The following is a 1,145,848-nucleotide window of genomic DNA, read 5'->3' as shown; positions in this document are numbered from 1 at the left end:
TTTTTGCTTTCCAGGAAATGTCTTCAAGTTCTGGGAGAGTTCCCTTTTTTGCTTTCCAGGAATCCCCCCCCCTTTTTTTTTTTTTTTTTTTTTGCTTTCTAGGAATTTCTTGCCGTCTTTCTTTTTGTTTTCAGGGAATTTTCCCTTTTTGCTGTCCAGAAAATAGCTTCACTTTCTGGGAGATGTCCCTTTCTGCTTTCCAGGAATATTCCTCTTTTTCTTTGCTTTCTAGGAAATCTCCCTCCCCGCCTTTTTTTGTTTTCTAGGAATTTCCTCCTTTTTTTTTTTTGCCTCTGGGAAATTCTCTCCCATTTTTTTTTTTTTTTTTTGGCTTTTAAGGATATAGCTTCACTGTCTGGGAGATGTCCCTTTTTGCTCTCTAGGCATTTCCCCTCCTCCCCCCCTTTTTTTTTGGTTTCAAGGCATTTTCTCCCTTTTTTCTGCTTTCTGGGAATTTTCCTCACTTTTCTTTTGCTTTCTAGGAATTTTATTCCTTTTTATTTTTTTCTTTTTTTGCTTTCTAGGAATCTCCCCCCCCCCCCTTTTTTCTTTTGCTTTTGGGGAATTCCTCCCTGTTTTTCATAGAAATTCCTAGAAAGCCAAAAAAGGGGAGGCTATTCCTAGAAAGCAAAAAAAAAAAGGGGGGGGAGGGGGGAAAATTCCTAGAAAGCAAAAAAAAAAAAAGGGGGGGGGAGGAGAGAAAATTCCTAGAAAGGAAAAAAAAAAAAAAAAGAAAAAGAAAAAAGCAGGGGAGGAAGTTCCTAGAAAGCAGAAAGGGACATTTCCCAGAAAATGACGTTATTTCTTGGAAAGCAAAAAAGGAAAATTCAGGGGAGGGGGAGTAGCAGGGGGAAATTCCTAGAAAGCAAAAAAGGGAGAAAAAATTGCTAGAAAGCAAAAGCAAAAAAAAAAAAAAAAAAAAAAAAAGGGAGGGGGGGTCCTAGAAAGCAGAAAAAGGGACATCTCCAAGAAAGTGAGGCTATTTCCCAAAAGCCAAAAGGGAAAATTCCTCAAAAGCAAAAAAAAAAAAAAGTGGGGGGGAATTTCTAGAAAGCAAGAAAATAATAATTCCCCCCCCCTTTTTTTTTTTTTTTTTTTTTTTTGCTTTCTGGGAATTTTCCCTTTTCGCTTTCCCGGAGATAGCCTCACTTTCTGGGAGATGTCCCTTTCTGGTCCCTAGGATCCCCCCCCCCGCCCCCCCTTTTTGCTCCCCGGGTCCTTCCCCTGCGGCTCCCCGGGCCATGTCAGGCTGGTTCCTGAGGAAACGTCGCTTCGGCGTTCCCGGTCATTTCGCTGCCAGTCGAGGCACCTTCCCCGTCGCCTCCTGCGACTCTTCTCCCTCCGTTTTCCAGCCCGTCTCCCTCTGCATGTCCAGGCGTTTCCCCCACCGTTTCCTCGGGATCCCCTCACTGCTTCCCCGGCTCCCCCCCCCGTCGGAGGGTCCCCCCCGTTGACGTCCCGCTGTCCAGCATCGCTGGGGCCGCCCGGAAGAGCAGCCGGGGTCCCGGTCGGACGGGGGACAGGCGCCGGCGGTCCTTCCGCGACCCCTCGGACCCGAGCCCCTCGCAGGCCCCTCGCGCACGTGAAGCCGTGCCCAGCTCCTCCTCACGTCGGAGGGCACCGGACCTGCTCATCATCATCAGGGTTTCCAGAGGAGGAGGAGGAGGAGGAGGAGGAGGAGCCTTCCTCCCCGTAGGAGAAGTGACCAGTTTCTGGCCTTCCTCTTCCGCAGAGTTAGGGCTAACTGCTGGACACGGCGCAGAGCCCCCCTGCTTCCCCCCCGCTGTGGGAGGCTGGGACTCCTGCAGCTGCCGGGTCCCTGAGAACGCCCCATTTCTCGCTCGCCTTCGGGGAAGCTACGCAGCCTGCTCCCCTCCTCCCGCAACTCCTCGACCTGCTGGCACAGCTCATCGAGAGCAGCACATCTTCTGCAGGAAAGCCCCCGCCTCGCGGAGGGACCCCAGGCACCCCCGCGTCTGCCGGCAGAAGGTCGGGGTGGGTGAAGCCTCTGCCAGGGCAGAGGCAGCGACTCCAAGAGCTCCTGGAGAAAGCGCTCTGCGGCGTGCCATTAACCATCCCGGGAAGGGTACAGTACTAGGACTGGGGAGGGAGGCCCCTTCTTTGCACCCTTCTGCACCAACTGCTGCCTGCGTTGGCTGCGCTCTAGGCCTGGCTCTTCTATAGCCTCTCCCCAGCACTGACTAACAGGGTGCTTCTCCCACCCCAAACAAGGGTCAACTGGACCAAAGCCCCAGCTCCCTCTGATCGGGGCCACCACCAAAGCCTGTCAGCAGCAGCTACACCCAGCCCGAGGCTCCTCTCCCGCAGGAGCTGGACTCCCCCCACTCGCCCCAGCCTGGGCTCGCTCCCCCCCGAAAGGCCATTTCTGCTGGCGTGATGCTCGTAACCACCTGCGGGTCATGCAGCCTTTGGGCCAGCTCTCTACGTCCAGCCGCCTCGCAAGGACCCAAGGCCCAGAGGCCGCAGACGGTGCAGAGGAGGCGGAGATGGCTGCTGGCTCTGCCGGGCACTCGCTCTGCAGCTGGGTGCGTTTCGGCTGCTGAACTGCGCGGACCTCGAGCAGGAGGTCGATGAGGACGTCCTGGGCTTCCTGCACTTGCATCTGCGCAACCAGAGCTTGGCCATGCGCGAGATGGTGCTCACAGGCCTCGTCACGCTGCCCGGGAGGTGCCAGACAGCGAGCAGGGGGCAGCCGGGCAAGGTCGGGCCGGGGGCCGGGGGTGGAGGTGGAGGGTAAGGTCACGGAAGGAAAGGCAGTGGCAGGAATCGAGAGCGCGGGGAGCTGCAGGATGCTGACAGCAGCTTCCTCCCAAGGCTCCCGCCATCCTCAGCCACGTGCTCCATCTCCCGGGCAGGAAGACCTTGCCGTTAATCCTCAGATCTTCTGAGGACCCATCTGTCGCCCCCGTTCCCTTAGGGGTCCTTCATGTGCCTCCCCTCACGAAGCATTCAAGGTACGCAGAATTTCCCCGGGGAAGTGCCCGTACGCAGAAACCAATCCCCCTGGGATGCTGGGCGCCGGAGAGGAAGCGTTCCCTCGAGGGAGCGCGGGTGTTACGGAGAGGAGGAGTTTCCCAGGAGCTCTTTCTACTGTCTCGTCAGGTGCTACACAGGGAGTCATCCTGACGTGACATCTGTAGCTCATGCGGGCCTGAGAATATTCAAGGCCAACGCTGTAGCGTTCTGTTTGAAGGTTACGTGGGGAAGGAGTCGCCCAACATCTGGTGATAGCATGAGCAGCGGAAGGACGACGTCGTGTTTTCTTTTTAACAGTAACCCGAACTGATTTGTGCATCTAAAGGCAAAGTTTTGTGGTGGTCAGAGTAACGACAGGAAGTTGAATGACATACCCGCTCGTACTGTGGGTGCAACAGATGATCCCCTGCAACAGAACAGAAGTTGTCTTTCATTGAAGCAGTCCGTTTATCCTTTCCGTGCTCTGCCTGCTATGAACCGAAGTGAAAGAAAAGCGCTTGGTTTTGCCTAGTTGTGGTCTACTCATGGCTGCCCTTGGCTGTGGCCTCTGGGCACGTAAAGCAGGCATCTCGCCCCCCCGAGCTCCTTCTGCCTTGAGCCTCCTGCGGGATCCGGGCTTGGGATTTGCCTTGGCCAGCAAGAGCCTTTGAGCCAGCAGAGAGACCGGGAAGCTCTTCCCCCACCCTGAGAAGCAAAGACCACGCTTTGAGCTAAGAGCGACGGGGCGGCTCAAGCCCGAGTCGTGCGTGCGGCAGCAAGCTGTTTCTCCAGAGAGACCCATCACAAAGGCAACCTGTTTTGCCCGGAGATGAGATTTTCCTTCACCTTCTTGCGATTACCTGAGGACCTGAGGAAAGCTTCAGCTGTTTATTCACTTTCAACCCCCGTAGCTGAATGCTGTGCTTTAACTGCGCTATCCCTCGGCTTCAGGGTCTGCCTTTGGGTGGGGGCTTGGGGGAGAGGGATGTCATTTCTGAGGTTAACAATGACCCTGAAGTCTTCTGGTCTATGAAAGCAGGATTTTTCTTCTTAAAAACACCCCCCCCCCCAAGCCCTACTGAGGGGCTAGCGGCTAGGACTGTTACACGATACCTGCATCCGTCACCACAGATCAGTCGAAAGTACCTGCACGGTTGCGGCTGTTGAAAGCCTCATTTTGTGAGGTGCCATGGGGAGATGGTATCTGTATCATTAAGCCTGCGCTTTGTACATGAGATCATCTCATGGGCTGCAGACTTTGAGCTGCTGCTTGCTTCCACAGACCTTGGCAGCACACACAAGGCTGGCGATGCACAAGGCGTGATACCATTCTCTGGAGACTGGTGCCACGTAGGGAAGGAGCCCGGCGCCGTGGGTCATCTGTTGTTACAGCTGCTGGGTTTCCCTTCCTGCCGGAGAGGGGTCCAAGGGAGCTGGCTGATATTCAGGATCCTCGCCTCCACATTTGATAGCGGTCCGCCCCAAAAGCGGGAAGTCAAGCGAAGGCGGCCTGCACGGAGGAACAAGGAGCTCCGGGCAAACTGAAGCATAAATAGGAAGTCTGCAAGCGGCGGAAGCAGGGACAGGGCACCTCTTGTGAGAACTACCTGAGACCTGCACTCCAAAGGGGACATCCCGGAGCTTGGGCCCTCGAGGCTTTCTGAGGAAGGACTGGGTCTTGATGTCTCAGAGATCAGAGCTCCCCAACCAGGGCAACGAGGGTGGCTGTTTGCCTACACAGCTGAGCAGCAGAGAGTCCCCAAGAGGGACCACAAAGGCTGTTTCAGATCTCTTCCCACAGCCCCGCACCATCCTTTCTAGCTCCTCAGCTCCCATCCCTAAGACCTTAAATCAGAGGTAAGAGTGCCAGCAAGGTCAGTGAGGGAGGCTTTGCCTTTGAGCCCTTCCCTGTCCGAGAGGCCCAGCCGGTGGGGTGGCAACCACTCCCAGCCCCAGACCTCCGAGCACGCCAGGCATGGCTTGGGGAACTGCTGGGAGGTCCCGGGACAACACGAGAAGCTGGCGAGCTGCAGCTCCTTCCTCTGCAGCAAGCTGGAGTTCAGGGGCACACTGGGAGTGCTGGACAGGCATCTCGGCTCCTCAAATGATGCAGGAATACCAGAAAAAACAGGCTAACCTACGGCAAGACTGCGCTCTGTGGCCCCCGAGGAGTAGCTGCTCGTCCCCGTGGAGGGGGACGTGGCAAGGAGTGTCCTGTTGCACTGCAGAACCAGGCAAAAGGTCTGAGATGTCCATGGACCACCAGCTCCACAGCCTGCTCAGAGGCAGGGCTTCCCGACCCGCACCGTCTCTTTCTAAAGACCTCCTGAGGAATGGTTTGTTTTGAATCTCCATTTCCAGACCCACACCTGTATCCCTTCTGCACATCCCCAGGTACTTGCTGTTGTCATCGCTGGTGTTTTCTGGTTTTTGGGCTGCTTCTTGTTGTTTTTTCCCCCCAAAACTCTTCTGATTGTAAGGAGGGGAGGCGATTTTCTTTGCTCTGAAACAGATGCCGAGGTGAGGTCAGTTGGGCTGCTGGAGACTGCAGTCTCCTTGTGACGTGCTTTGAGGCTAGATCCTCCCCTCCCAGCCCTCTTCTTCATCGATTTGGCTGTGTTTTGCTCTCTCGGGACTCAGCACTTGGAGCTCAAGCTTCCCCTGATCCGAAGCATCGCCGAGTGCAGCTGTGACGTCCAGGCGGTTGGTGACTTCCAAAGCTTTGAGCTCTCCTACAGACAGGAGCGTCCTGGAGCAGCCGTGTCCTGTAGAAGGAGGTTCAGGCTGCGCAATGAGGCCGAATTCCTTTTATAAAAAGACATTTTATGACCATGAGGATTTCAGCTGTGTCACCTCCTCAGCTCACTCACCACTGCTGAAGGGCAGCGGGGGCCTTCCCTGCACTGCAGGTCTTGGATGCAGCAAGGTTTCCCCTGAAAGGTCCCCAGTGCTCCCCCCTGGAGCGGGGGGCCACGATACAACCCTGCGCCAGAGCACATAGGGCCACACAGAAAACCCCCTGTTTTTATTTGCAGGGTTTCTTTCAGGGGCCTTCTTTGTAAATCACAAAGCAGCAAGTCTGCTATTAAAAAAAACAAAAAAACAAAAAAACCACACCTTAAAAAAACCACTTTCTTTTAATCCACCTAAGGAGATCCAGGGCAAGAGCAGCATCACAGCACTACACACGTCACAGAGCTGGCCGAATCGGAGAGCGCCGCTGCACAGGTTCCTTCCCGGATACACGCCAAAGTTATTAAAAAAAACAACAAAAAAAGGAAGTGATCCACATAAGCAAAGTGACGAGTTACCAACCAGCCACAGAACAACTTTTTCTAAGAGAAAAGGGACATATCTACGAAGAAGGTCCTCGACATACAGGTCTTGAAAAGAAAAGAAAACAAAACAAAACAACCCTCACACACCCAAAATGTTGAAACGGATTTTTTTCAACATTAAAAACACTGATTTCTTTTCAAACTAATTTAAATATACATCTGAAACACAAACACCAAGCAAGTGAAGAGAAGAAGGAATGAAAGTGAATTTGACCAGTTTAATTGAAACACCGAAGTTGAGTGGATTGCACCGAATGGAATAAATAATGGAGAAGACCACGCCGGGTTTGTAGATCTCACGCTTAGGATAAGTTAAACTAGAATTAACAATACAGCCAAAGAGAGTACTTAATGAGGAATTTCTTCAACAAGTCATTTTTTTAGCTGGCCAGCATACCTTTGATAGAAGGGGTTGTAAGAGTGGATTTGCCCTCTGCCACCTCACCCAACCGTCACTACCCCAGAGCGAGCAGGACGCTGAATTTTGACAATCTGGAGGACTCGCTCCCGTGACTGCACGTTCGCGAGCGGCTCCTCGCTCGGGGCGCGGGGATCCTCTGGCCTTGTCGCTACCAACCGGCTCCAAACGCCCAGTCCACCGTCAAAGCCAAACCAGACGCAGCCCATGGGAGGTGAAAACAAAAGCGGAGCATTTCTAGCGCGTCTCCTGGCCTTTGGGCCCCGGGGATGGCTCCTCCATCTGCTCTCCCCTCCCCTTCCCTTCCTGCGTGCCGGGCAGCGAGCGCAGGGGGACGAGGGAGCCATCGAGGGCCAGGCCAGAAGACGCAGGTAACCGTACGCCCGCCACGGAGACCGCTTTCTGCCTCTGGGCCAGGAGGCTGAAGGAATGTAACTGGTTTCCTTTTGTTTGGTTCCCCCCACCCTACATCCCCTATATCAAAAAAAAAAAAAAAAAAAAAAAAAAAAAAAAAAAAAAGTTGATCCCAAGTTCCTCTCCCTCCCCTGCCCGTAGCCGAGCGCAGCGAAGCACCTCAGGACATTCACGAGGTCCCACAGACATGGTCCCTGCAGAGCAGACGCCTCGTCTCTGCACCCCACCTGGACGTGCCTGCGACACCCACTTAGGAGGGAAGTCCCTTTGCTTTAAAACAAAAGTAATCACAGAAACAACAGCAATGTTCCCCTTTCCCTTCCTCTGATCTTCAGGGGAGTTCACCTAAGTCCAGCTCCTCTTCCAGCGAGGGAGTGGGGAGGGGTGGAGGCTTCCAGGCCGAGAAACTTGGCCAGATCCAGCATCCGCCCCCGCTCCCTGGGCGACGCGGGGCCTCCCTCGTGAGCGCCCCGCGGCCTGGGGCCCAGCACCCCCGAGGAGGGCCGAGTCTTTCTTGGAGAGCTGATAACCCTGGGGAGGGAAAGAGGGCTGAGATGGAGGAGGGCTCAGGTTCTTTCCTTCCCATCCCTCTTCCCCGCCAAGGCTGGGAGGAGACCTCTGGGGCCGCAAGCCCAGTCTGTGCTTACCAGTGTCCTCAAGGATGACAGTTAAAAACAACAACAACAACAACAAAAAAACGGAAAAAAGATATGCATAACTAGGTATTGTCCTCGGGAGGGGGCCAGCTCCAGCTTGGGACGGAGAAGGGACTCTCTCCCTCCCCGCCTTGGCTCGTCTGGAGACCACGTCCCCGCGGCGTTCCCGCGCGAACCCTTTGTGCTGTTGCTCTGACACCAATCGACACGGACGACGGACACGGGGATGGACCGGGCACGGCAGCGGGCGGGCAGGCGCACGCGGGGCTAGGCCCGGCGCTTCGGGAGCAGGTCCAGGAGGAACTCCGCAATGCCGATGAAGTAGACGACTTGTGCGATGCCAAAGAGGGGAGCGATGACCAGGGCTCGGCAGTACGCCCCTTTGAAGAAGGCCGTGGGCCCTTCCTTCTGCCAGATCTTCCTGCGGAGAGACAGCACAGACGGCTCAGCGTCCAGCCCACCTCTCTGTATGTACAGATATCTCTATATTTAGACACATTTATAAACACACAACCGGTCTGCAGCGAGCAGCAGCAGAGGCCGTTTGCCGGCCTGCTTCGTGCAGAGTCTTACTTGGTGCAGTCCAGGATTCCCGAGTACGTGTCCTCGTTTACGCCTCTCTGCAAGGACTGCAGCCGCGTCTTGATCACTGCGGAGGAAGAGAGGAGAGAGGCAGCGGTGAGCGGAGGGTCTGGCCTCCCCCCACAGCCACCGGCTGCTCAGCACCCTCTTCAGCAGGCGAGAGCCACCTGGGAGTGACGCTTTGACATGCGGTCACACGGAGATCACCAGGAACGTGGACTGTTTTCACATGGTTATCAGCAAAACGGGGGAAAACGAACCCATTCCTTTACAAACGGATAAAAGAAAAACACAACCACCCCAAAACTAACCAACCCTCTCCCCTCAGTCAAGGTTTTCAAGGCTGATCTAGCTTGAAACACCTCCAAAAATTCAGGTGTCTTTCCACAAAGTGGAAGCTGCTTTTCAAATGCTAAGCCCTTTCTGGAAAAGCAGCATGAATGATCTAAAATACATGTAATTGGTGCTGCTCCTGAACTTCTTCACACCTTGAAGTAGAAGCACGTGCAGTGGTGGGGACAGAGGAGCTACTTTCTGGAGGTTTTCAGAGCAAGGACACCAAGCAGTGGTATTTAAGGCAGCTGCTGTGGAGCAGAAAACCCAGCCACAGCCCTGAGGCTCCCCCTGACTGTAGGTGACCTTACACGCGTGTGTAAACACTCTACACACGATCACTCCACACGAACGTGCCCTTTTCGGAGGCGTGTTCGCAGCCATTCCTGGTGCGTGATGTGGGTTTCACCTCTACCCGACTCACTTCGCGAAGACCACGAATATCTGCGTAGGCAGTGGGTGAGGTTAAAGCTCAGCTGAAGGCAACACTTGTGGGCTGGGGGGAGCTCAGGGCCGAGCTCCCCTCCCGCACCTCCCTCGGGGCTGCGCAGAGGCTGGCACAGTCGCCCCCCCACCGCCCAGCCCACCGAGGCCTCTCAGCTGCCGCCGCCTGGCACCAGGCCACCAGCGCAGGACTCACCGTCGCACGGGTTGACGGCCACGGCGGCCGTGCTGCCGGCCACGCATCCGGAGAGGAAGGACACGTAGAACGGGGCCTTGACGTCGGGGTCCTTCTGGCCCAGCTTGTTCAGGTTTGCAAACAGCGGGAAGTAAACGATGGAAAATGGGACATCTCTGCGGCGTGGGCGGAAGAAGGAGAGAGGACAAAGATGAGCGAAGCCAGCGCGGGACACGTGCACGCAAACAAAATAAAACCAGATCCATACCCCAAGTCAACACTTCCTTTTCACCCTCACTCCCTTGGGTGATCAGTCCCTTAGGGCCCTCGTAGGGCCAAGGGCGCTGGTGCTGTCCTACCTCAGCAGCGTGGCTCCCAGGCCCTTGTAGAGCCCCGCGATGCCTTTGCTCCGCAGCAGCTCCCTCGTTATCTGCGTCGCGGTGGTGCGTGCTTCCACCACCGGCTCCGCCGACCCCGCCGCGGCCGAGAGCTGGGCTGCCATCAGCTTCTTCTGCGCCGCTGGGGAGGAGAGAGACAGAGAAAGCACAGCTCTGCAAGGTGCTCAACGGCATCTCTGTCGCAGCCCGGCACCCAGGACAGGGACAGAGAGGCAAATCTCTGGGCTCACCAAAACAAGGGACGCGCTCATCGCCCAGGCCAAGGCCAGCCAGGCGCCCTGCCGGCTTTGATCCCTCAGCCAGAGGCGAGCTGGCTGCTCACACGCCACAGCTACGCTCTCCCACCTGACCTCAACGAGGAGCCACCACGATTAGGCATTGAAGAGAGGACTTGCTTCCAGCTACATCCCTGAGCTCGGTAGGAAAAGCTAAAGGTACCAAGGGAGGTACCTTGGGAGGTTCAACACTTCTGTTCTTTACTCCCTTCCCTCAAAAAACAACCAAGAACTCAGGTTGCTCCTCGGTTCCACCAGGGACACTAGACTTATACACACGACCTGGTTTCTCCCAGGAGCCTTTTCAAACCCTGATGCATTTCTGCTCTGTGGCCAGAAGATGGAGAGCACATCAACCGGTAGCGATCCTCCGGCTGCTGCAGGGACACAGCAGGTCCTTTGCCACACAGAGAACAGGCTGCTCACAGCAGCGACAACCTCTTCTGAACCCTCAAACTGCAGCTTAATTCCGTCAACCGTTTCAAAATAATACGCACAAAGAGGATAAGGACTGCATTAAAAACAGCAAAGAGAGGAAGGAAAAGCAAATCCATGATTATTCAGGAATGCCACATCAGAGGAGGGATTAGAGGACAAATTGGCCTGTTTGCCAGAGTTTTGGAAGGGCCACCAACATAGTATCTAATCCCTTCTGGACTGTGTGCAGTTGAGTTTTAATCATTCACAAGCTGAGCACGCAGTCATCTCTTCCTGCTCTCTCTCCCCTCCACCACGGGCATTTGCTGCTTCGCTCACCAAGCCTATTGCTTCAGGCAAACATCACCTTCTGCAACCAGAAGAGCCTCCTGGCAAGGCCAGGTGAGAAAAAGGAGGGGGAATAAGCTGGGAAGAGGAGGAGAAACATCTGCCACAGCCTGAGACACCTCTGACGTGGGGCACAGAGGAGGAAAACGAAGGGGGTTTTCTTATGCTCATTCCCTCCCCTTCTCCCCCCGCCTCTGCCCCCAACGGTGTGCGAGAGAAGAGGAGCACAAGGTACCGATTCGGCCTGCGTCCTGCAGCTGGATTTTGAGCATCTCCATGGGGGTGGTGACAATCACCTGGCAGGTGCCAGCGCCGCAGCCCGCCAGCATCTCCCGCAGCAGCGTCAGCTTCTTCCTGCCCGGGAGAAGAGAGAGGAGGAGAGAGGGAGTCAGTCGGAGGAGGTGGCCTGGAGCCCCAGCTTTGGGGCATCCCCCCCTTTTTATTTTTTGGCACCACTTTTCAGCTTTGGGCATCTTCTGCCTCCCTGCACCGCAGGGCAGGGCTTGCCAGGGGCACTCTCGCACCCTGAAACGCAGCGACAGATAGCTGCAACCAGCAGCTCCCCTCCCTCCCTCCCGGAGCCGGCCAGAGCACGGCCACAGGACTGAAAAGGGGAGCTCAGGGTGCAAATGCTCAGAAGGGCTCAGCCTGCAGGAACTGGTGAGCAAACACCCTGCAAAAAAATAAAAAAATAATAAAAAAAATCTCACTGCTGCTTTTAGATTGTCACACCTGGTATCAGAAATAGCTGACTTGATTTAAACAAAATAAATAAATAAATAAATAAAAATAACCCCCCCCCTCACAGGGGCCCAGCCCCGCTCCCCTCCTGCATCACCGGCCCCCCGCGGGCCGCCCCGGCCCCCCGAAGCCCCTCGCCCCGCGCGCCAGCTGGGCTGGGTATCGCGGCAGGGATCAGAGGCGCAAAGCCGCAGCGGGGATTACCGGGGGCTAAATATAGCGCTCTCCTCCGCGGCTGCCTGAAAGCAGGAATATCTGAAAGATCAGAAGCGTTTTAAACCGGTTTGTCTCCAGATGACAGAAAGGGTTTGAACATTAGCTCGACGCAGGCCTTAACCTCAGTAGCTGAAAAACTGGCACATCTCAGCTGGCTTTAAAAGGTACGGCACCAGCAGGGATCCGCTGCTACGAACGCAGCCGCCGTCCTTTATCACAGCGAGAGGGTATTAAATATAAAAAATACATACAATAGCTCCAAGTTCTGCACTGGTGAAAACCTGTCATTCAACTTTTTTTTTTTAAACTGACAGGCAATTGGGTTGGTGAAAGATCTACAGGGTTAAATGGGAAGGGGAAAAGATTCATACTGCACTGAAACTGAGTTTCAAACTAGAGATGGAAAATAAGAGAAAGGGAGAATCAGAGCAAAAGACCTGAAGAGTTACAGAGAGCTTGTCAAGAGCAATGCGTCAGGCCACAGTGAGGACCTCTACAAGCGCTGGTGTGTTAGTGACAAAGGGGACTGGAGCAGGATTTTTGCAAAAGTTTCTGAAAAACGCTGACCCCGTAGGCGCTGCCTGTGCTTGGGGAGGGACTAAACCCCGCCGTTCTGGAACAGGCACGACACAAGGTTTCCAAAGGCAGGAAAATGTTTGCTTAAGGAAACGCCCACACAAAGCCGTATCTTTCTATTTGCACATCTGCTCTGCAAAAGCCAACCCGGTAAGCAACCCCCCGCCCCCCCCCCCCCCGGCTGCTCACACCCTCTTCGTGCTACCCAGGAGACCGCCGTCCTCCGCTTGCTCGCTCATCCAACGCCCGCTGCCGCCGGCTGGCGGATCCAGCAGATCGTGGGAGGCTCCCAAGGCGTTGAGCCAAAGGAAGCCAGCCGGCTTATAACGATTTAGACAGCAGGCCTGCGACGCGCGCGTGGGGACCGGCACGCTGCAGAGCAGGGCAGCCCAGCGGCGGCCAGACTGGGGGGGACGCGCTCGCCAAGTGTCCCCAGGGAGGACCGGAGCCTCCTGCCCACAAGTCGCAGTGGGTCAGATGCGAGTTATCGGCATTGAGGAGGCGTCTGGACATCCCCTGCTCGTCTCTGGGCGCACGGGCTGCTCTTTCTCTTCTCTGAGAAAAGCCAGAAATGGTGGTGGTGGGGGGGGGGGTGGAATTTGCTGGTATCAGCAAAGAGACGGTGCAAAAGTGCTGCTCTTGCTAGGAAGCAGGGCTGCCGAGTCAGCAGATTGCCAGCCTGTGCTCCAGAACAGCAAACAAAATGAAGGTCAAGGTTAAAGGGGGCAGGAGAGGTAGGGGAACTGCCACAATAACACACCTCAGAGAGGAGCAGCAGGAAAGTCATTTAGGGACCTTGGAGACCTTTTAAGAGCAAGAAATCCCTTTTAAAATAAGCCATGAGACACTTTTTACTGCAACCAAGGCGGAGTGCTTAACCAAAAACTTGAAAAACAAGCAAGAAAACCTGGCAAACACACACCAAATACAACAGCTGGCACTCAACGCTTTGGAGATGAACATGAAACCTGCTGGGACACTTAAAGGAAGCAGTTTTTAGGAAGTGCATAAGGCGGGATGGGACAGCCGGCACAAGCACCCCAGGGATGAGGCCCTGCGTGGAGACTCCTCTGCGGGTCACCTCTTCTGCTTGTTGCTCTGGGAACCGCAGAGACCATCAAGCCAAAATAATCACAGGACCACGCGAGACCTAACGCCTTTCCCAACCAGTGACACGGGGTGTCCGTTAGGTTTTCGGTACCTTACGCTTTCCTCCACGGCACAGCAAGGGGGTTGGCACTGCTCATTGGACTCACCAGGGCCTCCCCCCTCCTAACCAGCCAGGACAGCAAGGGAGGACCAACACAGCGAGTCTCGCTTCCTCCAAGAACAAGCAAAACGAGTTCAAGCAGTAGGTCACCATACTGCTCTCGCTGGTGAACGCACACCCTTGCTGTACCAAAAGAGGTGGGAAAGCGCTGTACGAGGGCGACTGCCCACCCAGGTGGGTCCCAGGGCACGAGGGGACGGCAGAAACCGAGATCCCCCGACGCAGGGAGGTGAGGGTCCCACAGGGGTACCGGGTCCCACGTAAGGTCCCGTTGCCCCAGGACGACGACGCCTCCAGGCGCATCCAAGAGCTCAGCCAGGGAACGGTGAGCCCACCACAGACCTGTAGTGATAAATCCCCAAATTGCTCTTCCAGCAATTTTCAGCCCAGAGCTTCCTACGTTGCAGGTGTTGGCCTTTTGGCAGTGGGATTTATGCCACTTTTTTTCTAGCAGTTTAAAAGGAGGTTCATTTCAACAATGAGTTTCTCAAAGCTAAAAATAATAATAATAATAATAATGCACACTAGAGTTTGTTGCATAACTTGAGGCTATTTTGGGTCACGCTGAATTTGCCACACATGCTTCTTCCACTTGTATGTGCAGCATAGGCTCAGCAAATCTTAATCAGCAAACACTGATAAAACATGTGCATTTTATCAGACAAGGATCTCCAATTCATATTGGACGTCTTTCAAGACAAGCACCGGGAGCTTAGCAATGAAGGCGTTCAACGGCAAACAGATCCAGGAGACCTTTGCAGCTCTTGGAGCCAGAAAAGCACTGGAGCTGGCTGCAGTCACATCCTTTGGGATGCTGGTCCACGAGCACGGCGTGCTGCGAACGCGCAGCGGATAACCTGGCTTGTGCAGGAAGGACTCTGGACAAGTCAAAGGAAGGTCTTGGGAGCCATACGTCCGCACCGTGAGAAAGCAGCCCCCAACCTTGCCCTGAGCCTAACTCCCTCAGCAGCGCTTCACGCCATTTAACACCTTGACTGTTGCCGTTACACATCCAGAAATAAATGCACACTGAGGTGCCAGGCAGCTTGAATCTTCTCCTTTCTACCCCAAGGCTATTTTGCTGTTCATGCCTATTTTTGACTGCAGCCATGGAATAGGTACCTGGCCTCACGACATGTCAGTAGGTATGTGCCATGTTTTGCCCTGGGTAAAAGCAGAGACTTTTGGACTCGAGCACTCTGAATCCTGCCTGTCTTACATCAAAAACAGGGGAAGAAGGGATAGAAGTGTCTCAAGGGAGAAGCCTACCACTGCAAGCGGCTTGGAAAGAGGGACCAGGAGCACAGCGAGCCCTTGGGGATGGACAACCCGACTAGACGGCCCTTCACTGTCACACACTTTCTTTCCCATCACATCTTGGAGTGCTGTCTCTACCTCGAAATACCTTAAACCACCTGTCACCACAGTATCACGCGGTACATGCAGGAGCTTTACTGCCAGGCACGTAGCTTCTTAACGGCTGAAGCATCAGAGCAGCAGTTGCTCCTCCAGAAGACCAGATGCATCGCAACACTGGTCCAGTTTCTTCCACGGGCCAGTCGTTCAACAAACTGGGGGTACAAGGTCTGGCAGCTTGGCAGCCTTTCCTCCTCCTTCCCTGCACAACCTACTAAGCCCTCACGTTGTAGGTGTCGGCAAAGAGCTACTGCAGAAGGCCAGGGCCCACCGCACCGTCACTGCTGCAGGGATGGGACCCACTGCCTGGAAGAAGCAGGGAGCAGCGAGGACATCACCACCTCCTACCGTCCGCACGAATACAGAGGAGACACTATTTGAACAGACAGAAAAATCACAAACAGCTGCGAGCCGATGAGTCACACAGACGTATGTTAGCTGCTGCTTTAAAAGACTCCAGAACAAACGGAATGAGGTGCATGAAAGGCCCAGATCCTCAACCCGTGTAAATCTGCAAACTCCACTGCAGTTGTTGAGCCACTCTGATCTGCAGCAGCTAAGACTCACGTGGGATGCTACGGGGTGCTGGCAAATCAAATAATCATTGCAGAGCTTTGCATTCACGGTGAGGCTCTACCCCAGCACTGCTGGTGGCAAGAGTTAGGGTCATCTCCCAAGCCGGCTGTTTTCTAGCTGCTGGGGACCGGAGTCAGTGCCCTTGCTGGACCCCTCACTGACTGTCGCTGGAGAGGGGTCTTGGTCTGAATGGAAACACAAGCGTCCCCTGAACTGCAGGGAAAACACCTTGAAGAAAACAGCATTAGCTATTCACGGTCCAGCTTGGTGCTGCCAAACTAGCACCTTTCTCTGGCATTTAATTCACATGGAGCAACCCCCACCCCCAAACCAGACAGACGATTTTTCCTTCAGCATTTACATGCAGATCCACTGCTGGGCAACGCTGCAAGTGCCATTTGTCAACACAGATTCATTCCCCACCTCTTCTCACCTCTCCGAAATAATTTCCAAGTTACGAAAGCACAAAGGGGTGTTAAGTTTGGGATCTACAGAACTTGACTCACCGTCTGTTCAAGCTACAATCTCTGAAAAGCCAGAAAGAGCCAAAGGGCACCCAATGGGCAGCTGAGGACAAGTCCTCCCAGCAGCTGTCTGAGCAGAGAGCAGTGCCGTCGGGTTCCTCCTCAAATACTTCGCCTGCAAAGTCTGGATCTCTCAACCTTGGCGTAGATCTAGGGCTATTTTTAGAAGCTTGAAAAAGCTGTCCTACAGTGAAGTGCTTTTCACTTCCAGTTTTAGACACCATAACGTTAGCCTGAATGCAATCACCAGCTGAGCGGCTCACGAACGACTAACATCCCAGTCATCCCATCGCCCCAGTCTGCTTCTGCCCTGCCATCTCACGAGACTTCTCCCAGGAGCCAGTGGCCTCAGCCCCGGGTGCCGCAGGTCGGCACCCGCTACTCACCCGTCCTTGGAGAGGTGATGCCGGAAGAAGTCATTGGCTGCCAGTTTGATGGCCTTCTCCGGCGTCACGAGGGTCAGGTTCACCGCAGCCCCTAGGGAAGGAAGAGACGAGAAGACCACTGGAGGATGAGAATAAAGCACCCGTTACCTGGATCACCCATGAGCGCGTCGTAACTCCGGCTCAAAACCAGGGACAAAGATGAGGGAGAGCTCCCAATGTACCAAAGAGAATTAGAAACACAAAAGCATCACTGGAAATTAATAGGATTTCTACCTCTCAACGCTTTGGGTTTTTGCAAACATCCCCTGATGTGTTTCAGTTCCACTTGCAAGAGGCTTTCCGTAATTTCTTTAGCTTCGCTGCTACCCCCCCATCGTGCATACATACGGATGTATGTATGCATATTCTCCCACCCAAGGACGCACTCGTATGAATTTCAGAGAGATGCAGATCAGGCCTTCGAGAAAGGAGGGCAAGTGGGATTAATAACCAGCCCCAGCTCCTTTGGGAGTATCTCGTGATGCTGAGAAGCAGAAAACACCCCCTCTCCCCTTCTTGCTACTGCCCCTGCACCACCAAAACGGCATGTTGGTGCTCTAGAAAAGCCAGAGCCCCTGAAAGGCTTGGAGGCTGGCCCAAGTCACCTGGATGCTCTGCAGAGACTTCAGCCAGCTCTACACCAGCCCTTTGGGTTAGGCAACCGCCCTCGTATTTCCCTGCTGGGTGTCACCAGCGGAGCAGCCGCTCAGCCGGGCTGTCGAGTGGCTCTTTGTCCACCCCGAGCTGCAGCATGCGCAAATTCCCCTGCGAGCACCCGGCCGAGGGCGGCCGCTCGCCGGGGACACGGGACACAAACAAGCCCTCGCTGCCACCTCCCTTGGAGGAGTCCTTTTGGAGCAGCAAACGGCAAATCCCCACATTGTGCCTGCCACAATGAACGGCCCGCGCAGCCCGTTCCCCGCCGAGGGCCGCTGAGGCCAGCGTTAGCGAAACACGAGGGCGCACGCGCTGAATGAATGGCTGTCTTTGGGAGAACAAGGGAAAGAACAAAACAAAACCAAAAAAAGCAGACTGCTACTCTAACATCCGTGCGAAGAGTTCACTGAAAGAAAGAAAAGAAAGAAATCAAGTAAGAAGGGGAAGCGAGAAGTATGCTTCCACATGCTGACGTCCTCCAGCAGCTGAGGAGGCTTTCACATCCATTTTCTCCTCCAATTGCAAATAAAGTGGAAGGGAAAAAAACCCACCGTATACAGAGAAAAATTAACGAACCTGGGTTTTCTCCTACATCTTTGATATTTTCAGCAAAGCTGCTTAGCAGAGAATGGATAATCCCTGTCCTCAATAATCCATAACAGCTTCAACTCACTGGAGGAAGAGAAATTAGATACTTCAGCTGTTGCCCGTATGCCTTCCAGGGTGTTTTCTACCTTTTTACAAAACTTTGCAGCTCTTAAAATTCTAGCTACGCCAATAAATATATTCCCCTAATGAAAACTAACCTTGGCCTATAGCAAAGCTATAGGTACCTGAAGCGACAGCAGATGGGATCAGAAGTGAAACAGTCAGGAAAGCAAGAGAGCGGCGGGACGAGGCAGCGCCCGAGCCCTCCGGGGCGGCTCAGCGCTGCGTTTCTTGCTTTCGGCCGGGTTTAACGCTTGCAGAAGCGAGAGCGCCCGGGCAGCACACCGACGTGCCTGGAGATCGCAGCCCCGGCCGGGGAGAGAAAACGCGCACAGACGAGTGCCGCAGGGCAAGGCCGAAGCGGGGCCGATGCCGCCACGCGCGCTGCTCCCTTTGCCAGGTGGGAAAGGAGCGCCGGCAGAATCGGCACGCTGCAAACAGAACTACCCCGGCTATGAGTAGGGAACGCCGAAACCTGGAAAACTTTGCGTGACCCTGGCGGTCCCAGATAATTTTGGCAAGCAGCGTGTGAACTGGGAGATGACGTGGCGGGAATTATTAGCAGAGGCTGAGGAGGCTGCGGCTCTGCTGCGGCACCTCGTTATGAATACACATGGGGCAAGGTGCAGCGGAGCAGCAAAGCGCGTTTGCCCGGCCTGGTCCAGTCCTTTGGCTCCTGACAGCCAGGCAGAACGGCTGGACTGCTGGTGGCAGCACCCAGCCATCGCCTGAGCACAAGTGGGGTGTACAGCACCACCCCGCTTTGAGACATCGCTTCTAGCTAGAAGTTATGGGAAAACATAGGAAAACCCTCTCTCCCTTCCCCCAAACAGACCGAAGAACGCTCATAACTTTTGGGGAAGAGCTTGAGAGCGATGTTGGGATCGCCTCACACACCTAGCACAGTTCACTGTGCTGCCCTTGCAGGACAGGGACTGGAGTGCTCACGGGCACTCCGTAACACGTCGCGAGATGATCTGAAGAGAAGCAGCCCATAAGCTCAGGTCTCTCTCCTGGAGGCACCGGGGAGCTTTCGTTTGCACATGAAGAGACCTGGAGTCGCACAGTGGGAACGGCTGGCCCCAGCAGACCTCCTCTCTCCTCCGGCAGAGGCCACGTGCCCTGCAGCAGGGACGAGTGACCTCCACGAAAGAGCTGGAGATACTCACAAAACCCCTACCAAACCCAGCTCCCACTTCAAGAGGGAATCAGAGGTGACAAGCAGGTTTAAGCTGACACTAATCACAGGGCGGTGGCTTCGTTCCTCACTAAAAACACAGCAGCAGCCGGCTTCTGGGAAAAAGCAAGGGAGAAAACGTTGCTGTTAGCACCGGGACGAAGCCTGCCAGGGTTTTCCTCGGGGTTATTGGTCTTGTCTGCTCCCAGGAGAGCCGGCGCAGAGCAGCCAATCCATCCCCAGCGTCCCCCACACTCCCCCAAAACGCCCACCAGCCCACTGGGCAAGAGACGCTGCCTCGGCAGCCAGCACCAGCTCCCAGCTCCCAGCAGAGCCAGCCCCGGCGGCCGTGCTCCCGCTGCCAGCGGCGCAGCTCCCGCGGCTCCGGCCTCCCGCTGGAAAAGGAAGCGAGGGCTCATTTAATCACTGTTCTTTAATCAGACTTTCCCAAGGAATGAATGCCACAAATAATGCTATCTGCACACTTCAGAGATAACAACTGTATGTTCAGGCAGTTGTATACCAATATATAAAAAGAACCAGAGGCCAAGTGTCAGCTAAACCAGCTGGACTCTGCTGAAGGCCAAGAAGTTGTTCCACGTTTTCCATTACTGTGAGAACAACCAGAATTTGGCCTGCTATTCTTCTCTCTCCAAAACCTTTACAAACTTCCAAGGATTTTGTGTTTAAACTAGGAAAGGTGCCACGTCAACTGAGGAACTCCCTGCTGCAAGAGACAGCAAAGGACCAGGAGATTTATCGCAGGTTAGTATATAGCGATAAGGTAGAGGTACAACATGTGCTCACCCCGATTTTTTTTTGTCAGCCCCAAGAGATTTTTTTCTGTGGAAGGGTTTTTTGTTTTGCTTTGTTTTTTCGAAGTAGCTTGTCTTAATGCTTGCACAAAGCCTTGAGGCACGCTTGAGCTAGCTCATTTTGGAGACAAGCTACCAACTAGATGGGGCAGCAGGCCTGACCACGCTGGTGGACAACGTGGGCTTTGACATAAATTCAATTATCAACCACAAAGTGCGGCACGTCATAAAGTTTTCTACTGCCCCTCTGGCAAAAGTTACCATGTCCAGGATGAGAGAAACACATGCAGAGACCTGCAACAAGGTCTGGCAGCTTCATGTAAACTGGCAGTAAAAATGGACTTAGGTAAACTGCAAGGTTTACCACCAAAACAGCCATGAGGAGGGCTCAAGCCCTTGACGGCAGAGAGCTGAGCAGACACCCGGCAAGGAGTTTATTTTCAGAAACTGCTGCAGCTAAATACGCTACAGCACCTCCGTCAGCATCTCGTGGGTCTAGGATACTACTTTATCAGGCAGAGAATATGGGTTTTCTCTCCACTTACACAGCCAGGGCTTCCAAAGCAAAAGTCAAGCAATGCCGGAGGAGCACGGTGCCTGACTCAGCTTCACTTACCCCTGTACATGCCGAAGTAGCCTTCGGAGCGGATGGTTTTGATGAGGCAGTCAGACCTGCAAACCAAGCAGAGAGAGAGAGAGATCAACCATGGGAGCTCAAAGGCGGGTGGGAGCAGAGAAAACAAAACAGATCTCTTGCAGGGGTTTTCATTTACAGTCTGTCAGCAAACCCCGAGCCGAGAAGGGAACAGCGTCAGCTGCTCAGAGTGCCATTGTTCGGGCGCGAGTCCGATTTCAGCCCCTAAATCACCGGGGCTTTGAAACCCCTGGCTCACCCCGCACACACACCGTCTGCTTTCTAGAAATACAAAAGGGAAAAACGTTACTGCGAGGGCTGTTTATCCAGGGTCCCCTGGGGCAAATGCACACGGGATGCTCTAACGATCGTATTCCCACGTGCCTGTTTTTAAATCTGGGTCTGCAGGGGGGAAGGCAGGGGAGCAAAACCCCAAAGCACTTGACTTACTCCATGACATTTGATGTAGGGCGCACAAACATTAGCTGACCTGAACACTCGGTCATCCGTGACCTCCTACTAAGATTGAAAGCACTTGCTTTTAACGCGCTGACTCCCACTGCAGACGACAAGTGTGGTCGCCCTGGGGAGGGAGCGCCCGAGGGGAGACCTGTCACCTTGGTTCTTAACTACATTTATTTTAAATTGCAAAACTCTGCAGAGTGCCGGAATCGCTCAAGGCCTTTTGAACACGCACGAAGGCGGATCTGCAGCTCAGGACGGCAGCGCAGATGCCTGGGCCAAGTTCCCCTCGCCAGACCCCAGCCGCGCAAAGCCTGCCGCTGCCGAGGGGCTGCTCTGCAGTTTTTTGGAAGGGGCAAGCGCTATCCGTCGCTGGAGGGGAGGGGTGCACATGCACGCACGTGTACACAATTAAGGAACAAAAGGCTCTTCTAAGTAGCAATAAGGGAAGTGTAGCAGATTGGAACGAGAATACAATTCTGAGCGATTTGGCAGTACAAGAGGAAATCTTCGTCTCTGCTTTAACAACGCTGAGGTGGGAGGGGAGGAAATACAGCCTTTTCTCGAGGGCTTTTTGGCCAAGCAGGGTTTCTAGGGGAGCGTGCATTACTCACAACGCCGGTGTCTGTGCCGGGACACCCGCTTTCAGACTCCAGCACAGCTCCTGCAGCTAGCACATACCATCTCCTCCTTGGCTATCCTTAGTGCCTTTCCCGTCTGTCCGTCAGGGCAGGACGCAGGATGGCCCAGCATTACCTGGAGGCTGTTACCACCATCACGTCCTCTTCTCTGCTGGCCCCCAGAAGACTGCCCTCTTTCACCCACCGTGAACGTATCCCCACCAGGCCAAGCTCACTTTCCCGACAGCTGCTGCCAACATCAGAGCAGCATCTTCTGTGGGGCTTGTTGTTTCTCAGGCTGGGTAAATCCCCCCCGTTCCTCGACAGCGTCTCATCACACAGCCCGGCCGGGCTCCGTTCTGCTCCGGACAGATCTGCCCTCGCTCGCTGGAGATCTAAAGCCTCCCTCGTGCTGGGCCCCCTCCCAGAGCCGAGGCACCCCGGCACGTGGTCCCGGGCCAGGGCCAGCAAATCCCCCCTCCTGTTCAGTGCCACGGGACTGCTGCACGTGGCAGCTCCTCGTCTCCGGCCACCCATCAGCAGGCAGGTCAGGCAAGAGGCACGAACTGCAGCGGCAGCGGAGCAGGGCGCAACAGCAGCTAGGTGCGGGGTGAGGCAGGAGGCCGCGTCCGGACAGCACGCCCAGACAACACGGGCGGCAGAGGGCTGTGAGTGTCCGGGGAAGCACCGCGACGCTCTGGCAGGCCAAGGACTACAACCTAAGCGCGTGCGTAACGTGCCACCAGCTAGAACGAGGAGGCTCGGCGACTAAAACCATCCACATGCTACAGCTGAACAAGAAGGTAGAACAGGACACAGGTCAGCTTCAGTCCCGGCCCCCTCTCCCCACCTCAGTGTTATCAGTGCTTTTGGAAAACTAAGGCCTGTTTCTGGTTCCCGTGACAAAGCATCTTCCGATCCTAGAGAGCGGACGAAACGGAGAAGAGCAGCTGATACGCCCTGTGCTGCCCTTCAGAGGGACCTCGACAGGCTGGAGAGATGGGCACAGAGGAACCTCATGAAGTTCAAAGGCAAGTGCAAAGTCCTGCACGTAGGGAGGAATAACCCCCGGCACCAGGACAGGCTGGAGAGCAGCTCTGCAGGGAAGGACCTGGGGGCCCTGGTGGACACCAAGCTGACCAGCAATGTGCCCTCGTGGCAGAGGAGGCCAGCGGTACCCTGGCTGCGTTAGGCAGAGGGTTGCCCGCAGGTTCGGGGAGGTGATCCTCCCCCTCCACTCAGCCCTGGTGAGACACATCTGGTGTACTGGGACCAGTGCTGGGCTGCCCAGTACCAGAGACATGGACCTGCTGGAGCGAGTCTAGCGAAGGGCCACAGAGATAAAGGGACCGGAGCATCTCTCACAGGAGGAGAGGCTGAGAGAGCTGGAACTGTTCAGCCTGGAGAAGAGAAGGCTCAAGGACCTGCTAACAAAAGGATCTGCAGACATCCCCAGGGCTCTCTTTCGCGCAGATCTAGCCCTGGAGACAGTGTTTCTATAGGGACCCAGCGAGTCGCTCCAACTACCCCTTGCACATCTACTGATCGCGTTGCGCCTCTCACACACAGCAACGCTGCCCCTGTAGTGCCGTGAAAGTACACGCTGGGGAAAGAGCAGCGAATAAACGCTCACGGTCCTTGGGGCCAAAAAGGAGGAACCGTTCAGGGACAGGACTGAACTTCTTGCCCCTTTCCCAGAGAGATTTCGTCACCCGCACGGCCACCACCGAACGGGGCAACAGCAGCTGTAGCCGCACTGACGGGCGTCTCTGTTCCAGCTCCAAACTTAAGTGCGGCCAGAGCTCCAGCCTCCAGCCGGGATTATCCTGAAGTGATGCTACCTGAGAGCGCCGGTCTCCCTCGCACCTCGTGCTGGGCACTGTACCCGCCCCGACAGCAGAGACGCAGCCCTGCGCCTCTCTCACGAGTCACGGGAGACTCTGGGGAGCTGGGTACACTTGTGCCCTCATCTCACACAGCCTGCAGCGCGTGGTCTTTTGGACGCAGGACTGATGGGGTAACTACAGCGCGTGCCAGCCTGCGTTCCCTCAACAGGGCTGCGTGCAGCGCCCTACACCAGGAACGGGTGAGGGTTTCCTTTCTTTTAAACTGATAAGGCAAAGGAAAGGATTCTTGCCTTCAATACGAGTCGTGGAAGCAGGAGAGAGCCAGAAATCCCTCCCGCACCTGGCTGCGGCGCAGCAGAGAACCAAGCCAGGCTCCTCGCCTTTTGGCCCGGCGCCCTCCTGCCCTTTCGGCCGGTGCTGACAGCGGAGAACACGCCGCTCCCGGGCACGAGACAGAAAAACAGACGTGCCCTGAGCAGCGGTCTCACCGGCTGGGCTCGGCAGCCTGAAGAGCTGCTTTGGTTGTCCTAGCGCAGCGTGCTTCGAGGCCTGGCTTTCCCGGGGACAGCCCAGTTTCTCGAAACGCTGATCTCACCTGGGCAAGGTGAGGAGGCGGCAGGATCCCCAGCGAGAGCCCCGGGGACGCTGCCCACGTACTCACATGCTGGTGTACATCCGCTGGCCATTCTGCTGGTTCTGCAAGCGGGTTTTTGCCAGGTCGATGGGAAAGACACAGGTGACCCCGATGAGCCCGGCTATCCCTCCATTGATCAGCTTGGCAGGTAAACTGTACGGGGACAAGACACACAGAACCAGATGTCTCAGCACTGAGGTAACTTTAGGTGAGTGAAAGAGGAAACAGCACTGCCCTTTTACGACCGAAAACCCAACACGCTGCCGTGCGACAGCGCTGTCCCTCCCCAGCCCGCAGCGAGCTCTGCCTCGAGGCAAAGCTCAGCCCTTGCTGCAGGTGCAGGGCAGGAGGGGAGAGGCAGGTAGCGGCGGGACAAACCGCTGCTCAGGGGAGCGGGAGGCAACCAGCGGAGCCACACGTCGCCGGCAGCTGAGCAAAACCCTGCCTCCCCGCTGCCTCCATTTTCAGGCAAGAGAAAAAGTGTCCTTCAACCACTTCCTCCCTCCAGCCGTGAAGGGGAGCCGTGTGAACGAGGCACCAGGCTGGGGCTTGCAGAGCTGGGCCTCCTTAAACCTCAGCTGCCTCCTGGGAAAGGTGGGCGACGAGCTGTCTTGCCTCCCCGTCTCAACCCCGCGAACGTGCCGAGGCTCCCACGCTGCTAACGCCGCAAGAGACTTCTCAGACAAACGCTAAAAAACCCCGCAGCAGCTGCAAGCGCAGCATCGCCAAGACGCGGCCTTGTCCCTCGTCTCGGGGATGGCTGCGAAAGCTCAGGGCCGCCGGCGGGTGGGACAGGGAAGGAGCAGAAGCGCTGCCTCCCAAATCCACCCCTCCAGCCCTTTCCCGTCCTGGTAAAACCCGACCCAGGAGGAACAGGGCCCGTGAGGAGAGCTGGGCCCCGGGCGACAAGGTGCACAGGCCCAAGGCTGGAAAATCCATTCGTTGCAGCCCTGAATTCATGAAATCCGGCATCAGATCCAAACAGGGAGTGGGGAACGGGAAGCTCCCCAGGACCCAAGGGTTTCTGTAGTGTCTAGAGGAGAAAAACAGTGCTGGACCAGCTACCGCGTGGACCGACGTCACATCTGACGGCATCGCAGCCAGCAGCGCCGCAGGCAAATGCTCTACCGCACAGACGTGGAGACGTGAGCTCATACCTACGGGGCAAATCAAAGCCTGGCACGTGCTCCACAACACGGGGCCTTTTCCACCCGCCTTCCTATTCCCACAGGGAATCCTTGGAATCTGCAGGCGGCACCGAGCTCAAGCCAGAGCAGGGAAACGCCAGCTCCCAGCAAATTCAACCACGCCGAGCGCCCTGCGTTTACGTGCTCGATAAAGCCCCGTGCGCAGGGACAAAGGAGGCCCGCCTGAGCCAGCTCCCTCCGACAAAGCCCAGGCCACGGCTCCCCGCGCGCACGACGCGGCGCCTATCAAACCGACGGCCGTCCTCGATGGCGGCCGGGCGAGCAGGCTACCGCAACGCCACCGGGCTGCCCGCGAGGCCGAGCCCTGCCGTCGGGGACCCGGCCCGCTCCCCGCCACGGCGGCGACGTCCAGCAAAGCCCTGCTGCGGATGGGGGCACGGCCCGGGATATCCGCTGGGAAAAGCGGCGGCGAGGCCGGCCACGGTGCGGCGGGCTGAGGCTCCGCGAGCGCCGTCCCCGCGGAGGCCTTCCCGCGTGGCGCTCCAGGAAATTCCCGGCCGCCTCCGTCTGCGGGCGGTCGAGCTGCTTCCTCCCCAGCGCCCGCGCCGGCACGGCGTGCACATGCAGCCCCAGGGCTGGCACGGCTGGGCAAGGAGACGCCAAGGCTGCGCAGACGGACCCAAGCCCAGCCCCGACTCACAAGCGAGGCAGTGCTGACCGAGATTGAAATCGAGCACAGCGCATGAGAAAGCCATGCCCAAATTAGTGTATTAGCTCACGGCTGTGCCACGCTCCAAGGTCTCACCCGCTCGAGACGGCTGCCTCGGGGATCTTTGCACCACAGACGGGGAAGGGAACACATGTGCTTGCGAACTCCTACACCCATTTTATCTCAGGGTAAGGGAAAAGTTCAGCAAATAGCAGGCTTCACATCACAGCTCTCTCCTGCGCAGCCCAACCGAACGCTGAGGCTAGAGACCGGATGAAGGTCGCGTCGAAAGGGAGGCTCCACCGGGAAGCAGGGCATTTCACACGGAGCTCAGCCGCTGCACGGTGTCCACCTTGCAGACAACGCGAGACAGGATCTCATCAGCTTGCCCAAATTCAACCCTTAAGTCACAGCAGGCAGGTCACAGACTACAAATGCCACCAGGGCCCCGTTCCAGCCTTGGTGCTGCCACAGCTTCTCCCTGTCTCCCCGCAGTGCCTGGGGCAGGCAGACGCTCGCCTCTCCCTACTTGTTCCAACAGCAAATTCATCGCAGCGTTCACACCAGGTGGGAGCGAGACACACGCTCGTGGCAAACGTGTTGCCTGCTGGCACTGCAGGCGCAAAACATGCACCGATTTCAGTGCAGACCCCAGCAAAAAGGGGAATAGTCTGATGAGTCGGGGCAAGTCAAAAAACTTGGGGCAACACGGGCTGCAGAGAGCCTCTTATCCCATCTGCGGATGAGAAATCCTTGCTCAACGCTGCCGCTGCATCCGAGTCCAACAATTTAGGCCCCCCCGAGCACTGCGGAGAGGCTGGATCAGACCGACAACGCAGCAGCGTCCGGGGAACAGCTCTCCTCGCGCTCAGATGGAGTCACGCCGGCAGAACTGCAGAAGTGCAGCGCTCTTGATCTCACCTTGCAGCAAACTACTGCTGTGGATTTCAGTCTTTTGGCATCGGTCTCATTTTGCTAAGGGACAACAGACACAGGCCAGCACACAAATACAGCTCAGTTTTACACCAACAGGGACAGAGAGACATCCCAGTTCTCCTTATGCTCCTCCTCAGCCCTTTAGCCAGCAGGTTCCTGTTCGCACCGCCAAAAGCGCACTGGAAGGGCTGGGGGAGACCTTGGAGGACACGTCTCCCCTGCCTCCAAGCACCAGGCTCCTGGCTCCCCTCAGCTGCAAACGGCCACGGACGTCTGCTCCTGTCGCTCTGCTGCGGCTATCAGGGCCCCGCACCCGCGGGGCTTTGCGGAGGGGAATCTGGGCGCGCGCCTTGGCGGTACACCAGAACAGTGCCAAGCGCTCCTGAAATCGCAGACTGACGACAGCAAATCTGGGCACATGAACGCTCCGCGATGCTGTCTTGTTATCAGTGCAGCTCAGCACTGCCTTCACTCCCAGAAGGGAGAGGGGTGAGAAGACAAGAAAAAAATACGCAAACCGTGGCAAACACCGAGAAGGGGCAGCCCTCCTTCCTGTAGCAGTCAAGCGTTGCCAAATCCTGTCCCTCTGTCACCAGGTATCGTTCACCCACTGTCCTAGGCCTCCTGCTTACCTCCTGCCCTGAGGTGGTAACCTGGGAAGGCAGGTGTTAGGAGAGGGACACAGAAAACCAGGAATGCCAAGGCATGTAGGAGTCTTTTATCTGGAACAACCTCACAAGCAGCAGAAAGTTAAGCCTACATGCAGGACCGTGCAGACCTGACCCAGCTCCTAGGAAGCTAAGGGAACAGCTGGCAGCGTCTTTTCTGATAAGACATCTTAATCCACTTCCAGGGAGAACTCACACCCAGCTGTTACATGTGCCAGGACCAAGGATCTTAAATTCCTGCTGTGCACTTAAGTGTCACCAGCTATTTTAAACTTGGCAACGGCCACACGTCAGTACTTCATGTCCCTACAACCGCTCAAGCCATCAATGGCTTTAGAGGAAGGGCACAAGGATGCACCTATGCGGAGTCTGTAATTAAAAGCACCAGATCTTCAGCTGTTTGAAGGGCTGGCTTTGCTCCCCCGATGTCAGCGAGCTGAAGTCAGCAGGTCAACCTGACCTTTGAAGGGTGAAGCAAAAAGGAGCTTGGTGATGCAGGGGAGAAAGCAAAGGGAAGAAAGAAACGAGCAGTGAGAAGGAAGAGCTGAAGAAAACAAAAATGTGACAACAGGAGAAAGGCATAAAACAAGAGGAGAGAAGCAAAGACTGAAAAAAAGCAGTTAAGAAAGGAGCAGAGCCATTTGTAGCCAGAAGAAACAACCAAGGGATCTCCTCCAGCCTCCTGTATCACAAAAGGTTTGAATGACTGGAAAAGAAAGATCTAAAGTAAAACCAACAATTTGACAATTAAAAAAAAAGTTACCTGATCTGTTTATCAGCCATTTAATTCAAACTTGATCTTGTTATGAAATGGGTTTGTTCCTTCTGGTTGTTCCTTAACTTCCTCTTCAGTCACTGCTCCTCAAGGCTTCAGGGTTTCTCCCTGGGAAGGAGAGACCAAGGAGACACAGTTGAGAAGGAGCCACTTGCACCGTCCCGAAGCTCAGGTCCTTCTGGGCAGGCTGCGGAAGGAGCGACTCAGGAGAGCACCGGGTCTCCTCGGACGGAGACAGCGTCTGTTGACGGTGCTCCCGAAGGAGCTGTAGATGTATATATATTTGCACACACGTATATATATGCACATGCACAAATATAGATATACAGATATAAATATTCATCTCCTGGCTCCAACAGGGAGGACCAGCCAGAAGCCATGTTCAGGCATCGGATTCAGCGAGGAACACGGGTTAATCACACAGTCTCACTCTTTTAAGAGAGACAGACCTTCCCGAAGAGGCCTTCTCGCCTGGGAGTCCTCTTGAAGACCCATAACAACTGTTTTTTAAGGAGAGCTGGCAGGTGTCACCCAGCCGCCCTGCACGGCACCCCTGCCTAGCTGCCACCCGGGTGCCAGGAGAGGAGCAAATCTCTTTGCCCTTCGCCTCAGGAAGGGAATTTGCCCCCCGGCCGCAGCAGCTTTCCTAGGCCACGGCGGTTCAGCAAGGCGGCTTTCAGGCTTCTGCTCTCGGATTAAGCGGGACTAAACCTGCCTTTTCACTTCGGTTCCCAAAAACACATAAAGCTTCCTCTGCATCAGGCATCAATTTAATCAGAATACAACCAAACATAACAGCACACACACACGAACACACGGAGACCGGCGAGACCAGCTATTGTTTCAAGCCCATAACCCGGCACATACAAGCCCTGAACGATGAAAACTCGCTTGATAACATCTCTACCCCGAACAGGATATTTGCGTTGAGTCTCTGTATCAGGGCCAGGCGGATGAGGGCACTGCTGGCACCGGGACCCTCCGCAGCACGAGTAAAGGAGGAGTCCGGAGGAAACCCATAGCAGGGGAGGGGGCAAGAAAGCCCAGAAACACCAGAGGCTTTCCCCGAAGCGGAAGGGAAGCCCTAACAGGAGGGGGTTCCTAAATCGCACGAGCCGTAATTAAGAGAGCAAGAGCTGCCGAGGCGATGAATTACGCGGCATTAATTCCTTCCTAGAGTGCTGTTAACACAGCTAGGCATGGATTAATGCCCCATTACCCACCCGCCAGGATCTCCCTTCCACATTTATTAAAATGATGGAGCAAATTAGTTTTAGGATGACGCGCGTGGTGTGGGGAAGCGTCTCAGCGCTCGGTGGAGGATCGGCACGGCCGGCCCGGGCCAACGCCATGCGACAGCCGTGCTGCCCCGTGCGGAGCAGCTCTCCGTTTCGTCCAGCTACGACTCACCGCCTTGCGCTTCTCCCGTCCCGGCAAGTTTTCCACCAGCATTTATGGGACACCACATCGTCGCAAACTCCTTGCACAGCCAGGGTTTCGAGTCCGGGGAAGCAACCCTGCTAACACCTCGTGCCGGATGCAAGCCCTCTGCTCGGCCTTACAGACCCGAGGGACTTCCCCAGCCCGCCTGGAAGGATGCCCCAAAACAAAAACGGCCCTTTGCTTTGCCGCAGCCCTTCCAGGGCCCAGGAGCCTCCTCCAGCCAGTCTCTCCCCGCTACCTGGCTCCCAAATGACCAGGCCCAGAGAGGGAGCCACCGTATCTGGCTGCCTCAGGGGGGACCACAACCAGCTTCGGCTGCGTCTGCTCCTCGCAACCTCCGCCACTGGCGAAACGGTCCTATTTTGCTGCCCTTCCTTGCCCACCTACCACAGGCTGCCATGCACCCACCTTACCCAGCCTGTCTCTTCCCCTGGCCGTCTTCAGGATGGCCAACTTCTTCAGGATGGCCAACTTCTTCAGGATGGCCAACCGTCGCGCACCTCAGGCCAGCTGCGGTACTAACCGCCCGGGGCAGCGGGCTGGGCTGTTAACCTCTGTTTCTCCTCACCTTATCACCCGGAGGAAAAGCGCTGGTCAGAGAAATACAGCCCCTTCTTGGGGCACGGACCGGGGCCACGCAGTCCCGCCAAGCGTGCCGTTCGCACCGTGAGCAAGGTGAGGGAGCGGGGCGAAAACCGCCTGGGCGGTATCTCTGCTCGTCTGCGACGCCTTCGCTGCGCAGTGAAGGACTGACCTGGTTTGGGTAAAGCAGGAGACCAAACTGGGGTGTCCCCGTCCCCATCCGTCCCCGGGGCCCCGCTGCTCCGTCAGACGCACTCAGGGCATGCAGACAGCCAGACTAACACCCGCCGTGAGATCCACCGCTGTAGAGACACCAGTCTGGAGGTGTTTTTTAGAGCCATCTGCCCTGATCGCTGCAAGGACACTCGCTGCGCGCCAACACCCAGCAGAAACACCTCCCTCCACCTGAACGGCGATGCATCTGGCTTCATCCGCCAACCCCTGGCACTCATAACCACTCGGGAAGGAATCTCCCCCTCCTTCCCCTTAGATGGGGAGGAAGAAAGCCGCTGCCGCTTGTCGGGGCGGCTTGGCCGAGACGTTGCGGGTGTCACGGGGGGAGAGCGAGCATCCCTTCTGCTGCGCTGGGAGGCTGCACCCACAGTTCCTCACGGACTTCAGCACTCCCACGCAGACCCGCTGCGCCTGACGGGGATCCGTGCGGCCCTCCCTGGTCAGCAGTGCTTCCGCCAGCAAGGCCGGCCAGGACACCCAAAACGGTACCGTGAAACCGGGAGAGAACTAGGACCCTCTCGCATGGCACCTAGTCCCTAGAGTCAGCTCCTTCCCGAGCTCCCAGCCCAGCCCCAGCACGGGGCTGATGCACGGATGTCACGAGTCCCTCTCCCCATGTATTTAGGGGCAGCTGCAAAGACTGAAACGTGGGCTTTGGTCAGCAGCCCTGGTCGCCTGCAGCACCCATGAAGCCTGGGTGGAAACACGGGCACCCAACGTCTCCAGGAGCCGAGTCTCCTGCCCCGCACCACCCCCCTCGTTTCCCGGCTGCCTCCTCGGCAGCAGCCCCGCGCCGACGGACAGGGCCCGAGGCCGGCACGTGCTGGAGCCGTCGCCAAAAACAGATCTCGAACTACCACCGTCACTCGCAAACAAACGGCACAAGGGGAAAACGGGACTCCCTTGCACAAGTCCCCGCGTGCCTTGGGAGCGGATGCAAACCCAGGCCGGGCAGCGGCCCCGCTGGCCTCCGGCGGGTCACGGGCCAAAGTCCCAGCGGGGAGGTGCCGCACCACCCGCCTGGCCCATCGGCCACACGCGGCACAGAGGGGACAGGCCCGGCGCCCGCTCGGCTTGCGGGACGCTGAGCCCCAGGACCCCGCAGCCCCTAGAGACGCGTCAGAGCCCCCAGGATAACAGCACGTTACCGGGGCATTTGGCTTTGCAAACACACGAGGAGGCAGCACAGCTTCACCCGCACGTCTGCAGGGAGGGGGAGAAAAGGGGCCCAAAATCCCCGACCGGCAGCAAAGGCTCCTGACATCTCGCCCCAGCTCTGCCTCCGACTCGCCCTCTGCCTTCCGACAGGATTTGCAGCCACGACTTGCAGTTTGGGGAATATCCTGCTCCCCTGGCATTTCGCCTTAGGAAGAAAAAAATGAGCCATGAACAAAAACAGTCTAACATCTTAACAGGAGCACTTGCCCACCGCATGCTCTGCCCCCCCGGACCGGTGTAGCTCCCCGCAGCAGCGTCCCAGGAGGGAACGTCCCACTCAGGGGCTTCTGGTGAGCTGGTCCGACCAACCATCCCAGCGTGGGGCCAGGCGTCCCGCAGCGGAGCGGGGGCAGCTCTGTCTGCCCAGGTTCGCCTGCTGCCCACAGTCACCGGGGCCAGCAAAAAGCAAAGTGAAACGGAGCTGCTGAAGAGAGGGGACAGCCATTTCACTGCTCCTAGCAACACTCCTGCCATCTGAGCGGCCTCGGCCAAGCCGGGAAAAGCTCAGCTAGTGGCCGTCTCCAAAGGAAGGATCGAGGTGTGCAGAGCAGCAGGGAGTACCTGAAAGGAAGGGAGAAAAGCAGGGAAGGAGGTGGGGATCGCTCCTACCTCCAGGCAGCGGCAGCAGCAGGAACACACCCAATTTTCCCACGCTCTCCCCTTCAGGATCTCCATCCTGCTCGTGCAACAGCCTGGCCTTCATTCCCAGTACATTCAATTTTGCCTGCTTTGCCAAGAAACCTTAAGCAATAAGTGTAGACAGCGAGCACCTACCGTTATCCCTGCGAGAGCTAAGGCTTGGAGAAACACCTCCAAAGGCTCTGCAAGCTGCAAGAGAAGTAAACACCTTTCCGTCCGGGAGGACCTCCCTCGCTGGGACTGACACGGCAAACGCTCCTCCCGTTGCCCGAGCAAGGCCAAACAGCCAGCGACTTGTTGAGATCCGTGCGGAAGCCGCGTGCTGCGGCACCGGCTGCCCGACTGCTTCGCGGGGGGGCCCTGCCGAGGCCTCCGCCTGCACCGGTACGACCCTCCTCTCACACCCCTCGGCTCTGCCCGACGACAGCTCAGGAAACAGAGTCCAGGTCACGGGTCCTTAACGCCAAATACCTCCCCAAAGAGCCACCCGGGCACACACCGCTCCCGCCGGGCAGCACGCTTTGCAAAGGGCCACCCGTCGCCGCGTAACGCCAAGCCACCTGCACCCAGCTCACAGGGAGGGAAACCCCGGGGCAGCAGGTCTGCGCCGAATACACCCTCAAACCTTGCGCGTCTTGGGAAACCGCCCTGGACCGAGCGGCGGAAAGCCGGCGTTTGTCTTAAAGCGGGGCTTAGGTCTCCGCACTGCGGCAGCACCGGGAGGCCCCTAGGCAGATCTGGGACCTTTCAGGCTAGAGGCTGCCCGGAGCTCAGCGAAAGGCCGTCCCTGTCCTGCAGCTGTGTGGCCCAACTACGAGACGGGATGAGCGAGGAGAGGCGTCGGGGAAGCGACTCACCCGGGGCTCGCAGGGCAAGGCCGGGGGCTCTCGCTGGCCAAGACACCGGGGCTGCAGAGCCGAGAGGACTGGAGGGAAGACCGCAGAAGGACGAATGACCTTGCAGTCACCTCCCTGAGCGCGCGCAGCGGAGTCCTGCTCCGTGGAAGGACGGCACGTTGAAACGCTCCTGGGAGGAAGTGATCACAACGCCTTCCTCCACGGGGCAGAAATACAGCAGGTCTACAAGTGCCCGCGGCATCCTGGCAAGACTGAGCGGAGGCGAGGAAGCTAACGGGAGCCATTAGAGTCCTCCCCATTTCAACCTGCCGCCAACTACAAGTTCTCCGAGGTCTCAAAGAGGCAATCGGGTCTAGGGGATAAGACTCGAGAGACCTGGCTCCACTGCCCTGTACCTACACCACACCAAGCCCAAGCACACTAAAACCCCGATCCCCTTTGGTCCCTCTGCACACTACCACAACAGGAGTAACGAGCCTCCAAATTACGGAGGACTACTCATGCAAAGCCCAGTATCGGCTCTCCATGGCTGTTATAGAAACACTAGCAGGGAGACATCGGAGCCAGAGGGTTGGAAACCCTTTCCACGCGTCTCTTTCTGTGAAATCTTCAATCACATGGTGGTACAAGGTCAGGGCACAACAGCAGCAGATATTCAGGCCCAGCATTTTGCTTTAAAGTAGTGGTAGGCTCCAGCCTACGGTCTGCAAACACTCGAAGCCATGCACCACTTCACAGGGTAAAATAGTAAAACAGCTGCAGAACAACTAATTCACACGCAACAAATACCTACGTGATAATTTAAGTTTATAAGGGCCTGTGTTACTTTGGAGCTGAAGAGCCAACAGCGGTAGTGTAAGTTGACCGGCGGACGCTAGAGCAGCCCACACAGGATCACGCCAGCATTCAAGCCAGCCTGCAGCTCAGACACCTCCGGATGACATAAATGGGTGCACAATTACCCGTGATCCCCCTTCCAGGTGCCACCGGAGATATCACGTCCTCACACAGCGAGCTGGATCGGTTCAAACTAATTTTAAACCCACGCTACCCTGGATCTGTTCTCCATGCCGGTTTTAACGAAACTGCAGCCTAAGAGAAAGGCAGCGCTGGCTGGAGGAAGGGGACAGGTTAACAGCAAAGCTGGGCTTTGGCAGATGGGAGACAGGGCTGGGAAAGTGACCAAAAACTTATATAAAACGAGTGAGAAAGAGCGTTTCCTTTTCAATGCTCTGAAACGGCCTTGTACGCAAAGAAAAGGCAGAACCAAAACCCACAGCGACAGCTAGGCAGGCCAGTCCTTTGGCATGGAAGGACTTTCCACGCACAGAGGAGCTAAATGGTGCAAATCACCCAGGTACTCTGCCAAGAGACTGGCAGAATAGAGAAAAGCTTCCTTCCCCCCTTCCCCTCGAGTTTAAAATAATCACCATGTACAAAGCGGTAATTAAAGAAAAGCAACCAAGGAGCCCAAGGGAAGAAACAAGGGTTGGATTCGAGCTCGCTCAGTAGGAGCGAGGCAGACGGGGCTGAGCTGAGGTCCTGGGCTGTGAAAGGGCCCATTCAGTCCCCATCAGGGACAAAAATAAGGCTCCTGGCTCTCGGCAGACTGCTCTCCTCTAAAAGGACAGGGCTTCGGTGGCTCTGCGGGGAAGAATAAGCCCCTCTCCCGGCCCAAATCGTGGTGTTATCTCAGAGCGACACAAACACCCACAGAGCTGCTCCCGTTCAATGGCTGGAAGTGAGTCCTTCTGCGACGGTGCTGGCTCGTGGTGGCCAAACCCAAGGCCGCAAAGGGGAAAGTTTCCCCTACGTCGTGTTTCTTCGAGGCAGATGTCGAACAAAACAAGTGCCCGAAATAGCCTCAGCTTCAGCTACCCAGGGCTATAAACCAAGCTGCATCCCTTCCAGCCCGGCAGCCAGCGAGGGGCCTCCTGGGTCGACTCAGACCATGGCTCTCCTGCCGCACGGGAACGGGAGGGAAGGCAGGTGAAGTCTTCGCATCAAACGCGGCCAGGTCAAGGCCATTCCCTCCTTCCGCAGACTCTTCTGAGCCAGGGAACAGAGCGTGGGGATCTCACCGGCAAACCTCTCTTCAGCTGCGCCCTCGTTGCAGCAAATTCCCCCCTCCTGGCATGCACCGAGCGTCCAACAGCTACAAGCCAGCGCGCTGCTCCAGTCCCGCAGGGAAAGCCTCCAAACGACTGAGCCAAGCGGTGCCCCTTCCCTGGGCAGAGAAAACAGCCACCTCTGACCAGCGTCCGATTTCTCCTGCACTGCCTACATCGGTTTGGTGCTGCCGTAGCAGCAGCACAACGCGCACCACCGCAGCTCCTTACCCCGCTGCAGCTACTACCTGCCCAGGGCACGCCGGGGGGGCCACCACCACCACCACCACCACCACCACCAGCTGCGCCACGGCCGGCTCTGCTCCCCACGTCCCCACGCCGAGGGCCAGCACACCAGTTTCTGAAACGACGGTTCGACCACCGAGGCAGCTTTGCTCACGGGACCTGGGAGAAGTGTTGGGCTTTCATGAAAACAGACTAAGGGAAGAGAAACAAACTGATCCGCTCCAATCTGCCCCGCACAGACTCCTGTCCATCCCGTCACCCCACTGAGACCTCACGGACTCCTTCGCTCTTCCTACCGCGCCCTCCAGGAGGGCCAGGTCCTTGGCTCACGCAGGCCAGAGCAGCTCCAGCGTCTCTGCCGAGTCGAGGACTTGGTCCCGCGCCAGCTGCAGTCAGAGGGCACATTAGCCGAGGCACACGCGCGCTTCTGGGCACGTCATGGGGCTTCCTCGCTCTGCTGCCCGCAACGGCCTCATCTTCTCAGCGATGCTCCCGCACGAGCTCATCGCGGCAGGGAGCAGCCTCGGCCTTGGTAGCCCCAGCTTACCGATTCTTGCCGGGGGGGAAACAGCAAATGGAAGCAGGAATAGGAGGGAGGGAAAGCAAGTGGGATACCTGCAGCTCTGCCCCACCAGCCGCTCGCAGAAAGACTGACCCACACTGCAAACACACCAGCCGCCCTCCAGCACCCGTGCTCCCGCTCATCCTCCCCCCACCAGTGCTCACGGCGGAGCGGGGCCCATCATTAGTGCTGCACGGGGAAAGAAGGGAAGAAATGCAGGAAGCCTCTTTTGTGCAGGCAGCAATCTTGGCTGAACAAGTCCCCGAATGCATAACTCGCTGGTTTTAAAAGCAATGTATGATCTTACTACCCCACAGGAACGGGGAGACCCACACCACCATCCTGGACTCACAGTCCACATCATGCCAGGGCGGAGGAGCACAAACTGGCACCCACCCTTGATACCTGCATCTTCTGCAGAAAAATAAAAGAGAAAACAACAACCCAGTGACAGATGTCTCAGCAGTGTCCCACAGGACCCAGCTAAGCTCTGCACGTGGCATGACCCAGGCTAGCAACAGGGATGGAGGAGTGCGTTTCCGCAGAGAATGAAACTGCTCGCAACTATTTTTTTGTCCTTTCACAAGAACCTCACTCTTTCTCAGGCTGAATCACGAGCAGCACCAGCCTACACCAGCCACTACCAGCAGCCAGCCCCTGCCCCTGCCCCTGCCCAGGGGATTCACTGAGGGGAAATACATTAGACAAAGAAGGAAAATAACTTTCAGAGGACTTAGCTCGTAACACTGCCAAAGCCGTGTTGAAGCGTCGATTGCTAAAGCTTCTTTCCCCCTCCCCGGTCCGTGTCCCGCAGGATACGGGGCTGATTCACGCCATCGATCCTTCCTGTGCAGAGCACGGGGAGCAGCCAGGGCCGGCTGCTCAGCAAACCTGCACCGAGCGCTTCCTTCCCTCGGCTGTGCCTGCTGCCGGCTCCCTTCGCAGCCCTGCTCGTTAATAAAAATTCAACGTAATAAAGGGGAACCGCACATACCTTGCCCAAATTCCTTCAATACCGACTGATCCTGAGTCACCGCTGCCGAATAACTGTTGCCACGCAAAGAGGAGGACACGGTTATTAAATTAATAGGGGCGGCTTAACATGGCTACAAATATACACGAGTTCTTTGTGCCTTAGTGAGCTAATAAGGCATGTGCTAATTACATTAATTCAGACGAGCCCAGCGCGCCCGGAGGGCAAAGGCAGAGGAGGGCACAGCAAACCCAGGCTCCTTCCTAATTGCTGCGCGGGAGCGGAAGGTACTTGCCTCAACGCGGCTTCGCGAGGCACAGCGCAGCTAGGCTGGCCCAGCCACCTGGTTAACACCTCACCTGGTTAACCCACTGCCCGGTTAACACCTCACCTGGTTAACCCGCGGCCCGGTTAACCCGCTGCCCGGTTAACCCCCGCGGCCCGGGGGTGACCAGATCGCTCACCTCGGCCATGGCTGGAGAGGAGCTGCACTCGCGCTGCGCCTGCTAGGTGCTGCCACCGCCACGCGGAGGGAGGGGAAGAGGAAGAGGAAGAGGGGAGGAAGTCGGTCGTATTTCTTTGCCTCTCCGGGGACACGTGCTCACCGAGCACTTTCCAAAGCATGCACAGGTTCCTGCCGACACTAGGGGACTGCGTCAGAGCAAAGCAAAAGGCTTTTCCCCCCCCCATATCCCCGCTTATTCTGCCACGACGCGCACCCGGCGGCGCAGGCGGCTGTCCCGGGCAGCCTGAGAAGCAGCCACCCTTCCCCAGCGGCGAGGGACGCGCCGTGTGCGTTGCAGAGTATTTTAAAGACACGATGCCGAGCCTCCCCGAAGCCAACCTCCAGCCAGGCACCCGGGGAGATCCAGGGCTGCAGGCAGACACTGGTACACGGCAGCTCATCCCACGCCGAGCACCACCAGCACAGGCTCCGATGCAAATACTTCCACGAAGAAAACCACACGAGGGATTTTTAGCCCCCGGGGCCGCTTCCAGGCCGGCTCACGGCGTGGCTGCACCAGCGGCTGTGCTGGCACACAGCGAGCGGCAGGCGCGGGCGGCGGCACAGGCGCACGCCGGATCAAAGGCGACCGCGTCACCTCGCCTTGCAGACCGACTGACTGCAGCAGCCAGTAATAAAATATCACAAAACCCACCTGCAGACAGGCCTGGGAGGCGAGGAGCAGCCCTGAACAAAACCGCTGAGCAAAAGCGATGCAGAAGAGCTGGGGAAGGAACAGTGCACGCAGAGGACATCTTCCTACGGTTCAAAATGCCCTGCAGCAGCTCCGGTTAGGACACACCTATCCCGGGAAGGTGCCTGATGCCACCACATCCCACTGCGGAAAGCCGGCTGTGACTCATGCTCCCACCACACTAGAAGAAATGCCAATTAAAGCAACATGCTTTGCCTCTCAGCCACGGGAGAGCACAGGACACTGCTGCCGCTGCCACCAGGCCCTTTGCTGCACGGATGCGTGAACATACCAGCTCAGATCCTGCCTCGATAAACCACGTTTTTCTCCTCCTGTCTCGGCCGCTTGCTTACGCCAACAGGGATCGAAGCTGTTCAGAGCACGGCAACATGGTTCCTTGCTAAACACACGTCAGCGGCCCCGCACAGATCCCGTTCCTCCTAAAGACGTGAGTGCTTCCTCGGGGAAGCCCATACGCGCTCCACGAGGAGCCGGGAATCGCGGGGGGACTGCACCCACCGGCTGGCAGGTGCCGCGCGGGCGGCTCCATCCAGGCCCCGTCTCGCCCACAGCGCCGCGAATCAGCGGAGGCTCCGGCGGCCGCGGGCAGGCGAGGGGCTCCCAGCACGGGGACGACACGCTTAGCAGGCTACAGGCAAATAAAAAGCACACGCGGCCCTGGTCACCAGCCTGCCGGCACAAGAGTAGCAGCAAGAAAGGGAAAAGAAAGGCAAAAAAGCGAAATAAGTTAAATGCGGAAGGTCATTCTCTGGATGCTAAACGAGTCCCACCTGGCTACTCCCCACGCGCAGTCCAGTGCTGCTGCCTGCCAGATGGATGCACACAGATTTACCCGACGCAAGAAGCACCCTCAGGAAGGAGATTCATCTCGCACCGCTTAAGAATTAGGAAAGCCACGTACGGCGGCTCAGCGTTAGACTAAGAAGCCACGCAGGCGGGAGCCCTGGGGAAACGGCAACGGCATCAGGGCACCGTAACTGCCCTGCCGGGGAGCGGCGTCGCAGGCGTGCTGCGTCGCGAGGCCAGCGATGGTCAGACCAGATTGCTCTGCCCCGGCCGTCCCGACCTGCGACAGGGACGTCCAGGCTCCAACTCGCCAGCCTCGCCGGAGCCGGCTGCGGAGCTGGGATCTGCCCCGGCGGACAGTGCTTCCGCTCGGCTCAGAGGCATCTCCCCAGCAGCGCGCCGGCTCTGCCGCCTCCCTCGGCCTCGGCACCTCGCTCGGCCTTCCCAGGGGCGGGCTGGCAGCACGCCGCGCGCAGGCACGCGCCCACACACCGCTCGGCAGCGGCCTGGCGTGTTTTTCCCCTTTCCAGAGCCAAATTCAGACCATCTGCTGAAGTATTTCTGCAAATCATCCTTCCTTCAGGAAGGGCCGGGGGCTGAGTTTAGTTATTTATACAGCGTCTGGCATTTCTGTAGCACTTTTCACTTCGGTATCCAAGCTATTTCCCTCCAGCTCTCCATTAGCTTGGGAGAACCGGAGCGGAGCATCGGTGAGTCTTCGCTGTAAGTTTTCTGCAAAAAAGCGATGCCGAAAGACAACAGCTGCTCAGGTCAGGCCCACGTTTTGCTGCTAACGAAGCGAGTGGGACAGACCGGGCGAAGGCCGACACAATATGTTTTATGTCCTTTAGAAGAATTACTACCCGTACAAAATAGCCTTCATAAACAACAGCTGTTCCCGGGGAACGAGACGAACCAGCAAGCGTTCCTGCTGCCGTACGGAGGCGAGCGGCGAGCACTGCTTACCCAGGACACGCAGAAGCAAGCCATCCCCACGCTCGACAAGGCTGACGCAAAACCAAAGGGGAAAACGAAGCACCCAGAAGGAGAGGCTGTTTATTACGGCGGCGCACACCTTCCTGCCATCGCTGTTTGTAAACAAAGGGCAAAACCCTGAAAGGCGAGTGCTGCTGTCCCTATCGGATGGTGGGGACAAGGCCGGAGACGGACGTTTTATCGCTTATCCAAGGTCATGCTCCAAGCCTGTGGCAAGGGAGGGGGTAGCACCCAAATTCAGGGTTAGCCCCCCAAGTATCCTGCCCCTAAAACACACCTCCTCCTTCTTTTTCCATATACATTTCTAGCCATCGCGCTCCCAGGAACACAGCGCTGAACTGGGCACCAGACTTGCTCCCAGCCTGCGCACGACCTTGGGGAAGGTGTTTCCCTCCCATCCGCTGCCCAACAGACCCAGGGCCCTGCCCGCACCCTCCTCTCTGCCACGGCACCGCAGGCAGCGCCGGCGCGGGGGCTCAGGCACCGCAGCGACGAGGGACGGACAGAACCGACAGACGCGCCGGCCCAGACCGAGCACGCCACGTGCTGCCACCTCCATCCACGCGGTCATCCAAGCAAAGCCAGCACTCATCCTAGCTACGAGCGCCGAGGTCACGCAGCACGGCCCCTCGTTAAAATAAAAAGGACCGACTGGAAGCTGTGGCTGAACTCAGAAATGAAGAATCGCAGCAACAGGACCAGCTTCTCGCTTGATCGAAACTCAGAGATCACTCTTACGGCACCTCTCTCCTATTAAAATGACTTGCCAAAGGTCCCGTACCTTTGCACCCTAATTAAAAAGCAGGCACCTTCTCTCTCCTAGCACAGAGAGGGGAGGAGGTTCTGCAGCAGAACATCCTCCTCCCTTTTGTCACTGAATAACCTGGTTTGAAAATCCAGGCAAAAGCCGGTCATGAGACCTGTCTTTCTCCGTCTTTTCTGCCAGCTTCAGCCTCCTTCCCCCGTGCACATGCTTCCTCCCAGACCGGACAGGACACAAGGTAAAGCTGGGGGCTCACACTGCCTCGGACACTAGGGAAAAGTCTCCCTGGAAAGAGAAGAAAAAGAAGAGAGACACAGCATAAATGGCTTCACCAAAACGACCTTGCCAAGATGGCCATGACTCATTGCCGGCTGCAGACCGCTCGCGTGGGGGGCAGCAGCACGAAGCAGCTGAGAAATGAATTCAGAGAGGTGGTGCACGCACGCGCCGGCAGAGAAACTCGCCTGCGCTGACATCGGCCTCTCTCCTGCCGGTCGCTGGATAAACGCCACGGAGCCAGGAAAGATAAGAAACGCACGCAGCCCTCGCGACACGCCACGCGCCAGCACCGGTGCCAAAGGCAGGAGCGCGGCGCGGGGAGGCCCGGCGAGGCGCAGCCACCCGCCCGCCACAGCGAGCGTAGGCGCCGCGCGTGAAAGGGCTTCACGAAATAAACCCGAGATCGCATCCCTGCGAACAGCTCACCGCGGGCCGCACTCAACTAAGATCAAAACACACCCCACAGATTAAATAAATACCCCATCGCATTTGATCTGACACGGGAACAAGCATCCCTGCCCGGGTGCCGTTCCCCTTCTCAAGCAAACAATCTCCGTGTGGGCAGCCGTCGTGCGAGAGCGAGCACGCAAAGCTCTGTCATCTGCAGAGGTGTAAGGGGAAACCGGCAGACAGAAATCCAAACCGCCCAGAGTGACAAGGTCTTTTCACTGGGCTTGTTTGGGTTTTCGCCTTGTTTTCCAAAGCTTTTGCACTCCTGCTGCTTTATCGTAACAACAACCGGAGCTACCCGCAATCAATACTGCAAGGTCAAAACACCACCCGGTTTCATATTGGGCAACTCAATCCCCCTCCTCCTTCCTGCTATCTCTGTGCTGGAAGGCAAACAGAACGGGGCAGGAAAAAGTTGTTTGTCTCCCGTTAGGATTAGCTGGAGCAACTCGGCGTCAGCCCTAGCACGCTGCCATACCACCACGCAGGGGCTCTCTGCGAGACACTGCTCCCCCCTCTGATAAGGCACAGCCAGAGGACTCGGCCTTGCAGAAGGCTTCACCCAGCCGCGGCGCCCGGGAAGCAGACGTGCATCGCCACGGCAGACCGCGGGCACCGCTTCCGCGGCCGGCTGTCAGCTCCAGTCATGCCCCGCTCCAGAGACACGTTCACTGCAGACAGACGAGGCGACGGGCTCCAGCGAGGCTCCAGCCCAGGCTGCCATTCATGAGAAATGCACAATAAGCCGTATGCACCGTGCACGGCACGCTCATGAGTAACAGGAATAAAAACAGCACGCTGGCTTGCACAGGCAGCAGTTGTAGCTCGTTTGCTGTTGTAAGTAATTGCCACATTTCCACCTCCAACTTTCCGGGAGTGCAGATGTTTGGGTACAGTTAAGAGAGCCCGACTGCGCAAACACAGGGGCCAAAGCAGGCTTCTGCGTTCCCCCGAAACGCAGTGAATTAGAGAATTAGGCGAACGTATACTCGGATGCAGAAGGCATAACCACTCCTCATTTACCTGCAACAGCAGGAGACAGGACGCAGCGGCCAGGCAGGTCCTTCCCCATCCTGCATCGCTCTTACTGAAGGAAAAGCAGAGGCACATCTCATTACACACTACTACATATTTAAACAGGGGAGCAGAGCTGAGGCTACACAGGCGGCTAGGAGATAAGCATGTCCAGCCAAAAACCTAACGGGATATTAATAAACTTATAAATGACAGACTAAAGAGGCTCTGTGCTGGGCTTTCCACGCAGCCTGAGGGCTCGCACGCCGCAGCCCAGCCTCAGCTGCTGCAAACCGAAGCGCTCCACTGCCTCCGGCTCTACTACATTAATTTACTCCGGTCACCGGCCAAGGCGCACGGCTCCGGGACGCCGCGGACCTGAGGGTCAGCGGGGGCGAGGGGGACAAAAAAAAGCAAACCCGAACAAAAAACCCAGACACACTCCAATACAAGGGACAGCCAGGAAGAAGGCAGGCTTTGGAGAAATGCCTGTCTTTTCTGAAACAACCCAGAAAGGGAGAAGCCACAGAAATTCCCTGGGTCGGGCATTTGCATCCTAACGCAACGCACGTGACCCGCGGCGAGCGGGATCACGGGGAACCCGTTCGTCCCAGCCGCTCCAGGGCCGGGCTGGTTACACGTTACCTCCCAGGGTCTCCTGTGACCCAGCAAGAGAACGTTTTGCGTTTTCCCCCCACGCTCCTCTCCCTCCACGCTCGGGGCGCGGGTGGGAGCCGTGTGCCGTCGCCCCGGCAGCGCGGGGGGATCCTGGGTGGGCAGGAGCAGCGCGTCGCGCAGGGCGCAGCGCCCAGGGCCTCGCCGGCAGCGGCACGTTGGCAGCGCACGGCACTCGCGCCTCCCTGCCCCGCGTGGGCCCGGGCGGCGAGCGGCGAGGGGAGCGTCGCGCCGGGATGAGGGCGCGGCACATTTCCAGGAGACACGTAGCCGGGGGAAGGAGATGGCCGGGCGGTCTGTCAGCACCCAGAGGAGCAGGGCCACCTCGGCCAGGCCCGGCTGCTCCTGCCCTTGGAGGGGACGGGGCGGGAGGCAGCCCAGCGCCACGCCGCACCTGGCCGGGCCAGGAGGGACCCCCCAGCCCCCCTGCGAGGTGATCCCAGATACAACCCGCAGCGCCGAGCGACCGTGAGCCGTTTTGCAGGCGCTGCGCGTCGCCCCTCGCCGAAAAGGCGGCTCCCAGAGGGGGGAAGGCCGGGCCCCACCTCAGGGGCGCTGCGGGCGCCGGCTGCGGACGGGCTCGGCTCCACCCGGGCGGGGCGCGGCGCGGCCTCACCCCCGCTCTCCCCCGACCCCCCCGCACCGCCGCCGCCTCTCTCCCTCCCAGCCCCGCACAAGCCGCGGCGCCAAGGCGGTTACGCAAAATCCGCCCCGGGGCCGCTCCCACGCGCATCCCCCCCGTCGGGCCCCGGTTTGGGCAGGAAAAGCGGGAGCAAGCGGCCCCGACGCGCTGCCAACGGCTCCCCCGCCGCTGCTCTTCCACTCACCGGGCGGCTCCCGCCGGCGGCGCGGGCTGCGGGGCTCCTCTCCGGCGGGGCGGCGCGGCTCGGCGCTGCCCTCTGTGGCGGCGGCCGCGCAGGAGCCGCGCCGCGGCCCCGCCGTCCCCTCCCCTTCCCGCCCGCCCGCCGCGGCGTCGCCATGGCGACGAGGACCGGCCTCCCCCCCCCCCCCCGCCCCCTCCACGCGCGCTGCGCGGCCATTTTGTGCGCCCGCCGCCGCCGCCGCCCTCGTAACGCGCGAATTGAGCCTTTCCCCCCCAAAACGCCCGCGGCAGCGCCGACAAAACGCCCGCGGGGACGGCGCCGCGCAAGCAGCCGTTGCCATGCGGCGCGGGACGGGCCGTGGCGGACGTGGCTCCCCCGGGGCGGGTTTCGGCAGGAAAAAATGAGCGGGGACCATGCTGGGACCATGCTGGGACCATGCTGGGACCATGCTGGGACCATGCTGGTGGCGGCTGTGCGCGGCCGCCGCGGGCAGCCTGGTGCTCTGAGCGGAGGGGGAAATCAGTCTGGCTTGGGACGGATTTCTTTCCCCGGGAAGCGATGCTGGCGGGTGCCGATAGCGGCCGGGGCGAGGCGCCGAAACCTTCGCGGGGCTCCTGCTCGCGCCAGGCCGCGAGGGCTCCTCGCTTGCTTCGGGGTCAAAGCCGTCTGTCACAGCTTTAGCAGCAAAAAAGGGGGAGAAAATAACATAGCCCGATGCCCATTGCATTCTGCATTGTGGAGGGAGAAAACATTTCTCAAGCTGTTTATGTCTTTATTCGAAATATCCGCATCTCAGTCCCGCCACTTGGGAGGGCGTCCAGCTCTCTGTACCTGTCCGTCTTCTAGCAGCGCTTTTCCCCACCACTTTATCCAGGTACTTTCCGAACGCATTTGTATTTTGGCCTCGTAACCCCTCATGGCAACGCGTCGGCGTTGGAAACCCGAGCAGCGTGAAAAAAGTCCTTCCTTCTGCTTATTCCCAGGTGCTGCTGCGTTATTTCATTTGGTGCCACCTAGTTGGGAGACGGGGGATGGCAACCGCCTGTTCGCGTCCTTGGTCCCTTCGCAGGGCATGCGGTACTCCGGGGTAAACGGAGTGAACAACGCTGTGCGATACTCTTCTCTGAGCGTCTCCCTCGCCCTTCGCACGTCACCTGCTTCCGCTGTCTCCTGCCTGGAGGAGACACGAGCTGCACCGATGTCCGGCACCGTGACAGCAAGCAATGAGCAAACCGAGCGGCAGGATCCTAGTCTCGGCCTCCCAGAGCAGCCCCCGGCATGCGTTAAACCCACAGACCTGCAGTGAGGCAGGAAGGATTCGGGCAGAACTGCCTGTCCTCGCGATGCCCAGCTGCTTTCTGCATCTCCCCGTCACGGGGCTCTTCCAGGCTGGCTGGGAGCTGGAAGCTGCATCAAGCTCCTTCCCTGCAGGTTTTCACGCTGCAGAGATTTACAGAAGAACTTTGGCTTAAGCACGTACAGTTTATTTCTGCAGAGTCTGGAAAATGGACACACACTTGTTTGTACTGAAAGCTGTTTTCTTATCAACGTGCAACTAATAGGCACGGTGGGCTCACCTCAAGTTGATAGGCCATCAGATTTACTTTCCCTTTTAAAAGCAAGAGCAGCATAACCCTGTCGAGCACGGACATGATAGGGGAAGGAAGACCGCAGGGTACCAATCAGCAGGAAACCCGCTCGATGGATAGAGCCTCGTTCATGCTCCCTCCGCCTTGTATCACGCTCCATGGTGTCTTGGCCAAACCATCCAGCCCTCGGCACAACGTAGGTGTCACCTCTTCAAAGCCTTTCCCTTAATGGGGCAACCATATGGATGTGCTGAATTTTACGGTATTGTTGTCTGGCCACAGCAGAGAAGCCAAAAGCAGCCCCCTTTGGCTCGCTGCCACCTTCATGTTACCTGCAGGCCCTTTACCGGGAATTATACAGCAGTTTTATTGCTGGGACAGCGCAGACAGTTTAAAACCCCTTCAGGATATATTCAGGCTTTGAGTGTGTCGTTACATAATTAATAAACTGATTTCAGCTTTGCCTGGGCTTTCATTACTCAGTAATTTCTTTTATTAATCTCTAAACCTCGCATGGGCTGGAAATGCTTTATCTGGATGTATGGGCCCCCCGGCAGTTAGAGGACTGTCCTGGTTAGCGGGAGCTGGAGGAGGAGGGCGGCGTGCGGGAAATGCCCTGTTCACCTCCCAGGGTCCGGCGGGCAGCGGTCCTTCTGCTGGAGGTCTGCACATTTATGAGGTGGGAGAGGGGCTGAGAGTAGAAGTTACAGTCAAATATGGACTGGAAAAAAATGTTCTGACCCCGGAACAATTTCTTTCTCTTTTTCAGTTCTGAGAAGTCTTGTCTGGTTGAAATATGCTCAGGGGAATTTTTGGACACATTGTATTGTGCACAGTGAAAACCACAGTTTCTACCAGATTGGTAGAAAGGTGCTGAGTGGGCCCATGTCTTCATATAGGGCCATACATCCCAGTCCCCCGTGTGGTCTGGTAGTTTCTGGCACCAGCGTCTTTCTGCTTATTTCAGAGCAGGAACCAGCAGCAGCCTTGCCTGGGCCCAGCCCAGAATTTCCTTACGACACACACAGTTTGGTAAGCCAGTCTGCCGCTTCTGCAACCCCCAAAATGAACAAGCATTTGGCCGTCAACAAAAGGAACGAGATCCAGGAAAAGACTGATAGCTGGAAGGGGAAAGATACTACTCCAATACTTAATGAATTCATAAAAGAAGCCATAGATGAAAATAGGAACCAAAAGATAAATTCCACATCTCTTTTTTTGCTGGTTCAACCATCTACTGCAACAGTCATCAGGGTTTCCTGGCCATAGCAACACAGACCTACAGGCTTAAGAAGGAGTTACTGCGACTCAGAGAGATTATTGATAAAGATAACACACCTGGAAATAACACACTGTTCATCGACTTTCATCCAGCTCAAATATTTGCTGCCAAGTCAGCTGAAGAAAAGAGACTTGCTCTGATTTCCCTCCAGCCCCTCCGTACTCTCAGCTGAGTGCTTTATCCACTGTTATTGCAAGGAGAAAACCATCTGCCACTGAGGTCGCCCAGCCCAAGCGTCAGCGGCGAAAGACTGACGAGAACAACACTTGTCTGGGGGAAGTTACTTAACTTCCCTCGCCCCATTTAAGTTATTGCACAAATCCTGAAGAACTGTTTTATTGATGCTACTGTCTAGGATTTGGCATGTGTGTTTCCTAATGCTGGCCTGGTTGTAGCCCTACCTGTAGTAACCTAAATGCCTAAACCTCTCTCCTAGTCTATCTACGACCTGGAAGGGCTGTAGCTCCACCAAAGCCTGTACGAGTCCAGCCTATCCAAGCCTTGCTAGAACTTATTTCAGAGTTGCCTAACTCGGCTGTTGCTGACCATCGCAAATGGAAAGCTGACTGTAGCCCAGCCTCATACAGCCGTAGCTGTGGATGCTACCTTACGCTGCCTGTAGGCTCCCTGAGCTTGGCTTTCCCGGGCCAAAAGCCTCGCTAGAGCCGAGTCCAGCTTTGCCAGAGGCGAGGCCAGCCACCCCGCTGCCACCTGCACCCTGGCCATGTGGCCACCTGTGCCAGCTCTACCTGAACCTGGTCATACTCCAGCCAAACCCAAGCCCCGACTGCCGTGTTTCCTAGCCTAGCCCTACTGTAGCACAGCAAAACTGAGCTACACTCATACCATTACCATAATTGCACTCTGCTGCCGTTTGTAGCCGGGAGTGCTCAGACACAGGCTCTTTTGCCCATTTCCACGCAGAACAGCCAAGCTCACCTGTATTTCTGCTAGCAGGTTTAAAGGGACCAGGCTGTGTCTCACACACCTCAAGGCGTTCATGGATTAGCAGACCGTGCAGAGCTGTGAAACAGTTAAGTGCTTATTTTATTCCCAGTGAGAGCAATATGCCCAAATGCATCTCTCCAAAACTGAAGCAAAGAACAAATACTGTACTCATTGGTACACAGTGAAATGACAGGCAAGTACATATGACACAGGCTACCGGGGAATACACTCATTCAGAAGAGGACTGTTGACTCAAACCTGATGTGACACTTGAGGGGCAGCATGGCCTAAAATATCAGATCTGAGTCAGTCCCTAGGCCCAAGGCGACAACTCAAGTCTGCAAGTCGTTGCCAGTGCTCTAGCACCTACCAAGCTATCAAGCACTCTGCGGCCCGACAGTTTGGAGTTTCCTTTAAAAAAAAGAGGAACAATTTTATGCGTCTCTGTCGATAGCACTGTTAGCATTTCTGAGATACAGGGAAATCACTGAAGGAGACATTGCACAAAGCAAGTAAAAAGGATGAAAAGAAAGAAAAAAGGAGGTAGAAGAAAACAAAAGGTTTTCTCAAAGCTGTAGTTGCAGGTTGACTTTGGGTGTCGCAACCTGGCATTTTCATACAGTGTTCCAGTTTTCAGACTGAAATATTTAAATACTGCTTGGAGGGTAGGATGTGCTGAATCCAAAGCTGCCTTGAAGGGCTTGAATATACATGGATTACAGTAGTCTCCCAAACAGCCTGCATAAAACTTCCCACTATCACTAATGTATCAGCAAATGAGGCCCAGTATGAGATGGGTTACAGGAAGGAAAGGGCACCTCCAGGGACAGTGACAGGGTAGCTAAAGAGTAATAAACACCTACAGTCTTACATTCAGATTGCAAAACTGGAAGGTTGACTCAAGTTAGAGTCTGTCCAGAATATCAGGGTTAAGGATTTTTACTTATTTGTAAATAAAACTGGAATCAAAGACCACCAGCGTTTAAGTAAGTCTCATCTAAAAAGCATGCCAGGTGCAGGGGCCTGTGAGATTTTATTTGTTCCAAAATAGTTTTTGGAGCACAACCAAAAAAAAGAGCAATCTTTGCCAGAAATTATTCTCATCTTTTTTCCCCCACTAATACTTAGGTTTTGTTTTGGCCTTGAGGGAGCACGAAGAGATTTGGCATAAAATAGAAAAGATTTTCGTGGGGTATTTGGAGACTGGATGGGGAGACATATTCCACTTCAGTTTTTCCACACAAAAGGCTCAGAAGTGCTTGGGCATTACAGGACTGTGAGCAATACATGGAATTAACAGAAATGGCTGAACAGTCTCCACCGCACCATGGGACTTCACAACATGATTGCACCTCCACTTTCCCACCAAGCTCTGGAGCACAAACAGACCCATTGGCAATGCTCATGCCCTGTGTTTCTAGCAGAAGAGCAAATTCACGAGTAAGTTACATATAAATATATGTTACATGAGTATTAATTCATTAAAGGCTACTTCAGCCACTACTCAGCTGACAGCCACTTGAGGCTCTGAACTTCTCTGTGTTCCTGAAATCTAAAGCTCAAAGTCAGGAACTGGAAGTACAGAAAAGGCTCATAAACACACTGTAAACTTTCTGGGATTAGCAGAAGTAACACATGAGCCCAGCCCTAACAGAGCGTGCGAGTCTGCTCACAAGTAAATCAATGTCCACCACCTTGAGAGGATACTGGCCCTTGAGCAGGGAGCAGCCCCCAGGCGTTGTCACTCTGGGCGCGCAGAGGCACCCCCACGGGAAACTGGGTTGTTTCTGCGAGGTGCTACACCATGGCTATTGCAGAGTCCTCGGTGCTGCTCTCCTGCTCCAAGCCCACGCGGCGGATGGACTCCCTGTATTTCTGCCGTCCCAGCTCAATGATGGTTTCAATCTCATCAGCGATGTCCTGGCGGCCACTCTCCTTCATGGCTGTGATCAACTTGTCCACACAGTCAGGATCCTCACAGTTTTGCTGAGCCCATGAGAAAAGCATGTCCAGGATCTGTTTATCAAGGTCCTCTCTGAAGAAAGGGAGAAACACAGAAGTCACCCACACGCTCTCCTCACCAGCAACCCTCAGAGGACTCACCTGAGACCAAGCCCATGTTTGGAGCACTGAAGAAGTCATCTAGACACACACAAACCACTCAGTGGCACTGCCTTTTCCCCACCCAATGCATTCCAATCTCTCTAGAAAAGTTTTTCCTAACAGAAATTTCAAATTAAAGTATTTTGATTTTGAATGTGACTGCAAAGCCCCACAATTCTCTTCTAGCACCTTGGCTTTCTGGTCAGACTACATGTCCCATGATGTACCACGATCTCTTCTTAAATAAAGATAACGTTCCCAATCGAAGCCCTGGACCATAGCTCATCGTGGGAGATGGAGTCCAGCCAGGAATCCAGATCACAGAACAGAACAGGAATGTGACACATCTGAACTACAAAGCTCCGCAGGTTTGTTATTTCCAAATTTTGTTTTTCAAAGAGTATGCTTTATTTTTCAACAGCAAGAGAAAACAGTTTCCTGTGAAAAGGTAACATTCTGAGAAGAACTGTTAGTCTACCTGCCTTTTATCCAATGAAACAACTCCAGTGGAAAAACTTTCAGCCAGCCACGCATGGATTTAGATTATCGCGCTGCAGTTGTACGGCACGGGTCGCTGTCGATCACTGTGCCCCACCTTACCTGTTATTGTATCCGATGCGCTCAATCTGTTGGTAGGACAACCCCAGGTTCAAGCCGACGGTCTGCCAGTCGGCTCCCACCCGCCTGGCAACGCTCAGCAGGTTTGCTTGCGTCAGGTAGCCAGTCTCGGCGTTCCCCAGGTTCAGAGGAGGGAAGGAGAAGCCGTTCAGGGGACCAGGATTCTCAGCCCAGCGGGATTTCAGTCTCTGTTTCGCAGAGAAGAGAGAGATGTAACTTGCTAAATAAATTCCCTTTGAAGAGGACAGTGTTTGGCCATTCAGTCTCCACACTGAAATTTGCTTTCTCATACTGGGGAGGAAGGAAGATTTTAATTCGGGGCTGAAGAGTCAGGCTGTAAGAAGCAGTAAGCACTCAAACTTGCAACAACAAGCAATGTTCAGTGCCTCTGAAAAATATCAAATTATAGTGCTCACAGTCACAGCTCACACTAGAAAATTTCTTTCCTGTCTTTGGAGAGTAATTTTTAATGAACCATTTCCCCAAAACCTATTTGCCTCAGCAGCAAGAGAGCACCAAGAGTCTAGATTTCTAGTTGAGGCTGCATGTGTCAGAAAGGGATGGGAGATCATGGCACATGATTTGAAGGGAAATGTTCAGCCTACAAAAACATTTGCAGGTTTAAGCTTCTCAAAATCAGTTAGATTACATAAGAGAAAGTTGCTTTTCTCTCTGTAAGCCTGGCTTTTAAAGGCCAGTGGCTCACCCCAGAATACTTTCACCCAACTCCTGTACTCAAATCCAACTGAACTACCTCATCCTAGACCTTTCTATTTTCCTGCCAGAGTGATCGAGGTGACTTAGAAGTTTATGTGCAAAACAGAAACTTCTCTTAATTATAGCCAGCTTCCAATTATGTTTCAGCAATTTGTCATCATAACGCTATCCTACACTTCCTTTACAGAAAACTAGCACCCTTCCTCTACACTCACAGAGTTCTTAAAAGGAAGAGAAGATGCTTTCCCTTCCTTCTCGCAGGTGGGCAGCAATTTCTTGCAGTCATTCATTCCACCCATTATCATGAAGGAGGAGAAAATTAGCCCAGCAGGAAGGGGCAGCTCTTTCCCTCAGTCCCGAGACTCATTTTTCTGTAGGAGACAAAATAACTCACAGGCAGTTTGATTGGCAGAGTGGCAAGCCAGAGGGAGTCTGGTCCCTTCCTCCTCCTGCTGGCATCTTCAGGGATGCTCTCAGGAACTGCCCCTCGGTAGAAAGAGACCTTTGCAAACAGAGAGCGTACAGTGAGACTCAGACGCGAGCGCAGTGGCAGGTCTGCTTTTCATTCTGCAAAAAGATGGATTTGGCCTTTCTCACCTATCCTCGGTCCATAAATACACCCTTCCACTCCCCACTCGAGCATGACTGAGAGGGCCACTGAAGTTATGCCCTAAGAGCTAGACTCTCCCATTCCTGCTAGTACGCCAAGAGCTAAGGGCAGGAATATAAAGCCAGAGAGATATTGTGAGGAGTGATCATCCCACATCTCCTCTTCCTGCATATTCAGGGCTCAGTTAGTGAAATGCAAAGCCAATGGGAAGAGAGAAGGAAAAGAGTCATGCACAGCGCTCAGAGACTATGGTGAGGAGCATCATAAAAACGATGATGATGAAGGAGGAAACAAAAAGTCCTTGTGCAGAGTGTCACTGGTTGCTCACCTGGCCTTTCACAGCTTGGCCTTTCCTGTCTACAGGGGAGGTCACATAGATTTCCTTCATGTTCTTCAAGTGCGAGTAAAAAATGAACGAGAGACGTCCATCCACACAGTCAGGGCGATCTGTGTCAGAGAAGCAGCATCAATTCAACTCGTGCAGAAAAGCATGCACCTTTTAAAGCCTGGGCAACAGCTCATCATCCACAGGAAGCCTCCAGGCTACAATCTTCTCCTCCTTCTAGTCAGGCCTGAAAGAATTTTAATCCCCCCTTCCCCCTTGGGTGACACAGGAAAGCAGGTCCAGCAGATGAAGAAGGAGAATGGCCACAAGGTGGAGATCAAGTTCAAGAAGGGAAGGCAAGACAAGGCAAGGCAAGGATAGAATCAGCTGCGATAGTACTCTGTAATACACAAAAATAGGTCATCTAGCTCTTCACCATCTTCACAGCGTGTGAGGAAATAGGAATAGAGCTAAAGGGAAAAAATATATAAACAGGTATACCATTTGTATATGTAACTGTCTTGAGACTAAGTTAGAGTCCAGCCTAAATCTGGGTAAAGGGACAGACTCTGGGCTCATCAACTCCATTGCATTTATTATTCTTGATAGAGTTCCTCTTAATTTACACAACTGAAACTGAGCTGTAAATTCAGATTTTGCAGAAGGTGCCTCAGTTTGCAGCTGTAAAAGGTTCAGACACTTTGGGGCACAAACACCATCTTGGGTTTTGGTCCTACTCCCTCATTCTATCTCTTCTAAAAACTCCATTAGGGAAAAGGACTAAAAGGGAGAGATAGCAGATATACATTGAATTTGGTAATGTGAATTCTCTGCTCTGTATCATTTCAGAATCTCTTCTCCAGAGAGGTATCTTTACGTGTTTTCCAGGAAATGGACAACATGAATTAGATCCCTGGGGGCATCCCCGTGCAGTGTCTGAGATGCCCGGAAAAGGGCATAACTGGCTGCACAAGCAGATCAGTCACAAAATAAACGCACTTGCCCAGAGCCTTTTGCAGACTACAGCAGCATGAGAGGAAACAAAAGTCTGCAGACAGCACTTCCGTAGAGAAAGCTAGACACACAAGCTGAGTGACCAGAGGATGTGACAGGCTCAGTGTCCACAGGCTGGCTGTTGTGAGCAGCAGGTGAGCAGCGTGCTGGAGACGAGGGAGAACGCCACGGAGAACAGTCCCCAGCAGGGACAGGCCTGGGGCTAGGGAATCAGGAAAGGGTTAGGATCAGAAAGGGGCCCAGCGCTACCATACCCATATCGATGCTGATGCCTCGCTCAAAAGCGGCGAAGAACTGCTCTCCCTCAAACATCTCCACCATGTCAGATGGTTCAGGTCCTCGGTAGCGGTCCTGCAGCTTCTTCAGCACTGGGTCAACCTGACGAGGGTGACAACACAGGAGACCCATGTTTGGTCTGAAGCACACAATGTCCATCCCCAGGCCTGTGTCCCCAAGCCCATAATGCTCCTCTCATTCACTTTCAAAAGGGAAAGTTTATCTTCCATGGAAAGGAAAAAGAAATGAAGAAACACCCACCCACTCCTATTCCAGGTACATTCACTGCAGCGGAAGGAGTGGTGCTCTGAACCTTTTGGCTTTCCCATTTCTGTTCTCAACTAAAAAGCAGAAAAGCCTGTGTGGATTAACAAAGACAGGCCATCCCAAAACTGCCACTAAAAGGTATTATCAGCTTCACTGTCTTTTTAACAGGTCAGTGACCTTCAAAGGCAGGGAGTTACTCATTCCTTTTCCTTCCTAGCAGTCTGCAAAACCCACATGCTGCAACAGCACACAGCTGAGGACACCAGAAGGCTCATTTTGGCATAGCAGCCTGTAGTATCTTAACACTGTGAGCCCTGTGGTCCCAGAGGCAGTGCAAGAGCTAGCCTAGAGTGGTGGTGTCTATCCTTCTTCATATTTATAGCAGTAAACCCTATCTCCAACCTCACTGGCAGGAAAACAGCACCCTGATCACACTGCGAGTGCTATTGCTGTATCCTCTGGAAACAGAATTCGAGTGAAAGGTCCAAGAGACGAAGACCCCTTACTTTCATGGAGGAGAACAAATAAAGACAAGAGGGAGCAATCAGGCCAGAGAACTATGCCGAGCCCTGGCTATGCAGCCCAGCTCCAGTGGCTTGATGAATGAACCCTTGCCTCACTGAGCAGCGCTGCTTGTCAGGGTACGTGCTCTCCAAACAGAGAATCACATTTACTTTGCGAACATCTGAAGCAACACTGCTGAGGGCCGATACCCATAGGGCAGAGGGAGTAGAAGAGCTGCCTGGGTGCTTCGCAGCTCCTTCAGTGCAAAGTCAGACAGGTTAGCTCAAACTGCCTTCCCTGACAGCATAAGCTAACCTGGTGTTGCGCTGAAGCAGATTGATGAGGTTGTTTCCACCCGTGCTATGAGCCAATAGCAGACAAGTAATTTGTTAACATTAGTATCTTTTACTGAAGTTTAAGCCAGAACATTTTGCCTCATGTTTGCTACGGCTACCAGCACGCACATGGCCAGTTGCTGTGGCCCAGCTGAGCTTAGCAGCCCAGTCCCTGGGGTTCACAGGGCAAGAAATCACTGCACTGCATCTGCTGCTGCACAGAACAAGTTTTCCTTCTCCCCGGCTTTCTGGTGAGTTGGCATCACTGTTCCAACATAGCGTGGCGACAACGTATCTCAGCCACAACCCCGGGGCAGTGAGCAGGACCGTGTGGTGCCCTGCTGCCCTTACACTCTACAAAGAAAGGCCCCAGGAGCTCAGAAGCAAGGCAACGCAGCCTAGACCAGACCTTGTGCTTGGGGACACACTGAAGCAGGACTTGCTCGGGGTCCTTCTTCCTCTGCAGAGCAATGAAGTTCACCTGGTACATACGCAGCCGCTCGTAGACTTTCTTGGCAATGCCTCCAATGTAGGTCTTGGTGGTGTACCACAGCCAGTACCTAGCAGACAAAGCAGTTAAGAAGAAGGAAAGACCCTGGAAAAGCCAGGGTCACACTCATGAGATCACCCACTGTTCAGGTCTTCAGTGACCCGCTCTTCACTCCTTCGGGGAAAAGACAAAACTGGGTGTTGAGGGAGCTTGTGTTTCTCAAGCAACACTTCAGGCACCATCTTATCTTCTTATCCTGGCTGACAGCATGAGAGGCAAGTACTCAGACTGAGAGTGAGAAAACTTAAAGTGAGGGAGGTCGAGACCCAGCAGGAAGAAGAGGAGAACTTGGACCTGAGAGGAGAATGGCCTGGCACCCTGTGGCTGAAGAGCTACGGATTCAGCACGGGAAGGCGCTAGCTGGAGTGTAATCGTTCTAAGCATACCCTGCTGGCTAATCTGTCTGGGCTTCTCTGCACTGAAAGGCAAGGAGAAGGGCCAGGAGCACTCCAAGAAGAGCAGAACCACAAGCTTTTCTCCAGTGGAGTTGTACAATGGCGTAAAAAATGATGGGTAAAGAGAAAGTCTTAAGCTGGGCTTGACCCCTAAAGAAAAGTAGAATAGGCAGGATTAATGGCATGACCCCTGGCTGGGGACAGAAAAAGCAAGGTGAAGAAACATCCCATCTCTCCCGCAAGACGAACTCCCCACTTACCAGGAGAAGTGGGTGACTTCAAATATTGCATAAAGATGGGTGAATTCCAGCACCACCTGGCTGGTAATGTCATCCCAGGTCTGGCCCTGCAGGTCGCCATGGAGAAGGTGCAGCCTGGATCGATCCAAGTTTAACCCTAAAGACAAAAATCAAGAGATGCAGTGTACAGCAGAAGCCTTGAATTTGAGGTGAATATGGGCATCTTCCTTCCACCCTCGATTCATGGATTTACAAACCCAGCCATGGTTTGGGGTGATTCACTTTTTTAAAAGTGCCAAATTAAGTGTCATGCCCTTCTCTTCAGCATCCAGGACAGGCTTTTGGTCTAAGAAGAGCAGCAGTAAAAGGATCAGGCTACCCCAATGCTTCCAGGATATTCTGGCAGAATGTGCAGTCTTAAACCGGTGGTGTGCTGATCTTCACCAACACAGATGCACAGTGCGATCCCCATCACCGGTACCTAGGGGTGTTAAGGAAGTTCTGGTAGTTCATACCAGGTAGTCTTAAAAAGAAGGCCAAGCCAATACTGAAAAAGATTTTACTTCCTCATGAGAAATCCAGAAGAGGCTAAAGAAAACAGAAATCAGTAGATGCAGGGCACTCTGCACGCAGACAGAGGAATCCCTGGCAAGTCAGCTATTGAACGAGGCAGTTTATAGCACAGTACTCAGAGCAGGAGATGCTTTAGTGTATAATGCTACAGTATTAACTGCAGCAGCTGATTCACAAGCAGGAAGTGAGAGAGAAGGCAGACCCCTGGAGGCAGCATCTTCCTTGTCTGCTTCAAGCTGTCCTATTCCCAGCCACGAATCAGAGCCCTTTCATGATACGTCTCCTCAGCTTGCAGGAGTGCCTCTCCAGCCCATCCCACCAAGCCCAGCAGGCTAAGTACAAATGCGGGTCGGCAGGGAAACCCATTTGCCAGGGCCATTCGCCCAGCTGCTGCTGCTGGCTTACTGTGACTTGCTTCTCTTCTTCCCCTGCAGAACCAAAAGCTCAGCACTGGTTTGCTATGAGATCTGAACTACCTCCGCTCCCACCACCCTGCCCTAGCACCCACCAAGCGGACACGCCTCGCCGCAATGCTGTTCCTGCAGGCAAAGCAACAAGCTTTATTATTAACAGGAAAAGCAAACAAAATGTCCAGCTTGCCACTTGTGGTTTTCCACACATGGAGCTTCTCTCGGCCAGTTTTGGGAATAAACTGACCTGTGACCCCAAGTGGGAGGGGGAGCTGAATTCTCACTGGCCTGAGGAAATCCATGGGGCAGTCCTGGGAGAGGCAGAGCAGGGGACTGGCTCTGCAACCCACATCGGCCGTGATTTCCTCTACTTCTTCCGCCGAGACCGGCAGCACCTGCATGTGGAACGTAGCGCTGTGAGCTGAGCAGTCGGGCACCCACATTCCCTTGTCACTGCACAGACCCCCAGCACCCAGCAGGCAAATGCTGTGCTTGGCTCAGGGCGCAGCGGGAGAAGGAAGCCCAGTGGCTGGGCCAAACTCTGCTCTAACACTGGCGCCAGCATGGCAAGCAGGGGCAGACCGAGGTATTGCAACAGCATTTAGCACTGTCTGCCTGCTGTACAGCACAATTAGTCGCAGTGGGGCTGCTCTAGAGTTAGATTTGCATAAGCAATCGCCCCAGATCTCACTTGCTGACCTGCTCTGCCATTACGTTCTGTAACAGAACAATAGGCAAAAGCTTCCTTATGTCCCGTTATTTTTTTAAGCACACATACCTGCAGTTTGACACTGCGAGTCTCTTCGGTGACTCCAGGAGGGAAGACCACTTTGATGTTTGGATCCACGCTAGAAAAGAGCAATGTCCCCTCTGCCGGCACTTTGCATTCATTCTCTACAAGTCGAGACACAACTAGGAACCAGGAGAAGTGAAGGACGCTACAACAAGCCACATGCTTCTGTAACAGAAGACAAGAAAGAAGAGAAAACATGCAGGCATATAACATATCACAAGAACAGCAGGAAAAAAGGAGGCAGTAAAACCTCAGCAGATCAAAGTGTCCAATGCTAGAACAGGAACGGAGCACGGCATGCTTTAACTCATCAACTTTAGGAGACATACCTCCACGAGAGGGCGACCCTAGAGCCAAAATCCACTCCATTTTATACCAGCTGGACACAACACCACTGCTCACAAGATGCTTCACAAAACATTTCAGGCAGGCTTATGTTCAGGCAAAACCAGAGAGGAAAAGGAACAGTATGTGTCACTACCCGCTCACCTTTGATTTTCTCTTCTGCTCCACTTTTGTTCTCAGATCGCTCCAGCTCTGCCCGCTGAAGGTCCGAACTACCACTTCACGCTGGTGAAGGCTTTGAGGAGAGGCATACGGCATCCAGATCTCCACCTCCTGGCAATGGAGCGGGTACAAAAAGGCATTCCCGTAAGACACCAACAGAACGGACAAAACCACGCCTAGCTCTGCTCCATGGCCTGCTGTGCAGACGAGAAGGGGAGGAAAAGCGTGGCCTGTGTGCGGGGAGTCGTGGAGGAGATGGGAGCCTGCTCTCTCCTGCAGCCTCAAGGGAGGGGACAGAAGATGTCAGGCGCAGAGTGTATTGTAACTGCAGAGAAAGTTCAGCAGTCTGTGGGCAGAAAGGGCAGAAAGGGCAAAGCAACCTTTCCCCTGAGCTGCTGTCAGCGTGGCAGGGCTGGTGGTGTAAGCACACAGGAGTTTGAATTAAAACCACCCGAATGGCCTTTTAGGGAAAGGTGTGACGCATTCCCCTTGCAGGCTAGGGTCAAATGCAAGAACAGCACCTCTCTTCCCGCAGAGGAAGAGGGCTGTAAGCAAGGAATTTTATAGCTCAGCTCAAGCAGAAGCAGTGGAGAAAGGAAAAGAGAGAGGCCAACGCCATGCTAGGGAAGCTGGCTGTGTCCTTTCTGTGTCTTCGCAGTGGGGCTTTTTTGACAGCCAGTCATACAGCTACTTAAAAACAGCGGTGACAGGTGTAGCTGGCACCCACAGCCCCAAAGGACTCTGTCATGCTGCTGGGCGGTGGCAGAGGCTGATGGCTCGGCGGGTGGCCTGGACGCGCCCTCACCTGCTGGAACTCAACCCCGTGAGGCCGCAGCTCCAGGACGGTGCTCAGCAGGACGTCGTGGTGCCGCAGCTTCACCCACTTGGGGTCCGGCGCGAGGGTGCGGAAGTGGATGCGCAGAGGATCAGAGGCAGCCCCCGGCGGGAAGTGGAAACGGATGCCACAGGCCAGGCGTACTTTGCAGCCTTCAGAGGTCACGGTAAAGCTTCCAGAAGAAATGCATGAACGTATGACACCCTGCAATGACTTCAGTGCTCCAAAAATCAACAGAAGGAATCTCCCACCTTGTCTAACTGGCCTACCGAGGCCATAAATTCTCTATGTACATTTGCAGTATCTACCAGGCAATCTTGTCTGGGGCCTTGTAACTCTACTATAACATAAATTCTTAAAAACTGAGGCATACCTGTCCTCTCCTGATGCAAGGAACAGTCTTTGTAGTCTTTTGGCACTGGATTCATCTGTAGCAGTAAGAAGGGTTGGGTAGCAGGAGGAGACAGAGGTTATTTAGATCAGGGTAGGCAAGAAAAGCTGAACTTGCATTTCGGTTTTGGTTTAATCCTAATCTGATAGAAGTCACTAAAGAAACCATGCTCACGCTCCAGGGGGTTTCAGATCAAGGAGCAAGAGGAGGATGGAAAGAAGCCTAGGGGTCCCCAGATGCACTGGAAATGCTGACTGTCTCCCCTAGGAAAGCTCAGGAGCAGGGGGAGTTAGAGAAGCTCCCCATCCACCGGCCCCGCAGCTCCCAGGGCCACTCCTGGGAGTCTGTGCTCACCCTTGTGAATGTGAGCATCCGTGGGAAACCCTGCGCAGATTCCTTCTGCTTCATCACCTTCGCCTCAGAGAACGAGCTGCCCTCCTGCAGCCGGGGCGAGGGCAAAGCCGGGGTAATCGCGCTGCCAGCTCACCTCCTGTTGCCCGGAGTGCTGCTAGCGTGAGCCACCACAGCCTCAAGGTGAGGCAGTGAGCCCCAAAACTGGTGCCCACTTCTTCTGAAAAGGCTGGACCCCTTCAAGGGCCCTTTCCATTTCCTGTGAATCCCATTTTCACCTCTACTCCCCTAAGAGTGGGCCAAGCAAGTCCACTTCCAAGCACCCCTGAGCCCTCCAGAACAGGCTGAGGTCATAAAACCAGAACTCCAGAACTGGCACTCTTGCATCCTTACAACCTAATAATTAGGCCAGACAAATAAATACTGATCTAATTCCCCCTTGCTTCTCCTCTCTAACCCAAATCTATTCACACCACGCTGGGCAGAGCACGGGAGCAGCTGGGCAGGACCGACGCAAGAGAAGCTGTGCAATTACCAGCCTGCGGGGAGGGCTCAGCTTCTCCCAACGGGTTGCCGCGGAGGCGCACGAACGGCAAGGTCTGGACCTCAGGGGGGACGGCTCGGAGGCAGTTGTTCTGCAGATCGAGCCTGGACAAGTTGGGCAGGCTGGCGAGCGACGCGGGGACCGTCACCAGGAGATTGCTGTGGAGATGCAGCCGCCGCAGAGACTTCAAATTGGCTGCAGGTTAGAACAAGACGTGACTCCCCATCCGAGCTGTTAATTATATCGCACGTCAGCTCCAACCCCCCCCCCCCCCGCTCTCCTCACCACAAATACACACACGATCCCACCGTCGAGCACTGGATCTTCACTCCCATTGCACACACACCGTAAGGGAAAAGCTTGAGTGCTCTACATATGTTTATTTCACAAAATAAAGGGGGGCAGTGAATTAGCTAAGAGGCACTGCAGCCTCTTTTGTCTTGTGCTTTACAGCACCCAGCTCTGAGATGCTTCCAAGATACAGCAGCATCAGTGACAACCCCTGTGCACAAAATCATATAGGACCCAAGAGCCAGCAAAGCTGGGGGATCCTGGGCCGCCGAAGTCACGGCCTAGCTCCATGGACTGGTCCATATCTGACAACCATGATTTCAAGCCCAGATTTCCATCCATACTATTAAGCCCCAGCTCTTTTGTTTCCAGTGCTGGATGCTACCCAAAACCAGCCAGGTCAGATCCTCAGCTTCTGAAAACTGGACTGAAATCATAGGAGTCCTGCTGATCATAGAGGACATGGTCCAGAGATCCCTTGATGCTAAAGGGACTGGCTGAACCAGGCATGTTTCTTCTGGATATCCTTTCCATTTAGGCTCTAGCGTAATGGGCAGTTCCTACTAACAACTGTATCAGGACAGAGACTGAGGGTCGTCTTCTTTTCCTAGGGGTCAAATATTTACCTAAAGAGTCTGGGATGCTCGATAACCGATTCCCAGAGAGATCCAGTTCTGTGCAGTTGCGCAGATTCCCAACTTCATCAGGGAGGTATTCCAAGGCATTTTCCGAGAGATCCAGGTCCTGCAGCGCTGCCAGCTCCCCAATGCTCTGTGGCAAGTCCTTCAGCTGGTTTTTCATAGCAGAGAAGAAAGTCAGCTTGCTCAGACAGCCGAAGTCCTCCGGCAGTGCCACCAGGCTGTTGTGGCTCACCAGGAGCACACGGAGGCTGGGGAGGTGGGGGATGCAGCTGGGCAAGGTGGAGAGGCGGTTGAAGCTGAGGTCCAGGTGAGTGAGACACCTCAGGTTCCCCAAGTCTGGCGGCAAGCTTGTCAGGGAACCAGGCTGGCACGAGCCAAACTCGTCCCGGGCATGGCCACCTGGGTGGGAAGGCAGCAGAGTGAGAGGTCACCGTGCTGAAGGGACACCTCACCAGCTCACGCCAAGCTCCCTTCTGAAGCCATAGCACAGAGGCTCAGAAGACAGAGAGTTACTGATCACTACAAGCAACACTGATTACAAAGTACACGTGGATATGTGTTTTTTCCGCTCCTTGCCTCAGTTTCCCCATCTGTGAAAGGGGTATAACAGCGATGACCTGCTATGAAATCAAGAGCTGCCACAGGCGGCTGAGGGAGCTCACCTAAACGCATCGGGAGTCGAAGCTCAGAAACAGCCAGGCCACTCCACACCTTACCGCACTCAGCAGGGCGGTCCCTACCCCTCCAAGCCTCCCACCCTCCCTCCCCATCCCTTACCAGCCGCGCTGCACAAGAAACAACACTTCTGGGGGCCTGGGGGGGCACTCCTCGCCCTCCGGGCTCTGCCCAGGCTGCCGAAGGATGAACAGCCCCGAGGACTGAGACCTGCAGGACAGGGGAGGGACCCTGGGCACCACCTCCCCGCTCCATCCTCGGGGGAAGCGGGCACGAGGGAAGCAGTGAAAACGGGCCCAAAAGGCAGGCAGTTCAGCAGCGGGCAGACGACAGGGCAGAGAGGGAAGGGTGTGACCCCCAGCCCGGCCTGTCCAACTCCAACCGGAGAAGGCTTGCACCCAGGAAAAAGAAGTCAGACAAGCAAACGCAAACTTCCCCTGTGCTCCGTTTCCTCACCGCTTCCTCCTGCCCTCCCACTGCTGTCCGTTTGTAAAAGCTTACAGCAGAGGGCACCAAAAAATACTTACGCTGCATAACGGTAAAAAATGTAAATAATCACACTGCACCTTGTACATAAGAAAATCTCAGTGAACTACTTTATTCCATTTCAGGATGCTCAGGGTATATGTGCATCTCACAAAGCAAGTCTGGCAAAAGGCATTGCTGTTATTGCCACTTTACCGAAGGGAGGAAAGACAAACAAAACGATTTGCATGAGATTTTATGAGAAAATCTGTGGCAGACAGAAATGAACCTCAGTCTTTCAAGTTTTCAGCTCAAATGCTGAAGCTTGGCCACAAAATGACCCTTTTCTCTCATGCGTTTTAAATTCTACCTCCAAAGACCAAATGACTCAGTCTGTTACAAAAATCCTATCACTCATATTGAGATCCTCCTACAATAAAGAGACGAGAAAGTCAAAGAAGGATATAATATTTATATGTGACAGTTATTACAGCATGCCAAATTACATGCACACCCTGAGTCATACTTTTTGATAAAATGTTGAACAGCCTCTTCTGGTTGATCTTGAATGCTGCTAAACTTATCCTTGCTGACATTAAGCAAGGATCAAGCTAGGATTTATTCAGAGCAACCTGCAGCAAAAAGAGCTCATAACGTTTCCAAAAATAAAAGAGGGGCTGAACATCTACCAAAAAATCTATCACCTGTCTAACCCCCTCTCTATACATAGCTGTGCGAAAAAAGCTCTCCTTCCAGAGGACGGATAAAGTCACAGTGTCAGTCTAACCAGGCTCCACAAACTGGTCCCCAGGCAGCTGCAGAAACAAAGAGGGAAATAGGAGTCTCGAAGCTGCACCTTGGTGAAATCTGCAGGCAGCTTTGAGCAAGGCTAAGAGCCAAAGCTCTAGGAAGGGGCACTAGTACAAAAACAACAACAACAACAAAAAAAGGCAAAGGCAGTTTGTCCTGAGGATGTGGAGAGGAGAATAAAAAATAAATAAATAAAGCCGAGCCTAGGGAAGCGGATGGTGATGGGTCCAGGAATTTACCTTTGAGCACCAGGGATTTCAGGCTCTCCAGACGCGGGAGGATGCCCAGCGTGGCGCCAAGGAGGCGATCGTTGCTGCTGAGCCGGACGAACTCCACCTGGGCCAGGTCTCCCCGGCGCCTCTCAAACAGCTGGAGGAAGCGGCAGCAGCCGTCAGGATAAACATCCAGATTCAGCCTGTTGTCTGCCAGGCAGGGGCCGGCGAGTGCGGGAGCCCCCGAAGCGCCCTCCCCGCGCTCGTCCCCCAGCCCCGGCAGCTCTGCCATCTTCTGCGTCTCGTCCGCGGGGCCGGGACATGCTCTGACTTGCCAGGCAGGGAGGCACCGGCGGCACCGCGAGGCAGCCGGGCCCAGGAGCGAGGACGGCTCTGAAAGAGAGCACAAGCACACGGTGAAGGCCTCCCGCACAACCCTAGAAGGGCTGCAAACAGCTTATAATCACGGCAATAGGGCGTAATGGGATTACACGCGTGAAACTGAGAGCTTTACAGGCAGACTGCATGGAAATGAGGTGCGAGAGACATCACGGAGGCTTCTCCCTCTCCTCAGGAAAAACCTCTGCATTTTCCCAGACTTCAAGGAGTGAAGTAGCTATCCAACATCAGAATAAACAACAAGATTAACTTGAAAAGACATAATCAAAAATGCCACCACCTCACACAGAAGTTTTAACCAGCAGATTTCAAAGTGCCTTAGCAAGATGGTCAGGAGGTTCCTCAGCAAACAGGGAAAGCGGGGCAGAGAGCCGAGGCGGGCGCCGAGCCCAGGGTCTTTGCAGGCGGCCGTGGGCCTGGAGCGCAGCCGCTTGTGCAACTGGGCGCCCAGGGGATAAGCGTGAGTGCAGCTGGAAGCAGGCAAAGGGCAGTGGAGCAGACAGGGCAGTGATGGGGAGCAGGGCTAGCGAAGGGGCGTCCGTGGCACGGGAGTGCCACGCCGTGCAGTGAGACCCGTGCTCTTGCAGCTTTGCCTCCATGGGGATGCCAGAATCCAGCAAACAGGACGCAAAGCTGCAGCAGACCGGTGACCAGTTATTCCTTGTTTTCACCCCACACAGCACCCTTCGGGGACAGGGAGAAGGGTGAAAAGCAGGCGTCGCATGGTGTATGCTAAGGAGGAGCCAATGCTCAAGGAGCAGAGGTATGAAATTTGAACAAATTAATTACTCCACAAACTTCCCACTGTGAAGAAGCCTCCCTCCACCCAGGACTTCTGAAATCGGCCACTATTGTCATGGCGCAACGACAGCACAAAAACGAGCACAGGGACTACCTCTGCTTTTGTACCAATGGTTACACATTTCTAAGTCACCCATTTCATGTTATTTCCACTTAACTTTCTTTATCTTTCTTAACTCCTGAGCTTGGCAATTAAAGAAGCTTATGATGTGAGTTTCAGGAGGTCTGTGTTTAACACCCTGCCTTGGATGGAATAGCTGAATACAAGTTTCTTTTGAGGGAGCGATGTAGAACTGTAAACACTTTTAACAGCTTCAGCATCCAAGGCCAGCAGAAGCAAGGCCCTGAAGAGCACCACTTTTTAATGTTAAGCTGCAGGACACAGCAGTGCTGACGCTTCTCTGCCACGGTCTGAAGGGAGGTGTCACACACAACACCCTGAAAGAGCAGAAGCCTTGCTGACGCATAAGGAGGGGAAGAAAGGGTAAATGCAAACTACCGCTTTAGTAAAAAGGTAAGTATTTCTCACAAAAATGCTGTATACAGGCACCTACACATGTGCACACGCACACAGGCACGTGCACGCGTGTACACGCACACGTGTGTGCATGCACAGGCACACGCACGCATGTACAGGCACACATGTGCGCGTGCCCACAGGCGCACCCCCAGGCCGTCCTCACCTGCCCTGCCGCCAGCTCCCGCAGCCCCAGAGTCCCGTCACCCCACACCCGCAGGGTGCCCGAGCTGCGGCACAGCCCCCGGGGACCTCCCGGGCCACAAGCACCCCGCTGAGCACGGCCACGCTCATCTCACCCCCCGGCCCCCACGGCACACACCAGCTCGGTCCCGAAAGCCCAGCCGCGGCGCTCGGTCGGGCTCGGCTCAGCCGGCCACTTCCTGCAAAGTTTGCGGCGAGCTCCGCGCTGCGGGGCGGGCCGCGCTGGAGGAGGTGCCGGATGCGGCAGGCCGAGGGGCAGGCAGGCGGCTCTGGGGAGCTAGGCCAAAGCATCCAGCCCTGCCGCCGCACCCCAGCTGGTGCCCGCGCTGCTCCCCCGCAGCGGGTGCCTGGGGCCAGATGCACGCTTAGCTGGGGGAAAGAGAGGTGAGGGCAGCTCCCGGTGTGGCTCTGATTTGCTGCAAATTCAGGGAGAAAATCCAAGCAGGAGCAGGGGCTGCAAGCCCCAAAATGTGCAGGACTGGGGGCTGCTGAGCTGGGCCATGCCCCTGCCAGGGGCCTGTCGCAGGGCTGCGCCACATCTCTGGGTGCCCACCTGCCTTCGTTTTCTCGTTGCAAGAGATTTAGTTCAGCTTAACACTGCGTCCGGGCAAGACCCCGCAGCATGTATTTTGCTCTTCGTTTTGTTAAAAAGGCGCAACGTGTGATTTTCCATCACAACAGGTTTCCAGTCAGTGGCTCCACGCTGCGGCTCACCAGTCCCGCTGTGCAGTGCCACCTGAGAAGCGCGAGGTCCCTGTTTCAGCACCACCTCCAGCTCAGAGCTGCATATAAGCTGTGCAGCACCCCCAGGGAAATTTCTCTCCCTACAGGGAGAAAAAAAACTAATTGTGTCCATGGCTGCGCTTTTTAATTTACCAGTCTGCTTTCCCAAAACACACCTCCCAAGTTACAAAACTGGGAGCCTCGTTATTTATTGGAGGCACCTGAATTCCCACAGATGAGAAGCGGAAAATGCTCTTATTTCTGTGGGGGGTTTCTACACCGCCCCTGGGACGGGAACAGCCAAAGCTTCCTCACAACAGTCCACCGCAGCGATGCAGCTTTATCTGGGTCCAGTGGATTCTGGCACAGCATTAGTAGGAGTCTCCAAACTCCTTTTTCATTTTTATTCATTTTCCCTAGCACAGGGAAGAAGCAATCAAATCAAACGATGATGGCAATTTTCATTAGGGCGAATACAGGCCGGATCAACGCCTGACCTTCCCCGCACGGCTCCTGACTCCAGGAGCGACTCCGGGCTGGGTTTTTCCCTTCCCCGCGACGCCCTTTTGCTGACAGGACGCCACGGGAAGGGGCAGACTCCAGATTTCCAAGGAGGCAGCGCAAACCCAGCTCTAGCACAGAGCAACAACCGAGACCTGCATTATTAACGGAGCCTGAGGAGAAAAAAAGCTCTAACGACACACGAACTTCATGCACGTGGAGAGGAGCCGGTCCCGCAGCGCCACCACAGCCGCTTTCGCCCTAACGGAAACCAAGATGGCCCCCGCCCCCCAGCCCCGAGCGGCGGCCGCCAGCCCGCGGCCCCCCATTGGCTGCCCCGCGCGCTGTCAGCGCGGCCCAATGGCAGCGCGCGTTGTTGGGGGGTGACGGGAAGAAGACGCCGCCGAGGCGCCGCCTTTTCCCTTTCGTCGCCGTGCTGCCGTCGCGAGCGCACGTCGCAGGCCTCTCTCCCGCGCCGCCCCCCATCCCTCCGAGTAAGCGCGTGGCGGCCCCTTCTTCTCTTCCCCCCCCCCCCCCCCCCCGCGGTAGTGGTCGCTCCCGGCGCGGCCGCGCCCGGGCCAGTCCGCTGGACTCGGGCGGGACCATTGCGGGGGGAGGGGGGGCGGCGGCCATGTGCTGGGGCGGCGGCGCGGCGCTGAGGCGGCCGTTGTGTCTTGCAGGATGCGTTACGTCGCGGCCTACCTGCTCGCCGTCCTCGGCGGCAACGAGTCCCCCACGTCCAAGGACCTGAAGAAGATCCTGGACAGCGTCGGCATCGAGACGGACGACGAGCGCGTGAACAAGGTGGCGGGGCCGGGGGCTTGCCCAGGGCGGGTGGTCGTGCTGCGCTCGCGTTTGTCAGACCCCCGAGGAGCCCCTTTTCCCTCCCCGAGGAGCAGAGCTGCGCTGTAACGGAGACAAAAACGTGGGGACAGAGTAAAGGCGTTAATGGCCGTGGGGAAAAGAAGGAAAAGTTTTCTTGCTGCCTGCCACATACCTGTGTGTAGGGTGTTTCTGGAGGGGTAGAGGAAAAATGGTTATTTTCCAAGTTAGATGCTGTGTTTTTACGATAGGCCCTACCAAATATTGGTTGACTCGTCTGACAGGACCCTTGTAGTGCCAGGTCTTTCAGCTTCAGCTTGTTTACAATCGTTTAATACCTTCATAAATTATTTACTCTGATCCTCCAATATCCAGAAGATCTCACTGGAATTTGTCTTGGTCATGGTTATTCATCCTTTTATATTTGTACTGGCTGGAGTTTATGCCAATTTAAATCTAGTGAAGTCTCAACGCCTCCCAAATGAAGGAAACACGCAGGCATGGCATTTCGCAGGCTGCACGCTCTGCGTGAGCAGATGTTTCTTCAAAATGCCTTGGTTAGTCTTACCCCATTTGTTTGTTTCCTTTGGCTTTGGTGACTCTGCAGTGTTGGGCACTGACAGCTGATAGCAGGAGCTCGCTAGTAAGATCTGTGATGTACTTTTTGGGTTTTTTTGGTTGCTTGCTTTAGCAATTTTTGTTTTCCTCATCCCTGGTTATACAACAATGATAGTAAAATAGAAGTTGGGACTCTCTGTTCCCATGCAAGGATACAGTCACCAGCTTGGTTTTAACGTTTGGTAGTGCTAAGAACAGGACCCTGCGGTTTTTGGTTTGGGGCCCAGTGCTTCGGAGCCTCCCAATGGAAGTTAAGCAAGATATGTTAGCAGTCCCTCAGCGACTAACAAACCATTAGTGGGGTTTCCCAGTTGGCTCCAGGAGGCCTGTGTATCCTGCTTTCTGCAACATCCATGGATTCAGTATGAATTTCTTGCAACAGATTTCATGAGAAAAATTTCACAGAAAAGTACGAAAGACCTAGCTGGAGCTTTTATTTCCATGTTCTGTCCCTTCCACTGAGAAATAAGGAACGTCAGAGCTGTGCAGGCAGCAGGATGGAGGCATTGCACACAGTTATTAATCAATACTTGTTTAAATGCAGCTTATCCTCTTGTTTTAAGGCTATTAACATTTTACATTTACTTCACACAGGTCATTAGTGAGCTGAATGGAAAAAACATTGAGGATGTCATTGCTCAGGGTAAGTGCAATCTCCAAATGTCACGGGTAATTGCCCCTACCAGTTTGGTAACTTAGGCTCAAGAGCACAGAATTCCTGTCACTCCTTGGTTATTCATTGGTTCAGTCTTGCTGCTGAGGACTTTCATGCTGGATCTCTGCCGAAACGACTGAAATCCGGCAGGTCCATTCTAATTCCCTGCAGGTCAGTGCCAGTACCTGCTGGGTTTCGCTTGTGGACCACATTAAACCGGGAGACTTCAAAATATATGGGCTTACTGGTAGTCTGCTCATAACACAGTTTTCTGGACATGTTGATTGGAGAAAGAATTAGCCAGTCTTTGGTACTCTGGGAGATTTTTTTTGATTTACCCACTTTGCACACTAATTGAGTAAAATAGGAAGAAGAGACTGTTAAATGTGAATAGAAGTGACAGTACCTGTTAAGGGCACAGTTTCCCCCCCCCCCCCCCCCCCCCAAATTAATACAAGCCTTCAAAACACACCTTGGCTATAGCTGCCTTAGTCTGGCCGTTCCTTTCCCCTGAGATAGGGCTCTTGGAGGTACTGACTTGTACAGGAAGCTTGTGCTCTTACCTGCTGGCACCTAAGCTGGAACTCCTAAAATTACTTCACTGGGTCACAGGGCTGAAACAATATAGAGCTGAGGTAGTGCAAAGGTCTGGAATTTAATTAATCTCTATTTTGCAAATACTTAGTCACAAGGGAACTTTTAAGCATATAATTTGAACTATATTTACTTAAAGGTTGCCAAGACCCTGCCTGGTATTGCTGGTAAGAACAGTAACTGGGTGTTTCTATCAGTGTGGTCTGAAGACCACAGAGAGCCATTATGTGTGTGCTTACAACACATTTAAGCCATCTCTATGTAATACTTGATCTTAAAATAAGTAGTTTCATATGTCCATCAATGTGTTCTACGAAACATGTTTGTTTACTTTGCTAGTTTATTAGAGCTTGAAATAACAAGGAGTTATCTAGAAACTTTAGAAATTCCCAGAAATTGTGATACAGGCAAATGCACTGCGTACACAACCCCTGAATGCCAAGGGAGCCGTGGTATGTGAAAGGCAGATGCCAGAGAACTAGCTGACTTTCCAAAGACAAGCATAAATCAGAAGGGAGTTTGCTAGTCTGCAGGGACATGCAGAAATAGTTCATAGGGTGTTGGAGGAGCAGATCAGAATACTGTATTCTTTGCCACAAATACAGCATTTTTTTCTTCTCTCTCCTGTGTGACCTTAGTCATGCCCTTACAATTCTCTGTACCTTTAAAAGAAAAAAAAAAAAAAAAAAAAGCCAAGACTGCCCATACTTATTTTTGAGCTATAGTAAACTTAGCAACTTGTGTGATGATACATTGTATTCAGGATTTGCAACATGGTAGCCAATAAACAACACGGCTCAACAGAAATCACCTAGAAAGAGCTTTTTAAGTCTTGTTTTTCTGTGTGTATGAAATTTGTTAATGTTGGCCACTATTTTTATAGGGCCATTTTGGAAAAAATGTAGGGATTTTATATACAGAAGAAAATTTATTAATACAGTGTCAGTATTTTCCAGATAAGCTTTCAATGTGAATAAGCATTTGTGAATCTGAAACTCTGGGTCCTTCTAGTAGAATGGCTTATGCTTTCTTATGATGGATGCAGCCTGTTGTTCCTTTCGGTTAATAGTGACTGTTCAGTATCTGAGCCTTAGAATCTGAGTTTTCCACACTTTCATTTCTCCCCCTTTTCACCCTGCCTGTGTTCCAGATCACGCAAGTACAAAATCTGGTCTGCACGTTGCCATACCTGTAGCATTATTAAACACGCTGCAGTGAGCATTTAACTACTGTTCGTCCTCTGTCTTGTTCAGGTAACGGAAAACTTGCCAGCATGCCGGCGGGAGGAGCCGTGGCCGTCTCTGCTGCCGGGGGCTCTGCTGCTCCAGCTGCAGGCGGTGCTGCCCCTGCTGCAGGTGAGTGCAGGTGTCTGGTTAGTGTCCTGAGGCGGGGGAGACATGTCGTCACAGGACAGCTCCATTTTCTCTGTTAAAATCTCTCCTGAAATGCAAATGTCAGTCTCTGTCCAGCTTGGCAGTTGACTGTGTGACTGAAATGTGAATTGAATGGTTACTTTTTGTGGGCATTTACAAGCGTTTGTTCTTTAGCCACTGTAAGTTTGTTCTGGTTTAGAACTGAGAATCAAAATGAACTTTATTTTGTAAAGCGCCTCCCTTCAGTAGTAATGCCTGTGTCCCTTCAGTGTTTATATTGGCTATTGAAAGGGAGTGAATGGCTGTGAAGATGAACGGTGGAGTCTGAAATACCAATAACATGAAAGCGGAGAACACAAAAGCATAAATTTTGGTCTTGAAAATCTGTGGTGCCAAAAAAGTACAGTAAGTACTGACTATTGGCTTTGTTTTTTTCTTCCTTTCAGCTGAGGAGAAGAAAGAAGAGAAGAAAGAAGAATCTGAAGAATCTGACGATGACATGGGATTCGGCCTATTTGATTAATTATTTGTTATAGAAATATTATTAAATGTTTGTTCTTTTAAAAGGTTTTTGAGTTTTTTATTGTTATAACCATACAGTGCTACTGGGTTCAGACAGCTTTCTTAAAATAGCTCTGGCAAAGCTTTGATTTTTAGCTCTGTCTGATATAGGTATGTTAATTATGACCAAATGAGGCTGTGGAAAGCACTTAGATATTGCTAAGCTTGTGTTAAGCTTAATGCTTCTTTGGAGACTCCTATTTATTAAATAGTACATGGAAGTTGAATTTACTTGAATTTACCCTCTTCATGCTATTTTGACATCACAGTTATTCAGAAAAGAATCCTACCTATTCAGCTGTAAAAAGGCTGACTTTTTTTTTTTTTTTTTTTTTTTTGAATCTATCTAGTCAATTCCAAAACATAGGAATGGAAAGCAAGCCTAGATTAGTCCACAAGTGTTATTTCAGAGCAAATTGTAGTAACTATTGTTTGTAACCATTTAAAAACCCACTGATTTAATTGCTGCTTCATATTCCTAGATTAGGAACACCACCAAAAAAATGTTTGACTATGCTTGGATTTCATGTTACATCCATATGCTCAACATAGAGCCTTCAACAAGAATACTGCATGTCTGCCTGCAGGTCCTGCTCTGCAGGGGCTTTTAACCAAAGGACTCTGACATCAATGCAAAGATGCTCTTAATACTGAATTTCTGTTCTGGGGACAGCTACAGTATCAGCTTGAACTGGAACACAAAACACATTTTATGAGGAAAATATTTTTGGAAACTGACCTCTGTAGTGTGCCCAGAAGATGAGTATCCTCTCAAGCTAACGCAACTTTGCTTTTGTAAAGTGTTCTCTGCTATGAGCCGCTTCCAGTGACTTCTGCAGTGGTCTTTGGTTGTCACTGCTAACAGGTGATGTGCAAATAGACACGTGGTGATCTTCCAATGCCAAGTTTTCCACAGGTAGTGCCAAAAGAGGGGGTCCTGGAGCAGTCTGCACTATGGAGTTTTGCCAACATAGTTACGTTGTTACAGCGTGTGGCTGAGACTGCTATGCAGGCTACACGTCATGGGACGAAGCATGGTGAATATGTCTCACAGTGTAGATGGGTGAAATCCAAGTAGGAAAAAGTGTTTTATCTCCCTATGGCATACTGGAGAAAATGCCCATTGCTTAGCAGCAGCCAAGGGAGAGGGAGCAGATGAAACTCCCATCCTCAGTCCTCACAGTGGCCATGATTCAAGCAACTACCCCTTCCTGCCTTCTCTGTGTGTTGTGAGAAAGAGCTACAGGAGGCAGCGTCAAAACCTTTCATCTACTTCAGCTCAAGTCTTTGCTGGGGTGATCTTTGGAGCTGTAAGGAAGACTGCTTATGTTTACTCTAGTTCTCTGTCAGAACTGTAATAGCTGTGTTTCAGTCCCTGCTGATTTCCCCATTTCAGGTACCTGAAAATGAGATGTTCCTGGGTCTGGTTTCACTGAGAGGTAGCCCCCAACCTTCAATATTGCCTTGCTTTGGCTGCTACAAGGGCAAAGTCAGTGTTCTCACAGGGAGGAACTATGCCCTATCACCACATGCAGCTGGGCCTTTTCTGTGCACAAAGGACTTCTGTTTCAATGGCACTGAGCTATTCCATGAGTTTTGTTGTGCCCAGGCCTGTGGGATGAGACTGAAATCTGTGCTGTCAGCTGTGCCCTAGGAGAAAAGAGCAACTAGAGCACTAAAATGTCTCCCTTGGACTCCAGCTACATCCGGACTGACTTCCCTCTCTTGAGCATATTTTTCTACCTCTCCCTATGACCCATGAGGCTTTGCGTGTCCTCTCAGCAAACGCTTGTTCTGTGTATCCTCTTAGCAAATGTAAATTTCCTCCTGAAAGTGCATCATTTTGATGAAAACTGTCATTGGTCAATCTGTTTCAAGGAGAAGGTCTGTGTTTGCACAGGCAAAGACAAACAGCAGATCATTTGCCATTGCCCTGTAATGGCTATGTCCCCTTTTAGATAGTTTGTTACACCACAGCATTTTACTACTGGTGGCAAACTCTTTAGAGGAGAAATGTTTAGAAAGTAGCTCTCGTCAAGCACCACCAGCACAGTGCTCATCACGCTGCCACAGGGAGGCAATGCCTTTTGCACAGCCGCCCTGTAGGCATTCACCGTGCAGGCCAGGAGGGAGGTCTGCCCAGAGACTTCACGTACGTTTTTCAGGATTTGCTACAACCCATGCATAGTGAACGTTTCTTCCAAACGCAAAAGCAAAGCATTTAAAGCTTTCTTCTTCTGTACCTATTCATGAAGTAGTTGCCGCCCAATAGGTTTGTGCATGGGCAATGGTGTGCCTGGAAATCTGTTGCAGACTCATTTGATCCTCTGGTCTGGGTATCACCACCCTCCACTCCACTGACCTCGATGAGCACCAGCTATGAAGGAACTGGGATCCCTGCTTCTGCTCTGCAGACACTGTTCCGAGTTTTCGAGGAGTCACTACCTCCTTTTCAGACAGCAGGGATTCCCAAAGGAAGCCGTAGCAGCAGGACCGATGTTTTGTATTCCGTGATTGCCCTGGAAGTGCCTGATATACACAAGGGCATCCAAGTTAGGCTTTCCGCTGATGTCCAGACACTCGGGTTAGGCCTTCGTGGTTGGTCCCCCAGCCTTGCCGCACTACGGGCAACAGTGCTAAAGCAAGCAACCTGCTGAAGACAACAGCGTACAGATTCTGCCTCTTCCCTTTCAAATGATTAATTCCCATTGGCTGCCAGCAATCAAGGTCTTAGCTAAAAAACAGACATTTATTTCCTTATATGTTATTACCTCATATGTACTAACCACCCACAATTCTTTGGACTAGAAAACAAACGCAACAAGGAGATTGCAGAGGTTTTCTCAGTGGCATCCCAAACATACAAGGGCAAGAGCGAACTTGCAGTGTTCTGGTAAGAGTTTAATACAGGTGAAAAGCTGCCATGTAAGTCCTGCTGACTGGGTTTACTGCAGGACTATGAATGTTTTGGTAGCTGTACTTTCTTACTGAGAAGAAAAAGATTAGTCTGGGAGATTAATGATTTTGAAGAAAAGCACAGTTGCTGTTTCCAGCCTGCTAATGCCAGTACTCAGGAAGCACTCTGCAAGAGATTACTGCTTGTATGATTTATTTCAATAACCTGTTTCAACCATGCAGCAATAAATTCCTCAGACAGGTAACCTTGAGAGCCAACACAGTGATGTAAACAACTCAGAGAACGGGACTGCTGCTGGAGAACAAAATGAAACTAACCCCAGCACTGTCACAATACTGTTGCTTCTGTTTTTCAGCTATGGCATAAACCATTACGTTTTGCGAAATGCTGAAAAGAAGAAGCAGTGTTAGCTCAAGATCAAAGCTGTTCTTGTGGTTACATGTGTTATCACGCAAACAAGTTCATTCAGTTTTTCCACAGGTTTCCTCTAAAGGCATGGCCCCAAACCTAGTTTTTTTGGTGGCACAGTCCCTGCTCTGGAAAAGGCACAACACAGTGTTTTCCTTGGCTTTGGCTACATGGAAATATCTTTCCGTGTCACAGGAGCACAGGGTGAAAACCCTACAGCTGTTCTGGTGTTAAGGGGTAAGAGGGCCCTTTAAGAGGGTTAGGGCTCAGGTGTACCTAGGCTCCCCTCTTCAGGTGGAGGAGATGAGGGTTGACAAGGGTCATGTAACCACATCAAACACAAGGGAGGGAGGAAATTACAAAAGCAAGTAGAGGTACCTGAGGAAGGGAAAAAGGTTCTTTATGAAGAAGGGAGGGTATAGGGCATGAGCAGACAACTTGAGATAAGTGGGGTTAATTCTGCAGGTACTCCAGGGTGGAGCAACTACATACCATGTGTTAAGCGTACCTCTGGGCGGCCAGGCAAGGCGGTGGTCGGGTGAGCTCTGGAACCAGGCCTGGAGGAAGGATAAGGCTGGAACCCTGTCTACCTGGCGGAAGGGAAGCGCAGACAGTTAAGAAATAAGTGGATGGCTGCTGTACGGGGACTCAGGGCTGACTGTGTGCCAGCCTGCCTTGTTTCCTTGGGAAGGCTGTGCACAGTGAAACGAGTAGGAGTGGGGCTACTTGCGTACATTACCACTAACATAATCGGTGAAATCCTCCTTTAGGAAAGAAGTCCTAGTCCTTTGTTTAGTTCAAGAGCTGTTATGGAGAGGTATAATCCTGCCCCAAATGAGAAACTTATGACCTGTTACAAGAAAACTAATGCAAATAGATTTGTCAGGATGAATGGGGTCTTTCTCCTACTTTGATAGAAGATATCTTCTCCCCATGCTAATGCTACTAGGAAACTATTTACTCTTCTACCACCAGATCTCCCTCCTGCTGATATTGCTTTCTTGCCTGAGCTGAGCAGCTGTTTCTCTTGCTTTTCTGACCCTTTTGACGGTCCCTGTAAGCTTTCATGCTCATCTAATTGTTTGAACAACTGTAGCCTGTACTGTCTATGACCACGGGGGTCTTTCCATCTTCTGAACTCTATTCTGATCTCCCGATAGCACTGGCCTCTCGCCCACTGCTACCGTATGGTGAGTGGGTACACAAGGGCTTGCACGTGCCAAGTGTCTCTGCAGAAGCACCCCTGAAGCTTGCAACCGCCTTGACAAAAGGTAAGTAACCGTGTGTGTTTCAGTGGGTTCAGAGGCAGGTCCAGAAAGTCCTGCTGAGGACAGGGACTGCCTGCTCCTGTGCTGTGGATGTGCCGGCCCTTGCCTCCCTCTGAGAAAGAGGAAAGCTGGAGCTTTCTCTTGCTCTCCTCTCCCGCCTGTATCTTGCTCCAGGAAAACGGAGAACTGTGCTTGCCTGAATTCCAGGAACTGGGAGCAGGGGCCTCCAGGAAACGGCCCCCCTGGGGAAGGCAGGCTGGAGCACAGCTCTGGAGTGCGCGGTTTGGGTCACCGCAGGGCCCCGGGCCCCGAGTTCCCACCGCGTTGCTGCAAACCTGCTGTTTCTCCTCCCCGCGAAGGAACAGGCGCTGTCCCCCGAACCGCAGGGAGCGGTGCGGTACGGGCACGCACGCCACGGCTCCCCACGCCCGTTCCCTCGGGGCCGCCTGGAGCCCTCCCGCCGGCGAGGCCGCGGGGTTCACGGGGGGAAGGGTTGGCGCAAGGGGCCTCGGCCTCCCGCGGCCCAGCCGGCAGCGGCGTCGCCTCCCGGGCGGCCTCCCCCCGCGGGGGCTGGGGGGCGCGGCCCGGAGGCGGGCCCTGCGACCGGGCCGCCCCATATAAGCTCGGCGGCGGCCGGCGGCAGCCCAGTGGCGGGCGCAGACGGCGGCGGCTCGGCTCTGCTGCGCACCAAGGAGCGGTGGGATGTGAGCGGGGCCCTCGGCGGGCGCGGAGACCATGTTCCCCCCGGGCTCCACCTGGAATATCTCCTTCGCCGGCTGCGGCTTCCTCGGCGTCTACCACATCGGCGTGGCCAGCTGCCTGCAGGAGCATGCCCCCTTCCTCGTCGCCAACGCCCGCAAGGTCTACGGCGCCTCGGCCGGGGCGCTCACCGCCACGGCGCTCCTCAGCGGCGCCTGCCTCGGTGAGCGGGGCGGGGGGGAGGGCGGCCGTTGGGCGGCGGCCGTTGGGCGGTGGCGGCCGTTGGCCGTTGGGCGCGCGCCCCCCCCCCCCCAGCCGCCGCGGCGCTGCGCGGGGCGCCGCAGCTGTCATGGCCCCGCTGCCGTGACAGGCGGGCGGGGCGAGGCGAGGCGGCTGCCGGCGCCGGGCAGCCCTCGGCCTTTCCTTCCTTCCTTCCTTCCCTCCTCCCCTCGCTGCTGTTGTTCTTTAGAGGCAGCGGGGATGGAAACCAGGCGCCGCGCTCCCCGGGGACCCCTTTCGGGGGGTGCCAGCCGGGCCCCTGTGCGGAGGGAGGCGAGGCGGGTGCCGGCGCCTGCGAGGCCTCGGGTTGCCTTGCTGAAGGCGAGTCTGAGAAGGCGGCTGGCGAGGGGAGAAGTGGGCCCCTCGCCGCGTAGGTGCGAGCTCTCAAGTGCTGCGCGCTGGTAGGCGAGCAGCTGGAGATGGAGACATCACGCAGGGCATGCAGATAGGCGTTAGGGCTTGAAAGCTGGACAGCATCTCCAAGTAACTAGGAAACCGCTCCTTGTTCCCTTGTAGCATCTTCATTTCTGCAAGAGTAACCCTTCCTGGGGGTGGAGGGCACGGGGAATTTTCTTGAGCTAGAAGACTTAGCTAGATGTACTGTGCATTTTTAAGTTACAGAAGAAACCTTAATTTTTTTCTGAAGCAGACACATAAGGTAGCCCGTTCCTGCTGAGGGCACGTCTGGGGAACAGCCAAAGAGAAAGATGTTTGGCGCCTTGTGGCTTTTTGCTCACAAGGGATTAAAAAAGTGAAATTCAGCTGATCTGTATGTGTGTGTGTGTGGGGGGGAACCCAACAAACTCATCCTAGGGTTGTTGCACTTGGTAGCTTCTTATCTTATTTTATTAAAGGAATAACAAATACAGAGAAGCGCCTTAAACCTGAACTGGGAATCGTGGTGTGAGAGAACAGGGCATATCTACTTAGTCTCAGACATGTGCAGCGGAGAGGCCAATGCTGGCTTGCATGTGCTAGCCTCTCCTAGAGCCATGTGAAATCAGAGCTGTTTACTGCTTGAACTCCTCTCACCTTGATCACGGATGTCTTTTCGAGGCACTCCCTGTCCTTCGGAGAGGAAGAGTCTTCCGATGGAGTCTCCACGCAGCAAAAGTCAGCTCCTTCTGCGTGGTTAGAGCTGAACTTTCCCCCTCCGTAGCACTTTGCTTGCAGAGATGACCATTCAAGTGTAGCAGTCTCTTCTGGAGCTCGATGGGAAGCTCTCATGAGCTGTTCAGACCTTGGCCTGGGGCTTGTAAGGCTCTAGCCATGCTGTGATACCAGTTTTTCTCATGGATGAGGGAATAGGCCCCCTTCTCCCGAAGGGACCTGTTTGCTGATAGCTGCCAGGGGTTTGGTTGCTTTCCTTGCTGCTGCTGCTGCTGTCGAGAAGGTGGCTGCCCAATTAGTCTCCGAACTGGGAGGTCCCCGTGCTGCTCTGTGAGGTGTGGCACAAACAAGAGCCAGGCCGGCGGCGATGCCCGAATCCAGTGCCTGGCTCAGACACCAGTATAGCTCTGGGCAAGTCTCTTATTTTGTCTATCCTGTTGATTTTGCTGTTTATATGTCCGGAGCATGCACGGTGTGCTAGGTGTTGCCCTCCAGCTCTTCTCTGGGGATTTAACGAGATTGGTAGAGCTGTGAATTAGGATGATTATTATTATTTTTTTCCTATTTCCTGTGGGGTGCAAGGGGAGGCACAATAAAGAAGACTGAGTGGAGTTAGGGGCGACCTTCTAGGCAGCACTAACTTCCCTCCTGAAAGAGACTGAAAACATGCTGCTTAAAGCCCTCCAAGGCCTGGATCTTGGGGTGCTCGAACTCTGATTTAAGTGTGACTGCTCTGGGCTATTTTTCTGGCTGTGGTTGCAGGCAGCTCTGCATGGGGCAGGCATATGTCTCGGGCAGAGAATGTCTCAAAGACAACAGAGCTGGTTTCAGAAAGTAAAATGAAACAGGGTGCCCTGTTGGGGCATGGCATCTCTGCACTTTGTCCCTGCTGTAAACTTTCCTGACGCTGCAGGTTCCAGAGTGAGGTTCAGGGGTTAGAGTGAAATCATAGGGAAGAAGGGGAAGGGGTGAGAGAAGGTAGAGCTGCAGCCTGTCCTGGGAAAGCAATTCACCCTCAGGCTGTTGTAGGATCCTGAGTATCTGTGCTTGCCGTGCAGCTGGCTGCTGTCAGAAAATAGGTATAACAGCCTGTGGGCTTTAAAGGTTATGGTGACAGACAGCCTGTACTGCCCGTTGCCCTGTCTGTCAAATTGGAGTATTAAATAGCATCTCTTGCTGGATGGCAAGCGGAGGGGAATCTTGCAGAAGCCTGGCTTGTTTGGCTGTGTGTAGATAAGGTTAGCGCTTTCCTGCGTCCGAGCCCTGAACTCGGTGACACTCCACTGTGCAAAGAAAAATACTTGCTAGATAGGACTGGAGCGCACTCTTGCTTTGGGGTGTTCTTTGGCTTCAGTCCTTCCGGAGACCCTGACCAAAGGAAACAGAAACTTTCCTGGACTTCAGAGTGTAAGCTCACACTTAATAACTTCTTTAGCCTCTGAGCATGTGCTCTGGTCTCTGCTCCCGTCCAGCTTGCCTCTGAGCTGACTCTGCCTATTCCCTGAATTAGGAGCAGCCTGTCATTATTTGTGTACGGCAGCAAGGCTTCTCTGTGTGCTAATATTGAACCAAAAGCCGTGACGAAATCGTTTGCAACTGTAAGAGCTCAGTGTCGAGCTTGAAGGCACATTTGAGAATACCTAGTAAAAGAAGAGTGGGCATGCCATATTAGTTAGGCAGAGGGCCTTATTTCTAAATAAGAGACCAGGAGGTATTTAGGGTCTGATTCGGGCTTGCCTAGCCCTTGTTAAGCACTTCACCATTAGACTGTAGGGATCTTGGATTTACTCTCCAGGGCTACAGCATTTGAAGTACCCTCTCGAGCTTTGAGGTTCTTGCATATTGGCATGAAAAAGCATTGCCGCTCTTTGCACAAGAATCCTCTGTGCGGACATCAAGGCATATCAGGCAATCTCAAGTGTTTCTGAGTTACTTGACTTTGCACACTACAGTTTTGTAACATGAACCACTTCTTGCCATGACGTTTTCTGGGAGACGGGCAAGGTGGGCATCTCTGAAGCCTGTGTGTCTCCTCTTGGGGCTGCTGGAGCCCTTCACGTTGGGAAATGCCCCTGTACGGGCCAAGCAACGGCGAATTCCTTTTGTGCTGCCTTTGCAGAGTCCCTTTCTTACACTTCAGCAGAACAGCTAAACTCCCACAGACGGTGTGGGTTTAATAGCCAGCTTTGCCTCTGACAGCAAAACCCACCTCCTCCCCCCAAAAGACAAATGAATCCTGTAGCTTTCCACAAACTCTACGTCTGAAGCTCTGCAGGCTCTTACCTATCTGAATAAGTCCTTAAGTCAGTGGGCCTGTGTGAGTAAAACTGCCTTGTGTGACATTGTAAGACTGTCCTTTTTCAGTCGCTAGTGATGCTAAAATGCAGCCAATGCCAGGTTCCTGAATCTTTAGTGCACAGTGGCAAAAAGGTCTTTGTTAAGGGCCTTGAGTCATCTCCCTCCAGTGAGGGCCGTGGGCCTTGGTGTGCCTGCTTTGGGAGTGTAGCAGCCGGAAAGAATTACGGTATGTGAACCTGTAATCGCCGACAGGCTGTGTTTTTGATCTGATGGTGAGGCCCCACGCTGTACTCGTGACTGTTGGGACTGTTAGTTAACCGAGAGCATCTCCGCTGTCCGTAATGCATGCGAATGTTCTGTCCTTCGCCGTTTCACGTGTTGGGACTGCTGAATCACTTTCCTTTTTCGGGGGAAGAGGTGGGCTCTGCTGTCAGAGGCACCGCTGGCTGCCAAACCCACCCCGTCTGGGGGAGTTCAGCTGTTCTCCTATAGTCTAAATCAGACATGACAGTGTCAGCAAAAAGGATAAGCAAGCTGGGAGGATGCTCCTGATACGAAGAGCAGCGTTGTTTGGGGTATTCTTTGAGAAGCTCTTCCTAGGTTGTATGCAAGCCTTTATTAGTGTCTTAGGCAGGACTCTGTCCCAGTCTTGACCTGAGATGAAGTAACAGTTATTTGACATTCAGGTTTACTTGTCACCTATCCTCATGTGACCAGGAAATGCACTCATGAACTGTAGGGACTTTTTCCCTTGGGTAGCACTCTTTTCTCTCCTTCTGTTTTTGGGCTCTCCCCCTGCCTTTCCTTTTGAGATTGAGATCAATTAACAGCAGCGACTTCCTAAATGCTATGCTCCCAAAATTTGATTATGTGCATGAAAAGGCTTAAGGACTGATCACAGAGGCTATTTTGTGTGTGTGCAGTCTAACACCAAATCCCAGATTGAGCAAGGAGAATAAATCGGCTTAGTCTTTGTGGAATCCTCGAGCAATGCCAGTGTGTACTGACCAAAGTGTGAATCATGGAGCCGAACCTGGGGGGAGTCTGTGCGATGTTGTCTTGTGCGGCTGTGGGAAGAGATCTGTAGATCTCCCCAGACACATGATGCAAGGCTCCATAGTGTGTGGGACATCTCAACACTTTGAGTAAAACTGCACAGGAGTCATCTGCATCTCCTATGAAGGCCGTAGCTTCAGCATATGTCAAGTTTGACAGCCGTTGCCCAGTCAATGGGAGAAGAGCCACCCTCACGTACCTGTACCAAGACACAGATCTAATTCATGGGGAACCTCCTGGCCTTCCCCAGAGGAGAAGCTGCTGCTGCTTTTTCTTCTGGCTCAAAATAGAGGCTGGTGGTGGTGGTGGGGGTGATGGTTCTATGCTCAGTAACTCAGAAATATTCACCAGCTTGGTGGAAAAGCTGGGTCAGTGACAGCAGTGGTCACAGGACTGCAGAGCCAGGTGTCCAGAGGAGTTAAGCTGGCAGCCAAGCAGACAGAGCAGCCTGCAACAACTGTTTTTGGGAGGAGCTTGTTCCTGCCGTATGCCTGGCTTTAATAGGGAAGTTTCCCTGTGGAAAGGTGCTCTCACAGGCATCTTGTTGGATGAGTCTATGGGAAGCCAAGCACCTGCTTTTAGTGGAAAACATAGTCAAAGCAATGCACGTGTTTTTTCTCTTGTCACCCGTGATTGTGGGAACAGCAAGGGGCCCAGCCTGCTCCCTGTCAGCTGCACCAGCCGTGTGACGTCGATAGCAACAGCTCAAGTGGTCTTTGCTTGGTCACTCCTCTGACCCAGAATTTCGGCCTCTGTCTTGAACTTGTAGCGTGTCCAGGCTGTTCTACTTCTTTCTGCCTCTTATCTGCAGAAGAACAGATCCTTCAGGGCACCTGCAGCTCCTCCCTGTCAAGTAGGAAATGCTGTCATGTGTTTTTCTGGGTCATGTGTCTGGTTATGACTAGGCTTGAAAGCTAACTTTAATTCTGCCAAGTCAAAAACCTTCCTCGGATTCCTTGCTCTGTCTTCCAGGCTCCCACTGTCTTAGTGGTCAGGTTTGTTCTGCCCACTTGTCTGGCAATGCTGTGTCACTTGTCACACAGTAGCTGCTTGTGACAAGCCTGTTCCTGTCCCTGGGCCTGTGCTGATCTGCGGTGCATGTCCAGGAGAGCTGCCCTCTGTGTTCCTCAGAAAGGAACTCTCCCCAGCTGAAGGGCTCAGAGTAAATCAAATTCTGCACGATTCCAGTGGCAATCAGTCCAGGTGGGTGGCTTGCGTTACTTTCCCTGGTGCTTGGGGTGTGTCCGGTGTGACTGTCACGTAACCCCTTTTAATCAGTTTGCAGAAGCTGCACCATTGCAAAGGATCAGGTTGTTGGTGTAAAAGCTCCCCCAGACAAGTGAGGGAAAAGCTCGCTGCAAAATGTGTCAATCACTCCCTTGAGGCCTTTTTAGCCATCTGAGACTTCACGAGCTCCTCTTTCATCGCTGCTGGCCCCACTTGCCTAGGATGGCTCTTGCAGAGAAATCGAGGCAGAGACCTCTCCTCTCATGTCACATTTTTCTGCAGTGCGTCCACTTCCATCCTCAGTCCTGGTCCTTCCCTCTGCTGGGAAGCCGATAGTTGTAGCAGAATCTGGGGCTTTGTGCTGCCCTGTGACACCTGCCCAGGCCTGAAGCCGTGGCCTTCCTGGTACAGGGAAGGGCCAGATCTACACTGGTGGCTTCTGTCTGATGAATTGCCGTATGCAGCTGTTTCCCAGGCTTTGGGGTATGCAGAGCTTGGAGTAGCTCTTCTGAGGATGAACCTCCTTCTCTTCTTCCGATAATACAGTCTCTCTGGATGGATGCTGGTTCTGGAAGTCTTTTGTTCAGGGTTAGATTTTAAAGGGTTGAATACTGTTTTGGCATTGCCAGCTTGTAAGCGTCTCTGCTGCCACTCCTGCGGATTATCTAGTTTAGCGTTTTATGATGGCGGCAGCAGTTGAGGGTGTAAATGAATCAGGGAGCCCTTTAAATGTGTTAATTACAAGAGCTCCTCTTGCTGGCTTCGTTCGAGTGCTGCTGATCCAGGGCTTGTCCCTGTGCGAAAATTATTCCCGTACATAATGAGGCAGGGTGTGGATTCAGGCTGCTATAGTTATGTCATGCATAAAGTTCAGTTCAGAGCAGGCTGTCAGCACAGGGGCAGTTGCATCTGTTTATCTAGCCTGCCGTTATAATACTGGGTCTGGCTAAAAAAAAACTTCTTTATGGAGACAAACTAGCCATTTACTTACTAACCATACTTCTGCACACAGGTTCATTCTGGGTGTGTTAGCTCCAGGTGGACATTGCTACATCTCTCTTGCTATCCTCCTTGCTTCTGCACTGATCAGCCTTGTGGGAAGGGTTAAGCAGAAGCCTGTCCCTCAAAGGGGTCTGTGCAGTGCTCTGCAAACATCTTCTGTCCTGCTCACATGTTTGGTCTCAAAACTTCAGTCATCTCAATACGCAGGAGCTGTGGCTGCTGGACTGCTGCTGACGTCTGTGGAGGAAAGGCAGTGTCAGTCTCCAGATACTCTCGTGTCTCAGATCCCAAGGAACGCCTTTCAGTCTTCCTGAAACCACTTCCCAAATAAGCTCCTTCATGCAGGGTGAGATTCCTCCCAGAACAAAATGTGTCTGGGCTTCCTGTCTTTCGCTGAAGACCGCTTTGGAACGAAGCTTCTCGTTCTCGCTTCCTCCCTGGTAGCCTGCTCTGCTCATGCCATGGCAAGTGGGGAAAAGTTCAGGGGTGTAAGGTGTCTCCTCACACGTCTGCGTGAGGTGGAAGGGCAAAGCGGGCACAGCAAGCAGCGTGCCTGCAGGCGCACGGGGAGGTGCTTGGCGTGGCATGGAGCAGTTGGCCAGCAGTGCAAGCATGAGGGATCTGGGCACGATGCAGGCTCGGGGCCGGGGAGGACTTTAGAGGTATTCCTTTCGTTCTGTGCCAGGGCAGGACCGTGCTCTAGCAGCTGTACTGGTGTAGAGTAAGTGAGGACAGGGGAGAAGGGAGGCAGGCTGCCCTTTCGTGAATGATGGAGCCAGCCATGTTTTTGAGTCTTTGCTTCTAGAAGATGACTGGGGAACCAGCATTGCTCTGGCGCTCAGAGCAAGCAGCAGGGATCTGAGCTGGACCTTCTTCTTGCTCTGTGAATCCCTTTCTCCTGTCACCCAGTGCAGTCTGAATTGTGCTGTAGGATGGACATGGATGGATGGATGAAGACAGCGCATGGCTTTCATTATAGCTTGCCCGGAGTCCTGAGCAACTTCTCTTCATGTGCTCTTATGCCTTTTAATTTCCTCTAACACAATGAAAACATGCCAAATTAAGCTTTGTATTAGGGAATTACAGCGGAAAAAGATTAGGCTCATGGGGTTTGCTGTTGTGGTTGTGACAGAGAATGATCCTGGCTGTCTGCCTGAACTGAGCTGCCTCTTGTCGCTCCTATCGATTGCTTCCCGGTAGCAGCTGCTCTGTTCTCGGGTTTGTGTTGCAAGCGTGAACGCTTCGGTCCTGGCCACAGAAACAAAGTGGCCCTTGGCTTGCAGGACGTCAGTAGGGCGGTGAGACTCTGGTTTACCAACGCCCCATCAAGTCCAGAGCAGTCCTCCAGAGGCCAGCGCAAAGGTTTCGCTGAGAGACCTGATCAAGCCTGGCAGCTCTTCTGTCCGTTCTCACAAAGCCTTTTTGCTTGTGTCCTAAGGAGACCAACTTGCTTCAAGGTCAGAGGGTGCATGAACTGTGCATCCGCTCTGCGGCTTGCACGAGGGGCTTACCCTGTGGACGCCAGTGCGAGGACGGGCAGGCAGCAGTCACTGTGAGCTGCTCTGTGCAGGTGGGAAAAATGGGTGAGCTAAATGCAGATATTCTCCTTATCTGCTCCCCACATCAAGCACATGGTGATAGTTCTGGTACATCGCTTAACTGGTATCCCAAACACACAAGATGGCTATTCCTTTTGGCTCAGAGGGGGAAAAAGGACTCCTTTCATTGTGGATTTATTTAATTTAATAGATAAAGTGGCTAGTAGCTCTTTGTGTTTTTTAAAGTTTTACTCTAAGTAGAAAAGAGACATCCCTGGGACAAATGCACTAACTGAAACAGTTACAGGTGATCTGGACATACTCTTCTTTCCTGCTGCAGCCTGCATCTTGGCACTACTTGTGTCTAGACTTTGCAATGCTGAGCATCATGAATCTGGGCCAGAAGGTGTAGTGGACTGAGCCCTTCCTTCAGCATCTTCCTCTGGCTGCAAGAGCTGGTCCTACTTGAAAAGCTCTCTCTCCATCTTGGTGCTTCCACCTGCCCCACCTGCAAAGTGAGACTAGGTATCTCTTGTCATAGTCTGATGGGGATCCCTAGGAGTTAACTCTGATCCGTATGTGTCGGTGCCCCTCTCTCTGGGGCAAAGGAAGAGAAACCATTATTTATGGCTGCGGCCAGGCTTTCTAAGAGCCCTCCTTCGCAGAGTCGTTTGTTTATCAAGCTCGGTGGTTGAATCCCTGCACGAAGCCCCTGATGGAAGCAGCTATCTGCTATGGAGAACAGCCAGCTGTGCCATAGCTGTCCTCAGACCACCTAGGTGTGTGTCTGGGGGGAGCTGTATTTGCTATATATGCACCAGGGGGAAAAACAGCTTCCTTCCTGTATCCGTAATTTGGAGGCAAGTCAGCTGAGCTGCTTCTTGTTATCTGGTGACAAAATAGTAGGAGAGAAGCAATGAGTGAAAGCCTTGAAATAAATACCTAAATATACCTCAAAACAACAAAAAATAAGGAAGTCCCAGAAGAACGCTTTGTTGTGCTGCATGGTATTTCTCAATATTTCAGGAAGATGTGCACAGATGTGAAAGTAATTGGTAACTTCAGAGGTTTCACGTTAGCTGGCTTCCTGCAGGCCGACATGCTTGAAAACGGGCAGCTTTACATTGCATTAAGTAGTGGTGGGATTTATACAACTTCTGGGAAGTGAGGGACATGTTTTTCTACGTGCACACAAGTTTTGTTGACGCATCTGTCTTTAAGATTTCACACCGGAAATTAAGCCAGTGATCTCTAATCTGTCACCAGCGGTGGGGTACGCTTATCACCAGGAAATGTCTTATGAGGGCATATCACATTCTCACTTTGTTTCTGCAGGCATGAATTTATCTTTGGAGCCTCTTTTGACATTTCTCCAGCCTCACTGACAGGCAGTCAGAGAATGTCTTGGGTCAGGCTCCCATTCCGCGCAAACTGGCCTTCACTCAGCTTATCTCAGGTGAAGATCTACCTGGTTTATGCTCTCTCAGGACAACGAGTAGAAACCAGGTTGCTTCAGTGTGAGTGTGGGAAGAGGCACAGCAGTCCAGCCAAGTAGAGGGCATCTTTCACAAACTGAGGTCACTGCCCACATTAGTTGTCCTCGGATCACCGGGCCTGTTGCTACGCGTTTTTCCTTCTGGTGAGCAAATAGGCACTTCTGGCACTCTGAGCTGCCTGTGAGGGAACACCCATTAAAATTCAGTTAATTTTTTTCCAGTTGTCAGCTTGCAAATTTTGTTTCAGTGCCTCTTGTTTACAGCTTTGCGCTTTCAGGCTGGCAACAGGACTGCAGTAGTGTTCTCCTAGGAGAGACCACAGGCAAAGCATGTGTGTTTCTTAGCTCTGGTATCCAAAGAACAGGCAGGTGCAGGAGCTGAGCATGCTGACTTTGAGCAGCTCAGGGTTTTTGTGGAAGGATCCAGGAGAGCTCTCCTGAACTGCTCATCGTTACAGACTGGCTGGTAGCTGTTACAAAGATGAGGTGCTGGAACAGGGCCCCAGCTGGAGCAGTAAGGCATAAGCTGCCAAACTAAACCAGCCTGGGGCGAGATCATGCTAGCGAATGCCTTCTGGCTCTCCTGTTCCTACATTCAGGTCTGAACAGAGATCTGCTGACAGGAAATGTTGACAGCTCCAGTGATGCCATAGCAAGCATCTGAGTCAAGAGCAAAGTGCAGAGGCAAAGTTTGCAGCTGGGGGCTCTAGCAGGGAGCACCTGTGCTTGGTAGCATGCAAACCTCTTTCTAACAGGTAGCTGACTGCAGACTGTGCCCTGTTTGTGGTACACAGGAGCTGGCTTCTGTGCTGAGAAGCCTCCAGCCTAAATCTCAAACTAGCAAGGCATTAGGCTCCCCAGGTACCGGAGCAATGTCAAAAGCACCTGCACTTCCTTCTGCTACTTGGCTTCCCTTCAAAGCTTTCGGCATCTGTGTGTCCGGCCAGTTTGGAGCTGTAGCTTGGTGATGGGACTGCAGAGAGGAGCGGTACCTTGGGTATAGCTGATGTGTAGGAAGGAGTCTGCCTGGATTCTTGTTGGTGCTGAATGAGGTGCAGGTTTAGCACGGATCTTACGGAAGCTGCACAGCTCCCTGCCTGCTCCGTTAGTCCAGGCATCTGCATCTGGGGCGCTGTCACTGCATGGCCTCCTTACTGCAAGACGCTGCTGGTCTGTGAGCAGCCCGAAGGAACGTGGGAGTTGTTGCCTGTGCTACCTGAACTACAGGGACCACGGCCTCCAGAAGGGTACGTGCAGGCAACAGCAGGGCCTTAAAAATAGCCTGGAAAGAGGAGCTAGACCTGCTCCAAGAGATCCTTCAGCTAGTGCAGGGCCAGTCCTGGGGGAGGAGGGCTGGCTTGTACACCTCTGTCAGAACTAGAGCAATGTCCTGAAGCTGCCGTGGGGTGCAGTCACCCCTGGCTTCCCCATGCGTACCTTCTGCCCGCAGGAATGGGAGATGCTGCCTTGCCATCCATCACCATCCATGCTGTCCTTCATTTTCCATCCCTCTTTGAATGCCTTTCCTTCAAGCTTACACTCTTGTTTACTGCTGCGTTAGCCAGGGGACCAGAAATGTTCCTGGCGCAGGCAGTGATCTTTGTACTGACATGGAGCTTTTCCAGAGGGAGCCGCAATGTCACGGGTGAGCAGTGGCAGCTGGAGTTGCTTGGTGGAATGTCCTGAATGCCCCCTCCCTCCTCACCACTCTCTGCTCCTATTTTTGTTTATTACATCTTGGGGGTTTGTTTCCCACCCACCTCTCTCGAAATACTTTATGGGTCAACTGTCTTTCTGCTGGCTGGAAAATAGATGTTATTGGATGGTCTTACGCCAACAGGCAAGGCATCATGTGCCCTCAGTGCAAGAGCACAGCAAAAGCCCTGCTGCTGAAGACACAGGTCTGAAAAGGCCCATTTTCCCTTCCCACCACTCCTCCTGCGGCTTCCCACAGAAGGTGCATGGGGTGCTTAGCCTTCGTGATGGTCCTCGTCCACATGCATCACATAGGCTTGAAGTAACCGTTCTGTTTCATTTCAGAGCTCTCAGCCAGGACCATCCCTCACCCCAGCTAACATCAGTTAGACGGCTAATCTGGAGCAGCAGACTGCTATGGCTGGGGGTGCTCATATGCAGTTATAAATAGCATGTGCTACTGAGTGCTTCTCAGGTTGGAGAAAGGTAGTTTAGGGGAACGAGCCGTCAGAAGGGAAGGTGATGAAGTTTGCAATGGGCCTTAGTTCCTTCAGGCTTTCTTCAAAATAGCTCTGGATCCTGCTCCTTTTGTTCCTGCTGCTCTTGGAAACGCGTGACCTGTACCTTGTTCTGGTTTTGTATTATGGTGAGCAGCCATACCCGACAGTGCAAGGCACTAGGTACTTAGTCGCTGGGTCATTTTGGAGTCAAGCGTGACTGGTGGAAGTGACAGCCAATTTTTTAAACATGCTGATCTTGCCATGTCAATAAGTTTATGGCAAACTGTCTAGAAAATGAATTATGAGCTAGTAGTTGCCTTCAGGTTGTTTCCCACAGAAGAGGGTAACTGCTCCCTTGTAGCCACTGCAGAAAGGTCACAGGCCGAGCTGGCAGAGGCAGCCGCCCTGGCCTCCCTTGTCCCGCAGGGATACAGCTCGGGTGTTAGGGCTGGACTCGGTGTTAGGTCACTCCTTTGCGCTGTCTCCACCAAAGCTGCGATGAGTCAGAACTGCCCTGCTGCATTCAGGCTTGTGTTGACAAAACACACTGTGGGAAAGAATGACTCTTCTAAAGAAAATGGAATATTTCATGTGTTATTACTATTAAGAGAAATATTGGTTTAGTAAATCTGTATGGGGAGAAGTGCTGGATGAATTGGTTGGTGGGAGAAGAATGAGGTGTTTTCTCAGCAGTCAATGCTAGCTATTAAAGATTGTCTGTGTCTGTTGGCACATACCCCAGAAAAGGGAAAGGAACTTAGTTCAGGTTTTCCATGTGACCCTGTGTCCTGAATCACCAGATCCATCAAAACCCATGGGAATCTTTTCTGTGGACTGGAGGTGGCACTGGATTAGTCGCAGTAAGTGGCAGCTTGTGGCTGAGCCCTGCAGGTCTCTCCTCTCTTTACCACCTCTCATTTAGCAGCTCCCTCTGGCAGCCTCTGCAAAATCCAAAGCAGAATTTGTGCTGTTTTTTCCTGGAATGGCTCTTCTGGTAGTTTCGGGACTAAAACACTCTCACCTCCTTTTTCTCCTCCCACATTTGTTTCCAAGAGGCCTTGTCATCTGCAATGGACCCAGCTGTGTAACCTGAGTCCTCTGGCTGAACCCTAAGCCGGCCCCACTTCCAGGAAAGCTGGTGGTGCTGCAGATCGCCCTGTGCCCACCTCTCCCTGCAGAGCCTTTCTGCTCTCAGCACTGGCGTAAGTGAGCCAGCAAGTCCAGTAAGATCACAGCTGCCCTTCAAGTGGAATAACCCGGAGCTGCTTATGCATGTGTATACACCCATGTATAAAATATAAAAATGGTTCAAAGAAGGAAATTGTTAACTAGCAATAAATCTTTTTTGTCCCCTTTTTCTCCCCAATCCCCCTGCCACTCAGCTGTGTAACAGTGATAGAGCAGGCAGCTGCAATGTCCATCCTCAAATGCTGGGACAGTCTGTTTCTTGGCATAGTTGGGACTTTGCTGTTTTGTTTTCCTCAAGCAATTTCCAGCTTAGGTTTTTAGCTCTAACGTTAGTCAATAGCTCAACTTAATTGCAGCTGTTATCAAAATTATTATGAAACATTTCTTTCTGCACACTAATATGTGAAGTCTGAAAGCATCTTTCTCTAAGCACCATCTGTCGGGTCACCCCCCAGCAGGGCTTTGGACACAGAGTGCATCTCTGCGCAGTTGCATGCTCTACACTCACCCGCTTGTTGGGTTTTTTAGCTAAGCCAGCAATTACCTGCAATGCAGTTAGTGCAGCGGGCTGTCCTGGGGTCATGTGAGCAAGGTGCTGGACTGGGGTTCATTCAGTTTTTGGCTCTGTTGCAGGTTCTTTGTGTGCCTTTCAGCCCTTGTCAGATGTGAGGGTGTCTTAGGGAGCATTATGAAGTACTTCTGTGTTATAAAATGTCATTTTGGTGTGAGGGTGACTTTCTTCATGATGCAGCTAGTAGGGTTGAGCGGCTTACTGCTGACTGAGTAAGGAAGATCAGAAATAGGCTGCTATACATTGCTCCAGGACAGAGCGGAAGACTGGGATCGTGGTGCTGAAAATCCCTTCAGAAAGGGGAATTTGGATCTCCTGCTAAGTTACGACCTCACAGTGCCTAAAATCCTGACCCCAGAGTCTGTGGTTATGTTTCAGGGTCTGGTTCTGTGCTTGCTGGAGCTACTGGTGGTGTGGCTTTCCTGATGCAGAATCGCATTCCCATGCTGTGCTGGTGGAAAACATGCTGCTGTACCACGTATTGCAAAAGAATGGGCTGTGTCAAAATAGTGCAGAGGGTGTTGCTTTTATCTCTATTTATTAACCTAGGTCTGACTTGGCTTCTTCTGTTCTACTGCCTCCCTTCTGCAGTTGCAAGACTGGGTGGGGAGGAGAGCAAAGCGGGGGGATTTCAAGTTGACTTGAACTCATAGGCTCTTTCGTCTTTGTTCGGGAATTGAACTTCCGCTTCATTGCAGAGAAGTCTTCATTTGTGAGAGCACGGCTGCTTTCCCCTAATCTCCTTACTGCTCTGGGATGTATATTCCCTATGTCCCTGGGAGTAGAGTGATTGCCTGGTACCCAGGGGATTTAGGTCTTGCGTCTCACCCTGGCTAGGAGACAAGCCTGGAGGCAGCAGTCAGTGTGTGCAAAGGGCAGCGTGCTGGGTGTTGAGGCTTTGGCTTGGGTTGGTGTTTTTGTTTTCATTCTGTTCCCCCTCCTCCCCCCCATCCCTTCTTCCCTTTCCAACTGCAGAGCCCTGATGTTCTTTCAGATTGGGTTCCTAGTGACCATGAGATAATGGGCACAGATGCCTTTCCTTTTGCACAGACGGCATGTCCTCTCTCTCCAGCCCCAGCTGGGTCACTGTGTGAAAGTGTAAAGCACGAATGCCTCTTGAATCCTGCTTGCCATCAGGGCCTGTTCTAATGCTGTGGAGATGGACACAGTGGAGGGAATGATGCACCAAAGTCTCTCCAGGTGTCTCTAAGTCACTCCTTCCCTAATGGAGCATAGCAAACTGAATCCTGGTCATGATCAAGATGATGATCTTGACTCAACTGCCTCAAAATGCCTGTCTCCCTTCCCTCTGCCTAAATGGGGCTTATGGCAGTGGATTTGGATTGGGAAAGATGCTCAAGCAGTGCTGAGAGAACACAGCAACTCTGAGAAAACCATAGGAAAACTCTGCTTCCGTTTTGCTCGCCTGAAATGTGGCTGAGATTTGCAAGAGAGCTGCTGACAGCTGATTAGCTGGAAAGCACCAGTGTTTCTGCTTACTGACAGGTGTCAAGTCAGAAAAACAGATGCTTGTTAGAAAAGTTTTAGTGGAAGGTATTTTGGAATGGGTTTAGCCACAAGTGCAAAGCTGTTAAAGCAGTGCCCTTGTTTTCTGTGTTAGTTTGTCTTTTTGGCAGTCCTGCATTGATCAGTGAAGCAGGATCTACTGAAGAAGATACATATGATCTTCCTGGACTTTTTATAAAGTATAAGATGAGGGAAGCCTATCACAGTGAGCAAGTGTGAGGGCCAACAGCAAATTTCTGTGACTTCTGTAACACTGTCCCTTATAGCATTTCATCTTGAGTTATATCAGAAAGTGGAAGAAACCTCTGAGTAAAGCTGGACAAGGCTCTTCTGTTCCTGATTTTGTTTAGAAGGCTGTTTTGACTAGCATTTCACAGGACATTCCTTTCTCTTGTTGCAGGTGAGGCTGGTGCCAGTATCATTCGAGTGTCAAAAGAAGCACGGAAACGGTTCTTGGGCCCGCTCCACCCATCTTTCAACTTGGTGAAGATAATTCGGATCTGCCTGTCCAAGGCTCTACCAGAGAATGGGCATGAGGTAGCAGCAGGACGCTTGGGCATCTCCCTCACACGGGTCTCTGATGGAGAAAATGTGATATTGTCAGACTTCAAGTCCAAGGAGGAGATGATCCAGGTGAATGGAACATGCAGCAGAGGGCTGGGGTGGAGCTGCAAGCTGTTTTGTTTTGCCTTGGTCTCCAAATGTCCTTAGTAATGGAATATAATTGTCAGCATGTGCCAGTGCGCTACTCTGAGAAGCGTAACAGGTTCAGTAGGCTTTGATCTGGTTCTTACTCAAAGGGTTTTACATGCTGGATCTCTTTCTCCCTCAGGCCTGTGTCTGCAGCACTTTTATCCCTGTCTATTGTGGGCTGATACCTCCAACCTTACGTGGAGTGGTAAGTAAGACTCTCAGATATTCCTTCATTAAATCATGTGCTAATGAATGAGAAGTCAGAAGTGCTGGTGCTCAATTCTGAGAATCCTATTGCCTGCCCGCTGGCAGTAATTAGCCTGAAGAGGCACAAGAAATCTCCAGATAAACAGCTTCGACAACGCAGCATCCCTGCTGTTAACTGACAAGACTCGGCTTTTGGAAACATGAGGCTTGGCATTCTTTGTTGGATGTACCTCCTTTTCAGTGCTGCCTGCAGTTGGCTGAAAATTTCCTGAAGACCTGAGGATTTAACAGAATAGTTGTTCGTCTTTGGGAAATGCTTAGAGGAGTGAAGGCTGGGGGCAGGAGCTTCTCCTTGGCAAATGTACTTAAGGACTTACTGCAGAGCCACAGACTGATGCAGGACGGTGGTGCAGGATTATGAGTGTTGGCGATGATGGGGAAGGATAACTTCCTAACCAGCTACACAGGGAAGGGTGGACAGGTCTTGCAGTGCTCACACAATTATCTAATGAACACTGCTAAATTCCTGAGCCTATAGTGTCGCAGGGCGTGAAGCTCCCAAAGCTAATTATGTACTAGGGTTTTCTTTAAGCCTCCCCCTCCTTTTCCTCGGTCTCTGTTTTCACTCTCAGTACCTATGTTTCCACTACCTTATCACTACTGTTTGTTTTCAGCATTGTTATGCTGCTGTGTCCCACACAAACACTGTTGTTCTGGGTGGCCAGTGCTTTCTCCACACCTATAGGCTGCCTCCTTAAGCACATGTTGATCTCTCTTCCATATTTGTGCCTAATAGTTCTGCTGCTGCCCACAGAGGATGCCAGACAAATTTCTTTTCCTATTCTGCTGTGGTGCATTTGCACCATCTCTGCCATGGGCAGTTCTCTCTTGGCTTGTTTTGTCCTCTGCATCTTGTGTGCAGCAACTGGTGCACTATTTTCTTCTATACTCTCCTGTCAGGAGTGGATGCCAGTTCGGGCAAGTGATGACCGTTTTAGCAGATGGTTCTCCTAGCTCTTTGGCGAGGTTGTGGTACAACACGCTCTGGCACTGAGGCTCCAAACCTCTGTGTGTATGAAAAGAGCTCAGATCATCCCAGGATAGAAATCACTAAGTGTAGCCCATCTCCCACCTGCCTGGGACCCTGCAAAGTTTTAACGAGAGGTGCTGATACCAGACCTCTCTTCCATTAAGTTCTTATCCTTCCTACTGAGAGTAGTGCTCTGCTGTCTGACAGAGCTGTCTTTAAATGGTACCTACTGCTCTTTAACTTCCTCTCCAGGACTGGCTGGAGTGAGCTCTCCTTTCTGCGTTGGCAGGTTCCAAGTGCAAGCATCTGCAAAGTGCACAGAGCTGGAACAAGTGCTGGGGTGTCTCTGCATATTACAGTTGTGCTCGAGGGCCTCGGTTGAGCTTGGGCTCCCCTTCTGTTGCACAAGTTAATGCACACATTAAAAGGCAGTCGGTTTGCAAACAACTGGTCAAAAGGGAACTCTTACCCTACATATGCCTTGGCTTCCCCTCAAGGGACCTGGCCAAGATGCCGCAGTCTGCCAGAGCAGGGCATCGAGTCTGCTCCCACAGCTCCCTGTGTCCTAAAAGTGAGGTCAGTTTTGCTCCTGCATAATACAGAGTTTGTCTGTTTTTGTCTTGTGCAAGCATGTTAGGCAGGGAAGTGATCTCGAGCAAGCGTGCCTAGAGGAAACGTTTTCAGAGAAGTGACAAAATTGGTAATGCTTGGGTGTTTGCTCAACAGCTGCAGGCTGGGCTTCTGTCCCACAGCTGGTGGGAGTGTAGTGGTAGCTCTTGCAGGATACCTCTTGGGTGCCAGTGGAGGTCAGCATGGCTCAGGAAAAATCCCTTCTTTCCAACTGCGTACATCGTCAGGATTTCTGGAATTTGCAGCTGCCCAGGCACACCAAGGGATGACCTCTCATGTCAATACTCCCTGTGGGAAAAGAGGAAAAAAATGAATGTGATTGGGGAAAATTAATTCTTCTCTCTCCCCCAGAAAATAATGTCTCCTTCCTCCTTTGAAGGATGGGCTGGTGAGGGGAGAGGCTGAACTAGGCTGGATATGAGACTAGGAAAAGGCTTTGAAACCAGACTGTATAGCTCCTAGCACTCCTGCAATTACTGTATTTACCACAGGACAGACTGACAGGCTAACTCATAGCATGAGAAACAGTTTTCGTGGCATTTGAAAGGTCTGTGTGCAAGGTAAAATTGGTACCCAAATCCTGCCTTCCTCCTAATCTTTTTCCAGTGTTCACTCCTCTGAGTTCTGGTAGCACCATGAAGGGGAGGATGGTGTGTCTGTGTGTGCGAACCCTTCTTTCTAACGACATCTGTACGCTCATGCTGCCACCCTCAGGGAAAGTTACGCTTCTGCATCCTGGCCATAAAATGTGCTTTGTCTTAGATAAACCGCAAAAACATCTACCTCCATCTTCTATAACCAAAGTAGTTGTCTGGCACTTGTGCTGCTTGCTTTTCTCTGTCGTCTTCCCACTCCACCTGTCCTGGTCTCCTCCTTGCACTGGGAGTCAGCTAGACTTCTCCAGCTGGGGCTCTGAGCCCAAGAGCCTATGAGCTCTTCCCCGGGCTCACAGGAGCTGATCGAAGAGGTCTCTGCCCGTCTGCCTTCCAGAGCAAGAGAGAACAAAGTGCAAAGCATTGTCTGACCTAAATGGACAGCATTTTTCTAGGTATTGTGTAGCAAAAGACCAATGCAGTTATCGGTCTGCCGGTGAGAAAAAGCAAAGCATGGGGCAGAATGAAGTGCCTGCTCTTGCCATCAGCATTCCCCTGCTTTGCCTGGGTTCAGCTTCCGCCAGCTTGGCCTCGTGCCTGCTCAGCTCTTCACCCACCAGAGTGAGCTGGAAGATGGGTTCCTCTTTGACCTTGTTACAGCTGCTACTGAAGGGACTGTGCAAGCTCATTCCCTTTTTGACCATCCAAAGGGAAGGGCTTCAGGCAGAAAATGGAAGGATCGACCCTGCTGTAAAATTGGTAGGACTCTTCTGTGGCAGGGATTCACAAGAGCCGGAGTTGCTGGTCTGCAAGGGTCTTAAACCTGCTGCTCTTTCAGCCTGACCCGTGACCCTTTCCTTTTTATCTTCTGCATGTTGCTTGCTCTGCCAAATGCCTGTGATAGGGATTGTCTTGCTCAGCTCCTTGTGCAACTATGGTATTTTAAAGAATTCTTTGAATTGAGTACATGCTACCAGGGTTGTCCTTCCTGCGAGGATAACACAAATGTATTTATGGTACGTGTGTACAGAACAGTCTCTGATAAGAGGGTGCCTGCTGGGGCAAAACCCAAGTTCCCTGTACTCTGTTATCATGCCAAAGCTAGTGGATTCCAAATGCGTACGCACGTGTTGGGACTGCCGCTTGATAAGCCTGCTAGCAGCAGATCAGCTGCTCTTGGTCTACATTAACAAACTGTCCTCTGGTGAAGAGCTGTGTCTGAGCTCTTTAATTTTAAAAACAAGTCAAGAATGGTTTGTTTGAGTGGCTCAGTGTGACAGCTTAGACCAGTGCTAATTTGCACTGTCAGTGGTTGTTGGGGTGTCATTATTTAACTGGACAGTGAATTATGCCTTTCTCGCTGAGAACACTGGTGACCGAAACCACAGTCCTAGGGAGAAAAGCACATAACAAAAAGAGGTTACAAACAACGCAGCTGTGGTATCACTGCTTTTAATTCCTCCAGTGCTGGTGGATGTTCTCCCTTCTCTTCCTAAGTTGCTGGCACAAACATGAAGAGGGACACTGAGAAAACAAAAGCTGTTTAATCAGTTACAAAAATGAAGGTGCTTTATTTGTCTTTATTTCAGAGATATGTGGATGGAGGGATTTCTGATAATTTGCCACGCTATGAGCTGAAGAACACAATCACGGTGTCTCCGTTTTCAGGAGAGAGCGATATCTGTCCACGGGACAGTTCCACGAACATGCATGAGCTCAGAGTCACCAATACAAGCATCCAGTTCAACCTTCGCAACCTCTATCGCCTTTCCAAGGCCCTGTTCCCTCCAGAGCCACAGGTGAGATTCCTGGCCGTGCCAAGATTTAGGGATGGTAGATAGACACCAGCTGTACAGTGCAGTTCAACAGAAGAGCATTCTAGATGCTACACTATTTTTGTATCTCTTGTTTGTCTGTTTTTTTCACCTTGACATTAGCAACCCAGTGACTTGGCAAACCTTGACTGTCTGCACAAAATTGTATAGATGGTTTGGTTTTCTTTTACTCCTGGAAGATCTGGAATTTAGGTGCTAGCAGTTGCTTGGAAAATATTGCCACATGGCTCTGTGTAAATTAGCATCTGCCAGGAAGCCAGCCCCACTTCTAAACAAGGGTGTATGAGCTCTCACAGCCAATGTGCTCTCAAGTTTCTTAAGGTCAGGTGGGAGCTGCCAGCCTGAAGCCAGCGACAGTTTCCTAAAAAGTACCGGTAGAGCAGGTGGCACTCAGAACAGCTTTGCACGCTTCTCCTTCCAAGAAAGGCAAATTCGGCATTAGGAAGCCCTGGCGCTGGAGTGTAATAAGCAAGTGGCCATGTGCTGAATCACTTGGACAAGTTTTTCCCTGCCCCCTCCCTGGCCTTAGCCAGCTTTATCTGCAAGCACGCTGTGGCCCTTCCTGGCATCTGCCGGGAAGTTTTCTGTGCTGGCTGCTCCTCCAGGCAGCTTGTTAAAGGCTGCCCGCAGTAACCTCAGCTCCAGGTGGGCAAATGCCCAAATCTAAGCCCATCCACATGTAGGATCTGCCCATTCCAACCTGAATTACCCTGTGATTCCCTTATCAAAGGCATTCATGTTATGCCTCCCATTGCTGCTCAAAACCTGGGAAGGGCTGGCAAGGGTGAGCTCAGGAGTGAGAATTCCTCTAAAGCCAGGCTCGAAGTGGGTGTTTGCTCTGCTCAGCCAGACCCTCTCCAAATGACTTGTGCTTGCCTGCCTCTTTCCCCAGGTGCTGCGGGATATGTGCAAGCAGGGCTATCGGGATGCGCTGCACTTCCTGAAGAAGAACGGTAAGGCACTGGCTGTTTGTACAGAGCGTGCTCTGACTTGCTCAGTCCTCTCTGTGGCAGGCTTGGGGGCCTGCCTTGGGGGTAGCTGGTGGTGTGTAGGAAAAGTGGAAGGACAGAACTGATCTGGGGTGTGTGGGAGTGAGAGTTGCACCTCAGATGTGGGAATATGGAAGTTCTAAAAATAAGTAGATTTTAGCACTTCAGGAAGCAGAAGTGGAGCAGACACCTTTCCCAATACGGAGTGATACAGAAGGACTCTAAAGGCTCTGAGACCAGAGCCAGGGTGGCTTTGGCACAACGGGGCAAGGAGGCTACTTAGCCCACCACGCTCTGTGTCACGCCAACACAGCTGTCGGGCACCAGTGCCTTTTGGAGCTCGTGCAGACACCCTGCTTCTTTTTAGGTGCTCCTGGAGCACGTTGAAGGTGGTGCAGCACTGCCGAGTGCAGGCATGCCCTCAGCAGCCCACAGGGCCTGGCAGTGTGACGCTCCTGCCACCCTCCTCCTTAGGCACCAGACTTGCTTGGGTGCAGCTGCTGTAGCGTGCTGTGTGTGTCTGGGGCCGCCTAGCGTCAGCCTGCAGCAGGTGAAGCACACTTGTTTGCTCTGTGTTGCGATACCTCACTGGGATAAGAGCAGGCAGGCAGCTGTGTTTGTGGATTAAGCTGCAGGAGGGAAATCCTGCCTGAAATCTTGGTACTCAGTGGCAGGATATATAGCAATTAAATGTTACCAAACAGCACCCTGCAGTGCTTATAGGGGAGATGTTAGAATTTCTGGCAGGGAAAGACAGGTTGGCCTTCAAGCAGCCAGGTTTCAGCATGTTGTGGTAAGCGTCACCCGTGATGTCTATCTGGCTGAGGAGTGTGTTAGGGTGAAGCGAGGCCTAACACTCCAAAGGCTAGGCAGGCAGGGCACCTAGTTTGTGTCGTCCTGATGGTATGACTTCTCTCTCAGGTCTCCTTCATCGTCCGAGTCCTGCCTGTCCTCCCCTTGCCATAGAAGCTCCCCCAGGAGAGAAGGAGGGAGAAACAGAAGCTGAGGACCAGCTGGAGGACAATGCTGCCCTTGCTGCTGTTGAAGAGCACATCTTTGAACACTTGCCTCCCAAACTGAACCAAGGTATGTTCCCAAGGGAGAGAGTTCAGGCAGCCTTCTGTGCTTCCTGGCCCACAGGGAATTGCTGGGATGTGGGTACTGTTTGTGACCATGCTTGCCTGTATCCCATTCCCCTGGGACTGAGCTGGCACCAACTGGTGCTTACCTGGAGTCTGAGCCTCTTAGATAAAGGTGTGGCTTGCTCTGTGCAGGCAGAGCTGCAAGAGGGTCACTTATTTGACTCTGTCCTGCCTGGGAAGGAAAGGAGGGGATTTTGATGCTTGTTCCTTTGGGAGCCTGATAAAACTAAAAGCTGCTGCTGCTCAGCTGTGCTCAGAAAATGATTCCCTTGAGCAAGACTTCCTTAAGAACTGGAGGTGGAGAGGAGAGACCACAGGCTGGGTAACTCCAAGGATATGAGAGGGAAAGCAATAGTCCTGCTGAGAGGATTCAGCCACGTTCTCTTCTGTCTTCAGCTCTCATGGAGGCGTGTGCTGAAAGAAGAGGGTTTTTGACTGGTATCTCCAACATGCTGCCTATACGTGTGGCCACTGCAATGATGGTCCCCTACATGCTGCCTCTGGAGTCTGCCATTTCCTTCACGGTCAGGTAGGCCTTCAGCTGGTTCCCTTGGTGGCTTTCTTTCCAGTGCAACCAAGTGTTTGGTATAGCTGGTGGAACATGGATGGAGAGAGGAGTAGGATCCTTTCTAACTCTGCAGTGCAGGCTTCCTGGCAAAAGTCTTCATGCCAGTTATGAGCCACATGAAAAAAATATTCCCACCTCCCCATATCACTCAACTACAGCCAATACTTCCAGCTTGAAGAAAGATGCTTGTGTACTGGAACTTGCCCTAGAGACTGTTGATAAGCTCCAGAGCCTGGAGGAAAAACTTCTGAATTGAGAGTGCAGGGATGAAAGTAGGAACAACACAAGAGGCCTTGTTCCTCTTGGATGAGGGGTAGGGTAGTCCTAGCTATCTCCAGCTCTACATTGTACAACTGAGAAGGCAGGTCCATCAGAGACTTGTTCGTAATACAAAGTACCCTGTGAAAAGTTCCTGGAAGGAGGCAGTAGCGCCTCTTCTACATGGTAGAAAGGGTTAGAGGAAAAACATCTTCCAAATCTGAAAAGGATGGAGAATATGGAAAGTGCAGGTACAAAACATAAAGATAAGTCCTGGGCCATTTTCCTCCTTCACAGCTGCTCCCCCTCAGTTCTATGAATGGTGGTGGAAAGGCCTCTTACAGCACTTGTCACTAAAAATAATGAGTAACTATTCATAGGCAAAACTAGGTCTCTTCTTATTGAAAGAAAAAGAAGCATTAACATTTAAAACCATTGCCTAGAACATATTTCTCTTCTCTCCTCCAACAACTCTCATCTTGGCCCACTGGACAGGGAGTAAAGGTCTAGTAGTTCTGGTCTTTGTGTGCTCCAACTAATGGTTGTGTCCTGTCTCCCAGGTTGCTGGAATGGCTACCGGATATCCCTGAGGATATCAGATGGATGAGGGAGCAGATGACTGAAATCTGCAACTACCTTGTGAAGAAAGCCAAAAAGAAACTGGGCAGCCATCTTTCAGCCAGGTATGGCTGCTTTCCTCCACTGCACTGCTCTGGAGCAGTGCTTCATTTCCCCTTCTGTCCTTCACTTCAATGGAATCTACTCAATTAGAGCAGAGCAACTAAGGCACAAATCGACTGGAAGGATTTACTGCCCAACCTTAAAAAGTTAATCTGGTTCACGGTCTTTTGGCCTTCTTAACTGTTGGATAGACTCAGCACATGATCCCCTTCCTTCCTCCCAGGGAGACCCTGTAATGAAGCTGTTTAATACTGAAGCAATAGGGCAGAAGATGCAGGTTTAATTAAAACATTATGCTAGCTCCTTTGTAGAAGACGGGTGCTTGTCTGTGTGGTGTTTGCCAGCCCAGGGTCCCTTAAAAGTTCCTTCTCCAGGGTACTTGAGTCCAAATGACCTTTTCCGCTTAGGAGTGTAGGCCTGGTTCGGGCTGCGGAGGCAATGTGGTGGCCAGGAAGCATCAGATGGGTTCCACATGCGGCAGAGTGCTTTGGCTGTGCAAATGTGCCTTGGCTCTGGCCTGTGCTTCTGAGCTGAACTCCCTGCTGTAGGCGGTAGCTTGAGGCTGAGGCAAGACTGTATTGCATAGATGGGAATAGGAAACTCTGTATTAAAGTAGTAGCCAGAGGCCCTAGCTGTGATCAGGATCCTAGTACGAGGGATGATTCTTACCCAAAAGAGCTCATGGTTTGAATAATCAAGAGATGTGAGGGGGGAAGATGGGCACACAGAGAAGAGATCCTTAAGATCATGCAGCTGGTTAGTGGCAAAACAAAAGCACTCCATGGCTTCTGAAGCTCTGATCTGGTAAAGCTTTCCATGTATTGATTCCTTGCATGTGTTTGCCTTTCAGGCTTTACTATCACCTTGAGTTTCGAGGGACCCAGAGCCTGCCAATTTCTTCAGTAGCTGCGTGTGGTGAAGCACTGCCCATGTGGATGAGAAGTAACTGTTCCCTGTCCGATGTCATGCTGAAGTGGGAGGAGTACCAGCGCCAGCTCATGCTGGGCTTACTCTGCATCAACGTGGACATGCAGGCCTCCCTCTTCCCTCCGGAAGGGCTTCAGATAAAGCTTCCACCTCTAGACTGTGCAAAAGAGTGCCTGCCACTCTTCTGAGCCTGCTGCCACAAGGGAATGGGGGTGGGTGGGAAGGGGGGTGGACGTAGGGTGGGACCAGTCTCATCCCCTGGCAGCCTGCTGCCCTGTGCTCGTGAGTATGCTGCAAAGGAGGTTTCCCAGGGATGGAGACTGGTGGAAATGACTGTAGCCATTTGTTGCCCACTGGGCCAGGCAAGGCGTCTCTGTGTTCAAAGAAACACATGTGCAGGCACTTTGCTTTAGGCTTTTGCCTGGCCATTTCCCGTGGCCAAGCTGATGCTGACCCAGCTGGGCTCTCCCAAATAATGCACTTTGAATTGCTGTTAGGTTTCTATCACCAAATAATCAGGAGGTAGCTGACACTCTGGAGTTCATATAGCTTTAGCTTCCTCTGGTTTTTAGAGCTCATGAGTCTTGTTTTTTTTTTTTAAAATCATCTGACATCATTCAGCTCTTTATGCTACTGAAAGATGAAGTAGCCTCTATTGCCAAACCAATTTTCCTCTTTGCTTCCAAACTTCCTCTTGACTTTCTTCTTTGCTGAGGCCAGATCCTTTCCTCTGTCCCTAAACTGCATCCCCACTGGAAGCCAGAGCTGGTCCTGTTGCAGTCTGCACTGGAACTGCAGAAATGTAGGAAATTGAGTGACTCTCATCCTGGTGGAACTTTTCCAGTCTGAACTTGAGCTTACTTTAAAGAACTAGGTGAGACTAAGCTATTCTTTTTTGGTTTTCCAGAGAAACGCGTTGAGTTTGAGGCCCCATTCCTGTCAGTGTGAATGGAGTTAGTGTGGGGTTGCTTTGGAAAAGCTCCACTTGGTCTCTGAGGATTGGCCTAGCAGCTGACATTGGGGAAGGAATGTGAAGTGTCTGTAGGAAGGTGAGATTATGTGGGGCATGTTGGTTTTGAGAGGCTTGTGGTGGCGTGTCACAGCAAGTGCAGGGAAGGGGCTGCCTCTCACCGGGGTCAGGCTTCGCTCCTTAAGGGACCATGCAGCTGAAGGAAATTCCAAGTCGGTACCACGGCACGGGAGTCCTGCTGGCCTGAGGCTCTGTTCTATCTTGTGCTTGGAAGAATTTGGACACTGAGGTTTGGGGGTGATAGGGATGCAGGCTTCCAGCCCTGTCAGCCCTACCACATGCCTGTCTTGCACTGTGGCTTGCAAGTGGTACCGCGATGCAGCTGGCAATGGCAGGAGCGTGAGAAGTGGAAGTGAAGTCAGGAGCATCAGTGAACGTATGGCCCTCTTGGAAGTGGCTACATTTGTCTTGTCTCTTAAAAGACCAGAGCTGGTGGGTCTATAGCAGGGCAGGACTCTGCCTTATAAATCACTGCCTTCTCAGTGGTGGTCTGGTTGTGACTTGCTGTGTAGAAACATAGACTCTCTGATCTCCCCAGGGTGAGACCTGGCTTCCTGTGGGGACCGCACATACTTAAGCTTAAGTCCTTGTACTGAGACACAAAACCAACTCCTGGTATCTTTTTGCTGAAGCTCGTCTAGCTGCATGAAGCATCTTCTACCTCTCCTAGCTCAAACAGTGTGCAGCTGGCCAAAGCAAATGCACGCTCTGTTTGCTGGGGAGCAGGGTGGGGTGTCTGAAGCTGATACCTGTAGAAAAGCGATTTGTAATAGACTCCCAACTGTCCCTTTGTTTTAGAAAGGGAAAAAATCCCCGGAAATGCTATTGATGTCTGGAGAAAGAGTAGCGAATCTACTTGATCACACCTGCAACAGCAGGTCACCAAGTGTGGAATAGAAAAATTTGGAGGATTCTGAAACCAGAAGTTAGGAATATTGGATTATAAAACAAGTCAGTCCTAAAGATGTAACACTGTCTAAAGCCTGCAGAAGGAGCTCACTGCTAGCTGGATGTAACTGTAGTCTAGGCGAGCTAGCAACAAGCTGCTGTCAGTTTTGTGGCAGCAGGATAAATTTGATGAAGCCTGGCATCAAAAATGGGTGTTTATTTTGTGATTTGGTGCGGGCTTCCCCCCACTGCTCTGGGCTGCCCTCTTTGGGGAAATGGGACATGCACTTCTGCTTAGCTTGCCAAATGCTATGTCTGCTCCTCATGCATACAGAACAATTGGCAAGAAGATGTAGATATTTAGTGGCATGAAATGAAGGGATTTCATCTAGAAGCAAAACATCTGTGAGGGGCAGAGCCAGGAGATGGGAAAATCTTGTGCTTAGAAACTACTACCCTCTTGACTCTGCCTTGTTTGTTTTAACATATGGGTGGAGAGAATGAGGCAACTATTTTTTAATCCCTTCTTCCTGGACTGGTAAAACCACTGAGTGATTATGTAAACCACTAAACTATGAAATAAAACTCTCTTGGTAATAGACTGTGCCCAGAAATCACAGCTTGGCACGCTTGTCCTCCGCATCCCCTCTCTTTTCTTGCATTTCATCAGAACCAAATGGACTGGTGCCACCCTCTCCCAGAGCTCTGATCCAGGCAGCTTTCTGGTTCTGGTCCATCCATTTCAACAGACTAACTGCTGTGGCTAGTGAAAGACCTGAGTTTTGTTTTTTTTATTTAACCTCATCTATCTTTAGTTTGTTATATTAACCTCCCAAAGAAAAGCTGTTGTGCACTTCAGAGTGTAACCACAAACCAAAGCCAGGCTTTAAATGCAAAGGGCCAGTTCTTCAGAGAGGAAACCCCTGCTTTCCCTATGCTAATTTGCAGGGTGTGAACAGATGGAGGGAAAGCACCACTCTGCATTAACCCTTTCTTTGCCTATATTTATCCCCCATGTAGCACAATGGCTGTTGTGATAGCTAGTTGACTTTTTTATATATATATATTTTTAACTGTGATCAAAGAACAGTAGATCTGTCAAAAAAATTAATACCCCAGACTACCTTCCTTCTCCTTTAAGAGATGTTTTAAGCACCTGTTTGACGTTCTTGCTGCTCATTCATCACAGTTTATAAAGGATGAGGAGAGTAGGAAAGATCTAGCCCAGCAGATGCAGAAAAAGGCCTGTGGTTGCTTTTGAAGAATGGCTTTTGATTATGCAGGGCTGCTTTGTCTGGATCAGACCCCATTTCTCTGAAATCCCTGGAAACCTCTTGATAGACTCCAGATTGGACCTAGAAGGGTTTATCAAGATGATGCTATCTAGAATTCTTCTCCAAGCCTTTGTTGTGTGTTGGCCTCATGGCAAGTGTTGGCAGCAGCTACTAATTAACGCATGTTCATCAAGTTTATAGGAACAAGATAATCATCTGTAGTGGTTGGTCCCTTCTTCAGTGGAATGTGTGGCTGGGAGCCCAGTGGATACGTGTCAGGGCCTGGCTGCTCTCTGGTATATGGTGTTTGAGAGCTCAGGTTCCTGGACCAAAAGTTCATCTTGCAGTCCATGTCCAAAAGCCCCCATGATATTCACTTGAACTCCTCAAGGGTCCCAACCCTTGCAGTTTCCACTGCTTTACATAAAGGGTCTCTGCATTCAGGAATCCACTTACTTTTTTTTCCCCCTCCTTCCTGTGATACAGATATTACTTGCTGCTTTTAACAAGGCTCATGGTGAACTTTTTGTGCATCTAACCAGCTCCTGACCTGTGTAACACTGTAGAGTTGTTTCATGTTGTGCACAATGGTGTGTATCTCCGGCATGCTCCGTAAGCCACAATGAATGTATGGTATGTTGGCTTTGGTTTGCTGCCTGCCCTACTGCTAATACTATTGCAAGCTGATTTTTCAAAGGGGAGGAGGAAATACCCAACTTCTGCCCAGTCTTTATAAGACTTAGGAATTGCTTTCTCATGACTTTGAGAGGACCTGCAGCTCTAAGACCAGGGAATAAATGAGGGCTTGCACTCTCCCAGCACTGAGGTGTCCCCGGTATATATCCTATATTCCCCATTACTTTGTCCTCTTTTAATTATTTTTTTTTATGAATCTAGTAATCTGATGACGAAGCTTTTACCCCTTCCCTAGAGAGGAGAACTCTCACTTTTGCTAAAGGAGCTGTGGGAGAAATACCCAAAACTAAGGGCTTTTTCTTTTGTTTTATGTTGCACTGCCCAGTCTTAGGGGTCCATTTCTGCTAAATCAATGGTAGAAGTTGTGGCAGGGTTGCATGTTGCCAAAGTCAGAGGGCCTTGCCAACATAGTTCTTATGTGCTTTTTTTTTTTTCCTTCCTCTTTTCTCCCTGTAAATCAATGAAAATAGACCATCTCACCCGGCTCCTACATCAGCTAGTTTGTGCCAAACTCGCCCTGTGCCTTTACAGTGGGCTGTGGCCTGCCTGCCCTCTGTATCCCTGTGGTGTCTGCATGTTTAATGCAGCAGCACTGAGACCCCTCTCTTCCTCCTTCCCCTTGCTGCTACGGTTGGGACATTGCTCTGTTCCCAGTCTGCACGCAGCTCCACTAGGACAGTTTCAAATTAACAGCATCCGTCTTACTGTATGGACCCACACCAGCCTTCCTGGAAAGGGAGGGGAAACCTGTAACTCCAAGCAGAAGAGGAGAAACATGACTTTGGTACACGCACCTTTTTCTCCTGGGGTTTCCTCTTGTTCTGGGAAACAGCATCGAAAGCAGATCTTCACCAGCTAAACGTTCCCTGGGCTTCTGCTGCTGTCGGTGAGGCTGAGAAGCGCCGAGAGCACGCCGGACTGGTGGAGCGCTGTGGAAATTACTGATGTCAGAGCAGCAACTAGACCAGCAATAGTGTATGCGAGTGATGTATTTACATGGCAATGTCACTTACTAGTTCTCATAGTCACTTTGACAGTTCAGTATTAAATTGTTGATGCTTTTTTTCCCCCCCCTGTTTCTCTTTTTCTAAGATTTTGCTGAAGGAAATGTAACTATTTATTTTGGCAGAAATATATCTTCTAATAAAAACTTTCTCAATACACTTACCTGGCTGTGGTAGGTTGCTTGCCTTGCCATTTAAAAGGCTTATTAAATATATTTTTTTGAGGGCACTGTACCATGTGGGGGGTTGTTTTGCTGGGCCCTGTCCCTGTCACTGAATTTCAGATAGCTTCATGGCAAATTGGTGTCAAGAGGTGCTGAACAGGGCATTCACCTAGGAGGTGGAAAGATGGGAAACTCCCTCAGACTGAAATGCCCCAAGTGCTGTTAGTCTCTGCTTTGGAGGAGGAGAGGCCGGGCACCTGGATCTGCAGTGGTGGTGAAGCTGAAATCCTGCAGGCTGCTTGGTGTTGGCTTTTGATTATGCAGGGCTGCTTTGTCTGGATCAGACCCCATTTCTCCGAAATCCCTGGAAACCTCTTGATAGACTCCGGATTGGACCTAGAAGGGTTTATCAAGATGATGCTATCTAGAATTCTTCTCCAAGCCTTTGTTGTGTGTTGGCTGCCGGGCTTGGTCTTCCACGCCGGGAAGCGCAGCGAGCCTTCGCGGGCGCCCGGGCCCCGGGGGCAGAGGCTCGTGCCGCAATGAGCGTTACTGCCGCGCGCAGCTCGTAAAGCCGGCAGCGTCTGCTCTCTGAACGACAGCAAAAGCAAACACCGCCGCTCGGCAGCGAGGCCGCCCTTCATCTCTGGAGTTGGTGTTTGCCCCGCACATCAGCCCGGGGGGGAGAGGGCGCCGCGCCGCAAGCTCCGGCCTCCTCCTGCCTTCGCGGGGTTCATGGTTTCGGGGGCTGGTTTTGCTTTTCGCCGCTCCCCCCGCCGCGCCGGCCCGGCCCGTTTCCGGGTGGCGCCGCCTCCGCCGCCGGCCGCGGCTCCGCGCCGCCTCGGCTGCAGGTGCCCGCCGCGCCGCTCCGCTGCCCGCCGCAGGTAAGCGGGGCCCCGGCCCGGCCCGGCCGCCTCCCCTTCCCGCGGCGCTGCCCGGGGCCGCGCGGGGCGCCCCCCCCTCCCCCCTCCCCCCCCATCTTGCGCGGCCGTTGGTGACCGTTGGCCGCCGCGGTGACCGTTGGCGGCCGAGCGACCGTTGCCGCGTGGCGCCCGGCCCCGCCGCCGCTCGTGCGCGAGGTGCCGGGGGGGTTCGGCGCCTCGCGCGGCCCCTCGGGGCGCCCCTGGCTGGGGAAGCGCCGCTGCCGGGTCTCCCCTCGGCCCTCCCTCCCGTCGCTTCCCAGCGGCGTGAAAGAGGTCGGAGAGGCCGAGGAGAGGGCAGCCCTGCGCCCGGCCGCGTTGGCTGCAGCGCTCCCTTCGCGGCCCTGGACGCTCCCCGGCTTTGCAGTGCCGCGCTGCTTGGGTTGACGGGGCCTGGCTGTTTCTCCGCAGGAGCCACCCGGCTTCCCCAGGTGTCTGCCCAAAAGCCGGCGAGGCGGCGCGTGGGGAGAGGGGAGCCAAGGGCTTTCTGCGCGCCGCGGCCGTCTCTGCTGGCTCGGCGCTGACTAGCCGCCTCCTCCCCAGCTGTCGGTAGTCTTCTAACGCAAGACGGATGCGGATTCACATTCCTGCGCAAAACCTTCCTCCCTGCCAAACGCACAGCTCTAGCTGCAGCCGTGGGGACGGGGAATGTCCCAGCGCGGGAGCGGGCATGGGAGTTGCAGTCCCTCGCGCCTGCTGCTGCTCTGCTTTGGGCTGAGGAGTGTGCAGCCCAGGAGCTGTCGTCCTGCATGCAAGTGGCTGACCCGCATGGGTGTCCTTTGCTTTCTCCTCTCTTTTTTTTCCAGTGTCCTCTGTTTGGGGAATGTTCTCTCTCGCCAAGGTCCAGGTGCAGATGGCGTTGGGCACGTGGTAGCAACCTTGGTGACTCTTGCACAGTAATGATGCAATGGGTCGCTACGGTAGCTGGACTAGGGCCACTTCTTTTCTTCTGAAGGAGAAGATACTGGAGCTCTGCCTCTCCTGAGGGGAAGCCTTGCCTTTGAACCGTGGCGTCTTTCTCTTTAACGTGCTTGTGGGATGACTTCAGTGAACTTGTGTGTTTAACCTCAGATCCTTCCTGTAGCGCTTCCTGAGAGTAGCAAGGGGAAAAAGAGGCCTGTGATTGCCAGCCTCGGATACTGAAAAGCAGCTGTGCTCAGGAATAGCCTGAGGAGACATGATAATCCAAACACAGTTTCCTTGTTTAAACATGACCCCTTGGATCCTTGGCTATTCTGATGGAGATGGTGGGAAGGTGGCTGTTGTATAAAGGGGCTCTTGGAAAACCTGTAATTTCTAGCCTTAGTTCCCTGAATTTCAGGAATAATTCCAATCTTTTTTTTTTTCATATTTTAGAGCTATATTTAATTCTGGGAACCATATAAATATGTATATACATAAGAATATGCATACACATCTCCTGACACCTAAGGAGATTGCTATACTAGATGAAGCTGGTAATCAGTCTACTCTGTTCTTTTACTGGCCAATTCAGGTGGTCCAGAGGATCAATGGAGAAAGTGCAATGGCCTGGAGTGGAAAAATCCTCTCCTTGCCAGGGCATCCGCCTAAATCCTGCACTGAGACAAGTGTGAGGTATAGTTTTGGGATCCTTCATAAGATGGTATAAGATCTGTCTGAAACTGCCTTTCTGTGCAAACAGTTTTATTATGAATCTCCAGCCTATCTTTATTCTCATGGCCTCTCTGCTGCTGGTGGGAAGTTAAGTCGGGTAGTGTAAATTGTCCATCTGAAAAGTCTGCTTGGCTGTTTTGTCCCTCTCAGATGGGAAGATTTCTCCCCTCGCCCCCAATTTGATGCTTATAATAAATCTAGACTCTGTCATCTAGTGCTATAAAGATTTTTTTGTAAATGACAACTCCATGTGCAGCTGTCTTTAGCAGCAGACAGGCAGTCCTGGTGTCTGCTGTTACTCGTGACTTTGCCAGGCAGCCTCAGAGCCAACTAATGGGATAAGGTCAATTGACAGTAACATGAATCATATGGGCACAGCTGCCAGCTTGATGCTCTTCACGGTCAGAGAGCTTTGCAGATATCGATCCTCATGGATAGTAAAGTAGGTCTGGTTTCCATAATCTAGCCCACATGTTATTCACTGTCTAAATCTTTTTGCTTTGGTAAGGCTGCTCTGGGGAATGAATCCTCCCACCTCTCTTCACCTACTTGCTTGCAGAAGCTCATCTTGGAGTTAAAGGAAGTGACAGAAAACTTCAACTATAGTAATTCTGCCTTCCCCCGCTCAGCGGAGCAGCGTCTTCCCTGTTCCTGCTTGCTGTCTGTGTAAAGACTGAGGTGGAAATTTTTGTTTTGCTTTGAACATCTGAATCCTGAATGATCCATTCTGTTGTAGCATCAGAAGAGCAGCGTTACAAAAATTAGTAAGGCTTTCTGTCCTTTGATTGTCACTGTGTATCCTTTGAGGTAGGGCATAGCCTGGCAGGTTGAAATGGAGATACTGTTGCTCAGGCATGTGCTGATTACTTCTCTTAATATCTCGGAAGCAAGGTTTTCTTTTCCCCACCTTGCATCCTAAAGCTTTAATTTGCTGGCTGCTGCCAAGAGGGATTTCCCCGTGCATGCACCTAATTGCACATTTTGCTGAGTAAACCTGACCTCTGCAGCTGCGCAGGCTGCCCTGGAGTGATTTGCTGAGTATTCCCTGTGTGCTTCTGCTGTGGCAGGAAGCACCACCGTGTGCTTTCCTCAGGCCATAGGTTCAAAAAGTTTGCCAGCCCTAAGCATTTGAAAATCATCAGCTGGACTTCAAAGAAATGTGTCATGGGATGACTTAAGTGCTTTTTGAAAATGATGTTTTCCTTGATTTGTTTTCTCATGCTGCGCTTTCTTAAATATTTCCGATTTCTGCATGTCTGTATAAGCCAGCAGGAACACTACAGTCTCAGTAGTTAACTTGATTGCAGGACCTGGGGGCTTGAAGTGGAATAACAAATGTGAGCTTTGGGAGAAGGTGATGCCAAACGCCTCGTTAATAGCTGTTGTGGGTTATGCGTAGTTTATGGTACTGCGACCTTCCCAGTGAAGTTTGGAGCTATGCCGGGCTTTCCTATGCTTTGTTCAGGTTGGGAGAACGTGCTCTGCAACCCCTGTGGGCTTTTTTACCAAGTGTCTCTCTCTTATTGTGCGTCACACAGCACTAAACCAGAGGAGAGTTGTCTTGTGCTCTTAGAGACTGTGGCTTTAATCACAGGTTTGCTTTAGAGCATGAGGGGTATGGTACATGGCTCTGGCATGGTACAGTGCTCTCAGCTGATTGGCATAATGAGGTGGGCGGAAAAACTGTCAAGCAATAAAAGTTTGCAGGGGGGAGGCTTGTATCATCCCTTCTTTTTATCTAGTCAGACTGTAGTTGTGATAATGGGCCGTGAAGTGTGTGATTCCAGTTAATTCAGCAGAGATGTCATCTGAAGGAGGAGCTGTTGCCCTTGCTTCTGTAGTTTTAATCTCCGTGTCGGTACAAGACTTCACGTAACTTTCCTGTACTAGCTAACTGCCCTGTCTCCATGCAGGGGACTGTCTAGTTGAGAAGGATGTTTAAGGATTACCTAAAACGGCAAGTCCCACAGGAGCTAAGTCAGTCCAGCTCCTAGAAAAGGAGGGGTTAAACACAGCCTGCAGACACTCCTGCTGCCTGTAAACCCTGAATACCCAGAGTGGGTTTGGCTGGGGAAGGGGGGGCGAGTGTGGAGAGGTAGGGATGCAGGGAGGCGCAGCTAACATGTAATAACAGTTGGAAGAAAGCTTGCTCATGGCCCTCGGTGTCATGGTAGCTGAATACTTTTCCCATTTTATTCTGCAAAACTTCTCTGAATAAGGTGGGTTTTTTATCTGCATTGGTTCCCCCTCTGTAAAATGAGGAAAAGGAGACTAAGTTTGTCTCCAGCTGAAAATTTTAGCTGTAGGTGACCCGTAGGCTGATAGCCTGATGGATGTGGAAATCTGCACTCCGGACAAATGGTCTTGCTCCCCATAAAATAACATCAGCTAGCCTGTGCCTTATCTTTTGGCAAAGGCTAGTGTGACTGTACAGCATCTAGGGAAAGTGACTGTGACAGGAGTAGGTGAGCTGAAGGTGAGATGAGGTGCATAAATATTTCTGAGCCTTATTCCCCCTGCAGCTCTTGCTCGTGGGCAGGACACATGTATCCTGGCGTTCAGGTGGGACGGGACGGCCAGCAGAGCCTGCGGGCTTGCCCGCCTTCGCTCTGGTGGGAATCGCTGCAGGCGGAAGCTTTGGCCGTTGGCCTTTCTCCAGCTGCCCTCCTAGGCAGACGCAGCAGTTCTGAGCTTTGCCCACGAAGCAACGCAAGCGTCATGGTTAAGATAAGATAAAGCCTGACCCAGTCCTTGGCAGGCGAGGCGCCGTACTGCCTGGGCTTTGTGCAGCGGTGAGGAGTAGCCAGGCCTTGCAGCTGCTCCTGCAGGGAGGCCTGTGCATCGCTCCTTGCAAAGCCTCTTTGAAGCACAGACGCTTGAGGTTGGAGCCCAAAGGGAAGGTAGGTGGGACGGTGGGGGGTGCGCGCAGCGGGACGGCGACAGCGGGCGCCTGAGGGGTGAAGGGGCAGGCAAGGAGCAGCCACCCAGTAACGCTGCCAGCAGGAGGGCTTCGGCCGCACGTGCCTGGGTCTGCTTTCTGCCACAGGCTCTGGAGTTGCTGCAGCTCCGTGAGGTGCAGCACTAGTGAGCTTGGGGTCCTCTGAGCTGGGCTGCGCCGGTCCCGGGTGCCTAACGAGGCTGAGGGCCTCTCCAGCAGCAGCACTGGCCGAGCCTCTCTCTTAGCTACCTGCTCTTTGAAGGTTGTCTGTTGTCCTGAACTCTGCCCTTCTGTCTCAGCTCATGGGGCCTGGGGAAAGGATACAGATTTATTGGAGGAGAGGAGGACACGCACCGACACCCCACAAACACGCATACATTTCTCCCACTGCACAGTTTGCTCCGGGCCTTGAGAGCTGCCTTCCATCCTCCTCACCCTCGTTGCCTCTTACAGGAATTTGCAAGACCTCTGCTCTACCTTCCCTTCCTCCCCTTCCCTTCCTCCCAAACTGGCATTTAGACTAGTAGCATTGTCTCTAGAGCAGAAGAGAAACCCTCTGCTCCAATACAGATGCATAAAAGCTTTTGATTAAATGTGTTTCCTCTGGCACAAAAAGTCTTTTGCTTCCCATGCAAATCTGGTTGCTCAGTCTAAGCTGCTAAATGCAAATGGATCGCTTGTCGTCAGTCTCTCTGGGAAGAGTGATCTGGGCTTTATGCAAAGTAAAGGTAAGATCTCAGCCGCTACGTGAGCACAGCAGCGCATGGATTTGTGCTGGAGAGAGGTCAGCGTGGCTGTGTTTCATTCGTGATGATCTCGTAAATAGTTTTGGTGTATTGTTATTAGCTCCCTATTCGTTTCAATACAAAACAGTTCATAAAACAGCTGAAGTCTGATGTAAAGCATTGTGTTCGGGTACCTGGCGCCATCCCTTTGTGACGTACTTAGGAGTTATGGCAACCATTGTGGGACTGTGCTCCAACGTTACCCCTCTCTAATCTCTTTGTCTTGAAAGGAGGATCCACAGGGAAGGAAGTGAACAAGCCTGTCCTAAGAATATTTACTCAATCCTGCCTTCAACAAAATTTCCTGAGCTTCAGGCACTGGTTTAACTTCCAGACAATTAATGAAGTTAAGGCGTACACATCGTTCGCTTCCTACGTCACCTACAAACACAGGGAGAGAGAAATTGCATTACAAAAATTCTACTTCTGGAGTATGGAGAAAACTGTGTTGGAAGATCGTGAGATCAGCTAATAAGTATTAAGGTTCACTGACATTAATATGGAAGAAGTGTGCAGTGTCTATATTCAAATTAATATATATATATATATATATGCACACATCACATTTCTTTTAAGTATGCCTTCAGATTTTTTTTATCCCCTTTCACCTTTCTGTGGTGATGCTGCTTGTACCTCTTCTCTCAAACTTGTGAGGTGAGATATTAAATAGGGGGGATATTTCAAGCTATTGGTATCAAAGAAATTAGTGTTTATGGAAATGAATTAACATTTATTAGCTATGAGTGTGTGATGGGTTGGTTGTTTTCTCCCTTCTTTTCTTACCACCTCCCCGTGCATCCGAGTGCAGAATCACCATAGACTGTGATTTGGTGACTCAGCCTGTTCTGACGCCTGGTCCTTCTCCTCTATTCAGGCTGGGCAAATAAAGCCGAAGCGCTCAGTCTGTGACCATGCTTGAGAGCCCTTGCTCTTGCCCTGAGTGTGGGGAGGCTGTAATGATGCTTATATTGGCTTGGCCCAATTCTATCTGAAAATCCACTTCTCTGAACAATAAACTTGGGGGCGGGGGAGCAGGGAATTCAAGTGCCTTGACTAAATCGAAAACCTTTTTGGCATCAGTGGATAAAGCCTTTTTCTTTTCAACATGTACTGCTAAATGCACAGGATATGCAGTATGGTTGAATCAGCATTACTATGGGAACCATAACTTTTGTATTTCCAACCTTTATCCATGTAATGCTAAGGGTTCATTAATACGTGGCTCCAAAATGCATTTTTCCCTCTCTTTTTGTTTATTGAGCTTTTCGTTCTGGTCAGTACTAAGAGAAGCTTTATAAAGGACTCCAGGAGGAGATTATAGACAGGCTGTGAGGTGCAGAAGAGCAGTTTGTTCCCTTTTTTGTGCTGTTTTAGAAATTCCAGCTGAGATGAGAAGTTGATGAGATGCAAGCTGAGACCACAGTTCAGTGTTAAGCAGCACCTCTGCCGCAACGATAAACAACATGGTGAGTAAACTCTCCTGATCGTTTGCCAGAGGCAGGTAATGCAGATGATCAGATTTTTCACCTTGGCTGCATTGCTAGAGCCTGCCCCAAAGCATGTGTGGTCCAGGGGCTTGCACAAAGCTGAGCCGGTGTCGTGAGGAGGAGAGGAGGGGTGAAGCTTCCAGGCAGGGCTGCCCTTCTGCAGTGTCGAGCCCTCCTCGACAGCCTGGGCCAGCTCATTGTGGGAGTTTGGGTTGTGAAGCTGAGGTATTAATGTGCTTTAATGATTACTAATGTAGGGCCTTTACTCCTCTGAGTTTGCTGCCTCCTCTTTGGGACTGTGAGGAGGCATTCTGGTCCAGTCACCCTGCTGCCCTCTTGTAATTAAAATATTTGGGAGGGGGATTTTGTGGCAGCCTTTCCCCTTTCAGTTCTGTCTTCCATGCTTTCCTCCTGCATTAACAGTGGACCCCTGAAAGAGGCCCGGGTAGAGCTAGCGTCCAGCTGTATTAAAGGCAAGTGTGGCAGTTTGTGGTAGTCTTCACGTGCCTCCATTTTTGAGTCTGGGTTGTGAAATGGCCATCTTAAAAAATATGGGAGGAGGGACCTGCCTTTACCTCTGCTTTCCGTAGATCCCATTTTCGCTTGCTGCTGGGAGGATGGGGCTCTTTGTAGCTCCCCCTGTTACATAGTTTGTGGACTGGTGAAATCTCTGCTATTCTGAAACGAACTGGAGCCTTCTCAGCGGGAAATGTTCAGGAGAGTGGTTTCTTTTGTGCTCTGCAGAGGCTGGGGTTGCCCGCTCACCGCTCATACACCAAGGCTTGTTTGCTTGGCAAATATTATCCTTGAGGGCTGATGCAAAGAGGCATTTGGGGTGGGAGGGAGCAAAGGGGATGAAACTCTGCCAAATGATGAAAAGTCGGCCTGCCAGCATTCGTGTGCTCTTTTTTTCCTTCGTCATCCTCTGAGAAGTCCTCGGGCCTGACTGATGGGAGTTGACGTGGCTGAGGGCAGCTCTGTGCCAGCTGGAGGCCCTGAAGCTGCCGTTCGGTGACAACCCCGTGCCTCCATTCAGCATCTCAAACTGGCAGGGGGCAAGGAGAGGCTTGTTTCCTTTTTGGTGGTACTGTGGGAAGAAGGGGCGCTTTGGTTAGTGACAGTATAGAGTAGCCTCTATGGCTGTTTTAATAGAAGAGTCTTGGACACATGCCATTTAGCACATACCATAATAGCACATGCTATTTTACTGTGTTTTGGAGGGATACTCCTTGCACTTCAGTGTCCTGTTTTACCTTTCCTTTTTTCTAAGCTCTCTGTAGTTCTCTTCATAAAATAGGTGAACAGCCAGAACAGCCAGAAAAGTGGAATCAAACTTGAGGCAGGATTAACAGGGGCAGTTTGCAGTCCTGCCCTTGTTGAAACTAGATGGGAGGTAGGCACCAAGCTACTTGCATTCCCCAAGAAGTTCTAGCTGTGTTTGTAAGTTCAGCATGGCATAGAGGATCATCTGCTTTCTTACCATTTCTTCCCATCTTGCCTGAGGCAGCTCAGACACAAGCCCTTCTTCACACCAACTGTGCGTGAGAAAGGGTTATAAAGAATTTACCTAAGGAGCGTAATTGCAGGATTTCAAGTGCTTCTTTCTGAATCAACTGCTGCTAGCCCTGTTGGCAGGGGGATGAGATGCGTAGGGAGCATTGCAAACCACACCTCCTAGTGTGGACCTGCTCTGATACTCTGCTCACAGTGGTGGTGTTATTTCTTCACTGGATCTTGGTGTGGAATACTGCCGGTTCCAGGGAAGGGGAACGATACCATCCTGCTTCTCGAGGTACTTGGGGAGAGTTGGACCTGTAGAGAGAAGAAATGATGTTGTGAGGTAGGGGAAAGGGGAGTGCAGAAAGTGTCTCTTGTGGGCAGGGAATTATTTGAGTAGAAGGGAGACTGGACGGGTTTGCAGGCTGCTGTGTCTCAGCAGAGTTTTTGCCTAGGAACTTTCTGTTCTGACTTCCTGCTTTTGCTTTAAAGAAGCAGTGTAGAAACAGGACAGAGACTTACTGAGTGGAGTGGCACTGTATACTATTACAGAAAATGATGGTTATTCCCATTCTTTATTCGTTGATTTAGAAGAACTGGAGATGCTTAATTAACAGATGGTTAACTCTTCGGTTTGAATCGCCTAACATCTTTGCAAATGTCGAACTGAAAATGCTTGCTCCTAGTTTTGATACAGTTCTGCAGGTTGCTTAACTAACTGGTGGATCTCCAGTTTGGGAATTGCTGATTTACAGTAATCACTGCAATGGCAGTATTTTCAAAGTAAAGAAAATGCGTTCTTGCAATGTATGAGATTGTGTTGTTTTCTTATGAAATGAAGGTCTTGAGCTGGTTGGATTAAAGACTGAGGCTATTGTGCTGCATGCTTTGTGAAAACGCAGAGGTTTTCTTTGAAAATAAGTGTCAGAAAAATTTCCACTCTCTCTCCCAAGCACGCCTATTTCTCTTCCTTTCCCCATCCCCATTTTCTCTAATCCTATGTCAGTACTGCTACCGGGAGCTTCTGACTCTTGTGACAGTCTTTTGTCAGAGAGGGGATATTTCCTCCCCAGTAATTTGACTTTATCCAGAGCAGTCACAGCAGTTGAACAGAGGCAACTGAGCAAATATACTTCTTAGATAACATCTGCTCCTGGGCTGCTTCTGGATTCACTTCAAATGTTGCTCCTTGCATTGATTGCTCCTTGCACTAAGCTGCGCCTTGCGTGCAGGGAACATATGCCATTCATTTCCATGTGTTATTCTGCTCTGTGGAGGAGAGGTTCAGGGCACGTGGCTACTTAAAACACTCTTTGTTTTTCTGTCTTGAAAAAAATTTGAGGCTTTTAATATTTTGTTGTGTTGTGTCTTGAATGAGAAAGGGAAAGGATACTCCTGATCTCTTGCACAAGATCCTGGGATTCTTGGACATTGGAACCAGAGTCGCTCTTTTCTTTAGAGGGAGGAAGTGGGAGCGCTGGCTCCCTGGAGCCAGGACCTCACCTGTGACCCTCTCAGTGGTCAGACAGCTGAGAAATGTCTGTACTCAGGAAATGGACTTAATCCTTTTCCAGTGCACAGATTAATCTGGCGTTTCAGGAAAAGTGTTTTGCATAGCACAGCCAGCACCTCCTTAGTTCACAGAGAGGGGGAAAGCTTTACATTTATATCCACTGTTATCACAGTGGATCCTCAGCTGCGGGGTAACTGAATGTCATGCAACTATGTACGTGGCCAGCCTCATATCTGCGAGGCAGAGAAGGGATTAATTGTCTTCTCAGAAATTGTCTTCGCCCAGCTGCCTCAGCTGTGTTTGTTGTTTTAATAGCATTTACAGAAAGGTCAAACTGTCCGTGGGTCCCATACATTGCTAGTGGGTGAAACTGATACAGCACCAACCACAGAGGGGCTTCTCCAGGGAGCTGTGTTGTCTGGAAATCTTCTCCCTACTCATTCCCGCTTATTAATCTTTGCAAACCGTTTTTGCCCTCTATGTCCACCTCCAGCCCTCTGTATAAGGCTGGGTCAAGGGCTGCAGAGAACTTGCTGGCTTACCTGGAGAAGAAATCACTCTGAAATGTATGAAATACTCAGTGTGAGTGAGATGCCTGTGGACAGCTTTACGAAAGAGTGAGGTTTCTCCTTAGAAAGAGGATTTAATGGTCTGATGTTCTGGTCTAGTGTTTTAACACCGTGTGTGTGATGGGAGTACTGTTTGAGGAAAAACGTGAGGCTGTGAACTTTTGTTCGTGTAAGGTTAATTTCAAGATCAAGGATCTCAATCAACAAAGATGAAGGCTCTTCTCTTCCCTTCCATGAGCTTACACTCGGGGTAGCCCAGAAACAGCACTATGACCACTGCGTACCAGTGCACCTGGGATGGGATTGACAGGGCTTTTAGGCTTTGTGCAAAGAGGACACTGAAGTGACTGAGGAAGCCTTGCAGCTGGCCAGGAGGAGCTTGTCCTGAGCTCAGGGGAGTGGTGATTTTTAGGAAATTTGATGAGGAAGTGACAGGGCAGGATTGGCAGGAAGGGGGCCAGCTAGAGGCAGCAGTCAACATCTTTCTCATTTGGCATCCCAAAGTTGGGTGGCAGATGAATCATGAAAGGCATCTTTCACAAAGTGAACCCCTGTTGCTTGCATCTTTAACGGCAGAGATGAGAGCTAGTAAAAGGATGCCTGGAGAGGGTGACTGACTTGAACAGTGAGCTTGCAGCAACGTTTTGGATAAATAACAGCAGGGCAGGAGGATTCCTGCTGAAGTCAGAGAAGGTGTGTCTATGTCATAGGTGGAAGAGAAGTTCAGGGAAAGCTTCATTCTGGTGTTTTGCAGACATAGCTGGGATCAGAGAACTTGGAGGGAGGTCTGAGTTGAGTGTGGCACCTGAGTTATGGGTCTGGGGGAAGGGATAGTTGTGGGGAGCAGACTGACCTTTGTCTGTTAGTATCCTGAGTCCAGTTCGTGCGACTGTCCTTTCTGAAGATGCAGCAAATGCTGTGGAGCTTTTGGCAAAAGCCTGCACATTTTATGACCGTGGTTCCTGCCGATGAGAAAGCAGCCTCTGTTCGTACTGAAGAATGGCCAGCTTGAAGCACAGCATTGTGCCTCCAACAGTAGCTAGTGGTAGATGCTCTCTTCTTGTGTTCTTCCCAAGGTAAATGCATAATGATGCTTCTCTAGTATACTTTTCTGGCTATTCGTGGCCTACAGATTTTATGAGCCAAAAAGAGACACTTGGTGTTTAATAGGCCTTTATGGACCAACTTGGGGAAGGAAAAATCAGTCACTTTTCCACCCCATGGATGCCTGTGACACCCACGGTATCCTGTGTCAGGGAGTCCCACGCTTCAGTGACGCGTGAAGAAGTGCTTCCTTGTGTTCGATGTGCAACTGCCACCTCCCGGTTTCATATGATGTTCCCGAATTCTTTTCTTTAAAGAAGACAGTAACTTGGAAAAATTGTTCACTCTCTCTGCCATTTGGGAATTAGCTACGTGCAGAACTCGAGAGCAGCTTAAAGCTTTGTGTACCCATTAGAGAACCTTCTATCCACTTTAATATTATTTTGATTTTTTTTTTTTTTTTTTGGCCCTTGAAGTACTTCAAGGACACTAACAGACTGTGTCTAGGTCTACACCAGCACAGGAATGAGGGGTACCTCCCTCTGGTGTGAATTTTCTCTGCAGGACACTCAGTATGGCCGAGCAGTGATAATAGGTTCCTGAGGGCAGAGAAGGAGCCTGGTGCACGAGTGCTTCTGGTGCTGTTAGGATGTGAAAGGAGTCGCAACAACGACAATTCTGCTGACGTGTCCTCGCTGAGCTGCGGCGGCCAAGGTAGTGCTTGTCATGTGTCGAGTTTTCCTGGATGACATCTTAGCTCTTCAATAATTAGTGGCACAAGCCCAGGCGAACTGCACTGACTTCTGGTTGTCATCCCTGTTGTGACCTGCTCTGCACACAAGCACTCCCTTTGCTCAAAGGACAGGTAAGGCAGCAGCGCTCGGAGGAGATCGCTGGGAACGCTCGGTTAAACAAGACAAGGAAAGGCCGTGGATTTTCATTTCCAGTAACGACCGTTGCAAGAGATTTGAATGTGACAGCTCAGGTCTGAAGCTTGTCTTCCTTATGGGGCGTTCCTGGCTGCCACACCAGCTCATGGAGGAGGGGAGGAGGAGAGAGAGTGGATCTCCTTTCCTCGGTTCCCTGTGCTTGTTTTTTGATTTGAATCATAGCATTCCAGAGCTGTCTTAAGTGCCAAGTCCTCTGTCTTCTTGCCCCCTTTTTCTGTATCTGGGTGGCAAAGAAAGTTTGTTTGCCTCTTTCCTGCCTTACCAGTAGGTATCACCAAGAGAACAGAGCGCTTTACAGTAGAGTAGACATGCTTGGTCTAAGGCCGGTGTAATCCACCTACTTGCTGCTGTACTTAAAGCAGCATCTACTTCCAACTTCACAGCACTATTAACAGGGTTCAGCTAATGGGAATAAAGGTTGTATTATCTTTTTACAGTTAGAATTTCCTGTCTTTCTCAGTTAATGTTCTTGAGCTGATTGCCTCTGTTCATAAATCACCTATTTATGGTAGAACATTAACAGCAGTGGCATCAGCAGGAAATCTGATGCTGCTCATAGCCTTTTCTACTTGACTAAATGAATGGTATTTACTTACTCCTGGCTAATCATGTCCTTTGTGGATGTACAGCATGATCTCCAATCCGTGGAAATACAATGGAATTATTCCTCTTGAAGCCAAAGGACGTAATAGTGCTGGTTTTCATTTCACTGCCATTGTGATATATGAGTTAAGGTCTTGTGTTGTATGGGTGAGATGTTGCAATGTTCTCTTCTGTCTCTTTAAAAACCAACACACAATGTTCTGGGAAGCCTGTAAGCCTTTAGAAAGCATAAGAGCTTGTAAAAATAAGTCGTTTTTTAAACTAGCCGTCACTATGTCATGTCTTATTGCAGGTATGTTCTTTATTTTCTGAAAAATCAGCTGCGCACTAGTTATATTGACAGATCCTAGATCATTAGCTGTATATGGAAAAAATGTGGTTTGAGTTTTGTTTTTAATTGCTGAGAGTTAACTCTTGGTCCAGATATTGTTAGAGGAAAAATCTCATGCTTTCCCTCTCCTCTTCCCAAGAAAAACAACCTAATAAAGCCAAAACTCCGATTAGTTAAAGTGCTTCCAGAACAAACATGTGCCCTCAGTGTTTGCAATGCCAACACTGTGACGCTGTGCTAGTGAGCAAGAACAGCCGAGTGTCATTGGTTCTGTTGATAGGCAAAGCAGAGGAATGGTGTGGGGGTGTGACGGAGACAGTATCTGTGGCAATTTCCAGGGGAAAAAGTATTGTTCTGGTATGTTCTGGGTACCTGTCTGTATTAAAGACTTATTACACTAATGATTTTTGGGAGGTGTTGGTGCTTCCTGTTGTGTTGTCGGATCAGAAAGCTCAGAAAGCGTCAGTGAGCACAGTTTAACAGTGTCACTCGTTCTGATGTCTTGAAATGAAAAAAAGAATTGTTGCCAGTCTCCTCCTGCTTGCAGATGGGGGCATAAAGTCTGCATCAAACTGAAGATTTTTCGTGGCTGTTTTTTTTCTGACAGAGATCAAGAAGTTGGCATGCCAAGTCATAAAGAAGAGTTCCTCTTTGATAAACTTCAGTGAGGGAACCGGTGAATTGCAGCAGAGGGCCTTTTTTAAGATGCAATCTGTTCTGAATGACAGAGCCCTTTCCAGCTGCCCGTATTTCTGGGATATACCTCTTTATCTTAGTGGCACATCCCATAATGTAGTCACCCGTAAATATTGCAGCATGGGTTAGCTCAGAGCTATCAAGCTCAGCTAATCTCCTGCTGAGTAAACAACACAAAGTTTCCTGGATTCGTTCCTATTTCCTTAAAGGGATACAATCAAGTGCAGGCAATTAAAAGAGAGGGAGAGAAGTTTAACTCTAGATATTACACCTGATTTCAGGCTCTCTGCCCAGGGTGTGTGGAGGGTTTTTTTTGTTTTTTTAAAGAAAAACTGCTCACAAAACAATTGACATTTTTCTAATTTTTCAATGTATTTCTTTTCCTATGGTTCCCTTTGGGAAGGGAGGACCCAACAACCACCCAAACAGATTCCAAACAATGGAAACAAATTTCCTATAGATGGGAAAGAGCAAAATTAATTTTGCACAAAGTATATTGAGAAATAACTTTTCCTTTTGCTCTCCTCCCAGCCTTTCCAGACACAGCCTGGTAGAGCTTTTTAAAACCATTTCCACCTAATGGGTGCACAGTTCCTTTGAGCAGCTTTTGGAAATTCAGACCGAGTGGAAGCAAGTTTGACGTAGGGATCAGTATGGCTCTTCGGCAAGACCTCTCCTCTACATTCACTTGGTCAGAGACACTTGTATGGCTGTAGTTTTGTCAACACATTCAGAATATGTGCTTTTTGCACGCAGCAAAGATAATAATTTTACATATGTGTGTTTGAATCTCAAACTACTATAAAATCTGACCAGCCAAATCACCTGTTCATGGGACTGTGTCCTGTGAGGGGTACTGTTTTTATGGTAATTATTAGCTTCCAAAGTGTCAGGAGAGAAAGGGAGGTAGAATAAGCAGTACAAGTGGCATACGTTTGATATAAAACGGTATAAGGACCCATAAAACTTTTATAACCCTTTTCTTTAAAACCTACTTGTTATTCCGCTACTCCTGGGTAGTATACCAGTTTTGTGAGCAAGTAACACGTGCTTTGTATCCTGCCACATCTCAGAGTGCTTCTGCTCTGTATTTGTGGTTTGCAGAAGCAATCGGCTTGTACTACAGGGATACCTTACCTTGGCCCTTCATCTCCCCCTCTGTGTTACATCCTCTAATGCAGGGGATCAAACTTGGCTCATTTGGTGTTTGCTTCAGAGAAGCCTGGCATGACTAGCGTACACCTAAACTTTCAGAGAAGGATGAAGCCGAATTCTGTAATTGTTCTTGTGTAAGCCTACATTTACTGCTGGGTGGCCCCCTTCCTATATAGGCCTGATCCTGCAAGGAAGTTGTTGGTGTGCTTCGCTTGAAGAATGGGTGGACCTAGGTTGTGGCACATTATTTCCTTGGGCATCTCGCTGCGTCCAAAGAGTGGCTTTCTGGCACGAACAGTTTTGTTGCTGTGTTGCAGGCTTCCTTTAAAGTTGCAAGACTTGTTTTATGCATGAGGAAGAGAAAGGAAAGGGTATGTGTTCTTCTGATCTATATGAATGAGTGGCTTAACTATTTAGCTTTAGTGTGGGGTGTTTTTTATTTCTAATTATACTGTCTCAGACAGAGAGAGAGCAGGATCTCTTTTGGGAAACTTCTCAGCAAGTATCTAAGCAGTCAGTTTTGTGGTACACCTCAGGTGCCTGTTATGTTACCTATAAGGATTGTTCTTTAAAATTCTCTTCTACCACCATGTCACCAAAAACTCATAGTACAGGAGGACAAACACCTGCATTCCTGGGCCATAAGCACAGGACTTGCTCTGTAATCCTGGATGAGCCACTTAGCAAGTTGTGCTTAGTTTTTACTCTTTTGGTAATTGTTGATTCATTGTATTGCATCCTCGCAGGACTGCTAGGAATGCTGTGCGTGCCCTGCTGGTGACCGAGGTCATCTGAGGACGGGCTGTGGAAATCTTGGCTGTACTCCCCTCTTTCCTTTCCTCCTTGTCATCAGGCTGCAAAAAAGCACCAATGCGGTCATGTGCACACGGTGGTCAGGGTAACATAGATAAGGGCTCGATTGTAGATAGCATTTTAACCGTCAGTTTTCTTTGCCTCTTTACCACTGATTACTGCTATAACACCAAGCTTTCCAAAGCAATAAGTAGAGTACCGTAACTCAATAACACTAGCTTGAAAGAAATTACTTCCCCTTTTTGGGAACGGCACCTTGGGTTCAGTCTTCTGTTTGTCGAGATTTGCAGTGCATTCGGATTCTTCATTCAAGTTGTTTTAAAACCATGAAACTTTGAAACTGTTTTGATGCTTGAGTTTCTCATATAATTATCTGTCTCCAGGAACTGCGTCTTAAGATAAAATGCCAGCCGTCGCAAGCATCAGAATCCAATTGGAGGAGCTGACAATGCTGTAAGCCTAGGCAGGTGACACGACTTACCCAGGGCCATCTGGCAAGTTGAGTCAGAATTAGAATTCAGGTCTTGTGATTCCCCAAAGAGTGCCTTGCCCATAGGATCCGGCTGGCGTTCTGGCATAGCTTTGCACAAGACAAACTACACACTCATGTCTCACGTGCTTAAAGTATGCATGTATGTAGTGCTGGTCTGAGTTACTTCTGTGTGGAAATGCAAAGTGGTGATGTTGGCCACCTTTACTGATACTTGAGTTTCCAATTGCGTGCTTTGTCTGAGATGACCTGTGTTTGCTTTCTGCGCCCTGCATACCTGGGAAGTTGTCTTGTAGGTGCAGATGAATTTTTGCTTGTTGGGCCCCAGCATGCACCGCGACAGGAGATGCTTGATGTGATCCCACTGGTCCTGAAGACTGGCCCTCTCTCAGGTTCTGTATCAGGAGATTCAACTGTCATTCGTCTATCTCCTTGACCTTGCCAAGGTCACAGATGTTGCCAGCGTCCCTCAGGGAGATTCCTTTCGGGAAGTAGCAGGAGCTGCCTGTTCTGCAAGGGAAGGGGAGCTGGGAGCCGAGGGTGATGGCAAGGCAGGCAGGGCAGTGCCCCTGCTGATGAGCACGCAGGCCCACAGGACCTGAGCAAGAAGAGCAGAGCAGGTCCAGCGATGGTAACTCAGAGTCCCGTGATCAAGTCCACAGTGATCTGAGGTCAAACCAGAAAATCAGTTCAGCAAGTCAGGTGAGTAAGGTTCAAGGCATGGGCACAGCTACAGAATAACTAAGGGAAGTGCCTGGGCTTAAATGCAGCTCCCGAGCTGAGGGGCAGTGGATGCATGAGTGGAGGCCCCTGCACAGGCAGCCAAACCCTTAGGATGGGGGAGGAAGGAGCTGCAGAAGAACATTACCCAGAGAGGTGGTTGCAGGCTGGCCAGGATGATCAGAGCCTGTTGGTGCACTCAAGTCCCTGACATGTCCATATTCCTGGTAGGTCTGCCAGTCCTTGGAGAGAAGCTGTGTCCCTCTGCCACGTTTCCCACCTGTGAAGGTGGCATGAAACACTTGTTTGACCTGATGCTGGGATGCTGTCTCTTGTGGAGCAGATGCAGTTCAAACTGTGTAGCAGGCACACAGAAAGCTGGAATAATCTTGTGAAACTGTCAACACCCTCTGGTTCTAGCAGACAGCTGGTTTCTATCAGCAGCTCTTGGTCCCAACACAGGGTTCATGTGAACAGTAAATATTTTTACTCAGATTCAAAGAGACTGGACAAGTGTTTTGAAAGATAAATCTATTCAGGAAAGAACCACATGGCACTTCTGGCCCCCAAATTTCCCAGAGCGGAAAATGGCGGAGGCTGGCGGAGTTCTTCAGGGAAGTCTTTTCTGTGCTTGCCCTGCTGTTGCTCTTCCCTCAGCTGCCATTCACGGCCGCTGCGGAGGGCAAGATGCTGTGCTAGACAAACTTCACTGTGACCCATGATGGATGTTCTTACAATGGAACTCAATAGCCCAAGGTATAGAGATTGTCCTGACACCAGGCTGGGTGTGGAAATTAGTGTTTAACTGGTATCATCTCAATGACTATCTTGTCCTGCCAGGTGCGATCTGGAAGAATGAATCCTGGCAGGTCTTCTGTTGCAAAGAGTCTGTAGCAACCTGGGGGGGTTGTTGCTGGGAGATGGCATGCTCTGACTTGGCTTATGTCCCACCACGGGAGCAGGTTTGGCTGACCAGAAACCTTAGTGCCTGTACCTGTCTTCTCTGGCTCCTCCATCTGTGTCAGGCAGGTGTGGCTTTCATGAAGCTGATCCTTTGCCCTCAGGTGGCTCTGCTGGCCTCTCCCTTGGGACCTGTCCTCAGACCTTCTAATCTCATGAACTCATCCTCTTCTGAGGTTGTCATTTGGTTATGTTCTTTATCTCGCGGAGAAAACTGCTTCCCCAGCACTTTGCAGTGATGATTTTTACCTGGAGAAGGTCTGATAGCCCTTGCTAAATTGGGTTCTGCTTTGTCCTTCATCTGCCTTTATACCATGCCTTACAAATACCATGTCCTTGCAAATGGGGATGCAGAAGAATTTCTCTGTCAAAGGTCTCTGGGAGAGAAGTCCATCTGAAAGCTGCACTGTATCTTGCTTACTGTAGTCTCTTTTGTTTGCAGTTTTATTCCTCTGCAAGGTCATCCTGCCTTTGAGAGAGCCACATCTGGCTTCAAGCCGCTTGAAGCAGCCTGAACAAGAGACGCTGAATGTTGAATTAATGGGCTTGGTCTTTTACGTGCATGAGTCAAATCCTTTCAGACTCATGTCCATGTCAGGTCCTCAGCTCTTCTAATGAAGAGGCATTTGGCTTGGCTAATGTTTTAGATCTGCAATACAGCTGGGCTTTTGATAAAAGGAGATGCTAGAGGTAGGGGTGTAATGTGTCTCCGAGAGAACAGAACATCCTCCTCCTACAACCTTTTTTTGCTGCGGCAGAGCTGGGGAGACATCACCTGTATGTGCTGCTCTGGCTTTTGAAATAGAAATGATGAACTTGCTAACAAGAAAATAAGGTCTTTTGTACTGCTGAGGACTTCAGTATCTCTTGGACGGCGAGAAGGATGTTTCAGAAAATGGCACTTTCAGTGTTTCTTATTTGTGCTTTTTCTCATTCTGCCTCTTCTGTGCAATCCTGTCATGACTCTTCCTCTGAACTCCCATTCTGTGTCGGCCTTTGCCCTCACCTGCTTGTGCTGTGACTGTGTCTGCGTGGAAGAAACGGGTCGGGCAAAAACCTTCAGCAAGATGGCCTGTAGCAGCTGATAATTACCATTCATTGCTGTGGCTGTGTGGCCCCTCACTATAATCACCTGTAAAATCTATGCTGCTGGAGATATTTGGGTCTTCCCCCTCCCCCCCAGCCAACTTTGCAAATTTTACTTAAAATATGAAAATGAAGCTGGCGTTCTTTCTAGCTTCTTTACCATGTACAGACTTGCCACCAGAAGCAAACTGACTGTCCAACTGAAGGAACAGAATCAAGCTTTAGTCTCCAAATGTTGCTGTGTTGCCTCCATAATATGAAACAGAAAACTTCAGCAAGAGGTGGAGAGAGAGAGAGAAACACTCCCTGCCTTCACCCTTTTCTTGCTTTCTTTCCTCCTTTCACTGCCAGGTTTTCCCAAAGCTGGAGTTCTAGCTCTGTGTTCTTTGCTTGCCTGCGATGACTACCTGACTAGAAGGCATATGTGTAGTGCTAATTTCTAGGCTGTCCTCTAGTGTTTCACATAAATATTTCCTCAAGTGACACTGAACTGTGGTGCCTTGAAAAAATACTCATTTGAAAGGGGAGTGAAGCGATCTAGTTGTTCTCTGGAGCAGAACCACCCTCTAGCTCACCGAACAGCAGTAATAAACAGAGTCAAATACCACAGTACATAATTGCCTTCTCCTTTTGTATTAGTTTCATACGTTTCGTGCTTGTGACATTCTTCTCGGCCATGATGTTCTCTATCTTTCTAGTGTACTAATAGTGCAAACAGAATTAGCTTGGCTGTTATCACGGCATCTGTACGTGGCTTTTTATTTCCTGGCGATTTAAAAAAAAAAAAAAAAAAAAACCTCCTTGGCTCATACTGTTTAAATCTGCTCTCAGCTTGCTTGCACAGCTCACTTCTGCCCTGCAATGCAGACCGTAGATCTGGAGAAGGAGAAGTCTAAAGCAATCAGTGCATCAAGGCTTTAAAAAGTGGTGGTGTTGCTGAACACAGGCTGTCTGGAAGGTGTTACACTGGATCAGTAAGTCGGAAGCTGGGTTGGGGTAGGGATGCATTGTACACATCTTCACAGTCACAGGGCTGTACTTAGAGGGGTGCTCTCATTCCTAGCCTTTTTGTTTCAGGTACTTGTAAATAATGGGAGTTATTTTCTTTGGCATCTGATACGTCTCCATGATCGTGGAGTTTCCTTCCTTCAAAGGTGAACATTTCAGATTAAAATTCTGTTTGGCAGTTTATAAGCTTTCAAAGCAGAGGCTGGGAGGCAAGAGGGGCAGGAATGCCCTGCTTATTAAATTTTTCCCATATTATATCCCAGTGTAGGAATTTTCTGATCTGTCTTTGTACTGTAATAACATGAGATGGAATTACTATTTGGGAAGTGTTAACAGGAAAATATCAGAGGTGGAAGGTCAGTCGGGGGGCCTGAGTGGAAGAGTGCTAGGAGAAACGTTCCTTCTCCTCATTCCTCTATCACTTGCACAGATCTTGCTCCTCTCTGCCTTTGTCCCGCTCTGTGCTCTTGGAGTTGTCATACAGCTTTGGTGTTTGAGGGTGGCACAAATGAGCAACAGGAGGAGGAAGAGGTGGTGTTATTACCAGAGAAACCAAGAGCAGGAGCTCAGGTATCGGAGCAGCAGGATGTAGTGTGCACAACCCCAGAAGCTGCTTTCTCTCTTCTGCTGAGGAACCTGTGCATCCAAAAAGACGCTTTCCTGTTACCCTCCTGTTAGTCCTGCTGCCTGTATCTGGGTCCAGAGGGAGAGGACAGAAGTGTGCCTTCTTTGCAGCCCCCTCCCTGGTTGAAGGCTCAGGGCTGTGTGCTTTCCTGTCTCTTCTGTGCGCTGCCTGTGCTCTCCCAGCTGGCAGAGCGAGTGGAGTGAAAGCCTGGCCCCAAAAGGTTGAAGGATGAAGCTGGTGGGAAATTCTGGTGAGGGGGAGCGAGAAGTGTCCCAGCCGAGGCAGCCAGGGAGCCATATGAGAGCTGGGAGCTGGCCCTCCCCGCGGTGCTCCACCCGACGTCTCCGTGGACGTGCAGTAGTGCTGCATGCACGAGCAGTTTCCTGCATGTTGAAGATACTCTTTCCATCCTCTTGTCTCTGCTGAAACCTTCCCTCGGCGCCTGGCTTTTGCCGGCAGAGATCTCCGATTTCCCTGTAGGTCTGAGCCAGAGGAGAAGTGGTGGCAACAAGCATCCCTGCTAGATGAGTGCTCCGGAGCCCGTCAGTGTGCCGTTATACCTCTGTGGTAGGCTCAGTTATGCCTCTGTTTGGTAGGGACTGTGCCTCTGTGGCAAACTCTGCTCGCAGCCTCTCTTGCCCCCTACCCCTCGGCAACGGCTACGGATGCTGAATGTTGTTCTTTCAGACCACGTGTAACTAGGTGATACATGGGGCGGAGGTGGAGGAGCACGTTTGATTGGGGTTTCTCTGTTTCCTGCCCCGCAGCTCTTCCACTTGCCACCGCCCTGGGGGGAAAGGCTTTGAGAAGATGGAGAACCAGAGGGGAGCACTCTTGGGATACAGCCGCTGGGAAGGAGAAGAGGAGGAGGACGAGGAGGATGGAGTGGCTCCTGGTGCTTCTCCTTCCAGCCAAACGAGTGAACTGGAGGATGTGCAGGTGGAGATGCTCGAGAAGGCAAGGGAGCTCTTCCAGCTGTGTGACAAGGACGAGAAGGGCTATATCACCAAGGTGGACATGCAGGTGAGGGAAAAATCCTTCCCCGTTCAGCTTTAACAGCTCCTTCCCCTTCACGGCTCCTCCCAAGAGGAGCTGCACAGTCATGGGAGCCAGAAGTGGGGGAGAACGTGGCATGTCTTTACTTTGGCAAGCGTGGGCGTGTGCACAGGCTCTGTGTGTTCCGAATTCCCAAAGACGGACTCTGCCGCAGCCAGCTGCTAGGAATCAAAAATCCCAATTGTTTTTGTCCCCAACATTCTTAGGACAAGGGAGACTGCAATTGCCAATTTTTACGGGATGCATAACATCAAAATCTTTGCAACAGTCCCTACGAACATTAAGCATGCAGCAGAATGGATGGGAAGTCTGGAAATGTGGATGCTTTGGTTTAGTTAAAAAATACAACAACAAAAAACCACTACCAACAGAAAAACTATCCACCAACCAGCCCCTTAACAAAAAACAGCTCTGTATTTTTTTTTTTATTATTATTATTATTTCAGCCATGGCTAAAGCCTTACCTCAAAACCTCACTTTAGGCCTGAATTATAACTTTTTCCTAGAATACTGTATTTTGGTGTTTTCTGTTAAAAACAGTGTTTGTCAATAGAATCTCTAGTTATTTGGGTCTTTTGTTTTAGCAACTTACTTTATTGGGAAGGTTACATATGGACTATTTATCTTCTGTCCAGTCTCTCTCTCCATCTGTAATTATCACTTGGCAGGACCTGTTTAATAAGCAAAAGCTGGATTAATTATAGACTCACTTTGTTTTGGGTTGTGTGATGCCTAATTTTGTGTACTTATGTTAATAGATATTCATTAAGCTTTATCTACAGCTCTGTGTTTAACAGACAGTAATGGGATTTTAGCTGTACTTGTTATTTTGAAGCTCTGTAGGGGAGCCCTTCATGCTAAATACACATTTATTATAAAGGGAAATTTGTCTGTTCCTTGACTGTATATTGGGAATAATGATACAATCCCAACAGACGGGAGATGACAGAAGAAAGCCAACTCAGACATGAACCGAATGTCTCGCTTATGATCTGCAATAGATTTCCTGCCAGAGCAGGGAATTGAATCCAGGCACTCTGGATCCCAAATCATAAGCCCATGGTCCCGCTCTGGCAGCAGTGATGGAGCTGGCACCCGCCACACCGCGCCGAGAGCTCCCTCAGGCGGAGCAGTGCCCGGGGAGGCTGGTGGGCCCTTCGGTGCAGCCACCTTGGTCAGAGCGGTGGGCAGGCAGGCAGTGACCTACCGGGAGCAGGTCTGAACTGGGGGAGGAAGAGAGCTGAGCTCCCTCCAAACAAAATAAGCTGAGGTTCCCTCCGTGCAATCCTGGTTGAATCACCCAGTAATGGAAAGCATTGCCGTGTCAGTGGGCCCAAACAGGCATTTGTGTCATGACTCAGCTGTCCTGGCAGGCTGTCACATCCCGGCCGAGATGCACCACTGCAAGGACACATCGCTGGGGACAGCAGGGGCAGAGTGAGTCACGTGGAAGACTTGAGTCATGCCTTCATCTTGTCCTTTCTTCTGTCTCTGTAGCGGCTCCAGAATGAACTCCCCCTTACGCCTGAGCAGCTGGAGACTGTTTTTGACAGCTTGGAACAGAACAATAATGGATACCTGACGCCTGTGGAGTTCAGCATGGGACTAGGTAAGAACTGTACAAAAACAGAGGTAGGAAAAAGTCTGTTTCTACTTGATGTGCCTGCTGCAGGTATGAAACCTTGTTGTCTGGTGCTTCCCCAGAAACAAGAATGATCTTGACAGCATGGGCTTTTCTGCCCTGCTCTGTGTGGAAGGTGAACGGGTGCCATTTGGGCACCTTGGCATCTACTGTGCCTTCTGTACTGTGCCTTGGTTACTTCCAAATCTCATTGCATGGGATGTTTGCTGCAGCCGTAGCCATGGGCAGGCATCGTAAGAGCGCCTGCCTCAGTGTCTTTGCTGGTACAGGCAGGCAAGATTTCTCCTTGTGCCAACTGTCTTGGCTGACCCTTCTGACTAAGCCTGAAACAGAACAAGTTGTCGGGCTATGTTGGCAGCCTAACTCCATGGGATTTACTCCAGTCTAGACAAAACACTTAATTTCTGCATTTCTTTTCCTTATGGTCACCCTTTGTGTCTGGCTTCCCTGAATCCTTTTTAGGCTTTGCCTCTAACTCACAAGTTTGCCCTGGCATATTGCTGTTTAAAGCAATTTATGAGATCCTTCTGGCATGTCAGACCAATCTTCAGATCATTCTCTACCTTGATTTTCCCAGATGTAGAAGAGCAATGATAACTCTTTAAAGCAGATGTTCAAAGTGCCTAACCCAAGCCCATCTTCTTAATTAACTGCCCAGGCCTTCTGGTTTTAAGCTGGAGTAAAGCCTGTCTGTCTAAACTGTAAGTTTTTTTTTATTACAGCACATGGTTTTAAGAGCAAGAGAGAAGCTTCCAGGTCCTCCATCTCTCTGCATTACTCCCTGTATTGGGAGAAATCCATGGCAAGTCCAAGCAATCTGTGTTTTATGCTGGACTGGAGTGGCCTAGAGCCTCACAGGTTTCTAGCAGGTGCTCAGGGTACAGAGAAGCTGTAGCTGCCTGGGAGAAGAAGGAAGCACAGTGGGGCAAACTGCCTGTTTGTTGGGCACAGTCCTTGGTGTCAGAGCACAGATAGAGGGAAGATGGGGAGGGAAAAGGAGCTCACACCAAATAAAACCTCAGCACTTTCTTTTTACAGATGACTCCTCACAGCATTGTAAGTAGCTAACAGAGAGGGTGCGGTAATGAGATTTAGCTTGGAGCCAGGAGTGGTGGGGTTAAGTGACTTGAGGTACGCAGGCTTTGGACTTTTTCCTCTAAGAGCAGCTTCGTGTTCTCATCTGTGCTCTGAAAGTCCTTGGCGCCTGGCCCTGTGGCTTGGATGTCACCTCTGCCTTCTGGACCAAGCAGATATATTTTAGAAAGGAAGGGTAGTTCCTAGTGAAGGTCTAGTCTCTGTATACAGGATTAGGGCTGGGTTCTGGAGAGGATTGCTGGATTTGTTTCTTTAAGCAGAATTTTTCCCCCAGTACCAATATTTGTCACATTCCTTGAATAGCATGAAGTTCTCATGGCATTAATGTCTCAGCATGAAACAGGATCTGGATAGCTGGAAACTGTCCTTATGTGGGATGGGGCAGGAGGGGGTGTTCAGAGATTAACTGCCTTTTGTTCAGACACTGTGCACATTCCTAGCAAGAGGCAGCCCTTGTCCTGTAGCGCTTCAATCAGAAGAGATGTGGCACATGAGAAGGGGAGGGTGATTCTCTCTCCCCACCACCACCCCATCTTTTTTAGCTGGGGAACCTGAGGCACAGAGCTCTTCAGTGCCTGGCTTGCAGGTCCCCTAGGGGGGACCCTGTGGCCCTTGACCAGGATTATTGGCAAATGGACCCCAGTGCCCCTCCACCGGCGTGAAGTGAGCTAATGCCAAATGTTCATGCTGAGACTCCAAGGCCATGGGTGGTATTACATCTCAGTCCAGGTGTGAGCAGCACCGGAGGAGCCCATTGTCAGGCTGGAAGCCTGGTTCAGCCCCAGCAGATTGGAAGCTGACGTTGCTCAGGATGTCAAAACAGAGGCTCTCTACTGAGCAAGAGTTGTGTTCTACAATAACAGCATGCAGGCAGCTTCTCATGGAGTTGTGTCAGGTTGCTATTTAAATAGCACACAATTAAATGATGTCCAGCTTGACTTTCTTTTATTTCCTTCTTCCCTTCTCCTTCCACCAGGGAAGTTAATAGGGATTGAATTGTATCAAGGAGCTGGGAGCACAAATCACTCCAGGCACGAGGAGACCTTTGAGTCAGGCTGGTCAGATGACTTGGACCCGGCAGATGATGATGAAGAGAAACGATTCTGTTCCATGATGGAGCAGCTTGGAGCAGCCCAAGTGTTTGACGAGTAAGTTGGGGAACCTCATGGCTTCGCTTCTACCCTGCCTTGCAATACCCCTACTTGCAATACCAAAACTTCAGAGTACCAGCAAAGACCAGGAAGGTGGACAGAGCTGTTTGTTCTCTGAAGCAGTTTGGGCTTTTTGTCTTGTAGTCTTGTGTTCTCACATGCTCAGCTTCCCAAACTATAAATTCATATTACAGCTGTAAAATGTAGCACATGGAAACCCATCTGCACACAGCCAGTTAAAATGTGAGGGTTAGATAAGGTGAGGAGCACAAGTGTGCTCTGTCTTCCAAAATGGTGTGTGATTGTTCACATATGTTCAGAAAATCTTACTTCTAAGAGTGGGTGTGAAAGAGCTGTGCTCAAGGGGCTGCTTGGGACTAGGCTGGTCTTGAAAAGGGTGAGAGGCCAAGCTGGGTGAGGGATGCTCACCTGAGCCTTGAAATTTGAGTGGGGTGACTCAACAGCATCTGTGGCAGCCCTGTCTTTCAGGCTTCGTAGTCCAGCAGTGTTGCCAGTTTGCAGGGAGCAGCCTGTCCCATGTAGGGACTGCCACTGATGGAAGCTGAGAGCGCAGGAGCTTGCTGCTTGCAGAGCTTTGCGTTGTCGCAAAACAGAATTTTTCTCTCATCTGCATTGCGATGCAAAGCACCTGCATGTTTCTTCTAAGGCTAAGCTTTTCCTTCTGTTAAGAAAAATTCTGGGCGGCTGATATGCCCCAAGTAATGGGATGACACTGTGAAAGGCTATAGTACTGTCCTGGATAAGTAGTCACTGCTGTTTACAACTCTACTTTGAGAAGCATCAAGTCTTAAAGTGGGATTATCCTGTGTTTTATTTTGACCACTTACTTGCGGTTTTCTGCAATGAGTTCAGTAGCTATTTCATGTGAAGCTTTTGGGCCAAGCCAGCTGTTGTAAAGAATTAACACAAAACAGAACCTAATTGGGGGTGGTGTAGAGAGCTGGCCTATCTTCGTTGTTTTTGCTGAAGAAGGATGGGTTTGTTTATAAATGGGACTGGATATTTTCTGCTACATGAAGAATGAGATTTTGATCAAGTGTTAGTAACTTTCAACTTGGCGGGGGTGGGGGGGGAAGGGAGAATATCTTGTGATGGTGGTGGGGGATACCAAGGGCTTGGTGTGCTTTTTGGTTTTGCACAAAGAATATTAAGGGAGACATACTTACACAAAGAAAAATCTCTACCCAAATAATGTCTATGAGTATAGTTATTTTGTACATTTAAGGGCAATTCCTCCAAAGTGTGTCACGGATTAAAACAAAAAAAAAAAAGATTTTCCCCCAAAAGCCTTTGAAGAGAAGCATGAGGGGTTGTCTCAGTCCCTGGTGGCTTAAGAGACTCTGTGGGAAAGAATAAATTTATAAGTGCTATGCTCTAGTTGTGAAGAATTAAATGCCAGAACAGTGTAATGGTCATTGCAGGCTCTGAAAGGCAAGGCTTTGAGTTTCCAGGGCTTCCTCTATTCCAAACTTGAGGTGACAGCTTGGGAAATTTGTTTCTTTTGCTTGTGCCTCAGTTTCCACACTTGTTAATTTTTTTTTTTTTTTGTTAATAAACAAGGACATTAACATCCACCAGTACAGTCCTGGTGTGGGGACTACACCTAGGTGATGTGTACTAGAATCCTTGGATTATAATAGTTTGCTGCTTGATCACAGCTCACAACAAATTTGCGGGATGTTCACATCTTCAAATCTTGGTTTACACACCAAATGTATTATTACTGAATAATTGATAAATAGTCATTCCAGATTTGCTTTATAGGTGACTTCTCTCTTTTAGATTACTTCCTCTATTTTATCCTCTTGCTAACCAATAATGGCGGTAGATCTTGCACTACATCACTCAGTTGCTGTTTTCCCTCCCTCTTTGCTATGGTGGTGTAATGCAGAAGGTCACAGGAGAAGGGCAATCCATCTGTCCCTGAATGCATATTGGAATTGGAATAACAATCCATATGATGACACACAAACTCATTTGCTTTCCTTCTCTCTTCTGTGCTTGCTCCAGTCCAAGCGAGGTTCGGGAGCTCTGGGCCCGGCTACGAAAGGAGCGTCCAGAGCTCTTGTCCAATTTTGAGGAGTTCCTGTTGCGTGTTTCATCGTACATCAGGGAGGCGCATCATGAGAAAGAGTCTATGGAGCAGGCATTGAAGCGGTAAGGAGAACATCATGACCGCTTGTTGCCAGGAACCAGATGATGCGATTTGACGTGTTAAGTTCAGCCTCAAATGCAAGTGGAGACTGTTACAGGACAAAGGGAGATGTTTTTTGCTGTGAATAGAATGACTTTATCTTGATCTGATCCCCAGAGATTTGTTTTGCATTAATGCCAACCCATAACACTTGGTCCAGCTCAAATCTCATTCCAATGAGTTTTTGGCATTGCCACACGCCTTTGTACGTACCTTGCAATCAGCTGTTAATAGGAAGCTTTCTCCACTCTCTTCTCCTGTTTTCTTTCTGTATTCTCCTCCTCTCTCCTGACGTGTGTGCCCCCTTCCTTTTGTAGAAAAGAGACAGACCATGACCGAGAAGTCAGGTGCCTTTATGAAGAAATGGAGCAACAGATCAAAGCAGAAAGGGAGAGGCTGATCTGCCAGGTACCTCATCTCTCTTGGCTGGAGAGTCCTCAAACTTTCTCTCATCTGAAGAATGGCTGGTGGCTTACCTGACCAAGCAACAGCTCTTACCGCGCTGGGTGTTGTATGAGTAGTCATGTATGTTTACCTCTGCAGGAAGCACTGAGACATGACAGGAGTAACCTGCTTCAGAAGAAACTGCATAGCAAAGAGCAGGAGCTAGAGAAAATCCTCTACCGCCAGAAGAAGGTAACAGGGCCCAAGGCCTTCCTAAAGAAGCATGCCACCTTCTGGTGTCTTTCTGCTAAGCCCTTTTCTGACTGAGGATGGCTTTCATCTGCCAAGGGCTAGTGCTAGCTAGTCCAGTTCTCTGCCTGTCTCTGAAGCTGTTGAAGTGGATGGGTTTGTCTTCAGCTGTAATGGCTGCCTGTGAACGTTTCCCCCCACACACTCATTTTCTTATCTGTTTTGGTTTCTTTTCTTTGTACTCCTTCCATCAGCTGGACAATAACTTTATTTGGCAAAGGAGACTGGGTGAAGATTTAGAAGTTGTGAGTTTGGAGCCTTCCATAGCATGTAAGAAAGCTGTGTATGGACACGCAAGAGCCAAATCTCTGTAGTTTGTGGTTTTTGGCTGCTCCAGAATAACCCAGGGTAAAAAATATTGCATCTGGCTTAAATAAAACAGCCTCGCAGTTCTGTGACAATTAGAGCTGTATGTGCTGTACACTTGCATTTCAGCACCAGTGATGAACTGATTAATCAGTCACCAAAGAGATCAAAGCAGAAACCTTCCTGTGGCCTGCTGTCCCTGGTGTGTGTGTATTTGTGTGGGACCATGCATTCTGAGTGTCTTCCTTTTCCTCTGGAGAACCCAAGCATGACCCCTGGAGAAACAAGCTATGGGAGGTACCTGAAAGATGCTGGCAACTCGGGGTTTCCCAGTTGGGTGCCTAGCTGTGATGTGAATGAAACCGCAGTTCTCTCAAAACACCAGCACAGTGTGCTGCAGCCAGAAAAGCCGGCAGAGCTTTGGGTGCTATCAGGAAGGATGTTGAGAATAAGATAGAGGACATTTTTCTGCTATCCGCAACCTCAGTGTACCCATTTCTCCAGTGTTTGTGCAACTTTGGTCTCCTCTAACTCCATTGTGTCCTGCTTGAGATGTGAAGGTACAGAGAACTAAAATGATTAAGGACATGGAGCATCTGTCTTATGAGCAGAGACTAGAAAAGCTTAGACTCATTTTGGAGAGGAGGAGACTGAGGGAGGGTGTAACCAAGTATCGGGAAGGTGGTGGATAAGGTGCATGTGGAATTGCTATCCACTAAGTCCTGCACCAGCAGAGCCACGGGAGACTTCATAAGGCTGCTATGAAGTTGGTTTGAAAGAAAGTACTTCTTTTACAGAGGATTAGTGAACTTCTGGAATTTGTTGCCACAGGAGGTTGTGGAGGCAGACAGCATCAGCAGTTCAAAAAGCGGTTGGTCAGACTAATGGGCAATAGGCTCATAAACAGGTACAAAAAGGAGGAATAGACAGGGATATAGTCTCTAACATCCCTAATCCAAGGACTGTAGATGCTGGAATGTCTGAGGGGAGTGGACTATAATAAGTAATGGTCAGGGCATACTGGGCTGGATCAACCCTTATTCTGACCAAAATGGGCATTTCTAGTGCTCTTAACTCTGGGGCTTGTACCAAACTATATGGATAATCAGGTCCCTCTTGTGGCGAAAGTCTGGTACTGTGGGCATGCTGTTCTATGGTATCACTTCTGACTACACACAACATAAAATGGGATGAGTTTTGTGTGACAGAGACTTCTCAGAGAGGGGCAGGAGTTTTACTGAAACTCCGTCCTCTGGCTTATTGAAGATCTAAAGGCTGTGGGATGGTGTTGCTGATTCTCTGAGTCTGGACTCCAGTGCCCAGAGTATTGTCCAAAGGACTGGAAGTCCCCAGGCAGAGCTGGGCGTGACTTGTGCTTGTAGCCTCAGTGGGGAGAGACATGGGGCTGGCGTTTCTAGGATCCTGGGAAAGGTTAGCTCTGTTCACTCCCCTTCGTGACTGTTATTTGCTGAGAGCAGGGCAGCAAGGAGAAAAGCACTTCAGCTTGTGCCACGGTGTGCTGCTTTAGTTTGCCTTTGAGGGTTTAACTGAAGGTGCAAAAAAGGCAGGCTTAAAGGATGCATGGGTTTCCACAAGAGACCCTGTTCTGTGCTGAGATCACATCTCTCTGTGACCTTGCCTAACTTTTTAGGTGGCAAAAAGTTGTCACAAATGGTGTTTAGAGGGCTAAGCTCTGTACTCAGAGCTTCTGAGAACAGGAGCCTGTTCAGCCTGGGTGACTGTGGATATTGGCTTTCTGTTCTCATAAGCTCTTTGACAGTCCTAGCCAAAGTGCTGTCAGTCTTTGCAGTCCTGATGTGAGAGTGGGCTCCCGTAAGCTGGGAGAATTTTTTGAGTGAGATTTAGGAAGCATGATTTCTGGTCCCATGTTCTGCTCGTGCTGCTGTTTCCATTGCAACCCCCGGCCTTGAGCCCTAGGGAGGCTGACTCTACCGCCTCCTGCACTGACCGGAACTGACTCTGGTGCTCCTCTCTGGTTGCAAAGCAGCGATTGTATTATTTTATATTTGGGCTATAAGTTCTCAGATGGGGACCATAATTTTTGCATAGCACCAACTTCAGCAGAGGGCCCTCATTAGCTGTAATGGCTGGCTCGACCCTGAAGTGTCAGTACCATCCTTTCAGCAATGCCCTACTCATCATCTGAAATGAGTGTGTCTGACTGCTGCGTGTCTGTCCTTGACTCTTTCCCAAGCTATGCCAGACATTTTTTATGTTGTGATGGATCAAGTCACTGGTTGAATACAGGAGAGCAGGCTTTGAACTTCCCAGATCAGGCTTGTTAGTTATGCCGATGTCTTGTTGCACTGTCTAGAGTGGAGCTGTGCCCTCACTGGTATAAAAACAACACACTGGGACAAAACGAAGGTCCCTCTAGCCCAAGGTCCTGTCTCCAACAGGAGCTTAGGCTGGAGTGAAGGCCACCCACTTGCTTGACTTTCCATGTGTCAATATTTGAAGTAGGACCTGTGTAGTGTGACATGCCCATTACACTTCAATACATCCACCTTTCACCTACGACAGGCTCAGGAAGTCCCTAAACCAGAAGTTGAATCTCAACATCTGTGCTTAAAAACTCCCTACAAACAAACCTCTGCCTCCCCTTCCCTCCCCCCCCCCCAATTTTTTCTAGTCCTTCTTTCACCTGCATTTGCACTCTGATCTCCATAATGCCTGACAGCAACAAGTTCCTCATGCTGCCTGCAGTGCTTCCTTAGCTATGCTTGACTGATTGCATTGCTTGCTCCCCAGTGCTGGCACCGATGAGAAATAATTGCTTGCTGTTCACCTTCTTGACACCACTGGTAGTCTTGTAGGCCTAAGTTGTCTTTACCTCCCCATTTGCCTTCTTGTTTATATCTGCTTTCAGTCTGTTTTCTCAATCACAGCTGTAGCACAAATCCTTTCCTCTCTGTATTTAACCCTTCCTCCTCTTCCTCCTCTCCCCTTGCAGCTGGAACATCAGCTACAGTCTCTGAACTCAGAGCAGCTGGAGACCCGAGTGCAGAATGAAAGGCTCCGGCACCTGAATGAAAACCTCCTGGAAGAGCTGGAGAAAAGCAAATGGGAGCTGGAGGTGGCAAAGGGGCAATTACAGAAGCTCCAGAAAGAGGCCCAGCTTGAACAGGAGCAGAAGGACAGGTGGGGATGGGCAGAAGGGGGAGGAGGGTGGGTTGTCTGGGCGGGGACCAAGGTAGAGAGGAAGGATGTGCAAGTAATTAAAGAACAAGGATCTCTAATTAGAAGCTTTCATCCTGTCAGAGGGTTGCCTGCCTCTTCTTGAGGAAGAGAAGTAACCCCAGTGATCTTATGAGCCTAAATAGGGAGGGATACTGCTACCTCTCACCTGCCTGTAGTGGGAAATGAATTTTTCATTGATATTTGGCTATAAAAGCACTATTAAAAAAATGCAAGCGTCCCTCAGTCTAAAGGAGGCTTCTCCTCACTGTATTTTCCAGTTCACCATCACCTCTGCAGAGTTCCTACAGATCCTGTGCAAATCACCTGTGTTTCTGTTTTGGAGCTTTATCTAATCCAACTGCTTTTCATTGGGATGTTTCAGTTCCAGATGGCAGTAAGCGTTCTGCCCATGTCTAGCAGTTGCAGAAACTGGAGGGTAAAAAGGGGAAAACGGATTACCTACCCTCACACAGAAGGAGAGCAGGATAGCTGGCTCTCACGGCCGTGCCTCTTCCACTGAAACATCCTAGCAAAGGATGTTTCTTTTCAAATGTCGTGAGTGTCTCTGAGAAAGGGAGCTTTGTATTTCTTGCCCCATTGACTTCCACTTTTAAAATTTCCTTCACCCAGGGATGTGTTTAGAGTCTCCAAGAACATGCAGAAAGAGAAACAGAGCCTCCTCCGACAGCTGGAGCTCCTCAGGTAAGAACATAGGTGGTGGGAGAAACTGAGCCCTTGGTGTAAACAGACAGACTCAAGCCCTGCTTGCTTGCTCTCGGGAGTCTAGCTGACAAAGTCAGTGGCTCGTTTAGGGGGTGGGAATGGGGAATTGTCCTTTCTTTCAGATAGTCTCTTTCTCACTAAGCTTATTTGCTGGTTCAGTGGCAGTGCTGAGGTTTCAGCACTATGCTCGTTCTCCCCATAGAAAGCTATGGGAGTGTATTCGGGCAGCATTCACACGCTGCCTGTTTTCCTAGGGCCAGACAGTATTATGCAATCTGATCAGCTCCAGCAGAGCACAGGCTGTGTTATTGCACCAACTAATCCCTCCACTGGAGGGATTTAGTCTTTCTTGCTGTCTGAGGGGACCATGTGAAGCCTATTAACTGTGCTGGGACACATGGAAGTCCCAGCCTGTCTGGCAATAAAGAGCATCTTTATCTGTGTCCCAAGCTCCCTCTCCTTCCTAGCATTCAAATGCGGTCTTTACTTCATTTTCAATGAGCGCTTCTTTGTCTCTCTCCTGTGTCTTCCTTTGGAGCAGAGAGATGAACAAGAAACTTCGAGATGAGCGAGACACTTTTGAAGCCAAGAAGCTGGTTAGTCTAAGAAAGAAAATCCTAATTCCTAAGCACCCTCCTTTCATCTGCTGCTATTGCTGTCACCACTCGGGGGCCTGTCACTTCCACGGGGGACAATGACCTGAGCTCACGAGGCCTGGTGTAGTGCATGAGTACAGACTTCACAGCACCTCTGCCAGAGCTGGAGAGATGCTGTGCTGTGTGCTCCCTCCAGCTGCCCGGGTTCAAACCAAGGCACGTTAGCCTGGGACTGCAACGTTGCCCTCTGCGGGGCTGCAGGGGGGTGCTGCCTCTGCGCGTGCTGGGCCTGCGCTTTGTGACAGGCACTGGGCACGTGCGAGGAGGGTAGTGAAGCTGGATGCATCCCTGGAGCTGGGTGGTGAGGAAGAAGATGGATTCCCAGATACGCTGACGGCTGCACTGGAGATGGCAGGGGGATGGGAGGGTTTTAGAGTTCGTCTCGGACCGCTTGAGTTCATAGCAGGTGTTTTCAGATGTTCCCTTTGGGGCACCCGCTCCATTCCTGCGAACTCTGCTCTGGTGGAGATGCAGCTTTGAGCCTTGTGTCAAAGCACTAGGAGGAAGTGGGGAGCCTGCTTGGAGTATGAGCAGTTGTTGGCCCTGGGGAACATCTGGGACAGTCAACTCCATCACTAGCCTTTCCCAGCCTCCAAGATAAGTATGGGCATGTGATCTATTTTTAATTATTATTCTTTTTTCATGGAAAATCTGTTTGTGTTCCCATATGTCACTGCCGAGGCTGCTCTGTACCCTTCTTGGGACCCATCCCTATTACCGTGCTCCTTTCTCTGCTCTGCCACCATGCTCCACTTGAAGGCCTGGAAGCAGCTCTCTTGCAGTGAGGACAGACAGTAGGCCGCAAGAGATGAGACATGTCCTTTGTGGCTGTGTGTGAAGGAACATGAAAGCAGGCCCGGGGATGGGGTCCGGGTAGGATAGGAGTTGCCCTTTAGCCTTTTGAGGGGCACTTGCTGAGTGGAGTCTCTACACAGCTGCTTTCTACTCAGGAGAATAACTTCAGTAACTGTCATAAGGAGGTGAGGTGTGTATGCCTGTTTCTGAAATCTGAAGGGAGATCTTTTGTTTTTAAAGATGTGGTGTGGTGTGTGTGCATGCACGTGTGTGTGTGTGCGCGCAGGCCAGAGCTTACTGCTTCCTCTGGAGAAGTAATAAACGCAGTTACTTTGTTGCAGAGTCCAGTGCAAATAGACAAAGAAAATGGTGCTTTCTTCTCTTTCCATGTGTAAAGCTACAGCAACTTCTGGGTTCCTGTGAGTGGGGTGGGTGGCCTGTGGGCACCGCAATTCAGGTTGGTGCCTGTGTGCGTGCAAAGCTGGTGCACCTCTCCTGTCCTCTGATGTCTTCTCCACTGCTAGGACCTGCCCAGGGCTGGTCTGAAACAGGACAGCTGCAGATGGACCTAAGAGAGAGCCGGGCAGGAGACAGTCATGGCACAGAGGAGCTGCCTTTGCCCTTCTCCATCCTGGGCAGGTAGTAGGGATGGAGCAGCAGGGTGAACTCCGGCTACCAACACTGGCAAGGCTGGGTCATGCTGGGCTGATCAAACCTGTGCTGGAATAAGCTTTTTTTCCTTTGACAGCCATAGCCTGTCCACTGTCATTTCAGTCAGCAGGAAAGCAGGGCTCAAAGGGATTGCAGAGATGCTCTCATCTAGCACCTGCAGAAGATCTGCCTTCTAGCCTGTCCCACTGTGAGAGGGACAGCACATAACAATAATTCCCTGCAGCAGCAAAAAGGGTAGTCCGGCCTTCTGATGCGGATTCCTGGTGTGTGGCATGCTCCTTAGCAGAGGATATAGATTTCTTTTTAGCCTGTAAAAACGTGTATGTCTTTAATACCCTCTGTCAGTGCTGGGAAGGATTGTGTTATTTCTGTGAAATGAAGGTGTGATGAACAGTAGTTCTTTCATAGTAAAGACGTTAAAGTAGTTGGAAGGAGTGTTGAGCTATGTGTGGCTGATGGCAACCCAGCCACTGCTGCTTTGCACTTCTCAGTGCCCAGTTTAATACCTTACTCTTTGTGAGAGTTTCTGGCCTTGCCAGGGTGGGCAGGCCTGGCCCCCCCAGTGCTGTGGAGCACGTTTTCCTCTGGTGGCCACATCACAGGTGGCAATGTGGCTGTTGCTGCCTGTGCGCAAACCAGGCTGCGGGTGCCCTTTAGATCCTGGGGTTGCAGGCTCCTTCTGCGCCCATGACCCGTCTGGCTGTGTTACATTTGCATGCTGTGTGGTGACTGAGGTCTCATCCTGAGTGAGCAAACTTCATGTCCGTCCGTTGTGAGGAGTGGTTGGGGACTTGGACTACACCGGACATGTATTTGCATTTCGCTAACAAACCAGAAGATGCTTTTATTTTCTTTCCCATGCAAAATGCCTGTATGTATGCTGTCATTGTGGAATCCTTGGCATTGTGTGTTGTACAGCTGCAGTGTTGCATCTGCCCCTTTACCATCCCTATGAAAAGCCAAATGTTACATAAACCTGGCAAGCCAATAAAGCACGGCAGAACCAATGGGAAAATGCACCCGGTTGTTTCTTCTTTCTTCCCCAGGTACGTACTCCGCAGGCTGTGTTTCCTGTCTAAGTAGGGCGATGCGGTAGCAGGTTGCCTGGCAGTTGCGACCCAGCTGAGCCTCCGGTGGGCTGTAATGTGATTTCCTTGTTCCCACGTGTCTAGAGAGTGCCCTTGACTGAACCTGCTGTTCCCAGCACAAACCCTGAAAGCTCCCTCCTCCGTTCCCACTGCAGAACCACTGGTTGGCTGAACCACAGCCTAATATCAGTGCTGGCAGATGGGTCACTGCAGACTTGAGGGTCCGTTGGCTTGGAAGATGTGTGCTCCACAGTTGTGAGCCTCCTACAGCAAACCAGAGCCAGGCAGCACCAAGCACAACCAGCAGGGTCATGTGCTTGTTGGCTGTAGGACACTTGAGGTGTGTGGGTTTGTTTCTCTTTGTGGGTTTCCTTGTTTGTTTCAAACCGCTTCCTTTTCCCTTGTTCTGGAAATGAAGTTGCTGAGAGATGGCTCTCAGTGCTGGATTGCTTCAGTGTCTGGAGCTTCTCCTAAACATCAGTTGTACATGCAGTAAATGGGTTTTTTTTTTTTCTTTAAGTTCCCAGTTGGGTGAGTCCCTCTGTGGAGTCCAGAGTATCTCCTTTTTTTATATTGCACTGTGGCAAAGGTGTTCTGGGAGTTCTGGCCCATGGAGCAACTTTTTAATTTTTTGCCTGTTAAAATAAGCCTGGAGGTTATTGAAGGAATAATCTTTATAGTCCTCCCCTGGGCTGTGGGAAGCATGAAGAAAGGCCTGTCAGGAGCTGCCTGCAGGTGTTCAGTCAGCTCAAAACTGATCTGGCAGGCTGCAGACTCCTCTTCTTTCCCCACCTTCACCCCCAGAAATAACTTGTGAGGACGTGTCCAAACTCTACAGACTTGCAGAGGAAGTACATCTCCCCCAGAGCCAGGGTGGTGGGCACCTCGCCACCTTGTATCTTATGAGGCAGAGACACTAGGCTTTAGCTCAGCGTTTGGGAGAGTTGGCGGGTCGTCCCCCCTCTGCTACAGGCTTTCCTGTGTGACCGTGGGCAAACTGCTTATCTGTGACTCTTCCAGGGATGACAAAGCTGCTTTATCTGGGGGAGGAAGGTTGTGAGAAGAACTGTTCTGTCTTCTCCTTCTCTGGGAAGCTGGTAAATACTGGCTGTGGGGAGTGTGGTAGTTTAGGAGGTAAGTAGGAGGAAAGCATGGAGAGGGACATGCATGTGAGGCCAGCCACGTACACTGCCCTTTGCAGAGCAGTCTCCTTTCTCGCAGGCTGTTCCTGTGGTGCCTGCGCAGCTATGGGTGAGTACCTGAGGTGGAGGGGCAGTGGTGCCTTCTGGAGATGTCTCCCACAAATCACTGGCATAATAAAAGGGCAGGTGGGGAAAGAGAGATTCAGCTGTGGCACAACCTGGAGGTCAAGCCAGAGAAAGGACAGCTCTGGCTGTCTTGAGAAGGGCTACAGTTTTGGGCACCATCATTTTTGCTGTATTTTGTGGCAAAGGGGAAAGCAGCATCAGCAGTGCCTTCTTGCATGAGCTAAGCAAGCTGAACTGAGAAAGAGCAAGCCCTGTGCTCACCTCTGTTCAAAGCCCCAGGCTGGGCTCCACCACCACACACCGCACTGCTGCCAAAGTGGTCACAGAGGTGACGAGTGGCTGAACTGGGACTGGTCGGGTTCCTGGCTCCTAACTGCATTCTTCATCCCTTCTCTTTTCAACTTCCAGGCACCTCAGAGCAAAAAGCTCCTGTTGAAGAAAGGGTCAGTGCTAGGCAGTTACCTGCTGGACGACAAGCCGGTCAAACGGTTAGACGGGCATCTGTGTTGTGTTTGTGGTGTCAGTCTGTGCCCACTGGAGTCCCCTGTCAATCAAACTGTGTCCCGCGTCTGGTTCCCCCTCAGCGCTGGCTGATTGTTGGAGAGTGGTGGGATTTTGCTTGACTGTGGCTCCAGCCACGTCTTGGCACAAAAGGATGGTGCCTCAGTGGGGAGCTAAGGATTCCTTTAGTTAGCTTCCACGCTGTGATACCCCACTCTGGGTTGCTTCTACATGCAGCAACGGGGGAGCAAATGTAAATGCCATCAGAGGCTGAGGGAGTGTGGTTTTGGGATGGGAGTCATGCAGGCTGCCTTTATGACTGAGCCAGGCAGCTCCATTAAAATGACTGGATCATCTCCTACATGTGCCAGCTCCTCCTTGAGCAGAAATCCTGTCCACTGGTGCCTCATGCCACAGACTGAGTGTCCCCAGGGCATGGCAAAGGGCAGGAGTTGCACAAGGCTTGTGTGCTCTCCAGCAGCTGAAAGCCCCAAGGAGAAGGCCCAGCTCCAGGAGGTTCATCCTGCCCATCTCCCTCCATACCTGTGCAGACACCTCACCTGGCACATCAGGCCTCCCCTTCAGCCAGGGTAGACAGATGTGCCTGCGTGGCCCAAACCACACTTTTTTTTTTTTTTTTTTTTTTTTTTTTAAACTTGCAGATAGTACAGTAGCTTCAATAGCCATGTACACATGCTTGTCTGAACTGTGCTGGCTTTAAGCATCAGCCATTGCAGACTAGGTGCGTGCTCTGAACATGTGCGTTGGCCAAAAGCCTGCTTCATTTAACAGGCAGGAGAGGCCAGCCCAGCCCTGACCTGCCTTGGAACTGGATCTCCCCTGGACCAGCTGGCCTCAGGCAGGTTTTAAGACTGCACAGTTCCCTGTTTCCTACCAGGTCGCTGTGGAAAGTTCCCACTCCTCCGCAGCTTCTCCTGGTGCCAACTGGAGGTGTAGATCTGGGCTGAGAGTTTCTTCCAGGTGCAACTTAGCCTTAACGCTTGCTGTTCTGGTAGTGGCCTTTACGAATTGAGCTTCAGGCATCTGAGCTCGTAGACTGCTACAAAAACAAGCTAACTGTGGAGCAGGCCTGATTCTTTAGCCAGGGTCAGGGGGTTTCTTGGCTGGGTCTGATGCAGATCTCTTTCCTGGCTGGGTGACCAGCAGATGTGCCATTCCTTGGGACCAAACATGCAAGTTCTCCTTTTACCTCCTTTCCTCCACCCTTGTTGCTGTTTCTTGCAAAGATCCTGCTAGTTGCTGCTGGCATAAACCAATTGAAAGGCTTACTGGGTAGAGAAGCCTGGCAGAGAGGGTGATGGGCAAAAGAGAGAAGTACCTGGTGGTCCTGTCTCTGTCCCAGTACTGTTTCACACCACATTGCTTGAGAACCATAAAGAAAATCCATTAGAGCTGTTAAAGTTTTAACTTGGAATCACTGTTCAGTAAGTTGTGGTCCCTTTCTTTGTCCTATTTTTTCCTCTGAAGAGGCATTTTCTCACCCCCTCATTGCTGATACTCCTGCTGGCCCTGGGAGATGGGGGAAGGTTGTGCACCCTATGTCCACCAAGAGCCTGAGCCCAGGAGGATGTGTCTGTTTTCCGTGGGAGAATTTTCAGCTGGCCCAGCTCTGCCGCAGCATTTGGGCAGGATGCAGGGAGGAAGACCAGGGATTTGAGCTCCCTTCCACAGAAAAAGCGTAGGTTTGGCAGTTAGGGAATTTTGCATCACTGGTGAGGTGCACCCTTAGGAGTGAAAGAGGAGAGTTGTTGCCTTCATTCCTGCACTTGTGCCTAGTGAAAAAGTTGCAAAGAAAGGTGGGACGTCCTTCCTCTGCACAAACTGACTGTAGGAAGGCTTTGGTCTCTCTTCTTCGCTTTCAAACCCAGTTTGGTGGCCAGTGAAAGTAATGGAGATCTCTGTGGTGGATAAAGTCCTTCAGTTGCGTTCTAAGCCTCTTCACTTCTTTCTTTAATTCTTTAACGATGGAAAGCTGCAACAGGCCTAAGATACTTCCTTGCTCCTTGGCAATGATTCCAGTAGTTTAAATCAGTTATTCTAGCTGGTTGTGTCAAAAAGTGTTCTTCCGCTTACTTTGCCACAGTGGATGACGTTTGTCAGCACGCTCCTGTGCAGTCACAGGCAGTGTAACATCTAGGCCCCAAAACAGTTCGAACAGGGGGCCCGAGGGATTTTTGCCTTCGAGAGCACAGTGTGGTGGGTTGGAAGCTTGGAAGAACAAATGTCTGCCAGGTCCCAGCACTCTGACTTCGGGCCAGGCATGGATGCAGGCCAGAGCAGAGCCAGCATTGCGCAAAGTGACACGGGAACTCAGGATTACGACTGCTCCAGGACGGGGCTCTGGGGTGGTCACAGCGTTTCAGGTAGATCTGCCCACGTACCTCACTGCAGTGTTGCTGCAGGAGCACAGAAATTAGCACTGCCTGCCCACCCACCCTTTGCAGCCCCTGCGGGCCCCGGGCTGCTCGAGCTGTACAGCAGCAGCTCCCAGGCTTGCTAGCACGGCCAGCTTAGGTGCCGTGATGTGAGGGTTGCACTGCAATTTGCACACCTATGGCAAGAGAACTAGGACGTGGTATGGCCAGCGAGTTTCTGCTCTCCCGACTCAGTAAGACTCTCCTTCAGCAACGTTTGGGAGTGATGGGCTTGTTTCCCAGAGCAAGGCTGTGTGCCTTCAGCAGAGGGCAGTAACATGCACGCACGCTGCACATGGCCTCATCAGGGCGCTCGGCCAGCCCGCACCCTAAATTCTGCAGTCAAAACTGTTTTTGCTAATCTGGAAGCCTTTGTCACTTCTTTTTGTGTTGTTTTGGTAACAAAGAGGGGTTTTTTGTTGCTTTTCTTTTGTCTTTTTCCAGCTGCTGCTGTACTTGTGTACTTTATGTACTTTGTCCTGTTTTTCAGTACTGGGGGAAGCAGGAGGCAAAGAAGCCTTGAAAAATCCAGAAGGCGGGAAGTTTTTATTAAAATTAATGAAATACATGTTATCACATATGAGTACAGCATAGCTCAAGTGAGCCGTCTCTCTTCCCCCAGGGGTGCAGCTGGTGTCTTAGTCACAGTATGGGCAGTAGTGTACATGTGAACTAGAGTTCCTGCAAGCATGTATTTGTTACTAACTAGATCACACTGGTTGTTTTGGGGACTCGTGACCTCCTCCTCTTCCCCCCCCCCCCCCCAAATCGCATTCATGGTGCCTGTGGGCTTTGATACAGACAACTGGCTTCTGCGGACCTTCCCTTCACCTTCCCTGCGGATGTGGCAATGGAAGAACCCAACAGGAAGAACTGTAAATACTTCCCAGGCAGTGGGACAGAGTTGAAGGTGGGAAAAGGCACGAACTTTGGGGAGAAGAGCGGAAATGAGGAGAGATGGTCAGCGGCAGCAGATACTGAGAGGCTGAAGATGACTTTGAAGAGTGATGTGGACTGTAGAAAAACAGCAGATGGATCGGATGATGCTCCATTGCCTCCCAGAGGACAGCCCATTGGCACAGAAACCAGGGTGAGTCTTATTACTAGTGGTTCTTCCTCAAACACTTGCTACCAAGGACTTGAGAGTTCCTCACTCTCTTCCCGGTGAACTCCAGCTCCATAGCTTTATAGGGCAGGGGTCCAACATCTAAATCAAAGCGCAGCCTCTAGCTGGTCTTCTCAAGACTGCATCCCTTTCTTCCATTACAGCTCCAGGCACTGGAAACAGCCAGTCGTTCCCCAGATCGCATGTTTAAAGTGGTGTTTGTGGGCAACTCTGGCGTTGGGAAGAGTTCCTTCATACACCGCTTTTGCTATGACAGGTTCTTGGCGGACCTCAACGCAACCATTGGTAAGTAAAGGAGTTCCTGACCTGTCCAACTAAGAGGAGTGGGAGTGTCAAGTTGGATGTAGGCTTTTCCCCCCTATTTTAGTCCAGGCAATTTCTAACCCTAAAGGTAAAGGTAGTCTCCTCCCAGTTTCTAGTCAGTCTTCTAGTTTCCCTGAACTAAATGGTGCTGATCCTGCTCATTGGTCTTGCAATGGCAAGTTGTTCTCTCCCCATCCTGTCTTATGATCACTGTTACCTCCTTGACAGGTATTGATTACCAGGTGAAGAGTGTGATGGTGGATAACACCCAGGTTGCCTTACAGCTTTGGGATACGGCTGGACAAGAGAGGTAAGCAATTTCTGTGAAGATTCCCCACTGCCAGTCTCCGTGTAGGAAACAGGAGATGAGGAGGGTGGGAAGGACATCCTGGATCCTATCTCTGAGAAAATTGTCAGTTGCAGAAAGACCATAGCGTGCACAGCAGCTATTCTGGTGCTGAACCTGTGGCAAAGGTCCGTACCAGAGATTTAGAGAAGCTGTGGTTGCCAAGCAGGACCTGGTGAAGATGACTTTGAGGACTGACAGGAGAGTATGTTTCTATATGCCTGACTCTTATGCTTGTGGCTTCAGGTAGTATTCCCATGAATGACTGTATTGTGGGCTTCAGAGCTCCTCTAGTCCTTGAAATTCTCCTTTAGTGGCCTGCTTCGAGGAAGAGCTATGAGAAGGAGCTGGTGAACAAAACCTCTGTGTAATGGTTTCTCCAGCCAAGATGGAACCAAAAACCCTGGATAGATGTCCTATTCTCTGATTCACTTGTGCTGACCTCTAACTTCAAAATCACAGGCCACTATTAGAGGTTGTCACCAGCGCTGCTTGGTGGGGAGCAGAGTAGTGGAAAGATACTCTTCACCCTCAGCTGCTAACAGAGGGGAAGGCCTGCTGCTACCTTCATATAACTTGCATTTTATTTAAGACGTACTCTGAAGCTGAAGACTGAAATCCAGTTCAAGGGGGCTATTCGCCTCAGAGCCTGCCAAAAATAAGTGTTGTGTATTTTGTGCTAAATATGGTATGGGGCCAGAGTTTCCAGGAGGCAGTTGAGGTCATGGGAAGATTATAACCTTGAGCTGTGCTAACTGAGATTAATGATGTTGTCTGTCTCGGCCAGCTAGACCATGCACGTTCAGTGGGAATGTACTAAGTAGGGTTCTGTATTGAAAAGCAAACTTTTTTTTCTTCTAAGTTCAAGCTTCATGTCAAAGAAATCATGATTTCCCTTCTAGGGGACTCCTGCAGTTGTTTCAGTGCTGAAGCTGAGCAGCAAGGGGGAGTTGTTATTACATGAAATGTGACATTTTACTGAGGCCACATTGCATCTGAGGTTATATTTAAGATATTGTCTCTGCAGAAGGCCATTTAGGGTATGGCCAAGATCCCCTGCAGCTTTAGCAGGTCTTAGCTGTGTACTTGCAAGGAAGGACTTGGCTGAATAGCTTTCCTGAATAGAAAACATGAGAAGAAAAAAACCCTTTTCTTACCTCTTGAGAAATATGAATTGCTTCTGATCGGAGGTGTTCAACCAAATATCCTGTGGAAGAGAGAGGAAATCCTCAGAGTATGTGGGGGAGAAGTCCTTGGTGACTTCCCTGAGCCTGCTTCTCACTACATTTGGCATTCCTTCTGGAGTGTGTGGCGAGTCCTGTAGTTCCAGAGGTGCACCTTGACTGCCACAGATACAGTCTGCGCTTTCTCCATTGGATTCGTTGCCAGAATGCCATGCCCTTACTTGTGCCAGGAAAGGACAGGCTTCAGACAATCAACTAAAGAGTTCAGGAGGGTCGCTCCTTGCTGTAGGTTTTCTTGGCTCTTAATAGCACAGCAGAGCTTATTATCCTGTGCAGGGCTGAAATACACAGCTCTCTAGTGAGATCCCAGTACTTGCGCTGCATTTAATTCCAACAGTTTGCAAGTAGTGTAATATTGTGTCATAGCCCTGCTGTGAAATACTTAAGATTTTGAAGGTTTTTTTATTGGAGTTTATTCCCCAAATGCAAGTCCGTGGTTTTAGCAGGTGCCCACAGGACAAAGTAGAAGTCTGATGGAAATTTCTCCTGGAAATTTTGTTTAACTGCTGAATTTATGCATGAGGGCATTGCTTTATAGATTTGAAATCAGATTTGGAATTTGGAATCAGACTGTATCTATGCTGAGGTCTTAATTGCTGTTTTGGCAGCACTGGGGCAGACATTATGCAAGCCTCATTTACACTGTGGTACAGCTTAGTCTGCAGATTCTTCCAGACTTCAGGGAGAGGTTGTGTTTTCCCCACCCATTCCCCTTTTTACAGGCAATTAGTTTCTACTATCCCACCTAAATAGACCCATCTGTTTCCTTCCTCCTGAACTGGAAAGGTTTTCCTTCCTGCTCTCTCAGCATCATCCATATGGGACTCCCGCTTAGTCCTTGCTGCTTGGCCCTTCACAGAGATGGGGCCTGAGAGCATCTTTGGTTTCTTTTGGGCTTAGGTTTCGGAGCATCACCAAGCAATATTTCCGGAAGGCGGATGGGATCCTGGTGATGTACGACATTACAGCTGAGTGCTCCTTCACGGCAGTGCGGAACTGGATGAGCAGTGTCCAGGTGAGAGCAAGGCTGTGGCTCTCCAGTGCTGGCACTGCTGCCGCCTCTGCCTCAGCTCCCCTCTGGGAGCGATGTTCTTGGAGGCCCCAGGAGGTCCTGCTGGCCTCGGGAAGATGGATTATCACAGCAGATGCTATGGGTATTGCCTGTGGTAGAGAGTTTTGGACCAGGTGCTTGTAGTCCTAAGAAAGCCAGTGGTACCCCCTTAAATGAGTTGGGATGTTTCTACAGCAGGAGCCAGTGGAAGCTGCAGGAACAGCAGCGTGCGTTTGTAAGCAACCTGTGTGCATTGGCAACGTCTCCTAAATGCCATCACGTCAGACCTGTGCTGGGGAGAGGGGCTCTCCTAGCATCCAGCCTGTGCGCAGGGAAGAGCGACAGCCCTGGTGTGTTTAGACTCAGACCTGCAGCACGCGTGGACAGTGCTTTGTGCAATCACATCCTGATTGCTTTGAAATTTCTAGATAAGGCTGTATAACATTAGTAACAGCTTCTCTCTTCACTACTTCCTTTTTCCCCCTCATTTGCTGTAGCTTTAACTGTTGATTTTTCTTTTTTGGTGACTGTATATCACTTCTCTAGGATTTTGCCTTTCTTCCTATTTTTACTCCCAAACTCTCAACAAAAACCATTGATGACTATTTTTGTGACGCTTTTGTCTGTGTGGGGAGACAGAAATACTTTCATCTGTGTAATTTAGATATGTTGTGTGTAGATGACTCAAAGCTGAAGTGAAATTGTCAAGATTGGCTTTTAATTGTGCTGAGTCTCAAAAATCAAGCAAAAAGTGAAATGAATATGTAGAGCAGGGTGGGTTTTAGTGTTAACTTTCACAGGTCAGTTAGGGGAAAAAATGTTTAGCTATTTCTTTAGCCTCAAAGAGATAAAGGTTAAGATTTTCAAAACTAACCATCCTCTGAAAATCAGGTTCCTTTCAGGATGGTTAAACTGAACACACAGGAAAATCAAAGCATCCAAAATCTGTAACCTTTAAATATCTCTCCCCTTTTCCTTCCCCCACCATAGTATTTATCTTGGTTTGAAGCCTAAGCTGTTTTGGTACTGTTGATCATCCAAGGCAGTTAAGTTTGGGAATAATTTTGAGCCACATTCTGCAGTCCTTACTTTGGTGATATCCTAGTGGGCCCTGGAGAGGGAGTTTTGCATAAGGGCTCCAGAAATCACCTAGGAGTAACGGATACTAGTGAGGCCCTATGCAAGAAAGGGTCTCTGCTTGGAAGTTGCTTAGCCTGCTTGGCCAGTGGGTTTTCAGCTAAGGGTGGTTGAGTTCAGGACAGCACATCAGGTGAAATTATTAAACAAAAATTACTGAACTTAATAAGAAATCGTGTCTGAACTTAAATTTCCAGTAGCCTAGTAGGGCAAATTTGCTGCTCTTTAGGTTTCTTATTTCCCAGAGAGGAACTTGAATTAAATCCTATCTCCCCTCTCTATGTACCCTAGCTGTACACTCCAAGCACTTGGAATATATTCCCATAGTTTAAACTTCCCTCCACAAATCCCTGGGGCCACTTGTGGAATGGTCCTTTTAGCGAGCAAAACGGAATATTTTGGCAGCTCCTTCAGGGACCCCGATTCTGCTGCCACTGAAGTCAATGGCAAAGCTCCTATTTACATAAGCTGAAATAGGATCTGCTCCAGGATATTTCTGTCCCTCAGACGAGTCTCACGGGTGCTTTGCTCTGCTGCTTTTGCAGGAAGGTATCGAGGATGGAGCTGTGATCTTTCTGCTTGGAAATAAAACGGATGCTGTGCCGAGAGGGGCCCGGAGCGTGCCCAAGGTGGAGGGGGAAAGACTGGCAAAGGTGTGACTCTGTGCTCTCCTGCTCTGCAGCCTCCCTGCAGCTGTGAATGGGGCAGCCTGGCTGCAGGGGAGCCCTGAACTCGGAGCCATCTCCGAATATGGTACCTTCCCTCTCACCCCCACCTGTTCTCCAGTGCAAACGAGTGCCAAGGTCCCTCGGGTACCAGGGAGGATGAGGTGGCCAGCGTGTGGCAGACACTGGCCCTTGAGGAATGCGGATGTGCTTCTCCTTGGGCTGGATGCCTCCTGTCAGCGATGCTCAGCCTTTCTGGGGGGAGCACCCATGGCCATTTTCCTGTTCATTTTCCCATCTGATGCATGCTCTGCACAGTCCTCCCTCCCTCCTTGTGTTGGCATGCCTGGTGGTACCTCACCCCTCACCCGGTGGGCAGGAGGAGGAGGGCAGGGTCTCAGAGCTGTTCCCATGTTCTGGACTCTGCAGCACAAACGTGAGGCAATCCAAGTACCCTGGGAGAAATGGCCTCTTCCCAAATAACGCCTCCCTTCATGCCCAGCATTCCCTGTCGGATGCTCCAGCTGGGCCCAGCACTGCTGAAAACCACCTCATGTTCCCATGTGGGTGAGCAGGACGTGGGTCTGGCCCCCTGCACCGGCGGGGGGTGGGCGCAGCGGTAGCAGCCGCTCCCAGCAAAGGGAGGTGACCCCCGTGGGGGTGCAGGGCAGGGGAAGGGGCTGGCTCCTGAGGGTGCTGGCGGATGGTGCGGGGAGCTTGCAGCGGACATTGGGCCTTGCTCTGCTCTCTGCAGGAATGCAAGGCTGTCTTCTACGAGTGCAGCGCAATGACTGGCTATAACATCATGGAGCCCATGCTGCACATGGCCAGGTCAGTGGATGGGCTGCATTTGAGTTTTTAGTCAGAAAAGCTTTGTATAATATCCCAGATTTTAAGATGGGATTTTCAGTTTGAAATCTGTATGCACCTATAACGATTTTTCTTCCTTATTGCATTAAATATTGTACAGAATGTGATATTTTGGTGGCAATATTTTTGAAAGGGGTTAGATGAAGCACTTTGTAATGCTGAAGGAAGTTTGCTGTAAGATTCCTAGGTTTTAAAAAAGCAAGTATTTTTGAAAAAAAAAAAAGTATTTGAAATTTTGCAAAAAAATATCCTCTTGCTTTGTCTTATTGCTTCCCCCCGCCCCCGCTGCATCATCTTTGTTAAATTCACAGCAGGACTCGACTGTTTATTAACTGGGATGATTTACTTAGTAGCGAGGTGAATCATATCTCCCATAGCACATGCCTTCAATGTGCTTTATTGCCACGTCCCTGCAGGGGATGACCCAGACAGGTGAAAGTGAGTGGCCTGGGATCCTGCCATCAGTCTGGGAGCTTGGAAATAAGGCACAGACCACTCGAGCCCCAGTCTGGTGCTGTGACAGCCATGCCGCCCCTTCTTGCACATGTCGAGTCTTTCTCCTTGGTCCTTTCCTCCTGGAAAATCATGCTTATTTTCTGTGTGGTTTATTTACCCAACCTCCAAACAAGCGCAGCTTTTGGCCAGTCACTTTTCAACATGTTACGTGGCCCTGGCTGATGGGGAACAAAGGGCACAGACATGCCTTGGCAGGAAGAGCTCGGTATCCAGGCTGTGTTTTTGATCTGTGCGGCTTGTTCCAGGTTACTGACAGCACAGGAAGACAGGCAGAGGGAGACTGCCCTGCAGCTGGAAGATGTCAGCAGGAGGAAAGGGTGCTGCACCTAAGGCACGTCAGTAAGTCAGCAGGAGACACATGCCAACACTGGTGCACAAAGCTGGGCTCCTTTCGAGCAGGCTGAATCTGATGGTATCAGCTCTGCAGAGACTCGGGGAAGGTGCAAGTTTCCCCCAGCTGGGAGTGTCAGGGGACTAAATCAGGACAAAATGTACATATTATCTGTACAGTTCCATTTCCCACTTTTGCACAGAGCCCTGATCTCTGGAGGCCTCTGCTGCTTTGGAGGAGCTCTGCTGGTATTGGTTAATGGCACAAACTGGGCCTTCTTTCTCTAGCAGTCACTTCTCTGTAAAATGATGAAGTCTTGTTCCTTTTGTGTCTGGCAAAGATGTGGCCTATCAGCAGAGAGTGGACAACAGACATCGTGGGCATTGTTTTAAATATAAGATGTTATTGTTCAACTGTGTAAGAAATAAAGAGATTATTTTAAATTTGGGCTGACTCTAGGTAGTGATCCGTCTCTCTCCAAGAGCAGCATCTCCTCTTGGCTCTGTAAGTGCAGAGCCCAGCTGAAAGCCTGCTCAGATCGATGGGAAGGCCTCCGTCAGTTCCCATAAGATCTGGATCCAGCCCCCTCTATTTAGCAGGAAATTTGGTTTGACTTGCCAACACTGTAGTTAACCAGTTTCATTTGTGGATACAGTATGATCTGGTAAACCATTCACTCCAGTGGCTTTCTTCTTTTTTGTACCCTGTCAGACCTTGGCACTGTCCCTCTCATACTGTTTACAGAACACAGAGCAGTTGCCCTCACAGGTGACTTTATAAAACAAGTGCTATTGTTTTATTACTGCCTGTTGCGGGAGCTGTGCAGTACCTACCAGGGGTGCTGTACATAGCCTGTTTTAAGGCTGAATGCTGCCTGTTTCCTGCCACTCATACTCTTTCTGGAAAAATCTCCAGCAGTTAGGAGTTGACTTCTCTGCAGTACTGAAAGGACATGCTCAGATCCCAGCTTTCTGGCTTGACTGTAGTTCTTTCAAATGTCCTTGGTGTGGAAGCACAGGGCAGCTGCCCCAGCTGTGAAACATACCTTATCACCTTGCAGGGGCCTTTTGGAATAACCTGTTTCCTGGCAAAGGGCCTGAGCAAGAGCAGAATTTGAACCTGCGCCCATTGGGAAAGGTCTTGCTTGTCACCAGGGAGTGGGGCAAAGCACGGGGAAGTGGGGGGTGAGAGAGGAATGGGCTGTCCGGTCTCTGGGCCCACATGAGCACCTTTCAGCTGGCCTGACCCTGTGGGACACTCTGCATGGCTGCTGCTGTGCGTGTGCATGGAGCCCTGTTGTTCTTTGGGCTGTGATGCTTTCTGTGTTTTGTAGCTCAGTCACCCTGAAGGCTTATGGGACTAAGCGAGCTTTTTGTAATGCCCTGTCCCCTTTATTCTTGAGCCTGTTTCTGTGTGTGACTTTGAAATCTTGGGTGCAAGATGTGAAACTGCAGCTATGAAACTGTCTGCCCGGCCTTATAGTATAGAGAACGCCTATATTTATCCACTGTCCTTCCTCTCTTGGGATAAGGCAATTGCTCAGACTCCAATTCTGAGCGTCTATTTGTTCCCAGATTTCTCTGTGAATATCCCATGCAGGAAAAGTGCTCTGAGTCACTACAGCCTGTCAGCATTGCAAAGATTTTCCATGATTCCTCCCTATGCAGTTTCCTTCTGATAGGAAAGAGGAAATTTCTCTGCAGAAGAGTAGGATTCCTGACCAAAAAGAATGGCTAAAGATAATGAGCTCCTGGTCAATCCTTACTGCTGCCTGGCTGTGTTTCATGTTGTTGAACAGCTAATGGATTCAACTGCAAAAACACCTTTCAGAGATCAGGAAGCAGTAAGTTAGAAGAGGTCCTGCAGGGACCAGGGCTGTTCTTACTCTATACACAGCACCAGCCAAGCTGCCAGCAGAACTGCTTGTGTTTGCAAGAAAGTATGTTTGGGAAGCGAAATCCTCGCTGTTGTTCTCAGAAAACTCCTGTAATCTTTAGATTGCTCAGTGATAACCCAAACACGGGCATGGCTTTCTTGTTTTCTAGCCAATGTGGCTCTGAAGGAACCCAGATGTTATCGCTTGTCTGTCCCTGCTGGTGGTACATACAGGAGGTTTAGAAAAGCTGATCAGGAACCCTCACTCAGGGGGCAGCACAGAGCAATTCATCCTGTTTTGGTTTTTTTTCTCTTTAAAGCAGCCAGAGTTTGGCTCATGGGGAAGGCAGTGCAGAGAAGAGAACTGGGGGAGATGCTTCCCAAATGTCTGGGGCAATGTAGTGCTTTCAGAGAGGGCACGTTGTCACCTTACATCTATATTTCTAGAACTAGACATATATTTAATAATATCTCATGCACCCCTCTCACCGGAGTTAGAAATTTGGTTGTTCTTAATCCTTGTGCCATGGCTAAATTCCAGCTGAATTAGATACTTTTGTGTGTTACAGAACTAATCTCTCTGCAGCTTCAACCAGAGAAATTATTACTCATTTCGCCTTCTATAAACTGATGGTACAGTAGGTACTTCATTTTAGCTTCTTTTTTAGCAGGGACAGAGTGGATTTTGTTTCAACCGTGATAGGGTGGCACAGAGTTTGAGCAGGTTGCACTTAGACAGCAGTAAGCACCAGAGTGGATGTTACATTGGATGGAACAAGGATCTTTCCTTGTCTCTCCACAGAATATTTCAATTTCTAGCTGGAAAACCTAGACACTTTCAGTCTAGAGGGGCATGCTGTTGGTATTTGAACCTTTCTGATAACAGATCCAAACTGGTCTAGGAACCCCTTTCCACAAAATTCCTAATTTTACTAAGTCCCCCTATTTTTTTGTCAGAATCTCTCCTGCTTTCAAATGGAAGCCTTGGGAGCAGCCATCCTCTGCAAGCAACTGCAGGAAACCTCAGCATAAATGAAAGCAGATAATGGTGGTATCCTGAGATGGTATGAGACTAGGACAGGATGCAAAAATAACTCTGCCTGGGGGGATATTCTTGCCCTGTACTGGCTGCAGTTCTTGGTGGGCAGGTGACTCTTTGCACGTAGTTTGTAAGGCATTTTGAAATCATATCACAGGAGAGCACTCCTCTTACAGCCTGGGAAATCTATCCTGGCATATGTCACAGCGCAGCTGTGTATACAATCAGAGCCAGGGGCGGAGAAGAAAAAACAGCTGCTCTAATAAGCAGCCAGAGTCCCCCAAATCTTCACACAGAGGCAAAGGAACCCACTCTGTTTCACTTCTCTCATGTTAATATGTTAGGGATAAGCATAACAGGATTAGCCCTCCAGCATCTCTTTGAAAAGCTAAAACGGTGTTATTTAAAACTTTCCCACAGGACAAATGCAGGAATCCTGAAGGCTTGTGATGTTTCCTCTCTTCTGCCTGTAACTGTGATGGATAAGTTATCAGGGGGAAGAATACCTAGCTTGTTAAATAACAGAATTACTAGAAAAAGCCTCACTTAGGATGGACAAGGATCCTGATTCTCTGTTCTCCTTACTGCAGTCACCTGCACTTGAACACACTAGAGATGTGACAGCATCTTACACCCACCTTGTGTGCCTCCCTCTCAGGGTGGAGGCCCAGGCAGCAGTGTGGCAGAGCCGGGGTGCGTGGACAGTGCAGGGCTCACCGGCGAAGGCTCGCGTCATCCCTCAGCAGTTACGCGCATGCATCCGGCTCTTCGTGGGCTTTCCGGGAGTGCTCACTGCTCCTTCCAGGGCGGCTTGTTCCTGTGGCACAGCTGACACCCTGAAGGCATGCCGGGCTGCAGCTACTTGCACAGATAACGCTGGCTACTGTGGTGCCACTTGAGTTTCTTTATTCCAGCAGCCTGAACTCCACAGGACATTTTCCACTTATACACGTTTAATCAGTTCCTGCTATGGGGATCATGCAGTCTCTCCTGGATTATTTTCTGTCCTCTTACTGTTTTCTGTTCATGTCTTTTTCATGCACTTTTCAATTGGTAAATTGTTTACTCCATATGTTCTGATTATAAACAGACCTTGTGTTCAGTTCATGCTATGTATCTTTAACGCTCTGTTTGGATATCTTCTGGTCCATGTATTTCTCCAGTAGAACTATAGTACCGCAGGTTTGATCTCTATTAGCTCTTTGAGCCACTGTCATTCTGCTTATTACTTAGCTAGCTGCTTATGAGTCACGTTCGTACTCCAGTTGCACAATTGCAATAATCAGGCTCCAGATTCTTCATGCCTGCAAGGCATGCTGTATGCGTTCATCAAGCCAAGCAGTTTAATAAGGCCCGGGGCCTGCAAACACTAGAGTAGCTGTATGCCTTTTCTTAGTCCATGAGAACCGGCCATGTAGAGTTCAAAGGGCAAAGTATTGCCAAAAAGCCCTGCAGTGTCATTTCCTGCATGGTGTAACCGTGCCGCTGGGTCCATGGCTACTCCAGTACTAACCTGGGGGGAACAAGGTCCTGTGCTGTATGTCACCTCTACCTTCCCGGCATGGCCCACAGATGCCACACAGGCAGCAGTGCTGTCTAACCATGCCCATTTGCTGACCCTGATCTGCCGAGGTGGGAGGTTATGGTCTCTCTTGTTCGTACATGAAATCCCTGGACACAGGAAGAAGGCAGCTGAGTGCAGCTGCCCCAGGCTCTGCCAAGGAGGATTTGGGCAGTGGGTTGGGACATGCATCTCCTTTTTTTCTTTTTTTTTTTTTTTTTTTGCTCCTGGCCCTGCCACATGCTTTCTGTGAGAATCCGAGCAAATCTCTAAACACTGAAGTGTGATTAGCCACCTGAGTCACCTCTCTTTAATCACTTGGCTCTCCAAGGGCAGTAAGCTAAAGCCCAGTTAGGTTCCCAGAGGGCTGACGGGCCAGGAGTAGTTTTTTTCCCCCTTGTGGTCCTTTTCTTTCATAATGCTGCTTATACTTAAAATGGAACTTTTATGCTTTCTTGTTTTCACTTCATACCTGTATTTTTCTTGCCCCTTCCAGTTCTGTGTGAAGCAGACTCTTCTCTGCTGCTTTTGGTCTAACATGGCCCCTATTCTTTCAAAAATGTTCCTTCTCTCAGCCCTTCTGGGGCTGCAGTGCCCTCTCTGGTTCCCTGTAAACTGGATGATGAATAAATAATGCAAAACAAAACTGTTGTGGAGTGAGTCTCTCCTAATAGTCCATGAGTGGCTTCTTGGGCTGGTTGTCTTGGTGTCTTGCCTAAAAAAAGTGTAGTATCAGTTTATTAATCTGTTTACTCACTGTGAGAGGGGGGGATTGAGCAATTTTGAGTTGGCGAGATGGGCAGGAGCGTTTCACAGTAGAGACAAACACTCAGGAGGTCCAAATCTGGTCTTTTCCCTCCCCTCCCTGCTCAGATCTCAACTCTTCCTCCCTCTCACGCCCCCAAAACCGTGTGTTGAGACCACTCAGCCACGAAGAGCAGTGAATGAGGGTCTTTCTTCTGCGACCAGTCTCTGCGTGGAGCTGTTTCTTTGCGCAGAGGTATTTGGACAGAAGGTGAAGTGAGATAATGGAAGGATGAGGCAGTGTGCCAGTCAGGGCTTGATTTACAGGATGGTTCATGAAAAACTCTTTTACAAGCAGCTCTGAAAGAGTCTAAAACTCGCAGTCGTTGCAAGGTAGTGCCTGCGGCAGTGGAAACGCCAGCTTGTGCTCAGGGTGGCAAGAGCCGGCGGTCGCTGCTGAGAGAGGTGCAGCAGGCTTGCACAGCGCTCGGGAAGCGTGCCGCGGGTACCTGTGGTGCGTGACAGAACCCCGGATTTCAGCGCGTTTTTGTTTTGCAGAAAACAAGCGAAGCTGAAGGGCTGCGGGGCGAGGCCGTGCCGGCGGCAGCGGCCGCGGTGGACGCGAGGGGCCTGGGTGCCGGCGGCGGGAGGGAGGGAGGCGCCCGCCCGGCGAGGGACCGCCCCGCGGGGTCGGGGCGGCGGCGCCCGCTGGGCGTCCCGGGGCTGGGCGGGCCGCGCCGCCCGCCCGCCCTCCCTCCTTCTTCCTTCCTTCGCTGCTTTGCTCCCCCACAGCGCGGCGGGTCCCGGCGTGAGGCAGTGCGGAGCGCTCCGGTCGCTGCGCAGGGGTGAGACGGGGCGCCCCCGAAATGGCGGCCTCTCGGGGCGGGCGGGGGCGGCGCGCGGCCCCCCGCAGCCGTTAGCGGGGCGCGCGGGCGGCCGTTAGCAGGAGCGGCGCGCGCGAACCCCCCCCCCCCCCCCCGCAGCCGTTAGCGGGGCGCGCGGGCGGCCGTTAGCAGGAGCGGCGCGCGTGCCACCCCCCCCGCCCCCCCCTGCGGCCGTTAGCGGGGCGCGCGGGCGGCCGTTAGCAGGGGGCGCGGCTCCCCCCACCCCCTCACGGCCGGACCGCGCTGAGGGGAAGGGGCGGCCCCCCGGGCAAAGGGCGGAAATCACAGTAATGGCTTAACAGCGATTAATGGCGTTTAGTAATAATTAATAACTAATATCATCTGCCTGCAGCATGTAGGTCCCGCTTTGCTGCCTCTCGGAAGGTGGCTTGGGAGCTGGTGTGCCCACCCGGTGTGGTCCCGATGCTGGCCACGCCTGAGGGTGCGTGGCCTGGGCTGGTGTCACTGCGTGTAGCCAGCGGTGCTCCCGAGAGCGTCTGCGGTGCGTCCCACGAAGGGGCCCTGCTGGCCCCGGCAGGCCGGCGTGCGGCTCTGAGGGTGCTGTGGAGATGGCCGGCAGCTCGGGGAGCAGGGCTGCGGGGAGACGAGGCTGAAGGTGGATGCTGTATAATCGCACAGCCTGGGAGAGGGGAAGTGAAGGGCTGCCCATGAATGTGCTTCGCGCACCTGCGGAGCCCAGTTCGTGTCTGCGCTCTTACGTTCTCCTCTCCCCTGCTCCCTCCTGAATGGCGTGCTGGGGCACTGAGCAGTGAGGTGGCTCCTCCGTACCTGCCTGCAATCACCGAAGGTCAGGTCTAGCCTTTCAGTCACAAGACTGTTTTTCTTCCCCAAAGACACGTGGCACTTTTTAGAACTTCTCCCAGGTTTTGGGTTTGCATTTTTTTTGAAGGTGTTTTGCATTTATTGCTGGAAGTTCAGACGCTTTGCACAATCTGTGCATTAGAAAGATGTTCTGAATGTTGCCATAATCTTGTGAAACCGTGTTTATTTCCCTCTGCCTCATGTTCCACTATTTTTCCCTCTTTTTCAAGTGAGATACGGCCTTTATGCTTAACTCCTAGAACTGTTGGAGGCAGAGGAGGGGGAGAGAGGCCTTGTTTGCTGGAAAATCCAGGCTATGTTCCCTTTTGTTTGCTTTCTGGAAGCTGAATCAGACCTGGTGATGGGTTATTGTTGCACCACAGTATTGCTTGCCATCTTTCCCATTAGTCCTTGCTCCATGTCATCTTATGAAGAGCATAAATTGTTTTAAAAAAATCCTGACTCTTCTCAAGGGCTTGCCAATCAACCTGTTGCAATAGCCTATTGGATTTTAGCAAGTATGTATCTTTATTTCAGGCTACTCTGTAGCATCTTTTAAATTACCTTAGTTCTCTTCCTTCTTCCCTCTACATGGTTTCCTTTCTTGCTCTGAGAGTCTATTGAGTTGTGTCTGTTAGCGCAAGGATTAATTAAAATGACATCACCCATCAATGGTAATGTGCAGTAGCAGCCATTTTGTTAAACCGTTTGCAGACAGTCCCTTATGCTGAAAAGTGTCTCCTTGCCATCTGTGAGGCCATCATCTAGGTTCACAGAGAAGCTTTTGGTGTCACAAGATACCATCTGGGTACTATTAAAACAGAGGGGTCTCTGAACTTGTCATTATTCAGACATAAATGTCCATCTCAATCCGCCTGCTGGACTTCTCCTACCACCAAAAAAAGGGCTGCTTGTGGTGGAGAGAGCGTAACACCTTTGTCTTCTGAGATGTTGCAGTCTGCAGTGAAGAGAAAAGGAACTGTCCCAAACGTGTCTCCGCATCCAGCAAGTCTGGACCCTGATTCTGACTACAGACAACACTAAGTGCTAATGTAATATTGCTAGCTAAGCAGGGCTGCTAGTAGACAGGAGACAGTTGAATTCATAGTAAAGCAGGTGTTGTAGAAGCCTACTAGCCTTTGACATCAACTTGAGTCTAAAATTCTTAATATAACTGCAGGTTTTATAGGCATCTGGTAGCAGGCAACTGTCAAAGATACATTAATGCTGGCCTATGTACATGGACCTGAAGATCCATGCTCCTTTTTTTTTTTTCAGTCTGGTGGCCTTGCTGAAAGCTTGGGTGTGAGTGGGAGAAGTTGGCAGCCTTTCGAGGCTCTTCCACATGATTATCTTGTGATCATTCTTTCTTTGTAGTTTCCTGATGATAGTCTTTAAGTTCCTGACCCAAACATCTTTCTGTGTATATGTTGTATTTCTGGAAAAAGCATGTTTCATTCCAAAACTGTCATGTATATTCTTTGGCCTGTGTCTCACAGCTTTTGGTAAATAATTGCTAACCTTCTTGGTAGAGTCCTCCTGAGATGAGGGAGAGTCACTGCCCTTGGTTGCCTGGCAGAAAGTCCTGGTAGTCCCAGCCGTATGTTGACTGAAGTAAATACGACCATACTTGTTCTGTTTGCTTGAGATTATGTCCCACATATGACAGCTCTTCTCCAGGCTGATTTCCTGCTTGGTGTTCCCACTGAGACAGGACATGTCTGCCCATGTCTTTCCTCATGCTGCCTTCAGCCGTTTTACCCCTGAGCCTGGTGGGGTTAGTCCTCTCTGCTGTATGTTTTGTAGATGCCAGACGGTCAAATTTTTTTTCTCTTGTCTCAAGGCAGGCCTGTTGCAGGAAGGTTTGCTCTTGGGGACAGTGCAGAGAGCAGAGCACTGAGTAAGAGAGACTGTGACAGCCCAGCTGGGATTGTGGTTGTCCTAGATCTGATATAGAAGTAGTCTCCTGAGTTAGCAAGTGGTACCAACCTAAAAAGACCTTTTACAGACACTTAAGGTTCCCAATCCTTTTGTATGGAAGTGCCATGCCAAAATGGGAGTGGACAAGAAACTAAGGCAGCGTCATTTGCCGTAAGTGAACGTTTGAGATAAACATGACCATGTTTCCTGCCTTCCAGGGCTTTCCACAGTGATACTTACGTTGTCATTGTGTGAGATGAATGGCAGCAGCACTTTGCAGCATTACTTGTTCTTTTGCTGCCAGGTGATATTATTAATAGCAAAGCACAGCTCGTTTTGTCAGACTGAAGTATGGCACAGGAGAGACGGACTGTCTCTCCCCGGTCCCGCTGGCTGGCAAGCCCTCGTAGCCCTGTATAGTGTCGTCAGCTCTGCTGATCAATGCGAGTACTTGTGGCAATGACGTCTGCTAGTGCAGTCTGCACCCTGTCTCCCTTTGCCAGGCGCTGTGCATGTCCCTCCTCGTTTGCAGGATTTCTGTGTTTCTCTCTTTTCCCACAACCACTTGTCTTCCCCTAGACTGCAAATGATGCACCCAACGCGAGTGCTGGCAAACTCACTCCTCCGCTAGTCTACTGCTGTGCTGATGTACATTTAGTGTTGCTTTTCTTCAAGTACAGTAAGGCACTCGCAGTCTAAATCTTGGCTCTGCAAAGGGTATTTTCAGTGTGGCTTCCTAAAGTTTGTGCTGAGGGGTGTGAGAGATTCTTCAGCAAGGGGGTGGAAATAAGCTGCTTGTGTTCCTTTGTCAAGTAAAAACGCTAGATGGGGATGACTGATGTAGTGCTATCTATCCCCCATGGGGACTTCCTGAGAGGCATATTATATTATTCTCAGCTAATAATAATTTTTGCTCAAATCTGTAACTGTTTCCTGTGTACATACACAGGTCAGGCAACAATTCCCTTGCTCTTGAGACAGCCCTGAAGGGATTGACTTGATCTGGGTGCCCTTTAGTTGGGGTGTCCCACAGGCACATTCACTAGTTCTGCAAAGTTTGACTTCATCTCTAAGGACTGCGTTGGGCTACTTCTTATGCATAGAAGGAAGAGACATGCATGTCTCACGTGTGTCTGTGGGACTCAACAAAAGTTCCTTGGGAAAGAAAATAATATACTAAACATTTCTACCTCTGTGCTTACCTGGATGTAGCAAACTATCCTGTTTCTAGGTGATTTAATCACTTGTCAAGCAATTCTCTTGTCCCTGTGTGTTTTCCTTTTGCCTTCTGACTAAGACAGAAGCTCAGAAAGATAAAAGAAGAGTTAGCTGGTCCTGAAAAAACAAAAAAGGTGAACTCTTTTATTTTATGTCCCACTCTACTTCTGCCCTCAGTGACCTTCTCAGTCTTATTCTTTAAACCTCATGAAAAGGTCCTTTCATACTCACCACCTCTACTCTCTGCTGAAGTCTCTTCCTGGACTTGATCTGAGGTTATCTCCAGCTGCTCCTTGAGCATGTCCACCAACAACTGAGGTTCTGGAAGGCCTGAGGGAAGGCGACTCTCCTGAAAATTTCAGCCCTTCTCAGCTTCCCTGTCTGGGAGGAACAGAAACCTGGTCACTCTGTTTGTTTAAAAGCCCTCAAGATCCTGAAGATGAGAATGAGGTCTCCTCTCTCACTTGCTCGTCCTTCCTTTCAAACCCTGAATGTGATTTTCCTCTTCCCTGTGCAGTTGTGTGCACTGGCAGCCACAGCAAAGCCAAAATGGAGTGAGGAGAGTCACTGTTCATAAAATGGCTCCATTTTCCCATTCTTTTTTTGCATGTGTGCTTTTGTGGAGCTTCCCCCCAGGACACTGGCCCCGGTTTCAATCTGGGAGAAATGCCCCTTTCCCTGCCACCGCCACCCCCATGCTGGAAACCTCAGTGTGGGGGGTGAGGTGAGGAACAACCGGACTGCAGCATGCTGATGAGGTGTTGTGACAGGTCTGCTGAGAGCACCGCACACTATCCTTCCTGATGGTGTCAAAGGCCGTCACTGCTGGACCTGGTTGGCAAGTATCAGCGTTACAACTGGAGCATTGCTGGCACGTGTAGCTCTTGCCTGGGCCCTGCTGCATCCTGCCTGTCAAACTCCTCTGCCGGGGGTCTCCACAGGCTGGCAGTGGAGGAATGAATCCAGTCAGTGCTAGTAGTCCCCTGTCCCGGCTGCTGCACAGTAATAACAATTTAGGAAGAAAAAGAGAGACCAGGAGGAGAATTTCTATTTTGCACCTCTTTATTTTGTACCAGAATAAGAGGTGTGTTTTGGGGTCTCAGCCACATTGTAGTATGACTGGCTGTGTCCATGTTTTTAACCTAAATTCCTCTTGCTGGTTGGGTGGTTATGATTCTTTGCTGTAGAAGTGCTGTGCAGCTCTGTAGCTGCATTTCGGGTATAGTGAAATAAGCTTGAGATGTGACTGAAAGTGTAGCTGGCTCCTTAGAGGGATATAAGCAAAAGTAGCTGCCGTGACACATGCCAGCTGGGGCCTTCATGGAAGTTATTTATATATATATATCTATGTGTGTGTGTTTTGTGTGTGCTTTCGATGCCAGCAATCCTGGACACAGTGCAGGCAGGATACTGGTCTAGCGGGATAAAGGAGGACAGTCGGGAATTGCTTTCTGTGGAGGTTAACAGAGAGGTCCTTGGCAGCGTAGTGCCTGTATCCATGTAGGATGCAATACCTACATGGCATTTTTCCATTTTTTCCATCTGCAGTGGGTGCTGCTGAGTGTATGTGTGTAAGAGGTGAGGGCGCGCCTGAGTGAGGGAGTGCGCGCAGAGGGAAGCAGGGACAGAACATCCTTAAGAAAGGCAGGAAATGAGAAATGAAGGAGGTGCGTGAAGCCGGCGGGGGGGGGGGGGGGGGGGGGGGGGTGCTGTTCAGATCAAAGGCTTGATCCTGGCAGCAGTAATGAGGCTTTGTAAGGAATAACTGAGCCAGAAGTAGGTGACATAAAAGGTTTGGCATTGACTGTTGTTCCTTATCTGTTGCCAGTACTAGATCTAAATTCAGAAGGAGCAAAGTTCGCTCTTCCAGCCCCAGTCCTCTTTCCTCCTATAGGTGCTTAAAGTAGTCAGTGCATTTTGGTGTGTGCTTTCCAAGGGACAGCTCTCTTGATTATGCTAGAGAGAAACAGGGTGGTGGGGCAGTGGAAAGAGCTGCGAGGCTCTGTCTAGGTGCCTGTGCTTAGATGGAGTTTGTCCCTGTAGGTGCAAAGTGAAAGGTCCACACTCTTAAAAAGCTGGAGTTGGGCTAAATCTGCAGCATGTTTCCCAGATGTCTTTGTCCCCATAGGAGCGGGGCAGGGGGAGAGGAAACAAACACGTTCTGGACATGCTGTAGGAGAAAGATCTGGCTGTACTTTATAAATGGGTGAGGTGAAAATACATCTAATACCTCGCCCTGGAAAATATCTGCCCTTATGTGGGAGAATGGGAGCATTTCTTGTAGGCAGGAGGAAGTCGGTGTCACTTACAGGTTTACTGGTGACACCTGCAAATAGTTTTTTTGAAAGAAGGATAGAAAGATTTTTTTTTTGATAGAAGGAAAGAAGGTTTTTGGGGCCAAAACATGAAATGTATTGTGATGCAGTCAGCACTCTACTGAGTTGTGGTGGTAGGTGCCTACATGTTTCTATCTGAGTGTTGGCGATGTCAGGGCAGGATGCGTTTCTACTTCTCTGCTGAATTTTAGCTCTTAGTGCCTGTCTCACTGATAGATTACGCATATGATTGCTCTTGTCACTGATGCTTCACAAAGTATAGTCTCTGATCCGTCAGCAGTACCATCAGTGGGATTACAGGCCCTCAGTTCAAATCCATAACGTAATAGTCACTGGTATCTTTATCCTGCCCCTTTCTATGAAAGGTCGCATTTAAGGAGGGGATTTAGCCTCCTTTCTAAACCTTGAGATGTGTCTCTGCATAGAAGGGCAGACCACAAAATTTGATGTTACATATTGTGGGGGCTCTAGGTCTTGGTTCAACTTTTGGCTCTGCCACTTCTCTATGGCAAATGAGGCTGGCAACGCCTGCCCTGGCTCTGTCTCTGTCTTGTGTATCTAAATTTTGAGCTTTTGGGGCTGAGATTTGCAGCTCTGTACTGCACCTGGCAAGTTGGTGATTTGGTCTCTCAGAGACGTAGCTGGTGCACAAATAACAGATTCTTTGGATCTTTCACTGACAAAATCTATTTAAAACTGTGATTGAGAGTGGCCGGAGGCAGGAATTTCTGGGGGAGGGATTTCTGTTGTATGCGAAGTGGATCACAGTTTGGGCCTTGCTGCCCTGTGACCTGCTAATGTGCCAGAGCAGCAGTGTTGCCTGCATGGTTTGTTCTTGGAGAGTGCTCTGACCCTCTGTGATCACGCTGCTAGGTTAGAGAAAATACGGGAAAAGGACGTTTTCAGTCAAATTTCCAGGCTGTCTGAGGCAGCCTGCAGATGCCAGCCATGCCTGCATTTCTGGCATGCCAGCTAGTGAGCAGGGCTTCTGGAGTGCTGGATGCGGCAGGAGTGAGTCATGGCTTGTGAATGTCAGTGTCTCTTATTAGCTTTGGTGGAATCCAGAAGGGAGGAGTTCATATCCCGTATCTCCCATACGTTGCCCTGGAAACAAAGGGGATTTGTTATTTTGCTTCTCGGAGCACCCCCGGACCTCGCGGGGAGCTGCGTGTGCAGTCGGAGCAGTGTGGCAGCCGGGCATGTGGACAGGCGTGTGGCAGATACTGCCTCAGAGCAGCCCGCTCTAGAGCGAGACCTGATCTCGGGTGTGAGCCTAATGCTGTGTGTAAGGCTGCCTTTAGGAAGAGCCTTTAAAATTCTCCACTTTCTTCCTAGGTGAATTCTTCCTTCTCAACAGCTGGGCCATTTGTTCCTTAAATGTAAGCTCTGCATGTGTATGGGGAAGTGTTGGGCTTTGTGCTTGTGGATTCAGCTGAAGAAACAATTAATCATGTTGTGGAGTAGAAGGGCCGAGTCCAAATGTATATGGAAGTATGACTTACTGAGGAGTGGAGCAACTGCCAATGAGCTGAAAGCTGTGTTTAGGTGTTGGTCTCCCCTTGCTATATGGAGGGTAGAACAGCCCTCTCCCAACTGAGCGGGAGACTTGGCTTAGATGAGAGGTCTGCCAGAGATGAGATTAGACAAGAGATTTGCCAGAGCCTAATGTCGTCTTCAGTCTCCTGTGTCAGCTTGGGGGGTTTCTGGAGGGCCAAATTCCCTGGTGTCAGTAGGACCTTTTTCTGTTTGGGGAAGGGGAACCATCAAGCTGCTTTATGTGCATCTGAGTCCTCGCTTGCTGTTCCAGCCCTCCTACTGAGCAGGGAGAGAGTACAAGCCATGCGGCTCAGCTCCTGTGCTGCGATGGGGATGAGACCACACCCCCTGTGCTGAGCCTCGAACATGGGCTGCTTCTGGAGGACGTACCGAAAGGTTGCTCTGTTCGTTGTCTGCTCCCCAGGGCTCACCTCCCTGCAGAATGTAAGGTGAACTTAAACCACTGCAGTTACACCAGGAAGAATCCCCATTGTCAGCTTCCGTGGCCTGTCACTTTCCCTGTGAAGGGAAAAGCATCAGAATGCTGGAGATGAACAGCAAATTCACAGCTGAAGATCAGCAATGCTTGGGCAAGTTTGTACCTTTAAAAATCATATCCGTCCAGCCCAGGCCTCCTCTTTCTGCATCACCCTGACCAAATAATTTTTTTTTCCTGTGTCTGTGAATTAGTAGTGGTTATTTAGCCAGATGCTGCTTTTCTACATGCGTATAACTGAAGTGTGGATTTTTCTGAGTGGCAAGACTTGGGCACCAGAGCTGTCAGTGCTGAAATGGTTATTAGTCTGAGGTCAGTAAAAAAAGGATTATATTCTATTCCAGAATTGTCCTGGTTACTTCCAGCATGAATTTTAGAGTTCTACCTAAATTCTTCAAAAGCAGGAAGTGGCATTTGTTTTCTGGGTACTCCTGGATGTCCTAGAGGGACCTCATTTTCAGAGTGGGCATTTAGTACTGACTAAAACTCCAGTCTTTCTTGCACACCAAAGAGAAGGTAGTTACTTAAGTTCTTCAGAAGCTTTTGGCTGTGTTTTTCCTGGATTCTCTCTGGCTTTTGCTTTTAGTATTCAAGGGGTTACTGAGGGTCTTAAAAAACCTGCAGGCGAACTGTGCTGTGAATTGCTTTTCCCCTGCTTGGTCACTAATGGTATGAAGGGTGTTGAGAGGCAGATAATGAGTCTGCCCAACTCTGGCTGTTTGCCATGTTCCAATCTTTTGCACACAGAGGAAAAAGCTCTGCTGCTTTTTGCTGAACGCAGAGTAGTCTAAACCCTGAGCATGTGCAAGTAATGTTTAGAGGGGCTCTGCAGGGAATGAACTAGGTGGTCACTCCCATCTCTTGAAATCTTGTGTCTTCCTGGAATTTGAGTTAGTCCAGGGAGTCCCAGAGTTGTACAATGAAGGGATTACTTTTAAGATTTCTTGCTGCATATCTTTTATCATTAAGCTTTTAATAGAGAACACTGTAAAAACACGTGGTTACACAGAGCCGTTTGGGGATGACAAGGTGATCACCAGCTTGTGACCAGCCACCAGCTGATCACCTTGAGAAATGCTTTAGTTGTGTGCAAGGGACCCTATGCAGCACGGGGACTGAGTGGGTGAAATTCTTTGACCTGTGTTGCTGTAAGAGATCAGATGATATGATATGGTCCCTCTTGACTTAAAAATTGACGGGGGGGGAAGAAAATAATAATAATAATAATAAAGGATTACCTTTAACTCCTCTTTGGCTTTCCTGTAATGAGGCATATTCATATAATTCTAGGGTAACCTGGACTCACAGAGCCCCTGTAGCCAAGGTGGGTTGATGGAGAAATCCTTTGCAGGATTGCTCAGTTAAGTTCAAAGTCCAACCTGGTCTGTGCTCGCATCTATTAGAGGAACCCTTTTCCAGTTGCTTATTCCTGCTGCTCTAAATGAAGCAGATGATACCCTGAGACAGACTGGCCAAAGTCCAGAGCGCATCAGTACTGATTATAGCTCTGTTCCCTTTATGGAGAGCTGCGTAACCTGCTCTTCCCCTGTACACCCGAAGCAGTACAGCGCTGAGGGTAGCTGAGCCAGCCCAGCCCTGGTACTGCTGCAGGCAGGTCTGTATGCAGACCGAGGGGGAGAGGTAGAGTGAGGTGTTTCAGGGATGTGGTTGATGTCTTGGGGCTGGGGGATTTCTTTACAGCTTGTTGGACTATGCTCGGGGGTCGGGGACTTTTTTTTTTCCCTGCCCCCAGCCTTAGTGTTGGGCCAGCAAGTAAATGCCGTGAGGACAGCCCATGCCTTCCAGTTATTTATTCACATGCTGGCGCTTCACTGTGAAGTTTGCAGGCTGTTCTAAAAACAGCTGTGTAAATGGTTTTGGTGGAGTAATTAAAACCTCCTGCACAAGAGAGAGGCGGAAGGGGGAGGAATGTTTTATTTTTGGCTGGGGGTTGTTTAATTTTTACTGGAAGAATGATCGTTTTCAAGGCAGCCTCATGCAGCGTTGATTGGGCATTGTTTTCAGCTCCTATAGCAACAGAAGAGAGAGTTCCTATGGACTGGACTTACTGTTCCAGGAAATGAAATGTCATTTAATTTGCCCTTAGCCATGTTGGATATCTGATCTGTCTCTAGTAAAGTGTTTTTAGGTCTGGAAAGGAAGATGGCTTCTCAAAACGTTTAATAATTGCTCCGAAACAGACCCCTCAGAGACATGGATGTTGGGGAAGTATAAGGATGATGGTCCGAAGAGATTTCCTGGCCCTTGCTGAAGCTCTTCTTAGGGAAATGGTTGATTGCCGATGTGAGAGTCTTCCCACACGAGGTGGCTGTTCTGGTAGGAGGGGAGCTCTTGAGGGGACATCCCTGATAGCTCTCTAGCCTGCCAAATTAAGGTAAGACTTGTAGCACTATTCTGTGGCTGCATAACCTTCTCTTTTCTCTTCCGTCAGTGCACTGGGATGTTGCAGAATGTGTTGCCCCATTAATAGTACTGCAGATATTAAATCTATTGCTGATGTGCTCTGAGGTTGTCTCTGGTGTAGCTGGCACCAGTACTGAGTTAATTGGCAACATGTCTGAAGAGATGAGACTGTCACCTTAGTTTCTGCTGTCAAATCCCCTCTCAGCTGCTTTTAAAATATAATCTATATGGAATTGAAACTGAGACCGGCTTCATGGGAGAGATCTGTGCTGTGACTCCAGAGACTTTCACTTTGCCTGTTTCCACTGCAGAAAAAGTGAACAGGAACAACCTGATTAAAGCAGAACAAACTTTACACAAAAGCTAAAGCTGGTGCCAGCTTTCTGTGCACCTCTTCGTTTACTGCTGTGCTGTCTGCAGTCAGGTGTCTTGGGCACAGGCAAGTGCTAATAAGTAGCCTGAAAACTTTGTGCTGTACAACTTTGCTCTCTGTCGTGGTTTCCCAGAGGACAGAGTGGTTCAGTGGATGGCGCATAAATCTTGAAATGTGAGGAAACTGCATCCAAGCCTTCTCTCTGCTGCCAGTGTTCTGTCTGACTTCGGGAAAGTCACTCAATCTCTGTGTGCTCCTATATATAACATGGAAATATTGCTACCTTTTCTCTTTGCAGGTTTGCTTTGAGGAGTTAAACGGCCTTTGAGGCTGTGAGGTTATATAGGACGTTGTGTCATTGAAAGGCTAGAAATGTACCCTGTAGTGATACTAGCTGCCTTGTCTTTCAAAAACGGAATGTATTTTCGATGATGGTATTTAAAGTCCAATGATCTGTTTGTGAAAGAAGTGAGATGAAAATGATGGCCTGCAGTGGGTATGCACTCAATTTTGTGGGTAGGTGGAAAATCTGCTGGCCTTTGACTAGTCAGCTGGGACAATGTTGAGATTTGTAGGGAATGAAACTGAAAGCACTTTCGCAAAGAGACTCTGCAGCAAAATGATTTGCAATGATATACTAACTACATGGCAAGTGTCTGGAGGTTAGTCTTTGCACTGAGCTTAAACCACTATGTACAAAATGGTTATTTATAGAGAGCGATCAAATAGTTACAGTCACTGCGGTATTTGGAGACCACTTTGAATTCATGTACAGAATGGGCTTTGGCATGGCTGGGAGGATTATTACAGGTGAGCTTATTGTTATTGGCATAGTCCCAATACTGGCATGGCTACAGAGGAAGGGAGATCTTTGCAAATATTCCCTGAAAACACTGAGGATCCAGTTGCTTCTCTTCTGGGAGCTGAACTGAAAATGACAGGGTAATTAATACGAAGGGATCAGGAGGAAAGCTGATTCTGCACAAACTCTTTTGTTTAGAAATGTGGTTTAATGCTACTGGTCGATTCACCAATGCAGACAAAGCCTTGCTTTAAAAGAAAAACCCAGTGCCTATGAACAGAGATAGAAAACAGAATTAAAAGTACCAATAGCAGGCTGTAGTGAACACAGAGTTTGTCTTGTCTGTTAGCTGAGCCTGACCTACTGTTCCTAGTCGTGGCAAACCCTCGTTGCTGTGAGCTTTCTGCAAACACACTCCAGGCACTGATTTCTGGCACTTCTAGTGAGAGAGTAAAAAGACCGTTATTGTTCCTCTTTTCAGTTCAAAGGCCAGTGAAGTGGTTCCTGTGTATAAATAGTGTAAAGTGCTTTGGGATCCTTTGGGATAAAGGGGGCCTTATTAAATACAAGATGATGTTGTTCGACACAGAAGGAGTTCCCATTAATCAAGCACTGAGTGCCTGTCTCTGGCCTGCCTTCTGGTTTTAACTAGGGGCTGTGTGTTTGAAGGGGCCTGATGCTTTCCAGATTATCAAGTTCTGGGAGCAGTGGCCTATGGCTTCATGATCTGGGAATGTGGCTGTCTCTATGTGTTTTGCTAGGACCAGACAGCCTTATCAAGTGTTTTTGTTTGCTTTATAGTGGAACAGTTCTAGAACACAAACGCGCATGCTGCTGGGCATGCTTGCTCGCTCTTTCTTTTTCTCTTACTCTTTTTCTTTCTTTTCTTTTTTTTTTTCAAATGGTTGTGAAATTGGTTATAAACTAAGGTCCCTTTTATCCTCAAGGATCCTGAAAAATAATAAAAAAAATCCTTGCTGAGTTTAATTTTAATCTCATTGTTATTTATGTTCCAGTAACTCCTTCCCCTGAGGAATAAACCATCTCAGAAAAATGAGAGGAAGAGCTGAGTGCTCTCATCCTAGGAGACAGCTCTTGTGCTGAAGGAGGTGGCTCCTTAGGTGTATTAGGCACGTAATTCCTCATTGGATACCTGACTCTCATCATAAGTAGCAGGAGTTAAGGATCTATGTCTCTCTTGAGAAGTATATTCAAAGTAAATCAGCTAGAGCCACGATAGAAGAAATCGGTGATTGTGCAAGTGTGGCCCCTGTGACCCAGGGGATGACAGATTTTTTAGGCAGCAGGTCTTTGACTCATCTGTAGAGGTGATGCCCAGGCCCAGAAGATGCTGAGGTGAGATCCTCCCAGATTCCCAGGACATGATCTCACTTACCCTTTTCAAGTTCTTCAGGAAAGCGTGCTCCCTGTGGAGAGGTGGAGTCAAGTGGGGTCTCCCAGAGATGGCCCAGAGACTTTATTTCTTGTTGAATGTACCTGGCTTTCTAAGCTATCTTCACCTGTCCCGGAACCATTGTGCACAGGCTTGACAGGAACGGACGATGTGGCCAGGAATTTTTATTTTTTTTGTACTTGACTCTCAGCAGCCCCTGGTAGGCTTGAAGCAAGATTCTTTCATACTAGGTACTATACAAGCAGTCAAGGAAAATTGCTCCCCGCCCTGAGGAGTGTGTCATCAGTTTAGACAACGAGCAGGGGGAGATAAAAGCATGATGCTGTTTCCGAGCTGTGGTCTGTAGAATCTCCTTTGTCAGTACTAAATATGTTTAGTTTCCATTCAAAGGTTCAGGGAGGAGGCTTCTGGACCCAAATCTGTTCTGCCTGTCTGCCCCAAACAAACTATAAATGGGGGGGAAAAAAACCCCTGAGGATAAGCTTCTTTGCCTCACTAGATATCTGGCTCATGTTTGCTTTCTCCCCGACCCTAGAGGCATAAGTTCTTTGACTTTCCAGCATGTTCTGGCATGCTGAAATGGAAAACAAAACATTCAGCTTTGTATCCTGGGTTGACTTTCTTTTCTCTATGGGCAGGAGTGTGGGAGCAGCATGAGGCAGACCTATAAATGGTAGGGGACAAGGGCTGCTCAGGACGAGTTTGGGCTCAGCCTTGGGCCTGAGGATGCTTCAGAGTTATTGCTTGCTTTGCAGGGGGCTGTGCAGTCTGTGCCTTCCCTCCTCTCCACCTGTGCCTCTGAAGTGTTCTCTTGGCTACTGGAACAAGGCAGAGCTGCTGGAAGCCCAGGCAGCCAGGCAAAAGCTTTGGTGAGGGAATATCTCCGTGTAAATACTCAGAGAGCTGCTGAGCAAGGCTTGAAGGCAGATCAGGAGCCTCTGAGCAGCTTTCTCTCAGAGGAGAAGGAAAAACGCAATGGGTTGTGAGCCTCTCAGTCTTATCCAAGCAAGGCAGTGTCTGCACAATAAAACCTGCCACTACAGTGATGTTTTTTTTTAATATTGTCTGGTTGTTTGTCAAATGTTATTTTAAAGCAGTTCCTGAAACAGATCATAGATGTAGAAAAGTCTCCATTCATTTAAACAACCTATTGTCCAGCACAGTGCACAACAGATCTTTTAGTTTAGTTTATGATTCCAGTACTTTGGCCTATTTCTGAGTATTTCGAGAGCTTGGCTTTCCACTGTTTCTCTAAAGAAATTCTTCTGTGATTTAGAGACTACATAGTAATGTGAATTAACAAGTTTCTAGCACTTACCAGAGCATTCCTTTTCATAGGGAATGCTAGCAGGGGTAATCTATGCTGATCATAAATGAGGATGTATTGCCTATACTGTGCCTGAACAAGGCCTGCAGGAAACTCTCCTTGAAGTTAATAGAATGTTAAAAAGGTTATGAACCGTGTTAAATTTCATCCGATAATAAGAAGTTAACTTACTCTTCCCAGGTGTTCTGCAAACACTCTGTTCTCCTACCCAGGCAAGTCAGGAAGTATTACTGCTTCCATTTCCCAGTAAAGGCAATAGATAAGAGAGCTTAAGCCTTAGGCTGTGAAATAAGCAAGTGTCAGGGTATAGATCAAAATATCAATAACTCAGTATCCAAACAGACAGATTAGGTGAGAAGAACTGGTATTCCCTTCTCTGCTTCCATCCTGTTGCCAGCAATGCCAAAGGAGACAGATTTCAGGAGAGAATCGGATCCGCTTGCTGTGGTATGAGGGTGAGATGGTTGAGGATATGGTTGTACAAATGTATGCAGAAAAAATGGGAACCTCTGTCTTATAAAAGCAGGCCTGGTTTTTCAGCTGTGCCTGGCCTCTTGCTCTTCAGGTGGCACAGGGGATGCTGGAGGCTGTTTCCCGCTGTGACAGCCATGTACAGCCTAGCTGCCTCCACAGAAATGCAGTGAGGTCGCAAAGAAACTACTCCTGCTACATTTAACAGCACCTTCCTGTAGCTTGTTGCTGATCCATTCTAAAGGAGGCACTGAGATGAGAGGTCGAGGCCTTGCTCTAGGAGGATTGGCAGTGGCAGAGGAATTTAGGGGAACTATTTTCTGATGACGCCGTCTGCCAGGAGGTTACTTTGGTGAGAAGTCGAGCGGAGAATCTCATGTTTGACCCAGCTCTGTGGTTCAGGGATATTGTAGTTACCTTTCAGGGAGCTTGCCAATGGCTGGTGATGGAGCAGATCCTGCCATGGTGCTTAGGACCTGTCTTGGTTATGCTTCAGCAGGGATGGAGGCTGAAGAAAACAGCGACTTCCAAGCACCCTTTTTCTCTGCATGTTCTGGTTCGTGCTCCATTTCTCGAGGCTCCTAAGCCCTGGGAGCAGAGGATGGCTGTATGCAATGAGTTCTGACCCTACTTGCCCGCTTCTTTGCTCTTCCTAGGCTGTCCTGAAATGCCTCCCATGCCACGGCTAGGGGCAGCGGTCACTTTGAAGCACTATCACCAGCTAGGGCATCACATTGCACAGAAGGGTTTTCTTCGTGAGCGTTCTCAGAGGGTTACTTCCAGGTCCTTTTGGAGTCCTCTATTGTTGCCAGAATGGACTGTCACTGTGGTGCGTATATGGCCTTGACAGAAACAATAGCAGCATTTACAGGACCTTGCAGACATGTGAATATAAAGCTATTCTGGTGGCTTCCTTTCATTAGAAAGTCTTCACATTTCCCATTGCTGCAGTCTGGGTTTCCCCTGTTATTCCATGCAGACTTTCCAGCTTGTTCGAATGCATTCATGGGGTGTGTTCTGAAGCCATGTGCCCTTCATTAAAAGGAGGGCTTGGCGGCAAAGTGTATTATCACGTTCTGATTCCCAGAATAAAACTTGACGTGGTTAATGATTCTGTCTCTCTTTTCCTCTTTTTTTCAGCTGTCTGCTTTCTTGAACCCAACAGAGGACAAGAGCCAGCAAGAAAAGAGTGGGGATAAAAAGCCTCTGTGGGAACCGAAGATTTGCACTGGTGCCCTGAGTTGTTTTGGTGGTGAAAGGTCAGTATCTGGTCTGTTGACTCGTGTTGGCTGTCAGTTCAAGGTGGATAGTGGCACTTAGGAATTGTGTAAACCACAGCACTTCACCTGCAAGCTTTATAGTTCCTCTCTTGCGAAGGCTTTATTTAATGGCTTGTAGCTGCTTTCTGGGCTGTGTGAGATCTGCTGGCAAGTTGATAAGCAGCTTGATGCTTTTTCTGCAGATGTCCTGGCAGGGTAGGTGAAGCAGTGGTAGTAATATTTTCATTTTTCAGGGAGAGAACTTGGACAGTGAGGTCGTATCTCCAACAGCTGGAGTTTAACCTTCCTGGAAAATGAGGTCTTCAGTCAGTTTGCTGAAGGTACTACGTCAGGTTATGAGCCCATGCCTGAACTGCACATACCAAGCAGAGCATGTTTGTTCTGTTTGCTGAGACCTGCCTCAGGGCCAGAGTTACCTGCTGTGCAGCTGGCCAGGGTACCAGCATAGACAGACCCCAGGTAGCCAGCCGTACCTTGCCCTCCAGGCCGGCAGCTTGCCTGGTGGGAGTGTGAGATAGCCACATAGGCAGGAGGCAGATAACACTGAACTTACAGCCTGTGGGAGCAGCATCAGTGCAGCCAGAGGGTCTGTTCTGTGCTGGGTCTTTCTTGCGTGTGTTGACAAAGATGGGCTAGAGGGCTGCGCTTAGCCCTCGCTTTTTGCTGGTCATTTAGTTGTTATGGGGATGAGCACTGTATAACGTGTAGGATGTTTTGTTTTCCCTCAGTTCATAAAAGTTGCCTATGGAATAGACATCACTGACATGCTGGACACCAATTTTCTTGCCATTACTCATTATTTTTAAGCATTGCTTTCTGTTGCCTTTAATGGCCTGGGAACTATTTCATTTGTTTTGGCATTATTTCTTCACCATTTGTCAGATGCTGCTTCAGGGCATGTTGTGCAGAAAAAGCCTGCAGGCCTGGCTTTCTTTGCTGTTTAATTAACTCCTGTTACTGTGCAAGTTGAGGCAAATGCACTAGGCAAAGTCTGTGATGACTTAATGAATGTCTAGCCAGCAGGAGTGTGTGTGTACGTGCATGCCACGTGCTTTCTGAGCTGGGATGTAGGTGCATGCCTGCATATGCCTTTGGGCCTGTAAATGAAAATATAGTAGTCTGATGTGGGATACCAGACCAAGTGCTGCCACTGAAATCTTAGGTACTTCAGCACAACAGAACAGCTGTTTGTGCAGTGCTGTGTTCCCAAGTGCTCAGCACCCAGAATTGGAGCTTAAATGCTCAACTTCAAATGCAGTCTTGCTGTCCAGTTTGTCCTGAGGCCTTAGCCGCAGTAAAACCAGAGTACGTGAACAAAGAGAATTCCTCCTCCTCTGCCTTGCCCAGCAGTCATGCACTGTATCATCTTACCAGTTGGGAGGCTGTGATTTGCATTCAGCCAGAGGAGGAGGAATTCTCTTTTTTTTCTTCTAGACATGGTTGTATAGGTGGGTCAGCATTTCCTGCTCCTTCTCCTTCTTGTAGGTGCTTCCCTATTCTCTGTTCTCTAATACTTCATTTTTAATGTACTTAAGCATCTCACAATCTTTAACGTATTTGAGCCAGCACACCCCAGGAATGTTTACCACAGTAGCTTTACCAGACAGTCTTCTCAGTATAAGTATAGATTCTAGTAACCCCAAAAAAGGTTGTACTGCTTCTTTGGCCAAGAAAATGTATATTGGCAAAAGCACTTTTAAGGTGCTGAAAATGCATTGCTGTAGGGCTTTTACCTATACAACAAAGTCACCTGGACATGCCTCACAGCTGTCATGCCTCTATCAGCAACAGTTCTCACTGCAGTTCCTTGCAACATCATTGGTTTTAGAGAGGGATGACTGTCCTGCATTGTAGAGGAAGAACAGAGGCAAGGGATAGATTAAATGACTTGCCCAAAATCATGCAGAAAGTATGTGCTGGAGTAGAGAACTGGATTGAAGCTGTTCAGCTCCCAGTTTCTTGAATTAATCTTCAAACTATTCTCCTTCTCTTTTGTGTGCAGTTTCCTTTGCATTAATTTTGTCTTTGTCTGTCTTTTCTCCCCTCCCGTTTTTGTGTATTTTGTTCCTTTTAGATTGTTATCTCTTCTTGTCGCTTACATTGTGGCGTGTAGGCATAGTAGGAATCTGTTCTCAATTTCTGGCATGTTGTATGTAAAGATACATCTCTTCATTCTATGACAAAATTTCACTGCCTTCATCTCATGATTACTTTTCTTTGTATTTAGCCTATTGATGAAACTACTGGCTATTGGAATAAACCAAATGAGCTTCATTGTGGCTGTGCTTTTGTTCTTTAGCCACTTTTTCAATTAACAAACACTTCTCATGATGAAACTCATGTCTGGTTAGTATGTTCTTATGCACTTGTAAATATACCCATGTGGCATGGCTCACCATTTTCTGTCCAGTGAAGAGCTTCTTCATAGTTATCTATGTGATTCAGCATAAACCTTTCCCTCGGTGTTTTGAAATGGAATACAGCTGTGGGTGCTAATTAATGTTGCTTGTTCTCATCCAGTTTCAAAAATGTTTTGTATCACTTCCGTGGGTCTGATATAACAGTGACTGAAGTCAAGAAACCCTGGTCACATCGGTGGATTTCGGATGAGGCTCTGAGGCTCGTGCTCATCAAGGTGTTCAGGTGCAGACCAGGACCTCCTGCTTGTGGAGGCTGAGAGACTTGGAGCCTGAGGTCATCGTTAGCTGGCTGAGCCCGAGAGGCAGATTGTGGCTCTCTCCCTCCTGCTCCCAGCTGTAACTGGAGAGCTTGGCACTCCGTGCCTCCCGCCTCCACCTCTTCACTGCCCAGGCTCTTTGGGAAAGGCACACCACTGATGTCTCCTGCCCGCACTTACTTTCCTTGGAGAGCAGATAGCTCCCTACAGCTTTGCCTGAACCAGTCTTTGCAGGCGATGGGAGGGGGTAGGCCACCCTGTGTGAGGCAAGGAGAAGCAACGTGTTACTTTCAAAAGGAGGGCCTGGAGAGAACTGCGCTTCCATGAATAGCTTTCTGGGTGAGTCAGTGAGCATGCAGAGGCAGCCAGCACCATCAGCTCTGCTCCTGGCTAGGAAGGATAGATCAAACAGGAGACAGCCATGATTGCTCTCTGATTCATGGCCTGCTGTTACTGCATGAATCACCATGCTTTATAAACCTGCAGCTGTTCACTGCCAGCTCTCTGGAAACAAATAGATCCTCTGCTCCCAGCGGCAAAGCTGAGCTGTGTGAAAAGCCTGTATGTGGTGCTCAGCGGAGCAGTATCTGCAATGGTGAGGGGAATTTCAGACTCTCTGTCATACCAAGTAGCGTCTCAGCTGTGTGTCTGCCCTGTCCTCACCCCAGAATAAGATTCAGTTTTGTCTAGGATATCTGTGGTCCCAGATCAGAAGGAGGTGCAAGTCAGCATTACTCAGTAGCACCCAGCACCTACCATTTGATGATACTTGGAAATACTGTTAGTGGCTTTTTTTTTTTTTTTAATGACATACTCTAAGGGGAAGAAGATCCTGGAATCCTTTGAAGGCAGGAGGGAATGCTTGGATGGGTGATACAGTGAGGTGACACAGCTGCCTGCATCCAGCTGTCTGGGTCAGATCCAGCCCAAAGACAGCGACCATCATTACTGTCCCCTGGCTGATCAGTGAAATGAAGCAGATTGGTCTCAGAGGAAACTGCACCGCAGGTTTGCTGTGCGCAGCCCTGATGTTAGCGGATGTGGGCAAAATGCCAGGGATAGCAGAGCCCGTAGAGTGTGTTTCTGGAGGGCATGCATCTGGGTCTAGGCTGAGGTAGCTGTCTTGGGTCGGGCACACGTGTGTAGCTGTGGAAGCTTGCCTGGCTGCTGCTGTTCCTGTTCTGTGGCTAAATGAAGCCTCTGGGAGCTGTAAATCTGTCACCTTCCATGAACATTATATTCACCAGGCATCTTCTCATGCAGAATTACAAGCCTGTTCACAGCGTATGGTGCCACCAGCATCTGTTCCTTCCCCCTGCCCCAGGCTTTTGTGCTGCAACATGGTAATTAATCTGAGCATCACTGGTGTTTCTGGTATTTTCTGAAGATCGGGAGTTATGCTGCTTGATATATGCCACCGTCTCAGAGCTGCTCCCTTCTCCAGTGAAATGGCTTTCTGCTGCCAACTGTGCTGTCAGATGTTATTCTAGAGAAAAATGTTTTCACGTGAAATTGGGCGAGGGGGACAGGCATGGGTGCACTGCTGCTAGGATGAGCATGTTCTCACTCTTACATTCCTTGCTAGCCTTACTTATTAGTTTCTAAAACACTGGCCTGGCTGGAGTTTTGAGTGGGCTGTAGTGGAAGAAAAGGAAATACATCCCTGCAAATAAAATATAATTATGCTGCTGACTGGGCAGCTGCTCTTCCCAGACTTAATTCAGTAGGAAACTAGGCTCTAAAGCCTGATGTTAGAAATGTGGCAACAAAGATGATACTGACTAACAGACCTGACTTGGTAGCCAGTAGGTGTGAGAGCCTGGGCATGTGTACTCAGTGCTCTCAGATAGAGATCTAATCTGAAGCTCTTTTGTTACTACAGGGTGTTTTGCTGGGGACTTTCCAAGGTAGATGAGTATCTGTCCTGCAAGGCAGGGTTGCAGGTGTAGTGGCTTTCCAGAGGAAGCTTGCACTACTTGTGAGAGGGAATTTCTCAATCTAAGCAAGCATGAACTTGGTGCCTCTGGAAAGGAGGAGAGGTTCCTTGCCTGACGGCTTTCAGGGGCAAGGGAAATCTTTGCTTCTGGAAAGCCTTTTGCTCTGATATGGGCACAAGATGTTCAAAAGAGAGAAGGCAAGATGTTTGTATCATTCCCCACTGACTGGGAGGGGATGAAGTAGATGATTTTTGAATTGAAGCAGCTCCCAGAAAGGAAAAGGCTGTGAGGATTTGGTTACACTTCTGCAGACCGCCAGAAACAGCTGATGCTGACAGTGGTACTCTGGGCAGTGACTTTCGCCTGTCTGTCCTGTCAGGCAGTGGTGAAATTTTCCTGAGAAATTCAGAACCTCTTCTGGCATAACAAGGAAGCAGTGACGTTACATGGATCTACCCTAGCTGCAGACCCACTTCTGAGAAACCAGCTCAAGAGCGTAGCAGATCTCTAACGCTTTGCAGTGGGATTGATCCATAACACATTTCCAGTTGCTTATGTATTTGCAGTGATTTTTTTTACGCTGTCAGATCATTTGAAGCCAATGGTTGTTATGTGTTTCTTCCTCGTAGTAGTTGGGACAGCTGCCCTAGGAAGCAGAGCTGGCTGGTGAGAACTACCATAAAAATAGGCAGTCGATGTGAAGAAGAGAATTAATTACTCCACTGTATTGCTGGGATTCAAAAGGGATAGGACATTTGGATGGATAATAAGTACATTCCCAGTTACAGCTGTAAGGATTAAAAATACCTAGAACTTAGCGAGGGATCTATTTAAGACAATTGTAACTAATGCCAGTGAGGAAAGAAATTTTGCTAGAGCCAGATTATTCTGTAAATGCCAAGGAGAGAGTTTCTGTCATGTTCTTCAGAAGCAGTAGGTATGGGCTGCAGGCAGGAGCCAGGTACTGGGATTTTCTGGAGCCCTGATCTGATGCCTGATGGCGAGTCCTATGGCTGGAGTGGGCATGATGAGGGTGGGGTGGCCACAGTTCAGCCTGAGTAGCAGCTCTGGCTGGAGGGGCTTGTTCAGGATAAAGGAAAGAACTCTAGGAAAACGTGGGATGATGCAAACCCTTTGAGTGAAATCACACTTGGAGAAGGCTGTTCTTTTTGTTTCTGTGGGCACTGAGGTTCCCTCAACAATGAAACAGAACTATTGTTGTTGATCTGGATCTACAGTGCAACTGGGAACAGGTCTGGCACTTCATGTATTTCAGTTTATGTAGGAGGAAGCAAGCGTGGGTTACACTGAAGTTTCCTCACAGTGCTGATGATCACAATTGCTAAAGCTCCAGCCAGGGGTTGCAGTAAGTGCTGTGCTCACACAAGGATAGGTGTGATCCCGCCACCATGAGCATCAATCTAATGGAAAATGAGTCTCCAGAAATGACAGCAGGATGAGAGCAGAGGAGTAGGATGAAGGCAGAATAGTAAGACCACATGCTGGTGCCGTCTGCCTCTCTTTCACACTGTGTGAGGTCTCATGCTGTGTAGGTCACTCAAATGGATACAAGAGCTCTTAATCTAAGCACTGTCTAGCATCCCTGAAGTCACTTTAATGGCATGCTAAGTGTGTTGCTTCAGCAAAAGCTTGAAGGTGTGCACTCTTGCAAGAGGAGAGTAGTAACACTGCCCTTCTGGGAGAAGGGGTTTGATGACTGACTGGCTTCTAAAACTTTTTTTTTTTCCCCAGGAACTTGCTAAGCCAGAAGGATGCGTGAGTATACTGAAAAGAAGGAAACATGCGGGACCATCTGTCTCAAGTACCTGCTTTTCATCTTCAACTTCTTTTTCTGGGTAAGGAGTGCAGCCTTTCTCAGAGACACATAGATAGCACTGCAGTCTTGGTGGCAAGGGCAGAAATCTGGGCACTGGTGAAGTAATTGGCAAAATGCTGTGACACTGGTGGGACCCAGATTTCATCCTGTGAGCCAGCGCAAATCACAAAAGCTGTGGCTTAACACTGTGGCCTCAGGCTGTTTATAGGCTTTGGTACAAAGTGTGGAAAACAACAGGGAGCTTGAAAAAGTTGTTGTCTTTCTGCTTTGTTTTTCACGTGGCTAGTATCTTCAGGAGGCCTGAAGACCCCACTATCCCTGTTACTCCTCTCAAAACAGTCCTGGGGAGTCCTGGCAGTGGACTGGGGACAGCTAGAGCAAGGATAACAATCTGCTCCCTGTGGCTGGGTCCACACTAGAGCTTTCTGGAGTGGTGCTTTCTACCTGAAACTTACCGATGCCAAAAGATCGCTTTTCCCTTTGCTGCCAGAGATAGAACATTGGACCATCCAGGCCAGACTTTTACAGAGAACTGCCTGGAGCTCAGCAGAAGCTGGATAAAGTCCTCCAAAAATACAAGCCTTGTGAAGACACAAGGGAACTGGTAGAAATCTAGTTGGCTTCTCCATGTTCATTCACTGCAAGGGTCGGCGTTTAACCAGCCAGGCTTTCTAGTTCCTTGGCTGCTTTCTCCCCAGATGTATAGCCTAGGAAGGAGACACCGGGCATGGCTGTCATTTAGTGGTAGTCAGTATTGCTCCTTGACAAGCAGTGGAAAGCTTGCTGATGTAAAGCTGTTTTTTCACCCTCTGTTGCTAGGTAGCTCTCCAGTGAATTTGGTATCTTTTCATATTTGCCCAGATGAGACTGTGGCTATATTTCAGAAGACTCAAGTCTGAGTACAAATCGCTGTGCGCAGGCAAGTGCTCCAGCTAGCTTGCATTTCCTGCTGCCTGGGGTACAAAACTGGTGTCCTTGAAGCCCTGATGCTCCCAGTGCATTGGGGCCTGCTCTGGGTCCCAGTGAGGCCTCCTGGAGGCTTTCCTTTGGTCTGGATCAGCTTTGGTTCAGGTCGCAGAGCAGAGGCACATGTGGGTATCCCAGTCTTGCTGAACATGAGAAAGCTCCCACATCAGAAGCCCCTCATTTATTTGCTCGTCTCCTTCTTCACCCAGCTGGCTGGCGGGGCTGTGATGGCAGTGGGCATCTGGACCCTCGCTGAGAAGAGTGACTACATCAGCCTGCTCTCCTCCAGCACGTATTCGGCAACTGCCTATATTTTGGTCGTAGCAGGTGTAGTTGTCATGGTTACTGGCATCCTTGGTTGCTGTGCCACCTTCAAAGAGCGTCGGAATTTGCTCAGGGTGGTAAGTTTTGCTTGGTTGTTTTGTTTGGGTGGGGAGGGATCCCCCCCCTATTTTCTCTTGAGCGATGCTGGGATAGAAGGAAACGTCTTGGTTGTGTTTTGCACCACAGACTTGCAGAATAGTTGGGGTTGGAAGGGACCTCTGGAGATCATCTGGTCCAACTCCCCTGCTCAGGTAAGGTCAGCTAGAGCAGGTTGCCTGGGACTGTGTCCGGTTAGGTTTTGAATATCTCCAAGGATGGAGACTCTACAACCTCTGTGAGCAGCCTGTTCCAGTGTTCAGCCACCCTCACAGTTAAAAAGTATTTTCTTATGTTCAGATGAAATTTCCTGTGTTTCATTTTGTGCCCATTTCCTCTCACCCTGTCACCAACCTTCTTAATTTGTTCTAGAGCAAATACCACTAAGGCCTCCAGCTCCTAACAGCAGTGCCGTCCTTGTCCTAGGTGGCAGGTCTATTACAGAGCATTTGCTTTCATCCACCCAAAGAATGTGCTTACCGCTGCACAGTTCAAAAGTACAAAGTAATACTAGTAATACTTATAATACAAGGAGGAATGTCTTTTTGAAACTATTCAAAACAAAATCTTGTGTCTTTTTTCTCTTCCTCCTCCACTGCCTCTAATCCCTTAGTCTCTTCTGGAAAATGGGAAGAAAAAGGAAAATACGGGAGACCTGTAAGAAAAGGGTCTTTTGATGATGCTAGATTCAAACCAAATGAACACACTTTTTCACTGGCTTGTCAAAAATAAAAAAAAAAAAAAAAGAAATCCAATTAATACTTTGTTTACTTGCAAAATACGGTTTTATTTTTGCTTTCACAAAAAAGGTCACATAGTTTTGACAAGCTGCTGCTTTTTGGTGTCCCTCCCTCTGTTGCTTCCTCAGCAGCCTGCTCACTGACCTACACTGAAGTTTTTGACCAGCCCGAGGGTTTCTATTCCCCTTTCTCCTGCAGTCTGAAGTGTGGCAGCAGTCCTTCAAGTATCCGGTCTGCAGTAGTGAGTGCAGTGACTGAAATAATCAGTGGCTGTGCTTTCACAGTAACAAAAAGGACACTTCAGTACCCCTTCACCAGCTCCTTCAACTTTGCAAATCCTCGTTCGCCTGACCAACCCATTTCCTCTCTTTTGTTCAGAGAGAGGAGCAGAAATATGGGCCATGAGCAATCCCGACACTTGTACCACCACCTTGGAGGTCTAATATTTCTTGTGAAAAGCAGAGTAGGGCCAACAGTGGAGAATAGAAGTAGAAGGACTTGCTCCCAAAGAGCACACTATGAGTGCTTTGCTGGTGCTTGTTTCCTTAGACTCCTGCTGCGTAGCATTCCACTTTAGCCTTGCTTCAGTTATTCTCCATGCCAGAGAGATCTCCCTTTGTCTTTTCCCTCAGCCAGAAGCTACAGATGAAAATCCGGTGTGAAAATCTTTGTTATTCTGCCACAGCAAACCAATAATTGTCTCTTGGGAACAAAAGGTCACTCTGTGTGCTCGCACCACGCGTCCTTTCAGAGTGGCTGGTTGCGACAGGCCTATTGTCTCTCCTCACTGGTGCTCTGCTTCGGTTGCTAGTGAGTAATCTGCACGAGAAATACCGATGTGCTTGCCAGGGCTGAACAGGCCTGCCTAGGGGCCTTTGCCAGCTCTGAGCTCAGGCAGTATTCCTGACGTCTTTGCAATCAGCGCGCAGGGGTCTGTGCCAGCCTGTCCCAATTTCTCTCAGTACTGGAGGCCCATGTGAATACCGAAGTGAGTGCTGTAACTGGCATTCTCCTCTCTCCCCAGTGTCTCCCTGGTGCTTTTAAAAACCCATTGACAGTTATGGCTGTTGTTTGTAAAAGAAGTGTCTTGTTTTTAGTTTTTGTTCGTTTTTCTGTTTAAGTCGCAGGAACCTCTGATTTTTAGCTGCCTTGCTAGCTGCTGGGAGCGCTAAGGGCCCACTTTGAGGCTTTTCTCTGTATTTCATTGCTGATCGCTCATAGCTGTGCCACTTCTATGTCACTGCTTGTTTCTTCGTGTGCCTTCTTAGCCAGGTGATACACTGAGACGTGGGCAGCAGACACAGAGTTTCTCCCCATAGCTGGGGAGTTCAGAGAGATGTGCTCTGTGAGCAGGGATGGCAGTGGAAATGCAGCCTGGCTGGCTGCGATGCTGCAGTCCAGCTCTGCTGGTGGAGCTCATCAGTCAGGTCCTGGCAGAGGCGGCAGCGATCCTCAGTCTGGCTCAAGCTTAAGCTCAGATGCGGAAGCTGTGGCGCTGCTCTCCAGAGGGCTGTTTCAGCAGCCTTTCTTGGGTAAAAACAAGGAGGCATGGATTAGGCTCTTGTCCTCTTCAGTGCACTGTGATATGTCCCTGTCAACGTGCTGACTGCCAGAGCAGGTGTGATATAAAGCTGCCGCTGGGGCATTTCTTCTATGCCAGGAAGAATCTAGTTAAGACTCTTCTGAACTGGAACTGAACTACTCCTGTCTCGCTTTTTGCTGAAATGCAGAGGCAAGAAGAGTGTAACAGAACGCTGGGGAACAAAACCTGTATGGCCATCCCGACCCAGCTCTTTACAAGCATGTAAAACGCTGTATATATCATGTTCCAGTCAAGATACGCACTTTAATACACGAAAGTATGCAAGTGGGAGTCCCGGGAAAGGACCTACCAGACAGAAGAGCTTGCAAATAAAGGAAGCAGATGGCTTTCTACAGACTTTGCCCCTCACACTACTGCTTTTAATTAGTTGCCTTGGATAGGGAAAAGGGGAACATGCACTGATATGATTTCTATTCCTGCAGCATTTAGGCATGGCATCTTCCCAGCTAAGTGAGACTGCTGACTTAGGAGAACAGTTGCTTATATATTCCTTGTGCATTCCTTGATGCTTCACTCGGACGCTTGAAGTTGGATGGAAGAAATTTTTGCCCTCTATATCTTGGGACACACCATGCAGGCCTGACTTTGGCTTGGAGCCAGAGTAGGAGTAAATTTTTTCCAGAGCCCACCCACATTCCAGAGTGTCTCCTACAGGCCTTTGGGTGATCCCATGTTTCTTACTAGTTTCCCAGTCTTTTGTGAAGCAAGTGTGGCATGTCCCTGCAGCTCCCAGCAGGAGCTGGCATACTTCTTCCTTCCTGAGCAGACCTCTGTAAAAAGGCCCTGTAACTCTTGATGAAGAGCAAAGAGAACAGCCCTGTTTTGTGCTGTGTGTGTGTCCAGAGTGAAAGCTGCCGCTCCCCGTGTCATGAAGTGGTGCAATAGACACTTGAAAGGGACGCTGAGGCCCGGAGGGAGAGGTGAGGCTGAGATAAGGATAATGATAATGATGTGGCATATCAGCAGAGATAGGCTGGATGCATGGGCGGCAGATGCAGTAACCTCCCATACAAGGTGTATAGAGAGGCCTTGTGACTCAGGTTTACTCAGGCCTGCTGGGTATGTGTTTGTTTGTTTCTGCCATAAGCCAGCACAAGTAGCTGAGCTGTGGTGACACAGCTCGTCCCCACCTGAATGCCTCTGACATGACGACAGAGAGTACCCAGTTGTAGGGAAAATAAATGAAAGAAACTTTCCAGTTCGTTGGTTGTTTTCAGCATCCTGCCACCCTCCTTCCCCCTCCTTTCCAGAGGAATGATGTCAGAGCAGTCGGGTATAACTAGGTTCCAACAAAAGAAAGCCGGTCTTTGTGTAAAAAGTGCGGATCCCTTCTTGCCCTTTTGAACGTCCTGTGAGTGTTGGGACCAGCCTTTAGCTATCCAGCCCTCTGCGGGGTGACTCATTCCCGTGGTATGAATGGGCACCTTGTACAAGCATATGCAGACACTTTCAGCCCTCTCGGGGGAGAGTGCAGGGCTGGGGAGTGAATGCCTGAGATTGTGCACTCAGATTAAAGCCCAGCCTGCAGATAAAACCCAGCTGTCCATCATTTGCAGCTGCTGTATCCCAGCAGGGGTGGAAGAGGAAACCTGAGCTGTGTATGTGTCAGTGTTGTTTTACTCCTGCAAAGGGGCTTGGAAATATCTCTGTCAACCAGGCAAAGAAGGGAGCACAGCAGGGAACGTTAACCGTAGTGTAACAAAAGGCATCCGTGCTCTCTAGGCTAATTTGCTCTGTACAGGTCTTTGCTTCTTGTGTGTGTCAGGGAGAGAGAGTTTGAAGTCTAGCTGCATTTATTGGAACCTGTTTGCTTGTTCCTTTGGCAACAGCGTTTCCTAGGCTCAGGGGAAAAATAGAAAATAGGCTGGTGAATAGCTCAGAGCTGGTGTTTGTTTGTGTGAAAGGTGGGGGGAAGGACTGGAAGTCTGAGAGTCTTGCAGATCGCAGGTGTGTTGTTCTGTCCTTGTCAGGATAACTCTTACAGGGACTTTGCACAAGGTCTTTCTAGTTTTTGTTTTTGTTATAGCTGGAACTGGTGTCGCTTCAGCTTGTGAACATTGAATTCATCTACAAAGAAGTAAAATCTAGTAGCAATTGTAGAACAGCCTGAATCTGTAAAGGATCGTGGCTGACCAGGAGCAAAGCAAGGTGAGGGCTCTGTGTTACAGTGGGGGATCTCTCTGGGAAACTCTCTGTGACCCTGAGGAGGAAGCAGCCACCTCATGGTCAGAACTGACCTACCTGATGAGCGTTAGCAGAGAGGTTCAGTTGGAATGAGCACAAAGCTCAAACTCCTTTCATGCCTACAGGTGGTCTCTTGAGGTTGTTGTGAGGCTCTGTGATGGGCCAAGGTGCGGGGGTGTACCTGGATTTTGAATGATATAGGTAGGTCCATGATGAGGCTAAAATTTGGCCTTTTTCTTTCCATTTCGATGGACTTTCTTTCCATTTTGAGGGCCATGACAAGGAGAATGGCTGCTAAGGCAGAACAGATATCCTAGAACCATTTCTGAGTGAGCATGGAAGAGAGTTTGTAGGTACGTGGCACCTGGTACTGCTGCCAGCCTTCAGAAACTGATGGTTAGTAGTTTTATTGGCATTAAAGCACTTCAATGAAAATAATCCATTAAATATTTTTTACAGATGGGAAAAATGGGGCATGGAGGGGTGAAGTGACTTGCCAGTGTCATTGAAGAGGTCAGTGGCAGAGCTACATAAAATCTGTATTTTCAGAGTCACAATCCACTGCTCTGTCTCCAGACCTGCCCAGTCTTCTTAGACCCATACAGATGTTCCTCCTCATCTGTTTGGCTTCCCTCCTTGTCTATGCATAGGTAAAATCCTCCAAAGCCTTGTTAGCTTTCTGTACTGTCCATTTGGCTCTCCTTATCGTAAGCAGGGCACATCTCATTCCCTGTCATCAAGTCCCTTTTAAGAAATACCAACGTTCTCCTCTTAGTCCCCTCTTTTCACTTTGGTTCTAAGATATTGAGCTTTTCCTTCTAGATCCCAGTTCAGCAGAACAAATGCTCAGAGTCCTGAGGGTGACTCTGTTCTAAAATCCATTCCTGAGTCCTGTTGTTGAGTCCTACAGAAGTCAATGGGAACATAAATCCATGCTGTAAGCTTGTGCTTAATTGGTCTGCTATATCCTGGGTGAAATGGGCCTTTTGTTGCTTTATTAAATCATTATTATAATGTGAATTTCTCCTTAGCAGCTATGAAAAGCCCTAAGCAATATCAAAACAAGCAAAAGTTTTAAAAAGAAAAAAAAAGATTTTTTTTAAATTGATGTCAGAAATAGATGTTTTCTGTTATCTCAGTTGCCTGCACTTTTCCATTTTCTATGTCCCTCTGGTCGTGTGAGTTAAACTCATACTTGCTGCTGCTTGTCTTCAGTTATCCCGCATTATTTTTCCTGTGAGATTGTTCCTATCCCACCCTAGTGAGGTTCTAATCCCAACCACAGACTTTAAGCGCTCCTGCAGAAAAGCCTCAGCAAGGACGGATTCATGCATTCCACCAGGCAGTGTGAAGCTTGCTCCCAGCATCTCCCACATTCTGGTCTAATGTCCTGCATTTCCCATTATTCTACAGTACTTCATATTGCTGCTGTGCATCTTCCTCCTTGAGATCATTGCTGGAATCCTGGCCTATATCTATTACCAGCAGGTGAGTAGACGTTCATACTGGAGGCTCAGACCAGGGAGAGAGAAAACACCTGGCTATCCCATTTCTGCTCAGAAATGTTGGAGGCTTGGGACCCAGGGTCTGGTTGGGGCTCAGCTTTCTGTGTGTCTGTACTCACTTCCCTGCTTATTAAAAAGACCTTGGGTTATTTGCTGGTTTTGATCAGGTGTTAGTGGTTACACTTGGGAGGCAGATGATGCTCTGCTCCTTCCTGTAGTTCACCTTTGCCCCCTGTTTTTCTGCAGAGCCTTGTGGGAGAGAACTGTTGAGGCTGTGTAGATCTAGGAACTGCCTAGTGCCCTACAAGGCATAATGCAAGCAACTGAAATCTTATTAGTGCCACCTAGTATTTTCAGGACATAGAAACAGTCCCCTGCTGCATGCAGCAAGCCAGCTGCCATACTCCTGAATTGGCAAAGATGATAAATGGTCCAGCTGAGAGGCTGGGTCCTTTCAGGTCCAGAAGTTTTTGAGAGCTTTATGTAACTAGCCCAGCTGAGGGCCCAGAGAACAGCACAGGCTCTGAACAGCTGCAGTCTTAACTTGGCACCCATCGCAGCCACAGAGAGCAGGGGCTTCAGTCACTGTTTTGTTTTTAAATGGAGTCTAGCCACCAAGATGCAAACAGCCTGGGAAGTTGCCCTCATATCTGGAAATTGATTGGAAAGGGCAAACCGGAATTGTTGTCAAGTGGTTGCCTGAAAATCAGCTGGACGTCCCATCTTGTTGGCTTCCCTGTCTGATTTCTTTGCCATTCCTTCTATCTTGGGGCTTCTGTGCTTTGCCTTGTTAAGATGTGCACTAGCAGTTTGAGCCAAGAGCTGTGAGTTTGTACCAAGAGGAATCAGGGGCAGGAGTGTTGATATTTAATGGGGAAGGTTCCTGGGAGCATGGCAGGAAGCCAGGGTCCATCTGTGTAAAGACTAAGTTCATAGGTGACAGTGAAGGAAGAGGGAGTGTCGCTCAGGTTGAAGCAGGGGATGGCATGTTCAGAGCTGCAGCCTTAGAGTGCTTTACATCACCTGAGGGCATCTGATCAATAGCTGCACTTTCCCCTTGCCCTCTGCCTGACAGAAATCCCCTTTTTTCCTGGGTGCTGGCTGCTTGCTCTGTTTGCCACTGGTTTTACTTCTGCCCTTGCTTTGGTATCTAAGGCTTGCGTGTGTGTGCCTAAACTCTGTGTTTCTTTTGCTGTCTCTATTCCATGCTGCAGTTCTTCCCCGTGAGCCTGCAGGTAACTGCTTTTCTCCCAAGTAATAATTCTGCTAATGGACTCTCCTCTTTATTTGCCTTTGGTGCCTTCCAGCTGCTGAACCTTTTCCTTTCTCTTTATTACACTAAGTCCTTTGCACTTCTGTAGAGCTTCCCAGCCCAGGATCTCAAAGCATTTTGCAAATGTTAATGAATGAAGCCTCACATCATCTCTGTGAGGTAGGTGTTGTCCCCATTTGACACATGGGGTTGGAAAAAAAAAAACAAGGTTTCAAAGGGAAAATAAACAACAGGCTGTATTTCGTCCAGTTCAGCATAACAAAACAATTTATTCCTTACTGTCAAGAAATAAAGGTGTATGGAGAAGGTATCCACCTGAGTCATTCAGTGACACCATCCAAAAGGCATGATGACATTGTTTGTTGGTATAGAAAACTTAGGATTTCAGATGTGTCGGACTAGAGCACTGTTGCTGTATGAACCAGGATTACAAAAAGACATGCAGACCTTAGGTACTTTCTGGCTGCCACTAGGGTGGGTGAAAAGAATTCAGGCATATTAAAAGAGCCTCCATGGGAGAGAAAAACATTTGAAACCAGTTGCCTGAGCTTGCTAGTGGCTTATGATAGGAGTGTTTTCAGGAATGATAAGCTTGCAAAATCAGACTCCTCTCTGTGGCCTTATAAATGTGTCGCTGGTATCAGAAAGGCCTTAGAATGCGCAGTTTGCAGTATTCTTACAGTCACACCCTTATTCCCCTCCTGCTGCCGTTGATACCGGAGCTATTCGAACTATATAGCTTCAGTCCAGCATGCCCAGGATTCAGATTTCCTCTTGCTCCTGGATAGACTGCTTTGGCTGTAACGCGCTGTCATGGGCTTTAGAGACATAAGACTGCCTGTGGTCTCATAGACCTACTCATTTTAAGCAGGCACAATCTTCTATATTCTATTCTGAGCCAGGCGGGTCTCGGCAATTTCTCTTACCTATGCAGGGCTTGGGACCCTTACAGTGATGTGTAGCACTGGCTTGAAATTTGGCCCAGAGGCACCTCTTTCCACTTATTAAAATGGGAGCATGATCTTTAATCAATTGGAAATTGATTCCTGGAAACTAATCCAATCCAGCCTTGGAAGGTGAGCTTGAAGGAAGCTGTAGCTTCACTAGGCTTTGTGCTCTCCTCTTGGAGCAAAGGCAGTGAAATGTATGAAGGGTGTTGGGTCACTCTGAGGGAAGGTGGGTTTGCCTCATGATTTTATCCCACCTGTCTCTTCCATTCAGCTAAGCATGGAGCTGAAGCAAAACTTGAAGAACACAATGACCCAGAAGTACCGGAAAGAGGGAGAAGAGGGTGTTACCAATGCCGTAGACAAACTGCAGCAGAAGGTAGGTGTCTCGAGGGGTAGGGAGAATGAATGCAGTAGCAGGTCTTAAAAACAAACAAGCAAAAGGTATCATGGGCTCTTGTCATCAAAGATGCAGATGTTTCACATCTTCCCCTGATTCAAGAGAGGCTGGGTGTGGTGCAGGGCCTGGGCCGTGCTGCCAGCAGAGTTGTGTGTTGTGATCTCTGCACTGGAGTCACAGTAGGACAGGGGAAACTGATTGCTCCCAGAGTGAACTGGAGCTGCTGAGTTGCTCTGACAGCTGTTTCTGTTTCCAGTATTAAAGCTGTGGAGGAATGGCTGACATTTTTCATTAAACTCCTCAGTACCCTAGAGAGAAAGATGTAATGAAAGAGGAGCCTTCCTGCTGCTGTTGCTAGCTGTGCCTGACAGCTCAGAGGTGGTTCAGTTAGGGCTGTCACAGGTCTGATGGGCTTTTCACAGCAAAGACTCTTGCTCATAGGCATAGGTCCAGCACTTTCAAAGCCTGGGGCTGTCTGCGCACATACTGCCCTGCTGCCAGGTGCTTGTGCAATGGATGTAGTCAGGTTCCCATCAGTCTGAGGGGAAAAGCCTGGACAAATGCAGCACTTTGACAAAATTCACCCCATGGGGAGAAGGCAAGCCAACCTGTATAGCGGCCTGTGACAGTTTTAATGGAAGTAATGAAGCAGTGCAGATCATTGGCTACTCTCGACAGCTTCATAATCCCAGCAAGTTCAGAGCACCCTCTATTTTGGTATGAATTTACTTCCTTCCAACAGTATCCTGCTGTTTAGTGTGCTCGTTATTTCTATGATGTATAAACATAAGTAATGTGGAGACACTGGTATTCTAGGGAACGTTATATTGGGTGAAAGCGTCAATCCCACCTCTGCTGAGAATTAATCGTTTGGTTTCCCCCTTTCCCTGCTTCGACCTGATCCCTCTCAGGTCCCTATCCAGCTGTCAGGTAGCATGGTGAAGCATGAGTGTTTTTGTTCTCAGCTTTAGTTTTTGAGGTGCTGGATCCACAGAACTTTGACTGTTGTGAGGTTTGGTCCACAGTATACAATGACCAGTTTTCAGCCATTAAAGTGCAGTTGTTCGTGAAAGAATAATAACAACTAATGATTCATACAGTGTTGTCCCTTTGTGGGCCTCAGAACCTGGACTAAACCCGTGCATTGCTTCTTGCTGGGCAGAGATCAACCCCAGTTAGACAACGTACAGAAGAAGAAGTTAGAGAAACTCACGTAGAGGGAGATCTGAAAACTTGCTTGACCAACTTTGCGACAGGGCAGGAACTGGCTCCTGCCCTCCTGGCAGAGTAGCCGTGGGCTGACTGGGGAAGGCAGAGGGAGCAGGGTGCAGTGTTACATCATGAGACGTGAGTTCTCAGGGGTGAGGTGAGAGACAGAAACCTATGTTAAGATCCATACAGGAAAGAGGGGGGGGAAACATGTTGCCAATTCCAGCCTCTTACTTGGCCCAGAGGAATGCTGAGCAGCAGCATTACTTTCAGTGACTGGTAATTAAATTCACCGTGTTATCACCATTAGTGCTCTCCAGTCCTGTGGTTAGGAGCAGAGGTAGCTGCAGGCGATCTCTGGTTACAGTCCATCCCAGCAGTAACTAGAGGCCATGGCTGCTGAAGGGTGGATGCTGCTGATATTTAATGGCCCTATTTGGGACCCTTAACAAAAGGTCACTAATGAAGATAGCAGCCTAAAGAAATCCAGGCAAGTGAGATAGCTGGAGTCTCTGCAAAGGAGGGTGAAGCCCAGCACTTGCTGCAGGGAGGCTGGAGGGGGAAGGAGGTTGCAGTGCTTGCAAACTCAGCCTTTAATCTGTGTTCATCCAGTTCAAGTGCTGCGGGAGCAACAACTACACAGACTGGGCTGACAGCCTGTGGATCAAATCTCCAGAGGCCAATGGACGGAAGGTCCCAGACAGCTGCTGTAAGACCATAACCGACCTGTGTGGCCGAAGAGACCATCCTTCCAACATCTACAAGGAGGTAAAGAGCAAAAGAGTTTCACAGCCTCCTGGTCATAAAGCGTATAAAGGAGGTGGTGGATCAACGCTGCAAGCTGTTGGTAGGCTCCAAAGTTAGCAGGAGTCTTTAGAAAGCAGAATTTATTTCTCTAGTTTAGCATCCAGCCTTTAAGGATAAATTATAACAGCTTCAAGGAAGACAAAAAGAGGAGATATTTAACTCTTTACAGCCAGGAGTCAGGGTGTCTGGACTCTTGCATGCAGGCTGCTGTTACAGAGGTGTGTAACCCTGGCTGCCAGTGTGTGGGTGATCACAGACACCACCCAACCAACATAGTATGGAATAAATCGGCAGTGCTTTGTGGGAGGGGCCATGGACTGGGCAAGGAGGATGTTTCAAATCCATCTTGAGACTGCTCTTGGCTTTTGCAGGGAATCTGATTGTGGGAGAGGATTGCAAAGCCCATAAAAAAGAGGCTTCAGCAAGAGGGGAAGACAGTAGGAATACTTTCTACAGCTTTTTATTATTTTGATATAGTAGACATAGACAAAAATAATAGATTATATTTGTTAGTATAGAGCATGCTGGTGATAGAGGAAAGTGTGGGAGGTGGTTGCTTCTGGCAGAAGACTTGAATTTGAGCCCTACATGTGGCATGATTCCAGTCATTGAAATTACTCTGCAAGATGCAAATGAAGATCCTTCTGTTCTCCTTTCTTTAGTTCTTAGTACCTCTGACAGCAAAAGAGGGCTGTGAATGAAGAGATGACCCTCTACAGCAGATATTTATTCTCACAGAGTATGTACTGTGTGCAGGACTCAGAAGAGGATTAGATAGTTTTAGGAGTGTGAATAACATTTGCCACTAAGTCAAGCAGCTCAAACAGATAGAAAGGAATCCAGCCCTCTAGCCTTGTGACATGAACAGGGAGATGAAGACAAGTCTTTCTGATCTATCAAAGCCTCTTCTTAAGTCCAGCTGCTTTGCTGGGTTTTGCCCTTTGGAAAAAAGGCTTTCCCATGAGGTTTGTGCCTTCCAGGCTAGACCGAACAAGGAGGTGCAGAAAAGCATCCAAGGTCTGATGAGGTGTCCCTGAGAGTGTAAACCTGCAACCAGTTGAGTGGCAGGGCTGGCTCTTCCCTTCCTCTGTCTGTGCTGTATAAAGCTGGAGAGAGCTGCCTAGTTGGATTATTAAGAGAGCCTCTCTAAGCTGCCAGATGTGATGAGGTAGCTCTAGAGGAGAGAAAGCTGCAAGAGGTGGCTTGGATCTAAGCAAGGGCAGAGTACAGAAAGGATTTTAGTGACTTTGGGGGGAAAAAACCCAAATCAGCTCAGGGAAGAGTAATAACTACTTCAGATCAGGGCAAGTGGGGCTGACTAAACTCTAACCCAGGCATGGGAGAAGTGAAACCTTTGCCATCCTTCCCTGAAGGGCTGCATTCTCACTCCTTCCCTCCGCCTCTGTGTAGGTTTCTGTGTTCACTGTAAACTGTCTGGGGCAGGAAGGCCCAGAGACCCTTGAGGCACTGCTGTAGCCTACACAATAAATCCCCCTGATGTTACCATGGAAAACCTGCCTCACTAGATTAAATGTTAATTATTTAAAGGGAATTCTTCTAGAAACCAGCGAATGGTCTTATTGATTTCTTTTTGCCTTATGACTAAAAAAATTGGCAGAACTAAGCAGGGAGGGAATGGCCATGTTGCCAGCCAAGGATGCAATTGCAAGAGAGAGGCAGGCAGAGCCTGGCTTTCCAGGCCCACACTGAAACTCATTGCTCTCAAAAATAGCAGTGGGAGGAATGTGCTCTTAAAGGGCTCCTGTCAGATGAAAGGTCTCAGTACTGGATCCTCTCAGCAGCATTTCCTCAGCGTTTTGGCCTGACTGGAGTAAACACCCACTCCAGGCATGTGCTGGGTAATGAACGAGGGGACCCTTCTCCACGAATCTTGGAGAAAAACAACATGCTCCCTCGACCACTCCTTGGCTGTCGCTGCAGTTTAACATGGCTGGAGGCAGCAGTGCTGTTTCTGCCTCACCTGCTGTGTCAGCCCAGCTGGCTGCAGGACTGTTGCTGGGACCTGCTCTTCTTCCAAACTTCTCCTCCCAGCTAGCAGCCTTCTTGGGTCTGTTTGGGAGTTCCCGAGCTGTCCTGCAGGTGGCTGTTGTAAGTGGTCTGTAGTAGGTCTAGAGCCATACAAAACATTATGCAGTTTACATGATCTCTGAAGCTTTTTTTGGTGATGTTGGGGGAGACAATGCTCACAGACGCTGCTTTTTATAGCATGGCTTTCAAAGCTTGCAATGTTGTCCTAAGCAAGAGACAAGCAGTTGAAATGAAGCTGATTCCGTGCCTGTCCCTCCCATCTCTCTCCACAGAATGGCTGCATTACCAAGCTGGAAAACTTCATTCAAGAGCATCTGAAAATTATCGGGGCAGTGGGGATCAGCATTGCTTGTGTGCAGGTAAAAGGACTGACTGGAGTTTTGGGGGCACTGGGCAGAGGTTAAAGGAAACCTGGAGTTGAGGGATGGAAGAGATCAGCCTTTCCCCTGACTTAGGAGGAGAGACTGCCAGGTACTTCAGGAATCCCAAGATTCTCTAGCTCCAAAGCAAGATCCTCTTTTGCGGGTCTGTAAAAGTTTGCCTTTGGCGAAGGAATGGGGAGAACAAACCGCAGTGCAACCAGCCATGGGAGGGATGGGTTTCTGCTCCCCTGCTGCTTGCAAGGGAGTGGGGCCCATGGCTGGGTGTTTTGCAGCCTGAGAGAGACCTCTTGTGGGGATGTGCCATGATTGCCTGTGTAGCTAAGGAGATGCAGCCAGTCTGGAAGATTTTCCTACTCCAGATTATTAGTGCTGCTTAAAATATTCCAGAATTTCTCCTTTCTCTTTGTCATGTTGAGGAGTGGCACTGTGGGTCTGCAAATGATTTGTGAGAGAGGTAAGTAAAAAGGCAGGATGTGGATTCCCCTCCACTCCCTTTTAGAGGGGGAGAGGCAGGATATTCTCTTCTTCCAGTTGCAGATGTCTCTGGGAGTTTCTCATCTTCCCCTTCTTCCTGGCAAGCACCCAAATTTCATCCCAGAGAAGTTGCTGGTGATTAATTACGAGGATTAGAACAGATTATGTTCTCTCCTGCTGCTCATTGCAGGCTAGAGTGCAGTATCCCCAGGCGGCAGCTAGTTGCCACTGCAGTCTGCATCCAGCTGGTGACTTGCAAGCTGCTGCCTCCACCCCATTCTGTGCCCATGCTACCCCTTTGCCTCCTGCAAGCAGCCGTTGTGAGCTCTGAGGGGCCGCTTTCCAGAAGCAGTGAACCTGTCTGTTTCCCATCGCTGTAAGCCGAGCTGTGGTGCTCAGCACTTTTGCCAACTTGTCTGGATGGTCAAAGGGCCTGGAAGGAAAGCTTCCTTCCAGGAAGGAAGGAAAAGGGGAGGAAACTGTGGACCCGAGTTTATGAAGTACACTGATGAAGTTTCATAGCCTTTTCCCACTCCCTCTTCTGCAGTGGTCCATAAACTCTTCTCATGCATTTGTCTCTTCTCTTTATGCCCTGTAGATCTTTGGAATGATTTTCACCTGCTGCTTGTACAAGAGTTTAAAGTCGGAACCATATTAAGAGCTGCAGGAACTCTGTCAGCTCCCCCTCTGCCACCTCCCTTAGCGCCTGCCAACCTCACCGCCCTCCGCCACCAGCACAGAAGTGTCAGTAACCTGAGGACTTGGCTCTGTAATGAAATGCCTCTGGGACCATGCACTGCCTCACCTGCCCCTTTTGGGGAAAGTCACCCTCCTTGTCGTGCACAAGGCAGGCAGGGGTTCAGTGGGTTCTCTTCATTGTCGAAAAGCAACTGAGCTGTAGGTCTTCTGCTAGAAGCCTTAGCAAAACAGTCCGTTGATACAACCAAAGCAAGATTATCAAGGCCGTTTCTCTTGAGGCTCTTCCTGAGCCAAAGTGAAGATATCAAGATACTATACAAGAACCTTAGTTTGCTCTCTGATAAGTGGCTCGACAGCACCATGCATTGACTGTGAGGACAGATGATGTTTCTGCACCAAGCTGGAGCCAGGGCTGAGTCTCTCATATGAAGATTTGTCTCTCTCCCCTAAGTGCACACTGATGTCTTAACACAGCTTTTTTCCATCTGAGAGGATGTCTGCTTGGTTGCTTGGGGCAGAAACCGCTCTCCCTTCTAATTGGGCACGTAACTTGGTGCAACTGAAATCCTGTCATGACTCCATTGCCAAGATGTGGCTGCCTTAGGATTGATCAGCAATCCTTCCTCTTCTCAAAGCTTTTACCCAACAGTGCCATTAGGAGCAACAAGAGGCCTTTTGTCTCTAGTGATTCTACAGCAAAGACACTGAACTCTGTTCTAATTCTTTTTGATCTAGTTTGTTGTATTTAGTGGCTTCCAGTGTGAATGAGAAAAATTTTAATTTTTTTCCTGCCTACTCTCTGCTGAGATTTGGTGAAGAACTGGTCTGTCTGTGGAGCAGGCTTTTCTTGCTACTCTGTGGCGTATTCAGTTAGTGGGAATGTCTTCTCATGTCTCTTACACACTGAGAGATGCCCTGGGCCTGATGGTGTAATTACAGTCTCCAAACTTGTCTTCCTTGGGCGGGAAAGGAATAGGTACAAATGTTGTATCAGCCTCCAAAGAGTTTGTTAATCAGCTGAGAACTTTCTGGCTTTAAGGAGACCTGGAAGCCCACTTTCCTGACCCTCTCAGCAGTAACCAGTATAATCAGCTTCCCCCCATTGCCCCAGTGTATTTGGTAAATTGGGAGAGCTGGGATATGAATTAACTGTCTGGTTGCTGCGGAGGAATAGGTTTAATTAAATATTATCTCTTCATTGGGATCCGGGATATGTACCGGACATAGACATAACTGCTTCTTTTTCAGGGGCTATGGATCATGATGCCAATAGGATCTTAACCTGAATTCACGGGAACTTCTGTGCCACTCCCATCCTGGGGATTTGGGTTGTTTTTTTCCTAATTGTCCCGGAAAGGGTGTAGAGTTCTCTTCAGTAAGTCTGCCCAGTAAAGCTAGGGTCTTGTTTTCACCTGCCTGATATGCCTGTTACACCTATGAAGAAGAACGGGCTGTGGAGCTTTGGGGTTTCTTCTTTAAGCAGTTGAGACAAGCCCTTTCATAAACAAAGCAAGTTATTCCCTTTCTTGGGCTTTTAGTGGCACAGGCTGAGCCCTGTCCCTTGGCAGCCGAACAGTTAACGTTCACAAAATCAGCCAGTTTCCCAAAGGGTCTTGCAGCATTGTGGAGGTTTTGATTCACAGAGTAGAAACCTTGGGCTGGCTCCTGCAAGGGGGCTAATGGGTGACAAGTTAAAATTCAGAGCAGGTGAATCTGAAACTCCCATGTTGGCATCCACACCATGAAATAATCCTTAGTACTAATGCAGAGAGGTGGAGGAGCTCAGGTGTATCCTTGTTCCCAAGGCAAAGGGAAAGAGGGGAAGGAAATCTAAATTATTGCATAATGATCTAAAGGAGAGATCTCTAAATTATTTCTTATTTTATATTCAAGTTCCTGACAAGTATTGACTACTAACTAAGAGGAAAATATTAAGCATGTTGCTTGAAGCAATATTTCTAGTTTCTCAAGCATATCTTCATAGCTGCCTTTGCCCATTCCCTTCAAATATGTTGTACAGGGGTGGGAGAGGCCAGGAAGAGTGAGATATGACAGTATATTGGCTTGTGTCCATTGAGTTGTTTTATACTTTTTCTCTGTGTAATAATATTCAATGCTTTTTTTCTTTTTTTTAACCCAGTTTAAGTTGCTGGCCAATAGAAAAATAAAGCTTAAGATTCTATATCTATCCTGTGTAGTGAAATCAAAGAGATAACGTGAGCAGTGCGGGTCATATGGCTTCAGAGTCCACAGCGATGGCAGAAAGCAGGTCAAAGCTGAAGAGCAGGAATGCTGAATTTGGCGACCATGAAATTTGTAGAGAGACAACTTCCTCGTCTTGCAAAGAGGAGAGGAGCCCCAGGATTGCAAGGGCCGACTCTTTCAGCCATACTGAGCATGTGGGGTGCCCAGTGACTTCCGCTGGTATTGCTGGTGCTCCTTGCTCCCTTGGGTCAGGTCCTGCAGTTCTGAATGTGAATGGCTGAAGGGAGTCAATAGATGTTGTGAGTGCTCTATGCCTCTTCTTCTAGCTTGATCCAAAGTTTGTGAAAATCAATGCAAAAATTCTGCTTGGCTTAAAGAAGACAAGGGCTATAGTAGGACATCTGTGGGGCCTGCGAGTGACAGTGCCTACAGAATGCAGCATGTCGCCCACAGCAAGGACGAAATAAAGAGCAGGCTTGGGCCGGCCACAGCTTGGTTTGAACTGTTTCCTCAACAGTGGAAGAAGCTGGTCTGAGAGATGGGGCTGAAAAAGAAGCTGCAGAAAAATCTGCTTCATGTCGCTGCTTTTGCTAGCCTGATTGAGATCTGCTGCTGTGGGGTGCTGAGGGACTGCTCCGTGTGACACCCAGAGGGCTGGAGTCGCAGGACCTCCTGGCACCAGGTATTGCACCAGCCATGGACGTAGTCTGTGTGCATAGAAGTCTTCACAGACAACACAGTATTCCAGGATTTGTGGTACACCTAACTTTGCTTAGTGAAGTTCTTAGTAACCTCTGACACCTGATTTCCACTTACCTCAAAGACAGTGGAAATCGCTCCCCTTTCCATCGTCTCTGTGTTACAGGGACGTGGGTGGGCTGCTGCAGGGTGGCTGCAGCTTCTTAGCACTCTGCAGTGAACGGGGCGCATGGGGGGGCCCTGGGCTACAGGCGTATGTTCCTGCATGTGCTGTGTATTTGTTCCACGCAGTGCGATGTAGCTCATAGCCACCTTGCAGCACAGATGTGAAAAACGGAGCAGATACGCACTCCATTTTTATTACCAGCTTCTCAAGTGCAAGAGTGGAGAATTGCACATTGCAAATTTCGAGTACGCTGATATCCAACCCACTGGGAATGCCTGACTGCCACTAACAGGTATGGCCACTCGGTGGCTCTCCATACTCCACGCACAGCTCAGTATTAGTCTAGCTCCCTTAATTCTGGTAGGTTAAGTCCAGCTCAAGCTGCTTTGCTTTGTGGGCAGCGGTATCTCTGAGCCTGAGGGAAGTGTGGGGCAGGTCACTCTGGAAATGGCTGCGTTTGCTCACCTGGAAGGAAGGTCGCTCGTTCCAGCCCGGCAATGTGCCTGGTTTTCACACTGCAGCAAGGCACTGGTCACGCAGGCCTATGCTGAGGCTGGGCTGGGCTCAGCTGGCTCCCCAGCACTGGCTCCGGCTTCAGAACGAGTCCCTTTCTTACCTGAGTTCTTGAAGCCTCAGCTTTTTTCTGCGGGCACCCGGCTAACTGCACTGCCCATCAGACAGGGAATGAAACAAAGTAGCACTGAGCATACTCAGTTGGCTCAAAAAGGAGCGAAACACAAACCTGTTGGCTGAATGCCACAGAGGAGATGGATGCAGGTGGTTTGATGGTGGCAAGGTGAGCCAGAGTCACCACTACAATCCTGCTGTGGGGAAGGCAGATGAGGTCCTGGGATGTATGAGGCGAGACAGGGATGTGGTTGCATCCTTTTGAGGTGCTTCTGAGACCCTCTGGAGACTTGCATGTGGCTCTGGTCACTCTTTTTCAAGAGAGGTGAATTGAAGGTGGAGAACATACAAAGCAGGGTGGGTTTGTCAGGGACGGCTGTTTCCTGAGCTGGGGCTGGAGGAGTGGGGCACTACAAACCGAGGGGGCACGAATGACCCCTTGTTTATAGGGGGACTCTGCTTCCCTGTGTCCCTAGCAGCTGCCTGCGCCCCCTCGGCACTACACTGCCCGTGGATCCAACTTGCCAGTTACTGAGCCTTCCCCACCTCGGAGGACCCACCTACTAAACATCCACTATTTTAATTTCAGATGCGGAGGGCAGAGAACGTGCAGGCTGCAGTGCGTGTGAGTGCCTGGAAAAGCAGAGGGGTGAGCTGTAGTTCCTCGCACAGGCGAGCTCTTGGGACTCTCCGTTCCCCACCAGGACGCAGGAAGCCCTGTGCATTTCCTGCCTCCCCTGGCCTGTGGCGTGGGCACCTCTGTCATTCCCCACCACCTCTACCCGTGACCTGGGTGTTCCTCCTGCCTGGCTCACGGGTGACATGGGTGAGTCACCTTGTGGTGACCATCACTCTAGGGTGATGAGGACATCCAGAAGTGATCTGAACCCTTTCTCCCATTAGAAAATCATGCTCAAGGACTGGTCAGGGCTATGGAAGGGCTGCGATCTCCTTTCCTTCCAGCCAGCTGCACGCACTTACAGCTGCCCTGCTTCTCCCAGCCTGGAGATGCTTCTGGGCCCATCCACAGTGGTTGGTTTCAAACTTCCCTTCACCCAGCTCACTGCCTCAGGTGGGGCTGCCACACCAATGTTGCGTGGAGCCAGGTACAAAGCTGAACTGCCCTCTGAGAAGAAAGCTGTGGGGTGCCTGACCTTGCCTGCTCACAGAAAATGGCCACAAGCCCATCCTCCTGCCTGGTCCTGTTCCCTGTTCTCCACACCTTTAAGGTTGCCATGTGGCTCCAGTAACCCCTCTTCACCCCAAAGGGAAATCATTTCCCGCTTTGGCAAGATTGTTATGTGGTTTCTGGCTTCTAATAAACATGTAGCAGAGTGTCTTTCTCTGAAGAGCATATGCAGTGTGAAGCAATTGCTTAAAAGCAATTTCCCACATTCTTGTTTGAATTGGCTAGTTCTACAGTGTCAGCGATCAGGGTGCAGTTACCATTTTATAGCTTTCTTGCAGGCAGCTCAGTCAGATTTCTGGGTGCTAGCTGTCCCCCCTCGCAGGGCAGGAGTGCAGAGTCCTCTCCCTCCAGCCCTGGAAATTTGGACTGCAAAACTTTGCCACTCATAGAATTTAACTCACCCTGTGGTCTGCTTCCTTGGGGTACCCTGGTGGTCAGAGCCATTTGTTCAGAACAAAAACACTGCAGTGAAAGATGTAACAGTAAATAGTTTCTGCAAGTGTCCAGCTTAGGGGTAGTCTGCTTCTGCACAGATTAAAAGAAGACTGGAGTACTTCAGACTCCCCTGTAGGGTTGCTACTGAAAAACCAATCTGCAGACATTCCCTTTCTGCTCCTTCATTTAATCAGGAGGAACTTTCCCCCAGAGGTGCCTTGGTGCCCATTTCTTTTGCCATTTGGCAGTGGTCACCACTCGTAATGTCCTCGTCTTCTGTTGGGCTAGGGCTGAACGAGGCTGCAGTAGCGGGGAAAGATGAGGACCAGGCAAATGGCCCTGTCTCTCCCCCATCACAAGACAGGAAGAATACCCCGTGCTTGGGAAACAGCAAAGGGCAGCGATCGCTCTTTCCTGCTGCAAAGCCTCCCCAGAAGAGTGGAAACTAAACCACACTCCTTACTACGAGGCTGCAGCACAGCTCTCCCAGACCTGCTGCCCCTTCCTCCCTGGTGCCTTTCTCCACTTACTGCTCTCACAGCAGAAGGAAATTGGCTTAATGGACACGGTCCTGGCTCGATTGCCCTTGATGCAGGAAGGACCTTGCAGTGCAGAGTGCTCTTTTGAGGTGTCACGGGCTTGCAGCTCGGAGCCCTGGTGCCTGCTTGCTAGCGTTTCTCTGGGAGCTGCACCCTAGCCGGCCTCCGTTTGGTGACACCTGACTCCCAAAGCTGCCGGTTTGCCTGGGCAGTGTGGGAAGCCATGAGCTCACCGTTGTCACAGCTGGCATTTCTGCACAGCCTCATGCACGTGGTGTCTGGCTGTGCGTCCTGCTGCTGGAGTCGTCACAGTATGTCCCATCCTGCAGCTGCAGAGCTTCTTTGCGCTGCCACATTGGCTCAGGATGCCGGGCGTTCTTGGTGTGCCTGTTTTTGCTGCGGGGGCCCTGGGCTTGCTCCCTCGCTGCTGAAGTGCAGCTATGCAGCCTGCTGGCTGCACTGCGCTTTGTCTCCCTGGAGAGGTGTTACTGCGGGGAGAGCGTGCCTGGCTGCCACTGCTCTGCTTCAAAGTCGTCTCAGAAGAGAGGTCACAGTTATGTTGGTGGCACTGCCTGGCTGGCTGAGGAGGAGGAGGCGGAGGCAACAGGGAGGAGATTTATGTGGTGTCTTCAGAAAAGAAAAATTCCTTGCAGGGAGGGAGCACGATGCTCTCAAATGAGCTATAACCATATGAACAGCAGGGATGCTAGTGCCCACCAAATGTATTCAATGAATCATTCAGTCACACCAGCTCATTAGGCATACAAGGGTTTTTAAGTCCTCTTACTCACTGTAAAGGAGGCCTGCTCCTGTTATCACTGCTGCCTGTATTAGCAGAAAGGATACTGCACGCACCAAGGCCATTAAGATCAGTCGCTTTCTCTTTTCTGATTACTGCTCCCTGTTGCAGAAAAAGAGCTGCTGAGCACCAGGCGTTTCCAGCAGCAAACGTGCTCAGTTACTTGGGAAGAGCGATTCCTGCCGACGTAGAGAGCTGAGAGAGGCCAGTGCCACAGCAGGGACTGACCCCCTCGCAGGTACCTTCCCGCTGAATTGGCAAAGCTGCTGCTTCCCCACATCGGGACAGCAAAATGCAGTCCTGTGGGTCCTGTGTGCCAGGGGTGGGTCTAATAGCCGCGGCCTGCCCAGCACGTGTGTCAGGCATCCCAGGGGGAGTGTAGGGGTTGCACCAAGTCCTCCGTTCCCCTCTGCGTGGTTAAAGGCTAACCCAAAACAGGCGTTGGCCCCTGGATGTAATCTGTGGAGCGATGGTTCCTAATTTTGACTGGCCCATGAGTAACGGTAAGGAATCAGGTTTGCAGGTAATGTCATGTTTGTCGTCGCTCACAGCAGTAAAAAAACAACTCAAAAACCTGACTGCCCCTTTAGCTCCTCGTAGGCAGCGGGTGCCCGGTGTGCTGCGCTGGAGGATTTCCTCTGCAGACTCAGAGGGGTACGAGGGCTCCAGCGAGCCTCGTGTGCAGCAAAGTGTCCAATGGTCTCTCGCCCAAGCACCAACCTGTTTGGCCCAGAGCGAACCCACGCCACATGCAGCGAGTTCCCTGCAAACCCGGACTCCAAATCGCCTCACATAGTTGCTGGGAGAGCCGCAGGAGACCTGCAGGCTAAGTCCAACGTGAGCATCCTCGTGCTACCCACAGGGGCGCAGCTACAGCAGCAGGACAGAGGAGAGGAGACGGGGAAGCAGTTTGCAGACCTGATCTCCTCCTTTTCACATGAAGCAAATCCTCCCTCATTCTTGCAGCAGAGCCCGATACGCCCCCATTCCTGCTGAGGCAGCCTCCCTCCGGCGAAAAGGCAGGCGAGCAAGGGAGGAAACGAGGAGGCGCAGCAGCACAGGAACTTTGACAGGTTAGGTTCATATTTCTTACTTTGCTGAGAAATGCCTGAACACCTTTCCCTTAGGGAATGACCCCAGATACCTGTCACCATAGAAACATGCTCAGTCCTTCCCGAGTCACTGCCCCCCTCTCCCTTTGCAGCGGAGCGATGTTCCTGTATGCCCGTCCCCTCTTCCTATGGATTAGCCAGCAGCGAGGGCCTGTCCCGGCGTGCCAGCCATCGGAGCCTTGGCCCATTCCCCTCTGAAGGATTTCTGGGCTCCCTCGCCAGGGATTACTAGGGACCAAGGCAAATTGTTGCATCACACAGAAAATGTTAACCTAGAGGTGCCCCATTAAAGTTTAACTGTGTCTCCTGCCTGCCGCTCACTGTAAGTAACCCAGCCTACACCTTCCTAATGGGACCTCTCCAAAAGCGAGAGGTGGCTAACAGCATCAGGGCACTACTGTCACCTCCTTCTCAGGGGAAAGCGGAGCAATGCTAAAAGCTTAAGCTCCTTGCTTTGTTTTACAAGAGAAACTGAGGCAAGTATTTCATCCAAGCTCATACAGAAAAGCTGCAAAGTGGATGCCAGGGCACTGAGACCCCCATGGTGCGGGGCCTTATCTCTAGGTCCTGTCTCTACTGAGACCCCGTTGCACCACTCGGTACCACTCTGTACTCATAGCACACATTTTGGATATTGATAAAGCCTCTTTCTTTTCCTTGGAGATCTGCATGTTTAATTCTCTTTTAACCTTCCCAAACAGTCTTTACTGACTAGTTGTTTTCTCACATTATTTTAGAGGCTTTGATTTATTGCTGCCCATCCTGTGATGCAGTGTGCCAAGAATAAGAAATAATGGCTCAAAACTTGAGGCACCCGTCTGAGGCTTGGCGGTTGTGAGTTCAGCTGCTGTCACCACTCTCGTAGGACATCAGCTCAGTTACTTCATCTCTGGCTGGCTTGGCTCCCTCATGGTGAAAATAATAGTTGATCCTCTCTATTCTTTTTTTTCTGCTGTGCATCAGCCCAGGGCCAAGCACTGCTGAAGTACAAGTAACAAACCAGGACTCATCTGAGGTGGTGGAGAGGGCAACGTCAGCTCCCCAGGCCTTGAAGTCCCATCTCTGTAGCTGGGTTGCTCTCGGGGTACCTGCCTTTCCCACAGCTGCATCGAACTGCAGGCCTCTGCCAGGCGGCTTGTGCCTCCCCTCCCTGACGCCCCTCCACTCCCAATTCCTGCTGCTCCTCTCTTACACAGTATTCCTCTGTTGTACGCACACATGCTGAGCATTGTCAGGTACAATTTTATACTTATCTAAATTAAATCTTGTCCTATTTAAAGACACCCATCTTTCTAAGGTATCCCAGGCTCATCTCCACTTGTCCTTCATTGCTTTTTCAGTCCCTCCTAGCCTGGCTTGATACACAAATGCGATCAATATTATAATTTATTTCCTTTTCCTCCTTTCTCCCTCTCCTGATTCTCTCTTCCAGGACTTTAATGAAAGTTTTTAATAGCATTCGGTTCAAGACTGGTCTGCTGTTTCCTTTGTCTAATATCTCCTGCTACACTGATGATTTCATAAATTATTCAGTTGTTTGGGATTTGTTTGTCAGCTGTGACAGAATTGCTTAAAAGGAACATTTCAGAGGTTTGTCCAGATTCCCAGATTGAACAATCCTGAACCCCAGAGCAGCAAGTGAAGGACCTCATATTGGAATAAAAGTGAGCCCTAAAATATTGGCCCACAAAGAAGGGTGCATGTGTATTGAATATGTTTTTCAACAACAAAACCAAAATGTTTTTAAATGCATTTTACAGTTCATTTCCTGTAGTTAATGGCACTGGATGGGACCTTTAAAATAACAGTCCCAACAAACATGGGATCTCTGTGCTGTGTCCTGCTCAGCAGAAAACCAACATAGCCTTTGGGAAGGAACTGGATTAAAAAAAAAAAAAGGCAGAATTTCACAGGCTTAGTAGTGGTTAAATGCAGCTGCTCTTAAGGTGCTGACTGGGAATACCTGCATTTGGCATTTTTTTCCCAGCTTGCCTGGAGGTTTGAGGACATCTCTTACACGTGGGTTTTTCACAGAGCTCAACTACCCCTTTCATGAAATATCAGATATTCAAATGTTATCAACACTCACTGCTGGTTCTTAATGGGAGTTGAAGAGTATGCAGCACTTAGTGCATGGATTTTTCCTGAAGTGCGTGAATGAAAACTGAGCTGCTTTGAAAATGTGAGCCCACTTCTAGACACTGCCAGACACTGAGAACAAATCTGGTCATTAATTTCTATCGGTGTTACTTTTTTACCCTCTGTACAAGTGCAGCTAATCATATTTTCTTTTTCTTGTCCACTTAGATTGAAAACTTCTTTTTACTATGTGTATGAGCTGTGCCAAGCTCCACAGAGCCCTGATCTCAGCATCACCACCTAAGTGGTGCTATAATGTAAATAACAATAAAAATTCTGCTCCAAAGTAGTTATGACCCTATGAAATTGCTGAACTGTGGTGACATTTCTGTTCTGAAACTGTCAATGGGAAATGCAAATCTATGTCTAACTGCTGCTGATGATTTAGCCTCAGCAATTTCTTACATTCTCGCTCTGTTGCATAAGCTGTAGCTTCAAGTCAGCTCAATTCTGATATTAAAGGCAGAGGTTTCTGGAACATGAACACAGATAAATTTTATTCTCCTCACACCACTGGAAAAAGTTTTTTTCACTGCTTTAGGATTTAGAGCTGCACCTGGAGATAGGGTCCTAGGCACTCTTTATCTATCAGAGGGGAACCGCGTGGTGCCATCCTGTGGCTTTCTGTAGCTAACTGGAAATAGATTAACGAGAAGCGGCAAGTAGGCTAGAGCAGAAAGAGAGTTTAGGGATGAGGGAGAGGTGGTTTTCTGAAGAACACAACACTGAATTGATTTTCTTCTATGAGAGCATGTGTAGCTAAAAAAAAAAAGGTTGAAGGCTGAGTTTCCCAGCTTTTGTGGGACTATTGTATAAAGAGCAATAGACAGTCCTTGTGCCAAACAGTTTACAGTCTAATTGAGCTCTTCTGAACTGCTTCTCCTTTATCTAAAGATAGACAGACTTCCTCCTGGGGAGCCAGAAGAAAAGCGAGAGTTCCCTTTTCATCTGTGTGAAGACAGCCTCCGGAGAACAATGCACCAGGTGTGACACATTCAGGTCATTATCTTGTTTTCAGTACTCCATCCCAACAAGTTTCTCTTGGAAGGGTGCCTTCATTTCCAGAGAGCTTATGCTAAACTCCTGGGAAGATCTGGGCTTAGTCTGGGAGGAGGCTAAAAAGGATGAATGTAGGGGGTAGCAAAAATCAGTAGGTGCCTTACTTCTCTTTTGAAAGGAACATGGTGGAGGAATAAGATAACAGTTAATTGTAGGAAGAGATCAAAACAGGGAAAAGACAGCCAGAAGGGACATGGGATCTGTCATAAGCCACCTGTGAGAGCCCAGCTTCGGTGGGAAAGGTCTGAGGAAAATGTGTTGTCCACCTGCAGTGGGGTGACTTGGCTGTTATCCAGGTAAGTGCTCATTTGGGCTTCTCCTCTGACACCAGAGTGGGGGAAGCAAGAGATCTTCCTGGGGTTTGAGAAAAACATCACTCCTGTTGGGCAAGTGTTACAGACATGGAGGGGAAGAAAATACAGAAAGGCTCCTCCTTGCTTCAGTTATTTCACAGGACTGTGGCTGTCTCTCTGTGATGACTTTTCACACCCAGTCTCTTCTGCAGCAGTGCTGAAATGTCCACTAGAATTTTCTATTATGCATTTGTCTATTTATGTGAATAATTCTTCCCGCAGCACTTGATAAAGAGAAAATCTCTGATGTTTTTTGATAAGAAGAAACTTCATCCCAATCTGTTCCCTCACTGTGAGGGATGCTGCCTAAAACCTGTCTGCATCTAGCTATATTAAATTCACTCCCTTCTTTTGTCAGCTAAATCTTCAGTTTTGTCAGAGGGGGCGACTGGATTTGTCTGGCACAATCTGTTCTTTATGAAGCCGAGTTGCTTATTGCTCGCTGTGTTGCTGTCGTAAGGTTCTGACACATTGATCCTCCTGCTCCGAGAGCCAGGCGCGGAGCTGCGCTCGCTCGCGATGGCAGTAACAAATGGGTGGCCGCAGCTTCCAGGGCCCTTGCCTGAGGCAGGTTAGCACAGCCAGAGAGCACAGGACAAGCGTGAAAGAGGAGGAAAGGTTAAAATACCGCAATGAATACTTGATTATGACCTATAAGGATGAGTGAAGAAAGAGATTTTGTGTGGGCCACTGCCCTCGCTTATAGGCGTCAGATCCATGCGTGCTTGCTCTTCTCATCGAGCAGCTAGAAGAGAATGAAGCTGCTTTTTCAGATACTGTATGGAAAAATAGATGGGAAAGGTCTGGGGAAAGTGGATTAAGAAAGGGTAAATGGAATCACACCTCTTCCTGAAGCAAGTTTATTAAGCAAGTTGTCTGCAGACACCAACTTCCATCTGTCTGTGTCCTGGCTTTATCTGTTTCATTTACCAGGACAAGAACAGTGCTGAGAAGTCGACGTACCTTTTCCCTTCCCATATCGCCCAGCGTGCCAGCCCCTGTTGCCCTGCTGTATGATCCTGCTAACAACAGTAGATCCTGTCTTCCGAAATGCCTTCAAGAAGTGACCGAGCTAGAAGTCCCTTTAGGACAGGCCAGATTTCTGTGGGTTTTGTGCTTTTTGTAAGAGGCCCCATGGCTTTATTCCTAAGCCAGCGAGCCCTCCTGTGGGAGCATGCGCAGGAGCTGCCTGGGTTTGCTTGGTAGCTCTGCTGGCGTGGGTCTGTCCTGTGCCGTGTCACCTTGCTGAGGTACAATCTGCTGGTCAGTGTTTGTATGTTTCTTCCATGGTTTCTGCACTGGTTTGCGGTGTAGACAGCCCACAGCTTCAGAGCTTGCCTTTCAGCTGCAGCAGCAGAGATCTTTGCTCCTGAGGCATCTGCCTTTAATTCCTGCAGTAGCTGCCCTGTTAGCAGGAGCTTCTCAGAGAGCCAAAGTGCAGAGCCAGGGATGAGCTTCCCTGGCTTGGAAAAAAAGTGTAATCCCCAGGGCAGTGTGTTCTCCACCTCCTGTCTCTAGTCAAGTCATGGGGAATGATATCCCCACATCTGAGGTCCATGCTGTTGTCTGCCTGTTTTACCAGAGGCTGCGGGAGCCCACTCAGCACGCTTAATCAGGGGCTACTGTCTTCTGAGCTGACAGAGTTAAGGCTGAGGAAAGTTCTGCAAACAAATTCAAAATTAATTCATCCTTAGACCTTCTAGTGCCTGACTGTGGTGCTCACTCATAAAAGTTTAGCTCTTCGTGGTGGTCCTGAGGTGGCTGCAGGCTTCTTTGCCCATGTGAGCAGCTGTTGGACTCCCCTCTCCTGCCAGCCTGCGTGCGTGAGTTGTCCCTCACCCGGAGCCCCTCTGCTCCCTTCGTGCACCGCACTTCCTCGTCTTGTTTCTGATAAGCGCCGGAGCTGCTTGCTCCTGCCCTGGAGAGCGGCGCTCAGAAGCAGCTTGGCACCTTCTAGGCATCTGGTCCCACTCATTTGGTGGGATTAAATCCAGCCTACATTGCATCTGTCTAAAAGTTTCCTGGGGACTGAGGGCTCAGCCTCTTCCAGGAGCAGCATCTCCCCTTGCCTCTGTAACTCGGTCACTGACATGACTTTAATACAACTTTTTAAAGTATACATTTGTATCTAGTAAGCCCTTGAGTACAGCAGAGTCCCTTTTATATTGAAATTCAGGCTCCTCAATAACATTTTATTATGAGGCTTGCTATTTTTGGAATTGCTGTTACTCTGTTATGAACAAGACACCTAACATCTTTCGATATGAAATCATTAAGGACACAGCAGAGTTCATTACAGGGGCATTTCTCTGGATTACGAACAAATCAATACCACCTACTAATATCACAGCCTAGTACTTGGCTTCAGTTGTGAACAGCACATCCAGAAAAGAAGATAGTGTGCTTCTGGCCTCTTGTGCTCCTCTTCTGAAATCTTATTTACTGTTTTCCCCCAAGCTGTTTTGATGGATTTATAAGTAGACAAAATCCAGAGGCTGTTTTTCCTTGAGCTACCTGAATATTGTAGCTTTTAAAATACAGAAGAAAGAAATAACTAACTTAAGTTCTTGATACTGGAGTAACCTTGTGTGCAATATGACTTTGCCACTTCTGTCAGTGGAGCCCCTTGGAAGTGAATCCACAGAGAACTAAGGCATAAGGCACTATGGTTATATTTAGCTTACTACATTCAGAGTTTTCAATAAGTTTCAGATGTTTCGAGATGGGAAAACATGCGGGGGAGGGCTTTGGAAGGCAAGAAAGATGAAGATAGTTTATTAAATGCCTCCAGTAGAAGGAGGAGCTCTGGAAGGGGCTGCGCGGGGTCTGTGGTGGCTGCCGTGGTCCTGGGAGAGGTCCCAGCCTCACTCAGGACTAGCAGCCCTAAGCCTGGATCTGGCTTGGCCATCTGCGATGGAGACAAGGGCTGTGCTCGGCGCAGCTGTTGGCTGCAGGGCCAGCCGAGCTCCTCCTCCTCCCCGCTTCTCTGCGTAGCTGGGCTTGGTAGTCGCTTGCTGCTCTGTCTTCTTCTCCAGCCACCAAGAGCTGTGTCTTGAAACGTCTCCCGCTGCAGCTGAAATGGGTAATTTCTCCATCTTGTTGCTCACCACTTTCTTGCAGCATGTGATGCCCACTTTATTCAGTAGCAGTTCAGGTGGCTGTAACCAAAGTTGTTGAGGCCAATGGCATCCATTTCTCTTTATTTATTACAAGCAATTATTCATCAGTGGAATTCAATTATTACTTTTTGCCTTTTTAAAATGTTGCTTAATGGACAAGAACAGCCATTTGTCTAGGCTGCATTTAATGCTGAGTGGATCCAAAGGGGGTTTTCTTTAAGCCACTTCAACAACAATAATAATAATAAAGTTAGTGAAGTGTGGAGCTGTAGGCCTTCTCTGTTATGATCTGAAGCAGTCAAGCCATTATTAACTTAATGCTTTCATTTACTAGATCATTCCTGGAGGAAGATCTGCTGGTCAAATTGCTATTGTGCCTTTAAAAAAGTAAAGTTAATAATCGCTTCAGCTGCACAGCTCATTACTAGGAAAGGCCTACAGCTCAGAGCAGCACTAATTTTGTTTCTTTGTTTTTAAATTTTGAGGGTGAATTTAAGCAAAACCTTTGTTACACTTCCAGCCTAGACATTAGGTATTCCATTACTGTATATAAATTTATGAACTCAATTATAAAAGTTCCAAACTTCCACTTTCTTTGGAAACAGGAGGCTTGAGGGCTTCTCTATATTGCAAAACATCACTGTATTGATAAACAATTGGACAGAACCCCTTAGCTGATATGTGGTGGCTAATCAATATTGGTAGGAACAAATCCTATTTCATCAGTGCAGGCTTCAACTGCAAGCAGCTGGCATTGCTGCGGTTACCATTTGCCTTTTTTCTCCCATTCACCGGACATTTTCTCCCTTCCCTCTCCCAATCCTGTCCAAAGGGAACACACTTTGTACCATAGACGGGCCTTGTTAAAAACCACTTGCCAGCAGCTTTGGGTAAATAGCTGGAGATAACGGGGCCTTAAGTGCGTTTTTGTACTGTGTAAACCACCAGGGACAGTTGCTGCCCATCTCTGCTGGTTTCTGAAGGGCTACAGCAGACCCTCGGCGCAGGGGGAATTATCCCACAGGTACAGGAAGGAAACTGAGGCACTGCACATGGGACTTGCCAAGGCTCGGTGATGAATCTAATCTTTGCTCTGTTCTTGTTAGGGCCTGTCCCTAACCGTACACCCAGGGTGAAGCATTTTTGCTTCTACGAGAGATGTGAGTGATTACCTTACACAGGGATGAACGAAGGGCATCTCCCTGACTGATGTGACCAGCCTGGGGAAAGCAAAGAGAGGATGGGACCGGCTGGACCCAAAGCACACTGGCGCTGGAGGAAAGACTCACGTTGAACCCCGTGGGCTTGGATCGGGTCTCTGGAGAGGTGTTGGTAAGGACAGGGACATTTATGTTATTCCCCAAAGTAACTGGAAGCTCATAGATACCAGTGTGGAGAACCAAGAGCTCCTCATAGAAAATGTGGAAAGCGGTACATAGAGAAGGGTCCACACCATGTGGTGGGTGCTGAGCACAGCTATCCTAATGCTTGACCTGACTCCATCAAGGCACTGATTTTTTTTTAAGCAGTTCTTTTTGTTTTTTGAGTGCTTCAATTAGAACTGCTTTTAAAAGAAGGGGGTTTGACTTCCAGAGTGGGTATTTAGCATTAGTTCTTTCTATTTCCAAATCAAGCCTGTGGTGGGGCGGCAGGGGGGGTAATTCCAAATCATTAGTGCCTATGGAAAGTCTTGACTGCACTCATTGCTGCTTTCTTTGAAGTTTGCTGCTAACTGCCTGTGTCTTGTACTCCCAGAAGTATATGCGCTTTTAGCTTTTTGTCAGCTGTTCCACTCTGTTCTTTGATCACTGTTCGTTCGGCTCCTGAAAGCAGAAAATAATGAACCCATTTTATTAAAACACTTGCTTCATATTTGGGAGGGATAAATGAAGGACTTTCCTGCATGAATATTCTGGCTCAGCTGTTACAAAACATGATATTTGCCATGGCCCATGGAGAGCAGACACATCAGAAAAGAAACTCATGCGGTGCTGAGGGGCTCCGTGTCTTCACCCTGGCTACGTGGAGAGGAGGGCACCGACGCGCCAGCCAAACCTCTGGTGATGCATATACCTTTACAGCAGCCAGGAGCCAGCTCCCCCGCGGTGGCAAGCGTGTCTGCAGTGCGGGGTTGTGCTCCGATCGTTCAGGGCCTGCGCCGTTCTGTCCCAGGAAGGGCACGTGGCCATGGCTGCAACTCGATGGCTTCTGTGTTGGTGCTTGGGTCCATCGCCTGTACCAGGGACGCTTACATGGCCAAACAGCTCATGGTGCTGATCCTACTGGAAGCAAATCCCACAGCCAGGCTGGGGATCCTCGCGCACGGCTGCGCCCGGACGGGCAGGATGGGCTCTTGGCCACCTTCGAGCATGGGGACGCCCAGATCTGAGGCAGGACAAGGGCGCGTGCCGCGTTCAGCGAGAGGCAGGCGAAGGAGAGGTGGGAAGCTGGCACTTGGCAGGTGGGTGACCTACGAGTCTGGAAGACGTGTGTTTGTGGAGAAGGAGAAATAAGGTAGGAAGTGGGAAACTTAATGCTGTGAGTCGTGAGTCTACATCCCCTGTGTATTTTCACAGGGGGGAGTGTCAAGGAGAAAGAGGTGAGGGTTGATGAGACTGACTCCTATGGAAACACTGCTGTTTCCAAGCTCTGGCCTACCGTGCAGCCTGTTGCCCTGCAACTGCCCCTGGGTGGCCTGCTGGGAGACCGTCTCCCTGAAGCCAAAGATAGTGTCTTAAATCTTTTTTCTTTCTTTTTTTCTTTTTCTTTTTTCTTTTCTTTTTTTTTTTGACAATCATGTGTGCCGGAGGTGCATAAGGCTGAGGTCTGCAGGAGGATCTAAAAGCTCTTTGAGTATCTAAGGCTTGGATACCTCAAACAGCTTTTCTTAGCAGATTTTAATAAGACAAATTAATCCTGGACACTGGTCCAAGGCACCGCATGCTGCCCGGCCATTTTAAGTCACCTTGAAGTTAATGAAAAGACTCGCACAGACTTCAAGGGGGGCCACATCAAACTGTGCAGAACTTTAAAGCTGAATTCTCAGCCACGTGCCCCTTCTCCTTGCTTTTCAAGTATCTCTATTGTGCCGTTCATATTGAACAATTAAAAATGCCTACTCACTGGATAGGAGAAATGAAAAAAAAATTGGCTCAGGAAAACGAAGTCATGACAGATTATGACATAATTATATGACATATGACTAGATTATGACATAAACAGGCTGAAGTGGGAAGCAAAGGCATATTCATCATCTGGACAGTCAGAGCCAATGCTGGGCAGGGACAACATTGCTCTGGGGATGTCTCACCAGCGCAGTTCCAGGAGTAAGAAAATATCAGTCTAATTAAGCTCTGGGGGGTACACATGGTTCCCTTGGAGTAGGGACTAAGTAGGAATACTACCTTCATACGGTAGGATCAGTTCTGAGGTTAAATACTACTTGGGATTAAACTGCTTTTACAGACATATAGACTGTTTCTTGGGGGGTTGGTGGGGGAGGTTGTTTATTTGGTGTTCTTTAGTGTTTTTTTTCTCTCTCTTCTCCTCTAGAGCTATTTGCAGGGAAAGAGGTAGCATGGATTCTAGATCCTCATAGTTTGCTATCAATAAAATGTAGATTTCTAGTCACAGGCCTAGTTAGGTATCTCTATGGAAACTTACTAAAAGCTATGGGGTTATCCATGGTTGTAAATATGGTTTTCAGAGCTTTTTTTAATTATTAGTCATATAGACAAAAAGCATATAAAATAACTCCATCTTCAATATCAAATGTTGGACTGCATTTGGGGAAAAGGCATGGGGGGAGCACATTTCTCAGTATATCACCCTGTGATGAGACTGTCACAGAGGTTGCTTTTTAGAGCAAAAATTTCCTTTTATAATGTAAGGCCTGAGACTGATTATGGATAAACACTAGAAGCACTTAATTTCCTTCTTGCAGATGGACTCAGAATTATGATCAAGACTTTTTTAACTGAGATTTCAAAGTATGATAAGCTTTTTAAGTGTACAAATAACTTGGTGTTGATGCTCCAGTTAGAAGCAGGAACTTGGACTCAACAACCACACATTTTTCCTGAACTTTAATGATCTCCTCTCCTGCCAGATGCTTTTCCGTCACTGCTTCATTTTTATATGACAATAACATGTAAGAATCCTGACCAAGGCTCCCCTCTGCCTCAGGGAGATGGCAATCTAGGTGACTGCAATTCTTTTGTTGCATTTTTGACTTTTTTCTTTTCCAATTTCCAATTACTGTGATCCTTACTACATTCTTTCAAAACCAACTAGAAAAATTTCAAAAATGCTTTATAAATAAAGCAAATAATGACTACAGAGCAGCAGTGGAATCTTTGGTATTTCAGCAGTCTTCCAATTGATAGATTTCTGCATTTAATTAAGGGCTGCATATTCAATAGCATGACTTCTTGGTTTGCTGCTTCTGCCTATCTGTTGATTATGCTAAGGAGAGAAGTTCTCCTTTTTAGAAACAGCCAGAGAAGACCAAAATTAATCTTATTCTTTTTTTTTTTTTTTTTTTTCCTATGTGTGTGTGCGTGCATGTGTCCCACATTGGCTTTAAAAATTATGGTTACTGTGAGCATATTTAGTGGGTCTTCTAAAAGAGATCTAGCAGGTTAGAAAGCAGATCCAACATGCTTATGTTGTTAACAGCTGCAGAGGCAAGCACAGGGGAAATGGCAGCAGAAAGGGAATTACTTTCAGAGCTTTTACAGTTACCAAAGAGCAAGGGTGAAATCTGAGATTTATAGAAAGCCATTGAAAAACTCACTGACTTTTTTAGAACAGGATTTAAACTCTGGTTCTGCTCTTAACTCTTCCAAGGAGAAAAGTCTTGAGGCAATCTTTCATAGAGGCCTTAATTATTCATGATAAACTCTTTGTTCAACCACCTTACAAAAATGGCTTTTTCCCCCTAATTCTGCATTTGCAAACTCTTGAGGAAAAGTCACGATGCAGATAAATGCTGCAGGGAGCAATTTTCATGTTTGCTGTGACTTACTGTGGCTCCTCTTTCTTGTTTGCTGCTCTTTGTGTAACAGCTGTCTGATGGAGTGATACCAGGCTGCATGTCACTGGCTTCCACAGCGCTGAGTTTTCTGCTTGAGAAACAGTAATTGGAGCAACTTTTTGAAATTCTGAATGAGGCCTGCTTTGTTTTTGCAAATTGCATCTTCACTATAGTATTTAAAGAGCAATACTTTTTCTTATCAGACAACTGAACCTTGTGTTGGCATCTGCTTTGAAACAGAACATAATATTCTAAATCAGAAAAACAGATTAGAAAATTTGCTTTTACAGCTAGATATAAAGTACTAGTGGTTCATCTAATCCAGTCCCTTGGCACTGATGCAGGACGGCTGTCTGCACGGCACAGGGCATGGCTACCTCAGCCGGGGTAACAGCCCGGGCTATTGCACTTGCTCAGCACAGCTCACCGAACAAACGCAGGCAGACTCTTCCTGGCGTTTGAGCTTTCCCTGAACAAGTTAGCACGTATCTTCATGTAACACTCCACTGGAACATGAAGAAGTGTCCTAAAGGAGTTGAGTTTGGAAAGGTCATCCTGTATTTCATAATGTCCCTTTAACATATAGCCTGAAAGAGAAGTAAAGCTTTCCCCCCAATGCATTTAGCTAGATAATATGGAAGGCATGCAGAACATAAGCTATCCAACCAACTATGAAACAAATGCTAGAATTAATTGCTTAATTCTCTTTGCATTAGGATAAAGCATACAGGTTTAAAATGCCTTCAGTGAAGAACTGCCAAATATGGGAAAACTTACCTACTATCTCACTGTAATAAATTCAAAAACAAGTTTGACTGCAAAGATTGGTTGGGTGATAGCTATAGCTAAAGGCAAGCTTTTCTGCAGCTTATTGAGACAACCTAGTTTTAAGGTTCGTGCATAAAGTTTGACACCGTAACAATATTTATTAACTAATCAGCATCTCTGGAAAATCAGGTTTTCTTCAACCCAGCTTCTTTGGGGTTCATCAGATACAAAAAAGAATCCACAAAAACACTTTCAATCTATTAGCTGAAATGCAAGTGCCAAGAGCTTGACTGTACCAAATAATAACAAGCTCCAAGTTAAGGGATTATCATCTGTTCCAGACCATTTTTATGAGGCTGCTGTATGATTTGTCCTTCACTTGTATCAGGCTAAAATTGCATTTAAACAAATCCTGAGCAGACACAAATGTATGAATTTCCCTCCTCTACATTAGGGGAAGATGAGCGTGTCTGCGTGTGCACACAAAGTCTACAACGGGAGTGATGTGTTTTCTGGATGTCAGGTAATGGCATGAAACAGGGTGCAGCCTTTAACAGGTAGTTGACATCAGAAGGGACTTGGATCGAATCTCTGCCAGAAGGGGTACGTGGTGAGGGGGAAGAGGAGGGTCGTTGGCAGCACCAGCGCCATCTCTCAGCAGGTACCGCTGCCGTGCGCACAGACGGCCGCTCAGTGTTTAGGGCCAGCAGAAGGGGAGCAGGGAGCACGCACGGTTCAGCTACGCACTCCTGCACTATGTGTGCAGCACAACACAAAGTGAAGCTACTAAAATGACTAGCAGGTCAAAAGCTTGCACCTGCACCAGCTCAGCAGCAGCACAGAGTGCTTGGTAGGATCAAGACTCTGATCCTGATCACAGGCTGCCTAAGTTCTCACAGAAGTTTTACTGGCTTCACTGGGAACACTCACGTAAGTTTTACCTAAGTGCAGGCAGGGACACACAAGCACTGCTCCCTCTGATTTACTGTTTTCTTGTAATAGACAAGCCATAGTGTTTTAATAAAAATGAAGTTGTGGTAGCAACCATAAATTGCCTTGAACTGCAGTGGAAAGTGCACTCTACTTGCTCCAGAATTATTCAGGAGTCATGTCTAATCTTACCAACTTAACTTACCCCTTTCCCTACTGCTGCAGCTCACAACTTCAGTCCCATTTTTCTAACCCACCTTTCCTACCTGGTGTGAAACAGAGAAAGAATTTATCAGTTAATAATACTTCTGACCTCAAAGAAATAGGCAGAAGGAAATGCCAAGATCCAAGCACACACTTAACTCCATCCAGCAATTGCAGGGAGGCTACAGGGAAAGACCTCCTTTATTTTAGCATTTTTCCATATACAAATTTACTATATTTTATAAAATAAAGCTTTATTTTTGCCAGCAGAAGCATCTAAAAGTTAATTTAATCTCCAATTCTTGATTAAGTGGACTTCATCTTTCATTGGTTTCTCTGAAAGAGGTTAGTGGCTGGTGGCAGTGTTTTGTTCAGAAAATAAAAACCTCTGAATGGTTGCAGTACATTTAAAGGCTTGCATCCTTTAACCCCTGAAGTCCAGTTTCAAGCTTAGTATTAGAGATATGATCCGCATGTCTTGCAGTGTATCTTTTCCATCTCATTTCTCCAGAGGAGCATAATTCAAAAGCTTCTCAATCAGATCCACGTGGGCTAGGAGCATTCTGCGACAGCAGTATCTCTTCAAACCAAGGGCATCCAGGGCATCTCTATTAATGAACACGAGAGGAGGGAGAAGGAAAAAAAAGTCAGAAGCATTTTTAAGTATTCCTAAGCAACATACAGATTACTTTGAGCTTAGTCATAGAGGAAAGCTTGTTTGCAGTTTAAACCATGTAACTGAGAGATTTGGCATGAGTTGCTAATGTTCTTTTTCATTATTGCCATTGCCAGGGTGTTTGCTTGTTCTTCCAGCCTGCAGAAGCACTCATCTTCTGTAAATGTTGTGCAAGCGACACAACTACCAAACGTTCACAGGTAAGTCTGCACCATTCCCATCGGAACAGAACCGTAATAGAGTAGTTCTTAAGAATTGCCTCTTTTGAACTAGCCCACTCACATGTGGGCATAAGTTTGTCACGGAGTAGCAGGGTTAAGTGAGATGCAAGTATTTTGGTTTTGGAAATAAATTTCTGGTTTTCATAGTTGAAAAGAAACTTGAAAATGGTACATTTTAAACCCCAGTTACTTTATTACAGTAACTAGATCTTCCTCCTCAAACATGAATTTTTAGAAAAGAGAGGATTTGATCTGGTTAATCTGAGCAATCAAGAGGTATGAATGTAGTTAGCAGGAATACAGTTCTGAAACATGTAAAATCATTTCTTCTTCTCTTAAAATCTTGGACAGTCAATAATCATCTGTGTTAGGTACACCTCCTGCAAGTTTTATGGTAGAAAGTAGCACGAACTTCTCATTGAAGTGCTACACCTCTTACAGACTGGTGACAGCATTTATGCTCTTTAGCACCAACCTACTAACTATAAAGCCAGTCTGCCACTCATTCAAAATTTGACATTTATGAAATGGGACTGAATTCAGATCTTTAGATTTTATATATGCAGTGCAACAATCTATCATTTGATTTAAAAAGTTTTATGAGACTGTTAATCGCCTTTAGGAGGAAGCTGATAGCTACACTCTGAAGTACTAATGACTGAAAGGAAAACTGTGCACAAGCAGAACCATGGTAATAGGTTGTTTGGCTTCATGCAGTACAGCCTAAACACACACAGTAAACCTGCAACTTCTGTGATGTCAGTTAGTCTCTCAGCAGCAAGACAAGACTGCTCCTGCAGTTTGTCTGCAATGTGCTCAGTATCTTGAAGTGCTTAAAGAGCAGGGTTTTCATTTCAGAACTAGCATTTGCAAAAGTTACTTGATAAGTATATAAAAAGGCTCCTGTACATTAGAAAAAAGTTTATAAATAATATTACATGATATTTCTGAAACAGTTGAGAACAAAAAACATCTGATCCCTACTAATATGTAAGATTTAAGAGCTATTTAGAAAGTTCTGAACTTTCAAGTGCAGTTACTGGAGATACAGAATACTAATAATGACTACAACTTTAGAGGTCATATACTATATATATACTATAATGTTTCAGCTAAAACGGTATCAACACTGCAGTTGTTTTCACAGTCTCCTCTAGCTTCCATGGACTTGAAAAACCATAAATTGCTTAGACAAGTTTGATTTCTTCTATTCTATCCATCTGCTTCTCAAGTTATCATTAATAGTCATTTTAACACTGCATCATAACATTTTAACTGTTCAATAGCCATTAACTCTATTTCTGATCTTGCAATACCATAACTCTATTAGCCTGAATAGTCACCCCAGAATCACAATGACCATAGCAATTGTTTTCCAACTAAGTATTTATCAATAACAATGTACATCTTTGTCCTGTACAAATGCAAAGGAATACTAAAGACGAAATTAAAAAATTAAAATGTAGTATTTGTAAAGTAAGAAATCCTAAGTGCCACCAGAATAGCTATAATAGATTTCAGCATTAGAGAGAAATGATTTGCAGCCACCCATATGTTATGCTTTTTAATGCCATACATGAAAGAAATCTGGTGCAGAAACTTTCTAAATACCTTGAACAGCTGCAGTATTCTGCTCAGCTACATTTAACAAATTCTGAGATGTAAATGCATTTCCAAAAAGGCCCCTCACAAAAGTGGTGAGACTTAAGAGAGGTAACAAATGATTTGCACTGGATCATTTGTTTAATGAAACTCATAAAAGGTGGGGGGGAGACAGGATGGGACAGGACATCTTTTCCCCAGAAATTCCACCTGAAGCAGTGAGAAGCACAGAAATGAATCATAACTTCCCACAAGTTTAGATAAGGCTTAAAAAACAAAGCATTCCTTCCCTGCCTATTCTGTGCTCCACTGTTAGCATCTGACAAGAGAGAGTCCTAAACCACAAAAACCTGTTCAGATTTACCCTAGAGAAGGGGTAGTGAAATCTGTGTTGTTTATACACATTCTTCTGATAGTTCATAGAGATAAGTCCATTTTAAAACCTATTAGTAACCCTAACTATTTGAGTGAAAAGGAAATACTCATTATTTCATAAGTTATACTTATTGCTAACCACAGGAAAGGCAGACATGAGGCAACATTCCACTGAAGCAGTTCACCATGACTTCAGGAAGCTCCTGAACTTCTAGGATGGTGTTTTCCATTCTCTTGATTTGTAAAGGTCAGGGTTTTTTTCCCTCCATACTTAAACTTGATGACAATGTAAATGCTTCACAGAGTTACCTTTCACAGTCTCTTTTAAAGTAGTTCCACTATAGCTAGATTCTCCCTGAACTATTAAAAGACAATTCTGGTCATGCAAAGGACATGTATACATCTTAAAATAGAACTGTTATCGTTATCAGTCAGGTATTTAGAACAGTTAAACTGCCCCGCTCCCCATCTCCAAACCAGGATTTTGAAATAAAATTAACAAAACTAGATAGCAAATATGAGATGCTTTTAAGGAAATTTAAAAGGGGTATACATTGTTACCAAGATTAGTTATTTCTTCTAATTGTAACTTCTCTCCCCTTAAAAAAAAAAAAAAAGAGGAGGGGGGAAACACCAACATAACACAGATGTGAAAGTTGAGTTTTCCTGCTTCATCCCCTTCCATACAAAGTTAAATATTTGAAGCTGTCCAAGTTCCATGGATATGATCTGACAATTTCCACACTGCCAGCCAGAAAGATTCAATAGGTAAATGAGCACTTTCTTAGCCCTTTATTTAACCAGAGCTTTAAAGTTATAACAGTTATCATCAGAATATATTTATGGTTTTCAGGTTCTTTACAGATGTTTCATTATGCCCTGATCCTGCCCTTATATTCTTAATGCATTGTGCCATTTCACCTAAAATAAGAGTCAAAAAAATACAGGAGTAATACCCACCCTTCTGTATACTCTGCTTGCAGAAGGCCAAGGTAGGCTTCCCACTTGTTTCCAACTATTTTGCCACACGTGAAACATCTGACCGGGATGATCATTTTTTACACAGTAACTGTAACACATATATATAAAAATACAATATAATACTTTTACAAAATGACTATGTATCACATTCACCTGGGCAAATCTAAGGAAGGAAACTCAGGCCTACATAAATCTCAAACAGCTGCTCGACAAACCACGCAGCGGTAAACAAGAAATGCGGCCGAGTCACGGGGGCGCCGAATTACAGCGCAGCGACGCGGCAGCGCTGAGATTTCGGCCCCAGTTTTTCGGCGACCCCCCACCCCCGCCGCCCGCGGGCCGGCTTGGGCGTTGCTTAGGCCATAACGGGAGGAACGAGATGGGCAGCGCCGAGCACCCTCCGGCTGCGAAACGGGCCCGGGCTCCCCAGGGAAAGGCCGGCCGTAGCTCGCCCGCAAGCGCGACCCAGGGCGGGGGGAAGGAAGGGGGAGGCGGCAGCAGCAGCCCTACCGAGGGCCCCGGGCGCGGCCTCACCGATCCTACAAAGCAGCTCCTACCGTATCGGCTCCGCCGCCCTCCCCTAATGGCCGCCCGGGCGCTACCACTGCGAGCCGGGGGGAGGAGCCGCGCCGCCGGGCGGGCGGACTCTGCGGGCGGGCGGGGAGGGGGAGGCTCGCGCACCCTCTACGTCGCGCCGGCCGGCCGGGTGGTATCGGCCGAGTGTACGGCGTCCCGGGCGGTTCAAGAAAGTGCGTGCGCGGGGCGGGCTTGTTTTCGCGTGTGCCGTGCTGAGTGGCAGCTGGGGCGCCCGGAGCGCAGAGCGGCGGCGGCGGCGGTACCGGCGAGCACGGTGTCCGCTCCTGCTGCTCCTTCTCCTTCTCGTTCCGAGGCGGGCGGGCAGGCACTTGTTGCTTCGGAAAAGGGGCTTTTGCAGCTGTAAGACTTCTCCTCCCATCCTGGTTGAGGTACTAAGTCGTCTAGGGTGGGAAGCGCAACTGGTGGCTGCAGCCCGGCGCTAGCGAGCGCTGCCGGGTGGGGGGCGGTGGGCGCAAAGGGGCCCCGATGGGCAGGGCTGTGGGACCGGGTCGGGGACCCCACGGGCAGCGCGCCCGCCTCTCCGCTCCCTCCGTCCCAGGAGGGAAGCGCCCGCCGCGGCTCCCCGGCTGATTTAGGGGACGACTGAGGGCGGCCGTGACCGAGAGCCCGCTGCGCAGCTTGTCCCCGCAAGAGACAGGGACCCCGCTGCCGTCGGTGGGGAGCGGCCGGCTGCGGTGTGCGGGGGGCGTCTCGGGCTGCGCGGCCCTGGGCACCTCACGCTGTAAGGGACGGGGGGAGAGCCGCGGCATCCCCTTTCCTGCGGGAGTGGGGCCTTGTGGGGCGGCCGGCCGGGGGTCGCGCGACGGCTCGGCTCTGGGGGCGGCACCCAACGGTCGGCTCGCGCCGGCGGTTCGAGCCCCGGCCGTTGGAACCCCAACGGTCGGCTCGCGGCAGCAGTTCGGACCCCAACGGTCGGCTCGCGGCAGCAGTTCGAACCCCCGTGGTTCGAACCCCAACGGTCGGCTCGCGGCAGCAGTTCGAACCCCTGTGGTTCGAACCCCAACGGTCGGCTCGCGGCAGCAGTTCGAACCCCCGTGGTTCGAACCCCAACGGTCGGCTCGCGGCAGCAGTTCGAACCCCAACCGACGGTCGGCTCGCGGCAGCAGTTCGAACCCCCGCGGTTCGAACCCCAACGGTCGGCTCGCGGCGGCGGTTCGAACCCCAACGGTCGGCTCGTGGCGTCGCTCGTCGCCGTAGCCCGTCTCTGTCGAGAAAAGCGGCTGTAAAAACGCGGCGTCGCGGCCCCTTTCGGGGCTGTTGGCTTTTTGCGTTTCCCTCAGGCGGGAGAAGGCGCTGGGAAGGACAGGCTATCACTTCGGTTTGTATCCATCTTCGCCTTCCCGCTCTCGGTTCCAAGTGAGCTATTTTTCTCCTTCTGCACTGCCAGGACAGTGTTTACTTTTTTCTGTAAAAGAAATATCTCCCTCGAAACTCGGACAAGTTGGGGATGCTCTCGTGATTTCAGGTTTGTCAAGAGTTTCTAAACTGGGATGAGATTTAACGTGGTGATGTCCTATATAACTTTTGAAATTATTCAGTCTTGCTCTGAGCTGTGTGTAGCTAAAATAAAAATGATGCAGTTTAGCAGGAGCATATGCCATCCTCGAGTTATTGCCTCCTGTTCAGGTATTGTTGGTGCATCCTGCCTGAATAGGAGCATTTTTCCCCTGTATCTGAGGGGAAAGGGATGGATGCTCTCCCTCTACTTGGGATGCAATGTTTAGTCGCAGGCAAAGCTGCCAATTTTATTGGGTATCCCAAGCTGGGGAGGTTTGGTAGTGCAGGATAATGCATCTTGAAATTGTTTACTGGTATTTCATTAATCTAAGGATTGGGGAAGTACTAGGCACAGACTGTGCTTAGCAAAGGGAAGCATGCTGTGATGACCACAAACTTTAGGAACAGACCCTGCTATTTTGGAGACTGTGATGAAGTATTCATCTGAACACTGTCAATCCTTATTGTTCTCTTGTTACAGCATTAGGGTTATGCTAATTGTCCTTGGACAGAGCAGAAATTCTCCAAAACTGTTTTATTTTCCTGTTGAAGTATCTCTGAGTCGATGCAGTGCACAGCACAGAGCCATTAGTGCCTGACATATAAATAATTGTGTCTTAATGCACAGCTTATGTTAATACGTCTTTTGTGACTATTTTTTGAATGACTGGATTATTGATCCTCTGCACAGAGATGACAGACCTAACTTGAACTGTAAAAGAGCAAATACTTTCATTTTAACAAATAAGAATTTGGGGCTGAAAGAGATTTTATGATTCTGACTGCTAATGAAAAGACGATAATTTTTGCAGTCACAGGAACAGTAATTATACTCAGTTGTGAACGGAGTGAATTGACTTGGCATGGAGAGTAGATGAACCTCCTGTGATCTGTAGATTATTATCATTATTGTTATTGCAGACCAGTAGGAGTCAAACTGTGTCTTTTCTTTTTATTCTTTGATTTTTTTCCCCCTTGGTTGAGAATTTAGAGATCGCGCTTTGATGCATTTTCAGCACCTGGGCTCCAAAGTAATTTTCTTGCTGAACTGTGCAGTGAAGGCAGTTGTCTGGAGATGGAAATTTGCGATTGGGAATGAGAAAGAGGAGGTGCTCTCACAGGGGTTTCATGGTGAGCCATGTCATTAGAGGTGGGTTAGGGTCTTACAGCTGCCTTGTGGAAACGTGGTTGTTCATTTAAAAAAAAAAAAATTGAATTTTAACTTTCAGACCTAGCTCTCAGATATGACTTTGTTTGGCATCTTTTTCCAAGAAAATTCTGCTCTGCTATTCTCACAGTATTATTTTTAACATCTGTTGCATCTTTTCTGGATAACCTGCTTTGACTGAGTGATGGGCTTAAGGATCTAATGGATCTTTTATGGCTCTAACTTCTTTGATCCTAGAAAATTTAGGGATTTTTATGATCCGTGACCTGGAAAGATTGCTACAGACTGAGAACATTCTCTGCTCAACTTCTGCTTAATCTGACTGTTTGCCAAACCACAGTAGTCTGTTTAAGAGTTGGGGGGTGGGGTGGGGGGGAGGATAATGATATGCATACATGCGACTGTTAGGAATCAAAGTCAGTTTTTTATGGGCTGTATGTAGTCCATGCTGATTAGGGTGGTTGTGCTACTTTGATTTGTGGTATTCCAGCTTTCAACTGCTCTTTTTCAGGTGAGTTGGGTACTGCTGATACTCAGCTGCTGCATTTTAGGACTTACGAAAACCAGGTCTCTTTAAACATCCTTCTGTGCAAGAACTGGAGTTATTGCTAACTCTAAAACCGCGCAGTTCTTTCCCCGAATGTTTGCAAGTTCTCATGGTGTTCCTGGCCTCTTGCCACTTCCCGCAAGCAGCAGTCCCCAGACTTCTGATTCTTTGGACCTTCAGAAGTCTGACAGTCAGGGAACCCATCAGAGTGCTCCCCAACACTGAGCAGAGGAGACTTGCTTAGACCTAACAGAGTTGAAATAAATTTGAAAACGATGGACTGGTTTTTCCAACGTGCTTCTAGAGCAGCATCAGCCTTGTGTGGTTTCGTTGTGGCATTGCGGGTAATAATGTATCCCACTTCTTGATTAATGCAGAGTAGACCTTCTATCTGGGATCTGAACAGCTTTTGAAAGCCAACAATATTCCATCCTGCCATCACTGGTTGGGTTGAGGCCCAGTCTTGGCATTTGTTGTGGATTTAGACCTACAAAATGTGCCTGGGCATGATTGTTCTTAATAGTGGGTACTCAAACCTCCAGCTGTGACTAAGTAGATCCTCCTTCCTAGTCTTCCATCCACAAAATGTAAAGGAATACATTGCAGCTTGTTTAAAGCAAACAAGAACAAAACCCCGGTCTGAGTGACTGAACTACTCTTAAAGCACTTCCATAGTTTGAGTGGTAAGATAACTTCCTGCAGTTCGTGTTGGCAGATTGTCTTCTGTGACCTTGTCTCTGTAATTAGTGCTGTAGGAAGGAGTTGTGGGATCTCTGCACTTGTGCTAGTAGTGTAAGAAACTAATGGCTTGCAGCTGGGACTTTTTTCTTTTTGTACTTTTTGGGATGCACTTGGTTGTTCAGATGTGCACCCTCATACTCTCACAGGTCTGGAGACTTCACTGCTTTTCACCTTTCATTTGACTTTGCTCATTTCTGCATACATGTAGATAGCACCAGAACTGGAGACCAGGGTCTTTTAAGATCTGATCTGGCAGTTAGGTAGGAGTTGTGTTCAAGGGGAATAAATTGCTGTTTAAATTAAGGACTGTTTAGAATAATTCCTTAGACTGAAAAGGGGTATTTTTGGCACAGCTGATCTTGACTTGCAACTTTCTAAAACTCTCTGGATAGTATATAGCTCTGTCAGCTCTGCTTCTAGTTAGAAGCTTTGTTTCCTGTTTCTTCCTGTGGTCGATTATAAAAAAGATTGTTATCAGTTTTCATTCTGCCTCTGACTAACTCATCAGAACTGCATGCATGACTGCAAAAGTTGGTGGTATTGTATTCAGTGTTGTACTCCTGATCTTTCAACAAGCTGTAGAGGGAAGAACCCTAAAAGAAAAAGACTTGCGTGAATGTTCAAATGAGTGGTTAAACAGGATACTGGTGAGGAGCTGAAAAGTGACATGGAACAAACAAGTACTTAGAAGTAGAGAGACAGAGGGAGAGGAAATTAAAAAGAAAAGCGCAGACCAAAACTTTGCTGCTGCTTTCTTGGGCACATTCTCCAGTCCAAATCTACTGACTCCAGCAGACTTGCTGTTGGGCTTTCTCTTGTCCTGACTGACTGTCCAGAAGTGTGGTGTTTTCTTTCCACGAGAGGGAAAGAAAAGAGGCTCCCTCTGGAGCTAGCTAGTGTGACTTGAGAAGGGGTTCTTTCCTTTCCTGCTAAAGCTTGCTGAATCAAGGAGCAAAGATTGAGCTGGAATCTGGATTTGTTTTTGCCTTGCACTTTTGAGTGGGTACCTTTCTGGTGCATTTTGTTCCCACCTTCCCCCCCAGTTCGTGGGATACATTTTTATATGTGATAGTGGGAAGGTGAAGAAAGCCAAGAAGGAGAGGCAGGGATGGAGGAGGAAGGAGGAAAGACTTGTGTACTGTGTAGAGCTTTACATTGCTTAGTTACCCCTCATGCTGTTTAATAGCTGCTCAGGCCCCTGGATTTAGTGAGACAAATACAGAAGCTGCTAAGCAAATGGAAATGAAGAGAAACATCTCTAAGCTGGGGATGTGACTGCAGCTTCACAGTAATACCAGACAAGCCTGATGCTGCTGATTTCATTAAAGGCAACATTCGGTGCCTCAAAGCAGGGTTTAATACTTACTATATATTTCTTTTAAATATGCTGACCTTATCTGGTAAGCCTGTAATATTTGTTGCAATGAAGAGCAGCTGCTGCATAAATGCATATATAATATTGGTTGCCAATTCTGAAAGCTGTGCTGAGACCGTGACTTGTTTGAAGTGGGGTTGCTATTAAAGGCAGGTGGCAGGATGTTTATTTTACACTTTGTTAATTGCTTGTTTTTCCTGCTGTAATTGGCTTCCTAATGGGGGCAGAATGCACTTGGTTTTGCACACAAAGCTTCATTAGTGACAACCGATGGAAAGGATTCAGAGGGTAGGATTTATATGAAACATATATATTGAGTAACAGATGTCTCTGCTAAATAGAATATATGAGAAAGTCCTATAGATGCATCCAAAAATGCAAATGTTTTGCCATAAAATGGTGTAAGGTGTCCTTGTGTTAGATGTAAAGCTCATTGCCTATTACTTGAGAAGGGGATAGCGTAGCTTGTTACTTTCGTGGGTCAGAGACTCTGCTTCACTGGACAGGAGTTAGGATTTTGGGATAGTGGTCTGCGCTTGGGACTCTGACAGCCTATGTCTAATCATGACGATGTTTTTGATGATCCCTGTGGAATGTCTAGAAATTGTTCCTGCTGAGAAGCTAAGAAACTGGGAGGAGATGGGGAACAGTAGCGGTGCTTAGTAGTTTCCTAAGATTTATGAAGCCTTCTTTGCTGCTCATCTACATTAGAACTATTTCAGGTGTGCTCTCATTCACATTGGGCCCTTGGAAGCAGTGACTAGATATGGAGGTGTGTAGTTGGATCACTGTATTTTCAGGATGTTCCTTGCTGGGCCTAAAAATAAGAGCTAGGCTGCTCTTCTAGCTTTTGTATTCTGGCTGGTGATGGGTGCTCTGCAAAAGCAGTTTGTTTGAGCAATGTTTTTTATGTGTTGTATGGGCTCCTTAGTGTAAGAGACTGGCCTGAGAATTGTCTGTTGATGGTCTGCCAGTTCTGTGCTTTTGGGGTTGCTGTGCTCTTGTGATAAGGTACCTGTAGAGCAGTCATAGCAGGCAGGTGAGTTGTAGTTTTATATGTACATGTGTGTGTAGGTATATATAAATTATAGGAAAGGGTAGATTGCTCTTCATGGAAATGGCATGTGTCACCCTTAAGTCCCCTTCCCCCCTTTTTTTCTTAAAAGAATTGAGATGGGAATGGAAAAAATGCCTCTTCTTCAGCTCCCTCACTTCTCTGCTTCCTCAGATATCAGTATTTAACCAGTTTAGGGCTAGTTTTGTCTCTCATGTTTGTTCTCAGCAAAGTCATTTCAAGGCAGAAGTGCAATCTTTCCTGGCCTTGGATTGACATATTTTATAAGAAAAAGTCTTTATCACATGCATATTTCACAGCCTAATTGACTGTTTCATGTTTAGGAAAAGAAAAAATAATATCCTAAGGGAGCATTTTAATCAAAAGATCACAGGAAGTACCCCTAGACTCTGCTCTTCCATGCAGGTCTCCTTGGATGACAAAATAATCCCCTTTCTTGAGGGTAATGCTTTCCATTTCTGCAGAATCTTTCCTTCTGAAGGAAGGAAGGACTCCGATGTTTAGGTGAGGCCAGGGCTTGTGAAGTATTACTGAGGAGAAGTCCAATATCGATGTTTGTAGGGAAAAGCTCCAAGGTGGTGATCTTCTTCTATGTTGAAGGCAATATGTGTATTCCCATTGTGCTCACGGATGTACTTTTGTCTGTGATGTACTTCCTGTCTTTGTCTGGGAACACTTTTCTCCAGGTGTGTAAGCAGAATTTAAAGCACTGATGGGAGAGAACCTGTTTGTAGAGACTATAGCAAAACAGGTGTCTTGTGGTTGGGTGCCTTGGCACCTGAGAGTCCCTGAAATCCAATGAAAAGGAATGGGAGCATTTTCTAACTTATTTTTGAAGTCTAGTCTTAGAGACTCTCCTAAGTATTGTTGGATGTATTTGGAACAAAGAGTAAAAGAGCTACCCCTGCTGAAGGCTGTACTTTGGGCCTTGTGGTGACACTTGTGTTTGCATTTAAGCTTGCTGCTTGGGCTGTCCATCTGTTTTCTAGCCAGTCTTGATTTTTGCAAGCCTTGATGGTAATGGGAATCAAAGATAGTTGTTAGGAGTCAGATCAAAGGTTCCTCTTACCCCATGCCTGTCTCTGAAAGTGGCCAGTAGTGGCTACTTAAGGAAACAGATAAGCCTAAAAAGCAAGTGTGCAGTAGTAGTTCAGCAGGGATGTCTCCCCCAACCACCAGAAATGTGCAGATCAGGAACTTCTCGAGACAAAGATAGGTATATTTTGTGTCTTATGAAAGCCTTGTGTAACTGCAGTCTTGTTCCAGAGCTGAGCGGTTAGGGAAGGGAATACAGTCCCTTTGCTCAAAACCACTTACTCAGTTTGGGCATGACTGCCTGTTGTGTCCAGGTTAAGTAGCTGTATAGGCACTAGATATCCTAAATCAACTCCAGAGCTACCCTTGCTGATGTGCTGCATGCTGATGAAAGACAATTTTTTTTCCTGGAAAATATCCTTGTTGGCATGCGGAGCCTGAGATCCCCAGTATAAGGGGCTTCCAGCGTAGGCATAGAGAGGGGGATGACAAAGTCAACGCAGCGAATGTAATGTTATTACTCAGATGGGCAGGCCGTCATGTAGCTACCATTGTGCTATCCATAAGGAACATTCCGTTGCTCTGTTTATTGAGCTGCTGTTTTTAAAATTAAAAAACAGCCAAATGTTTCATAGGGTATTAAGAGGTGCTGCTTTAGTGTCTCTCATCAGATTAAGCATGTTACTTTGTGTGTCCTTAGGGTGATGACGCTCATCAGTGTGGTGGTTCTCTCACCTTAAGGATGCATTAAGGCGACATGTTTCATCTCACAAGAGATGCTGAAGCTATCATGGTGCAGAACCAGTAACCATAGGGGTCCTGCACTTAAATTGCAGATTCTAAAATGAAACTTTGCAGAAGGGATACAGTTTGCTGTGGCATGAGTGAATTCTTTGTTAGTGTGATATTTTCTGGAGAAACTAAGATAGTACAGTGGTAGACACATGCTTTGTAACTGCTCTGTAAGGGGGAAAAAAAAGGAAATTATTGCATTTTTTTATGAAAAAAATGATTATGTTTTAATGGGTGAAGGGGAGGAAGCCTCTACATTCCTCTAACATTTTTATGAATATGGATTTTCAAAGCTGTTTTGCTTGCATGTGAGTTTTTTTTTCCCTTCATTCAAGAGCTAATTCCAGCATTTTAATTACAACAGAGTAGTGGCACTGGAGTATAGACAGTTGGGAAGCAGTGGGGTGTAGCTGCCCCAGGATTAGAAAGGTGAGGGAGGATCTCCAGCTTGTTGGAGAAAGGCACTGGCGGCCTGCATGCTGGTGAAGCAGTGTGTTGGAGCTGGGACTGGGCTGTGGAGAGCTAGCTTTCACTGAGCTTCCCAGCATTTTTTGGCTCTACCCAGCAGTACTAGCATCTTCAGAGAAGCATAGGTAATAATACTTGGGTGTGCTGCAACGTACCGCGATACATAGACATGAAGTCTGAATAAACTCAAGGTGCAAGGGAAACTTGAAATCTGTATGTCCTGCCTGTTTTCAGTGTATGTTGCCTCTTTAAATCTAATAAGCGATGGCATGTGTGGCATGTAACTCCCTGCATTCCCTCTGCACACAGGTAAAACAAATGTGCGCATCAGGGAACAGTTATTCAGGAGTGCGTTCTGATGGGCAGCAGTTCTTTTGTCTGATCTGATACGGTGCTGCCACTATGCTTGGTGGTGGTGTGAGGGAATAATAAAGTAAAGCCTTCAATCATATGACCTGATCAGGGAGGGTTGTCTTTTGTGATTGATAAGTCCTCTTGGAACAATAGGCTGCTTGAGCTGTGCCCAGGGCTGAATGGTTTTGGCTGGGGTTTTGCATTCATTTTTGGCCCAAGTGAAAAACAGGAATATCAAGGTTGCAGATTTGTTTACAACCTGCCTTCAAATCCCTGCATCATCTAAAATGGTACTTACTGTACATCCCTCTGTTCTCTCCCACCCTTCCAAACGGAGGAACAGATAACCCTTAAAGCTCTTTGGAGAGTATATTTTGAGAGACGTGCTGAACATTTGGAGGACCTCCATATTATTTTAATTTCTTAAATTGTCTCTCTCTCCAAAGTAGACAAAGAACAAAGACTTCTTTCTTCCTTTCACCCTTGCACCTCCCTGGCCTGATGAGTAGCATGTTGACTGAATGTTATGGGACATTGGCTCTCTACTCCCCCGCCCCCCTTTTCTTCTCCTGCGGGACTCTTGTATGACTGCTTCACTTCTCTGCTTCATTTGTGACATTTATCATCCTCTGTAGAGGGCATAAAATACTTTTTTTGTTTCTTCCTGTTAAGAGAAACATCTGTAAAAAGTAATGTTTGTGGGGGATTTTGCTTAGCTCCGTAATAAGTAAATGATGCAGTGGTTTATCTGTAGTGTGGGTGAATTGTCTGTTAGTTATGTGCAGTGTTATACAAAGGATGCCACCTGTTTGCATCTGGACCAGAGGTGTGTTTGGATGTATTTGCATTCGGCCACAGGAGATCTATCTCAATAAAGGAGCAGAAAATACATCCCTGGTGTGCGGGGTCAGTTTTAAGTGGAGATGTTCAGTCGTCTTAAAATGCATGCTGAGCAAATACGCTTTCCCTTGTATCCTGCTCTCCTTTTGGAGTGGCAGAACAAAATAGGGTGTGGGTAAAAGAATGGCTTTTCCCCCATCATCGTGTAGCCACTTCGTGGATGGAGGAAGCGTTTGTGGAATACAGGGGAGCTGTTGCTGCTGACTGAAGGTGTTCCCCCCTAGTACACCATCCTGGTGTAGAGCGGTGCCCTCTTTCAAGCATTCCTAGCTTCAGCCACAGTGGCAGTGGGCTAGGGCTGTGGTGCAATAAGATTTTTCTGGACTGCCACTGCTGCTTAGGAAGTCTGCCTTTGTCAGAATGAATCAGGACATCAGGAGGAAAGGGACTGTGGGAGGACTGGGACTTCTGTCACACACAAGAAAAATAATTTCTTCCTTGGAGAACTGACACGAGGATGCCTTTATATTGGAGAGTAGGAACTGCCCAGGAGATCCTGCTCCCCCGATGGAAGTGAGGTAACGAGAAGCACATGGTGTCCACTTAAAAGTGGCAGAGGAGATTCCTTCATCTAGATACTGTGGCAGGTTTGTGAAACACTTGTTTTCTGAGAGTCATCTGTGATCTTTTACTGTTCTGTTAGAATTTTTTGTTTGCATGCTCTGCAAATGAATGTGGATGAAATGAATGCTCTGCTCTTAGTGAATGACTGTTCCATTTTGGCAGTGCCCTACTGTTTAAATTATGGTTAGAGTCAGTTTATTGTGGACCTGTTTGACATGAGTTTTACTGTTTGTTTGCAGTCTTGCTCTGCTGCAGGATTGCCATTGCAGTGCCTTTTGGTTATCTACTCTGCTGTCAACTGGTCTGGCTCCTAGGAGCTTGAAAAGCTGTTTGGGGATTCCTCTGGGAGCCTAAGGGAGTTGTTGGAGAGAAGTCAAATTCTCTAAGTTCCTGAGAAAGCTGTCATAAGCCTTGTGGCTGCTGGATTATATCCAAGCCCTTTATTCATGGGACCCATGATGAGCCATTGCTTGACAATAAAGGTTTCAGGTTCCTTTACACTGTATTATGAAAGGAGACCCAGATCTGGGCCAATGCTGCATTGTTTTGATCGGTGCAAGAACACAGAAGATTCTCTGTATCAAAGATTTTAGTTTTAGTAAGCCTTGTTTTTTTAGGTTCCCCCCCTTCCCCCCCCCAGCCCTTTCTCCATGCACCCAGTTCACCTGTTACACCTTCAGTCTAAGCCAAGTGTTATTGAAAGTTGCACTGCTTTTGCACAGTGTAGCTTTAGGCAACTGGAAGCCCCATCTACCATGCAATACACTGATTCTGATGGCAAATGCTGCCAGGGAAGAGCTGACTGGGCTTTACTGCCTTAGACTTTCATGTATAGGTTGCAGAATCTGCTTATTTACCCCACATCCTCATGATGTTTACTCCCATCAAGAAAGTTGCCAATTTGTTGTTTACCTATTTGCCTCTGTAGTGAAACGAACAAAGTTAGAACTAGCTTATATGCCTCATGGAGAGCCCTTCAGTTTTCTTTTTGCTGCTGGTGCAGAACTTTGTCCTGCTTCATGGTGGACAGTGTTTGGTACAACCAAATTTTGAATAACTAGTGACTAAGTTTTCATTTTCCATGGGAAAGTGTTACTCCACCTTAACAGCTTTCATTCTGTGGAAATCTGTCTTGGTGCAACTGTTCCTCTGGTTTTAGTTTAGTCCAGTTGCCCTAAACTCTAATCACTCAGTAAAAATGGATGGATTAAAAAGTTGTCCAGAATAGTACCAAGAATGTGCACTCAAAATAATTTCAAATACTTAAATTTAAAATTAAATATGTTGGTACATTAAAATTGTTTGTTACATTTTCACTCTGTTTGGGACTGAGCTGGGATGAAATCCAAAGCTATGCAAGATCCCTGGAGGGAAAAGCACAATGTAAATTGAAGGTAGAAAAGTCGGTCTGGGTTTCAATTTGGCTTTGACTTTGCTGTCTCTGAATGTGTGCCAGCTACGGATGAACAGCGCTAGGACAAATATTTAGATGCTACTGTGCAGCCTATGGAAGCTTCTATTCAGTGACATGCATTGCAGATCTTATGCCTGGTCTGAAAAATCATGTTTCTATCAGATCCCATACCACTCAGTTGGGTCATTAGCTCTGCCATCTCTGAAATGTGTCTGCATTAGCTTGCAGAGAGCTTGCTTGGATTCAAGGCTTGGTTTTGTCTGTTTCTCTTTTTTTTTTTTTTGGCTTGCCTTTTGGAGATGCAATAATAAAATCCAGGAAAGCCCTCACAGAAATGTTGCTATTGCAGCTGATATATTGATGATTTTAGCAGTTATTGAAGGGTTTAAAATTGGGAACTTCGTTGTTTCAATTTAAAATATTTGAGAATGTACATGCGTTAGAACTATAGCAGAGCTAAGCGTTAAGTCGCCTAGGTGGATATCAGCAAATGAGTTGGGTGACATGTTTCTGAGTCCCAGTTTGGAAGAGCTGGGATGTAAGAGACAGATTGAAAGCACTGTGGAAAAAGAACCCCTTTTGAAGCCTGATATGCCAATATGCCTTAGTTTTTTTGGCGTCCGAAGGGTCAGAGCGGATACACAAACTTGAGGGTTTGGGGAGGAATGAAGTCACAGTGTGTGCAAAAAGACAGTCTGGTATTTAGCATCTTTTTGTGTAAATGCATGTGTATGTGCACACAAGGAGAGCAGAGTGCGACTGTGAATAGTTTCTAGATTTACTGTGGAACAATTTGCATCACCACAGGGGCACAAGAAGTTGCTGCTCACCAGTCTGGCCTTGACTTGTAATAGCTGTTTGTAAGCTGTAATGTTGGGAAGGATCACTGGAGTCCGATGGATCTGGTACCGTTTCCCAGCTCTCAGCCTGCCACTTGTGCTGAGTGGCAGGGATTGGATGTGGTGGGTGGAACAAGGAGGAGATGATGTCAGCGGGGTGGGAAAACCCTTTTGTGCCTTTATAGGGCAGATTGCAGTGAAAATATGAGGGAACAGGGATTTGAAAGTTTATGAATGAAACAAAAACAGGGTTTTAGTTTGGCATAAGAGCACGAGGATGATGGGTGGGATTGAAGTTTGGCATTTCTTAAGCACAGATCATAGTTTATTCTTTGGAAGTAGAAGGTCTCTCCTGAAAAATTTCCTTTCAGGGCAGTGGTGTAAGGTGGTGCGTGTATAATGTGTGTACTGTGTTGTGATCATTTGATGTACACATGTAAAATTGTCTTTCACAAAGTGTCCTGCTGCTGCAGAGTGGATCAGATTGGCCCTCCCTCTCTGCTTATGCCAATGAAAATAAACTTTCCCATCGCGACTTGTGAGGAACACAGCATTCTGTAATCATGTGTGTGAGGCCCCGGGCCAGCAGTGTTGAAAACAAAGCCAGCCCTTCCCACAATGTTGGATGCTGCTTGTAGGCAGGTCAGAGAGCCAGCTGGGCAGTGAGGCACTGAAGCTGTCACTTTTGCAACTTTTTTACTCACGTTGTTGAAAGGGGCTCTTCTCCTGACTGTGGACCATGTGCCTCTCTCCCTCACGCCCCTTTCCAATTTCTGTAGTGCTGTGTGCAGTTTAGACACCCCTTGTTTCTTCTGTCAAGGAAGGTACTGTTTTCCTTTTGCAGCTCATGGAGCAGGAGAAAAGGGATTGCACATATGGTATTTTGTTCCAGAGACTTTTTACACCCCTCCCATTTCTTTTCAGATCTGTTTTCTCTTTTTAAGAGCTTTGCAGAGTAAAAGATGAGGCTCTAATGACGCAGGAGGAGGGAGGGGGAAGGAACCTTCTCTCTTCTCAGTTTTTGCTGCTTGCATGTCACTGACAAAGGAGAACATGGTGTGAGTGTCAGTGTCTCTGTGCACGCAGCAGTGCAGAGAGTACCTCAAGTTTGAGTCATACGGTGGATTGCTGAAAGGGGATGGCTTGGGCAGGGTGGAAGCAGAGAGGCAAACAGCATAGTGAAGCTGGAGCTCTGAACAGCTGGAAGAAGGGGGATGCTGTTGACCTAGCTCTGTCCTCTGCCTGTGTTTTGCAGATTTTGACAGCAGGACAGAATAGCAGATACAGCATGTGATTTAAGAGAGTTAGTAGGATCTTGAATGCCTTCTTTTGCTTGAGAGACTACCTCAAGCATTTCAAGCTTGTTGTTTATGCGCTCTCGTTTCACACTGAAGTCACGTGTTGTTGTCATTGATCAGCCCAGACTACTCTGTAGTTTATGGGATTTATGCAGCTGCTCTGGCTGTAAGTTTTCTGCAATACTCAGGTTTGATTTCCCTCACTTCCTCCCTGAACTCAGTGTGTGTATTAGGATAGAGGATGTTGGGGCATGGGACTCCTATCACTGTTTTTTTTTCTTTATCATCAGCATGCGGTGATCTGCTTATATTCTGAAAATACCTACTGGCTATCAGAAATGTTTACCTGTATGTCAAAACTCTTTTTAGAAAAGAGGGCTTATTTTACTGGATGTGAAAACTGAGGCAGAAAGCGAGTTGCCAAGCAACCCGCTGGAATAGCGAAGGCTAGAATCCAGGTTGTTCTGCCGTATTGCATCCACTCAGCTAACCTGTCTCCCTTTTGCCGCCTTCATTGTTTCCTCTGAGTGTCCGAGTTGATAGTTGGATGAATACAAGTAAGTCACTAGTGTTTCTGGGTTGCTGATGCAGCTGCGTTGCTGAGCTCTCTGGCAGGAAATGAAGCTATTCTTAAGTCTCTTACGATAGAAGGATCATGGTAAGGTCACCTATTCATGCACTTGACCTATTATTTTCCCTGATATTTGTCCCTTACTACATTGTAGTTGCTATTTCCAAAAGGTGCAGCTTCCTTAGGAAAATGACATTTCAATTCCAGAGAAAGTAGAGTTTTCTGTGCTGGAACTTTGCTGCAGGTTGCATTTGCCTCTGTGCATATGTCATGGGCTGTAAACAAAGTTTGTCCTGCTGTTTTCCAGAATGAGCCACAAAGAAGCTGGCCATTTCTGTGTCCCTCTGGAGATTACTGTCCCTTCCCTGTTTACTTTCATCTGAGTTGAGCATTGCTGCTCAGACTTTAACAGTACTGCAAGCCAAGTGAGGGAGCATAATGTTGATCCTGCTTAGCTGGCTGCGTCTAATCCAGCTGTTCCTAATGCACTTTGGATTTCACCTCACTTAATTGAAGGGTCTGAAAGAAGAGCTGGATGGATGGTTATTTCTGGACGATGATTTGTATCTTAGCGGGAAGAGGTGTCCATCTCTTTCCACTAATGAGAGCCTGTGATGAGCCTCCTAATTTGGGTGTCTCACATGAGTGCCTAAAGCTGGATGAAGTGGAATCAACCTGTGCAATACATGGAAATCCCATTGTGCGTGGCATCTCTTACACCTTTGTTGCTAGTTAGGTTAAAGGAAATTCTGCTTATACTTTTGTAGGGCTTGCATCAAATTAATTTAGTTTACCTTTCTCCTTGCTTTTCTAGTACAGAATCTGGTCTTAGGCTACTAGTAACGTGACCTGTGACGTCTTTTGTTTTGCAGATGTATCTTGACTAGTTGTTGTGGTTCGTTAAGTCACCTTCAAGCCAGGAAATGTACCTGCTGCTGGCAATGGTAGCAAACAGGGCAACTGAGCAAAGAGCGCTTAGCTGCAGTTTGTCCTATGCAGTGTGGCCCACCGTTTTTACTCCATCTCAGACTGCAGGTGATGGTTACTCAGACTCAGTCCCTGACCCCAAACAAGACAGAGCCTTGCTTGAAGAGGCTTCCTTGCGAGTGGGCAGAGCACAGGAAGGGCCAGAGCGTGTCAGTAACATTCACCAGGCATGAGATAAAGCTCCACATGCCACCTGATGGATTCCTCCATTCTCTGAACCTTCTTGCCATTTGTTGCTGATTCGGAACTGCTCTTTCTGATATACCTCCCTCTCAGTTTCCCCTGTCTGAGAGCCAAAGGTGAGCTGAGGAACAATATGTCAGTCTGAGATTGTAGTAAATACATGAACTGGGAGGGGCTTTCCACTCAACTGTTTGTAGTTTTTGTAGTTTTGGCACTATTTTGTAGTCTTGGCACTATTTTTTGGCACTACACTTTGTAGTGCCCAAATATAGTTGGTTGAGAGGACACTTTCCCTAACTTTTCATTAGTTATGTGTGCTTGTGATGTATGATTCAACCACTGGGTGTCTCTGGGCTGTGCAGTACTCCAGGCAAGATGAAGTCCTTAGTAAACTGGGGATCAAGTCCTTGGTAAACTGGGGCTCAAGTTATGCTTATTTGAGGCTGCAGTTTGTGGCTGCAGTTTTGTTCTTCCGTGGCCCTTGTTATGAAGGGGGTTTTGTTTCCTTAGACTGACCGCTCAGAATGTGTCTTCCCCACTCCTGAAAATGGAGTGGGATTGCACTGTGTGGTAACAACACTGTGGGCTGTGAATTGTACCTGTCTTGTCCTGATCAAAGGAAAGTGAATTCTCCTGCCTGACTAGGCTTCATGGCTGTTTCTAAACACCACACTTCTCTCATCATGGTGAGCTGTGCAGAAGGTCCAAGGGAGTGGAGTATTAGCAGCTTTGCTACCTTTCCCCAGCTGATTGGCTGCTTTTTCCCCCCCCTTTAGCTGTGACATGCTTACTCTTGCATGCACACTCAAGTAGATAATTAATCTATCTCTGAACAGGACTCTGCTGGTCACTTTTCTTTTTCCTCTTTCCTCAATTCCATGGAAAGGGAGCTGTTTTCTCATTATACTGCTGGAAGGGTAAAAGGCAGCCTATTCTCTACTTTAAAAATGGCATGATAGAGGGTAAAACTTTCATTAAAGATGCCTGGCTGAATTTGTGCACTTAAGGTGAGTATCACATGTAGTGAACTGTGGCTGGTATCTTTTTTTTTTTTTTTTAAGAGAAGGAAAGAATCCAGCTCTAATAGGCAGCATTTTGTGTTTGGATGTTTAATCGGCAGTATTTTCTATTATGTGTTGCATGCAGCAAAATAATTGGATTAATTCCTTCACAGATTTAGGCCAGAAGACACAAAAGATGAATGTCTACCTATTGCTGTAGGCTAGTTCTCCCCCCACCCCTATCTAATTTAGAAGGCTTGACATCTCAGTGGTTCATCGCTCCATGTTGTAGCTTTCTTTGCTGCTATTAACTTGCCTGATGGAGGACTTGGTGGTGGAATAGCTGATAAAACAACTGAGTTGTACCAGATATTTCCTGCTGGCCCAGCTTTGAGTGGGTACCTGGTTGTGTTCAATGATGCTTTGCTGTTAAATCAATAAACTCTGCAGCAGCTGAACACATTGCTTGGTCATATCACTTGCTTGTGTGGTTTTTGCTACAGATGTGAGCACACCTTTTTTACGTTGCGTGAGACAGGATTGTGCTGGACTTGAGCTGGGATTTGATCCTGCTTTGCTTGTGGTATTGATATGTACTGAGGTGGTCAGAATATTACTCCCTCAGGGCTTTGCTGGGGAGCATCTGGTGGAACAAGCCCTAGACCTGGGATTAACTGATCTTCTAGGTTTCAGGCAATGATTGTAGTGGGCAAAGAAGGGTGAGAAATGGTATGTCATGCTCAAAACTTCTTTTTTTTTCTTCCCTGAGTTGGTTTGATGGCAGCGCTCGGATGATGCAATGGACAGGAAAAACATGCTGCTAATTGGCTGTTGGGTAATAACTTGCTATACCATGCGAGGTAGCCTGCTTTACAACTCTGTAGGAGCTGAGAGCTGTCCCTTTGTACAGAGGTAAAATAATTTGGATCCGTTGCTTGGTGACTGGTATGTAGGTCTGGCTGTATGCTTAGGCTTGCAACAACACAAATTGGAGCTTGATTCATAAATTCGGCACTTAGCTGTGACATGTGGAGATGTGTCCTGTTCAGAGCTGACCCTTGCCAATGATTCATTATAAACTCTGTTACAAGTTCATGTGTAGAGACAGTCATAATGTTTGGCTTGGATAAATACCCTAATTCTGGGTATTTGGGAGGTGTTCTTTTGTGTTTATCCAGACCGTTTGGATCTAAGACAGGTTTTCAGTCTGTGGCAGAAGACTAGGCCCTGAGAATCGTGACAGTGCAGTCATTTTTATACTATAAAGAGAGTCAGAAGAGGTTGTCTGACCAAATGAAAATGGGATCCCAGGAGTTCTGGAATAGGAGGGGTTTGAAAGCGCAAATCTAGCAATTGTGTTACAGTTTCAAAAGGGAGTTTTTAAATCTGTCCCTTGTCTTACCTTGAAACTTTCAGTACTCAACTAGATGCAGGCTCTAATGTGCATTATGAGACTTGACATTGAAAGTGGAGGAAGAGTAAATGGAAACCAATCTATAGAGGTTCTTTAATTTCCATGGAGGCAGAAGCTTATGTTTTACTGGCACCAATCCAGGTGGCTGTCTGCAGCTGTAATCTGTGAGGAAGTGTTATGCTGCTAAGACTTCTCGTCACCACTAGGTCTCAACTAAAGGAATGGTTTGGCTGTTGGAAGGTGTGATATAAATTCATTGCATGTTTGTTTGTTTACATAGTTGGAAATAGCACACCACGAAAAGCAATATTTATGACCGCAACAAAACATATTCCTTGTATTGCCTGCCAGACGCACAGTAACAGAAGAGGAGCTGAAACAAACATATCTGCATGGAAGTAAGGTAGAAAAATCCATGTTAGCTGCTGCCAAGTAAGTGAAAGAAAGAGGGACTAGGAAGGCTAATTTTCAGGGTACAAAAAATAAAGATCTTATGTAGCTTATTCTGCTGTAATCTGGGTCCCTATTCAGCAAAGTACTTAAAAATCCCTATTCAGTTACGCGTTCAAAGGTGTATTTCCAAAGGATTTCAAAACTCTAAAGGCACAGAGAGTAGCATCTTGAAGGGTTTCAAAATGTGCATATATTATAAGTGCCCTGTACCTACAAAGTTCGTGGAACATTTCCTACTACATCTCTGCTAGTCTCATTCCTTGAACACCTTGGCCCTGAGCCCTGCCTTGCATCTGTCTGGTTTAGTAAGGCAGAGGAGTATGTGTCAAAGTACTTCTCTGAATCGAAGCCTTTATGATAGATCAAATCAGACTAAAAAAATAAGAACTATGGGAAGCAGTGACAGAGCGCTGTTGCTAGTTGGCGTAAATGGCTGTGTAAGCACACAGATAATGATGTCTCTTGTGCCAGGGGCCCAGTCCACTCCTGTCTGGTGGCGCAATTGCTTTTGTGTTTAGCAACTCGGGGCTTTGCACTGGGGTCTTAGAGGCACATGGGGCTGTTTAGTGGCTCAGATATTCTGCATGAAATATGCTGTAGAGACTTTTGAAGGTGTTACAGTGATTAACTAAATGGGAACTTGAGTGAGAAAATGATCCTGTTATGCTGCTTAGGGTTGGCAAAAGGATAGGTGTTGGGGTGAGGCTGCAGTGCGTTTCAGAGCTGTGGGAGTCCTCAGCAGAGTGGAGCAGGTGTGAGCACTCCAGATCATGACTAAGTGGTGTCTCGGCTGATGAAGAGTTCTGTTTTATTCCTTTCCCTCAAATGTTTTCTTCCAGATCTAATTTGCCTTAATTATGTATTTTATCTCATATTTACGGTTACCCACAGCTTGTAGTTTTGTGCGAGCCTGTTCCTGTTGCAGGGATGAAGAGGAGGGAATTAGCCTTTGCTCTAGTGTTTACCAGAGGCTTTGTTATATTAAGGCACTGCATAAGGAGACAGAGCTCCTGTCCTTGAGGAAATGTACTTTGAATGGATGAAAATGAGTGGGATATGTCTTTAGTCTAGCAGGCACTGGGAATGGAACCCAGGTCTTCTGAGTCTTAGTCCAGTGCTCTGTCCAGCAGGCAGTTCAGCCGTCCAGCTGCTGCTGTGTGCACAAGGTTGTGTGGCACTCTTTGCTGGCCTGCAGAGTTATGATCTTTTGTGTTAAATGTTTTTTAGCTGATGCTCTCTGGGGATAGCTGTTCTGTCCTGGCAATTCAACTGGAGAATTTTTGAACTTGCGTGTGCAAATAAATGAAATTAAAATAGTTAAGACTTCAAGTTCCTTTCAGTACTTGGCATTCTATTCCTGATACTTATGGATGCTCCAACAGTTGACAAACAGTCTGGAGGAGAAAGGTTTACAAATATCTGGCTTAGATTTTCAAAATTGCATCAGGCTGCAGATTTGATTGTATTTTTTTAAAATGGATTTTAGTATTGAATTTCCATACAGAAGGGCCATTAATTCAAAACTGTTCTCCTTATGCCATTTAGTTAAGGAAAACCAGAAAAAAAACAAGTTAAGGAAGATTCATAATGGATTTTTCTTGCCCTTTTGACTTGCAGCCGTGTCTTTTGAAGAGTACCAGCAGCATATTTCTTAGTCTATGTAGGTTTACTCACTACTTCTCAAGTGGAAATGCCTTACTGCTACTTGGTTTTTGAACTAGGTCAGGGCATTGGGAAATGACTACCCCAAACCTTTAAGGATAGGCATTCCTTTGTTGCACTTACAGTTGGATTTTTCTAGCGCCTCTCAAAGGTATGTATGTATCCATACATGGGAGATAGTCTTGACTTCTGGATAAACAGAACTAACTTGTTTGAGGCTTTTGAGTCATTCCTACTTTAGTTGTCTAAAAAAGACATGATGAAACCAACCACCTGCTTTTGAGGCATTTAGGTTTCCAAAGGCTTGTATTCTGATTTAAGCATATAACTGATCAGACTTTGAGTGCTGGACCTGGTTCTTGTACAAAAGTCTGTCCAGTTGACACTTAGGACTTTTGAAGACTTGGCCTTTGAGAAGGGAATTAATTACCTGATCTTCAGTTACCTGTATAACACCCAATGCTATACATACATATTTGTGCACATCCACAAAAAATATGTATATATCATAATTTTCCTACTAATTTAGGTTCTGGACACTCAGGAAAGTGTATGTATCTAATAATTTTTTTCTAGTCAGAATGCACACAGAAAAGACCAGCATTTGCCTTAACGCCCTTTTGGGCAGAATTTCCTATAAAGAACCCAAGCAACACACCTGGTTGGAGGACAGGATATTGTATATTAGTATATAAGTCTTTGTGCTCATTAGATTGCTGCTCAATGTTGCAAGTAAAACATTGGACTGGAGGCCAAAGATTTATCTTTATTCAACCTGACTTTCATTTATGCACCTGCTTATTTCTTCCCGGATTGTGTCCATTTAATGTGCTTTAAAGACAAGTGCTCGTATTATAACAATGCAAGTTATGCAGGCTTCACTGAGCTAGAACAATGAAAATATATGACTTGGTATAACTTCCTATAGTCATTTTTAAATAGGAATTTTGGAAAAGATATCAAGCCTTGTGTTTTGCTGTTTTTGAACTGATACATAACTACTAGGAATTAGGACATGATTTCTCTAGGTACAGGTTAGCCCACATTGCTTTTTGCAGAGCATCTTACCTCCTTCAGGTGTCTGGTACTGGCTCTTTACAACAAATGCAGCGTGAACTAGACCATGGGTTTCTGTGTGTGCATCTACATTGTCCAGTTAATTTGGATTAAGACTGCGTCTTTGAAATGAATCCTCCTAATCGTCTCAGTTTGCTGCACTTAAGTTTGCATCATGGAGCTGCTTTCGAGTGTGTATTTGATTCCTTTCTGGGTAAAACTAAATTCGAACCTGTGTTCCAGCAGTATGTATGATGCAGTCTCATTGCTAATAATCTATTCCAAAGTACCCAGTCCTAAAATGCTGATAGTGGGGATCCTCCATACCAGTTTGCTTGCTTTTCAGATCCATTCCCATTGAATAGCATTTAGACAGCTTGTGTCTACTTCTGGTTTACGGAAATAAGTTATTGCCAGCTTTCTGGCACGGCAAGGTGGATAGGGCTACTGGTGCTCATCTAGGCTGTGTGAGAGAAGTGAGGGGAAGGAGGCACTGTGAACATGCAGTGTGCAGAGTGGGAGCTAGAGGCACTGTGCTGGATCCCCTGCTTGCAAACCAGGAAGAACTGGTTGGAGATGTGAAGGTTGGGGACAGCCTTGGCTGCGCTAACCATGAGATGTTGGAGTTCAGCATTCTGAGAGTGGAGTGCAAGACAAAAAAGCAGGATCACAACCCTGGACTTCAGGAGAGAAGACTTTGACTTGTTCAGAGATCTGCTTGGATGAATCCCATGGAAAATGGTCCTGGAGAGAGCAGGTGTCCAGAAGAGCTGGTTGATATATATGTCTTTTTCTCTCCCAATGATCACCTTCTCCAAGCATAAGAATGGTCCATCCCGATGAGCAGGAAAACAAACAAACAAAACTTGGAAGCAGGGTCAGGTGACCCAGGAGGTGTGTAAAAATACTGTGTGAGCATGCAGAGGTGGGCTTAGAAAAGCCACAGCCCACCTGAAGTTGACTTGAGGGATGTGAAAGGTTTCTACAGGTATATCAGCAGTGAAAGAAAGACTAGGGAAAATGTGAACCTACTGCTGAGTGGGGCAAGGGACTTGGTGGCAAAGACGTGGATGAGGCCAGGGTACTCAAAGCCTTCTTTGCCTTGGTCTTCACTAAGAAGACCTGCCTTAAGGAATCCCTGGCCCCTGAGACCAGGGAAAGTCTGGAGCAAGGACATTTTACCCTGGGTGGCGGGAAATGTTGTTGCAAGGCCACTTTCAATTGTCTTTGAAAGGCCATGCCAATTGAGAGAGGAACCTCAGAACTGAAAGAAAGCAAATGTCACTCCTATCTTTAAAAGGAAGATCCAGGGAACTACAGGTTGGTCAACCTCACCTGGATCCCTAGGAAAGGTGATGGAGCAAATAATACTGGAAACTATTTCCAAACATATGAAAGACAAGGTGACTGGGAGTAGTCAGCATGGATTTATTAAGGGGAAAATCATGTTCGACCAACCTGATAACCTTCTGTGACGAGAAGACTGGGTTGGTGGATGAGGGCAGAGCAGTGGATGTTGTTGATCTTGACTTAATAAGGCTTTTGACACTGTCTCCCATAACATCTCCATTGACAAACTGGATGAAGTATGGGCTGAAAATAGGCTGAACTGCCAGGTGCAGAGGGTTGTGATCAGTAGCACAAAGTCCAGCTGAAGGCCAGTCACTAGTGGTGTACCCCAGGAGCTGATACTGGGGCCAGTACTGTTTAACATCTTCATTAATGAACAGGGCAATGGGACAGAATGTGCCCTCAGCAAGTCTGCAGGTGATACAAAATTGGGTGTAGTGGTTGTTAAACCACATGGTTGTGCTGACATTCAGAGGGACCTCAACAGGTGGGAGAAGTGGGCAAACAGGAGTCTCATGAAGTTCAACAAAAAGAAGTGCAGAGTGCTGCACTTCGGGAGGGTCAACCCTGTGCACCAGTGCAAGGTAGGGGCTGGCCTGCTGGAAGGCAGCTTTGCAGGCAAAGGCCTGGGAGTCCTGGTGGACAAGTTGCATGCAAGCCAGCAGTGTGCCCTTGTGACAAAGAAGGCTGATGGCATCCTGGGCTATGTTAGGAAGAATGCCACCAGCAGGCTGAGGGAGGCGACTGTTTCCCTCTACTCAGTGCTGGTGAGGTCACGCCTGGAGAACCGGTCTCCTTCTGGGCTCCCAAGCACAAGACAGGCAGGGGTATACTGGAGTGAGTCCAACGAATGGCTACAAAGATGATTAAGGGCCTAGACCCTCTCCCGTATGAGTGTAGCTGGTTTTGCTTCAGTTTATAGCATGTCTGTTTCTTTAAAAGAAGTTGTGTGATTAATATCATAAGTTCTGATTCCATGATAAGCCTTCACAGGTGGATTGTGTGCTGAAATGAAGCTCCAGTAAAGCTCCTTGGAGCTAAGCAGAGTTTCTCTATATATATTGATGAGAGGAAGCACCCTGAGTGCATTGCACTGAATACTGAATTAGCAAAACCTTTAATGTGAACTGGAGCATCTTCCTCTGTTCTAATACCTTCCTATTTGTGGGTAACAGTGTGCTACTTTCTGTCAGGAAAACCGGTTTGGGGTTTGGGGCAAAGGAAGTGCTTTATTGGGGTCAGATACATATGAAGGAGCCACAGACACTGGCAGTTGCTGGGTTATATTTATATGTGCACAAAGAAAAAGAAATCCTGCTGTGTATGTTGGGAATGTCATATGATAGATCAAAATATTTTCTCTTGCTGAATGATGTCAGTCATTTACTGTTATTTTGTAACAAGTAGATCATATGGTTAATTTTTTTTAATGTGACTGGCATTAGTTGAACTCACCTCTGTCACGCTGCTAATGTATGCGCATCTTTCTTGATTCACACTCTGGAAGTGAATAATGTATTTTTCTTTTGGGAACTTGCATTTCTTACAAACTACAATAGGAATAGCAGCATTTCTGAAGAAAGCCGATCTATTTTTACTAAAAGAAATGTAAATTGGATGTCTTGTTCAAAACTTTTGAAATGTGCTATATAGAACATGTGTCATTCTCTCTCAGCTTCAGTATGAATTGGCACAGGAGTCCTGTTTTTAAGCTGGTGCCTGTTACTGCTATTTGTCTCTCTATTCAGGAATTAAGATTATGGTGAGAGGCTAGCCTGCTACCTTTATCCCTAGGGAGAAAATGCTATAGTACATAGAAGGCAAATGTCTAAAACAGGTCTCGTCTCTGAATATTCTTTCATCACATGCCATTGTCCTTGAAAGTCTGTTCTGCATAATCATTAAAAGACTTGCTAGAGATTAATCTCCAGCATTCGGGATCTTGAGGAATGACTGAGCAGTCCTGTTCTCCCACTTCAAATTAGTTGCTGTTTTCTCAGTGCAGGTCTCTTGGTTGCAGGTGGGGAAAACTTGAAACTTCTTCCAAACCTAACTCTTCACTGTCCCTATGTCCATCCTGCGTAATGTCCTGGGAGAAGCCTGTGCTCTTTCTGTGCAGCCTCATGCTTTTTTTTTTTTTTTTTTTAAATTGGTTTCAGTTCTGTGATGATAGTATTGTCATGTATTGCACACTGAAGCCAAAAGTCATGTTAAGAAGTAGCTATAAACTAGTCTGTGATGAAACAGTAGGACTGGGGGAGACTGCTGGACCTTCTGGGCTTTTGCTTTATTTATAGGCTTGATGTCTTTCTATAATCCCTTGTGGTTCTGGGAGAAAAGTAATGCAGCAGGAACAAAACCGTTAAGTGACATGTATTTGACTTGCGTGGGGCAGTTAAAACGTCATTTCCCTTCCCTTCAGCTTTCTGACTAGGCAGTGTTTTCTTTCCCCCAGTAATATCATCTGGCTTTGAAATCGAGCTTCAGCCTTGTGCATGGAAGTGAATCTTTTCCGAAATACCATTCCTCTTTCATTCTTGCTTAACGCATTTAGCAGAACAGGAAAACACTGTCAGAGGACCTCTATATACTGAGGTTCTTGAGCCTGCGCCCCTAAATTGTTTTCAGTCTACTTTCAAACTTTTGCTTTTGCCTGTTGGACTCAACTGGGCCTTAAGATGACATCTAAAAAATACTTTTTAAGACCATTACATTGAGAAATACAGTACTGCTGAGTTTGGCAATGAAGGCTCTTAAGTAGAGCAGTAATGAGGGAATGTCAGATGCCTTAGGTGCTCTGTGGCAACGTAGTGATGCTGATGACTCATGTTCTTTAAGTATATATTATCTAGAAGATAATTCTTCACTGCCCTTGGATTTTTAAAGAGGAGATGAAGCAGAAAACTCTCTTAAAATAAGTTCAACAACATGACAGAAAAAAGTCACAAGTCCACTGTCTTCCTCCTCTTTTTTGAGGGTCATGGTTGCAGCTTTTTGTTTTTAAAGGCTAGCAAGAACACTTAAAAGACATGATCTTTAAACTGTAGATGTTCTTGGGAGGTAAGAGTTTTCATATTGTATTTATTTTGCGCCCATTGTCTTCTCTTAGTATGGCTAGAGGGAGAGTAAACTGGCAGCTCTGAGAACTTGGACAGAGTGAATTTCAAGTAAATTTGCCTTTGAGGATGGCTGACAGCTTTATCCCCTTGCATTGCCGAGAGATAATGGGACTGTCACAATGTTAATATCTACTGCCGTTTGTTTTCATTGTTTAATGTGCATGGTCACTGGAGCTCATAATTAGAAAATAAGTTCCTTTTAGGAATATGCTTTATAAAGCAGAGCTCAAAATTAGTATTCATTATGAATACCACTGTGTATATGTCTTAAATATGAGCACCTAACCGTTGTTTGCTTTTTTTTTTCCTCTCTCCCCCCCCCTTCTTCGCAATCATTGTAGTATTCCCCTTGCGGCCCTTTAAAATGTTGGCCTGATTTTGACTTCTGTAGATAATTGACTCATACAATATATTGGGAAGGGAAGCTAATCACTGAGTTAATTTTGCTTTCTGAAGTGTTCAGCTTCTTAGGCTGATCTATCTTTAAAGGCTTGGGTTTTCACTGTAATGACTAAACCATTGGGGATTACTGCATATAAAGAAATGAAAATGTTAACTTGTGTATTCATTCTGATTAACCTCCTGTGTAAAGATAGATTTCAGAATGCGGCTTTTTGGTGGCTCTTTCTTCCCATCCACTTCAATTTTGCGACTTAATACTGGTTTGCACTTTGGTTAACACTTGTGCAGACTGGGCTGCCATTGATAGTGTGATCCTGAATGCATGTCTGTTTGTCAGCTCACTAGTTTTGCATGTGTTGATTTTGACCCTGCTGCAAATTCTCTTGGTACGTGCTTTCAAATGTATCATCTTTCTTGCAATTACTCTGTTGGCTCTTTTCATAAGAACCAAAGGTGCCCTATGGGAAAATTATAGTCAGAGAAGGACTTCTGGATGCCTGTATTTAGGCTGCTCATAGCCTTATTCCCCCCATTTCCATTTGATAGCACAGTACCACACTTGTTCTAAGCCTTTCCTGAGCAGTTAATTTATTCTTTTCTGTTCTTGAATTGGAAACTAACTGAGTACTTGTAAAGGGCGCCAGATTAAACTCTGTTTTTTTTTTTTGTTGTTGTTTTTTTTTGTTTTTTTTGTTTTTTTTTTGTTTTTTTTTTTTTTTGCCTAGGGTGCCAGCAAAAATGCCTTTCTCTCTCCTATGTTTCCTTAGGAAACTATATTAGAAAAAGTCTTACATGATCATGCTGTGCGTGAGGCTGATGGACACATGCAGATGGTCACCCCATGCTTATAACGTTTGACTCCATTAGCCAATTTTAATCAAATTTGACAAAAAGTGGAGTTCTCAAAGATCTCGGGTTATTTAGTTTTGTGAAAATAGGTGACTTTTCAGTGGTGAGGAGCTAATTTATTGCACCAGCATTAATGCAGGAAATCTAGTAGGTGTGAGTGTCCCTGTCTGTTCTAGACAGCAGACGCTCAAAGTATGGCCTCTCCTTCAGACAGATCAAGGTCTCAAGGTGTGTGTGTGTTTTGGTGTCTGCCTTTGTGCTCCCCCCCGCCTTTCCAAAACACAGCCCTGGCTAATGGTGGTGGGACTGAAACTGCAGTTACTTGGAATTCTCAAATAATATTTTTGTCAGCACTTCAACTCTCTTAACTCTCTTAGTTTATGTTTTTTGTCCTTTTTTTTTTTTTTTTTTTTTTTTTTTTTTTTTTTTGCTGTGGTAAAGATGAATAATTCTAGACAGTGGACTAGCTTTAAAAAAACATATTTTTTATTTTAAAAGCACACCAGGGTCAGCCTGTCTGCCTTAATGAATGAAGTTTGTAGGATATTTTGGTGAGTGACAATGACTCTTTGACTGCCTTGAGTGAATAAAGATCTCCCTCTCTCCTTGAGGTAAAGAACATTCTCTGCTTTTGATGGACATCAGCTGCCATTTTCCTTTCTTCCAGGCTAATGGCTGTTAGTAGGGCCATGGTACAATGGACAAAACCTGTAGGATGACACTGAGGCCAGGTAAAAAATCAAACAGTTCAGGGAGTTGCTTGCTGATGCTTGCTTCCTAATGCAATCCTATTTGCTTCATTGCAAGCTTCATATGACATGCAAGAGTACAGGCTCTAGGATGGCACTCTGTTCCACTTCAGTCTTCAGTGTTTTTTTGGGGAGAACCCTCTTGAGAAGGGAAATACTGCTGTTCTTGGTGGGTGGAGTGGACAATGGAGAGTGTGCTCCCCCATCCCCTCCCATCGCATGCTGTCGTCTGTGCCTCCTCACAAGAGGAAAGAAACATGGTTAGACTTCAGAATCTGATGGATTTACAAAAAAAAAAGCTTTTACTCATGAACCATGCAATAGTTCTTCTATACAGTATGTGACATCTCATTTCCATGCCTTGCCCCCACCTCCAACCTGCATACTTCAATTTTTTTGCTAGGAAGTCCAGGGTGTTGGTTTTCTTTCATTTAATTTAAAACAGCTTCCTTACCTAGATGCTGTTATTACTTTATAAAATGCTTGAAAACTGTCCAAAGTTCCTGCTTACCGAAGGATCAAACCAGCAAGCTACAATAAAAAGGGCAAGCATTGTCATCTTTCTTTCAGAATAGCATTGATATATTTTTGGTACCTTGTCACCCTGTCATAAATACATGAATTCTGCTTTGGTCATCCAAAGAAACACTTTTTTTTTTTTTTACAAGTATGTTCCTACAGTTTCTGGGACCCTCCTCTTTCCCTTATGAGACAGTAACATCACCTGTGCTATTTCCTATCAGGAGAACGTAGAGGAGCCTGAAAACTGTGAGAAGAGCCAGATGTTTGTTAGCATTGGGGGTGCCTGTGTGTTGTTGCTGAATTGTGAAGTTGCAATTCAGCTTTAGAAAACAGACTCTGAGACCCTGTGAATGGCTGGCTGTTTCTTTACCAAGGCTCCTTTCCATGGAATTTTCTTCCAGGGAAGACATGCCATGTAACAAAACATAAACACGCTAATGGTTGTGGCAGCGTATGTTGGAGGGGGTGGTTCTGGGAGCAGGAGTAAGCAGCAGTAAAGGAAGGAAGGGTTGCTGCTTTGGACAGCAGGGCTAGCTTGTGCTGGTACCTGAAACTCGTCCCCAGCCATGTTGGTGAGAGACTGTTCTCTCCTGCCAAGTTGGTGAAAGGGCTCCAGGGTCCAGCAGCAGCTGTGTCGTGCCAGGAATGGTCCCTTTTTCTATCAGGAGCTCCAAGTGAGGGTGCATTTTGCATCTCTAGAGTTCTAGTGAGATTGTGTATTTTCCCTTCACACACAGGCACAGGTAATACTTATTTTTAAAGGAAGGAGAGCAAGAAGCAGAAGCTGCTGTGGAGGTATTGTGATATGACTTTGAGAGAGATAGGTGCCAGGAAAGTAAGTGCTTTCCTCTCTGCCACCGACCCCTCCCGAAGAGGTTGCTGTTTTAGAGAAGATGCTTCCTGGCTTGTCTGCTGGGTAAGTGGTGCTGATGGAGCAGGAGTAGAATAGAGCAGGTTCTCTGGAAGTACTGACAACCAGAGGTAAACTGAGCAAGTAAGCAGTGAGGCAGGAATAACCTTTATGTATCGTTACGCATTTCTCTTGAATTCGTGAATGTTGCAAAAACTAATACTACTTGTTCCTTATTCTTCTGTTCTGTCAGACAACATAACAAATGGAGCTGTAGAGAACATTTTTAATTTTCTTTAAGCACTGTTTATTTTAGTGACTAGCATGTCCTTACAAACTAATTTCTTAATGCGCTTGCGGATCTTGCTGTCTAACTGCATTGGGCAAAGTCTGTGGTTATACAGAGTCAAATGCTATTCTGTTTTAAATGAACAAATTCCAGTGAAGTGAGTAGGATTGCCATGATGTAACTGAGGAGAGTCTGGTCCTGTCTTATCTACTGATATGTCTGCTTTGGGTAGTCATGATTATATTGAGGACAAAGAACAGCAACAGATTGGCCATTTTGATACAAATTTTGTACTGCTAGTTTCCTGGTTATTTCCTGAGGCAGACAGGATGTTGCATATGCTCTCTGACCACTCGGTCTTCAGGGGCAACTTGGCTGATGTCAGTTGTTAATAGCTGTGTTCAGATCTTGGAGGAGGAATAATTTGGCAGTGGATCTTATGAAAAGTTGCCCCTAGGAAGGTAGAACTTAACTCCTAAGTTGGCTGTATGTACTGTATGTCTGACTTATCGCTAATGCAACAGGCATAATAATGAAGCTGTAAAGGTATTGCAGTTCACTGATTAGGATATGAAGCAGGAGCTGATGAACTCTTAATAATAAAGCTTTTTGATCCAGCAGAGCCTTTGGCTTCACTGGAAATATTCATGTTCTTAAGTTCTTTGCTGGATTGGGGTAATATCCTCTAAGTTACCTGGCTGATAGAACAAAGGAAGGGAACTTTAGGAAAGTATAAGCAATCAGCAGAAATTGGAATGTATTTTTTTTTAATTTGCTTCTGAGGTTAAAATAACAGGAACCAGATGTAAAATAGCAGATATGTTCAGGACTTGAATTCACTTTGTGCATTACCAAGTCATGGCTCACAGAGAAAGGGGTAAAAAGAGCTCTGTGTTCTGCCAAATGGGCAGGAATTTTGAATCCTCTTCTGTTCTTGCTTCTGAGACACTGAATTCAAAATACCTGTTGCTTGCATAAGTATCTCTGACCTATCTACTTCAAAATACTTTCCCAAAGGAAGCATAATATTAGTAGTAAATTTTATTAGATACTATGCATTGCTTTTTATCTGCAAGTAATTGAAGTTCCATAAAGTAGGACATCTTTACAAAAAAACATACAAGAAAAACTATTTTCAACATAAACCTTAAATAAAGTTGTATTAGCTTGTAGGCTACTGTTGTTTTTATGATACTATAACTCACTAGCTATTTCCTGCCTCTTTTATTGGAGTTGGAAGCTCAGCCAAAATGTATTTGGAAGGTGATCAAAAGGTTTTGGTTTGCCGAGATACATACTTTCTCTTTTGGGACAAAGAACAGATCATCGCTTTCTGGTCTTCCTGAAAAAACACTTCCTTCTCTTTGCTATAGATATTTCTCAAACTATCTTTCTGCCTCCCTGTGTTGCTGGAGTCTGAATTGTCAAATTATGACACTAACAGATCAGTATAGGAAAGGAGGGACCCTAACAGAATTAGTGGACTGCTACAAAAGTATCTCTTCTGTGGCTGGTTATCTGAATTTTTAAGGGGGTTTCCATGGCAGGGGATGGTAACTGTTCTTTACACAGAGAGACCTGGACCACAAAGAGACCATTTTCTATTAAGAATTTGTGGTATCTGTCATAAAATATACCCCACAGCAAATCAGAGGTCAGAAAGGTACTGAAAATGGAAGTGTTGGTTTTTTTTCAAATCTGTTCCCTTTCTTGGGGATCTCTGAGTTCTGATTAGGCCAAGTCCTGCATGAAATGCAGTTGCTAACACCTGGAAATGAGAAAGGCAAAAACTTCTGTTTTCATGATGGCAGAACAACAAGCACTACCTCATTGCTCCTGCTTTAGTGATTCCTGCTCCATGTTCTCAAGCCAGGGAAGTAGGAGGGAATATTTCATGTGCTTGCTCTTGAGTCTGGGAGTGCTGCAGGAGCATACTGTTCTGTCATCCTGCAGCTACCTTAACTGGCCAATTAAGAAAAATCGTTAGTTTTGGAATACAGTGGGAGAGCAAAAATTGTGAGATAAGGCCTGTCCTGGAGAAGGGGAATTTAATGACATATGAGTGATCAGTGGGAGCCTTTGCTTTCAAGAGTGTTGTAGTCATCTGTATGGCACAGGAGGGAGGGGAGGAGACTTTCCTCTGCTGCATCCCTGTGCTGACTGTGCTGCAGTTCTGCTCTAGAGCACTTTCTAGAGGACTGAAAAATATGCAGACCTCTGTTTTGTGGCTTCCTTTGGCATCCTTCAATCCAATTAGAAAATCTGTACAGCAGGTTCTTACTGAGGAACAAATAGTTCCTGGTGAAATAACTTAAGCGCATATGTAACAGGCTGTGTTGGGATCTGAGGGAAGAAGAGGCCAAAACTTAGTTCCTGAAGATAAGTGCATGCTCTAGTCCTGAGAATGACATGAGTCCTGAGGCTTGTTGAATCCTGTTCCAAAGGAAAGGAAATGGTGTCGAAGCAAGGTTGAAAGGCTTCAAGATGAAAGGAAGGGTGCTGCTGTAGACAGGCTCCCTGCCTTGAATCGAGATTGCGTCCTGTGTCTTCAACTGCAGAGCTACAGACACACGTCCCTTTCCATCGTATGTGTGTGAATGCGAGAGATCTCTCTCTCGGGACCTTAATGTTGCGGTTACCATGGGAGCCAGTTCAGAGTGGAATGTCATGCCATCAGAACTAGAAAATAGGTTCCTGTTCTGGTGTGGTGTTTTGCAAAGGTTTGGGGTTTAAAAATATTGTTACAAGAAAAGTGTTATTTACATAGTGATGTAACTGTTCTGTGTGTTGAGCGTTTCTGAAGTCAAACTGGCTCTGTGATAGGACAGTGAGCAAATACAGCCTGAAGTGGGTGCATGTAGAGGAATTTTAATTCATGACCCAAATTTCCGCAGGGAATTTTTTTGTTCTGTTTGCTATGGTGTTTTGGAGTTACCTTGATTTCATTTATATGATGCACTCGTATCAAAATCCAAGAACGTTGTCTCCATGCACACTTCTATCTATTGTTTCCATCATCCTACTTCTGTACTATTCTACTACTGTTGGCTGACTTTTTCACCAGCTGCAGTAGTCAACAACAGTCCTCAGCCAAAACTTATCTTGGGGGCACTCGTTCCAATGAAGCCTGCTGTGATGGGAACATTCGCAATGTGCAGTACACCGCAGACTTGTTTTGTCATCCATGGAAATCAGATAGTTATTCATGCTGGACTCCTACAGTTTTAAACATCTGCTTGACTGCAGGACTCGTTCAGTGACTTTGGACTTAACAGCTCAGGGGCAGAGCTCTAGACCCCCAAGATCTCTAGCTTCCTGTGCTGACAGCACTTGTGGCATTCACAGCATCTTGATCCACCAGCACAATGGAGGTAGCAGATGCATTTCTGTGGACACGTTTTGTGTATGAAGTTAAATCAAATCTCTAAATTTTAATTGCTAATTTATTTTAAAAAGAACAATCTGTTGTCTCTGACCTACATATGGAATTCAAATGTGACTTTCTGGTTCTTAAAAGGCTTTTAAAAATCATTTTAAATCTAATATAGTGTGAAGACTATAGGGATGCTGTGGTCTCTTTTCTTTAACTTTTTTTTTTTAACTGCTGGTAGTGTGGGCTCTAATTTGTCATGGAGAAGAAAGCTACATCAACAGGCAAACATGGCAGAGAGTTAGGAACTGTTTTAGAGGTGGTTGTTTGTAGACCCACTGGGGAGTTACAGAAAAGCTTTTTGCTGAGCAGAACTTGTGAGATTTTTCTCCTGCCCTCTTTGCAGAAAGCTTCTATTGTTCTTGTTGTTTTGTTGTCTTTCAAGACAAGAAAAATCTAATCTGTGAACAAAGATTTTTAGCATTAAGACCTGTGGATTTTGATGACTTGTCAAAAAGAAACCCTCCCAAACACCTCTGGAAATTATTCCTTTCCTGTGCAAAAGAAAGTTCTGCATTGAAAAATCTAATTCTCTGTTCCAGTGTTATTGGAATAGTTTCATCTGTTTTGTTCATTTCTTTAGGAGGAAGTATTTTCTGCCTGTCAAGTGCATGAGCTATTAAGAAAACTTAAATGTATTACTCTCTAGAGATACTGCTTGAATAGGTAGCGGTATTATGAGGATGCCATTTCATTCAGGTTTTAACAAATATTCTAGTCAGGCCTGCTTCAGGAACCAGGTGCTAGGTAAGGATGCGTGCAGCTGAGGAAGCCAAATTAAAATGAGAAGTACAGTATTGCCAAGGAGGTGGAAGAAGTTGTCCTAGGTCAAGGAGAACATAAACATTCGGTGCAGACAACAGGGAAGTGATGGAGTCTAGAAAACAGAGAGGAAACAAAGGCTGCTATCCTATACTGAGTAATAATCCAATAGTTCCTCTTATTCAAGGATTCCAAAATACTTTATAAACATCAAAGAATTATCTGTTTATGCCGTGATGGTGTCCCTTCAGAACTATATGCCATAAAAGCTTCCGTGAATTTTCATGGTAGGACCGTGGCTGATGATTCAGCTTTTTGGTCCCGTAGAATATTGTACCAAAAGGATAAAGCCTTTGCAAAAGAGTCCTTTAATGGAAGGGAATAGAGGGTATTGGCCCTAGTCTGTAAAATGAATGCCTACTGCAAATGATGTGCCTGATCACGTTTCATTCGGGGCACGTGCTTTCAGCTTCTAACAGAAGCTGTTTGTACCTGTTTAAAAACATGTATCCTCTCAAAACAATTCATACTGCAGTGCGTGTGATACTCCCTCAGGGAAGAGAGAGTGAGTGAACTGAACATCAGATATTAGTTGCAGCATTTAGTGCACTGCTGGGAGGCACTTGGATACGACAGTGATACAGGCAGCATTAGAAGTGAATGCAGCACAGAAGAGAAGTGTCTGTGCCAGCAGATTACATTTGATGTTCAGTACAGTATTTCTCTAGAGCACAGCTGTATTTAAGCACCTAGGCCAAAAGTATTTTTGCTTAACAGCCCCCAACTACTCCGTAAATACAGCTAGAGCAGGTTGTGGCTCCAGCAAATGCAACAAAGTAGCTTTTTTCATAGTTTAGCTTCTTCTCAGGTTAAGGCAAGCTGTCTCCGCCAGGCAAAGCTCACCTTGTTGTAGTTTTGGTAGGTTTGCAAGCTCCTGCCTGTTCTGTACTATTTGCTGACCAAAAAATGCAAGGATGTATGAACTCAAGACTGTTTCTTGCTCTACTGTTATGGACAGGATTTATCCAAAGCTTTCTTTGGGATTTAGGAACCTACTTTACATGGACTTTCCTCCGTGCATGAGTGTTGATACCCTGAGGCTATCTGGAAGGTGTCAGACCTGTATGTTTTTTTCTACTATAGTGTTGCGCTGAAGATATTGGCAATGCTGTATAAACAATTCACAAGGGTCTTCTGAACAGGAGAGAAAAAAGTGGCTCACATTAGTTATTGTTGTAACACAGCAATAGGTACCTGTGTATCAACTGTGTAACTATATAAAGAGGTAGAAAAATGCTGTCTCCCCGGTGCCTACAGAGTAGACTACATCAAAGTTAGGATTTGCAGTGGGAAGTGCTGCTAAGTTGCTGAAAAAAGTGTGTTGATATTGCAGGGGGCACTGGTGTCGGAGAGTATGTCTCACGTACCAGGTTCTTGATCACTGTTTTTATGTGCAGTTCACATTTTTAGTTTGAAATTAACTGTAGTTCACTAGCTTTCTAGGCAGCAGCAAAGATGTTATGAGACACATGACTTTTTTTGTCTCTGTTTTGCCGTAATGGAGCTACTGTTTAATCTGTCCTGTGGATTTTTTTAATTCGCTTCTGAAAGGATTTCCTAATAAAGAGCTTTATATTTTTAGCTGTGAATGAACGAGCTTTAGAAACATTGTTTCAGTTTTAAAAGCTTGATCTTTGAAAAATGCTGAGTGTCTGTGGATGTTATGTGAGCACTTTGGACAAGTTCCTGTGCTGATTTCTTTCCTCTTGTAAGCTTCTCAAGTCAGAGATGGGCTTCTTCCTAAATATTGTTCAAAGGGACTTGGTTCTCTTTGAAACCCAAAGCCAATATTGCCATAAAATATGATATTGTCTTAAAACTGGCAATTACCTGGAGATTTTTTTTTTTGTAACTCTACTGCCTGCCTTTATTTTCCTGTGATGTGTGCAGAAAGAAGGCAGCAGCATAGTTCTTATTTACTTTCTGCTTCGTTTGACCCTGGTTTTATGGAAGGCCTTCTTCAAGGGTCACAGTCATGCATTTGGATTGTGGCACCTTGTGATCTTCTCTGCTGTGCTTGAGGGGTAGCATAAAAATGACAGAAGCAGTGAGACAAAATGTAGTATGAATGAACTCTGGTAGCTTACTTTTGAAAAGCTTTATTCAAGGCATCACATAAAAATCACAGAAGATAGTTTTATGTTTAAAAACAAAAAGAGAATTATATAGGTAATCTTTGCAACCCAATAAAAATATCACAGTATACAGAAACTGAAGTGTTAGAGCATCTTGCAATCTAAATTGGCATCTAATCTTAGTCAGTAGGTGAAGAAATATTTGAGGATGTTGTTTATGATTGCTTTTCCTTTATCACTTAAAAACAAAGTGATGTTTTGAAAACCTTCATGGTCTGAATTGGACAAATAAGGCAATTAAAGTAATAAGCAAAATCTTCAAAGATCAGGGAAACTCCATGTTGTTATATCACATTTATAAGTGGTCCAGACCTTACTTTAATGTTGTGAATCTGGAAACTGCATTTTCTGAAAAGAAGTCTGGCTATTAAGAGCAAAATATTTATCTCTCTTTATAGCCAAAAACTGATTCTATGTCAATTATCCAGTGGTTTTTGGAAGCAATAGATTGTTTTTCCTGCAGTGATGATGCTCATCTGCTGCAGGGACTGTTCCAGCTCCATAGCAAAGTTTCCATCTCTGTTGGCTGTGGTACCATTTTTCCTGGTCAAGAGTAAAACTTTCAACTTCTGTTAATTCTGTGTAACTGTAGCTGTCTAACAGTTAAACACCTAGTTAGTCATTTAAGGCTTCCCTCTGTAGATGACAGGGGAAGGGAAAGAGGGACCTTTGCAAGGGAGAATCATCCCACCTGTCTGAGGCTTGCCTCAAGATGGGAAAAATTAGACTTGCTTTAGCTATAAAGGGAGGTAAGAGGTCCCCCTGAGACTCTGCATCTGATAGTTAATTGGCTCAAACTGTATACCAGGCTATGTTTGTGTGATTTGAACTCCAATCATCATCCTTACAGCAACACCTGACCTTTTTACAGAAGGTGTACCTTGAGGTCATGCAGCATTTGTAGCCAGAGACGTTTTACCTTGGATGCTGAAACTCAGTTTATGTAGAGCTCTCGTGCTGGTAGCTTACATGTATTTAGATGAGTGCAATGGTGGCTCTTTGAAGGAGAGACAAGCTTCAGAACTTGCTTCTCCTATTGGACTGGTAAAGTCTATCTGCAAAGATATGTTGTGCTTGGGAGAAGCTCAGTCTAATTGCTTGAACAACTACCTGCTTACTATAATTATGATGAAGATGATCTTTGTCACTCTGTATACAGCATGATGCAACAGAATTCTCATAGACAGAGGGAGCATACCTTAAAAAAGTGCTTTGTGAAATAGGAGCTTGTTATGTATAATTGAAAATTTGGGAGTTAGAAGTCAAACTCCGGGTTTTCAGATGTTCCTCCACCTTTCCCCTCAATAATTCCCTGCAGAATTCCAGTGCTGTCTGAGACTTGCAGACCTTCAAGGTCCAGTTGGCATTTTTTGTAGCAGTTTGTCACTCATCTGGAAGATAGTAATGGAAACGAGTGATTATCTAAAAGTTCTTCCATTTTTGTCCATATCAGCATATTCTTGATATTCTGTGTCCTGGAGCTGGTTAAAGAGTGCATGAGGGCCCCTGCTGTAAAAACCTCAGCAAGTTCAAAGGCTTTCTTAGCCTGTTGTGTGTGAGTGCTTCTCTCTGCCCCCAAATGATGTGCTTTTCCTTTTCTCTCCTCAAAATGTTTTTCTCAAATGAAATTTTAAAATGCTGAAACTGATAGTTAAATAAAAGCAAAACTCAATCTCGTAGTTTCACGCTGTGCTGCGGACTTGTTGTTTGACTTTGAATAAGCCAGTTTGTCTGTTTGTCAGGCTGTTTCCCTGTCTGTGAAATGGAGATGGCTGTCTTCTGAAGACACGTATGGTCAGCATTCTGAGTGCCCATACATACTGTGCAGTAAGCTGGTGGACAGAGAAAGGAAAGTTGCTTGGATATTCCTGCATAACTGGAATGACTAGGGAAAAGTCACATGCAACCAGTCTTGCTTTCTTTTCTCCTTTCCCCTCCCATTTCAATGTTTTAGCTGGAAAGTTCTGAAAAAATTTCACTAACCAATTACAACTTTGAATAAAGATAAGATTTCATTTGTTTTGCTTTCTATGTTAAATTTCAAAGAACTTCACAGTGTTGTAGGCTGCTAAGCTGACTAAAGAAAGATCAGCAGGAGAATGAGTGTCTCCAGGCAAATTTCCTGACCCAAGACAAAGGCAGGAAGGAATTGTCAAGGTATATTTTTGTCACAGGAGCAAACTAAGAAAACTGGACTCCTAGGAATTCACCTTCATAAATGGATTGCTCTGATGAATCATGGTTCATTCCAGCAAGAGCCTGGGGTTCTGGGCTAGACCTGGAGTAATAGTGTGAAGATGATCACTTTCAGGTCATGTCAAATACCATCCTTGCCATGCCAGGAGTTAGCCTGTCCAGGCTAGTCACTTGCTCATTCGTAATGCTACAGAGCTAATTCTGCTTCAGCGATGGGTAAGGAGTTGTGTTCAACCTGTGCTTGATTACTGCAAGGGAGCAGTTTATTAATGTGTTCTCATTTTTAAGCCTATTATAACTCCTTCACTTTGATTAATCTCATCGTGAAGCTCTTCACTCTTTTAGTCTGCATAAGATGCAAGTCTGATTGTAATAAGTGCTTCTGTTGCTTCCCTCACAGCTGAGGGAGGAGGCAAAGGGGCTATTGATTTTATATAAAAATGAGTTTGAGACTTAGAGGAAGGACTTGATCCAAGGCGTATTGGAGTCGGTGATAATCAGTCATTAGACCTCAGCGGATTTCAGGCTTTGGTATCTGATGACTTACTGCTATGGTGCTCAGCTGACTACATAGTAGGGATTTTGCAGGTTTTCGTCAAGTGTTCAAAAGCAGCAAACTATCATGTTGTGGGGAAGGGACCATATACTTAACAGCTGCTTGTTTTATTCTTGTGATCCTGTTGTCTCATCTTTCTGCATCTGCACGCTTCAATCTTGAACATGTGGTCATATAGTGCATAAGCATACAACTCCAGATAATACAGCTGAGCTTTAGGAATATCACAGAAGTCTTCAGGGATAAAAGATTAATTTCTTTAGCTCTGAGATGAGTTGTCAGTTGATAGGTGTTAATACATATTAAAAAACGAATACTATAACATGAAGACCAAAGAAAGAGTGTAACAAACATAGGCATGAACTAATACTGTAATTCAGAGGTTCAACTGTGTCAGCAAATTCTATGCCTTGTTTCTACAGCTGTCATCTTCCAGGTTTCTTCCCTGTACAGTGTTAGGTAATATATTTTCAGCTGGAGTAATTTGGCATGGCTGCCCATTAAATTTAAGAATAAATATTTTATCTTATAACACTTAAAGATACTATCCATAAAAAGAGGAGAGGAAAAGGAGTTGCCCATGCATTTGCCTTTGAAAGAATGCGACTATCTGTAAGGTAGATACAGATAAAGACAGACTTAATCTGTGCATCTGAAATCTAGTAAATCTAAAGAAAACAGCAAAATGGAGTATCTGTTCTTGGAGCTTACTCTTTTCTATTAAGCATATAGCAGGAAGACAATTTTTTGTTTTGTGAGAAGGAACATGAAGTATTGTTTGTCTGCTGTGTTCACTGTTAACAATGGCACTGTACAAATGAAAGGAACAGAGTTCATGTACTGCGTCAATGGTAAATGGAAGTAGGATCTATATAATGGTTATTGTAAAATTATTCATCTATTACCTTTGCTTAAAAAGCAGCTGGTCACTCTCAAATACAGGATTCAGTTGAGTGATAACGAACATCTGTTTAAGCTAATAGCTTAAAACTCGGGGAGGGGGGAGAATCAATGCTTTGTGCTTAATTTGGTGTTTTATCTGTTGTTATAACACCCAGTAAGTACCCCTGGGCTCTTCTTCCTATTGGCACTGCACATTCCTCTTAGTGACGTGAACGGAGAGTGTGGACAGTGGATTTCTCTGAAACTCTTTTAAAAGAGGCTGTCATTACTTCGTAACCCAGTTTGATTCAACCTGAGGTTTTATGTAGCTTCCCAGAAATGCACTGGCTGTTACACTGCATTGCTTGTTATGGAACTGCTGAATCTGTTCAAGCAATCTGAGGGGTTGCACGCTGAGACTTGTATTGAGATAAAATGATAATGCGAAGAGAACTCCTCTTCTACTGAGAGTAAACTTACTGAGGTGGGAATTTCAAAATCCCATACCAGAACTTTTCAGTTTTGTCATGGCATATTTCAAAATGATGCTAGTTATGTCTGATAACGCTGGCTTATCATTTGTTGTTCACACTTTACAGGTGGAGTAATTTAGTCTAGAGTTTGAACTGGAGGAGCGAAGCGGTGGTCTACCAAGGGCTGCTTGTGAAATAAACTACCCCCACAACTTGTAAAAATGAGGTGTAATTTGAACTACACCTTCACTGAGATGAATGAGGCAGTTCCAAGCTCTTTGCAGACTCCAGAAGGTACAGCATTTATGTTATGTTTGCCTTTTGAGCCTTTCTTTACAGTCATACATTTTTGTTTAGAGACAATGTGTCCTACCTCTTCTCCTTCCAAAGGAAGGTTAAAAGAACTTTGTAGAAGCTAAAGAGCAGAGTAAGAAGAGGGACAGGATGCTGGCTCTATCCTTTTTTCCTCTGAGGAAAAGACCCTGACTGGGAGAAGTAGAGAGCACCTGTAGGCACAGAGATTTTATATACACTCTTGGAGTTGTGTGCAATGAGTTAACATGCTAAAGCCCACGCCCAGCCTACGTACAAAACGGTTGTGTGCTGGTCCTGCACGTAGGGATAACTCTCTGCAGAACCATATGGACGCTACCACCAAGACCTCGCTTATTTTTACTGTGAGTGTAAAGGGCTGTAAACCTGGACGTGCACTTGATTTGAACTGACTGCTGAGCGATTCAGTGAGAACTCAAGCTGCAGTTATTCTGGGGTGAGAGGCTGTAGATCCAGTTGCAGTGCTGAACTGGGGAGGGAGGGAAAGACAGAGAGGTGGTGTTTGCCAGGGTGGTTACTAGCAACTGACTGCTTGGTGAGTGCTGCTGAAGATGCTTCACTTGCAACCTTACATGGCTTTTTAAGGTAAAGCTATTGATGAATATGTGCATCTTGCTTGTGGGATTCCCTGCTTTCCTCATATATGACTCCTGCAGGTCTGACATGTCCAGCTTGTTTGCACTTTGTCAGGCTGCTTTTAGAAGTGAGCACCAACATCTGCAAGACATACAGCTTCACCATTTTTCTTGCTGCAGCACAGACTGAAAAAGCATTCAGATTGTTGCTGGTATGTGGCCATCTTCCCTTTCATCTATAGTCTGTTTTGGTGGTTTATTTGGAGGTTCATCTGAGAAGAAACTGTATCCATGGGTTCTTTTCCTATGGGGTGACTGTGCCTTCCTGACTTTGCACCTGAGGAGTGGAACCTGCTCATGAAGTCAGGCCCTAGCTAGCTGAGTACATGCCCAGAAACAACTGACCTGTCTGGCTTGTTTTGTTTTGTTTTTTTGTCAAATATAAAAACTGTGGCACAGTTCACATGGTAGTGCTCAGTTCTGCTTGTGTGCACAGTGGTGCCCTTTGTCCTGTGGCAGCCTTTCACGGGAGTGACTACTGAAAGTAGAAGGAGTTGTTGGGATGAAACAGCTCGCTGCTTGGCTGGAGTGTGAGAGGAAGACAGGTAGGGTTGGCTAGCCAGCCATTGTACAACTGAGTTCCTCAGAGCTGTCCGCAGGCAGCCTGGCTATTGCACAGATCTGTGGGGCCTCCAGCCTCCTCCATGGGGTGTTTTCTGCTGGTCCTGATCCTGAATGGGAGATTAAGGGTGGCTGCTTACATCCATCTTTGTGGTGCTCTAGAAATTCTTTCTTTGAAAGTGGATGTGATACATACATACATACGTACATACATACATACGTACATACATATATATATATATTTTTTTTTTCTTTTTTTTTTTTTTTGCTGTGCCTATTCCCAATAGCATGGCCTGCAGAGCTGTGAACTTGAGACTGGAAGTATAAAATACTAAATCAGAGGCCTCTGCCACTGTTTAAAATAGGACTTAAGTTTATGTCTGTTACTACCTGGGACAGGGAGAAGAAGCAAGGACAAAGCCTATGCCAGAGGCATGAGTTAATTTGTATCGTCATCCAGATAAGTCCTGGTAGGACTGCAAGGTATTTACAGTGCGAGTGACTTGCTCCAGTCCCAGAAGCACTGTGGTGTCTAGTAGCTAGCTTTTGTTCAGGGTATGTTCTGGATGCCGGAGTGAGGGAGTCCGTCTGTACCCTGACCAAATGCTGTTTTAGAGCTCCTTACAGTGCTTCCTGTAAACACACGTCTGCGTGCACATTGCTGTGTATTGTCTCCAGAGGCGCTGTATAGGTGGTGGAAAGTATCTTTGAGGAAAAGACTCATTGAAATGACAGATATATTTATGCTTTTCCAGGACTGGCACTTTCAGTGATTGCATAATTAATACTAATCTCCTAATCTTCTTTTTTTAATGGATTTATTTACTATCTTCTATTTAGGTGTAGGTGGTAAGATGCGTTTGACCCTATGTGACTTTGGTATCTTTTTGTCTAGTCAATAGAAGTTGAGATAAGCTGATACCTGGAGACATGGGTGGAGGTGACAGAGCAGAAGAGCTGAAACCTTTTCTAATGGGCTGGTGCTGTCTGCACAGTCAGAACTGGTACACATGACAGCATTGTTTCTGTGCTTTATTTTGGTGTAGTTTTCTAAGTGCCTTTTGCCCATACAGATTTGTGAAAACTGATCTCTTCCTAGGCTCCACAAGCTGTATTTTGAGCTGCGGCATAATGTTTTGACCACTTGTTCCAGGTGACCTTCACAAGTTCAAGGGGAGCTGATGGCAGAGCCAAGAATAAGAACTGAGAATATCAGATTCCCACTTCTCTTGCAGTTTGACTGTAGATTCATGGAAGTGGCTTTGGCAGATTGCTTTTGCAAGTAATAAGTTGTTTGGTGTTTTGGATACATCCAGAAAATATCCACCTGTGGCTTGCAGTACTAGCAGGAATTAGTAAGAACTTTTTTTTTTTTTTTTTTTTTTTTTTTTTTTTTTTTTTAAATGCACATGAAAGGCACAGGCAGAGGAGTACATATGACTGAGTTGGATGGGAATTTTAGTTTGGGTTTTTTTTCCCCTCTCATGCTTAATGCTCACCATATGAATAACAGTTCTATTTAAAAACAATGCTATTCTTCCAAACAGTTATAGTCTAGAAGTAAATTAAACTATATAGTGCTAGAAAGAGCTTCCTTTCTTCCTCTTCAACCATTTAGTATGGACATCTGTTTCCTTGCCATTGAAGCCTAAGTTATTGAACACTGTGGTGTATGTCAGGGTTATTATAATCATCTGCTTTTTGAAATGAAAAGAATTGAAAAAGTGAACTACAGAACTCTATTGTATTTTTACTATAGGTTTTCCTTAATTTGAGAGTGAGATGCATATGTTTTGGTACTGCTCTCTTGTTCAGTGTTCCAATATTAACAAGATGAAAATGTTAATGAAGCCCTACAAAAGTTATTGTACTTACAATTTTAAAAGTAATTTCTTCAGTAGTGTTACTGAATATTGGATGTTATTTCAAATTAGATTTGTAGTGCAAGTGAAAAACTTGAAAAACATACTGTAGCAAACTCAGTATCAGGCTATAACCATAGCAAATCACTATCAAAATTGAAGATAGTGCATTGAGAGTGTTAGGTTAGGTCTGCCTCCAATAATCCTCATCTTCTGAAGTGCTTGAATTACTCTACTGAACTCATTAGTGCTTAGGGGCTACCTTTCTATTATTTGAAAACCTTTAAAAGAACTGGGTTTTTTTGTTGTTGTTGTTCTTTACTTCTGTATTTCTCTCACCAGACAACTAAACCATATTGCTCACATAACATTTCCCCCCTGCCCTGCCTTTATTATTTCGTAGCTTTTTTGCACTTCACCATGATACTTGTTTTTCAGTAATGGTGTAACTCTTAAAACTGAGTTTAAAAACAAACCCTCTATAAAACCTAAAATAAATTGATTTTATTTATATACAGAAAGAAGAACAATTAAATGTGTGCATCTTAAAGGGAGAATTAAATCTCTTGTATGGATTCAGAGCTTAATGATGTCTTGAGTATGTGTTAAAGGAAGAAGGTTATCTTTTATATTAGGGATGGATTTATTTGACAAAAATGAAGATCTTGGCTGAAATGTTAGCTCTGTCAAAACTGGCATTTCTGGGATTTCCCCTGTAATTAATATATTTAAAGAAATTGCTTTATGGATTGGTATTTCCTCCTTGTCACTACAGTATCTGAGCACCTGCTAGTATGTTAAGTGACATGATTTGACCTGTGGCCTCATGCAGTTTGCTCCCTTTTTGTTTCGTGTGCATTTTTGTTAATAAAAAAGAAGAAAATTATCTTATCTCAAATGCCAGTGGTTTGTAATCCCTCTAAAATCTGATCGTCATCTTGCAACTGATTGGGAAGCAGCTGCTACTGGTGAAACAGGGCTCTCTGAGAGTCGTCTTAGGATTCCCAATAAAGAGCAGAAATATGGGAGTGTATCTTATAAACCTCTTAGGCCATGTAAATAAATCATAAACATCAGAGATGATGTTTTTTCTTGCATGTCTGAAACTAATGTGGCCTTCTTCCAGGTCACACATTTGTGAGATTTCTTGACTCAGGAAGAAAATGAAGGGTCAGCTCTTCAAGCGGTATAAACGCTCACAGCTCCAGACAGAGAAGACAGACTCTTGACTTAGCCAAGCAGTTAACTACAAATTCTGTTAAGTGTTTGTATTGCCCTATAGGCTCACATCTGTGTGCTTCAGTGCTTTTTTTTACTCGTTTTTTGTTTTTTTCCTATGTGAGGATCTGGTCCTACAAATTCATTTTAAATTCTCATTGGAACATGGCTAGAGCTAGAGTGAATGAATTCTACCTCAGCATTTAAGTGGTCATCTGTGGCAAAGTCTACAACTTGGATGTCTTATCTTGCAAATGAATGTCCAGATAGCCAGCCATAAACTCGTGCCTTTCTTTCTCTCCTGCTTCTTCTGGCCCATAAATAAGGAATTATTTATGCAAAATAGCATGATTTCTGTAGGAGCAATTGTGAGACTTGCTCCAGACTGCCCAGCTGTGAGCATACTCTGCTAGATTGTGAGAGACCCTGGCTCAAACCTCTGCTCTGAATTGGTGTGGGAAGGATTTGACCTGGATGTTTCACATTGTAATCGCCCAGAATTAGGACACATGCAAATGTCCTAACTATTGTGTATGTTTGGTACTACACCTTCCTCCTTTGCTCAGTCACTTCAGCGTTCTGACTGCTGTTTCCTTCCCTTGCCTAGACGAAGCATGCATTCATGCTCTGTCCTTCTGATCCTCCCACCCCAACTGCTCAATGGCCAATTTCAACTGAATATGGCACAGACAGGCAGAAATTGCAAAGCTAAGATGTTCTTAAGAGTTTTGTGAAATAGTTCTTCTGAGATAAGGAGATGTGTTTTGTTAGTTCTTCCGTGGTGGGAAAAGCTACAGCATGAACTTGGCATTTATTTAACAGCAGAAAATCCATGCTGGAGAGAAGTGTTATGACTGCCCTAGCTGTGGGAAAAGCATCAGCTCGAACTCAGACTTTCAGGAACACCAGAGAATCCAACCATGGGGTACAATGGGGACAGAAGTAGGCTCTGTTGCCCTGGGCTTGTTCTTTAAGACAACAAAAGCTGTGAAACTTAACCTGAATATGTCAATAGTTTTGAGTTAGCCAGAGCAGCCTTTTTTTGGGTGAAGATATCATTTGCCTAAAACTTGAGAAATTATCCTATCTCTGTACTTGTCTGGAGCGAGCTTCCGAGAAGACAAGCATAAGAGGAATTAGTAAGAATAACAAGGTTTCTTATCTTTATCTTCTGCCAAGGATCCTCTGAGATCATTTTCTTTCTTCAGGAGAGAAAAGACTGAAGTTAATTTTTCCAGGCAAATAAAGAGACTAACAAATGTGCTCGGGGTGTGAAAGGTAATGCAAATTTAATCTTATGAATGTATGCATTGTATTTTATTACTGGTAAGTATTTATTAGAAAAAAATAAGGGAGGATGCTTCTTTTTTCTAGAGAAACACAACTATTCTTTTTTAATAAAAATGTACGTTTAGAAATCTACATAAAATGCAACTCCATCTAATGAACTAATCCAGCTTCTAATTAGAGAAGATTATATCTTCATCTTTTCCAAACTGTGGGAAATATTTCTGGTTTTGGGAGACAATGCCTGATAATTAAGGTATGTAGTTTGGCAAGCTGCACTGAGACCTAACTGAAGATTTCGAGCACTATTGGTCTGGAGTTAAGACAGCATATCTTGTGCGTTTTCTGTTTTGGGGAACTCAAAGATGTTGGTATCTTGTGGCTTAGAGCTGAACGTGTTTGCCTGTGTCAGTCTCTCCTGGATAATGCACAGCTTAGTCTGCACCTTGCTGGAGATGACACCACTTGAGAAATCTCTCTTTGTTCAGAGAAATGTCATTTGTGGCCTTTTGCTGTTCTCACATTTTGTTGTGCAGATAAGCTGAGCAGACAGTCTCTGTATCCTATTTCTCTGTCTACTCAACCTGACCACCTAGCATGATGAATGCTAGATGATCTATCTATGATCTGCCACTTGATGAATCTCCCCCTTCTGGCAAATCGCAAGGTATTTGTGGGCACTTGTGTGTGCATCTGGTATGTTGTGACATGTACAGATTACTTATGATTTTTCAGTTGCAGGAAGTCTTAGTTTTGTCATACACAAAAAGATTCTCTGCTGGGTTGCACCAGGTTGAAAAGAGCATTGCAGCACTTGTGGAAGGGTGGGTCCTAGGGAGCAAATCTTGCAAGTGATTGTCTCCTGTTGAGAGCAGTGGCAGATGTTGGTGTCTTGGTTACATAGTTCAATATATTACAGTGAATTCCTTCACCATGCTGAGGGATCTAATTAAATGGTTAGAACTAGTGGGAGGACAGAAGTGTTTGCAGGATTATGGGAAATGAGAGACTTTCCTTGCTGTCGTTTTGGTGTGAATTGGTAGATTCTCAATAAAATCAATAACCCCCAATAATTTATTTCTCTTTACAGAAACACTTTGCTTTAACAGTGTTAATTGGTCCAGACAATAGATGTCTGATACTACTGGTACATCTGCTGCTCATGAAATCTGTGGCAGGGAATCTTTATTTTTTTTAGATAGTCTATTTTTAACAGTGCTGCTGTAACATTAATTTAAATGCTTTGAACCCTATGTACAGAGCATAGACCCTGATGGGTTTTTGTGTGTGCCTGTTAGATGGGAACAGCTGGATATCTGAGCACACAATTTGTTACCAGGGTTTCTCTAAATGCTAAAAGACTGTGGCTGTTCTCCGTGGCTCCTTTAAAGTTTGTTATGAAACCAGACCTTGTTGTATAATATTCAGAAAAACAATCTTCTGAAAAGGGGAATGTTCACCATCCTTGAGGTTGTTTGCCCAGAATTTCTAGCCCAGTAGATGGAGAAGGAAACTGGGAGCTAGGGGAGGATGTTCTGGAACAAGCTGTCTGCACTGTTGGCTCCTAGTGCATCACTGGCTGTTTGTTCATCTTGTGTGGAAAGCTAGATGAAGAACAGTGAGGACAGGATAATCATCAGTTCCTGCTACTGGAGCCGAGTTCTGTCATGAGACTTTCTCTCTCCAAGTATTCCTCACCTCTTTGAAATGTGTCTGCTAATGGAGTTTCTCTCTGATGGCTCTTCTGACTGTTTTCTCCTTGGGTCTGATGCAGCCTAATAGAGAGGGGTTTTGGGGCCTTTCTCCAAGAGAGTGGGTATTGGTTGTTGTCACAGATGGGATCCAGGCAATGCTAACTGGTGTTCTGATGTCAAATGGAGATGCTTGTGCTCTTGACCACAGGGTGGAGAGGATACCCTCGAGCAGGTGACTGGGTCTGGCTCACTTCTCTATTTGTAAATTATTTGTCAGGTTTGTCCAGGCCAGGGAACTTTAAAATATTCTTTGCTGCAGAATGATGAGTTCTCTGCTGTGCCGACTGTCCTTGGCACAGGGCTGTCTTCTTCCATTCATTTTGTTTTTGTGAACAATATGTTTCAATCACAAGGTTGCACCAACCACGTTTATAGATTCTTTTCTTGTCCTGGTGTCAGTGCAGGGCATTGTCATCTTGTGTCATTTTGTAGATCTGGTGATAGCGAATGCCTCAACCAGTGCTATGCAACAAAGCTAGACTAATAATTATAGCTTTCTAATATTAATTAATATTTACAGGACATGGGGGGAGATCACAAGGCCCATTACCAAAGAACTTGCATGTGAGTAGCAGTGTCTTTTACCCTCTTCATCTGGGATCCATGCAACTGTTTTTTTCCTTGCTACCACTGAGAGCTGATCCTTCTGCTCTGCCTGCCTGATGGAAGCACGTGGCACCACAGAGCTTCTGCACCATCCTTTCCTCTCTTCCCCCTGTGATTTCACATGAGGATAAGGATGCCCTTATAAACATGTAGAAGCCAGTATCCCAATGCAATTGGGACTGTGTGTGCATATATTATACCCTGTTCTGATTTCAAGAGCACGTAAGTTTTCTTACATGCTTTACCCTGTTTGTATTTTGTTGTTTGTTTGCAGCATGCAGCCAGCAATGTAATGGTTGAAATTACTTTGGCCTTTGACAAGATTACGGTTGTTTTATTACTACAGGATTTCTTCTGCTGGGTTTTGTGCTAATATGCATCACCACAGGTTCTAACTGAAAAGCTCTTATTGCCATCCTAAGGCCTGTGTAGGCTAAAACATGTACAGTTGTTGCTCTACACAAGTTTTGGAATGGTAACAGCAGGAGCTCAGCATCCAAATAGTAAACTACTCCCAATATTTTTTAAGTCTTCCTCCATGGGAAGCTGAGAAATAAAACATGTGCAATGCAGTCAGATTCCTATGCCTCATTCTAAGACTTACCTGATCATCACATCCTCAAAGTTCTTTTAAAAATGGTGGCTGTTATTTAAGGATGTTATTGAAGTCCTTGCCTTGGAGAGTTTGGATAAGTGTAGAACTTAATTTAATTAACTTTCAGCAGCCTGCCTTTCTGCATGAAAAGGTGACCTTTATAAAATGCCAATTACTTACCCTAGAGCCTGCTTCTTGCATTCTTGTGTGTGTGTATATGTGCATGTATATATGTGTGTGTTTAAATATAAAAATACAAAAACATATATGGCACAAATAAGATGATAATGATGCTTTAAAACGTATGTTTAAATGCATTATTGGTATTTAAAGGCCCCTTAACCTGAAGAGCAGTGTTATATAAGGGCATACATGGGAAAACCGTACCTAGTGGTAGGTTCAGATTCTTCTAGAAGTGGCCCAGTTAATCAGATTTGTGTCAAAAAATGTGCCTAGGGCTGGGAGGGTTTGAGGGCCATGGTCTAGAAATCAAATTCTATGTGTCTGAGTTATGGCAGTGCTTAGAGTCATTGCTAAAGGTCATGTACTTGCCCCTGTATGGGTACGTGGTAAGAGAGAATTTCTGACCTAAAAAGCCTCTAAACTAACTAGGCTGAAAAATGTTGGGAAAACCGTGGCTCAAAGAGAGGGAAAGTGACTGTCCAGGTCATGCTGCATGACAGCATTTCTTTTGAATCCCTGCTGAGAGTGCTGTCCCCCAGACCAAGCTGTCTTTTCTTGTTCCTGGGTTCCTCACTCATTCACATGCACAGTTTTCTCTTTGCTAATGCTAGGTAGTCTAGAAGGGAGACATCTGAAAAACTTTCCTCAACTAAGAGACAAGTGTGAGTAAACACAATTTCTGGAGAATATGAGGGCCTACTATGCTTTTTAAGTGTCCTAGATTGAATTTGGCTTTAATATGCTCTTGGGGTTGGATTTCAAATGTATTTAAGTTTCTAAAGACATGAACAGATGCTTAGTAAGACTTTTCAAAGGCTTTTAACTTGCTTAGGTGCTTTTGAAAAATCCCTCTAGGTGTCTGTGTGTGCCTTTAATCTCCTCAATAAATTTGAAAATCCTTAGAGCCTGTTGTTCAGCATTTGGGCCTGGAACAAGGCCTGGAGTCTCTGCTTTCTATCCCTATTTCTGTAGGTGTATTTTTTGTGACTGGGAGATTTGTGCGCTGACAGTAACTGTGTAAATGCAAATGGGTTCTGATTTCGAGTGTAGCCCTCCATAGTGCAGGTGTATGATGCTCTTGTAATACTTGTTATGGACACAGAGGGTTTGTGGGTTTTGTAATCAGCATCTGTCCTCTTGGAAGGAGGAATTCTGCTGTCATTCTTTGAGGAAATCCCTTCTTCAGAATAGATTTAAATAAAAGGTATTATTTGAATGTTAATGTATGCTCACACTGACTTACGGCATCATACAGCTTGCACGCAGGTACAACCCCATTTTCTTCAGCCAGTGGAAACCTGACTGTAAACAAATCCTTATTTTACTGGGAGGGATTTACTTTAGTCTTTGTATCTTTCTGTTTCTTGCCTGTTAACTTAAGAACTTAAAATGGGGATAGATGGCAGAGCTAGTGCAAGAATTATATGTTAATTTATGCTTGAAATTCAGCATGCGTGCACAACTTAAAACCCTTCTTCCACAATTTGGAGTTGAAATCTGTCCTGTTGAGATGATAGCTCAGTGGTGGAGGGAAAGAGCTCTTAAAAGTTTCAGGGGAAAAGTGGATGGATTTCTTTCCCCCACTGCATTCAGTTTGAATACTTTAGTTTGTTTGAACCGCTCATTTTAGCACCTGATTCTGAAGTCTGTTAACTCTAGGGAGCTTTGGACCAGGCCTCCAAAATAAATATGCAAGAAACTGCATGCCAGGCAGTGCATGTAATGATGTTTGCTGTGATAGCTGAGAACTTGTCTTTTGCTTTAGGGAAGCTGTATCTCATCTCAGAAGCTCTCTCCTGCGTTACTTATTGCCAAATTATTTTCTCCTTCTCCAGTAAATAAATGCGAGTATGATGTAATTTAGCTAGGATCGTAGAGGAAATTTTAACAAACTTACCAATTTGGTAAATAGGATGAAGAATCTCCATTTGTAATCTGAAGTGTGAATTTTTTGCTTTTTAAATGAAAATGTTAAGGGACTGAGGAGTCAAGCAGAAGCTCTGTGTGGATAAATATTTAGATGATAATCTGCCAAATAAGTTTTGTGCCAAGAACCAGTGGTGGTGGTGTTTATTTTCCTAGTGATTTTTTTTTTCTTTTGCGTTTTGCAGGGATTCACATATATATTTAAGAAAATAACTATTAAACCAATGCAGTAAAACCTTGCAAATGCTAAAATGATGGCTGGGAAATAACTGTCACTGAAATTTGTACCATATGTTATTTGTTTTGCTCCTGACACTTGCTCCATCATGTCTTATGAGTGCTCCTCGTAGAAAATGAAATTGCACTGAGCCAGCTTGCAGTAGAAAGTAAAGCATTCCTTGCCTAGAGTGTGCACTGGATAATTAAAGAAGGCACCTCTGCATGGAGGCTGAATTGAGTGATGTTCAGGTCTACTTTATTTAAGTTTGTGCTCTTGCGCTCTCTTTCGCGCACCTGCGCTCTCAACACAGTATATTCATTTCTCAACTTCCATTATTATGTAGCAGTCCTTACCTGTCATGTCCATCACTGGTATTTTCTTAGAGCCAGTGACTGTTTCTTTTGACAGTTTTGAAAAACTGATGAAAGTGTCTCAATGAACTAGAATCATCTTTCCACTGACCGAACTTTGGATTAGGCCCTTGACGGGGGCTACGGTGAGCCCCTAAATTGTTCCTAAATAGTTATGCATGGTGGGATTAAATCCTGGCACTGAAAGAGCTCTGTTCCTTGTTATTTAGCCTTGTGCTCTCTAAACCAGATCTTGGGAGCTGAGTTGCACTGTAGTGTTAAGACAAGTGGCTATTCTTCAGTCTGATTGGGAGCCAAATGTCAGAAATGAGGAAGCTGTGGCTGCATGTCTAATGTGAAGGGGGCAGTAAATGTAGGTCAACAGAGTGAAAGAGGTTGTGAATAGAGTCAGATTAGTTCTGTTGGTTTTTGTGTGGACATTTCTGTCTTGAGGATGATGTGGTATTTCGCTAGAGTCTCAGCTGATTTCTTTATAATGTCAGTTTGCTTGTAGTTATTGCTGTTTCTGAGACTTTGATAAGCTGGTTGCTCTGGTGCATGTGCAAAAGAATTGCTTTCTTTGGGAGCTCACTCTTGATGGAGGAGAGCTGCTCAGATCCTTCTCTCCAGTGGTTCTCCAAGTTTCTGTAACCTTTCTTGTGAAAAATAGTACTTTTCTCACCTTGTTGGAGTCCACGTCCTTCCCTCTTAAACTACTCTCCTGAGCTGTCTTCCCTGTCTCTTCAAATCTTGGTTCCAGGAGTGTTGCAGGGTGCTGCAGGTCATACCTAGTACCTCACCTGTGCCACATCTGCACCTTGCTCAATTGGCTGGTCTTGCTCAGAGAGCTGCTGTTCTAGCTCATCTACCTGCCAGGGCAGTGTCCCTCCATCTAGTGTCTTGTCCAGTGTCTTTATTTCAGCCTATTGCAGCAATAACTTCAGATCTGCCTGCTACCTGGATGACACTTCTTGCAGTATAATTTAGTATGGATTTTTATGTCATCTTAGGCGGGGGGCTTGGCAGTAGGAACTGGAAGGAGAAGGTGTTTATAATGCTTGCAAATATATGGTAGCGTGTGTCTTTGTAACTGCAGCTGTAGCAGTGAGAACAGTGGTTTGTGGGGTGAAGAGACTTGGAGCTCTGCTGCTGACCTGCTCTGTGAACTGTAAAATTTTAAGGCATGATTTGTAAGCTCTGATTTTGTTTATGGAACAAAGCTCAGATCCCCTAAAATCTTTAGGTAAGTCTTTAGGTGTGGCTATATAACATGCATACTGTATATGTATGTAGTACTGTGTATACTGTGTATAGTATGTGCAGGAATTCTGCATGTGGCCTGCAACATCAGAGGTGTTTGTGTATCCGATCATGTCCTCGTTTCAGAGGTGTTAGGCCTCTTAATCCAACTGCAGACTGGGCTCTAGCTGTAAGGATGGGAATGTTTGTTCCCTAACAGCTGGGGTGGTAGATTTACTATTGGCAGTGTTATCTGTCAGCTTCATGGCAGAGGCTCTCCAAAGGTGGCAAAGAGCATGAGTCACTAAGAGTCCCTTGTGTGCTTAATAAGTGGCAGCACAGTCTTTCATCTCACTCAAGAGATCACAAGTCCTCTTCAGCATTGTCATTTGAGCTCCCTGCCTGTCTGTGTCTTTCCTCCTGCTGTGTATGGTTCCACTGTTTTATTGCAAGGCACAAGTAAAAGCCCAAATGCTTATATTGCCATCTATTAGCCTATCTGTGTAGCTCCTTTTCTTTTATGCTAGATTATGTCCCAGAACACTGGGGTAACATGTGGTGTTCATCAAGTATTTCTCATTAGGTCAACAACAGCCCTGACCCAGTGGAGATCTGTGTTAACAAACGGAAGTTGCCAAGTCATTAGCGTTTGACAAAGCTGAGCTGCTTGCAGAGTGGGAGCCAGTCACTTATGTTAGTCCTCTCTGTTGCCAAGACTGGTCTGTTTAGTGACTTGGAGACGACACTTATCCCCTTAATTTTGAGATGTTGCATTTGTTTTCTTCTCTCTTGGTGTTGGGGATAGGACTGCTGTCAAATGTTAGCAGCAGCAGACATTGAATCACTGGGAAGCAGAGGTTGATCTGGGCCTAGTTATGCAACTGTGGGGTGAGTACGTGATATTAAAAACATGAGAGTGACTGAGTCTTAAAGAACCCTTGGTTAGCCTTCATTTTAGCAGAAGGCAAGTGGCTGCAGTGTGGAGCAGAGGGTGATCATTCAAATCGGTGATACAAATCACTGATAGTGTGAGTATGATCTGTGCTGGCAAGCAGAAAACTTCGACAGCTCCTTTAAACCTTGCTTTGTATCCTTTTTTCAGTTAGCGCTGTCATTGGTTGGTATAACTAAATTGATTATTGGTGATTTGAGGACATCTGAATGACACCCATACGGTACTTTTGTTTCATTTAACTATCCAAAAAATCTTTAATGTCTTGAATGCAGAGCAAGGGAGAAAAAGAGGGAGGAAGGAAAGGTCAATCTATCATAACATATCCTATGTATAAAATCAACTAAACTCTTAAACAGAGCTATTACTAAGTGATTGTTTCTGGTCCCTGGGGACTTGATTTACATAAAATATTTTGACACTTAAAGATGCAGATAGGAACCAATTTAAAGACAAGAACGGTCCTATGACACTTAGGTTTCTAGAACAAGTAGATTTCTGACTTTTCCACCTTGCTTGTATTTATAGAGCAGAAAAGAGAAACTGTCTTGCTTTTTCAGCACTCAATTTATTTTTGAAGTGAAGTATTGACATTTAGGGAAAATGCAAATAAGAATATTCACTCTTTGGTACTTACTGTTGCAGTACTTGACACTGCTATATTTATAAAGCTTGAGTTAACCTCAAAAGTCAAAGATCTATTATGTGTGCAACTTTAAGAAGAACCTTCTAACACTTGCATTTGGGGAGGCCTTTTCTGTCCAGAGTGTTTGAAAGGTTATTTGAATGTCCTTAGTAGAATACAGAAGAATGGGGCTGTAACATAACACTCCTTAAAATCATCCTCTTTAAATTTAAAACCAAGCTTGTATTTTGAAAGTAAAAGCTAAGTAAAGATGTTTCAAGTTGCTTTAAGAAAATAAACCAGCCACTTTTTATCTCATCTTAAAGTGAAGACCTCACTTGTTTGTGTTTCAGTGCAGGCTGGGTGCAGGGGAAGCAAAAACAAAACCCCCTGTCATGGCTTCATTCCAGCAAGATGTATGAAATCAGCATTAAAAGTCCATGCATCAGTGTCTGTCACTAACGCAATGTTCTTCTGTTGCATGGCCATGAGAGGAAGATGAATTATCTGAGGAAATAGGTTTCTAGTATGTTTGTGTGTTTTTTTTGTTTGTTTTTCGTTTGTTGGGTTTTTTTTTTTTTCAGTCAGCAAAGTTGAGAGGTAACAGTATCCTACTCCTTCTGCTGTATTTAAAGTTTTGAGGTACCAAGAGCTTCGAATACTCTACCCTCAAATAACTGTGGGAGATGCTGATTGTGATTTCAGGCCCCATTAAAGTGCACGGGGGAAAATCGAAACTACAGCGAGTAAAAATTCCTCATCAGGGAGGAATATTTCCTTGCGAGATACTTAAAGCATTTCATATACTTTTACATACCATTTCTTGCTAAAGCAATTGTGTCTTGTACTGTTCTGGTTCTGTAGCTCTTCTAACAAATTATTTGCTTGGACCACATGATTTTGCTCTTAACAAGGAAGTAGTGTGATTTGGGTATTTGCTCCTTAAGCTGCTTTGGATATTGCTCATCTCCCATTAAAAGGATCTCATTGCTGTTTTGTGTAACTGACTTCTGCTTAGTAAAAGCTTCTCCCCTGTGTGAACCTGTTAACTGTAGAGATTCTGAACCTGACTTTTGGTTTTAGCAATGCTGTCAGTGCATGGCAATAGAAAGAAGGATTGAGAGGGGCTTTTGAAAAAGTGAGCAGGCCCTTCTTATACCAGTACGCAAAGCAGCAGAATTTTTTTTTTTTTTTTAAGGCTTATTCTTTTAAGCAGGATCTGGAAAATCTCATTCACTAGCTACGTAAAATTGTACCAAATGATATTAATTTGCTGCTTTCAGTATCAGTGTCTTTGATCCAGCATGTTATCTAAGCTCTCCCGCAACACAGGAACATTTTTGAGAAAAGGTAGGAAGTGGTGTTAGGCAGAGCTGCAGAAAGACTGATCTCCTGAATAAGTCAAACAGGACAGCAAGTGCAGCAAATATGGGGCCTATCCAAATCTGCCTGCAAGGTGCTGCATGCCCTCAGCAGCTGTTACAGTTAGCAGTTTTTCTTGGAATGGAATGAATTTAGTATGCCTAATGTGATGGTATCCAGTGTTCCCTTATTTCCTGTGTAAGACAAGACGAAAGATTCACCTGCGGTGCTGGTCAGTGACCAGACGAGTTGAAACACTGTTCATGTGCTGCATAGGCAAAACATGTGCTGTGCTGGCTCTGGGTTTATTAATGTTTCAAGTTTAACTTGTAAATTACCCTTTCAGGGAGCTCTTGTGAGCTCCACCAATGTGCTCCATTACAGCTCATAAACTGTGGTGGGTTGGATTTCTCTCATTTCCTCCCCCCCCCCCAGCGCTTTCAAGCTCTTGTTGTTTGAACTACAAGAGTGCTTAGCAAATCTGAACAGCCATATGTAGAAGGGCCAGTCCCAACTGCCAGAGAATCTACTGTTTAAGCAGAGAAAAGATGTAGAAAACAAGGTATAAATTATCCCCAGTGTATGCACAAAAATGCAAGGAAGGAGACTAAGCAATTAGTGGTGTGATTCACAAATGGGTGGGTTGTTGGGGTACTTAGCTTTGCAAAACCAGAGGGACTTAGGCAGGAAAGAGGTCACCAAGAGCAGCATATGCATGCAGAAGATGCTTTTATCCTTAAAGGAGTCCTTCAGGTTGTTGATTCCCAGGCGAGGTATGGTGTGTGGGGTGTGGTTTTTTGTTTTTTTGTTTTTTGTTTTGTTCTTCTTCTTTTTTGAGCGAGCTTCTCCTATCTCTTCCTTTTCCTCCTAGTGTGAGACCTCTTCCTTCTCACAGCTTTCTGCTATTTCCAGCAGTGCAGCGCAGAGCCAGAGCTGCTGAGCCTTGCTGGTGCTGCTGGAGTTCTGTTCTGCTGTTGCTCTTCTGCTGGTTGCAGAAAGACAGATTTCTGTCTTCCTTCTCTCAGTGTAGAGAACTAGGTGGGTCCTTTAAAAAATGCCAACTCATGATCAGAGACCTGGAAGACACACAGGTATCTCTTTGGACCTGAGTAATATTTAAATTATTAATGGAAACGAAAACTATGGCAAGTTGAATCAAGGCTGTAAAATATCCTACTTAGAGCATTCTAAGGGCTTCCTCATTTTCTGGACTGCTTGCAGAAACAAATTTTCTTTTCCTCTTCTTTTACTTCACTCTTTTTTGTCTTTTTTTGTATGGTATTTTTCTGTGAAAATAGCTCAGCTCAGGTGAAACAAATTTTGTGTGCTATTCCCTTTTCACTGCCAGAAGGTAGTCCCATTCTTCTGTAGTTCAAATATAAGACCAGGGTAGGAAAAGTCAGTAACATTTTAAAAACTATTATACTTAACTGGTACCTTTAATATTGAGTTCCAGAGGGAAATTCTATAGCTGAATTAATGACCAGTGGTACTATTAATGCTAAATGAGTCCATCAAGATCATGTTATCATAAATGCTAGAGGAATTTGTTATGATTAGACCATTTTTTACAGTAGTTACTGTGTCTAGTTACTAATGCCAATGAAAGAGATGCTGGTAGGGCTGGCAGAAAAAAAAAAAAAATTGAATGAGTCAAGAATGCTTGACCAAGTCCAGCCCTGAAGGTAGAGACTTGAGTTCACATGAGGTGAGGGATTAGGTTTTTGGTTTTTTTTTTTTTTTTTTTTTTGGGGGGGGGGGAAGGAATGTCAAGTAGTAGCAATGACTTAAAAACAAAACACAGTCTAGCACCAACTTTGAATGCTTTGATATGTAGTTCATATAATAGGCTTTTTGTCTTCGTTAAATACTTGTATAATCTTGTTTGTTTGTGTGCTTGGATTGTACCCTCTATATAGCCAGATTTGTGATTATTTTCCACATGTATGGGGTGTAGGGGTGCCAATCTGGGCATAAGAGCCTTGCTTGAATGTATGTGCTATCTGTCTAGGACTCCCTGTGTGACATTTGACAGTGCACTTGGACTGTGGTTCCAGGACTGCTTTTGTGATGCATTTACAATGCTTTTGCAATGTAAATTTAGAACAGGCACAGAAAGGAATGGTCCTGCCTTCTTGTTTTCTCACTGTTTTCTTTATGTGAGGTTTTTTTATTTACTTATTTTAAGGTTTAGGTTACCTGCTAAAGAGCAGGTAGGCAGAGGGGAGCGGAAGAAGCCAGATTGCCTTTTTCAGCTGCATCCTACACATCTAAGATTAAAGCGACTGTGGAAGTGCCTCAGTCCCCGTCTCTCCCCTGGCTGCGTCTGTATGCTTTTCTTAGCTGTACCAAAGCACAACTGAGCTTGCTGCACTGTGTGGTTCAAGGTTGTGCTGATGATTAAGTCTGTACCAGCCAACTAGGGTTGCAAACAAATGCTGGAGGCTGAACCTTGAGCAAATGTGACCGTATCGATGCATCTCCTGTACCTTAGTTTTCAGGCATCATAACAATGAAAACTCTTCCCTCACAGAAGTGCAAGTGAGAAAATGTGCAGTAAGACTAGGATGCATGAAAATCATAGCTTGTGCCTGAGACATGTGCAGACATACTCATGCATGTTTAAGATGGGCGTGTTCAGTGCCTTGCACGAAGGAGCCTGATCTTGCTTGATGCTGATCCTCTGTCTGGTACCCATAATAAAGAAGAGATGATAATAAAGTGTTTGTGTAGGTGTACACATATACACACTCAGAGCTGGTCCACATTCCCACCTTGTCATGCCCGAGGGCTAGTCTGTGTTAGAAGCTGTACTTCTTGGAGTACGCTGCACCTTACATACAGATTTTTGTACAAATACAGAGCAGAGATGTCCTGTTATCTGGAGAATATCTGGAATCATTTGACCTTCAAAATCTTGCCTATCTCTCAGTGAATGTTTTGTTCAGTCAAGATCCTCTTTGGTACTCCTAAGCAGGGCCAGCTCTGCTTGGAAGAAGGTGCTGGAGACCAGTGTAACATGCTTGGAAGATGTGTTAAGATGCACCTAAAGGGGTTTGCAGATTGCAAAGTTACACAGTTGCATGGATCCTGTCACAGAATCAGCCTGGCCTTGTTATGGGCTAGGCCAAAGTCTCCTTTGCTTTGATAGGTTTTAGAGGACGGGTGTTCCTCTTGGCATGCACTCCCATAAGCTACATGTATTAAACAGAAAAATGTTAGTTGGTGACTATGCTATGTAATATGTGCCTGATGCTGTCTGTAGGGTTTGCAGATATATTTATAATGCAAGGGGAATCAGAGGAGCCACCCACACAGCTGAAATGTTTTCAGGATATAAAGGCTATTAAACTCCTTGAAAAGACCATTTGGGTCTCCAGAGAGTGAAAAACCAGGTTTGACCTTACTGAGACTTTACTTGCTGACCTTACAAAGGAAGTGTTAGCAGAGAGATTAATCTATAATGGAATTACTTGCTGCTTTGTAGGATGTGCCCTGTAACAAGATCACCAAAAGTTGTCTGCTCCTTAAAAAGAAAACAGTAACCAGAGGGTAAAGCATGCTTTTTTTCTTTCCCTCTGACTTCTCTTTTTGTGGAATGCAGCTCTTCATATGCATGCTGTTTAGCATTTGTTTGCCTGGTAATGGGAATATCCCACAATGTGAGATGACAGTTACATTTGTGATTCAGGGGGGCTATTTTTTACTGGATAGATTATAACATTTATGATCCCTGTTAGAATAGTATATTACTATAACTTGCTTCTACAGAAGAAGGAGAACAAACTATACCAATATCAGGCATTCTTATTCTGGGATAATAACTCCTGTGGCTGCGAAACAGAAATTTTTCAGTAAAATGTCTCTCTCTAGTAATTGGCCTAGCTCCATCTGTGCAATATAACTATGTTGATTAAGCATTGCTGATTGCTTAGCTGAAAGGAAGTGCTGCAGTTTACTTGCCTTTGAGTGTCTTTTATTTGAACTCTGTGATACTTTTCTGAAAGGGCTAGTTCTCCTACCCATTGCAACCCTGTGGCACTACTTATGAAGACATGCTATTTTTTAAAAAATTATTTTTCTGTGTGGTGATCACCTCTACTGACAAGTAGATTAAATTGGTGTAACTAACAGGCATAGTAAAATTTTTCTGCAAATAACCAAATTGCTCAATAAATCAGTCAAAACCAGGCTGTCTTTTGTATTAATTTGCTGACAGATGCTGCTGACCAATGTAATACAGTTCTGCTTAACAAGTGAAAGGTGGGAGGAAGCTGATGGATTTGTTTTTAATGCTCTTTTTCTGTCTCTGTTCTGGCTTTTAAACAGGAGCTGTTGACATAGGGTAGAACTAAGAGATGTGAATCTTTTCTAGTTAGTGACTCAAAGCATGTGTGAGGGCTCTTGCCCTGGCAGAGCCTTGAAGAGTGGGAAAGACTCTGAGGGAGCATGTGACACTTCTTACCCCTTGCCATAGATGCTTATCGGGAGGCTACTGAACCTGTCCTCAGGGCTGGTAATCTGCTGTCTTCATTCCCATTTCAAAAGTGCCTGTCATCTCCTCTTTACAGGCTTATATGGAACCATGCTCAGCCAGAGCTGCTGAGAGGCTCCTTGATACCGAGGTGAAAAATGCACTACAGTGTCTGGCTAGTTTGGAGTTGGGAGGGGGCAGCTCCTGTGCACCAGGAAAAAGGCATGGCCACTAGAGCAGATTCCTTAAAAATCCTGTGTTTCTTCTAAGTGCAGCAGTGAGGGGATCAGAGCAGTAATTAGAATCACTTCTTCCTTGTAGTATGCTATCTTGCAACTGTAGCTTTATAGCATAGGATTTATGCTTTTCTTCTGGGTATCTGCTGTTAGGCACTGTGAGGATTAGGGGTTGTGTGTGTGAGAACCATTGCTCTATTCTTGTGAAGTTGTTTTCCTGTCGTGGGAGCATATGACTGGAAAAGCTGGCCCAAACTGGCAAGACCAGTCTCTTATTGGGGGCTATCAGCATTCTAACGAAGCAACGATGCTTGGCCTTATGTCTGTGGTCTGTTGTTCAGTTTTTTTTGGCTTGCTGCTTTTTCTACCCAAAAAGGTATCAACCCTGAGCTGCCTTCAGGTAGTTTCCATGAGTGTATAAATCCAGGGTTTTCTCAGCTTGTTTTGTTGTATTTCTCTTCTGGTAACAGCTCTTCCCCTCCCCCCCTTTTAATGTTTCCTTGGACTTGTAGGCTGTTGGATTATTTTATCTTGCAAGTATAAAACTGAAGGAGTTTTCAAGAGGCATTGGTCTGCAGGAATGGTTCTTTTTCTTTTTTCTTTCCTTTTTACATGTGCCTAAGGTGCCATAGATCAACATGTAATTCTAATCTATTAATTCACAAGGCAAAAAGGCAAATGAGTCTGGAACTCCACTGAGGCATTTTGAGGGGAAATTTTTTATAGTGCTCTAGGGAGCTGCTACCACCAGCATGTATTGGACACACCTTGTATGTTGCAAATAGAGCTGTAACGGTTTACATGACACTGTCATCCGCGTGAGACTTGCCTGTGCTTTAAAGTTGTGGAGTCTAGGGAGAAGAGAGAGAAAAATGGCCGGGTCTGCAGCAAAAATTCTTCCTGAGCTCTTATATGGCAAGGAATGACTGGAACATGGATGTGATTCTGGGCTTTGTGTGTGTGTGAACACACTGCTCTTGAAAGGAAGGATGTTTTTGGAATCATACTAACGAACAAGATGTACGAGTTTGGTTCGTTCTTCTGCCATAAACTTCCTCATGTGATCATGAGCAAGCTTTTTAATCTCCTTGTGCAACCTATAAATGAGGTGAGTTTTTCTTTTCTTCCAACCATGTCTATTTAGATTGTGACATCTTTGAGGTAGGGGCAGTACATTTTGTGCTGATGGTAGTGAATGTTCAGGAGGCTAAAGAGCCCAAGCTATCCTTCCCTGTCTGCTCCCCTGCACCATTGACTGGTGCGGTGAGTGTAGTAGCAAGGGAGTGGAACAGACTGGAAAGCATGGGTAGGTGGGGTGATGCTTTGGGGGTTGTAAGAAGGTATTAGTTTAGGGGGACACAGGAGAATACTTCTAAATATTTGTATTTTGAGATGTTTAAACGGGTGTAGGAAAATTGGTTCTTTGAACTTCCCTATGAACTCAGGTTGTGCCTTTATTCACATCCGCTTTTAATAGAAGTGAGACAAAGGCAATATTGTAAAGGGAGAAAGAACTGGGTGGTATATGGGGGGAGGGAGGGAGATGTTAGGTTTTACTTGGGGGATGAGATGGATAGAGAAGTGTTTTTGAGTTTACTTGGACTGAAAGCAGCACATGTAAATTGGTGCTAGCAAAACCCTTTTACCATGTGTGTGGCAGCATTGTAAGTGCTGGCAAGTAGCGCTGCTATGGGCACTTGGGGACTGCTTGACTCTGAGTACAGGATAGAGAGCTATAGAATTTTTTTTTTTTTTTTTTTTTTAAGCAAAGAACATCATCTGTGCTAGCTGTGTTTAAAACTGGGAAGGGAGGTTTGAAAAACTTCACACAGGAGCTGGTTTACTGTAAGAATTTATTGTAATATCCTGCTGTTTAGGATAATTAATGGGTGCATTGGCTCCTTGGGTATGTTGAGCCAGATCATTAGTCAATGTAAACTGGCCCTTGCTCCAGTAAACTGAGGGGAGTTTCATGCATTTCACGCTAGCTGGGAACCCGTGGCCTGATAGGGATGGCCGTGCTGTGAAGGGCTGTGGTTCCTCATTGCTTTGTTAATATGCTGGATTGATGCAGATCAATCTCCAGGGTAATCTGTGCTTCCTTTGATGGGAAGGAGAATGACTTCCAAGTTGCTTGAGTCTCATCCACCTTTGTTTTCCCACATTCCTCCTCACCTTCCCTGTTAGTTGGGTTTCCCTCAAAGTGGAGGGATGCAGGGAGAACATAGCTGCATGTTTGTTCAGGGGAGGCAGAAACACCTCTGTGTCAGGAACTGTCATGTAACTGTAGGTGTCTTTGTTATATTTGCAGGGAAGTGGAAATAGGTGGAAGTAGATAATGGTTGGATTGAGTTACCCACATTGAGATATTAAGATATAAAAAGGAGCTGTGTGGAATTGCAGGCTGGATTTAGGTTGACTGGAGATGAAATTGTGTACCTGGCCTAGTCTTGGGAATATTATGGCATTGGCATATCATGGCAAGTACAGAGCAAGGTACAAGAAACAATTTGTAATTCTAATTTTGGGTGCTGTTTCTTAAGCCTGTTTCCTGTTCTGCAGAACATGAGGGAGCAGCCTCCCTGCAGGGAGGAGTTATTTTCTTCCAGCCAGATCCAGGCTTTGCTTGACTTCCTGTGGCTGATTCTGTTCTTGTTCCCATCCAGCTGTGAGTATTGTCCTTCCACCCTATCACCCATGGACTGTCTAATTTTAAAGCAGACTAGAAGGGAGAGAATGTTATCCTTGTCGCAGGAGTTCGCTTATACTTCAAGCAGTACAAAGCTTTGATATAGTCACAGCTTATTGCTTAAGTATAGTCTCATTGCAGGCAGCAGCAGCTTTTCTCACAGTCTGAAAATTAAAAATCTACTTTGGTTGGCCACCTGTTCAAGGCAGCGACCAGCTCACTAATGGACTCCAGACAGCCCCAGTGCATCAGTGGTGCTCACAGCACTGTACGTGCAGGCGTTTCCATTAGGAGGGGGCTTGTTTGGGTTCTGGGTGAGTAAGAAGAACCAGAGTTTATCGAAGTGCTTCAGCTCTTGGCAACAAGGAAGCCTATCTTCTCCTTTTACTTCACACCCAGGAAAACGAAATGGGCTCTGTTATGTTACACATGAAATGTCTAACCTGGAGCACTCGGTTTTGTCCTGGACCTCTGCTGTGGTCTCTGTGGGATGCCGTGTGTTTGCCTCTTGTCTTTGACTCAGCAGAAACTAAGCTGTGCTGAGTGAACTAGATCCATGTATGTAGCCTCATTATAGCACCTCATCCAGTTCTTGAAAATGTTGAGAGGCATTTTGTTTTCATTAGAGCAGTGTTAATGGATGGGTATCAGCCAAGCATTCTGTTTGCAGGAGAATATAGCATTAGCTGTACAAAGTGAATATCAATGTGCATACGAAGCTCAGACTAGTGAGTGGTTTTAGAATGTGCCAGATTGGAGAGAAGACAGAAGAGGGAAAGGCAGATGGCAGAAACTGCTGGGGAGAGATAGGGAAGGATGTTATGATTGTTGTTATCTCGTGGGCCTGGGGTGGGTCTAGCCAGAAATATGCTGGTTAGCCGTAAGAGCTATTAGCATACCAGTAGCTAGTAAGCAGCTGTTATTCCTGTGCGTTAATCTCCACCCATAGTGTCTCATCTACTTGGCCAGTACTTGCTGTGTTTTGATGTGACTTGATGTGATTGTAGCAAACTCCAAGACAGAAGAGAAATAGAAATGAAACACTTTAAATTTGGATTTTTCTGGAGTTCAATGCTGCTTCTTGTTTTCAATCCATTTCCAAGGCCCCCAAATGGGCCCTCTGCAGCCATAAGTTTCAATGGAGCCTTGCTTCTGGGTTTTTCTTCTCCTGTTTTTCTCCATTTCTATTAGCTATAAACAGTAATTATTTGTATGCTGTACTGCCCTGTCTGCCCCTGCCAAAACCAGGAAGTTCCTGTGCTAGACATAGTACATAGGTATTGAGAGATGATTTCTGCTATCAAAAGGCAGATTTTGGTCTTGAGATGAAGCAAATAGTTAAGTGTTACCTCCATTGTGTGTAACAACCGATGTGCAGAGAAACGAAGATTTGCATTGAATGGATGTGGCCTTGCCTGTGTAACAGGGACCTAGAGGGGAAGAAAAGAACTGTATCTGCTTTCAAGTTACTTTAACTGAGAGTGCAATGTGGTAGTAATGTAACTGTGATTTGTTGCAAAACTTTCGAAAGCCCCTAAGTAGTTTAAAGATGTTGATTCCTAAGCCATTTTGGGTCTCTTGAGTGAGTGTAAAACATTCTGAGTGACTTGCAGTGTGTTAAGCCAGCCTTCATTTCTGCAGTGGGACTTAATTCATACATAGAAAACCATGATGGACATTCAAGAGATACATTTGACTTTCCTTAGGCCCAGTGGTGATAAATATCTCTTTAAAGCAGTTTCCTAAACTGCTCTTCCCTCCAGAGGGAAGACTGTTGAGACAGCAGTGACATTGCATTTCAGTGTATGGCTGCTTAGTGTCTCTGGTTCCAGGTATTGACTTAGGTACTTTCTAAGCTTTGCAGATGAGTGCATTGGAAACCGTTGTTCCTGCCTGGAAGGTGAGAGTTTGATTTCTGTATAGACCCTTAGCTAAATTTTCAATGTGTTATGTTCAGTCATCTGTGAGTCCCTTCCGTCTTGTCACTGGGACCATGTGCTCAGGAGCGTTAGCCAAAGCAACCAGATCTTTGTGAGACTTGAGAAGGGTATGGCAGCAGCTTGTGAAGTCCTGGGGATGTACCATGCATGACAGGAGGTAAGCGTGTGTCTAAAGGGGCTTAGGTGGGAGCAAGCTGAACTCAAACCCTCCCTCCAGAGAGGGGATGCAGGCCTGAGACTGTGCGGGGAAACCTAGCAGTTAGAGGCTGTCAGAAAGCTGCCTAGTGCAGCACTTATCAAAGTGCTCTTCTGGACACTGAATGCTGCCTGTGCCCCATGAGGAGACTGGCAAGGCAGGGAGAGGATTATTCATCTCGCACAGGGAGCAGAACAAGTGCCCGTTGATTAATCAAATTCATTACGCAGGACCACAAGTAGCCTGTGAGGAAGAGAGAAAAGGGAACTCAGCCATGCAAAATTACTGTGAAAATACATAGCTTAGGTACCGAACCTACTTGTCTCTAGCCTAAATTAATGCTAAGTCACTAAGGGCTTTGGATATGGATTCGAGTCCAAGTGGTGTTTTTCAGTATAGTCCTGTCTGGTGATGTGTCAGCTGTCCCAGGCAGATGGATCTAAACTGTGCTTTACTTTACCCACTGACTAGGTCACATCCAGTACTCAAACCCTTGCCAAATACCAGCACTTTTAAATTACTGCACAGCAGCTCTTCATTGACCCCAAAGTGCCTGCTGTAGCTTCAGTGTGTTGTGATTCTGGCCAAGCAAAAGCACGGTGTTTGTGTGTGTGTACGCGTGGTTGTTTTTTTAATAGCTGGCTGATGTGCTCACGGCCGATACTACGTTGCCCTGCCAGCATGGAGGCCTGTGGCCAGATCCAATTACTCTGTGACCAGATGGAAAATTGAAGCAGAGGGAATTGTGACAGTCTTTTTCCTACACCCCAAGATGGAAAACTTGTTTGGTTTGTGTGGTTTGGATGTCTGATTTAAGAGAGCAAGAGATATCTAGAATTTCCTCAAAACTGGGCATGTGCTGTTACAGCTCTGAAATTACTACATAGGGCAAAGCTAGGATAGATGTTTTCTCTCACTTGAAATACCTTGGTAAAACTTGCACAATGTAGTTCACTACCTTGGAGACTTTCTGGGAGCAAAATGTGTGTCTTGGTGTATCCACAGCAACAAAAACTAAGATAACAGCCATTCTCAGTCACTAGCTTAAAAGGAGAAGTTTTTTAACACATGAGTGCTTGGCAGAAATTACAATACTAGGCAACTTACAGTAGGTACTATGTTCTTAAGAGCTTCATCTGATTGGTATAGGAAAATAAACGGCACATTGTTGTTACTACCAAACATTTCCTTTGTCTGCAGTGATCGTTGGCTGCTTTTTCCCATTTCCTTTACTCTTCCATGGGTGCTTCTGAATGCCTGCTCAGGGCTGCGTGTGGGATGGTGTTTATCTGACCACTGCTCTCTGTGGAGCTGGCTGCTCTCTGGCATTGTGCCTCACTGTAAAGGAACAACTAGCTGCCTGCATGTTGTCATTTGGGGCTACAGCTGTCCTCTTTCAAAAGCACTAGTGTTGATAAGGGGGTAGCACAAAGAGAGGCCAAGTAGAAACACAAGTGGGAGGAGGTTCTCTTCTGGAAATCTGAATATGCTTTCCTTTGGGTGACAGGCAATGCCTGTATCCTGTGTGCAATGGGCAAAAGTTTCCAGTTTCAGTTCTTCTGAATATGTAAAGCTTCAGCTTTTCAAGAGTGTGGTGTTTCTTTTGTTTTTGTGTTTTCCTCCCACCTCTTTCCCTCCTTCTTGTAGCCATATATTAGCTTAGATTGATTTGGAGAACTTTGAAACTTTCAGGAAAGCTGTACTGAGAGAGGCTGTCTGTCTACCACCTGTGGAGAGGTAAATCTAAACTACATACATATGTAATGCTAATATCCATTCATCTATTATCTGCAATGCATTTTAAGGTTGGAAAGGCTCGTGTAGATATCAGCTACTCACCTTCTGCAGTTATCAGTCAGCAGTTTCTTTACTGAGATTAAAGCGATATGGTTGGGCTGTTAGAGACCAGGCTTGCCCAGTTACTGGGGACTTGCTCTGGGATTTAGGAGCACTTGGTTGATTTCCCAGCTCTGTGGCAGATTCCTGTTCTGACCTCAGGAAAGTCACTTGTGTCTTCCTGCATGATGTAGAGAGTTGTGGATTATCTCTGGGCAGCCTGAAGTGACTGTGTGACTCAATGTCATACAGCAGTATTAGCTGCACCTTCGAAACTGTTGTATAACACTGCACCCAGCTAATAAACTGTCAGTTAGTTCAGGCAGTGCGGCATTAGTCTTGCTTAGGGAGCTGCTGTATCCTGTGCTAGCTTGGAGGGCGTAGAGGATCCTGCAGTTCCCAGTGTTGCCTTCCTTATGGTATTTCAGCTTCCAAACCCATTGTAATATGGGAAGGATGATGCATTAGCTTGTAAGGGTGACCCGGGCACAAATGTATGGAAGATTATGCATGAGTGTGATACTATGAGAGACATTTCAGCACTCTGGGAACCTGAGTGTGTCCTTTAGAAAATACCTATGAAATCTAGTTAAAGACTCGGGAATAGTTGGCTATGTCCACTGGTAATTTATTTCAGAAGCTAAGTATATGTCATTTAAGGGGAAAAACAATCAAAAAAGCCCAAACCAACAAACCTTCCCCCCCCCCCCCATGTTGTTTCTAAAAGCCCTATGTTTTGGAGTAGCTTTAACAATCACTGGGTGCCTATTGGAATCAATGCATTAGAACAGTATATGTCTATATATAGGTGTGCATATATAATTGTTTATAGAAGTTAAATATGTTCTCTAAAAAATAAAGCTCTTTAATGGTGGATTTGAAATAGTGACAAGTCAGTTTAAGAACCAAACTTCTGTAACTCTTTAATACTGCCTAAATTAAAAAGTATTAACCAGTGCAGGTTTGGCCAGGGCTTTAAAGCAAAATGGAGGTACTTGAAGCATGGGAAATCAATGGCCTAGTTGTCTGGAAAAAGAGTTTACTGCTGTGCCAGGACAGCCTCTGAGAGCATGGCTTATTCTGCAGGTGTAGGGAAAACATTTGCCGTTTAAGTTTTTCAGCAATTTCAGTTCCATGACTAGTAAATTGTAAAGTTATGAGATTGGGAGTTATAAATGCCATATAGCTGACTTTTTCCTTTTTTCTTCCCAAATATTTGAAGAAAGACTAGATGTAGGGGCCTGAGGTATTCTCTACTCTGGTAGAATCAGAAACGTTTGCTCAGTTTCTTTCACTATAGACAATATTATTTAAAAAACATTAATTTTAAATGTAAAACCTATTTTGATATACTTATTTTCTTCTCTTGGTGTGTCATCAAGTTTGAGGTAGTTTTAGTAGTAAAAATCATTTAAAATGCTGTTTTCTGCAAATTTTAATTGGCTTTCAATTTTCCTCCAAGGGCAATTTGGCATTAAGCAAAAGTTTAAAAAAAAAAAAAAAAAAAAAAAAAAAAAAGAGAGAGAGTTTAGTATAAAGGCAATCCATCATTCATCTAAAAATGGCTAAAATTGAGACTTTGGATAAATGTTTATTGCATAACTGCTTAATTAGATGAGTGCTGATATATCTTCCTTAACAAATTTGCATGCCAGACTTTAGTGTATGAAGTATATTTTAAGTTAAACATCAAAAATGTTTTTATAGTTACCAAGCAGGGAGAGTCAGCACTTTTTCTGTGAAAATAACTAAAAATGGAAACCAAGCTTAAAACTGCTGACCTCAGTCAAGGTTTTGTATTTTGGGCTTTTAATCAATTCGATCTAATTAAGAACATTTAAACTGTTAAATTTAGTGTAGGTCATAATAGTGTACGAATTATGAATGGTCAGCAACAGGCTGCTTCCCTGTTATGGCAGGCACAGGAGGGTGTACTGGGAGCCGCTCCTGTGTGCACTGGTAAGGGGATGATGCATCCCACAGAGAAAGGATCTCGGCTTGTTTTTGCAGTTGCTGAGGTGGGACCACTCTGTGCTATGAGCGACCGTGCGAGTTGTTGCTGTTTCCTGGTTGCGCCCACAGTGCTGGGCGTACGTAGAGCCTCTTACCCCCACCTTTGCAAGCCTGGGGAGGAGATAACAATGGTGATGTCTGCAAACCTCTATAAACTGTCTGCAGCAACACTCTAGATGTCACATGATTATTAAATTTCCTTAATATCTGGCCCCCCAGTAACCTGTTTTACCTTTAATAGTGCTCGCACACATCATCTTGTGTTTCCTGACATTCAAGAACTTTGTATCTAGTGTAGAGTTAGATGACAATGATGGAAAACAACAGTTGATGCAAAGAGGTTTTCAGCAGTCTGTTATGTTTCAGCCTCTGTCATGGGTTTATTGCCTGCTTAGAGCACTGCCTCTGAGAGCCTGCGTTGGGACAGGCAGATCCTACCCAAAGGATGGGTCATTCATGATGATGATTCAATCTAGAGTGCCCAGTGTGTGCAAGAACCTAAAACCTTATCTTTCCACTCTGTATTTGGGAACCTTTATTCAAGGGCTTGGGCTGTGTCTGTTTCCCTGTCATCAGCCCAGCTGAATTCCCCAAGTCTGAGATGTTCTGTCCCTAAGAGTTTCTAGGCACCTTCAGATGTCTTGACCCAGAATCCAAACCACGGCCTTCCTCTTGCAAGAAAAGTGATTATTACTGTGTTCCACTAAAGTACCCAATGCATCTTTCAGAGAAGGAATATTCCTTTGCTTTTCCAAAGACTAATTCCTTCTGACCAATCCTGATGAAATGCAGCTGAACTGATAGACTTATAATGGCTAGGTCATTTCAAACCATCTTATCCTGAGAAAACTCATGGTGGAGTTGAGCGTAGGTGCATTTAATTGATGCTGCTATTACAGTCGGAATGTGATCTGTATTCTGGCCAGGAACTCACTATGATAAAAGTAAAGCTGCTGCACGGGAGCGGAAACTTTCTCATGGGTCACACTGAGACACGGGAACAGCCAAAGGACGATCACAGGTCTTGCCACTTTCAATGCTAAGTGCTGAACACACATGCGTTTGCTAGCAGAAACACAGAATGCAAATATTTAACACAGCCTTGTCAAATGAATACACTATTCCATGTAATTCTCTCTGGGATGCTGCTAGAGGATTAAACAACACGTGACAGATGGTTATGTTGCTTTATACAGGACTGGAAAGTGTCCAGTATTACAGTAATGCATATGGTATAGTAGAAGGAGGTCAGAGATCTTACAATCTGCCAGCCATGTAGCTCTGTTCTGGGTCACTTGCTTTTGAATAAACAGGAACACTTGTCCATTTACTTGTTTCTGTTACTGTAGTTTGGTAGAGCAAAGGTGAATATAAATATTGTCTGGAGCCTTGTCAGACAGAGCAGAAATTTCTTCAGTCATATGTAGAGCTCCAGAGAGTACAGGATCACAGTTTGTTGGTAACGTTTGCAGCTCTGTAGCAATCCCTGGTACAGAGGATGTAGCTATAAACAGGAGCTTTAGTTGATTTAGTGTTTACTCAAGAGCTTTGTCTGGTGTCAGGTGAAGTTGATAGAGCGGCTCCTTTTCAGTAGATAATAGGGTCACAATGTGTCTGACCCAACGGATAGAGAGTGTAACTGGTTACTCAGGGCAGGATGCTTGAGCAGTGGTCTTCTGTTCTACTAACCCTAATGTGACTTACATGTGCTCTTCCAATTAAGAGCTGAGATGTAAGTCTATTTCATAAGAATATTCTGGACTTCTTTGTAAAGAGCAACTTCAAAGAGTAAATTCAGTCCAGTGGTCTCTGGAGATAAGGGTGAGGCAGGTGTAGCAGGAATGTGGTTGGCAGGATTAATACTGGTGTGAGGGAGGATGAGAATAGCATAGAGTTCAGGAAATGCTGAAACAGGAGTGAAGGGAGTATCAGTATTGAATGTAGGGGAATCCAAGAGGGTAATTCAAGTATTGAAGACTGAGCAGGTATCAGCTGGAGATGGCTTATCTGGCCACTTTGCTGGTTTTTGAATACATGATGATGGATCAGGCAAGAGAGTTGCATACCTTAGTCTTCTGTGAGGATGAGGAGACGTTTTGCATCAAGCAGTAGGAACTGAAGGAAGAGGTCACAAATAAACAGAGTGATGCCAAGGGGAGTTTTATCTGAGGGGAAAGTATGTGGGCAACAAATACAATGCTCCTTTAATAATAATAAAAAGAGTGAGAGAGACCCCAGTGGGTGTTGGTGCAGAGACGAATTTTGCTGACTGGTATTTTCCCTTGAAAACAAAACCAAGCAGTGTTCCTATATCTGCTATAAAAGATGTTTTCACCAGCCTCTTGTGTTCAATAGGACTTCACAGCATAGCAGCTCTGGGCGCTATCTGCCATAAAGACGCCGATGGTAAGATTTGCATGTTTGCATGAGTACAGGCAGTGAGCAAGTTTCCCACTATAATTTGAAAAACAGTTGCATTAGTTGAAAGAGACTGAAAAATGCTGCTTACCACTGGTGAGGGTGGCTGTGGCTGATCTGGGTGGCACAAAGTAGTTGTGTGTGTTCCCTTCAGGACCTCAGCTGGCTAGCCTTACACAGGCATGTCCTGTGCACCGTTGTGCCAGAAACTGTGGTGATTTCCCTGCTACCTGCCATTCCTGTTGATATCTAGTCCTGAGCATCTATGTGAGTGCTGGCAAAAAGAGATCACTAGGTAATGTCTTACGTTGGTAGTGGTTCTGTGTCTCAGGATTGCTGCCCAAGTGGGTGCAGCCTGGTATTTATTACATTCTGGGCATTGCATCAAGATAGGGATGATGGGGCTATTTTCTGTTGTCTGTTTTTTTTTTAAAGTCTGGCTAGGCTCAGGTGAAGGAAAACTCATGCAGTATTAGCACATCATAGTACTTGGCTTCTCCTAATTGCCAAGTTCACGCTTTGCCTTTAAGCAGTCTGATAAGTAGCAACAAGCTGTGGATGGTACTAGGGAACTGAGGAACATCCTGCATCTAGAAACCAGATTCCTCAACTCACATGTGGGAACCAAGGAACAGTCATCCTGGGTCACAGCAGAAAGTCACTCTGACAGTGACCCAAAGTGATGCTCAGGGAAGAATGCAGGAATGGGGGAAGCAAATAAAGGCTTTTCAAAGCAAGAAAACTAGAGAGCAGGACTCTTCTCTGTCTCAGGGTGGCCCAGTTTCTAGAAAGTTGAGCTGTCTGTGACAGGTCTTTAATCAGACAGGCTGAATTACAGTACTAGGATTCAATTCAATTTCTCTTGCTAAGCTGTAATTTCCCCATTTAAGAAGCTGTGAAGCGAGCCTGAAGAAATCTTCTAAACAGGCAGGAGTTGTCAGAGATTCTCCCATAAGATGGACTCTGGTTTCTGTGGTGCATGCCAAAGAGAACCAGGAAGGATCTCATATAGGCCAGGACAGAAAAATTAAACATATGCCTCTGACCTCTGGAGCAAGATGTCTGGTGTAGCTGCATTATGAGGGGGCCTTGTAGCACTAATTGGAGCTACACTGCAGCTGACATTTCTGTTGTTATTAAAGCAATGCTTAGAGGCCCTGTTGTGCTCAGCAACGCATGGTAAATAGACATAAATATCTGGTGAAAGACAGTCCCTGGTCAAAAGAGATAAGACCAAAAAAACAAAACAAAACAAACAAAAAAAAAACCCGAGGATGGAAGTGAAGACACAGGCAGGCAAAATATCTTGCCTGGGATCATTTGCAGAGAGAGAAAGGTCTCTGTGCTGGTGCTGCCAGGAATTTCTCTGGTGAAACCATAGCTACATGTGCTCGTGCGTGGGGCAGGCCAAGGGAAATCTATGCAATGACTGTGACAATTGCAGGGGAAGGTTTTTACATGTCTTCTATACTTGAGCAGTAGATTCAAACACAATCTACTGAGATCACCTCTCATTAGTGTAATACTGCCACGTGTGAGGTGCATTGACTGCCTGCGTTTCAGGAGGCAGGGCTGCAGCCTATATAGCCGTATGTGACCTGGCTTTAACTTAATATTGTTTAACGGTGTAGCGAAGGTGTGGCAGCACTGGCTTATGTAGGACTACCCAGGCTCCTACATAAGGAGCCTGTGTTGCAAACACATAGAATTGCAATGTAGATAAAGCTTCAGGGAAGCACAGTACTCCCTCCTGCATTCCTCCAGAAAGAAAAGATGAGGCCCAAAGTGCTGCCTTGTCCGTCTGTGCTTGTGTCAATGCAGCAGACTCTCTAAGGCTGCAAAAGAAAGGTCAGACTGGATTAGGCTAGTGGTCTGTCTAGCTCAGGTTCTCTTTCATAGTGGCCGATAGCAGCTATTGAAGGAAAGGGTATAAGAAGCTGGGCATGAATGAGAGTGGTTCCGGCTTCTGGGACAAATCTGGCATCTACCAAGCAATACCAGCCCACAAAAGTGATAAGGAAAGAAGGATTCTTTTTGCATTGTTATTACTCAGACTTCTAGCTTGTTCTCGCTCAGCGACTGAATTTGTTTTTTCAAGGAGGAATCTCTGCTGTTATGAGTCACTCTGGCTTAAAAGAAGGATTTCATTTTCAGCTGCCTTTTGCCTTAAAAGGTGATGTTGCTCCTGGTATTTGTCAAGTTGAGGGGAAAAAAAAAAGATTTCTAAAAATTGTCAGGCAGCTCTCTCTTCTCAAGAAACACTTGATATCCACTTCCTTAGTTCCTGGTTTTAGAAAAAACAAAATAAAGTGGCATTTGGGGAATGTGTTACTGATTCTCCTTTGGGTCTGCTTGATTTATGTGCCAGTGAAATGTCAGACAGCAGCACTCCTGCACATAACAGGGATGTTGCCTGCTTTCTGTTGGGCTGGATTTCTAGATCATCTGGAAATTAGCAGCAGTCAACACCTGAAATCATGAGATAAAAAACTTGGAGTTACACTCTAGTACACCAGTCACAGTGGGTCTACAGACCAAATGTCTTTCAAATGGAAAGACAAACTCTACAATCTTGGTTGTCTGTGGTCAGTAGAGATGTTAGTGTTTTTGTAGGAGCTGGCATTTTAACCCTAAGTAAATTACAGTGAGACTAATTGCATTGTGCTTAAAGTCTATCTGCAGCTCCAAATTTAATGCTAAGGCAATGTCTACACTAGCAAAAAATCCTGTGACACAAAACAGTTGTGTAACTCATCTGCTATAATAACGATAAAGCTGTAATGGAGGAAAAGGGGCTTAATTTTTTTCCCAAGTGGTCTGTCTGCACTACAGATCTCACTGCTGCTTCTGTAGGTAGAGCCTAGACCATTGGATGATTATGCATTTAATTGTTGCAGTGCATTTGAGTGTAGCTATAACCTTCTTGCTACCTCCATGCAGCATGTGTTTGTGCAGTTATACCACTCGTATGCAGAAGATGCCTTTCATTTGCGTGTGTTCATTGCATAAACTGCTCCCACCTCCCAGGCGTGCCTGTGGCAGTTGTTAAAGCCTCAGAAACTCGAGTGATAGATATTGGAAAAAATTCTCATTATCGTAGTCGTTTGTTGTGACCTTCTCCCTGCGTAGGAAGCATTACAAGCTTTACGCTCGTCTCCAAGTGTTTTCTGTGCATCATTCCTTGGGAGCAGCAGAGCCTGTTCCTTGGGATGCTGGTGGAGCATAAAGTGCTGACTGCTGTTCTGTGGGCACTCTTAACCTGGACTTTCCTCGGTGTGTCTAGCATGCCTCATGTCTCCTGCTATTGCACATTCACTCTCACTTTATTAGTTTATGTGCAGAGTTGATGAAAAAGGGATCCACCCCTTTTAAGTGGCTTTTAATTGTATTGGAAATGTACAAGAAAAGATGTCTTCTCCAGTAGGTCAATCTTTATTTGGTGCCCTGAGTTTCAATTTAGTAACACTGTTGAGATTGAAGAGTGTGTAGGGAAGTACCGAGGGGGAGAGGAAGGGGTTTGGGGATAGGGAATTGTGATCCTGGATTGAAAAGCGAATTTCATGTTCCCTGTTCCTGAAGTAATTCCTGTTTTACTGTTTGTTTTACTGATGAATCTATTGTTTTGTATCTTACAGTAGCATCGCTGAAGGGTCATTATTCCTCTGGGAAATCAAACGCCGCTTCGAACTGCATCTTGTGTCATCTGTAAAACCACCAGCCACAGTGAGTTTCTCCTGCACTCTTTCTTTTCTCCCCAGTGAGGATTCGTTAGCCATAATCTGTGAAAATAATCTTATTCTATATTTATACTTTGTCAGTTCACCTGCTCCTATAAAAGGATTTGATTTACCAATCCTAGGCCAAATGGCTACATACCATTCTTTTTCCCTAAAAGCTCATACTGGAAGCTCAGTATTGCAAACTCTCCTTTTCTGGCCCCCTGCACACCTTGCGCTAGAGGGCACTTTGAGTGTGTGGTCTGATTATTCATCCACTAGCTACAATGAGAATTGGATACACTGCCTTCTTCCTGAGAACAATTCCTCAAGAAAAAGCTTATTTAAATAAAAGGAGGTGAGAAAATTACTGCTGGGGCAAGGGAGGACACAGTGCTCTACTGGCTCACAGTGCCGGAAGAGAACACATCATAGACTGACAATCACAGGCTGTGGCAAGCGAAGGGAGTGGCTATTTCAGTGCTAGTGTGCTCCTGAATCTGTTTCTAGGCATACCCTTAAAACTACAGGCTGGGATTTTCAAAGTAGTGTAAGGGAGCTAGCTGATTCAGTGCTATTTGGATACCAAATTGAAAACTCTTGAAATTCCTCCCTCCCTCAAAATCCTGTAATTCTTAGCTAAGAGAAATACTGTGAAGAAAATGCTTTCCCACTCCTACCAGATAGGTGTAAGATGTCCAAATGACTTTCCTGTGAATCTTTTGTCAATAATTCTCTTCTATCAATAATTCAATGCAACGTATTCAGATGATTTTGATGCTTAGTACTGCTTAAAGAGAGAGCATAATTGCTTGCAGAGTCATCTCTGCTTTTCAGGCAGTTATTTACCTGTCTCATGCCAGTCTGGAGACTTGAGTACGCTAGTTATACATCTCATATACTGAATCCACCCACAAGTGTAGGAGTAGAGTGGGAATAAATCTATGACTGTGCAAGTGTTTGCTTTAAGGGAAACTTGAGGACCCAATGGACAAAAAGGGTAAGTGCTTTAGGGAGCTCACGAGACTTGTGCACTTAAATGACATTGAATGCTGAGATCTAGATCATCTGGTTTGGGGTTACATTTAAGAGAAGCAATTGTGCTCTAGTAACAGCTTCTCCTAAGTGGAAAAAATGGCAGCAGAAAGAAAAAGGAAAAGACCTGAAGACCTTTCCTTTAAAAGGGAAAGACCTAAAAATTTCAGCTGAAAGGATAGAGAAAAGAGAATTGGACACAATGTGTATTTCTAGCCTTTGTTAATATTGTGGGTGTATAAATTATATATTACTTGTAAAATGAAAAAGATTGGTTCTAGTAAGCCGTTGTTTTTGCCTGGAAGGATGGAGCCAGCTTGCTGTATATATGGAGAAGAATACTTGTCAGGAACTGAATATTGAGTGAAAGTAATCATTTTAATCAAAAGTCGTTAAAACTGAGGCTGAGTCAAAGGAAAAAGCAACTGCTCAGCTGGAAGACTGCTTCCAGTGCTGCAGACGTGCCCTGAGATGCCTATTTTATGTAACAGGGATATTGATCAAGGCTGTGGTTGTATGTTGCATTAGCGTTGTTCTTCCTGATCATTGTGACTAAGATTTCTTAAATCTTTGAGTTCCATTCTTTTCTTTGTGATCAGGTACAAAGCCCTTAGTGCTGGTGCAATATGGGAGACTCGCAGCACTGTATGAGCTGATTAGCTTGGCATTTGTTTTCTTCTGACTTGGTCTTACTGAAGTAACTTTTAACCACAGCAAGTTGAAAGACTGTGGGGAGCTCAGTGTCTGTTGCAGACCAAGTGCCTTCCTCTGAGATTCTCTAGTAAACCTGCAAATCTTTGCCTCTGCAAAAGGTAGCATGATCTTGTTACAGAGGTTGCTTATGATTCTCCCCTGCTAATTGCTTAAATCCTTGATCCTGCCTGCAGGGAGTTTGTATGACAGATATGTTTTACTGTGGACCATGAATTTTGGCTGAGTAAAATGCCAAGGAAGGAGAAAGGCTTTAAATGAGATGTGTCCTTTGTCAGCTGACAGATAACACCGCTCAGAGCAGAAGCTTCTTGATGCATGGACAGACCTTTAGCTGAATCCACTGGCTGTGGCAAAGAGATGCCAGATTACATCAGTCCGTGTTCCTGACCCATCATCTGTAGCTGTGGTGGGTCAATGAAAGCCATTGTAAAGGGGTGTCACTAGGAACGCTGGCTGTACACACAGTCTGAGATGATATGAGCGGAGTGCTGTAAAAGAGCCATAGGCTTTGTGCTTCTGCAAAGAAAGATCCTAGGCTGCTTTTCAAGTTTGGCTTTCATGTCAAAAGCAGAATGGCTTCTGCACACTTAAGCCTGCCTCCTGTTTCTCTTGAGTTACTGTCCATTCCCTTTTGATTCCTTACAGTGCCCTAAGAAAGTTGAATCCCCTTGAACCTATGGAAGCCATCTCGATTTGCATCTGTTAAAACCAGCCTGGAGCAAAGGGTGAGGTTGCAAATGAGTGATGTAAAAGGTCTTGTAGGTGCTATAAAAATTTACTACTGCAGCCCAAGGAGGCAGGAGTCTGCAGTTGCAATTGCTTGAGCAAGGCTTGCTGTGGAGCAGGTCAGCTCTGGTGTGATGCTAGATGCACGGCAGGTGTTGCACTGGTAGCTCTGCTAATGCAGTTGCCTCTAACTGAAATCCACACCACACTGGCCCCTCTTCTCTGATTTGCTTGTTCTTTTGTTCTGGCAGCAAACCATCTGAGGAAGCCACGCAGGTGCACACTGGCTGGTATGCCTCTCAAAAGGAGAATGAGACATAGTTAGTTTAGAGCTCTGCAGGTCCAGCTTCAGCGCTCGGATCTGTTTGCAGTTTTCCTTTGAGACTTCAGTAGCATAACTTAATCTCTGTGCTAGTTTCCTTTTTGTTAAAGGGCGCTTTCCACCTCAGATGGGAACTGAGGTTAAACATACAGAGCTTGTGAATGCTTTGATACAGTGGTAAGGAGATGATATAAGTATCTATCGGGATGTCTTTCTCTACTATTTCTGCACAGCCCGAGTGGCATCTCTGAAGTCATTTAGCAGTCAAAATGGGATGATAAAGAGCAAGGACTGTCTGTGGATGGGAAATGAGAGGGAAGATTGCGTACCCCGCCAGTGCTATTGCGGTGTCAGCATGGCACCCCAGCATCTGCTGGCCCCTTCTGAGCATTGTGTCTTCGCTCACTGAGTGACAGTGCTTGCCTGGATCTGGGACACCAGAAGGTGCAGATAGCTCAGATTTATGTCCCTTGAATGGGGTTCTAGTAGCAGATAGACTGTCTCGCAGTGCTTTGCCTCATGTCGTCTGCTTAGTGCAGCTGGCCCTGCGCGTTGTGTGTTGGCTTTCAGCATTCGCTTCAGGGTCGCAGGAAAGACTTTTACCTTGCGTTCAAAATGTCACCAGGTGAAATTCTTTTCAGAGCTTGGCTATTTCATGGTGGCACAACTTACCTCAAAATAGCTGCTATCCCTGGTGTGTCGATGAGTAGGATCTTGATTAGATTGACAGCTATAAAACATTCCCTCTGAACTCTGAGATGAAAGTGATGCATTTCCTTTCTCCTTCCAGAGTGCTCTTCTGCTGCAAGAGGGAAGGATTCTTTTTTCTTTTCTTTTTTTTCCTTTTTTAAAGGTAACTCATATCAGGTAGTAGCAGCAGTGTCTATAGCAGTCTGTGGTGGCATGCTGTGGTGCATCATGCTATGGGAAACTGGGAATATGGGAATGAAAGGAAACTCCACCAAGAGGTTTCTGCCTACATTGACAGAGCCTGTGACTCTTATGATATTACCTGAGTCTTGCTAGTGATTGACGCAGTGGAAGGGAATAGGGTGAAATCAAGTTAGGGCTCAAATATTCACATTGCAAGGATATTCTCTGGGGTTTGATCTGCTCATTTGCTAATGGCATAATCTAGGGAACAGAATAGACTGAAGAAATTTGTTTGGCTCTGCATTACAAAGACAAGCCAACCTCGCTTTGGCTCCCAGCCCAGGGGGAAAAGGATGGCTGATCACCCTGCCATTCTAGTGTCAACAGTTATTGCTGTCAGGGAAAGATGTGTTCTGAGTCTAGGATAGGGATGACAGTATGGGCGTTTTTAGTGGAAGGGTGCATTTGAGGAGATAATGCGATTTATCCCTTTCACAGTGAAGGGAAACACACCAGAAGTGTTAGTGTGTTCTTTTGAGGTGTCTTTCTTAACTTTTCCATCTTGGCTCCTGGGATGCAAGGGTACTGCTCCAATATTCTGGTAGTTCAGAATCTTGTATTGGATCTTTGGCTCATCCAGTCTTGTAACCTGTTTCTCCTCATGACAGCACCAGGTACCTTAGAGGATGAGAGGAACCAGGCAATTCTGGGATACCAGTGGCTCTGCAGAAATAAGTCTGTGTATTTGATCCTTATGAAAATGTTTTGAAGAACTGAATGAGAAAGCAGAGTAGGAATTTGGTGGGCAGATTAATCACATCCCAGTTTCATGGCTATGTTTATTCATAGCTTTTACTTGTTTAATGGAAAAAAGAAGGCTATTTTTAGCCTCACTTCTTTTTTCTTTAATTCTTCCTCCTCTCCATTCTTCCCCCCCCCCCCCCCCCCCCCTTCATTAACCCGAACAAATTTCCTACTTGGAGGAGAAGGTGGAGCTGGGAGGGAGGAAGGAAGGGTAGAATAGAAACTGATTCATTAAATCAGTTTTAAGATTATCCACACACAATTTTGTTTTCACATAATGCTCTGAGTACACAAGAACCTCTTTACACTTTCTAAAGAGGGGGAAGCATTGTGTGCAGATGGAGAGAGTGAGGGCCTTTGAGACAATGAAGAGGTTACAGAAAACTTCTGACTTCTGCTGAGTTTGCTTCCTTCCTGCTTGGTTTTGCTGGTTACTTCTGTTTGGGTTTAGCCGGTTGTTTCGAAGGAATGGTGTGGTATGTCCCAGTGAAAGTTTGCTCTCCCAGCTTCCAACTCCTAGCATATGCCCTCATATTGCAAGGTGCAGGGAGCAGGGTGGAGGATCCTGATGTAAGCAGGAAGGTCATTTAGATGTTGCTAGGCCACCAGTGGTAGATGTTCTCCATATACCGCTAGTAAGAGATGGTACCTGACCTAAAGAGATAACGCTAAGGGTAGGAGGTGAAGTGGTAGAAGTCACTCATCTGAACAGAGGCACAACTGGGGAAGGGAACCAAGCTCTCCTGAGGGCTAGTGTATGTTTTGAGGGTTTTATGGTAAGTCGCTTCTGATATAGAGCCAATAAGAGCAACTCTTGCAGCCTCCTTACTAGGTAGGTATGACTTTGGCTTTAATTTTGGTATGACTGCTGACTTTGCTGCAGAAAGGCTTGCTGAATCCAGCGACTGTGGATCATCTAGTCTGTAGAAAGAAGCACATACTCTCACAAACAAGCAGCCAGCATTGCCTGGATGCTGTAGAACATGGTTACGTTTCTCATTTCCCTGAATCTGTTGAGTTTTAGTGTTGGTCCTTATGTATCTGTTAAGGTTTCTCCTCACTTTTTGAGGAGAGCTGTAGGATCTTTACAGTAGAACCTTTGGTGATGGAGAGTGGAGAGCTGCTCACACTGTCCTGTCTGACTGCACTAGGTGCTCAGTATTGGACCCTAAATGATTTTTTCTGTGCCTTGTATTGCCCCTGCTGTGTGTTTTGAGCTGCTGAAGAACTGATGAAGAGCAGAGGTTATGTTTGTGTCTGCTTAAAGCAGAAAGGGTTTTATTTTACTTTTCTTTTAGCCACTTCATCTTGAAATGCCTTTCTTTGTTAGTTTACAAAGGCTTTTATTATCAGAAATCTGATCTTCTTGGAAGTGTTCTTATGCTTATGGAACATGTAAAACAATTAATAAATTTTAAGGGTCCGAATTCCAGAAATGCTGAGCACTCCTACTCCAAGAAAAGGTCCCTTTTAAGGTATCTTGATTTGAGTATCTAAAAATTGCTCACTATCAGGTTCCATCTCCAGATGACACTGGGCACTGCATCAGCAAGAGTATTTTCAAAGAATGAAAATAAAGTCCATTATTTATGACCTTCTCTCTGAGCTTCCTTCACTCATGTGGGGGAAGTGAAACGACTTGGAAATACTTTGCTTCCCACTGGATTTCTGGCTTCTTTGAAGGTTTTCTTGATCTTTGTGAATAATCTTTGGTTTATATATTTGATTTCATGCCAGCAAACTAAATCTTTCTATAATGCATATTCCTTAAGGCTTTGTATATCATGAGGATTTGGGGGATTTCTCCCACTGTTTGGTGTAGTGTCGTTGCGCTTCTACCAGCACTACAGAATGGCGAGACATGGTTGTGAGCAAGGCACAGCCTGACATGCATGAGGGCAGGGTTTGTTTCCCAGCTCTGCGGCAAATTGTGTAATTGCTCTCTGGATCTGCCTTTAAATTGGAGGCAATAACACTCTGCCTGGCTCAGCTGAGCTAAACACTTCAGGTAAAGGACTCTAACTGCTTAGCTATTGTGGTTGCAGTGATTGTAGCATGGGGCTGCTTGCAGAGACCAGTTGCTGGGCCCCTAAAAGCCCCACCTGAAACAGCCAGGATGACCTGGCTGAACTTCAAGCTCTGAAATGTTGGGAGTGCGTCTGTTAGGATGCTGGTTTGTCAGGCTGGCTGAGGTTTTCTTTTTCATTCCTTGTGCTCTCCCAGTTTCTGGGTTTTATTCCATACTGTCTCTTGTCATACACTTAGATCAGTGGCTTCTAGCCTTCTTGGAACAATGAGCTGTTGCCAAGCATGATGTTTCTGGCAGGCTGAGATACTTGCTTATCGTACATCACTATTCTTGCATTCAGGATGTACTTAATTCTGCATGTTGGAGAGGCTACAAACACCTAGCACCTAGCATGGCCCTGTGAAATGCTGCTGGGGAATCACTGTGTGACTTTTAGCGTAAGGACTCTCTTCTTTTTCTTTTGCTTGTGCCTTACATTGAAGTGCTGATACAAGCTGTAGTAATACAAATAAATTTATCATCAAATTGATTAAGTAAATGCCCCTTGACTGTTTGAGAGGCGGGGGAACACTAGATATAAGCTGCTTCAGGATTTTAACTGAAATTCTACCGTGAAAAAATGAATTTCTCTTTCTTTCCTATTCTCTTGGCTTTTTAGTCCAGGGCTAAATGCTTCAGCAAAATATTCTTTCAAGCATTTAACTTCCATGATCATAATTTTATTTATAATAATTAAGTTCCTTTACAGTTACAAGTTTTTGCCTCTAGAAAATGCCTCAAAGCCCCTCTGCTAGATTGTGTTACCAGTATATGTATATAATTTGTCAGATATATGTTAACAAGGCACATATTTTTAAGTTTAAATGCATTTAGCTCCTTTGAAGATGGCAGCCATCCTTGTGCTCTAGGCATCCTTTACATCATTTAAAGTATATCATGAAGTCAGCAATTAAAATAACTTTCCATAAATACCATTGTCCTTGAATAATTTTTTTCACATGTACAATTATAGTCCCTTCCACCTTCGCTGTTCAAGTTCCTGGGGAGAGAAAATGCTCTTCTGCTTTTAAGTATATTCTTTTCCTCCTCTTTAAAACGTAGTGTTAAAGTTCATTACACAGTTCTGTTCCAGTCACTTGCTGCAGTCCTTTAAAAGGGTAATCAAATAATTTTACACAGAGGAATCTGAAGATTTCTCTACTGATCTGTTTTTTTTATCCTATATGGAAGCTAGGAAAATTTCAGGTGAGTGATCTGGAAATTTGTTAGTGTTTGAAACTGAGGTTTAGTTTGGACTGTTTCTCATGCTTACGAAAAGAGAATGTTTCTGGAGTTCTCTTGCCTTTCACTGGTAGGAGTAATCTCTCGATTTTAATAAATTACAGCTTCCAAGTCCTGAAGTCGCTCTCCCATAGCTATTTGTCCTTGCCAAAGGAGAAGATCAGAGTCTGGTTTATGCTGAACTGAGAGGTTAGCCCAACCACCTTTATTTAGTCTGCATGTGGGCAAGCAAACAGCCTCTTATTCAGAATTTAGTCTGAATAAGACTGCGTTTATTTGTCTGCACCACAGCAGCATGCTGTGCACTCATGCTGTGCAAGCACTGTACGCTGTAGGACAAAAAGGCGGTCCCTACTCGGACAGGTTTCAGTGCGACATGGAATAAGTGACCACTGCATTAGCAAATACTCCTGCCTCAGCAGAGATTTCATCTTAGCTGTGCCCGACCTTTCCAGGTGGAGGGAACATACCCTTCATCCTGCAGGCTTGTGAGAGCTGTACTTTGGGCGTATGCAGTACAGTTGGTCTATGTACAGCAGGTGTCTAATGCTTCCTAGATATAAACACGCACATGGCTTCATCTCTGACCCTGAGTAGCACGTAGAGAAGATGGCAGCCAAGAGGGGGCTGCTGATACCTGGGTGAAGGTGGCCCTGTCCTGGCTGTGCCTTTCTCAGAGAAGCCCTTGCAGGCGAAAGGGGAGAGGGGCTGTGGCTGTGCAGCCTGCTCCCTGTCACCTCTGTTATGATACAAGGGAGCACCTGTGAGGAGAGGCAAAGGGACATCCAAGGGCTTTCCTTCAATGGGGAGGCTGATAAATTAGGGCTGTACGAGCTCTTCTGTCAGGCTGTAGATATAGACACTTGGGAGCTACACTGCTAAGTTCTATTTTTGGAACGCATGAACGGATTTGCCTTGTTCACTAACAATAACTGTTGCGTTAACAGAAAATGCGGGCTTATCACCTTTCCTCTGCTCCTGGAGGCTGTGTTTGAGCTGGGGATTAGGAGCTGAAGGACAGCTCCGCCAACATGAATCTAAGGGAGACTTTTAAAGAAGCAAAACAGTCGCTCCTTAATTTCTCTCTGATGGCTCTTCTCATGCTGTTGAGTAGCCACTGCGGTGCTGTTTATGTCGGTCTGCAGGCTTGGGAATACAGTGTTGCTCCCATTTACATTTTGTTCACATTTAAAAGGCTGTCTCTGCAACTATACGGGCTACATCTTGATTTATTTTAATTGGTAACATAGATTGTACAGAAGCTCAGGACTTGTATTTACATTCTCTAGAGTAAGATTTCCAGTCATTGCAGGGAGAAGAAAGTGCTGCAAAGTTGCAAACCTTGTGTGCCTATCTAAGTTTCAAATGAGGTGCTGCAATTATTTTGGTGCTTGGTGGAATGAGTCCACCATTAACTTCAGATGTCTACAAACCAGATATCTGCCTCTGAGTTGCATGTTCTTACAGTCAGTAGAGAGAAATATCTATTTTTAGAACACAGTTCGTCTGAGGTGTTTTAGACCTCTGCTTTAGAATGAGGTGAATCCATCTGAAACACTTTCAGTTTTTAATTTAACTGATTAGGCATTATTAGGGGGTAAAGAATAGTCCCTAACCAGCAAACACATTCTGGTACCCAGGAAGTGGTGGGTAACTTTTTTCCCCTTTTCTTCTCCAACTCTATGTACAGAACAAAAATTCTTCCATTGTGTCAGGAACACTGGCTTTCAGAAAGCTCCTTTTATCTACACAAACACTCTCAGCTGTATTTTTTCCACTGGTGTTGGCCTTTTGCTTATCCATCTTAGAGCTGGATTAACTTCAGTAAGGCAAAAGTGCCTTGCATGAAACTCTGAGACACATTTATTTCTTTGACCGGTAAATCAGTATTACAGTTCCCTGGGGACTGGAGAAGAGGTATTATTACAGAGTTAAGACTTCTAGGTCTGCTTTCCTGAACACTGGCTTTCCAAGGCAAAAGTATAAATCTTTTATCTTTTGTGAAAAAGAAGCTATAGGAAACAGATTCCAGGGACCTTATTCTCTGTGCTTGCTTCCTTCTTTTCCACCTTCCTCTCCTTCTCCAGGCTCTACAGTATATTACTTAATTTCCTTTGAGGTAAGTATAAGTTTGTCACTATATGGAACACATTTGTATGCAGGAGGGCTTTTTCCTCTGTCAAAGCCAATATTCTGTTGCTTTGTAACACTAACCACCTTGGAACTCTCTAGCTAATATTTTTTTTTTCCTCTGCTTATTGACTGTGGTACATTGAATATTGTTTCCCTTCTCAGTAATTTTTTGTTTTTTATTCATGACTAATACATCCATTTTATGAAGCAATGAAACCATTTGCAAAGGAAAGTGAAGTTTGTTGCAGGGGCTCGACAGAAGTGACAATAGGAAGGTGCACGCTCTTGAGTTGTTTATTTTATAGATGAGGTCTAGAATGCAGCAGAGAGGGAGAAGCGCTGTGGCCCTCCAGTATCCTTCCTCTGGCTGTGTTCAGCTGTTCTCTGCAGTCTGTCTCTGAAAGGTCGTACTGAGGCTAGCTGGAAAAAGTTTAGTTGAGCAGTGAGGGTGATGAACTACAGCCCTCTTCTCCCTCCCTGGTGCTAGATCAGTGGAAATCCAGTTGCTTTGCCACTGCTGTGCCTCTTTTTTCCCCCACCATCCTTCATCTGCTTGGACTGCAAGCTCTTTCAAGCAGAAACTATATTCCTGCAGTGCCAGTGCAAAAGGCAATGCACAGAGACTTGCATCCTAATTAGTTTTTCTTTTATTTTCTTTAATTTTTTCCCCCTCTTGGTGTGTTTTACAGCCATTTTGAGGAGACACTGCTAGAGTTAGGGTAGCCGAATCTAGTTTTCATCTTAATTCTCTCCCCTTCCCTCCTCCATCAGCTCAGTCAAATAGTCCTGGCACAATCTTATTACATGCTTGTAGAAGACTAGGAATCCATATAGCATGTAAGGGAGGAAGGATGACCTGCCTGCATTGCAAGCATTTATTTAGTGTGTTCAACTGTGGAAGCTCTTGTTTCACTTCTGGCAGAATCTTCTGAGCAGCAGCAAACTCGTTTTCTACAGAACCAGCATTTACAGAGTATAGTAGGCTGTGCAGAAGCACATGGGTGGCTAGCTGCAGGGGGGTCTTACCTCCTCTTTACTTCTGGTCTGTGCCCTCCGAAGTTTTAGGGAGATAAATATGCTGTGAGTTGCCCAGGTATTATGGTAGTGAGGGATTAGGAAAAGCAGATAGATGAACGTGGCTGTCAGAAGAAATGTTTGGTTGTGCTTGCCTATGCATGTTATCCCAGAGACCCCTTGCTTTTGTCATGGATTAAGTGTGACTGCTGCTTCTCTGGGTTTCATCTTGTGTGCATGCAGCTTGGATAAAAACGCTGACCCACGATTCAGGGTTAAGGTCTGTGGTGTTGTGTTTTTAAGTGTCTGTTTTGGCGTCCTGTTAACAAAGTTATCTTGTTCACGGCTGGTCTCTTAAGCGGTACAGCTAACTTGTCACGTCCAGGCCACTGAGTCATTTGTTAAGGGGCTCCATTCAGTGCTCTTAGTTATTTGCAGCGAAATACAAAACACACCTTGAACATCAAGCCATGTTTCAATAATGCTCAGCCTTCTCTTCAACTTATAATCCAGTCTGTTTTGCATCTCCCCCTTGGCATTCTCACAGCCTTACAAGTATGCTGTCTAACCAACATTTGGAAACAGCTGTTCTTTGTAACTAGCAAATATTTAGAAAGTGTTGATTCTCTGTTTTGATAGTACTCTAACTATTAAAGGAGTTGCCCACCTTGTGCTGGTAACTTCTGACTGACAAATTGGGTGCCCCAAATATTATCCAGCTCTGAATGTCTGAATTTACTTGTGTCTCCTGCCGTGAGCTGAGGATCTGGCCCTGAAATCTCAGAATTGGTCTTTGGGCTCAGTGAGAGCGGAGAAGGAGGCAGCACTGGTGTTCACATTTCCCATCCAAAGCCATCTGCCAAGGACAGCAGCATCCCAGGTTTGGAAGCATGTTGGGCTTTTGATTTACTCTCCCTCAACAGGCCTTAACAAAGATCTGTGCAGCTGATCAGGATTCAGACAGCCTTCTGAGCTGTCAGGCATATCGATCCTCTGAGGGCTTGTCTTCCCTGCTAAAAAAGCAGCGTCTTTCTTCCCTAACCCCCCCCCCCCCCCCCCCACCTCTGGGTAACTAAGTGGCGTCTGCTGTCCTAAGGACACAGTAAAGGCAAGGTGCTTTTGTTTTACCTCGAGGTGAGCTTGTAACGGTCAACTCAACAAGCATATCTCATGGTGAAACAAGACTAAGATGCCTCTTTTCGTTGGGGTTTTACTTCAGGCTAGCCAGCACGTGGATGGCAAACCCAGCCACCCAGCAAATGAAGGCAAGCGCTCAGCACACCAGAATTTTTCAGCATAAAGTAAAGCTCTAACAGGAAGAGAGAAGGGGGAAAGAGGTGGTGGTGAGGAAGTTTGACAAGTTAATTTTTGGGGGGATATTTTAATTGCATAGGTTTGGAGATGGGGAAAGAAAAGATGAAACTGGAAACGAGTCATGGAGTCCTGGGAAGGGGGAGGGAAAGTATTTTGCTGATCATGTTTAGAATTAATCTGCTTCATGAGCAAATTCCATTTAAATGTAAATTACCCAAAGTGATTTTTTTTTTTTTAGTGGAATTTTTAGCAGCGTGGTGCAGAAAGACAGAAGTATTTTTTTTCCTCTTGTTTAAGTATGTGATGCAGACAGCTGTAGAGCTATAAACATCCCCCATCTCTCTACTTCCTTGCACCTACTTCTTTCCTTTAGGCTCCTTAGAGCTGTTCCCTGCAGCAATGCTTCCAGGTAGTGACAGCTAGGATGTTCACTTTAGTCACCAGAGCCCTGTCAGGGCCAATTAGCATCCTAATGACTGGCATGTACCGTCTTGGTAACATGCAGTCCGTGCTTCATACCAGGGGACCTAGGCTCTTAAGAACCCATCTCGTCTCATCTGACCCATACCAGTCATATAAACCTAGTTTAAAAAAAAAAAAAAAGAAAGAAAGAGAAAGAAAATTACCATTTTGTCTTGTCTTGGGTCCCAGGGGCTTCTGCACAGCACAAGTATCCTTTCCTTTAGCTAGAAATGAGGAGTATTGACTTGGGGGAGGGGAGTTGAATCAAACAGCTCTCGTTGTAGGCACTGAGGACTTGGGGACAAAGCCTCGGCTGAGGTTAAGCAAGGCAGTAGTCATTCTTTAGAGCTATGTTGAATTGCAGCAATCAAAGATCCTGCCATACTGTCTTTAAACATCCAGTAGCTGGCCAGTATCAGAACCAGAGTGGTACTTTTTTGAAATTACTGCTACTTGTAGCTGTTGTTGGCTGTTTGTTGCAAAATCCACTTGCTGGTAGGCCAGTGTCTGTGGTCAAAATTGTTCTTGTCATTTGATCAAACCAGGCTGAATGCTTGTGCAGAGAGCTTTTCTTCAGCATAGACAAGGGCATGTAAGTGAGGACGTTTATGGGAGGCTTCATGGGCACACTGCAAGGTCAGAGCATATTTGAATATTCAGGATGTAAATCTGTCACTTAGGCACCCTTGATCAGTGTGAAGATATCAGAGGCTTTGTACCTCACTCTGCCAGGATGGAGGGGGAAACCGAGTCTTTGGGCTGTGGCAGAGTTAAGTGATGCATTATGAAATCACCCCTCTGCAGTGCCTTGTTTTATGGTCTAGTGACAAGACACTTTACAAAGAAACCCATAGTTTTACCCATGGATTTACCCTGACTTCCAGTCCTAAAAGTCAGCGTTCCTCCTTGTTAACATGGCACTGCTATCTAACCCTGCCACGTCCCAGCTCTTCAGTGCCTTAACGAAGAGCTGCGAGGCCAGGACCAGCTGGCTGGCATGTTGTGTTACAGCTGGCCTGGTTGCACTGGATCATCTGGAGGGAGAGGTCCATGGGTTAATGAGTCCTAGGAGGAGTCAAAATCACCTGTGGTGCTGAATCAGGTCCAAGAGTGGCTGAAGGGCCGTGTGTGCAGTGGTTGGACAGTGGCTGCATTCGGGAGGATTTCAGTTCACAGGGCTGCTAAGGTGGCACCTTCACTGATCATAAAGTAACTAAAATGTTTTATTTGAAATGACACTACTAAGTTTGTTTGTTTGTTTGTTTGTTTTAGGAGAAAAAACATTGTCTTCCCCATAAGAGAAAGGAAATCCCAAGTGTGAACCTTAAAGACAGTGAGCAAAAAAATTTTGTTTTTGTTTTTAAGATTATTCTTTAAAAACACAAACCAACCCTTCCCTCCCCCGAACTTGACTGGAATACATGCCTGCAAGCCTGAAAGATAGCACTTTAGCATATCTATATGGTGCATATGTTGCTTTTAATGTTTTTAATGAGCTATGAACATGCACAGCATGGCTGACTTAGTATGTACGCTCATGCGCACACCCACACACAGTGCCCAGGACTAGAGGCACTCCTAGGATGGCCTGACTGTGTGAAGTCTGCCTCTTGTGTTCTCATGGACACAAGTCATTACACGTGACATTTGCTTTTTGGGTAGATACCTCTGAGGCTGAAGTACCTTTCCAAAATCTATGTCAGAAGAGAGTATATTCCAGACAAGGGTTCAGTGGCTTGCTCTGTTGCAGTGGCTGCCTCTGCAGATTTTGGTTAACTGTGCTTGCATGTCACCTGAGTGCCAAAGATGGGTTCAGCTGTCCCTGCTACACAGAGGGGCAAAGCCATAGCATCAGCCAGTCCTCCTGTAGAAGTGGAGTTTTCCAGTATTCAGAGCCATATGGCTTACTCAGGATTGGAGCCAGAGGCTAAGAGTTGGGAATTTGAGGCTGATCCCCCAACTGCATGGGAAAGCATAAATCCAGCTACTGTGCCTGTGGACATATCCAGCTGTGGCAATCACTTAGACCTCTAACTTCCAATGATCTTAAGAAGTTTAGGTGCCTACCTGCCTTTATATATTAAAACTCTCTATGTTCCAGTTCTCCATTTGCAAAATCAGTAAAATACTACTTCCTCTTTCCACCTTCTGGTCTTTGTGTAAAGATACTGGGGATTTATCCTGAGGATTTGTTTCTAAAAGGGTAGGGAATTACTGTCAGTTGGGACTTTCATCACGGGGTCATTATTGCCTTATGTCAGAGTACAGATCTGTCCTTCAAAGGTTTCTGTGCAAGCTCCTATTCAAAAGTCAAAAGTTGTAGCTCAAAGTAATGCGTGGTCCAGTCAATAGTCTGAACGTTCTCTGGTTTTCTGTAGCGTAGGACGAGTCCTAGAAATTAATGTAAATGCAAAAGCCTTTCTAGAGGAAGCAAACCTAAGGATTGTGTAATTGCATTAGACATTATGAATGACTGTGAAGACTTGCGACTACATGTTTTCAAAACGTATTTATTCTTTGTGCAGCTCAGATCCTAACTCAGTGATGAATTACTTTGAACTTGAAAATGAACTCCTGCCCTAGTGTCAGGATGGATTATAATCTTAAGGATGATTTGTAAAAGAAAACAAATATTTGGCTTTTGACTTTTTTCATCATCTTAAAATGTGTAAAGAAAGCCTGGAAAGAAGATACTTCTTGAAAGAGTCAGTGATGGCTGAAGGACTAGTAGAATAATGACTCTCCACAACACTTCTAAATGTCAAATCCGTGCAGTTCTTTGAGACTGTAAAACTTATTTCTGGGTCAAGTTCTTTATTTTCCCTCATGTCCACTTTAATTAAACGTTTTGCAGAAAAGCTGTTTTTCTTTCAAAGATTCAGCCTCCTTACCATTTCCAACTGAGGTGAAGGAGCTCGAAATATCTATTCCCAAGATATTGGTAAAGCCAACAGCAAATCTCTTCTGCAAATTAGGTTGCTGAAGTTACAGGAAACCAAGAGGTTTAGGGATAAGCTTAGAATTTCTACAGTGATATGAAAGGAAGAAAGCTGCCATCACCCTGCCCCACAGTAAATGTATCTCTTCAATTCCTGAGACACATTTTTAATCCCAGTGGTGGTGCATATTCTTATTTCTGTACAACTTGCTTATTACCTAGTGACTGCTGATGTCTTATGTCATTACTGTAAACTAAACATACAAACTGTGTGACCCAATTTGACATCTGATCTTTACTCGGAGGCAAAATATCTACTCCAGCATTTATGCCTCTCCACATGCAGAGTAGGTGGTTTTGCATTTTTTCTTTTTTCTGCCCTCATATGCTCTTCTCACTCATTCTGTATGTGCATTTGAAATATTTGAAAGGTTTTTATGAAATCTGTATGGAGTTTACTGGTATACCTTGTACTTTTTGGGATAAATGTTATATAATCAATAACCTTGAGTTTGAATAGGCAATTAATGACTTATGCTCAGCTCTTTCAATGGGGCCCTTGGGAAGCCTGGCTCTTACCCTCTTCATCAAATGGGAGAAACTCATGTTAATTCCAACAGTCCGCAGCGTTCCTGGTGAGGCATCATCACCTGGGTTTTAGACAAAGGCTTTTAAGGAGGACTAAAATGCAGTCCCTGTCAGACTTGGGCATGTTGTCTGCAGAGCTGTGGTAGTGAATGGTGTGTTCACTCTCGGCCTGCCCAGCTGTGAGACAGTGCTACATAGCTTAAATCCCCTAGAGCTGGAGCAGGCTGAGAGCACGCCTCTAAAAAGCTGCTGTCAGGTACTGTGGCTCACCTAGCACACTGTAGCCTGCTAATTTGCTGTAACTTGGTGGATCTGACCCCTGACATTGTGTATCTTGTGGTCAGTTAAATCCCTGTATTGTGTTGCAGGGCCTGTGACTCCCATGGAAACTACAAGTTCTGCAGTGGCTTTGTATGTAGTAGAAAAGGGAGCACTGCATTGGGTTAAATATGGAATGAGCAGCAAGTACCAGTGGGTAAAACTTCTTTTATATTAAAACAAACATGGTTTGCAGTATTTTTAGTTGGTTGCAGATGTGTACGAATCAGTACAATGTGCTAGTGGCCAGCAGGGAGAGGAACAGAGTTGGGATGGTGCTGTAAGACTTCTGAGACTTAGAGTGTTGGGCATGGTGCGTAAGCTGGAGGTTTCCGGGCCAGGGTTCTGCAACAGGATTGGTAGCAGCACTGCAACGTGAATGGTGATCTTCTGATCTCTGAATGAAGGGCTGCTGAGTTAAGGCTGCCATGTTGCCAATGGACGTCAGAAAGACTTTTTACCCTTTTCTGCTCTTCTTATGCTGCCTGAGCTGTGCCTCCTCCTAGACTAGCTAGCTCCTAAGCCTCGCTCCATGCAGCCCTGTGAGGCTTGGGAAGTAAATGTAGGACATGAGGGAGCAGTAGCCAGAATCTGAGCTTTGAGGACCATACTCTAATTTTGCAATTTAGATGAAAGTAGGTTGGTTTCTTTTCTGTGTCCTGGAGGTACAGTGAAGAACTCAAATGCTCTCGCTGGCTGCCTGGAAGGCAGCTCTGCCCTTCTGGTCTGTTGTGTCAGGCTGACTGCAAGCTCAGATATAACTTAAAATGCAGTCCTCACAGGCTTTCCAAAGTTAAGACTCCAGGGCATGGTTCTGCAACAGTGATCTGCAAAATTTCTGGCTGTGCAGTTCATTCTAGTCTGTCTGGCTCCTGAGACAGTTCAGTGTCTCTCAGAGCTGTGCGTCTTCCCCCACTCAAAAATGAGGTACAAATACTGTATTTCTGGCTTATTGCTTTGAACATCTTTTTCTCCACCTCCCTGGGCTGCCTTTTCCACCACCTGAGTGCAAAGCACTTGTTCTCATTGTCAGAGCTCTTCGTGTCCTATCCCTGCCCTGCATATCTTATCCAGTGCAGCACTGAGACATCATTCCCCTTCTGCTCTGCCAGTCTTGATTGCTCATTTGTCATGTTTTCCCACCAAGCTCCCTCATGTTTTCTTCCACGTCACCTCTGGCACCCAAGAGGAGTCCTCGTAAAAGTCAACAAAGCTGACAGCTTTACTCGTTCTCCTCTAAATCTTCCTTAGCCCTCTCTTCTGCCAGCGACAAGCTTGGAGGTGATGAAGCAGCTGCTGCTCTGTGAGTACCAGCAGCGCTAGCTCCAGCCATGTCAGGGCAAGCAGTTACTTAAGGGAGAAGCCTGCTGAGGGTGACAGAAGAGCCATCCATGTTGCCCTTTCTTTGCCCGTGCCAGTGCCATGTCTCTGGCGGCCCATGGAGAGGGTGCAGAGTGTGGGATGGTGCTACCTGCTGGGGCTGGCATGGTCCCTGCTTGACCCAGTCTGCCCTGTCCCTCCAGCAGCAGCAAGGCTGGCTCTGCTAGGCTCTTCTCAGCAGCCTGGTCCTCAGCACATGTTAAGGGCTACCTGGCTAAGAAGCTCTGAGCTGGCTGAGTGGTGCCATTGTGGCTGCCTCTCCTTCATGCACATCCCTCACAACTGTCTGTCTGCATCTGTTCCTTTCCTGGGGGCTTGGATGAAGAGCCCTTTGGGGCAGGGACCATGTCCCCGTAACGGTGTCCCCACTCCATTACGTAAGGTGCTCAGCACAATGTGCAGAACTCGGAGCTGCTGCTGTGGTTTAAAGGCTGAATGACTCCTGACCACCAGTGGTCACTATATGCTTGATTCAGTTGTGTCCTTCTCCTCTCTCTTGTCCCCAAGAAGCACAGTTAATTTCAAAGTTCCCATAATCAGGAGTGCATGTTTCTTCATTAATGAGTGAAATAGTGCCAGCTATGGTTTCAGTGCTAATAGCAACCAGTGCCTCCCTAAAAGAGACTTTTTCTCCCCTCCTCTCCCTTGGCAGATGATTTTATGGACTTATTTTTACGTTGTTATGCTTTATATGCCTTGGTTGTTTGTGTATTTTATAAAGCTTATAAAGTGGAGTTATTGAATGAACACCCTAGTGTTGGACCCATGTGTTTCTAATGGCTGGTTTCACGCTGATTTTTTTTTTTTCTTCTTTTTAATCTTTGTTTACAGAACACAGTATGTTACACCCCCTACCAATGCTTGCTCCCCTCCCCAGAAAAGCCATAATCTGCTTCTAATGTGTTTTGTTTAGCTGACCATAGTTCTGGTCTAACCAGGGAGCTATTTCCTTTTAGTGTGACAGACTGATAGACCCAGCTCTGTTATTGATAAATGTACATCAAAACTAAGAGCTTGATTTAGAATCTGCATGGGACTGTGGATCTTTCCACTGATTTTTTTTCAACAGGTTTTGACTGTAACTCTAATTGCTTGTCGTTCGCAGGGACTCTATCCTGTTGTTTACTTTGCTTGATGGGATAAGGATGGTGGTTCTGTTGCTTGGTGAAACTTATTCCCAGGGATTTCCCCCTCCCCTCACCTGTACAATAATCCCTTTATATTTTAGGGATCTGCTGTGCTACGAAGTGCTGCAGCATTAACTGTGCCTTTGAGATGAGTAATAATGCTGAGAGAAGTGAAATGTACTGTAGTGCAAAGGGTTAGACCCTTTGAGTACATGGGGTTCCCATGTTCATCAAGGCCAGGGTATAGATGGGTGTCTGTTGCTGCCTCCAATCTGCATCAAAACGCCCACGATATCACACTCACGATGGTATGACATGTCACTGTCCTTTCTCTATATTCTCCATCTTTATGCTCCTTCTTTGTTAACTCCTAGATATTCATACGGGTTTCTCTGTGCACTTCTCTCTATCCTCTGTCTCTTCTGACTGGAGAAATGAACTTGCTGTGAAGGCATAGCTGCTATACTTCGTGCTTGTGTTTGAATTCTTGCCTTGTCATCCATGTTGAAAATCCCTATAAATACTTACTGGGCAAAGTGTACTTTTCAGCTCAGGGGCTCTGCTTAGATCTGAGAATGTCTGCTACTGTTCCTCTTTCTGTGCAGCCAGTTGGCAGTGAGGGCAGCATACCTGTGAGCATACAGGGCGTATATTCAGGCTGTTGTTGTCCACTAATACTTCTGCAACTTCTTTTCATGTGTTTTTGGCCTGTCTGCTTCTCACTAGCTGAATGTCATTTCTCGTATTGCTCTTTGGCATTTAATGGCTTGTTTTCTTCTTGTGTAGCTCTGGACTGCTGATAGCCTGCCTGGGCTAAGCTGAGTGGGTGCTCTGAGTGTGCAGCTGGCTAGTCAAAGAACATCAGCTCTGTCTTTCTCCAAAGCTAGAAGGAAGTTTACACCAACAGGATTAGTAGTACCGATCAACTGACACAGTACTAACTTAAGTACTCATTCAGGTGGGCATTCACAGGAGCAAACTACAGCCTGGTGAGCACGAGGACACCCAGGAACTAGACCAACCACAAAGGATGCAGAACCAAGATCCAACGACATGTTTTGTGGCCCTGTTACAAGATCCTTGCCCCTATTCTGAACACAGGGAACTCCGTCACCGTTATAGGTTCCTGGATTGCAAGTGTTGAAAGTAACTGGGTGTGGACTGACCTGAGCGCTCTGAGTGCTTGCTGAAGCTTGGAAAATTTGCTGCCCAGCTCCCTGAAGGAATGCTTCTACACGAGGAAAGAAACCATCTGTGGTTACCCCTAGTGCACTGCTCAGAGTGGAGCAGCAGCGGCAGTGATAATTAGATCTTACAGCTCTGCCTCCATGATTCCTCTGTACTACTTGCTGAGCTGCCCATCACCTCCACGTAACTGCTGTACCTCGCAAAACTTGGGCTTCTGCTCAAGAACTCCTGCCGCTGGGTCCAGAGGGCAGATCTTAGCTACAAAAACATAGTGCTCAGAAACAAGCTGGGCTAATAGTGGTGGTAGTGGGCTAAAACAACTGCCAGCCTTCATGCCATTAAAAAATGTGGGCTGATCCCAGCTGGATCCTAGACCAACACCTAGAAGAACTGCACTTGGGGCAATGCATGAGAAGTTGGGATTTGGTCCCACAACCCGTAGTACTGCACATGATTATTGGGCTGTGTATCATGGAGGCACCAACCTGCCCGTCATTTATTAAAGTTTTAAGGAGGGAACAAAAGCTTTCTCTTATGGGAGTCTTAGTGGTAGCTGATCCTTAGTACTACACTGAGACTTTGTAGTGATGTTATTGCCTTCTGGAAGAGCTGAACACATGACTGTTTGCCTGTTTTCTGTGTTGGTGTCTAGGGACCAATGTTTTGGTGCTTGGAGTCATGTTTCAAAAATATTTCTAGGCATGTCAGGGAGCAGCTAAAATGTCTCTATTATTTTTAAGGGAGTTTAGCTTCTGCAGAATCTGAATAATGTCTGTAGTCCATGTTAATTTATTGCATTTGTATATTGAGCAGGCTGCATTCAGTATGTCAATTGAATGGAGAGATGATTTGGAAACATTGAGGGTTCTGGAGAGAGATTAAACTGCCTTGTTTAGTATTTCACATCTCTTTGTCTGCCATCAAAATTGAAACTAGAAGTATTAATAAATTAGTTAGCACATTTGCTAGTTTTGTTGTGCTGGCAGCCAATCCACAAGTGGTCAGATGATGAGTCATGCCTCCAAAAGCAAGAGGTATTTTTAAATCATGAGGCTATTTCACAGTGGTGTTCTTTGTTTTTAACTTGTCTTCTGCTTTGTGAGTACATAGGGTTAATACTTTTTTGCCGCAAGCAGAAACCATGCTGCAATTTCTTGTGCTGTTTAATTCTAGCCATTTATATGGGAGAATTATTTCCCTAATGTTTTGATGGTTCATGTCAGAGCTGTAGTCCTGCACTAGGGCCTAATACCACTAAAATGTGTTGGTGTTATAGAAATAGTCAAGGTAGACAGATCTAAAAGCAGTTTGTGAAGTGTTGCAGAGATTCTCTTACTACTGAGTGACCAGGTGATAAAATGACAATTAAAGTGCAGCATCAGGGAGTGCAAAGTAATGCATGTGAAAAGAAAATAACCTTCTCCCCCCCCCCCCCCCCCCCCCCAACAAGAACCCCAGACAGTCTGCAAGGATAATGATAGTGGGCCATAACTGAACCACTGCTGCCTGGGGAAAGTCACTCTTAATAGGTCTATGGAAGCATGAGCTTAGTGTTCAGCAATCATTAAGAAATGAAAATGAAAAATGTGTTCTGCTGTGCATGAGTTCATGAATTTCTGGGCTCTTCAGCCTGTAAAAGAGGTTATGAGAGGAAGAGGGTCATGAGAGAGGAGGGCCAGTGAGATAATGAAGGAGGTAGGATGAATTAGGCAATGATTGGTCACCATGTCAGAAATCAGATATAAGTCATTCAATGAAATAAGAACTTTCTTTAAGTTTGTGGGGTTTTGGGGTTTTTTATTTTTTTTAAAAAAGGTATTTTCATGCAACACACAAAGTTGGGGAGCTCATAGCCCCAGCATGTTGGGGCTAAAAGCACACTGGACTAAAGAAACTCATGGAGGATAGATCCATGATGTGCTATTAAACATGATAGTTCAGTCTGAGCCTCTAGCTGAGGAATCTGTAAGCCTCTGATAGCCAGGATGAACACTTTAAGGACAGGGATGTGCCAGGGAAAGATCACACAACTTTCCCCCCACCCCTTTTTTTTTTTTTTTTTTTTTTTTTTTTTTTTTTTTTTTTTTTTTTTTTTAAAACCTCTTTCTATTACCACTCCCACGTAGTCATTACTTGGGAGGGGGTGGTGGGCTGGCTGGACCCATGCTCTGCGCTCTGTGTTCCTCTTCCCTCACGCCATGGCCGATTGGGCTACCTTCTCAGCCTGTTTCTGGTTGCTTGTTTTGTGTAGCTTTGTACATCTGGGTAGCTTTTCCAGACTGGTAAGAAACAGCTCAGAGTCACGTGGACACATCCCTTTTCCCCTTCTCTTCACATCTGCATACATTTTTTTCTGGAAAGCTTTTCTACGTAATTAGATTGCCTCTGTCTTTTAGAATCGAAATAGTGCCTTAACACAGATTGCATTGGGAAGAGAAATCCACTGAGCTGCACTTTCAAAAATCTCCGCTAGTTGTCACTCAATCCCTATTTTAAAATTGCCTTCAAGACCCATTCAAATTCTTTTTAGCTTCTGTAAAATGATGTTCTGGACTGCAAATAAGAAATATCTGTGACAAGTGTTGCCACTGAGTCTTTCTGAAACCTAGTGAAAGGAATCAGTTTAAATCCAAGGGATGGCAGCCTCTGCGAGGTCTCTTCTCTTAGTTTTAGCTTTCTGCATCATGTATTATTTTAACAGCATAGTGTCCAGGAGCTCAACTAGACTGGGGCCTGGTGTCTTAGATGCTACGTGAATGCCGAGTGATAGGTCATCTCCCTAGAGAGATGATAATCTTGATTGCTGTGTGCTGCCCAGGAAGAGGAGAAGCTGCCAAAGAATGAGAAGGCTGTGGTAGCACCTCAATCATGTAGTTTTTAGTTGTTGACCAAGGTTTTTTGGGTTGAGGCTAGCAAAACTGAAAAGGAGTGCAGAGAAGGGGTGTTGGCAATGATGGGAAGGATGGGGCTCTGGGGAGGTGTTACGGAGCTTGTTCCCAGGATGGTTTTCTTCCTCTGGTTTCTTTTAGTTAAAAGTACAGGTGCATGTTCATTGCATATGTAAACTGTCTTACAGATGCATGTCTTGCCTGCTTTTATTTCTTTGGTGCTTTTATTCAAAGCCACCATGAGTCTGAAAAACATAATTAACAATTTCACAAACCTGATAATCATCTTATTTCTATTTCTGTCTTTGCCTGTTTATTACAGGTTCATGCACAGGGCATATGTATGTTTTACTGTGTGTGTTGGGTATTGTTGTTGGAGGTTGGAGGTTGTTGAATGAGTCAGTTATGTTCCATGCTAGTTGGTGCTAGATGCTGCAAAGGTAGGAAGGGAGAGAAGCTGTTTGTCCTGAAGAGTTAGCACTCCAAGTAAATCTCACACAAATGCAAACATGTCACCAGTCAAGCTTTTAATTTCTCATTATTTTAACTAAGTTATTTTGTCCTTTGCTTTGATGGCTGGCATGCTTGTTTTGCCATTTCTTTTCTATCAGACTTTCATTTGTCCTGGCCTACTCCAAGAAGAGATGCAAATGTAAATCCAGTTAATGGTAGCTGGGGAGGATGCATTTAGGGAGAGCTCTATCTTCAGTGCCAGCAATGCTAGGTCTCTCTGCTCTGTGGAAAGGGAAGATGGATAGGAGTTGCCTGTTTGGCAGGCTCATAAGGAAAAAGCATTTCTGTCTGTACACGCTCTGGATTCAGTGACCATATATTATTTGAGATAGTAGTCAGTAACAGGTCAGTGTGCAAGAGCAATTAGGATGTCCTCTACCTTCCTCCCATGTGCTCTTTTTGTCCGAAAATATCGTTATGTGCTCTGACACATGCCCTCTGGGAGCAAGGATGGAGTTCAGACTAAAGCAGCCTGTGCCACATACCTGGGAAGGTCTGGCATCAGATCGTTCCTATCAGTCCATTATTACCACTGTTTTCACTCTCATAGTGATTAAGAGGTAGGAGAAGCTCTGTAAAAATATATGGCTTCCAGTTCAAAGAAAATGATATTATTTTCATCAAAATTCCCCTTTTAATAAAATTAAAAGGATTTGTTTTTCAATGACGTGTTCATTGTAACGGTAAAAGTAACATGCTGACTGAATCATTTCTATAAAACTTGAGCAGGAAGTATCGTTCAACCCCTTCTCTCTCCTCCTCCTATAAAGAAGGAATGAAATTCAGCGCAAACTGAATGGCTCTCGAGGCATTTCTCCCTACAAGCCCAGGTCAGAGAATGTTTGCCTCCTACTTCAGCCTCCTGGTTCCTATGAAGTAGTGTATTCTGTTCAGTTTTGGAAATGCTGCCAGCCCAGGCCTTCAAGTCATGGGAAAAAAGGGGTTGTTTTAAACCTATGGGCAGAACGTAGATGCACTCGTGTCCCGGATTTTGACATGTTTCATGTGTATGCTATGTCGGATCAAGTGAGATGGGATTTTTTATTTGAATGAGAAATGTATGCCTTTTAATTTCCATTTTATCAGTTCATAATTTGCTTGCTTTGTTGAAGCCTTTATTATATATCCTTAACTGGTTGCCTAATGTTTTCTTCATTCTTTCACCCTCTAAAACCTGTAAGAAAAGTGTAGAAATAAAGCAACCCTCAGTTCTCCCTGTTTTTAAATGTGGGGGGGGAAATAATCAGAAACTTCATATTGCTCTTAGCTGCCTTTTAATTTTACACTTTAATTAAATTTCACCATTCCTCATTAAGGGTATTGTTCAGGAAGTGTATTAATAATCCTGCACAAGCAACATCTGTGAAAGCTTTTGGTAGCTGCTGGCTTGACAAGGAGGATTTTCATTAATGTAAGCAAACGACACATGATGAGGTTTGCTGTTCCACTGTCACACAGGCCAGCCTTGGGGGAGCTGTGGGGCAATAGATGGAAAACCAAATTTATACAGCACCTAGGAAACAAATTCATGAGGCTGGAGCAGCACAGCCTGGAGCTGATTATTGCACTCATAAAATGACTATTTTAGTGGTTTATGCTGCACAGCTCAGAATCTTTATTAGCCAGTTTGATGGCTTCCCTGATCCAAGCCATTTTTTAATGAAATCATAGAGGGCCCAGACAGTGACTTCTTAGATGCTTACATCATGTCTCCGTGGTGGTATAAAGCCTGAGGCAGGGATCAATGCATTATAATGCATGAGACAATTTACACCGGCCTGTCCACATGCACATGAGATAAGGGTGCTGGTGCCAAGACCAGAACTTGGAAGAGCTTAGCCAGCTCTGTGTGGCACAAGTGTAGTTTGACCTGGAGAGGTGCTCTTCAGTGCAGTTGTTGACTGTTATTTTGGCAGTCACACAAAATGCAATTTTATCACAACCAGACCTCAAGCTCAAGTGAAAAATTCCTGTATTGCTGTGATACAAAGGATAAAGTACCTGGCAAACTAAACTTCAACTGAGAGCAAGGCTTAACCAAATTAAGGGTTAAGGATCACTTAAATTCAAGGAACTGCTAAGTTTTCCTAACAAGGCCTAGACAACATCTAGATAATTTGGTAGCAAGACGAGAAAAGCCTGTGAAGGTCCAGTAGCAGTGAGGGAAGCTGTGTCAGCTTTCCCAGTGTGCTGGGCACTTGTTTATTTGCTGGAGTCTTTGCTGCTAGGGCATTACTGCAGAATTAGTCAAATGAAAATGAATCTTAGTAGGTCTTTGCATGCTGCAGTTAAACTCTCAGCAGAATGAGCCTATACCTCCTTGATTATGCACCTAAAGCCTTCTGCTTTTGCGAAGGTTAATGATAGCCTTAAGACTCAAGTCTCAAGTAGCATAGTTCAAGACGTTGTTATGAACATTAGCTAATTTGTTGGAGTGCATCATGGTGGTCAATCTTGTCTCTGTTAAACAACAAAGCAAGGAAGGTCTGCATTCTTTGTAAGTATGCCTGCAAAAACCAAGTAGAGTAGCACACTCCAGTACTGGAGCAGTATACAATACTATCTCAACCCTAGTTGACATTTTGGGTATTCAGCTGTGAATAAATGAGTCTGCCAATCAGTTCATCAGGGAATCTAGGAAATGAGGAACTGCAGTAATTAAAATCTTGCTGGTGTGAAATTCTACCGAAAATACTTAACATCTGCCATCCCGTAATTTTGAAGTACTTAACAAGCTTTCAAATTACCTGCGAGGAGATAAACATCAATAGCTCCCATTTTACAGAAACAGGAATACAGAAAAGTTAAATGATTTTCCCCACAGTCGTATGCAAAGAGCTGAAGTGGAGTTCTTTGAATGTTTTAACATTCATGTTGGAAGTCTTTCCATGCGTGCAAGCACAGTTATCGCAACTGGTAAAGTCTCACCTGTTGTAAGGGAAGTGGAATATGAGTCTTAAGAGCTGGTAGATCAAGCAGAGACCAAGGACTGGCTCTGGAAGAAAGGCAGAGTTAATTTGTCTTTGAAAACCACATTTCCTGCCAGCTACAGAGAACTGAAGAGCCTTCTGCTGTTGTGAAAGCAAAAGAGCTACAGCTCTAAATTCCCTTCTTCTTCACACAGATTTTTTTCATGAGTAAAAGAGCAGAACTGATGCTAGTTGATTCTTAAGGAAAGAATTTTTTTTCTCAATCAAGAGTATAAGGGTGCATTTTAAATATAGGCTAGAGCCTTACTTAGTATGTAAACCATGTCAGCACACTGTATGAAATGGCTTATTGCAGAAGCGAGATACTTGAAAGCAGCCAGATCAGTAGCGAAGTATAGCTTGACCAAGATCTGCTTGAAAAGAATTGAATAATTGCTACACATTGCAAAGCACTTCAAGTGGAACATAAAGCACTCCTTCACCTTCATGGAAATGTAATTGCATTTCATACAAGCCCCTGGCAGCTCATAGCCTGAACCTGCCTGTAAGCTTAGATGGGATGCCAGGGGAAGGCACTAGAAAGGGATTTGGGAGTTGTATAGCCCAGGTCTGGATACCGATGAAGACAATGTAAGACTATAGGCAAAACGTGATGAGATTGAAGACAGCAGGAAAAACTGATGAAAGAACAGAAAGGAATTTAGCCTTAATAGAAGTTCCTGCTACTTCACTGTATTCCAGCACATGGGTTTTTTTGCGACATCCTGCTTATAAAACTGGATCTGGAAAAACAAATTATGTTCAGAAAAGTAATCTGGAGTTTTGCTGTCATAAGTGTATCCCTGATTTTGACTAAAGCATTTAGCCAAAGTAAGTAATAACTATGAATATGCATTTGCTTATTCTGAATTCTAGGTTTACAAACTCCATTGTAAAATCATTACAAGATTCCTAGAATTGCTATATTTTAAACTGTAAGTTGGCTTTACTTCACAAGAATGGTCATCATGGAGTTGCTGAAGTTTGGTTTATTTCTAAGACAGTATGCTGCAATATAGGTACTCACCTGTATGTTCCTAACCCTGCAGATTCAATCTCCAATCACTCATCAAATACTGCAAGTATTAACTTACCCTGAAACAAAATAAATGTAGTTTTGGTTTATCTTTCAACTGAAATGTAGTTGTGTGTGGTGTGGAATGTGATAACCATTCCCTAAGGCAGAATAGAAGTTTGAAGGGTTGCAAAAGAAGAGGTATGGCACTTCTGCGAAACCTCAGGAAGGCTGTAAGCATTATGGTTTTGATACACACTGACTAGTTAGAAGAAATTTGTCCAAGATACCTGTATGAAGACCCACAATATACATTTGTTATTATTTATAGACTTTAAATTAAAAATTTCTAGGTAGCTGAGTTCCGAGATTCCTGCTGTCCTTGAAGTGCTCAGTCTGGAAATCAGGTGTGTGGTGATGATTCATCAGGTGCAGGGAGCACTAGCACATTTTTGACAGCTGCAATTAAGCTGTGTGTCTTAGCAGCATTTTTCTTAGCCACAGGTCAGTGTCCTCTTCATTTATTCAGAGGTTTCTCTTAAGTGAGAAATGGTGCAAGGCAGCTGTTTTAGAAAGAGGACCCATTTCAGTGTCAGAGGTGAGAAAACACTTTGTTGTGTGTATTGGAAAGCCCAACCCTGGGGTCTCTGTAGAGGTAGCTTTAGAAAGCACTGCAGTTTTTTACTACTTGGGAGAACTTTTTGTCTATGAAAGGGAGGGATAGAGAGCACTCCTGCCTCCAGTGCAACCGCTGGGCCCTGCCTATGCCTAGCACCCTGCTAGTGTCCACACAAGTGCAGGAGTCTGCCTGCTCCAAGTCACCTGTGGGAACAGGGCCACCATCACATATAGCTCCTTACCTTTGGCGCTCGGAGAGTATCTACGCTCTAGTCGGACACACAACCTGCTTTTACAGCTATCAGCTCCCTTCCCTGATGCTCTCCCGTTGCCCTTCTGTTGCTATATCTGCCTTTAGGTTGCTTGGTGAGCCCCTGTTGTTCTTCCAGAGTATCTTGGCGTTGAAGTCCTCGATATAGCCCTGGCAGCCCAATTCCAATGTGGAAATGCATTTTTTTATAGCCCTTTGGATACCAGGCTGTCCCTCAACATTTCTCAAACCCACACTTTCCTCCTTTACACCTTGAACCGGAAAAAATGATGGATTAGCCAGATTTAAGGACTGAGGTCTTCTGTTTTAATCACTGAACAGGAAACATTTCACAGCTCTTTGGGAAGCTTTTCCTGGGGAGCCAAAAGTTGAGCCTTCTTCCCTTAGTCCTTGATCTCTGGTAGTGGAGTATAAGGAGGAGTTCTTACAGGATTGGAGCTGCTTTATCAGGAGATTATTTTGTGACGGGGAGTAGGAAGGAGAAAACTCTTCTTTCTTAACCTGTACTTACCCTCTGAGCGTTGTATAGAGCAGGAGAGTTCGTATCTCATGAACGCTTTTCTTTTGTAACAGTCCTGCAGAACAGTAGAGGTATGCAGGAGGTGGCAAGGGGCAGAAGAATGCATGTCTTCCCTGAGCCCTTGTGTCTCAATAGGCATGTTTGGGGGTTAGCAATTGATTGATTGTCATGAGTAATTAGATTTGCAGCCACCTAAAGGCACAAAACATGATTTGGTGTTGATGACTGGAGTTATTTAAAGTAGCTGTGTTTAAAACACTAAACCTATGGGAACTGTGTTGATTAAGAGAGAAAAATGCCAGATGTTTCAGGTACAGTAGATGTCGAGAAGGGATTAATTAATAGTCTGTATAAATATGTATTTTCTAGGGCTAAAGCTCTTCTATGCTGAGAAAAAAGTGAATAGTTCCTCATGCTAAGGATTAGTGAGGGAAAGTGTTGTTGAAAAAGTGATTGAGTTTTCATCATTGAAGTGTAAATGTAATACACAGGAAAAAGTATGGAAGTTAGAATAAGCAAAAGTAATTTAAAAATGAAAAATTAGCAGTTGCTTCCAAAAACATTGCCAAGGAACAACTTGTATCCTATGTTTTAATTTCTTTTAAATAGTGTCAAAATATGCTTTTTTATTAAATGCTAAGATTTCAGTAGAACTACATGTCCTGATAAAATGTGAATCTGGTGAAATGCCCTGTTTTGGGTTTTTTTTTTTTTTTTTTTTTTTTTTTTTTTTTTTTTTTTTTGGAGGGGGATATCTTTTTTTGCAGGGGCGGGGGTGTGTGTGTGTGCTAACATTGTATTATTTTGGTGCATAAGAGGCAGATTAGATTTCCACAGTGGTAACTATAATCGTTAGTATGAAGAACATACCAGTAAGGTTACTATATCCAGAAAAATATAAAGAAAATCCTGGCCCTATTGATGTCATTGACAGAACTCCATTGAAGCTTGCCCAGGTCAGGATTTCATTTGAAGGATTCAAGGTTTGGTGTTCTGTGCTAAATCGGAACCTTTTGGTTTTGAAGAGCCTGGTGAAGTGATTTGTTTAGTTGTAGTCTTTGTTTTAAATGCCAGTATCTCGCTTCTGTTGCATATTTTTCTTCTGTTTCCCTTTTTATAGTGTTTTGTGAAGCTTCCTTTCCTGTTGAGTCCAAATGCAATATGTGTAGCTCAGGAGCAGGCAGGAATGAAATGTGCTTTGGAATTAAATGAAATGAAAAGACTCCCCCTCTCCTGGCACACTCATTTTGTTCACTTCCACAGCATCAGGGCAGAGGTAAAGGCTCCCATTGTGGCTGTAGGCAGGCCTTGGAGGTTTCTGATGCCTCTTTAAAGACACTCCCGTATAATGGCAGTGTTTAGCCCCACCAGCCTGTATTTAAGAAAAGAAAAAAAAAAAAACCCACTCTGCATATTATTTCTGCATAGTCGAAAGTCCGTTGGGGCTTTCCAGGAGTCCCTTTCTCAAAAGATTAACCATTTGAATACCTGTAGTGCCTAAATGCTAAAAACAAAGCTAACGTTACTTCTGGTTCATGTAGCTTCTGGACTATGGGTATTTCAGTCTCATGGTTTCAGCTAAGACTGTGGGAAAGAGGAATCTCTATCCCAGAGCCCACTTTTGCCAAGGATTCTGGCAGCAGAGGGGAACCCTGGTTTTTGTTTGAGTTCTGTTTGCCTTTCTGGGATGCTCATTTAGCTCAAGGAGAGGACAAAAGAATGAGTAATACACATTTTCATTAGGACCAAAACATGAGTTCTGTGTGCAAAACTGTCATGCTCAGCTGGCACTGGCTGTGAAGCAGCGCTGGGTTTGGAAGTAGCATCACAATATTGGTGCAGCTGTGTCTTTACTGAGCCTGGATTAAGGTGTCCAGCAAAGAGGTGGTTGTTTCCTAAGGTCTCTAGGAGCCAAATACACCACGGGGCTCCTGTTTGTGGGCGTGGGTCTACACATGGTGTATCTTTGGAGACCTGTGGAAATTCCTCTGGCTGCAGTCTTACACACTGAAGAGGGTTTCTCAGCTAGAGTAACTGTGGCTGTTTTTTTAAGAAGTATAAATATTCTGTGCTGACAACAGTGTTACACAGCATCGTAAACAGATACATACAGGGCAGTTGCTGTTGCCTGATGTATGGTTATGTAGCATAATAATTTTTTTGAGTAAACTCTCATGCTTGCTAATTTCTAACTCTGCTCTGTGAAAAGCCTGCTTATAATAAATGGCTTTATTACGTTTCTTGAGAACTGCTCAGAAAACTTCTGTTAGACGTATGTTACAAGTAGCATTCAGGGAGTTAAATGCAGTTGCTGGCTCTTATTATCAGAGGCACACTTATCTAGGAACAGTTACAAAATGCCTGATTATAATAACATCTTGCGTATTTTCCATCCTTGTTCTCTGCAAACGTCTGTTTGTTGTTGAGAAGTGCTGTAGCGTTTCATAGCTCTGCACACAGTCGGAATGGGGATGCAGGCGAGGCTGCCTCAATGCAGCTGTTATAATTAACTGTAAAGTACTCAGGCAAACACCTGGACTGTACAAATATCCTGTAAGCTGTAATTCTGCAGCTACAAAGCTGTGAAAACTGGGTGAGTCTACTGTCACTTTGCAATTGAGGCATTTATCCTGTTTGCAATGACACAGCTGAATGGCCTGATTCCTGGTCAGGTTCTCATTGTACTGTGTACCCTATCAGTATCTTGTAAGTGAGGTTGAAGAGTTTAGCATCTAGGTGGGCAAGATGGAATAGAAATACTATATTCCTTTTAGAAATAAGACTTCAAACATGGTAGGCCAAGATCAAGTCTATGGCCAAGTAGCAACTGGGCTCAGCTCTAAGTCTTAGGCCAAGGGCTTAAGCTCAAGGCAGTCCTTCCTTTGCACAGCATTCCTGATTGTTCCAAAACAGGCGTTTCCCTGAGGAGGTGTTTCAGTGGTTATTTTCTGTTTTCTATGGTTGTGTAGCTTCAGAAAATACTCAGCCAGATGGCTTGCTTGATTTGCTGGATGTTTTACTCCTTTATGTTTAATGAAATCAATATATGTCAATTTTTCATCGTAAAATAGAACTGAAACTTCCCTATTTAATATTGTGCTGTGAGGATAAATTGAGGTGTTCCCCCCCCCCCCCCCCCCCGGTATTGGGAATAGAGTTAATGTCATTTAAAAATGAAAATAAATATTTCAGGTTGAGCCTTTCCTAACTCTTCTGTTGCTCTGTCCCTCTCTTCCAGTACTTTGTATCTGAGGCTTTGGCTCGCACCTACACATGTGTGATTTTAGTAATAACATATTTAAAAAGTCTTTTGTTCCTTTTGGATTGTACAGCTTAGATAACACTAGCTTATTCCACCTTTCTTTGACCTTGTTCCATAGCTGCAAGGAGAGAAGTTCTCTGGAGACAGTTCACTCATACTACTTTTTAATTATCGGGGGAGAGAGGTCAAGCATGCTGGGTGACTCGAGACCAGGAGTCAAGCTTTAGTTCCTGGAGGAAGAAAGTGTCACCTTGTGGTTAAGATCTAAGGCTGTAGAACTGGCACTCAGTCCCTCTCTTTGTGCATCCTTCAGTATCCCAAAGTCATTAAGTCAGGGAGCTTAAATTTCCCTGTCTAGCTTAGGTGTTGTGAGGATAAATTAATTGATGTAGATGAGTCATTCACATGCCCTGGGACTATGGGTTATTTAAAATCCTAAATTTATCACTGAGGCCAGGCTTTCTAAAGGGCTCAGCTTGGCTTTTAAGCTCATGCCAGTAGTTGTCTTACCACTGTCATTTAGGATTTGTATCACAGTCGTGTCTAGAAGCCTACATGGACATCAATAATGTATTACACAAAGGCATATTATCCAGGAGTCCTTGCCCTAGAGAACTGGCAGTCAAGTCAGAGGCAATAAATAGATATGAAGAACCCAAGAAAAAATAGGGAAAACACGGCAACAGATGTGAAGAGCAGGTATAAGTGTGTACATAGGTGCCCAGCCACTCACAAGTTGCTGTTTGTGGTTACTTTTTGTCCTTTCCAACTGATGAGATCTCTGATGATGGGAGGGCAGGAAGTGGCCTTGGGGATTTCTGTATGAGGCATTCATATGTACAAGCACTGCCAGGGGAGAGGAGAAGACAAAAGTAGTTCCTGAAAAGCTTTACAAATGAATGATGGAGGCTGATTTTTGGTGTAGTGGAGCTGGGAGGTCAGTGTGCGACAGGGTAAGTGTGGTGAGAAAAAGCCATGGAGGAGCCTCAGTGTTAAAATGCTTAACTGACAATCGGTGGAGAGATGCAAAGGAGTTACTGCGATCGTAGCTTTGAGCCAGGCAGGGTTCTCTGTGGCAACATCTTAAGCAAGTGTACATGGCACAAGGTGGTATTTATCAAGTGTAGGGAGGAAAGGGTTTGCTGTAGCAAACTTCCTAGCTAGAACTTTGCCAGATTAGTGTGCAGAGATGAGGCTTTCTGTGCACCACAAAGAGTATTTCTACCCTAAATTGAATTATTTTAACTGTCAGCAAATGCTTGATAATATAGTGATCTGTGCTTAATGATATAGTGATTTGTGCTTGGGAGATTCACTCTTCACATTAGTGTGCTATTGCATTCAGTGTTGAGGCTAGCCAGAACCACTCATCTTCACCTCATGGTCCCACGTGGACTCAGTTAACTTGCTCATGAGTGGGCAGTTAAATAAGAAGAGAGACCTTGTCAGCCTCAGGCGTTAATATAAATCTTGGTGCTTGGACCTGGCTCCCCCAGGTCTCTCTGGACTTACAGTAGGCTCTTTGATTCACAGGTCCTCTGGGATATTATCTGCTCACTCTCGCTTGGTAGCTCTATAAGAATTTGGCCCAGGAGATAACCAGCAATATGTTTTTTGGACAGGTACTCAGTAAACATAGACGTTTGTCCAACTTGGTGTGTGTAGGCATTGCCTCATATAACAAAAAACACTCTGCTGGGGAAACAGACTCATGTATAGTGGGTAGCAGATTTTTAATCTGAAATTTGTCTTGTTCGTATGCAACTTAACTTTCTAGTGGCTGAGAGCTGTCATTTCCCAATAGTTGGTGCATGACCTTTATGAATGAATTTGGTGATCTTGCTTCTCTTCAGGAAGAACAAGTGTCTGCAGCATATGGTCCCCTGTCATGAGTAGATGAATGTTCAGTATGGTCAGTATGTTTCCTACCGGGATTCCAGTAAGAAGCTGTTCATAATTTCTTGACCATAATCCTCAAAAGATGAGTTAGGGATATAAGAAGTAATCATGGTCCTGAAGTAGGCATGATCCACTCGTTTTGGTTGCTCCCCTTCTGCTTAAGCCTTTGCTGATGATCCTTTGAAAGGTCCATGAGCTGAATGGAGCATAGAGTTTGAATTGCCTCTCCTTCTGTAAGAGGTTCCTCCAGGGTAAGATGTAGACGTGCTGGAACTGAATAATAAAGAGATACTAAACTGTTCCCTTCGTGGTCTGTTTTTAGGGACAATCAGCAATTTTCTGTGTTCAGATTGGTGAGCTACTGCCTTTAAACACCACCAAATTGTTTATGTAAAATCATATGGAAAGTGGGAAGAAGAATGCATGGCTGAAAACTGATAAACTGTGCAAAGTACTTGGTTAATCTCTTGATATGTCAAAATGAGGCAGAACCCTTCCTTTCATTTCTCTTTCAGCTGTCCCATATAACTACAAATAAATAAATACCAGGGCATAATTTTATGTTGTCTGCACCGGGAGGTGGGCCCAAGCCTTCATTTCTGTTCTTCCAAGTAGCTTCACGTATTACTGGCTTACCTCAGGAAGACTGGCCTATTGCTGTGGAGTCTTAAAGCAGACCTGGTCTCTGGGACTCCTTCCCCTTCTCCCTTCTTCCTTCTAGAGCAAGTACCAAGGTAGCATCTATTGGAAGAGCTGATGTGCTGCCACGTACCTGCAGTTTTAGAGTAGATGTGTTGTGAAATCCAAAATAAGGTTAAGAGATAATGTCAGCAGAATTGAATTTTGTCAGAGTTTGATGTCTCTGTAGCTATGTAAAAGGGCATTGCAGACTGTCAGTGTTTATTTTCAAAGCAAGAGATGTTGCTGTGACAGGGCTCTGTTGAGGTAACTCTATTTCAGTTATACAAAATGACTGGTGTACATTTCTTCCCTTCAGCTGATGAATGCTGGTGCAGCAACAGAAGCTGCCCACACTGTATCCTCATTGATCTGTGGTTCACAGATACGTTTTGAGAACAAACTCATGGCAGGCTGCAGCCAGTTACAGACCATGACCGTAGGAGGCTAGAAGGATGGTGGCAGCTAGGATTGGGAGGCTGATGGGTTTTTCAAGTGCGGCTTTCAGCGCTAAGTGGTCAGGCATCTTGCTTTGAGTGGCTGGTGCAGCCGTTCCTTATCACTTTAGGCTCAATTTTGTCCTTGTGCCTATGTGAACATTTCACAGTGAAGATGATGAGCTATGTGTGTGTCAGTAAAGGCAGAATTTAGTTCAAACTTGAGATAAAGTATGCCTTTGCCAAGTGGCAGCAGTTGGTGACAGAGTCAAATGGTCTCAGTGGCTTTCTATTTTATTAACTAAACCTTTCTGAGCTTGCTATGCTTCTTCCCATCTCTCCCTCTCCACCTTCCCCTTCTGTTGTTTCTAAGTGGGTGCTGAGACAAGTGCCGCACAATCTGTTAGAGCTTTGGGGGTAACTCGGAGAGAGAGAGAGACTGTAGCGTTAATTCAAGGCACAGTATCAAACATTGGAAATCGTCCCAATTGATGAAAGATTTATGTGAGTGTATGTCTGTGTTTGTGTGTATGTATGTAGCCTGACTGGATATTTGTGTGTGTGTGTGTGTGTGTTTTTTTTTTAATTCAACTTGGATGATGAACACAAACCATCTTCTGTTTCTGTTACTGCAGAGACAATATTTACAGCTGAAACTTTTATGGTGACAATCCCTCAGTTGTACACATTTCAGAGGGTTGCTGCGCTGCTGACTATGACCTTTCAAGGCTTCATGGTAGCAGTCACAGTAACATTTCCCTTCCTTTACTTAGGTCCATTATGCTTGGGGTTAAGACCCTGTCCTAAGTACTCTGCCTTTCTCATATTGTTAAACAGGAGGGAGGCTTCTGGCATGCTCAGAATCATTCGCCATTAGTTAATGGCTACAAATTAATTAAGCCTTTGCCCCTTGCTTGGATTGTATTTTGTCATTTCCTAAGAGAAGATTATTGCCTGTATGCTGAATCATCATGCCTAGAGCTTCTTTTCAAGCACTGTTTCGTTACTGAGTAACTCTGAATCTCAAAGAAGTTCTGCAGGCCTGCATGCAATGTGGACCAGAGGCCAAGACAGGAGTCCAGAGGGAAAACTCCTTCCTGCTGACCCAAGAAAGGTTCCTTGTTCCCTTTCTGGATGCGAGGTTGTAGCCAGATGGCTGTCTCCAGAGAGGGAAGTTTTGGTACGCAGGTATAAGTCCGTGAGAAATTGATCTTCAAGACTATACTATTGTATTTTTTCTATCATACAACTGTTTGTCCCCTTTTTCCCCCAGGACTCATCCCGTTTTTACTCGGCTAAGCTTCAGTATGGTTCCTACTCATGGGTATAGTTTTCTTTCATGAGTAGCCCCATTAATGGTGATGGGGGGGTCTCTGAATTAAGCAAGTGTATGAATGGGTGGATGGTAGGGCCTTATTGTGCACTAAACTCCCAGTATTAATGTGCTGCTCCTCTTTGTAGGAGATAGTTTAAAGTGAAGGTGCTGTTGTACAGATGTCTGGATTAAGTGGGATTTTTGTCTGACCCATGAGAGTTGTTTCCTAATTCAATAGAGGCGCAAATAAGAGTGACATAAATTATAGCTAAAATGTGCAAGGAATATATAATGTAATTAATGTAATGTAATTTGAAGAAAGTAGTCTACTGCCTTCAAATTCCTTTTGAAGATTTGTAGTGAAAGAGGCTTGGTTACCTGCTGCCCTCTGAGTATTAAGCTTTGAATATTCATCCAGACAACTTTCCTGATTGAGTGAAAATCCCAAGTGGCTGCATATGCAGCAATATCAGTTGCTGCAGGAGGTTTCCTAAAGGCTGATGCTGCCTGCCTTTGAGGCCTGCAGCTGAGTAGCTACTTGTCCTCCTTGCAGGAGGCAACAGTGCAATATTAGTATTCTGTATTGTCAACATCCTTCTTTAAGAAGGTAGGTGTTACTATTGTTTTCCCCACTTTACAACTTCTGAAAGACGGTGTGGAGAGATGAAGGTCTGAATTGGTGACTTTACATAAGATATTGTGTGCCCAGTGTGTGGGACTCACGCTGGTGTTGTGAGCATTCAGCATCCCTGCAGGTTTCAGATCACACTCAGCACAGTGCTTATCTGTTCAATTCTTGCCATGCTTTGCCTCATTTGTGGCATCGACACCTTTTTCTACCAGAAGTTAAGTTCGCTTATACAAGTCACAGCCTCCTTCGTTAAATGGCCCTTACTGGGCCTCAGCACAGCTCTGTTAGGTAGGCTGAGAGGCTGCCCCGTGGCGAAGATAATCTGATTCTGGCTTACTTGGTCATAATACTGGTAAAGTACCAAAACTTTAATTCTGTCATTTCTTCACTTTTATGGACTTGACCTGGTAATTGAGGCTGGTTTGGTAAATACCTGAGGTCTTTTTGGTTTTTTTTTTTGTTTTGTTTTTTTGTTTTTTTTTGTTTTTTTTTTTAAATAAAAGCTGAGAAAGCAAGGATTTTCTCTCAGTGGCCTTAAAATGATGCACATGTGGTCTGGAGCCTCTTCTGTACCCCTGTGTGTGCTCGAAGCCTATGGAACAACTGGCACTGCTAGTAGGTGGCCATCCTCTTTTGACCTGTGGTAGAAGGGGATAAGGCACTTTGAGTGGGTTTGCTGACGGCACAAATTTGTTGACAGCAGAGGAGCAGTAATGCTTAGGAAGCATTCATTCCAGTCCAGGCTTTGGAGGCAGATGTTCCCTGGAATGCAACATTGTGCATTTGCCTGTTTTCCCTTTTGTCTCTCTTTCTCTTCGGTTATTCCTGTTCCAAGCCTGTCTTTCCTCACCCTGGTCCCACAGACAGGATCAGTTCTTAAGATGGCTCCTTTCCTATCCCACTTCTCTAGTTGCAGTCCCCTTGGTCTTTTACCAGCTTTTGTATGTCTTCAACGTACAGTTTCTCTCTTGACCCCATCAAGGACAGTATTTTCATATGAGCTTACTGTCATTTCCCACCCAGTTGCAATTACCAGATTCCTTCTTTGTTCACAAAACTTAGTTTGCCTTTCCCCCAATTCCTACTGTCCTGCACAAGCTTTTAGGAATGCCTGTGTCTTTGTTCATGTATGTGTCCTTCCTATAGCTGATGCTTGTCTCCCTTCCCTGGTTCCCATGCTGCTTTCTCCGCCTGACTGCAGCAGAGTGCAGGCAGGGAGTGCTCGCAATATTCTCATTTGCTTGTCTCTCCTTTGCGTTGTCAAGACCCAGCCCTGGGGCTACTGCTATAGCAAATCCTGCCTAGTCTCCTGGGCTGGTGTAAGCTCACCGCAGCTGGACTCTTTGTAGGTGTGATATATATACTAAACCCTAATAAATCTTTGAGTATGTGAAGACTGCAGCACTGCAGTTGCAGGTGGAAAACTGCAGTGTGACAGCTGTATTATTCCAGAGTATGCAAGTTAGTTGTATTTGAGTGGCTTCTGGCTGCACACTGTTGCTTTTAAAAACAAAAAAAAATGAACAAACCCAGTCGAATTATTACACGTATGTAAGACGCAATGCCTCCTTTGATGTAATGCAACACTGTGCATTAACACTTTGTGTCGTTAACACTGAGGTTCTTTTTCTCCCCCTGCCATTTAGAGAGAGAGAGAGTGAGCCAGCCTGAGAAAGTGAAGTGGTGCCCAAGATCATCTCTTCCTTCTTTTCTTAAATAAGATGATGACATGACAGCCATTCTTTGAACATGGGGGTGGTAATGTAAGATGCAGCTGAGTAGTAAAACCAGTTGATATTAGCCCAGCAGAAGGAGCTTTGAGAACTATGTTAAAAAAGAAAAAAAGCCAGAAACCAGAGAACAGGTTACAATTTTCCTTACCTCATGGCAATAGGGGTGGTGATCCCACACCCTCTTATTAGCTTACTGAGAGATATAAAGAGAGAAGCAAGTTTGGAAACTTGAGGCTGGGATTTGCTAATGGCTAATTAATTTAGGCCTTGGGGATGATAGGTTGGATATCCAGGTTGCTGTTGGTCCTGCGGTGACTGTAAGTTAGGGATCTTGCTAGGGCACTTTGTACTGGAGTGAGATGTAAATAATTGAGGAGAAGTTTGTAATTGAAGGGCAGCTGTTGTGAAGGACCTACACTCTGAGTTAGTGGCTGCGCTCTGGGAGTCGGGAGGGTTATTGCATGGCAAGGTCTCCCCAGACAGCATCAAGTTTTGACATTCATGGTAGGGACTAGAGGGCCTTCTCAGATGAAGTCTGTTTTTTATTATTCTGATCAAAAGTACTTTTCCCACTGTTTCCTCAGCTGAGTGAATCAACAGTGACCCTTGGTGGTTAGAAAGACTCAGTGCCTGCTGGTCTGTCATGCACAGTCTTCCCTCACGTCAGCCTGTATGTCTGTCTCCTGTGATCCTGCAATTAGGGGTGCTGGTTAAAGCACTAGGCATCTTATTTCACAACTGATCAGACTGATATTTAAGATGAAAATCTCCTTTAGCCAGGCCAGCTTGCATGGAACTCGGTAAGCTTTTAGTAGGGCACTTAAATCTCGCTCTTGAACGTTCAGATTGGTGCTTTGGCATGTAAATTGCCCTAGTGTTAATCTAGGTATAGATGCATAGTATTGTCCTGTGTGAATAAAAGTACAGAAACAAATCCCCCATCCCTCCCTCCTTCCTCCCTGCTTACCCACTGATGAGGAAAAATGACACAGTAAGTTTTGGAAGGAGATATTCTTTAAGGCTCGTTTGGATTCATGAAGAGATCAGCTCTGCAAAATATAGCATCAGGCCACAACCTGTCACTGTGACTTTCTTTGTAGGCATCTCTCTGCCACAGCAGGCTTTCTTGCATCACCACGTCTGGGTGTAACTATAAAGCAAAGGCTCACAATGAGATGTTATTCTGGTTGGTATAATTGCTGCCGCTGCTATGTTTTTACAGTTCAGCGTTCATTGGTGTTTGTTCTTGAACCAGGGCCATACTTCAAAACAGGATTTAAGTAGAGTCCCTACCTGTTCATTTTTCAGACAGACAATCTGTTTTCTGGGTTTTTTTAATAAATAATAAAAAAAAAAAACAACCAAAACACCTCTTCAGCAGCAGTCAGTTTGTTTCCCTGGCTGGCATCTGGTTTGTGGCTCATTTTCCAAGTAAGTGGCATCTCTTCCTCCTGTTTATTTCTTGGCTTCTAGCTGCTCAGTGTAACATCTAGCACGTTACGTGGCATCACTGGAAGCTGTACTTAAACTATTTGCATCCAGCCGGAGTAGAGCGATGGTGGAGGTGTGGACTCCCAAGATAATGGGATGCACAGGGACAAAATGTTTCTGTGAAATTTTCTACTTGTTCCCGCTGCTCTTCAATAAAATAAGTTGCTGTTGTTTCTGTAATGTATATAATACATCAGTATATAGCTGGAGATTATAGTAAATGTATTCATAAAAGGCACAAAAACAGGGGGACTTGAGGTTACTTGAAGGTGTCCCAAGCATTCGCTATTGTTGGTATTGTTTGAAAATGCAGTTTTAATGTCTCATATGTACCTGCATTTATGTTGGTGGGGACCTGGATGGGAAACCTTGAGACCTTTTAACCCTCACCTGCAGTGAATCCTTGTGTGTGTCTGGACATGCACACATATATCAATTTACAGTTGACATACAAAAACTGTGGTGAGGTGTGTGTGTGTGTGTGTGTCTGTGTGTGTGGTGGTGGTGGTGGTGGTGGGGTGATCTGGTTTTCCCTGTTTTTCCCAGACTCTACTGCTAACTGATTTTAGTTATAATAAAACTTGGGAGGTCTTGGTGTTGTGTCCTGCACATATCCACTCTTACTAAACTGTATTTAAGAGGGCTTTGAGGCAGGTGAGGGGTTAAAAATACCTGTCTTTCAGAGAGGTAGACCTTTGAGTAATGTATTGCAGAGCTCTCCAGGGAGTCTTGAAGCACTAGGGTCTTGCCGCTTTACAATTTTAGTATTTTTGATTCTACAGTTTTTTGTTTTAATATAAACTCTCTGCTGGAGCTGGCTGCAGCAGTTTGATTGTGGAAGAAAATTAGGAGTTTGGGGACTTTGCTGCCTGAGATTTGTATTGTAAGCTGCTGCTTGTATTGTTCCATAAAATACATGTGTATTTGCTGTGGCTCTGATGCAGGGGTCTAGAGAGACCTGTGAGTATTATGTTTTGAACTGTGATTTCTAACCGAATCGTTCGGAGTTTATAATTTTCTTTTTTACCTGAATTATACTTTTATATAGTAGGGAACCACTTAACTTTCAGATCTGTTGCATCTCAGAAACAGCACTTAGACCACAACCTAATTAAGTAGAGAATGGGCATGGGGGGAGTACTTTCACTTGAAATTAAACAAGATAAAAATTAAAAACCCTACGGTGATGTCAAACTAATCATCCAGGTACACTATTTATAAAAACTTTTTTTGTGGTATGAGAAGCTTTTTATGGGACAGTGTGGATGTTAATTATAGAATGAATCATTTACACTTATGTAATGCCAGTTGTGTAAGGCTGTAAAATAACCTAGCAAAGGTGATTAAGTCTTGCTATTCCTATTTTACAGAGACATCTTGTCCCAGGTCACAAAGCATGTCAGCCATGGGTGGCTTCTACTCTGGGGACATGGGATCCATCCCCACCATAGCTTTATAATCATAGGAAAGGTCTTTCTGGGCCTTACTTTCTTGATGTGCTAAGGGCAGATCATGCACGTGCTGTGCTACACCTGGCACCACAACACACTGTGCCAGCTCACTAGCTCTCCAGGGTGATCTCTAGCAGCTAAAAGACATTAGAGTCCTTGACATTGGGCAGAACCTTGGACTGTTTTGACACCAGTGAAAACACCCCAAAATTTTGGGGGAAATAAACTTCTGAACTACAAACCTAGTCGGTATAGGGGCACAGGTAAAATGTGAGCTAGTGTGACATCTCTCAAACGGGATGTTTCATCTTCAGCCATTTATGTACTGAAAATCACCTTGTGAATCTTACAACTTTCAAAGATATGGATTAATGATCAGAGCACGCTGTAGCCTTGCAGGTCACATGACTGGAAGGAAAAATCACCAATTTGGCGTCACATTGACAATTTGAAGTGCGTGCCCTTGTAAAATTGATAGGGTGCCCTCCTGAGCCTGCCGTCCTTGAGGAAGTTCCTTCTGTGTCTCACCATCTTCAAACAGAACGTGACTGCAAGGAAGGTAGATTAAACTAAAGCCCCTCCAGGGCACCATCTTTGTTTATTACAAAGCACTAACGTATGAAATAAGTGCTATAATTGTCTGTAAATGAACCCCATACTAGGAGAAGATCCACAAGCATTTTATAATGAGGCCTGTTCTCTGAAGTTGCAGTTGGCCAGAATAAATCAACAGCCCATGGAGTGTGTTTTTATTTTGGTCCTAAACGTGCAAAAGGAACTAGCACTTTTAAATAGCTCTATTTTTTCAGAGCACAATATGAGAGACTTTAAAACTTCCTGACTCTAGGTATTTTCAATGTCTTAAGTTGTGTACTGACACAATAGTAATAAATTCCCTGAAACGTAGTGGGTCTTTCATCTTTATCTGCTGTGACTTATTCAAAGGAGGAGAATAATTATGGCTTCTTGTTTCAAGGAGCATTGTTCAGCGTACCAATGTTTAATGGCTCTTCGGTTAAATACCATTCCCAGCTCATCACTTTTGAGCCATTTGTTATTTGTGCAGGATGCTTAGAAGAAAAAAAGAGAAGAACAAGAGAAAGCAGTAGTAGTTCTAAAGTGTACATTGCTGTTTTGGCATAAAGTTGGACAATAGAGGAACTACTAGTTTTGTTGCCTTAGACATACACAAAAACGTCATCATGTCATCATAACTATAAATGTGAAGAATGCCCTGGAACCTCCCAAACCCTATCCTGTGTAGTGTTCCCTTAATAGTTAGGTGTCTCTGCAGGATGCATGTGCTTTTGCAAGCCTTCATGCTTTTCTGCCTACTGTGATCTTCCTGTATACTGCAAAGTGCTTCCCATAGCCACCGTTGCCTCTGTTAATTCAGTTCTCCCCTTCTCCTCTCATTTTAATACTGCCCTCTCTGTTTGGGTTTCTGTGTTGCAAGCCACCTTTGCCTAAGTCTAGCTGATCCTTACCTTGTGATAGAAAATGCATAATAGGCTCAGAATACCCTATCTCACACCAGATTCATTCCTTCTCCCCTGCCCTCTGATTCCTGCCTGAGCCGGTAGCCTACCGCCCTGCCGGCACCTCTGTTCACTGGGAACCTCTTTTCCCCCAGCCTTCGTTTCAGCACAGGATTTCATCATGGTCCCCTAGGGATAGCAAAGCAAGAGAGAGTTACGTTTACAGCCAGTCTATATGGTGCTTTACTAGGACTAGTGTGCCATGGCCCTACATAAGCTTGCAAACCCTCGGTAGAGACAGCTGGATTCACTGCCTGAAGCTCAGGTACTACAGAGTATCCGAAAGTCTAGGGAATTGCTGTAATCTAAACGTCTGGGATGTTCAATGGTGGTGTACATATTAGGCCCCAATCGGCTAAGGGAGACTGTTTCCCCTTCCTGTTACTGGAATCAGGCCAGATGTGATTGCCTGCGTTCACGTTGCGTCCTGCTGCAGCCGTTTTTCTGTGTCATCTGAAGCGAGCTCCTGCTTTTCCCCAGGCTCGTGCCAAAGGCCATCTCCCAACTGATGCAGCTGTGTCAGGGAACCTGGTCCATGCCACAGCCCCCAAGATTGGCCTTGTGGGCTCAAGGAGCACCCTGGAGTAGTACTGCCTAACTATACTGATCTAGTGTCTCCTAAGCTTGGAACAAGCTTTGTGTTGGACTGAGGTATGCGCTTGATGTTAATGAGGGTACAGAAGCGTACTTTGCACTTGGAACAGAAAACAGAGGCTGCAGTGGGTTTTGGTTGTGCCCATGGTATTACTGCATACAGGGGTGTTGAAAGTGTCCAGTTCTAACGAACAGTGTTTTTTGTAGAACTGTAGGGAGTTTTTTTCATCTGTCTGCTCAGGATCTGTCTTTAACCGGTGGTGCTTCTTCCTTGGTTGCTAAGCTCTTTTGGTAGTTCTAAGTTTAAAGGTGCAAGATGTTTATGACAGAGGTGGGGGCAAGTTGCTTCACATCTAAACAAGTGAATTCCCTACAGTGATGTAGATTTGTTACTGCTGGATCCTTGCTGGGAGAATGTAAGTCAGAGCAAGGTTGCTGAGACAAATAAATCAATTAGTGGCAGAGGAATTTATGGTCCACCACAGAAAACAGAATGGGAGCTGTGATTTATATATTTATTTACTTTAATAAATATGAAAAAATAAAGTGTGATATTATTTATAGGAGTTCTGGCAGTGAGTGATGATGGTTTAATTTGTACATGTCTGCCCATAGATGAGTCTTTCCTGGGAAGAAACTCTTGGGCAACAAACCGCTTTAAATATACAGGTGATTTTAAAAGTGTGTATGTGTGTTTGTGTACGTGTTTGTATGACAGTATGCCTTGGTGGTGGGTGTAAGTACATATGAGTTGGAGATGGGTCACCTGCTTCTCCCTCAGACTTTAAGTGAACCTGTATTTTTTGTTTAACTATTGGTGTAAGCCAGGCTGTTCTGTTTTTCCCAGTCCGTGCTAGTCCTAGTATTCCTAAGACAGAGTCTCATCGCTGGTACAGCACACCTGGATATTTAAATATTTGCCAGAATGTGAAGGAGGTAGAACCCCTCCCCCCCAATTACTGCAAGAAAATTAAATTGCTCCTATGCCTCGAGTATCTAGTGGGATGCATATCAGCTCACGGATGCAGCATGTGTTTGGAGGGACTCGTTTGCTAAAGAGTTTTGAGGAGGCTGGCATCCTTTTAGAGCTGTGAGTTCAGTTAGTGGTGTACGCTGATATGCTGTCAGTGGGTACATGTGGGGCAAAGCGTTCCTCTTGGTGGACAGAGCAGAATCCCTTTCCATGTCCCTAGCTTCTGTTCTCATATGGTACATGGGCAGCATGCCTGACTGTTGCACAGCAAGGGTTTTGGGGTGGGAAGGAGTAAGAAAAGGGGATCAGTAAGAAAGGGAAAGATCAGGTTATATAAGTGTTATGCAAAATCTTGATCTAATTTACTCTGTGCTTAGCTGGGATAAGCTAGCTTGGCTTCACTGATAGCCAGCTGTACTAGTAGCAGGTAATGATCAAGCCCTTTATTTGGGAGGGGGCAATAAAAAAAAAAAAGTGCCTTCCTTTAAATTAAAAAGGGATGTTTTGTTTGAAGGGAAGGATCTCAAAGGATAGGGAGCATTTCAGTGGATGTCTTCATCTATCTTTGCATAGCCTTCAATGCTTGTTTCCAGGTAATGATCACAGCAAAGTCCCTCTTAGCTTCTGTAGTGTTTTTTTGTTCTTGTTTTTTGTTGTTGTTTTTGGGGGGAGAGAGCTGCCCATCACAGATGCATCTTCTTGGTGTGTGTTTAGCAGAGACACTAAACAGTGTAGCGTGTCTTGAGTACCTCACAATCTTCCAGATGCTAACGCTCTGCTGACATGGTTCAGCAGCAGGACTGACACGTTACTGAGCCTTGTCCATCACTCAGGATGTGTAACGAGGGAAATGCCTTTCTTAACTAGCAAACAGAGGGGAGGGTTTCCAGGGCTGCTGCGCAGTTGTGTCTTCACTTACCCTGATCGAAGGCAGGGGGAGGGAGTGCTGTTTTCAGTCCTAGAATCGCAACCATTTTGAGGGCTGATGGTTCACATGACAATTTTAACATGTGGCTCATATAAAAATAGTGAGGGCGGACACCTGTTCTTTCTGTTCCCAGATCAAGGCTGAGTATATATCCTTTTTCCAGGAGCACTTTTTTCCTGGAGAATGATTGCTGGTTTTGCCACTGTTAATAAGATAACTGCTAATTAGGCATCAATTGCATCTTAACCTTTGTAACAAGTGTGTTGCATGTATTGCATGTAGAAAATGTGGGCATGAGTCTGGAGATTTGAAAGGCCCACTTTGAGGTGTCTGAAAAAGGCAAAATAATCTTAGTTGTGGTGTTTAGCAAATATCTGAAATATTTGAAAGGCCTCTCAAGTTAGACACTAAAAATCAACACAATTCTTATTTTATACATTTTGTTTTGTGAAATCTAGTCCTGCATATGCTAGAGCGCACATCTCATTCGATCTGTCCAAGATATCCCAAGCAAGGTGCGTAGGACAACTCCACTAAGGGGAGCAGTCCAGGACTCATGCTTTACATACTGTGCTTCATAGATGCACCGCTTCTTGCTGTATCAAAGCTTTAAAACACTGGAGTAAGACTCATCCAGCTTCACCTTCTGTACTAATTGAAAAGGGGCAGCTTCTGAATTGCTTTACCTTTTGCAATAACATTTGCAATGTGTTTCAATGACACATTTACAACTGCTCTCTTTAAATTTAAAACTTCCTCATTCAGATAGTCACAGCTCAGAAGTCCTGCTCAAGGCAAAAGCATACCATAAAAGCCTAACACAAGGTAAATGGGCCCTCCTAGCTGCTGAGTGATGAGGACTGGATGTATTTGAATAGTTCACAGACTGGGTTTTTCTTTGCCTTTAGGCACCTTGGAAAGATCTTCCATTCGCTTCTTTTTATGGTGTTTACTTCCTGTGGTTATCATAGTCCAAAGAATTAACCAACGTTTTTATCTAAGGTGCAGGAACTACTGCAAATAAGGATTTGTTGAGCTTCCCTGCCATCTTTTCCCTATGTTATTGTATGCCTACATACATGGTGTAGTACCTGGTTTTGCAGCTGATACCAGTTAGTCTAATCTAGCTCCTCAGAGCAGGAGATACTATGCAACATAAAGTTAAGTATTGCAAACGTACCTCTTTTTTTGGTGAGTATTATCTTGGAGATGATTAATGCCAGCAGGCTGACTACCTGATTTCAAATAGCTCCAAGTCCACTGGGATGGGAAGGTGAAGAACATTAGTATTTGGAGAGCCAGCTAATCAGTGCCTTCCAAACGTTGAGGAATTCTGCGTACGTTTAATCTTTCTCCCCTTTAAAACTCATTTTATACCAATATTATGAGGAAAAAAATCTTTGTAATTTAACATCTATGGAACCTTAATGGAGCCATTCAAATTACTCTAAAGATTCTAATTACTAATCACTAGTGAAAAACATGGCCAGTAATTTTAAATCCTAATACTTGTGCTTTCTCAGACTCTTACATTCACAAAACAATCTGTTACAAAAGATGCATGCACTTAACGGATTTTTTAATGCACTTTTGTTTTATAAATACATGGCCTATTGCATTCTTAGTGCACCCTTGGGTGCTTTTGATGAAGCAGACAGCTGTCTTTGAACTATTTAAAATAACTGAACAGATGTGTGACTTTGCCACACATCAGCTCATTGCAAGGCATCTCTCCTGCACAACATAAACTGGGAGATTTCAGGAGCAACCATACAGTGCTAGACTTCTCATCTCCTCATTCATCTTTGCCATGTTCTGGCCCTCTGGGGAGGGGGATAATATTTTGATGGGTGAATAAAGTACCATTGACTTTCCCATTCTCATCAGTCCTCGTGACAGAGGAGGACAAGTAGACTTCTTGTACCTGGTCTTGCCACTTGTTTAGTCATCAAACACTTTGCAGACTGAGTGTAAAATACTACTTTATTTAGGCTGTGGTTCTGAGATACAAAGTGTTCAACAGCAATATCTGTGTTAGGTATTTCCACTGCTCACCTGCAAGCCTAAGGCATGGTAGCATCTCTGTCTGTTGTTCTGACACAACTCTGCATGCAGCTTCACCGTTCCCTGCCTGGGGAAGTAACCTGGCTTTAGAGGAGAATAAACCAACAGAAAGCATGTTGTGGGGCTTTAGGGGGGTGGAGAGGGGGTCTGCCACACAGCTGGGAATTGAGACTGCACCTTCTCGCTCTTCCTCAAGTGTCTTCTTCAACAGCAGCCCCTTGCAATGACGTCCTATGAGTTCTTCAAATACCTTTCCTCTCCTTTTTGCTTTCAGAAAGTTACTGCAGAGTATCAGTTTGAAGCTGGGCTTTTCTAAGGGACTGCTGTACCTTGCAGAGGAATAGGTTATAACCTGCCTCTCTGCCTTGGGGTTCCCCCCCACCTTTGAACTATCACTGTGCCTCCTCCTCAGTGCAGCTGTTGTCTGTGTGAAACTCTGGCAAATGATGACTGGACGCTACTGCATTGGTGTCTACTAATCTGCTCCTAAGAGGCAGTTTTCTTTCTTGCTCCTTGGGTGAATGTGATATGATAATAGTGCTCAATCTGGTAGAAAAACAGTATTTCAAGCTTTCCCAGATTTTTTATTATATGTGCTTGTTTTTGCTCTCAGTGTGCACAAATAATTCAGGCCACATGCAGCAGAAAGACTTTTCTTAAAAAAAAACAAAAAACAAAAAACAAAAAAAAACCCTCTCTCCCTTGATAATATGTGAGGACTGCAGATCAAGATTTGGTAACTAATTTATAGCACACTCCTGCCTTTACTCAGTGAAAAAAACCCTGTGTACCTAGCCATATGATGTTTGCATTGCTCACAAAGCTCATTTTCATGCTAAAAAGAAAAGAAATCCTTCTGTGTTAAGTTTGGAAACTTTCTAGTCTGTTCTAAGATGACAGATAAGAAGGGCTCTGGTCAAGGCAGAAAAAAATAATGGTATGAAGAAGGTAAATAGGAGGAATTCAGGCACCTGATTGCCTGACACAAAGGGATAGTCAATGAGGTCAAGAAACTGGAAGATAATGTAAGGAAACTCATAGCCCTGTAAAGCAGTTGGCCTCTGAAGCTCTTCACCACAGCAAGATATGGAGGCCAAATAGTTAAAAGGACTCAGAAAGTCACTACACCCTGCTGAATGACAGGTATTTCAGATTATGATGGTGAATACTATAGCTCTCCAAGACTGTAGAAAGGGTTATAGTCTCCTAGGGCTTTCGGAGCCTGGGGTGAAATCTTGCTGCTGTGGGTTAAGAGGACCCTGCTCTTGGGAGCAAGTTACCCCTCGTCTGAAGAGTTCCTCCTCAACACCTCTATCATACCTATTGCACATCAGCCAACTTTTCCCTCCTTGGCCCATCCCCCTGCTTGCCTCTTCTGCAAATTTGACCTCCTTTTTATTATAACTGATAGAAGTTGTAGAAGGAAATGCATTTTCCTTTGGAAATTATTGTCATCTGTCAAAAGAGAGCACGCCTATTTTTAACCTAAACTGAAACAAATGTCTGAAAACAGAGATCCAAGAGCTATGTACTTCTCTGGAAAGAGCCTATATTGCAGAACCACCTAATCAGTTAAGTTGATATTAATTCTTAAATAGTGGATGTTGAAATCTGTGAAATTGTTTTGTGCTGCTGTCTGTCTGGAGAGTGTGTCAGAACAGCTGACCAGGTTTTGACATCTCAAGCACTGGGAGGCAAATAGAGTAGCCTGGTTCAAGCTAGTGGTATTAATCTGGTAGCGATAAGCCCAGGCTGGAACCTGATAGCTTTGACCCGCATTTGCAGTCTTGGCTGGCTGCAGTCAGTTCACCTTTAAGCACTTACTCCAAAGAGAGGAATGGATCAATGCTAGTTCTGAAAAATCAAGAAAGATATTTACATTCCTAAATGTGGAGGGATGCTTTGGTTTTAGGCACCTAAATTTCCACATTGAAGTTCATTGTTTCTGAATCAACCTATGGAAGACCCTAAAGGCTATTTCTACCTGACAGTAAAACACAGCCTTTGCAGCAAATCATGCAACACAAGATCCATCATGTGCTCTCAGCATATGGCATGACAGAGCATTTTGCTGTTGCAAATCAGTGTCATCAGCCCTGTAATACTGTGCCTCCTTCCTATATAGTACAGTTTAATACCCAGCAGAGAGGAGCTAGCTTCTCAGTGCAGATTTGGAAGAAAAGCACTGGTTTTGCTGGAGGTGCATGTGCAGTGATGACAACTGTAGCTTAGCCAGGATATTTCTGTAGTCCTTTCTGTAGGTACACGAGTGGAAATTTTGGCAATGGTTTTCCTGCATTGAGATTCTGAACCAGACTCAAAGCAGTTGCGAATGAATGATCCTAGTCTCTGACTGTGCCAGCAATGATGAATTGAAGCCCCTGAGATACAAGACTGAGCAGATGCAAGTGACCTTAGCTGACACAAAAATGAAGCCTTATCTGCATCAGAGGGGGTGTTCAGCTTGTCATCTTCAGCTCTTTTCAACAGCAGAAAAGGAGAAAGCCACAGAAACTAGCCTAGGTAAAGGCTACCATAAGAAGGCAGCTAGAGAAAAGCCTGGACAATTTTTTATCCAGTAACCAAACTGCTGACGAACATTTAAAATGTTATGTGACTGTGAATGTGGTTTGGGTTTGGTTTTTTGCTTGCTTTTTTGTTAGCTATTTCTCCTTCAAGTGGTCTTTCCCAAGGATAGTCTTTGTGCTGTGCCTATTTGGGTTCTGTGCCTTTTCTGTTTTCTTCCGATTGCCTTTGAACTTTTCAGCCTCTGCCTTTATGTTCTCTTTACCATGATGGAACTAGGGTCTGGCTCTGTGTACAGATGGACCAGACTGGGTCATTACCCAGGTTAACGGGTCAGTCAGTCAATGCTAAAGGCTGGTTCTAAAGCAGCTGTTCTAAAGGCAGCTAAAGGCTAAAGGCCAGTAGTGTTCTCACCTGGGTGTCTGACTGGGAATGCACTGTGTGTGGTTTGCTAGGGCAAGGTTGGAGCACCTGGGAAGAGGGATGGTAAAATCACTGGATCAGCCCTAGGCAACCCAGACTGCTCTGTCTTGAGTATTCGGGGGCTGTTGACATGGCACAGCATGGTGAAACTGCCACCGTGGGCTGGTCCCAGAGACAGCACACCACTCTTGGTGTCATGCACCTTTCCACTCACTAGGCTTCCCCAAGTTCTTTGCTGTGCATCATCATCATACCAGTTATGTGGTCTATCTCTTTTGGTGCCTTGGTTTACTTTATGATAGGTGGAGACTTACAGGACTTCCTTTCTTTGTCCTTTCCTCTGTCTATGCACCTTATAAGCTTCTGCATACAGAAATCATCTCTTACTGTATGTGCCTGTATTGTGCCTAGCAAAACAAGATGTTGAGCTTGGCTGGAGATGCTAAGTATAATTAAGGCAGAAAATGGTAAGTGTCACTTTTTATGCCAGGAACATGTCTGGGACAGGCATGTGGCCTTCTGTGTGCAGATACTGTGCGCAGAAAGCTGTTCTTCAGTTTGCAAAGGCAAGGTCTGTGCCTTGTTTTCTCTACATCTGTGTGAAAGACAAAACCTTGGAAAAACAGGAGTCATTGCAATACCAAAGCTGGAATGCAAGTCATTATGCCTGGGTGTAACTTTAAATTTCTAGGTGGTCTCACCGCTTTACAGAATCTTCCCATAGGCATAAAGGTTGTCTCAGACATAAGTATTTGCAAGAATGGTCTTTTATTTAATGTGCACAGTGGAAACTGTAGTTTAATTTGTTCGTGGAGCTACACTCCCTGTGGCTATCAGAGAGTGGTGCGTCTTTTCTTGATAGTAATGGCACAAGCAATGCTTTCCTGTGTTTCCTTGATTGATTGGCTTGCTGGTAAGGGCTGTCTGGGGTAGCAGGTCACTGAAATGAGGGCTTATTCTTTACTCTCATCAGAAAAAGCTGTACCTAGATGCTGGCTGCCAACAGAAGAGGAGGGGCAGCAGAGGATAGAACTGAAATGTGAACAAGACTGTGTTCAAAATTGAAAATGTTAAAGGACATGAGAGTCAGGAAAGCACCGTTTCCCTTGATGATTGATTGCTCTTAGCACGCGGCTGCACAAGAACAGGTCTCCTATAACACCCTCTATCCGAAGACCTCAAAGAGTGCCATAAACTCAGGCAAGTTAAATCTGGCAATTCTGTGACAGAGATGCAATCACCTCTGTTTTGCGAATGAAACTAAGGAAGAAAAGTTTAGGTGCTTACCCAGAATCATTCAGTAAGTACCTTGACAAAGGCAGGAACAGAACAGGAGCCCTGACTCCTAGTCAAGTAGATAGACACAAATTATCCACAAAAAAGCTGTTAAACTAGACTCAGCCCTTGCTTTTGTAGATGAATAAATAGGACTGTTTTTTCTCACATGTTAAGCACCCACCAGCTCCCATGGAAGCCTGCTGGAGTCGTGGGAACTCAGCCATTCCACAAATCAGACTCTTGAAATGCTGGGAATGCTGTACAACTGGTTAGGTTAGACCTGTTGATCCCTTCCTAAAAGAAATGTTGCATTATGCACAATATTACACAGAAGCAGCAGCCCTGAGAGGCTGGAGTATTGGCAAGCACTGGCAGGCCATTCGGGATGCACAGAGGAGTGTGGAATCAAAGCTGGGCAGAAGCAAGGAGAAATAATGAGATGTACAGAAAGAGAGATGAAGAAGAGGGAGGTGAAGGAGGGATACTGGGAGGCCAGTGGCACAAGTGGACAAGCTGAGTCTTAGAAGAAAGATGGTGGGAAAGTATCTTCATGATAGCCTGGAAAAAAACTGCCATTCAGGACTGCCTGGGCTAATTTGTAGCAAAAGGGGGAGTTTTGGGAAGGCAACACAGCCCCGAGGATAGGAGGACTACTCAGGAGCGCAGGACGTCTGCATTCTTGCCTTTGCTCACAGCAACATGCCAAAGTTGTGCCCTTTAAACTGGTCCTATCTTTCTGCTGAAAGAGCTAACTATGGAGGACTTGAAAAAGGAGAGGAGAGAGTAGGAGTTTTGGTTGCATTTTCTGTTTGCATTTTTATAACCAAAGTTTTACCCCAAGAACATTCCAGAAATGAGTCCTTGTCAGCTAACATGTAAGTCAAAAACACCTCTCTCCCCAATCTTCCCCTTTCTGCTCTGTACCGCTCATGTGTAACAGATGTAAAAAGAAGGCAGTATCACAGTGCATTTTGTTTTATATGGGGAAAATCGGATATTTGCTGGTGTCAGACCATGTTTTGCCATGACCTGGGAGGGGCTGCTTAGTTACCCTCCAGGAAGATTGTGGCCTAGGAGACTCTGTCTGTTTATTTTTTGTACTTGTTGAAAGAAAAGTAAGCAAGCACGTATGTGTATGAGCACCTCTGTTGTGTGAAAGAGAGAGAGTGCGAGGGGGTGGGGGTGTGATGTGGGGGAAACTGCAAGCCGTGCTCGTCTTTCCTGCTGGTGTTTCAGGGCTGGAATCCGGGCTGGGCCCAGGAACACCGGAGAAACCTCCTTTGATGGCTTCCTAGAGGGGAACACACCGTATCACCCTCTCATTGGAAATTTATCACTTGGATGGAAGTTCTGTGTTTCTGCAGTGCTAGATAGACCCTCTTTCCTGCTCACAGCAGAGCTTTACTATCAGGGAGTCCTTTTGCAGGAGCTACTTAAAAGAGAAGACAGACATAGCACTGAGGAGAGCAATTACGGTGATGGTGATGTGAGAAGATTGGTCTAACTGTTTTACTTCTCTCTCAAGCTTTCCTGTTTGTCCTCAGGTGATGCAAATAGCCTATGTCTCAGGTTCCCAGGAGCAATGTGGGGAAGCTAGTGCAAACTTTGCTTGGCGGACATAGGATGATAAAGTTATGAAAACTTGCGAGGCATTCAAAGGTGAAAGGTTTTTTCTGAGCTAATAAGTATGTCTGCCCTGAGGAGCCTCTGAGGAGGCTGCTTTTTTCTTTCTTTCTTTCTCCCATAAACCAGACCCCTGCAACCTGTGGAAAACCCCCATGCGGGGACTGGAAGTCACTGAGTGGCTCTCCAGCATTCAGATCTAGCATTGAAAAATCTCAGTGGATTTCCTGCATCAGGGTTTCTTTTCTTGGCTCTTCAGTTATTGATCTAGTTAGTCCTGGCTTTTTGCGGCCACATCGCTGAAAACAATTGGCAGAGTCTGTAATGACTTACAAGGGAGCAGCAGAATTTGCTGGTCACTGGGGCTGAAAATCAGAGGCTTTGAATGGCAGTACACGGACCCATGTTTATCCATGGATCAATACTGAGGTGGAGAATCTCTGAGCTAAGGTTGAGATGTAACTGTAGGTGCTTGTTGCAAGTCCACGGTGAAAGTCATGTGCAGGACTGCATGAATAACCCAGGAGGTGGGGAGCAGACACTTCTGCAGCTCAGGATTGGTCTAATTTGGCCAATTTGTCCTGGGACTACCCTAGCTCTTACTTGCCTTATGCCTGGGTCGGAGAAATACTGAGACACCCTCTGTTACGTTAGAGAGCCAAAAAGAAATGGAACCTGAAATTTCAAGATAATGAAAGGAATCCTTTGCCCTCCTGAAATTCATTCAGGAGAGAAATTAGCTTCCAGTTCACTACTACTCTGCACAGCTCTGTTAAATAAATGATGTTCATAAAATACAGACCAATATATTACCCCTCAATATTTGGTAGCTGGTGAAATGACTGTCAAAAGGCAACATGAGCTCTGAGGAAGAGGGTGTATTGCTCTTGTAAGCGCTGGCTGAGCCTGCTAAGGCATTTGATAGTACAGGTGAATCGAGAAATGTGCCTGAACCTCATAAAGACACATAGTGTATCCCTGCTCCTGACCACTGCCTGGGTGCTTGCTCTCTCAGCTTCTGCGGTGTTATCAGGCACTTTGGTAAGCTGTGTGGTTCAGGTCTGTGAGGGAAAAAGAGAGATGGGAGCTGGTGGAGGTGCCAAAGGAAAGCAGATTTATCTCATAGCTGTGGCATCAAGATAGGAAATCTGGATTTGTTGTGGCCATGGATAGGAATTCTGGCTCTGTTGCAGATCTGTGGTACCACCTTGGGCAGATCATTTCATCCCTCTGGACATTTTTTTTTCTCCTCTTGCTATTTTGCTGCCTTACAGCCAGGAGGGGGCTGTATCGTGCCCTCTGTTTGTACAGCGCCAGCTTGTACGAGTAGCGGGGGTCTCCCAGCACATCCATCGCATTAATAACGATAGGAAGGAGAGCACCTGTCAGGAATTTTTTCTTACCTTTAGTTATTAATACATTTTTCCTCTCTCTTTTCTTTTTCTTGCTTGAAGGGGAAAGATAAGTCAGTTATCTTTTATTTCTTCTAAAAGAAATGAGTCTTGACAGGTCTGGAAATGTGTTTCCCCGCAGTTACTCAGAGCACACAGGGGCCATGCTGGCTCATTTATACACCCACATACCACAGCCCAGACATTTCATTAGCTTGGCATATATCTTTTGTTTGCTGTGACAGACACATGAAAGTGCAAGGGGAACAGGGCTGGAGAACGGAAGAGGGGAGGGAAGGGGACACAGTGCTGCCTGAAAATCCCTGTCTCAATGTTTTTTTTCCTTGCATATACAGAACAAATAAAATTCTTTCTTATTTTTATTATTGCTTACTGGCAGTGCTTTTGGTGTACCGGAGCTGACATGGGCTCGGATGAACACACTGTGGCCTGCATGGCTGCTTGTGCCACTTGAACAAGGTTTGTTTGCGATCTTGGCTGCTGGAGGAAGGGAGAAGGACATAAAAGGGGATTTTCCTATCAGTCAGGAGTGAGGGTGTACTCTAGAGAGAGGAGCACGAGGCAAGTACTTGGTCAGCCCTCCCCTTCCCACGACTTGTGTCTGGTCACTCTGTTTCTGGATCTCTCTCTGGCAGGAGCTGATATGTGTTGGGCTCTGCACTGGGAGGGATGGCTGCAGGGTGACGGGCAGGAGGAGAAGGTGGAGGCAGTGCTGCTGTCTGACTGACGTGCCTGCAGCAGGGCCTGTCCTTGGGCAAGCACATCTAGGGTGTGTGCGTGTGAGAACTGAAATGCAGTCGAGGCTTTTGGAATAGTATAAAGCTAATTTTAAATCCCAGTAATAGATATGCTGCCACTCCTGTGCTGCATAGCTCCAGCCTTCCTGCTCCCTTTCATCTTGCCGCAGCTTCATCTTTCCCTTTCGGAGTTGTCCCCTACTGCACAGTGCAATTCCTGGGCAACTGGCTTTTGTCCCTAAGCCCATTTGTGCGCTTGCAGCTAGTGTCCTAGAAGTGTTTGCCCTTGTCAGATCTGTCCCTCTCATTCACTAGCTACAGAGCCTGGCAGATCTAGGCCTCCTGCCAGTGCTTTCACACTGCTCTGTTCTCTCAAGCAAAAGCCACTCTCTTCTGTAGGTAGCAGAGGCTGACAGATGTTTTGGCTTCTGCTTTTGTCCCCGCACTGCTGTCCTGGAGACAGAAAAGGCACATTAAATCCAGTGCAGATGGGAGTGATGCCTGATGGGATCTACCAAAGGTCAAATGAAAACCATGGAAGGAAAAATATTGCTGTCTTTGACTATACCCACCTCCATCCCTCCCCTCCTTGAGATGCTACAAGGAGGAACCACTCTTGGTATATCAGGCAGATATTCCTAGTATAATTAGATTTGTTCCTTCCTGGCTCTCCTCTCCCTTGAAGGCAGCGTGAGCATGTACATGAATCTTCATGCCTATGTTTAAACAGCAATCTTTAGGTTTCAGGGTTAGCAAGCTGCTCTGAGGGATTGTGACCCTTCACACTTCTCATTGCTCTGGGAATGACCATCCACTTGGTTGACACCTGCTGCAAGGTGCTCTACGTGACACTGCTCTGAGCAGGGCGTCTGGACTAGGCAGTCTCCAGAAGATGTCCCTTCCAGCCTCAACTAAGCTGTGATTCTGTGGCACCAGAGCTTGAAGTCCAGTGCTAAGTGAATGCCTCTGTGCTTTGAGCTAAAAAGAGTGCTTTGCAGCTAATTTTTGCTGGGAAAAGAACAACACCCCATGATCCACAAATTAAGACAGCTGTGATGTCCTTGTGTCCCTTGCGGATGTGAGGGGATGTAGAACATCCTCTGAAGAGCAGGGCCTCGGTATGGAATCGTCGCCCCAGCTCATGCCGGCTCACATTTTGAAGGCCGTTTGCAACCCAAGCCCACCACTTTGCTGAATACAGGTGAGATGTGGGCGTTCTTTTCTTGGGCTTGGTGATAGGATCTATTGTGGAAAGCCACTTTTTGCTGTTGTTTTTGTGTTTGCTGTTGTATTTGACAACAAATACTGACCGTAAAATCAGCTTTACACTTTTTTAAAGGCTTGCACCACATTAAGAAAATTAATAGAAGTGTTTTATGTGAAGTGCCACAGATTATTTAAAGTCCTGATGCCTGTTTAAAACCATTGGTTAATTGAACATCACAAAGAATTATAGGTCTGATCTGCCAAATGCAAACAGTGTAATAGTTTTTATTTATTTTACTGTTTTAAATTCCGATCTTTGGTCATGTTTATTGACTTAGTAGCTCAGAGTTTAGGGCTTTTTACATTTGACAATAAATCCCCAGCATTATGCTGAGTAAAAGAGGGACGGGTAAGGTTTTTAAAATACTTCTCTGTTGTGTCCTCATCATCCTTCTGCACTGATGGCATTGCTCATTCATTGAATTGTTGTCATTGTTGCAAGAAAAGTGTGTTTTTGGTAGAAGCCTAGGCAGTGCTGCACTGTAGCAGATCCATTGCTCTTTGGTACTGTTTCTTCTTTAAAATGCAAATAGTATTTAAAGCTTTGAATCAAGGAATAATTTTCAGAGGTGCTTAAATGATTTAAGAGTGCAGTTTCCTTTGGCTTCTAGTCAGACTTTGTGTTCCGTAATCTTTAGGTTCTTAAGAGACATTCCTTCTTTCCTTCCCCCAAGGGTTTGCTGAATCTGTCTCTTCTAAGTACTAACACGGTCATTTTAACTGTAGTGTCTAAGTGCTGTCCAGCCTTAAATATGTTATCACAACAGCCTGGAAATGGCAAGGAGATTGGCATCTCTGTCCTGCAGCTGGGGAGTCAAGACATGAGGAAGACTGGGTGCCTTGCCCCTAGTCAGACAGGACTGTTGAAGGACAGCGAGCCAAGCCCTGAGCATCAGATTGCTCTTTTTGTACTAAGGCAGGTACTAAGCATGTTCTGACGTGCATTGCTGAGTCGGGGCCTTGGGCTCCTCCTGAAATGGTCTATTTGTCTCTGCATACGAGTACTTGCCAAAAGTGCTGAGGTTCTGCTATAAACAAAAATGTTGGAAACGAAACCTCTCAGGACCGCGTTCTGATGAATACTTTTATGTGCTGAGAAAAGGAGGATGAGGAGCAAGCAGAGGGAGAATGTGTTTTGATACCATGTTCCACATATTCATGGTGTGACTTAGGATGTCAGACAGCGTAAGAGCTTACCTGGTACAAAGCTCTTTCTTGAGATAGCTCTTGCCCAATTGTGTGGCTCCGTTGAGATCACGATGCGTGAACATTGCGCCTTTACAGCTTTTTTCTCCTGTGTGAAAATAGTTAAGTATTTCTGAACAGTTTTAAACAGTGAAGGAAACATTAAGCATATTAGCTGTTTTATACTTTTTACCTTTGCTTTGAGCTTGTGGTTGCTGCTGCTTCTTTCTGTTTGTGCTTACTGATTCTTGGTTAACCATGTTGTTTTGTGTTGGCTTGACAACGTTGCATGTCTCTGCCGTGTGTTTCAGTTATCTGTTTTGGGCCAACTGAACAGCTGTTGTCCTCTGGCAGGCTGCTTTCCTGAAACCGAAAAGGTGGTTTTGATATATTTTTATTTATTTTAAATCCTGTTTGGCAGTCAACACATTACACTTGCTACATTCTGAATATGGACAATGGCAAAATAGTAATTTGTTTGAAGATTAAAAAACTAGAATAGGTTTTTTGCTTGCTTTTCTTTAAGGAAAATATTTTTGTAGTTTTGAAATCCCTTTAAATATATACATATATTTTTGTTTGTCTGCTTTATGTAGCTCTATCTGAGATGATCAAATTTACTCCCCAGAGATGCTCAACTCTATGCTTTGAGGGCGAGGGGTTTAATAAGCAGGTCTCACACTTGTAAACTAGTCTCACCTTGCAGCTGTAAGCTGCAGTCGTGGCTGAACTGGCCAGTTTAAATGAGCTCCTCTGCTGCTGCTGCCGCCACAGTAAGTGCAACAACACGAGGCTCAGTGATGGTTTCCTGGCTTCACCTGGGTGTTTATCCAGGTCCTCAGGAGGATTTTGTTGCTGTGGTGGGTTCTGTGTTGCCACGGCTGGGGGGTCCTCACAGTTGAGCTAGTTTAAATCCATTGTAACCACATAAGGGCTGGAATCCTGTAACGTGGACTGTATGCTGGGAGCAGGTGTTTGGTCCTGTAACCTCTGTGAGATGCAGGTGGTGTAAGAGGGGAATGTGAAATCGGGGTAAGGAGACTGGTAAGTCAAGGGAGATCTACATGACTGCAGTGTGAGTGTGGAAGGTCCTGTTTCTTGCTGACCTTCACAGGCCATGAGCTTCCTTGTAACTCAGCACAAGTCTGGGCCATCACAGCAGGTGTGACTGCCGACAAAGCACTAAAACAAGATAGAAAGAAGAGGTAGTTAAGGATGGGAAAAGATGTGGAAAGTGGACAGACTAAAAGTGAGGGGTTATAGCTGAAACTGTTGCTGCTGACTTTAATAGAAATAGCATCTCTTCTGTGGGACATCCTGGCTCGAACTGTGCCCATCTGGATGGGATCCCAGTGCTTTTAGTTGCAATCCCAGTAAAGCATCGCTTTGGAGCTTAAGATCTCAAATCATTACTTTGTCTACAATTTGATGGATGGTATGTGTGTTGTGGAAATGCCAACCTCTGTATTTGTGTTTAAACAACTTTTCTAAAAGTATTTGACCTGAAAAGCAGAGATAACATCAATTTGTTGTTTTTATTAGCACTGAGTTGCTTTTATTTCTAAACACAGAAAACCAAAAGCAAATTGCTTGAAGTAGACGGTATTTTTAGAGTATTTGTGTTTAATTTCTGTCATTGCAGTTGGGAGCCAGAGTCCCCTAGTGTTTCTTGGTTACTTGAAAAAAAAATACTTATTTTAATTTCTTTCCAGGTGTCAGAATGAGCAATATAAAAGGCACAAAAGAAAATAAACAATGCCTGTTGGGTATGTGTGCTTTCACATGGGGCTTTAGAAAAACGAAGGACTTCAGAGTATGGGAGTATTTCGGGTAGACTTATCGTGAGGTAAAGAGCAAGGTGGATCAGATGCAAATCAACGCATCTCGAACATTGTGCCCCTGTCCACCCTAAACAGAGCTTGCCTAGAGACTTAGCGGAGAGCGTGATCTTACTGTTGTGGGCCCTCTGTGAAGGAAGTGAGACAAAGTTGCTGCCTCAGAGTGTGTTTGTGCTGAACTCCACAGCATTGCCCGGAGTCTCAACAAGGTTGCTTGTGTACATAAGCAAAGGGTTTCACTCGGGCTAAGGTGTGTTGGGTTAACTTAAGTAGGCTTAACCAGCAGCCAAGCTGCTGCATCCATCTCTGTGCAGCAGTGCCTTGTGAGGCCGTCCATCTGTCTGGCCGTACCAAAATGGGATATTGCAGTGTAGCAGTAATTTGTTCAGCACCACACAGCAGTTCAGGAACAGAACTCATGTCGGTAACCTCGCCATTAAGACTGCGTTTGTGTCTGCCAGAATGGGCTCTGACCTTCTCTTGAAGTCCTTGGTTCAGTCAGTACCCAAAAGGGATGGGAGAGCCATGGGCATGTGGGCTTTCTTGTTGTAGAGGTGAGAGGAGATAATGGAATAGCCAGATGAAGGCACACTGCCCCTTTGCCCTTCTTCCTGTCCTCACTGAGAATGCCAAATACTTCAGACTGAATGGTGTTGTATCGGCTGCACTTTTTTATAGTGTACATGCTACCATTGCATTTCTTGCAAAGGTCTTAACGCTGGATGCACATGGGACACTGGTGGCCTTTTGCAGCTGTGAACAGGAGAGTAGAGTTTGCTGCTTCTGTTGCAATCGGGAAGGGATGCATCTTACCCAGATGCTTCAGAAAGATGTGCTCAGCACGACGAAGGAGGCAGAGCCCCCTGTCCTAGGCTACTTGGAGGTGGGAGCTGTGCTCCATGTGGCATTGTATCCTGTGTTTACAGGAGGAGAAGGTTGAAAAGCTGATTGTGAGTGTACACAGAAATGCACTCTCTGACATACGCTTCCCTAGATGCTGAGATGGTGACTCAGTTATTCTTTGTTCACCTCTAAAATAAGGGAATACCTGTCTTGCTTATGATCCTGAATTCTTCCTCTCCTGCTTTTGTGGTCTTTCTCCTGTATAGCCCTTTGATATGGGGAATAAAAAATGATACAGGAGAAAAACTGAGGACAATACAGAAGTCCTGGCACAAGAAGAGACAAAGCTTGAATGTGTTGGGTGCAAGTGTGTCTTAAGATAGAGAAAAAAATCCTTGTTGGTCCTGGATGGAGGAAAAAAAGTCCCAAATCAGATAAATAGGGGATATTTTGCTTCTGGGTCCCACACAGAACTCTGTATGAATTAGTAGGCCTAAAAATAATGGTGCTGGAGAAGTTTTTCCACATCAAGGACTCCTGCAATGTCCTGCAAGCACCAGATTCTGTGGTCTGTGATTTATTAGTGAAAGCTGGCAGTGCTGTTACGTGATTATATCAGTCATCATCTCTGTACTTCCTACTGGGCCTTCCATCTGTGACCTGCTGCCAGGAGAGAGTAACTATGTACATGATCCACATCCAAATAGTGCATTGTTTTTTGGTGAGTTGTATTAGTTTTTCAAATATACGCTCAATTAGCACTGTCTGCTAATTCTAAAAATACAATTTCTGCCCAGAACAGCACTTGGGAAACTCCTTCACTTTCCCCTAAGTGGGCATGTTTTCCTGGAATGGGGCCTCTGGCTCTTACCAGATGTCCCCTTCTGGCTCCAGCTATGCCAGCTAAGATGTGGCTACCTCTTGCTACTTCTCTGGGCCGGTGATGATCCCACACAGATCTGACAGCAGGGCAATCTGCAGGAAGCTGAATCCATCACTTTAGTGTAAATAATTTGCAGCTTTTGGTCTGATCTGTCCTGATGGATTTTACCCCAAGAGGATTCAGGAGCACTCAGGAATGCTTCCACCAGCAGAGTGGAGGCAGCAACCAAAATGGCAATAACTTCAGTGAGCATTAGTGTGCAAAGGGAATGTCTTTCTGAGGTCTGAACAGAGGGGACAGTGGGTCTCAGCCTAGTTTCCACCCAGTGGACCAGGCTGTTCTCTAGTTTACTTCTCATCTTAAGCCTCCAGTGACATAAAATGCTGCTGTCTCTCAGCTGTGGATCTGTGCTAGAGTGCCGATCTCTCTTGTTCTGCCAAGCTGGATAAGAGTAGCCATAGGGGAATGTGGTGTATTTTGGGGCAGGTATAGGGGGTACCAAGGGGGACTTCGGACAGGATAGCACTGGGGAGGGTGGCCTCTCTCTGAGAGGCAGTGAGCGCACTTAAAGTACAAGCTTAGTAGGGAAGTTAGCGGATGATTTCAGTGCCTGCACTGATCTTGCAGAGTCATTTTGTTTTCTCAGGCTTTACTGTCACAGATGTGGTGAGGCTATAAACACTTTAATCTCTCTCCTTCTTAATTCAGAATTTGGAATCTTCCCTGCCCCATTAAATCTCACATTTAACTTTATTTTTGAAGAGTTTTAGTCATAGGAGCAGTGTTGGGAACAGAAATGGTACATTTAGTTCTGCTGAATGGATTTGGTATTAGATTGACAGCCCCTGTCAGTGTGTAATTGCAGATTAATGGGATGTAGTATGTCATTATGGCAGCTCAATAGCACAAGTTGCAGAACTGCACACAAGTCCAGGCTTTCGTTTCTTGGTAGAGGGGGCTACTCTGACCTGCCTTTCACAATTTGCTCCCTGATCTCTGGTGGCAAAGAATAAGGATGTTTACAGTTCAGGTACTTAGTAATCCCAAGAATACGATGAAAGACCAACAGTGTAATTTAAAGGAGATGGGGAAGAACTGATTCAAAAGTGGAATGACAGAATCCAGTAATATTCTGTAAGGAATAAGAGATGTATGAAAAGCTTCGCGCTGTGAATTGAGTCGCTTTCTCCTGCGTGACATCTGCCACAGATGCAGCAGTATTATTTCTATCCAGAACGAATAAAATAGAGTTACTGAGCTTTACTAACCCAGTCATGAAGCTAAGGGAGGGATCATACTTAGGCACAGGAGAATGAGGGCATTCCATGAATGCATACCACTTTTTGCTTGTGACTAGGGACAGAAATAGTATTTCTTACTAATGGCAGCACGATGAATTCTGTGTGGCACACTAATGCACCCCTCTCTTGCTTCTGACACTGGGGTGATCTGTATGATTCAGAGCTGATGGAATCTCCATTTACGTTATGCCAACTTGTAAGTTGTCACTCTAGGCACCTTGTTTTTAAAACCCAATTGTAAATGGATGTATGCATGGGCTGTTGAAGTAACTTTCGCAGTTGCTGCTGAGTTGAGCTTCTATCAGCCAGTGCTTTAATACTTCATATCTTGCAACAAATGCTTCATGCAGAGCTGGCTGATTTGAAGGAGTTTTCACTGGGGGCCACCTTGAGACATTTACCCACCTAAAAAGTACTCGATGGTGCTCCTTATGTCAGCGGAAGAAAATAATACTGTTATTGAATATTGTCATTATACTGAGATTGTAGTTCAACCCTAGAGGAAGAACAGAGTAAGCAACCAGATGGGTGTCTAGAAAGTACTTCATTGCTTTGAGATGTAATGGACCTCCTTCAACTGGTGTCTCTCCTCCCAGAAGAGCCTCTCAGTGTTACTGTGCTGAATGCTGTTCCAGGTACCTCCTTGAGACCCACACGTTCTTGGACTTCACAGCTGACACACAGACATGCTTGTTCAAGCATGAATTTATTGCTGGGTAGTGTCCTTGTGCCCAAAGAAGCAAAAAGATCAGTTAGGCCTGCAGCTAAAATATCCTTATTGTTGTTAGGCATCAGTATGAAAACCAGTCAATATACCATGTGGGTTTGAGTACTCTGGTTGTGGTCATCATTCACGGCTAGAGTCAAGCTACATCTCTCAGCCTTTTATGTCTGCCTGATTTTATTACATTTATGCACTGTTTTTATTGCAGAGATTTACTGCTATCTGCTCACTTGCATACTTCTAAGATCTTGGAAAGCAGAGAGGAGAATGAAGAGTTTTAGCTCATCTTAGAGCAGCAACAATTTCAAAGCTCACTTTTACATTTGCTTGGATGTTAGATTTCGTAATGGCGTTTCTCTCTTTCCAGGGTTCTTTGGCCATGTCTCAGCTTTCAAATGCGTTTATGTTCCTGTTAGGTTGTCCTTTGTGCAGTTTTGAAGCAGTTTAAAGAGGAATGTTCTCAACTGGGATCAAGCCCCTAGATCTAATTTCTGAAATCTGTCTCAAATGATAGTTTGTCCACTCCTCCCATAAGGTGTTTTGGCCTTTTCTGCAAGCACCTTGGGGAAAATTCCTCCTTGAAATCCATGCATTAAGCAACTGTAATCCTTTCCTAGAACCTGTCTTTGCTGTGATGCCTACCTATCATTTCAAGATGGTGTTGACTTTCGACATGCTGGTACTGGGCCTCTGAATTTCAGCTGACCTTCATTTTACCTCCAAATCCCCATAACAGTTTGTCCTTTCAGTCATGCGCTGTATCCTGCCTGAGATTTCAGTTACGAATTGCTTTCAGATTAGTGAGAGTGCCGGAATACAGGGGCTGGCAACCTTTCTGGGGTGATGTGACAAATTGTGTGTTTTCTTTCTGCATTTACAGTCTAGGCATGCCAGTAGAAACATCCAGGCAGGGAGTGTTGCCTGTGGCAGGTGAGAGACCACAGATAGCTGGTACCCGTGCCTTTCTCGTTGTATGGAAAGGGCCTTCCCTGAGCCTGGGGCTCAAAGCTGGGAGCCTAATTTGGATTTGTTATAGCTCTCCGGCGTGTCCGTGCGGTGCTGCCTGCCATTCAGATGTGCCCATGCCATAGGTTGCTGACCCATTGTGTACGGTCCCTAGGGTGGAGTGAGAATGGAAAGAAATCTTCGATTGCTGTGTCTCTGTTGTCAGTTAACATTGTTTCACTGTAAGTCTAACCGTGCTTATCGAAATATTAGCGATGTTGATTTGTGGAATGCGATAAAATAAAACAGACTTTTTTCTTTAATGAAGTAGGGAAAAGATTTCTATGCGGGACTGGACACAGGAGGTGTTCATACCTCTGTCTGATTGGTGTCGCGTGGAGGATGTGCCAGCCTTCCCAGCCTGAAAGAAATGGCTTGGAATCCGCTTAGCGACAAGCGCCGAGCTGCGTCCTCCTGGGCAGACTTCGAAGCAGCAGCTGTAGCGCTTGTGAAAGGAGGAGATGAGAGAGCGAGCCCACAGTTGGGAGTTTCAGATGTACGTGACAGATCCTCTGGGAACTTTTCCTCGTGTTGTAAAAAGTGTGATTTCCATCATGTTGCTTGCGATGCACCATTTGCTTATGCCTCCTTCTTCATAATGGTACAGCCACCAGAGTGAGTATTTCAGATATCCCATTTGTTCTCTGCTGTTGTAAGAGTGGATGCTGGCACAGCTTAGCAAGTCTTTACTCGGAGGATACCAAGTCTGTTGTTGTTGCCGCTGACTCAGAGGTGCCAGGGATGCTTTCAGGCAGAAGAAACACGTCTCTTAATGTGCTGTGGTATGACCTTGACTGTGCTCCTGTGTGAGACAAGGACATGTGAAGAGCTCTCTTGCTCCTATGCAGAGAATAAATACACTAACGTCCTGCCCAAGCCTCTGTGTCACAGTGGCAGCCTAGGGAGAGCATGACTGGAGCTGCTGTTGCTTCGCATCCTCTAGCAGTAGGCAAGGATGCGGCAGGCAACAGCACCACGAGGAGCAGGGTAGCCAGGCTCTGCTTGCTTTCCCCGTTGGCCTGTGTACCCGAGGCCTGTCCGGGGAAAGGATTCTGCGCAAGCCAGCAGGGCTAGAGGCTACGGCCTCCCTCCCGGGAGCAGGGTGCGGGCTGCACCTCCTCCTGGGCCCAGGCGTGCTCCCCAGCCCCAGCTGTGCGACGACTGTCCCCAGCTACCTGCTGCCTCTCCCTGCCTCCCCAGGCTGTGGAGACAACGGTGTGCACAAGCGCTCCCTTTCTGCTCCAGGCACAATCTAGTTGCCTAGCTCAGGTCAACAATTTGAGCTGTTTTATACTAACACCGATAACTTATTTTTTGTAACTGCGAATAAATGATTTTTACAAAAATAGCTTTGCAGGCAGTGCTGTGGGTAATAACATCCAGCGTGGAGCAGTGGCGAGTAGCTGGGAGGCATGAAACTCTTCTGAAGGCACGTAGGGATCTGGGAAAGCAAGTCTATGATGGCCTCAGGTGTGTAGCTGCTCTGTGCAACTGCATTCTGCCCTTTGCTCAGGGCTTGTTGCAGATTCTTAGGTAAATTCTTATAAATAATAACTATACGTGGATAGTAATGTAAATATGTAGATACCAGTTCCACAGAACCATCAGCCCACTTCAGAGAAAGTGGCAAGATCCTAATAATGCCCTTTATTTAAAAGGGACGAGACACACATTCACCCCCAGAATTGAGCAAAGTATTTATCATTAGTACCATGCTGCCAGATTTAGTATGAAAATAATGCAAACACTGTCATCTGTAATGCAAATGTTGATGCCTGATTAATAGAGAAAATAACACAAGCAATTAATCCACAGAGGAATAGATCGTTGTAAATGTAAATTAGATCATCAAAGGATAAGCCACACAGAAATAAAACTACCCCCAAACATGATTAATTATTGAAGTTCCAGTAAAAAAGGAATCTTTAAACAATAGGGTCCTTGGAAGATGCGTAATGCGATTCATCAAAATTCTGAACAGAGTTATTTTACAATCCTCGAATTGATTAGCTTCATTATAAATATAATGGGGGCATTTATTCCACCCATGATAATATGCTGTTTTAGAGACAGAATATAGCCTTAGTGCTAAGCTCACTTGGTTTTGATTTATGCACACTCAATTTTTGTTATGTTATCCAGTTTGCTTGGGTAAGTCAGGAGATACCTGCATGCCTTTTTCAGAAAGGAGGCTAGCTTTTACAATAATCCATATTGTACCTGCATATGATCTTAATCCCCCTAAGATATAATGTTAGAGGAAAGATTGCCTTGCTGGTAAGGGCATAGAGTTGTGTCAAAGATGAGTTTCTCTTCAGGAAAATTTCCAGGTGACCTGAGGCAGGTCACTTTGCTTCTCTATGCTATGTTCTCCACCTTCATTTTGAATGCTTCAGCTTAAAGATGGGTGACATGAAATCATTAAAAGGTCTCCATTTCAAATACTGCTAGAAATCTACTCTTGTAAAATCCTGGTCACTTTTTAAAAGCTCAAGATATTATTCTTTCCTAATAAAAGAAGGCTTATTGCTCACTAGGTGCTGTTAGATGCTTAACTGAGTGTCTTCATACTTTAAAGGTACACAACTCGCTCTTGCTAGAGACCTGCTTAGGAACTTGGCAGTCTGTCCTCTTTCTGTTAAAACAAGATGCAGTGTGCTTCACTGCAGTGATTGAAGTACGTTTTGTATGGCATCGTGGTGTCATGCTGCACACTGTGTAGAACTAGCCTTGTACAAGGCCAGCTAGAGTGTGAGCACCACAGCTGGAATGAGTATTTCAAAGAGAAGAGTGTGTCAGCAAGGTAAAAAAGATAGAAAAAGCATCACGAAAGCAGGTACAAAAGACAGCAAAGAGGCCTGTGGGCAGTCAGGGACTTAGCTGTAGCATGGGTCCAGAAAAAGGTGAGAGCAAATTTTGGATAGGGGGCTGACTGAGAAGAACGTTGAAAGCAAGCTAAAATCCAAACAACTGTCTCTTGCTGTTTGCTTCTCCTTTAATTATGGAAACAAGATTTTGTAAATATTATTTTGTGCATAAATAAGATTGTTTCCAGGAAATACTGAATCTGTCCATAGTTTCTCCTCTTATGAGAAACTACTTGTATAATCCCAGATCTAGGCTAACCTCTTGATTAGAAGTTTTGTGTACTGCTCAGAGTTATATGCCGTTTGGTCTGGCCTTGTCTTTGTGTATGACACCTGGCACAGATGGTCCTGAGTCCTGGTTGTGTTAGGAAGTCAGGTGCTCATCTGTCTTAAATTTTTGTTTTCTTTAGATTTGGCACTTGACCTTTTAATTCAAATCAGCTAGAGTTTTGTCCTGTGCCACCCAGCTGTTAGCAAACACTAAGTGTTGTCTGATTCTCCAAAAAGTTTACCTTCACTAAGACTGTACATCAGTAGTTTTCCCTTGTCCCAGAATATTTCTCCAGTGCTGGGAGACTTTTGCAAAATAGCATCAGAGTTGGTCTGATGATTGCAGTGCAAAATTTGGTGGCTGAGAAGGCCGCCTGGTGGTAAATGATTCTTCATTCAGTCAAATGGCTTTGAGGCATTTCTTGCAGGAATTTAATTAGAATATTGTATTATGTACCTTTGTGCTTTTGAAGCTCCAACAGCTAGATTTAATTGCTGTAGAACATATACAGAAACCCCCGAAAATGAGAAGCAAATACCTACCAGGAAAAAACACTCTTGCATCCTGATGCAGTCATTACCTCTTAAAAACCAACCCTTCTGGCTTGGTTCCTGTGTACAGCACTACTGTATGGGAAGAAACTTGCCTTCAACTAACTTTTCATTTTGTGCACCTAAACCTTTGGTTATACAAGCAAGTCATTCTTATTACTGGAAGCACCCAGGTTTAAACAGCGGCCCTTTTATTCTGTAACGAAGAGTGCCCTGGAAGTTGTCTTCAGCCTGAAGGATAAGTGCAGTGCCTGGTCCTAAGGACCTGGGAACTTCAGCAGAAATGGTAGAATATGTATTTTCTTTAGCTCCCTTAGGGCTCTGGAGAGAACCCTGGAGGAAGAAAGGCAGCTGAGAAGAAACGAATTTTGGTAAATGGTATTAAAAACTAGCGGAGAGAGAGATACATTAATGCAGGATACATACGGCTGTTAAGCAAGGGAACGAGCTGTGAACCCAATTTATGCCTGTGGCATGAGGAAGGAAACGAGAAGGGTGGCACTCGGTAGATTCCCTCAGCTCCTCATAAATTTCAAAGTGGCTGCCTTTCATTTTTAGTAGCCTGTAAAATGCAACCCTGGGACCATTAGAAGATATGCTGGTGAAGGTGATAGGAAATGAGAGAAGAAATTTCCTCACCGTGGCCTTCCTCTCCCAGATCTTTAAAGATTTGTCAGTCAATTAACTGGAGGTCAGATATATCTGCAGGCAGGCTGTGAAAGCGTTACGTGTGTTATTCAACTTTCTTGTCCGCATCTTTAGAAAAACCCTTGGGGTGCCAATATTTTGGGTGCACTATGGCAAAGAAAGGGATTTTAATTTTTCAGCACCCTCTCACTGCTCTGTGCAGAATGACAGTTACTCTTTGTATATTTCTGTATCTTTAATAGATATGTAAAAAAAGTTGCTGTTTAAAACAAAAAGTTGGAGGCTAACTAATTCCCAGAAATCCATTGTAATTAAGAAAAGGACAGAGAAGCTGTCTTTTGGCGTTCCTGTTGTGGATTAGTTGACTCAAGTCTGGAGAGCTGGTGGCTGGTTCTCATGACGTTTCTCGTTAGGATGCTAGTCCTCTCCCGCATTGTCTAGTGCTTCTTTAGTCTGGGGGCTCTAGAAGTGTCATCGTATAATCAGGCCACAGCTCTCTGGGGGCTGAGACTTTCTGAGCTGCGTGATCAGTGCTTGTGCCATACAGAACTAAACAGGTGCTTCCAGAGAGCAAACGCTAAACAGCAATGAGAAAGTACCAACAAGGTGTGAGGAGCTGCTTTGCAAGTCAGTTGTATGGATTGTTGAAGTTTTAGCGGTCCCTTCTCTCTTCTTTCCCTGCTAACGTGCAGCCCTGTAAAATTTGAGGCCTGGATTTGTTCATCCATTGATTTCACAAGTCACCGGGAGGCTCGCTGCAACTCCTTGCTGTGGTACGTTGTCATGCGTTTGTGCAGGAGGTGATGGGAGCACTGGCATCACCTGGGGATTTGTTCTGCTTGTTAATAAGAGGAGGTTCTGTCTTGTAATCTCTGGTCATAAATTCCCTGGAGGAGTCCAGCAAACATCTTGCCCTTTCCATGAGGGCCTCTACATGGCCTTTATTCAATTTGAGGTATATGGTTTTGACAATTTCTACATGATCCCTAAGAGAGGCTATTATGTTTCTTGGCAATTTGGATACTTGGTTTTGAATTCCAGCAAGATAGGGTTTTGATAGTCCTCTCTGCTCTTTCCTGTCCATCATATGAGGTAGCTTTTTTCAAGATGGTGCTTTTAAGCGATTTCTGCCTACGTGACCCTACCAGGCACGGTTATTTACACAAGGTAGGAGAAATTGTTTTTTAAAGGCTTCACTGAAAGTAATTCCCTACCACAGGGAAGACAAAGCAGTGCCTTTGGCTGAATGTTGTTGGCAGCTGATTTGAGCTAGTGGACTTTAGTCACAGTCTTTGCTATTAAAATTAAGGGGTGGTGTGAAATGTTGTTGCTTCCACTTCACAGTATGGAGAGGCACAGTCAACTGCGCTAACAGTAATTGGGGCATTGGGTCAAAGTTACTTCTTTGAACGCCAAGTAAGCTAAATCAGATTAAACACACTTTTAAATGAGTGTGTGTATGAGGTTTAAAGGCAATTTAGTCTGAAGGCAATTCATGCCTTGCATTAATTTCAGTGAACTGTCCTCAGTGCCAGGACGGATAGGCCTCATTTCCCTCAAGATTGCTCGGTAGGTGACTCCCAGGCCACACTAACTAGCGTTCCTCTTTCAGAGTTTCAACTGGTCGGTTGTGTATAGATTACCAATGCTTCGGGCTCGTCCGTGCCCCTGGGTGTCCCTGGAGACCCCTGTTTTCCTGCTGCTCTGTTTCTGGTTGGTGCTGGGGCAGCGAGTCCTGCAAGTCTTGCTGCAGCCCTTGGTACTGTGCGGCCTCTGCACATCTCTGAAATCCTCCCAGCTGCCCTCTTCATGGGAGCACTACAGCAGGTCAGGTATCCCCAGCTCACTCTTGGTTTTCTGGAGCCTCTCCTGACCTTCAGGGCTGTGGAGTGACTCAGGTTTCCTCCCCAGGCTGGCAGCACAGCGTCCCTCCTCTCCATCTAGTTACGGACAATGGCGCCTTGAGCTGAGCCCTCGCTATTTGTTAGGGAAATCGTCCAGCTCCTCCTCAGTGGTGCTGTTGATTGACCTAGCCCCTGCCAGCCGATTCTCCTCAGCCGATCGGGACCAGCTCGGTGTGTGCACGTGCGCATAGCTGGGAGGACACGCTGTCATGGGAGCAGCTGAACTGGCTCCCCTGGAAGCACCACTCGCTGCTGACCAGGTGATTTTGTGAGAAAGCCACAGAGCCAGGAGGCAAGGACTAGGGTCTGACTGCATTACAAGCTTGGGCAAGTCACTTAGGTCCAGATCCATCCTACAGAGTTTTAGGCATGTCTGAAATATCTTAAGTTCAAAGCTTAGGTTAAGATAGGTATTTAGGCTAGCTTGCTTTCTCCTGCCTTTTGTGTAAGCTTTTTAAATTGTATACTTGTTACAGCAAGAGCTGTCTTTGCATGTATGTGTGAGGGTAGTCAGCACCCAAGAGGGTGTGGGACCTCGTTTCGTATTGTTCCCATCATAATAATAATCAAAATAGTGATGTTAGTGGGGGAGATATAGAAGTATTTTATTGATTAAAAAAAAAATTAACACACTTAATGTAAGGGCAGTTGTTTCAAAACTGTGTGAATCAACCCATGCAGCTTCACTCCCCTGGCATCACAACTTTCTGAAGATGAGTCTTGCACTGTCTAGGGAGTTTTCTGCTGAACTTTTAATAGTTTTGTAATGAGGCATTGTAAAATTCATCAGGTAATTGATCTATGTATAACCCAAAATGTTTTTACCAGAATATGTAGGTGAACAGCAGTTGGTACTAATTAAATGATGGCTTCCATTAAGTTGAGCATAATTACTGCAACTTAGATAACAGTGAAAGATATGTTGGTAACTTAACCATTGTTGTTTTGGGTAGAATTTTCAGTGACTTATTTTGTGACAAAGAAAAAAATGTTAGAAATACTGCCACAGAACAACTCGAATGAAAAAGGATCATCTTTCAGTTGGTTGCTTCAGATATTTAAATTACAGATGAGTGTATGGCTTCATATTAAACTTGCAATGAAAACTTTTTATACTTTTGTGAGCTTGTATGGTAGATTGTGGTTAGAGCTGGAAGGAATTGTGCTTCTCATCTTGAGAAGCTTTTAAGGATTTGAGAACTTTAATGTACTTTACAAGGTTGTATCAGGTCCCGAAGTGCAGCAGCAGTGTGCAAGCTCTCCCCTACCCACTCCGAGGGGTTTGGCTGCCTGTGCTCAAGGCCAGCTTCAGGGCCAGGCTCCATGGTGCTCAGCTCCAAGTTCAAGCATGGGCTGCTCTGCAAGGGAGGGGGAGCCGGGAGCTGAGCGTGACGGCAAAGCAGGCTGGGGTAGTGCCCTCACTGACAAGCTGGCAATCCACCTGAACAAGAAGAGTGGAGCAGGTGCAGTGTTGTCAGCTGGGGTTGGCCAAGAGTCCCGTCATCACCAGGCAAGTGTGTGGCGATGAGGCAGGTTTGAGATCAAGCCAGGATGTTATGGTCAGGATCAGCAAGGTATGGGGCCAGGCACAAGCCTGTTTAAATTCGGGCAAGGACCAAGGGCAAGGGCTTGAGCTTAAATGCAACTCCACAGCCAAGGGGGGAAGGCTCCCACAAGGCATCTCGCAGCTCCTGCTCACGCTTGGCTGTTTCACAGCAGTCTGGTCCCAGGTTACGGCTACACTGTTCCAGAGTTGACTTCGAGCACAGGCAGCCAGGCCCCTGGGGGAGAGGGAAGAGGTTGCAGAGCCTCCTGGTGCAATCAGGTTCAATCCAAAAGCTTTTAAGATTTTTACACACAGGAAAAGAAAGCTGCAGCCTCTTCATCTCCAGTCTACTATTCCTCTGGCATGATATTATAATGCCAGTGAAAAACCTGTTGCACTGGTTGAAATCATGTGCGTTTTAAATGCCTTATACTATTCCCAGTGCAAAGAAAGCCTAACTACATCAGGATTAGTTGGAATGCCTGGAGCAGGATGAATTCTTTATCGCCAGTCGTCTTGAGCAGAGGCCAGCCAGAAGGGTGTCCTCCAGGCACAAACGGAAAGCGTTGCAACTCCTTGGTTCCAAAGTGCCTTGTATCTGAGAAATACCCTAAAAGCTCCTGTTGCCAGCAGCAGTGCAGGGTATTGTGGGACTGATGCCCAGTGAATTCCTGATAGCTTTGTCATTGTCACTGCTGCTGTTGGAGATAAATTGCAATAGTTTAGACATCAGTAAAAGTTGCTGTGTGGAAGCTGTGCACCACTGGAAAAGTGGGCAAGTGTGGTCCTGCAGTAGTTTCCTTCTTTGTTCTCACGTATGCATCTATCCCTGCTCTTAAAGGTCTGGAGTCTGGTGCTGGAGTGGGATTTACCTGCCTTGTTTTGTTATTTTAGCTGCCTCCTAAGCATCAGCTAAGATCATAACTTGAAGTGTTTTCTAGATAAATCACTTGCTCTATGTAAGCAAAAGATTGAATTGCATTGACATTTTTGTAATCTTTCTGTTCTCACATGCTGAAGCTTAAAATATATTGCAAAAAGCTCCTGTCATTTTTCTGAAGACTGCTGGGTCGCTGCAGACAGGAGTAATATCACTTCCTCGCAGTCTCATTTCTGTATATGGTCCTGTGACCTTCAGAAGCCTGATGTAAGGTTTTTTCTTCAGCACTGTGCTGGCTTCTGGCCAGTTTAGGCACATGTATTACAAAAATATATCTGATGAGGGAGTATGAAAAAATCAAATATGGTTTTATTCTCTGGAATTCCTCAGCTAAGGGAGGTGCTGGAGGATGGAGCTGGGCGAGTTCTGGTCAGACAATACTGTCCTGTTCTCTGTGGTGCCACACTTCCGTTCTAGCTGCTGGAATTTATTATTTGTGCGATGCATTTGACAGCCTCAGCTTTAATCCTTAGTTGTGAACAATCTGTATACAGAATTGACACAAATAGTTTCCGTGCCAAGCCAATTTGCAGGGCGAGGGAAAACATACTTAGATGGCTGTGTTGGATCTTGGAGCCTGTGAAGCTCATCGTTCCAGCCTTTTCTTGTCAAATAGCAGACTGCAGCATTCTCGTGTCATGCAGCCCGTCAGGAGTAGACATATTTCTGTCAAGGGAGAAAAAGACAATTCAGTCTCTTTCTCTTTCTGCCCTGTTGCTCCAGGAGAAGCAGAGAAGAGAAATGTGATCCCTGAGGATCCTGGCAGATGGCAAGGAGAGAATATATAGACATGGCGAAAATCAACTGTAGGATGCAGGACCTTGAGGAATTCCAGATTCAATTGACTTTTGATACTTCAGGCTTTAAGCTGTCTTTCGGTACTAGGCATTGTAGATGATGCTGTCTTCAGGCAGCGAACAACACCAAGCTGTCCTTTTAAAGAACATGTGTTCTTTTTGTTGTCAACAGTCAGGTTCTTTTATCAAAATGACTTTTTTTTGATAGTGACTTTTTCCACAAAAATGTCAAAATTGACATTTCTTTACTGATAAGAGATAAAAGCAATCCAATTAATGCTTAAAGGAAATGTTTCACAAAGGATTGAAAAATGCACCCATTTTGAATTCAGGTGAACAGCCAGATGGATGGCCACTGTGTTAGATGTGTCTGAAACGCGAGTGTTGTGTACGTGCATTGGTGGTACCCGTGCATCATTGCCTAACCATGCTCCCAGCTGGATTACCTTGGAGACTGAGCCAGGAGCAGTAATGGCCATGGCCATTGCCTTGCTACCTACAAAATGAAGCTGCTTCTTGGAGCTTCTCTCAGTAATCTGCCCTAGCTGCAAGGGCAGGGAGGAGTGGGACTCGCATTGCTGGCATTTAAGTATTTAATCCAGATTTAGTGTGTTTTCTCCACTCCTCTCAGCAGGATCAGAGCTGCTTTTATTGCTGGAATTTGGCTAAGGTCAAAGCTTGAAGATGAGGGCAGGAAGGCCTTGAGCTACAAACCTCTTCCCTCTTAGGAGACAGCCCGAGTCCCCTGTCCACTGCCTTTAGGGCGGAATGGAAGTCTCATTCATTAGTCGGATTTGTTTAAACCTTGGCCATAGTGCTTCTGCCTTTTGCACTCCTTTTCCAGTTTGTATTTATGATACTTTTTTCTTCCCTTGGAAACTGACCCCACTTCATCGGTTGGAGTGGCTCCTGGAGAGCAACAGGTTCTGCCTTTGGGCTAGGCTTTTGAAGAAATGATTTTTGATCCTCAGCTGATTGGGTATATTTCCAGGTCAATGCTAGCTGTGCATTTTTAAGTATGCTATTGAGAATCTCTTTCAAAAATCACCTACGTGAAGATGCTGCCTTACAGTATTAAAGTGTTAAATGAGGGAGAATTAAATAAAACCTTTCAATTAATTTATCAAAACATCTTTGGCACCTCCTTTTAGGGCAGGCAGAATTTAAACACTAAGCAAAATAAGGGGACGGAAACATTTTCTTTGACCTTGCATTCTTATGTCTCTTTTGCATTAACTGGGGTCTAGTTAAACTGAATACATAATCTTAATTTTTGTTGAGGGGAAATTCTGTAGCAGGAGTTTAAGAAGTCATAGTAAGGTTGATGTCAAGTAAGCCTGAAGCTGCATAGGCTTTGAGCTTGCTGTCCGCAATAACGTGAGTTTCCTCAGGGAACCATCAACAGTCACAGTTATGGGCTAACAGAGAATCCAGGTTTAACAAAATGTAGGTGATGATGAAAACAGTCTTTGGGTTTTTTACCCTTTGAAAGTTGAACAAAAAAGTTTAAACACAAACTTTGAGGTTAGTATTTTGATGTGACCAGTATGCTTTTAAAAATGTTCAGCAAAATGTATTCTGACATTCCCTACTAGTCAGGTATTCTGACAGACCTGAAAAAACAAGTCCATAAAATGCAAAATAGTAAAACCATGAAAAGAGAAGAAGCCATTCTAGTACTGTTGCTAATAGATGTGTTTTATTAGGTGGGCAGTAGAGCTTTTCTTCTGCTTCACGCAGACGTTCAGAATTTATTTCTGAGCTATCTGCCTGGTCAGCTGTATCTTTACATGTAGATCTCTGTGCTAAAATGCAAAAGGATTTCTAGCAGAGGAGTTAGTTGTGATGATATTTAAGAATATAAGCCAAGTATATTCTGTATGGCGAAGGTGTATTTTTCATTAGGATCAAGTGATATACAGGACACATAAGCCCTTGGATCTGAAACAAGACAACAAACTTTAGAGTACATTGTGGGAGCAATTGTTCGAAGTTTAATTTTATTCAACTTTTTGCTGATTTTGCTTCTCTTGCCATTTGAAAATGGAACAATCATGGAATCCCGTTTGTTCTGATAAGGTGGGAAGGAAAATAGACATATTTCTCCCTGTGAGGTCCTCTCTTTGTCTGTAAAACTCTTCCAAGATGCCCTTGCTTTCATGCTGCACTTCTACAAAATCCTCTGTCAAGGAGTGCTGGAAAACTAGGATTTGGGTGTACTTTCCTGTTTGAACATGCTGCTCCTGTACTGCTGATACACCTGTAGCTGAAGATAGTGTTGAGGAGTGCAGAGCTTGCGTCTTACATGGCAACATAAGCTCTGAGCCTGATGTAGTGATGCTGTTTTAAATATATGTGTCCCAAAGTGGGCAAGGATGCACAGTGCAATCAGTGGTTCATCGTCTTTTATGTTATAGGTTTGCTTCTTACTTGAAAGATCTTCCAGTGCTGTACTTAAGTTAATTTATACAATAGATTTTTCTTCTCATGACTCACCCTGAACTGAGAATGTGCTTAAATGGGAAAGAATGGCCCCATGTCTTCTATCTGTCTGTCTAATCTAATTAATCTGTCTCATTTATTCAGTAATTGGAACATGCAGATTTTTTTTTTTACTCCCAAAATAGAGGACTGGAGTGCTGAACATCCTTGTTTGTTCTTGTAGAGTCTGTCTGAATAAAACATCCTCTGGTGCCATCCTTCTCACTTGAAACAGGTGTTTGAAGTTCACCCTTTCGGATAACTTTGAACTTGAAGGCAAGAAAAGCCTACTGGGAAAATGAGCGTCAAAGGCCTTGTAGGCCTTTTGGAGGAGTTAAATCACTCTCTGATCTCACTGGTTTAAGACAGACGATTAGGTTTTTAAGCATCTTGTCTTTGAGGATTAGTCCGAACTCTTAATAGTCCATTCCTGATGATCTCTATCACGCAATGTGCACTAATCCTGCTTTAAACAATAACTATGTCAGTCATTGCATTTGCATCAAAACTCTTTTTGCTCTGCCTATAACATTCTCCACGTAAAAGCTTTCCCTTCAAAGCGTTCCAGTCATCCCGTAATTGGGTGATGGGGACAAGGAACATGGGCAAAACTGAGCCTAGCTGTAGAACTTGATAAATCCTGTGTTCTTGAAACAAAGTTTTCAGGTCTTGTGGAAGGAAGGCAAGTTTCAGCAAGCCTTATTTGTACTAAATCTTGTTGCTAGCAACTTTGTAGAGTGTTGATTCCCAGGCTGTCTAGCATCATAACAGGTTCTAACATCAGCACGTGCCGGGTGTCCTGTGGGCTTTGAAAAGGGAGTAGTTCTTCCTCGTGTTGCACTCAGTAGGAGCAGCTATGTATTAACCTCAACCTGGGATAATTACAGAGGAAGGCAATTACAGCATGGGAGGTGGAGTCCTTTTTGACTGGTGGATTCATGACAGTCTTGAGACCTGATATCTCTCCGTTCAAAGTTTCTTAGCTTGTTACCTTTTCGTGCTATTTAGAAGTAGTATGCGCGTGTGAGGAAGTTGTGGAATATGTGCTCTTATCACAACAGAAGTGAAGAAGCTAAGTCCTAGTATGGAGCATCATGTGGGTTGTGACTTCACCTGGGATAGAGGTTTTATTTTCCTTCATCAGTGGGGTCAAAACCCTGGATAGAGCATGCATCACCTGTGTGTGTGTTTTTATACGGTATTTATGAGCTACGCCTGCATCATTCACCTCCAGCCTTTCTACAGCTAGTTTGGCATGGTGAGGCCTACTGCCTGCTGTAGTGGACTGTCATGTGCCATCATCTTTCTCTTTTGTACAGTACAGTACTGGTACTGGCATCTTTTGCTATTCTGTTGGCTTTTTATTTTGTTGTTTAATAACCCCAATTTCTGGATGCAGAGGATTTTGGGGAGATGTCAGCTTTCATAAAATTTTCTAATCTTTGTGGTTATGCACAAAAACATTGAAAGCATAACTTTCTAGAACTTCAACATATTAAGTAATAAAGAGATTCCAACACTTATTATTTTACAAAAATATTATGATTTTAGGAGGCTGATCTGTGATTTTTCATTACATCAGCTTGGCGATATTAGTTTTGTGTACTTTCTATGCTTTCTAAGCAAACTTTTTGTTCCCCCCAAAATAATGGATTTATAGTTTACATATTGCAAATGTACAGAACTCATGTATGCATCTTTTTTCAGTCTCAAATCTGTAAAGTGTTTGCCTCTGATCCAATGTCCGATGTGATTCAGATTATGCAAAGAAGCTGATAATGTTACCCTGTTTGGATTAAGTGCTTGAACATGTGCCTAAGTGGAAACGTGCTGTGCGGGATGTGCAGAAATGCCCATGGGATGAGGAGCTCAAGTCCCATTGAAAGTGAAGAGCTGATGGTGTTGGCTTGTGAACGCCACGTCTCCCTCGTGTTCTGCTCCCATGGCTGTCAGCAGGTGTTGTCAGTTTGATGGTTTCAAGGGCCAAGCGATGGGCTTTGCGCACCCTCCCCTTACAGCTGCGCTTCTGAAAGCTCTTATCCCTTACCAGGATAAGCTGTAGTTCTTCTCTATTAGGTCTTGATCCAATAACTTTTGAAATTAATGAGGGTCTTTTTGCTTGGTTTTGGCCTGGGTGCCTTTTGTCCTTTACAAAAGACATAGTTAGAGAGCTGTTTACCTTGTATTTTATAACTGACACCTGGCTTCTGACACACAGGGTCCTGTTTTGCAGATCCCTCATTTCCCGCTTGCGCAGAAGCCCCCTTGTCAGCTGCTCACTTCGGCTGCTCGGCAGTCCTGTCCCTGCATCAGGTATGTGGATGGCTGCAATCAATGTATTGATCTGGAACAAAGTTGCGAGCAGATAATTGCATTTAAACTTAGGGACTCAGCACATGGCTTTTGAAAGAGGGGAAATGCCAATCCCCAGAAGCCATTACAGTTAATATAATGGATTGGGCTGGTAACTGAGAGATACTGTTGACTGCCTCGTGAAATAGGCTGGTGCGGACTGTGTTCCCTTGTTTCCCTCAATATAAGATGGGCTGCAAAGGCACTGTGCTGAACCCTTTGGGTAAGGGGAGAAGTAGGCACTGAATTATTATCCCAAGATCCTATTCTTTCTATTAGTATTACTGGCAGATTAACCTAACTTCAAGTGGGGTGGGTAGAGAAAGTCTGTTCTTCCTAAGACAGATGCACTTTTCCCCTTTACTGTGAAGTTTGATATATCCTGCTACTTCATTGCTGCAGAGAAACTGCAGTTAATCATGTCCCCAAAAGTTATTCATGAAGTATGTCTGTCTAGGAGTCTGACGCATTCTTTCCTCCCTTGAAGCTGCTGCTTTCATGCATACTCTGTGTATTTTGAACAGGGAAGAAAAATACAATCTGGTCCATCCATTCTTGTTCTAAAAAAGGTGGTGGGAGTCAAAAAACATGCTGTAGTGAGGGAGGAACAGATAAACAAATTAAAAAGGAAATGCTGCAGCATCAGGTGCAGTTGCTGTAAGCATATGGTTGATCACCTAGCGACAAATGACTAAGGCACCTAGATATAGACAGGATAATCTCACAGAGCGCAGCCCATGAAGTGGGGAGAAAGGAGGAAGACTAAACACTGGAGTTTATGTTCTGTCCCCCTAAAGCCCTCTGGGTAAAAATATTTCTCAATCTTCTGAAAGAATAAAACTGCAAGTAAAATGCTAGAAGGACTTGCAAATGGGAAGATCTGAAGATAATGAAGCCTTTAAAGAGACAGAGGGCTAGTCTTCCTCTCTTTTATTATCTTAGATGCTTCCTATTTTGTTCTCCCGTAAGCAGTTACAGTGGGCATAGTGACCAGACCCAACCTTTAGTTTAAAGACAGATATTGCCAGTAATCTGGAGAGAAAAATATTTTCTAGTTTGCATTTCAAACAAAAACCAACATGATAGCAAATGGCAAGTACTCACTGTTGACAAGCTATTGGATGCACTTGAAAAGCAATCACAATTGAGCGGCATGCGCTTTAGTTGCGAGGTGCAGGAGATTATTTAAATCAGCATAGTTTCATTGACTTCTGTAGAGCTTTTCCAACACATACAAGCTGAGGATTTGACCAAGGTCTGTGGTGTCAAGTGAATTTGAAGTCCTGCGTCTGATTGTCTTAGCTTTTGACTTGGATACTCTCATACTATCAAAAGTTGGTGTCCATCAGGAATTTTTGGATTGCCTGACTTTCAGTGACCCTTCTCAAGCTTATCGCTTGCTGTTTCTGTGAAAGCAAAGGTATTTTCTTTGGTTTTATATATTTATGACTTCCGTGTTAGTCACAGCTGGAACTGAGGCTTGCAAGATCTGTGTGACATTGTTGACATTACCCTGGGTGAGGTGAATTGTATCAATCAGTGCTCAAAGATTTATGCTAGAAAACAATAAATCCTTTAATCATTTTTCCGCCCTTGTGTTCATCTGTGAAGACTAAAATATCTGTTGCTGTCACAGTCCCCTCAGAAGAGCTCTTCTTTACACGTAGGTTTTACAGTTAAACGGAAGAGGTTAGTTTCAGAGAGTCCACAATTTATCACCCAACAGAATCTCTAAGAATTTCTCCTGGTAGAATTGGCTTTGAACTCTGGAAGAGGAAAGCCACGATTCTCCTAGGTCTGTGGAAATAAAAAAACTTGCAGAACGAGTTTCTTTACTAAAGTTGTTAGTTCTGATGCTAGAAAATGCACAGACGTGCCGGTGTACATCTATACACACGTGTGCGCTCACGCGCACACACACACTCTACTAGGGATTTGATTTGTTTTCTGAATTACTGTATCAAAATCTGAGCAACTTTGCTTCTAAAACTGAATTATAGGTTTAGGCAAAAGAGATGCAGCAAACACACAAAGCAGGCTTTCAGCTCTTGGACCGACCCAGTTTTCTGCATTGCCGTTGATGATTTTGTTGTTTCTGTACAATTATGTTTTTAACTCAAGCAGAGCTTCCAGTAGGGAAGGGTGGGAGAAGAGTAGGAGGCTTCTTTATTTACTTTGTTACTGTAAATATTCACTCAGGATCACTGTATAATTTGGATGATACAGCTCTTAGGAACTTCAGGCTGTGTTTATTCCATCATCTTTACAGCATTGGGACATACAGCCCTGCCGTATAAAGTGCACAGGAAAAAATAAACAAAATCTGTTTCTCTGCAGAAAATCTGATTCTTTGATTGTCCTTGCAGACTAAGTACAAACTCTTTTGTCTGTGGTGTAAGGGCTTCCCATGGATCACAGTGAGCGAGTCATGGGGGTGACTGGGGTGATAGTGAATGTATTTGATTGTGGATATAGTAAGTGTTCATGGTTTAAATTATGTGAAAGAAGCGTGAGGTTTCCCAAGCAGTGTTTCACTGTTGAAATCGTGCAGTATGAACTGTCTTTTCAAATGCAGCATTCATCAGGAGGTGAAATTTAGCCAAGACAGTCACTTCTGCCATAGTGACAAGGAGTGAGAAACCAGATGGGGAGGTGGAAGAATGGCGCACCTTGTTTTTCATTCCCCTGACAGACAGGGAGGGAGATGTCTGCCTGGGTTTGTGCAATACTTACACACAGACAAGGAATCTAGACTAGAAGCTGTCAAGTTGTAGACTCTCTGATGGATTTAAAATGCTCTTTGGGCCATCAAAAATCTTTTTGCCCATGTGCCTGATGGCATAAGTAGAATCATTGGGCAGGAGAATAATGTTCTCCCCACCAGTTGTTTTTTTGTTTGTTTTGCTTTGTTTTGTTTTGTTTTTGTTTTTTTGTTTTTTTGTTTTTTTGGTTTTGTGGTTTTTTTGGTTTTGTGGTTTTTTTGGGTTTTTTTGGTGTGTTTTTTTTGTGTGTGTGTGTGTGGTTTTGGTGTGTTTTGTTAGCTCTTGCTGCCTTTTTACCTAAGTGCTGACAAGGAGGCTGCTATGCCGTGCTAAACACCTTGTTGCTGACAAGATGGAGAAAGCTACAGGCCCCTTTGATGGCTGTAATCAATAAGAAGTGAAAATTTCACTTGAGAAGCCTTTTCCAACTACAAATAGTGCAACAAAAGACATGAAAGTGAAATACTGATTTTTAGACCAAACTCTGAAACTAGGTGACCAGGAACCTGAGCCCAAGTAAAAGCTTTGCAAACCAAGAGTTTCTCTCTGCTCATTTGTGTGCACTCCTATTCTTCCTGTGGCATCTCCTTAATGCTACAATATTCATAGTACTTACTCATAGTATTCTTCTGCCCAGAAACTTTGCTACGTGTAGACAAATGACAGTGTGACTGGACAGCTTCTTTGTTTGTGCCTCAGTCAAGGAATGAACTCTGCAGAAATCCCTTCCTCAAACAGGTCATAAGCTGTAGCTTTGTCTAGTACATCCTTGTACTCTCAGTGCAGAAACAAGTCTTGCTGCAAGTTTTCTTTATCTTCTCTGGGAGATGCTGAGCTTCTCCAACTCTTGTGCGAGTCACTGGGAGATGAGGAAACTTCATTAATAACATCTAGGCAAAGGGAGAGATCAGAATTAAACTTTTAACCTAATAGGTCTACTTTATTTTTAAAAAGAAATAAATCATTTCTATGGAAGAAAAAAAAGTTATTTTCCAAATAGATTTAATTGCCAGCAAGCCTGCGTTGGAAATGGGAATAACAACTTTTAATTATGATTAAGGATAGACAGAAATTCCCACAGCACCTGGTTAATCAAAAGCAGAGGCTGTCTGTGCAGTGCAGCGTTTTCACGCTGTATTATAGTGACAATGGCAAGTCATTAGGAGAACATAATGGGAAAAGTTATGTCTAACTGATAGGCTCTTGTTTTGTGATGTTGAGTAACTATTAGTATGGGCTTTTACTGTCATCTTTGTTTTGCAGGAAGCAATGAAAGTGAATAAATAGGGCTATATCCTGTATTGCTGTTTTACCCACCCCTTGGCTGCTGATTTGGTAGACATGAAGCTCTTACTCTCTTTTTGCTATAGGTGCTGCTAGGGAATTAAGTAATAATAGAAATACAGAGCTTTTTGCAAAGGACTCTGCACTGCTAGATCTCAAAATGTTTTAGGAAGTATGATAAACCTTTCCTTCTGCAAAGTAAGGTTAATGTAACAGAGAAGCAAGTTTGCCCCCATGGTCACTTGGCAGGCTGGTGGGAGACCTGGGAAGAGGATCCCTGCCCTGCGGTCTCAGCACGGGTCCCCCCGTTCAGCCACGTGGCCTCTGCTTTGGCTTGTTAATAGAACTGTCAGCAGTATCATTCCTTCTGAGGATATGGGGAAGGTTTTGCTTTCCCAAGATGTTAATCAGGTACCTTTTTGTCAGCACAGAATTCATTTTAAAGAACAGATATAAAAATAGAGCATCCCCTTGTATTAGTTTTCATATGTCCTCTGGAAGCATCTTTGCCAAATGCATACAAGAATACAATTAATGGCTACCCAGGAGATTTATTCTATTATCTTGACTAGCTTATTTCTAAAGTAGTTTGACATTTTATTTGTCTGACTTATCTGTTGTTTCAGGAAGATTTTGTTTTATTATCCTTGAGAAGACTGAAATGTTAAACAGGAAATACAGGAGCTTCTTTCATTACTTTTTTTACTATAAAATGTAAACTCACAGATTGACGTGTCAGCTCGGCAGTAAAGGAAAAATCTGGGCTTGTGGTTGGGACAAAACAGTGCTCAGGAGATTTAGATTTGATTACAGACAGTATTCCAGACTCTCGGTGATAAGCTGCTTATACCTCAATCCTACAAAGCAGTTTTAAGCCCTGCAAGCTCTACCTAGAATCCAAAATTCAAGCTGAATGTTGTCTTTCTGCGGCATTGCCAACATTACGGAGTCTGCAGTCAGAGTGGCAGGGAGCTGCTGAGGAAGAGTGCGGGAGAGCAAAGTCCACCTCCTGCTCCCAGAGCAGACTCCGCTGCAAAGCATCAGGAGGACAGATGCACTTTACAATATGCAGTGGTGTCCGGTCCTCTCTGCAGTGCTTCACGATTCCTTGCCTCCACCTTCATGCTTGCACACACGTGCTCCATTTGGGAACACGAGTAAGAGCTTCGACTTGATTACGCTGGCTGGAGGCAGTACGAGCAGAAATGTTTTTCTTTTTTAGTGACTAGAGGAAAACTGGAGGGAGTCAGTTCAGAATCAAAGAAAACCAATTGAGAGTAGATTTGCTGTTTTGTGTGTGTGATAGAGTACTGTTTTATTTCACACTGCCATTTTGAATGAAAGAAGATGAAAAGCATCATATTAACAGAAGTTTGGATGAAGAGACATGTTGTCGTTATAGTATTTTTTGGAGTCCTGTGGAACCATACAAACCTTTTTCTTTGGGCAAAGGGGTTGAGAAAGACTGCTTTAGACCATCAAGTGTTTGCTAGCTGGAGATCTGCCCATGTAACTGTGGCAGCTCTGATGGTAGGGGATCTTTCCCCACGTTCAAAGTGGAGGGAAGAAGAGCTCCATGCTGTGTGCAAAGAAGTTTGCATAAAGCACGATCTGTGATGGAAACTAGTCATGCAGGGTGGTTATCCACGTTACTAGTTCCTCTCTTTGCCAAGAAGCCCAGTCTGCACTGCTCTTTAAAAGCAGCTGTATTTCATTGGCAGTTGCTTTGATTTGAACTTCTCAATGATGTTCAAGGTAATAGGATTTTATAAATGTGAGCTGTGATGTCTTATTTCTGGTACAATTGCAGATAATCCTTTGTTCTCAGTTTGGCCAGGACATCACCAGGCTCAGAGAGGAAGGAACTTGATAGGAAGGAGGCGAAACATTTTTTTTTTTTTTTCTTCCTTCTTCTTTGGGATTAGACTCTCAGTGATGGCTAGGAGCCTTACTGAAGTCCTGATCCACAGTCCTTTTAATTTAAAGACACACATCTTTTCCAAGAGATTTGAAATGGATGTCAAGCCTGTGTCCTTTAATCCAGTCGGAAGTATTGTTGTCTGGCCAGCCCAGAAAAAAGTATTAAAATGGTATTATCACAGGGGATGGCCCTTCAGAGATCATTTTGTGAAGAAAGTACTTACTGGCGGTGACATTCACACCTGGGTGAATGCTGATGTCTGGCTCTGAGCTAGGGTGGAGAGGGAAGAAGTTCACTTCCTCACTCATACACACCCTGGCTTCTGCTTGCCTTGGGTGAGCAGCACCAAGTCGTTAGCTCCTCGCTTAGCTGTGTTCCTTAGCTTCTCACCTAGTGTGATGAGAGCCTGGTATTTGGAGGGAGAGAAACGCTGTATTCCTTTTATAGCCCTGCCTATTCCTATTTCTCCTCAGTGCAGTGGATACTTTCCTTCCCTGGTTTCTTGTTATGGCTGGAAGAAGACAGGTTGTAGTGGAAATGGCCTAAGTAGACAGCAAAGACTTGAAATGCTCTTGAAATGAAAAGAGCAAAGCTGCAGGGAAAGTGAATTTGACTAGAAAGATTTCTCTACGTGATAAGCCAAATCCTAAGATCTCCCTACACTTGGATTCTTCCTCAGATAAGCTATTCTAGGTTAATTATATAGATATAATCCCTGATAAATGTGCTTCTGGAATAAGAGTGTTTATGAGAAGATAGAACTGAAGTAACCACTTGGAAATATTTATTCTGCAGTAGCTACTTTGATTAGGTTCCAAGCATACCAGGACCTGGAGTGATTATATTTGGCACAGCTTCTGAAGCTCATTGACAGCTGAAAGTGGCTCCGAGTATGTCCCCAGTAATGAGAGTCAGGTTCAGTATTGCGCCCCTTCATTTTATTCAAGCTAGCAGCAGCAAACAGTCTTTTTACCACATGATCTAAAAATGTGCATCACAGACTGAAACACTGCACTGCTTCTCTGTGCACTGACTCCTCACAGCTCCCACCTTTGCTTCCATCCCTTTCCTAGCAGTAGAGTTTAAATATGGAAAACATCTCTTAAGTCAGGCAAGGATATTTGGTTCAGAAAGTAAGAGGAGGTCAGTGCGTTACATGAAGCAAGATGTGAGGAGAAGAGATGTCTAATGGAAAAGATGGGAAAGTAAGAGGGAGAAAAAGACAAGGAAAGAGTAGTGTGTGGGGGGGAGCAGAAGGAAAGGCAATGAAAGCAGAGGAGAAAATGCAGAGAGAGGCTGAAGGAGCCTGATGAAATAGAAATGAATTAATATTAATAGCAATGCTCGGTGGCTTGGAACGGGGCAGGCTCGCTGCTCTTGGAAGCTGCAGCTCTGCTGGCTTTCGCTGCCACGTTCTTCTGGCTCGCTCCAGCAGAGAACTTGGCCTTCATCACTCAGATGGCTCAGTCTGTCACAGCCAGCCCCTGGCCTATATTTGTGCCTGCACAATTATTTGCGCCTGTCCAAAGGCACTAACTGCTAAGCATGTGAGCTTTGCCATCTGTGTGTGGTCAATGCTGCAGCTCAGGTAGGGGTGAAGGTCGAAACTCAGCTTAAATAAAAGCACCTCCCATAGCTCTCTCCCAGGTCACCAGAGGAAGAGGGCAGCCCTCAGTTGTGCTGCATCTACGTTGGCCCTGAGCCCCTGCAGCCAAACCTCCAGCAGGGAACATGCTGTTGAAGCCTTTACAGGTGCAAATGCTTCTTGTAAGAGCAGAGCTCAGCTGTGCTCCCTGCCCATGGGCTACCTGCTCTGGTTGTGCTCAGTAGGAGGCTAGTGTTTCAGACTGTTTTACTTTGGCTTTAGCCAAAGACATGGACAGAGTAGCAATATTTAAACCTGAAAAAATAAATGCAGTTCACCTCTGTGGTATCATTCATCTAAGGACCTTATAGTTTTATGGTTGTCTAATGAATAAGCCTCACAGAACCCCATTGAGACTGCTCAGCTATTTCCAGTTAATAGGAAAGGGAAAAGATACCAAATACAAATACCCAGTAAATAAGCAAGAGCCAGCAATAACCTCAGCTTGCGAAACACATGGCCCCTGTTTCTTCCCCTGGGCAGCGTGCAAGGTGGCTTCCACTTATTTCTTCATCAAAAATATGTCATTCATCTGCCTGGAGCTGATACATAGCCTTGTGTTCTTCACAAGCTGTGTTGGATACCCCTTGTTTATGTTCATGACCGTTTGGGGTTTTTTTGTTCGTTGCCTGTAGTTCTGATGCACCAGCATCTGCAGCTTGGCCAAGGGCTCACTTGACTTTTTTTGGACGTGTACAAATGCCCATGGCCAGACCTGAGAGGATCCAAAGAGGATCTGCTTTGACTCCAAGCAGAAAGTGGACCCTGTCACTGAGGGTTTTGACTTTAGGCCAGCCCCCAAGAATATGTTATTGCCCTTTTCTGGGGGAGTAGAAATTAGCTAATCTTCATGTGGTCTTGAGTGCTTAGAAAGGTATCCCAAGTGCAGGACAGTTTGGCTGGACAGGAGATGGCCAAGCTAATTGCTGCAAACAGCTGATTTCGCCCTCACCCTTCATTATACTAAGAGGGAAGCATGATACAACGGTTACAGCGTATAGCACTTACCAAAATAACTCCAGCATTTTGCACCTGACAAGCAGCTGATGAATGTAGTGGTCCATACAGATGATGATGTCTCCCTGCAGTTGGCATCTAGGCCCAAATGACAGAATTGCAAATAAATTCCTGAAAATGCAAAATAATTACAGGTCACAAACAGCACAGGGCCAAGTTTGAAGCTGGTGGAAGTTACTATAGCTTCATAAAAGTTTCATTTATTTATGTTTGTATTGTTTTAGGTGGCTGATTGCACAGGTCTGATTTAGACTGTGGCAATGCAAATAATTGAATTGGCTTCAGTAAGGGGGCAGTGAGCTCTGCTGTGAGGAGGCCAGAGTCATGACGGCGGGAGCGTTAGACCTCTTAAATCAGATGTGCTGTCAGTAAAATAACAATGTGGAACTACAGCCTTAGCAGGGTGATACAATTTTATATCAGCTCCTGATGTGACCCGTAAATTGTAGCTAAACCTTAATATACCCACTGCCCCCCTCTTTGTGCTGAGTATCATAATCACTACAGCTTCTCTCATCTTAAAATGGTGTTAAGAGTTATCAATATGAGGGCACTAGAGGTAGGCCAAGAGCAAGTCATATCCTCTGTACGGTGAATTCACGAGCTAGTTATATCCTCCCAACAAGATTATAAAAGGAAGCTCGTGTTCTGGAAGTTGTTTTATTAACACTGACATGGAGTGCAAGTGCATACTGCATTTGTGCTTTCATTTATTTAATAATTAATCTCAATGGGGCCTAACTTTTCTGAAAGCATGGAGAAGCTGCTTGTAATTGTTTTGGAAAATGCAAGGTGTGTTTATGGGCTCAATCTCAACGTCTCCTTCCTTTGTTACAGAGCTGAGGTTAAATTTATGAAATTCCTTATAAATCAGTGGAATTCAGATCAGCTGAATAATGCTCCTAGTGTCTCTGAGCCATAGTGTTTTTTTTGTTTTGTATTGCCAAATTTTATCCATTGTTAAGTATCTTTGAAAGAAACTTCATGAAGAACTGAAGGGAACGTCAGGTAACCACATTTTAAATATTATTATTTTTGATGGTGTAAGAATGAAGGATGCTTTATCTGAGCTGAAAAATTGTCCTGACTGAAAACTTTAGTTTAATCAGCCTGTAGTTAGGATATCTGGACATGTAATTGATAAAGGTTTAGATCTTTGCCATTTTGAATTTTTTCAAGTTTCTTTTTGGCTTCGGCAGGTACTAAATCTAATAAGAGCAGGCATGTTGCTATAAAATTGAAGCAGAGACAGGAAATAGGCATTTGTCATATGGATGAATTTCAGCCAGCTTTATTTCATATTGCTTTTTCAAAAGCAGGCTGGTATGATAAACTGCAGCAGATGAAATTCTGCTTAACAGTTGCTGACCTCTTTTTTTAATAGTATTTCTGCAAAAGACACAATGTTCAACCCTAAATACAGAAAAACTGCAAGCTCATTATGAAGCTTTCCATGTTTATGAAGTGTAAAGCACTTTGTGTAACAAGGTCCTGCTAAGTGCAAGTGTTTTTTCCGTTATACGGTTTCTGTTGCAAATCTGGAGGGTTAGCAATGGGAGATTCACATGTGGCAGATGTTAGTTGTGTTACCTGATGCACATCTGGAAACTTCTTGGACTTTGCTGTTACACTCTTAAAATTTAACTGTCCTCACAAACATTGACGTGTGTTGGTTTGTCACTGATTCTCTGCCTCCCTTCCTGCCCAAAGAAGTAACAATGTTTATGTCCTTCCCACAAAGGGTAATCGTTCTAATTTTAGAAGCATTCATTGCAAAGGCCAAAATGAAATGGCCTGTCTGCAGAGCTGAATTGCTTCTGTCCTGGAAGAGAGAAAATCCCCAAGCATGGGGAGTTTAATGTCAGCTGTCTTCACACCAAGCCTGATGCAGAAGGTCATGGAAGTGAAGACTTCCACTGCTGGGAAAGTCTCCCCAGCAATGGGAGAGCTCTCTTGATCCCTCTGGGTAAAACCCTGAGGATGCAGCATTATAGGAAGGTGCCGACTGTCTCATCTCACCTGCTGCATGTGGAAATGGAAATCTGCACTGATAATGTGTAATCCACGGAGGGCTGAACATGCAGCTGCCACTGCCAGCTGAGCAAACTCTTTTAAAATCTCCTCAGGGCACATTCACGTGCACTTTAGCAAAAATGCCTGTTTTAGTGTGAGGACCGAGACAAACCCTTGAATGTACTCACCAAGCTTAGTCATTCTGAGCAGCAAAGAAGTCTAAGTATCCTCTGCCTCCTCGTTCTGTGGGAATCTGTGCATATCCAGTTAGAGCCAATCATGACAAAAGCAATGTTTCTAACCAATTAAATATCTGGAAAAAAGTCAAGACATTTTGTAGCCTTGTTTGCAATCAAGCAGGCATTGTGCTGAAATCTGTATAAGGCAGTGTACTCTTTGTTATATATATGTATACTTGCATTTATGCGTGTGTGTGTGTGTGTGTACAAATGCATTTGAATTCCTATATATGATGTAGAAACGGTTCAGCCTTCCCAGAAAAGTGCACAATGAAAAGGTGAGGTTCATTTATTAGAAACCTCAAGTACAGCGATCCCTCATACCCACGCTGTTTCTGTGCATATTATTTCTGTTTTCCCTGTGCTTTCTTGTGGCTCCAAGGAAAAGGAGCAAAGGCCAACTTTGGCAGCAGTGACTTTCCTTTCGAGAACATGTGCTCTTCGCTGCATGTCAGGCAGTGTTATAGGAGAGTTTCTAAACCAGATTAATTGAGTTCAAAGAAACTTCTGGAGCTGTGTGGGAGCTGTCAATTCGCGGGTTCAGGCAGCCTTTTCTTCTTTTCTCTTTGCCTTTTTGACACAAGATTGTAAAAGTTTCAAACTCCAATATGACAGCATGATAGCAAGGCGTTGCCATCTTCTCTCCGGCTCGGAAGAATTGCTTTCCAACCCCAAGTGGGAAAATCTCCAGCATCTCCTGGTAAAGAGTGCAGCAAGGGCAGCGCTGCTTTGCAGGGAGCGCCTGCAAGCGGCGTAGTGAAGCCTGCATATCAGACTGGCTGAGCAAGCCGCCATCTTCCCTGTCCGAAATCCCTCTCCAGATGTGACCACAAAGAGCGGGGTAGGCTGCCATTACATGCAGCTTGTTAACAGGAGAGCAGTGCTGGCTAGTGGTTAACGCCTCGTGGCAGCAGGCTTCCTTGTGAATGCTGCTGCCTTGTCCAGCGTTAGCTTCCTCTTGAGAAAGCCCTGGATTTGGAGGAAAATGCGATTCCAAGTAGCCTGTTGTACTTGCTAAATTCCTTCCATCAGACAGAGCTGCAAACTAGCTGTATTTGCGTGGTATTAATTCCTACCTCGTGCTTGGAGTGGTGTTTGGATCCCTCCCATGGTGTATCTTCCTTTCATCTCTGTCCACCTACAGTCGTCGGCGCGATGAGGCATTTGGGCATCGTTTGGCTCGCTGACATGGGGAGTATCTCGTACTTCCTACGAGTTTAGTCAGTCTCTCATGTACCCTCCACAAGCTAACTGCTCATTTGGCTTACTGACTCCCTAGTGAGTTTTGAAATCCTTGTGGCTTCAGATCTGGGTTTCAGTAAAGGTGTATATATCATTTTTTTTTTTAACCTTAAAGTAGTGTTTAAGCTTGTACTTCCTTAGCAGAGTACAAAAGCATTTACTTAACTTTATGAATGTGCTTGTGGGCTTGAGTGCTGTGTCAAATCAAATTGCATGATGTGTTGGTTTTGGAAAGATTTGATGGCCAGTTTTTTATTTACTTTGTTTTACAAAAACAACAGAAAAAAATCATGAAAGTATGCAACTTCTTACTCCACTTACAGAAAAGTCATGCTTTGGGGGGGTGGAGGGGAAAAGCTCTCCTATATGTTGCTTTTAATTTTGCTGCCCAGGGGAAGGGTAAGTTGTGTTTTCTGCTGCAGGTTGTAGACAATGACAGAATCTTTTGGTCGTATGAAGTATCGGCAGTTGCCAGCTCTTGCATTCGCTCCATATCCCATTGTGCATGGTACTCTGGGTGGTGCAGGAGCTGCTGCATAAATCCTTTACTTGGCAAAAGAAATTCCATCCAGTTATTTCACTGACTGGTCTTTGTCACACTTCGCCTAGTTTTCTGATTTCATTTCAGATTTGCTAACATCTGCCTGCAAGTGGTAATGACAGCCATAGGTGTTTATAGATCTACGGTTAATGTATGTGCGTTGACATGCATGTACATATACATACCAAACATACTGCGTCATGAGTTAGCCTCTTCTGTGGGAGTGGGCTACCAGTGTTCCTTCCACAGCATCAATTTTCAAGGTGCTGTAAATAAGTAAATGAGCAAATGAAAATGGCCTGATTCAGAAAGTGTGTGTTCTAGAGATAGCTCAGAAGGGAACCGCTTGATTTGACAAGTTCAATTTTGAAAGCAATCTTTTTCAGGGTACTGAAAGATAACAAGTGAGGAACCCTGCGCAGGAAACAGAGAGAGACTCAATTTACTAACTGTCAGACACGTGGCATTAACTTTGCACAAAATGAATGCCAGGTTCTCTGATGCTTGAGACTTCGGTGGAGCCCAAAAGTCAGATACACATGTTGGAATGGTGGAGAGGAGGGGCCTTTGTGGGACAAAGTTATTTTTATCTCCTAAGGCAAAAATAATGTCCTCCATAAAGGTGACTTCCCTCTCCTGCAGGGAAGACTTGCAGCCTAGACATTGAAAGAAACGTCTTAAAAGGTATGGGGAGTACTGAGTTTTAACTGATCACGTTCCTCCTTTTCCTGCTCTAACCTCCTTTCAGATTTCATAGGCTGTTCCAGTTCCGATGCTGGTCCTCTTAGAGAATGCTTCTTCGTACTGATCCTTCTAATTTAGCTTGAGAAAAGAAGTGAGATGAGTGTTGAGAAAGGTATAATGCTCTCTCCTATTGATAATCAGAACAGTAAGACAAATTAAAAAGAGACAAGGTTGCAAAGGTTCATTACCTTGTTAAGCCAGAACAGGCATAGAAACAGCTGTTGAAGTAGACAAAACCAGTCTCGGAGCGTAAAAACATTTATTCTAGTGACCTTAGAGAGAGAGATGTGACTGCTTCAAAGAAGTCATGCAAAAGTGCTAATTCTGCCAGTCACATTCCTGGAAGTATTGACTTCTGCAAAGAAATAAGAGATTATGAGCAAAGGGCCAGATTTGCCGCTGCATAGCTGCACTGAAGGTAGTGATCTTGTGCAGGCGCATGATTCCTGGGAGTGTTGTCCCCAGCGATGTCGCTGAGTGTAAGTAAAGAGTCCTTTTCCAGGCAATGCAGATAGATCCATTTTGAAAGCTGATAATGCTTTGAAAATGACATTTTACAAGATTAGATTTTAATTAAAAAGTCAAAACAAAGCAGACAAATACACAGGGAGCAAAAGGGAAAAGAAGCAGTACTCAGTGAAAGTTTAGATGGTTTTGATTTTGATATATTCCTCTGTTTTCAGCAGGAAAAGCCTCCTACTCACTATGGGGGAAGGTATTTTTCAAGCCCTGTCTTGCAAGTTCGAAATTTAAACACAGCAACATTGTGGGTGCAAGTGACACTGAAAAAGTGAAACAACTTAAAAAAGGGATACAGAAAACCCTGCATGAAGTAGATTTTAGTGAAAAATAAGACTCAGATCCTGTATGCTGCCACTGCAATCTTCCTTCTGGTGGAGATTACACTCTAGCAAATGCAGGGCTGGGATCAGATTGCAGCCTATGGATTGTAATTGCTTTACTGCTTAACAGGTTGTGCATCCTCTTGAGCAGGGCAGCTCATTCGAGTTTAGATGTGGATCTAGGAAGTACACAATTGGTTTGTTGTTTGTGTGCTAGCAGTGTAGGGAGGCAGGAAAGAAGAAAAGAGCTATTAATCGTGATAGATGGGAGCGTGCTTGGGAGAGGATTGTGTGAGGTGGTTTAAAAAGCAGTTAGGTATTTTTCTTTTGATTTCTTGTGAAGGCTGGTATACATGCGTGGGGTGTGGGATAGCCAGCACAAATCAATAGTAAATTCACTGCAACAATAAAAAAAAAAAAAAAATGGGTTAAAATATTCAGTGTGTTTCTCCATTTCTCTGAGAATGGCTTTGGTCAGAAGCTTTGTGATAAATGGCGTATTGGATGCTGGTGTTATGGACTCCTATCAGGAACTCTTAAAGCACGCCACGGTTAAGAACCAGACCCGTTGCACAGGGGCTGACATAGGTGGTTCTTCTGCAGACCCCTACCTTTTCTCTCAGCTTAGACACTGAAGACAGTTTAGGTATTTGGAGCACAATTAAGGTAAGAAGCAAAGCTGGTGTGGTTTTTTGTTTTGTTTGTTTTTTCTTGCATTAAGTTTACAGAATCTAGATGAAACACATCCCAGTATTATTCTGTATGAGAATCTGTCAACTTTTTACCCTGTGATCCTGTACCTTACAGTGGCAACCATAGCTCCCAACCCTGATAAAGACAGGGGACCGTACAGACATACAGTTATGCGAGAGCCTTGCTTCAGGGATCTCATTTTCTGAGCAGATTAAGGCTAAATTTTCAAAGCAAGTAAATGCAATTGATATTTAATATTACGCTTTGTGTTCCTGGATCAAGGGGGATGGAATTCACCCGAGCTGTCTGTCTAGCCTGTGCCGAGGGAAATGAGCGCCTTGGGGATGCCGTCTCCCTCCTCTTGCAGGCAGTATCAAGAGCAGATCAGCCGAGTGGTGCCTGAGAGGGCTTATTTCTCACTGCTTGCAACAGAAGGGGGTAGGGGGGGAAAAGCACAGACTGGACATCTGAAGTTAGATGACAGGAAAACCCATCCTGTCTATTTTTTGAAACGCTGTTAAGATAGTCAGAAATGGGAAAAGAAAACAAAAGCACAGAGAAGGGAGGTACTTAATGGGTAGGGAGAATCCAGTGCTTTAACCCTTGAAACATGCTGTGTGCCTGGAGAGCCACCCAAATGCCTTCCTGCTGCTGGGCAGTCCTCTTCAAACCACAGGCACGTGTGGAGTCCGTGCCAGAGAAAACAGCCAAGGAATTGTCCAGGCACGTGTCCCGATGGAGCCTTAGGCAGTGCCATGGGAGATCGAGGTTTCCCGGAGGAAGGGGTCCTATGAGCCATTTTAATCCTATATAGTTCAGCAAATGTTTCTGAGAAAACCCTGCACTCTCCCCTCATCCCTTCCCTCAGTATTTATTTATTTTAATATCTATTTTCTACAGAGTCTTAGCTTGCTTTGCCATGTCTCATGGATAAAAACACAATGATCCAGTGCAGTGATAAAGCAAAGGGAAGAGCTCTGGAATTGGGCTGATATGTGAAAGTATCTCCGTGCCTCATAAACCCAGGCTTATTAACGTGTGGAGGGTGTCAGCTTGGGACCTGGAGACTCATTACACCTTAATCCCTCTTTGCTTTTCCTGAGGAAAAGAAACTTCCCCCAAGGGGCATCAGTTTTGTTTAATGTTTTATTTTAAAGAAAAAGAATGAAACAAAAAGAGATCCAGAAATAAGGGGGAAATGAGTTTTCAGGATGATTCTAATGTTTTTTTTTTTTGATAATTAGTAGTATCCTAGAGGTAACAAAACAAAACAAAAAACCCCAAACCTCAGCCCAGAAAAGGAGGCAAATTAGCGCAAAGTCATTACTTAGGGGAGAAGTACATGCATTTGATGTAAGCTGGCTCAGGATCAGGCTTTTTTTTCCTTTTTCTTTTTTTTCTTTTTCTTTCTTTTTGGCTTATGGACCAAAGATCCTTTTCTTTTGTATTAAGTGAATATAGATAGTGTGTGACAACTTTGACGTTGTTCTGTGAAATATAGCCCTTAGACTTCTTTGTGAAGGGGAAAAAAATCCTGCTTGATTTAGGGGGGAAAAAAGCCTTAAGCTGTAGGTGACATTAGCAATGAAAATGTCAAGCTCTGCAGTGTGTAATACATGAATGTGCTGTGATTTCACTGTATTTAATGTTATGGGACGATAAGCAGGACTTCTGCACTTCTGATTACTCATTTTGAATGTGGCTTTTTTAAAAAGAGTGACAGATATATATTCATAGGGAGCAAAGCATAGCTGTCTCATCTGCTGTGAACTTTGGCCTTCTTCTGCAGAACTCATGGGATTCTTTCATCTTCTGTGGGAGAAAGATGAGGCCTTCAGGAGATGTGTGAAGAGGGAATTTTCAGAGAGAACTTTAGTTTATTGGTGTCAGCTTAGTTACCAATATTGAGAGTTATGTCTAGCTCTTACAACTAAGCTATGTGCTGAAAATCTCTCCTCTGTCCCTGATTGCAAGGGACAGCTTTCATTTTCATCCCAAAGTTGTGTTCTGCACAAATAGTTTGTCCTTCCACTTCTACTGTAAAAATATATATAAATTTTTTAATTTTTAATTAATATATATATTAAAAAAAAAGACTGAAAGCTTTTAACACGGGCAAGAACAAGAATGCTTTAGACTGAGGAAGGAGTACCATGGCACTCTGTCTTGCATGACTGAGTCTTGTGTTGCATGTTTTGACTTTTCAGCCCCCTCTAGCTTCTCGACTGAGAGAAGTGCTGCTGAATATCTTTGTTCTCATTCACTCTTACATCAATAAATGAACAAAGCAAAAATTATGTTTATTCTAGAAAATCTCCCTGTTCTTCAATAAGGATTGGTGTGACTGGAGTGGATCAAGTCATTACAGGATTCAACATTAGTTTTATAGAAGATTGTGGAATCGTCTTAACAATTCGGGAGTTTTATTACTGAAATTGCAAAGCTGAATGTTCAACAGCAGGACAAGATCATCTCAATTTTGCCTTCTGCCTCTGCAGCTACGCAAAGGCAGCAGAGCATAGGCAGGAATAGGGGAAGCTGCAGCGGGATGTGTGAGAACTTTTTCATAGTCAAGAGATGATACAGAACTAGGAACAGGCTAGGGACAAAAGTAAGGTCTACAGTAGTACTGGAGTATCACCTAACAAGCTGTGAGAGGTTCCAGAGATGAACTGTATAGGTGACCACTCTCTGTGTTACCTATGAAATTATGTAGGGAGCCACTGGTCCTGCCCAGGATTGTGCTGGATGGTAAAGCTCTTGGGCAGGGCCTCAGCTGACCCTGCTCCTCGTGTCTTGCACTGATCTGCTCCAGTCAGTTCAGATGTAGTGTTGACTGATTTGGAAAGGAGTTGCAGTAAGCCCACTTTAGCTGAAGCAAAGACACCTTCAAGCTTTTGGGAGGAGGATGGGTCTATTCCAGAGGTCTGTTGATAGAAAACTATTCATTTAACGGATGCAGTGTCTTATCAGTCGTACCCAGATATTTTTCTTGCATGCTAGCATTATCAGTAGGACAAGCATTGCGGTTACCATCTTGGCTGACAAAGGAAGGATTGAACTGGGGTTTTCTAGGTCTAGAGATAGGGGTTAGTTATAATTCTGTATGTACCTAAAGCCGAGTACAGATTTTTCAGAAAGGACTTAGCAAACAAACTGTAAAATACTAGATTCCTGTAAGATGACAGCCTGACCATTCTAGGACTTCCCTACATTTACTGGGCCTGGTATTTCGACTGTTCTTTATGAATAAACTCTAGGTACTGGGGTTCAGTTTGGCCTAAGGGTTCATAGGAAAAGATAAGTGTCAATATCCAGAGCTACCTTTGAAAGAAAACTTTGAAGATGTATAATTTTCCCTTCTGACTGAGCTACAAGAAAGTCTTGGCTGAGAAATGAAATCATGCTGCAGTGAACAATTCTGAAGGCTGTCCTTCCTGCTTATAATTTTATTTGTATTTACTCAAGGACTGTGTTAAACTCCTTGGAGTTAATTTAAGTAATGAGCAGAACAGCAGACATCTTGACCAAGTCTTTCAGTGCTTAATGTGCGTAACACTTCTTTTCTTCCTTTTCTGGAAGTTACAAAATTGGGCTGATAATGAGCAGAATGGTTCTTGCAAGGTTATGCAAAAAGAACAATCTGCTCCCAGGCTCTTGGTGAGCTGCTTTTGCTTCCTTGTTGTCCCACACAGCCTACTGGAGAAAATCCATGATTTTGAGCCTGTTGGCGTCACTGAGGTTAAACCCATGTAATGGATGCCAAATTACACCCAACTGACTATGCTCTGCTGCGTGGCTTTGCTACTTTCATTTTTAGCTTTCCCCAGCGTCTTACATGGCTACATAACTGCAGTAGGAAGTCTAGTCTGGCTGATTTAATACCCTTGGATAAGGAAGCGCACAGAGTTATCATTAAGCCTGTTTTTATTCCTGCTTTTTATTTTGGTGTTAGAATGTTGAAACACTACTTCCATTTTTCTTGTTCATTAAACCCTATCATGATCCAGGAGCTGAGTTCTCTTAAGCAACTTCACTGATACAGTTGCGAGCACCTTTTATGGGAGGATAAATGTAAGTTGGAAATAAGTTTGTTACAAGCTGCCAAGGGGCTGTCATTATAAAGACAGCTTAAAAATAATGGAAAAACGTCCCCACTGGATGACAGTTTTGCACACGCTATGTGAACTACAAGTCTAAATGCTGAGTTTCCAAAGTCACTTAAGATGAGTTTTATGAAGGTCCTGAGGTATATGCAGCTGCAGGTAGGCGTCTCGGGGAGTTAACAAACTTCTCTGGCATCGAGAGTCAGTGAGACTCAAAGCCAAGATTTTAAAGAAACACTAGCTCTCTGGGTCCTTGGCCTGAATCTCTATAATAAGGCCTGATTTTCTGAGGGAGAGGAAGGGGCATTTTAGAAAGCTGAACCCTATAACTTGTTTGAAATTGTACACGAAAAACGGACATATGGCTACTGTAATTCTTTCTGGAAACTGTGCTTTTAAGCCCCTTCTGGAAAGGGGAAATGAGGTGCTTTTGAAAATCAAATCCAGTAAGAATAGTAGGAGCAGGTTTAAGACCACTGGGAAAATTCCCTTGGATATGAAAAGGAGTAGTGACAGAATCCATGAAACTGGGATGAGATTTCTTCATTCCTTTGCCAAAGCCAAATGTTTGGATTTTTTTTTTTCATTGAATGAGCTGAAAACATGGAGAAAACTTCTCTCTTTTTACTTTTTGCCTCAAACTGTGTAGCACAGCCTCTGAATAGGAAGTAGAATAATATAAATGAAAAAGAGCTAAAAATAAAATAAAAAAGTCATTTCCAGCTAGCTCCATATAAGCAGTAAAAAAAAGAAATAAAGGAGTTTTCATAGGTTCACTGGAGCATCCAGCAATGAAAATCAATCGGTTTGAACCAGGATCACAGTATAAAAACAAACCATCAAATCTTAGTAGGAACTAAAACAAGAGCTGCAACATTCAGAGCAAGGAGAAGAAATGGAAAGAACAAGCAGATTAATGGGAGCATTTCAAATGCATTTTTTTTGTGTGTGTGTGTGTGCGCATGTTCTTTTATTACAAGAGAAAATCCAGTCAATTACATTTAAATCTGTGTTGCCCACAGTAGTCTAATTACATACCACATAGTGGGAATGCTTCGGTGTTTAAGAGGAGAGTACGGGAAGCCGGCATCGAGTGCTGTGAGCCCTGTGCTCCGGAAGGCTGTTTCCATGTGGTATGCTTGTGGCAGGCAAGTTCAGATCTGAGTCACAAAGTATCAGAGGCATTGCCAATAGCGTATGGACTGGTATCCAAAATCCTGGGCAAAGCCAGGATCCCATAGTATACCCTCAAAAATATCATGTCCAGTGATCATTTTATACTAAAGTACAATCCTTGGTATAGGGGCCGAAAGTGGGAACAGTCATGGAAACTGGACTCTCACTGTCACCTCTGAATCTCAAATTCATTCGTGTAAAATGAAACAGAGGCAAAGGGATGGATGAAGCGTGTCCTCCTTTTCCCTGATCCCTGTTCTCCACCGTAAGCTGTGGCACATGCCAGGGTAGAGATGTGTGTTTCCCTCGCGCAGAAGAAAGCTGAGCTCCCCGGTGCTGCGAGGGACTGCGGTTTGGGGGGGGTGCAGGACTTCAGGGGCCTGCGGGATTCATCAGATGAACAAACGGAGGGACAGATGTGGACTGCAGAGCCAGGTGACAGCAAAGCAGTGCCTTCAGGTTTGTAATCTGATTCAGCATTTAAATTCCACATAAGATCCAAGCTCTGTCTTTCAGTGTTTCTATTTTAAACCTTGCTTCCATATGAAATGGGGATGACATTATTCAATGCTAATCAAAAGCCTGTGATAGTCCACAGAGTGCACTGGTGTCAAGCCCTCATCTTACCAAATGATTACAGATTTAATCTCTCTGGTATCTTCAAATGAAAGATATAAATACTGAGTGGCTTATTAGTTTGTTATTAATTTACGTGAAGGTGCCAAACTCTTCGCTTTGGCTACTGTAAAACACCTTACAGAAATGATGCCAAGTCCATGTGGTCTCCTGACAGAGTACAGCATGATGAAGCTTGCCCTGTGTATTAGAGCCCCTGCTGAAAAGTTTCAATTATAGCATTGCTATCCAGCTGCTTTCCAGCCTACTTTTGCCTGGATTTTCTCTGGAGTGGCTGGTTGCTGCTGGAGGTAGAGTGCATAGTGGTTGCCATTTACGCTAAACAGCAAAGACCATTTGTATTTCTGAAGTAAGAGCCCATTTCAGCATCTCCCCCTTACCGTGCACTGAGAGCTCAAAATGGAAACTGCCCCCTTATTTCTTGGGTTTTGTTAGAAATTAGCTTCCAGTGTTTATATTGCTAGTATAGGATGGCATATTCATCCCTCCAGCTATGGACGAAGGCCATTTAGCTGGACTTGAGGTCAGCTGAAACTCTCCTGATTGTAACATGTAACTTCTTAAAGCCCCAACACTGTTTCCTTCACTTGCACCTGCTTGATTCCACATTCACATGGATCTCATGATTTGGACTACCCTAACTTTTGGGGTGTTGTAAAGAGGTCCTGACTTTCAGAGGTTAACTGCTGCTTAATATAAAATAGAGCTGAACAGTCAGTGTTGCTGAGTGCTTCTGGCTCTAATGCATGAGGCTGTAGTTGGGGCTGAAACACAGGAGCTGAGGCTTTTGATCTGTGTTGGAAATGTGCATGAGGCAGCTCTGTGACTTACATGTCGGCATGGTATTTAAATGAGGTATTTCCTAAGTTTTTCAAAACTGCTAAAAAAAAAAAAAAAAAAAAAAACCAAAAAGCCCAAAACCCAACCCTAACCTTGACTTTGTTTTTAAATTTTGGGGGTTTTTTTTGTCTAGTAATTAGGCAGTTCAACTATATTTATGTTTAACTTGAGCTGACATCTATGCCCACCATTAGCTTATTTATTCCTGAAAATTCTTGGTTTGGGATATGATAAAAGCATGTAATAAACAGAGACTGTTCTTCACCAGTACAGAATATGTCTCAGGACCCCCAAAACCACAGAGCTCTTTAGAGCTGAGAACTGTCTTTGCACCATATTGTTATTAAAGTCTTATTCCTGCCCACAGTTTTAATGGAGATGTTTTTAAAGTTTTAAAGATCTGTTTAAAGTTACTATTTCAGTGTTTCTGCTCTTATATTTTCTTTTTCCTGAAGCAGTTGATGGTCTCTTGAATCCTGAACAGGGTATTTTTTCTGTGATATTGAAGAAGCCTGCTAGTTCTGTCTGTGTAAACACAATTGCAGTTGCCTCTGTGAATGCCCTAGCAGCATGTCGGAGTTAGGTAAATAAACTAGCAGCATTAATTGCTCCCACGTCCCTCGAGTGCTTCCACTTTGTTGGTTTTACAGTAATGTTAATGTTTTGTAATCTATTATGATCTTCAAAATTAAAATTTTCTTCCTTTGCCTGCATCTGCCACTGTTAATTCAGAAACTCTAATAAATGCATTAAAAGAGGGAAGTAATAAGCAAAAGGAGGATCCCTCTGGGACTATGTAATTTCACTTATACTCATGACTCTTCATGCTGGGTTAGAAGAAAATAAAGAGTCTAAATATGCAGAGTTAGCACACAAGCTGACGTGAGATTACAAAGCAAAGCAGTTAAAACCCTTCTGTAGCTGTTACACTTGCATTTATTATGGAAGTAGGGAAGATGAGGCTAGATGAATGCAGTGATGAGTTGAAATCAGGTCTCAGCCTCGCACTGAAGCAGTGGACCTCACGTGGAAGCTGTATGAGCAGCATCACGTGTTTGAATGAGAAACTGCCTGGTGGGACACACTGGCTCAGTCATTTTTTTGGTCAGGGCAAATGATAACCCAGCAGAAAGTTGAGACTGATTGAGGAAAGAAGGAAGACCCCAGGGGGACTGGTGTGTGGACACAGCATCTAGGTAAGAAAAGAAGTGATTGAATGGGCAGCTGAAGCCTATCAGACCCAGTAGTCTTGATCAGAACCTAATTGCCCTATCACCATTTGAGAGTTGACCAATACTAAATGTGCATTTCTCCTGCTCTCTTTAAGTGCTAGAGAGCCCTAGGAGAGGGCAGAGACATTTCTTTTGACTGTTACGTGACTTCAAAGGAGTAGGTGAGCAAGAGACAGCACTTGACATGGGGAGCAACTAGGGCAAATAAGAGGTATAAAGATCCATTGGAAGTACAAAGAAATCAGGATGGAAGCAAGACAGTGAAAGAGAAGGGAAGGAGGTGGAGAGGGAGCAGATGTTTTGGGGAGCTTTATATTTAAAAGCTTATGCAAGGCTGGGCTCAGGCAGAGAGGGAGAATCTGAATGGTCTGGAGAGGTGGAAGAAAGGACTGAAAGCAGCATGGGCACACCAGCGAAGCCAGGGAGATAACGATAAACAGGGCATGTACAGGGAAGGCATGAGAGGAGAGGTGTATGACAGAAGAAGCAAATGTGTTTTACATCCATCTGCCGGTGTACTGTATCTTCCTGGGGAGTTCAATGAGTCTTCTGTGAAATTTTAGAGGAGATGCTGGTTTAACATCCTCCCATGGATGACACCTGTGACAACTGTGATCTGTTCAATGCTTGGTCCGATCAGCAAGGCCAGCCTAGCAGCGGTTCTTCTTCCTCCTCTGCCACAGGAGGAAGCAGCTGCAGGAGCGCGTCCAGCAGAAGTGCTGGAGCACAAGCTGTGCAGGGCAGGTAAACAGCCTGTGAGACAGGGAGTGGGCCTCTCCCATGGGCAGGATGTGACAAACAGCCTGTTGTTTCGATGTGATAATCTTCTGCCATTAGCCTAATCACTGTAATTAGTCATGCTGTGCTGGCTGGTGATGTCCCCTGGGACTTGTTTCAAAAATTTCCTCCTGTTATATGCCTGGAGGGCGCTGGGTTTGGGAGTAGAGAACAACAAGGCTGTTGTCATCTGCAGCAGAAAGAGGCATCTGAGCAAAAGGAGAGGAGGCAGTTGCAGAGTGACTCTCAGCAGCCACGATAAAAAGAAATGGAGGGGAGAACACGGGTGAATTACGACAGGAGTAAGAAGCTCATTGCACAGGGTGGGATGGATGTTTTGATGCTGGGGCAAGTTAGGCCCTGTTGGGTTGTTGCCTCCGGGTGTTGCCTTTAGCACCGATTCTAGAAGTGTTTCAGTCCACGGCTGCAAGAGTACTTTCAAAGTTGGTGACAGGCATATAAAGTTCAGCAATGGGCTTTTTTTATACAGATATAAAGCAATTGCAGTGAAATAAAGGAGGTTTTTTAATTTCATGAGATTTAGAAATGTGTACGGCCCAGAGGCCAGACAAATCCCTCTTGATTTTCTAACGTGCGGCTGTATTGGGCTCTGCAGAATAGATGAGGCTAATCATTTCTAGAAGCTGGTATGATCCATTGGTTGAGGAGCTGAGAGCTGGAGCTTGTTCCCTTGAGTAAATTGTAACTCCTTGCTTCTGTCTTAAAATGCTAATAAACAGAGCTGTGGAACTTGATGGGTGTTTGTGAAGCTTTATGAATTTCTATGATGAAAGATTGTCCTCTATAAAGCACACAGTGTTATTCCTGCAGTCCTGTGGGGCAGAGTGCCCTCCTTTTGTGTGCATTGGACTTAAGGGCTGAATAGTAATTACTGAAGCCTTGAATACTTAAAATGAATTGTAGAGGAAAAATAGTAGAATAGCTAAGTTTTCTATTAAGGTAGGTAAAGAAAGAGATGCGCATTTAGTGAACATGAATGTGCACTTGCAAGCTTTTCAAGAATTAAGAAAATTGCTATTAAAGTAGAACAAAGCAACTTTAATATTAAATAGAGCTTCTCTGCAGGAATGAGATAAACAACAGAAAATAAATAGACTGTAAAGCCCCTCAAAGAAGCGGTTCTACAGAAATGCACACGCTTTGCTAGTCATGTCCTGCATTCATAAAAAACCATCAAATGCAGCTAGTTGCTATCAGCAACATCTGTTTTCTGAGCTCTCATTAGTAGATGCTGATCTACATTTAGTTATGTTATTGTCTTACTTCCAGAAACCTTAGATTTCTGCTCCTTTGAAGAGTGTGCCAGCGATGCTTTGGATCTCGGTGCTGTACTTCATTATTCTGTAGTTTCTCTGCCCCTCCCACCACCTTGTGTATACGCTGCAAAATGTTTCCTGCAAGTTCAACAATTGTGTGGGTTTACGTGCAGAGTGTCATGATTTTGGTGGGCAAAGGAAGTGCTTTTAGAGAGGAGCTCTGATTTGTAAATGTAACTCTGTAAAAATGGCATCAAGATATCCTGTGTTTATTGTCTCTCAATGATTTCTTGTTTTAGCCAGGAAAAAAAATATATATTCTCATCCTTTAGCATATTATGAAAGGTTTGTACTAATGTAATTATAATGAAATTAGTAACAATATGGTGCTGTAATATAAGCATAATGCGTATTAAAAAGCGTAAAGCGTAATAAGCCTATGAAAACAACGTTAGTGGCCCTGCTTACCAATCCAATGAGCTACATTTTTAGTGTAGTATTAAGTTTAGTATTTTTGGTCCACTACCAACAGTATTTTGTATCTAAAGCTTTAACATTAGAGTACTATAAAACACCTGTGACTTCTTTTTATTTCTTCGGTGTTGTATAGATCTAATGCTGGTGTCTAGTTGATGAATTAGACACCTCTAAATCCTCATTACACATATACCATCACTGGTGATGTATGTGCAAGAGAATAGTTCTGGCAATAAGCATTAAGTGAAATCATCACTCTTGCAGATAATCTCAGGAGAAGCCAAAGGGTGATGTCATGTCTAAGTAGTCCTCTCATCCTAGATGTATCCTTTAATGTCCTGGTATACATATGTTTCTGCAACAGTGTGAAGAATCACATTCTACACTGAAGCTATGGTTTTTGACCGGGCTGTCAGTTTTTCAACTTCAGCTGCAGAAATAAATACTTCTCTATTGGAAAAAAAAAGTATTTTTAAACTGTCTATATATCTAGATACAAACATAGATACAAACATACATAGTTATGAATATATGTATGTATGTGTGATTTAGCTTTTATCAATTGGCTGATTTTATATAGCTGTGCCCCAGTGCTAAAAAAAACTTAAACTAGGTTTAGGCCAGAAAAGTTTCTTAGTATAGGAAAATTGGTTGAGTTTTTCATTTGTTTGATTTTCGCTTGTTTATTTATTGGAACTTTGATAGAGCACTAGAAGGCATAACACAGTTGCATTTGTATTGCCAAAAATACTTTTGTTGACACATGCACATATATATTTTAATTCCACGGACAGGTATAAGTCACACCAACAAAACATAATGTCATCGCTGTAGGCTGCACCTGTGCTAGGAGAATTAGCTGTTCTAGTTGTGCCAAGATAGCAGTACTTATTTAGCTATACCAGCAAACCATTTCTGAAGCATACCTTGCCTGAGGCATGTGCTTAGCTTTACGTACTGTGAATAGTTCCATTGATTTCAGAATTTATTCATAAGACAAAACCTGGCCCCAAATCGTGCAGACTTTGCATGGAGCTAGAAGTCACCCAAGGCACGTAAAACATTTTCAGACTCTGGATCTGAGTTTACAGAATCCCTGGGGCCATGACAGAGGTAGAAATCCATCTTTTGATATTGAAGAAGAGGTGAGAGATGAGAGATACTTGGGGATAAACGGTGAAAAACTTAGCAAAGTTAAGTAGCTGATTTTTTTCATGTGAAAGAGAGAAGGGAATGATTGGAGGCTTGCATAGAAAGAAATAACAGTGTCAAAGGAATGGTCTAGGAAAACGGTCTTTAAAGCACCATTTTGGATAAATATCTGTGGAGCAGGATTGCATTTGTCAAGAGAGATTTATCTCTGCAGATGATAGGATGCTATGGATGGTCTATTACAGATGCTATGCAAAAGCATCTGCCAGGCTGAAGTATAGCTTAGATACAAGATAAAAGAATCGAGAGCGAGCTCTAAGATGAAAATGATATTCAAGTTAAGATGCTGTTCCTGTTCACAAGTCATTAGGAAAGAAAATAATGTACAGGTGAGGTTTGGGGAGAAAGCAAAGGTACCTGCTTTAGCCATGTTGAGTTTGGGGTAACTGCTAAACATTTGCATAAGATGAGAAGAAGAAGAGAGACAAGCTTGAGATTTGAGTTTGGACAGAAGATGCCCTTTATAAGGCATCAGGATAGCTGAATTTGTATTTGCAAAGGAGATGAAATGTAGAAGGGAAAGAGAAGGAAGAAAAAGGACAGAGGCCAATGAGACTACAAAAGCTGAAAGATGTGGAGCATGAGGAGGGTTCAGCAGAGGACATGCTGAGGGAATGCTTAGAGGGCTAGGAGAAGGAAATGGTATCTCAGAAGCCATGGAAAGAAACAGTTCAGGAGAAGCATGACCAAAGCTACTGAAGGGTCTAAGAAGTTATAAAGGCGTTGGAAGAAATAGTTTCCATTAACTGTGGACTATAAAAGAGATGTTTCTAGAAGGCATTTGTTTTCAAGGAATGTTGTAATAGTGGTTGTAGGCAATGGTGCACTGATCTCAGAATTGCATATGTATTTTGGCATGGATTTTTAAGACAGGAAGGACTGAAGCATGTTTGCATTATGAAGGGAAGATCTAGAAGGAGAGAAGGTTGCAAGGGACATCCAGGAATAGGAAGAGATCACCTGATGGAGTTGGTTAGAGGAAGAGACCCTTTTCATGCAATCATCAGTGAATGGTCCCCAAACAAAAAAAAACATTAAGGAAGTATGACTTGAACTGTAAATGAGACTCTCAGGTTGGGCAGATCAGTGTAACTCTATGGGTCTACAGTTTACCTCAAATGCAAACTTGGCCCTATGAGTTTCAGCACTTTTTATGATCTGTTTCAGTCAAGGTATTGAGTCAGTGCTTACTGTGAGGGTGGCTGAACACAGGAACAGGTTGCTAAGACAGGGTGCGGAGTCTTCATCCGTGGAGACATGCAAAACCCAACTGGACAGGGTCCTGGACAGCTTGCTCTAGCTCACCTTGCTTGAGCAGGAGGTTGGACCAGATGACCTCCAGGGGTAATCTTCCAACCCCAACTATACTGTGATTCTGTGTATTTAACTTCTGGTGCATTTAGAAGGCATTTATTCTGGCAGTTGGAAGGGGTGGTGGAAATGTCCATGTGACCCTGGGGGCTAGAGATGGGAAAAGCAGTGTCTTGCTGATGTCATCCATGAAATATTGCATGGGACAGGCTGAGCTGCTGCAAATGCCACATGGAGCTCTTACCCCTCCGGGAATTATTCCATCCCTTCCGAGTATCTAAGGCGTGCATTTGTGCCTTAGCAGTGAATGCTCCTTCTGCATACCAGGAGACACGTGCTCCCAATCCTTCTCAGCCAGTTTTACACTCCCTTATTCTGTATCTCTGGTGAAAGTTATATTACTGCTTCTTTTGCTGCTGTTGTCATTTTTGAATATATATTTTGTGGTTATTTAACCAGAGTTTTCATCACCTCTTAATATATTCGGCTTGCTCTGTTCAGATGGGTCAGCTGGGGCATTGAATTAGTACTGATAAAGATGGGGACTTGTTGAATGATGTTATAATGTGAGTGGTTTCAGCTAATTGACACCTGTGTTTCTGTTCCATTTCATTTTCTCCAAGCAAATGCAGTAACAGGCAGTCTCTGAAGTTGTTGGAAGAGAATTAAATAGCAAATGTTTCCCACCTATATGCACCAATGAAAATGCGGTGACTCTGGTCTCCTCTTGCTGAGCATGCTCAGCTCCTGTTAGCATTAATGAGACTTAGGCATGTGCTCAGAGTACAATGTACCCTATAGCCTCAGGGTAATAGAAACCCTTATCTTGTGTTTCCATATTGCTGGCATGGAACAAAAGGCATTGTAGAAACAAATCCACCCCTTCCCTCCATGGCTGTTTCCCTTGCTCCTCTCTAGATGAGAACTAATTTGCAATGAGACGATCCAAGGCTGACAAAAGAGAGCTTTGTTAACTTTCTACTAGCTGAAAGAGAGACAGGGAGAGACTTCTCAACATGCTGTTGTCACTGCCCGAACTCTTTTTAGGCTTTATCTTTCCAGGCTGCAGAGTTTGCGAGGTGAAAGTCACCTCTTCTGGAAACTCCACGTGGTTTCTGTAGAACGGAACAAGTGCCCCTGGATTAGACTGTGGCTCCTGATTTATGAAAATGCCACTGTATCCAGGTTGCTTCAGGCAATTGTGAAAAGCTCTGACAAAGACTGGGCTCAGAAGAGAAGCCAGCTTGACCAGTTACCTGCCCTACGCTGCTGTTTGTGTTGGGATGCCTGTCACTAGGGCTGCACCGTGGAACTAGAACGCTGAAATGGTGTAGGAAGACATCCCCTCCTCAGAAAAGGGAGTGGGAGTCCTGAGCTTTCAGTGCCCAGTTTATCACATGGCCCCACAGACAGTTATATTAGCATAATGAAGGTGCTAAGATGCACACACACACACACACACACACACACACAAGGTAATGAAGGAGTGGGGATTTAGGACTACTTCGCAGTGCACTTAGACAAACAGTGGAAAACCAGACAGGTGCATTTAGCATAGTGCTGTTCAGTTCCTCGGAGGGTTGCTGCCAGCATCATAAGCCTTGTAAACCATCTATACTGAAGCATCCATTTAAAAACTGTGTAGGGAAATGAACCCCTCAATGGTTATGCACTTAGTGGAGATGTAACCCCACCACCTTTTTCTGTATGCTGGCCATCTTCGGGGAGTGAAAGGTACTGCTTGTTCACCCTTTTATCATCAAGATCCACATTACACTGGCTGCAGATTTTTGGAATGAGGGCGGAGAGGGAGATAAAGACAATTAATTCCTCACAGGTGTCTCTATGGTAGATAGCCATTGCGAGTGTCATAAAACAATGCAAACAGGCTAAATGTGGTAGCAGGCATCCCCTTTGCTGCCGCCTTGCATCACTTCTTCTTTACTGCATCCTTGACAGAAGACTGTCCTCTCTTCTCCCAAAGCATCTGTCACAGTGTCTGTTAGTGAGCATTGGTGCACAGTAGGAGTAGATCTACAGAGCAGGATAGCTGGTGTGGATGGTCCACAATCTGTGTATGTAGTTTAGACTAGCTCCAGTCTAGTCCAGTGGATGCCCGTTAGCATTTGGAGTGCGCTGAGCACTCTCATGGGGTGCATCTTCAGGTTTCATTTCATCCAAGAGGAATCGGTCCAGTTTGTGTACTGCTCCAGGATGACAGCCAGTGTACAGTGGGGATGACGGGACAGTTGCTTCAGAACCACACTCTTATTTTGAATGGAAATAGTAACGTAGATGTAGCTGCTGTCACTTCTCTCATCAGGGCAGTCCTGGGTTTCAACTGGCCTTTCGTTCTTCCCTTGCTACTTTCCACAGCCAGTCTTGTTTGCCCATCCCCTCTGAAAACATTTAAAACTGAATCCATCATCTTTTCTTTGACCGCTTTGACCTTGCCCTCACTATATTTATATATCTATCTAGCAGTTCTTGAGGTATGTGGTACAAAAGAGGTAAGGAAAGGAGAGAGAGAGCGCAAAGGAAGGGAAAAGCACTTTTCTGTGTCCACCACAGAGGAAGGAGAGAAAAATGCAAGAAAGAGAGAAGAGCCTGTAGTTCCTTTCCCCTATCCTATCACTCCATTTTGGACTGAATAACCTGAAGGACTGTGTGCTTTCTCTGCTGCTAAGCTGCTACTGGAGAGAGTCAAAGCAAGTAGGAATAGAGTTATGGCCACAGCTAGCTCTCGTTCCCGTTGCAGGGAGTGGAATGATCTGTAGCTGTGCAGTGTCCTGCAGTTTCTCTCAGTGGGCAAGTGATGGCTACCCCTGCCAGCCATTGCAACCGGGCAGTCATGGGATTATCTTAATGCTTCTCAGATGTTTTCCTTATCATCCCCTCATCACATATGTACTTTGTGCCTCCAAATTTATGAAATGTCATAGTGTACTCTCTCTGATACATGCTACAGAACCATGTTCCTCCTTGGCTGTGTATCCTTGGAGAATGTACCTTGGAAGAAAGGTCCACAGTTTCCTCCTACATAAGTTTTCATAACAAATTTTGCACGGATATGAATATGCACACTGATAACTCTTATGCCATCCATTCATGATGGTGACCTTAGCAGGTGAGGAGAATGTACATCACTAGAAAGTAGTCCACAGAAGTGCAGGAAATTTTAAAATATCGACTACTCTTTGTGGATAGTGAAATTAGCCTCCATAGAACTACGTGCTGCCCGAAATCATTTCTGGTATCCAAGCTATCCTACTCTATTCCCGAAGTGTAAGAGAAAGAAAATATCATAAACCTGACTTTAGAGATTAGTTTAGCAGGAGAAGAGTTGCCTAAAGTTAGAGAAGTTGTGTGTGTCAGAGCCAGGATTTGAATCGTAATCTTCTGAATCTCAGATTGGTACCTTTGCCACCAAAGTAGTCTCTGGAGAAGAAAAGCTTACAATCACACTGCAATGGCATCAGTCACAGTTGTAGCTTTGGGGAAGTGACTGGTCAGAAGCATATCTGTTAGCCAAATGTTTCTCATTTTTGTGTTTGCATGAGAGAAGCTGTGTGTATTCTAATTTGGTTAAAAATTCAACTTCATCTTAATTAGAAGTTGTTGTTATCTAAAAACTTTGCAGCACTCCCACATTTCTCTTGACAGCTCGGGCTGTGTGGCACAGACAAGTTAGGATGGCTTTAAATGTCAAAATATGCTTTTCATTTTTGTGTGTATATATATATCAATGCATTATCAAGTAAAATAAAACCCTGCAGTGTGACAGAATACGTTTCTTTAATTGCCATCACTCTTTAGATGAATTTGTGGCTGTCAGGAGAAATTCGTGCTTCTAGAAATGTTGGAAACCTGAATCATCTAGGCTGGAAAGAAGGCTAGGCCTTGCTCTGTGTACCTCTTGCTTCTCTTGTGGAGTATTGGTGGAGGTGGTTGAGCTGATTTGAGTACATTTGTTTCTGAATGCTTTCTCTTGGTTTGCTAATTACCTACCAGGCCGTGCGTCATGCAGAACTCTGGCCATATTCCTTGGTTTTATCAGTGACTTTTATTGTTTGTGGAAATAAAGAAGTAGTAGAAAGCCTGCCTCCTGAGAGCACTGGCTCTTCACGTTTTCGTAGTGAGTGGCCCTGCTGCTGTAAAATTTGTGCAGCGAGAAGCCCTTGTCCCTGGTGAGTTAGAGGCTTGCTTCCCTTGCTCAGAGGTGGGGGTGAGACAGCAGTAGATTGGAGTTTGGAATCAGTTAGCTAAAGTTTGCTGGCAGCCTGGACAACCTGGACCAGCCAAACAGACGTTAAAGGTGCACTGGCTTGTCTCCTGCAGGCCATTCCCACACGCTATTTAATTCCCTCCAAATACCAGCTACAACAAGAATGAGTGCCGGACAGTGGTTAGAACGAAAGCCCGGGATAGGCAGCAGGATTGATCTACTAATTTTTAGCCTCCGATTCTGTAGTACAAGGCCATCCTTTTTCAGCTACAACATTGCTTATACCTCCTTGTTTCAGGGCCAAGACAGGGTTATCAATAGTATCTACTCATATTAGAATTGATATATAGGATGTGCAGGAATGTCTGCTGAGAGTGTGCTAATAGTCTTTGGAGAGCAAAAATACGGATCTGAGTTGATGCAGAGAGTGGAAGGGCAGCTGCTTCCTCCCAACTGTACTTTTTCCCCATGTTCTTTTTACAGGAAAATTGACATGTTTTCCATGTCCAAAATTTGCTTTTGCTCTACTTTAGAAATAAGATATATCCAATAATAATTTCAGTTTGAAAAAATCTTTTTTGCTGATTGTGATTTTTAAACAAATGCTTATGTCTTACAAGAAATTAGGAATAGAAAGGATATTCTCTGCTTAGGTGAAACTTTTACAGTGCCAAAATAGTTTCTAGAAAATGCGATTTATATGACCAAAAAAATTGTTTTTCCAAGTATAAAAGGGCATAACCAGTGGGGTAGTATGTCTTTTCTGCTTATGAATTTGAGGATATATAGACAATCTGAGAAGTGAGTGTCTCTCTAAAATATAACATGCTTAGTTTTGCCCTAGCCAAAATTGACAGGTGGATTCCAGTGCTATCTTTACTGTTGGTGTGTTCGTGCATGTGTGGGTGTTAGCTCTGCCATCGGGTTTCTCCCGTGAAAGTAAGCGAGCTCAGGTTGGGAAATAAAGGCTGCTCAGAGGTTCGTGGGGGCAGAGGGCCGAGGAATGACAACCGCAGGGCGTTTTGTCAGAGGGGAACTCGACCGTGAGTTTGAAAGCCCCTGGCCTGGGTACGGCCACGCGTGGGCAGCTTCCGACGGGAAACGTGAAATAGCGTGGGCAGCACCTGGGCAGGAGCGTGGAACATAAAGTGTCATAGCAGAGCCACCGATGAGGATGGTGTTGTGGGGATCAGGGCTGAATTTTCACACGGGTTTCGGTGGGATGCAAAATAGCAGCACGGGTTAATAAAAGGGGACCCTTGCCAGACATGATCAGTCAACGGTATTTCTAACTTGTCTGTCTGAAAGAAGCAGATATTTAGGAAAGTATCATATAATCCCCTAATTATAATGTCATGAAAAGAAAAGCAAAACCTTTTTATGTGCTCTTTGCTCTCCCTCACTGCGTGCTGGACAGCAGTACGGCAACCGTGTCTGCCGCTGACTGACCGAAAGGTCGTGACTGCCAAGGTTAAAATACCCTTTACCCAAGGCAGGGGAGCAGAGAAGGTGGGTTTGTAAGCTCAGCTGATGGCCATCAGCTGTGGTGGTCCCAATCCTCCTTACTCCTCTTGCCTTGCCAGTCCCATGTCAACCTGCTACCTGAGCTGTGCGTGTCCTCTCTCCACCGGTCTGGCCAAAAAAGGCGCTAAGGGGAAATCTGAGACTGCTCGCTGGGCTGGGCTGGGCTGTACCATACCTGCTCACGGTGCCGGGCTCACAGACGAGCTTTGAGGAGACGACGAGGAGCAGCTGCTGTGAGGGACAGGGGCTGCGGCAGTGGCGCCTCAGGGGCGGAGGCGTGAGGCGGGAAACGTGAGGCGTGTGGCAAGAAACGCGAGGCGGGAAAGGTGAGGCACGAGGCATGAGGCGCGCGTCAGGAGGTGCGAGGCGGGAAACGCGAGGTGTGAGGCGCGCGTCAGGAGGCGCGAGGCGGGAAACACGAGGCGTGAGGCGCGCGGCAGGAGGCGTGAGGCGCGAGGCGGGAAACACGAGGCATGAGGCGCGCGGCAGGAGGCGCGAGGCGGGAAAGGTGAGGCGCGCGTCAGGAGGCGTGAGGCGGGAGGCGTGCAGCGGGAAACGCTAGGCGTGAGGCGCGCGGCAGGAGGCGCATGGCGCGCGGCAGGAAACGTGAGGCGTGCGGCAGGAGACGCGAGGCGTGAGGCGCACGGCAGGAGGCGTGAGGCGGGAAGCGTGAGGCGCCTGGCAGGAAATGTAAGGCGTGAGGCGCGAGGCATGAGGCGCACGTCAGGAGGCGCAAGGTGGGAAACGCGAGGCGTGAGGCGCCCGTCAGGAGGCGTGAGGCGTGCGACGGGAAATGCGAGGCGCGTGGTGGGAAACGCGAGGCGTGAGGCGCGTGGTGGGAAACGCGAGGCGTGAGGCGCGCGGCGGGAAACGCGAGGCGTGTGGCAGGAAACGCGAGGCGTGAGGCGCGCGGCAGGAGGCGGGAAACGTGAGGCGCGAGGCGCGTGGCAGGAGGTGCGAGGTGGGAAACGCGAGGCGTGAGGCGGGCGGTAGGAGACGCGAGGCATGAGGCGCGTGGTAGGAGGCATGAGGTGCGAGGTGGGAAGCGCGAGGCGCGCGGCAGGAGACGTGAGGTGGGAAACATGAGGCGCGTGGCAGGAAATGCGAGGCGTGAGGCGCGCAGCACGAGGCGGGAAACGCAAGGTGTGAGGTGCGTCAGGAGGCGCGAGGCGGGAAACGTGAGGCGGGAAATATGAGGTGAAGCGCGCGGTGGGAAACGCGAGGCGCGAGGCGGGAAACGCGAGGCGTGAGGCGCACGGCAGGAGGCATGAGGTGCGAGGCAGGAAACGTGAGGCGAGGCGCGCAGCAGGAGGCATGAGGCGCGAGGCTGGAAACGCGAGGCGTGAGGCGCGCGGCTCACGCTGCCTCCCTCTGCCACATAAGGATGGCTGGCGGGCGCGAAGCAGCCTGCCTCAGGAGCGGCCCTAGGCTGGGCCCACGGCAGGGATCTGGTGAGTTTGGGCTCCCTGGCCGCCTCAGGGCAGGTAGGCTGTTCGATGCCACGGAGTGGATGGGGGTAGAGCTTTTCCTGGGAAGGGGCCAGGCTGGGAGAGCACAGCAGAGCCTGGGTCTCGCTCGGCATGGCTGAGGGCTGGGGGCAGGCCTGTCCCCAGCATGGGCGCCCGCAGGTGAGCCAGGCTCCCCTCATGCGGCACCACCTTATGGGCCACGCCGGTGCCTGGGGGCTCTGTGCCCCGCGGCGCTCGCCTGCCCCACCACATTGACCTGACTGGTTTCCTTAAGTTTATCTTGCAGGAACTGTGCTCTTTTAAAAGGTAGGGATCTTTGCGAACTGTACGCCTGAGCTGCAGGTACCCCCTTCACTCCGTGCAGAGAAGGGGTCTTCGAACCTGCGGTGGGGAGAAGCGATGCTCCAGAGCGGTTCCCTTCCGCAGCAGCGTCCCTGAGGGCAGTTGGGGTTTGGTCTCCCTTTTTATTAAGGGAGTGGTGAAATTATTTTTAGTGGTGAAAATGTGGTGTTTTTAACACAACCTATGTCGTCTTTTTCCACTTTTCTTCTTAATTTGGTATTTCCATGGTAGATTTCCGTCCAGATAGAGGGATTTTTGCCAGAAGAGCCTTTCAAGTGAGGCATTCAGCCTCTTAAGTAAGTCTCAAAAATAAAGGAACTTTGTAAAACGTCATGGTTTTTGTGTGTCTCTCTCCATCTGCATTAGGCACATAGGTGTCGACTCCCCCACCCCATCTAAGGTATCCACTGTAACTGTAATCACTTACAGGATGCAGCAAAGGCTGTAACTATGGTCATTCTCAAAAGAGTTGGAAATACAGTATAATTTATGTAAATTCAAACTGGGGACTTGCTTATACCTACCGTATACCTACTTTTTCAAGTACTGTTCACCTCAGTGTGCGTATTCAGGTGAAAAAAACGTAAACATATATTCAGACCTGTCAGGATTTTCTTATCTGGCATATTTTTTATTTCCAGATTCTTAATTTTTTAAATCTTTTTTCTGTTTTTTTTATGCAGGTTTCTGCAGAACATATTGCAAGGCATAAGCAAGTGGCAGAAACAGAGGTGAGTATCTTGCCTTCCCATAGATGTTGTATGCTTTTCTCATCCTGCCTTGATCTGGACATTTTGTTTTCCTCCTTGTTACTTGTTTGGGATAATGCAGAGTTATCAGAACTGTCACTCTTGTGGGATGCCAGCATGACGGAGGGGCCTGCCTTGGAAAACATTTACAAAGGCAGCCTGGCTTCTGAAAGTATGCGTTTCCCACATAGTAGGAGCTGCAGGTTACATGGAGTTGTCTGTCTTACTAAAGCATGCCTATGTTAATCATGCTTTTGTAAATATTTCAGATGAATCTAGGGGAAAATCTTGGTCATTCATGAATTGTATTTAAAAAAAAAAAAAACATGGATCAGCTGTTTGTCAATTTTGGGAACACAGTGGGATAACCACAGTCATCTGGTTGCTAATGTCTGTGACAGCAGAGTGAAGAGCATACTTTCAGGCTTAATACCATGTTGTGAAGGACGTTCGCAAATCAGTAATCCTAAAACTGGTTGTATTATTACTGCTTTGTAGTATTACAGCATATGTGTTAGGCCAGCTAAAAAAAATACATACACACCAGTTCTGGGCATATTGTATTTTGAAGTTACTCCCAAGAACCATATGAAGAATATGAGGAGGGGATCTAGGGAACAAATAGAGGCAAACTTAGACAACAATAAGATTGCTTGTCTGATGCTTTAAACATAAATGTCACCAATAATTTCTAGCTAAGGTGCAGAAATCAACAATTGTTGTTCCAAATAACTTTCCTCCTTTCTTTTAGAACACTTAATTTTGGCGTATGTTTATTACTGAGCCTCCTTTTGTGCACTGCGTAGATCTGAAGTCGTATGTTGTCATTTGAGGGTCTCTAGCAGGGGTACTGGAGGCGCTGACCTTGATGCTAACTTTTTTCTCTGGCTTGGTTAACGGTGCTCAGACTTTGGATCCCTTTAGCACTGCATGGCCTGCTCATGAGCTGGATCTCTGGGTTGAGAGATGCTGTTCAAATGGCAATTTCAGGTAGGAAATTACAGATAAACAGCAACAAGGCTCCAGCATCACCTTGAGCCCCATTTAAAAAGGGACTCGGGCAAGTCTGATCTTTGTTGCAGCAGATGTACCACATGAGTCAGAGATGGCTGTATTTTCTGTCTTTGGTTTCTTCAACTTCACTTACCTGGTTTGGTATTTTGTTACTTTGAGAGAAAATCTGTGAATTAAATTCCAGACATAGAATCGTCTTAGTCTTGTGCTGCTGTCAAGAAAGCATATACTCTCACAGGAGCAGCCAGACAAGTTGGTAGGACACAACCTTTTCTTCTTCTCCCTAAGACGAACAAGGAGAGACTAGCTCTGATTAAAATGCAGCCAGAACCTCTAATACTGTAGTATTATATTAATAGTGGTGCTGGTCTCTACAAAAATAGCTGTTAAATGGAGAGTAAAGAGCTTTCCATATTTGCTAAAGCTGTAATGAAAATGGTGGAGCTGTCATAAATATGATGTTCTTAGCTAAAATGATTATGGCTTAACAATTTTCCAATGCATTGCATTGGGTTATTTCCAGCACATTGAGATATTAGTGTTGTAAAGGTTTAATAGAAAATCTTGACAGTGAGTCTGTATATATTACAGAGAGAAAGGCAGACGGTGATTTTGAAATCCACTCACATTCTTATCTGCCTTCTTTACATTGCTTCCATGTTCATTTGTTGTCATTTTTCCATGCATCTCTCTCTCTCAAGAAACACTTGATCCAATTCTTGGCTGTGGATTGCAAAGTTCAGTGGCTGATGTGATGTAAACTACGTGAGCCTAATGGTCCTTATAGCCTTTAAATACACTGGCTCAATCCTCAGCAGGGATAAATCCATAGCTTTTCACAGAAGGGGCTGCAGTGCCAATCTACAGTGCTTGAAGACTCCCCACAGTGATGCGTCTTTGATGCAAATGACTAGCTGTAAGAAAAGCTGGTGTTTACAAGGAGTCAGGCATGCATAGGTTAACATTGAACTGTGAAGCAGGGACAGAAGTTACATTTGATAGATCTTTGTTAAATGCCAGGGAACTTGGGGAAAATTTAAATAGATGGATACCAGCCTCTGTGATGATAATGGAACAACGCTAGCGGAGCAAATACACAGAATTATTTTATTCCAAATGGCAAATTGACTAGTGCTGTTCACTTATGGTCCACGCAGTGGGGAAGTGCATTCATCTCAGTGTAGTTCTGATCTCAGTTTGAGTCTTGGCTCAGTAGCAGAAACTTCAGCGTTGGATGGCTCCAGCTTTCATTATTGTCGATTCTGTTCCTTCCTTATTTCTCCAGAATAAGGGCTGAACATTTGTTGGCATGTTTTCATTGATCCCTAATGGGCTTTGTAAGTGGAGGGAAAAACATGTATGTTTGGAAATTATTTTGCTGATCTGCAGGAATATTACTTTCTTTTTTGTGTTTGTGTGTTCTGGAGTAAAAGGAGAATAACTCGTTCCTCTTGAGGCCAAGAACTTCGCTGAGGACAGGGCGGCATTATGATCTTTGTGACTTCTGTGGAGATCTCACTTAGCATGTTGCCAAGAGCGCGGGGTGCCTCAGAAATAACGCGTTGCAAATACTGCTAGAGAATACTTGTTTATCTCATACTAAAGAAAGCACTTCACCCTCTGGTGTGGAGCAGCATTGCCGTTTGCAGTTAGGCAGTGTAACAGGAAACAATCTTTTCTTAATCTTTGGGTATCTTTTGCATCTCAGTCAAGGAAAAATGCAACACAGCATTGGCTAGCCTCATCAGGCAGCTATGCAGAGTCCCCTGATTCTCACCTTTGTTTTTCAGGGTTGTGACTTGTGTTTGTAAGATGGGGCTATTTAGTTGCTTAGTTAAGTATATGCTGAAGTGCCTTTAGGAATCCCTAGCCTTCTGTGTAGATAACTTACAAAGAAATAAAAAAAGGTGTTTGCACTCCTGTGAAAATGAGGCCTTTTTCCAAAGAAGGTATCACTGCACAAGCTAGAGGAGTCGGATGTGTATTTATTTCACTGCCCCCTAGTCCACAGCTTTTGCAAGGTGTGTAGGTGAGCTTAGGTGCGTAGTGCCCGTGGAATCCTGCAAGGGTTAAGCATGTACCTTAAGCGCTTACTACTAATACATCAGTAACAGTGTTTTGGTAGCTTTGCTGGCCTAAGGAACATATGTGAGGAAGATTTTCAGGGGAGGAGTACTGTATTTTAGTAAGTCAACTGATACAGCTAGGGAAAACAGACGAGCTCTGAGAATCAGTAAAGCTAAAAGAAAATGCTGGTGGAGAGTTACTGTGACATATGAGGACTTTCAGGAATTGTCTTCTAGAAATACTTTGATGCAGGTGGTAAATGCTTGGAAGGCAAGAGCATGTGCATGCATACATGTCAGAAGAAATAGCGTTTAAGCTGCTCTGTTTTATTGGTAGCTGCAATATGTGTCTAAATGAGGCTTCCAGGGCTTGTAACCATGCAGCGGGTGTGTGCTGACATTCAGCCGTTAGGTGCTTCTTCCACTGTCTGCCTCTCCCACTGGCTGCCCTTCTCCAGGGACCCGACCTCTCCAGGCAGCAGCTGCCAATGTGATCACCTTAGCTGGCTGCTGCTACTGGATCTCTTTTGAATTCCATCTCCAGGTGATCAGAGCTGCAAAATCTGGCTCGGTATTGGATACGTCACTTAGATTTCTTTCTTGGGTAGTAAGTGTTGCATTGTGTAGTGCTGAGAAACTGGTGGGACCAACCTACCCCTGTGAAAGATACTTTCCAGATTTGTTCCATCAGATAACAGATGTGATTAACCAAGGCTCAACTGTCTCCTTTAATCACACCTTCAATTACTTGGTCGATGTGTGTGAGCTGTTAATGTAGGTACGCTGTTTAGCTTTTCCAGATAAGAGCACCTTGTGCCAGATGAGAGTTGAGGGGGTTAGACATACCCTTTTAGAAGCATAGCCGATAAACCACAAACAGTGGCAGCTTTGAGCTAGCACAGTAACACAGGCTGTCGTCTGTCTTCCAGCCTACTCTGAAAAATACTGGGCTGACTGCATGCTGCTGTGTTTACTGCGTACCCTGGACATGATTAGGACTCCAAGATGCATAGTGGTCCTGCTTAAATATGAAATATTCTACTGAATTTATTTGGGGAAGAGCTGGTGTATGGGAATTCTGCACTGAGCTAATGACTGATTCTCCCTAACACCAAAGAAGTGCATCATGTTCTTAGTCTTCCCCTCTGGAAAGCCTGGAAGAACTGAAAAATGTTTCAGTGTAGAGAACACTGCTACCTATAAAGGTAGGCTTTATGATTAAGGAGGCCCCTGTTATAACTCATGCAAGCCAAATGGCATTTCTTACATACCCTGTTTCAAATTTAATTAAAACGGCTGAAGGAGAAAAGCATTTTTTTTTCTGTTGAATGCTGCATGTGCAATTTCATTTAGCAAAGTTAAAAGGCTGAGCTTTTATGCTGCTGTCCTGTCACGGTCATATTTGGTCCTCCATTTCCTGCCAATTTGTGCTCTAACAGATCAGACTAGGAGCTGTTATGTGAATGTGGTAACACAGGAGATATTTTTTCATTAGATGCTATGATATTCCTTATTTGTGCATATTTTTTTAGAGATCATCCTTTTAGCTCCTGATGTAGGAGAGTGAAATTAAGAAAGAGAAAAAACAAAGAAGGAGGAAAGAACAGCCTGTGATTTAAGAAAGTATTTAGGGGAAAGTGTCTACAAGAATTTCTGTAAGACAACTCTTATTTGATGCATTTGCATTATCTGACAAATGCCATGTAACAATAAAAGAAGCCAAAATTAAAGGTAAGCACATGTGAAGTGAAAATCAGTGCAATCAGTTCCTGGTCTCTGCCACCTGAATTGGGTTGATTCTGTACATACCATTTCCCTGTGAAGGGGATAAGGCTTCTCCCAGCGTTGAGTGCAACATTGAAATTACGTGAACACCAATGAAGCTCGCAATTAGCAAAACTTGCAATTAGCAGCTGCCCTATGCTGTGGTTGCCAGCTTGGCTTCTGGTAGCTCTACAGCTGTTTCTCTCTCTAGTGTATGTGCCTTTTTGATGCGTGATGATGACAACTAGTTGTGACCACTGGCACTTGGACCTGCTGAAGAAGAAGAAATGAGTGCCTGTTTGTGGGTATCTTTTTGCTGGGTTTCTATCTTCATGCCAGTGCAAAGGCATTATCAAGTTGGGAACTAAGCTTACAACACACCTCTCCTCCTTTCAGTGAAGGAACAGAGCTGTTATCCAAAATTGCAAATTGCTTTTCTGTTTTCTCGATTGTGCTTAAAATGTCTTAAAAGATGCCTCTCATTGTCCTAATTTTCAAAAGTGAGAGAAATAGTCTGTATTTCCTGGAAGAAAAAAAAACTTAAATCTTTTTGAAAGTTGACACCCTAAATTGCTGCTTGGGGCAGGGGGATATTTCCTCTCCTTCCTCCTTTCTTGTATGTTAAGGCCTCTCTGGTAATGTGAGGGCTGCTGTGTTACTTTTGGCAATTTCTTCTTTGGATACCTAAAAACATGTAGGCTTTGTGTAGTGGTGTGTTTTGTTTTGTTTTTGACCACTGATCCCAAGCCACTGTTTTGCTTTCCATAAGGCATAAAATCTAACTCAGAGGGGGAAAGAATTTTCTTTTAAAAGCAAATGTATAAATAACGTTTTAAACTCAAAATCGGCAAACATGGAGGCCCTCACAGATGGCGTCATATTTTAATCCCAGTTTTAGACATTCCCCTGACCGGTGTTTGCACCCTGTAGCATTGCTGTATAAACCAGTAAATTCTGCCAGGAGAATGGGGGATAATTCATCTCTGGTATTGGCAGTCTCCAGGAGAACAAGGTTAAAAATTCAGGGAGGTGGTCTGGGCTCTTCTCTTCCTGTTTTTCACAAAATTTGGAGCTTGTTAAATATAAGGTATTGACAGCAGGAGATACGATGAGATGGCCTCTGCTTTATACTAATAAAGCTTTTTCTTTTTTCTTTTTTTTTTCCCCCTTTGAATTATATTTAGTAGTATGTGAACTTTAAGTGTTCTACTGGAAAGAAATTAGCTTTGTGCCAGTAAGCCTCTTAGGCCTTCTGTTATTTGTGAGACCCAGTAATATGAGGCACTCTCTATTCTGCAGCCAGATGGACAACCTGTACTTCCCAATTCTTAGCTAGAAAGTGACAGAAAGTGTGAGGCTGGACGCCGCAACTGAAAGGGAGTTCTGGAAAGTCAGCTCATTGCAGAAATAGCAGAAGTCTGTTCACTGAGAATAATCCCTCATGGAGACACAAATTCACAGTAACAGCATTTCTTCTGCTTTATTTCCCACAGCACAAGGTTAAAGTGGCTCAGGCTTGTGGACATTACAAGCTTATATTGCTCCTTTATTTATTTAGCACCTTTTCTGAGCTTCAGGTCATTTATGTCAGATCCTGGCCCACTTAAGGTATGTTTCATGTTCCTCGGCACACTTTAATTGTAGCGTCGTTATTCCCTGCGGTACCTCCTTCATTGCTGTTTTTCCGGTGCTCCCTACACTTTTTTAATAGACTCTCTGAGAGCATGAAACAGCTCAGAAGTGAGTCCAGCACAGGACTCACTTAAAGGGCCACATCTTTCAGAGCGGCAGAGTCAGTCCACGTGACACTAGAGATACTCAGTTGTGAGTGATCAGAGAAATATTCCTCTGATTATTGTGTTACTTTTTTGTAAAAGGAGTATCTCCAGAGTGCGGATTGCTATGGCACTGAGTATATCTGGTCAAGAATTTATCTTGGAGTAACGCCCAGTGTTAAGGTACTAAAGCTTAAGTTGTAGCTGCTCTTTGAAGGAACATTAAATGGGTTGCTACATCTAAAACTCGCTAGGAAGCTGGGAGGTTATGGCATCCGCTTAATGTGGATCTTAACTCTCTTCCTGTGAACTTGGCAGCCTCACCTTTTGCATGGTGTTTCTTGCAACATCCTCAAAACTCTAGATAGGATGGACTGTTTTTGTACGGTGTGATTGATGCCGTTGAGCTCTTCTTACCTAGGCCTTCAGATGCTTCCACAGATTAAGATTAATAATAAGTGACTATTGTTGGTAGTTCTCTCAGTTTTGCATCTTGCCTCTTGTGTTTTAACTGCAGATTCCTCAAAAATGTCTACAGTTATTTTTCATTGTCTAAAACTACACATGAACAAGTCAGTGAGTCTATTGGTTCCTAGGGAATTTGGGCCATTACGCACGTCCAGCTATGCCCTTCTTGGTGGAGTGTTCTCCGCCGAAATATTTGTATGTGGTGGTGATTATAGCGGATTATGGAAAAAAATGTTGTTCTTTATTGTTATTTCTCCCTCTACAGTAAGAATACATTCTGTCTTTTTTTCTTTCTGCAGTACATTCATAGGCTCTATTAGGTGGAAGACAGCACAGCTGTAAAAGTTTCTAGTGGTCAGTGTCCTCTATATAATCTGGAGAAGTTAGCTGAGATGTCTGAGATGTTAGCTCTGATTTGATGCTAATTATTAGTTTCAGACAATCCATTATATTTCTGGATGCTTTCTATAAAAAGCCGCTGTTGTCCACTTTGTGAATTTTTGCGGGTCTGCCTTGGCCTTGTGGCTGCGTTTTCCTTAAAAGTAAAAAACAGGCACGTAGTGATTTTATTTGTGTCTACAATCTGTCAATTAGCTGAAGATGTTGTTACATATTTGTTAAATGCAGACTGGGATTGGTGGTTTACAAGACAAACCAAATAGGCAGTCATTGCTCTGAGCTAATCTTATCTCCTGAAAGCAAAGCATTTCTGAGGAATTTCTAATTTTGACAACTGGGATCAAATGTCTGACTTCTGAGGGCTGACAATAATGCCAGGGTCTGAGCTGCTTTGTCCTGTTGATAGCAACTGTGCGGTTCAAAAACCACACTAAATACCAGTGAACCATGCATCTTAGCTGGTTAGGCTGAGGGCGTGTGTGTGTGTGTTTAGGGTAAGGCATGAGCTTTAGAAGTCTCTGTGGGACAGAAATACTGCGGCTGCTCAAGGGTAAAAATAGTTCTGGGCTTTCAATGGCTGCATTCCACGGCCGGAGCCTCGAACCATGAAGCAGGGCTGGGCGCTCAGTCTGCGCGAGCCCGGCCGAGGGAGCTCCGCCGGCGTGCCCGGGAGGGCAGCAGCCAGCCGAGATGGGCCCCAGCCCGACACCACTTATACTCTGGGAGGGACCCGTCTTGCTTGTGCAGCCTCAGCAAGGTACCGTACGTTAATGTTTGGGTTTCCAGTAGCAGTTTAGTTGCTTGACTGAATAAATCTGCTGAACCATGTAAAATTTCTCACTAAACCAAAGAAGACTTTATTTAAAAGAAAAAAAAAAAAAGTGGCTCTTCTGTGTGAATTCAGCTTTACCGAGACTTGTAGCTTCCCACATTAAAAGCTTCCAGAGACCTGGAATGAGGCGTTTTGACTGGAAGGTTTTGCTGCTCATTCCTACCTGAACACTGTTTTGCACGTAAGCTTGTCCTTGATTTTTGGATGACAATCTTTTTTGCTTGATTCCAGAAATTTTCTAGCCTGGAAATCTCATCTGGGAATTTAGATACTTAAATAATTACTGCTCTTTCAAAGCCTTCCTGCAATAGTGCTTTTTAAAAATGGTACCTAAAGCGTAGGTGCTTAACTCAAAGATCTCTGCTCTAAAAGTTCAAACTGTCATGTTGAGGTACAGGATCTGTGTGGTTTGGAATCCATTTCTGATGGAGTTCAGATGATTATTCTGACTGGTTTAAAGCCAGGCACAATTTCATGAAAGAAAGACTTTTGTACTCAGAGTGAAGACTTTTAATTGAAAGTGTGGCTAGGATGTTACAGAAGTTTGTGTCCAACATTACCTTTAAAAGCTTTTTTTCTTTTTTTCATCTCTGAGGCGTACGTATCTTCCAGGCCATCTTTAGTAGGACCTTGAGAGATCAATGAAGTTCCTGAAGTTTCTGGCATGTCCTGTGGGCTGAATACCTGGGGTTGATCCTCCCTCCTCCAGGGTGAGGAGCTAGAAGTCGTGCTGCTAGAAGTACCCACGCCAGCTGTGCGCGCGGGTTGCCTGCTCCGTGAGTGCCCAGGGCGACGCTGTGTGACTCCATACCCAGACACTGCTCAGCCAGGCGCAGTGTTCAAGTGCATTCATCTGTTCTCTTTCTAGGCACCGGCACACAGCTGTGCACACTCATCTGACGCTCTCGGCGTACGTGTTTGTGCCCGTGTGCTCTGCGCTGCTTCGGCAAGCCGTGTGCAGCTGCAGGTGCCTGCCTGTGCTTCGCTGGCACTTGGCACATAGCCTGGGCACCTACAGCTGTGCTGTCCCCAGGTACTGCTTGGATGGGCTTGCGTTAAAGGAGCCTAGTAGTTTAGCACGGCCCTGTGCACCGATCCTATGTTACTTCAGCAAACCAAGTGCCAAAGCTATTTGTGCCTCATTTTTTTTATTTTCTCACATGCTAGCACAGCTTACCTCCCTGCATGTTGCTGATTTTCAGGTAGAGGATACTGTTTCCTCATGCAGCTCCCAGATCACGAGGCTGATCTGTAACAGACAAATACAGAGAGTTTGGGAAATGTTTTCACATGGAGAAACAACTTCGTAAATGAGAAGCTTATCACTCTAAGATGAGTAAAACTGTAGAAATCAAAGTATTTTCATGACATAGGCTATGTTAGTGAAGTGTTAGATACTATGATAGGATAAGTAGCAAACATCAGCAGTTGTAAGATCTATATACTTTTATTTTACTTGAGATTCCGTAATGTGTATGGCACAGGACCTGGGTTCTGCTTCAGCCTTGCTGACAGATTTGAGTCATCTGATTTTCTCGCTTTTCTGTTTCCAGTCCGAATAATGAGGGTAATTTTACAACAGAGGTATTGTGGGGATAAAATCAATTAATGGATGCTGAATGCTTATGTAACTAGGAAGTAGCCATTAACCACCCATCTAGAATCAAATATGTGTTTTGGGTTGCTAAAAACAAGCTTGTGTAATGAGGCAGCTGTCTTCCATTCAGTCCAGAACTGCCTGTGACCACTCTCCTGAAGGTTATAACTTAAATGACTTGACCTGTGCTCAGGTGTACCTGCTTATCATAAATGTATGTGCCAGTCTCATTTTTACCCCCCTGAATTTGCCAGATTACCTGCCAATGCTGCCTTTCTTGGGAGGCCACATCTCACTTCTGAATCAGGAGTTTGGTGGCATTCTTACTAATGCAGTTTTACAGAAGGGGAATATGGGTTGCAGACAGCTTTGGGAACCTCCTTTAGCTTGTGTAAAGTCCCAGGATAAGAATAGATGCAGTAATCCTGCCTCCCCATGTCTCATGCGCTGCCCTCGCTGCATCTTCCCCTATTGGGAAGTTTGCTTGGAGTGAACTTTGGGAAATATGTTGCAGGACATTAGGTTAGTCATCAGTACTGCACTAAAATAGTTGGAGGGGTATTTTAAAGAAGTGACATGGCAAAACTGCTGGTGTAACTATCAATACCGGAGCTGCCGAAAATAACAAGAACATGAGGAAGTCATTGCTAACTGCAGCGCTTTATCTAATGCCATTTTTTGCCTACTGTGCATAAAGTAATGAAAGCTATCTGAAGTATTCAGCCTATGGGCCCTGATATTATGCACCCTTTGTGTTAGGAATTACAACACTGCAAACTATCTGCTGGAGTTGTCAGCCAAGGTGACTAAGTGAAGATTCAGATGCTTGGCCAAACTGTCCAGATTTTATTATCATTTGAAACCTCATTAGAGATGAGCCATGACTGTGATACTAAAGGTTGGCATTTTGGAGGTGGTTCAGACCCTGATTCTTGATAACTCAAATTTTCATGTATTCTTTTAGAATCTGAAAATTTTTGCTTCCCCACATACTTTGTGTTCAGTCCTGATCTGGTTATGTGATGGGAGTGGGTAAGAGACAAGATGCATTTTATAGCCAAAATGATGTTGACAGATTGGAGATATAGTCTGAAAAAATGATAAATGCAATGTATTTCATTTGAGAAATAATCAACTGCATAAATGCAGGTAGTTTTGTAGAAGATGATCTGAGGGTTATCATAGGTTACAAGGTGAATTTAAGTTGAGAGTGCTGTGATGTTTAAAAGGTAAAGCCATCTTGCTGTGCGAAAGCAGAATGCTCGACCCATGGGACCCGTGAAATGATCCTTCAGTTTGGCACATAGTACAGCCTCAGCTGGGGTCTATTTCGGATTCAGATTTTGGGAGCTGCAGTTGAAAGACATGGATCAACTGGGCAAATTAATATGAGTACAGTGAGAGTGATCAAAACCTAAACAACAAAATCTAGAAGGAAAGATGAGTTGAGTTGGAGATCTTTGGGAAAGAAGAGGGGGCTTGGGAAATTTAATGACAATTTGCAAACATGCAAATGGCTGCTGGAAAGAGGAAGGCAAGAGCTATTCTTTGTACACCTAGGGCAAGAAGTAAGGCTTCAGTTACAGAATGGAAGATTGAGGTTTATTAATACTAAAATTTCCAGTGCTAGAGAAGCTGAAACAGTTTGGGGAAACTGCAGTCTCCACGCTGGCTGCTCACTGAGAAGAGATGAGGTAGCTGGCTGTCTGGGGCAACAGAGGTCTGACCAGTTCCACCTTTGGTGGTGGGATCTTTTCAGGTCTCTTCCAATCCTGTGATTCTGTAATTCTGCATGATTATATGCTTTAATGTCCTTAGTTCTCTGCAGAAAGGAACTGGCCTCAGCATCCCCGGGAGCATTCGTTCTCACAGCTAAGGCTGATGCTATTACAGATAATAGTAGCTAGGCAGGGGACGAGGCTGGATGGATGTGTAATCTTTTGGCAGCCAGAAACAACATGGAAAAATGATTCAGAAATAATGGCTTATTCTCAGCTTCGTGAGGTACAGGAGCTGTAGGGCAACGCGTTGAATTGTCAGGTGGTAGATGCAAAGCAGGAAAGTACTTTTTCGCACAGTGTTTCGTTAACCTGAGGAACTTACTGCTGTAGGGTATTGAGGACACTGAAAGCAATTATACAATTTTATGCCAGCAAAATCTGTCAAAAGCTTTTAAACGCAAAGATACCAGTTCCAGCTCGGGAATTTCCTGAGCCACGTGTTGCTGGCAGCTGGGATTGTATACCCTGGAGGCTATCGCTATCTGTGTGCCCTGTTCTTATACTCTCGGCACTTGCAGATGCTGCCTGTCAGAGTTTGAATGGAGAGCTGGGCCCAAAACGTATTTGAGGAGTGTTTTCTCTTTCTCCAGGCTCCAATGCATAGCTTGTGGAGGCTTTCACATGCCTGACAAACAGTACATTTAAAATAGCCTTTTGCCTGTCAGGATTGGAAAAAAGAGGCCTAGCTGGGACTTATTCTGTCCCCAGGTGAAAAGTAATCTCTCAGCACTCCCACTTGAAGTTTAGAAGTGCAGTGGAGCAGCTGAGGCAGAGCAGGAAGAGGGAGCAGAGAGAGTCGTAGCCAGGCATCCGGCACTCTCGCGTCTTCCCTGGGAATTACAGGGCACGTGCTTCCGAGATTATTTCCAGCCAGCACTGTGCTGCAAAATACCAGGTCTTTGCTATAGATGGTAAATTAGTAAGCCCCATCATCAGACACATCCGTACACATCTCATTTCTGAGTATGAAGCATGGCATGGCTTACAGGAGGAAATGCAAGTAACCAAGAGGTATGCGAGCAAGGTTGGATAGAAACTACATTACGAGTATGTGCTGTTTTTTCCCCTCTAACAAGATTTCTCTGTCTTTAGCAGGATGATATTATGAATGATCTTAAAATAATTTCTATAGCTGACATTGTGCCATCCTGTTAGGATGATGTGCTGCAAGGATATAACTGTGCGGTGTCGGCATGCCAGGAGGTGGCACGCGAGCAGCAGACTCTCGATTCCTTTCTGCCTTTGAGCTTTCCTCTGCCAACGCTAACACCACTGTGCTGACAGGAGATGCCTTGGGTTTCACCTGTGGGGCAGACAGCTCAGGGCGTTGGCAGAAGAGGACTGAGCACAATGGCAGGGGCTGTCCGGTGAAGGAACCCAGGGCCAGGAAAAGCCGCGATAAGGGCTAGGCACCTCTGATAATGCTCAGCGTGGTACAGGATGGAGTCTGATGAGGGAGCCTGCTGGGGCATACTGTTATAAGGAATATTCCTGGCAGGCAGTGTGCAGATAGGTAACAAAATGGAAATCAGGCAGAATAATGTCCACAGGAAAGGGCTTTAGACCGACAAAATGCAAGCTGTTGAATAAGTGGTACGCCAGTATGGAACAGGGTCTTCTATCCGTAAAGCACAGCACCTCCATCAGTGAGCAAAAAGATTCAGGTTCAGATCTGGGAAGGTAGTATGGCACCTAGCTCTTTCTGAATTTGTTAGGAGACTAAAAATACCTTTACAAGTCTGGTCCAAAGCAATAGGAGGCAAGAGCCCGTTGAGGATTGGACTCGTTGTGGGGCAGGTGCACTTGGCCTTTGAGTTATTTATCTAGAACAGCGGTTAGAAGTCATTATTTTAGAAGCTGCCCCTAAATATAAGTTGAAAAGCAGCATATTTGCAAAAACTTGCTCAGAATTTTGTGAATTTCTTTCTAGATATTATACTTACCTAGATATCGTCATCAGATCTCTTTCTAGTTATCATCTAGATGTCTCAAGATTCTCTGCTCTGTTCTTCTAACAAGTCAGACATTTTAACGAAAAGTAAAAACATCCCATAATCTAAGCAGTCTAAACAAATATATGTGAAGTTAAAATTATAAAAAGAAACATCACTTTAACAGATCAGATTTCACTACAAATGGTCCCAAAGCATTTTCTAAGTAATGTGAATTTAAAAGCAACAGCAGTCTCCTTGATAGGCATGGCAAAGATGACCACAGCAGGCTGGAGCGCTGGCCTGGTGGAGCTCTTGTTCCCTCCTGGACATGGCCCAATCCTGCAGATCTCAGAAGCAGCCCTTCGTTTCCTGGGTGGTTCAGCTCACCAGCCAGAACAGCTATTGCCCGAGGGCAATTTCGGGCCCTACAAACTGAGAGCAGCCTGCAAGCTGCTGTACTTTCGGCTTCCTGAATTGGCGCGTGGCATGGGAGCTGCCCGGAGAGTGGCAGCCCGTGTGCCCGCTTGGGAGCAGCGGCAGGAGAAGGGCGTGTGTGGCCGGCGCGGGGCATGCTGCCTTTGCATGCACAGAACAGCAAAAGCAGCCCGATGGGGAGCTGCATAACTGACCTGTTGCATTGCCGTCACGTGCCCAGCTTATGCAAAATTCATCCTGAAGGTAACAGGAAAAAATAGCTTTACTCTGTGCGTTTAACCCCCGGTAGTCCTTGTGGGAGTGACTAATGCGCCCCAGGGTCCTGGGTATCCGCTGGCTGTTGCACGTGGTTTATAGGGAATACTCTGGTGGCTGTTCTGCTGCAGGTGCTTCTGGAGTCCAGACTGGGGCGGGGAGATCTTTCTACAGGATGTTATATTTGGTGCATGCTGTAATTCATTCTGAACTTTTGATCCGCTATGTGGAAATGGAATTTCCCTGCAGAAGAATTTGTCTTCCTGCAGTTGAATTTATCTATGAATATGCATGTGTTTCCATTTTAAAGGGTCGGTAGCCACAGAACGCAACTCAGTTGTAGTAATAATCAGTTATTGTTGTGGAATATATGTTTATTCTTTTTTCTTGAGCTTTATTTAGTATTATTATAAATATAGTGAATTTCCACTCAAAATGAAGAACAGCTTCTCTCAGTGAAACATGAGGAAATTCTTCTCTATGCTCTGTCTCGTTACTCGGATTTTGTGCAAAGTTCGTTTGGGGTTGTTTGTCCCTCAAAGCTGGTCCGATGGTGCCCACACCAAAGCAAAAACGGTTGGTCAGGTGAGAAGAAAAAGGCATATTAGCATAGTGATGTATTTGTGTCCATATCATTAGCTTTATGGAGAAATGCCTTTTAGTTCCTCTTGTACATCTATATCCTTAGCAGCAGGTGCCACTGCCAGACAATTCATCAAAGTCAAGGCGATTGCTGAGAAACGCTGCAGCCTGGCTTGCTTGCCTGCCGCAGGAGGGGTGCGGAGAAGTGCGCGCGCGCGGGGGGGGGTGTGTGTGTGCTGGGAAGGGGACGGGGACTTTTCAGCTCCCTGTACTGAGGATCAAGTGCGAAAAGGCAAGCAAGTGTCCTGCCCGTGGTGGGTGACGGGGGGTGAAGGTGGGACGCGTGCCTCAGCAGGAGGCGGGAGGGCGGGTTTGCCACGGAGGGGGCTGGCTGGTAGCTGTTGGAGAATGCGCTCCCAGGAGAGGCAGGGGGTGAGAAGTGAAGCGGGATTTTTCCAGTTGAAATGCTGTCGACTTAGTCATGCTGTCAACAGAGGTGGCATACTTACATTCTTCCCTTGGCAGATGGCTTTAAAAACAGTGCACGCTGGCTCACAGGTTGTATTGGGCTTCTGTGCCAGGCTACCACACCGCATGTGGGGCTTTCCTGCCCGTAGCTACTGATGCCTGCTCCCTGGTAAGCAGTGAGGTTTGGGGAGGTTTCCTCTCGCTCTCTGAACTTTTGCCCCGCGTTGGCAGGACTGGTTTGGAGACCAAGGGAAACTGCACCTCCGAAGTGGCATAGCTGAGCAGGAGGCAGCCAGCGTTGGGAGGAGGCAGCTTGGAGCTGTGGGAAGCAAACCCCGGGAGTGGCTACGAGTGCGAAAATACGCAGATGGCCGAGAACCGCTGCTCTGTGGTGCTGTAGGGTGGCGACATCAGCACGGTTAATGCGCAGGAGAAGAAAACGGTGCAAGGCAGAGTAATGTTAGATTTAACACCACTCACAATAGATATTATCAGCAAGCAGGAATGGAGATGAGGATGGAGCTTGGAAGTGTGTGGGGAGGCATACACATACACAAACAGGCCCTTTATGGCTGGAAGTATATGATAATGCTCCAGGCTGGTGTAGAAAAGTGCCTGAATGCTGGTAGCATGCGCAAGGCTGAAGCAAGGCAAGGGCTCGGGAGGTAGCACTCCTCTCTCGCCCGCAGCTGCATGCGTACGAGGGTTGCATGCTGCGGAAGGGACAGCCGAGGTGCCTTTTCCTCGCATTGCCACTTTCACACACAGCAAACGGAAGCGGTGAAATGGCAGCCAAGTTGAGCGTGAGCTAAATGTACGCGATGGCAGAGCAGCGATGCTGGGAAATTTGTGATGCCAAGCAGGGAACAGTTGAGGCAGGATTACAGAGCAGAAGTGACTATCACATGGTGAGCTCTCGCAAATGTTTAATGGCACAAAAAGCACCGGGTCCCAGGCACAGGCAATATTGTATACAGCAATTCAATTAAGAGCTCAGGAGCTGCGGTGTGGTAATATTAGTAACATATGTGATGGCTAAGTCAGCCTTTACAGAAATATGTGGACAGTATCACCTTGCGGTTCTGCCATGCTGTCTGTGCCAGGCAATAACTGATTTAGGAATAAATTTAGTCTCAGGGTGCCAGACTTAAATCCTATAGCCCAGTTTAATTCCTGTTCTTAGCCAAAAGATTTAAAATTCTGCAGTGATGTCAGTGCAATATCTTTTTCTTGTTCTTTGTATAACCTTTCTTGGTCCTATTTGAAACTGGGAAAATCTGAGCAATATCTGTGGAAGTTGTTCAGTTTATTGATTTCTATATTCCCTAAAGCGTAAGTGCTATCAGCACAGTAACTTGGATTTATGAAACAAAGATTTGAATTTTAATTTGTTCGATATTTTAGAAAACCGGTATTTTCATTTTCAAGGCCAAGTTCTGACTTTGTTTGAAGCACAGCATACCCCATGGACTAACCATTGATTTCTTCATTTCTTTGTGCTTTTAAGTAGTTGGAGGCAGTTTGTTGCTTTCCTAAGTGATAATAGTCTTTGGTTTTTCAGAAGAAAGTTCTGTTTCCTCAACTGACCTGTAGCTGGGATTTTGGACCCAGGAGTCCAATCTCAAAACGTTGTTTTCCAGAGAAGAAAAGTTGACAGAAGCTCCTCTTTCGGTGGAGGAGAAACAAGTGACTCATTCCTGCGCGCAGTGGAGTGCTCCTCATTAAGCCTGCTCAGAGCTTCAAACACGGTGGTCTGGTGTTGAGTAGCATTTGTTTGTGCTTGCATTTACCCCTCTGCTGTTGAGTTATGGCCGGATCAAGCCCCAAAGGATCAATGTCTTAATATAAGTTTCTTTTTATTGAGTATCAAATGTTAGGGGTTTGTCATCAAGACAACTAATGTTGTTCCTGATAGATTGATAGACTGAATGATAGATTCATCCACAAGATAGGACAGGTCTTGTCTATCCACTGGTGGCATCTGACCTTTAGAGAAGTTCATCTTTTCATGTGTCTTATTTCTTTTCCAGCAAAACTTCAGTTCCTGCTTAGTGTTGTTGACTATAAACGTGCCACGTTAACCATAATGAGTAAGAGGATGGTAGACTATGTATGTGTTACAGAGTCTTCTTACAATTTTCATTGGGTTTTGAGTCTTTTCTGCATTCGATTACGTGTGAACGCTAATGGAGTTTTGGGAGCTGCCTTTCTCTTGTTAATGGAAACTTAAGACCAAACAAAGGAGCGTAAACAATTTAAAATGCAGGAAGCAGAGTAGAGTTTGGAGATAAAAATTCCCTTCCCTGGTAGAATTTAAATAAAGCGAACAGCCGACAACAAAGCCCCGTAATCTAGCTCACGCGAGCCCAGCAGATGTTTGGCAGGATTCAGCATGGTGGATGTGCAGCCTCCGCTTATCAGAGAGTCAGGGCTGTCTGCACGGGTGCCGCGTGCGGCTGTTTTGCCTTAATCTCAGGGAAACTAATCTGGTCAAAAGGAGGAAAGCATGGGGGGGAAGTGTATCGTTCCAGCGCAGGCTGTGACCGAGTCTCGCACTTCACGTTTGTTCGTGGAGGGCTGGGCTGGGAGATGTCTCATATCTTGCAGACAGCCTGTTGCAGATATGAATTTCAATATGTCTGATCTTACTTTTAATGTAGGGTTTTTTTTTTTTACATGTGTATGAATTATAACGCTGTTTTCTTCAACGGACTCAGACACTGAAACACTTGGCACCCCAGCCGCTCTCCTTTGTGTGGTGTATGCAAGTAGCTCATTAGCGGCCCAGCTGTAATTTCTATTTTATCATAAATGAAGAACAGGGGAGACAGGTAGGCACCAGAATCTCCCTATAAAATTGAAAATTGACTTTAAGATGCCTATAAGCATCCATTAGGTTTGGAAGCATTTATCTTTTCCCCTAAGTGAAACCAATCCTCTTTCATTAGTTTCAGCCGTGGCAGTAACACAGTGAGTGTTAGCACAAATAGTTTGTCAGCCGTTAGTACTGTGTCCTGCTGACTTCCCTGCACTAAATGTTCTGCCCTTCCTACCCAGGCTGTAAGAAGATGGAGTTCTTGTGAAATGTTTCAGCAGCTTCTGATGGAGAGAAGTTCCCCACTTGAGTTTAGCATAAGCTGTAGAGAGCCTGTGGCCTCAGCAGGCCTGAGGATGGCAAGATGCTGTGAGTAAGGGGCTGAGAAGCAGCAGAGCTTTAAGTTACAAAAGGAAACTCAAACAGGCTCGTTTTTTCCTGTAGTCAAGGGCTGACTCTCACATAAATTGTAGCTATGTAGGGAAATTAGAGAGGAGAAAGTTAGTATTTATTTACAAAATCTTCCCAGCTCACACTCATTCTTGCATAATTTCATTCATCTATGCACTCCCACCCACGCTCCAAGATGTGTGTGTCCAAGTGGTCTGGCTGGGATCATCTGTGGGACAAGGGATGCCAGCTGTCAAGTCCTCCTCATATCTCTGGAGTTTTTCTTGATGTTACAAGCTACTTTTTGGACAGATCTTTTATGGCCTTTATGAGTCACCAGCAGTTACAGGAGCGATCCTTTCCTCAGAGTCTTGCTCGTTCCAGCTTCCGTAAGTCTGAGGCCAGGTTGCTGCCTGTTGTTGACTCTTTGGTGAGCTAAGGAGCAAAGGAATGGTATATGTGATACCGCTGCAACCTTGCTGCCCTCTTACTGTTGTTAGGGTGCAGGGTCTTCCACCGATGGGTCACCTGTGCTGTGGCCTTGTCAGAGTGCAGGCCTCATGGCCCTGATGCAGTCAACCGCTTCCTCAGTTTCCCCTGGGAATGGTGTCCTTTGTTATCAATACAGACCGTTTTTTTAACCCTTTGTTCTGCTGGTTCTTCTGGTGTTTACACGCATACATTTCTGTTCATCCTGCTTTCATGCCAGTCTTTGTACTTCTGTAAGAAATCTCTACAGGTAGGATTTTTAAACTCTTTTTGCATTAAAGTTAGTGGTAAAATTCTCATAGGCTTCAAAGAGAGAAAGTTGTGCCGACACTCGGTACCTCAGAAAATTAATTCCTTAGAAATTCAGATGTATACCACCTCTCCCAAACAGGGAGAGGCATCCCCAAATTCAGGTTTGGACTGGAAGGAGTAATTTTACTTTCCTCCTACTGTAGTTCTGGAAATGTGGTTTTATATGAACACAGAGAAACATAGCTAGCCCCTTGGATAAAACTGAAAATGTGTTTTGTGCTAGTGCTTCCACATCACACCTGTGTTTTCAGATCTTTGTCAAGGGAAAAAATTCTGTTTCTTCATGTTTGGCAGAAAGGTTTAGACCTCCAGAAAAACGGACTTTGCTCTGGCATTGCAGTGCTGTCGGGGTTCAGCACGAGATTGCCTAATAACACAAGTTGTTCCCTGTGGGTATTACGCCTTGATTGTCTTTAGTTTTGGCCCTCCTTGGCTACCCATGGGAGACCAGCTAACTCGTCAGAAGATAGCGAGAGCGGTGTGAGCAGAGGAGAGGACTGCAGTGCCGTGCAGAGCTGCTCGCCTGGCTTGAGGAGAGCGGTGGTTCCAAGGAGCAGTTAAGTGAGACTCACTCGTGCATGTGTAAGAAGAGGCACAGGTTCTGGGCTTCTGGGAAATTTGCTGTACTGCCCACCCGCTTCCCCAATTTAGTGTCTCTTGTGGTGCATTAGAATTATTAATACTAAGTTTATCCACACTGTCTAGTTAGTAGTCTTCTGGGGAGAGTCCCCGAGGACGGTGCTGCATTAGTACCTCAGCTTCTGCACAGCATATGTGAGCTTCATGCGTCGGTGGCTTTCGCCGCAAGAGTGCTTGGTTATTGAAGTTGTCGAATGAGCCTACCTACAGTGATGTGAATGCTTGATTACAACTTGATTTGATTCCTCTATTCCAGCTGAATATTCAGTGAGGAGTCCAGAACACGCCAGTGGACTGAGACAAGGGGAAACCTTGCAGATGGGAAGAGAGAGAAGAGCAATGAGGGAAGGGGGAAAAAGCAGCTGTTAAAATATTCTGCAACTGCTTGAATCTACAATTTAAATTCATTTTCATTTCCAAGCTAAGAACAGTCTTTTGCAAAATTCTCAACTTACACTACATGTTCGGAGTGGCTATGAAGAATATTGCCTTTTAAAGAGGTGACAGTGGTGTTTTGGGGGAGGGAACTGGAGGGTATAGAAAGTGAGTTGTCTGGGGATGCAGGACAAAGGTGACAAGGTCTCTGTAACACAACTGCTATAGAGAGGATTAAAAAAATATTTGAGATATTAACTTTGAGGTGGGATACTGCGTTAGGCTACCTGATTTGGGGGAACATCTACGTGGTTCCCTTTTTTCTAAAAGCTGAAGAAGGAGCTAGAGGTTCTGGGCAAAAGAGTAGGAACGAAAAATGTTATGAGTGTTGTGACGAACTTCCTGCTCTTCAGCACAATAACCTTGAGTGGCTTCCCAATCCTTATCCTGAAAGAAATTTAGCTAGTACCCAGGTGTCAAGCATCTGGCAATCAGCAAGTTTCCTAAAGTACTGAGGAGCAGTTTGGGCCTTAGCCTGTGGCAGGGTGGTTGCAAAGGCTCTGGTAAGCTCTGGTGAGTCACCCTAACTTGTAAGGGCAATTCCAAAGCCCATAAAGCAGGTACCAGTGACCCCCTGTGTCTGCAAAATCGCACCTATGGCGTTAGGTGCTCGCAGCTTCCTGGCTCTTTTGCCCTGCCGCAGCCCCTCCAGATGATTTCCCGAGGCTCCTGGGACTTGCTGTGCAGTGCCAGAGGAAAACACCGCTGGAAGGTCACACAGCTGTGTTTGAATAAACCACTTTTGTGTGATGACGGGCAGCAATGAAATCCTGTTGCACTGTTAGGAGTGAGTTGGGAGCATGATGGCCAAGCCATTGCACTGTCAACTCTTCAGAGCTCCTGGGAGCAGTCCTGCCAGTTGGTCGTGCCTGGTCACGTCTCTTACAGAGTCAGACTTCACTTGGTCTGCCCTCTTTGTGGGAGCTGGAAATCTCTGTCAGCAGCACCAGGGAGCTCCGGTTTCCTTGGGAACTTAGTGCTAGAACTTGTTCCCAGTGTGGCAGGGATGCTCGGAGCAGCAGGGCAGGGAGAGCATGTCATCAGACCTCCTAGCTTCTGCCAGGACCAGGGAGTGCATCGCTGAGTGCTGATGGCAGGGACAAGGCGAAAGGCTGTTTTCTTAACTCCTGCTGTTCCCCTTCTGCATCCCCTCTGTGCCCCCCACGCGGTGAAGTTAGCAGATGGGCTGCCCCCGAGATGAGACCTGCTCGCCTGCAGAGAAGAGCAGCTCTCGCAGGAGTCCCTGGTGGAAGCGCTGCTGCTGCTGGCAAGCAGGCAGCCCTGTCGCTTGGCAGCAGGTCTCGGAGAGAGGATTGCTTTGTCCTTGCTCTTGGTCCTGTTTGCCAGGTTCCCTTCTGATTGCCGGGCTGGTAATGCATGGGGGAGATAACCCCGGTTCAGTGAGCAGCAATTTGGTCTGTCATCAAGCAGCAAATACTTGGACAGAAGTAACAGAGCCATGTGCTGAGCTAATTTGGTACCAGACTTGCTGGTGTGTTTTTTTGGTACAAGGATTTATTTTGTTTTTCTGCAGAGACAACTGAAATGTTCCATAAAAATCACTTGCTGTCCCTTGCAGGGCTGTTCACACCTTTCCCAGCGCCCTTCCATGCTTTCTGTCTCCAGACTAAGCTGCTGCCTCTCGTCTCCCCCCCGACAGGCTTCCCGAGAGCGGTGGGTTTGTTCCTTTCGCCCTGCGCTCGCCTCGTGCACTCCGCAGGTGCTGTGAGGTTGTTAAGTGCTCTCACTCCCTTGCTGGGTGTCTCGGGCCCTTCAGGTAGCCTTGCCACCAGTCCCGTCCAGCCCTGAGCTCCACAGAGGAATGCAGCAGTGCTGCTTCAGGCTGACATTCCTGTGTGAAGTTTAGTTTGTTTCCGTTTGTTGAAATATGGGATATATCCTTCCTACTCTGAGCCTTGTCCTCTCATGCTTCCCACCTTCCTCGCTGTTGTTCGTGGCTTCGGCCGTGTCCGAGTGTGACTCCTAGCCCCAGAGGGGGTCGTTGGCTGAGATGCAGATCATGAACATCCTTATCTGGACTTGTGGTCGCATGAACTTGGCTAAATAGCCTTCAGTGCAGATCCCTGCCAGGTTCGTCAGGATCCAAGAGATTGCATTACTGTGCCCTGCACATGTGTTTATTATACCTAGGAACCAAGACGTCTGAGGACTGTACTCAGTGATACAGCCTGGATCCTTGAAACAAGGGCTCTCTTAACCCAGTCTGCTGTGCAAGGATTCCCATAGGTACTTGCAAGTATCGTGTACCACCGAATATCCTTGGCTTCCTATGACAGAGCCGACTTCACGTTTTGTATTATTTCTTGAATGACTTCCTTTTTCATCTTCTCCAGCAAATGCAGCATGGGATATAAGCGTGTGTGGGTATATCTCCTGAAGCACATATGTACTCTAGCCAGAGTATCTAATCGTGAAATCACTGCATTCATTACTTGGTGCAGGGACCATGAAAAGACTTTATAATGATACTAATGTGTTTGGGACTTGCTAAGCAGCAAGTGCAGGAGAAAACGCACATTTTTGTTTATAGGTTGTCCTGAATGAGGTTCCAAAAGAAATGTTTCTCCCAGTGTTTTGATTTAAGATACCAGTTAACTAGTTTGATGTTATCGAAGAAGTCACTCTTCCCTCACCCTTTAGTGAAAATGAAGTGAAATGGGTGAAAATGTTCATCCAATCTCTCAATATTGGCTGCTTGAACACAATGCAAATGCTTGTGCAGTGACAGCTTTTAGCCTCAGTAGCATTTGGCCAATTTATGTCCTAGACCTTTTTCTCATTCCCCTCTCAGAGCTCATATGTACTTGTGTATGTCCCGCTCCAGGGCTGCGTTCACCAGAGCTCTGCTGTAGCGCTCCTTGAAGGAGCAGAGAAGGGATAAAGCTGGGTGAGGAGGAATGCAAAGTGGTTCTGACGGCTGCGTTGGGTGTGCCAGGCAGGAGCTGCATTGCACAAGGAGAGAGGTTTATAGCATCCCAGCTGTGTCTTTCCAAAGCCCGGACCTGGGTGGAAATCTCCCCGTGCACTCCATAGTCTCAGTGCTGCTGAACTTTTGGAAGGCATCGTGTTGCTAGCTGCTTTGTGTGTATGCACATACCAGGCATATAGAGGGGATGGATTTGCTAACTGAGTATTGTGGCAAAGCAGATCTCGCTCTTGTACTTCTTCATGCTTTGGCAGCCTAATAGTGGGGTTCGTTTTGTTGCTGTTGTGTTGTGCTGTAACCATTCGTTGCTGAATAGTTGCGATTTCCATGCGTCTGTAGCAGCAGAGCGCTTGGATGTGCAGGGGCCAGGATTTTTTCTCATACATGTCATGTAGGAGACAGTCACCCAAGCACAGAGCAAAGGTCATATGCAATTGAAATTCTTGCTATCATAATCTGCTTTGGCCAATGATTTTTTGTTTTGGCACAAAAGAAGATACAGAAAGCCAGCCAGATTATTTTCTTGAGACTTTGGCTATGCTTGGCATGTTTTAATATGCAGTGATAATAGTGACCCCAGAGCTGTGTTGGTTAGCATCTGCAGAGTGCGATTTTATTCCATTACAGTCGATGCTGAGGTAATTTAAATGCTGTCCATTTGGTTAGCTTCTGCCAAAAAAAAATCCCAGGCCACTGGCGTTTTTAGCATGGAGAAATGAAGAATTTTCACCTTGTCAAAAATAGTTTGCTTTCTCCTAAGTAGCTTGCTGCCTGCTCTCCTGTGCAGCTACTGTTTCTTTGCTGTCACCGCTCAGCTCCTCGAGGGTGACATAGTCCTACTGTTTTGACAGTGACCTTAATCTATTTGTGCAGTTCAAAGTAAAGGCTCTGGCCAGGGATGGAAATGGATGGGCTCAGGCAGCTTATGAGGAATATAGAGTCTTTTGACTTCAGCTGCTTTGAAGCCACTGCAGATCAGTTGCTGGATTTGACATTTCTTTGGGGATGCAAAGAGTTGAGTGGCTTCTGGGCAGTTGTAGTGAACCAGGTGTCCGTCCAGCTCTAGAAATGCCCTGCGCAGTACTAGTGGCCGTGTCACCCTGGCCGTAACTCCCACCACGTTACCGACGGCTCCTGTTAAACCAAGCTGGAGGCAGTTTAGCAGACACAGCAGGGAGTAGGAAGTTTCCACCATGGCTGCCTGTACTGTGTGGACTGTAACCATGGAGAATGGTGGGGCTCTGAGTAAATCACACCGCAGAGCTGAGCTGGGTGGTAGGATCTGTAATTTCCTGGTAGCTGGTCTCTTTTCGAGTTTGTTTGGTTGCCGCCCGTGGTGGAGCTGCCTCAGTGCCACTGTGGCATTGCCTGTTGGGAAAAATCCAAGCCTGGGCTGTCGGTCCAGGGCCTTTCGATAGCAATAGATTCAAAGCAGCTGGACAGGAGAGCAGACAGCAAGTTACTCAAGAGAAAGCAAAATATTTTCGACAAAGGATGAAATCTCTCCGTTTTAAGTACTCCCATGGTTTGCAGCAGAAGTGATTAGATATGGGGACTGTTCTTGACCCTAACTGAGCATCATTTAAAGTGCTTCACAATCCTTTTGCCTCCTTCCCTGCTCTCATTTTTCTGCTGTGACTTTTGCAGAAGCTGTCAGCAGTCCTCTCTTTCTTGATATACCGAGCAGCTGCCATCATTGCAGGAATGGGAGCACGTCGTCTGTCTGAAGCGCCTGTCAGGCAAAACTTGTCCTTCCAGGGAGCACTGGCGGGGGGAAATGGCTGCAACCCCTCCTTTCATGCCGTGTACCATCAGAAATAGCTGTTGTGGGGATGAGACTGGAGCCAGACATACTGCCCATTCTGCACAGCTTTTTAGATCAGTAGTGGCATTTGTGGAGATCCTCATCCTACATTTAGCTGCTTAGATGAAAGAAGCTATGCACTAAGTATGAGCATCAGAAGGCTCCTGACACAGGCCAGCACCTGCCTGGTGTTTCCCCTGCCTTCCCTTTTCCTGGCAAATTTTTTCCTTACTTAATGCCAAAAGTCAGAAACAGCATCACGTTTCTCCCTGTTTGACTTCTTGGGCTTGACTTCTCCGGGCTCTGTAAGCTAATATGTAGATCAGCATTTATTTCCAGATGTGACACCTTTCCCTTGATTTACATTGTTAAGCCTTTAATCAGTGCTAATGCTGCAGATGCATATGTTGTGAGTGAGATGATCTTTATTGCAATGACTTTCCTGACTACAAGCGTCAGCTTTTAAGACAATTAAAAGATAAGCTCACAGGTATGTAAAACTGCCTACTTAGTACAGTGACAGTGTTTGTATAGGGTATTTTTTTATTATTCACAGGGTATTTTCTATTATTTGCTACTGCCATCAAAGCATTTTTGAAATTCCTGCTAGTCTTCTGAAACTTAGCTACATAAATTCCCTTCCTTCACCTTCTGTTGACGGGAGACTAAACCAAATTGGTAGGAATGCTCATGTCCTCTCTGTGGATTCATGAGAGTTGAGTGCCCGGTGGCAGAAGCAGTTTTTATGTTACAGGAAAAAGTACTAAAAATAAGCAGTTGGTTTTCGACCATGGAGCTTTTCACTGTCAGTGCAGCAGCAGAGGGATGAGCCCAGTCATACGTGAGATATCATCAGTGTGCATTGGATGAAGTACAAGTTTGGTGTTAGCAAGCCAAAAAGGTAAGCTCTTCCTGAGCTGTCTTCAGTGCGTGCTCCTCCAGTGCCTGTGACTTGTCCTCCCTGTGCTTTGTGTTTGGCAAGAGGTGTGATCCTGGAATTAGTGGAGGCCTACCAGGAGTGCTGTGGTCCTGGACTCGTGATGCGGTGATGGACAAGAACTAAATCAACCTCGTGGATGAGACACACTGTTGCTTCACTGTCTTTATCTGTGAACTGATAATAAAGACAACCTCCCTTTAAAGCTCTTTGGGATATACCAGTGAAGAGTGTACATAGGATCTGGACACAAACTTTTCTTAATTTTCTTCCATGAAAGGCCAGGAATGAGAGAAGGAGAGAAGTAGTTGCTACCTGAGAGATGAGCATCAGTGAGTTTAATGCCGCCTTTAGTATTTTAGAGCTGCCTGTCCATGCTGCTTTTTCAAGGATTCGTGGTCACATAATAGAGCCAGTTACTGACTTGTATCGTGCTGTCGTGATGTTTCCCCAGATGATCGCAGTGCTTTATGAGCAACTGTCATTGGGCTTTCATTTTAGGCCCCTAGCTAGTCACATCTGTTGGCCTTTCCTTGTGTTTTGGATCACTCATTCCCATCAAGTGGAAGAGAGTTTGTGCTCTGAAGCATTCTGTTTTCTGTTTTTTTTATGGTGATTGTATCTGGTCTTCTACAGATACTTCACAAGTGGGAATGACTGGAAAATCGCATATTATTTGTATGGTCTTATCCTCTTCAACTGCATTTGATCTCTGGTGGCTTACTTCTCTCCTATTTATAGGCCATACCTTTGCAGAGCTCTCAGAGCGCAATACTTCTAACTGTCAACCTGTGCTTTATATACATCTCAGGTTAATTAAAGTACATTCATTTGTGATGGGATTGATAGTCCCTTCGACCTGGGCACTCAGCATACGTTCTGGATGTTCTGCTTTCCCACTGTGTGTGTGTGCGCGCGTGTTCGTGTGCACGTGTGTGTGTGTGTGTGTGTATATATACATATAGTTCTATTTATATATAAAAATAGAAATTTTCAATGTAATTGTGCAAATATTGTCTGAAGTGTATTTTGTGCTTTTGAACTTAGTTTTCAACTGTTTAATCTCCCACACCACTATTTTTCTCTTCCTTTCCAACTCGAGGATTGATAAATACTTGTAATATCCAGAAGAGTTGTTATCTCATTATCCATTATTTTAGTATCTTTTCTTTCCAGACACTATTAATCATTCTGCAAACCTCACTATCAGGAAATACCTAACGCAGAGGGTGTCAGAAAGTAAAAAGACACGTAGAGGAAAAAATTCACATTGTAGTTGTCCAATTTCTCATACTCTTTTCCTAAGCATCTTTTGTAGACTATGGGCAGGGTTAGAAGACAAGGCTAAACAGACTTTCGTCTGACTCAGTAGGGTTGTAGTTATGATTTTCTGTTGCCTGACACACTTGCTCACTTCCCATTCGTGTCTTAAAACATGCACACGTGTTTTGTCCAAATGCCTTCCCCTTGGTGGTGGTGTAACGCCTGCTGCTGCGGCGCACTGCGTGCTGCTGCTGCACAGCACTGATGGACGGTCACCTGCAAATCTCAGGTCAGATTCGGAGACATGCGTACGACAGCTACCTTGTGTTGTTAATCCTAACTAATGCTTTTCAGTGAGACGACTGACCAGGGCCCTTTTTTCACGATATGTAAAAATGTCCTGGAGATACAGTGTTGAATCTTACTGTCAGGTTTTGTTGCCCTTTTCCCCCCATTTTGTTACCACTGCCGAGCGAACAGAGCTGGAAGGGTGAGCTATATTCTGCTGTAACCTGTGGTTCGTTCGTAAGATTATTTCCTGAATTCTGATCTGTTATTTCTGTGCAAGTGCCTTGAAATGTGGTAGTAAGAAGGAAAGGCGCCAGCTTGACTTTTGGAACTCCCACAGCGAATTTGCAGGATATGAGAGTAATTCTGTCTTGCAAAAGGAGCCTATTTGATTTGTTCTTGAAAAGCATCAACAGCAGAAGGAAGCCATGGTACTGTTTTAGAAACAGCTTTCAGACGAGAATGTATTAAGCAAACTTTTTCTGAAGGTTTTGGGTTGAACTCTTTCTTTTGAAATGTTTTCTCAGTCTTCCAATTCTAGGTTCAGTTTTTTCCAGGGGGGCTCCCTATGTTGCTGTAGAGATATAAAGCTTGGAAAGCTCCAGATACCACAGTGACGGGTGCAGAAGATTTGGGTAGAGGAGGAAGAGATGGGTAGATGTGGAGAAGACATGACAATGCAGCAGCTTTGTTCCCGAATGGGAAAACAGTGTTTTGCAGCCTTTCTTAGAGGATGTTATTACCCTGCTTCACCAATTCCTTATTTACTAAACAGGAATATAGTGTGCATCTTCTTTTATGTGAAGGCGTGAGCTCCTCCTGTCCTCCCATCCCCTGCATTCCCACGTCTTTCTTGTCAGAAAGCAAATGTCTTTCTAGTGGTACGCTGGTGGCTGGTGACTCTTGGTCCCCTCTGACAAGAACGTGAAGGTCAAGTTAAATTCTTCTCAGGAAGCAAGGTGCCCTGGGGGTTCTAGCCCAGACAGAATTATTTCCCTATCCCATCGCAAAAGCACTGAAATGTAAATAGGGTAAAAGATGACAAAATTAAAATCTGTCATTCATACAAATGTCAAAGAAATGCAAAATCAAAGCTGTAACCTAGTAGTCATTGCATCTGTGCCACACTCATAACAAAAAATGCTGGGCTGAAACAGCTCTTCGTGGGTGGCATTTTGTATCTCCTACCCAAATGATCAGTAGCCATAGCTGAAATCGCATTCTGCAAAGCTGCAGTCAGTCCCCGGCCTTGGAGCAGTGGCAGTCCAGAGAGCTCCGTCGTAAGGAAAGTCACCAGTGTCACGATAGCGTGAAGTCAGCAGGGTTTTTATGGCCGTATCCGCGTTGCTGCACTTGGGACCCATCTGCACTGCCAGAACCGTTCCTTGCCTGGCATTAACTTGAGCTGACTTCCGTGCGCACTGAAACTGCAACCAAGTCTAGCAGAGCTGCGGTGGTGACAAATTATGGAAATTAAATTTGCCAGCCTAGGGAGAGTGGTGATGGACGGCGGCACGTTAACAGCCCTGTTCCACTCAGGTCTGGGTCCGTAATGGACAGCCTTGAACTACTTTTCTCCGCTGCCCGCCTGTGTAGGCCAGGTTGTTGTAAGGTGTTTTTGGCTGTGCAGTTAGAGCAGTGAGAAGGATCTGTGCCACAGAAAATATGTGTGGGTTAATCAGATATGATTTCACAGTTTTTGGTCTTCTGATTAGTAAGCCCTTTTTATAGGCTCATCAAATGTTTCTTAAACGTAATAAATGCTGTCCTATTAAACCTGCCTTCAAAGATGTAGTGCCGAGAGAGGTGCCTTCTTTCCTGACTACGCAGCAGATGGCAGGGACGTGGTTATCAGAGGTCTCCACTGGGTGGGAGAGCTCTGGAGCGCCGTCTCTATTTGCCTGCAAAGAGCACTGGAAATAAGGCTGAGTTAATGGACAAGGACCGACTGAAATTTATTCTTCTCTGAAAGTCTCCCTTGCATGGCCCCAGCATTACGCTCCTGCAGGAGTGCTTTCTTATCTCGTCCCTTTCCGTGCACGCTGCGAGAGGGGCGAGCGCTCCTTCTCCTTCCCCAGCAGCACTTGTTAACAAAAATGTTTGCAATGCTTTCATCTCTGAGTGCTCCATGGAAAATGCCTTCCTCCGTCAGGCCTGTCTCTTCGCCAGCCTTCCCTCTTAGGGAGCCCCACTACGCAAACACATCATCAGTGCTTTCAAGCAGTGGGTGATCACGCTGCAGCGTGTATTCCAGGGCTGTATCATTAATTGTTGTTCTTTTCTGAACAACAGCCTTATCTATTGACAGAGAATTGAAACATAATTTTAAATATCATCAGGCACCACGTCCTCAGGTAACTGAAAAGTAATAGTGAAGGAAGAGTCATTCACGGCCAGAGTATCGAGGAACTTCAGCTTGGCTTACTTACTCTACCAGTTCCTTGTGGACTCTCAAATCCTTGGCTAAGGGGCATGCTGGAAAGGAGGCAGTCTTTCCATCGTGCTTGGAAAGCCCCCAGCTCCAGGCTATTTTGGGCAAAAGAGTAAATATAATTCAAGAAGTACCTAGCGCTTTGTTCATGCTGCTGTGGCCGTGGCCCACCATGGCATTCAGCCTGCAAGGACCTGGTGCCCTGTTGCTATAGCTGTGCGATTGTGACTGTGCGACTGTGACTCTGCGGTCACCGCGGGGCTCCCTGTGACTGACACGCCGGGGCACCGCGAGGGAGCTGGCGCTGGTGGGGACAGCCCCAGCCGAGCACTTGTGCCCCTGGCTCCACGGAAGGAGGACGGCTGGGGGGGGTCTTCGTGGTCCTGCCACTGGTGGGAGGTGAGGAAAACTTCACAGCAGCTTCTTGCAAAGCAACTGGTCAAAATAATCAGGGTGAAGATCCCTAGAAGTTAGGGAATTTGGAGATTTTATCAGGTATGTCTTCCGACTAGAAGATAATCTACCAATGGTGTTTACAGGGAAAGCTGCAGCACTTGGGTTTCTGTCGTATTTAGTTAAAATCAAAAGAGGGGGGCATCTTCCCTGGAAGAGGGAATGTTATTAGATTGAATGCAAAACCAGGATACCTTCAAAATGACGAACCTCCAAATGAAGTTTTCCAAAGGTTATTAGTGAGGTGAAATTCCTGGTAATACTAACAGGTGCCAGCAGAGGGCATTTGGAAACTTGGCTTTGCTGCTCATTTGACTTCCCAAGGGTCAGAGCCCATGAGCAGCTCCTCCGTGGTGCTGGTGTCCTGCAGGGTGCTGGTGCCTTCGAGTCTCTTACAGGGCTATGGCGAGGGAAAATATCTTGGAACAGTCAAAAACCGGTTTTTCAATTAATGTACAGGATATCATCAGAAAATGCATAGCTCTGAGTAATGCTGAGGTTAGCAGAAGCACTTGGCCAGCGAGCTCTGGAGTCTGTCGGGGGAGTATTTGGGAGTGAGGAGGATGAGGGGCCTGGAGGAAGGAAGTGAAGGAACAGTTTGCTCTTCAGTTCTTCCAGTGCTCTTTATGTCTAAACTAGCGATTTAAAGTGGATTTATTCATAATGCTTTTCTGTTTGGGGGCTTTGGATCAGGCTCTGGCAGTACCCTTCTCGAAGAGGATTTCACCACACTTTTGAAGACAGTTTGTCTCAAGGCATCCAGTAAATGATGATGGGACTGGACTCGAGTGAGACTGGTTTGGCCATTTCTGCTTCAATTTTAGAGACTGAGCTCTGAAGAGACTGGAACCGATCCAGCTGAGGTCTAACATCCAGACAAACACAGGAACGTTGCACTGCATTTTGCATAAATTCTTCAGTAAAACGTAGCAGAAGTGGCAGTAGGATCCAGCTCTCCTGAGTGCCAGTGCATCCTTTCGTTCCCCAGTCAGAAATTAGCCTTGGTAGTTTACTCTGAAAGCTAGAATATACTGCTGAAATGGGGAATACACTTGTAAAATGAGCTGAAGTGCATTTCTTACCTTTGCAATAAGAAATATGGCTCCAGCACTGTGAGGCTATTAATGCTCTGAGCTTTTGTATCTCTCCGGAACAATGTTAGTGAGAATTAGGGAAAGGTTTTCCTGTGTGTGTGGTTTTTTTTGTAAGGTGTGTGGAGATGCATTAAGTGAGTGCTTGCTGTTCTTTAGGTTGCTGTCATGCATGCTAAAATATTACAGGTGTGAATTGTAATGTAAATTGTGGCCTCTTTATTGCATATGCTAATCAACTGCATTTGGAGAATAGTTCTTCTAAATCTCATTTGCAGTAAGATATGATTTATGCTGTCAGATATGATTTATTAAGTATGTCTTCATAAAGTAGATGGAGCAAGATCTGTCTGAGAGCCAAGAACATATTGATTTATAATGTGTCAGTTACAAAGGGGGGGGAAGAGGAGCTGAAGTGTACATTTATTGATATATATTTCATATATACTTTACTCACTGTAACATCTGCTGACGCAATCCACCTGACACACATTTCGTTGTATCCCTGTGGCAGAGCTTCGCTTTGGCCTTTTGAAATGCCGGCTTGTTAGCGAATGCTGGTTTGTGCTGCAGGACCTGCCCGGGCGGCGTTGCGCTTCCACATCCACACGTTGTAAAAGAAATCATTGACTTCATCTGGAGTAACTTTTGGAGCCTGTAAACTTGGTATTTAACGTTTGGGTGGTTGTTTTCAAAGGTGTTTGCTTGCACCATTGCAGTCTAGATGTCTGCCGGCTAGGAAAAGCAAGCGCTTCCTTTGCGGGAACTTGTCACTGTGGCTGGAAGCAGCTTGTTTCTCCCATGCACCCATGCTTGAACAGCCTGAGCGGGGGACTGCTGGGAGAGGGGAGGGGAGCCGGCCTGGGGCAGGCTTTCTGCTCCGCTCCTTGTAGACACAGGTAGCTGAGAGCACCCCAAATTTGCTCAGACCTTGGTCAAATGGCGCTTCGTTGCCAACGCTGTCGTTTTGCATCAGCATTGCGGGAATGTCATGGTTACCATGGTGGAAAAGTGCATGTTTAGGAAACACGAAGTTGCTCGGTATTGCGTATCCAAATCCAAAGAAATCCTGGGCTCCCGCTCTGTGCCAGCAGCTCCTTTGGGCGTTGCAAGTGCAGTTTCTTCCAGCAAAGCTAAAAGGCTCCCATGGGGATAGCAAGGGCTCTCGCTATTTTTCACTGTCACCGCTGTCCAAACTGTATTTCCCAATTTCTGTGCATCTTCCCTCATTTCTACCAAGTGCTGCCTGCCGTTGCACTATATTGGGCCACTGCAAAGATCACAGGAAATGTGGAAGACCTCCGTTTCCATTTGCAGCAAGTTGCAATTCTAGCAAAAGGCCAGCTGTGACCCTCTCGCTGGGCACGTCGGGAGGCAGATCACGTTTTTCCAGCTGTGCGAGCCCAGTGTAGAAAGGCAGCAGTCAGGAAAGCCGCTGCACATGCCCAATGCTTAGCTACTTCGCATTTTTGTGAATTTTGAAATAAGCGCCAGGCGAGCTGGTAGAGCCTGCTGGAAGCTGCGTTGTTCTCATCGCCGGGGCCGCGCGGGCCCCCGCCTCAGCGCGCCCGGCCGTGCCCTCGTCTCTGCTCGCCTGCTTTAGTGTGGCAGGAGATCCCACGTAGTGTCGTCCTGTGCCTGTCCTGAGCTGTCTGTGCTCAGGCGGTGCATCTTCCAAAAACACGCTGAAAAGGGTAACCTAGGGCTGTAACGGAGAACCCGGGCGGCAGAGCCCTGCTCTGAGGAGACAGGGTGAAACATAAGCCCGGCCAGGGCGCAGCTGGAGATGCCGCCGCAGGTATTTTCCACGGCAGCAGCATGAATGAAAAAGGCAACATATACATGGAGGAGAAATACTTCAGCCATGGCATTTGCCTGAGCTGAAGCCTGTGCAGTTTTAAGCTGGTTGGCTGAGTTCTCGGTTGGTGGAAACCCACGTAGGTCTTTTGATTTCCTCGTAGTTAAGTCCTTCTGCAGGCGCTGAGGCCCTTGCTTATGCATCCGAATCATGACCGAGGCGTGCTAGCCTCAGGGGAATTCATTGCAAAATCGGATAGCTAGTTAGCATATGGTGTTAAAAGCACATCTAGCTAAGTGCACAACGCTTCGATGCACCCATCTAGGTAGAGATTCAGGCCCTATTACCGCAGAAGCGTCATAAGCGGGCAGGCTCCAACCCAGCCCAAAGTCCAGCCCCCTCCCAACCCCCCGAGAGAGTTTTAAAATAAATATTAAAAACATCAAGTTATCCATTTCTCAGAGGTACTAATGAATTTCTTTAGAAACTGATTTCCTGTAAAAAATGTGTACTCTGACACAAATGCTTATGAATATGTGCATTCATCATAAGTACATATACAGCAAATATTTGCAGAACCATCTTGAAACCTAAAGGTACAGGGAGTCCTCCACGTAGGGTGGAGAAAATGCCGACAAACGGAGGTAATCAAATCGGGTAAGAGTATCAAATTGTAAAGTGAGTACTTGAAGCAGTGGTTTTGTGATGGAGATATGTTTGCAATGCGCTCGTGAAGAGATGGGGCTCTTCAGAGGTACAGGAGGGAAACAGGCGCCAGCTCCTGCTGAAACCCAGCTTGGCAGTTTAAGGTATTTCCTCCTCCTGTTTCATAAAAATGATATCAAACTCAGTCATCTCCTAGATGATCTCCAAACGGTGACGGAAGATTTTTAGTCCTTGTTATATACGAAATAATTGGCTACGTGAAAAATTTGCCTAATAAACACCATTTCTTCGTTTGCCTTCGTGGCTGCCGGTGGCGGCTCCCGAGGGAGCGGGCCGCTGTCTCGCGGGCGGCTTGCGGGCTCCCTCTAAACCTGCGGCCCCGGAGGAGGGCTCTGCCCAGGGCCGGGGGGCAGTCGGGAGGCGGCGGGCCTTTGGCGTGCCCGGCATGCTGTCACCTGGGATCCCGTCTGCCGCTGCTGTTAGAAGGCCCGGGGGGCTGGCTTGGCCGCGCTACGTGTTCCCGGCAGCTCGGCAGCACTGCCCTTTCCAGAGCTTGGGCGAGCAGCTCCTTCTCGGGCCTAGATGTCCGGGCGCTGCAAAGAGCAGCCTCTGCCCTCCGCTTCAGCCTGCGCTGTGAACCCGGCTCTGGCCTACAGAGGTGGGAATAGTCCCCCGAGCTGCACCGGCCTTGCAAAGCATAAAAGGTGTCTGTGTGTATACATTCTTTTTTTTTTCCTGGGAAAAATGCCAACATGCTGCTTCTAATTTTGAGGCATTGCCATCCTGGGTGCAGTCTATTGATTTTTTTGGTTTTGTTTTGTTTTTAAAGCTGCATTATAGAAATTAACGTCAACATGGAAAGAGTTTTTTTGTTTAGAGCGTAATAACACAAAAATCATCATTGAGGTCCCCTAATTGCACGGACATTATTGCTGCAGCGTGTTTGGCTTTCAAGCTCTGTGTGCTGTGCCTGGGCTGTCCGGATGCATCCCAGGATTTCACGCGGCTTCCTAGCGAAGGCAGGATACAGCGCGGCTCTCGTTGGAGTCGCTCTCCTGCCAGAGCCCAGGCTGGGTTTCGGCGTTTGCCGCAGCTCCAGCCTGTGCGAGGCCCCTGCTCCAGCGGCCACGGCCTTTGGGGCCGCTCGTGATCCCATTCAGAAACTTGCTTCCCCAGCCCTGGCTGTTGGGGGCTTCCAGTGCCCCCAGGCCGCTTGTGTCAGCTTTCCCTGCCCTTTGCCCGGCTGCCCTGCTCCCCAGGAGCCCCGGGCAATGGCACTGCCTGCTGTCGTGAGTGATTATTTAGCAGAGAGCCGTTAAAATTTTGCAAAGCCAGATGCAAAATAGCACGCGGGCTCTGCACGCTGATTGAGCAGGTAGCAGCAGCCAGCCGTGCCGAGGCGGGTGACCCCCGCCTGCCGTCCGGCAGTGGCGGAGGAAAGCGGCTGGTGGTATTCCCCCGGCAGCCGTGCCGGGGAAGGCAGCTGGGAGGGAGCCGTGGCAGGCTCAGCTCAAACCAATTATCTTATTACGGAGATGCGAAGAAGAAAAGCGGATGGTTTTGAAGCCGACTCTGTCTAGGAGCTTCAGTGAGCAGCAGGGAGCAGGCTGTCCCCAGGGCCAGGGCAGGGGGAACCTCTCCTGTAGTCCCTCTGATCTGCTGGTTTTGTTAGGTGGATTTTGTGATTTGTAGTTTAGGATTAAAAAGACCAAAGACCTTTCAAGTATGGATTCCTTGCGCCGCTGCCGCAGACGTGGAGCCTCACGGCGTGCAGCAGACCCGTCACCAGCTAATTAATTCCGGAGCTGTTGGGTGGCAATCAGTGAGTTTCCCTCACGCTAAAATAATGATGATAAATTCCTCTCGTCTGAGGCTGTCGTGTCTCAGCTTCCAGCTGCACGGCACGCCAGTCTGCAGGAGTCGTAGCTAGCTCCATGCAGGAAAAGCAGATTTGCACCTCTGTCTTGCCAAGGCCAGCTTTGGCTCGCTTCCCTTTCTCGCCGAGTTCACTCCTGCAGGAGCAGCTGAGGCCAGGCGAGGATTACGCTGGGACTCCTGGTGTGGCTAAAGCCACCATCAGATCGCCAGGCGCAGCGTCCCGCGGCAGTGCCCACCCTGCTCGTCGCGCCGCAGCAGGGACACGTGCGCCCTCGCTGGGCCAGGCCCGGGCAGGCGCAAGCTGTTAGTGCAAGCGTTTTCCCAGTTACCGTTCTGCATTGTTCAGGTGACGTTTTGTGTTTCTCCGTCCTTAAAACGGGCTTGGTGCCCCCGGTACGCCTGCCCGTGGTGCCCCTGCACGGCGGGCGGGCTGGCGCAGGTGGCGGGGGGAGCATCTTCCACACGCCTCCGCTTTCTGCTCCTGCCCGTGCGTTTGGCGTCTTGCTTCTCGCTGCGGTTTTGGCTTCGTGGCCCCTGAGCCCTACAGGGACCGACATAGAGCTGTCTTAATTTCGTTTTGCTTTTCTGTTTCCATACCAAATGGGAGCAAACAGAAACGATGCTTTTTGTTTTGGCTTTTTCCAAACCAGCTTTGGCCGAGGAATTCCTGTAGTGTTCAAATTTTTTAAGAAATAGTATCTAGCTTTTACTATAATGAATCTCTTTCCACAGGAAATATCCAGCTGTAACTTCACAGTAATTCACACTGATCTCAAAAAGGAGTGAATGTAACAAATAGAAATTAAAAGCACAGTTTACCCTTAAATACAGGTTTGGGTGACACTCATAAAAAAGCCTATCAAACATCCTAATTAAAGTTTAATAGGCTCATAATTATGCACCGTTTTAGAGAAGCGTTATTAGCAATACCATAGCTATGTGGAAACTTAATCTGGTCTTCAGATACCTGGAAACATATGTAAAATAAAGAGGTTTCTCTTTCCTCATCAAATAAGAAGTCCTGCCTAAGACCAGGAGCGTGTTGGCCCTGCGGAACAAGGAAATCAGGAGGTCTGGGTCTCCTTTCTCTGTTCACTGTCACTTCTGAAAACCAGCAGGGAATGTATATAATAAAACACTCCCAGTCAGCTCTCAGTTGGCTTCTTAGCAATCTGATACAGACTTTTTTTTTTTTAACATAAATCTGCCTTCATAAAAATCCTCACAAATGTAGCACAGCAAACAAACTGTTTAGCGGTCAGGCAGCAGCCGAGGAAGCTGACCTTGCCTTTTCTTGCAGTTTCCTGTAGGCTATGGCTGGGATTTAGAAGGATTAAACTTTGCAGTGGTCCAGAGCCGAGTGCTTCTTACAGGTTTGGGAAGTCTGAGAGCCTGGACACACCAAGAGGAAACCCTGAGCGCAAAAACACAGCTGAAATTTAGGCTGAAATTTGTTCGAATCCAGAATTCCCGCCAGTGCGCAGACGGACGACTAGCTTTAAAAGTCTAAACAGGTTCCTTGCAGGTTCGACTTCGATGCTCGGAGCATCTAAATTCAGACCCTAACTCTCTTTCATCCTTTTTTATTAAAACTCTGAGGGCACTTGCTTAGTTCTGTTTAAACCAAGTCCCCAGATTAATGTTAAATACTCTGTAGTGCCTTAACAAGTAGGGGATGCTTCTAGCGCTTGTTTTAGACAGCTTGTCTTTGATAACTGAGTTTGTGTGTTTTGCAAAAAAGGCATTGCATCTGTGCTGCCTGAAGCTGCACTTGCCCCTTCTTCCTCTGGGACATCCCCTGCCTTAGGGAATGAGATTACTTACAGATTTTGACAGTGAAATATAAAAAAGGTCAGATTGTGGTGATGTGAGCTAGTACATACAGATGCATGGTTTTCGGTGCAGGTGATACTATTTCTTCCAGCACAGATTTTTATTCCAGGTATCATCACTATTATACTCACTAATCTATCTTTCATGAGTGTCAATCCTAGGTTGTTGCTTTAAATGATTTACCTGTACGTGTTACCTGTTCAAAAGTATATTTGCAAGTGTGTCTGCTGAGAGCCCTCCCGAAGTTGCACCTGAGGGTTCAGCGTTACGCGTGCTCAGAATGGCAAAGCGAGAGCCGGAGCTTGTGCTCCTGCCTATACCTATACCTATTCCATCTGTTAGGGCAGCTGTATATGGAGTCCAGCTCGATCCGCAGCCTTTAAAGCCCTAGTTGCTCTTGCCTGCATGCAATCCCACTCAGAAAAGCATTTAAGTGTGTTCTTATTACTTAAGTACATGAGCAGTCTCAGTGCAGGGAAAACTGTGCTCGAGTACCTTGCTGAAATGGGCCCTCCGCAATCGGCTTCTCAAACGTGCTGAGCGCTCGGGTGCCAGCGAGGTCAGTGAACGTTGCTGGACATTCATTGTTTTGGAAATGTAGCTGAAATATAGGAGTTATAGGAACTTGGCTTGACGCTCTTAGGCTTGAAAAACCTTAGCCCTGTTTTTTAAGGATGCAAGACAAAACCAGACTCCATTCTGGACTCCCTGTTCTCGTTCGGGACCATGAAGGTTTACAAAAGCAGACGCTAATTACGGAACTCCAACGCTGGGATCTTTATAAGTCTTTGTTTTGTTTTGTTTGCTTCTGGTGTAAAATACCTGTTTTCACAAACTCTCAGAACGGTGGATAGTTTAAAGATTTCCTTGTCTGACTGATTGCTTTATACCTGACAGAAAGATCATCTGTACGGCATGGACGTTTGAAGTGGTGTTTCTTTGAACATCAGCTGATCTCTCAGGTTAGAGAATGCAACCTGATTTTGAGAGAACTAGCACATAAATTGCCTTCGTGCTGCTAAGACCTGCTGACACCGCAAAGATAGGTCTTGACAAAGATTTTCTTTGGGCCACAACTCATCTTGTACAGGGGGTCACACGTGTTCTTCCCTTCTGCTCCTTCGCTCCGCACTACTGGGGGCACCTGCAGAGGAACAGGGCTTCTGCTTCGCCAGAGTTCAGCGGCTGGCACTGCTTATCCTTCATCTGAAGCAATAATCTTCTCTGTCCAGGGCATAAAAAGAAACAGAAGCTGCTGGGGAAACAGGGAATCTCCTTACTTAAAACTTCCACTATCAGACAAAAAACATCAATAGCAAAGAACAGGATGACAAAAACCAATTGGGCCCAATCCAAGCTAATTTTTAGAAGAGTTTTTTGATTAGGCTGACTTGGAGCCAGCTCTTCTGCGTGCCTGTGTGTTCTCATTGCTGTTTGAACGTGCAGATGCTCAAATATGAGTGAACAAATGCCTCCAGTCTGAGTAGCGTACTTACCACTACCAGTGTGTGTGAAAGCACAGGCAGAGGCGGTGAAAGCTATTATGCAGATGAGAGCATATAAAAAGCAGTGAGGTTTCTGCACAAGTAACTTGGGCACAGGCTTAAATAAAGAGTATTGCAAATCATACCCCAAATATTTTCTGTCTATGATTATGTTATTTCCGTAGCGACTAATTATGCTATAAAACAAAGATCATGACTTCAGGTGGCATGTGAGCAGAAGGAGATGAGCTATTAAGTATTGAAGATCCTTTTTTTCATGCAAATTTCCTTATTTATAGGGGAAAAAGAAAGAAAATGAAAAAAAAAATCCCGAAGTCTGCTATGTAAGTGGAATTGCTTCTGACAGGAATATTTTTCAAAGGTCTGTTGGAGGCATGAGTAAATCTTGAACACAGTTACAGGCATGGCTGTGAATACCCAACGATCTTTAAGTTCGGATAGGTGCGGAAATCTCTGGATCATCTGGCTTTCTCCTCCTGCCTGTGCAATCCACGGCACAGCTGCTTTCCAGTGAAGGTTGTCAGATGCTGACATTGCTGGTGGAAGACCAAGGAAATAAAAGGGAAGAACAGTGCTTGAGCAGGACCTAAACAAACACTTGGTCATCTTCAGTAAGTGCTAATTTGAGGTTTCATTGAAGCACACTCTGTTTTGGTTGACTCTTGTCATAAACATACTCTCTATATATGTATACGTTTATAAAAGGTTCTTGAGAGAGTCTCAGCTTCCACCGTGGTCATGCTGGAGGCTCTGGAGCCTGAGTGGGAGAGTCCTGTGGTGGCTGCCCGAGTAGGGCCGCCTCTCCCACTGTTTGAATTTTCTTCTTACTTTTTAGTGGGCTGCTTTGACGCATCCTGCTTTTTGTCTGGAAGCTGTGGGTTCAAGTCTGACTCACCTTTTGGAGAACGTAGGCCTGTTTCTTAAACCCTTCACATGCTTCTCGTGTGCATCAAGGGAATTTCCAGGAGAGAGCAAGGTGTAGGGAGCAAACCTGCGACTGCTTCTTTTCTTGTTTTCAACTGTATTTTTAACGATTCAAGGTAAGAGTTACAGCCTTTAATTTTCTGCTGTCTTCATCTGGATTTCCAGTCCTTTCTTTTCATCCATGGCAAGCGAATGTCAGGCCCTTCAGTAGCTTGGTGTGGGCAGTCAGAAGGGGGGTTGGCGTGCAGTGACGCTCGGTGACCAGACGTCTCCATGCCTTGGCCTGTGGGTGGAGTCTTGCTCTAAAAACGGGGAGAGGGAACCCCACGGCGCTGGGTCAGAGTGTGCCCCCGAGTCCCCCCGTCGGGCTTAGACGAGGCTGAGCAGAGATGCAGGCCTATGGCAGCACTGGTCCCCGTGACAGCCACACCTATGCTGACGGCTTGGAAATCATATCCCCCCTTCCCTTTTGCTCTGCACTTTGTCATTTATATTCAGGCAAACCGAATATACGGAAGCAAACAAAGCAAAGACTCCATCACAGGGCTTTTCTCCTTGCAGAAACAGCCAGCCTGGCCCTGAGCTTTGGTTCTCCCTCAAGTCAAACGAGGTCATGTTTCTGGTAGTCTAAGTCTTTGGAAGAGCTCCACTTTTTACAAACCCTGCACTGCTGGTGCAAACATAACCAGGCAGTAGCAGCAAAGGTGTTATGCGTGAAAAGACCAAGAAAAAAGAAGGGATTGCTCTCCAGGTGGGTTGCTGAAGGAAGGGACAGACAGTGCCGGACAGTTTGGATTAACGTTCTCCTCTGGTGGTCTCTGCATGTACATGAAATTAAAATGTTAACCATTTGGGATATATTAGTAACTGGATCACTCATGGTTTATTACAGTGCTAGGGCATGGAGCAATGTTAAAAACCCATGAGAAGTTCCCACTCTTCCAGTAATATCTGATCTTAGATATTGTGTTCATTGAAACTGCTAGGAAAGGGTGCGAGTCCTCGCTCACGTGCGTGCTCGTGCACGCTCCTGCACAGCCCTGGCTGCGGAGCAGGGGTAGTTAATGCACTTGGTATTTGTACGGGAAATTTTAGCAAAAGTTTCTAGCAGGAATTTTTTTATTCTGTGGATCACTTCTTAAGTGAGGTTAATGCAAAATGGGTTATTTCAGTGGGAGGGTGGAAGAGTTATGTAGTTTCAAGAAGTGTTAGAGCGGAGGCAGGGCAATGATTGAAGGAGGTAGCAAGTGATGAGGGGGCGAGTGAGGGGCTGCCTTTTGCCTGACCTGAAGGGGAGCGATGTGTTTTATGTGTGATCAAGAGGGTAAAATTACGGAGCAGAAAGAGAAAGCAGTATTCAAAATGGACAGAAAAACCCGTTGCTTTCAACTGACAGATGATTCAGATCTTGAGGCATTACACGCAGCAATGTGAGGTGGAGGGTAAGCTTTGGAGGTTTATTTTTCTTGGTTTGTGTAAGTATTATGGCTGCTCTCTGCCACCAGGAGATGATTGCGTCCTTCTTGTAATGGCTTAGAGGGTCCCCGTATGTCCCAGCCCCTTTCACCCCTTTACCTCCAGCGATGGGCAAAAGCAGCCGTGCTCTTCTCGTGGCTCTTCCTGGGTCCCAAGCAGGCTCTTCCCCCTCCTGCAAGCCCCCGGTTCGAGGCAGAGCTCAGCCTGCCAGTGCCATGCTGCCGTCACAAGGATCTGCCGTGCAGGCTAGCAAGCCTGGCCGGGTTTCCTGGTGTGCGAGACTGCGTAAAAGGATGATTCCAGAGGTGTGCGATGTCAGTACCCCAAACGACTCTTTTCCTAATTAGCTATTGATATTAGAGCAAGAACAACGGTGACAACTCGGAAGCTGTTTAGTGTAAAGTGCCTTGCAAAAGCTGCTGTGCTGGTGGGGAGTGCTGAGGGTGCCTGGTGAGAGGGGGCTGGGGTAAAAGCACCCTTTGCTGGAAGGGCGGTGCAGGATCTTTGCCTTCCCGGGCGTTTTTCTGCATCTGTCTGAGAAAGAGCCACTGTGTGTTGATGTTCACTATTTCTTATTTAGGAGCAGCTTTTAGAAACTCTCCCAAACGCAGACCTTGGCCTCATAACTGATTCCACCCCTATCAAGGAGTGAATTCAGTTGGGAGCTGGTGATGTATTGCCTTCCAGAAAGGTGAAATCAGCTGATTTCTGCCTCATTTCTCATCTGGAGAGCAGGAAAAATGAGCTGCTTTTGAGCCTTCGGGTGTAGGCTGGGCAGTAAATACGCCACACTGGCCCCTTACACTCCCACAACATCACGAGCACCGTCGCTCAGTAATGATTATCTGACTGACACGGTTTCCACATGGTGTTTATGGAGTTGTATCCAGCTCTTTTTTACTGTTTAATGTGTCATTTTGCATATATGCATTTCTGCATGCTGGCAGGGGACATGGAAAACGCATGGATCGGCTCTGGGTTCCTTTGCCAGCAGGTCTGGCTGGCGTTGGGATGAGGACTGGGGGCAGAACTGTTGGGTGCAGGAGGAAAAGTGAGGAGTGAATTAGAAACCCAGACTGGGGACAGATCTGCTTGCTTGGGACTGTCGTAACCTCTTTGGAAAGGAGGTGTCCTGTCTGGGGAGAGAGTGGATGCCTCCTGGGAAGGGGAGGAGGGAGAGCAGCAGGGATGGCTCTGTCGTGGCTCTAGTAGCTCTGCTCTTAGAGACAGGGAAATTAAGAGGTGGAAAAATTATAACTCATCCCAGGCTGCTGAAAGAGGTGGCACGGGAGTTGTTGGCCCTGTGTCCTGGGCTCAGAGCTTGTCCCAGGTACGTCCAGCGTATTTATGGCTTGCAGAGGAAATGAAGGGAAATAATTTGTCTCCGGCTTTGCAGTTTGTAAATTAACAAAATTGGAGGGTGGTTTGTGAGGGTGAGCTGCTCTGTGCAAAACCAGCTCGTTTTGCTTTTACTAATTTGTTTTTTAATTAATTGATGCCTACGTCTGCGCTGATTTGTGCTGAGACTGGCAAGAGGCTTCATGCGAGAAACCCGGTCTCATCTGGGTTGATTCCCCCCTGGAGCAAGCTTTCAAAGCCCGGGCAGCCCCCTCCTCGCGGGGCTCTGGGAGCTGGCGGGCACAGGAGGAGGGAGGCACCCCGTCTCCCTGGGTGCCGACGCGGCGGACCCGAGGGCATCGGGAAAATCGTTCCCATCGATCTGCGGCGGAGCGGAGGCGGCCGCGGGCAAGGGCAGCGCGTTTGCCCCCTCCCCTCCTGCCGGGGCCCCCCAGCCCCCCCCCAACGGGGGGTTATTTGCTGCCGGCTCTGCCGTCCGCGCAGCCCCCCGCGGGCGGGGGCGGTCTGCGGCGCCGGGCTGGGGGCGGGCGAGGGCAGGGAGCGCGGCGGCGCCCGGCGGGGCGGTGCGGTGCGAGGGGGCGGCTGGGCTGGGCTGGGCTGGGCTCGGCGGCGCTGCGCTGCGCGGGCATCGGCGGGCCGGCCGCGCTGCCCGCGGGGCTGCATGGCACTGCGCCCCGCGCGGGAGGAGCGCGCTCCCTCCCCCCCCGCGGCGTCCCTGTCTCTCCGCCCGCCCTCGCCGGGAGCGGGGGCCGGGGCCGCGGCGGGCATGGCCGCCCGCGCGGGGCGCTCCGCCGCCTGACTCCGGGCCGGGCGCCCTCCCGCTGAGCACCGCGGCCCCCGGCGGCATGGCAGTGGCAGTGGCGGCGGCAGGCGGCGGCGCGGCCGCGGCGCAGCCGTAGCGCGGCGGAGCGGCGCAGGACAGACCCCGCGAGGCGGCGGGGCCGCCGGCCGGCACCATGCGCCGGTCCAGCACCGACGAGTCCACGTACCGCCGGAGCCCGTCCCTGGACAGCAAGGAGTACAGCCCGCCCCGCGGCGCCTTCCGCCGCTACAGCAGCATGTACGGCGGCCAGTTCGGGGCCGCCAGCAACTCTTTTTTCGGCTTCCACACCAACCCGGGCCCCAAGGCCACCAAGGCTAAGTACACGTCCCCCAAGGGAAACAAGTACGTTGTCTTTTACCTGGATCTCTCGTTTATTTTTCTCCTAGAGCTGAAGCGGTGCAGCATGGCTCACAACTGCCTGCAGTGCATCAAGTACCTAATGTTTGTCTTCAACCTTCTCTTCTGGGTGAGTACGCCCCCGAAATCGTGAGGCGGCCGCGCTGGTCTCTGCTCGCTAACGCGGGAGGTGAACTCACTGCTGCTTTTAAACTCAGACCTCGGGAGTCGGGGCAAGGTGGGGGTCAGGCCATGCTGCTGATTCGCGTGGACAACCTGGCGGGGGGTTCCTCCACGCTCTCCTTGCCTGCTCTTTAGCAGTGTTTCGAAACTGTGGCACCAGGCAAAGTGGGTTGTTTATAGAGGGCATTACTGTTTTGGGGACCACACGCTTGGCACATTGTGACGTTAAAGCCAGTGTCAGGACCCTCCGGGTGATTCTTCTCTGTCCTGGCTGGTGAGCAGAGCCTGCCTCCCTTCTTTTGGGGCTGTAACTTTGTGGCAAGAGCTTATCAAGTCCCTGCGAGGCATGCACGTGTTAGCAGGGTGCCCGGGCCGGGACAGGACAGGGAGGGGGGGACGTGCGTCTCTACGTCATCCCTCCAGTGCATGAGGCAGCTGGTGAAAGCCGGGTAGTTGGGCACATCGCTGCCCTAAAGGAGCGCGTGGCTTGTGCAAGGAGGTGGAAGGAGCTCAGCCAGGGGAACAGGTCACAAATGCTGTTTGTCATGTAGAAAGTGGAGTAGCATAAGTGCTAGAACAGGATAGGGAGCAAATTCAAGTTCAGAGTAGCCCGTCCGGACCGACCTGTGGGAGGCTCTGGTGTCAGGTCCCTAGGAGGTGCTTCCTTCCAGAGCGGTTTGTTACGGTGCTCAGGGGAGCAGCAGTGTTGTGAAGTGACACCAGTTCTGTTCTGATGCTTAAGGGGGGGGGGGGAATGCAATTAGGGGTGATGGTTTTCCCATTACCTGCTCTCCGTGCCCTCCCGCGCAGAGGGCTGGGAGAGGAGAGCGAGGAGCCGTCTGTGGCACGCGCTCCCGTTCAGCTGTGCGAGGCCAGGCGAACCGCGGTGCTGGCGCGTCGGGAAACAGGGCAGGTAACTTCTGCAGACCTGAGCTGTGCCGAGCAGTTGGGCTGCGGTTAACTCGTGCAAGTCCCCTGAGTCAGCGTGGTACTTTCTGGGTTCCTAAATATCCTCTAACATTAACCCCAGCTCCTGCTAAAGCTTTCAGAAAAAGACAGAGGCACTAGCTTTATTGCCCTTTTCAGCCTTGTGCCTCTCCTGGCCGGCCCTGACGGGGATTATAGCACAGTCAGCTAGCTGAAGTATGTCCTAGAGAAATGCAATAGGCTGCTGGCTTGAGTAGCTCTTTAACTATGCGTGGCACTGCCACAGAGGATATGCGCTGCCTTCTCCTTCCTTTTGTAATATTCATCTTCCACTGAAGTGTATGCATACACTAAGTGCCCTACTGCAAGCAACGTGCGCGTATTTACAAAGGGAAGATTGCACACAGCAGTATCTCTTTGGTGTGCTTTTCACTAGAAAAGCCTTAATCTTTTCAGAGAGAAGGAAGGGTTTTTGTCTTTCCCCTAAAACCATCAAAGCTGTTCTCAAATGCTTGGAGGGGGAGAAGAAGGAGGGGTCCCGTAAAGAGAGAGTAACCACGTGCCGGCTGCTTCTTGGTGAACTAAAGCCCACGAGCAAGGGAATGGGTAGTGTGAAATACTGCAGCACGGTTTCTGTTTTGTTTCCTTTTCACACGCTACCTGCACAGTGGGAATGACTGATGATGATCAGGTCCAAACGAGGTTTGCACAGCATGCAGTTATAATGCATGCAGCTCTTCAGCTTCTCCTGCTGGAGAGAGCGGCTGAAAAGGAATTTTTTTAAAAAGTAGCGGCTTAAGCTGACCTATCTTCAGGAAAAGCAGAAAAAAATCCACTTCTCATGATCAGAAATCTCGTAATGGTTATAGGGTGCTGCTGTTTTGTTTTTAAAGTCGCCGTCAGTTATCTGCCATCTCCTACCTCCTGTGGAGTTAAAGGAGAGGTGCCTCTGAGAAGACGGGATTTTGCTTTGAACACATCCTTGCCAAAGTTTTGCTCTCATACCCTGCTTTCCCCTCCGCGCCTCACTACACGGCTGGTTAGTGACAAACACTAGAAAGCAGGGAAGAGAAACAGCGTCTTTCCATGCTTCGCCCTCCAAATAAAACCTACAGGGTTTTTTCCGTGTATAAAGAGCAGTCATTGCACTAAATGAATTAAATGCCTGTTGTAGGTTGTTTCTGCTTTATATTCCATTTCCATTTTCTTTTTCCTGGTCCTGTGCATCAGCTCTGGTGAGTTTAGTGCCTCTCTGCAGCCCGTTCGCCGGCACTTTGAGCCCGCTTTCCCATGGAGGGGGGGGGCCAAACCGTGGCAGCCCTCAGCCCTGCGCAGCTCCCGTGGGCTTGCTGCTGCGGTTCTGACGAAAAGGCTCTTCATTAGAAGTCTGGTGAATTTATAGGAAACAAAATCCCAGAGACCTTGATTTTAAATGTTCCTGGCAAGCTTTATTGGATTAGGTGCTGCACTCACGCTGTAAAATTTTTACAAGCTGTCATATAACCTGTAAAAATAGAGCAAATCTCTCCTCCCCTGTCTCACTGCTGGAGAGAGCACAGAGCCCTTTCGCAGGTGCCGAAGGCTGAGGTCGCCTTTCAGCGTTGGTGCCGAACCCATCCATCGGTGCAGCACACCGGGAGCCGCTAACGTAGAGCGAAAACCTGGTAGTCTGATTCCCCTGGAATTGCTCTTTTCTCCGTGCAGAGTCCTGCTCACATTGCCCATGGTGCGATTGCAGCTGCCCTGGGGCTTTAAGGCACGGGGATGCAGACAGCGGGTTGCTGGAGGGCAGCGCGGCTGCTCCCGTGGGAAATGCCGTTCAGGTGTGATTTCCTGGAGCCCGGCCAGCTGCAGGCAGCAATCTCGGTCCCCCTGCGCTGGCTTGTCAGCTACCTAAACAGCTCCTGTCACCTGATGCATTATATTTGCCTGACTTCATTCATTTATATGGACTTCAATTTTCTTTTGTTTGAATTGCTGAAGCTAAAGATCACCTCAGCTGATCACAAAGCAGAATATTTTTATTTCATAATGAAATATTTGTATTTCACTGTGAAATATCTGGGGAAGAACATTTGCTTTCCACATCCTGTCCTCAAAATATCCAGTTTCTTTATGACAGTCAGTAAAATGAACTATTTGCTTTCTGTGCTTGTAATCCAAGACTCTGCTTAACCTCTCCTTTTTATTTAAAAAAAGGCAGGATATGTCCCAAGGGCTATATGAGTGCTATAGAAAGGAAAATCTCACCTCCTTAATCTCCCATGGTTTTTGCCAGCACTCCTGCTTCCTTTGACTTGTAACTCCCAAGCCACTAAGACTCAAAAAAGGAAATGCATGGAACTGTGCTTGTGTGCCCAGTGGCTCTTGCTTGCCTCAGGGAGTGCTGTGCTAGAGAAGACTAGCTAGATGAGTAGAAATTTGCCCATCCAAGGACTGATGCCTTGTGCTCTGATGCCTCCAGTACGGCACGGGATGCTGGATCGCTCCCCGCACTGCCGATGGTGGGTATGGCGAGGCGGGCTGAGCAGGGACCTGCCGGTTCTTAAGCAGGACTCCCTGTGAGCTTCCTTGTGTCCTTACCACCAAATATTTCTCTGGGAATATGATAGAGATGGTGGAAGTTTACTGTTTAATCTGTTTCCAGGGACCAGCTGTGGGGCTCTTGTTCTGGCTTTGCAACCATTAACAGTTCATGGAGCCCAGTTTGGGAGGTGCTGCACTAATCCGTGCTGCTGACCTGGTGCACTAGGGATGCTGCCAGCAGTCGATCATTTTTGCCTGGGAGTAATTGGGAAGGAGGAGGGGAATAACGAGACCTCCTGGGGATAATTTTCCTACCTTGCACTTCAGCTGGAGTGGCACAGGTCTGTTTTATTAAGAACTGCACCTATGGCTGTAATACCTGCCAGACTGTACGAGTCCCAGCGTGTGGGGCAGCCTGCGCTCCGAGGAGCCGGAGAAAGGAACAGCTTGACGTGAAAATGCACCGTGGGGTGCTGGATGGTCCGTGAGCAGTGTTTGGCCAGTGGGTGGAAGTAGAGAGGTGTCTCTTTGCTTCTTTATACCTCATTGGGAAACTGTCTGACCTTATTAGCTGAGCACCTGCTTATTCCCAAAGCTGGGAAATTTGGGGAGAGAAAAGGCTGATTTTGTTGAATTGTCCTCCATCTACGTCCTCCATCCTACACCAGTCAAGCGAATGAGATTGATGGCCAGTTAGAAACTCCACAGCATGTTAGTGGCTGAGGACAGCAATCATTTCATAGTGTACTGGGCTGCAGCTTTAAGTTGGTGGAAAAAAATTAGCAGTAGATTGCTAACATGGCTGAGAAATTTATTTTATTCTGGTTGCTGCAGCTGGGACCTCCTGGCTTTTTCCACCCGCCTGTGGCACAAAATAGGTTATTGCTGCTGGAACGCTAAAATCCTAACAGAGAATATATGACATGCCCTGATTTAACCTGTCAGCTCCTCAAAAATGAGGAAGGAGGTTGCAAAAAACCCTAGAAACTTCAGGCTAGACTGGGGAACCCGTAAACACAGCGGTGAGCTGTTCTACAAGCGGTACCATTGGCTCGTCCTTACGTTTGTGCAAGTTCTCCTGGAGCTGCCGTTCTGCAGGACGGGCAGTCACTCGTCTACGACTTGGCTGGCGCTTTGAGAAGACGGTCTGGTAAGAAATAAAACAGGCAGTCTGTTTTCATACATAGAGCAGGCGGTTAATCTATGACAACCAAAAATTTGGTCAAATGGCAGTATCTGTTTTACTCCTGTGCAATTAATGCAAGAGAGGTTTACCCCGGAACGTCATATTCTCTACCAGCCTCTGCTATCTGTGCTTCTCCTTTGTTATTTACCTCCTCCAGGAGCTGCTCTGTCTCTGACTGACATCTTATCTCTGCCTCTGACTGTATGAGGCCTCTCTGAGGATGTATGTTTAAAGAGCATTGCTTTTAAAGAGAGGAGAGTCATTTGATATGGGAATTACACACTTTAAAAAATGGCATTTCCAGGAGAAGCAGAACTATTGTGACCAGATATCCAAGTGCGAGAGAGAGAGATGATTGTATGATCCGATGTCTGATTTATATGGGCACCAATTAGAGCTTTTCCCATCGTGGTGCCATTCACACTGACGCTTTCCTGTGTGGATTCTGAGGTTTATTAGGTTGGGCTGGGATCACGCTGTAGCCTTATCTCCCAGGGAAGGCATTGCTAAGGGCTACTTTTGCTGCCTAAGTGCGTATCTTCTGAAAACCTTCAGGAAGTTAATGACTTTGAAAGGGTACATATCTGTCAAATCCGGCTGACGCTGACAAATGGACTCGCTGTTACGTGTGTGATGCTCAGCCAACACAGTTCAATTTCATCATCTTTTCTTCCTTAGGAAGCCAGGCAAGGAGGGCTTTTAGTAGAGGGGGAAAAAATTGCCTTCAGGTTGACTATGTCTTAGAGTCTTCAAATTGCTCGCTATGGGCTGGTTTCTGCTTCCGTTACTCCTGACAGAGAGGAGCTTCGCAGCTTTGGGTGGGTTTGCTAACATGCTGGTGCTCTTTAATATGCTCTTTAGCATGAGTATTGGCAGGGGCTGAACACATGACCTTGCGGGCTTTGCTATCAAGCATAACCACCATGTCTTATTCAGGCTCTCTGTTAGTGCAAAGGACCGAGGAAAGCCACCAAGGATCGAGCCACATAATACGGTATGCTGCGTTTGCGGAGAAATGGCCTTCTGAAAGCAGCGCGCAAAATGGGTGTGAACATTATTCCCTCTTTTGGACAGTGATGGATATGAAATCCATTGTAGTCAATACTACATACTATACAATGGAGGCAAAAGGCAGATGAGATCATTTCCATCATTATTCTTCCTCCTCTGTATCTTAATTTGAAGATTTTTGAAAGCCAGCCAACGGTTGCTTCTTACGCGTGATTCCTCATTGCGGGGGCTATGCTTGGTGCCAGAGCAACCAGTACGCTTGCGGCTGTCTCATAGTTGACTCTGCCCATGTGTTATATCCTTTTCACTCTCTTTGGGCCTTTCCCTAGGATGTGAATGTTTTGGCCAGGGGGTTGTTTGCAACTCTGTGCCCATGGACTATCTAGAAAACTAAAGCCCCAGTCTCTATCTGACTCCAGACACTGCTCTCGCAAACATGATAAATACTGCTGTGCAATTTATTTGTTTGTTTATTTAGAACCCAACTTTTGGCTAAGAGAGGAAATCAGTTAAGATACTATATGAGTGACATAAAGTATGTAAATAAGATATATAAAGACACTTTCCTCTGGTATTAGCAAAGCAAGCACTGCTAGATCAAAAATGAAATGGAGTCAGATGGACTGACTTCTGCGTGCGCGTGACTGCAGACGGTAAATTGTGTTTCTTAGTACTGTCCTGTAATTGTTTCTCCAGGAAATGTTAAACATCGCAAGATGCAACAGAAGTAAATGAAACTGAAATTGCAGTCTGTAATTAGACTGTCATACTGTAACACATCTTAAATCTTTCTTCAACAGAAAAAATATCACCCTCCAATAAAACCCCTCCCAACCTGCTTTGAGTGCAAATGCATGCAAAGCCTAATAATTAAATATGATTCAGAACAACTGAATGAGACTTGTTCTACAGATGCTGTATATTTGGAATAGTAGTTTGGGTGAGACAGAAGGTTGCTATAGAAGGACAAAAGACCCAAATGACGTATATGTAAGACATTACAAGGTAAGATGTTCAAGAGTTTCAAGGGTTTTTTTCTGCTTACTATTTCAGATTGCTCATAGAGTCCTTTTTATTCTTACCTTGGCCATTGTACCTTTGTTCCTTCTCAAGTGCTTTCAAAATAGTGTGGCAACAGCCGTTGCTCTATCTCATCTTATTCTTGTAGTTCCTCTGAGCTATGCGCTCTTACATGCACCTCTGAATTCAGGTTGGCTCCATCTATACTGGCTTATTACATTATTACTTGCCCTACTCTTGTTTCTGCTCTACACATTATGCCATACTCAGTTATTTGCTCTTCTCGCAAGCATCTTCATGTTTTTACCCCAATTCATCCTCTACGGGAAAATCCCCCTTAATGAAGCTCCCTTTACCCTGACTGTATCTTGCAGCTCCCTTTTTGAGACGCCGCTGCTGTGAGGCCCGTGAACACTGCATCAGATGACAGCGAGAAGTTACTGTCATCAAATGTCATTGGATGTCATTTAAAGTTTAGTGCCGATTTACTAGCCCTGATTGTGTTCATTATACACATTAATTGCACATACTGATTAATCTGTGTTGGTTCTTATTTAAGGCCCTTCCTCCTCCAGCAACCCATGCTAACTTCTTTCTCTCACCTATTTGCTGCATCAGGTGTTCAGGGAGGGACTTTGGGGTTTCTGTGCATCCTTCCTGGCTCCATTGCAGCACTTTGATACCGCAGAGGCCCCTGGGTGTAGCTTCTCATCGGGTGGCAGAAGTGCCCCTCCTCGGCTTCCACATACAGTTCCTTGCCCCGGACTTAACCCTCGGCGGTCGTTAGGGAATGTTTTGTTGGTAAAACCACAAAGAGGCTGCTCCCACTCCGTTCGGACGGATAGCAGTCTTCCCTCCGTGCCTGCCAGGACTCAGCCTGGGACTTGGAGAGCAAGGAAAACTGTGCACCAAGGAGGGAAAACAGAGCAGACACCGGTCCACCATGTAGATTCCAGTTCTCCGGTGATTCTTCCTTGTGGCGTTCACCTTCATTTTCCTGGCGCAGCTTTTCTTTGTCACTGTTGCCGGCCTGAGCTGTCAAAGAGCAGGCGCAGGGCGGACTGCTTGGGATTAAAGGACTTAAGTCCCCTATTGAAAACAGACTTAGCAGTTTGGAGCAGAAATCTCATTGATTTAGTGAGTGACTATGCAGCTGGCTTAAGGTGGGATTGCACAGCTGTCGTATAGCTGCGGTTACCCTGGCAAAGTTGTGCTTTTGCCAGGAAAGCTTGTTTTGTTCAGAGCACGCCTGTGAGCTGTAATGGCAAGAGTGCTTGTGCTGGTAGTGGCTGTTCCTCCGCTAGGGGTTCGCCGGTATAACACGCTGGCGATCTCTTTCTGGCCAACGAGGCTTAGGAAAAGCGACGCTATGTGTGTTCCCGTCAGAGAGCCCCGAACCCGAGAGGTGGAGTGGAGCAGAGGAAAAGGAGGGACCGTTTGCTTGCTCTCTCTTGATTTGGGTGATACTAAGATAGATTCATTTAGGCGAATTTGAAGTCTGGTCTGGTTTTTGCTAGAGGCCGCTTTGAGCCTTTTGAAGTTTTGCATATCAGTCTTGGAACTGTGACTTGGAAGTTTGCCTGCTTTGAATATTGGCTGTATGAAATGAAAGAGATGTTGTTGTTGCTTAGTGGTTGTAGCTTAAACTGTGCAACAGCACTAGGAGGGAGAGTTTAATCTCCAAGGAGAGATAGTAGCTGATGGCTGCTGTGGCAAACTCAGATGGTGGCATCAGAATAGACCTGTAAAGCCTTTTTTGGTACTACCTCCTTCCCTAGAGCAGAGGGGAAAGGTGCCACAGGTTCCTTCTCAGGCTCCTGGTCTGCTGAGAGATTTTCAAAGTGGATGTTTGGTTAGTTTGGAAAACAGAACATGATTAGGAAGGTTTTGAGGCAGAGACGCAGCAAAAAGACTATTTGCATTCTTGGCCAAATTCGGCTAAAGCAGCAAACTTCCTATTTTTATTGTTTTGATAAAAGTAAAAAACAGACATACATCTTTGGTTTATTAATTTCTTCCTTAGCATGTTAAAAAGCTCTTTATGAAAACAGCTTTTCTTTCTTTAAAATATTGCTCCTTCTACCCCATAGACGTTTAAGATGAGAAGGGACTACTTCTGTTGTCTACTCTGGCCTCCCGCAAGACATAATGTAGACCAGAGAATTTCGTTGAGCTGCTTCCTGCAATGGATAGCATGACTTCTCCCCGATGAGCAGGAAAATTCCCCAAAGCCCAGTAAAACCTGCAGCTTGAACTCCTTTCTTTAAGTAGCGGTTGCTTAGTTCTTGCTGTCTGCACAACATTAAGAGTAGAGGAAGAGTTGGTTCTGAGTGAGCACGGTCGGTCACTCCTGGACGAGCACCAAGCCCAGCTACCTCTTGTGCTGCTGCGCTGGGGAAGGCTCCTCCGATGGCTGGCGGGCCTCGGGCAGTCTGGTGGCTCTCGGATCTTAGATCCTCAAGGCTTTGTGCTCTTCCTGCCCGGCTGTGAAAGCTCACACAAAATAAAGCTCTGTTACTGTTGTGGTTCATGCGATGAATTCACGGTTTTTAGTGGGACCAAGAGACAACGTTCATTTTTTTTTCCTGGGCCTTTCATCAACCTGCCTTGGCATCTCCCAGTAGTGTTTGGATCCGTGCCTGCAATTCCTGGTATTATTGTTGCTGTTGCTGTGAGTTTCTGGGTGTTACCTGTGGTAGCAGCGAGGACGCAAGGCTCCTTGGCAGTGTGCCACACATCCCCATGCAGGGTTGTGTTGAGGGTCTAGATTTTCCCCTAGATCTTCTCAGCAGAAAGCATTCCTGTGGCACCGTGGATGCTCTTTATTCCCTCGGTGTTCACCACCAGCCATTATGAAAGTCAATCCAAGGTTAGATGGATCTGTGATAGGTCTTATATTTAATAAAATGGAGCTCCAGTTTGTAAGGGAACCACTTGAGTTTTCAGAAACCACCTAGATTGTCCTTTAAAAACAATTTTTAAACCACCCTTGTGGAAACTGCACTCTTGGATGTGGTTATGTGTGGCTGTTTTATTGCACTACCTTTTTCCACACTTCCTCCACAAACTGGCCTTAAGTTATATCCCGTACGCCGCATTGCTGCCGTCGGGTTTGTCGCAGCACGGACTGCGTTTGTATGGGCCAGCAGAAAATGTGCCCTCCTGTCTTGTAAGCCACATTTATCCTGGGTTGTAGCACAAAGTGTTTACTTAAATGTCTGAATAAATCTTTTCACTAATCCATTTGTGGCAGCATGGGAGGGAGCTGAGGTGACATGTTTGATACTGTTTTCGTTAACAAAATAACTGGAGCTCTGGATGCGAATTGCCTTCCATCGCCACTCGCAATCTGTTACGAGCTCCCACCCTGGAAGGCCAGGGTTTTAACACGTCTGCCATCTGCTCTGTGCTTGTTATATTCATGCAGAATACATTAGGTGGTTTTTGGGTGACTTTGCAACCTAAAATACATAACCCAGAAATGGTCTAGAGCATCCTATAGGTAGGTATATATGTTGCCATTCCCAAAGGATGTACTGGAGCATCTTCAGGTGTGAAAAACTAGACTCTATTTTGTTGTTTAGTCGTGAGTCGCTCTATGGCTCCCATCCATGAGACTTTCACTCTTACACCACACAAGTGCTTTTCTGATGGCCGCAGGACCCAAACCGTGTAGCAGGAGGAGTCTGGTGCAATAAAGGGGGCTTTGAGAGCTTTTTGGCTGATCGTTTCCTGTAAAGAAAACGGGGAACAGTTTTGCATGTGCATGGATCCGTTCATTGTAGCAACATGCATTATAGTCACGAGAGATCGTTTTTAGTTTTTCTGTGTTTGAGCAGGTTCGTCAGGGACCGGCTGCGGTTTGGGCCACGTGGAACGTGCTGGCTCTGTCTTGTGCCGTCGCGCTGCGCCTGGCATCGTTCCCAGCGGCACACGCGTAGCGAGCTGCATTTCCACTTTGGCCCGGGATCGCTCCCTTCCTTGTAGTTCAGCGGCTGCCTCTGCTGGTGCTCCTTTCTGCTGGGTGTCAAGAGCAGAGGTACACGCTACCACGCCGTTTCGGACAGGCAAAGCGGTAAATCTCTGCAATTGCCACTCCTGTGCAGCGGGAAGCTCTGCGGTGCAAGTCAGAGGCAAAGGCACAGCGTAGCAAGTTGAAATAAGCTTCCCTGAAATCCTGTGTGTGCTGTGTTTACCACTGCCATTTGTATCCCCTGAATCCTTATCCGCTCCAGACCTGAAGCACTGTGTTATTGTCAGTCTGTAGCCTTGAACGTGCTGGTGTATGCTAGGTGTGTCCCTTCTCACGCTCCGGTTGCCTTTTATTAGGTAGGTTTGGGGCAGATCGTTCATGGAGAAAGGCTGACTAACAATCGCTGAGAAAAAATGTCCCCTTTCGAAGAGAAGGATATGTCTCCACTTGCGGTACTGGGGAAATGGTGATCCTGAAAAAACCCATGAGCTGGCAGCCCCATTTTTTCCCCTACTGACACTATAGGGATGTTTCATTGCTCTAGAAAAACCTTAGATATAATTCTGGCATCTTCTGTGCACTGAATTTCTGCCTCTCTGCCTTTGGTTCTCAGAAAATGCTTGACAGGCTTCTCAAAATTATGAGTTGTTCCTCCTTCCAGCACAGGCTTTGCTTTCTGTTGCTTCCTTTGCCTCCGCTGCCTCCCTCGGGGATTCCGGTTGCTCCATCCAGGAAATGCAGGAATTATCGTTTTGAGGCTGGAGCTGGGAAACGCTTCGTGCTTTGTCGCTGTAGCTGAAATCTTTCTCTCCAAAAGAATATGTTACCCCTTCAGTCTCCCTCTTAGTATTTTTAGCACAAGCTGCTTGCGGTTATATGTCACCCTCGCTGTAATAGCAGTGCGAGTTTCCCTGCGCGTGTGTTGAAGTGCTCACTTCTGCAAGTTCACCCTTTTACATAACTTGATAATTATGGTGTGAAATTATAAAACCAGCGTCAGACCCTTCATTTTGAACCCTACGGGCTGGAGGAGAAGCTTTCTTTATTGCCCTCTGTGCTGGGCACTGCTGCCGTGTTTTCTATGGACTCCAAGGTGAAACGGGCCACCTAGGAAATCTGAAGCTCTCTGGCATGTTCTCCGTGGTATTGGTCACTTTTTCTCATCACTGTGTTTCCTTCTAAAATAATACGGTTGTGCTTTTTCTTTTCATCAGGTTGCACAGCTTGTGCAAACATCCCAGTTTAGCACAGCCCCTATGGGACTTGCCTTTGACGCAGTGTTCGTTTGGATGGGGAGATGGTTTGCAGCACCACCAAATGTGCAACACCGTCGCTCTTGCGCTAGTTTGCTTTTCTTTCAGGAAACCTGTGTGCAAGGTGGGCATATTTCCATGGTACTACCACTCCCTAGCACACACGGGATGAAAAGCTACTGTGAGAAGCAGGGGAACGAGAGCAGCCCCAGCGATGAGGGGTATCCTACCTGCTGTGCACCGTTTGGTGCACACCTGCACTTGCGCTCAGGCACGCAGCCAAGCAGGAGAGGTCTCAATCAGACCTTCTTGTTTTAGAGTGGCGTTAGATGCCGTTGGTCCCTGTTTTTGGATCTTTTTTGGATCACTTTGCTTACCACCTATGAGTTAATGCTCTTTGTGCATCATTTCAGTTTGGCAAAGCTCTGTTAATATTTTTTTCACTCCGGCCACATGCTGAGGAATTGTTTATTTTTCTCTTTCTTCTTGTGTCTGTAAAGGTGCAAATGCCCTGCAGCCTCGCAGGGGCTTTGGGAAGGCAATTACAGCATTTCCTCAGTCCTGGCTGTGCTTTGCTGTCTGCTGGGGTAGAAGGAGCTGTTGGGTTGCAGAGCAAGTTACAGGCTTCGATCCCCATTTGGCTCAGTAAAACAGCCTTTTTTCTCATCACAGATATCATTAGCTATCATGTACTGTTTCAGTCACTCAATATAGGTGTCAAATCCTCAACTGAGTTACCAAACGAGTCCATTTTCTCCAAACGACAGGCCCATTTAACCCCTTTTCTGGCAGCCTGCTCAGAGAGCCAGTACTGCATAAAGTGGTTTTGGGTTGAATTTGGCTTTGTCTCCACAGCTATGCTCTGCTGTGCTGCATCCCCAAATCCGGATCTCGCCCCTGTTGCCGAATGCCGTGCCTGTTCCTCCTCAGCGATCCTCGTGCACAGCTGAGATCACGTTTTATTTTAAGGCTGGAGTCCAAGCTTGCCTTAGTCGCTTAAGAGCTGGCAAGGTGACAGGGGAGGGGCAGGTGATGGAAACCATTGCGTGAAAGCAGATTTGGGGGAATGCCTCAATTTAACTCCATGGCCAGCAGTGTTTTGATAAACCTGGAAATAACGCACCTCCAATTCCAGTCCAGTTTCTCCTTCCGCCCCTTGTATCTCCTTTGTTTTTCCCCACCAACGTCCTTCTGCGAGGCCAGCCCTTTGCCCGCCAGCTCTCTCTGTTAACTGCTGTGCCGTTAAAGGGAAATATAAGGGACGGATTTACCCTGGGACCTCTGGGAATGCAGACCACCAGCAGCACTGGCTGTCCCTGAGCGAGGTCCCGTATCCTGCTTCGTTTGCCTGGCGTACGGTCCTTCCGCATCCGGGCCGAGTTGATGCAGCATTGGTCTCTTTGTGTGCACGATCCTCCCAAGCCACTGTGTTTTGGAAAGCGTGTCCCCTTTCCCCCCGTGCCTGTGTGCTTAGGCTGTGTGTTTTACGTTGTTTTTGCTCGTGAATCTGTGATAACTCAGCCAAACCACTGATCCCAGAGAGTTCTTTTTGTTTGTTTTTTAGTCACAGAAACAGGAATGTGAGCTTACGCTTGCTTGTGCCCATAAAGAGCAGCAGCAGCCTCAGGAGGCCAGTGTGGCTTCTCGGTGTCATTTGCCCGTGCTCCGGGGACTCTTGCCGGCCGACAAACCAGTCAGGGAGCACGAGGTCCCACAGCACGCTCCTTTTTCCCTTTCCCCCCCAAGTCACACATTTGAAAGCGTTAGCAGAAGGAACGTTTTCAGAGCTTTTTCAATGTGGTGCTCGGATCCAGACCTCACTTGATTTGGCACTAATGCCACCGTTGTCTTCTGTGGGCTTTGCGTCAAGGGAGGTTTTTGGAGGACCGTAGTGGCACGTACTGGTACACGCAGGTATTGTGGAATGAGACTGTTTCGCCTGTACAAGGATGCAGGATTCATAAGGTAAAGCTGTGCTTTCCGAAAGGCACCATAAGAAGCTTTTGCAAGGTTACCAAAGTCTTGGATGGTTTTTCTGGGGTCTCCTGAGTCTTCCCCAAGGTTTTCCCAAACTTTCTGGTAATGGTTCGGTTCTGCTGCTGCTGACTTTGTCCTGAGCTGGCAAAGCAGGTGCTTAAAAAGAGGACAAGCTATAGAAAACAGTTTTTCGGAGAAGAGACGGCGTTCACCTCGGATGTACTCTTGTTTTGGGCAGAATGCAGAATTATGTGTTTTATCCAAACGGTTTCTGCCCTGTGTGCCTGTGTGTGTGCATACGCATGTGTGCGAGTGAGGAAACTGAGCTTCTGTGAGTGGGTGTTCAATTTTGGCTAACAAGATCCTATTTCGCTTGGATTTTGAAATGACAAGTGACAGCTGTGGGACTTAGAAATGTAGCAGGCTTGGAAGTTATGTTGCAACGGTTGCATCAGAACAGTAGGTGTATGTATTGGGCAGGCTTAGTTTGTTCCATGAGGAAAAACATACATCAAGTTGTATGAATATTTAGGGATTTTAAAAGCAAATATGAATCATTTTCCTTGAAATAAATAGTGCGGGATAAGAGATGGGAGTTGCTAGACACTGTGTACAAAGAGAAATATAATAAAAATAATTATTTTGCCAAGATTCATAGATGATGAAATAGAAATCTCAGTTGACTTTTTTTTGGCAGGTTGGTTACCTTTTAGGGAAGGAATGTCAGGGGGGATCTTATCAATGCGTGTGTATATTAGATGAGAGTGTGTAGAGAAGATGGAGCTGGACTCCTCTCAGTGGTGCCCAGGGTTGGGACAAGGAGCAATGGGCACAGACTGAAAGACGGGCAATCCCATCCGAACATAAGAAACCACTTCTTCGCTGTGCGGCTGGTTGAACGCTGGAGCAGGCTACCAAGAGAGGTTGTGGAGTCTCCGTCGCTGAGGTGAGCAAAACCCGACTGCACACGGTCCTGGGCAGCCTGCTCTAGCTGCCCCTTGCTGCAGCAGAGGGTTGGACCAGACGACCTCCAGGGTCCTTTCGCACCCCAACTCTTCTGTGAGCCTGTGATTCTGTATTTGAAACTCTTTTTGATAAAACAGATTATCTCTAACATTACTGGGGAGGTCTCCAAAGATTTGAAATAAACAATTTCCCTCTGTTATCTAGTTAAAAACTACTCCAGACTCAGAAATAAATATCTTAATGCTCAGAAAGCCACTTGAGCATTAAAGCAATATCCTAAAAGAAAATCCTCATTTCTGTATAGCTGATTTGAAATGAGTTCTTCGGGCTAGCTCGCTGGTTGAGGTTGAACCGGCAGAGACTCAGCGAGCGCGCGGAGGTCTGGTCGTACGTGGCCTTGTCCGCCTGGCAGCACAGCAAGCTGTACCAGCGCCTCCACGTAAATCCCTTCTGTTCAAGGGCTCGTGCTTCAGGGGTAAAAATTCTCCCTGCCTTTGGCAGATACCTGCCTGAGAGAAAGCGTTTTAAGTTCAGTGTAGCTGTAAAATTGTGTTTCCAACACAAGCATTGCTTTTAAACAGTAAGGGAAGGTTAAATAAAAATGAAATGTAGTAATATTTTAAATGATGGCTTTACTGCCAATGTCGCTTTAACTGAAAGTTGATGGTAGTAGTTGCCTTATGAGGACAACACTTTCAATTTTGGAATCTCCTTAATTCTTTCTTTTCCTTCAAAATTAGAGACTTTTTTTCAATTTGTCTTAAATAAAATGTGAAATTATTTCGTAGAGTAGTTGTTCTAGCCTTTTGGAAAACAACATCTCTTTACAAACTGAATTATCTAATAGCAGCTCTTCCAGGCTGTTAAGTACATAACAGGTATGCTAGAAGAGAAGAAGTGTTGCCGGACGTTTTAGCTGGGGGTGAAGGGATTCCAGAAGAGCTGGGCTTTGCGCTTCTGACGTGTGTAGTGCACAGTTACATGCTTCCTGTGCGAGAATGGTGAAAGAGAGGGAAGTAAGGGGTTATTCAAATAGCTCAGGTGTTTTATAATGGATTATGGATCTTTCCACCTTGTGGTCATCAATTATTGTAGAATATGTATGGCTGGGAATGACTGGGTCACCCGTACTGGGGAAGGTTACGACGGTGACAGTATTAGACGTGGTGGTGTTCAAAAGGACTAAAGTGACATGAACATCCAAGTCCTGCTGAGTTTCTGTTACAGCTGGACACCTCTTTTAGGTCCTTTGAAGTTTTATTCCAAGTCTCTGTCTTCAGACTCTTCAGTCAGTTGCAACCTCTCAGTTACCCTAGGTTTGTCCACAGAAGACAAGAAAAACTTGCTCCTATGAATACAGCATCTATGAGATGGATCCAAGAAAGTGGGGCCAGTCTCTTATACTCTGAACTTACAGTGCTGTTTCTCTTGTGTAGGTCATCTTGTAAAAATACAGATCTATTTTTCTCAGGGTATAAAAAGCAATTCAAATTATTCAAGATGCAAGAAGCAGCTGCCGAGAACGGCAGTAGCTGTCTCGCAAGCAGAGCCAGTTTCCTAACCTCGCAAAGAAGCAATCCCAGTAAGAGGTGCAGCAGCAGTCAAAGAGCTAGCAGACAGACACGTTAAATACAGCCTACTAAAAGGTTATCACAGCGTTACAAAAAAGTGGATCTTCCTTTGCCTTTCTCAGGGCTTTGCTCACTTGGATCAAGGGACTTTATCAGACAACGAGAAGCAGAGCTAGCGCTAAGACTACTGAAAAGTACCTCAGCCTTCTGCCTCGTGCATAAATCCCGGATTACAGAACACCCGCGTGACGTGGCCGACTCTTCTGCTCAGTCTTGATGCTTGCCAGGACAACGGCACTGTGCTGCCGCCGTGTGCACTGCCGGGCTGGCCGGCATTCGTGTGCCCCTCCGCAAGTCTGTGTTGTGGCGCCTTCTAGCCTCAGTTTTTGCCCTTTCCATCTCTGTTGGTAGCTTATTTAGTCTTTGGAGCACCCATCCAGCTACAGACTGGTACATTTACTCTGCAGGCGGCTGTTGCAGTTGTGTCGGTAGTGCTGACAGGGGTTTTCTGTTTTTCCATTTTTATCCACCATACTTCCCTAGTCTTTGGAAGTAGCACCTTGGGTCATTGAACCCGGGGACCCGCATATTCCCAACTGGATTTTATCACCAAGGAAATGTTTTTAATGAGTTGTCTCTTAAGCTACTCTCTGACCCAGTTGTTTGTGTCTGTGTGTAATTGGTGGGTGCACTCTTCTAGGAAGCCCCGTCTATATACAGACTAGCTGTCTGCTGCTTTTGAAAATGTTATTAATTAATCAGAAAGTTGTGTTACTGGTTTGAACTTCGTAGCTGCCCTTGACACTCTGGAGAGTTTACACAACGATCTAGATATTGTTTATACGTGGCAGTCTTTTTTTAATTACCTTTGATGCTAAGTTTTTAATGGTTCCTTCTAGTCCACTACCTGTAAGCCTGACAGAAGGATCATGCAGTGGGGAGAGTTTAATTATGGTGTCAGGCAGAGTTGAGGAAGCTATTAAAAATGTTTGCTCGTGAGTATTTGACCAAATTCATAAAACGTGAAAGTAGCTTTATAGAAACACAGTCGACGTCAAATTTAGCATTAATTTGGAAATAATTAACTCTATCCTTGCTGCCCCCACTTCAAATGCAGTGTTCCCAAGGGGCAGGGGTCTGTTAAATGGCCTGCCGTTGTACCGATGTTCCCGCGCCTTGCGAAGACGCGGGGGCAGAGGCAGCAGCGTTGCTGCTTGATGCAAGTCTCTAATGAATGCTTAGTTTTCATCTTTTGGCAGCATTGGACGTTATTAGGCTGCAAGTTGCTTGTTTCTTCTGCAAGTCAAGGAAGTTGGTGACCTGTCTGAGGCTGCTTCCATCCCCACTCCTACCTGATGAGTAACATTGCTAGAAGATAAGGGTCGATCGGCTGCAAGTCGTCCGTCTTGCTGTCAAAGGGTTCGTGATAGGAAAGTGTCGTTTTCGTTTGTATGTATTACAAAGCTGCGTTCTTATTTATCGTTTCCAAACCTTTCATCAGCAGTACGTCTCTGCTGTATCGCAGCACTTGGCTACATGGCGATTTCCCCTCAGCAGATCTTGCAGCAGAGCGTGGGCTGCCGCTGCAGCCTGGTGAGACCCCTGCTCACTGCTCTGGCTTGCCTCGACGCTGTTTCCTTTACCCAGCATTTTCCCTACTGACTTCAGCTTCTTTTCATCTTCTTTAGGGAAAAAGTCCTGTCTCGGGTGGGCTGGTAATTGTGCCTTTGCAGAAGTGGTCTCTGATCTGATTCTCTCTTCCACAGGAGTTGGTTCAAACATTTCCTTCAGATTGTTTTATTGCAGCTGATTTTTATTAATGTTGTTATGATTGCTCTGAATCTATATTAGCTATATCCTGAGCCTTTTTCCTTGTATTTATTTGGCGTTCTTCTTCGCATTACACAAGAATTACTTTGCTTGATCAAACAAGCAGTTTGTCTAACCCAAAGCCATTGCCATACGTGTCAGGGGAAGGTGCAGAAAACCCAGAAAGGGCAATTATCTGAGATCAGGTATGGCTGTCCTGTCTGGGGATGTTCAGACGATGTACCTAAGGCTTGAATGGAGGATCGGCTCCCTTGAGACCAGCGTGGGACGTTCCGTAGACGCCAGTACGACCAGGGTGTCATTGGCCGTCTGCACGCTCATGTGCGCGCTGCTCTGGAGGGCATGGCAGTAACTCTTCTGGAAGACACGTGCTGTTATAGCTTGGAGACTTTGTAGCTCTACGGTTTCGAAGATATAGTTCCCTATGTTCAGTCAATCATGTTATCTTGGTAGGTTACATGGATCTTTCAGTCAGAGAAACCCTCCCTGTGGTTACAACCTAATCCGTCCTTCCGGAGTGGCATGCCATTGATTCCTGTCACTGCCGTGTTCAGGAAGCGTGTATTTTGTCAAAGCTCTCCCCTACTGCCAGGTATTCCCCTGTCATCTGCTCTTCTCTCATTGACTGATCTGTTTTAGCACTTCAGCTTCTCAGATTGGTATACAGCCCTTATTACTGCTATTTCTGGCCATATGCCTTTTTTCTCCCTTCCTCCTCCTCCCCCCCCCCCTTTTTTAAATTCAGGGTCTCTAATACCCTGAGACTGTCCAAACTACACCTCTTCCATTCTGGTCTGTCTGTTTTTGCAATTCAGCTGTGGATATTCTGTCCTTCTCCCTTGTCTTCAGTTATCTTCTCATCATCCTGGCTCTGAATTTTAGAAGGTGTCTTTTTTGTTTGCTTGTTTAAACACTGGACAGTAGGGAATGATGCTCTTGCAGACAGGATGCTCTACCCATTTGAGTATCTCGCCAGCTTGGCCATTAGAAATGAGTCTTCTCCCACTGAGGGAGGAGTTTTATCGATTCCTTAATAACCACCTGTTTTGCCTGCGTACACAGAAGCCAGTGGTTGAGTTTTCTGGCACAAGCATCCTTCAGCTGATGGCATTAATTGCTGAGTTCCTCGCCTTAAGACTCCTTCAGCTGATGGCATTAATTGCTGAGTTCCTCGCCTTAAGACTATTCAGACCTGATTTGACATAAACCGCATGTGTCTGGAGTCCGAGTCCAGGACGGACTTCAGAGTCAGGACGGAGAAGGCTGATCAGCGGCTGATCAGCACGTGCTGCTGCACCTCTTACTGGAATCGCTTCTTTGCAAGCTGCTTTTATTCTGTGAGACGTCCCCTGTCGTCATCACGTGCCGTTGCCCTCGACATGCTCACTTACAGCGAAAGAGGCTGGGTGTTAACATGCGTTTGAGCAACGGCTACGTTTGACCCTGCAGCAACTGAAGTCAATTCCCTGCGTTTGCTGCCTCCTTTCCCAAATCTCTCCCTTCATTAAATAACGCTAGGAAATGTGCTCTTAGGCACATTCATTTGGTCAGGAAATGAGTTACTAATAAAGCAGACCAGTGCACGTGTGTGACGTTCAGGTCACGCAAGGACAGCAGTGCAGGGGCGGCTGCCTGCGGGCTTGTGACACCCCCGAGGGGTCGTTTGCCGCCTGGCCCTGGGGGATGTGGGGGCAGCTTGCCTGCCGCTGCTGCCGGCAGTCCTGGCTGCACCTCGCGCTGCGGGGACCCTGCGCGCCAGAGCACACGCAAACGTTGCAAAGGGCCTTCGAAATTTCCTAGCGCAGTCAAATCGCGGGCAGCAGAGCTGCCTGCGGCTGTAACAGGCGGGATGGTAAAGGGCAGCCCAGCCGTCTTCCTTCCTGCGGCTTTTCCGCAGAAGTGACTCTGCCTTCAAAGAAAGCCCAGTGTTTTCTGCAGCTGCTCCATATATATGTGTTCCCATTACAGCGAGGCTCTGTGTCCCTCAGCAATTAAAATATTGTAGAATTATAACCTCATACAGCTGGAGAAAAAATGAACAAGCTTTTTGGCATCAGGTCCCTAATGAAGACACTGCGTTGCCAAAAGCTTATCTGCTCTTTCCAGGTTTATCAATTGTTCAAATAAAAGGTGGTGTCTCTTCTTACAGCCATGCCCAGTGACATCCTTAGGCCGTCATGGCTGCAACACCCCTTTTGTCATAGCAGTCCCCCTGCTTTTGCATGGATACGTGGATTGCTGAGGAAGTTGCCCTACAGTGTACCTGGCCTCAACGCGAGGGTTTGTTGTTTTATAACGCAAGTACAAGGCAGGCAGGAGTGAGGACACATCTGTAACTACAGGTAGGTTTAAACCGAAGCCCTAAGGACTCACCCTGGTTTGCCAGCAACGTGCCTGGCAGCGCCCTGCAGAAGCAGTCCCCTCGCTCTTCCCTCGCGTGCAGCCTGAAAGATGGCATGAGAAAAGCCTTGCAGATGCTTTCTGCATTAAATAAGGAGCTTTCTCCATGCATTTAAATCACCTATCGCTTACTTTTTATGATTCAGTAGTGAGTTATATTTGTTTTATATTTTGTAATTAGAGGGCAGAACAGATGGCAAAGCCTCCGTTTAAAGTGATGTATACTGAGTAACTCACAGTTCATGATGCTTGGTATCTTGCACGCCAGAACGGCAGAAGAGTTGCTCCCACTTCTCTCAGCCTTGCTCCCAGATCTTTGCAGGGAAGCAGCGTTACCAGAAACATCCACCCGATCCTGCTTAACAGCAGCACTGCTTCTGCCGCTGCTAGGGCCAACCAACGCTTTGGAGTTCGGAGTAGCTGGGAGGACATCAGGAAGCATCAGGTGCCATGGACGGTGAGGGTGACGTGGACAGTATAAAATGTCCAGTTTAGCAGTCGGGGGAGCAATGTGCCATTAGAAATGAAGCCTTGGGGTGAAATATGAGGCTGGTTCAGAGCATTTTGAAGCTTCCAACAAGACAGTCTTTTAGTAAGCGAATGATGTTGATCCTTGATTCATTTCAGCAGGCAGTATATCTTGAGCACATCAGTGTCCTCCTAGTCTCTCCATGACTTACAGTAGTTTTCATCCCTTTTATACAGCTGTCTTGCTTTCTTCCATACAATAGGTGCAGGTGGGGCTCCGTTTCGGTTCTAGGTGAGCTTGTGCCCTTCCCTGCTTCAGCAAGACGTTATGAAACTTCTGCTGATGAAATAGTTGCTGTTACTATAATGAATGCTATTGCAAAACCCCAGAACATAGACATGTAACATAGACATATGTCTATGTTTTAAATAACATTCTTAATATCTTACAATAAAATCTTGAAGTCTCTCTAACAGGAAATTTATCTCCTGAAGGAATGTTTTCCTGCAGAGAAAGGGTAACAGAGGTGGTAGCCTTTAGGATGCCGCAGCACCCTGCCTTTGCTTTTTGGGATAGATGCTAGATGGACTTTCTTTCCAAAGACGTAGGCATGCTTTCCCTTTTCAGAGCAAGCAGAAGCACAGAAGTGGGATGAATCAGTGAAAAATGTGGCTGATGTTGAGCTCCTTGGTGTTGACTTTCAGAGATTCCTTTCTCTTATTGCCTCTTTGGAAGACAGTTTCTCTAACTGCGGCCCTAGGTCTCGGCAGGTGTAGGCACTGGCCAGTGGGTGGGAATTATTCCCATAGACACCCATGTGTTCACAGCCTATGTAGGGGGATACCATAAGGACAGTTCAGAGCTCTGCTTTCTCTGCCTCTTTGAATTCTTTTTTTTCTGTCTGTCCTAACATTAGTCTGGCTGTTTGCACCATCATTCATCTATCCCCCTGTCTATGCTCTGCATCTTTTCCACAGCAGCTGTGGTTTGTGAAGCCTATCTAATATCACGATGAGAATTCAGTGTGACCCAGGGCTATTCTGTGCTTTTTCTCTCGTTCTGGCTGCTTCTACTTCATTAATTTCTCATTCCTTTTCTTTTTTTCCTTCTGCCAGTGTTTCTATTGCTTTCAGTTTTCCATTTTTTTTTAATGTATTTGCATCTTAGTTGGCCCCGCTTTGAGCAGGGCTTTGGACCAGACGACAGCCTCCATCATTCTGTCCACTGAAGACTGTCTTTTAAATTGCAGAGTCCACCTCCAGCAGTGCTAGTCATTATTCCTCTAGCTGCACGTACCCGCTTTTTCACTGTATTGTGGTCTCATTAAAAGGCAGAGAAAGCCCCCAAAAGTTGTGATTGATCTCATGCCTAGATGGCATCTTCATTAACGCCACCAATGTTAGGTTGATGCTGTGCATCACCCTTTATATTATAGTGCTCTTTGTACATCCCTGGCTAAAATTTAGGCCTTTGATGCATGATCAAATTATCACATGTCAGCTGAGTGCTGATGAGAGTCCGCGTATATACACCTATAGCCCACGGTATATTTGGGGTAATTCCAGGTAGTTTCAGCCATAATGGAGAGGTCACATAACCTTGCCTTGGCTGTAGGCTGGAAGCGCCTCGGCAGTGTCGCAGCAGAGGGACTGACAAACGGTGAGCGTTTCAACCACAGTGGTTTGACTGTGGATCTGAGACCCTGATTCGAAGGTGTTGGGTTATATATCTTAAACTCAGCAGGGTTAGGCTGAATTTCTGTGGATAGATACTATTTTTCTTACCTGCATGGAATACGGCTGTGTTCAGTTGGTGGCCCTATTGATTTTTGTGATACTGTTTCTAGACTAAATTGCCAATGCATGTGAAAAGGCGTCAGAACCTGGTCTGACAAACAGAGGATAGTAGTAGGGGCTTTTATTTCTCTCCTTTTAATTCAAGATTAATGGCACTTTCCTCCTCTGAACATAAACTATTTGCTGTGTTTAAGATTACGATTCTTCCAGAGATTTCTCACTCAAACTGCTCAGTCTTGCTACCTTCTAGCCCTAAGCCACTTAGTACACATTCATGGTGGAAAATCTGCCTCCGAACCTGCTTAGCCTTGGACACAGCTGTGAGAAATTTATAGAGGTAGGATACCTGGCTGGGAAACAGGGTGACCTATTCCTGTGATCCCATCCCTGATAAAAACGTCCCCGCCATATAATTGCGTTCATAGACTGCACTGCGGCTGCCAGACAAATATGCTTTTCCCCGGCAGCCTTGTACTACTTACCCTCTTTTTCCTTTTTTCTGGGGCAGTGAGGGGAAGAGGTTATAGCAGCCTTTCAGACGGATATTCACGCAGCTTTCAGAATTGCCGTTTGTCAACTACTCGCTACTCAACTACATAGCAAATCCTCAGGTTAAGAGAGGCTGGGGGAAGGGAAGAGTGTTTCAATGATTAATATCACTGTTGGGCACCAGAATGTCAGTTTGTTGCCACAGAAGAGACAGAAAAAAGAAGAAAATAAGGGAAGAAGAAAAGCAGAAGGGAGATTCATGACAGTTACTTGCTGGATGCCTGAAGGAGAGAGTGAGAGAGAGGTGTTTAGGAAGCAAAGCGTAAAGTAGTGGTCTTTCTATCTGCATGCATCCTTAGGTGCGTAATGATTTTCAGATACGCAAATCAGCCCCTTTTTACTCTTTTGAGAGAAGTTTATTACCCTATAGTCATTACAGAATTAAGTAATGCCTTTGACTTGAGAGAAGCCTGTTCCCTTTTTATGGTGAAAGATCAGCAAGAAAAAAAATGACTGTTGTTGTAGAAGCAAGCAAGAAATCCTCAGGTGTGAGAAAAGAATGTGAGGGGTCAAATCCCCAGGCACGTGCGTGGCCGCGCGGGTTTTGGAAGCGGCGGTGCTCTGCTGCATTATGTGCAAAGGCTCTCATGCACGCTCTGAGGGAAAGGATGTGGCCAGCTGGAGTGGTGCCTCGCAGGAGCCCAGCACCTCTGCTTCCAGTGCTGCTCCGCGAGTGCAGACACATGCCCGAGAGGTGGAAGGCAGCCCGCATGCTTGAGCCCTCTTCCCATAACAGCACAATTTCTGCAAAATGGTAGCAGAAGAGGCTGTGTTTTTGCATCGTTGAAAGCTGTACTGGTAGGCCGGAGTGTCACAGGGTTTCTTCCACTGGAAAAGGACACGGGGTTGGCAGTAGCAAGGCTTGGTGCTGTTCGCACCGATGGCCTGTTCCCCAGGACCAGTTGCGAGGCTTCTTTCACTCACCGGGCGGTGATTCTCCCCTAGTCATATGGCAGCACCCCGTCACCGCAGGGCGATTCGACCCCTGTCTTCTCCGCAGTGAAAGGAGTCCAAACGGATAAGCTTAGGAATACAAAGATTTAAGTTAGATTCTCCAAGACGGATCTTGCCCTTGCTCCTCCGTCAGTGGCAGCGCTGAGGAGGGCTGTGCTGGGTGCCGCCGAGGAAGCGCGCCCAGCCCTTCCGTTCCCCGCGTCGGCCTGGGCAGCTGCCACCGATCCTGCTGCAGCGAATGCGCCGAGCAACAGGATGAAGATGTAAAAGAAGTTGGAACTGACTTTTATTGATGCCATCTATTCTCAGCAAGTAATCAGAGGCAGTTTATTCTCCTTGATAGGGTAGTGTATGAGAAGGTGGAGGAGAGGCAGCCTAAGGGCCTGTGAAGCATCTTAATAAGGATGTTATCCCTGAGCTCTGAAAGGTCATTTATTTAACCACTTGTGCTGTTTCTATTTTCCTTCCCTCACTTCCTTTCATTAAAGACATACTAATAAATAGTGTTGCTGATCTGGGTGCTGTTAGGATCAAAAGTAATGTAGGTTGCGAGAGCAGGATTATGAGTGTAGTTTTCTCGAGACACTGCTGTTTAGAGGGAGCTGATCTAACTTCCAGGATGGGAAATCTCCTGCAAAGGCGATGGACTCTTAAAGGTATTTATGTAGGAGTATGATGCCTTTTAATTATTTAGTTAACCAGTGACCACCTGTAGACACCTTGGTGATTTTCTGCTGGTTTGAAACTATTAATGGATGGGAGAAAGAAAATTGCCTGTGCTACAGTTGCATGGGCCTGGAAAGCACGGGTCTGCTGAGCCCTCTGGAGGGAAGGCACGGTTCTCCACCTCGTTACGTTCATTAAACTTCATTGCAGACCTGAAGTGTCTGCGGTGGTGCTGGGGAATCGATACTGCTCTGCATTGCCTCCGCATGAGTCGTTATCTGAGCTCCAGTGCACTCTGCAGTTCCACTGACCTAGTTCAAAAGGGCTAAGGGATGCTTAAGCCAAAAACTTCTCTTTCCATTGTTTCTCCCCGCTGATCATGATGGCCAAGTTCGTTCTTAGGTTAAAGATCAAACTTTAAGAAGATTTCTCTGGGAATGGAGCCATTGCAGAGAATTGATTTGACCTGGCTTTCCAGCACACTAGCTTCGCCTGGGCACCAGCATTCTTTGGCCCTGGCAGGAGCCTGCCGCCTCCTCCTCCTCCTCCCAAGCCTTGTCTCTCATTGCAGAGCTCTTCATTTCTCTGAGAAATAGCCCTGCCCACAGGCTCGAGTTTTCCCCTGTCCATCTAATAAGCAATCACTTAGTGCTGATGACAGGCAAGCGGCCCACAGAAATCAATAGGTGACACGTGGTAGCCGTCTTCAGGTGAAGGCAGCAGTGAATACAGATGAGGAGGACAAGTCTCCTGATATGAAGGAGGTTTGCAATGGACTACCTTCATGCAGCTTGGCAGGAATGGGCTTGGGAAAGGGTGCTGTTCAGGATGAAATGGTGCGATTGGGGATTTCAGCGTCAGTAGGTGGAAGGGGTAAACAAAAAGGCATTGTAGGTTTGAGTAGGTCGTCACCTAGTGTGGCAACAACCCAACTCAATGTTTCATTTGAGAAGTGCCCCATATGAGTTGGCATCAGTCTGTCGGGGTGCATATGTACGTGAGGGTGTGGGTTTGTGTAAGGATTTGGGGCAAGCGTTGGTATGAACTCAAGAGGTGCTTTCTTGGCACAGCTGGTGCTGTGTCTGTTCCGTAATCCCAGCCTGCTGGACGTGAACCTTAGAGAGGACGACGATACCGGTCCTGCCTTTATGCACGAGCTCAGGTTCTGCACGGTTGTAATGATCCCTCGTGAGCTTTAGAAGTCAATCTCTGCATGCTCATTGAGATAACTGTGCGGGGTGTTTGTCAGCGGGTGCAGGAACGGAGGGGAGCTAGCAAGCAGCGCTGCCCTCTGATAGAAGTATCGGTGCCAACGCTTTGGTGCTGCCCGATCGTGTCTGCCTGAGTGGACACCGATTATTCTTGTGGAGGAGAAAAAAACATTTCTGCCTTCTCAAACTCCATGCAAAGATGCTTTCAAGCCAGCTGCTTTCTGAGATCATAGCATGATATTCCCTGATTCCTCCAAATTGACCCTATTATGTCTGACATTGATTTCTTTTTTTTTTCCCCTTATGCTGCTTCTCTCTCCTCCTAAGCCATTTCCCCTCTACTTATCTTGCTGTAAAACTTTATTGTTCCCTCAGGTTATGACTGACTCTTGCAGCAACGTGTTTTATAACACTTCGCAATAAGGATGTTATATAAAAATTAATTGTGTTCTGTACTACAGTCTGTTTTTTGTTTCCTTCCAACTTTCCATTCTTCCTTCACCTTTTAACCTATTCTGTTGTTCAAAAATAAATACCAGTATGAGTGCAAATTATCCACTGCGGATAAGATATTGTGGAGTTTCGTTATCGCTAGCAAACTATTTTTTCATTCTCTGCGGCGTGGATTGATTTTGTTATCTTTTCTCATCTCCTAGACTTCTTTTTGACTTTGGGATCAATCTAATCTTCTCCAACTTTTCTGGTGCTCTGTATGGTTTTCCCTGGTTCTCTGATTAGATCTGACTAGGGCATTGTTCTTCGGTGACACACGGTAATTTCATACGCCTTTTTTTCTTTTTTCCCCCGGAGATGCAGCATAATTTCCTCTGAGATCTTTGCAAGTGGTTGCCATGCTGTGAGCCAGTAATTCAGCTGGAAATAAGAATGTCCCAGGGCTTCTTGAATTCATATTAATGCGTATTTTAACCACCACACGGTCTCATGACATAGCAAGAATTTCACTAAAATTTCATCAGCCTCTGTCTTAGGCTTTGGTTTGTTCTTGCTGGTTAGAGAGACTGGCATGTAAATATTTTCAAGGCCCTGGAAAGTGCTTTTCCTCTGTGGTTTGGCCAAATTTGTACTTTGTATTACTTTACAGTAGCTGAGAGCAGTTGGGACCACTGTGCCGGATTACACAGGCTTTTTAAAGACTGCGCTGCATAGTTTAAACATGTGGGGCCTTGCCCTATACCTGGCTACGCCAAGGTCTGCTCGGGGAATGGGGAAGATGGGGATGACTGTATTTCACTTTATGCCCCCCGCTGTCCATCGGAGGCCTCCCGGAGCAGCTCTTCCAGCAGCACGAGGCAGCCGGAGCAGGGATCTGCCCCAGCTGCCGCCTCTTCCTCTGGCTGTGCCGCTGCTTTGAGGGGGCGAAACAGCAGATACATTGCAGGTCATCGCAAACTATTGTACCCTCTTTTTCCTTTTTCAAGTATTTACAGATCCTTTGCCAAGAAACAACTGGACTGCCAGAAGCGCTTCTGAGGACTGTCCTGAAACTGCTTTTCTGTTTGCACCGTGCTTGCAGCAGTGGGGTTTTGTTCTTGGTTGGTCCTCAAGCGCAATTGGAATAAGCGTGATCATTATGAATAGTAAGATCTAAAAGCTTAGCCTCATCAAAAGCAAGCTAAAGCACTTGGAAAGAAAAGCACGGACTTAATTAGCTTTACAACAGGCCCTTCTCCAAGTTGCCTATCTACTAAAAAAAAGTGGTAGGGAAAAGCACTTGCAGATGATTTTGTTCTTCTCTGTTACTTTTTCTTTGGCCACCTTTTGCAAACATCTGACTGTTCCAGCTGCCTGTTTTTCTCATGCCCCCTCCATTTCTGTAGTGTTCACAAACCACACATGAACTTGCAGGAGCAGATGTTTTACTTTTTTTTTCTTTTTTTTTTCTTTTTTTCCCCCCCCTGAAACCTTGTAAGTAAAAGCCGTGTTGCCCACTGTGTTCTACCTTTATCAGTCTTTTCCCAAGTGTACAATGAATATTGAAGACAATTTTTTACTTAATTGATATTTCATATGTTCTAGAACTAGTGGAAGATGTACATTAAGGTTTTGATCCTCCAAGTCAATAAAACTAGTCATGTGCTTGAACACTTTTCTGGGATCCAGGATTGTTGGGGTCAGCGCGGGAGCATCTTGTCTCTCTGCCAGCAGGTAGGAAGGGTTTGGCTTTGCCGCCCTGAAGCCTCAAAAAAGATATTTGGGGCCTAGTGTTACACCCCTGAAATCAAGGAACTTTTTTCAAATGCTTCAGTGGATGCACAGTTACACGTAACCTTGTGATTCGCTGTTTTCCTGCACTTAGGAAATCATTTATACCTTTAGGGCCTCCCTTGATGAAAGTATTGTTCTCCTAAATGGTAAAAAGGGTCGTGAATGTTCATTAGGGGATCTTTACTGACTCTCCCGAAGACCTTATGATCTCATTTTTAAACGAGATTGATTGCGTTTTAATGACAGACAACTGAAGGTAAGATTACTGCAGGAGGAGGCTCGTTTGGTGGAGATGAGACATGTATTTTGAGGATTCCAGTGGGATGACGTTTGTGTTCCTCAGTCATAATTATGCTTGCACAATTTTATTCGTAAGGATTTTATTGTCAGAACTCAGCTAATAAGTTGCTGGAAATATGTAAGGCAGGAAAAAAGTCAAGTTGCTCTGAGAGCACTGTACTTGTCTGTGTGTTAGTGCGCGTAATGAGTGAAGACTTGTTTGCATCAGTGAAGTGGGCAGAGGTGCTTTGGGGATGTGCGTGGAACACACATATGCAGTTGCTTGTTAGTGGGAAGCAATTTGCCAACTGGAGATTATGCATATAAAAATATATAGTGAATGTACACTATAGAGAAATTTGTCTTTGTTAGAAGAGAATTACTATATAAAAGCCATATTTTGATACCTTTAATCCCACTGGGTAATAGCAAATTGAAGAATGAGTCCTTTTATTTTCATTAGGACTCATAATAAATTATGTCTCAGTGTAAAGTGGAATTTTTGGTCCTCCCAAAGTTTGTCACCTGTTTTTCTAGATGTACGAGTGGAAAGGCAGAGCTCCTAGTGAGCATTTTCTATGCAAAACCAGAAACGGGCAGCTTTGTCACTGAGAGCGAATTGACTGTCCTTATCAATATTTTGCCTTTGTCAAAGGCAAGACTTTTTTTTAATATCTCAAGCACTGACACGCAAGTGACAGTGCTAGATGAGTGTGCAGTCTCCGTGTGTTGCTTGGATTAGAGTCGTCGACTGGATCCTTAGAGGATTTGAAAAAGTGTGTGTGGTTGACGTCAGTATGAAGCGAGGGTACTTTGCAATTCTGTGGCGATGCCTCTTGCCATGTCTTTGGTTGCGTGAGCTAATCATCGTGCCGTATCCCGTGTCCTTCTACCCGGGGCTCACACCATCTCTACCGCTCACACTTTATCAGGCTGGGCAAAACGCTTTTGCAGGTGATTCGGGAAATAGCTGAATGAAACCAGGACTTTCTAGGTATGCGAGTGCCTTGCTTACACTGCCCAAGATCTGCTTTATGCCAGTGACCACGAGAGAGCATTCCCAACAGAAACGAGGGGGAAAAAATGCAAATTTTTGGACTAGCAGGTTCCAAAGCATTGACCTGTAGGAGACAGATGATGGTGTTGTGTTATGTGATCTGGAAAGACAGCGAGAGAAGCGGGGGGCACCCGGGTGCTGTGGGCTACTGCCCGACGCAGCGGGAGGAGGTGGGACAGGTACTGCAGGCAGGTGGAGGCAGCTTTCACGTGGAGAGAGCAAGCCTCAGGCAACTGCTCGGAGACAAGAAATTACATTGCTTTCAGAGACTCATTGGTGGAATCTAATTAAACGACTGCATAAAAGGAACTAAAAAATTCCCCTTAAGTGGATTTGTTTGCTGGCAATTTGATATGAAATCAAGGGACGAGGAACAGATGATTAGCTTTTTTTTTTTTTTTTTTTGGTTTGGTTTTAAAAGATTAGGAACTACAAAATGCATAATACAGACTTCTGGCATCATTAGCAATTCCTCTAGCTTTATTTTCCCTCTCACTCTGTAATGAGTAATGAACTAGGCTGGTATTAAAGCAGGCTTAACAAGCTATTGCTTTTTAAATCACAAGTCTCCCAATATGTCCCTCTCTTTATTATTAATTTTAAATAACTCCCATTTCTGTTGCTGCCTTTCCGTTCCTCGTGAATTTTGCATAACGTCTGCGTTCACACACCTTCGGTCCTCTGAGAAGTGCGGTGATTAGGCTGCCTTGTTACCAGCTTCCAGCACGCGGGGACAAAGGACGCTCCTCGGCAATGAAAGGTCAGAAAAACCGTGCCCAAAGTCAGAAATTGGCTTTACAGGCCGAGGGTCTGTGAAACTCTCTATTGCATTGAAGCTGCCGGAGCGCCTGAAAGGCGCTCAAAATATCAAGGGTCTGAAGAGCATTTCTAATTGTGCGGCTGAAAATAATGGTAGGAGTCTCTGAAACCTGTCTCTGGCCACTTGGCTGTAAGGAGGCTGGTTGAAGCCCTGGTCTGTTTGAATGGTATTTCCAATCCATCCAGCTCAGAAAGGGTTTTATTGATCAATACTGTGGGTATTGAGGTCAAAAGACACTTTGGCACAGAATTGCACAGGTTGAGTTGATCAGAGAAGCTATAAGGGTAGGACAGAAGGATGAATGCAATCTCATATGCTCCCACTTTCCATTTTGCATAATATAAAAACAGAAGATATCCAGCAAAGAGTAAAGATCGCTTTTACAACGGTAAAGAAAAATGTTTGTAGGTACTGTGCGATTAAACTGCTCGAGCTCATTCTGGCACGGTATTGATGAAGGTAGGAGAAACATTTCTGAATGTGAAATTTGGGATCCTGTATTCCTCTTTGAAAGAGACTTTGACATTGAAGATACTTTGGTTTCTTGAGGCGCTTCAATTCCTGAGTTGCCTGCGCATAATGAAGATATAAATCTTCATGTGTTAAGATTTAGCGCACTTAGAGGCTTTGGAAGAAGCTTTCTGTGTGGAATATATTATTTCATTGTACGCTCCGGAATTTCCTTCCCCTTCTCTGAGGTATCTGCCGCTGTCAGAGATAAGTTATAGAAGTAGGTGAATTGCTGATCTGGTTTGAAGTTTCCAGTGCCGATCTGAACAGTAATGCTAGCAGTATGAGAGCAGCGTATTTCCCCCCGCTTTATATAAACATAAATGAACTCAAGGCCAAGACTTTAGAAAGGGCTGGTGATTTGGGGTGCCTCTGTTTTATCACGCTTGACCGTGAACAATTTTTGAAGGGCCTGGATTTCTTAGAAGACAGAGCACTTGTAGCCTGGGCACCGTGCGCAGCTGTGGCCCCCCTCGTCCCCAAAAGGCTGTGACAGCTGTACGGCATACAGGGGAGGGAGATGAGGATATTGAAGCATGGAATGGCGTCTGTATGAGGGATCTTTAAATACAGTAGGTCTCTTCAGTCGAGGAAACAGCTGAGGATGGACTTGAAAGATTTTATGAGCGTAAAATTACAGTTTGCATGGAAGAAGGTGAATAAGGAGTGCTTGCTTCAGGTCTTCCCATAGAGCAGCTGGGGGGCATCTAATGCAATTAGCAAGTCACAGGTGTACACAAATAGGAACAAACACAAGCAAATACTTTCTTTAAGCGTATGTGGTTAAGCCTCTGGAATTTGCTGCCATAGGGCATACTGGGGGCTGCATGGGTTCAAGAAAGAGAAATTCAGGAAGAAAACCCTATTAAAGGCTATTAAATATGGAGAAAACCCTTCAGGCCCCGGCAGTTCCTGAGTGCTGCTGGGGCTGGGCCGTGATGCTGGCGAGGGTCACGACATCCCGCCCCTGCCACGGCGCTCAGCTCTGGTGCACGGCACCAGGACTTGAATTCGGCCCTTACTCCAAGCAAAAGAGAAGGCTTCAGGCGAAGTGACAGCCGCAGCTGAGCGATGTTATTCTCGGTGTGAGCCTAAGTGTAAATCCATCTAAGCGTTGTTCTACACGGTGGAGCTTAACAATTCCAGCGAGGAGTCATTACAGCCTATCAAGTAAATAGAAGGTATTTAGAGAGAAAAAACCTACAGACCTGAATAGATTTTTACCCGATGGCTTAGCGCCTGTAGGCAGAGGAGTGGTTATTCTGTCAGGATTGCTGTGTACCTGTCAGAGTGTTTTCTCTCCTATAGTATACATATTTATACAATCAGATTGAAGACTTAAGTACATAAGAGCTGTCGTGGGCTGGGGCACGTAGGTGCTCTCGGATGGTGGGAACACCTTTTGGAATAGAAAAGCCATCCCTTTAAAATATTCAAGGCACACACTTGTTTTGGTTTCGCACCTTCAGGCGAGCACAAAAAAGAAGGGGTGGGAAGGGGAGAAGGAGGTTCCCTTAATTCTCCGCGGGAGAATTACCAGCTCCCGTCAGCCCCATTTGCCCTTCCTGCTGCTGCTGGCACTCGTGCCTGCTGGACTCTTAATTACAGGGAAGGTTTTTGTCGTTTTTCCACCTGTCACTCTTTCCTGTTACTGTAGGGCTTCGCTGCTATTTGTGTTTATTGACTTGCTGCCCTGTCCAACATTTCGATATTGGTGCATCCTCTCTTGAGCGCTGCTGTCACTGACGAGCTACTTGCTGTATTTCAAAGATTTTTAAAGCCCCAGCATGTATATTTGAGAGTAGTTTTGGGTAGGGAAGTGACTGAGTAAAAACAACTCCATCGTTACTCCAGCATTGTTCCCTGGTGTGTTTTCAAGTCATTTGATTATCTTGACAAACAGAAGTCTTTACGCCGCTTCTCCCTGGAGAGCTGGTAAAACTATGGCAGAGTGACCTGGAGTCTCTTCTGCCCAGAGCCTCTGCTGCTGCCTCCTCAGCAGAGCCCTGGACGTGCAGTCCTGATATTACCGGAGGTGCTGTTAGAGGCAGGAGAAATGCAGCATGATTTTTCCAATCGTAAAATGAGATTTCTGGACAGTTGGGGAAAAAAAAGCCCTCACTGAGTTGTGAACGGAGCAGTACTGAATGAATGCAGGCTCTTTGCTGCCACGTCTTTACAACGGGCTTGCTCTGATGGTGGCACGCATCAGAAGATAGGGGTAAGAGATGCATCTTATCTGATCGGAGCAGCATGTAATATGTACAGCTTGGATGAAGAATTTGCTGCTTCTTCCATCTGGCTGTGGCTGTTATCTCCTCTCTCCTGTCACAGGGGCTGATATTTTTGAGGCTTATGAAGTATCATGTTTCTGGAGAATAAGCGTGGCCTGCGTGCATGTCCAGCAGCTGTACTGAGGGCAAACAGAGCAGAAGAGGCCAGGGTGCCCTTTGGTCGCTCCTGCCACGTACCGATCAGTCACGCTTAGTTGCTGCATTGCTGATAAGAGATGGAGCTGAAATGTAAAATCTGGATTTCGAGCCCCAGGACTTTGAGGCTCTCGTGATTAAGGGTTCAGAGCCTCGTGCAGGCATGATGCAGCTGCAGCTTCCAAATGGATTCTGGGTGTCTCAGTCTTGGCATGATCCTTCTGCCCGGTCCGCAGTAGGGAGGCACTTGTCTGCGTGTTGGCAACAAACTTGGACCCAGAACTTCTTGAAACTAATAGCAGGCGCTGTTTCTAACGTGTCTCTGGGAACAAAAGTTTTATGCCCCTTTCTACCGGTTTAGCAAGCTTTTTCTGAAAATTCGGCAGGGGCTCTGAGAAAGGCAGGGCTGTGAAGCCTGTCATGGATAGAGCCAACTCAGCATCGTAGCTGGAAGCACAAACTAGGGCAAGATGCTGTGAAGGGGATACGGAAAGGGGCCGCTTGTTTTGTTTTTACCTACCAAATTACCTCGGAAACTCTGAGCTCTGAGACTTGTTGGCAGAAACTTGTTCTTCATAATTTGGAGATACATGGAGAAGATTCGTGCCTCTCGCACCTTCTGAACAGCCTCTTGAGAAGAGTTTTCTAGAACTGGTCAGGAATGGGGTTTTGTTTTAGTGAAAAATTTCAACAAAGATCAAATGAGTTTTCATCAACATTTGCTTTCCTGTGGCTTTCTTTTGCAAAAGGCATGGGGGAAAGGGAATTGTTTGTTAAAAAAGAAGCTTTTGAGTTCTGTTTAGACTGTGACTTACTGCTTTGCTGGATGAAGACACGAGGTAGTGGTGGAATCTCCTGTATGGTTTTGCTGCCTTCCTTGTGTAGAGGGATGCTGCTGTCCTAACACTCCTGCATCTGCTCGGCTGTGGGCATAAATACCCTTCACGGGACTGTAGAAATGCGTATTGTGTGCAAGCTTGAGAAGCACACTCGTAACTTAGCAGATAGTTAGTCCCTTATGGACTCAGGCTGTGTCCTGACGTAGGGATTCAGAAATCTCTGGGAGGAGGTTTCCAGGTCTCAGTGTTTGGATGACGCTTAGTCTCTTGTGGTCATCATTGCTGGCTCGGTGAAGTGACCTGGCTGATTTAAGCTGTGTTCAGAGAGCAAACCTGTGAATGGTCATGGGCCAAAAGAGAGGCCAGCGTTTTCTAAAGAAGCCTCTGATTCAGGGTGCCTATTTTGCCATGATTATTCGGTAGCCCTAAACATCTGCTGCTTGCGTCAGGGTCTCTGCTTGTGAGGAAGGGATGGATCATCAGAAAGATGAAACCCCTGGTACTTTGTTGCCTGCACTCAAAAGCTATTTTAGAACACAAAATAGCTTTCAGCTGTGACAATAGCATTAAAAATTAGTTCATTGGAAACTGAGCTCATCTCCGTTTAATAACAGGCAATAGCGTGGGCTGCCCTTCTGTGGGCTTTCCCGCTGTCCTATCTTTCTCAGTTGAGCCATTCTGAGCTAAAGGGTTGCAGAAATAACAGACCTTCCTGAGGTCCTGCCCAGGCCCTGAGCAGAGCCTTTCATAAACCAGAGGAGGTTTGGAGAATGCCTTCATGTTTTTCCAGAGATGTTATTCTGTTTAAATATATTTCCATTGCATCCATTTTACTGGGATGTTGACAGCAAGCAGGGACCCTCCTGCAGTGTGCAGGGGGGAAGAAGACTAGATTCATCTTAAACTTTACTGCAGAAGACAATGAGAGGAATTTTACTCACATCACTCCAAAAATATTTAAAAACAAGGAGAGTGAAAGAGTTAATCAGAGAAAGGGAAATGCTGTTACAGGATCGATTCTGTCACTAGCATCGGCTGGCGTATTTTTACTGATCTGTAGTTTGGTTTGTTCCCTTTTGTTTTAAGGTGAAAGCGAATTTAATGACAAAACAAAAATAACTTGAGACATAGCTGAGGCCAGTTAATTTATGAATGGTTTGACAGTCTCTGAAAACCCCAGTCAGAGACCAAGACCTGCTCAGACTAGACTTTCTACACCTTTAATAGAAAAGCAGTCCTTAACTCAAAGAGTTTGCAGGCAAACAGCCGTGAGATGAGAGCGAGCCCACAGCAGTGGCAAGCAGATGGGAGGGTGTGCAAGGAAACAGCCAGATGATTAAGATTAGCATAATAAGCAATGCAGCGAGGCTGTTGTAGTGCTCCGTAATTACACCCAGGTAAGAAACTGATGGGTGGTGGATTTCTTATTTTCTGCTTGAAAGTGGTGGAGTTGTTTCCTGCTGCTCTCTGCTGTGTGCAGAAGAGCATGTGCGCACGTGTGTTTTCAAAGCCGCTTTCTCCTTTTCAGGGGTGGGACCTGCAACATTCGGGCACGATTCCTGGGGTTGTTGGATACCCGCAGTTTGCTGGCAGCTGTATCTAGAATTGTGGGTGCTCTCTGCTCGTGGAAACCAGTTTCCAGGATGATTTGAGACATTCTTTTGAAGCCTGTGTCTTAAATCTCTGCATGTTTTGCCTGCTTAGAAGTCAGTGTTAGTGAAGATAAGGGACATGAGTGAAGTACCTACAGCAATCTGGAGGTAAATGCTATGTGTTCCAAATTCACGTGCTCCTTTCCTGTCACCTTTGGTGTTATGATCAGCGAGGAGCAATGTTCTGCTCAGGAGGCAGCAGGTCCAAGAGGGGAAGGAAGTCCAGTAAATGAGGCCAGGCACAGGAGCAGCTGCGATCAAAAAGTGTTCTCGGCTCTACGGACCACAGGGCAGATGGCACTGAAGTTTGCAAAATCAATTAATAGGCTGTGGTGGAGAGAAGCATTTTAAGCGCTTTGATAAGCCGCAATCTGGAAAGCCGCTGTTTAACTATTTAGGTAATCAGAGCAGATTCTCCCAGTGCTGACAACTTGAGGGTCTATCATCATTTCCTACATGGAGCATATAATACATACTCGTAACCAACTAAGAGGGCACGTTTTTAGGGAGAGAAAGAAAGTACATTGAGATTCCCTTTGATCGCTATGGCATCCTGCATTTGGGTCGTAAGTTGAACTTGGCTCCTTTGAAGTAGGTGGACCTGCACGGGGTTAGAGTCTCTGAAAATCTGCTCCTCAGACGCACAAAGTGCAGCTTGGAGCTGTGCAGTGGAAAAGCGCTTCTTGAAAGGAGAAGGCTCTTATCCTCTTTATTTTTGGTTGTATTTTTGTGCGGCTGGCTAATGAGTCCCAATTGTGCAATTATTATAACAGAGGTCTGCACAGTCGGAACCTCTGTCAGCTGCTGAGCTTCTGCTCTTCAGAAAAAGGAACATTTTCTAAAGTTCAGCAAAGTCTTAGGGACCGCGGGGGATCTGTAATGAAGCTCCGTTGTCTCCAAGGTGTGAACGATTTTCTCTTTGTTAACAATAGACTGTGCCTTGGCTCCAGGTGGCTGACTGCGTCCTTACCACTGCCTGTGGACCAGGGGCTGGGAATGTGTTAGTGGGGAGACACAGCACAAACTCCATGGGATGGAGTCCTTTGAGAATCTCCTTGTAGGGCAGGATTCATTCCTGAAGCGTACTAGAGCTTTCCTTTCTAACCTTCTGTCCCATGAATGTCTTTTTTATCCTGTTCTTTTTTAGCACATGGCTTGGGCATGTTTAGCTCGTGTAGATACTGGAGACTTCATCCCTGACATGAAAGCTGGGGAGTAGCGAGGGCCGGCTGCTCCCTGCGAGCCGGGAGCCGAGCACGGTAACACGGCCGGCAGGGCGGGGGTCTCGCCGGCTGGGGCCCGTCCCCACGGTAGCCGAGTGAGGTGAGTGGGGCTGAGCTGGGGGTGGTAGTCAGGGTCAGCCAAGAGCCCGGCTCATTAGGCAAGTCCGTGCTAATGAGGCAGGGCCAAAGTCAAGCTGAAAACGCAGGTCAGGGTCAGGATCATGTCCAGTGAGACCAGGCAGGTCCGAGGTCCAGCTGGGAAGTCAGTCTGCGGATCGGACTCTGGATCGGTGGGGCCCATGGCCAGGCACAGGCATGGCTGGAGCTGGAGCCTGGCACATCTGCAGCGTAGCTGGGGCTGAAGGGCCGGGACTGAGCTTCGACGGAGCCCCTAGGCCCATGGGCAGAGGGGTTGGGGGGAGGCCCCAGATGAGGTGGGTCAGGGCAACTGAGGCTTTTTAGTGCACCCAGGGCCCTGACAATGGGTTTACTTTGCAACATTTTATCTGTTAGAAAAGCCATTTCGCACTGTCTTTGCATCTCTGTCAAGGATGTTAGAAAAGTTCAAAGCAAACTGCCAGACCTTTGTAATGGGTGCAAAATCCACAGTGCGTAGACAAGAGGAAAATGCTGCTTTTGGAGCTGGGGAGATGGAGGGTTGGAGGGGATCGTTCCCTTCTGCGGCCTCTCAGTTGGCCACAATGTCAGGGGGCTGGCAGAGCCCTCCTCTCTGAGATGGACCTTACGTTGTCAGGTTGAAACTGAGATAAATAAACTGCTTCTTCCTTCATAGTAAAAAAACCTTCCAGCCTCTCCTCTGGGACTGGATGGGGCAGTGGGACTGTCTGAGCTCCCGTCCAGCCTCTGAAGCGTTGGGATTTGAGCCTAGCTCAGAGAATTCTTTGCGTGCTGCTGCAGCAGCGGCAGGTCTCGTCGCTGCGCTGGGCAGCGGGAGACTCGAACCTCCGTTTGCGTTCGTCCTTCCCCAGCCGGGCACGGCGCTGGTAGCGGAGGCTCAGTGCCAGGAGCCAAGGCAGCGTTTCGGGGGTTCACCCCGGGGAGAGCTGCTGGGCTGAGCGGAAGCGTTTGAGGGCTGCCTGGGCTGGGGAGCTGCGGTCGCTTCACACCGCTTTAGATGCTGATGACTGTTTTGGCTGGCTTTGAAGGCTGATGGGCTTTTGCTTGAATTTTTTTCAGACCCATTCAATATTCTCATCCTGTTCAATCTGTAAGAAAGAGAAAACATGCACTTCAGATAAGTGGTGTGTGGCAGAGATATATCAGCTATAAATTGCTTGATTTCCTTTCTCATGCATAATTTTTTTCCAAGCATCTTGGAAGGGCAGGCCTGGGCAGGAGGAGTGCGGAGCCGGTGACTGTACTGCACTGCCTTTGTAGCACAGGGGCTCATTGCCCTTTTCCCAAGACTGAAATGCTGACTTGCATTTTGCCGTACCTTGCTCAGGAGCTGTCTGCACAGATTTGCAAGCCTGTGATGAAGGGAAGTGAACTACAGGCAAACAAATGACCTTGAAAGAGTCAGTCAGTAGCAGCTTATTTGTCTGTGCCCCCGACAAGCCCATGACTGGACTACATTCACTCTCCCTTCTTAAAAATGTTGTTCTCTCAGAGGTCTCCAATATATCTCATTTGCCATCAATATTTTTCGGATATGACATAATTCAAGGGGCACTGGGCAAGCAGAGGAGCTTAGGGGAAAGCAGTTGCCCAGTGTCTGTCGGTGTTCCCGTGGCCGTGTGGGGAGCGGTTGATAAGGTGGTAGCATGAGAAGCAGCAAGCAAAAATGGCATCAAGCCACTTCTGAAATGTCAGCAACAAGAAAGGGTATGTCTGACCAGATCTTTAAGCAGCACAGATTCTTCTGACTTCAGCAGAGCTATTTGTGCTGACTTACAAAACTGAGAAATTGATCTTTTTACTACGTATCTGTCTGATGTGAAGTTCCGGCATGTACATATACACGTGTATTTCATAGTGTAGGTGATCTTTAATAATAATAACAATAACAATGGTAGTTCATTAATTGAAAACCTTTCTGTCTACTGCAGGGTCTGTGTGACAGTAGCAGCTGTGGAAGTCCCCCTTCCTCCCCTTTTCACTTCCCACTCCTCAGATTTTCTCAGTGCAGGTAAGAGTAGGCTAGCAAGAGAGCAATGTGCAGCAGCACTGTAGGGTGCAGCTTCATGAGCACTCACTTATTTTGACTGTCTCTATCGTATAGACGTAAGAAACAGGAGTAGATCCAAACTCATTGCACAGCCAGGTCTAGCACCACCAATGACCCATGATTAAAACAAAACAAAAAACCCAAATCACTTTGTAGTGCCCTCTTCTAAAGAATATTTCAAGATTTCTTTCTCCTGCCTGATAAATGTCTTCTTCCCTCTTCCTTCCCATCATCCTCATCTAAGACGTGCCTGCAAACACGCATGTGGGCTGCTTGCTCAAGATGTAGATCTGCTAGGTTTAAAACCCACCTGGATCCCCCAGAGCATTAGCACCCAATCTGCTCTTGTCGGCTGAAGGCTGTCGTCTGCCGGTGGAGTCCCTCTTTGAGCTGGTGCAAAAAGTAGCATCAGTCCTGCAAGGCATGTGCCTTGGTGGCAGGCAGTAGGAGACCAGTGAAATCAGGGGATCAATGTCTGTTCATTTTGAAGCTTTTTATAAAAGAAAGTGTCTCTGTTGCCATTGTCAGGTTGTGAGAATGGCAGAAAAGTGAGTGAAAAGGCTGGCTCAAAGTTGCCTCCATGTACCAGGGACAGGAATGGACTCCCAGTCAGCGTCCTACCTCCTGGAGAGTTTTCCATGTGTCCCCCACCCAGCGAAGGCACAACGATAGCCCATTTCTCGTGATCTTCTGGACTTAGTGCCTTTGCTGTCAGTTTTTTTTTTTTCTTCTTCTCACCTAAAGACTTGTCAGGTAGAAACGTGACCTGAACCAATAGTATAGCACAGCAGTCGGTGTGCTAACTGAGCAAGCCTTGGGGCTGCAGCCTGAAACGGAAAGTAACTCTCCATCTGCCGGAAATTCGAGGAAGGAGGGAGGGAGCCCACAGAGGGGAGCATCTGCTGGTACCTGAGGCAGAGAAGGAGAAAGAAACAGAGAGAGACCCATGAGTGAATCTGAAAGATGTTTTCTTGTGTTTTAGAGACGTTTTTGTTTAAAAAGGAAGGATGTAGTGAAGCCTCACTCTGTTGTGCTTGCTCTGACCTTACAATGAAAAGTATTAGCAGTGCAGTCATGTTGCAGGTACATTCACAGACCAGGCTGCATTAACCATAAGCATCTGTATTCCAAGTTTAATTAGCTGTTCACTGGGAATAAAAAGCTAAAAAATATTCCTCTTCATATCTACAATTTCAAATAAAATATCTATTAAAAAAGAATCATCTTGAATAAGAACTGTACTTAAAACATCCCTATTCCATCAGGGCCTTGAGATCATTCTGGTCTAGCTGAATAATTGTGCTGAGGTCCACTGCTTTTATCATGAGTTAGTGCTTTTAAATGGTTAATCATTGCACGCCTGTCAGATTTAAATTGCCTGATTCAGGATGGCAGGCAAGCTCTCTGGATCTTCATAGATCATCATGGGAAAAGCATGAACCAAAGTGGAATTAGCATTTTTGTTTTTTGTTGTATTACTGGAGAAAATCCAAAGGGAGGATCTTTTAATTTACCTAGTCAGTAAGGCAACGGAAGCTCTCGAGATATGAATTGGAATCCTAAAATGCAAAAATTTAGATAGTGACGTTCTTTCAATTACTAAAACATGAGGTTATGTTAAAGTTATCTGCCCAGAACGTGATTTGAATGGTTTCGGAAAGAGGTGTTACTCGGTTTTGCAAAGTGCAACACATTCTGTACTTTTGGGAAACTCCAGTGATATAAAATCTGAGAGGCTAGGTGTCTGGGTTTTTTTCCAGATATGAACACTGGAGCTTATCAATAGAAATACGGTATCTTTTGAGGGAGGTTCTTTAGTGCCTCAGAGGTATCACAAACCCTCTTTTTAGATAGGAGCTGCTGTGTGTGGCTTTTCTTACTCGTAGTATTTGTCATTTGAATTGGATAGTGAATCTTTGACTAGATGTATGGGAATGTTTTTCTGGCTTCTACACAGCAGTAATATTGCTATCCCTAGAGAAAATAACTCTCACTTCAAACATTTGCTTCCGAGAAGGATTCTTGAGGTGCTTAACACCTCATATTTGGGAAGGGCAGTTATATTGCTAGAGTTCCACTGTTTTCTTTGGAGCATGGAACCAATTTTAAGAAGAAAAAGAAAAGCTATAGCTGTGATCAGTTCTGGTCACAAAGCCTGAGAGATGAAAACTGTCTGCTTCTGTTGTTAGTATACCAAAGGGTAGAGCTTCAGTTCAGAGGCATCTTGAGAAACCTGAAGACCATCCAACAGAGACCTCATGAAGTTTAACGAGAAGTGCAAAGTTCTGCTCTTGCAGTAGAATAACCGTGTGCATCGGTACAGGCTGGGAACCAGCTGGCTGAGCAGCAGTCCTGCTGAAAGGGACCTGGATGCCAAGCCGACTATGAAACAACAGCTCGCTCTCCCTGGGAATAAGGTAAACTACGTGCTTGGCTATGTTTAGAGGAGGGTGGCTAGCAGATTGAAGGAAATTATTATCCCCCTCTACTTGGGACTGCTGAGGCCTCACCTGGAATGCTGGTTCCAGTTTTGGGTGTCTCAGCTCATGAAGGGTATAAAGAAACTGAAAAGGGTCCAGCAAAGACCTGTCAAGGTGGTCAGGGGCCTAGAGCACATGGCTCGGGGGAGAGTTTGAGAGAAAGGGGTTTGTTTACTCTGGCAAAGGGGAAGCAAATGGGCAATCTAAAAATAGCCTACAACCACTTGAAAGGAATTACAGAGTTGACAGAGCCAAACTCTTCCCGGTAATTGCAGATGGTATGTCAAGGGGGCTGTGGCCACAAGTTGCAGCTTGAAAGTTTCAAACTAGTCGGGAAGAACTTCTTCCCTTGGGGGGTGCTGCAGCTCTGGAATAAGTTACTGGTGATGTCGTAGCTCCATCCTTGGACATTTTCAAGATTCATATATACAAAAGCATGGCTGATGTAGCATTGGCAGTAGTCGTGCTTCGAGGAGGATATTGGGCTAGAGACCTCCAGATTTCCTACCAACACTTTGGTGTTTCTTTGTGAACCCTGACTCCTGGCCTAATCCAAAGAAAAGAACCACGCCTGACGCTGGGAGCAGCATCACTGGAGTAAGGCGCTCAGCTGACGCAGGAGCAGCAGATTGAACTGTTCAAGCTGGTTCTTTGAATCAGTCTGTGAATGGGGTGAAAGCATGTATTTCTCTCTTGGCATCTTTCCCCAGTTTATTTGACACAATCCAAGGTTGCTGCAGCCTCTGGATGAAACGTTATTAGAAACCACTCAGATATAAATAGCCTGTAGTGAACCAAGGCTCCTTTGGTTCAGCTGACAATGTGCCCTGCTTCCACCTCTCTCCATCAGCTGTCCTTTTTCTTTTAATTAATATTTCTGAGTTTTTTTCTTGTGGATTTCACTTCCGTACCGCAGGGCTGAATTTCTGCTGGGCTTTTAAAAGTAGTTACTAGCTGATATGTAGCGGCCGTGATAAATTGGTGTGTGTGTGACTTGCTCCCTTAAGTTTTCTAGGATTTTTAGTGCGTCTTGAAACTTCCAGCAGACTGTATGGCTCAAGGACAGAGTCAGCAGAGTCCCTTGGCTCGCTTTAGTGCGGCAGTGCTCAAGTATTTAACGATGCTTGTGACTGATCTTCCAGCTGAAGCAAAGTGTGTTGTCGTCAGTTGATTAGACTACTAATGTACTGTGAGAAAAAGTGCATCTTTAAGAAAAGTAAATACAGCTGTATTCTCAGTTTGGTTAAACTGCTGTGGCTCTGTTGATTTCGATGGGATCATGATGGTAAAAATAGTATCTTCCTTGTAGGCCTTTTTAACCTTCTTTTGCATGTTGGATGGCATTAAGAACAGCATATAAATGTTATAGTGTATCTGTATTGTTATAATATGTCTGTATTGTAGTGAGACATTTGACAGAGTACTTCAGACAAGACAACTTGTTAAGTTGTCATTGGTCAGCTGGATTAACAACTGTCGAAAGAAGTAAGTGCTAACAGAAGTTTGATAGGATTTAAGTCTGTTGTCTTCCTTAAAGTTTTCCTGTTGTCTTAATAAATTGTGAGTGTCATTTAATATCTGGAAGGATGTTATTTGGAAGTTCCGTTAATTACCTGGAAGAAGAGATCAGCAAGATAGAAACTGAAATATCCTCTGAATAGTAGTGAATGAAAAGAAATGTTATGAAGAAACCAGGAAGCTTAGAAGATGCAGGAAAGAGAACAAAATTTATCGTGGAAGTACCCAAGTGAATGTGTGTGATAACATGATTTCCACAGATGTTTGAAGGAAGCAAGTCATTTGGAAAGCAGTAAACAGGATATATTAGACTGTACATGTCTGCAGTGCAATACAGCCAGTAGCACCAGCACAGCGCAGGCTGGTTTTGCTGAATAGAGTGATGTCGTCTAACAGGGAGGTGTGACAGCTTCTCCCTCATCTGTAGTTCACATAAGAGGCACTGATCTATCAAATTGGGTTCTGAATCCTCTGATACCGTGAGAGGTAGCAATGCAGATAGCAGTGCAAAGTGATGGGAGAGGCATGGAGGGTAAAAAAAAAAAAAAAAAAAAAAAAGGTCCCTGGTGCTAGTTGTGAGTAGCATGGTTTAAGAATCTGGCAGAGTATAGTGGAGGAAAAGAAGTACAACGATGTGAAGGGTAAAACCACAGAAGAAGGAGAGGGATTCTTGAGCAGTAGATGAATGATTTTTAAAAAGCACAAATTATTAGGGGGAAAATCTCCTTTTTATTTGTGCAAGTCTTGTTGCCTTTGCCACAGGATGTAACACAAGGCTGGGTCACTAGGAAATAAAGCATACTTAACAATTCTGCAGGGGCTGACAAGTCACTTACATGAATTAAATAGCTTGTGCAAAGTGAGTTCAACAGTAAGGTTCAAAATGAAAGCAGTGGTGAAGCCTTGAGGAAGAAAAAAGGCATCCAGGATGTGTATGTTGCTACCTACTTGTAAGAAGTAGTTCTGAACTGAGTCTTTGTTTCTACCTTTGACTGGAGGGCAGTGGCTCTTGCCTTTCCATGAAGAGGCAAAAAGAATTGCAGATCTCTTTCCCCCCTGGAACAGTTTGAACTGCCTTCTGTAGATCCAGCAACTTAAAGTAGCTTCCAGTTCATTATGTGCTCTTTAGTGCTCTCTTAGGCTGGGACACATTAGCACTTGCCTTGATCCTAAGCTCTGATGAATTTTCATGCACTGGAAATGTTTAGGAGGTTTCACTCTACTAAAAGTGTAAAAACCTCTTAATAAAAACAGAAGATGCGGTTCAGCTTTGCTTCAGATGAGCTTTTCCTTCAAATTCTCTTGTTAGCGTTACATAGAATGAATGTGAAAGGAGCAATTTACCGCTTATTCTTTACGGTTTCTGCATTCACATTTTCAGTTTAGAATATTCAGCCTAAATTTTGTTTGCACACATAGAAGATTCAGAATTCTGTATTTTCTCCTCTGTCAGACAAAGGTATACGTAAGGAGTTTGAAGTTTAGAGCCCAGATTCATGCGTGCAATGTAATTTTTTTCAAATTTTGGACTTGACTCTGTCCTGTGCCTAATGAGATCTTCAGATTTTTATATTATTTTTGATTTTTGGTCCTGTAAGGGAGCTATCAGAATCAGGCACCTATGGTACTAAGTTATGCCGTGTGTTGGGGCAGGACTCCATCGGTGGCATTCATTGGAGTTCTTTTGACATTGGTGCAATTATGACAGTACGAAGTGAAATTCTGGGCCGCCTCACTGAAAAAAAAAAAATTATAAAAAGCACTTCAGTATCAGTTTTTAAAAGCTTGATAAGGGTGCTCTACAGTTGTTGTGTTGTGTTGATCATCTGTACAATGATCAACTTTGTTTTGAATTATAGCCAGAATGACTGTAATTCAAAACAAAGTTGATCGTTGTACAGATGGTATTCTTTAGTATTAGCTTAGTATATTTATTCTTAGAAATCATAAAAGTAATCATAAGTTCAGCTTCCACCACTGAATATAGGAAAGTCAATTGCTACCAAGAGCTTCTGGTGCAGTCTTGTACAAGGAAATGTGCATTTTAATGACTAATATTTCCGTTTTGTACTTTCTTCTTAGCAATGAGGTTGTTCACAGATTGTCTTGTCCATCCAGTGGTCCATCCCTTATTCAGGGCTCAAATCTGGATCCAATTGAAATCTATAATCAGACTTTAAGAATGGAGGTAACCTCAGGGCCTCCATCAACACAAATAACAGCGGCATTTGCCTGCTGAAGTGATTGCATTGGCACTGTGAAGCTGATTGCTTGAGGAAGAAGTGCTCTAAGCTGCATTGGACTGGAGAAGAGCAATGTGAGAGCATCAGTTGCTGAATCATAGCACAATTTGGATTGTGAGGGATCTCTGGTGATCAGTCCAACCTCCTGCTGAAAGCAGGTCCAACCAAATCAGGTTGCACAGGGCCATGCCCAGTCTAGCTGTGAATGTCTCCAAAGGTGGAGATTCCTCAGTCTCTGTGCACGTCTTCCAATGTTTGACCGCCCTCAATCAAGTTAGTTCTGTTTCTTATTTGATGAGTGCATGACTAAACGTTGTTGGTGCAACAGAAAAGCTTGGTCTGAGACATCTGAAAACCTAATGAGAACAGAAGGACTTTTCTTGTTCTCATCATTTCCTGTTATAAGCAAATAGCAACAAGCTGGCTGCAAGGCACTGGGAAATGCCACGCTATTATTATCTTCAGTAATTCATTGCTCCAAAAAGATCTTTTTCTTTCACATCATTTAATTGGATGGAGGAGACAAGAAAAATGCTTGAATGGTATTTACAGTCAATATTTTCTTTTTCTGCCCATTCTGCAATCATACATGTGGTTAAATGGGGGAGAAAGTTCTTGCAGCTAATTGTAATGAGATGGAGTCAGAGAATCATAATGTTCCGGTTTTCATCCTACAAGAACTTTCCGTATGATCACGGGCAAATCATTTAATTTTTGATATCTTAGCTTTTTCGTGGATGTCTCACTGCATTGAGTTCATATGAACGTTTGCTCAGCTGTTGTTCATGGCTTCATATGTACTGGGGTCAAAAATGCACACTGGATCATCTAATATAATCTAATCTCCTCTATATCCCACCTTGAAGAATGTCACCAAGATGTTCTCTCTCTGAGTTTGTCTTCCTGTGCGTTTGCGGTGAAGAGCCTTAGGCAGCACGGTGGAACGTGCTCTAGGGGTCCTACGGTCAGTTCTTTGGTGTCCAGCATGAACAAGGGGTGTCTGATCTAATAGTCTCAATTGCCATCTTTTACACTCTCCTTATTTTTCCGTTTCTAGAACTCACTTTCCCTTTGCTTTCCAATATCTTGGGGAAATCCTGAAATTTCTGGCTTTCCCTTACGTCTCCACCTTACGTGAGAGACCTCCTTTCTCTTCACACAACTTGAAATAGATCTGCATGCGAACCTGTTTAACAGTATTAGCTGTTAAGCCTGATTAGCAGTAACTTTAATTTGTGGAGATTATCAGCCTCTTGGTCTCATGTGCTGCTTCATTAGATTATTGGCATGTAACTTTCTGCCTGAACGGAGAATGAGCCTGTGTTTTCACGGAGAAGGATCCAGTGTTGATGCTGAGTGTGATTCTGTGAAGCAAAGATATTGCTCAGAGTAAGACGGAGGGCAGAAACCAGGCAGGCACAGGGTACAGGAGTGTTTTGACAGACACATTATCAATGATGGCGATAATACGTTGACATAAATATGCCTGATAGGACTGTTAACCAGACTGCCTTTGTTGCTAATTAAGAACCAAGAGATGGAAAAATTGGTAAAGAGCCTTATCAATACTGAAAAATACCCTCTAGGGGCCAGGTGTCATGCTGGGTGATGAGAGGGAAAAATGAACTATGTGAATAGAAAAATGAAGAATCTTTAATTAAAGAGAGTAACAAAACAAACAACCAAACACCCTTGAGCTATTATCTCTGTTTGATTTCTCTTGAAGATATGCTTTCTCCTTATTTTGTGTCTAGGATTTCCCTACTGCCCTTACCCTTCTGCAAGATAAATTTTTTTCTGAGATTTGCATTTAGAATTATATTTTGCTTTCTTCTCCCATGTGCCTGCACGGAAGAAAATATTTTTATTCCTCTAGCTGGTGATATCTGCTCATCAGTAGGATGCGAAAGGCCTTGCATATTTGGTTTGCTATTTTTTGATTCCCCCCGTGCCTTTTCTCTGTAATGTCAGACTTTCAGGTGCAGAGTGAGCTGGTGAAGGAGAGGCTGCTTAAGGGACTTCGCACACGAGGTGGGGTTGAGTTCTGCATGCTAAAAACTGACTGTCCTGCAACGCAGTGACCTGAAACTCCAGGTCATTTCAAATTCTGGGATCCCTGCCCTTCCCTGCACCAAGGGTAGTGCTGGATGAGATGGCGTAGTTGATACAACTAGACGTGCTCTCCAACTCTTGCAGCTTTTTGAAATGGTATTTCTGCTCCGGCAGATAGCTGTGTGGAGGTGGGACTGCCATACTTCTGGGGCTGTATTGCCTGTGGCATCAGAATCTGATATGCTGAGGGCAAAGGACAGCATCGTCCCCTTGTAATTTTCTTGTGATTCCTACAATATTTGCCATTTTTCCTAAAAACCCAACTTTTACATTACTTCAGAATATTAGATTTCATTTTTCTGTGAGCACATTTGTGACCTCGTCTTACTGAGGAAGATATGAAGATGTCACTGTAATGCGCTGGAAGATTCAGACTCCTAAAATTGAACGAAAGAAATGCATCCTACATTTTAATCCGGTTTCATGGTTTGAGGAGCTTGATTCCTGATTTCCATATGCATAAGGTTAGCAATACTAAATGGGGTTAGATTTTATTCCCCTTGTCTCTGCAACAGACTGTTTCACGAAATACAGTGAGCTGACTGGACCTCGGACAGCCGTAAATCAGAACAAACCCTCCAGGGTAGTGGGGACTAATGGGAAGTTGTCGGGCTGCGTCATTATTACTTGGGGGTCAGCTATATGACTGATAATGTGAAGGATGATTGTAAACCAGGTTATCTTTCTGGGTGCTATTCCCACTTGCCTGTCTTGTGGAAAATATTGCAAACTGTCCTCTTAACTAAGAGAAGGTGAGGAAAAACATGGGGGGGGACAGTGCCAGTTTTGCTACATCACCTTGTCATGACACCGTAGCGTATTAAGGCTAACTAATACACACCATCAAAGTTTGATCAGTTCCTTCTTCAGCTGTAACCCTTCTCAGAGATGGTGGTTGGAGTCAGGAGACAATAAATTAAAACGAGGCCGTTACTTGACGTAGAATTTAAGAGTATATATTGTGTCAAATAGAGGACTGCTCTGCAGCTGGCTCTAAAGCCAAGTGATCAGGTGCTTTGCTGGGCATGTATTTCATACTTGCTTGTATCTTTCTCTAGCCACCTCCAGTGAGATGATATAATAATTCTTGGCTTCTTTTCTTCCACTGTTTGATCTCTGGCTCAGACTAAACTGTTTCGGAGCTGGTTTTGATCTCCAGTACAGTGGGTAGGATCCCTGAAAGTCATTACAACGAATTAATCTCTGGGATTAACCACCTGCCTTGTTGCTTTTGTCCTGCCTTGACTAACAAGTTTTGACAAGTAAATTATCAGGGCAATAGCCCTTGTAAGATGGGGTTGATTGAGAAAACTGGAAGCAGCTTCAAAGCACAAATGGTTTATTGTCACAAGGAACATAGATCTTCAGGGATGTTGAACCCAATTATCCGTATCCTCCTTGGATAATGTCAAGCTGTTTCAAGCTAATTACCCAGAGTTTCGACCAATCTCTGTATGAATTTTGTCTGGTTCTAATGAACTCCTGTTCTTTGGCTTTACTCGCCTCGACTGCAGTGAATTTCACTTCTGAGTTACTGTTGGTTTTGTTTTAATTACATTGCAGCAGACTAATTGGATGGCTCAGGACTGAATGCTTAATAACTTAATACTGCATATTATTAGTGCTGTCATTTAATATTAGAGAGTGAAAGGAAGTTGCCACTGAGGATGCAGATTTTGGTGTTTGTTCTTCCAGGAGAAGAAATTTGAGGTTTTTCCACCTCTTGGTTCAGTCTGCTTTCACTTAGCGACAGATCGAGCTCTTATTAGGTCTATAAAAAGATTCCCATTGCTTTCAGTGAAGCTTTTATAGAGACGCTGATTTAGGTCTCAATTTAGCAAAGTACTTTACCATGTGATTAAATAGTTTTCCTGTCAACAGAACTTAAACATGCTCAAAGAAAGTATCAGTGCATGAATCAAGACCTTAAAGAAGAATGCTTACCTTCCAACTCACCACAAGAAGACAGTAAATCATTTTAAGGGAAAGCTAACCTTCTAATATTCACCTTTTCCTTTTAATTTTTACCGTATAGTTATGACTGATTCATCCTCCCCATTCTTGCTTTGGCTGATGAGGGGTAGACCTCAGAAGTTTACTTCCAGTTTGCCTGCTACCTCATTCACCAATAGCTTGAATTTTTCAAGTCTGCTTCTGTTTTCCCTTACATTTTTTCAATTAAATGACATTTGATCTATCTAAACTGAATAGGAGTATTACTGTTTAATTCATGGGGGCTGAGATTTTTACCCACTGGCAAGCAAAAGTGTTTCAGAAGATGATACTCACATGACAGAATGGGACCGTATTCGGTGCCTGGTTTCTGAATCTTCCAGATTGTTTAATGTCTTTTCATGATGCTCCAGTGTTCACTGCTTCTGATAAGGCACCTAATTACACACCTAACTGTTCCCCTTCCTACTTGGGTGTCTCTGTGGAAGGGGCAAGTGGTCCCAGGGAAACAAACAAGGAAGAAAAATAATGGTTGCACGTTACTGCGTTCTGACCTTTGTTTCTTTAAATCTTTGGTGGGACCTCTGTGGTTTAAATACAGCTTATTACATTGAAGCCCATTTATTTAAGTTCTAGAACCGCTGCCTGCATTACTACTAACAATTAAGAAGTTACTGAAAAATAAAATAATAATAGTTTGCTCTACTCTTTTGCTTTCTGCATTCTGCTTAGCCTGAGATGATAAAACCAAGTGGGTCCCCAGCAATTTTTGTCTCTCACGGGACTGGCACAGTGCAATTTACTTGGAGTTCTGGAAATAGAAAGGCTATTTATTTTTTTAAAACTCGTCTCCTTTCAAAGAAAACTGTTAATGTTTCTATTCATATTTAACTTACCTTGACTTTTGATCTGCAGCTTAAACGTTACAGTGCATGTTGAGATCTTGGAGGTATGGCAAGTGCAACGTTAGCACCGTCTATGTGTCTCTGCTTTGTGTAATTCATATTTTGACGTGGCTGGTCATAAACCTGCTTTGCAGTTTCTTTAACTTATGGTGATGAGCAAAGGTGTAATTTGTTCAGGGAGTCAAACATCCTAGTCTAGACCTAGAAATTTATGACTTAAAAAAAAAAAAAGAGGAGTGCTTTTATTCCCATCTTATTTTATTACATCTAAAACTATATTTCCAGCTTTTCTTTGTACCATGATTGCAAGTGATTTCTGTTGCTACCTGGGACTCTCCTGTTATCCCTGGCTTCAGGAGCTGGAACTGCGAGGAAAACACAGAACAGAGCAAAGCTTGGGATAAAATTTACAGGCGCTGATATTGCTGATGAGCTGCAAGTACTTGTTTTATAAGTCAGTAGACCCCAGGGGAAGTTTGCGTTGTTACACAGGTAGTGCTGTGCCAGGCCTGTGTCGTGTAAGGGTCCCCCTACGTTGGACTGACTTTCTTATAACTGTCTGTGTTGCGGTTACGTTGTTTTCTGCTAGTGATGTTGTCTGTGCCTAAGAGAAATCTGAATCTGTACTTCCAGGCCTGCTTGATATTATCATTTGGATGCAATAGTCGTAAGGGGTATGTAAGAAAGATGGTCTTGAATAATCCTGTAGCTGCTCCCATTCTAATCCCTGCCTTTCCATGTTCAGATGCTGTTATTAAAAAAATTGCCTCTGATGTCCCGGAGCTATGACTGAGTATCAGAGATGGCTATTTAGCTGTCCTCTTAAAAAGAAAAAAAAAAAAAACGAACAAAAAAAACCTCCCAGGCAAAACCAAACAAATGTAAATGAACTATAATGCTGCACTGCAGAGTTATTTCAGATAGGAGGAAATATGAAAGACTGAAATGTAAAAATACATCATCAGATTGGTCTCTCTTCAATATTCTCGACAGGCAATTCACTGCAGAGAGTGCAAATAAATCCATTTTAAATGGTAATCAATAGACTATTGTGTGGGATGTGGAACAAATGTACTGCTTGGATCACACAAGGTGATTCTGCCCTAGGTACCTGTTACTTCAGAAAACCTTCGGCAATGGGAAACCTCAAGAGAGCTGCATGCAAATGTGGATTACAGCCGTACCCAATATGCTCAGAGCTAGAAATACAAATGTTTTGTAAAAGAGACATTTTTTATCAGTGTCCCTTCAACTAATGTTGAGTAATGTTTGCATTTTCAAATGATGCCAGTTGCTTAACATTTACCCCAACTGCTTTAGGGGAGCAGCATTGACAATTGGTTTCAAAGGAGTGAAGATCTATGAACCGGTGTAAAAACACCGCTGTGCCAAGCTGGTTACCGCAGCCGTGTACCAGGCGGGCTTCCAAGATGCCGGTTTTCGTTGGTTGGCATCAAAAGGAGTGAAGTCTCTAAGATGCTTTTGTTTAATCTGTCTTTCAAAACTTAATGGGAGCAAGAGTAATTTTTCCCAGCAAGTGTGAATTCACTGCTCTTACTTTATGTTTTTCTTTTTTCAACTGTTATTACTACTGAATTAGGGGGAAAAAAATCAAACCTTTTCCCTACTTTTATTTCTTTTTGCGGTGCAAAGCGGCAGTAGGTATAAAACGTGCACTAGTACCAAAAAAAAAAGTTTTAAGCAGCCACTACGGAATCATAAATTGGGCTGGAAATTTTGTATTTCTGAGCATGCAGTTACTGTAAATTAAGTCAGGTTTATTTATGAGGCTTATTAAAGTAAAATATAGAACGAGGGTAGTTTTCACAGACGGCTACTCTTTTAAGAGACGGAGTAATTATGGCCATAAATAGCGGGCGTAATCCTGGCAGGTAGAAGGGGGGGGACAAGGTGGAGGGGTGCCTGTTGCCGGCAGCACCCTGCTCGGCCTCCCGTCCCGCTGCGGCAGCTCCCCGTCCACCGGCAGCCGACCTTCGTGCCCCAGCAGCCACCTCCAGCAAGTGTCACGCTTGAGAAATAGGTAGGAGTGACCCTCGGACCGGGTACACGCACGCGCGGGGATGTTTGGGGCCCCAAGGCTCGGACCTTTAAACGGCCTTCAAATACGGGCGATTACTGTGGTCTTCAGGCGTTGCCTCATGGCTGTCTCCACGGCTGTATTTCTCCACCCGTTTGCCAGAAAAGTCCAGCGACTGTGTGCTGGGGGAACGGGGGGAGTGAAGGTTACAGGTAGATCTGAGTAAAAATATGCAAGAGGAAAGTGTTGTAAAGCAAAAATATTCCCTTGAAAAAGTAGCCAGTCAGGAATTGCCATAAGTCAAACTAGTAAAAAGAATAAAAGGAAATATCCAGCAAGCCTTATCTCTCCGTGGAAGGTTTCCTTCTGTAGTGCCTGCTTCTTGCCGGAGGAGGCCGGTCTGCCGTGCTCTGGGTGGAGGTGGCTTTAACGTGCCTGGGCCATGACGCTGGGGTGGCCCCATGGGCTTCATCCTTGCCTTGATGCTGCTTCAGCATGGCCGTTTAGTAGGCAGGAGATCAATGCTCCACACAGCCTGACTTGTCTCTTACAAACTACTCATAACCTTCAGGGCGTAAAAGAGACTTTCAGCTGCTTTACTCCAGGGCTTTGGTTTGAACCAGCAACCTGAAGGTGAAGGGCTTCTGTTTCCCTTAGCCTGATCCCTCCCGGTGCCCCAGGCTTCCCCGAAAGGTAGGGCTCGGGCAAGAGGCGCAGTTTGCTCTTGCCAACCACCTGCCCCCGGTTGCAGCGCGCTGGTTCCCTCGTCCTCTCGTGGCCCGTGTGATGCTGTTTTGTGCTGGGTGGTTTCTGCGAGAGGTAAATGTGGTCAGCGCGGAGCGGCTAGGTTATAAATATGCGTAAGCAGAGAACTGCTGAAGCGGTGTCATCTCTTGCGGTGTTTTCTGAGAACGGCCTGTCAGCAGAAATGTGCTGGGAGGAACCTTCCGTGCAGCCATTAAAATCCCAAAAGGGAAACTTCCTTCAGCCAGAAGAAAAATTTTCCCTCAGCTGCTGAGTGTGTGACAGGCTATTAACGGCGTTGTGCCCTGTGATGATGCAGACCCGGATAAAAGTGCAAACCTTAGCAGAATAAATTCTTCAGGACATAAACTGATTAACGGCTGGGACGAAGCTGAACTTTCCTGTGTAGGTTAGGACTACGTGGTACCGTTTCACGTACGCTAGTGCTGTTGCGGCTGACTCGGCATGATTGCACCAGTATGCACTGGAAATAAGGATGTCTGGTGCTCATCCACCTAACTGATGGAGTAAGAGTGCTGGATTGGTGGCTGTGGCGATGATGATGGGTGACGGATTTTACATCCTTCTTCTGGAGAACCCCAAAATATCACACAGTGGGGAAAAATTGTCTTTTTTTCCCTCTGGCAGTTCCTGTGGGTGTTTAGTGAGGGAATTCTTGGGGCGAGAGGGTGGGTAGTGAGTGGATGCAAGGCCTGATTCATTAGCGTGCTCTTGCTTTGTGTTCTGCCAGCTACACAAAACAGTGGCAACTCCCATTCAGCCTCCCAAATATTCCTTCTACGTTATATAGCTAGCATGAGCATGCAGAACGGATTGGGCCTGGAATGCCTGTGTGGTGGCATTTGTGGAGTGCCTTATGATGCCAATATTTATCTTTTATCCTTTTCATATCCCCTTTCTGAATCCACCAAGCAATAAAGCCAAGAGAGGGTTAGAATGTCACGTCACCTCCACAGCTGCCCTGGGTACCAACTTCAAGTGAGGAACAACTTTCTGGAGATAGAAGATTTAACAAAGCATGGAGCCAAACATCACACAACTGAAAATTTTAGAGTTTTTTCTTTTAATATGGAAATTAGGACTTTGCATTTTAGTCAATTTGGCATTGAGCTTACCACCTATCCCACAGTGAGATCTAACAGAGACGAAGAGATAGAGCTTAACCTAATGATTAGGAACATCATCATGAGAGATACAGGCTAGTATAAGCTCTCTGGTCTTGTAAGAATCATAGGCTGCCTCTGGAAATAACAGAATCAAATTGGTTCACCTTTCCTCTTGGGAACTTTTATTTAACGGTGAAAAATCTTGTGTATTAGTAGTGTGGAGTGTGGAAAAGATGCATTACTGGTTTGGGGAGCTACCATTTCTCTCTGCTCGCCCACGAGAAATCTGTAATGGTATTTTCCTCCCTGAAATCAGTATTTGGATGTTTCGGTAGGAACACCCAGGGGTTGTCACACCTGCCGTAGCTCCCTGCAGCCGCTGCTGTCTCCTTAGCTGCACCAGCCTGACTGCCTGTCACGGTTGCAGACTTACACATGCCAGGCCGAGGGATACATGAGAGATATTCATGTAGATGCATGGGATGAAAAGGTAAGCATCTGCCTAATGCACACAGAGTGGACAACAATTACACTGCGTCATAGTTTCACTTCTTCGTTGTCTCCTGCAATCCAGGATGCAATCCTGCAATGACTCCTTAACATCACCTGATCTTCTGAAGATGACCTGCTGCCCTCTTTCTGAGCTCAGTGCCTTGGTGTGTCCATGCACATTCGATGAGGTTCTAAATGGTGGCTCTTGAAACGTCAAAGTAGACATTCACATTTCAGAGAAACGAGTGATTCTTTTAAGAAAAAAAAAAAGGGGAGTAAGTCACTCTCCTTACACAAGACTTCAGGGTTGCCTTTGAAATTAAAGAAGGGAATTAACTGTGAGCAGAGCTGAGCAAAATTTGAGGTTTCCATCGCAGTGGGAATGCTTGCATTTCAATATTTGTTTTTGTTCCAAATTAGTATTGAAATGTGAAATAGGACATTTCAACATAGTGGGGATTCCAAAACACTCCATTTGACTGTTCTTTAGTCAAAAGGAAGTCTTTTAACACTTCTCAGGCTGAAAATGCATAATTTTTATTATTGATTGGCTCTGCAGTAATTCATTTTGAGCCTTTTAATATTTAAACTATGTACAAGGTGGGGATTGCAGTTAAGACATCTGCTGTCTCCTCCATTCTTCTTTCCGGGTTGGCCTGCTTCTCTGGACTACGTCTTCAGGGATTATTCCGAATTATGCAGTTTTCATAATGTATCATGCAGATCCCTCAGAGGAAGATCCACATTGCATTGGAAATGCAGTCTTCTGGGGCATTCAACTTATGTGAGAAAATGTGGGCCCATACTTCAGCTTATATAAATCAACATGCTGTTAGGGAAACAGTTTAGTAATTTCTTGAACCAAGTTCAAGCAAAACATTTTGCATCAGTTTACACTTAAAAAAAACCCAGCATCCTTTGGGGGAAGGAACTCTATAATGAAATGTTTCATTTATAGTTTTCTTAGATGGTAATTTTTCTTAGATGGTGATGGTAGAAGTATTTACTATTTTTCAGTAAAATCATAATTTTCCAATGGAAAATACTATTTTTTTTTAAATTGCATATTTGATTAGCAAACTCTCGTATTCCTGCAATTTGTATTTCTACAAATTTCATTCATTGCCTGAGGTCTTCCCTCTTGTAATGACCATACAATATACCCGTCTGGTCTTGTCAGAGACAAATTTTGCAATATAGATTCTGAAAAGGCTGTTTGGTTTCCCATTGCCTTCACAGATTTACAGATCACTAAGATCCACTAATTGTCTTACAATTGTCAAATCAAGAAAGAAGAAATGAAGGAGAAATGATGCTGAACAGGCTCCTGGGATACTGAGGGTTGTCTTAACCCTCCATCCCTGCGCTGGAACATAGTTTTAAAGTAGTAAGTGCCCAGAGTCAGACTGGTTAGAGAGAGTAGGCTGGAGGAAAGAGCTACCACCTGATTAGCTGTTGGTAATATCTAGTTCCTGTTAGCCTGGTTAAGCAGCTTAATTTTGGTATTAGCATGGTTAATTGTATGAAAGTGTCGTGGGACGTATTTTGGGATTTCTTTAAAATTTTTCTAATTCTTTTGGAAATGCCACCTTTGAGTTCTATCTTTAAACAAGGTAGTGGCCATCACAGATGCAGGCAATGGTGGATAAAGAAATCATAACACCTTTTCAGAATGCTGTAAGTAATTGGGATGAAATTTCCTCTAAAAAGCTGCAGTCCGGTATTGCCTGTTAAAAGTTGACTTCCGGTATTGTGCTGATGCTGTTTTTTAGCTGAGATCAAAAGAGAGCTTTAATTTAAAATGAGATATGGTTGTCACTGTCTGGGCTGGCAGAGGATTTCTTTCTTTTTCAGTTTTGTGTCTCTCCTGAAAGCATAAATCTCAGGAATGGCAAAAATTTCTTTCATTCACTGTTTTGTCACAGATATGCTTGTAGTTTGTAGATGGTTATTTTGTTTAAGGTCGTCCAAGGTCACAATGCAGTTGAAAGCTTACTCTTTCCCTCGCTTCGTTTTGGGAAGGGTGAGGGATGCTTTCTAAGCTCCTTATGTTAGGAATATAAGGGGAAACAATATGGTAATATTGTATGTTAATGCAGAGTTTGCCATATTTAGATTAGCTCATTACCTCCTGTGGTGTGCAAGCGTACCGCCTCTCGCAGTGATGGGGCCTATCAAGGTGACCCTCAGCTCCTTTCAGTAATTTATCTCATCAGCTGTGCAGTAATTTACTTAAGGTTGAAAAGGCAGAGGAGTTACTTCATGACCTTTGTATCTGTCAGTTCATACTCCAAAGTGTGATTTTGCTACCCATTTTATGTGAGGGGTTGCATAATGATGACACTGGGACCTTCTTAAGATTCATTACCTGCACCTGTCTTTAATGAATTCTCGCAATCATGTATTCCACGGACTGCCTCTCTGTTGCCCTAAGAAGTCTTTCTTTGTATTGATTTTTAATTCACTGCCCTTTAGCTTTATTGACGAACCTAAATATTTCAAAAAATAGAAATGCAGATCCTACCACCCAAGCATACATAAACCTTACAGCAGTGCCTGAGAGCACTCTTGTGTCAAATTTATTCAGACATAATAAACAAGTGTAACTGTCAGTGACTGCAAAGGCTGGGCCTCACCATTGTGTGAAAGTCGCGTTACTGCACGGAAATGCGCAGTCCTGAAGAAAACGCCTATTTAGCTAATTCTTCGCTATAGCATCAGCAATATAATCATTCTCCAGACTTCATTAAGAGTCCACATACAACCAGTTGTACAAGTATCATTAATCAGTAAGCTAGTGTATCTACCTGGACAAATTTTCTAGACTCAGATTATTAAATTAAGAGCAGTTCATGAACGGCATAAAAGGTTGGTGTGATGATGAAGCATGTAGTATTAGAATAGAGAGATGAAAGCAGTGCTTTTCAGAGAGAGATTGTCAAATGTCGGTATGCACCAAGCATAGAGAGATACAACACCGTCTCTAAATTAAAGAAGTCCACTGTCAACTACTAAACTGAGTGTTTTAATGAAAACTAACATGAAAGGAGGATATCAATGATGTACTTCATTAACCATTACAGTATGTAAAAGAAATCCAAACCGTTGCTGAAGATTATAAAATAATTCTTGTTCCAAAAAGAACAAAGAACATACTTTACAAAGTAGGTGTGGTGGAAACAAACTAGAACATAGGGCAGAGTCAACATGGTGACAACGTTCAGCATGTGTTTCTGTGTACGTTAACTGTGCAGTTAGATAGTTCTAAATATTTGGCTGTATCTTAATTTAGATTTTATTTATACATTTCTTGAATTTTGTTTTTCCCTGTAGGTTGCTTTAAAGTAAATAACTTTTTTGTGGGTATGTGTGAGAAAGAAATTTTATGTGAGTATAGCCATTATCTTTCATTTCAGATTAAGAGGTTTTACAGTTTTTTCCTCCATCTATGAAGAAAAACACTTTCATAGTGGTTTCTTTGTCAATGGGTGTCAAAATCCTGTCAACGCTTTAAGCCTTGTGGAGGATAACTGTCTAATTAATTTTGTATGTGAAGAAATAGAAGCTCAAGGAAGTCAAGACACTTACCTGAGAGTATGTAGAACTATATCTGTGAAAGGGTTTAGGCATTTAAATCTTACCTGTGACCAAAGTCGCAAAATAATGTCCTCAAGAATGCTGTTGCCTGTCTCTGGGAGTACCTCTCAGTACTGGGTCTGCTCTTTCAGACGGAAAGTTAGGTAGATGTATAAAGACCAACTCTTGACATGCCACAAGGTTAACACTTCGGCATGATGTACTTTATAGCTTACTCTTGCCAAATCTATAGTGTAAGCACCTCTGAAATGCGAGCTGGCAGGCGTTCTTGCAATACACCGGTTGGGGAAGCCCAACCCAAAATGCTCGTGGTGACTTTGTTGCCCCTTCATCCAAGTGCTCTGTGGCTGCAGCTGCTGCCCAGGACGTGGAAGTTCAGTTCTCTTCCAGATTTCAAGGGGTTTGGATGTGTCTTCTGTACTTTGGGTCATGTCTTTGCTACCAAGGCTGGGGGCAGACCTTACTCAGTTCCTGCTGTTCAATCGCTTTTGTTGATTTGAGATAAATGAAGTGTTCACTGGGCAAAGAGCAAGTTTGTTATCATGGGGCTCAGAACAGCATTTGGGACATTCGTCCTAGAGGGAGATGGAAGGATTTCATTCCAGTCCCTTCAGCAGGGAATTTAAATGTTTTACTTTATTATTTGCAACAAGGGCTGGAGTCTGCATCTTTCCTCCCCTGAGAGTGTCCTGACCATTATGCAAGAGAGTCTTATCTTACTGACACATCCTTTCTAGCCTGGTTAGCATTTTTTTTATTCCCTGTAAGTAGCAAAGAACTTTAATGGGAGGCTTTGAGGGATCTTCACCTGGAGCATCCCTGTAATCTCCCCAATACCAGCTGTACCTTCCCGTTCCCTCAGGTGGAAAAAAACCCAAACCTCATGCCCCATATCCCGGTGAGCGTGCTAATTCCTCGGCGGCGATGAGCTGTGTTTTGTGAGAAAAGGCTGTTAGAGACTTAACTTCAGGGTATGGTTTAGGGTGGTAGTTGCCTCATTGCAACTCAGAGAAAGGCACCTTATTTCTGATGAGGAATAATGTTTACGCTGTACTTAACAGCTATCAGTGGTCAGGTTGTGCACTTTGCATTCAGCATCTAGTTTTTAAGCGTCCTGTTCTTAGGTGCTTAAGTGTCCTGATAAGTGGGCAAGCAAAAAAAAGACGTGGATGCGACAAGTCAACAAGTCTCTAAGAACTAGTGTCTTTCATGACTGTGTGTTAGGGAGGGGATACAGCAAATACACACTAGATGCACTTGAGAAAATGTATTCCTCACAATGTAAAGCATTAACCCTGTATGTTCATCTGCTTTATCTCACCAAGTACAAAAACCATGTCAATGAGACAAAATAGTCTCATTTTCATGTGGCGCATAGTTGCTTAAAAATATCTATAGGTACCAGCTGAGTAAACTGGGACTGTGTGCTCCCGAGAGTAGGATATTGCTTTGTAATAAGTTATTTGCACTTACTGGAGAGGGCAAAGCAAAACTGAATATATTCGGAGATGTTATGCTCCCTCAGAAGCACAGCTGTTATAAGGGAAGGTCTTTGTTAGAAAGTGCGTCACTTGTCTTCTAGCTGTACTTCGCACAACCTTGCCTCAAACTTGTGTTAGTAATAGGAAAGCTTCTGCTTTCTGATAGTTGGCAGTGTGCAGATGGCTGACACGACACACAGAGCTGTGCGTGTGCAGCCGTGCCGCGTTGCTGTTGCTGAGCTGCTCAGAGGCACCAGGCAGCCTCTGACAGTGATGTAGTGTGGTACATCCCTTAACACCTTCATTTTCACTTCAGACACGTTCCCACAGCCCCGTTACGGCTGACTCTGAGGGGTTTTGTTATCATCAGCATTAGCACCTCATTTCCTCCTGCCCTCTCGCCCTCCCTGCAGAGCTCTCTGAAATCCATCTCATCTGCAGGACCCGAGGAGCATTTCTGGACCCCCTAAGCACTGTCCAGTGAGGGGACAAAGGCTCCCGTGTGGCTGCCTCCGTCGGCTGCCTAAGGGCAACATTAACTGGGCACAAGCGCTGCGGATGTGGTATCCATCTCTCCCTCCCTCCTCTCCTCCTTTCATCTCCTCCCTTCAGCCCTTCCCTTTTCTTTCCATTATTGCTGATGGCTTCCTCCTCGTTCGAAGAGCATGAGATGCGATGGGAGCAGGGCCTCTGTGCTTTTGCTGAAGCCAAGCAGCTCCTCCTAATCTGCTTTGATTTGATTTGTCTCTGACAGCAGCGGGGACCGATGTCCTTAGCAGCAGGGAAGCGCTTAGCCGCTTGTGCCGATCGCTGCTGTTGTGAAGAGGAGCTGCCTGGGCTATTTCAAGGGCCGAGCATATGTTCCTATTAGATTTTATGTACTGTCTCTTGCAAATGATCGTGAATTAAAGGATTCCTGCCTGTGTACGTGGGCAGTGGTTAAGACAGTAATGAGAGCAGTATCTACAGGTCTGTAGAAGGCAAGAAGACTTCTCTTTGACCTGAACTTGCATTTACTGGCTCTCTAACTGCATTTGCGGCTTACGAGGTTTCTGTGTTATGCAGTCAGCAGGTGACCGAGTCTCTGCTGCAGAACTTTATAGTGCTCTTCCTGCACATCTCTCTCAGCTTATTCCCTCCCTGCTGTTAGAAAACCGCTATATTATTACTGTAATTACTTATTTTTATGGTGATAGTGGCTGGAGATTGCAGCGATGGTGCCACATCAGGCTACAAATGGCAGGCAGATGTGTTCATAAAGCAAGAGTGTGTTTCTACTCAAATAGGCTTGCAAACGGATACATTTTAAGAATCATTTTATAGTATCTAAGGCTATGAAGTTGCTTTTTACGTAGGATATGCTTACTTCTATTCACTGTAAGACCCATGGAGATCAACAAGGGTCAGGTATTTATGGTGGCCTCAGTTTGGCTCTCTATCACTTTACAATTGTTAATGTTACGATCGCAACTAAAATTCCTGTCAGTTGCTTTGTCCTCTTGTGCCAGATGCTGTTGACAGAGTTAATCGTCTGCTGAGACGGAAAGTACAGATGGTCAGGAGATCGGACAGGCTTGGAAGCAAAGAGGTGGGAATGGCCATGGAGTGAGCCCATGCCGTGTTATTTTAATGGTGCGCTTACTACGGCTGGGAGAGGAGGCAGCAGATGGACAGACAACAGAGTAGAAGGGAATAGGGAAGAGGAAGCAGGGAGGTTGACATTAAAAAAAAAAAAATTAAATTAGACAAGAAAGTGGTGTCTAGATTTTTACTTGTACCATTAGTCTGTTGTGTGTTCAGGGTAGCAACAGGCGGCTGGTCCCCTGCCCAGCAGCTGCTCCTGGCCAATTCTGCAGAAATCTCCGCTGTGTCTGGGGATTGCCCCTGTCCCACTGCTCTTAGGGGGCGAGGGGGGCTGCTGGACGTGGCACCCGTGGAGATGAAGCTGCTGTCGCAGAGGTCTTCCTTTACTAAAGTCTGACATAAGGGAGAAGAAGGTCTCCCTTGATCCAACTTATCTTCATGGGAAAATACCATAAAGTTTTCAAATCCATTTAGCTCTTCAGATGCAAATCGGGTTGTTGACAGTTTTGTTTAACCGTTTTAGGAAACGTTTACATTAATGTTTCCAGTTACAAATGAACACATGGATTCGGATTCCTTGTGTACAAAGTGGTGGGTCGGCGTTAAAGCTTTGATTGAATAAGTTGCTCTGTCCTGGTATCCTGGATGAAGCAGCTTATAGGTTTGGGAGAGGCTTGCAGGGATTCTGCAATTCCAAATTGGATTTGAATATGTTTAAATGTAGTTTTAAGTAGTGCAAGACCTACTGGCTCCCTTTAGTGCTTGAGTACTCTGGATCACTCAAGGCAGCGCGGCAGCAGCGAAGTCAGAATAGTGACTTGAAGTATACCTGGAAGCTTGAAATGCACTGTTGTCTGCTGTGGTATGTGTCTGGGAAAGAGTAAAGCATGTCAGTGGTCAGCATATACAGTTTAACATAGTAAGTGAGAGAATGTCCATTCTTCAGTTACTACAGTATTTTAGCATACTTAAGCTATTCTGCATTTGAAAAAAAGTGGCTTTCATGTGGCAATATTGTTGGTTTTAAAGCCAGCGCCATCGACTGATCTCCAGGAAATGTGCAGCTCTCACTGAATGTCAGTAGTGCTCGGACAGTTGCTTCCCTTTGTCCTCTTTGGAAATCTCAATCGAATGCAAAAGTGTTGATTTGCTGAGGCTTCTTTACCTCGCTTTGAAGGATACTTCAACAATTAATGTCTCTTCTTGGACCATGGTTGATGATTTCATCCCTAATGGTTCAGATAATTGCGCACTGTGTAAGCTACATTTGCTGCAAACTGAACTTCAGGCGGAGGCTAGCGCCTATAGGGTAGCAGATTAGGTGCTTGCCCTTCTGTGCATGACCTTTTCAAAAGCACCCAAGCATCCAAGCCACCCAACAAGTGCCTCGTGTGAATTAAACAATGAAAAATACATGCTTTTCTTTCTTTAACGCTGTTTGTCTTTTGTGTCCTTAACCAGACCTACAGAAAAAGAGATACAGCTTGAGCAATTTACTTTTCAGGATGAGACATTAGCAATTTACATGATTAACAACATGCACTAGTTTTTGCTCTGAATTTGAAATACCACAAAAATCATTTGACCTCTTTTTGCAATTAGTTCTGAAGCGACAAAGGAAGGGGAGCAAGCAAAATGTGTGCGATGTTTGTGAGAGTGCCAAAGATGCCAGGTGAGCATCCTCTTTCTACCTAATAGAGTTGCTGGTTTCCATTGAGCCATGCGTATTTTTCCGTGGTTGTCTTTTGTATGCTTGCTTTTAAGATTGTAAGCGTTATAACCATTTAAAAAACAAAGTTTAGATGTTGCTTGGATTTGTCTTCATTAATTAGGTCAGCGACAAAGTAATACCCCAAAAGAGTGCTGTTTTCTCTGTTACTAAGCTCACGCTCGAGCATGTTTTTGTGTGCCAGAAACATCATACTCCAATTAATTGAATAGAAACATTGGGAAAGTATTATTTTAAATTAATTAACAGCAAAATAAAAACAAATACAACTGTAAAATAAACTAGGATGTTCTGCTCTGTACAGTTTTTCATGTACTCTGTAGTAGCAGTCTGAACTGGGCTCGTGGCTGGTGGGCTGAGGAATCATGCTGGACTGAATATGTTGCCCAGCGTACCCCCACTGTTTTCCTTGCTTAAAGAATATGCTGATTCTGAAGAAGATCATGAAGGTCAGAGATCATGAAGACAAAAATGCTATCTGTGCAGCTTTGCTAGGGGAGTTGTATGTCTGAGAGAGAGGAAGAGCCGTAAGGCCCAGTGCTTCTGGCCAGGGCAATAGCGTTTGAGGATATTTAGCTTTTTGTTCCTCTTCTTCCACAAGTTTTGACTTCCCTGCTTAAATCCGCTTCAGAGCTTCCTCTGATTGTTTCTAAAATCCATTTTTTCCCTTGCGTGTTTGTTTATTGCAGCATATGGGCTCTAACTTCAGTAGTTCAGTTAATAGGGGTTTGTTTCATATTTATTATCCCTGACTTGATTGCCGGGGACAGGAATTAAGATATTAAAATACTAGTTTGAAAACTTTATTTGAAGCGGTTTAGATGTCTTTGCAAAGGGCTAGAGTACCTTACTACTGGGAATGCAGACAAGCCTTGTCTGTCTGCTCTTCCTCATTTTTCCATACCAATAAAAGCACAGTTGTTAAGGAAAGCCCTGTAATAACAGTAGTCCAGGAGGGAGGAGTTTTTAATAACGCCTAACTAGGTATCTTCTGTAACTTTAACTGTCGCTGAGGTTTATAGGGGTGGATTTTTTTTGTCATTCATTTTAATGACAAAATGTCCTTTCAGTGAAGTAAGAAGAACTAAGTGCCTCCACTTGGAAAATCAATAACAAATCTCAAATCCCATCAGCAAGCACACAAGAGGCTGCTGTTGCTCAAATCCCTTTATTTTCACCCTTAATGAGGTAGAAAGTCATTCAATTGATATATTGTGCCCTGGCCTTTTCCCAGTAATTGACCTAGACTGCTGGGCCATGCCTTAATAAATCTGTTGTTTGAAGGGAAGGAGGGAAAAGGAGAGAGCACTGAGTTTGGTCTCCACTCTGGATTCCCTCTTTAGTAATTTCAGAGATCCTTCTTGGCTGAACAAGTTTGCTATCCTAGCATAAAACTGACTAACGTGCAGTCTAATTTGACATCTGGAATATAGTTCTGCTTTTACCAAAGTGCTGTGTGTGCAGAGCGGCTTTCAAGGTCGTCTTAATGATGCTGTGAAGACCCTTGTCCTTCCTCATGACTTTTATGGCAGAGGACTGTTATCCTCACTTTAAACTCAGTTCATTACATATAGAGAGGAGGAGTTACAAGGCTTGTTCCATGCATATAGATGTCCACGTTTTGGGGTAAGGACTGTTTGTAGGAAAGGAGGTTTGGGTCCATGCATTTCCAGCCAGCTACGCAGCTGGATTGGCACTGGACACACTGCCCTACTGCCTTCCTTTCCAGGAGCTCCGGTGTCTCTGGGTGGCTCTAGTTACGATCTCAAGCTCTCCGGATCAAACCGTGGCTTATCCAGAGCAGAGGAACACAGCAGAAATGGAGTGGATTCAGTTTTCAGGTTTTGTCCTGGTTAAGGTTGTTTGTCAAGGGAGCACCAAAGAAAAGGGGAATCTCTCCTTTTCTTCAGCGGCGAGTAATGTTTCTTTGCATGAACTTGGCCCTTAGTCAACTGTAGGTGTCTCTTCAGAGAAAATGAATTGCAGAGGTTTGGTGCGAGCTTTTCTGGATGTTGATTACCTTTGAAAACCAAGCCAGCGGTATTTATATATCAATGTACAGACTACAAGAGCATAACTTAATCACAGTAGGTGCGGGTTCTCAAAATTGTATTTGTCACTGAGCCTCTTAAATCATTTAGAGCTCTTTGAACATCATATGCTCTGTTTTGAAGATCTTTGTTAAGGCATGCTTGTTTGAACACGTAATATTTAAACAGCATTTAATCCAGCCACTCTGCTTCAAAATAAGCAATGTGTATGTTACAAAATATTAGTCAGCAGCTGCTCGGGTGCGTCTGAGCGCTGAATAGTCAGTGTGCTCGCGAGTGTTGGTATACGGTGCAAATCATATACAGAAGTACTTAGAGCTGCTAAGAGCCGCTGCAAAACTGGAAGCATGTTACAGAGGACTTGTGCTTCAAGTCTCTCTGAAAGTTAGTGACTTGACTACAGTACATCATTTTTAAAAAATGTATAAAAGGCGGTTTCCGAATGTGACATTTTTATTGTTTCACACCTCCTGCTCTTAAAGCTTTCAGCAGCTGCATCTTTCACATTAACGCTAGGTGTAAAAACTGTAAAGGCTTGAGCACACGTGGCCAGCACGCCTGAGGAATTGGGTGCCAGACACCAGCAGATGAGCTGGAGGTAAGTCAGAGAGAGAGAACGCGAGCTTTCCAATTTTGCAAATACTGAGGAGGAGCATGAAGATCTTCTGAGGCCCGTACTTTTGGTTTTTACACTTTCACTGTTTGGTTGGTTCATTTCCTGCCTGTAGAATCTGAATGCCACATTTTTTTTCTGTGCTTTCCCCATCTCAGAGCAAAGGCAAACAAGGTGTTTTCATTACCATCATAAAACTTGGCATAAATACTAACAATCTCAGTGTATTTATGTACCAAAAATTCCCCCAAAGAATCTTAGTAAGATTGCAAAGTACTTTAACGCAAGGAAATGCCAGAATTGCAGTTTGGCATCTCTGTGTTAAATGCTGTATAGTAAAGATCTAGTAAATACATTGGTAACACGCTGTTTTTCCTGTAATAGCAGTCTTGTTGGATATCAGTGGGGAAGATGCTTCGCGTTCACCCATCAGGCGTCTGCCCCTTGTGCTAATGGAGTAACCGAACTGAATAGTAGGCTGCGGGGTTTTATGCTAACACGAATAAGGCATACGTTTTCAAGTGTGGTACACAGCTATTTGCTAACAGAAGGGGTATTTGTGAAATTGAGACTCATTTTAGGTTCCTTTCCAGGCTTTGGAAATAGAGGTTCCTTCTATCTCGTATTCACAGACTCGGATCTTTCTCCGCTTTCCACCCAAACTGTTTTTGTGCCATTATTTACACCTTTATACCCTATGTATTTTCTTCTGCCCTGAGAAATCTGCATTTGCAGAGAAGACGGTGGCCAGCCTCCCGTGCCGGACGAGGGCAGTCGTCGGCAAACGGAGCTGCAGCAAGCTCAGGTCTCTCTGCTAAAGACGACTCGGCCCCTGTCTTTTCAAAGGCTTATGAGGAGTTATTCCTGGAAAGCTGTTTTCCTGCCAAGTTGCACTTCCACACTGCAAATGTAGACTTTCTTAAAGAAAATAGTTTTTTCCTTTTGTTTTTAAACATGAGCAAAACAATGTATTTTTCTCTAGCCCCCTCTGGGAAATGTCTAAACTGTTGAGACTCAACTTTTCCAAAACAACACGGCCAGAGGCATGCTCCTGATATGTTAAAGCCTCTGGGATTTGAATGTCTTCTGCTTTGGTGCTAGAAACTGCCCTGTCCTAGGAACACTAGGCTTTTACAGATTTTCAGCATCAGTTCTTCTGGGCTTGCTACCGATGACATTCGCTGCAGTAAGTCAACTCAGTAGGACAAACAGTTTAATAACACAAATAGCTTTTGGTTAAAGTTGTTACTCACACTACTGTATGCCTTTCTAAATATGTGAGGCTAAATATCACATTGCCCTTTCACAGAAAACTATCATTTTGGCCTTTATCGGTTCTCTGTTCCCTGAGACATTTATTGTTTGCCTGACAGACTGGAGGGCTTGCAGAGGGTGCAAGCAGTCAGTTGAATTAAAAGGCAGCTTCCTGAGCAGAGCGTGCGAGGCTCAGCGGTGTCCACAGGGGTCACGAGACAGCAAAGCTCTAAGTTAGAGAAAGGACAGCGGTAACAATGGCATGTTTCCATCCTCCTCACCTGCGTGGGCTCCGCTTCCTTTCTTCAGCATTGCATTTGGTTTCTTTTGTACATGTACCCTCCTGTTTCTTTTCTTCTTAAATGCATAAGCTTCACCATTTCCATGGCATCTGAAAGTGCTTTCGCCTTACAGAGTGGCAGTGCTCATTTTTAGCTTAGGATTTTTAGTTTTCTATCGTATCAGTACTGATTCTTGTATGTGAGCTGCAGAATTTTCTTTTTTCTTATACTCTGAAGCATTCCTCTGCAAGGAGCTACCGGGCTGTGAGTGAGGAGTTACGCTTGTGGGAGCGTTTGCAAGAAGAAAGTTATAAGTGATGAATATATAAATATTTAGGAACCCAGTCCATATTCGTTCCTGCCTTTCTGGCAGAATCCTGCAGGTCTCTGTGTGTGTGGCGTTACTACCCGAGAGTGTCGTTCAAGTTTGCTGCTGCCTGCCTCTGATTGTGTAGTTGTATTTTTTAAAATTTTGTGGAATGTATCAAAAAAATGTAACAGCAGTCTAGGTGACATCCTGCCGGTCTTTAGCCACTTGGTGAAAGAGATTCTAATGCTGTAAATCAGCTTCAGTAGAAACTCCATTAAATTCAGCAGACTAAAATATATTTGTTTATACTAATCACAGATCTGTCTCCAATTTATCAGTTCAGTGGTAACCTACGTAGGAGTGGAATTTGCTTGAACAAACATACAGATTCATTTCATAAGTGCATTTTGAAATGCATTCCTCTGAGGCTTCAAGAGGAGCACCATCAAGTAAAATCAGATTTAATTATATTCTACAGACATGAATGTATTTGCTGCTGCTTTTCCTAGATGCAAGGCATTAGTTGGGTGCAGGATTGGTCCCATCTGTTTTCAGAAGGTTTTGTCTTTAGCCACAGCAGGTAGAGGCAGGTACTGTGCTGAAGCATGATCTGTAAACGTGTACAGTGATGGTAGCAAAATGCCCTGCATCAAAATGTGAAGTAGCTTAATATATTAAGAATGACTTACCAAATGTTGTTACTTATAGCAGCTCAAGTTAGATAATAGAATACGGTGGTACTTATTAGGTAATTTTTAATCTAGTGTTCTCCAACACTGATACGGTAACGTGGTAATTGTCTTTAAAGTTAAATTGGAGTAAAAAGAGCTTTGACTTCCCCCCAAAGGTTTCTAAGATGGAAACATGGCTTTGTGATTTCTCCGACTCCAGTTTACTGAGTTTAATTTGGCTCCTCGGGTGGAGGGCCAAGCCATGGGCTGTGTTTGACTTGCATATTGGGAAAACCAGTATGATTTGTGACTCTGGTGACTGGTAAGATTTGTGCTGATTCTTCTGAATTCATTCAAAAGCGAATTGCTGGTGCTGCAGAGAAAAAGAAAAGATGCAGTAAATAGACACGTATGCGTTTGTGCGTCCTGTATTCAGAGTTTATTCTGCTTGTTACCGTCAGTTCCTGCTGGGAACTGGCATTGTGAGAAACATATTGACATATTTTTAAAAGGTTTGTTAAAAATTAATCTGTTTCTTAAAATTTCTTAAAATAAGAAAAAGATGATTATAGATGATTAAAACTAGCCAGTTCTGAGTTTGAGGAATGTAAAACATGTGATCCTTAGTGTTTGCTACCCACTGATCTTTGGGCTAAAGGGAATCAGAAAGCTCTGCCCTCGGTCTCTAGAGACATTATCTGCTAAACTTTAGAGCTGAATACATGCTTTTTGGCTACCCAGTGTGCACAATACACGGACCTACTAGTCAATTAATTGGTTGCTGCCAAAAAAAAGGGGGGGGGCTGGTTTTCCTTCCTTTCCTTCAGTGAGACCACTAGTATGGCTTTCTCTCCTCTACCAAGCTGTTGATATTTGTGAAACTTAGAGTAAGCAAGTTGTCTTAGAAACATCTACGCTTCTAGCAAGTTCAGAAAGTGAATGGATTAAAAAATTACTGTTGAGGAGAAACAAACAGGTACGTGGATGGATAGACAGCATGATCATCCCAGGAGCCTCCTTGTCTTAGGAAACTAAGCTGCAATAGAATGTGGTCATTTAATGTCAAAGTGTTTTGTAATACAAAAGTTTTTCACTTCCTGACTTTAAAGATTTACACTTTGCAGTTTTGACATCTTTTAGTACATAATTTGTACTATATTCTGGACATAGATCACATTATGCTGTCACATCAAGCCTGCTTTTGGGAATCTGCCTGTTTACACCCAAAACACTATTTGGCACTCATTTTTGCTCTCTATTAGAAAATCTTACAGCTCAGTTTCTACTGATTGTATTTTAAGCCACAAACAGTTTCTTTAACCAAATGTCTGGTTGTATCATCTAAGACCAGTGGAATATCTAAACTGCACATGCTTCAGGTGCTTTGTCTTTTCATTAGTACAGATCTTGAGTAGAATAGATGATGTCTTTAGAGAAGACTACCTCTCTGTATCCAATTTACTCACCTTAATGTTGCTTTCTAGAGGCAATTTTGCCTGTTTAGAGTAACCCTCATATTTAATTGATCAATAAAATACCTTTTATTTGCAAATGTCTGCATCCAGAGTTTACAAAATACACCATTAAGCAGAGCAAGGGCATTGACAGTTGCATTTGACTTTGACATCACCTTTCAAGGTGGTTAAATAGTGTCTCTGGAAGGTGGAAACAGTGGGATTTCAAATCATCATTATTTAAATGGAGAGTTTTCGACTTTGGGAAAGCTGACCAGGTTCACAACCTGCCATTCTCCCCCTGCGTCATGTCATCTCAACAGGACAAATAATGGTCTTCTGGGGTTCTTTCCCTAACATGCAATTCTTAACATCTGTGAGGGTACCTAAGGAGCCGTGTTTGTAGTATAGCATCTCGTGCCCGGCTCAGGATCCTCAGTGGTGATGAAAAGAGCGCTCTATGTTGTATGATGAAGAACGTCTGTCCCCTTTGCCCTCAGACACGTCCCAAATCCGCCCAACTCTTGTGCAACAGGAGGAGAATGGATGGGCCAAAGTGTGTCTGCCATTCGGAGTGAGCAGGGCCGGTGTGCAGTCTTCCCTGGAGGAACAAGTTCTTTCCTGATGTAACCGGGAAATCACTTTTCTCTAGCCCTGTAGGACCTACAAGCTCATATATGCAAACAAATGAAAGCAGAAGAGCATCGTTTCTGACCTGGAGCATAGTTGCCTCCATGTGTGTTGTCCTTCATCAGCCAGGATGCTTTCCCTGTTTGCCATCACCCTGCGTCTTTGACATGAAGTACATGATCGTTTCTGAATCACTACAACCTTGCCTGGCTGAGGACAGAACTGCTTAATGTTTTCGCCTCCTCAGGATGCTCCAGCCTAACCTTTGCTGAAAGCACAGCTTGCAGGCAAAAAGCCCAGGATGCTTCCATGGTGAGGAAATCTTGCTCTAATGGGGCTACATCAGCACTTCTGGTGCATTAGTATTTTTATTGGACTGTAGAGTGAAGTACTGTGAAGTGAGTGCATTAGTGTGGATCAGTGTTTCTGAGCTATACTTGTATTTTATAGAGGCTATCAACAAGACAGTGCACTTGAAAGCGCCGTTGGTCTGGATCAGCAATTCAGTACATTAGTGATTCATGCAAATGCCTAGACCCGGGGATCCAGGGGGAGCAGAGACGTGTTGTTGTGTGTCACTAATCCAAGTATTATTCTTAGCCTTTGGTTTGAAGCTTCAGAACTTGATGTGTATTGATTGTCAGATGAAAACTTTCTTTTTGTTTAATGTATTTGACAGTGAAAATAGGGGAAGGAAGATGGCAGTGAGTGTTTATTTTTACCTTTGACATTTAATTTAATAAACAGGGAATCTTTTTGGAGGAAGGCAGAATTCAATTCAAATAGCAGCTATAAAAACCCACTTAGCTTTTAATGACAGTATATGGCAGAGTGTCAACTGGAAGCAGAACCAAAAATTCAAGAAGCAAGGCTTACAGTATGCTGAGGCAGCATTACAGACCTGCTGAACTCCCTGGGCTTCCTCCTCTTGTCTCTCTCCTCACTTGACGGTTCTTCTGGCTGTTCCTCTGGAAGCATCCACTTTCCCACGGGTAGGTGAGGGGCTGTCCAGCAGCTCAGGTCTTTTCTTCTAGTCGCCTCCTTTCTTGTGTGTCTTGATTCCTCCTGACCTGATGGGTTTTCCGTATCTCACTGTGGCACAAAGCCTGGGGGAAGGAGGTGCTTGGAGCATCCACTAAGTGTTGATCAAAATGACAGTTTTATCATTGTTCCTATCTATGTGGGGGCTATGAGGAAAGGGGTAAGTGTCAGGAATGGAGGCAAGAGACTTGGCTCTGGTCCTGAAAGAGGAGAAAAGCTGATGAAGTGCCACAGGTAAGGTAAAGTGAGTAGGAGAAGATGTCTAAAGTGAATGAGGGAGACAGGTAGCTGTTAAGGTGTGAAATGAGGGACAGGTGAATTGGGTCTTGGATCTAGTGCTGGAGGGAAGATGCAGAAAGAAACAAAACCTCAGAAAAAAAGAGTATGGAGGAGAGAAAGATGGATCCTATCCTGAAAGATAACACACAAAGTGTCTGATCTTAATTCACACTTACAATGTGATTAGCTTAATTTCAGTAATGAGTATATTATTTCTTACAATCTTTTTCCCTTTCAGCTGTTACAAAGACAAGTGGTCAGATACAGATGAGTGCTTCAGGCCAAGAGAAACTTAAGTCATTTCTATTTTGAGGTGTAAGAAACTTATCTGCAGAATCCGGTCTTGCTCGAGTGTATTTGGGTTGCTTCTTTTTGAGGGGAGTCTTCACTGTGTGTCTGTTTCTGAGATCCTTCACTGTTTTCTTACCCTAATGAGAGAGATCACACTTTGCAATTTCAGTAAAGATTTTCAGTACAGGAGGAAGAAAGAGGAAAACATTTCCACTTTTCGTTTGCTTTGTATTCCTCCCTTTTCAGTCAGCTCTGTTGCTAACACTGCTGTGTCCCATGATTTTGTCAGAACTGTAATAGGATTTCAGCTTGTACTAAAGCGCCATTAGAGTCATGGGACTTAAGGATGAGTTTGGATTTAAGCATGTGCTCACGGTGTTTGCTGTGCATCAACTCTCTTCCTTAATAGCTCCCTATTGATTATGCTATTTCCATTCTGCCTTTGAAAACCCAAGCCAAACAAGAGCATGTTTGACTTGTAATTTGTCATTATTCCAGTACTATAAACAGGTGCAAAAACTTGTTTAGCGGCACAAGTGACATGAAAATGTCTAGGCACTGTAAGGAAGACAGCTGGGAAATCAGGCAGGCTGCATCTTGGGGACTGCATTAGTACTGATAACTTCACTAGTCGGTCTGATCCTACTAGCTGCAGATTAACTCCATGGGACATCTCCTAAAGAGGTACCTAAGAGCTGGCAAGTTACTAGCGAGGGCTATAGAAAGTGCTCTGTCGAGTGTCCATTCGGAAGCCCAGAAATGTAAATGTGGTGTTTCTTTCTGGAAAGCAGAAAGCAGCCCTGTTTGTCAGCCTCAATGCTAACGGAACTGTCATCTGTGCGTGCTTTTTCTTTTCTTATCAGTCTGGGTAAGCGGCAGCAATGGCAGTAGCAGCAGCAATGCTGTCAGTCTTCTCCTTTCTCTGGAGCCTTTTATTATGCTTTGGGATATCATTTTCAGATATGTGCTGGGCATTCAGAGAAAGGTTATACTGCTGTTGGCTTGCTGTTCAAAAGGGAGCGTGATCCAATGCCCTCGCCTTCGTGTGTCTGTATCAGCCTGTTGCCGGCCTGTGTGTTGTCAAGCCCTGAGCAAAACAGGGGATGGGTTTCTCTGGTTCTCCTGTGCAGCCATATGGAAGTGGCTGGCTGTGATGCTCAGCATTTTAGTGTGCTGCCAGATTGTTTCTGTAACCTCCCTCTACTGGGTCATTTTATTTGGGCATCTCTGACTGTGTACAGAGCAACTGTGCAGGCAGGATATATGCAATTTGAAAGTACACAACAGTTATTTATTGGCTAATGTATAAAGCAGAGAGCTAGGACAAACGTGCTACCAGGCTAGGAGAGCACTGGTAAGTTCTCCACTGCTGATGCAGACACCCGCTGGGTGAGGAGTTCACCGCCCATTAGTCCTCAGTCGGGGGGAAAGAGCCTCTTTTTCTGTTTGCTTTTTACATGGCGTGCCTAGCAGGATTTTGGGGCTAGAGTTGTTCATTTGCCCATCGAAGCGATTTCCTGATGAGCATGTCCTTGCCCTCATTTTTGGTGAACCACATCATCAAAACTTCTGGAGTGTGTGGGAGAACTAGAAGGAGTCTGCACTATGGGAAAACGGGTGGAGGAGTAAATGGCGTGAAGATCAATCACAGGAGTGAAGGAGTGGAGTTAGCAGGGATCATGGGCAGACATGAAAAGGGATGTTGTACAGTGCATGTGGAGCACTGGGATTGGAGAGAGCCTTTGAGCATCTCAAACAGCAAGAATCCCTTGCAAGTGCCCAAAGACTTGAAAATACTTGCAGTCCTGTGCTTGCAGGAGAGAGGCTGTCCCAGGTGAAAAGTCTGAGTGAAGGCTTCAAAATACAGAAATCAGCATCAAACCCAACTCATACCTCCCAGGTCTTGTCTCTCACATCTACTGTTGTACTTTAAGAACGAAAAAATACAACGTGCTTTGTGGTTGGAGGTGACCCTGAATAGTTAAGCTCTTTAACACTCTGGTTTATCTTTGCTGTCACCCACATCTTGCGTTTTTCCTCCCGGGTTTATGTTTTTTTTGAGATGGGATTTGCATCTTTCGAGCCAGGACTCCCTGAGAAGCCATTTGGCCGTTCTCCGTGGTCCCCGTGTTGTGCTAGCGCTGAGCACAGCCGGTGCGGCCCGCTGTGCCGATGTCGGCTCCGCGGAGGGCATTCCCTAGGGACTGCTCCAGTGAGCGCCTTCTTGATGCCGCAGCTCGTCCGGGGGGAAGCGCTGGCAGCCGGGAGGGGAGCAGGGACGCAGAATTAGCTCCCAGTGAGAGCTCATGTCAGGGGAGCTTGGCAGCTCCGCAACGCGTGTACGAAACAAACGCCGGCGCTCTGAACAAAAATAGAAGTTAAAAAAAAGACGTATTAATTCATACAGCTCAGTTTCGGCGACACTTAGCCCGTGTGTGATGGCTTTGTGCTTATCATTTGCCTTGGGGTGGAATATTAGGCTGTAGCTGAGAGTCAGAGGCTCATGTGTACATGCATGTAGACACCCCCCCCCCCCCAAAACTAATTAATGTGAGATGGTTTTATAAGGGCAGACTGCAGTTAATTGCAGTGGCTATACCTCCGCACAGGTTTAGACAAGAGATTCACCTTAATAAGCTCTGGAGGAGGCTCTCTCCCTTGAATACATAAGGAACAAAGAAAGACTAAACTTTGGTACTTACATGGCTAAATCTGGGCACTTGTACAACCCCACAGTCGCCTAAGAAGGTCATAGTGTCTCAGTCTGTAGGCCATGGGTATGACTTGCAAGGGAAGAGGGAATATCAACCTGCAGAAATAGATACGCCTTCCGGACTCGTGTGGTTGGTATATGTGATATGGGTAACTTCTCCTTGCTCTTCCTACATACTTAGTTAATATAGAGAGCAAATAAAACGCCCGAAGGAGCCAGATAAATTGAACTGTGAAACAGTGGTTCTTCTCAGCCTAGTCTGTTGTCTGTTGTTCATGTTATCTGTACTGTAAATTAAGTTTTATCTACATGCTCAAGAGCACTAAAGGAAAAAGAGGCAATAAATATTAGGGTAAATAATTTTGTTCTCAGGTGTTCAGTCAGAGTTTCCTGCATTAAGCCCAAAGACCAGTCAGTCTAAACAGTTGCTTTTCTCAGGAAATTGTTGTGCTGCTGGCAGAGAGCAGCAGAGACAAGAAGTGAATTAATTGAAATTTGTCTGGATGATCTAGCAGGCAAGCTGTATACCATGCAAGGGCGATAGGCAAAGGGAGATTCCCCCAAGGCCCTCGGAAATTTCCTTTCCAACTTCAGATCAAGTGATCTGCATACACTTGAGCGTCCAAATAACACTCAAGAAAACGCCAGCCCTCAAGAGAAAGGACTCTTTTTTTCCCTCCAGCACAGCAGTAGCTCTCCCTCCAGTGCCCTGGGGAAAGAAGAAATACATGGACAAGGGAAAATAGGGTGTCTGGCCAAGCATGCATCGGTGGAAAAATCCTTCCTGATCCCGGCAGCTGAGCGTCTGACACTGTGGAGTGAGGTTTGACTGTGCCCGTGCTGTAATGCAAAGGGCAGTGGAAGTAAGCTTGATCCCCTTTTGGCAGGGGATTTATAGATCGCAAGGCCAGAAGGGCTCTCCTTGAACTTTGAGCTCACTTTCCCTCTCTTCCTTCCCTACTGCCTCAGCCATAAAGCTTCTCCTAGAAGCAGGATTAAGACACGTATTTTAAAGCCTCCAGATCCAGGCAAGCCTGTCACCTATCCTGGTAATCAGCTTTAATATTTAATTATGCTCGCACTAAGAAATCTTACCTTTTTTCAAGGTTAAATCTGTCTCACTTCAGCTTCCAGTCAGTGGCTCTTGCTATGCTGTTATCAGCAAGATTAGAAAGGCTGCGCTATCAGATTTCTTTCCTATGAAAGCAGTGTTTCACAGTGTTCACATCACCTGTAAGCTTACTCTTTAATATCCTGAATACATCAAGAGAGCTGCTTAGTCCTTATTGAGATGAACTTCTTAGGTCCTGGAACACTTTTGTGATCCTTCTTTGCACTTGCTCTAAGATGCCCACAGCCACCATGGATGTGTATGGACCAGAGCTGGACACACCCGTCTAATAATCATCTTTCCCATGCTGCAGGCAGAAAGGCAGGAATTGCTGCCCTGCTTCTTACCCTCCTAAGGGATCCAAGAGCCCCTTTTGCCAATGTGCTGTTCTCACAGCTTGTTGTCTAATAGTGATCTGTTGGAACCACCGAGTCCTTCTCTTTAGTCGCTATATCTGCAGACAGTCTCCCATCATATAGGGAGGGTTGTGTACGTTATTCCCAGGTTTTCCTGGAGGGCGTTCACTTCACTCCTGTTGAATGGGGACCGCTTATTTAGCATAGGGCCACCTCAAGGCTCTCAGGCAGGATTGCTGACCCCGGGATAGCCCACGCTGTGCTGGAGAGGGAAGGGAAGCATGGAGAAACCGAGCTGGAAAACCACGCTAGGAGCAAGACCAGGCGAGCTGTTGGCCCTGCTGCTGCCAGGGTGAGGGGGGAGATTCAGCCGCCGCGGTATCACCACCACCAGCGGTGTGCTGCCACCAGCAACTGCTGCTTTTGTGTGTGCCTAGAGCAGGGCTCCCAAGCAGGTGACTTAGATCAAGCTTTGGCTGGTTTTTCTGCCTTTTTTCCAGGATGAATGGGGGGGAATAAAACAGAATAAGTAAATATAAAAGCAACAGACATAATAAGTCCCTAAACATAAAGAAAACTGCACTTGCACTATGCTTGGGAAGGCTATCTTCCAGAGTATATCTACCACTCATTAAAAAATGGGTGAAATAATGGGAAATATCGTTGGGATAAAAAGTCATACCCATTTTTAAATCAAATATTTAAAGGTTTAGCACATAGGAAAATTAATCACTTCTCAAATTGACTTATCCAGAAATGTAAGCATCATTTGTGTGATAGTAATGCACTGTTGGAACCAGTGATGAAGCAGAGATGTAGTTTGCCAGGTTTAATACAAATATCGTGCAAAAAAATTTCTGTGCTAAGATTTTTTTTTGATATCTTCATTACGTGCTAGTGAGACAAAATGGGCACAGATGTGGAGTAAAGCACTCACTGACCAAGGCAGTTCATGCTCATCTCTGAATTTTGAATAGGCAAGAGGCCGAACTATAAAGTCATTGCTAAATGATGATATCTGATGTTTTCAGGCCTCTAAAATATTGTAGGAGTTGTAGGATAGCACTTTTTGAAATCTAGTGAGGATGATTTTTCAATTATTGTCTAGGAAAATCTGGGATAAGTTTTGTGGCAATCCATGAAGAACTTAACAGGTGAAGCCCTCCAGTGTAGTAGATACAAGAATTCTGGTTGGTTTTCTTTAAATTCACCCTCTTCGTGCTTTGCTTTGTGATGCAGTTTTTAATTAGGTGATCACATACTGTTTTATTCCCCAGGACTCCTTCCTCCTACAGGACCTAGGGGAGCGTTGCAAGGTGTGCAGCGGATGAGTCTAACCTCTAAGCCCCTTAACTTGTTTGGGAACTATGGGGCGAATATGGCAAGGTGTTGCTGAAAGACAATGGGTAAAATATTTGGAGCCACATTTCGCATATTCCTAATTATGTGGGTACTTGGTACGATGCATTTTAGGCCAGATAACATAAATGCTGAGCATCACTAGCTGCAAGTGCAACCACTTGCATCTCTGCTCTGCATGTAGAGGGTGCCATAAAAATGATACGTACTTTGGAAAATCGCACTCTGGATGTCTGAAGTTTGATCCTTAAATGTAAAGTTTTAGCTGCTTCGGTTTTACTCACTGCTTGCTTTGGTCTTGCATCTGCCAAAAGGGATTGTAACTGTGCCAAATGTTGTAGGAATACTGAGGCAAGATGTGAAAGTCTGATAGTAGTTAGTGTAACGAAGAAAGGCCTAAAAATGTGACTGCAATCAGTATGGGGTCTGGGTGTACAAAAGTGAGATGTGCACATGGAATGTGGAAGTTGAAAACAAATACCAGGTAACTATAAAGTCACAAAATGAGCTGTGATTCCTATAGAAACGTAGTATTTGGCACTGTGTCCAATGCACGTGCACTGGAGAGAAATCGGAATTGCACCCGGCAGCCTGTTGTTGTCTGGCTTTGCAATCTTAGCATGCATGTGGTGGAGAGTTTTCTATTTTGCTTTAATTTAATAAAAATATGTCACTGCACTTGACTGGTTATTTGTTTGACAGGAAATAAAGACATTTGAGTCATTAATACTGTAGGCAGAGCAGGTGCGGCTGTGGAAAGAGGTAATATATCCCTGTGAGCCTCGTGAGTCATTCAGGGAGATTACTGTACGCAGTGTCATTCAACATCACTGCTGACGCCTGATGGAATTAATAATGCTATTTATATCAATAAGATTAGCAGCAGATAGGTTCAATGTTATTAATAGTATAATTAGCAACTATGAATTTGTATCGATGTTGTGTACCGTCTACATTAGCACGCCATAAAAGCTATTGCTGTGTCGAGTGGATGGCAGGTGCGGCGTCTATGAAACACTTGCTTAAAGATGATTGTAATTTCAGCCGCCACATTTAGTTTGGTGAATGTGATGGTTTCTTTGTCAAGGGCTTACACTAATGTTACGGGTATCACAAGTGGCACCAGAAAAGACACCTTGAATCATCTCGTCTACCTCCAAGGACTTTGCTGATCTGGTCTCTGCATCCTTTCTATTAGTATCTGATTTTACCTGTTTTTGACTATTTACAATAATGGTTCCTAGGCCACTTCCCTTGAGAGGCTATTCACTTACCAGTTATTCTTCTCCTTAACTTACACTGCCAGCCTACCTACCAACTTCTGAGACTGAGTAATTCCCTTTTTTCATTTATACATTTATGTTGTTGCCTTGAAGTTATTTATAGACTGTGATCATATTCCCCTTGAGTCATCTCTTTCCTAAACTATATATATTTAGTTCCTCCAGCTCCTCCAGTTCCATATATGTGACCCGTTCATCTAATTTTCTGGGTCACTGATGGAGAAGGGGAGAGGCTGCCTGCAGTAGCTAAATGGAGTGTGAGTCAAAAGAAAGGAGACCGTAGCTAAGACTAACCTTTAAACGTATCAAAATTCTCATGTGTGTGAGATACCAGAACTACCTCTATCGAATCTTTTTTCAGTCCCTGCTGAAACTGGTGGAAATTTAACTTCAGCACCTGCTGGTTCATACTGATGGTACTTATGTACCATGCTGGTACATAAGAGAATGAACCTAACTTAACAAAGAGGTTAAAGATGTGATGAACCCTGGTCACTTCAGTTTGTCTTTATTCAAATGAGGGTTTACAGCCATACTTAATCCACTTTAAGTGTTGTGCTGAAAAAAGAAGACCTTATCCCATGTTCAGGACCTGGATTCAAAAGGTAGCTTTGAACATACGCCTGTTGTGCCAAGGTCTCTTCAGCATTGCAGTTCCAGAAATGAAGTAGTATAGCGCACAGGCAGCTGAGCAGGCTGTTACTAGTTAGCCTGGGTGTCTGCTGCAGCTGAATTATTCCAGAGTGTATGTATGGTATTAGGCACATAACTAACTTGATGTTTTGAGCGCAGTGTGTCTTGCAGAATGTAAATGCTAGTTACCCTACGTAAATAAAATGCAGAGAGGGAGAGAGCGGGGTGTATTGGCCTGGCAACAGTCAAATTTTAGAGGCAAACATTTTCCTGTTTCAAGGTACATTAATTTTCTTGGATATTCCTTCACTGTGTCTTCATTGTATTTTTTCACTGTGTGCTAGATAAGATCGAAGCAAAGCAAATCTCTATCACTCTTCAAGCAAAGTATTTAATTTCAAAAGACTAGGACAAGAAGTGAATTAGGAATGTTATTCAGCCAGAATATGATGGACCTGACCTAATTTGTTATTTGCACAGACCTCTACTTACAGAGCGTCTTAAATTACAAATATTCTTTAGGTTGGCAAAACCTTCTTGTAGCGGTATCGTGTCAAATACAACAGAAAATACAACAGCTCATATGAGATGATAGTATCCTTGGGGCAATTGCAGAGCAATGCCTGCTGTAACATAGATGTATTTCATACACTGCCTATTCTTCCATTAGTTCTAGTCTGCTTTTGCACCAGCCTGCAGAAGACCAAATGATAACATGCTGACAGAAAAACCACTCCCAATCTCTATTTACGCACGCTCCACTTTGAAAGTGGCTGTCTCGGCTCATGCAACTTTACCTTAGAAGATTCTCCAAGTGGTATTTTCTTCGTATTTATAGCAGAACGTAAAGTAACTTTTTCAGCCAGGAGTGTATAAAACATTTCATGCATGGTGAAAGAGCTGTCTCAGTTGGGTGATAATCAGTGTTGGGCGTTACAGAGCATCGTAACCACGGTACTTGCAACGTCCCTCCGGCAGAAACGGCTACTGCCATCGAAACTGTTCTGAATCTGCAATATGTCCGTACCATACCATGTGGCTGGTAACTGCCCCAATAAATTTGGTGGTGATTGGCTTTATGGTTGCAATTTAACATAAAAGGCCAAAGCTCAAAATATTGAAATTAATGGTATTGGTTTTGTCAGCTACTTGCTCCAATACTTTGTAGATCCTCAATATTGTTTCTGGACAAACTTCTCCTTTAAGCTGGTGTTGAACTGATTTTGGCTTCTGTAGAGATTTTACAATTGGTGGTTTTTAGTCACTGGTATAAGAGACAGGGAGGAAAGAGAGTCCTGTGAGTGTAGCATCGGTGTAGAGATGTTGTTTATGATTTACTGGAGGGAGCTGTCGGGATTATCAGTGGGGAATATAGAGAAGTGCTTAGACAAACTGCCGTGTAACCAGAGAACCTTTTGATTCATTAATCAGAGTCCTCCAGTCTCCATTTCCAGACAGGTGAGACACTAAAATATGGAGCCAAGAAAATCAATCTGCATCACCAGAACATTTTCATAAATAAAATGTTGCAGAGGAGAACTACCTTAGACCCCCGTGCCAAATCTTGTAATAGAGCTTACTTTTAACTGAAGCATTGATCTTCATTTCTTCAGGGATGAACTGTCGCAGTCTAAAAGCGGGTGCAAGCATGAATGCTGTTATTGGCATTGTGTAATGAGAGATATGCAAAGCATATGCCAACAGCAAACGCTGTGTGCACCCTCCAGGTTTTCCCTCTCCTGCACTAATTTCTTTTGCCCACTGCTCATGTCCTGGCTCTGAATGGGACCTCAAAGGGATTCTCCTGTAGGTAGGATCAGGGAGTCAGAAAGCTCCACAGAAAAACTTCTAGCAGCAACAGAGAAAATAACAAGCATCCCCTGCCCTCTGAGCACGTGTAACGTAATAAGGCATAGTCTGCTTCTGTGCATGCCATTCATATAAAAATACCACAGCTCTTCACAATCTGTTATTTTCTGTGTGTGAAAACATGTGTCTGTTTTATTTTAGATTCTCTCCTCCTCTTCCATCAAAGGAAAACTAGACTTTTGAGAGCCTCTTCTTTTTATCTGCTTATTAAAATATGTTAGCAAACATTGAAACTGTTATGAACAAACACATTTCAGTCTGTCCTCACCTGATAAGGATTAACACACGCCAGGCATTTCCTTAATACACTTTTACCGTTCTCAGCTACCTGAGAAAACAGTCTTTGGAGCAAACCTGCCAAACAGTGGTGCGGGCTCCAGTATGCTGCATCTCCCACCACAGCAAACTGCCAGGCTCACATGTAAACTTATCCCAGCTTCTGCAGAACCACAGGAGGAGCGAATCCTCCTTTAAAGTTTTCGTGTACTGTTTGATGTAGCAGCAGCTCAAACAAGCCAAAGAATTATCTAGCAAATTAATCCAAGCAGAAGCCAATTGTCTGGAAGGCAGTGCAGATCCCAGGGCCTGAAGGTGCAAGGGGGACGCTGCAGAAGCACTAATGGGTGGCTTCCCTCTGAAGGAGCTGAAATGGTTGAATGGCCTCCACGTACAGCCTATTGCAATGATTATTGCAGTCAGTCATTGATCCTGACAGTGCTGCAAACAAACAGCGTTGTGGACGCAGTACAGCAAGGGCTGACAAGGCTGCCAGGGAATATCTGGGAATATCTGACCATCTCAAGAAAAAGCATTGTTTTATTAAAATATGACTGAGGGACTTAACCATTTTGCACAAACCAGGCCTTGGTGTCAGTCACCCAGTGCAACGTTTCACTTTCAAATTGTGGTGCAAGTTTCAGCAGCCCTCAATATCAGGATAGAGACAAAACCTCAGAGGAGCCTAGAGATCTTGAGGACATCCTCAGGTGAGGAGAAACCAGTGAAGTGAGCTGAGCCATCTTTGTAGCATCACTGATGTAGCAGATGGGCCTCCCCAGTGAGCCAGAGCTCCTCGACCACTGATGTTGCGCCCCTTCTGGAAAACAAACCTGCTCGGAAGGAATATGGAAAAAGAGCAAGTGAGGAAATAGCAGGGTAATGTTATCTGGGGCAAATCGTTCTGAAGCTATGCGTTGCTGGGTGCTAACAGGGTCATGACCTAAAACTCGCATTCAGCTGCTAACTGCGAGCAGCACAACTGTGAACTGCATCTGTATGCTGGAGGAGACATTAATGGATCCACAGATCTTATGTACCAACCATGATTTCTTGGAATCTAATGACTAAGGTTACTTGGGGCTTTTTATAAGGCGCCTTTATAGTGCTTCTCAATGTTTGAAGTTTTCAGTAGGCCTTTCAAGCCAAATACTCCAGAGATGCATCAATGAAAGCACAAAGCTGGCATAAAAGTCAGGGGTATTTAGAGGTTGTCGTGGGAAGATAACAGGCTTACATTACTTTCTGAACATCATTGATTTTGCATTGAGCAGAAAAGGGTCTCTTGGGATGGGGAGACTCCAGAGTTGATTTCATTGCGAAGTACAGACTGAAGCAAAGATGTGTCTATTATCTTATGCTTTCAAGAAGCGTTTATAGATAAGGTGGTGGTCTGGAAAGAGGGTGCTGTTATCAGCACCAATCTCTTTTACAACCTAGTTCATCCCTTCAGACCATTGGTTTCTTTTGCTGTGGCAGATGGCTTGATGTCTTCAGCATCTCGAAGGGAAGCCGCAGAGCACCTTTCCAAGAGGGTGGGACAAAACAGCCTAAAAGCAGAACATGCTGCCTGAGGATGCAAGGAGTATGGAGGCCACCCAAGGGAAGCATCGCTGGTAGCATCAGCACTGTGGCTTCTACAAACTTAAGGCTTCCTTGCTAGCTGTGACAGCAGCTCGCAGCAGAAGGCACAAATTGAGACATCAAAGTCCCTTTGTTCATGGAGCAGATGGAAATGTTTGGCCACTTTGTGGATTTCTTCTTGCTGTCTGGACCAGAATTGCCCTTGTTTTCATACCATCCAGCATTAATGTTTCCCAGAATTGCCCCTTAAACAGAGGAAAAAATACTCTACAGCATATTAACAACATGAGCATATCACAGTAAATGGCTTTATACATAATACAACATGGTCATTAGCCAGCTGTGCACATAAAGCACCAAGTGGAGGCAGCAGGCTGCAAACCCAGGATCTTCAGCTCTCCGGGCTGCAGTCTCTGTGCAGTGGGCTGAGGCAGCCGCTCTCATGGCCGGTATGTTTTAATGGAAAGCGCTTTTATATGAGCAGCAGTCATCCATTGCTGGCGTGTTTTATGCCGTTTCAAAATGCCTATGAGCCCTGGACCGGCTCTGTGAGAACAAACCAATTGCACAGTAGGCAGCAACTCCTGGGTGATAATCACAGGTCTGTTTGCCGTAATCATTTTTAAACCTTCCCGACTTAAAGATTTGGATGAGTTTATGTCCTATGATTTATCGCAGTTAAAAGTATCTCATACTGATCTAATGCCTATATCTACTTATTCAGCATATTATTTTATCTTTATACGATTAGAGAAAGAGATAATATTTGATGATACAGCACAGAAGGGTTTTCTAGCAAAAGTTTATGGCTACAAGTTTTATTGGCAAAAGTTTTACGTACTTACCAAGTTGCGTGCGTGCCATCCTAAATAAGTGCCAGCAAAACTTTTATAATGTGCCACATACACTATTATGTAACAAGCTAATAACAGTAGTAATAAAAATGCTTTATTTTAATGTCTGTTTTTCCAACTTTTGGCAGTAAAGGATTTAACGAAGGCGGTCGCTGTCATCACTGTCTTTTATAGCTAAAGGTACAGGGATGTCACGAAATGTCACAGTCGCTCCTTTGTGCTGTGGGTGGCGTGTCACGAAGTGGCACCCGACTTCCAGCGTCCCGGGCGCCTCCCTGGCCACGCGTGCAGCCTCATAGAGTTTGAGAGACGACGCATGGGCGCAGGGTGCGGATGAGCTCGTCTGAGTGCTGACCCAGGTCTTAGGGGGTTTTTGTGCTGAACATTTCCATTTAGGTGGCCCAGAGGTGCATAGGATAGATCTCTCTTAAAGGTGCTTCTAAATCTGCACAAACACTTGAATTTGTGCACGTCAACAAAATGTCAGTCCTCTAGTTCTGTATTTACGATGGAAGGAGTACTGAGCTGTTGTTAGCATGATTATTTTTATAGCAACTGTTTGCAACGTTATATAACCAGAACTTCATGGGGCTGAGTTGGGGCGTGATGCAGAATCTATCCAGCAGCACGCCGCAGCAAGCTCGTGGGAGCTTTGCTTACGTTTTCCCGGTTGGGATGAAGCTGGTTATTGGAAGAGCGAAGTGCAGCAGCCCACGCAGCACGTGCCTGACCGGTGAGGCTGCACCGCGGCCGTCTCGGACTGCCGACTGAGCCCAGCAGGGCAGGGGCAGCGGGGAAGGCAGCCTGGGGAGAAGGGAAGGTAGGAGGAGGTGAGAGCCGGACACAGAGCTGCTCAGCAGGTTTTTCCTGGGCGGTAACCTAGAGGCAGATGTGGGTGTAGGTTCCCCTTTCTCTTGGCTGCCTCTGCTCCCTGAAGGCCCCCAGAATAAATGGAAAGGACTTATAGGTCCTGGGTGAGGTTGAAGGCTGGAGACGTGACTCTCTGGCTTGCGAAATATGAAGTCATGTTTTCTGTTACCCGAGAGGAGGCTGGAGTTACACAGGTAAAAAGGGCCTGAATTAGGCCATTTGGTAGACTGATTTTTCAGCAGTGTTCTGGCTCTGGCAGTTCCCGCTTACAGAGCTGAATTGTAGAGGGTCAAGAAGAGGTTTTTGGAAAGCTCAACGTAAATTTAGTTAATCTAAATGTAAGCTCAATGTAAATTTAGGAGATAAATAGCAGCAGCAGATATACTTCTTTAAAGGGACAAAACTGTTTCCTGATAGATGTCTGTAAGCAGTAACAGTGGACAAGTTTTCCGTAAGGCCCAACCTTAGCTACCGTAGAGGTAGTGCTTTGAGCTGAAGCAAAAGCTTTTGTAGGCGTATGGTCTAGAGAAGACAAGTGATTTGCCTCTCACTTTGCAATATCAGAAGTGGTGGAGTGCAAATTAGAGCAGAGGCAACATCAGTTTCAGCCTTCTGGAGTATTTGAGTCCTAGATTTTGCTTTAGTCTGGAGTAAAGATAGGGTTTCACAGCCATCTGATGCAGGCACGTACTTGCTTTCGCAGCCAAAATGCGGTGGAGTTAAGTTGGATAATTTATGTTAATCTCTAGTAAATACGTTTCTTTGTCTTGGGAAAAACACCTTGGAACTACGGTTCCATGCTACAGTCTCCAGCGCGTCCATGGTGTACGAGATCATTGCAAGTGAGCAAAAAAACCAAAATGGGGACTGGCTCGGAGGGAGATTCCAGCAAACAGCGGCCGGCTGCCAGATGTTCGTCTTGGTGCCACAGCTGTTTGCCTCTGCACGGTCCCAAGGACCCCTACCAGAAGGGCTGGCTGGGAGGAGGGAGTTCCCTCAAAGCAAAGCAGGTTTTGCGGTGGCAGTTGCAGTTTGAGAGCTGTGTTTTGAGTTGATGCAGTATTTCTTCAATAGAAACAGAAATGCAGATTTTATATTAAGCAATTCCTGTATTTAGTCTGCTACTTTTATATCACCCTTTATGAAGCACTTCCAGTTTACCTAATAGCTAATAGCTCTGTAGGAGCCACAGACAAAGTTTACTTGATGTTCACTGTGTTTTCCTATCAGTGCTCTCCCCTCTTGAAAAGAGCAGCTTTAGAGTGGGACAGCTGTTGTGCTTTCCAATAGTAATCACAAAAGAGGAAAAACAGTCAAGATGGGAAAAACTGGCTTTTTTATTTAAAAGACAGTGAATACGTTCCCCTTTGTAGGTGGTTACAGGCATTGTTCAGAGAGAAGATTTCTGAGTTGAGTGTGTGCTCCCGAAGGATATGAACATGACTAAGCTGTAAGGAAGTTTCTCTGAAAACTTCTTTCCTCCCACAGGTGTTTGTATTATTGTTCTTGCTGTTTCATCTTATAACATTTCCCTCTTCCCAAGTTTGATTATTACGCTGATATAAACCGAAAACCCCTCAAAACCTGAAATCATCCAGCCAAGCAAACACTGCTGACAGAACCATTTCAATCCACAGAATTTGGAAATCAGTCCTGATCCACCCAACACAAAGTCCAAGATGCGCCTGGCTTCCCTTGGTCCTCTTCTTTCCTGTATTAGTACGGCTGCTCTCACCTCCGCATTAGGGAGTCCCGAATGAGAGCAGCAGTAACGCGCTGCCTTGCTGTGGCCACTTTACGTATAAATAACTCACAACTGGAGAGGTTGTTGCCGGACGTTATACATTTGGTTGTATGGGAAGTATATACTTCTTGAAGACCTTTCCACACCAGTCCTGATGGGAAAGAGCAGGGGATTTTTTGTTTGTTTGTCTTTTTTTAAGCTTCCTATAGCTGTGGAATTTACAGTGTAGGACGAAGCAATTTTTCAGACGCTGGGACTGCACATCCTCGGGGTGACTGCGTCCGTGGGAAGGGAACTGCGGGTTGTGGGGCCTAAGACTACAGACGACTTGGTTTCTGCGGGGCAGGTGCTTTCTTTGCCATTGACGTAGTCATAAGGTCCTTGCTGGCAAACTAGGAGGATAGAAAATGCCCACTCTCTTAAACAAGATGCTGCTTTGGACTTGTTAACTCTGCTTAGTGTCACTGGATGCCATTTCATAATACACTGAGTTGCAAACCCATTCCTGCAGAGCATTGGCTTGCTAATACGAAACAGGTGACTCATAGATGAGTAACAGTCTGGTTTAGTCAGCTCCCAGTGGACACCCCTGTCCTGTTGACACAGCCGGGGTGTCCTTCTGCCCGTGCTGGAGAGGGAAGAGCAAACTCCTCGCTGACTTCCAGGACAGGCAGCTTCCTTATCTACGAATTCAGGAGCTGTGGCTGTTCAGACCACATCTGTGCCCCGCTACAGTACCCTCGTTTTTCTGTATCACAAGAGTTGTTTTGTCTGGACAGCCATTTCTGCATGAAGCAGCTGTCTCTGTTCTGCCGTGTTAGCGGTCGGCATGACCGAACTCCTCGTACCTAATTCTGCCTTTCAGGGGTCTGGAAATGCTGCTGAAATATCCTGTGATAATCTCTCATATCCTCTTATTACGTCCTGCTGTAGTAACAGTGTAGCCGGGGGTTTTTGCATGCTGAGCTTGCTGAGAGACCAAAAGCAGAGCTTATGGGGTGCCATGTGGCAGGGACAGCAGTAGTGGCTGCAAATAGCTCTTGACTCCGTATCAGGCCACGTACAGAGGCAGATGGCTAGCTGCTCAGGCAGTATCCTGCCTTCTTGAGAGGAAAAGGTGGTCAGCCTAATTTCTCTTTGAATACCAGAGTTTGGGAACCTTTCACATAGCTGCAAGCAAAAACGACTCACCCGCAGCTCCTAGAAACCCGGGTTGGCAGTGGCTGGAGTTTACAGGAAGAGTGTTGCTATTTGTGTCTTTGGAAAGTCAGTGATAAAGGTCTGTTTCATTTTACAGAGCTTTTCCCTACTGCTACAATGCTGTATTTCTGAAAATATCCCAGAAGAGCTCTGTTTTATGGGCCGTCCTCCCGCCGCTCCGGTTCTGTGCAGGCCATTCCTGGGAGTGTGCTTAGTGTTAGGGCCAGCTCTGCGCAGGCCCAGCGAAATCGGTGACGAGGGTGTGAAGCAAAACAGCCAGGCAAATTTCAGAGTCTCTTCTGGACGAATAGAAAAAGCCAAGCATGCTTTTTCTCTCCTGTGTCCCAGTATTTGACATAAACTTTTATTACTCCATTGACTTCGCTTTTTAGCCAGGTCAAGATCAACAGTATATTAGAGGTGAGTACCAGGCCCTGTGCAGCACATTGAAAGGGATGGGATTATTAGCAAGATAAATTTAAGTTTCTGGGCATTGGAAGCACCGCTGTTATAATCAGCCTGAAAACTTTGAAGTAACACCCTTTTAAATGATTGAAAAGCAGCCTGAAGCTCCAGAAAGCCCGTGACCGATATGAAATTCTGCAGCGCTGCGTTTGATGGCGGAGTGACTCGGGATGCACCGTGCTGGTGTCTCGGTTCTTTTGCTTGCTCTAAGAGTAAACTTTAATCTCCCTTATCCAGACCGTTTATAGTTTACTGAGGCATGTGCTTGTTTGCCTCTTGACAGTCCCTGGGTTTGAAGTAGCCCTTATCAAACCAAGAGTGTTTCTGCGAGAAGTCGAATGTTTAGACAAAATAGCCCTTGTCATTAAAGCTCCTGTTCATACGGAGCTTACTTATTAGTTTTGAGTGAATGAGTGAACTCGCATTTTCTAAAATTACCATCATTAGCCTTTTCTTCTGTTCTTCTCCTGGCACAGCGCCAGCGGGGAGAGAAAAGGCTTTTTCTGCACTTCTACAAGAGAAGTGGTTTTGTAGATGCAGAGAAAACCGTGCTCTGTTACCGTTTTTAACTTGACCCTTTCGGAACGAGAGGCATTATCCACGTACTTTCGACGGTTCACCAAATGCGTGGCTGCTTTTCCTCAACAAGGAATAAAACCCTGCTAATAACTGTCTCAGGAGCAGATTTCATCTGCGGATAAGACCTCAAAGAGCAGTTTGCACCAAATGAACCTCTAAATCTCGTTCTGCGAGACCGGGGAGGGTGGAGGAACGGAGGCTGACGGCAAAACGGTGGCTGGCTTTCTCTGAAAGGCTCCTTGCTGGCTGCAGGCTCTCTCAATTTAGGATATTTCTTGTTCAAAGTGTTTATTTTTCTGGGAAGTTAGTGCTTTTGTTTGCTAAATGTTATAAATAAATTGACAATTGGCTGATATTAAACTATACAAATTGAGAAGAATTAATTGCTTTGTACAGTCAGAAGGTAAAGTGTATGAAACGGGTTGCTAGATTTTGGGGGGGTTTGTGGACAGACAGCAGCTGTGCATCATACGGCAGGTCTGAGTCACTGGGTCTTCTAATATTGCCAGACAGGTGTTAGTGGGCTTCTCATCAGGCCTTAGGAAGGGAATAGACCTGGTGGAAAAGAAAGGAACAACAAAGTGTTAAAGACGTATGAAAGTAAAAGAATTTTTAAAACCACATAGGACTCTGGGCTGAAGTAATTTCTGTGTTCGATGTGGGTCCTGGAGAACTACTATCTAGTAGTGGGTGCTATACAAAGCGGAAGATCCAAGTTAGAGTTTCTATTTGGTGCCTACTGCAGTCATTTTCTGGTTCCTTTCAGTGTATTCCTACGGTGAAGTAAGGAAAATTGTTTAAAAAAAAAGCTAAAGATGTTTAACCGACTGCTCTACCGCAGTATCTGTTAGGCTAAGGATGCATACTTCTGTCCATAGGGAAGATACTTTTTCCTCTACAGCAAAGCACTAAAGATACAGGACAATGTTGACGTCTCCAGCCCTCGGCAGAAGACAGAGGCTTGACTAAAAAGTCTTGTGAAGAGTCAAGGAATGTCTTTGCAGAGAGTTGTTTTGGATGTGATGAGCAAAAAGGGGAGCTGGTATTCGAAAGGTGCTGTTTGAGTTGTCATTTCAGAGAGGGCAATACCTTGGCTCTGGGAGAGGGCGTGAGGCTGCTCAAGGCGTGCGTGCCGCTGTGTTGATAGCACGGACATTACTCCTTTCAATAGTGTTTAGTGTTGCAAGGAGCAGCATATGCTCTCGTAGCAGCGCACAGGCAAACGTTCGCATGCGAGAGTACTATTTTTGAAGAGGAATTGCCTAGAAAGCCCAAGGTTGTCCTCGTAGGCTTACTGGGACACATGCCTGATGAACACCGCATGAATATTTAAAATTACTACATGCAATCCTTTACAAGCTTCACTGAGTCTGCAGATGAGGAGAGAAGTGCTTTTGAATTATACACGCAAACCTCCTCAGAGCGTTACACGCTACTGTACCGCTGAGAAAATATCAAACCCGGTGTCCACAGGTCTTTTCACCCGGTCAGACAGCAGGCTTTCCTCGCACCACTGAGCCTAACGCTGTACCTGTGCGCTTGGCAGCCCTCCTTCTCCTTCTCCTTCCCTGGCAGTTCAGCATTAAGATGCTACCATGATTTGAGAGTCCTCACCTGTTTCCCTGTCACTTCTGTTCAGACCTTGGTGCCCTGCTTAAACACTTTCCTGCACTGAAGATGCCCCATAGCTTGGAAAACCAGTCACATCGCAGCAGCATCCTCGCTTCCACAGGGGAGAAAGCTTCTCCGCAATTTTGTTGCCTCACGTAAGGCTTCTCCACAATTTTGTTGCCTCACATAAGGCTTCTCGCACCCCGGGTCGCACAGCAAAGGCAGTTTGTCCCTCTCCTCGTTGGGCCTGGGGAGAAGAGGGAGCGTGAGTGTGGGACTTCCCAACTCTGGGAGGAATGGGTTCCTGAGGGCAGTCTGCCAGCGCTCTGATCTTTGGTGCTGTGGCTGCAATTTGCTCATATCCGTGCGTGCTCTGCAGATATTAGCTATTAGTTTCCATGTTGGCTGCCAGCAGCACAATCTATTATGGCCATAAATTGCACAGCTATTAAACCAGTGGGAGAAGGTCACGGTGACAAGGCCAGAGCAGTGCTCGTCAGGGCATGCGGTTGTCATAGGCCGTACCTCACCACTAAAAATAAAGGCATCGGATGGTGATGTAGTCAGATCCCATGAGTCACGTTAATTTGGATTTTCACTGCATTTCTTTTCGCAAAACCCCGCCGAATGCTCTCTGCTGCACAGCAGTCTGTTGAAAGAAACACTCAAGAAATAGATCCATTAATTTCCCAGGATAAGCAGCCTGCTGGTAACGCTTGGGCACAGACCGGGTGCTCGATGTGCTTGCGCTCAAGTGTCGCTTCCTCTGAGCGGGGTGCTTGGCTCAGGTGACTCGCTTGGGCGCAGGGGGCCAGTTGCACCTTTGCTGAACCCCTGGAGAAGGAGCAGGGGATCCAGAGACAGGGTGGGCGCGAAGGTCCTGCTGTGGATCTGGGATCAGCCTCTTGGGGGGCAGAGAAAACATCTTAAAGACCAGAGTCCTTAAGAAGGCCTTAAGGACTGGGCAGAGTTTGTTGCAGAAAGCGCCTGACGGCAGGAGTGAAGCTTGGCGGCAAGGCCCTGCCTTGCCCAGAGACAGTGGCTGGGGGAAGAATTGGTTATAAGCCATTTCATTTCTCTTCTCTCTGACGTAGTCTCTTTTTGAGTTTTTCATTAATTAGAAAGTTAAATATTCTATTTTATATTCTAGCAAAGCCTGACTTTTTTTAGTTTAAAAGCCTCTCAGTCTTTTCTGTGGAGCTTCCCATGAAGAGAAGGCTTTGGGTCCTTTCACACGTTAAATAGAAGTTAGTGCGTATCTCCATCCCTGCCTTCTGCCACACGGAGGAACTAAAGGGCAAGGGGGAAAGTGATAAAGGTCCCTGCGATAAGGAGCAAAACACGGCTTTGCCCTCGTGCTCGGTAGTTCTCCTGAGGCGTATGGACTGCAACTCGAAACGCGAAAATCAGTGAGGCTCTTACGGGTGCAGGGGGTTAAGTATGAAGCAGGTTCTGTGAGTGCAGAGGAGCTCAAAACGGTGTCCTGTGGTCCAGGAGCGGGTTAATGCCCGCGGTACTGCTGGGTGTGCTGCTCAGCTGCCGGTACGGCCCTCGCCCTCAGCAGTGCTCCGGGACGACTGTCTGCGGGCACAGTGCTCTGGTTTAAGGTACCGCCGCTGTCCCATTTGCTTCCCGGCAACCCAGCAGCCTACGCACGGCAGCGCACAGGCATAAGGGAGGGAAGCTGATTTTTCTTTGACAAGTATGTATATGGTATAGCTGCAGTTCCTTTGCATGTTAAATCTATGCAATCAATTTCTGTAATTGCTTGGAAATTTTTGAGAGGTGCTTTAACAGAAAGCAAACTCGGTTTTACCAAAGCATCGCCCTTTGCTTTGGTGTTGTCTTTTCACCCTGCGCGGGTACTCACACCCTGCTCGCAGGCCCTGCGCTTGCATTTGAACTCAGAGGGGTGGAAATGTTTGCAATAGGTCCCTAGAGACCCAGCAAAGCACTTGGGTTGTAAAGTTGTGCCGTTTTAATTTAAGGAGGCAAAAAGCCAAGTGAGATTGATGGTTTAAGTACCGATGAAATAATAAACTAAAGGAGGGTGCTGCGTCCAAGCCTCTGCTGCTCTCGTTCCCGCCGGGACGCCGTGTTCGGTGCCCTTGTTCCAGTCGACTTTCTCACGGGGGAATTGGAGAGTATCCAGCTTTTGAGATTACCTCAGCTTTAATTTGTTCTGCTTTTGATGTTCATAGCACCATATATCTAATGTTCCCCAGATCTTTTCCTTAGTCTCTGAGGCTATAGTTTACGTGCCCTGAGTCTCAAAGGCAGATACCACTTACTTTAAAAATTATGTATAATTTTAATGTCCATATGTGTATATAGTACATGAAGTTTGTGGGGTGAGTCAGGAAGGGGAATGACTTATGCTTCATGAACATTTCCAGCCATTTTAAAGGCAAATGAATTTCACTTTTACAGAGGTGTTTTAGCAGAAACCTGCAAAGGTGCAGCATATTTAATGCAACTTACACTTACCAAAAAATGAACAAGTTATTCTCCCTTCAGACTTAGTACCAACCTCACAGAAATAGACATGATCCCGCTAAATGTATTCCTTTCCTGCAAAAGGTCTTTTTTTAAAGAAACACTCTGAGACTGGGGGAGATGAGGGGAAAAAGGCACGTGAATCGAGAACTGCAGGATTTCAAATGGCAGGATTTGGAAACGGAGAGCTCAGTTCCTGTTTCCACTAAGGCACCTCTGTGTAAGCCTGGAAATGTGAAGGGAAATCAGTGAAACAAAGCTGTAGCACTTGTTAAGGCCCCCTTTCAGAATAGGTTAAATTTAGATAAAAATTGGATCCAAAGCCTTGCTTCCCGCATAGATTTCTTGGCTGCAGGAGTGGGAGCTACATATGTGAGTAGAGGAGCATCATGGGGGGAATTACATCCCAAAGGCTGGCCACTTAAGGGCACAGGATGGCTCAGGAAAGCAAATCTTGGCAAGCTGTCCTGCGATTGCGTGGCAGCCGGTGACAGCGAGCTGCCGTCCAAGGCCAGGCACCGACTCCGGAGCCCTGCGGCCACTTGCCGGCCCCTGCTCTTTTCACAGCTCCCCGCAGCAGAGGGTGGACATTGATTTCCTCCGGCATCTCAGCTTGGATCATCTCTGTGCACCCTTGCTGCTCTCTTGGCATTTCAAAGATGAGGCATGGTGGAAAAGGAGATTAGCCGATTCACCGCAGAGAAAGTTAATGCATCTCTTCTCACATCCCCCCTAGTTTCAGAGACACTTGTCTCCTTTTAATTTCACATATGTATATATGCTAAGGCAGAGCCTCATGCTCTCCTCGTTCACGTTGGAGTAACTTTCTTAAAGCCTGGTGGAGGAAAAGAGAACTACAGAGACCTGGCCTTACAAATTCTGATTTGAGCAGAGAGGCAATGAATATAATTGAGTATAATTTAGCCTCCATTAGCAAGAGAAATATAACCCCTCTTAAGAGTCAGCTATCTTGTCTCTATTTCAGTCTGTGCATGAAGCAATCAGTCAGACTTGAGAAACAGGTAACTTTTCTTATTGTCCAAAATCAACTGCCTTTTTAGGGGAAAAAGGGCGCACACAGACCCTGCTTGTGTTGTGACTGTGTCACCCAATAGGGCATCTTAAATGTAATGTGAAATGATGTCTTGTGTCTTCCTAGCAAGCTGTTTGTTCTTTTTCTTCCTCCTCTTCCTTTTTCTCCACAGGGGATGAAATAGGTTGGCTCTGGTTCTGCCCTCCTGGCACGCCATATGTGCTGTGTGATGCCCTTCGGTGCTAGAGTGGTCCAGCTTTTGGAGAGGTGGGAATTTATTTCTGGATTCCCTCCAGTGTCCAGATCACTCTCATTGTCTTTATTAGCATGGCCTGCAGCCCAGTGTTGGTGGGGAGCATGAGATAATTGCCTAAAACGAACTCTACCTCCGTGGGGCACAAAATCACTCCACAGCTTTGCAGCTCTGTGAGTCCGGTTTCAGTCACCTGCCTCCCTCTAGACAGTAGCTGGCTCTTACATATGTTATGGGGACCATATGTTTAACCTGCTCCCCAGTCCCAGGCTTAGACATGCTGCCTGTAAAGCAATATATGTCCTCTCCTGCAGACCCTCTCAGGTGGCTTCCCCACCTTCAGATGCAAGATGGCTGGCAGCAAAAGAAGAAATCAGCTTTTCTGTGTGTTCATTAATCGAGCAAGGCTCTGTAGAGTCAATCTCTTCCTGTGAAGAGGAAGAGCCTCAAGCCTGGCATAGCTCTTTTTGGTAGGACCAGCCTCGCCAACGTTGCGGCACATCACGCAGGAGCCTGACTCTCTTACCAGCTCAGTAGGTTGGAGTTGTGTCATGACTGCGTGTAAATACAGCCCAAGTTTCTGAAGGTTCCTACCCATATATTTGGTAATAAAATGACTCATATCTCAGCATTACTTTCTAGGCTGGGCTTATTGAATAGATAAAGTGATGTAGCAGAAAGGGTTAAGGAAAGGCCTCCCTACCTCCCTCAGCTGCAGCCAGATTGCTAATCAGAGCTAGCAGCTGTGAAGTACCGAGCAGGAGGTGGTTGTGAGGGGTAAGCTGAAGGTTGTGCTGTGCCATGCAGGTTTTGGAGCTGCAGACTGAGAGGACTCGTGCGAGGAATAATGTAAGAAGGGGAGCAAGCCAGCCATGGAGGGTTGTGATGGGTGGGTAGGAGTGTTTGTGCTTAACAGATGGTTGCTGGGCTGGAAGCCAGCAGAGTGATGGGGCTTCCCATTCCCTGTGGAAAGGGAAATGGCAGCCTTGGAGGCAACTGAACACAGAAAGGAGGGGAAGCCCAAGGGTGGCTTATATGGCATGGGATTTTGTTGCTTAGAAAAGGGAGAGACCCTGTTGTGGCCAGGTGGAAAGGTCATATCTGCCTAGTGAAGTGCTTAGCTGTCTCTGCGGGCTGGGGCCAGAGGAGCGGTGTGGTTGTGGCAGTGACATACTTCCTCCAGGAAAGTTAGACTTCCTAAAAAACTGCCTGTGTTGGCCTGGCTGACGTGCTGTAGCAGCAGGTAGTGGACTTCTTGTGCCTGTATTGTCTCACTGAGAGTTAACTGGGCTGTATCGGGCCTTGTAACTGTTCCCAAGCAGTTATGGATGGTAACCAGATCAGTTTAGAAGGGACACAGTGGGCATTTTGTGTTGTTTGTGTTGTAAGTTATAGTGTGATGCGAGTTCCACCACGTCACATCTGCGTTCCTGAAATCCCCTGTCAAGTGGAGACTCCACCTGAGGTTCATCATTGGTACTAGACTGGTTTAAGCAAAGATGAGGCGGATGTAACTTCCTCTCTGAAGCCTCCCAGAGCTCTGCGGGAGCTTTGCTACAGGGTCACTTCACAAAATGGGGCCCTGGGGGAGCAAAGCCGTAACTGCAATTTCCACAAGCTCAGCACCTGAAATCAGAAATTTGGGCCCTGAGTGACCTTCTTGGCCTGGGTGTTTCTGGACTACAGTCCTTGTGGTGGCCCCAGCGAGTGTGCTTTGGGCAGCGTGTCCCAACCCGGCTCGTTCAGCGTGGTGGTGCAGCGTTGCCCGGAGCTGAGCGCCAGCCACAACAGCGACCCAGCCCCTGGGGTGGGCTGCTGCTTCTGCTCAGGGGACCCTCAAGTTGCAGCCACCAGCCTCCTGCAGACCCGCAGCTGTGTCCTGCCACAGCTCATTACACCTGTGAAGCAGCTGGAAGTCTCCTGCCTCTCCTGGGGCTCAGCTCTGCCCTCTGAGGAGAAGACAGCCTGGCTGTTGCCTCCTGTATGCCCTTCCCACTTGAATTTGTTGGAGGCACAGGACAGTAATCTCTTGTATTCAACCCATTTCTGACAGCAAAGTGACCTGTAACCACCTGAGTCAAAGCTATCGGGCTGGGAGCAGAACCTCACAAACCAATGAATTTTTTTTGTGTCCTGCTGTAAGCATTTTTTGCCCCTCTAAAGGGAAATAATCATGTGTCTCTCTGCTTCTCAGTGCGCAGGGAGCTTTGCTGCAAAATGTTCCCTTGTGTTTGTGTCCTGGTTGGTTTGTTTGGTTCCTATTAGTTAGTAATTGCTTCATTACTGCGAAAATAGATGTCATGTTGTTATTAGTGGTGTCTTCTTTTTTTTTTAATCTCTCCTGTTATTGTGTGAACACTTCTTACAGTTATTTGCTGCAGGGAAAATATATAAAGAACTATATAACAGCAGGCAGAAACTGAGAAATTGCCTTTGTTTTGGGAGAGCCCTGCTTCTTGCCTTCAGCTGGCAGCAATAACCCCATCAATATAAAATTCAGGTGTGAGCCGAAATGACCCAGTTGCAAAGTACAGGGGGGCGGACCCGAAGGAGATTAGAGCAGTACATATGGAAGTGTGCACAGCTGAAGGCTCACTGGTTTCTAGTTACTATGGGTTTCCAGGAGGAAAGGAAGCCCCGATGTGTCTGGTGGGGATCTTCCCTCGCCTTACCTCTTTCCTCCCTCAGTTGGCCGTGGTTCCTGATCCATGGATCTTCAACAGGAGCCTTGTCTGAGCACAGTCCCTGCCTCCGCAACAGGATGGCACGAGAAGACGGGGTCGGTGAGCCTAACGTTTGCAGGGTGGCATCGGCGCTCCTGGATCTGTGCGGCTGAAAGGGTCTATTATTGGCAGCAGTCTGTCTGTCTGCGTCCCAGGGAGCGCAGATTCCGGCCGGTAATGGCTTTCTGCCAGCAGCCCCAAACGCAGTGCCGGTAAGACACATGCGGTATTATTTCTGCTGCTCGAAAGAATACTAAATAGTTTAATAAATAATGTGATTGCCCTGGAGTGCTGGAAATTTGAAGAGAACAATCTTTCCAAGAACCCAATAGATAATCACGGGTGCGGGGTGGGTGTCAGAGAGGACCTGGCAAAGCTGTTCTGTCCTCATCCCTGCACTTCTCCAGCGACCGAGAAATTCCTGTTGTGCCTGGGGCAGAGGGGCGGAATAGTTGGCGCTTTTGGAGGAAATGTATTTGAGAGAGAGATGTGGTAGAGGACCTGCTGGGCTAAGAACGGGAGGAAGGTCCGGGCTCTTGCAGTTGAAGGGAAGATGTGGAGACTGTGTGTCTGTGTGTGAGGCAGGACATGGAGATCACTTGTGGTTTGGCTTGATGGAGCAGATGAGCAGAAGGAATCAGGTAGAAATTGTTAGTTGGATGCAGAGGGGGATAGAAAGTGTCCAAAAGCAATTTAGGACTTACTAAAGGCTAAAAATAGTGAGAACTCTGAAGCTGTTTACATGTGCAATGTTATTTTTCCAAGGGGGACACAGTGATTCCATGTGGCAATATTATTCCATTGCAGCGTTAGGGAAAATACAGAGCATGCTGGTGGGAGTGCACTGCACTGCTCTGTCCTTTGCCCTGTGTGACTGGAGAGCACAGGATTTCAGGCTTAGCGCTTTTTCGGAGGATTGTATTTTACCGGATGAGCGTCAGCGTTACAGCCACAGCCGCGTTTCTGAAGCGCAGCGCTCACTCCTGCATCCCTGCCTCCTCCTGTGGCTCTATCTCCATCCTGGACCTTCACCTTGCCGTCATGGGGACACTGCTGATGCTTTTGTTTTTATGGTCAATTAAACCAATTGATCCTTTAAAATTCAGGTGTCCCCTTAACATTTCGAGGGGGACCCAGTGTTTTACACAGGCAGCTTTCATGCAGAGAAAAGAGCTGCAGAGGAGAGCTGTGCGCATTGAGGAACCTGGAGAATTACTCAGGAAGCACAGCAGTCTGGTATCGCAGTGCCTGTTTTACGAGAGGAAGAGAGCGATGGTAACAATTTACACTGTTCGTTGGCTGTAGGTTGTCGTCGGGAAGCAGCAGTGCTGGCTGCTGGGCTGAGAATGAGCAATGTGGCTCCTCCTCTGGGCTCCTGGGGGCTGAGAAAGGTTGTGTTAATGGCAGGCAACAAAAGATCTGCATTGAGCAAAACATGGAGAAGGGAAAGAGTAGGCAGGGAGGACGTGTCAGCTCTGCCAGCTGCTTGGCGGAGCTGTGCTGAGGAGCGGAAAGTCGGTGCCGGGTGGACAGACCTAGTGGGTGCATGTTAAACCCTGCCCTGCGATGGGCAGCAAGACTGACGCTGAAAGCAATGTATCGCGTGGCCTGTGCTGCCTGGCCTCGCTGTCTTGCAAACGGGTGGAGAGAAAAAAAGGAAGCAGTGGTTTAAAAAAAACCACTCATGTAAAAGTTGATTACAGAAAAATGAAGGGAGGAAACTCTGGAGTGCTTTGACGTGAGGTCTGTCCTTGTGCACGGCAGCTGACTTGCCGAGTTCATGCATGTCAGAAGCTGTGGAGATGATGCTCTGTAGGTGACCAGTTCAAGCGATTTGCCAGGAAACAAAGTGATGCAGAAGTTGTCTAGGCCTTTGCGATGCAACAGCACAAAGAAACTAGTTTCTATACTTGCTGGCGAGTTGTCACTGCGTACTTATCAGACAGATCGTTCTTTGATCGTATCGGTTGTAGGAACTTAGTTTCCTTATAATTGTTTGTGGTTCTCTGTCAGCAAGATTTGCTTCTCCCTTTGCTTCCTTTGGGCTTCTATTTTGGCCAGTTGTGATTTTAAACCCTTTATTAGGGAGAGGCCAGCCCTAAAGATATTTAAAGTGGACTCTATTGTTATAAGGTATCTGGATAGCAATAATGCTGGTTTTCTCTCCCTCTCAAAGTGCTTTGCAGTGAGTAAGTTGCATGCTACCCCTTCGTGGTGGGAGAGTCTGTCCATACTCAGTTCACAGATGGAGAGACCAACCCAATGAGAAGTACAGGGCAGCATTTCCAAAAGTGCCTAATATTAGAAGGTAGACATTTCCCAGCCCAACATTTTGTAGCGGTTGTGCTAACCTCATCTGTGAGCAGCAAAAATATGTCTTGTTCTACTTCATCCTCACATTGGACATTCAGATGCAGAAAGAAGAAACCCCAGGCATGCTCAGAGAGCTCTTTGCTTTGGGGTTCTTGCAGTGTTTCAATTCACAGCTTTCCTCTGCGTTAAAAATGTTGATTAGGATTATTATACAATGGTAAAGAACACTCATCCAATTAGGGCTCTCTTGCCTATGAATTAACAGAGCTTTGCTTCTGGTTGTAAAATGTCTCTGCTACACATATGACATAGCAATAGCTCATTACTGTATTTCCAAGCAGGGTTCACGGAATTGTTCCACTCGTTTAACAATTGTTCCAAATTGTGTTTACCGCTATGGGTATGCACAAAAAAGTTAAACACCCTCCTTAATTGTAAACAGTAAATACGCATTGTTCTTTGTTTTCTTTTTTGGCAAAACTAATAGTACAATTATGTCTGTGCCCAGGGATATGTGGGATTGAATTATAGGGTATCTGCCTTCCAGCACTCTCGCTTCCTCTCAGACACCCCGTACTTAAGTTATAGGCATCCTTTGGGAACCAGGCAATTACATAAGTCTAAGCTAGCACAAATTCTCTGAAGCTGCACACAAACATGCTTATCTCCAGAGCCATTTTGTAGGGAACTTTTTTTTTTAATTACTCTAAGTGCTATGAATATGAACTTATGATCTCTGCTCAAGTGACTTATAAATATATTCTTCCATACACTAGGACACGAGATGGCTGGGGAAATGTGGATCACGTACTCTGTCCAAGCATGAAAAAAGGAAAAGGGGAAAAATAAGTCTGTTGGGAAAAATAGGTCTGTTAGCTGAGATGAAAGCTCTGGTAATCCTTATTCAGACAACGTTTTTGTTAGCATTGCACAAATAATCTTCTTTGTTTGCCTATGCATTTTTGTGTTTTCTCTTAATTTTTCAACACTTTGTGGAAGATGAGATGTGTCTGGCATTTTTGTGAAGATGCCATATGCTGGAGCTAGTTGTTGCTAGGAAAGAAATTAAGGCCAGAATCAAAAGTAACTCTTGTCATCTTGGTCTTGGCTCAGACTCGTGTTTTTTCTTTTTAAGTAGGTATAATTAAGAAGATACAAATTTTGTGTGGACATTAGGTAATTCATAGCTGGCTTATCCTGATTTCCCAGATGATCTAAAGTGCCATAAGCTATTTAAATTGCAATAAGTGCATGCACAAAGGCATTTGCAGTAAGTTAAACAGAGTAACTTTGAGTCAGTTTTAGTATGAGTTTACTCTGTATGAATTTATAGTAGTAACTTGTAACAATAAATTGGTTGAGACTGATAATGAACGATAAGTTGATTTGAGATCTGAGCTAAAACCATGAAGGCGTGATCCACCCCCTTTGCTGGTGTAAAGGGTTGCAGAATGTGCAAGACAAGTGAATGCATCTCTGAATTTCTACGAAGGAGATGTATCTTTGTGTCTAAAGAAATGTCTTCTACTCTGGTTGAACAGAGATGTGGAGAATGCTTCTGCATTGGACCTTTGGATTCATTTTGTGCAACTGTGCTACGGGTTGCTTTCTTATGGCTTCATATCAGCCTTTAAAGATGGTAGTTCAGCTGTTTTAAAGGCAAAGCACCCTTCCTGTGTCCGTGTCTAGAGTGAGCTCCTAGTCACTAGGAAGTATCTATTTCTTCTCATCGGTCAGGTTGATGATTTGGTTTCAAGATTTGTTCAGGTGGTGGTCAGAAGTCTTCCCTGCTGGTGCTGCCCCAGGCGAGGTTCCTGTGGCTGCATCTTTGCCTATATGCAGAGGTGGCCCTGGGACTGCTGAGATCACACGTGGGTGTAGGTAGTAGGTACACACTGTATGGGACCTCTTCCCCTGGCTTTTATTTGCATACTAAGAGGAGAGAGATGATCTGCCTAAGGAGGTTTCCTTTGTTTGCCTCTCTTACCCTCCTTCCTCTTTCAAAAATACCAGCAACCCCCCGCTCCAAACCTGCCACATTCTCCAGCTAAAACCCATTCAAACAAAAGCAGTCCTACATCCATATTAATCACTTCCACCTTTAATTTTTCAATCACTGCTTGATTAAATTGCTGCCTAGACTTGTCCTTTCAGTGATGGGGCCCGGTGAGTGCTCTGCAGCGAACTCAAACAGAGAAGTAATAAAGTGCTTTCTGTCACAGGCTTTCCCCAAAGCACCAGACACAACACAAGTTATTAAAAAAAAAAAAAAAATCAAAGAGAGTGAGCTGCTATAAACTGTGCAGAGAGGGGAAAAGAGGATTGTCCAGGGAAGGGCAAGAAGATTCTAATTTCGTATATGCAATTACGAAGGCAAATATGTTTATATAGAGGGTATTTCAAAGTCAGAAAGAAGTGGGCAATGTTGAATGGCTGGGGCTGTGTAGAAAGATAGATTTCAAAGGGTTTTACCGCTGTCAAAAGAAAAGTACCCATTTTTCTTTCAATATAATTGTCAGCATAAAGCATGTCTATCGGGTAGTAAACCCACACTGATCCACAGCCATCCGCTTTTAAATCTTCCCATCAGGAACACAGGTTGGCATGTTGGTTTCCTGCTCAGAGCCTTTTCCCACTGCAGGTGTGCCCTGATTTCCAGTTATATTTGGGCTGACTTAGCATCTTCTGATGCTCCCAAACCCTTACATGAGTTGTTTTTGCTGAACCAGGACTCGACGGTAGACCCATGGCTCTCGAGCCACATTCCCCTGGTGAGCGGTGGAGGTGCAGTTCCTGTGCTGGGCTGAGGTCCGGCATCTGGCGCAGAGGCTGCTGTGTGTCCTGAAGCGAGGCCCTCCTGGCCTCCATCCCCTCTCCAGAAGTGAGTTCAGGCTCCCCCGACACAGCTGCAGGGCCGGTTGGGAGCTGCTTTGCTATGAGACCTTCCTGGAGAGCTCTCTGCAAGGCTGACTTTGGCATGAGTTAAGATATGACCCTTCATCTGTGCTGAAGCAACTGGACTTCTGTGTATTTGGGGATGATCGCGGGTCTGAGTGCATCAAGTCAGTTTAAGCCTCTCCTGGTGGCTCAGCAGTTTCGGGTATGGGCAGACACTTGTGGATGCTTAGAGTGGGGTAGTTTAAGAAGCTCCTACCCTTCATCTGAGTGTGACAGCCAACAGCATGAATGCTGCGAGGCCGAATAAAATGCGTCAACTGAAACCAAGAGCTGGGACTGGGAGTGCTTGCGTGTTTGGCTTCCCTGCCTCTGCTGAGGACAGGTAACTTCCAGATGAAATACGATATTTTCTTTAAAATGTGCTCTATTAATGTTTTGGAATTGTGTGAGCATCCCCTTGGCTTTACGTCTTGTCTTCAGTAGGTCTGTAAATCTTCAGGTTGATTAAAAACATATATCAGAGAACCTTGTTCTCGTTAGGACACTTCACTGGATGCGCTGCTGCATTCTGACACAACACAACTTCTGTTTTTTTCCTGATGTGGCCACAACCTTAGTCAATAAAGATTCAGCATAAGCTAAATCATTATAAGTCAATTTTAAACCAATTCAGGAGTGTCCACACTGGGGTTTGTGTGGACAACGATTTAATGAGATCAATTGAAAAATCAATACTGGGCCTCATCTCTGTCAGTTTAACTTGCTTCCTTCCCATTCAGGTCCCAGCCATCTCCTAGCTGGCAAAAAGCTGCGACAAAGCATTGGCTTCGGTTTTTACAGATTGAACTGATTCCGTAAAGTTCGTGTTGTGTAGAAGCTTAACCAGCGGAGTGGGTGATGGAGCCGGCTGGTTTCATGCTGACCAGGCCTGTGGCTACGTTTCTTTGAGAGCAGAGTAGGCTGGAAGCTGAGATATCAGGCGATGAGTCGAGAGGGCTGAGTGCTCACTTCCACCGCTGCCAGGACTTTTCCCTTGCATTTTATATTTCTGGGTTTTCCCTCCCCCGAATGGCAGCAGTAACAGAAATCTTCCATGGGATGCATGGCACTTACTTTAATTTGTCTGTTCTTGGAAAGCTTTTTAAGCGTTGGAGACTGCGGAGGTACTAAAAACACACCAATAATTGCAGCCACTGGACACTTGGAGTAATACTGGCTTATCAATAATATTCTGCCATCGTTCCGGCTGAGGCCAGTGCGCTGCGATGGCACCCTGGGGCGGCCTTTGCTGCGGTGAGGCTGGCCTCCTGAGGAAAACCGGATCGCGCAAAGCCTCATCTAATGCTCTAGCAAGTACTTCTGCAGCCTGAGAGTGCAGTGGGCATGGATGCCTTCCTGTTAAAAAGGATGTGTTATCTATAGAAGATTCCTTTCTCTTCCATTAGCTTTTTTTTTGTGCTGTTAGAGGTATACTGTTACTGCGGTGTTTTTGATGCGGTTCTGACATTGTGATTGCAAAACCAGCATTGCCTCCGTGAGAACTGCAAACCTGAAATAGGGTCGTGACACTAAAACTTCTGTTTTCTAGCACTTAAATCTGCTGCGGGGTTCAGGAGTGAGGCATGTTTCTATACCGCATTACCCCTACACACTCACTGGCTGCCTCACATCATGTTTCATCCGTATTTTTGGATGTACACAAGCTCTACCGCTCCCTTCTTTCCCAGGCCCTCAGCCCAAGCTGCCCCCGGTGTCTGCAGGCTGCGGTGCAGCCTGGGAGCCGGGGTGGGAAATCGCTGTGATACCTCGCTGTGTGCAATCCATGTGCACAGCTCGTAGTGCTCTGCAGGAAGATGAAATCGTCCCACAATGAGCAATAACGATTCAAAACATTTCATAATCAAGCTGTTTAAAAAAAGAAAGAAAGAAAAAAAGACAGTAATATCTCATTTTTTCCAAACAACTTAAAGGTCTCTTTGCAGACTGTAGTAGAAATGTTGGAGCAGTGGGTCCAAGACTGTTTCCTTCCCCTGCTCTACTCCTAGTTATCTTGAGAATACATTTGGGCATCTGTCCCTGCTATGCAGTTTTTTGCATATCTGTGTTTTTTGTTTATGATTGGAAATGCTTACTGGTGCAAGTTGTGCTGTTAGCCACTTGCTTGAGAAAAGGGTCCGGGATTGAACCCTTCCGAAAGGCAATAGGTTGAATGTTGAAAGTGTCAGCCACGATACCTACGTGCTTACCTATGGTTTTCAGAAAGCACAATCATATTTTTTTTAATTTCTGCACATTCCTGAGGGAATCCTATTAGAAAAAGCTGGTAAGGGAAATTGCTTCCAAGTCTGGAGTGTGCTCCATCCCTTCACTCCTCTAATTGTTATTATATCGTGCCAACAGTCTTGATGACATATGTGCATTGCTCCCTTGTCCAAAGGTGCTCTGCAATTACTTTAGCTATTCCATTAGAATAGCACAACCACAGTCTTTATTTCCAGGAGACGTAATGACTTGGGATACTGAGGTCTTGGGGCAGGTATGGGATTAGCCTTTGCGTCTGCTGTACTTACGTCAGCTAGTGGAAATTACAATAGACCTGGAAATGAAATTTGAGAACAGACACCAGCTATATTTGAAACTCTTATCCGAAACAAGGAAACATCTTACAGCCAAATGACAGCCGCCCACTTTGTCAGCGAGAGGAGTCAGTCAGTCCTTCAGCGGGGAGCTGCCATTACACCGCATATGAGTTCTCTACTGGTATGACCTGGGCAACTTCTAATTTTGTCAAGTGCATGATTAGCAGAAAAGGAGCTTTAGAAGAAGTAAGGTTGTGTGTTCTCAGTTACAGAGTTGGAGGAAAAGCATCAATTAGGAAGGGTGTCTGTAGCCAACAGAAAGATTAGGCAGGCTTAGGCAGATTTACTTCTTTGCTCTCCTGACTTTCCTATTAGACAGTTTTCTTCCAGATAAATTCAGACAGCTGAAACTGTCTGAAACTGTTAGAAGTGGAGGAAGTTGCAGAGGAAGAAAAGAGGGGTCTGAGGATCTTCATCATGAGTACTCTTGCCCCATGATATACCAAAATAGCAAGTTATATAGCATGTAGTGGGACAGTTTTGTTTTCCTTGAAGGCACATGTATCACACTGAGACTAACGAATGGATGTAAAACCTGTGACAGAGACCAGACTGCTGGTAACAGTATCTCTGAGGGGATCTGTTGAGTTGAGGCTATCTGCAAATTAACTTTTGGAAAGAGTAAAGGGGTTTGTACAGAAGTGCTTGGGCACAATATAGTATTAGCCAGCTATGGCGGGCAGGTCTCTTTGAGGTCCCTTAAAGGATCATTTCAGGGGCAGCATTCCCTTGCACCGTACGTGATTGTTATGAAGAGCAGCAGTCTCACCTTTCCCATTTGGTTGACAATCTTTCGGCTTTCTAGTCTGGTTGATAACAGATGCTGGCGTTATTTTGCAGAACATACGCCGTCAGCTCTGAGTGGCATCCTTGGTAATTCTGAGCGACAGCGCTCTCTAAACGTATGACACAGAAGATTACTCCGTAAGGGACCAGGACAAAGGGCTTAGAAGAAGAACAGCAACAAGTAAACATGTATTTTTGCTGGACTGTAATTGAAACGTTGCATAGGAAGGGTTTAATGAGCTTTAGGAGTTGCTGATGTCGAGGATGAGGAAGGGTGAATGTGATTCTTAATGAATAAAGCAAGTGAATAGGATGCAGGGTGATTCCTTTGTTTTCAAAGGAAGAAGAGGAGCTGAGCAGAGCCATAAGGAAGATGCAGGTAGGACGCAGTAATTGGCCAGGATGCAGAACGGACAAGAGGTGACAACCGTATTCATAGAGGGTAGGGAGGCAGCAAGGAGATGATAGGGGAAGCTCATTTCAGCTATGTCACTTGTACAGCTGATACCACAATTGCTTGGTTTGGAAAACCATTAGTGAAGAGGTGATAAATGACAGTGGCAGCCATAAATTTGATGAAGTCCATGGACCTGGGTGATTTACACCTGTGGAGGATCTAGCCTGTTATGCCTGGCTTTTTTCTTTTGCCTGTTTGCACACAGATAAAGCTCAGGTTCGTGTATCTGATTTCATCCAGGTTTTCTCTTATTTATTGTCCCCCTTCAGTCTGATATTTTTTCTACATTTGTGTCTTAGTAATTGTAAAGGATAGCACAGTTATCCTAGGACCGTTGGTTTCCATAATATGCCATCAGATCTTTTTTTTTTTTTTTTTTTTTTTTTTTTTTTTTTTTTAAGAGCATGGCAATTATTAGTTGGATGGCAGAGAGCTTATATATGACTGTGAAAGGACCTTGGACTCTTTTGGCTCTGGCACCCTTCATTTAAAGCCTCATACTTCGGTGTTTACAGCTCAGGGATGTTGAAATCTATCTTTAGAAATAACTGGGTGGCAAAGTGTGGATGCACAGAGAAAAGCAGCACCTCGGTTCTAATTTTGCTGCATTCTGTTGCTGTTTTTTTTCCTTGCAAGACTCTCTGAGCAGCCGGTTGTTGTATTTATTTTTTTTTTTTTAATGCTATTGTTGTGGCAACAAAGTGAGGAGCTCTCCTGCCCAATTTACTGAATTGCATGTTTTCCAGAAGGGAAGGAAAAGAAGTACTAGAAACAGAATCGACAGTAACAAAAATAGAAAGTAGTAATAAATAAAACCACAGGATTGTTTCCTCCTTTCTCTCCTTCCTCCTTGACAAAAGCAGAGGGTGAACAAAGCGGGAAGAGGCTCAGTCCTGCTGCGGGGAGGCACGGCAGCGCTCGCTGCCCCGCCGCTTCTGCGCGGCAACTTACGGGGAGCTTTTGTAACAGCGGAGAACAAACAGCCGGCGTTGGTGTCCTTTGGAGGAAAGCATAAAGCCCTGCAAGGGGCGTATTTATGTGCCAGGAGGCTCCGTGTCCCGAACGGACAGGAGTTTGGGTGGTGATGGCAGTACTCTCCAGAAAACACGGAAGAGGAGCCTGGCCTTCAGGAAGATGCAGGCTACCCACCTTCTGGAAACTGATTTGCAGGTATTTAGGACAGATTTCCTTATAGGCTCAAACTGCCAAGTTTTTCTGAAGTAGTTGAGAAATTATGCCTGTGCTGAGCTGTGCAGTGCAGACTTTTATATCTAAAAATGGTCCCACTGCCTGCAAATGGCTGCAGCATGAGGGGGAAGAGGGAGAGACCTTCAAGCAGTTTCCTCTTGGATGGTTAAGGAATTCATCTCCGGTGTCACCCTTTTAATCTGGAAGAGGTTGCTTTGTAAACGCTACCTGGTGTTATTAGGACCATAAGATGTAAGATAAGGCATAAGACTGCCTCTTTGTTCCTTTTAAACAAATCCTTAGGCTAATCCAAGCTGGATCCTTTCAAAAGGCAAAACTTTACGAAGATCTAGGCTCACCGTCACTTCTGCGCACAGCATTACACCTTGTGCCACTGTTCTGGATTGATATTCCTCATGAACAAACTCAGAAAGGGGAATTTAAAAGCAACGACAAAAAGGGATTAAATTATTTGAGCTTCATTACGCTTCGTGCTGCTGCTCCTCCCTCTTGAGAGCACCGCAGAGCTCCTCTTGGCCTTTCAGGCTCTTCTCCTTTGCAGAGGTTTTGCGAGTTGCCCAAATTTTCTGATCAACTGACCTCGCCCTGGCAATGCTCTGATGGCTTGTTTCTCGCTTATCTGCAGAAAGCGGGCGGCTTGCATAGAATTTCCAGCAGTTCTTTTAATTGAAGACGTTTAAAGGTCTGTAATTTGCTCCTCTGCATTAATAGTTGCTGTTCTCCCCACAGGTCAGGTAGAAGGGAGAGGTATGCCACGTTTAAAAAAAAAAAAAAAAAAAAAGAAAAAAAGAAAAAAAAAAGTCAGTTTGTGCATGTTTGCATAGTTTCATAGAAATCAATGAGTCTTTGCTGGTTTGTAGTAGCTGAATTTGGCCATGTCACGTGGTTCATGTTTTTAGGCATTTGAAATGCTTTATATTACCGCAGGGAGCTGGTTAATGAATACTGCTTTAAGAGCATGCTTTATAAATCATATATTCATGTGAGTAAGCATATATCAGGGCATGTAATGCTGCTTTTCTTTTTTTTTTTTTTTTTTTTAATTGCAATTTCTTTTCCTTCCCCTTACTGCCATAGTTGATACAGTAGGAGTTATCTTACATATTTTGCAGTGCAGAGAGAGACTAACTGGTTTATTTCTTTCTCTCCCATCTGCTCTGCTTGACCGCAGGCTTAACCCAGTACAGTGTGGACAGCAGAGCCCATGTCTAGAGATCAGGATCAGATAAACTTTCCCGGGTATGTCCAGATCCTGTCACACACCCAATTTAAAGCAGCTGTAAGCCCGGGGAAGAGGCATTGCATTGAGCAAAGTCTAACTAGGGCGCTTTCAGCCTTGCAGTGTGCGTCTATATTAATGGCACTATGTGGGCAGCTTGTTGCCAAATCTGAGCAGGGAACAGCGTGTGGATGCAAAGCATCTCTCATAAACGGGTCATCTGCGGGCGGTCCGGAGGAGAGACCCCAGGGGAAGAGGGCATGAGCAATGCCAATGAAGCCTGGGTGGGATTCAAGTGTGGATTGCATGCTTGTAAAATAATTTGTGACTTCAGAAAGGTAGGTGGCCATCTGGTGCAGGACGGAATGTGTGTGTGTGGCTCTTCCCCCTTCCGGTGCCCTGCCAATATCGCACAGAAATCACCTACTGGGAGCTGAACCTTTTGAAGTGCCTCAGATGGGCTGGATGAGCTCGGGATTGTCACAGGCTCCTCTCTATCTGCTGCCTGGCTGGTATTTTTCTCCCAGTCTATGCCAGAAGGACTTTGGCTGCCCTTGCATCAATCTGTTTGCTGGGGGACAGGTGGTGGAAAGCCGTCCGGGCCCCCAGGGGCGAGCTCCACTCTAGCCAGCGCCATCAAGAACAGACTGCAGTGAGCACTGAGGTGCAGTTTAACTGTTGGGGCTGCTCATGGCCCATTGTGCGGGAGAACAGTCTGGTCCCCAAAGCAGCTCGGGATAACCCGAAGGCTTGGGGAGAGGCAACAAGCACCCTTTGGTTGTTACTCCAGCTGCAGAGCTGGGACAGCCTCCTGCTTCCCTTAGGCCGTCGCAAAAGGTAATGGCTGGTGTCTGGAAAAGCATGCGGGCATCTGTTTTATCCCACATCCAAATTCTTCTGCCTGCGCCGGTACATGGAGCTGTTATATACGTCAATATTTTCTGTGCAGCCCCTCAAAATGTTGACCCTCTTCTCTACGTGCCCCTGCCCAAGCCTGGGAGGGCCCAGGAGAGCAAGGGGAGGGTGGTAGTGAGGAGAGAGGACCTGTTTCTCAGTGGTGATGCTGAGCATTTCTCCTTTTCATATAAATATTGCCGCTGTTTAGTTCTGCAGTTAGAGCTGGCAACAGCAATAAAAAAGTTAGCAAGCAGATGTTGCGCAGGGAGAAATTATTTCTCTGCTGTTGGTTTTCTTGCCCTGTAGCAAAGTTTCACTGTGAGTCAATTGTGTCTGTAATAAGACCAGCTTTCCTAGAGCTGCTCTTGTTTAGGAGATGGGGAAGTTCCACTGTGAGCCTGTTGTCCCCTTGTCAGGCTTAATTTCCCATTTCTGGCTGGCTTTGAGGTAACAATATGCTTGTTTGTCAGTCTACTAGCAAGTAGCAATCTACTTGTTGAAAGGCTTTTTAGGGCAAAGTCCTGAAGAGTACTGCACATGTTAACTGCCAAGTGCTACTGGGCTGCTGGAGTCACCGGGGTTTCGGGGGTATTGTAGCTACCTGTACTCATTGCAGGCTCACTGCGTATTTTGTCCTGAACTGCACTGACAGACAGAGGGTGAACCCAATTTTGAGCGTGTGTAGAGTAAAGAAAAGCAGTAGGATACCTGCCTAAGCGAGGATTCTCCAATTCAGTCTGAAAAATGTCATACTGCCTACAGCCTGCTGGACTCTTGGACTGAGAGAAAACAATCCTGGCGCAATCAGCCCTCTACCAAACTCAGAGTTATGTTAACGGGAGCAGTTGCTGGAGAAGTCGCTTCTGAAGAAGGAAGCTTCACTGCAGGGCAAGCTGTTCCCACTTTCTTTCTGAAGTCTCTTCTGGCCGGGCCTCCTGTAGCACGTAAGTGTGTGCAGGCATGTAAAAGGCACATAATTCTACTGACAAAGCTGCCAAGATTTGCTTGACTTGTTAATTCCACTGAAAATCACAGCACCCTTGGGCTTGGCAGAGCAGGATGGTATTTTTCACACCAAGCCTGAAGAGAGCTGACTTTGATGCAGCATCGAGCTCGCTGAAAACAGTATCGCCCTTGGATCACAGTGCCTTGGAGGTCCTGACAGGATTATTTGTTTAAGTATTTCAGAGCCTCCCTGTCTAGCTCTAGCTGCTTGTGCCAGTCACAGCTATTAAAGATTACAATTTAGGATAATTATTCTTTGTAAGAACTGGGTTTTATCAGGCAGGACTAATTCGCAGCCCTGGTAGCACCATGCGTGTCTTGGTGGTGCTTGAGAACTTCTTCGTAATCATTCACACTAATGCTGCGCAACTGAGCAAACCCCGTGGCTATTTCATCCAGATAAAATGGAAAAGATAGATGAGCTCTTCACTGCCCCTGGCAGGCTGACAACAAATCTCAGATTTGTCGGACCAAGGCGGAAGCAATTACCGAGACAGCAGCTTGCCAACAGCAACTTTCTCCCTCAGAATAAAGGAGCGCGATGACGACACATTTTGATCCGATTTGCCTGCAGTGAGAGAGGTGCAGGTGCTGGGTCTGAGAGTGCTGCCTTTTCCTCTAACTTCTTTCTCCTTCTGAATCTCTGCTTTCCTTGTTCCATCTCTTATCCTTATTTCCTTCTGCCTGAACACGCTTTTCTCCGTGCTGTCTTGTAGCAAAACAGAGAGAAAAAGGGTCTCTTCAAGAAGTTTAATACTTCTTTGGGCAAATTTGGATGGCCTCGCTGCGTTGGCACTTGCAACCTTCTGTTTCCTGCTCCATAGTGGGTCAAGATCTGTCATGGAGCAGCTCAGATATGGGATACAGGTGATGCAAGTGACTTCTGTTGCATGTGTTTTGGCATGAGTAGAGAGAGATTTAATAAAAATGAGACCATGCATCCTACGTATGACCCCTTAGATTAACATACCCAAACCTGAAGAGAGAGCAGCAGCAACTGTGTAGAGATAGTATGTTCTCCAGTGAGGAATGCATGCCGGTCTCAGGTTCCTCGAACTAGTCTGGGAGCTCTGGAGCTTTCTGGTTTTTGGGAAGGGGAGGCACCATGCTGCCGCTGCTTTTCTCTAGCGAGTGGATGAAGATGGGCTTCTCTGAGCTTTATGCAGCCTCCGTAAGCAAACCAGAGGCCACAGTCATTGAGCAGAAAGAAGTTTTGGTTCAGTGAAAACAAAGTCTTCAAATCAGGGCTGAATGCAGGGCTCCTGTGAAGTAGCAAAAGTTGTTGAGATTGCATATATTAGGATGAAGGTCGAGGATTAGGAGGGAATATTCATCCAGGTCACTGAAGCAAGGAAGCTAGTTAAGGAGAGTAGGCTATTTACTCAGAGGATTTCACCTCTTCTTTCTCTGCTTTATCTTTCCTCTTTTATTTGAGGATTTTCATTCATCCTGCTTCATTTTTCTCCCTTGCAGTATTTCAGCCCTGTACTTCTGACACCGATCTCTCTCTGAACAGCCCCTCACGCTGTTAGAGAGCTGTGGGAAAGAGAGGAGCAGGACTGACACTTGGTCTTGGTCTTTTTCTTTTTGGCCTGGCAAAAGCCCACTGCATTAGAATAATTCTTGTGATGTGCCTCGTGGCAGGTAAGAGATCATCGTTCTGGGTGAACCCCCAGCGTTGCTGTTAGTTGATGGGCAAAGTTCGCTCACCCTCGGGAGAGTGAGAGACTAGGCCGGGCCTGAGATCCCAGAGGAAATACTGAAGTCGGTGCCCCATGGGGACTCGCCAAGTCGTGAGAAGGCGAGCTGTTAGAAGGAAGGCTCCTGCAAGGAGAGCTTGCTGTCCCTTTGCTTGCGTTTTGCCTGTTAAATAGTTAATAGTCATTCAAATGGAGACCGCCAAAACCATCCTGAGACGTTTTCTCATTACAGAGCTGCTCGTTTACAATTTGAAATCGGTCATTTAGCTTTAAGTGGCTACGGGTCATTACTTATGAGCAGGTTCTTTACAGTACAGCTGCAGACTGTAAGTGGCCTGATGATGAGATATTAAAAAGAAAAAAGACTTTTCCCTTCATTCACATATATGATTTTTGGCCTGATACTAACTGAGAGAGAGTCCTGTTGCCCGCTTCCTCCTTCCTACCTATCCATAGACGCTAAAGTTGTAGTTAACCCAAGCAGAGCTTTCACTATCCAAGAAAACCTCTTGTTCTGGTTTGGATAAAGTTATGCTTCTCAAGTTCGACTTCTTTTTCTATACCACATCTATCTATAATCTTATCCTCTGGTCAGAACTACACTCTGTTGAGGTAGCGTAGGAGCGATGTGGGGTTGGCAGCTTCTGCCTGTCTGTCTGTGATTGCTGGGTCAAGAATATCTGGATTATTGGGCTCTGCTGCTTTCCTCTGACCCTTGACTGAGCTTGGCGTCTGCTACTGCCAACCTAGAGAACCTGCTGGGGTTGGTGGGACAGGTCCTACCTGGCTGCGTGGACACATTGCAACAGTCTGTCCTGAAATTCATTTATCTTCTTGTGTATTAAGTTTGCATTAAATTCTACCATTTTGTTTTGGGGGACATCCCGGATTTAGTTTGCTGCCTGTTATCCCAAGGCCTTTTTCTAGATTTCCTCCCTCTGCTGAAGGCTGTAGCGTTTATGTTTGAAAGCTCTTTATTTTTCCACTTGTGGCATTTGAATTGTAATATACCCTGTGGACATTTCAGCATTGTCAGCTTGACTGTTATTAAGCTGTAATCATTTATCATCATTGGCAATGATTTTATGTCCTGTTTTTTTTCCAGTAAGTATTGCAGAACATTTATTGGTAAACTGCTGTGAGCATGCAAAGACTTAAAATATATAATTCATAAAGTCATATTTATCTAGCAGTGCTTTATGATGGAAGGTTGTGCTGAGAAAGCATTTGAGGTGTTGGTTTATTTTTAGATGAGCCAGAACTCTGTTTCCATCTCATTTCAGGCACCAATGTAGAATGATTGAGGATCTCCAGAAACCCAAAAGCTTTTCCCTCTAATGGCACGAGAGTGTCTGTAAATAAAACTGGCAAACATAAAAATGCAATAAACTACAAATGCTTCATGAATTTATGACGTGAGGGGGCAAAGTAATAAAAAAAGTTATAAATTTGTGTCAGTCATGCTCCTTTATTAAGAGCTACTAAGCAGCGTGTGTAGCACGCAACGCCAGGACGTGAGCGTAGCCGCCTAAATGTCTCCTCAATTGGCAGGGTCTTGTTAAACTGAGAGGTTGTGATTTTCATGCTCTTCATGCGTATGTGTGCATGCAGGTAGGGTTTTAATATCTGTGAGATAGCGTGTATTTATCATGGCTGGGAAAGAAAAGCAATGGGTGATTTTAATTAATGAGGGGTGACTTAATTTCCAGATCACTTCAGGAGCGTCGTGAAATCTCATGATCTGGCATTTGGACAGAGAATCATCTTGTCTGCCATTTAGATAACGGGCTGGGGAGGGAATTTATATTAAAGTTGAGGCTTTTTGCTCAGGCCGCTTCCACAATTGCTGCATAAAGTAGGCATCTCCAAGGGCGATTTGCCCTGGCTGCCTGTTCTGGAATAGGATGGATCGACCCTTGGAGCTGGCTGTTTCTTTCCACTGAGGAAAGAGGGAGTCTGGACGGATGGATTAGAGCTGGGCTCCAGGCTGCCTTAGCTCTGGGTGTCTGGGCTGCCGCTGTGGTCGGGGCAGTCTGCTCAATACCATTAATGGCACTTAGAGAGCTTTCCAGCTGACCAAAGGCGGGCTTGGACTATAGGAATGCCATCGGATGAGCTGCATAGATTTCTAGATGCCGTTAATAGCATTGACATTTAGAGTTCGGTGACCTTAGATGTCGAAAAGTTAGTTATCCAAATTTGAAGTTAGATGAAACTTTCTCAACCTTTCAGTGTTGTAACCCGTGATATGTGACAAAAGAAGATGGATTTCAGTCCAGAGATCTTCTGTGGGTCAGATGTCACACCAGTGGTTATATGGCCGAAGGGGGGCTTGTACGTAGCCCATAGTGTAACCTCCTTGTTTGGACAGTCACAGTGAGAATGATTTATACTCGTGTTCACTACATAGTCTTTGTGCTCGTGTACCCAGATCCCCAAAACAGATGGAGCAAAATAAAGTCTGAAAGCAGGGGGTTCTGTGGACTTTCCTCTCCGTACATGGCAATGAAGCCGCTGATCAGAGATCTGTTTATCTAAATGTGTTTATTCCACAGCAGCTGAAATGCTTCCACAGCAGATACTTGGTTGGTGATAAGAAAGGACTGAAGTGTTTCCTTTGGGGATAACAAGTGCAGAAAAAAAGATTATTTGAGGTGGCATGCATTACGGATGGCATACTGCCCGTGCTTGGAAGTAGCTTGGGATACAGGCAGTTGTATATAAATAGCATTAGTAGGAGTGCAGAAAAGCCTCAGATGTGCTATTGCGTAGCAATCATTAGAAATTGCTAACATAAAACAAGGGAATACTCTTTGCTTTCTGTTTTACTCCTACCCAATTAGAATAGTTTTCTAGCCCAGGCATCTGAACTATTAAAGTGAGAGATGATGTTCCAGTCGTAGTGGTAGTTTTGTTACGGGGACTGCTTCCGAGGCAGTGTCATGCAATTGCAATGATGGTAAATACTTTGTTTGCCCGTACAAATATTATTAACAATCCGTTAAAAAGAATCCATAAAGGATTCAGAAACACTGTTTGCTCAGCTTTCCGATGACTGTCAGTGAAAGAAGATGAGTTTGGAGATGTGAAGCCACTTGTTATTGGCGTGTGATTATTGTTCGCAGGTCTGTTATCGATTGGGGGACCAATACTGCTAGTGGCAGATACCCTTCCTATGATAATTCACAACGCAAACCATTTATCGACGGGTATGTTTAAAAAAAGACTTTCATTGAAAGCTGGTTGTGAGGCACAAATTTGGTCCTCCTCTCTGTCTTGGTGAAAAGCTAAGCTTGAGAAATGGAAGGCTGTACTGCATCTTAATTTATTTTATATTTCATTACTAGTGTTGACTCTATGGGTGTACTTGGCCGTCCTACATGGAGCTATGTTTGCATTTGCATCTCGGATACCCTGACTGGATTTTTTTGGTGTAGGAAATAGTATTAAGACTGTGTGTGTTCATTTTGTCTGTGAGCTCATATGGTAGCCAAGGGGTTAATTTACATCTCACAGAGTAATAAGTTTTTGTGGGAAAACATGACTATGTGGTTGGGGGGAAAGTGGACAACAGAGATGAGGGGAGGGGGAAAAAAAAGAAATGGTATTAGAGTGATCTGAAGCAGTCTCTCATCGCGCAATCTTCTTTTGTATGTGAGGCCACAGTACCCCACCTTGTACTACTCCAGGTGTTTTCTAGTTTGTTTTACCCCCCGGTACTAAGCTCACACGTTATACGTCACTTCAGTCGATGGATGCTGTAGAGTGTCAGGGTGATGTGGACTGGAACGTAGCTTTAGCTTTACTGGGAGCAGGAATATGAAGAAGCACCTTAGTAGATGCCCATGATAAGTCTTCCCTGCCCATGACTCATACAGATTGAAGGGTCAAGCCGGAGTCATGGCATGGTGCTTTCTAGGTTTTAGGAGCTGAGATACTGCGTAAAGGTCCTATGGCTCCCCAAAACGTCCCTCCTGTGTCAGCTGGGTCGATTCCTGAGCAGAAGTTGAGCTCCTTGAGAAGAGAATTGGGCATGGCAGGAATCGGTCCGAGAGTCTTGTGCTTTTTTGTGGAGGGACCTGGAGAACAGCAGGAAGGAGGGACAGACTGCGATGGGGAAGGTTTGCATGGCCTTCAGAGGACTTGGGTTACGGCAGCACAGAGCACCTCGCCAGAGCGGAGCAGTTCATGGGCGCAGCACCGGTGATGGGACCGAGGGAAGGCGGTGCTGCATCGCGGCCGTTCCCACCGACCCGCACCTCCAGCCCTCCGGCTGCTGGCTGGCAGGGTTAAGGTATAGCATGTAGCCTGTACCTTGGGGAGAAAAGCAATTTCTCTTTGAAAAGGTCTCCATCGGGAAAATTTACCATAATTGCGGTGGAATATGTCAGCAAAATTTGGGACCCAGGGGTTGGATGCTTTTAAAATCAGCTTTGAGGTATAAAGAGCCGAACTCATGGTAGTTAAAGAAATCCCCACGCCACCTCCCAGGACTAAAGGCAGGGACTTGCTTTCTGATCTGCCTCAACTTCCAGAACTCTGTACAAGCAGCTGCTTGTGGGCTTTGGAAGAGACGCCTTGTTGTTGTTGTTGTTGTTGTTCAGACTATTTTTAATGAAATACTGTTTTATAGAGTCATGACTCTAATTTGTTTTTGAAAGCTTTTGTGAGGGAGGATATCAGCTTCTGCTGGTTGCTTTTCACAGTATCAGCAGTTTTCTTTTTTAGACACACAACTAATTTTGCATTTCAACTATTATGTCTATGTTCGCTATGGAGGTTTCTATAGTAACCAGCCTCATACTATCTGCATACCTCTACGGGTGGATTTATACGTGGAATATTAAAATGTTTTTCCTTTTATTTTTGTGCAGACCATGTCTGTTAGCACGTTTTTAAAAACTTTTTTGAGTAATGTGAAAAAGAAAGACCGTTTCTGTTGTCTTCATACTCTTTAAGAAACCTATTATTCTTAAGATGAGAAACATCATATAAATACTTAGTATTGCAATGCCTCTTAGTCTAAACCCCTCCAATGCCTCTAAGGGAGAGAAAAACACTAAAAGCATTAAATAATCTGGATTTTGTGGTGCAGGAAATCTGTGGCAGACGAGGGAACAGAGCTGGGGCCTCCTGAGTCCTCACTTGGTGCTCAGTGAACCACGTTTTCTTTCAGTATTTCACCAAATGGTTTAATCAATGCTCTCTGTAGATGATCTTTCCTGAAATCAGTCTTTTGTGTTGTGTAAAAGCTCAGATCTCGCTACTTTATTTACTTCTCTGTTTTCAATATGTAGTGTTACACATATGAAAATGGGTGACCAGAATTGGATCTTGAGCTCCAGATGTGGCCTTATGCCAGCGTATGCTGTCGACTCATAGGAAATGAATTATTTTACAGACTGAGCAGCACAGGGACTCCAGAGCACATCCAGTTTTCTTCCATTTCTGCTTCTTTTTAAAGAGGTTTAACTTCATTTAATGGATCATGATTCCAGACCTCATGCGTGTATTCCTCTTTACAACTGTATTGATTTTATTATGATCATCCCGGGTGGATTTAAAAATGACATTTGAGGAGCAGATGAATAAGCTTTGATGCTTTCAATCTGGCAGGAGTTAAAACTAGAACATGAAAAGAGGCATAATCTTTTCCTTGACTTATATTCATCCCTTTCCCTCTTCCAACTCAGGCATTCATTCTGCATTTCAGTGAGTTGTCATTAACTCGGTACTGTAATTCAAAATGAAAGATTACAAGTAAAGTTTAGGCAAGTTTCCAAATTAGATGCTTGTGGCATTGATAACTACCATCTTTAAGTACTCTGTGATCATGTTTAATCTTTTGTCAGCAATGCTATCTTAATAGGTCATCCTCACCTGTTAACTTCCAGCAAGTTTTTGCATCCTCGGTGATACGACTTTGCAGGATGGGGCGATTAAGTGCACTACAGAAGTGACTAATTAAAGCCAGTAGCAGTTAAGCACTTGATTAAGTGATTTGCTGGAGAAGGATGTGATTGAGCACATGTTTAAGTGTTTCGCTGAATCCTGCGCCTGGGAAAGGAAAACATTACTTTTAGATTGGGTGTATTAACTCATAAATGTTGTAGTTCTCTTCTTTTGTAACAGTAGTTGATAGATAACTGTAATTTAGAGGAGCAACTACTTTAGGAGAACGCTACTCATAAAACAGCAGGGATGAGCTGGATGACTTTTTATTTGCTTTTCCATTAGCGGGGTGTCAGTATGGTATTCTCTCTTTGGCAACCTCAGTTGTCCCCAAATTTGCTCTAGTTGTGCAGGAATGGAACTTAGTGGTTGGACTCAGTTGGGGAAAATTAATGAATTTCTTAAGGCTTAAGCTCTTGAGGCTGTTTCCTCACCAAAGGCAGCTGAGAAAGCAGTATTTTATGTTTCCATTGTTGATACTATGAAAATTAATGCTTTTTTTGTGATACTTCTTTGCCCACATAAAGCCCCAAAGTCCTTTTTGTAGAATTTCTAGGGCTGGTGAAGGTGGTATTTGTCAGGCTCAGGCACTGGATGGCATGACCTGGAGCGAAGCCTGGCCTGTCGGACAGCAATGCCTGCAAGGAGGGAAAGCAGCCATGGGAAGTACCAAAGTGTGCTGCTTCGCACCCGTGACGACACTGGTACAGGTGGCAATGTGGCTGTGAAGCCCGGGATGTCAGGCCGACAGGCAGGACACGGGTCAGGATTGTGGCTCCCATGTCCGTGAAACAGCTGCTTGCCCTGTCATGCAGCACCTGGAGTTCAGGACCATGGAAACGCCGCATGACATCTATCTCAAAATCCTGCTCAGCGCGATATACAGCACCGCAGAGCAGGCAGCAGCTTGCGGAGGAAAGGCAGGCAGCATGTTAATGGCTTTGTAAGAAAATGTCCGATGTGACACTGTGGGCCGTATCCTTGGCCGTCATCGATTAGTGTGGTGAGTTAAAAGGCAGTCGCACTGAGTCACGCCAGGGGAGGACGTAGCCCGGCTGCTCTTGTAGGAGTTTGGCGACTGCTCGTGTATGTGATGGCCCGTATTGCAAGATGAGATTTTTGTTTTTGAAACTCGATTTAAGCACAATGAAAAGAAAATGGGATAACAAAGCCAAGCAAGTAGTTTTGTAGTGTTTTTAACTTTTAATCACTGTGTGCTGCTTATCTGCAGCGCTGAAGAGATCGGCACTGGAAATGCTCTGCACTTTACTCAGTTGTGTTCTTTTAAAGCATGTTCCTGTAAGTTATAGACACTAGTAAAACACTTCAGCATTAGGTGAGGAGAGGAATTCCCAAATTATTTGTATACAGAGGAGCTTTGCAGACTGCAGGGTTGTTAGGTTTGCCTCTGTGCCAACCTCTGCATGTGCCCTACTGCTGAAACCCCAAGCCTCAACGGGCTGGAGACTTCTCTGCCCTTACGCATCTCTACGAAGGCCACCTCGGGGAACTACGCTGAGTCAAGCCGCCTGACAGTGACGGAGCCAAAGAGACATAGGTGGACTGTGAGGCGGAAAGGATGTGTTTTCATTCACCCAAGCTTTCAAAGGCTGCCTCAGCGCTGTAGTGGGAAAGCAGGGAGACTTTCCACAATGATCTAGAGGACCTGCAAACCCAGTTCTCATTGACTGTTCGATGCAAATTGTGAGACAGCTCAAGTGCTCTGGAGTGATGACAGCTGAGAATTTGCTGGTGACTGTCCAAATTCCATAAACAGGACTGAAAATCTGCGCTGTGGCGGCAAGAGCAGAAGGCAGCACTAAGGAGGAGAAGGGAGGGCATGTGTGAGAAGAGCAGAAATGGAGTACCTTTACTCTGGTTCAAAAATGCATTTAAAATTTTATCTTTTTCTAAGTGCTTTTGAAGTGCTGCATTGCTTCTAGTTTAGCTATCAATTGCACCAACAGAGGAATCTGTTACTCATGGGCATATTCACACTACTATTCTATATCAAAGCTCAAAAAATCTAGCAGGTATGTAAAGGTTAGTAGATGGAAGGCCTTACTCCAGAGTTGCCAAGGCAGAGAGAGAAGAGACCAAACAGGATACCTCTGCACATTGGAAAAGAAGTATAGCCTTTATACTTGCAATGGATCTGAGAGAAGAGAAAGCTTTTGAATTTGTTGCTAATTGCATGATAGACTTTGTTTTAGTTTGCAGCAAGTTTTGTTCTTGTTGGTACAAAAATAAGAATATCAGAAGTAGGTAAGGAGAACTGAGAAAATACCTCATGGATCGGTATCCCTATCTATAACCCTTTTTACTCTGAAACTAGGCTTATGCCAAACCAAGCAAAAAAAAAAAAAGAAAAGAAAAGAAAAAGAAACAAATTCAAATCATAAGTGAATACTAAAACTAGAGAGGAGAACAGGAGGAGGCAGGGAGAACATACAAATGTCCATAATGCTGAGAAAGTTTCATCTAGCTGAGTACCCTATTTTTGGTCACGGCTGCTCAGGGATGCTTAGAGAGAGTATAAGAAAAAGGACAGATGCGAAGGACGCTTTTCCAGGCTCCTCCAATTAACTGTCTAAGGACGTTCTCTGCAGAGCTGGCATCCAAACTATCGTTTTTAATAAATGCTAGAGCATCTCATCCTCTTTGGATTTGTGTAATTCCTTTCTGAACCTGCTTATATTTTGGCATCCACAAAACTCTGTGGCAGTGAATTCCAGGACTTAATTAAATGTTCTGTGAAAAAATACTTCCTTTTATTCTTTTTGAACCTGCTGGCCAAAATGACCTCTAGCTTTTTTTATCTCGGGGGGGGGGGGGGGGGAAGGAATAGCCAATTCTATATTCACCTTTCCCGTCCCATGTAGCATGTTGGCCGGAGGCAGCGGTTCTGCGGCGCCGGCGTCTGTCTGGGAGGTTGTTGGCACATACCTGTATGGATGGCCGAGCCCCGCGCGGGAGCGCATGCTCTTCTCCATTTCTCGTGCGAGGTGCCTGATCCATTTGATCCTGTCAGTGCACGTACACACTCCATTTCCACCTCACCTATGTATCTAACTAAAGGAGACAACAACTTAAATATGCCTTACATCACAAGAACATTTGCTGCTATTATGGATGATGATAATGTTCCCATCACTACTATTAATACCTCGCTGGACCCTTTTATTCCATAGTGGAAGGGGGGAAGTGTGTTCATACAAGAATAACTGCGTAGCAAATGGGATTGAGAAAGCCAAACACCATTTCCCCTTTACTTTAGAAATGTGGAGAGTGAGGCGGGGGGAAACCCTTGGACTAAACACATTAGTTTAACTACAAAACAAAATAATCCAAATGTAAGGTACGGCCAGTTATCACTGTAATTTTTTTTTAATACAAGAGGAATTATTTTTCTCTAGAAGAGGAAGTTTGGTGGGTAGTTCCTAATCAGACACAATATGAGAAGCCTTGATTAGACGCATTTTCTGTGCAATAAAACCAATAAAGAAATACCAACTTAAAGACACCAACACCATTATCATGACCAATGAGGCAATTTCTCCTGCAGTATTTTAAGTGTGTAGCTGTAGCTTCAGAATTAATTCCTCCAACACCACGCATATATCTGGGGCTGTTTGGGATTACTTTGTTTACAATATTGTACGATCAATTCTAGATGTATGCACCAAAGCCTGAATAATTTATTTTCTAGCCCATTAGAACAATTTGGAGGATCTAATTCCGGAGGCTGCTCTTCTGCCAAAAGAGAGAGTGTACATGTATCTCTCGGGGAGACAGACTGAATCTATGCTTTTAGAGTAAGCCACCTGCTTTGCTGTTTGACCCTGGTATATAAATGCCGATAAGTAATTTGTCGCGAGTAGAACAAACCACTCCTTCCGCACCCAACTGCGAAGATCAGTTCTTGCAAAGAACCTGCCGCTTGTGTCTTTGCACTCAGTATTTTATACCTGAGGCAGAAGGAGTCATCTTTGGGGGTTTTTTTTGTTTTTTTTAAGTTGCCAAGCTTGCACTCACCATGTAAACTCAATACAGAATTGTGTTTAGTTGCCAGCAGATCAGGACAGAGCTGCAGTCCTCTTGCTGATCTTTTATTTTAATGTTTGGTGTCTCTTTTCACCGTGACCCTTAAGCATTGCCTTAAGTAGGAGTTTGAGCGTTGTTATGTTCGTTCAACCTAGACCTAAGGGTGGGCTTGGTCCGTGGTGGAAGGGCAGTTTTGAAGAGCAGCTGAGAATGGCTTTAAGCGCAGCCGCTGGCTCCGGGGCGGCGAAGGGGACGGCTGAAGCGAGGTGGAGCAGCCCTCGGTTGCGTGTGCAGTCGTTTCCTAAGCAGCACTTTGTGCAAGGCGTTAGTTCGAGCCAGGTGGCTTAAAGCTCAGAGGGTCCCTTTGCCTGTGTCAGGGTTTGGTTAACAACCTAAGGAAGAGGTGCACGTTAGCTCTTCAAAAACAGAAAGATAATGAGCTGATAAGGAGCTTGATGTATTTTAGAGTATCTCTGTGTACAGCATGGTGAGATAATCCTGCCGACAAACTGACCCGAAATACGCAGCCCTGGTCTAAATGGGAACATCCACAGTCCCTGTTTTGCAGGAACCGTTGTCTGGTTTAGCGATGTTTTGTACCACCAGTGAATTCCCTGTTTCTGCAGACATGAATCACTTTGGTGGGGGCACAGGGAGTGGAGTCAAACATCCTAAGGGCAGCGATGTCTCAAGCGTTATGTATTCTACGTCAGAAAGAAATCAATGGGCAGTGGAGGAGCAGGCAAAGTGAGCCTTGCCTTTCCCCCGCGAGACCCACCTCCCGGAGCACAAACAGCCGTCGTAGGCAGTCGTGTCTGCAGAGCAGCGTGGCAGCACCGAGTGCCTGGAAGGTGATGAAGCAGACTCCCTCTTGCTGGAGCTACTGAAATGCTTCCTAACACAGAATTGGAGATAATAGCTAAATGTATTGCAAATGGATGCCTCTGCTGCTCCTGGGCATCTGCGCTCATTAGGCCTAATTGGGCCATTTGTGTGGCCTTGCTGGGCCTGCGGTTCAGAGGTTGATCCTGGGGCAGTACGTGGACCAATCTGTGGAGGCAAAAAGATGGAAGTGCTTTCCATCTCGTTCCTCAGCCAGGCTGGTGTTGTTCCTGGGAGCGTGTTTCAGTGGTCTGACCAGTTGGGGTTTAGCTTGGGCATCTGCCGCCTCTCCTTGGATGCTGCTCTGGAGTCCAGCAAACCTTCAGAATTTGATTCCCTTTTTAGATGCAGTTGTTTTTGCCTTGGCCCATGTTGACTGCTTTTGTTCATACCATCTGAGGTACACTAGGCACTTTTCTGTGGGTTACTTTCTTTAGGTATTCTTCCCCCTCCTCTCCTCTAGTTACTTTTCAGTCATTTTAGAGCATTTTAAAGATCATGGTCTGTAAATGTGTGTAGAGGGGAGGTATTTTCAGCATACACGGTCATGGCCTGGGCTGTCTCTTCTTGGTACTTACAGAGGGTGCTTTGCGAGAGGGTGAAGATGGAGATATAGGATGCCTGTATATGAACAGGCTCCTAATAAGATGATTCGAGTCCCAGGATCTTGGAGTCTGCTTTTTCTGAGTGGAGCCACGTAGTCTGATGCAGCTGAGGTACATTACAATGAGGTATAGCTTGACTCTTTACTTTTGAGCAAAATAGGCTGGTTTGCAACTGGGGACCAGTCCCACCTTCAGACGCAACCTTCTTTTTTGTCCCTTACTGAGGGGGAATTCAGTCCCATGCAGAGGAAACTTTAGCAATTAGTACTAAGAAATTGCCTTTGCTTTTGTGTTTCTCTTCTGTGTGTCATTTCTGAGGATTAGCTCTGCCCCAGGATTAGGTCTGTCTTTTCCCTTTTCTGGTTCATGAGCTGCCTTATGTTCATCCACTTTATGCAGACATTTAATTGATATGCTCCTATGTCTGACTTATTACTCTATGAACATAATTTCTTTCCTAGCCTTTAATTGATTTGGATAATAAAGGACAATTATAAAACTCAACAAAAATTGGTTATTTTAAAGGGAGAGCAGGAAAGAAAGAAACCTAAGTGACGCCCTGCCTTGTGACTGTGTAATAATGCAAAATCCCCTTTGGTTTAATTCTATTTAATTGCTCAGCTTTACTCAAATTGTTACAGTTCTGCAGGCTTTCTCTCAATTATAAGCAGCAGGCTGATAAATGTTTGCATTTTCTAAAAGTTCCTTGTGTATACGACAATTGTAAATTTTTTGGTTTTGTGGTGGCTGCACTGCAGTGTTCCCTTCTCCTTGCTCGCATGTCTGAGGAACTTTTCCTAAACCAGCCAGGTTCTCTTCTGAGGGCTCAATTATCAAACCAGTAGGCCACCTCTAGGAGTAAACATCTACTTTCCCTTGCAATGTTAGGGGGAGGAATCTCCCTCTGTCTCTGGCCCCTTTACCCTATAAATGAGCTCTCACTGATGAGGAAGTCTTAACCTTGGACAGGAACCAACTAAGAGGAGGTGCTGAGTGTCCTCCTAGGGCATTCTCTAGCAAGAGTTGCGTATGGCATGTGCCAGGGATGAACACGAGGTCCAGACTGCTTCAGCCCTTCTGGGCAGCTCTCTGAGGTACCTAGGCATGGCACGGATTGTCTCAGTGCCTTTGAGATCTGAATCATTGGGAATTTCTCCCTTATTCAGTGTCTGCTTTTCCACTAGAGAGGAGGAGACCTGATGTTTGAAACTGTGGCTTGGATTTGGTAAATTTGGGTCTTTTTCTTGAGTGTAGTATCTTACTATGTGGATCTGTGCGTGAGTTTCCCCTCTGTAAAATGATAAAATAATGTTTCTTTTCCTCCTCTGTTGTCTGTTCTACCTGGTGCTGTAGGGAAAGGATCAACTCTTAACTGAATTTGCCCCAGCAGAGCCTTCACACCACTGCAAAATCAATAATGATTAATATCTGGGGTTGCTTGGATACAATGACTGAGTTGCTTTGTTTCTCTTTATTTTCCCAGTTGGGAGGCTGTGGAATCCTTGGAGTAGGCATCTGGCTGGCTGTTACCCAAGGCAACTTTGCTACCCTCTCCTCTTCTTTCCCATCCCTGTCGGCTGCCAACCTACTGATCGTCACGGGGACTTTCGTCATGATCATCGGCTTCGTGGGCTGCATAGGTGCCATCAAAGAAAACAAGTGCCTCCTGCTGAGTGTGAGTATTAAGCGGCTATGCTGTTACAGTACTTGTTGTCTCAAGGTGTTGGTGCTGTTCCAATGCATGTTACAGAGCTCTGTATTTCAGCAGAAGTTGCCCGTTTGACATGGAAGAGAAGTGAGTCATGTTTGAGTCAGTCTTTGATGGCTCTGAGGAGCTGCTAGATCATTCCTGACCGTACTTTTAACTTATTCTTGGAGGATGAAACCTTTCAGAAAGGAAGGGTTGGTGGTTGTATGGCTTTCCTTGAACTCTTCAGAGGAGGAGAGATTTGCGAAGACACCTTTTGCAGTGTGCCCTTCGTTTGTTGTTTACTCGGCTTTGCTAGCTGTTTCCTCTAAATGTCTACTCTGGTGGGACTGATGATGTGAAGTCTTGGGCAGAAAGATCAGTGCAGATATGAAACACTGTGAAGAGACAAGCTAATTTTGGCTTCAACTGGAAATGAAGTGATTTGGACTTGGCAACATTGGTTTTGCCAATCATTAACTCTCAGAAGACTAAGATGTCAGGAAGCAAAGGTCACAGCATAAGGAGACTGCTGTGAAATGAAAGATTAATAAGGTGCCAGCTGTCCATGATTTAACTGAGGCTTGAGCCATTTATCTAATGCATTTTATCAAAATGTAACTTGATGCTGCTCAAAGTTGGACTGGCTTTGCAGTAGTGAGTGCTTGTTGTAGTTGGTGTTAGTGTGTATTTTGTGTCCTCCTCAGCTGAAGAGCAGGAGGTGAGTTACCTTGCTGTTCTTCAAGTCCAGGATTTCACAACAAGGTTCAGCAAATCTCAGCATGAAGTGAAGCTGGGGTTTAGTTTTGTGAGGTGGCAATTCCTCTGTCACATTATAAGGCTGTAGTTCAGGCTAAAAAGGCTGTTGCTCACTCTGTTTCTCATACCCGTTTTGCTCCCCTGGGAGCTTAAGTGTGGGATGAGGCACACAGTCCCCAAGGAAAATTCATCCTGTAAAAATCTTTAACTGACTGTGAGATCCAAGCTTGAAAAAGACAGAGGGCTTTTTCCAGACCTCTGCCATAATCATTTGTTTCTGGTGTTTTTTAACCAATAGAAGTCAGGACTAGTACATTTCTGTGGCAGATAGGTGCTTTGGGACTAAAATGAGCAACATAAATTAGAAAGTAAGGCAATGTTGTGAAGGGAAATTTACCTTGAGATAGTTGAAGTCATAATCTGAGGCTGAAAGTCCTGGGCAATTTTAACAGCCTTATATAAAGACTCAGTTTCTGGAGGAAGGAACTGGCCACCTTTATATTACTGGATTACAGATTCAGTGCCAATGCAGCAGGAGCCTGCAGACTGCTGAGTCTAGTGGTATAGCTTGTATGTGCAAAATTAAGCACCTGTTTGGGGCTTTTTGATCAATGGCCTAGCTCAGACATGACCAGCAATGAGCTGTGTCTTCTAATGTGTCAGGATCAGGTCAAGATTGGGCAGTGTGTCCTCAGCGCAGGATGAGTTTCTGCCTTTTTCCCTAACAGTTTGGCCCTCACCACTCCTTTTGACAATGGCAAAGCGTCCTGTGATCAGCTGTCACTGCTGCAGCAAGGGGGCATGTACTTAGTGAACCTTAGATGTTCATCTTTTTTGGGAGGTGCAAATGTCTGGGATTCATGCTCCTCCTAACACATATTGCAAAATACTCTGAATCAGTGCATGATGCGAGGACTTTCTTGAAGGATCAGACTAGGTAATGCAAAGGAATCCATTCGCTCAGGAATTCTCTGCATGGGGAATCAGGAAGCCTATCCATCTGTCCTTCCACTTGTGTACCCTGGCTTGTCAGTGTGGCCTCCATTTTATTCAGTGTTCTTCATTTCAAATGTGATTTAAGTTAGATGTGGTTACAGCTACTTTAATTCTGAATAAGCCTAACTATAGAGAGTTGAAATACACTTTCATTAGTATACTTTGAATTCATACTTTTTTAGTCCAGAATAGCTTTCTGCAGTATCCATTAGCTCTTACTTGCATTCGGTTAAATACCAATGAGATTTTGGGGCTCTTATGAGTTCTTCTGCCAAGCCTATCTCCAGTCTGTTTGCGAGGAAACTGGATAGTGGTAGGAGCTTCTGTTTCTGGGAGCAAAGCTTTATCGTATAGGTTTGTTCTTAGTCCTCCTTCACCCAGATCTGTAGTGTTCTTGTGTGGCTCAAGATCGCTGGTCCTACTTGGCTTGTGTTTGAAATGGTGGTTAGAAGTTCAAGACAGAAACATTTGGCTTTAGCCCAATCCCATTTTTCTAGGTAATGTAGATAGCAAAACAAATGCTCGAATGAAAGAGCTTGCTGAATATCAACAGCTGTGCTTTATGTGTGTGGTTGCCACATCAGCTCATCCTTTTCTTAGTCCATAGGTGTTCCCAACTGTGTGTTCTGCCAAAATGAATAGGATCTTTGTAGTGGTATTATAGATAGCTAAATTAACGTACGCCCCTTGTTCCTCAGTATATCTGCTTCTTCTTGTTAAACATCTCTGAGCATGCCCCTCTTCTCTGGCTTTGTAAGGGGACCGTTTCATTGCAGCTGGGATGTGAGAGGATATGCCATCCAGGAGAAAGCTACTAAGTATTGGCAATATTGTGTGTATTTACGACTCGCACTGTGTCATTGCAGGATCGAGTCCTTACACTCCTTTCCGTTTCTCCCAGGCCCCCACTTAACATCTAGCTTTGTTCCTGGTAACAGCTAAGACTGCTTTTTGAACTGGATTCATATGATTTCTGTCTCCAGAAGTTACTGCTGCAAATGGAGTAGGTCATCTTGCTTGTTTGTGATGTCACTGTTGTTTTTTTATGCAATGCTTGGTTTTGCTAACTCTTGCTTAGAAACCCTTTTTCCTAAATTTTTCTTGAGTAAAAAATACAATAGTTCAAGGGATTTAGGTGCCTCACTCCCATTTAATTTTGGTGAGATTTGGTTTCTTGCTTTCCTGTGGCTCCTTTTGGAAATAGGAGCTGCGATAGTACAGGGACAGAGAAACCAAAGCCTGGCCAGATAGGTATGTTTAGGGTGGGCTAATGGAGGGTTTTGGTAGTATGGGTAGTACTTGGTAATATGTTACACTACTTGCTGGATAATTTGATTCTCTAATTTGCCCTCTGATGCTTGGCCATCCCCAGGACTAGACCAATTAGGAGGCGGGCGCTGAACAAGCATAGGGAACTGGGAAGGATGGAGCTGGACAAGGTCTGCAGGCAGTTGAAACAGATCTGTGACGGGCTTAAAACAACAAAAAGCTCTTAACTGAATACTGAAAAGAAAAAAAAGAAGTAAAAGCTAGGATGTTGCGTCCCTTGTTTCAGAAGCAGTCTGTATGATACAGTCTGATGAAGTGAGACCTGGAAGGGACAAAAAGAAAAGGGGGTGGTATAAACCCCGGTGGAGGAGCATCCAGGGCTGCTGCCATGCTGTGGTGGTAGTTACTCAAGGTAACATCTATGCGTGAGAGCCAAGATGAGACGTTGCTCCCCCCAGTAGAACACGTGTATCTCCGAGTAGCAGGTTTCATTTCCCTCCCTCAGTTCGCTGCTTGGTATGTTGTGTGAGAAAGTCAGGGCTGTTAAATATAACCGTAAACAACAATAAAGATGATGTGCCTGTCATCAGAGTCTCCAGATGCTCTGTCCATACTGCGTGCCTGTCATCTCCTGCTCCAAAATTATGCCCTCGATCTCCTTTAAGACTCTCGTGACAGTACAAACTTAGGGACCATATGGACATGCCTGATGTATCCAAGAACAGTTTGGAGCTCCAGCTGCTGTTGTCTCCTGCAGTGCGCCCTGTCCTACTGTTCGGATGGCAGCAGTCTTTAGACCTGCGAGGACCGGAAAGGCAATTTTCCAGTGGAGCGACACTGAGTACAGCTCCGGCACCTCCTGTTCTGCGTCCCAGCAGCAAAAGAAAGAGGAAGGGATGCAGCAGTTGGGAGGGTGTTTGAGTGCTGCCAGAGTTGACAGGGGTGATTCGGAGGAATAAATTGGAAATACTGCAAGTACAGGAGGTGTAGGGTGGTATTGGAAGTCATAAAATGGATTTAGGGAGGGACCAGGGGAAGAAAAACTACCAGTGTGACCCAGCTGTGTGGGCAGAGCTGTCTGTGTGCTGTTGCCTTATGAATGGTGCTGCTGGTCCGCGGGGTGACAAGGGATGAAATTTCCTTAAGGAGTGTGCTTGAGTGAAGGAGAAATGAGCAGTATCGAGAAGACGTTTCAGTCTGTTTGTATTATGTACAGTAGATTGCGGAGCAGATGCGACTCTGATCCTGAACCTTGGTGCTCTCCATACGTGATGTTCATATCATGGTTGTCAGAGCAAAACCACAAGCTCTTCGGTGTTAGGCCGGCCTGATGTTAGATAGGAATGGTAATACTTCCTTGCCCCTGGCATGTGCTAGCCATGTTAATTGGAAAGAGGACAGATGAAGTGTCTTGAGTAGGAGAGGACAGAGGGAGAAGTCAAAGGCAGAATTTTACTTTTGTAAATGAGATTTTTGCATAGCTGGGTGTAATAGTGAGGAGTGATCCAAATTAACCCTGGGAAAGGTATTCAGGTGGTCTAAAGCTGCACAGTTTTATTGACTTGAATGGGTTGTCTGCTAGGTAAGGAGCTGGCACATATTCTTTATTCGGTGGCAATGTATAGCCAGGACAGTGCCTCAGTAATCCCTTAGGAAAGAGGCCTGTTGCTTTTTCTCTGCTTAGAGGAATAGAATACTATGAAAATCTAAAATAGAGCATGGAAAAAAGTAATTAAAGTAAACCTCAACCCTCCTATGCGTTCTGCAGAAATGTGCAGATGGGGTGAATTGCCCTGCTGTCATTTTAGGATCTCACTGAACAAAAAAATGTGTATTTACAATGATCCTTATTTGCTCCAGCTACAATATGAAGGCAGATAAACTCTTCCATCATTAGATTTCCCTCGGGAAATCAGAGGAACTAGCATTTCTTGAAATAAGTATACAGCCTGGTGTATATAATCTCACATCTCAATGCAGAGGCAAGCTGATGGGTGAAGCAGGCGAACAATGCTTTTTTTACTTCAATAAGATTCCTTTGACATTTCTGCTATTCTGGTTGCTGAAAATCATATAACAGAAGTTTCTTTCCTACAAGCTCTCCTGTAATTAGAAAATGGCAGCTTAAATCTGATGGGTTGGTTCGCTGTCCTGAACTGGTACCAGAGGTAATAAGCTAAGAGTCTGACTTGAGAAAGATAGTTTATTGACTTCCATTGATTTTTGTAGGTTTTTGATCATGCCCTACAGAATTATCTCACTGTACTGCAAACCTTTATAGGTTATCATGCAACAAAATTAGGAATCCGTCTTTGCTTCCTTTTGCAAAGGTGTCTTACAGTCTCAAGGTCTGTCAGAGACGTTAGCCATATCCAAGATCTTCATGTGGACTGGGAATTTTAGCGAAGACTGTTTAGTTTAGTGTAACCCCATTGCAATGCCTATGCATTTCAGCTGAGGGCAGTTCCTTGGGGGAGATGAGGCACCAGCTTGTACCACTCTAGCGCAACCAGTTGTGATGATTTGGTCCTAGTAGTGATCTCCCCTTTAGGCAGCCGCCGTGTGTATGTGCATGAGCATATGCATTTGCTCTGAGCTAAAGAATATCAAGCCTGATTTAAGTCCTTTCATCCCTTTCATGCTCAGATATCGGCCCGGTTGATCCTTAAGTGACTTGTGCTTTTGGCTAACTGCAAAGATGTGTGTTTAAGGAGCTGGATTGCCTAATTTGTATCTGTATTTTTCATACATGTTTAGCAGAGATCTATATTTGTATGCTTGCACTGTAAAGGGTCAGTATTCCATGGATAATCCAGGTCAAAAATCCCAGCTCTGGGTGTTAAATCATAATGGATTATATTATTTATTATTTGTATTACAGTATTCCTGGCAGGCAGCCCACGAGAACAGGACGCATGTGCACTCATTCATTGTAAGAGGCAGTCCTTGCCCAGTAGAACTTACCATCTACATAGATAAGACAAATGGAAAATGTTATTATCCTCATTAGACAGATGGGGAGCTGAAGTGATTTGCTTAGGTTGCACTGGGAGGTGGTGGGAGAGCGCTGAAGCAGACCCAAACTGTCTGAATCCCAGCTCAGTGCCTTTGGCCATTGACCCCTAACAAGTATTTAGTCTGTTTTCAAAATAATAATAACAATTTTGATTTCCCTCTTTGTATATATTACATCTCCGTGATGAATAAATATCCCAAAGCAAAGTTAGCTCTCAGTTTTATCTTGTTGAAAGTGCCTAACTGGCACAACTAGCCAGTTACCATGAGCTCCGCTGCAAGCTGTCTCCGTTAAGCTAATCAGCCTAAATGCAAAGTTACCTTCAGCTAAATGTGAAGCAGAGATTCAGAGAAACTGTGAGAAAGGGCATATGAGCAAGATGTAATGCAAAATTTTTTTGGGAAAAAAAAAGAACTTGCTATTTGTCCAGGAAATTATAGTCAGTGGTGAAAAACAGTATCAGGCCCTCCATGAGGGAAGGTCTTTAATGTCTGCTTGGTCATCGGAGCATATGCATATAGGCATCATGTCTGAAGACATTTGTGTCTTAAATAATAACTCATGTCCTGAAAAGAGATAAGGTCCATGGCCAATTCTTTATCTTGTCATCTGCTTTTGTGCCACTTTTTTCCCTTGGGATTTGGTACAAAGCACATGTTCTTCTGCTCCTGGTTGGGATGTGCTAAGTGGCCAATAGGCTTATCAAAAGAGGTAGAGAAAGGAGTCTGCTTGTGTGGTGACAACCTGAAATGGCCCCAAGTTAACATAGATGGCTCTCCACCACCTCTTGTCCATACAGGATATATCGGAAAGGGCAGGGATTAGACAAAATGCTGATGAACCAAAGCAGCTGCCGTCTTGGGAAGCACCAAATCTGGGTATGTCCTATCAGATCAAGCATTAGAAAAGTAAGAAGATGGCTTAGATCCATCCTGTTTTCCCTGACTCCTGATTTGTGGATAAGCCTGAATATTTTGGAGAAAAGCTGCAAGAATGACTGATGAGAAGGGGAAAGAAAAGAATCATTAACAGACAGATCCATGTGTTTGGCTTCATTTGAATGAGAACCTCATGTTAATGAGTGAGGAGTCCCGCACAGGTGCTGGTGTGAATAAGATCAGAATGAAACCACGATGATGCTAGGCCAGGATTGGCTGTGGAAAGACCTGATATTAATACATGTATCTGAATGACTTATGCAGACATCAAAAGGCTCTTATTTATGGAATAGTCCAAAGGGAAATCGAGTGCCCCTGATGTTTTGTACTCTGCCGCTGAGAGTTTTCTGGATTTCAGCCAGCTCATCTGTAAGTGAAACAGCAATAAAGAAAATGAGGAAGAAGTTAATGAGTGAGAAGAAAAGGAGAATAAAAAACCCACTGTTTTCAAGAGTGTCACTGCATCCAGTCAGAGAGCTGACAGCTGAAACTCTATCGGTGACAGGGAATTTATTTCCAAGCAGCTAAATGGGAAAGAAAATAGCCCATGAATGACTTCATCTCAGTAATTTTATGCTATAGACCAAACAGTAGATTCTGATTCCAGCTTAGCTCGTGAGTGTGCGTCTTTCAGCGGTCTGAGTGGCAAAATGGGGGAAATGCTGGCTGCATGCAAACCAGTGGCAGCCGGTGCAGAGACTGGGAAAGAGAAGCGGGACGCAGATGGGTTGGTGACCACTCGCCCAGCCTGAGTTGTGGCGTGTCGGATATAACCCTTCTCTTCTGCTTGATTAATTGGGGTAATCTATTAACTAGTAGTCGTTAGCAGTGTCTGAACAACGTCTGCTGCTAAAGCACTCTGTGCCAGGGTCCCCTGGAAGATGTGATCGGCAGCGGAGCGCTCCCGTTTGCAAAGTGAGTGATGGGCAACCTGGATGCTCCTTGCCAGTCCGAACATCCGCGTGGCCTTTGAGCATGGCGTTTGATTTTTTTTTTTCTTTTCCTAACAATAAAATTCTCTCCTTGGATAGTAATCCACAGCCTTTACAGAGCAGCACGTATGTTTATACTTCCAATCATTTATTTGCTATTTTAGGCATCTTAACACTGCTTCTTAAATTAAAGAGCAACACCGGCATTTTTCTTTAAGGACTTGAATTACCTAGACGTCAGGGGAAAAAAAATCCGGCTTTGGAGATAGGGAAGCAGAGGCTAGTTTGTGCAAGTTGGCATCCTTCTGCGATGCCTACAGACAGTATAGGAAGAGCTTCTGTGATGCTATAGACGTTTCAGTTTGCTGTAGGAGGACATAAGCAGCTGAAAGGTAAAATTAGGTAAGCCCTGCTGACTTGTCTGTTCATTTTTAAGCAGCCCGATGGTGGCAGGGCACCTGGGGCTGCTTTGTCCAGCAGCCAGACATGCGGGGCGAGCGTGGTGGAGGTCAGCCTTGCCGGCTCGGTGGCTGCTCTGCTCCCGCGGTGCTGAGCTGTCCCACCGCGGTTCACGCCAGAGCTCCAGCTGGCAAGAAATACCCCGGGGGGAGCGTTCAGGGAGCAAGCTCCACTTAGCAGACACATAGGTAATGTTAAGTCTGCCCAAAAGGTGCAAGTTTAGACACTAATTAAGTCTGCCTGTCTTTGTTACGGATGGAGAACACCGGATTAACCCCAGGCCAGAGCCTTTTAGTTGGCTTTTACATGAGCGGTGTTGGGAGCAATTGCTGTGTTATTAATGGAGAGGCGTAGCGGCTTGTAAGAGCCACTCTGATGTGTCCAGTCATGCTAAGCCACGCTTTACTTCACAGGTAGGCTGAGCTTCTGTCTTGACTATGTAGGATGAAGGTTTACACCTGATTTACACATCATCCCTCCGCATTATGCTTGCGGAAGAAACGCAGTAACCCTCAGGCAGAGTCAAAGGCCAGCAAGATATTTATGTCAAGAAATCATATTCTGTGGCCCTGCTAAATGGGCCTGTACCTGTACCAAACCTGCTCGTGTGATGGGACATGGCTACCTGGCTGATATTTGATGACACTTCCTTGATTTTTGAGTCGATTTTTGCAAAAGTTGGCAAATGACTGGAAATGCCACAAAATACCAATTAAAAGCCTGTGATATATAGTACGGGAATCTACACTCTCTCAGCTCGCACTTACGAGAGCAGTAAGACTGGATGCTGCCAATTGAAAGCAGTAGTGAGACTAAAATGAAACGCCATTAATCTGTATTAAAACTGCATATGTTCTATATCTTCCCAGAAATAATTACTGCAGGTTTCTCTCAGCCTTATTGATCAGCAGGCGTGTCTGCACATTCATAAAAAATATAGTCTAAACATAAACAGAGCTGTGCTATATATCCAGCAGGCGCAGAGCGTGCGAATCTTTGTCACAGCCGCGATGGATTAACTATTAAGGCTTTCAGAGAATAATAGCTGATGAACCAAATTTAGATACATGCTGTTTTCCTAATGGAGTTTCTGTTCATAAGTTTGCTCGTATACATTACTGCCTTTTTACAGTTTATGAGCAAACTTATCATTTTTATGCTGCACAAAAATGATCAGGAGGCTAAAGAGATTTACTTCCAAGGAGATGTTAAGCGAGCTAAATGTGCGCAGCGTGGCTGAGAGAGGGCTCAGGTGGGACATAAGTCTGCAAATATTTGAAGAGCCTAAATACTGTGAGCAGAAAGGAATTTCGCAGGGCGCTAGGAAGGAGCGATGGCTTGCAACTGCCAGAAGGAGATTTTGAGCTGAATGTCAGCAAAACCTTTGGAAGTGAGATGCTGAATGCGCTCTGGAGGCAATTGGTGGGACCAAGCTGCCCTTTCTCCCGCGTTGTGAAGTTCATATCTGAGATCAATACACTGGGATTTTCTTGACTCTAGTCCCGGTTACTGTTACTGTCTGGCTGCCGTCCTGTCATTTCCCGTTCCTCGCCCTGGCTTTTCTGTACAAATTTTGCAGGCTGCAGGAGGAGTCATTTCTAAGATACAAGTACAATTCCCATCACACTGCTGCTTCTGTTCTCCCCTCCGTCCTCAGTTCCTTGGAAAAGAAAATCAAAGAAAAATTAAAGAACTAAGTGAGCCTTTCGTCATGTTCCCGCTCCCTATTAATACATCAAATCAAGACGCCTTCTGGGAATTACGTGAAATCAAACTTCTTATGAGACTTAGTGGTATATTGAACACTTTTGCTCTCAAAAGTGGAAAAAATCCTCTTTTTTTTTTTTCTTGAGTGCTGATAAAATCTCCACCACATCTGATTGCATTTTGTGGAAGTCATGCACAGGTATGTAATGAAAAAGCTGTTCTGGAAAGCTCTCTAAAATATTGGGGGATGATTTTTGTGACCTAGTGCTTAGAAAGCCAGAGCCAACGTTGCCAAGCATTGGTACCTAAAAGCAAGTACATAAAGCCCTATTTAGGGGCAGCTGTTCTCCAGCACCTGCAGAAGACAGAGTGACTCTTGCATTGTTTTTGACCTTTTATAGGTGCTTGATTTTTTGGGTATAACTTGCAATAAATTCAGCAGTAGCTTGTGGTTTTCAGGAGCCTTTAGGTGCCCAGCTTTGTGCATCTAAGCCAGGCTCTGCTTTAGCTTGGTTAGGCAGCGGATGCTACACTTCTGCAGGGACTGCAGGGGGTTTTGAGAATCCCAACCATAATAATGTGGCAGTTGCAATGGGGCTGACATATTATTTCAATATGCAGAATATAATTTATGATAAGAGTAACAGGAAAATTATAGAGCATGTTAAATGCGAGGAAAGGTCTTCATTTGCAAGCAGCTTATTAACGTGTGACTGTTGTAAAGTCTCTGAAGTTCTTCTGACCTTAATGGAGCTCTGTGAATTTGCAGGTAAAGGTCTGACTGTGTGTATTTATTCAAAAAAAGGGAGAGTTCAAATACTGTTTACGCTTCCAGTATTAAAGATAAGATGCTATCCCTGCAGAGAAGGTTATGTGCAGCTGTGATGTAATTGTTGATACTATTTCTATTCATATCAAAATACAATCTAAAAAACAATAAAGATTTTTTTTTTAGATTGGGCCCAAAGCACTGTAACCCAGTCTGATAATCTTCCTTTTAACTAAAAAATAAAGGACCTTCTCCTTTTGATGACAACAGCACAGACCTTTCATATGTATGGAGAGGCTGTGCTTTAACATGTACCATTGTTTTATTCAAAAATAAAAAGGTAAATGTAATAATTGGGTAGCTATGGGCCTTAGTAAGACCCAGGCTCCCTTATCTTCCTTGAAACTGGGAAGGAATAACACCTTCTTCCAGAATTAGATAAGGTGACACCTGTAGTACTGTGCCCAGTGTGTGGCTTCCCAGTAAGAGATATACACTGACATACTGGGAAGAGTCCAGCAGAGAGCCACTGGGATGATTATAGGTCTGAAGCATGTGATATGCAAGGAGAAGCTGAGGGAGCTGGGGTTATTCTGCCTTAAAAAATAAGGGGGAGGAGGAGATTTTATTCCTGTCTTCAACTGCCTTAAGATAGAGAAAATGGAGCCAGACCTTTCTGAAAGGTGTGCAGGGATAGGGCAAGAGATAACAGACAGAAGTTGCAACAAGGGAAATTCCGATAGATTTAAGGAATATTTTTGTTATCATAGAGGCAGTCAAGTATTGGAAAAGGGTGTCCAGAGAGGCTGTGGGATCTCCATCCTTGGAGATACCCAGAACATGACTGGGCATGGCCCAGAGCAGCATTGTCTGGCTGACCATGCTTTGAGCAAGGTATTGGACCAGATGACAGCCGGAGATGGTTTCCAAACTGTTAACCAGTGCTGCTAAGACATTCACCTTTCAGCAGCCAGCACTGGACTCTTCTTGAAGATCAGACTTATACACATACACTTTGGGACCTGGCAGACACATGAAATCCCTCCCTGGCTATGCTGGTAGACTTCCGTTGGAAGACCAAGAATTTTAGCCCAGTATGAATTCTCTGTAACTTCTGCTACCTGAGGTCCTTACTAATTAGGAAGTGAAACTTAGTAATGCAAATTAAAGCTGATCAGTGAGGACTTGGTAATACAGCCTATTAAAAAGGTAAAACCCTCGATTGTATAAAACTTGGTGCAAGGGGAACGGTTTTCCCCTTCATCCTGGGAACTGCTGCAGGCCAACTCCATTTAGCTTGCTGGAGCAGTTTCACAGGAGCAACCTACCATGCTTGTGTGTCTAATCTCATGTTGTCGGAGAAGGAGATAACTCTCCCCCTTGCAAATGAATTAACACTGCTGGCACTAGACAGTGGAGCACAGCAAGTGCTGGCTGCTGGAGCATTTGTCCAGTTTCTTAGGTAGGCTATGCTGATTTATAGGCGGTTTGGGCTAAACAAAGTACTTGCTAAGCTGTGATCTTAAAGCTCTTGGTGAATGTGTGACTCTTCCAGATAGACTACTGCTTTGGGGTCGTCTTAGTACTTTTTTTCCTCTTTGTCAAAGAGGATCTGATTACTACTTGCAGAGGAACTTCCGTCTCCTGACACCTAAGGAAGGAGGTCTGGCACCCTGAGATCCTCCTGTCCCCCTGTGCTATAGAGACTCCCGTCAAACTAAAAGCATTACTTTAGGGTGTCAGTCGAAACACAGCGTTCCCAATTTCACCATCACTTCTATCATGTTTGGTTTCAGAGCACAATGGTAGGAGACTAACAAGATGGGCGGATTGGTTTTTGTTGTATTTGGTCACTGTTGTCTTTGGGAGGCTGTGCAATCATCAGCTCCTCCTGATGTGGAGAGATGGGCAATTTGAGCAATATAATAGAAATATTAAGAAAATTTGGGAAGGAGAGACAGTGAGGAGACAAAAAGATCCTATCCCATGTGTTACTGTGTGATGCCCAGTCATCATGAAGAAAGGCAGTGTCTGTAACACCTGGGAAATAGGAAAATCTTGTTTGGATAGAAGAGAAAATGTAGTTAATTAAAACTTGTTGCTCTGTGCCTTTGTAAACTGTGTTGGAGATGTGCTTTAAATGACCACCATAATAGGAGAATCAGGAACTGATTCCCAACCTTTAGAGGCTTTGCCTGGTGCTGGGTGATGGGAGCTAGAACTAGTGGGGCAAAAGCCTAGTACAGCTCCATTGCGGATGGAGGTGCAAATTGAGATCTCTTTTTTTCTGCTATATATTTATCTAACATCAGGAGAGCAATGCTTAGTTTTGAGGTAGGCTTCGCAGCAACTGTGTGTTTCTTCTTCTCTAGTGCTTTAATGGGAAATGCAGTTTTCCTTGGGGTTGGAAATCAGCAGACGTACACAGACAGAAAGGTGTCACCTTACCTCCCTTCTCACCTGAATACCTGTGGGGTTATTTCTGCTTTAATTTACGAGAGTTGTGCAGCAGGTGCCTCTCCAGTGAACCTCCACTGGGTTGTGTCCCACCATTTGGCAAGTACTGTAGGAAGCATCTCTCTGTACAAGGTTAGTTTAATCTTTTTTATGGGGTTTTACATGAATGCTTTGATTTGGGATTGTTGTTTCTTCATGCATAAATCTTTGTTATATTGTTGTCCGAAAAGCGGATTCATTGCCCAGTGTGCAATAAGCCAATAATTACACACTCAGGAGAGACATTTGTTTATTTATTTCAGAGTTGCGCAAGCCTGGGTGCTCAGTGGTTTCCCACAAATCGAGCACACACCCCCAACTTTTCAAGTAGCATTTATACAAACAAATTGCCAGATTTGCAACTTTCCCTTTTACACTGATTGGTTAGTGATTTCTTCATTCCCTGGGTCCCACCCCTGCTTCTCAAGGTCCTGATCAATTAACACTGCCCCAGCTAGGTCAGTAGGTGTTATCTCCCAAGGTCCTGACAAAGAGGACATAATCCAGACCCCTTAATTAACACTGTTTCAACAGTGAGAGGAGGCTTTGCTTCCTAAGGTCCTGGCGCCCAAACAGGCCTTATTTCACAGACTTGACATCCTCCCTTTCGGAGAGTGGGGCACAGGACTGCAGACTGCTTGTAACTCCCTTATCTTTCCAACCTGCACCAGCTCCGGGGCCCTTTCTTACCGAACTAGGAGCGCGGCCTAAGGCTTCGGCAAATTTAGCTACTCATGCTAAGCAAGTGTGCGGCTACTCATGCTAAGCAAATTCTATCTAAGATAGAAGTTATCCAAATCTACCTACTTCAAACATTCTTTCTGAGCTTCTCAGGGTTGTCTTGTAACAATATCAGCAGCCTGCAGCCCCAGTGAACCACAGCAAAACTCATTTTTCTTCTTCTCATTATTTATCACCATAGTGAGAGAATTCATTTGAAAAGGAGCTGTGAGAGCTTCCAGCAGGGGCAGTGGGGTCTTGGGTGCTTTGCGGGTGCTGTGAGCCTCCAGCAGGCTTGTGCTTCTCCTGTTTAAATTTGAACGGGATTAGTCAGGCCTGCTCCGGCCCCCAGACTGGCCGTCGTGCCCTTTGGGATGATGCCGAGGATGGAGCTGCAAGTGAACTTTTGCTGGAAGGTGCTGTGGGAATAGAGGAGCAGCTTGTGCACGCGTCCATGCGTGCACGTCAGCTTGATGGATCAGGAGACGTGATGGAGTGTGTGGGCTGTGCTTTGCAGCCAGGGCAATCTCAAGCCTGGGTTTTGCCTTCTGACACGTTCGTTTGGGTTCAGGAAGGGTTGCACTGACGTGTAAGCGCGCTTGTGGCTTTTACCCAACGGTGAATTTTAAGGCTCCACCTTGAGGTTGACCTCACCTAATTTACCTTTGCAATAAAAGATACAGTGCCCATCTCTGCAGTGTGTGCGCAGTGGGATTACTAATGCATGTCCGTTAGCTATGATAACAATCAGTGAATGCAAATTGGCATAAAACCAGAGGTTTTACTTGAAAATGAAAGTATTTTTCTATGGAGAAAAGGCATAATCATGCTTGTCTTGGTTTTGACTTTCTGAACAGCGTATGTTAAGTTTGGTTCACTATGTGACTTTCAAAATCTGCAGTGCAGGAAACAGGAGTCCTGTAAATAGTAGCTTTTGTACACAGCCTTCTAGAGAAGGACTGGGAGAGGGAACCTCTGGAAAAATGCCTGAGCCTGTGTAATGAAAGATTTTGACATGGTACATAACCATCCCTAAGAAGACTTTTCTTCTGAGGCTTCCTAAATTTTGTGTTTGACCTATTTCTCTAGAACAAACTGAAAAAGCCCAGAAATGTTGCCGTAGTCTGGACGCGAGGGAGTGGGAAGAAGGAAGAAAAAGTTTTCTCGAGAGCACGGGAGAAATGGGCGCCCTGATTTTAATCTGCTTCCCGGCCATCCTTGCTGTTGCAGGCAGGGTCCTGTAAAGCAAGCCTGGAGGCCGTCAGCTCCGAGGGGACAGCAGAGAGGCCTTGCAGGCAGGCGTGGGAGCGCAAGAGGAAGAGGATGCTCTGAGGATGGTTTCAAAGTTGCCCGGTCCCACACTGAGCTGTGGGAAGGATTTGCACGTGCTCTCTGTGGTCGGAGTCTTCGAAGACTTTAGCCACTAAGCCCTCTCATCCCTGCAGGGTCTGAGAGATGTGTTTTTTTGCAGGCTAATGGCTTGTCCAGCTATGAGTGGATTTTTGTGGGAAGGACAAAGTACACGTGCCCGATACAGAGCTACACCGTGTTTCAGGTCCCTGCTCCAGGCACTGGGCTGTGAGAGAATTTGAAATCAAGCTGCCGGAGATCTAATACGGACATAATAATATACTTTGCCCTGCTTCATTCTTAGAAATAATTGAACTGCATTTTCTGAGCCTTTTCCAAAGGCCTCTATCCTCTAGACAGAAGCAAACTTGGAATATATAAGCCTAAACAATTAAGGTTTGGCAAAATTATAAGCTAATGACATAGAGGTGCTGTGATAGGAAGTGCAGTCGCTTTTGCTAATGGGTACGAGTCCTTACTTTATTTTGGAAGTTGCCTAAGCTAATCCAGGCTATGCCAGTGAATTATACAGGGAGACGATAATGTTCATGTTTGCCTTTTGGATAACCCATGCTTTAAGGATGATCAAAAACATACCCCACAGCTAAATAAAATAGGGCAAGGGGCCCATGCATCTTTGCAAATAGTGATTTACTCTGCCCTGTTTTAGTTAATACTATGCAGCTGTCTAAAATCCCTTTATAAGCTAGCTGCACCAAGGGTGGTTTGCAAAATGATACGAAAGGCCAGTGTTGATGGTCATGACATGGGAATTGGCTTGGATCACCAGCGTGAGTGAGCTTTGCGTTCAGACCGGGGCAGGAATATGAGCCGGTGTCAGCGTCAGGCAAGTGTGAAGATGCTAGTGATGAAGAGTTGAAAATAAACTTTAATTTAAGACTCCTGGGGCCAAATGCAATGAGTTCTGCAGATGGTGTAATTGTACTAGTGGAAATAGTATTTTCCCTTTCTCATTCTTTTGCGCTGAGCTCTCTCACACAAATCCAGAGGCTCAAAGGTTTCCTTTCGACTTGCCAGGCAGCAAAGAAGCTCTGATGAGGCTTTTTAGCTGTTAAACCTGTACAGGTTGGCAGGCTTGTGGCTGAAGCTAAACAGTAGCTTTTTTCCTTTGGGGACTGGCGTTCCAGCGAAGGTGGCGTTGCTCAGTGCTCCAGCCTTGCAGGCTGCCGAGTACATGGAGTTTCTGCTGTAGGGAGCAGGGCCTCGGCTGGAGCCGAGGAAGTCTCCAAAATTCCACTCTCCCCTTCATCCGTCTTTGCAGATCTCCATCTGGTGCAGCACACGCATAGGGCTTGTGCTAATGTCCATGCAGCCCCTGTGTTGACTCTGCTGCAGGCCTGCGTGGCATCAGGAGCTGGCCCGTGTATGTTTTAAGAGAGAGATAAGGACAGGCTAATTATAGCGGCCTTCCTCCCCGACCTCTGCAGCTCTGTTAAGCTGCTGCTGCCCTACAGCCACTCCAGATTTCAAGTGGCCTCATTTTCCCCCTATCTTAACAAAATGCAGAGGATATGATTTTTTCAGAAGTGTTTAGCATTGCCTACAGTTGTTGCTGCTAATGTCAATCGGAGCTAAGGGCTTTTGAGAAGCTACCTGAAATCCCTGTGTAAAAAGTAGCTTTCCTGCTCCTTTGAGCTTTTGACTGTTGGGCTTTAGGTAGCTCCTTGGCTTGAGAGGAGAAAAAGCTAGGGACCAACTTTTGCTCTGTCTTTAGTGTGAATCAGCCCCTTTCATTTGATCCCTGGGACTAGTTTGTTTAGCTACCTTAATGGCTCTGAAGGCTAACTTTGTGTAGGGGCTTTTGGGTGTGCCTTTGAGTTCCCCCACAATCTCCCTCGAAAGGAGCGTTGACTTCACAGTTTACAGAGCAATGCATATCTTCCAGCAACAGGAAGTCTCAGCTACGCATTTCAGTGACATCTTGGTAATTGTAAAAGTCTGATGCGAAAATAAAGAAAACGTTGCCTGGGAGGAGTCCTCAAGCGCTGCTGTCAAGCAGAGCCTCAGCCTCACGAGGGGACAGATCTTTGCAGGGTTTTATGCTCTTCTGCTGAAGTCAGAGACAGAACTGAGCCACACGTGGGCCTGGATGCGGTGGTGTTCCTGGGCTGTGCGTGGCGCGTGCGCGCTGTTGCGTTGTACCTCTGCAGCTGTGTCTGGCTGCCCGTACGTCTGTCACTCCCCTTTCTGCATGATCTGCTGAACGTAGTTATTGCACATCCCAAATAAGCTGAAATCGATTTTGATGTTTCTTGGTTTTGTTTCTTCCCCTGCCCCTTCTTCTCTTGACAGTTTTTTATCATGCTGTTAATTGTATTTCTGTTGGAGCTCACCGTCGTGATTCTCTTCTTCGTCTACACTGACAAGGTAAGTCAGATTCTTCGCTTTTCTTTCCCTTTCAGCAAATTTTTATGCCCCTTTCCCCTATAAATAAATCATGAAGCACTGGGCTTGGTATGTGCGTCAGGCGCCTGCCTGCCTTGAGACGCCCTCTCAGAAGGAGGCTCTGCGAATGCACAAGCAGCCCTGCAGGACTGGGCTCTCACGCTCCCTCCTGTGCACAGCTCAAGGTCATGGACGCTGCCAGGGCATCTGCCATTTAACAACAAAATGAAACAAAACCCACAGGCCTCACAGAGTGTGCAGAAAGAGATGCCATCAGGCATGAATAGGATTTTTTATAAATACAATTTAGAAGCCACGGTAACATCATGACAAAGGAGGTGTCGTGAGCGTGGGCATAAAGGGAAAGGCACCCAAGTCGTCTTGCAAAGTTGCTCCTTGTAGCACATGTGCACTTAAATTCCAGTGAAAAACCAAGGTAAGTGTGTAGAAGTTTCATAAACACAGCTTTTGTTTGTGGTTTCAAATTTGGTTTACATTTGACTTTTGTTCCTGCGCTTAACTCTTATTTCTGCTGTAAGGGCAAGATCACCTGTCTGAGTTGTCCCTCTCATTAAGGAATTATTCTAGAAAATTTTTACGTAAATAAACCCAAAACCAAGACCATAACTGTGCATAATCTGTCTGTTCAGTCCTAAGTCTTCTAACAGTGTCTCTTACAACTGGTGACTAAGGCAATTGGAGAACTACAGGGCAAGTGGTGAAATTATGCCAGGAATTAAAAGTCATCAGCTATATGACCAATAAACAGCTGTTTCTAGAGCAGAAAGACATTCATAGCAAAATACATTGGGGCTTAGTAGTAGACTCTGTTTTACTCAATATGTTTAGCAATAGCCTGGATGAGGACTGAGTAATAAAGTGGCAACCTTATTTTTTAGAAAGGCTCTAAGTTATTCAGTTAATGAACAGTGTGAGTCAGGGGCATCTGAGAGAACGAGGTTACCGGACAGCGTGTCGTAGCTGCAGCTCCAAATGGACTCGCAAGGTAATTAAAGTAGAAGGGGCAATTTAAAATTATACATTTGTGTTATTGGATTCTGAATTACTCGTAACCTCTTGGGAGAAGGATCTCCACGTCATAGATGACAGCTTCATAAAGACATCCACTTAATATGCAATGGGACTCCAGAAACCAAATACAACACATGGTATATATTTAGAAAGGTAATCAGTTAGAAAATATTATCTTGTCATTGTTTAAATTGATAGACTAGCTTCCTTGTGAATTCAGTATTGAGTTTTGGTTGCTTCATTTCAGCAAAGGGTAACAAAAGCAATGGGAAGCACTAGAAAGGCAGGAGAAAACGCACATGAAGAGGGATTATGGAGACTAGCTCGGTTCAGTTTGGGAAAGGAAAGAGATCCTCCACTTAAGAGATCTTAAGTGAAATGATAGCAGAGTCTAAAATAATGAATGAGATAGTACAGTCAGGGACACAGAATAAATACTTGAAAATTCAAAGGCGCATGTTTAAAAGAGAAGTACTTTCTACACTCGGCTCTGTCACCTTGTAGGTTTCCCTGCCATTGGCTGTTGTTGAGGCTGGTAGTTCAATAAATGTGTGGGTGTGGGAGAAAGACAAGAGATGAAATGTTTTATATCCATAAAGCAATCAGGGCTGTTACGCTGACAGCTGCGTCAAAAAGAACGTTGGTCCTTGCTCCTCAAAGGTAAAAATAGTTAACAAGTGTCAGGAAGGATTCCCTCTCTCCTTCAGTTTGTTGATTTGCAGAAATTTTTAGCTATGTTATTAATAAGGAAGTTAGGAAATTTAACCTTCATCTGAGTCACTAAATGCAGGTTGATGCAGGAGCTGCTCTACAGTCGTCTGTAAGATCAAAACTCTTCTAAAATACGGATCCTGGTTGAAATGTCGGTTTACTGCATTCAGGAATTGCTGTGGTCTGGATATGGCAGATGATGAAACGTGAGCTGGTGTTCATGCATGACTTTAAATCCATGGTCTTACAGTGAGGATATCAGTGGCTTGTGTCCATGTTACACTTGCAGTCCTGCCTTTACCCCTATTTATTACAGAATAAAGAAAACAGCAGCAGCCTAAATCTAGTACTTTCTTACAGCACATGAGACAGAATTTGTGTCCCAGCTTTTCTGATCTGAAGAACAGTACTGTCATGCCTGCTGGCATGGGGAAGGTAACCCAGACAAGTCTGGGTCTAACCACCACAATAATTCAGTTAATGCAATTCCTTGGAATATCAGTGAAGGAACAATGTGCACTAACGCCTACACATCAGAGGAGAGTAGCAGTAGCTTTGCATGCCTTTATCTAAAGCAGAAAGGACTCTGCAGGTTAAGACTTTGCAAGCTCCTGTGTCACATATATATTTGGAGACCAGCAGGTTTTCTGAGTACCAGGTAGCCTTCAGTTAATTATGATTAGGAGTGTATGTGCATGTAAACTTCTTCCCATGGTAAAATGGGGGCTAATCATTATTTTCCGTTTCTGGTGTTAGAGGAGGTTGAAGAATAATGGACTCCCCGGCAGTTTTCTTAGACACCTACTTTATCAAGCGGAAGGACTTAGCAGTGGATGCTTTGTCCCCTTGCTACAGAGTTTAATCAGTCTCTGCTTCCCGTGGAAACAGGGCAGCGCTGTTACCCTCTCCAGGCGGAGAGGCAGGAGCTGAGAGGCACATGGACGCACCGCGTTGGGTCCTGAGCCGTGAGGAGCGTCCGTTGCTGGGACGCTTGCTTTAGTGGGGTGTTAATTATTAAAAAGAATCAAGACAGAAAGTCTTTATGGTCATTCACAGGGCTTTGGCACGGGCTAAATTTATTAAATTTGTGCCCTCTTTGAAGCAGTCCAAATGCCAGAAGCGTAGCTTAGAGTCCTGTGAAGGGCCACCTACCCATGGCTTGAATTTTCTCTTTAATATGTATTATTTTGATTCTGTTGATTCAGAGCAGCATCCAAGGGTCTGTATGTATTTTTAAGAGATCCATGGAGTACTGATAGGGTTAACTTTAATGTTTATTGTGACAAAAAGAAAAAGTAGGGCTCTGTGCTGAGAGAGGCTCAGATTTTTGAGCGCTGAGTACTCCTAATAGTTCTCAACACTAGATTGGACCCTGTTAAAATGTAAATTATGCTAATAAAATGCATAGTCTTGTACCAGTTTTAACTTGCACAATCCCTCTGATTTTAGCATCTGTATTTATTTTTTACCATGATGGTTCTCCTGGAGGCACAGGAAAAAAGGTCCATATTTACTTTTTTGCAGCTGTAATACATTATTTTTTCAGTAGGTTTGTTTGTTCAGATGTCTGCATTTTTTCTGATTTATAGACAGAGCTATGGTGCTGCTATTTAATGCCCAGAAATGGAAGAACATAACTAAATCAGCATAATGTGCATTTTTTTTCTTTTCCTTTTTGAAATGTCAAGCCGAATAATACAAGCCACTTTAAGGAACAAAAGCGCCAAAGGATCACTGACTATGATATTTGATTATGGGAGCAGTTACTGCCATTGGCAATTCCAAGTTAAGACCAGAATTTTCAGTAAAGATTAGGCAATTAGCTCCCTTGGGGTCCCTGTGGAAATTACAGCCTAAATTCCATGCGCAGCTAGCTGTGTTGAAAATGGTCCACAGACGAGGTTTGAAAAATAATAGCTAGCTCTGGGTTTTCATGAGACATGTGAAAATGCTCTGATTTTCTCTGTGTCCCAGCAAATCTTAGCGAGTTCATCTATAGCTTTTATTGCTATTTGATAGAAATATAGTCTGTAGATGATATGTTTCTTGCTTTTTTTCTCAAAGCACTTAACAAATAATTGTCGTTCCTTATTGCTATTTTGCCTGGTCCTGTACAGATTGTAGACACCAGACCGGAACGTGTTGGGTATGATTTCAAACCTAGCTCAGTCTCGGCCTCTTTCACAGCTGGCTTCAAAGGCAATGGGGCCAAACTAGAGCTCTTCTACCCTGATGAGCAGCCGCTCACAGAAACGATTTAGCTCTGCTGAGCTGCCCACCAGGCTGAGGAAGGGGCTCGTAATCAGGCTGAAGACTTTAACCACACAGCAAGCTCAGTCCAAGCCTGCTGCAGAGGCTCTTGTCATAGACTTTTTGAAAGTGGAGAAACAGAGGCTGAAGTAAAGGGCCAGATCACCCCAGCTGCACAAGCTTTGGTGGAGAAGTCCTGCAAAATTGGTTGGGCGGATGGGCACTCTGCGGCATTCTTCAGGCAGATGTCCTGCCTCTTCTATCAGTGCTTTTCATCAGGATGTGGCTTAGCCTATGCCCTGATGCTGGCATGCATCTTAGTGTTGAAACTTTTGAGTGGTGGTGGAAATTTTGGGGCCTCACCGTCTCCTCCTGCCCCAGTGAGCATAGCAGCTGCTGCTGCGAGGCAAGGCTGGGACAGTTTCGGAACGATATCGGTGTGGGAAATCCCTGCGCTGGTCAGTGTGGGGAAGGCTCTAGGGGAGCAAGGCTGTCTTTAACCCTCAGTGATGCTGCTGCCTGGCTGTGCTGCATTAACATAACGTGCTTCAGAGCATGGAAATTCTGATTATGTGCATGAAGTGGCTTCTGAGCAGCCTGCGTGGTCTCCCACACTTCATTTCTCTGTTAGAGCTCCATTTGTTTTTCATTTAAAAGAGCTCTCCGCACACTGAACAGTTCCTGCCATGTAGCTACCATCCCTCTCTTGGCAGCGTTCTGAAATTAGGCTTTTGCATAAGTGCTAACATAGCTAAAAGCCTGGAAAGCAACCACTATAAACAGGGGTAACATTTTGGGCTGATGTGGAGGAATCTACAGATTATCTGGATTGTGACTCCCTGCAGTTATTGCTCCATGAAGGTGCTGCACTAGTCCTGGTCAAGCATTTTATTTCTCTAATGCAAAATAATGTTAACTAAGCGAGTGGTGTAAAATCAGAGAAAGCGGTTAGAAATGTCTTTATGGTTTGTTTTACTTAGTAATGAACTTAATTTTAACGAGCTTATTAGCATTTCAGTACTGGTGTCATACAGTAGGGAGCTGCAGCAGTTTCATCAAAAGCATTTAACTGTAAGCAATTCATTTTGGCTTCTTTTTAGTGAGACATTTAGGCACAGGCTTAGATCTGTCCCCCTTCAACAGATGACTTAAGTGCATGTTTAAATCCATATGATTAACTTAATCATATACCTACGCCTTGTTAAAGTTGATACATGCCTTTGAGTTCTTTCCTTAAAAGGGAATCTTGCTAAGGAAATGCTAACAATGGTGAACAATTCTGGAGATGATAAGAGATGCATCACCTCTTTCCCTCACTAGGGAATCTGGTGAAAATTGATGAATGTTTGCATTATAGCATCATTGCTAATCTCTTTCTATTTGTCCTCCCCCTATTTGACCAGCTCACCATTTAGTATCTTGAACTCTGACACATCACTTTAACCTCTTTTTTTTCTTAGGCAGAAGCAGGTGAGGGGGATGGACTTTATTTGCCTGTGTGCCTGAAAAGGCAAACACACAGAAGGAAATCCCTTAGTTTCACTGATGCATTTGTCAGAGGAGGATTTCACTGAAAGTGCACTTGCAAAATGCTATTAACAGGGTTGCTGAAGGATAGCAAAGTATTGATGAAAAGAATTAAGTATGTGCTCAGAAATAGGTGTTATTCAGGAACAATAACTGCAGATAAAATGCATTAGGGATCCCCGCTGGGAGTTCTCGATCGATGGTTGATCGAGGCCTAACTGATTCCTTGCATAAAATGTTAGCAAGGGAATGGGTGGGGGGAAGGAAAATCAGACTTTCCTAAATAAAACTCCATCCCTTACACAAATACCCTGTGTGAAGATCAGTTGATGCAGAGCCTGTCAACTCTTCGTGCTTCATATCTTCCTATTTTGGCTGAGTCCAGAAATGAAGATGAATTTAGATGTCTCATATTAGTCAGTATAGGATTGTTGTTCATGTGGCAATAAGTACAGTATTGTTCATATTGTACTACCACGCAATTTGGAGTAGTGCTTTTTCTCAGGAGAAATCCAGTCCTGACCTCCAACCTGGCTGGCTGAGAAATTAATTCCCAGAGCTGTAACAATGAATCAAACACAGCTGCTACTTCCATTATGCCTGGCTTAGCCCAGCCAGATCTATCTTTTATTTTCTGACATCACTAAATTCATCTGAGGCTCTCCTGACAAATATTTGGCAATGGATCAGTTAGCCTGAAACAGAAAGAGATGTATCTGGTCTTCCTTCTTTTGCTGGTTTGTAATCCCTGATAAGGAGCTAACTCATAATCTAAGGAGCACATCAGAGTATATTTTTGTTGTGGGAGCACTTTTCCAATCATTTATTTCCCATGCTCATGTCTTAAATTTGAAGTTTTGTAATAGGCAGAATGTGAGTGGTGCGGGTCTTCAGCTGGCCTCTCCCAAGGAAGACTCTAGATTACAGTAAAGGTAGTTATTAAGCACATTGCACAAATGCATACTTTTTGTCCAGGCATCTTAAAACATCTTACAAATGGTGAGTAAGCAGTTGAACTCCTCTTTTTCTGACAGGGAAATGAGGTTGAAGGCTAAATCCTCAAGGTTGTCTCCTGGGAAATACTAAACCCTCTCATATCTGAATACATGCGATGGGATCTTATGCCTCCAGAGAAGAAGTCTTTAAGTGATTCATCTGTGGTCAAATAAGAAGCAATTTCAAAGTCTAGGTGGATGAGGAATTGAATGCACACTGGTATTCAGTGGCTGATAGAATTAAGTGAAAGGCACTGGTTTATATACAGCTGATCAACACTAGTGTTAGGAAGTGATTAACCCCCTACCTTGCATCTGCTTGATTTTGTCCTAAAAGCATGGAAACATGGATACATGTTTCCTGTCATTGTATCTGAAAAAAGGAAGAATGGCTAAAAGAGAAAAGAATGCTTCAGAAAGTGGATAAAATAATTAAGGCAGCTTTAGACATGTAAATGCAAGCAGTATCAAATGCAGGAGTGACTGAGGTGGTGTATTGAAACAGACAGCACATTTTTCATTCATTTTACAAGCATTTTCTGAAGTGTCACTATGTATTTCAGACAACATTAGAAGCTGACAGTAAACTAAATGTTTAACATTTTTTACATATACGAAAAGAGGAGGGAAGATGGCTTTTCATATTCTCAGGCTGTGTAAGCAGGCCAGTAGAATACAGCCCTCACCTTAGACTTGTCAGCTGCAATTGAAAAATGATGTAGTGGGTAGACCGCTTTATTAGGTATAATTTGCAGCTGAAATTTTTTCATCTCTTTCTTTTTATTTAACTCAGCAATGATAAGCGCAGAATGACGCCTAGCTGAAATGAGGGAAGAATGATCTATTGGTCAGCAGCTCTAAACCTTTACTAGCTTTTGGTTCTCGTAGGTGGAGTTGTAGCTGACGTATGTTGGTTTTAAGACCAAAATTTATATTGGGATGCTTTATATCATCCAAACTCATACTGGGCATCTGCTGTACATCATAACTCCCCTCATCAGCGCCTCACCTGGAGTATCGCTGTGCTGCACAATGCTGCTGTCTTCTCTGCTGGTAACTGTGGTTTCAATCCTTGCTATGAAGTTGGGAGGCAGGAAGGAGGTTCAGCAAGTGTGACAGGCACTAGCCCTTGTAAGTTTGGGAAGATATTTTAAAAGGTCTAGGACTGACATAATCAGGGTAAGAGCAAGCAAGTATATAAGTAATCATCTTTAATACGGTCTAATTACCTTTAATCATTTGAGATCTTGGACTCTCTGAATCTTTTTGCAAATGAGCACTAAAATCAGTGATACATGTCAATGGGAAATGGCTGAACCGCAAGACAGAGAAGTGGATTTTGTGAAAAGGGATATATCTTAATAGGAAGCAGGGAGAGAAGTTTGCTTTGGCATTTCTGAACGGATGCAGTTCCTACTTGCAAGTTGGAAGTGCCCCGACGAGCTGGATAATCAGCAGCATAACTGATTTTTGCTACCAATGTCCTGGCATTAGCACTGAATGAGACCTACACAAAGACCTTTTTAGCCTCGGCACAATTTTAATTCAATTTGCTGTATTGCGATTATTTTGTGTGCCCTCTTCTGTGCCTTTAAATTCCAGGGAATGGGTCCTTCAGAATAAAGTATCCTTGTATAGGTTCGGTTCTTTCCCACTGAAGCCCATTCATCTACTTATACTCTTCCTATTGCTACGAGATGTCTTCATGTCTCTGATATGATTTCTTAATGTGTTATTTTTCTGTGGCAGTTTATTGAATTACTAGACAGAAATATATATTTTGATTTTTCTTGCTTGCACCATTTCGTACATTACTGCCATAAGCCAAGGATGCTGTTGCTCTGCCATCACATTTTTTGCCATCAGCCACCTTGTCACTCTGAACACCAGAACAGCAATACGTGTCATTGTCTTGCGCTGTGCTGATGTCTCCTTTATGGATAGTCCTAACCTCAGCACTTAAGAAACCTTTCCAGGGGTCAGCTTGAAGGACTTGTTAAAGTGCAAACTGAATTAAATATTACAAATTGGTAAACTATGTAAATGAAGCAAAAGGAAAAAGATTCAAAACTTCCTTGAAGATATTTAAGAAAGAAACTAAAAAGCCTTTCTCCAGAGAATAATGAATGTGGAAAGTCATGAAGCATGAAAGGGGAAAGATTTTGATTCGAAAACAGATGTTTGTTAGATTCATTGCATAAAACATTTAGTTTTTCTTTTGAAAATTCAGGTCCAAAAGAGTTGCAATAAGACTTGAATTAATCCAAATTGCTGAAGGGAGATTTAAAAACTGAGAAGAAAATCAACAAGAGGATCAACACTCTCTATACAACGCACACATGCAAGAAAACACCCTGCCGATTTCCTTCAGGTCCACCTTTTGCTTGATGAATAGTGAACGCATTGTAGTTGGCAGAGAAGCCGCTAAATGCATTCAAACAGAGTAGCAACGGGTTTTTCAAGGTCAGGTAGCTTGGGGGAAAAAAAGAAATTGATTTTCTTTTGGGGGCTGTGAAGAAAGCAGGAGGAGAATGTCTTGCAAAGCTTCAAGTGTGCTGAGAGGAGGCTGTTTTTTAAGTAAATATCGGTGGTGCGCCCTTGCTGCTACCCCACCTTTAGTGGCCATTCAGTGGTCAGGGGTTTACTTACACCATACAGTATCAGGTGCCAGCATGCAATGAACACACCAGTTACCACTTTATGGTGAAATCCTGGCCCCAGCGCACTCAGTTGTCTTCCATGGAGCCAAGCCATTATCCTCAATGTTATATTCTTGGCATCTCTCTCTCCTAGTTTCCCACTTGGTGGTCTAAATAGTCCTCTCCTGAGCACAGGGTTGTGTGTTACAGGAGGAGACTGCACTGCACAGCAACCGCGTTAGTTGGGGAGTTTTGTTCTCTAGCATGTTAAACTCTTAAGCTTGCGATGCAGTATTTATGGGATGCTGCTGCCTGCTAAGAAGCTGGTTGAACTTTGGCTGCAGAAGAATTGAGCATTTCCAAGAGAAATGAAATTAATGAAATCTAACTTCCTATGGATATTTGTTTCCTAATCTCTGCTGCAATAACTTGGCTTCTGCACCCATATTCCTAATGACTGTCCTGCTTTCCCTTGCTACAGTACTGCCTCCTCTACCCAGTGTTGCCATTTCTCATCCAGATCTCCCAAGAGCTGGGCTGAGAAAAAACAGCCCGAGTGCTGCCCTACAGGGCAGCATGTATGTGCTGAGTGGCCAGACTGCACAGCAGTCAAAATGTGGCTCTGTCATACTCCTATTTCAGCCTTTTTTCTCAGTCTGGGAACTAATTTTGGCTATCTGTTGTTGCTAGCCACCAGTTTTCACAAAAAATTATGGAGATGGAGACTAACTGAAATCTCTGTGCCTCTACCAACCATTTGACTTCAGGTTTTGCTTTACAATTATTTGTTAAGGGCATATAATGGGAAGAAATAACTTTCCAATGAAAAAATGTTCCCGCTGTTGCATGTCATAGGTTTGCAGTGATTAAACAAAAAGGAAAATGTGCAAGTTAAAGCTTTTTCTCAGTGGTATTTATTGGAGTGAGTGGTTTTCAAATTAGGCTTTCACTGCTGTTTATTTAAAGGACTTTTTTTGAATACTTGTGCTTGATATCAGCTGCTAAGGGGACAGCAGAGACAGACCTGATCCCACATTGAGCTGGGCTTTCTGAGGGTTTAATAGGTCCATTTTCCACACACCCATTTATTAGATTTTGTGATTGCGCATGGTTATATTTTTGTATCCATCCCCTCAGGATCAGCCAGTGTCATGTAGGGGAAAATGGAGAATGTGGCTCTTTGCTTCCACGTTGTTAGGTCGGGCCCTGTGGCTCCTGTGGGAGCTGGGTTCGGGGTTCCTTGGGCTCCTGGGCTTGGAGCAGCTCCTAGAGAGATTTTTCCATGTGAACCTTTCCAGATGGGATATTCTCAGAGAAGGATTAAGGAGTCCTGCTCCATGTAGATCTTTTTGAAAAGTGTCAGCATTGGGGATTTAGGAACAAAGGTGATGAGGGTGTAAAACGCTCTGCTTGAAGCTTGATTCTTCAATCACATGAAAAATTGTTATTCTCCTTTTTGTCAGGCCCTCTGTTTGCCTCATGCAGCTTAACGTCATGAACCCACCATGGGAATAGCCTGGATGCACCGGGTGCATTTCCGATCTCTGGAAGCTTGCAACAGCCTGGTTACCCTGGGCTTCCCAGGGAAGCAGGCATCCAGATAGCCTCCTGCCAATGCTGGCTTGCAGATCACTTCACCATCCTCGAAACACTTATCCAGTGGGGATTTTAGGTCGCACGTGGGCAACCTGTGTTCTGATTGAACAGATTTAAGTGGAGTTACGTAGGCAAGAATTTGACACTCGTTAGCGAGATTGTACTTAGGCAACTTCTAGGTGCTCTTTTAAGTGGTGATGGGGGTATCTGATAAGGAAAGAAATAAGTGCTAAAGAATGAGGATGAAGAGATAGTTAACTACATCCCACATAATAAAAAGTGGGTTTTTTAAGTTGAAAGTGATTTGGTTATCTCATCCTTGTTGGCCCACTTTGGGAGAACTTAGCCCTTTGGAGTAGGGCTGTGCATGGAGGGGTAAGATGCAAAAGAAAGATGCCATCATATTAAGAAGCCTGTAGGTTTGGATCATTTCCTCCGATCTATGAGGGACTAACACTTTCAGACTGAAATAGAAGAACAAAGCAAAACAAGTCTTTTATCTCAGCAGATGTATAAAAGCGAGTGGGGAATGAAAGGTGAATTGTGTTTTATAATGTAAGTCCTAGGTATTTTATAACAGATTGGTCTTTCACCCTCAGTCTTAAAAATCCAGGAAGAGGTCAGGTAGTGTTCCCTACTCCCTGGATGTCCTGCGATGTGCCCATCTTTGTAAAATTCAGAGGGTAGAAAAGAACTCTTTCTTCTACGTATGCCAAGGGCAATATGATTTGCCTCCATATTTCAAATGAACCTCCTGAGAAAGCATTTTCGAACAAAACTGTACAGCTGCAGAATCAGTCAGGCGGCGCAAAATGGCCTCATGCTGTACAATCCCCAAGGCTGGGGACTGCTGCTTTTTCTCAGGGAGCGCCCGCTGCCTCCCTGTCACCTTCCCCCATCTTACCTGGATTAAAGACTGGAGTTGGCAGACGAAGGAGTGGAGCGAGGGTCCATGCTCTGCTTGCCAAAGATGAATATGGTCAGTCCGCAGGCTGGGAGCTTCACTTCCAGTTCTCATCATCTTCACAAGATACAAAACTGGTAGAAATGGCTGCTCAAAATTGTCCTGGCAGCATTTCTTCGCTTGCTGTCCCTCTTGCCTAACAAATGTGGGCTGACGGCACAAGTAATTTAATGCGATTAAAAGCTAGCTCCCAGTGAAAGGAGTGATGAGGGAGATCCTCTACTTGTTTCCCATTAGTCCTGAGCAGGCTTGCTCATGAATCCTGTATCCTTGGCAGCAGGAGACCCTCCTTTTGCTTTGCCGTCTGCAAGAAAATGAATTACACAAGCATGGAAATTCATGAACAATGAATATTGCAATTAATTTTGTTAAAGTCTCTCAATATATTTAGTTGGGGAAGAGGAGGGAGGGAGAGGCTTATCACCAATTATGAGTCTGAGGCCACGTATCTTGGTCAGCTTTCACTTCAAGATAAAAATGAATCTATAAGGAATCCAAAAACTCTTTGTTTATTTTATATGTTGTAAGAATGAGAAATGATGAAGGCAGTAATGTAAAGTACTGCTAACATCACAATCCCCATGTTAAATTGATTAACGCAAAGAAAACACGTTAATAGCTTTTTTTATTACCAGGCTGAAAACTTTATAATGGCATTTATTGGAATATGGCTGAAATGTGAATGGCAGATCTTTATAAATCTCAGCTAGTATGTGGTGGTGTAAACACTGTCTGAAAATGTTTTTAAAAAGAGCATCCAGACTGAGCTTTCTCATTTTTTCCCATTTAACCTTTCATTTGTACACATTAAGCAGGCAATCACATTGCAGATGAGAAGCTGCGTGTAAAGCTGGATGTATTGGATGTGCAAATTTTTTCCCTTGATGGCCAAAACAGGTGCATGTAAACATTTCATCAGCACACCCATTAAGTTCCCAGTGGTAAATTTAGCCACAAGCATTCTAGAGATACTTGCTTTACATTTAATTCAGATCTAAAAAAAGAAGTAGCAGGCTTAGTTAAAATGCATTGCATCCAGCTTATTTAATATTCTTATTCTCATATATTCTCACTCATTGTATGCATATAAAAAATAAAAGAGCAGGTCACAGAAATATCCAGCCAGCTCACAGTGATCGGGGCTGTTGTTCTAACCCAGGTGCAACCTGCCTTAGAAAGGACCAGTCATTTCATAAGCTCTGTTGGAGCGAACCCTGAAATTATCCTGTTGAAGTCAATGCCGCTGTGCGGAGCGTGTTCCTCTCTTCTCAGATCTCCCCAAATATCGATAGTTTCCATGCTGCTGCATCACGTGAGAGCGCTGCGGGGAGCTGTGGTTCTTCCTCCTCTTTCCAACATCCTCTCTCGTGGCCGGAGTCGGTCCCCCTGCACGCTGCCGCACGCTCGCGTCTGCTTGCAGCCGAGCGTTCTTTGCCACGCGCTTGCCGGCTTTGCAGTGGTAACTCTTGCTGCCGCGCAACCTCACTCTGCCGCCGGTAAGAAGATGCAGGGACTTTGGCTGGCCCAGCACCTTTCCGTGATAACAGAGTTTTCTGCCTCATTAGGATCAGTGTTTTCTCTGGGAGTTAACTTTGAAGCCACTTAATATACAGACCGTATTTTTTAATCACATCTGTTCAAAACAGGTGGCCGGAGATTGTAATTGCTGGATTGAGGGAATGATGGTATGATAACTAAAGCGTGATAAATAAAGTATGATAAATAAAGTGGCTGCCTGGGATTAAAAAGAAATATATTCTTGACTGCCTAGCAGGTTGCACTGAAGGGAGCAACATGAAGGAGATTTTTCTTGCTAGTGTCAGGTCCATACAGGTCAGCGTTCCTCGGAGAGGTCTATTTGATGCCATTTGTTTGGAAACTGTCTGGCTGGTAAAGTCCTGAGTAGCTATATACTAAATCCTTTAAAATCTATTAAAATAGAATCATTGTCTTTCTCCTGCTTCAACATGTTCTCAAGTAGAATCACAGTACTGAGCATGGCGAGGGACTAAATTGATACGAATAACTTGGCCCCTTTGCGGTATTTTACTTGCTTTGGCTTTTGGCGTTACTTGCTGTTTATTCCCCTCTCTTTCAGAGGATGGACTTTTACTGCGCTCCATCCTTGCAATAGCTCTGTAAGTAATAAGAAAACTTAAGCTTTTTCTCAAGTTTAGCTTGTGTCTCTACACCTAAGTTTTAGAAGAAAACTTTAACAACTTTGGGAACTCTTCTTAAATTGCCTGTTGAAATAAAACTAATTATTTCCCTGATTTTTTTATCTGCCAGAAAGGTCTTTTGTGGAAAAAGGGAGCACATTTTCCATCCTTATCCCTTCCTATCTTGTTTCATCACGAATCATGCTCCATTAGAGTCCTAATGTTTCTATCAATAAATGATGGATTTGCCAATGGTGATTTAAGTTTAAAATTACTTGCAAAGACTTAATGAAGCCTGCAAATCAAGAATTAGATTTCAAAGAAATTGTCTCTGACAGTTAAAAACTACAAGGCCAAAGTAATTTCAAGGATGGCATTTCTTCCCTCCATAAATTATGTATCAGGTCAAAACAGAGGTAGTTCTGTGGGAATTACTATTGTTTTTTAAAGCAAATCACAGTTTGCCTTTTGCTGCAGCAGCTCTTTTTTTCGGTGTGTTGTGCAGAGGTAACATACTCTTACAGGAGAAATTTGGCTCACCTCAGCTGTTGTGAGTGATGGTTCGCTTTTAATCCAGGTTTCCTGGGGTTTGACGGAGGTGCAGGAAGGCTACTGGCTTGCTGATGCGATGACATAGGGCACTTCTGGTTTCGAATCCCAGTTCCCAGTCTTGTACCCTCCTTACTAGACTGCTCAGTCTTGTCTGTCACGGACAAAAATGATACACGGAGGCTCACTGCCATTATATTTCCAAAGAACAACCCCAAGTGCTCTGGGTGGGTGTAAGCTGTCCCCTTGGAAGGCCACTGTGCCTGCGCAGGACGGGCTGCCTGCCTGATGCGGCTTTGCAATGCCAGAGGAAGAGGCTCCCCTTCCTCAGAAGTGCGTGTGGGCAATTTGCTGTCACTCGGGACATATTCGGGGCATATTCATTTACTTAATTAGATCTGTGAGCAAATAACAAAGTTTCCTGTCCTAAATTCAGAATTTCTAATGCAGTCCTGAGCAGGCTGCATATCTAGCATGAATAAAATAACCAGAAGAGCCACAGTTACCCCACTGATTCTCCACCTTCTTTCATTTCCCCCAAATGCAAGGAGATAGGAGGAGACAAAGGTCAGAGATTTTAACTATTTTGTACCAGAAAACTGGGAAATACTTCTAATGCTTTAATACTTGTGCCTGTAGAGTTTATTTAGATTTGGTAAAATTCTCCGAGCTGCGTGGTGACAGAGTGGTAGTCAGTGCGTTTCTGAATGCTGTCAGTCTCGCACCTGGTGATGGGAGCCTAAATTTTCCAGGATTACACTGAAAAGGTTTCTAATACAGCTAGAAACAAGCAGGAGTGTGATATGCATTGTTCAGATGTACCGTAAATAGATAATACAAATTTTCTCCCTCTCTCTATTAATTTTTACTGAAAGGACCTTGCCTACCATCCCTCTTTTCATCAAACTTACCGTCCCTCTATCAGACTTTTGGTGCATCTTGTCCAGTGTTAATGCATATATTGATTATTTCAGAATTTGTGTTTTTTAAGCCCTTACATAGTTTTGGTGATACAGCCATCCACTGAATATCCAACTTTAACTGTTCACAGGTATTTTTTCTGATTTGTTGAATGCTTTTTTTTCCTCCCGTGTGTCTGCATAAGTGATCCTGGCTGGAGACATTCCAACCCTGGCTGACTAGTCTCAGCAGTTCTGCTGCCCAGTTTATGTTGTGCAAAGGACGAAGTGCAGTGGGTCTGGTAATTGAAACTGGAGTTGGTTTTTTGAGTTAAGGATACCAGAACTCATTTACGCTGCGTATGCTGAGCGTCATTTGTCATCTGCAAAGCAGCTTTATGCAAAACCTGAATGCCTGTTGCTTTTGATTTGTGTGCTTTCAACTCTGTTTTCAGGATTAGATTATCTGTGGTGACCTTACCCAGCAACAAACTGTTTGCATCTGTGATGAGAGAGAGTCCCTTTTGCCTCGTGGATGATGTGTAGCATTCTTCGTAACTCGGCCTCCAGCTAGTAGCACTTGTCTTTCTTGGCTGAATGAGTCTTACAGACTGCCAGGTGGATTTTGCCGTAAGGTCAGTTGTTACGACTGATGTGAGCTCAGCAAAGGGATCATTACTGAGGAGTGCAAACCGTTGTTGGGGATGCGGCGCTTCCCGCTTCCGAACGTTTGGGATCTGGTCCTTGTCTCAAGACTCGCTGTGGTGCTGTTGTGGTCCTCTTCGTTTTGGCTGTGCAAATCTTAACTGCGGCGCTAATGAGCTCTGAAGCACCCATGTCTCCATTGACAGCACTGAGGACTCCGTCACCTCTCTTCTTCGTGTTAGCATTTTGCACTTAGTATAGATGCATGCGGTGGCCACTTAGCCAGCGTTTCATAAAGGCTTTCTTCCTTCAAGTGTGCCCTGACTCGTGCTATTGATCCCCCAGAGGCTAGCTCGGTGGTTCCTGAGTTTTGCCGCTTGTCGGATTTGTTGTTGCCGCTTTGCTGCTTTGCCACGAGGCCGTTGCGGAGCTGGGGGGTTTCTCCCTTGAGGTGAGCAAAGCTGCAGTGCTTCCACAGCTGAATGTGTTTCACCGCCGTCGGTTCCCTGGCGACTCCCAGATTTGGAGTCTGACCACTGATCTGGGCAATGCGCAGGGGAGTGTTTCACCCAGTTATGTCCCAAAGCGATACTAGATTGGCTGGGACATTCTGGGATTACATAGTCTATATGTTTTCTGTGTTAATTAGAAAGGTAAACGGAGCCACTGCCTTTTCTTTCTGCTCTACTTGGCTTCACAGATGCGCTGGCAAAAATTGCACTAACACTATGTCAAGAAGCTTAGTAGGAGGAAAAAAACAGAAATAAAACTGATACTCTTGCATCCTTTTCTGCTTTGCAACCGGTTATGACAGATAAAGAGGCTCTACTAAACCGCATGAGCATTTCTGTGTCTAGTTTCCCCTTGAGCCCTGCCACCTTGTGTTGTTCTGGTTTATTCCCTGGGTATGGATTAGGTGGATTTTCTGTGCTCACTGCTTTATCCAGCAGCCAGACCAAAGAAGGGAGAAAGCTGGCGTAGCAAAGACTTACCCGCGTGGGTGGTGTAGCCCAGCGGCTCTGGGACAGCCGCGGGATAGCAGGTTTCTGCGGGTCATGGCCATACACAGCGCACAGGGGACACGGCTGCTGCCTCTTTGCAAGCTGACCAGGCTCTGTGGAAAAATGAGATTTAACTAAGAGCTGATGGGAAAAAAGTATTAATGGTATACCATAAGTAAATGGTCATTAGTGCCTTTTAATCCTCAGGTGAAGGCATTGTGTACACACTATGGGTTTGGTTTTTAGGTTTTGAACTATTAAAAATAGTCTAAGTAGCCGTAGCGCCTGCCCATGGAGCTGTGGCACGTTACCAAGGTTGAGAAGGTGCGCGCACTCGCTGTCAGAAATTGTGCAAGGTATCACTCATGGGGAGGCAGAATGACAAATGCAGCTATTTCTCCTAAGTTTTGAGTTTTTTTATTTTTATATTTTAAACCTTTTAGCATCAACCATGAGGCTACATTTTATCATAGAGCTTTTTTTTTTTTTTTTTTTTTTTGATAAAAGCCAAAATTCTCAACTATAATTGCTGGATTCAGGAGCTGGAGTGTTATACAAACCCCCATGCAGGTACTGTGTGACTTTTAGAAGTTGGCAATACTCATTCACAGACTATTCCCAGGTTTTTTTAATGCTGCTCAATGAATAGCTTTGTGGATTTTTTTTTTCCTCCTGTTATCTGACAACAATTCTCTTTGAGTCTTTGCTACTTAATATTTAGATTGTGCAGTTTGTCATATTGGCCAAACAGGATGGTTTTCCTTCCCAAGACAGAATGAAGGAAACATGTTAAAACAGAGTGATCAGTGGTGAATAATGGATAAATAGCAGAACAAGTCGCAGACAAATTTTCAGTCTTGCTAAAAACTACATTTTCAGTGTTTATAAACATTGTTATGAATTCCTCACCGTCTTACAGTACCTTCCAAAAAAAAAAAAAAAAAAAAAATTCACAAGACACAAAAATGGCACTTTTATGTTTGTGAAAAGAGCCATTATGTATTTTATTTTTACTATGATAAAACCTGGAAGCCTCCTCTGTTGCTTTCAGGCCTATAGTGTGATGTACGGAAAACTGTGGTCCAGGATCTTAGAATAGATGGTTTGTTGCTATCGTCCCCAGTCTGTCTATATTAAGTTTAGAAATAAGTATGAAAAACCACATGTCACAGTCACATCTGACTGAATGTGAGCTTTCACTGTGTTTCAAGTCAGGAACGGCAGAGAGTCTCGCTGCAGCCGACCCCAGCGCAGTGTTTCTGTGATTGTTACGCTTTAGATGATGTAAGTTTTTCAAATACGAAGTTAATGGAATGGCCGGGCAACGTGCAGGATCCTCTTTTAAACGAAAGACGCTGCTAGACTAGAGCAGCGACAGCAAACGGTGGTGGCTAACAGCGCTGTGCAAGTCTGGCAGCGGCCTTCGCTGCTGTGCTTTGTGTCCAGCGCAGCCCCCTCTGTAGAGGCTGGGATTTAAGGCAGGTGCGCTGGGTTTGTGAATGTTAGTTGGGAGGAGGCTGGAGATGGACCAGATGGACCAAGAGCATGGCTGCTCTTGGCTGGGCCTCGGTGTCGCCAGGAAGCGCCAGGGGGGTTCCAGCAGACGGACGCGGTGTTACCACAGACTAGATGAAAGGAACCCAAATGACTCAACTGCTTGGAGGAGGAGGGGGGTTGGCAGATAGGGACCTCATCTAGAGAGCTCAGAGGGTGACATAGGAGAATTTGTACCCAAACCATAGCCAGGGCCAGGTTAAAAGAAGTAGTGCCGGAGTCTCCAAGACAGGACATGCTAAATAGACTGTCATGTTTTATGTCACCTTTTCTTTCTGGATGGATTTCAAGTAAAGCGTGAGGTGCAGGGCACAGGTGACATAATCTGGTGGGAATAGCAAAGTCCCTGCTCCAGGAAAACCCTGCAACCTTCTGGAAAGATTAACAGATTTCTTCACTAGGTGAAATATTAAGGTTGTCTATGGACTGCAGAATTTCAATCAGTATTTTCTTCATTAAACTAATTACATCTGAGTTGTAACTTTGCAAAACTCTTGAGCCTTGATTTAAAGACATTATTGATTGCACCTCATTCCTCAATAAATTGTTCCAAAGATTATTTGTTTCACAGTTACAGTTGTGCCTTGTTTCTGTCTTGTATTTGTCTAGCTTAAACTTGTAACCATTAACTCTCATTATGTCTTTTTCTGGTAGATTAAAGTGCTATCTACTGCTGAGAATTGCTTCTCCATGTAGGTGCCTGAAGATTGTAATCAGGCTGTTTTTTAACCCTGCCACTCCATTTAGTTTATCCAAGAGTGGTGTTTGTTGTTTGAAGTAAAGCTTGCTTCTCCCCGAATCGGTTATTCTTGTAGGTCTCGAAAATCTTTGTAAATTTTCAACTATTTCTGAAAACACGGATATCAGCTCTGGAGTGTAGCAATGATGATATGACTCAGCTGTTACATACCCACGACCCTTTAGGATGGAAATGTTGCCCTCAGAGCATGTTCCTCTCCGTCTCCTCAGCCCTTTCACCAATTTTCTGCTTTCCAGAATATGGTTTCCAGTCTTACAGGGTGATCTCTCTTCTTGGTTCCTAAATGTCTGTTGGTGTATTTGGTTGAGTAAGACACTGGGCAACCAAGCAGGCCGGGTGATCTCCATAGATCATTTAATGCTCAGCAAGTTTGTGTGTTAGCTGCAAAATTTCATTAGCAGTGATTTTTATACTTCCTTCCCTGGTAATGAGAAAAGTATTGAATAACATTGGGTCAAGAAGCCACTAAAACTCCCAGTGGATGAATGAATCCCTTATTTTTAATGATGTTCTTTATCTGTAAATTTACTTTTCAAAATTGATTCAATGTGGCTGCAGTGATTTTCCTTTTTCTTCTGCCTCCGTAAACCTTGAACCTGATAGTAAATTTCAGTCAGATTTGAGCTATTTAGAGCTGTCAAAAGCAATAAGTTCAGATAAGTTTTGTGCAAACACTCAAAGGTGAGAGACCCAAATGAATATACCATGGAAAAAAAGGCCTCAGTGTGAGCACAACCATTATTAGACACTAGAAAATCCAAGGGGGAAGAGAGGGAGAAGATGCTTTCTAGCTTGAGGGGCTTGAGGGGATTTTGGAAGAGAAGGAAAGGAGAGGGATCAGCAGCCCAGGCTTGTAATAGCACCCAACCCATACTGTAGGCTTGCGTTCATCAGGGCGTTCGTACTGTGATTGATTGACGATAGGCTTCAGCCAATTTGCACGTTTTTATGGGCAGCTCTGGACACTACCAGTGTGTTTCTGCCAAGCTAATATTATTTTAGTCTAATCTTGGAGGCAAATCAGAGGTGTTTGGGGACTGTCCAAACTAACCTTTACAAATGTGGCAATGACCTCTAAGTGACTGGCAGTCAATTAATTCAAGGTGAAATGATCCAGTGGAGATGCGCCCTTTAAGGATCCTGATTAAGATGCAGCTTGTGCTTCAGACTGATTAAAAGTGATTGCCATCTGACGGAGATGGTGTAGTGGCTGGCGGTGATTTGATTGAGCCTGGATTATTGTGGACAGCTTTCTTTATGCTTTTAGATGTGACCTTGTTCTCTTGTTGCGAGGGAGGCAGGCACAGAGGGACCAACTCTGCAAATTTCCTTGCTCCTTTCCTAGATGGCGACTCCTTTGGCTTTGGAATGGGGCTATTTAATAGAGCTGATGTAACTGTTGATGGGGACTGTATTTTTTATATTAAGATAGATGATTTCAGGCTCTACAACCAGGTTGGCAATGTTCTTCTGAGGATTAAAATTCAATAACAAAAGAACAGAAGTGTTTTTTAAAAAATAACAAAGTACAGCATCATTGTAGCCAGTATGTTTGCTCTTTCTGTGCAGCAGTTGTTTGTTGTAGGAGGCTCCCGGTATCAGATTGCACCTCTTTCCCCATGGCCTCCCCCCTGTTTGAATGAGACCCAGAAACTTCATGAAGTCTTTGGACATTATGAAAACTGCAGCCTGCTGCTCTGCGGGAGCACTGCAAAGAGCCTGCCGAACCCTGCCCCAGGACACCTGCTGACTTCGGTAGCTAAACACCCCGGCTGTGTGTCGCCATTGACAGGGAGGTGCAGTCGTTAATGGAGTTGGCTCATCCCCTGGCCCATCCTGATGGCAGCATCTGCCACAGCCAGGGCACTGCTGCTGCCCTCCGCCACTGGGGCCCAGGAGCGCAGCCAAACCTCCGGGCAAACGCAGCCGGGTCAGGCAGCTGGCATGGGCCCCCACGTAGCACGTGGCGGGGTCCGGATGGGCTCACCTCCTTCCTTTCCCCGAGCAGCAGCACTTCAAGGTTTGCAGGTTCTCCTTTCATCCGACTTTGTTGCCATTTAGCCGAGTTCCCGCTCTTTATTTAGCCAGTGTCACTTTTTGCATGAATAAACAGTATATATGTCTGCTGTCCTGTATGGAAACATTGCAGTCCTCCAGTTCCCCACCTACATGAAGATGCTGTCACTTCTATGTGTTTAATGTATGGGGAGAGAAGTGTGCTCCCTTCCCCACTCAGCCTGTGCGACCTCCCTTGAGGAACGTGGCTTTCTCTGGCGTTATCAGTGGGTGCTGGGAACCTGCGTTTTGTGTCATGCAAGTGCAACTGGCAGTTTGTTTATTTGTTTTCTATTATTATAGAAAGCAATCTCCGTATAGTTTATTCATTTGCAGTGATTGAGTCCCAAATCATTCCCTTCAAGATAAAATCTGTTTTCTGTGAAGTGTAGTGAAGAGCTGTGGTTGTTTACTTCATTAAAACAAGGGAGGCATTTAATAAGTTACTCACTCACGTTGCTTCTGTCATCTACTAGTATCTGAAGAAAATTTACAGACCAGTTTTCAATCTCTCCACTAAAAAGCAACTTAATGATTAAAAAGAAAAAAAAGTAATTCCAGCTGCTGGTGGAGGTCAGAATCCCATGATGTCAGAGATGTAATTGCGTTCTTGGGTGTTTAGCTAGGATATTGAGATCCTATCCCATACTGTTCGAAATAAAGCCAGGCAGCTGTTCAGATGGTCCTGCTCAGTGTGTGCAGAGTAGCCCAGCACTCCTCCAAAGCCCTCCAGCTCTCCGAGCGTGCCCTTCCCCACATCTCCCATTCATGTTGCCTCTCACTCTTGCGGTGGAGTGTGCAAATCGCCCACTTTCATGGGCTGCTGGGAGCCTCCCAAGGGAGGCATGCAGCTTGCTGTAGCGAGCATGACTTTGGCGTTAGGCCTGTTATTCCATCCCCTCCAAGGACGATGATAATTCTCCTTTCAACATTATTTATTTAGAATAAGTTAAGTTCAGAGAAAGCCTATCTTAAGAATAATAAAGCAGGCTGTGTACGTATCTTGTTTTCCTCCAAGGATTAACATTTCCTGGATCTAGGAAGACCCAGTTTCGTCAAAGCCCTTCCACACAATCTCCCTGCAAACCTGGCTCTCCAGATGAGTTTCTCCAGGCAGAGTAGCACATCTTAACCCTTTAGTGGGCTATTCTCCATTTCTCTTTAAATGGGTCTTTCAGTTCCACTGCAGAGAAAGGTGACTCATCAGCAGACATTAGTTTGTTTCCCTTGTTTTAAGGAATCAGGACAATTTCCCCCACGGAGTACATCATTTAACCAGCCCTCTCCCACTTGCTGTGTTGCTTGCCGTGGTTGTTCCTAGTTGCCAGTGGACCTGACAGTATTGCTTTGAGAAGAGCAGGTCTGCCACCAAGAGGTGGCAACGCCAGTGTCTCCCTATGGGGAGCTTGCGTCCCTTACAACAGTGGAGAAATACTGTATTTTAGCTTACATTTTCCCACCAAAGGCATGAATTTAAGAGAAAATGATCTTAAGTTACTTGGTTTTGAAGTTAGTCCACGTTTCCATGGATTGTAGGACTGGCTTGTCTGATAGCAGCGGAGGTATGGTTTGCTTTTCCCATCCCCCCTCCCCTGGTATTTCAGTAGGTTTGCTGGGAAAGCTCTTTCATTCACCTTTAAACGAAGTAAATGAGTACCATAAATAATTAAAACGAAGGTTAATCCCATGGGACAGCTGCAACAAATGGCTTAGTGGGCAAGTGGCCAAGTCCTTCATCTCTGCGAGTAAACTACCTACCCTTTTTCCAGCTCACAGCATCTGCAAAGGGATTCTGTGTCCATTGTCACTGTTCTGCCTAATACAAAATCACACAACGGTCATTAGTTCCTGCAATAGAAGTGGCTTGTTTCCCTGCTTTGATTTGCCTCTGCATGTCCTGAAGCCTTTGTGGCACCTAATTGGATCTCAAGCTCTATTGACATGTGCGTCCCTAGGTGGTTGAGGGTTTTTTTCTGCAATTTTTTATTTGGTCTGCATAGATGGAGATAACAGGTTGTTAGCACTTGAAACACAAATGGAAGCCACCTTTCATGTCTCTTGACAAACAAAGGCTCAACAGCATGTATCGTGTTAATTAGCATCCTTCCCAGTTTATTTATCTGAGGTTATACTGATGGTTGTTGAGGACAAATGAAAGTGATTATCTTTCACAAAGAGGCTGAACACAGATATCCTGGAATGACCCTCAGCATAAGCACAGGTTTTGAAAGAATGAGCATTTCCCTTTTCTGCTCCCCCAGGCTCTGTATATGTGGGATTCCAACACTGGCCCCAATGCAGCAATAGCAAAGAGAGAGAACTAAAATTAAAATGGAATAGGCCTAGGAGTGTAGCTCAGAGGAGTCTTTGCATCCTGGCACAGGTGAGATCCTGTAGCCACTAGAGACTAAGGCAAAATCATCATTTACTTTGAGAGATTTAGGGTCGAGCACTGGGAGCAGAGGGTGGGAGCTGGAACAATGTCTGGGGAAAGACAGCTGGAGCGAGGAGGCGGCGCCGGTGGCACAGGCAGGAAACGGGGCTTCGAGGACAGGTTGTGAGATCCGCAGGACACCAGGCCAATGCACCAAGACACAGGAGCGCTACTGGGAAAAGCAGCCTGTGGGACACGTAACCTGGGAAAGGAGACAGAAGCTCTTCTGTGTCAGTCATCTTTGGGGCAAGTATATGGAGAAAGCCTACTACAGAGGCAGCTGCATTCTGGAAAAGAAAGGTATCTGTAATGATGACACTTAGCATTGCTACATACCACTGCTGCTGAAGGTGTTAAATATCATTTTCCCCAGCCAGCTTAATAATCTGAAGAAGAGTTTACTTATGCATAAGCAAAAGGTTCCTTATAGGGAATCGGCATAAGATGGATCTTTAGTGCTGTACTAATAAATCCATGTATTTCTCAAAAAAACCACGCTTTAGTGTTCACGAACTTAAGATGCCTCCCACATGCTGATAGATTTTTGTCAGTCAAAATGGAAAATGCCCAGGAATTGATTTAATATCCTAGTAATTGATTTGCTATGTCAGCCTTTTGTGTATGGATTTGATTTGATTTACCTGCCTACTTTTACCCAGCCCTGTCCCCATGTTCGTTGAAGCTTTTAGAGCTGCTTAGAAACCAGAAGCTGCAAGCCAAGATTTAATGTTCAAAATTTTTATTCCTAGGTTTAGTAAAAAGAAACAAGCTGGTTTGTTGGTGTTGGTTTTGTTTTTTTAGGGTTTTTTTTTTTTAAGAGGTCTAGGACTGGACCTAGGATGTTCACGTCCTCTTAAATAAGCAGTCAGCTGTGCTGTTGGATTAATTCTGTATGCATGCTAAGAATGTGCATAGCAGCATCTTAACATTTTGAGGCCTTATCTCTGAGCTAGTTATGATGTACTTTATTTAAACAAGCTTGAGGACCTGATGCACAAATTACTCAGCTGTTGCTGTGCAGAAGAACAGCTTAAATTGCAGTGGTCTCTCGGGTTAAAGAAAAGTGTCCCTCCTGCCACCAACAATGATCTAAACATTCACTTTATATGGAGCAGTGAGAAAATGCCTCTCACCTGGACTTTAAGGGACTCATTTTGAACAAATAGGGTGGAGTTTCCCAAAGATAATTGCATTTGCTCTTGAATGAAAATATTTGAGTTGCGTATAACTTACTTAGTGACTTGTCATGCTTGCAAGGTCTCCAGTCTCCCAGTCCTTTAGCGAGGGCTCAGTGGCTGTGGTATTGCAGTTTTTCAGCATAGTTCTAACCACCCCCAGTGATAATTGGGATGAATTTCTATTTGACTGAAAATCTTTGGCTCCCCTACTTGGTCATCCACATGTGTTGTACTGGCATCTCAAAGTCCGCTCCTGTGGGGAGATGGATCCTAATGTCACATGCTTGCGAACCTGTAAGTACACAAACTGTGCAGGTGGCTGTGTGGAGAGCAGAAGAAAGCAGGGAAACTGCAAAGCAGACATGGACTGTGGTGCCGGACAGCTGGGAGCGGTGGGGTCTCTGCAAAACCCGCTTGTTTTACCACTTCCAGATGCTGGCTGCATCGCACTATGCAGAGCATGTGATCTCTATTTAAAAACAAAATGCCGCTAATGCTGTCGTTGGGATTGATTGGTGTTTTAGCAGAAGGAAAATGTACCCTTTGGGAGCGTTTCAGTGGCTGGCTTGCTTTGCTGCAGCCCCAGCTGTCTGCTATGGTCGGTGCCTTGATGCCTGGTTTTGAGCATAAGCAGGTGCTTGTGGGCAGGAGACAGTGACTGAACCGGCAATTAATTGTAAGCACAAGCCATGGACGCAAAACAGTCTGATTTGAAAACCCAGGTCCTTTGACCTTCTTATTAGATTTTTATTGTGAAAACTCTTACAGCTATTTGGTTCTTATCAGGAGGGGTGGTGGGAGACTCTCTCTTACAGTTTCCCCAAATCCCTCCTCCAGGCCAACGTAACATGTCATTGTCCTTCCTTTTGCTTGCTGACGAGCCTCGGGTTAACCCTCTCAGTGCCAGGTGGGGTCTCTAACTCCACTACTTGTCCCAAATGCTGCAGGTTATTACAGGGTTCAAGTACTTCCTCCAAATGGTGATAGGAATTTTAGGGCACTCCTTTGCATGAGTGAAGTAAGGTTATTCCAGTTTTGCAAACAGGGAACTGAAAACAAGAGAGAGGGTGACTTTTCAGGACTACCTGGGAAGCCTGTGGCACAGGTCAAAGGGCTGACCTCAGCAGACAGCATGCTGCAGACCCGTTCGTTCTTCTTCCCACTGCTAGGTCATTTCCTGTGAGCTTCTGCTCTTGCCTTCTCCATTTTTCCTTCAAAGTTACAGAGCCAGAGCTAGTGTATTTCCCTCTTGGTATGTGAGAAACTGTTAGAGCCAATAAGCATATCAGCAAGCTTGCTGAAGTTTGGAAGATCCTCCCCAGATCTGATGTTTAATGTAGGTTTTTGCACTCAAATTAGGAAAAGAGAACCCACTAAGAAAATGGCTTGCTGTGTTTAAGGAAGCATTACAAAAATGTTAAGTCCTGGAGTTATTTTACATTTGGGGAGGTAGTGGAGATTCTACAGAGCTGAGCAAAGCATCCTGGAAGCACTGTGTGACCCTGCTGGCCCTGCCAAGAGATGAGTCCTTATCCGCCAGCTGGTGGCTTCTTGAAGAGTCATTCCTTACCTGTATGGCCACAGGTTGTCCCTTAACAGCCAAACATCAGCAAAACTAATGCAATGCGTCTCAGACTTTATACCAAAACTTTACATGATCTCTGTTTATGGACAGATGGCGTAAGGAAGATTTCAGCTGTGAAGAGACAGCGTACTGGTCTCAGCTTCTTACTCCTAGAGAGGCTTGGGAATATCTCATTTAAAACAAGCCGTACTTGTTGGTACAATCAATCTCATCTCCTCCTAGCAGGCAAGAGGGCTCCCATGAATGACCTTATAGATTAGGCACTTTCTGTTTACATTCAATTTCCTACTGCCTGCTATTTGTAGAGAATGACTATCAAGGCATTAAATTAAAAGTTTTGCCCAGTGGGAAACTATTGGATATTCTGTCATGTCTACTGCTTCTCTTCCCCTGGTAGAGAGACAGACAGGTAGGGGAAACAATCACCAGAAAGGTCAGGAATATTTACCTACCTATATTGAAATGCTGCCGAGTGGCTTGTCCAGTTGGATGACTGCTGTTTGGGATCCCAGTCATTTTGGTGGGCTGGCTGGGTGGCATATTTTGTTCCTGATGTGGTAGGGAAGCACTAAGGCTTGAAATTAAAAGTCTCTATTTACCTGCAGGTTAGAAAGCTGGGGAAGCTGCTGGCATCCTCTATGGGATCTTTGCCTAAAGGCTATGCCAGAGTATAAGTGACAAGCTCAGGCTGGCAGCGAGATGAAAAGGAGCTAAGGAAGATTTTTCCCCCAGAATCTTCTTTTGGCCCTTCTTCCAGAGAGGATCACAGCAAAGCCACCTTCCCTCTCAGCATGCTGGGACAGTGGAAGGACTTCCACTGTTTAGGATTGGTATGGCTTCAGTTTAATCCAAGTCTCGTATCATATATGCTGTAATTGCTGGTAACACCTGTGTTCTGCACAGATGCCCCTTCCTTGTTTGTCCATGAAGAAGTTTTGCTCCAAAGTGCTTCCTCCTCCTCATGAGTAGCAGGAAGTACAGGACTGGGCTTCTGCAGTACTTGCCTCCTGTTTCATGCCTTACCAGTTAAGTGGATAAACTCCAAAGTCTCTTGTTGAGACAGAGAGTGAGAGATCTGACAAGCCATCCGCAGGAACTGAGGAGGCTACTGAAAGCCCCCATCTGTAACACAGAGATGAAAATAATTATGGGCCTCACAGGGTTTTTGCAGCGCAGAATGTTTATATAGTGATTTCAGCATGTTTGTGTCAGTGCTAAGCGGGGTTTTTTGTTGTTGTTGCTGTTACATAGCTTTTATCTCAGCCTCAGTAATTCTTCAGTTATTTTACTGGGGGAGGCAAGGTGGTGTCTGTCAGCTCTTGGTCCTTTGAAGGCTGCTGGCTTCCACGGCTGTGCTTGTCAGCCAGCCACGATTCTCCTTGGAGGCTCCTGCCTTCAGAAGCAGTGAGGGGACAAAGCCGACAGTCAAACAAGCCCTACATGTAAATTGCTACAGCTTAAGTAGCTGTCTCAAGGGAATACGGATTGAGAAAGAACCACTTCTTAATTTGGCCTGATTTTATATGCAGGCTTAAGGAAGATTTTTCAGGGATGTTTTGTCACTGTTGTGATTCAGATGAGAGCGGGACGCAACCCTGTCCATTCCCAATCTCTGGTGAGCTGCTTCCGGCCACTTTTCCTGAGCTCTGCTGCAGTTGCTTGCCAGGCCTGTTGTATCTCTTGCAGCTCCCTTTTCTCTAGTTCAGACACGGAGTTCTTTCATTGCCTAACACTCCCTGCGTGCGACTTGTCTACCTTGGAGTTGTTTGTGCTTTTTGGAAAGTAACAGGACAGTGAAATATTTAAGAGGTAAATTAGGGCCTGATGGAAGGCAATGAGAAAATATTTGTACTGATTTCAACAGGAACAGGATCTGACCTTAGATAAAGTGCTAGTAATGTGCGCACCCTACTCAAAGAAGAGCTTCTCTTGCACTGCTTTACAATGGCTTTCCTCACTAAGCAACAGGACATATTCACCTTATGTTAGCAGAAACAGCACTGAAATCTGATGATGCTGATAAACATGAATACAGCTCCCATGTAGCTGAAGCCAGAAGTCACCAGAATTCACACAGACCTGGTGCCAGCCAGAAGTTTACTTCTCTGATCTGTTGCCTGATGAAAACCAAGGAGAAAGGGAATTTTTCTCTATTTTGGTTCCAGACTGATAGAAGATTCTTACTGACCAACCTTTCAGAAACTCTTTCTTTCAAGGAAATCTCTGGTATTGCACATGACTAAAAATAGGCATCTCATTTAGAGTAATGGTTTGCCTGCTGAGAGTTTTTATTATGCTTTATTGTGTTCCCTCACTAGGTGGTTGTGCTTTATGAAAGGCATGGCTTGTGTATGGGAGAACAGAGCAGATTCAAACTAAAGACTGTTTAATATAGTGCTTACGGTCCCTGTCTGGTGATAGACATTTTGCCTGGCTGAGGACTGGTAGCATAGAGACAAACAAGAGAAGCTGACAGATTGGTGGGTGCTGGGTAGCATTGTTTTTCGGCAGCCTTGATGAATCACTGTGTTAAAGCATTTCATTTTCAGTAAGATCATTTCTGAAAAATCAGATGGAAGGTAGAGAATGAGACAGTTGGGGGTGTTTTCATTTAAATCAAAGATAAAATTAAATTAGAATAAAGATGCATTTAAAAATCCATACTATTCTGAAAATACTTTGAGGAAGAAACAAAATCCAGATTAGCAGGAACAGAATGACCTGGAGGAGCATTTGCCAGCTATGCTCCATGCACAGGCTTTGAGTTTGATTTGCTCCTCTCTGGTCAAAGCCAGTAGGAATGATATGTCTAGAGCTTCAAGCAGCACTTCAATTAGGGAAAAAATATCCCGTATAACCTTGTAGGCAGGTCATTCAAGCAGAGGCTAATGTGCTTGGACTGCATGCAGACACTGAACTCCTCACAGCCTGATTGAGGAAAGTGGTCTAGTTAATAACTCCTATGTGCTTGCAGAAGTGCAAAGCTCCTTCTACATCAAGCCTGATTAACTAATGTAATGTAACACATTCATTAAAAGGGCCCTATGTAGCTGGCTAGAAACAGGGGAGGCACAGACACAGGTGGTACAGGATTTCATGGTGGTATCTCAGCTGCAGATGCAAATGGCAGGAGAACAAAGCCCGGTGCCTGCTTCTCCTTCCTCCTGGCGCTGAAAGCCATAGTCTCGGTTCTCCTGCACAAGCTTACTTCTAGGACCCCGTGATCAGGGTGAGTAGTTAAGTTTATCTGTTTTCTCACCATACCAAATTCACTATCATCTTTAAATTTGGCTTGGCAGTTTTCTGTGTCTTGTGGATATATCAGGCTCTATAAGAACTTTTGCAGGTCAAAACTGATACCTCATTTATGGATCCCCACCATACGCAGAGGGGTTGTAGAGAGAGGAAGGCAGGCAGGATTCATCCTGCAGCCAGAAGTTAATGACAAGTTGTGGAAGAGTTATGGCACAGCCATATTGATGTGGCAGGATGAAAAGCTTCAAGTAATGCTGAATGCCTCTTGACACTAGTGTAAGCAAACGGGAGAGTTTAAATGCTATAAGGATGAGCTCTGTGCAAAAGAGGTTTAAAAACGACGACTCTACAGAGAATAGCGCTCTTCAGTGCATTTATAGCACGTTCAGTTAGGAGATCAGTTAGAAGCTATAATAAAGGAGAACTCTGTAAAACACTACATTTACAATCACTCAAAAAATTATATATATGCACACACATACGTGTGTATATAAAGCTGTGTGTGTGCATGTGTGTATATATATATATACATGCACACAAATATACATATATGTATGTATGTATAAAATTGTGAGATTTCCAGATAGCTCCACTAGCCGGTGGTAATGAAATAAAAAAGTGAAGAAATTGAAGGTAGTGTTTCACAGCTTGTATATGACAGCCTCTTTCTAACTTGCAACAAGTCAACAGACTTGTATAGAACTAAGACAGAGATAAGGAAACAAGACACGCACATAGTGTGGGTTTATAAAAAGTTCAGAGTCTCTTCTAAGCAAGATTCAAATAGGCACTTTCTTTTCAAACCAACAAATAATAACAGCAGGTCAGACAATGTGCATGAACTGGTGTTGAGGGACTGACTTTTTGACATAGCGGCCAGGGATCGGGTCACATAATACCTGTCACCCTGAGTGGCATTGTGCTGTTTACTCCAGTTCTGAAATGTGGAAATCTGTTGCCAGCCGTGTTCACAGTATCAAGTTCCTGCACTCTTTGTGCAGAGAAGAGTGCTTAATTTTACGAGGAAGCCACCATTTGCTTTCATTTTGTCACGATGAGCTGCATGTTGGTCAATCTTCTGCAGGTAAAGCGGAAGAGCAGGAAGGCATGCTTAGGCAATCTGTTGAGGCTGCATTAAAGTGCATGTGGAGTAAGCAAACATTGTTCCTGATGCTGAAGTATTTTATAAATGTTGATTGTAGGTTATTAAAAATTATTTGTCTGAAACAGGGCATGAAGATTATGTTAACCAGGGCAGCACATGAGCCGTGGTAAAAGGGATTATTGTGCTGAGCCACTGCATCAAACAGTCTGCAAAGCAAAATTTGACTAAAGAGAAGCAACCTTTGCATTTTGCATCATTCTGATAACATCAGAATAATGCAGTCTCATTTGACCTCACCCCCTCATCCTTGATCGGTGGCGATATGAAGCATAGGCTGCTGTGTAGTAGCACTTTCTCTGATTTTGCAGGGGGATTTTTCTGAGGTGTGATAAATTAATATTCATCTTCAAAGCAACAAGTCTACTAGCTTAGATACCTGTCCCCACCTGCCCCTCGGCTGTGCTGTTCCTCTTCACTGGTGTCTCTTTCTGACTAAGAATTAGTTTTTCAGCAATTAATTCACCTCACTACCTCTGTAGGACACTGACTAACTTTCAGAGCCTCTCTCAGCCTGACAGTGTGATCCTGACTTTCTGTTCGTATTGGGGGTCCTGCTCTAGATGCCAGTAGGTCCAGGCAAGTCGCAGGGAACCGAGGGTCAGGCGAAGCTGAAACCCCCTTCTGTAATTCTGAAATGAACGCTAGGAATCCCCCCACACACATATAAATTTATCATTTATTGCCTGTAATTTTCTCACCTAATCCCAAATTTAATGACAGTTCTCAGCTTTGTTTTTCTCCTCAAATTACCGTACCATAAGTGTGTGTAATCTCTGAATAAAATCAAAAGCAGCTTACATGGTAATCAGAGGTGGGAGCACAGCACCTGCTGTTCAAGCCAGGCAGCCACTACGAAGCGTTTGCATGACAGTTAAGGTGCTGGGAGGCAAATGTGCGTCTTTCTTGTACTAGCCCACAGCTGTATTTTGTCAGTGGCTCGGCTTGGTATAATGTCTCATTTGGTGGTAAACTTTTAGGCGGGAAGTCAGAGAACTGGGGGAGACCAAGCACAACCCACTCCATTTCTTGGATGTGATGAACTTTTAGGTCATGGTTTGTAGTGGAGTTAGTTATACTGTGGAGTAACTACATTTACTCCACAAAAATTATGCTGTAGTCAGTTCTGAATTCCTCTTTTACACTGTGGGAAAGGCTCTGCATCCGCTTTTTTTTTTTTTTTTTTTCCTCCCCAGGAACAAATTAAACAATTCTGACTAAGCAATAGAGATGGACAATCCTAGCGTATACTAGAAGCAGAATACCTGTGCACCCTCTGCTAACTCAAAATTAGCACTGGTTAACACCTCTCTGTTCTAGCCCCCACCTCAGCTGGTGCTACTGGCATCAGAGGGGCAGGCCCTAAGCAATACCAGGTCTGGTTCTTGCCCAGTATGGAAGAGACGTGCATTAGCTTACACTGTCCCAGCGAAGCAAGGTGTGAATTTATTTTTGCCTGCTGACTGTTGCAACAAAGATCTCAGCATGGTACTGTATTTTTTTCTGTCCAGTTCATAGCAGCCCACTGGGAAGGAAGAGGGACAGATCTGCTCACCCTTCTTGGTATACCTGTGCTGTAGATCAGACCACTAACAGTGAGAACCCCCTCCGATGCAGGGGGATGTATGGGCATGTTTGAGCAGTGCTACTCAATGCTTGTCATTTGCAACAGAAAAATTGAGTTAAGCTGTGAATATCCATTTATTATTTACTTCCTTTTTTTGTTGTTTGCTTCATTCTGTAGAACTGTGTGCGTATAGTTAGAGTGGGGGAGAGGGGCTCGCAATCATTTTGCATGCTACCTGTTGGTGACCAGCCAGTCCCACAATAGCCTGCACAACCAGATGAGAGCCTTGCAGCTACAAAGCACCAGCTTCAGTTGCATATGCCTCTAAAGCAGCACTTTTTTTACTTTTATAAAATCAACAGCAATGCATTTACTTAAGAGCAGCCCCATTTAGTAACTAAATTCTTACATCCTAGCCATGCAGAATTTTGCATAGCTCTTTCCCTGCTGCTTCAATATTACTCTGTCCATCCTGCTGTCGGGAGTGGGGTGCCCTGGCCAATATAATGAGCAGGATTCAGAGCAGCAATATGATGTGAATGCTGCTGTTGATCCCACAGGAAGCATGTAGAAGAAGCTCAACTTGCTCATAATAGCAAGATCTTAAGCTAAAAGGAAGTGTTGTGGCTAGATGAATATTTTCAGTTATAGTTCTCATTTGCAAAAATGAGTTAAACTGAATCCAGTGTTTGGTAGTCGAGTGAGAGGGCAAAGGATTTTTCTGGCGGTCTGTAATGGAAAACGTGAACATTCACTCAGAACAGTAGCTCCGCGTTGTCTACAACATGCAGATGCCTATTACAGATACCAGCTCTAATGGAGAATGGCTTTAGGAAAAGTGTGCAGTTAACTTTTTATTCATTTCAGTACAGGACTTTTGTCCATCTCCCCTACCCTTTGCACTTTGGCTCTGCAATGTGGCACTCAGCAGATTTTGATTGGTTTTGTGGTTATTTGCAATGCCATTTCTTTTGTTGGTTTCAGATTGACAAGTATGCTCAGCGGGATCTGAAGAAAGGGCTTCATTTGTATGGGACAGATGGAAATATTGGCCTAACTAATGCATGGAGCATCATTCAAACAGATGTAAGTCTGAACTTTTTTCTTCTCTTTACCCTCTAGGCTCTGTTACAGTATATTCTGGGAGGGGGGAGAAATCTAAGATTCCAGATCCCAAGCCAACCTGGTGATTTTTTTTTTTGTTTGCTTCTCCTTTGCTGAGGATGACTTACTTCTTTTAAATATTTATATTGTGTTGACCCCTGAAGATCAATTAATTCTGTGCCTTGTTGAGAATGAAGGACATTGTCAGAGAGGAGAAAAGCAGCTACTTTCTCTTAAAAGTCAAAGAGAACTGGACAGCTTATGCTGGAGTGAATAGCAATAGCGTAATAACAAGGAACCACTTCAAACCCTTTGCATTTCTGTCCTGTCTCTTTTCGTTGCTATTGTTGGTTTCCCATAGCGTAGTCAAAATGGAAACTGGCCATGGCGTTTGCAACCTCCTCCTGCCGTCGGCACATTTTTCCCAGCAGATGTCTGGTCTCCTCCATCGCAGATGGGCTGGGAATGCTTTTTGCTATACTGTCACCAGTGTGACATCTTTCTGATTTTCTGGTAACACTCTGCTAGTATTTGCCTCATAAAGGATGGGTTACGCTGAGCTCGACAGCTGGTTTCCTCCTTTTGTCCTCGGCTGGCTCACTGAGGAAGCACCATCCATTGCAGTCCAGCTTCATTACTTCCATCCTTCTCCTTTTGTATTCAGCTCAATCATTTCTCTGAGGCTTTCTGATTTGATTTCCCCTGCTTCTTGAATGAGGAGAGGTGCTGAGTCCCTTCAAATTTTCTTCAGCTTTAGGAAGAAGCCCTGTTACTGTCCTGGCTTCATTCAGAATTCTTTTGTAGCTTTCTCAGAGAGTCTCCCTCTAGAGGCACCAGCATGGTGTGGACTTGCAGGGCTCCAGTCTTGTCTCCATTGTCTTAAACTGGCCAAAGATGATACCTACCCCCATGCTTCCAAGGCTATGTGAGCTATTCAGGATGAGGGATGGGCTACCTACCACATTTTGGTATGAGAAACTTGCTCATTTACCCTTTCCTTCCTCTACTGCCACTTCGGCTGAAATCCTGAATTATGCATCTTTCAGTTTGGTAGCGTTTGAGATTCACAGCTGCTCTGCTGTACAATACAGATAGGTAGGCTGCTAAGGAAGGGTCTGGGAAATTAAAAATTCAGGATCACTAGCAGAGTCAAAGACTAGGCTTGCCAACCCCCTGGTGCATCTTTGGAGCTGTGTGAGCTGTCTGCACTGAGTGCAGTAGGCTGGCAGTGACAGCACCGTATGTGAACGACTTATGCAGCTCAGGTCCTGCAAACACGCTAATAAGCTCTCTATTCCTGCACTGTAACAACTACACGTGGAAGGTACCTCCTGTTATCTTTAAAAGGTCACGGCATTTGGCAATGCTTTTTTAATATTTTCCCAATACTATGCTCAAACATGAGAAGTTATTAATTGCTTATAAGAGAAATGTATTTTGAGGTTCTAGCCCAAGAGTGGGCCATGTGAAATGTAGATTAAATTTTTAATATCACTACTTATTTGAAAAAAATATTAAAAGTTAGTTATACTCCCCCAAACCAATTAACTCTGCTTAGTCAAAATGTAACAAAATTTACTAATATTAAGATGTTTGCAGTAAATATTAATCAGGCTTCAGTGACATCTCAAGAAGTATTAAAAACATATGTCAAAGATGGGGGGAAGAAAACATTATTTGGAGGATTTGTGGGATGCAAAACCCATGCTTTTGCTTCTCCTTCTGTGAAACAGGTGTTACGATATATGACTAGTATGTCTAGTTCACCTATCCACATTGTTTTCAAGATGTTCCCAAATTGGACCTGGTTCAGAAACAATGTGCAAGAATAATTAGGATTCTGGAATTTACTTTTTAGTGAGAAATTTAAAATCTCTACTCAACTAGGAAAAGATGAAATAGTGATGTGATTACAGCCCATAAAAAGAGGATAGAAAGGGAAAAGGGCTTTGAAAGCAAAGAGCTCTGTAATTTTTTTGAAAGAAAGCAGAGTGTGATCCAAGAGCTAGAAAGTTAAGATAAAATATTTGGTGAGATGCAGATATAGAAAGATGGTAGATTCTCTTTCACCCATGTCAAGATAAGGTGTTTGTCTAATGGAAATGATCTTGTTCAGCCACAGGTTTGGGCTTGAGGCAGGACTTGATGATATTCTGTGGATGGTGTAGTGCTACCGATCATGCTAGATTGTATTAATGGTCCCTCTGGCCTTCAGCCCTATTACAATTTGATGAGTATCTTAAAAGCTTCAGGTGAAACTAACTTCAGCTAGTTTTTAGGACCACAGAAGATAACAGGAAAGTGCCATCTTGCAAGCCACGTACAATCACATTAAATCACTCTTTTTCTAGTGTAACAACTGTGAAATTACCATGCGCTGCCTTGACAGTACTACAGTGTTAAAGTCTGTGTGGTCCCAGTGCTGGGCACTGAGGGGACCAGCAAAGAACTCCCACAGATCCATTTCTACTGCTCTGCATAATTGGTTTTCACATGTATCTTTCAAAACTATTCAGCAGTAGACTATTGCAGTGGTGCAGTGAAAGCAATCCCAGCATGGTTAATTATGCAAAGCACTTTGCAGTTGAATAGCACTATGTAAATGCCAAGTATTATTTTTTTGTGTTTAGTAATAATCGTTACCCCTTACATCCCTAATCAGTAGAGTGTAATCACTAATAGGGGGATTAGGAGCATACAGGGGACTTCCAGAAAGGAAGGTCCCAGCCCAGCTGTTTTCATTCTGGCTCCTAAGAGACTACTGGCAAAAGACCCCCCCCATTAGCTCTAATCACACTGCCATATAGGCAAATGTCTCAGCACTGTTTTTTTTCATGGAGCCAGTATACATCAGTCATTGGTTGAGCAATGAGCCATGTCTATACATGGATGGAAAACAGCAGCCTCAGAGAAAAAAAATAAAAAAACAACCCAAAACACAAAGCAAAACACGACAGTAGCAGTAATGTTAATGAGTCCTCCTCCTCCTCCTTCCTTATCCCCTCTGCATTCACACTCTTTTTCTTTGCACAAATGTCATTCAGCGCTTGAGCAGAAGGATGGCACTGTGATTAAAGCACTAGGCGCAGACATCAGGCAGCTAAGCTCTGGCATAGGTCTTCATTCCTCCTGCCTTTAGCTTAGACAAAGACCAACCCCATCATGAGTTTACTAAATAGGATGGTGTATAGCAACTAACAGACTAAGGGCTTCTATTTTGCTTAAAGAAGTAAAAAAACAGTCTTCCCAGAAACAGATGCACATTTAGCAGGTGGCATTTGGTTTTTGTCTGACTACTTGATCATAAATTAGAGAGGAGTTTCAACTGGCACTATGGATACCCAGTGCACGCATTCACTTGTGAATGGTGGTGATTGTATTTCTTCTTCTTCACGTGTGAGAGCCCTGAGCACCTTTGACGGACAGGATCAAATTCTTTTTTCTTTTTCTCTCAGAGTAGAAGGATGGAATCTGAGAATAATTAAGCAGCCACTGTTTTTGTGTTCTTTCCCCTCTTTTGGGGGGCTTACTTCTTTGCAGTCTTGAACCTTCAGAAATCACATATGCTTCTGTTAAAAGGGGGAAAATCATTCTACAGTTCATCACTGGGAACACAGAAACAGCAGGGTCCATCAGCCCCGTATTTAGGGAGGAAGTTCCAGTTTTAGTCTATGACTGATACTTTCAGACTACCAATAAAAGAGTTGGGTTCAGCTGCATACATGCAGTGCATGTTAGAGGAAAAGCATTAGACTCCTCTGGCAGAAGTGTTAAGCCTCTAGGTCAGGGAGCTGTTTCAAATTGGAATATCTTATTGATTTTTTTTTTTTAATACCTTCAGCTTACTAAACTCACTGTCTTTCTCAATGGAGTTTCAAACCTTAAAAGGAACAGACACACAGGGAGGTGACTTTTGCATGTTGTGACCAGGGACTACAAAAGCATACAAAGTAATTTTAAACATGACTAAAGTTCTAATACCTCAAGCTGTAAGTTGCATTGAGCTGCATTACACTCTTTAACAACCAGGAGTGGTTAAAGTTACAGGTAGAAACCATTAGGAAATGAGAAATGGGCATTAATTTTTGAAATGATGCTTCATCACCAACATCTTTGTGATCAATATTTGAACACTTCTCCTTTTAACTAACCAGTCAGTAATTTGAGAGGGCCGTAGAAAAAGCATTAGCCTCACTAAAGTGAGCAGCTTCAGCTCACTTTCATTGCTGTATAATGCCTTTCATGTCTACTTAGACCACTGTAACTGAGAGCAAAACTTGACCCAATCTCCCCCCGCCCCGTCATTGATTCTGTGTTAGATTAAAACACATTTTGGATTACTGCTGAAGTAATCCAAACCATCCATTAAATATTATATGATTTTAAATTAAAACCATCTTCTTCACCACTTCTCACAGTGATGGAGAAAAAAGACATATACAAGGCACCATGTCCCTAAGTCTCCCTCACAGAAAAACAGTAACTGCTAAAAACCTGAGACAAGGATTCAGTGTCTGTGGGTTTAATTTTTATTCATAAGCCTTATCCCAACCTGGTTGATTTTTGCAAGAATTTGGCAAAGAAACTATGATCCATTTAGTCCTTAAAAGTAGAGTAGCCAGTAAAATACATGCAGTGTTTTAACTTTTCTTCTGCATGATGCCACTGCAGTAAGATAGAAACATTTTGTTTAGCATTAATTACCACTGCTAGCTATCCCAGGGCAGAGCAGCAATTGCTTGTTAACACGAAAATAAAGCTACCTGGGAGCAGCGCTGCGTTCTGTAAATACAGCCCAGAGCCCTTCGTGCCGTGTGACGCTGCCTGGTTGCGAAAGCGCTCCTCAGCCCGCGACCTCTGGCTGCATGACTGCATTGAGCAGCCCCTAATTGTCCAGAGCTCTCAGGAGCTGACTCTGCACTTCCCAGCCTTCCCCTGCCAACCCTCCCGGGCAATCAATATGGGGGAGCCACTGATGTCTCTTTAACGAAGGAGGAGAAAAGTGTGTTTTGACATTTCAGGAGCCAGAGCCTCCCACATGAAACAAGTGAAGCAAAAAGGAGAGGATCATCAGTGTGCCTGGAAACATTCAGCAACAGCAGCTTAGATGATCAGAGGTGTTTTGACAATTTTTTGCTTGTTTGAGCAACTCTTCTCAAACTACTATCAGTGTCTGCAGAACTACTACCCAACTGTCACCTTATCCCATAAGTACCTGCGTTCCTTCGTACCCATGCATGCTCTTTCATAGCTGCAAGCCCTAGAATCAAGTGCTGTGTGGTGTCCAAGTCCAGGGGTCTTCAAGGTACTGCTATTCAAAAGACAGTATCTGCCATCTTCTGAAATTATCCCCTTTTAAAGTGTGGTAGTCTCGATAAAATAGAAGTACTATTAGTCTATAATTGTTTCTGAAAACATTATCCTATTGTTGCCTGTTGAAACTAGGGACAGAATTAAGCAATTAGACAGTCTTGTCTAATTTCATTGCTAAATAGTGAAAGGAACAATACAGGACTGTAAATGCGACCCATAAAGTGAATGTGGTTGTAGCTTACCTTCCAAGAATCAAGTCCAAAATTGCTTTTTGCCGATCAGGCAGCTTACCTTTCTGGCCATGGCAAAACATCAGCCTTTGTGGAAGAACAGAAAGTCTGAAATAATAACTGGCTCCAACAAACTGCTCGTTACAGGTATTTTCTTCCATGTGATCTGTGCTTTTTCCCTTCTCCAAGTACAGGACTGTCTCCCAATTATCCTTGCTCAGAAGCTCTGTAAATTTTAAAAAGAGAATGTTTCTCTCAAATCTCACAAGAAAGGCCTCTTAGTTCTCCCTTTCTCCTTAATGTTCTCCTTTCTTCTAGTAGTCCCTCATCTCTCTGAAGGATCTGGCTACTTCTGATGGTTCAGCTTCATGCAAACAGGATAAATGAGGTGCTTATCAGATGATCCAAAATCAGCCCCCACACTCACTGTTCTCTGTTTGGGCCTCCATACTGAAGACCCTGAATTTACTGAGCCCTAAGCTCATCCGTCTTTTTGGCTCTCAGCTAGGCCCCTTTGCTGATTCTGTACTGGGGACCCATTCCAACCCATTGCTGCCTGCTCCCTGGTTCCTGCCTCTGTGTTTGAGCTTCTGCCATGGGTTGGTGCTTCTAGAGATGCTGTTTGCCTGACCTGGTCTTCACTGAATGCTGAATTTCATTGCTTATCCTCTTTTTCTTCCACATCTCTTCTCAAGTGTTCTCATCTTCTGTTGCCTTTCCTCCCATCCCAGGATGACCGATTCTCACACTGCTTCATTCTTTTTCACCCTTGAGCTTCTTAGCCCTTTCTCCCATTGCTAGGTCTGCCTTGCGAGCCAGCAGTAGCAGGCAAGTACCAGCATTTAATCCTCTGTGCTTGTACAATACACTGAGGATCCATGTGGACAGGTAATGTGTAGCCAAGATCAGCCCAAGTCAGCCCACTTCAGGTTGTCTTTGCAACTGCATCCCCTCCTATTTCCACCTTTAGGCTTACTGGAAATGTAAGTCCCAATCCGAGAGCACTTCCTAGCTACTTTCTGCTTCCCACGCTCTATTGGAACAGCTGTCCTCAACACCGTTAGTGATCTCTTAATAACAAAACCTCTGTTTTGTCTTCATGATCCCTGGCCTGTCAGACATCCTTGACACTCTCAGCCATGCGCTAGTATGGAGGGGAGGGGGCTAGTCTTGACCTTGTGTCACTCATGTCTGGCCTGAACGTCACTCAAACGTCTCAGCCCTTGCTACGCTACCCTCTACATCAATGGTGAACTACATTTTCAAGGCTTGCTATTTCCAGTCTGCCTGTCACTTCTTACTATCAAAAGATCTGCCTTCTGACTCTGATCAACTAGTGACAATAGCCTAGAAGACCCTCTTATTAAAATTTCTAGATAAACCCTCTTTCCTCAAATGCATGGCATTTGTTCCCTATAGCTCCCATCTGCTTTGGGATCTGTTACTCATGAAATCCCTGTTTTGTATGCAGGAACATAAAGAAACAATAATAACAGAAAGTCACAAACTTCTTTTCCTTGCAAGTCATTTTGTAGAAAATGTAGCCTGTAAACTCCCAAATCAAACACTCGCAAGCTACGGATTGATTTCTGCCACAGACCAAATCAGAGGATTGTGAGCAGAACCTCAGGGGGATATATGCTGCTCCAGGAAAGGCTTCTGACTTTTGCCTGGCAGAAGAAAAACATTGTGCTGTGAGCACTGAAACGTCTCTATCTGACTACCTGCTGTGAGTGCTTGCAGCAGCGTATGATACGCGAGGCAACGTGTGACACCTCTGCCCTCTGTTGGCCTTGAACAGCTGATCTTCACTGGTGAGTGCTGTAAGACCTGAGCACTCAGCTCTCCATGCAAATAAACTCTAAAACTACTATGCTTAGAGAAAATGCTCCCTCATGCCAGTGTGTAAACGTCAGGATCTGAAGTAGGTCCTTGGTCCTGGTGATGCAGAAATCTGCATGATTATGAGTCTTTACAAACAAGACAAATATTTTGTGTGTGGATGTGAAAAATACTGTACATGCCTACATAACATCAGGTTTAAAAAATAAGACCTTGGCAAGTCATTTGGGGCTAATTAGGTGTGGCTGGCATAAATCTGAAAAAGTGTGAAGTACTGCCACTATTACAGAGCAGTTCTGCAGCCTGATGTTTGTAGATCCACCTAGGCTGTCTTGTTTTTCTCACTGGTGCTAAAGTTTCTAAACACCTAGAAGTTTCATACTTTCTGAATTAGCATAGGAGTGACAGACGGTGTATATAACTATATGCTATTGAATCTTAGCTTATTTTGTATCACAGGAATGGCTCAGGATAATCATATACCCAGTTCCCAGAGAGAGGAAAGATGTTCACAGAGCCATTCCCTGTATTGTTACATGCATCTCCTGCGCTTTCCATCCCACTATCGAAATACAACAACTAATTCAGCACTAACGTAGTCATTGTACATTGTTTCGCTGTGTACATACCCTTAAAGCACCACTATTTAGGAGCATCAGATGATGATGTTAAGGACCTTTGCCAAAGAGAAGAGGAGGAAATTAATCTTTTACTGAGTAACTAAGAGTCAGGTTGACTGCTCATCTCAGTACTTGGCTGGGGTTTCCTGTTTCAGATCCTGCAGTGTCCTGCTGCTGCAAATAGGTGCCCTTGCTTCTTCATTCTCTCAACATTAGCTACGTACAAGACTGTACTTTAAAAAAAAAAAAAAAAAAAGACATATTCTATGAGAGATAAAAGGTGGGAGAGACAGTCTATTTGCATAAAGCTGAGGAGATACTGTATTCCTTTAAAAAATCTCACATCCCAGCTGGTTTAATGAGAATGCACCAAATTGTGTGCAACAGGAGGCATGGAAGCTTCTTCCATTTCCTCTGAATGAGCAGAAATCAGTGACAGCCCGTACTTACAGTGTCGCTTGGTTCTTTTTCCAGTTCAGATGCTGTGGAGTCTCCAACTATACTGACTGGTTTGAAGTGTACAACACAACCCGGGTGCCAGACTCCTGCTGCTTGGAGTTCAGCGAGAACTGTGGGCTCCATTCCCCGGGGACGTGGTGGAAAGCGGTGAGTAGCTCCAGCAGCAGCTGAGCTGCCTTCTTGCAACCCTGCAACACAGGTAAAGGGCAGGCAGCTAGTCACCTGCAGGGCTATACAGATGAGCTGTGTTGTCACCTGTATCATCTTTAGTCAGATGGTTTTGGAAGGCTCATGCTGAGCCATGATTTCTGACTTTGGACACGATTTCTGAACTGTTTTTTCACATTGCAGACGAGTACCTTCAAACATTTACCTGGAGCACAGTCTAGCTAGGAGATGACAGGGCTGTCCTATTTATGTCCTACCTACTGTGGCAGGTAGGGATAAAGGCAAATGGCTTCTCCACATACTTACCATGAGCCCTGCAGCACTATTCAATAACAAGAGCTTTGGGTGGCCCAGGCAGTCACGAGACTTGAGGGTTGCATGAGCCTGGGGTGCTCTGCTCCCGCCAGGAACCCCGATTCAGGGACTTTTGCTGCACGGTATGAGCGAGGGAATTGCCCCACTGAACTCCCTTAGCAACCCCAGTTCAAGCCCAGCATTTTTTGGAATAAGTCTCTGTACTTCCCTGCAATCAAATTCAAAACTCAATGGGATAATTTCCTTACCATGTTCTCAACAGGATCATTCCAGAGCAGATAGTCAGAGTGTATATTCCTGTCTGAAATAAGCTCAGCAATTCTTTGTGCTAATTACAGGTAGTGTAATTACCCAGGAGGGATGTGGGGGCAAGGCCAGCTAGTGAAGTGGAATTAATGGTGTTTTGCTGATTCTTGTGCTTTGCAAAGGAAGACACTCTGCGAGCTCTCTCGGCCACTTTCTAATGAGATTTCATATGCATGGATTGGTATTTGCAGCGGCCGAGCTCCAACCAAGCCTGGCTCTCTCATATCTCTAGAGTAGCTCCAAATCATATTTTTAATTTAAGCACTGAAGAATTTTTGTTTCCTATTTTAACCTGGGTACCCAGATGATCAGTGCAGGTTAACCAGGCTAGAAACCAGATTTTTTTTTTTTTTTTTTGGGGGGGGGGGTTAATACTTTTCCCCCACCCCACCCCAGAAATAGTGTAAAAAGCCACCAGCTGAAGGCTAAACAGCCATCCTCATGTATATTACAGGACACAGAGTACAAGGCTGTCTTACAGAGGAGGATAAATAAGCCCACAAGCACATTATTTACAGAAAGATTTCATTTGGGCCAGTTCCAGCCCCCGCCCCGCCCCCCCCCCCCCCCCCGACTGGGCCAGGAGCATGAGGGTATATCTACTGCAGAATTTAAACCAGGGAGAAAATAATGGAGGAGCTCCCATACTGCAATTTGAAATGATGACAATGGTGTGAAATGGTACAGCAGAAGATGCTACTGAACAGCTCAAAGACTCATTTTGAAATTCTGAAGTGTTCCTAGTTGACTCTGAGAGGGCAAAGAGACCCCACATCCATTGCTTGCTTATTTTTTAAATACTGGCCCAATTTAAATGAAGTAGCACTCACATAACCTTTTGGAGGTGCACTTTTTGTGTGTGTGTGTGTGTGTGTGTGTGTGTGTGTGTGTGTGTGTGTGTGTGTGTGTGTGTCATTACAATTAATATTCCACAGCCAAGTGTCAGTCCAGAAATGCAGTGTATTTGCTACAATGCTGAAATGATGATTCAGGCTACCTAGCAGCTTAGTGTGACCTGGCTCTTTTTTGTCTTTGTATTCTCAGGGAATTAGAGCCATGTGTTTATGGATAATACAATATTGCTTCTTTTTTTTTTTTTTTTTCCCAGCCTTGCTATGAAACAGTGAAAATATGGCTCCAGGAGAACTTACTAGCAGTGGGAATCTTTGGATTATGCACAGCTCTGGTGCAGGTACACTCTAATATTGATTTCAATTCCTAAGTGATGGCAGCCAAATGAATAATAGTAGATCCATATATCCTCTGGCTAAGCTTGATCTAATAATTTCAAATTTTGCATGATGTTAGACTAAAAAATCTGAGAGATTTAACAATGTCTTATGTTTTCATTCTGTTAAAACACTGTGCGTAGGGTACAGAACTAGTAGTAGTGGTACATGAACTGTTTTATCATGTGCTGTGAAAAGTATGCACTTTATCAAGTGGTTCATCTAAGGTTTAGCTTACGTGTATTTGTCCATTTTGTATTTTTCCATTTGTGTTTTTTAGCCATACCTGTATTTGTCCCATAATTTTTCAGAGAAGAAAGCCAGCTGAGGCTAATATCTAACTAACTTCTAGATAGCCTAAACGTAGCTTAAGACTTCAATCTCATCCTCAGTCCTGGGGTAATTTATAAGTTTGGATGTTGTTCCCTTTTGTCCATTTTTCAACCTGACCAATAAAACAGTGTTTCCTTATCCATTAATTTTGAAATCCTTAAATCCAAAAACAATCCTTAATCCATTAATTGGAACTAGATACACAAGATCGGCATAGAACTGTCTGTCAGATTTTAACCTGCAGTTGTTTGTTTCAAGCATAACTTTGGTCAGAGAAGGGTCAGCATAGTACTTTGTCTCTTACTCTTACATAGACGCATCTTTAGTCTGGCTAGCTGCAATTCTGTCTCTAGTGTAGCCACAATGGCACGAACCTTAGCCTGGGATACACAGGTGAAACCTGTGCTGAAGATCAGCCCAATTCAGCTATACTCTGTCCTATTTTTATGGTCTGAAGTCCTACTCCTGAATGCAGTGAAGACAGAGCTTTAGTTTCCAGTTCCACCTCTCACACTTGATGTGTAAGCCAAAAGGATGGCATCGCTAAGCTAATTAATACCTGTAGCTCCAAATTAACCTGTGGTTTCCAGTTTGTATGGCATGCCACTACCAGCAAGAGGGAGGCTGGGACCAGAATTCAGCTCATGCTCTTGCAGATCAGGCAGCAGAGCACATGTCTTACTGTCTTGCAAAAGTCATGTATTGTCTGCACTTTATTAATGCAAATGCCTGATTCTTTGTGGGCCCAAATTCAGTAGAGTTTTTGTTTTCCAGTATACTAAGCAGATATGCTTAGGAAATGGATAAGCGCAACAAAATTGTATGGTAGAGAGACAGTATACATTAATCTGTTACTGCATTTTAAAGAACAGCTTTTAAATATCTATGCAGCATTCAGGGAGTCTTTAGAAGATACATTAGGAACCCAGCAGACCATGCCACGGGCCTTCCCATAGACCCTGATTATATTCAGGGTTTTTTAAGAGCAAGTGATATCTCTCTGACAAATAGAAATGACTAGTTTCCATGGGAGAAAACATTTCAGACATTTTAAAAATGCAAATTAATATTCCTAGTAAATTGCTGTGAAACACAGAAAATACTTCAGACCACAAAAGCTTCTGCCAGGGTCTGTCTTCAGCTGCACTATATGATTGAATCTAATTGATGATGAAAGACTTGATCTACTGCCATCTCAAATGAATTGGGCTCCCTCTGTTGTTGCTGTTAGGATGTTGATCTGGCCCTAACTGTATGACAGCTTTTGTTTTTCATGTTAATGATATTATGGTTAGAATCATACAATGATATAACTTGAAGGACATACAGTACATGTGGCAGAAGGATTTTCTTCAGTCATGCATGCTAAAGATTGCAAAATATATTCAGTTGCCACGGTTGTGTTATGCCGCTGTCTTTGAAGGTGTTCCTTTGTTAGGAATTAGAAGACACTGTTCTAGGAGCTACTTCCAAAAGACATGTGCTTATATAAAACAGCGAACTAAAGCCTAACAGTCTTATTTCACTCCAGAAGAAAGGGAAGTGAAGGGATTGCATCTATTTAACCTGACCATTTTTTTTTCACTTTTGTTTATAAAGTAGTAGTATGTTATTACTCATGTCCTCTTTCTGGGAACTGCCATTTATGTAGCTAGTGAATTTTTGGTGGTCAAATTAAGTGTTTAAAATAGAATTCATACAAAAAATTCCTATCTGGCAAACCTATATTTTGATGAAAATTATTACAGTTGTGTTGCAAAGAAATAGTAAAAATCACTTAGTACATTCACATAAGGAAGGCAAGTGGCACTCTCTTCCCCATCCCCTTTTCCGATGAAGTAACCCACCAGAGGCGACATGGCAGGTCAGTACTTGGGCTGGGAGAAGAACCATTGCCTGCCTGCTGCTTCTCATGAATAGGCTGAGTGGCGAGACGCATGCCTTGTCGATGCGGCATTGACGATTATCATTAATGCATGGACAGTCTCCAGTGATCCCCCCTGCAGCGATCACTGCACACACATGCTTGGAAAAGAAGAGATTTGGGCTAGGGATGGAAATGATTGTCTTTCAAAGCAATAGCTATAGAGATAACCACAGCCCCGTAAGTTGAGTGGGTTGCTACTGTATTTTTGAGCAAAAGACATCCAAATATTTCTTTTCAATATACCTCTTCCCAGTATCTGGTGGCTGCTTTTCATGGAGAAATCAACTCTCCTGTGCTCTCATTGTTCATTCTGTAAAACAGCAATACAGATAAGGACAAAAGGCAGACAGAAACTAGGAACAGAACAAGGACATGGGCCGGCAGGAAAGCAGTATGTGATGTGTCTTCCTGTGTGTGAATGGGAACAAACAAAAACAGTGTAAGCATGCTTTTTCTTTTTCTTTTTTTTTCAATAAATAGTTTTCTTTTGACTTACTGAAAAATGGTTGTTTGTTTGTTTTTTCTCTTAGATTCTCGGACTCACCTTTGCAATGACCATGTATTGTCAGGTAGTCAAGGCAGACACCTACTGTGCATAGATACCATTCCCAATCTCTCTGCTTCTCCTCCAAAGGACACAGGAGAAATCTCCTTCATGCTCATTCATCTGACCTGTTTTTTGGGTTTTTTTTTTCCCCTTTGTAATATAAACTGTGTATAATGCTATCTTTCTGAAGATTTTTGTGAATCACCCCACTTTACTGAAGGAGGAAGAAAAGACAAACTCAGTACTTGAACTGGCCCAGGTAAGAAGCAGCCTTGTCTTTAAACAGAAGAAAACCTCCAGAGAACAATGGTTCCTTTTCAATGGCCTATGGCAAGACTAAGGAGGTTGCTTACGGGAGGCTGATCTGCAAACTGATGTTGTTAGGAAAAGATTGCACTGAGGAAACCTCTGTGAAAGCTGCCAGGTTGCCTTCTAGCATATCACAGTCTGGAAGAGAGGGTGTAGAAAATGAGTATTCTTCAGCATTCAAAGAAGGTACAGAGTAGCTAGCACTGAATGCAATTGAAATATTACTCCAGCTCGCACACAGGTAGAATGTCAAGAGCAAGCTGCCCTGCCTCTAAGTGTTTCAAGATGATTTTGTAGCCAGGAGAGGATCATCTTCAGAAATATGTTAATCATCTCATGTGCTGCAAAGTCAGGCTTTTAATCAGAATCTGTGCAGTGACATCTGGCTGCTAAGGGAAGTAATATTGGACATTGTCTCACTTACTAATTGCCAGTGGCATTATAGATTGTTGGCTGTATATGCAATATATATTCATATACACCTACTGTTCTAAAAGGAGGTGAAATACCTAGCATCTAACCTCAGAAAGAGGGAACCTTTCTATCCCATTTTACATTCCAACTGAAATAACTGAGTATTATTTCTTGTAGGAGGCACTATCACTTATATCTCTGGGAAACAAGTAATTACCTTCAGCTGTATCTTCATTTCAGTAAACAACTTGTGAGTGGGCTCTCTGTCATTCTACTTTTTTTTCCATTCCTGTTTCAAGTTAATCTGCCAAAAAGTATCACTCATTTCCACACCTGAAGATCATACAACGCTGTCAGCTGTTCCTTCCCTGAATGTCACCATTTCATTAATTTACTCCAGGATACCATCATCTGCAGGGATGATAGAGTTTGGCTTGCTGAGGATAAATCTTTTGCACATTGCTCATCTTTCCTAGAGTTATTAAGACTTCAGATATTTTTATGCTTAGAATTTTTTTTAGCTGCTTCCTTACAACAGCCAAGGCACATCAGTCTTTGTTGGAAGCGGAGTCACCTCTCATTTTTGCCTTTCGTACCCATCTCCCTCCTTTTAGCTTCAACCGCTGTTGACTAGAATATCTCCCACATTTTGTGGGATTTGCAGAAATCAAAGTTGTAACTTTCCTTTGCCAAAAAACAGCCAGCGGTTGCCTGATTTCTTCCCCCTGCATTGGTAACTGAAGTAATTTTAGTAGTACCCTTCTGTGGGAACCATGGCTATGAGGTTAAGAATCAGATGCTTATCATTCAAACAAATTGCAGAGAATTTCCCACCAGCAGGCAGCCCCAGAAAATGCACGTGGGGTAAGGAGTGGCAGAAGCATCCTGGGGAAAGCGGACAGCAGGGAACAGGCTAACGCAGCGATCCACCCGGCCCGTTCCCCATAGCCAGCTTGCCCGGGGCCTCTCTGCTACTGCCAGGGGAGGGGCTAGACAGCCCAGTGCCCAATGCAGTCAGTGCTACTGCGACAGACTAGAAGCATGCATCAAGTTCAGGCACACCGCAGCAGGTCTCAGCTACAAGTGACACTTTGCGTACCTTGATTTAAAGGCAATTTCCGACAGGAACGCTGGACTCTTCCAACCAAGATACAGCAATCTCCCAAACACCAGTAAGTAATCCTTTTCTGCACCTGCACCATTGGACAAATACTACTCTCACTGCTTATTTTTTTTCTCCTCATTGATTTCCTGCAGTCTTCTCACCCTGAGGCCCAAACTACCCCATGTTTTTTGGGGATGTGCTTAGGACAGTCTGCTCTGTGAAACTGCAAGTACCTTTCAAAATCCTATGCCTACCTTTGCGAAGCAACGTCTGTAGCATCGGGCACTCACTTGTGCAGGCTGAGTTGAAAGTAATACATTACTTGTGTGTATTTTGTGTGGCTTCCCAATCACTCACTATTACGGCAACCTCATCACCACTAATGGATTTTATTGCCATACCAACAAGCCACAAATGTTAACAGACCTCAGTCCAAGACAGAGGTTTAACTGAGTGAGTAGCCCAAGAATACAGAGGACACCTCTGCCTTGAACAAGAGACTTACTCTTGGTGTTGTAATCACCAAGGTCTCACGCTCCACTTACTGAGCTGAGACAGACCTGCAAACAGTCTGGTTCTTTGAGAGCTGGAGAGGTGGTATAAGTAAGTTTTTTCCTCCCTCCCTCCATGCTTTTCTCTTCTTACCTGCATAGAAGCAATTCCAAGTAGATGTACCATTAGTGGAAGTTCTTGCCATGGTTTATTATAATAGTTGTACTCACAGGTGCTCCTGCTGACAGCTCTGAGTTTCCACCACTGAAAAGCAGCATAACAGAGTGATGAACACATTAATAAAACATTGATTTTTTTTTTAAAGAAAGATAAAAGATAGACAAGGCTATTTGTAGCAGTCCCTGCCATTAAAAATTAACACAGCAAGAGCAGTCCTGATGGCTCAGTTGATGAGAGCAAACCGTTGTGCAGTCGCGCTCCCACAGAGGGCACCTCTCATCAGTTTACCTGCGGGTGGTGTAGGGAGATGAGAGACCATAACCCTCATCCTGCGAGTCTCCTAATAATGCGTGCTGAGCTCTTAGAGAAGACGACTAGACTTCAGCAAAACCTACAGAAGAAACAAAATGAGAAGCAGTAGAAAGACTGAAGACAAGTCACCCTTTCTGGTTCCCTCTAATCATTTGCCATGGTTTAGGCATCTTTACAAGATAAACTGCCTTGGTTTTCAAAGAGAAGATATAGGCAGTATGGATAATACTCTACTTGTAAATCCCAGTCACTGCAACAGCAACATTCAGCAGTAACTCGGGAGGGGGAGCCAAACTCCCTCTTGCATTGCAAAAACACTACTCTTACACTGCCAACAAAGATGTTACTTACTGATAGCCTGAACTGGACTATTTTTCTATATTTGATGTTATTAAGTCTCTTCACATAGGCCACCAAACAGATGATATGGTGCTTAAAGCATTACCAACACAACCCAGTTTCAAACCTCTGCCCATACTGCATACAGCAATACACAAGCAAGCCTCAGATTTATCATATTTTGTTTTTTAAAAAGCTGCAGCCTTTCTTCATCAACAAAGTCTGAATATTTTGTGATGTGTGTCACAGTAACATTTTTTTTAAAAGTTACATAGTATGCAGAAACTTCAGAGTGAACTGGTTGGTTATGATTACCCTGTAGTACATAATGCACCCTTTTACAAGGCTGCTTGTATTGTAGATATGTAGAGCAACACAGAAGTCATTCCAATTGCTTCTATTAGCGTTTTTCACTTTTAGTAAGGTCTTTTATATTATTTTCTCATCTTATTTTTGAACATGGAGGAGGACTCAATACATTCAAATTGAAGACAGACTCGAAGGCAAAAAAAAGTCAGAGATTGAAGCCAAGCACTCCTAATTTATGCTCATTATGCTTTCTGCTTAATAACAAGGTGTGAAGGAATAGGGCATACGGCTGGACCTACTGAATTCAGCAAGACCAAGAGTTGGCTTTTAGGTTCAGTCTGATATACTTTTGGCTCTTCTGTCTTTCCATCTCCACAACTGTAAGAATATATATAAATATATATAATAGAATGTGTTTTATTTTCTTGTACAGTAACTGTCAGTAGCAGCCAAATCTTATTGCTTGTTTGATAGAATTATTTAGCTCTACATCTTATAGCACACAATCAATGAAATTCACTTCGGTTTCTGTTTTATGAATACTTATTTACTCCTTCCCCTCAAATCCAACCTTCTAAAGGTTTTTTTTCTTCCATTTAATGATTACCATTTGAATGCAGCGTTGTATGATTTATAATACGGAGAGGAAGAAACTGCACAGAAGCTATATATTTTATCTAGCATCAGCAATATGGCTGCTATGCAAATCCATCCCACCCCTCACTTCTCACAAGCTAATTAAAAACTGTTTGGTTACATCTCTCAGTGCATGTGGCTCTAAGCTGCCTCTTCCCCCATTCATAGATAGGACAGGAGGTTGTCAGTATGGAAAAAGTTAAAAGCCATTCACATACCTGATGATAGCTTCATTGTTGTGCTGTAAGTGTGGCATTTATTTTAAAACCAGACTTACTTAACTGGTTTTACCTTGTCCACATTAACGTTGTCCACAAGGATTCACGCTAAGTGTGAATGATCTTCATAGATACTGCTTTAGACAATTCACAGTAAGAAAACAAGTCAGGACTTACCATGGGAAATTTTGTTTGGAGCTCCTTTGTGAATTCTCTTAGATTGTCACCTGTATCTTATCACAGCGGACAGGTCTCCTCTGTTCCTTGGATTTTGTCACTGCAACAATAATGATACATTTTTGTGCATTCATATAAAGAACAAAATTTAAAATATACATTTTATTTTTTAAAAGTTATTAAATATTCTTTAAAGTTTACAACAGAATGTCTTTTGTATTCTTTTTAATGAACATATTCACACTGCAAGCTATACAGTGAGTATATACATACCCAAAGATGTGTGTGCATGTGCACACACAGAGTGTATGCAATAAAAAATATATAGCATACTTCCCTTTTGTCATTTCTCATTACATAAATTTGATTTGGTCTGTCCTTGCTTATGGATTTTTTTTTTCCAAGTGGCTCACCTGTTCCCAGGTAAATTTATACTCCTTTCTGTTTCCTGTTTAAGGGCAAGCTGAAAGTATGCAAGAGGCAATATAGGTAGTATTTCAGAAAATACTGGGGGCTCCAGGTTTACTGTTGATGTAACAAATAGCATGTAGACACAAAACCCATTATTTTCTATTTTGAACTTGTCTATGTTACTGATATTTTTGAAACAAAAGGTTTTCTTTTCTTCTGAGGAGGTGATTGCTTAGATTCAGATATTAACTAGGAAAACTCAGCAAAGTCACAGCAGCCCCTCTGCCGAAATGGCCCATTAGGAACATCGGTACCAGCTCCAAAGGAGGTCTGGTTATACTGGGCAGCTTGTGTGAAGTCGTATACAACACTTTGCCTTTTCCAGTACAATTTATTGCACCCTCTAGTTCAAAAGGCTATTCCAGTTTTGCTGGTGAAATTGCCTCTACATTTGGTGTATTCCAACACAGGAGTACTATTAAAAGTTTAAGGGCAGAAATGGCCTGAAAGTGGAAGGAACCAGATGTTTTAGAGGTTGTTGCAGGAAACTTCACAAAGGATAATCCAATCCTTGGTGGAAGTTTCTTCCAACTCCCGCAAGTCAGTGGCAGGTTTGCATTTCTTGAATTTTCTTCATCCTGTTAAGTGTACCACTAGATGGTCTCATTAACCACATCTGTCTTTCATTCTTCTCTGAATTCCTTAAAGCTTTTGGCTTCAATGTTATCTTCTAGCAGTGAATTTCACAATTCCATCATGCCATATACATTTTTTTTAAAAGAAACTTCTGATATGTATTTTAAACACGTTGCCTTTCAATTTCATTAATTCACTGTCACTTCTATACTTCAGAAATGCTAACTTAATGGAAATTTATGGGCACAGAGCAACTCGATTACCTTTACAGCCTAATTTGTCTTCCCAATAAAGCTTAAACCTGAGTAATAGAGTATCCTGTTGATTTTCAGGATCCCATCACTTCAACATACCTACTAAGTCAAGTTTATTTTCCCCAACAGCTATCCTACTTCAGTTGTCTTTGCTTTCTGAAATACATGTTGGCAAAGCCACCTATAGGTGTTTCTGTTTTAATCAACAGCCAGCCCAGTATTTCAGCTGGCATCCTGCTATTTTTCTCAAATGTACTTAACACAACCTGGGAACTTCACACTTACCTGATTATACTGGCTGTGCAACATGAAGAAATTTTTGTCTACAGGGCAGTGCTGCTACAAATGAAAACATGCTAACGCATTAGCAAATAAAAGTAAGAACATATAGAAAACATTTCCAAACAGGCTTAAGTGCAGTTTCATTCAAAGTTTTTGTCTTGAGGCATCAGAAGTGCAAAGAGCCCTATGTTTCTTACCTTCTGATACATTAGAAAAAAACTCAAATGAAAAATCATTAGTAAATTACACAACATGTGCAATTTGAAAGGCTGCTTTTTGGAAGTCCCATCAGTTGACCATGTAAGGTCTTTCTGCTCTGGGCTTCCCCCCACCCTGTACAAATATTTCTCCACAGAAATACTGTATGTCATTCTGTTCACTAGAAATTACAATTTTCATTGAGCTGGAAGTACAGCTTAGCTTACATTCCCTTGCATAGCCAGAAAGCATTCACTGCAATTACTGTACCATACTTACAGCAGTGGAAGTTAGACAGCTGCACAGGTTGCTTATGAATCACCTCACAATGCCCGTTCTTCAATGCAGAAATGACTGATCAGTCAAAATGATTTCTCAAACTCCCTGGTATCTTTTCTGCAGAAATTGCTGTTGAGACAGAATGCTTTGTTATTACAGAAGTGCTTAGCAGAGACTTCAGTGTACATGCAATTAAAGGAATAATTTGATAAGACGGGATCCTTATCCAATATAAACCTCCTATTACATTCCCATGGAATTCCCTATTAGTACAGGGCTACATTCCCTATTTGTATAGGATTTGGTTCCAGTGACAGCCAACAGAAAAAAGTATGTAACTGTATATAATTATATCTATATAAAAACTAAGTTTTGTACAAGGTACAACATAAAAAAAACCTAAAAACTGTTAACATGTATTGTTTACGTATTTATTTTACCATGCTGCCAGTGATAAAGTTTTAGGTATAAAGTACTCATCCTGAAGATAGGCAAATTGCTACAGAAATAAAGGGATGTCAGGAACTGGCTTGTGAAAGTCTATTTAGAGGTACCTCATTTCACTCCTCCACAAATACGCTTGCTTGGCTGTAAAGCTTAAGCTACCTGTACCTATCCCCCTTTATACACATGGATACTTGGTTAATCACAGACCCAGTCTGCCAAATGTAGAGGGAAAGAAATGTCTGTATTTTATAGCTTTAAGTGCCCAAGGGTAGGCACCTTGCATGGTTTTAGGCAGTTTAGGTTTGCCACTGCATTAGGAGACCACAGCCCCTACACAGGAGAGAAAAATAAGTACCATAACCATGTAATTCATGTCATCCTACATAGGAACCTAACCAGGGAGTAAGCCTGAATTCCTTTCTGAATGTCCTCAGTTTCCCTGCTACAGGCCTACAACTGCTAGATGAGTACTGTTACCAAGCAGAAGTGCCACTGGTTGCTTCGCTTTACCACAATGACTAGTTTAGCAGGTTTTTTTTTTCCCCTCTTTTTTCCTTTACCCAGTTTACCTTGGAAACTCACTCAGTGCTAGCATATCATCCACACACACAATTAACTACTTCTGATTATTACATCTCAGCTTGGATAATAAGCATCCAGGATACTGAACTGGCTGAAAAAATGCCTCAACCTAGAAACACTCCCATTGCTGTTCTTCTGAAAAGCTCACGTACATCCACTCACTACTGAGGCAAGTGGAACACTGTATGCATCCCCACATTTGTCATTGTGGTAGCTTGCCAAGATAAATTCTACCTCCCCACCTCCAAATGTTTTCAGCTGGCTTTCATTTCTCAAGGAATTGAACCCCACCTCCCCACCCCACAGGGGGTTAATGCCATATACAAACTCAATTAAGAAGCAGCATCCATAAAAAGAGCTCTTCGGTATGGTCCAGGTTCTAGTGCTTTCTTGGAAACCCTCCTCTCGCTTGCTCTCTGAACAGAAACCAGATATTTATGACAGTAAAAGCCCATAAAAGCTTCCCTGCACGGAGCTACATGTGACAACGGGGTTTTTGGGAAACAGCCACCTGTGAGCTCAGTTGCAGGAATGGGACACACGAGTCTGTCAGAGAGAGAAACAGAAACAGCCCTGCCCTGCCCTCCCTATTCTCCTCATGAACAGCTACGTCACACTGCTTGGTTTTTCAAGAGCAGGGATGTCCCTAAACTTCATGGTTGAAAACAGTCCTGCTTTTCGGGGGAAGAATGGGAATCGTGAACTCAGGCCTGTGCACAACTGAAGGAATTGTAGATTTGCAAATGCAAACAGAAGAATTGGATTGATGTGTCATATAATTACCCACTCACTTCCCCTAAACAAAATAACTCACCAGCTTGAAAGTATAGCTTGTTGTCATGGAACTTGCTTGATATTTGGTGCTAATAAAAAAAATGAAGTTTTAACGCTCTTTCCTGTGAAATTGATGCATTAAAGTTCTTCCCCATTAAACACTTTCTTACTCATAACTGTTCACCACAGCTGGTTACCCTGACATAATACACCCTTCATTATCAAAACATCCTTTGAAATAAGTGCTCACTGGTTTAAAAGAAGAATTATCACATGAAAAACTGACATAATTAAAGGCTTACTGCAGATCATGCTATCTTGTTTCTGATGGAATCAAGAGTTAATGTACATTCAAAAAATCTACGTATGTATGCTCTTCTCAGAACCAGAATATTCCAATACAAGCAATCTTTGGTTGCTACAGATGACACAGGACTCCAGTTTTCCAAACTTCTATGGTATTACACCATAGAAGGTGAGAAAGGAAGAAAAGGGAAGCTAAAAATCACAGATAAGAAGAAAACACAGATATGAGAGAATGCTGTCAACAGATGAAAGAGCTAGGGAAGCAATATTTGGCACCTGGGCAGGGCCTTTTTTCCTCATTGTAAGGTACAGAGCAGCATACCATGAACTACATGGTGAGCCCTTTCATGACACACACTATCTTCTTTTAAAAAGATGCTCCCAGAGCCAAATCAGGGATGTAGTGTATATACAGAAAATTCTCTCTATAAACTGTTCCAGCTAATCCCTATGATTTAATGGATTTCAGCTTTTCGAGTCTTCTATAAACTTACAGACGGTGATTCCCAAAGTTCTAGGACTGACACAACCCTTGTCTATAGTGTGCTGTTATTCAGATCTACAGAACCAAAGCAGTGATGCCCTACCGTACGGCAGCCTGGGACAACCTACTGTTCCTGGGATCTTCTATTGCCCAGGGCATTCACGCAGGCGACTTCCGAACAGCGGCAAAGCAGCTGCTACTGTCACTGGGGAAAGGGGAGCAATCACCAACCCCACCTCGAATACACAATGGTGAAAGGTCTGCAGATAAATGCTAAGTGCAGCTTTGCTTACCTGTTTTTCCTTGATCCTGCTTTCCTGTCCTCTTCCAAATTTCACACTGAAATCCCATCTACTCCCCTCTTTGGTGACGCAGGATTGCACAGCTGCTGAAGGACACTGGAATAGTCAGATGATGAAAATGGTTACAAGGGTTACAGACACTGATTTCCCTTATATCCCCCATCTTTAGTACTTCCAGCCTCACAGGAAGATCAATCCAGGCAGCAGTAGCGGATGAATTTGTATGTAATTTAAACATTACTGAAAACTGCTGAGATCCATGACATTTAAAAGAACTCAGAGTGTCACGGCCAGTGTGTCACTGGTCCACACACTCACATGGAGTACAGTGTCCTGCAAGTTAAAAAGATTTGTCAACATCAGTGCAATTATACAGAACATGAGGATATTCGGCTTTGCAATCAGATCTAGCACCAAACAGCAGAGTGCCCTGGTGCCTTATTTATACAAGCAGCTTCTTGCTAAGCGTAAACAGAAATATGGGACAATACTGCCATTGTCAGTGCTGATGGTGTGAGCTTATTTCATTTTCATTTTAATTTAGTGAGCTCTCACTGAAAATTAAAGATTCCCTGAGAGCTTTACAGCATGAAGTGAAGTGGCAAATTAAATTGAAAATTGAGATAATCCTCAGAAATGTGTACACAAGTAAAGCAGCTTTAAGTCCAACCACCTCTCAGACTAGTAAATTCTTGTATAAATAATAATATAAAAAAAATCTCCTGCAATGAAAATATTCTCAAGGCTTTCAATTTGTTTGAAGACATCCCAGAATGCATCACATTGTATCTACACTATCGTCTGCAGTGAGACCACTCAGATCTCTATCAGAGAATGATAAAGTACTGATGTGAGTTAAGTGAACCAGAAGTGCCATAGCATCTCACAGCCAGGAGTTATTAAGAAAAAAAAAAAAAAGGGAGGAGGAGGAGGAGGAGGAGGAGGAAGGAGTCCGGCTGAGCAGGTCTTTTTTGAATTTCTTCTGGCTAGCTTACTAAGAGCACACATCTCTAGCCTCAGCAGAGTTTTCATTTCAGCTTTGCATTCACCCTCAGTATTTCCACATAGCAACATTTACTGATTTGAAAGCATCAAGATCTCTGTTCAGGTAAGAAAGTTGCTCAGCGTGGCTCTGCAACTCCTTCTAAAGTCTGGATAAAATTGGTCCTGCGGCAACAATATACTAAGAAGTGGAAACCCTGAAGGAATGACATTCGGGGTGTACAGGCATACACAGAAGGAATTTAAGCCCCAGGAACGAAAGCAGATTTGCCAGTAGGCAAGGTTGTGCTGTAGTTTCAGTTATGTCTTCCATGCAATTTTTGAAGCAGAGAACATGATGAATCCCCAGGGAAACTGCACAACCACAATGCCTAAGCATATTTAAAGATTATCATTCAAGGCTTTCAAATCCAACTCTATGTTTCCATTAATCCACTGAGCTGGCAGCCCAATCTCACATTGGCAGGCTCACTCTCCCTCTAACAATAGAGAGCTTATTAAATATTAAGGTCTTAATCTTAGGTACTTCTGTATAACTGAAAAATCCTGAACAGTACACAGAAGATAAACATTTTTCAAGCAAAAAAAAAAAAAAAAAAAAAAAGCCCAAAAACATAAGGTGGTATTAGATAGAGGCAAATGTCCCCAAACTAGCAGGAAAGCTGTGTAATAAATCCATTCATTTTAAAGTAGCCAGTGTGCCCCTGCAGTCACATGCTCCCCCACTTGTCTAGACACAATGTTCACTGGCTCACTTCTGAAGGACAAAAGCTCACTTTTCTCCTGCCCTGAAATGCCGACTTAGCAATTAGAAAGAGGTTCACAGCAGGATTCACACTGCTCTGATAATGCTGATGGAAAACACTGGACATGTAAAAGAGAAAGATAAACACTTGGCAAAAGGTAGAGGGACCGCAGCACATCTGATCGTTGATCTCCACTATTTTCCATTATACTGTAAAAAAAAGCATTCAGCTGAGACAGCCTAATTTTTAAGCAGAAGCTAAGTAAAATGCATAAACTAGATACGTATCCAATGAGAGATTTTTTTGAAAAGTCATTTTCCACCTAACATGAAAGGGGAGAGTCTGAGTCGGATGGATTATTTTCCCCCTGTATTTCAAGGGGATCACTTCAGATCTAGCACAACTCGGATGAAAAAAAAGGAAAGGTTTTAGCTGAGATTCTTAGCTTTTTCATACTGCTAAGTCATTCCACTGGATCCAACAGTAAATCGGATGGTCACCAGGAAAACAGCAGCAAATTAGGTTCCTTCTTGGGAAGCTCTTCTGCAGAAAAGAGGCCAGGGAGCTCCCACAAGGGTGCCAGAAACCTGCCAGGCCCCTCAAATCAAAGATCATCCGCCATGGGGAACGCAAGCAGTCCTGCTGCACCCTGGCCAGTCCTGGGAGCTTGTCTTGAGAGCGTGGCTTACTGCATGGCCTGAGGAACAAAGACTTTCCAGGTTTCAAGTAGGTCCTTGGTCTTCTTTCTCTCTATGCCCTTGCCTCCAACCCAACTTTTCCATTGCAGTCAGATCCTCAGCTCTCAATTCCAAATCCATGGAGCAGATGGAGGGTCTTCTGCCGCCTTTACAAGCAAACTACTCTCTGCAGAGCACTGTTCCCCTGTGGGCCAGCACACTGAAGCCCCCCCCTCCACCTTGCCGACAGAAACCAGAGGCACCGCATCTTCCCCACAGACAGAAACATCAACTTGAACTTCCCTTTATAGACTCAAGACATGTTCAGATTTCAAACAACGGTCAGACAGACATTACACCACTAGGAGCAAAACTTGGATACTGCCCAAAAGGAAAGAAACAGGGGGCCTAAGAGTTCTGCATGCGCACACGCCATCCCAGAAATCAGTAAAAGCAGCATATTGGATTTAGTGCTGGGCTCAACCATGATGAGGCAAAATCCAAGCAGCTGCCCGAGGTACAACGTAACTGCACCTTACTACAGACCGAGAGAGACGGCGCTGCGCTCTGCACTACAGGACGCTGCCTTGGCAATGCCGGTAGCCGACAGGCACTGCCATTCCTGATACACTACCTGCAGGTGGACCTGAGAGAGTACTTGCCAAAGGGATGCACACACCCACAAATTTTTCATGGTGCTGTCAGATCTCAAAATGCAAAGTTACAGTTAGGATGTATTCGGCTAGAGGTTCAGCTTAGGCTCAGCCTCATGTTTCCCTGGCCTATGTCATGTATATGCTCATCAGTATGGAACAAAGTATTTCACTATTCATGTTTGAGGAACACGATTAACATTTCATAAAAATGAGTTCATCTCCATCGGCAGGTACTACAATAAAGTAAGAAGGTGTTGAGGGCTAGAAAATACATGAGGCTTCAAAACCTTGGGAGGGATAAAATAGCGTTCACAATTCTCTAAGTAGTTTTGTACTGCAACTCAATCCCTTTATTAATAGGGAATTAGAGCAATCACAGCATTTGGTATCATTCAGTACACACACAAAACTCGTGTATTAACTCCTGTACATTCAAAACTCAGTTCAGTTCTACCACAATGATACACTCATACACTGTACACTTTTGTGTGTGTGTGTGTGTGTACACTAAGCTTAGTTTGCTTATGCCTCATCCCATACCTGAGCATCTATTTTATAAGAACAGTCTTTAGAAATGCTCATGAAAGGTGCTTGCAAATACTGCTTTATGTAGAAATAATAGAAAATAAAACACAGAATCATTTTAATGGACAAAACAAGCTGCAAAATCTTTTGAAAATAAATCATGTTACTTACATAAGCACAGGAAAGTAATTACTCTGATATTGTGCAGAATGGTCCATGAGACATTAAATAAAAACAAGCTTTTCAGCTTCTTTATAGTATCACAGTTACTAAGTTCTTTTATAATCTCCTGATAGATAAGCCAAGCTTGCCTTGCCATAAATTTTATGTACCCCAATATAAAGCTTTGCAGGCCTATCTCATCATAATTTAATTTCTTTCCTTATCCCTCTTAATTCTCAAAGTTTAATTTAACATTGGCAGAAATGAACTGGACTAGTTAAAATGAAGGAGAACAGCCATCATTATGAATGCACATTTTACCAGTCTCCATCCAAATACTTCTGCAAATAAAAGGGATTTATTCTCCCAAGCAGTCTTCAGACCAAGATCCTGCATACAGATCTATTAGCACTAACTTGCATTTTGACAAAGACCATATATGGGACACAATCCATGACAGAGACTCAAAACAAGGGGTGCTTAAGACAATACTATGCAGCACCATAGGGTTCATTAATTTTGTGCAAATAATTGACCTTCAGCTTCACTTTTTTAATTTCTGATTGTTTCTGTTTGCAAGTTTCTGATGTACGTTTTCAATGGTAACAGCAAAAGGATGAGACATTTATCAGACCATAGCTAATTTTTGAACTAAACCAAACATCCATCCTCAGGGTGAAGCACATTTGAGAGGCTGCTTACAAAACACAGCCTTTCAGCCGGATAACATCAGAGTTCTGCTGTCTGACAGAAAAACCAAGTTTTACAGTGAAAAAAAGCCTTGGATGGAGATAGGTCATCAGAGAATTCAGAAGGCTTACCAGCTGGTGGCTTGCTTTCAACACTGCTTTTCCAGACCACACCAATACTATGAAAATGCAAAAACCATTTTCATGTGCAGCGGGCCACGCCATTACCCTGCTTTGCTAGCCACTGCAATCATTCTGGGTGACAACTCCCTGTCCGAATTCAAACACCGGGCACCTGCACCGTAGAATACTTCTCACTAAGCAAAAATTTCATTATGTTGGTTTTGCTCTGAAAATAGAAATAAATTCTTTCAAATGTGACTGTTTACTTCCAGAACAGCCCCAAAAGAGTGATTTGATGCTGCCAGCGGAAGTATCTTAAAAAGGGCAAGAAAAGGGCATTACCATGAAAGCAGCACTATCAATAAGAACTGGCTGAGCTATACAACCGCCTGGCACACTCCTCCTCATCAGGCAGGGCCACTGTCCACTCCATCATTCCAAATAATGCTTTTAAATTTTGTGCAGCAGGGGGGAAGGACCTTCTTCCTTCCTTTGATTCCTCCCGTTCTTACTGAGTCAACACAACTGCAGGAGATCAAGCTGGACTCTCTTTTGGTTTGAGATTCATTAAAAGACTACAGTCAAGCTGCAGCTGCACTGCTAACTTCTGCTTCAAGTATAAACAACAGTAAAAACCCCTGGACACAACTGGGCTCTGAACATCCAAATCAGTGGCAAAACAGGGCTGGTGGCATCTCTAAGCAGCAATGGTACCTGAACGTCAGCAACGTTTGAACACACACATACACAGAGACACACACACACACACACAGACACTTTGCTTACAGAGAAAATGGCTTAGGCCAGAAGGTTGAGCAGCAGTTTGACTCAGATGTCATGCAAACACAAAAACCACGCAATCGTTTTCTGAAGGATACAAGCATATCCTCCGACGCGCATACTCAAGCAAGAGCAAGAAGCACAAGGCTGGCCATGCAAATGCAATCAACTCCAGATCCTTTTCTCTGTTTTGAGCTGAACCAGGTAAAATGCAGGAAATGCCAGGAGTACCAAGGCACTGGAAAAAACCTTGCAGATATTGGGGGGTTGGCTTGGAGAGAAGGTGCCTGACAGGAAGAATTTAGCTAATGGCAAGAGGACTAAAACTCCATCACCCTCCTGTCAAAGTTTATAATCACAGACTTTGTTACTGGGAAAATATTCAGGCCTTTCAAAAATCTAGCTACTATCTTTGATTTTCTGGCTTCTTGCTGTAGTTTATTCCTCTACCTGACAGGATGCTGTGCAAATAACTATTTCCATTTATCCTCTGTAAATTTACTGGTCTCTGTATCTACAAGGAAACCCATTTTCTCTTATTCTGTGGTGGAGAAAGGAGGAACTCATTACTTTTCCTCAGGTTCATTCAGAATAGCAGCATGCTGAACTCCCCCCCTCCCCCCCCCCCCGCTCACTCAAGCAAGCACACAACCCCATTTCATTGCCAACAGACTATTTCCAAGGGAATAATTTTGAGAAGACCCTCACAGAGTCAGCGAGGAAAGGACCCTGTTTTGGCTTGGCTTGTCCTGGTTCCTGATGATTCAGCAGTCAGATCTGGCTGGCAGGTGATGGGATAGAGAGACAGAAACCTTGGCTCCTGTTTGACTTTATGATGGACTTACCACACGACTTTGAAAAAATAATTTTCTCCTTTGTTTCCCCATCATCCTTTGTCTGCCAGGTGCATTTAGGCTTTGGACTCTTAGGAACACTATCTTCTTCTAATGTATACACTTTCCCTTTCTCTCTTCTCCCACATTTTCTGATTGTCTTCCACTCTGGGAAGCCTACCTGTTATTTTAATTTAGGTATTGTCCCTAACAACCAAGGGCTCCTGAATACCTTGCCAGAGAGAGAGAGAGAGAGAGAGAGAGAGAGAAGGCTTCTGATATACATGATAAACGAGTTTAATACCACACACTCTTGCAACTCAAATAATACACCAACAGGCAAACCTGGGAAGGCAATAGGTATTTGCAGTACTCATTTTGTGATCTGCAAAATTCACTCAGTAACTTCATTCTCTGCCAAAAAGCATTAAGTGAAGCCATCAGAACAGTACCCTTCTTTTTTACAAATATATTGGCCAAGAGCACAGCACTGACTGTGCCAAAATGTTTCCTGCTCCTTAGCTCCAAGAAAGAAACGGCTCAACGCACAGAGAAGATCTGGGGAATGCGGGGGTCTCGGTTTCTTTTGCCAAGTCTAGGCTGAAAGGAGAAAGCATATCTCCTCCTACTGCCTCTCCCACTTCCCTCCAGCAGCAGTGAGCACTGTTTATCCTTCCTGCACTCTCCACCACCTGAAGAGGGGCTCACAGATAAGCCCAATAGCTGCCTTCACAAGGAGCAAATCAAACCTAAACATGAAATTTGGATCTCTCCATGCCAAAGGTTTGAGCACCCTATGTTAGAGAAAACAGGAGATTCCTCATTCTCCTGGGGATGACTACTATGCTTAGCACCTTATTTATATTATTATTTTTTGCTCTCATTAAATTAACTGATAAACCTGGCTAAGTGAAAGTCAAAACTTACTGCACATTCTCTCTTTTATTAGATGCAGTAATCCCAAGTCCTAAAGCAAATACTAAAGGTATAATTTAGCCCTCAGTGCTTTCAAATAGTTAACATGCTTCCAAACTGGGTTTTCAAGACTTGAGCTCAGCCCATCTTCTCTGTGCAATTGCATCTTCGTGTCAACTACAATTTTGGGGTTGATGTGAACAACAAAAGAAGGAATTAGATAGAATTTTAAATAACGGCACACTGTTTGACAAAGAAAGTCTATCTAAAACAAATCCAAACTAACAGCAAAAGCAATTTAATTCTAATAGAAAGTTCTGAGTTGAAAAACTTAAGCAGCATGCAAAGAACTAATACAGCAGATGACCATTTAGTGCTGTAATTCTAAAAGCATCACTGAATAAAACACTTTCTAATGTTAATTCAAATTAATGATACCATCGAGTTAGCCAGATTCTGGAAAAAAAAAAAATTGACTGCTTTTAAGTTATATCTACAATTACAACACAAGAGACAATATCTTCAAAAAGACAGGTGCTTGCCACAGGGACTTCAGAAGAAACTATCTGTCTGCCTGCATGTGCAGAACTCACCTGTGTCAATTATTCCAAATGCCTCCAGCTGGGGCATCACCAACTCCAGAACCAGTGCAAAACAAGGGGGCCTTAGCCTCTGCCCAGAGCTTTTTCACACTAGCATATGGTATAGCAGAGTCAAAACAACACAACTGCCTGTTTTACACAAAAGCTCTTAGCACTGTCCTGAAACAGCAGGTATCTCCATGGGGGAAATCAGCCCACAGATAGCATCTCTGAGTACAGTTCAGCACTGTCAGCCTACCACAATATAACTGTAGCAGAGATGGGGAAAAGGGAGCCAGTTCTGCAACTAAAATGGCATAAATTGCCTCTCCCCTCCTTGAAGTCACACAGTGCTCCTGGGCACCTTTTCCTAACTTTCGCAGCACTACAATGCTGGCACTGCTACTGCTGGGCCTTCATCCACTTATGAAATACAAGCTTGTCCACCATTGGCATTTATTTTGCCCAGCTTCCAGAAGAAACAAAGGAAAACATGCAAGGGTTATGAGAAACATAATGCTAGTCAACTAACTTAGAGCATCTGAACTTTACTGTCCCACCAGGGTTCACCTAAAAATCAGAGGAGAAATATTAAGGACTGGGTAAAAATGGACATACCCAGTCCTAAATACTTTCCTAAGCTGGGCAGAGATTGTCTGTTTCCTATTTTTAGTCACAGTCCCATTTACCACACCTGCAAAGGGAGCATGTACCAAAGACTCTTCTTCACTGCAGGAAAACTCACTGAAACATATCAAAGCGCCTTTCCTATTTGCAGATTGTAAGGAAGAATAGGAGGAGAAAATTAGTGTTTTACATTCTGTCTTGTCCTCAGGGTATTTTTTCAACTACCTTAACACTTCCAATGCAATAAGGAAGAGAAAACAATATACTCAATCTTACCTTTCTGAGCAGGATGAGTGGTAGAGATACCCATAATGTACAAATTTACATATTGGAGGAAACTTGTGAAACGGCAGTCTTCTGACTTCTGCACCATGCATGCTGATCTTGAGGAAGGTGAGATACATCACTCAATCAATCCCAGCTGCAATCACACACATAGCAGGAACATTAAATAAACCTGGTCCAAGAAATTGTGCCCAGATTTACAGAAAAATGCAGCAATCTGCAGGCAATCTTACAGCAAGTCACTTGCACAAAAAACACATTGCACGTATTCTAGAAACTTGGAGGGTCTGTGCCCTTCCACCACCACTTGCACATCTGTTGCAATTTCAGGTAAATGAAATGAGGAGCATTAGGATGTCTCTAGAAAGTCAATATACTCCTTATCTACACTGAACATTTACACAGGAGCTTCATTACCTCCCTTCGAAAGAAGATGTGAGCAAGGTAATGCCCCATGATGAAGTTCTGCTGCCAATGGGCAGTCGGCTGAGAATTCATAGAGAGAGAGGGGCAACTTTCTAATACATTTTATGCTTTGCCTTCCTACCTTAGACAATTGCTAAATCTTATCTTATGAAAACTCCACACACTGAATGGATCAAAATACGATCGTCTGTGTGCCACATAAAGGCGATTCACGAGCATCACTCTGCTCTGCTCTCAGCAGTCAATGCGGAGAATTAGTTTTAACTTCCTGGAAATCAGAGTCAGGAAGAGCTTATTTTACTAAGTTTTTAAGGAACATTTTTTGATTTCTATGGAAATGCTGTACAGATATACCATAACCAAACAAGCATTAAAATACATCTAGAAAAGGTAAGTGATATGAATAAGAATGTAAAACAACTAAATGTTTTAAATTTTGAGTCTTAGATTCCATCCAGCTAATTTGTTTTTGCAAAGTAGCATTTTGTAATAATGTTCTAGTTCCAACATAAGACATTTAAAGGCAGGTTTTCAGCTTTTAATCTCAAATGCTAACACTCGTAGTAAGTGGTCTTATTTATTTTTGCAACTTTTTGAATAAAGAGTGTTAATCAAATTCTATTCCAGTTATTTTTAATTTTTTTTTCTAAAGAGAAGATTCTCCCCCAATATAGAATATCAAAGTGATTGCACAGTAGATTACAAAATACTGATTGAGGCTCACTTAGCTGTACCTGCTAAAAGCTTGTGTAGTGCGCTATTTTAGCTTTAACGGTGTTAATTTTCACTCACCACCTAGAAAAAAGATCACTGAGAAATGGAATTCTGAGGAATAAGTAAAATAGCTACATAGAGTCTCTTCAAGCTGCAGAAGCAGAGTCCATTTGCTTTGTGCTGCCATGCGTTTAACTGAAGGCAACAGCAAAGTTTACCAGACACCTCCCAAATTCAGGAGCAACTGTAATGACTGTTCCTATGAAGAGCCATTAACTTTGCAGTCTCTACAGAGAAGTATGCACAAAACACCACTCCCCTGCAAAAACTAATCACCACTAGTAGCTCCTAATAGAAGCAGAAAAGGCTATTCTGTGTTTCCACCCAAGCCCATAAACACCACTAAATTGTTACCATTTGATCAGCAACTTTTTATAACTAAAAAGCAGTAAAGAAGCTGTTTTCCTATTGTCATCCTTCCCTCCACCTTGCCTCTTCTCTCTCACTCCCAACTTTCTTACCTGGAAGCTACCAAGAAAGAAATAGTGACGTATCTTCTGGCCATTGATTCTGGAGTTTGAGACCTACATACGACTACAAAATGGAACAATAAAATAAAGTACAGAATGAATGAAGTAGCATCTCACAATGACACGGACTAAACAATTTAGTTTGCACAATTCTCTGTTAAAACTGTGACTGCAAAGATTCTACACAAGCTCCAGTTTTCAAGACAGATATACTTAATACCAGAGACACCTTTCCCGATGTAGCATGAGATACCGTTATCCCATGAGTACAATCACTGTGATCTTTCCAGTATTCAGATAACTCTTTCCTGTCTTGATAAAAGACAGCCCCAGCTTTGCTAACTGTTAAAATGATGTGTGGAACAAAAATTGACAATAAAAATATTAGCTTCATATAAAAGGCTGACTACAACAGAATCTTTTTTCCTCAATGAATGCAATAAAAGCCCTGCAGAAAAAGGAATTTATCTGAACTCTGCATGAGTCTAACCCAAAAAAATGAAACACGGAGAAACACAAGAGCATGTGCCCGTTGTAAGAAAGCTCTGCTTTGCATAAGATAGGCAAAACTTCCTGTTATTTCATAGCTTATTACACTAATATATAGAAATTTGCTGTTGCAACAGAATGAGATGATAGAGCACAGCTTGTTTTCTTAAATACATCATAGAAAACTGAATGATGGAATACTGTGTTGAAATAAACACACTTCCACTTACCATTTGCTGTACTAGACATATGCTGTATTAACAGGAACACTAGATATCCATACCCTGGTCATACCCTTGATTCTTCATGTCCAATATCTTTGGCCCTGCAAGTACTTAATTTAAGGAGTACTTGCTTCTAAGCAAGAACAAAGATTTTACATGCATATGTATTCTTTTTGCTTTGCATATCAGGAAAAAATATGTTTCTTTGCATTATAAAACAAGGCTTGCCTTGTTTCCAAAAGGACAGAAATTAAAGTCACCCACCTAGTGTCATGGTTCTTAGAGCAGCGCCACCACAGCCCTCCCACCCATCTTCTGCCCTTTGCCCAGCCTGCCCCACTTGTCCGAGGGAAAGTCATAAACATGGGTCACTGCTGACTCCACTTTCACACCAATGTCTCTCTCCTGTGTGATGCTTTCATGCATGCAATGAGGTACAAATTCCAAAAGAAACCTGTCCTCCTGTTGGATCACTGATGGCATACAACTTTGTGGATTCTCTGGTATCTAATAAAAGGCAAGTTGACACTGCCACACACTGGAAAGTTAAACAAACACAAGACACAAATCCATTAGAAGTCAGTCCTCATTCATTCTGGGAGCCCACATGCCTTCTGGTACTCACTTTTCTTTTTGAACACTGAATTCAAAATAAAGAATTATGCCTACTTTGTTTCTTTTGGAACATTATTTATAAAAAACCAAACATGTCTGGCCCTTTAGAGATAAAAGGCAGCATCCCTGGCCTCAGGCACCTGTAAACCATGGATGGCTCAAACTCACAGTGCACTTCACCATCTGGTATTTATTTTTCATGACACAGCAAGGGTTAGCTTGATCCTTTGACACAGAGGTATCCATTCCATCTCTAAGGATGGAAAAGACACTTCATTCTAACATATAACTGAGCTTAAAGACAAACATAACACTTGAACTTCACAGAGAACCACCATGGAGTATTAAAAAAGGGTGAAAAACATGGGATAAATTACATGCATCTTTTCTAGAGAGGAAACAAGAAGCTAAAATGAAACACCCTTTTCTTCCCCAGCCCTCCAATTTTGAAGTCTCTAGTTATCAGATGACATAAAAATGTATGCCATTTCAGATCACCACCCCTTCCATTTTTTACTGGCCATGTTTTTCTGAAATATTCTGGTTCAGTAGTGCCACTGAAAGTAGAAAAAAAGCATAATAGAATTTAATTCTTGTGCTATTCTGGATACCATTGCCTGAGTGACTTTAAATTGCTTTTGAACGAACTAGAAAGTTCAAGTTAATTGAACACGAGGATTCACATAGCAAATTATCTTAGCACTAATGGTATGGAACAAAAAAGCTTGATTAGTAAGCCCTGCTGGATACTTGCAATGTGAGAAGTCGAGAGATGCCAGAACTAAATCAGAGAAGTGAAGATCAATAGTTCTTTAATCAATGGTGGATTACAGCAGGATTTATTCTGCTGAAACCAGCAGGGGCAGATAAATCCCCCATGGAGATTAATTACTGGGAAGGGTGGATGCAAAGAGAGGAGTGTGGTTATCTTTGTGACAACTGTAAGTGGCAAGAAGAGCACCAGAGGGTGTACAGAGCTATTGCCTGGATCTCTGCTTCTAACCGGCAACTCCCTCATCAAATTCCCAGCACTTCCTCTTAGTTCGTTCCAAAAAGCTGCCTTGAAGCCCATGTATTTCTACAAACACAAAACTTATGAAGTGAAAAGCAGGGAGAATTTCAGAACAGTTTGGGGGCTTTGTTTTTAAACTGATGGATTTTTAGAGCTTTAGGTTAATAAAAATTCTGTATCGTGGAGGTTAAAGCGCCAATGTGCATGGTAAAGGAACAACAGCTGTACTTGGACAGATGCCGATCACATTCACAGCACCCACTTAAGCCGAGGGGCAGTCAGCTCTGGGGCTCTGAGTATTGGGGCTATCCACGTAATCCATCATTGTATGCATACTTACCATTTCCACTATAGCCTTTGGTGTTAAAAGTTATGGTTCCCACAAACTAACCACTAATGCATAATGCACTAGTGTTAAATACTATAAACTGAGACACTAAGCAGGCTAAGCACAAGAGAGAAATCATGGAGTACCTCCTGGATGCAAAAATGAATTAGAAACAAGTCATGAATTGAAATTACTGTCATTTTGAACTACTTACGGAATTTATTAAAATGAAGAACAGAGCTAACAGCATAGCTTGCCAACATTTGATTCTCTACCAGCCAGAGGGAAAGATATCCAATTGGTCCCCCCCATCCTTATTTTATGCCTACTTACATTAACAACAAAAGACAGCAAGATATAGAGGGTCTATCATATATTAAATTGGCTGGACATAATCTGATGGATGTATTTGTTCACTTACCAGGAATTGTTTCGACAGGTGTCTGTCTCAAACCTCGATCAGACGGTATCAACTTCTCAGTGTTGTTTTCTTGTAGAAAATATTCCAGAAAATGCTCTGAATTCTACTGCCATCCCAGCTGTGCTGTTCTATTTTCAGTGACTGTGAATTCAGGAACTTTAAAAAGAAACTTCTGTGTTTTATCTCTGGATTTTATCAGATACTAACAATCATGTTTATATAGTACATCAGAAAAGGTTCTTTATTGGGAAAAAATTGCATTTTAATACACACCTGATATAAATTACAAAAATTATTTTTAAAAATCACCTCTCCAGAATAACCAAATTAATTGAAGGCAGAGTCTCAATGAAGCAAATAAAGTCTTTTGCAGATAGTCTCGTATTTTAAAGCAGGTCATAAAAATAATCCAGGCCTTGTCCAAGCTCCCAGATGGATATTCCAGTGCCCAATTCTTTTGCAAGCTCTAAACGTAATTGGATGGACTAAGACAAAGACACACAAAGCAATCAGCTTTTACTCAGTGGCATTAGACATCCCCTGCTGCCATTTCTTCACACCATTATCAGGTTTTTAAAAAATAACTATCCTTGAACCAGATGCTGAAAAGCCTAACGTCCGTATTTCAAATATTCTCTGGTTACCAAGCAGTCATTCAGTGAGAGACAGTTAATTGCACCAGTTAATTCAATGACCTAATACATGATAACTACCTAAATAGACAAAATACCATAGAAATAAATCAGACTTCTGAACTATGCAAAGGACTATTCTAATTTAGGCTATCATTTTGCAGTGTATGGAAATTCTAACTCTTCACAGAAGTTTCCCAAGGATAAAATAAAACTTTACCACTGAAGACAATTAGAACAACTTGTCAAATACCACCAAGGTCTCTTACCTACCCTTGCCTTCTTCCAGGACAGAGTCATAATTTTCCATGTCAGAATTTCATTTTAAAGAGATTCTGGGAGATTAACATTGAAAAATATCCTTATCTGTGCTACAGGCACTGATTTAGATATTTATAACGGAAATAATGCTACAATTTATATTCTGCACGTCTCTCAATTCAGACAATCAAAGTATTTTTTTGAACATTTTACTTTCACATTTTCATACTTTGAAGTGCAGCACTGTGACGTCTGAACTGCTCATACCACAAGGATGAGCTCATTTCCAGAGGAAACAGAACTAAGTATCAAGACATCATTAACAGATCTGCTGGGACTGGAGTTCATGACAGCTTTTAATTAATCATGAACAAGTCAGTTCTGAGCAGACAACCTACCACTGATGACAGCATTAAAAAGGGGAAGAAATACACTTGTGAGGGGGAAATAAAACAACATTTAGTGTTCCATTGACCAACCATATGTGAACAATTTGTTTTGCCCCAGCATACAAATCTTGTAAAGTATTTCATTTCAAACTTGTCGAAATTGGAAGGAAATTCTGTTTATTTATAAAATTTACCAAACACCAGAGTTGAGTATCTGTTATTATTAGGAGAAGATTTAACTTAAAAAAAAAAAAAAAAGTTAAGGAACAAATGTTCCTTAATTCATTAATAAACTTAATTAACCTAGCTAGTACTGACAATAGCCCGGTGAAATCATCCACATGACCAGAGAGAATGTAGCATGGCAATATTCAAAACAATTTATCTTTTCTCTGGGAGGTTCACAATGAGACTTTCCAACACTCTAGGACTGATACTAGCAAGAACATAGTTAGACATGGTAATTAATATCCCATATGTGTTAGTACTTCCACTAGCATTAGATTAGTGAAGGAAGTATCTTCATCCTAATGGAATTTAAGGGAATATTTGCATTTAGAAAAAGGGAGCTTTTTATAATTTCACACTGGTTTAACCATATAAAATGTCTCTGTTCTCTCTAAACATGATATACTTTCATTACAGAAGTCATTTCCTTCCAATATTAAAATCCAGCAGAGGCTTAAGTTACTGCCTTTACATTAATATAAGAAAATTTAAGACAGCTTCCTAGGAAGGCTGAAAGTAACCATTGTATCATATATACTGGCATACTGCAGATCATTGTGTGGACAGAAATCATGTGCCCCGCCAAAGGATTACAATAAGGCCAAACATTTCAGTTTTCAAAAGCCAAAAATATGTTACGGAAAAAGGGAGAAAGAACTGAAAAAAAGAGGGTGATACAGGGCTAACAGTGTGAAAAAGGACCCTACTACAGGGGAAGGCAAAAAATCCCTCAAGCTTCCAGCCAAAGTGATCAGAGGGAAATTTTCCTCCATGTCTCTTCGCTGGCAATCAGCAAGTCTGTACACATGTGAACCATGCACTCGAATGGATCCTCTCAAAGCACTGGTTCACCCTTACGTGTCTTATCTCTAGACATGGCTAATCTTCAAAGATCCCCCAAACCCAATTATGCATTAGACAGAAAAGCTAAGCTTGTTATACAGGCAAGCAGCTGAAACCTTGAATCATAAAAGTATGTTAGGGTGAACTTCTTTCACAAAAGGCTAAGCCCCCATTCAGCATTTTGTCTCAATAATCCAACATATCAAGGAAAACACCCCTTTCTTTTTCCTAGGCTGTGACCAGAAAAAGGGGCACCTACCTTCAATGTTGGATAGAAGATGGCATGTTTTCCTCCTTTATTTCTGCAAAGCACGAAAACAAAATAGTCACAACAGGTTTGGTAGATTCCCATAGGATTTTTAGCTGAGATTAGAATTCAAAGACAGATTCATTCCTTCCCATAAAAAGGAAACAAAGGTAGACAGTGCTGGAGAAAACTATTGATTTTATTCTGAAGAAGCTACTACTATTAAAAATAAGATACATCAGTATGTTCAGCATATGGGACTTAATATGCCCATATCAAAAGCAGAGACTACTTGCCATTTGGTAACTGGTATATTTGAGATTTCTTACCTAGTGGCCCTTCTGCACTGGAGGCTGAGGGACTCTGTCTCCAAAACCAGACACTTGTACCATCAATGTCCATTTGGTCCATACTTGCACTCTAGCTACTTTAGTTACAGAGGGTGGGGCCAAAATCTTCTCTACTTCTCTTCCTTTTCTACTGCAGATAAAAACTTCTATTCCTGTCCCTGCTCTAGTGAAGATACAAAAACAGCACACGAATCCGAAGCGGAAGGGAAAGGATGGCAGGCAGAGGAAGGTACGCATGAACAAGGTGTCTGGGAAGTCAAGTATGCAACCTTGGCATTGTCCTGCAGGTATCAGTTCCAGGAGTATTTGCCAGAAAGGTCCCTGGGACAACCTCTCCTGACTTCAATGAGCTTTGATGATGCTAGCAGGACTAGTGTTGGAAAGTTCAGAACAAGACTGTACAAGCAGAGACCTGTTTTGAGGAGTCTTTGCATAGAAACTGCATCATGCCATATTCAAGCCACAGCAACAGAAAAGGCCTTTCAAAACATCAAAAGAGTGGAATACAGCTTCTTAATAACTAACACCAAGTTTGGAAAGGTAACTTTCATGATTAAGATGAAATCCCAAACTTCTCGAGGAATAATATTTCATCCAAGAAAGAACTGGTCATAGCAAAATATAACACAGCCAGAGTTAAACAAAAGAAATTCAATTACTCCATACTAGTAGGCATTAAGGAGGACAAATCTTAAGAGAAGTGAAAAGGCTGATAGCTAAAATAGATGCTCCAAGACAATGCAAACTCAAAAAGAAGCTCTCGTGATACAGATTGTTTGATATTAGATGTAAGTAAATGCACTGAGATAGCCTGTTGTAACATGATGTAATATTATTAAAGAACTCTCAGACAACAGAAGACAGTTACACCTACTAAATGCACATCTGAAAAAAATGAAAACATTTGGATGTCAGGTGCAAACTGGCAAAGATTTTCCCAAATTCCAGCAATTAACATCTCTTATGTTAAACTAAATGTGACTGGTACACAATGCAAAGACAAGGCAAGCTACACGAAGTATGGATACTGTTGCTGTACTTGAAAACACTAGTAAGGAGAAGGACTCAAGAAACAGGTGGTCCCACAGCACCACTTTACCAGTTAGAGCAGGAGGACACACAGAGTGCATGGACAGACCAAGCACACATTGCCGGTAAAATCTCCTGACTCAAGTAAATGCATACTGTTAAGTGGAAAGTGCACAGGGACAAGCACTCAGAGGCAACAGCTTTCTACTGCTATTTGTAATGGCAACTTTTGATTCTTTGACTGCTAAATGAAAATCAGTAGCTGTGCTTTGCTTAAATATTCATGATTTGATTTCTTGGCAGTTGCAGACATGCACGATTTCCAGGTGAGATGCTTCACTAGTGAAATATATGGCCAGGCCTGGCTGCCATTAACATTCAGTGTAACCAAACCTTTGCAACACAAAAGTGGTGACTGGACAAGAGATCCCTTACATACCCCTCTTCTGCAGTTGGCTGAACGGCTGCAGATGTGCTGAGCCACACTGCTGCCTGCCAGGCACAACCCAGCAAGTGACGTTTAGAGTGATTTTCAGATCCAGTGTATTTTATGCATCAAAACTTCTTCTAGAAAGCCCACAAATAAGAATTTCCAAAGATTGCCTTTCAAAGGCAAACAGTGTAGTACTGACAGGTTTTCCCTTTCCTGCATGTTCAGTTTGCAAGGAAACATTTAGGGAATGTGTTTGAGGAGTGAATCCCAGATGCCTGCCATTCAAACAGAGCCCTCAGATTTACTTTTCTGAGTACAAGCTTTCATCCAGTGGTTACTGTGCCTCCAATTAGACTTTTCATTGAAGATCAGTGAAACAGCACTTCTGATTTATTCCTTTCTAGTTAACACAAAAGACCTTATAATTGTTTGACACAGACAAAATAATTTCAAAACAGGATACCAAAGAACTCCAAATGAAAGAACACAGACTCCAGTCCTTCTATGCAACTACAGAGAAAAAAAAAAGAAGAAATACTGCCAGCCAACACGTAAATATTTTTTCCTGATAACGAATACACACAGCTGAGAAGTCTCAAAGCCAGGAGAAAACTGCAGGTTGAGAGAACCTTGGAAAATTAAATTTAAGATATAAAGGTAGTACAGGTTTTAGGGGTTTTTTAGGTTTAAAAATATTTAAATCAAGAAGGTATTTAGGAAAAAGCAATGTAGTCATACTAATTTTTTCCTTAAAGCCTCATAAAATGTGTTTTATTTTTAGCAGTGTGTCTTCTTTACATTATCAACACACTGCATAATACACAAGATAAAATTTTGTAGATGTAATAAAGATCTTGTTTATATAATTTTATAAAAAAGAGAGGGTATATAAAAATAGTGAATTATTATAGAGGCTTGATAAGCATCTGCTGTTTACTTAAAATCTGCTGTAAATGGAATTTTCCTAGCATCAGGAATCCTCTTGTCATTTCACTATGAGAAAGATGAGACAAAGAAAGCTACCACCCTGTCTCTTCAGGCTCTTTCTAAAGAAAACACTCCCAGTCTTTTTAACTACTCCATCTGAAAGTCCCTTGATATTATTCCTATTACCTTTCTCTACAGTCCATTCAACTTGCTGCAAGTTTGTTGGTTGGCCAATCTCTTCACAAGGACTTATAAAACCAGATTCTTATTCCACAACCTTTTCTCAGAACTATTTTTGGCTGGGTTACTGCTAATCACCGACCAGCTCAGTGTACTAATCTCACATGTTCTGAGTAACTGACGCTCAGCAGATAACTTAGATGGATAGCTTCTTAAGATATGATTTTCTAGATATCTATTTAAAGCTGGTTTTACCTTGTCCACTCCAATTTATTTCTCTCTCGAAGCACTCTTACGCTACAATTCAGTGCTGCCGTACAGATCACAAACAGCAGAATTTCCATTTGCTGAATTCAGTTGCATACTATAGTTAACTCGTAATTCATTGTGTACTGGACCATGCCCGAGAATATCTGCAGAACAGCAGGTAAATAACTGTAACTCACTTTTTGTATTCAAAGTAGTGTTCAGCAATTTGCTCATCCCAGACAATTTTTGGTTTGTGCTCCTTCAGGGTTTCAATATACCTAGAAATTAAAAACATAGACATAGAATTAACTTCTTTGCTAAAAGCAGTTACAACAGTAAATAACAGAAATTTCTGAAAAAGCAATTTTACCGTGTTTAGACGTTGAACATTTTATCAAAAATATCCTCTAGCTAACAATTTAATATATCAAGTACAATTAATTTTCTCAGCCACTTTTATAATTTGCCACGTTTGCATTTTTAGACTTTTTTGAAGCAATGAATGAATTAACATTCATCAGTTGACAAAATCTATAATGACACATGATTACAGTGCATCAATATTTCTGCAATTTGATTCTTATATGCCAAAACACAGGAACTGAAGTCGTCTCTAGGTAGTACCTAATTAGGTCCTCTAAGGTCAATCAATGCAATTCTAAATCATAAGCCACTATTCTGTGACAAGAAAAGCTCCTTTATAAAAAGGGCTCAGTAAATCCTGTCAGAATGAACTAAAAAAGTATGAAGTTTGTCTACAATGAAAAGTTACTGCCAAATAACTTTGCATATGAATTTTCACCACCACTAGCTTGGCATTAATTTCTTGCATGGACACTTTGAAAGTGCCAAGGCTACTGCCAAAGCTCCTGCCAATGACAGAGGCCACATGGGTGTCATAGGAATAGTCTCCATCACATGCTCCTCCCTCTCTTCTGCATAGGGATCTTCTACATCTGCATCTTTGGCGCCCAAGAAGGCTGAATTCAGCTCTGCTGACATTTTTCCTGACTAAACATTAGGGGGGTTATCTGGGCACTGCCCAAGGAGCATGGGGTTTCTTTTTTCCCTTGGGACTGTAACAGGAATGTGATTCCAAATTCCCATTAGCAGTACTCCATCTTTATGGTAATTACATAAAGATATCACAAGCAAACAAGGTGGTTGTAAGGTACCATTAATTAAGACTATTTTTCTATTTCTGCAAGAGCAATTAAAATCATCTCTTCCATAATATATCTCAGTATTGCCATACTTTATCTGCTCATGACAGGATTCACAAGGAGAAATTAGGCTTCAAATCTACTTTTAATATCAGTAAAATAAATTAGTAATACTTTTAAATAAAAAATTTCCATCTCCTAAGCAAAACATGTTATAACTGATTTCCATCAACCATTACCTTGACCCTGTCAGTGCTGAAATTCCATCTAACTATATACTATCAAAAAAAGGGAATCAGTTCATATTTCTGAGTTTATAAAAGATTTATTCTTTCCTTCCATATTATTCTTAATGCAACTAAAGCATTCAGCATTGGAGGGAATATTTTCTTTCCTTTGCTGTGGCTTGCTCAGTCCTACGTAGGTAAATATTTAACCCACTATAAGAAACTTTAGAAAAGATTTTCATCTCATATTTAAGCCAAATGAAGTGCCTCATTACCCAAACCAGGCAAGCTATTTTAGTATCTACATAGGCAAACATATGGCAGCAGCTACTGCAGAATTTCTCAATACATCCATGCCCTGGAAGAATACAACTTTTCAAATAATTCAGTTAAACCTTAGGACCTTTCCCTCCCTTTTTAAGAAATACAAAATCTTAAGTTGCCCTGCTAGACAAATGTGCAAAGTGATCCAGTTTTGTATATTTAAAATTCAGAGATCACTTTCAACACTTGCCCCATTCCAGAATTAGTAATGACAAGAGACAGCCCTCATGTGGAACACAGGGCCAAGAGGTTACAGCCCAAAGACAAGTGTTATCAGCCAAGCTATCCTGGCACATAGTTTTCTTCCTTTTAGGATGGGAAATACTAACATCTCTTGCTAAAAATCCCAACTGAATTAAAGAATGTTCAGCATAGGCATGAACAATGTTTTAAATAAGAAATGTATCTTGCAGCAATTTTTATAGCCCATTATATGTAAGGTGAACTGTACAACTAGAAGATGGAATGCATGTATAACTATTATTTTAAAGTTGTTCAGGCATGCATGCTATTTAATGAGATCCCATCCAGACCTTGCACAGAGAAGTTACTTCCCTTGCTCCTGCCTCTGGACATTTACCACCATAGTATGCAACAAGTTCATCTTCAAATCACATCTATGGTGATGATACAACCTTGTGTTGTGGGGAAAAAAAAAAGAAATACTAAGGCCAAAACTGTTGCAATTTCCCACTAATCTTGGGTGGTCTGATTGAAACACGTTAACTTGATTTTTACATTGTCTCTATAAAGGACAATAAAAATTCAAAGTTGTTATGTTTAAAACAGCAAGCTCCCATTTGCTTCTGCAAATCAGGCTTCAGACCTTTCAACCAGACCACAAGGCTGCTGTGAAGTCTGGAAAAGCTGCCTGTGCAGCAACACACCAGAGCGGTCACAAAGGCTTTCTATTGCCATAACTTGGGAATAATCTGTTCTTTTCCTGCAGCCCTATGTCATAGTCACAGCTCATTTGCTTGCAGTAAGACAAACAGGGGCTTTATAGACAACATCTCCCAGATACACCACATCTCCTGTTATCTCTGGGCTCTCCCAATAGGTGCACTGTAAGAGGAAGGGTTCCTGTATAAAACTGTAGCACCTGTATCATAGCACACTTGCCCGACTCAGACTAATGCTACCCAGGCACTCCTAACATATTATTTCCTAACTGATGCAGTTCTTGACTTAACAAGTGCTTGAAATATGTCATTATTTTATTAAAAAAAAAAAAAAGCAGATTGAAAAGCGCAAATTTCCTTCACACCGAACCACACAAGCATGGGCCATCAGAATGCCTGGGATGCAGGCACACAGATTCAATTCCAGCTTCCCAAGGAAGGAAAGGGATGGGCAGAGATAATCAATCTCACCACACACAGCCCTCCCTCTTCTTTCCACCTCTCACCTCATTCTTCTCCTTTCTGCTTTTATTTATTGCTTTTTCTCTCTCCTTTCTTCTTATCTAATTCCTCCCTGTCTCTCTCCACTGCCACTGTCCCAGCTCTCAGCTGCTTTTATGTTCCTATCCAGACTCTAATTTATTTGCTTCCTCATCCATCAGCTTTTACTAGGTTTCTTCTTTTACCAAGCTGCCTCAGCAGCTAGAGTATGATAAACACTGAAAAAGCTCAGCTTCACTGCCTTGCACTACGTATTCCCTGGGAAGTTGTGGCCATTCACAGAGAAAGTCATGCTCAGCTTCTCCAGCCCTGGCCTGAAGCAAGGTCAGCGCTGATGAAGTTATCCGGAGAGTGTTGATGCTAGCCCCTAACAAACCTCCAGCGCAGCCTGTCAAAGTGATAAACGTACACGGATTATCAGGAATAGGAACAAAAGGCACATGCCACCTGCATGTTCGCCTTGCAAATTTCAAAATACTTTTCTAAAACACATAACTGCCATCCTGGCTCAGTTAAATAGGTCTGGGTTTAACTTAATCAAAGCAACACATTTTTCCCCAAAACTTTCCTTCTGAAATAGCTAAACACTTAAAATACCAGTTCAGTTCTGACAACTGGCTTTGAAAGTTTAAAAGTTATGGCCTACTAAATGCATGGCTATATAATGCGAGCATGTCTGGAAATGTGACTGTAAGTCCGCCTGCCACCTTGTATCCAAGACTCAGCATCTGCAGCGCTTTACTGCAATTTACAGCCGAGGCTCTGCCAAAATGGACATTTCTTGGTCCACAGACACAGTTTATTATTCTTACATGACTCTGTTGGTTACGAAGCCACTGGGCGGGGCTGTACTAAAACACAGCCTCTTCAAGCATTCCCGTCGGTGGAACAAATGGGAAGCCAAAACATACACATGATGGAGTACCTGCAAAGTCAGTTCTGTTAAAGCTGGTACCAATGAATAGCACTAATATGGCTGTGCCTACACACTACTGCACTTTGCAGCACATTCAACTAATAAATACCTTTATAAATATATATATATTTATTTTATATACATATATATACATATAAAATAAATTCCAGGAGAAAGGTTCTTAGAGTTTATGGCTGGTTCTCCTTTTCCAAGACACTTTTCCACCCAAAATATGAAAAGTGGTATGTTGCCTTAGGGAAAAAAACAGCAATCTACAGCTCCCCCCCCCCAAGAAGATATTTATCTTCATGGGTAATGCTTTTTTCACCAAGAATATGAAGCAACAAATCTTTAGTATCCTATCTTTTGGGTCAAGAATATACACGCTAGGAAAATACATAGCTTCGTCTATAATTTTTAGACCAGGACTGATTTACTAATGTAAACATTTTTAATCCTCAGGTGCTTTGCTTTACTAGAACCAAGTCACTCTTCAAAATGGTACCACAAAACAGCTTTAGAGAAAAGGAGATCAATACTGAGCATACATCCTAATTTCATGCTTTCTTCTAACGCAAAATTCTTTCCTCAAGCCTCACATGAGCAAAGCTCTGACTAGAAGCAACAGGTCTTTACATATATACGGAAAAGTCAGCCTTCTTCTCTCTTTTGAGCATTTAAACTATGTGATTTTGGGTGATGTTTGTTTGATCTTCTGTTTCTGGGGACTCTCATTAGCTCCTGCAGCAGCACACTGGGCCTGTCTTCCAGCACAACAAACTTAAATGACCCAGTGAAAGGATAAAAAAACAACTGTTTAGCTTGTGGAAGGGTTAGGGGGGAGGAATAAAAGGGGAAACAAAGACTCAGGCTCATATTTATACAGAATAAATACCACCTAAATCCTTATGCCAAGTGCTGGCTCCAAGCTTTCAGGGCTGTTGAGTCAATAGCAACCATTAGGTTGAGGAGTTTGACAGGAATTTCAGAAATTTAAACCAGGGCCTCAAAAGCAACAAGTTAAGCATACCAAAGACAAAACCAGACCATCCCTACCCTCGGGTGCAGACTCATTCCTAGTTAGGAGGAGATTATGCATAGATGCACTGGAGAAGATCTGTACCATGCATTTTTCTTTCCAGTCAGCTTCAGTTACAATAGCCGTAGCTTAGTTATTAAACCCTGACCATATCAGCAGTGCATCTCACAGCAACAGTGCCTATGCATGGTAATAAAGGTTAAATTTTAGACTGAACTCGATAGGGTCTATCTTCCTCCTTTTCAGAGTGTTGTGTCTCTTCATAAGAGTAAGAGAAACTTGTAGAAAGCTGTATTCTGAAGCTCAAGAGTCCAGATTTCTGATGCAAAACAAATATACAGAAATACCTCCGAAACAACATTTACGGCAGTACCACTGAGAACACTGCTCAGCTTAGTCCATAACTCCCCAGCAGGATGGGTCAGCCTCCCCACTGCTCTGCACATCGGGGCACTGTGCAAAAGGACAAATATGTATCTTCAAAACAATTTTTTTTCAGGGAGGATATAGCCTATAAGTAAAAAAGTTTTTACTTAACATTGAATTTTAATTACCATGACACACTTTCATCTTTTAACTGTTCAGGCTTTTCTTAACCTATTTGCTTTTTGGTGTGAGAAAAAATCATGGAATGATGTAATCTAGAGGCATTTCAAATCTTTAAACAGAAAAGGTTTTAAAACTGAGCAAAACAGAATCAGTAGTAAGAGAAACACTCTTTTTAGAAGGTGCTTTTGCACTGGTGGTGAGAGAAGAGCTGGAAAGATGGGCATGGGCCAAAAGAAATGATATAAAACTGTTTGATGGGCTGCTATAGTTAAGAAATTGTCAAAAATAAGTTTTATATTCAAATATTCCATTTTACAGCTGCAGCAGAAATGTTTCACTGAAGCTAGCACTTGAATCTCAAGAATATTTTTATCCTTTTCTGTTTTCTTTTTAGAGGATCATTTCTAAATAGCCCATGCAAAATTGCTGAATATACTGCTAGCTATTAACCAAATTCAACCATGAAACTAGCAGTTTTGATAAAGAACCCTTTAAATGGTAATAAATAAAAACATGAAAGGAACAAAAATTTGATAAATAAAAAATAATATATAGCTATTTTAAGTTCCCACTCACTTGATCCCTAAAATTGCAGCATACAAAAGGTAGAGAAGTCTTGCAATTTAACTATCTTTAGATATTAGCCTTCAAAATAGTTTTGTGAGCATGCAAAAATTTATGAAAAGACTAGCTGTACAGTCAGTAATAGTATAATACTATATATATGCATATAAATATATATATATATACACACACACAGAGTTGAATAATAAAGTTCAATAATAAATAAAACACTGAAACAAGTTTTCACCACAAAGCTCCCACCACAGCCATTTTGGCACTTTTTTATTCATCTCCTCCCAGTATTCGATGTTTAGTAGCATCATATTTACAATATATAACTATAAAATGCAAACTTTAAAAGGTGGTGAAGTTGTATCCCATTCTGTCCCTTTCTTAGGCACTGAAGAATCTGGACTTTATGAACACAAATTTCAAGAGCAAAAAGATAGGTTGTCCAAGAAAAAGATAGCTAGTATGTATTTTCTGGAGGAACAAAAGAATGCAATAAAGAAATGCAAGCAGAAATACTAACTAACATTAAATCAGCTTTTACCCTGAGGATTTATGCATGAGTGCAGTGGAAAGCACATTCTAGAAACCTTATTTATTCAGACTGCGTAACACGTTATTCAGAAATAGTTCTCTTAAGATTTTCATATTATTTCATGTAAGACAATCTAAAATCGAATACCGTTTGCAAGTGACACCAACCTGTTCATTTTCATTATTGCATGGTGCCTTGGGTAAAGCTGTTAAAGGATCCAAGTAGCAGTCTAGAATAGAAAAATCTATAAACAAGCATAATCTTTCTCTATTAATCTTCTCTCTCTTGTTGCCCAGTCCTTCGTTCTGTCAGTTTTTAAAAGCCAGTAATAGTATTTTCAAGACTTCCAACAGAGTAGTTCCATGGTGGGTGCATTGCTTTTAAGTTTTATAAAGTCATTCTCATTGATTTCTCCCCAATACTTCATCACTGTCCTGACAGATGACACTTTTCAGTGAAGCTCTACTTATTGCTGACCTTCTCCACCAACCTAAGACAAGCTGCTACCTTGTGCCGTGGTGCACAAGCCAAGCCATGATGCACCAGCATGATGAAAAGGGGCAGGAGAGCCTCAGCAAGATTTCTCTCGCTGCTCTGGGAACTTAGAAAATGCCACTTGTTTAGCATTCTCATAGCAATTGAGAAACAATAATACTTCAGCGGACTTAATTCCAGAGCGACAGCCAAGCAGACCTGTTTTACAGAACTCGGGAGACACAAAAGACAAGGCCAGGCTTTTCAAAAGCATGGCTGAATGAAGAACTCATCTTGCTTTTGTCTCAAGAAAACAATCATCATTAATAACTTTTAAAGTCTTACTATGGATATAGCAAACAGCACACACATTACAGCATTTCCACACATACAGGTTGACATTTTAATGATGCCCATTATGCTCTTTTAAATTCAGAGAGGTTTTATACAGAAAAAGCCCTGTTTTAGAGTACAGTAATGGTACTGAAAACAGAAAATATCTTTTTTATGGACAGAAAAAAAATTACATAAGATGCCCTTGACTTACTGCTAGAATCCAACTTTTCTTTTTCTAAGCTAAGGAAGATAAACACTGGGTTGTTCGGACTAATCTTTCTTTCTCTTTTTAGTAAGCCTGTGTTCCAGCTGGATTGAGCCTTTTATTACTTTGGGCTACTTAGCACATTTGTCTCTATGCAACGGACCTCAAGACGGAACACTAAAGTGAATCAACAGTTGACTATTCTGACCCAAAACTTGCCATACATCTCATAGCTTATCTGCAGACTATGAAGGAAAGGCATCCTGCAGCTTTGGCTTTTAATCCCAAGATTAAAAGGAGACCTGGACAAGGGTTTGAAAACTGAAACAACAGTTGTTTTTAATTAAAACTACAATTTCTGTCCACTAGGAAATTCTGTTTAAACACAAGAAAAACTGTTTTACTATAAGGGCAACTGGACACTGGAACAGGTTGCCCAGAGAGATTGTGGAGTCTCAAGCTGATACTGCTCGAGCAGGGGCGTTGGACTAGACAATCTCCAGAGGTCCCTTCCAACCTCAAACACTTTGCAATTCTGTAAAATTCTGATCCTTTACTTTTACATCCTGAACCATATGAAAAGTGAGTATATTTTTAAATCAATACATATATTTAGATCTATGCATATAAAAACACAAATATATTTACAAAATGAAGGCTGAAAATTCTGATTAAAAACAAAATGAAACAATCAAAACACTTGAGTTCATCTTGGGCAGCACTCTATCTGCTGGAGCTGATTTAGATGTATCCATTCTCCTTTCTCGCATAGTATTTCATGAATGTTCAGTCACAGAAATCATGGGAGATAAAATTCTTTGTCTTTTAGGTCTTTGTAGATTGGGCTACATCTCCTATGACACAACGCAGCAGATAGGCAGATGCAGTTAAAGCATAATTGACACCCCTCTGAAAATGCTGTAATCTAATCCAGCTACCCAAAATGTTTTCTATTTTGGTTAACATGCAGAAAATGTTTTAATTCGTTCTTTTTTATTGAACATTGTGTAAAGTTGGTGAATTCAAAGTGTTCTAGGAAAAATTTCATCTTTGTGGGCACTATAAATCCAGCTGAAAGTACTCTAAAATGCATGACTAACTTTTCTCAATATAACCAAAACGGTTCTCCTTCACAGAAAACAGTTACAGTTAGATATGGATCAAAGAATACAATTAATCATACGCACGCTGGATAAAAAAGTGACAACACTGAATCAAAACCTTAAATATATAAATCTGACAGATATGTAAAAGGAATATATGAAAATATCCTGAAAGAAAATAAGATCTTTATTTCTAAGCCAACAGCTATTTCCCAGACAATAGAGACATAACAGACTGAGGCAGAGCTTTGCAGATCTGTTTGTATACCTTTAACAGCATGCAGCTGTTCAGCAGCTCCATTTTATTTTGTGACTACAGAGATTTCATTTTTTCATTCTTTTCTCTTTTTCAAGACACTTACCTGGGGCTACAAAATATGAACTTTTTTGCAGTGCAAATCATTCATGATAATAGCTGTTTACTAAATTGTTTTTTGTCACATGCATCAACTTGGCGTTATTTTCTATGAGGAATCTTCCTTGCTCTGACTATAACCAAAGTCTCAATTTCTATCTAAAATATCAGACAATCTTTTCCCTTGTATTTGTTGTTAGTCATAGATTTTTTTCTTTTTGATTCATCAAATCTAACACATGACAGGGCACTATTTACAGTGGGGTTTTGTTTGGCATCTTTTGCTGTCTTGACAGAATGAGTTCTTTGTCTTTAAAAGCCTGCTACAAAGTCAGGGCATCTATGTCTGCTCCGGCCAAAGGGCACCTTCCTGTCAGGCAGAAAATAGGTTAATGGAAAAATAGCTTACTACACTAGAAAAAAAGCAGGATTCAGGCAACCTCCAAGAAACAGAAAAGCTCTGGAGAACTAAATGAAACAGAGCACAGATTTATGGACTAGCTCACAGAATTCGGCTATTTACTCATACTGAACAAATTTTAGTTAAACTATCAGATACACTGCTGGTTCCATAGACAACGGATTTTTTTTTTTTTAATGAACTCAGTATATCACTCAATTTGAAGTCTTCAGTAAATGCATCTCTTCATTTGGTATTGATTACCTTTATACACATTTTGAAAACTAAATTTTTCAAATGTTGCATTGCCTAAGCTGACTATTTCAACAAAAATGTGATGTTGTCTTTGCTATTCATCAGAAAATTACTACAAAGTAGGCATTCTCCCGGGCAAAGATGAACATAATTCTCTCTCCAATTAGGAAACAGGTCACCTTAAGGTTAATATATATATTTTTTCTACTCACTTCTGTTATGAACTGCACCAAATAAAAGTTTCTTACGCAGTCACATTTAAGCAAGGATCTTCTCCGTTCCTCCCCAGTTTTAAGTTGAATTAAGCAGCAAAGAGAAAAATTAGAAGATGTGTAAAACACTCTAACGTGAATCCTTTAATAATTTAAAAACGGATCTGAAGTAGATGGTCCTCTCTCATATTTCCTATTTTTTAATTTAAAATGTTTTCATCAACCATTACAACTGTCTCTGCTATACACCCAGGACAACTTGAAAAGCCTAGTTTAAAGCAGATAGTCAAGACTATATTTTGCAAATCTGTAATGCACCATACTGTGAAAGCAAACTGATTTTCCTCCAAATTCATACCATACACCATCAAAAACACAAACCATGGATAATATTAAACCTAATAGAAAACCTAAAGACACACCAATTGCCCCTGAAAAAAGGAATAGGAAAACCCTTTTCATCAATTATTAAAAATCACTGCAATTGCACCACAGGGGGTCACTGGTCCCCACAACTGCTGATAAAACCACCATTATTTATACAAACACAATTAGAGTACTGCATGCAGTCTCTTTTGACATCCAAGTTGATTCCTCTGTTCTATATTGTCTAATTTCTACAATATAGCTTGTTTACACTACACAGGAAAGTGCCAGTTCAATAGTGTCCTATTGTACCAGCACAATATAGCTATTCCTTGCAGTGCTGATCAAAAGCCAAGTGCTATTTGGTGAGATATTTAGCATCTGCAGGCATGCAAATTGTTCTAAATCGGTTTGAAAACATATTGTTACATTATTCAGGAAAAGACAATTTCAGTAAAATGGGAAAAGTTGACATGTCAGTAGCAGTTATAACACCACATGTCAAATCATATCATCTATACTTAGCTATTAAAATACTGTATTAATTTTATACTTTATTTTAAAATCGAAGGAACATTATCACTATTTATTATGATGTGAGGAAAAGGAGGAGGAGGATATATCAATTTTGCTAACTCTAGTGACAGAAGTATTATTAAGGAGAATATTCAGCAAAAAGGCTTTGTCAAAGTCCCTAACTTTCTTTTAGGATGCCATTTTTTGAGCAGAACTTCCACCATTCTGAAGAAAGATAAAATAATGGGTTTCTCACTTCTTTTTTTAATCACTTGCCTCATTAGGCCTCTCTAAACCACATATCAGGGGTTTCTTCTCTCTCTTCGGACAGGATTTGTAATCTGGACCTTTCGTAGCATATGAAAACAAAGGTTAGAATATGGAAGTCTGTATCAAACTGAAATCTTTCTAGGGGCCTCCGCTATACAGATGACCGCACTGAGAAATAACCTTCTTGTCAGGACAAGCTTCATACTATTGAGCTGTTTCAGACGATTATACCAGCACATGCAATTTGCAATGCCAGAATTTGCTTCGAGGGCAGTGAAAGCAGTCCTTACTCCTACCATACCAAGGTAGTTTCCACCATAATCCAGGATGAGAATCATCTCGGCACCAAAGGCTTTAACATAATATATGAATTTCCACTGGAGACTAGGAATGAAAGATTAAATAAATTATACTGAGTAATAAATAATAAATCCTGCTGTCAAAAATAAATATATATAATGTATAAGTTATGTAACAAGCATCTACTATGTAGAAGAGAAGAAGCTGAGTCACAGAACTGTTAACCTTACAGAATTTGAAACCCCTAAAAGTGCTTCCAGGCTTCTAAGAGAATGAGTATGTCTAAGGGAGACTTGAACATTTGAATTGTTGAGAAGCCAGTAGGTGATTTTTTCTTGAAAGTCAGGAACAAACCACCACTCTGGCATTACTGAAGCTTAATGGCTATCTCTCCTAAAAGAAACACAGGTCATAGTTGATTCTTAAAGATGTATCACCTTGCAACAGTAGAAGTATTGGTTCTTCTTAGACTGGGCAATACATAAGTTTAAGTCCTGCTCCAGCTCACCCAATATTCTGGCTCACTACACAGTCTGAGACAAGACATAGTCCCTCTGCTTAAAGCTTTTTCTCAGTGTGACGAAAACTAATGCTTCTTTATCCTTACAGGCTTGTTTCAAGAATCAGTAGTTTAATCCTAGCAATAGTCCTTGAAGATAAAATTGCTAGTTTAAGGGTACGTTTTCTGAAACGCTTACGTGACCCTCAAGTGAGGTTGAAGCATTTTCAAATACATTAGTCTAAGTACAATACTGTGTTCCACTCCTCCAGGAATTGACATTATAGCCAAAGCATACGAAAGAGTGATGCTGTATATCTTTGGCTGTGAGGCTGAAAAAACGTAGATACATGAATATATCTGCAGTTCAGCTGCAGCTGTAAATAACAGAACACAGAACTACATCAGTTCTGTTTGTTGCATGTCAGGTTGAGGTTTTTTGCTCAGATTCTAAAAACCTTCCAAACTTTCCTCAGTTTTATTTATAAGGTGCTACATAGTTCAGCCATGAACTTTGCCTTACATTGAATTTGGACTCTAGTCCAGGGCAAATTTAGATGGTCTTAATTCAGTGTGTAGGAGGCTAACTGTGATCCACTCCAGCTACAAAAATGAAGGTTGAGGGGAAAGTCATCTACTTTGATATCCTGAATTCTTCCAAGGCCCACTTTGGTGAAAAAGGTAGAGAGGAAAAAACCTACATTACTTTTTCCCTCCTTGACTAAAAGGTCAGACGTTCCTAATGCCAGTGCTACCATCGCTGCTAACACTTCCAGTTGCTTCTTGCATCCCAATCTCTTCAACCTTACCTGAATTAAATCCATCCCAACACAAACTCAAGGTCAACAGCAATGTCGCCCACCACATTAAACAACAAAACCCAGCAGGAACAGCTTTTCCTTATCGTGCATTAGGAAAGGAGCAGCACAGCTCTTCCAAGTCCCCATCTCAGTCTTGACTGAGCTGGGTCTGGGGTACTGGCAGGCAATGTTTGTGGTTGCCAGGAGGCCTGTGTGAGGTAGGTGGGCGCTCAGCCCCACTGTTCCCAGAGGGTTGCCAGGAGGCCCTGGCGAAGAGAGCTGATTAGGGCCAAAGCCCATGTAGAGCCTGGTTACAGAAAGGTTACGTACGCTTGGTAGCAAAGGGGAAGAAAAGGGAAGGTATGCAGGATGCAAGCAGTTGAAAGCACAAAGGACAGGAGAAGGATGCTGTGATTCAAGGTGAAGATCCACTAGTAATGTAGCTCCCAGGCAGCCTTGTCTAGTCAGGTAGAGTGCAAAACTCACAGGCTGCAGGACTCTGAGTATGTAAAACTGGCCCAGGGCAGCAGCAGCCGAGGAGATAAATGCTGGCTCTGTTCTTCCTCCAGAAATAGAGTTACCTCCACACAGAAGCAGTACTGTCTGCAGGGAACCAGAACTTCAGGTCATGAACAAAACCAACTAGAGTAAGAGATCATAGCCTGAGAAAAGTGACCGCTATTTGCATTTCATCTGCTTCACAAGATGCTGAGAGCGAGACACTGAAATGTTTCTCCACTTCCACCTAGCCTCAGAATAAGAGTGTCCTTTCATAACAATCACGTCAGACCAAACATTTCCACCACCACTATCACTGCCTGCTCCTCTTTGGCCTCTTTAAATGACTTTTACTTTTAAATGACCAAGCTCAATATGGCAGGCAGTTTATCTTCAGTGAAAGAAGTCATAAATTCAGGCCCAGACTGAGTGGATTCTAATTCAGGAAGGCAACTATGCTAAAGGAAAATCTGTGGCAGATCAGTAAACCCCCTAAGTCTCCAGTGTCCTAGGAAGCTATGAACTACACAGTCTTTTCCATCTTTTGGGACCAAGTTAAATGAAAAATGAAGAACATTTCTGCTGACTTTTCAGTTCACTTTCCATACTTGGCAGAGGGTTTTTCTTCTTCTCAGTGGACCAGATTTTAGTCACAGTTATATAGAGTTATCCTGGATTTATACCAATATAATGAAGACAAGACTTTCAGCTTTTGTTTTTGAAAAGATAGAATGATGACAAATTCATGCAAATGAATATTAATCTCTCATAAATAATGCAAATCTCATAGGGCTAGTACATTTTTAACATGCCTTAGAATAATCTGGATGGGGTATAATTCCTCCACTCTTGGCATGACTTGAATTGAAGATGGGATATGAAGTAATAAAGTATACCTTATCCAATGAGAGTGGAAATTTATGCCTTTTAAGAAACTGTCTTCATCAGGGCAGTTAAGTGAATACTTGAGAACATGGATTTTAAATCTCTTGTATTTGGCTAAACTAATACATATGCATGTGGCAATATTTAAAGAAAAATGACACTTTTCATCACGGAAAAACAGCAGAACATATTCCCTATCTTTGCATTAACTCAGACAAATATTTGTATATTTTTGTTTAGTTTCTGCTGGACAAACATATCTGTACTACTGCTAAAATTTGTTAAGGTTATGATTAATTTTTAAAGCAACCAACAACATGCATATATTTATTTGAAAGGTTTTTCAAAAGAATATTCACTCAAATCAAATGGCAGCACTCTGGAGCCCAAACTAAGGGACAAAATAGTAAGTGTTTGCACACTCATCCTTGTACGCTGGCAAAGGTAAAACAATTGGGCATTTATGGATCTAAAGTGGTTTCGCATGCAAACATATTAAATTGCAATAACACTTTCAAAATACTATCACTTTGCACTCCATATATGACTCATCCAACACATGAAATAACAACCAATACAGCTATGTAATTAATAAGAGAAAAAAGTTCTTAAAACACTTAAAACACCTACTAATTATAAATCTAAGCAAGTTAAACATTAACAGAGATGATGATATGCATGTAAGAGAAGTCCAATCCATAAAGCCCAAAGCAAAATGAAACAGCAAAGACTGTCACCAAGACATTAATAACGAAAAACATAGTGGAAGAGAGACTGATACGATGCAGAAGGAAGAAATAATGCCTTTTTTAAAAAAACCTGCACAATTTTGAAACGACTTGGGGGAAAAAAGGTTATCACTTTTTTTCCCGCTTTCAGCTGCAAACAACACTTTTTTTCAAATGCCCAAGAAAAGCATTTGATTGTTTTATTTAAAAATGGATGACAATGAATTAAGTCTGGCAAGATATCAAGCAAATTCACTGCCACAAATTAGTCAACTTTTCTACTGTGCAGCAGACCTGAGGGGAGAAGTAAACCTTCACTTTTCGTTACAAAGGGCCATTTCACAACTGTACGGCAGAGGTGCCACCCGGGAATAACTCTGAGCCCCACATGCCTAATTATTTAAGCTCCTGCTACAGTCATGCACAGAGATGAGGTATGAATGACGTTGTTAAAAAAAGAAAACATAAAAAGAGAATGATAGCAAAGGTAGAAGATGAAGAGAAACAGATGGCACTGGCAACTGTAAAACTGCCAAGCCCCAAGAACATGAATGACTTGTGGAGAATATTGCTTGGATTAGACGAAAAACTTCTATCCGCAGTTGTTAAAAGACTTATTGACCCGTACTGGGATTGCTAAGGCTTTTGCTGAGCATTATTTTAATTGTGCTTGCTTCTATATAAGGTGGAGGGCTGTAATCTGTTTCGTTCATTCCCCATTGCAGCTGCTGTGTCTGTTCCATAAAACTCAGTCCTGCTTAGCAAACATTGTAGTCTACTATACTGCTACTGCACCATTTCAGAAGCTCTTTTATTTCTGTTTCCCTCTGCAGAATGGCGTAGTTTTTTCTCTTTAAGCAAAGAACTATCACTGCTGGATGATGGATTCTGCACTTGGCATCAAAAGATACTTGGTGAATCAAGAGAATCAAAAATTACCTCCTCAAAACATGAAAAACATTCAGGTTCTTGGCTTTTCAATAGCTCTGATTCCATGAACTGGTATCAGTTGAACTAGTTTTTCTGATTGGTTTGTGCATTTGCTGACTCCAAATCCCAAATACTACGTTGTGAGTAACCCTTTTTTTCCCCAAAGCTCCACACACACTAGTGTAGATTATCATGATTGCTCTCTCTGATCAAAGCCCAAAGAGTTTCAGTACAGGAGAGAAAACTAAGAGGAAAAATAAAAAGAACCTGTAGTAACACATGACTGACAGTCAAAATACAGAGGAAAAAAAGAAAGAAAGAGAAACACTCTGGAAAGAGCACAACAGATTTTATTTTGCCCTTTAACCAGGTGGCTATCAAAACAGGGAAGCACAAAATGCATCACACATGTTATAGGTTTCTTAAGTAGACAGGAAGCGAGAGAGGGGGAAAAAAAGAGTGAGGCCAAGAGATGTTTTTTATCCTTTAATCTTTCTGAGTAAAAACAGGAATTGAAATATGCTGAAAACTGGTCTGGATCAGGGGAATGTAGAGACAGTTAAATTATTAGAACAATTAATTTATATTCACAAAATGTATTCCAATTACAATTGGCTCCTGACCCTTTCTGGCCCTGTAACCATGGCAAGAACCTCTTTAATTACTTGCCTTGTTTGCCATAAAATACAATTAAGTGGTACTAATTATTTGTCATGAGATATTTTAAATATGTAAAAGGCTAGACAGTTGCTATAACAACATAATTTAATGAAGATGATTGGAAGTATTACAGATTCATGACTTATAATTGCTCCTCCCATATCATAAGCCTTTTGAACTGTATCCCCATTTTCAAACCTACCAGCTTTGCTGCAACTTACTATTGTGCACCTACAAAAAAAAAGAATATACTGAATACAACTATGCTCAAAGAATTCAAAAAGTCATCAAACTGTCACATCATTTCACGCTTCAGAGTGACGCATAAACATTAAGCAATTCAGAGAGAGGTTGGTAGCTAGTGATTAAAATAAAGAAGCTATCTGGAAACAAGTTCTTCCTCTAAAAGAGTCTGGGATAATGTTATAAATTAAACTAGACAAAAGCAGTACCAATCCAATCAGTAGTTGTAGGGATTTTGTATAATAAAGCAGTGACTTCTCTTTACAAGGGCTGCAGCTAAATAGGCCTCAATGTATAAATATTTCTTCAGAAATATTGTAACGGTGCTAGCAGATACAGTATCTAGAAGAAAATAACTCAAGGCACATATTGAAAAATTATAAAAAGTCTGCAATTTCTTTACATGATTCCAGATATCTTCACTGTGTCCCAAAAGGATGCCTGCTCATGAAGGGAAAGCGGAATCTACGATTTTACCAAGTTAACACACAGGAAATAGTTTTAAGAAAGTATCTTATACAACCAGATTGTGTAATCTCAAGAGCACTTTGCTCTACCTAAAGCAAATTATTCTTCATCATTTGAATTTGGCTGATCACTCAGGTTCAAATTTTATTCTTAACATAATCAAAGGATGAATAACTCAAGAGAAATTTAGAAAGCTTCCTTAATTTTACAGATACTGAAACATCATTCCCTCAGTAAATGATCATATACTTTTAAGTGCAAAAGACAGTACCTAAGCTCCACAGAACCAGAAATACTGTTTCATTCCAGCAAACAGGTTTATGTTGCTTATAATCAAATAAAAATAACATAGTCAAGTTTTCATACCTTTGCATTTGAATTACTGTATCTGAAGCTTACACAGTATATTTATATTTGCTTTTATCCAGAGGCTAGATCAGTCCCTGAAAAGTTTCAGCACTAATGGTTAAAATTGGTATCAGTCACTGGAATTTTTCATGCGTTATCCATCATTAGCGACAACCTCAAACAGAACAGAGGAAAAAAATTCTTGACTGATGTCTGATACTCATCTTCACCACCAAATATTCCCTCATGCCCTTCTGACTTCTTTAGCAAGTCAAACCAAATGAGTAAAGATAGCAGACTTGGATAAAACAAGAGTGATACTCACAAGTGCTTTTGAAAACCCACAGCTACCACTTTGCAATATTTTAAGAAAGTATCAAATCAAATGTTTCCCTCATTCCTTGAAAAAAGGAGCAACACTCCCTTCTGCTCCACTGCTAGCCCATTTTAACAGAGCATAAACACATTTGTTTCAACAAGTATTTCCAAAAGAGAAGTTAGCTAAATCCTAAATGAAAAACTATTCAAAACATTAAGACATTTTAGTAACATGAAAGTAAAACCAAAAATATAGAAATAAATCCAGAAAGTCTATTTAGAAGTCATTAGAAAAGTCAAAGGAATAATGCCTCCTCCAAACCAAAGTTATCTTGCATTGTGTAGACAGCAACAGCTTTTTTGTTGTTTCATTTGATTCCCTATGTGTCTACTATTAGGTGTAATATCCCGATTCTATGACAAAAAGGAAGTTTGAAGTTTTGTTTCTTTTTCAAAAGTTTTTAGAATCTTATAGAAATTTAAGCTTATTTTAATCTTAAAATGCATATGGAATTTCAAAAGTTCATATCTTAAAGTCTAAGAAATATTTCAATAACCTACTTGACTGTTTTCATATAAAAGTTAGTAAGAGGACATATTTTATCAACTGGGGGTAAATATAAGGGCAATATCATCATCTTTACGACTCCAGCACCAAAATCAGAAAAAAGCTGGTGGAACATCTGCTTTACAATTAACCATAGGATTGATCAATTGATCTAAAATATTTTAAAAAAGGAAATGAAATGAAAAGGATCAAAGTAGTGTACAGTCGGAAGAATAAAAGTATATTAGGATTAAAACCATTTTGCATGTGCAAAAAAAGGTAATATTAGAAAGTGATGCACATGGAACATTGTATTTTACCTTCAGTATTACTGCTGACACACAGAAGGATAAGAGAGTTACATATAATACAAACATCTGCAATTTTTTCACACAGTACTTAAGTCTACCAGCTTAGACTTTTCACAGCTATTTAAACAAGCATCAATTGCTAGTGGATTTCCTCTTAAAACATTTCCAAGGGGATGTAGAAGATTATGTGATCTCTTATTTAGTATGACTTCCACAGCTACTAGGAAAACAATACATTCATTATAGCCAAATACCAAAAGTCACATCTTACAATTGAGATCTGGTAGATTGTAGGATGATTGAGTGTACTCCATCTCACCCCCACAAATACTGAAGAACATCATCCTTATGTATAAAAATAATCCTTCTGCATGGGCAAGTACTGAAAAATGAAACTGGAACATCACATCTTTTTCTGAAAACAGCCAAGATGATTACCTTTAGCACAAGCAAACAGAATAATTTAACTTCAGCACCTCTTGAACTTGACTAAATGGCTGCTTAACTTTCATTGCCTTCAAAGTGTATTTTAATGTAATTATGCAATCACTGTATGCAAAACATCCTAATAACTTTCATAATTTATGTATTCTAAAGCATTTTGAAGGCTAATGAACCTTGCTGTTTTGATTTATCATGCAAGATAACCTGGTTAGAAAGATACTCAGTTATTAGGAAGCCACTTTCCCATAATGCAAAATGGAAGACGTCTTCACTACTGGAGCAACTACTACAAAATACATCCTACTGATAAATAAAGGCTACTTGATTCATGCCAAAATTTTCTATAAAACTATATGACTATATAATATATAATAATAAAACTATATGACTATAAAATATATGACTATAAAACTATGACTTCAGAAGTGTGAACAACCGCTCTATTCATATTTTGCAGAGCAGGGGGGAATAATACCTATTTTAATGCTGCTCTGGCATCTTCTAGATGCCTCACCAGCATTATCCAATTAATCTTCTGAGCATCCCATCTTGCAGAGAGAGGAAGAGGCAGAGACATTACCACAGGTCACCAGCAGGAGTGACGTATTGCACTGTACTCAAAATCATCACAGGAAAAGGAGCCTGCCAGGGCTCCAGAACAGGGTGTTTCTAGATTAGTAAATAACTAATTAACAAATAGGTTCTTGAAGCAGATCTAATCCACAATTTTAATACAATTATATCAAAAAAAAGAAGTAACTGCCCACCTGATGAACATTTTTCTTCTTTGGTAGTTAAAAGAAACTCTTGATTAATCCCCAGCTTGTTAACACTTTGAGCATCACATCAGAAGCAAGGTTGTAACTAGATTCCAACTTAGTGAACAAGCTTGCTTCCTGCTTCTGAATCTAAATAAGGATGAAGTTTATTAGGCACCAGGGAAACTTCAGGAGTCTGTAGTTATGTTGACAGGTTTTGTTGATAAAGTTACAACTGGATTTCAATTTAAACAACAAATTTTCTTAGTCTTGGCAATGGGTTCCTGGGTTTTGATGACAAAGTTGTAAATACATTTAGCAAAAACAATTAGATGTAATAAAACAAATTTGCTGTATAAGCCAAAACTAAAAAAAGGTTGGAGGTTTTTGGTTTTACAGGTGACTGAAAAATGCCAGAGGACTGATGTCAGGTATTTGAGCTGTACTTTACTTTCATTTGCCCCTTCTTTGAACCTCAGAGGGCTAACTTGCTTGGATGCATGTAGAAGATTACTGTGAAGTAATTCAGTAGTTTTATCTACCATGTTGCAGAGCACAGCTCTGAGAGATGCCAAGTCTCTTGTCACCTTGTCATTTGCTATCACGAGTTCAGAGACAAGAGCATCAGATCCAAGCTCTTGCCATTGCTGGCTCTCCACATACACTCCCAGAAGAAGATTTCTTTACTAGGATTGTCATCAACATATCAACATCCTGTACGCAGTTGTTTCAATGACAAAAAATAAGCTCTTCCTACCTCTTCAGGGCATTTCTGGAGTATCAAGTAGGCAGCATGGGCCAGTAAGAATCAATCTGTGGAGTGAAACAATTGGCTCAGAGGATCCAGCGTTCACACAGCGTGTGTTTCAGAAGGAGTTACTTTGGACAAGCCCTAATCCGCTTCCAGAGACTGAATGCTCACTAAGAGAGTGAAATAAGAGAACTCCTGCAGCACAGTTCCCGCTTCAAATTTGTCCAAAAGGAGCTTATTTTGGATACTCCAAGACTGCTCTGCAATGTGAATTAAAGTAGTAGAAATAGGAGATGATTCAGGAGACTGACTTCAAAAGTGTACTCCAGAAACAAACTAAAATATTAATGCAGATGCATCTTATGAAAATTCAGTCACCACACTATTTTCAAATGTGAGTTTCTCACTAAAAAGAATGATCACATTTCTTTCTTTACAGTCTATACACGGTGCATCTTTCTCATCCCTCCCCTAAAAACTGCATTTTAAAAGTCTGTTATGAACAGCCCCACTATATGCCAAGTGCCAAGTCAAATTGCATTATAATGATTACAACGACCACCTGAATAATCAGTTTTACCCCAGGGGATGAGTATCCTAAACATGCATGTATAAGATCTTGATTCTAGTCCTAAATGCAGTCCAAAATCAGTCAGATTAGTAAAATTTGAAGGAGTGGGACCTAGGAGTTAGTGCACAGAACAGCTTTCAGAGTTAAACACACTATTGCTAATTTGCTGCTCGCACCTGTCTTTTTTAATTACAAACAATTAATTTCTGAATATGGAATATTCCTATCATAAAACAGGGTTATACCTGCTTTTACATGACATGTTGAGACTTCAGACTGAATATCATACGCATATGAAGTACTTCCAAGGTTCTTTTAGAAGCTTGCATACATCGACTCAGTTCTAACTTGTACATACCACTTGCAAGGAAATTCTGTAATTTTATAGCATAGAAGAGTACCTTGAAGGATCTAGCAGTAATCCTTGTTTGACAGAAATCTGATTTTGTCCTGTTCTTCTGTATATGCAAAGCCAATACTTAAAAACTCCTTGCAGTATGTAAACAGCAAGCTAGCAACTATTAGAAAATACTCCTAACTATAGAAACAATGTGGCCAAAAACAATTTTTATATGAAGCTTTGTTTTAGCTACCTTTCTCAGGCATTTATTGATGTTTATGCTTCAATAAATCCAAGACTTAGTATCCTGATGTATCAGTTACCTCCTTGAAACTTGGGAATAAATCCAAAGGTAAAACAAGATATTGGAAAAAGCAAGCCAGGAGACAGTCATGGTGTCTAATGAATGCCAGCACAACCACCTCTCATCAGAGAGAATTGAGTAAACCAACATCGTGAAGACAAAGACCACCACTGGGCATGTCACTATTAAGAACTGTCTTTCTAACTATGAGTACATTAAAATATAACTCTGAAGACCAGTTGGGCCAACTACTTAGCCACAGAAGCTTTTGGTTAAAATTCTGACAAGGGAATCCCTGTATAGAAGTTTTAACAGAAAATAAATATCACCCTGAACTCTAACAAACCTTCTGTTTGTACTGAGCTAGCTTCTAGCTGTTTTCAAAAGGCATTAGGTATCTGTTAAATACTATACAAAAAAGGCACAGATTGTGAGGTACCTAATGTAATGCTTGAGAGAAGATACTTGATGATTGTAAGGCTTTTCAGTTTGCCTTTAAATAGCCCCAAATGGCCAGCTGGAGAATCTCTATAATTAGCATTCAAGAAGCAGCTTCCAGTTGTTGATCGAGCCTTTCACAGCTGGAATTGGATGGTAAAGGGGTCTGGCTTAGCACACTTCCACAATCCAGCGAAGGAAGTCTGCTCCTCAGCAGACCTACGAGATGAAGCAAAATAGAATTGGACAGCAAGAGCCTTGTTACAGAACCTCAAAGTGGCCCCAGAGACATTCATTATGCACTGAATGTCAAACTCTGCTTTAATTCAACAACAGAACATTAAATACATCAAAGAAAATGCTGATGAGTGACAGTCTGGCACTGGCTGTCCCACTGAGGCATGTGAGCAATGAGAATTAAGTAATTTGTGGAACTCTCCCTAGCTTAGCTAGGTCAAATGCAGAAGAGGCCCTTGTAAAAATAAATATGCAGCCTGTTAAAACTGATATGTCAGACAGAACAATGGCTGCATTTAAATATGATGGGGGGGAAATAAGGAACTACGTGGGAGGGCGAGCTTCTTCCTATTGGTTACACTGTGTTTAAAACTCATGTCTATTCTGTGACAGCATTAGTTGCTTCACTTGACCTATTTACACATCAAAACCTTAAGCAGCTCCCTTCCTACAGCCTAGTGAAAGGAATATTGCTAAAATGCAAAAAAAAAAAAAAAAATTAGATTTTTCCATTTCAGTGGATCATAAAATCAGATGCCCATAAATAGATGAATAAATAAACCTACATCTATATAGGTTCTCAAAAGCCTAGAGAACAGTCCCAACACAAGAGAGTGAGGAATGCAAGTACACTAGTACAATCTTGCTAACAGAAAGAGTGTTCAGGTTGCAACTTTAAATCAGAAAAAATATAGGCTTGTTAAAAACAGTAAATAATGAAGTTGAAGTACAGTCTTATCCCCCCAATCCCAGCAAAATGTCTTGCTAAGTTATTTCAGACAAATCAGCTGTAATCGTCATGGATGAGTCTCAAATAACTAGCTGCTGAAATTCATGCATTGTTTTGGTCAAGCTGGTTCATTTTAAGGAAAAAAAGAGCAACAGGAGCTGCAATGACAGCTCAGTAACTATAAAGCAAGATGCTAGAATATAATGGCAAGTATAACCTGTGGTTTGCAACTGATTGTTTCAAAACTAGTGTGCACAGTGCTTCAAAGAACTGACTGTCAAAAATATCAAGTCTTTTAAATTGAAACTTTTCAAAACCTGTGTCTGAAAGACATACCTGAGGATTGCTTTCAGCAAAAACCTTAAGCCCTGTTAAAAACAAATAAACATTTCCTCATTTCACCCTGATTACTCAAAATAGCAGAGGCAACACAAAGTTTTTCCAAGTGTCCTATTTAGGATATCAATGACAAACACAACTTATAAGGCATTTAAAATGCAGAAAACAAACCTATAGCACCTAGAGCTGGGTTCACACAGGAGACCGAGAAGAAAGCAAGAAGCAGTACACAACTACTCCTGTCTATCATTTGGATGTCACAATCCAGATCTGATAAATCTTGTTTTATTACTATTTTTTAAAATCTAACTTTGAATGCCATTTCACCATGTCGGCTACCAAGAAAAATGTTGTTTATAAGAAATTTTCATTGTCAAAATATGTGAAAAAAATACCAACTACAGAGGTACAAATACAAGGCCTAGAAACGCAAATTGAATGCTTCTGTCCCTGATTTGCACATGGCACAGCAACACAAAACTTGCATCTTGGGTTTGATCCTGTAAGACACTGAGCACCTCCTTGCAGGTGTTAAGGCCTAGATCCTCAAAAGTTTCACAGGTTTCACATCTATTAAGGCCCCTAACTTTAGAACATTTCAGTAAGAACTACGTGCCTAAATGCCTGGGACAATCTGGCCTGCAGACCCCCCGGGTCACATTTAAATGTATTGGGAGAAGAGGAGGCTCAAGCCTTTAGCATTCCAAAACCATCATATTTCATTTCAACAGTTGATAAGTGACAGGGTGGTCATCTATCACATTATTTAAATATACCCACAAACTTAAAAAACATTGAAATGAATAATTAAGGTAGCATAAATTTTGCATTGCCCACAAAATGAATATACTTTATGTTTCTCAAATATAAAAGAAATGCATATTTCATTACAAAACAACATGGATTGTTGCTGGCACTAAGAGCTGGGTTTATGTATTATTCACTGAAGAAAAAATTCATTAATTCTAAGATTTTCTGATGGCATTCATGCCCTTCCACAACGCTAAGTCTATGACACTCAGATGAGGAGTGAAGGTGTTTCAAACTCAAAACTTCTGTATCACCTCCTCCTGCCAGCAGCAAAAGGCTGAGAAATCGCATGGCTGTATGTGGTCCGGTCATTACATGCTGATTTGCAGTATTCAGTGGGATAAATAGGAAGACTGTGGCAAAGCTATAATTGTGGTGGACAATGTTTCCGTGAGGGGGAAGCTTCTTGCTCTGACCCCACACAGGGAAGAGGTGCATCAGCATTCTGAGAGATCCGAGTGCTCTCTGCTTCAGCAGAGCATGGATATGTGGTGTCACTCGTGATGAACTGTGGTTCGTGGCCCTGTCAGCCTACAAGTTTCTGCTTTTCAGATTGTCAGCAGGTAAGCGGGAACAGAGGGTGGTCTGCAGGTTCAGTGGCAAGCAAGTGACATTACAGAACTGGAAGGCAACAACTGCTTTAGAGCAAGGAGGTTCACTGGTGTGACAAAAGGGCACATTCATGCATCTCCTATGCAGGTCAGTGAAAAGACAGACTGCAAGTAACACTGGGCATACCAATATATCACTGAAAGAAAGAACTGCCGTTGTATGAACTTTTGCCATATTTCTGTATTTCTGGAGTCTCAGAAGCCTGACTTTTGCTGACTCTGAACCCTCTCAAAAAGGAAAGCAGTTATCAGGTAGCCATAGCTCTGCATTAAGTAAGGCTTTTTCATCAAATCAGCAGACATATGGACCTTTTATTTGTCAACAGTAAATGATTTGTTCTACAACAGAAAGAGATGAGCTACAGCATTTCTCAAAGATCTCTGCTGTGACTTTTGCTGTTCAACATAGATACATATAAATAATCTGAAAAAGGAACAAGTAGCAAGGGGGCAAAATTTGCGTGATACAAAAGCATTCAGAGCCAATTAAAAACCTAACTGAAAAGAATTGCAGGAGGTCACAGCAATGAATCACCTGACAGTAAAATGGTAACTGAAATCCTATGCTACTAAATGCAAAATAGTAACTATTCTTTTCACTTCTCCCTTCATGAGCATTACCTAGTCTCAAAACAAACTGGTTACCACTTAAAACTGACTCTAAAAAGAACATTTATTGTCATTAAATATAATACATAAAAAGATTTGTTAGAATAATTTCAACTTCTCTCCTTTATTAAAAAAAATCCAACAAAGTCAAAACCACTTTCCAATTGGTGGCTTGAAAAAACAGTAAACCCATCACTTGCAATAAAACTCCCAACATCATTTGAAAAACATAATTACAGCATACTAAAACTTTATTTAAGCATCCCAGTATCATAAACAGAGCCAGTATTAAAATGGTAGCCTGTTCATAACGTTATGGTTGTAACTTCAGCGCGATACTTTGGAGATTTCCAAACTGAAACACCATGTGTGCGAGTGAAACACCAAGAACGGAATTTGAGGAGTCAAAAAAAGATGTCCAGAAAGAAAAGATTCTGGAAACTTGCAAGACAGACTGAGAGACAGGAATTCTTTACTTTTGAAATTATAAGTAATAAAAATTATATAAATAAAGAACACAGAGCAAGAATATTTGTGCCACTTTGCAGTTTTGGAGTATAACATAAGATAATCCTGATGTTCTTATACATGTAAAATTCTGCCAAGTCTCAGTTTACTGCAGTTGTTAATGCAAGTAACATTTCTGGATGAGACATAAAACCATAAAATATTAAAAGTATTTCCATTGTCAAGAAGAGCAGGCTAGTCCATCAAGTGGTACATACTGAACCTAACCAGCACATCACAATTTAACTGCCCTTCGTCAGCCCTCCAAAACAAACACGTGCTCTATAGGACTGATGCAGTTTGCATCAGCAGAGCCTAAATAAGTTATTCAAATAGAATAGGTAAAACAGTCAAAAAGATATAGGCATCTGCATTAGGGTTTTGCAGGCATAAAGCTTTGCATGATTTTCAATGCTATTTTCCCTAATATTTCAAGCTAATACCCAGCAAAACTTTTTAAAGCGTTCTACATTTTAAGCTGCACCTGGTGTTACAACTTTTTCTCCAGCCCTAACAAACTAGAACAGATTGTGTGATGTAGATAGACTAGGAAAAAGAACAGACTCAAACTTGCATCTTATCTGTGAAACTGGAAGATTTCAATGCAATTCACTTTCTTCATTTCACTACAGATGTGTGAAAAAAAAACCAGTGTATTAAGCCACCTGTCATTTTGCATAGGAGAGCACCAATAATAATAAAATAGCAAACTATGGAAACATAGAAATTGAAGATTTTCCAAGTAAAGAAACAGGATTTAGACACCTAACTCCAAATGAAAGTCCAAAGTTGGACAATTCAGTTCACCTCGTTTCTTTCCTGCTTCTGTGAGCAAATTTTTGCTAATTAGTAGCAATTTAAAAACGTTGATGCGTGCAGTCTGTCTCTTCATAATGAAGTACAATATTTATAGACTTAAACAGAAATGGATTCCAGGATCCTTGCAGTGACAATCTTCATTTTGTGAAAGTAATAAACAGACTTGTCTTCATTTGCTTCTTTCACATCCATGTGTTTGCAAACACCATATTGTTTCCACTTGCGTTAACAAGCCTTTGCTCTGCCATTTCATGCTTCCGTGTTTTATCAAACAGCAACATCGCAATAAGCTTTTTAGAAATTTTCTCATTTCTTCTGCACTGGAGGTCATACAAAGTACCCTCAATAAATCTTTTAAATTTCAGTTCTTCAAGATGCATTTCCATCAACAACTTTTGACAAGTGAAAGACTCTCACTAAGTTACGAATTTTAGTTAAGGTTATGGAACTGCAGCATTACTGAACGCCTCAGGGTACATACACTCAGCAGCACTCTATCAGAGCTGCATCCCGTCACCCAGATCAGATACAATAAAAAATTGTTTGCTGACTAGCCATTCAAAAGGACCAACCTTGGAGAAGGGCAAGCTACACAAGGCAAAACTTGCTTTACGTTTGAACTGTAATAGGTTTTAAATAAAAGCATGAACTTCGATCTTCACACAAGGCTGTCTGGGAAAGACTCACCTCACAAAAAGAGACCAGGGATTTTAAAAGAAGGCTTACTTAATGGCTCTTATGGAGAAAAAAGTAATCAAGAGGACCACTTCCTCCCCTCACCTTCCCTCCTCCCAGCAAAACAGGAAAAGCTATGTGCAGGATGGGAATGATGAACTCTTAAAGCCTTTGATGTTAACTTCAAATAATGCTTAATAATGGAAGTGAAAGTGTGAGAAATACACAGATGTTTATTATTTTGTCTTGCTCTGTATATTTATTTCTCTAGCTAAAGCGAAGAGTGTTTGTTTTCTTGGCGCCATTATCAAGTCCCAGTGGGTATCTGCTTGTTTGCTTCCCCTTCAAGTATCACAAATACGTAGTAAGACAAACTACTAAATCAAAACATACAACAGGAGCTCAGGCAGAGTGCGTGCTAGCAATGAGTTTGCAGGATCTGTGCTCATTTGGGAATTTAAAGAAGCTAGTTATAAGGTATACTACACTAGTGGGGAACGCACAAGGGGCCTGTCTACAGGAGATCTGTCAGAGAAGCAAGGAAAAGCCCTGTAGGCAGCCAGCTGAGACCCAGTAAAGGTTAAGAGCACAAGGATGATGGTGACTTTCAAATCCAACAGTACCCACACACAGCGCCACTTCTGCTACTTGACAATGCCTTTTTTCCAAATCCTGAAGAGAGTTTTTCTGTGAAATCCCTGAGGGAATCTCACCATGTTAACAGCATTAATTACTTTAATTAGAACTGCCACAAGCTGAAAATAAACATCTGCATCTTATCTCAAAAGGTCAGGTGAGCTGCACCAGGGAACACATCCATGTACTCATTCTGTTTCAGAGGAACAGACTTTTATAGATGTATCTTTCTCTTGAACTCAATCTAGCCATTCATTTCAATATTTCACAGAACATACGCACCAGACTAAAGATTTGGCTACAGCTTACGTGAGAAAGTGCAAGTACTTGACTGCACTGCAGATGGAATCAGAACAACTACCAAGTGTAATCTTACATGCTTTACTGTTTTGAATTTAGACCATGCGTGTTTACACTGACTGCAGAACAAGACTGACCTGCTGAAGTCAGCTGAAGCCAATTCTTTACTGGCTTAGCTAAAGTCACTATATTGGTTCTGTTCATCTTGTAGATAAGTCTTAAGTTGTTCTAGTAACAGATTTCACCCTAAGGTTTGTCTCAGTAGAATGGCTTTTATGTTTTATTTATTCATACCTCCAATTAACTTGCTGCCAAGAAACCAGTGATAATTTTCTAGCAACGACTGTAGCTTAAATGGAGGTTTTGCTGGGACAACAGTGTTGGTTATGGGTGTGATTCATTTCTTGTTACAGTATCTCTCATCTGGCAAAAGAGGGTTTTTTGTGTATATAGCCTCTTTCACACACTTCTTTACACTGAGAATGTTTGCTGCGGTAGCTATACCTACAAATATTTCCTAGTGCCAAACACAAACATTTGCAGGCTGGAACAAATATTTATGGAGTGTTCAAATAAACATCTGTAAAATGCTTTGAGATCAGAAGTTGTATTAGGGATGGATAATTTCCATTAGAATGCTGTACCAAAGTGGGAGATGCAGAAAAACCCTTCAGGCTAGGAAACAACTCTATACCTAGAGACATCATATGTGACATCACATGAAACCCACATCTTCCTGCAAGAATTTCACATTCAAACTCTTAAATGTATGGCTTTTATGCTACTGCATAACATCAAAACATTTAGGTGTTTTTTATGCTTACAAATAGAGGGCATAAATTAAGCAAAACTGTTTTCAGTCTTTACACATGTATACACATGCACACACACACAGATGACAGAAATTTCCCTAAAAAGCAATCTGAATTCTCAGCAGAATGACATTTCAATAATGATACCACCAAAACAGCAGTGCTAGACTAAACACAAACACACATGACATCAGAAATTAAAGAAATGCAAACAGTTAATTATAAGACTGGTTTGAAAATCGGCAAAGACCTCTCAAGAATCCACAGACTTTCATCTTATTCTCAGTCACCTGTTCTGACTCCTAGGAATGTCAGTGAGTTTAGCATATACTTCTTGAGTTGTTTACCACCTATGGTATTTTTAAACTTTAAGCAATATACTATATATCTACATTTCACTTCTACAACTTCTTTAAGTATCTATCAGCCTTCCATTTATTTATCCTTAAAAAACAAAATGTTAGTGTGCAACATAAAAGAAAGCATTTTGATGAAGAAAAATAATATTCAGCCAATCAAGTAAAATACAGTACCAGGCAATCAGGTACTAAAGTTACTTAAGCCCTGTGCTTCTGAACTGTATTTTCCCTAATGATGCTTTTGCTTCATACAGGACTACCTATATAAAACACCAACACCCCTGACCCCCACCACCTCCTCCTCCCTCCAAAAAAATCTTGTCTGTTTTTCATTACCAGCTTCTCTGCGATTCTGCTATGACTACAAGGCTTGAAGTCTCAGGCTTGGCTTAATGCCATGGAAAACTAAAACAATCCCTTAAACCAAGTTTTTCAAAGGGACTGCTTTATCTACTGAAGTAAATTATAAATATTTCCTAAACTATCAGAATTTATTTGGAAGGATGTCTCCACTCTTAAATTTGGCATACAGTCCGCTTACTCCTTCTCCTTCCAAACAATAATGTTAGTTGGATTTAGTAATTGTTGGTTATGATCCAGCCTGTTAATAGCAAGATTGATCCATGGGGTGTTTTATAGCTTGTTGAAGTTTATTAGCCATTGCAGATCATCAATAATAACTATTTAACCAACTAATTACTGCATCTGTTGTTGTCAGTGATGCTTGAGATTCTTCCCATGTATACAGTAACATCTACTCCTGAAAACCACCTACCTGGCATTCCTTTTATAGGAGATTTTTTATTGTAGTTTTGTACTGTGGAATAACACAGTTCTTACTTAACATTTCTTTGAGAAACACTAGATTAGGTTAGAGCTGTAGCCATAAGAAGCTTTTTAAAACACAGGGAAAATTCAAAAATTAAATACCTTGCAGTACCTTAGTTTGATAAGCAGTGACTTTAAAAAGTCAGTGCTCTGATGGGCAGACTAGGGATTACAACAGCATCTAATTGTCTTCAACACCAACAATTTTTTCTTAGTAGAGTGCTTATAATATGAAGACTGTGTTTAGAAACATCCAGAATCTCTTTATCAACTGTTGCATATGAGCAGTTAACTACTGTACTGTACTTCAGATGTCTGTACAAGATTATTGACTTCTCTGATGCTCTAAGAACAAGCTAAAAGCCAATATCACATTAGGAATGTCATCAAGATTTGAGACTTTCCCTATTAGAAGCCAACACAGAATCATGTTTGCTGAATACTAAATATATTTCAGAGCTTCAAGCTTACACCAACCAAGTACAGTAACTTCATCAATATACATTCTGAGCAGCAGTGCCCAAGCTTTCACCAGCAAAGAGCAGAGGCCAAGTACCCTTCTGAAACAGTTATACTTGTAGAAGTTCCTAGGGAAAGAAAATGCATACATAGCATTTATTCATCTATTTATTCCTTCATTTATTCCTCCTGAAAACATAATTACTAGTCTTGCTTTCACTCAGGCACCACTCTAAAGTAAGTATTTCTACAGCACCCTTCCTTAAAGGTTCTGTGTGAAAAGTGGCAGCATAACAGCTGACAACAGCATGTCATGCCTGTGAATTTCTCCATTTATAAATGTGTAAATGGACTAAGGGATGGGGGAGTGTTTCTAGCCACAAGTCCCTCTAGGATTTTTGCTGTTGTCCTGCTGCACAAGAAAGGTGTTCTTAAGACAGCAAAACAGAAAAATGAAAAGAGGTCTAATTTCTTTTCACTTCTTCTTACGGATCATCTAAGATCTATTTTAAGACTATATGTCCCTAATGTAACAGACCTAGAGCTATGCATTCCTGTTATTCACAGTCTAAAACTATATGCCATACACTGCCTATTCCATCTACTTTGTTTTCCAGTAATAACTTGACATTGATACAATGCACAAGTATTACACTCTGAAAAACGGCAACACGTTATCTTTGCTTGTTTAACAACATCAGTGCAGTTATGAAAATCTTTCTCTTGTGCCCTCTCTCTGCTCTAGGTTTTGTGAGACGTGAGCACAATAGTATGCAATAGAGAGTACTGTCCCAGTGGACTGTTAAATCTTCTTGCTAATTATTCATTAAGCGTTGATCAATGCTGAAAGTGAACTAATGCATTACAAATACATGGCATGACGTGTAACATAAGCTACTATTAAGTCTGCAGTCCTATGAATAATGAAGTAACACAAAATTTTAACCACAGTTCAACAGGATAATCACATTTTAGAGTAACAGCTTGTTTTACTAAAGTTTGATTGTTTTGAAAGCTACATATCAAGTCATAATACACTAGCTCAACTGCAATTCATATCACTGTTTTATACTCTCAAACATGTTACTGTAGATCGTCTCTACTAATAAATACAACTATTCAGTTTTTAATTATGTACCAATACTCCTTACCCTTCAGAAAGTCAACTTTTAAGTCTATTTACATAGTAAGGCAAGAAAAGCGGAAGGAAAGATGTAATAATTAGATATTTGATAAGCATTACCATCTATATTTTGTAGATAAAAAAGCATATTCACTTCTCAGTTTTCAGCTGCTACCTCCAGTCCAGACCCACTTTTCCTCTCACCTGTTTTCTAAGCTAGGAATTCCACCAGTGCAGTGTACAAACTTAAGACAACCCTTACAAATAGTAATCCAGCGTAAACATAACATATCAGAACCTGGGAAGAGTACACTGCGTACAGTTCTGCTTTTCTGAGATTCTGAAAGGATTCACGTTCCTGGATCTCAGTTCCTTGCTCAAGATAGCTAGAAACTCTTGAAGCTCCTAGGAGTTCTGATGGTGGCCAGACATAATCCATGCTGGGCATGGTTGCAAGGCCTGGCACCAATATCACTTGCCACTCTTTGGCAGCTGTTTTGGGAATGTTCCAGTGACCTCCTCCATTTTATCCACCCACAATGACTGAAAAAGTATTACATAAGAAAAATTAAATCCGTATACAAAATAATTGTTACTTTAAATATAATCTGAAGTTACTTTCCCCTTGTTCCTTGTTTCCAAGCCTCATAAGCCACTTGGATAGTTTTTTCTCCTTCACAGATATACAAGGCTTAAAAAAGGTAGAGTCTCAGCTCCTGACTGTGGCATGTCAGTACTGGGATGCAAACAACAAACACATTCCAAAGCAGTGCGACGGCCGACAGAGCACTGACACAGCCGAAAAAAAGATTACAGAAGATGTTCCTCTTTTAATGAATACAGCTACAGGACAGGGATGAATTCAGAAAATATCCACGTGCTTTGTGGGAAAACGTGAAGGAGAACAGAAAATGAGAAAAAAGCACAACTTCCATAGGAATTGTTTTCTAAGATGAAGACAAAGAGGACATGCAGCAGAGAGGACATGCACCAAAGACTATGAATAAGCTTAGAGTAGAGCATGCAGCTGCTGGCAGTGTCACTTACGTTGCAGTCTATCACTCGCTTTCTTAGGACCAAAACCCTGTGAGAGCCTGGCAAGTTCCACAATCTTCTACCAAGAAACTGAAATCTGAAAACAAGGATCCTGACAGATGGCATCTTGAGACAGAACAGCCAGCCTTATGGTGCATGTTGGAATCCTAGTTTTGTCAAACTTTGACTTTTAACTGAAATTTCTTAAGACAGAGATAGGAAGCTATGCAGAGAAATTTTGCTTCTAAAGTAGCAGTCAACAAGTCTCACAAAAGCCCATACAGAACCTCTTCTAATTCCATCTGCTAATACCAGATGAATGTGAGTACTGGGTTTATGCTTGCAATCATTACTGTGTTTTTCAGTTGTACCTTGATAAACCCCTCATTTTGGTTAATGATACAGACAATCTGCAGAGTGCTGAGAAGGTCCAGCTGGGCTCATTAGGAAAATCCAGATGGAGAAGCAACTTTTTATAGCGCTGCAGGTTTTAAAAGGCTACCATTTTCCTCTAACACCAAGAACTTAAAGACCTAGCATGTTTGTAAACCTGAGTGAAATCACAATCCAGTGTGAAGCAAAGATGCAATAAAATCCATGCAAGTGATTCTTGTAATTCACTGAAAGACAGCTCTTGTCTAACACGACATAAAACTGTGTCACACACAAGGTGGTTATTCATTCAATCTTGTACTAGGAACTCAGCAGTTACAAGGTAATATAGAGCAGCCCTTCCTGACCACTAACTGAAACTGGAAACAGCATCTCTCTCTGTCTGTTAATGAATATAACCCTGTTGGCTGATACAAAGAAGCAACACTGCAGTTTGGTATTGGTAGGGCAGAGAAGAATCCATGCTTTTTAGAATAACTTCTTTAGCTATGAATTCCTGACAAAATAAAGTTACTTGCTAGTACCTGCCCTCATCCACTGAAAGAGAATAAAGTAAGTGCTATCCACTGTAACAATGTCAGTGTTTCATATAAAATGCTTATCATGCTACTGAACATAATAGTTAACGTCACTGCATCTTTTTCCCAACATCACGATAAACAGAGACCAGGGAATATGATTCATCCAACCCCCTGTGCCCTGTGAACAGTCCTTTTGACTATGATAGCAGAATTTGTATCAATCACCTGGTTAGAAAAGCAAGCATCTTACAGAAAATTCTTCCCCACAGAACAGTATAGTAACATTCAGAACAAAAATGTCTCTTTGCTTCATGCTGTCTCTAAAACTGATCAAAGTTAAAAACTTGAGCTTCAGGACTGAAAAATAAGAAAAGTGGCTGCAGTAATCTAAGGTATTTCATACACTTTGGACAGGCATTAACTATTTGACATTCGTGTTTAAGGATTCACTTTAAGTGAAAGTAGATTTCTGCTCAACTCCAAGAAAATTCAGAGAGAGGATACTGGGCTCGTGTCCCTTCCGAAAAAGAAGTTATCAAGATCACTACACTACTCAAAAGCATGGCTTTCTAAGTGGAAAGTATTTTTTCAAGTACTTTATTTAACTTAAAGTTTATGTAAACTGCAGCAATTAGGTGACTAACTCCATCCTGAAAAAGAAACCCAGACTGCCATATACCAGTCCAAAATAAAGTGACTAAAAATACTTCCCCCCCCCCGCCAAGTATGCTATTACTATGGCTGACTGCAGAACAGGGATCACCATAAAAGTACTTGTTCATTTACATAAATCAATTTCATGAAAAATTAGGCATCATATTTGGATACCGAATACTAGCTAATTATAAAAGACTGTAGTATAAAAAGCACCACTGTCATTCTTCAGCATAAAACAGATAAAATGTATATGTTTCAAAAAAGTTAATTCATCTGCTCTACAAACCTCCAAATTACTGAGAACTCTATAACATGTCCTCAGGATAGATTCAGTGCAATTCACTTAATCATCTTTAGCTAAAGGACAGATGAACTTGCACAATCTGTTTATAAAACTGATCTTGTATAAACCAACAAGTTTGAACAAATATTTTTCAGTCTGTAGGACAGCAACATTTTTTGGCAGAACGCAAGTCTATATGCTTGCAGCGTTTTTGCTTATCCTAAAAGAAAATAGCGAGCTGATATATTTTGGTTCATCACTCAAAAATGCTTAATACGCTGGGTAAGAGAGGAAATTACATTATACCAGTCATTATCTATGCCCCAAATGTTTTTATTTGTTATACTCAACTTCGGCATTACCAAGCCACCTTTCCACTTCAGCAAGCCTGGATGTCCTACATCTGTCCTACATGTTCTTTTCAGTGCCATCACCACTAAACGATCACTGTGCAACAGCACTACCATCGGCTTTGCAAAATAAATGTGCATGTTAGAACATTAAATTCTTTAAATCTAAATTACCAGTACATACACGACATCGGGGTTTTTCGTTGCTGTCATTTTTACGCTGTCTGAGGAAGAGACGGTAGGGAACCCCACTCCATGCTCAGATGTCAAGTTCATAGTTGGTGCATGAATTCCACAAATTAAAGTAATTGGAGTTGGTTACAATTCCCTGTGCAAGTATATAATTAATAAAATGGGAATAAACCTTGCTGTACAATTTGTGCCAGCACTTACTCTAATTTCCCAGACAGCCACAGCCTCATTACCTCCAGATTTGTGCATCTCATTATGATGCTGACACTCACACTTGTGCGATTAGTGCTGGAATTACAGATTCATCCTGATTTAGTGTGGTCTTTATTGTCGTTAATTAGGCAAAGAAATGTGAAAACTGTTACAGCATTTTAATTATCTGAATGCAATGAGATTTGTACACTTAAAAAAAGAGAGCAAGAGACAGAAAAGTAACATAATCTTTTCCTCGAACATCAGTTGCTGGTTCTGATGGGAAGAGATGACTAACAGAAGTTTGACAGTTTGTTTTGCTCCTATTTAAGGTGATAAATTTTTTACCCATTCTGGCTGCATCTGGCAGTTTCATTTTCTGCAAAAGATAGACTAAAAATGGCCTTGATTAATAAAGATTAAGAAAAAGAGTAAAGATGATGTGAAACACAACACTGTAGAGCCATTTTTCCCCAAACTAGCCTATCTGTCATACCTGTAAGCAATCTATAAGCGACTGTCTGTAAGCAAACATTCCTGATAATACAGTAAGAAAGCCAAGAGTGAACAGTGGACAGGTGAATAGCTTAATCTAGATAAATATTTTTGGATTATTTATAAATTCACAGGAAATACTTTTTATGGGACTATGTCCAGTAGGTCATAATGTTGCATCATTAAGCTCGGGCACCTACTGGAAAGGCTTTGCTGTCCCTGTTATGAGAAGGGTAACGCATATTAACACTGGGAAAGCCACTTAAATTTCATACAACTGATAAATCAAGAAACAGAGAAGAGAGAAAAAAAAAAGAAAAGAAAATTACCTGGTAAATGCATTAAGACTTATTTTTTTGTGAAATGTGTTCTGATTATTTGAGATGAAAGCAGGATATGAATTTTATTTGCCTTGAGAAGGAAGACGCAGTTTGGAAATTGTGAAGATATTCCATTTGCTGTATGGGTAATACTGTGTGGGATAAAACTGGGGATTTTGGGCAATGGTGGTGTCATCAACATGTATACTAGAAGGCTGAGTCCCTGTCAAAGTGAACAGAGATCTAGTCATAGTCATGCAGGCTGTAAAAGGCCTCAGGAGGTGCCTGGACCAATCTCCCGGTCAGAGCAGGTCCGGTCACAGAAGGCTGCTCAGGGCTTTGTCCAGTCAAGTTTTAAGCATCTCCAAGGAAGGAGATTCCATAACCTCTCTCAGCTCCCAGTCCAGTGTTTGACCACCCTCACAGCGAAAACATTTCTCCCAATATCTAGCTGAAGTTTCCCACGTTGCAGCTTGGGTCTGTTGCCTATTATCCTTCCATTATGCACCTTTGAGAAGAGTCTGGCTCTGTCTTCTCTACATCCTCCAGGCAGCTGCAGATAACAATAGGATCTCCCCTTTACCTTCTCTTCGTAAGGCTGAACAAAACAATTCCCCCAGGCTCTCCTCATACATTGTATGCTCCTGCCCCCAACCATCTTGGTGGCTCTCCATGAGACTTGCCATAGGATGTGAAAATCTTTTCTGTACTGGGGAGTCCAAAACTGAATGCATTATTTCACATGCAGTTTCATAAGTGCCTAATGAAGGAAAATAATCATTTCCCTTGACCTACTGTATACCAACATAGTCAATGCAGCATAGAGAGCGCAGAGGAGTCTACACAGCCTTTCCCTGGTGCCATGACTCTGCCAGGGACCTGCGTTCATAGTAACTTTTAGAGCTACAGACTGTCAGAATGGAGAACTAAGCATGATTGGCAGAAGGAAGTAAACAAGATTGCCTGGAGATTAGAGACTGTTGCCTCTGACTGTAGTTGTCACTGGACCTGAGTTGAAGTAAGTTTGTGTACATTGGACCCTGATATGAACCATGGTCAGTATGACACCATCCTTATCAGTGATCTCAGCCAACATGGCTGCTCTCCTGCAGTCGTCTGTCATGGCAGGTGCACAGATGCACAGTTTCCCACATGCAGCTGTGGCATGGCCTGTACATAGCACATAACTATAATGGGTCACATGTGAGTGAGGGAGGTGTTGTACTATTTGATCTTATTGTTCTTTAAAGTAAATGTTTTGTTCAATATTAGTTTGCTTTATTAGCTTTAGTTATTTTATTAATTTTTGATAATAAACCACACTCACTAATTGATCAATTGTCATGGCACATTATGATGGAACTTAGTTCATGGGTGGAAAGGCATTAAAAGTATTGAGAGCCATGCATTGATCTTTACATGCCAGCACCATGGCTGCCCTACAACAGCTTGTTGGAGAAGGCAGGCAGCAAGAGGCTGCCTCTATGACAGCAGACTATTGAGCTCACTAGTACTCCTCCAGTGGCTGGTACCTCTAGGCTCCGCTTGCTAACATGTTAGTTTACGCACATAGCACACGTGCAGGTTCATACATGTACACACACAAAGGTACACGTCTGAATACTGAACTGCATCACACCCCTCGTGTTTGCTTTTCTACAGATACTTAACTATGGCAGGCTGTCTTCACAAGTGGTGTAAGGGCATACAGCTCAGCAAGCTGCAGAGACTGCAAGTGGGGAATCTGTAAAAAAGCAGCAGAGCTGTCCCACAGCTTTTGTTGTAACTCAGATTTGTAGGACACTATTCTCACTACGCCAATTTAGTTATATTTAATAGGCAATTGACCATTTAAATAATTCTTCAACAGTCTAACCTATATAAATATTATCTTACTAGACTATGAGTAACTTTCTATACATAATACTTTCATTTTGGTAATTCTGTTTAAGGTCCTTTCATCATACATCTGATACAATTTTGAAAATCTTTTGCAGGATCACAAAAAAAAAGATCAGTATCACGTTTATTTGCAAAAAGGAAATTGAACTGGTGTTACAGTTTTTAAATAGATTTCAAATAGACATATTTTAAATGGACAAGCATCAGGAAATTCAAACAGTAAGGTCCTCAAAGGAATACTAACTTTAATATATTTTATGCATTAACATATATAGCAAATACATCCATCAGCAGCCCATAATATTAGAAGAAGTGGTGTGGTGATGGCCTGGGAATTTCTCTGACCTCCATGCATTTAAATTCTCATCTTAGTTTATGTAAATTATACATTTGTATATTGATTTTTTTTTTAAATGAAAGTCAAGGAAAATATTCAAGTAAGACTATTTCTTACTGTTCTGTATACTTCTAGTGAAACAGAATTCAGAATACTGTGATGAACATACTGAAGTACTTCCATTATTGCTACTGCAGAGCTAATAACATTTAACATGTAAAAGCCCATCATGCTTTTTAGCCAGGTATTTAAGTGTTGCAAAAACATGAAAAACTGGGGGCTTCAGAGAGAAGTTATCAATGGCTTCTTTTATGTAGATAAAAGAACTGGCATACTTTTCACCAAAGTGGTCTATCATTTTCCCTGCACACTGATCAGACAAGACAGCCCACTTTTATTCCAATTAAAAATCAAAGCTGATTCCTTAAGTATTTGGGCTAAATTCTACTAGAAAAAATGGTATTCTCTTACTTGTGAGCTATTATATTTCCCAGTATACTTCTGGAGTGCTAATACATCACCTTTTCCTTGCTTTACCACAGGTCTGTCTGGATATTCTGCTATAAAACAGAAGCACTAGTATATTTAGAATTCAATTCCACTCTACTGAAGCAAAGTACGAATATGTTAAAGTATTATGTGGTTCCCTTCCTCCTGCGTTCCCCTCTACTTTTGATATCACAATCAACCCCTTGAAAATAATTTTCAGAACAGTACCACAAAGAATATGTTATTGAATTGAGCACCTGCCAGAGGAACTATGGAAGAAAACCAAGACTGATTGATTTAATATATAGAAATAAATATGAATTTATCCAGCTCTTTTTCACACTAAAGCCAGTTTCCTCTAAAAGCATTTTACAAGAGTAAGTACCAGCATTTTTCAATACTGGAGGTGTAAATATTACACAATTTGCCAAAGGCTACACAACTCAATACCACAATCATATGCAGAGTCCAGTTCTTTGCTGAGTTCATTAAACCACTAATCAGTGAAGTCCTTAAATTAAGTAAAGGCAAGCAATACATATTCATAATATCAGTATGAAAATGACGTTGATGAAATACAGACACACTATGGCCAGTGTGAAACTACTGCAGCCCTTTAAGCCTCTTGAAAAAGTAGATACCAAAACTTACTTAACTGGAGTCTTCTCTCTCTCAATTTCTCCTCAAAGATACCGCACAGCTGCTTGTTTCACTTTAAAAAGTGCTTGTTTACCCCTTTATGCATTGTTCCAAAGGATGTGTCTTCCAGGTCCCAGAATGTAGACAAGCTTAGCATACATATTCTTAATAAGCATCCTTTCTCCCTTTAACTTTACTACACTGTATTTATTTTACTTGCCAGCCAAACTTTCCATTTGCACACAAACAGCTGCAAATCTCCAACTTCAGAGAAAATGTTACAGCTGTTGCAGAACACTAGACAAGATGGTACTGGCTCCATTAGAACAGCAGACCATCCCAACTCAATGCACATGTTCCCAGGGAAATAGATGCATCTTCCTGCAAGTATGATGGTCTTTTTAACGCACAAGGATGAGCATAGCCAGATAGTGTAAAATAGTAAGACATTCACAAATGTGAAGTCAAACACATCAGAAAGTCCACCCCAGCCAGTCTCATTAAACCAGCTCAGAAAAATGGATATCTTCAAATTGAAAGATGAATTAATTATAAATAATGAATAAAATATATTTTATAGCCATATTTTCATACAGCTTTTTTTCAATGACAAATAAGAGGAGCACTGTGAAGTTATTCCTGCTTCCTCCCCCCACCCCTTTTCTTTTTTTGGCTCTGTGGAGAATGAGACAGAAACTGCTATTTCTCTGGCTGAAAAATCAAAAAGTTGATGTGCTACCCTGAAGTCTAGAAGATGTTTCCCTCTATAACTTTTGCACATTAATGGCTCACATTTTCATAATCTAACAGACTACTATGCAAGCTTATTTTCCATACAATAATATCTAAGTAGCACAAGATGGGTCATTTCATTAAATTTTTAGCACTGCAGGACTGGGGGCACTTAAACCAATCCCTAAAATTCATTAAACAACAAAAAACACACACTGAAAAGTTAAAGGACAGTTGAAAAAGAACTACTGTAGTACCTGTTAAAATTACATGTCATAAGAATTCATTCAGCTTCTGAAAGTGTCTTAGTCACACCTGAAATAGCCACTTGCTACTACTGCATTCAACTTTCCTCTTTTACAAACTGTGTCTCCACGCTAATAGTTTTCAATACTTGAGGCACAGAATATAGTTACAGTTCTGATCTCATACATAAACAACTTGAGAATCTTTTGTGAAGGAAATCAGTCATTTTATGAAGCAATTTTCTGTTAAGCAAGAAGAGAAAACAACCCCTGAACTTTGCCACCAGCAGCTTAGGCTGCAAAATCACTCCACTGCAAAGTAATGAAATACACTAGGCAACTAAGGAACATCTGTTTAAAAAAAAAAAAAAAAAAAAAAAAAATCACTGACTGTCTACAACAGTCAGCCTGGGTTAATAACGTAAGAGTGGACTATCATTGATGAAGTACTCCCTTCCCTGAGCTTGTGTTTCTTATATTATCAGAGAGGAATCCTCCTTTCCTATAGGTTTTGCTTTTGTTGGTAAGTTGAGACTTGCTGGATATGACAGTGTCCTGTACAAAGATGGGCAAGAAATGTTGTACAGGAAGCTTGCATGATAGAGAAGTTTGAATTTGCTGAAGAAGTGTCATCAAGAATCTAGGGTCTTCTGTTCAATAAGATGGACCCATGCCAAGCTTATCCTAAAATGAAGATCCCCACAGCAAGCTTATATTTTCTCAGAGAGGAAAGTTGCTTAAGAATCTATTCTAAATCCTAACCATACATGTTCTGCCACTTGTCTTCAGCCCCAAGATGACTGCCACATCTTCCACTCTATCAAGTTTCCCAGAAAATAGACATTTAAAACCTGCAATTTAAAAGTAAAATGCCCAAGAGCAGGAAAAGATGGGGATTATAGTGAAAAGTAAAGGATGAGTATTGTTCAAGTGTTTGGCAAGAGAGCTAAGAGGCACTGAGAACACTGACAGACCACAGCAACATTGAAGTCCATCAATGCTATTCAAGATGGTGATTCAGATAAATAAATTTGCTATCTTTTATAAACCATATATCATCTGAAGGCAAGCTAATTCTAGTTTTACAGAAGTCAAAATGTTAGGCCTTCATATATCACTTGGATCTTGAAAGACTTTCTTAATGAGACAGTTACACTTCTCTTGGTCCATCACAAGGATTACGCCTTTGCAGCTAATACTAGTTCCCTGGCACCACTCATGGACTATCTGCTTAATATCACTTAAGAAATGTTGACCCATCTCTCCCTGGATACCACTTCCAAAATTGTGTCATCTTGAAAGAACACATAAAATGCCAAGTATACTCATTCTACTAATAGCCACCGTTAAAGGAATTACACTTATTATCCAGTGTAATTAGCCGCAAGCTTCTGAATGTCAATTCGCCATGCAAGACTAAATGACAGAAGGAGAACAGTTACTTTGACCACTGAGGTCTTTATGAATTACAGACATTAGCAAATCTCAGTAAGAAAATGCCCTGAAGGGTATATTTGCAATTTTACTGCTATTAAGTTATTAAAAGTTATTCATACACCACAGCTAGAATGAGACAAAAATAGAAAGCTTACATAAACATCTATTATGAAGAGTGAATACCAAATGTAAAAATAATTGAAAATGAGACTGTAGGCAGCCACTGGAAGGCTAGACTTGCCAGAGCTCTAAATACACACAATAATGTATTCGCTGGTTAGTGGCTGTAAAGAACATGCAGCTGATCTGCATCAATTTATACATACTGCATGTGACCTGGTTACTGAGATAGTTACTATATGCACATATCAATTCACTTCAAGTAACAGCTGTTAGGAAGCTATCTAGAACCACTGCATTAGCCACAGTTGCCAGGTTCTGAATCAGGTGCCTACTAAACATCACTGATGGAAATATTAAGGTCTTAAAGCTCCAACCAAAGCTGCAAGACTTATTTTGCCACAGTGGGAAAGCAAAGATCTAAAGGACACTAAACAACCAGGAAGTCATTCTCTGCTTTCAGCTGAGCAGAAATCATTGCAGAGGCCTGCTAAGCAATCACAGTTTGTGCACAAGTAAATCAGCTAGCACTCCCTTTAGAAGGGAATTCTCCTGCAGATGTAGAAAGCAAGATTAAGTTCAGTGGAGCCATTCCATTAGACCAGAAAAGAAGTCAAAAGAGCAGCTAATACAAGCGTCCTGATAGAGACATCTTTAAGCGCTTAGTGTTGTTTGAGGTAGTGTCGAGCATCTTGAAGCTCCCCTTAAGAATCCTTTTTTTTTCCCCCTAGTATTAACAATTTGCAGTGTTCAACATCATATATGGATTCACTTGCATTGGCTAGTGATATAGTGGCTTAAAACATTCTGTGCAACTAACCTAAATGCTATGTTTGTTAACATCAATATGTTCTGGGCTTATCTAATACCTGCAAGAGTACACATGCAAAGAAAACATTGTTTAAACTAAAGAAAGTATTTCCGGAGGACAACTCTTCTCTCTCAAACCATTGAAAATAATTCCAAGATCAGGAGCCATCATGCCCACCTACACATACACAAAGCAGACATACCTCCCATTAATAATGGAAGATACACTGTTTGAAGAGCAACCTATACTTTCACCAAATTATACTGCTCATTGCTTCACTTCAAACATCAAAGAACATTCCTCGTTGCAAGAAAGGCCACTAAAAGAATAAGGCAGTTTGGAGGAGAGTAAAAATGATTTTGCCTTCTGATATTCAGAGGTCGTGGTGAAAATTAACAAGTACGTGTTGCTATAAATGCTACATTCAGGAATTCAAGCTGTCTGGAGGTGAATGGATACAGAGTAGAGCTCTACTCTGACTGAACAGACAGGCTGGGAACAACCTCCTTTCATTTTCAACTGGCCTCTTAGCATAATATACTGCATGTAATGGAGTTCTTACATTCTATAACAAGTATTTTGCCAATTCTCTACTGCATCGCATTCAGAGGTATTAAGGTACCAAGACATTTGCTGCAGCCTTTTAGGTGTGTTTCTCAAGATACACTGCTCTTTGTGAGCACATTTTGCTAAGCTTCAAATATATCATTGCAATTTAAGAGCTAAATTATGTACCAATTGCTGGTACACTGGTTTGTTTCATATGAAAAATATAAAGTCCAAAAGACAACAGAAAAGCCCATTAGCCTCAATGGAGTTCTCTCCTCAATGTCAAAACTACAGAAGTACAGCACCAACAGGTATTTACAACTAAAGAGAAAGGCTTTTGAGACTTACGGTCCTTAAAAATACATTAGTGATAATGTCATTCAACATCAAATGTCATGGAGCTTTACAAAATGTCACTCTGAAATGCAACACATCTCTGCAAATGAACACATTCAGAATAACACACTAAATCATGTCAAAATTGGGCAAACCCACTGCTGACATGCCACAGGATACTGTGTGCGAGTGGAAAGGATCTTTGCTTTTCAGGTCTGATGGAAGCTCGTGGTAAACTGCATTTACTAGAAACTTGCAAAAATGAACCAAAGTTTCTGATTTGTACACAAAAGTAGACAAGAGTTAATACAGTGTGGATAAACAGAATTTTTATTAACATCTTTTTAATAATAAATTGCAATGTGCTTAAATTATATTACTTCTGGCATCCAGCACCAGATAAGGCAAAAATCTTTCAAATTAAAACTCTCATATTTTCATACCTTTGCACTAGTCGAGATGGGGCAACTGTGCTGCAGAGATCAACTCTGTGTTGCTTGACCAGCCTATAAAATAAACCAAATCCTTACCCTGCATTTTCTGTGAAGAAAGTGTCTCTAATATTTCACGATAAACTCTTTAAGACTGTTTAGTAATTTCACTGGGAACAAGATGTCCAGGATTCCCTAATCATCCACTTTTGATTTGCAAAGGACTTGAAAAAGCTGCATCATCAGGCAAATACAACCTGACCATATCCTGCATGAGGTAGGAGGTCAAAATTATCTAGAGTGCTGCAGGAATAATTCCAATAATACGGGAGAATGAGTCTGCAGAATTGATCTACTTTATCTCTTCCAAAATCAACTTAGATGTTTTGGATTCCCTTTTTGTTAATGCACAAGGTCACCAAATGAGTTAAGTCTGTTCTTATTAGTCTCTTCAGAGATTAGCAATCTCTGAATCAAAGGTGGGATACAAAGTACATTTGCATCCTAAATTCATGAACTGGCAATGGAAACTTAACTTTCATGTAATGATCTACAAGTGTTAACCACAGCAGGGTGCTTTGCAAAACAACTGAGTTTACACAGATTAAGAGCTGTGTGTATTAATGAATACTACATGCATATTAATACTTTCATCAGGCAAAACTCAGGCCCTACTGACTTTTAAATGTATTTCTTTTAAGGCATTTCCACATTAATCACCTGTTATTCAATAAATATTACTCTTATCTACCTTGAAATAGCAGTCAAATGTCCTAATAATGGCAGATTATAATGATGGCTCTGAGTAACAGACAGACAACTGCAACTTTTTTGAAAACACCATTTTCCATTTCAAGCCATGACATTAAATGATTCAAAAGCATTATTTCATGCTTCTTTAACAACCACATAACATGGAAATTCTTCTTTTTGCTAACATTAACAGATGAACACACATAAAAATGTATTGCTGGAAAAGGGTCATTTGCTACTTGTTTCACAGATTTTAACTGGCATTTGCATCAAGCTTGAGCAGCAGCCTTGTAATACAACTGATGCAGAATTAATCCCATCTTACTCAAATTACTCAGCTAGTGCTTATTCTCAGTAGAGGAAGCTCCTCAGGTCAAAGGCAATGAAGGAGATGTTTCATTCCCCCTCATACTCTAAACTCCACTCTACCTGGACTTAAACACGATGCTTTAATATTTGGATCCATTTGTGTCTGCTTGAACAGGATTTAATATTCTTCTATAAATACCTAATCCTGTCTACGTTAAAATATCACTGGTCCAGGTTAACTCCTGCAAGTTTTATTGTATTTATTCATAAAATATACATCATATTCTTTATACACAATACTTTGTATACCTATATATAGAAAATGTAATAATAAAACAAACATTTTTCATACTGTAAGTGGTTGTATTTCCACTATGATAGCTTTTTTTATCAAATAGTTCTGGATTAATACAATTTTTGCTACTTCTAAAGGAAAAAGCACCTAACAAGTTACCATACAGATTAAAGGGAACTAAGCCAAGTAAGGAATCTACTATTAAGTTTTGGAATTAAGAAAAAAAATTAATTCTTTTACATTAACTGGCCTTTCAGGATTTCTAATAGGCTGAATCTAGCATACTGTGGGACTTTAGCACTGACATGTTTCTAATGAGAGGTTAATGAAACTAATCTCTCATACTATGGTGAAACACAAGACTGGGATTCAGGGAGCCAGTTCTGATAGTGTTTGGCTGTGTTCCAGTTGAGTTCACTTATTTATGAACAAGTTTCCATTAGATGTTTCATTTCATACTGAGACATCAAGTGAGTTGGGAGAAAACGGTCCCTGCAGTGTTGAAGAGACTGTCAGCAGTCCAAAGAAAAGGCCAAATTAAAATAAAAATTCATTAACCTTAGCATCTGTCAGAGTTGTGAAAGGGGAAGAAGGAAAAAGGAAAAAAAAAAAGTGAGGAAAAATACAGCAGACTAAGAGATGAATAGAATTACCACTCTTTACTTGCTTCCCAGCAAGCTACCTACTAAATCAATAGCCCTAATTCTCCAAGAAGGGTACCTGCATTTGATAAAAGAGAAATGATATGATCTAGCTAAGCACTATTCTTTACTGAAAACTCGCTTCATCTACCTGACATTTGAATGTGATAAAAATACCTTTTTCAGTCTTCCCTTTTGTATTCCCCGCCCCCCACAAAAAAATCTCTACTTTCTCCAAACTCTTTTGCTAATGAGTATAAAATCTAATACCAGTTCACAGTCCTGTAAGATAGAGATCTTGCAGAAGAAACCATGAAAAAATCTGAAAGATTATTTAGGGCTGATGAAGCATCTGCAGAGGGCAAAACCACTGAAGTTGAGACAGTGCACTTTTCATTTGTACAGAGCTCATGGAGTCCATGTCTGGATTTCCTACATGATACTGCGCTGCAAATAATATGACAGAAGTTTGTCCAAAAAACAAACAAAAAATACTCAAACAAAGAACACACCTTTGTTCTATTGCTTTTTCCACAGAGCACAGGTCAAAACATCTCTCATCTTGTTGATTTTCCAAAGACTTCACAATTTTCCTTCTTCCCTATTCATCCAGGATAACGACATCTTCTCTCCTTATACTCCCCATCCTGCTTCCTCAATACAGTCTCCCCGCTTTGTTACCTTTAGTAAGCCCAGTACATGCCTGCCAGCCAGCAAAGTGACAGCTCATAGATTACCAGCTTTCTGAGACAAATCTTTAATTCACACCACTGGTAACTCAACTACACTTAGCCATCTGTGACTCTTGAAAATAATAATTCATCAGAGGTATCAAATGTTGCACTCTCTGAACACTTGCCAGAAGAGGAGTTGATGCTCAGAGCCTTACAGTTAGCTTTCCCAGCAAAGGAGCAGCGAGTCACATGGTGTGGATACTCTCACAGCTTCCTATGCCTGCACATCACATGCTAGTCCTGAAACTCGAGCAAAACAGTATGCAGGTAACCCTCAAGAGGTCTCACTTAAACACACATGCTCACTTTTTAAGTAGCAGATTTTCCTCAAAATTTTGACTAAACGCAAGCAAAGACAAAGATACTCTGTTGTTTGAAACAACCCCTCCCCAAAGACTGTAGCCTCTACCTTCAAAACTTAAACCCCGCCTAAGCAAGTCCTCCAAAAAACTGAACATTCACTGTCATGCCTTGGTTAAAACACAAACCTGAATGACTGATATCAGCAACAAGGCTTGGCACAATAGTATGGTATGGTAACATATGAACACACTGTCTTTTGGTGTAGGTCAAAATGAAAATCATTTGGTTCTGTCTCAAAGTCACATGGCACAAAGAAATACCTCTTATCTGGCTGGAGGATGTTAAGTACATAAGCTTCAGGTTTTGTATGCTACTTATCAACATAGTAACCAAGCATTTGTATGAGGAAGATGGTGACAATTAACATTCTCCCAGAAAGAAAGTCCGCTGACTCCAGATCAATGCCCAGTTCAGAATTGTTTCTGTTATTAGTTATGCTTCCTGCCATTGTAAGACCACTACTGAAACAAAATCCAAACATACAACCAGCGCAATTGAGGTGGAGCTACGAGACAAGAAATGTCTTACTAAGTTAATAAAAGTTGTAGCGGTATTCAGTTAAAAAAATTCTTATAGCTAAAAGCAATATCAAATACTTGAAAATTGGTGTCACTTGAGCTTTACAGAGTTTCTCCAGTTTAAATTACGTTCCAAAAATGTTTCAGAAGTAGAAATAATTACACGGGAATTTCAACCAGAGAGCTGTATGTCATAACCTTGTAACATATATATATATTTAATAAATTAACTTTAAGATGAAAGTTTTCCCTATCATGTTCTAACAGGAAACACTGATATTGGCATAGATGTGAGAGCTCAGATCATAAAATATTTTTTCACATTTAATTCATGAATCCAATCTAGGTTCTATTTGCTCTCAGGTCTACTTTGTATAATTGATGAATCTTCTGTAGAAATTATCTTCCTGAAATAGAAGAACATTAAAAGATAAATTGATCAAAAGTAATAATATTTGACCTTATACAACACAAAGATTTAAGGAGTTTTTGTGAAGAACATTCCCGTTGGTGGATGGACTGAGAGGTCTCAAATCTCTTTTGCACAAGCCATGATGCAACACTGACACCCAAAAGGCAGCATTCAGACAAGTGCACCCATCACACTACAAGCCATGGTCTATTCAGAAATCAGCATCTTTTTTAAAGCATTTGGTGGGATTTAGTAATGAAAGACTAAAATAGGAGAAAAAAGACTTGTTCAATTTTCTTTCGACAAACACTAAGACCAGCACTACCTATGCAAGAGAAAAACAATAAAAGACAGGCACGGAATTAACATTTTTCCCTACGAAATATACTAAGTATTAGATATCTACCTAGTACTACATTATCTGCATTTAATCTATCAAATAAACCATTTTTAAGGCCTACTGCACAAACTTGAGAGAAATAGGACATTAATGACAAGCTTTATCATTTGAAAACAGTTTTGTGAGGTAACCTGTTTTTTTTTTTTTAGCAGAATTTTTAATACTGAAAATTACTTTTATTCACTGTTCAAAAAACTCATATGGATATGCTGATTCTGATCAGCTTCAGTACCAGGAAGAGGTGAAGTAGTAAAGCGAGAAGACTTGTCCTCAGGAGATAAAAGTTACTGACAGCCATTGAAAGAGGAAGTCTACATTAGAGTCTACAGTTAAGTACGCAGTTACAATAGACTGGGGAGACCAAGCATCTGCTACAGTGAAGTTTCACGCAACTGTTTCCCACAAAAATCATCAAGGTCTATCAGTTATGCTGCGTTACTCCTGAGCTCTGAAGAAACAAGCAGTTTCATGCACAGCACAGCTCAGGGTATCCGAGTCCCTGTAATTATGTATTTCTCTAGCTGGATTCCCCTCTGCCTACCTAATTAGATGCTTACTCTGCTTGAAACTTCCCACCTCAGCTTCGCATGGATTCTCTGATAACTTATAAGAGATACAATTTACAGTAAAGACGCTTATTCTCTCCACAGCTGTTAACTTACAATATACAGCTCTGCCAAGCCATCCACATTCAGTAAAGTTCTCATATGTTTGAAAATTTCAGTCTTTGTCAATTCTGGCTTAAATTGACCCATATGTCCAAAAAGTATTCCACAGAACAGCTATATGGCCAAGATGACGGCATGATTCATAAACCTCATTTTCTTAAGAAACTAAGAAAAATAATAATAATCTCAATGAGTCCGACTATAGAATAATCAAGATAGGAATGTATCAAATGAAAGCCAAGCAATGTATTTGAACACTAATACATGTGAAAAGAATCATACCTAAATACCTCACGGCAAATGGAACTCAATCAACTTCAAGCACTTTCTAAAGTGATATTGTTGTTTACTGCTAATTCAAAAATCAGACTTTGGCATCTCAATACATAGTTTTCTTTAGCCCTGTCCTCAAAATAGCTGTTTTTTGTAGACTACTAAAACAAACACTTGGAATTAGTTTTTATATTTAAGTTTCCTAGCAATTGGAAACACAGTTCTGCAATTTAACAGTGCCACTGCATGGGTAAATTACTACATTTTATGCAAGTTATTCAGCCAGTCTTTATGTTTTTCAAACATTGTTACATTTCTACGATGCAATTGTGAATGATTATCATCCCTCTCTCATCCCTTTCTGTTCAACTCCCTTTCAAGTTTGTTCTTGCCTGGAATAAAGCTGTTTTTCAACACGAGCAGGTCACAGTGATCCAAAGTCCTGTACTATTTCATATACTTGATTTCCAATTTATTTTAAGATTAACGTGCCCTTCTGTCCCCCTCTCAAGATCTTGAGTTGAATTTCATAATCCCAAGTCTTTTCATTTGCTTTATATGGGAACACTGTTCTTTGGGTTTGTAAGTGTCAGTTCTGAGGCCAGGCAGCTTCCTTTAGGGTAGTGCAACACTGGGGCAATGCTTAGGCCCTCTGAAAGCAATCCACTCCTACTAATTTGAAGCATTCTTATTTGAGAACTTTTTCTTCCATATTATAAACTTCTAAAATGGGTAGAATTTGGAATTAGAATCTCTTAAGGGAAAAACAAAACTTTAGTATTGTATGGGATAAGAGATAATGCATGTGTATAGTGAACTTTGCATGAGATGAACATAAAAATTAAAAAAAATGTAGTAGTTCTAAACATTTTTGAATGCATAGCAGGAAAAAAATCATGTATCGAAACAATAAGCCTAAACAGAAAAATATGCAAATATAACAAGATTTACAACATCGATAACATTATTGTATCATTATATGTCTCCAGCATAGAAGAAATACTATTAAAAGGGGCCTCCAAGACAGTACTGCTGCAAGCTAACAGTGTACATTCTTGTCTGACAAGGATTATTCTTTCTTGTAGGGGCAACATTCAAAACCTTTACTCTATGCATGAACATTTAAAAAAGTCAGTTCAAAGTAGGTAGAAATATCATAAAATCCCCAGACTTGCCTCAGAAATACCATTTTGACATCACCTTCTCCTTTAAAAAAGGAGGAAAAAAAAGAAAGACATTCTCCTACTGTGGAAGAAACACTACAACTTGTCCCATTTAGCAATAAGGGAGAAAAATGCTACCAGAAAATGCTGCAAAAGAAGAAAAAAGTATCAAATGTTATGACATACATATTTTCAAAATTCAAACCAAGATCCTTTGTAGCACAATATTCTGGGATAATTTTTGGAAAAGACAATAATCCCGCAATAAAGCAACTCACTTGCAAGAGTCCTATGTTCCCGCTCCATTGTTGGAAAGGCTGTAAGATGGTCAGAAAAGCTCCCCTGCTGCAGGCTGTCAAAGTAAGGCAGCATATGCCATGCTGCCCTATGCTTATTCCCTCCCAGTAGTTCTGGCAGCCATAGAGAGAAGTGAACAGAGGGCAGAGCTGTTACCCACTGCAGGGCTGGAGGAAGGGTAATTTCTCCAGATCATTTCTGAGATGAGTCTTGCTCTCTTACCTGCACAATAAAAACTTTGACCTGAGCCAATATTGGTGTGAAACATGTTTACGAACTAAAGTGTACAGTTTATTACACATAACAGTTAATTTTTTTTTCAACTTTATAGTAAACCTCCAGAAGGTGTTGCTTGCAAAAGACTACATTTATTTTCCCTGTCAAAACCTACCATTTGATCAAATTGTCTGGAGAGAAAAGGCAACCTGACTCTACTCATGAAGATTATCTATAGCAATAAACTAAGCCAAACAGCTAACAAGAGTCTGAAGGTGCAGGAAACGATGCACTAAGTGAGGGCAATAGTCAGAGCCTTGAAGGGAAACGGGAGGAATCAGGAATTAAAACAACAAGACATAATGCCTAGGGTTAATTAAACAACTGATAAAATGTATCTGATTAAAGTTATTCAGGAAACTGGAACACAGGAAAAGCTATGATGGTGTCAGTAACGTGAAACCTATCTACTTTCAGTATGAAGTTCAGATGTTCCTTCTAGCAAAGAACTAAAAAAGGTTAAAACAAAACCAAAAAACCCTAACTGTACCATTACTGCCCAGTGTTCTTGAATTTTGCATTACCTATATCCACCATTGTTCTGGAGAACTACCCCAATCTTGCTATGTTAAATGGTTTCTTTTTAATTTTAGATATGGAATAGCCACAAAACTACAGAATGCATATCAAAAAATTCTAAGCTGTTTCACACCATATTAAAAATCTCACTAACTGCAAAAGTTTAAACTCTGATTTCTTACCAGCAATACTGCTGGAAGTAAAATGCATACATGTATTTGCTTTTCTGACAAGTCAGATAAAGAGGAAGAAGTTAAATAAGCTGCTGAGGTTTCACAGCAAAATCAGTATCACACAGAAAATTTAAAAAGAGCATTTTTAATTCTATTAAAAATTCTACTTATTTGTTTTCATGCCCTTCAAGAACATGAGCTTGGATTTTATCTTAAATCAGTCAAAAGAACAAGGGTCTCTTTACGCAGACACCTGACTGTTTTAAATAAGCTTTCCTAACACTTGTTTTCCAGACAGCAAAGCATCTCTAGTGTTAATTACAGTTTGCTTTTGAGAGGATGGGAGGCTTTGCTCCCCTGGCAAAGCACAGGCAGTTACCAGGCATATTGACTGGAAATACAGATTTAGCAAAGATATCGACAAAGGAAAAGAAAACATTTACAGAGTGCTGCTCTCAAATACCATGTTGGCAGCAGTCAGCAGGATAAACTCAGGATAATAAAGCCATATTTAAACACAAACAGAAACTGTTCAGCTAAGGTTACAAAAGACACGGCAGGATATCTAGTTAGAAGTGTAGCTTCAGGCTATGGGATTTGATATGGGATTTGATTCTGGTCTAAGGTCACATATCCATCCCTTAGATTAACAGACATTGATTTCGGGACAAACTGAATATTTGAATCAGTTACTGAAAGTCTTAAAAAGTTTTGGAATCTGTGCTTGCACAGGTCATTTTTATTAAAACAGTGGAACAATAATTCCAAGTAAAGATTCCATTACTCAGTGACTGCTTTATCATTATATTAAATTTGGAAACATGGCTACAGAAGAACAGTCAGCACACTAAAATGATTAAAATGGCAAAAGAGTAACGGCAAGAGGACATAGGAAGCTGTGGGGAGTCTTACACTACAGCATCGTAACATGGTCATCCAGGATGTTACATTACATCTACCATCCTAATACTACAGCTACTTGTTTCTGACCATCCTTAAATAGATAACCATGTTAAATGACAAGATGCTCCAACTTTTAATGGCTATGAGCGAGTTCACACACAAGAAATCATTGCTTCACGTACCAAAATGAGCAGCTTTATAAAGTAGTTACATTCAGAATTTGAGCATTTCGCAGTAAATTCACAAGTATAAAATTTCATCTCTTATGGCATGACTTCATATATTTTATTCCTGTAAGGCCCAGCACTTGCTTAGAAACAGTCAAGCTTTTTTTTTTTTTTTTTTTTTTTAATAAAAAATCACTCGTGAGACTGATTTCTGCAAGAATTTTTTCCTATTTGGCTATAAATATTTCTAGTTCAAGTTCTCTATTAATGGCTTCCAGAGAACAAAATTTGACTGAAGAGTAAAATCAGCTTTAAATTTGACATAATGGTACTGAATGAACATACCATTTTGTATAAACTGGGGAAAGTTAATTTCAAAAGCCTTCTCTCTCCCATTAGTCTTCTTGCCTTTACATCTGATTTTGTGCAGGCTGTCGGCAAACTCATAAAACCAATAGGTTTTGAATGGATATGGATTACCTGAGCTGCAGGCTTCAAGTGTAAAATATGGTAAAAGAGATCAATTCCAAAATATGCTCTTAGTTCCTAACAGCAATGAAAACAAAGATTAAGTTAGAAATTTAATGTGAAAACAAACTGTGAAAATAAATTTATTATCCTGTGAACAAAAAGGTTTTATTGTGCCTATTTTTTTTTTTAAATCAGTATCTTGTTTTTAACTTTCAGTTCAAGCAATATCCTAACATTTGGATACCACAAGTAAATTAAAGCTGCCAAAATATTTTAATTGCAGAGATTTCAAAACTCATGCATGAAGGAACAGACTGATCACAGACTTTTAATCAGCAGATAAACATGTCGGAATCAAAGAAAGATTCTGAATGCTGGTCTCTACATAAACAGTCAAGCAGATGACCTAGATTAGCTAATATTACTTTAGTGTTCTGCAAGCACATTTTGGAATAGAGCATACTAAAGAGTAAAAAAGTAAACATACAACTTCAGAAATAATCCCACTCTCTTGAAATTTTAAATCCTATAAAGGTATCAGGGTGAGTTATACTAGACTGCTTCTGTGACTTTTCTACACAGAATGTGCAGAAATAACAATGTTGTTAAAACTATGCTAAAACCATCAGACCCAAGTGAAGAAAAATATTCTAAAATTTCCAGTGACAAGCAGTTCACATGTAAGAGAGAGATGGTCATCTTAATTTGTGTACATTGCTAAGAAGGGGATTCTAGCAACTCAGTGCACTGAACTCAAAGTGATGGGAGAATAAACTCTGTAATACACACTTCTGACAGCACAGGTCAAAAGTATGCATATTCACGTAGTTTGAGGCATACAACACAAAGTATGCATATTAATATTATTTGAAGAAAATGGCTCTGTGTCAGATCTAGAAAACAATTCTTTTCCTTACTGCAGCTAAAAAAAAAAAAACATGCATCTTTTCCCATTCAAGTACAAGATTACTAAGAAGTGCTTCTGAAAAAATTATTTCATCTACTGCCATAGACTGCCTACTGCTTAAATCCATCTCCTAATGCACTTTAAGATTTTATGTCCCCAAGCACATTCCTTTTTATTTATATATATCCCCCAGTACTATAGATCACAGCCTAACAAAATATTACTTATTTTGGAAGATTTTACTGTAGATAATAAAACATGCAATTGTTCCTTTGTTATGCAGCTTGATAACGACCATTTCACCAAACAGTAATGGCAAACAGTTACTTTGCAAACTATTGGTGTTTTACATTAGGCAAGCTCATGATTCAAAACAAAGCTCTCTTTAAAAAAAAAAATAAATAAAATAATCAGATTTCCAATTATTTTTAATGTAATTGCTAAATAAATACTATTAGACAACAGCATGGTTGCAGGCATAACTTATGCCTAGTACGCTCCTTATAGATTGCCTCAGGGAAGACTCTAGGGGTAATGAACAAGAAGAAAATGCTTCATTTTTGAAGAGGTGTTCAGATCTGGTTGACATATATTGGCAGGGCTCTCTGTCAAGCCAGCTTTCTGTTTAGTTTAGACTTACCAAGCATCTTAGTTCCTCCTGACCTAAATTTTAATAGAATTTCTTGAAATAAAGCCCTGTTTGGTTGATACCATCTACCACCACAGTGATGAGTTTTCTTTCATGATTAAATTCACTTGGAAGAGTTAAAAGAACAGCTAAAATAATATTCCTGACTATAACTGTTCCTAAACCAAAGCATCACATGTATACTGCTATATTTGGCTGCACTTTTAAATGGACTCACTGTGTCTTCTGCCCCAATCAATTCTTAGTTCTAAATGCCTTCTAATTGCCATCTTCTAGTAAGGAATATGGAGATGGTGACACCTTTTGGCGTTTAAACCTTTGCAATATTACATTCATTTTACACATACAGTTGCTAATAATTTTGTTTCCAGAGTCAAAAGTAGGAGCAATTATGAGCGATAAACAATTTACCATTCATCTTTAACTATTTTACCCATTCCTCTGTCCCCTAATTCATACTCCCAAGGAATACATACATTAGCAAAACAGAATTGCTCAGGAGGCCTTCAACATGGAAACTAAAATACATAAGCAAAATTAGGGTAAAATAAACAGATCAGAACACCTGTACCCACCAAAGAGTTAATGTCAACAAAATTAAAAAACAAAAAAATTAAAGCAAGCCCAGTACAGAAGAAATTAGATTTTTAATTTGCAACCAGGCAGCAATCACAGTGATGTGGGATATCTAGATTACGTTTATAACTGAAGATTTCAGTGTTAAATGCAGAGACATTACACTCTATGATGTTTCACCACATCATGTATTCGCTGTGTAACAAGGGCTTAGCAATGCCAATCTGCAATGAGCATATTACTTTTCAGACTCGGTACACAATAGTCTCTCTGAGGATGCATGTCTCACCAGTTTCTCTCCATATACTCCTAAATAATTATAGGGAGATATCTTAAGGTTTTCTCAAGGATAGTTTCCTTTTGAAATAGGGTAACAAAAGTTACATTTCATTTAAACTTGAAAACACCACACAAACAGTAAGAAAGAGGTAACTATTTAGGATACGTATATCATTTGTGAGGATGCTTTTGTACACTTCATTCAGCTTCCAAATAACTCAAGTATAATAGCTTTCATAATACTGCATGTTTTTCAAAAGAAAATTAAGTATCAGAGTCTGCCTTAATTTCCATTACAGCCATAAACAACACTATGTTCCAGTAACACTCTGAAATGCAACTCTCTCTCTCTTTCTTTTCTTTTCTTTTTTTTTTTTTTAAACAGGGTACAAAATCCAGGACTATTTTAGCCAAGATTTGTTAGCCAAGATTTCTAGATCCATTTTTGTAGAACAAGCACAAATGAACTTCGAAAAAAGACATGCTTACCTCTACTTTCTTGTGTTAATAACATAGTGAAGTGTCTCATAAAAATGTAAAGACAAAGACTGATTGGACCTTATACTGCTCCTGAATGTTATCAGCAGAAGCCTCATTCAATCACCTGCTGTATAACTCCCAGTATAAACAAGCTGTTTGCACAAATCAAAAGCCATTAATGTTGTGGAACATACTTGCACTTCTATTACTTCAAAGACTCTGTAGCTATACGCTCTATTACTGCTTCCTGTAAGGATTACTTCAAGACTTCAAGCCTATTCCTAGCCTTACATATTTCACACCTTGGCTCTTGACTTGCTTATCAAGTCCTTCCAGGAGGAATCAGATCACTCCATATACTTTGTTGTTGTGATTGCTACTTTTCTCAGGAAAAGTAACAAACAAACATTTCTTCTTGCTCTCTGCAATGACAGTGCATAGAAACACTGCTGTGAGAAATGTTGATTTTTTTTTCCTCACAAATTCTTCTACTGCCTTAAGCAAAAAGTTATCAATATTTTTTGTAATTTTACTGTTTTTTGCAACAGTACTGTTTAAAAGCATTGTGTCAAAACAAACAGAGGCACTTAGATTGTATGAATCTGTCTACACCAACCTTTCAGTTCAGATCAGGAGTGAGCTTGTAAAGTGAAACTCCCAAACATTCCCAGCTACCACGCTTTGGTCTGCACCATGGAGCAGTCTCAGAGTGCATGAAATGAGTATCTTCTGGATGAAAGGACAGCAGAAGAGGCACTCTGATGGATTTCAGTCTGCCAAACCAGACCAGAAGCCTGAAGAATGCCCAACACACACATAGTGTCAGCACTAGGTCCCTCAGTACCACCGTTCTGTCACACTGCTTACCAACATACACACAGCCAAATAGCAAAGATGTGACTTTAACAGATCAGAAAAAAGCAGGGAACTCTGCTTTATCAGGATACACTGTAATTTTCAGAGCTTACTAAATAAAGCTTTAAAAGTGGTTCTCTTTAGCAAATGAAGGAATATATAATTGTTTTCCTAAGAATCAAATCATTAAAATTATGTTTGAGTTACAAAGAAAGTTTCTTCCAAACTTTAAATCCATACTGATGGTATTCAGATTAGTTTCAAAAGGCCCATAAGAAGGGGTTCAACATCAGAACTAATCTCTCAATCCACTGAAAAAGGTGAAGTCATATGTGGTCTACACAGACACTCAGGATATATGAGAAAAGTATTTATGAAGGTCAACCAATCCCTTTACACCATCTCTTAAAATCTATCTCAGCTGAAGAGGAGGAGGAGATGCTTCATAACAGAGTTCATTACTTGAACTATTTTACACTAACAATCATTTTACTCAGTAGCTTTTCCTTTGAACATATGGTGGTAGGTTTTTTGTTTGGGATTTTTTGGTAGCAGGAAATAACACAGATAACCTGATTTTTTTTGAGCATGCACTATCTTTCTATACAGCTGACAGTACTAAGTAAAACTCCCACTCTAACACACACCTTTCTCTTCTTTGCATACTCTGTATACCATGCCAGTCCCTTTCTTTTTAAGATCATTTCTTTTCTGGAAACTCTCACTGATTTTATTCTTTCATGCACTAATACAGTAAACAGGAAAGGAGGGGATGATGGCCAGCAAGGGTCTCACGCAAGCCCTCGGGTTCTACTGCCCCTCAAAATGAGGCTTTTATCTGGTAACAAGGGCACCAAGGGAAAAGCATTTGGTCATCTACTCTCTTCTTCCCAGACAGCAGTACCATCCTGCAGTGAGATTTGCAGCCACAGTTTAAATAACAGGAAAAAAAAAAAAGACCTGTAAGCGGCTGAGTACAGGGTACAGCTGCTAACCCATTATAGGGTGAGGAGGAGTGAGTGGTCTGGCGCTTACTGTATTCACGCACAAGATCGGTAATTACTTCAATCCAACAATGAAACAAGTTTTGTGATACCTGAACACTGATTATAGCCTGGGTCAAGTCTAAAAGTATCTTGCAGTGTAGATGGTCTTAAGTCCTTAGACTAACTTTTTTTAAGCCCTCATTTACTGCTACTTCAAATCAGATATTGATCTGTTCTACCAGCCATTTTCAATACAAGGTTTTTGCTGAGACTGTATATCACTTGTTTAATTTTATAAGTGGAACTACATTAGCTAAAGGACAGAAAGCCATTCTGAATGATAAAGATTATGTTATATCTTGTTTTTAATTCTGACTGCTTCCCCAGCAATCACGGAAATTCAATTCATTGAACAGATTAATGTTAAGAGTAGGAAATGAGGATTACAAAATCAGTTTAAGATTAGGAGAATGCCAAGCTGCTTTCTTTTAAGACTTAAAAAAGTATGTCTATTCAAAAAACCCACACATTACACATCAGTGTTCCTCCTTTAACAAAATACAAATGACTCATTACTGTCAATTTTGTAGTAAAGAGCATAGACAATCGGAGTCTGGCTCTATTCAAGTTGTATGATAAACAAGCCCTGTCCTGCAATATCTGTATTCAGAAACATGTATTCCATTACTTGATTTTTTAAGCCAGCCCAGTTTTTCAATCAGACACATTAATCAACAAAAAAATTGGCCCACCTCATCAACATCAATGGGGGAAATAAATTAGACATAAAACACAGTTTGAAAGTAAAAACAAGAACTAGACATGTATTTTTCTCGGGGCAGGGAACGACAGCTCCCAGGTTAGAAATAAGAAAAAAATATCCAGCTGCCTAGAGCAAACACTCCAGTCCATGCACTGTCGTAACTGGTGGCTAGGCCCCAGACTGAGGAGACCTAGTGAGTGATGAGCCTCATCCACCAGTCCTAGCCAACAGACCAGGCTCTTCTGCCTCAAAAAGAGAAGGACTTTGTGCCTTCATAACCAAAAGCTTCCTGGCCCAAGCCACGCTGCATGCTACCCAGCGAGTCACAGCGCAGTGCAGTTGGGCAGCTCTGCAGCTTGCTCTAGGCTAACCCCGACACACTAAGCACCTCTCTGAGGCCCTTTTTGCACCCATCTCCAACAGATCTGCAACAGAACTGAGCCCAGCAAGCACCTTGTGGGAGACAGACAACACCAGGTGGCAAGTAATCACCATCTTTTCAGTACAGAGCATAATAGAGGACGAAGCAATGGGAGCTAAGGGATTAACAGCAGAGGAATCTGGATACCCACATAGGGTTATCTGTCCTGTATTGTGTGTTAATTACCATATATTTAAAGAGAGTCAGTCAGGGCTAAACATATGAAGTCCACCATTAGTGACCTCAAGTCCAAATAAGGCTTCCAAAACCATGAGCCTCTTTCCCTTCACTGTATACTGACTGCAGACACCCATGTACAGAAGCTGTGAGCTTGAGTCAAATTTAACCTACAGTAAAAGCTTCTAGGTTTTTTTTCGTTTGATTTAAACCATGGCAGTATTTCTCCCAATTCCGTCAATTTAAACTAGTCCGCTATCTGCTATTAGTTCAAGCACAACAACGAGACAGTAAAGAATAACTATAGCATTACTATTTTGCTGGTATTTGACTCCCTAAATATCACCTGCAGCAAGCAAATCTACTACTCGAAAAGAATGATGAGAGACAGAAGACCACGTTCCACAGCAATATGCCCACCATTTAAAATGTGCATCACAACGAACTACGTTATTTTTAACAGGTACACTGAGATATACACACTTACCCATAGCCAATATGCCAGTATCCCACAGTGCAACTGAATTTCAGAACTAATAATTTGCCTAATAAGCACAAGGCACCTTTCTCTACATTTCAAAACAAAATAAGGAATGTGTTTTACATAAAAAATAACATCTTTGTATTTAACTTCATATTCATAACCTGGACAAGCTGATGTATAACAGCAATAATAATTTTACTTTATATGATTTTCTATCTACATTATATGAATTAGACAGTCTTTCATTTCCAGATAATAGCTGAAACTTCACCTTCCATTCCTGAAGGGAGGGAGAGACAGATATGCCATGAGAACCACTCATAACAGAGCATCCCAGAGGGAATTTAACAAAATGTGCCTTTTGAAATACTCCTGAATTATTTAGACACTTGTAATACAGAAATAACTTTTTTTCTGATTCCAAGATCAATTGTAACTTCATTCTACGACTACCATAGATTTTACATCTGACCCAGCAGTACAATTTAGGAAGTAGGAGCTTAACATTTTCTCTTAAGAGCGGAAGAGGTAGACAACAGATCAAGAGGATGTTCGATCCTACAGGGTTCACTGGGCCATCATTTATCTGAAACATTAGTATTTCCCCAAAGTTGCATAAACCATGAGCAAAACAGAAGAAATTGGGAGACAAAATCCCAGTATGTGAGGAAGTAATGGAAATCCTGACAGAAGTATAACATGATGTTAAAGGGTAAAAGCCTCCTTTGCACAAGTTTTGCTACCTGTTTTAAGGGGAAATCACGAGTCACAGTTGGCTCAAATCTTAAACTGCTGTTATTAAGGACACTGCCATGATAATTCAGGGAAAAAGCTCACCTCTAACTGCTTCTGAGTACCTTTTTTTTTTTTTTTTTTAAATCACCTGCCATTTACAGAGTGGCAGGCAGCCAACAATATTCTCAATAGAACTCTACAGCCGCTCATAGCTTGCAACTCATCTTATTTTCTATCTCTGCATAGCACAATGCAGTATCAACTGAGTCTCTCCCATGCCTCAACTAGCAATTTATTATATCAATCTTAAGTGTTTAAAAATTAACATAAAAATCCCTATTCAGATTCCCTTAAAAAGAAGGTAAGCACACACAGCACTGTCTTACAACAATGGAGTTACTCACATATCTATTTTAAACAGCTACAGCTGGAACAAAAGCAGCTTGGATGCAGAATATATTCAAAAGTTATTTACAACCAGGTGGAACAGAGATCTATCTTCCCTCTTGCAGCACTACACACACAAAAAAAAAGACAAAATGTCTGTAATACATTAAATTTAGCAGGGATGTGCTCAATAAAGAAGGCTGATTTATTAAACTGAGGTGGCCCCATTGCCACATGATAGTCTTTGATTTACATTGCTTCTAACTCCCAGCTGGCAATGAAGCTTACCAGCTCCCATTTTGTCCAGGTCATAAAGACTCCAGATTGTAGACAGCATGGAACAGAAAACACCCCTGGACTGCAGTCTAGCCTCCCAGGAGAAGGCAAGAGAAAGCAGTGAGTATTACGGCAATTGAAATATAATGTCCCAGTGATTAAGAGAGAATCTGAAGAGCAGATAGCTAAAGGGGAAAAAAAGTACATAGGAAGCAAGAAGCTTGTGAGACTGCGGGGCTTGCTGACCTATTACAGATCTCAGAAAGGTCTCCAGGGTAAAGATGCTGCAGAAAGGCTAAATGACGACTTAATCTTCAGAGTATACTGAAGAATTATTTACTGAAGACATACTCTTTTGAGGCAAAGACGAAATACCGTCAGGTTGAGATATCAGTAGAGGACATGCTGGAACAAACTGATCATTAAAGCGGCGAGTCAGCAACACCAGATGGTTATGTTTTCTGAGAGGATTTTAACACAGTGGTAGGTTTTAATGACTGCACCTTCGCAGTCCAGACACCTGATTCTTGAGAGCCAGAGGGCAGTAAACAGTGCCAGAAGCACTAGGGTGATCTGGGGAATCACAGACATATAATCTTTGGTTCAGTTTAGCATTTCATACAAATTATATCAGAACTAAATATACACAGGAATGTAACTTTCCAGCAGCCAAATCACTCTAGTACTTGAATATCTTATCATCTCCGAGATAGACTCATTGTATTTGCAAATATTATTTGCAACTGAGCCGCAAGGGAACGATGAACACATTGTTACTGCAAACATAAGCTGCAGCTCCTACTGTAACAACTCCCAAAGACAAACTACATTGTGTTGTAAGAGAAAAATTGTTTTCATTTCATTTAATTCTGATATATACACATACACAACCACATACACTACTTTTTATAGCATGCATGAAGGAGAAAGGATATTATATAGGAAGGTTATATATATCTTTTCAGTCAAATAGCAATGGAGGACTCCTACCTTTAGATTACATTCTGCAAAAAAAAGAAAACCCCACAGCCAGATAATATTTTATGCAAATAGAAATTCTACTCAAAATTTTATGAACTTCCAGGCTGAAAAAATATTCAGTGAATGAAATCTGCCTGTGTTTAGAGCCTCCTTCCATCACATAATTCTTATCCTGAAGAAAAGCACAAACACGAGGCCAAGAAAGGTTTCCATACTCTGCATCTCTGCGTGTAATTCTCTATATATGCTATACTAATAAACAATTTTAAGTGCATACTATATTTACATCAAACAACCTGATAAATATACAGTTTGCCACTGAAGCTTACAACTCTCCAGCTCTCTTGTTAAATGTGATCAGACTCAGATCAATAACCTTCAACCAAGACAGTGCATACCTCACAGTTTGCCAAGGAACACTGGGCTGTTGCAGACCTGTATGCACAATAAATCTCAAATGCAAAAGCCTAAAGAAAAATCTACTACAAAAATATTGACTCCAACCAAACGGCACTTAACTGAACCGATTTGTAATTAATTTTAATACTGGTATTTTAGCTTAACATCACTATCACTGCACATATGGATAGTGTCTTAAAAGGAGCCTCAACTCAAGCCATGAACACTTTTTACATGTGATAAGCAAGACTAGATTATGGCCACCAAAGAAGTGGAAGCTCAAATTCACTAAGAAGCAAAGATCAGAAAAGTAAATAATCAAGCTATACACTTCTACACTGGACACAATTACTGAGCAGCCTTTGGATACAGCATGAAGCAGACACAAAAATAAGAATGGGCTCAATCTCAGCTATGTATCTTACTAAAGACAAAACCTGATATAGCCAGCATATTAAAATACAACATCAAATAAGGGAGAAGCCTTTTTTGGGGGGGGGGGGGGGAGGAGGAAGATGGAGGGTAGGGTGGTAGAGGAACTCTGAATAAGCTGTGCCTATTGTGGGATTCAGCTAGATGTGATATTGATGGTTTTCAAAGATTCACAGACGCTAGAAACTGAGACTTCTTTACAAACAGCCTGTTACCAGTTAAAAATGGAAAAAGTTTATTCATTCCGGTAGCCTTTAAGTTTTCATTCAGAAGCTCGGTCAACCTATTTTACTGTTACATTACTATATACGGCACACTCAGCAAAGATTAAACATAACTGCACAGGCTCAAAATGTATTTCTGGAAAAATAAGCTTAACCACTGACAGGTGTTTCACAGTTAAGGCAATAAAGTCCTAATTACAGGGTTTTCTGTATAACCTCAAACAATCTTTTGAAGTTAAATACTTTGCCCAGAATACTGCTTCCAGTAGATATCTGAAAAATGACAGTATCATAGTCTGTCACTGCAGTGTATGTTAACAGGACCATTCTCTGTATAATACATATTATTCCTTATTCTATACCAATGCCCTATATACAGCTAAAGAAGTTCTCTTTTAAAATAGAAAGAGAAGTAAAAAGTGGATTGGTTTGATTATGTATGACACTTACGTAGGAGATTTTTGCTGTTAATTCAAAAATGTCATGAATTAATCCTATAATATAGTCCGGACTAACCTATGAAAAGCAAAAGGAGATACTATACTAATATGCAGCATGTCTTGTAGTAGAAACTTCATTGCAAAAGTGGTAGCCCAGAAAAAAGCAGCAAAACACTTTTATTCTGCCAGATACTGATACTCCTGCTGGAAAAAGGAACTGTAAATATTACAGTGAAACTAGATTAGTTATGCTAAACTTGTACAATTAGGCTTGTAAATCAACAGTGCTTTGGACCATTTAGCATTATTCCCACCTAAGCACTACAACTTCCTCTATGGAAGCCATTCTCATGTATCCTGCAATAATCATTCACCATTTACAACCTTTAACTGTAGGCAATGGCTTTATCTCCTCCTTGTAGTCATTTTCTAGTAATCGGCCAGATTCGGACACAAGTCAGCAGCTGTCTCTGCAGTATTATACCCCAACAAACAGCCACAGTGAAGCAGAAAGACAGTGCAGACAAATGCAATACATATGATCAGGAAGTGTTTGCGTAACTTAAAGCATGGATAGAAAAAAAATTCAGGCTCTCACCTTAGATTTACCATCTCAGATTGCATTTCAATGCCTCACAGGCAATCTGTCACCATACTGAAATATCCTGGTTTAACGAACTTAGTAACCCATGCATGAAAATGAAAATAGTCACCTCTTGTGCTTCAGGATTGTTTCCATTTGGCTTGATTTTGTTTTATAAAATTAATAACAAACTTCTGAACAAACTTGATTTTCCTGCCAAATTCACAGTGATATTTTTCTTACTTTCTCTTCTGTCTCAACATACTATAACCCAACCATACTTCTATGAAGCTCACTGTTTATTATATGTGGTTATTACCCAAAACCAAGACAATCATTTTTCTCCTGACAATCACAACAGAATTTCAGGTTATCTTTGGAATACTTCCCTTTATCTTCTTAAGAGATTTTTGTCTCCAGGTGAGCTTTTTCTACTCAAGAGAAACTTGGAGGCATATTGCTGTTTGAAACAAGTATCAAATTTCAAAGTAACAGGTAATGACTTCAGAAGCTGAGAACACCAATCTGTATATACAGACCATAACAGAATACCTCAGAATATTTTAACACAAAGATGGCAAATTGTGCGTACGAGCATGTGGAGAGGAAAGAGGAAAAATTACACAAACTGTTTCTCCATAGGAGTGCTGACAGAATGTCTGCACCCTTTATTTACGCTTCTGTACAGAGAATAGGTCTTATCTCTGTAACTAGTGAGTTACTATTTCATGTGCAGATTTATCACCTTTGCCATTTCTCTGTTACTAAGTCTATATTTCTAAACAGGAACATCTATGAATTTCTAAGACTGTGAGAAACCTGATACATAAGTACTCACTACCCAGAGAAGTCTTACCTGCTACCAAGGATTGGCTCCCCAGAGGCTCCTAAAGCAGAATAGTCCATGCCATAGAAATTCAGCCCTAGAAGTATTTTATTCCTCCATTTTGAATCGGGATCCAGCACCTGAACACAGGCTCGTACCCATGGAAGAGGGGAATTCGGACCAGGTCTGTTGGGTTAGCAAAAAAAACAAAACAGGCTGTCAGAAAGAGTTCACATTAATTCTCATCAGCTTTCTCTTTTTAACTAGTGTAATTGTAGAGAGCAAAGTGCAGCACACCAAAAAGAGCGAAGGTTAATCCATGCTCCTATGATGATTAAATGTATATTTATCAGTGGCTTGAATTGCTGATGCACAAAACATGCTGCCTCACTCTTCAGTTGACTTCATGATCCATTTCTAAGGTGAAAGAATATGAGTCTTCTTCCAGTAAGGTAAGAACAGGTTTCCACCTAACAGGTTTTCTGTATCACTGGGTCTGGCATAGCTCCCACAAGAGAATTCAAAACACTATAAATTCAGTCATTCTCCATGCTGTAACCTAACTTAACACAATGGGACAAAATCCACCATATACTTACAGAAAGAACAAAAAAAAAAAAAGCAGGTTTCAATGATTACTTAGCATTTGTACAGTTTATTTCCGGACAAAAACCTAGATGGGCAATTACCTGACAAGAAAAGCCATGTTTATAAAGAAATGAGTACAGCCAGAATACACAGAGGGGATATTATGTTCTCTCCCTCCCTAGGTTCATGGGAAAGGAAAACAGGCTTCCTTGCAAACACTCAGTAGCATAATAAAAGGAAAAGCATACTCCAGTCTCATAAATATCAGCATCTTTTACTCTCTGCTATTTATCTGCCTCAAAGCATTCTGGATATACGTGCCATTAAAACTCAACATGCTAATGTAGTACAGAATTTTATGGGAAATTATGTTTATACTTAAAAGCAACAATTTTGTGAGAAAACATATGTATTATCCTGTATTTCATATATTCAGACCAAACAAAGCAAATTCAAGCATAACAGATTTGAATTCTTTTTTCAAAACCAGTCTGAAACTAAAAGCATTACACCTCACAAACTACGTTTATTTCACATACAGTGGGTGCGTTACCTGAAAACTGCCTCCATCTCCCTTTCAAGTACAGGAAGATTAGCAGCTCAAGTTCAGATCTAAGTAACCTAACACACCAGTGAAAGTATAAAGGATATGATTGTACCATAGTAGAATCTGTGATTTTAGCAAGGCATAAAGCACAGTGCAGCTTCACCCACAGGAAAGACACAGAGAAAGCCTATTAGAGATTTGTATCTCAGAACACATCCAGGGTTCCAGATGGGTTTGTACAACCTGCACTAAAGCTCATATCATCTTATCTTCATAGATGTCAATGTTACTTAAAAGAAGGTTAAACTGTGTATTATATATAATGTTTATGCCTCAATCACTCCTCTGATTGCAATGTAGATGGATCCTAACATACAAATCTCAGACTTTTTCAAACAAATTCACTTGCCATTCTAGCAAAATTTCACTTTGAGTTAAAATCCTGACTTGTGAATGTTTGACCTTGAGACCCACCTAAAAACAAAGAAAAAATGAAGCACTGTAATATATATCCACTGAACCGATCTGTTATTTTAGTCAATATAGATGCATTCCTAAGTGGTCAATTTCATTAATACACACAGAAGATGATGCAACACTAATGTACCTAAAAAAGTACGTTTTAAGACAACAGTCTTGGCATTTTGTGTTCAGCTGAAGGTAAATGTTAGTCCAAGATTCACAGCAGAGTTATCATGGTCACTGCAATAAAGATTAATGTTGTTGATATCTTTCCCCTCATATTTCAAAGCCATAAGCAATTTGGCTAGGAATGGAACATATTCCAGCAGGAAAGACTGACAAAAAGCTCTTCTAGTTTCAGTACACATTACTATCTATATGTTTGCTTTTCTCCTAGGGCACTAGACTTGAAGATCTACAGACAGGGCCTGGTGGGACATAGGAAGGAATTATATGAAGTCTTTTCAGAAGAGACAGATTTTCCTTCTGTTAAACCTGTCTAGATGTTATCAACAAGCTAATATACTAAAGATGACAGAGCGCCTAGTGATACAGTACACATGAAAGTGATGGCGTTTCCAAAGCTGCCAGTTCATGACAACCATTAATTGTGGACAGCCACTTTGAAGCAAGATGCACAGAATCTCCCAGGAATTCCAGAAGCGTAGTGTTCTTTGCAGTTTGAAGGTGGAATAAACTGTGTTTTTGGAAAAATGGTAACATTACGGTCTCAGTGGAGTTTAAGCACTCATCACCTCTGCTGCCATCCCACTTTTACACAGTTAAAAATATAGAGCTGCAGGAAATGAACGTTTACATACAAGATTAGGTTTTGTGTTATTTTTCAGTCAGATCAGTTCCCTGATCTGGATCACTGAGCTGCTGCACAAACAGCTTTACCAGACAAGGGAGGGACTAGCAGAAGAATGGAAAAACATGTTTAGGCATGTCTACATTAGCAGAGCTGCCAAAAGGCAGTCCACTGTCTCAAGATGGAACAGACAAATGAAGCTGTCAATTGTGCTTAAAAGCCAAGTTTTCCCAGAAGGATATGTACTGGATTATTCATACACCTATCACACAAAACTGTGCCAAATAACTAAAAACTCAAAAACCTTGCCGGGGGGGGGGGAAGTGTCAAAGTACCAGGAGAAAGCATGATTCTTTAATTCAAGTGCAAAGCAGTTCACAACATCTGGCTGCCAAATCTACATGGCAGTTAAATACTGTTTCAAGTTCTTGACTGGTTTAAGGAAAAAAACTTACAATCTTAAAATCTTAAGTACTAATCCCCAAATTTCATATTTGATGCACTGAAAACAAACTGTCCACTTTACCAAAAAATCAACTCATATTGTAGATTTAATAGCAACATAACCAGAAATTGGTTCCTTCAGCATGCTTTTGCTAATGTTAGAATCTTACCGTTGTGGTGTTGAATAGTCATATGTCATGAGACTGAAGCTGTCTATTGCTGATACCAACCGATCAAATTCTTTCTTCGTGAACATTCCTGGCTGGTTAGTCCTTTTAAAACAAAACAACACAAAAGAAAGAGAAATTATTATATAACCTAGCTTGCTCTGTCCTTTGGGTTGCATTCCACTGGATCACAAAAACAAACAAGCAAGCAAACATCTTTCACTGTGATGTGGAAAAAGAGACATTTCAGTACCATCCTTAAAATAAATCTATAAGGAAAAAAAAAAAATTCAACGCTACTATGCTGCCAGTGAGAGAAATCAGACTTGAGATTGAGAAATTAGCATTGCCAGTATGGATATAATAGTGACTGTCAGGGCTGTGTGCTAATCAAATTGCCTTATGCAGCAATCAACTGAACTCTAAAGGCCTCTGCAAAACCTTTAATTGCCCAGCCTGTCAAACTGTTCTCGTTTCTTTTAAGACGAAGTAGCTGAGCCATACTGGGTAGGGCTGTTGATACAAAGACATAAACCAAAGGTAATTTTTTCATTTCTCTGAAGGAAAGGTAATTTCAGCTTGTACTGTACTTGAGATTCTAACAGGTAAACGATACATTAGTTTCCTTTCATTCACTGCTAAAGAAGTCCTATAAAAGAAGAACACTAATACAATTTCAAGCTTTCAGTGAAAGACTATACGACTGTGTTTCCTCTACACAAATCCCCATTTTTTCTTTTTTGTTTGGGGGCTAGGGCGGAAAGGAGGAGGAGAAGTAGTAGTAGGGAAGGAGAACTTCTACAGCCGTGCATGCCACTAACAGTAATGAGATACAGCAAAGTAACTACCAGTTTCCGAGAACTGGCTTAAGATTTCAAGTCATCTGAAAGCATTCAGCAAGGTATGCTGCTTGAAGAAGCAATGCCCATTTTTCTTTTGAGCGCTAATCCTTTTTTACATCAGCCTACGCAGGAGCACAAATATATATGCTTACCACATGTTCTCATTTTTCAAACAATGGTTCATTACTGTATGTAAGGAAGACTGAAACCTGTCAGCCTTTGAAGAGGGCTCCAAAGAGGAAGACAGTGATAAAGGAGGGGAAATTCTACAGGTTGATTTTCTTGAATCTTGGTGGAAATCGGAGACTAGTATTCTATACTCACTCTGAGAAAACTCCTTCTAATGAGCCAGAGGAAAATCTAGTTATGCCTTCATATTTTTGCATGAAAACTTGAACACAATCTCGCTTGCACCTTTTTTGTCCTTTCTTTTCTCATTTATGAAATCTAGCACTGGGTTCAATAGCTACCCTAGCTTCATGGGCGAAGTGGTATCTTTTTGATGGTTTTGGACCTGTAGAAACTCCTGACTTCAGCCATTCCAACTCAGGGACAACAGCTGCACACAAGTTGCTGGAAAACACAAACTGTTTCAAAGAGAATGCGTAGCACCAAACTAGCAGCACACATAGCACAGCAGGGAACACAACAAAAGCTAAATCACATTGCAAAGATGGGACTGAACTAAAGAGAAGGAGAAGCTGCTGCAAGAACCATGTCCTCTGCCAGAAGGCTCCTGAGCATCTAAGATGGGACAGACAGGAAGTGCAAGGATTCATAGGGGAACACTACAAAGAAAAAAGTGTGGTTTAACACTCACAAATCCTGTGGTGCTAATAAGCCATTCTAAGACTTGGAGGATTGCATAAGACTCCTCTAGAGGGCTGAAGACAGACTGAAGAATACAGAACTTGCCGGTAGTATCTACTACCACTACTTCATCTAGAAATTAGCAGGCATCTCCTGCCTAGACAAACTACACATGAAGACCATCCACATTCCACAGCAACTGGGTGAAAAAAAAAAGGGGGGGGGGGGAGATTCCCAGTGACAAATGCAAGTAATAAACTGAAAAATCACTTATTTTGACCCTTATTGCTTTGCATCAGTGTCTAAATTCCACATCCAACAATATGTTAGACGAATGGATATGAATGGATCAGCAGAGCATAACAGCATTCACTTACTGGTTTACAAGGACACTTTCTGTTCCATCACATTAGGAAAGAAGTTAATAGAATACAGGTTATGAAGTGTTGCAAAATAAATCATTTAACCTGTCTGTCATGTTATAAGGGAGCTAAGCATGAATGACATTGGCAAGTCAGGTCAATGAACCTGACCATATACACTTTGGCTTACATAGCTCTAGTATGTATGAAGCATAGTGGTGTTCTGGCATTCTCAAGTTTTCAGAATCAATGATTTACTTGTCATATTAAGCTGAAAACCAATCCCTCTCCTTCTAAGGTTTCATGTACAAATTGAAAACATAAGTCTTCACTTCTGGAACCCATCCACATTTTTTTTTGATAGTTATCTGCGTGTCATTTACTGCAATTGCAAATTACAACTGTTCTACAAAAAGAAAATGAAGGGCATCTTTGAAACTATGTCATGGCAACCTAGATGCCCACAGGCAAAGCAATTCCCCAATGCAAACCCCAGCAAAACACATTTTCCGTAAATTGATTTTGATTACTCATGAGGGGAAATGCATAAAAAGTAATTATATTGTGCATTAGATACTACAGCAAGTTGGACTGCTTTACAGATTAAGCAGGGTAATATTTTAATGAAACTCTGACAAGCAACTTGCCCTCTACACCCAATTTTCACATATACTGCCAAGGAATTAGAACAAAATCAGGTTAAAATGGATATTGGATATCATTTTCTCCAAAGCAAGCTTGCAATTGAACTCCTTCAACTAAAAAGGAATACCATCTGAGAAGCAAGGGCATGAATTTCCAACTTGGACCAAATCTGGCAGCAATAAATATGCCTCGTCCAATCATGGAGGGAGTTAAAATACCGCTGTTCTTAAAAAGTGAGCATCTCCCACCAGTTCAGTCATCACTGGTCAATTCTTCTCTAGTCAAGCACTTTCAGAAACTGTCTGCTGGTGCAAAAACAAGATTTCTTAGACTCATGCCATGAGTCATTCAAAAGAACAGGCACTCGAGGATTAAAAAAAAATTTTTTTTTGTATTGTTATTATGCCTCCAATTTGAGGCTTTCCAGTCATTCTGATACTTAAATTAATCCTAAAGTCAATTCAAAGGCAGATACATGCTACTGAGTATGTAGCTGCAAAAGCCAGTACAGAAAAAGTAAAGAGACTTGGCACAGAGTATGCGACAGAAGTCCAAGAGAATAGAAGTTCCCAAGTCTTAGCCAAAAGCCTGCCATTCTCCTATGCCCTGAACGTTTCCAAAATCTTCAGTGAAGTGGCAGACACTCCATCAGTATTTATCAGCAGTATACAGTGTATATGTATACAATATACATACTAAAGACAGCTTGTTATTAAGTTGTCAGATGACTAAAACCTTGGTCATTTAATCTGCTCACCATCACAGCTCTGAAGGGGCAGAAGCCAGGTGTTCATGCATGAATAATAAGAAAAGCAGATTATTTGAGCTCTTGAAAATCTCTTTGCATGGAATTAACCCTGATCTCTGAACCGCTTCATTTGCTTTATCTTTGAGTTCACCTGAAGACACAGTTCAGATACTACACTCATCTGGAGCCTAACAAAATGTATTGGTTTAAAGAGCAAAGTTGAGCACTGAATATGAGAGAAATCTGCCTTGCAGAGAAACCTGCTCCTACTGCCCTGTAAATATATTGTAATCATGCAACATGCATTATAAACATGAAAAAAATTCAGATTCAAGAAAAAGTTTAAAAGAGGAAGAGGTACTCTTTTTATGTTAGCTTAGAAAAATCATAAAAAGGATTTAGTATAAGAGCTAGACACCTCATATACATATTTGCATTCGTATTTCTCTGTCAACACATCTAGCAAATGTTGTTCAGTTTCCTTAACGTTATGCTCAGATGCACTAGAGCAGTCTTACTTAATTCTTGTACCAATTGTTCAACATAGTTAACTCTAAAACTTATTAAGTACTAACAAAAAAACCCCAGTTATGTAGCTTTGGAAATGGCCACTTACTCTAGACCAAATTTGCATGTATATGGACTGCAAAAGTCACTCTAAGAAGAGAAATTCACCACCAAGATGACATTTATGGCACTTCAGTAACTGCAACCGCACAGTTATCACACAAAGCCACCCACCCACACCAGCAGCAAACCAAAAACCCCTCTGAACCTGCATATGTAATACATCACTCCTTTCAGCTGAGGTCTAGATATAATGTCCATCATGACAGATAGAACGTTATTCCCAGGTGCTTGATGAACTTGCAAAGAGAGAGAAAGGAACAACTGTTCCCCTGAGAACCTCGGTTTTATTTGAACATATTCCCTTCATTTTATCAGTATTTTTCCAATGGTAGATTGCTATGTACATATACATATGGCAGACTGCTATACACATATATGTACACACATACACAGAAACTATTATATGGACAGTCAACATCACAGAAGAAAAAGCCACCTGTCTTCCTTGGCATTTCTGCGTACACAGCTCAGATTACATGGCCCCTTTCTGCTATTCTACCCTTACTGCTTCTCAAGTAAGTGCAGGGTAGTTTGTTTCATAGCTTAGAATGCCTCTTACCTGACTCTTCTAAAGAGCACATAGCCATAGGTATCACAATTTCCACTAGTTCTTTACTGATAAGTATTTCTATAAGGTTTTGACTTAGTAGTTTTTCATACCAAAAGACTGGAAAAAATACTTCGGTATCTCAACCATGCAAGCCACTTTCATTTGCTTTCAAATGAATCCACATTCTCAGTTACTTCCTGTCTCACTCTGATTACTCCCAAATAAAATAAGATAAGTAGAAAAAGGTCTTGTAACTGCCTGTGATTCCCTGCAAGTTTGAATCGCATTCTTGTTTGGTTACATCACCTTCCCCTCCCTTGTTTAAGATTTTTTTTCCCCCGTATCCTCACATCTTTGAATAGCCCTTCATAAAGGAAAGCTGACTGATTTTCTTTTTGTTGTTGTTTGCTGTATATACTTATTTCAGAAGTCAGCTACTCAATAATGGCTTCATTTTCTTTTCATGTATAATTCTCTATTCTCTCTGTAAGGGTAGCTCTTTGCAAATCTTCTCTCCTCCTCTTTCAGCGATTATTGGTTTTCATAGCTCCTCGCAGTTAGCTGTACTAAAGTATAATGGTATTGCATTTTATGAACACAGACCACGGAATTCGGTTAGTTCATGATCACCAATTATAAATTCACTGCTTCCTCCTACATCCAGTCTGTTCTACACCAAACAGCAGAAAGAGCTAAAACATCTACCCTGTGGATCATGCAATTGTAGGCATTGATAATGAGGTAGCCAAATGCATAAGCAAGCTAAATATCCTAAACCATTTTCTTTTCAGGAAAAATCCTCTTGGCAGTTCTGCAACTATCCTATGTAATTGTAGGTGCACCAGAATTCTGGGAAGATGGCAGCTCACTGAAGTAGTTCTCCACTATCAATATTTAGAAAGTAGTTCTGTGACCAGCAGGATTAATGAAGCCTAGTTTCCCACGGATGTTTTGTGACTAGATTCCCTGACATCTTAGAAACTCTCCATTTACAATGACTTCTCACAGCTGGGTCTCAGGGAAAAAGATAGGTCTTCATCTGTTCAGCTGCCTATTTTCATGAAGTGAACCAGGGACCTGACTATTAAGAACTGCATGCCAACGTCAATTTTATTTGAAACTGACCAAGCGGTAAAAAAGCTTCTGTGGATGGACAAAGAACAGGACAGACAGAGCTTACAGACACCTTGTTTTCTTCAGAAATCAGGCAAAAAATAGACCTAATCTGCACTTGCAATAGTATTGGATGAAGCAGGCAAGTCAACACCAGGACCTTGACACAATTCTGCTGTTTTGAGCCATGAACAATAATTACAAATGTAATCCTAGCTGTCAGAAAAGAACGTGATCATACTGAATGATTAAGTGAAAAGAAAGATTTTCAGACAGATGAAAACAGATTTAATACATAGTGTGGGCTGAATTCCATGCAGTTGGTTGGAGATTTTAAAGCAGCACCGCATGATCTTCATCTTTGACCTCTTTCCCTCAGTGAGCACATCCTTGCAGACAATATATCAAGGCTTTTACAGAGATGCATGCTACCCAGTAAGCATTTCAGAAAATGTGCATGCTTAGTATTCAAATAAGTTCACATGCATTTGTAATATAGCATTCTTTTGCCTTTTCTAAGGGCAAAATGTTTCAGGAGCTGAAGAGCTGCATACAACAATATGCCCAAAAGCTCAATTAAGTCAGAGCTCAAATACAGTACCCGATTCTGTGGCCTGCACACCCAGACCAGTACAACACAAGCGGGACTGTACACTGCAAAACCAAAAACGTTAGTTCACCGAACCATAGTTCGGAAGTCAGTCCATTGTGGGAGAAAAAACACCACAAATTTCATGTTAATATAAATTTCTTCCCTTGTTTACACTCTGTATGCAAGTCCCATTCCTCTTAAAATGGAAAGAAAAAAATCAAACTGAAAGTTAACTCCATAAAACTACTTTAATCATCACTGCTCGATATGCTCCTCCAGTCCTGGCTTTTCATCTAATTCTCCTTTCAGAACACTCCCAATTTTACACACAAAAAGTTTTGAGACAAAGGAGAAACCAAAGCAGGTTCCTTCCCCTCTCAGCCAACGCCCCGTCTTCCTAACATCTCCAAACCATGTTTTGCTCATGTAACATAACAGACTACCTTACTAGTAATGAACAAGCCAGAGAAACTTCATCCCAGCAGATGAAAATTTTTAAAAGATATGCAAGTGAAAAAGGGGAACTCTGATTGGAAAAAAAAGCCCAGCAGTTAATTTCTAATGAGTGGAAACAGTCTGAAAATCGCAAGATAATTATGCAAGTGAAAAGCACAGAACACTGTACCACATTTCTTACTGCATGGTTTGCACAAGATAACAACATTAGCTAGAGTGTGGATGAGTTAGAGTGAGTTAAGAGTCTGGATTTACAGGTTCCCAACAGAAGCTGACATACAGTAACTCACAGAAAGGTCTTAAGAGAGTTGAGCATGTGATGTCAGAAAATTGAGATCTGAAGGAACACTGGCAACCTACAAGCAATAAAATTACCATACAAGCCATAAAATTACTCTACACTTGCATCCTCAATTGCTTCCTTCTCCCTGTTCTTCTCAAGAAAAGTCTTATTTTGCATGAAGAAGGTTTAAAATGAATCTAATATCTGAAAGGTAATCTTTGTATGTTCCTCTATAAGAAGCCTCTGTAACTGAGCATGAACAATACTAGACACAAACAGCACTTTTTACCTGTGATTTACAAGGACAGACATACTCAGCACCCTTCGGTTTATGAATTCTCTTCCTTTCTCTCTGGGTTTAAAATGCACAACAGCTACCACAGGAAAACGGAGCTTTACATTGCCTGCACATTGGCTGCAGTACAGATGTAAACAAAGAATTTATATTGACATGCTTTTAGTGTCTAATTTACTGATACGTGCATCTCTGCAAACAAGGAATGTAATTTAACATACATGTGTATACAATTACATTAGTAAGTATACACAAACAGGATTGGCAACCACAAGCTTATAAAAAGGACAAGAATGAGAAACTGGCTTAAATTTTTTACTTAAGTTCATGTTTTCTGGTTCGATTTCATAAAGGCCAGCCATTTCACACACACAAGCTTTTACAGTCACAAGGGGTGGGGGGATGGAATTTGCTTCTGAAATGAAAGCTGACCACCACAAGCTTCCCAGCCTGGGACACCATCGTATACACACACACCACCACCACATGTATTTTCAGAAACGTTACTAAACGGATACAGCCTTCCTATTCAATGATATCATTACTGGCCTCACAATAAAATCCTGGGCAACTAACTGCTGGAGTTATCAAGCCCTTCTGGTGAAAACTTGACTCATTTTCTTTAACAGAGTACTAACACCACAGGAGGAATCACTGCCCTGGGCAAAGTTAACTTGCATTTGTTAGTGTGATGTTTAGATAACTGCATGATTAGAAATACAAAGTAGAAAACTTACCATTCTAATGCTATTTTACATCTTTCTGTTTTTTTATTTTCCCCTCGATTTCTATGCATTTGCGACTTTATCCAATATCAGTTGGCTAACCATTGGAATAACATCTATATGCCTGTATTATTTCAGACAGACATTTATACCTCATGTATCTTTTTGGTACCTCTTGCAACCAGTAGCCAAAATCATGCTGTTATTAATGTGAGTGGCCTTGTCTGTTCATGTATTGAAATTCACATTCCAGATTATAATTTAGCAGGAGTGTAGAGTATTTTCAGAATACAACTCATGTTCATACGTATTAATCAAAGGAAAAGGAAAACCTGGTAAACTCAAGAATGAACACTTAAGGATGCATAACTTGTTTAAGTGGTATATATAAACGTTAGGACATTTTATATTAACAATCACACACCCTATGCTGAAATCACCATATCTGACTTCTGAAGAATCATCCTGGACTATGCACACTTCTGAGCAGGGACTGTCCCCACATTAATCTATCAGTTTGTCGATACACAGACTAAATGGACAGGCCACTGTCTTTTGAATTCAGACCATCAGCTGTCATACACACGAAGTCTCAGTTCAGTGTAAGGGGGAGACAGTCTCCAGATAGCAATCTCCACCTGGCAGAGGACAAAAAATGGCTTTAAACTACAAAAAAGGAGACCCCTGTTAGACATTAGGAAGAACATTTTAACAGTGCAGATAGCCTGGGGACGTTGTGGTAACATTCATTCATTGGTTGAGTTTCAGAGTTGGTAGATTAGCTTTTTCTCTATCAGAAGTGGCTTAGTCACAGTTTATTTTGACTTAGGAAAATGCATCTTTCAATACCATTCTCTATTATTCAGAACAGGAGCTTACATTCAGAAAAACCTGCAACTCACCTTATGCACTACCTTCAACTGCTGCAGTAATTTCATGCAAGAATTTGTAAGATTCAGATGTCTTCACAGACAGGGGCTATCTGTCAGTTGTTCACTGAAAAGATCACAGTTTAAAATATCTCAATCAAGTGCATACTAAGAAAACTACAAGGCTTATTTTCCCTGCTGTTATGGGCATTCCAGACCTTGTTCAACCTTTCTTAACAGCAAGAACTTCTACACCAATTTCTCAGATTAGATCAGAGTGGCTATTAAAAAACAAGCAAACCAACCCCAGCCAGCTTATCCACAAAGACTATTTCAACCAAGTGCTTTAGATTCACAATGCAAAAGTGCTGGGAGTGGTCACTTCACAAAATAAGAAAGCTTCAGATCACTGGGGAATTTTAAATGATAACTGACTGACAAGTAAAAACTTGCTGTATTCTGATCAGGAAACGAAATGGCATTTACGTACCAAATGAAATTTTTGCAGAACATCGGGGCTGGCGTTTTTCCTTAATATACATATCCCATCCCAGCTGTTGCCTTTGCACTACTCAGTCTCCAAACAGGAAGAAACACAGGATCTGTTCTTGTCATGGAATAGCCTACACAGTTTTCATGAAGCCAAACTAATTACCTGTGGCCCATCTGGTTTAAACCAGTAACAGAAGTCAAGAAGGAGAAAGTGCCAACAATTACATGTCCTGAACAGAAAGCATAATATTCCCTAGCAGACACCTAGGGACAAACGAGCCTGGAAACTGCTGTCTTTTCTTTCCACTAGCAGAGATTATTGCAGGTCAGGGCCAAGGCATGCCGGCAGGCCAACATGAACTGTTTCCACTGTATTTTTTGAATAACTTAAGAATTTGTATATGAAAGTCTTAAGCCAACATAAAATATTCATCTGGCTGACAAAACCAGACAACTGGAATAGCAAAGAAGAAAAAGTTTCTTTCACCACTTGCCACTGTATTCACTGTTTCCCTTTATGGTGAGGTCAACTGCTCTATTAACGCTGTCCCTGCTACTTTGCTTCAGTCTCTTTAGAGGAGTCATTTAAGCAAGACTATGCATAAATGGACATCCTCTGTGTTACCATTTGGTTCTCCTAATTTCCAAAGTATTTCAGTGCCTCTGATGCCAGGGCTGAATGCCCAGGCAAGTCATGCTCCAATAGCAGAACATCATGTAAAACAAGTCTGTACCCTGGAGCATATGAGCTTGATTTAAAAACACTAACACACCAAATGTAGGCTTAATTCCTCCTTGCAAAGATCAAAATGCTAATTTATTTTTTAGCAGAGTTTTCCAACATCACACTGAAACTTATGCACTAATTCCTCTATGGCAGCTGGCTCAAAATTGGTAGTGCTGCAAACGCTAGGCATGGGGAGGAATACATTCTACCGCTCCCTCTGTCCCACGTCAGTTGACCTACAGATTATTTTAATGATCCTCCCTAGTGGGAATTCAAAAGCTGACACATATACCTGCTTCAACACATGGGAGTGCAGCCAGACATTGGCTGCATTAATTTTATATGGTGAAGCATAGTCTTTAAAAAGCCACTTACCTCTGAGAATAGATTTGTTCCTCTCAAGCCCTCCCTCAATCTATACAAAACACATCGAACCTTTGACAGCTGCAATCAGAGCCATGCTGTATTAAGCTGGCAGCCCAACAAAGAGCAGCAAACACAGGGAAAGCATTGGTAAGGGAAACGCAGATGTAGCTGAGATCTATTAACAAACATCCAGATTTACTCTAGCTAACAGAATCCAATTTATAGAGAGATCTGACTGGCAGATCTATACTTTAAGTCTTTATACAGGGAAGAAACAAAACCCATGAGCAAAATGGCATGGTTCTAAGTGTGGTTCAGTAGGTTTACTATAATTGGAAGAGGTCATTAAACTTTCCCCAATAACAGTTACAAGTAGTCATTCCCTACTGTTTTCTGCTCTCCTCAATATAGACTCATATCTCAATCTGTATCTTGTGATCCAAGTCACACATATTTTACAGGTTCTCTAATATGCAGTAAAAACTATTATGCTAGTCCACTAGCCTAGACATCCCATTTCTATGCCTTCTTCAGTGCTGAGCTTTATTCACTGAGCCGAATTTCAAAAATCTCTTGATGCGTAACTTTACCCTCCATATCCTGACAGTGTCTTTTCTAGAATACTTATAGGAAGAGCAATGACTACTGAAAAGATGGAGGGCAGTCTCTCATGATAAACTACCTATAACAAACGAGAAACTGTGCACAGTCACAAAGAATTTCACAACTTGGTGCTTCCCAGGTTGCCTTTTTTGTATATTGCTTGCCCAAAGTGATTGTCCTTCTGTATTAAATTCCGTCATTAGCAAAAGCAAGCATGGAAGAACATGCTTGAGGTATATACTAGCTAACTATACAATGAAGGCACACTGGCCATTTTCAGAATTGCTCCCTTTTATGTGACTTCTGCGTAAAATTGGAAGGAATAATAAAAAAAGGTAACGTGGCCTATAGAAAGATCAGAAAGGTGTAGCAACAAAAAAGTGATTCCAACAAAATTAATTTATTATGGCCGGGTCTGTCATAAACATTTTAACCTTTCACAGCATGAAGTGTAGGTACTGGTAGAACTGAATCCTACTCAATAAATACTACTCAAAGTTATTTTTCTAGTACACGTATGCTATCTAGTACACGTATGCTATCTAGTACACGTATGCTATCTAGTACACGTATGCTATCTAGTACACGTATGCTATCTAGTACACGTATGCTATCTAGTACACGTATGCTGACATAACCTGCTAATTCAAAACTCCATCTGAAACAATCTATAGGTTTCCTGCTGTTTTGATCCCTGATATTATTTATCTACCCAAATTTCAAGCATTTGCACTTGCCCCACACAGTTCTGCCTCACAATGATTTTAAAACCAAGTGATGGTTCTCATTTCACTCTGAAACAAAGACAGCTTATAACTGCCTTGCTGTAACAGCATCTATTTGTGACAAACACTGCAGCAACTCCTAAAGATGACAGACTCCCAGCGAAAAACAAATTACTTGAACAATTATGATTATCCTTTCATAATAAACTTTTAAGAGACTAAACCACCCATTTCCTTTGTCTCATGCAAAACACTGGTTGGTTGTAGCATCCTTTGAGCCAGGCTACTGTGACATCAACAAGCAATTTTCCATCATGTACACTTCCCACTTCCCACTAAAGTACGTATGTGCACTTGTAGGAAGAGGGGAGGGGGAGAAAAAGCATGGAAGTACAAAGTAAAAGGGGGAAACCAGATGCTAATAGCTTCAGTTCTTTTCCCTGCTGCCCATCTTTCCCAAAATGCACAATAGCAAAACTGAACTGATTTCTACTGCTATCTAAAACGTTCTAAATAGCAGTAATGAAGATGGAACAGATTCTGGTCATTTTCATTGCACAGCAACTCTACAAAGAACGTGCTGAAGCTACTTGAGACAGTCCTTCACATCTGCAACGTGTTCTGCAGCCAGAACAAAGAATAAACTGAATAGCTAAAAAATTAATTTTGGAGAAGTTTAAAGGCTGAAAGAACCTGACAGCACATACCTAGAGAAGCTTTAACTAAAGTGGAGGGAGGCTCTAGACTTTTTTTCACTCATATATTCAAACACAAACATCTAAAGTTAGGGATGCTTGCTGTATTTTGAATGAGGAGCATACGTTACATTCAAATATTTGAAGAGAGAAAAGTGGTTTGGGTTCCTGCGACTTTCAAATGAAAGCAGCAACAGCACAACTGCTGTGCATCTCATGAAACCAGTAAGGACCAACAATTTGATATGGATTATTTGCCAAGACTGCAGTGGCTTTAATATGCTCTCTTCAAAGCCTAGATTCTAAAAAAGTGAAAGACATGCTCACAATTACAAATTTAATTGCACTTGTTTCACTAGCAAGTAACAGGTGTGGGCAAGACTGCTGCTCAGTAGAGAAGCATTCCGCAAACTCTTTACAGAATGAACAGGTAACAAAACAGCCTCACAGCACAATCAGTTGAAGGACCTGAAGGATCTAAACTTCTGGTTTGCAGAATGTTTTGATACAAATTGTGAACCCTAATTTTCAGCCATCTCAGGATCCAGCTGTTTAACAACTGGTCTAGCTTTCTTTTAAAGTTCTGAGAACAAATGTGTATTATTTGAGATTTTCTTCTTGTATTTACCTTAAGAGACACTAAGTTTAGCACAAAGGTGGTAATAATTTGAACTTTAACAAGAATATTAAAAAGACAAATTGCTTCGAAATCCTATGTTCCCCCCCAATCCATTTTATATACCTTTGTGACAGCTTAAATCCAGAAAAATTCTAGGATTCCCCCCTATATAAAGGTAGATCTTGATCCATAAATTTTACAGTGATGCCTAAGAGACAATGAATTACCACAACAAATGAAAAAAGACAAAGAAACATCTACCTATTCTGAACAGTCAGAAAACCAGTGTTCCAAAGGAGGAAAACCTCTGGTACATAAAGATCTCTTCATAAACAGCAGAGAAGCCTAGAGAAGACTTCTCAGAAAAGGTTCTCTCTTCACTTCCTACTCCACCAGAAGAACCATTTTTAACAAGAGAGTGTCTTATTTTGCCAGAACTACAATTTCTCCATTCCCAAAAAAGAGATTAGTATACCCCACCTTTTACAGCCCTCATAAAAATCCACAAAGGACTGCAAAGATGTGATACAGAGTTGATAAACTGTTCAGAGATAAACTGTAAATCTGTAATTCAGTGTCTGATTTTTTGAGAGACCAGGAGTCACCATCTAAATATTGTGGTATTTAGGACAGTTGAAGACACTGAATTAAATTAATCAATAGGTGATTTTCAGTAAAGCAACCTGCAAAACAAGAGATTAAGCCTAAGATCATGCTGTAAATTAGCTATGTGCAAGGCTAAGTTTAGTAATCTCTTCTACAACCTTAAAGAAACGTACACATGAAGCAGCAGCTAAACACAGATTGCTGTGGCTTAAGTTGAAATTGTCTCTTCAATTAAGCATTTTACTGATGCTGAGAAATGTAATAGCTGCTATCTGGCAGCACAGTGTATTCGTTTACAAAAAGTGTCTGTATGTTAATGCACAACCATTCAAATTCTTGTGATAAGCAGACATATGTACAAGAAAGGGTAAAAATGACAAAAGCAGTAATTCTTGATTGATAGCAATTTGAGGAGAACTATGACCCACATATTTGCATTGAAATCTAGTGAAGATAATGAGGAATATTTTCAAAGTTATAAAAATATGAACTAAAATACAGGTTTTCTGCCTCTTTCACTGGCATGTCCTAAAAGAACATAGGTCAATTCCACGCATTCATATCTTACCATAGCAAGCCTTATTGTTCAATGAATGAAGAATGCAGTTTCAAAACTTCCAAAGAAAAAGATGAGTCTTTTCAGGACAAAAATACAGCAATTCAGATTCAGCCCTGCCTGCTCTCCACTATCACTACTACAAAGACAAAACCAAGGCAAAATCCGTTTAGAGCATTCTCCCTGACGCTGCTCAGGAATGTCAGCAGATCCAGTTCTTAGAACATACTACAGTGAAGATTATCAAAATAAAGCTAACTGCCATTTGAATATAAAATGAATTCTCTTTGATGGCTTAAATCCAAAGCACATTGGAGCAGAAAAGAAGAAAACAGCTGAATCATAGTAAAACACTGTGAAGGCTTTATGATCTCCCTGCTCTGAGAACAGTGATACAGTAATTGCTCTCGAGACATTTTCAGTTTTCCTGAAAGCCCCTTGTCTCACAATGCATATGTAAAACAAACATATCCCCTGTCAGCAACTTCCCATTGCTTTCAAAAAAATGTAGTGTCAAGAACACTTAGCCTCAGCATACCACAAATGAGTTCTCAAATTTTAAGGCTTCAGACTTTTGAAATGCAAAAAGTCCTTTGATTTTCAACTTTTTTTCTATCAAACAAGAAATCATCCTCAGTAAGAAGCAGTTAAAAATAATGGTTGGGACATAACTGCACTTAGCTGGGAAGCAAAAAGACACTAAGATTCTGTGCTTAACATACACATGTGGCAAACGGCTCAGAGCAGGGGGAAAAACAGCCAACACAGTATCTGTCAGATGTTTTGTAATAGGCATGTTATGCCAATTGCAGACAACGCATAAAAATTCACATCAGATTATAAATTTAACAGTATGAGCCTCTTCAGGGTTTTAGACACCATTTTGGAAATGTTTACCTCAGTCATTTTAATTCACTGAAGCTAAAAGCATGCCTATAAAATCTCAGTTTAAGAACACAATGCCAAAACCTGATATGAATATCCTCAACTGCATCCCTTCCTTTGCTGTTTCCCCACTACAACCACTGGCTTTTTTGTTTTGTTTTTTTTTGTTTTTGTTTTTTTAAATCACAACTCAAAAACTTCTCTAGATTTCTGGCTCTCCTCAAACTTTGGGATGCTTAATAAAAGTCTTGAAAAGCAGTTATTAAAAAAATAAATAAAAAAAATCTATGGCTAGTCTGAGTGCCAGGTGCAACCCCTACATAAGCAGCAACCCACAGCTCTGCCACAGCTAGAGAAACAGGGCAAGGTGTAATTACAAATGCTTCTTTTTTCTGGGAGAGAGGAAGAAAGTTACACAACAGAACTTCTTTGTGCTACTCTGCAGAACAGGCATCTATGGAGGATTAATACTGACACCTACAGAAATGACTACAGGTGCTGCTCTCCCTTTTTTCCTTGCGCAGATGTGCATGGACTGCTATCTAGATGTGTCACACCAAATTTAAAATGCATATAGAGAAACAGTAGTGCTGCTGGGGCTTGAAGAGACCACCAAGTATAGCCTAATTACCTGCCCAGAAGAAGGATCGAGAATTATTCAGGCAATCATCACTGACAATTTGTTTAACCCGTCTTTAAAAATGCTTCAGTAAGAAGATGACAAAATTTTACTCTGTGTTTCTACAGTGTTTTGCCATCCAAAGTTATTCTTTTTCCTAGTACTCAACCTAAGACTCCTTTATCACAAAAAGTATTTTGTCCTTTTCTTCCAAGCTGATGTAAAGAACAATTTATCACTGTCACTTATACAGCCCCTGTTGACATATTTGAAGACCCATTATGTCTCCTGACACCTTCTTCCTCTTTTTAATATACTAAATAAAGTCATTCAAACTTTCCTCGAAGGAGACTTCTGGCCATTTTTTCTCATTTTCCCTCTAAACACTCATTTTTCTATATCCTTCTCTAAACATAGCAGCCCAGGCTCAATTTTCCATACAAAACCTCCCTAGCACTGAGGAGAGCTGAATAATTACCTTTTTCTTCCTCATGCTGAATACGCCCTCTCCGTAGTCTCAGGAGGAGAACTAATCCTTCTCCTACATCACATGACATTGGTGACTCAATATTTTGCAACTATCTGATCCTCCTCTAACACATCCTTTTAAGTGTTTGCTTACTCACCTGGTATCTTCCACATACTTAAAAACAATTCACTGGCCCCTACTGTTTTAGGGAAGCGTTTCAGGTCACTTTCATATGACATATATTGCCCGTGATTTTCCAGATGTCCAACAACCTGGATAAGTAGCCAGAAGGACAGCAAAGGCTGATTTTATACTGCATACAACAACACGTCCAATACAATCAGGATGTATTGAACTTGCTATGCATATGCAGCACAATTGAGCTGGGCAGCGCTATGCATTCTGCTGTACAGCGTATGCACACGTTCCTGCCTGGAAAATTCAACAGCCATGGCTGAAATACTCTCTCCTGTTCAAGGGGTCATACTTTAAGAAAGATGTAGGAGAATTAGAGAGTCTCCAAAGAAGAACAAGAATGATCCAAGGTCTAGACAATATGACCTTAGTAAAACATTAACAGACTTTGGTTTATTTAGTTCATATAATGCTTGCTGATGGGTCCCACTTGAAATGTCATCCCAGTCTGACAGTCACATACCTGCAGTGTACTATTTTAAGACAGCTGGGCACTTAGGTCAAATTCATACAGAGAGCTTTTGTTTTAGAGACAACATGTAGGCATAGCTCACACACACACTAATGCTTCCAGATCTGTCAGATCTGAAAACTGTGAGGTTAAGTGTACGTGTTAGAGACAAGCATGTTCGTTTTTAATTTAAATACTTTCATAGACCAGAGGCCTGTATCATGGTACACTATCAGCAGTAGACTGGGTGCAATTTACCAGTAATAGTATTTTCAAGAACTTTCTCTGAAGGGTAGAGAAAGCTCCAATGACTTGTTCACAACGTGCATCGTTCTTGCTAATAATCCTAAATACCACGTCCCCTAAGGCTAAATGAAAACACACTGCTCAGTGACCTCGGCTTTGCTCTGAAAAGCATGTTATTAAGACAAAGGTAAGAACACCTGCTACTTTTGTAGAGTATTATTTAAACCAAGGCCTCATATATAGTATTATCATGCTAGACTTGTTAAAATTAATGAGACTGTGCAAGTCCTCCCTTGTGTTATTTGGGACTTCTTGAACAATTGCAACAATCTATTTTTAGAATCTTTTTCTTCCATAGCATTTTAATTGTTATGATTTGTACATATAAAACTCCAATATTTGGAGATTTTGGATCAATTTCTTTTCCCAGAAATGCAGTAATCACTACTTTAACAGGCTTTCTATCTGTAACTGGAAGGCTCTTTAACAAAGTAACCAGCGCCTTTTGTAGCTTCACTATATACTCAAAGTGTGACAACACAAGTTCTTAGCATCTTAAACATGATCTTCTTTAAGACAAAAAAGTTTCCAATGGTATGTCAAATAAAAGTTGGGAAATTTCACTTGTTTACTTGAGATTTTACTTTATCCCAGTTACAGTCTCCATAAAACTTCAAGGAATAAAGAATCATTTGCTATTCAAGAAGCAGTTATTGCCTTGTACCTGCCTGAAGACAGGTGTTGTAAAAGGATGTCCATCGCATAGGATACAAACAGCTTGGTGCGTGTCCTAACCATCAATATGCAAGTAAAGAGCATAGTGTTACATTATAAAGTCAGTGACACAGCCAATGCCATTTTTATTGCTAGTTTGTGCAAAGAACTCTACCTCAGGGGACAATAAACACCCAAGAAAGCAACCACTAACAACCTGTCTGCAAATACTGAGTTATTTAACACTATGTTTAGCGGAAATAACAGGTTTTAATGACTTAGTGCCTACAAAGCTGACCCTTAACACAGTTATACCATATGCGCAATGTCCGTAATAAACAAATGCCAGAAATGCCCTGGTTATACAACCACAGAATCACTGTGAAGACAACATTGTATCCACAGCTCCTGTGAGCTTTTCTCTGCCTTTCTTTCTCAGGACAGCAGGAAACAGGAGAATTACTGATATTCCTCCTGATGACATGACATCTAAAACACTTAAGATTTTTCTTTACTCATTGTTTTCTTCATAGTAGCTGGGAACCACTGAGGATAAAATCATTACTGAACCTGGACAAAATATACAATAATCCAGTCAGATTAAACCAGAACTAACTACTATTCAAAATCAAAGCCTCACTTTTTGCTTATGGAAATGCATACAAAAGATATCCTAAAGCATATAAGCAGTAAGAATCAGAACTAACTAAATTCCTTTGATTTACAGACTCAGAAGAACAGATGCAACTAAATTTCAAGGCTCCTTTGCCATCTTTTTTGTTTCAACAGCTTATTTAACCCTTAAGTGATGCCTATATTTATCTGCCTTTTTTAAAGGCTAGTCTCCGCCAAAAACAAACAAACAAAACAAAACAACAACAACAACGACAAACTAGTACCACCACATAATGAGGAAGAAAGCATAAAGGTAGTTCACTCCAGCACAGGTATCCTCTTCAAAGGGAGACTTGTGATACCAATATAAAAGCATCTGTACACAGCTTTCACCAGTATAGTTACTGCAGCACATTGATTACTGAGTTAGCTCCATCACTAAAAATAAACATGTGTATTATGAATATGTTAAGACCAGTGCTAGAACCCACATACTTAGGCCAGGAATTTTATCAAGTCCAGGATTAGTCAGCACAAATTGAGTTACCCACCACTGCCAATTATTTGGTGATCAACAGGGAGAATATGTCTGGCCCCACACTGCTGTTTTAGATATGGTACTTGTATAGTTTATACATGCATCCATGTATGCTAGAAGCAGTAACACTCCCTAACATTTTGAGACAATCTGTTGAAAGACAGGCTAGAAGTCTTCAGCAAACCATCTGCACTAGCAACCATTTACATAATACAGCAATCCTAGTACCTCTCTTTAGACAGGCGTGATCGCAAGTCTCTCATCCCAAAGGGCAGTTACAGCGTACACACTCTTTACATCATAACTTTGGTTCTTGCTGTTTATTTCTCTTGCAAATCACTTATGTTTGCAGGAAAATCATGCAATTTCTGGAGATTACGGGGGAAGAAATGCTAGTTATCCTATCTGTGTTTGCCAGCATGATAGCTCCACATGTATTCTCTCTAGCAGCAAACCTCACAAGAGAGATTCCTGTTTCCCCTCCACACACACACTGTGCATTCCCACCTTAAAATTGTGCCAGCGTAACTGTCTCTGGACAATGTTGTAAACAGTTAGAAGTAGTGATCTGCATTAATTTTTTTTTTCTCTCCAAGAGAGGTTTTCCCTTAGCCTAGAACACTTCTCAAGCAAAACAAAAAAATAAAGGCTTCCCAGAATCCTTGAGTTATAAACACGAGCTTCAGCTAGGGGATCAGTCTCAGTTTAGGTCGTCTGCAAGAGCTGCCTTTGAGAAGTTAAACAGATGAACTAGTACGTTCCCTTCCTGCATCATACAATTGATTTCATGTGCAATGCTGCATTTTCCAGATGGTTTTTTGCCTGAACAAATCAGTATTTTAGCTCTGAAAAGTGTCTCTTAAAAGTGTCTCTTTTCAGATAGCATTTGCTGCCAGACTGCTTTGATCTTAATGCTTATCAAAGGAGTGTAAATCACAAATTCCTAAATAAACTGCTTACATTTAACTATTCTTTCTCTTTAAATTTTAATCAGGGTAGAACACAAAAGGAACAATATTTCAGCCCCTAAGATCCTAGCTGGGAAGGGTATTTGACATACAGCTCATGTCTCCTAAAACATTATTTGATTCTTGATGGTACTTATTTCCATGCCTTTTGCTGTATTTTTGATCAGCAGTCTACAGTGATTCCAACAAATAAAGGATATAAGATGCATTAAAGCACTTTCAATCATGTTTAAGTGTTAAAATCCAAAGTGATTTTCAAAGAATTTGATAACATTAGATATTTAATACACAATGGGAAGCACATTTCAGTAAAAGCCTTGTTATCCTATAAAAACTAAATTTTCAAGTACAGCTGCTATCTAAAAAGTAAAGTAAGGCAGAAGCAAAGTTTCAGGATTCTGCTTATGGTTATCAATAAATCCAACATACTTCTAAGCTTTAAAGCATTCATGGACACTGTGTACATTTTAGAACTCTTCCATAACTGATAAATATTTTTGCTACCTATTTACTCAAGAAGTTATGTGTTTTTTCTTGTTAATGCAGCTGTAGGACATAAGACAAAGACAGGTAGACTATGTGATAGTATTAGTTTAAAAGAACGTGACTAACGTTCTCCTGGGCAATTAAGGTTTATGAATAAATCCCAGAATTTTGGGGAACGCATAAACAAATTAATAGAGCTAAAGGAACGGGACTTTTCAATTCTTTCATATGAACTATGGGTGTTATTTCCCAGTGGTAGAAAGCATGAGTACTTCACTATTCCTCTATAGATCAAGACTATTTAGAGGCAGGCAGACAACACATTTTTCAGATTAAGATTTGCACTTTAGATAAACAGCTTGTCCCAGCTCTACACAGGCAACCTGAAATTCCAGTTCACAAAAGTTTTGGGATTGTGAACCCACTAGCCTTTCAATACTCACAACAGCAGCAGCAGCAATGGCAACACAAGGTCCAAACCTCAGCGTGTTGTTCAACTTCTAAGTAGTCCTGAAAGATATAACTACTTACTGTAAATAAAGCAAAATCTGGTCAAGGCAAAATGTATTTAAGAATCTAGAGGGCTTAAGTGGTGCCTTCAACTCCTGTTTCAGGATCTAGAAAAAATAGACTGTAGAGACCCATGCAACTGCACCTAAACAAAACAGACTTGCGTCCCTCTGGGTGTGAGACTCAATCTGCTAATGGCAATAGGTATAACGCTCAACAGGAATCTTACCATTTGTATTATTCTCTGCCTTCTCTCCACCACCAAAAGGAGTGATTGCACTTCACTGTAACTACTGTTTACAGCAATTACTTAAGTTCTACCTGAGCATACATTAGCATTTTAAAAAGCATTTGTGTGATGCAGTGACTGATAAAGTGTTTTACTAAAACGTTTTAAGTGTTCTCCCTTGCTTTATGTGTAACAGACTACAATTAACAGCAACAGAAAATTACTTAAAAAAGGAACCATCAATCGGGATGAAATGTGTATCGTAGAGGGCAGAAGGGAATTGCATCCCAGCATGACAGATTGGAATAAACCACAGACAGAAGTAAAGACCTAGTTATTTCTCATTATTTTTGACTTAACCAAAGCAGAAGGATCTCAGAACATTTTTATTATCATAATTCAGAATGCATGTGAGGTTAAGGCATACAACACCCCCAATTTTCCAGAGAAATCTGCAAGAAATGGGACTATTCATGGTCTGCCCATGTTGCAAAGGTTATCTTGTGGGCCAAGATTTAATTTCCATGTCTCTATTTTTAAATAAGTTTTGAGGTTGTTGCTCTGTTGTGTGATGCCTTAATACAACGCTGCACCTAACACTTTGGTTTACTGGAAGCCGTGCTGGCACTTCACACAGCAATAGTCAAAACTGTGGATGAGTTACTGGAACCTTCTCTATAGTACAAAGCTTTACCAGCAAATCTGTCCATGCATCAGTAGAAGCTCCCAAGCATTTATACTCTGAAGTAAGCCCTAATGACCCTCGACCTTTTCTTACCAGAGTAAGCTGGCTCCCTGAGCTTCAAGTATCACCAGCCACAGGAACAGCTCTCTACGGATGCACAAAGATATCCATGAGAGCGAGACACAACATAGCTGTCCCGTAGCTCTATTTGTAAACAAACATTAGATGCCTCATCCTGAGGAACAGTGCTAATTAAAAGCTCCCTCTAAAATCCTCAGCATCTTTCACAAAAGCTGCTACTTCTGCTATCTCTACAATCATAGCTTGAGCCTTCCCTCATTCTGCTGTGGTGCTTAGAAGTTGTTCCAGGTTTACCTGAGGCAATGAATAAGAGGATGGGAGCCACATGCAGAGCTGTAGGCCAGTAAATACTGTATTGACCTAACAAAGTATAGTCTCGGCACTCGTCTTGGCCTGAACTGGATTTAGCTTAACAATTACCTAGTGGCAAAGTGATTGTCTCACCTGTGGTAGCTTCAGCTCTAGGAATATCACATACAGAAAAGGTCTGACAGACCTAAGGAGTCTGTACAACAAAGAGTAGCCCTTTGTGAGCAAAGGTTTGAGGTTGAGAGAGGCTACCATGCAATTTTCAAACTTCAGCTGGGAATCAGTGAAAAGGAGGCAGATTGTTATAAGAGAACAGGTAAAATAGCCCCAAGCAGATCCCAATGCTGAGGAGGAAGAAATCTTTGCTATGAGTATCACACTGTTCTTGGCAAAGACCTCAGGATGCTGATGACTTCTGCTTGAGGAATACTGTAGTGTCAGCCTTAGAACCAAGAGCAACACTGGAAGGATACCAGAGAAAAGGGGTAGAAAGTGGGAAGGTTCTAACAATTCTAACTGTATTATTGAGGCTTTTCTGTATTAGCTAGATAATTCAGACTATTAGCTAAAACATTAACTGGACTAACAATAAGTTCTTGTCCCCACTTGCACAGTGTGTTACAAGATTTGGAGTGTAATAGGCTTCCAAACTGCCTCAGGCATACAGGGTATGTATTCTGATGTGGGAAGACCACAGAAAATACAGAGCACAGGGAGGAAAAGGGAGCCAGCCACACAAAGTTTAGTGAAAAAGTAACACCAGTGTAAGTCTAGTGTTATCCTGAGAGTTGGATCTACTCTCTTCATGCCATAATGCAGTAGAATTGCAACACTGTACCAAGAATTAAAATGTTGTGCAAAATTTGATGTAAATAACACCAGAACTGGTGGCTGAGGTGGAAACGGAAGGACTAGAGTGACAGATAAAAAGTCCCTCAAAACACAAATTAGGCTGTCAGAGCTCTTCAGTCCCTAAAGAAAAATACTTTGGTGAATGCAATTTTACAGGACTGTCCACTTTACCAATTACTACATGGAATTCTTTCTGTGTAATTACATACCAATTTTCCACAGGGGCTTTTTTCCCCCCCAACAAATATCATCTCAGGAAGTATCTCTCTGCTATACATACTGAAAGATAGTAACTGCTTACTGCTATTGAACCAGAAGAACATATAAACTGGCACATTCATCAGATTCAAATCACTGCACAAATAAACAGAATCATTAACATTTCTAAATATTATCCTCCTACAAATGCATTTTCTGTACATATGAACTACAAAGTCAAGACAGAAATAAACACACACAGCCCTATTACAGATAATTTCTTCCGGTAGCTCTGCCTTTCTTGCTTAAAGAATAAGCATTATCTATCATAATTGAAATTGTGCCCAGAGGCTCAGAAATATTTTTTTATGCTACCTTTATTTGATCTTTTTCACTCCTTGGCAATAAGTCATTAAGTTTCACAATTGTTTCTTCTCTTGTGCTCCAGGATGTTCTTACCAGACATTTTGGGCTAACACTGCAATAAGAGGCCCCTCTGCATGTTATTTTGAAATCAAAAGTTACAAGGTATATATGAATAAACATAGTCACTAGGACTATTCAGTGTGACATGCATGAGGACATGACCACCGATCAAGCTCAAGTACTTTCCTATTCATTTAAACAATGTGGCTATAAATAAAGCTTTGAATTTATTGCATATCAAACAGGAAAGTATTTCTCATCTAGAATCTGCCATCTAAATAGGAATACTCACCCTGCTGCAACCGCAGGAGGGATTACCAGGATGAGTTTAAGTTGTGCTTCATGCAGAGCTTCAGAAAGATGAGTGAGCAAGTGAATCAGCTCCCTGAAATATAAACATATAGTTAGGGGAACAGGCAGTAAAACTGGTGCTATGTTGACACAAACAAGTTAGCAAGTAATAGTAGGAATGCAGCTGGCAGGAGAACCAAACTGAAAGTTGCTAGTGAATGACCACCACAGAAAGACTTGAGGCAGATTGATCAAGGTTTTCCCTCTTCTAGGAGAAAAGAACACTGAACTTCTGCAAGAGAGTCTTAGTTCAATTGTAACTAGTGACCACCTTGTAGTTGAATGTTTCCCAGGTTTATTTTAATTTTAACTGTGCATTGTTAGCATGTAAAACTGGTGCATCTTACCAGAGCAGGGTAACCATTGAGCTCACATTCAGTAAAAAGCGTGAATCACTAGAACCACATACAGTTCTGAAACTAGCAGCTGTTGAACAGATTCAGGTTGCCACTGTACAACTACACTCGAGGTCAGAGAATTTGTAAAGATGCTTTCACAGCTAGATGTGCAATCTTCAAAAGGTTATTTCTGGGGCCTGTATTCACAAAAATTTATGCTTTTTTTTTTTTTTTTTTTTTTTTTGCTCTGCATAATCCTTTCATTTCAAAATTACTGTAGAGCTACAAAATAAATGCCTGTCAATGCCGTACCTAGAAGTATCATCTTCCATTTGCCGTATAATCTAAAGATTTGCACAAAAGCCTATTTTCATACCCATATTCTAAACATTTCAATGGTAAAATAAACTCCAACATTCTCTTCATGAAAATTGCTTCTAGTTTTCCTCAATTGATAGGTGATGTTAATAGTAAATCCTTCAGAGAGAGACTGCAGAAACAAAAAAGTTTAATGCCTATTCTTATTTCAAGAGGAGTCCAACACTACCTTTAATTCATACTATAAATACAGCCCTTCTGTGTGCCTTCCATAAGTTATTTGATTTTTCAGAACAAATCCAATTTTCCTATTTACCTGCTGGCAAGGTGGATTCCAGAAAGGCAGCTGGACAGACAATGTTAGTAGGGAATTCTAGATCCATTCAGGATTATGCTTAAACCTAAACTGAGTAGAAAGCAAATTCACAACTCCTTGCAGCAGGCTCAAAGTGCCCAAGCAGGGAAGGCAGGACAAACACAAATGATCATCCAAGCTGCATGCTCCATTTATTAAACTGGATTAGACCTGAACCCTCAGAAACAAAATCTGGTGCTGTAATGCCCTTCAAGTCAGTATCATCCCAGAGATATTCTTCTGAAATCAGGGATTTGGCATACAATTATCACAGCATGGTAACATTTGACTTGCACAAAGCAGACACTATCCAAAGGTAACCAAATACTTTTATTTTCCCCAAAACAGTTTCATGCCTGAGGGAAGCTTTCTAAGGAGGCTACAAAAACCACTAATCTTAAATCCTAGCAAACAAACAAAGCAAGTTTTATCACAGTCTCAGTGCCATCAATATGTTGCATTTGCAGTTTGAGACCTGGCTGTGCTGAACAGCTCCTGCCAACGAAATATCACAGCCTGCCACCTATATTGCTCAAACAAGGCGGAAACACGAGATTACAAGTATCAGCTTTTGGTCTGTCTGCAGCATGTACTTCTACCATTCTTGCTTTGTGAAAATAACTGCTTTTCCTCCCATTCTCTATCATGTGTTCCACATTAAGAGTGTCACTATTCAGACAAATCAATTACAGCAAAGAAGAATCCTTTTGCATATGAAGGCATTCAAGAATTACAACACTAAACTAAGCAGACAGTCTGACTCCAATATATGCATCGCAGATCCCACACGTCAGTCTTATCAAAAACCATAATCAGTATTAAAACTAGCTAAGCCTTCTTTCCTACTGATTTATGTCTCATGGCTAGGTGACCTTTTAAATAATTTTGCCCAAACTGGAGTATGAATGCACTCTTTATTATATGTCAGAGATACCACATAAAAGATAAATTTGATCGAAGAATCAACTCCTCTGGTGTTGAGATTGTCCTGCACTCTTCATCAGCAGGACCTCTCTTCTCTGCCTGACTGCCCTTTTTAGCTGTAGGAACTTTGAGACCTCTACACCACGCAAAACATTTACTGACTTTAAATTTAATTATATAGAGAGTGAGGAGAAGGAAGGAGTGGCAGAACAAGGCAAAAGAATGTAATACAGGTGGAGAGCAGAATAACATCAGGTATTTTTCATTTAGAAACAGGGCTATCCCTCACTCCCCAGTTTTGCCGATCTGCCTCAGCTCCTGAAATTCTGCTATCCACACAGCAATACTTTGCAGCATGAGAAGAAAAATATTTGGGATTATTTTGAACCAAATGAAGAGGAAAAAAGTCAAGTGAACATTAAATGCAAGGTCTTCCCTTCCCATTGCAATGTAAGACAGTGGCTGTTTCCCAGCAGAGATAAAGATGTACCCACAAAAGCAGTCACTTTTTAAAATCATAAGGGTCTACCATATAGAACCACAGCCTGCAACTGTAAATGAAGGACAGAAATTCCCAGCCTGAGACACAGGCAGGAAAGCAGCTTGGATTATTGTTTTTATTTTGCGGATAGCAGATGGGACTATAACCAAAGCTTCCCCCCGCCCCCCCCCCCCCAACTCATTCAAAACAGCTTCCACTTCCTCTCCTCTCCTGATGAATCCAAGCAGTATAGCTCTGGCCAAGAAATAATCAGCTTCAGCTTAGAGCAGGTCAGGAAGAAAGCAGTTAGCAGAACAGCTGCAAATTCTTGGTCAAGAAACTGAGACTAGCAACTGCTCACTAACCAGTTGAGAACCCAAGAACTTTATGGTGAACCAGACAGGATTAATGGTTAACGCCTAAAGACTTCATTTAGGCTGACATCCATTTGTCAGCCAAGGCAGTATGTAAATCAAATGTGCACTCTTCCCCTCTTCCCCAAAACAGCAATAGCAGAATGCCCATTTACTGTGTGCTATAAATTAAAACTTTACTGTGTCCCAACAGTGCTTTCCAGTGCTTTAACACAACATTTTCCCAGATTACCACTAGCAATTTTGAAAGAAAAACTACTGACATTTTAAACATTATAATGAGGTGCAGAAAAGTAGGAATAGAATCAGTCTTCCTGAAAAGGCTTCATTAATATTTACCACAGACTTCACCATTGTCAAAGTTAACTTCAGAGTAGCTACTAAAATATTGGCAGCTTTAAGACTCTATCGAGAGCTAATTAAGGTTTACATCAATCCTACCCTGTCAGGCTTTCTATTATCACTACCATGCAAAAGGTCAATTTTCCAAATGTTCATGATTTCAAAGCATTTTATTTCCTATAAAGTATGCACACTTCCAGATTTTTACCATACAACGTTTTTTTCACAACTTACTTTTTCTGACACTGATAGTTGTGTCAGAAAAAACAACTATTAGAAGATGACACCTTGTGATACAGCTTACTTCAATGCACAGGAGTGGCCTGACAGCGTACTTAAAAAGCTTTGCAGAAGACGCATCTGGTTGTTATATCGTTCGCTCCATTTATGTGACCCATCAGAACTCTGCAAGTTTCCAACTTCAGCCATGTTATTGCTTAAGTTGGAAGTCAGTACTCCCCAAAATTAATGTCTTGTCAAGAAAATTGGGCAGAATAAAGCTGTCTACTTCAACAAGAAATTGCCCTTTTGTGCCATTTCATCGCCTAGTTAATACCAGGAAACTGGAGTGAATTATAGCAATCTTTGATTAATAGATTAATTTTTCAGGGACTAACATGAATGATAGATCTGCCAGGAGAAGAATTTGCTCCTATACTCCTACCAACATTAATAAGATGCCTGAAGGTCATTTTTTGCATGATGCCAAATGCCTGCGGCACGTGGTGAAAAGAATCATGTTTTACAGATGGATTCCACGTGACAGTAGTGCCATCTGTCAGCTAATGCCAGACTGATGAGAATAACACAGGCACTTTTATGTGTGCTGTGAGATTCTGATGGGCTCATTCACGCCTTTTTGACTACATAACCTAGGCCACTGAGGGCAGAAAAAAAAAAAAGCAGTAAATCCACAAGTGAGAGACTGGCAAAAGAAATTGTCCTGTCTAGCTGAAAGCTAAATAAACTGAGAAAGCAGTTCTGGTATCTCAGTGCCTGTTCTCCTGCCTGTATATTTCTAAACGTAAATACCACAGGATGAATAACTTGGAATACTTTCTTGCAAAATCATTAAGGGAAGTTCTGGATAAAAAAAGACAGTTTAACTAAGAAGCAGCTTTAAACTATCACAAAAAAGAAAAGACATTTGAATTAAGGTATCATCTGCATAGGGTATTTTGGCCAGGTTAGATTCTGTAGTAGGAGACTAATTTCCTGTATGTCAGAATAAACAACGGGAAGATGAGTAACAACTTCTTCCACTGTGTACCACTAGCAATGGTTGTCAGCTTGTGAGGAGGCAGCATCAGTTAAATGCTATTAAATTTGACTTCAGTATGATTTGGGTATCAAAAATTAGGAGTTTCTATTCCCAGAAGTCATAGGAAAGAAGCAGGTACAGGGTACTTCAAAGTATCTGTATTAGACTTCTGTATTAGACCTCTACAGGAGCCTAAACTGGCCAGTACAAGCTCCCTACTCCTCACTTCATCATGCACATTTCAAGACAATTCAGGTTCTTCAGATAGAATAAATATAAGCACCTAATGCCATTTTATGCACCCTAAGGCATACAAAGCATCCTAAGGCATTTTAAAGCCTACTGAGAAGAGAGCTTCAGCTGTAATTAATCCAGCTTTCTGATACATGTAGTGCTTAAATCATTATCCCATTTATTAGTGTGTTTGAAGACTAATTTGCAGTTTTCATGTTCTTTTACAGCCTCACCCGCCTCAAATATAGCTGCACTAGTGTTTATGACATATTGCAACACCTCTGCTCAAAAGCATCACTCCACATAGTCTTTAAAAGAGACCAGATGCAGATTTCATGGTTGGAACATAGTAAAGGCTCCCTGTATTATAGAAAAAAGGGAAAGAAGTTATTCCTGACTGTAAATGAGGCAGTATCCCAAGCACAAGTGTCCCATAAGCAGATCCCACTCTCTAGTCATTTCAAGTCTGATCAAAGAAATCTGTACTGTATTCTACCACCACTAAGGTAGTGCACTGGATGGACTCATGGGTCTTCTCCACAGTGCAAGAAGAAACAAGAAGAAACAAGAAGAAACAAGAAGAAACAAGAAGAAACAAGAAGAAACAAGAAGAAACAAGAAGAAACAAGAAGAAACAAGAAGAAACAAGAAGAAACAAGAAGAAACAAGAAGAAACAAGAAGAAACAAGAAGAAACAAGAAGAAACAAGAAGAAACAAGAAGAAACAAGAAGAAACAAGAAGAAACAAGAAGAAACAAGAAGAAACAAGAAGAAACAAGAAGAAACAAGAAGAAACAAGAAGAAACAAGAAGAAACAAGAAGAAACAAGAAGAAACAAGAAGAAACAAGAAGAAACATTTCCAAAGCTTTCCCCTTAGCACAGATTCACAAAAAGATGCACAAGCATAACTGAGTGCCATTTCATTATTTATTAATAGCTAAATATCCACTTACTTTAGGTTTTGAAAAATGAAAACCACAATGATTCTAACTGAAATTTTTTTTGCTCACAAATCCACAGCACTAATCCCATTCAAAAAGCAAAATTTTATAGAACTCCAGTTTGTTCTGCCATGTCATAAGCAAGCTGGCAGCTACAGCATCTCTGTGGTTATTTTTATGCACCTGTGTTGAGTCTCCATAGCCTACTGCTGACTGCTAAAACAAATAGTCCTAAGTTCACATTATTTCAGCGATTTTTTTTATTTTTCTTTTTTAAAGACATTCACACTAAAAGGTAAGAATAAATCCTATTAGCTAGGCAGGTCTCCTTGTGCTGTCAGAGAGCTCTGAAAGTAATTTGAAGGCAAACACCATCTCTTCCTAGAAACATCGTTATGATCTTTTGTTTCTTTACCTAGGAGTACGTTAAGCTATTTTCAGGTGTTTGACCTTGAAGGATCTGAATCAGCAAAGCCTACACTATGTACCCAGCAGCTAAGAGAGATGCTTTATATGGAACATACACAATCACTGTTCTGTCAAAGCCTTGTATCTCCAAAGGATTAGGGTTCATCTCTGTGCGGACACCTACCACTCAGCTGTCCCCCACCCTTCTAATGTTAAGAACATGTTTTACTATTGGCCTTTGTCATTTTTGAGATATACAATGCAATAAGACGAATCATATAGGAATCGTGTTACAATACTGCCACTCTGTGGGCTGAAGAGGTCATGGGCTGCCCTAATCCTTTTCTATTTTTGGTAGGAACAAGCAAAACAAAAGGCAGTCCATGATTAGCCATTTATCAGGAGTAACTCTGCTCTGCTGCTCAAAGAGAAATTAACAGATCCCCAAATAAAAGCATTCAAAGTGCAATACAAAAGTCAGGCTCGCCAAGGTATTGAATTCATTTAATTCTGACACTTACAGCTCTTCACAGTATCTGCTTGATCCCAAGAATGGTGACAGTGAAGTCTCCTGTGACACTGGACAAGCAATCCAGTTTCAAAGTAGATCAGTAACAACAAACTGACCTAAGTTCTCAGAATGAAGACACTGGTCCCATAACTTAACAGTATCATGAGACACAATTTTAATCTTAATGATGTGCATCTCCTCCTTCCATAAAGCTTAAATCACTGTTATTCCATACACACAAACTTAGGGAAGAGTAGTTGCAGCTTTAGCATGCTGCGTAGATGAGTCTTATTCAGAACACTTGTCTCTGAGGACACAAGCCCAACACAAGGCATTTTGCAACATAAGCACTGAAGTGGCAATAAAGGAAAGAAAAAGCACAGACGGAACTAAGAACTTAAATCAGAACTGGTGCTGAAGAGGAAGAAGATCTACAATTCATAACTTTTGCTTCTATTCGGGCTTTTCTGCCAAACATCTGCTTTAAGGCTCTTGATTACAATAACCCCGAGGTCTTGTTTACAGGTGACCACACACAATAAATGTTACTGACTCATGAGCAAATGAGGCAGTTACCTTTCTTTTCTACTAGGATAAGCCTCTCCTCCTCTAAAGTCATGGAAAGTACTTCCCATCCCTATGTAGTAGGGAATAGAAACTAGGAGACACTGAATACATAAGTGGTGCTTCTAGTTCTATACTTTGCCTCCAACAGCATTCTGCTAAAGCAACTACACAGCAGTACCCTCTTTAGCACAGCCAATTCTTACAATATTAGATGGGACAAGCACTGTTTTTCCCAACAGTAATGTTGGTTCAAAGAGCAACATTCTTACCATGCCACAAGTAAACATACCATGGAGTTAATTAAGATGCATGCCTTATTTACTCTAATTGTGTGCCATTTGCAATACAGCATTTTCCTGTTAGCACTTAAATTGGTCTTCAATGGCTATTAAAATTACAGTAATACAGTCTTACATTCATGTAAGCTAACTGATAAGAAAATTATCTGTTTCACTGAATTACTGTATCTGCTATGCTTACTGTAATCTACCACTGCAGCCAACTTCTCACCTGCAGTTATCAAGCAGTTGCTATTCACTTAAACCACCTTGCAGGCCATCTTAAGAGACTGCAATACATTCAGAGCTGAGCACAGAGACCAGTTGTCAGGACCAACCTGGAAAACTACCTAATTATGAGCAAGAGCATCTAGTTTAAGAATTATTCATTCCACTGCAACTGGTGGGGCCCCAACAAGACTACAAAGATTCTGCACTTTTAATTCTTTGTTCTTAACTATTGAATTTTCAGGGGAAAGGTAAGACTCTCTTATTAGCACCCTCAGTTTCAGAAAGTAACTATTACATACCATCAGCCAATATCCTTTACCTTGAACAGAATAAGCTGAAGTAACCTTTTTTGAAAAGTTAAAGTCTGCCATAATCACTCTACATTCTATTTATTTCTTTTAAGCTACTTTTTGCCAGATATTTTAGGCAACAGGGAGCTGGCAGGAATACTGTGTTTTAGAGAATGGATGCATGAGTTTCCTGAGCAAACTAATGCAAAATCTTTAGGTTGCTGCACTGAATTATTCATTAAACCACACATTCTGCCTTTTTCTCCTGAAGAAGCAGTTTGGAGCTTGTCTTACCTTGACTCTATCCAAGTTGTTAAGACAGCCCAAGGGGCTTTTGCACAAAGAAAATGGATTTGAGTATGTCAGGAAACTGCTTAATATGGATAAGCCCTTGAGCTTTAGCAGCTACAAACAATTCAGTCCCTGTGAAACTTCATAATAGAGCTACCAAAAGGCAGATAACTACTCCAAAGTTTAAAGTACATTGTGCTTGCAAGAACTGGCAGCCTGTTTCTCCGAAGGTGTGCTTCAGGTTGGGGATTTCCATTTTAGTTTCAGCACGTCTAAAAGATTTCTATAGAAAGTTTTTGAAAATCTAAAGTTGGTGAGTCTTGAAAGCATCCCACACTTACAAGCTTCACCCAGCAACCCAAACCATTGTTAGGGCAAAAGCCTGTGTCAGCAGCTGAGTTTATATAAAGCTGTAGTACCCTCTTCTCCCTTGTGCAACAGTAACATCTTGCAGAACTGAAATATGAAGGGCTAAATGTGGTCCACTAGATCCACTATGAAGATCATTATGCAACTTGAGTTCATTTAGAGTGAAGCAGACTTCTCCCCAGCTCTAAGACAACAGGAACAACTTTCAGTTGTCCTAGAATGACTTGTATGTTGTTTATAGAGAATAAGAAATTCAAATCAATAGGGGCAAATTAAAGCATTTTTTTTTTAAGCTTAAAAGAGCTGATTTTTAGGAATTGCATCCTAGAGACTTATACTTACGTTTGCTTTCGATTTCCCAGCTGACTCCAAACTTCAACTACAAAACCATCAAAATTTTCTTTCTTAAAAAAAAAGAAAGAAAAAAGAAAGTTATTGACAACAATATAGGGTTAATCACCACACTTACTTTGTTACACTGGTATCAGAGATAATACATTAGAGAAGCACACAATTACTTTAGCTTTTCTTGCAGTATTACAGATTGAACATGCTTTGCACTCTTATACAGCTACATCTTTGCACTTTTAAGCAGCATCTCATGAAGAAGTCAAAGTGAAGCACAGATTATTTAAGAAATATGCAAAAATTGAAATTAATCTCTATTGGTTGTCCATGACTTCTACTCTCCCAGGATAAACTAGTCTCAGATTGGAGGAAAAAAAAAAAAGTTAGCTATTAATGAAAGCTGGTTGTTAAGCAAATCATGTGGCACACATTTATACATATATTGGGAAATAACTCATGACGTATTGAGTCTAAAAACATAAATACTAACTCTGGCATAGGAATGATTTCAAATATTTCCCATAATTAATCTCACTTGGGATAACCGATGTTTAGCATGATCAAGGATACTGTTGGACCACAGGATCCTTTCCCTAAGAGGCCAACTGCTACATGTAAGACCTAAAATTGATGTAGCAAATATAAATTTTAAGAAAGTATTCAGTTGATCTCTGCACCTGCCTTGCTCTGGAACATACTAAGTTTTCTTTACATCCTGTAACAAGTGAGAACACTTACTCTAACGGTAATTAGGAAAGATCTCATGAATCAGCCACTGAAGCTGAATGCCTTCTGGGTGCAAATTGTCTAGACCTACACATATGTTCTATGCCATTAACTTCTAAAGTTCTAAAGCCATTAACTAAGGAGTTGCCCAGAAAACCTTGACAAACAGCAACCATTCCTTAAAGGAAACCCTGTTTCTCCTCTTCTCTCCACAGCCTCTTAACATTTTAAAGAAACTGGATTATCAGTTCTGAGCAGAATGTACAGCAACAGATATCCAGTGAGTTATACTTGTTACCTTTAGGCTCAGTGTGCTAGACTTAACGAGCCAATTTTAGTATTCCTGTAGCACAGGACACAGCACTCATTGCACCAGTGACCTTTTGTCAGCCTATCAAAACCAAAACAAAACAAAATAGCCCATTTCTTAAAAGGAAGTTTAAGAAAAAGCAGTCTGCTCACTAGATGACCTCCATGAGAAGTTTATCAGGTATCCACTATTGCCTCAATGATGTTTAATCTGTCAGCTGTCTGACACAGGTTTTATCAACCATTCTTTACAGCTGACAAAAGTCCTCAGTGCAGCAGCAAATAATATCTTAACAGGGTTATGTTGATCAGACTTAAGTGGCCTCACTTTAGATTGGTAAGTAACTGTACTTAAGTATTTCTATATTTCATATTTATAGGAACTGGACATATTCTGGAACACACTATGAATCATCCTGCATTACTTTTTTGATCAGAATTTAGTTTTGTATAATACAAAACTACTGGAAATGAGAAAATACACTTTACAACAGGAACCAATAATTATCTCACACTGTTTTAAAAGCATTTGTGAAAAGTCTTTTTACCTTGGCTAGCAGAACCATATTCTTGGAAAGCTCTTCTATCTCATCCTCACTGCCAAAAACACTCTCAAAGTCTTGGTAAGTCCAGCCATCAAACAAAATTCGAGGCACTGTCAAGCAAAGAAATCAATCAGTAGGGAAAATTAAAAATTTATTATCTATACTGCAATATTCCTGCAGAATAAGAATGAAACTGTTTATGCCAGACATCAGTAAAGGTACCACTGAACAAGATATCCCACATCTTAGATCATTTCTGACCAACTTTATCAGAGCAGATAAATTGACACTGTAGAACATTCTTTTTTTTCATGCTGTTCTAAGGTTAAAGGTCAGCACCAGTGCAAGTTTTAAGAAAAGATGCATTCAATTGAGAACTGAATTATCGCTTCAGGCCCCAAGTCTCAGAAGAACACCAACTTGAAATAGCAATCCTTTTGCGAGCTGGGCATCTCTCCGATCACAAGAGCAGCAAGGTAGAAAAGTTCACCTCAAACTCGTTTACTTTCTTGTACGCAGCCCTATATTATGTCACTCTTTTGCTCATCTCAAGAGCCTATGACAAATTTTTATTTTGGAAACATAGGCACTTGAGCTCACGCTACATTTTTAACATTTTAAATGTGTTATTAGAAAACAGTTGTCAGCCAAGAATCAGGAAAACGGCTGCTGGAATGGTCAATCATGCACACTAGAAATGCAGAGAACCCATATGGAGCTATACCTATGCCCTTTTTAAGTAAAAGAAAGCAAACGAGTATTTTAGAGGAGTCTAGAGAGATTTCAAAGGCTGTACCACCTGGCAGCTGGAGTCATTTCAAGTATCTGACAGAGCATTAAATTTTTCTAATCCACTTCAAGTTTCAGACACCCTTCTGAAGCAAGAAGAGTTTTGCTGGTTTCACAGTCCCATAAGACTCTTACTATAGACAACTGTAAGAAATTTAGCACAGTATAATCCCTAAAGCAACGTTTGCCGTTTTCCCTGAAGACACACACTGTGGCAGAACCCTTGAGGTCTCAGCTTCAGGGGGACATGGGGGCTAAAGGAAGGGAAGGGAGGACTTTTCTGTACTACCATGCCAAAAATTCTTACTGGCTCAGATTTGCAAATCCCTCCCTCCTCCCTCCCAAACTAAATAAAATACACGAGCACCAGGTTTGAAGCCTGCTCCCCAGGTAAGCTTGCTGTGTCATGTGCAGAAGTACCTTTCCAGAGGGAACCATGCGACCCAGGGTTTATTTGGAGAGAAGCAGCTAGGGAAAGGCACCAACAGAATTAGCACTTCAGTTACTTAACTATTAGTTAATTGCATTTAGCTTTTGGGGGCTTTTTTTTCCTCCAGACTTCTTCCTTTATATGGCTATACTAAGATAATCTCCCTTCTCCCATATATTCCTGGAACAAAGCCTTCTTTTGATCTCCTCGTGGCTAAAGGCAAAACAAATGAACATACATAAAACAGAGACTCACCTATTTTGATGTTTTTGGAGGTTTTTTTGACATCTTTCATCCAGCCTGTCAAAAATTATCAAGTAATAGAACAGCTGTTAGAATATGAATGAAGTTGACAATGACAACGTATTTTCAAGTATTCTTCAAATAATGTGGCATAGTTTCATTACATCTGTCTTCCTGCCACAGATTACCAGTCTGTAAGCAATGCAGTAGAAACACAGGCTTTGATACCCAGAAACTGAGACTATTCACCTCCACCACAGCCATAACCAGCATTTACTATAACCTTATAAGAGTTGCCTCCCCCAGTCCCTCTCCCTACTGTTTACAGTTCTGCCTCATCATGGAAATTAGGAAATTCTCTATTGAGAATAACACTCCTGTAGTTACCAAGCACCACTTGGGAGAATTTTTTTTTTTTTTTTAATTCAGATGGCTAGTTTTAAGTCATTGTATGAATTTGTTAGTAGGCACCAACATGATCAAAGTTACAGCTGTTTTGAATTAGATTCCACAGAAATATTTCAATTAAGTTCAAAAATGTACATTATCTAGTTAGTATTTACAAGTATACATTCTGAAATCTGAACTGGCTGAAAATTTCTTGATACAGAATGAGAGGGGTTTTTTTTAATTAAATTCATCATTCATTCCCAAAACAAAGTCACTGAAATGTTTTGCAAGAGGAAAAACAAGTATACAATTGCATAATACAAACACCAAAGGCTAGTGCTGCCTGTACATGTTTTCTGCCTCATCTTTTTTGAGGGAGGACTGGTGGAAGAGCCAATCTTTCTACTTATTCTTGGACAGACAAACTATGGGCCTATGTGAAAGCAGGTGAGGGCAGAAAGAAGCTCTCTCTGAAGAAAGCTTTCCGCCATTAAATTGATTGGAAGTACTTCACAGCGAGTCAGAGGGAGAAAAATCCACATGCATATACTGTCAAAACTACCCATCAACCTACAAGATCAGTGATCTTACTTGCAAAGCATATACAAAGAAAAAGAAAATAAACCTTGGTCAACATCATGGAGCCCAGTGAATTGGAACCTTTCCTTCCCTCTCCTTTTCACCTGTAGCCAAACTGGTGAGATCAGTGTAAATTTATTTCCAAAAATTTTAGCAATGTCATAGCCATGGCTGTTCCACTTGCAAAAGAAGAAAAGTAAAGTGAGAGGTGCACAAGCAAAATATACAGTCCATTTTACTGTTTTACAGATAGCACAAACATAATCATTTGCAAGATTCCCCAGCTGCTAGTTTGAGAAAGCCTTCTGGGATGTTATTTTCTTTTGATTAAGAAAGGCACTCTGAAAATTCGCTGGTATCTGCATAAATGGCAACTCTTCAAATTGTGTAAATTCACCTGAACTACAAGAATTTGTAGGTAGATTCCAATAGAGCTTTGAGTTAACAGGCTCTGCATTTATGTTCAACAGAACTTGAGAAAGATGAGCTTTATAGGACACCTATTCCTCTTATATTGAATAGTGTAAGAATGAAACAAGTGAAAAGCATCCTCTGCACAAAAAGAAGGAACATTATTCAACAAAAGATGTTCTGAATAATAATAAGACTCTGTAGTAAAAGAGAACTATTTGATAGTAGCATAGAAGTTTTATTGTTTATTTAGAAGTTTCAGATTGGTAGCTTCATAGTATAAGGACATTGTAGTACTCCTGGTCTGACTTTACTGCAACTTCACATGGCTCAACAAGGACAGGAAATACTATCATCTCCATTTTAATCAGCGAGAACAACAACAACATGACTTAGACATCCTACAAGAAGCAGGCAGAACAGAAGCTTGAGACCTCCCGAACCCCAAGCCACTCTCTCAAATAATCCTCTATTTGACTATAGACCTCAGTTCTATACCTCTAAGTTCTCGGTACTTTTATATCAGTGATGCAAAATTGCCGATTAGCAGAGTCTGCTGCATATTCATTCCAATTTTAATAACTTTATATTTTAGCAACTTACAGGAGTAATATAACCCAGAACATCTCTGTAGAAGTGCCTTTCCTTTATCTTCTTGAAGCAATAACTTTTGTGTTCCAGTATAATATCCTTTGCCTTTGGATCAACAACTACCAGTCCCCGGTCCTGTACATTTTTATCAGAATGCAGTGTCTGAGGGGAGAAGACAGTTTTTAGAACAGCTATATGAAGCAGCTACTTTCAGTAGCAACAGACTTGAAGAACTGCATTAAACTCTGAGCATTTCCTTTAAACGGGGCAGAGCAGTTTGATTTAAAAGTGAAACAAGAAAGAGTTTGGAAATGATTTGTCATCATCAGTAAACTTACCTTGTTTGCCAGAGGAAAAAAGCATATAAACAAAAAAAAACAAACAAACAAAAAAAACAAACAAGAACCGACAAGATTAACAAATATCAGTCAACACAGCTGATGACTGCTATATCAACAGCTTAAAAAGCGACTGGGCAAGAGAAGTTCAAGCACGCAACAGAACAGTTTTCAAAGTCAGAGTGCGGCTCCAGGACAACCTCTGGCAGTTGGTCACATCTTGGCATTCGCACTTTCTGAATTCTGACCCAGGACAAGGAAACATGAAAGTGATGCAACAGCAAGGGGGAAAAAAAAAAATAAATAAATAAATAAAAAAAAAAACCTCTCAAGTTATTAATGGCCAGTTCTGCAAGTTCATACTAAGCTTGCACAAAATTGCAGTTCAATTCCTAATCACTTCTAAAATTTAAGAAGATAAATAATACCCAGTTGATACCCTATTTTAGAACTGCATAAACCTACACCATGCATGACAGAGTGATTTTCCAGTCCTGAGAAACACAGCTGTTTAGTCTCAGTAACTACAAATTCTACAGTACCTGTAGAGAAGCTAGCCACCTTATTAGCTGTTGAATTCTGTTTAAAGTACCTTCATATTCTTCCCCACTCTCTAATCACTGCTGACATATTATCCCCCAAATAATAATAAAAGGGTTTGGAGTTACTAATCAAGATTTCCAAAAGCCTTTTAAATTGGAGATATTTTAGCTTGAGTATGCTGCATTGTAGTTACTAAAAGCAGAAGCTCGTGACATTTTTCTTTACAGAAACTCTGCTTGAACTACACCACCGCAGGTAGTGTTAGCAGACAAAAGCAGAGATTCAGAGGGCCTAATAAGATGCACATGGTGAGTATGCAGAATCTGTCTATCAATTCAGATAAGGACTTTGGGGATAAAGCTTTGGGGTATTGCCTTGGTGCCTTGTAATACTAGCTGCAGACTCATTTTCCTCCTGATAGACACTGAGCAAGCAAGTAATAAGAACAATGAGAGATGCATACGTATTAATTATCCCTTAATTTAAGGTACAGGATTTTGAGCAGATTACATAGCTACTTTTCTACCTAAGGTGCTTAGCAACACTAAGTATACATGCTTGGTGAACATATGCACATGTATATATACTTAGTACATACACTTGTATATGTACTTTCTCTCCATACACACCCTTCCTCTTGCACTGCTGTGCCTTCTTGCAGTTTTGGCAGGGACTAGGCAGGAAACAGGAAAATGCTCAGCAAGTTGAGAGAGACTTCAGCATGCTGGGTCCTCTTGCTCAGACTGCTATGGGAATCTGAATCATTTCTGCCTGCAAAGCAGCTGCTGGTTGGTAGGCCCTCCAAACTCTTCTGCCAGGATACAGCCTTCCTGTAAACAAGGTTAAGAACACCCTCCCCTCCACCTGTAAGGGACCTAGCACTCTTAGCCCACACCATTGCTCCCATACACACTGTAATAGAAGAGTGTCTCCTTTAGCTGCACGTAATGGGGATAAAAACTTCCTACTTCCGCAGTCTGCATGGGGAATGAAAGCTCCAGTAGTCTAGACTATATTGGTTCAAGGAGTGAAGCATTTGTGACACTCAGAAAAGTTGAAGAAATTGAGTTTCCAGTAGTTTTCTTTGTGAGCATAAGCTTCAATAGAAACCTCATAGTCACACTGAATATTGTATTCAGACAATGAGAATCCCTTTACCATCTCTCAAAGTCTGAATAGCACAACGCATGTGTTACACATGAGCATTTCAGTTACTTCTCTTACCTTTTCCTCCAGTTTTTTTGAAGTGCCTTTCTTTGCATCTGTCTTTGACAAGGTACCTTCAGCTAGCCAACAAATCATGATTAGAAGAAGTGAGGTACAGAGAAACCTCATCTCAGTTTTCCCCATGTCGGGTTTCTCCTATCTTGAAAACGCAAGGGTTCAAATCTCTGTGAACAGAAGAACATAACAGCTTAAGAGAAATTCAGCTTTGTTGCCTAAGGAAAGCCAAGGGTTTATCTTACCTTCTGCTCTCAGACTTGAGAGTTCTGGTTTAACACTGCTTTTGCTCTGAGAGCAAAATAATAGTATTTTCAGAGTTTCCTAGACCCCAGCTTGAACATCATCTCTTGTTCTTTGTTTTACTAGCTATACCATGGAAAAAGGGGGGAGGGTACTTGCAGCTTTCCTTTTAAAGGATTCCTAATGAAGTATAAGGGTTCACAGCTGAAACTGAGATAGATGTCAGCTGCCTAGACTAATTACACTTCAGCCTTACCTTTTCTATAGCAAATCAGCGATACCATTTGTTTCCACTCCTGCCTAACCCAGCCAACAAGGCACAAGTTAATTAAGGGACAGAAAGAATTACAGCGATAAGCTTTTACTGTAATAGGTAACAACTTTGCTTTCAATCCCTTGCCAAATCAATGGTACACATAGAATTGAAAAAAAATAGGGGTCCTTTTAGTATAGAAAAATGACTTTGGCAGTTTGTCCCAGGTCAAGAGAAAAGACATGAGAATCAATTGAGAACAGTTCTGTTCAGTGTTATTTATCTATCAGACTACAATTCTCTCAAGAGAGGGATTTTCGAAAAAAATTAAAAAATAAATTATTCAAATACAGCCAGACAGACTGATTTCCAACCTCTCCTTATTCATGAGTTGCACTGGTTTCCCAATTTAGTTCCCTAAAAGTGGATAAGCAGACCGAGATAAAACATTTTCGCTTTAGGGGAAGTGGGGTGGAAGGAGATAAAATACCAGAACGGAGAAAAGTAACTTGCTATCGATTCTGGAAGTCCTCCGGATCGCACTGGGACTAGCTTTCACCTATAATTGATTAGCAGCTCTAGATATATACTAGCCTGCTTCTCATAATTCTGAGATCCTAATGGAGAAGAAAAAAAAAAACCTTAGCCTTCCCATAATTGCCTGAAGTTTTCTGTCAAACATATCCCCTTGTTCTTAAAAAATTTTCTCTTCCTGTATTATTTTGAAAAATTAATGTTTCCACCACTCACTCTGAAGATTTACTAATTCACTTCTTCAAGAGTTATAGCTACAAGACTTGCTGTTTTGTTGGCACTGATAAGAAGTGCTGCTCAACATTTGAGTATTTTGTTTCACACAGAACATCAAGTGAGGGATCCCACAGCAGCAGACCGTGCACTCCAAAGGAGTACTGTGGCAGTAACATGTTGGCAGAGAAACCTTAAAGGTTAAATGGGAGAGAACTCAATGAAACAGCAGTTATTTGAGACCAAGATGGGTACAGCAGAGATGAGATCAACAGCCCAATATACTCAGAATATTTGGACAGGGCTGGCTTAGCAGTGAAGGTTTGGAAAACCAGAGAGGTATGCTGCAGGAGTTAGGGATTTTGCAGGAGAATAGAGGGGAATACGTGATAGGGAACAAAGTAGGAGGATGATGTTGGAAAGAGTGCTTGAAAACAACCAATACCGCTAGCACCAAGAACAGAGAGCATCAAAAACCTCACATACAAAATGAGTTGAAGGAGTCAGTCAAGCCTTAAAGACTGGGGGGAGAGAGAGAAGAGAAAAAAAAAAAAAGCAAGTCTTCTAATGCTTCTTGGATCCAGGAAGTGGGGTAAAATGTAAATGGCTACACCATTTGAAGTTCATTATTATCAATAGTTAATGTGTTACCCTTCTACTTTGTCTTCAAGGTCACTAGTTATTCCCTTGTTTTCTACATCCTAAAATATTAGATAAAGCACATTGCTCTTGATAGTGTCTTCTCTGTTCCCTCTAGCCTGGCAGGATCTATACACTACTGCAGAGAGGAACAACTGAGAACCTGGACAGTCAATACAAGCCTTAACAACTTGGACAGGATATCAATTCTTCCAGAAGCTGATATATATTGATGTGGAGGTATGTGATTTCACTTTCAGAAACAATTAGCAATAGCACACACTTCCCTGAACAGAAGTTAGTGTTTAACAGCTGAAGCACATAAGTTTAAAAACCCTTCACTGAATTCTAATTAGACATCAAAATGGGCTCATTTCCTTGACATGATCATATCCACCTGCCAATTACCACAGGTCAACATTCACTCCCAGATCTATAGGAAGTGCTGAGCCTATAGCAATGGTTTCTGCCAGTGGTAGTTCAATATTGACTCTTGGCTGGAATCTTACTTTAATAATTTGCTCTTTAGCAACACCAGTTTAGCGAAACATAAGGAGACAATATTGCCCTATTACATGGTGGTGGACTAGCTGAACTCTTAACTGAAAACATAAGCATGGACTTTGAAAGCTTTACAAAAAATATACTTCCATCAAATTTGTCTTCAGCAAACTTTTCTTCTATAGTTTTTAATTCTGCTTATATTAACTTACTGAGTAGAACAGCATCAGCTTGGCATTCTTGATTCCTATCTGTACCACTGCAACATGCAAGCAGGATTAAATAGAATTTTGACTTACTCAGGGTCCTTATGCAACTGGAAAATTTAGGGTGCTGCTTTTTTTTCATTTTGTTTGTTTGTTTTGAGAAACTGATCTGAAACCAAGCTTTACCTCTAAGCCAGGTCACAAATGTTGCATAACTAAACTGAGTCTCCACGTAAGGTAGCGCCTCTTTTTACTCAGCTGTTTTAAATGTTTTTTTATTTTAGAGAGAGAAGAAAGCAGGCATAGATTTAGGCTGCCCAAAAGAAGCAACCAATGAAACTGAATAATCTCAGAGGCTGGCACAGTAGGTATTTGGAAACCAGAGTTAATGCTTATACTTTGTTTCTGAAGAAGAAAACAGCTATAGCTATTACTGTAGAAGAATTCTGTGCTAAATATCAAGCATCACTTAATAAAGCAAGCCAAGGAAGCATGTTGTTGATGGCATTCTTACCAAAACCCACAGAAGCTAGATCTAGGAGTGAAAATAAGCCTGTTTCCAGCATAAACCTCACTGCCTTTCCTCTGGTGATGTTACAGTAGGAATTACCCCCGCACTCTGCAGGAGCTCCGAGCCGCCTAGGCGCTGTAGGCAGCGCGGGCACCCCCGCAGCCCGCCGGGCGGCCGGGCCGGGCGGCCGGGCCGCGCGACACAGCCACCTCCAGCTGCGGCCTACCCGCGCCCAGCGGGCGGCCACGCCGCCGCGGCGCGCCCCGTCGCCACCGCTGCCGCCGCCGGGGCCCGGGCACCGCCTCGCCGCCCTCCCCCGGCCTCCCGCGGGGGCGCCGCCGCCGGGGGCAGCGCTGGGCGCCCGCCCGCCGCTGCCACCACCTACCGCCCGCTGCCGCCGCCGCCGCTGCGGAAGTGGGGGCGGGCGGCGCGAGCCGGCGGGCGGCTGCCGGCGGCCGTTGAGCGCGCGGGAGTCATCATGGCGCCGCGGCCCGCAACGGCCGGCGGCGACAGCCACCTCTAGCCCGAGCTCCCCCGCGGAGCAGCGCGTTTATGCCGGGCCACGGCCCGTAAGCGGGGCAGGCGGCAGCGGGCCTGGGCGACAGTACGAGCACCGGCCCGCAGAGAAAGCGGGAGGGGAGGGAGGGGCCGAGAGGCTCCTGCTCGCAGGAGAGCCGGTGAACCCAGGCTGAGCCCAGGCGAGCAGGAAGGGAGAGTCAAATCCCGAATGGCTTTAAAATACATGTTTTCTGTTTTGCGCTTCTACAGGGCGTGGTTTTAAGCTTATGTGCAACACAGCCATGCAGCTATTTTTACTGCCGAAATCTTGACGTAACCCTGTGATTTTATGGGCTGTTTATAGGAAGTAAATTCCATATTAGAAGACTTGATTTAAAAAAAAATGGTAGTGTTATCAACATCGGGATGCAGTGGAAAACCTAGCAGGTGCCGGCTTCCAACACAAGCCTTTCTGTGTGCTACTCCCTATCTCACTTACAGCTGGGTGCAGTCTCCCAAAAGTTGAACTGAAATCTCACCTTCCTTCCTCCTGATCTGTACTTTTCTCTCTCTTTCCCTCTTGCGTAATGAAGATCTTGTGAATACACTTCAGCACTGTAAAGAAAAATAGGAACGTTTTTACTCTGAACAAGTGTTGCTAGGGACACAGACATACAAACTCTCTGTGAAGTGCCAAGTACATCTGTATTTCTTCTGCACTCTAGATCATCCAAATTTAAATTCCCACAAGGAATTTCCTTCTGAAAGGAAACCGATACTGCTCCTATGTTTGGATCCACAACTGAAACACTAGTATCACACTTAGAAACCAGAAAGGAAATAAAATGTCTCATCACACTTTCTTGTGTCACTAAAACCCCTGTGAATCCCATATAGGCTTTCACTGAAGTGGTGCTTTTTTCTCATCTCATAGGACTGCTTAATAGGTGTTTTTGAAACACATTTTCATTTATATACTGTCTCAAATGGAAAAGGTACCTTGCGCTATCTAAAGTCATTTACAATCTACGGGACTCTGTTTTGTAAAATGCTCCCACAGACTTTAAACACTGCCAAGAATGTTCCACTTCCAAATAGCAGGAAGTACAGAGATAAGACATGATGGTATGAAAAAGCAGGTTTGTTTTCAGGCTCTCTAGAATGAAAATCTGTCATTTCCTGTGCTGTATTCCTGTTCGTACTCTCCTATTGACCCTCTTTGTTTTAGCTACAGTGGGACTGCTCCAAATGTTTGCTGCAGATAGTTGATGGGGTGCATGCTGCCACTGAGGGGACCTCTAGTTGCATGTAACAGAATCACAGATTTTTTCTCTAAGATTCCTGTCCTAAAGCCCAAGTACTTCAAGGCTGGGTGCCACAATGTTTAGCATCTCAGCACCTAAGTTTCCCCTATGTAACTAATTGTAACTCATTAAATTCTCTTTGCTTTTCCTGGCATTATACCTCATGTTTATTAACTCAGGTCTTCCTTTTTTTTCCTCCTCCCTAGAGATGAGAAGGGCCACTGAGCCATGAAGGCGAGCATTTTACATAAAAATGCTGATCAGCTTTCTGCTAGTTTTTTCATCATACTCTAGAAGTTAGTGATTTTTAATACCAGGTCTTTTTCTTTAATTCTATGTATTTGTGGCCTGCTCAAAGAGGCAGAGTTAAGTTTAATAATGCAGTATGCATGTCTGTGATGGACCATGTAGATTTTATTTGTTTGTTCAGTTTGTAAAAAGGCAGTGCCTGAGAAAGATAGCACACCTTGGGGAGAGCAGAACAGTGCTCCTTTCCTGAGGAATACCTATATATACTGGGGAAAGAAAAGCTTGGAAATAAAAACAGCAAAAAATGAGTGAAAGCCTGCAGCCTAAGGAGAAAAAAGGGTGAGAGAAACACAAAGACATCAGGGACGAAAGGAAAGAAAACTCATAGAACTAGGAGGAATTATGGAGAGTCCACTGCAACTCATAAAGACACGGAGCTGGCTGACACATCTACCAGCACACAGGTAGCAAGGGGGAGCTTGCTTGTACACCCTTTGTTGACCCTCGTTTTATCTTGTCTACTCTCTTTGAATTTATTTTAAAGCTTAAGCATTGTATTTTACATTTTAATATAAACCTGGCTTTTTGATTTTAAAATCATCTGGTCACTGACGAGCTCACTGAAAATAAAAGATCTAGGCGGATCCATCCCAAATTTCTGGAAGTTTGGGGTCTCACAATAGTGACATTATCCTAACTTTGTATTTCTTAATCTTGAGAGGGGTGCATGTGATATTCTGACATAGCGCGAAGGCATTGCTGATAAACCCATGCTCTGTGTTGATGGATAATGAATGTTAGATTTCAGATGGAGAAACATGATTGAGCATACTTGTGGAGGAGCTACTGGTCCTGTTTTATCCTCAGCTCTTTTTGCTTCCCCCGTGGTTAGAACAACCATGGGGAGGGAAGAAAGTGGTAAGAGACACTGAGGGGTGAGAGACAAATTTGTCTGACAGAGTAACAAACAGAGAGGAACAACAGATTCCCTTTTTTCTGTCTAGAATTTCATTACAAGAGATACAAACTTTGTACTTGAGAAGCAATTCATTAATTCCAATTGCAAATTCTTGGAAGAAAAAAATAACCCATGGCAATGAATAATGCCTCAAGCAGCTGGAATTTTCACGTTTATTCATTTCAGTGATTGTCTTCCAGCCTAACTGCCTCAGGTCTTGGTAACTGTGTGTTTGAATCACACGTGCCTGCTCTCAGCTTGTCACTCCAGTCCCATCAGCTACATCTATGTTAGGAGATCCAAGTATGTTTTATTTCCTGGGTCTTTGCGTGTCTGAACTGTTTCCCAGTGTTACGCTGAGTGATATATGGGCACATATGCAATCTATGCCCATGCCCTAGTTTTCACAGAAGGAACTCAAACATGTGCAGAAGTTACCATGTTCTCTCTCTGTCATGTCCCTAACCTGAGGGGTGTATCTGAACCGACGGGAGTCGGTAGGTGCAACAAGCTGGTCTAATACAAGGGTCCAACACTAGTTTCGATCAAATTGTCTAATCCTGCTTCATGGGTTTTGAGGAAGACTCTCTCAAGAGAGATATAATTCACTGTGTGCCAGTATTGGTGGTGGGGGGAGGGCAGCACAGCTCTAAACTACAGTGCTTAACTTCATATCCCAAGTACAAAGACATTCAAATTATTCTAGAGTGCGACTGTGGCAGATACACAGGTGGGACTGAAAATGTGTGTGTTGGGTGCTAAAATTCCTCAGAATGATACCTAACCACACTCAAAAAGAATCGTATTTTGGCTTCAGAAACCAAAGAGGAATGTACACTGCGAACAGCACATAAAGCTCCAGAGAAAAATAGTTGAACACTGTACATATAAACCACCACACAGCTCTAAGTGTTAGGCAGAAAAGTAGTATAGTGGAAGCTGGAGCTCTCACAAATGGAAACTCACCAGCTGAATCCACTCAATTTAATGGCATTAGTTTTGTAAAGGCCAGTCTAATTTTTCCAGTCTTTGTACCAAAGTGTAATGAAGTTCTGAAAATGATTAAAGCAACTAATGTATGACACAGAAGTGATAGGCACTGTGGACTTTTTAGAGAACAGATACTCAGCAAAACATTTTGCGTAACAGAAAAGCATTTCTTGAGACTATTTCCTCATTAATGGTGACTTTATAGTAATTAGAAATCTCTTTTAAAAATCAAGTCATTTTGGAATGGATGGAACTAATGAAATCTGCTTTCTCACAGACTGATTTGTTGCGCATAGTTTTAAGCTCAAATTGAAACATTTCCCACATTTATGAACTCAGTGCATTTTTAAAAGTCTTTGCATAGTGTGAACTCTGTACTGTCTACACCTGAGCTCATGTTACAAGTTTTTTTTCAGTCAGGATACATCTAGAGACTATTGAAAGGTCTCTTTCCTCCAGCTAGCTATTTATTCACACAAAAGTTGTAGAAGCTTAATTATCTTCTCCCTACCAAAACTGTCTGAAACTGGCTAGTGAGTTCTAAATTATGAGGAACAAGGAATAGACAGATACATTTACACATTTACCATAATTGCATGAGCCTTTTGGGGGGAAAAAGAAGGCAGGAAGCAATGATATGTAGTGTCAATAGTCAGTTAAAGGAGATTAAAATTTCTGGGATATATATATATATGCTGTTTCACTGCACCTTATACACACCAAGTCACTTTGAAATGAACTAACTAGCAATGTAGCTACAGTAGTACAGAACTCCACATAGGCTAACTACTTGAAATTTAACCAACTTCTGAAGTTGAATCCATGCTGAGCTTGGTACTTTAACAGCTTTTCTGCTAGTAGTCTTCAAACTACCTATTAAAACATCATTTAAGTGTGCCTGCATGACTTGGAGTCACAGTATTGACTGAAATGCAGTCAGCTAGGACTGACATACTTGGCCTCTAGGTGTCACTTTGTTCATAAGAGTAGAAATTGGTTCAATGTCTTACTTTGGTGTTACAACCCAGGGTCATACAGACCCCGGTTTCACGATTCCCTTGGGCTAAATTAATGTGAAACTACACCAAACGATCGATCACTTACCTGCTTTATTCGTTAACGTCTACTTACAAACGACGTTAACTTGGGAGGCAACCTGAACTTGGAAAGTGTAAATGGTCAGCAATAAGTTCTATTGAAATGTTGATAGGAAGAAACAAAGAGAGAAAAGCCGTGAAAAACAAAGATAGCCATCCCCCCCCCCCCCCCATCCCGCCGTATGGACAATCCCTTCCTCCCGTACTACATAAACACGTGTTTTGCGGCGTCTGCGGCTTTTATAGGCTCTTGCCCCGCCCCCGAGGGCGTGTCCTCGCGCCTCATGCAAATTAGCTGTCATGCGCAGTCCGCCCTTCTGGAACCTTCCAGAAACGGTCTAGAGGCTTCTCGAGGTCTCTGGTGGTCTCCACCCCCGCCGTTGCCATGTCAGGGCCAATCAGAAAGCGGCACCGCGCGCCCTCCGGCGCAACTCCCTCTCCCCCGCCCACCCCCGTGTTGCCCAACAGCGCTGCTGACGGGTTCTAGAAGCTTCGCTTGGGCAGGGGCAGCCCCGTACCATGGTTTTTTGCACACCTCCTCCATGGCCTGCCACTGCTGTGCAGCACTTGGTTACAAAAACTTGTCGTGTGACAATGTTTGAGACATTAACAACTGGCATGTCCTTAATGGTCTCTTACATTTGGCTAACTCAGATTTTTTTTCTGAAAAAGAAATCCTTACATTCTGAATTCAGTTTCAAAGGTAATGAAAAATATTGTTAAACATCAAAATCTGATTGTAAAGCTATAAAAAGGGACAGGTTTCTTTATGCAAGCCTGCAGATGCAGAGAATCTGAGTTGAATGCAGGACTAGTTGCGTACAACTGCCATTAGTTGCACATGGTCTACAAAACCTGGGAACAAATGGATATGTTTGTGACTACCACTTACTGCTGTCTTCTCTGTCTAGTAGGTACATACACAAATAAAAAGCACTCATATAACAACTGATTCTAAAACCATGCAGGACAGATGCTCTAAAGGTGACCTGAGTGAAGTGTATAGTCGCTGTCAGAGAGACAGTACTGAGTTTTAGATAGTTCTTTATGAGCAGAAGATATAACACTGAATAGGCACTTAAGTTTGATTAATTTAAATTAGACAGAGGCTTTAAATGAGGAGGATTAACCATGGGAACAAACTACCCAGGGAAACAGTGAACTCCATCTTTTATGTTGTCAGATCAAGACTGAGTCTCTTTCTGAAAGACAGGCTGTACTAAAAGCTACTTACTGGACTCAAATCAGGAAAAAAAAAGGTGAAACAAAATGGCTCGAAATATGTGGGAAAACAGATGAAATGACTAAGTGATCTCTGGTAGTCCTAAAGCCCATGATTGTAAAGATCACTATAGTCCACTAAGTGTACTAATCGCTTGCATTACAGCTGCACTTCTCAGCACACTTTGGTTTACACAGGTTAGGCCAGTTTTGATACCCTTTATATCCATTCTTAGTTGATGAGATTAAATACTCTGCACTACGTGGATTGTATCTCTTTGGGTTGTTTAAGAAAGTTTAACCTTGAAATGTTTTCAATCTCAGGAACAGATTTGGTGCGGGACTGCTTTGCACTGCATGTTCATGGCCTTCCTAAGAAACGTATGGCCCTAGTTTTGCACATCTGCATGCCCAGAAAGTCAGAAGAATATGTATTGTTGCATGTAACAGAGCAACCGCATCACTGAAGAAGTGATGACAGACTCACCAGGTATGTGACATAGAATGGTTCCACATATACATATGTGGCCTAAACTTTTGGGCTGGCAAATGATCAGAGCGATCTTATCATTACACAGGGCATGTTAAGTAGATCCTGTGCACTGTTTTGGGCTCCCTTTTGAGCTGGAGGACTAAGGTATGGTCACCGTGAGCCCACCCCTGCGGACACAACGGCCTTACACCACACAAGGTAGAGTCTGTACTCTTCTCTCCACGTCACAGCCAGGCTGAGGCTGCATCCAGCCTGAATGGGACTTAAATGATCTAAGTAAGATCCTACATGAGCACACTGCTCAAAGCTTACCACTGAAATGACATTTTCTTGTCTGAAGGTGCAATCTGCCATTCCTCTCCTTCTCCCCTGGAATTATATTCTTTGAGGCGTCTGCAAAGCGCATTATTTCTCCTTAAAAAAATCATTAAAAGGCTCGATTATTTAAGCAGGGGGAGGGGGAGAGGAGGACTGGGCCGTTTCTGAGCAGGGGGTGTGCAGAGGAGTCACCTGCAGACTCAAGGATTTGAACGGCCTTCCAGTGCCTCGCGGGGGGGGGAACGGCCCTCGCCACCGCCCACACCGGCCTAGGCCCGCTCGGCCTGATGGCGTCGACCGGAAATCACGGCCCCGCAGCGGGGCCGCCGGCCCCCAGGCCCCTCTGCGGGCCGCAGCACCGCCCGGGGCTCCGGGGCGACAGCGGAGGCGCGGCCGGCGGCCCAGGGAGCCCCGCGACCCCCCTACGCGGGCAGCGGCCTCGCAGGCGCAGCCGCAGGCGGAGGAGGCGGCGCGGCCCACAGCGCCGCCGCCTCCGGGCAGCAGGTGGCGCCCGAGCCTCGCGCGCCCGGCGGCGGCGGCGGCGGGGGCGGTGCGGCGCCTGCGCGCTGCGGAGGCGGCGGCGACAGCAGCGGCAGCAGCAGCGGCGGCGGCCTGAAGAGCCCCGGGGGGTAGAGAGCGGGCAGCGGCGGCAGTTGCGGCGGTTTGGCGTGTCGCTGGGCGGCCGTGATCGCGCGCCACGATGCCGGCGGTGTCGAAGGGCGATGGCATGCGGGGCCTGGCGGTCTTCATCTCCGACATCAGGAACTGTGAGTGCGGCCGCGGCGGGGCCTGGGCTGGGCCGGGCCGGGCCGCGGGGCCGTTGCGCCGCGGGGCCGTTGCGGCGTTGCCAGGGGCCGTTGCGGCGTGCGGCCGTTGCGCCGTGGCGTCCTCCGCCGCCCCTCCCCCCTCCGCGGGCGGCGCGGGGCGCTCCCGGCTCGCGAAATGGCGGCGCGCCCCGGGGGGCGGCGGGGGGAGCGGCGCGCCGGTGCCGCCCCAGGCTGCGCGCTGGGCTTTTTTTTGTTGGTTTTCTTTCCTTTTTTTAAGTGTTTTGGTGGTGGCCCCGAGGGAAGGGGGGGGGGCGAGAGGTGGGTGCCTGTCGAAATTGTCGTTTGTAAGGCGCGGAAGTGAAGCTGGCGTGCAGTCATTTGGGGGGCGGCGGGCCAAGGGAGGCCTCTGTGGCCTTCTGCCAAAGCTGTAAAGGGATTTCGGCTCGAAATGTCATTGAAGGGAAGCGGGTCTCGGTGGCAGGGTGACTGCGCACAGGCCCTCCCTTAGATGCGTTTACCCTTGGCTCTAAATTGGCTTTCCGATTTTGCTTTGGTAAAAAGCAGCCCTTAGGAGTGGTTCAGTTAAAATTGGGATGGAGAGTGGTGCTGGTAGCGGCACCCTAAGAGGTGTGTGTGGGGGGGCACCCTGGGTAGGTAGGTGCCTGTGTATGTGTGGGGGGGACGTGTGGGGTGAAGAGGGGTGCTAATCTGCAGGGGCTGCTGGGGGAGGGGGGGGCAAGGGTGTGTGCCCAGGAGGGGGGAAGCCTGCATGTTCAGCTTCCCTTTCTGACTCTGGGAACTGCATGAAGTTTAATATTAATCCGAGTGGGACTGGAGTGCATGATGTGGCAAGAACTGCCCTGGGGAAGGGCTAAGGTCGCGGTAGTTGGCGTGGTGAAATGGCTTTATATTTTGTCCATGTCTACCTCTCTAGATAACTTAAGGCTATTTTAAAAGCAGTGACAGCAAGGCTCCCTCTCTAGCAGATGGGAGTGGGTTTGGAGACTGCTTTATGCAAATTATGGTGATCTAACCAGGCATGTTTTGGGATAACCAAACTGGCTTGGAAAACTCTTCTTTATCTTCAGAGGGCTTCATGTTGATGGCTTCTGAATTAATCCAGGAGTAATATAAAAAGCTGGGGAGAAAGTGGTACTGATAACCTGAGACCAGTTAAACTAAATTCAGGTGATCTAGACTTCTAGGCATGTAAGCAAGGATCTCGGAAGTAAAATTCAAGGTCCTTAATCTTCTTCAAGGCAAATGTTGTCTCAGTGGGTGGGGTTTTTGTTTTGGAGACCAGAGTTGCAGGCCTGTGAGGCTTTTCTTTTTCCTTCAGGCTTCAGTGTTATATTGTATAGAAGAAGAATTATAAAATGTATCAGTTCAAGGTTACAAGGTTGAATACTCTTGCTCTTGTGCTTTGGTTGGCTCAACTGTTTACTGAAGATCATCTGGTGCTCTGTAACTCTATGCAAGCTGCATGTGTAACATAGTTTTACATGGTATCATATCACTTAAAACTTGTTGCTGTTATAACTGCCCAAATATTTTGAATGACTGTTCTCACTCATTTACCTGGAAGTACAATGATTTTTTTCATATGTCTTTATTTCTTGCAGTTGGAGAATGTTTATTCACTTTTTGTCAATGGTATCCAATACAAGAGAAACATTCAAGCTCTTAACCTAGGTTTATAGATGTGGAATAAGAAGACTTGATGTAGTGGGATATAATAAATTAACTGCTTGTTGCCCATAGGTTTGCCAGTATGTAGCCAGTGCAGGAATGCTGATGGAACAACCATGTTTATATCCAGCTTGGAAGAAGGAGCATCTCCTGCTCTGAGTAGCAAAGATGCAACTAACTTGTGAAATAAATAAAATATTAACCCTTTCATTGTTTTATGCATAGAGCTATATATAAATTGTTTTGTCCCTGTTTGGATACCTATTTGGAAGCTGTTATTACCTTCATAATGGAGATGAGGAAGACACAAAGTAATTATGACTCCCATATAGCCATACCAGAGTTGGTAGTTTGCGCTGGTGTAGGGTATATGCAGCTTTCAAATAGCTGTTCAGTGGCATTTGAATTCTTTTCTTTCAAGGGTGCTCCAAAGGTGTTGCCAACTAACCAGGAGCTGGTGGATGCTGAGTAAGATACTCAAATGTACTTAGTCACGCTCTCTAGAGACTCCGTGCTTTGCAAGCGTGATTATTAGCTTAAGCTGCGTCTTTCTCATTTTGAAGTGGGGAGACTCAGTGACACACTGTACCTACTAGCATTCTGAATTTTTCTTAGCTTTGGTTTTGTTGGACTCGCGTATCTTTCTATACTACTACCACCAATGTTCGAAGTTTTTTAGTTTGCTTACAGCCCTTTCAGGTTATCATAAATAAGAGCTGAAACATAGCTGTTTTTTGAAAGATCTTGCAAAGTAAATGGGTTTGTATTATATATGTTGCTGAATAATAAAAATGCATATGCTGTTTGCCAACTGTGCTCAGGTGGGTGCACAGCATGTGCTTCCAAGGTAACAACATAAGTATCCCTTAAAGCTTGGGTTATGTAACTGTAGGCCTTTTAGTTTTGGAAATACTTAATCTTCTTGCATCAAATCTTACTTCTTGGATATGTGTACCAACAATATCTGCAGCATTGAACAATGTATCATTCTCTTATGAATCTATAAGATTACTAATCTGTGAATCATGCTGGTCTTGTCTGTCTCTTGTTACTGGCCTGTCACAGGGCTTCAAATTAAGCATGTTTGACAGCAATTTTCAGTGCTCACAGTTCTAGCTGATGGTGAGTAAACGAACAGCTAACGTTGCCAGTCTGTCTTACATAGATAATGGTAAGTTATCACTTCTGTGTCTCAGGCATGTTTTTGGCATTTGGGGTATCTATAAACTTCCTGACTGTGTTGTCAACATTTTGTCGAATGCTTTTATATCATGTGTGACTTAAATGCTTTGAATATAAGAATAACTCTCAACATGGTTAAAGAAAGTCTACTTAAGAAAAGATGCTAGTTCTGCAAAAGTGTATAAATTTTTTTTTAAGTCAACAGACTACTTGTAGGAAAAGTTGTGAAATGTGTGAGAAGCAAGAGCTCCTTATGTTTAATGACATTGTTGGTTTAGTCTCTGTGAAACTCTAACACTGAGTGACTTTTTCAAGGTGAAGTGTTCACTTTTTATTCCTAATTTATCTTGAGCAAGTATAAAGTGAATTTTTAAAACCCAATAGTATAAGAAACTGAATTATCCAGCACTTCATGGTAGCTCTTCAGAGTCTTGTTTCAGGGCAATTTCTTATCATAGGTCCTATATTTTTGCATACAGAGCTCCTGGTGGAGGTGGCAGAAGGAAGAGTGATTAAGAAAAGTGAAAACAACCTTTCTAGATTCCTGACAACTTGCCAGTAGATAATATGGGCTTTTCTAGAAGCCTTGTTTGGCTAGATTGCTTTAACATGTATGAAATAATTTTTTGCTTATCTTTCCTAGACCCCAGAGAAGAGTCTAGAGAGCTATAAATTGAAAGCTGAGCTAATGCACTTAGTTAAGAGACGTAAGTTGGCCCAATGAGACAGCAGCAAGACAATAAATTGTTGTATAGAGATAGCAGACCTGGACAGTTCTTGTGGTCCATGAAGTGCTCTTCAGGTCTGAAAGAATCTTTGTCACTGCTTGGATACCTCATGAACTAATAAACCATACAAAAATTGGCATGTGTTAAACATGTGAGCATATAAACTCTTGTAAGAAATCCTTATTCCTTAAAGTATGTTAAAATCTATTTTCTTGCCTGTACTGGAGAGCTGCTAAAGTAAATTGACTTACGCAAGATGGTGCTTTATAAACTCCATAGCCATCTTAGCTACAAAACAGTTGGACTTGTCCACAGGATTTGGGGTGATGGGGGGGGGGGGGATTGATAATGGCTTAATGCTCATCTGGTTCTCAGAGTCATCTGTCACCCAGACGGTTCTGTTACAACAGCAGTATTATTGCATATTCACCCTAAAAACTAGGAAAGCTTGTCGATTTGTTTGATTTGGGGGAGGGGAAAATAGTTTTTATTACAGTATTAAGTGTACTGCTTGTAACCCCATTCTTCACTGTAAGTGAGGAAGCATCTGCTCTTGGGTTGATGGAATGTGCCTATGCAGAGGCAAAACCTGCTGTTGCCACAGCTTTGAAGAAGACAACTCTTCTTGCTTTCCCTCATTACCTTAGATGACTACCTTATGTTTTAGTGGTACTTTAAAATTGGATGGAGTGGGGAGGTTGCTTTTAGTCTATTCTCTAAATGTTTTTGTATCTGTTTCAAGATACTGTTTCTGTTTCATTCTCCTCAGCCTATCTTCTTTTTAAAATAAACCCAACACATTAAGACAATGTATCTCTTCTCAGAGAACTTAATGCATTAGTTCTTCTCTGTGCTAGGCAGGGGGGAGTTCTCAGCCTCTTGAGGTGTTTGACTTCTGTAGCTTTACTTCACTGAATCTGGACCCACAAAGAGTAAAGAGCATCAGGTTACAGAGAAACAAGCGCGTGGGGGGAATAAAAGTGCACCAAACCATTCAGATTATGATCACCCTTTTGAGTGGGCAGTGGACATCAGAGTGGATTATGTGGGAGGGGCATGCATGTGATTAAAATTACTGAGTGCTTACCTATTTGGAGGTATTTGTTCTTGGTGAGAACAGTCGCACAGTGAAACAAACTTCACATTGGGTGAGTTGAGCTAGCACAGCTTATTTTTGGTGCTCTGCATCAGTGATGTGGCTTTTGGTGTGGAGGCTACAGTTAATGCATTGCTCCTCTGAGATGTAGATGCTCCCATTTGGATGGGGAATAATTCTGAGGTAGGACTTGCATTACTTCTGTAGACAGTCAAGCATCTAAATGATGAGACTGCATGTCTCTCTGAAGAAATTTAAAGGCAATGGGGGGGGGGGATTGATTTGCTATCCTATTTCTTTCACAAGGCTATGTCCACTTTTCCAATACAGCCATTTTTCTGTCAGTTTCTGACATGAGAGAACTCTGAGAAGGAGATGCTCGGAGCTGTAATACACAAGAGCGAAAAGTATTTGCATCACTTGTGTCTACTTGCAGAAGAGTGATTTAAGGAGAACACAAATAGCATGAGATTAATCTGAGGGGGATGTATAAAACAAAACTAATGTTCTGTGCAGCACTCGTTTGTCTTAACTTTCTTTTGATCCTTTCAGTGAGCTCCAAAGGGTTTGTTACGCTGTTGGATTTGTGCCCATGTGGCTGAGAAAGAAGGAAGAATAGGCAAAGATGATCACAGATAGCTGAGATGTAGTAAACGGCGAGAATCTTTCATGTGATGTGCGACTTCCATTATGTCATTGGAATAATAAAACATATCTACTGGATTAGAACTACTTTGAATAAGGGCTGTCCATCAGGATTGGTAACAAAAGTTTAAGGACTGCTGCAGAGAATGTGACATTACCTGCATCAATTTCTGTCTTTTTATGAATGTGCTTGGGTAGGTGTTCTTTGGCTCTTTTTTTTTTGTAAGGTCCCTGAAGTAATCCCATATAGAAGTGTTCTTCTATGTTTTCTTCTGTTCTGTTTTTTTATTGTTTGAACCTGAACTAAGGTGAAAAAGAGCACACAGTGACTTGTACTAATCAGTGCAAATATTGCCACACCTGCTTGAAGAGAAAGCATGACTGTATAGTGTGAACACACTGTTCAAGGAAATGACTAGTTAAATTCCTCAAGAAAAGAGGAAGAGATGCTTTATGTAATAGCCTAATGTACTTCTGCTTTTATATGTTTTCTTAACTTAAAGCTTCTTTTGAAAAGAGCCAATGTCCTTTCATCAACTAAATTGTAAAACAGATGTTCCAGTTGTCATAAAGTTACTTGGATATGAGCTTCTAGTAAGGTTTCTCTTCACATGGGAAATCTAGTCTTAATTAATGCTAGACCCTACTACCTACTTACTCCTGCCTGAAACAAACTCTTTCACAGATTTGAGCTGCAGTGTTTTTCTTAATTTGTGGTGCCTAATTAGAAAAAAAATCTGTGGTAACACTTAAAATGACTAAGCTCACATTGGATTACTGCAGTTAGAGTATTTGAACTGTGATGATGGGATGTGGAAGCTGGTGTGTGCTCTTTTGCATTTATTCCCCCTTCCTTTAGGGGACAATGAGCTAATGGGATACTAGATTACAGTAAAGCCTATGACTCCCTGCTGCTTCATGAGAAGTCTCCTTATAGGGGAAAACCACTAGGAGCATGCTGGAGAAAAGTCAGTTCTGTGGATAGCAGTTCACTTTGTAGTGCATTTTCAAATATGCAGCGTGATGAGCTCCTAAATGTGATCAATAGGTCACTGAAGTTTTCCATTGTAGTAATGGATATGTAATCACAACAGGATGTCCAGAAGCACAACAAACTTGAGCTGCCTTTGTGCCTTTAAAGATCCCCTCCCTTTTTTGAGGGAGGGTGGAAGGAACACAGAGTAGTGCTAAGAGTCTGGAGCTGCTGTCTTTTAAGTGTGGCCTTGAATGGAACTGATTATGAAACTACATCAACATATCTTGCTGAAGGGAAGCTAGTAGTGCTTTGACTGTGGTGTCCCTCCCACCTAATTGACCAATTGGCTTAGATACTTCTAATGTAGATGCTAATGAAAGCCTAAAAATGCAGGAAAAACTGTGTTTGGAAAACAGTGACATGTTTTTTTTTACCTCTGGTATGTTATCTAACCCCTCTAAGGAAAATACTTAACAGTATCTTTAATATGGAGAGTTTCTACTTCAAGAAAGAACTCCTACACTTTTCCCAAGTAGAGATTCCTAACCACTACAGAATTCAGATGGGAAACTGCTGCTCTTAGCATTGGCAATATTTATAGTACTGCTTTCTTAAACAGAAAACTGGATAGAATTGTTGTATGTCTCATAGGCCTGTTGGATAATTCAATGTGAAAGGCATGTTCTGTTAGACAAATGGCGGTGCCACAAATAGTCACTGCCACTTCCACTTGCCTTCAGGAAAACTCACAGAATGCTGCAAAGCTTCCTCAAGCTCCTATAGCTTCCTACCCAACATGCTTCATAGTTGTGTGGGGTTTTTTTGTTTGTTTGTTTTTTGCACTAATGATGGCACATCTTTAATCGTTGGATCATCAAATGTCCTGTCCTGCCTTTTACCCAGTGCAATTGAGGCTAAGAGGTAACACAATGAAATGATTCTGCCTTATGCACAAATTAGAAATAAATGCGTTAGCAGGTGGTCTCAGTTAGATTGTTTGCTGACCAGAAGCAAATCAGAGCTGGATGGGTACTGGGAATATCTAAACTATTGTAAAGAGATGTATACTTTTTTTCCCCTTTTTTTTTTTTTTTTTTTTTTTTTTGCTTTAAATGTTGCTGGTACAGCAATCTCCATCAAGACTTGCATACAAAAAACTATTTTTCAGTGTTTGTATGGAGACTTGCTTAGAACAACTGCTTCCCTATTCCTTTGGGAAATAAATGTGTCAACTTTGTCAGAAATGTTCTAGACTGTAGATGCTTTGTATGTATGAAAGCGAAGTAGCAGCCTTAAGGAAACTTTTGCTGCATCTAACTGCTCCTCCCATCTAGATGCTTCTGTGCAATTTACTTGAAGCTTATCAGAGGCAGTCCTAACAATACTGAAATAGTTACTTGTATTGTGGATAAAGTATTGATTTAAACCCCAGCATTAGACTCCCCCCTTCCCCCTTAAACTAATACTCTTTGGAAGTGATAATTAATAGGCAATGTTACCAGTCTGTTAACTAAGATTTCAGTGTTCTTCTTGTCTGCTGGTAACTGACAGCACAGTAAGGATAAGTGACTCCTAATTTTGTGGCCTATTTGAGTGACCTGCCTGGTCACTGGTAGAGAGACTGGAGAGAGAAACTGAATAAGTTGAAGGAAGGCCTGAATCCTGGGAGAGAACCCTGAGATAACTTCAGCTGTCAAGAAAACCCTCCTAATTCAGGTTGTCTTGATGAGGCTTGAGTAACCCAGGCTTTAGAGGTCATGCAAGAGCTGAATAATAAGCTCTAGGGACTTGGTTTATCTTTTGGTATCATCCAGCTTTTGCTTCAGAAATGGCACTTCAGACCCTACTGAATGTTCTATCCCTGCAGGAATCTGACTGAACTTTGAAGATGAGGCTGGGGGAGAGAGGTAACTATTTAAGCCAGACCAGGTAACTGTTTTCCTGCTGCATAAAGTAGAACAGTGAGTTTACAGCCTAGCTCCCTTGATTCAGTAGCTAGAGCCTTTGGCTCTACCTCTGTTATATGGCATCTGACAGGCAAGCTAGCTTTCATCTCGGATGTCTTTGTACTACTACTGCAAGGATGGATGACACCCATCAACTTTTTTTTAATCATTACAGACTTGTAGCATTTCTGCTTAATTGACATGGATGCCCTTTGTGCATCAAACTTGGCTTGAGGCAGTTTACATTTGGTGAGGCAACAAGTTAACCCTGCTGGAGTAGATGACCATCTAAATGAGCTACAAGCAGCCCGCTAATTCCACCCTTGAAACATTCAATTAATCTTGCAGCTCTTCTGCCAAGTTACTGTCATGGTATATCTGAAATACTGTCTTCGAATGAACAGATTGTCAACATATCCCTTTCCTGTAACTTCTGTTTTCTTGTTCTTATGTAGGTTTTAATGCAGAGTTACTAAATTGGTTAAGGTGGTGTTATTCATGTGGTATTGAAGCTCTGACTACAGACTGGATTACTAGGAGATTAAGAACAGTAACCCTTTATTCTTCCAAAAAACTGGATGACTTGTGATACTCAGTACTCTCTTAAACAAGATGGCAATTGAAGATAAAAGTACGCTGCAGACTGCCTCACATAACGAAGGCTGTAGGTAGCACAGTGGATATTCTGGCAAACTGCCAAATATGAATTGACTGCTAAGCACCTCAGACAGTGCTATGGCTGGATATCTGTTCAAGTATTCATCTTGGATAAGATTAACAGCACTGCTGTATACTGTTTGTTGCTTTACAGCTGTAGTGTATGTCTTTTATCATCCAGAAAATAGCCAAGACTTACTGGCTTGCAGTCACCTCTCTTAACCTCTTGTTATGGATATTTAATCAGTCTTAATTAAACTGGAAAAGCCTGAATAAGTGAAAGTGAGAAGGATGCAGCCTAAACTGATGTGGGACATGAAAATCTTAGTATCTGTATGTACTCTGGTTTAAATGCTGTCCTAACCATCAGTTTGTATACACCACGTAACTTTTATTAAGCCTCTCCAAGTTGAATAGCTTGGCTACAGCAGATCTTGTTTGGACACAGTTCTGATAATTTCTTTAAATGGGAAGCTGCCATACAGCCTGGAAATGAGACAAATGATGCAATTGCCTTGCCAAGCTTGAAAGGTAGGCCTCTAATTCTGCAGCACACAACTCAGCTGTCATCTACAATGGTCTTATCTTCCTTTCTGACCAGCCTTAAGGGTGCTTAAGTAATTTAGTGGTGGTAAAAATAAACGTGCTTCTAGAAATTCTTCAGCAAGTGTTAACATGGCCAAATAATGTGAAGAAAACTTGCTATTTAAATGCTTTTTTCAAGCAGGCTGCCCCTTGGTGGGACAGAAAACCTAGCTAGAATTGCTGTGGGTGGGAGGGTCTGTTTCCCCCCCCCCCCCCCCCCCTTGTATATGGAACATAAGGAACAGTGTGAAGCCACCTGTTCCTGTGAGGCTTTATCCCACTTTGTCATCTTCTAATGCAAACAATAATGAGTTAAAGTCTAAATACAATTACCGTGCAAAGCTACTGCTGGAGTTTTAGGAAATTTGCCAACTCAAAAGTTAGAATTAAGCTGAAGTATCCTAAGCATTGTTATGTGGCTGTCCTCAGTGGCACTTGAGACTGTATACTAGTGCTGCTCTAAAACTGCAATTTCAGACATGTATATACTGTAGTTGACGATAGTCCTGCCTCCACTCTTTAAGTGCTTGCAATAGCTTAGATGCTGACATTGAGAGGGAATCTTTTGCCTGACTTCAGAATGGATATGGAAATTCATTGGCTTAAACTTAATTTGGGCCATTTTAGCTGAACTTTATTGGTGCAAAGGGTTGCAAAATGGGGGGGGGGGGGGAGTTACGGGGAAAAAGCGGTTTCTCGGTCTGCTCCTTTAAACTGATGGAGAATAGCTAGCAAATTATGCCAGGTTGCCCAGCATCATCATGACTTGTTCTAGACAAGTCTCCAGCCTATTAAATGAAACTCCTGAGATATTTAAATAGTTGCATTATTCATATCAAGATGCTTGTTTTATGGATGAAAGTGATGTACTAAGGACACAATTTAGGGCTTGATCATGAATCCAACTTGGATTTCCAATATGTGGAATTGCATTTGTACCACCAGGTAGTTTCTACTGTGTTTGTGTTTTGTCAAAGTTTAGATGAGATTACATAATAATTCCATCAGGTTGTTCTGTTTTGAATACACCAAGAACAGACTTTTGTTTTATGTTAACATGCTAAAAGTCTTGGACTTCGTAGGTGTACTAACTTTCAGAGAAACTAATATCTCAGACCTGAGGTTGCTGTTTATTATGCGTATTCTAGTCAACTCAGTGTTACAGCTGTGCGCATTGGGAGGGGAGGGGGTTGATTATTGTTTTGCTGAGGCTGCAATCCATTTCTGCCAAAGGCTGCTGACTTCACAGATTCCTAAAGTATTTCAGTGAAGCTTCCCTTAATGCTCAGTTGCTTGCTTAGGAAACAAAGAACATGGCTTTTAGAAGCAACTGATGATGTGTGAGTCTAATGGGTAAAAATGCTGCTGGAAAGGCCTGGAGTGAGGAGAAGGTGGCTTTGGGCTTTTGAGGCTCTTGCTTCCTTGAGTTACTTAGTTGTCTTTCATCTGCCCTGCTGCCAAATCATCTTTGAAATGGGGAAGGATTGGGAAATACTTATTGGGTGGCATACAAGGTTTTGCCATGTACCTTCTGCCACTTGCAAATAAAGAAGGATGTTTAACAGCCATCAGCCATGAGTTGTTGCTTTCCTTATGTGGAAAGAAGGAGTTGGAGGTTGAACTTTCACACTTTAAAGGCATCTCAGCTTAATTGTATGAGGTTTTGATAGCTGTCTAAAGTCTGCAGGTAAAACTTCTTAGAACAGGGAAGTCCTCTTAGTGTCTCAATTCCATCCTAGAGCAATGCTTGTTATCTGTGTGATGTTTCCATTCATCTAGTCCTAATACTGCTCTGGGAAGGGAGAGTAATAATTCCTCCTAATGCTTGTGTGTTCATCCAGTATGGTTGGGTGGAAAGAAACTTGGGCCAGTAGAGAGCTGTTTGAAACACGATATCCTGATGTATGTTCTTTTGATTTCAGGCAAAAGCAAAGAAGCAGAAATAAAGAGAATAAACAAAGAACTAGCAAACATTCGCTCAAAATTTAAAGGTAAGTGACTTGACCATTCTAAATACTGTACTGCTCGCTTTCTTTATGTGATACTTTCTCCTATTCTGTGGAGGATTTGTTTTGTTCTTATATGTTTGATTTTTTTTTTTTTCCTGTCAACTGTTGTGGTAAGCAAGAAGCTAGAGGAGGCTGTTAACTGCAGAACTTCTTGACAGTCCTATGACGCTTGGCCATGCTAGAAGAAAATGCCCTCCTTTATCAAAGAACTGAGCTGCTGTTCACAAACTCTGCATTTTTCTAATGCTTTGCCACCCAACCTTGTGACTACTCAGCCTGTTTACCTGCGGAAGGCTATGAAGTAAAGAAATGTGTGATTATCCTTAGCAAAACCAAATCTATTTGAAATTCCCTACACATGCTTGTGCACACACACTCATGCATGCTTTTTTTTCCTCCCTCACACTTCAGGAATTAATGTGTTAGGCAGTCTTCTAGTGGAATTAAGGTGAAAACAGCTGATGAGCTCTTGAGGCTGTAGATCTTGACCATTCCAATAAGCAACAGCAATACAAAATTATTTATATGAAACAAAGAATATGCGGTGACTTTGACTCCATACTGGTGCATTGAGGCAGCAGCTTAGCAACACATGATAATACTCATACAGTAACTGTATTCCAAGTGATTTAGTTGTCTATGTGGCTTTGTGGGTTTTTTTGTTAAGATTCTGAGTAACTGAGATGTTTTTGAACAGAGTTTCATCAGTAAAGCCTATAGTAAAATAAGCTTTCTGTTTAAACAGATATAGGATTATGTGTAGCCAGATAATGTGTTGCAGTGTGGAGGTGATGTATGGGGCTTGAAACTTACTATATTCAGAGTAAACTTGTTTACCTTAATTGTCTATCCTGCCTGTTAGCCTGGTGCTTCTCATAGGAATATTTATTGCCTTAACAAAGCCTGAAATAACTTTCCTAAACTTCACAGTGATCTGTTGATATTCTTTTTCTGTGTGGTGTATCTCTTGAGGGCATGCTGCAATGTGAAATGAGTTGAAAGATGAAGTAACGTGAAACTTTTGATTCACTTCTCAAACATACACAAAAACTTCTTTAAACTGTTTTAAACTAAACGCAGTCTCTTTACCTGGAAGGCATATTTAATCCATCTAATATAGATCTTGCTTGGAGACTAAACTGCTTTATTTAAAAAGCTATGACTTTACACTTAGACATTACCTTCAAGTACAAAGTATGCATGCACACCAAGTGACCAGCACATGGTTCAAGGATCTAACGTAAACTTGAATAGAAGAGTAAGAGTCATTTTTGTTAATTCTAGCTGTATATTCAAAGTGACCCTCTTCACTTCATTTCCAAGTAAATGTCTATTTGGTCATTGCAACCGAACAATGATGTGAACTTATTCCCTCACCCACTCCAAGTCTAAAACTTTAGACTGTGCAAAGCATGCCAAATCTGCCAAAACTTAGACCAACACCAGTATCTGGTTGAACCCTTGCAATGAAAAGGAAGTGAATAACAATGTGACAGCATAGGGAGATGCTGAAATGAAAGTGGGGCTTTTGTTTTGCCCTCTTCCATGCAAAAGAACTTCCTCAGTTATCTTATGGCTGAAGCTACCCATCCGGATAAAGTATACTGAAGTTTGTAAAATAAAAATGTTAGCACAGAGGCATGTGACTGCTTCCAGTTTTAGAAAGAATTTCTTAACTCTCCTCGGATGTCCTGTACTCTAGTCAATATCTCACCTCCAATCTTTTGTTGACACTTAAGATTTTTTACAGGTCTCTCAATGCAGGCTCCTGACCCTTTGTCAGTGCTAGCCTTTCTGGCTTGCTCTGAGTTAGATCTGTCCTTGAATTCAGGAGCTAAAATTGCTTTGACCTCATCAGACAATGAGAATCATGAGCTTTGTTTAACCTGCGTTTCTTTAGGAGAGCATGCTTTTTGTGGCATGTAGAACAGGAGAAATCGCCTGACTGTGAAGAGCAAGACTTGCGTGCAGGTGAGATCCAGGGAAAGCTGAAGTTGCCCTTTCCAAGAAGCAGAAGGTAAAGGTAGTCCAACAGCAGAGCAGAAATGGAGATAATTTTTGTTGGCAGACTGCTCTGAAATCAGTTTTCTGGAAAGAGAAAGCTGATACAAGTTTTTCATTTGTTTGGTTTTTTTTGTCCAAACTTGCTTCCTTTGCAGCAGATATAATTGAAGCTGAAGAGAACAAGCATGTTAAGTTAACCTAATGTTTAAAACAAACTTAAAGTAGAAATAGCTGAATGAAAGAGTTTCACTGAAGGACTACTTTATGTAAAACTGAGAAGGCAGTTGTCTGTATTTCTAGTCTTGTGACTATCAGAAACTTGATCCTTCTTGAAGAAGGACTCAAACGAGTAACACAAAGCACAACCAGTTATAGCACTAGTGCTGTGTAACTTGTTTGTTAGCACCCGTATACCATTTGTGTTTAGCATAGCCATGCTGATATCTGAAACTTACCAAATTGCCAGTATTTGACTTGACTGTGTTGAACTTGTGTCTCGGTGTCTGTGGAATAGACCTATTGATGTATTTGTGAATTGTAATGTCCTGTTGACATGACTGATGCGTTACAGAGGAGGAGACAGTGAAATCATTGCTGAAACTTCTTCAGCTCTTAGCACTTCTAGATGTTTGCTGATATGCAAAACTTCCTTCAGGGACTCCTGGTCAAGTCCTGGTCTTATATGTGCCTTCCAGTGCATTTACAAAGATACTACTTTAAGTTTCATCAGAGGAGCACACACTGCATCCCTAACTTAAGAGTGAATGCAGATCTGACGATTCCCTTGATTACATTGCAAGTTTCCCTGAACTGCAGTAGAACTGGAGTCATTTCTCTTGTTAAGTAGCCTTGCATGCAGCAAAGGTGACAAAGTCCACCTGAAGATGAAAAGTACTGATTCGTGCTTTGGCTTAATGCGTTCCACACTTACAGGGCATAGTTTTCATGCTTTTGTACCATTCTTTGGAAATGGCTCATGTGATGCTATAGCTCAATTTATCTCATTATAACTGTATAATCAGCTAGTTATCTGCTCATTGGAAGTTCTAGGTTTTTAACTAAACTTACCTCTGAACCTAGGTATTCTAGGATTTTTTTTCTGAAGTTCCCATTCAAGAAAGCTTTACTCGGATACTTCCTCTGATTTCTGCTTGTTTGTTCCTCTAATAGCAGTTGTTTGTTTGCCTCTGTGCTTGGTATCTTTTCCCTAAGGGCTAACTTGACATAACACAGAGGTGGACAGTGTGTTAACTAAATCAGGTGATGCTAATAAAGGGAGCTTGTCTGCATGTTCAGTTTTTGTCTGATAGCTGCCTTGCCTGGAGGACACTAACTATTCTTCCAAGTGAAAGAATATAGCTTAGGTGTAGTACATAGAACTATCACTTCTGTTGAAGGCATCTTACTTGTCTCTTACTGGCTGAAAAACTGCTCTTTTCATGATAGCTTGGGATAAATTCCTGCTTTGACTTGTTGTTCTGCTTGCTCCATGAGCTGCCTTGACACTTGGATGTCAAGGCCTAGTGTGCTGAGCCTTTGATCTTCTCTTTGCTATGGATGTAACTGTCAGAGGGTGAATTACAACCTTTCCGGTTAGCGCTTTTGCATTAAGACTGAAATGTTGCTTTGAAATTAGCCTGTCCTTGCCTCTTTGTTATTCTCTTTCCAGGACCTTCCAATTGTAACTGGGAGCAGAATAAAAATCTATCTTTGTCTACTTTTTTTCTAGAGTGAGAGACTTCTATAGTCTGTCTTCAAGGATCTAAAAGTTAATGCTCTTATTATAAACTCATCTAGGCTCCCCTTACAATACAAGATGAAAAACTGAAAAGGAATAATATTCCAGGGTGACTTAGTAAAGAGACACAGGATGCCTGTATAGATTCTAAAAACAAATTAACTTGGCTAAACTTTTTAAGGACAGCTACAGTTGAGGGAACTGTTCCTTATCTGGGATAGTTCAAGAACTTCTTTATAAGGAGAGCCTGTTTCATGGGGGGACAAAATCAGAGTTCTGGAGTTTTTGCTATAGCAAGTAAGGGATCAGGAAAGTGGGGGCAGAGGAAAGCCCAGTACTGATCTTAAGGTGCCTAATATTAAAGGAAGTGACTTTACAGAATCCAGACAACTTAAGAGCAATAGTGTTTCAGATATTATCTGTAAATAGTTAGTACACATCCTTACTGGCTCATAGGCTGCTTAGCAGCTCTTGCTAACAGAGCAGAACTATCCTTTCAGATACTTAGCAGCCTGTCAAGCCAGAGGAACACGTGATTCTTCTTAAATAGCACACTTTGTTATGATAATTTCATGGGCAAGACCAGCTAGTTAGATTAGTCTCAGTATGTGGAGACTCTCTCCCTTTTGAACAACTTAAATAGAGTCACCTTCTCTCATAATATTAATGTAGCAGTTCATGGCTCAGTTTCTGGCAATGATTTTGTTGTTCTGCTGATTTTTTTAGTTCAGATGGCTTTTTTGCTTCTGAAGATGTAACATACATGAGACTGTAGTCTGACTTATTTTGTACTCCATCAGAAACTCCCACCCAATCTGTTACAGTTGGCCTGAACCAATTAAGGTGTTGAACAAATTGTAAGTTTCCTTGCCTCCACTGGGAAGCTGCTTTTCCTGAGCCTCAGACTTCTGTATTGTGGTGTTCTGATTCTCCTTTGGCTGTTTGAAAGTTTATTTGGTAATCTGAAAGATACAGCCTTGAAGACTGTGTTCTCTGTTGGTCTGTATTTGTAAAACTACTTGCTGTCAGATAGCAGCTTTATTTGCTGTCAGCTGTTACTAAAGTAGTTTTTCTGCAGCTAACCATTTTACTCAGTAATTTAGAAAGGACAGATTCTATAGAAAGCATCATGCAACTTTACCTGTAGGTATTTTAACAGTTATTCTGCCTGCATCCTTCTATTGTCAAGAACAACTTGAGGTTGATGCCTTGCCACAACTCTTACTGCAGTCTTGCTACCAAATAAATCTAGTGTTTTCAGCAACTTGACTTCAAGCTCCAATTTTTTTTTTTTTTTAAACATTGACTTGGTTGATGGGCAAACTTTACTTTGTTTACATAACTTAATTGTTTATTTGCATTTCTCACTAATGAGAGAGGAATTTGTTATCAAACTAATGTCATCAAACTTTACCTCAGTTTGAAGTGAGGGGCTGTAAACTTTAAACATGTGAAAATCTGAATTATGGAAGCTTCAGCAAGCTAGGGCCTCTGCAGAACCTCACTGTGTACTGCATGTTCTGGCCTCGAAGTGTGAAGGAGGTTCTGTTGGACCTGGTTGCCTCCCTGTTGGAGTTAACCATGTTGTCATGAATGTGATAACTAATTGCAGAAAAGTTCCTAATGGCTCAGACTGTTTAAATTCTGACTTGCAGGGCTACAGTCCAATTATTACTGTGTGCCTATAGTCAGATCCTGTTAAACTGTACTCTTCAGATAAAGTAGTTAGTGTCTTGCTTCCTGTGTGCTAGCCCAACTCCTGACCCTTGCACCTGACTCAAAAAGCTCTAATCATATGTATCTGCAAATTTAAATGGGGCAGATGGATTTAAAGCTCTAACCGTAGGGAAGCTAAGCATTCTAAGAAAAAAATGGTGGCTTACATGTTTCTCATAACACAAATGAAACTCCATTTGGGTCCATCCACACCTACTACTCTGCATGCTTCTGTAAGTTTGCAAAAGAACTATAGAAATAAGTGAATCGGTGAGTTGTTTGTATGCTACAACAGTCAACAAAGCCTTAAAAAAAACCACAACCCAGATAACAATGCTTTCTGAGTACTATTACTAGTAAAGTGCAGTAAGTAGTGTGAGGGGATCACAAACAGTGACAAGCAATTCAGTATTTGTCAAAATCGGTCATCCTTTGAGTCTTGCCCTGTGAAGAGTTTGCAAACGTACTTAAAAGGCTGCTATTATTGCCTTTAAAAGGCTGCCTAACATGGTGGAGCTAGCCTTCTCTGCTCTTTTGCATGAGTATCTCTAAAACCCTATACGCCAGTATGCTACGAACTCTGGGAAAACTTGGCAGTAATGAAGCTCTTAGCTCACTAAACTGTCATAGCAGGCTTCTCTGGTTAGCCTAGGTAGTTCTGTAGCCACGTTGTACAACTGCATATTCGTAGGTTAAACATTGCTGATGGTGTAGTTCATAAAAACTTGCAAGTTCTGTTGCTGAGTGTTTTGCAAGCTATTTCATGGCTTAAATACAAAAACTTTTTAAAATGTGTATATATCCAGTTAAATCTGCTTCTGTGATTAATCATGATGCAGGGGAGAAATGATCATAGGAAGGTTCAGCTGTGTACAACCATGAAACGGGCGACGGTAATGGAGTTAACTTCAGTAAAAGTACTGTGACAGCTTCCGCTTGAGTACCTTGTGTGTAGCACGCTTTAAGCAGATTTAAATAATTGTGAATAAATGTAAATTTTGCTGTGCTCAACCTATAACCTGAGTGAAACATCTTATGACTAAACCTTCTCATAAATTGTTCTTGCTTTTATTACGTAGTATGTATGGATTTCAGGTGAAAGTTGTCACTTAACTGTGAGGGCAATAGGTTGATGTACTTTGAAGGAAAATAAATATGAATACTGTGAGTTGGAAAAAGCAGAGTCCGGACAGCTTGTTTAACTGTTTGTGGCCTTTAGGAGCATGGGGAGGTGATAGTGGTTTATCTGTCCTCTGCAGAAGCTCTATATGGGTTGTGTGCTGTGTGGGCCTTCCTTGCAGAAGGGCAAGGTAGAAATACATAGATCTTAATGATGCATTTTACTCCTAAGTGGAGAATGTTCAGTTTAATCCAGTTTCTTTTTATGTAGCTCTGACTTTTTGAAGTGTTTTCTTTTCAATTTGTTTGGGTTCTTAAAAGTCAGATGTTTGATCATGAATTTGAGTCCCTTGCTAACTACTTACAGGAAATAGTGGGGCCTTGTGTTGATTACCTGCCTGAAGATTTGGCTGTTGGACTGGCTGTGTGTCTATAATTGGGGAAAGATGCAACTATAAGAAGCAAGGTTGGTAGTTAAACCTCTTGTCACAAACATGTCCTTGCTTGAGAACCCAGCGTAGGAGACTGGTATACCATTGTTTCCTTCCTTTGGGCCTTTATACCCTTTCAGCATGCTCTGTTGCAGTATCTAGGCCCAAACCCAATGTGGTTCCCAAGAGGTATTCTGATACTCTTACAGACAAAGATCTGACATAACAAAACAAGAAATACTTGACAGGTCTTTCAGAGGTGGATAGCAGGCCTGTTACCCACATTATGTTTGAGGAAACTCCTACTTACCCTTATAGCTAGGAGGCTGGGATGGGGTTGCAAATCTCTGGAAAGGTCATACTTTTCCTGAACTGGTGGAATGTAGGCCTTGGGGTTGGACTTGAATCTGGCTTCTGTACTCTAGCTCAGAAGGAATATAGTACTTAAAGTGGCTTTATCTCTTGTCTTAGCATGAGGAAGCCCTATCACTGAGGTCAGTGTCCTTGACTGTTGCTTTAAATACTTCAGCAAAAACTGAGACAAGATGCATGCAGCAGGAAGAAAAAGAAAAGCTACACCAGTGCAATACAACAGAAGTCATGGAGCTAAGAATTAAGCCCAGGAAAAATGTAACTTTTGTTTTAGATCTTTAGACTATAAGTTGTCGTGCCATCCTGTCGTGCCCCCTCAGGCCCCTCCATTCTTGAGCCAAAGTCTGGTCCTCAGAGTATTAATTAACTTATAAAGGAGACCTTCTGGCTTCTTGAGGAAAACTAAATGGTGTATTGATTTGTTCTCAATTTTGATAACTCAAGGCAAAAGTTGTGTAGTAATGAAATTGTACAAATCTATACACTGATTCTGCAGACAGTGGAGCTTTTTTCTCCTGATGCAGGCTTCTTTTTTTTTTTTTTTTTTTTTTTTTTCCCAGATCTGGTATAAGAGCCTAGTTTTGTTCTGGTTAGTTGATAGGTTTTCTCCTTAGAGTAGCTGCTGGATTTAAGACATGCTGGTATATCTTAGCAATTTTCAGTTGTACAAGAGAAATAACCCTGTGTCAACTAATCATGTCTGCTTGTTTGCCCTGGCTCACTTTTGCCAAGCTCGAGCAAGTCTCCTCTATTATCCCAAACTATGTACAGTAACCCATTGTAAGAAGCTCTAGAAAAAGCCTCTAAATACCTCTCTTAAACAGAAGTTGTGCAAAAGTGAATAACTTTCTTGCCATACTGTAAATCATAGAGAGTCTTCCACCACTTACATTTAAAATTGGTCTGATGTTTTAGTCAGCAGATGACTGTCAGGTTGTCTTCTGTTTGTCTTAAATGTATGAAAGCAAAGCATGTCTTCACTGACAAAGCAAACTATTGGAAGCAGAACCAGTCTTTGAACATCAGCTGAGTTGTAGGGCTGCTCTAGTGATACTCTGTTTTGGTGGTGGTAGTGTGGTAGCTAAATAATAACTTAGGGGCTTGTATGGGTTTTCAGCCACAAGTCTTCAATCTTTCATTTAGAGGGCTTGGACTGAATTGCACTCTTTTAAGGCATGACAAGAATTGTCTCTGCTATAAGATACAGATAGTCATAAAAAGGCAGTTTAGTATTTTTGTTGGCCTCTAAGCTATGAGTAGGCCTTCTGTTAGAGTGTTGCACTGCTGTGCAACTGCATGAATATAGGTCAGTGTCTAAAACTATACAACTTAAGTAACCTAGGAAGGAAGCACTTTGAATGCAAAGAAACATTTAAGGATATTGTCCATTCTACTGCAGTTTTAAAAGCTGAGACATATGTAGTCTTTGAGGTAGCTTTCAACTATGTGTATGCTAGTGAGGCTAGGCTCAATCTAGTTGGTAGTAGGCTACACAACAGGTCAGGTTTTTAAGAGTACTCAATTAGATTAAAAAGCAAGTGATGCTTTTTAACTCATGGACCAAATTAGAGACAGAAGGTACTGCTTGGAGACCGAAAAGTTTGGTAATGTTAGTGCTTTATTTCTTCCTTTTTGGAAGGCTGCTTGAAAGATTCCAGTGTAAATTCCTGCAATGTTTACAGTGTTACAATCAAACAAAACCCCAATCTGTAGTAGAAAGGAGATGCATAGAAATGTGGAAGTAATATCTCTGTTTTAATTCATGAAAGTACCATTTGCTGATCAGCTGCTAGTAGTCTCTTTGCCCTCCCCCACCCCTCTAAAAGACTGGCAGGCTTTCCAGGGAAAGGAAGTAGTCTTCGAAGTGCTCGTTGAGCTTTAAAAGCTGCTGACATGTTCTCTGGATCCTTCCTGTTTCTGCTGACTTGATGTGCAGTGTTTTGAAAATGTTCACAAAAGCATTTGAAAATGAGCTGAGTTCAAAGAAAAGTAATTGTGTATTGCAATAAAGACAGCATAGAATAAGCAAAATCTCCTGTTCTTGTTGTCAAGATGTTTTCCTGGGACTGGGGGAAGCTGGAGGTTTTTTTGTTTTGCTTTTGTCTTTTTCTGAAAGCACATACTTAAGTGATGAGACTTATTAGTAACATTTCAAATAGAACCTTGTATGAATGCAACTTGGGAGGGAGTGGAACTGATTAGTTAAACTTGAAACTTCCATAACAAACTGAAAGCAAGGCTTCTTCAGAACACAGTTGAAATTAGACATGTACAGTGAGACCTTTGTTACTGTAAGGCTGTCTTTTCAAATTATAGTGCTAAATAAATGGTATACAAAACAGGATAATAGTGATGTGTATATGTGATATTACTGCTGAGAACTAGAAGTTTTACAGAGAACTAGTGGCTGTTACTTGGCTTAGTTTACAAGCTTGCCTGTTAATGAGAACCTTCAGTTTGCCATCCTGCAGGAAAAAGCAGCTTATTTCTTCTCCATCATGATCTAGCAAAGAACGGTACTATAAAATCAGTACCTGAAATGTTCTTTTCTTAGGACAGAAAAAAAATACTTCAAAGCATCTGCTTTCAAAAGCCTTTGTCCTTTGTATAAAGAACTGGCAATGTGCTTCGAGCTTGATTGCATGGCATAGTTCCTATCAAAGATGCTTCAGATACCAGTATTGTAAGAGTTCAGATTAGCAGGGTCCTTAGATCTTAGGTATCTTGTAAAGATATAAAGCTTTAAATATCTAGGTCCTGACTCTGGGGGGGGGGGGGGGGGGGGGAAGGAATTGCTAAACTATGACAAATACTTTCTTGTTAAAGTCAGTGCAGTTCAGAGCATACATAATTTCATCTGCTCATGTTCTTCATTAAGCAATTGGGTTGCTTTATTCTATACTCACTGTTCCCTTGTGATCTCAGGAACTCAGCAGCTGAGCAATTCAGGAAAACAAGAGAAGGCAGTCTATATATGTAAATGCTGTGTATCAGCTGAATGATTGTACACTGTCAGGCAGCAACTTTAATCTCAGTCCCCTGGAAACTCCACTTTTAAACTCTGTGTGGTCATGTGGGGTTTTTTTTTTCTTATACTAAAGTAGATGTAAAGCTACTTTCTGACACCTTTTGATTCATCTGCCTACTACATCTCTTCTGAGAGAAGCAACCAGTGATGATGATAATACTAAACATGATAGCAGGTCCTCAACTGCATAGATCTTGGCTGCTAGAGGAACCCAGACTAACCTGGATCCAGCTTATTTAGTGTCTCCTTTTGTGAATCTTAATAGAATTTGATAAAGGTATCCAGCATCACCTATTCCTTTAATCAGTGACCTGAAAACAGCTGACTTGTCACTAGTTGTCTCCTTAAGGTCTGGAAGGAGAAAAAGAATCAATGAGAAGTGACAAAGAGCCAAAGAACTGTTAGAAACCTTAAGTTAACAACTGAAAAGTGTTATAACTCGCGTGCGTGCTCTCTGTCTTGTGTCTTATTTTTCGCCTCTTCTAAGCAAAGGAGGTATTTTTTGATCCACATGAATTTGTATGCCTACCATGATGGGATGGGAAGGAAGCATCTGCTGTAGCATTCCATTTTACCAGGAGGATAGTATAACATGAAGTGCTACTTTCCCCTATTATAATTGCAGAGGACTTTCTTCCTTTGTTTCTTAAGCCATAGTTTGAAGACCACAGTTGATAAACAGACATGGCTGAACATACCTTGCATATTTTTTCCTTTGGTCATACTGCTTCCAAAGAAGAAAAAATGGATTTTTCCTAATATGTCTTACCCTGGTTCTCCTAATGTTAATTCATATATCCAATAAAGCAAACTCTCTGGATTCTTTTTGCTACCGACTCATCAAGAAAATAGCCTTATGTCAGCAAACTGAAAGAAAACCAGTTTTAGGCAGTTTTATGCAGAGGTGGCTGTTGTCAGCATATCCTGTGCAGCAGGACTTAACCAGCATGATTACCTTCGTAACACTGCTTCCTTATCCACATAAAATACTTGAGTGGCACGTCCTGGCTTCTGTGGTATGGATCTGAAGGTTGCTTTTACCTTAAAGCTATTTTTATGCTGTGCAAAGCTTCTTTTTGTTGGCAACTGCTGTCTATGCCAGTTTAAAATAATATATACATATTTATGTATTTATCAAGATCAACTACTGTCTAAAGACTCAGATTTTGAGAGGTATCACTGTCTGTATTAAATCTCTGAAATCAGGTGCTTAATTTTAGTCTTTCTGTTAAAATCCTTATCTGTCATGTATATAGAAAAATGGCAGCTTCAAGTCTAGAGGTTCAAAAGAGAAAGCAGTCTCCTAAAACACTGATGTAATTGCAGCCTGTAGGCATAAACTTTTACCTACGTCAGTGTGCCAGTACACTTTCTCCTAACTCGCTAACATTACAGGACTTAACATGCAGCTAGTTGCATTTAAGTTAGACTTCATTCCTCCAAAAACTTTTAAGTTTACCTTATAGTGGTAGGGTGTCTCTTGTTTAGATTTCACACTAAATTGACTGTATCAGTAGGAGCTATAGATGCTTGTGTTGTGGGAAGTCTATTCTGCTTCCCCACCAGTGGGTGGGGAGGAAGAAGGGGAGACTTCGTTAAGCGTCTTGATTGTATATTTAGCTGCCTACTACGTATATCTGGTATTTTGAAAAAAATACAGTTTAGAGCCTTTTTGATAACGGCAAAGACTTAAAGATACTTTGTTTAAGCTTCATCTTATGCAATGCTATTCTGGCTGAACTTGCCCATCACTGAGGAATGCACACTGATCTGACAGATCAGTTCTTCCGGACCCCGAATGCAGAAGCTAAGGAGTGTATGTAGCCTTCTAGGCAGCAGCCTCTACAATAATTTTCTTCCCTGACTGAACTGAAGAATTCAGGCTTTTTGATTTACTCGTTCTCCTTTGTCTTCTGATGGAGGAGGGGAGGAAATGTCCCACAAAAAGCATGTATTCATATTTATCCATATCCTTATGGAGAAGGAATGGTTTGCCTGATGAGCTGCAAACTGTTATACTATGTTGTGACTGGAGATGGAAGAAAATGGCTTAAAAGACCATGCTCACAAACTTCTAAAAATACCTCTGTACATCAAGCTGAGGCCAAACCCACATGGAGTGCATTTTTCTTCTAAAACCGAAACACTTGTGAATACTTCTGTTTTATGAACACTCTAAAGCTGACATGGTAATCTCTTTTTTGTTCTTAGGCTTTGGGATGTATCCGGATCGTTCTGCCTTTCTAAAAAAGACTTACTGCTTTGTTTTATTCTGTTGCTACTTAGTTCTCTACTGTGGAACACTTAAAATCTGCTATGAATAGTGTTCAGTCATAACTAATTTGTTTATAAAACCTACCTGTGTTGTACCAGCTCTGTAGCTTAGAGACCCAGGAGCTTTGACTGTAGTCTTCCTACTGTATGGATTAGTATTAGTAGTTGGGAAGGATCCTTTCCCATGATAAAGCTTGAACAGTTGGTTTAACAGGAGAACAAGTGTACAGAAGGCATATACCTGCACTTTGATCATTTTTTTTTCCTTATTTTTATTAAGATGTACTGACTCACAGTAAGAAAACATTGTAAGGACATATCAGGAGAATTCAGAGACTAGATGGAAGGACTGGCTTGTTTCATGACTGGGTCCTTTAGGATACAGATAATGGCAATAGTAAATAGAGCTAACACTGAAGTCTTAAGGTTCTTTTCTCATACAAATATTTGTCTAAATATCAAATTAATATATAACTGATACCATGTGAATGTGTTGTAATTCCAGTGACAAGTCAACCTTTTCAGAGCTATGCTTTTTCTTTTTTTTCCTCCTGTCTCAGACCATTAAAAAGTGCTACGAGCTACCTGTGTTCCACAACTGAGAATAACTATTATTCTTTTTTAGTCCAAGAGGCAAGTTGCTTGACTTGTCGGACATCTGTTAGTGATAGTTTGTGGTAACTTTCATGTGTTTAGCACGAAATGATGCAAAGATCTGTAGTCTTTTTAGGTGAGTGTTAAGTGGATTTTTCACAATTTATTCACCATGGAGTTATTCACTCTATAGTTTCATAAATTTCCATCATTTCAGTGGAAAGGTAGCACTCAGTGATTTGCCTCTATGCTATGCTTCCATATGTGGGATGATACTTTTGAGCTTATAAAAACCCAACAGTACAGTAAGCTTTCACTTACTGTTAACTGAATGCTAAGACTAATGTTACATAAAATGCAAGGACCTTAGTTATAGTAAAACTCTCAAAGTTTGTATCTCTTATGCAACTTTGTACATAGTGAATCAAATGTCAATCATCATTACTAAATACTACTATAAATCTTTTTACCCTATCTAAGACATGATAAGGTACTTCAGTGGAGCTGTTTACCTTTGCAAGGGGGCAGACCTCAGGCCTCAGTGGGGCACCTGAAATATAGGAACAGCACTGGCTTAATTGCTCTTTTTCCTTACTTTCTAGGTGACAAGGCTCTGGATGGCTACAGTAAGAAAAAATATGTCTGCAAGCTGCTTTTCATCTTTCTCCTGGGGCATGACATTGACTTTGGTCACATGGAGGCCGTAAACCTGCTCAGTTCTAATAGATATACAGAAAAACAAATAGTGAGTAAACACCAGCTCTGTAAAAGACAAGGCATACTGTCTAATATCCTGCCTCAGCTGTATAATCTCTGTTTAAACCCCCCCCCCTCAAATTTTCCTCAAATTAAAGCCTTGTTTTGGATCTAGCAGGGACTCGAAAACAGCACCTGTTTGTGCAGAGGGATTCTTGTTTTAGTAAATGACTTGAGAGGTTGTGTTCCTGTAGTGCCTAAGTAAATTACGCTAATTGTAACAGCTAAAACGCGTACTCTGTCTAAAAATTACTTATTAGGAAACTGCCTTGACTCCAATGTTCAAGTAGTACTTGAGGCTTTATAGAAAGTCATTCAAAGAAATGCGTTAGCTCCTACTAACAAACTGTGAGGCAAGCATGAGTTCCAGTGCAAGTTTTGTGTGGTGGCTAGCTATAACGTATTTGAACCAGAATAAGGCAGACACCTTTTACATTTTCAGAATATCCCCTTAAATTTTCCTAGCGAAGGTCATATTTATCAGGTGGATGTAATCCAATGATATCTGAATAGTAAGTCAAATTGTTGATTTGCTTCCCGTTGAAATACTGTCCCATTCTTGAGAAATTATCTTACTGGGTATATGCTGAAACAGATTGTGATCTGCAGGCCCTGAGTCTTGCATTTTTTTCCACTAAAAAGTGATTAACTGGGGAAATGCTAAACTACATGCATCTGCACTTACTTCACTTGATCTTTCTAGGCTTTACTGTGGTATCTTAGTATCTAACTATTTCTGCCCATCTCTCTAGTATTGGAGGAGAACTGTATGTGCTCAAAGAATTACTTCTGACATTAAAGGAAAACATAAAGTAACTCAGCTAAAATCAATTTTCCCTTTCCTTTCTCTGAATCATAGGGGTATCTCTTCATCTCTGTACTAGTGAACTCTAACAGCGAGCTGATTCGCTTAATAAACAACGCGATCAAGAATGATCTGGCCAGCCGCAACCCCACCTTCATGGGGCTAGCTCTGCATTGTATTGCTAATGTGGGTAGCCGGGAAATGGCGGAAGCATTTGCTGGAGAAATTCCAAAAATACTTGTAGCTGGGTAAGTATGACATGCCTCCTTCAAACACACCACCAATAAGCCTTTTAAGCCACTCGGTTCATCAGGAACAGCTGAATCTGTACTCAGATGTGAACAACCATATGTCTTGTAATGAGAAAAGTGACAGGCCCCAGTTACTATGGATGCTCTGACATACCTGAGCATGGGATTGCATGTACAAGTGCATAAATAAAACATGGAAATTAAGACTGTCACTATCTTAAGTAGACTTTTAAAGCTCTGTGTAACAATGAAGTATTTTTTCTATTTAGAAGTGTAGTAGTGAACACCTCTGAAGTACGTTCGTTTTGCTTTTTGCATCTCTCCTGATGTGAAGAGGAGCAATAAATGGATCTAAATATAGAGACTTAAACTACAAATCTCACTGTAAAATGAAGCTGTTCAAATGGTCATGACATTCATCAAGAATGTGCAAATATTCTTTGTACAGTAAGCATTCTTGCTTTCTCTGCTAGCCATGTGAATTGTCTGGGTAAGAGTAGCAATTTCTGTATAAAGAAGATGACTCTGACTACTTGTGGTTTAATTTCCCCTTTCTTATGAAATCTCTCCAGATTTGGTAAATGTTTGGAACTGCAGTTAAATAAACATAGTGAAACCTGTGATTGCAGGGCTATTTTATTTTGGAACTTAAAGCTTTCAAACAGTACATTTAAACCATTATAGATATTATATGTTTTGAAATGTGTATGAATTTTTGTTTTACAGTAAGCTGATATCTGACACTATTGTTACAAAGTAATATGTTGTGTGATAACTGTATTAATACTCTAAATGTCAAGCCCTGGAGCTTAAAAAATGTTGAAAACTCATTTGTTTATGCAATGCTAATTCTGACTTTGTCTTTTATATGCACTGTCTGACCTGCGGACAAAGGGAAGGATATGGTGGGATATCTAGGAGTTGTTCAAGAGTTTCACTTGCATTTTGCTGCTATTGAAATATTGCCACTGTAATGCCCCATCTCTGTCGAATCCTTGTGTTAACAAGAAAGGTTTGAACATTGTTAGTGTTTTGCAGTGCTGAAACTTAATATGGGCCAGAAAGAGAAGAGGAATAAGCAGCCAGCACTTGATGCTCGCTATATGTCTGGGCTGGTGGATGAAATGGCAGAGAATCCATCCCAGAACTTCACCTTTCTCAGTAGATGTGGCATTTCCTGAGTAAGAGTGTATGTCTGAAGAAAACATTCTGGGGCCTTGTCAGGCTTGCTGCTTTCCTTTCCTGCAATGTCCTTGTCAGTTGGGGATGTGGAGTTTTGTGGAGTTCTGAGCAATTAACCAAGATTGCAATGTATAAATTGGCTCTTAAAACTTTCAGCACTAGTGGTCTGTACATTCTTAACTGTTGCGATTGACAGAATGTGTGAAAATAAAGTATTTAATTGACTGTTCTGTGGAAGGGAGTTCACTGAACTATGGTTGTAGCATGCTGCTCTCAAAATAGTCCATTCCAGCATCAACAGCTTGAATGGCAAAGTGAAAAGATCTGTAGATAGCATGCTGGGTGATATTTAGTTTACTTGGATGCTAGCCAAAGGTCCTGAAGCTGTTGGGTAGGTCCAGTGTATTAGAGACAAATCGTTAACTATCTGGAGATCTACGTTTGTTCCCATGCATAACTTGAAATGCACCTTAACTGCATGACTTGAATCTCTCTTCTGAAGAAACTTTTTTACTCGTGATGCCTAGTGAACTTTTGACCCTAATGAATTTCAGCTCTAATGAAGAGGTGTGAAATGTTAATTTAACTTGTTAAAAAAAAAAAAAAAACTAAACAAACAAACCAACCCACACACATTACAGAGAATACAAGACGTAATGGTTTAACTAGTCAAGTTTTCAACCTACCTGATAATTATGAAGAGCAAATACCTTAACATAGAAAGAATCTAGTTAACTAACTTCTTTCCATGTACTTGCAAAGATACTACCTCACTAGGGATGTTGCAGCAGTACAAAGACTAGCATAATGCTGGCCTGTGAGTATTGTTGCGACTTTGATACAAATTAAAATGTGATTGTGTCTTGCAGAGATACTATGGATAGCGTGAAACAGAGTGCTGCCTTATGCTTGCTACGTCTGTATAGAACTTCTCCTGACCTTGTCCCCATGGGAGACTGGACGTCCAGGGTGGTGCATCTCCTCAATGACCAGCACTTGGTAAACTAGTTTGCTTCTGTTTCTTGGGCCTACTCTGTATAGAGAACGATAACTGTTAAATGCATTATGAATTTATTCCCTTCTGAGTCCTTTAAGTAAGTTAGTGGGTTGCTATTTTCTTCAGGCTTGGGGATAGAAATGCAAGAAGGTTGTCCTTCTCCTAATTAATATGTGTGTTTCTGATAAAGTCCTGTTTTATTAGACTTGTCAATATAAGAATAGCATGCATAAACTTGTCTTCCTTTGCTCTGACTGTAAACAAATTAATCTTGTGCCTTGTGTTCATAAATCATATGTGTAGGTATAATAACTATTTTCAGATCTCTCTGAGGATTAGAGCTGCACTGAAAATGCGATGTCTGCTTGGCCAGTGCTTGGACTTCACTGTTCTGTGGTCTCCAAGTGGTCATTTTTATCCTGCTGGTTCAAAAACCTATTGTTCTAAATAAGAAAGCCTATTTTCCCTATCCAGCTACTGTATGAATATAAGGCTACTCAGACTTGCACTTCAGCAGTAATATGAATACTTCAGTCTGTAGTGATATCAAATGCGAAATATATTAAAATATAATGAAATATAGTAAATATAAACATACATGTAAAAATATAAAAACTATATATTTTTTATTAACTATTTTAGTAATTTTATTTTATAAAATATGTTGTCATATATTGTCTCTTTCTTTCCTTCCTTCTTCTTTTCATCTGGGGTTGTCAAAATTCTTTCCTGGATAATCTGCTGGGTGCTGCTTTTTTTTTCTTTAAGCATATCTCTGAATTTATTTTAGATGGGCTATTCAAACAGGAACCACAACTAATACAAAAACAGTGTAAAATACTCTGCAAGCATGACAGTATCACACTGCTAATGCTCAAAGAACAAATGCTCGTGGATTTTTAAAATGTGTAATTGGTCTAGCTGTTGGCTAAGTGAAGGGTTTTCTGATTTGGAGTCTTGTCATGGGGATTAAACTTAGTTTTCTTGTATATTAAAAGCCTTCAAGTGAAAGATGCTGTTAACTAGGGCCATCTTAAACTGTTACAAAACTGAACTTAAGGCTTTCTTCTTCTTTCTAGGGTGTGGTTACTGCAGCTACAAGTCTGATTACTACTTTGGCGCAGAAGAACCCAGAAGAGTTCAAAACTTCCGTCTCCTTGGCAGTGTCTAGATTAAGCAGAGTAAGTCTAATGTTAACCCTGATAATACTTCACTGTTTAATTTACTCAGCTCTCCAGGTCACATTAGCTTACTGTTGATTATTTACTGAGTTTTCTAGGTCAGGTTAGCTTCCTGTGCTGTTAAAAATGAGGATCATTCAATTTCTCTGTGTGTGTGTGTATGGGAGATTTTTATATATATATATATATATATATATATATAAAATATATATATCTCCCATATTATATGTATGTACACATGCACACAGAGCTAGTTCAGTTAGCCTGTCTTAATATTTGTTGCTTACAGTGATGGAAAACTATATTAGCTTGCACAAACCTTTTTGGTGTAATCCTTGCTACACACTCAGTCTATGTAGTTGAACAGTCATGCTGTCCCCACTGCAAGAATCCTCACAGTGCAATTAAGGCTTTTATCCTTGTTTTCTGCTACTGTAACACTGAAGAGTAATTGGATCAAAAATTAATTCTGGAAACTTCCACGTGGAACCCCCAAAAACACAGCCCATGCTTTTAATTTTATTTGAACTTCATATAAGATAATGAATCTTCTTCTTATTCATTCTTGTGTTGCTGCTAAACTGATAGTCATAAGCATTTAATATTCTGTAAATGGGTGCATGAGGTTAAGCCGAGGGAAGGAGCAGTGAGGCATTGCCCCCCAACATAACCCACCAAGTTAGGATCTTCATGCTGGAAAACTTATATTACTGTTTTGTTTGCTTTTGTCATCTTTTGAAGGTAGACAAGGCATGGGAGGGGAAACCTGCCCTTTTAAGGTATTACTTAACAGATGAATTTAGGCCTCAATTTATGCAGTCTTACATCCAAAATTGCATGTAGTTCAGACAAATTTAATTTCATCTTGGATATGAAGATTTTTTGTTTCTTAAAAGCCAGGGAATTCGAAGGGAAATGAATAGCTGTTTCATAGTGGACCAGCAACCATCAGGTGGAATGTCTTTGAGCAAAGCTAATGCCAGACTTGTGCTTACCCTGTAATCAAACGGGTGTGTGTGTGTGGCGAGGGAAATTTGTGAAGTGAAGTACTTCCTCTGAAACCTAATGTAATCCTTGTCACATTTCACTATGTATATAAACCTTTTCTGTGGAAGCAAACTGTTCTTTGCTGTGGAGTATGAATGTTAATGGAGTAATTGGTCCTTCTGCTTTTTAAATTCAGTCCACCAATTATTCTCATATTTAAAGATGCCATGTTCACCTATCAATGGTCAGTAAGGTATAGCACTGCATTTAGTGTTTTGGCTGAATCTCAATAGTTGCGGTCAAGATGAATCATTAAATCAATGCAAGCTAAGCTTCTAGTTAAATATTTGGTGTTACAAGATGGTCATATCCCTCTTTAAGGAAAGCACAGAATGATTTTTGGGAGTAAACTCCCTGGACTACTGTATCAATAAAACTGAATTCATCTGATTAGAGAACTTGACAGAGTACTGATAGTATAACAACTTGAACCTAATTAATTTACTTGATTAAACATTACCAGTGCCATAGTTCTGTAAGCCTCTATCAAAGGTGACCTACAGTGCTCTCTTTTTGTTGGGTGCTTCTGTTAATTGCAAATCACTTGAAACTGCAGTAGCTGAGGCGCTATCTGCTTATTTTACAGATTGTAACCTCTGCATCAACAGATCTTCAGGACTATACTTATTACTTTGTTCCTGCTCCTTGGTTATCTGTGAAACTTCTGAGGCTGTTACAGTGCTATCCACCTCCAGGTAATGCACAAATCATAACAATGGTCACCTCTTACGTGGTGCATCATATCCAGAGAGCCACTGTGGTGGTGTGTGAACACAACTTGGAGTGCAAGCACGGTGTCTTAAGATCTGGATACCGAAGCTTGTACTCTTTGGGAGTTTCAAATTGTTCAAATGGCTGTTGCAACTGGATTGTAAGAGGCATGTTGATTTAACACTTTGCTCTAAGACACCTAGCTCTTTGAATGATGTTGCAAGTGTTTAATATTCTTTAATGTTACCAACAATATTAAAGTCTTGAAATATATTACAGTGCAGATAATGTTTGGCTTTTGTTCTTGCTCAAGTAAAAATGTGGCTTAGGCTTCTTTGTCAAATGTATATTAGGGGAGGATGAGCTGTTTAACACATTAATATTGCCTCAATTTATTCTCTGAGATTAGTGAGGTGGAAGGCCTAAAGCAGGGGTTGGGGTGTTGACCGAAATGAAGTTGTCCAACAGCTTGTTCTTCTCCAGAAGACCCCGCGGTACGTGGTCGTCTCACAGAATGTCTGGAAACTATTCTTAACAAAGCTCAGGAGCCACCCAAATCTAAGAAAGTACAACACTCGAATGCGAAGAATGCTGTGCTGTTTGAGGCAATAAGCTTAATTATACATCATGACAGGTGAGCAGTGAGAATATTTTTATTACCACAGTGTTTTGTTTTGTTTGTTTTAATGGAAAACCATGACTTTGTCTTGAATGCTAAATAGAATTTTACTAAAAGGGAAAACTGGAGTATGAAGTTGCTTGCCAGGTTGGAACATCACCTGCAGCACTGGATTTGAGAAGTATTAATGAACCATGTCACTATCAGCAATTTTTTAATTGCTGTTTCTTGCTCTTTTCTAGTGTTCAGTTTTGTGTTGTGATCCATGACTCTAATCCAGTATAGATGATTCACTCACAGTATTTGAATTTTCATTTCACCAGCAGGATGTTCTGGCAGACACTTTTTGAGGCACTTTAAGAAACTTGCACTGCAGAAACAGTATTCTGTATCCAGTGTTCCTATATCTGTTGCTTTTAACCCTTTCACTTTCTCTCCTGTTCTGTGCAGTGAGCCAAATCTACTAGTCCGTGCCTGTAACCAGCTAGGTCAGTTCTTGCAGCACCGAGAAACTAATTTGCGTTACCTAGCACTGGAAAGCATGTGCACGCTTGCCAGCTCTGAATTCTCACATGAGGCTGTGAAAACACACATAGAAACAGTTATCAATGCATTGAAGGTAAATATTAAGTGTACAGTCTGTTTTAAGTTTCTTCCTTGTGTCCCCCTCCCCTCCCCACCCCGTTTAGGCTAATAATACTTGGGGACCAAATGAGTTATTTCTGAAAGTTTGCTGTAGTTCTTCTTTAATTCTGCAAAATTATGCTGTGCTTATAACAAGTTAATTATGATTTACTTTTGCAGATTACTGGTGGATTTGATACTTGCAGTTGAGGCTCCAAAATGTTACGGGGTCATAAACTGGAGACTGAAGACAAATGAGTCTTTCAAAAAAGTCAAAATTCAAAACAAAGAATGCTCAGAAAGAGTTTGTCCTGTTGCTATCTTTGCTGATAAAGACAGACATTACCCCTTCACTGCAGCAACTTATGGGGAGCAGTAGAGTAGGTGATCAGCTTCCCCTACAGAATCTTAAATTTTTTTCAAAAGTCAAGAAACCATAAAGCTCTATCTCTGGCAGAAAGTGAAACAGGAAGACTTATTTGCACATATTTTTGCTTGGCAGTGCAAAATGTTTCAGTGTTTACTTGTAATGTTTCCTTCCAAGCTCATACTGTAGCATATTAATACACTTGTCTAACCTTAAAGCATGTATCTCTGTTGCGTTTTAGCTGAGCTTCTGTTGATTTGAGGCAAGCTCAATGCTAAAGCTCCAGGTAGTTAATTGCCCATTGGCCTGATGAGTTTGGCTGTCTTGGCTGGTTCTTAATGCGTTTGTGACAAGTGGCACAGGTTACCCTATGTATAGTGCACCACAAGCTCATTAACCCTTGGAGGGCAATAGTGGAGTTCTGTGCAAACTCCTCCATACTCTCAGCACTTGTCTGGATTTGAATATGTATAGTACATAAACAAAACCTCATGGTTTGATTTTTAAGATTAAATGTTATATAAAATCGGTAAGCCCTCCGAGTCTCCAGTGACCTCTCCATAGGTGACTGAAAATGGGAATAACATGAGAAACTTGTAGCTTATGTCAACAGTATATCAAAGTTTTGAATGACTTCATTCTGTATCTGAGAGCTTATTAAAAGGCATTTGTCTTAAATTTGACTGTGAATAATAAAATGTGGAAGTTTAATCTTTTCAGTAAGTTGCACATGCTTTCCAAAGAAGGTCAGGATGATTTCACCTTTACTCTGTGCCCTTTTGCAGACTGAAAGGGATGTGAGTGTACGACAGAGAGCTGTAGATCTCCTGTACGCAATGTGTGACCGAAGCAATGCTCAACAGATTGTGGCCGAAATGCTGAATTATTTGGAGACTGCTGATTATTCCATTAGAGAAGAAATTGTGAGATATTTTTACTTGCTTAGGTTTTTTTTGTTTCTGGCTTTGGCACCACCAGGATGCAGGGTAGTCTGTGACAGAGATTCTTCAAAGGTGGTTTAAAAAAAAGAAAGTGAAACTTCATAAAGGCTGCATCTAATAATGATGTCTTTGTTTAGGTTAAACTTACGAAAAAACACTTGAAATGAGGAATTTTAAAAAGTAATTTTGGTCTCAGTCCATTCCATAGAGACAGTGAAGTGAATTTTATTAGTGCTCAAGCAAATACAGTCTCTAGTTCTACTGAGTTATGTCTTATCTCTAGACAACTATTTTTGTTTCAAAACTTAGTGTGATAAATACTTATTTTTGTATGTAGAATTTTAAACTGTGTGCTGTGAGAACATTCCCCTAGTCTAAGGATTCCCAAGAACTCTGCCTTACATGATGAGTTAAAAGGGAGGAATGTTGTCTACCTCCTTTCTCCCAGCAGAAAAAATGCAAAAGATTAAATGCCCAGTGAGTGATGTTCCTAGAAGTGTAGCCATAGTCTGTATTTATGGTAATTCCTTAGTTAGGACTAAGGTGCTAAAAGTTCTTGATCAGAAAAGCTAACATAGAATAGAAAGTTCCTGGATTTACTTCTTATACTGTCTTGTTGCTGTTGGCAGCCTACACTGACTTTACAGATAACATGAATTTTATTCTGTTAATTTACTACTCCTAAAAGAATTGGCTAGTGCAGATGCAACCCAGTCCAAATGATGTGGTAGTCTCTTCCTATTGCTGACTCTTTGCTTCAGGATATGTGAATCTTGATACGATCTGAAATGACAACTATTTTGGTGACTCTGACTTGTCTCTACTAGCTTGGGCATCCAAATTTTTTTTGAAGAGTTCTTCAAATTCCTACTTAGTGGTGTCTCAGTGATGGTTTAAATGCTTTTATACAAAGAATATTTTTTTCAATAGCTTGTTCTTGATCACTCAATTAATCTGTGGCTCTTCAACTGTGTACTACTTGCTGCACACACTAATGCACCTCTAGGACTTTATGTGCCTGGCAGCAGGCCATTTCTGGCACAGAGCATCAATGTTCATCTTTCACCTTAGCTTTGGGAGCAAGTGAGCTAGCAGAGCAGCTGAAACATCTGTTTCTGGGTTGCTGTGTGGCTTCACTGGATATATAAAAGTGAATCTTGATTCACAGCTTATAGAATCAAGAAGATTGACCAGCTTCTGCTGTCTTGTCTTCTGTGTTTGTTCAGGTTCTGAAAGTTGCAATTCTAGCTGAGAAGTATGCAGTGGATTATACCTGGTATGTGGATACCATCTTGAATCTGATTCGCATCGCTGGTGACTATGTCAGTGAAGAAGTATGGTACCGAGTTATTCAGATTGTCATTAACAGGGATGATGTTCAAGGGTATGCAGCAAAGACTGTTTTTGAGGTGAGAATAACTCTTTTGTGTTTGCTTTCAAAATGGTGTGGAAATTAAGCAAACACCATGTAGTCTAGCAGCTGTGTGTTAGGGAGGTATAAAAATCTGCTCATGAATTACGCAAAGTTCCAGCAGTATTTTCTTGAAATAAGTTTACCATCATAGACTTTCTGAGCCAGAGACTAGATTAGGATGATGATAAGCTGCTCTGACTTAGGTAAGTAATTGTAGAATCACCTGGTTGTTTATAAGTTTTTGGGAAGGGAGGATGGGTTGTGTGTGTGTTTGTTTTTTGTTTTTTGTTTTTTTAAACTTAATTTTTTTTATTGCCACATTGAAAAAACTGAGTTTTTTGAGTGAATAGCTTAGTAAGGAAACTGCATTACTTGGAAAATTACTGAATCATAAAATAAAAGCAGGAGGCTTTTGCAAGTTTTTCCAGTTTTCTGGGCTGTAGGAATCCAAACACTCAAGATAACTTGGTGATCCTTCTAGAGTATGTGCCCATTCCTGCTGTTCAGGATCTCATACAACTGGAATTTGAACTATTAAGGGAGACTTTTCCAAATGGCTGACCTTATTGCTGTGACTCTGCTTGGATTCTTCATATGGGCTTTCTTCTCTCTTGGTCTCCTTTTCTGAATACTTAAGCTGACTTTCAGAACTTATCTCTGCTGTGGATGCCTTCATACTGAAAAAGGCAGTATTTATGTCTTGGATAACTTCAGCACATTCCTGCGAGAATCAAATTAAACATATTGACATACTTCTGACTCTCCTAAGGATGCTAGGAAAATCCAGGTGGTTTTATCTGTCCTCAGAAGTCCGCAGTTGTGCTAGGTGGGCTTTAAGAATACTCCTGGGTTAGTAACACTTATGTTAGGTATGACTTAGCTTGGTTAATCTCTCTATATTTTATAAAAAGATCTCCACCATGTTTTTTGCATAGGTGGCTTTCTAGCTCCTAGACCTATGATCTGCTGTTCTAGGAAAGTAGACCAGGAAACTGGACATGGAAGTGACAGATGAAGTAGATCTTTTTGACATATTACAGATCAATTACCAGCTATTAATGTGTTTTTACAGGCCCTTCAAGCTCCAGCATGCCATGAGAATCTTGTAAAAGTAGGTGGCTACATTTTGGGAGAATTTGGAAATCTGATAGCAGGTGATCCAAGGTCAAGGTAAAATGCCTTTTAAAGAAAACCACTTAATATGCAATTGTAATAGTAATACCTCTTTTGTAAAGAATTACTGTCTGTTTAATGTTCTTAAAAGCTCGTAAACAAATGATTTGGCACTTGATAGTAATGCATTAAGAATTATCATCTCTATGAAAACTGAACAAATGATTTTTTTCCCTATCTTTCAAGTCCCCTCATCCAGTTCAACTTGCTGCACTCCAAGTTTCATCTGTGTAGTGTTCCTACTCGAGCTCTGCTTCTGTCTACCTACATCAAGTTTGTGAACCTGTTTCCAGAAATCAAAACTACAATTCAAGATGTATTGCGCAGTGACAGTCAGCTAAAGAATGCTGATGTTGAGCTGCAGCAGAGAGCTGTTGAATATCTGAGGCTCAGTACCATTGCCAGTACTGATATCTTGGTAGGTGTAGAGATTTCTTTTTCTTTTTTTTTTTTTTTTTTTTATGGAGAACTCTTCAGCTATGTGAACATCAAATCCAATTCTGGATCTTCTGTCAATGAATAAAACTCCACTAAACCTTAGCTGATTGCTTAAAATATCCATTCAAATTAAGGATCCACAAATGGCTGCTGTTTTTTTTCTTCTTTTTTCTATCTATGTACTGAAATTTAGCTGCAGCTATCTTTCAATTGGAGCTAAAAATCGAAGTTGTTATTGCTCTGGTGGAAAAGTGAGAGTGAATTCATGTTAAATTGGGCTTGGTGAAAGCTGGCATAGTACAAAGCCCTACAGTGTTTGCACACTGAAAGGCTGGTGCCTTATATTCTGAAGACTTTTACATTTCAGTATTTGTATGTTCTTCTGTAGTGTGCTCACTAGGTAGCTGTAACTTTGACGAAATTAGAGCTGGCTGATAGCTGTGGTTGGTGCAGAGTCCTGTGTCACTAGACAGTTCAGGTTACTGAAGTGCTGAGCTCTGGCTTGAGGGAAGCCTATGTGCTTAGGGAAAGTCTTGCCATGGGCATTGTACTTGTCAAATAACATGCATACTGTCTTTAAAGATTAACTGGGGTGGTTTGTGTGCTTTTAGAGGAAGGTTGGGAACACGTGACTGGGTAAACTTGTAAGAAGCGGTTCAACATGCAAGCATGGACAGCTTTTAATAAAGCGTATGAAGCTGGAATTCTTGCCTCAATAGAAGTGAGCTGTCGAAGTCTGCAAGTAGATAATAATCACTTAAAGCACGTGCACAGTACAACCATGTACATACAGAACCTGTAGGAGGTAAACACTGAGTATTATGTGCAGAGAGTAGTATGAGAGCTGTGTGCTGGTGGTTTGTATATTAGTAAAATATGTTTTGTTTTTTTCAGAGATTTGACTAGTGTTTCAAAGATGTAATTATTAGATAAAGCCTTCAAAGTCTGAAAACTTTTCCCTTCAAGTCACTGGTCTAGTTGTTTTGTATCATTTAGCTCTGCAACAATTGAAAAGTTAATGTTAGCTCTTTGAGGACTGGAAAAGGAAGATGTCAAAGGGTTCTTTAAGCTATGCTAAAGTGAATACATGACTCAAGACTAAATGGAATTATAAGTCTGCCACTTAACACTTGGGTTTTCTTTAACAATTAGTCAAAACTCATGTAGACTTCCTGAAAATCAGCCTATGGGTTGATGGGCAGGAAACTTGCAATTCCCTGCGCAGAACTTCTTTGTCCCCAGAAGTTCCCAGATAGTGTTTTAACCTGGCACTCTCAGGTCTGGCCAGAGCACGTCACCCTCAGTCTTGTGACTGGTAATAAATATTTGGGTCTGAATAGGTCCTAGTCTGGGTAATCTTTAGTGGCTCCAGTCTAGGTCTGCCTGACTTAAGAACTTTTAGGTCTGCTGTGATCCAAGCGTGGTGGTGGTGGTGGTGTGTGTGGTCTGTTTGGGTGTGGGATTTTTTTAATAGGTGCAGATTACCTCTCTAGCAAAGTGCTGTTTTTGTAAGCACCTCCTTTAGGAAGACTGTTTTCAAGATTATGCTCTGTGTATCTTCAAGGTTAGGTCTGTTGTCTGTGGAAGGTACCATGTAGAAGGTGAAAGAGGAGGAAGGGCTTTATCAGCAAAAGCTCCCAGGTCACCAGTCAGAAAGTAGACTTCAGAAAATTCTGAATTTTTTTTAAAGACAAATCTACTCTACCACTGTATAACAGACTGCGCAGTGGTTTTCTGTATAGGTAGTTATTTCTACTCTTGCCTGAACATCATGCAATGTATAAGGGTGTTTCTTTTCAAAGACTAGAAAGTTGATTTGACTTTCTTTGTCAGTGTGACTAATACACTACTTCTGTGATAAGGCTACCGTGCTAGAAGAAATGCCTCCCTTTCCGGAGAGGGAATCTTCTATTTTGGCTAAGCTCAAGAAGAAGAAGGGTCCTGGCACAGTTACTGACCTGGAAGAGATCAAAAAGGAGAGGAGCTCTGATATGAATGGAAGTGCTGAACCTGCCTCTGTCAATGCCAGTGCTGTTGTGAGTTTAAAAACTGTTTTTATTTCAGTGGTTCACAAGGTGTGGAAGTGAACAGGGAATTGCTTCCTTAAAGTGACTTTGAAATTTTGATCTTAAAATTTAAGACTCTGGGTGTTTGCTATGAAGTATTGGGGAACCCATACCTGCTTCCTCTGCATGCTTGTATTCAGCTTTCCTTTGGAAAACTTACCCACAGTGTAAATGGGGAAGAATTGTCTGCAGTCTAAACCTTTTATGTTGTTACTCTGAGAAATGTTGCTACAACCTTAGAAATGGGAATATTCTTGCTCTGGTTAAATTGCAGTGAAGGTGAGATGCTAAAATGAACATATTTAAAAGGAGTGGCTTGAATTTCTAAGCATCAGCTGTTCTTCTGACTCTTCTAGCATGAGAGAGATTTTTGCATCTTGTTTTAGGTTATTTTTGTTTTCACTAGAAATGCACTTTGTGTGGGTGCCCATAAAGTATAATGATGAGGTTATATAAACTTACTTGACTCAATAGTTTGAGTTCCATTATGGTAGACAATGCCACCGTCTTGTTTGTTGAGCTGCAACTTCCTACTTTATTGTCAATTAAGGCTGGTAGGCTGAATCACTCCCCTAACATAATACTTAAGTTTCCAATTCTAATAACAAGGATAACTTATAAGTACAGTTGAGATGTAGTAGTAGATTACCTGAGAGGAAGAAGTGCTTTGACACATTCCATACACTTAAAAATTTACATTTAAATCTACATTAAATCTACATTTAAAACTTAATCCTTTAACCTTGTCACTGCAGTATCTAGGAGTATCTGTGCTGCTTACTAGTCACTGAAGTGCAACATCATTGAACAGATGGAAATAGCTTTCCACCAGAGAAAATATGTGGCTTTTTTGCCAAACTGACTGAGGTGACTAGTATTTTAAATTGTGGAATGCCTCAACAGCTTTACTTCCTATAGGTTAATAGCAGCCTAAGAAAGTCTGCTACATTACTTTCATCAGTGCTTTTGATGTGACCCTATCTTAGTTGCCAAGAATATGGTCTAACTCAGAGTTCAGCTGTTTGTTTTGAACCGTTCTTAATAACTGGCTTCTGAAAAATCTTAGGGAATTTTTGGTTATCCTGCATCAAATTCAGTCTTTGGAGTACATGATAACTTTGAGCTGACTTGCATTTGGATGAGCTACTTAAAGCTAACTGTCATGTCTGTTGCAAGTAAAATCTTATTCTTTTATCTTGCAACTCATTTTTGGCATATCTGGCATATTGTAGACTTAATATCTAATGCATAAACACTTTGGCTAATACTGATCTGTGTTTTGTTCTTGTATGTGACTCCTGAGTGCATATGTGAGGCCTCTGATGGTGCATGATTCTGTGCCCTGGCTGCTTGACTTGCTCCATTTAAGAAAAATCTTCTTGAAGATCTTACCTCTACCTGTGCAGCTTGTAGTCTAAATCAACTACAAGCTCTGCTTTTTTTTGTTGTTGGTTAGGTTTTGCAATGTTTCTAAGGTTTGTCAAGCTCTGAAACCCTCAGGACTAAACTGATGGTCAGCTTAAGATGCTGTTATGTTTTGATTCAGGCTTACATAAAGGCAGTGCTGAATTCTTCAGGAAAGAAAAGGAACATATTAGAATTCTACTCCCTATGGTAGTTAATTTCTCTTGATTTTCCACAGGATCAGAATCCACGTGTACAGATTTTGTTTTTTATTTAACTGCTAGGCAATGATACTCAATTCAAAGGGGAGGGGGAAGGAACCCTACATCATCTGTTACTGACTTAAATTGAAACACATTTATGAAGTCTTCCATAGTCTGCCCAAACCTTCATAGGGGAGGGAAGCACTTTGCCGTAGCTTAGGTGTCCCTGCAAAAGACAGCTCTGTTTTAGTCTTGTTATAGTTCAACTCTGAAGTGTCTTGTCTTCCCTAGTCTACTCCTTCTCCATCTGCGGATCTGCTGGGTCTGGGTGCAGCTCCTCTCACCAATTCAGCTCCCCCACCCGCCTCTAGTGGTAGCCTGCTCGTGGATGTATTTTCAGATTCGGCTTCTGCAGTTGCACCTCTTGCTCCTGGTTCTGATGACAACTTTGCGAGGTAATTGAAAATGAGACATTCTGTAAGGGCTCTGGGGAAGTATTTGCCTGTTAAAACAGGATTAGAGAAGAGAATATATCCGATGAATAACTTTCAGTTTTTTTCCAGCTACTTGAATGCATTCCCGGGTGGTAGTTGTGGAGCAGAAGGGGCGTTCTTGAACTCTTTATGCTGGATATGCTGTTTTTATTGAATACCTTTGTTCATGCAAAATGGAGTCTGTAGTAGTCAGCCTGAGGATATTAGCCACACAGTCTTGCCTAGCTTTCTTCCTGGTTTTGCTGCTTTGTTAAATTAAGCTGCTCGTGCATCTCAGTAACACATGCTAAACTTTGGGGTTATCTGGCCCAACATGAATACATTGTTCTTGTACATCATATCTTGTTTCCATAAAATGTTCTTGCATCACCTCATTTATGGCAAACTTGCACTGGAACAGTGGGTTGGGTTGTTCCTAGCTATATATCCAGAGATAGTGTGTCTCAGTTTCAAGAAATATTTACATTGCTCTGCTACTGTCTGACAAACGAGTCTGAAGGAAAAAAAATGGTTTTCTTTTTTTGGGAGAGGGAGATTTGTTTAAAATTATCTTCCTACTTACATTGCCAGCTGTAGTATCAGGCATAGTGTATTATTAATCCCTTTAATATCAAATAACCTGTTAGCTATACTCAAATGTCACTTGGCTAAAATTTTGGAAGTAAATAGAATAAGATGACAGTGCATCTTTCAAATTCTATCTTATTATTGGCTGAAGAGCATAATATTAATATTATCAAGGATGTCGCATCATGATGTTATGATGCACTTGCAGGGCATCTTAATATAGGAGGCATGATAAGTGAAACTAATCTGCCTGGACCATGTTGCGCTTCATCCAAATTTTATTCAAGGCCAGGCTCTGTTGCAGGTTTGCAGTGATTAAAACTTGATCCTACATTTCTCTTGAAAAGCAGTAAGTGATGTTTAATTGTGCTACACAGTACCAAAATTTTAAGAAGCTATGCAAGCTTGTTAGAGCTTTTTTTTAAAAGAAAAACTAAGTTTTTAAAACCAGACTTGTAGCTTCATAAGAAAAAGTTACTTAAACTGAGTTTTCTCTTGCTGCAGAGGAAAGTTTAGCTTTGTCCAACCATGGTCTGTCTGTATAAGGTGAAACACTCCCTCAGCACTATTGCGAAGTTGCCTTCTATACTCTCCTGCTGCTTTTTTAGTGCTGTTGTCACTCTTGCTTCTAATCTGTTACTTGGCTTAGTCATACACCATGTGCCCATGTACTGTTGCCTACGCTTTAAATATTTGTGGGTTTCTTTTTAAGAACAGACTGTGCAATCATCATTAGAAATTCCATTAATGTTGATGAGGTCTGTTTCAAAATGCAGGTTTGAAGTGGCTAATATACACCTCCATTTATGGCTTTGAACTAAAAAAACTGTCACAAATAATTAAATGCCTAAAAGGATTTGGTTGTTTAAGAGGTATAAACTTAAGCTGCTGAACATCTTCAGCATCTCCTGTCTTCAGGAGGAATTCCTGGTTCCTAACAGTCATGGAGTGGGGTGGGGGAAAGGATAGGAGGAAAATCATCACTTAATGCCTAAAACCTTTCCAGGTGTACTCAACTAGGGCAGCTAATAAACTTCTCATGCATTAAATTCTCACAAGTGCCATTTTTGAGGAAGGAGGTAAAGGAAATAACTAAGCACTAAGCTGTCTTTACTAACTCCTGCTATCTCTGTCGCTACCACCTTTCTTCCTTTGTGCTGCCTGAACTAGCCCTGACCTGGCTTCATCTGAGGTAGTTTCTGAGGAACCAGCTGATACTGTGCATGATGCTGATGAGCTTTTTCACAAGTAAGCAACACTAAAACCTTGCAAGGCTGGGCAAATTCCAGAATATAGTTACAAAGAAAAACTATAGTGTGCATTAATTTAATGCTAGCAAAACTGGGCAGAAACATATATATGTACATATATTTCAGACTTCTTGTGACCAGAACATTTCTGTAGATGTTGTGCGTTGTATGACACGCTCATGAATCCACAGCTTAGAGTTGCCCATTAAGAGTCAGTGCTATCACACACTACTCTAAAATGAGACATTTATGGCAACTCTAGCTGTATCTTAAGCTTTGCAACTATTTGCAAATACAGACAACTGTTTTAAAAGGGTAAGAATTTACCAAAAGTACTGATATTTGCAAGCATGTTTTTGTGTAGTGCCATGTATGAAAAAGGCTAATATTCGTTGACCACCTCTTCTGCTTTTAAGTGAAGGGTAGGAGGACGGAAATACCTGCAGAATGGGCTTGCTCTCTCAAAATAAAAAAACCACAACTGTCAAGTCAACATATGTGATACAGAATTGATGAAACAAGGGGGTCTTTTATGTTTAAACAGTCAGAGCTTCAAACTTAATTCTGCACCAGCCTAGTGAATTCCAGAAGTTGCCAAAAAAAAGAGAAGTAATAGTCTATTGCCTAGTCCTTCTTAGTGTGTGTCTGTAGCATATTGCAGCTTCCTCCATAGTTTCTCAGGTATCCTATTGAATAGAAACTGAGTTATTTTAGTGTTCTACAATTGGTGGTTTTAATTGTAAAATGTATTCGTCTTTTAACTCTGCAATTTTCTGCAAAGGCCTCTCTCGCAGACTGATGCGCTTTAGGTTAACCAGTCTTCATCCTCTGTGTAAACCCTGAATTTTGTGGTTCTAAACACTCTTTTAAATTTGTCACCGTTAAAATGCGTGTTGCCTCTCTTCCTCTAGGTTTGTGTGTAAAAATAATGGAGTCCTATTTGAAAATCAGTTGCTACAAATTGGACTGAAATCTGAATTTCGACAGAACCTGGGTAAGAGCTTTCAGGCAGAGAGGTTAGGTATTTGTGCATCAACTTCAATGTCGACATGATATTGAGCATAAGGCTGACTTTTCAGCTGCTTTAAAAGGGGAGCCTGATTTCAGGCCTAACTGTATTAGGATCTTCTGTTTGTGGCTTCTGTGTGGGTTCTTGTTTTCAACTTTCCAGCTGCTTTTGGTAGCTGAGATGAAACGGGCGTGTAGGTGGTACTGTGAGTTCTAGTTCTCACTGCCTCTTCATAAGGCTGATACAGCCTGGGTCCTAAGTGACCTTTCTCTTGAGTGTGTCTGTTTCACAGTAGAGCTTTTTGTAACCATATGGTATAAAATGTATTTCAAGCATACTTCTACCAAAATATATTAATGCACAGGGTACTGAAAGTGTCTAGTAAAGAGTTGGGAATAGAACATAAGCCAGAACAAGGAGTGCTTGTTTCTCTTCTGCATCACTTTTGGTACCACAATAACACTTTTATATTAAAAAAAATCCTAGTGATTGAAAGACTTCCATGGATTATTTTAGTGCCTGTCTGATGACTGTGGGAAAGCTCTAATGGTCTGTTTTCATGTTACTTCATTCTGAGCTGTGAATATCCTAGCAAGATAAGCACTAATAATTATATGTAACACTTCTGCTCTCTAACACTGTAAATGGAAGTAGGTTAAGACTTGGAGTATACATTGAAGGCCTCTCAGTGAAGGTTCCTGTAGGTTGATGTATTAGATGTCTAGTATATTTACATATATATATATATATATATCCTGATATATAGAGTATATGCATATATACTGTCTGATATATTACAGATATATATGCCATGTCTGTTCTTGGACGAATAAATTTCACTTAAGTTATTTCAAAGAAGGGTAGAAAGACAATGTGTTAGATTCTTGAACCGCGTAGTGCAGTATAATTGCACATGATGTACCTAAAACTTCTGATGCCTTTACTCTCCCTTTTTTTTTTTTTTTTTAATAGGACGTATGTTCATATTCTATGGCAATAAGACATCAACACAGTTCCTGAATTTTACTCCAACAGTAATCTGCTCAGATGATCTTCAGTCAAATATCCTTAAATGCAATAGCATCTGTCTGTTCTTTGGTTTTTGTGCTTTATGCAGCACAAAAGTGCAGTAAAGCGGCCAGATCAAGGTTTGGTGTCCTCAGCCATGAAGAAAAGAGTAATTTGCTGAATAACTTGGAAACTTTTGTAGAAAAAAACTAAGTCTTTAGCAGAAATAGAAGATTCTCTCTTTAGAGCTGTGGTTACAGGGAGAGCTTTATCTGTTGAATTGAGGATATATTATCCTGAATAAATATGTAACATGACTCTGTAGCTTTGTCCACTGACGTGAAGCAGCAGAGGCGTAGGTATGATGTCCTTCCAGTCCTGCATTAGCAGATGACTTCTGATTTGAAAGGGAGGTAAAGAAATGTGTGTGCACAAGCATGCCAGTACCTTAAAATAAACTTCTTGTGTGTGTTATATTTGCGCTTAATTCTTGGTATTGACAATTTAGGATTTCTGGGAGAGCATGTAATCTATCTTGTTTGACTCAAAGCATCACTAAGATTTAGATCAAAATGAGATAGTGCTGGAGTTTTTATTTTAAAGTCCAGGCCTTCATACCTTTTTGATGGCATCCTTCTTTTAAGAATATTCCTATAACTAGAAAAAACTTTGGGGTGCTATTGCTTCTTGATGTGTCAACAGGAAAAGAAAATATTTTACTGTATAAGAATTGAGCTTTGGATTTTCAGTAGCAGAGAACCAGCAGATGCAATGTTAATTCCTTTATGTAGTTTGCCATAGAAATTACTATTTTTAAGCTATTAGCTCATTGATTGGTTTTCTTAACTACATCTCATGCCTGAATCTTCAGACAAAACCAGTTGACCCCACAGTGGATGGAGGTGCACAGGTGCAGCAGGTTGTGAACATTGAGTGTGTGTCAGACTTTATGGAAGCGCCAATCCTGAACATTCAGTTCAGGTAAACACAGTATTTTAAAGCTGCTGAATTAATTATGTAAATGTTTAAGTTGGCCTGGGCCTCTGACTGAAACATAGAATAGATGTACAAATTCAAAAGCTGTCTTGGGCAGGTAGGTGACTTTCCCAAAAAGTTGATCTACCAAAGCTTTAAACTACTGAGGGATGGAGGGAAGCAACTTTTGGAACGATAATTTTAAAAAACAAAAACTTACGAAGAAGCAGCTTCTGTTAAAGTGTCCCCAAGACTTCTGTTTCCATTATCTGTATAAAACAGCAATCTTCCCGTTTGCTAAAGAAACCTTGACAGGAATATATGTCATAGATTAATCTCAGTTATTCTTCCAGAAATGAAGAACATAATTTTAAAAAAAAAAAAAAAAAAGAAAAAGGCTTGGATGAAGAATGCACACAGCCAAACCCAGAATCTTATGTCTGCTCAGTGGCAGCCTTTGGGAAAGACTCGTATTTGCAGTCCTGATTTCTGGACTATGTTCTGTTGCTCTAGCCTAAGCTGGAAGTTTTTTTAATTAGTGTATTTTTCACAAGAATCTGTCTTCGCCCCCTTGCTAGGTGCTATCCAAAGGCATAAGTACCTATGCTGAAATTGAGTGACATCCTCATAAGAAGCTCTACCAATTCACTTTCATGTTCTGTCTAGGTAGAGCAGATAAAATCATTTAATGGTGGATTAAAATTTGCAGCTTAGAAATCACATGATCTGCCATTTCTTAGTTAAGACAGTTGATAACACTTTTTAAGTCATTGAGTAGTTGTACCTTAGTATTCATCCTCAATTGCTTGGTTGATACACACCGAGACTGCTGACAGTTTGTACTACATGCCCCATGTTCTGTCTGTTCCGCATACAGGTATGGTGGAACATTTCAAAATCTTTCAGTAAAGTTACCCATCACACTGAATAAGTTTTTTCAGCCTACAGAGATGTCTTCTCAAGACTTTTTCCAGCGTTGGAAGCAACTGAGCAAGTAAGACCCTGTTTATGATTAGGCTTGGGACTTTTCGGGGGGGTCAAAGGGAAGAAAAAGGTTTACTGTGAATGCAGCTAGTGCAGCGACCCATTCTGTACTTAATGCCTGTGAGTTAGAACCTCCCCCAGTACAAGTAGTACAGATAGCTGTTAAATGATGCTGTGAATTACACGATGCACGAAAGTATTCATCTGTGCTTTGCCTTGCAGTCCTAAACAAGAAGTACAGAACATCTTTAAAGCAAAACACCCAATGGATGCAGAGATCACAAAAGCAAAGGTGGGTAGTAGCATGGTATTTCAAATTTCATAGTATAAAAGTAGTGGTATAAGCAGACTTTGCCTGTCTTGGTTTTTATGGCGCTTGTCTATGTGGTGTAACCAGGCCTTGGCAGGCTGGGTTGGACGGACTGTTTCTCAGTATGGCTCGAGTTAGATATAGTCTTCAACAGCAGCTGGAAACTTAAAGCTATTTATGAAAATGTGAATTCCATGCTTAAGGCTTGGAGTATCTTCTGCTTTAATTTGTACTAGATTTGTGCTAATTTCAAAAGAAAACAAGATAGTATTGTGACTTTCTGTAAAGGTGACTGCCTTCAGCAGAATAGAGACAATGAGAATAAGGCAGGGAAGCCTGCATCATAATTAAACAGGGGAGAATTAAGTGGCATGAAAATTATTTCTCAGTTGTTTTCCAAAGAAATCTTACTTCAGGAACAGCTCAATATCAGGAGTCACTGTCCTTTTAAAAGTTCCCATTGTAATAAAATTGGTATTGGGTAGTTGCTAAAGTTCTATAATTTCTTGAACACTTCCCATAAAAACTAAGGAGTCTCCTATTTGACTTGCTATTTGGTTGTGGCTGTGCTGGGGTAGACTGTCAATTCCATTAGTGATCAAGGTTACTTGGAACTGCTGTCCTTCTGTCCCCACTACATCTAAAAATCTTCTGGGTTTCTTTGATAGATAATTGGCTTTGGATCTGCCTTGCTCGAGGAGGTAGATCCCAACCCTGCTAACTTTGTTGGTGCTGGTATCATACATACAAAAACTACTCAGATTGGATGCTTGCTGCGTCTTGAACCCAACCTGCAGGCACAGGTATCTGTTTCTGTATCTACAGTTTAAATATAAGTTCTTGTTTGCACTAAATAAGAATGTATATATGTGAAAATCCTTAAGGTGTTTTAGAATTACTATTGCAATAGCTAATTGTGACTGCAAACTAATAAGGAGATTAAACTTTAGCAGCTGGTCCTGGCCTAGCTTGGTAAGCTACTTTTCAATAGTAATTCTTTTCCCTGTTGTAAGGGGTCACTGTGTTATTCTAGACTGTCCACAGAGCGTCATCCTCTCTTGAAGGTTGGAAACATTAGGTTTTTCCTTTTATGCACCTTGGACAAGGTTAAGTACAATTGTCTGTCATGTTAAATTAATGGAAGAATGCTGTGGCTAAAAGAAAACATTAGCACGTGGACACACAGCTGATAATTTCTTTCCTCTGACTCAAAGTCTCTTGATAGAGCTTTTATCTAACTTCATTGAGGCTGTCTTGTCTCATATGGCAGTAACCATTTGTCTCTTAAAAAATAAGTTCTGGGTGATGGGTCTCCTGTTTTCTGATCAAGTTGTCGTGAATAGTCCAAAGACTCCTTAGGAACACTTTCTTCCCTTAAAGGCAAAAACAAATCTTGGATATCACCTTCCTATTAAAAGCTGAGAAATAGCAGAACAATGTTTGTTTCTGTTGTTCCAACAAGAAATTCGAGACTTACTCCAGCCTGTACTTTGAAAGAGCTGTATTACTTGATAGCTGGCTGCTTCTGAATGTTTTAACTTAAGGTCATTTCCTACCAAATCTAACAAAGCCGAGTGGTGACTGGTTATCTGTGCAGTTCATTTAACATCAAACTATGTTTTAAAATAAATAAATAATGAGGTATTTTATGTTCTTTTCCAGATGTATAGGCTCACACTACGAACAAGTAAAGAAGCTGTATCTCAGAGATTATGTGAATTGCTGTCAGAACAATTTTAATATTAACCGTCATTGTTTTGTTTTTCCATTTATATCATTGTTATCATACTGCAAATAAATGTCTTGTACATCACTGTCTGAGTACTGCAATGTTAACCAATACCAGCTCCCTGCCTTAATAGGACTTGTCCCTTGTTTGAAATGAAGACTATAAAATGTACAGTGTGGGGAAGTGGCTTTTTATATTAAAAATGGCTTTTGTGTCCATTACACAAAGGGTGGGAGAGCTGTCTTGTGCTCAGTTCTTGCAGAGGTCAGGCTTTTAAATGTATTAAAGGGAAACTAGTTGGATGTGATTACTAAGGATTTCAACTGGAAATGGCTAGTAACATTCTGCCTTAGTGCCTTTAATAGGTACTGCCTTTGCTCTGAGCTAAAAGAAACCAACATAATGCAGCTCAGTAAGATTAATTTGGATGTTAATATAAAGCCAAAATGACTGAGAGCTATGAAGTCAAGAGTCAGCTTCTTGTTGCATGGCTTCTGTTTTAACTGAATTCGTAACTGTTTTGAAAACATTGCCACAAGTTCTGGATTGGATGAAATGGGCAGATTATAAGATGTATTTGAATCTGGTTTAAGTGCGCACTTATGCTGAATGTCACTGATTTTTGTTGCACGTGAAAAATACCACAGGACCAAACTCTTAATTTAATAATCTTGTAATCCTTTACACCTTTTCTTCTACTTTTTGAAAAGTGGATGCAACACAAAGGCTATTCTTAATCTTTCTGCTTATCTCAAGTAATGAGATAAGCTTCTGTGGCAGGCGGTGAACCAGTACTTACTTGTACATTATTAGTCAAAAAGAGGTTAAAAAGTCTGTTCTGTGGTTTCTGTTTTCATCAGATTTAGCAAATAGCAGTCCCGATGATGTGATATAACTGAATGCAGAGAGAATGGGTTCTGATCACTGTGGTATTGTATAAAAACAGAAGAGGGAAGAAACAGGCCCTTCAAGGCTGTAAGGCATGCACTTTTTTTTTTTTTTTTGCAGACATAGATCTAATTTTAAACATTATTTTTTTCCCCAGTGTACAGTCCTGACAGAACTCAATTGGTTGAACAGCTGATACCTGAACAGTTTCTTGTCTGTCAGTGGTGATGAAAATATCCAGCATGCTGTAGGAGGTTTGTGTTGGTTTCTTCTAGATAAGAGTAGAAAGGCTGAAAATGTTCAGCTTTTACAGTGGCTTTTACAACCAAAGCCTTTGTAGTTTGTTCCACATCAGCCAGCAAACTCTTAGCAGCTTCCCTGCAGAAATAATTGGACATAACTTTGGTTTACATCCTTCAAGCCTTCAGATGCCCCAAAGGCTACTAAAGCAAGGCACGTGAGGCACTGCAGTTAGAAACTGTGGGCAGTTATCAGCGAGGTAGCACTGGTCAGGGTGAACCAACAAGTCAGCTGCTGCTCACATTAAAAGTGAATCTCTTATCAAGACTCCCTGAAGGTTATTTAAAGGAAGCCTGTGACTGTCTCACAATGCGTACAGCCAAGTTTGTCCATGCAATGAAGATTTCAAGTAACAGTAATGAAGTTGAAACTGCACATTTGAATGAGGTTCCTGTTGTGCTGCCTGGTGCACTCTGGAGACAGGAGTCTACATGGCTGAATGTGCCTTGCTCCCCCTCGCCCTGTGCTTCAAGTTAAGTGACAGAACTGGATGATTCTCATCTGGTTCAGTTTAGGGCCAGTGGTCACACTTGAATGCCAGTGAAAAGTGAGGAACAAAGCTTTTTGCTCCAGCAGTGGTTGGTAACTGTGGATGTTATGACTGAAAGCTTGTCTATGGACCAGGGTTTTCTGAAAGTTTTCTTGAGCAATTGGCCCTTCGGTAGCCTTTCAAGTAGCTAATCAAAGCTCAAATCGCGAAAATGGTCTTTGAAAAATCTTCATGAGGATTTCCTGCAGTCAGGTTGGGCAGTTGAAAAAAAAATGCTACTGAACTACCTTGTGTATTTTGTCTTTCGGACACAGTAGGTCCCTTTACTAGTCCCATGATCTTGTCCCTGTGCTATTGGCTGCTGCGTTGAAAATCTGATGTGCAGAGCTAAGCTCTGCAAAAGGGAGTTTTAGCAGGGACAGAGGAAGAGCTGTTATTTCATCTTTTTTCAAATCATGTTGTACATCTGTCCCTCTGACAGCATTCTGTGCCCTCATTAAAGGACACCTTGAGACATGCTGTACTACTTAGCTTTGGTTCAAGCTGTGCTAAAATGTGCATTAAACATCAAGGAGGGGGGTAAGGGGAAGTGTCTTTTGCGTGGTGGCTGTATTAAGCTTATGACTGTTCACATTTTGTGTTAGATGATGTCAGCTCAGCGAAGCCATGGGCAGAACAGTGAACAAACTAAGGACAAATACTTGATGATTTTTTTTTTTTTTTTTGTGAATGATGGTTGATTTACCAAAGTGATGTATCCTTTCAAGCAGACAAAGTAACTTTCTGCAGTAAACAGTGTTATTGTTTTAAAGTACAGTATTTTCGGGCGTTGACATGTGAAAATAACTGAATAGCAAGACAGATAGCATATGTGCATTCTTGACCTACACTCCAGTATGTAACATTTATGGTGATTGTCTTATTTGTATAAAACAAAAGTTCTGTCAAATTAAGTGGAGAATTTTCATATAGAAGACTATATATTAGACAATATATTCATCAGAACATGCGAAGATTAAATAAATGATTAGAACAGTAATCAGATTGTCCTTTTTTGTCTGGGGAAGTGGGAGCATAAAGAATTTGCATAAAATGGTTGATTTGTGCAAAATGTTATGGAACAAAACTTTTATATGTAATGTTAAAAATTTTTGTTGCAGGTGACTAGTGGATTGCGTGTAGTTCAGTCTTACCTGGTCCACAGACTTCTCGTCCCCCACAGAGTTGGTTTTTAATTGTCACATGTTATAACTTACAATTCTGCTGTTTCTTGATGGAAAATCTTTCCCATTGTCTTTAACACTAAGTATACCAGCAGTGTATGCTACAATAAACAGGTGTAACTCAACAGAATACTTTTTCGTACCTTTAACAATTGCTGTGTTTACATTTGCTCTTTGGACTTCAGTTTATTTCAAAACAGCGGTTTTGTTGTTGTTTCCATTAATCTACAAGGAGCTGATGCCCCTTTACATGGCTTCTCATGTGCTGCCTTCCATTTTACTGCATTTGAACAGTTGAGTAAGGTAGAGTCTATAAAAGCATGCACCAATATTATACAGAGACAGGATTTATGAAGAGTTGGGTGTCTTTGTAAAAGAATACTTAAGTGTTCAGGTACTTTTTCAGTTATTTGACTCAAACTTTATGCTTCAGATTCTTAGAACTCCTTTAAAACTTGCTTTTAAAAAAACCCACCTAGGCACTATGAGCTTCTTTACTCTCATACAGCTTTTTCTCAAATGAATTGCAAACAGAAATCACTTGTGTGAACTACCTGTCTTCTGTTAAACTTGCAGTCTGGTTCTGGTGATTATTTTGGACTCTTAGACTTCTTCCAGAAAAATGCTCTGCAAACTACCACCTCATCCAGAACTCACTGCACGCCTACGTTAATGGTGTTTTTGGAAGTGTTAATTGAATTCACAAACCCCACCACACTGGGGGTGTATTTAGAAACCCCACTGCAATGAGCTCTTTGGTTCATGTAGCACCTTGCTTTGAGAGCAGCTGTGTGCTGATGATGACAAAAGGAACTGCTGAATCCAGTTTCAAAGAGGAAGGAAGAGCACACCTCAGTTGCCTCTTCTCCCTGTTTGTGTAGTAATGGGCTACTCTACAGCTTCTAGTTCAACTGTAGTGAAACTTATAGACTATTTTCAGTTTAAAAAAAATATTGGTCAAACAATGAGAAATGAGTTAACAAATTCAATTCCTTCTACTTTATTTGAAAATCAAATTTCTATTATTGCACAGTGCATTGGCAAACTTTTAGCCTCTGGTTAAATATTGCCCTGAGCAAGGCCAGACCATCTTGGACATGGTCTTCCCTCCCATCCCCCACTCATCTTTTTTTCCTCTGCCCCAGGATTAGGCATAATTTATCATTCAGTGAACTTCACTGACACTCTAGGTAGCTGCTCAGGAAGTCTCCTGGCAAGGCCAACCTTATAATCAATACAGGAGAGAACTCCCAGCAATGAGCAGTCACTGCAGAAGTGTTAATTTAAGTTCTAATCAGCATATAATTAAAAAAAAAAAAAAAAAATCTGTATCTGAGGCAGTCTGGAGGACTGGCTAGCGTATGCAGCTGTCAAAGTCACAAACACAGCCACTAAATATGATTATTTCTGTAATAAGCCTTTTTCCAGGGTTATCTGGATCTTGGCATGGTAGCTGGAGTTCCTTCTTTTGAAGTGCAAGTGGCATACAGCAGCCACATATTGTGTTGACCATCATGTTTTCAACATTCAACCTGTTTGGAAGACAGGGAGGACCAGTTAGGACTTGTATGTAGCTTTTTCGTCTCTACTCAGGAATTGATAGATTGTGACCAGTCCTTCTACAAGATATGTAGAAGCAGTTCAACCAGATGGTGCTGTGCCATTTAGTAGTACTGTAAAATGCAGAAAAAGTGAAACAAAAGCAAATCCTGGGGGTTGTCTGGAGGATTAACAGGCTTATAATATTTTTAAAGACTTGGTTATTTAAAATCTGTACTTGGTTAGCCCTGAAGTCAAAATGCTCGTTAAAGTTCTTTAATGTTTGGCAATAACATGCCAAAATGCAAGATGGAGAGAGAGGAGGAAGAAAAAATAATGCAAGTAGAGCTCTTTAAAAGCCTCGTAGCTTTTTTTAAACAAAATACTTGAACATCATTTCTTTTTATCTCTGTATGTTTAGAGGAAAGAGCACCATTCTTAGCTTAAGGGTTCTACCAATCTACACAGACAGTGCAGCAATTCACTCTATTTTAAGTTCTGATGATGACTTTTACTGCAAGAGGAGTTCAGGTATATTGAGCTTTTGCCTTCCTTTTTAGGGCTGAATTTTTGAAAGGCTTATAGATGTTAGGCTGCAGACCTCACTGGAAAATAATATAATTTGATTTCCTCATTCTCCTTAAACATCACTGAAAATCCCAATGTAAATATTTCAATCTCAAAGCTGTGCACTGGAATAGCTATAGTTTGTAAAAAGGTTTCTGGTACAATCTGTTAGTAAAGATGTTAAATCGTACATGATTCTTTTGCACAGTTCATGGAGGAGGGGAGGAAAAAACCACCACCTCCTTTTTCTTCTTCCTCTGAAATGCAAGTACCAGCATCTAAGCTGATGACTGAATAGTGTTATTTACTGGCTGTGAGGTCAGTTAACAGATAATAACACTTGCACAGTTTTTGTTGCTCTAACAGGAATAAAGCACAGGTTAAATAAATGATAGCTTGAATAAACAGATAAGAATTAGATTCTCTTCCAACAATACTGTTATTCTTAGTTGCTTTTCTGACCATGTTCGGCCACATGTTTAAGAGCCACTGTGCTGCCAGACTTGCTCCTATCTTATATTTTTAGTCAGTGGGAAGTTGCATAACTGTAGGCTAGAATTTGGCTGCAAGTGGTTCCCTTCAGCTAAGGGAACTATAAACTCATGGGGAGAAACTATTTGCTGTAAAAATGGCAGTAAAGCGGAGAAAAGTCTGCATGACTTCCATTAAAACAAACTATGTTAATCACTACTTTCTTAGTGATTCTGACAAATGTTAAAGCTCCTCTAGGCCTAACAGCCCTTTTGAGAACTCTGAAGATACAAAGCTGATCACTCAGTTTTCAAAATGCTGGGGGACAGCTGAGCTCACTTTGAAAGGAAAAGATTTTTGCTTCGGGATTAAATTAATTATTGTAAAAACAAAACCTTTCACTGCCTTGAACATACGTGTTTCCTGAATATACTATTTGCCAAGATTACTGGAAGTATCATAGCAGTTCTAACTTTTTTTTCTAAAATAAATGTGAGCCCTGCAATAGTGCTGCAGCTGAATTCAAGATTATTAGTTTTACTGAAACCATGATTTCCTGCCTGAAATACCTTTCAGTCTGTGCAGTTCTGCTTGCTTGTTAGGAGACTATCACACTTTTAATAGTAAAATGCCCCTGAGTTACACTATCAGGAAAACACTGGGAGGCACTTGAAATTACATTATGTGCTTAGGTGAGAGAAATGCTTTGGTTTACTCTCTCGGTTGTTTGAAAATGGGTATTTAGTAGCCTAACTGACCTTTTCCATCTTCTAAAAACCTGCAGCTTTGTCAGTCTATGCACTGGCCTCTGTTATTTAAATCTTGAGGAAGCGAGAAGACATTCATTGTTTAAACTGCAAATCTCTCCATGCTAATTTACCCAATTACTGCTCATAGACTCTTTCTAGTTAGCTGGCTTGTACTGCGAGAGTACATTACTGGATACATACCAAACACACACATTTTTCTGCTTGAATTATAAAGGAGCGGTAGTTAACAAATAATAGTGCTTAAAATTGCTAAATAATAAAATGAAACAATTGTATCTGTGCTACAGAAGTTCTCAAATATCCTTACTTTGCTGAAGATGGACATGATCCTTCACATCGGACCAAAGTGACGTTTACAGAACAGCCTTTGTAAGTTATTGTGTCTTCGTATTCAACCTCTCTACAAATCTCTGTCAAATGTAAAAAGAAAAAATAATGATAGCAGAAATTTGCCATGGTCTTTTAGAGTGACTTTGCTGGATCTAAAAGCTTCTGTACTGAGTTTCACAGAAAACCATTCCTTTTGCATGACTTAAGTGGGACTGAGGGATAATTGACAAGTCACAAGGGAATAACACAGCAAGAAAAGATTTAAATTAGGCACTCAAGTTGTGTAAGATAGGGGGGCTCAGGAGCACAACTAAGAAAAACCAAGCAGCTGGAAAAACAAAAAAAGTAAGAGACTTTGAAGTGCAAATTGTGTCCAAGAGGAAAAAACTCTAATCCACTGATGAGAACATACAGATGCAAATAAAACAATCATCTGGCTAATTCAGCTGGAATTATTTCTGGTCCATAAATTCCTTAACAGGTTTGACATATCAGAAGAATGCAAATATTTGCTCTTTAAAGGAGTTATTTCTAGACATACTGTATAACTGTCAGTCAAAAGCTCATACCTAAAATGCCTGCCCCCCGCAAATTTCTTTCCTTCTTCCTTTACTAGATACAACACACAGTGCTACCTGTCAGGTAATAATTATATGTACTGACACTGCATTTTTTTTCTGGTCATCTCTTGACTTAGTGAGATGTTAAGCCCTGTATTCATACAAGTTGATTGCAGGCCTAAGCTGTCCAAAGAGTTGAAGAGTTGAAAGATTATTGTGTTTAAAAGTTGCTGTATTAAGGAATACAAAGAGGTTAAGAATACTACAAAGGCAGTTTATGCAGGCATCTCTCTTGCACTCTGTCCTGTACTATGTTCTTTGTGCACACTTAGGTTCCTCGCTTGAAGAAAGATTATGGATGGAACTTGAATGCTGATTATTTTTCAGTTAATACTATAGTATGAATTTGACAGTTCATCACTGGAAAATAAGGAAACTAACTGGACAAAAGGGTAAGGTCCTGTCCTCCATGTGTATCTCACAATCAAAGCTTAGAACTAGACAAGCATTTAACCTCTAACCTTTCATTCTGGGCTGAAAATTAAAGTGTTTTGAAAAGTATTGCTAATACTGTGAAAGACTTGGAAGCACCTGAATTGCTCATTCAGGGCTGAAAAATGTGCAGAGAAGAGAAAACAATTCATAGGCAATCCTCTGAACTCGTGAAACGAAGAATAGGAGGCACTGCCTGTTAATTGCAAGGAACTAACCTGGTAATGGTATGGTTGGGAAGGTACCGTTATGAAGCACTTTTCTTAGAAAACGCAAATGAATGAAAACCAAAGCAGGCACCAAAACAGATTACAGATTATTAGGGAAAATCCTTCTGCTTACAAAAGTTCATACTTAGATTCCCTTTCTGTGAGGTGAAAATTGCGGGCATGTGGGGGAAGGAGGGTCAAAGACAGTGGAATAGAAAGCACCGCACATCACTGTGTTAGATTGCCATTTCCTGATGTGCATCTGTTCCACCAATTTTAGCCTGCTTTCTGCTAAAAAGGTTGAAATTGAGCTGTTTGGTACTGCATTATTTGGGAATAATAATGGGAATGGAAGACAACTATTAAGCTTTGAATATATTGAAATAAAAGCTGTGTTTCTGCATGGAAGGGAATGGGGGATAACTAAATAATCTAAACATCTTGAAAAAGGCAAAAAGTTGAAGGGGGAAATATCTCCTGTGTGCTTCAGGAAATTCATGTTTTCCGTACAGATTTCTGAGCTTTTTAATAGTATTGTTTTCATAATAGAAGGGTGGCCTAGTGTGTTTAAAAAAAAAAAATCAAGTCACATTAACTAAACGAGTAAGAGAACTGCTTTATATGAGAGGATGAATGACAGATCGTGCATTCAACTGCTTGCTCTAGGCACACTCTCAATGCACAATTCTACCATGCCTCATGGCTGATTTCTACATGCTGCACTCTGCAGACAAGGTTAATTGTGAAAATGCAGATGAAACAGGTCTCTGCTACAGATGACTAAACCTATTCTTATATAGTGATGGTCACATTGCCGTTTAAGAGAAGTAGTTAATCACAAATACAGTTTCTTTAGTTGACTTTTTGGGAACCTGTATATAAATCAGTTTTGTGGAGTAAGACTCAGCAGATGACCTAGTTGGATGAATGCGGTGTTTTATGCTTTTTTTGTTGCTGTTAAGGACAAGGATATGCTTCTGGTTCAGTTGATCTGATTGTAATGGAGGAATGATGGACTTCACATGAAGGTCCAATATGATTAAGGAAATGGAATACAGGTTTGATAAAAGATTTTGGATGCTTGCCTCAAAGACAAAAAAGATGCAAATACTTACAGTCCCTTCATTATCAAGCAGTGCAGAAAAGGGTAAGCCTCCAAGAAAGCCACATACCTCCCATAATTCTTGAAAAAGATGATGGAGCAAGTGAAGATAGTAACTTGTCTGAGGTGAGCTTTCTTTAGGAGGTATGCAAACAGAAAAGGAGGACAAACAGTGAAAGTAGTATGTGACAGTGAAAATGGAACAATAATAGGGAAGAAGGCAGTACGATAAGGGTAAAGTACACTTTTCCAATAGCTTCTCTCTTGTATGTTGAACTAACCTAAAACAGAATGTAGTGAGTAGCTGAAATTCAGAAATTAACTCTTCTCTGGACCCCCTAACAGTGGTTAAAACAAACATACAAAAAAATAACCACCTAGGAAATCCTACTTCTGCTCACAGATTGAAATACACATCATTCATTCTTTCTTCTTTTCCTTAAAAGGGTTAGTCTGTATTCCAGGAGGTGCTGAATGAAAACTGTTGTCTTCGCTCTTTCTTCATAGAAGTAGAAACTACAGTTCTGCTACCCATATGGAATACCACTATAAATGCATAGGTATCCCCTGTGCATTCACACCAGTGTTCCTGATTGCTATAGCGTAGTTCTTAAAGTAGGATAGTTCTGTTTCAGAGCAGCAGAGAGACCAGTTGGAGTCTGTGGGCCTTTCTTTCCAAGTTATGCAGGAACTGTTAAGAGTGTGGTATTCCTTCAGTCACTGCATGTTAGGTTATAATTATGCTCAGGAACCAAAGACAATCACTGCACCTAGAAAACTGAGAAAAAGGTACTCTGCAAAGAAGGTACCAGTGAACTTCAAGTGTGAAAAAAGACAGTATGAGAGAGAACGGGAGGACTGCAAGATTCAAAGGATGGTCTGTCCAGATAAATGATGTCTTTAACAGCTTAACTGGGATTTTAAGATAAGAAACACTCTTGATTGTACAGCTCTCATTCTGATCTGCATCTTGTTATCACTCTTAAGTCATCTTTCTTCATGTGTACATCAGCATATATTTAGGAGCCTGCAGTTATAAACACAAGGACATTCAGAAAGCTACTCTACAAAAAAAAAAAAAGACTACAGAAAAGAAAAAAAATGGAGCAATTGTGTATATATATTTTTTGGTTATGATATCACTTGTAATATTTCAGAAGTATTCATATGCTGATGAAAATATAGGGCTAAAAGCTAAAAGATGATATACAAAATGATACATTACCTTGTGGCACTGTTACTGATCTAGCAGAAGCCAAGGATGTTGTGAGTTTGGAAGTGAAAAAAGGAGATGATGTGACGCGGGTGGTGGTTGGTGTCGTTGTTTGCAATGAAGTCCTTCGAACTGATGGGATTTCTGTAGAAGCACTAGTAATGACAATGGGAGCAAAAGTAACTCTGGTAGATAAGACACTTGGTATCATAACTGGAGTTGACTTGCCAGAGATACTGGTAAGAATTCTTATAGATGAAGTTGGGCCACGTGAAGTAGAGGCACTGGTAGTGTTTGCGGAGAAAGAAAGAAATGTGGTACTCCTTGTAGACCTAAAGGTTGAAGGAGAAAGGGTTGCAGATGCAGGCTTGGGTGTAGTCGTCGTGGGAGACTCAGTTGAGACTGTGGACGGGGGGGCAAATGGCAGGCGGGTGCTGAGCGGCGTGCTGGAGGCCGAGGTGGTGGGAGGAGAGCTGGGGATCCGTGTTGTCCTTGTCAGCGGCACTTTGGGGCTGGTCTCTCTGGACACAGAGGTCTTGGAGGTGCTGCTGGCAGACGTGGCCGGCGTGGTTCTCCGCGTGGTCACAGGCGGCACGGTTGGCTTTTTGTGGGTGACGGCTGTTGGGAGGAAAGCGCAGCATGACTGACAGTGGCAGGGCAAGAGGCGGAAGACAAGCGAGGCGAGCGGTTGATCCCGCACCAAACCCTGCTTGGGGGGCAGTGACTAGAAAGGCAGGACTGGGCCCCTCCGAGTCTGGGGAGGCACAGAGGGAGGCGTGGGGCAATGCCTGGGGCCATGTTCCTCCCCGTCCTCCTCCTCTCCTCAAACGAGGGGCAGGAACTGGGCCTGAGGGATGCCCACCAACAAGCGAGCTCCTTCTGCCTCTTCCTGCAGCTCCTGAACAAGGAAGAAGAGCCTCCATGGACGCGTGTGGCTCCCGCCAAGCGGCACGGAGAAGGTACCATCCACCTGCTCCAGGCTGGGTGGGGAAGGCTCTCTGGCAGAGGCCCGTGGCCCAGGGAGAGACCCCGAAGGGTCACGGGCAGAGGACACAGTCAGGGGCAACGTGCGGGCCGGGTCCAGGACCCTTCCAGGTCCAAGGAGTCCCAGGGCCAAAGGCAAGGGGGAACGGAGCACAGCTACGCTAACCAGAAGCCCCTGCGGCACGTGCTGCTGGGGAGAGGAGGGCGTGAGCTGCAAAGAAGCAGGCAGAGCAGCAGGAGGGCAGGAGCGAGGCTTACTGGGAAGCGATGGGCTCGGTGGTGTGGAGGACACAGTGGAGGAAGGGGAAGCAGCAGACGACGGGAGGGGGCTCGTTTTGGCCGTGGAGGGTGCCGAGGACTCAGCTGGGAGTGTCTCTGTTGAAACCCTGGTCGTGGCGGAAGAGGCTCTGGACGTTAGCGTTGTAGGCGTGGGCTTTGGCCTGGTCGTCGTGGGAGACTCGGTTGAGACTGTGGACGGGGGGGCAAATGGCAGGCGGGTGCTGAGCGGCGTGCTGGAGGCCGAGGTGGTGGGAGGAGAGCTGGGGATCCGCGTTGTCCTTGTCAGCGGCACTTTGGGGCTGCTGGTGGGGCTGGTCTCTCTGGACACAGAGGTCTTGGAGGTGCTGCTGGCAGACGTGGCCGGCGTGGTTCTCCGCGTGGTCACAGGCGGCACGGTTGGCTTTTTGTGGGTGACGGCTGTTGGGAGGAAAGTGCAGCATGACTGACAGTGGCAGGGCAAGAGGCGGAAGACAAGCGAGGCGAGCGGTTGATCCCGCACCAAACCCTGCTTGGGGGGCAGTGACTAGAAAGGCAGGACTGGGCCCCTCCGAGTCTGGGGAGGCACAGAGGGAGGCGTGGGGCAATGCCTGGGGCCATGTTCCTCCCCGTCCTCCTCCTCTCCTCAAACGAGGGGCAGGAACTGGGCCTGAGGGATGCCCACCAACAAGCGAGCTCCTTCTGCCTCTTCCTGCAGCTCCTGAACAAGGAAGAAGAGCCTCCATGGACGCGTGTGGCTCCCGCCAAGCGGCACGGAGAAGGTACCATCCACCTGCTCCAGGCTGGGTGGGGAAGGCTCTCTGGCAGAGGCCCGTGGCCCAGGGAGAGACCCCGAAGGGTCACGGGCAGAGGACACAGTCAGGGGCAACGTGCGGGCCGGGTCCAGGACCCTTCCAGGTCCAAGGAGTCCCAGGGCCAAAGGCAAGGGGGAACGGAGCACAGCTACGCTAACCAGAAGCCCCTGCGGCACGTGCTGCTGGGGAGAGGAGGGCGTGAGCTGCAAAGAAGCAGGCAGAGCAGCAGGAGGGCAGGAGCGAGGCTTACTGGGAAGCGATGGGCTCGGTGGTGTGGAGGACACAGTGGAGGAAGGGGAAGCAGCAGACGACGGGAGGGGGCTCGTTTTGGCCGTGGAGGGTGCCGAGGACTCAGCTGGGAGTGTCTCTGTTGAAACCCTGGTCGTGGCGGAAGAGGCTCTGGACGTTAGCGTTGTAGGCGTGGGCTTTGGCCTGGTCGTCGTGGGAGACTCGGTTGAGACTGTGGACGGGGGGGCAAATGGCAGGCGGGTGCTGAGCGGCGTGCTGGAGGCCGAGGTGGTGGGAGGAGAGCTGGGGATCTGCGTTGTCCTTGTCAGCGGCACTTTGGGGCTGGTCTCTCTGGACACAGAGGTCTTGGAGGTGCTGCTGGCAGACGTGGCCGGCGTGGTTCTCCGCGTGGTCACAGGCGGCACGGTTGGCTTTTTGTGGGTGACGGCTGTTGGGAGGAAAGTGCAGCATGACTGACAGTGGCAGGGCAAGAGGCGGAAGACAAGCGAGGCGAGCGGTTGATCCCGCACCAAACCCTGCTTGGGGGGCAGTGACTAGAAAGGCAGGACTGGGCCCCTCCGAGTCTGGGGAGGCACAGAGGGAGGCGTGGGGCAATGCCTGGGGCCATGTTCCTCCCCGTCCTCCTCCTCTCCTCAAACGAGGGGCAGGAACTGGGCCTGAGGGATGCCCACCAACAAGCGAGCTCCTTCTGCCTCTTCCTGCAGCTCCTGAACAAGGAAGAAGAGCCTCCATGGACGCGTGTGGCTCCCGCCAAGCGGCACGGAGAAGGTACCATCCACCTGCTCCAGGCTGGGTGGGGAAGGCTCTCTGGCAGAGGCCCGTGGCCCAGGGAGAGACCCCGAAGGGTCACGGGCAGAGGACACAGTCAGGGGCAACGTGCGGGCCGGGTCCAGGACCCTTCCAGGTCCAAGGAGTCCCAGGGCCAAAGGCAAGGGGGAACGGAGCACAGCTACGCTAACCAGAAGCCCCTGCGGCACGTGCTGCTGGGGAGAGGAGGGCGTGAGCTGCAAAGAAGCAGGCAGAGCAGCAGGAGGGCAGGAGCGAGGCTTACTGGGAAGCGATGGGCTCGGTGGTGTGGAGGACACAGTGGAGGAAGGGGAAGCAGCAGACGACGGGAGGGGGCTCGTTTTGGCCGTGGAGGGTGCCGAGGACTCAGCTGGGAGTGTCTCTGTTGAAACCCTGGTCGTGGCGGAAGAGGCTCTGGACGTTAGCGTTGTAGGCGTGGGCTTTGGCCTGGTCGTCGTGGGAGACTCGGTTGAGACTGTGGACGGGGGGGCAAATGGCAGGCGGGTGCTGAGCGGCGTGCTGGAGGCTGAGGTGGTGGGAGGAGAGCTGGGGATCCGCGTTGTCCTTGTCAGCGGCACTTTGGGGCTGGTCTCTCTGGACACAGAGGTCTTGGAGGTGCTGCTGGCAGACGTGGCCGGCGTGGTTCTCCGCGTGGTCACAGGCGGCACGGTTGGCTTTTTGTGGGTGACGGCTGTTGGGAGGAAAGTGCAGCATGACTGACAGTGGTAGGGCAAGAGGCGGAAGACAAGCGAGGCGAGCGGTTGATCCCGCACCAAACCCTGCTTGGGGGGCAGTGACTAGAAAGGCAGGACTGGGCCCCTCCGAGTCTGGGGAGGCACAGAGGGAGGCGTGGGGCAATGCCTGGGGCCATGTTCCTCCCCGTCCTCCTCCTCTCCTCAAACGAGGGGCAGGAACTGGGCCTGAGGGATGCCCACCAACAAGCGAGCTCCTTCTGCCTCTTCCTGCAGCTCCTGAACAAGGAAGAAGAGCCTCCATGGACGCGTGTGGCTCCCGCCAAGCGGCACGGAGAAGGTACCATCCACCTGCTCCAGGCTGGGTGGGGAAGGCTCTCTGGCAGAGGCCCGTGGCCCAGGGAGAGACCCCGAAGGGTCACGGGCAGAGGACACAGTCAGGGGCAACGTGCGGGCCGGGTCCAGGACCCTTCCAGGTCCAAGGAGTCCCAGGGCCAAAGGCAAGGGGGAACGGAGCACAGCTACGCTAACCAGAAGCCCCTGCGGCACGTGCTGCTGGGGAGAGGAGGGCGTGAGCTGCAAAGAAGCAGGCAGAGCAGCAGGAGGGCAGGAGCGAGGCTTACTGGGAAGCGATGGGCTCGGTGGTGTGGAGGACACAGTGGAGGAAGGGGAAGAAGCAGACGACGGGAGGGGGCTCGTTTTGGCCGTGGAGGGTGCCGAGGACTCAGCTGGGAGTGTCTCTGTTGAAACCCTGGTCGTGGCGGAAGAGGCTCTGGACGTTAGCGTTGTAGGCGTGGGCTTTGGCCTGGTCGTCGTGGGAGACTCGGTTGAGACTGTGGACGGGGGGGCAAATGGCAGGCGGGTGCTGAGCGGCGTGCTGGAGGCCGAGGTGGTGGGAGGAGAGCTGGGGATCCGCGTTGTCCTTGTCAGCGGCACTTTGGGGCTGGTCTCTCTGGACACAGAGGTCTTGGAGGTGCTGCTGGCAGACGTGGCCGGCGTGGTTCTCCGCGTGGTCACAGGCGGCACGGTTGGCTTTTTGTGGGTGACGGCTGTTGGGAGGAAAGTGCAGCATGACTGACAGTGGCAGGGCAAGAGGCGGAAGACAAGCGAGGCGAGCGGTTGATCCCGCACCAAACCCTGCTTGGGGGGCAGTGACTAGAAAGGCAGGACTGGGCCCCTCCGAGTCTGGGGAGGCACAGAGGGAGGCGTGGGGCAATGCCTGGGGCCATGTTCCTCCCCGTCCTCCTCCTCTCCTCAAACGAGGGGCAGGAACTGGGCCTGAGGGATGCCCACCAACAAGCGAGCTCCTTCTGCCTCTTCCTGCAGCTCCTGAACAAGGAAGAAGAGCCTCCATGGACGCGTGTGGCTCCCGCCAAGCGGCACGGAGAAGGTACCATCCACCTGCTCCAGGCTGGGTGGGGAAGGCTCTCTGGCAGAGGCCCGTGGCCCAGGGAGAGACCCCGAAGGGTCACGGGCAGAGGACACAGTCAGGGGCAACGTGCGGGCCGGGTCCAGGACCCTTCCAGGTCCAAGGAGTCCCAGGGCCAAAGGCAAGGGGGAACGGAGCACAGCTACGCTAACCAGAAGCCCCTGCGGCACGTGCTGCTGGGGAGAGGAGGGCGTGAGCTGCAAAGAAGCAGGCAGAGCAGCAGGAGGGCAGGAGCGAGGCTTACTGGGAAGCGATGGGCTCGGTGGTGTGGAGGACACAGTGGAGGAAGGGGAAGCAGCAGACGACGGGAGGGGGCTCGTTTTGGCCGTGGAGGGTGCCGAGGACTCAGCTGGGAGTGTCTCTGTTGAAACCCTGGTCGTGGCGGAAGAGGCTCTGGACGTTAGCGTTGTAGGCGTGGGCTTTGGCCTGGTCGTCGTGGGAGACTCGGTTGAGACTGTGGACGGGGGGGCAAATGGCAGGCGGGTGCTGAGCGGCGTGCTGGAGGCCGAGGTGGTGGGAGGAGAGCTGGGGATCCGCGTTGTCCTTGTCAGCGGCACTTTGGGGCTGGTCTCTCTGGACACAGAGGTCTTGGAGGTGCTGCTGGCAGACGTGGCCGGCGTGGTTCTCCGCGTGGTCACAGGCGGCACGGTTGGCTTTTTGTGGGTGACAGCTGTTGGGAGGAAAGTGCAGCATGACTGACAGTGGCAGGGCAAGAGGCGGAAGACAAGCGAGGCGAGCGGTTGATCCCGCACCAAACCCTGCTTGGGGGGCAGTGACTAGAAAGGCAGGACTGGGCCCCTCCGAGTCTGGGGAGGCACAGAGGGAGGCGTGGGGCAATGCCTGGGGCCATGTTCCTCCCTGTCCTCCTCCTCTCCTCAAACGAGGGGCAGGAACTGGGCCTGAGGGATGCCCACCAACAAGCGAGCTCCTTCTGCCTCTTCCTGCAGCTCCTGAACAAGGAAGAAGAGCCTCCATGGACGCGTGTGGCTCCCGCCAAGCGGCACGGAGAAGGTACCATCCACCTGCTCCAGGCTGGGTGGGGAAGGCTCTCTGGCAGAGGCCCGTGGCCCAGGGAGAGACCCCGAAGGGTCACGGGCAGAGGACACAGTCAGGGGCAACGTGCGGGCCGGGTCCAGGACCCTTCCAGGTCCAAGGAGTCCCAGGGCCAAAGGCAAGGGGGAACGGAGCACAGCTACGCTAACCAGAAGCCCCTGCGGCACGTGCTGCTGGGGAGAGGAGGGCGTGAGCTGCAAAGAAGCAGGCAGAGCAGCAGGAGGGCAGGAGCGAGGCTTACTGGGAAGCGATGGGCTCGGTGGTGTGGAGGACACAGTGGAGGAAGGGGAAGCAGCAGACGACGGGAGGGGGCTCGTTTTGGCCGTGGAGGGTGCCGAGGACTCAGCTGGGAGTGTCTCTGTTGAAACCCTGGTCGTGGCGGAAGAGGCTCTGGACGTTAGCGTTGTAGGCGTGGGCTTTGGCCTGGTCGTCGTGGGAGACTCGGTTGAGACTGTGGACGGGGGGGCAAATGGCAGGCGGGTGCTGAGCGGCGTGCTGGAGGCCGAGGTGGTGGGAGGAGAGCTGGGGATCCGCGTTGTCCTTGTCAGCGGCACTTTGGGGCTGGTCTCTCTGGACACAGAGGTCTTGGAGGTGCTGCTGGCAGACGTGGCCGGCGTGGTTCTCCGCGTGGTCACAGGCGGCACGGTTGGCTTTTTGTGGGTGACGGCTGTTGGGAGGAAAGTGCAGCATGACTGACAGTGGCAGGGCAAGAGGCGGAAGACAAGCGAGGCGAGCGGTTGATCCCGCACCAAACCCTGCTTGGGGGGCAGTGACTAGAAAGGCAGGACTGGGCCCCTCCGAGTCTGGGGAGGCACAGAGGGAGGCGTGGGGCAATGCCTGGGGCCATGTTCCTCCCCGTCCTCCTCCTCTCCTCAAACGAGGGGCAGGAACTGGGCCTGAGGGATGCCCACCAACAAGCGAGCTCCTTCTGCCTCTTCCTGCAGCTCCTGAACAAGGAAGAAGAGCCTCCATGGACGCGTGTGGCTCCCGCCAAGCGGCACGGAGAAGGTACCATCCACCTGCTCCAGGCTGGGTGGGGAAGGCTCTCTGGCAGAGGCCCGTGGCCCAGGGAGAGACCCCGAAGGGTCACGGGCAGAGGACACAGTCAGGGGCAACGTGCGGGCCGGGTCCAGGACCCTTCCAGGTCCAAGGAGTCCCAGGGCCAAAGGCAAGGGGGAACGGAGCACAGCTACGCTAACCAGAAGCCCCTGCGGCACGTGCTGCTGGGGAGAGGAGGGCGTGAGCTGCAAAGAAGCAGGCAGAGCAGCAGGAGGGCAGGAGCGAGGCTTACTGGGAAGCGATGGGCTCGGTGGTGTGGAGGACACAGTGGAGGAAGGGGAAGCAGCAGACGACGGGAGGGGGCTCGTTTTGGCCGTGGAGGGTGCCGAGGACTCAGCTGGGAGTGTCTCTGTTGAAACCCTGGTCGTGGCGGAAGAGGCTCTGGACGTTAGCGTTGTAGGCGTGGGCTTTGGCCTGGTCGTCGTGGGAGACTCGGTTGAGACTGTGGACGGGGGGGCAAATGGCAGGCGGGTGCTGAGCGGCGTGCTGGAGGCCGAGGTGGTGGGAGGAGAGCTGGGGATCCGCGTTGTCCTTGTCAGCGGCACTTTGGGGCTGCTGGTGGGGCTGGTCTCTCTGGACACAGAGGTCTTGGAGGTGCTGCTGGCAGACGTGGCCGGCGTGGTTCTCCGCGTGGTCACAGGCGGCACGGTTGGCTTTTTGTGGGTGACGGCTGTTGGGAGGAAAGTGCAGCATGACTGACAGTGGCAGGGCAAGAGGCGGAAGACAAGCGAGGCGAGCGGTTGATCCCGCACCAAACCCTGCTTGGGGGGCAGTGACTAGAAAGGCAGGACTGGGCCCCTCCGAGTCTGGGGAGGCACAGAGGGAGGCGTGGGGCAATGCCTGGGGCCATGTTCCTCCCCGTCCTCCTCCTCTCCTCAAACGAGGGGCAGGAACTGGGCCTGAGGGATGCCCACCAACAAGCGAGCTCCTTCTGCCTCTTCCTGCAGCTCCTGAACAAGGAAGAAGAGCCTCCATGGACGCGTGTGGCTCCCGCCAAGCGGCACGGAGAAGGTACCATCCACCTGCTCCAGGCTGGGTGGGGAAGGCTCTCTGGCAGAGGCCCGTGGCCCAGGGAGAGACCCCGAAGGGTCACGGGCAGAGGACACAGTCAGGGGCAACGTGCGGGCCGGGTCCAGGACCCTTCCAGGTCCAAGGAGTCCCAGGGCCAAAGGCAAGGGGGAACGGAGCACAGCTACGCTAACCAGAAGCCCCTGCGGCACGTGCTGCTGGGGAGAGGAGGGCGTGAGCTGCAAAGAAGCAGGCAGAGCAGCAGGAGGGCAGGAGCGAGGCTTACTGGGAAGCGATGGGCTCGGTGGTGTGGAGGACACAGTGGAGGAAGGGGAAGCAGCAGACGACGGGAGGGGGCTCGTTTTGGCCGTGGAGGGTGCCGAGGACTCAGCTGGGAGTGTCTCTGTTGAAACCCTGGTCGTGGCGGAAGAGGCTCTGGACGTTAGCGTTGTAGGCGTGGGCTTTGGCCTGGTCGTCGTGGGAGACTCGGTTGAGACTGTGGACGGGGGGGCAAATGGCAGGCGGGTGCTGAGCGGCGTGCTGGAGGCCGAGGTGGTGGGAGGAGAGCTGGGGATCCGCGTTGTCCTTGTCAGCGGCACTTTGGGGCTGCTGGTGGGGCTGGTCTCTCTGGACACAGAGGTCTTGGAGGTGCTGCTGGCAGACGTGGCCGGCGTGGTTCTCCGCGTGGTCACAGGCGGCACGGTTGGCTTTTTGTGGGTGACGGCTGTTGGGAGGAAAGTGCAGCATGACTGACAGTGGCAGGGCAAGAGGCGGAAGACAAGCGAGGCGAGCGGTTGATCCCGCACCAAACCCTGCTTGGGGGGCAGTGACTAGAAAGGCAGGACTGGGCCCCTCCGAGTCTGGGGAGGCACAGAGGGAGGCGTGGGGCAATGCCTGGGGCCATGTTCCTCCCCGTCCTCCTCCTCTCCTCAAACGAGGGGCAGGAACTGGGCCTGAGGGATGCCCACCAACAAGCGAGCTCCTTCTGCCTCTTCCTGCAGCTCCTGAACAAGGAAGAAGAGCCTCCATGGACGCGTGTGGCTCCCGCCAAGCGGCACGGAGAAGGTACCATCCACCTGCTCCAGGCTGGGTGGGGAAGGCTCTCTGGCAGAGGCCCGTGGCCCAGGGAGAGACCCCGAAGGGTCACGGGCAGAGGACACAGTCAGGGGCAACGTGCGGGCCGGGTCCAGGACCCTTCCAGGTCCAAGGAGTCCCAGGGCCAAAGGCAAGGGGGAACGGAGCACAGCTACGCTAACCAGAAGCCCCTGCGGCACGTGCTGCTGGGGAGAGGAGGGCGTGAGCTGCAAAGAAGCAGGCAGAGCAGCAGGAGGGCAGGAGCGAGGCTTACTGGGAAGCGATGGGCTCGGTGGTGTGGAGGACACAGTGGAGGAAGGGGAAGCAGCAGACGACGGGAGGGGGCTCGTTTTGGCCGTGGAGGGTGCCGAGGACTCAGCTGGGAGTGTCTCTGTTGAAACCCTGGTCGTGGCGGAAGAGGCTCTGGACGTTAGCGTTGTAGGCGTGGGCTTTGGCCTGGTCGTCGTGGGAGACTCGGTTGAGACTGTGGACGGGGGGGCAAATGGCAGGCGGGTGCTGAGTGGCGTGCTGGAGGCCGAGGTGGTGGGAGGAGAGCTGGGGATCCGCGTTGTCCTTGTCAGCGGCACTTTGGGGCTGCTGGTGGGGCTGGTCTCTCTGGACACAGAGGTCTTGGAGGTGCTGCTGGCAGACGTGGCCGGCGTGGTTCTCCGCGTGGTCACAGGCGGCACGGTTGGCTTTTTGTGGGTGATGGCTGTTGGGAGGAAAGTGCAGCATGACTGACAGTGGTAGGGCAAGAAGCAGCAGGGGAATGAGACGGACAGTTCCCAGGCAGAAGCACTGGGTGGGGGGCAGTGACTAGAAAGGCAGGACTGGGCCCCTCTCAGCCTTCAGAGAAAAAAAGAGGGTCTGGGGCCCTCAGTATCTCCCATCCCATTTTTTTTTTTTTTTTTTTGCCAAGAGAAGCGAGAAATCCTTTTGGTCTGAACGGTGCACCCCAATAATTGAATTCGATCTTGATCTTTTGGGGGGCCCCAAGTGTAGCATAGGAGCCTCCAATGTTGTGTGTGCCCAAGGGCCATCAGATAATGTATTATCAGCCTGCTCCAGACTGTGCTGGAATGGGTCCATTGGAGACCCAACGGGTCCAATGCTATTGGACAGACAGGCACAGGCTACGGAAGACTCTTAGCTCTCTCTGAACCAGAGCACTCACCTGTTACTACTTTACTAGTTGGAGTCTTAGCTCTGGTTGGCTCCCTTGCTACAAAGAAAGGGATGAGAGAAAAGAATGGTTGAGTCCTGGGAAAATGCCTAGGGAAAGCATGTTGTGGCACCTCCTCAAAGGAGGGTGTTCTTGTTGGCATCAAGAACACTTGGACGTGGGGAGCCCGACGGGTTTGAGTGTGATAGGCGCAGCTGGAGTGCGAATGTACGTTTGCCTGCCCGCCCTCCACTACTGATTTTTCCACAGCCTTGGTCAGCATCTGGCATCCTTAGCTAGGTGGCAGAGTTCTGGCTTTTTTTGGCCAGTGCTTGTCAAGGGTGTGTCTGGACCTGGGCACCCCTTTGTCAAGGGCATGTCTTGGCCTCTGTCCCTTCCTTTTTTTCCCAAAGCTGTCCTGAACTTCCCAGAACTGTGTTGAACTGGAAACAGGAGACGACTTTCCCCTCTCATTGCCTTCTCTTCCCTACCCTGAGTGTTCTAAGGACAGCACTGCAAGGCGGAGGGGGAGGGAGTGTATGTAAGCTGGCCTCTGGCAGCTGGGTGCAAGGGTGGGAGCTGGCAGGGGTCTCTACCCCAGAGAAGGCCTGTGGCCCAGGGAGAGACCCCGAAGGGTCACGGGCAGAGGACACAGTCAGGGGCAACGTGCGGGCCGGGTCCAGGACCCTTCCAGGTCCAAGGAGTCCCAGGGCCAAAGGCAAGGGGGAACGGAGCACAGCTACGCTAACCAGAAGCCCCTGCGGCACGTGCTGCTGGGGAGAGGAGGGCGTGAGCTGCAAAGAAGCAGGCAGAGCAGCAGGAGGGCAGGAGCGAGGCTTACCGGCATGCGATGGGCTCAGTGGCGTGGAGAACACAGTGGAGGAAGGGGAAGCAGCAGACGACGGGAGGGGGCTCGTTTTGGCCGTGGAGGGTGCCGAGGACTCAGCTGGGAGTGTCTCTGTTGAAACCCTGGTCGTGGCGGAAGAGGCTCTGGACGTTAGCGTTGTAGGCGTGGGCTTTGGCCTGGTCGTCGTGGGAGACTCGGTTGAGACTGTGGACGGGGGGGCAAATGGCAGGCGGGTGCTGAGTGGCGTGCTGGAGGCCGAGGTGGTGGGAGGAGAGCTGGGGATCCACGTTGTCCTTGTCAGCGGCACTTTGGGGCTGCTGGTGGGGCTGGTCTCTCTGGACACAGAGGTCTTGGAGGTGCTGCTGGCAGACGTGGCCGGCGTGGTTCTCCGCGTGGTCACAGGCGGCACGGTTGGCTTTTTGTGGGTGATGGCTGTTGGGAGGAAAGCGCAGCATGACTGACAGTGGCAGGGCAAGAGGCGGAAGACAAGCGAGGCGAGCGGTTGATCCCGCACCAAACCCTGCTTGGGGGGCAGTGACTCGAAAGGCAGGACTGGGCCCCTCCGAGTCTGGGGAGGCACAGAGGGAGGCGTGGGGCAATGCCTGGGGCCATGTTCCTCCCCGTCCTCCTCCTCTCCTCAAACGAGGGGCAGGAACTGGGCCTGAGGGATGCCCACCAACAAGCGAGCTCCTTCTGCCTCTTCCTGCAGCTCCTGAACAAGGAAGAAGAGCCTCCATGGACATGTGTGATGCCTTCCAAGTGGCAGGAGGAAAGTATGGTCTGCCTGCTCCAGCCTGGGTGAGGAAGCACCGTAAGACTGGCTAAGGTAGGCAATGGCATAAGTCATGGGCAACTCTTACCACCCTCTCAACTGGAGCACTCAGCTATCTGGGACTCGGTGTAGAGTGCAGCTTGGGCTCCTTGCAAAGAAGGCAAGTATGGGTAAGAATGAGTGAGACTTGGGAAGGTGCTTAGGCATAATAGAAAGTGACGCTTCCTCAAAGGAAGCTGTCATTTTTGGCACAAGAACACCTGTATGTGGGCACCCCAACAGCACCAGGTGGGAGAGATGTGGACTGGGGGAGAGTGCACACCTCTCCCCATAGCAGACTTCCCTGTGCTGTATACCAGCCTCTGGCATCACTTGCTAGCCCAAGCAAAACAGGTTGTGATAGTGCTTCCACAGAGCTGTCCTTGTTGGCATACTGGGAACTTGGCACTCTAAGGCGTAATTTCCTTTTTTTGTAGATAGGATTTATATTTTTGGGAGAGGTTGTTGCAGTGGCTAGGGGGAACATTCACTCTGCCATATTTGAGTTTTCAAGAAGTTGTCACTTTGTGGCATAGACAGATTTTTCCCAACTGTGGAGGAGTTGGATTTGTGCGAATGGCATCTAAGAGAAATGTTAGGTTTAAGATGGTATTTGGACATTAGATGCCGGTTCCATTGTCAAGACACTGAAATTTCCATTTTTATATTTCTTGTTCAGTCATCCATGTCTTTTCCTATGTATCTGCAATTTTAAAACATCTAGTAAGAATAACTTTTTTCTTAACAGGAATCCATTGATACGTGCTCTGCATGATGGCTTCAACCAGGCGATATAAAAAGGTGATATTTACCTAGTGTTGTTAGTTTAGGCTTGGTGAAAGTTGCAATCTGAGATGTAGCATGAGCAGGTGTTGATGTGGTTGTCATTTTCCTTTTGATAGTGGTCTTGATGGGCGGTGTGGTAAACCTTACTTTTTCTGTCTCTGTTGATAGAGTGGTTGATGAGGCAGTAGGCGTAGGCTTCGGTTTCATGGTCATGGCTCTTTTTGTTGAGGTAGTTATGGAAGGTGTAGAAATTGTTGTGGTCATGGTTGGTGTGATAAAAACTGATGTTGTATGTTCTTTTGGGGTAAAGAATATAATGTGAGTAATCAATTTATTTATTGATTAAAAATAGTTAAATTATTGAGAAGCTAAACTTATTCCAGGGACCCAATTTTCATCCTTAATATTTTTAACGTTTTCTGTGTAATTGTTTGTATTTATGTTCTCGTAATCTTACCTTTTCTACTCATATTTATTTTCTCATGTCTTGTATCTTTCTTTGTTCTCAGTTTCTTTTTCCTGCGCTAGATTATTTTTCATAAAATTTTTATAAGAAGCTAGTTTCGTTATCACTCATTTGCTAAAGTCTGTATGATCTTTTCCCAAAGGGCAATTTCATTGACTAATCTTATGTTCTGAACTGGCTGCAGTTTCAACTTTTAAATTTGTATTATAATGCCAAATAACATCATAATAATCTGGCACAATGCCAGCCTTTGAAGCTGTGTTTTGATTCCTGTAGCACCACTTTTTTACCTCTCCTTTCCCTGATGGCTTGGTTCCAGGATGGCTTACTAGTTGAAGTGTATGTCAGTGTGAAGTCTCATGTTATTATGAGTCTGCACAAGCAACAGAATCAGAAAATAATTTATACTGGAGGAGTCATCTGCTCCAACTCCCTCCTGAGAGCAACGCCAACTTCAAAGATAGATCCAGTCCAGTGCTTCTGGAGCTTAGAATCCTGTATAAAGTCACTACACTGATACCTGTGTTATTCTGCCTTGGAGCTTGCTTAAGGCATTCAGTGTTAATACCTTGAGTGTTACCTGAACATGACTAGGTTATTGAACTGCTTATGGAAACTGCACTTGTAAGGGGCTGAAGCTGAGCTAATAAATCCAAATGGAGCTGAGCTGGCTACCTGTTTATGGAACTCATAATGTGCTTCCCAGGTAAGAGTCACATGGATAAATAATTTTTGGTTGTATTTTTAACCTATTGTCTTTCCATGCACCTTCCGCCTACACTTCACAACATTTCTGGTTTACCCCTCTTCTCACAAACTCATTTCTGGAAGCCTGCTTTGTCTACTTCATGATCTGCAGTCTTGTTCTTGGGTATTAAGCTAGCTTGCATTGTTCTCCTAGTAGACTAATTTCTTAACTATGCATAGAATGGGTTTAATATTTATTTTATTCAGTAATACTAACAACCTACCAGTTGTTGACTTTATTGTAGCAAGAGGTGATGCTGATGAAGTTCTTGGAATTGTGATTTTTGAAGTTATTGTTGGCTTAGTGGTCTCTGTTGATATAGTAGCTGCAGAAGCAGTAGTCAGTGCTGTTGGCAGGGTAGTCATCGGTACTGTGACTGAAGTAGAGCCTCTCGTTACTTTAGGCTGCACTGTTTTTACTAAAACAAAAAAAAATCAAAATCCAAGGCTAAGAAATAATTCTTAATAATCCATTAAAATATGCTTATATAAATTAAAAAATATTTTTGGAAGTACTAGCACTATCTTTAGTAATAACAACTTGTAATAACTATCTTCATTTTAAAATAAAAATTTGAGAAAAATTATCTAGGTATCCCTTTTGCTGTTATTTTCAGTCAATACACTGAACATAAACTCTAGCAGAAGCTTTTAAAATTTTTTTCATCCCTTTAAAGTGAATTTGGTATGTGTATTTGCGCATATTAAGAGAGATGGAATTGTGTAATGAGCATTTTATAATTCAGACAGCTAACAGTGTATTTTTTTTCCCCAGGCCTTCCAATGGCCAGTACAAAAATACCACTTGTCAGTGAAATTAATAGAATTCCTAGCAAATTTAAGATCAGTATATATAGATTTCTTTCCTGGATCAGGCTATTGGGGCTTGGTATACTTAGTCATAAGTTTCCACAAAGACCTGCTTAAAATGTCAGAGTGTTATATTGCCAGTCACCATTACAAACTGTGCTGAACTTTTTGTGGGATTTTGTATGCCACAGATGAGACAGAAGTCTTTATCCATTAACAGAGATATTTGATTACTGATATCTGGAAGTGCCTAAATATACTCAAGAAACATTGCTCTCTCAATAATTTTCTTTCACAATTTAAGATGTCTATCATATTTCTGGGAAAATTTTTATGATAATTGTGATACTGAGTTATTTTTCATTATTGCACCTTATGCATATGAAACTGGTGGAGTAATTATTTTATCAAGCCAGAAAGGGTACTGCTTACCTCAGAAGCATGTATTAGGACATATATCAGTGCTTAAGTACAAGTTTAGTCACTGACTTAAACTAACCTGTTGAAGGTGAAGATGTCTCAGGTGTAGTACTAGTGTGTTCCTCTCCTGATGTGTAAAGGTAGAACAGATTAAATGTGTGAATTAAAACATATTAAGAGTATTCCAAAAATGGCAAGTTTCAGATCAGAAGATAAACAAACTGCATTCAAAGTATTGTGTTAATTAGTGAGATATTCCTGAAAATGCTTACGATTATATTTCAGTGTTAAACTTCACATCAAAAGAATTAAACAATGATAAGAAATCAATGCATCTCATAATAATCATGAACACGAGCATGCTTTTGCTGCCTTTGTCATGATTTTCATGCTTAAGGGCAGCCTCACTTTTCAGGGATAACGGAAATACGTTTTCTGTATGTAAGTGAGGTCACTAACTTTCCCAGGACACAGGTTAGAATTGTGTAACATGAAAAAAAATTGGCCTTAAGTTTTTTTACGTCTGCATGAAACTCCAAACTGTGCAGCTGGAGTCTAGCCATAACATTATCTAATCAGCCAGGTTTTCATAGCAGCACACTGTATGATAATAAATCATGAGATAAAATAATAAAAAATGTATCTTAAAAAGGAAATTGCTAAGTAGAGTTCATTAGCTAGATCCCCTTCCAGATGTTCCCTTTCTTTAAGAAGGATGTTGAATGTATCTGGGATATACGTCTCTGCTAGGGTGGCCCCTCGTGCAGATCAGAACTTCAGTATACTTTCAGGAACACCCGAACTTTGAAAAGTACTGACATTTACACTGAAAGCAATTTTTAATCTTGCTAAATAAATCAATCGGGATGATCCAACTCCTGCATTTTAGCACTCCCTAGCCTAATCCCTTTTTTAAAATTAGTTATTTTCCATCCATTGTTTATCAACCAAAGTTTTACATAATAGAAGTACAGCGATAAGGTTATTTCAAAGGAGAATTATGCCTGGATTATTGAAGAGATATTAGGAAAAATATCTTTCTTGAGAATACACAGTGGTTTTAGTATTATTTTCTAGTTACTGTAGAGAAGGAGGGTGAGTATATAGGTCATTGCTTACCACATGGCATGCATTGTCCCTTCTCATAGTCAAAGTATTCATCATGAGAACAGTTGTAACAGCCTGAAGAAAGAGGAAGATAATTTTGTTTTACATTTCTCAGAGAACAGCATTTCATTTGTACCATTTATAATCTAACTTCTTACACTTCTGTTATTAAAAAACTGTATTGATCGTAACATCATATATTTAGATAAGCACTTCCAATGTCATTCTCTGAAGAAGGGTCTGCATACATAATAACTTTTTTGTTTTCTTCAACTGTATCTGTTGTCTAATAAAAATATTATCTCTCTTTCCACATATTTTCTTACCTAAGCACAGTATATACCCTTGACTGGTACAAATTAGAGGATTCCTCTTCAAGATAGGCTGAGCTCAATACAAAGCTAGATGTAATACAGGTATTATATCAATTACGCATTAACATTGTAGTAGTCATGTAAAGGTTAGTAAAAACTGCCTCAAAGATAACATTAATTAGAACACTATTATCTAACCGTGGTATGACTCATTAAAACAACAGCAGTGAAAATAATTATCTTGCTGTTTCCTGGTTTACAACAGTATAGATTATTACCTTCAATGTTGACATATTTGTAGTTTTGATTTGGACAGTTACATGGTCTGTAGCGCCAGGTGCAGTTGTCACTGCTGTAGTCATAAGAATAAGCATCCTCACTTCCTGATTTTTTATGAGAATTGTAATAGTCACAATAGACAGCTTAAAAAAAAAAGGAGGGGGCAAAACAGGAGAAAAGTTTAAATTTTTCAATTATTGACATATACTTTCTCAAAGGAGTAGGAACAGGGAGGAAAAATTAATCAATAGTGTTTGAGCCAAAAATTTCGTCATTGAAGTAATTGCTTATGATGCAAATTGAAATTTAAGCTCTAGTGATGTGAGTCTATCCTTTTTGCAAGTGTACTGTGCAGGCATTTCTGTACTTTTTTTATGCATAATATAGTGACATGTTGAAAAGAAATCATCAAAAATGACAACTCCCAGTATTGATTTACAACACACTAATCCTTTCCTTTTCCCAATGTATAGTGTTCTGGAACACATTGTTATTTCTTCCTGTTTTACAGTGTTCTGGCCAACACAGCTGTCTTTATTTCCTTGAAATCCACAGAGAAAGTGATTTCATCATAACTAAAACAAATACACACACGTTTTCACAGTTTCATACTCCCTCTGATGACAGATTGACTTGTTCACTATACAGCAGCAGCAGGAGAAATACATTGCCTTCCACGACTGTTTTATTTTCTCTCTTATTGCTCCATGATAAAAAAGAACATCGTAATTTGATTATTTTATTACTAATGAAAAGTGCAAAGTTCAAAACCCAGGTGACAAAAGTCAACTATTCTTCCATAGAGAAAATGCAACTCCAGAGGTACTTATATAAGCAATTCCCTATGTTGCTGTATTAATATACTCATAGTAATGATAATTGTCTCTTACACCTCCTTATGTTTCGACCAAGCAAAAATCATACTAAAAGCAAAAAGCTATCAATATGTATCACATGAACCTGTTTAAAGACAGCTTAAAGAAACTTACGACAGAACTCAGGGGTCCTCCAGTCAATGCAGAGACCTTTATCTAAGCATGCCATGGCATACACTGCAATGGCATCACACATGCACTCACAATCCCCTCCAAGGTCACAACCACAGGAGTCTCGGACACAGGCCTCATAATAGGGCATACGGTTCACCTGTGTTGGAAAATTAAGTAGTGAAAATTCTAGGATTCTCTTGTTCCTGTCTAGTTGTTAAGAAGGTGTTTTTCCAGGGCTAAACAATACCTCTTAAAGTGAAGTGCACTTGTTCCATTGAGAGTAGATAGTATTTCCTCTACACACTAAAATAGTCAAAGCACTAACACAGTCCCACTTCAGACAACCATTTTTAGTAAGAATGTAGGTCCCTGAAAACTTACAATACCAGTTGATGATATTTTGCCAGATATGAACTCCTAAGTCCATACTGATCTTGAACACATTATGTACAGTCAACTAAACAAACCCACATTCATTCAGGCATAAATGTGCAAGTTCATCAGCAGTACACTCTCCACACATATGTATAACAACTGCAGCTTTATTCATATTTCTCTCCTGTGTTCACTTCAGGAAAACGGAGATTTTCCTTCAGAGGGCATGGTTCTGATGAATCTTGTGGTATTTTCATTGACAAAGTGGGTAACTTAGGAAGATAGAAAGGTTGATGATATCTTGCTCTTGGACTGATCCCCTGCATCTTCTAAATAATGCTGTTGATTTACTAATGAGAACAAGGTTTGGGGTTTTTTTTGGTTTTTTGTTTTTTTCTAACAAAGCCTGAATGTTTTCAGAAAGAGTAAACAGTGAATTAATCAGTGACAGGCATCATCAGCGGATTCACTAATTTCTGATACTGAAGTCTTCATTTTTTTTTTTCACTCTAATATTTTCATCACTCAGTTAATACCATACTTAGCTTTTGTGCTAACAAAAGGGCAGGTGAAGTACCAACAGGGAAGGATTAAGATTAATGAGAGCCAGAATATATTTCATATATGTATTATTAAAACATTTTGGGGAAGAGAAAATCAAGTGCTGGAGTGTGAGTAAATACTGTTTGGCAGACTGTAGATGACGCCTATAAAGAGAAAGCCAAAGCAATTCTTACCTTATTGTGACAGGCAGAAAAAACTTGGCTGTTGATGATGGAACATGTCTTTTCTGCCCAGGCTTTACGGTAAGGGTTCTTGCTACAGGGGTCCACTACAAAGTATACATCCCCACAGAGAGGATTTTCTTTCCAAGAATTGACAAACTCCAATTCATTTGATGCCACATACTTGCTTCGGGTTTCAAAATCATCTCTCATATTGCCATTGTAGTTCCCACACAAACCACAGATAGTCTCCTAAATGGAATGAAGGCATTAATGTCAGTTGAGTGAGTTACAATAGCTTGCCCTCCCTTTTTATTATTGTCATTGTTTCCTGTATTTAGTAGTAAATACGATCTATAAATACTCTTATATGTTGGTAAAGTCTGTGCATGAAGTCCTGTTTATCAGTGGATGAATGTGTTTTTCCTCTCAAGTGTAATCTGCCATAATTTAGAGATAAAATTCAACCAAAATATGCTGCTGTTCTATACAAGACAAGCTCTTAGCTCAAAAAATACTCTTATGTAGTAGGGCAATTGTTTAGTAATCAGCGTCTACTGAAGACCTCTGCTGTTTTAGAAATAATGGTGAGTAGAAAATGAATCACCAGTGGCTCCTCTGAAAAACTTTGCCATCAGAGAGAGTCGAAGCAACCGTAGTCAAATGTGCAGTTCAATCTGAATTGAAGGACAGTTTACTGAGGAAGTCTTCAGTACCTGTGTTTCTCTGGAGATTTTGATGAAGAAGTTCATGTGCTTGTTCCAGATAAGGGTCATGTTGTATTTTCCTGGGATAACGATATCGAACATCAGGTGAAGGGCATTTTTTTTCACTTTATATCGCACTAGAGGATTTTCCCCAGAAACAGAGAAGGTTTCATCTCGCAGTATGAATGTCAAGTTCTGAAAGAAAATTTTTCCAGATATTGTGACTTATCAAGTTCTAATATTCTCCATACCCTCCCTGTGACATTACTAAAGATGTTGTACCGCTACAGATTGTCTTGTCATTCACGCTTATCCTATGGTAGCCAGATGCTGCAGAATAAAGTATTGTCAGTGGTGACGTGGATCTACAGGATAAGTGAGTTTCTCCGGGCTGCCATCCTATCTCGAAATAATTTTTTTTTCTTTGAAATTTTTTTTATGCATATACAAGTTTTGATGAGAAACACACCAAAAAATCTCTGTCATTGTAATACTCTCATTGTTAGATGCAGTAGCTTTCTGACTACATTTGGAAGAAATAATATTGACATCTACATGTAACCAGAAGAAGAAAAGAGGTCTGTTTCCCTGTGTTCTTAGGACTAAAGGAAAAGTTACAGAGAGAAATTAGCTGTCTTACTTGAGTATTTTCACCATCTCCCATCTCATTTGTACTCTTACAGCTTTTTTTCCTGTCATATTGCAGTGTTTCAACTGTCTATACGGCCAACAGAAAGATTTGTCTGGATCATGTACTTACAAAACTGTATGCTAAGAAAACAACAAACTTTTCCAGCACAGCACTGACCTGCTGACACTGCTAGTGCTACTGAGAAAAGTGGCAAATGTGCATTACCTGCAGTGACCATTCCTTGGGATAAAAATACCATCTGTCCATATTTTTCTTTCTGTCTGATAAAGAAGGACTCTGAGGTGATCTGATACTGAGGGGCATTACTTTCCCATAGAGCTGAGAATGGCAAAACTGATCTGATTTTGGAAGTTTTCAGACAACAGTGGAAATGAGGATAACTGCTCACTGCTGTAGTTTCACAAATGTATCTTGGGTAAGTTAACAGAGATCTGGAGAAATTTGGAAAAAGCAGGTATTACCTGGGCTTAGAGAAATTTGGAGACATTTTGCTCATCATCCATGATGAGAATGCCTTCATTTTATATTATTGTTTTCCTAACTGAGTTTGGGGGGGAAAATCAGTATCTTTTGACTGAGCGATTCACCATTAAGTGGGTAAGGTCAAAATTTTATGGCTTCTAGGTAGACCAGAAATCCAAGGACTGAAACACTGAGATGAGAATTAAAAAGAAAAAGATGGTAGTTCCTACTAACACTGAAGCTCTAGGTTAAGCACATTAACTTTGCTTACAAGGCATTGCTTACAAGACACAGCTAAAGTTTCCAAAAGCAAAGCAAACCTAGGCTTAAATGGCTATTCAGCTGGCTGACAGTAAAATGAAGATCTTACCCCAAGGTAAATGCTGATGGATCTGGAGCAGGTAACCCCCGATTTCCCACAGATGACGTTCTCAGTAACAATTTTAAAGGAGGAAAGAGGTCTATTAACACTGCAGCCATCCTAAAAAAAAAAAAACAAAAACAGACTCTGTGCCTGAAGCTTTCCAAGCTAAAACAGAGGAAAAGAAAGCTTAAGCATGCCATAACTGTGATTCTGCCTTTCAGCATAGTATGCAATCTTTATTTTATATCCTCATTCTCATGTGAGAGATGGCCTATCTGTGACTGTCTCAAAATCCACTGCTGATTGTTAATGCAGAGGTTCTAGGATATATTATGCCTTTGGCAGCTGAAGAATTTTATTCATTTCAGAACCTGCATCTTTGTATGGAGAAAGGAAAGAGTCAAAGGAGTATAATGCTTCAGTGGTATCTTTTATTTTTTTTTGGAGATAACAGTGATGACCTCTGATTTGGTAGTCAAACTGACAGCACTTTACTGAAAGATATACTTGGCTGGTACATAATGGGTACTCATCAGTGACTATTCAAACGTGTTAGTAAACTTAAAATGCTTGCAATTTCATGAAAAACATACATCTTGAAAAGTAAAGGCATTTGATCTTAAGTTTTGAAATAAACAGAAAAAACTAAAACATGTAAGTGTATATAAAGATTCTAAATGATCTATTGCATATAGATGCTTCCTAGGATATTTTCATCAGCCATTTAAATACAGCTATTTCTTGATGCTAAGATACTGCCAAAAGAAGCAGTAAGATGGACGTTACCATAGCTAGTATGTATTCACAGTTGCCGTCAAACACAAAGCGCTGTCCATCAAAAGTGGTAATGTGACCTTCTCCATAGAGATTACATGTTGAGGAACACCTAGATTTCTGAACACATTTCCATTTGCCTCTTATGCAAGTGCTGGAAGTGAGAAGAAAAACCATGGTCAGATTTCAAAGGCATGCCACCTTAACACTTCTTTTTATATGTATGCATTTCTATAGGTAAGACACTCATTTAATCAACTTGTGTATACTCTAGCCAAGTTATAATTAATAAAGGAACCATACCAAAAAGCTAGGGACTGCTGAAAAAAATAATGCATGATAAAGAAGAAATCTTAAGTCACTTTTTTGCTTTCTTTTTTCACTAAAGAAAGAACATGAAGCTCATTTCTTTCTGTTGTTGCTTAGATGTCACTGTCCTGTGTAGTTTGGGTGGTGGTAATTTTTTTATACTAGATTAGAAACTGCAAAGGGAAGAGAGTTGTTGAAAATACTGCTAAAAAATTGAAATAATATTTTTGGGAGGTGTTTTTATCTAGAGAAGAGGAAGAAGACTGTCTCATCTTTACTTAGGTGTAGTTGTTAATACTTGATCTTATGTAGTTTACAGTTACTGGCTCTCCTCGATGCCACCTTACTCCTGCATATGCAGATGGCAAAGATTATCCTTGAAGCCAGTACAGCTGACTAGTAGACCATGACCTTTTCATCCATGCATATATATTGCCAAGTGTTAGGCTTGTCTTTATCACCTCTATCCTTTGTTGCTGTAGTTCAGCTGTTGCCATTTCGTACTCTGTCAATTAAATGCTTTTATCGTCCATCTGTGCAGTTCAGTGAAACAGGTTCAGCAATGGAAAACTGACTCTTACCAGATCTCACATTCAGTTTGGATCTGCTCATTTCTTCCATAAGCAAGACCACCATATTCACAGGGACACTCCTCAGCTGGTACACACATGCCATCAAGATTCTCATACAGCCCATTAGTACAGACACAGCCTGATTCACACTTAGTAGGTACCTGGTAAAGATTAACAAATTGCAAAATGAAAAGAAATGTAAGGAGATCTGTTACATTTTATGTTGTATGCGACTAGTGTCAAGAGTCAACACATGCTAAGTTTGATTTGAATTTTATGGTTTCACTAAAGTTGTAAAATATACCTGTTGTATGAGATAGTAAACATACTTGAAGACTGAAAAATTTATCTTTTGATGTTACCAACTTCTTGGACAAATAGAGTCTAAGTTTCTTTATATGAAGGAAGCCTATTACATTATAATTCTTCCAGTCAGTCTATTTCCTTAAAAGCGTAAGAAAGGCCGTAACAGGACAGACCGGAAGTTCCTCTAGCCTACATCTCCTGCATCCTGTAACTGTCACTAGCAGGTATTTGGGGAAGAACAGAACAGGAAGCACATACTTGATGTTCTATCAGTTTCCAGCGACATGCAGCTTATGGAGTACCTGAGCCAGAGGTGACAGTCATGGATCTTTTTTTCTATGAATTTATGTAATCACTTTCTGAAGGTCTATATACATTTTTAGCATCTACAGTCTGTGCAAAGAAGTCTGATGTTTAACTATGTCATGTTAGAAGAACATTCTTCCCCTCTCACAAGATTTATATCACAGAGCTGTGAACTCACACATTCAATTCCAGTGGCTAACATCTGACAGGTAGGGGCACATGTAGCTCCATACTTATTTTCTAAACTGTCAGAACATGATACATATTTTTTAGGAGCTTTGCAGCTTTCTAGAAAAAAGGAAGAAAAAGAAACAGGAGATTGTGAAGTTGCGATTTTATTACATAGAAGAAAAGAATATGGTTCAAAGTAAACTGTAGCCAGAGCCATACCTGCAGGATTTTGAGGTTTGCCAGTGCAACTTAGCCTCCCATTAACACAGTAGCTAGGGGGGGGAAAAAAAGCAGGGGGGAATTTCAGTGCAATTCTGTCCTAAGAAACAAATTTTAAAGTTTTTGCACGATGACTTCACGTTTTTCACCACTGGAAATGTTTCATCTATATTACTAGCTCCTCCGCATCCTCCAAAATGAAATGTGTCAATTTGTCTCTCTTTACTTTTTGCAGTATACAGTAACATCAGTTTTGAAAGTGAAGAGTGGGCCATCATTTGGTTTGTCGGTAGCTGTACAGATGCTGTTGGCAAAATCTTGCACTATGATCTACCAGGAATAATCAGATTTTACCTAATATTCTCTAATTATTTCCTTAGCATTTCCAAGCTTAAAGTCGAATTTTTTTTCAAATCATTCCTTTAATAATGTTTTTACTGTAGGAAGGAGCAGAAAAGATGTCTCAAAAAATAATCCTTTTCTACTAAAAGCAAAGCAGACACACGAAGACACCTCTTCCCCATTTTCAGTTTGCTCATCTTTGAACTTGACAAACTTACCAGGTAATCCCACCAGTTATTGTTGACTGGTCAGGTAAAATGTATTTTCTATCTTCTAAATAGCAGGGACAATGAGATTTACGAACGCATTCATTTTTGTGGTTCAAGTACGTTCCTTTAGGACAATTGCAGCCTTCAATAGGGATGTCAGTTGGATGACATTCCAGGGCTCGGTTGGAGAGTGACAGGCATGTCCTGTCACATGCCTGAGCATTGTAGCTGAATGTTTGATTGCCAGTACAAGGAATGGCTGCAAAACAAGACAAGAGTGCCTGTTAAATTTCATTTCCTTCTCCTCCTCCCCTGTGAAAGATACTAGGTTCAGAGTGATGTGCTGCACATATTCTATCAATAGCTTCAATGCTCTTACTCCTCTCCCTGAGGATGTGGAGCTGTAGTGAAAGATATTGCAGAGAAGGGCTTAACACCCACTCTGTAGCTGTTTGTAAGTTTTACAAAGGTTAAATATCATCTTATTGCTTCTTTGTGTATCTTGGAATGCAATCATGCAAAAAAAAGCTTTGCAGAAATACCAATATGTTTTTATATAACTTTGAAAACGGTGCTGCTGTCTAAATTGTAAAACAGCAAAATCACATCTGCAACCAGAGCCCTTTCTTGTTCTTTCTTATCCTGCGGCACATTATAGCTTTATTTATCTGTCAGTTCCATTATTTAAATATCAAGTCCTAGAAGCATCCACATATTCATCTTAAAGCCTATGAGCAGTCTTTTTGACATAATCTTAAATGACAATCCTTTTTTGAGCAGCCAAAATAGAGCATTAAAACATGATTTTTTCCAGTTTCAGGCACTGCAGTCTTGATCTCTAGAGAGTGTTTGAGTTGCATATCTGCTATTCCATTTCTGTTTTCTTTCTGTTGTCTATTTTTTTCATTACTCTTAAGGGGATTTGGACACTGTTTAGAATAATGCTTTACTCTTTAAGCTGTTTTGTTGAGTTTTGACACAACTGTGAGATGAGCAGCTCCTGGGAATATGGCTTTTATGCCTACTAGTTGGCCTACTGGAGCAATAAGTAGTTATCTTCTAATGACTAATACATAGTTTTGAAATACAGATTCTCTTTCAACTTTGTCAAAAGTGAATCAAGCATGGGAATTTTCTAGATGGAAACAGATGGACCTATATGCATGCATTCATATGATGACATACCTTCAGGACTTGGTTCAATTACTTACTGCAATTGTCCATACTGTTTCTCCAGTTTTCAAGGATTAAACCCATTGAACTACATGTTCGTGCATATGATCCCAGAGCAGAACAAATATAGGGAAAGGTCTCTTCATAATTACAGGCCTGGTAGACGCATCTCTGAAACCCAACACATGGAGAATACTCTCTTACTGGGGAGCAGACACCTGAAAGTGTTGAAAATGCTGAGCAGCAGAGGTAAGCCATGCAAAATACATTTTTTTGCAAAACTAGAACACCAATCAAAATGATCAGATTAATTGCCTGGTGACAGGAATAAAATGTGCTAAGTAGCTAAAACAATGCTTTTGTTTATTCACTGTTTTTCATTTTTAATTTTCAAAATGTTTCATTGAGATGGGCAAATGTAATAAGCTCAATTATGCATATGGGAAAATCAATACTTTGCATGGATAAAGTTGTTGACAAAGAGAACTGCAGCGTGAGTAAAAATATCTTCTGATTCCTAGGGCTCAGACTGGCAGCCTATGGTTAAGCCAGGCTTTTAGACCAGTGGAAACATAATTTTCAGAAACACTCTTGTTCCTGACCTATTGCACATTAACACCAGTGGCATACTGTACGTGAGTACATTCTGGTCCGTATTTGGACTCCCTCTGTGCACCATCTAAGTTCCTACCTTGTAGAAAGGAATAGGGTTCACCACAGCATGGCATTTTTCGAACACTGTACCCTTCTTAGTAAGAACGGAGCAATGAGTCTCAGCAGATATTTCTAAGTAAAAGAAAGTCGTGGATATTAAACACTAGAGAAAGCTAGGAAAAAGGGATGGAGAAGAGATAGAGGTTTAGAAAGGCTCTCAAAAGCCCATCTAGTCTACCTCAGCCGCAAAAAGACCAGAAATGCTTGTGTTATTACTAACATTTCACTAATCAACTGTTAAAGACCTCCAGTAATACAGATTCCATAACATGCCAGGCAATCTGTTCAAATGCTTCATTATGCTCATCATCAGAAAATTAATCTACTAAAAAAACCGAATATGTTGCAGATAATTTCTTATCCTTCCTACCAGTGATATGGAGGGCAATATATTATTTTAATGGATTTGAAAACAACTATTGCATCCCTGCTCATTTTTCTCTTTGTCAAGTTATTCTCCTCTTTTGATTAATCCTTCATCTTAGGCCATGTTTTCTAAACCACTGATTATCCTTTGTGATCTTCTCCACATTCCCTCCAGCTGGTCACTGCTTTTCTCAAACTACTGTAGTTTTATTTTCTAGCAGCAAAACTGGATACTCCACTCCAGGTGAACTGTTAGCAACAATGGACAGAACAAAAGGATAACTTCGTATGTCTTGCAGACTATACTCGTGCTCAAACACTTCAGTATGGAACTTTTTTTTTCTTTATGTACAATAGCAATAGAGCCCTGAGAAGGCAAAGCCTGGATTTCAGTCACAACGCTGGTGAGCAACAGTTTAAGGCTTCCATGGATATCACAGTTTCACTGTCAAATATCAGTACAAACCTCTGATTCATCTTTCTGATCCCAGATCTCTGGAATGAGATTTGGTAAGTTCTTTCAGTAAAAGTATATTCTCAGAAATTTCTCATTGGTGAAGGAATCTGTGACATTGATCCTCTCATTTTCTCAAGCCCTCCCATTCCCTTGCTCTGGGCTTACGGAGGGGCTGACCAAGCTAGCTAGAGAGATCAGTTAGAGCAGGATCAGCTACTTACTGTTCAGTTGACTCATAGCGCAAGGATCAGTATCTCTCTCTACAGCAGGCTGGCAATTTCCCGCCCTCCAGGAATCGACAAACAGGGAAGCTGTCCCTTCAGTGATATCCATGCTAGTCATGAAGTCATCTGTAGTGTCTCCATTGTAATTGCCACACAAACCTAATAACATGAGAAATAACATGAGTATGTTATCTTCTGCATTCAGCCATTCCAAACCTCTCTCTTCTCAGGTTAAAGTTATCCAGCTTCATTTGCTGATGTGAATTCATACAGAAATTTTTGTTTGCCTTGTTTTTGGGGAAAAAAAGACCCTTTCAGCAGTTTTAAATTATGTAAAAGAGAAAGGCCATGAAATACTTCTACAGTTCCGCATGTGTTATCTGAAGTATATAAAATCTGTAACGGCACAGACTACACATTTAACCTTTTTTAACATCTAAAGCCTCTCTGTAAATCCACATAGATAATTAGAATGTAGGATATGCCTTTGTGCCTAATGTCGTTTCACAGTAATCATAGACATCTCCATCTGGTTCTTATCAGCTGAGGATCCTCTGGATTCTTTAATGGTTCATCGTGTTCACAATGATGGTTCATTGCGTTCAAAGCTCAGTGTGCTCCAAGATGTAGAGACCAGCCAGGCTAACTCATTGCTCATTCATTATGTTGAGAAGATATATTGAAAAAGGCATGTATAAAATAGATACAAAGATCAGTATTATATTACACATCAAAAATGTCAGCTATCAAATTCCACTGATTATTTTTAAAGTTACTAGGAAAAAACAAATTCTTAACAATGCACAGCAGTTTTCCGACGCAGGTATTTCTTGGGGTTTTTTGAATCCACAGAAGAAAGTTTATTCTTAACGGATGACTACTAAGCTTTCAAAATTACACTCGTTACATTTTCTCTTTCACATGGGAACTAGATTTCTTACCTAGGGTTCTGCCTTTGAATTGTGGTCCAACTTTCACATAGGCCTGGAACACAGGTGATGTTTGAACTACAAGTTCCAGCCCAAAGGTTGTATACATTTGAATGTAGATTGAGGACTGTCTGAAAATAGTGATGTCACCTAAAAGAATAAGAATATTTTAAAACAGAGATTTTGGTGCATAAGAATATTTTAAAGTGATGATTTTAATGCATAAATGTTCTCGCATTCTGTCTACACATGCCTTCTCCATCCACATACAACACTCCATAGAGGAACAGATGCGCTGGGAAAGATTTTTTACCTTCCTCTAAAACCTCTGCTATTGGCAATTGTTAGAGAAAAGATGTAAAATAGAGATTTAATATAATATGCACTTAACATATATTCCCCTTTTCTTTACCTGATCTGTAAGGTAGCCGCTTAAGTTCATCATCATCAGTAAGGAGTTCATTTTGAGAAATCACAATTTTGTCCTGTATGAATGAGGACATGGAATGAGGAGTAAATATCTATGCCGATGGTATTTATGTTTTCTTTAATTGAAGGACTCTATTGCCAATGACTTATATAGTAAGAAAAGATGAATGCAAGCTTTTTCTCACATATTATTCCATACTGTTTTCAGTTTCACTTTGAAAATCCTGTAGTTCTCTGCACAGAAACTCTACCTTCCTGAACTGATGTGGCATCACAGACCTTTGCTGCATATGCATGCATTGGAACACACATCTATCCCCCATAATTTTTCAGTTCAGGCTACTAGCAATGCCTTTAAATATTTACTTTGCTAGTCTGGTTACTGAAATGCTGGCTGGACTGTGGAATGATTGCTTACCTTTGTAGACAGGTAAATTACAGCACTAAGTGATGTCTCAGAATGAGAGTAACCAGACTTCCCATATACAGCCATTAGGGTTCCATTGTGCGGCAGGCTGGAACTCTGAAAGGAAATAATGAAAAGGTGTGTTTGTGTAAGAGTAAAAGTATTTGTAGGATAAATGCACATCACAGGATGACCTCAGTTTGTATACAAAAAAGGAAATCAAAGACTGACTAAAAGCATACACATTTGTGTGTTTCTGAATTTCAGGAAATTACCTTCATGAGAACATAAGTGCAAACTCCATGGAACCTGTAGGACCTAGAATCAAACGTGGTAACAAAGGAGCCTCCTTCCAGGGAACACCTTCCAGGGCAAGGCAAGTCTATGCAGTTCCACTGACCCATTGTACATTTACTGAGGAAAACAAGAAACTCTATGTAAGATTATTCCCATACTAAGTCACTATTTATCAGCAAAGATGATTTGATCTGTCTGGAGGTTTTGCTGTAGCAGATCAACCAGCCAAATCAGCTAGTAAACATATGTATACATTATGAACTTTCATTTCCATTGCCTCTGAAATGTCTCTTTACTTTCACTTTAAAAACTCAGTAACTTAACTAGTGATGGAAGACGCCATTTTTTAAATCCACAAACAACAAACCAAAGGCTCACTTCAACTTGCCTTAGATAAATACTCAATGAAATCTAACATAAGGAAATGATTACAGTGCTGATCTGTCTTCAGTAGGTTTAGCAGAACTGTAACCCCAACGGCAGAGAATTACTGCTTGCTTTCTCATGATGACCAGAACATCAAACACACTGTCTATCAAACATACTTGTACCAACTACTGTGGCCAAGTACAGTTTCCAAATATCAGAGTAATCACCTCATACTGCAGGTGGTATGAGGTGATTTCACCCTTGTATTTTCTATGCTTTGATTTTCTTTTTCTATGTACATCAGGCAAAGCTGTTGATCTTAATTTAAAGTTTCTGAACTCTTACATGGATTGTCAGTAAAATTTCCTGAATTGATTACTCGTGAAAAGTGTGTTCTTTGTTATAGTCCTGAGGATTGAATTCCATTATTTAGCCTTTATTTTATTTATCAGAATGATGACAGCAAAGGAAATAAAACAAAAAATACCTACTCCACAACTGTATTTTTTTCCCCCAAATTTAAACAATATTGACTTAAATAATTATCTTCTGTTGTAAAAGGGAAAATTACCTTCCAGGACTCATCTGGTGACAAATTGCAGAGACTGCCAGAAAGAAGTTGTAACTACTGGATATTTATTTTGTACTAACTAATCTTACCTGCCCTTTCATACAGGAGCTAAAAATGATACTGCTTTGTATGGTATGAAGGAACATATACATTTGTACAGATGAATCGGGAATTGAGACAAATGTAGTTCCACGTTCAGTTACCAACATATGGTTTGTGGCTTTCAAACAAGGTGAGCTCGGAGATGATATGATACACTTATAGCTGCCATCAGAAAAGTTAGGCTAAATTTTCCAACTGTTTGGTGAGGATATTTTCCAGCCTCTCTTGAAAGAGCCTGTTTCTACTTACCAGCTTCTACATGCTGCTTTCATTGTCTCACCAGGAGCATATTTTTTCCCATTTAGTGAACATGGGCACTGCTTAATGTGAACACATGTTCGATTCTCTGAGATGTCATCAAGAACAGTCCCTGCCAAGGGGGATTAGCAAAATAAATACACTTTCCCATATCTTTACTGAGCACTAAAGCTATTATAACTTGCATCCTGCTTAGCACACCTTCCAAAATCAGCATGAGAATGGTATTCTTGCACAGTCACTACCTGTAGAAATATTAGAAATATTATATGCAGGATATTTTCCCTTAATTAAAATAAAACTGACTTGCTACAACTGGTAACAGAGTTTGGCTATTTACGGCACTTTGTTATATGAAAGTGTAAATAACTGTCTTCATTTCAAAGTTGCACTTAATCTGAAATAATGGTAAGCCTGAATGTTATTTTTTCCAATTGCCTCTATATGACACTGTAATTATGCTGGGAATCTTGAAAGATGGACACATTCTAGTGTCTACAGTCCTAAGTCTAGTTTTGAATGTGTAGCTCACAACATATTATTTTTGACTACTGTAAAATGGTGATGATATAAATACCTACCTAACAGTAACCTGAGAGAATATTTCAGGTCTGAAATTCCAAGAAAAGATCCAAATAACAGTCATAATTACAGTTTTTGTAGGCAATTTCATCTTGAACTATTTTAAAAGGAATTTACAAGATGTCCATAATATTTCAGAACTTCTCTGAGGTGCACTACATTTTGCTGGTGCTCTGAAAGGACAGACACATGTCTGGGGGAAGAAATATATTATGTTTAACTCAACTGATATTATAAAATAGAACTTCAAGCAGGTAGCACATAATTATCCCATCACATATTATGGTCCTGTGAGGAAGATGCTTTCACTGCTCTCTTCTTGTGAATAGTAACCAAGGATCTTTCATGACTGAGACTCTTCAAGACTCCAGTGATCTCATGTTATCTGAGAAACTGCAGTTCTAGCAGCATAATGGCCTGAAATGCACTGCTGAATCTTTGTTTAGTAAGATTATTTCAGTTGACTGGATACATGCCAAAAAACATTTGTATGGGTCATATAGGATAAGATGAATATAAAACTGATACCTTCTGGACAAAAGCAACCATAGGTACAGTGACTGGAACAGCTGTACTCTGGGTTGGAACAGGTTTTAATACATGGAGAACCACATTCCTCATAGATTTGGTTAGCAGAACATTTTCCCACAGCTGTAACGAACAATGCAAAGTGTTAAGATACTTTAAACAGTAAACATAGATTCTCTCATCTACCACAAAGGAGGGAGAAGACCTTGTGAACTCTGACACTAACCTTCTCTTACCCTGTCTTGATACTCAGTTCATCGTCTGAGTATTCATCATCATCATATTCACTCTAGTCTTTATTCATTTTTCAAGCTAGATTTGTTAGAAACTCCTTTCAGAAGTTTTAAGGATGGCAAGCAGGTTATATTGCAGCCTAGCAAACTACCATAAATCAGATTTTCTGTAGTACTTAAAGTACTGGAAGAATACAACTCCTTAATCTTCTGTATTTGTGCTTCTCAGACATTATCTCTTTTTCAGACTGCAACTACCTGTATGGAACTGAAAACACATTTTATTATGGGATAACAAGCAGAATTTTCTCTCCATCTGAAAGAGGAAGTAAGTGAGGTAGGGAAATGGGGAAAGTTAGCAGTAAACTTGACAAAGAAACAATAAAGAATAAATAGTTCATTACCTTTGTATGCTTGGCATTTATTTGCAAGTTCTAAGTCTCTCACCTTTGTTTTGGGGGAAACAAGGTCTCCTATTCACTAACTTGCAAATCCTTATCTTTTTACTTTTTTAGTTTTGCACTTTATCACTTTACTACAAGTTCTAGTAATGGTCTATTGGCAGCATGAAAACTGCCATGACACAGAGAAGACTGGGTTTTATTTTACTGTGATAACTAAAAATTATTGTACAGTTCTGTGAATGTGTACATGGTGCCTTACCAATATTTATCAAAGTCTATAAAATGCCCTGAGTTACAATTTTGAAGGAGTAAAACCAGTCCAGAACAACCGAAAAATAAAGTGGGCTACCAGTTTATGTAAGATAACATTGGAGAGGAAGGGGGGAAGAATAATTTCAGGAAGAAATGTAATTTAGAAGAGTTTAGGATAGCAATGGAACTTAATAGGGAAAGTTTTCAGAAAGTATGAGGAAAGAATGAAAGAAAATTCATGGCTAAATTCAAAGCAAAAAATGAAGAGCAGCACCAGTACATGAAGATCAAGAGGAGAACAGAAGAGTATGACATGAGAAACACAGATACATCAAAGTGATGCAAGGCTGGAAAGTAACAATGATGAGATGATAGACTATGGCAAGTCAAGTAATGATGTCAGCAACATAATTCAATTAGGACTTCACCATTCTCATGCTAAAATACAAATGGTAGCCAATCTCAAAGACTTCTGCAAGAGGATAAGAAGTAAGGGGTAAGAAAAAGTATGTTCCTGTTAAAGCACTTTATTTTAACAATTTGCTACCCATGGCCATGTATACACACGAAGGTTAAACAGAAATATGATTAAACAGTATGTTTCTGAAGCACATTATGACATCATGCAAGGTCATTGTGAAAGTTCCTCTTTCTTGGTATGAGCTACATCTCTGGTAATTTAATGTGTGAGCTGGTTTAGAAATGACAACAGTTTACATTACTTTTTACTTTTTTATGGCCAGCATGACCTCATAAAATAATGAATCCCTGCTACATAATACCTATTATAAGTTAAAGTTTCTGGCAGATCCATTTCAAAAAATGAATCAGAACTTTGATTGCAAGCAGGCAATTGAAAAAATGTGTGTTTAATCATGTACAGCTTGGAGAGTAGCTGAAGATTTGTTCCCTGTTTGCTTTGTATTGGCAATTACAATTAAGAAGATTGAGCATGTGGAAATGAGCTGCTGACAATCTCCTGTGAATAAGAGGGTCTATGGCAATGGGTAGAAAAAAAGGATGAGAGACCGCAGGAACAATTTACAAGTTGTGTCTCTTTGCTGGCTAATTTACTAAGTAGAATAATGAACAAAATATGCTAAGTAGAGAGAAGAGATCCCTGCTGGAAGTCTGAGAAATTCACCAGTTTTCATGTGGTGGATACTTCTCTTCTTTAAATTGAACAGCCTCTGATCTAGATCTAGGAGCTACCTTTCATGCTTTCTCCTTCTTTGAGGCTTCCATGCCCTCCCTCTTAATGCTTTACCCAAGACCACTGCTGTTTCTTTAAGAAAATCATTTCTGCTTGATTCATGACAGTAGAGACTTCTATAATCAGTTGTTATAAACCTCAGTAAAGAATCATTCTCTCTATATAAAATATACAGCAAGCTTATGTAAAATCTTGTGCCTATAAAACATTTGAACTTACAGCAGAAGTTTTCATTCCTCCAGTTGAACACCATTTGATGGGACATAGCACATTGCCTTGAATACTCTGACAGCGTAGAGCAAGTACAATTGTTTTGTCCTGGCTCACTGCAGTCCTGCATATCAAGCTGACAACGAATGATAAACCCTTCCTTTGGCACACTGCAGGCTGGTGACACCAGGTTGAGTAGCTGGGAGCAGATCATGGCCTAAATAAAAACAAAAGGAAAATTGTTCCTGGTAGCATTCTTCTCATGTGAAAACCATAACAGAACATCACTGCTAGTTATGATTTTCTTGCTGGTTTGTCTGCTTTTATTCTACAGCTTAGTAATGTTTAGCTGATTTAAAATGCATGAGAAGTTCTGCAAATGGAAGGGAATATAAATTCATTGTATAATGGAAGGATTTTGATATGTTGAATTAGTTCCACTTCTCATTAAACGGAAAATGAGTCATTGTTCTGGTATCATCAATCTCCCTAAGAATTGGTGAGAATATTACAGACAGGGAGTGTGTTGTCTTACGGAGATTCAGCCGGAAGAGGAAAGTGTTCCAGGGCAATCACCACATGGAGATAACAACATACATTCCTCTCTGAGTATGCCTTTGATGTATTGCCTACTGAAGTATCACATCTCAAAGAGAAACAATATTAAAAGGTTCAACTTCTGTGTCAAAGCAAGTTCTCCAGGGGACCAAAGTAGTTTTTCCAATATGAATACAAGTAATATTTACAACTCGTCTTCAGAAAAGCATCTTCCTCACAGCACCCTCAGATACTCCTGTTCTTTAATACTGCTCTTAAGCCATACAAACCCAGCCTCAATAATACCTCAATAACAATACCTCAATAAGCCCTTTTCAAAATGTGTTTTGATGCAAAGTAGTCTTTTTCTTTCTCATATCATGCTATATACATCTTCTGACTTTATCTATTTCCATTTACACTTAGGAAATCACTGCCTCTCTGCTGGTGGTTTCTAAACTGTTTTTCCTTCTCTGTTAAAATTATGCTGCAGAAAAGCCAAGAAGATCTTTCTTACATATTGTTTGTGACGAATGGCAGAAATTGATATCTCCTCAGACAGGCAGATCTCTGATGGATCATCCATTTTTTGTAATGCAGCAAACTTGTATGTATCCAGCAATTTACCTGTAAATTGAAGGGTTATAATTTGTCAGGAAAAAAAACATGCGGATTTCTTTAATTGTTGCTGTGATGTAGTAAAAACCAGATTCTATTCTCTCACTGTGAAAGGTCCTATTAAGTCCAATTTCCTGTGATGATAACTACCTCTTTTGTCCTCTACCTGGAGTCTATTCAGCAAAGTGTACTTCTAACAACTTGATCATTTCTCTGAGCTATTTCCTAGTCTATTACATCTACAGCCTTACAAGATATCAGCTGCTACTGCTTTTCTATCAGTGGTGTTATCTTTTCCATGTGCCAGTTCATGCCTCCTCTCCTCATCCCACATTGTTTTCCCCTACATGTGGCATTAAACTCATCACAATCTAAAAATAAATTGTACGCATTTCAGAACTCCTCTCTGTAATGGGTACAGAAAACTGCAGTGTTGATCTGAGATCGCAGCTTACTGTGCAGCTTAGTGTCTCCACGCTAGCATTGTAGTTCAGATCAGCAGTGTGCTTCTGAAGCAAATCTTCCAGCCATCCTGACTTCTGGCAGTTTGGTTTGCATTGTGGTGTGGTCTTGGTGTACTGAGTTCTTTCCGATGAAACCAAACCAAAAGATATACTCTAAGAGCATACCTAATGGGCTCCAATTGCTAATGGGCACGAGTCTGTCAGACCAGACTAGGACAAGTCTGAAGTAAAACCCCTGAACTGCATATGGGGTGGATGTCAAGTCCTCAGCACCAACTGACTTTGTTGTAAAGTCCACCCCTACCAGGACACACTACTTGTTAGTGTTCTTGTCCACTATGTTCTGCTTCTTATAGCCTCATTCTTGCTTCCAATTAATGTAATCATTTCACTCACTTATTCTGCCTTGCTATGGACCTACATTGCTCTGAAAGTTAGGTGAGACAGACACAGTGTGATCCTCACCATGTGTTTCAAAACATAATTGTAGCAAGTAACTGTGGCCAAAAGCAGTGTTTGCCATAATTATGAGACTGATAAGTTTGCTGGTGAGCTATGGGAGCATTTTATTCAGTTCTAAAGTTGTCTGAACGGTCAGAGAAAAGTGAGTACAGCATTATATTTTTACTTTGACTCAGTTTAATTAGATCTCCTTCCATTTGGCCTGTCCTTTAGATCTTACCTTCATTCACAAAGTCATTCAGTTCTTGGCCATCATAATTTCCACACATTCCACAGGTTTTCCCCATGTATTTTTTCTCAGTCAAAACCTGAAATAAAATAACATTTAAAAGGATCACTCTAATTAAAATTATCTACACAGCATTACCTTTCTTGTACAAATTCAGTTCAAGAATACAACCCTTCTGATTAATTTCAGTGATTTGACTGGGGCAAGAGGTTTGAAAGCAGTAACTTCTTTTCTGAATCAGCATGTAGTGATTGTTAAGTTTCTTTGATTCAATAGAAGAATAAGATTCAGGGACACTTCCAGGGAAATGATGGAGGATAATATTCTAAGGAGTTGGAAAAAAACAGAAAAAGAAATAACGCTGTTTCGTTGCTCATACTACTTCTAAAAGAGCACAAATATCAGGTTTGTTCTCTTAAGAAATTGAAGGTTACAGAAAGAAAGTCTGTCTTCAGAGGAATGTTACTCAGTTATCTATTGCTCTAGATGGTGAAGTGGTAAAATTGCTACTGGCTACAATCAATGAATTATCACAAAAACATTAGAACAGGGAAAAGAGTCTAACTGTTTATAGAATATAGCATGTACCCATCATAGATGTGTTTCCTGTTACATAGACCATAGTAACACTGGTAAATGCCCCAGACAATTGACTAGGTTACAATCTGTTTTAACAGACTTACCAATTCAGAATTCAGTGTCCTATGTGGCATTAATATCACAGATCAGCCTAAGAAAAGGTTTTCTGTTCTCTAAACTACATCGGGATCTTTGGGGGAAAAATATGAAAAGCTATAGGGAAAAGAGCTCTGAGGAGCACCATCTGTTAGAAATCAAAAGATGTCCAGATGAAGCACACCAGAAATGACAGAGCTATGGCATATACTACTAAATTCTGCATAACTGTAAAGAGCTATGGCATATACTACTAAATTCTGCATAACTGTAAACAACTGCAACATCCCTTTGGAAAAATATTTAAGCTGCTAGAATAGCTTGAGGAAAGGTTAAAATCCAGGGAAAATGCCCACAAATCACAGTATTGGTGGCTTTAGTTAACTACCAAAGCTGGAAGTGAAAGGAAATGCAAGTATAAAAAGCACATTTGTTTATTTCAAGGGGAATGGATGAAGCAGGAAAAGAATAAATATCCAAATTGTAAACACATAGAAAAAGCATCCATTAAGTCTAAAGAGATCCTATCATTCCAACAAGTCAGTGAGAATTTTCTCTTCTGCTTTATGAGTACACTTTACTAACCATGAGATAGTCATCATTGTTCCACATGACAACTAGCTCCATCTCCATCATCTTGGCCACCAGGCGGATGTTGCGTCCGTAAGGTGCTATTTGAATTCCATTGCTGGTATAAGGCAACTTAATGACACTGTAAGGAGAAAGAAGAGAAAATTAACCCTCTTATATCAATGTGTTATGCAGGTATTGGTAATCATCTTTAGAAGTAATACGCATAGTAATCTGAGTGCTTGTAGCAACACAATATGGAAATTTTCTCCTTCATATCCGTAACGTTTCAAGATACACACAAATTTCTACTGACTACAAGTCAGTATCAGCTCTTTCAAAGAAGGATCACCAGGCTATGGTTGCACACTGAGTATACAAAATAAGAGGGAGTATGTTTGCACAGAACTTGGGATCTCCACTTGGTTTGGTTTTATTAGGGCCTAGCTATGTGTTTCAAGAACTTGTGCCTATAAATTTTTTTGTGGTAGAACTACTGATAATTATCCCAAAGGGCTTCTGTGGACCAGAGCCTGTTAATACAGAAATTACTGCTAACACTGAGAACTGTCAAGGTTAGAGAAAAACATAACGGGAATGGTGTAGCAGAATTAGGCCGTCATCCTTGTGGCTGAATTCTAATGCTACGAACCAACAATACTGAAGAAAAAATATATTTTGTTACAGTGTGTATGTCTTAGAATCAAAGAAATGTTGATTGGGAGGGACCCCTGGAGGTTACTGAGAACAACCTTCCACTTGAAGTAGGGCTATCAACAATGTTAGACTATGTCAGCCACAGCATTTCATTCTTGTGAATGCAGGACAACAAATTTAAAATGAAGAGCATTGAGTTAGGCCCATGTATTTGTATAGTTCTCCTGGAAAATAAACTAATAAAGGAAATTGTTCTAGAGTACAAATTAAGGTACAGGCACAAGTCACCTTTTTGTGATGACGGTCATTGTACAAACCCAGGTAAATGTAACAAAATACAGACAATCCATAGCAATCTGTTTCCTGAAACTGCATTTACCTACAGGCAAATGTTCAATGCTGTCTATCTGATAAAAAACACTGAAAACTTTCCGGGGGGGATTTCCTTGTCTGGGAGCAATTTGTCTAGAAGAACAAATGAGGTAGAACCCAAAGGTTCCTATCCATGTAATTCCTAATAAAACAATTGTTTTCTGGAGATGGTAATCCCTGGAATAACATAAACAGTCAGTGGCCTTGTACACAAGAACTTCTCTGTAGGCTTTTCCAGTATTTCTCTGTTAGTTCAATTGTTCCAAGGTTGTCTTGTACCCTAAAGACATACTACCTTCAGCACAGAGAGCTCAGTGTTACTTAAGTCTCCAATCAAATGAGCTGTAAGCAAAATTCAGGAATTTCAAGTAATATCTACTAAAGAATATAAACTGTTTCAGCAGTGCTTGAAATACAGCTCATACAGCCTGGTAGTATTTAGGAGAGCATAGTTTGAACTGGAGAACTGTTTTGGTCTGTGAAGGCTAGTTTATCTCTTTGCCTATACAAATATACTATAAACTTTATTCAAATAACTGCCAGTGGAATACTCATCCAGACAGACAGCTTTGTAGGAATAAATGGGAGCAGAGTCTAGTTACTCGTCTTCTATAATTTGTTAATTCATTTTTGGTACAAAGTAGTCTTCTTTGGTATAACTGCTGTACAGCTGTTTGCCTTTTTTTAAACACTTTTTTCCCATTCATCCCAGAATCTTACCCAACACTTCTGACAAAAATGCTGCCTTTCTCAACAGTGATGACAGAAGGTCCCAGCTCAATAATGATCCTTGCAATTTTTTTGTTCAGCCCACGGCGTAACTGAATGTTGAAGTCTGGGCTGGTTTCATCGCATATGGTAGCAAAGATATAGTTGCAGGTCCCAGTGAAGTCATACTGGTATTTATCAAAGGTTGAGAAATGCCCTCCACCCCAGGTAGAACAGGAATCCTTGCCCAAAACTATAGAAGTGAAAGAGAAAAATGGATTTAGCTCTCCTTATAGCATATCTGCTCATTCAGATTCCTATTTCAAACATAAATAGCTGGAACAGGCAGTCAGCTTCTACTCAAATTAATTACTATTGCCTCATAAGAAAACCTTTTTTTATTCCCTCAATGTAGGACTTATTCTGTTGCCAAGTTGTCTATGACCTTCTCCTTCTTTCCACTCTTTTTTGTCTTTAGATGGCATTTTCACTGAATAGCTTAATTTATTCCATCAGTCCCATAGATCCCTAGTTCTCACAAGTGTTAATATGATGTGAACAACATTCTAGTGATTTTTTTTGTAACCGCAAATACTACCTCAACTCAGGAAATGAAACAACAGCTGGAATGACGGCAATACTCTTACATTTATTGTAAGCAGAGGAGAGCTCCCTAGATTCCTTTGTCTTGGGAAACATCGTTCTATCTCCTCCACTGGTGATACAAAGGTTTACCTTCTTATTTCAGTCTGTCCAATCTGTTTGCAAAGGCCACAGCTTGCTATGGAGAGACCACTTAACATCTCAGACATAACATTCAAGGGGCTATGTAAGGGATTACTATATAATAACTCATTGCACAGTCCAATCATTAGATTTCCAAAGACAATCGTAAAAGCTCAGTTTGTAAATCTGCACTTTTGGGGCTCTGTGTGCATGTGTAACAAAATTCAAGCCAACTTTGTTAATATATTGAATGTTTTAATCAGTTTAAACTGTTAACAAGTAATCACTTTTGGTCTGAAGGGACAGATTTTAGGAAGCTGAAATGAATCATAAGAAGAGATACAACTCCAGCGCTTGATGCTACAGATGTTTCTATACCTACTTAAAGCATTTGAACAGTCTCTCTGAAGTTGACAGGACTACTGAAGTAAGTAAAACTATGTACTTTGTTAAGTAATTGCAAATTTAGATTATGAGTTTTCATTTTTAAATAATTTTTGCTTAATTTTGAGTTTTCTGAAACGCCAATATTCTAGAATATATCTTAGAAGCGCTACCTATCAGATAAGTTTTGCAAAGTCTACCTCCAATCTATATACACTGTTTTAAAGCTAAAACACTTTTTTAACTCTTGAAGAGTGATGAAATGACTACCAAACACTACTGTTTTTATCCAGCTAAGGTAGAAAAAGCTGTTTTCCAATGAGCTAATTATCTGTTGGCAGAAAGTACTCCTCTTCCATACTTCTGTGCTGTCCAGAACGTCTGACTGGAAAATAGGAGTTGGCTAATTGTTATCGTTGATGCCTTATCCTTTATGCCAAATCCTAGCTAGTTTAATGCTGACCTAGCTAGTTTAACTCATACTGACCAGGAAACCCCAGTTTGTTCAGAGTGTGCCAAGGAATAATTACATGGGATTATACAATGGTCAGAGTGAGATAGATGCCCTTTTCTATAAATAAAGGAATGCCTTCAGAATGAAGTGTAAAGGGTTTTATTTAAATCTTGTTGCAGAAAAACAGCAAATGGGAATGTCAGTAGCTGAAGAAAGCTTAAAAACAGATTATAGATCTTTTGATGTCTGTATGTCTTTTGAGTTCAGTTTTTAGTAAGTGATGTCTACTGATTCTCTTTTAGTTTGTGTATATTCATGCTCTACTCCTCAAGCTGTAAGAGCAGAGAGAAGACAGATGAGAGTGGCAGAATTTTTTTTGGTTGATCAAAAGTGCTCAATTGTTTTTTCCTTCATGATAAACTTCATGTCGCTTTTCCATGCTTATTCTGAATGCGAATTTACCTAATTCAAACCACTCTTCGCTTCTTCTGCCTAAAGAAATGCCTCTCATTATCATAAATTTGCATTTTTGTATCAGTCTTTTTTGTTCTCCACCTCTACATTTTCCACAAACTAGATTAAAGAATTTCATTCTCAACCACTAAAACACAGGAACTTTTGGACAGTATGCAAGAGCAAGGCACAGTGTTTTACAGCAAGACATGAAGAAAATAGGTTACTAGGAAGAATGTCAGTAAACAAAATATGGTAGATAATTTTTTCAGAATACTAGGAGTGATATCCATACTTATTTTAGAAAAGATTTAATGTTCTTTTTTAATGATCCTATGTTTTCAGAAGGGTTGCTTCACAACTATGATTGTCTTTATTTGGAACAGAAAATACTACAGTCACCACTATCAAAAGTTGCCATTTTAATTATAAATTAACATTTTGATTATATCCACTGTTCTTACTGTACTTCTGATAGCTAACATTTATAGTACTTTAAAGCTATACTATGCTAATTATTTTCTATGCTCACATGGCACATATTTTGAAATGAGTAAAATAATTTCCTACCATCTTTTGTATGTCTTAGATTCAGGAAGACTAGCACAAATTTGCAGTAAGTAGGTGGCTGGAGTTAATTTTGCTTACAGGTATTAGGGCACATGCACACAAGCCATTCTTAGTAGCTAAGGGAAAAATTCCAGGAAATTACCAGGAACTGTGGCAATAACAGCTTCAGCTGGCACAGCTGGATGTTGAAGTCAGGCCACAGCCTGACTCCCCGCTGGCTATAAAGGTAAGGAAAAAGTATTCCCTGTTCTGCCAGAAGCTATTTGGGAAAGTTCTTCTACACCTAGGTATAGCTCCAGTTATGGACAGAGACCATGCTACTGCAATCCTTTGGGCCTAATAATGTAAGTATATCATGTTGAATACCTCTTTAAAAGTAGCTCTCTAATGATCTGTTGTATATTATGGGTAACATGTGCTTTAGAATAAGTTGGTATTCACTTTGGTATTTTCAGCCTCAGTGTCCTTAAGTAGACCAGTACATTACATTGATCCTTCACTTGTGCATAAATCTAGTTTGACCTGCAAACTTTAAAGTAACTTAGCCTACATAGAGAATCAGCTCTCCTTCGTTTCCTGGATTTTGCAGGATCAGAAGAATCCATTTTCTAAATTCTTAGGTAATATTAGGTAATGATCTTCAGGAAAGAAAATCAAACAGGTTGCAAGAACAACTTCAACAGCAAATTTCCAAACATGGTATCCATCAGCTGAAAGCTACTATAACTGCTCATAGTTTCTATCCTTAAGCATCAAAATCTCAGCAAGACAGACCATATTATTTTCCAATCACTGTGAAACTCACCATAGACAGGCAATAAGTTTTACCACCTCCTCATACGCATGCCCTTCAATCAGAATTTCTAAAGTTAAGCCTTTTAATTACAAGCTCCTTGAAACAAGGACTTATATTGAGCATGTGTTTTGTACAGGGTCTTCTGCAATACAGAACTGATACTGACTAGAGCTGTTAGCCATAGCTGCAACATGAACATTAAATACCAGGTCAAGCACTTACTTCTTTGCAGAGATTCTTTCTGTCTTTGGAGAAAGAAGTGGGGCCAATAATTTCCTTCAAAAGCTGTGAAAGCAAAAGGGCAACATTGATAAGTTATCCTCTAAGCACAAGGAAGGTGAATATTTGTACACTTATTTCTTTTAAAAACATGGTACAAGCAGAGTCAGCATTTATGAATAGTGTCCTCTCACACAACACTGAACAGAAATTATGGTGGAAAACCACATAGTTCTGTTTGTAATAAAATATTCTTCTGCAACTGGTGTTACCAAAGGCTGCCAGAAACCCAGTGCAATATGGGATTTCCAGTACTTCAGTGTCAAATCCTCTGTTCCTTGTTAAAGAAACTTAAGGGATATATCTTTTCCCATGTTTTTTAATTCTTAGTCTGCCATCTGGGCAGAAGTAATGGAGGGAACAACCAAAACTGGGAAAATACAGGTTATCTTCCATCTGTTCTTCACAGGAATCATGGGATCTGTGGCTGAAGAGTGGGAAATTCCCAGGCCTGGTTGCTGCTTTTACTGCTGTTGCTCAGGCAAGAGCAGTAAAAGCAGCTGAAAAGGTGTTACCTGCTCCTTTCCACATGCTCTGTTCTGGTTATGTGAAGGCAAGGACAGTTGAGCAAACGTGGTGTATAGTATAACCCCTTTTCTATCTCTCACACACAGACCTACTGCATGTGTCCAACTGCAGCATGTCATGATACATGCCTGAAAATTCTTTCTAGTAGCACCTTGCTTTTTGACCAAAGCATAAGAAAGATGTTGACAAGGCAAGGGCTGTCACAGCCACTGTATATGCACTGAGCCCTGCACACAGACATAGGTGGTGCATGTATGGAGCCAGCTATCACAGAGTCAATAGCTGGACGGTAACAGCCAAGAAAAGCTGTAAGGTAAAGGACTGAGGGGTGCTTAAGAAATGCATTACTCATTTTTAGTTTGTCAGGTCCAACATTTCTTGGATGATAAGAGCAAAGAATATCCTGCAAAACCCTTTTAATTCTCCATTATATGTTTAGCATCTTTTGCAACAGAAAAAAATATGAAGGAATGTTACAGTGCACAGTTTCTTTAATGGCATAAAACAGACTAGATCTACACACACCTATATATATATGTACACTACGGCTCCACAGGATTCTCTTGCTTCCTCATATACTGAAGATAATGAAAGCCCCCAGGGAGCTCACCAACTATAACAGACGCTCTAGCCAATTCCATGCTGCACTGTTGAAGGTGAAGTAAGATTTACCATGTGGTGTCTCAAGGAGTGTAGAAGAATAGGTGAAGTTCTTGTCTTGTCTTGTATGTAAGGCTAGATTCAGATTCCTCTGTATTTAAAATATTTTTACCCTCAGACTTCCTTCTTTGTTTCTAATAAGCTAAATTTGATAAAAGAGATGTCACTCATTAAAAATCAATATTGCTCACTCCAAGGATTGGAGATGAACATTTTGATCCTCAAGACAGGAAAAAACAACTATGTCTCTTCACAGAATGTTTGAAGGGGCTGAATTTTTATGTGGAATTATGTGGAATTTCTTACATTAGTCATATAAGGTGTTGTTTATTTTGACAGGTACCAGAGGGTTCTTGAGGCTTTTGTCAAACAAATCATGGAAGAATTGTATCACTGAAGGAGCCTGTTGGATACCCAGCAATTTCTACTAAAGTGTCTCTCTCAGTCAAGGTTGGTATATCATTTTAATAGGTAGCAGAAGAAAGAGGACTACTATGGCCTATCTCTGCTTGTAGTTCATCAAGCCTCAGTGAATCTAGGGATCCTCTCAGGCAAACTGAATATAAGGATATTTAAAATGAATGTCCACATTTTTGAAAAGCACAGAACACACTGCTTGCCCTCCGGGAAAGACACAAGGAAGCAATTCAGGGAACAAGACTTCAGCACTTGCCTTTGCCTCAGACCTGAGGACCAGAGTTCTCTAACTTTCCAATCAGTCTATGCTTCAGTTTTTCTCAGGAACAATACTTAGTCAAAAAGGAAGGTGTTACCTGCATAAATTTATCTAAGCTTCTGAGAGCTAAAATAATACACTGATGGAATAATATACAATAAATATCGAGACACAAGGAAAATCAGTGACTACAGTTCAGTGACAGAAGTGCTCCCACCCCAACGTTGTTCTGATAATTTTAACGACATTCAGTTGACTGAATATTAATGTAATTAGTATCAACATCTACATCTCTGCCAGTTATATAGACTCTTTTTACAGTCTGTGAAGAGAAATGCACGTTTTCTGGGTACAATTTAACTTGTAAAATGTGTGTCAAACATGGATCAAATGGATTACACTCAAAAATTCTATTTCTTTCCATTGGCTATAAAAGAAACCTCGGGTGACTGTCTGAGGTGTAAAGGCCAAGACAGAAGTTCGGTGAGATGTATCCCCTTTTCCTTTCTCCCTAGGCATTGTAACCATTTCAATGGGATAGTACTCCACAAACAAAAAATGAAACTTGAGAGTACAATGTAACAAAATTTCTATAAATCCAAATAAGTTAGGTTAACAGTGCAATAAGTTCTTGATGACCTAAAGAAGAACATTCCCAAAGAAAGAAACAGCATACAGTGATCTCAGCTGTTGAGTCGCAAGCTGCTACGCTCAGCTGCATGGCCAGCACTACAAGTTCTGCAGAGAAACATTTTAAATTCTACTCACACAGCCTTGTGGTCTGTAATTGGTCAGCACTGGCCAGTAATTGTTTGAAATTGTGCCAATGTTTTAGTGCACCCTTTATGGTTGGCCTGCAACTCAGCAGGCACCTCCAGAATACAGTGTGCTTCTTCCTCCGGCCTCACACGTTCCTAGAATGCCCCACCTCATGGTGAGTACCCCACAAAGAGCACTCTTTGTCTGTGTGGCTACTGAGCATTCACTAGACCTCACGTAGTTGCTCATTTTTTGAAGTCCTTGGTTTTAATATCTCCATTTGTTCAATAATCTATTACTGTTGAACTCCAAGTTTTGCAATTACTACGGTTTAATCCCAAGCTACAAAAACTATATTCATGGGATTTAAGAGTGGGTACAGCTGTCTTCAGAGGATACTTGACTGGCAGAAATTGAAGAAATACCTAAATCATCATTTCGTATAAGACTTATCTAGAGAGCTTGATGTAAAACAAGAAGTCTAGTACTCTATGGAAAAATATTTTAGATCAGAACAGATAGTGTATTGGTTCACAAAGCTTATTTGTAAGCTTTTCTGATTTGCAAATTCTTAAGTCTAACCATGCTAAACAGTTACAAAATATTACAAATATTCCTGGTTAGATTAAAAAAAATTAAATGCAATAACCATCATGGACCACATGGAGCTATGCAAGAGTTATATTAAAAGTAACCAAAGATACGAAATCCACTTTACAATTTTGCTCAAAGGATGGTTAGTATAACAAATATAGAGCCATGCTGACTATCTGCCAACTAGCCTGTATCCTGTCAGATCAAACTATTAAAATAATTATAGTACAGTAATTATTCTCAGCATTTATGTTCTTTTTCTCACACTTACCTCTGAAGAGATTAGTAAAAGCATCCTGGCAATTTTATTAACCATTCACAATCACATGATATGGCAGGTTGTGTAGATGTACCAAGGGCTGTGGCCCCATGCCGAAGTCGTATCTAGGATCTTTTCAGGAATTCGTCATTGAAAAGGTTTTCCTAGCGCTAAATGAAATTTCCAAAATACTGAAATCTTCTGACCTTTTTATGTTGTTGGAAATATTTTGTTTTCCTTTAAGAAGTGACATGAAATACTTCATTTTGAATTAGCTCAATAACTTCAAACAGTTCTTTACTTTATTTGGAATTGAAATTAAAACTTTCTATATCTTACTGTTTCCTAACTGGTCAGACTTCCTCAACAACTGTATCTGGCAAAGTGCCGTTTCTGTGTGGTTGGTCTGTTTCATTTATAATTGGAATGCAATCCAGAAAGGGAACCTGGCTCACTGTGAAGAAGTAAGTCATTTTTTTCCTGTATTATAGTTACTGTGAGACATCACTATGGCAATATGTAATGCAATGTTGTAATGATTTCAAATTATTTCAGGTCAGTTAAATAAATGAAAACAAAACATTTCCTGTTGATGAAAGATGTTAAAATGAAACTTTTTTTATATTTCCAAAAAGTAATTTCCCAGTTGACTGTTAAGATTAACCTTTATCACTAATGCATCTAGTCATCCAATACGTAGTGCCATGTTGATAAATAACTTGCAGACACCTGCATTTGCGGTTAGGACCCAGGGTTCAGGTGCTCGACTTGATCTTGATTACAACAGTGCTAATACAGTGAACAGAACTGAAGTTGATTTATAACAACATAACTGAGATTAGAAATTGTCCCTGAGAATTTACAAAAGAGTTGAGTTGCTTGTATTTTATTTTCTATAGTGCTACAGTTTAAGTCAGTGATTTAAGAGTAATATGTGACATTGTGCAATTGGAATTATATGGTTCATTAAATGTAGTAAACACAATACAAAAGAAATAAATTTAGCTTTGTTCAAACTGAAGTAAGTGAAGTATGCCTTTCAGCAGCATGTTCTTGAAATCAGAACTTTAACAATTGATGATTATAGAGAACATACAGAATAGATAAAAAGAAACCACGATCTTAAGCAATACTGAACTATGACAAAAAAGGCTCTCAAAGGATCCACTGAAAAAACTACAGGAAGAGGAATGTTTAAGAAAGCTGAGTAGCTACAGCACCAATGTACTTAATTATCAAGTCTTTAAAAAAAAAAAAGCACAATCATCTGATATTTATGTGGGCTGGATCAGAACAGAACACAGAACTCTTTAAAAGATTAAAGAATTATATGGAGGGATATTTTGAGAGTCATGGAAAATCTGACAGACTGGAATATTTTGCCTATTTTCTAGCTCGAGATTCTTTCTACCAGAACATGATTTAAAAAAGCAATGCCATCTCGTAGCTCATACGTAATACTTTGTGTAGTTTGTTTAAAAAAGGAAAAAGTTTTTGATCATAATTCTGCACAGGAGAGATGCTCAGCTTCCCCAGTAACATCACTAGAGCACGGTATGAGGAACATCTGTAAGATGAATGCACTCTGCAGTTTGCCAACACAAGTCCATTAAAAAAAAAGATGCCAAATATTTAGGGAACATATTGTAATATCTGTATTTTGTATCAGTTCTAGGAAATGATCCACTAATGACATCAGTAAACATAATTAAAAAGAAAAGTTAAGAAGAAAAAAAAACAAAAAATAGTTCTATTTCAGTCACATTTATTAAATATGTAGTTGCATTTTAACATCTAGTGAGGGAGAAGAAAATGTGTACATGTACTCCTGCTGGTAGTGGGAAAGGAAAGCAAGACCTGAATCACATGTGTTGCAGCATTATAATGGAGTACCCCACTTGGTTTCAATGCATGCATATTTTCCTCCAAATGGTACACAGAGAGGGATAAAGGTATCTAGACTTACCTGTACCTTGCAGAAAACTGCAGAAGATAAGCAGCAATGCTGTCTGAAACATGATGCATGCCCTAACTGGAAATTTTTTTCTGGACTCTCCTCCACTATTTGCTCCAAATGGGCAGTGCTGCTGCTGCCACCTTCTAGGCTTACCTCTTCAAGCTTGGATGCTTTATATGTAGAATTGAAATGCCCTCCCTCATTCCCATGTCTTTCAGAAATTGCAGAGTACCCGCCAAACAGGATCTCCTCTTTATCAAGTTCAACACACCTAAATGCCATTTAAAAAGAAAAGAAAAAAGAAAACATAAACCTCCTCCAGTTCATTATCATTTTACAGTTTTTTTTTAATGGCTATTATTTGTCACAGCTCAAACACATTTAACTTCATTTACTGAACAAATTTGGTATTATATCCAAAAGCAATACAGATCAATAATACGCAAATTCTGATCACTATCTGATAAGGAGAGAAACAATATTGGACCAGTACACAAAGTGGAAGAATGAAGTGCAGGAATTTCAGAATTGCTGAAAAGAATGTGTAGATAAAAGATGGCAAAGCATGAATGAACAGAGATCCAGTTCTCAGATTTTTTTATTAACTCTTCTTTCATTTATTCACTCTCCCTAACAACCATTGTTCGACTTTGCGAGTAAAATGATAAACTTTGATTCAGTAAAAAGGGCAGTCTGTGGTACAAGCACAGCAAGCATACAGCTTCCTCCCTGAGTTAGCAGAGGAGCTAAGGAAGCTCTTGTTTACCATCCTAGCACTGCCAAGGGCAGAGTGCAGTCTATGGCACAGGACTGGGAGGATATGATGACTACTCAGCACTTTCTGAGTAAACAGGACCTCTTCCTTAAAGGTGTCATCATAAATATACCTTATCACCAGTCACTTCTGAAAACCTTGATCAAACAGCAACAATAGTGAGTCTTCAAAACAGCATGATCTAAAAAGAGTGAATAATTAGATCAATACTATAACAAATCTGTACCTATTAATATTTTACCCTGTAGATATCACACTAAGTTCTGGCAAATCAGTTGTATGTTCTTATAAATGAAACCAAAAAAAAAATTTCATTTCTTCACTTTTAGGAAATAACTGCTCTATACAGATCAGAAACTAAAAACTCCATAACAACTCATAAATGTGATCGCTGATAGCATCATACAAAAGGTTACCTTCCTCTGACTGCACAGACGAAAAACCTTCATCAATTCTGTCAAATAAGTATTTATGTTCGTTTATTATATAATCTTTCTGTCAAGCAATACTATTTAAAAACAACTGATATCAATGAACACTCCATGAGCTGCTCATTTCCAGAGCTGGGCACTTAAGAGCAAATTTTGTGCTGTCAAACATATCAGATTGACACCATGTGGACCTAAGAACACTGGTAATGAGTGAGAAGTCATCAAAGCTGCTACATACCACCTAACAGCTTATTTTCCTCTTCCACTACCATGTCTTTAAGCTTTTCTCTGCAGTCTTTATCTTTACCAAAATCTTCTATGTTTTTCTTTCATGAGCCTTGAGAAGAACTCATGAAGTTCAGATACTGGTATCAGTTACTACAAATACTTCTTACAAAGTATTGTTATTTTCAGTTCCCAGGATCTGTAGCAATGTTCTTAGCTGCCACTCATTCTGTTAGAGAGATCAGGACAAAAATTTTCCCCTCAACTATCCAGGAAGGAATTTCACTGAATCAGCATAAATGCTTACGATACCGTAAGCAAGTTAGTATTTTATGAAGATAATCAATGATGACGTAAATAAAATGAACTAAAAGGAGCATCTAGAACTACGTTTAATCAGACAAGTTAGGACTATGGACCAACAATAAAGCATCTGCTGGAAGACGGTGAGAAGTGAATAGGTCCTTAGTAAAAGGGTAGTTACTTTATGTCAAAGAGCTTTGCGGACAATTGTGTGTAGCTGTAGACATAAAAAATGCCATTCTATAGGCATTTATTCAACTTTGTCTGGTTTTGTGAGACAATGACACCTTTTCCATGTCACCATTATAAATAATTTGCTGACACTGTAACTGCCAGAAATCAGCACTGTACAGTTGAGCAAAGATTATTATGGCTGTATATACTGTTAAGTATAATTTGTTCTGTATTTAGCTATATTTCACTTTCCAGCATCATGCATACTTCTGGAAGATTTTTCGAATGGCAAAGGAATTTATGTAAAGCTAGAAATTATGCATATTGAGAGAATTACAACAGTTTAACTAAGTAACAGGCCATTTTGCCCAGTACATTTATGTAGGAGATTCTAGCTATGTCCACTTCAAGGCTATTGTGATGCCTTTAAAAAATTCCCTATGAAAACATTCCACTTTCAGTAATATATTGCTTCTTTGTGTATTATTTAGCAGACCTGAACATGTTTGAATAAACAGCTACATATCTCTCCACAGAGTCAAACCAATATACAGCATTTGATTAACTCCAGGCCTTGTGGATGTTCCAGTCATTTCCAACTTCTGTAGCTTGTGCTTGTATCTTAAGATAGTTTCCAGATTTGGTAAGATTCCTTTGCCTTTTCTCATAGGTATAAATATCAGCTACAGCTTGGTAGCGATCTATTTGACACAGTAACTGACCTGATTTTTTTTTTTTTTTTTTTTTTTTTGAGGAGCAATATTTGATTTTCCACATTATCCAATTTTGAATCGTGGTAAAATATATTATTTTAACGAGTCAATTAAAATAATATATATTTTAACTTCCAGATTATTTCAGATTACTGGTCTTTGAGCAAATGTTTTGGAATATTGACGACAGTAATATTTATGCTCATTGAATATAACCTTTAATCTCAGAAATGTTACATCAGAAGAAGGTAAAATGAAATTTTGATGTGATAGGCTCTTGAATACCACTGGAGTTATCATTATTCTTTATGACTGAGACATCCGCCGTGATTGACAATTCCAGATTCTATCTGCAATCAAATGGACTGTGAAACTTCAGTAGGAAGGTTTGTCATTCCAGGGAAAAATTCAATGTCTGGCAGTGTTTTTGTAGCAACTATTATGCTATGGAGAGTAACAAACCATTCCTATGTCCCTGCATATAGATTTAATGGAAATGGTCATCTGTTTTTTTTCGGTATAGACTGTTTCAAGATAACACTGTTTATTTTCTGTTAATATACCTTAACTTTTATGCATATTTGAACATTATCCGATGTGGACAGAGATTTAGAAAGAAGTTTGAAGTATCTGGAAAATGAAATTGGAAAATAGGATTGCCACATGAAATGGATTTCAGGTTCCCTCACATCCAATATCCTGTCCAAAACAGCCCCCAAAGTTAGAATATTAAAATTTCACAATAGGTATACATGATAGAATCTTTCCTTCAATACCTAATCCATCTTTAAATCTTAATAAGTTCATGTTGTGGCAAATTAACTTCTGTGCAATTGTCACAAATGGGTAAGCTCCTCAAAAACATCTAACCTTCTTTAAAGAATTTTGCATACGACAAGAACAGAAACACATCCATATTGCTCAAGATTTTAACTGATCACTAGTACCTCTGCTTTGTAAGGCAGAAACACAAAATTCCTACAGAGACAACTGATGCTGACTGCATCTCCCATGCACAAGTTTGTGAATTATTAATATAGGCAGAATTTAACTCCAGACTGAAAAAACTCTAAACAACGAAAGAAAGAGTATTTTGTCCTGTACAGGCACAACTGAAAAAAAGAATAGATTATTTTTTTCTGTGTGTTATTGTAGAAAAGGGGAATATTTTTGACTTTTCTGCTACAATGGAAAAGAGTTGAAATATTCTTAGTCTGTAATGCATACTGAGTATTTTATGTCCAATTAGATATTCTCCTCGTCTTCTGTTCTCACAGAAACAGTTTAGGTGAAAAAATTAAAGAAAAAAGGTAAGTAGTAAATATTGAGTACTTTAGATAAAATTCTCTGAATAAAGACTAGAATATCCAGTATGGTGAATGTATAAGAGGAAGGAAAACAGGAATGCCATGACTAGACCAGTCTGCCAAGTCAGAATTAAACAGAGTATTATGTGTTTTACCTTACACAAGGTAATTTCATTGGCATTCCATTACCTCAGAATAAACCAAAAGATCAACATATCTGGCACCACTTTGCTAAACATGAGAAAAACAGCTCTCATTTTGTCTGCCTGTTTCTCATTGTTATCTTTCATGTAATTTAGCTAGGGAGTAAAGGATCACATACACTGTTACTGCTGTAGGCTAAGCTTATCGCACACATTGGAGGCTCCTGCTTAGTTGTCTGAGTAGCTGGCAGGCAACCAGGCAAGCAGACAGGATAGCCAGATGGCTGCCCTGGCTGCCAACATGCTTTCCAAAGAAACTGACATTAAAATAGATACATACTCATAGACTGTTCCAATTTTGATAAAGAAGAAATTTTGGACTGAGAAAAATTTACAAAAAATTGTAACCAACTGTGCCATTATCCTTTTTCCTCAGCCTGCGTCCTGCCTTCAGAGCCCCGTAATATCTGCTTTGTGTTCCAGACTCGTTATGTTCCTTTATTCCTGTGTGCCTTTCTTCTCTCATCTCTTCATGGTCTTTGTACACTTCCTATAACTAAACTCTATCCCCCAAGCAGTACCTAGAAGATGCCCAGTGCAACTGTGCCATCAGAGACTAATTATCTTCTAATTTTAGTAGAAATCCACATTTTCTGATTTCCTCATGGTCACCAAAATCAAGATAGTTCTCCTCCTCAATATCTAGAAAATGTACATAATTCCAGAATTTATCAGATGCAATCTTCAAAAGTTAGGCGATACAAGACACGTAACCAGAAAAATGCCATTGAATGGACTGTTAGGGCTCCAGTTCACTTGGAGCCAGTTCTGCTGTCCTCAGATATTTGACTATAGATGTTTAAATGCAAATATCATATAACAGTGTAAATTATACTTTCTTGCAGTGTACATAGAAACAGTGGTTACCAGTGCTGTGAAAGATTTCATTTCTTGTATTACATGTGCGTATAGACTAAAATTGAATATAAAATAGGAAGTATACAGTATACATAAAGCTAACACAGAGCACACTTCAGCTGTTGCCAGCAGTACTTCCATGGCTTAAATGAGTATAAAGTCAAGTCTTTCTCATATACTTAAGAAAAAAACCTAGAATATCATTTAAAAAATATATGCCTCTGAAGTGGTAAGGACTTCATCAATTTGTAATTTCTTGGGACAATGGCCTGAGACCTCCCTGTGTTGGCTTTGAGCCCTTGGCATTCACCATGATGGATACTATGGCTGTGGGGACCTCGGTTGCTGTCATTCACTCTTTGTATCCTGCCAGCATGAGAGGCTGAGAAAACCTGCCACTCCCACAGTGCTCTGAAGCGTATCTGCTGGCCTGAAGACAGGAACTTAGACAAAACATGTAAAGTCTTTTTGGAGTAAAACGTGTGAAGTAAAAAAAACCAAAAAACAAAAAAAACCCAAAACAAATTAAGGCCTGCCTCTATGACAGCTTGTAAACGACACGTTATCCTTTCTGCCAACAGGAACAAGGGGAAGGCAAACTCCACTCTTATCTCCCACAGTCTGTTTCCCTTCTGAATTCTGTGTTGATTCTGGGCTCAGTTGCTTTGGATTCTGATCTCTGAAGTAGTCTGGGTTGCAGAGTTTGTTCTGTAACGCTGAATTCTAGTCAATTTAGTTACAGTGCTGACAGAAATGCACAGAATGACTGATATAGTTGTGAAAAAAGAAACCATGGAGGGAAGTTCTCCTTTATTCATATCTTTATCTCCTGCCACTTGTGTATGATTTTTTTTTCCTCTCTCACACACTATCATCATGAACAACATCTGTGCAGTATTTCTTAGAGCCAAATTTATCTTCTACTGATTAGCTAATCTGTGGAGGAAGACACTGGTTCTATCATTTCATTTTCATTTGCTTCCAGTAGGGAGAATAAAGGTACTACTTCTTGCTATTTCTTGACTAAACATGATGATCTTGTATCAAAATCTAAACACAGATTAGACTTTATGCTGAACAAAATTGAAACCAGGTGTGCTCCTTTCACCCAAATAGAGAAAATGTTGATACTAATTATCTTTGTAATTCCTGATAGGTTATTTTTTCCTCTGGGCTGTATTAGTGTGGGGAACATGTATCCTAAGAGCAAAATTTGGGAAAGTGCAAGTAAATGTTTTTTCAGCTTTTAGGCTTTAACAATTAATTTGTATTCCTTTTTAAGGGAAACTCATGAATTATCCTGAATCAGCAATTCTATTGAGCAGCATACATTTTGACTCCATACAGCAAATAGAGCAAAGGAATGGAAAGAAAACTATAAAGGTCCCATTGGTGTGTTTTAACAAACACACATGAAAACAGATGTGGTTGAAATGTTTCTAGCTTAGTTAGAAATCAGTTAATTAAGTCACAGAACAACAGGCAACCTAAGTTCTTATAACTGCTAGCCTCACAATTGCCATGCAGCTGAGATAAAACTCTAGTTTTTAATTAATGTTCAAGCTGGATTTAGAAAAAAAGAAACAATTATTTGCCACTTGTTACATCAGAATTCTATTAATTTGATAATCAGATTTTATTACCAGATATGGGATGAAAAGCAAATATATTGTGTGAACCAGGAATCCATTAAGTACAAGCTTTGACCTCTACTGCTAAGGAAGGAAAATAAAACCTGTATTTACACAAATATTAAGAGCTGGCACCAGGCAGTCAGTGGCAATCACATGTTTACACTGCCCTTTAATGTGTGTGCATTTTATAACAAATAGTTTCCTATTGATGCTAATATAACATATGTGCTAAGAAAATACTTTCAAGCACACACTTTCATTTACCCTTTACTTGCTACATGTTGATCCTTTTTCTTTTTTATGCTTTTTAGTTGACTTGGAATAAAAAAAAAGATATTCACTTTGTCAAAGCACTTTAACTTCTGAATTGTTTTAGAACAGATTTGAAAAAAAGGACTTATATCTTGTTCCGAAGTTTGGAAACCTCTTTCCAATTCTAAAAAAAAAATGTTATGGAGCAAATGAAACCAAATCAAAGCTGTAAAAAGTATGAAGGGTTTAATGATGGTAGTTTCCATGCATACACTTTAGAGGACAAAGTATGTAAATACAATTTTTCCTTGGCCGGGCAAGCACTACGTATGGAAAATCGTAAGAGGAATACATTTGGCTCTTGCAGCAAGAATGAATGACTTGTATCACATTTGCGTATCTCCATCTCTGACTAATATAAACACATGCTAGAACTGCAGAATATCTGCAACTTGTATCCTGATTATTTACAGTTGCTTTACCCCTTTGTATAGATAGCTATGTCTCTAACACATCTCTTTCTGTGAATTGATCATTTAAATGTGGCAAGACTTCATTGCCCAGAGAGATTGGCAGCCATTTTGTGCTTATTTTCATACAGAATGTCATCATGATGTCAGCACTATGTTTTCTTATAGAGATTTGATATTTTTGTTCTCATTTTTCACCTTAATACACGCTACAGATTCAGACTTGAAAGCTCTTTGCTTCTGTGTATGATGAAATATAGTCTATCTATATGCAATTATCAGCCACACAGCTACAGTTATTGTAAGAACAGTTCTTTTCATGGGGAAATAAGAACATAGTTGAAAGTCTTGCATAATCAAGTGCATGTGCACTTTTAATATTCTGAGGTTCCTAAGGAGATTAGACATAATAAAATATGAGGAATCAGTTGGAAAGCTAAGTATCAAATTGGCTTGATTTTGGCATTTTTTTTCGATTTTTTTAAATGAGCACAATACAGTACTGAATTGCTGCACTGTGCCATGTAGTTATAGCTTTAATTCCTCAGAACTGGATTTATTCCCCTCGGGTCAGGTCATGGGTGTCTCATATGCAAAGGTAAAGTGCAGATACAAAGAATTGTATTTCACAGAACTGAAGATTCAGACATAATTATAGTCCTTACATTTGTGAGTCGGACTACTCTCTTGTGCCCTGTGTTAAAGTGATTGCTGCAAGAGTAGTAGGTATTCTCAATGAGTTGTTCTCCACCTTTTTTATTCTAGATTTTCCTTTCAGGTCCATGTTCTACTACTTGAATTACTCATTTGAAATGTCTATTTTCTCTTTTTTTTCAGTGTAAGAACAAGTAGAGAGGGAGCAGTAACAGAAATATGCCTGTATATTACATATCTACAATCCAACACAAATAAAATGCTTGCCAAATGAATTTACTATCAGAGGTGTAATATACTGATACCTTTCTAAGAAGTCAGGTCATTCAGTGCTAAATACATCTAATATCTTATCTGCCTAAGATATTTTCTTCAAATAAGCTAGATCAGTTAAACTTATAACAAGACTTAATTTTCCACCTCTGAAAACTTGCTGTATATCCATCTCTCTATATAGGTACATACACACATAAACATACTGACACACATAAACATACTGTTCTTTTGGCCTTTTCTGGCTAGTTCAGAGAACTGTACTGCCATCAGGTGTGTTGACAACTCTGTACAGAACAGAAAACCTTTGACCAAAGTGCTTAAGGTAGTCCAAAGCAAGTGAAAACATTCAGGGATAGGCTTTGTTTCACTGATGTAATCCTGGTATGATGTCTGTAATCGTATTTAACGTCACAGTTGTTCCAGAGCCTGTGACTGTATACAATATACTTATCTTACTTTCTCAGTAGAGTATCAGCAGAGTGCTTGCTTGTTCAGAATCTGAGGCATACGATAACTTGAAATTGCCTCTCGAAAATCTGGCAAAGTGAACTGCTCCCATGTTTACATATTTTTAATTACACAAAATTAAAACTCTCATGTACTTCAAAGAGATTATTCTGCAAGTCTGAAAAGCAGCTGAAAATTCACATCTGAAAACTACCAGAATGTAAAGACAATTAAAACGTAAGTGGAACTTGAGCTTTTGATACCATTATCATTATCCACCTTCCACATTTCCAGGAAAAACTGAGTTTATTTGTTCTTCATTGACCTTACCTGAAAAGCTAGAGCCCATATTGTACATATGCAGAGACTCCCACTGATTACTACGACCTCTCACTGAGAGGTTTGGTCGAGTGGTACCTATGCAAATGTGCAGATTCAAGGAAATTTCATGTATTTTCTGCCCTGCTTAGGGAACTTACGCTTCTAGTTGCTCTGAGAATTGGCAGCGTCTGAATTTTCATAAAGAAGCAGACATTGTAATGCTAGTAATGTTAGATGCTTACAAAGAGTCAAAAAACCTATGGAGGGACCTTCTTTGTGTTATCCTCTCCTTTCTTGTAAGAACCACAACTACGAATGCAAGGAGTTTAATTTCTGGAGCACCCTCATTGACTTCTCTCAGGCTTCAGATGGGGAGCTGGGCTTTGAAACGACCTTTATTTTCAGGATTGAGTCAAATTCATTTCCAAATAGCATATTTTATTCCTGTTAATTACTAGTGCTATATCCTATCATATGATACACCACATTCATAATCTTATTTGAGTTTCTTCCAGTAACACATTAAGACATAAGACTACACGTCTGCCAGGTACTGTTCACTCTCTTACCCATTCACCAAGGGGAAAGAGATTCGTGCAGTGGGGCTCTTGCTTAGAGAGTTACTATTTTTTAAACATCATTAAATGTATTCAAAATGCTGATATCAAAGCCTTGCACGCAATGTGATGGGTGGTGAACATTATGGTAGTTCTTACCTCTGGCTTGTTAGATCAGCTTTTGGGAAAGCTTGTTTCCCTTATAGGTTAGCTTTACTCTTACTGAAAAGCTACCAATTTACCAGAGTAGCATTGTTGTACAGTTGAGTATCAGCATCTAAAATGTCCATGCCATCAAAGAAGGCTGATTCAGAAAGACACTTAATGGTTTCCCCAACTATCTTCTGCAGAATTGGAGACATAAGATTAAGGTCATTCTTCCTGGATCTGACAATAACAGTGACCCACATTAGTACCAGTAACATACTTTGATACTGGTGGCTAAATGCTGATGCAGACTTGAATGTCTCATTGTACTGGGCATCATTTGTCCGATTATCCATACAAATTAGTATTGTACCCATTGTAACAAATGTAGCAATACAAAAGCAGAATGATAGCACAAGAATTTGTGGGAATGATAAAGGCTCTGTTAACAAGGCAGTCAGATAGCATCTGTGACTTGTGACCTTAACAAATGAACTTTTTGTTGCTTTTGGCAGGATCAAGTATCTAAGCGCGACAACAGCGTACCATCAGTAAAGACACTGCAGATGCTCACAAAATCATAAGTCCTTAAGAGGATTCTGAAACAGACATCTCCAGTTCAAAATTCCCATTTTTGCTAGGATTTTTTCCAGTACTCCACGGAAACACTTCCCAGAATTCCATGTCCTACAATGCTTTGCTGACACTCTTGCTTTAGGATCATCTGAGAATGATACTGCTGAGCAGCTTCAAGAAATTTCGAACCATATAGCATCCACCAGGAATAGATCAGATGAACTCAATTCAGCATGCCCTGATGTCAAAAACCCAAACATGAAGTTTAAGCATTTTGGGGATTGCTCAATTTTCCACCACGAATCACAAAAATTGCTAAACTTTTCCACCGCCTTTTTGACACTGGAGTTCTGTGGATATCAATGCAAAAATAGGCAGAAGCATTCAAAGCAACAAGAAGTTACTCTGATTCTATCCACTTCACTATCATAAACCAAGGCCTTTAGTGATTATCGGCATGATTTTGATATATGGTATTGGAGTTGTTCTCAGACTTGCCTAGCTAAACGGGTATGAAGCACCAAATGCTTACTACTCAAGAACACTGATGCTAACTGAACAAAAATAAGCAGAAGCTGATGGAGAAGCATTCACTGGTGGAATAAACAAATACTGTAATTATACCTGTGGCAGTTAAAGAGTTTTCCTCCAAAGACTAGTGAATACTTCTAGTTGTGTCCCCACACTACAGAGTTATACTAAATACCAATCATATACTTACTAATAATCCAGGAAAGTCAATGAGTGTGCTGTGCTGACTGCTGCTGCATATTCAGATGGACTCATCTTAAAAATTACTCCACCGATGCAGTCTTGTGCAGGTGTGAAGGGGATGCCTGATGAAGAAAACTGTCGGGGGAGTTCAAACCGTTTTAACCTATAAACAAAGAAATCTCTTTATTGCAGGCTGTCCTGGAAGAGGTTAGCCAACCACCTTAGCTATGTTACAAGCAGCACATCCAAATTAATTCGAAATAAGTGTTAGCCAAAAGTGATGCCTGGCAACTCAGAACTATTGTAAATACACAGGAAGTGATAAACAACAGTACTACTTCCCAAAATGCTTGATATGAGGGACAGAATTTTTCAACAGTTCTCTGAAAAATGATCCAAACTGCATGATTTCTCTATTGATTGTAGACTATTCACAGACCCCTTTTAGGGAAAAAAAGACTTCCCAATAGCACTGGAGTCTTACTTGAGATGACTTAAGGGAGATTTTATTGCTATCACAAACATCTGCTGTAACATTCTCCATCCTTCAGCAATGGTTTGTGATTTGTATGGTGTATTTGCTAACAGGAGTGCTTTCATCTTTTGGGTGCCTGGATTTAACCAAAACTACCCATGTTTGAGCTGTCAACACTGCGCTGCGCTGAGCAAGGTCAGACTGCCTGATAGTGCCCTCCCCATTAAAACTGAGTTTTACTGAAAAACAGACTAGAATAATTATCATCTTACACAGAGAGGCTCTGAGTGATTCTGATAAAGGAAAAAATGGGGTGGAAGGCACTGTGAACACATCTCTCTGCCCACTACATCACCACAGCATGGCCCTTTTCCTCATGGTGCACATCTCCCCCCCAGGGACCCGCCATTGCCTCAGCCACCCTCTGCACATTCTCCTCCACCGTCCCAGGACTGTCACCTCTGTGGCCTGCAGCTACGCCAGCTCCCTGCACTGCCCAGCGCCCCACACTGCAGGCTGCCCGACAGCACTCCACGCACCAGCCCCCAGACCCCTCCCTTCCAGAAGCTTCGCCCCGCCTCGCCCCGCCCCGCCCCCCACCTTCTGGAACCTCCCTCCGCCTTCTGGAACCTCCCTCCGCCTTCTGGAACTTTCCCAGCCCCCCCCCCCGCACATGCTCAGTCGCTCTCGAGGAAAAGCCCCTCCCCTCCCCCAGGCTCTGTCTGACGCTGCAGGTGGCTGCTGTGAGGAAAGGGAGCAGCTGCTTTCCTTTTCTCCACCCTCTTTTAGGCAACATATTATAAGATATGCACTAAATTGCAAACAAACAGGTAAAGCATGTACTGACCTGTGCACTTTGGAAGAAAAAAAGAAATTATATGGGGAGACAGGCTGATGTGGCTTATCAGGCACCTTGTTTTGTGGCATGTTGGTTTTTGTGCAAATAGAGCCTGGATGGTGTGTTTCATGAGGAAATGTCTTAAGATATTTTAAAATCTACTTCCCGTTCCTGAGCACCGGGAGGCTTTGCATTTATCAGAAGTTAGGGAGCTGCCTGAAAGCGAGTTTCCTTCAGCAGTTGCTGGGGGAAGATCCTGACTGCTGAAGGGCAAGTTGGGCTCTGTCCCATCAGCTGGCCGAGGACAGTGTGCCCACAAACCTCCCTTGGGCTGCTGCTCTCTAGCATGTCTCTCAGATGCCGCTCCTGGAGCCTGCAGTCGCGGCCCAATGGCTGCTAATGCCGTTGGCCAGTCAGGCAAACCTCCCTGGAGCACCGCTTGGGGGGACGCTTGCTCTGAGTGATGCAAGGAGTCTGCAGTGGGTGTTGCGAGTACCCCGGCTGGCGGGCCGGTGCTCACCTGCAGCAAAACAGGAGTGGCACGTGAGCATCGCGTGGTACCCTGGTCTTGTCTGATCCGCATGCCTGCCTGCAATGCTGTGGCGTGTCAGCAGGATGAAGCTCACATCGCACCTGGTTCTCCAGTTTCTCTCTCTGTGTCCCGTTGTGTTTCCGCTGCCTGCTGCGCTGCTGTTTCTTCTGCCTACAAAGGTGATAACCTCTTTGATTTTAAAGTCTAATTTTGCTATTGTGGTTTTAAAATCTGTTATCAGTAATGGGAATATTGAGATGTCTCAAAAAAAAAAAAAAAAAAACCCACAGAGGTCATTTACATAGAGACAGTGTATCAACCTGAATTCAGTTACATGATTGATCTAGTCTGCCTTGATTATTCAATCTTTACTCTTAATTTTTCTTAGATTTTTGCCGTGGATTTGTTCAAAGACCATGTGCTTTGCTTTAAATCCACTTACCAGTGAGATGCCAAAAAGCAGCATCTCTTTGCTGTAAACTACATCTAGCATACTAAGAAGTTATGTTCCATTGAACTTTTGGGGCAAAAAAATAAATAATATAAAAATTAACATATAATGTATAACTCTATAACTATATAATTTTGTAGACCAGTTGGTTTTGTTTTGTTTTGTTTTTACTTTCTGTTGGCTATAAATATCATTGTTTTAAATTGTGGAGACTCACCAGTCACTTGTGCTATCTCTGGGATCCAGGTTTCTGAGTATATTAATAATCTCCAGCATCACCTTCATATTAAGGAATCCAGTATAATATAAAATGTTTACTCTTAGCTGGGGTTCCAGGACTTTTAACTTCCTAATCAATAGATAGAGTATGTTTACATATAGCTAGCACTCAGTGACTCACTATTTAGTATTTACAGTCAGCAATGGTGTTAATAATACTAGATTGTGAGATCAGTGTCTGCTATTTCCATACAGGTTTTTTTACAGTACTGATCTGACAAGCCAAGTTCATCTCATTTTCTATCCATAGTCTCTAAAAAAAACTTTTTTGGACATTTCTGTACATTTTGTTAGAAGGAGCAAATTAAATCTTCTGGAGCAGAACAGATACATGGAGAAAATGGCTGCATGGTGTCTTTTGGCAGTATTACTTTGGAGCAGTTGCTGAACTTAGAGCTTTCAAATTAAAGTGCTGCCTATCTGAGATAAAAACTAATGAAAATAAGTTTGATTTTTATCCCTTTTAATAGGTCTTGTCAGTTAATTTGGGCTCTTTGGATCCAAGCAAATTCTCCACTTCCATTAAAGAAGGATTTTATCTCCAATATTGGTAATTATCAGGTGTTATTTAGGCAACTAAATAATCTAATTTCTGCATTAGAGGCTATATGGTTGGAAGTAACTAATGTGAGGTTTATGAGTATGGCAACTTTGTTTTCTTCTACAGCACAGCAGTAAGTTTATATTGGGGGGATGCTGACATCAGTGGACTGAAGAAAGTTCACTGAAAATGGCTTTTTGCTGTAAGAATGACCTTACAATGTTTTCCCCATAAAGTGATATCCATATAGATTCTATTTCAGCATGTCTCTTCTTGCTTCCTGCTTTCATGTATTTCTCTTTATTTCCTTCTTATTGCAAAGGCATTATTAAACATCATTAAAATAATGTTAGAAGGTGAATAAAGAACATCCAAGAAACATCAAGCACTCTTCTTACATATGAAGTATTCCAGTTATTTTTGAACAGTTACCCTCAGACAAGTTTTGCTAATCTCCAGTTTGCTACTGGAAAAGCCTACCCCCCCCCCCCCCCCAGCTCTTTCTGTGGCTTACTGGAGTAATCAGATTTTGATTCCTTGAGTATTGTTTAAAATAGGAGCATCTCTAACATTCAAAACATTTCAGTATTTTAAATTATTCTAATCTCTCTGCTTATTTCCAGTCATTTGTATACAATACAATGTCTCTGTTTTCTTTGGTAAGTGTAACAAATGTGGTTCCTTAAAGAGTATCATTTGTAGTAACTATTAGTTGTTCAAATAGTTAAAACTAATTACTGTTTCTTCTAGTGATCTTTGCTTCTTGTTGTCTCAGGACATGACTTTTGGCCAAGATCCCAGCAATCCTTCCTTAGCTCTCATCCCTTTTCTAGGCCGAGGCGTCCCTTGCTTCTGAACCATACAAACAAATTAGACACTCTGCTACCTCCTACTGCCCAAGTGTTTTGCCCAGATGCCAGCCAGAAGAAAAGACTGCAGTCTTTAGGAAGCTAGTGGTTAGGAAAAAAGTCACTGCCTGCAGTCTAAGGCAGAGAAACTTCCAAGGCAGAGATGGTTAGGGGCATTGTGCAGAATGTCCAGACCTAGAGGTCTCCTACAGAGATTCGTCTGGATTTTTAGCTCAAAATTCATGGGATGCAGAGGATATTTCCATTTTAATGTGAGCTTTTCCTGGAAGTGCTAAAACTCTGTGACTCGAGATGAATTTGCCAGACTTGGTTTCTCTGCCTTCCCGCAGGGTGCACAGCGAGGTGACTTCTACTTTAGGGTAAGGGTAAGGAGCTCAATCCCTTGTATTTTCCACCTTCATTATTAACTCCTGCTACCACCTGCCCTGTTCTCTTATGCTTCCAAAGCAGCATATGATTAACACTATTTAGCCAGGCAGGAAAAATAATTCTGCCACTCCAAAGATGAGGGTACTAGGAGAGGAGAAGATAGCACTGGAACTAGATGTGGTTTTACGGCTCGTTATGCTGACAGTAGTTTATAACAGGACCTGCTTCTGTGAAGGTACCCATAACAACTGCTCCTGTAACATGAACCGTCCACTTCCTCTGCAGCAGTCTGTGCTATAGAGAAAGAGGAATGGGCCTGTGGTTGTTTACTGCCCTTGAAAATCTGTTACCCTGAGTGACTGGCTGCTTTATCAATGCCAAGAGTAAATGCAGCCATCTTCCAGTGCCCTTCTTCCATGCCATCACATACTCTGTGTAGCTTTTGCATTGTCTCTGCTGCTCCCAGCAATCCCTACATTTGAATAATGTGTAGCCCTTTGAACCACAGAGCTGCACCTGTCTTTCCTGAGCAAAACTTCGTGCTGTGAGAAAACAGATGCCACACCTTCACATGTTGAAACAACTTTGAGGAAATGTTGAGCATTTTGAGATTTAGCCGCTTTAAAGATAAAGGGCATGGCAGTGGTTTTGAATAACATTTGTGGAATGGCAGCCTTTTATCATGATTTTCTGGGGTCAGTTTAAAACAAAAGTTTGAAATCACTAGAGTACAGCACAATTTCTAAATCTGTACAACATGTGAAGGCTAGGATGGAAAGAAACTAATTTGGTATGCACTGGCTCCTCTAAACAGCATTGCCTCTGAGGAGTGTGTAATGCTACTTCCCCTCTGAAAAGAAAACCCTGACATGGCAGGCAAGGAGGTAATTGGGGGGGGTGGGGGGGAGGGAATTCTTTAAGCACAATCAGTACATGCAGTGTACAGTGGCAGGACACATTTTTACTGTTCTGGTCTATTGTGTACAATATACATAGGTAATTACAATGGCGTATAATGATCCCCTCAGAGTCACATTAGCTCATCTGTTTGAGGGTCTTACTTTCTGCTTGAAAGGTTTCGACAGGATGTTATCATAGTAAGCAGCCTAGGAAAGCAGTGTCATTCTGTGTTATGGTAATGCATGTGAAAATGCAGTCTTAAGAAATTTGGAAAGGAAATATGTAGGTGACCAGCCCATACCTAATCATGTATTCCTCTGATCAGAGGTCAAAATGATGTGATGAATGGTTCCTTGCAGCCAGTATAATAGCAAAATTTTCTCTTCTCTGACTATAGGCAAAAGTTTCCCAGTTTCCCTCGGTGTGGGACCGGAAATCCGTTTTATCGTACAGAGAATCCGTGTGCCTTGGCAGGTCTAGAGTTCAGACTTGATTGCCCACCCAGAACTCCCTATTGTAATCCTTAGGGAGACTTGGCTGCTTCTGCATGCACTCCACTGTCCCTTAATTGATTAATATTGCTTCATTTATACAGTTCTGTAGGCAGAGGTGACATTTGTATGGTTGCATTTGGATGGTGTTTGAAATACTGCTGAGTACAGAATGGCTGTCACATTTGACAGCACAGTTACAGCACTACCCATATTTTATATGCGATTGTGCAAAGTGATTTGGGCATTTCTGAGTTTGAAGAAGAATTTTTTTTGCCTTTCAATCTACCTACAGATTAATTATTAAAAAAAAAAAAAATTTGCAAGTTTTTGCTTTAGGCTTTGCAAATAACAAGCAAAAATTGGACCTTAACTATAATACTGACATATATTAGACAAGCTCTAGTGCTTCATAGGAGTCACTCTCTGGATTTACACAAGTGTAGTACAACAACATTTATCTACTTGCAAATACGTATTTATTCATATGGATATATTATATTTGCTCGTGTAACAACTGCACAAATGTGACTGGTATGTTCCTGATTTAATATCAATAGGTTAGTCTGTACATTACTGGCAGTTGAGGAACTGCTGTGCCCAGTGATAGTCTAGAAGGTGTTTGGATTGAATTCCTGGTTATACATGAGCAAGGAAGCTGTTTGTAGAAATCTCATCACTAAATCATTGAATTTGCCTGCAATCAATTTACCTTATTTAATTTTTAATTATCCATGATTAATCAGGTAATAATAGGAAACATAGGTGTAAAAAAAGTATTTTTTTTCCATTTGGCTTTAACAATTTTAAACAAAAGCAAATATACAATTTTAGTGAAAGTTATCTTAAATCTTTTTAAGATTTTACATCTCTAGTGTGATCTATTATTATGAAATGCTGCCTTAATATTCCCCTATTTCTTTACTTGGTGTTTTTAAAAGCAAAGTTAAGAGCAATTAAACAAGGCCTGCTTTCATCTAAATTCAGGCTTTAATCTCCACTTCTGCAGACTTTAGCTGGAATTGCTGATATGCATCCTTGGAAGAAGCACATTAGCCTTCCCCTGAAAACAAAAACAGTACCATAAAGTCTTTCCACAAAGACTGAGTGAAATCTAGACCATCCACTGTTTCTTTTCCAGCAGAAGACTGCTTTCAAAGCAACCTGGTTTTGCTAGACAGGTTGATTTTGTAAACTGAAGGCAAAATCTAGCTCTTCATGCACATATTTTGCTGTCATAAACTCAACAACTTAAAGTATCATCCAGTGTGATTTCCGATTGCTGAGAAAAGGGAACTAAGGTGATAGTGAAAGATGAGACAAGCGGTGGTGGTAAAGAAGGAAGCAGAGAATCTAGGCATTAAAGGTGCAGAATTTGTCAAAAGTATCATTAGAGTAAATGACCTTACTTAATAAACATTTTTTTTCTCTATTCCCATTCAACTATTTTTATTTTTAAAATATTTAATGATATTCTTTAAAATACTTCAGTGAAGAAAAGTAAAACAATTTGAAGCTTAAAAAAATGATGAAAAATCTTCCCACCCTGCAGAAAACAAAATACTCAATAACCAAAATGAAATGCCACCACAACTAAAAGATGCTGTGACTAGAAGGCAAATAAGAAAATAGGAAGGGGCATAAGTACTCCAGACTCTGTGGGTAAAATTCTGTACATCGATATCTAGAAATGTTAAAGACAAAAATGGTAGTGGGATGCTTACTTCATTACTAACATCTGGATGGATTTAAAAGAAACATGAATATATTTATTATTATTAACAGTAGTAATATTTTAATTGAGGAACTGCTTTGCAAGTGCTCTGAATGGATCATTAGCAGTTGCTGATTTGATATTTTCTTTACTATCATTTGTGGGGAGGCACTAGCCTTTCTTTATCAAAGTGCCTATCTTTATCAAAGTGTGCATCTAATTTAAAATACAATTTCAAAAACAAAACCATAATTATCATCATGAGACCTTAAATCTTTCTTAGAAATATGGTATGTTTAAGCACCTACATGCAAAAGTTGAAGTCACAATATACTTTTTGGAAACTAGTAGTAGAAGGAATATAAATCCTTTTCTTCATGTTCGTGGGAAAAAACAAATGCTGGAAAAATATTTAATGAGTCAGTTGTTGACTGACAAAGTGTACTGGTATTCTGTGTTCTCTAGAATGGCCAGTCAGCCCAAAGGAAAGGAAGGCAACTTTCCCATTCAATTTTCTGTCTACTAGCGAGTCAGAATGGCATGATTTTTTAGGGTGACTGTTAATCTCACTCTGGATGGGATAGAAAATCACAAGTCATCGAAGTACAGTGGCAGCTGTGTTCTGGAAATTCCTATGCAGTTTCTGAGGAAGCATCATTTTGTGGGAAGGATGTTTCTGACTAGTTGTAGAATTCTGATGTCATTTCATTTAATACGGGGTCAGAGAGTGCCCTCTTAGTTAAGAAGCTAATATATACTTCTAATAGACCATCTCCTTTAGTCAGAAGAAATACCATTTGAATTGCAGACAGAATGATGTTACTTAAGCAAGTCATATTCATGAACTAAGTTTCATGCCTGTTTTTTCAGTGCCTGAAAAGTTTCTGTTACAGAGCACCAAGACGATTTTTACAGGAACTTGGCTAGTATCTCCTTTTAACCCACAGTAATATTCGTTGAAGCCAACGTACACTTAAGAACACGTGAATCAATATGCCTTTACCTTCTCAACTTCTTCCCCAGCTGGGCTGTAGAGCTGTCATAGTTTTAGATTCTTGGCTAAAACTCAAACAGAAAAAGTAGTGTAATGTTGTTTATATTGAATGAAATATGTTCTAGAGAATTGGATAGTGCAGAGTAATAAAGAGTTATGTGTCTATAACTTGTTGGTACACACACCAACATGCAGGAAACACGTAATTTCCATGTTATCACGGACTGAGCAGGTTTTCCAGATACCTAACTAAATTCCAAACACCACCTCTTCAGTTTTTAATATCTGGTCTTTTGTGGGTTTGTAATTGTTTGCAAAATTAAGGCTTTTGTTGCAAGGCTGTAAGCTGCATTAAGAGTGTCAGCAGGAAGCATGGCTTGGGCTTTACAAAAGAATATGCCAGTAGTCTCTTGTGTGAGTCATTTCTTGTCTTTTCAAGAGCTAAAAAACAAGTAGGTATCTGGAGCTGGTATTCAAGACAGTTTTAACCCTTAACCCATGTGTTTATTTCCATTGCTTTAACAAATAAAAAAATGTTCTATGATCTTTTGAATCCAGCATGATAAGTTTCTTTACTTTTTCCCTGAACAGCATGGCTGTCTAGACTGCAAAGTATGGCTTAGAGTAGAGGAAAAAATAAGAAATATGTGCAGAACTATACTTGTTTTTCATAGTGTCTGAAGTTCTGTGAATAAATTCTTGGTGTGTGTGTAGAGTCTGAGTAAGCATGCTTTCTGTGGTAGGCTTCTGTGGAAACTGGGAGTGGGCTGTCTCCTGTCAAGTTGTACAACAGATTAACAAATATCCTGCTCATTTATCAGAGCTGGAAATGCAGGGGAAGGAGTTTATAATGAGAAACTCTCAAACATTGGAAATGAGCAGTCCTGCTGAACCTAGATTGTAAATTGCACTAACAGATTGCAAATGTGCATTAACACTTTTTTTCAAGGTGTATCTTGTGCATTGACTAAATGGGGGAAGCTTTATCTGAATCAAGCAGGATGCTCAGCATCTTTGCTTAGGATTAAAAAAAAAAAAAAAAAAGCAGTGCGCAGTGCCTGAAAAATGTAGAATATGGATTTCTGTCAGCTAGTAAGAACTGTCCCCATTATCTAGTATCTTGAAACTGTTGCGATACTAAATTCATCACCGCTAAACAGGATTTTAATTGTGAATAGTATTTCTAAATAATAAAAGTAACAGTATTCCGCTGTTCTTAGCGGTTTATTGTTTTATAGGATCAGTAATCCACATCGGTATTTTATTTCCTATGTGATAGCAATTTGGGAATAATTAAAAGAAGGCAGGAAAATACAGAAAGGATCACCTTATCTGATTCCTATAATTACCCCCAGTAGATTAGCAGAATTACTGTTGATAATGTCAAGCAACACCAGGCAATCTGTTTTGGCCTGTGGAATAACTCTTTGTTATTTTTACTAATGGGTAATATCTGGCATTTGCAGTTGCCAGATTATTTATATATATATATATATATATATATATATATATATAGGAATTAGATAAAGTCTCATTGTGTTTCTTGAATATTTTCTGCCTGCTGCATGATTTGTGGCTGAAAGTAAATCTGAGGAACTCCTGTTGCCTTTACTTGTGGTAGAAGCTGAAAGTAAAGTTACATAGTGTGACTCAGACTCAGATATGGGCTAGATCCATGTCTTCGTGGGCTTCATAGAGTAGCTTAGACTTAGATATCAACATAGTATTTAGAGGAGAGGAGGGTTTCAGGTGCCTAAATCAAAAGCAGCTGTACAAAGACTTACGTTCTGGAGTTTCTTGACTGTGGAGCTGTATCACGCAGTGGTACACCATTTTGACTAGTATGTTTGCAAGATATTATTTCCTGCATGTATACCATGCTTGAAAGATACCAAAGTGGCCCATTCACAACATGCACTGTGATTTTCAGGTATCTGTACGTTTTTTAAACATGACCAGTGGTGGCAGTGCAATTTGTGCCTTTTATTGAAGAGTCAAGTGGCTAGTGCAGTTCATCAAAGGATTCTTTTCCCTCCTCACTTTGTGGGAATACAAATCTACACCTTGTACCTTCTACAAGAGTACCATAATAACCACTAGGCTGCCTCCATGTCTGTATGGTAACACTCCCCTATCCTCTTCCGTTGATTCTCTGACACTGTGCAGCAAGATTCATGGGACCAGAAATAAAGCAAGTGAAAAGAAGCATGATCCTGTAGCTTCCTGGACACTCATCTGGGAGGGGAAAAGATCTGTATGTTGGGCTCTGCTCATATTTCAGTTCAGTAATTTTATATTATACTGTCATTTAAAACCAGGAACAATTCTAGAATCTGTACCTATGTTACACTGTCATCAACATTGTTATAATTTCACAGAGCTGAAGACAGTATGAAAAGGATTAAATTATATGCCCTGGTTGACTTCACATAACTAGTGATCCTAGCTAGGCTAGGAAGGTTCACCAGCAAAAGCATGGCTACCTTCCCTCTATTCCTTGCAGTCCTGTGCACAAATTTGCCAACAAGAAGTACTAAACATATACAGATCTGAATCCTTTAAATCTGAATCCAAAACCTTTGAAGATGAGCTTGCAGTCAACTATTTCATCACTTACACCATCTCTTAGAAAGTTGTATCTTACAGGAGGAGAAGGGGAGAAGACCCTACAGGACTCTGCAGTCCTTTAAAATACATAATTCGCCTGTTTCAAAGGAGTAGCAACAGTTAAGCAACACATCTTAATTCTGCTGCCAGATAAGCAGGAGCATAGGATACTATCTTGAATCATTACGACTCACAGGAAGCATTGTGGTGACTGATTCTGAATGGAGGTGGCATGCCTCCATGTGCATATCTATTTTCTACCAATCCTGACCTCAGGAAATTGAAGCTTGATATTTCTGAGAGTTATAAGAAATGACCTGTGTAATTAAACTGATACACTCATCTCAGTGGTGGTTCTGTTGTGTCGGATTTTCCTGACTGACAAAAGAAGGTGAAATCTACCCCTGGTAGTTACCTGTATTATTATTACTTTGTTTTGTCTTACTTAAATAGCCTCAGCCTTTTATTTGCGACTTCCGCATTCGTTGTGCCAGGACAAGCAGCATATGCAAAAGTGTGGTAGGAAGTAGTCTTCATGTCATCTCCTTCTTTCCGTCCTTGTTAAAGATCAGCAGTAGTGCTGCCTTCTACAGCTCACTCCCTGAGCTAGTTCTGCATACTCACATTACTTTTAATTTGCTCTTGTTTTTTAATTACAATTTCCTTAGGTGGCAGTAGAGCTCCCGCCCTTTCAGAATTGCCATTGTGTTGCTGCTCCAGGCATGTTATGATTCCAGAAAGTAAAACTCGTGCTTGCTTCCCTCTGAGAGTAGCAGTTCTTTAATATTTTGGCGAGAAGACAGTCTCTCCTTTAACAAATACAGTTGCATTGCAGTGGATTGTCGCAGCCAACATTATTTGATTTTACAATATGATGGCTGCTTCTTTTTTTTTTTTTTTTTTTTTTTTTTCCCCCCTGAGGCATGCTCTCAGAAACAATTGTATTTCCACCTAATAATGTCAGGTAGAAGAAGAAATTTAAAACCTTAGAAGAATCATTATTCTTCCATGTATCTGGGGCAAAAATGTACTGGAATAATTTAAATGAAATACTATAATTCTCAAGAATCACTCCAAATTAGATGACTAATTCTCAATGAATGTTACTTAGTTGTTTCATTACACTGAATCTGGAAGGTAAGTAATTGTGTGGGTAAGGGTCTGTAAAGTTTAATTCTGGATACTTGAAAAGGCATCTGGATATTTGAAAGGCATCCTGTTACTTTTACTTCAAAGAAATCTGTGTTCCCTAAACCAGCTTTGCCTGGTAGTATCCCAGAGTAACTTTCTGAGACAGGCTATTTGCTGATGATTGCGACAGGCTCCCAGCAGTTCTGCAGAACTGTGAACAATGCCAGGAGAGAAAGGTCATTAATGAGTTACAGTGCCCTCAGGTTAGTTTATTGTGAGTGACCTGGATCATGGTGCATGCTTTACAATGCAGTAGTTCGCAGTGTCTTATTTTGAGTGCCCACTTTGAAGTATGAAGGGATATATGCAGTGAAAAACCGATGGGAAACCAGCAGCTTGTGTACATTATTGCAGAAAAGTAAATAGCAAACTTTCAGAGGTCACAGACTGTTTTATCCCCCCCCCCCCTTTCAGGATTCTGGAATTTGGGCAGCCTAATTAGCTGACAGAGAAGCCAGTTAGAGGTCACATAGGGCATGTAACTGGCAACTGTCACCCTCCTAAGGGAACAAGCTTGGGTTTGTATTCTTTTAGTTTGCCCAAGAACACGGGGAGCAAACATGATGATGACGGGAGACTGATATTACTGTTCAGAGACTTCCTGCCCTTTCCTCCTTTCCTTGGTCAATGAATTCCTACCAGGGGAAGGTCCTTCATATTATTTTCCATTTTGTGGGCAATCTCTATTTTCTCAGCCCCACCACACGTTGGCAGTGAATTTTGACAGCATAGTGCTGCTTAATGTTTATTCAAACAGTTTCATCTTTGGAACACTGCATGAAGGCTGTCTGCTGCTTATACTTTACCACAGGGTTAGGGAGGCAAGCATTGTTGTTTTCAATTTATAGGTGATGAAAGAGGGAAGTGACTCATCCAAGATTGCAGAGCATATTGGCATACAGCCAGACGGAGAGCCCTTTGCACAAAACTGCCTCAGAAAATGGTACCTGTATTAAAGTAGTTAACCTTTTCTGTATGAAAGCAGTATCTTTCTGATCAGAATCACTTGGAATATACCTTTCAAGCCCCTCCTCCCCCCATAATCAACTCCATCCCCAAGTGGCTAACACGGGCTGACCCTCTGCTGAAGCTCAGGCTCCTGTCTACAGGTATGCTTTTGGGGTTTGTCTTCTTCCAGACTCAACCTTTTTATCCATCTTCACTGTCCTCACTATCCTTCCCTGTGCTCACTTGCTCTGTATCTGTTGAAATGAGGCACTTGCACCAGAGTGGATGGCTGCTAAGCGTGAGGGTAGGAGTGCGTCACGTGGGAGAGCTGCTTGACCTGGGTTCTGGGAGGTTGGGTGCCAAGCATCCTTCCTTTTAATCATGGGCCTTAGAAATAAGGACTTAATTTTAGAGGCTTTGTGTATTTCCCCTTGTCAGCTGATCTGTGACAGTCATGCTCCTAGTCTGTGGTAGTGCAAGGTAAAACAGTCTAGCTTAAGCTTAAATACAAATTGCTGTGTTTTACTGGGCTTTTCCATCAATCAGTTATTGTGGTTCCACTGTCGCAATTTATCCTGTGTCCTGGGGTCTATTCTTTGTTTTCTGGTGTCAGGTGGTGTGGCGGACTGATGAATGAATTTTTTGCCTTAAACATTTCTTGGTGCATGGGGTGCAGGCAGGCCACAACCCCGAACAAGCCATCTGTCCCTGGCGGAAACAGGACTGGGCTGCTGCGACCCCCGAGATGGTCTCCCTGCGACCACCTGGGACACACCGCGCCTGCACTGAACGAGACCACAATCGGGCAGAGACTCTGGGATCTGGACTGTAAATTATTGTCCGTTTTTAGCACAACTTCTATAAAACCTGCTTGGCATGAGTGGCTAAATTTGCTGAAGCCTTAGGCCGCACTCCCTAGTACAGTGAGAAAGGGCCCAGAGCTGCTGCAGGCGGGAATGATAAGGGCGTTACCAGCAATTTGCATTCCTGTGCACTGCTGAAACAGTGCTAATTGCTGGAGTTATCACCTTCTTTGTCAGGACCTTGAGAGCTAATGGCTGGACCCAAGAATGGAGACACACCTGTCAGCAGAAACGGCAACAGTAAATGGCCTACCTAGGGACAGTGATGAGACCCAATAAGGAGCAGGAGACCCCAGACCCAAATATTACTATTGGTCTGAACTACCACGTGAGGGGTGGGAAAACAATTTGAAAAAGCTATAATTGCCGAGGGATTTCTTTGTTTGCCCCCCCCCCCCCGCTCCCTCTCTCGGCCCTCGCTCCTGGTCCCTCGTCGGAGGCCCCCCAGCTTGAGCTGTGATTCGAGCGGAGTCAGTGGAACATCATCGGCCTCGGAGTGGTGGTAGCTAGCTTCCTCTCTCCTTTTCCAACTTTTCTCTATCTTTTCCCCTTACCCTTGTTCCCTTTTTCCCTTCGCCTCCCCCCCCCCCCCAAACACACACACGCCTTTTCTCCCCACTTCGTGGAAAATAAAGGTAAAAGGTTGTACGATATTTGACCGGTTTTAGCGTCTTAATCTCGTCCTTGGGATCGTAACGAAACCCTCCCGATATTGGATCGGGACAGGTGGGGGTAGGGATGGAAGAGCAGAATGGAGAAATGATGCCACTAAAGCTGCCTGTTGAGTAAACACAGTCACAGTGAGAAGATGGAGACAGCTGCTGCAGCAAGCACCAAAGTGCTGCAGTGGATCACTGAACACAGCTAATCACAGTGAACCACTGTTTTTGGACTAGACACACGGTTGCTTTCACTCAGCTGCAGTGGTTGAGGGGCTGCTTGTTTTAATTCAGCAGAATTGGAAGCCCCAGCTTTTGCCTCCACCTGCATAGTGGGTGCAGTGAATTTGCAGAGAGAAGCCAGGGTGCTTGCAAGGAGAGCTGAGTTTGTGAGTCAGTAGATTGCGTGAATGTGAGGACTGTTCCTTTAAGTGGCTCAGCTCTGGAGCTAGGAAGTCTGGGGAGGAGCTGCAGATCCTCCTGATCTGGTTTGCAGAGACAGATGGAACTGATTGCTCAAGCACTTTTGGCCTGGAGTGATCCTTAAGTATTTAAAATAACATGTTTTCTCCAGAACTGAGTAGGGAATTGGTGTTTCAGTGTGGTGAAAATTAGGCCTGATAGAGTCCTCTCTTCTGGTTCATTATATTCTTCTGTCAGACTAATTCTGGAAAATACACATTTTCATATTTTCACATGAACTGTTTTGTATTGTTGCTCCTCAGGATTACATAGCTTGTCCATTTCCTACCACAACTAACTATATTTCAGTGGTAGAGAAATAGTCATTTTAGAATACAGGAATTATTCCTAGCAGGAAGTGTGCTTTTTTCCCTCTTTCTTCCTTCTTGAAGATAGTTATCTTAATATTTCTAAGCATAAGAAAGGGCTGCCTGTATACTAATGGAGGAATTCCAGACGTCTGGATGAAAGGTGGTATTTAAATGGATTTTATTAAAAGTCTCTGCAGAAATGTGTGTTATATATATGAATATACACATTTACACAGAAAAAAATAGTTTAGGAACTAATTAAAAACTGACTTATGGTTTCTGTCTTGTATTAGCTTAATTCATTGGCTCCATCCAATCTTGAGATGCAATAAGCAAAAGAGTCATTTCAGCTGTGTGCATCTAGCTTTGGAAGCATGTTTCTTCAGCTTCACATGTGCATGCAGATTGTTTTTGTTTTGTACAGCTGGGAAGTCATTTCAGTGTTGAAAAACAGAAAACTGTCTGGTCATTTGCATCATGTCAAATTACATGTAAGTGTTAATGTAAAACGTTTTTGCACACTGTGTGTTAAAAGAACAATTCTGCCACTTCCTTGTTGTCCAGGCTGGGTTGTTAATATGGTTGTATGCTATCTTTCAAGAAATCTGGCAGCCCCAGGTGTTCACACCTCTTAGCTGAGTATTTGAACAGATTGAAAAGGGTACAGTATTTGTCAGGCTGTCATTTTATGATGGCTTTGTCTATTTTCACAGGCTCAGTTCCAGCAATTTCTTTGATCCATCGATGATATACAAAGCTCCAACTTCATTAAGTATAAGGTAGCGGAAGGTGTGCTGGTCTTCCCTGGAGTCTGTTCTTGGAGAGGAAGGGTACTCAAAAGCAGCAAAGTACACTTGGTATTTATGCAGTGCTATGGAACTGCTCCTCAATATTGCAGGAATGCTGTGAGGTTACATCCTTGGCAAAACATCAGGTATTTTCAGTGTTTAGATTGGTCATGCTCTGTCATCATTACTGAGGTACAGAACAAAACATCTGAATTCTAAGTACCTCAGGAAAGAATGTCTGCTTACAGTCTGTGAAACTGATAGTTGTTGACATTAAATATGGTGGTTGAGACACTGGATTATAAAATCAGGATGCAGAATTCCTGGGTGTATGAGCAGAAAATGGAGTCCTCCTTTAAGAGGTGCTATCTTGCAAATAGTTTATTTGTCTCTAATCATTGGTTACAAACATAATTTAGGTGATAGGTGTCACCCTTCCCAAAATAAATACATTTCTTCCTCTTTCACTGTTTATCATGGAGTGAATATAGAAGTTATTGCACAAAGTATCTACAAAGTTTGCTTAATTTGTGTGTTGTGAAGAAAACAAGAAATATCAGACAAATGGTTTTTCAATACTGCCAAAAATATGCTTTTCAATACTGTATATCAACCTAAAAACAGTATATCATAGTATTGTAATGCAGAGGGCAAGGCCTAGAACATATTCAAGAAATGTTATCTAGCCTTTATAAATAAAGCCTTGAGTTTCAGAGTGAGTGGTAGATATACTATGTCTTCTTTAAAGTAGCAGAGGACAATTTTTTAAAGCAAAAAAGACAAAACAATGTGACATTGAAGTACCTCATGCACTGTGACCATTTTTTTTACCCAGCCAATTCTGAGACCCTGTTTCTATTTCCTTGATACATATGTATGAACTATTGATGTGTCATTTCTGTTTCCAAAAATAGTGTGCATGTCTTCATAAAATGATTTTTTTATACAGAGCAGAACCTAGATATTTCTAATTAAAACTAACCTATATGACAGGATTGTTCCAACCTTCTTTAGCTGTAGTTGTTTAATAGAATTATCTATTAATTATTGTGTAGATTAACACCTGTTTTTAGAAATAGAATAGTTTAAAAATACTCAAACACACTAGGTTTTGAAGAAGATGCTGTGATTTCTGTGTAAATTCCCTCTATGCATCTTATTACCATTTGCAGTCACGAGATACAAGATTTCTGATCTACCATTACATTGACATATTTTCCATTGCTTTATCCCAGTCTCCTGGTGTGGTCAGCATGATCTTTCTTTTTCTGTCCCTGTCCGTCGGAATTCAAAAATAGCATCTGAAGCAAAGGATTCTATTTTATGGAAAGAAAAACGGACAAAAATTTGTACATAGTGGCAACAGCTCTTGCTGATTATGTGTTTGTTTTGTTTTGTTTTGTTTTTCCTGGATCACATTTCTTAAAGAGAAGTAACGGTGCCATCTACCGGCAGAGGACAAAACCTCTTCTGGAGTTAGGTACTTTCCTAATACAGATCGTCTGTTCTGCCATTGAGTTACAGATTCTTTTTTCATGTTTAATTCGTTGATCTTGGTCATAAATGCCACACTGAGGCAATTATTTCTGTGTGCAATCCATGAGTCATGCAGAATTGTATCAGTAGAGCATGTTCATAGACACTTTTTCTGCCAAATAGCCTCTGGCCTGTTATAATAAAGGAGTTTAACAAGATGTTAATAATAAGTATGGCACTGATTATGATTTAATTAATCAAGGAAGCCAGTATTAATACAATTTTTCCTACTGAAAGTGCACTAACAGAATAAATTTACATCTCTGCTACTCCTGTGCTTCAACCAGGAGGTCTTTTTCATCCCTCCTTGAATGGCAAACTGAATTTTCTCACTTTCTTAACCTCCATTCTGAGATGTCAGCGGTGGAGCTATTGTTGTTTCAGCCAAAGACAACAGCTCCCTCAGACCTGCTGCTCTTTCATTTACTGCTTGGTTTATTAATGAATGTTGTAACATATTCTCCAGAAAGGTGCAAGTATGCTGCTGCTTTGCAAGGAAGGGGAGGGTAGAACGAGATACCAGTCCAGTGGCAGATGTTATATTCTTTCTTGCTTTTCAAATATATGCTGTTTAGATATGCCTGAACAGTGGCATTGTCTTGAAAGATACAAAAAACCCATTACTGTCTCTCTTACACTTCAGTAGTTTAATGCCGTACCTGGCAGGTTATTCCCCAGGGCTTTTCTTAGTTTAGCCTGGAAGAGCAGTTCACATCCCTCTTCCTAGTTTGAGGGAAATTTGTCTCGAGGTTGACTGTAGTTCACGGTGATTGTCAGATTATGAATCCTGTCTCTGAAGTCACTGGACCACTGCAAAATGACTCTGGCTTTGACTCATTTCTTCATCTTACGCTTGGATCCATTTTATAATCCCATTTTTCTTGTTTATCCAATTATTGACCATTATCTCAATAAAACTTCTAGAACTGCAGAAAAGTGAACAACCTGTAAATGCACTAGAGCACTGGATCATCTGAGGACATTTGAAATTCTGATAATAGTGATAAGTTGAGGATGATGAGCTGAAATTGAAAAATGTTGAAAGGAAAATACGTATAAGAACTAAATTAAAAAAGAGATGAATCACTAGATTTGGCTTCCTAAACTGCCTTTTCTTCATATGTAAAACATTTATATTCTATTTTTAAAGCCCATTTAGCTTCTGTGCTTGTGGTCTTCTGAATGCAAAGTAAATGGTATTTTACTTCCTCTTTTCAGAAGACCATTGATTCTGAGGAGACAGATGGAGAATGTTTCCTGTTTTGGCTTTGATGAGTTTTACAGGTTCTGTGTAGGTCGCAGAACAACTGTGGTTGTACGTGCAGGCCTTTGAAGGCTGTGGAGGTGCTTTTCATAAGTAACCACACAGGGGCACTTAAGAGTTCACAACCTTACACCATTCTCTCTAAAAAGGAACAGTATTTCTGATGCTGTTGTTCATCAACTGCTAGATGAAGGGCATTGCTTTGGTTGGACATGGACTGTTATAAATTTCTCCTCTGGGTAAACAAATGCTATATTTCATTCTAAGAATATTAAGAATTGTTTTTTGTTGTTAGATATTGAATGCTGAAGACCAGATGAAGCAGTCCTTTTTCATAAGAAGGAAATAACTATATTTGTATGATAGGGTTGTCTTACAGGATGGTGAGACTAGAACATATACCTAGAGAGAAAAGATTATGACTTCTTGGGATTTTGGCAACTAAAATCTAAGTTATCATAGGCTCTGCTTAAGTTCAAGGAAGGAAGAGGAAGGGAATGAGATAAGAAATGGCAAAGAATCCTCTCCATCCAGTGTGATTTTTCCAGTTAATAAGGAGGTTTAGGCCTATGCTGGTTCCAGTATGGCAAAGACACAAGAGGACTCGGCTCTTGCACAGTTTTGAGGCCTTGTTTGGATTGAAAGCTTTCCTCCTTGCCTCTCTGCAGAGAGAGGCAGCCAATTAGAGTTGTTGCAGAGAAAAGGCAGAGGTGTATGACATGTCCTTCTTAGGAGCAGAGAAGTGTTTGGATGAACATATAGTGGAGAGAAAGTGTTTATCACATCTCCTACAGAAGAAAAGAGAGGATTAGGAGGAATGTGGGAACTGAAAGCTAATCTGTTCCCCCTCACACACCTTGAAAGTGGATTAGACTTCCCTCTGCTCCTCCTCCTTTCTGTTTTGTAACAGCAGGAAAGGGTGAGAGGGGATTCCCTGGATGTAGTTAAGGGAGAAAGCAGTCTCTTCACGATTGATACCTGGGCCCAGGAGCAAGGTGGTTCGTCTTTAAGATTGGAGGAGGATCACAGGAGCAAGCAGCAGAGTTTTAAGTAGGAAGCAAAAGCATGTATGATTCATTTTGGGTGTGAAGAAGTGACGTGAGGTGAACACAAAAGGAATGAATTAGAATTTGGGGGACAGAGAGTGGGGACTCACAAGAAGCTGGATGCCCTGAATCTTAGGGCAGGCTTTTCTGTTGCTTTCCGGAAGCTAATTTTATATCAAAAGTTCTTGCGTTAAAGTCCCAATCACCCTTCTCTCAATATTTTGGAGAATCAGTTCTGCATCTACATCAAGGCCAAGTACTGGGGACTTGGGGGAAGAAAGACAGACCAAACGAGTGATTAAAAACCCCTACACAATCTTTCTGTGCTTTGGCTTACTGTGTTTTGAATAGTTTAGTCTGACAATGTAATGTACCTCTGTGAAGTGATATCACAATCTTAAATCCTTACATAGCAAATACTCGTATTTTTTGATGATTTTCTCACCTGAGCTGGAGGCATAGCCATATTGGATTAGTGCCTTTCACTTTTTGAGACTTGTTCAGGTTCTTTTCCCATGTAAGCATGGTTAAACTTTGAGGGACAAAGACTATGAACTTACTGAAGGTTTGTGACCTTAACATCAAGTCTAATGGGGATTACTTTTCTGCCTGTATAGACAGGATCTTTCCAATATTTGTCAGTGTTACTGTCTATTACAGTAGCAATAAGATCAGCGAAAAGGAGAATGACAGGCTCTTTGGGCAAATTCTCCTTATTTAGTTTTTAATGAGGACAGAGATCTTTGGGGAATACAAAAAGTGTCTACCTATAACTGAATGACAATTGAATCATGTTACATATCTTTCTGTATTTTACCTTATGTTTCATGGCAGTGTTAGCAAAGCTAGGTTCCACACCTCAAATTTTGTTTGGACTTTATTTCTGTTTTGTCCTTGAAGGACAAAAATATTGGATCATGCTGATAACTATGCTCATGTTATTTAAACAGGTTTACTATGAGTAAGCCAGTGCAGCTGCTTTACCTAGAACTTGAGCTACTATTCCTTGCACCTTTGGGAAATGAGTCCATAATTGGTATCAGCGGAACATTTTGTATGTTGGCTCCTCACCTACATTTAGAAGACACTGTACTCCAGCAGAGGCATCCTCAGTATCATCGCTTTTACTAAAACAGTGTGGGAACTAGTTATCACCTAAGTACAACATTTGAAACTGTTCTTTCCTGGCAGGCCAGCAATAGGCTTGTTCTGTTCATTGGAAGTATTGAAGTTGTTGAAATATAGCACTTAGCGAGCTTATGAGGTGAACCACAACACCCACTGCTGCTCTGTACTGTGGTTTGTTGTGATTTTATAAAATGGTGTTAGAAGGCTGAGGAAGAGCTCTGAAACAGCACAGAGGCCTCTAAATGAAATCAGTCCAAAAATTCCTGCCTGAAGTGCTATATTGTGCCTGAGGCTTCCAGCAGAAATTTCCTAAGTGCCTAAATATGTGTTACTTTACATGACTTGTAATGAATGACTTCGTTTAATTTAAGTATCTTAGTGCCGTGTCTCCGTCTCTAATGTTTATCATAAATCCAGGAACTAAGAGAGCTTGTACTTAAAATCCCCAAGGAGACTGGTGTGTTCAGCATGCTCTGAACCCACCTAATTCCTTCTGACTGCATGGAGTCAGGCTCAAGACAGCACTGACTCTGACAGTGTTGGACTGACATGGTAGGTCTGTTGTATAGTCTGAGAAGGTTTAAACATTTTGAGAGAGTCTCTTCACCACTAGTATCGTGGGTGTTTGGTGATGTATATCCTTCCACTCCTGCTGAGGCTGGATGACTGTGTGGAAGTCGTCTGGTAAATCAGAGGGAGAATAGGAAGGAGGGAGCCCAGTCAGCTGGGAAGAGGAGAGATCTTGAACATCAATGTGTATATTGTTTTTTTTGGATCGGGCCTCTGCTCGTGATCATAATGTGATGTGCAGTACTTACAAGTGCCTAAGTGACTCCGTGAACCTGTCAATATTGTGACTTGTAAACAATAATCTTAAGCAACTTTGTCAGTTTCTATACCAACTTGAATGAATTTTATAATCACAATAAATCTCGGTGTGCTTGCCATTATACTTCTAAGATGGTTAAAAGCAGTTGTGTCCCACCTGAATGTAGTTCAGTAGAAGTGTAGTCATGGAACAGTAAGATCTACTTTCTTCCTGTCTTTTTTGGAGGGTATTTAATTATGTTGCATATGAACACTCAGAACGTTAATTCTCTATTACACTATCTGAAGCCAAAGTCTATACAAGAGTGTGTTGAAATTGGCACTAAGAACTTCTAAGAAAAAGTGGTAAAATGAAGTGATAGAATTAGTGTATGGCTTGTCTAGAGAACTTTTTGTTGACAAAATTTTGGCTTCTCCAAGTGAAAGATACGGTTTTTCATATTAGATATGAGAAGTTCCAAAATATGCTGTGTTTTCGATAGAGAGATTTCTACTGTGGTTTCTTACATGGCATTAAAATTCCAGTTTTCTTCCCTTGCTGTTTTCATCCTGAGTCTTTTATGAAGTTTCTCAGCTTTCAGTTTTAGCTACAGCAGCTGAACTGGAGATCTGATGGCAAATTCATTGCATTGTAACAGTTACTGAATGAAGTATTTTGCCATTGTAGAGCAAACTAATGGGCAAAAAACATCATTGCCTTAGATACACATAACCAAAATACAGCCTTCATTCCTGCTTGAGCAGCATAGTTTTTTCTAAAAGGGTAAGATTTCTGCAGGATTATTTGGAATGTACCGAAGTCCCCTTTTACCAGGTGATGATAGTTGAGTAAGTTTAGTGAATTCCCATTTATAATGAAAATGTTACGTCTGTGAGAGTGCCCTTAACTTTAACATTAGATTAAAAGATCTTTGGGATGAAGAATATAATTTAATGAGAGTTTATTTTGGTGCTTAGCACAACAGGTCTATGACAGGGTGAACAGGGTGGCACTGCTAAAAGAATAGAAGGACTATATATTTAAAAGTGCTTTGTCTTGACTTGTCTGCCCCCAACAGATGTAGTGACAAAGCGCTCATTTAAAAAAAAAAAAAAAAAAAGGCAAACCTGCCATAAACTTCAGAAGATTAATGAGCTTAAGCTAATAGCAAGAAGGCACATATATTTTATTCTCTAAGATTTTAATCTAATTAAGCACTTAGGTATATTAAATAAAATATTTGAATGCACAATATATTGTATTATCCAGCCTAAATGTAGGAATATAAATTATACTGGTGCTTTTCCACATTTTCAAGTTCTGTTTCTAGCCTTATTTTCAAACTGATATTTTAATTCCAGTTCAGTCAATATTCATGTCAGTATGATGATTGTAACAAAATGAACTGCGCTAGAGTATATGTGGCATTTTAACCTAGAGTCATAATCAAATCTCAGGGGCCTGCAGTGTTTTGCATACAAACATGACGTGATATCACTGTGTTACCATGTATGAAAACTGTCTGTTTTATGTTATAGCAAGAGATGAATTTCCTTAGGGAATGGCGAGTACAATCTTATATTCATATAGTTGTAAAAAGGATGCTGTTTGCAAACCGGAACTCCCTTTCCTTGCACCAGGAACTTGCTATAAACCAGTCACAAATGTGAAGGTGAGTGCAAACTCCACATGTAGACAATCTCGTAATCATTATTTTTATCAGTTTTTGTGGCAAGCAGCTGTTGTTAATTCCTTCACTCCTCCCAGAACGTTTATTGTTTGTTCCCTTAAGAAACTAGGCAGAGACTAAATAATGACTTTTCTCCCTGGGTGTTTGTCTTGGGCTAGACAACTACTTTAATGGTAGCACTGTTTTTCACCCTATTCTAAAAAGAGGCTTCATTTTCAGTATTTGAGTATTACTGCAGCATTTCAAGAATTTAAGCCTACTTCTTCATAACTATTTGGTGCTTTTCTGTGTTCTTCCCCAAAGCCAGTCTGTTTTCTCTGTACCAAAATGATCCAATTTCAGAGATTCTTTCTTCCTCCAAGAGAGACCACTGACTATTAATTTGCCTATACCATGAGCCTTATCTTTTGATTGAGGGTCCAGTTAATGAAAAATTAGGCCGTGTTGTCCAATAAATTGAAAGTGTTTGTGTGTTTGATGAATATCCTTCATGTTTTTGGCTGTATTTTAGTACATCTTATTAAAGTACAGTTCTAGAAGGCAGAAATTCTGTGGGGAAGATAGAGTTACGGTGTTCGATAAGATAGTTGTACAAGCAGCAAGCTGTATTCCTGGGAGTGGAACACTCTGTGCATAGAGTTTGTAATTCTTTTCTGATTTTCCCACTGTTCCAAAAATGAGTGCACTGAAACATGGGCTAAAGTATCTATTTTTAAATTAAAAAATACTTTCGTGCTAAAGGAATATAATAAATTGCTATAACTGGGGGCTTAAATCTCCTAATACAACAAAAAAATTGATATAATATAGTCAATACCACTTTTTGTTTCTCCACCCTGTCTTGTTGTAACTTTTCTGATGCAGAATGACCACAGGCAGCAATGAAAAATATATTTAAGCCTCCATGCCCATTGACTCCTAGGTACTGTACCTAAACATAATAAAATGATAAATTATTGCTGCATTTGATCATGATTTGAGTCAGACAAATGCCAGCCTACAGAGAGCTAGAAAGAAGACAACACAGTCATATGCAACTGCTAAACCATGAGCATTTGGTAATGATTTATTCTTAGTACCGTTATCCAAGTTGGATTTGAATTTCTGAGCTAGATATAAAAAGACTCTAAATCCCATTAACAATAATTAAGAAGACTAATGGTTTACCTGCACATTAGCTGAAAACTGTGTTACTTGTTTCAGGCTTCATGCTTTTGCTTATGTGCAGTCTTCCCAGCGACTCATCTTTTCACCTTTCTTCCAGTCGTGCTTACTTTTTATGTTTAATCACTAGAAAAGCTGCCGTACTTGCTAGCTTTCTTTTTAAGCTGGGCATGTGTACAATTTCAAGTGTGTGTGTGTTAGTGTTTTTCCTGTGTCTTTAAGACAGTATATAAAAAGAAAAGCCTAAGCTGTAATGACATTCTGTCTTTACTGCCCTTCAAACTCTGCTTACTGCTAAGTTGTTGCTTTAAAAAATGGTGATCAGTGTAACACACTATGTGTGTGGTACTCATGGCACCAAATTTGAAAGGACTGGTCCTTCCATATATCATATACATATATAAATGCAGATGTAATGATTGCAAGTTTTTCAAATAATTGCCACATTGTGTCAGCTCAGTCATCAGTGTTATGTTTCCTTTTCTTTCTGCTGGAGAATATTAGATTTTTCCCAGACATTGTGATGTAGGTGTCATCAGTGTATGTTAGTTTTACTAGTGGCAAAACTTGTAGATTCATTACACACTAAAGATGGCCATACATTTAAGAAGACTACAACAATTGAATATATCAGCATGATAAATTCATGCATAAGGAAAAATTAAAAGAACTGCCTTTATATAAATGTAGATAGATTGTAAGGGAATTCTAACAATTGATCACACTTGCTCAAAACCTAACGATGTCAAGAAGTGGGGTATAAGTTATTTCTGGAATTCAGAAAAAAGAGGGGGAAACTATATGGTGGAAGCTAGTGGAAATGCCATGACTTGAGTCATTTACAGCTAGACTTAACAAAATAAAAGTACACTCCAGGAAGCAAGCATGTCTGCAAATAGCAGAGGCAATAAAAAGATGCCTCTGTATCTGCATTCAGATAAATCAGGCACTATCTTTCAAATGCATTCAGATAAATCAGGCAATATCTTTCAAATACATTTGTCTGTATTCTTGACAAGCAAAACCAATGTGTTCATTATTGATCAAATATAATTTTATCTTGGCTCATTTTGGTGTGACTTTTATTCGCTTATTGCAATAGCTTGGAATAACTAATGACACAAGAAGGAACTAGCACTACTGTCTGTAAAACTGCTGTGTATACAAGCAGCTAAGTTCTTAAGAAGGGTACAGTTAAAGAAGTAGGTAAATAGAGGTGAAAAGGTAATTCTTGTCAAAGAAATGAACCTGTGAAAGAAGTCAGCCAAGTACCCATTAATTATATAGAGTTTCACTGTGACTTCACAGATGGGAAGAGACAGCAACAAGTTGTTAAGCCCTCAAATTGAGAAGATTAGTGATCTCATAAATCTGTGTTAATTGTGGGGCAAGCAGGGGCTCTGATTTCAGAAGTTCAGTCTTGGCAGAAAGTGCTAAATATTGGTGTATCTTTCCCTTCCTACATAAAGCGTTTTTCTGATACTGCCCTAGGAGGAATTCACCACTTTTTCTGCACTGAGTAGCATCTAAGAAAGTGGGTGGAAATCACAGTATTAACTCTGGACACAGAATCAGATCTGACTTCAGGGAAGTTGCTATGTGGTTAAATGTTAGGACTATCCACTTTAGATTATACATAGAGAGAGACAGAAGTGGAGAAAGGAATCAGGAACAAGAGAAAAAGAAAGTGGGTAAGACTGAGAGAACAGTATGTGTCTTCATAGTGTCTATGCACAACAAGAAGAAAGAATTGGCACAGATTTTTTTTTCCACAGTTGTTTTTTCTTTTTTTCCCAAAGAGGAGGAAGATGGTGAAATGATTTTTTGCACAAACACAAAGGAAAAAAAAATGTGTAACTGAGTTCGGAGGAAAATAAAAAAATGACTGACCAAGCATACATTCTGGAGTGCTCATCTACTCTGTGAGTTCTCAAGCCAGCCCTTTCCTACTTGTATAATTAGCTATTTGCTGCTTTTTTTGAGCATGTAAAGGAAAAGTTACTCATTTCTCATGAATAGTCGTCTTTTGTCCTATACATGACTCCTGAATGTCTCTCCTGCATAATCGCTACTTCGTGTTGGTGGTTTTTAGGTCTTTGCTTGGAAAATTGAAACAGCTACAAACATTACAATGCTGTATTCTGGCTTGCTGAAGGTGAGACTTGACAAAGGGAGTTCCCAACAAATATCCCACTGTTTTATGTGGTGAGACTGGCCTGAATATTTTATTTTTACATATATATATATAAAAGGGTATACATATATATATGTGTGTGTGTGTATATATATATATATAGTACCCTGTTAGGACGTCCTTTTATACCATCTTCTTTATTGAGAGGGAATATTATTGTGGGCATTATGCAGACAGAAATAGCCAAGCCAGGCCATTTATTCTTGCAGTGTCATTCGTCATGTGCAAGTGACTGTGCATCCATTCTCAAGTCTTCCTGTAGAAAGAATATTGACTGGAGACTAGTACTATGTACTTGACTTCTGTTCTTAATGCCTTTGGATCCAGCATGATGTGGAGTAGGCTAGTTCCAAGTAACGTTACCATTTTACCTGAGCTGAGATTTCAGCCCCACGCCTTCATAGCTGAGGAGGTTGTGTTTGCTGCTTGGACTGAAGAAGTTGGTAAAAAACATTGATCTGAGCTAGCTTTTGTTTTCAGCACCATGGCCAGAGCACAAGATATGGAATTGATAACAGAGACAGGCATGTATAAAACTTCACTAATAAAAAGTATTTTTGTCATGGGTATGTTGCTGATTGTGCTCTCAGTGGACGAACAATAGCATAAGGGCAGCCAAATTTGGCAGGCAGAAAACTGCTGGATTCTCCCCTGGCCCCAGGTAGTCAGATAATCAGTAGAACCTTACAGGGAAACTTTTTGACACCTTTGGGAATGTGTCCCATCCTGACTCTTGGTGTTCTTCTCTGTGCCTTTTCTAACTTCGTGGGATGGATTGGCCAGAATGGGGTGTAGTTTCTTAAGATGTGGTCCCGCAATGAATGCATACAGTGTTCCAGTGTTGCTTTATGTTTTGGTCTCTATGCCTTTACAAACATTATATTTGAATTTTGACTGCTGCTGGTCAGTTAGATGGCATTTTTCTGATACTTTTCAGATTGGCTTCAAGATCTCTTTCCTGAGAGGTGGTAATTAACATCATGCCCTTTGCTTTGTGTGAGATAGCAAGAGACTGTGGGCATTATGGGAATTCTTTGGTCACGTTTGTTGCTTTACATTGGTAGTCGTGGAATTTCAGCTGTCATTTTGTTCCCTGTCAGTATTGCCTGCTAATTGTGCAGTTCTCTGTCAGTTTAGTTTTGGCTGTCTTGAATAATTTGATTATGATGAAAACATGATGTGTAGGATCGCAGTTCATCTCTCTTCAATATTCAGCCTTGATGGAGGCTATTGGTTACTTCTGTCCATTGTGAAGACTGACTTTTTCTTCCTACAGTTTGTTTAAATACCTTAAGCAGGTTGCTCATCCAGGGGAGGACCACCCTTCTATTCTATGGCAGCTTGTTTTTTTTTTTTTTTTAAGTATTTCTGCTGAATTTTAGCAGTTTTATACTGGAGCTTTTTTAGAACACCTAAAGAATGCCATCCGGCCTTGGCAATTTGTTACTGGTCATTTCATCAATGTATTCTAAAATTGCCTATCTCAATGCATTGATTTACAACAATTCCTCAGAGTCGTACGCCATAAAGAGTGACTGTTATGGAGGAATATCTCTACATAGTGAGATACCACCTCCACAGTGAACAGTGAGAGAAAGAAATCACCCAGCTCTTCAATTGTCACAGTTGCTTCCTTGAATCCTGTTTTTGCCACCTACTGCTTCACTGTCTGGCAGTTTTCCTGCTTCTGATCTAATTGTTGCTGTTATAATATGTTGTTATTTTCTGATGACCTCTTGCTAGCTGCTCCTTAAAGCCTTTGTAAACCTGCCTTACTATGTTGAAGTTACTTTTTGTTGTTATTTGCATCTGATTTCCTTCTGTTTGTTTGTACTAAGATGTTATTTTGCCTCTATTACTCCCCTGTTTGGCCATACTGGTTTTTGTTCTCTTTCTCGTCCTTTTGGGTCCGTTTTAGTAAGTGGTAGTCACAGGTTCTGAGACTCTAATGTAGTGCTTTTAAACAGTGACCAGGTCATCTGTTACTTTAGTTTATCTGTTTCCCCTATTTATGGGCATTTTCCATTTTTAAATTTAAATATTACTCTGGTATTATTAGTTTTATTATTCCTACAAGTTTTATATTCCTACAAGTGATACGTGCATTAAAGCATTATTACAGCCTCTCTTATCTCCATTCTTACTATTGTGGACAAATCAGCACACAGACTTCATGGGCGTTACAAACTCAGCTCCCTGAATGTTTGATAATGAAATTTGCAACACTAGTTCTGGTAATTCCTGTGTTATTGAAAATCTTACTCCTAGCTAATGTGCATTTTCAAGAAAAACAAACAACAAATCCCCCCAAACTTAAAGAAAAATAAGCAAGTAACACTGAAAATACATTGCATAGTAGGATTTGTGAAACTACTCAGCGGAAAAAAAAAAAGGTCAAATTAACATCTTTGGAAAAATTGCATTTAAGGAAAGCTTTGGCTGAAATACTTAAATATTGAGAAGCCCTCTGAAAGTGTTTGTTTCTATCTATTGACTATAAGGAAAGATGAGAGTGGGTAGGCAGGTAATACTGACACTTTCAATAAACACTCGGAGTGAGAGGGCCCAAATCTTTTCAAATTGTCCTTTCCCGAAAGAGTTTGTATGCTGTTGGTCTTCAATTTTTTAAATTCAAGACACAAAACAAAAAAAAACCAAAGGACAGTGAAAGAATGATAGGGAAGACCAGAATGCTTTCATTTGTTTCTCTCTGCGTTATTTAGTGCTGATAAACTACAGTAGCTGTTTAGTGTTCCTTGGGAAATTAACTTGTCTTTACAAATTAAATCTTATCGATATTATCCCTAAGCTTTTAGGAACAGCTTCTCAGCTGATTTAAATGAACATAACACCTAAGTTTTTCTCCATTTCCACATCAACTACATCTGAAAATGAATGTAATATTACCCCGGTGTTTGGAGAAACATGATCTCGGGAAGCTAAGAGCAGGCATTTTTACTATTAAACCTTATATACTATTGCTTTGAAAGTATAGTAAGTACCATGTATGTGAGAGAAACTGTTAAGATTTCCTGTGCAGATGACTGTTTCTTTCCTTTTCAATGGGCTTGGTCAATAATTCAGCCAGTCTTTGTGTGACTACTGTGAAATTTTCTTGTTAGTATTTTCTGAAGAATCAGGAATTAATGCTAAAACAGCAGTGAACAACCCAAAAGGTGTTTCAAGCAGCTGGAGAACTTGGATTCAAAAGATAGGCATGTTGTTTCGTTTCACATTGTCTCAACTCTGTTACTGCTTGGTAAGTACCTTCTAAAGTGTGAGTCTGGTTATCTGTATCATGATTGTAATTTAAATCAATGTGGTTTAGATGAGTGTGAAGAGTAGAAGAACAAAGAAGACTCATGATCAGAGTTACCAGCATCTTTGAAAAGATGTGTTGATGATTTAGGTAAGAATGACTACTTGACTCGAAACTATTGCTATTTTTGTAGTTGAACAATCTAAATCCCATGAGGAAGAGCCACAAACCTGCAACAGAATGAGGCTACTGCGTAAACTTCCTGAAGCAGGCGTGTAGCATATTACACTGGGATGTGACTAGACCTATAGATTCCCCAGATCTATCTTATTTCTTACTGTGTCAATGTGACTTACGTTTCAGAGAAGGTATGCAAACTAAATACTGCTAAAGCTGGGGAGGTACAGAGGGGTCACGCTGTGTCTCCTGGAAATATCTCTGTAACTAGCAGTGCTCAAGATCATTTGAATGTTTTCACTATGTTCTCTCTAGCGTGGAGAGAAAGGCTCTTGGGAAGTATAATTGAGTGCTATATGCTTGATGGTATTTTAGAGTACTGGCTATTGGGGAGGTTTCTTGTTTGTTTATTTGGTTGGGTTATTCTAATACTTCTTGCACTTGTTACTGCTCTTTTGCTACTTTTGGCTCATACTTCTTTAGTCTTGCTCATATTTCCAGCAGTTCCAGACATGAAGTAGCCTTCATGAGATGTATTTGACTACTACATGGGGTAATAGGAAATGAAAAGATGAGTGGTGGCAATGAAAGGCAGGTAGGAGCTTAAATCCACTGCATTTTTTTCTGCCCAAGTGACAATATTTAGGCAATCATTTTTCTGGAATCTGTCTTGGATTAAATGTAAATATCTATTTACAGATTGTGTAGAAAATTAGAGAGTGAAATATTCTTTTTGTTCATTTTCTGTGTGTATCTCAGTCTCTGTTTTGTTCAATTCTCTTCCAACTAGTCAAATAAGAAAGCTTTTTCCTGCAACTTATGTGTAATGTGTATATACTCTTAATCTAACATTCTTACACTCAGTGACTCAGTAGTATAAGCTAATCTTCTGTTCATATCAGATTCCTTTCAAAGTTTTTAAATTTACTTTGTGAAATGGGAGTTACCAAATCATATGGGAGTTTCTCGGGATTCACACGAAGAGGATACACCTTTGTAGTCAATTAGAAAGCACATTATGAAAGTAAATGCAGTAAGTCAAACATCCGTCACTACCAAGTTCATTCAGGTGCAGTTTGCTTTACTGGCTTTTTTAATTTGATTTATGTAACAGGAGTGAAGATAATGTACAGAGTTAGGCAAATAGTATTTAGCTTTGTAAAACCAAATTCATAACTGCACGCACGCTTTATACAAATCTCACTTATGTATTCTAGCTTGGGATGACATGAGCCACTCTTTGCAAGTTCACTATTGATTATATAGGGAGACTGAGTAGACTGGCTCAGGTTTAGATGTCAAACTTCTAGAAACAAAGACAAATGAATTCCCCTCAATTAAAAGTGATTTTTTTTTGTTTATAGTGTAATTTGGCTATGTTCCACATACTTTTTTCAGTAAATGCAAGTATCTTGCATGTGACAGACCAGGCAAATACAGGGTCACGACATGGAAATGGCAGTATCATTAAAAGAGTAAATTTTTTCCTACAGCAGCTACAAAGTAGCTCCTATTAAAACTTAAATACAGTAATCCATGTATTTGTAATTATCTAATCAGTTCATATTCTGTGTATTTGATAGAGTTTTGTGTGTAAACAATATTGTCTCTTACATAGTTAGTAGCAAATTAAAATCTCATGCATCAGTGAATTTAATGGGTTTTTTTGCGCTGATTTGAATGAGTTTTGACCTAGCCAATCTGAAAACGTTCCTGTAGAGATGAAAGGAAAAGATTTAAGAGAAGTATTGAAAGAGTTGAACAGGTAGGTCTGTGACATATCTGGATTCCTATAAATTTCGTACAAAGAGGGGAGAAAGTTTACCTGAAGATGAATATAACATCAAAAAATAATTTTTTAGGTGATTGCTACAAGTCTAACTTACGTGTTGTTTTGTTACAGTAGTCTTCATCTAGAGCCCATGTTCCGCCCTCTGTCTTTCCATTTCCATAATGCCCTACCTAAATTATCTCAAGTACCTTGTAATAAATCTGTATTAAAGTCTGACCATTTTTGTTGTTTTAAACACCCTTTTTGAATGGTGAATGAAGTACAGAAGAATCCTCTTCTGTTGTCAGACAAGTGCAAGCCTATTCTAAGATTCTAAAGAAAAGATCCTTTTTGAAATGTGTCCTCTCTGAGCTGGTGAAGAGATGTTTCTGTAAGAGTTTATATGCAGGAAAAATAAAGAAGCTTTTTATGTGATTACACATTTGCCTGAGTAGAGCAACATTTAAAGCAGTACTGATGAAGTACTGTTCTGAACTGGAAGCTTCACTCTGGTCCTAAGTCTTGGGAAAGTACACAGAGAAGATACTATCACTTATCTCCTAGACCTGGTTTCTGTTTAGCATTTTTATTACTTTTATTTGCTTACTGCAAACATCTCTTACAGAATTATTATGAAATATTTTTTATCTGTAATTTTTCTAACATGCAGAAACATTGCCAGAAAAGAGACTGTTCTTCAGTCTCAGCAGAGAAAGATGATTCTATGTTATCTGTGTTCTGCTTGCTTTCTTACACGTCTTACAATACATCAGCAACACTCTGTTATCCTATATTCAACTAAATCTTATTGCCTAGATGAAAATAAGACTTTAAAGTTCTTTCTTTTTTAAAATCAGTAATATCTTTGTAAATGACCTTGAACAATTTCAGCTCATACCCACACCAAAGTTGCTATTCTCAGGACTTTACCTATATTTTATATTAAATGTTCAGGTTAACTGAGACTGAAATCTTCCTGTCTCCCCTCACAGATGATGCCCTCTAATTTCTGCATAGTAGAGTCATGCACCCTCTTGCTTTCCTTTTCTTTAGAACAATGACACTCTTAAATATTCTGTGCTAAGTTGAACAGTTTCAAAAGTAGGAGGGAGCCTGAGATGTGAATGTGAGTCCCTGAGACAGATTCAGATATTTCACCATATCTGAATGCAGCATAGGATGAAAAGAAGGGTCGTCCTCTGGCATAGTTTTGAAGAAAAGGTGCTTTTTTTGTAGGGCATGAAGCACCTATGTTCTTGAAGTGGGTCATGTCTGTCAGCATATTGGCCATGATCCACAGAGAGGAGCTAGAATTTAGACATGTTCTTTTCTTGAGATTTTTCTTTTGCCTGGTCCAGGTGGCTACCTGTTCAGGATGTTGGATACGCGCCTCTCATTTTGAGCCATTGCTATATGTTGCGTAACTACTTCTGTGGCTCAGTGCCTCTGGCTTTGTGTTTCATTCTGCAGCTGTAAATACCAGAACAGGAATTTTGTGGAGACAAATACACCAAAGATGTGAGGTGTCCTGATACTTTGAGAAACAGAGTTTTTGGGGTCTCAATTTCTTACCTATAATTTAAAGTTATAATCAGATTTTTTTCCAAGTTGTTTATATTCAATGCTTCCAATTTTTGAGTGTAGGTAATCCTTCTCTTGAACATTTTACAGTTACTATATGAAGTATATCATAGGATGGTATGGATTCTCAGTGCCGCTGATTACTTTTTGTAGTGCAAATAATTTACTTCTAATAATTAACATTTAATAAAAATAACTAAAAAGGAGAAGCATTAAGGAAGGCTCAAAAGTATTATTAAATCTTTTTTTCTCCTTTTCATTCTTTATTTTCTTTCTCTTTCCAAAGGTACCTTAAAGAGTGATTCAGTTCAAAATTTGTAAATGCATGGAAATTAAATATGAACAATGCAAAACATCATCAAGTGTGTGAAGGAAAATAATTTCTAGGTTGTCTAATCAATCCTTCCCTCTCCTTTGCTGTGTGGGATGCAGCAGCTCTCAAAGTGTCCCTCCTTCAGTACACGCTGTATATTCACAATGGTGCCTTGATACAGCACTGTGTGTTCAGTGTTGCCTTTCTGATGATTCAAATGTTAATTACAAAGTAACGGTGTTATAAAATGTACGTGGCAGCTGGAAGACTTTGATATTAATCAGATGTATTCTTGCATTTGACGTAGTTTTTCCTCTTAAAACTAAATGGAAGGGGCTATAAATTATGTAACTGCATGTTTACATAACAGCAAAAAAACCTCAGTGTATTGTAACTATGGCAAGTGTAGTATGTTGTGCCAGCTGGATAGTATTTTTGGTGAGAGGAGGAGGACTAAATATTTTTAGCCAAAATGTTCATGCACGTCAGTTCAGTTTTCCATGGTGTCTTATGTAACCATCACCATAGTTATACCACGGCTCGGAAATGAGTTATGTGATTACATCAGCTATTCAGTATTAAATCTTAAACTTAGGAAGTTCTGTCAGGTCAGTAGAACTGTGGCCTACATGCAATTAGGTAAGCCATTCATCAAGAATTTAGCAAAATGGGAAAAGTTGATAAAATAGGAGAATAAACTGTAATGACCAAGGAATCAATGTAAATTTTGGACAGTCACTAAAAGAATTTCACCTTGAAAGCTAAAAAGTAGTCAATAGAAAATGCTGATTTCAAGGCCATATCCACACACCACTCAAAAAAGGAAGGGAAGAGCAAAGGGTTTGCTCTCTGGTTTTGGTTGCGACAGTAAGGTGAGTCTGATTTCTCTTATGACATCTGAAAGTGTTAAATAAATGCATATTTACTTCACAATCAGTGGAGAGTTATGTGGCAAGGAGATGGTATAAAATAGAGAATTGCAATTAAATCAAGTGTGCTGTGTTTGTTTCTTACTCAGACTGTCTCTGAAATCTCCTTGATGTGAGATGTGAACTCCATTCAGAGAATACAAGTTTAAGTGCATAAGCTTTGCCTAAAATTTTTCCCAGTTCCTTACTGAGCTGTATTTTCATAAAATTCTTCAGAAGACTGAGGAAAAAAAGTGTTTTGCCATCATTTTTCTGTTCAGCATTCCCTAGAAGGAGACTAAAAATTTCAGAAAATGCTGCTCTACTGAGACAAAATTGACCAGAGAAAGGAATGTTTAGTGTAGTTCCCTTTATGACCCTTCTGTGTCATCCCTTCTTGGCTATATCCAGTTCCCTGTACTAAATCCCACAGATGCTTGAGGAAAGGAGAACGATTTTAATCTTTCTTGAAATCCTCAAATGTTTTTCCATGTGTGTTGATACAGAAGCTGTCATGCTGAGGCTTTTCGCGGACATACCTTTCTCTAGAAAGGAAGTACAGACATTTACTAATTGAGGTTATTTAGTATATCAGTTCCCAATCCCCAGTAATTGCGTTATCACAGGTTTTTTGCCATTTATACTTAACTGTCAGAGAAACAGAAGTTTTGCAACCTAGGTCTCGAATACAGTAAGTGCTACTGATAAAGAGAAGGAAGTATTATGGCTGGAGAATGGATGCTAATCTTTAAATTTCTATGCAAAACCGCTTAAGGAAGGGCATTTGAAAATGCTCCAGCTAGCATTGGAAGCTAACTTTCACAATTGTATGGCTTAGCCAGTATTTGTCTGAATAAAGAACGTGAAGAAACCCAAAGACTTGCTCAAGGACACAGTGAGGAAACTAGTGATAGGGCTGAGATTAGACCAACCAGAAATCAAATACCTTTTGATAAAATTATAGAATGATAATTAATTCTATGGTTTGAGGCCATTCCCAGTAGGCTGCCAGGATCAATCAAAGATATGTGGGTTTTCATAACATTGAATTTATTCTTTTGGCGTAAAATCCTGACTGTTACTTGAATGCATTTAAATGGCCATTCTCTTTATTAATGTTCTGTTTGCAAAAATAATAACTAGTGATCTCCTCATTACACAGCCTGAGAAAGCAGTTTATTGGTTATAGCCATGCTTTTTGCAGCTTGTTGTTAATAATTTAACAACATACAACACACAAATCTACTCATTTTAGCAGTTCTATGACAGTTGTAACTCCGTATAAAGACAGGCCCTTTTCATGTTGGCAATTTTAGGTTAACCTGCTGGCAGCATGCATATCAAAATTAAGTGCATCCCCAGTACTTCTGCTTCATTACTATAAAAGTCTGTCTTTGAACCCACCGTTCAGCAGACAGCCACTTGTCTCTGTGCCCTTAGTTTTTTGTCATGGTGCACTGTGGGGTGCTTACTGGTGTCTCAGTCAAGCAAGTACAATGATTGCTTGTCAGAGACCTCCTAATTCATAATCAGGCTGTATTTTGCCAGAGCAATTTTAGAAAGGCTGCCAGGAAATGTGAGCAGCACATCGCTGTGCTTGGCAGTGAGAGCAGCCTTTGAAGTAAACGGAGTGATGGGTATATCGTGCAATTGCGTGGGTGCCTGGCAGGTTTTGTATGCTGTGGTGGAGTGCTGGCAGATGGAAGAGTGGCAGAATGAAATCCCGCAGGTACTCCTGCAGAGCACCCTCACTGCTGGAGCATTGCTTCTTGGCTTGATGATTAGCCTGTGATGAACAGCAAATTAGGAATGTGAAAAGAGAAGTGGAACAAGTATCAGTGACCATATGTAATTGTCCTTTGAGGGATTTGTATAGTGTTCATCCTGGGGTTGCTGTGACAAGACTCTGTAATGAGATTTCTTCTTGGTATGTTCACAGATAAAGACAGGCTCCAAATTCTTGAAAAGTTACATGTTCTTCCTGGAACAATAAGCCTAGACAATTCTCTGCTTAATTTTTGTCTTAAAAGCACTGTAAATTTTCCATATAGGAAAATCTGTAATGTGAGTCAGAATGAAGCGTAATCTTCCACTTTGGTTCTCTTTTTTAACCCCAAATACACTGTGAAATAAATTTCAACTGTAATTAATTTGAACATAAGTTAGCTATGGTATGCTGATGGAATGATTAGAAATAGTGTCATAAAAGTTTGAGTGGTGAAATTCTCAGTGCATTGATTCAGCTATGACTCAAAACACACATCTACATTTTTTTTCTCTCTCCTGCATCTGTGGCTATAGCAAACACACTTGCCATGCAGTTGACTTTTTTTAACCCTGACTTGCAGCACTGTGTGTAAAACGCTGGTCTAGGGGCTCCTAGCTCAGGTATGTAGTGGAAGATTATGGGAGCTTGTAATTCTATTCCTGGACTTCAGGAACTTTGTAAAAAATATCTCTGTTAAGACTCAGCACTGGGAACTAGATACGGAAACACCCTTTCTCATCATCTGTTCTGGTGATGCCACTTGCATTGTGCTAAAGCAGAGTTATTTTTTTCCAAAATTTATTAAGTTGCCAAACAGTTTATAGTAAATAAATAAATGTGTACATGTGGATGCAGGGTTTTCTATACATTGAAAGTTAGATACCTCTGGATTAAAATGCGTAGGCCAACAAGCTTTAAGGTAGCTGAGCATGAAAGAAAATAGACTGTAATTGCATACCTCACATACTGATAATTTCCGAAAGGCAAATAAAGCAGCTGGTAGACAGGAGCGTTACCTTCATGCCAATAAGGAAACAGAGATGGAAAAGTTTAGGATACTTTCTAATGCTAGCAAAGGTACAAATACACTTATGAATTGTGAAGATAAGAAGCTACACTCATTTCTCCTCAGATCATCACACCCGTACTGGCTTGAGTAAAAATTCGGTGAGAGTGGTCACAATCTTCCAAGACATGTTGCCTTCCCTTATTCTCCAGGTTATTCTCCAGGCTGGGTGTCACAGTGATCCACAGCTCTCCGTGTCAGAAGGAGAGGCAATGAGGATGTGTAATTCACTCTGAGGAAAAACAGACTTGAGAAGGGAAATAGTCCCATCCTATATATTTAGCCCATGATGGGGTCATGCTCCCTGTACAGGCAGTCCAGAGCTGGGGCAGAGAAAATCAATCACTAAAATCTAGTGGTGCTTGGTTAAGAGTAGCTCTTAGACCTATCCACGTCACCTAAAGAAAGGTATATTTCTCACCGTGCCTAGGAAGAAAACACCTGCATATTGGATTGAGAGATTGCACATGTCTAGGTGACTCATCATTACCTTTCACAGTCCCAGCAAATGAGGCAAAGAAGTGGCTCATTCCAGATCTAGAAGTTCTGTGGCAAACACTGAAAAGTAAATAGGCAAGTTTCCAGTTTATAGATATGAGCATCCAGTTTAAAAAGGATCAGGTCTGCTGTGTACTAGTAGTTCCTGTTACAGTTTCCCAATATTATTAACTAGATCATGGCTAAAGATACAAACTAAGTCATGGAGATTTTTTTTCTGGGACCATAGTGTTTCCAGACAGGAGGAGTCTGTCTGAAAAAACACAGGGAGGAACAGAAAAGCTCAGAATAAAAGCTTTCAGGAAACTCAGAAGTATTTTAGGAAACATGCCTGAAATAAGAGTTTTGGTGGTACAAAAGAAGGAAAATTCCAAGACACGAGATGTCTCTGAAGTGTCATGAGAATTAGACCTGCTAAAGTAACCATTGGGAAAAGGTCTGTACAGGCAGTTTAATACCTTTTTTTCCCTCTAATTGCTGTGTTCCAACTAGTTATTACCACTTTTATTTTTATTTGGCAAGGAAGAACATTAATTCTGTATTCTTCTAGTGAAAGACTCCAAGAGGAGAGAAGGGCAAGTGCTTAAATTCAGTCAGGGCAGTTGAGTGAATGCTGTCCTATATATGGGTGGGAGAACTGCAAATCTGCATCCTTAAATAGGAAAGGCAGAAAGTCTAACACCTTTTGAGATGCGTTCAGGGAGAACAGAAAGATGTTAGGAATGAGGACAGGCTGTACTTGTGCCTACAGTACAAGCAAAAATAGCAAATAAAAGACAACAACTGAAAACATGCTTTTACCACAAAGAATTACTTCTGGTTGACCAGAGCAGCCAAAGGGACTAAGTGAAGAATTTCCTTGGTGTTTTACAAAACACGAAAGTTCGACTTAACCTGTAATTTGAGCAACAGGAATAAGGAAAACTCAAAAGAATTAAGCGGATTAGAGATTTCTAGACACTGCAACGAGAAACTTCTGATGAGAAAATAAAGAACCTGGCCTGGTATCTGTAAGAAGTAAACTCAGTTAATACTGTGAAGTGATTGTGTTAAAAGATCTCCTGAAGTAAGTATATTTTCTCTGAAAGAACTTATGTTTTGTCTTCTGAAGAGAATTACAGAAATTACTTCTGAGGAATTCTGCTGAGTAAAATACAGTGCATGTGGAAATCTTTTTCCTTCTGAAGCAGTGTTCCTGAAGCGAGCTGGTTTCTGTTTCTGCAGCTCTCACAAGGACCCCCTTCATCTTTCTCTGCATAGGGCAAAGCTGAGCATTTAGTTTTCTGTAGGATCTGACGTCAGACAGGAAACTGTAACATCATTCATGTAAAAGGTAAGCAAGAATGAGCTATTCAGGGGGATTCTGTCTGAAAACAAATCTGAGTTGTTATTCTGTGTGGACAGTAGTGTTTTCCCCTTTTTCCCATTTATTTTGTTTTTCTTAAAGCTTAAAATGTGGTGAGAGCCCCTAAAACTTTTTTTGATGGGCTTTCTGTTGCATAATGACGATGTTTGATAGACCATTTCTTGTGATGTGAATTTCTTAAAGTTATCATGCCACCCCATCTCAATTACTTTTAGGGAACGATATGCTGTACGGGCTGTGTCTTGTTTTAGATGCGCCCTAGAGCTTTATGGATCAATGGAATCCAACAATTGCCTGTAATAATTTTTCCATCCATGGCATATCGTTATTTATAAGGGTTGTTTTTGTCTACAAGGAGCTTCGTGAGCATCACTTAATCTTTACAGAAGTAGTTCTAAGTGATCTCAAAAAATGAAAAAAACTCTTGTCTTTAAGGCCATTGTCTGGGAGTATCCCATTCTAAACTTCATTCAAGGTATTTTCTTGTTCAGCCACTCCAAACTTCACTGTTTGTTGTAGGAGTTACTGAAGGTTGAACTTGGCGTGCCCATTTAAAGAAGTAGCATCCTGTAGGACAAAGAAATACAAAAGAGCAATAAAAAATTGCATGATTACTGAATCAATATTATACCACTTCCTGTATGCCAAATTCCTTCATTTACAGTGCAAAATACCTATCTGTTTACTTCTTATCTTTTGTAAATACCACACCTATTTTTCTTACCCGTCCTCTTTCCTCCTCCCTTGGTATCTCCTCCCCTGTGATGGAATCAATTGCACCAGTGGGTATTATATAAAGAAAAGTTCTCAGAGGTGTTCGCAGTTCGCCCACCTTAGCCACCATGGGGCTAAGAGTTGCCAGCCTTTTTATGCTCTGGCTGGCGCTTTCCTATGCGAGTGAAATAAAAAAAGGTAAGCTCTAGCAATGAAATGGTGGCAGATTGCCTCCTGGAAAAGGGGGAGAGAATAAAATACCACAGCAAAGGTAGAAGGAGGCAACACATTTAAATAATGCACTGGAGTTTTAAGATCTCTTGAATTTTTTAACATTCAAATCCTGAGGCTATGTGGCTGAGCCAAAATAGGTAGATACTGATGTCTTTGGAGGGGTTAGTGCCTAAATCTATTGCATTAATTTCTCGTTTGATATGCTTGGAAACTATTATTTTCAGTGTTACATTTCTTTCCATACGTTTAGACTTTCCTAGGTATAGTCACTGCTTGGCAGAAAGAAAACTATGTCAGTTTGGTAAATTCTTTGTTGTAGTAATGGAGAAAAAGGATGACTGTGTGTTTTGTCACTCTGGAACAACATAACACCTCTCATATTCAAGACTATTTTTAGAGCAGTTGGTGATGCATTTTCTGCAGTGATCAGGTTTGAGATACTAGTCTTGATCTCCAGTGTCTTGAATTTAGCAATGAGAGGAAAACAGTATCTTGCGTTTCAGATCCCAGTTGTGAGGTTTGGGAGAATCTCTGTGTAGTTTTTCTTTTGGGGAGAGAAGCATCTAATAATATGAGCTTTGGTTGGATGCACCAGTAAGGTTGATAACATCAAAGAATAATGACTTAGAGGTTCCCTTGGTAATTCTGATTTCTCAAATTAAACACTGCTAGATAATCTTGGGAAGATAAGTGGCATAGATGCTCTTGGTACCTTGGCAGGCTTCCCAAGTATGTTCAGCTTTTTTGCTCACCCCTAATCTATAACATCTTGAGACTTGATATAGTGTTAATTTGTGTTAGTATTTACTATAGTGGTTGGGAAGGGAATGAACTTGAGATCATCAGCTTCATCTTTTGCTATTGCTTTTTTGTTTTGCTCCCAACATCATTATTTTCTGCCCTGAGTTTCCTGCAGAGGTCTGTTGTAATAGAAATTGTTTCTGTTAGGAAAAGAAGGAATTCTTTAAAAACTCCTGTTGTGCTTCCTAACTCTGTTTCTTTGATCCGAGCGCATGTTGGATCAGGAAAGGGAATAACTCTTAGAAATAATAAATATAAAATTATTTACTAAAACTATTAGTGTGATTCAACATAAATTCATGCATTTGGCAAAGCAACCACTATTGTATTGATGCACCAGCTTGTTAGCAGTCAGAGGGTGAAGTTTCCCCACCTTATGCAGGCAAGTTCTTTCACTTCAGTGAACACTACAAGAAATACCTAGGTCCTAGCAGGGTTTATTAATGTCGTCTTTTCCATTATAGAGATTTATGTCTCTTCTGTTTAATAGGCAGGTATTTGACTAGGTTGGAGGTTTGCGGAATCACCGTGCACATAATTAAAAGTGGTTTCTACTGTATATCCTAACATTCTTTTCCCATAAACTCACTTGTGCTCTATGGCTGAACATTATGTAAGCCTTATTCCTCAGTGGACTCTAGCTTGTTCATTTCACTTTTTTCATGCCTCTTTCTTTTTTGTCACTTAACAGGTAGGACAAGAAGCCACGTCCACTATGTCTGCAGCACTTGGGGGAACAACCATTTCAAAACTTTTGATGGAGACATCTATCAGTTTCCTGGTTTTTGTGAATATAATTTTGCTTCTGACTGCCGAGAGTCTTACAGGGAGTTCTCTGTCCAAATTCAGCGTGCTCTGAACAGTGATAACCATCCTGTGATCCAGTACATTCTGATAACAGTCAAGGACTTCACAGTGTACCTCACATCAAAACTGGCTGTGGTAGATGGGCAGATGTAAGTTCTTATAATATAATAGTGCTTCAGAGAAATGTGCTATAAAGATAAAAGGATTGATTCCTTACACTGCTGTCTGTATATTATTAAGATAGCTGTTGCAAGCATTTCCATAAGCTAAAAGAACACTTCAAAATCCAACATAAAAACTGCTTTGAGGAAAGGCTTTAGTATTAATCTTGATTCGTACACTGGCATAGGGGATGATTTAAAAGCAAGTCAGGAAAGAGATTTATGAGAATCATTCTTTTTCTGGCTGTACAGTAAATGCAACTCATGAGCCAGATCTTTCACTGGGGTGAAATGACATAGCTTCATTTGTTTTACAGTACCACCTTGAGCTTACCTTAGCGGAAGGTCTGACCTAGCAGGTCCTCATAAATGAAGATGCATTTCTCTGGGGGCTCTTTCTGTATTTTCCCGGCAGGAGAGAGGTGTTACTTTCTGTTCTTCATAAATAATTCTATAAAGTCTAGTGGTCATTCTTCATGAGATTGTAACAGATATAATGTAGGTCAAAAGGGGGGAGTGCTAAACTAATTAGTCTGGGGCAATATGTACTTCTTCACAGGGAGCTGTAATCTTTATCTCCTCCTGCAATATGGTAATGTAAGGCACTAAGTCTGCCATGACTACTCCTGTTAATCCTACAGATACGCACACTGAAACAAGTGAAGCAACTCACAGGTTAATACATAGCTCTGTAGGATGAAGATGGAAGAAACTGGGCCAAATATTAGTACATCTTAGCATCATTAAAAATACCCTTTTTATTTTCATTGCTGGACTGGATTTTGTCCACTGCAATAGAAAGCTATTCAAAGATAGAAAATCACATTCAGTTTTCCAAGGATCATACCAGAATGCATAACAAAATGGCATAAAGTCAGGAAAATGCATTCTTTTCCCCCAGCTGAAAAATCATTCACCCTGTATTCAGGTCTTAAAAGAACTCTGTAAAAAACATGTTTGGAGATCCTTTAAAAATTGTTTTTTCTTGAAGCAAACCTGTTTTTCTCCTAGGTATTATTTGTAAAACAATAGAACCCTTCTGAATAGAAGGCTTGTAGAACCGGTTTTTGTTGCATGGGGGATTTATTTTTTGTAGAATTTAATTTCCTATACTGCTTTTTAACTGGCACGTGATCCATCGTCATATAAAATACCATTTCACACCACTGAAGTGAAAACTGTAGAGCAGATAAATGTATGAGTTTGCCTTCTGGTACCCAATCCACTGATTGATTAAATGTCCTCGCTGATCTGATGCTTAAGTGTATACCCTTGCATTTCATGCTGTGATAGCTGAAAGGTGAAAAGCTGCCCAGTGTTTTATAATCCCTCTCTAAAAACATGACCTGTTAAGGCCTCCTTTACTAGAGGGTGAACGATGCAGCAGAAAGTAGAAATAATGGCTTCTGAGTTCCTAGTATTTTGACGCAGAAGTCATTTGGTCATATTAAAAATGCCTCAAGAAAATAGTTGGAAAAATCCCAGAGGCAGGAAATTAGGAGATAAAATTTTCCCAGCCAAGAGATTAATTGCAAGATATGTGCATAGACATACACATATCCTGCGTGATAACAATTATTCTGACAAATGTGTAGAAGAAGAACTGGTGTTTTGACTGGATTCCAGTGTACACTGCTGCTGTTTGAACACGCATCTAGTTCTTTAAATTTTATAGGATACTGCTGCTTGCCACTGTCCATCTATTACTGAATGAAATTCAGTAATACGTAGTATACCATTATATAGTGTTATATAGTGTACTGCAAGACAGACATACAAGAACAGGAGAGATGTCCAGTGAGTTAGTTCCTTATCAGACAAGAACATCTATGCTCAGCCTTCTGCAAAATAGCTTCCATCATATTAACATGCCTTGCTGTCACCATTAATAAGCTTGGTCCTACCAGTAAATGACTAAATCCCTCTCAACATGCTCCTTTCTCTCCAAGTTGTTCTTCCACTTTTTTTTGGCAGTCCTCGTACCTACCTGTGCTTTTAGAACTCTCTCTTGCAGAGGAAGATCCTTTCAAAGGAACATTCATTCTCTCTGAAATGGTTTTCAGATTTTTGGTAAGGAAAAGCTTCCAGTCAGATTGTTATTTCTTTGGTAAAAGTAAATGATTAGTGAGCATTCGAATGTCCTGTGTTAATGCTGGATTTTGCTTTGATTAATTAAAAGGCATCTGGCATTTTGCCTTTTTTTTTTTTTTTTTTCCTAAAGAACCTGTCCCCTCAGGGAGCATTTGCCTCTGAAAACACTTTGCCTTTTAAAGGCAATGATGCATCGTGTCAAGTACCAGAGAGAGAGGATTTTTTGTCCCATAACTAGGCATCCTGTGCAACTAGGATGAGCTAGGGGGATATAAAAAAGCAAAGGATGGTTTCCCTATTCGTTAGAGTATTTCTCCTGTAAGAGGCATTCATATCACCCCTTATGTTTCTGTACTAATACACAGCCTGTGATTTTCTTCCTAGTGTCACAACACCATACTACAGCTCTGGTGTGTTCATTGAGAGCAATGACATTTACACCAAGGTTTATGCCAGATTAGGCCTGATTCTGATATGGAATCAGGAGGATGCACTGATGGTATGTATGATCCAAGTCTTCTTTATTAGTATTCCCTGGGTTTAACAGACTGTCACAGACTGAACGGAAATAGAATATCATGGACTGAACAGAGCTAGAGTGTTAGACTGACTCATCCAACTGGCACTTGTAGTACCTTATTTTCAATAAGTAAAGTTCCTTTCTTTATGGTGTGATAGAGTAGTGGTATGGCATTCAGATGATCTTACTACTCTCAGTAACACCTGTAACACCTCCACAATCTGATCTGCATTTTCCTTCATTTATCTTTTAAAGATGTTTCATAGTCAGCTTTTCTGATTCATAGCAAGACTTAAATTTTATCTTGGTAGCGAAAAAGAGAGTCCTGTAATTTTAAGAATGCTTTACTTTTCATCTTTATCAACATGGTGATTACAGTGATTATCGAATTAGAGGAGCTTTAGCCCCTTTTTATTTTCTATATTCTTTTTTGTGTCTGACTTGTGTGTTTATCAGCTAGGCTACAACCTAATTTACAATGCAAGAGCTACTTCTGAAAGGGCTTTGGGTTGACCATCACTCCTGTCATCTGGCAACTTTCCTTTCAAGTAAACATTTGCTTTGGAATGGTCTTCATGCTCCAAGTAATTCCTTTCCATGTTTCCTTTTTCTTTCAATTAACTAGGTGGAGCTGGACAGCAAATTCAATAACTATACATGTGGTCTTTGTGGGGATTACAATGGCATTCCAATCTACAATGAATTTATTAGTGGAGGTGAGTCATACTACCACACTGATACTTATGACAGAAGACAGGTTCATAAGCATTGTGCATAGGAACATCAGAGGAGAGCACATTCTGTATTAGGTATTTCTGTAATTGCCCCAAAGTAAGCATCATGTTCCAGTTCTGCCTTCCCATTGTAACAGTTTTTTATTCCAGGTGAATCATTTTGTTCTCTCCTCCACAGGCAGAGCCTTCTTTTCTTAGTACAATATCGGTTTAAATTTTTAAACATGCTTAAAATAGACATAATTGGAACAGAGATCCATGTCTGGCAGATACAACTGATACCATCATAGCAACCGTTTCCCTTAATCAGTAGAGTGTCAGGAATCAGATGTTCCTTGTTGTCAATTTTTTAGACTTAGCAAGGCCTCTTTGTAATTTCTTCTCACAGTCACAAGCTACAATTCAATTACATATGGGAATTTACAGAAGATCAGCAAACCCAATGACGATTGTGAGGATCCTGATGAAACCCAGGCTCTTCCAAGCTGTAACGACCATGTGAGTAATCCTAGTGGTGAACTTCACTTTCATGGGTATGTGGAGACATTCTTGTGCTATAGGGCATTAGTGTATGAGGAGCTGGGAAGATTTCATCCCTTCCATGGCAGACATTATGTCTCCAGCTGATATCAATGACTAATACTTAATTTTAGAAAAAGAAAGCCTCATACTGCAAAAGGCAGTGAGTCTATGTGGAAGCTTACAGTCCATCACTAAAAGCAATAAATACTGCTCTGACCTTTTAAAAAAGATGAAGAACAGAGGAAGCTCAAAAGTTGTATGTAAATTATTTCCAATTCACATTTTTCCAGAGAGAGCCTACTATATGGTTCCTTCTTCCTTTCTTCAATAATTGTTGCTATTCAGGAGCCAACAGTTTTTATAATAGGAAAGGACCTGTCTAGAAGTTCAAGTGTGTACGAATCTCTTAAATGTAAATACGATCTTTACTTTTCCTCCTTAGCGTGATGAGTGTGAGAGTTTGCTAACTTCTTCTGCATTTGCTGATTGTCATTCACGCCTCAATGTGGAAACGTATGTCCAAGCCTGCATGCAGGACAAGTGTGCCTGTAATGGAAGTGAGGACTCCTTCTGCCTCTGCAGCACCATCTCTGAGTATTCTCGCCAGTGTTCACATGCAGGTGGTCGGCCGGGTGAATGGAGGACAGAGCAGTTTTGCCGTAAGGAGCTATATAAATTTTATGAAGCAACAAGTATTTCATGGATGAAGCACTGTGAAACATTTAAAATCATTCGTCCTTTACAAAACTGTATGCATATATTATAAACCGTATATCAGTAGTGCAAAAATGCACTACTATTTCTACTATTTCTATTGCCTTTATCATGAAGAAATGTTTTTCAGCAAGTAGAAATTCTCTTCCAGTTCAAAAGCTACAAGGCCTGATGCTGCAGATGACTGAGATCATTTGGTCTATTCAAGACCAAAAGAAGAAAATATAAAGAAGCAGGGGAAAGCAGTTCAGCAACAAACAAACATGCTTGGCCAAATGGAGTCTGGCTTGGGACACCATTGACTTGAGGGGAGTGGGAGATAAAATCTTTGGTTTCTGAGGAATTATGGGCTTTATACTCAACTGATGATGCCTTTCTTGTTCTTTTAGCCAAGACCTGTCCTGGTAACATGGTCTATAGAGAAAGCAGCTCACCCTGCATGGATACTTGTTCACACTTGCAGATCAGCAGCCTTTGTGAAGAGCACTACATGGATGGTTGTTTCTGCCCTGAAGGTAAGTGTGTTTCTTGCTCCTGTTTCTGGAAATAAATGCCTGTATACTGGCCTTTAAACCAGAAAGCAAAACAAGAAATAAAATTCTAAAATTGTTATTGTATACTTCTATGGAGCTTTTCATTTGTGTATAGCTATGTGAATGGATAGATTTAGATTTTCAAAGCTGGACGGAAGAGTTTTCCACATGTCTTATATTAAAAAAGTAGAAATTTATCAAATTGTCTTCACAGTTTTGATAACCTTCGCCTGTGTTTTATGTGTTGAGAGCTTGCCTACTCTGAAAGTTTTTCCACTCTGGAAATTGCTCTTGTTTCAGAATGAGCTCTAATAGTCAACTGTTGTGCTTTGCAGGAACTGTGTATGATGATATCACTGAGAAGGGCTGTATACCTGTTAGCGAGTGCCCCTGCAAGCTCCACGGAGAGGGATATTCACCTGGGCAAAACATCACCGGTCAATGTGAAGAATGGTGAGGATCATGGGTTTTTATATATCTTTCTTTGAATGATTGTGTATGGGTCTCTCCTTTTCAATCTTCTGCCTAGCTGCAGAAGACTTCCTGAAAAAATTCTGAACTTAAATTTATGTAGCATGGCTATACAATTTATTTTCAGAAAGCTTTTCTTGTATCTGCAGCATACAGAGGAAGTAAATCTTAAGTAAAAGGTCAAAGATATGGTTTCAAAGCACTCAGGGATATCTTGCTGTTTGCTCAGCATATGGATGCTTTCAGTGCTCTTACCTCCCATAATATTTACATATATTTTGGGGTTATTTGCTTACAGCATCTGTGATTCAGGTAGATGGACATGCAAGGATTTATCCTGTCCAGGCACATGTTCAGTGGAAGGAGGTTCTCATATTACCACCTTTGATGAGAAGAAATACACCTTCCATGGAGACTGCTACTACGTATTGGCCAAGGTACTGTGTACTGAAGAGCTTTTCTATTGTAGAGAAAATGCAGGTGACTGTGCGCTGATATGTAGTAGCTGCAAATTGCTGTTTCATTCAGTTTTGAGAAGAGGGAAGCAGAAATGCTAAAAGCCACAATGGAAAATCCAGGATGGGCTGTAATGCCCCCATGCACAGTGCAGTGATTAGTGGGGGACTGTAGTCGCTTAGTGCAGAGAGAGTCTGACTTAATCACCTAGCAGACTAGGTATGCTGTCATCATCCAGTGGAGTCCATGTGTAAGGAATCAGAGGAGCACTGGCTGGATAGGTAGACTGCAAAAATGTCAGTTCTCAGGATTAGGAGTTTTCAGGAAGATCTGTGATAGCTAGTTCAGTATTGCAGTGGCAAAGTCGGCTAGGGAAAGGAGCTAAGCAGCTATTTCATCCATCTCTCCCTAAAATATCTGGTGCCTCTTCTTACAGAGAATCACAAAGTAACATTGAATTTTTTTGAAAGAGAGTTCAGCTTCTGTGGACAGTGCTGAAATGAAGGTCTTACTAAGTTCTACACCTCTTGTTGTAACCAGTAATTTCAGTCTTCTCTTTGTTTTGGAAATCATCTTGTGAGTGAGATGTTTGACTGGACTATTAATAAAGGATATTTATTTCCCTGTGACTCTAGGGTACTGCTAATGACTCTTACGTCCTACTGGCAGAACTGGCTCCCTGTGGCTTCACAGACTGGCACACCTGCTTGAAGACTGTTGTGTTGCTAACAGACCAGAAGAAAAACGTAAGTGTCGTGTGAGTTCTGCTGATGTGTTGAAGAGTAGCAAATATCCCTTATTGGGGAGCAACAAGAATCTTTTGGAGTTCTTACTGTGGATAGATGAGGCAGTTCAGAATGAGTATATAACAGCTGAAGCTTCTGCCTCAGAAACTTAAAATAGGCCTAAGCTGAACAAATTCTGAGATTCAAGTTAGTTAACATTCTTCCCCTTCCCTTCTCGGCATTGTATGATTATTCTCGTTGTACTCCAGGTTGGCTGGAAATAAGAGTACCATTTTTCCTCCCCTCACAGTATTTTATTTTGTTCAGATATAATTTTGCATATCTGATTGAGTGTCTTTCAGAAGACATCCAAGCTTCTGAACATTGTTACAACCCAACCTTCTTAACTGGTTGAATTTCATTCACTAATAATCAAAATTAAAGTGTTGGGAAATCTTCATCATTTTTGTATGCATGCCTGATTTGTATTTCTGTCAAGTCTTTCTGATTTACTTCAGTATTCCAATTGATACAGGAATACCTATACTGTATTTATACATAATTGTATATAGATATGAATATGTACATAATTTTCCTCCTCTGTTCCTGGTTTTCCATGGCTTTGCCAGCATAATTAGAAAAAAAAAAGGGGCGGGGGGGAAACCATCATTTTATCTTCCTGTATGTACATACTAGCATTTTGTGTGGAAGTTTAACAAATTGCTTCCTTATCATGTCAGAATCGTAAGAAGCCATTACACTGAAGTTGTGGCACATGCTTTTATAGGGAATAAGAGCTTACTATTGATCCTGAAGGCCAAATGTTTTCTTCTACTTAACAAAACCAAGGTGCTCAATGTAAATGGGCTCTGCATTGTGTTCTGCTATAAATTGTTTAGGCGAGAGTAAATGAAACACTGACTAGCAAGACTAAACCTTACTTGTATCCCAAGTCAGTTGTCACATTCAATTTTCTATTCTATTCATATTCTAGTCACAGCCTAACTGTGCAAAAAAGTGCTGGTTCTCTCTGTCTCCCCTCTTACAAGGTTAATTTTTTATTAGTTTTGCTCCCTTTCAATACCTGGATCCTCATTTTTTCCATTTGCTTTTATGCAGGTGGTGGTTTTCAGATCAGATGGCAGTGTGTTACTGAATGAGATTACAGTGAACGTGCCTCATGTGTCAGGTAAAGGACACAGCCTTATGTGTCGTGTGTCACACAGCCAACTTCTAATGTAGGTATGAGGAAACCATTTATCTTTTCAGAGCCAAAAGTGAAAGACAGAAGCCTAAAATTTTTTTCACATGTTGAAACAAGAATTAACTGGAATGTAATCTAAACAGCTTGGGAGGGAACATGATTTTGATTAGTCTCCACTGAGAATTTCATGGCCAGACTGGTTGTTTGAAAAAGATGACCCTCCACTTTTTTCATACATCTTGACTATACTTTGGCATGTAGCTTGGGAAAGAGAAGTTGTCATGACCTAAACTTAAGCAGATAATTTAATGTACTTACAAAGTGGGTTTTTTAGCAGTTTCCAAATCTGGGTGCATGCTCAGGGAATATCCTGGCCCTTGGTCATGGTGAGGTTCAGGCATGTCTGCCCCACCCCTCCTCTTCCCCATACCTTTTTTTCTCTGGGGAGGAAGCCTGGCAGCAGAGGACAGAAGGTAACTGCAGTATTTTCTGGCCAAGACCTTGATCTGGACAACCAGGGCAGGAAAGAAGAGTATGCTATATGGCACCCCCTCACCATCCCAGCTCTCTTGAGACATAGGCATCTTTTAAAATAATCAACGGATATAGATAGACACTCCAGGCTGACATAGGTCACCTAATTTAGGACCCTGCATACTGGCAGGTTGTCGCTATCAGACAGCAGTTGCTAGATTCTGGAGTAACTTTCCAAACAAATGTGAAACTTTTCTTTATCACTCCTTTTTAGATAAATTCAAAGGGCACACCGACACAGTATGTTTTACTTCTGAGTTACAGACCCATCTGCTGATGACAGGTTATTTTCCGGGAAGTAATTTTTTATTTGGAGGATCAAGCATTCTTGGGATGAGACGTTTGTGAATGCTTGCCTAAAAACAATTACAGTGTGTAGTTAAAAGTTTAGAATAATTAAGTGCTCTAGACAGTAAGAAATATAATATAATAGACCATAAAATAAATAAAGTAGATAAATAGATCATATAATAGATAGATTTGCCTTAAGAAATTATTATCAGGAACTAGGAAGCCCACTTCCTTCACTCTTGATTTGGTATGTCAGTTCTGCCGTTTTTTCCGTAATGGGTAGATAATTTTATGTTGCCCATTGGAAATACAGGCCAATTCACTACCTTCAGTTGTTTCTGAGTACCTTATGAAAAGCTGAGACACATGAGAAGCTGATTTAACATCTACTCAACTCAGTTCATAGAGATGATTATTCTGAGTCATATTTTGTCATAGCAACTTGTTCAGCGGCAGCAGTTTTCATCTATTTTCCACACTGATCCTTCTTCCATTCGAAGGCATTCTGTCATTTAGCAATATGAAAACAGCAGCATGGTTTCAATCCAATAACTTTTTGCAGACTGTAGGCTGAGAAGCCATATTCTGGGAATATAGGTCACTGAAAGATCTTACAGCCAAAATAAACCAATCATTTGAAAAGTAGCCTTTAGAGATGAATGGCTTTATTTTGATACGGTATGGTACATGCTATTTTTAAAATAGTTTATTACCAAATAGGCAAAGCAGTCTTTGCCCACTGGATCAGAGTGTAAGTTGATCACTAGCTAAAAAATGACTTTCTCTCACGGGTAGTATCCCATGCGACAGATTATTATGAGGCTTTAATGCATTTGCCAGAGGTGTGCAGCAATGGCTTATACCAGAGATATTGACTGGAAGGTCTGTTCCTCTCATGCATTTTGCTCAGGGTAGAGGATCTAAGATATTATTAGCAGCAATATATAGTTATGTATTGGCTTGTAGAGAAACACCTATTAGTCACTGTAATGTGTAATGAGTAATGTGTACAGTGTTGGGGATAATGCTTTCTCAGGAGAGCTCTTCAGACTGTTCAGCACTAATGGGTTAGCATTGAAGCTGCAAAATAACTGAGTTTGATTCTGATCCTGGAGCTGAAATTGTAGGTAATTAACTTGTTAAGTTGGTAGGGACTAGCACTGTGTCTAACTGTCCAGCAGCTTTTAGAGGAAAAAATGATTGATCTGATCCTGATCTCAGAATTTTCATGGCAAGCGGTACCTCAGAAGCTAATAAAAAATATTACTTTCAGTGACCTGTGTGTGTGTTTACTACACAGTTCATGTTTTGTTTTTCAGCCAGCTTCTCAGTTTTCCAGCCGTCTTCCTACTACCTCATTGTACAAACTTCTTTTGGACTTCGGCTACGGATCCAGTTGCTTCCAGTCATGCAGCTGTTTGCGACTGTGGATCCATCAGCCAAAGAAAATCTGGAAGGCAAGTGTCCGCTGAAATGGGAAGCAAAGCCATGCTGTTCCACAGTTGGAGAGTCATGTATTCTTTACATGGGTGGTAATTTGTGCTATTCGTTAATTGAACAGAAGGAAAATAAAGGCAGAAGTCGTAACTTTGGTGACTCAAGCAAGCTAGAAATGAATTTCATATTAAAGTGACTTATCACTCCTGTGCCACTGTGTGAATGTGTCTTAGAATATTCCTTACTACTTTATTCAGTCTAGCTTTAAACCATCCATAAAACCAGGCTTTTGAAGCATGTGTTGCTTTTATTTCATCAAAGAGCATAAAAAATACAGACTATGGGGAGATCTGCTGAGGCAGAGATCTCTTCATGAAGACCATTCTTCTCAGAGATTACAGATTTAAAGTAGTGCTCCTAAATCTTCCGTCCTTGGAGTATGCATTTATATTGACATGGAGTAATCAGATGTGTGAACTTCTGTCTCTGATGTTTGTGGTCAGTTGTCCCTCCCCCTTTGACCTTTTAGAATAAAACTAAGTAATAGTTAGAAAAAATGTTCACTTTCTTTTTCAATAGGTCTTTGTGGGAATTTTAATGGAATAGAAGGTGATGACTTTCAAACAGCCAGTGGGCTGGTAGAAGCTACAGGATCTGCCTTTGCTAACACATGGAAAGCTCAGTCTACCTGTGCAGACAAGTCAGAAAGGCTGGAAGACCCCTGCAGTCTCAGCATTGAAAGCGGTAAGCGTGCTCATAAGTCAGATGGGTGGCCCCTGCCAGAAAGAGCAGTCTCTGATGTATACTGCTGCAGTAGGCTTGCAAGAGTTGTACTGTGGCACTAATGCTTTTTTAGAGGACTGACAAATTAATAATGCATTTCTGCAAGTATGTGTGCCTGCCAACACTGATTTCCCATCAAAATGGAATGAAAGTTCAAGGGATGGTTGCAGAGGAATCTTGAGCTGGGCAGTATTTATATGACAGGGCAATGTTTTATATCATGCGCAGAGGTGGCTTGTGTTCTGTGGTATTACTTCTTTTTATGTTTAACTTAACTTTACAGCCCTCAGCTGGAATTGTCTGCAACAATTTCATATAGATAGCTTGCAGCAGTAAGATATGATTTGTGACTTTATGATTGTGTGACTACTGCTAGATAATTGAATCAGAGAATAGATGGATTTGTATGGTGATTGCATGTAATTTCTCCATTCCCCAAAGTCCATACAGTTGTCTTGTTTGTATTGTTGCATTACATTTATTGATATGTGAAAACCTAACCAGGCACGGCACAAGAAAAATAAGTGAATGTGATGAATGTAATCATATAATTTCATTTTTCTCCTTCTTTCTTGCAGCAAATTATGCTGAGCATTGGTGTTCTTTGCTGAAAAACTCAGAGGGTCCTTTTGCCAGATGTCACTTAGTCATTGATCCTTCAGAATATTATAAGGTACTGTATAGTCTTGCACTCCTTTTAGGACTGGTTTATTTCAAACAGGTGATGTAGGCCATTGTTCAAACGTTTGAGACATTTCTGTATAGCTTGGCAGTAAGAGTTGGTGAAGGTTTTATGATGATTAACTGAGGCAGCATAGCATGTATCCAGAGTATCTCCTATAATGGGATTCTCACAAAGTGCTGCTTTAGAAGGTCATTATCGTTCTTTTGGTTTGTTATGTTTTGTATTTAATGTATGTTTTTACTGGATTTTCCAACTGGAAAGGAGAATTCAAGAGATGCAGTTATGCACAGACAGTTTAAGTCTACCCTTACAGTTTAGTTGCTATTAAGCCAGAAAAAATAATAGTGTTTATTAAGTTTCCCTTATGAGTTGAAATGTAACGCCAAATCATTGTTATGGCAGGCTCTTCGTGGTATCTTTTTCACCTGTGCTCATCACTGTCCTCTAAGAAAGGTATTGTTAGGAGGCCGGTTACTTTTTAGAGATTCAAGAGGCTTTGCTCAGGTTAGGATAAGCATCCAAACTTTTTCATTCTGAATGAAATGAAGCAACATTTTCAATCCTTGAACTTACTCATTCCTTCTATTGCTCTGATCCTGGGAAAGAATAAAAGCTACATCAGAAAAAGGGTACAGGGTATTTCATGAAAGATGGATTGGAATTACCAGTTGTTTTCCTGTGGGCTTCTTACCCTTGGGTTTTTGTTTCAGAAATGTAAATATGACACCTGCCTCTGCAAGGACAGTGAAGAATGCTTGTGTGCTGCCCTGTCCGCTTACTCAACGGCCTGTGCTTTCAAAGGGATCATGCTGGGAGGCTGGAGACAAACTGTCTGCAGTAAGTAGTGGAACTGTAATCCCACGGGAATTAGCCATCAGGAATGAATTTTGCTCAAGTTCTATTACACTAATCTGAAGGGATTTGGAATATCTTGGAAATGTCCAGTGGAATTAAAAGAGACAGTGCTTGGAATGTTTACTTTGTTCATGAAACAGATTTAAAAGTTAGAAAGTAGTATTTTTCACTTTCACCTTCTTTCAACAATTTTGCTAATAATGCTTTTTCTCTCTTCAGCTAATGGAATCCAATCATGGCTTTTACATTCTTTGCTATAAGTGTCTTTTTTATCATTTTATTTGCTTACCAGCAATAGTATAGTGTCCTTGAGAATAGGATTTTGTTACCTTGTGCTCTCTATGGTTATCAGTATGCAAAACAATGGAAAAAGATATGGTTATGAAAATAGTAACTATCAGTAGGGCTTAACAAAATCAATTAATGAAAAAAGACAAATAGCAATCCCTTAAAAAGGTAATGGATTTCTTCTTCAGTGATAGGAATTATGCATCCTCATTTAAGGAAGAATGTTACCTTTAGAATATGAAGCTTATTACCATTCAGCTGGCAACCTTAAGTGGTAAACAAGGTTAAACTAGTATTACTTGTGAGTTATGATATCTTTATGCTTCTGTAGAATCCAGGGGAGTGTTTTATCGTTTCATGCTGCAAAGCTAAGACACCAAAAAGAAGAATGTCAGGGTTAAACTGTCCTTTCCACATTACTTACTTATCAGTTTGCTTTTTTTCCCCCTCAAGCTTATGAAGAATCTGCCTGCCCAGAAAACCAAATCTTTCTTTACAATCTTACAATGTGCCAGCAAACCTGTCGTTCAGTTGCTGAGGGTGAAAAGTACTGCTTGCAAGACTTTATTCCTGTGGACGGCTGTGGTTGCCCTGATGATACCTACTTAGACAATCAGGATACATGCGTGCCCATCTCCAAATGCCCATGTTACTACAAGGGGTCATACCTAGAACCAGGGGAATATGTCACAAAAGATGAAGAGCGTTGGTATGTTTTATTGTGGCTTCTTGTTTGTGGGGATAAAAATCCCTTTTTAAATTTGCTTATTAATTGTAAGCTTAATAAATTTGCTTATTAAGTGTAAGCTCTCTGCCTGTTAACAGTGCTTTAATGAACATTTATATTTCACACCATTTTCATGCCGAGCAAAGCATTATCCTGTTGTAATGTAATTTATTAATAAATGAGATGTACAGCTTTTTTTCACGATGAGAGTACTGGCCTTCAGAGATGAATGTGATGCTGAAGCTGCACTGTCAGTAGCAATTTGGTGAGCAAAGGGAAAAGGAAGCTGAATACCCAACTATAATGTTAGGCTGTTGTTTGCTTTTCTGTCAGATACAGATTGTTTCTCTAATGTTTTCCACTTCAGGAAAGTCCCCTTGATATGTATTTACTGTAACATAGGCTTTTAAAGCAATTTTCATGATCCTGCTGTTTTGTCATGAACTCTGATGACTGTTTGCAGAATGAATGCAACATGAATCATCAGTACGAACACTGAAATACTTCCTTTTCTCCACAGGAGGGTGAAGTGGGAGATTAAGCGTACAGGCCAAAGTTTGCAGCATGTGACTTGAGCAGGCATGAAACTTTACTGTGTACCAGATGAAAACTTTGATTTAAATTAGCATTATTATCTGTTTTCTGAGTCATTAAAAAGCATAGTATTAAAGATTAATGAAATAGCAGTCATTCCTTAAAATCTTAACCTTTCTGTGCATTAGGCCTAAAATTTCCTCAGCTTTTTCCCCGAGTGAATATTCACAAGTGCACTTCAACAGAGTTCACCTTGAAATAGCAATAAAAATTATGCAGAATATCGTTGATAAATACTGTCAAATTTTTGTAAACAAATCTTTACATTAATATTGAAGACACTGAGCTTACATTTTTTGAATTTATTTCTTATCTCATTTCTTTGCTAGTGTTTGTCGAAATGCAAAGCTCCAGTGCACTTCAGTGACTCTAAGAATGGCAAGTAAGTGACATTCATTATAGTAAATGTTTGTTCTGATGTCTTCTATGAGCCTCTTTTTCTCATAAGGATTGACATTCCCTCGAGTTTGTGTCTTAGTAACTACTACTCCTCACACACATTTCTTTTGCCTTTTCTTGATTCACCTAAACGAATAATATGTTCTTATTCAGCAGAATGTCCTTCTCACAAGACATATTTTGACTGCAACACATTCCAGAACTGGACTTCACAAACACCTATACAAGTTAGCTGTCATACTCTTCGAACTGATTATGTATGTATTCAGTTTTTCTCCATGTCTTGATTCCTTTGTTCACTAAATGACATACTGCAACAGAGGATTCCAGGAAATGTAGTTGTAAATAACAAATTCTTTCCTTTCATTTCCCCTTTTCCTTTTTTTTCCCCTAATGATTTTACTCTTACCAATTTCAAGTCCGTATCCCTCTTGTTTTCCCCCTTCTTTTTCTTTTCATTGGGTTTTCAGTAGAAGCATACCTCCCAAGTGAAATACGATTCAGGTTCTCAGGCAGTCAAGATACTAGAAAGAAAAACTTTAAAGCAAAGTAGTATGAAGCTGTTTGTTTATAAATGCAGTTTATTTCATGAGTGTTTATGAAGAAATGGAAGAAAAATGTAGTGATTGTTTTATAAAATAACAATTCCTTTTCTCCTTATGCTCCTTAGTTCCAGGCAGAGTGTGTCTCAGGCTGTGTGTGTCCTCAAGGTCTGTTTGATGACGGGAAAGGGGGCTGTGTTGAGGAGAAGGATTGCCCATGTATTCATAACAATCAGTGGTATTCTCATGGAGAGGAAATAACAGTGGACTGTAAAACCTGGTTAGTTTTAATTTTCTGCTCTCTTCTTATAGAATATATTCCATGCAGGGGATTAGTAGTCATTTCTAGGCTTGAATACTACAGTGGTTGAGATCACTGTAGGTATAAAGCTTTTATTCTCAGGAATACTTCGTGACATCTGAGGAAACACAGATTGTACTGAAAATATGAGGATGGCCAACTACCTCTATTTTTGGCAAGCATATCTTATTGAGAAAGTGGTCATTTTTGAATATGATCATTGACTGATCTAAGAAATGTAGCTGTCCAGAGCTAATAATTTTAAAACAGACTAAACTATGAAAGTTGAGACATAAGACACACTGTAACACAGAAGTGTGTATTATGCATGTTACCATGTTGTGTCAGGTAGCTGTATGGTTTGTTTTGCAATTTTCCAAGCAGCACAGTGTTGGTGAAATCTGAAAAGTCAACTTTTCTACTCTCTTCTAGTATCTGCCAAAGTGGAGGTTGGAGCTGTACTAAAGATGGTGTGTGCTATGGGACTTGTACCATATATGGAAGTGGACATTATATTACCTTTGATGGAAAATTCTATGACTTTGATGGGAGTTGTGAATATGTAGCTACTCAGGTAATATTCATCAGGAGGGCTGAATTACCATCTTAAAATGTTTTCAAATTGCCTTGAAAATCTGTTTTCCTGTTTGGTTTTGTCATTCTTCATTGTCTGGTGTTGCTGTTCCGGAGGTGTTTGCAACTTCTGCCTTGATAAATTCTGTGTTTTCAACCCAGGCAAGTTGCGCGAATGTGTTCTTTTGATAAAGTAGTCATAGCTTATGTGTAACAGGACCAGTTTATAGTGAGAGCTGACAGGTCATCACCAATCATCTAAAATAAATAAAAATTCTGAGATTACGAAACAAGGATATTTTTCTTTTCAGGTATATTCCTTGTTTTGTTTTATTTTCCTGCTTGTTTCCCAGTTTTTGGCACTAACAAGACTGTAATTACTATTTATGTGTATTCATAGGGGTATGTGTATGTGTATATGTTTGTGTGTTAATATGTATGTATTTAGAATTTTGTATAGGAAGCAGTGATAATTTATACATTGTGGAGGTTTAAACGATTACACTTAAATTATTTTTAGATTGAAATCAAAATTGAATATTCTGCTTAATTTTCTTACGCTCTTTTATTCCTTTCTTAATAGGATTTTTGTGGTGAGAAAAACTCTCGCAGTTCATTCAGTATCATCACAGAGAATGTCCTGTGTGGAACTACAGGAGTCACCTGCTCAAAGGCTATTAAAGTGTTTCTAGGGGTGAGTAATGATATTCAGGGAGTATACACCAAGTATTTAGCTAATAGAAAAAAGTAATGCACCAAATGTGTAGAAGTACTAAGCCATGTCCTTAAAGCCACCTATAACAAGTAAAGGTTATCAGCGTGTAAAGGGGTAGGTTCTCAGGTACCGAGACCTGTTGTAGCTCTGTCAAACGAAGGTGCTATACCACTTTGCGTCATCTTGGAAAGTTAGCCCACAGACTTTGAGCTCTTAGTCTCAGAATGGGTTGTACCATTAAGGGGCTCTAGTATTTTATCTCTTTATAAGAGTTAGTATTGTAATGTTTTTCATCTTTTTACCTTTCAGAACACTGAACTGAAGTTGGAGAACAAGGATTATAAAGAAATTCAGCGAGATATTGGTGATGAGGTGCATTACAGAAAAAGGACAGTTGGCCTCTACCTTGTTATTGAGGCTAGCAATGGTGTGATGCTGATCTGGGATAAGAAGACTACTATTTTCATCAAGCTGACCGCTGATTACCAAGTAAGGAGCTGTCTGTCTTCTTCTGAAGTAGCAGTATGGATGGATGAGATAAGGAAACTGGGATGATCTTCTTTCTGCCTCCTTCCTTTTGCTGTTATAACCTCTACACATTGATGATTCATATGTAGCTTGCATTATTACTATTACAACTTGTAGTGGGTGCTATTGTAGTTTCCTGCAGTCCATTTCAATGCATTGCAGAGGATGCATAGTACATGATTGCAATAAAGCAAAGTATGTAAGGTATTCTTAGTTTGTGAATACTAAGAGCTAGGCATCCAAAGTAATTTAGGGGATGCAGATTGGGTGTGTACGCATTTGGAAACCTGCACGGAACCTCAGCTCTGAGTTAAACTGAAATTCCCTATGCAATGTATGGAGATTGCAGGTTTCTGAAAACTAGCATGCTGAATTATAGACTACTAAATTCTTTGGGCTGAGTGGGGAGGGTGCTCAGTTGTACAAACAGGAACATCCTGGTTCCTTGAGGGGGCTATGTACCTTAATTAGCACTACCAAAACTCCTCTCCTGAGGGTAGGTAGCAAGATTCTTTTGAGGAAAAAAAGAGCGACTGTCTTGTGTTTTTTTTCATGGATAAGTAAATGGTGTAAGTTCAGTAGAAGCTTCAATATAAATGGTTTTGAGCAGATTCAAATTTTCTGGTTTATATTAACAGTATTTATTTGGCCGAATTACAATAAGTCATGAAGAATGGGAAATAAATTCATTCTTCTCAGCTGAAAGAAGTTTAGCCACTCTTGAGTGTTACAAGTTGGATGAAGCACCTCAGGGACATGGAAATATATGAGATATAATAGGTTTTAAGGAGGGAAGAGATGGGCAATTGAGTAGTTTGCTAAGTAAGCAGACAAATGAAGATTTAATTTTTTAAAAAATGATTTGAAAATAAAAATGAAAATACATAATTTACAGGGAGGATCAGTTGTCCTTTTTAAAGTCAGTGTTTTCTTACTTTACTAGAGTCTGTTTCTCACTTCCCTGATATATTTAAAAGCTGTGGATGTGTTCATTTCCTTTTCCAGGGCAAAGTGTGTGGTCTCTGTGGCAACTTTGATGGCAAGTCCAACAATGACTTTACAACAAGGAGCGGACTGCAGGAGACTAGTGCTCTGGAGTTTGGGAATTCCTGGAAGCAGTCTTACACCTGCCCAGATGTCACGGAAGAGATCCTGCCCTGCAGTGTGAAACCACATCGCAAGTCCTGGGCAGAGAAAGAATGCTACCTCATCCGGAGTGCAGTCTTTGAAATCTGTCACTCCAAGGTTTGTAGAGAGCAGTATGTGATGGGACAGCACAGTATCTTATCGCAGGAACAAAGATATTACCAGAAATGGATGAAGAAACATTTAAATGGAGTGATCTTTAGCTAAGTTTGCAGTACACATAGAGGTGTCAGCTAGCCTTAAAGTGGCTTGAAGTATCAGGGGCACTGGAACTGTGGCAGCAGAGGTGCCAGCGCAAGCTGTACAAACCCATATTCATCATCACAGTTTCACTGCTGCTGTTACTCAGGTTAGCTTCATAGATTTTGCTTGGATAGATCTGTGTGTGCGGCAGTTGCACCATCTCTGGTGGAGAGATTGTCATTGATACCATAAATTCCAAAAGGCCGTCTACTTGTCCCATTGTCTGACAGAAGCATACTATGCTTGAAAGGTGGCCATTGCAGAGACCACTGCTCCTTGTAATACTCCACCCACACAAGGTATCTTCTTGGAACTCACCCACATCATGCAGTTTAGGCAGGCTTAGCTACTGGTATAGTGCCTCCAAATTGTATCAACATGTATTACAGGCTTTTCAGAGCACAGTGGCACACGCTGTTTTCCTTGTCTCTTATCTGAAATATGATAATACTAACAATAATTTGTGCTTATCTCACAGTGGAAAAATCACAAAGATTTTCACAATGATTTAATACATGTTTCTATGTTGATTCCTTCAGGGACTAAAATCCAATCTAGGTTTCCCCTTGTGTAGTCCAAAACAAAAACGTGGAAAGGCTTTGCTAATGTGTGATTGGATAAACTCCAGAAGTGGGCAAGCACAGAACTCTGCCTCATATTTACTGTGAAATGCAGTCTTTCTGAGGTTGCTCAATATTTGGCTGGCTAAGCTTGCTGGAAGATAAGATTTCATTGGCATCAGTCCAGTTTGGTTTTGAGAGCAATAAAATGGAATTCTTGTGAGAAGATGGGGGCACTACCCAAGGCTGTATTTTATTTTGTTTGATCGTAACAACTTATGAAGGTGGTGTGCTACTTCAAGACTATTATTATCTGAAGTACCGTAAGCAGTTTCCAGCCTATAATGTTTATTTGAATGGTAATTCTTAGAAACAGTCTCACACCTTCCCAGCTCAGATCTCATACCTCAAGAGATATTATTGCTAGCTTGCAAGTTTACTAGTTAGAAAACTAGTTTGGAGATGAATTGGGACATCATTTTATTAACAGGTGGACCCAAATCCATTCTATGAAGCTTGTATTCATGACGCCTGCTCTTGTGACAGTGGTGGAGATTGTGAATGCTTCTGTTCAGCAGTTGCTGCCTATGCTCAAGAATGTCTCAAGGCTGAGGCCTGTGTGTTCTGGAGAACTCCTGATATATGCCGTGAGTTAACAGTTAAACACACCTGTATCCTGCTGGCTGTTGTCAGAGAGCATATCAAATAAATCATGAGTTCTGTTACTGCAGGGTTGTGCTGGCTATACAACATGATTTATTTTCTCAGCATAGCAAGGAATGAACAGAACTAGTTGTTTTGTAGAACCAGAACTAGTTTGTTACACAAGTAACAAACAGTAGTATACTTCAGAATTGAAATACACAAATGATATATGTGAATTTCTATTACTGTTTTAATGAGCCTAGCATGTTATAATATATTAAGGCTAGATTTCAAATGATCCTTCCATTTTGCTTTCTAACTGGTGAATGGGAATTCCTGTTATCTTTTTCCTTACAGGAAGATCTCATATTCAGAATTTGGTTTTAGCAATTGTATATTGAAGTACTTCTGTTTAGGTGCCTCTCATCTGTATAGAGTGTTTTAAGCAGTGTCCATTAGTGGTGCTAATGCTCGTATTGGTATGTCATACAATAATATAAATAATGTTTAAATTAATATTCCCCAAAACAGTATTCAAAACAAAATTTTGAGATTTCAGGTGCCAGAAATGTCAAATTTTTGAATTTTAAAAATTCATTCTGATTCACAAGGCCAGTTTTCAAGTTTAGAAAACAGTCAGTGAAACAGAAGTTAAAAGTTTCAGTCAGCTCTTATTTATAGAGTATAAAAGTTCCTTTCTCTGTCAAGTAAGCTGAATTCTGTTTAAGTTTATCCATAAAATCTCATATGCTTGTTCTTGGCCTGCTGGAGATGCCTCTTGACTCATGTGGTACAGCAAGGTAAAACTGCTCTGAATATACCACAAGAGTATTTAGGAGTATGCTAATAGTCAGGGAAGAAAAAACTCACAGAAATTCTCCATTCATTTTAAATGAAAATCAACGCTGATTCTAGATTTTTTTTGTGATTTGAATCAAGACATATTCCCCCTGCAGCTCTGGTGTTTAATATCAGAATCTTGGGCTCCAGAGTTATGAAACCCCCAAAGTTCAGTAGAGGAGAAGGTTCGGGTCTTTAATCCCAAGAGAATTAGTGCCAGCTTCTCATGAACATTTATTTAGCATGTACCCATAAGGACAAGAACCGAGCTGTATTCTGGCAATTGTATTTTTGATCGGCTTCTGCTTTTTCTCATCAGCAATATTTTGTGACTACTACAACCCTCGTGATGAGTGCGAGTGGCACTATGAGCCTTGTGGCAGTGACATCATGACCTGCAAGATGATCAATAATGTTAGCACCAACTTCTCAGTACCATACCTGGAAGGTAATAAATTCACGGCCATTTTTATCTTTTATTTCATAAAGCATTGTTCAGGTATTGTTTAATGTTCTTGTAGGTTGAACTTGTGTCTCCAGTCTTACATAAGTATTTCATGCAGTGTAATTTGTTTGTAAACATCAATGGATGATAGTCACATTGCTAACATACATAAAACTAAGTCTCTGCTTGGATAATATCTTGGAACATGTGAGGTTGTTTCACCATTGTAATTTTGAATCCCATCCTAATGGTATCTCAAGAGAAGGGAAACCTTTTTCATAGTAAAGGAGCATGTTACTACTTTTTTTTTTTTTAAATCTAATTGTTGTTATGTGTCAAATATGTCTTGATTTTTATTAAATTACTATGCAGTGTACTCCTATCGTTACAATGGAGAATATCTTTGGTGTCAGACACACTCATGCTACTATATATTGGGTTCTTAATGGAAAGCACAACATATTGTCCAGGGGCTAGTACTTTGCTTTTTAGTGCATCTCCTTTGCAGTTTTTATTTAGGCTTTAGGATGAAGATGTGAAGCTTAGCCAGGTTATTCTGCATTGCATCCCACTTAGAGGGCCAGCATAAGGTACAGACCCCATGTAAATCCCACTGAACCCCTCAAAGGATGTAGAGATGTGATATAAATAGGAGGAAGGCCTTATGCTTGGTAACTGAAAAGGGTTTTCACCTTGGTATTGGTTTGTAATAGTAATGTTATGGGAACTGTAACAATCTAAGGATGCGAATGAGGATATGAATGTCTTCTATTATACCACAGGATAAAGTTGGAGGAAACAGGCATGTTTTTGGCCACACAATCTTTTCTTTTGGTCTGGACCAGAAGTGGCTATCTTCAGTGTAGGGATTGGAAAGAACTGCCCTGAGTTTAACTTGGTTATTTTAATATTTGTACTGCTGGTAACATACTTGATAAACAAAACTAAGGTGACCCATATTTTGAAGCAGATCGGTTTAGATTATCAAAGAAACCAGTAAAGCGTCAGAAGGTAGATTATTTTATGTCCAATTATTTTTAAAATTATTTTTGTTTTTTATCTTCAGTACAAATGTAGGACACACTTTCTTTTGTTGGGACACTTTTAGTACAGTTTGGCAGTGCAAAGTGACTTCTAACTGCCAAATAATTATTAGCAGTTTATTAATTATGTTCGGTTTATAGATTATTTACAATTCCGGTATAGTGTAAAGAGGACTTGATGTAATTATGAATTGGACGTTTTATGACATTTATTTGGAAGCAGAACATAGTAATTTATGAAATGCAATGAGGACTGAAAGGTGACTAATCCCTTGCAGGTAGGGTTTGGGTCACTCTCAGAGGGTATGGGAAAATGCGGATATAATGTATGTTTTGGGTGGAGATAACTTGTCTATTAAAGGTGCATGAACAAGGTCTACTACTGCAATAATTGTAATGAAAATCTTGTTCATTACTGAATCCAATTCCATATTCTTAAAAAGTCCTATTGGGAAAATGATCATATTTCAATATCGGAAAAACAGTTAAGTTCCTTTATCTTAAAAATTACCAGCTGCCCGTAGAATATAGTGTGAAAGCTTTCCTGCTTTTCATGAGTAGAGTCTTATTTAAGCCTCCTCACCCCAGTATCATCAATGGGGACTGTTGAAGATTTAAATCTTCTGGAAAGCCTGATTGTCCGAGGGTTAATTTGAAGTCAATGGGAATTTTCCATTTCTTTCACTATGCTTGATTCAGTGAGAATCATTTATTAATGATCGTGATTTACCTTCAGAAGATATTCTATCATTGAGTTAACTGTTTATTCTTTTCTTTGTCTTGTACTTTGCGCTACTTGTGATCTCAACAGGTTGCTACCCCAGATGCCCTCCAGAGAAGCCCATTTATAATGAAGAGACAAAGAAATGCGAGACCAGAAATGACTGTGGGTGTTACTTCAATGAAATTTATTATGAACCTGGGGAAGAAATATCTGTAGAAGAGAACTGTACAAGATGGTATGTGGAAATGCAAAACACATGCAGTCATTCAGGAAAGAATTTATGTATGCTGAGCCTATCATTTCCGTTACTAGGCCTTAAGCACATGTTTTAATAAGTAGAGAAGCATTCTTAAATGAAGAGCCGGTATATATTAGTATTTATCTGTACAAATCAGAGGAACAGTGTCAGTTTATTCCAGATGAGACTCAAACTCTGTAAAATTTGTTGAAGCAGCACTTCCAAGACATAAAGATTCTAAGCTTTTCATCCATAATTTGAAATACTCCAGATTTCAAGCTGATGGTGTCTTTTTAGTAAGTATATTAGTAACATCATTAAATTTACTTTCAGAAGTGTCATAAATGATACAATGACATGAAGTCTGGATGTGTCTGTAGAACAACCTTTTGATTCTGCTGGCTCTTCAGGAGGAAGGGGGCTAATCTGCCTTACATTCACATTTAAGACTAGGATTTCAAAATCATTAATCTCAAAGGATCTCTGCTATCCCTGAAAGAGACAGTCAAGTCTTAATTGCTCACTCTGTGCCTCACTAGTGATAGCATTGACATCTATGAATCCACATGGTGAGCTGAGGCAAAATAACTGATCTGGCTTAAAAATTCACCCCCCCCCCCCCCAAGAGCAGCTGTTATTCCACTGTTGCAACTTACAACACAAAGCAGTTAATGATAGTTTAAGACACTGCACTTCAAGATAGCAAAATGATGATTGTGTTGGAATGAAATAACAATAGTCAATATTGGAAAGCATTACACCCAGAAAAATACGTATTGTGTGAATTAAGATAAAGTGACAAGTTTGTACATTTCTGTGTTCTTGGTTGTGCTAAGTGTGCTGTAAAACATATGAAAATATTTCTAGAATTATGAATTGCAACATTTTAATTTTTGAAATTTTTCTTTATAGTGTCTGTGTTTCTTCAGGAATCACAAACTGTACAGCAATCCAAGGTAAGTAATGTCTGTTCCTTTTCTGCAAATAAAAGGAAAAAAGAAGCATAAAACTGCTATGTCTGTCTCTACAAAAAGCTTAGTATTGATTTGGAATAATTTTTTCCAGTGCAAGTTAAAGTTGTGGCAAAAGAAAATTGGGTAGCACTTTTGTTGAATGTTGCTGTCAGTACGTTTTGCTGAACCTTTGTCTCCTGTCTCTTCCTTATCCCTGTCTCATATCCAAGCTAACAGATTTCTCTGTAAGACTTTGCCCTCCTAGAACATGCAGAACATGCTAAATTGCAGGTGTTACTTCTCTCATTTTAAAACCTGGTTTGTAAGTCTGTTCTTCCAAGTCATTTAATGCACGGTTTTATAAGATGTGTTTTGACTTTCCTCTAAATGTAAAGATAAGTTAGTGTGACAAATGAGTCTAAACTCCAGGTATAGCTCTGAGAGGAGCATGCATGACGCATTTAAATGCAAATTTGTATCCTGGCAAATTTAATAAGAATTTCGCCTTTTTCTTCTACCTGATAGACTTAGCAGAAGAACTGCACAATAAAACTCTTTCTTACAGGCTGTCCTTGTGTGATCAATGGAACTAGATATGAAGTGGGAGATCCCGTGGGGCAAATAAAGGAAGGTGACATCTGTACAATATATGTGTGTGGAGAAAATGGATCTATAGTTGTTGGAAGTATTGTTCCTTGTCCGACAACTCTGCCTACAGTCTCTTCAACCTCCTTTAGCACTCCTACTGCCACAGGTAAAGCTTCAATGGAGATACGTATCAAATAGTTATCTTCTTTAAGAAAAATATTTTAAAGATGCAGTGCACAATATGTGGGCTTGTCACAGTCAAAACAGCTAGAGTGATGCTTATGAACAGTTTTATTACACTGCACTAAGAAGGTTTGAAACACTTTGTAATGATTTATTCCCCATGGAGGAAACCATATCTATAAAGGTACAGGGTGTCTTCATAATTCTGAAAATATGTTTGCATTTCAATATCCTCCTGGGATCTTAAAGCAAATATTACGGTTTAATACATTAATAGCAATTGTCTCAGTGTCGCAACAAGAAATTATAAATGGAATATTTAAAACTACCTTTATAATTTTTTCTGAAACTTGCACATGATAATGATAAACACATAATAAACTTGCAGTAATATTTTTCTTTCCATTTCAGTTACCACTAGAAGCACTCCAGGAACTACAAGTAAGTTTTAAATATGAAAATTAAGTATTGTAAAATGTCAAAGGAATGTTTAAAGGAAGGGCAAGTTAAAGATGGTCTACTACAGAAAAGTAGTTTTAAAACCTAACATAGGAAAACGTAGTAAGAATAGAGAGAAGGAAGACCTCTGAAGGCTTTTATATCTTGGTTATTTGATGTTGATGTGAAGCTTCCAGTTGAAAAACCTGGTAATACTGAACCAGTTTTGGAATTGTTTTCTCTTGCTCAAATGACATATTGCAGTGCATTACTTTAGCCCGTAATAGAGGAGAATAAAAATGTAAACTTCTCAGAATATCGTCTGTGAGCCCAGATGCTGAACCTCCATCTTCTCTTGCAGCTCCATGCTTTGGATTAATTTGTGACTGGACTGAGTGGTATGATGTTAGTACACCTGACGAAGGTGGTGGTGACTATGAAACCTACGATGCAATAAGAAATAGACTTGGAAATGAAATATGTCAAGTTCCTGAAAAAATTGAATGCAGGGCTACGGATAGTCCCGACCTAAGCTTAGAGGAACTTGGCCAGAAGGTGGAGTGTAATGTTACGTATGGACTAATCTGTAAAAATGAGGAGCAAAGTGGTATCTGGCCTCTTTGCTATAATTATGAAATCAGGATAAACTGCTGTGAGTGGCAGGAAGTTCCTTGTGAGACTACACAGAGTCCAACACCAACAGCAACTTTCACCACCACCAGCACAACAATACTGACCACCACCACAACCCAGCAGCCAACGGTGACTACTACCACACCCAAACCTACCCCAGCCACCACAAGCAAGCCTACACCACCATCTACTACCCCAGTAGTTTCAACCACCACAGGTATTTAGTGGACCCATTCTCTCTGCTCTTGCCTTACCGTAGAAGAAATAAAGAGCTGTCAGCACATTAATGCATGTCAGATCTAAGGCAGATATTGAGCTGCCAGGAAGTCTCACCTCTGCTGATGCAGCGCTCCATCCTTCTGCTAGAGAGAACCTACTTAGAGGGACTCCTGTGTCAGATGGGATTTGGCCTTGATTTGTTGCACTGTCATTTTAGGTTATGGCTGTGCAGACTTCAGTGCCTTTTTCCTTCTGCTTTCCTTCTGTATCAGCACAGACACTTGCCTACAGTTCTGGATCTGGGAAGGAAGGTTTCCCCGGTAGGGTCTAGCAAAGGTTTCAGTCTAAAGATAGTCCCTTGCTGTGAACTGTGGTCCCTGGTTGCTGAGACCCACTAGTATTTTCATGAGCCTGTTCCTCTGCCTGGCACTGCAGCTGACACTGCACTATAATCTTCATATCTTACCATTTGGTGGCAATTTTTGATTTACTGAGGAGTCCATTACAGCAATGTCCCAACACTCTTCAAGAGAAACAGGCGGCTTGACTCAGTGCACTAATTTGACCCTAGTCAACTTTGTGGGGCTAGAAGGGAAGGCCCAGTGAATACAACTGAGCTTTGCTGTTGTCAAGATGGATGGAATGCTGTACGTGTATGGCAGTACTCTGATTTGGTCCCTTCTAACAGTGGTACCTTCATGGGACATAGGTGCAGCATACGCCCCATGCGCGAGCCTCAGCTCTGCTTTCACCCGTTGCCGGTTGTCTGTGTCCCAGCTGTTCCTAACTGTTTGTTTTGTGGACGTCCGCCTGTAGGATCCTGCGACTGCGCCTGGACTGACTGGATCGATGTGAGCTACCCGAGCGTGGGCACAGGTGGTGGCGATGATGAATCCTATGAGACTATCCAGAAGCATGACCCTACCTGGGTGTGCGCGAAGGCTGAGAACATTTCGTGCAGAGCAAAGAGTTTCCCGGACGTTCCCATTGAAGAGTTGGGGCAGAAAGTGGAGTGCGATGTTAACAAAGGGTTCACCTGTAAGAATAAGGACCAAGTGGCAGGGGGGGTGATACCGATGGCGGTCTGCCTCAATTACGAGATCAGCGTGTGCTGTGTGCCAAACAGGCCGGAGTGTGTTCCAAGCACCGTCCCCACCCCCGCCCCCCCAAGCACCACCACGGTCACTCTGCATGTGTCGACAACCGCTCCCGCGCCAACGCCGTCAGAGGCTCCCACCAGCACAAGGCCGTCCAGCACCGCCTCCACCAGCGTCTCGCAGACGCCACCGCCGACGCCGACGAGCATTTCGGGCACTCGGGCACCCACCCCAACCACTATAATCGGCACGCCCCCGCCTTCACCGACACCCACCCCCTCGCTAACGCCTCCAGCCTCAACAACTGGAGGTAATTGTCTGACCCGTGCTCTTGTGTTGCCTTGCTGTGGGAGCAGTTGGGGTCCGTCAGCACCTCAAGTTAATCTGTTGTGTGCGTGGCCCTCCAGGCAGGACTAGTTGCTACACGTTGTGCATCCCCTGTAGCGGCCAGATCCCACAGTGAGCCCTGGGGCTGGCTCTTTCCTGAGTCAGGAGCCCCCAGGGGTGTTAGTCAGCAGGGGCCTCTCTGAGCCTCCTAGTTAGCTTGAGAAGAGGGAGGTTCTTCACCCTGGTCCCGCTGCCCTGCTTAGGCAGGCCTTGAGCCGTCCGGCAGTCCGGTTTCTGTCACCATGGGGCTCCTCCATCTTTGTGCGGAGGACACTGTGCTTCCACGGAAGCACTGTGTGGAGTTACAGTGGTGCTTGGACGAGGGCTCGCTTGTTTTGTGAGTTGTTGGGGCAGCGTGCTGTTCAGCATTTCTTCCCTTTTTGTCCCCCCGTGTGCCCTTACTGGCCAGCCCTGCCGCTTGCCTGCAGGTCTGGAGGGAGGAAGGAACGTTTGCCGAGGAGGTTTCTGGGGAGGAGGTTGAGTGAAGGGTTTAAATCCCCGCTTTGATGGTGGCTGTGGACCGTCCCCTTTGGATGAGAAGTGCCCGTAGCACTCCTGTGAACCGCTGCCTGGCTCGCGCTGCACCAGCGGGCAGCGAGCCAGCACGGAGTCGGGACTATCTGCTTGCTACCCAGTCCCGCCCCTGCCGCTCTGGGTGGCTTCTCCCTGAGTTAGCAAGGAGAAGCGAGTGGCAGGAGAGGATGAGACAGAGGCAGGAGGTCGCACTGGGTCTTGCTCCGCCTCACGTCAGACCCTGGCGTCAGCGTTTTCTTGCACGTGAGAAGCGCGTGACGGGAGTGCCTGTGGGCTCACCGGGGGAACACAGGCGGCCCATCCCCAGCTCTGTGACTGTTTCTCACAAGGGCACTGTGTGGGGCTGGAGGGGAAGGGATGGTCATGCAAGTGAGCTTTGCTGCGGCCAGGGTGGGTCGACTACTGGAGGTGTGTGGCAGTGCTCGGAGTTGGCCCCTCCTGTGCAGCATACGCCCCATGCGCGACCCTCAGCTCTGCTTTCACCCGTTGCCGGTTGTCTGTGTCCCAGCTGTTCCTAACTGTTTGTTTTGTGGACGTCCGCCTGTAGGATCCTGCGACTGCGCCTGGACTGACTGGATCGATGTGAGCTACCCGAGCGTGGGCACAGGTGGTGGCGATGATGAATCCTATGAGACTATCCAGAAGCATGACCCTACCTGGGTGTGCGCGAAGGCTGAGAACATTTCGTGCAGAGCAAAGAGTTTCCCGGACGTTCCCATTGAAGAGTTGGGGCAGAAAGTGGAGTGCGATGTTAACAAAGGGTTCACCTGTAAGAATAAGGACCAAGTGGCAGGGGGGGTGATACCGATGGCGGTCTGCCTCAATTACGAGATCAGCGTGTGCTGTGTGCCAAACAGGCCGGAGTGTGTTCCAAGCACCGTCCCCACCCCCGCCCCCCCAAGCACCACCACGGTCACTCTGCATGTGTCGACAACCGCTCCCGCGCCAACGCCGTCAGAGGCTCCCACCAGCACAAGGCCGTCCAGCACCGCCTCCACCAGCGTCTCGCAGACGCCACCGCCGACGCCGACGAGCATTTCGGGCACTCGGGCACCCACCCCAACCACTATAATCGGCACGCCCCCGCCTTCACCGACACCCACCCCCTCGCTAACGCCTCCAGCCTCAACAACTGGAGGTAATTGTCTGACCCGTGCTCTTGTGTGTTGCCTTGCTGTGGGAGCAGTTGGGGTCCGTCAGCACCTCAAGTTAATCTGTTGTGTGCGTGGCCCTCCAGGCAGGACTAGTTGCTACACGTTGTGCATCCCCTGTAGCGGCCAGATCCCACAGTGAGCCCTGGGGCTGGCTCTTTCCTGAGTCAGGAGCCCCCAGGGGTGTTAGTCAGCAGGGGCCTCTCTGAGCCTCCTAGTTAGCTTGAGAAGAGGGAGGTTCTTCACCCTGGTCCCGCTGCCCTGCTTAGGCAGGCCTTGAGCCGTCCGGCAGTCCGGTTTCTGTCACCATGGGGCTCCTCCATCTTTGTGCGGAGGACACTGTGCTTCCACGGAAGCACTGTGTGGAGTTACAGTGGTGCTTGGACGAGGGCTCGCTTGTTTTGTGAGTTGTTGGGGCAGCGTGCTGTTCAGCATTTCTTCCCTTTTTGTCCCCCCGTGTGCCCTTACTGGCCAGCCCTGCCGCTTGCCTGCAGGTCTGGAGGGAGGAAGGAACGTTTGCCGAGGAGGTTTCTGGGGAGGAGGTTGAGTGAAGGGTTTAAATCCCCGCTTTGATGGTGGCTGTGGACCGTCCCCTTTGGATGAGAAGTGCCCGTAGCACTCCTGTGAACCGCTGCCTGGCTCGCGCTGCACCAGCGGGCAGCGAGCCAGCACGGAGTCGGGACTATCTGCTTGCTACCCAGTCCCGCCCCTGCCGCTCTGGGTGGCTTCTCCCTGAGTTAGCAAGGAGAAGCGAGTGGCAGGAGAGGATGAGACGGAGGCAGGAGGTCGCACTGGGTCTTGCTCCGCCTCACGTCAGACCCTGGCGTCAGTGTTTTCTTGCACGTGAGAAGCGCGTGACGGGAGTGCCTGTGGGCTCACCGGGGGAACACAGGCGGCCCATCCCCAGCTCTGTGACTGTTTCTCACAAGGGCACTGTGTGGGGCTGGAGGGGAAGGGATGGTCATGCAAGTGAGCTTTGCTGCGGCCAGGGTGGGTCGACTACTGGAGGTGTGTGGCAGTGCTCGGAGTTGGCCCCTCCTGTGCAGCATACGCCCCATGCGCGACCCTCAGCTCTGCTTTCACCCGTTGCCGGTTGTCTGTGTCCCAGCTGTTCCTAACTGTTTGTTTTGTGGACGTCCGCCTGTAGGATCCTGCGACTGCGCCTGGACTGACTGGATCGATGTGAGCTACCCGAGCGTGGGCACAGGTGGTGGCGATGATGAATCCTATGAGACTATCCAGAAGCATGACCCTACCTGGGTGTGCGCGAAGGCTGAGAACATTTCGTGCAGAGCAAAGAGTTTCCCGGACGTTCCCATTGAAGAGTTGGGGCAGAAAGTGGAGTGCGATGTTAACAAAGGGTTCACTTGTAAGAATGAGGACCAAGTGGCAGGGGGGGTGATACCGATGGCGGTCTGCCTCAATTACGAGATCAGCGTGTGCTGTGTGCCAAACAGGCCGGAGTGTGTTCCAAGCACCGTCCCCACCCCCGCCCCCCCAAGCACCACCACGGTCACTCTGCATGTGTCGACAACCGCTCCCGCGCCAACGCCGTCAGAGGCTCCCACCAGCACAAGGCCGTCCAGCACCGCCTCCACCAGCGTCTCGCAGACGCCACCGCCGACGCCGACGAGCATTTCGGGCACTCGGGCACCCACCCCAACCACTATAATCGGCACGCCCCCGCCTTCACCGACACCCACCCCCTCGCTAACGCCTCCAGCCTCAACAACTGGAGGTAATTGTCTGACCCGTGCTCTTGTGTGTTGCCTTGCTGTGGGAGCAGTTGGGGTCCGTCAGCACCTCAAGTTAATCTGTTGTGTGCGTGGCCCTCCAGGCAGGACTAGTTGCTACACGTTGTGCATCCCCTGTAGCGGCCAGATCCCACAGTGAGCCCTGGGGCTGGCTCTTTCCTGAGTCAGGAGCCCCCAGGGGTGTTAGTCAGCAGGGGCCTCTCTGAGCCTCCTAGTTAGCTTGAGAAGAGGGAGGTTCTTCACCCTGGTCCCGCTGCCCTGCTTAGGCAGGCCTTGAGCCGTCCGGCAGTCCGGTTTCTGTCACCATGGGGCTCCTCCATCTTTGTGCGGAGGACACTGTGCTTCCACGGAAGCACTGTGTGGAGTTACAGTGGTGCTTGGACGAGGGCTCGCTTGTTTTGTGAGTTGTTGGGGCAGCGTGCTGTTCAGCATTTCTTCCCTTTTTGTCCCCCCGTGTGCCCTTACTGGCCAGCCCTGCCGCTTGCCTGCAGGTCTGGAGGGAGGAAGGAACGTTTGCCGAGGAGGTTTCTGGGGAGGAGGTTGAGTGAAGGGTTTAAATCCCCGCTTTGATGGTGGCTGTGGACCGTCCCCTTTGGATGAGAAGTGCCCGTAGCACTCCTGTGAACCGCTGCCTGGCTCGCGCTGCACGAGCGGGCAGCGAGCCAGCACGGAGTCGGGACTATCTGCTTGCTACCCAGTCCCGCCCCTGCCGCTCTGGGTGGCTTCTCCCTGAGTTAGCAAGGAGAAGCGAGTGGCAGGAGAGGATGAGACGGAGGCAGGAGGTCGCACTGGGTCTTGCTCCGCCTCACGTCAGACCCTGGCGTCAGCGTTTTCTTGCACGTGAGAAGCGCGTGACGGGAGTGCCTGTGGGCTCACCGGGGGAACACAGGCGGCCCATCCCCAGCTCTGTGACTGTTTCTCACAAGGGCACTGTGTGGGGCTGGAGGGGAAGGGATGGTCATGCAAGTGAGCTTTGCTGCGGCCAGGGTGGGTCGACTACTGGAGGTGTGTGGCAGTGCTCGGAGTTGGCCCCTCCTGTGCAGCATACGCCCCATGCGCGACCCTCAGCTCTGCTTTCACCCGTTGCCGGTTGTCTGTGTCCCAGCTGTTCCTAACTGTTTGTTTTGTGGACGTCCGCCTGTAGGATCCTGCGACTGCGCCTGGACTGACTGGATCGATGTGAGCTACCCGAGCGTGGGCACAGGTGGTGGCGATGATGAATCCTATGAGACTATCCAGAAGCATGACCCTACCTGGGTGTGCGCGAAGGCTGAGAACATTTCGTGCAGAGCAAAGAGTTTCCCGGACGTTCCCATTGAAGAGTTGGGGCAGAAAGTGGAGTGCGATGTTAACAAAGGGTTCACCTGTAAGAATGAGGACCAAGTGGCAGGGGGGGTGATACCGATGGCGGTCTGCCTCAATTACGAGATCAGCGTGTGCTGTGTGCCAAACAGGCCGGAGTGTGTTCCAAGCACCGTCCCCACCCCCGCCCCCCCAAGCACCACCACGGTCACTCTGCATGTGTCGACAACCGCTCCCGCGCCAACGCCGTCAGAGGCTCCCACCAGCACAAGGCCGTCCAGCACCGCCTCCACCAGCGTCTCGCAGACGCCACCGCCGACGCCGACGAGCATTTCGGGCACTCGGGCACCCACCCCAACCACTATAATCGGCACGCCCCCGCCTTCACCGACACCCACCCCCTCGCTAACGCCTCCAGCCTCAACAACTGGAGGTAATTGTCTGACCCGTGCTCTTGTGTGTTGCCTTGCTGTGGGAGCAGTTGGGGTCCGTCAGCACCTCAAGTTAATCTGTTGTGTGCGTGGCCCTCCAGGCAGGACTAGTTGCTACACGTTGTGCATCCCCTGTAGCGGCCAGATCCCACAGTGAGCCCTGGGGCTGGCTCTTTCCTGAGTCAGGAGCCCCCAGGGGTGTTAGTCAGCAGGGGCCTCTCTGAGCCTCCTAGTTAGCTTGAGAAGAGGGAGGTTCTTCACCCTGGTCCCGCTGCCCTGCTTAGGCAGGCCTTGAGCCGTCCGGCAGTCCGGTTTCTGTCACCATGGGGCTCCTCCATCTTTGTGCGGAGGACACTGTGCTTCCACGGAAGCACTGTGTGGAGTTACAGTGGTGCTTGGACGAGGGCTCGCTTGTTTTGTGAGTTGTTGGGGCAGCGTGCTGTTCAGCATTTCTTCCCTTTTTGTCCCCCCGTGTGCCCTTACTGGCCAGCCCTGCCGCTTGCCTGCAGGTCTGGAGGGAGGAAGGAACGTTTGCCGAGGAGGTTTCTGGGGAGGAGGTTGAGTGAAGGGTTTAAATCCCCGCTTTGATGGTGGCTGTGGACCGTCCCCTTTGGATGAGAAGTGCCCGTAGCACTCCTGTGAACCGCTGCCTGGCTCGCGCTGCACGAGCGGGCAGCGAGCCAGCACGGAGTCGGGACTATCTGCTTGCTACCCAGTCCCGCCCCTGCCGCTCTGGGTGGCTTCTCCCTGAGTTAGCAAGGAGAAGCGAGTGGCAGGAGAGGATGAGACGGAGGCAGGAGGTCGCACTGGGTCTTGCTCCGCCTCACGTCAGACCCTGGCGTCAGTGTTTTCTTGCACATGAGAAGCGCGTGACGGGAGTGCCTGTGGGCTCACCGGGGGAACACAGGCGGCCCATCCCCAGCTCTGTGACTGTTTCTCACAAGGGCACTGTGTGGGGCTGGAGGGGAAGGGATGGTCATGCAAGTGAGCTTTGCTGCGGCCAGGGTGGGTCGACTACTGGAGGTGTGTGGCAGTGCTCAGAGTTGGCCCCTCCTGTGCAGCATACGCCCCATGCGCGACCCTCAGCTCTGCTTTCACCCGTTGCCGGTTGTCTGTGTCCCAGCTGTTCCTAACTGTTTGTTTTGTGGACGTCCGCCTGTAGGATCCTGCGACTGCGCCTGGACTGACTGGATCGATGTGAGCTACCCGAGCGTGGGCACAGGTGGTGGCGATGATGAATCCTATGAGACTATCCAGAAGCATGACCCTACCTGGGTGTGCGCGAAGGCTGAGAACATTTCGTGCAGAGCAAAGAGTTTCCCGGACGTTCCCATTGAAGAGTTGGGGCAGAAAGTGGAGTGCGATGTTAACAAAGGGTTCACTTGTAAGAATGAGGACCAAGTGGCAGGGGGGGTGATACCGATGGCGGTCTGCCTCAATTACGAGATCAGCGTGTGCTGTGTGCCAAACAGGCCGGAGTGTGTTCCAAGCACCGTCCCCACCCCCGCCCCCCCAAGCACCACCACGGTCACTCTGCATGTGTCGACAACCGCTCCCGCGCCAACGCCGTCAGAGGCTCCCACCAGCACAAGGCCGTCCAGCACCGCCTCCACCAGCGTCTCGCAGACGCCACCGCCGACGCCGACGAGCATTTCGGGCACTCGGGCACCCACCCCAACCACTATAATCGGCACGCCCCCGCCTTCACCGACACCCACCCCCTCGCTAACGCCTCCAGCCTCAACAACTGGAGGTAATTGTCTGACCCGTGCTCTTGTGTGTTGCCTTGCTGTGGGAGCAGTTGGGGTCCGTCAGCACCTCAAGTTAATCTGTTGTGTGCGTGGCCCTCCAGGCAGGACTAGTTGCTACACGTTGTGCATCCCCTGTAGCGGCCAGATCCCACAGTGAGCCCTGGGGCTGGCTCTTTCCTGAGTCAGGAACCCCCAGGGGTGTTAGTCAGCAGGGGCCTCTCTGAGCCTCCTAGTTAGCTTGAGAAGAGGGAGGTTCTTCACCCTGGTCCCGCTGCCCTGCTTAGGCAGGCCTTGAGCCGTCCGGCAGTCCGGTTTCTGTCACCATGGGGCTCCTCCATCTTTGTGCGGAGGACACTGTGCTTCCACGGAAGCACTGTGTGGAGTTACAGTGGTGCTTGGACGAGGGCTCGCTTGTTTTGTGAGTTGTTGGGGCAGCGTGCTGTTCAGCATTTCTTCCCTTTTTGTCCCCCCGTGTGCCCTTACTGGCCAGCCCTGCCGCTTGCCTGCAGGTCTGGAGGGAGGAAGGAACGTTTGCCGAGGAGGTTTCTGGGGAGGAGGTTGAGTGAAGGGTTTAAATCCCCGCTTTGATGGTGGCTGTGGACCGTCCCCTTTGGATGAGAAGTGCCCGTAGCACTCCTGTGAACCGCTGCCTGGCTCGCGCTGCACGAGCGGGCAGCGAGCCAGCACGGAGTCGGGACTATCTGCTTGCTACCCAGTCCCGCCCCTGCCGCTCTGGGTGGCTTCTCCCTGAGTTAGCAAGGAGAAGCGAGTGGCAGGAGAGGATGAGACGGAGGCAGGAGGTCGCACTGGGTCTTGCTCCGCCTCACGTCAGACCCTGGCGTCAGCGTTTTCTTGCACGTGAGAAGCGCGTGACGGGAGTGCCTGTGGGCTCACCGGGGGAACACAGGCGGCCCATCCCCAGCTCTGTGACTGTTTCTCACAAGGGCACTGTGTGGGGCTGGAGGGGAAGGGATGGTCATGCAAGTGAGCTTTGCTGCGGCCAGGGTGGGTCGACTACTGGAGGTGTGTGGCAGTGCTCGGAGTTGGCCCCTCCTGTGCAGCATACGCCCCATGCGCGACCCTCAGCTCTGCTTTCACCCGTTGCCGGTTGTCTGTGTCCCAGCTGTTCCTAACTGTTTGTTTTGTGGACGTCCGCCTGTAGGATCCTGCGACTGCGCCTGGACTGACTGGATCGATGTGAGCTACCCGAGCGTGGGCACAGGTGGTGGCGATGATGAATCCTATGAGACTATCCAGAAGCATGACCCTACCTGGGTGTGCGCGAAGGCTGAGAACATTTCGTGCAGAGCAAAGAGTTTCCCGGACGTTCCCATTGAAGAGTTGGGGCAGAAAGTGGAGTGCGATGTTAACAAAGGGTTCACCTGTAAGAATAAGGACCAAGTGGCAGGGGGGGTGATACCGATGGCGGTCTGCCTCAATTACGAGATCAGCGTGTGCTGTGTGCCAAACAGGCCGGAGTGTGTTCCAAGCACCGTCCCCACCCCCGCCCCCCCAAGCACCACCACGGTCACTCTGCATGTGTCGACAACCGCTCCCGCGCCAACGCCGTCAGAGGCTCCCACCAGCACAAGGCCGTCCAGCACCGCCTCCACCAGCGTCTCGCAGACGCCACCGCCGACGCCGACGAGCATTTCGGGCACTCGGGCACCCACCCCAACCACTATAATCGGCACGCCCCCGCCTTCACCGACACCCACCCCCTCGCTAACGCCTCCAGCCTCAACAACTGGAGGTAATTGTCTGACCCGTGCTCTTGTGTGTTGCCTTGCTGTGGGAGCAGTTGGGGTCCGTCAGCACCTCAAGTTAATCTGTTGTGTGCGTGGCCCTCCAGGCAGGACTAGTTGCTACACGTTGTGCATCCCCTGTAGCGGCCAGATCCCACAGTGAGCCCTGGGGCTGGCTCTTTCCTGAGTCAGGAGCCCCCAGGGGTGTTAGTCAGCAGGGGCCTCTCTGAGCCTCCTAGTTAGCTTGAGAAGAGGGAGGTTCTTCACCCTGGTCCCGCTGCCCTGCTTAGGCAGGCCTTGAGCCGTCCGGCAGTCTGGTTTCTGTCACCATGGGGCTCCTCCATCTTTGTGCGGAGGACACTGTGCTTCCACGGAAGCACTGTGTGGAGTTACAGTGGTGCTTGGACGAGGGCTCGCTTGTTTTGTGAGTTGTTGGGGCAGCGTGCTGTTCAGCATTTCTTCCCTTTTTGTCCCCCCGTGTGCCCTTACTGGCCAGCCCTGCCGCTTGCCTGCAGGTCTGGAGGGAGGAAGGAACGTTTGCCGAGGAGGTTTCTGGGGAGGAGGTTGAGTGAAGGGTTTAAATCCCCGCTTTGATGGTGGCTGTGGACCGTCCCCTTTGGATGAGAAGTGCCCGTAGCACTCCTGTGAACCGCTGCCTGGCTCGCGCTGCACGAGCGGGCAGCGAGCCAGCACGGAGTCGGGACTATCTGCTTGCTACCCAGTCCCGCCCCTGCCGCTCTGGGTGGCTTCTCCCTGAGTTAGCAAGGAGAAGCGAGTGGCAGGAGAGGATGAGACGGAGGCAGGAGGTCGCACTGGGTCTTGCTCCGCCTCACGTCAGACCCTGGCGTCAGCGTTTTCTTGCACGTGAGAAGCGCGTGACGGGAGTGCCTGTGGGCTCACCGGGGGAACACAGGCGGCCCATCCCCAGCTCTGTGACTGTTTCTCACAAGGGCACTGTGTGGGGCTGGAGGGGAAGGGATGGTCATGCAAGTGAGCTTTGCTGCGGCCAGGGTGGGTCGACTACTGGAGGTGTGTGGCAGTGCTCGGAGTTGGCCCCTCCTGTGCAGCATACGCCCCATGCGCGACCCTCAGCTCTGCTTTCACCCGTTGCCGGTTGTCTGTGTCCCAGCTGTTCCTAACTGTTTGTTTTGTGGACGTCCGCCTGTAGGATCCTGCGACTGCGCCTGGACTGACTGGATCGATGTGAGCTACCCGAGCGTGGGCACAGGTGGTGGCGATGATGAATCCTATGAGACTATCCAGAAGCATGACCCTACCTGGGTGTGCGCGAAGGCTGAGAACATTTCGTGCAGAGCAAAGAGTTTCCCGGACGTTCCCATTGAAGAGTTGGGGCAGAAAGTGGAGTGCGATGTTAACAAAGGGTTCACCTGTAAGAATGAGGACCAAGTGGCAGGGGGGGTGATACCGATGGCGGTCTGCCTCAATTACGAGATCAGCGTGTGCTGTGTGCCAAACAGGCCGGAGTGTGTTCCAAGCACCGTCCCCACCCCCGCCCCCCCAAGCACCACCACGGTCACTCTGCATGTGTCGACAACCGCTCCCGCGCCAACGCCGTCAGAGGCTCCCACCAGCACAAGGCCGTCCAGCACCGCCTCCACCAGCGTCTCGCAGACGCCACCGCCGACGCTGACGAGCATTTCGGGCACTCGGGCACCCACCCCAACCACTATAATCGGCACGCCCCCGCCTTCACCGACACCCACCCCCTCGCTAACACCTCCAGCCTCAACAACTGGAGGTAATTGTCTGACCCGTGCTCTTGTGTGTTGCCTTGCTGTGGGAGCAGTTGGGGTCCGTCAGCACCTCAAGTTAATCTGTTGTGTGCGTGGCCCTCCAGGCAGGACTAGTTGCTACACGTTGTGCATCCCCTGTAGCGGCCAGATCCCACAGTGAGCCCTGGGGCTGGCTCTTTCCTGAGTCAGGAGCCCCCAGGGGTGTTAGTCAGCAGGGGCCTCTCTGAGCCTCCTAGTTAGCTTGAGAAGAGGGAGGTTCTTCACCCTGGTCCCGCTGCCCTGCTTAGGCAGGCCTTGAGCCGTCCGGCAGTCCGGTTTCTGTCACCATGGGGCTCCTCCATCTTTGTGCGGAGGACACTGTGCTTCCACGGAAGCACTGTGTGGAGTTACAGTGGTGCTTGGACGAGGGCTCGCTTGTTTTGTGAGTTGTTGGGGCAGCGTGCTGTTCAGCATTTCTTCCCTTTTTGTCCCCCCGTGTGCCCTTACTGGCCAGCCCTGCCGCTTGCCTGCAGGTCTGGAGGGAGGAAGGAACGTTTGCCGAGGAGGTTTCTGGGGAGGAGGTTGAGTGAAGGGTTTAAATCCCCGCTTTGATGGTGGCTGTGGACCGTCCCCTTTGGATGAGAAGTGCCCGTAGCACTCCTGTGAACCGCTGCCTGGCTCGCGCTGCACGAGCGGGCAGCGAGCCAGCACGGAGTCGGGACTATCTGCTTGCTACCCAGTCCCGCCCCTGCCGCTCTGGGTGGCTTCTCCCTGAGTTAGCAAGGAGAAGCGAGTGGCAGGAGAGGATGAGACGGAGGCAGGAGGTCGCACTGGGTCTTGCTCCGCCTCACGTCAGACCCTGGCGTCAGTGTTTTCTTGCACGTGAGAAGCGCGTGACGGGAGTGCCTGTGGGCTCACCGGGGGAACACAGGCGGCCCATCCCCAGCTCTGTGACTGTTTCTCACAAGGGCACTGTGTGGGGCTGGAGGGGAAGGGATGGTCATGCAAGTGAGCTTTGCTGCGGCCAGGGTGGGTCGACTACTGGAGGTGTGTGGCAGTGCTCGGAGTTGGCCCCTCCTGTGCAGCATACGCCCCATGCGCGACCCTCAGCTCTGCTTTCACCCGTTGCCGGTTGTCTGTGTCCCAGCTGTTCCTAACTGTTTGTTTTGTGGACGTCCGCCTGTAGGATCCTGCGACTGCGCCTGGACTGACTGGATCGATGTGAGCTACCCGAGTGTGGGCACAGGTGGTGGCGATGATGAATCCTATGAGACTATCCAGAAGCATGACCCTTCCTGGGTGTGCGCGAAGGCTGAGAACATTTCGTGCAGAGCAAAGAGTTTCCCGGACGTTCCCATTGAAGAGTTGGGGCAGAAAGTGGAGTGCGATGTTAACAAAGGGTTCACCTGTAAGAATGAGGACCAAGTGGCAGGGGGGGTGATACCGATGGCGGTCTGCCTCAATTACGAGATCAGCGTGTGCTGTGTGCCAAACAGGCCGGAGTGTGTTCCAAGCACCGTCCCCACCCCCGCCCCCCCAAGCACCACCACGGTCACTCTGCATGTGTCGACAACCGCTCCCGCGCCAACGCCGTCAGAGGCTCCCACCAGCACAAGGCCGTCCAGCACCGCCTCCACCAGCGTCTCGCAGACGCCACCGCTGACGCCGACGAGCATTTCAGGCACTCGGGCACCCACCCCAACCACTATAATCGGCACACCTCCGCCCTCTCCGAGTACTTCAGTAGTCACCACCACTATCAAACCACCAGTAATAATCACCAAGACCCCAACGCCTCCTATCCGTGAACCTCAAAGTATGCTTTTGATTCATTCTCTCTGATTCTGTCTTTCTGTCACAGAAATCATGTTCTCTTTGCACCTCGTGCCATCTCTGTAGTACTCTGGGAAGGAGCTGTCCTACATTTCACTTCTTTTTAGCAGAGGAAGCGCAGGAAGACATTGGTAGTACACTTTTCTTGTAATTAGTTTGAGCCGGTGGATGTTTTGAACCCTGGGGTCTCTGCCTTTAGCTCGTACTGAGCTAATGGGCAGTCCACCTTCTGCTGGTGTTGGGCTTCATTCTTGTGCTGTAGAAGAGGTTATTTCAGTGTGCCAGTGTGTAATATCATGATGGACAACCTATAGGGGCACTTATTGTTAAGAATCATTTGGGCAGTGTTGTTGGGCATTGCTTCACTTTCCCATGCTGCCCATGTAGACATTTGACTGCAGTTCCAGATCTGGAAAGGAAGGTTTCCCAGTCTGCTTCGAGGGATAGGGTTTGGGGAAGGATTTCAATCTGCTTGTCCCCAGTGGCTGTGGACCAATGCTCTCGCCCTCACTATCGCCAACATACATCATCCTCGTAGCACCTCCAGCCACAATAACTAGAGGTAGTTAGCCTGTGTTCTCATGTGTTGCATGCTATGGGAGACACCGAGATCTGTCAGCAGCTACTCAGTTTGGGAGTAATTGTGCATTTCTTAAAACAGCTGGGTCCCATAGCTAGCTCTAGGGCTCCTGCTTTTGAAGTGAAAAGCATGCAGGGGACATGGGCAGGTTCTGTTGTGTTCCCTGACTTAATGGAGCTCTGAGGAGGTTTTTCATCCTTCACCCTCTGCCTGGAATAGGCAAATACTGAAGTGGCAGGAAGTCTTGCTTCTGCTTTTGTTAGGCCTCATCCTTCAGCTAGAGAGAATGTATTTGGAGAGGCCTAATGTGTGTGACTGCAGTATGCCTCGTTTTTATGGCACTGTCATTTTAGGCATTGTTTGGGCACAGCTGTGCAGAATTTCTTTTCTTTTTTCTCCTGCATTGCCTCTGTGGCCATTACTGCCACTTGCATACAGTTCTGTATCTAGGAAGGCTGGTTTTCCCTAGCAGGTTTCAGGGACTGGGAGGTGTTTCAGCCTCTGGATAGACGCTGGATGCACAATGCAGTCTGTGGGTGCTGAGACCCCCTAATGTGTCTGTGAATCGTTCTCTTCTCAGTTTCATTCTGAAGAGGAAAAAATTGCCTTGTCCTCATAAAACACCAAAATGTGGGTTAGTTCTGTTTAGGAACTGCTTCTGTGGACTGTGTGGGTGGGACAGTAGTTTTCCTCATTCCTATTCTCCAGCATTATGCCAGTCCTCTAGCTCTAACAAAATGCATTTCTGCCTACTATGTGTATCTTGGCATTGTATTCTCAAGGCACAAATGTAGAAAGTTCTGAGGCAGGCCTCTGAGAATCATGAGCAATTATATTAAGTGCCACTCAAAAGGCATTTTAAAGGAGCCTGCATTAAGGCCTTTAATGAAATCGGGCTTGATTGTGTGAAAAGAGTGACGCAGAGAAGTGAATTTGGGGTTCTAGCATGCCCAAAACAGCATGTGAGTGGGTAGTTTCAAACGCCTGTGAGCTAGGTAAGGAACAGAGATTGCTTCAGTTACTGCTTAGTTTTGGTGGAGCCAAATCACCCTGAACATGAGTAGCACTGGTTTGAGCACGCCAAGTGAAGTAGCACAGGGAAGAGTGATATATTCCTAGAATATGTCATGACAGCAATACAGAAGTAATCAAAGAGCTTGCTGACCTCTGGATTTCGGACAGCTGAACTGTTCTCTGGAAAATAAAGTTTTAACAATCCTGAGAGCTGATTCATCCAACATAGGCATTCCGTGAAATGTTTAGATCTCTGATTCTCATGCAAGGCTTAGAAGGTTTTTTTCATAATGCATGCATTAGTAAATAGCCATTAAGAAAATAGTTTCTCTGTGATTACTGCCTAATAAGTTAGGCTTTTTTTAAAATTTTTATTATATATTCGAAACAAAATGTTCATCAGAAATGCCATTTCCACCTTATTAATAAATAATGTTTTCTCCTTCTCTTAAAGAAACTGCAACCACTACTGCAAAAACAACAACGCACACCACTACTACTATTACTCCTTCAGCTACATCACTGCCAACAACTGCGATTACAGAAATAACACGTACAGTGTATACTAAAACGACGACTACAATACAGTCAAAACCCCCACGGTCAACAAGCCCACTGTCAGTCACGACATCTGGAGTCACTGAAACGGGGTCCACCACAGAAGCCAGCACGCGTGGACCCACGTCCTCAGGAACAACCTCCCCCAGGACGCCGATTGTAACAGGAGTGAGTAGCCCCCTAACAACCACGAGCACTGGGAGCCCTCCAACAGGATCAGTTACTGCCACCACCACTACGGTGACGCCATCAGAAACGTTGCCCCCAGTGTCCCCCACCACCTCCCGTCCATCACCGCCAGTAGGGTCAACAAGCCCACTGTCAGTCACGACGTCTGGAGTCACTGAAACGGGGTCCACCACGGAACCCAGCACACGAGGACCCACGTCCTCAGGAGCAACTTTCACGAGTACGCCGATTGTAACAGGAGCGAGTAGCCCCCTAACAACCACGAGCACTGGGAGCCCTCTGACAGGATCGACCACCGCGACCACCGCTACGGTGACGCCATCAGAAACATTGCCCCCATTGTCCCCCACCACCACGCGTCCATCACCGCCACCAGGGTCAACAAGCCCCCTGTCAGTCACGACGTCTGGAGTCACTGAAACAGGGTCCACCACGGAAGCCACCACGCGCGGACCCACGTCCTCAGGAGCAACTTTCACGAGTACGCCGATTGTAACAGGAGTGAGTAGCCCCCTAACAACCACGAGCACTGGGAGCCCTCCGACAGGATCAGTTACCGCCACCACCGCTACAGTGACGCCATCAGAAACGTTGCCCCCATTGTCCCCCACCACCACGCGTCCATCACCGCCACCAGGGTCAACAAGCCCCCTGTCAGTCACGACGTCTGGAGTCACTGAAACAGGGTCCACCACGGAAGCCACCACGCGCGGACCCACGTCCTCAGGAGCAACTTTCACGAGTACACCGATTGTAACAGGAGTGAGTAGCCCCCTAACAACCACGAGCACTGGGAGCCCTCCGACAGGATCAGTTACTGCCACCACCGCTACGGTGACACCATCAGAAACATTGCCCCCGTTGTCCCCCACCACCTCCCGTCCATCACCACCATCAGGGTCAACAAGCCCCCTGTCAGTCACGACGTCTGGAGTCACTGAAACGGGGTCCACCACGGAAGCCACCACGCGTGGAGCCACGTCCTCAGGAGCAACTTTCACGAGTACGCCGATTGTAACAGGAACGAGTAGCCCCCTAACAACCACGAGCACTGGGAGCCCTCCGACAGGATCGACCACCGCCACCACCGCTACAGTGACGCCATCAGAAACATTGCCCCCATTGTCCCCCACCACCTCCCGTCCATCACCGCCACCAGGGTCAACAAGCCCCCTGTCAGTCACGACATCTGGAGTCACTGAAACGGGGTCCACCACGGAAGCCACCACGCGTGGACCCACGTCCTCAGGAGCAACTTTCACGAGTACGCCGATTGTAACAGGAACGAGTAGCCCCCTAACAACCACGAGCACTGGGAGCCCTCCGACAGGATCAGTTACCATCACCACCGCTACGGTGACGCCATCAGAAACGTTGCCCCCATTGTCCCCCACCACCACGCGTCCATCACCGCCACCAGGGTCAACAAGCCCACTGTCAGTCGTGACGTCTGGAGTCACTGAAACGGGGTCCACCACGGAAGCCACCACACGTGGACCCACATCCTCAGGAACATCTTTCACGAGTACGCCGATTGTAACAGGAGTGAGTAGCCCCCTAACAACCAGAAGCACTGGGAGCCCTCCGACAGGATCGACCACCGCCACCACCGCTACGGTGACGCCATCAGAAACATTGCCCCCATTGTCCCCCACCACCACGCATCCATCACCGCCACCAGGGTCAACAAGCCCACTGTCAGTCACGACATCTGGGGTCACTGAAACGGGGTCCACCACGGAAGCCACCACGCGTGGACCCACGTCCTCAGGAGCAACTTTCACGAGTACACCGATTGTAACAGGAGTGAGTAGCCCCCTAACAACCACGAGCACTGGGAGCCCTCCGACAGGATCAGTTACTGCCACCACTGCTACGGTGACGCCATCAGAAACATTGCCCCCAGTGTCCCCCACCACCTCCCGTCCATCACCGCCACCAGGGTCAACAAGCCCCCTGTCAGTCACGACATCTGGAGTCACTGAAACGGGGTCCACCACGGAAGCCACCACGCATGGACCCACGTCCTCAGGAGCAACTTTCACGAGTACGCCGATTGTAACAGGAACGAGTAGCCCGCTAACAACCACGAGCACTGGGAGCCCTCCGACAGGATCAGTTACCATCACCACCGCTACGGTGACGCCATCAGAAACGTTGCCCCCAGTGTCCCCCACCACCACGCGTCCGTCACCGCCACCAGGGTCAACAAGCCCACTGTCAGTCACGACGTCTGGAGTCACTGAAACGGGGTCCACCACAGAAGCCACCACGCGTGGACCCACGTCCTCAGGAACAGCCTCCCCCAGGACGCCGATTGTAACAGGAGTGAGTAGCCCCCTAACAACCACGAGCACTGGGAGCCCTCCGACAGGATCAGTTACTGCCACCACCACTACGGTGACGCCATCAGAAACGTTGCCCCCATTGTCCCCCACCACCACGCGTCCATCACCGCCACCAGGGTCAACAAGCCCCCTGTCAGTCACGACGTCTGGAGTCACTGAAACGGGGTCCACCACGGAAGCCACCACACGTGGACCCACATCCTCCGGAACATCTTTCACGAGTACGCCGATTGTAACAGGAGTGAGTAGCCCCCTAACAACCAGAAGCACTGGGAGCCCTCCGACAGGATCGACCACCGCCACCACCGCTACGGTGACGCCATCAGAAACATTGCCCCCATTGTCCCCCACCACCACGCGTCCATCACCACCACCAGGGTCAACAAGCCCCCTGTCAGTCACGACGTCTGGAGTCACTGAAACGGGGTCCACCACGGAAGCCACCACGCGCGGACCCACGTCCTCAGGAGCAACTTTCACGAGTACGCCGATTGTAACAGGAGTGAGTAGCCCCCTAACAACCACGAGCACTGGGAGTCCTCCGACAGGTTCAGTTACCACCACCACTGCTACGGTGACGCCATCAGAAACATTGCCCCCATTGTCCCCCACCACCTCCCGTCCATCACCGCCACCAGGGTCAACAAGCCCACTGTCAGTCACGACGTCTGGAGTCACTGAAACAGGGTCCACCACGGAAGCCACCACGCGCGGACCCACGTCCTCAGGAGCAACTTTCACGAGTACGCCGATTGTAACAGGAGTGAGTAGCCCCCTAACAACCAGAAGCACTGGGAGCCCTCCAACAGGTTCAGTTACCGCCACCACCGCTACGGTGACGCCATCAGAAACATTGCCCCCATTGTCCCCCACCACCTCCCGTCCATCACCGCCACCAGGGTCAACAAGCCCACTGTCAGTCACGACATCTGGAGTCACTGAAACGGGGTCCACCACGGAAGCCACCACGCGTGGACCCACATCCTCAGGAACATCTTTCACGAGTACGCCGATTGTAACAGGAGTGAGTAGCCCCCTAACAACCACGAGCACTGGGAGCCCTCTGACAGGATCGACCACCGCGACCACCGCTACGGTGACGCCATCAGAAACGTTGCCCCCATTGTCCCCCACCACCACGCGTCCATCACCACCACCAGGGTCAACAAGCCCCCTGTCAGTCACGACGTCTGGAGTCACTGAAACGGGGTCCACCACGGAAGCCACCACACGTGGACCCACATCCTCAGGAACATCTTTCACGAGTACGCCGATTGTAACAGGAGTGAGTAGCCCCCTAACAACCAGAAGCACTGGGAGCCCTCCGACAGGATCGACCACCGCCACCACCGCTACGGTGACGCCATCAGAAACATTGCCCCCATTGTCCCCCACCACCACGCATCCATCACCGCCACCAGGGTCAACAAGCCCACTGTCAGTCACGACATCTGGGGTCACTGAAACGGGGTCCACCACGGAAGCCACCACACGTGGACCCACGTCCTCAGGAGCAACTTTCACGAGTACACCGATTGTAACAGGAGTGAGTAGCCCCCTAACAACCACGAGCACTGGGAGCCCTCCGACAGGATCAGTTACTGCCACCACTGCTACGGTGACGCCATCAGAAACATTGCCCCCAGTGTCCCCCACCACCTCCCGTCCATCACCGCCACCAGGGTCAACAAGCCCCCTGTCAGTCACGACATCTGGAGTCACTGAAACGGGGTCCACCACGGAAGCCACCACGCATGGACCCACGTCCTCAGGAGCAACTTTCACGAGTACGCCGATTGTAACAGGAACGAGTAGCCCCCTAACAACCACGAGCACTGGGAGCCCTCCGACAGGATCAGTTACCATCACCACCGCTACGGTGACGCCATCAGAAACGTTGCCCCCAGTGTCCCCCACCACCACGCATCCATCACCGCCACCAGGGTCAACAAGCCCACTGTCAGTCACGACGTCTGGAGTCACTGAAACGGGGTCCACCACAGAAGCCACCACGCGTGGACCCACGTCCTCAGGAACAGCCTCCCCCAGGACGCCGATTGTAACAGGAGTGAGTAGCCCCCTAACAACCACGAGCACTGGGAGCCCTCCGACAGGATCAGTTACTGCCACCACCACTACGGTGACGCCATCAGAAACGTTGCCCCCAGTGTCCCCCACCACCTCCCGTCCATCACCGCCACCAGGGTCAACAAGCCCCCTGTCAGTCACGACGTCTGGAGTCACTGAAACGGGGTCCACCACGGAAGCCACCACACGTGGACCCACATCCTCCGGAACATCTTTCACGAGTACGCCGATTGTAACAGGAGTGAGTAGCCCCCTAACAACCAGAAGCACTGGGAGCCCTCCGACAGGATCGACCACCGCCACCACCGCTATGGTGACGCCATCAGAAACGTTGCCCCCATTGTCCCCCACCACCACGCGTCCATCACCACCACCAGGGTCAACAAGCCCCCTGTCAGTCACGACGTCTGGAGTCACTGAAACGGGGTCCACCACGGAAGCCACCACGCGCGGACCCACGTCCTCAGGAGCAACTTTCACGAGTACGCCGATTGTAACAGGAATGAGTAGCCCCCTAACAACCACGAGCACTGGGAGTCCTCCGACAGGTTCAGTTACCACCACCACTGCTACGGTGACGCCATCAGAAACATTGCCCCCATTGTCCCCCACCACCTCCCGTCCATCACCGCCACCAGGGTCAACAAGCCCACTGTCAGTCACGACGTCTGGAGTCACTGAAACGGGGTCCACCACGGAAGCCACCACGCGCGGACCCACGTCCTCAGGAGCAACTTTCACGAGTACGCCGATTGTAACAGGAGTGAGTAGCCCCCTAACAACCAGAAGCACTGGGAGCCCTCCGAGAGGATCGACCACCGCCACCACCGCTACAGTGACGCCATCAGAAACGTTGCCCCCATTGTCCCCCACCACCACGCGTCCATCACCGCCACCAGGGTCAACAAGCCCACTGTCAGTCACGACGTCTGGAGTCACTGAAACGGGGTCCACCACGGAAGCCACCACGCGTGGACCCACGTCCTCAGTAACAGCCTCCCCCAGGACGCCGATTGTAACAGGAACGAGTAGCCCCCTAACAACCACGAGCACTGGGAGCCCTCTGACAGGATCAGTTACCACCACCACCGCTACGGTGACGCCATCAGAAACGTTGCCCCCATTGTCCCCCACCACCACGCATCCATCACCGCCACCAGGGTCAACAAGCCCACTGTCAGTCACGACGTCTGGAGTCACTGAAACGGGGTCCACCACAGAAGCCACCACGCGAGGACCCACGTCCTCAGGAGCAACTTTCACGAGTACGCCGATTGTAACAGGAGTGAGTAGCCCCCTAACAACCACGAGCACTGGGAGCCCTCCGACAGGATCAGTTACCATCACCACCGCTACGGTGACGCCATCAGAAACATTGCCCCCATTGTCCCCCACCACCACGCGTCCATCACCGCCACCAGGGTCAACAAGCCCACTGTCAGTCACGACGTCTGGAGTCACTGAAACGGGGTCCACCACAGAAGCCACCACGCGAGGACCCACGTCCTCAGTAACAGCCTCCCCCACGACGCCGATTGTAACAGGAACGAGTAGCCCCCTAACAACCACGAGCACTGGGAGCCCTCCGACAGGATCGACCACCGCCACCACCGCTACGGTGACACCATCAGAAACGTTGCCCCCATTGTCCCCCACCACCACGCGTCCATCACCACCACCAGGGTCAACAAGCCCACTGTCAGTCACGACATCTGGAGTCACTGAAACAGGGTCCACCACGGAAGCCACCACGCATGGACCCACGTCCTCAGGAGCAACTTTCACGAGTACGCCGATTGTAACAGGAACGAGTAGCCCCCTAACAACCACGAGCACTGGGAGCCCTCCGACAGGATCAGTTACCACCACCACCGCTACGGTGACGCCATCAGAAACGTTGCCCCCATTGTCCCCCACCACCACGCGTCCATCACCGCCACCAGGGTCAACAAGCCCCCTGTCAGTCACGACGTCTGGAGTCACTGAAACGGGGTCCACCACGGAAGCCACCACGCGCGGACCCACGTCCTCAGGAACATCTTTCACGAGTACGCCGATTGTAACAGGAGTGAGTAGCCCCCTAACAACCACGAGCACTGGGAGCCCTCCGACAGGATCAGTTACCGCCACCACCGCTACAGTGACGCCATCAGAAACGTTGCCCCCATTGTCCCCCACCACCTCCCGTCCATCACCGCCACCAGGGTCAACAAGCCCCCTGTCAGTCACGACGTCTGGAGTCACTGAAACGGGGTCCACCACGGAAGCCACCACGCGTGGACCCACGTCCTCAGGAGCAACTTTCACGAGTACGCCGATTGTAACAGGAGTGAGTAGCCCCCTAACAACCACGAGCACTGGGAGCCCTCCAACAGGATCGACCACCGCCACCACCGCTACGGTGACGCCATCAGAAACATTGCCCCCATTGTCCCCCACCACCACGCGTCCATCACCACCACCAGGGTCAACAAGCCCACTGTCAGTCACGACATCTGGAGTCACTGAAACGGGGTCCACCACGGAAGCCACCACGCGAGGACCCACGTCCTCAGGAACAGCCTCCCCCAGGACGCCGATTGTAACAGGAACGAGTAGCCCCCTAACAACCACGAGCACTGGGAGCCCTCCGACAGGATCAGTTACTGCCACCACCGCTACGGTGACACCATCAGAAACATTGCCCCCATTGTCCCCCACCACCACGCATCCATCACCGCCACCAGGGTCAACAAGCCCCCTGTCAGTCACGACGTCTGGAGTCACTGAAACGGGGTCCACCACGGAAGCCACCACGCGTGGACCCACGTCCTCAGGAACAGCCTCCCCCAGGACGCCGATTGTAACAGGAGCGAGTAGCCCCCTAACAACCACGAGCACTGGGAGCCCTCCGACAGGATTAGTTACCACCACCACTGCTACGGTGACGCCATCAGAAACGTTGCCCCCATTGTCCCCCACCACCTCCCGTCCATCACCGCCACCAGGGTCAACAAGCCCACTGTCAGTCACGACGTCTGGAGTCACTGAAACGGGGTCCACCACCGAAGCCACCTCTTTGGGACCACCCCTAACATCAGTTATAACTACCCCAGTGTTCACCACGGTATCGGGAACAGTTGAAAGCACATCAGCTGGTACTGTTTCTGGATCTACTGTTCCTTTTTCGACATTAGCCAGCTTTACCACCCATTCTGAAACAACATCTGTACAGTCATCTTCATCTCTAGTAAACACTTTTCCAGTCTTAGTCGTTACTTCTGGTACAACTCCAACAGAGTCATTCACCACCACTTCAGGAACAACTTCTACTAGTTCCGCCGCTACCCCTGTAAACACCACCACCACCTCTTCACAAATAGTTTCACTTGTCTCAGCTAGTACCTCTGGGCCAACTACTGTCTCAAGCACAGTCACCATTTCAGGAACTTCTACTTACAAAACAGTTACTGCAGTTAGTTCAACAAGTGCTGTACCATCAACCACCCCTGGAAAATACTGTTCTATTTTCCCTAATCAATCTATTCCGGTTAGTAAATTTAATGTTGTTATTGTTTATTTTTTGTTCTTTTTTGTTTTTTTTTTTAGTGTTTTGCTTTGAAAGGAGACTAGGCATATCAGTGTAACTGCAAATTAGGCTTTTTATCTCTGGTATTTCAATTACGTGTTGGCACATTCTGGATATTACATTATTCTTGCACATAGTTATAGGGCTAGTAACAGAGTGTAGATATTATTCTGGATAGAAAAGGAAATATCGGGCTATTCTATTTTATGCTGGTTTTTTTCATATCAGTATGGCTTGAAGTGATTTTTGGTTTTGTAGCTCATATACTAGCGTTAGGCCTCCAAGGATAGTTTTAAAATGGCTTTTCTTCAGGGATTTAGATCACAGCTCAATGTTTATTGTGTAGGAGCTTTGGTGAAGAGATAACCAAGAGCTAACTCACGCTAAATTGCCTTTTCCATTTCTCCTTTCTAGTAGGTACAGGGTGGGGAAAGTTGGTTGTGTGTTTCCAATGTCAAACTCCAGCCCTGCAAAAAAACAGAGGACTGTACTAGTCTGGGTTTGGAATAAGTTATGGTTAGGCATAGACTGATTTCAAGACAGGACTATGAAGCAGATCACATCATGAGATTTGTTAGGAGACACAGACAGTCTCGTGGCACATACAGTTCTAAAGCCTCCTCCCAGCTAAAATATTTGCAATATTCAATAGAGCTTCAGAGATAAAAATAAATTGTGGCTGAAAACTGATGGACATTTGAAAAGCTGTATACCATCGCAATACATACCTATAATCACCTTAGACTTTGCCTTCCAATTAGTTGGTGTTATCTGTAGCTTTAGCTGTGTTTAATCTGTTTTAGACATCCAGGGCAGGTGACAGAGGGCGTCTAGATCATGAGATTAGATTAGACATCTAACATTTAGACAGCTGAGCTAAAAAAGACAGTTACCTTTTCTGATTACTGGCATGACTTTTGCAATTGCTGCCCTTCACATAGCACCTATCAATAGAGCTAGCTCATTTTACAGGCTTTGGTGATGGGGCTGAGTGCTGCACTTCATTCCCATTTTCAGACTTCTGCTGGGAAGAAAACCAACAGTAAATGTATTTTGTTTTGTAACTCTACAAAAGGTATTCAAGCGTAACTGTTACCAGTCAGGCTATTTCACGAGACTCTTCTTTTTTTTTCTTCTCTCTCTCCCTCGTCTCTCCCCCCCTCCTCTCTCTCTCTCCCCCCCTCCTCTCTCTCTCTCCCCCCCTCCTCTCTCTCTCTCCCCCCCTCCTCTCTCTCTCTCCCCCCCTCCTCTCTCTCTCTCCCCCCCTCCTCTCTCTCTCTCCCCCCTCCTCTCTCTCTCTCCCCCCCTCCTCTCTCTCTCTCCCCCCCCTCCTCTCTCTCTCCCCCCCTCCTCTCTCTCTCTCCCCCCCTCCTCTCTCTCTCTCCCCCCCTCCTCTCTCTCTCTCCCCCCTCCTCTCTCTCTCTCCCCCCCTCCTCTCTCTCTCTCCCCCCCTCCTCTCTCTCTCTCCCCCCCTCCTCTCTCTCTCTCCCCCCCTCCTCTCTCTCTCTCCCCCCCTCCTCTCTCTCTCTCCCCCCTCCTCTCTCTCTCTCCCCCCCTCTCTCTCTCTCTCCCCCCCTCTCTCTCTCTCTCCCCCCCTCTCTCTCTCTCTCCCCCCCCTCTCTCTCTCTCTCCCCCCCTCCTCTCTCTCTCTCCCCCCCTCCTCTCTCTCTCTCCCCCCCTCCTCTCTCTCTCTCCCCCCCTCCTCTCTCTCTCTCCCCCCCTCCTCTCTCTCTCTCCCCCCCTCCTCTCTCTCTCTCCCCCCCTCCTCTCTCTCTCTCCCCCCTCCTCTCTCTCTCTCCCCCCTCCTCTCTCTCTCTCCCCCCTCCTCTCTCTCTCTCCCCCCTCCTCTCTCTCTCTCCCCCCTCCTCTCTCTCTCTCCCCCCTCCTCTCTCTCTCTCCCCCCTCCTCTCTCTCTCTCCCCCCTCCTCTCTCTCTCTCCCCCCTCCTCTCTCTCTCTCCCCCCTCCTCTCTCTCTCTCCCCCCCTCCTCTCTCTCTCCCCCCCTCCTCTCTCTCTCTCCCCCCTCCTCTCTCTCTCTCCCCCCCTCCTCTCTCTCTCCCCCCCTCCTCTCTCTCTCTCCCCCCCTCCTCTCTCTCTCTCCCCCCTCCTCTCTCTCTCTCCCCCCCTCCTCTCTCTCTCTCCCCCCCTCCTCTCTCTCTCTCCCCCCCTCCTCTCTCTCTCTCCCCCCCTCCTCTCTCTCTCTCCCCCCCTCCTCTCTCTCTCTCCCCCCCTCCTCTCTCTCTCTCCCCCCCTCCTCTCTCTCTCTCCCCCCCTCCTCTCTCTCTCTCCCCCCCTCCTCTCTCTCTCTCCCCCCCTCCTCTCTCTCTCTCCCCCCCTCCTCTCTCTCTCTCCCCCCCTCCTCTCTCTCTCTCCCCCCCTCCTCTCTCTCTCTCCCCCCCTCCTCTCTCTCTCTCCCCCCCTCCTCTCTCTCTCTCCCCCCCTCCTCTCTCTCTCTCCCCCCCTCCTCTCTCTCTCTCCCCCCCTCCTCTCTCTCTCTCCCCCCCTCCTCTCTCTCTCTCCCCCCTCCTCTCTCTCTCTCCCCCCCTCCTCTCTCTCTCTCCCCCCCTCCTCTCTCTCTCTCCCCCCTCCCCCCCCTCTCTCTCTCCTTCCTCTCACATTGCCTCTCACACTCTCTCTCTCTCTCCAAATACAGTCAGGTGACTCATGGTGGATTTGTAACTGCACGAAGGCAGTATGTATAGAAGACAACAAAATTGAGGTTATTCCAGTAATCTGTAATCCACCTCCTAAACCCAGTTGTACCAATGGGCTTGCTCCTGTGCGAGTTATTGATGAGGATGGATGCTGTTGGCATTGGGAGTGTGATTGTAAGTATATATTTTGTGGAACACTTTCTCTTGTAGGACCATTATTAGTGACAGGAACAATATTTGTTATGGGACAAGGATTGTGCAAGACCTCAGGATTGCATGAGAAATGTGACCCCCAGACTTCCAGTGTTGAGCTATTTAGAGTGCTACATTGATTTTTTCTTTTTAGCTAACCTGGGCTTTTATTTAATTTGGTAGCCATTGTTTCTATGTAGCTGCTGTCTTGCCAGCATAAGTTAGTCTCCCAAGGCAGGATTCATATGTCCAGATGCAGATATCTATAGGCTAGAAGCCTACATATGAGCTACTTGCTTAGACTTTCTGTTAGTGTACTTCTAGGACACAGTTCATCTTATTCTCAATTATGTATCAGAAATAAGTTGGATGTACGGTGCCCTAGAAGTGCCTCTTTTTCTTCATCTCTTATAGATGAGTTCTAGGCATATAGCTCCCAAATTGATATCTAAACTTTAAATTTAAATTTTTAGTGTAAGATGAGATGAACCCCACACCTACAGATTATGTTTATAGTCTGATCTGATTCTGTATGTTGTCATAAAAAACTAACCTAACTGAATCTCTTTGTAGGTTACTGCACAGGCTGGGGAGACCCTCATTATGTGACTTTTGATGGACAGTACTACAGCTATCAAGGGAACTGTACATACGTCCTTGTGGAAGAGATTAATAAATCAGTTGACAACTTTGGCGTCTACATTGATAACTACCATTGTGAGGCACACGATCCAGTCTCCTGTCCACGAACGCTCATTGTGAGACATGAGACTCAGGAAGTGCGCATAGCAACAGTCCAACCAAATTCTCTAAAAGTAGAGGTATTGGAGAATGTTGCCTTTTATATGTTGATTGGAATATTAATACAGCATGAACCTGATAATTACATTCAGAACATTAGGAAAAGCTGTAAAAAATAATCTATGTTTTGGCTTCAATACCAGATTGGATTAGAAAATAGGACTGATTTGGAGGACTGCTTTTTTGACTCCCTGAATACTGGAAAAAATTTCTACAATTCCTGCCCTCTTTAATCTCAGATATTTGCAGTGCCTTGTCTCTCCTAAATATGTGAACATGACAGTATTGATATCAGTTAATTGTATAAAATAAATTTGTGTATAATTAATATTAAGGTAACAAAGGAAAGCAATGAATATTGAATGGGAGGACACAACATAAACTGGACATAGCAATAAAAGTACTGAGCTTAAGCATTTTTTAAAAATATCCTTACTGCTTTTGAATGGTGTCTCCCTTTTAAATTTTTTTAAAAGCGGGGTTTATTTTATTGATAAACATGATGGCCTGGACATTGGGGCTTCAAAAATGGCTGAGAAGTGTTTGTTTTTACACTTTTGTGTTTGGCTTTTTTTGTCATGAGCATTACTGTTTGGGATTATTATAAGTGAGGTTGCAGTAAATTGTTGAAAGATTTCAATATGTAAGCCTCTTTTTTTTCTCCAAGGCAAGGAAATCTATCTTTGCTGAATAAAAGTATTAGTATTAGTTCCATAGGTTTATCACAGCTGTCGTATTTAAACAATATATATTTTGGCTTACTTTTTTCATTTAATTTTCTTACAGACACATTCTCTTTCTTTAGATTTTTTTGGTGATTCCAAGAAAGTTAGAAGTTTGTGCACTAGAAATTCAAGAGAATTTTATATTGCATTTTTACAGGACATCTTCAATGCCATAGTCACTCTAATAAATCTGTGGACTGTTAGCCTTTAGCTGGTTTAAACTCTGAAAACCTTGTTTATCAGTGGCTGGTGGGCCTTTTCTTTGGCTCTGAGAAGTTTGACTTTGCAGTAACATAAAAGGAAACACAGGGATACTTGTGAATGAAAAACACATTATTTGCCTTTACATTCTATTATTCTATCTCCAATGTAAAGTAATGAACAATTGATTTATTTTCTAAAATCAAGCTAAATATATGTCTCTCTTCTGTTTTCTTTTATATATTAGGTGACAGTAAACAAACAGGCAGTGGCTTTGCCTTACAAAAAATTTGGTTTGCGTGTCTATGAGTCAGGCATAAATCGTGTGGTGGAAATTCCTGAACTTAAGATGAATGTAACCTACAATGGCTTGACCTTTTCTATCAGAATGCCCTACAGCCTATTTGGCAACAACACTCAAGGACAGTGTGGTAAGGCTTATTATAATAATCTCGTACTTTTTGAAAATGGCAAACGGATAAATTACAACCTTGCCACAGAGATTAATGGAATTTGAGAACAAATCTGTGAGTGTGTTTTTTATCCTCTTACCAATTTTAGGTACTTGCAATAATAACACAGCAGATGACTGCATGTTACCAAATGGAAACATTGCAGAAGACTGTGAAACCATGGCAGATCATTGGCAAGTTGTTGATCCCTCTAAACCACAGTGCTCTACAGGCATAATTCCTGCAAAGAGGCCCAGCACAACCATAGGCCAGCCCTGCAAAGAATCTTCTATCTGCCAGCTTCTTTTAGGAAGGTAGCTATTTCTTCAGTTTTTATAAGCCTTGATGTTCAAGTTTAGTGGAAATTTTGAGGTTCATTTCTCCATAAAAGTATTCCTAACTATTCTTCCATCTCTTGTAGCTCTGGGGGCTGCTTCCACCTCTTTTGTTGTTTCTAGATGTCTTTCTCTTTAATGATTTAGTTTGCTTCCAGCTCCGTGGCTGCCACATCAGCCTTCCTTGATGTTCTCACATTCTTCTATGCTCTCTTGCCTTTTACTGTGCTCACTCAGCAGCAGAGATCCACTGAAGACGGAGATTTTCATTTTTAGAACCTGGTGTCAGATTAAAAAAAAAAAAAATTGAACTCTTTTTTGCAATGTAGTGCATGGCTACACTTGGTAATACTCATCTAGCTCCTGGACAGAAAGTAATAGTGCCAGAGTATTTTGGAGATAAGGAGAGAATACTTTAAAATATGTTGGAAGATTACAATCTTGTCAAGTGTTGTTCGAAAAAACCTCTCAGTTATAGTTCTTGTTCACATCTCCCTAAGTATCACTTCTGCCACATTATAACATGTTAAGCACAATGAAGAATTCATCAATTATTCAATAGCTAATGATGATACATATTTCTAGCGTGTTCGAGAAGTGCCATAAATCCGTTGATCCGGAGAAGTACTACACGGCCTGCGTTTTTGACAGTTGCACACTTCCCCAGTTAGACCTGGAATGCTCAAGTTTGCAGGTCTATGCTGCCACCTGTGCTGATCAAGGCATCTGCATTGACTGGAGAACTCATACCAGTGGTGTTTGCTGTAAGTATTTTGCCATTTATCTTGAACTAGTAGGGAATCTTGTATGAAACTATTTCAGCAATTGTCCTGACTGTAAGTCAATATTGCCTTGTAAGCAACAAAGACACCTCCCCCTAGTAATTTTACACGTAACATTTTTTACAATAGCAGTGATAAATGAACCTGCAGAAGTATACCTCCATTGACCATGTCAGAAACATCTTTATCAATAGACACTTTCTTTTTTATGCAGGCAGTTGTGTATTTTGCAGACATCAGTGGATCATTCTTGTATTTAATGCCATCTGTTAATTTCCAAGTGTATTAAGAAGGGGATGAAGGGTAGGAATACATTCCCCTTTGAGAACTTGTACAAAAGAATTCCAAGCTACAAAAAAAGTTGTAATCAAGCTGTACAATGCTGTGCTTAATCTTTCTGGTGCCATATTTCTGTGCCTAGGTTGCATACAGTAATCTCACTCAGAGACATGAGTCTGAGAACTGTTTAATTTGTTTGCTTCTCATGCTTGGATCAAGATTGTCAAAGATATATAGGAAAATGAGCAGTTAGTGTTTAATTTCTTGACATAAGGTTGTGAGGCTTTTATATGATATTCCTACTGAGCTCTTCCTCTTTTTTTATTCTCCCATTCAGCTTATAAGTGCCCTGCACACAAGGAATATAGAGCATGTGGTCCTATTAAAGAGATAACCTGCAAATCAAGGTAAAACAGTTCCTTTGCTAGTTACATCTCATACAACTGTTAAGTCATATCTAATTTATAGGTGAACAGGGGGAGTCAATCAACCTGCTGTTGTCTTTTGAATTGACTATGAAAAGTTATTACCACTGTTCTCTTGATCCTAAATCTGTGTGCCTGTACTTTTTATGGTGTTCGGCTGTTTACCGAAACAAGCACACTGACAAATCCCTAAATCACAGATTTGCAGATCATTTGCCCCTGTATTTTCTGTTAAAGTGTATTTTGCTTAATCTTTCCCTGTGTGCCTGTGACAGTAACAGTGTTCCTCTGAACATTGTGTCTCACACAGTGCAGAGCAGCAAAGCCAAACCGAAACTGAAGAAGTGGAAGGCTGTTTCTGTCCTAATGGAACAGTGCTGTATGACTCTGGTGTGGATGTTTGTGTAAAAACTTGTGGTGAGTTCTACTACTGCACTTGAATGCATGTTTGTTTCTTCTGTATTGTTGCCTTCTCATGCATACAGCATAGATCTGACTGTATGCCTTAATCATACCACATAGAGATGTCTACTGTTACATGAGTGTAATGGAAATTTATTTTGATTTTTTTCACAGGTTGTGTTGGATTGGATAATATACCAAGAGAGGTATACTGCTATTTGCTTTTGTATTTGGGGGGGGACAAAGAGAGTAGTCTTCACTGGAGCAGTCTTATTTTGTTATCTCCCAACTTTTCAGTCCTGTTTTTACTTGTGTTCATCTTAATTGCTAACCATGCAATCACTGTCTTTATTTTCTTTGATGACAGTATGGGGAAGAGTTTACAGTAGACTGTCAGGACTGTACTTGCCTGGAAGGTGGAAATGGCATTGTGTGTGAGGCTCACACATGTGCCGAACAAAATAAGATCAATTGTGGTGGAGAAGGCTTCTATAATGTCACTGAAGTCAATTCTGAAGATGCCTGCTGCCCCATTATCACCTGCAGTGAGTTTATACTTGTTTATAGCATTTCACTACCCTTTAGGAATAGTAAAGAAAAGAGAACTGAACTAGTTTAGCACCACAGACCTGCAGCAGACAGTCACAAAATAATGTTTTTGCTCATGCTTTTTAAATCAGTTTGTCCAATGTTAGGGGAAGTTCCTTTTAATGTTGTAATGGCTTAACATAACTGAATCTACAGTTCTTGAGTTCAGGGTCACATTTTATTGAAGTAGCATGCAGATGGATTATAAATTTCTGTGTAGCTGTAGGGTTCTCATTTTGCAGCAGTTGCCTATAATCTCGGAGACACAGAGTCCTGTAACAGTTGTCCACTGCTTCTCTGCAAAGAATTGTGATACTTTTCTAACACTTGGTAATTACATACTAGAATAAGTTTTGTAAATTAGTGCAGTCCTCCATCTACTGCCTGGATTCACTAGGAAAAAATGTGCCCTCTATCTGCAGTTTTTTTCTGTGGGGAGAATCTGGAACATTCTGTAGCAATGGAAAGTCTAAACTAAATGTTCTGGTGGGACCCTGATAGGTGATTATTTTTCTGTAGCTATGATATAATGTGCTGTCTGGGTTATTCCTCTTTTCAGAATGCAATACAAGCTTGTGCACAACTAAACCCCCCAAGTGTGAGCTGGGATTTGAAGTTTATTCTGATATTCCCAGTGATCAATGCTGTCCTGTGTACCAGTGTGGTAAGTCCTTTGGAAATATATTACAACAATTAGCATTGTATTTTACGTATCTTAGCATCAAGGGTTAGGGAGACTGTGTGCAATACCCTCTTGAAAGAAGTAACAAATGCAGTCAGATTCTAGATGGTTACTATGAACATACCTGGCACTGTAGCTGAAGAGGGTGGTGCAGAAAGAATCAGATATGGCTCATGTGGCTCAAGATCAATTTTCCTAGTTTTAAGTATATGCAAGAACAGTTACAGAATAAACTGAGATTGTGGTCTCAGGTTAACCTAGCAAAATATCCCTGTAAGTATGCCGAGGAGAAGATAGCTGTACAAAGTCGATGTTATTTGTGTAATGGACACAGGGAACTGCTTGTACCTGTTAAGTGGACATTCTTGGCTATGAACTTTAATATGTATATCAGGCCAAACCTTCCTCCCTTTTTGCATGTGCAGTAATTCTGCTTATATCTTATATACATCATATCAATTATTGGAAATGGGAAATAACCAATATATTTGAACGTACACATTGTGGTGTGACTGGAGTGGGGTGAAGACAGACAGTATCCTTTTTTTTTTTTTTTTTTTTTTTTTTTTGGCCTTTGTAACCACCTAATGCTCCCTTTTTAACAGTTTCCAAGAGGGTTTGCGTACATCAGAATGCCGAGTTCTTGGTAAGTTCCTGTTTCAACAGTTTTCAGTAAAAATGCTTTTGAGACTAGGTAGCATCCTTTAACACAAGTGCTATGAAGAAGTTTCCATCTATTATATTCCATATTTAAGAAAATTTCCAATTCCTGTCAGGGATTTATCAATTTCACAAAGTCTAAATCTTTTCAAAAAAGGTTGCTGTGTATGAAAGAGACTGACCTGTTGTTTCTAAATGTCCATACCAGAGATGGATTTGGTTTTAGAATGAAGTATGTATACATCTAACAAAATCAATTCACAATTAGTGTCAGCATTTCGTTGCAATTTTAAGACTGCTTTCAAAAGTGAAAAGATTTGTAAAGAAGGGCTGTTCTAAAGAGACTGAAAATCCTGATAAATTTCCCTGGTTTCAGTGATTGTTTTATTGCAGATATTTGTATGACACCTGTCCTTCCAATAATCTGAATTTATTTTTGCTACGTAGAACTTCAGTAAAGACGTGTGTTAAATTAAATTCAATATTAAACATGTTGTGTGCACAAATGGCTAGTCAAATAGCTATCCCAAAGTGTTCGTGATGGATTCCTTTTCAGTTGTTTGGTTTAGAGGTGTTTTGGGAATTAAGAAATGTCTGTCACATGTATCATATCTCATTAATATATGAATCTTTGTTTCTTAAAATTTGTAGCCTAATTCCTCAGTCTTTGTTGATAAGTGTCAGAATTGTTTCTGCACTAATGAAGTTAACGTCACCACTCAACTGAATGTCATCTCGTGTGAATATGTTCCTTGTGACACATACTGTGAACCAGTAAGTGACAAACTTCAAAAAAACAAAAAAAATCAAAAGTGCATATACATGGAAAGTAGAGTTAGAAATCCAGAGTCCAGTGCCTGCATGGACATGGACTGTCCTTGAGCAATCTGTTCTGTGCAGCTTGATAATGTAGCTAACAATACTCTGTTCACATTGGGAGGGTTTCCTGGAGAATTTCTGTGGAACACTTGATAAAGTGATATTTAACTATTAGGCATATTTATTATTGTGTCTTAATTGATTCCATTTATAGCCTGCTTCTATTACTTGTTTTCTGTGGTGTTGGTGATCTTCCAGCACAGAAAGGCACAAATCTAGAGCATACTTCAAAGTGTAATCAATTCATGGATTATTATGTTTTCATTTATTTCTCAAAAATGCACTTATCATAGTGCTTTAATTTTAATGTCTAGGGATATGAACGTCAACCAGTGGAAGGTGAATGTTGTGGAAAATGTGTGCAGACTAAGTGTGTTATATATACCGCAGAAAGTTCTGTCCTCGTCTTGAGTGTAAGTATCTCTTACAAATTTGGTAGAGATGTAAGACGTAGCATTCCCTTTGTCATTATGAAAGTGTGGAGAGATTTGGTAAAGAATTACTAATGGCAGAGATCAGGCTCAGTTACTACGTTTTCATCTGAAAGGTCAGAGGCCCACCTTAAGCAAAGCCTACCTACAGTTTTCTGGCATGAAAGATGAACTCAGGAAATTAGATTTTCTGGAAAGCTCTTCTTGAAATGACAAGTCAGAAGTACCATAGGAAGGCTTTTTCCTGTAGTGTCTAGAAGTTTGTGCTTTTTATATTACTTGATTTCTGCATGCTGAAAAATGCTAGAAAAGCTGCATATGGAGCAGTTTTATTGTCTCTGTAGAGTGAAAGTTTTTAGAATTATTCTTAATCACCATATGGAATTTTAGCTTTTCCTAGGCAAAATCCAATGGCACAAGGGAGATTGTTCATAACTAATGTACTCTACCTGCTTTAGAGGGATTTTTCTTTTCCAAGGGAAATCCCATGCAAAACTCTAAAGATCCTCTGCAGTTGTGGCAATCTGCAATACATGCAATAAGCTGTAGCCAAAGGGCTGTTAACCCCAAAATAATCAACTGGGAGACAAGACAAAAGTCATTGTTAGAGGACAGGAAAATTTCAGCTTGAGCACCCTTCAGCTTTCTTTATTATATTTTGTATTTCCCTTGCAGCCTGGAGAGTTTGAAAATGATCCTTACAACAACTGCACCATTTATAGTTGTGTAAATATTCAGAATCATCTTATCTCCTCCACATCTGAGATTACCTGCCCAGCATTCAATGAGGAGAGCTGCAAACCTGTGAGTAAATATGGAAAACTCACCCTCAGTGCATAAATTAGTTCAGTTTAGTTCAGCCACCTAACTAGCAACAAAGTAACATTAAACTTTGGTGATTTTTCTCTGAAGTTTCTCTGTCCCAAGAGCAGGGGTTTTTGCATCCACGCACAGACCTATGGTGTGTATAAAATACCTGTGTGGGTGTTTAAGGCTTATTACTGGTAACTGTCTCTGGGTAGCCTAAAAACTGGTCAACGCTGAGATATAAGGTCCTCACAGGTTGCTTTGTGTGGGGCCGTGTCTGAACAAGAACCATGTTTTCTTGAATGTCATGGAAAAACAAGCTGTCCGGTCAGTAGGCTGCTAGCTGTACTGTGCATACTTCCCATTCAAATATAAAAGTGTCTGAAAAAACTCTTTCGGAATTGTTTCTAAGTAGAAATTGCATGCTGATAACTGTACACTTCCTTCAAAGCAATGTCTGTGTCTCCATATTCCTATGGAAATTGACAGATTTCGAATCTGGAAGAGATTCTTAGGTTTGTTTATTCAGATCAGCTCTACAGTTCTATCTCATCATTTCCAGCCATTGAGGAGCTGCTCTCCTCAGTTACTGGCCTGGAAAGTTCATTATTATAGGGAAATAATAATGTTCCTTTTCCTGTTTCTTTGTTTTTTTCAGGGAACTGTTACATTCCTACCTAACGGTTGCTGTAAAACATGTAAGTATGTCAGTGAACATGAACCAACAACAATGCAGAGAAGGAATTTTCATCTTAAATCAACCCATTTTCCTGTATAGAGTCTGATAGGCTTGTATTTAAATAGGTACTTGTATATTTGTATTTGTTCCAAGGATTCAGTGTCTGATCTCTCCAGAAAAGTTTAAACTGAAGCAGAAAGAACACTTGAGACAGTTCTTCAGTGAACTGGTGAAACCTTGAGTGTGCTGAACAGCAAGGAGCTTTTGGAGCTATTTCACTGAAGGTATTTTATGATCATCTTTCCCTACAGGTGCACCTCTGGATAGCCCGACACCATGCTCTGTCCGTCAAAGACAAGACTTTATTGTCTATCAGGGCTGCTATTCTGTGACAAGAGTTAACTTGACTGAATGTGAAGGAACATGTGGAACCTCCTCTCTGTAAGTAAACTGATCAGACAGTGAGATTTGAATTCTGCGGGCATTGAGTTTGTTTATACAAAAAGAACAAAAAGTATATAGACTACAGAATGGTAGAAGACCTAGAACTATCAGCTCTCAAAATCATGGGCACAAAATCATGAAATCTGTGACTGAACAGTTGATTCATCTTAGCACAAAGAAAAGAGTATTAGATTTTCTTGGAATTCAGACAGCTATGATGATGTGTTTTTACCACTGAGAGCTGGTTTGTTTGTCATTTGTGTCACATCATCTTGGATACAAATCATCTCAGCAGAACAAGGAATATTTCCTGTAATAGGAAAGAGCCCTGAGCACAGCCAAACATGATGCTCATTAGCTGAAAAGCTGCTTCTCAAGGATTAGCATATAAAATGAAATACACATACATCTTTTGAAGGAAGATTCAAACGTGCATAACTTCTGTACAGTAAAGAAGTGAGAAAACAGCTTCCTTCAGGGTGGTGTTAATAGAGAAGTTCCGTTGTATGTTTCTCTCTGAAATGAGAGAATCTTAAAGAAAGTGGCTATAAGAAAGTGATTGGTAGAATACCTGGTATAGAGCTATTAAAACCCACTGAAAGACCACAGTCAATAACTCTAACTCCCAAAAGAGATCGTCATTTGCTATCTATCACAGAAAATATATCAGAAAACTGATCGTTAGTCTCAGATTGAATCCTGATTAGCCAGAGGGTTAATTAGTATTTTGCAATACCTCATGGTCTCAGACGATGTCCTATTGTAGTTGCCTCTGCACACAAAATATAAGAGAAATATGCCTCTCGACACAGTTTACAGGCTGACATTAACAGATTCTACAGGTTAGGAATGGTGCTTGGGAACCTGATGATCACAAGGCTGCAAAAGGTACTTTGCTGTAAGTTATGAACAATAGGAGCTGTTGCTTCCCCTTTGTGTAATACTGCCTGGTTTGGAATACCCTGTGATTCATATGATGCAATTGTAGCCACGTGTATGCAACTTTCTCCTTCAGTCATGGCTGTGTCTGCCCTTAAGTGTTTGATCTGGTATATTTAACATCCATCTGTGCTGGGATTATGAAAGGAATCTAAGGAAGCTGAGCACGTAGAACTCACTGGGTTTTTTTTCAGTTGGACTTAAATAATAACTGTCTTACCAGAATATCCCAGCCAATGCAATGGATTTTAAAAGCATGTGGCATTAAACCAATGCTCTGTCAAATGAGCTCATCACTACTCGTTAGTCCCAGCAGTGACTCTTCTACATATTATTCCAAACTCCTCAGAGGAGCTCTGTACCTAATTTCTCCCTCTCCAGTGTATACTGACTTCTATCAGAGAGTAATGTTACCTTTTTTCCTGGTTAACAGATACTCTGCGGAGGCCAATTCTATAGAGCACAGCTGTTCGTGCTGCAGGGAAGCAGAGACTAGTGTGAGGGAAGTGGAACTGAAATGCCCCACTGGGAACTCAACAACACATAAGTATGTGTATGTGGAAAGCTGCAGTTGTCAAGACACTGTATGTGACATCTCAAAGTCTGAAGAATCCACAAGCACAGAAGAAAATGACGAGAGCGCTCTGAACCGTATCAAGAGGGCTATCAGCTTAACATCAAACTGAAGGGGAAAAAACTAACAGCACTTAAGAGACTATGCACCATTCTCATCTTCCTTGATTAGTTCAGAACTTTGCTTTTCCCAGTTACTGTATCCTATGTGTTTTCTGATTATTTTTAACAATGCTCTAATTTATTTGTGTGCAAAAGTAGGGGGAACTTTCTTCCAAGTGTATAGTCTTTTGGGTCCATTTGTAATCAGCTTATTTGCTCTGAATGATTAAAAGCACATTTCAAAAATTTGGGTTTTATGCTTATTCATGTGCTGTTTTGATGACCTTCAGTTTTAAAAGAGAAGGAAAGTTTTTCAAGCTACAGGAAGTCAACTGACATACTTCCTAAATCTCTTGAATATCCATCTATGGCTCCTTAAAACGTAAAATACGTGAAGGTCTTGTCTGGAGGACCCAACATGTAAGGTGGGGCAGTACTTGGTGCTGTCTGCTGGACAAACAGAAGATAGATAAAGTATCGTGATGTGATACAAGTGACTTTAAGAAACTTTTGCTGTAGTTCAGCACCACATCATTTTTTAGCAAGGTTGTGTGTGTTTTAGTACTGTCTCGAGGGCTGCTTTTTTTCATCACAGTTACACATTTTTCACTGAGAAGATAGTTCCTCTGCTGTGAGAGTATGAGGTTCATTCACAGTGTTTGAACTTTGAGGGATGCATAGTTAGTAAAATAGGAGGAGGACTCCAAATTCATACCTTTGCAAAACAGATGTCCATCTCTGAGCTAGTCATCCTAGGCTTCTCTACAGCAAATGGAAAGAAATAGCCATTTGGGGCATTCATTGATCTCATACTAAAGGAGATACACAAAGGAGATTAGCTGCCTGGCATTCTAAAGTGCCTATTTATCTGACCTGACCGCAAAGGGAGCTGAAGGAGATTAGCTCAGAGATGGACATCTATCTTGAAGACATCTGAAGTACAGTGAGAGTAGTCCACACCTTCTGTATGTGAAAATTGCATTTAGCATTATTTTTGTCTCTGTTAATGAAACTAATTGTGTCTTACCTTTCTGAGAACTTAAACCTGTTTGAGCCACAGTCAACCTAAATGCAAGCATCTTTGCTAAATAAAGTGGTAGAATCTGTGGCATAGGAGAGATGCTGTGAATTCAGGACATTTTTTCATGTGAAAAAAGAGCTCTTTATGCTGTTTTCTCCCTCCTTTCCTTATGTATCATCCATTCTGTGCTACTGTTTGCCCTGCCAAGTGTGCTGCAGCTTAGAAGGCAGACATCAGTAGGAAGGACAGAAAATTAAATACAAGAAGTGTTTCATCTTCAGAATACTGTCGTTGGAGAGCTAATGTCTGTGGAGGGGGAGAAGTAGGTGATCCAAGAAGAAGGAAGTTTTGTCACTTTAAAAAGCAAGCTCCAGAACTGCTGAAACCTGTTTTCTGCTTCAGTCTGGGTTTCAAAGATTTGTATCTCTAGTTCATCTGTGAGATGTGACTGAAGCTTTTCTCTTGAGGCATTTAGAAGTCACTCTCATGCGTGGATTCTTTGTTGTCTAACAATTTGTGTACTGACACTACAGTCTACTTTTCCTTAAGTGGTGTGTAAAGACCACTTGGCTCAAAATCTGTCAGTTTAGCTGTTTTTTGAGATCATCATTTTTGCAGTGTGCACTATACTTATACTGAAAACCAAAATCTCCCTTGTTTCGTTCTTTGCTCCTGTTTTATCATCTGTATTGGCTCTTTCTGTCCTTCTAGTGAAGGGCAAACTAACTCTAAATAAGGAATTTAAATGATCTGCTGTAAAAGTCAGTAGAACTGCAGATTTTGGCTTTGCCACTGTAGGGCAGTCTGTGGCTAAGAATGTAAAGTTACTTCAGAGACAAAAAGCAGGCTGTGTACAGAGGGGAGGTTATACATTGCCAAGAGTTTACCGCCAAGAAGAATGAGTGATGCTGTTTCCCCACAGATGCTTGTATGCTCTTAGTAAGCATTGGGAAAAACAGTCCTGATGGGTTTACATGCATGCACAGCATGATGTTGCTTGCAGTGCTCCGGATTATAGCAACCCCTTCAGTTTTGCTATTGGGTCAGTGCTGCCCATAATCGAGTTCCCAAGTGGGTACTGTCAGAGAATTCTTAGTTACAGGTGCTTGGCAGTTCCAGGTCAAGCTGTACATGTCAAATCTCCACCCCTTTCTGCACTCTTGGTCACCTCAGAAGTTTGCAGTTCAATTCACACCTGTATTTCCACTGGAACTAGATGACAAAATTGAGCAGATTAAACTTTATGCCCAGCAGAGAAATCCACAAAGAGCCTTTCAAAGAGAAATTTCTGTAAGATATGCCCAAGAAAAAGGGAAACAATTGCTGGGAGAGAGCCTTTCCTCCGAATCTGAAAGCGCAGTTGCTCAGTCAAGAGATTCCTTCTCTCCAAGTTTTATACCCCTACATAAAAAAAAAATCTCTGTCTTTAGGAGGAGTCCATTATATCCACTTAGACATTCCTACAAGCATTCTTTACCTACAGAGAACAGCCTTTCTAGTAATGCTGTGATAGAAAAACAAGCTTTGCTGCTTCATGCTAGTCATTACCTCTGTGCTAGGCAAGTGACTGGAAGTCCTGTCTCAGAAAACTGAGTTGGTGCTTTCTGGCAGCCCTGGGAGATGGAGTTAGGGCTCCCTCATCTGGAGGGGTCCTAGGAAAGGAAAGAAGTTGTAACTGAAGAAGTTGTAACACTACAAAGAGTGCAGTGGTGGCAGTGAGCAGCACTCTTCCTCCTTCTCGTAACTCTCTTGAAAGAAAATGGAGACCTGCCCTGCATGACCACATGGAGCTTTTTGATTCTTAAATCCAAGCAGGAGCTCTTGGGTCTGCAGGCCACAAGCTCAGCCTCACCTGGAAAACCCAAGGGAGCAATTGAAGAAATCTCTCACAAGGCAGTGCCAGACATTTAGGGGCCGCAGAGGATGTGGTGGAATCTTCTGATCCCATTGCCTTTTTCCCCACTTGCGCTCCCAGGCAGGGCCTACTGCAAGGGTCACTGACAAGGATGCTGGAAGGGAACGGACTTGACTCCTTCTGTCCTCCAGAATTTTCTCCATCCTCCAGGAATTTCTCTGTCCTCTAGGGTCTAGCAAGAAAGGAGCAGTAGCAACAGCACCAGCAGAGCTCAGCCGTGTGGCAGAGTTGCTAAAACACTGGCATGGATCCATGCCAAAGAGCAGTGTTCCTCTCCTCTCAGACTTTTTCTTCAGCTTCCCACTTCCATTTTTGACAAAGGACTTCCTTTTGGTTTGTGTTTTTGTTTTTTCATCTCCAGTTACTTAGCAGTTCTGGCTTTGCCCTGAAAAAGAAGGAAGCCTTCTTGTGAGGCAGGTGGGACTTCTACCCACACAGCTTTTGAAGGCACCAAAAGCCTAGGGTCCTAGCTCTTGCCGTACAAGAGCTGCTTAGTGTGGCCTCACTTTGGTGCACTGTCCCTAAGTGAGAGGTGAGCAATTTCCCCAGGCATGGTGTTTGACCATGTCCCTGAGCAGTGCAGTCCTTGAACCTGCTCGGCCATTCTGGTGAGCAAAAAATAACTATCATAGCCCTATTGCTGCCTTTGCTAAAGGAGGGAAGAGCAGGCACTAGCAGTCTGATATATCCCAAGGACAGGCTGGAGCTAGGATCCATGATTACTGCCTAGGTTGCAGGAGGTTGTGATTTTGAGTCTCTCTCTCTCAGGTGCATGCTCCTCCAAGCTCAAGAAATCCTTCCCAAGCGGCTGCAGTCTTACGGGAAACTCCTCACAGCATACAGCCAGCCATAGGAGACTACTGCTGAAAGCTGAGGCACTCTGAACCCACTCAGGTTGAGTGGGTTGGCCGCAGCTCAGACAGGCTGCCATTGCCATGCAAGGTAAGAGCACTGCTGCTGCGGTTTCTAGTGCAACCAAAAAAAAAAAAAAAAGACATTGCTCTATTGTTATGGGTTCTGAGATGCACTGTGAGCTTGCCCTAATGCAGGTTACATGCTGGAAGGGTGGCAATTGTGGCATGTACCTCATCTGTGGAAGCACATGGGTTTAATTCCTAATTGTAGTTTTCTCCAAGGTAATTTGAAGCTCAGACTGTTTCTTCCTATTTATCTAGAGATGCACTGGAAACTTCATGTTGTTCATACAGTGACAATTTTCATCTGAAGTTGAAAAGGAACCCTCAGAAGATTTTCTGATAAAGGGAATGTGGTTGTTTTATCAAGAATTACTGGACAAGTGTTTCAAGAACACCAGTGGCAGAATGGAAAAGGCTTGTCAGCGACACAGAAAAAATCACTGCTGCTATCTGAGGTGAGGTGAATGGGATTCAGAAGGGGGAAAAAAGCCACATTCAAAACAAGAACAAACCTCTCCAAAAAAATAAAAGGTAGGAATTTGTGATCTAGTAATTATCTTGTTTAATGATGTAACTATACGTTATGATATTATCATTTTGAAGGGGAAAGGGAAGACAAAATTTTCACTATGTTTACTATTGGAATGCACTTTGTTAAACCATGCTTCACTGAACTCAGCACAGCCAACTGCACATAAGCCCCAATCAAAGGACATCAGCAAAGGCAAAGCCATATGTAAATAAGCATGTAGTTACAGTGCTTGTTACACACTGTTTGAACTTGTGTAGCACAAGCAAACTCATATACTGTGAAAGAAAGGAGGCAGAAGTAGACTTAGAAGCTCTAAAATCATAGGAAGGAAAATTCTTGCAAACTTTAGGTCCCAGAAAAACTGAAATATAGGAAATTGTTTATCAGTGCTACTCTTATTTAAATATATTTCATCTCCCAGCAAAAGCTTTAGGGGGTGTTTTAAGGGAGAACAAATTCTTCAAGGTAAACATCCTTTTGCGTAAGCCAAATTTTCTAAATTAATTCAGTCTTCTCAGGATGCCACAAACTTCTGTGCTATTAACTGGCAACCTCCCGAACTAACTTCCAACTAGACTACATACGCCATGTTGCCAATCACTGATGTAGATGATGTAATCATGTTTTTATGAGCTTCACTTTTTAAAAAACCTAATGGGTTCAAACTGGACTTTCTTTAACCTTTCAGTTTTTCAACAGTCAAACATAAAAATGCTTGAATTATTTTCACAAATTTGTCTCTAGAACAGTGAAAAGCACTACTTGTAATTTTTTCTTATTCTAAGACTTGAACTTTAAGAAAACCCACCAAACATAGCAGAATTCATCATGGAGTTTTGATGCTGCTTTAGTGCAAGAACTTCCATGCCAGAATGTGTTTCTGTTGCAGACTGATTTAAAGCTAGGAAAGGCTGTATGTAGCCTTTTTCTCTGCTTTTGGCTAGCCTTATCTCCATATTTCACAAAAAAATGGGGTTTTCCCTACTGCCATCAAATTCCACAAGCTTCCTTAATTCCAGGAAATCATGGATCTTCCAGTGTATAAGCAATTCCATTTCAATACGAATGATTTGTTCCTGGTTATATACCACATGGTCTATTTGGCAGGTAAAATCTTTTCATTTGCTTTGAGGGATAAATAGAGGGACTAGTCCTTAGACCCTAATTCAGCTAGTCACACAAATGCTAATCTTTGCACGTAGCAGGAGCTACTGCCTGATGATACAAAGGCAGTTTATTATCTCAGTCTGAGCTAATTAGAAGCATCAAAGACTTTCAAATTGTGTAAAGATTAGCAAGTATGTGGGGAGCAAGGTCAGGAAGAAGCTTTGGATACTAAGGGAAGCAACGTGTGTAAAACTACCCTATTCGGCAGAAATCAAGTAGAGGAAAAGTTTGCAAGTGCTGGGGTTGAGAAGGAGCACCTTCGCTTCATGTAGCTCTCTTTCAAGCAGTAACAAAAGGCAACAGGCATGTGATCTAGGAACGTGTCTTTGCACATAGTGCCTGAGACCTGACACAGCAGTGGAATTCCAATAGCCTGTCCCTTTGGACTACATTAACTGAGCGCTCCCTGCACTCTGTGGTATCTACTCATGTGGCTTCTGCCTTCTGTAATTTGTACCTAGGGAAATTCGTCTCTCTCTGCCAGCTTGTGTTTCACAGGAGTCTTTCCCTTTAATGCACTCCTTATTAAGCTCAGAGGAAGTTGTCCACTCTGCAATAGCCTAAGTGCTGTCCTACTGGCATGGGGAACTGCAGAAGCAGACATACTTCATGGTCTTCCTAGTTGTTAATCATCAGCCTCTTGACAGCTGGAGCATGAGCTGTATGCTCATTTCCTTCTTAAAAACATGGGGAGCCTGAACTAAACACAGCACACACATGTGGCACTGAGCAGCAGCTAGCTATTGGATGGCTAATACTAACTCCCGCAACCTGCTAAGCAGAGGCCTGGGGAAAGACTATGGCCCCATAGTCTTTTTTTCCCCCTCTCTGGATAGTTACTTGGATTTAAAAGAAAATTAGTATTTAGCCATTTAGAAAACTGCTTTGGTTTTAGTGGCTACAAGTGTTCAAGGCGTATCAGAATGCCCTAGTGCCCAAGGAAAGCTCTGAAACTTGGATGGCATAGCAGAGTTAGCTACTCACTGTGAAATGTTGTGGTTCATGCTGAACCAGTCATTACCTCATAGATTCAGTAGGAATGCTCCGAAAGAATTTCGGGTCAGGCCCTTGAATAGTAAGATAGTGTAAGTCCAATTTAGGAAACTAAACAGGCCCAGGTGGCTTAGCTTCTCCCCTCAGGCTGTTCCTTTGCCCCTTCTTTCTGCCTTTCTTTTGGCTTGCAGTGGTTTTCCGTCACGGCTTACATGATTACTGAGTCTGTAATTACAGGGCTATAAGGACTTCAGTATTAAATGGCCTTTTCTGACTTGGCTTGGCATCCGTAGGCTGTAGGAAAAAAGAGGTGGAATCTGCTCTAGCCTGAAAGCCCAAAAGCTCTAATTCTTAAAAAAGGAATTTTCACATCCTTCCCCAGATGGGGCCCTGGCTTCCCTTTGTTTTGCTACCTTATGGTTTTTTTCCTCAGGAGGGCTGTTTAAAGCAAAATCTTTGAGGCAGAGAAAGCCCAAGGGCCCAACCTCCTGATGAGATGCCTTTCTGTGCAGGGAGTCTTTCTAATGTGAGGAAGTGCCAATAGGTCAATGAGACCTGTGTGCACAAACACCAATCAGCCGTGTCATTACTCCTTGTATGTAAATTTAAAAAGATCTACATCTTAAAAAAACAAAAAACAGCAGGTAAATTTATTCCTTGCGAATGGGAGTAACTGATGCCCTTGACTGGTTCAGGAAAGGTCAAGAAACCCTATGGCAAGATGGGAGGTTGTGGAGTTTTGTTTGTTCTAAGGCAAAATGTAAGAAAATAACCTACCGTATCCAATCAAAATTAAAATACTGAAGACATTCTTCATGTATTTTAATAGACAGTTAATGACATAGATCTACTCCCTGCCCTTCTTCTGCCTGTTGCAGATCACCATATACTACCACCCCTTTTAAGCTGTGTGGTGGACCTAAACTTGATGGAGCAAATACATCTTTAATGTTAATTTCCTAAATTCTATGGGCTTATGCCAGGGATTAAAATATAGTCCATGTTGTTCTTGAATTCTGCTGGCAATGTAGAATGTGCAAAATCATGTAACCATTAATTATGTAAAATATTTTGCCAAATTCATTTCAGATGTTTTTATCGCATCGATGGCGTGAGGGGCTTGAGACCACATGCAAAATTGACATTTTCCTGGCTGACTTTACCTTGTTAATGAACTAAACGGTATTTCTCTATAGAGTTGTTATATTGTCAGTGCTGAGAAAATATATATATATATTTAGTGGATTTACATGGTAAGAAATAGTATTGTTTCCTTTGCCTGAAATGAACTGGAATATTAGAAGCTTTTCAGGCAGAATCTTGTCAGTGCTTGGACTGACCATGGATGTTGTGTCACGAGAAACTTTGTAGCCTTAACACTTTACAGTACATATGGGAGTACCCTTTGAGAGAAGGGTGTGAAACAAGTGCAACTGCCAAACTTCCATACGGCAGTTGGGTATGGATGGTGTTAATCCCCCTGAGGCGCCCAATTTAAGTGCTTCATTACTGAGTTTGTAGCAAACACTATGGGACGTGAGTCACTGGTGTCTTACGTTAGCTTCATGCAGGTTTATCTCCTGTGAGTCAGTGATGATAAAGAAGCTGAGTTAATATTTACCTATTGTATTTACTAAATTCACATACCCTTTAATGGCAAATGATGCATGAAATGGGTTGTAAAGAAGCCAAGAGGGATTGTTCTTTTTGCTAGTACAGCTGCAGCAGAATGAAGGCCTCTTAGGCTGGAGGGCCCAATAAAGGGAAGAGTTATAACTATTCCCCCTGTAGTGGCACACTGGGTTTAATAACTTGTGTGCCTGCAATAGCAATGATTCAGTGATAAGGGATCAACATATTCACAAGTTTCCTGTCAATCTGAATTTCGTTCTGAAAACTTGCTGTGTTTTCCTTCTGCAAACCCCAGTGTTGCCACAATTGAATATAAAAACTTCATTTGAATGCAAATATCCCTCCCCTGTCAGTAATCCTAAAATCATTTCAGGGGATTAGAGCATCCAGGGATTTCGGAGGAGTGCAGCCAGTGCTCTCTGCAGAGAAGCCAGAAGCAGCAGTTCTGGTTAGTGACTGGCAGGAACTCTGCTCCCCGAGAAATGGCAAACGAGTGACCAAAATGACAGAGGAGACAAGTGGAGGTAAGAAAATGGTTAGGGTGCAGACCAAGAGGACAGGGTTTCATCATTCTCTGAGTAGCAAATGTGCTCTTTTCTCAGGGGAGGATCCCAGATGATTGATGTTACTTTCTCTGCTGAAAGGAGCAGAAGGAGGAGGTTCAATGAATTGTCTGTTTTATTCTGTCTGTCCCTTGGACATGTAGTTTTAACTAGTTTATGTTTAACTAGTTTGGCTTTAACTAGTTTATTTAACTATAGTTTATGTTGTTCGTTTTCCTCCCAGGCCTATATATGCTAGCTGGGACTTTCAGGGGGAAATCCTGCTGTAGCTCATCACTCCTGCCCACCCTGGCATGCCCCTGAACCATCCCACGTGTGGAAGACAAATGGGAGAGAGTTGTGGTCATCAGACTCACCAGGTCTTTGTCAGGTAGGGACTGCTCCAACCTGAACGGTATCTTTGGGAGGCAGTTCATATGTGGTTCCTGCCGCTTTTGTGCTGCCCACTTGGAATAAAGGGATTTTGTTTTAGGTTCAGGAATCAGACCCCTGGATTCCTGTTCTTCTTTCTCCTCTCATACCTGTGTGAATGAAAAAGATGCCGATGCCTTGATTTCCTGGGTGGGAGTGGGAAGAGAAGAGGACTGTAATTAAAAAGATGAGCTCTATCTCTGCAGAGTTCTGCGCTTGACTTTGCCACTGACGTGGATTTGGGAAAATAATAGATTTCGTCTTTTCCTCTTTATCCTCAGCTAAACTCTTCCTTTCTGTATCAGTGTCAGTGGGATACTGACCTCTACGCTTTCTCTGCTGGGCTTCACAGCCCTTCCCTACATCAACCATTAATACTGTTCTGTGGCCTGAAAGAGGAGGCTACATTAACCAAAAACTGAATCTGAGTGTTACCATGGAAATCTGCTGAAACTGAGTGTTACTATTGTACTGTATGGGATTTAATGTCATCCTAATATCCACTATATCATAACCTCATAGTCTGGGTTATCTACTAGATATTCTGCTGTTTGACATCATAATTGTTTGGGTGGCAAAGAGTGAGGAAGATGAGCTGTGATCAAAAGGAAAAGCAGCAGAAACCTACTACTTCCATCACTGGTGCCGTAAAGTCTGTCAGCTCTGTATGCCAGCCAAAATGGCAGGGCTTCAAGAACAGACTTTACCTTCCAATAGTGCCCTGCCTCAAGTGTGACTGACAATGGAATTAATGGGGCACGGACAGTGGGAAAGGGGTAACATGAACTCATGTTTCATGTGCTGTACAATGCTGTAACCCACTAGTGCGGGATTTTCTTAAGAGCAACAGCAGCAGCAAATCTTCTTCTGGCAGATATTTGCACCTGCACCTCTGAAAGCCACTTACTAAACAGCTCATAAACCTGTTGGGGGGAACAACTGAAAAGAATCAGTGGGCCAGCTTCAGAATACTTAGCTCTGTACATGCCAGAAAGTTTGGTAAAACAGTGCACAAGTCCTTGAGGACTGGTTTATCATCTGCCAACCAGATAAAAGGGCATGAACCTTTCCCAGTGAGTCCATGGACTTACTGGGGCCAAGGACTTGTAGCAGGGGTGAAATCTAAGTCTGCTTGAAGCCATATTTGTGCTCGCTTAGTACTGGGAATCATTCTGGCATCAGTGTATTCCAAAAGGGCCGTGTAGTAATTGAAGGTATCGAAACATGTCATGCATGTTTGTTGGATTTGCTGGGACTGGGTGAGAGGCTTCGTCTGTGACAGAGATGGTTCCCCAATAGCTCGGATAAAGTAGAACAGCATTAGGTGAGCTCGTGCCTTCAAAGCAGGTAAATCTCCAAAGAAGGCCCTAAAATTACTGACATAAAACATCTGTGGCAGGAAATCTAGGCACTGTCCTACAGTAGGACATGCATCGGCTCATGACTGAGCACTCTGGATTTTTGATGGGTGTGTTCTAGGATATTAAAACACTGATAACTCCAACCAACCCCATTGAAGCAGTGTAACTGAAGGAATGAGCCATGGTTTTCATTTTGGTGGGTCTTGTGCACTACTCCCTAATGCTGTTTGGAGAAAAACAAAGTTTCTATGTGTATAAAGAATAAATTAACCTCCCATGCCTGACTGGTGCAATCAAATTACATTTGTGTGGTGGAGGTGAGAAGTTTGCAGTGTGTGGACTAATACGCTTTCTGGTCTGTTGAAGCAGGAAATCTCTGGCCTTTTTTTAAAATAGTTTGAAATCACTTGTTAAAGCCCATATCCCTCCTGCCAAAAGATTTTGCTCTAAATAAACCATGTATTTATGCCTGACCTTACAATATTTTTTGCCCTAACACTTAGAAGTAGCCATCAAGCCAGCAGAGGCAACAAACACTTTTCCTTGAGCTGGGGAACTGTCCTGATGTGCAAACCAGAGGAAAGCTTTGAATGAGGGCACTGATTGCTTGTTACTAATAAAATGCTATGAAAAAGAAAAACAATTGTTTCCAAAGAAAAGGCAACACAGCAGGGGAAAAAAATCTTTGTAAGGAAGGAGAAAAGCTAAGGACAGCTCTCTGTCCCCATGTAAAGCAAGAGAAAACTAAATACTTGTTGTTTCTGAAAGAGAGGAGCTTACTGGGTACTAAGCATGAATCACTGAAAGAAAAATGAATGAAGCTCCACCTTTCAGGGACCATGCCATCAATGTTCTGTTCTCATGCCAAATTCCTGGACTATAAAAATCTGCCTATAAGCCAAGAAAAAAACACTTCCCTGGAAGGATTTTCGAGTTACCACTTCATGGCAAGATGGAAATAAAAAAGAGGAGGTCATTTTGGATCTTCTGCCTAATTTGGAGTTTTTGCAAGGGAAAAGAACCAGTTCAGATAGGTAAGAAAAAAATCGAATTCTCAGATTATTTACTCACATATTGCTTTTGACAACTAGAGTTATCAGATGAAAATACATAACATATTCATGTAAGAGCTATAGGCATGCCAGATATTGTTAAACAGTATACATATGCATCCTTAACTTAAGCCACTTAAGTATTTTTGTGTTTTTCTTTGCGCTACTAGGTAATCTAACAACTGTTTTATTTTCTAAGTAGGTAATCTTAAACAGTACAATCTCTTGATCCTTTTTAATACATTTCACTTATCTTCTTTATAGGGGAAATATGTCAGCATAGTGCCTGCTAGGCTCAATTGGCCAGTATGAAATTAGGAGTACTCACTTTTTGTGTTCTGCTATGCTGTTACCTCGTTTGGTTTTGAATGTCTTACGCCTTTCCCAGTCACTCAATACACTAACAATTGCTGTGGTGTTTTTTGCTGTCTTGGTAATTCTAGCAACTCTCCTTAAAAGAATAAGCCAAGCTTTCTTTTCCCATCACTCCTGTGTAGAAAAGTGCTAAATCACCATACTTCACTTTAGTGCTGCAAACAGCTATGGCAAATTACAGTCCCTTCAAAAAGCTGTTTCTGTAAGAACTTGGTGCTATAGTTCATGTTGCACATTTCTAACATCAAGACTGGAATTTTTCAGTGCTCCTCTGCTGGTTCTTAGATATGAATATCTCATAACATTTTAGAGTTCAGTGAGTATATGAATGGTTTTGATTTGATCTCTCATGGACCTTGCTAGGTTGATGTTCCTAAATGTGCCACATCAACAACAGAAAGAAACTTGCCCATTTCTTCTTGCCATTCTTCCACATGGGCCCAGAAGAGATGCTAAAAGCATAATAGAGCAAGCACATATTTAATTCAAGGTGTAGCTTTCTTTGATTCATATTGGCTTTGTGCAATCAGTGGTATGAAAACTGCTTTCTATGCAATTAAAGTATCTGTCAATGCCTTAGGCAGTAAGTGCAATGCAGCACTCCAAGGCATGTGTTTTAGTTGAAATGAAAAATAAGTAGCTCTGAGCTGACTACTGAAGCTGATGGCAGGCTCAGCTGCTGAGATCAGTGGCTGCCCTTTTGCTGAAATGTCGTGTGGTTTGTGATGTCTCTTAGAGGAGACTTGATAGAAGACTTCGGACCAAATTCTTGCCGGTTTTAAGGGGTAGGATTTCAAAGGCAGAAATAAAATTTAGGCAGTCAGGATGGGATTACCCAGGAGGAACTTCTCCTCTCCACTTTAGACAACTACAGTGTAGATGTATGTTTCTGTCTAAGTTGGCACACCTCAGCTCCCTTCACGGACAATAGAGAGAAACAGGCAGTCTTGGAGCAGGGTTCATTTTCCTAGGTAGATGTACTAGTTGGGCAGCTGAATCCCTTCTGTTTCTCACTATTGAATTCAAAGGAGCCTGGGCTGATCTGCTCGGATTGGAGGTGTCTCTGACATGGACTTCTAAAATTAGGTGAGATTAATTTCCTTCCTAGTGTCTTCCAGGAGGCAGTATTTTTGCCTTTGAAAATGTCTCCTTTAACATTTTTCAACAATGATCTCAACTGCAAACCAGCACCGGCAGAGTGAATCACTAACCTTCCCACTCTGACTCTTTCTTCAGTCCAGGTCTCTACTGTCAGCAGGAGCGAATGTGCCACCTGGGGCAACTTTCACTTTCATACATTTGACCATGTTAAGTTCACTTTCCCTGGAACCTGCACATATGTCTTTGCTTCACACTGCAATGACAGCTACCAGGACTTTAACATCCAAATCAGGCGCAGTGACAAGAATAGCCTCTTGATCTACTTCACTGTCACCATTGATGGAGTTATCTTGGAGGTGAAAGAAACAGGCATCACAGTGAATGGGAACCAGTGAGTAAAAACTGTACTTCTGTTTTCTTGTGTTGTTGTTTTATTGTTACATATTAGCTATGAGTGGTCTGTCTAGAAAGGGGCCTTATCCTGCAGAGGGATATATGGGTGCATGTGATATGCTCACTTTGAGCAGAGTCCATTCCATAGTAGTGGAGAAGGCAAGAAGCATGTAGATGCCCAGGAATCACAGGAACACCTTAGCAAAAGGCAGTATAATGTCTAATGGAACTCTAACAAAATATAAGGTGTAGATTTCCTTAATGTCATTTTTATTTGGAGGGGTCTCTTTTTTTTTTTTTTTTTTTTTTTTTTTTTTTTTTTGAGGGGAAGAGATAAGATCAACACTTTATTCATAGAAGATTTTGATTTTGAAGAAACTCTTTTTTTTTTCTCATAATATTATTTCTGTGGTACTAAGCTTACTGTTGTTGGTTGCCATTCAGGAACAGATGGTCCTTTTAGAATAAGTTTTCTTTTTCTAGATAGACAAGTCTAGAAATTGCACTTCTTCACAGATCACAGCTTGCCATGGGTTATGAAGTCTTATACATAACTACGAAGGACAGAAGTTTCAGAAGTCAAAATCCACACCTTTAATTTCAACCTGAAATGAACCAGAAAGCAAACTGCAGGCAGAAAGACAAAAATACTCCATGAGGAAATGGATGGTCAAGGACAACGGTAGCTGAGTTTTGGTGTAATTTTAAGGGTAACCTTCATGAGAGGTGCAGTGGTCTGCTCCCCGCATATAGGTATCAAGAGCTCAGGCAAGCTTTGACTCTGGGAAGAAACCTCACAACTTTGTTGAGAAAATTGCAAGCATTATGGTCTGTCTTTTCTTGACGGTCTTCCAAAAAAATCAAAATACAGAACAGCATCACTTAGTTGTAATTATAGTAGCAAAACCCAGATGTGTCCTAAATCAAAGCAGCAATATATCTGCTATCTTTTCCATTGATTTTCCAGAAAGCCTACCCCTCTTCTGATGTAAAACAAGGAGAATGCACAGAAAGGTGGGAAAGGTTGAGAAACTCAGTTAATTACCTTAATTAAGCTGAGGTTGGCTGTTTAAGCCCTTGGTGAGATAAAAAAGTGGTCTAGATCTGAGTGACGTCTGTACAGGGGTAGTAGAACAGACCAAAATTCCGCTGCACCTCCCAAGCACCAAAGAAAAGCCTGGAGAGATGATGAGAACCTGCGGTGTCCTCATGTGGGAAACAGTTTCCCAGTAGGGTGGTCTCACTCCTCATATCCTTATGGGTTAGGTCCTCAGTTCATGTAAACCAGCATAGCTGTATTGGTATCAGTAGAGCATCTAATGTAGTATTGACACGCTTGTGACGAAAATACATTGTCTTGTGGATTAAGGTTTGTAAAAGGTCACAATGGAAAAGGTTATCATACCTAAACTTAACGCGTTGTGTGGATCAAGCCTGACCTTGAAAGGAAGGTCCCTATGGCTTATTTGGCTCCTTTTGACTTTAATCTTTTTTCCCCCATATCTCTGAAAGGATTTGATGAGTCTTGCTCTTTTTCCCCCCTCCCCCGCTTCAATGTAGTCAAAGTTCGTTTCCTCCAATTTCCAGGATCCCCATGCCCTTCAGCTTGAAGAGCATCCTGATTGAGGACACCTGTGCTTACTTCCAAGTCACTTCCAAGCTGGGCCTGACACTCAAGTGGAACTGGGCTGACACTCTCCTAGTATGAACAGCCAGTTAGTTGTTTTTCTCTTGGTGAACCTCATCAATGGTGGAAAGCAGAGCTGCACACAGGCACCATGTTGATTTGGGGTTTGGGGGCAGGGGCTATCACTGTATGCATAAGGTGATGGGGACATACCACACTAGTTTGTTTCACTAACAATACCACACAATTCCATTATTTTATGAGGCAGGTGACTGGAATTGCAATTCCTAGGTCTCCCCAAGCAATTTTACCTGACAAAAGATGTCACTGACAACCCTGGGGATAGCATCCCTGTAGTTATCTGCTTCCTGCACTGAGCAGTGGCAGAAGCACAATTAGTTCCCCTAGCCCTGACTTGTTAGTTACATCTTGTGTGGGAAACTGATTCAATCTGTGTGGTCAATTTGGTCTGTGACCTCTCTCCTTCCAAGACTGCATATTGCCATGGGGCAGTTCCCCTCTATAAATCTACCCCCAATATACCATTTCCTGTGGTACTCTGTTTACATGTCTGGGTATAAATAGTAATTCTCCACAATCAGGGATGGTGAGATTTCCAATACCTAAATGAATGAGAGTGGTATGTCATGTTTTGCAGTACAGAGAGACAGAGGGAGGGTAGAAATGGAACAGAGAGGAAAAAAAATTGGGAAACTTTGTGTAGATAGAAGGCCAGACAGAATATAAGGCCTATAGCCAACTTCTACAATCAAGTACCAATTCTGATTTAATCAAGCATTTGCTTCCCTCTCCCCCTGCACTAATTAATATCTGAAGTATTACAGGCACCACCTGTAGAGTGGACACAATTTTAGGGAGGCACACCCATAGGAAAAGGATCACCTTTTACAGATGGACCTGAGCAAATTCTGTACTGCCCCCAAGCATGCATGAGTGATGGGGTGTGTTAATTCAATCTAGTGAGGCAATAATGTGCTAACCTGGCTCTTTATTGCATATAGTATGGGCAGAACAAGTTATGCTGGGCAGGCCCAACCCTAGAAATATAATAGTTTTCTATTTAGCCAATGCAATAGAGAAAGCATTAGGTGCTGCTAAGAGTTGACCAGAAGCTGTTTCTTCGCAGCATCCAGCATCACAGCACAGCTGAGTATCTGTCCTTCTGCCCAGAGCAGAGCTGTGTTTTCTGCATGAGGAAGGAAGCAGGTGTGTACTGGAAGATAGTGGTCCAAGGATTAGTCCAGTATTCGGCATGCTGCAGTTAGCTGTTTAGTAGGTAGGAGTAACAATTGTTAGAAAATTATCTTCCTGTGTAAATTCAGCCTTTCTACTGGTAAATTTTATGACAGATTTATAGCTGAAAAGGAAACTGCCAGAAAGAGATAAAAGCACAGTAGCAGAAATGCTTTCTCTACAGTGATCTGTGTAGTAACATGTGCTGTTGAGGGGGAAAAAGACTTTAAACGCTGGGTTTCCTCTTTGCTTTTGTTTCTTAGTTGGACCTAGAAGAAACATATAAAGAGAAAATATGTGGTCTGTGTGGGAACTATGATGGCAGTAAGAAGAATGATTTGATTTTGGACGGTAAGCCATGATTACGGCATGTTACCTGTAGAACACGATTGTATTAATAATGTGACATGAAACCTGACATCCATTTTCTCTAAGCAGGGTTTCAGGTTTCCTGAAAGATATTCTGAAATACATGGACATTTCCATATAACAGAGATGCATTTTAAGTGCTTCTGGGATGATTTCGGATCCTCTGCTGTTTGCAAACTTGCAACTATGTCTTAAACCTCTTTCATCCAAATTAATTGCAAGGCTGTCATGTAGTACCATTGCCAGGTTTCCCACTGATAGCAATAAACTTTAAGGAAGTTGTGGTCTCAAATGAAGCATGAGTGGATTTGTTCTCCTTGCATTTTCATCATTTTACAATTGGGTAGCAAGTATGATTAGTTTTGCCTCTGTAGTGAAATGAAAAAAAGGCTTTAGGAGGGCTTTTGTTTTCAGAAAAGTTAGTGAGAAAGCAGCTGAAAACAAGGCTTTTGGGGAAGTCGTTCTTGCAGGCCTGCAACCAGTTAAGGGACTGAGCTAGTATAGGAGAACAGACCTGGTCAGAAATCTCTCTATTAAACTCCTTTTTTAAAATCAGAAGAACGGCAACTCATGCGTACTCTTCATAAGAATGTATAAATTTCAAAAAAACATTTTGTCAGAAAGATTTCTCAAATCTGGAATCAAGTTTTTGGAAATGCTTTGGGAAAATGTACCCTTCTTGCTAGTGTAATGGTTGCATGCATATATCGTGTACCTGTCTTCCTCCTTCTGTCCCTTCCCATCTCCTCTAGCCAGTGAAAAGTAGTAAATTACCAGATAATTAGAAACATCGGCACCTAAGGCTGCGCTCTAGTTTATGATGGTAGAAACAACTAAACTGTGTGACTGTTACACATGCAAATGCAGAACTGTGTAGATCAGATGCACCTGTAAAGAACCAAAATTTCTGAAACTGATGAGCTGCACTAGAAAGGTCAAGAGTCCCATGTGATTTTTTTTTTTTTTTTGTTGTTGTTGTTGTTGTGTATGCTGCCAGCAGTCCTTGGTACAAGAGTGCCAGATGCCTGATTCTAGCTGGATAAAAGTTGTATCAGGCTGTCATCCTCTATATTATGGATGCTGTGGATAGATCAGGGCACTTTGGTGAAGAACATATTGCCTTATAGCACAAAGATTAAATGCATATTCACAGACCATTAACTGATCTAAAGAATTGCTGTGGATCTGACAGTTACTCGGATGCATCTGGGGCTTTTACAGGGTACAAAATGCACCCGAGGCAGTTTGGAAACTTCCACAAAGTAGAGGATCCATCAGAAAAGTGTGCTGATGTGAGTCCAGATGACCACACTGGAAGAGATCCTAGGAAGGAAGATGATAGATGCAGTAAATATGTAAGTATATGTGGCCAAGAAGTATAAACCCTACTGACCTACAGTCCTGGAGAGACTGTATTGAAAGAAGTGTTATGTACAGAGCATGCACTGAGATGAATTTGTCAGGAGTCCAGCCATGACTCTGAGAAAAAAAAGTTGATCTTATAGCTGGAATAACGTGCTACTACAGTGTTAAAGAAATGCATAGTGGGAAAATATACAAGTGCAGACAATTCCAGTCCGAGAAAAAGAGCCTCATGAAAGAAGGTTAGAATGGATGACATCCTGAGGTCCCTTCCAACCTGAATTATTCTGTGATGATGGCCTTGTCATCAGAAATTGGGATGAACTTCATATAAACCTGACTGCTGGTAAAGTGTTTATCATTGCTTTTCTTTTCCTTCATGCTTTTTTTTTTCTCCTCAGAAAAAAAAATGTAAGAAACTTCTGTCCCACTTTGGAAACTGCCCCGAAGTGGTTGCTTTTGATGACTATGTAGCCACCTGTGCTGAAGATATGTGCCATTGTGTGGTTAATTCTTCTCACTCTGATTTGGTTTCCACCTGCATATGCAGCACTTTAAACCAGTACTCTCGAGACTGTGTCCTCAGGAAGGGAGACCCTGGGAGATGGAGAACCAAAGAGCTTTGCTGTAAGTAGCTAGTGCTCTAGAGATTTTTTTCAGGTGAGCCATATATGGCCAAATCCTGATCCCAGCAGAGCTGAGCTGGGAGCCCTGTTACTACAGTGAATCAGGTAATAGGAGCACTTTGACAGAAACATTGTTAGTAGAAAAGCTTCTATAAGTTCAACTTGATTTTTGCTCCTTAAATTTGAATTGTTTAGCATATCTTCCTTTGTCTTCCTCCTTATGACTTTTTTCTTCTTTTGACCCCGTGCAATTAACTCATAAATGGTCTTGTTTTAAATTGTGACATTTATTGGATCAGAAGGAGTCACTGAGAAGTCTCAAATGTTTGTCCTCATCTTATCCTATGTGTTCGTACTCCTGTGTTGCAGCTACTGAGAAGGAAATCACACTAAATCCAGGGGGAGGGCTACAGGAAGTTCTTCCAAACAGCTGTTGTGGATTTAGATAGAGGACTAATGCTGGAAGGGCTGATATTCAAGGCAATAAACAAGCTATTATGACTCCATAAATGATTCTAGTGTCCTTTGCTGGTACCATGACTTTGGTCATCCTTGAGCTAATATGATAATGTGAAAACCTATTTCCAAGCAGTACTATTTTCCCCAAAGATGAAGTAATAGTGACCATAAGAAGTTCTTTTAATGGTTAAAAGAACGTGACAAGTCCGGGTAGAAAGTTTTGCAACCAGGATATGGGGGAAAGAAGGAAGGAGTTGGGTAGTGATATAATGATTCTAGAGCACTTACAAACGAATCATTAACATATCCCATCTTGGATTTACCATCCCATTTGTTCTTGCAGATCAGGAATGTCCAAATAATATGGAGTATATGGAATGTGGAAACTCCTGTGCTGACACATGCGCTGACCCAGAGAGGAGCAAGATATGCAAAGCTCCATGTACAGATGGCTGCTTCTGTCCTCCTGGTAAGGCAGTTCGCTTCTTCTAATAGGCCTACGCATCAAGGGACAAATAGGGAGGTCGTTCCCTTTCAGTTAGCAGCAATTATTTTCTTTATCATTTTACACTAAAGACAATGAATAAACTGTTTCTTCAGGTATAATTAACAACTCTCTTCTTGGTAGAACCAGATCTCTCTAGGTTCAAGATCCTTACACTGGGATAGGGGAGGGAAAGGACAGATACCTAAGGGCTAGACAGAAAAAAATGGTACAGGTGTAGTGGGAAAAAAAAAGGAGAGGTGGTCTCTAGTTAGTAAGAATACAGGTGAAGATGTCTTGTGAGGTGCCTCCATGTTACAAGTCTAGATGAATATCCAGCCTGTTGGATGCTAGCTCTTGTTGTAGCAGGGAGGGGCCTGGAATGTCATTTTCCTTAAGACCTATTCCACCCATTTACAGAAATGCTGAAGTACTTCTGATTCTTTTTTTTTTTTTCTTACTGTATTCTTCCTTCATGGTACTCCCAGACTCACCTAAGAAATATTAATTAGCCAATGTGTCTGAACAGGAACTATCCTTGATGACCTCGGTGGCAAAAAATGCATCCCCAAAGACAGCTGCCCATGTATGTTTCAAGGCAAAGTCTACTCATCTGGAGGGACTTACTCCACCCCTTGCCAAAACTGGTACTGTTGTGAACCTGACTGCACTAACAAGGAAGAGGCATTTATTACAGAATATTGATGAGTTGCACTCTGTTGTTTTCTCCTTTTCTTTTTTTTTTTTTTTTTCTATTCCTAACACTTGTCTTAACTAATAATGGCACTAATGCAAAACTCGGGGTCTGAATTCCAGCAGCTTCAGGAAAATTTAGAGACAGGCCTCAACCTCATGTAGTTATGATCCCCACTTGGAATTGCCAGCAAAGACTGAGCCCAAGATTTCAGAATGCAGAAAAATGAGACTCTTCGCTGGTTAGCTCAGAGACATTAGCCACTAAAGTGGGGCAAAGAGTCATACTGTGTTAATGAGTTACGTTTCCAACCACCTCTAGATCTATAAAAGGCTGTTTCAAGGCCTGGATCTCAAAAGTCCTGATCCTTGAGAACGATTTGATATGGAGCAAAACCTGTAGCTTGAACCCATCTCTACTCTGCAGTAGTGAAAGGTGATAAGACTTCAGGTATATTATTTTCAAAACAGTTTTATTTCTTACTCTGATATCCATTTACAGAATGAACAGTCATATGTGTTATTTATGCTCCTGTGACACAGTATAGTTTCCTTGACTTTAGTTGTAACATTTACTATAGGAAGCAAAGAAATATGCTGTGGTGCATGAGTAGAGCAGATGTTCTGCAGCTCCCCTTGGATCAAATATTCTGTGCATTTTCATCTGTACTTTTGAGAAACTGGACACAAAAGGCTCTGGGTGGTTCCTATTTAGCCACATCCTCACTTACTGCTCACAAAGTCTGAGCTAACATGGCCTGCTGTTTTCTACTTGTGTGTACAGCTCTGAGAATTATAACTGCTCATTAACTGAGGTTCTCCACAGATACTTGCTGAACAGTTGCATTAGTGGTGTAAAATGTTGTGAGATCCTGGTTGAGGAGGCTCTTTTGTTCTTTAAAAAGTAAACAGTGTAGGGCCAGGAAAACATTTCTTGCTTGACCAATGCAGTGTCCCTTTGAAGGAGCTAGTTCCAAGCCCCGTGTAGTTAACTCTTCCATTGACAAGCATTCAGCTTCTTTACTTTAAGGACATAATGTAAAGACTTTCTCCCACTGGGATTTAAAAAGTAGCTGAATAACAACCTAATAAGACAAAGAAAGATTGACTGATCTGTGCAGATTCAGATATAGATGTTATCTCCTCCTTTGCTCCTTTAAAGCTATGTTTATTCTAACTACTCCTTTTTTTGGGTTTCGGACAGTACTTGCAATGGAGGCCACTGGAACTGTCTCTCTCTGCCCTGTTCCGGAAGTTGCAATATAGATGGAGGATTCCATATAACAACATTTGATAATAAGAGATTCAATTTTCATGGCAATTGCCATTATGTCTTAGCTAAGGTATGAACAGTCTTCTATTTCACTCCTGAATCTATAGCACAGCAAGAGGCACTGAACTTTGCTGGAGCTTTATATGACTTCATTTGATCAAATGGCCCCAGTCCAGCAAAGCACTTCAACACACACTCCATCTTAAATGCCATAAATTCTCCCATTTGCAATAGGCTGCAAGTCAATTGCTTTGTGCTTAGCATCAGCATTTTGGAGCTTCCGCATAGTTTTACAACTTTTTAAATGGATTTATTTTCTTACTGGATTTATTAGTGTAGATCTAAGCATTTCTCCTGAAGCTGTATGATGTCAATAGGAAGTGGATGATCTGATTCCTTCAAAAAGATTGACTTGCATGCGAGCATCTGCAAGTACACTATCTACACAAGTTGATAGCAAGGAAATAAGAGTGTGGAGGCAAAGCAGTGAACATGATTCATTTTTGGCAATGAAAGGTAGCAGTCTGCAGTTACAGATTAAATGCCCCAGTTCTTTCAAGAATCCATTTTAGCCTTTTAGAGACACTTTTTTTTCCTTCTAGCTCACTTCCTGTAACATGCTAAAACTGTCTGCACATTTGTTTTCTCACCTCTTTTCAGAACAGTGATGACACATTTGTGGTGATTGGAGAGATTGTCCAGTGTGGGACATCAAAGACAATGACTTGCTTAAAGAACATATTAGTCACACTAGGAAGAACTGTAAGTAATGTGCTTTAGTTATCGACACAGAATATGACACTTTTATTTAGGTTCAAAGGTGGGTTTTCTCTATTACTGTGAACTCAGCTCTAATGCAGTCCTGAGATTGCAAGATTAGTACCAGCAGATGATGTGTTCATTAGTTTTGTTCTGCAAGAGTTATTGGCTTTCCAGTTCTTTTGGATTCTGGCTTTTTCATTTGCTTTAGAGGTAGTTGGTTCAAAATTATCCTTGTCAGCTTTCCCTTTTTCATGACTTTAAGCTTTTTCACTTGTTTCGTTTTGAAAACTGGAGATTTCTACAAGAAAAGGCCTCCTCCTTTTTACTGCAGAGTTTTGAGACCTGAGGTTTTCTCTACTAGTAGCAGAAGTAGCAGAATTTTCCAGATGAAGGCCTGAGGCTTCTCCCACTGCTATGATTCAAACTGACTTCAGTGGAGACGGAGTTAGGCCTGATATTTATGTATTCCTAAAGATATACAGATTTATTCTAAGGCTCGGATTCATCCTGTCCTTCTAGTACTTAACTGGTATAAACACATTAGGAGATTCAACATTTTAACCTCCCTCTATAGTCAATAAAGGAAGATGGGGATCTCCAAAGGGCCAGCAGCCAGCAGCCCACTTAAGATAGGAGGTGGCTTTTGGAGGTGCCTGTCTTCCTCCATTGACTATTGAGGGAGTTTGAGACAGGTAGCTCTAATTTGGGGGATATTACATTTCTGATCAGATAGATCCATAGATACATATAGTATCTTGACTGCAGTTCTCAAAAAGATAACCTATTAGGTATGGCAGAGCATTCAGTCAGTGCTGTTGCCCATGGAAAGTTTTTCGTTTTTCGTCATGACTTACAAATTTGCTCTACAACACTCTATGGTGTCCAGGCACTGAATTATATTGACCCTGGAGATGATCGTGTTTTAAAGAAGTTACCTTCTTAATGAAGCTTGTCAAGTAACTGTTGTCTGTCTCATGTCATACTTACTCATTATCATGAGTGTTTTTTTTTCTTTTCCCTGCAGACTATAAAAATATGTTCCTGTGGAAATATCTACATGAACAATTTTATTGTGAAACTGCCAGTAAGTAAAGGTAAGTGTTCCTTTGTCACGTCTTCCCCAGACTAGCCTACATCTATTTACAGAGGGATACCTGTGCCTTGCTCTGAAGAACCTGATCCTGACCATTATTAGGGTATTTGACTAGGTGGAAAATAGGTCTGGGAATGGCTATGTTACCTTTTGGATGTACTGGTAGATGGAAGTTCCTGTTTACTTTTTGCTTCATATCGATTTGCAGGTACAAACACACTTTCTTTTCTTCCTTGTTAGATGGCATCAGCATCTTCCGACCCTCTACATTTTTCATTGAAATCTTGAACTCAACTGGAGTACGGATTCAAGTGCAAATGAAGCCTATAATGCAGCTCTCCGTAACAGTGGATCATTCTTATCAGAATCGCACATCTGGTAGGATACATCATGCTCTTTCAGTCTGCTCTTGTACTGCTAGAGCTACTTGTCCATGACTCTAAAGGAACAAATGATTTGATTTCATTTTGACTTTGGTTTGTTAGAACCCTTGATTAAATCTGTAGTCTTCCTGGAACAAAGGATTGGCTAAACCCTTCAATTTGGTGAAGTAAATGAATTAAGTTCTGTGATGTTTAGTGTGTGCAGATCTTTTAGACTGCAGGTGCAAAAGCAGGCCTCATAAGAGACTTGTGAAACGGAGGCTATGTTCTTGGTTCTGCCACCAATCTGCTTTTTATGTTACTTAAGCTTTCTGTGCTTCTATTTCCTGTCTGGGTAAGTAGATAAGCCCATCTTGCCAACCTGTGCGAGTTTTTTGGTTTTGTTTTGTTGTTTGATTTTTATCTTTTCTTTTTGCTGTAAACTTTTTGGGAAGGGACTTCTCAGTCTGTCAGTGTTTACTGAAGCAGACTTAATCAGCCTCCAAGCTACCATTAAGTGCTACTATAATACAGAAGATAATAGTTGTACTGCAAAGACAGAATCCTGTCTGATTTCTGGGGACATCAAGGAGTCTCTGAAGGAAAATGGGCTTCTCTCAGGCAAGACCTATTAGAGTACTAAGAGTTTTCATCTAGAAGCCATTCCTTCTAGTGCTCATGTTGTGATTTTTTTTTTCTTTCCCCCCCTGCCACCCACTCAAGGTCTTTGTGGCAATTTCAATAACATCCAGACTGATGATTTTAGAACAGTCACTGGAGCTGTGGAAGATTCAGCTTCTGCCTTTGGTAACTCATGGAAAACTAGAGCCAGCTGTTTTGATGTTGAAGACAGCTTTGAAGATCCTTGTGCAAACAGTGTGGATAAAGGTAGCAGACTTTTCATCTCTGGATTATCAGTGCTAGATAATTCTCGTATGTTGGATAACCTAAAAAGCTTTAGAAATCTTATAACCATCAAAAGCCACTGCCTCTGAGGCTATTGGTAGAGAGAATACATAGGTTTTTGCAAGCTTCTAAGGTGACAGCTTTGCTTTTAAAACAAAACAAGAAATACACTGCCAGGTAAAGAGATGACTACTTATTTACTGTTGACTTGAAAACACAGGATATCAGTCAGAACAATTTATGGTTAAGGCAGAAAATACTTAGTCTGTACTTGGGCAAGACCTTCATCTGATCTAAGTTGTTAGAGGTAGACTGAAGTCAAGAGGAATAGGATATCAACAGTACTAATTTCAGTAAGCACTAGGTACCCTGTCCCGCTTCTCATTTTGACTGCAGTGAGGGTTTGGATGTATAGAGGATTCAGAGTCTACTCTCTCAGGTAATATGTGTAATAAAAGCTACCGTTCTTAGTCACACAGCTCACTGATTATTAGATGCCTGATGTTATTGCTTGATTATAATTTGTAAAGAATTAGGAAAGTTTGATGGAAAACATTGAAAATGGGGAGTTTTAGTAGCTGTTCTGTAAATCCAGACACCGTAATAATGTTAGTACCTGGAAAGATGAAACCTTTCTATTAAGAAGGTGGCTAGTCACCCATCTAACCATGCTTATCACCTTGATGTGTTAGTGTCCACTATTTCCTTCCAGCATTACCTGAACATCTTCAGGATATGACATTCTAGATCTGATTCCTGATAATATTAATTCACACGGATATGTGGTCCAAGTGACTAAGGACAACGATCTTTTTTTCCACTTCAGAAAAATTTGCCCAGCATTGGTGTGCTCTTCTGTCTGATACAAGCAGTGTATTTGCTGCGTGCCATTCTGTTGTAGACCCTTCGGTGTATGTCAAGGTAAGCCTCTATTCTAAATGGGTGTTTTAGTCTAGTCCAGAGGCTGATCTGCCATAAATGTACTGTGGTCTGTAGGAGTTAAACAACAACATCTGTTTGCAAAGAAGTTCACTGGTGCTGATGAGAAAAATAATCAAATAAGATACTGTGGACCTTTTTGGCTGCAGCCCAGGAAATACTGAGTAACTCCCTTCCATGAACAGCACTACCATAATTGAAAGTTCCTGTTGCATGATCCAGAAGCAAAAGAGGAAGAATGGAGTTTGTTGTTTCTGAAAACTGTTCAGTCTTTGAAAACCCAAACCAGTGATTCCACGTGGAATCAAACTAAGGGGTTTTATTCCCCATCATGAAAAAAATATTTTTGGTCCCCACTTTTTCTTCACATACAGGAAAGTTCAGACATGCGAGTTAGCTTAAAATTTTTGCTCTGATGAGAGACTCATTTTTCACCAAAAAAACCCCTCCTGGGAAAAAAACAAACAGGTTCTTGTGTATTTCTACTTAAATCTGTAGGGCTGGCCATATTTTTAAAGTTAATCACAAGCCAATCTGGACAGAGGCTTCAGTGGTCAGCAGGACACTTACATTAAGCTAGCTTGCTGTCTTTCCTGTGTGAAGTGGTGTGAACATTAATGTCTGCAGAGATAAGATGAACTTCTTATTTCCTCCTGCTGTTTGCTAAAGCAGGAAAGATAATCCCCTGTGTCACAACTAATTCTCAAGGAAAATTATTGTGACACCAGGCTTTCTGAAACATCTGTCTTTCCTTGGAGTCCCTCCAATTTTGTTTAAATTTCACCTTTAGGGAAAGAATATTTACTACATTTGCATCTTTTATAACCCACTTATTATTATGGAAACATATTAGTCTCTTTGTATTTAGAATGCAAGAAACTGCCCTTAAGTACTCTTGGTATATAGCTCTATAATGTTGTGGAAGCTGACTGAGCAAGAGAATTACCGCATTTGTGTGGATAGTAAAGCAGTTTCTACAGAAACTGAAGAAAAGTCATGTAGGGGATGTGTGAGATACAACTTACTGAGAGGTTATCTGAGGTTGGAAATTTTCCTTTAATTTAGTGTGTCTTTGGATACCTGAAAAATATGGCTCATGCTTCCCCCTGCTGCCAAGTTTTCCTCAAGAATTGTGTCTCCTTGAAAATTCATGTTAATTAAGGAAAAGTAATAACCAATTTCTTATGGATATGTTTGCTGCTTCTGCTGATCTTACAGGATTTTTCAAACCTGATCAGCAGAAGTGTTTTCCATGACATCACTGGTGGCAGGATAAGGCACCATCTATGCAGTATGAACATAATGCTCTCTATTCAGTGGTTGTATTTAGAAAGAATATCAAGGGATTTTTTACCTGGCTCCTCCTGTCCAGTCAGGCAATTAAAAGAACTTGAGCCTTAGATCCCCTTTACACATATTTAATTAGTTCCTTATGTGCCATTACATACAATTCCCTATTAAATCATCCCTAATAAATGCATTTGTCATTTAATATCTTATCTACACACTAGACAGGCATATAAGCTCCTGTCATCACTGTGCAATATTTTCACCTCTATACATTTGAATGCTGTATTTGGACATGTCCTAGATTGTACATCCTCATGGGAGTCAGGTGTAGACATTTGTTAGTGCTTTAATGGACTATCGGTGTCTTTTATTGCTTTATTATTCATCTGTTTGAGTGTTATTATCATTGAAGTTATATGGCTGTAATTGATTTCCTGTATCTCAGATTTGCATAGTATTTCATTAGTATATATTTTGGCTTAGAGATGTTACAAATTAAGTCTCATTGGTGGTAATACTTTTCTGGAAAAGTATTGCTTGCTTGCTTTCTGAATTGCTAAATTTCTCCTTGCTTCTGCTGTGAGCTGGACATAATAATACCTGTGTCCTTGTCTGTCACCTAGAAATGTATGTACGACACCTGTAATGCTGAGAAGAGTGAAGTGGCACTGTGTAGTGTGCTCTCTGCTTACTCCAGAGACTGTGTTGCAGCAGGCGTGTTCCTGAAGGGCTGGAGGCAGGGGATCTGCGGTATGCATCTTATATTACCTTGGGTAGGGACGTGGGGGAACATCTTCAGGAGAGCGTTTTCTTGTGGTAGTCTACGTTTTGTGCTTAGGCATATATTCTGGGGGGGGGGGGGGGGGAATCATTTGCCTGCCAAAATCAGTTCACGTCCACTTCATGAAGGGGCTCTTACGATGCGTATTCCTTGTGTAAAACATTTGGTGAATTCAGGAGTTGGAATGGCAGGGGAAGAGTATAAAGTGTATTAATGAAATCAAAACAAGGAATGGCAATTAGATTAGCTTTGAATATGTGGCCCTCCCCATGTATTTTAATTCTGAGACCTTTTTTACAGTTCAGCCCCGTCCTGCTGTCACAGGCATTGCCCATGCACATGGTATCATTCTCATTGATCTTATTTTTTCCATGTTACATTAAAGTTCTAATGATTTTTAATAAACATATATTGCTGGTAGCTGAGAATGTGAAAGTGTTTAAAGGCATACATTAATTCAGCTCAGGACTAGATAACAAATGAACAACGGTTTCTTGAAACATAAGTTTATATTTGGACATATACATTTTCACAAAATCCCAGGTTAGGAGTCCAAATATGCATGTGTTTTTTTGTGTGGCACTACCAGAATTTATTATGTGATGGTATCAGAACTGCAAATAAAACTCAGGAGCTCTCGCTTCAGAATTTTATTTTCTCATTTCTATTTTTCCATTGATCAGCCAGTTCAAGTGAGACTTGCCTATTTCAGCATGAAAATAGATGTGTGCGTTTCTTGAATCATAACACATCTGAATATGAAACATAACAGGAATGATTTTTATGCAGTTTAGATGCTGCTATGATCTATTTAATTACTTGACGTAGAGGCTAGCTGGAATATTTAGTAGAAAGAAGCAATGCCACTGGTGTGGTGCTTTGTAGAAGGAATTTAAGATTACGGTAAGAGCAATTTAACAAACTTGTGAAATAATTCAAAAGGAACACAATATGGTCTACAGAAAATTATCCTAGAATCATGCAGATTTCTGTACTAGATACTAAAAACTGTTGACCTATGAAACAGTAGGTAATACTAGCTCAAGCAGCGTAGTAACCTTGGGGGAAAAATGCTGGTGGCTTGATCTGCACAATCATTTTCGGCTTTATTTAAAAAAAAAAAAATTCCTGAACATGCTTGCGATAAGATGGAGGTTTATGTTCTCATGAGTGGAGGAGTAAACGGGCTAGGAAAGTCACTTCCAGTGGTCTGTCCTGTTGCTGGGGTTGGAAAGGCTTGTTTGGCTCCTGCGCCTGTGTCCAGCTGTATCAGGCTGCAGGCAGTGTCCTAGGCAGGTGATACCGTAAGGCGATGTCTACATTACTGTCAGTTGAGTGAATAAAATAAGTCAACTCATGCTAGCTAACAGATGGCAGTGTGTATATGTGACATAACCTTTAGTGGAAACAGCAACCATTTCTCATATCGATTAGCATGTAATGCTGTTTGATAGCATTTTACCCACAATAGAACTTCTTTCAAAATTGGAGTCAATCCTCTCAAACTCTGCTGCTGCTTTATCAACTAAGTTTATGTAATATTCTAAATCCTTTGTTGTCATTTCAACAATGTTCACAGCAATGTTCAGCAGGAGTAGATTCCATCTCAAGAAACCACTTCATTTACTCATCCATAAGAAGCAACTCCTCATCCATTAAAGTTTTATCATGAGATTGCGGCAATTCAGTCACATCTTCAGGCTCCACTTCTAATTCTAGTTCTCTTGCTATTTCCACCACATCTGCAGTTACTTGCTCCACTGAAGTCTCGAACTCCTTAAAGTCATCCATTAGGCTTGGAATCAACTTCTTCCAAACTCCATTTAATGTTGATATTTTGACCTCCTCCCATGAATCACGAATGTTCTTAATGACACCTAGAATGGGGAATCCTTTCCAGAAGGCTTTCAATTTACTTTGCCCAGATCCATCAGAGGAATCACTGTCTATGGCAGCTATAGCCTTATGAAATGTATTTCTTAAATAATGAGACTTGAAAGTCGAAATTACTCCTTGATCCATGGGCTGCAGAATGGATGTTGTGTTAGCAGGCATGAAAATGACATTAATTGTACATCTCCATCAGAACTCCTGGGTGACCAGGTGCATTGTCAATGAGCAGTTAATATTTTGAAAGGCATCTTTTTCTCTGAGCAGTTTTTTTCTGAAGCTTTGAAGCTAGGCATTGACTTCTCCTCTTCTAGCTATGAAAGTCCTTGACATCTTCTTCCAATATAAGGCTGTTTCGTCTACATTGCAAATCTGTTGTTTAATGTAGCTACCTTCATCAATTACCTTAGCTAGATCTTCTGGATAACTTGCTGCAGCTTCTACATCAGCACTTGCTGCTTCACCTTGCACTTTTATGTTATGGAGACGTAAACCTCCATAACCTCATGAACCAACCTCTGCTAGCTTCAGACTTTTCCCCTGCAGCTTCCTCACCTCTCTCAGCCTTCACGGAATTGAAGAGAGTTAGGGTCTTGCTCTGGATTAGGCTTTGGCTGAAGGAAATGTTGTGGCTGGTTTTATCTTCTATCCAGACCACTGAAACTTTCTCCATATCAGCAATAAGGCTGTTTCACTTTCTTATCATTCGTGTATTCACTGGAGTAGCACTTTTAATTTCCTTCAAGAACTTTTCCTTTGCATTCACAACTTGGCTAACTGTTTGGCGCAAGAGGCCTAGCTTTCGGCCTGTCTCGGCTTTCAACATGTGTTAGTCACTAAGCTTAATGACTTCTAGCTTTTGGTTTAAAGTGAGAGATGTGCACCTCTTCCTTTCACTTGAAAACTTAGAGGCCATTGTAGGGTTATTAATTGGCCTAATTTCAATATTGTTGTGTCTCAGGGAATAGGGAGGCCCTAGGAGAGGGAGAGAGATGGGGAAACGGTTGGTCAGTGGAGCAGTCAGAACACACACATTTATCAATTAAGTTCACCGTCTTATATGGGCATGGTTCATGGCGCCCCAAAACAATTACAATAGTAACATCAAAGATCACTGATCACAGATCACCATAACAGATATAATAATGAAAAAGTTTGAAATATTGCAAGAATTACCAAAATGTGACACAGAGACATGAAGTGAGCACAAGCCACTGGAAAAATGATGCCAATAGGCTTGCTTGATGCAGGGTTGCCACAAACCTTCGATTTATAAAGACCACAATATCTGCGAGGTGCAATAAAACAAGGTATGCCTGTAGTTACCTCATCTTCATAGTACCCCTATAAAGCGGGAAACTGTGGGCTGCCCTTTTTCTACACAGGATATCTTGTCTGTTCCAACCAAGACCAGGAAATCACTCACCAGTTGTTTTTTGTTGTAGTTGTTGCGTTTTTTAATGTGTACACAAGCCTAGCATACTAATCTAAGAAAGTGCACCACAGCCATGGACTGCAAAAACATGCATAACTTTATTTAAACATGGACTGTAATTGCTGATCTGGTGATATCATTGCTGCATAGCTAGCCAACCCAGTTCCCCATAAACAACCCTTCTAGTAGATCTGTGTGTATCTGAACAACAAAGCTGTGGGGCTAAATCTTTGGGGGTGTGAGTTAGAAAGGGGCCTAAGAAGACTAGGCCCCAGTTCTTACTGAATTTCAGTGGAATCCGGATGCCAGGCTTTCTTGAAAATCACAGCTTTTATGTAGGTGATATTTCCTGATGCAATTTGATGCTTACCCTAAGGAGTCCTTCCTACTGCAGATTTTGTGGCAGAGTTTTGAAGGCAATGTTTCTTGATAGCCCATGAAAGTTGGTCCGCTTTTCACCTCCTTACAGGGACAGCTGAGTCCTTTAGGCTTTTGTATTTAACTGTTTGGTCTGCCCAGAAGGCTTAGAAAGTTTCTTCCTCATTTCATCAGAGCATGCTACGAGTTTTCCTCGAGACATTTCCACGATCTGTGAGAATTTGGACACAGTTTCCTTGGTAATATCAGCTGATCAGCAGAGTTCTCTGGCACTACTCATGTAACTTTGAAATTTACCCCTACAAAGTGTGTTCATTCCTCAAATAACTCCCAGATGGAGAAAGCATTACTAAAGGAGAGTGATTTCCTTTTTAACTACAAGGACAAGTCAGAAGTTACTGCTTTTAGTTCCTGACATAAGATAGAACTGTAAATTTTAGAAACAACAAAATCATAGTGATTCCTCTGATCAGTTAAGATTTGTCCCTGCTGAGTATTTCAGCATTCAATCTCACCTAGTTTTTGACAGCTCTGTGAGCAGACTTCCCCCAGACCACTGGGAGACAAGCTCTTCTAGTTTGAAATAAAGCATGTTTATGGCTACCACTGGGCAGAAAGCTGCACAAAGAGCATGAATGATGGTTGCCAGAGAAGGCCATACATCCATTTTATTTCTCTTGCCAAGATCCCTCTGAGGAGTGTCCTGAGACTATGGTTTATAACTATAGCGTGAAGTTCTGTAACCAGTCTTGCCGCTCCCTGGATGAACCTGATCCGCTGTGCAAAGTTCAGGTCACACCAATGGAGGGCTGTGGTTGCCCCGAAGGGACCTACCTCAACGATGAGGAGGAATGCGTAACTCCAGAAGACTGTCCCTGCTACTACAAAGGCAAGATCGTTCAGCCCGGGAACTCCTTCCAAGAAGACAAGCTGATGTGGTAAGCGGGTCTGCCGATGGAAAGACTGCGTACCTGGGAGAGCTCAGCGCTCAAATGGGGTTGTCCCTGCTATAATCTCTGAAAGGCGGTGACTTAGACTAAGGAATAATGACATATTTCTGCTTAATACTACCAAAGCAAATTTTAGCCTGGCAGGAAGGGCAGCCACAGCGAAGTGTAGGATCCCATATTCCTGCTAGCAGCAAACAAGAACCTGAAAACATGTAGAGTAGAGTAATTTGGGGGATCTATCTGTACTGCAAAGTTCTGAAAATATGAAGTATGAATGTGTAGTATGAAAACATCCATATACAGTGGGAACCGGTCTTCTAGAAGACATAGGGAGTTTGGGGGAAGTTCTTGGTTTTGAGATGAAAAAAAAAAAAGTGAAAAACAACCCACTCTCTATATGAAAACTAAAAATGGCCCAGGAAGAAAAGCAAAATCTCAGTTTTGAAGCATCAAAAAAAGAGAAATTTGGGGAAAAATACTAAAAATAAAGTAAATTTCTTGCATTTCCAGTAAAAAATAATTACCATTCTCAGCCAGCTCGGGGTAACAATGTGAACAAATAACAGGGAAAGACTGAATTATTCAAACAATTTCTTTTGTGTCTTCAGAGGCCTACATGTTCTGTCTCTCTCAGTATATATATAGATACGTTATATATTTTTTTCTGAGGTTTTTAGACTATTTTGTAAACATAGATACATTTAATAATTAAAGAGGTCTCATTTAAGAAAGTATTGGTCACATCTCATAGAGTGGGAAATAGATGCTTATGAAAGACTTGATTAAGGGAAAATATACAGCAAATGAGTACCAGATGAAGGAAGAGGATTTAAGAGCTGGGTGTCTTAATCTTCCTTCTGGGGATGGTAACTCATGTCTGTGAACCTGATAGCTGTACAAAATATTCATTTTAGCAGGATTTTGTTATTTGCGTGACTAGCAAAGCTTTGCAGTGACTTTTTCTCTAGAGTAAATGTGCGAAGAGCTCATGTGTTTCATTTTATGGAATCTCTTTAGTAAATGCATTCAAGGAAGATTAGACTGCATTGGAGAAACGGTCCTAGTAAAAGGTGAGATTTTGTTAAATAATGACATTATAGTGTCAGTATTTGTAATGTTTTCAATGTATCTCTCACTTTCTGCAACTTTTATTATTAGGTGCATTTTTGCCTTCTCCCTGACATCTGTCAGTTATTGATAACAGTTGTCTTTGTAAAAATGTCACCAGAGTTGCTGAATTCTTAAAAAATGAAGGTATTTCACAAAGCTTAGTGGTTGTCTGCCCCCTTCTCCACTGCTGCTGTTGGAAAGAAGCAAAAGCTGATAGAAACTGGAAATAGGAGACACATGCTACCCTCTTTCTTTGAAAACTGCTCTGCCCTATCGCAAAATGTCTTATGGTGTCGTCATCACTTTCAATAAATGACCTTCCTATAATGTTTTCTTTCTTATATAGATTGCCCTGCTCCTATGTATTACTTCAACTGCAGTTCTGCGGGTCCTGGTGCGGTCGGATCAGAGTGTCAGAAAAGTTGTAAGACGCAGGACATGCACTGTGTAAGGACCTCACCTCCTAGCAGGAGCATGGGACAACATGATTGTGCATGTATGATTGTCCTTAACAAATGCCAACGGTAACATGTTACACTGTTTACAGACCAACCATTTTCCTGATAATGCAGCAGTTACAGTTATGCACCTATAGTTTGATTGTCAGTGCTTTACAGTCATGGAATTTAAAAATAATTTAAAAGTTTGGCATCCAGAGCTAGCATCTCTGCTGATTCTCTGTACTTTCTGTGCATTAACACGTCACTTTGTATTTTATCTTCATAAACACAGTATGTTACAGAGTGTGTCTCTGGCTGCATGTGTCCTGATGGGCTGGTATTGGATGGCAGTGGGGGCTGTATTTCAAAAGACCAATGCCCATGTGTCCACGGAGGACAATTTTATAAGCCAGGGGAAACCATCAAAGTTGACTGCAACACATGGTATGTTATCCCAGAGAGTCTTGTTTTATAATTTGCAGCTTCAGAAGGAAAACAGCTAATAATAATAAAGCAAAATAAATAAAATAGCTAATAGAAAATAAATAAAATAGCTAATAATAATAAAGCAAAATAAAAGTAGTGCATTGTGAGAGTGTGGGGCAGGATACATTTTGAAACCTTCCTGTTCATCATGAGAGCAGGCAGGCTTTCAGTGAAAATAGAAGAGAAACATTTCCTCTCTGCATCATATTGCACCAACCTGCATTTGAGGGGGAACGGGTACCAAGCTTTTCTGTGAGATGATTTCCATTCTACTCTGTAGACTGCTTGCACAGCAGTTCGAGAAATACCAGCCCCATCCAGGTTGGTCTGTGGCTGACCACTGTACAAGCATGCAAGGCTAAGAGGGGATTTGGGTCTGTGTCTCTTGGGCACAGCTGAACCTCAGAAAGGTGAATTTAGAGGAGGGAGGAATTGCAGGGATCTCTCAGCTACTTGCAGTGCTTGTGGGTTTATAGTTCTCAGATAAGATAGCTCCCGTTGCTGGTATAGTGCTACTATAGTCTTTACTGCTTATTACTGATTATGGTGGGTGAACTTTTTTTGTACAATTAGACATTATTTAGTGAGGATGAGATTGTGTAGTCCTGCCAAGAGGAGGCACAGAAAAAAGAAAGGGCCATAAACACTTCGGCCTGATCACTACTGGTATGAGCATTCAGGTTTAGCGCGTGAGGCCAAACCCTGATAAGCAGTTGCTGATATTACAGAGGACATTCAGTGGTTTTATTGCAGTGAGGGCTTTGTTTTCTTAGGAGAACAGGATACACATGGAGACAAAATTGCAGTGTCCCTGAGCCAAGGAAATAACTACTAAAATGTTCTGTGCATGGTCCCCCTGAGTGGAGGTGAGGTTTGCCAGGGAATGCAGGAAGATAATGTTGGTTCACACAACTACAGTAAGGAATGGATTTGACCTTCTGGTGCATCACAAATTGATACTCAAATATGGTTCAAATATTTCATTCTTCACCATGAACTTACTTCCTAAATCCTCACTGCCTGCTGTCAGGCTTTAATGGTTAAAATGATATTTAAAGGAAAAATAGAATAAAAATGTACAAACTTCAAAGATCTGTCTTGGTAAAGAACATGAATTTTCTGATTAGTAAGCCATCTTGTGGCATAGTCTAAGAACAGCTGTGAGGGTAAGCCTGGAAGAATGAAAGGTGTTTGCTTTCTTTGAAGTAAAACCATGCTTGACACAAAGATTGTGAACCTGTGTATTTCATCTCCCAGCACCTGTGACAAAAGGCAGTGGAAATGTACAGACAATCCCTGCAAAGGAACCTGCACTGTCTATGGAAATGGACATTACATGAGCTTTGATGGAGAGAACTTTGATTTCCTGGGAGACTGTGATTATATTTTAGCTCAGGTATCAACGTTTTCACTTGCCTATCCATGTGCTTTTCACAGCTTATACTTCAGGATTCAGTTTGAATAATTAGAAGGCTATCCCAGGCGAGATAGTAAACCCTGATGAGCAGAGCCTGCCCCTTGCCTCTTGTACCTAGAGCAGATACAGTAAGATTTTCCATACCAAAGCAAAGCAATTACCCCTCAGAAATGACACAAGAGGGCACTGTGTGATCCTGAATGGTTTACTGCTGAAATGGACAGCCCTTTTCCTGGTGTCATTCCAGCATTTGCAGTGGGAAGGGATTGCTGTGGTGCAGAAAAGCTAAATGGTTCTATAGACCATCCTAGTATGACAATACTTTTTTGTGAGAGAAGCATGTAAACATTAATGTGTGAGCCTCAACTCATGTACAATAATTGCTTGTAATGAGACGGAATTCAATGAGATGTTTTGTCATCTCCACATTAGTTTTTTGTGCTAATATTAAGAAAAGAACATTTGTATATTTTTGGCTGTGCATGACTAGTGCTACAAAAAGTTCATTTTTCAACTAAGATTTCCACCTCAAAATTTCTGGTCAAGTATAAACAGTTCAGCTATGACCAAATTCTTCTAAAATGACCAGAGTTTTGATGAACAAAGCTGTGACAAAATAGCTGAAGTCAGATAGAAGTATCATTTGTTTAGAGCTCCTGAAAATGTTTAGGACTGGACTAACCTAATACAATATTACCTATTTTTCTAAGGATTTTTGTCCCAACAACATGGATGCTGGCACCTTCCGAATTGTAATTCAGAATAATGCCTGTGGGAAGTCACTCTCCATCTGTTCTCTGAAGATCACTCTGATTTTTGAGGTCTGTCTAGAATGAGTTATAGCTGAGGAGGTGTGAGTTTTAATTATGTAAGCAGTTAGTGTATTATGCCCTTATATTCCAATTCAGCTCTGCTAAAGAATGCCAAACAGCAAGAAAACAGAGGTCTAGGTATTCAGTGTCTTGATATTCAGAATTTGCCAAGGCTGGGCACTTCTGCAAGGGAGAGGACACATGCAGAGACAAAAGCACTCTGTGTGTGGGTGTGCATATGCATCCATGACATCAGTGTTGATGGGGTGGTGATAAAGAAAGTTTCTAGAGGAGCATGTTTCTGTGCCATGGGTTGAGCATAGGGTGGACCTAACTGCAGAGGGAAGAGTTTCTTCCTTCCAGCTCAGGCTTAGCATTTCCCCAAAGCGTACGTAAAACAGCAAAATGATTTCTCCCAGGAGGTGGGGGGAGACTGTGAAACAGATAGGCATGACAACCGGCATTCGAGCACACCCAACTGCCCGTGCTCTTGGGAGTCACTGTGCCCAGCAATATGGATTTCTGCTAGAATGAGAACAATTTCTGTGGCCATGAGGTAAAACTTGTGATGCGTGGGCAGAAGTTTCCCAGAGAATTCACTGGGTCTTGTCTGTGTCTTGGAGACCAATTCTCACAACTCTGAGGATAGAAATAAGCCAAGATATAGTGCAAGTATTACAGAAAAATGACATGAATGAGAAGAGACAGAACATCAACCCTGTTTTGCTGAGTTCTCTGTTTGATATCCTTCCATGCAATTTATTTGCTCCTTGTAGAGCAGCGAAATCAGGCTCTTGGAAGGAAGAATCCAGGAGATAGCTACTGATCCAGCAGCTGAGAAGAATTACAAGGTGGATCTCAGAGGAGGTTATATTGTGATTGAAACAACTCAAGGGATGAACTTCATGTGGGACCAGAAGACTACAGTTGTTGTCCATGTGGCACCCTCTTTCCAGGTGGGTACAGGGCTGACTGAGAGCTACAATGTCAAACTCAGTTATACATGTAGAACTGGAGACCCAGCCTGAAAAGCAGGGCTTGGAAAAGTGTTCAATCCAGTGGACCAAAAAAAGCAAGTGGACCACATTTTGTGTTTTATTTCACCATCCAATCAGTACAAAGTGCTCCAGAATATTTGGAGCTAGAAGTAAAGCCAGACACTTTGTGGTATTAGAGGGCTAAGAGTGATCTTGTCACTTAGACTCCAGCTTTTTCTAAGACATATTTTGATGACTGTTTAGAAACTTGCAACTTTTTTTTCCCCACTTACTGTACCTATGCAAATTACCCAGGGAAAAGTCTGTGGCCTCTGTGGGGACTTTGATGGCCGCTCAAGGAATGATTTTACGACCAGAGGGCAATCAGTGGAGATGAGCATCCAGGAGTTTGGAAATAGCTGGAAAATAACCAGCACCTGCTCAAATATAAACATGACTGACCTATGTGCCGATCAGCCTTTCAAGTCTGTTCTGGGACAGAAGCACTGCAGCATCATTAAGAGTAACATCTTTGAAGCCTGTCACAGTAAGGTAATCTTGTTCTTTTCTTATCTGCGGTACACAGATAAGAACTAGGCTTTTTTTGCAGTTATGGTGCACATTTGTGCACAGGTCGTTACTATTAAAGGCTGTTACACAGCATCCTAGAGTACAACGGCTACATCTCTCAAAACCTCACTTTATTGTTATGCCAGCTAAATCCTGTTGCACTGTATTAATGAACCAGAGTGGTGCCTGTTTGGAGTAATCAAAGACAAAAAGGAAAATGTTTGGCCACTAGATGCAAAAAGCTAGGTATCAGTTTGTGAAATTTATAAATAACTCCACATAAGGCTATTTTTATGTGGATCCTTAGGAAAGTCAATTCAAATTACCTGAAGGAATTAATTATTTGGTATATTTTGGAAACGAATTAATCTAAACGGAAGAAAGGCTACTAATTCTTAATGAGACTGTCTATACAAGGCTTCAATGCAGTTTAATAATCTCTTTTAAAAGTTAATTTGGCTTAATTTCCTTGGTTAGCTCATGTTGATGAAGGTGGAAACACAAGTGATGGGAAATTCAATGGAAATAGGATTTCATTTGATACTCATTTTATCGTTATTAGAAAGTGCATTTGTGCTAACCCAAAATAAAGTAGATCTGTCCTGCAGAAATTACATTGAAAAGACACTGTGAGTGCAGATGCCAGTATTACAAACATGAGAATGAGAAGATTTAGAGTCCAAGTCCACCAGACAGGTGAAAACTAGAAAAGTTTACCTATTGTCAAATATCAGAGCTCCTTCATGACAATCCCAGTCTGTCCCTGACTCAGTCTGGTTCTCCCCAAGATACTGACACTGGATGGCAGAATTTCAGAGCCCATGTTCTCATTAAAAGACAGTATGGGAGGAATATCTGTGATAACAGATCTGTTGATATTTTGATAGGTGAACCCAATACCATATTATGAATCTTGTATTTCTGACTTCTGTGGCTGTGACAGTGTGGGAGACTGTGAGTGCTTTTGTACGTCAGTTGCTGCTTATTCAAGAAGCTGTAGCAGAGCTGGTGTCTGTGTTGACTGGAGGACTCCTGCCATTTGTCGTAAGTATTCCTGTGAAAATGCACACAGAAAAGCTGTGTTCCGTGTACTCAGGAACATCTGAGATAGAAAAGAGGAGAATTTTGACTTCTGTGCACATGCATCACTTAAACGCTTGTTTGTAAGAATTAGAATGTAAACCCTACCAGATGTCTGAGATTTGGAGGTTTTTTTCTTCTTCTGTTCCAGCTGTGTTCTGTGATTATTACAATCCGCCTGACAAACATGAGTGGTTTTATAAACCTTGTGGAGCCCCTTGTCTAAAGACCTGCAGGAACCCACAAGGAAAATGTGGTAACTTGCTGTACAGTTTAGAAGGTAATTCTTGCTTGACTTTGATGGGGTGTACAGGAGGCAAAGCTCGTAGTCCGGTTTTAAATGTCTTAAGCATCAAAGTTGCTGTCTTCCCTTGAAAAACTATTTCATTCCATCCCCAAAAACTCTTGGATTGAGCCTTGGGCTAGTTCCCCATTGTGCCATTCGTGGCAGAATTTGCCTGTTGCCTTTAAAATTGGGCAGAAATACAAGGACATTAACTCTAAATTTACACAGAATAGTTCTCCATTGACAAATAGGGTTAATTAAAACCTTTGGGGGAGAGGGAAAAAGAAGATGAGGACAAATAATTGGTAATATGAAGAACCCTACATTCATTTTGGAATCAAATATGCTGCTGACAGAGGTATCTGTGTTTGCCCTATATCTATGTGAAGTAGATCAAGGACACTTTGTTTACGTTAACTTTCCAGGCTGTTACCCGGAGTGTGGTCCTGAGAAGCCATATTTTGATGAGGACAACAGGCAGTGCGTTTCCCTCCCTAACTGCACCTCATGGTAGGTCAGGTGATAGTAAGACGGGCAGAATAGGACTGGACAGGACTATCTAGGCAGTGTCTGGTTTATGTTTATAGGAACTCATGGCAGTGGCAGTCATGATTAAGTCCTAAAGGAGTAGGCTTCTTCGTAAAAATAGATACAATTGCTGACTTTTTGTCATTATTCCCTATATTGATTCAAATCAGTAAAATTATCTTATCCTTTCCTCTTTATCTTCAGTGATCCTGAAGAGAAACTGTGTACCACAGACTCAAATGGTAAGTTTTCACCACCTTCACCACTCCTGTTCGTCATGTTAGGACGAACAGGACCCAGCATCATGTGTTGCTGCAGTCGCATTGCCAATAGGACTTCAGCTAGTTAGTTCAATAGACAGAGACACAGCAGTACCTTGATAAGCAGAAAGAAGTCTTTGACCTGAAGAAAAGATAATCTAAGGATTATCCTAAGGATTAAGTCTAAAAGATAATCAGGAGGAGTGAGGAGAGAGGCCTGAAATGTGGGATTCATCTCACCTAGGTAAATACTAGTTCATCAGGTTTATACTTCCTTTGTGGTCAATGCAGACAGATAATAGCCCAAAGCAGGCTGTTCATGGTATGGTGTTTTAATGAGCACTTTTAGAATGGGGTGAATCTTCCTGTGGTGGTGCTATTTTCTGAACCCTAATGACATAAGAAACCTAGACAGCTATTTTATGTGAAACAACTGATGTTTATATGCCTCAAAGCATTTTGGAGATGTGGGTTCTGCTCCCGGAGCTGCAGTGAAAAGTTAAGCAAGCCATGCAAAAGGCCAGATACCAGTTCATTGCCAGAACTGGGAGAAACCACATCTCAAAAATGCAGGGATAATCCTTGACCCAATAGACAACACTTCTTCAGTTTTGCTGATTTGTTACAGTGATAGATATCTTCTACTTGGGTTCCTGAGCACACATTCTCCAGGAATTGGAGAGCTTCTCATGTATTTAAATGAAACTGTTATCATTGCAACTTCCTCATTAGTGAATGAAAATGGATGTGCAACAGCTTTCTAGCCAGTGTCTCATCACTCGACAAGAGTGATAAGTTATCCCAGCCACATCCCCCACCAAGAGGAAATGGCCCCTGTGCTCCAGGCTGGGTGAGCCCAGTGCCCGTTCTGACTCTTTCACCACCCACTAACTCCTTTATGCAAACTGACTCTGAGAAACACCACCAACAACAATCCAACCCAATTTAAATAAAAGAGGTAGACTCTCAGTGTGACTCCTCAAGTAGAAACTGAGAAAACTTTACAGCCAGGCAATTCACATTCAGTGATATGAGCCATAGAATGGTAAATCCAGAGGGTTTGGGGTTTTTTTTTTTTTCATTTTCATTATGAGACAGTGTCCCTTGTATTTCTGTTGTAAGACAGTGTCCCCTGGTACGATGGCATTTGCTCTCTTGTTACTTCAGATTGCCTTTGCTGCTACAATGGGAAGACTTACACCTTAAATGAAACTATATACAGTCAAACAGATGGGACCGAGTGCAGTAATGCTGTCTGTGGCCCCGATGGGGAAATCATTAAAACATTCATCCCTTGCAGAACATCATCCACACCAGCACCAGGTACTAGATTTATAAGGGGTTTGGTGGTTATTTCAGAAAAGTCTGTAATGGTGACAAGATTCCTCTGTCTTGGAAAAGACTATTCCTATCTGATATTATAGTGCTAGGATAAACACAGAATTTTAGGCAACTAAAGTTTCTGGGAGGGGGGACAGACCTTATGGGTCTCATGGTGGGGGAAAAAGTGTCTTTTTTTTTTTTTTATAGATTCTTATTTTTGGAGGGGAAAAGAGAGAACAGAGAGATTCAGCCACTTCTCAGTACAACTTTTATAATAGCTGTGGGCTTATCATAATTCACACTCTGTTATTGTTAGTCCCGGTATTTCATAGTTCTAAACCCTGTTTTCTTCCCTCTCATCACCTGTGTCCCACTATTGTTCTTACTGTTCTGGTTTCCATCTTGGAGTCAGTCAATCTAAAATGGGTCATTGGAGCAAGAAGATCAAGGTACCTGGTGGTTTACTGCCTTTACAAAGGAAAAGTTGTGGAATGAAGAAGTAGTGAATAAACAGAAAATAGAAAGTGAAAAAGAGATAAAGAAAAGATGGAAATATGAAACGTGATTATAGCAAAGAAAAACAAGTGGCTAAAAAGGTGTCTTAATCTGATAGCATATTTTACAAAGTAGGACAGGGAAAATTAAAAGTTAACTTCTCTACTGAGTAGAAAAACTGAAGACTTGAGGGTCAGACCACGTGTTTGGTATTTGCTACATGTGTTAACACTTGGAGTAAGACATATAGTGGGGTGATGGCTAAGAAAGGAAAGACTATTCAAGGCAGAGTGTAGAGTAGCTGAGTTAAGCATTTAAATGATCTGTCTGTATTTAAATCAACAGATACTTTGCAACCAGGCATTAAAAAAGACAATGGTGTCCCACCAGAAATCATCTCTCCAAAGCCAGGTGAAGTCCTAGTGAATTAGAAAGTTCAAAGAAACCTTAATTTAGAATGAATTAAGAGACAGAGGAAGGCCTGTAAATTTTATTCTATACAGAGAAAATCTGACTACAGTGCAGAGTGTGTGTGCATGATTCTAATAGCATACAGCATGTGTGTATAAATGCATAAGTAACTCTACAGAATGTGATGGGGATGTAAAATGATTCTTTCCCCTTCTTATGATTGTATAGCATGTAATAGATGATACAGGACTTGAATTTAGAGTAGTAGAGGATTTGAATATTAATTAATTTCATTTCCTGCAGAGATACATATGCAACCTATAACATCTGCACCACCGTCACCAATGGTAGCCACTCCCTGCTTCTGCAGTGACAATGGACAATTGATACAAATGGGTGAGAAACCATTTAGTTTCTTCTGTCTGCGTCATTGAAGTAGGAAGATGCACTGTTAGATAAATGTGCTCAAGCAAGTAAGTGCTCATTCAGCCTGCTGCAGTTGCATGTTACCAGGACTCATTACATTTCTGAACTGTAACTAACAACTTCAGACTTAGCAGCTCTTCCATATCCTATAACTTTGTCCTCTTTTGGATATCCCTATTGTAAGGGAGCTTGGAGCAGGTGTTAACTTCACTGGGCTCCAGCACAAACCCTGGATCCCAAATCCCCAAACATGGACTTGTAATCCACATTTGTATTCCAAAGATAGAGGACTGAACTTTCCTCATCTGTTAGTGTCTCCTGGAGCACCCATCTCCCGGTCTGTATGAAGATAGGATGCAGTTCTTACTAATGTACTTACTGAATACAGAAGAATTGCAGATTAGCCACCTGTGGCCCTCTCTTAGCCTTTGCTATTTGGATGAGTTGAGCTCTGGTTCTGTTTTTAGATTCAAGGATTTGCAATCTGAGAGCCACAGCTGAATGTGGCCGTTAGATACAGACGGGACCAGCTAGTTAAAAGCAGAGCTGTGTATGGGGATGAGTAGGTGGCTGACGTGAAAGAAAAGCATTTCTGTGCTGCGTGGGCCCTGAGAGTTCACAGCAAATCTTTACCAGTTTCATGGACAACTCAGTGCTAACTATAGGGTTTTTTTGGCCTTGCAGGAGAAAATGTTTCTCTGCCAGTGAATGTATCAGGTCATTGTGCTTATTCCATTTGCAATGCGTCATGCCAGATTGAATTAATCTGGGCAGAGTGTAAAATAGGTCATACTGAGCCTCTCAAGATCTGTGATCCAGACTTCGAAACCTGTCCTCTGACATCTTCTCTGAGTGCAACAAGCCCAGTTCCTGCTTCCGTGGCAGCTCCTGTGAGCGATTGTCTTGGACTCATTCCTCCTAGAAAGGTGAGAGACCTGAAAGAAGAGGATGTGGTTCTTTAGCTACATCCTTGCCTGCAGCCAAGATTTGGTTTTCTCTAAATCCACACTTCTCTGATGCTGGTAACTACTACTACAGCTGGACTGCAGATGTTGCTGAATTGGATGATTTAGCAGTATACCACAAGCCTGAAAATAATTTAGGGAAGAAGTTGAAAAGTATTCTATTCAGCTGAAACATCTAACAGACTGTAGGTAGGCAGAGCTACCAGGGCTGAACAAAGGTCATGACCTTAATATTGAATCCTATACAAAGTGTTGTAGAACAGAAGTAGCTATGAAGGCTCTACTGATTGCTGTATGTTTTCTGGTTCTCAGAGAAAGAGTAGGTAGCAAATATCACCATGCCAGACATTTAACTGAAAGGAGTGTGGTTGGTGTGCGTGAGTTAAAAAACTTCAGTGTTTTGCTTTGGTATGTTTCTCTCCTGCTCTCTTTCAATCTGTCAATAGTTTAATGAATCGTGGAACTTTGGAAACTGCCAGATTGCCACTTGCTTGGGAGAAGAAAACAATATTAAACTGTCCAGCGTGACTTGTCCTCCTCAGCAACTGAAACTGTGTGTCAATGGTTTCCCATTCACAAAACACCACGATGAAACTGGCTGCTGTGAAGTCTTTGAGTGCCAGTGTAAGTACTGTGGCAGAGGAATTCCTGAAATTTTTGTTATGTCCAGCTGGGCCTCAAGCAAGATAAATCTATGTGATCAGTTTTTATATTAAGTTATGATCAATTCAGTGGAAGGTAACGGAGCAGAATTCCCACCTAAAACACTGTTAAGTGCAGAAAAAAAGTGTCCCTGGTAAGGTAGTTTTTCTGCATCTAACTGATCATTTCAGCTCTCATGGAAAGAGATAAACAGAGTAAAAAACAGTTTGTACTTGCAGGGAATTGAGAGGAAGCCCAACTTGAAGTCTGTCACTGTGTTTTCCAGGCATTTGCAGTGGATGGGGAAACGAGCATTACGTGACTTTTGATGGAACATATTATCATTTCAAAGAAAACTGCACCTATGTCCTTGTGAAGCCAGTTCAACCTGATTCTCACAGCTTCTGGATTCACATAGACAACTACTACTGTGGTGCCACTGATGAAGCAATTTGTTCAATGTCCCTTCTCATTTTTCACTCCAACTCTGTTGTTATTCTGACACAAGCAATAGAACATGGAAAACAAACAAACCTGGTGAAGTATTTTATTAAAATGAGTTCTCAGTATTATTACATGGTAGTTATATTACTGTACTGTCAAGTGCCCTGCCGTGATAAAGGATAAAGCTTGTAAAAAATGGGATGGGTGACAAATGCAGTTATGTTTCTGTCTCCCTCTTTTTTTAATGTCAACAAAAATTTGCATATTCTAAAAATTTGATTTAGATGGGAAATGATCACAGAATTGAAAGCTGTTGTATTTTTTTCTTGACATGAGTATTCAAATACAAATTACAACATATTAAATAGATATCATAAAGAACCAGCAGGCCACCACTTAAATGACTGCCTTCGTCAAATTTTATTTGGTGCACCTGAGGTCTGAATTTGTGCTATGCCTTCCAGTTACCCAAGCTGTACACTTTTCGCAACAGAAGGATGTTCACAGAGCACTTTTGTGTGTCTTTTTTTAGATTCTGTTTAATGATAAGAAAGTTGTTCCGAACATTTCCAAGAATGGTATCAGGATAACCAGTTCCGGCCTTCACGTCATAGTTGAAATACCTGAATTAGGAGTTTATGTCTCCTACAGTCGACTTGCATTTTACATAAAACTGCCTTTCGGAATGTTTTATAACAATACTGCGGGGCTATGTGGTGAGTGTCCTGTTCAGCTGACAGGGATGAATGTAATGAAGTTTTCTTCTTCTTTCTCTCATACCCTTATAAATGTCTCTGAATCCATGCTACACCACTGAGTTTTATTTGACACACAGTTTTAATGGATCTCTCCCTATCTGGTGGAAAGACACTGTTAGAATATGGAGTTTTAAGTCATTCCCTTCCATTCTGTCCACATTTGATGGTGGATGGGGACAGGTTCTTTCTGAACCCTGCCTCTTGATCATATCTACTCAGGATGGGAATGTAGGGAATATGAATGGCCCTGTGCTAGACAGAACCATCTTATTTGCTTTAGCCATCCAGAGGAAAGCATCAGCTGACACCTCAGTGCTGCTTTTCATGGGTAACTGTCAACTAGCTCTTCTAGCCCTCCCTTCCTACAAACAGTTCTTGTGAGCTCATCCAGGACCCCATGCGTTTGTTACCTTCCCACAAGGGTCAGAGCCCCCCCCTTTCCTTGTTGTGGATATAGCCCTTTTCTTGAGAAGCAACTTTATCACCTGTCCTTGAATTGTCATTTTGCTTTTGTATTGCTACCAGGTACCTGCACCAACAGGAAGTCTGATGATGCTATGAAGAGGAATGGTGAGATCATTGAGTCCTTCAAAGAGATGGCATTAGATTGGAAAGTGCCAGATCCTACCAACAGATACTGTAAACCAAGTGCCTTAGAACTGGCTGAGGTTGAAAATCAGCAGCGCTGTGAACCTACTGATCTGTGTAAAATCATCTGGTAAGACAACAACTGAAGGTGTCAGATGGAGAAGTCCACAAGATAATTCTGTGCTTTACTGCATGGCTTGGGAGAACTGCCTACAGGACGTGATGAAAATGGGAAGTCTAGACTACCTTTTAAACCTGAGCAGTGAAATGAAGTGTGAATGTTCCTGAGTTTAGCAGATATTTTTCAGCTACATCATCAAATCAGTCCTCCTTTAATAGTGTCTGCTGCTTGGCACTGCCTTAGCCTGTCAATTCTGGAAAAGTTAAACAGGGGTTCTTAGATATAATTAAGTATCTGAAAATTCTGGATGAAAAGCACACATTCAAAATCCAGTAAGCAAATGTGTGTGTCTGTTTTTAAAATAATTTTGTGATTTAAAATAGGATTGTCAAACATGCTAACATAAAAAGGTCTGTATTTAGAATTACAACTGTCAGCTACAAAGACGACTTTTCTTTGCAGATATCAGTCCAATGTAAAACCACTTCTTTTCAAGATGTAAAGAAAGGGAGGTAAAGCTGATTCTTATTTAAGCTATGTAGGTCTGGGTGATATGTAGTGCCATGTGCATATTCCCTATCAGAGCAATTTGCAGTTGGATCTTTACCTTGAGGCTTTCTCTGGATGGGGACGTTTGGTTCTGAGTGGAATTTGTCCTTGGAAGCAGTCCAAGGAAGTGAAAAGCCCTGCCTGTTTTCTTGCTTTGCAAAGGAATCTGCCTGCCTGCCACCGCGTGGTTCCCCCACAACCCTACTATGCGGCCTGCGTGGCGAGCGGGTGCTCGGAAGGGGGCCCTCAGGCTGAGTGCCAGAGCATGCAGACGTACGCAGCCTTGTGCGGGCTCCACGGGGTCTGCGTTGACTGGCGGAGTCAGACGAATGGGCGGTGTGGTAAGTACGAGGAAGATCTGCTGGTGGCAAAGCGTCTCCAGTCTGTTCTTCCCTCACCTTCATGTGCCAGTTTCTGTTCCTCAGCATAACCAGGCTTGAATCTTTCCTTAGCCGAGGTGGACCTGAGAAAGGCAGGAACAAATCAGAGAAGTTGTTCCAGCACAGAACTAATTCAAATCAAGTGGGAGACTTCCCCCGAGTCCCCTCTGAGCAGCTCAGCGGAGATGCTGGTTGGGACCTCTCCCACTTTTCTCCCCTGCACGTTATCTACAGCTTCATCACTAGATGGCAATACACAGCTTCCTCCTCCTCCCGGGAAGGGGCGGTTTCTGGTTGGTCCATGTGCACCAAAGGGTGCTGGTAGGCCTGGGCGATCTAACCCCCCTGTTGTAATGCTCCACAGAAGCCAGCTGTGCTCAGGATCAGGTCTACGAGCCATGCGGGGGAGCAAAAAGAAACACTTGCTTCAGCAGGTGGGTCATTTCCTAAGGCAAACGTCCGTAATTTGAAAAGTGCCAAGGAAGGCAGGATGCTAGTGTTCCCGTGGGATTTCGGTGTCAGATTGCCTGTGAGCTCATTTCTGCCTCTCATTCTTTTCCCGTGTATATTCTAATTGTGCAGAGAAGTCGTTGCGGATACCTTTCCCACCCAAAATAACACACCAGTGTTTGTTGAAGGATGTTACTGTCCTGATGGAAAAACTCTGCTGAATGATCATGATGGCACTTGCGTTTCTGTCTGTGGTAAGAAATAATACAAAAGGTGAGGTGGGGAGGGGGGATCCAGACCCCAACTAGAGCTGCACATAAGGGTTCCCTACTGCATGTCTGGGACACCACATTCTCCGCAGTAAAGGGCCAAACATATTCTGGGGGAGACCTTCACACTGACCCTTTCTAGCTAGGCTAGAAAAGTTTCTGAGTGACAGTGTCCCCCTGCTCTTAGGCAGAAAGTGCAGCTTTTGAAAGAACAAAGAAAAAAGATCTTTAAGATCTTCTGGGTAAAACGCCTGTGACTTTGCACTACAGGTATCTCTCTTTTCATGTCCATTTCTCAGATTTCAAGACCCTCCTTCTATTCCTGTTTTCCTTGTTTTCTCCAATGCAATTATTAAAGGAATTTGTAATTTATTCTGTTTTATAGGTTGCACTGCACAAGATGGATCAGTGAAACAGGTAAGGAAAATGCTGTCCTTATGCTGCATGCTGAATGCTGTTAACTAGTGTAAAAATGGTTGTGTGAGTTTCTTGTTCTTTTAGTTCTAATCTTAAATACAGTGAACTGTAGTGATAGTGGGGAAGAAAACAACAGCCTATTAATTCCTGAACTTCATTCCTTACCTGAGATACGGAAGCAGAATGAGCAGTCTGTGAGAATCACTGCTTTCTGGTAGAACTATCGGGTTTTCCTTATGAAACACACAAACCTGTAAAGGAAGGCAACAGATAATAGCATTTTTTCCTTACAGTTCCCTTCTGTCCCTTCAAGGATTTGGATCTGATTTTCCTGTATAATGAACTAGGGCAGCCCAGCCGTACCTTGCCTTGCAGCAGGCATTCATTGATCTAATACTGAACTGCTACATCTGTTGTTTCCACAGCCCAGTGAGGCTTGGGAGCATGACTGTCAATACTGTACTTGCGATGAAGCAACCTTGAACATCTCTTGCTTCCCCCGCCCTTGTGCTAAGTCTCCACCTGTCAACTGCACTAAAGAGGGCTTTGTGCGCAAAATAAGAGCACGTCCAGATGACCCATGCTGCACAGAGACAGTCTGTGGTGAGTGGGGATTCAGATGTCATCATTTGGCATAATTTGCCTTTAGCAGTGATCCTCAAGTGAGATTACAAAGACTTCCCAGGTACTAGATACAACTAAAAGCACGGGAGTGCTCAGTCTGCATCAGACCGCAGGTTTTTCTGGCCCACTGGCTTCTTTGCAGATTTCTTTACAGTACAGGCAGTCTATAGCAGGCTGGCACATGCCTTGCTCTGTGTGACCACTTCCACATGCTCCAGTACAACTGGCGATTCAAGAGGTCTTCCCCAAAACCTCTCTAAACTGCCGGACTTTTACCAGGGCTTCTTCAGGACCTGGGCACTCTTTGGAGCAGCCAGGTCTGCTGTGGCTACCAGAGAGGGAAGCGGGGAGATATTTTCCAAGCCTCTGCCCACCTCATGCAGGACTTCATTTCTTCCACCTAAGTGCCAGGAGTTCTTGCCATCGGAAGTGATGCATGTTTTCCCTCACCTTTTCATTTGCGTCCTCCCAGGCCAAACACCCACCAAGGCGCAGGACCTCCCCATCAGCCTCTTCCTCAGCACCCATAGGAGGAAGCGTGATGGGGGATCCTGGCGACAGCAAGGCCTGTTTCTGGTCTTCACCCTGTCGTGCTTCCAGGCAGAGACCTACTGGGCTCCTTAGGTGCCCTAAGGGAGCAGTGGGCACTGTCAGGGTACTCTGCCTTGTGTCTTCATACTTTTACATTTTTGGCCCTCATTCACTGCCTCTTCATTTTTTCACTTTCTCATTCATTTGTCTTTACCCAATTTGTTTCTCTGTCACCTCTTTGAGATGAGAGTGTTTAGTATTGTAAGAGAAACCCAGGAGGTGAAGAGAAGCAGGAGCAAGGGCCAAAAGTGTATGTCCAGGGAAGAGCTTTAGAATAGGACAAGCTTAGATACTTCACCTGAATACACTCCCAACTTCCAAAAATGTGCAGTTCAAGAATCATCTGTTTCTACACGAGTCCCTTCTCTAGTAATTCCTATTGGCTGACTCAAGGCCTTCAAAAGTACTTTGTCAGTAAGAAACACTTAAGCATAGGAACTTGCACTGAGTTTTGTCTTTGTGAATCTAAGTCCCTAAAAACAGAGTTTTCGCAGGTCAGAAACTGAACCTTGCTAAAGGAGAGCAATTAGGAGATGATTTGGATGTTCAGACTTCAGTGTACAGGTAAAACTGCCAGAAAGGATGCTTTGCCTTACTTTATCTACATCGTCTGTTGCAGAATGTGATATAAAAACCTGCATTATCAACAAAACAGCATGTGACTTAGGCTTCCAACCAGTGGTAGCTATATCTGAGGATGGTTGTTGTCCTGTTTTCTCCTGTAGTAAGTACCATGTTTCCTTAAGGTGTTTTATGTACTCCTTGAACTATTGCAGTTTATCTAAATGGAACTTTGTCCAGGATCAAAATCACAACAAGTAACTTCTCCCCTCCCCTCCTAGCCTTTAAATTTCATGTATTTTATTGAGACAGAGCAACTGGTACAGGTTATCTGTAGCCAGTCTTCACATATTCAATTTCTGTTACATAGAAACCACCTAGAAGCTTTGCTACAGAACTGTATTTTCAGAATCTCATGCTTGGCCCAACCTCGCATTTGTTCTGTGACCATTGAGATGGTAAACAATAAAGAGGAGCTCAACTGATTTCCAGTATGGGTAAAAATAAATGATGTAAATAGTCTGCCATATGGGAAATGCCAGGATATAGAGTTCCACCCACTATGTGCATAAAATCGGAGCAGGTGTTACATGTGGGCTTCAGGAAAACAATTAGCAACATGTCCCAGCTACCTTCTTGTTTGCTTTCCCACCAATGTGTAGGCTATTAAGGCCAGTGGACAGGCTCAGGTCTACTCTGCCTCTCCTATAAGTCACTGAGAATTCAGAGATTAGTACAGTAACTGGCTACATCATTCCTAGCACCACCTTCTCATTTTTCTTGCAGTACCAAAAGGTGTATGTGTTTCTGAAGGAGTTGAATTTAAGGTAGGTCATCTTCCACACTTTTCTTCCTATGGGCTGATACAGCCTGAATCAGAATGCTCTGAACTTCTTATTGTCAACATCCCCATAAAAAGCAGGATTAAAATAGACCATATTTTTTCCCTGCCAGTAGTCTTATGTATTATTGGAAATGTTACTGAATAGGTGCCCCTAGAGACCAGTAGCTTGCTTACTAAATGAGATCTTACCTGTGTTTTACAGTCAAGGTGTCAGGATTGTAATTGAATACAAATTTTAAATCTCATTAGATGTGGTATGATTAATTACTAGGTCAAACTGAGGAAAAATTGGAGTATGGAATTCATGAGATAAAGTAGTAATTCATTTAACATGATTGATGCACTTGGAAGTATCAGCCTTATATTAATTTTGTGATATTGACAGTATGAGGTTTGAAGTTAGAGACCTGAAAATGTTCATTTCAGGAAGCTCTGTCAGAAATAAATCTCAAGCACAACCATTTGTTTTTCTATAGTCAAGAGAACATGTGTATATCCTTGAACCCACAGAGTCCTTGCTGTGTCTTGTCTCCGCTCTCTGTTTCTTCATATTTTCAGCCTGGGGCAGTAGTGCCGAGGAAGTCTTGTGAGGACTGTGTGTGCACAGACGAGCAGGATGTTGTTACACAAACCAACCGTATCCAGTGCGTTCCAGTGAAATGCCAAACTGCCTGCCAGCAGGTCAGCTCTGCGCACTCAGCCTCTCAGACCAAGAACAATGGTTGTTGAGGGGATATATTGTAAAACCGGGACAATATAACAGGTTCCTCCCTAAAAGAGAGCAGGATATGATCTTCTGTTAGTTTTTCTTTTTTCTCTAGCAGATTTAAGAAGTCGCCCTTGGAAAGATGCCCTGAGGGAAAATGATTGCAAGGCAGTTAAAGTGAAAACTGACTGCTGAAAGACCATGTTTGTGTGGTCTATTGTCAGCTCAAAAATTAAGATTGCAAAGAAATTGCATATTCTAACTGGTTTACCTGTGTGCAGACACGACTTAGTACTCATGAGCTGAGAGTCTGCATACCAAGTGTTGAGTGTCTTACTGAAGGCAAGCAAAGAACGGTCACTTTTCCATTCTCACCCAGATATGGCCAGGCCCACTATCAATCCTAAAAATGGACAAAACCATTATCCTTTATCCTGAGACCACCTACACATTCTCCAGCTAAAAGAGTGAGAGTGAAGTATACCTAAAACAAGGGGGAGGAAATAATTAACTTGTGTGTGGATGTCTTCACGCATCTGACACAGTGACAGTACTTGTGAACAATCGTGTAGACCAAGCACTTCAGGATGCTAAGTTAATTACTTTGTCTCAATTAACTTAATTAACTTGTGCATTAGCAGAGAGAGGAGTAGCCAATGACAAGGTCTTCATGGTGAGTGAAGTGTCCCAGAGCTTGCTGTTCCATCAGAGAAAGAAAGAGTTAAATTGTCAGGTTTCATTGTCAGCTTTAGAGCAATTTCAACAGGTTTCTAAATCCTTAGACAACAGAAAAATAATCGGAATGTGTTTCATGAACAAGACTCCAGGTAACATGGCTAAAGGATAACTTTATTCCCACAGGGTTTCCGCTACGTGGAAGAAGAAGGTCAGTGCTGCAGCCAGTGCCGCCAAGTGGCTTGTGTGGCGGTGTTTCCATTTGGCAATGTGACCATTGAGGTGAGCACTCTCCAGCTCTGCACACAAGGCTGAATTACCAAAAAGACCTCAACATTTTTGAAGCAATGTCATAGTTTTCGAGGCTGGGAAGACCTTTGGGAGATTTAAAAATTTATATATTTCCAAATTAAATGTAGATGTTTATATGGCTGCTCTCTTTACTATGCACATCTCACAGATACTGTTGTGTTGAGAATTATGCATCTCTGTCAGGAATGGAAACTAATTAACCCCCTCTTCCTGATATGCAACAGAGAGAAAAATTTGGAGGGGATGTTGACATTGTGTAATACAGCTTTTGCAGAGATACATGAGCTGGCTTCACATCGCTGTCCTCCAAAACTGGAAACAGTGTCATTATGTTGCCCTAGGGATATAGTGCTAAACTGTCTGAGTGAGCTGATACAGCTAAACTACCACTATTTCTGAATTTGCTGGAACTGAAATTGAAAGTGGCATAGCTGCTTTAGTGTAGCATGCCTTGGTAACACACCATGTAATATACCATGTCTTCTCAGCTTAGCATTGTGTAGCCATAATCTGAGCCTCAGGCTAGCTCTTTGATTTTATTACAGTCTGCTACTCCTGTGAACAGTTAATGATGCTGTCTCACTCAGTTACTGCTGTCTTATACCCTGTTTCTTCTCTGATAGCTCTGTTTTGCATCTTTTCTATTTATCCTTTTATTCCTTGATAATTTTTCTTCTGAACTACCTTTTTGTATGCCAATATATTCTTTTTATGTTTTCCCTCAAAGGGGGCTGCCATGAGTAGGCTTTGCATTTATCCATTAGCCTCTGCTATAAAGACTGTTTCCCTCCTTTGCATTTTTGGCTTTGCTTCCATCTGTTGAAAAAGCAAACTGCTGAAATCCTTTAAAAAAAGGATTTTTCTTTTGTGCATACTTCATTCCACATATATTAACACACCTGCATTCTGTACTTAATAGTGCCTCTTAGCACTTCTGTTCATAACTCCATGCTCATTCTGCCATCAGCTTTTGATTCTTTCCACCTAGGTGGCAACAGAAGGGATTTTTGCATAGGCTGGTACCGGGTGAGCTTTGTACATAATTTGCAGATTTGAGTTCCAGACATTTCGGCACCTTCAAAGTGATATGAACAACCCAGTCCCTCTGGCAGTTCATTGACTGCATTGCTATTGTATTATTCATTTTTATTGTTAATGTATATTGTAATTTGGGTTTTTTCCCTGTCTTTATTCAGGTTGGAAAGAGTTATAAAGATCCATATGATAACTGTACTAAGTACACATGCACTGAGTCAGCAGGCCAGTTTTCCTTGACTAGTACAGTAAAGGTCTGCCTACCATTTGAGGCATCAAACTGTGTCCCAGTAAGTATTTTAGAGCTAGATAAAAGCCTTCTGGCATGAGTTCTGCTTCTGCTGTTCTGGAAGGTTTCACTTTGCAGAAGGCACAGTGTCTATCAGTTCCCTCAGGGGTTCATGGTAAGTTAGTTTTGCTCACTTTCAATGTGGTACGTCGCTAAGGAAAAAAGGGGTAGATGAATAAGCAAGATGAATAACAAGGGGGCTCATGTGTGGCCTGGTTTTCAGTGATTAGTGGCTTCCAGTAACTTTCAGAGGTGATGTGGGAATTCACAGCAGTTCTGAAAATTGAAGCAGGGATGAAGACAGCCATTGACTTGACTTAACTTTGCATTAAGTTCTGTATAGGTAAGGCTGTCTGACTGCAGGAGAAGAGGTAATTCTCTGGCTTTGGAGCTGACCAAAATTTTTGTGGTGGCTTCAATAGGATCTACATAAGGCAGGCCTGTGTTGCAGCACATTTTACCTGGCTTGTGGTATGATTTGTAATTTTAAGAAAATTCACTCCTTTCCTTGCTGGATTTCTTTAAAACTCTTTTGTGTATAACTGGTACAGTCACAGTTTTGTGATGTGGAATCAGTCTGTTGGTTAAAGATGCAGGAAAGTGTTTGAACTCTCATCTTAGATTAGAGTGTCTGAACTGTTCTCGTTATGTTTGCTTTCCACACAGGGAACAATTGACGTGACTTCAGATGGCTGTTGTAAGACATGTGAGTGTGTTAAATCATTGATTCCCTAATCAAGCACTGTTTACTTCTCCACTGCTTGTAGCCCTGATCCTTCATGCAGTGAGCATCTGCAGTTTCCACAGATACCTGTGGGACTGAAGGATTGTTCATACTTCTCCAGCACTGTTTTGTACCTCATAGCTGAGGCTCCAAATCTGCCTCATTCTTCCAGTGGGGATACTAAAAATCTTTGTGGTCTCTTATTCTGTGTTTTTAAAGAACCGAAATACTGTTAGTTTAAACTAAAGTCCTCATGAGGGAATTTGTAGAAAATACGTTCTGTTCTTCCGTCTGGAAATTACATGCAAAAAATATTTTTTTTTCTTTAGGATCTACCCATCTACCCAGAAATTATTGGCGATTATAAAGTCACACACATCAGCAAATGTCGTTTATAGCAATGAAAAAAAACCTTCACGCCTCCTTTAGGTCTTGGTTCAGCAGTAGCTTTACATGAACTTAGGTATAAGTCTTCACTTGAGTTAGTCCCCGAATAGAAAAGTGTCTCAACAAGCATGAAATTGCTTTGCTGAATTAGTGCATCTTTAGTATTTAGTTATGCATTTGAACTATAACAGGTTTTAGTAGGATGATCTGCCCTTGCTTTCCTAGCAAGTATCTTTCAAAATGTTTCCTCTCCAGTCTGAATAAGTCTAATAGAAATGATTTCCCACACAGGTATTGACCTGCCACATAAATGCAAACGTAACATGAAAGAACAGTACATCGTTCACAACAACTGTAAGTCTGCTGCTCCTGTCCCTGTGCCTTTCTGTGAAGGGACGTGCAGTACATATTCTGTGTAAGTAGGAAACCTTTCTCTGTCCTCGCTGGCGTCTGGTCTTCCTGGGTTCCTGTCCCCAGTAGATGCAGCTGTTTGTCCCCTTTCCCCTGTGGAAGGACCTGGTTAGGCAACAGGGTGTGCAGAACAGCAGCCTTTGGGGATGTGACTGAATGTCACGCTTAGGCTTTAGTGTGTTAGGCGTGTCCTATCTTAGCTAGGAAAATAGGTCACTATAAAAACAGATCTGCTAAAATTTGTTAACTAACCTGTTCTTACACTCCCCCTTATGCAATTTTTAAACAGCTCTGGGGTTTGGTCTTTTTTTTTTTTCCTGCTCTTTAGTCTCTGCATAAATTGCTCATTTCTGTTTTGCCAAAATGGGCCTAACCAAAAATCCACTGTAGCGACTAGGATTTTTCTCATTTGGCATCAGAGGATTAGGCCCTGCATGGCTCGTAGCGTCATGAGGATAGACTGTTTTGAAGCATCAGAAAAGTGGACAGGAAATGTTTACTCCCTTGTTCCTTAGAAGTACCTACATTGTGAGCAGCAAATACTGATCGGTCTGGGAAATCAACAGGCTGTGGGCTGATGTGTGAATCCTGTTTCCACAGGTATTCCTTTGAGGCCAGTGAAATGGAACACAAATGCATTTGCTGCCATGAAAAAAAGAGTCATGAAGTGCAGGTGAAACTGGTTTGCTCTCAGGATAAGACAATCCAATTCACGTATGTGCATGTAGATGAGTGTGGATGCATGGAAACAAAATGCCCAAAGAAGAGAGCATGAACGTAAACTCATGGAGACATTTCAGCTCGCATTTAATGCTTCCCTAGCATGTGAGTAGTTTAGAACAAAGCTGTGAGCATCCTTCTAACAACGGTACTTTTCTCCTTTGCTTTTTCCTTCTGGTAATATATGCAATTATGGAAATTAGACAAAGGATTTTGCTCTATGTGTTTGTAGAATAAACTGCATTTTAAAGAGGTCTTGTTCTCCTGTTTCAGTGGTGCTGCTAATGGGGAAAGGTGACCAAGATCTTTCCTCCTGTAGTGATGTATAAACTGAGATTATTACAAGGCACTCCAGAGACAGCTGATGCCTTTCAAAAGTCCTGCCTGAAGAAAGGACAAGTTATCAAACCATACCCATACATATCACTTAATTTCACTCAGAAGGGAAACAGCAATAGCTTTTACAGCTGCAGTTCAGTCTATCAGACAGAGCCGAGCTCAGGGGCAAGGGTGTACCTTTCCATTCTTCTCCTCACTGGTTTTGCACCTCATTTCACCGAGCATCTGCATCACTGGAGGAAAGCAAGATGCTGTTTTCCTTTTGTACGGTGAGCACTACATCAGAAGTGTTAAAAACATATTTTACATGTATGCAACAGAATTATATTCAGAGCCTTTTAAAGTTCTTATCTCACTGGTGTACTCTTTAATTTGCAAAGACGACATCAAACTTTGAGATGTGTGTTTGGTCAGAGACTGAAATTCAGTCCCACTACTCATTACATGACTATGTCTTGTGTTGTGAATGATTGACTACCAGCTAGCGAGTCCGATGGGACATAGTGTTTGTGGCAGTATCTTATGTAGACGGGGATCAGAATAGCTCAAAAATGCCTTCAAAATATGCAAAGAAGGCAGATGCATTTGCTGCTTGAGCAGTTTGGGTTTTCTGTGACCTGAAAGAGAACTGAGGACTGTGATTTTCTATTTCTAGTGCAGTGTCCCACAGCCTGATGTATGAGGTATTTTGGACTCTTTTTTGAAAGGAATACTTTTAAACTGACCAAGTAGATATGAAATTCATTAACCTTTAGCTTTCCATTTTAAAATGCTGCAGCTATTGAGCTCTTAGTAATCTGCAGTTTAACTGTTTTTCATAATAAATCATTTGTAGCTGCTATCAGGTTACGTTCATGTGTGCCATTTCATTGCAGTGTTACTGATCTTCACCTGGCTTCTTAGTATTGCTGGAATCGCAGACTTCGAATAAGCATCGGAATTGAATGATACACTTTTTCTCTGCTCTCACCGGAGAAGCCCATGCTTGTTTGATGTGTCACTGGGATACAACGGGGAAGCCCATCTTTCCCCTCTGTGGGATTCAGCTCAGCGCATTTTAGCTATCTAGTTCTCTAGGCTCCTTCTGGAATGATTTGTCTCAACATAAGACTGGTTTGTAAGACAGCCCTTGGGAAGATGCCACTTTCTCTGTACTGGCTATTTTGAGAACCAAGGCAGTCAGCTTAGATGGGTACAGTCAGATGAGGTGAATGTCATCCTTTGTTTTTATTCTATTTCCTTAAAAACAGTAAGAGAGGCTGGACATTCCTAACAATTACAGTGGGAATAGGCACACTGCGGGTAACTTTGGGAAACAGGACCAACAAAATCCAACAAGGTGTTTGTGCTGAAGTAATGAATTGAACCTAACTCTCCCATTCCCTGAATCTGGTCTAGTCCCTGGACCATTTTGCCTGATTATTAATGAGAAGAATCTCCAAATAATACTGAAAACTCTCAGTGCAATGCAGGTCCCTTGGAAAGCAGGTGTTGCAATTGTTTGGCATTGAGACTCATGTATAAATTTCACATTAGCCCAGAAAATGTTCAAGTTCTGATACAAATCAAGTGCTTGCGTGCTTTTGCAACGTGAAAAGAGCAGCAACAGGAAAAGGCATTCCTTCCTTTCCTCCTTGCCTTTGCCTGAGGGGAAAGAAATCATTCTAGAGTGCTTTTGTCATCAGAAGAGTAAACAAGCTGTGTTAGTAGTCAGATACACACTCCTGTAAACCTTGCCAATCAATCCTTCTCAGCAGGATGGCTTAGCAAGAACACTGGTGGAAACCTTTCAGCATCTCTGCATTAACTTCAGGTGGAAGAAGGGCATAAAACACAATCCCATCTCATCAGGTACACTTGGAAGTCTGTTCTCCTGTGTGTTTTACTGATGATGAGACTTTACACAAAAACTGAGAATGGCATTGATTTAAAGATACACTTTGCTGTTCAGTCTTGGCATGCATTTTGCTTTTCTGGTGAGTGAAATTACTTTAGCTTAGAGTTGAAGCAAAAGCATATGCCAACCTGCAGAGCGCTTTTGAACAGAGATCAGAACAGATCAGATGAAACTCCTGACCTTTCCCTGCTCCACTCTCTGCTAGGCCTGACCCATCATTTACTCACTCAGCCCAGTTTCTAATTGGCCTGTGCTATCCTACTTACAACTCGAGGGGCCAGGTATTAAACTGAATTCAGTGCTCCTCTGCCGGTGGGTGCAGAATTCTGTTTAGCCGAGACACAGCAAGCGACACAAAGCCTCTTCGCGAGATCCTTCAGCTTCTTCAACCTGGAGACAGTCAGTGAGGCAAACATCTCCCCCATCCACCCACAAACACACAGACATGAGCACAGAAATAAAAAAACAGCCTAAAAGCTGTTCTGTCTTGGATATTACACTGGAAGTAGATAGCCCTAATGAACCACTTGAGAGCTGGTCTTTCTTGCTGAATGATCCTGGTAAGCCAGCTTGCAGTTTACATGTGCATGTCCTACTTTAGGCCACTGTCACTATCCCTCCTGGTCTTGGCAAGGGTACAGACATGGCCAGCTCTTCCAGGAAAAGCTTCCTTGTGAGCTGTGAGCTCTTGACCCAGCTGTGGTCCTGCTGCTGCTGCGTGGCCGCTTCTCTTGTCTGCACGCTCAAGCCCTTGTCTGTGGTCACAGGTCATCTCTTCCAGTGAGCGAATAGTCTTGGCATAACACAACTAAAATCAGTGTCATTACTGCAAGAACTGCTTCTTCCCTTTTGCGTGAATTCTTTACGCCAACGTCCACTTTAGCAGCGTAGCCTCAGGAGCACCACCCTGCAGGCAAGCCAGCCGGGCCAGAGCTCAGCTGGTTTCAGCCTGTAGCCATTCTTTTCATATCATAAAAGGATGGTACTCCCACTTGCCGGACAGTTCTGAGGCAACACACCAGGAAGTACTGTCCCGTTTTGCTAAAATAAATATTTGCCAGAGATACTGCCTCTCGTCAGGTGAACAAGCCCCAAGGCACGTTATCATTACACTGGTGTACACTGAACCAGGGCTGCCATTCAAACATGAACTCTGACTTGCCCACTGGTTTGTAGCTTTGAAAGCTCTGTTTCCAAAATTGCTTTGACATAGTATAACTAAATTTTTGTTTGGCTTTTGTTACCAATTATTGGTATTTGCAAGGAGGAGAAGAAAATTAAATATCTGCTCTGAATTTTTCTTTGGGGAGAGGCTCCAGTCTTTTGCAAACCTTTCCTTTGAGTGGATCCCCTGGCTGTGGAATCAGCCCTCTAGTGTTATCTACAGTGCACTGTATTGATATCAATCTGTTCTGGTATCTATAATCTTGAGCTGCAAACAAAGACTGTGAACTGTAAATGCCCTCTAATACAGAAGGGATTGTTTAAAAGAATGCTGCACCTATTCTGTTTCAGCATATTGGCTTAACAATTTAAATGAGAATGCTGCAAGGTAAACATGAAAAATTTTGTCTGAATATCACTCAGGAAAGTTACTTGATGAGTGATGAACCAGAAAAGAAAATAACATGGCAAATTGTATGGATCATCTTGCAGGTAAGGCAGAGACTAAACATTAGGTGATCCGAGATGTAACTCTTCTACAGGTTTTGTGCTCCAATACACGTTACTGACCTTGTTTATACTTCCTTTCTGATCTAAGATAAGGGTAGAGGGTAGAGGTAGGCCCTTGTTTCTTTATGCTGTTGTAACATTAAAGTTCATAAAGCCTTTTTTGCACCGGACCATTTGCAAATCTGAAGGGGCTACACTCCCTTTGGGTAGGCATCCCAAACATCCTTTACCAGAAGGAAGTGTGACCAATTTTACAAAGATACCAAGACAAAGGTATCGGTTGTGAAAATCTTTCTGTTTTTTACACTCCAAAGGATCTGATTAGTCAGTATCCTTAGGGCAACAATGGGTTTTAAGTCTTAGTTTACCTTGTGCAAAGCTATTCTCACAGCCATTTAATTCTTTGACAACAGCAATCCCTCTTTTGGGAAAGCAACCCAATCCGCTCCATGCTCAGGCTTTGTGTCAAAGGCAGGCCAGGTTTGATCATGAGCATGCAAAAAAGTTGCAATTCCTTATGCACCCTATGTTTCTCTAGGTGTGAAGACCCAGTTTACCGAGAGTCCCTAAAACAGTTTCATTGATACTCACTGGCTGCAAACTAAGTATTTTTCAATTCAAATGGAATCTGTCAGGTGGCTTCTGAGAGCTTTGGATTGAGCCCTCTGTTTAGAGACAGTCCTATTTCACTTGAGCTTACTTTCTGCAAAAGTGTGGTTTTATAATTTTCCTGTTGGAAAGGAAATTATTTAAAAGCTGATCCTCCAGAGGAGTCAGTCAAGTGAGGACTCCCGTTGATATCGGTGGAAGAAATCAAGGAGGACTGAGTAGGGAGGCCTAGTAGGTAGCAAATCAAACACAGAGCAGGAGGGAAAATTGTGTATATGTGTGTGTATATATATGTGTGTGTGTGTGTGTATGCGCACACACACACATATATATACACATATATATGTGTTTATATATATATATATACACACATATGTGTTTATATATATATAGAAATATACATAATATATATAAATAAAAAACTCTGTACTGTACGACTGAAGCAAGTGTTCCTGGAACCTGGGCCACTGCATTTTCAGAGGTCTATCTCCCTTTTCTCCATCTACACTTACTTGTAATGATTCTTTTGTCTGTTGTCAAAAGAAACTCTCAAAAAAGGACAGAAATTCTTCCCTCCCCATCCTCTGTAAACCAGCTGCAAAAACCCCTAAAGGGAGGTGCATGTTCAACAGTACTGGTGACATGAGTCTTTTCTCTTGCTCCACGCCGCCAGAAACCAAAAATGCTTTGGTGTGTCCTGTTCCAACGTCCACACGCACGGTAACTCAGGGGAAAGAGCAGCAGCTAGGGCACCTTCCAGCCACGAATGGGGGCCTCCTTGGGCTGCCTGGAAATTCAGCTGCGTCTCAGCTATGTCGATGGCCCTGTCTATTGACACGTTAGGGATAGTACCCACTATAGCCTATTTAACAGCCTATATTTAACAGCCTATAGGCTGTTAAAATGGATGCTGGAGCTTGATGCTGTGTATGTCTCTAGTATAAGCCATTCGCTGCCATATGGCAGGATGGGATGGGAAGGGCGATAGGAATAAGGATGGGAAGGGAATTTCTTCCATTCCAGTGAAAGGAGGAATGCCCCAATCTGTTTGCTTGTGCTGGAGAGGAGCTGACAGTCACAGATGAAAGTCAAAACCCACCGAGTCCTGCCCCCCAAGAGGAGCAAGGCAGCGCTGGTGGAAAGCGCAGGCTGCTGCAGAAAGCACCAGCGCTGGCTCTGTGACCGAGGCAGTAAATAGGTCTAGGATGTCCTCTTACCTGGGCTTTGTGTGAGAGAGAAATGACCTCAGCGGGAAAAGTACCGAACTGATGCTTATGGTCCTTAGATAGCATGGCACTTTGGACAAAAAAAGGTCTGTTTTATAAAAATCCTAAAAAAAGGAGCCATTATTTTATTTGATGAATGGTCCTATGTCACTGTGTAATATCACCTGTCCTAGTAGAAATTGAGGGATTCTGCAATGTAGTTACATTTCACTGATACTGAATCACTTTGAAATCTCCAGTTTCTAATAGCTCTGGGCCTGATTCTCATCCTAGAGTCCAGTGTATAAATAAGAGGTAACTCAGGAGCCATCTTTTCTGTTAGACAGCTTTGAAACTGAACTACACCTTTTAGTTTTTATTTCCCTAATAAGGTAGCTACCTTGCCCAAGAAAGATTCTGCTAGCAATACAATAAATAATAATTGAAGTTTTTCATTATCAGCAGCAAAGATTAAATACTTTGTATGTAAAGCATGTAAAACACTGTAGGCTGCAACTACTTGGATGCATGCAAGGGATTATTAGTAATTAAGAACTGTTTCTGCAATCAAAATTACAGAAAAAACATTGAAATATATAATTTTTGTTGCAAATGGGTTCTGACTGGACTAGAAGGCCCTGCTTCATCTGCACAGCTTTCTCTGAAGGAAATACAAATCGGTTACATATTCAGTTTATACTATAATTGCAGAAAAAAGAGATGCCGCAGTATTATCCTTCAGTGTGAAATACATACTTACGCCAGTCAAATCTACAAGTGAGAAAAGCACTTTCTTTTTATGAAAAATCAATCTGTCATTCAAAATGAATTGACATTTAAAGCAGTGTTAGGATGTTGCAGAAATGTGCAGTGACAGGATTCCAAGCCAGGCAGTTCACTGAAGTGGAATGTCTCTAAAGCAAAAAGGACCCTCCCACACCAAAAAATACCAGATACTTCCAGTCTCTACAGCCGGATTTTACTAGAGTACAAAATAATAATCTGCAACCAGGTAACTCTAAGAAGAGGAAACACAGAGCTAGCTGGCAAATCTGATTTTAAAAAGTTTGAAATAAATGTCTCTCTTCTCTGTGTTCTGAACGAATAGGTCCTTTTCCCCCCAGTATTTTTCCTCGAGCTTGGCCCCTGCCAGTGCTGTTTGGGTGGCCAAGTCTCTCCAGGGTCCCTAGGATGTACCCTTCTCCCCCTCATGGCTGAATTTTTTTGGTTTTGGGTCTGCTTCCTGCCACAAACAGCCCGGGGGCTGCCTGTTCTCGGGGCCTCTGCCTCTGCCCCACCAGGCACTGCAGTGGCCAGTGAGCTCGCAGCCAGATTCAACCTCCATGCAAAGTCGTACCCCTGGGCTTTCATCCCACAAACTCCCAGCAAAGTAACCGTGGGTTGTCATAATTTCTGGCTTTAAAAATTCTCATGCATAATTGCATCACTGAAATAGAAACTTCCTGCCAGTCTGGCTTTCTCCTTCAGCTATGTTGTTACACCTGTGTTCGCTGCTAGTACTCAGCAAGGCATCTTATTTATCTTTCATAAATCACGGTTTTCTTTGTGAAAAGATTTATAATAGTGTGTCAGAAAATAATCTTGATCTGACACTTTTGCAATATTTTCAAAGGTGGCAGACTGCCGAGGTGAAAAAATTCAGAAGTAAATTTTTTAAAACTGACTTAGATTAGCTTACTATACTCCATACTGCTATATTCAAAATATTTTTTGTGCTCTGGCTTTTAAGTTACACCAGGGACACTGTAGGCAGCCCAGAAATGAAGCTTTATAAATTGCCAGTTTATTCACTCCAGCAGGCCTTGACCTTTGTTTTATAATATCAAGAGAGCACAATTAACACAACAAAGCTATTAACAGAACAAATTAAGAACTGAAAGCATATGTTACACTTAGAAGTATCAAGCTGCTTTCCCATGATTTGCTGAAGGATCAGAATACATTGCATCTGTTAGTCAAATTTTAAGAAAAAAAAAAAAAAAGCTACAATTTGACCATGTCTCATTCCTGGGTAAACATTTTCTTGATTTACTGGAAATTCTTTTGGTTTTAAGGGAAACATGGAGAAAAATTCTTTTAAAACCTGTTCTGAAAATAAATTACCTGAATTACCATATAGGGCTTCTGTTTCATTAAATGTTAAACCATTACAGAATGAAGAGAATTTTATTTATAATCATTATAGCTATGCTGAACTATGCTTAATTGATCATTCATTCTTTTAGACATAAGTTCAGATTTCCCGATATGTATTTTGAAACCCCTTATATTTTTTTTCGCTTGTCTCAAGGCTTAATGCAGGCTTATTATCAATGGAGTTCTCTCAATACATGCATATAATTAGTTAAGGAACATCTGATTATTAATTACTTTCCACCTGTTTTAGCATAGCCTATGCACATGGGGCAGAAATATGAAGTGCTACTGATTGGTTTACCCTTTAAGCCTGCTTGAAACAATGCAAATAATGACATAGAAGAAAGCAATGGCACACTGATAGAGCACTACGCTTCTATTAATGGTGTTGTTAGGTACGCTTCTGTTTTTACCTAGGTCAGCATAAGACAGGACAAAATTCATCAAAGTCAATAGAATTTTACTGAGGCAAAAAAGTGGTGTGACGAAAGAGTTATTCTTGGGCTAAAGCAAAGTATGAGATTTATTAGTAGCACATTCATTGGACTGCATAGCAATCCTGTTAATTTTGTTTTGTATCTCCTATTTTAAAATTGTAGCTCTCCTAATTCCCACTTACAACCCTAAATTCTTCTGATTATAAAGGGCAATGTTTGTTGAGAACTAAAAATATTCAGTGCTGACTGAAATGTATTTAGGTGAAGGATATAGAGCCAATTTGCATGTGTTAGTGCATATGCCATCAACACCCAGAAAGTCAACACAAGGAGGGTGGAAAAATCAACAAGTTTTGCAGAGGTATTTGAATTTTTTCCTTAATCTGGAAGTCAGACATAGCTCATAAATCATCAGGAGTGAAAGGCTCTGAAACAACTTTTATGAGTTCATGGTAAAGGCAAGAAACCTATTGGGCTTAAGAGGGGAACTGATAAATTTATGAGAGATTATTTGACATGATTCTCTCTGGATGCAAGGAGATCTGATGACCCAAGTGCTCACTTCCACTTCCAGACTCTTAACAAATTTAACCTGTAGGTCTGGGACACGATTTTTAGTGGCACAGTCAGGAATGCCATGTTGGTGCTTATAGTACACATTAAAGAAGTCCATCTTGCTTGTTTGAACAATATATCCCTAGCCGTTGACATATTATTGTATACAAGAGCCAATTTAAACTTCATCCTCTTGCCTTCAGTACATGATTTGAGATAAATGGTGGCTGCAATGGCATGTCAGCTCAGGACCTTTGCCAAACCGAGCATTTAGCATAGCATACATCCTGAGTTAGCGTTCCTTACCCAGCTCTTGCATTGTTTTTTAGTAGTAGGTTTACAATTTCCATTATAATTGCGGCAATGTCACCGCGTAGTTACCTGATCTTATTAGTGACTCTTTTTTCACTACAAACACACAGATCTCAAGATCTGAAGTTCAGTTGTCTGACCTGGCCTTCTTTACTGTACCGGAGAAGGAGATGTGGAGTCCTGTAAGACTGTCTCTTTTTCATGATTCACATGTTTAATATTTGCTGGCATGAATTCAGAGCCTCTCTTCATGTTCATACTGCAAAAAAGAGGACTGTATCTCTTTAATCCTAGCTCAATCTTAATTTTTTTTTTAGGATAGCACAGCCTGTGAACCCGAGTGGTACTCCAGCGTTATTTTGACATGCTTTGCAAGGTCCTTAAAAGCACGAAAGCATTAGTGAAGTGAACTGCTATGTGTCACTAAGGGTGTTCTTGCATTAGAAAATGTTTGCTTTTCCAAACCCACATACAATAGCATTAATAAATCATTAAATTGCTCTCCACATGTCCACTGCAGCGCAGCTAACCTCCTGCTTAAGTGACCATGCAGAATTCAGCAAACACTGCACATGGTAGAGCTGAAAAGGGCCCAAATATAACTGCAATGGTGAATTTGTTTCTACACTAGCAGAACATTTATTTCTCCCTAAATCAAATGCCAGCACAACTGAATCACCCTAAAATACAGTATATTGTGTTTTTCTTAGGTTTTAACACAGGAAAGAGCCTGTGTCCTCATTGTTCTGTCCAGTGTGCTAATAAGCAGTCGTGTTTACGGTACAATTTCCATGGGCTCAGGTTCTGTGCTCTGTTGGTTACAAGAAAGCAGCTACAAGTTGATGCCATTGCATTTCAAAAACCAGGATGAAAATGTTACCAGGCAAAACTGTTATGTTCTCTAACTGAGCAAGCTCTTCTGGATGGCTTTTAAGGTATTAGGCACTTCAGTCATCCTATCCAATTGCAGTCCTGAATACTTTTTTTACCATGGGCCAGTGAACTCCATGTCAAAGGTGAACAAATCTAGGAATTTAGTAAATTTTGAATGCCAGCATAAGTGATAGGAGCCACCTACAGAGCAGCAGATGATCTACGTGAGGGCTGGAGAAGTCCTGCTGCCTATTGCTCATGCAAACAAAACAAAACACGTCCAGTGGGAGATGACAAGGGCCAACACTGCAAAAAGGTATTGATCCAAATGGCTTCTAATGTGTCCATCAAAGGTTGCTAATAAAGCAGTAATGAGACAAAACCAGGTCTGCTAGACATGGACCTCTGTTTTCCTGTGAGAATAACCCAGAGTCAAGGAACCAACTCTGTTACAAACACAGAGGTCTCATCTTTGGGCTGAACCTCAGATTCACAGTCTGGAAATGTTTCTGCATAGCAAACATCCAAAGAGATGGACTAAAATGAGCTGCTTCCTTGTTTTATCCTTGTGATCTTCCTACAGAATCCTTATTCCGTTTCTTTTGAAAACCACAAAGGGTAAGTCTCTGTGAAGCCAAATATTAGAATAGGTATGGGAGGGTTTGCCTCTAAGCTTGTCAGATGTCTTGCGCATCAGCAGATGTCCTGAATGGTTGAAGTATACAATAAAAACACTTCCAGTGAACACCACTGTTTTTGGAACAAAGCTGTTGTCTAGTAAGGTTCTTCCCTTTTTTTCTGCCCTTTATATTTAGCCTGTCTCTTTTAACAGCAGATTATAATTTTGCGAGCATTTTATGTCTTGGGTCTCAGGTTATTTTTTCCACTGAGTTTATCAGCAAATATTGGCTTGCTAAAAAAGACGCACACCTGTTGGAAACTAGAATGGGAGTATTTGTTTCACTTCACCTTTGACTTAAATTAAATATAAGTCCTGGAAAATAAACTGAGCAGGGAACCCACACCTCCAGTTCTGTTTCCTCCACTTATACTGGTTGTTTAGTGAACTTACTGAAAGCTTATCTCCTTGCGGAAGTGAATTTGGATTAAGGGTGTGTATGAATTTAAACTGTGTTGCTTGTCATTGATTGGCTTCGCAGGCGATTGTTCTTATCTGAGAATAAAGAGTGGTCTGTGGAGGAAGCTAATGCAGAATAAGACACTCTTCCCGGATTCAGAACGCTTTTTTCTGAATCACCTTCATTGACAAAGTACACCTATTTGGGATAACAGCATGCCACAAGGAGTTCACAATGATATACCTAATCATGTAAGTATATTTTCCAGCATTTGAAGCTAAAAAAGGGGGCAGGAGGAGATGGAGGACAAGGATTGTTGGTGCTGGCCATAGTGGCCAATGAAGGACGAACCCTCCCATGCCCAATTTTACTGCAAGTTTTCATTACAATACAATAAAAAAACAAAACAATAATCACCTCCATAGAGAACGAGTTGCACTAAAGTCCCTGTTCTAAAAGCTTCCAAATAGACTTTTCTAGAACCACAAGAAATTATGTCGGTTGAGACAAAAGACATCTGTTTGCTGCTGTTAAGTCTCTGTATGCACTCTGATTTGGCATCTCAGACAGTATTTACACTTCTTCCTCACTTATGGACATTACAGTTCCTACAGTGTGTTCACAGAGGTAGAGCTGTTAAGCACCTGGCATATATTCCAGCGTGCATAATTCCACGTTGCTTGTCCAAGTTAGTCCTTTAGTTGCAGCTGCTCTGACCACAGCATTTGCTGCTTCTTGTACTAAACTGCAAGTAATAGTTGCGCTGCCACTCAGTGGGCTCACAGCACAGGGCATTCCTATGAATTTCCCTGTTATTACAGCTGTCAGATAGAGAAACGTAGTTATATCAACCATGCACTAAAAAAAAAAAATTTAGCTGGCACCAACTTTCCCTCATTCTTTTAACTATTCAGACCTTTACCTAAGGAATAGGCATTTTTCATGTTTAGCCAATAGGAGATTTGGGGTTTGGTTTTTTTGTCCTAGAAAAATAGTTTCCACACTTTGTTTCCAGAAATGCGATTTTGACGTTTCTTCCTCAGACATTTTTTTCATCCCAACTGCCATTCTTTTCCCTTTCCCTATTTTTCTGATCTTAGATATGATTAAGAGGGCCAATAGATATAATTAGCATAGTCACTCTGTGATAACAGCTAAAAATCTACACCAAGAAGAATAGACACCAATTAAATCTTGACACTGGGCCTGTGAGCAGTGCCAGGATTGACTACATTTACTATCTACGTTGGCTAACGATAATAATATACAAATCCAAAGAGAAGAAAACAAATTACTTCTCAGCATTCTCAGACAGTAGCACAGATTATGTTCTTAGCAATATTTGATGGCGCACATCACTGAGACTCATTCCTGTTGCTCACATTAACACTGCTGCTGCAAACAGCTGTTGGTTTTGTGCTGAAATTAGATGTGGGAATTGAGGTGCAGTTTACTGTTCCACTATAGCTGACTTAAGCAGCTGACCTGACTTAAGCAAGTCACCCATTCTCAATCCATTCCCTATCTGTAAACAGACACTACTGCATCTTCCCTCTCCCTCAGAGACACTGTAATAGTAAAGACCATGTTGGTAATGGGACACACTCGATTTACAATAGCTAAGAAATGCTACACATGATGGAAAGGCTTTTGCTGTCCAATTCCCAACAAGGTCCTCCAAAGCATCCTTGTTTAAACCTCGAGGAATAAGAGGAAGAGGAATCACTCCTAGTTAGTTTGTCATCCAAACTTCACTTTGGATTTAAAGAAATACCCGAATACTACCCAACACTTAAACAGTTCTCCATGTATTTGTTTCAGATTGACTGGCCCTGTTGAACTAAACACAATTATATGAGTTTTGCAAGACTGTCCAAGAACATTTACTGAATCAAGAAGTCCAAAGGTTTATTTATAAATCAGTAAACTAGTCACTTAGACCTGCCCACAATCCTGTTTGGCCCCTTGAATTAGGTTTAAGAGGACTTCTCTTCTCATGAAGAAGATGTGGGGATTGTTTGTCTAATTGAGATATTTACCTAAGATTGCTAGGGTGTAATAGTCTAATGGAATTAAGCAGCATGAGCTAGTAAGGGTACCTTTTGCCGAGTTGGTCTCAGATAGCTTTCTTGAAAAAAACAACATATACCTTCCTGCTTCACTCAAGACTAGGCAATGAGGTTTTACCTCGTGTTTTCTGCACGCCCAGAGTGTCAACAGTAAGCAATGGTTGGGACCATGGAAATATTAACCCTGTTCACTAAGGCTGCTTTTTCCCCACACATTTATTTTCGTCTTATTTTCACAAAACAAGAAAATCAAACTTAATAGGAAAGGCTGCAGAGCAAAAAAGAAAGCAGCAAATGATAAGTTCCCTTAGAAAAACTGCCTAATGCTGCACATTTCCTGCACATTTATTTCTGTGGAAAGCATTTCATAAGTTCTATAGAGGCACAAGCAGGTGTATATTTAACAGTGGAAAAGGCACTGAAAATGCAATGGATTGGTAAGAAAGTTAACCTTATGTTTTAATGCCTAACTTGCATGCAGAGCTGTAGCGTTGAATGTATTTTCAGTTAAGATAGCACATGCGTGGTACAATCAGTTTGTTTCACAAAAGCTTTAAAATCTTTGGTGAAGAAAGGCACCATTATAAATGCAATACGTGAATATCATTATTAATATGTTAACAATTAAAAGAGTTATTGCAAAGGAAGTGAACTTATTGTTCAAACAATATCACTTTATCATCAGTTCCTATCTACCTGCAATATTAATGGCATTGAATCCAGTCCATAATAATGTCAAAGCCTAACTGAATTTCATTTACAGTGCATTAAGCAGGAAAGAGAGATATTTTGGGAAGTGTGGGATGCTGGGATTTTGCTTACTTTGGCAAGACCCGTTCCTGTATGATACATTCCTGGCTCCCCCATTTTTGCAGTTAACAACTTGTTTTTAAGGCTAGGAGCGCGACGTGCTCATTATAAAACGCTGTTGCATAATGATGCTGGCATGTGTGAGCGGAGGGGAAACCCCCTCTATCACAGGCCTTGTAGCCTTCCAAAGGAAGTGATGACATTTTTCACCCTGCTGCACGTGGTTTGTTTTTTTTCACCTTGCTGCAGGCGAAAAGCAGCGCCGTGTTTTGACAGAGTGCATCCGTCACGGAGCTGGAGGGCCACCAGGCCAATGTGTCTGGGCCCCACACGGAGCCCATTGTGCTCTACAGCTTCCCCGGGTAGGGTTGGTTTTCTTTTTTTCTTTTTTCTTTTTTTTAACTACTGGCTTTTCCCTTTGTCTCTCAATTGCATGTCCTTGGCAAAGCCTCTCTCTCTCTCTCTCTGAGGGGAGATTCAGGGAAACAGCACCAGGGCTGCTTTCTCAGCACCACCCCTGGCTTCACCATCTGTTCTCCAGGATCTCCAGCCCAAGGGGCACTCTGGATTTACAACAATCCCAGCTGGACTTTGGTAGGACATGTAAAAAACAGTTCCTCTTTAAATAGCATAAAAGCTGTATGATGGGGGTGGGAAAGAGGGAGGACTCCTGTGCAAGCCATGTGCCTTGCCTGAGCTCTTTTCCCTTGCCAGTTGAGAGCGTTCTCCGAGAGTGACTCCTGTACCCCAAATCCCTTGTGCACATGTGACAGGGGGGTTGCGGGGTGCGAGGGAAGCAGCAGCTACAAGATGATCCAGATTGGCAAAAGACTTCTTTGAGGCTATGGCTTAGCTTACAGCAGCCCCATGCCTAAGCAATGCAAGTCACCATCTGGAGCCCTGACTGTCTAGCCATCCTGCAGGCCTGGCCTGGTCATTTTTCCCCCTCATCAGACTAGCTGCTCCACAGCATCCACCTGCATGGAGGCTTTCCCTTCTCCCCTGCTCCCAAAAAGCTCCCCACTGGTTTTCGGTACGTTATATATACCACGGTCTAGGTGCCTGCAGATAAGAAATTACTGTGGAATAGCTGAAGTTACAGCCATGCACCCGCTATCTGCACACTTGCATCTTACGGGATTCCTGGCCACCAGCAAACTGTTCCTTTCTAAGACGATGGCCTTTGCCTCCTGTAACTCCCTCACCGCATGTTTCACAAAACCCCCCACATTGCCACAGCCTCTTCTTCCTCGTGAAGGCATGGGGCAGGCAAGAAGGGGAGGGATGTGCAGGGATAGCAGAAAGGCAGAGCAGTCGGCACCCCAGTCTGAGATGGCAAGTGTGTGGTGGGAGGCTGTGGGTCTTGTGTGGCCCTGGACAGGTCTGGCCACCCTACGGGTGAGGCGCCAAAGTCTGGCTTGGTGGAGGATTAAAGGCTGCGTGTCTCTGCTGCAGCATGTACAGAACCTTCTACCTGAAGCCAATGGTGTCTCCTCTTAAACATGGAATCTCTCTTCTGTAAAAAAAAAAATATTTCCTTTGACCTTGGTTGAGTTCGTAGTCAGAAACAGGCTTCTGCATGGCCAAATATTACCCCCGTTTGCCCCTCTCTCTGGCCTCTGACGCACTCAGTTTTATTGGACCTCTCACACATGTTTTGTGACTTTTGTTCTGCTTTGGGAAAATTCCACTGCTCTATACTCTAGCCATTTTCCAGAGTGAGTGAAAACTGGCTACCCTTAAACTTTAGTCATTGTTTAGTCTGGTTTTGAAAGAGACTGGTCATTAAGAGCTATCAATTAATGACTGGTGCAAGACCAGAGTTGTAGGTGCCACTCCCTGGCTGCTGAGTGCAAGAAGCAAGAGGTAGCACCCAGAAGAAACAAAAAGACAATTTTTGTCTGAAGACAAAAGATCTCTTTTTCTAAAACAAAAAGAATGTTCAGTCCTATTACATTTACAGACGAATTTCTCTATTCCCTAAACAGTCACAGCACCCAGCGCTGTGACTTCCAAACACAAACAGTATCAGGAAGTTCATTTCATTTTTGCTGATACCAGATCAGAAGTACTGAGTGTTTGATGACCCATATCTAACCTAATAATAAAAACCCTTAGTTTGTCAACCTGTTGCCTTTACAGATCCTAAAGCTGTGGATATTTCTGAAAAAGGACAGTTTTCCTTTAAAAAGATAAATTACTGAGCTGCCAGCCCATCCCCTCTTGATTGATGTACATTCAAGAGTCATGGAGGGTTGGCCTTAAACAAATATCCCAGTGGATTTATTACGTCAAAGCCATGTTCACTCCATTGTGTCTAATGCCAAAGGTATTGAGGAAATTCCTACGGCAAAATCATTTTCCAGTCTCCCTGCATTCATTGCCAAGAACACCATCAGCACAGGCAATAACCAGAGTTGTTATTGGTCTGTTGCATTTTTTTTCCAGAGGAAGACCACAGCAAAAAGAGCAAAGTCACTGAAATACCATGTAAAATGAGAAAAAAGTTTAAAGCATCACTTCCTGGTCTCAATCTAATGCAAATATCTTGAGCTGCTCTGATAACTGAGTTGAACACAACTTTATGTGAAGTCAGTGGAACTTAGGCCTAAAGTGAAACATATCCTAACACTGGCTTCTTTAATAAGGATCCTACCCTGGTAGGGACCAGCCCATCTTTGATATAAATGAATAGGCCAGTCCAAGGATGTTCAAAACTGTTCTATAAGTGAAAGGCTCCTCGGGGTGCAGCTCCCTCCCCAACTCATCTCCTGCATGGCTTGCCATGCCAGATCCCTCCGTATACAATTGCTGCTCTCCAGGGGCCATTCCTGTTTGCCATTTGGTTCACTTCCATCTTTGCAGACGAATAAGGAGGCTGGAATGAGAAAGATAATCTTCCTTTCCATCAGCTGGGATTTCTCTCTAGGAAAGTGAATGAAAAGATTTACAACTTGTAAAGTTCTAAGTGAGAGTCATTTAAATTGCTCCTGCTTCTACTAGGAATTACCTCCAATTACTAAATAAACAGAGGCCCCATGTACATACACACTATTCCTTATGCCCAAGGCCAGAACCCATAGTCTCCCTTAAACAAATTCAGAAAGAGTTTGGTTGTTTTCAAACCAGATCCTGGCACCAAAACCAACCAAACTTCAATGTGTTCACATTCTGGATTCTGAATTTTCATATTGGACCTCTCTCTATTTCACAGCTGCCCAAAAGAGACAATGGAAGGACGTGGTTCTTCTTTTACACGCTGCAGAGGCTAAGATCCTCTCAAATTGCCTCTCCCATGACTTACCTTCATTCTTCCATTGATTCTTTCCCATACCATGCGCATGATGCAATTGCAGAAACAGCATGTGGCCTCACAGCCCATGCCCACAGTAGAAACTTTTTAGCCCCAAGATTACTACACTTGCAGCGCTGGAAGAGTTAATAAAGAGTAAATGCCACCAGGCAACTTGAGAAGTGGGAGAGATGTTAAGAACTGAGGCATTGTTTTCTGAATTAATGGTTCGTACACAGAGAGGAAAGTCAAAACTTTTCCTGTTATAGGCAGTTGGGATTGGTACAGAATCTGGTTATACCTTTAGGAAAAAAAAAAAAATCTCAGCAATTTACTCCAAACAATTCCAAGTAAACTGAAACTTTCCAGGTTCTTTAGTCTTCTGCCTGATATACCATAAGGTGAAGGTTTAACACTTGTGATCGGAGCTGTAGTGAGGGGAAGGGAAAAGTGACCAGATGCCTATAATTGTGCCTGAGTCTTCTTGCTCTGTCTACCACAAAGAGGGGCAGTAGGAGGTGACTGGTAAAAGAGAGTTTAGAAGGGTAACACAAGCACCTTCAGTTACACCTAGAAAGACCAATTCTGACAACGAATCACTAAAAAATGGCTGTCAACTGCATTAGAACTATGTTCAATCCCTCTTCTAAGAAAGATGCTATCAGGTTGGTCAATACAGCACCAGATGCTATGCAGAACTATCTTAAAAAAGAAACTTACCTCTAGAAAAAGAAGTGAGCACAGCTAGAAGAAATATCTCCAGAAATAATGATACACAGATCTTCCAGTATCAAACAGTACACAACAGTTTGTTCACTTACTTATTGACCAGTAGCTCTCATTTTCAGTCTCTTTTGCCTCCCACACTGTGCCTTGTCTTTCCTGAGATGATTGCTTCTTCCCCATGGTCGCTAAGATGATCATCAGGCACATGCATTTCTCATGAACATACTCAGCAGTTCTGTTCCATGGGAACACTGGTTTAAACTCATTTAATGAGAAAATACAACCTGTTGCTTGACCTACCCTGCATAATCGTAGGTTGGCATAAGACCAACACTGGTCACAAATCTCCTGGAGCATCTGTATTGTATTCTGTACAATAACATGTAGACCCCTGCTCCATCTGCTCCTGTGTTTACATCAGCCAGGTGCCTAAGAGGCAGAGCTGGAGCATAAGTTTGCTTGATGAAGATTAAGAGGGGACAGTCCAAGTATTTACACTGTATTGTGGCCCTGTGAAACAGGAGACAAAATCTACTATATGAATCATAATAATGCTTTAGGCATGAAAGAAAGTCCTAGCAGCTCAGCTGTCAGGTCTTAGGCAGTAGTTCACAACTGCAGCAGGAAAAAACCCAGGCTTCAAGGAGGCTTTCCTAGTTCAATGGGACTTCATATAGTTACAAATTTTCTGAGTGTTAGTGGCCCATCAAATTAGATGCAGGTTCCTAAGATCCCCTTCCAATTCTAGTCTGTATAGATGGGCTTAAACCCTGAATACCCCAAAAGGTATGTCACACGGGTTGTATACTGCCTAATTTTAGCTATTTAACTGAGATAGTGAAGCTGAGACCCTCAGCACTCCAGCAAGTCTATGCCCCAGCAAGGCAGCTCAGCCCATTAGAGATCATTATGTTACTCCTCACTGACTCTGCTCTTAATTTAGGTATCTCAACTGAGTGCCCAAGTTAGCCTGAATGTGTTTAAAGACCCCGTATTTCACTGGTGGAAAAGCTGTTGGCATTCATTAAAACTAGAAATTGTTCTGAGTAACCCTTTAAAGATACTTGGCAAGGCCCCAATCTGCCTTACACAGCACAAAGTATCTTTCAGCTTCCCTACCTGTCATCTGTCAGATGACTGATGTCTAATAAGGAGGGGCACTCCATCTAGAATAGCACCCAAATTTGACCTTCCTTTTTTTTTTAATCCTGCAATTATTTTGCAGGTACTTTGCAATTCCTTCTGCATCTTCCTTTTAGAAAACAAATGCTTTCTATCCACATGCATCCACAAAGCTCACAATTTATCCTTCATTTACATTCAATCAGATAGCGATAAAATCAAGAAATCCTGCCATGGGCTTTTAGGAGACTACAGACTTTCACTGAAGATTAGAAAGATAGCATTAAAACAGTACTAACATCATGACCAAGGAAATTTTCCATAACTTTGGGGAAATAGAACTCAATTGTGCTGTCAGCAAAAGTCAAGTTAAATATTACTTTGATTTCTGATGGCAGTTACTGATTCCATGTCTTTAGCCCTGCAAAGCTACCCAATCTCAGCATCATTCTTGTCACATGTACTCTTGTGATTGGTGGCATTTCATGGAAGCAAGTGCAAACAAGCAGATGTGACCTTTCAGGGAAAAACACATCTTAAATTAGGGGATGGTTTCAGCTTCCTGAATTAAGCAGTCCGTTTAGTACAAAGAATCAGATCTCAAGGGCAGAGAAGTCAATGGAAAGCGCCTCACTGTCTACCATTGTATTTGAATCAGATCTGTTCTCACATCATCTGCCTCTGGCAATTTTGTGTATCAGCTGACACAAAGGAAAAGCACTCCAAAGCGGGGCTGTAGCGATGCATAACACATGGGCGCACGGTCCCAGGAGGGAACACTGATGCAGTGTCTACAGCAAATCAAAGGACCTCCCTCAGTATCATGGCAGGAATAACTCAGCTGAAAAGAGGGCTGTCTATTAGTCAGCTGGAGAAAGGCCTTGTGCCTCCACATCTGCTCTTATCATTCATTCTTATCATACCAGTAGGAACATTCCTACAACATGACTAAAACAAATTAACATATTGTGAAAAAGAAATATTCTTTATAAAGTTCTCCACCTCAATTACTGTGATTTCATCCAGCTTCCTATTATCCCATTAAGAACTTTGCATTGTGAACTTCTCTCCCAGCTCTCTCCTTCATCCCATCCATCACAGCAAGCTTACACTTATAAGATTACTTTGTTAGTGTTGTCAGGACACTGAGGATCTTCATAATACTGTATTTCATGCTTCTTTATAAAGATCAAGTGTCACTTAATGACAGCTTAATGATAGCTTTTTTAAAGTACAGTTCCTACCTACTGATTTCAGTTGCTGGATTTTTATCCTGCTTTTGGCCTGTACCTGTTTTTTAACCTTGAACAATGCCTCTGAGTAAAGTAGCAGGGACAGTCACATATGAGACCCTGGAAAATGAAACCATCCTTTTTGGATGAGGTTTTTCCTATCAACTCTGGGAAATAATAATAGATGGTATTGTTAAACTGCTGGAAATAGAAAATAATATATTAACCCACCTTTACAGGTAACGATTTTGTTGTTGATCAAATTTCTTCAAATACAGTTTGAATATTTCTTCCTTTGACTTTATTATGTTAAAAGCATCCTGATTAAGTAGAGCTTAAACAAACATTCTCTTGGTTTTCCATGATCACTGAATTGTTATGCAAAACTATATAAATAAATGCACATTGTCGATATTAACCACTCCCTCTCTTTTGGGAAATGGGGTTGTACGTAAATAAAAGGAAATAGTTAGATAACATTTTCACAGAAATGAAACAGTGACTGCATGCTTGCATAGACACACTCAGACCAGGAGGTTTCTTGTGTAGGGACACTCTCACCTGTTATACATAAACTTGTTCAGGTCTCTGCTCAACAGTCTAGAAACTAAAGCAGAGTCAGAGATAACCCCCTAGGAGAATTTGGATTCCTCAAATTAGGCCTAATCAGTCATCTGAACTGTCCAGGGGCAGCTCTAGCTTATAAGAGAGGGAGGTGAGGCTCAGTGGGGTCTGCTTGACCACGTCTGATGGCCTTCCGATCCTGATCCCACGAAGATATACCTCTCCCACCCCTCTCCTGGTTGCACATGGGGCCCGGGTAGCAACAGGAGAGGTGGGAGCTACTGAGCTGTTAGTACCAGGTTTCTGTTAGCAGCAAATATCCCTATATAGAACTAATTTCCCATCAGGCACCTCTTTTATGTATAAGATGACCTTTGTGCTGTCGATGGGGAGCAGAGCAACTTTCATCGGCTGGGCGTCCGAGGCCGGGACTCTGCTGCGCGACAGTGGGTCAGGGTTGTGAATCCTACCTGCACAGAGGGACAGAAAAGCTGGGGGAGCACCAGCAAAGAGGAACCTGGAGCTTGTGGTAGGGCACTTCGCCCAGGAAGGACTCCTCGATGTCTCTGCAGGAACGACCTCAGAGCAGGCAGAGCTGGAGGTGAACAGGAATAGGGACAATGGGTCAGCTGTTACATCAAAATCCATCAGGCACATGCCTCAAAAAACCAGAAGTGAAGGCAATGTGATCTAGTGTAGACTGGTGAGGTTGCTTTTTCCCTCAGGGAACCCTAGCCCACAGCCCAAGTAGTTAAGATGTGCAGTATATTGTTTGCTTCATAATGGCTACTTACGTGACAGCTGTCAGGGTCAAAGCACCATAAATCACACTTTTTTGGTCAGGATGCTTAAAAATCTGATGTAAACAAGCTCCTGACAAAAATGCTACACCACTGGAATGGCCAGCAGTCATTGATTTTTTACGTTTACAGCTTTTCTTCCCCATATTCAAAACAATCTAGTTTACAGCTATATGTGAGTAGTCACATGAGCTACTTCAAACTTTGAAAGTCAGTAATATCAGTGACTTAACAGTGGCAAATTAACTAGCTAAAAAGAACTGAGAAGCTTATTTCTCATAAAGTCATTACCCATTTTATTCCAAATTATTTTCCCAAATATTTATATGAAACTATTAACCTAAATTGCCCTTACCCTGAACTAGTCCCAGTTTGTGCTGGAGCTCTCGTAGGACCATTACAGAGCAGGACTCAGTGAGTCCACGAAAGGCTCTATAATGAGATGGGAAAGTTAGAAAACTAAAACCCTGATTACAGAGTAGATGAAAATTTTACCCAGAGGATCTCTCTTCTTCTATATCTAACAGGCAGAATCCTATTTTCTATTAAACTAAACAGGAGGTAGCATGCCAAAAGTAAAATTACCAGGAAATCTGTTGAAACAACTGCTACCCCAAGGCAATGTGAAATGCCTGGGTTACTTGCACCTGGGGCACATGTGAAATTCCTAACCCTGCCAACACTAAAGAGTGCACTGAATTGAACAAAAATTTAACAGGTAAAATTTCCGTATGATCACATGTAGTTTGCAGGTTTCATTCAAAAATAGGAGAGTGATACTGATTTAACTGAAGTTGTGCTAGTTTACATTACTTGAGGGGTTAGGCCACTGTGTGTCTTGGGAGTGGGGGGAGGCAGACAAAAATCTAAGCAATAAATCATTGTTGAAAAGCTGTCAAAAAAATATTATGACCTTAATTATGTAGGAAAAATACTATATTTTTAAAACTACCAAGTGCCTGGGTATTCCCTTCAGGACTTCCAGACATTTGGCAATCATTCAAGAAGCTTTTTCTGATGTTTCCAACTGCAAACCACAGGCTGTTATGTGACAGCAAACATACAAAAGTCATTTAGAACCAATAAAGAAGTCTCAGAGCCTATCTGATGGAGGCATAACAAGATTACAAGTGAAAAAGATAAAACATTTATAACACGTTACATGCCTCAATGATTTCTTATCAGATTATGTGAATAACAAAGATTAGACAAGTGCCAATTAAAGAGTATAATAAAGTCTACACAACATAAGGATTTAGCGATGTTGACACTTTCAGGAAAGTTAGGCTATCTTATTTGTCTTAATAAATCTCTTTTTATTAAGCACTGCTTGTTTGTCATAAAATCGAATTAGTAACAAAGCTGTCTGTGCAGAATCCTGTTCATACGGTTTTGGATAAAGAGGGCTTGTATCTTAGTCCCTTGCATTTCCTTCCCAAATGGACACAGCCCCGCTTCATCAATTTGTCTTTTGTCAACACTTTCTGAACTGTCAAAGTTTACAAGCAATACAGCTGGCAAGTTCAACCGACTGCAACTTAATGGAAAAAAGCAAACCAGAAGACATCCAACATCCAGGCTGGTTTAAAATAAGCGTTTTGAGGTGTTAAAAGGGGGAAAATGTCATTTTTCTGTTTATTTTTCTGTTTTCGGTTTGTTTTGGTATTACGATTTTAATTTATTTAAATGCCCTCACTTATAAATATACAAACATGCGCATTCATTTTCTCTTAGTATTATAGTCTGTGCATTCTTTATATTGATATTTTCCCATAACATAAAACACAACAAAAATTAGTTGCAAAAAGTTACACTTTTTACCTTGCTGAAGTAATTTTTTCCTGATTAAGAGCGTCATTTTCTGTCACCTGGTCTGGTGATATATTTCCATTTTATTTCTTTTTAAAGTCCAAGTGTTTCATTAGCATTTTCAGACTAGCTCCAGTTCACGAACTTTGAACAATTTTGCCTGTAGTATTCTGTATTTGCACAGCAGATTGAGTTAAAATGATAACATACTACTAAAAGAAACGTGCATTTAAGAAACCAAAAATCCATCAATGGGTCAGCATGCAAGCCACAGAGAAACAGTGTTTGCTCCAAACTCCTCCTAGATATTCTGAAAAGATAACTGGTAAAAATTACTAGTGGATTATGATTCCTAATGGAACAATAGATGTTTTATACTTAAAAAACACATTAATTTGTCTTAATAAGATAATATTATCTTATCATTTATCCAACATAAATCATGGGTTGCTAGTTCTTTGGTAGTCCATTAAAAACCTCTGATATCTCTGGACCTTCTCTAGGGTTCACCAGAGCAAGCAGTAAAGCTCAGTGCAGTTCTCCAGCTATCAGTTGGTTAGGTGGAAGGCAACTGATACGTAGACATCATCTGGAACACATTTTCCAACAAACCTTTAGGCTAATATTTTTATTGTGTATCGATTTATTAAAATCCATCTAATCCACATGAAATTGCAGAGGTACCACTTGGTTCAGGTTTATCCTACACAAAATGAACAGGATTATACTTAGGAGCTCACAGAGATCACAGTATAATCATTGACTAATCACCACATAGTGATTATACAGATCACCACGGAAAAAGGTACATGCCAACTGGGGAGTAAGTCAGAGGATCTGCATCAAACACTGTGAATGTCTGCTACAATGTCTTATCAGAGAGTTAACCAAGAGTTATCAAGAAGATAGGAAAGGCCTCAAGCCATAAAATAGACCTCATCTGGATCTCAGATACCTTGGAACTGGAAGAGTTTTGCTTGATTTGGTCTATTGCAATGATGGGGCCATGAACAAAATAAACAAACAGATTAAACCTACCCAGAGCCAAAAGCCAAATTCAAATACTACTGCATTTCAGCTCTGGCTCTGATGTGGGTCAAGACAAAATAAAGAAAAGGCCAAATCCCCGAGTGCTGTCAACTGATGCCATTCCAGTGAAGACACCCAACAGAGTTTCCTGATTTATGACCTACCGGTGAGTTTCTTCTAGGATAATAATTTTTCAAAATTGTCCCTTTACATGGTGAAGCCATTCAGCCAACAAGGAAAATGCTTTTAGGGAATGAAACATAATAGGGAACAGTGACGTTTGAAATTTATGCCATCTCCTCACTGCAGCAATAGTGACAGGCAGACATCTGCTCCAACATTTCCATGGGATCCTGTGCCTACAGAGCACTGTTTACTGACAGCTCCATGCTCACTTTTGGACTTTATCCTGCTTTCACTCCACTGAATGGAAAGTTGAGATTTTTCATGCAGCCTCTGAACATCAGCTATATTTGCTTTAAGACAGGCACCAACAGTCTTCGAGGCTTGCCATGAAATAGTGAGGGATGCCAAGCCTTGCTTTAAGCATTTGCTTAGACACAAGGAAATGCTATGCAAGTGCAGCCTATTCCTTGTTTTCTTGGCAGATTTCTGGTAAGTTTTTACTGTTAAGGTTTTCACTGTGCCTGACTGATTTCTCTTTTCTTGCGTCTAACAGCAACACCTGTAGCAAAATGGCTAGCCTCTACAAATCATTTGCTACACATTCTTGGAAAGATAGCAAATCCAGGAAGAAGTTCAATTAACCTCTGTAGTCACTCTGATAGGGCACAAACTTATTTGCAACAGTAACATCAGCCAAATACAGATAGTTGAGGTTGACAAGGACATGAGCCATCAATATGCCCTTTAAGTTTTTACTTTCCTCTATATATCATTTTGGTATGTGCCTTTTATGATATCTCCCCTGCTAAGAAATTTTAGAGAGATGTAAATTCCTAGGGAGGCCTGTGGCATGCAATTTAAATCTCTGCATATTTCCACCCAAGGAATGAGAAATTATGTGATGCATTTCTCTGGCCTCATTTTGCTGTTTTTATGATGATGCTTCTTGCACGCACACAGTGCTGGTGACTCACTTAATGCTGGTTTGGGATCCTTTGGGATAAAAGGTATGATCTAAAAGTAAATTGTAATTGTTATAAATTCCACTTTTAACCTTGTGTTATAAATTTTATGAATAGAAATTTGAAAAGCTTGGTTAATTCCCTTTCAAATGCAGGGCATAAGCCAGCTCCATCACATTCCTGGTTTGTGCCTAGAATGAGAGGAATTAAGTGAGCCCGGGAGTTAAAAGTAAGGAATCCTGGAAAAGACAGGCAAGGTCCGTAAGCTTTTCCCAACCCTTCCCTTCCTTTATTTTTGTTTTTTTTTTTATTTTTTAGAAAAAAAAAAATCAGGAAAGAAACCAGTTGCTGTCTTCATTCAAAGCCTATCACATTCCCAAGGTGCCTTGCCACTGCCTTCAGCAGCTTTGATTACAGCTTTACATTTCTTGGAAGACCTTCGCTACTTCCTTGGTAAAACAGCTTCCAGCATTCCCCATCCCCATCAATCCTAGGAGCTGCCCCTCACTGAATTCACTCATCTTGCACCATTGAGAACAGGATGACGCTGCAGCTGCAACACATTTGAAAGGCTCTATCTTGTCCCAAAGAGCTGGGTCACTTTTTACTGTGTACTTTAAGGATGAATACACCAGTTCATAAACACAGGAGTACAAACAATCTGTATGCCAGGACTGTTCAATCTTCTTTTGGAAGCAGATCAGAATCTGGATTCAACTCACACACTTTATGCAATTGCCAAAGAACGATGATCACCTAGAAGTTGTCTCTGCTGATATTAAAAGTTAGTTTGTGATGCCTTCCACCAGGCACCCTCCCCCATTTACACCAGGTCTCATATCCGCAGAGCATTCCCTGCCAAGCACCAAGATTCCTGCCAGGTAACCTTGCCAGGCGATGTTCATCCCTGCTAGCGACATCTCTGAAGACACTTGCCTCTCCTCCACACTTCTCTCTACTCTATGTGGAACAAGAGACACGGTACGCTGACAGGTCAGAAGCCAGGAACAAGGAATTGTGCAATTCCTGTCCATCAGCTTTCTGCGTTAAAATCTGCACGTGGATAGACTCCAGACATGCCGTAGAGAGGGGATGGCTGGGAAGTCAGCAGCAGCAGGGTCAGTGTGCTACGTGGAGGTGACCAGTCCTCCCATCACAGTCAGACTGGATTGCTGTTTGGGGTCAAGTAAAAAATCTTAGGGTTGAGATGCAGGGCAGATATGGGCCCAAGGCCAACATCAAGGGCAATGTAACTTCTACTCCAGCTACAGCTTTCCTGACTTAGGGAAACAGTATAAAACCAGGTAAGAATATGGGAGCACAGATTCTTTGCTGAATATATATCATGAGTTTCCCCACTATCTTGAGAAGTTAAACTTTAGATAAGGCAGCATGGTGATGGATTCCTCCAAAAAGTTTTCCCAAGTAATAACCTCTACTGTTGACATAGCTGGGGAAAAAAAGCTGGTCTTTCAGTTCTCTTAATCCTGCTAGTTTGTGACGCTAGACAGTTCTGACAGAAATGAACTAGAATGAAAACTACTAGAATAAATATTTCTGGTATCCCACCTGCAGCATTTTCTACACCTCAAGCATATACACACCCCCAGTAATAAGACTATCTCACATTTATTCAGGGCTTTTCATCCCCTAGGGCTAGGAATATTGGGTGGACTGACAGTTTCCACTTACAGGCTATGCACAGAACAGAGAGAAACTGCAGAATAGTAGGTAAGAATTGTACTATGTTTAGCTGAAAATATAAGGCAGGTTTCATAGCCATGAAAATACTTCTGCCTGGAATCTGATCAAAGTATGGGATTAGTATCCCCTCCTTTACAGAATTTACCTGTGATCTTCAATTTTATCTGTAAAATTCTTCTTTAAGTAAAACATCATCTTCTAATGATATGCACGATGCATGGGAACAATGGTCCAACGTTGAGATAAAAGGTGAATGAGTCGCCTACTGAATTGCCACCCATTAAGGGTCTGTAGAAAGTGCTATTCAAATACAAATTGGCTGAGATGATGATATCAGACTGTATCTAGCAAGAGGAATTACAGGGATCGTAGATGTCACAGTCACTTACTGGCATTAGTAAGTAAAGAAGCAAGGTAACGGAAATCATCATTAAATTCAGATGTGCGAATGTCCTCTGAAATTACTTTCCTGAAAGTATAATTACTTCTCCTTACTGAAAACTTAAGCTCATTTATGATACTAGATAACTCATAAACACACACACAAACATACACACATCCAAAACAAAGCTCCTACAGGCTGCTCTTAATCATTAGAAAGATGCCTAAAGTGAACACATATCTGGTATTTGTTCTTACAGAGACCCTTGAAAGATTTTGTGTTTTTTGAGAGTTATTACAGCAGTTCTACTCTAAAACACAACAAAGTCAAGCGGAGCTTTTCCATTGATTTTATTGACTTTTTTTTTTATCAAGGTCACTATGTCTAAGATTTTGCTGTGTTTTCCTTTGCAAAGAATCAGAAATTATGTGATTTTTGTACTTATTTATACCAAATCAGTTAGTGACTGAGTTTTCAATGGAGATCAGCCAACAGCCAGTCCTACCTTGCTTATCCAATTTTTGTTAGTTTAAAAGTCAAGTCTCCTGATTTTTTTGGTACTGCTGTACTGAAAAAACAGCTATGTGGTAGCCTAAAGCTCAAAGTACTGATTCATTTTTTTTTAAATTTTACTGGTATAGTAGAAGTATGTTAGGAATGTAGACATCACCTTCATTGAAAATACCAAGGGTTACCCCACTGTCTTCAATGATCAAACTTTAGAGAGACCAGAAGAGAAAACAGCAACATGGCAAAGATTTCCTCCTAGAGAGCTTTCCCTAATGATAATCTGTACTACTGCCGTTCACTTTGACCAGAACACACTGCCTTATAATCTCTGTGGGTATTTACTTAGGCCATGCTGTTTGCTCACTGTTTTTACCTAGACAACAAGTTTCATGACAACATCCACATAACATAATCTAATCACAGACGAGATACTGTAACCAAGCTTTGCGTGACTGTAGTAGAGTGGTTTAACAGGTTTTGGTCCACATCTAGTACACTTCTGAGTGCTTTTGATTCATGGTGACATCCCATCAGATTTCCATCCAGAAGGACAATTTAATTCTAGTTTGGAAACATCTTACAAGAATTTGTTCCTGGTTTGTCACAGCTAATTCTTCCTATATTCACTTTATTTATTTATTGGTCACATCCAGTAAGCAATACTCTGAACTATTTGGCAGATCCTTTCTTGTTTTCTCTCTCAAATCAGTTGGTGAAATAACTGGGTGCAACGTTCTTTGCAACTGTGTTGACCTGTTTTCACAATAGACTTTCCAAGTGCCTGCCTGTTTTTGGACCAAGGGCAAGAGACTGAGCTTTGTGTCCTCATGTTGGGCATGGTCCAAAAGCAGTGACATTACTGTGTATCTTTCCACTGACTTCAGTGAACCCTCATGTGCATCCCTCATTCCTTGGCTGCACATCTACTTATCGAGCAATGCCTTTAATAAGTTATTAAATCAAAATTAGTTACCAGGTGCCATACTGTTCTGCATACATCCATGCACCTGCTAGCCATGCATCAGGAAGCTGGAAAGGGATTCAAGCTGCCAAGTTTCTTTGGAAAAGTTAATGAATGCTTCAGCACGGCCTGTTTTAGAGGACTTTGTCTTTGCTGTTAATTAATTCCAACCAACCTTACTCAAGACCTAACTGAAATCCAGGAAGCAAGGTCAGAGAAGGCTCATGCCCTAGAGAAACCACTGACAGATTTGCTTGAGGCAACGAGCCTTAGCTCCTTTGGAGACTGGAAATAATCTCAAAAGTACGATAAAGATATTATGTAATTAGTCAATGGTATAAACAGATAAAAGGATGTCCAAAAACACTGATGAAGCTTAGGTCTACCACTCATGAAACTAATATTTTTGCCATAGGCTTTTAATTACAAAAAAAAAAAAAAAAGAAAAAAAAAAAAAAAGAAAGAAATCATCATCAGAATAAACCAGATAATTGAATATAAATGACAGTTTCTCAGTTTGGTTCTCTAACTGTGTTTTCAGCTAATTCCATATTTCAAATTATGTGAAAACAGAGGACAAAAGTGGAATGAGACTGTATAGCCTTTGAGAAGGTCTAGCAGGTCTGCACTACTTACACAACCTCTTTCCCATGAGCCCTGAGCCCACAAATTTTATGATAAAGTTCATACGACCCGCTTTCAATACTACATTATGAATCCTACTACATTAAGAGTACTATAAAGAGCCTGTGCTTGTCTGGTCCCTGCAAAGGGAGACAAAGGCATCCAGTACAAACATTGCAGATATCAAACAGCTGTTATGAAAAATCCCACCTCTTTTCTTTCCTTTAGTAAGTCACAGTCTAGAAATAGTAGCCATGTCTATAAACTGTTATCCTTGTAGCAGATCTACTGGGAGGTGCTCCTTTGCGTCATACCCTTTCATTCAATACTGTTAAGGTAAAAATATACAATACAATGTAGTGAGGTTTGTTATGGTTACTAAAGATAAAGATCTATACATCCACCCCCTGCCTTTTTTTGAGGAAACCTTTGCCTGAAGGTTTTGTTCCTCCACCCATGGGTACAGTATCTCCAGGTACCAGTGAGTCAATGGGGTAAAAACTATGCCAAAGTGAGAATGTTCCCCATGTATCATTATCTTTGAGTGACGTGCGCTGTCAGAAAAGCAAAGGAGAAGCTACATTTCTCATCTGCATGTCTAGCTCAATGGATCACTAGGTCTAAATCCTGCTGATATGGTTTGGAACAGCATGGAGTAATTTGGAAATGCCCTATATTAAATGACTCCACTACGATGAACCTCTGATGAATACCTCAAACTCTCTAATGCGTGTATGACTTCATCACATGGAAGCTGAAACATGGACCACATTGACAGTGTGCTGCAGAACAGATTTTCAGGAAAAGCCAATTTTGGATTATGTGAAATATGTTCCCCAGTAAAAAGTCAATGTAACAAATATAAAGAAGGCAAGGAAGAAAGATGTGCCAGATGGGTGACTGCTCAAGCAAATCGCACTGCAACCTCTAGATAAGTGAAAATTCTTTATTCATAACTATGTCAAACCATTTGCCTTCTTAATATTACATTGGTTCTTTTACAAAATTAATGTAGGGTATCATCTGACTTGTGGGTGTGTTCAAGTGAAGGAATACTCATCATTTGAATTAGGAAAAATAATGGGCCATTATTCTCCATAGGTGCCCTGAGGCATATTTTATCACTAATGGACCAGCGCAGTCCTTAGCGAGACCATGATTAGAGCAATATGAAGGTATTACACTTCATTGTAAGTGGTTCTCCACAGTGTAGAAATAAATTCGATGAATGCAGCACGTTTATACCAATCAAATTATAGCCATGCTACAGAGGATAGTATCACTTTAACTATTATGGTAGAGGCATACAACTTCTACATATAGGAAAAGCAAATCTGATGTAAATACAAACAAGAAAAAGCTGTCCACTTGGAAGGATACATCAAAAATTTAGCAAAATATGCAGGGCTGTCAGGAAAAAACATGTTCCATGAACTGTAGAATGAGGCCTGGTTTCACACAGATCTGAATGACTAGTGAGTAGTATGTGGCTTCTCGATGGAGAACAAAGGTTGAGCTCACACAATGGCCTTTCTTTTAGTAGGGAGAGTTTCTCTTTCGGCTGGCCCCTATTTTCATGGAACTTGCATGAATCTAGACTCTTTGGGCTTTAAAGACCTATGCCCAATTTCACTGAAATCAGCCACTGACCTCAAGTGTTATCCAGGAACAACAGATGAACAGACAGAAACACACTGCATCATTGTATGAGCTTAATTCCCACAAAGAAACCTGAAGCAAGAAGAAAAGAGGCAAGTTTTATTCAACACAGTAGACAGATAGAAGCAGTGGGTCTTTATACTCACTTAATGTACATTTGTCCAATATTCTGCTTTTCTGCTCCTCCTTCTTTTCCCAAGTCCAGCACAGGAGAAAAGTGGAGCACCACAACCTGGGGTAGAAAAAGACCTTAAAGGTAAGATGAAAAACTGCCCTCAGCACAGCTGAATCTCCAGAAAGACCCTGTTAGTCTCAGCAATCCACATTTTCTGACAGAGCCAGGGTCACCCATTGGGTGACCAGTGCCGAGTAGTTAGGTGTAGTGCTGCTGCACAGCTGTCTAGGCAAGCCTACAGTTGTCATGCAGAGTGGCAGGGGAGAGGAGCCTACGGTGGCTGCGGAGCAGTGAAGCAAGATAGCAGTGCAAGGTTTGTTGCCCTGCCTGAGCAAGGAGGCAGCCCAAGGTTTCCTCCCACACCAACTCTTTGTACACTCCTGGGCAATGAACTTCACGCACCTATACAGAGAGTCCCTTTTACCTATGAGATCGCAATCACACAGCACAGATTCCCCCTCCCCCAGGATCAATTGGCTTGAAGCACAGAGGAACAGTGTAAAAGGCCTTGCTGGAGAGGGGGGGAAACCTTCGAATGAGACACTTCCCAGCAAAGAATGGCCACTCAGCCAGCTCTATGCCACACGCTTTACTGAACCACCCAGGCGGGTGCATCTCTTCCAAACACTCCCAATTACTGGACAGTACCTTAGCTCAAAGTGGCAATTATCAACCAGCACATGCTGGAGCAAAACTATGTTAGCTGAAGGTATGATAAAAAATAATCTGCTGTAATGTGACATTTCCCTCCCAGCCTTCCCTTCAGCCCTGTGTGAAACAGAAGCGGAACAGCCCCAACTACCAGGACCAAAGTCTGCATTCCTGTCAGCCTATCCTAAACAAATACCTTCAGGTCCTCATCCATTTCCAAGACACAGAAAGGACAATACCTGCCATGTGGGACCTGCAAGACGACACCACTTTGTGTTACACCACCTGGGATTGTTTCAACTGCAAAGCGATTAGAAGTCTTCAGGTAGTTCAAAAAAAAAGGCTCAGCTTTAGCCTGCCGATGTTCCAGATCTCTTTAGAGAGTATAGAAGGACAAATTAACTCTAAGTATCCCATGCCAGTTTTAGAGCAAAATCCTACAGCAACTTTTCAGACACTTTAGGAGGGGACACAAAATACAAGCTATTGGAGTTGTTTTGCTGAATGAGCCCTATTAAATCCAGACTGGATTTAAAGCTGTAAGATCTTTACTAGTTCTTACTGTCCCCCAACTCACTTCTCCTGAGTGACAGCAGCACTGTCTTTTGGCTCTCTGGCAAATGAGCTGCAATTGCTCTAATCTGACTTGGGGGTTGTCCAATGACCAGCTTCAGGAAAGAAGAGAAGAAAGGATGGGAAAGTGATTTAAAAAGCCTGTTATCATTACCTTGATTTGGGGCTTTGACTTTGAAGAATTTCAGATGGACTCAGAGAGGTAGCTCAACATCCTGCAGAGGCACTGAACCTATTGACTAAAGATATGCTTGCTGCTGGTGTTGGATTACAGTTAATAGAAAGGAAGGGGGGGCAACACACAAGCACCTTTCTACTGACACATAGACAAGTCCTTGTGCAATGGCCAAATGACATTTTTCTGCATCTGTGAAAGTGTATTGAACATTACAAGTGGCCACTTTGCTGACGTTAGGAACAGACCTCACCAAAAGCTGGTGGCCACTGCTGAAACCGCAATCGAAATTTTGATTGGACTCCTACCCAGCCAGAAATACAGCATGAAAAAGAACTATGCGGACAGCATCACACTATTTCATGAATGATCCAACTCTAAGAATGACAGCAAGAGAGGAGGCCCACAAGGAAAGGACCAAAATAAAGACTGATTTAACATGATTATACGAGGTCTATATTTTCTTCCAACTATAGGTACTTCATACAATAATACTGTTCCCACCTTTACTACTTTGCTGTCTTCTCAGCAAATATAACTAAACTACAAATATTTGCCTTCAGCTGCCACCAGAAGACAAACACAGTAAACCAGTATCTAGTGTGTAAACCTAGTTACAGATACAGTACCGCCAAGTTCGGCAAAAAATTAATTCAGCATTGGTCCACTGACCTCAGTGTAACTGCTAGTGCTGAGAAAGAAGAAAGGGAGGACTTTATGTCAAAAGAAAGGTGGGAAAAAAAAAAGAAATTCCTTGCTAGCTGGAAATACAAAGAAAATGTTAGTCCATAAGCTGGCATACAGTTTTTTTTAAAAATATTAGCACGTTCTAAGGATACCACAGTTACTCAGTAAAAATGGTATTCAAGAATGCCATTTTCATCCAACAGCTTTTGGGCTCCTAAGACTGCAGCGCTGCTAGAAGCCGGGCTCCCTGACCCTTTCTCTGGCATTGATGAATCTTTCTGAAGGACCCCCACAGAGATGGCAACCCTGCAGTCCTGAGGTCCCCAGGTCTGGAGACACCTTCCAAGAACTGAAGTAGCTTTCTAGGGAGACTTTACCTTGGATTCAGAGAAACACTATAAAATACAGCATACTGGGATAAAACATCCAAGAATCAATGAACAGCAGACGAACAGACAGGTAGATGCACCCTCCAAATGTAGTGACTGCCTCCAGCAATTGCACTCCAAGTTTGTAACAAAAAGACAAGGTTATCTTAGAAAGGAAAGCAAATTAACTGTGACCCAGTATTTTCTCAGGTACTCATATATTATTTTGTCTGTTTGCTACAACTCGACTGAAGGGGAGGACTGCTGAAAACTCACTTCTCTCTCAGGTTTACTTGCAAACAACATGAAATAATATTTGCTTTTAAATGGTTCAAGTATGTTTTCAGATTGCAGAGTGGAGCTTTCTAGAATTCTTCATTACTAGCTTGTCAAAAAACAGACATAAGAGGTGCTTGTTAAACTTTACAAAATAAACGTGTTACCTGCATACCCAAAGATAATGGTCATAAAAACCCACAAAAACATTTACTAAAGTGCAAACTATGGTAAAAGGTCAGAGTGTCAATACACATTGAATATTAGGAATATCAGGAATACTAGACTTTAACAAAAATCAAATATTATCAATAAAAAATGTAGAGCAAATATTGCACCTCTTAAATAAGGCTCTAAAACTGTTCAAACTGCTTAAATTTGATTATATAGAAATACATGCATGCAATGTTGAATAAAGACAGGCTAATTAAAAAGCTTTTTTAAGTTAGTATCATGTTTCAATACAATCACATGACTTATTAAAGTGTAATAGGTCCTATTTTTAGCAACATGTTTACTTTAATACCTTTCATTAGTAAGATCATATAGTATGCTAAGAATCAAATCACAACAGTTTTTCTTCTCATACTCACAAAATCCTTTGCTTAAGAGAAGCAAGAAGAATAACAGATGTTAGAGAGGAAGAGTTATTTCCTTATTTAAAAAATCTGTAATAAAGAATGAAATATGTTCGTTTACCCTCAAACTATCTGGCATTTTTGCTTATAAGTTATTTGCATCGGTTCTGTATTTTATACCCTTTATTTTATTGGTTAATGCTATAATTACATCACATTTATGTTATTAACAAGACTAGAAACATAATGTCAAACATTAACTTTGTAAACATCTTGAAAAATACTGCTTGACTTAGAAGGATATTTGATGCTAAATTGTCTTTACTATGTAATTTATAAAGATTTCAATCTTAACACATGAATGCACTACAAGATTAATTGCTTGTATTATTCCTTTAAAGGCAGCCATGTGACTGTTCTTCTATTAAGGTAAACTAGAATATACTTATTTTATTTTCATGTTCCATGTCCATAATCTCTTTCGTCTGTTTGAGAAGTTACACAGCTTCCAGCAAGACCTCTCAAATGCTAATTGGTTTCTGTTTGTATAGCTCTGTGGCCATTAGTGTTAAAAGCTTTAATATAGTGAATAAATATCTTTATATGGCCAACTGACTGCCATCTACTTGCATGTGCAAAAGCACTGAAACGCCCAATAAAGACTACTGTTTTCTGCACTGATTTTATATGTGTGTGTCTTCAGCGTTACACCAGACAATAGCTCACCATGGTGACTTTGTTTGTCACAGAATTTCTTTAGAGCCTTCAGAGAGGACACGGGAGGTTTCTAGGGCTCTCATTCCACATGAAAACCTGGTTTAGCTTGGATTTGGTAGGATACGTGGGTGCAGAGTAACTGGATAGAAACACAGAGTGACGATATAGCATAAGGCTTTTTCCACCTCACTTTAGCAATATAAAGTTCGGGTACATAACACCACATAAATACCACGCTTCATCTGCCCTGCTCACCCCATGAGAGAGGAATCATCTTCTAGAGGTGTCCATCTCTCTCTGTTGATTAAGGAAAATTTACCTGAACACATCAGGCCAGGCATCTCTCTTCAGATAGCTGAAGTCGGGTGAAAGGATTCCAACTTAGCATGACAGCAGTATATCCTTAGAGATTTTAGTTCATTAACCTGGGTCCTGTAGAAATCAGCTGCAGCAGTACAGGCTAATTTACATTCTTTTTACATAGGTTTTGTAGGATGCCTGCACTTCACTGCTGTTGGGGTGACAGCAGAATAGACATGCCTTGAGAAAATGAGACGTCAGCGTGCTGGGTGATTCATGCAAGGCATTGCAAGCCCTGAAGCCTTGACAGTGAGTGTGCGGAGGGTATGCTCTGACTACGACTGTGTACAGTATTCAGCACAGCTTGAGTGTAATATTTGTTAAGTGTTTTATAACACTCTTGCAAACTAATATGAATAACTGAAAATAAAGCCAGACAATTTAAATGAAAATCAGCATGTTCCAGTTTTTTTCTAGTCCCTAATAAGAAAAGCTGTCTAATGTGAGCAGATAAGACAGAGTGTTTTACTGCTTTGTTTGGGTGCTGTGTGGGGCTGAAGAGTTGCAATATATTTAAGGAGTGTGGCACTAACTCTGGATGCAAATGAGTTTCAGTTGTCTTCAGGCTTCTTTCTTCTAATGCTCCTAGAAGTTAAACTAGAGTTTTACATTAAAATAAAACACTTGGAGTTCCCTGAAATGAAGGATTCTGACTGAGCCAGAATATTTTTTCTTCAATTTCGTTCTTCAGCGAATGTACCCTCTTCTTGACCTCCCCCATCCCTGGGAAAGACCAGTTTGGAACAAGTGGGGAAAAAAAGAAATTCTCAGCTCTCTTGCAGGAAGAAAAGGTGTTTTCGCCTTTTCACATCAGCAATATTTTCCTAAATAAGTGGTACATGGCCATGGCTTCTTATTTATGACAAACATATTTTCAACATATATTCTCTTCTCTTCTTATTTAAAGCACTTACAAAATGGGCATGGGCAATGGGTACTGCTGTTTTTCTTCAAATTTTAGTTCTGGCTTTCTGAGGTGTATAGGAAAGAAGCTTTATTACTGGTTATCTCCAGTAGTGATCAGAAATGAATTCTTTCTATTACAGATGGCAGAATGTGAAAGGGGCAGGATTTGCTGATGTAAATTATTTGATGGCCCAGATACTCCTATAAAATTTTGCAAGATGTCACGTCTCCTACATTTTAAAACAATTCTTAGGATTTCTCCCAGGAATCTGTTTGTAGACATTGTATAAGTCCCTGAAATGTAGGTTTGGAAGTGGTTATTCAGGGTTAAGGTGACCTCTGTGAAGAAGAGATCTTTTACATGAGCACAAGTGCTACATGAGAGCAGTGAGGGATGGGAATCTGAACAGCACTTTACCATACTGTCACAAGGGAAAGAAGGCAGGAGGGTCCTGTGCATTTGGCAGACTCCCTGCTTTTGAGGCATTTAAATCCATGATGAGGTACTAAGGGCAGAATTCACCTATCAGTTAGCATTTGCCCTCCCACTCCAGCCAAAGAAAAAAGGACTCATAATTCTGTCCTGAAAATTGCCTAAAATTGCCATTCTGCAAAGAATGACGCAGTCAAAAAGGCAACACAAAACCTTGAAGGCATTGTTTCACTTTCTCGGGCACTATGTAGCAAGAATTAGAACTATCCCTGTTTATCTGGTGTTTAGCTCAAACATGCGTGAACTACCAAACGTGAAAAGAAGCTATTTGTAAAGAACAAATATCTGTTTCCTTATCTACTTTTTCTTCAGGCAATTGAATCTTAACTGGCAAACAAAAATGGTTTTGTGGTTCTGAGGCTTATCAGTTTTCATCAGAAACGTTTATTTACAGTTACAAGCAGTTTCTCAAAGTTGAATGTATTATATGGTAAATTCAACTGTTTTATAAGTTAAGAGTCAGCACTTAAGCAAACTGATAAAACACCATTTACGTGAACAGTAGCACATCTGTGCTTTTGACCCAACATGTTTGCTTACAGCCAGAGGACCAGTCAGAGTCTTAGTCTTGATACAGAGGTTTTGTAACATTACAGTAGCAGAATAATTATTGAGATTGACAGAGTTTAGTCACGGGATAAAATACTAAGGATCTTCTTGGTTCATCAGAGGTACTCACCTGCAAAGTTATGAATTTAGTTTTATTCAATGTGTTGATTGTCCAGCCTCCTATGTGCTGAGCACAAAAGAATATGAACAACTTTGTCTTCAGGGGAACACAAGATCTGAAAAGACATGCAAAGGTTGGGCTATCCTTTAACAAAGGCTTTAACAAGAACTGCATTCTTTAACAAATGCTTTAACAAGGGCTTCCACGTACCCCTAAATCCCATCACAATCAAACACTGTGTGCTGAGTCTCCCTCCTGCTTCACTCGCAAACTCCGTGAATCGCACCAGAACTGCCAACCCTCTGTCTAAAGCTCATCACTCCCCATGTCTCTGGCTCCTCACTTGGTATCTTTTGAACCCACATGTTTTCCTCTATTTGGAGTATCACCAAAGCTCCTCTACTTGCGCAGCTATGTGGCAGCTACAGTCACAAAACAGCAGTCAACAGAGCTGCTGGATCACTTCATGGTTCCCACCCCTGTGCGAGGGGTAGCTGCTCAGCTATCTCTGGCCCATAGACAGACACTGAAGACACTGTTATATAAACCTTCAGGCTTCTTTGCCTGAGGAGAGATAGGAAGAAAGTCCTCTTAATTAGTAAGTTACTCCTTTGCTGTCTGTTGTGAAGTTTCTCGTACTTTCTTTGGAAGGAGCTACTTGGCCAGTCATTGCCAAAGGAAACTTATGGGATTTGCAGGCTTAGCTGCCAGAGTTAGTCTGACACACTCCTTTGCAAATGTTTTCCTGGTGTTTTCATACTGTAACTGCTTGACAGGACTTCCAAAAAAACACAGAAGGGCTTCTGGGACTGCCAGCACTTGAGAAGACTGTATGCGGAGTCTGCTAGCACCTCTCCTTCTTACTCTGAACATGCGTATGATGAAGAAAGAGCTTGTATGTCCCAGAGAGAAGAACTCTGAAGACAGGGAAGATGTTCCTTGTAGGCCAGGGTGTGAGTAGGAAACATGGGCAGTTTCAGTCTGTGGAAGACTGAATCCCTGTGAAGGAGGCTCTGTGGACACTGAAGATGCATTCAGATCCAGATTTGGGTTCCTTTCTCCTCGAAATGCTAGCAGTTCTCTTTTACTCTGCACAATGTCTAATTTAGAGAGTTAAAGGATTAAAAATATTCCCTTTCATAATCCATTACCTTAAAACCAAGCAGATCAAGGCATACAGACTGAAATTCAAATTATATTCTAACAGATGTCCCTTAGAAGCTTTACCTGTGCATATAGCTTATTACATACACAGATTCAAATCTATCCAGACACACAGAGAGAAAAATGTTCAGGACAAAATGAAAACCCCTCTTAAAAAGTTAACCTAACAGGAAAATCCAGCCTCTTCAAATCCTGACATTTTTGGATAGTCAGTAGAAAACCTTTTTCAGATTATTCCCTTTTCCCTTTATTTACTTCAGAACCCAACTCCCAATTGTTTCTTGGGCGTGCATATATTCCCAAATACCAATATAAATAGCTTGTCTTTCTCCACCCATCTAGATGGAGTTTGGTAATATTGTAATGTGCTTTTCAATTTGTCAGCACTGCTTTGTAACCACATTTGACCAGAGAAATGGCAGAATTGCTCACCTGCTTGTCTCAGCATTACAGACTTTAGTTAGTTTGTACAATAGCTAAAACATGTATAAAGATATATTAGACTTTGTGCATACCTTTCTCTTACAGCCATAGTTGGAACTTATCTTAACAGTCCTCCTGGACAGATAAAACAACACTAGAGCCAGGACAGGGGAAAAAGTTGCACTTTCCTGTTTTATACTTTCTTCATCAACAGCAAACCTTCACAGGAATTCTCAGTGGGGAGCTAAACTTTGACACAGAGCTTATCTCAATGAAACATTTAAAGTTAGAGAGTTAATAGACCAGATCCTCTGCTAGTTTAAACAGAAGGTAGGTCTAACAAAACTCAAGGAGGAAGGGTTGCTGACAACAATTGCAGATATGGCCTGCTATCCATAGTTCAGATATCTGCTTTAAGGCATACCCATGTTTTCTTGCCTTTTTGACCGAAATGAGGTAGGAAGACCAGATCAGCAGGCAAGGATGTCCAGAATTCCCACGTACCAAATAATTTTATTTCTCTGTGACACAAAAAGTTTAAGGGCAAACTGGATGGGTCATAGAGTCACATCCACCTAGGCAGATTGACACCTGTTTTACATACCTTTACAAGTCTTGTGTTTACTTCTCTCATGCAATTTTATCAATCTTCATCTGTTGAACTTGTTTTCTCTTTGGTATCATGCGTGATGTTGCTGCCTCCTTAGCTAAACATATACATAAGAAGTTGAGAAGAATAATACAAATAATGTCATTATTTAATATGTGAGTCACGGTTATATGAACTACAGAGGCATTGAGGCATCAGCTATGTATAAATCAGTAAGGCAGATACAATCTTGGGTACCATTACATTAATAAGAAAAAAAAGTATTAGCTACCTTCCTCCTACTGGCAACAGAAAGACATTATTTGATATGTAAATCAAACTCATTTCACTATTCATTTTCCTAATCTTTTATATACATAAGTTTCTTTTTCAGAAAACAAGACTTCTAACACTTCTGTTTACCTTTCTCAATCCCCTTTTTGGAAAAATCGTCCTCATATAGGCCATAGCTTAAAAAAAGTCAGAAATAGGGAAGATGGAAAGAAACACAGCACTATGTCAGGTCACTTGACAAATTCACCAGGAGGCCTGACGGTCATATAGCACTCAGATAACTCATTCATGAACAGATTTTCTTTCACCTTTGCATGGGGGGTTAAGGGAAGGGAGGAAAGGGGAAAATGTGGATGTCACACCAGGAACAATACAAGTAAAAATGCTGCCTCACGAAGACATAAAACTTCCCAGTCTGCTCTCCCAGTTTCTCCAGGGCCATAGGTGTGTTTGAAAAGGTGTGGCAATTTGCTGCCACTTCTTTTCCGCCTGATACACCACACAGAAATGCCAGCATCCTGCACGCTCTCTGACCAGCCCTTGATGGAGGAAATAGTATCTGTTCACCTATGTGCATTCAAACCTAAGTTCCCAAGAGAGCGTAAAGTCATTCCCATGCACTGTGGGTACAGCAGGGTAATCCATGTTTTCCTGAAAATGGTGGTCGGTATGACTGAGCTTTCACATATTAATGTGCTAAAGGGGGTTATTTCCTGTACAATGTCAAAGACTAGCAGGAAGTCCCCAATGGGGCTGTCCTTCAAGCATGCAGCAAAGCCAAAATGCCATCCAGAAGACGGCTATGGATATCTTCAGCAAGGTAGAGAGGCACCAGTTTGGGCCATGTCACTGCAGGAGAACAAGGAAGGCTAACGCAGAGCCTTTGTGCACAGCACTGTGTGGTACAGGCTTTTGCCTAGGCAAATATCATGTCAGATGATGGCTGTGGAGTCACGGGGGAAAGCTGTTCAGGAGATCAGCAGGGCCCATGCAACCTGTGCACTGCACTTGGTTTGATCCCACAGTTCCTTCTATACCAGAAGTATCAAAACTTGCCCAAATAAAGACTGAGCTTACCTCCAAAGGTCCCAAGCCCATGAAAAGAAACTTAGGACCAGCTTTACGATGCCATTAATTTAGGAGGAAGAGCAGCTGCCCAGAGCTCCCTGTTTCAGCTCACATCTGTAAGAGGAAGCAGTGCTCTCCCTTTCTCCAAGGCAGGCCCAAGGAAGCAACCTCATGTCAGAACTAGGTATATCACTCTTCTCACCAGAAAACCCCTTGGGCACCACAGTTTGCACCCTCAGGGTAATGCATTGTTTTTTTACTAGTGATTGTTTTGTATTGAAGCCCAGATCCTCACAGATACTCCAAGGTCTACAGCTCAGAAAGCACCACTCTAGGCTCTTCCCCTCTATGAAGTGTGGATCTCGTCCTCCCCGCTAATTCCCAAGGTACATATGGCTACAATTCGTAGATGACCCATGTTATTTTGTACAAATGTTTGCTTACTTTCTGTGTACAGAATCTACCAATGTGCTTCTGAGAAATAAATCTTTCAACACTTGGCTTAGGAACAAAAAGGCTGAGAAGGGGCACAGCAGAAGCCCCTATTGAGCTTCTAAGAATTGGTCTGAACTTGACAGTATTTGGGGATGAACTGTTTCCTGAATATCATGTATAGTGAAAAATAAACAGAAACGAAAGAAAGTGAACTTAGTAAGGGGATGAGAATGGTAAGACTCGCTAGAAAGATGAAAGAAGAGATTTTGGTGACATTTCTCTCCATAGCTACAACTACTGAGTGACAGTGGAAAGGGAGACAATGAGCAAACAGATTTTATTATTTCTGTTAGTGACAAATTCTGATGCACTGTGTGGGTTTTAACCATGTTTGGTCTAGGAGAAGGGGAAAGATGGGGAAAAAAGGGGAGGAGAGAGCTTAGAAAGCCTTACTGCACCATGACTCATGATTGCTGGAAAATATGTGATGATATAAGAAAGTATAGCTGTCAGACAAAGGCTAGAAAAATTGCTTATTCATTGCTCTCAGATGAATGAGCAACACAATGGAGTCATTCAGTTACAGGGATAAAAAAAACCAAAAAACAACAACAAAAAACCAACCCAACAGCAGGTCCACAGGCATCAGATCTAAAACAGCCTGGCTTCCTGTGGGTTTCTGTCTTGTTGGTCCACTGAAATTTTAATTGAATTACACTGAACTGAATTTTAGTTGAACTACACTAACATAGTCCATCCAGGCTAAGAATGTTACGAATGTCCCAACTTTCAATTAGCATTTACATATTGCTAGACACCAACGAATCCACACACCAGACATCTTTCAAAGGTAGGGCAATGAAATTAATGAAGCCCTGTTTCCAGCAGATAAGCATTTTGATGTTAAGCTCTCATGCTGATTCCTTGGCGTGCAGTAAAGGGTAAGTTAATACTGAGACTTCTCTTGCAGTGGAAGGACTTTAACAGAAAAATCCTAGTAAGGTTTTTTTCTTTCACTTGGCTGACTACTTTCTCTAAACTTACAGCAACTTAGCATCTTTGAGAAATCTAGCCATCTGTCAAGTTTGATTGAAATTGGCCAAAGGTCCAGAAGATGTTCTGGGGGACAGACAGATGGATGTGCACACCAGAGAACACACTGTTATTGCAAAACACATATTCCTCAATGAAGATGTAATTACTTAGAAAGGGGAAGTTTTCTACTACTTCCTGATGTTAAAGTTTGGAGCAATTCAACTGAAGAGGAATATTTTTCTTTTCTGGACACATTAACAAGATTCTGACAAGTGCCCTTAGTAAAGCAGAACACATGTCTGTGCATACTGTATTGTTTTTGTTGGAAGATGCTGTTTCTGCAGACACAGATTACACTTGGCTTGTGTTCAGCAAAACCAAAAACACAATCAGTTTTTGAATGTTCACAGAGCCTAACCTTTGCATAGCTGGCATAACACTCCATGAGGAAAAAATAAAAATAAAAGCACACTTGGGAGAAACAAAACTGCAGGACCAGAATGGTGTTTGCATAATTTGGAAAGATCTCCATAACTGCTGGACTCCCACCCTCTAGTTTTGGTTGGGCATTTCTTTACTGCTTAGTTCCAGAGCTAATAAACATGATCTCAGCTCTCTAAGATTTCCTTTTCAATGTAAGTTCATATTACCCTCATTTTTTTTGACAGCAAGGTCCTAGATGACTCTTCCCTGATATTTACTTCTTGCAAAATAGGAAGTCTTGATGCCTGCAAGTTTGTGATTCAGTTTACACTGGAACATCTCTGGGATCAGTTCATTGCCCGCAGGAGATAACAAGTGAAAGATTTGTCATGAATGGCTCATCTAACTTAATGTGCCACAACTCCCCTTTGACACTTTGCCCTGAATAAATCAAATTGTACATCTCCCACCAGTAGCAACTAATGACTGCTTTCCAGGGCAGTATTAAGCATGTGTGGAATCTATACAGATCTGCAGTATAGCTGCAGGATTTCTCACTACTACTAGACTCTTAATTTACCATTGGGACCACCCTAATAGAGGCAAGTCTACCTCTTCTTCACACATGTGGTAGTATATTCATCCATCCTTCTGCTTCTACATATATATGTATATATTTACATGTATCTATCTAATAATCTAATCTATATAATACAATACAATATAATCTCAGAGGTGCCTGATCCTAATTTCATCAGTGTGTCTCCTTGCCATAAGTCATCACATCCTGCTCTAATTCTGGGCAGGGCCCAGCATCAAATCTTATATTGGTGTCTTGAGATTGAATCCAGTTTCTGTTGTGCTGCTGCCCAGTAGTAGGTGGTATGCCCATCTATCAGGGGTAATAAATCCCCTGTGAGCTATTTCATTTGGACTGCTAGCCTGCACTTGCCCACTGTCTCAGACAGAACGCTTTTATTGCACACTGCCCCACCTATCCATGCACTGCCAGTACAATTTAGGGCTTATCAACATCCTGGGCTGCATTAGGAAGTGCGTCACCAGAAGTTCAAGAGAAGAGATTATTCCCATCTACTAAGCACCGGTGAGACCACATCTGGAGTACTGTGTCCAGCTCTGGGCTTACCAAGAAAGACATGGACATACTGAAGCAAGCCCAACAAAGCCTGACAAAGAACCACAACGGTGACCTAGGGACTGGAGCATCTGTCACATGAGGAGAGGCTGAGAGAGCTGGGATTGTTTAGCCTTGAGAAGAGAAGGCTCAGGGGGGATCTTATTAATGTGTATAAATACCTGATGGCAGTGAGTAAAGGAGATGGAGCCAGACTATTCTCAGTGGTACCCAGTGAAAGGACAAGAGGTAATGGACACAAACTGAAATACAGGAAATTCCATTTAAACACAAGAAAAAACTTAAACACAAGAAAAAGCTTCTCTACTGTGAGGGTCAAACTCTGGAACAGGTTGCCCATAGAAGTTGTAGAGTCTCTATCCTTGGAAATATTAAAATCCAACTGGACACTGGATAACCTGCTCTAGTTGAGTCCAGCCTGCCTGCTCAAAGCAGGCTAAGTCATTTCCGGAGGTCCCTTGTGTCTGTGATTCTGTTCAGCAATGCAACTGGTATCAAATTACTAGCTGATAAAATGCCACAGTTGCAAATATAACAATGAAAGCCAAGCTACTTCTTTGTGCTGTGCATGTGCATTGAGAATTTTGGAGTCTGCCTAAATCCCGCTGTTAGTATGTCGCTATTCTTCGACTTTCTCTTTTTGCTCATTCTGTACATGTAATCTTGTTGAGTAGCTATAGCATCAGGACGTAGAATGTTTCTGTGGTCCTCACCAACAGCACCACTGCCATATGCTGGTTATATATTCTTCCAGCTTTTCATGTTGCAGAAAGTTTCTAAACTGCTTATTGTTAGGAATGGATGAGCTAACCCAGAGGAATAATGTGTCTTTCACATGCCCTGTTCTCATAATCTTCTGTAAGCATTTTCTGCTTCTCACCCTAAGAGACAAAATATTGGTCTTAATCAGTAAGGCACTGTTCACATTCTTACATTTTCAGTAGAATATTCATTGGACCATAATGTCTACATTCTTTAGGTAGGTCTCTCTTCTACTTCTGGAGATCTTGCAGATATTCCCTTGGCCTGCACTTGCACCTGGAAATGCCAAGTCGATGTTTTGGTCCCATCCCTGCACAGTTCAGTTGCCCTTGGTTTTTTTGGAGGCTTTTCTGTATGGTTAGACACACTGCTCCCAGTAAATTTTCCTATAAACCTGAACAATATTCCTCTAACGATCCCGTCCTTTAGTTGAGAACTTTCAGAATCTCCAAAGTTGTTTGAGCCACAAGGTGCTTGGCTCTGTGATGTAAGATATATTCCCTTTTCTTGTTCTTGGTTTCAGATAAGAAATAGCATCTTGCCACAGACTTATTATGTTTGGAATTACAGTGTCCATAATCTCAGTGATTCCAGTGTTGCAGGCACACTTGTCACCACTGCCTCAAATTTACTTTTCTTATGTTTTGGAGGAGATAATAGTTAGTTTTTCATTTGCTGACTGGTTTTTTTCATTGCCAACTGAAAGCCCAAACACATGTGGGGCCTTTATATGTTATTACTTGGAGAAAGACTATTCATTTTTTAAATTACTTTTTACATATTTTATTTCTCAAAATGTTCTTACATGGAAGCAGACTATCACTTGCCTGTATTGTACCTGGAAGACTGTGGTACAAAGCTAAAGCTTTGTAAATGCTACACAGTGGGCTATGACTTTTCTCACTTATGAGAATATATCCCAGAGAACGTTAAAGGCACTTATGTAGTGCTCCATAACAAGTTTGCTGAAGCCAGGATTAAAAGAAAGGGCCTGGGAGCCTAGTTTATTCTGCTCTCACATTGTAGGCCTGTGTTTCTGATCTGCCTAGATTTTACTTTGCAAGCGCTCTTTTCAGCAGTCTCTTTCTTCAAGTCCCACTGGCATTATCGGCTTTTCTGCTTTCAGTCTCTCACATAAACTATTCTGACAACAACATAATGTTGTAAAATTATGGACTATTAAAACATTCTACTGAGACATGATTGATCTATTCACACAGATTATTTTATCATAGTTATATCTGCTACACGCCTGTTAAGAGCTGCTTTTCTGGCCAGATGAATCAGCTAAGGGATGTTTTGTGCAAGAAACAAAGTTAGTAAGGGATAATGACTGCAGCTTTCTATTGTCAGATGTCTGCAGATATCTGTCTACTCCTTCTGAGCATTGCCTCTTGGGCAATGTGACATTTAAGTGAATTTACTCGGTTCAGGAGTCCTGAAAATACAAAAAGGATTAATAAAGGACAGGACCTAGTCCACACTTAACCTAAGAACGGACATAGGACTCAAATTGAAAGCGGGAGATTGTGGGAGGGGTTCAGCTTACTTTTGACCCAGCAAAGTCTTTGCCTAAGGGTTGCATGAATTTCTAAGAGGGGATGTTGTCTATTCGTCTATAATCTAGTTGCAAAAGGTCGGTATCAGAGGACACAGTCCTTAAACTGGGTCCCAGCTCATGAAATAAAACTGGAGCCATCCTAACAGCAAAAGCAAGTTCAGAAACAGAAAGGTTTGAAACAGATGGGTTTGAATCTTGAAAAAAGTTAGTATGGTGCTTTCTGTTTTGCCAGCATGTAGAGTAAAGGCAGGCTTAGCCCAAGTCCTCATGTTCCACCAACGTCTTTCAGAAGTGCCTGGGGCTCCTGCTGCCATGACAAAACACTGTGGTTTCCAAGAAGCAGTACTTCACTGCTATCTACAGTATTGCTATCAGAAGGTTTTCTTGTTTAAACTGGGGAAAAAAAAAAAAAAAAAGGTCACATCTCCTTCCTACACAGGTGCTTTGTTAAGAGCCATGTTGGTAAAAGTTCAACATTGATTCAAAGATCAGACATCTGAAGGGAGCAACAAAGGAAGGAGTACCAAACTATGAGGTAAACTACATGGCATTTTCCCCATAGCTGCTTCCACCCTTCGAAAAGGGAATGTAAGCCCTAAGAGTTTATGTCTCACACTATGTATCCAATTTTCCATCATTTTTTAATAGTGATGAGTGACAACAGCTTCACAGATGGAAGGGTTTGGTCTTGTTCTGGGTATTGCAACTTATCTTATGATCTGCAGTTACTAGATGATGTAAACAAAGAGAACCTGGCTTCCACTTTGTGAATTCGGAATTTTACTCAAATTTGGCATACATTGCTGACAACTGCTTGGAGAACTTGTAAACTAGCATGTAAATCTGTGATCTAAAATCTCAAGTTCCTGCACTAGTTTATTTCCTTGATTTCTAAAGATGGCAAAAATGCAAAATGGAAACCGAACCTTTTGATACCAAGTCTTTAGAAAACTGATCCGTACAAACAGATGGGCCCCACCTTGCAGCAAAGTGAACAAATAAAGGATAATTTATCTCTAGGTGCAATAAGCATCTTTCATACGAAAGTTTGCCAAAGGCTGGATAATTTCACAAAGTTGCTCAGCAAGAGGCCAGAAGTGATTAGAAATGAAAGGTCTCACAACACCACCCTGAGTACTCAGCTCTTAATCAGGTTATCAGACAGCAGGGCTTTTCTTAATTGAGGTAGCCTTTTAGCGAACGAGGGTCTTATCTCCTTGGTGAGGTCATATAGTATGAGTAACACAGAGTCAATAGGATATCTAGCACAAAGGCAATGCTATGTGCTACGGAGTATGAAGATATTGGAGGTGCTATTTGCTTAAAGGCGACTGGTAAGTGCTGTGGCCCTCTCCAACTTTCAGAAAAAGCTGTGTTAACCCCATTCAAAACTATGCCTACTGTTCAGAGTAATTCTGCTTATCAAGATTTGATATTGTCACCTTAGCAACGCAGTGTGACGTTTTGAAACCAGGTTCTAATTTCTCATAAACAGCTGCAGTTCCACTGAATTTTAACTGCAGCATAGCTTTAGCTGACACTTCACCAATTTAGATCAAGAAAAACATTATGAACAAAGTATTTCACATTTTTACCAAGGTTTCATCTAAAAATGGGTGTCAGTCAGTACTAGACTTCTCATGTTGGAGATCTGAACTGAGATCACTCTTAGTTTTGTATCTGAATTCTTGTGTGACCTTTGGCGAGTTACTGGCTTCTATTTTCTACAACTCATAGGTGCCTAACTCCAGCTCTACTCCTGCAGAAAAACCAGTGCATGGGCCTTTACTTAGCCTCTATTTCTTTGTCCAGAAATTAAAAAAAAAAGTTGCAGCTTTTCCTCATAGACACTGGGAGAATGAGTCAATTAACATAACTGAGACATTCAGCAGACACAAGAATCCTAGCAAAGCCCATCAGAAAAATACTTCCATACTAGAGCCATTACCTAGCTGCTACTGCTTTTAGTCAGAGGAAACAATGCACTGTATTACAAGAGCCAGTCACAAGATTAGCATGCAAATCATCTTCTTCCTGAAATTATTTTCTAAACCGAAACAAAAATCTTTGGGTTGATTAAAACATCTGTTTCATTATTAGACATGTTCTGTTTCTCTTTCAAGCCCTTTAAAATCCTTTAAGGCATAGAATTTTGCAAATATAAAAGGCAAAACGAAAGGGGATTTGACAGCTCCCTTGTCCTTAGCAAGACAATTCAGCAAAGAAATGCTGGAAAAGCTATGAAAATCATTTCCCTATTTTGGGATTTATGCAGGTGCATACGAATTCATTGTATCACTGGTTAAATGTGTCATATATAAGACCCATGTAGTAACCTAGTCAGTTTATATGAGATGTAAATAAACACTATATTGTCCAAATGAGAAGCGAATAACTTCAGTTTACACAGATTTATCCTGATATTTCAATATGGGTACTGAATATCTTAGCAAATCAATGGTGGAATGCAAAGACTTTTATTTCTCCTGACACTGAGGTAACTCCAAGCCTTAGTTTCAGGGGCTGACTTACCATCTCCTGACTACTAGGTGGTACAGTTCAGCCTATGCTGTAGTCCAACGGCTTTCTGTCAGGACAACAGTCATCAACGCATGAATTGCTAACAGTCTCACAGAAAAGACAACTATTTATATGGACAATAAAATGGCCTGTTTTTTAGCTTTCTAAGGTGGTGAATGCAGCTCAGCTTTTTAAGGTACATTGCTGAAACTGAATGCAGATTACCTTGCTAATCTTGTGAACGTGAGAGAGGTATTCAATCAACAGATGTCTCTGATAGCATCTTTATGCCAGCAGAGAAGCAATGGGCGTGTGCCTGGAGAATTTCAGGCAGATGCTGAGCTCATTGCCTGACTGAAAGTCATACAGCCTGAGTTAATAACCCTTGCAGTGATAAATAATACAGTTGATACTAAAATAAGAGAAAAACAAACAACCCATTCAATCCCCCTCTCACCTCCTTGTTCCACAAGCTTGAATTTTTCTCCCACCATCAGTGGGACAGAGGAGCAAAGTGAGCCATTGCCGAAGGCTCCAGCAACAGTGCAGCTGCCTTGCTTGCAGAGCAGTAGCAATGCCATCACAGGGCTCGACATTTGCTGCCTTCTCCCAGGTGGACAACCTGGGTTGCAGGGTTGCAACTTAGATGCATTTAGAGTCAACAGAGGGAAGCAAGCCCTGCGAGTCAGAGATTGCTTGACTGATGCCTTCATGAAATTGTCTGAAATTGTGTATTTTACACTCAAGTCCAACATCTTTTTTCAAGCATACTCACAGTAGTGTGACAAATTCAACATCCTAGTGTGAAGAATCCCAGAGCAGTCAAGTGAAAAATAGCTCAACCACACCATAACTTTCCACCTAATTCCTAACAACTAATAATTAGGAGATGTTCCAAAGTATGATGTATACACCTTGCCTAACATAAGTGCAGACATATGCATTGCCCATATAACTGTCCAGTCTCTTTCTGAATTCTACCTTATTTGTTGATCTGCCTTTTCTATTTTCACATTTACCAAATCATATCTGACTTTATGATATGAGAGGGAACCTATATGTGGCTAATGAAATTCTCTGTTTTGTTGAATAAAATGTAATGGTTTCTATTTTAGATTGACTCTGGTATATGCATTTTAAAAAGGAGGAAATTACATTTTTTAAACAGGTTCTTATTCCCTTAGCTATACTTCTTCTCTTCTCTATGGAAAAAGATTTCCTGAACTTCATATAACCACCCCGTGGCAACACCTTCTGAAGCAGTGAGAAGGCAATGTACTTGCTCTGAGAACCTTAACAGTCAACAGTATTATAAGAAAAGCCAGTCATGTAAAATAAAGGCAGGATTCTCATCTTTGTGTCAAATTTAATCGTTTCATAAAGATCAATCTATGGTAATTTTGTACCAAATTGCTGTAGCTTGAGCTTAAAAAACTAAACACATTTCAGTTAGGTGGGTCTTAAATCCTGTGTTCAGGTATATCATCTTGGGTCAGTTTGGTGATGAATCTGACTATGAACTTTTCATATCACCTACGCTGTGCTGAATTAAAGCCTCGAATCCAACGGCAGGCATGAACTTTGCAACCACCCAAAACTTTGAATTAACATGAATCAGTAAAATGAACTTTTTCATTACAGAAAAATAAACTGCTCCCCATAACTGTTCTTTTTTTCAGCTCACACAGAAGATAAGTTAAAGAAGAGAACAAAAGCTAAGAAACTAAAGAAGAAAACTAAAGTCTCAAGAGAGGAGATATCTGGAATGAGAACTTGCTCATCTGAATACTGCTGTGCTATTGAGTTAGTACTTTTTACACCATCTACAGTCACTAGAAAAATCCAGATAGGTGCACGGCAATGCAAACTGGATCTTACTAAACATTTCCCCTCTTGCTATCTCACATCTCACGCCCTTAATGATGAAACGTACCTAACATATTCTAAGTAAGGAACTGTATGTTTCATTACTAACAGTGGTTCAGAGCAGCGAGCAGTTTTAAGAATCTGGAGGATCTCGTTTCAGTGTTGCTTCAAATATTTGCTCTTTCTTTGACTGAAAAGAAGTGGGGATTTCCAGGTAGAGAGATTCTTACTGCAATAAAGAAGACTATGTTTAATGGTTCAGTGTGTTTGTTCCCTGGATGAATTCCACCAGCCCTTAATTACAGTTTGGCCTAAATACTAATACAGATCCACAGGCCAGAAAAGGTCAGCAGGTAGGCAGTCTGCCAAAGAAGTCAATGCAGAACAGAAACAAAGTTAATGCTGAAAATATATATTGGCAAGTTGCGGGGAAAACACCCAAACCCTAATTATTCCAAATCCCTGGTGCCATAAAGCCAGGGAAGTCAGACATTAGGTTCTTCCTTACAACAAATCTAACTGTGCCTCTGCACCCCCATATTCACTCCTGAATCCTGGTCTTGATTACTCACACTGCACATACCAGTTTACTCGCAGGCTCTTTTCGGAAACAAACTAATTCCATCCAAGGTGAAACCTGGATTCAGGGGCTACTTCCCTTTGGGAACATCTCTCCAGAGGCAGAATGGATAAGCCAGTGTTAGGATTGGCTCCCTCTGCCCTACATCAGCCTTCATCGTTATTCATACTGGCCTTGAATCATCAAATATCCTAATATCATGGCTCAGATTCACAACTCAAGCATTTGGCATCGTGCTCCAAAACAGCCCTCTTCCCCCTCATTCATTTGTGCACTTCAGACTGAAAGGGCCCCAAACCAAACACAGAATACTTGTGTCTTAGGGACACAGAAGCCTCACATAGGGCCCAGAGGAAATACAACTCAAGAGCTTCTCAGCATGAATGGGGCCCATCTGCTCCAGAGGAAACTAGCCCTGGGAGATTGTTTGGCAGATGCCTTCATGAAATTGTCTTAAATTGTATATTTTACACTCAAGTCCAACATCTTTTCATTTTTTCAATACAGCAACAGCCCCATACAGAAATAATTTTGGAATAATCAGTGGAAAATGACTTAAATTCTTTTTATTAAAACCTAAAACTCTTAAGAAACTGATTTTTTTGATATTTTTGGTAGATAATTGGAAGCAAATCTGAAAAAGTTGTTGAAGTTTTCAGACATGAAAGGAAAGCCTTTTCTGTTTGCTTTGTGGGACTGCTGCCAAAGATATGGATATAGCCAGCTGTCACTCTCAAGTCTCTGCAATACTGGCATCTGTGGAGGTCAGATTTCAACCATGGGATGTCTCCATCCTGGCCATGAGTTGTGGTAGCCCTCATTTGGTGGCATGTGGTCATGCATAGGAGGAGACTTGACTCCAGCCTTACTGTGCCTTTAAACAGGCTATGTGCCTCACCATTTGTTTGGATAAGAGGAAGCATTAGCTGGTTTGGACATCACTTACTTCCTGCACAGCCACTCCTCCTCTCTTCCAGGAAAAAGGGTCAGAGAGAAACAATCCTGAAAGCAGACTGTGCCAACAGGATGCAAGTGGCTCACCCTCCGAGATCACCAGTTTTTTTAAAGGGAACTGATGTATAGTCAGTGTTACCATAAGGAAATAAGCGTTGCCGCCAGCCATCGACACAGACAGTATGACCCACTAATGCTCTGAATACTAACATCTGCTGTGCAGAATTGAATCCTGTAGTCTCTTGAAAGATTTACACCGCACTGTCAACCCTGAGTGTTGGGGGCTTTCTGCTGGTGGGGATTCCCATGGACGTCAATATAAAGAGTGTTACTGCTGATGTGGGCCTGGATGAAGTCCCTAAAGGCTTCACTACGGCAAGCTGACTTCTGAACACTTTGGAGTAAATCCAAGAGTCCGCCTGCTGACTTTGCCAAAGGTTTCTACATCTATTTAACAAGTTAAGTTAATGCCTTAAGGAGATCATTTTCTATAACTGGTTAAAAAAAAAAAAAAAAAAAAAAAAAAAAAAAAAGGCAGGATAAACACTCATGAGGAGTTTAATCACCTTTTTATGACCACAGGTATCTATTTCCTGTAATACATCTTATGTGTCGTCAGAAATACAGTCTTTCAAAAACTGGAAATCTTGATTTGGAACACCAGTAAAACATCTGGAAACTGCTGACTATTCTGTCCAAGCTGTGAATGCTGAAGCCTCATCACCTCCTCTAACTATAACATTTTGATTCTGTGCAGTCTACAGTGGGGTTTCTCCCCCTTCAACACAATTTTCCCAGAAGGTCTTTTCCCTGGTATGTCTGACTGTAGACTATTATTGCCGATGCTCCCTCCCTCACTACTGACAGGAGCTGAATGAGCACACAAAAGTGTGCCTATGCTGCACTCCTCTTTCACCACATCACTCGCTCAGTTGGACCTTGCTGAAAGAGACAGAGAGTGTGGGTAGTAAAACAGTATAAGTAGCAATGGGAATTAAAGGGAGGGAGGCAGAGAGGAAACAGACTTTTTTTTTATTAGCTCATCTAGCCAGGGGCATCAGACAGACATCATCACTGAAACACAGATTTATTGAGTTGGAACATTACCCAGACTTGTTCTTTGGCATCATTCCTGCAAGAAGCCAGACTGTCTGATCCAGTAACATTGCATGGATAGTTATTTCTCTGATTGTTAACTGGCATTTGAGAGCTAATAAATTGGTAAATTGTTAGCATATCTGGATCTGAACTCAGCAAGTTTGACTTGCTCATCCAGTTACTGTTGCATGTGCTTTGACATCAGCTTTAGCAAGGGAGAGGATCTGAACAAGGAAATCTTAAAAATCACTTTCCTTTGAAATCTGATTAGCAAATCAGAGGTGCCAAGTGATGAGAAGACTTTCCTGAACAGACTTCCTTTAGCAGGCCTGAGCCACTGGCACCAGGAGGATACAGGGCTTCATATATGCCCAAATAGGTAGAAATGCTAATCCACTGTGTTTGAAAAAGTTACAATTCTAGCTTCACTTCAGCAAGCTATGGAACATAATTAGAGATGGACTGAAAACCAGACATCTCTTCCTGATAAAAGAAAGGAAGAAGAAAATACGTGCTTGGAGAAAATGTTCACTGGTGCTGATGTCAAGGTTCTTTGGAGGCAAAAAATGAACCTTCCAAGCAAGCAGCCAGAGAGCTGATTGTTTTGGTTGAGGGAAGTGGAATTGTTTTTTGGAGTTGGGGAGTGCTAGGAGAATCTTTTTAGCAAAATAATCCTGGCATAGAGTTCCTGGCTAATTCTGTTAGTTGCAATTCTTATACTGCTCGGAATTCAGCAACTTAGAGATGCTCAGCAAGAGACTCAGAGAGGCCTATGCTTGGAGGTGTGATATGTTGAATTCATAGCCACATATTAGCATCACACCTACAGAAAGCTCTTTGAAGATACAGAGGCACTGAAGCATGTGGTTCCTCCTCAAGCAGGCAAGCAAGATATACTGAGGAAGGAGTACTGGGAGAATATGTGAGAGGGCAGTTTATCTTCTAAAACTAACAGAACACTTCCCCTTTCTTTCCCTCTGTTTAACTTGGATGGCACTGGCCTATCTCAGTTTTGACTCCCTTGTTTCTGGCTGGACTACCAGGCTGAAGAATCAGAGTGGAAGCAGGAGGATATTATAAGCAGCTTAGCAATCAGAAAGAATCCAAACTATTACCAACAGAAAAGAGAACTGTCCAACCTAAGAATTTTCTCTCTCTCCTGTCTCCTGCTGGAGAAGCAATCCTTCTGCTGATGCACTTGTCCCATCAAGGAGATGCTTATCTCCTCTTTTTGTTCCTTAATATACATAATGAACACCATAAATGTGCACCTAGTTGCCAACAGGCACCTTTCACATGCACTGACTCCTTTATATCCAGTGAATTGAAACATAAATGGAAGTCTCAGCAGAACAATTTAGACGTCTTCATGTGACATCCAAATCTGAAGAGTGCCATTATATGCATCTGAAATGCTCATATGCCTACTCATAGCATATCAGTTCATTTTGCTTCCACTTGTTCTGTTTTCCATTGTACTTCTCAACATACTCTGCCATGTCATGTCACTGCACAACAGGAAGTCTCCAGCCAAAAGAGCACAAGCCTTTAAGCTTCACCCGCAGATTACTGCTTCTCAGCCAAACCTATAATGTGCCTTCTTTGACATCTACTTCTGATTTAAAGACCTCATGTAGTGCAGAATTTACTAGCAACTTGTGGTGCTCTACTCCACAGGTAAATTCCTCTCAGCTACACATAAGCAAGTAGCTTCCTATTTGAATTTACTGACACCAACTCACAACTACAAATCTCTGTAATATACTGTCTGCTAGGCTGCAGAATGTCTATTACAGTTGCCCTGTAGGCTAAAGACATTTGCACCTCCTCCCACCTAGATGATGATCTTTTATTAATCTTCTGCTTTATTAACTTGATAGATAGATAGAGTACCTCTAGGGTGCATCCAACCTTAACCTTAATTGTGAGACACCTGAGTTGGTTGCATGCACTTGCACTACATTATGATAATATTGACAATGAAAAAAGAGAAAAAGTATGTAATTTAAAAATAATTAGGCAAAAGGAGGGGAGGAATGAGAGGGATTCTGCAAGTGCAGAAAAGAAAAATAACCATAATTACAAATATCACCTTTAATCCTGTGTTGCTATCACCTTTACTTTTGTGTATTTGCTTTTATTTTTCTCTGCTTCCTATTAATAGAAAATAATGTCTTTCACAGACTACTTCTATTCATTTTGTTCCCAAAGAATTTATTCCAAATTAAACTATATTTCTGCTTCATTCACCCTTGTTTTTTTCTTTGTCCACACTTTTTTCTTTAAAAAATATGAATTTGTTTTCTAATTTAATTTTTAGCCATGCAACTTTATGCTTCATATTTTCTCAGCTAATGCTAATTATTTTCTTTCCCTGTTCTTTAGAAGTCCCTTTTTATTTTTATGGTCTTCTGGCTTTCTTTCTTCTGACATGGATGTACTTATCTCATGACTTTGATTATAACCTTTATGGCTCTCATATTTGCACACGCTAGTTTCTTTAGATCTTTCTTGTGTTTTTTCTTTTCAAAGGAAATTACTTCTCTCTTTACTTTTCCATACACTGTTTACATTTTTTACTGGACAAACAGAATACAAATTCTACTTTCTAGAGCATTAGTGTGTCAAAAGGTAGAGTAACTAAATTTGCTTTTGTTTTATTAGATAATTAAAAACAGTTTGCCTGTTCCCTAAAAAGTCGGTGGTAGTAGCAGATGTTAGGCCAATGTATACTACCACAAATCATCATATCAGGATATAAAGTGTGCAGAGCCATAGTAACCTATTTTTAGACTTCTATTCTATATGTCTAGAGCACGTATCATTTCTCCTTATAATTATCTGTGAAGTCTCCACGCTGCCAAGGTTTTACATGGCTCTAGTTTTTGCTGCTATTTCAACATGCCAATGACCAAATAATCAGCTTATTCCCAGAATTCAGGTCCAACAGCAATAACTGCCAGGCAGCCTAACTTCTACCTTTTCAGAGATCCTGAAAATTATACTGGCAGGGCCAAAAAGCTCTGACCATATTTTAGCACACGAGCAAGAACAACAGTTCGGGGAGGGCTTGCATGTTTCAAGACTTTTTATGAATTCTCCGTTCCCACTACTGGTGATAACAGCTATCCTGCCTCCCCGGACACACACACACAAAATCCTAGATGGCCAGCTGCAATGGGCAAGCTCCCACAATCTCTGGGCCAGTAAGAATCTATCACTAGATGCTGTGCCAGGCAAAAGACTGAAGTGATGCCAGTGCTCCTCTGCATGGCTAGTATGGAAGTACAGTATAGTGCTGCATCCTTGAAAAGATAAAACTGTTCTGTGCAACAGCTTTGGGCTTTGAATCTGAATTTTGGGAGGAGCTGCTGGCTAGGAGATGTTAATTATGAGACATGTAATTATGAAAACATGGCAACTTCAGACATAATCAAACAAGGGTATGTTAGATTTTTTAAGTTTTATGTATCTTTTCATTTCACGGAGAATTTTTTGGGCGGGGGTAATCAGTGCAAATTCCCAAAGGGATAAACCACTTGGAAAAAGCTGTACTTCCTCCCAGAGATCTGCATATGATCCATCACCCATCTGCATATGCACAGGACTAATAGGAGGATAAAAACCTGGGCTGACATGGAGCAGGCATTGTTCTCATTTAATCCTAGAACTGATACAACTTTTTTTCAGGAAGCCATTGAGCACAACAAGGATCCAATATGGTTGATGGGTGACTTCTGATCATTTTTCTGTGTAAAGGTGGAGACGGGTTATTGTTTTATGATCTCTTTTCATAATTACTCCTTATCTTTAAAAGATATTGTGAGAGTTGATTGGCCACTGATTAACAAAGTCTTTGCACCTGAAAGAGCAGAGGGCAGATGCTGAACCAAAGTTAGCTGTGCCAATATGGTGTCAGGATACTAAGTTACTGTCCTGAAAATTCCGGATTAGAAGAGGGAAAGAAAAATGATGTTTGGAGACATCTTGAGGCTTGATCTGGATACCATGAAGGAAGCCAGAGTGAGAGGGGAATAAAGGTAGATGAGCTTAAATCTGTGGCAATTCTTTACCACTGCATTTGTGATGTGTATGATGTACTGAGAACTCTAAACATTGTTGTATGTGCTTTGTTCTGTAATATCCAAGCTTTTTTTTCTTTTTTTAGCTAGAGATGTGCTATGAAACTGGGCTCCAGAAAAGAACACATGAACTTAATAAGCAACGCTGAAGTCTAGTTTGAAGGAGGCAACTAGCTAAATACTAGTCTTAAGCCAGTAGGAAATACAATTGATCACTGGCCAAAGATCTGTGATTTTGCAACATCTAAAGATATGCATTTGTGAAGGGCAAGAATTCAATAGGACCAACCTGTTTCCACCAAATCCACCAAACTTCAGAAATGAATCAGAAAAACATCCCTAACACTAGAACTTTGCCACCTTAGTAGAGTAGGACAGATGAAGTAGAATATCAATAAGGAGAGCAAATTTGGGAAATGACACAAACTATCGGCTGTAACCATACTAGGAGATCTGCATTCCCTCCCCACTCCCATCACAGATATGCTTGATGGCAAACAACAAGTTTCATCACCACTGTTTCTCAGTATTCCTCTCTATTCAGAGTGTGAGTTGTTCTAGGGAGGGACTAAATTTCATGCTACATATGTGTGGTGTACAGCATTACTAAGTTCTAACGTGCAGCTTGTTACAATGATAATAATAACAATTGCATACTGTTGTCTTCTTACCTGATCTGAACCGTCTTCTGTTTCAGTTGTTTCAGATGACTCCCTGCAAGATCCAAGAGCTTTTTGGCAGTTTATTCAGAGAAAAGTTCAGTTTCTCCAAAGGGTGTTCATCTGCTTGGCACAAATCAAAAGAAGCAAGTTGGTAAAAACATGTTCATGTCTCTTCAAACAAACTCAGATGGAAACCCAGCAATTTCATTTTCACTGTAGCTAACAAACCCCTCATTCATTTGACATTTTAACTAACCATTTAAAGACGTATCAGTGAATACCACTATATTTAAAAAAAAAAAAATTGCATCTTGTCTGTTATCTCATGGTTAAATCACATCATCTTATCTGCCCCAATATAGAAACAGCTAGTTTCCAGCCTTTCTCATTGCTGCTGCATTCTTCTCTTTCTTCCTACTCCTTCCAACCCAGTCACTGCTTTCTTTCTCCTTCTCACCTGGATCTCTTCCCCTCAGTCCAACACTCTCCCCACTCCTCAGATCCTGCCACTTCATTGCAGCACTGATGCCTGGAAGCTGGGGCTCAACTTTGGAGCCCGTGCTGAGAAGCCCAACAGCATTTATGATGAAATTGTTCTTTGCCTCAAGTCTCAACGTTGCTGTTTCCATAGTACACTGTTTGGGAACTAGTGATCTATGTGACATTGTCAAACCCAGTTTCAAAAGCATCATTGCAAAAAAAAAAAAAAAAAAAAAAAAAAAAAAAAATTGAAAACAAAAGTAGATCCCGAAAAATAGAGTAAATGCCTGTTCTTAATATCAACTTCTTACTTAACAGTAAAAAAGGGAGATACATTTCTCCCTGCATCATTATCACACCATTCTTCCCTCTGGATGTTGCTGTCTGTTGATGTAGCTGCTGAAGCAGCAATAGACCATGGCTATCGGTTTGAGCACTGGTTGAAAGTCCTGCTCCATCACTACCATGATACAGTGAATAGGTGTTTAAGTTTACAAGGACCTCTTTATTCATGGAAGAGCTGGTTCTACAAATGGTACGTGTGTTGTCTAGCTCAGATCTGTCACTACAGAGAGGTATTCCCTCAGGAAAAAAAAAAAAGAAACATTAGCTGTGGATGACTGATTGAACACAAATAACTGGAGGGTAAAGAGGTTTAAAATGCAGCTCATTTCCCTCTTTGACCTAATCCCAGCCTTAACAATACCATCTCAGAGGTAAATGTGCAGAGGGGGCAGACATTTTTCCTCCTGGATATTCTCATTTTGCATGCAGTTTCATGAGTTTCTCCTTTTATGGGGGTCTTGTGCAAGGCTGATAGCCTGACAGGACAGGCTGTGGCAGGGTGTATTGACATTTAGATCTTGCACTTGGCTCCTTCCAGTTGGTAGAATGCATTAAGGGAACAGGTGTATAGTAGCCGAACAGATTAGCTGATTTAACAAACACATCCACTTTTATTGGACCTGGATAAATATCTCAAGTAATTCTTTGCTAATATTTACTCAAAGAGTTCTCCTCTGTATATGTTCCAGGGAATAGCTGCATTATATCCTGCTTTTCCACACTTCTGGCTTTTGTACTTGTTTCTACCTAAGACCATTGTCCTGTACACGATTATTTTTGTGTGCCACCCACAGCCTATTTTGCTGCCTGTTGTTTTGTTCTTTGGATGCAAAACCTTTGTGGCAGAAAGGAATTCTTTGTCCTACATTTACATGTCCTGCACAGCAGAGTTTTGGTCTGAGATTGTTATACATATAAGAAAGATTGCAGCTCAGCTTCTGTCTATATGTTCACCTATTCCTAACTCTTCCACAGCAACTTTCTCCAGGAATGGGAATAGAGCTGTAGGTCACTTAGCTGCTTTTCCTCATGCGTTTCTCAGTTCATTGTTCCTGTACCAGGCCATCTTCCCTGAATTCCCAACACTTCACTTTTACTAGGTACATCATTTAAGCTGCGCATTATAAAATAACAAGCTTTTACTTGCTATAAATGGTGAACAAGCAAAGCCTAGTCCGTAGCCAGAGGTAAGAGAAAAGAATGTGATCCAAATTCAAACCTTCCCAGGCTTTGGGAAAATATGAATCAAGATTTGAATGTTACTGCCCAGATATACATCTGAATAGCCATAGTGCAGGACAAAGAACCCTAGTTTAGCATCTCTTTTAAAGGCTCGCTCTAGTGGCTGTGTGGCATCTCTTTTACAGTACTTGATGGACCAAACTCTTGAGTAAATTGACAGAGCTAGATTTAAGCAAGTAGAAGATGGCTGACTTACAGTGCCTGATGATATTCTCCATTTATTTTCTGGGAAAGGGCAGACATTTTCTAGGCAGGTATTTCCAGACAATGGCTTCCTGTGATATTTGATGTTATTAAAAAGAAATCTTAAAGTTTTTAGGGATGAATTACACCAGAAAGGTATAATTTGAGTTATATTTGCAGTACAGACTGCAGAACTCTCACAGGTTTTGGGGATAACGCATTCTATTCTTATTGGTCTAAATTTACCTTTCGTGGATAGACAGCAAGAAACCTGCACCCTGCTAGAGCCCTGCTTTAGCCATAAATATTCAGAGGCCCTAAGACCGAGTTTGGAATGTAGTACAACTCTTGTCTTGAAAATTCACTCAGGGGCCATGTTAGTCCCTGTTTAGGGAGATCACACATTAGGGATACAGTTTTTTTATAGCTAGGTATTCACGTCCACTGAATTTGGGTTAAAGGGAAAAATTTCTCTTCTACTTTAAATAATCTCATCCTAAAGCATTAGAATTTCTTTGAATGGTTTACAGTTTCTATATGCTGATCTAAGAATTATTTCCCTGTGTAGAGTAGGCTAAACGCAAACCAAGTTCTATGTGCTTGTAAGTCAAAGTTGACAGATTTATGTCCATTCACGACAGATCCAAGCTGGCTATAGTTATTTGGCTAGGTCTGACTTGTAAGGTTAACTGAACTTTACCTCAGGTCCTAGTTTGACATTTTCCCTTTAACACAGGCTTTCTCAGTCTTTTCAAATGATTCATCTAAGTTATAAGTACCTTTAGCATATTTTTAAGGATTACTTTTTAAAATAACTGAAAACTGAAGTAAACATTATCAGCAGGCTTTTCTCAGTCATTCTCAGTCAAATCCAGCATAGGCTGCAATGGCTGCATCAGAGATGACAGCTTTTCAAAGGTTACTGTCTCATGCAGCCTCTTGCCTTTCTAGCTGAAGAGCTAATTGCATGGTCAGATACCTCTGGAAAGCTGGTTATCACAGTGGATATTAAATAAGATTAGTAAATGTCACAGAAAACAATTTGACAAAGGAGCCAGAGGGCCTGAGCTGGCAGAAAAATCCAGTGTCAGCTGGTCCAGGCCCCTGCTTTTCCTGCTTCAGCTGGCTAGAAGTCAATCTGACAGCAGATGAAAAAGGAAACTACATGGGTCCTGCAGAAAATGACTTCCTTCCCATCCATTCATATGAAATGAGCAGCAGAGAGAACTTCCTTTTCTCTGAGTTTCTCTGAGATAACCTCATTTGGGCTCCACAACACCCATCAGGAACAAATGATTGTTCTATTTACATTAGATTTGCCAAGAGACCCCTTCAGGTAAAACTGAAATTGTATTATTCTGCAATCAAACCAGAAATAAATGGATTTAACCTTGCAGTCCTTGACATAAGTGAAGTGGGAGTTTTGGCTGAACAAGAATTCCAGGTTTGGAGCCTGTATGGTTATGGTCTGCAGGCTTACTATCAAGAGAAAGCCTGGTTATTTGGTTGAGATAAAATAAAGCGGGAGTTCTGTACTTTTTTCTTACTAATCATGAAAATTTTCCTTTCAGATATCTGTCCACATAGCAGAGCAAAGTATTAAACATACACTTCTGGGTGAAAACCATTCAACAAGTGGAACTCTTTGCTATTGTTCTTTTTCTCCTAAATAATGGTTTGAATAGGCTGGCCTTTGTTTTCACAGATGCTTGGTTTAAAGTCGATCATTTCTGGCACCAGAGAGAACAAAGTTTTGGCACTGCTGTACATTCTCTGTGGCTATTTACATGCTAAATATTTTGTTTTGAAATACCATCATGATAAGAATTCCCCCTTCACTCCAGTGGAAAATACATTTTCAAACAGCATAGTTTTTGCACTAAAAACTAATAGAATGGGAAAGTGCTAAGACAGAAACTCTATGTATTAATAATTTATCAAACTAATATAGTAATCTAATAAATT

General features: G+C 43.6%; 12 protein-coding genes, 2 long non-coding RNA genes and 2 other non-coding genes across 40 annotated transcripts; 9 read left to right on the top strand and 7 right to left on the bottom strand.

Moving 5' to 3' along the window:
- Window positions 1–6,094: 6,094 nt before the first annotated feature.
- Window positions 6,095–44,313, bottom strand: SLC25A22 (solute carrier family 25 member 22). Of its 5 annotated transcripts, XM_064513171.1 has the most exons (11): window positions 44,181–44,301; window positions 42,688–42,751; window positions 28,297–28,416; window positions 24,100–24,225; window positions 20,492–20,547; window positions 16,480–16,570; window positions 11,010–11,128; window positions 9,696–9,855; window positions 9,358–9,512; window positions 8,376–8,451; window positions 6,095–8,223 (listed from the first exon to the last, which is right to left on the bottom strand). In XM_064513171.1, exons 3-11 carry the CDS (start codon window positions 28,314–28,316, stop codon window positions 8,070–8,072), a joined length of 957 nt encoding a protein of 318 aa, XP_064369241.1. In that variant the 5' UTR covers window positions 28,317–28,416; window positions 42,688–42,751; window positions 44,181–44,301; the 3' UTR covers window positions 6,095–8,069. The 5 variants fall into 5 exon arrangements, with proteins under 5 accessions (XP_064369241.1, XP_025964033.1, XP_025964038.1 ...); XM_026108248.2 differs by lacking the exon at window positions 42,688–42,751 and having other exon boundaries at window positions 44,181–44,313; XM_026108253.2 differs by lacking the exons at window positions 42,688–42,751; window positions 44,181–44,301 and adding an exon at window positions 38,331–38,482.
- Window positions 44,314–48,077: 3,764 nt separating this feature from the next.
- PIDD1 (p53-induced death domain protein 1) lies at window positions 48,078–66,876 on the bottom strand. The gene is made up of 16 exons (XM_026108264.2): window positions 65,487–66,876; window positions 63,475–63,840; window positions 61,271–61,684; window positions 60,345–60,548; window positions 59,441–59,495; window positions 59,038–59,239; window positions 58,215–58,343; window positions 57,711–57,890; window positions 57,180–57,327; window positions 55,971–56,106; window positions 55,175–55,325; window positions 53,638–53,761; window positions 52,373–52,491; window positions 51,829–51,936; window positions 50,700–50,905; window positions 48,078–50,031 (listed from the first exon to the last, which is right to left on the bottom strand). Exons 2-16 carry the CDS (start codon window positions 63,737–63,739, stop codon window positions 49,794–49,796), a joined length of 2,679 nt encoding a protein of 892 aa, XP_025964049.2. The 5' UTR covers window positions 63,740–63,840; window positions 65,487–66,876; the 3' UTR covers window positions 48,078–49,793.
- A 74-nt stretch (window positions 66,877–66,950) lies between these two features.
- On the top strand, window positions 66,951–71,220 carry RPLP2 (ribosomal protein lateral stalk subunit P2). Its single transcript, XM_026108265.2, has 5 exons — window positions 66,951–67,086; window positions 67,273–67,396; window positions 68,627–68,675; window positions 70,535–70,636; window positions 71,101–71,220. Exons 2-5 carry the CDS (start codon window positions 67,274–67,276, stop codon window positions 71,175–71,177), a joined length of 351 nt encoding a protein of 116 aa, XP_025964050.1. The 5' UTR covers window positions 66,951–67,086; window position 67,273; the 3' UTR covers window positions 71,178–71,220.
- LOC112988048 (small nucleolar RNA SNORA52) lies at window positions 68,836–68,968 on the top strand. The gene has a single exon (XR_003260441.1). It is a non-coding gene; the product is annotated as a small nucleolar RNA SNORA52 (small nucleolar RNA).
- Window positions 71,221–76,427: 5,207 nt separating the features above from the next.
- PNPLA2 (patatin like phospholipase domain containing 2) lies at window positions 76,428–106,597 on the top strand. The gene is made up of 9 exons (XM_026108247.2): window positions 76,428–76,730; window positions 92,394–92,626; window positions 92,826–92,891; window positions 96,736–96,945; window positions 97,874–97,934; window positions 98,892–99,056; window positions 99,509–99,641; window positions 100,499–100,621; window positions 101,470–106,597. Exons 1-9 carry the CDS (start codon window positions 76,544–76,546, stop codon window positions 101,732–101,734), a joined length of 1,443 nt encoding a protein of 480 aa, XP_025964032.1. The 5' UTR covers window positions 76,428–76,543; the 3' UTR covers window positions 101,735–106,597.
- A 545-nt stretch (window positions 106,598–107,142) lies between these two features.
- Window positions 107,143–155,959, top strand: CRACR2B (calcium release activated channel regulator 2B). 5 transcript variants are annotated; one of them, XM_064513165.1, is made up of 18 exons: window positions 107,143–107,486; window positions 129,195–129,450; window positions 130,981–131,092; window positions 133,197–133,368; window positions 135,403–135,549; window positions 135,904–135,994; window positions 136,130–136,222; window positions 139,560–139,747; window positions 140,417–140,488; window positions 141,051–141,105; window positions 145,397–145,476; window positions 148,726–149,014; window positions 149,194–149,335; window positions 149,582–149,663; window positions 151,844–151,958; window positions 153,677–153,784; window positions 154,551–154,627; window positions 155,428–155,959. In XM_064513165.1, the coding sequence occupies exons 1-18, from the start codon at window positions 107,338–107,340 to the stop codon at window positions 155,510–155,512; spliced, it is 2,313 nt and encodes a 770-aa protein (XP_064369235.1). In that variant the 5' UTR covers window positions 107,143–107,337; the 3' UTR covers window positions 155,513–155,959. The 5 variants fall into 5 exon arrangements, with proteins under 5 accessions (XP_064369235.1, XP_025964030.2, XP_064369237.1 ...); XM_026108245.2 differs by lacking the exon at window positions 107,143–107,486 and adding an exon at window positions 111,936–112,057; XM_064513167.1 differs by lacking the exon at window positions 107,143–107,486 and adding an exon at window positions 114,214–114,346.
- Window positions 155,960–161,433: 5,474 nt separating this feature from the next.
- On the top strand, window positions 161,434–202,327 carry CD151 (CD151 molecule (Raph blood group)). 2 transcript variants are annotated; one of them, XM_064513173.1, is made up of 10 exons: window positions 161,464–161,577; window positions 172,146–172,339; window positions 177,896–178,014; window positions 184,402–184,505; window positions 185,662–185,853; window positions 191,813–191,887; window positions 194,399–194,503; window positions 196,346–196,501; window positions 198,862–198,948; window positions 200,045–202,327. In XM_064513173.1, the coding sequence occupies exons 4-10, from the start codon at window positions 184,422–184,424 to the stop codon at window positions 200,102–200,104; spliced, it is 759 nt and encodes a 252-aa protein (XP_064369243.1). In that variant the 5' UTR covers window positions 161,464–161,577; window positions 172,146–172,339; window positions 177,896–178,014; window positions 184,402–184,421; the 3' UTR covers window positions 200,105–202,327. The 2 variants fall into 2 exon arrangements, with proteins under 2 accessions (XP_064369242.1, XP_064369243.1); XM_064513172.1 differs by lacking the exon at window positions 172,146–172,339 and having other exon boundaries at window positions 161,434–161,577.
- A 19,379-nt stretch (window positions 202,328–221,706) lies between these two features.
- On the bottom strand, window positions 221,707–225,466 carry LOC112988040 (RNA polymerase II, I and III subunit L). Its single transcript, XR_010389544.1, has 2 exons — window positions 225,358–225,466; window positions 221,707–222,131 (listed from the first exon to the last, which is right to left on the bottom strand). It is a non-coding gene; the product is annotated as an RNA polymerase II, I and III subunit L (transcript).
- Window positions 225,467–301,138: 75,672 nt separating this feature from the next.
- On the top strand, window positions 301,139–657,660 carry TSPAN4 (tetraspanin 4). Of its 4 annotated transcripts, XM_026108255.2 has the most exons (10): window positions 301,139–301,226; window positions 380,536–380,615; window positions 416,885–416,932; window positions 461,263–461,342; window positions 586,883–587,074; window positions 604,811–604,885; window positions 638,405–638,506; window positions 647,004–647,135; window positions 648,886–648,969; window positions 651,797–657,660. In XM_026108255.2, the coding sequence occupies exons 4-10, from the start codon at window positions 461,280–461,282 to the stop codon at window positions 651,863–651,865; spliced, it is 717 nt and encodes a 238-aa protein (XP_025964040.1). In that variant the 5' UTR covers window positions 301,139–301,226; window positions 380,536–380,615; window positions 416,885–416,932; window positions 461,263–461,279; the 3' UTR covers window positions 651,866–657,660. The 4 variants fall into 4 exon arrangements, 2 of the variants coding, with proteins under 2 accessions (XP_025964040.1, XP_025964039.1); XR_003260436.2 differs by lacking the exons at window positions 301,139–301,226; window positions 380,536–380,615; window positions 416,885–416,932 and adding an exon at window positions 651,588–651,705 and having other exon boundaries at window positions 460,674–461,342; XM_026108254.2 differs by lacking the exons at window positions 301,139–301,226; window positions 380,536–380,615; window positions 416,885–416,932 and having other exon boundaries at window positions 460,675–461,342.
- Window positions 593,105–651,598, bottom strand: LOC112988041 (uncharacterized). 4 transcript variants are annotated; one of them, XR_010389546.1, is made up of 7 exons: window positions 651,510–651,598; window positions 646,980–647,176; window positions 644,129–644,293; window positions 621,862–621,983; window positions 619,317–619,479; window positions 616,558–616,921; window positions 593,105–597,115 (listed from the first exon to the last, which is right to left on the bottom strand). It is a non-coding gene; the product is annotated as an uncharacterized LOC112988041 (long non-coding RNA). The 4 variants fall into 4 exon arrangements; XR_010389547.1 differs by lacking the exon at window positions 619,317–619,479; XR_003260438.2 differs by lacking the exons at window positions 593,105–597,115; window positions 616,558–616,921; window positions 619,317–619,479; window positions 621,862–621,983 and adding exons at window positions 628,326–628,875; window positions 629,907–630,104.
- Window positions 657,661–658,370: 710 nt separating the features above from the next.
- LOC112988047 (uncharacterized) lies at window positions 658,371–672,563 on the bottom strand. The gene is made up of 4 exons (XR_003260440.2): window positions 671,522–672,563; window positions 669,852–669,996; window positions 661,251–661,355; window positions 658,371–658,493 (listed from the first exon to the last, which is right to left on the bottom strand). It is a non-coding gene; the product is annotated as an uncharacterized LOC112988047 (long non-coding RNA).
- Window positions 672,564–674,833: 2,270 nt separating this feature from the next.
- CHID1 (chitinase domain containing 1) lies at window positions 674,834–793,114 on the bottom strand. Of its 2 annotated transcripts, none has more exons than XM_064513170.1 (13): window positions 792,882–793,114; window positions 789,400–789,566; window positions 787,307–787,456; window positions 786,339–786,471; window positions 785,336–785,380; window positions 783,865–783,971; window positions 782,276–782,337; window positions 773,361–773,453; window positions 749,287–749,388; window positions 746,295–746,450; window positions 680,585–680,665; window positions 677,232–677,274; window positions 674,834–675,104 (listed from the first exon to the last, which is right to left on the bottom strand). In XM_064513170.1, exons 2-13 carry the CDS (start codon window positions 789,523–789,525, stop codon window positions 675,006–675,008), a joined length of 1,197 nt encoding a protein of 398 aa, XP_064369240.1. In that variant the 5' UTR covers window positions 789,526–789,566; window positions 792,882–793,114; the 3' UTR covers window positions 674,834–675,005. The 2 variants fall into 2 exon arrangements, with proteins under 2 accessions (XP_064369240.1, XP_025964051.1); XM_026108266.2 differs by lacking the exon at window positions 792,882–793,114 and adding an exon at window positions 792,500–792,668.
- A 7,037-nt stretch (window positions 793,115–800,151) lies between these two features.
- On the top strand, window positions 800,152–852,402 carry AP2A2 (adaptor related protein complex 2 subunit alpha 2). Of its 6 annotated transcripts, XM_064513164.1 has the most exons (23): window positions 800,152–800,391; window positions 811,818–811,886; window positions 825,783–825,925; window positions 826,796–826,989; window positions 829,044–829,173; window positions 830,251–830,352; window positions 831,986–832,094; window positions 832,594–832,744; window positions 833,180–833,348; window positions 834,506–834,643; window positions 835,888–836,070; window positions 837,148–837,245; window positions 837,435–837,666; window positions 839,549–839,722; window positions 841,651–841,814; window positions 843,591–843,668; window positions 844,582–844,664; window positions 845,652–845,741; window positions 846,545–846,668; window positions 847,540–847,656; window positions 847,869–847,938; window positions 848,625–848,759; window positions 849,619–852,402. In XM_064513164.1, the coding sequence occupies exons 1-23, from the start codon at window positions 800,325–800,327 to the stop codon at window positions 849,694–849,696; spliced, it is 2,898 nt and encodes a 965-aa protein (XP_064369234.1). In that variant the 5' UTR covers window positions 800,152–800,324; the 3' UTR covers window positions 849,697–852,402. The 6 variants fall into 6 exon arrangements, with proteins under 6 accessions (XP_064369234.1, XP_064369230.1, XP_064369229.1 ...); XM_064513160.1 differs by lacking the exons at window positions 847,540–847,656; window positions 847,869–847,938; window positions 848,625–848,759; window positions 849,619–852,402 and having other exon boundaries at window positions 832,597–832,744; window positions 845,652–846,622; XM_064513159.1 differs by lacking the exons at window positions 847,540–847,656; window positions 847,869–847,938; window positions 848,625–848,759; window positions 849,619–852,402 and having other exon boundaries at window positions 832,579–832,744; window positions 845,652–846,622.
- Window positions 852,403–853,940: 1,538 nt separating this feature from the next.
- MUC6 (mucin 6, oligomeric mucus/gel-forming) lies at window positions 853,941–908,710 on the bottom strand. Its single transcript, XM_064513333.1, has 43 exons — window positions 908,588–908,710; window positions 903,089–903,151; window positions 899,496–899,736; window positions 897,762–897,888; window positions 896,493–896,580; window positions 895,246–895,355; window positions 894,201–894,408; window positions 891,880–892,002; window positions 890,761–890,881; window positions 889,448–889,586; window positions 889,185–889,289; window positions 888,750–888,822; window positions 888,350–888,487; window positions 887,406–887,567; window positions 886,339–886,433; window positions 885,686–885,818; window positions 884,484–884,733; window positions 883,924–883,976; window positions 883,712–883,821; window positions 882,931–883,082; window positions 882,053–882,194; window positions 881,273–881,383; window positions 879,798–879,983; window positions 879,094–879,333; window positions 877,982–878,138; window positions 876,992–877,135; window positions 876,412–876,474; window positions 875,372–875,419; window positions 874,287–874,481; window positions 872,876–873,145; window positions 871,247–871,684; window positions 869,518–869,955; window positions 868,456–868,893; window positions 867,394–867,831; window positions 866,344–866,769; window positions 865,294–865,719; window positions 864,244–864,669; window positions 863,194–863,619; window positions 862,144–862,569; window positions 861,082–861,519; window positions 859,852–860,457; window positions 856,241–856,343; window positions 853,941–854,118 (listed from the first exon to the last, which is right to left on the bottom strand). The coding sequence occupies exons 1-43, from the start codon at window positions 908,637–908,639 to the stop codon at window positions 853,941–853,943; spliced, it is 9,306 nt and encodes a 3,101-aa protein (XP_064369403.1). The 5' UTR covers window positions 908,640–908,710.
- A 50,860-nt stretch (window positions 908,711–959,570) lies between these two features.
- Window positions 959,571–1,026,611, top strand: MUC2 (mucin 2, oligomeric mucus/gel-forming). The gene is made up of 56 exons (XM_064513329.1): window positions 959,571–959,578; window positions 960,234–960,346; window positions 961,875–962,139; window positions 964,627–964,741; window positions 965,388–965,478; window positions 965,885–965,994; window positions 966,461–966,677; window positions 967,122–967,247; window positions 967,601–967,718; window positions 968,035–968,173; window positions 968,828–968,938; window positions 970,037–970,106; window positions 972,266–972,403; window positions 972,963–973,127; window positions 973,745–973,839; window positions 974,562–974,688; window positions 975,448–975,703; window positions 976,645–976,697; window positions 976,868–976,971; window positions 977,385–977,536; window positions 977,990–978,131; window positions 978,714–978,824; window positions 979,155–979,334; window positions 980,379–980,618; window positions 981,813–981,969; window positions 983,127–983,255; window positions 985,107–985,254; window positions 986,170–986,213; window positions 986,776–986,964; window positions 987,781–988,269; window positions 989,088–989,678; window positions 990,837–991,427; window positions 992,588–993,178; window positions 994,339–994,929; window positions 996,090–996,680; window positions 997,841–998,431; window positions 999,592–1,000,182; window positions 1,001,343–1,001,972; window positions 1,004,038–1,012,295; window positions 1,014,987–1,015,161; window positions 1,015,753–1,016,000; window positions 1,017,154–1,017,337; window positions 1,017,468–1,017,672; window positions 1,018,279–1,018,457; window positions 1,019,092–1,019,161; window positions 1,019,490–1,019,596; window positions 1,019,756–1,019,787; window positions 1,019,949–1,020,126; window positions 1,020,729–1,020,833; window positions 1,021,457–1,021,497; window positions 1,022,163–1,022,285; window positions 1,022,705–1,022,803; window positions 1,023,497–1,023,625; window positions 1,024,287–1,024,326; window positions 1,024,619–1,024,748; window positions 1,026,124–1,026,611. Exons 1-56 carry the CDS (start codon window positions 959,571–959,573, stop codon window positions 1,026,374–1,026,376), a joined length of 19,725 nt encoding a protein of 6,574 aa, XP_064369399.1. The 3' UTR covers window positions 1,026,377–1,026,611.
- An 8,202-nt stretch (window positions 1,026,612–1,034,813) lies between these two features.
- On the top strand, window positions 1,034,814–1,083,068 carry LOC112993637 (mucin-5B). 4 transcript variants are annotated; one of them, XM_026117433.2, is made up of 50 exons: window positions 1,034,821–1,035,066; window positions 1,035,329–1,035,475; window positions 1,037,712–1,037,911; window positions 1,039,541–1,039,796; window positions 1,041,386–1,041,500; window positions 1,042,943–1,043,030; window positions 1,044,270–1,044,403; window positions 1,044,812–1,045,037; window positions 1,045,839–1,045,964; window positions 1,046,509–1,046,626; window positions 1,047,877–1,048,015; window positions 1,048,606–1,048,707; window positions 1,049,732–1,049,801; window positions 1,050,041–1,050,178; window positions 1,050,886–1,051,050; window positions 1,051,895–1,051,989; window positions 1,053,921–1,054,047; window positions 1,058,467–1,058,719; window positions 1,059,749–1,059,801; window positions 1,060,188–1,060,288; window positions 1,060,574–1,060,725; window positions 1,062,025–1,062,163; window positions 1,062,895–1,063,005; window positions 1,063,773–1,063,952; window positions 1,064,289–1,064,525; window positions 1,065,431–1,065,587; window positions 1,065,775–1,065,903; window positions 1,066,335–1,066,419; window positions 1,066,642–1,066,679; window positions 1,067,865–1,068,020; window positions 1,068,861–1,068,926; window positions 1,069,230–1,069,322; window positions 1,070,037–1,070,278; window positions 1,070,764–1,070,941; window positions 1,071,246–1,071,496; window positions 1,071,936–1,072,119; window positions 1,072,687–1,072,879; window positions 1,073,582–1,073,760; window positions 1,074,164–1,074,233; window positions 1,074,382–1,074,503; window positions 1,074,904–1,074,935; window positions 1,075,361–1,075,538; window positions 1,076,770–1,076,874; window positions 1,077,498–1,077,538; window positions 1,078,114–1,078,236; window positions 1,079,123–1,079,218; window positions 1,080,445–1,080,573; window positions 1,081,239–1,081,278; window positions 1,081,975–1,082,098; window positions 1,082,695–1,083,068. In XM_026117433.2, the coding sequence occupies exons 3-50, from the start codon at window positions 1,037,830–1,037,832 to the stop codon at window positions 1,082,867–1,082,869; spliced, it is 6,393 nt and encodes a 2,130-aa protein (XP_025973218.1). In that variant the 5' UTR covers window positions 1,034,821–1,035,066; window positions 1,035,329–1,035,475; window positions 1,037,712–1,037,829; the 3' UTR covers window positions 1,082,870–1,083,068. The 4 variants fall into 4 exon arrangements, 3 of the variants coding, with proteins under 3 accessions (XP_025973218.1, XP_064369227.1, XP_064369228.1); XM_064513157.1 differs by lacking the exon at window positions 1,068,861–1,068,926; XM_064513158.1 differs by lacking the exons at window positions 1,034,821–1,035,066; window positions 1,035,329–1,035,475; window positions 1,037,712–1,037,911; window positions 1,039,541–1,039,796 and having other exon boundaries at window positions 1,041,436–1,041,513.
- The last annotated feature ends 62,780 nt before the right edge of the window (window positions 1,083,069–1,145,848 follow it).

The sequence above is a fragment of the Dromaius novaehollandiae genome, chromosome 5 (genome assembly GCF_036370855.1).
Source record: "Dromaius novaehollandiae isolate bDroNov1 chromosome 5, bDroNov1.hap1, whole genome shotgun sequence".
Lineage (NCBI taxonomy): Eukaryota > Metazoa > Chordata > Aves > Casuariiformes > Dromaiidae > Dromaius > Dromaius novaehollandiae.
The sequence above is the reverse complement of the archived record's forward strand: the minus strand, read 5'-3'. Positions and strand labels throughout refer to the sequence as shown.

What these genes read in the sequence shown, in the direction of transcription:
- CHID1 (XM_064513170.1), bottom strand. Translation starts at nt 789,525, where the DNA reads ATGGGGAAAACTGAGATGAGGTTTCTCTGTACCTCACTTCTTCTAATC. An exon ending in GCTCCATGATGTTGACCAAG is followed by an intron (nt 785,381 to 786,338) that starts GTTTATTTTCTT and finishes AATTTTTGACAG; the next exon opens with GCTGGATGAAAGATGTCAAA. An exon ending in ATATGGTTCTGCTAGCCAAG is followed by an intron (nt 782,338 to 783,864) that starts GTAAAAAGACTT and finishes TTTTTTTTTAAG; the next exon opens with AAAGAAAATTTTGATGGTTT.
- TSPAN4 (XM_026108254.2), top strand. Translation starts at nt 461,010, where the DNA reads ATGCGCCGGTCCAGCACCGACGAGTCCACGTACCGCCGGAGCCCGTCC. An exon ending in TCTTCGTCTACACTGACAAG is followed by an intron (nt 604,886 to 638,404) that starts GTAAGTCAGATT and finishes TGTTGGTTTCAG; the next exon opens with ATTGACAAGTATGCTCAGCG. An exon ending in CGGGGACGTGGTGGAAAGCG is followed by an intron (nt 647,136 to 648,885) that starts GTGAGTAGCTCC and finishes TTTTTTTCCCAG; the next exon opens with CCTTGCTATGAAACAGTGAA.
- LOC112993637 (XM_026117433.2), top strand. Translation starts at nt 1,037,830, where the DNA reads ATGGAAATAAAAAAGAGGAGGTCATTTTGGATCTTCTGCCTAATTTGG. An exon ending in CAAGAAGACAAGCTGATGTG is followed by an intron (nt 1,058,720 to 1,059,748) that starts GTAAGCGGGTCT and finishes GAATCTCTTTAG; the next exon opens with TAAATGCATTCAAGGAAGAT. An exon ending in CTTGCTGTACAGTTTAGAAG is followed by an intron (nt 1,065,904 to 1,066,334) that starts GTAATTCTTGCT and finishes TTAACTTTCCAG; the next exon opens with GCTGTTACCCGGAGTGTGGT.
- AP2A2 (XM_064513164.1), top strand. Translation starts at nt 800,325, where the DNA reads ATGCCGGCGGTGTCGAAGGGCGATGGCATGCGGGGCCTGGCGGTCTTC. An exon ending in TCTGATGACAACTTTGCGAG is followed by an intron (nt 841,815 to 843,590) that starts GTAATTGAAAAT and finishes TGCCTGAACTAG; the next exon opens with CCCTGACCTGGCTTCATCTG. An exon ending in ATCCTGAACATTCAGTTCAG is followed by an intron (nt 846,669 to 847,539) that starts GTAAACACAGTA and finishes TTCCGCATACAG; the next exon opens with GTATGGTGGAACATTTCAAA.
- PNPLA2 (XM_026108247.2), top strand. Translation starts at nt 76,544, where the DNA reads ATGTTCCCCCCGGGCTCCACCTGGAATATCTCCTTCGCCGGCTGCGGC. An exon ending in CCAAGGAGGAGATGATCCAG is followed by an intron (nt 92,627 to 92,825) that starts GTGAATGGAACA and finishes TTTCTCCCTCAG; the next exon opens with GCCTGTGTCTGCAGCACTTT. An exon ending in CTCCAACCTTACGTGGAGTG is followed by an intron (nt 92,892 to 96,735) that starts GTAAGTAAGACT and finishes TCTTTATTTCAG; the next exon opens with AGATATGTGGATGGAGGGAT.
- MUC2 (XM_064513329.1), top strand. An exon ending in CAATGAATTTATTAGTGGAG is followed by an intron (nt 965,479 to 965,884) that starts GTGAGTCATACT and finishes TTCTTCTCACAG; the next exon opens with TCACAAGCTACAATTCAATT. An exon ending in AGCTGACCGCTGATTACCAA is followed by an intron (nt 979,335 to 980,378) that starts GTAAGGAGCTGT and finishes TTCCTTTTCCAG; the next exon opens with GGCAAAGTGTGTGGTCTCTG.
- RPLP2 (XM_026108265.2), top strand. Translation starts at nt 67,274, where the DNA reads ATGCGTTACGTCGCGGCCTACCTGCTCGCCGTCCTCGGCGGCAACGAG. An exon ending in TGAGGATGTCATTGCTCAGG is followed by an intron (nt 68,676 to 70,534) that starts GTAAGTGCAATC and finishes TGTCTTGTTCAG; the next exon opens with GTAACGGAAAACTTGCCAGC. An exon ending in CGGTGCTGCCCCTGCTGCAG is followed by an intron (nt 70,637 to 71,100) that starts GTGAGTGCAGGT and finishes TCTTCCTTTCAG; the next exon opens with CTGAGGAGAAGAAAGAAGAG.
- CRACR2B (XM_064513165.1), top strand. Translation starts at nt 107,338, where the DNA reads ATGGTTTCGGGGGCTGGTTTTGCTTTTCGCCGCTCCCCCCGCCGCGCC. An exon ending in CGCTCCGCTGCCCGCCGCAG is followed by an intron (nt 107,487 to 129,194) that starts GTAAGCGGGGCC and finishes CCTGCCCCGCAG; the next exon opens with CTCTTCCACTTGCCACCGCC. An exon ending in GACGACAAGCCGGTCAAACG is followed by an intron (nt 145,477 to 148,725) that starts GTTAGACGGGCA and finishes GCTTTGATACAG; the next exon opens with ACAACTGGCTTCTGCGGACC.
- SLC25A22 (XM_026108248.2), bottom strand. Translation starts at nt 28,316, where the DNA reads ATGGCTGATAAACAGATCAG. An exon ending in ATGGCTGATAAACAGATCAG is followed by an intron (nt 24,226 to 28,296) that starts GTAACTTTTTTT and finishes GTCCCCGTACAG; the next exon opens with TTTACCTGCCAAGCTGATCA. An exon ending in CAGCGGATGTACACCAGCAT is followed by an intron (nt 20,548 to 24,099) that starts GTGAGTACGTGG and finishes CTTGGTTTGCAG; the next exon opens with GTCTGACTGCCTCATCAAAA.
- PIDD1 (XM_026108264.2), bottom strand. Translation starts at nt 63,739, where the DNA reads ATGGCAGAGCTGCCGGGGCTGGGGGACGAGCGCGGGGAGGGCGCTTCG. An exon ending in ACGGGGTTGAGTTCCAGCAG is followed by an intron (nt 58,344 to 59,037) that starts GTGAGGGCGCGT and finishes CTCCATTGCCAG; the next exon opens with GAGGTGGAGATCTGGATGCC. An exon ending in GAAGTCACCCACTTCTCCTG is followed by an intron (nt 55,326 to 55,970) that starts GTAAGTGGGGAG and finishes TTTGTCTGCTAG; the next exon opens with GTACTGGCTGTGGTACACCA.
- CD151 (XM_064513172.1), top strand. Translation starts at nt 184,422, where the DNA reads ATGCGTGAGTATACTGAAAAGAAGGAAACATGCGGGACCATCTGTCTC. An exon ending in GTCGGAATTTGCTCAGGGTG is followed by an intron (nt 185,854 to 191,812) that starts GTAAGTTTTGCT and finishes ATTATTCTACAG; the next exon opens with TACTTCATATTGCTGCTGTG. An exon ending in CTTCCAACATCTACAAGGAG is followed by an intron (nt 196,502 to 198,861) that starts GTAAAGAGCAAA and finishes CTCTCTCCACAG; the next exon opens with AATGGCTGCATTACCAAGCT.
- MUC6 (XM_064513333.1), bottom strand. Translation starts at nt 908,639, where the DNA reads ATGTTTCAGACAGCATTGCTGCTTATCTTCTGCAGTTTTCTGCAAGGT. An exon ending in CCATTCGTCACAAACAATAT is followed by an intron (nt 894,409 to 895,245) that starts GTAAGAAAGATC and finishes GTTTTTATTTAG; the next exon opens with GCCATGATCTGCTCCCAGCT. An exon ending in GAGGAATGAAAACTTCTGCT is followed by an intron (nt 892,003 to 894,200) that starts GTAAGTTCAAAT and finishes TGTTCGTTACAG; the next exon opens with CTGTGGGAAAATGTTCTGCT.